Source organism: Ambystoma mexicanum, chromosome 12, assembly GCF_040938575.1.
Source record: "Ambystoma mexicanum isolate Mex_15411 chromosome 12, UKY_AmexF1_1, whole genome shotgun sequence".
Lineage (NCBI taxonomy): Eukaryota > Metazoa > Chordata > Amphibia > Caudata > Ambystomatidae > Ambystoma > Ambystoma mexicanum.
Window position 1 is genome coordinate 128749576 of NC_090936.1, and position 1075000 is coordinate 129824575.

At 45.4% G+C, this 1075000-nt stretch overlaps 1 protein-coding gene, 1 long non-coding RNA gene and 1 pseudogene across 12 annotated transcripts; 1 reads left to right on the plus strand and 2 right to left on the minus strand.

Moving 5' to 3' along the window:
• The first annotated feature begins 12722 nt into the window (after positions 1-12722).
• PRR5 (proline rich 5) lies at positions 12723-829818 on the plus strand. 11 transcript variants are annotated; one of them, XM_069628156.1, is made up of 12 exons: positions 59602-59737; positions 68183-68261; positions 190629-190732; positions 246121-246164; positions 246784-246897; positions 406754-406834; positions 502386-502434; positions 550826-550883; positions 646606-646697; positions 656195-656335; positions 740535-740673; positions 828463-829818. In XM_069628156.1, the coding sequence occupies exons 5-12, from the start codon at positions 246794-246796 to the stop codon at positions 829023-829025; spliced, it is 1227 nt and encodes a 408-aa protein (XP_069484257.1). In that variant the 5' UTR covers positions 59602-59737; positions 68183-68261; positions 190629-190732; positions 246121-246164; positions 246784-246793; the 3' UTR covers positions 829026-829818. The 11 variants fall into 11 exon arrangements, with proteins under 11 accessions (XP_069484250.1, XP_069484249.1, XP_069484252.1 ...); XM_069628151.1 differs by lacking the exons at positions 68183-68261; positions 246121-246164 and adding an exon at positions 12883-13019 and having other exon boundaries at positions 59564-59737; XM_069628154.1 differs by having other exon boundaries at positions 59603-59737; positions 246121-246897.
• On the minus strand, positions 74950-75068 carry LOC138514883 (5S ribosomal RNA; annotated as a pseudogene).
• Positions 709168-709925, minus strand: LOC138512934 (uncharacterized). The gene is made up of 2 exons (XR_011281623.1): positions 709713-709925; positions 709168-709630 (listed from the first exon to the last, which is right to left on the minus strand). It is a non-coding gene; the product is annotated as an uncharacterized lncRNA (long non-coding RNA).
• Positions 829819-1075000: the final 245182 nt, after the last annotated feature.

Sequence of the window (1075000 nt, forward strand, 5' to 3'; positions counted from 1 at the left end):
GCAGTATCCAGTAGCCAGGCATCAAGCATCTGTGACAATAGTGTCCACTGTCTCTTCCTGATCCTGACCATGGCCTTTCTGTATTGGGGATCCCTCAGCCACTAAGGAGGGTGTTACAAAGGATCTCCTCCCTGCGGCCTGTGCCCGCACTGTGCCCAAAGCTTTCAAAACGTGTCAGTAGTGTACTGCCTACTTGTGCTTAGAATTTCAGGAGTTTTTCACAGATGTTTGGCTGGTTGATGTTCTAACTTCTGCGGCCATTATTTCTCCAGCTGATGTTGAAAGCACTGCAGTAGGAGCATCCTGGTATATATTCTAAGTGCATCACTGTAATATGATATAGATTTCATACAAGACTGGATCACCATATGTAGCGTTGATATCAGTGTGTATCGGCCCATAATACCGAATTACTGTGAATGTGCCTGGTGGTTCTCACAACGAGCTTGAGGGCCTCCTCTCTGGCCAGTAATAACCAAACCAGTGCTTTAGCGGGATGTCCTAGATGTGCCTCAGTTCCATTGGTTGCAAACTAGTACGGACACTTTGAAATCTGAATGTAGGGGCTCTGATCATCTGCCAGCTGACGTGTACAGAGCTTTCTTTCAATGTTTGAAAAACAATCCAGAAATTCCATAGTGGATCTTCAGAGCAGCAAAGCCCATGGACACCTATAGAGGCCAGACATATTGTGAGTCCATGGGCTCCCATCACAGTCTAGCACTAGTGGTTTCTTAGTGCGCTTGATGTCCTAGAGTATAGCGGGACTTGCTGCACCGCCAGAGCCTCGAGGCTCTACTCCAACCTCAAGAGATAAATATGAATAAAAACACAGTGACTCTGGATGGTTGCACTAGCCTAAATGGTCATGTTGCATTGGCAAGAATAGGTTAACAGACTTCAATTCTATTTAATAGCAATTTAATTCAGTCTACGTCAACAGTTTCAGCCCTACGGCCAACACGTGTTTCGACAAACTGCCTTTGTCAAGGCAAGATTAGGTGCCCCTGGCAGACCACAAATAATCCATGGTTGCTATGCCTCCCATCGGGGATATATACAGAAACGCAGAGACTCTGCATTAAAATATTCTAGCTTGCCTGTACAATCAAGCCGGAGGGCACCATATACGGAGTCACCCTAACCGTGAGAACACTACTGTCCCCCGAAAAGATTCCTTAGCCTTACCAATCAAGCCTTTATAGCACCTAACCTTCCCTTGACAAAGGCAGTTTGTCGAAACACGTGTTGGCTGTAGGGCTGATCTGTTCACGTACACCAAATTAAAGTGCTATTAACCAAGCAACTCCACTTATTTGTGTTGTTCTATATGTAAATGTAAAGTCTGTTAACCTATTCTTGCCAATGCAATATGACCATTTAGGCTTGGCCGATCATCCAGAGCCACCGTGTGTTTTTACTAGTAGTTTAGATGTTGGTTCTAATCAATGGGTTCTTAGAGATGCTTAAATAGATGCTAAATATGGGGCCTCCTTACGAGTCCGGCGGTATCCGCGGCGGTAAAACCACCTGGTTACCGCCGGACTCGTATTACCATTCCGCCTCCATGACTCCCGGAATTACTGGGGCATTACAACCCCGGTGTCCCGGAGTCACGGAGGCGGAATGGTGTTAATCCCCATTCCCCTTGAGTCCCACAGGACTCAAGGGGAATGGGGAAGTGGAAACACTGACACAATCTCGTGATGGTGCCGGTGTTTCCACGTCCGCCTGCAGGCGTGCGGTGTTCAACCCGCCAGGTCAGACCTGATGGGAACGCCACCTCCCGCCTGCAGGACTCGGGATCGGGCGGTCCGGAATTAACAGTGGCTGCGGGTTTACCGCCACTGTTAATTCCGGACCGCCCGACCCGTAATGAGGCCCATGGTTCTGACCAATGGTCAGAGCCAAAGAAAACATTAAAGCATTAACGCTGTCTAGGGTGTGCCAGAGGTCCTACAATAGGAAAATACTGTGTTCGTCTCGCAGATGCCAGTCTGCTAGATCAGTGAGTGAAGGCCCACTGCTGAGATCTGTGCATAAAGATAAGCGGTCTCTGCAATCTTTCGAAAGAACGCTGGGACAGCTCATCTTTATGCAGAGGCCATCCAGGCCCCACAGGCGTTACTCAACATGAGCTACTAACGCAGAGCTCTTAATCTACACAGATGGTTACACTCACCCTACACACACCTTGAAAAAGACTGAGGTGGGTCGAAACACGTGTCGGCTAAACTGTACTAAAAGGCAAGACTCCTGAAATTTCTTTAAAAAAACATACAACAATATCCAGCTCACTATTTTACTAATCCAGTGCATGTGTGGCCCAGGTTCTTACCCACTCCTGTCCAAACCACATTCGAGACAAAAAGACACTGGCCCTCATTACGACCCTGGCGGAAATCGCGGTGCAAAATGCACCTTGGAGCACGGCGGAAAGCTGCCGATACCGCCATGGGGGTTGGCGGATTTTCCGCCCCATTCCGACCTTGGCGGGGCGGTAAATCCCCAATCCCCATTTTACCCTTCCCCATTCCCATTTTTGCCCCATAGGGTATAATGGGAGTGGGGAAGGCGTTAATTACGCCACCGTAAAGTACGGTGGCGTAATTAACAACAAGGTCCCGTAGCGCCATGGATTTCTCCGCCCGGAAAAACCAGGCGGAGAAAGGCTCCATGGCGCTACGGGAACTCGTAGTAGGGCGGACGGGTCCGCCACGAATACCGCTGGCGTAAACCCACTCCGCCAGGGTCGTAATGAGGGCCACTGTCTCCAAAGAACCTGCACACTGGCATCAGGATCCCCCTAACTCACCCTTGATCAGCGCAGTGATGTACTCATTCTAGTGCTCTACCTCTTACCATTGACTATTGTGCCTAGGGTTGATTGGAGATGTAGTTCAAAACATCAGGAGAGCCAATGGTTGCAGCCCCTGGTCTAGCGGAATGTTGTGCAGGGTTACAGCACATATGAGGTGGGGTGGAGGGTTTCACAGCGAGTTAAAAAAGGCTAGGCATATAGATCCGTAGGATTCAATGAAGTGCCTTGCGTATAAATTGGGGGACTGATGCGTGCCCACAGGTTCAATGACTATGCCTAGTGCCACTGTAGTCTAATTAGTCTGCGAGTGGAGAACTGTGCATAGTTCGCGCAAAGTCCTAGTTAGCTCATTACATTTGCAATCTCCAATTAAGGCAATTATTACAAACAAATGACTTTGGTGGATACAAAACGATGTATTCTTTGGTTGTTATTGCTGACACATGTTTCGACCCTAGATGGTCTTTATCAAGGCTGATTTTACATTGGGAATCCTACGCCAAAATGGTGATTTTTAAAAGTGAATTTGCAGTCAGTTGCCAGATGGCGAGGTGTGGACATTCTTATAGTGTCGCCCCATGTGTATTACTAGCTCTATGTAGCAAGCCAGTGCCGATGTCATTGGCCAAAAGCAATCTAATGTTGCATGTTGCTGCCGCATTCGGCTGATGACCGTGTCCGGCTCAAAGAAAACCCTGCTAAGTGTTTCACAGTGAGGTAGTCAAGATACCTTTGAATGCATTATGCAGTGGTGAGGAAGGGTTGTCAGGGTTTCGTAAGGCACAGCAGAGGTTACTATAAAGTGGCTGTGGTGGGTGATGTCTGAACTTCTGTCTGTGGTTACTGAAAATGGGGTCAGCGCGACACAGCAAACAGAACTAAGAGTTGCATGATGGCTGACAACTCCTTTCTCTGTCGGTGTGGTGGTGAATACAATTAGCAGCTGACTTAGGGTCTCAAGGCGTTAAACTCTGGCAGCATCCAAGGAGAGGTGGGTGTGGGAATGTGAGTGAGAAGGGAGAGAGTAAGCAAGCTGGGCATTCAAGAAGAAGATATGGCATGAAAGAGCTTGAGAGGAGAACAAGAAGTTCAGTAGGAGAGAATGAAAGAGTCAAGAGGGAGAAGGATCAGATGGGAGAAGGGGATATGAGGTGGGATGTGTGGAAGATGGCGTCGAGCAGACATGATGGGCAAGATAACCGACAGGGCACCTGCAATGTGGGTGTGTTAAGAAGAGGGGAGATAATGGAGGAAAGGCGACCTGGCACCCAAAGAAAAGACACGGGGAAAGGCTGGGAGCAAGAAAGTTCTGTGGAGATGTGCAATCGTGCAAGGGAGAGACGTGTGTGAGGGAGAGGCTGGGAGAATAGACATGTGGGGTACTGAGATAGGGAAATAAGGGAGGGGAGACTGGTGAAAGTGTGGGATAGCAGGAACCATAAGAGGGTCAACAAGTGTGAGAAAGTAACAAACAGACACAGTGAAAGCCGGAAACGAAGAAGGGTGCATAGCAACTGGCAAAGAGTAAGATGGCTAGGGAAATGCAAGTGCCCCGCTCCTCGGTGCTGTGCCCACCTAATGTGTGCTGCACCGCTTCTTTTGCACGGCCGCTGGCAAATGAAGCTGCGCCTCTGAGCTGCTTGCAATCACATTTTGCGTGGACATTTGCTCGCTTTAGCCTTTCTGTTCTTGTGCCCTGACCCCTGGAGCAGATACCGCCAGGGGATAGAGGAGCAATTTGGATTAGGGTTGCTGGAGACAATTAATTTCAAAAGTAGAATTCTCACAAACTGTGACACACTGTTGTTTGCTAAACGGTGACTGCTTGCAATTTCATGTACAACCACAGACTCATTTGCAAAGTGAAACACTTGCCTTAAACTGAAAAGCCACTAGTTAATGTCCATAACGTGTGTTCAACTGTTTCAGTTTTTGCTACTAAGTGGTGCAATAGCACCACTTATAAGCTAACATTATTTCACTGGAGTACAGATAGGAGGGATATAGGATGTGAGGGAGGACACACAGCATGCGTGTGCCGATTCGATTTTTACCCGACCCATTCGCCACCCATTGTCAAGTTATTCCATGTAGATACTACTACCCACTAACTAACCCCACACAACCAAACACACATCCTCCTGAGATCTTGCTGAGCTAGCTCTATTATGCAATAACATCAAACTGTGTGCTGTGTAGGGCCTGCCAGTCTTATTTCTAGGCAGTCTTCTGAGAGCTAATGGCGTATTTCTAGCTGTAAATTAGCTGCTCTGCAATGTAAATCTTTTTATTAAGTGTGCCTTCCTACACTTGATTTGTAAGCAAGCTATACAAATGACAAGCACAATACAATACAATATGTATCTTTGAATGTTTTTGTTGCACTGCCGTCCTACTAAAAACAAGCACTAGCATAGCCAATAGTTTTGGCTTATGTGTAAGTATTAAATTGGTATTTACCATGCACCGACATCATATGCCCAGGTACTCAACCCATGTTCCAGCTGTTGCCATTGTATGACCAGTTGGTACCGTTATGGCAGTGCCTGCAAAATGCTTACCCTGAAGCCAAAACGATTGGCTTTGTCAATGTCTGTTGTGGGATTGGCTCCAAAAATACCTAGCTATTTCGTGCCTCATCGTTTGAGTATTTTATCCTTTTACAAATAAGTTCTGGGCTTGTCAAACTGTTCAATTGAAATGTAATTGTTCCATTGCGCTGACCGTAGCTCTTAAGAAACTGAGCTGTGGGTGACGTCTCTTCTGGTAAATGGACTGTCCCTCACTACATATTATTTGAAGCTGAGCTTTGAGTGATGTTTTTTTCTCCATTGAGGGGCATGCTGTCTTTTGCTGATGGTATGAGACAAGGTGGTTAACCTGTGAATGATGCCCCTAGTCTTTCAAGGCATGCTGCCTCTTGCTTGTATACATATCATGCAAAACAACACACGTATGGCTACATCAACAAAGAACTAAATAGCACATGCATACCCAGGGTAGAGATTAAAAAGATCTCAAGTGGGCCCGTGCAGGTGTGGGATGCAAGACCAGACCTGACCATCACTGTGCATGCTGGTACTTGCTACCAGACCTGACCATCACTGTGCATGCTGTTACTTGCAACCAGACCTGACCATCACTGTGCATGCTGTTACTTGCTACCAGACCTGACGTTACTTGCTACCAGACCTGACCATCACTGTGCATGCTGGTACTTGCAAACAGACCTGACCATCACTGTGCATGCTGGTACTTGCTACCAGACCTGCCCATCACTGTGCATGCTGGTACTTGCTACCAGACCTGCCCATCACTGTGCATTTTGGTACTTGCTACCAGACCTGACCATCACTGTGCATGCTGGTACTTGCTACCAGACCTGACCATCACTGTGCATTTTGGTACTTGCTACCAGACCTGACCATCACTGTGCATGCTGGTACTTGCTACCAGAACTGACCATCACTGTGCATGCTGGTACTTGCTACCAGACCTGACCATCACTGTGCATGCTGGCACTTGCTACCAGACCTGACCATCACTGTGCATGCTGGCACTTGCTACCAGACCCGACCATCACTGTGCATGCTGGTACTTTCACTGTGCATTCTGGTACTTGCTACCAGACCTGACCATCACTGTGCATGCTGGTACTTGCTACCAGACCTGACCATCACTGAGCATGCTGGTTCTTGCTACCAGACCTGACCATCACTGTGCATGCTGGTACTTGCAACCAGACCTGACCATCACTGTGCATGCTGGTACTTGCTTCCAGACCTGACCATCACTGTGCATGCTGGTACTTGCTACCAGACATGACCGTCACTGTGCATGCTGGTACTTACTACCAGACCTGACCGTCACTGTGCATGCTGGTACTTGCTACCAGATCTGACCATCACTATGCATGCTGGTACTTGCTACCAGACCTGACCATCACTGTGCATTCTGGTACTTTCACTGTGCATTCTGGTACTTGCTACCAGACCTGACCATCACTGTGCATGCTGGTACTTGCCCATCACTGTGCATGCTGGTACTTGCTACCAGACCTGACCATACCAGACCTGACCATCACTGTGCATGCTGGTACTTTCTACCAGACCTGACCATCACTGTGCATGCTGGTACTTACTACCAGACCTGACCATCACAGTGCATGCTGGTACTTGCTACCAGACCTGACCATCACTGTGCTTGCTGGTACTTGCTTCCAGACCTGACCATCACTGTGCATGCTGGTACTTGCTTCTAGACCTGACCATCACTGTGCATGCTGGTACTTGCTACCAGACCTGACCATCACTGTGCATGCTGGTACTTGCTACCAGACCTGACCATCACTGTGCATTCTGGTACTTGCTACCAGACCTGACCATCACTGTGCATGCTGTTACTTGCTACCAGACCTGACCATCACTGTGCATGCTGGTACTTGCCCATCACTGTGCATGCTGGTACTTGCTACCAGACCTGACCGTCACTGTGCATGCTGGTACTTGCTACCAGACCTGACCATCACTGTGCATGCTGGTACTTTCACTGTGCATTCTGGTACTTGCTACCAGACCTGACCATCACTGTACATGCTGGAACTTGCTACCAGACCTGACCATCACTGTGCATGCTGGTACTTGCCACCAGACCTGACCATCACTGTGCATTCTGGTACTTGCCACCAGACCTGACCATCAATGTGCATGCTGGTACTTGCCACCAGACCTGACCATCACTGTGCATGCTGGTACTTGCTACCAGACCTGACCATCACTGTGCATGCTGGTACTTTCACTGTGCATTCTGGTACTTGCTACCAGACCTGACCATCACTGTACATGCTGGAACTTGCTACCAGACCTGACCATCACTGTGCATGCTGGTACTTGCCACCAGACCTGACCATCACTGTGCATTCTGGTACTTGCCACCAGACCTGACCATCACTGTGCATGCTGGTACTTGCCACCAGACCTGACCATCACTGTGCATGCTGGTACTTGCCACCAGACCTGACCATCACTGTGCATGCTGGTACTTGCTACCAGACCTGACCATCACTGTGCATGCTGGTACTTTCACTGTGCATTCTGGTACTTGCTACCAGACCTGACCATCACTGTACATGCTGGTACTTGCCACCAGACCTGACCATCACTGTGCATGCTGGTACTTGCCACCAGACCTGACCATCACTGTGCATGCTGGTACTTGCTACCAGACCTGACCATCACTGTGCATGCTGTTACTTGCTACCAGACCTGACCATCACTGTGTATGCTGTTACTTGCTACCAGACCTGACCATCACTGTGCATGCTGGTACTTGCGAACAGACCTGACCATCACTGTGCATGCTGGTACTTGCTACCAGACCTGACCATCACTGTGCATTTTGGTACTTGCTACCAGACCTGACCATCACTGTGCATGCTGTTACTTGCTACCAGACCTGACCATCACTGTGCATGCTGGTACTTGCTACCAGACCTGACCATCACTGTGCATTCTGGTACTTGCTACCAGACCTGACCATCACTGTGCATGCTAGTACTTGCTGCCAGAACTGACCATCACTGTGCATGCTGGTACTTGCTACCAGACCTGACCATCACTGTGCATGCTGGTACTTGCTACCAGACCTGACCATCACTGTGCATGCTGCACTTGCTACCAGACCCGACCATCACTGTGCATGCTGGTACTTTCACTGTGCATTCTGGTACTTGCTACCAGACCTGACCATCACTGTACATGCTGGTACTTGCTACCAGACCTGACCATCACTGTGCATGCTGGTTCTTGCTACCAGACCTGACCATCACTGTGCATGCTGGTACTTGCAACCAGACCTGACCGCCACTGTGCATGCTGGTACTTGCTACCAGACCTGACCGTCACTGTGCATGCTGGTACTTGCTTCCAGACCTGACCATCACTGTGCATGCTGGTACTTGCTACCAGACCTGACCATCACTGTGCATGCTGGTACTTACTACCAGACCTGACCGTCACTTTGCATGCTGGTACTTGCTACCAGATCTGACCATCACTATGCATGCTGGTACTTGCTACCAGACCTGACCATCACTGTGCATTCTGGTACTTTCACTGTGCATTCTGGTACTTGCTACCAGACCTGACCATCACTGTGCATGCTGGTACTTGCCCATCACTGTGCATGCTGGTACTTGCTACCAGCCCTGACCATACCAGACCTGACCATCACTGTGCATGCTGGTACTTTCTACCAGACCTGACCATCACTGTGCATGCTGGTACTTACTACCAGACCTGACCATCACAGTGCATGCTGGTACTTGCTACCAGACCTGACCATCACTGTGCTTGCTGGTACTTGCTTCCAGACCTGACCATCACTGTGCATGCTGGTACTTGCTTCCAGACCTGACCATCACTGTGCATGCTGGTACTTGCTACCAGACCTGACCATCACTGTGCATTCTGGTACTTGCTACCAGACCTGACCATCACTGTGCATGCTGTTACTTGCTACCAGACCTGACCATCACTGTGCATGCTGGTACTTGCCCATCACTGTGCATGCTGGTACTTGCTACCAGACCTGACCGTCACTGTGCATGCTGGTACTTGCTACCAGACCTGACCATCACTGTGCATGCTTGTACTTGCCACCAGACCTGACCATCACTGTGCATTCTGGTACTTGCCACCAGACCTGACCATCACTGTGCATGCTGGTACTTGCCACCAGACCTGACCATCACTGTGCATGCTGGTACTTGCCACCAGATCTGACCATCACTGTGCATGCTGGTACTTGCTACCAGACCTGACCATCACTGTGCATGCTGGTACTTGCCCATCACTGTGCATGCTGGTACTTGCTACCAGACCTGACCGTCACTGTGCATGCTGGTACTTGCCACCAGACCTGACCATCACTGTGCATTCTGGTACTTGCCACCAGACCTGACCATCACTGTGCATGCTGGTACTTGCCACCAGACCTGACCATCACTGTGCATGCTGGTACTTTCCACCAGATCTGACCATCACTGTGCATGCTGGTACTTGCTACCAGACCTGACCATCACTGTGCATGCTGGTACTTTCACTGTGCATTCTGGTACTTGCTACCAGACCTGACCATCACTGTACATGCTGGTACTTGCTATCGGACCGGACCATCACTGTGCATGCTGGTACTTGCCACCAGACCTGACCATCACTGTGCATTCTGGTACTTGCCACCAGACCTGACCATCACTGTGCATGCTGGTACTTGCCACCAGACCTGACCATCACTGTGCATGCTGGTACTTGCCACCAGACCTGACCATCACTGTGCATGCTGGTACTTGCCACCAGACCTGACCATCACTGTGCATGCTGGTACTTTCACTGTGCATTCTGGTACTTGCTACCAGACCTGACCATCACTGTACATGCTGGTACTTGCAACCAGACCTGACCATCACTGTGCATTCTGGTACTTGCTACCAGACCTGACCATCACTGTGCATTCTGGTACTTGCGGTCACACATGTTATGGTAAAAAAATATAACTACACATATTGTTAAAAAAAAAAAATATATATATATATATAGTTGATGAAAACAGGATTTAGCATCTCAGCCCCTACAGTAGACAACTCAAGAGTTTTGTATCTGCTTTAAAATAAGAAATTCTGTAAATAAGCATCAGTGGGTTAGCCATTTGTATCCATACCCATTCCCCCAGATTCTTCAGATGGTGGGTACCAAGTGGGCTAAACAGAATGATTTTAAAGTCACTTCCTAACCCAACCCTAACATGTTTGGGGTGGGTAGGCCCTTGGCTGTGACATCACCTCCGCTGCGGTGGAGGTTGCATCTTGCCGCCCTCCATGCAGAAAATCTGGAGGATGGCACCCATGCACTGACTAACAGTTTAGCTCTTGACAGAAGGATAAGCAAAACATATTGCCCTTGATTCACAGAGCGTTTTCCAACGGGGCTTTACCATTATAAAACGCTTCTATGAATTAGGCCAATGGTATGTTTTTGTAAAACTGAGGATGCAGTGGGAGGATGTGCAGCTTGAAGGCAAACATCTGCAAACAGTGCAAGAAGAACAACTGGGCTCAATCCATCCCATACAAGCAACCGATCGATTCAAATGCTGGCTTGACCTGCTCAAAGCCATCGACTCGCCCATCTCAAACCAGCCAGAGCATCAGTTTGCCACTGATTACGACCACCACTAGAATCATTGGAAGCCATTGGTTCCATCATCTCAAACTCCCACTCGACCCTATGGGTGCCCACACATCGAATTAACCCAGTGGCGACTCGCCAGCGAGACTGCGCTACTTGAACCTCATCTTGATTGCTATAAAAATGCCTAGAAGCCCAGCTCGAAACTGTTGAACACCCGGGACAAAAACAAAAGGTTTTTTGAAGCGGCCCTGCCCCACTGGTCTCCTTTAAAAGACCTTAGTGACTTTGAAGTCCCCTTCTTTGCCCTTTTCAACATACCCGTGAACATTGGCATTGCTGCTGAGGACATCTATCGCTGCACATCACCCCTTTCTTATCATAAGTCTGAATACTCTGTGTTTCTCTTGGCAAGGGAGGATCTTAAATGTTTTTAATTAGTTTATTGCATGGATTGTTTCTATTGAATTCCATATTTGTATACAACCTTTGTTTGATATTCTTTTATTTTGTTACCACAGTACTATTGTTTGTGCTGCAGCTGAATCAGCCCACGTCCCTCCTGAAGCTACAGCCTGCCCTCGGCCCGCGTTACCAAAAGAGGTGAAGGAGGCATACCTGTCGAGCTGTCCCTGTTTCGCCTTCATGTGTGGCATCACTGCTGGTTTAATAATAGCGTGGGGCTGAGCAAGCGGTTTAGCCGCTATCACCTCCGAAAAGCCTAGTCGTTTTGTCACAGTAACTGCGCTTGAAGTGCAATTCGGGGTGCTGTGGCACGGAGGAGAGGGGGCAGTTTGACGGAATCTGATTTAGGGGAAGTGTGGGCGCTGACTGCAGTGAATTTCTTTGCTTGAGGTATGGATGTAATACCATGGCACAACAATGTTAGCCGGTCTGATAGCACAGCGAATAGAGCGCTCGCTTTGACATCAGTGCAGAGCTTGCTAACGCAGGTTCGAATCCTAGAAGGCCAGACTCAGCCTTTCATCCTTCCGAGGTCAATAAATGAGCACCACACACCATAGGTAATAATAAGCAGCGCTCAGATACCTGAGAGTTCATAGCGCTATATAAATGCTAAGTTATTATTCTTATAATGGATGTGGCGCTGCCCTGTGAAGGGACGCGCACGCGGCGGCGTGACGTTGCACGCCGCCGCGTGCAGCATACCTAAACGGGGCGTTCCCGGCCGCGTGAGTGCGACCGGGAAGCCCGAGCCATACGGACGTGTGTCGTGTGAGTCCTTATGAGCTGGCGGTTTACGGGCATCGCATGGGGGTCAGGACAAACCCCCAACAGTGGCGACGAGTGGGGGATGATGCATGGGCCCGGCGGTGACAAAACAAACCCCCAACAATGGATGGTAAAGTATATGTCCAAGACATCCTTTCCTAAACCAATTTGGCCTGTTTGCCTTCACCGGTGAGTGCTAGCCACGAACCATTTGTGCCCCCATTCATACTGCTTATGGGGTGACCCTGACCCTGGAGGTGGGGGGATAGACTCGTCATGAAGTGAGCGAGGGGGCTAGAGAATTAAAGGGGTGTGGGGAAGGAACTATAAAGAGAGAACAAGTGGGATAAGACAGGGGTGGGCTGAGAAGTGGGGAAGATGAGTGAGATGGGCGCGTATAGAGACCCGGAAAGAGAAAATAATTCGGGGGCGCAGATAGGTCGAGCAGGAGCACATGAGAAGAAGGCAAACGTTGCTGAGGAGCAGACAGGAGCATGAGAGAAGCGCGCAGGACTGAGGAGAAAACACAAGCAGAAGGGGAGGGCAGAGAGGAGGGGCAGAGCAGCCTGGGAGGAGGAGGAGGAGGACGGGGGGGGGGCGTGCAGCCAACCCGAGGGAAGCGAAAATGGCAGCAAAATTACAAAAACTGTGCAAGCGGTAGAGCAGCGGCGTCAGGTCTGGAGGAACCGGCGACACAGTGGCGTGACTGCAGGCAGCGGCTCGGCGAGGCTTGCGGATCCCGGCTCCTCTCCTCTCCTCTGGCTTCAGAGGCTGCACGCACGGTGGGTCTGGCTGACAGGTCACGCACTACATTCCGCACACGCAAGCGGACGCCGTGCAGCTCGTCCGTCCCCGTCCGAGAAATGACCCATGCCGGTAGTCCTCACGGCAAAGCGCCCATTTTCACTTTCCGAGGCTGGCCGGAGTGCAGTCTGCGCCCGCGAGGGACCCCCTGCTCCGGGGAGTTCAGCGGAGGGGCAGGTAAGACTGCACGCTGAAATAACGCGCTGCAGATGCACAGGCTACGTTATCTGAGGCGTGTGGAGGGGGGCTTCCCCCACGCGCACGCTGGGCTCAACCATGTGCGAAATAAGGCACTGCGTGGCCGGTCGGCCCGTCTGCACTAGCTGTCAGGCATGGTTTAAGGGACCACCCTCTCCCTAAGCATTCTGCGTGCGGGGCTGCTCCCTCGTAGAGCCGCCACCGGTGTGTATGGGTGGCTTCCGGACCGTGTACCATGCTCGTTTCTGATACGGCGTTTGGCGTGTGTACGTGCATGGTCCGCAGGGTGCACGAGCTGGTATTTACCTTCTGGGGATAGTCTAAAAGGCGGCAACCCCCCACGCACACACACATGCCTGGTGCTTTGCTTTGTGACTACCTGCGCGGATGGTCACCCTATTTTTACCCAACCCCCCTACCACACACACGCACAGTTTGCCCAGCGCAGTATTTTGCTGTTCTTTTTTTTTCTTTTTCTCACTGTGCTCCCGGACACGCCTTTCATGGTTTCTCCTCTGTCTACAAACCAGCCAGGCGTGATCTCTGTGCCACCTTACACACACACCCTCCACGCACGGTGCACATGCATGCTGGCGATAGCCACCTGGGAATGGCTGGGGTTTTTATATACCCCTAACACACCTTCCATGCACAAGCTGATGCTGTTCACTATTAGGTGTGGAAGCTGTTTCCATCCCACCAAGCAGACACACACACACACACACACACACACACACACACACACACACCCTCCACGCACAGTGCACATACATGCTGGTGTTAGCCACCTGGGAATGGCTGGGGTTTTTATATACCCCTAACACACCTGCCATGCACAAGCTGATGCAGGTCATTACTAGTTGTGGAAGCTGTTTCCATCCCACCAAGCAGACACACACACACACACCCTTCACGCACGGTGCACATGCATGCTGGAGTTAGCCACCTGGGAATGACTGGGTTTTTTATATACCCCTAACACACCTTCCATGCACAAGCTGATGCAGGTCATTACTAGTTGTGGAAGCTGTTTCCATACCACCAAGCAGACACACACACACACCCTTCACGCACGGTGCACATGCATGCTGGAGTTAGCCACCTGGGAATGGCTGGGTTTTTTATATACCCCTAACACACCTTCCATGCACAAGCTGATGCAGGTCATTACTAGTTGTGGAAGCTGTTTCCATCCCACCAAGCAGACACACACACACACCCTTCACGCACGGTGCGCATGCATGCTGGCGTTAGCCACCTGGGAATGGCTGGGGTTTTTATATACCCCTAACACACCTTCCATGCACAAGCTGATGCTGTTCATTACTAGGTGTGGAAGCTGTTTCCATCCCACCAAGCAGACACACACACACACCCTCCACGCAAGGTGCACATACATGCTGGCGTTAGCCACCTGGGAATGGCTGGGGTTTTTATATACCCCTAACACACCTTCCATGCACAAGCTGATGCAGGTCATTACTAGTTGTAGAAGCTGTTTCCATCCTACCAAGCAGACACACACACACCCTTTTCCTCTCCATGCATGGATGGTGCACCGGGTTGTTCCTCCAAACACCATGCATGTATGATGAATGCTGGCCCTTTCCGTGCCCCACACACAATCTCTGCATGCTTCTGTAGGGTTATTGTGTTGGTGGTGGTCACTCGGCAGTGATCTCAAGTTGGCCTGTCTAGGTGCCCTAACAGATACTCCCTGTTTCTCTTCTATGCCTACCCTCACTACCCCTATTGACCCGGAGCACACCCCCTATGTTTATTGTTGTTTTAGCTTGTCTGTGTGCCCATGCACTTCAACCCCCCTGGCGCGGTGCTCACTGGGCCTCGTGTGGTTCTCATCTGCGGGGAGTTTTCTGTTTATTCTTCCCCATTGAGATATATTTCTTTGACGTCCTGCGTGTTGCTTGCAATCTCCTTCTGCATGCCATTTTTCCCAGTGTGGTTTATATGCACTCTTCTCCCACGCTCCAGCAGCGCTCTTCTGCTGCGCTCATGCGTGTTGCGCTCGAGTATCTGCTTGCTCCTGCGTGGGAATGACTTTCTCTTTGGCATCAAGGGCGCTGGCCCAACTCTTCACCTTATGCTTGGGCAGTCTTCCAGGGCTCACATGTGTGGCAGCTGCATTGCCATGGGCTACAATTTGCTTTCCGTGTATGGGACTTGCACGGCCTGTCGTGGCCATTTGCTCTGAAAGCATGGAGCTTGAACTTCTTGGAGGCGCCACTGAACCACTGGCAGGCCAAGCATTGTGTTCGCATGGCTTTGGAGGGGTGTGGGGCGGGGGGGGGGGTTTGTTTGCTCTTCATGTATGGCACATGCACTGTGTGTGGGAAGGCAGTCACGCTCAGGGCTGGACTAGCCTATAGGGAACTCTGGAGACTTCCTGGTAGGCTTCTGCACCCTGGGTGGTACTTCCAAATGTTCCCATAGGAAAAGGGTTGGGCTTGCTGAACATGATTTCCAGGGCCTCTTTTGGTTCCCACTCCACCCCTGGTCACACTCCACTCATGGTGCTCCCACAGTTTGGGCTGCCGTGTGGTCTTCACGCGTTTTCCTTACGCTGCTTGAGGCTGCCTTTGGATCTCCATATACTTTGCTTGTACTCCATGTGGTTGCAGCTTCCTCACCATGCATCCTTGGCTGATATAGTTTTTATTTTATTTTTTGCTGGCTATGTATGTGCCTCTTATTTATAGGTCTTTGACACTTATTCCTCGTGTGGTGCCCCCCATACACTGTGCTCTTCAAGTGCCTTCCTCCTGCAGGGGAGCGGCGGCGCGCACCACACCTGTGTACCCATGCACAGGCTTTTGCACAATGGGTATTAAGATGGCCTTTCATTTTGTGGAGATGTGCAGTCATTGTAGGGAATGTTATATTTGATGGTGCTTGAGGGTAAATAAATTGCGGGCATAATTGCACCTGTTTTATAAATAGTAGCGTGATTCGCAGCAGCATGCGGATCCCCTGTTGCGGTACCCCCTGCATTTCCCTTACATTTACTGTCACAGACTTGTCTCAAGCTCTCAGGTGTTTTCTTATAAGCCTGGGGCGGGGGAAGGAAGTCTGATTAGTAAAATAGATTTACACACATAGCTAGGGACCAAAAACAGGCAAGGGTTCTCTTGGCTGCATTGCCCTAGAGCGTGTCTACATAACGTCTCAGCTCGTTCCTGGAGCCTGTGCTTGGGGCTTAATTAAGGAAGTCGCCCATTTAGCATGTGCTTCTGTGGCACGGTTCTAACCTGGGCGCTGGGATCTACAGCCACTGTGGGCAGGGCCCTCTTAAGCACTTTTGGGGCCCTGGGAACGGAAATCTTTCAGGCCCCCCTCCACCAAACCAAAGCAATTGAGTGATCAAGAATATCTAGCGTGCCCCCCTGCCACAATCACAACCCATAGGTTAATATGCTGCCTCACAGCATTAAAAATAAGGATGTGTACTCCCTTCTAGTCCCCTTACCATTTGAAGGCCAACATTATCAGTCTATGAAGAGGTTACTTCTGTTCTAGCATAGATACAGGAGGCTTTTTATCAATATCGTCCAGGAAGGTGTGCAGCCTGTAGTATTGATCCAGGACTGTATATGAAAGGTACATGTAACCCAGAATAGACAGAGAACTCACATTTCCTGCCTCACAGAATGCAAACCTGCTCAAGCATGGATAGAGGAGAGCAATTGGTAGGAAGGAGAAAGCTACACACATGATAGCATGGATAGTGGATGCAGTTTAGAAGCTACCAGGAAGGTGTCTGTATCCAGACAGAATGAGATTAAAAGTGGGACATGGTTTTCAAATAGTGTTGCCATTAGAGATCAAAAGACTAAAGTGCCTGTGGTTTGCAATATATCAATGTTCACTATTATAGTGGAAGCAACACTATAGCCAGTGAAACCATGAAAGAGCCTGCTTTGAAGATCATACCCTGAGAAGGAAATCACTCTGAAGGGCTGCCAATTTTGAAAGGTTCAGGGACTGGCAATTTCGAGAGGCTTGGCAATACAAGATTACATTAGATGCCCATCATTACACACAATGGTTAAGGGATGAATCTGGGATTGGTACCAACTCAGCAATTTCTGCATCTGAACACTGTTATAACCAGTTCTTAACATGAACTAAAATCATCTCATTTTATAAAACTGACTTGGAAAGTACACCAATCACGTTACCAAACATGAGAATTTTTAAAAACAAAATATTATACAATGGTTTAACACAGAATGATTCTAGCTTCATTCTCTCCATCATCAAAAGAAGTATATCAGTACCAGCATACCAATCAGTGTGATTTAACAGATTTAATCTGGGTTGGTCTTCTTGTGAAATTGACATTTATAAAAGTGCAGAAAAAGCTTTGACTTTTAAAAAAATGCAAAGCGTTGGAGCATACTTTAAAATATGCTTGCCCAAGTCCTGCATCATCTGGTCCGCTCCCTTCTGTCTACTATCCGCTTGCACTCAAATGGCCTACATAAGAAGAAAGATCAAGTAATGGGCTAAATGATGCCACCAGCATGCAAGGAGGTTAACCTCACAGAAGACAGTTCAGTAATGTACAACATATTAGAGGATTTGACCAGGAACACTGTATTGTCTGCTGGCAAAGCCAAGATACAAGCGTGAATGCTTTGGTTCCAAATTGGATACTTATTCATCTCTGGGACTAACAGTTTATGCTCATCGTTGGAGGCGATTGCCTAAGTTTTTACAATACCCCATCTGAACAAACCAATTTCTAGACCTTCACTATAAGGAGGCCATGTTTGTTTTTATAGCAACCCCTATCCGGTGCAGATACATTGCTGATAATAGCACCTGTTGTGCTGCAAGACCAAGTAGATATGCAGGCAGGTTTATAAACCTCAGGCACAGGAAAGGCTCAGCCTGCCTTACAGGAATGTGCTTTTCCGATCTTGCATAGGAACACACATCTCTGCAATGAGTGCTTAACACACTGAGCTAACATCTGAACCATTGTGGCACTCAGTTTACCAATATGCATTTCAAAATTGGCCATTGCACATGATCAACATAATACCCAATATACCACAATGAACACAGAAAGAATTACATGATGAATTGATTGAGGCAGAATGTACTTGCCAAAATAGACAGGCAATAGGTTTAGAACCTCGGCAACATCCCATAAAATATACTGATGTGTGCTATTTAAGTCTGGTGAACAAAGAAATCTTACTTCTTTAGATCGGGCAGCCTTTTGGGGCCCCCTCCAAGGTGGGGTCCCAGGGCAAGCGCCCCTTTTGGCCTCCCATAAAAACGTCCCTGACCGTGGGGCTTTGATCTGACTGATCCCCGGGAGGTGTAGACAGCGTGCACGCTGTGTGGGCATTTACAGATGTTAATGTCACTGTGGTGGCCCCAACTGCATTGGCTTTAGGCCCCAATTATTAAACAATCGTGCCTAGGCCTCTGCTGTGCCCAGGGCAGAACCCTTCAGCATGGTCTGTGCACATTCAGCAACGTCATGCACATGGTGGCACCACTTCAGCACTGCCACCACCGGGACTGACGTGACCCTTGATGGACATTTCCGGAAACAGTTCACATTTAGAAAACGCACTCCAGACACCATCGAAGGGAATACGTTCTCCATCTCTAAAGTGGGCATGCATGGGCAACGTCTATGTGAAAAGAGTAGCATCCATGAATAAAACATCTGTCGTAAAACAAAGTCACATTTCTTCTAGATGAATTTAATTTAAAGTCCAGAAATAAGTAGATTTGGCAAAATCTTAATGACTGCCAGATCATCCTAACAGCGTGCAAATAATTCTTATGGCAAGATACAGTTCCTTCTGGACTGGACAAAAATGCTCTCCGCTGTTGTGTTATGTTGAGGTATGTTTGTATAGCACCTAGCTGCCATTGTCATGACCGCAAAGCGCTTCAGGTTGTCTGGGCGCTCGGCAGACATTGGTCCAAACATACCTGATAAACGGTACATTAAGGATCTTCCATGATTCTACACATTGACGGCTGCATGCAAAGAGCCATTTTTGGCAGAGATGGCCAATCCTGTAACTTTATATACAAGGTGTGTGTGTGTGTGTTGGCTGTGGGGTGATGTGTGATTTGCTATGTCAGTGAATATGTGGCGGCTGGCATGGACCAAATTCAGCGTGGACTCAGGCAACCAATATGGGGGCGCTGCACTGAGCGATGGAGCAAGCAACATGTGTAAGGGCGACTGGATGACCCAATATGCAGTCATGGCTGCAGTGCACATGTATGTACTGGTCCTTGCTTGGGGATTCATGTAGGATGTTAAGGGACAATCTGTGCTTTAATCCCACCCTCGCTTGGTTGTGACTAACGTATTCCTACCCAAAAGTATTTGAATTACATGAGTATATAAAAATCTTTTCGTTGTCTTTCTCGATTCCTACGTGAATCCAGGGACGTCATTCAGGGGTCGCCAGAGGTCGCAACTGCGACCTCTGAGGTCTCCCTTGCGACCTCTGTGGTCTCCCTTGCAACCTCCTAAAACAAAAAAAAAAAGAATAATAATCATTTTTTGTAATTTGTTTTTTTATTTTTTGTAATGCAAGCTCCTGGCCTGTGGCTCTTTACTTCTGGGGAGGCTGGCTTTCTTGTTCAGGCCCCTTAAAAAGAGAAGAAAAATAAGAACAGGAGTGCCACAAGTCTAACACTTTCAGCACTAACCCTTAATAAGAAAGAATAGGAATACCAAATAATGTGTCTTTCTGGAATTCTATACAATAATTGCTAGACTCATTAAATGTTTATTTCAGGCACACTTCAGGGGGTGAGTCACTGATTTAGTCTGTTCTTAAACGCCTCACTCAGCCTTTCATCCTTCTGAGGTCGATAAATGAGTACCAACACAGGTTGGGTGATATTGGGTGTATATTTATAAAGCGCTTAAGCATAAGCGCTATATAATAACACATCATTATCATTTGGTCATGGACGTCTGTTTGCATTCATAGTAATTTGGTAATATGGGCCTACACACTGGTTTTAACGATACATATGGTGATCCATTCCTGTATGAAATGTACATCACATTATGGTGATATCGTAACTATATTTTTCGTAGTGTACAATGCTATGTGATGCCACTTCCTATTTTGTCAACGGGTGAAATGTCGTGTTCCTTCGCTACCCGCGATATCCCTTCGGGGTGGGGTCAAATGACATCACTTCCTGTGATGTCATCAGGGGGGTCAAGGGCCGTGTGATGTCACTTCCGCTACCCATGGCATTTTGGTGAAATGACGTCCCTGCGCGAATCTGCTCATTTCAATATACATATTTTAATACTTTTGGCAAAGGAACGGGTATCGAGATCACGCATCTGATGTAAATGGCAAACTGCATAGTAAGAAGCCATAATAATTCTCTGTAAACCTATATTCCTTCAATAGGAATGTTGTGATTAGACGGCAAAACCGAACATTAAGCACACCTTGTTCGCAATCGTGTACTACACAAACACTCTATAGGAAAATGATTTGCAATTCACAAATTATGTCCTGGAAAGCAAGCTTCCAATGGACGTTTTTATAAGTATTTTACTGGAACTATTTATTTAAAATGAGTTGGTATCCCGGGCCTTTTTCCGCCAAAAATCATTGTGGTAACAGAAGTGACATCATATGATTTTTGGTATCCCTGTTGGCACCGGAGAGGGTGGCATTGCATGAGATGTGCCCTCAATTACTTCATACAGTGATTGTCCCCGAGGTAAATAACGGGGAGTCAAATAAAATATGTACCATCATTCCACAACTACTAACTTATTACGGTCTTGAAAAAGTAGACCCAGCAATGTCAACCCCTAAACAAAGTACCTGAATTAATGAAGGCATAGACTTCATTTCGACATGTGCCTCATTAAAGTCACAAGCATAACATTCGAAATACATCTGTGCAAAATACAATTTCATAACATTACAAGTAAGAGTTAAAATCATAAATCCTCTATAAAAAAGAAAATGCCAAAGACCTAATCAATATAATCATCAACTTTAAAAAGATACAAACATAGATTGTACATTGGCACTCTGCAACACTGTATATATTGAGTCTAATTCTAATAGCGTTCTTTAAAAAATGTTGCAAATCCTGCACAACTGCCATGTCCTGAATGTTTACATAAAACAAGGCAGGGCTGCACTGCTTGAACTTGCATGTTTTGGGATTAACTTGTGGGTTTTGTACAGGAAGACGAGTATTTGACCTTGGCCAACACAAAGTGGATCTCAGTCTCCTGCTGACCTGGACAGAATAGACAGCTCATTGATGGATCAGTCACTTTTTCCCAATTGAGTGACTTTGACCGCATAGTCCGCTTTCATTAGCATACAAAGTACTGATTCACCGTCAGGTCTTTGCAGGGGCATTGTGGGATGTGGTTGGGGTACAAAAGAACATCTATTTCCCCCCACCACCTTGGGTGACTGAGATGCAGAAGCCAGCATATCTGCAAGCTTGCAGTCTCAAGGGTGGCAGCAGGTGCCACTACTAGAGACCTCTGTATGACACCCATGGCTGTAGTCCGTGCCTATCCTTTGCAACAGTTTGAGAGGCCACCCTCAACACAGGGCGTGCCTTCCCTCCCCAAGCTAAGTGTCGCACAGTTAACGGTTAATGTCAGTGAGATCCCTTAGATGCATCCCTCTGAGCTACCAATTAGCCTAGAACCAAGCCGCTGTGCAGGAAATATATTTATATTTATTTGATATTAAGAAAATCGCACTAAAACATCAAACGCCACTTTATACATGGAACAACACAATACACTTCTCTCAACATAAATCACACAAGTAGGTTGAAACTGACCAATAAACAATAACAATTACAAATTTAGTGCTGTGAAATTTCAATCTTTCCTGCATGCTTAAAAGTCTAGCAGTGAATAAACAAAGGGTGATTTAGCAGTTTGTTTTTCAGACCCCCCCTACTTTGATCTGTGTTGGGGAAGTCGGACAGAAAAATTGGAATTATTTGGGATCAAGGACCCCCCTCCACTTAAAGGCCTGTGTTGGGGAACCTGAACAGAAAAAAATGGGATGATTGAATAACTTTGGAGCCACCTCCAATTAAAGGCCTGTGTTGGGGAAACTGGATTGCAAAAATTGGGATGATTTTTTTAGTTTTGGTTTAGGAACAAAGGAACCCCTTTTCCCAAAACAGGTTGGGGTTAACGGGCAACATAGGATTACACATTACATTGGTCTATAGTTTTCAGCACACAATGGGAATGAGCTTTGCCAATTTCAAAGTTTAACAAGAATCGCTCTGCGGTGTTCTGCCAAGGGAATTAATTAAATTATTTTAAATAGGCTAAGGATTACACCAGGATCTGGCATTTTCACAAAAAGCATAACAGTTAGGAACATGTGATTTATCATCCATATTCCTAATTTTACCCTCCATCCGTTCACCAACTCTCAAATTTGGAACATTTCCAGATCAGCTAGGAACCCATTTTATATGGGCCTTACAGTTCCCTGAGTTGTAGATGGATGCATTTTTATATCGCCAAAATCGACCTGGAAATTACCTCAAAATGAAACCTACATGTAATTAGTATGACTTATGGTTGATGAGAAAAATGCCTAAATTATAAAAGTCCTTTTAAATTTATAGTAAATCATCATGTTGGACAAATGGTTGCTCTCCTGCCTCCAGGCCATTTGTTCTCACTGGCCAGCGTTTATTAGTCTCTTTGAAGTTGCCTGTTTGCAGTTGATTTCAGCTCGTAAATACCTAGGATGCACCCGCTAGAGCATTTGGCTTGCTCAGAACTGCCCTTTCAGATACACCAACTCTAGGGACAGTCTGTTTTTGGCATCTCTTAGCATCCAGACTTTATTGCAGTTGTAAACAGCTGGGGACATGTAAAAGCCAGACCTCTAGCTGAGGAGTTCTTTGTGACGTTTGCCCAGAGACCAACCATTTGTCCCTGGCTGAAATGGAAGTCACAGATTGCAATTTCTAACCTCAGCCTTTACTCTTTGACATATGGTGTGTTTTACTGATCGGGATGCACTTTGCTTTTGTGCTGAAAATGCAGGCCTGTTTCTTTTAATCATTAATAAAATACTGTTTTTAATATCGGCGGTTTGTTTTTCTGCAGAAAAGCGAGTCTTAATTGTCAGTGTACCCCCTTTCAATGAGTGACAGTTTTATAGAATAATTATGCATTTATTTCTCAGCCCGGAATGAGAGGTGCTTTTCCAATCTGCACTCGAATTACATTTTTGTTTTTGCTTTCTCTGGATTTCCGTTGGAGACAGATATCCACATAGCCTGCCCACATAGGCCCACTGTAACTTTTCATGACAACCAAGCAGGCTTTTCTTTTCAAATGTTTTGCTGGTATTTTGCATGTGAAGCATAATCTACCTTACATTTTGTCAACACACACACACCATGTCTTTTCCCTGACATCTTTATGTTGGATGGGGAAAATTTTCTCATGTCTTGCTTCACCTTGCAAACACACATGCAAAGAGCCTTTTTTGTCAGTGTTTAAAAGGTCTGTTTTTCATGTGAAAGTGACCTTTGAATTTCTTCTGTCACTGTGAATTAAAATTCTGCTTTTACTTTTGTAATGAGTTAGGCCTTGTTCTACTTGCAGTAACCCTACAGTCTGCCTTAGTGGGCCCGTTTTTCAGTGTTGAAGGCTGTTTTTTCTTTTTTTTAATGAAAGCAGGCAGGTCATATTTCCAGTGGGTCTTTTAGTTCTGTTGGCTTGGGGCCTTTGATTACACCTCACATCTTTCAGACTTCCCTGCTCGGGGCCGGAAGCTCGATGAAATCTAGAGTATTTCCTCTGGTAGTGTGAGTGACAGATTCATTCAAGAGGGGAAGGGTTAAGTAGCCACTGTTTGTATGAAATCCTTTATATCGGCTCAATGAGTGATCCGTAATTCGCCCCGAGTGCCATGATCTTTAGTAATATGTTGACAAACATGCCATCTCAAAAACCTTGAGATTTCGGCTGTTCTTGGCACGCACCTATCACCACCCAGGAATGTTGAAAACTCTGCCTTTGCCTCACCAAGGGGGTAACACTTTAGGTGTGCTTGTGTACATATATAATTCCTTGCAGATGAGGCACAGAAGGATGAACTGATTTGCCCAGGGTCACATATTTTTGTAAATTGGCAATTTCGACCAGTATCCAACTTGGGGACTAGACTGCATATTTTCCCATGTCTAATTCGTAGAAATGTGTTCAATACATATTATTTCAAGAATACTCTGTTTTACAGATGTAACTTGAAAAGCATACAAATCATAATGAGTCAACCTGAAAAACATATAAAACCCCTACAGAAATATGTTAAACAAAAAGTGAATAATTGTAGCCCCCATCTTGATTAGACTACTACAACTACCAGAATTCAATGTAACATGCGTCCGGTAACCTACAAGTGACATAGGATATGAAGTCGGAGTGATTACACACCCTACCATTTAATCATGCCCTACAGTGCATCCTATGCCTAGAACGTCTCTACTTCTCTGAATTTGTATGATCGTGAGGGGTAGGGCATCGGATCAAGAGACACAAAACCAATTTTAGTCTGCACCTGTGATATATATAGCTCAGTGAATTGAATGTTCAGCACAGTGCAGGGCCAAGGTTCAAATCCTATTAGGGCATTCAAGCTTGATTTTGGATATTTGTCCCCCAGCCCCCTTCCTTTGTACACTGCAGCACACTAGAAATTCTGGAGATCTTACCCTCTTTTCCGGAAACCTGGAGAAAAGCTTGAAAACCCAGAATCTTGGGGCCAATCCCAGAGATTCAATAGTTCTGTCTGTTGATTTGGGTGGGAGAAATTGGTAATACAGTTAAAAGGAGATACATTCTGATGCTTTAATATATGGAGTCACCTTTCCGTTCAAAGTAGTCAACACTCTTTGGAATAGAAGCGCTACTCAGTGATAGCTCCTTTCAAGTACAAAATAAATTCTCTTTGTCTTATATGATATCCGTTTTCTGGGGACAGGTCAGACAAACTAACTGGTACTAGTACATTTAGGTCATGCATGCTTTACAGACGGAGGTGCATGGTTTACAGTCTGAGGTGCAGAGATGGGGGGGTTAGAGGGGAACAACAAGTCCTGTCTAGCAGGGCCCTGGGTTAAGTGCAGAGGTTTCCCCGCTCAAGGAGCGTAAGCTGAAAGTGCAGTAATGTTGAAGTGCAGCGGCTGGGAGACAAGTGCAACAGAATGGCATGAGAACCTGGGACCTGTAGGCTCTGGAGGTGAACCAGGCAACCAGTCATCCAAAACTGAACAGTGCTAGGGAGGAGAAAGAGGGTGGAGAGAAAAGAAAGGCGGTTAGCAAGGGAGTGGGAGAGAGAAGGCAGAAGAGAAAGAGAAGGTCTTGCAGAGTTTCCTGAACTTAAGGTGCTGTGGCTCAAAACAGACAGAGGCAGGGAGGCTGTTCCAGAGGAAGGCACCTGCAGAGGATAAAAATCTTGTCTTCAGCACATGGTTATTTGGAGGAGTTAAAATGTTGCACATGCAGTGGCACCCCACCACTATGAGAATCTTGTGCTGCTCCCTCACCTGAGTGGCAATCAGCCTAATCCACCTGTGTGCTTTATTTTCAAGCGGGAATGGGCTGCCTGCCTCTGTGCATCCCCTGCTACACCATTTATTTCTTCATTTGTATGTAGCACATTTAATGTAGGCAAGTCTAGCCACATAATAACAAGTATTCTGTTTGCTTTACCCATGATGCCAAGAAACAAATGCTTTTTCACATTAAGTAAATATATGCAGACTGGCACTACTGGTGGCAGTCTGCATATACTTCATGTGGCACGGCATTTTCTACTTGGCATCAAGGGTAAAGCAAACATAAGTGTTATTACGTGGCTAGATTGGCCTATGGTGTCATTCTGCATTTACTTTCTTACTGTGGCATGGCATTGTTTTACTTTTTACTTGGCATCAAGGGTAAAGCAAACAGGAGTGTTATTACGTGGCTAGACTGGCCTCCATTGGTGGTTCCTGTCAAGTCATATGCTCTTTGTATGTCATTGAATTTTGTACTTTGCATCAAAGGTAAAAGCAAACATAAGTGTGATTACATGGTACTCTGGCCTATCTTGGTCTAGCCAGTTTGGATATACTTTCTTTCTGTGGTACTGCATGTTTTACTGGCTGCAGTCCTTGTACGGTAATACTGGCAAACATTATTGCTGCATGTATGGGCACAGCCAGCATGAAAATATCTTATATATTGGCCTATGCTGTGGGCAAAGACATTTTTTCATGTGCTACTATACTAAGCTAATTGCAAACTGTGTGGCTTTTATTGTCCAGAAAGTGCTGCAAAATGCAGTCTAACCCCTCATTTTAAACAATTTCTCGTGGGAGAACACCCCTAGCCCCCTGCCCGCCCCCCACCCCCGATCTCCCCTTGTTTGGTAAAAATTCATCAGCCGCCCCTGGTCACATGATGCTCAGAGCTATCCTGATTTCATGAAGGTGATCAGCCATGTGCAGCTGTGTGCGATTCAGTTGTGCATGGTTATACACACATCCAGGGGGAGCACCGTGCACTCTTGCATTTGTTCCTTAGGTACGTTTGTGCACACTCAGGCCTCAGAATGTTGAGTTCTTTTCTCGATTTTGAATGAGCTAGACTTTTTTTTTTTTTGCTGGCAAGAAACAATGTCCACATTGCGAGCCAGATTTGACGTTTCCAACACCTCTAAAATGCCTATTGCATAAGTGGCCAGACCTGTTCTCCAGTCCCTTCTTCTTGATCGCTGATTGACTGGGTGCAGAGTCACTTGTCCACCAAGTCCATTTTGCATTTGTTTAATTAAGCAATAAAAGCTTTGCCATGCCACTTGCGCCTGGTTTCAGACTTGCATATTCTATGGCTGAACTGCTGCTTTTCAAATGCCAAACAACTGGAGAGTTTGATGGCTAACAATAAAGATGGTTCTCTCATGTGGTGCTCTGTGACCTGTAATCCAACCATTATTTGGGTTACGAATCACAACGTGATATTCTTTTTTTTCTGATGCAAGTATCGCTTTTCAAATTAAGTCCACCTGACGCCGTTTACATTGAAGATCGAGCCTAAAAATCTTGTGGCACGCTAATGGAGGCCGGCTGTGGTTCACATGCTGGTTCTAACTACTTTGAAACGTCGTAAGGAAAAATGTCTGCAGTCAGGCTTGAAGACTAAAAAAAAAAAAGACTTTGGGGACTCATTAACATACGCAATGGGATGTGACGACACCAGAAATTAGCATATCAAAGTAAAATATGCAAAGTTAGTACAATTGGCTTTGCATAACCATACAAATTGCACTGGACGATTGGGTATTTGCCTTTCATAAAATCAACCCACACAAACAAGAGACGATATTGTCTTCTAATAGTGTTCACATGGTTTAAAATTGAAGGGAGTTGGGAGATATGTAGCGCCTACTTGTAGCGTAGAAGACCATGATTGTACGTTTGGCTGCCCAAGCCAACTGTTGCAGAATATATTTAACTCTGTGCATTTGAGACAATCTATTAATAAATTTCAAGCATAAGGGGTCATAAATAATAATTAAGATGATAGGTTTGCATCTTATGTGGAAGTTAGGTTTGCAGATCGCTGTGTACTAGCTCCTTGTTGCCCGGTGGTAGCTCCTGGTCACTGGTTCTTGCTTAATACCCAGTAGCTGCCTGTAGCTCCTGCCTATTGTGAAGAATCCTACGGTTCCCCACTGAAACCTGCCTAAAATCTCCGACTAGGAAGGCAGACGCCTCTTGATCCCAACCCTGGGGGCGGTGTATTGCGGGGGGGATCACCTGGGAGGACACAGGGCCCCGGGCAGGTGAGGAGATTCCGTGGGACGAGACAGGGTATTTTTCCTCTGACAGGAAGACTCTTCCCAATGTACCTGAAGAGGTAATGGCTTGTTGTCATTTTAATGTCTCTAAGCCTTACATTAAGTCTATGTTGTGAACCCTAAGGTTATAAAATCTGAGCAAACTTTAATAAAGGACATATATTTTTGGGTTTCTCAAACTAAACACCTTCCTCAATCCAAAGGGTATAATGTAAAGGAGTATAGAACTGTCTTCAATAAACCATCTTTCTCTGTAACAATCCTCATAGCCCCTCTCTTAAGAACTTTAAAGGAATTAAATCTACCCTTGCAAGTAATTCAAAGGTTGAATAAACTACAAGTGTCAGAATCCTAGAAGGACTGAGGCGAGGAAGAGGGCTGAGGAGGCATGCAGTTGTCAAAGTCAGGCCATTAAGCCCAGTGGCCATATCAGTAGTCGGGCAATTGAGGCTAATAGCCCACACCTGCACATTATCACTGAACCTGGGAGGCATAAGGCCCCCTCAGGGAGAGCAAAGAGGAAGGAGTGGAAGGAGTGAAGGCTGTAGCAATAGAAGCAGAAAGAAAGCACAAGGCTGCCAAACCATGCAGATGTGGGAGAACCAGAGGGATGCTGGAGTGTGGAAACGGCAGATTTCACCTGCAAGTTCTGAGAGCGTCCTTTTCCCCCCAAGTCTGAAGTGCAGAGGCTGCACAGCGGAAGACGTGCAGGCAAAACTTTTTCCCCATGTGAGCCTGATTGCCTTGAGTGCCAAACTTTGGATGTGTAGGAGATTAAAGCAAGAAGCCAGTGGCAAGCGGAGGGTCTCGGGAGAAAAAGAAAATCCCAAAATGTGTGACTGGACCAGAGACACTTGTTCAGGAGATGGGTGTGGGTCCCCAGCGAGCCAGAAGCATTAGAAGTTGTAGTGGAAGTCGGAAAGCAGTGCAACCCGCAAAGCAAGTGTCTAAGAAGCAGGTGAGTGGAGAACCGCATTCTAACACGTTGCGCAAGCCTTGCATGTAACAGGAGCCAGCTCCTTATTGACTCGCATTATGGCTTTATGCAAGTAGAAGTTGTTAGTTGCATTCAAAGTACTCTTTACTATGGAAATGAAGCACTCACATATACCGTGAAAGACCTATTACTCGCTCGAAAAGCTAACGTTTATGAAATCCATTGTTCCAATATAAAAAGACTTGCTAATGGAGTGGTGGCGTGTCCCTAATTACGGAGAGGGAACGCTGTTAAAACCATTACCAAGTACCTAATCTTGACAATACACAAGTTGCAGTCTGTACAGACTGAAAACGCTTCAGAGAGGTCGGTCTGCCTAATTGTGATTCCCAAAGGAACCCTGAACTCTATCCTTTGTCTTTATACAGGAATACAATTTTATATTAGCCTTTTAAACCTTGAAATCTACATTAAAGCGAGTTTGTGTGTGCCTAATTGTGTTTTCAACTGAAAGACTGGACCTTATACTGCATCTAGAAGTGACATATCTTTCAATCCTACAAAGTAAAGAGTATAAACTATTGAAGAACAAGATCTGTCCTTGGTGGATGTTTGGTGAGCTATCAATGGTGATAGACACAGCTATAGCCAGCAAGATAGCTATAGCCGGTAAGATAGCTGAGCGGGTTGAACGCTTGTTGCTGCTATCTGAGCATGATCTGCAGGTCCGAATCCTGGCAAGGCCAACTCATCCTTTCATCCTTCCAAGGTCGATAAATGAGTACCAATTTTGGTTGGGTGATATTGTATGTAAATATGTGCTCTGTAAAGCAGTTTGGATTAAGGCGTTATACAAATAACACATCATTATCATTATTCCTATTGTTCTTCCCCGCAAAAAGTCCACACTAGAATTGACTACATTTTCCCCGGGGGAGAACACCTGTCTGAATTTGAGTGCGGAATACACTGGTGGACTATCTCTGATCACTCATCGTTGTTGGTTCTTTGGACCCCTAAGGCCCTGGTAGCCCCATCCCGACCTGGCAGATGCCGACACATGCCCTCATGTAAAATGTCTTCCTGGAGCACCTGGCTGACGTCATACAAACTTACCTGGAGGTCAATGTGAGCAGTGTTAGCAGGTGGAGCACGGTTTGGGATGCCCTTAGGGGGGTGGTGTGGGGTGAAGTAATAGCTAAGGTGGGTGGCATTAGGAAAGCCTTAGCCTCTGACTTGGGGAAATTCGAGGTACACATTCAGAGGGTGGAAGGGGATGATGGGGAGAGGGAATCTCTTGAGGAGGTCCTGATGCCTATGCATACTAGATGTATAAAAAACGTGGGAACGCCTCAGGAAATTTGACTATGAGGTATATACCTCCAGACTGCATTGGGAGGGGGATAAGACGGCAAGATGCTGGCATGGCTATGTAAAAGTGAACAGCCCAGGCATGTGATTACCGAGATCAGAGATGACTGTGGAGAAACCTGGAGATACAAATCAGCTATCAATGATGTGTTCAGTGAATTCTACCGAGCTCTCTATAATACCAAAGCTGCGGTAGACACTGTGGATATCCAATATACTTTAGCGCATTTTACCATGCCTAAGGTTACAATGGAGCAAGCATAAGTTTTGGTTGCACCCATATCTGAGATGGAACTGTGAAGTGTTATACTATCCCTGCAGTCTGGTAAAATGGCGGTGGGGATGGCTCACCAGCCACATTTTATAATTCCTACGTGGACGCCTTGGTGCTGGTACTGCTTCACGTATTCGAGGAGGCATACGAGTTGGGTTCCCTGCCTTCTAGTACGACTGAATCTGTGATGGTGACCAGGGGTTTATTCGCTTAGTTCACAATATGTTGGTAGTTTTGATAACTCTTGTATGCCTCTGAATCACATGTCAATCCAATTGTTTGAAATAAAGGATTTTATTAAACAAAATTTAAAGTGAAATTGGTAGCACATTCAAGGATTGGCCTATGCATTTTGGACACTAGGTCCTTCGCTGGGGCCTTTTGCCCTCACCTGATATAAATTGTCCATATATTGAAAAGCATTCAAATAACCCATGAGTCCCATACAACATCCCATACAGAAGGTACTGCCATTACAAAAGCATATGTGGATTACAGAAGTATGCAAAATGTTCACATCACATTTGTGCCACTCATCATCAATTGGATAGGGCGCCCACAAGACAAACGTTAACATATAAAACCTGTATGAAAAGAGAGAATATACATAACACATGTTGGTTATTTCTTTTACAATTAGGCAATTGTCATATTAATCAGTAGTCGAACAACCCCATTGTGCTCACATGCTTTGTGCATGCTTGTCATTTGTAATTCCGCCCGTGTTCCCAAGTGTCACATAATTATCTTACTGATGAGATGGTGTCATCTAATGTGCACGTAGCTGCATAAATATTAATTTGTGTGTTTGGCCGTGCGCCTTAGTGTTTCAATTGCGTTCGCCATAGTGAGTCTGTTACTGTCGCTGTGTGAGGTAACCATGTACTGTTCACGTTATTTCTTGCTGTGCTTCTCATGTGGGATTTGTATTAGTGTGGCAACTACTCTCTGTGCTTACATGTGAGGCATGCAATATCACAGTGAAATAATACGTAATGGGATCATGATCCGAAACTTAAATGGCTGTAAATAAGTGGTGATGCTTGTTGTACACTGCTGCAGTTTGTACCGGTCTGGAAAATAATATGCATATCTCTATAGTGTATTGTTTCAAAGCGTCCAATTAACATTAATAAGCAGCAATAAGCAGCGTTGTGGGTGATACTTACCTGTCTGGTCGATCGGATTCAGAAAGCAGCAGTCAACTGAGCCTGTCACGACTGCTCGGTTTGTCTTGTATAGTGTCTATAGTAATCCCAAAGTGGGCTGCCTGACAAGATGGCCGTCCAAAAGAGACATTGGAGGCCATCTTAGGTTGGGAATCTGTATGAATACCGTCGCTTAATGTAAACTAGATTCATATCTTGCTGACTAAAGTCATAAGTAGATATATTCAAAATAAAATAAGCCTTCTTTGCAGGTAGTTCAAATTAACAATATGGTAGAACTGCGCAATGTGAAATGTGATTCTCGCACATGCTCACAAATTATATTAGTGGTGTGGTTCTGTGATCTGTGGTTAGTATTGTGTGCCTAATGCTCCACTATAAATTTGGCGTAAATTGTGTCAATAGTAGAGCTGTGAAGTATGGTTGGCTGCATGTGCCTTATGTTCTACCGTGAAATATGCTGCGGTTCTAACAGTGATATGATCATGTAATGACGTGGCTCGAATGCATGGCCGCTATTGAAGGTGTCATCCCATTAATCGAATGAGTGTTGTTGTTATCTGTGTAGCAGCTAATATTAGTCTTCAAATCACATTATTACATCATCAAAATGTACTTATGTCTATGTCACTGACAGGTAAACCCCTGAGATAGCGTTATGGTCATTGTTGATGGGAAGTTCATGCCTACAGGTGATGTATATCTACAGAAAACAGTTGAGTTCCCACTCCTCATTCATGCCGTTTGGTACCATTGTGTCCAGGCAGTGTAGCTAGTATGGCTCTCGTTGCCTCTCCTCTTCTTCTTCTTCGTGTCTTGGTTGTGAGCACATTTCTCGATTACTTCTAACACCTGGAATTTCAGTTGGGCCACTTTATGGTTATTTTCAGTAAAGTGTCTTGCCACTGATGATGCCATGTTTATTTATAATTATTATTATTTGTTTTTTAAAGTTCATGCATAAAACTTTTATTCCACTTACATCAACTTATTACACATGTTCTTAACAATTATGCTTGGATTATTCATGAAAATTTCATAAGACATTAAACAAAGCTAGCCATCATCTCAAGTTATTTTCCTGTTAACTATTTCACAGCCACATGCATATGACTCATGTTCATTCATCCGGATCCTGATCTTTCTTCCTGTTTCAACAACAGAGTATATTCCGCTCAGGCATTTGATGCAGTACACAATATTGTCAGTGTTGCATGTGGAGAAATGTCTGAGTTTGATTTTCTCACTTGTGCACAGGTGTGAGACCGAGCTCCCTTGATTATGTTGTTGCAATTTCCACAATTAAAACATGGAAAGGTTCCCTGTTTGTTGGTCTTTGTAGTGGTGCTTTTTTCATCTCTTGTGTTCACTAATAAATCCCTCAAATTGCGGCTTCTTTGATATGCAAAGACCGGTTGTGGTACAAAGGTTTCTTTTGTTCTGTTGCTAGTCAATATTCTCCAATGTTTGGTAATACATTTTTTAATTTGGGTACTTGAGTGGAGAATTTAGAGACGTAAACCACTGTTGGTGCTTGCGGTTTAGTTGTAGTTTGTAGGAGGCTTTCTCCTGATCGTGTAGTCACCTTATCAGCCGTTCTCTGCAAATCTTCATCTGGATATCCTCTATCCTGAAGTTTCTTGTGTAGTTTCTCCAGTTCTGCAGCACACTTATCTGGATCGCTGATAATTCTCTTAAATCTCAACATTTGTCCATAGGGAAAATTTTGCAAAGTGTTCTGTGGACGGAAACTCCTTCTGTGTAAGAAATTGTTTCTATCCGTTGGCTCGGTAAATAGGGATGTTGTGATCTGTAGGTTGATGACTTTAACATCCCCAGTGAGATGGTGGATTCCTGGATCTCCTATCTCTGCTGTTAACTGGATCCTTCGATCTATGGTATTGATCTGTGTCAGAAATTGCCTCTGTGTTTCTTTTCTTTCATGCCAAATGCCAAAAATATCATCGATATATCTGACCCATTTTCTAATGTTGTCTTCCCATATGGGGTTTTCAAGGATATGTGTTTTCTCGAATGGGTACACAAAACAGTTGGCATATGATGGAGCCATGATGGTTCCCATGGCTGTTCCTGATGTTTGCAAGTAGAATTTGTTGTTATATTGAAAATTGCAGTTAACTGAAATAAATGTCAGTAATGTTAGAATGAACTCCTTTGCTGCTCTGATGCCTCCTTCTTCAAGTGATAGCCACACTATGGCTTCCTGTCCTAAATCATGTGGTATGCTGCACAGTAAACCAATATATGCTCTAGGGTTTACAATGCATTTCCTCCACATAGTCGACACAAGCAGCCAGATCTTTCAATACCAATTTTCCCACCTCTACAATCCAGTACTTCACTAATGTTAAATGTAAGCAATAGGTATTGTCTATAATGACAGCATTGTTAGATATGCTGATATGTAGTTCGATCTCGAGGTCAGTAGCATGCTACATTGAATATGAGGGCCACAATTAGCATTTGTGGATAGTTGAATCAAATTGTTCTCAGTACTATAAATATGAAGTTTGTTTGATCCAACATTTGCATGGCCTCCATAGTAACCCACTATTTGTCTGAAAATAATCTTCAAACCATTTGTCATGCATACTCAGTATCTTTCCTAGGGAACCTATATTTTCACATCAGTCTAATTTTGTGAAAGCTTGAAGGTAACTAACCATAGTGGTTTCTTTCTCCAGATAAAGCTATCTTTCTTAACACATGGCTACTCTAAGGTAGGAAGGTTGTAAAGCTACACTTTGGATCGAATTCCAATAATATGAACTCAACTGATAAGGAGTTTGGCATTCTAAACAACTGCTGCAGAATTTTTGCCTCAAATTTCCTTATTTCACCACACAAGTTATGGCCCCATACATCAGGACTGACACAATCTCAGTGTTATATAGTAGTCTAGTATTGGTTCGGTGCTTTCAAGTCATGCTATGCCTCGATGGTTTTTGATATACAAATTAGTTTGATCAATCACAATATAGTCTTATAGGCACGCACCTCGGCAAGTACCGGAAAGTACTGCTTGGCCGCGTTTCCTGCTCCTTAAGGATTGTTTTCTTCCAAGCTTTGCATCAGCATTTACAATCCCGGATTTACTTTGGACTTCATATCCCATAAGGCTCTCGCTCACTGTTTGGAGGCGGCACTATAAAATCCAGCTTGTGTGCGCACCGCGCGCGCACCTCGGCAAGTACCGGAAAGTACTGCTTGGCTGCGTTTCCTGCTCCTTAAGGATTGTTTTCTTCCAAGCTTTACATCAGCATTCATAATCCCGGATTTACTTTGGACTTCATATCCCATAAGGTGAAAATCCTGTGGACACTTATAACATTGCAAATAACTTTCTGCTAATATTGCATTAGTAATTAGTTGCATTAACCCACTATATTCTTTACTTTAGGCTTTCTCTCACTGTTTGGAGGTGGGACTATAAAATCCAGCTTGCGCGCGCACGGGCGCGCACCTCGGCAAGTACCAGAAAGTACCGCTTGGCCGCTTTGCCGAGTTTGTTGCGGTCTGAAAGTGGTGCTCCCCGGTACTGGCCCCATACAATTTTAGCCTGCCTCTGACTTTGTTAGTCTCCAATTACAATGAAGAGAACTTTGATGACTCTGAAGACGGGCTTGCCTTTTGTGCCTGGAGTCCCGAGTACAGATTGTGTTAAATCTGTGCTCAATTTATCACCATGTCCAGTTAAAAAACTTTGTTTAAGTTCCACCCCCCCCCGCCGTTCAGGATTGACAAAATCAAAATCAAATTCGAAGTTAGAAAACACTTTGAGCAGAGATATTCACCCCTTTTGTAAGGAACAATCTGTTGGACGCACTCACCTAAACAAACAAGGCGAAACTCCCATGACAACTTTGCCATCAACATCGAAAATGGACTCATTCGACAACTGGAACGTTACACGAAGCGAATAAGAACGGAAACCCTGTTATTGCAAAACAACATGGGAATCAGGTAAAAGAAGACGTTGTCTCTGATTCATCTGTCATTTTTGCCAAAGAAAATGTTTCTGTGTCGGATAGCATATTACTATGCAGTGTACTTACAGGCACGGCTGTTCAGGGTTGTAAAACATCTAGCCTGAACATTGCTAACAATTTAGCTGTCATAGACCTAGACATAAATAATTCAGGGTTTTCTACGCAGACATTATCAGAAAATCTATTGAAATCTCCTGTCTTGTTTATTAATGCCAGTGACACAAATTTGGACTCTATTGAGAAACTTTCTTTCATAGTGCCTACTCCACGCAAATCCATGGCATTTCAGCCATCAGCTGATACAAATGCACAAGAAAGTAATACAAGTGTCTGACTGAGATAGCTCTAAAATCGATGAATGCTGCAATTCACTCGTTAGCTAGACTCTTTGAAACGCTGAGTGTAAAATCTGACAAACACTCGCAGCAGTTAGATCAAAATATAACATGGCAACACACAATGTCTAAAAAAGTTTATTCTGACAGTGCCTCTTTCAACCCTTCTATTTTGAAATGTTCTGCAAGCTCAGAAACTGATGCATATTTAAATGAGGAATATGACTTAAAAATGTCTGACCATCCGATTCCATTTATTTTGAAACCTATCACAGACTTAGTTTGCGATGGCATCAAAGAACCTAATCTTCGCAATGAAGGTGAATCTGAGAAAAAATGTAATTATGCTCTTTTCGGAGGAAATGGTACAAATGCACCCGAATTTCCCTCAAGAAGCACGCAGAATAAAGCTAACTTAGTTAAAAAACCCAAGAACAGAACAAATGTTAAATCAACATCTTCGTCAAAAACCAAAACCTTTGTTAAGAATTTGACTCATCCTCAGACAGCAGCTGTTGCAGTTTCTAAGGCCATAGCAAAAAAGTACATGCTACAATCTCAAAATAAAAAAAACAGACTATTTTGAATAAGAGCAATCAGATTGATTCATATGGCCCTCTTAATGAACTTTGTTGAGGCTGTTACAAATAACATGACGACACAAACTGTTAACTACAATGAGTTATCCACACTCCAGATTATTAAATCTGTGCCAGAAAATCAAAGTCTAATTGCTCGTCGTAAAGGAATTAGACATGCCATAGATGATTATATGTCTACTATACCAGCGCAGGAAAATCTAAACACATTCGCAATTGAGGGAATGGGGCAAAGGGTAGAAGGTATGCAGCCTACTGCTAACACTCAATTGAATGTTGTTAACTTTGTAGACACACAATCTGGAAAGAATCGTGATAAAGTTCAGCAAGAAACAAAATATATTGACTCATCTTGTCAATTATCCACTGAAAATGACATAAAATTTTGATACAGTCAACAATACTACAGTTTTTAAATGAAAAAAAGATCGTAACTGGAACAGATACTAGAACTACACCTGCTAGTAACTTGATGCAAGTTCCACCTTATCAATCAAAACAATTAAAACCTGTGACTCGCTCAGTAAAACGTCCTGCTGTCCATTCGCTAACATTGGTTTGTCGCCCTCCTCCAGCAATTCAATACAATTTGAATCGAGCATCAGTTCTATCAATCTTTAGCGAGATTCCTGCTTTAGATGATATAGGTACAATCGACATAGAGCTTGTAGAATTCACGGATGCCTCAAACAGATCTGCAGTAACTTTATGGCTGAATTCCAAAGTAGTTGTTAATACGATCTGGGCTGTTAAAACACAACTTATTGACCTGGGTTTTGTACTCTTATCAGGGCCTAGTCCCCCAGATACCACCTATAAAAACATGATGAGCAAACCTTTGATAAAAAATGTCATTATCAAAACAAACACTGTGCACTCATGTTTGCAAGTGTAGTCAACAAACCGATCAATGCTAGCTATCTTCATGGGATTTTCAAAGGGTGTCATTAATTAGCTGGAACTCAAGAGGATTTAAACATCTCGTGAATAGCAAAAGTTCTAACTTGCAGTTGTATGATATTGTCATGCTGCAAGAGACTTGGCTAATGACTGCTCCCTTTTGGGACAAATATAACATCTTTCTGAACCCAGCAAATAAGGGTAGTACGGGGAGATCTGTCTCTGGGCTACTAATAGCAATTAAGTAAAGTTCTTTCACAAATTCTCATCTATGGTATTCACCAAATCCTTTTGTTCAGATGTTTAAACTCTCCAGAGACAACATATTGTATGTGCTAATAAATGTGTACTGGAATCCTCTAGGAATATCTGACGACGAGTTTCTAGAAAGCATGCATAGGCTCTGATTTAATTTCCCTTGAAAACAAAAATATCAATTTAATAATAGCTGGTGATTTAAATTTGCATTGCCTAGAACAAGCAAGACAAACAAATCAGAACCGATTATTGAAATGGAAACATTTTGTTAAAGCCAGAAATCTATTCATGCTAAACGGATCTTGTTCGACAGATGTTCCGCCAAGGTCAACTTGGCATAGAGGTCTCAGCTCAGGGACCATAGATTATATTTATGTGAATGAAGAATTACTGAATTTGACTGAATCCTTTCAAGTGATTCGTTATGACGCGAGCGATCATAATCAACTGAATGTTACTTGGTTACCTAAACACAAAATTATAAGAAATAATGAATAGTTCCATGGCCTTGCTATTGTAAACACTGCTCGCAATAGATTAATTTGGACAGAAAGATCTCTGAGAGCATTCAGTGATTGTTATAGCTCGCAGATGAACCACGAAGGAAAAATCAACCAGAACGCTTCAACTCTGTATCCCGAATTAATGCAAATGTTCCAACCAAATTCCATTAGGCATAAAATCAACCAAACACCACATTTACATGCCTACAATCATGACATCGGAACCAAGAAAACACAAATCCGTTTTGAAAAAAGGGAGGCTCTAAAACTGCCTAAAGATGAACGAATTACAGCTCTCATCCAAATTAGAACTGAATATACGAACTGGTTAAAAGAAATGAAATCTAAACTTTTCCAAAATGATGGGAGTCATATGTTAAAAATATTGTCCTCTAAAAATTCTGCTGAATCCTGGAGAATAATCAATCCGGCAACTGCCGGGCATCAAATGACAATTAAAACAAATGCTGTAAAAGAGGAGGTTTGGATTGAATACTATTCAACCATATACTCTAAATCTACCTCTACTTTGACTTGCCCTTTCTCCAAGAGTGATGACCAGATTCATCTAATTTTTGACAGCGATGACATTTTATATTTCATTCACAAAGCTAGCAGATCAAGAGCCCCTGGGCCTGACGGTTTATCAAACATGACTATGAAACAATTTCCCGAACTATGGGCTGACATATTAAACATCATGTTTAGAAATGTACTTTTTACAAAAAAAATACCAACCTCCTGGAAACATTCGATCACCATTCCAGTGTATAAAAAGGGTGACCGAGCTAATCCCACGAGTTACAGACCAATCTCATTGCTTGATGCTCATGGCAAAGTATTCTGTGGCATCATTTTAAGAGAATTGAATGAGTGGTCTAATATAAATCATAAGAGAGACCCCTTTCAATCTGGATTCGTACAGGGGCTTGGCACATTACCCAATATGACTGCCATAAACTTGCTAAAATCACAATGCGCCTTTCAGAAACAACCTTTGTATTTTGCTTTCATTGATTTCCGTATGGCTTTCGACTCCATAGACCGAACTTTATTATTTCATAAATGAAGATCTTTCGGCTGTCTGTCATCCATATCGGCCTTGATAATACAACTCCATTCTGATACCACTATGCAAGTACGTTTGTCAGTAGAGGGACCTCTATCAGCTAAGTTTAATACTTATTCAGGTCTTAAACAAGGTTGTATTATGGCGTCCATCCTGTTTAACCTTTTCATTTTGGACATGGGAGCATCTTTTCTTGACACTGTTTCTGATGCTCCGAAGCTTGGAAATCAGCGTATCGCTTGGTTGCTCTACGCTGATGATCTGGTGCTGATATCCCAGACCCCACAGGGGTTACAAAATCTAATATCAGCGCTAGCAAACTATGTTAACAAGAATAATCTGGCCGTGAATCTTGAGAAATCACAGATAATGATCTATAAGAACTCAAGGAAAACTGTAAAATCTGGGTTGCAAAATTGGACCCTCAATGAAGAGCCTTTGAAAATTGTAACAGAGTATAAATATCTGGGACTAACATTGCAGAATACGGTCATAAATCCTATATTTTTCATTAATATACAGTCCAATACTAATAACATGCTGTGGTAGCCCGTCAATTAATCACATCCAAACAAAATGTTCCCTTTAAATGGCGTAATATTGTTCTGAATGCTTTAATTGAAGCAGATATTGCATTAACGCTTCTGCTTGAAAATCAAACACGTGCCAAAAATAAATTCTATTATTCGGACTGGATAAAAAATCGTGAAACCTGTTGACTTTGACACCGACAGCTTTGGACACAAAAGGTTACGCCATATGTCTCCTTATTTACTAAAATGTCCCTCACCAATATTAAGGAGAAAATATCTACGTTTTCGATTAAACCTGTGGCCCACCAGAGACATTCTTGTAAGGAGAAAAGCTATACCTTCCAACATGAATTACTGTCGATTTAGCAAAATTAGTACAGAAAAGGAAACATGACAGCATGTAATAGTATCATGCCCTCAACTATATGTACAACGAAAGAAGCATTTATCTAACATGTTGATTCTGTCAAATATAGCAGGAGAAAAATAAATATGGGATCAACTTTTTTCAAGCACAAAATGTACTGTAATGAAATCATTAGTGCTATTTCTTGATGTAATATTTCCTGATGGAAAAATGGACTAACTATGTAAACCTAATTTTATTTCTATACCAGTCATAATGTAAAGTTATGTATTTTAATAATGAAATCGATAGGAAATATACTTTTGTAATATACAGGTCGAAAAATTGTTTTATTGTAAATTGAATGTCAAAATTCCTATAAGTCTGTATTTGAAAAGTTGATTTATCAACTATATCAAAAAAGAAATATATATATAGTCTTGATAAATTTCTTCTGTTAGAAGTTTATTTTCTAGTATCAGCTGACATGTGTTTCGACCTAAGTCATCTTGAAGGCTGATATATTACCCGTAGCAACATATTTCAGTGGCACAATTATTTAGTACATGTGCATGTATAAATTAAATTGGTTAGTTACACGTAAAAGAAAAAGAAAAGCAGAAAAGCGTATATATATATATATATATATATATATATATATATATATATATATATATATATATATATATGACACAATAATTTTGAAAAAATATATGGTTACATACCCAAAATCAAAACCAATTGGAATGGGGGTACAGCAAGAGGAAAAACAGACAAAAACAACATGCCACTGTTAGTTTCGTATATTACTCTGTTTTCATTTCAATTTAAGCCTGTAGAATGATTGTGTGATGCATCACAGTCTTATCATTGTGAGTAACAACACAAAAGATGGAACACCTGCTAATGGTAGGCAATATCACCTAACCCTAGTAGTGACATTGTAATTATTCTTGGAATATATCATCAAAAGATAGAACACCTGTCTATGGTAGGCACTTATGTTTGCAGCACACACACATACATGGCCATACAACTTATGGGCTGAATAATTGTACTTGTTATCATGACCAGTAACAATACTTGTATTATCTTACCAAGATGTAAGACATTACGAATTGTATAACTATTACTATCTAGCCAGGCAAAAACGAAACACTGGAACAGAAATGTACCTTATTCTGAGGGACACAGGTTTTTATTATAGCTTCAGCTAACTCCACATGGTCGTACAATCGGCCATGTGAACTACCGTCCCCTCTCATTATATCTGTCTACTCTCCCCTATTCACAAGGAGAGCATTTATGCATTTTACAGTTAGTGTAATCTTGCAAACGTCTGTGATCCTGGGCTAAATCTGCCCCCCGGCAAGGGCATCAACGTATTCCCTTGCAGCTGTTCCTCAGATATATAACATGCTAAACTTGTTCTGTAAGCACAAGTGGGCAGCTGAATCCATACATAGACATTCACTGTAATTGCAAGCTCAGGATTTCTAAAGCAAGACCTATTCGCAGTTTTCTGTATTAGGGAACCTACGTCAAAACAGCACCCAAAGCCTACAATATTTAACACACAGCTCAGAGAGAGAGAGAGAGAGAGAGAGAGAGAGAGAGAGAGAGAGAGAGTGTGTGTGTGTGCGCTTCTTTCTTTGCCAAAACACAGACAATACAGTGCAAAAGGTTAACCTCTTTTTCCCCTCAAATTACAGACGATCTGTACAGTGTGGCAGAGGATGCACCAACTGCAGATATGGGTGTGCTGAGTTCTATAAGTGTGAAGAGTGTGGCTCGGGGTGTGCAGAGTATAGTTTGGAGCAGTGCAGAGCGTGGTTTAGTGTGTGCATAATAAGCCCAGTGAGTATGCACTGTAGCACATGGCTAAAGGTGTTCATGCACTGGCTCTGGAGTGATGAGAGTGTGGCTGTGTGTGTGGGGGGGGTATTTTGGGACAACAAGAGGTCTGCAGTGTGCTGAGCCTCATAGGATACGGATACGTGGCTGATGGATTGCAGATTGCTGCCGAGGGTGTGTAGCATTTAATTAAGTGTGCTGCCAAGGTTGTGCAGGCAATGGTTGAAATGGCTGATGGTTCGCAAAGTGACGTCGTTTCAGAGGATTTGAGCGAGCGTGGTTCAAAAATAAGTAACTGTCTTTGAGCTCATATTTTAGTGCAGCGACAAAAACACAGGTGCAAAAATATTTACATTTCGAAAACTATTTCATGAACATGTGTTTTATTTTTTATTTTTTTTCGATCTACGCAGCCATTTCCCTCTGCAAGGCGACCAGTGCAGGGAATCCAAACAAGATGTTAATATGAGAAACCTAGAGACAAGAGCACTTGACTCTTTCAAAGGGAGCAGTAGATAGTGTTTAATTATTGATAGGATCCCCATAGCTGGCTTAGTCCGACATGATAAAGTGCTGGGCCCAGCCGCCTGAGAATGCTGCAAGCTGCAAAGGAAATGGGAAAGGTTCCTGGTAAATTGTCCAGCTAGAGGCATGGCCTGGAATGCTCACATGTGAAAGCTGCACAGTAAATTGCCAAAATGTTCCCATTTATCTTCATGTGAAGAATACTGCCTCAATTATAATGCGCTCAGGGCGTTGTGTGCGGTTCATCCACGTTACTGCATGTCTGGCAAAGCCTAGTGCCGCAGTGAACACACAAACTAAATGACCCAGAATCTTTTTGGCTTACTGCACAAAAACCCAGACTCATTTAAAAGTGGAAAAGGTTGCTTTAATGTGACAGGCCAAAGCTTACAATCAAAACGCTTAACTGGCTCCATGGCCTAACAAACTAAAGAAATATTTGAACAACCAATTAAATAACTTAAACATTTTCATTTTTATTTTCCCCCAACAATTAAATAATTAAATAACCAATTTCCTCCCTAATGATCCCTTGGATCCTACCGTCTACTTGCCCCTTTTCCAGGCGTCCCGCTTTCTCCCAGGGGCCATGCCCCTCCAGGCTCAATACCTGTTCCCCCGGGGTGACCTGCTTGTGCAAACAGCGCCACCCCCTCCTTTCCCGTGTCATTCCCCCATTGTGCTTCCTTCCTCCCACATCAAAAGGGGCCATGCCCCCGGCACCAGAAAAACCCTCCCCCGAGGAGTTCTTTCTGCCCCAACCCCAATCCCCCAAATTTTTCTACCTCAAACTTTTTACCCAGTCTCCCAGCCAAGAACCCAAGTCCGCCAGGTAGTGATTATTCCCATACACAGACAAGTGTACCCCATCCTCTCTAAAGATCAGGAAACCCTCATATGTTATTTCCTTATGGTCCATGACCTGCACCGCCACCGAGGCACAAAATTTTACCATTTCCCTGTTTATCCCCTTCCTGGCCCGCTCTATTGCTCCGTCACTTCTCGCTCCCCTCTAAACTCTTCGCGGCAACAACTTAGTCCACACCACCACCGCCTGAGGCCACATATCCCGCACCCACACTAAGTCCCTCTTCATTTTCTTTAGCAGAGCCACCCCCGTATCTCTCACCAGGTCATTCTGCCCTGCATGCAGCATCACCACCTCTGGAACCCCATAGCGTACCCTCATCCCTGCCAATATGGGCAGCAGCTGATCCCACCACAGGCCCCCCAAACCGTGCCATCTCACCACCACTTCCTTGTAACTGCACCCCAACTGCCTTCCAAACACCCTTTTCTCCGCCTCTTTCCCAGCCCACTTCACAATTGAATGGCCAACAATCCAAACTTGCGCCAACTCCCCCTTCTTTTGCGCAGCATCTGAAACAGAAATTACAAAAATCACTGACAAGTCAAAAATATTACAACAACATTTTGCCCACAAAGTTCTCCTCCACCTTTCTTCAACATTCCCCTTTTTCTAAATCCCTGACGTACCCCTTGTATTTCCCCGACCTCCAACGCCCCAATCTTTTCACCTTGTCTTCCGAAAAACCCAGTCTGGTACCCTCAGATGCTGCGCCCATCCTAAAAGAATGAGTCCCAAAATCCTCAGCCTTTTCTCCCACCGCCACCAGCGCCTTCCGCAATACCCCTAGCACCTGTGCCGCTGAAACCGGCGATCCATCCGCATGCTGAAAAACCAAGCCTGACCTACCCCCACAGTGCTCCTTCCACACCTTGCCTGTCTGAACTGGGCATAAAACCTCGCTCCCTCGACCCAGCAGAACCCAAGAGCCCCTTCCCTTCTGATCCGTCTTGGACCTTTTAATCTTGATGTCTAAACCTTCTTCTGTAATTTGAACATCTTCCCATTGCAGTCCCTCTACCCCCCCTTTTCCCCCGACCAACTCAGAAACCCTGAAAGCCCCAAAGAATAACCATGTAAAACAAGTCGCAAACAGTTCCCCTTCCCATACCGACCAGCAAACTCCCCCCACCACCTCAATCAACCTCTGGAGCAATTCCGCTGATATCGGCCTCCTCTTATCCCTGTCCCTCTTACTCTCCCTTGCCCATCCTTCCAACATCCTACTCGCCATCTCCCCCCCACTTGGTTGAAAACCCCAAAACCATTTCCCGTAAAAGGCAATCCCTGCTAGCTTTCCTGCTATCGTTGCCCTTGACCAGCCCCTGTCCATGCACCTCAGGAGGAAATTCGTGACATCATCCCTCCTCCACTCTTCCGCATCCCATCTACCCTTCCAACTACAAGCTCCTCCTCTAATAAAATCCTCCCAGGCCCTCCTGTATGACTTCTTAGATGCCGCGGCCAATGAACCCTCCACCAGATCAAGCGCTCTCAGCTTCCTATCTTCCACAGCTCCTCCGGAATCTGCTGCCCCTCCTGATCTGCATCTGGAGCCAATCCACGGAATCTCAGCCATTGAAAACGAGATAATGCATCAGCGATGCCATTATCCTTCCCCGGCACATGTGTTGCCTTAAACACCACATTCCATTCCATGCAACGCAGAACAAATTCTCTCATCAGTCTTGCCACCCTCTGATCCCTAGCTGACTGTCTGTTCACCACATGGACCACGCATTCGTTGTCGACATTGAAATTCACCTTCTTGTTTTGCAACTCCTTCCCCCACAACTCCAATGCCACTAGTAATGGAAAAAATTCAAGAAATGCTGTACTCCTCCCTTCCTTCAACCACCTCGCTGGCCACTTTTCCGCACACCATTTTCCCCCCCAAAACACTCCAAAACCACCGGCCCCCGCTGCATCCGAGAGTATCTGAACTTCCCATGTCACCGGGTCTCCCTGCAACCACATTGACACTCCATTGAAACTCTCCAAGAAGCGCAGCCAAATTCTGCAATCCTCCCTCACTGCCCCCGATACTCTTATCCGATGATGTGGGCACTTTGCTCCCGCCATGGCCCTTGCCATGTTCCTGCAAAACGTCCGCCATGGGGCCACCACCTTACATCCAAAATTCAGATGCCCAACCAATCTCTGCATCTCCACAAGCATCATTTTCTTGGCCCCCACCGCTTTTTCCAACAGTACCACCAATTTGCTCACCTTGTCGTGCGGCAAGCGTGAGGTCATGGCCACTGAATCCAGTTCAATTCCTAGAAATGTTAACACCACTGCCACCCCTTCCGTTTTGTCTTCGGCTAAGGGTACGCCCAGCTCCTCCATCAGTTCCTGGAACAACCTTAGCATTTCTTTGCAGTCCTCCTCTCTTTCTGCCCCGCTAATGAACAGAAAATCATCCAGATAGTGCAGCACACTCTCCCAACCCGAGCTAAATGAGAAAACCCACTGTAAAAAGGAGCTGAACCGTTCAAACAAAGCACAGGAAATTGCGCACCCCATTGGCAAGGCTTTGTCTATAAAAATGTGGTCCTCAAACTGCAAACCCAACAACCAAAAATCCTCCGGGTGCACTGGCAATAACCTGAAAGCCGCCTTGATATCGCACTTGGCCATGAAGGCCCCTCGCCCTTCCTTCCTTATCAGCTCAACCGCCTGTTCAACACTTGCATACACAACCCCACATTCTCCCGGGGCAATGAAACATTAACTGACATACCCTCCGGCCAGGACAAGTGATGAATCAGTCTGAACTCCCCCGGAGCTTTCTTGGGCACCACCCCCAATGGGGATATCACTAAATCACCTGGCATGTAATCAAATGGGCCCACTATCCACCCTGCCGCTATTTCCTTGTTCAATTTTTGTCTTACCACCTCAACATTCTCTCTCGCCGACTTCAAATTTTCAGCCCACTGCCGCACCCTTGGGCCCTGGTAACCTAGTCTGAACCCCTGACAAAACCCCTCACTCAAGATCTTAGCCCCTTCCCTATCCGGATAAAATTGCAACAATTTTTCCAACACACCCACTTTAATTGGAGTAAAAGCTTTTCCCCACAACCCCTTTTCCTGAACCTCTCCCCCTCCCCCTGTCTCCCTGTTGGAAACACTGAGTGAGAGGGTGTTTTCCACCACACTTGCTACACTCGTGCCTGAACCTACACAGGGTCCTTGTGCATCCGTCCTTATTATACCCCCAGCACGCTGCTGAGGACTGACCCCTGCCTCCTCCCCCCGCCCCCTCATGGGTGGGGTGACCAAGAAAGGGCCGGAAAGGCACAGGCAGCCCACTTGCTGTGTGCAATGTCGGGGCAGGCCTCGTTGGGGCCATCCATTGCAGCCAGAGATCCATGTCTATCTCCCCCCAGACCGCCTGACTGTCCTCTGCCATTCTCGCTCTGAATTCCTCATCGTACCTTACCCAGACAAAGCCCCCAAAACTCGTGAAAGCCTTCCTTATTACATCCATGTATTTAAGCAGGGCCACGCAACGCTCCGGGAATTTTTCACAATACACACTGGCATAAATGATAAACGCCGACGTCCAATTCTCAATAGTCACCGGGACCCTTGGGCGTGAAGCCAGTTCCCTCTCTTCCTCCTTAGACCCCTCTTTTGCTCTCACTTCTCTATGTAGCAATTTAAAGACATCGACAAATTCCCCCGCCTGAATCTTCTCCCTGGTCGCTGCCATCAAGTGCGCCCCCAATGGTTTTGTTATCCCCATGTATGGCAATTTTTTCTCCTTTCCCTTCACTTCAACCTCCTTATCTTTTCCAGCTTGCACTCCGAGCACCAATGGCTCCACCACCTTGTCCGTTTGGACCTCCACCGAGCAAATGCTCTTCTCAACCCCTGTGGCTCCAATGGCCTGCACACCAACTTCTTTCCTTACATCTCGCAGTCCAGACCCTTCCTCCTCTGTCCCCCTTCCTGGGACCCCTCTCTGCCATGCAGATGACCATTCCCTTTCCCGCTCACCTCTTTCCACACCTGCCGCCTGTGGTCTGGCATCCACACCGATGCTCCTCCTCTCCTTTCTTAGAGGGCTCCTACTGCGGGGACAAAACATGTCAGCACACTCACCCAGCCAATAGTTCCCTTGACCCCTTCCCCCCGTTCACCCTGCTCTTCCCTTTCCATGTCCCACGTTGACCTTCTTCTCTCCTCCCCCCTTTCCCTTTCCGCCCTGTAATCTTCCAATTCCCATTGCCCCACATATTCCTCCCATCCAACTTCATCACCCCTTAAATACCATTGCGGATGCGAGCTCATGCCCGAGTTGAGTTGATGATCTTCTTGCGAGCCCGGGGCGTCCGCCCCGCCACTCCTGTGACGTCTTCTCGGGGGGGTTGTGGAATCCCCTGCCTGGTCCTCTTCTCTCGGGCGAGGCGTTCCGACCTCCACCCTGGAATCCTCATTGCTAGGGGCTGTGCTGCGCCCTCTAGGCTCTCCTTGCGTTGACCGAGGAGGGGCCGTACTGAAACCCTCAACCTCCACCTGACAAGCGGGGGCTGCGCAGCGCCCTCTGCCCTCACTCCTCCTACCCAGGGGGGCCGTTCCGCACCCCACTCCGACTTCCTCAAGTGACGGTGACCTCTCCCTCCTTCTCCCACCTGCACTCTTCCGCAGGTATTTACCCCCTCTTCCCCTTTGCCCTGTCACCCCCCTCTGCACCCCTTCACCGGCTCTACTCTGATTTCTTTGAGCCCCCTCCATCTGAAAATTCCTATCTTCCCTAGCACTATGACACGCTCCCTCCCTCCATGGCTGCCCACCCGAGATCATTTCTCCCCCTGACGCCCTCCTATCTATCTCCTTCCTCAACTTCCTACCCCTAGTTTCCCAAACCTCCCCCTTTCCCGCCGATGGGGTGCAAGCCACCACTGCCGCGAGAGCCCCATCTGCCGCTGCTCTACGCTGCAGCCTACCATCACTTATCTCCCCTTCCCCCGTGCCCCCTCCACCAGTGACCTCCCCCACTGCCCCCTCTAACTGGGCCCTAGATGCCATACTAATAATTTCCAAAGCCTCCCTAAGAGCCTTAGCATCAACCATCCCCTTCCTGCTGGCTCCCTGGCCCACCATCGTGCACTACTAAATTGGTTGTGCACCACAATATATATGCCCCCTGAAAATGAACCTAGCACACCTAAGCCCCCGAGCCGAAAACTACCCGTGGACCTATCCCAAAATTGGCAACTAATAACTTTGAAACTAGGATTTTTTTTTTAATTTTTTTTTTATTTATTTGCCCCCTCTAATTACCTCCTAGATACTGCCCTAGCCCTTGTAACCCCCTGCCCTGGCAAAGAGGTGCCACCAGAAAAAGAAAATCCCAAACAACAATAAGCCTAACTAATATAAGGGCCGAGTTTCTTCCCTGTCACACTGCCCTCTGGTGGCGAGTAAGCACCACCGCACCTCAAACCAACAAATGGACGAGGCCCCTTTAAATGGGAGCGCACTGCCCCTCTGTCACACGACGGACACCGCACACACAATTCCCCTCTCCCCGCCGAAAAACACGGGAACGCCAATGCCGTATGCAAAGTAAAATGTGCTGTCCCCCACCCGCTCCAGTGCGGATGCGCTTCGTGGCAGCACGATGTTTCTCCCACAACCCAAGCACCCCGCCGGCAAGCGAACGGAGCAAGGATGCGCCTGATAAAAAACTCCCCTACTCGCCCACGGCACCCCCGCGCCCTCGAGCCAACAACTTCCTTCACTTCCCTAACAACGAAGACCAGGAGATACGGTAAGTAGCGAGGGGTGTCTTATCTACGGCACCCCTAAATACCACTTCACTCAAAATATATATATATCTATTTTTTTTTTTTATACTAACCAACTAACAAACTACCTAACCGCCCACTATACTAACACTATACTAACAATCCCCTACCTCACCTGATCTACCTCGCACACTCCTAGGCCCAGCTACTACAGGGAAGGCTCGGGAGCAGGCAACAGGACTGACATTCACCAAGTCCTAACCGTCCGCCTGCCTCCCGAACCTTCCCTGAGCCCTTAAATACCCCCCGGGAGGCGCTCTGCACGGCCACTTGCTGGCCGTGTGCAGTGCCAAAAACTCCCCGGGGGGAAACGCTTCGCGTTCCCCCCAGGGCCCCCCTTTTCCAGGAACGGGCAAGCAGCGCTGTTTTTGTATTCATGTTTGATTCAGGGAGGGCAATTTCTCCGGGCAGGCCAAGAGTTATGCTAAGTTATGTTATGTTAGAAGCACTTATAGAGCGCAACGTTTGCCCAGAGACGACATGGCACTAGAGTGCGACTGCTCAGGGAGGTGGAAGTGTAGGACGACAGGATCTGCTGTTTCCTGAGCTTGAGTGGAGACTGACTTCTCTGCTTAGACTGGAAAAGCTTAGCTCCGATTTGTTTTTATTTTACATGTCAAGTACAAAGAGAAACTGAGCGGCAAAGTCTCCCACCTGGGCGTGTCCATTTTTTTAACCAATACTGTAATCAGCAAAGCAGTAAAATGGGAAGCAAGGAATGATGGGACTGCCGCAGACACAACAGTGAGGAGGGGCTACTGTTTGGATGTGCTCCATGACAAGTGTGCATGATGAGTGATTTGAAATGGGAGCTATGCATAATTGAATGCTGTGTGAAACATTGTCTACAAGCAGGTCAATTATCCAGCATGATTTCAGTGTGTGTTGTCTTGATAGCACACTTGTAAATCCTAGAGAAGGTAAAACTCACTGTAATTGTTATGTTGGCATTTTAGTCTTCCATTCAGCAGGGGGAAATTAAATACAATTGCGTTCTAATTTTCTCACTATGTTAATATATCTGTCATAAATTGCCAGCTTGGTTTGCTATGTGATGCGTTCTTTTCAGGGGATCCTTATAACATGAGGTTTTATTTTTGCTCTTGGAACCCAACCATTAGTAAATATTTGTACCAACAAGAGTTGGCAAGATGTGCGGTCAACTGGCTTAATTGCAGACAAAGTGGAAATGCAGCGATATCGCTTAGTGTGGGATACTGGCCAAACTATTTAAACTGTGCCTTATCTGCCAGTGTGTATGATATTTAAAAAAAGCCACACAGGTGGTGAACAGACTAAGGTGTCGCTTTGACAATGTCAACAGTTATGGCTCGTGGATGTATTGTGCAGTGGTCGAAGTGAGCCGGAACGGTCGGGATCAGAGTTCACTACTTTTTATCTTTTACCGTTAACAGCTCCCCTACTTTTTTTGCATCCATTTCAGCATTCTGTAGCTGTTTTTGTGAAGTTAAAGCACACTTCTCCGCCTTGCCACTGGATATCAGTTACAGCTAAAGTGAAACCAGTTTGCACTCAATTGGCTGTCAACCAGCATGACTGCAACCCTTGAAAAATGTGTTGCCTGTTGTTCTCGTCCTTCCTACTCTGTCATAGATTTACTACTTTTTTGGTACACTTCTACCACTGGTATTGTCCTGGTTGCCATGTATCCTCCATATACTAAGGCTCATAGTGATTACAGTTGCTGATTGCAGCACATTGAAACTGCTAAAACCTTTGTATTGGGCGCTACATCTATCGGGGTGTGCTTTGGTTAGGTTAACCTATTCGTGAACTGATTTTTTGTTGTCGTTGTTGTTGTAGTATTGCCGTCTACTGTGCTACATTTATTTTTGGTCTGCATGGTTTAATTACGAGTTAATAAAACCAGTTTGGTTTATAGTGCAATGATTGGATCAGGGTTGCAGTGTGTTAAGCATGGAGGTGGGTGTGCACATTCTAGCGCTTCACCCTGGGTAATATATCACCTAGGCACTACCCTGGATTCAGGCTCAATTGATCTTCATCATGATTAGTTTCCCCAGGCTAGGTGTGTTGGCTGCATGGTCCAGTTCTAATCATAGATAAGAAAGTGGTTGAATAAGTGCATTTTAATAAGGAAGATGCTATGAATGACTGGGGAGGCTGTACTACCAGTGAGATACAGGAATGCATAAGGCGATTAGGCATGAAACAAAACGACTGTGCATTGCATCAGTGCCTGATCTGAGCCCCCACTTTATGATCAAGGTTGGCGGGACACCTGAATCGAGTGGGTAACTAGGGCCATGGGGGTGCTTCAGAGGAGAATGCAGCAGGCAATACTTGAAGGACAAGGCATGGTCTCCCATGAAGCATCGCAGTGATGTGGACCGAGGCTGAATAGCCGGCGGGGAGGGTAGCACAGCCTCGGTCTAGCTATCTAGCCACATCCAAAATGTAGTCTGAACAAGACCAAGCTGTATTGGAGTTAAAATTACCACTGTAAGCGGCCTATGCCAGAATGCTGCTATGTCAATGCATTTCGGACATCATGTCCATCCTCTGGGCAAATAGCTGTGCATCATGTGTCAAGAGATAATCCATCAGTAATAAGGGCCCAAAACAAAACAGTTGTGTGTGCGTGTGCACTGGAACCCCAGCCGGCCCATAGAACGGGGGGTGTCCCAACATCACTTTAAGATGAGCAGCAGCACCTGTGAGATGGATGGGGATGCAGATTCATACTCTCGCATCAAATCAATAATGACAACTCCATAGTTTGGCAAAAGGAGTCCGTTTAATGTCGAGCACAAAAAACAGGGAGTTCATGAATATCAGCAATCGCTCGATCTTCCTTCTCGCTTCAACTCCAATTAATTTCAGAAAAAACACATCATTTATACTAAAAACTCATCATCACTGACGTGTAACGCTTAAAATATGCCATGCAATTCTATTGGTTCTAGCAAGGTAACTTTAATATAGGTGCTATATCTGTATATGGTAACGGGGACTGGGGATTGGATAAACACTCTCAGGTGGGGCATCTAAGCCCTTTCTTCAACATGGCTACTGTAAACGTCACTAAAAGTATGATGTCTCATTGGTTCTACTAACTATAGAACCCTAGATTACTTGGGCCATTATGATTGGGTTGGCAACAACCCCACTCATACTTTTCCACTTGCCTAGCAGCGTGCAGAATAGCCAGCCAGGTGCAGGGAGTTTCGTCTGCACACCAGCTTCCCTCTAATTATTGCTACAATCAATCATCGCCTTATTTCTTTGTGGTTGGACTCGAGACTGCTTCTTGGTCTGGAAAAGTTAAGACATCTGTGCATGGCACGAGGCCATGCGTAGGTGTGAAAGTTTCATCCCTTCTCGCTTGGCTGGTCATGTGATTCCGACACTGTGAAATCGTCTTATTCTTCATGGAATTTGCGTATTTGATTTAATTTTGCCAGCCACCTGCCTTCTGTGGCTTATCTTGGCTTTTCTGAACAGGATACTCTGTTCTTCTTTTCATAAATTGTATCCTCTGTTGGTCTAATTCAGCCGATACGACCTTGGCTTCTTGGCATGATTTGCCTTCGTCTGAGTTTCTGTATGTCTTTAATTCTCGATTTGTTCGCTGCGGAGCTCTCCTCTTGAGACCTTTAGTAACCTTCGGTTGATTCTGCTCTTGTGCATAGTGGAAGTATACTTGGATAAATTGCTCCTTTTGAGGTAGATATGTATAGGTGGCTCTTGCCGCAATCTCATAAGCAAGCCTCATGAATTCTTGCTTCTTGCGGTTCGTTGCATAGGTACACGTTTAAACTAACTGAATGCCTTCATCTGACATTTTGACATCAATTATTTCACTTTAGATTCAGGATGTCACTTGTCCATGGTGTTTCATCTCTTTTAATCATTCACAGGTCATCATATCTTCTATATGAGAGTCAGTCCAGGTTCTTGTGATGTCACCATTCGTCTTCCTTTAGTATCTTTTTAGCTTCTTCAGGGACTGCATTCTGACAATGTTCATTCTGTTTCATTAGTGGATTTGGTTTTCTCAATGGGTACCTTACAATCCAGGTTTTCTTAAGTGTCGGCACTTCAACAGGTGCTGTTCTTCTGATAGGTACTGGACAGAGCCCAACTGCGGCTCTCTGCTGGTTTATTTGCTCATCATATGTCACATATTTCGGTGTGAATGTTCCTGGTACTTCAAAATGGGCAGTTGGAGGGTGAATCGTGCTTGGGACCTCCTCTCCACGTACATTCAGCAACCAAAAACCAATCAACACCATGGTTGTTATTAAGTAATTCCAAAGGTGACATATGTGAAAACAGTGCACATAGACACCCCGTCACCAACATATATTGGAGTCAGATTAAGACATTGCACATGTATGATTGCAACACGTGCAATTGTAAAACAGTAGGTTCAGTTAGTGCATAGACCTCTGCAATCAATCAATATCACTAGGTCAATTGGATGTACATGTGAAAAAGAGAAAGACAACATAGGGAGAGAACCAGAGTTAGATGGGTAGAGAGAGAGAGCTAGAGTTAGATGGGTAGAGAGAGAGAGAGAGAGAGAGCTAGAGTTAGATGGGTAGAGAGAGAGCTAGAGTTAGATGGGTAGAGAGAGAGCTAGAGTTAGATGGGTAGAGAGAGAGAGAGAGAGAGAGAGAGAGCTAGAGTTAGATGGGTAGAGAGAGAGCTAGAGTTAGATGGGTAGAGAGAGAGCTAGAGTTAGATGGGTAGAGGGAGAGAGTTAGAGTTAGATGGGTAGAGAGAGCTAGAGTTAGATGGGTAGAGAGAGAAAGAGCTAGAGTTAGATGGGTAGAGGGGGAGAGCTAGAGTTAGATGGGTAGAGGGAAAGAGCTAGAGTTAGATGGGTAGAGAGAGAGAGCTAGAGTTAGATGGGCAGAGAGAGAAAGAGCTAGAGTTAGATGGGTAGAGGGAGAGAGCTAGAGTTAGATGGGTAGAGAGAGAAAGAGCTAGAGTTAGATGGGTAGAGAGAGAAAGAGCTAGAGTTAGATGGGTAGAGGGGGAGAGCTAGAGGTAGATGGGTAGAGGAAAAGAGCTAGAGTTAGATGGGTAGAGAGAGAGAGCTAGAGTTAGATGGGTAGAGAGAGAAAGAGCTAGAGTTAGATGGGTAGAGGGAGAGAGCTAGAGTTAGATGGGTAGAGGGAGAGAGCTAGAGTTAGATGGGTAGAGGGAGAGAGCTAGAGTTAGATGGGTAGAGAGAGAAAGAGCTAGAGTTAGATGAGTAGAGGGAGAGAGCTTGAGTTAGATGGGTAGAGGGAGAGAGCTAGAGTTAGATGGGTAGAGGTAGAGAGCTAGAGTTAGATGGGTAGAGCGAGAGAGAGCCAGAGTTAGATGGGTAGAGAGAGAGAGCTAGAGTTAGATGGGTAGAGAGAGCTAGAGTTAGATGGGTAGAGAGAAAGAGAGCTAGAGTCACATGAGTAGAGAGATTGCTATAGATGGGTAGAGAGAGAGCTAGAGTTAGATGGGTAAGTGTATCTGTCAATATTCTATGTTCCAAGACAGAAATGAATGCTCTTCAGCTATTCAAGTAATCCTTTCATACTGGTGATCAACCAGACTCCTCCAAACATGCCAAATACTAAAACTGTCTAACCTGGCAGGGCTGGTTCTTTCGCCCTCCTCCTAACCCACACCATTGGCTTGTCAATCATCTACTTTGTTTTCTCAAATGGAGCCATGTGACATTCCCGGCCGGGATACATTGAGTCCAGGTTCCCTCCTGGCGCCACCCTTGGCCTCCCACCACTCTGTTCCACGCCCTCGGTCAGCACTGTTGCGCGTCCCTGGCTAACTGCAAATGTTAACTATTCACTGCTACCCTAAATGGGAGACTGATAATACATGTGGTGCTGTAAGGCCAGTTTGCTCCCCATAACCATCTACTGCATGTCTTTAACCAGTGCCAAAGTAAACCACTCATTGCTTCCCGCAGCTTGGTTCACTTGCTATAAATACCACCAATACAATTTTAAAATGTAATTGTAAAAGTGGTTTTACCCCCTGTTTATTACATATTTGGACGTCAAACTGTATAACCTACTTTTTTTACAGTCCTTTCCACCAGACTTTGCAGCATCATCGTGCTTTGAAGTGCAATGATGGGAGCCGCCCTCTAGGGGGAGCATGTGTGATTGGACAGTGTTCTAGTGTCAGAGGAGACATTGGATCCTTGCTCTTCTTTCTATATTGGAAGTTTTGGGTCGATAACTATACATACATACATGAACTATTTCCTGGGGCTGAGGACAGTTTGGATGAATTTTCCCACCCGTCAGAGTAATAGTAATTAACCTGTTGTTTGTTCATTTATAATGCACGCCAGACCCGGGGGCATCATTGCATGTATTCATTGCAGCTCATGCATATTCATAGCACTGTCAATAACCGATGTTATCACTGCCCACTTTAGCAGCACCCGCTGTACCGCCTAGATGGCTGACTCAGCCCTGTTGGTACTGGATCCTGTGACCAGCAGATTGACACCGAGCTCCCAACCAACTGAGCTATTTGTGCTGTAATTGGGCGTGCTAGTAAAATCGTAGGCTCTGTATATTTCACCAAGTTCCTCCAGTAGAGCATTTGTGATGCTTAGTGTCCTTCATGTCCTTGTGTGGGGCCTCCTGTAGATGTGTGGATGCCCCAGTCTTCTCCCTACACTGTTCCGAGAAAAGAAGTAACTTTTCTTCTGTTCTGAGTAGCCATTATTGCACGAAGCGGTCCAATAGCACTAATTATTTTTTTTGCCATCATGGGTGAAAGGTTTGAGCACAACATTGCGTCGATCTGCAACCTCCTGAAGTGTGTGTGTGTGTGTGTGAGAGAGGGAAAGGGAGGGAGAATGAGAGTACAAACAGTAGCCAGTCATTTTATTATAAACAAAACAGAGTGTTCAGGAAGCCCACGCATCAGACACACAGTATAAGGTTCAATTTTTTTTTGACCTTGAGAGAAAGGGACCATTTCGAAAGGAATTGACTGAAGGAGGGTTGTTATAATGTAAGATATAAGGTTATGCATTCAAAAAGTGGACTAGGGAACATGCAAATTCAGTTTATGAAAAATCGTTGCTGCGAGCGGAGTGAGCCTTACAGTCTGAGTTACGCCAAGAGAATGGAAATGGTGAATGTAATGTAAGTTTAATTTTGGATGGTTTTATACTCTAACGAGCATCAACTTATCATTATCTAAGCATTATTTGTAGGTTACATTGTACTTGTTTGTTCTGTGTGGCATATTAAAATGAAACACAAGTATAACCTTTGTGTGTAATGTTCTTTTTACCATCCAGATGGGCAGGCCAGCATTGATATGTATGTAGACCACTACTCAGTTCTCCCAGGTTCAACGCTAATATTTCATTAAAATGCCATCTATGAGCACCTAGAATTGTAGTGTCAGCTTTCGTATCCCGTTTAGAGTTGATCATACTACATAGCAATGTTCTCGAAAGCAGATTGTCATAAAGATCGGCTAGTGAGACACATTTCTATTATGTTTCCGAAACAGGTACATTTTGCCATTTTGCGATTGTGATAGATTCCAGATGCCTACTGACAGATTTTTGAATTGGCAGCTCCAGCTACTTGTGAACAAATGGATGTGTTTGACAGTTTTTTGGGATGATCGGCAATGGCAGATATGCCCTTAAGCTGTACTAGCGATTAGGAGAAACATAACATCCTTTATGGTGGTCTAGCCTCAAGTTGATGTACAAGCCCTGGAATTCACTGTGCGACCCAAGCGCTTTTATCCAAAATGAACACCTTGTGTACGCAAAAAGAACAACGTGTGACTCAGGATAAACATTTTGGATCGCGAGCGAAGAAAGACATTTCTAATTTGATTGAATATGGCAATAGTCGGATGTTGCTGGAGCGTTTATTGTGAAATAAAAGTACTTTACAAATTGTACAGTCTTGTTGTTTCTTTTTAAAGTACGGTTTTAGTATTCCGAATTGTGCCGTGCTGTGTGTGAGAAGTTGTGTCTTGATTTTCGGGTTCTGCGTCATGCAGGTGATGACTGGGCGCGTTTGGGTTCGCTGCTCGGGAATGTCACTGAGAAAGACAGACAATATCACTAGGTTTGGTGATGTGAGGCTCAGGGGCGGGGCATATGATTTAGTGCCTTCAGGGCAGTTCACCTTAGGCCAGTGGTCTTCAAACATTTTTGGCCGGGGCCCCCCTGAGCAAAATTTGGGCAGGTCGGGTCCTTCCAGAAATGCCAAATGGACAGTATATATTGCGCTACTTCACCTGCTCCCATCACAGTCGCTGGGCTTCCTCTTCCCACTCCTACTCAGTCCCTGGTCTCTCCGCACCCCATCACACACCCTGGGCTATCCCCACTCTGCTCCCACCACTATCCCATGGTTCCCGGCCATTCTGCTCCCACCACCATAGTACCTGAGTTCTCCCCCATCCCGTTTCCAACACAGTCTGAGGGCTAGTGGCGGCTGGTGATTTTTTTTGAAGTGGAGGGGCATAACTATTTCCCCCAAAAATGCCATAGCGACCGAGCATAGTGAGGGAGCCGGAACCAATAAAAGGGAGTTCGGGGGGGGTTCCCCTTGTGAATGTTTTTTGTAAATAATGGGTTCAAATGTTGCATTGTAGAGCATACTTTTAACAAAAAAATTGGTAAATAGCCAAACAGTTTGCAATTGGTGCTGGTGGCCCAGGGGGCAGGCATGACCTTTTTTACTGGACATCGATAATAGATGTCCAGTAAAAAGATACCATCCCTGTCCCCTGGGCCCCACTGGGCCTAACACAAACAACATGATTACGTGTGTATGCAAGGCGCTGCACATTTATAGAGCAATCACTCTATCATTCACATGAGCATCCATCACCATACATTCACTCATAACATAAGCATACACACATCCATACACATGTTTAAATAAAAACAATGAACATAAACATACCTTCTACATTGGCCTGCATGTGGGTGCTGAAACGCCCTGCTCCAGGCTGCTCTGTCCGTATGTGCGAGGAGGCGCAGGAGCTCCTCCTCGGACATACAGATATGCAGTGCCCCAGCCAGCATTTTCAATGAGCTATGCAATGCTGGCGAAGCAAAACACCCCAGCACTTGTATGGCTCAGTGAACATGTGCGGCTGGGGAACTAAGCTGAACTGTCAAAGGGAAACAGTTTTCCATTTGACAGTTCAGCCAGCCCGGAAGCACTCCATCAGCTGGAAAAAGCAGCTGATGGAGTGCTCACTGTTTCACTGGGCTGGCTCCTTAGCTCCTCCATAATGGATGAGCCGCCAGGCTCGGACTGGCCTATAGGGCAATGCCTGTACCAAAAATGTAAAATGCTAGTGTGGGCCAGTCAAAATGGGCCACCATTTTGGCCAATGTGGACAAGTTTGATGAGTTACTTAACTATGCAGTTAGTAATTTTGACTATTGTTGCTGAATTTATCACAATTTACTTACATTTTCACACAAAGCACCCCCTTGGGTACTATTGAAACAGTGGGCCTCATTACAACTCTGGTGGTAGCTGTGCCGGTAAAAGATGCATCCGTGTCCGGCACCCACGAATGGGCAATTACCGAGTCATACCGAGTTAGGCGGACCTGATAATTGCCCTTTTGCGGTTGCCGGTACTAGTACATCCCCATCCCCACTCCCATTTGAGCCCCATAGGACTCAATGGGAATGGGGAGCTTGGATGCACCTGCACCGTTAACAACGGTGCCGGTGCATCTGACGAGCTGTGCACGTGGTTGTTGCACGGCCAGCCAGGTCAGACCAGGCAGGCTGTCAGGCACCCGCGAGCACAACTTTTACTATGGCGGTACGGTAGCAACGGTGCCGGTAGCTTTCCGGCACTGTTGTTACCGTACCGCCATAGTTGTAATGAGGCCGGTGACTAAAGGAATGAATATCAATTTACAACTGCGGGCCACTTTTTCATTGTTGCCTGAGACAGTTTCATGCTTCAGCCCGACCATGTGAGCCACTCTGCCTATTTCTTCCAATCTGAATTTTTTTTTTTAAATATATATCTTTTTAGATTTCATGCTGAGCTCTCAGGGCCCCCCAGTGAGGCAACCCTGGGCCCCTGGGGGGTCGCGCTCCACAGTTTGAATACCGCTGCTTTAGGCCGATGCAGCAACGGGTAAGATTAGCACAAGATGACCGCGCCCTGTTGCCAGATTTCGCATGTGTACAAAAGAGGAAAACTAAGGTAAGGTGCATTGGAAATGTTTGTGCGATCGATCAACGTATGTATAAAAATACATGCCTGAACCCTCGGAACAATAATAATTTCTGAGCATTGCTCTTGTCAAACTTATCAAATAATCTCTAGGGAGGTGAGGGGTGATGAGGATGGGATGGTATATTTGTAACTTGATTGCAAATGAGTTAACACAGTTTGGTGGGATTCTGTCATGAGGGGGGGAAATTAGAGGGGGGGTTCCCAAAATAATGTTATGGCTTATAAATGAGGTGACATTTGATGAATCTACACTTATTTTGGCAAACTGATAATCGATCGAGATATAAATGTTTTTGCGAAGTTTGGTGGGATTTTATCAAGATGGGGAAAAATGAGAGGGGGGTGCCAAAATAATGTAAAGGCTTATAAATGTGGTGCCATTTGACAAATCTACACAAAGGTTTGGAAAAAGATTATAGATCTAGATAAAAATGTTTTTGTAAAGTCTGTATGGATTTTGTCAAGCGGGGGCTAGGTTATATGACGATTGTATGTGCATACATTTGACACTTTTAAAAAAATAAAACATGGGTGGATTTCCAGCAAACTTGTGTAAGGAGCATTGGCAAGGACCTACAAGCATGGTTTTGCAAATGTGCCAGTGTTTTATTATTTGACAAGTGTCATAATGTAGCTACAAAAAATAGTGCTATGCCTTTAGTGAATGAGGGGTAGCCTGTGTCAATGGCCAGTGGCCAGATTGTCTGGTTCATGAAATAAGGTCATGATCCGGACAATCTGGCGACTGGCCATGACCACAAGGGACAAAACATAGGATTAAAGTGACCATGTCCACCTGGGACTGGCTTTGTGGTAAAGTTATTCGAAATTAGGATAGATTTGAAAGGGAAGAAAAATGTGCTCATGGTAATATGGTCATAGGGTTCTCTTTTTTTGTGAAGCGGGGCCCTGCATGGAACCCTCGCCTTCCCTTTCCATGGTGGCCATCTTGGAAAAGGATTTTCCTTCCTACACCAGGACGCTGCAGGCCTCCCGGTGTAGGAAGAAATATCCTCTTTTTTTAGCATCTTGGGTTCCCGCTTTGGGAACCTAGGGTGCTAATGGCCTTCATCCCCCATTTCAGGGGCTGGAATGGGGGAGGATAATGGTTCAGAGACCTTGTTATCCACCCTCGCTTCGCTTGGGCTGATAACTTGGGCTGCTGGGCCGGTATCCACCGTTCCAGTCCCTGGAACGAAAGATGAACGCCACAATATTTCCATTAGCATATCACAAAATGCAAATGGAAATGTTAGAAAATCTTATTGAGTCTATGTACTTTACTGAGAAATATAAAGTAGATGGAGTCTATACATGTTTTTTCAGTTCTATTTTTTAACTGTGAAAGGTGGTTCCTAAAGGAATATGTCTTTTGTTGTTTTTGGATTTTTTTTTTGGCAGGAGATCTGAGAACGAAAGCTGGGGAGGGAAATGAGGGGAGAGGAACCAAACACTAATGTGGAGGGGTAGGTGGACAAGGAGAAAATGTTGCGCATGTGTTATTTCTAAGGTAGGGGGCAGTGTTTCTCATGCTCCTAGATTACAACAGTGGTGGTGGCTCTTGGGGAGGAGGGATGGCATTAGCTGATGCCATTTTAAGATAAGTAGTAGTTTTGCTAAAAGTATGTACTGTGTACTAGATTGTTAATGGACAATGAGTAGGAATAGGTGTTGGAAGTGTGCAAAGGAAATTCTGAAGTTGAAAGTTCCTAGATCAGTAGAAAATGCAGTTCTGAACTGTCCGCGATGCAGAGATCTTATCGTGAAGTGCGGACGGGCTCTCGGAAATGTCATCATGCCGCGCGCCAGCGTATGGTCATGTGGCACTGTCCGGAAGGTCTGCTCTAAAGTCAGATGTTCGTAGACGTCCACGGATGCAAAACTAGCTGAGATAGTTGCAAAAAGTGTATAGAAGTGTTAAAAATGATTCTAGAAGGTGGGAAATGTTTAAAAGTGACACTTAGTAAATTGGACACATATATTGCTATATTGTGTAAATATGATATTAGTAAGTTGTAGGAAAATAGCATGCACTTGTAAAAACCCATGAAATTCACTGAAAAAAAACTTTGTTAAAGGGACGTTATGGTTAAGTTGCGCTACTAAAAACCTATGAAATTCAGTAAAAACATTGTTAAAAGGACATTATGTTTACAAGTAAAATCAAAATACCCCTGAAATTCGCCAGTTATGGTAAGCTAAGCAACCATAACTCACGCCACCACCGTGCACTGCTAAGACTAACACCCAGGACAACAAAGATGACATCACAAATATCATTGATAACATCACTGATGACATCACATGTGCATTTACTTTTCATACAAGAGTTTGTGAATGTAATGTTGGCAAAAAAGTATCGGGGATTATCGGGAGATGTGTAATAAACTACATACTTCATTACGCAATGTAGTGTTCTAAAGAACATTCCATTGCAGTGTTCTTTCTAGTACAGGAACCTACTCATACAGAAATGTAGGTATTGGCTGCAGCATACACCATAGAGGTGCAATGGCTGTAATTTTCCAAAGCTATATAATAAAACGGTGAATATTTCTGTATCAGTCTTTTTCGTACTTTGAAACATGTACTAAGTAGCTAATAATGCATCACTTACTATATATTTCTACTAATACACACAAAACAAATAGACAACAATGCATACAAATATGGGGCTTATATATGGAGAGTAAAGTAAGCAAACAAGAGGCAGTATCATTAGCAACTGTGTATAATCTACATGATTGTATTCACGCACAGAAATGATTGCTGTGTTTCAGGCCTGCTTCTTCCCCTATATATGTACATCATAAGATGCGATTAAATTCTAAGGAAAGTATTGTAAGAACATGTGAGAATAGCAAAATCTATAAATGTAATACCTTTTGAATGTTAAGTTTCTGACTGTCAGTAAATAAAACCACCTGGCCTAGATATGGCAGTGAACAAAAAAGAAGGGGCTAGACATGTGATGTCATCAATGATATTTGTGATGTCATCTTTGATGACCTGGGTAATAGTCTTAGCAGTGCACGGTGATGGCACGAGTTATGGTTGCTTAGCTTAGCATAACTGGTGAATTTCAGGGTTTTTTCTATTTTACTTGTAACCATAATGTCCTTTTAACATTTATTTACTGAATTTCATAGGTTTTTAGTACTGTAACTTAACATTAACCTCCCTTTAACAAAGTTTTTTTCATTCAATATATATATATATATATATATATATATATATACACACACACACACACACACACAGGACAGGCCGTATAGCCTCTCCCCCAGATAAACCTAGCGAACATAATCTTTACTGGGCGCTGTCGTGTATCATATGTTTGCTGCTGAAGAAATCACCTGTGGCACCTCGGAGAACTGCAACCAACTTGATAAAATATTTTACACTGCTATACAAAAGATCCCTTCACTAGTCTCTGGGGCCTGCCATCTTCGTATCTCTCTTGGAAGAGGGCACACCTTCAGTTACAGTGGCCATAACAGACATCAATCAGCATTTCCGGAGGCCTTCAACTCTGAGAGGTAACAAACAGCTGCTGTTTACAAGGTATTAATAATGTACACAGCTGCAGGGAATATTTTCTAACTCTAAAGTAGTATTATGCTATCCTTTCACAGGTAGTAAATGTATAATACTAGTTTGCAATGATATTTTGACCTTTTTATGCACCTTCCATCCATCTACCTTCGTTTCATTTTTAGATATCTGTCTTTCCTTTACATGTTGTGTTCTTCCCTTTATTTTTTGTTTAATTTTCTTCTAGTTTTAACTATCTGTGCAAATAGCCACTGTACGGTGTCTTAGAAGGCCAAGGAAAACAAAGGAGGCGATGGCGAGAATGTTTTAGAATCTATCTTAATCTATTGCATAATTCTGGTAATCCTTCAGACAATCCTTATTCAGCGAGCCAGGCCATTACAGAAAGGGGAAAGGTCATTGGCAAATCAGTCTGAGTCCCATCCTGAAAGGGGCAGTCCAGCCCTTGCTGCATGGCCACAGCCCTTCTCCACGAGCCCATAAGTAACCCAGATGGCCTCATTGAGTGTCATCGGTGAGGTGTTGCTTGGGTCTCTAGGCACAGCCGGCTCGGGGCCCAGACCTGGGCATACCAGTGCCACCGGTAGGGTTGTAGCATTAGAAGATCTGACAAATCGAAATTAAATGGTTGCCATTCTTTTTCTAAACATGAAGTGCAACCGTAAAACCTGTGCTTCCTTCTTTCGTAGGCAAGAAGGAACAATATATGGAAAGAAAGAAAGAACGCAAAGTAAAATGTGTAGCAAATTTAATGGAACACACATAAGAAAGAGAAGTAAAGCATGAAATGAATGAAAGATACAATGATAGAGCCTAGAATTTGAATCTTATGAGATTAAAACAAGGAATGAGAAAAGGATACACAAGTAGCTAGAAAAAAAGAAATTAAAAGAATCATTGTGTAAAATAAGAAAAAGATTAAAGGAAGGGCAAAAAGAATAAAAGAAAAAGTAATGTATGATGTAAAAAAGAGAATTAAAAGATAGGAAGGAAAGACAGAATGAAAGAGTAGAAATATAATTCCAAAATAACATATACATTGATATTGATATTATATTTCTATCGCGCTCGTACACAAGTGTTTCAGAGCGTGACAAGGCAAGGGAGGGGGACAGGGGAGAACAAAACAGCGATCTTACTAGGCCCGGTGACATTGAGAACGCGCAAGTGCATGGGAGAGGGGGAGGGGAAAAGTGCATGGGAGGGGGAGAATTGGAAAGTGAGAAGCAGAGGAGAAACAGATAAATAACAATAAATAATAAAGGCAACAAACTGTGGTAGTGCAGCCAGCAATTTGCAAGTGCTAGGTTTAAGGCAGCAGACAGGCTAGGTCTGATAAGTGCAGGAAGAAAAAATGGGGGGGTTCTTTGGGTACAGATACAGACCCCAGTGCAAGGGGTGGCCGGGAGGCACTGCGGGAGGGTAGTGGGGTGAGCAGGTACCTGGGCCCGGAGGACAGAGGGTGGCCAGGTGCACGGTGCCAAGAGAGAACATATCAGCAGGGGAGAGGGGGAGCTAAGGCAGAAGAAAAGAGGAAGGTCTTGAGGAGCTTCCGGAACCGGAGATGGTTTTCCTCAAGTTTTAGAGTGGTAGGGAGGCTATTCTGGAGGGAGGCCCCAGCCGAAGACGGAGATCTACCCCCAGCTCATTTCTTTGAAAAATTACTGACCCTGAGGGAGTTAGAGGTAGAGGAGCGAAGAGCTCGAGAGGGGAGGTATTTGCGGAGGGATAGATGAAGGTATTTTGGACCCAGACCCAAGAAAGCCTTGTGGACAATGCAGAGGGTTTGAATTTAATCCTTGCATCCACTGGGAGCCAATGGAGAGATTTCAGAGCTGGAGAGATATGATCCCAGGGCTTGAGGTCAAGGACAAGTCTCTCAGTCCTGCTCTGGATTAGTTGCAGAGGGCACAGAGTAGAGAAAGGTACATTTAGATAGAGGCTGTTAGAATAGTCCAACAAAGAGAGAACCAGAGCTTGGGTTACCATGAGCTTCTGGGGGAAGGAGAGGAAAGGCAGAGTACCTCTGAGGAGGTGCAGTAGGAAATTTGACCTTTGTAGGGACCTCAGAGATGTGGGCGGAGAAGGAAAGGTGACCCCAAGGTTTTTAGCCTTGCAGGTGGGGGGTGGAGGAGGGCCAAGGAAGGCTGGCCAGAGAGTGAGGGGAAAGGATGGTGAAGGTGTGCCGATGAGGAGGATCTCCGTCTTGCTGGCATTCAGACAAAGATCATTGGTAGCACACCAATCTTGAATGACAGTTAGGCAATCGGAGATGAGGGAGAGGAGGTGGCAGAGGGCAGCCTGAATATGAGTTGAGTGTCATCAGTGTAGCACTGGAAATTTTAGCAGAAAGTGGCAATGCAGTGGGTGAGAGTTGCCAGGTATTGGTTGAAAAGCCAGGGCGAGAGGTTAGACCCCTGGGGAACACCACAAGTAGAGAGGAAGATAGATGAAAGGAAGGACCCAAGTTGGACCTGGCAGGGTCGATCTGAGAGGAAAGAGGTCAGCCAGGCCAGAGCCTGATCAGTGATACCCAGGTTTTCACGGAGAAAGTTGAGCAGGATGATATGGTTGACCGTGTCGAAGGCAGAAGTGAAATCAAGGAGGATGAGGACAGAGGGAATGTTAGAGTCAAGGTTGGAGAGCAGATCTTCATGGATGTTCAGGAGAGCAATTTCCGTGCTTCTGGCAGCTCTGAATCCAGACTGGTGGTCATGCAGATAGCCAACAGAATTTTTAATGAAGGTTAAGATGAGAGATGGCCAACTTTTCCAGGAGTTTGCCCAGAAAGGGGGCATTGATCCATTTCAAGTCAGTATTCGCCTTTACTACTAAAAATTGTCTCCTGCAGTTAAGATTGTTAATGGTACCTTTATGATAGCAGTCATTTCATCTGAGTTTAAAAACATGCCTTGCAGCCTGGGATGAAATCCTAAATAAAGTGTGGGACTCGTTAACATACGCAGCGGGTGGTGACATGCCCATGAATTAGCATATCAAGGTCAAATATGCAAATTTCATTCAGTCGACTTTGCATAACCATACAAATTGCACAGGACCAATGGCATAATGGCATTTGCCTTTCATAAAATCAACACAAATAAAAAAACCAAGAGACGATATTTTATTCTAATTCAGTTTTGAAAACGTTAAAAGGTGTTCATGTTTTAAACTCCATGAATCAATTGCAATGTTTTCCCTGGAGCATGCAGTCCTGAAATGTGACATTTCACATTTAGTTGTTAGGTCGTTTTCGTCAGCTTCTCTGGTTTAGTGGTGAAGGGCCTGGCCTGCAAACTGGCGACTGCGGTTCGAGTCCCAATGACGGCATAAGTTTAAAAAAGAAATGTAATGATTCTCATTTTATAGACGACCTCTATAAAGCTAGGGGGACGGCGTCCACCCTCTGAAAAAAGTGGGTTGGATGCAGTCCGCCCGAGTGTAACCTCGACTTGATCCCTGCCTGAAGCGGTCAGTCAATTCTACCATTCCAACTTTGGGATGGGAGCCATAGCTTCATTGGAAGGGCTGACACCAGAAGCCAGTTGGAGGCCTCATTTATGGGGCCACTTGGCATATTCTTAAGTCGGTTTGCGTTCTCCAAGGTGTCACTGGTCATCACTTCAATGTTTATGACGAGCACGTTTCGGGGCGGTGCTCCATTAGTGTTCCACAGACTACTTTCTGCTCTGCATCCACTTCCCTCCCAATCTCGTAGGATGAGGCAGAATGAGTGTTATCCTCTGTACGGGGTGCCGGTAGTAGTGAGAATTGCATCGTTAAGTGGTGAGAGGACAGTTTTCTAAGAGCAATCCTGCTACAAGCACTTCCTCAATGTGGTCAGTTGATGCCTTCTGTGGTTGTATAGAAGGCAGCTGGGAACAGCAAGCAATGTCCTGGCACCGCAGCCCACACGTTCCAGACGCGTAGTACCGGGACCACTTTATTTCTAGACTTTTGCTCTCTGTGGGAATGAACCGCTTGTATTTCGTTGTTGGGATACGTCTTCAGCAGGCTGGCTTCTACAATCATTTTTTTTAATTGGCTTTCCATAATATTTTCCTCCGCTTTAGGATTCTTATTTTTACAGAATATACCGTGTCTAGTAAATCTTGTCCATCCGCAACATGGCCCCTTACCCCATGCGCGGTTCCAAAGCGTGTAATGGCGAATGCTTTTACTTGCACCACTCTGTGAGGTGGTATATTGCAACCCCATCAGGACTGAAGATGCTTTATGGTGCCCCGTGCTCTTTAACTGGCGGGCGGTTCTTATGGTGACGACGCGGCACGATTAACTGTTTCCTTTTCTCAAATTTAAATGGGGTATTTTTGATACATTTGTATGAAAGTGGCTGCATGACTTTTTTTTTGTCTTTCTTTTTGGACAAAACTCATCTGTGTTCTGCTTTGTTGCATTTTTTTTCAAAATCAAATCTTCCAACAAACCTATTTTATGTGGTGAGATTAGTGGTTTCTAGGCTTCCTTCGTATGCATTCCTCTGCCTCCTTTTTTTCCCCTCACGATTACTTATCTATGCACCTTTCCCTTCCATGTGCTATCTTGTTAATTATTTTCAGTCTATGGCAGGGGAAATCCTCTTTCCTGCCCACCTTTCCTAACGGCCTCACGTTCATTCCACCTATAATTAGCCGATGTGTGTCCCTTGACCCCCCCCTTGTCTCCTAGCCTTGCCACCCCTACCTTTCCTCCTTCTTTTCCTAAATTGAGAGCGTTTGTCATTATTGTATTTTGCATTGACTTTTTGTCGAACTCCTCATTATAAATTCACCAACAAACCTGCAACCGCTCTCCTCTCCTCTCCAGTTCATTCATTACTGATTTTGTGCCACCCAGATTGAGCTGTGTTTCTGAGGTCCAATGAGCGGAGCTGGAAGGAGAATAGGAGGGGAACGGAAGGAGTGCGAGGGAGAAGGTAAACATTGACCTGCTCACAACACTGGAGACTTTATTTCCCGGGCCAAAGTCTATGTAAACAATTAGAAACCAACAGTAATCCGAAAAGGTCTGTGAGATCATAGCGCATCCAGGCAAGAGAAAATTCAGGTTGTAGCCCCAGACGGAGTGCGTGACCCACGGCTGATCAGCATGAGGGTGTCTCATCAGGCTGGGGTAAGACCAGCTGAACCTCAGTGTTTTATGTAATAATGGGGAATTGACAAAGAAATGCATTACTGATGTTATTTCATCTTGGACCTGTAACGGTCCTCAATTCCACTGATCACCTGGTCCCCTTCTACCAAAGGCGTAGCCAGGGTTGTCTAACAAGTGGGGCCTGAGGCGCCATGCAGTTGGGCACAGCGCAGTGACATTAACATCTGTAAATGCCCACACTGCGGTGCCAAGTGGGTATTTACCGATTTGTTTGGGCCTTGCCTGCTCAGGCCCAACCCTGTCTACGCCTCTGCCTTTTACACCACTTTAGTAGTCGCCTCTGTCTATGTGCACTTAGTAAAGCTCTTCCTGATGTACCCTTAAGGTATCCTTCCTTTCATTTTGTATTTATTATCTTGTCGGGTCACTGTCTTAATATCTGATACAACCAGGGTTGGATTGGCCGGGCCGAAATCGTCCCTGGGGAGTGGGGCCGTTTTTGTTTCTTCATGAAAGCCTTTAATCCTTCTTAGGTCGATAAATGAGCAGCAACATATGTTGGGTGATATTGTATGCATACTTGTTCTATATAAAAAAATAGCTTAACCGCTACACAATAACATATTATCATTTGGCCTTGGACGTCTGCTTGGATCCACAGTAATTTGACAATATGGATCTATACACACTGATATTAACGATACATATGGTGATGCATTCTTGTATGAAATGGTATAGCACATTAGCGAAATCTTAACCCTATTTTTCGTGGTGTACTTTAGAATGATGCCATTTGATGCCACTTCCTGGTTTGTTAATGGGTGAAAGGTCGTTTTTCAACGCTTCCTGGGATGTCACTTTAGGGTGGGGTCAAATGACATCACTTCCGGTGATGTCATTAGAGGTAAAGGGTCGTGAGCCGGGCCTATTTCTTGTCCCAATCCGACCCGTGTTACAACCACACTAGTGGGCTGTAGTCGCAACAATAATGTGTTTATCACTTCAACTAATACTCCAGCAATTTACAGACTCTCATGCAAGCAAACTATTCACACCAGTTAGCTTTCCAGTGGCTAACCATTCATCCTGCCCCATACCGTTTCGAAGCGAGCTTAGTTGTTATGGTTATCAGTTGTTTATAAGTGGTTATTTATAACCCGCTTAATACCCGGCGGTTTCAAAGCGCAGACTCAGGGATCGAATGGAAATGGGCGATACCCAGCTCATCGTGCAGTTCTGGGTGAAGTAGAGAGAAGGCCGCTCTGACGCCACACCCAAGGATGCATGAGCCCCTGCAGCCCAGCTGCGGCCTGCATTTCTCATATCACGTGTGCACGACCCTTAACTCTGCTGAATTGTGGTAAGGAACGTGTTTGAATGTAACGCTGGGGGCTGAGCATCTGGGCCTTGCGTGAGACCTCCCACGTCGCACAGCAACTGCTTGTGATGGTCGAGACCGAAACCAGGCAACTGCATGTGGGTGCACTATAGAAATCAGAACGCATATATATATACTGGACACGTTACTGTGCTGCCCCTGTGCTTAGGCTACATTTTAAATAATTATAAATGGGTACTCGACTTTCTTTTGTTTACCTTCTGTCAACTCAAATTTGCTCTTAGATTCTTTTTAGAAAATTCACTTGAAGTGGGTTTGTTTCCAAAAACACACTTTTAAAACTGAGCAATAAACCTAAAACTATGTGTCGTGCTCCGTATTTGTGCTGTTCACTAGCCATTGGCGAATGATAAATGACTTTTGATGATTAAGAAATGGTAAACTGGGATCAGTTCAATAATTGAGAGGGGCGTGACTTTTTGTCTTGCTACTTACTAGTTTCACGGCGCCACGAAATGTGCACCCTTTACGTGCAACCTGTCGATTTGCAATTTGGAATGCTGCTACTTAGTCTTTAATACTTCTACTATCCGCAGGTTGAGTATCCTTTGTGATGGGCGATATTGATGACCGTTATTACAGCAGCTGGACTCCACAGCAGGTTACGTTCTTGCAGTGGAGCAACCTTCCTGAAAATGTTAGGGTGGACATGACATCCGAAGAAAAGGTGCCCCAGCCAAATGAATGGGGACAAAATGGTGTGCCATGAAAGTTGGGGGCGGACAAACACCCCCGTCCCCCTCCTCCCTAAACATACGCCCATGCGTTATTGCACTGCAACCTCTTGTTCAGAGCTTCTGCAATGGCACAACATGGAATTGTGCTATTCGGAAGATTATGTTCCTCTGACCCCATGCACCGTTTTCAGGTGATGCTCCTACAACCCCATATACGGTATGTTATTGCTTATTTGTAAAGCGCCTATACACAAGGCAAGTGTTTCAAAGCGCTCAAGGAGAGAGGGAACGAGGAGAGAAAAACAGTCATTCAGAGCCCTTGAGTTTCTGAACGATAACAGTCTGCCAAAGCATAGTAAGTGCGTACGTATAGTACAATTAACAGGTTCCCAGTCAATTGGTCGAAAACATTTGGTCGACAGGACAACTGGTCGACACCATTTGGTCGAATGCCAAATGGTCGAATTTTTTTTGGGGGGGTCCCCCCCAACCCCCTTTTTTTTCTTTTTTATTTTTTTTCCCCACACGAAAACCCACAAAACACATATATATAAAAAAAAAAAAAAATCGACCATTTGGCATTCGACCAAATGGTGTCGACCAAATTGCAGTCGACCAATTGACTGGACACCCAATTAACAGTGTAGATAACAACAAATCGGTCTGACAACGATTCTGCAGTTTTTCCAAGTGCATTGAGATGCCACCATGCAAGGAGGGGAGACGGGGAGGAAAAGATGGACGATCTTCAAGGCATGGTAGGTTCAGATCGTGCAAGTGCACAGACAGTACAGGAGAGGGGAGCGGGAGGGGGAATCCAGATGTGCCCTGTTAGTCAGACTATAAATCATTTTCAGGTTATGCTCCTATGACCCCGAAGACCATTTTCAGTTTATAATTTGTTTTTTTATATAGCACTGTAATCTAAAGCGCTTTGCATAGGACATATTTGCATACATTACTATTATTACCCAATCGAAATTGGTACTCATTTATCGACCTCGAAAGGATGAAAGGCTGAGCTAGCCTTGCCGGGATTTGAACCTGCGACCTGCAGATCAAACACAAATCACAGCAAGGAGCGTTTAACCGCATGGCCATTTTACCAGCCAGATTACGTTCCTCTGACCCCAGAGACCATTCTCCGATAATACGTTTTCTTCTATAACGCTATCAATCAATTTCATGCAATTTGATTAATTGTTTCAGTGTGTAATTCTTCACTGTGGCCCAACAGCTCAAATCGCCACAAGCTCCCTCCTCATGATACCATTTCACTATACCATTTAGGCAACATCTGCACCAAAAAGTGCACAATTCATTTTGTTTGTTCTGTGTTTGTGTGAAATTGAGGCACACAAAGGATATGTCTTCAGTATTGTGGGGAGGTGGGTGTTTTTCCCAATGTTACTCGTAGCCAATCTTATTGCAGTAACCGTAGCTCATTGATGATTTATGGCAAAGATATGGGACTACGTGTGCCACAGTGACCAGATGTTTAGGTAAATCTTGTGTTTTTTTGTTCTTCAATGGATGGAGTTGAAGCGTATAGTGAGTTTCTGGGAGGACATTTTAAAACCTCATTACGAAGTGTATGAGCAGGACAGTAGTGTGAACAGGTCTAATGTTCCACTCGAGGATGGATATCACCTGTCCCTTCAGATGTTTCTAATGACTTTGCCATGTGGGGTAGGGGAGGGAAGGGAGGCCTTGTACGTTATTCAAGATCTAGTGTCGGCCAGGTTGTGGGTATGAAGCCCGATGATCCAAAGGAACAGTTAACCGAAGACTGGGCTACGAGGCTGACTGTCAACGTGCCACGATGCAGCAACATCCACAATCCCTCTGAAGGTTTGCATCATCAAGGATCTTGACTCCTTGGATTTCTGCTAGTTCAGGTATAGAATTGGCCCATTGGTCGCTTGCCTTCGCACGTCATTGCTGGCAGGGTTACGTGACGACAGAAGAAGCACCTGCCCAGACACTGACGGGCATGCCCAGTCAGAGGGACACAATGTTGTCCTTCTGCTTTTGATTTTAATTGTTTTCCCTTTTATCTTGAGCTTACCTTGTTGCCTGCCTGCCTTCCTATTTTATCATTTATGAACTCCAGGAGCACCTAGACTCCCTTTTGCTTACTCTCCCACTTTTATAAAATTGTATTTTGCCTTTGTTTCCTTCCTGGTAGCACGACCATGTCAAAGCATGGAGGTGCTTCAATTAACCGTGTATTGCAGAGGGTCCTGTTCCTCTGCTCATGTCAAGGGGAGACACGAGGCAAAGGAAAGTGGCAACGGACATGTGCCCAAGAGCACACAGCGACTCGGCACTCTCAAGATCAATGATCCAGAAATCAGTATAGTGTGAAGACAAACGCTCACATTGAAAAAGCTAAAAAGGCAATTACAATCTATTGTGCAGGGATGTTGGCTAGGTACCAGAAGCTCCTTGCGGGTCACGCGGAACTCAACAAACTCCTCAACCACATTGTCTATTAAAGATAAGCTATGCACTATGCCCACTTGCTGGGCAAGCAGTGACAGTCAGTGGTATTTATGTAGGGTAACTTCAAGGCAATGCTAACAAAGAACAAGAAACACCTCTTGGGATGGGAGCACTGCTTAAAGATCTTGCCAATCTACTAGGAACACTAAAAGCTGCAACGGCAAAGGGTGGAGAACGTAAGGTATTGGGAGGCCGGCATGTAGGAATAGTGTGCGTCAAGACAGAAAGCAAGAACCTACATCATCACAATACTTTATGTAAGCAAACGAAACCACACACTGTTTTTAATAACTGAAAATCTAGAACACAAAGGCACAGAAAAACAAAAGACAACCCCCAGCACATGTCCTTTCCCCATGCTTCACCCAGGGTGGAGAAGGCCAGGAGAAGGAACCTAGAACCGGCAAGAGGAATACTCCCCAAGCAGAGGAGCCTTATGGAACAGGTGGTTTAATACAAACTGGGACCAGGTAAAAATACACAGCCAAACTGTGTTTCAGGATCTAGAGCGCGCCCCGTACAGTGCTCTCTAAGTAGGCAAGATTGTGTTCAATAGGGTGGACACAATTAGCAACAAAACAATGAGTGGTGTAGCCTGATACGGAGTATGGATGGATTCAATTCGCCCTGTGTTTCAAAAGGTGCCATTCATCAGGACATGTCCAGGGAGACACGGGGCGGAAGGAAGTGAAAAAGAGAATGCACCCAAGATCACACAGGGCGCCTGTATGTAAAGAACATACATTCAGAAATCGGTACAACATGAAGAAAAACACCCCTGCTGACAAAAATGAATACTGACAGCGGTGTTGGGTGAGCACGCAGCAGCTCCTTTGTGGCCAGACAGGAACTCAACAAGCTCCCCACCCACATTTTCCCTAAAAAATAATGCCTTTGCAGAGTCAAACTGTTGAGCAAGCAATGGCAAGTTTGTCTGCGTCCGCTGTGATGTAGTTGGCCACAACCTACTCACGTGTTAGGAGAAATGAGGGAAGTGACGACCAGCAAGAGTGCGGGCGGAAGGGGCGGGGGTTGAGTGGAGTTAAGTCATTTGGAGTAACAGTGGAATATAATAGTCACTGTTAACAAGATCCTGTTTTCCGCTCCTCTTTCATGCCCACGGTGTGTCGGAGGTCCGCGCTTGCATAGCGCGTGCTGTTGTCCCTGGTGGGCACACTTAATCTGCCTCTTTGGGCTGGCTATTGAGGAGCGGAAGCGCTAACTGTTTCTATGTCTTGGGGTGGGTTTCCTTTCTACTCTTCTAAATTTGGTTCTTTGCAATAGAATTTCTTTTCCTACTGCTCATATACTTTCATTTTTATTTTAATTTAATTGTAATACAATTTTTACAAAAAAAGAAAGAAGGAAAGAAGTCCAACGTGCTTCGTGCTTCTCTCAAAAGTTACAAGTCCGTAAATCCTATTTTGTTAGTGCCCTTTATGCTGGTCCAGGTCAATCTCTTTAAAGAATGAGGCCACACCAATCACCAGTCGTGTGTTTATACCACTGTTTAAGGCATTCTACCACCGCACTTCCTCAAAAGTTTCAAAACTTGCTAATATTTTACTCAGATATCTTGATCTAGCAAGTTGAGTTCCTGTACAAGGCAGTAAGAGATGGCGACTAGATTCTATCCTATCATTTTCCTCACAATATCGACATTTGTTTGAAGTAGATTGCTTTCTTGCCGCCAATACTTTGTCTTGATCTGGTTCAGTCTAAACCTTAGGAATAATCTCGCTAAGAGTTTGTCCGGGAATTTCTCCAAGTAGCTCCTTACAGTATTCACTTTCATTGACGTTGTTGGAAAGCCCTTTGTTAGTTTGTAGTGATTGGCTATTTCAAGTGTCCTGGTCCAGTCTCTGTCTATTAATCGTTTAGCCACTTTGTGTTTTGTAAAAGTCGGGCCTCCTATATTTGTGTTTTTTAGCCTACAGCACCTGGTATTCCCAGGCAGTCTCCCATCCAGGTACTAACTAGACCGGACACTGCTTAGATTCTGAGATCAGACGACATCAGGCGCATTCAGTGTGGTGTGGCCGTAGGCTCATATTCTTCCTAATCCGTCAACTCTACAGTGTTAAGAAACGCTTGTGTGCACTACTGTGCTCATTAAAAGGCACGGGCGATGACGTTTATGCGTTTGATAGCAAGCTGCCCATGCACTTCTAACTTGGCAGCGCATCCGGTTTTCTGTTTGTACTGGATGTGTCATTGCAACCTTTATGCTGTGTTGATGACTAGAGTTCTTCCTGCGTGCAAGTGGTGTGTGATGTGCATGTTTGTGTGTGACTGGGCCATAGGTGAAACCTGGCATCCTTAAATGCCAAAACAGGGATTTGTATTGGAACTGAATTTCCCTGAAAACTGTTGTGTAGAATTCACTGATCACTGACCCCACATTGCCATCATTTTCTATCAGTGTGGCTCTTACTCAGCACTTCTACCAACTGAGAGGCAAAACAATGCTGTAAGGCGGCTCACATTGTCAATCAAAGGTGGGCGTCCATCTACAAATCAAAGAGCCTCCCGACACATCTGTGTGTGTGTCAAAACTTTATAGGGGTCAGTGATATTGGGCTCCATGGTTCTTGCTCGCCTCCTTCCATGTTTACATTTCTGGCTCAGCTGCCAAAGGCTCTGAGGTCAAGGCAGGCAGGTGATCGTGAGGATAGCTCAGCATCAACGTGCTGGCCTTAGAAGCAAGACGACACGGAGCAACACAGGTTCGATCCCTGGGTATTAAGCGCGTTATAAATAACCCCATCATATCCCCGAGGATTGTATAGTATCTGCCTTCCCTCTTGTAGACCGCTCTTCCACAGAGATGGCCGGGGGAGAAGAGCATAGCATCCCGACTCCTACTTCTTTATTACCCCAAGTGGCTCTTCTCCACTGAACCACAAGAGTACAGCGGGTGATAACAGCAGCAGGGATGCCATGCTCCTCTACGGCTAGCTCTACTTAAGAATATCTGCCAATTGTGAAAGACCTGTGCTTTGGCGACAATAACTGGCAATGGGGGAACTGCTGAACTTTGATAATACCTGGCAAATAGGCGGCTGCCACTGCAAGTACCTCGCGTTTCTCTCATTGACAATGGTGTGATGACACGTACTTAAATGGACATTTCTGGAAATGGTGTGAGAACCTCGTATTTTGATGGCAATACCTCTCAATGATATTTGTATCATTGTTGTCCGGGCAATTCCCACGTGCAGCGTGGGTTTCAGGCCACTTTGGGATGTGGGCCATTTCTCGGGTGACACACACTGACTGACGGCAGAAGCTGAAATAGTAAACTGCATCCTTGCCGCCAGAGGGGCATAAACGTTGAGATATGATTGCATCATCACGCTCCATGTATGACACCCAGAGAGTGAAGGGACTGTGATGGATGTGCCAACTAAATAAGGGTATCGGGTAATAATGTCCCATACATAATGTTGCCGGGAAAAGCCATTGGCAACATTTTATATGGTGACATTATGTATGGGGACGGGTTGCGGGGATGTCCACTGTTCCCCTTGTACATTTTTTTAAATAAAAATCAGGGGTGGTCCGGGTGTCCCCCGCATGTTCAATGTAATCATGTCTCTGGAAAAAACAGTGACTTTTTTGTCAGGAGACATTTTTGCGGGGACATTATTACATGTAACCCTCTGAAGGGTTTAAAAGGATAACAATACCTGTTCCCCTAAAATGGCCAACGCCACCCAAGGCGAGGCAGGGTAACTGATGTTACCATCAGCAGGCCTAGAGAGGGGCAGCCCACCCCCATTGGCTGCCCCTCTTTCCTCACAGTCTCTGCCACACAAAGCTGAGGAAGGGTGAGGTGTAAACAGTCACCTCACCCTTCCTGCAAGCAGCAAGGTACTAAGCACCTAAGGAAACCAACAGTCAGGCAGGGCCCAGTTCAAAAACCTGCCCCCCAGGGGGCCAGACAGACGGCTACCTGGCCGGGGACTGAAACACAGCCCCCACTACTATACACATCAAAGACCCAGGGCTCCCCTGGGTCTTATAAATAAGAGCAGCATGCTCTGAGAAAACACAATCTGTTTGTGGACCCTGAACGGGGACCCAAACAAACAGGAGGTGCACTGTTTACTCAGTGTCTTCCAACCTTTGCTTCTTCACCACAGAACCCTCCCACCCTACAAAATAAGGGAGAAGTACAAAGGAAAAGAGGTAGAAGGCACTGTATGGTGCCCACAACAAGTCGTGGGACATGAGAAGGTGGCACGGGCCAGAGGGGGTAACCTCAGGACCCGGTGCCCAAAAGTATGTTACTATTATCTTATGTGATTATTGTTATCTCCATAACCATATCTGTACAATAAAATCCTACGGCCTTTCATTGCCAACACTTGACAATATTGTGTGAGACAAATTATTCTGGGTGAGGGTAAGGGGTCGGCCAATACCAATGCATGCATATGGGTTCAGCAGTTAGCAGGATGGGCAAAAGTTCAACCCCCAACCATTACACTTTTTGAGCACAAACATATTTTGCCTATTTTTCTTATTTCTTTAGAATAATGATCTGCATTCACTGGATATATTTCCAATTGTTATAACTTAGAAATACAAATAAGCTGCTTACGTTAATTGAGAATGGGAGGGCTTTGTTTATTGTCATGTCTTCTAATGTTTATATACAGGTTGTCTAAATGCACTATCGTAAGCCCTCGGGTGGGGTGTGGGAGGGGGGTCCAAATTGGAGTTTTTTGACACCACAAAAAAGTGTGGAGCATTGTGTAGACAGTCTGACAATGCATGCAGTTGATATCAAGATCTGCAGCAGCACTGGTTTCTCAGATTGTGCAGCAGTGAAAAGGTAGAGGAGTTACTTAGACCAATGCAAAGGGCAAGCAGAGAGGCAGCAACTGAGGATCAATGCAGTCCATCTTCATGCTGTTGTATTCCAAGAATTTGAGGTTTCAAGCTGTGCCACTAGAGAGCCAGAGAAGGTTTGAAAGCCCAAAGGGGAGAGGTTTAGACAGCAAGAAGGCTGGCCTCAGTTAGGCGAATGGGGTCTGGTTTTGGAGGCCACACCTTTAATTGGTAAAGACCGATAGAAGTTGTCCACAACCATGATAATATTACAGCAGAAGTCTTTCAAAGAGCCAAACAAATGCTTTAAAAAGCATTTTCTGAAACAGAGTAGCGACATGACCGATTTGATAGAAGTATAGAGTCAGGATAATAGGATATTGAGGGGTTGTTTTGAAACCCAGGGCCATGAAATTAAATGTGTCGGGTAAAGCTGGATGCATGGTGTATGGAAATTCCTCACAATGATGGAAATTGAGGACACTTAAATGCCTGCCGGCACGAGCTGTGGAATTTACATCAAAAATAGAAGCAAATAACCATTCACAACTCCATTGTGGAGCTCGGAAGTACTCCAAACGCTTGCAAGGTACTGGCATTGTAATCCAAGGTACTAAAACCCCTTGCCAGATACTGTCCTTAAATCCTTTTGTTCCAGTTATTACCATTATATGCAGTGGTACTCGCACCATATTTCCGGTATTATTCTCTTACACCATGTATTGCTACCAAAGCACAAGCACGCCGCCCATACACTGCACATTGTTAATGTATGCTCAGATGGACACAGCTCGGGCCAATTGTTACTTGCATACACCAGTTGATGCCAGTATACACCCCATATGCCAAATATGGCACTCACATAGTTTTCCAGGCATTTCTATTACATGCCCAGATGCAACATTTGACATGAATGGGGCTCATTATATGTTTACTGGTATCCCGCTGGTAAATCAGGCACCAGCGGGATACCACCAAACGGAATTAATATTACAGCCACTTGGTCTGCTGGAATTACCGGCTGATTCCAAGTGCGAGTAAGGGTACATTAATCCCCCTTCCATTTGAGTCCCATGGGATTCCATGAGGGGATTGCCGGTATAATCGACACCAGTAATACCAGGGCGGTAATACCGGTTGTTTTTTTTTGCCTGTGGGGTGCCTTACTTACATCCAGCTCTTGGCTGGAGGTAAATCATGCCCCGCTCACTGGCAAACTCAGAGTATGCTGGTGCGGTAACATGCCGGTAAATGGAATTACTGGCACATTAACACTGCAGTGGCATACTCCATATGCTGAGTGCTAACACCGTTTTCTAAGTATTGCCATCATTTGCCCAGATTTTCTCATGTGTTGAAAAACATTGCCTAGGTACTTGCATCAAGATTTGGTAGGTATTCCCTTCTTTTCATCAGACCAAATCACGACTTTCTCTTTACATCCATGTGGCTACAAGGATGCAGTTTACTATTTCAGCTGCCAGTGCTTGTGGGATGTTTTAACCCACTAGTCCATGCCTGCAACATCACTGTGCACTGCTTGCATCAGGAACCTCAGATTGGCTGCCGGAAAGCATTATGCATGCTAAAATCACCCGGAAAACCCAAAAAATAGGCTGCCAATCCACTTTTGCCTATGTCCGTGGTAACACAGGAGACCACTGCCAAAACCCATCATTTGGCTGCCCACAGAGGAAAATGAAACTATTTGAAAAAGCAGTCCTGCATTGCAAGAGAAACACAGAGCTGTTTAAAAATCTGTTTTTCCTTGACTGTGCAAAGTGCAAAAATCTTGGTTCTCAAACATCACAAAAGATCCAACATCCCTGTTGGGTGTTAAACATCACTGTATATAAAGAATTCACCAAAGCACAATGTCAGCAGAAACATATTTGATCAGAAGAAAATCCACATTTAAAGATGCTTGCTTGGAAGGATGTCAAAAATGGGTGCAGTACCGCTACTCGCCTGTGTCAGAAGCTGGCAATTACTTAACCTATCAATTTAAACTGATACATTGAAATCATAGTATGAAAAGGAAAGACTTGCTATCAGAAGCAATAGAGGTGGATACAATTCAAAAATATATCTTAAAAAGGCTGGAATTAAGAGATTGGTGGATATATTTGTTCAAAATGTCATTTTTATTTTAGGATAAGACTATTTTAAACATTGTGTTAAAAGTTAAATCCAGCTACACTGGGCTTCAAAGACATTCCACACCTTCTCCCAAACAAAGGAATCTTTTCCCCTGCTCTCTGCTAAGGAACTGGCAGGGAGGTTCGAAAGGAAAAGGGAGCATCACTTTGGCCTGTTGCTCTGCTAGGAGACAAAAGACTCCCTTTGACTCAAAGGAAATGCTTATTCTGGTGTAGGCTGAAACCAGATGCCAAAGTCAGAGCGGCCTGGGTCTGCTCTCTAGCCCAGCCAAGACCTTGGAGGCAGAGACCAACAATGTGTGTAATATGTTTGAGAAAAAGACTTAAAGAAAATTGTGCCGAACTGGTAAAAATATGGAATTTAGAGGTTATTAAAATGAAAATGTTGCTCACAAGTAGAAACTACTCTGGAACTTGTGCGATCAGAGACAGAATGATCAAAATGTGGACTTTGTAGCAGTTGTGATAATGTTAAAAATATGAAACTTTACAGGAATATGCCCAGATGGTATGTGCATGTATGTGAAAAAAAAGTAACCGACCAAAAGCGCAAAAAACTGTCATTTGTGAACCGAAGCTCTCCAGAAGATGGGACTTTGACGGATGTGTGCCTTATTTAATTTGGGATGTAAATATGTAGTATTAGTAAATTATTGATATTATAAATATGCTTTTTGTGAAAAATAAGATATACTGTACAGAAACAAAGGGAGGGTTTTCTCCCTGGACCATAAACATGACACATCATGACAAACTGTTGCTTCTCAAATCAGGGGAGAGGAAGTTCTCTGACCAATCGGCTTCTTAGAGGGTTGGGCATAGTATAATCAGCCTACCCACCCCCTTGAGAAATACATAAATGGGGACTGTTGAGGGCACAGACACACACACAGTCACCCATCACTTATCTACTGGCGAAGCGCTCTGAAGGAGAATCCAGATCCAGAACTATCCAGACTCCAGAACCCTGAAGCAAAAGGCCCAATCCAAAAAGCTGAACCCTTCTCAGCTGGCCTTTAAAATCTTGCAACCTGATTTTAACCCCAAACTTCCAAAGGGAATCACAAATCCAACAGCCTGGATGTGCTGTTTTGGCTGCTTCTTGTCAAGAACCCTGGCTAGAACCCAGAGATCCAAACCAGTAGAGCAGAGCTGTACCCAGAACCAACCCGTCAGATCGAGTCCAGGAGGCCGTGCAGACCAGAGTGCCTTGCTGAGAGCAGAACCAAGCGCCTGAATTCTGTCCGGTGGCTAGCAGATTCGAGTCCAAAACCCTTGACCAGATCCTGACGGGTCTATTCCATTCAAAAGCCATAGTTGTGAGTATTTAGCATAGAACCGTCCATAGCCATCTCTTAGTTTTAAGTAATCCTATCCCACCCAGTCCAACATATCCAGATTGTATTGTAGAATCTCTTTTGTCTATCCTGAATCCTTCTCTCATCCATATAATCCTGTGATAATTGTAGTGATAATCATCTTTGAGCTAATATATATTTGCTGGAGAAAGGCAAGCATCTCGGCAGATGGAAACCATCCGGGGGCGCCCCTGGATCGGTGGCTGTGCTGTTGTATAGCTTGTGGCTCCATAGACTCCCTAGTGTTAAGAAATCTGTGTTCCTAATCTTCAAAAGCGCATCTTCCATTTGAAATCGTGGCTCTTTTCTGAGAACAAAATTTACCTTTACTAAAACCTCTAACTTTTGAACCATACGGGCTAGGAACGGAATTTAAATGCCAAATTGAAGCTAACATCCTCAGCTTTCAATGGAACTAAGGATTGCACGCCAACTCCTTATAGTTTTTCTGTAATCACATTTCTCGCGCGCTGAAAAGTTTGCAGCAAGTCTGCATTTGGCTCAATTTCATTCCATATAAAATTGCTATTTCTTGCATGCAATCTCTGACTTCAGCTTCCTATCTGTGTCATTCCAACATCATTGCTAGTGTCTAACTAAACCTATCCAAAGCGGCTCCCACTAGTTTTTAATCCCTTCTAGCGAATTGAAGTAATTTTTAGCATTTTTTCCATTCATTACAAGCCACATTCAAAAGCATTTGGCCTATTTAAATCATTCCTGTTCTCTCTCAGCTTGCTGGGGAATTGGGATTGAACTGCATTGTTGATTGCTTATTCCTGAAACCTGTGTTCCCTCATTCCATCTCTTCATCTTGCATAATAGGGGGGGATTGAGTAGTAACAGGGGGAAAGAGTGATTACATTGTCTTTGATTGAATTCATATCCAGTTTTATTTCTGTGCTGAATTAATTTCATATCATTGCATTTCATTGAACCCACACAAAGTTATTCTCTGCCACATTATTCTTATCACCCATACTCATATTGATTAAAGAGATTGTTGATTGCTGTGATATCACCCATTGCTGCTCAGTGTATAAATATTATTAAGTGTGATATCTATATATTATTCATATTCATAAAAGTGTGATATATATATATATATTCAATTAATCAAATAAATCTTTTAACTTTGCAAAACAACCTACTTGTTTTGCAAAAACAACCTACTTCTTGGTTCAGTGAGACCAGGCGGGATTCAAAGAGAAGGGCGTTATATAAGAGTACATCGTTCAGAGATAAAAGAACTTTAACATAAAAATATATAAATTAAGGGTTCCAGCGGGGCATCTCATGCTAGGCATTGACTTAGTTGGAGTGCTGGGTTGAAATTACTTACATGTTAGTGTGTCACCTGAGAACACTAGAGCTGCACGAGCCTCAGGATAGTTGAGCGCAGTATAATTGTGATTTTGTTGGTAAATAACTAGCAGTTTTTTAGATTGTTTATGTATGTCTATTTGGTCTAGGGTTAAGTCCTTTACAATTATTAGAGTTTCTTTGGGGAAACCTTATGCAGTACAGTTTACCTCACACTGATGATTACTTATATTAGATTTTACAGTTTTTTGTTTCTCATACTAGATCCATCTTATGTCAACACTTATTTAACAACCTTTCAAGGTTTGCATTTTTCCTTCTGATACTTGCATTACTCGGATCTGTGATGGACTAATGTAGCAATTGGTTCCATTTAGTGTGTTGCTAAAGGGAGTGAGTAGCAGCTTTTCTTAAATGGTTTGGTGAGTTCTGTTGGCTATTAGGCTATTTGAGGACAATAACTTCAGGTTACTAGTTCTTACAATTTCTCTTATCTGGAAATGTTCTATGCGATTGTATATAATAGTCCGTTGTGAGTTTGTCTTATAATTTTTATAAGTAATAGTAGAAAGTAAGTCCTGTTTTCCTGATGAAGCGTTCCCCCCGAAACTTGTTGAGTAATATCGGAGGAACCCGAACGTGGATGGACTTCATTTTTTATGCAGAATGGCAATCACAATTGATAAATTGTTGTCTTATATATAGTTTACAAAATATAGTTTTTTATCTGTGAATTCAATTCTGTACTTTGAGACCATTGAGTCTTTCTTAACCATGTATGAAATCTTTGACTTCTTGAGACGAGTGCAAAATCTAATCTTTGTTTTTTGATTCTCATCTTTGTTTATTTTATTACATAAATTTCTTTACGTACATTTGGGATTGTCCCTTGCTATGTGCCACACCGCTCCGGCAGAGTGTACTGGAGGACACTACTTACGATTATCCTTCTGCTTTCATCCCTCCTTCCCTGTCTTGACCATTAGCACATCAGGTGCAATAATGCTTGCAACTCTGACTTATGGAGTTTATGTAATCATAATTTGAGTGTGCCCCTGTCATTTCTACAACCATTTCTAAACAATGTTTTGATTCAGTCTTCAAAGGAATCCATCTATACATGATATTATTATATCAATTCCCCCGCTTTCAGTACTATGTTTTTTCCAGGCATTTCTGTCTGGCTGCAAGGTGGGACCCATTTTGAATTGCAAGTATGAGCAATGTATTTATCAAATAATGCCAGATCTCCCCATGAACTTGTCTGTGGTTACCCAAACAGTTCTACCCTGCTAAAAACATTAAACACGTAAGCTGTGGGTGAAGAGTCATTGTTGTTGGCTGTGGATCATACACCAGTGTGTTGATGTGCTGAGGCATGATGGGATAGCCAGTGCTATCAGGAAGTAGCATGTGTACTCTATTTTAAAGTTTTTACCTCTTTAGAGTCTGAATTCTAGACTTTGAATGACAAGGGGGTAGTGGGATTGTTGAGTTTCAGCGGAGATTGGAAGAATTGCGCTTGACAACATGCTTCTGTAACAAGCTCTTTTTGGCTTCCATTATTTCCCAATGTTTACCTGCCTCAGGTGCTGTTTAGTTGTGCTACAGGCGTATTCCACATTTGTGATCATGTGTTTTCCTAGACAAGCCTTTTTTTACACGGATGATAAATGTATTCATTGGGATATAAAATGTGTCTTTCTTGAAGGTGCTTAAAAGTATTGTAGCTCGTGGCAGATTAGTTTGGTATCCAGTCATTGCATTGAATACAAAGCATTGAATGCCAAAAGCATAGAGAAAAAAAAAGTATTGAATGGATTTTCTTCAAAGGAAAAGGTTTAATTTTCTTTATAATGGGTTTTAAGGGGTAAAAAAGAGGGGTATGGGGGGACCCCCATTAAGAAAAAAAGACGAAAAAAATGCATTCAATGCTTTTTTTTCGTTGCTTGTTTTTTTAGATGCTAAGGCATTCGATGCAATCACTATAAACCATATTTTTGATTTTCGCTTCAGTATGCATAATGATCTGCTTGATTGTGGAGAAATTGAGGCCCAGATTTCTAGGCGCACTCACCCAAACGGGCTATGTATTCGTGCAAACTTGCTAAATGTTAACTGAAAAGGCACCACTGCCACGTTCTTCTTGGTGAGCCATGGCCTCCTTTCAGATTCCCAGCAGGAAGAGACAGGAGGCTTTTTCCAGGCATCATTTAGTTTCCTTCCTCCACGTGCATCCCATATTTACATCTTGAACTTATTGCAGTTCCAGTGCCAAGCCCAAGTCTAGAAGGCTCACCGGGTCTGTCATGAATGCTGGCGATGATCAACAGTTTCCAGTGCAGCACTCTGGGGGGTCCATCCTTATAATGTGTTTGCATCCGTATAAAACAAACAAAAGGATTTTCATTTCATCTTTCAAATACAATGTATAGATGTAGCTGTTTAGCATCGCATACAAACTCTGGCACATGCCTCTGCTAATGGACTCAGTGGTTGGAAACATCAAGGCTGCTTTCCATCGGCAAAGTGCGCAGCAAGCGTCCTTATTCCCTGATTATAGCAGGATTATTTTTTTAGCAGAGTCTAGGAATGAATGTATTGCCTGGGGCGCCTCTGTGAAGCAGATTCTGTGGCATCAATCCATACTTTAACCACACCTGTTTTCATTTTAGGTATACACCCACTCAACCCACCAGATACCTTTCTCATATAAAGTACAGTACTGATATGCATGTACGTGCAACACACTCTCAGTGCCTGTGGTTTTCACAAACCGTGTAATACCCAGTGGTTTATACAGAGTGCGGCATCCGGTCCGAGGCGCACCATCATTGCCCCAGGGCCTTGTAAAGACCGGTGGGGGGGTCTGTACTTCCGCTCTCTATATGGTAGAGGAGAGGCACAGAGGACCCCAGCCAAGATTCTCTATTACGGTAGCGATGGACGAGCAATCAAGGCCTAGCTTCTCAGGAGGTGATGCAGGCTGGTTCTTAAGTACAGTGTATCCCCAAGCCCCCACAAAGGAATGTCCACACACTGTATTACTGAAAACACAGTCTTTATATAATTAATATTCAAGGGTTATGTACACTTATCACAACAACGCACTTTGTGCTCAGGAAAATCAATAATGGTAAATATCTACAATTCTAAAGTGGTACCACTAATATTAGACCTCATTAAAGTGCATTCACAATACTGTAAAAATGGCACGCAGATCAATAAGAAGGAAACCAGCAATAGAGAGAGGAGAGATAACAGATGGTTGAAACAATAGGCAGAAGACTGGCCCTTGCTACTGGACACAGTTCTGTGTGGAGATCCCCCCGCCTGGGCAACCTGTAAAATAAAGAGATATAACACAAGCCCAGTCCATATATTGTTCAATAGTCTTATTCTCTCCTACAATGTTTTACCCCCCCAATGTACCTGGTGGAGTCGAGTTCTTCGAGGAGGCGTCGACAGATCCTTCTTGAATGACCCCCTTTAAAGCAGGAGTCACGGATCGTCGAGAGGCGTCGAGGAACTCGGTGTTCGGTGTCGGGGAATCGACGGCCCTTCTTGTATGCCTTCCCTTTCAAGCGGGAGACACGGGGCGTCGAACGTCCGACAACAAACAGGGTAGAACGGCGTCGATGAGGCGGCAGGCTTCGATCCAAGCGGTGCTCGTCGGCGTCGAGACGTCGGCGTCCTGCGAGGAAGAGGCGTGCGGGGCACCTCGGCGACACTAGTTCTGGACCGCAAAGATTGTGAATGACGGTGGCCCAGCAAGGGCGTCGAGTCGCTCGAGTCTTTGGAGTCGTGAGGTGGCGGGAAACCCACCGGCGGATTCTCCTCGGCGCGTTGGTCGTCCTCGACTTTCTCCGGCAGGACAAAAGCGGTCGACGATGCGGACGAGGGAGTCCTTCGAGTCAAATGTTCTTAGGCAAGGAGCGGACGGCTCCGGTCGTCGGCGGCACGGCGTCAAGTGGTTCCCACGGCTGGGCAACACAACTTCGACGGGCCTCCAGCGGTTACACAGACCTGCGAACCCTGGTCGACGGCAATGGACTTCGACAGCGTCGATGTCCGGGTGCTTCACTTCGATCTCCTCGGCGGTCCCGTCTCGGGTCGGCAGCCTTTCGAGGGTCTGACTTCCAGGGCGCTTCGGTGAAGATTCAGCGGTGCTCGATGGTCCCTCGGAGCACGGGAAGAGGGCGCCTAGCCAGGTCCTCTCTCGGGTCAGTCCTCGACGAACACGGCAGCCTTCGGATCGGTCAAAGCAAATGCAGCAGCAAGTCTTCTTCTTCCAGCTGGGCGTCGAGGGTCAGCAGTTCCAGTTACTCTTGAGTGGAGACTCAGCTTCTGAACGCTTCTGAACAATTTCCAGTGGTGAGAGGTCCCCAGATATACTATTCTGTCTCTCATCCACACTGCTGGCACACACACAGCAGCCAATCACACAGAAGGGCATTCATGCAGTCAGTCAGCCAATCAGGCACTCAGTGCATTCAGGCCACACTCCTCCCTTTCAGACACTCACAACAAGGAATGTGGATTGGGACAAGTACCCAGCCATTCAACACTACACACTGCATTCAGGCCAGTTTCGGGCAGGGCTGTCTCAGTCTTTGTCTCACATGCTAGAAACCAGACAACCACAACAAGGAGTGTATATTGGTCACCCACTCCATTCACCCAGGTCCCACCCACAGGAGGTACCCACAACATACAGTCAATGGGAAGGCTCCAGTCAGTCTAGCTGGGCCTTCACAACAACACCATATATGGACCTTCCACCCAACAGCCAGTCAGGGGGAAGGGACAGAGTCAGGGCTTCCCAGGACTTTGGGAAAAACAAGATAACAGGCAATAGAAAGCAAGAGGCCACAGGGGCCATCTTGTTTTCTATCAGGAATCAACTGATCCCAATGGCAGGGCCTGGGTATCCCAAAATGGAGGACACCCAGAGCACCTGTCAAATTCAGCATGGAGCTGCCACCAGCCCATACCCTGCTCTGTGGGCCACCCACAGGTGCCCAAAAAAACATACACTAGGGGCACAGGGTTGTACCCCTACCCATGGGTGCCATAAGGGTATCCCATGGGTCTGTTCACCAAACCAAAAGAGAGAGCTGCACTGCCAGGAGTCCCACATGGACTCCTGGGCAGAAAACACGACAGAACACACGATAAAAAGCAGTAAAGGACAAGGATTCAGAGGCCCTGTCCCTCTGATGCATTTCCAGCATCACAGGCCTAACCTGCAATTCTTGCCGAACCTCTGTTGAATTTATATCTGTCCCGCACAGCCCCTGTGGTTGCATATTTTCTTGTTTGATGCAGAAAAATCAAGTTGACCTTTTTTTGTGGAGTTGCACATGTTATGCATGTTATACATAATAGTCTGCTGCATCCATGCGTGAAACAATGACTACAAGCATGTGTTCATCACTCAGACAAAGTCTTAAAACGAATACAGCCCATTGGGGAAATGATCTCGGATTGTCCCATGCCAGGTTTGATCGAATGAACTAGACTTAACATTTGTGCATTCTGTTACTTGACGCTGGCCGTGTATATATTTGTGATGTGTCTAGTGCAAGCCTAGAAAGAAAGCAACAGAGTTAAGTATTAAAAAATGGGGAGAATTCAGAGAGATAATGAAAGGGGGGAACAATTAAGAGTCATGATCACATACATGCAGATCACACAGATCTCTACGGAACTGGAATGCATATGTTTAAATTCTGTCCTTCAACTGTACACAGTAAAATAACCTACTATTAGTTGGGTAGTTCTGCCTGTTATTTACATGGCAATGAAGATAGCCTGTTCATACCTCAGCTTGCTTGTGGGGCCTTGCAAAACAAAACACTCCAAATAAATAAATACATCCATCTTAGTTTACGGAGAACCCCTGTCCTAGGCCGAAGTGAGTTTGGTGCAGGCCCACCCTCTAGAGAAACTCTGGCCACATCACTCGAACGACCTTTGAGAAACCTCTTTTCTATCTGATAAAAACAGTGATCATCTGGGATGGAACCTTGGATATGCCCCAGCCAAGGAATGGAGTACTTAGCTGCAACTGCAGCACTGGAGTGTACAACCAAGATGGCTGTGTTTGCCTTGCAAGTCAATGCGCCGCATACTGCCCCTCGCCCCCAATCTAACCCACTGACATTGAGGTGATTTTGATCATGTATTTTTCCCAGAATCACTCGTCTTTCCCTAATTGATCCACTGTTTATGCACCACATTGTGTGCGTATTTTTGGGTCCTCGGCTATGCTGCCCTTTTTTAGTACTAATGCTAAAAGGAGCAGCTGCTCTTTGCTTTGTTTGTTTGTGGCTATTTTTTACTGAGTTTTCTTGTATGTTTTCAGTTTGGCAAACATGTGCACGCTTCAGACCTATCTGGAGGGCAAACCTTTTTCCTGGACTGAAAATATGGTGCCCGATTTGCTTGCCTGCATGCAAACAGCCTCATTGCTTGTCACAGCTGGCTATTCCAGGTGTTCAGTGCCCCCATCCCTCATACATGTCCCTTGATTCTCTCGACTCGCAGCAGGTGTAGCCTGCAGCTGCACTCTGTAAAGAGTGTCCAGGTAAAGGTGCAAATACAAAAGGTTTGAATGCAATAGGATCGGGTCAATAGGACCGAAAACAAAAGGTTCCACTTTTTTTTTTAATTATATATTTTTTTTGGGTTTACATTTAGGTAAAAAAGTGTTTTTTATCACAAAAACAGGGGTTAAAAAAAAAATGTTTCGAACCTTTTGTTTTCGGTCCTTTTGATTCGAACCTATTGTACTTCAAACCTTTAACCTATAACCCTGTAAAGCTCCAGCCAGTTAGAAGCAGCATAATGCAGGGTTTATTTACTGATCAAATCTTATGTTCGTTCACTACGGCTGGTGCCTTCCCCCTCAGGCATCCATATCTCTGCCTGCCCCGAACCAGTTAGCCTGCTCCCATGGCTGTCCCATCCACGCCATGCACGTGGTCTGCAGTCCAGTCAGGCTTTCTTCCTCACGCTGGGCCTGCCTGCCTGCACCATGGAAATGGAAGAGGAGCTCCACTGAACCCGATTTGCTGCATTTCTAGTTTAAGTCATTACTTGCTATTAGCACCCTGGTTAGGTATCTGCTAATTTTATCTAAAGCATTACCATCGAATGCCATTCCATCGACATAATTGCATCGAAAAAATATGCATCAAATGCATGTTTTTTTCCAAGGTAAAGGGTTTAGTATTAGTTATAATGGCGTTTAAAGGGTAAAAAACGGGGAGCTGGAGAGGGGACCCCCATTTAAAAACAAAAAGGAAAAAACATGCATTCAATGGTAATTTATTTGATGCCTTTTTAGATGGAATGTTCATTTCGATGGTAAAAATTTGATGGAATGATATGATATGGCATTTGTAACGCGCCTATACACAAATGTTTCAAGGCGCGACGAGGCAGGGAAGGGGAAACAAGGGGAAGACAGACAACGATCCTACTAGGCAGGTGTCATTTAGATCGCGCAAGTGCAGGGGTAGGGGAGAGGGAAAAGTGCAAGAGGAAGGGGATGGGGGAAGTGCAGTACAGTGTAAGTAGAATAAAAAATAAATAATAGGGCCAGCTGGTGGCAAGTGCAAGGTAAGTGCAGACAAGTGCTGCGGAGGGGGGGCTGTAGGGATACAGAGACAGTCCTGGAGTGCAGGGGTTGCCAGGGAGGCAGTGCAAGTGGAGAGTGGCTGGGCCAAGGACCAAGGTCGGAGAGAGTGCCCCAGTTGCAGATTCAGTGCAGTTTCAGTGAAGAATTTAGCAGGGGAGAGGGAGAGAGAAAGCAGAAGCAAAGAGGAAGGTTTTGAGGTGCTTCCGGAACCGGAGATGGTTCTCCTCAAGAATGACCATAAACCCCCTGGTTACATTTTCTATAGAGTGCTCATGGAAATATCACCCATCCTTTAAGTCGTATTAAGTGGTAACGACTCGCTGAAGGCTTATACACTTGATGGCAACTTTTAATAAAGGTTGGGTTGTACTTGCACTTTGTAAGGACAACTAAATCTTTATTAGCAGATGGGGGCAACTCTTGAATGAAAGTTCATTAGATTGGATTATTGCAACAATTTAAGAATTGTCTAATTCTTTAGATAGAATATATGAAGAGATGGGACAGATTAAATCAATCCTTTCTAGTTTATTAACACAAGAAGAGCTGAAAACCATGTTAGAAGAAGTAAAAGGGGAAATTAAATGACTACAGAAAGAATTGCAAACTAACAAAATGTGTTTGTTTTGCAGAAATACATTAGATTACAAATTGAACATAGTCTATACATGGCAAGAACATTACCTACAGAATGTGAGTTCTATACCTCCGAATAAACCATTGAAGAGGGGTAAATACACTCGTACAAGTAGTTTGTCCTCTGAGATATCTAGTATAGAGCTAGAAGAAGGAAATGCCAAATCTGTTACTTACCAACCCCACTGGAAGATAAATTAGAAAGCATATTAGGGCTCCATAGAACAGACATTACACAAACTAAACAAGTTTATTTTTATTCAGAAAAAAACCCAAGACAAAGCAAAAAGGACAAAATCCTCAAAGTCAAAGGAAAGGAACTTTAACCCAGCGAAACGTTTAGTTATTAATATTTGTTTTCATACTGTCAAATGGATAAAATAAAACTTTACAGAAAGAGATGAAAAAATGTACCAGCACATACCAGTTTTTATAACAAATTGTGTTTTTTTTTTAAATTGGCACGTAAAATGAAATTAAAGATTTTCTTTGATGCAGTGGATTTACAGGAAGAGAAACTAAAGTTGGGGCTGAGCCCTAAAAAGCTACTGCCATACCTATATTTGAAAACGCTAAGTGGCTTGTATTATAGAAACTTCTGTATATATTCACATACAGGCAGGTAAGCAGAGGCTTGTGTTAGGCACCGACCCCATGCCTTTGAAAATAAATTTAAGTCCAAAACTGACCCCCTGTACCACTATCCAACTTATATAACTGTCTTTATTGTTAAAAAGAGCAGACACTTAGTAGAAGTTTTACAAATGTAATTATTGTTCTAAAAGGCCAAACAGCCGACACATGTTTAGTCCCTCAAAAGAAGCCGTCCCAGGTGGGACTCTCTTTCAAAACTATTTCCTATATCTTGTTTTATTTGCGATCTCATGACTCTTGTAAAGTGTGTATCCTGCTTAAAGTGGGTGAAATATATATCTAAGGCTGTTCCAGTACAGCCAATCCCTGAAAATGGCCCCCCGAATTTTCGGGAATTGGCTGTACTGGAATGGTTTTGAAAGTGAGTCCCGCCTGGGACGGCTCATCTTGATGTACATAAAAAGAATCTCTGGTAATAAGAATGTGGAAGTCCTGAGGAAGACCTTTCTAACAGGGTCAAAACACGTTTTGGCTGTTTGGCAATAATTAAATGTTTATAACTTCTAATAAATGTCTGCTCTTTTGAACAGTAAAGGCAGTTATATAACTTGGATAGTGGCGCAGGGGGCCAGTTAGTATTTTAGACTTTGATTTAAAGGAAGATGAGGGAAATATCTCTGAATGTATTCAATTCAGCAAAAGAGCACATTTCTACCTGCAATACAAAATCCTACATTAGAAATATTTCCAAAAGTGGCACAGGAGGATTTTAATAAGATCAATTTTAAGAAATAGGAAATCACACAATTTTACAAACTATGAGAAGAGGGCCATACAGAAACTTTGTGATAATGGGGGATGTCATATTTAGATAATATACCAGTAGATAAGGGTTGAGCCTTGGTTGTAATGAATTTGAGAGATTATAAAGAAGAAGTGATGAGACAACTACTGGATAATGAAGTATATATGAAAATTCCTTATGACCCAACTCTGAATTTGAGAGACTTAAGCATATTTTGACTGACACAGAAGCCAATTCCTATATTGCACATTATACAAAGTTATTTTTAACTAAGTTGCATCCAATTACACCTGGTTTCTACATTTTGTCAAAAATACACAAATCTACTGAAACTACCAGGTAGACCAATAATAGCCACAACTAACAGTATACTTGAACCTTTATCGCAAAATATATTGATAACGTTGTACAACACATTATACAATCTACTGGGACATATGTCAAAGACACAATGTATTTTTTAAAAGATTGGAACAATCCAATTTCAATCCAAAAAACAAGATATCACATTTACAACAGATATTGTACGTCTGTATACTAACATACCACATGAGAAAGGTCTAACCTGTTACATACAAGAATAACATTTACATATGAATATAGTGGCACAAGAATCACATTTTCAGATATGGAAATATATTGTCAAAATGAGAGATTAGAAACCACGGTTTACTCTAAACCAACTTATAGGAACAGTTAAGTTTTAGCTGCAAGTGTCCATCTGTGTTGCACTTGAAAGTATTCCATTTCCATTATGGTAGAATTATTTCTGAACAGCCTGAAATGGCCCAAAAAAGCATTGAAATAAAAAAGAAATTCAGAGACCGGAAATAAAATGAGAATGACTCAACTGTGGTATTAGAAAAAGCACAAGGACTGTCTAGATCTCGTTCATGTGAAAATTAGGATATTAAAGAAATTAATCAACTGGTATATGTTACGACACATTCATTACAAAGAAGAAAAATCAAGCGTGATTAAGAAAAATTGGTAATTTCTGAAACTAGACCCCAAATTGAATGAGCGTTTTAAAGAATTACTTGTATTTGCAAATAGGGACAGGCACTCCTTGAAGAAAATGCTAGTAAAAGCAGACTATACACATGAAATTAACTGTAAGCAATCAAAGAAGGAACACATCCCTGTCATCATTGCCAACACTCCTGCAATACTATATGTGGCAATCGATTAACCATCCATACACTGGTGAAATCCTTCAACATGTGATTCTATTAGTGTTATGTAGAGCATCAAATATCGCATAAGAAGTTGTGTGTTCTCCCCCATTGAATGTTGGCTTATTCACTTGGGCCATAAACTCTTACCACCCAGTACAGCCCTCAGTACATGGTATTATTGTTAAGTCAATACATGAATTGTGATGTTCCGGTGCGCCAGCCAATGAGTGTTTGGAAGAAGGCCAACAATGTCATGCTTTGGACTGCAGTCCAATTCAATAAGAGCAGCAAAGGACTGCATTCAACAGAGTGTTCCCAGGTTCATCCCTCCAGCTTTCAATGTCTTTTTTTATCCTTCTCACCTCTCCCTCCTTAACAAACCCTCACTTATGCACCCCAACTTTCAATGTTTTTATGTTCCTTATTGGGACTTGGAGACCTACATCTGCTATGCCTGGAGCCACTGAGCGATCTGGTGCTGAGCATGAGCTTCTCAGTTCTCAATATGCCCAATGCTATCCGAAGATGCCAGCCTGTGTTAAAGTTCTACACCCGAGGGTCTGTCTTGGTGCTATTTAAAAATAAAATGGACACTTCATTCGTTATAATTTCCTGAGACCATACTCATGCACACTAATTGCTTGGAAGTTGGTGTCCTAACTCTTTATCCTGTATTGGTTATTCTTTCTGCATAGCTCCCTCACTGGACCCTACTGTCACATATTTGCGTTGTTTTCTTCTCTCAAGATTTCACTCTCACATAAACAAGATGACCTTTTTCAACTTCAAAAGCATTAAACATCTGCTGGCTTCATCTTGTTTACAGACCTCTGTTTCATTCTCTCTGGACTACCTCCCTCATTTCTTTCCAACTAAAGATATTTAACCATTCCGCCACGAATCTCGGGTCTGGTGTGCAGAACTTGGAGCACATCACTTTACCCATGCACTTCCCCAGTTAATTCAAACGTAGCTGCATCTTGTTCAAAACTGGGCAGGCAGTGTGTCTGACTAGGAAACTCTGTTAGTAGAGGAAGGTCTGGGGAAAGGTAGTGATGGGCTTTCGCAGGCGGGGAGGGGTGCTGGGGTAAAGGTAGTGAGGGACTGGGGGGAGGCAGGGATGCCAGGGGAAGAGTACTGTGTGACTGAATTCAAGGAGTGGGGATGCAAGGTTAAGTGTATTGCAGGACCATGATGAGAAGGGGGATGCCGGGGTAAGTGTATTGAGGGACTTTACCGAGTAGGGGGTGCTGGGGTAAAGGTAGTGAGGAAAAATGATGAATAGGGGGGTGCTGGGGCTGAGGGTAGTTGGGGACTGTGAGGAGGAGAAAGGATGCCTGTGTAAGGGTAGTGAGGGATGCCAGGTATGTCTCGGTAAGGGTTGTGAGAGACTGTGACATGGGGGGGGAGGGATGCTGGTATAAGCAATGCATCATAGGAGGCACCGACTTCTGACTAATATCAAAATAAACCACCAGACAGATTTCCAAGGAACCAATGAGGGAATGCATTCCCACACTTTCTGCCCCCACCAAAGTAAGTTTGGTTAAAAATTCATCCATCGGTTTAGACTATGCATCCATTTAAAAAGTGCAAATTTTCCCTATGGGAAAACCAATGCAAAAAGTTTTTTAAAAAAATATTCGCACCAAATATTCCAGTTTTTGGACCTCCAGGCCTAGCACATTTTCTTCAGAAAATGTCATGCTAATCAAACTAAAATGTAATTTCTACAAATGTTGGAAATATCAGCGTTAAGGTTTCTATTAACAGTAAATATCAGGGGAGTTGCTAGGTCTGGAAAAGACCCGGGGCTAAGCTGATGTCGGTACTGTTGGGACCGGGGGCTAGGTAGTCTTTTGGCTGTAGCTCCTGAGATTCTATCCGGGGCTTCAACCAAAAGATCAGGGGCTATAGCTTCCTTAGCCCCCCCCCCCCCCCAGCAACGCCCCTGGTAAATATCACCTATAATCAAAACTACTTTAAAACAAAATTGTTGGAACCTTAACTTCCGCTCTATGTATTGATTGATGTGAATGTGTTCATACGTTAAGTGTTTTGCTTGATTATTGCTGTTGTATGTATGCTTGTGTTTAGACTATGAATGTTAGTTGTAGTTTAGTGTGAAAGGTGTATGAAGATGGTAATAAGACGGTTGTTTTGAGCTGGTGACTTTAGTAATGTGGGTGCATGTGTTGAATGAATGTAAGTTGTGATTGTAGGTGTATGTTTTGTGCTCATTTAATGTAAGGCGTGAATACTGGTGTATGTTTTGAGGTAATTTGATATAAGTGTATATTATTTACATTTAGCTACATGGTAATGCAATATGTTTTTAAAATGTTTGTTATGTATGTTGTGTGGTGTAAAGGTATAGTTGTGATTGTTAAATTTGTGAGAGTGAGTTAAGGTTCCAAAAATGTTAGTTTTAATATAGTGTTTAGATGTTTTGTTTAGTGCAAAAGTTACTTTTATGTTTAACAATCTGTTCAACCTTAATATCGATATTTCCACCAGTTGTAAAATATGCTTTTTAATTAGATAGCAACCTTGCTTTAATAAATTCTCAATTGCATATCTATGCTTATCTTGATTACTTTTGTTTTCATAGTAATTCTTTAATGTTCACAGTAACTTTAATGTTGGTTTCAGCTCAGGTGCATAGTATAATATGTTGGGGAAGGGTAATGCATGGCATTCGAAATGAGGTACACAGCTATGACTATTTGTCAATGAACAGCTTTAAAAGCTACAATTATTGGCTTTGGCAATGCCTGTTAAATAACAATTCCTGGCATATCTTTGTATGTTTGTTAAATCATGTTACACTTTATAGAAGACTCTGAACGGGTTCTGTAGACATGCGTGATAACACTGATCATGTAGGTCTCTGTTCCGATATCAATTGATGGGCCTTGCACCCTGTAATAAACTGCACTGTGAATGGGGCATTGTGACTGGCAGACATATCCCTGAGCAGACGTTGGGGGACGCGTGAATTGGTGTGCTGTTGCATACTGGGACCTTATGTGCTCTCTCCCCACCTGTTGCCTCACCCTGGTGTGGTGCAGTTCATTGTGGTTCATTGCAGTGCACATATTTTAGGAATCATGCATCCTAGGGCCTGGACTTAAAGTTTTGTTCCTCGTGTCTTGACCGGTACTTCTATGACCACATTGATGTTTCACTGATTTCAGGCAACTGTCTCATGTGTGAAGGTGCTGAAATCTGGGGAAAGGGGCGGGGTGTCTAAATGTCATGTAGCCAGTAATGTCCGGAGGGTCCTAACGGGAAGCTATGCTAAATATGGTGCAAATTGGGGAAACAGGGTGAAATTATATAAGGAACACCACTTCACCACAAATCCACCACAAACACATTTTGACGTTTATATATATATATAAGATATGTCACTGCACCATTTGTTTGTTAAAGAAGAACAACGAATAATAAATCATTTTACCGAGAAGTTGGTCGTAAAGTATATTTTTCTGCCAATGCCTGCGATTTCTTACATTTTACATGAGTCATTGTTCAGAGTTATTGAAGCTAATTGAAGCTACCATCATTTGTTTGTCAATGAGCAAGGATACATGGTAAAGGTTTGGACTTTGCCTAAAGTGATGTTTCTTATAGAAAGTAAAGATACAAACATGTGTCAATTAACAACTGCAAATAGAGTAACGATTGGCTTTGGCAATGCTTATTAGTTTGTACATTTCTACGTGTGTGATTGCTCAATTTATGGTACAACCATTTGTTTGCCAACGAACAACTACGAATGTGAAATCTATTCGCTTTGCCAATCCTTGTTATTTCCTACATTTTACAACTAAAGCTATGACCACTTGTGTTTGAATGAACAAGAACTAAAGTCAAAAGGTTTGGCTTAGGTAACACATGTTTGATATATTTGTACACAAGGGATTGGTTGTACTAATTGAAGTACAACAATTTTTCAATGAACAATTACAAAAGGCAGATGTCTTATCTTTGCAAATGCCCGTTTTTTCGTGCATTTTTGCACAGTGATTGTGTGTAGGAATTTAAGATTCAGCCATGGATTTGTCATTTAACAACTACAAACTAGAAAACTATGGGCTATGCCGATATTTCTTACATATGTACATAAGTTATTGGTCTAAGTTATTGAAATTACAACCATTTGTTGGAACCTATGGAACTCCATGCCAGTAGAATTAAGAGCTGAAACCTCATTCTGGGGCTTCAGACAAAAAGTAAACACCTGGCTGTTCACACAAGAAAGCCTTTAAAGTACTTGTGCACTAACGTTTGCTTATCACCTATATCTGGACTAGCAAACACGCCTTGGGTCACTTGACAATACACCTGTGTCACAAATTGTAAACTTGTCTTATATCCTTAATCTTGTGTAACATCAAACGCGATATCATCTGTCAAACTCTCCTGTAAGTAGTTTGCTGCTGCCTGCTTGTTACCGTCACTGTAAAGCATAATGTATAAAATATCTAATTCTGTGTGATCTCCAACTTGATGATTTGGGCCAGCATCCTACAACTACTTTCGCCTGTACGTAGCTTGCTGGTTTCTGCCTGTAACTGTAACTGTAATGTAAGTCAACTGGAATGCGCCCAGATACCTAAGGTTCAGGAGCGCTCTACAAATGAACGAATACATAAATTAAAAAATACATTTGTTTGGCAATGGACAGAAGCAAACTCCTATTGTCTTTGCCAATGCATGTTTTTCATACATATTTAGCGGAGCGATTCTGCATGGTAATTGTATTTGGAATTGTACTTAATAGTAAAGGCTACCTTTATAAAGTGATCGTGTCTACTGCACATATTTCAAGATGTCTTGTATGCATTTGTTTATTTCATATATTTTATTCTGTGTGTTTTCTCTAAAGGTTATACCGCCTATTTCGCACCTTTTAAAACGTTTGCACTAAAAATAAGTGGACGGTAGCCTTCACGTTTGTGTCAAAGAATGTAAGCAGATCATTTTGAGAAAACGTGTAAAAGAAAATCCGCCTTCCCTATGTAGTACCCCATTGCAAGCAACTGTAAGAAGTGCACAGATTAATCAGATTGTGTACGATCGGCTGCTTGCCAAATGTGGTTAAAAATCCATCAATGGATTCAAAAGGTGTATGCAATGGTATTGCAGCCTCTGGGGTAGTGCTGGCTCTGTTGAGAACTCTGACCTACACACAAGGTTGGGACTAGGGATCCTCCATAATCCTGTTACATTTGCCAGACCTTAATTCCGCGTAGCCTACATGATGTGGGGCTTATTTGAGCTAGGGTTTACACACAAGTTGCCCAGCTCATGTGTGCACAAACCTTTAATCCTCAGAGGAGCCTTAATGAGAGCAAGCTTTTTTTCTTTGTATAGGGGCTAGGGACTTCGAACTGCAGGTTTCTCAGTGTTCATTTGATAGACAACAGCAGAGAGAAATATCAAAGCTAGTATAGCAAGGTTTGGGAGGCTTTTTACGAGGAAGCAGCTTTTCAATGTGGTTAATTTAGCAGCGCGCAGTGTACAAGCCCGTCCCAGGCCGCAAGCTGCTTTGGCTCTGGGGATAAAAAGGGCTTGGATGAGCTGGACCTCAAAGGATGGGTGGGGGAGCAGATTTGTAGGCGATTTGTGACGCACGATGGGAATTGGCCTCAATTCCTTTAAACCTCGCCTTCCACAATTGGGTGCCATAATGGCTGGTTCTGTCATGAAAGGAAGCTAAAATGGCATGAGCTTGGGTCTAACCATGGTTAAAATGTGGGCTCTTCCAAAGTGTTGAATCCTGACCCCAGAGGATATTTTACACAATAAACACATGCCGAAGACCTAGTGCTAAGGCTTAGTAAACTGCTTTAATCTTATTCAAACCCCAGGAAGTCACAGCTTACCCGTACATGTACCTTTTAAAAACTGTTTTCATTTCCGTCACTAAATGTCCCAGTTGCGTGGCTTGACCGCACTCGGGACTGTGAAACCATCAAATCAAATGTGGATATTCATGATCGAGGCCCACATCAAGTAGTACGACCTTCAAGATAAGTTGTCTGATTTTAATGAGTTGAAGGATATTCATGATATCAAGGTGCACTCTGGGATTTCAGGAGGTATGTGGTTAAACTGGAAGAACGTGTGCTGTTTACCTAAAACGACAGTGGCGTGTGGTTCTGCTGCTGTACTCGAGCATGTTGGCAGTTGTATGTCAAAATGAGGACTTTGGACCTCATTCCAAAATCTGCCGGTCGAAATTAACGTGCCAGTAGTAACATTTACTGGCATATTGCCAGACCAGCAAGCTACAAGCTTGCTGGTGTGGTGGCAGAATTACCTCCAGCCAAGGGCCAAGGGCTGGAGGTAATTCTGCCATCCCACCAACCAAAAACAGCCAGTATTACTGGCACTGGTAATACTGGCAATCCCCCATGTTGTCCTACCGGACTCCATGGAATGGGAATTATCCTACCCTTACCAGCACTTGTGATCTGCCGCTAATTCTGGCAGACCAAGTGCCAGTAATGGTATTACCGTTGTAGCCCACCGGATTTACCAGCGGCATACCACCAAACCTTTAATGTGGCCCAATATTGACTAACTCTCAGAACGGGATGGTGACCCCGGTATGCTCTCCCATTTATGCTGATTTCACTCATTCCTTCCCTAATTTTTTGTTTTGTTTTACTATTTTTCTCTTTTTTAAACCTTTTCTTTATTAACCTTAGCTGACATTCAATCTGTCCATGCTAAACCCAAAGGTCAAACTTCCTGAACCTGGGTGTCGCCAGCTATCATAGAACTTGGTGATCTTCCAAGTTCTGCACCTGTGTCTATTACGTGCTAAGATATCCCGACTGGGCTGAAGAACGAAAAGTCCGGCAAATAATTGTCAGATGTTGATCTTCAGCAAAAGTGAAACTATTTGTAAACCTCAAACAACCTGGAACAACCATAGAGTGACATTCCTTCTCAGAAGGGTGAGGCTGAAGAACTACCCCTGCAGTCTTCATTCCTCCACCACCCAGTTCACCCACTCCATTTTCGAACAGTCTTGCCAACTTCAAACCTGTTTGTGTCACTTTACAATTCCGATGGTTTTCCCTTTTTAGCAACACTCTATTCTGTGTACATTCACCCAACCGAAGATCACCCTCTGTTGTACGTGACTAAAAAGGGACGCAGCCCCTTTAAGGAAAAGCACACACACCAAGGCGGGAGGAGGGCGGAAGGGGAGGGACGGGGAAAGGGGAACGACAGTTAGAATGTGAAAGGCAATAAAGTAGGTTATCGTTATCCAAGGCTCCGCGTATCTTTGATGTGTGAATGATTGGGAGAGAACCCAACAACCTCCTCCTTGAGAATCTTAATGGGACGCCTAAACAATCTCCAATTGAAGACCTTACGCCTTTCACTGACTGCTGCTCACCGCTACGGCCAACTGATATGCACCCATCACTGTCCCTCATCCTCCCCGGATCTGGGATCTTCTATTCAAGCAGTTAAAACTCTTTATTTAAGCCCCTGTGCAGTCTTCATTTGAGGAGCCACACAAACTAATACATCAAAACAAAAGGGCGCACTCCGAATGTCCATTTTAGTAACCACAACTAATGGTGGCAAATTGGTCCGCCAAAGATGACAAAATGTGTCTGGGGGGAGTTGCCGCTTGCACCATTGAATCTCAGCGTGCCTCTTGTGCTGCTCTCTAACGAGAGACTACGTCACTCGCCCAGCGACGGTGGAAACTGATTTTTGAAGCTCAGTAACACTTCAGACATCCAAGGAAGGAAATGCTGCGCTCTGTGAAGTTATAAAGGTGTCCGACGGGCGTTAAATGGAGTAACACTGCGCAGGGAGGAAGCCGCAAATGAGGCCTGCATCTTCTACATCTCACTGCGCAGCACTAAAGCACAGCTTGTATGTTCGCGACTCTTTATCCCCGGTAGATCTTCACGCATTCCCTCATGGGTGCTCAGGTTTAAATTGTGCTTGCACCTGAGAGCACCCGAGGCATTTGATTTGCACTTTAAAGATATCCTTGAAATTTTAGAAAGCTATGTTCTGGAAGACTACTTGATCCGGATCTGTGTTTTATTTGTATTTATTTTTTTTGTGGGGGAGGAGGGGTTCAGCATTTTCGGCTGTGAAATAATGGGGTGACACCCTTTATCGAGATATGATAGGATTTGGAGATGATATAGCCTTCTAGACTGAGGGAGGGGTCATTGCCCTCAAAGCGATAATGGCCCATCCCAAGGTCTATAAGGCTATTAGCACATGGCGTTAGTAGCAAAACATGTTTTGGTGATGAATTTAAAATGTTTTATTTATTTTATTGTTTATTTGTTAAGCGCCTATACAACAAATGGTGTTTCAAGGCGCCACAAGACAAACAAGGTGGGGTGGGGAAAAGGGAAGAAAACATCACTAATGCTCCTACAAGGCTTTGACATTCGAATTGTGCAAGTGCAGTAACAGGAAGTGCGGGTGTGTAGGTGTCAGTGGGGGCGGGAGGGATAATGCTCGGGTGGGAGGGAGGTGAGGGGCAAGATGAGGTATACAAGTGCAGGGGGGAGGAGGAGGAGGAGGGGAAGAGGCTCTCTGGGGCTAGGCAAGTGCTAAAGGCAGGCCAGGTGGGCAAGTGCCAGGGGATGCAGAGAGTGAAGGGAGGACCACAAGCGAAGTGCAAGGATGGGGGTGGACCAGGCTCTCTAGGGATGCATACCCTGCCTGCTGGTTAGGGGGTGGGTCGGGAGGAATTGTGCATGGGGTAGACTGGGCGAGGAGGTCCTGGTGTCCTGTGGGGAACCGAAGGGACCAGATGAGAGAGAGAGAGAGAGAGAGAGAGAGAGAGACACCCTGGCCCCAGAAAGCATTGTGGATGATGGAGAGGGTCTTGAATTCGATCCTCACAGCAACCAGGAGCCAGTGGAGAGATTTTAGGGCAGGAGAGATGCGGTCCCTGGGCTTGAGGCCGAGGATAAGTCTTGCAGCCCTGTTCTGGATTAGTTGAACTCTGAGATAAAGGTAGATTGAGGAAGAGGCTGTTGCACAAGTGCAGCCTGGAGAGGACCAGCGCTCTGGAGACATTGAGTTTCTGGGGGAAGGTGAGGAAAGGGAGAATACCTCTGAGGAGATGCAGCTGAAGGCGGGCCTTCTTGGGAAGGTCCGTAATGTGAGGAGAGATGAGTCAAAAATTACGCCACAGTTTTTAGCCTCACAACAGGGTGAGGGGAGGGGACCCATGGAGGGCGGCCAGTGAGGGTGGAGGGAAGGGAGTAGAAGAGAGAAAGATCTCATTCTTATTGGCATTAAGGCAGATATCATAGGCAGTGCACCATGCCTGAATAGTAGTCAGACAGTCATGAATGAGAGAGCAGGAAGAGGATGTAGTGGAGGGAATTTTGAAGGAGAGGTGCTTGTCGTCTGCATAACATGGGAAGTGAGGAGGGAAGATGGAGATCAAGTGGTAGAGAGGGGCAAGGTAGATGCTGAAGAGCCAAGGCAAGAGAATAGAGCACTGGGGATGCCACATGTGAAAAGTGTGGTGGTGGAGAGAAAAAGGCCCCATTGAACTTGAGACGGTCGGTCAGACAGGAGGGATGTCAATCAGCCCAGTGCTAGGTCCGTGATGCCAAGGGTATCTCAGAGCCGATTTATAAGGGTCACATGATTGACTGTATCAAAGGCATTGGAAAGATCGAGAAGGATGAGAAGGGAAGGAGAGTTAGATTTGAGATTAGAGAGCAAGTCTTCACAGGTGTTCAGGAGAGCAGTCTCTGTGCCTCTTGCTGCTCTGAAGCCAGACTGGTGGTCGTGGAGACAACCAACAGATTCAGTGTGGCAAATCAGTTGGGAGTTGGCCAGCTTCTCCAAGAAGGGTAATGGAGATAGGGCGGTAGTTAGCCAGTGAAGAAGGGTCAACAGATGGCTTTTTAAGGAGTGGGTGTACAAGGGAGTGCTTGAGGGGTGATCGGCAAGGAGCCAGTGGGAAAGGAGTGATTGCAGAAATCAGCCAAGGCTAGAGCAATGAAGGCAATGCTGTCCTTGATAGTGTTGGAGGAACAGGGGCGCACCTGTTTGGAGGAGACTTTCATAGAGAGGCTTGTTTAGCGACCTCATCGGATGCAATGGGTGAGAAAGAGGAGAGAAGAAGGGAAGGGGAGATGTGGGCCAAGGGAGGACAGAGGGTGGAGGGAAGGGAGTAGAAGAGAGTGAGTACAGGATGTCGTGAGTTTTCGATGTGAAGTGGGAGGCCAGTGCAATGCAGAGGCACTGGGAAGGCAGAGGCGGAGTAGACTGCAGTAGGATTGGCAAGTTCTTTGCAGATTTTGAACAGTCCAGCTGTGTTGTTGGTGGCACCAGAGATGCAGGCTTGGATTTGGGCCCTCTTCTTAGAGAGGATGGATTGTCTGTATTGCCTTTGGAGCAGGCAGCAGGCCAGTCTGTCAGTGGATGTGCTTGAAACCCACCACTTCCATTCAGCAACTCTGTACTTGTGTTTCCGAGAGGCTAGGTCGGTGTCATAACAGGTCTAGCGCTTGAAGGAAGGCTTCATACAGATCCTCATGATGGGGGCAAGGATGTCCAGAGTGTTGGAGATAGAGAGGTGAAGATTATCAAGGACTGTGTCCATGTGAGAGTCAGTGGCTGGAGTGGAAGGGGGGAATGAACGTGACAGCAAAGGCAACTGACACTCGCTTCATCAGTCGAATGACGAAGGAGACTGGCAATGTGGGCAGAGGCTTAGCCGCTGACCCAAGAGATCCAGATGAAAGGACAGGTGAGCATGATCGGACCAGGAGAAAGGAGTAGCGAGAGGGTTGGACATGGGGATGTCTGCTTAGATGAGAGCATCCAAGGTTTGTCCAGCTGAGTGGGTCAGACTGAAGGGAAGAATGGTGAGGAAAAGAGAATCTGAGGAGAAATCAGTCTATGCAACAGGAGAGTCCAGGTGAATATTGGAGTCTCTAAGGAGGAAAAGCCTAGAGGAAGAGGCCAGGGGAGAGGGGGTGAGGTCAGCAAGTGGAGAAGAGAGACACCAAGTCTGTAAATGAAAGATTTGAAGATATAGTAGTACTGAATGGGTATGATAGTTGCAGGGGCCCATTCAGGGAAGATCAGGGCCACTCTGCCTCCAGACCGGTTAGGCTTGGGCTTAGAGAGCATCCTGTAGCCCTCAGGGAGGAGTGTCAAAAGAAGTGATAGAGCTGGCAGTGAACCACGTCTCAGTGAGAACGAGGACGCCCAGGTCAAAGTCTTCAAGGAGGTGATCGATGTAAGAGAAGTGTTAAACAGCAGAGGGAGATTTGAGGGTACCTAAGTGAAGCTGGTTGCCACCTTTCAAGGTCTTCTGAGGAGGGGTACAGGGATGTGGTACACCTGTCGGTGGTGGCGAAGGGGCGGCAGAAGGAGTAGCAGGAGAAGGGAGGAAGTTGATGAGAGACAGAAGATGCCGATCAAGAAGGGGCGAAGTCGGGCTGAGAGCCCTGAGCCATGAAAGTGCCATTATGGTAGACATTAATTTAATGATGCATCTTCAGGATGTGAAGTATGCCACGAGCACCTCCCATCTGGTTCCACCATTATTGGGCGAAAAAGAGAAAGGGGAGAAGACTGAAACCCTATGCAAAGTCCATAGGTCGGGATAGGGAGAGACAAAGAGTCTGTGACAGTCTGCCAGGAAGATGCATTGACGCAGGTGTCACCGATGGGCAGGCCTGGGTTGGGGACCAGGAGATCTTTCTTGAACTTTTTTCCTTCCAGGCTTCGAAAGAGAGTTAGGATAGGTGATAAAGTAGCAGTTGGAGTAAACTGGGCAATGGAGAGCACCATGGAGGGAGAGCTCAGAGATTGGAGAGAGAGGTCAGAGATGGCGATACAGATGGCGAAACTGCACAATGCACGATCAACTCAGCAGAAGCATATTATTCCACAGAGAAGGCAAAAGATGAAGGAAGAACAAAAGCAGTGTAGTCAGGAAGCACTGGTAAATGGGCTCATGCCAGCAAAAGCAGCCGCAGGACCACAGTAACTCCATTGGGATCAGACCAGGCATCTACCCCTGCCCACGGCAGAGCAGTGCGCTGAGTCCTCCTCAAGATGTACATGGGCTCCTCAGCACCTGGCTCCCCCATCCCAGACTTTCTCATCTGTCTAGCGGGGTCTCTCAACCAAGAATCTTCCTCAGCGGCTGGCACTAAGTCTGTGTGCCACTACGGCCTCAACCCCAGCTGGTGCCTGTAAGAAGAACGGAACAAGGGAAAGGTGGCAAATTCTTGATGGCCAAGAAAGGAGCTTTAGGCCACTAGATGCCCTGTCCTCGCAGTACAGGCTTGGATTAGGAGCACAGGGCTGACAGTTCGCTGGTGGCTGGTGGTTGAAGTGTAGTGAGTAGACAGTGCTCCGTGCTTCCCTGTGTATGCAGCCGCGTGGAACATAGATAGATGGATGGATGTAGGGAGTACGAGCATGCAGCACTGCAGGGCACCTGAAAAAGTTCAGAAATCCATGCTCCTCCAGGGCTGCTGCACACACGGGCTGACCTCTCCTTTGCATTTCTTGTTGCCTTCATGGAGTGCCCTCCGCTGCAAAAACTATTTGCAGTTATTGGGCCAGGATTCAAGGAGGGGAAGCAGGTGCTTCTACATGGTCCAGGGAGCCTGAGGTTACCCAACGACCCTTGTTGTGCGGGCGCTGTAGGGCCCAGACTCTGGCAGAGCCAAAGAAGGAGAGAAACAGTTGCTTTAGGGAGTAAAATTGTTGTCACTCCTGTTAACTATTATTTGTTCCGGGGTCAATACATGCTAGCCAGGGGCGTATGACTTGCCCAGATATCACTTGATCCACGTGGGACTTGTCCAACGGCCCCCTGAGCTGTGATGGGGGAAATCCACTGAAGTGTGGACCCACTTGCTGTCTCGCAGGAGCTGCTGGATATACCTGCCACTCGCCACAGCCCAGCTCCATTGCTTGGTACTTACTGGGGATTCCAATGCAGAGGCCAAATTGCGAGGGGCTGCCACTATGTAGTCGCTGTATTCTTCACATGGGCTCCAGTGAGCAAGGTGCCTTATTATATTAGAAACAGAAATATATTACTACTCCTCTTTAAACCTGCTCAGGTAAATGAGGTGGCCACCATCAGCACTCCGCACCCCAGCTCAGGGCTCACCTTCGGGCGCCATGCAGGCTGATCCACCCTCTCGTGGCCTTGATTCCTCAGAGTAACTTTAAGAGTGTGTGAAGTAAACAGACAAACTGGGTTGGTAAATTAAATGGGGTTTTATTTTGTAGTATTTAAATAACATTGTTGTCTTCATAAGTAAAGCCTTTTAATTGCAACTTGTTTGAACTGGAACAGGTTTTACACAAGCATGCATTAGGTGTCAGGTGAAAGTAAAATGTTGCTTTATAAGAAAATGAAAATATTTTCCAATGTTTTAGCTTTCTCTTTTGTGTGTCAAAAAAGGTCCTCCCAAAGATAAAGTATCTTAAAACAAAAAAAATCTTGTCTTGAAATTGCTTGGTTTCCATGTCTGCTTCTGAAGGCAGAATGTTCAGGATGCCGTCAATACCCATAGTTATTGACTGCAATCTAAATATTCTGATTGGCAAAGAGAGGTGAATCGCAAGCTGCAGGTGCTAATAATAATTATGTGTGTTCTTATTAAGCATGTCATGCTGTTTCGTCTCAATTGTAAGAACTGTAATAACAGGTGTTATTTTTATTTCATTTAATGTTGCTCAAATTATCGACCTCGCCCAGCTCAAAGGCAGAGCTGGCACTTTGTGGGATTCGGACTTGGGTGGTGCAGGAAAGGAGCACATAAATTGTGAGCTATCTACTCAGGCACGTAGCACCCTGTGTCCATTCATCAAATATGTTGGGATCATGGCGCTGTCCGATTAAGAGCAAGGATTGATTATACATTGAAAAATAGAAGAAGACTTGGACCTACAAAAGCACGAGTCAATCACAAACCAAGGCTAAGAAGTTTGAAAAAGATCTGTAGATGACCTTGATGAGAAGAGGTAACAGTCGAAGAGTGGGAGGCTCACATTTTGACATACTGGCCCTCTAGAGAAGCACGCAATTCATGGTGAGACCCACACAGAAGAATCTTCCTTGAGAGATCACGGAGGTTGAGAAGAAGCCATGCTGAGGGGCTGACTAAGGGAAATGACTATTGATGAACACAGGGCTTTCACTGTGCCCAAATATCAATCCTAGTGCCTACAAGGATCTGGATGTCAGGGGATCCAGGTGGAATTCTGACAAACCACCATCCGAAAAGTTCAAACAATTGTGGGCAGGTTGGAGGAAAAAACAGGAAACAATGGTGAACTGTAGGTGGCTACATAACACAAGACCCAGGACTGAGTGGGGGCTTGATGGTGAAATGAGGAAGAGATCCAATGTTCACAGCAATTCCATGAAATAACCCCTACCTCACCAGTTACTAGTGGGCAGCCTTGAAACATTATTCCCGGGAGACACTTCTGTAACAACTTGCCAGTTCCGTCTGCTGGTTCCTGAGCCATTTACAAGCCACTCTGTCAGGCTGCTGTCCTCCACCTTGGGACATGTACAGGATTTGTTCTCGGATTCACCCACACTGTCAACAGTGTATAGCAATACACTCCACTGGGCTCTTGTGTGGTCAGTAGTTCTCTAGGTCCTCAGACGCGTCGCAGTGCAGCATTCTGCTTGACAGGCTCCTAACAGGCCTCCCATCACAGCAGTGCTGCACCTCTCTTCACTCACCCTGCTTTTCCAACGCTTTGGCACCACATGCGTCATTCTTCAACCAAATCAGGTTATCAATATAAAATTCACCCACTTCTCCCACACCTTGCCCAAATAGTTTGTAGAGTCTGACTGTGTAAACTCCTGAGAATGCGCTAAAAAAAGCCATATGTTTAGAGCAGGGGTGGCAGGGTTGTAGATAAGACCAAGCACCTTGTATCCTGCAAAATTAAGTTTTGTATTGTCATATCTAGCTGACTGATCCTATTTCTATAGCATACTAGCTGGGGTAGCTGGTGTTTCCCATGTCCTGATCGAGTGGTGTCTCATGTGCCCTGGAGAAAGTTGCTCTTGTCCTCTGGTGATTCACATTCCTTCTTTAAAGACGCCATGGCCACTATAAATGACTGAGGGGCTAGCAATGGAGGGTGAATTTAGCTTCCTGGTCACATTAGACATCACTGCTTTATACACAAATACTCCAGAGGAGGAGGCCTTGGCATGCATTGAGCGTAAATTAAATAGCCGCTCGAGACCACATGACATACCTACGGACTTAGTATTGAGCCTCTTAAAGATTGCTCTATGCAACAATGTTTTACAAATTTTGGATATCTACATTCAGAAACTGGGTACCGCCATGGGGGCAGCTTTTGCCCCAAGTCTTGCCAACATTTACATGGCGGATTTTGGAGAAAAGTTAATTTGCAACAATAATCCATTTGACAGTTATGTTTCCAACTGGAAGCGTTACATAGACGATATTTCTTTCATTTGGAAAAGTATAAAGGGACATCTGGCTTTGTTCATCGGTTGGCTTAATCAATGTAACGGCAACCTTATATTCACTGGCAATTCAGACAATACACAACTACCTTTTTGGATTTGATTATCTCTCACCAGGAAGGTTGCATATATACATCACTATACAGAAAGCCAACGGATTGCAACACTCTATTGGACCATTCAAGCCAGCACCCCCATTCCCAAAAAGATAATTTGCCTTACAGGCAATTTCTTCGTCTTTGACAAAATTGTACCAATCCTTGCGACTTTGAACAACATGCCAATATACTAGGCGATAGACTATTGAAAAGAAGATACCCCCAGAGACTTGTAAAAAAGATCAGCCAAAGAAGCACGCTGGACACCGAGAGAACATCCTCTATGCCTGAGGGAGAATAATACTGACTCTGATCGGATTGTATGTGTCACAACTTTTTCTCAATAAACAGTGACATTCAGAGCAGGGATGTCAAGTACATAGATAAGTCATCCAAGCCAATATTTAACAATATAAAGTGTGTTTTAATAAGCAATAATTGAAATGCAGAAGAGAAACAGAATGAGAGGCCAGTGCATTTCAGATCCTCCTGATCCTTCTTCAGGGCCAATCTGTTTCTAGTTAGAAATACACTATTCGGTAAAACTACCAACACAAAGTTTGGCAAACCACACAAAAGCATACTTGGAGGAATGCGCGCACAGCGCTCAAGATGAGTATATGCTGTGCTGTGGACACTCGCAGGCTTAAGCGCCCCGAGATACCAGTTGTCAGGTTAATCCTGACAACTGATATCTCCGTATTTCTGCTAATCTTCTTTTGTGTTTGCAGAACTTTGTGTCAGTAGTTTTACTGAATAGAGTATCCAAAATGCCTTGGCCTCTCATTCTGTTTCTCTTCTGCACTAGAATTATTGCTTATTAAGGCACACTTTATTATGTTAAATATTGGCTTGGATGACTTGCCTATGTACTTGACATACCTGTTCTGAATGTAGATTGTTCTGTTCTGGCAGACTTGCAGTGAGCACGCCATATTGTAGTCTCCCCAATACAATTCGCTGTGCCTGTTTTTTGCCACCCAGAACGCCACTCGGTACATGCTAGTGCTCCTGTTACTAGGTTGAACCACTATCGAAGAGATTGAGCCTGTTTCTCCGGTGGTGCCCACTCCAGACAGGCCATCCTGAAGTAAATCTGACCAGCTACTGGCAGCCAGCCTGCAGGGCAGTCTAGTTGCTTTGCTTAGCACCCTCTGAAGTTCATTTTTAAAGAGGCCTGGGAGTCCGAAATAGAGGGCATTAGAATAATGCAATCTGATATAGATAGTGGCCCTAACTATCGGAGCCCAGTTTTTAGTCGAGAGTAGGGCATCGGAGGTTTGGGGTTCCTACAGAGGCAGTAAAAAGCAGTTGTTAACCACTGTCTTAATTTGCATGTAAAGTGTCCTGCCACTGTCAAAGTAGCTGCTAAGACTTTTGTCTTGGAAGGAAATGACCAAAAATGGGAGGGGAGTGAAACTAAGGGAATGACTGTTTTTTAAGGGCAAAGAAAATGATCTTGGGGTTGGTACTGTTGAGCTATACATAGTTAGTTATCCATGGTTGGATGGGCAGTGGCCATTGTGAGAGATGAACACAACCTTTATGCCCTCCTGTAACTTGTATGCATCTCTTCAAGTAATCCGTGTACTTCTGGAGGGTTAACGGGGGGTTTTGAGAAGCTCAAATAGACGGGGCTCAAGTCGAGGGTATACGCAGGTGGACGGAGTCTACCCACTTTTTTCAGAGGGCGGACTCACCATCTCCCCAGCCCCCCGCAATTATAAAAAATGACAGACAACTAAAGGTTGGATGTCGCATTTCGGTACTGCAAGTTTCAGGGGACATTGGTATTGGTTCTTGGAGTTTAACACGTGCACACCTTTACACGTTTTAAAAAACACTATTAGAAGAAAATATCCTCTCTTGGTTTTGTGCATGTGGTGATTTTATTAAAGGCAAATGCCATTTGTCCTGTGCAATTTGGGTGGTCCTGCAAAGCCAATTCAATGAATTGTGCATATGTCACCTTGATATGCTAATTGCGTTTGTTAATGAGTTTCCCCACTTCTTTGTTTAGGACTTGACCCCTGCAAACAGAGGTACTGACTTGATGCTGAAAGACACAGGAGAGGGTGGGTGCCTGGGGTGGGGTGGCATTGCTCGGATTTATGCTTTGGGAAAGTCCGAGTTGCACAATTTGTAGCAGAGCGGGTGGGACAGTGCTCGAGTTCTCATTTATTGAGAGGTTTGCTGGCAGCGCTTTGTTGGCTGCTATTGCCTGGCAGCGCTTTGTTGGCTGCTAGTGACTTGTCAAAAACAAAGAGGTGATGGCTGGAAGGTTTAGAATTAATCTTAACCACTGGCAATGCTCTGGGCAACCCTCCAGACCACCGTTCTTCGCCTGCCAAGCCATTACAGAAGGGAAAGACCATATGCAAATCAGGCTTGGCCCCACCCCAAAAGGGGCGGTCCAGCCCGAACTGCTAGGCCACATCCCTTCTGCACGAGACCACAAGCATCCCCAAACATGTTTCGCCCTTGTTGGGGCTCATCAGTGAGGAGTAGCTTGGGTCTCTAGGCCCAGCAGGCACGGGACCCACGTCTGGGCATACCCGTCCCACTCGGGGTGACATAGCAAAAACAAAGAGGTGATGGCTGGAAGGTTTAGAATTAATCTTAACCACTGGCAATGCTCTGGGCAACCCTCCAGACCACCGTTCTTCGCCTGCCAAGCCATTACAGAAGGGAAAGACCATATGCAAATCAGGCTTGGCCCCACCCCAAAAGGGGCGGTCCAGCCCGAACTGCTAGGCCACATCCCTTCTGCACGAGACCACAAGCATCCCCAAACATGTTTCGCCCTTGTTGGGGCTCATCAGTGAGGAGTAGCTTGGGTCTCTAGGCCCAGCAGGCACGGGACCCACGTCTGGGCATACCCGTCCCACTCGGGGTGACATAGCAAAAACAAAGAGGTGATGGCTGGAAGGTTTAGAATTAATCTTAACCACTGGCAATGCTCTGGGCAACCCTCCAGACCACCGTTCTTCGCCTGCCAAGCCATTACAGAAGGGAAAGACCATATGCAAATCAGGCTTGGCCCCACCCCAAAAGGGGCGGTCCAGCCCGAACTGCTAGGCCACATCCCTTCTGCACGAGACCACAAGCATCCCCAAACATGTTTCGCCCTTGTTGGGGCTCATCAGTGAGGAGTAGCTTGGGTCTCTAGGCCCAGCAGGCACGGGACCCACGTCTGGGCATACCCGTCCCACTCGGGGTGACATAGCAAAAACAAAGAGGTGATGGCTGGAAGGTTTAGAATTAATCTTAACCACTGGCAATGCTCTGGGCAACCCTCCAGACCACCGTTCTTCGCCTGCCAAGCCATTACAGAAGGGAAAGACCATATGCAAATCAGGCTTGGCCCCACCCCAAAAGGGGCGGTCCAGCCCGAACTGCTAGGCCACATCCCTTCTGCACGAGACCACAAGCATCCCCAAACATGTTTCGCCCTTGTTGGGGCTCATCAGTGAGGAGTAGCTTGGGTCTCTAGGCCCAGCAGGCACGGGACCCACGTCTGGGCATACCCGTCCCACTCGGGGTGACATAGCAAAAACAAAGAGGTGATGGCTGGAAGGTTTAGAATTAATCTTAACCACTGGCAATGCTCTGGGCAACCCTCCAGACCACCGTTCTTCGCCTGCCAAGCCATTACAGAAGGGAAAGACCATATGCAAATCAGGCTTGGCCCCACCCCAAAAGGGGCGGTCCAGCCCGAACTGCTAGGCCACATCCCTTCTGCACGAGACCACAAGCATCCCCAAACATGTTTCGCCCTTGTTGGGGCTCATCAGTGAGGAGTAGCTTGGGTCTCTAGGCCCAGCAGGCACGGGACCCACGTCTGGGCATACCCGTCCCACTCGGGGTGACATAGCAAAAACAAAGAGGTGATGGCTGGAAGGTTTAGAATTAATCTTAACCACTGGCAACGCTCTGGGCAACCCTCCAGACCACCATTCTTCGCCTGCCAAGCCATTACAGAAGGGAAAGACCATATGCAAATCAGGCTTGGCCCCACCCCAGAAGGGGCAGTCCAGCCCGAACTGCTAGGCCACATCCCCTCTGCACGAGACCACAAGCATCCCCAAACATGTTTCGCCCTTGTTGGGGCTCATCAGTGAGGAGTAGCTTGGGTCTCTAGGCCCAGCAGGCACGGGACCCACGTCTGGGCATACCCGTCCCACTCGGGGTGACATAGCAAAAACAAAGAGGTGATGGCTGGAAGGTTTAGAATTAATCTTAACCACTGGCAACGCTCTGGGCAACCCTCCAGACCACCATTCTTCGCCTGCCAAGCCATTACAGAAGGGAAAGACCATATGCAAATCAGGCTTGACCCCACCCCAAAAGGGGCAGTCCAGCCCGAACTGCTAGGCCACATCCCCTCTGCACGAGACCACAAGCATCCCCAAACATGTTTCGCCCTTGTTGGGGCTCATCAGTGAGGAGTAGCTTGGGTCTCTAGGCCCAGCAGGCACGGGACCCACGTCTGGGCATACCCGTCCCACTCGGGGTGACATAGCAAAAACAAAGAGGTGATGGCTGGAAGGTTTAGAATTAATCTTAACCACTGGCAACGCTCTGGGCAACCCTCCAGACCACCATTCTTCGCCTGCCAAGCCATTACAGAAGGGAAAGACCATATGCAAATCAGGCTTGGCCCCACCCCAAAAGGGGCAGTCCAGCCCGAACTGCTAGGCCACATCCCCTCTGCACGAGACCACAAGCATCCCCAAACATGTTTCGCCCTTGTTGGGGCTCATCAGTGAGGAGTAGCTTGGGTCTCTAGGCCCAGCAGGCACGGGACCCACGTCTGGGCATACCCGTCCCACTCGGGGTGACATAGCAAAAACAAAGAGGTGATGGCTGGAAGGTTTAGAATTAATCTTAACCACTGGCAACGCTCTGGGCAACCCTCCAGACCACCATTCTTCGCCTGCCAAGCCATTACAGAAGGGAAAGACCATATGCAAATCAGGCTTGGCCCCACCCCAAAAGGGGCAGTCCAGCCCGAACTGCTAGGCCACATCCCCTCTGCACGAGACCACAAGCATCCCCAAACATGTTTCGCCCTTGTTGGGGCTCATCAGTGAGGAGTAGCTTGGGTCTCTAGGCCCAGCAGGCACGGGACCCACGTCTGGGCATACCCGTCCCACTCGGGGTGACATAGCAAAAACAAAGAGGTGATGGCTGGAAGGTTTAGAATTAATCTTAACCACTGGCAACGCTCTGGGCAACCCTCCAGACCACCATTCTTCGCCTGCCAAGCCATTACAGAAGGGAAAGACCATATGCAAATCAGGCTTGGCCCCACCCCAAAAGGGGCAGTCCAGCCCGAACTGCTAGGCCACATCCCCTCTGCACGAGACCACAAGCATCCCCAAACATGTTTCGCCCTTGTTGGGGCTCATCAGTGAGGAGTAGCTTGGGTCTCTAGGCCCAGCAGGCACGGGACCCACGTCTGGGCATACCCGTCCCACTCGGGGTGACATAGCAAAAACAAAGAGGTGATGGCTGGAAGGTTTAGAATTAATCTTAACCACTGGCAACGCTCTGGGCAACCCTCCAGACCACCATTCTTCGCCTGCCAAGCCATTACAGAAGGGAAAGACCATATGCAAATCAGGCTTGGCCCCACCCCAAAAGGGGCAGTCCAGCCCGAACTGCTAGGCCACATCCCCTCTGCACGAGACCACAAGCATCCCCAAACATGTTTCGCCCTTGTTGGGGCTCATCAGTGAGGAGTAGCTTGGGTCTCTAGGCCCAGCAGGCACGGGACCCACGTCTGGGCATACCCGTCCCACTCGGGGTGACATAGCAAAAACAAAGAGGTGATGGCTGGAAGGTTTAGAATTAATCTTAACCACTGGCAACGCTCTGGGCAACCCTCCAGACCACCATTCTTCGCCTGCCAAGCCATTACAGAAGGGAAAGACCATATGCAAATCAGGCTTGGCCCCACCCCAAAAGGGGCAGTCCAGCCCGAACTGCTAGGCCACATCCCCTCTGCACGAGACCACAAGCATCCCCAAACATGTTTCGCCCTTGTTGGGGCTCATCAGTGAGGAGTAGCTTGGGTCTCTAGGCCCAGCAGGCACGGGACCCACGTCTGGGCATACCCGTCCCACTCGGGGTGACATAGCAAAAACAAAGAGGTGATGGCTGGAAGGTTTAGAATTAATCTTAACCACTGGCAACGCTCTGGGCAACCCTCCAGACCACCATTCTTCGCCTGCCAAGCCATTACAGAAGGGAAAGACCATATGCAAATCAGGCTTGGCCCCACCCCAAAAGGGGCGGTCCAGCCCGAACTGCTAGGCCACATCCCTTCTGCACGAGACCACAAGCATCCCCAAACATGTTTCGCCCTTGTTGGGGATCATCAGTGAGGAGTAGCTTGGGTCTCTAGGCCCAGCAGGCACGGGACCCACGTCTGGGCATACCCGTCCCACCCGGCAGTTCGGGCTGGACCGCCCCTTTTGGGGTGGGGCCAAGCCTGATTTGCATATGGTCTTTCCCTTCTGTAATGGCTTGGCAGGCGAAGAACGGTGGTCTGGAGGGTTGCCCAGAGCATTGCCAGTGGTTAAGATTAATTCTAAACCTTCCAGCCATCACCTCTTTGTTTTTGCTATGTCACCCCGAGTGGGACGGGTATGCCCAGACGTGGGTCCCGTGCCTGCTGGGCCTAGAGACCCAAGCTACTCCTCACTGATGAGCCCCAACAAGGGCGAAACATGTTTGGGGATGCTTGTGGTCTCGTGCAGAAGGGATGTGGCCTAGCAGTTCGGGCTGGACCGCCCCTTTTGGGGTGGGGCCAAGCCTGATTTGCATATGGTCTTTCCCTTCTGTAATGGCTTGGCAGGCGAAGAACGGTGGTCTGGAGGGTTGCCCAGAGCATTGCCAGTGGTTAAGATTAATTCTAAACCTTCCAGCCATCACCTCTTTGTTTTTGCTATGTCACCCCGAGTGGGACGGGTATGCCCAGACGTGGGTCCCGTGCCTGCTGGGCCTAGAGACCCAAGCTACTCCTCACTGATGAGCCCCAACAAGGGCGAAACATGTTTGGGGATGCTTGTGGTCTCGTGCAGAAGGGATGTGGCCTAGCAGTTCGGGCTGGACCGCCCCTTTTGGGGTGGGGCCAAGCCTGATTTGCATATGGTCTTTCCCTTCTGTAATGGCTTGGCAGGCGAAGAACGGTGGTCTGGAGGGTTGCCCAGAGCATTGCCAGTGGTTAAGATTAATTCTAAACCTTCCAGCCATCACCTCTTTGTTTTTGCTATGTCACCCCGAGTGGGACGGGTATGCCCAGACGTGGGTCCCGTGCCTGCTGGGCCTAGAGACCCAAGCTACTCCTCACTGATGAGCCCCAACAAGGGCGAAACATGTTTGGGGATGCTTGTGGTCTCGTGCAGAAGGGATGTGGCCTAGCAGTTCGGGCTGGACCGCCCCTTTTGGGGTGGGGCCAAGCCTGATTTGCATATGGTCTTTCCCTTCTGTAATGGCTTGGCAGGCGAAGAACGGTGGTCTGGAGGGTTGCCCAGAGTGTGTGAAGTAAACAGACAAACTGGGTTGGTAAATTAAATGGGGTTTTATTTTGTAGTATTTAAATAACATTGTTGTCTTCATAAGTAAAGCCTTTTAATTGCAACTTGTTTGAACTGGAACAGGTTTTACACAAGCATGCATTAGGTGTCAGGTGAAAGTAAAATGTTGCTTTATAAGAAAATGAAAATATTTTCCAATGTTTTAGCTTTCTCTTTTGTGTGTCAAAAAAGGTCCTCCCAAAGATAAAGTATCTTAAAACAAAAAAAATCTTGTCTTGAAATTGCTTGGTTTCCATGTCTGCTTCTGAAGGCAGAATGTTCAGGATGCCGTCAATACCCATAGTTATTGACTGCAATCTAAATATTCTGATTGGCAAAGAGAGGTGAATCGCAAGCTGCAGGTGCTAATAATAATTATGTGTGTTCTTATTAAGCATGTCATGCTGTTTCGTCTCAATTGTAAGAACTGTAATAACAGGTGTTATTTTTATTTCATTTAATGTTGCTCAAATTATCGACCTCGCCCAGCTCAAAGGCAGAGCTGGCACTTTGTGGGATTCGGACTTGGGTGGTGCAGGAAAGGAGCACATAAATTGTGAGCTATCTACTCAGGCACGTAGCACCCTGTGTCCATTCATCAAATATGTTGGGATCATGGCGCTGTCCGATTAAGAGCAAGGATTGATTATACATTGAAAAATAGAAGAAGACTTGGACCTACAAAAGCACGAGTCAATCACAAACCAAGGCTAAGAAGTTTGAAAAAGATCTGTAGATGACCTTGATGAGAAGAGGTAACAGTCGAAGAGTGGGAGGCTCACATTTTGACATACTGGCCCTCTAGAGAAGCACGCAATTCATGGTGAGACCCACACAGAAGAATCTTCCTTGAGAGATCACGGAGGTTGAGAAGAAGCCATGCTGAGGGGCTGACTAAGGGAAATGACTATTGATGAACACAGGGCTTTCACTGTGCCCAAATATCAATCCTAGTGCCTACAAGGATCTGGATGTCAGGGGATCCAGGTGGAATTCTGACAAACCACCATCCGAAAAGTTCAAACAATTGTGGGCAGGTTGGAGGAAAAAAACAGGAAACAATGGTGAACTGTAGGTGGCTACATAACACAAGACCCAGGACTGAGTGGGGGCTTGATGGTGAAATGAGGAAGAGATCCAATGTTCACAGCAATTCCATGAAATAACCCCTACCTCACCAGTTACTAGTGGGCAGCCTTGAAACATTATTCCCGGGAGACACTTCTGTAACAACTTGCCAGTTCCGTCTGCTGGTTCCTGAGCCATTTACAAGCCACTCTGTCAGGCTGCTGTCCTCCACCTTGGGACATGTACAGGATTTGTTCTCGGATTCACCCACACTGTCAACAGTGTATAGCAATACACTCCACTGGGCTCTTGTGTGGTCAGTAGTTCTCTAGGTCCTCAGACGCGTCGCAGTGCAGCATTCTGCTTGACAGGCTCCTAACAGGCCTCCCATCACAGCAGTGCTGCACCTCTCTTCACTCACCCTGCTTTTCCAACGCTTTGGCACCACATGCGTCATTCTTCAACCAAATCAGGTTATCAATATAAAATTCACCCACTTCTCCCACACCTTGCCCAAATAGTTTGTAGAGTCTGACTGTGTAAACTCCTGAGAATGCGCTAAAAAAAGCCATATGTTTAGAGCAGGGGTGGCAGGGTTGTAGATAAGACCAAGCACCTTGTATCCTGCAAAATTAAGTTTTGTATTGTCATATCTAGCTGACTGATCCTATTTCTATAGCATACTAGCTGGGGTAGCTGGTGTTTCCCATGTCCTGATCGAGTGGTGTCTCATGTGCCCTGGAGAAAGTTGCTCTTGTCCTCTGGTGATTCACATTCCTTCTTTAAAGACGCCATGGCCACTATAAATGACTGAGGGGCTAGCAATGGAGGGTGAATTTAGCTTCCTGGTCACATTAGACATCACTGCTTTATACACAAATACTCCAGAGGAGGAGGCCTTGGCATGCATTGAGCGTAAATTAAATAGCCGCTCGAGACCACATGACATACCTACGGACTTAGTATTGAGCCTCTTAAAGATTGCTCTATGCAACAATGTTTTACAAATTTTGGATATCTACATTCAGAAACTGGGTACCGCCATGGGGGCAGCTTTTGCCCCAAGTCTTGCCAACATTTACATGGCGGATTTTGGAGAAAAGTTAATTTGCAACAATAATCCATTTGACAGTTATGTTTCCAACTGGAAGCGTTACATAGACGATATTTCTTTCATTTGGAAAAGTATAAAGGGACATCTGGCTTTGTTCATCGGTTGGCTTAATCAATGTAACGGCAACCTTATATTCACTGGCAATTCAGACAATACACAACTACCTTTTTGGATTTGATTATCTCTCACCAGGAAGGTTGCATATATACATCACTATACAGAAAGCCAACGGATTGCAACACTCTATTGGACCATTCAAGCCAGCACCCCCATTCCCAAAAAGATAATTTGCCTTACAGGCAATTTCTTCGTCTTTGACAAAATTGTACCAATCCTTGCGACTTTGAACAACATGCCAATATACTAGGCGATAGACTATTGAAAAGAAGATACCCCCAGAGACTTGTAAAAAAGATCAGCCAAAGAAGCACGCTGGACACCGAGAGAACATCCTCTATGCCTGAGGGAGAATAATACTGACTCTGATCGGATTGTATGTGTCACAACTTTTTCTCAATAAACAGTGACATTCAGAGCAGGGATGTCAAGTACATAGATAAGTCATCCAAGCCAATATTTAACAATATAAAGTGTGTTTTAATAAGCAATAATTGAAATGCAGAAGAGAAACAGAATGAGAGGCCAGTGCATTTCAGATCCTCCTGATCCTTCTTCAGGGCCAATCTGTTTCTAGTTAGAAATACACTATTCGGTAAAACTACCAACACAAAGTTTGGCAAACCACACAAAAGCATACTTGGAGGAATGCGCGCACAGCGCTCAAGATGAGTATATGCTGTGCTGTGGACACTCGCAGGCTTAAGCGCCCCGAGATACCAGTTGTCAGGTTAATCCTGACAACTGATATCTCCGTATTTCTGCTAATCTTCTTTTGTGTTTGCAGAACTTTGTGTCAGTAGTTTTACTGAATAGAGTATCCAAAATGCCTTGGCCTCTCATTCTGTTTCTCTTCTGCACTAGAATTATTGCTTATTAAGGCACACTTTATTATGTTAAATATTGGCTTGGATGACTTGCCTATGTACTTGACATACCTGTTCTGAATGTAGATTGTTCTGTTCTGGCAGACTTGCAGTGAGCACGCCATATTGTAGTCTCCCCAATACAATTCGCTGTGCCTGTTTTTTGCCACCCAGAACGCCACTCGGTACATGCTAGTGCTCCTGTTACTAGGTTGAACCACTATCGAAGAGATTGAGCCTGTTTCTCCGGTGGTGCCCACTCCAGACAGGCCATCCTGAAGTAAATCTGACCAGCTACTGGCAGCCAGCCTGCAGGGCAGTCTAGTTGCTTTGCTTAGCACCCTCTGAAGTTCATTTTTAAAGAGGCCTGGGAGTCCGAAATAGAGGGCATTAGAATAATGCAATCTGATATAGATAGTGGCCCTAACTATCGGAGCCCAGTTTTTAGTCGAGAGTAGGGCATCGGAGGTTTGGGGTTCCTACAGAGGCAGTAAAAAGCAGTTGTTAACCACTGTCTTAATTTGCATGTAAAGTGTCCTGCCACTGTCAAAGTAGCTGCTAAGACTTTTGTCTTGGAAGGAAATGACCAAAAATGGGAGGGGAGTGAAACTAAGGGAATGACTGTTTTTTAAGGGCAAAGAAAATGATCTTGGGGTTGGTACTGTTGAGCTATACATAGTTAGTTATCCATGGTTGGATGGGCAGTGGCCATTGTGAGAGATGAACACAACCTTTATGCCCTCCTGTAACTTGTATGCATCTCTTCAAGTAATCCGTGTACTTCTGGAGGGTTAACGGGGGGTTTTGAGAAGCTCAAATAGACGGGGCTCAAGTCGAGGGTATACGCAGGTGGACGGAGTCTACCCACTTTTTTCAGAGGGCGGACTCACCATCTCCCCAGCCCCCCGCAATTATAAAAAATGACAGACAACTAAAGGTTGGATGTCGCATTTCGGTACTGCAAGTTTCAGGGGACATTGGTATTGGTTCTTGGAGTTTAACACGTGCACACCTTTACACGTTTTAAAAAACACTATTAGAAGAAAATATCCTCTCTTGGTTTTGTGCATGTGGTGATTTTATTAGAGGCAAATGCCATTTGTCCTGTGCAATTTGGGTGGTCCTGCAAAGCCAATTCAATGAATTGTGCATATGTCACCTTGATATGCTAATTGCGTTTGTTAATGAGTTTCCCCACTTCTTTGTTTAGGACTTGACCCCTGCAAACAGAGGTACTGACTTGATGCTGAAAGACACAGGAGAGGGTGGGTGCCTGGGGTGGGGTGGCATTGCTCGGATTTATGCTTTGGGAAAGTCCGAGTTGCACAATTTGTAGCAGAGCGGGTGGGACAGTGCTCGAGTTCTCATTTATTGAGAGGTTTGCTGGCAGCGCTTTGTTGGCTGCTATTGCCTGGCAGCGCTTTGTTGGCTGCTAGTGACTTGTCAAAAACAAAGAGGTGATGGCTGGAAGGTTTAGAATTAATCTTAACCACTGGCAATGCTCTGGGCAACCCTCCAGACCACCGTTCTTCGCCTGCCAAGCCATTACAGAAGGGAAAGACCATATGCAAATCAGGCTTGGCCCCACCCCAAAAGGGGCGGTCCAGCCCGAACTGCTAGGCCACATCCCTTCTGCACGAGACCACAAGCATCCCCAAACATGTTTCGCCCTTGTTGGGGCTCATCAGTGAGGAGTAGCTTGGGTCTCTAGGCCCAGCAGGCACGGGACCCACGTCTGGGCATACCCGTCCCACTCGGGGTGACATAGCAAAAACAAAGAGGTGATGGCTGGAAGGTTTAGAATTAATCTTAACCACTGGCAATGCTCTGGGCAACCCTCCAGACCACCGTTCTTCGCCTGCCAAGCCATTACAGAAGGGAAAGACCATATGCAAATCAGGCTTGGCCCCACCCCAAAAGGGGCGGTCCAGCCCGAACTGCTAGGCCACATCCCTTCTGCACGAGACCACAAGCATCCCCAAACATGTTTCGCCCTTGTTGGGGCTCATCAGTGAGGAGTAGCTTGGGTCTCTAGGCCCAGCAGGCACGGGACCCACGTCTGGGCATACCCGTCCCACTCGGGGTGACATAGCAAAAACAAAGAGGTGATGGCTGGAAGGTTTAGAATTAATCTTAACCACTGGCAATTCTCTGGGCAACCCTCCAGACCACCGTTCTTCGCCTGCCAAGCCATTACAGAAGGGAAAGACCATATGCAAATCAGGCTTGGCCCCACCCCAAAAGGGGCGGTCCAGCCCGAACTGCTAGGCCACATCCCTTCTGCACGAGACCACAAGCATCCCCAAACATGTTTCGCCCTTGTTGGGGCTCATCAGTGAGGAGTAGCTTGGGTCTCTAGGCCCAGCAGGCACGGGACCCACGTCTGGGCATACCCGTCCCACTCGGGGTGACATAGCAAAAACAAAGAGGTGATGGCTGGAAGGTTTAGAATTAATCTTAACCACTGGCAATGCTCTGGGCAACCCTCCAGACCACCGTTCTTCGCCTGCCAAGCCATTACAGAAGGGAAAGACCATATGCAAATCAGGCTTGGCCCCACCCCAAAAGGGGCGGTCCAGCCCGAACTGCTAGGCCACATCCCTTCTGCACGAGACCACAAGCATCCCCAAACATGTTTCGCCCTTGTTGGGGCTCATCAGTGAGGAGTAGCTTGGGTCTCTAGGCCCAGCAGGCACGGGACCCACGTCTGGGCATACCCGTCCCACTCGGGGTGACATAGCAAAAACAAAGAGGTGATGGCTGGAAGGTTTAGAATTAATCTTAACCACTGGCAATGCTCTGGGCAACCCTCCAGACCACCGTTCTTCGCCTGCCAAGCCATTACAGAAGGGAAAGACCATATGCAAATCAGGCTTGGCCCCACCCCAAAAGGGGCGGTCCAGCCCGAACTGCTAGGCCACATCCCTTCTGCACGAGACCACAAGCATCCCCAAACATGTTTCGCCCTTGTTGGGGCTCATCAGTGAGGAGTAGCTTGGGTCTCTAGGCCCAGCAGGCACGGGACCCACGTCTGGGCATACCCGTCCCACTCGGGGTGACATAGCAAAAACAAAGAGGTGATGGCTGGAAGGTTTAGAATTAATCTTAACCACTGGCAATGCTCTGGGCAACCCTCCAGACCACCGTTCTTCGCCTGCCAAGCCATTACAGAAGGGAAAGACCATATGCAAATCAGGCTTGGCCCCACCCCAAAAGGGGCGGTCCAGCCCGAACTGCTAGGCCACATCCCTTCTGCACGAGACCACAAGCATCCCCAAACATGTTTCGCCCTTGTTGGGGCTCATCAGTGAGGAGTAGCTTGGGTCTCTAGGCCCAGCAGGCACGGGACCCACGTCTGGGCATACCCGTCCCACTCGGGGTGACATAGCAAAAACAAAGAGGTGATGGCTGGAAGGTTTAGAATTAATCTTAACCACTGGCAACGCTCTGGGCAACCCTCCAGACCACCGTTCTTCGCCTGCCAAGCCATTACAGAAGGGAAAGACCATATGCAAATCAGGCTTGGCCCCACCCCAAAAGGGGCGGTCCAGCCCGAACTGCTAGGCCACATCCCTTCTGCACGAGACCACAAGCATCCCCAAACATGTTTCGCCCTTGTTGGGGCTCATCAGTGAGGAGTAGCTTGGGTCTCTAGGCCCAGCAGGCACGGGACCCACGTCTGGGCATACCCGTCCCACTCGGGGTGACATAGCAAAAACAAAGAGGTGATGGCTGGAAGGTTTAGAATTAATCTTAACCACTGGCAATGCTCTGGGCAACCCTCCAGACCACCGTTCTTCGCCTGCCAAGCCATTACAGAAGGGAAAGACCATATGCAAATCAGGCTTGGCCCCACCCCAAAAGGGGCGGTCCAGCCCGAACTGCTAGGCCACATCCCTTCTGCACGAGACCACAAGCATCCCCAAACATGTTTCGCCCTTGTTGGGGCTCATCAGTGAGGAGTAGCTTGGGTCTCTAGGCCCAGCAGGCACGGGACCCACGTCTGGGCATACCCGTCCCACTCGGGGTGACATAGCAAAAACAAAGAGGTGATGGCTGGAAGGTTTAGAATTAATCTTAACCACTGGCAATGCTCTGGGCAACCCTCCAGACCACCGTTCTTCGCCTGCCAAGCCATTACAGAAGGGAAAGACCATATGCAAATCAGGCTTGGCCCCACCCCAAAAGGGGCGGTCCAGCCCGAACTGCTAGGCCACATCCCTTCTGCACGAGACCACAAGCATCCCCAAACATGTTTCGCCCTTGTTGGGGCTCATCAGTGAGGAGTAGCTTGGGTCTCTAGGCCCAGCAGGCACGGGACCCACGTCTGGGCATACCCGTCCCACTCGGGGTGACATAGCAAAAACAAAGAGGTGATGGCTGGAAGGTTTAGAATTAATCTTAACCACTGGCAATGCTCTGGGCAACCCTCCAGACCACCGTTCTTCGCCTGCCAAGCCATTACAGAAGGGAAAGACCATATGCAAATCAGGCTTGGCCCCACCCCAAAAGGGGCGGTCCAGCCCGAACTGCTAGGCCACATCCCTTCTGCACGAGACCACAAGCATCCCCAAACATGTTTCGCCCTTGTTGGGGCTCATCAGTGAGGAGTAGCTTGGGTCTCTAGGCCCAGCAGGCACGGGACCCACGTCTGGGCATACCCGTCCCACTCGGGGTGACATAGCAAAAACAAAGAGGTGATGGCTGGAAGGTTTAGAATTAATCTTAACCACTGGCAATGCTCTGGGCAACCCTCCAGACCACCGTTCTTCGCCTGCCAAGCCATTACAGAAGGGAAAGACCATATGCAAATCAGGCTTGGCCCCACCCCAAAAGGGGCGGTCCAGCCCGAACTGCTAGGCCACATCCCTTCTGCACGAGACCACAAGCATCCCCAAACATGTTTCGCCCTTGTTGGGGCTCATCAGTGAGGAGTAGCTTGGGTCTCTAGGCCCAGCAGGCACGGGACCCACGTCTGGGCATACCCGTCCCACTCGGGGTGACATAGCAAAAACAAAGAGGTGATGGCTGGAAGGTTTAGAATTAATCTTAACCACTGGCAATGCTCTGGGCAACCCTCCAGACCACCGTTCTTCGCCTGCCAAGCCATTACAGAAGGGAAAGACCATATGCAAATCAGGCTTGGCCCCACCCCAAAAGGGGCGGTCCAGCCCGAACTGCTAGGCCACATCCCTTCTGCACGAGACCACAAGCATCCCCAAACATGTTTCGCCCTTGTTGGGGCTCATCAGTGAGGAGTAGCTTGGGTCTCTAGGCCCAGCAGGCACGGGACCCACGTCTGGGCATACCCGTCCCACTCGGGGTGACATAGCAAAAACAAAGAGGTGATGGCTGGAAGGTTTAGAATTAATCTTAACCACTGGCAATGCTCTGGGCAACCCTCCAGACCACCGTTCTTCGCCTGCCAAGCCATTACAGAAGGGAAAGACCATATGCAAATCAGGCTTGGCCCCACCCCAAAAGGGGCGGTCCAGCCCGAACTGCTAGGCCACATCCCTTCTGCACGAGACCACAAGCATCCCCAAACATGTTTCGCCCTTGTTGGGGCTCATCAGTGAGGAGTAGCTTGGGTCTCTAGGCCCAGCAGGCACGGGACCCACGTCTGGGCATACCCGTCCCACTCGGGGTGACATAGCAAAAACAAAGAGGTGATGGCTGGAAGGCGAAGAATGGTGGTCTGGAGGGTTGCCCAGAGCGTTGCCAGTGGTTAAGATTAATTCTAAACCTTCCAGCCATCACCTCTTTGTTTTTGCTATGTCACCCCGAGTGGGACGGGTATGCCCAGACGTGGGTCCCGTGCCTGCTGGGCCTAGAGACCCAAGCTACTCCTCACTGATGAGCCCCAACAAGGGCGAAACATGTTTGGGGATGCTTGTGGTCTCGTGCAGAGGGGATGTGGCCTAGCAGTTCGGGCTGGACTGCCCCTTTTGGGGTGGGGCCAAGCCTGATTTGCATATGGTCTTTCCCTTCTGTAATGGCTTGGCAGGCGAAGAATGGTGGTCTGGAGGGTTGCCCAGAGCGTTGCCAGTGGTTAAGATTAATTCTAAACCTTCCAGCCATCACCTCTTTGTTTTTGCTATGTCACCCCGAGTGGGACGGGTATGCCCAGACGTGGGTCCCGTGCCTGCTGGGCCTAGAGACCCAAGCTACTCCTCACTGATGAGCCCCAACAAGGGCGAAACATGTTTGGGGATGCTTGTGGTCTTGTGCAGAGGGGATGTGGCCTAGCAGTTCGGGCTGGACTGCCCCTTCTGGGGTGGGGCCAAGCCTGATTTGCATATGGTCTTTCCCTTCTGTAATGGCTTGGCAGGCGAAGAATGGTGGTCTGGAGGGTTGCCCAGAGCGTTGCCAGTGGTTAAGATTAATTCTAAACCTTCCAGCCATCACCTCTTTGTTTTTGCTATGTCACCCCGAGTGGGACGGGTATGCCCAGACGTGGGTCCCGTGCCTGCTGGGCCTAGAGACCCAAGCTACTCCTCACTGATGAGCCCCAACAAGGGCGAAACATGTTTGGGGATGCTTGTGGTCTCGTGCAGAGGGGATGTGGCCTAGCAGTTCGGGCTGGACTGCCCCTTTTGGGGTGGGGCCAAGCCTGATTTGCATATGGTCTTTCCCTTCTGTAATGGCTTGGCAGGCGAAGAATGGTGGTCTGGAGGGTTGCCCAGAGCGTTGCCAGTGGTTAAGATTAATTCTAAACCTTCCAGCCATCACCTCTTTGTTTTTGCTATGTCACCCCGAGTGGGACGGGTATGCCCAGACGTGGGTCCCGTGCCTGCTGGGCCTAGAGACCCAAGCTACTCCTCACTGATGAGCCCCAACAAGGGCGAAACATGTTTGGGGATGCTTGTGGTCTCGTGCAGAGGGGATGTGGCCTAGCAGTTCGGGCTGGACTGCCCCTTTTGGGGTGGGGCCAAGCCTGATTTGCATATGGTCTTTCCCTTCTGTAATGGCTTGGCAGGCGAAGAATGGTGGTCTGGAGGGTTGCCCAGAGCGTTGCCAGTGGTTAAGATTAATTCTAAACCTTCCAGCCATCACCTCTTTGTTTTTGCTATGTCACCCCGAGTGGGACGGGTATGCCCAGACGTGGGTCCCGTGCCTGCTGGGCCTAGAGACCCAAGCTACTCCTCACTGATGAGCCCCAACAAGGGCGAAACATGTTTGGGGATGCTTGTGGTCTCGTGCAGAGGGGATGTGGCCTAGCAGTTCGGGCTGGACTGCCCCTTTTGGGGTGGGGCCAAGCCTGATTTGCATATGGTCTTTCCCTTCTGTAATGGCTTGGCAGGCGAAGAATGGTGGTCTGGAGGGTTGCCCAGAGCGTTGCCAGTGGTTAAGATTAATTCTAAACCTTCCAGCCATCACCTCTTTGTTTTTGCTATGCTAGTGACTTGTTTCATGAACGCTCGAGTAGAGATGATCGCTGGTGATGTTTCCTGAGGAAATGATGCCTATACATTCATGTCCTCTGGTGGTGAGCATGAATAGGGTCTACAATGAGTTGCTATCTGCAGCTGAAACGCGGTATTGTCATTCGGCTAGAGGGCTGCGTCGTGCGCATGCTCTGTCATTCGGCTAGAGGGCCGCGTCGTGCGCATGCTCTGTCATTCGGCTAGAGGGCTGCGTCGTGCGCATGCTCTGTCATTCGGCTAGAGGGCTGCGTCGTGCGCATGCTCTGTCATTCGGCTAAAGAGCTGCGTCGTGCGGACGCTCTTGTCTCAGGAATGTTTACAACAGATGCTTGGCTGTGCTATAACCGCTGTCTCCCCGGCTTATATTTTAGTTTTGCAGCATGTGTTTTGTATCCTGTTCAGTTAATCGTTTCCAGACTTCCAGAATTTATAGCGAAAATAGCCACTTTTCAGTTTGTTGGTGCACCAGTGAAACTAGGGTCCATTGTCCAGTTCTTGGAACTGTACGGTTTCTGTTGACAATTTGCGTTCTGACTCGTCACTGTACTTCAAAGCAAAGGCTAGGTGGTCTACTTAAATCGTGTGCACTTGTGTCTGGTGAAATGGTAATGTTTCATTTGTAATTATGGGGACAATTGACAGACTATTACAGCCATTTAGGCATAAGCGTTCTGTTGGCAAATAAAAATATAAACACCAAAGCTAATGGCGTTGATAATTATTTTTAGCCACAATAGATGTTTAGAGCCCTCTTTATTTATTTATTTGTTTACATATAGTGCGCTGGAGCCCACGAGCATCAGGACGCAAAGAGGCAGAGGAATCGGCTCAATTACCGGGGGTCCAGTCGGGGAGTCATTCGAAGAGCACTGGTTTCAGTCGTTATCTAAATGTCGCACAGATCCATCAGGAGGCTATTCCATAGCCGTGTTGCCTGCACTTGAAACCACCTTCCCAGGCCCTTCACCCGTTAGCGTCACTTGATCTTGTTACTCTCTTAGGTCAGGAGATACTAATAGAGTCCTTCTGATATGTTGGCGCATTGCCATAAAGGCATGTCTACACCTCAGTGTAAACTTTAAACAAATCCTGGCTTCCACCGAAGGCCAGTGTAGGTTTTTGTGGTGCATTGAAATTTGTTCTCTCCTAGGAATGTTTTTTTAATGATGTGAACTGCATCATTTTGCAAGATTTGAAGTTTTTGAATGAAGCCCTTACCTGCACCAGCCCATGATGCTGTACAATAGTCTGTGCGTGGCTTAATCAAAGCAAAAACGATGGTAATGCAGTTTGCCTCTGAGACAAAAGGTTTCACTAGCCTAAGTAGCCTCGGTGATATTGTGACTTGCTTGTGATATTATGGATTTGTGCATCTGCATTTAGAGAAGCTTCAAGCATGACTCCCAAGGTCTTGACCTTCATGACAGTACAAACTTGATGAGTTTGAATCAAAAAGCTTGAATATTTGTCATCAAGTTTTAAGCGTGCCTGAGCAGAGACAAAAATTAATAGCTTCGTTTTGGCTGCATTAAGGAACATGCCATTCTTGGTCATCCAGCTTTGAATGGTACCATAGATCATTGAGATTTTATGGGAGTCTTTTTCATGGTCACCACTAATGTTTATAATCAGCCAGGTGTCGTCAGCATAATTAGAAAAGCTAACTCCTAACGTGGCTAGGAGATCGCATAGTGGATGACCGTGTACGTTAAAAAGGGCTGGTGAGAGACATGCGCCTTGTGGCACACCATACTCTAGCCTCTCTGGTTTAGAGTGGGCTTCACCCCCAGACCATTTTTGACATTCTGTTTTGTAGGGAGGATTCAATCCAAAGAGCTGCCTCATCAGAGCAGCCAGCAATGTTCTTCAAGCGGTCTGAGTCTTCCATCGTCAACGAGGTCAAAGGCTGCTGAGAGATCTAATAACATCCGCTGCCTGACCTCGCTGTTGTCCATAACTTTGAGCATTTCCCTATGTAAGTCTAGCAGGACATTTTCCGTCCAGTGATGTGACCTGGATCCAGACTGTCTGAGCTGGAAGACTTGTCATTTCTCCAGGTGCTCTTGTAGCTGAAAGGTGGTGACTTTATCGACCACTTTCATTAAGAACAACACATTAGTAATCGGTCTATAATTAGTGTGGACCTTGTGGTCCTGCCTTGGCTTTTTTAGTAAAGGAGTCACCACCACTTTTTTTTAGAGAGTCAGAGATGCAACTATCCCTAAATGTTGCATTAGTGAAATGAACTAAAAAAGGGAGAACAATTCTAAGATTATTTTAGAAGGGAGAATCTCACCCTCACAGGTCGTGGGCTTCATTTTGCTTAAGGCCTTTTCTTTCTGCTTTCCTCTTTTCTTTTCTACGGACTGACAGAGCTGGAGATTACCATTTCTTATTATTGGTCTTCTCTCTGATGAGCTTACTTTTGAAAGTTGCTACATCATCTAAGCATCTTGCTAGAGCCCTTTCATATTCAGCTACCAAAAAGAGGTGAATCGTCATCTGTAGTGGAATTCATGATTTCTGTGCGACATTGCTCCAGGTCAACACTATTCATTCTGTTAAAATTCCTACTCCAGGTCAACACCATTCTGTTAAAATTCCTACACCCCACCCTTTTTATGGAATTATTTTTCTGAACTGTGGGGGATGGGAGAGTCATAGTAAAGGTCACCAGAAAGTGATCAGACCTGATGCATGGATCCGCACAAACCGGGCTGAGCATCAGATTTCTTGCTACAACCCAATCAAGTACATTGCCTAGTTTAGGGGTTGGTTCCTCACTATGGATGAAATCATTAGCTCCAAAAAGCTGTTCTAAGAGGAGAGCGTCAGCATCTTGAGGGTTGCCAAGCCACCTATTAAAGTCCCCCAGCACAAGTGTGGAGTAGTTCAGTTTGCATAGGGAGGAATACCTGCAATCTCTTTGTAAAAGAGAGGTGTGTTCGAAGGCGGACGGTAGAGGAGTACGATATTCACACAATAATTAGGAGTGGGTTTAATCCCCTTCCCACTATCCCTATTTTTGGCAAAGAATGCACAGCCGGCAGGTGTCGCAAGGTGGATGTTGGGACCACAGGAGTTCTGTAGCCACATTTCGGTAAGACATATTATGTCGATTTCATGTTCTAGTATTAAATCGATGACATCTGTTGCATGTCTATCCACAGATCTAATGTTCAACAGGGCTGTTTTGACATTTTGTGATTAGCTTCTACAGCACTATATGATTCTGACTCTAAAATTTGTTTGAGAGGCTCCGTATCCTTACAAGCTGATCTGCTTCAGCATGAGACACACCCACCATTAATAACAAGCCATACCTGGCGACCAACGCTAGAAGAAGTAGAACAAGCAGTCTGTGCCGGCGAATCATGCGCAGACTTGCTAATCCCTGAAGCGCCGGCTCTAATGTGCCTGAAAATATGCTAAATAGGTGCGCAAACTACAAGTCTGCTGGGTGTTGTAGTTTAGAGCACGTGAGTTTGCAAACAAGGACCAGCTGTGTCTCCCGAGGGAAGGAAGCCTCTTTACATGCAGGGGGTCACAGAGAAACAAGAAGCAGGATTTAATAAGGTTAAAAACGAATTATATCAATACAGTTAAAATCAGTAAAATTCACCAATATATACAAACTCGATTATAGGTGAAGCAGACTTTCTGTTCTGGCTAAAACAAGGCAAATCTAAGAGTAAAACCGAGAAGTCAATGAATGGCCAGGGCACAAAGATTCAGTTACAGAAGTACGAGGCGCGGGCGAACAGGGATATTTGGCCAATTAATACAGTGTATCCTTGAACCTTTTACAGATTATAAATCTGCTATATATTTGAATTTAAGAAAATAAGAGTCAGTGGCCCTCATCACAAGTGAGCTGGTCCAGAAATAAGGTGCTGGTAACAACGTTACTAGCATCTTTTCCGTACTGACTCACTCTGAATCTGCCGGGTGGGGCAGTCAACAACCGGCACTCCTGATCTGCCCAGTAGTTCAGGCCCCTACCGACAGATAAATCACTGAAGCACCGGCATCATTAACAGTGCCAGTGCTTCACTGTTACCATCGAAACGTACTGTTCCGCCGCCCATAATATCCCGGTATTACTGGGATATCGGACGGTGGAAATGGCAACCTCATAATGAGGGCCAATCTTCATCAATTTGCTAAAGTGCTTTAACTACTCAATGCTTTTGTCTCCCTGCCACAAAAAGCAATCTACGGATTAATCTGTACAGATGTCCTTATGTCCGTACAGAGCAATATATGTTGTCAAATTACCCATTTTTGCAAGGCCATGGGATATTCTAGTTAAAAGGGAAAAATGCTGGCGAATCCCGTTCATTGACCAGATTATGTCCATTAACGTTATGCATCTGGGGCGTAGAGTTTCTTTAGACTTTGCACAATTGGTTGCCTTTTTAGAGATTTGTTAGTATTTTCGCTATGCCCCATTTGTTCTGCTGCACCTGATTCTGGAGGTTGTATCAGTCTGGAGATATTCAATGCATTCACAACTAATGTATTCATTGGCTTGAGCGCACGCACAGTACCTATCCCACTTTTACACTCCTTGCCTATTAGGCCTTACTTACATTTGCCAAAATACCTCCCAATTTCCTAAAAGCTCAAAGGTATGCAGGTGGTTTACCGCTTGAAGTACCCAATATCTGTGATGCATAAACATATTGTAGGAATAGTTACCAGCCATTTCTATAATGGAAACACATAGAAACGTATCTTAAAAGGTAGATCTGTTTGTCAAACTTCAGAAGCATCACATGTAACTCACCTGCTAACAGTTCACGGTACTTCAACAAAACTTGCAGAGTTGGAGTTACATTAATTATTTAGTGTGGTATTTTTGTTTTGCCAACTCAGACTTTTCATGGGCCTTACTGTTGAGTCCAACGTTTTTTCTTTGCCTTTCAGTCCAAGGACAAGTGCAGGAACTGAGCACTTATCACACTGATTTAAGCTTCATTTGCTATTTTTATCAGTATCAAGCATTTTGGGAGTAAGGGGTTCAGACACTATCAGAATTGTCTCCCCTCGGCCTTCCAAAAGTTACAAATCAGCTCTTTAATGTTCCTTCATTTTTATGTTAATATCTGTGCAATCACCATGGACGATAACGAAACTTACACTATCAACCGAGCATGTATTAGTAGCTAAAATAAGTTGGCTGTCGGTCGCTCTAATTGTCCTCAACATATATGATCCTCCTAATATGGCCAATACGGCAAAGAACATTATGACGGTTGATACTGTGTTGAAACTATACAACCATCGCTACCCTTTATGGCTTCTGGCTGATTTGAATGCTAAAATTGGAGATTACTGCCAATCGGACGAGCTGTTGAGCGTCTCGTCTAAATCAAAAATTCACCCGGTGTCCAATAGACAAGGCAAAAAATGGTTAAATTTAATGCAGACTCATAATCTTGTGAAACTTAATGGCCTAACTCCCAGTGAAGTGCCTATGAACTACACTACGGCGGAGGGTAGATCTGCAGCCACACTTGATTATATTTTTACCAATCAGTATGGTTTTCACTTCGTTATTGATATGGGTGTTGTTGAGAGAGATGAGAGCGACCACCTATTCCTGTGTTTATTATTTGCTACTCCAGGAAAAGAAGTAGAGAGCCATGACTATGATGAAAATGGGATGCTTAGCATCAATAAAGGTAATAATAGAATTGTCTGGCACAGTCGTAATATTGAGCATGTATCCCAACTTGTATCCACTTTACTACCGGAGTTTATTAAGGAGGGGGTGGCTGGCATGAATGCTGGTAATTTAATCTTGCAAAACTTTACTGAGCTTATGCATAATATACAGAAACAAGTGGGTGACCGTAGAAAATACAAATCATCTGGGGAACGCTCTAATATGGTTATTCCGCGTAGGCCTGGGAATGACAAAAAGATTAATGAAGCAAAAAAGAACCTACGTAAGGAAATTTGCGATGCAGTAAGAAACAATGATTCTCTGTTGACAGAGTTCGCGGTTGCATGCCATATTAAAACATTTAAAAAGAACTATAAAGATTGGCTTAAAATGCACAAACGCGAATGTGAAACCAACTTGTGGAAAAAAATTGCATTGGTTGCCCTGTCTAACAACAAACAAGGTATCTGGCACCTGCTCAGGAAACACAAAAAACGTGATTTGACAATCAATTGCATAACTGAAGAAGTATGGGCCCATTATATAAATGGTACACTGGGTAAAGTCGAATTAGATGCTAATATTTCTCTACCACCTGAAGTTACATGGGATTGTCAATCTTCCGAACTCGACATAGTCAAGATTATTGAAAATCTTAAGAATTCCCGGGCAGCTGGACCTGATGGGGTCTGTAATTTAGTTCTGAAAAAGCAGCATGAGTTGTGGGGTGCTGCACTTATGCTATTATTCAAACAATTAGGGAAGCTTGGTGCAATACCTCCATCATGGACGACAAGCCACATTCTAACAGTGCACAAAAAAGGGTCATGGGACAACCCGGCACACTTTAGAATGTTGGCTATGCTAGATGTTTCTTCTAAGATCTTTACTAAGGTATTGCTCCAGGAACTTAATGTATGGATTAGTGAACACAATATTCTTCCCTCCAACCAAATTGGCTTCCGTGACAAATCAAGCACCACACACAATCTGTTACTACTAACATCATCGATTGAGCATGCCTGGAGTGCACGCAATCTTAATGTCTATTGCGCATACATCGACTTCTCTGCAGCATTTGATACTATTCTTAGAAATAGACTTTGGAAAAAACTCAGCTCATGGGGGATTCCACAAGGTCTCCTAAAGATGCTTATGTTACTACATTCAGAGACCTCTGTACGCATAAGACTTAACGCGGCTGGTAAACTTTCTAAACTCATGGCCACTAGTTGTGGTGTGAAGCAAGGCTGTATGATCGCTGCCATCCTGTTCAACCTTTATCTGTCAGATATGATGAAAGCATTTCTTATCCCAGAGGCTAATCCTGTGAGAGTTAATGGTGTGACTATTGGTTGGCTTGTCTATGCTGACGACCTGCTGTTACTGGATTATACTCCGGCGGGTCTTCAGCATATGCTCGACTCCCTGGTCACTTATTCCTCTGAAAATGGATTGACCATTAATATTGACAAGAGTAAGATAATGGTCTTTTCAAATAAACATAGAGCTAAGAAACACTCGTGGAACCTAGCCCTCAAAAAAGTTGAGCAGGTAGGTAAAATCCTACAAATATTTGGGTGTTATCATTGATGAAAGGTTGAATTGGGATGAGCAGTGGTCTACAATCAAAAGCCGTTGCACTGTGGCCGCAAATGCTCTGAGTGTATTCATTGGTAGAAATTGTTGTTTTTCTTCCATTGAAGTTCTTAATATCTACTTGTCAAAAATCAGATCAATGCTCCTCTATGCTGTTGAAATATGGGGTCACAAGTTTGTCAAACGTGGCGTGGTTTTTGAATCCAAACTTTTAAGAAAACTCTTGCGTCTACCCCGAAATGTGAGTGTTGAATACCTATACTTGGAATTTAACATCAGAAGTTATTTGTATGCATATATTTGTCAATGCGTTTTGTCGTATGAGAAAGCTGTGACACTTTCCACTGATACAATTTTTGTCCCATATGTTAAAGCCTACCTTAGTCTTGAAGGTAATGTGCTGATTGGTACAATTGGTACTATCCAAAGGCTCCATCGCACATGGTCTAATGGGTCTGTCCCAGGAACTATGTCTCTACTAGCCTTCAAAATGAGACTTAAGAAAAAAGTCCATGATTACTGCCATGAACTTAATACGGTAAATTTAGCATCTAAAAGGTTCAGTGGCTGGTTTTTAGATGAGTATTCGAGTAGAGTTTCGTCTCCTCAATACATTATAGCCTATCCCAACACAGGTAATTTTTTTCGCACTTACCTTATGATGAAATTCAACTCGACTGTTGCACTAGAGACTAATTGTGTCAAAATGGGGTCTCCACTCATGTCAAAGTATTGTCGTCTATGTGGAGTAAATGTTGTTGAGTCCCTTCACCATCTTATTATGTGTTGTGAATGCTTAAATGAACTACGAACCACGTGTTTTAAATCCTATAATAATGGCATTGTGTTGACTGATATATCTGACCAATGGATGCTTTTTATGAGAGGAAATGATATTAATCTGATATATTTTATTGTTGTTTTTTATCGGAAGATTGTGGCAATTTTAAAATGTATTGTATAGGATATATTGGAAATGTAATATGTTTTTAGATTTTGTGTATATATGTTGTCTGTTTATGTGTTATACAAAGCCTATTGGCTAGATGTATATCTAGTTAATAAATAAATAAATACATTTTTGTTTAGTACTCTATCATGAGCAGAGGTGCAGGAGGTATTTGGTGTCAGATAGGGTGGAGAACCCAGCAGGGTACCTCCATTATAAATGTTTGAAAGCCAGTGTTGGCTGGTCATTTTAATTATGTGTTAATATTTACCCACAATTAGTGTGGCAAGGAACCCAAACCAATACTGGAATGGGGGAAAAGGGCAATCGGGGGTATCCCCCTCCCAGAACATTTATAAAATAGGGGTTTGTGAAGATACATGGAACCCAGAACTGTTTCCTAGAAGCAAACTGATGCCAAATTTCTAAGCTGCTTCTTTCAAGTGTGAAACAGGTGGTTTACTGTAGGAGAATATCAAAGACAAATGAATGCTGTCGGAATTCAAAGTAAGAGGTGCCGGGAAAGTTCATTTGCCTGCTTCACTGATGTCATAACTTTCCATTGCAATGAACAGTGCATACCTGTGCACCAAAGAGACCGCACCCGACGCATGGTGCAGAGTTGATTAGGAGCTAAACCGTCCCTGGAACCATATTGGCAGTTGAGTACATTTCACCCAAAGACTGGGTTTTAATCAATGTAAAGTGAAAACCGGAGATTCAGAAAGCACAAGTTGAAAATGGAATTCCATCTCTAAAAGTGTGAAGAGGCACGAGTGGGCCGCAAATATGATCAAGAGTAAGAAGACGAATCCGATGCTACAGGTCCATTCATTTTTAAAATGACAAGTCAATGATGAAAATAACATGGACGTATGTTTTCACCTGTAATCACCTTTTCATTTTATTGGCAGTGTTTAAATTGCAAAATGATTCTCATTTAAATTTGGTGACCTTGAAAGAAAAGACACTGAAACATTGTTGGTTGGGAATGGCATACATTTTGTCAATGCAATAGATGTAGATAAGCCTTTCATGCACACAACCTGGACAGAGGCAATGAGATGGCTTTCAGATGCCTGTTTTGTGTATTTGTCCTGAACTAACCCAAAAGTGAAAAATGCAATTCTGACCTGCATTCAGGTTTCCCCTGTGGGGGTGGTTAAGACTCCCATGGGCCTAACCTAGACATTTGGGAGTGGCCAGGTTCATGGTTGGTGGTCAAGAGAACCAATTAGGGACACACAAAACCAAGAGCCATCTGGACTGGGCCCCTCTCACAGGAGCCTAGTTTAGTAATAAGTATTTAAAAATGCACCATTAACATTCCCTAAAATTGAAAATTGTGGTGTGCACACTGATGGGCATCAAGCCTGCTTTACTGGGATCAGTCCTCAAGCGGACATCATTGCCATTAATGTGTCACTTTGACATAATTGAAGACATTGTTGCTGACCATATACAGCCTATTGGGCATTCAAACCATGGAGCCCCTCTGTCAGCAAATTCTGGCTGAATTATTTGCTGAGAGTAAGCCTAAAACATTTAAACCTTACGTTAGTGTCAAAGCGCAGAATTCTTTGCAAATGCATGCTCAAGCATAGCAAAGGAATTCCCCTAGAAAATTAAAACCATGCCAGTTACAAATGAGCCAAGAAGGTTATTTTTAATCTTCAAGCCTCCTATTTAATGTGATTTTATATTCCATATGCTGATCAAAATAATTAATACAATTACACATTCATAGCTTCATGAATAAATATGCAACATAGTTGAGCCACATATCAAGTCATGCATCTAAGCAAAGGAATTGCAACAATCAGTTTTATTAATGTGGCTTGTTTCTACATGAATTATAGAATACACACGGTTTTGTATTTAAAAATATTAAGGGCAGATTAAGGGCACCCTTTTCTTTTCACATGTACCAAAAATTATAACCAATGAAGATTGGGGCTGTGCATTGTGAAGGCATCTTGGAGTAAGACACAGTCAACAGATTCAAAGTTTAAAGTAAACACTTTCCTTAACTTAAATATAAGGATGGAAAAACGCCTATCTTGCCCCATACTATGCTGGGATATCCCTACCAAACCAAAACTAAGGGAAGTCAAAGTCCACAAGTTCAATTTCGGAATCAATCTGTGCCCAAAACCTATACTGGCCCTCACAACTAATCGTATACAATGTGTAGGGATGTCAGCAACCAACAAAATAGTGTTCAGTACAAAGTTTGGAGGTCAGTTCTCCTCACAGATTTCTTTCAGCTCCATTCCCCAAGTATAAAGTAGCTCTAACAAAAGTTTCAGGATTACCTTAAATTCCAAAATAATATGGAATTCACCAATCCTCAGGGTTCCCTTCCCCAAGATGTATTTTTAACATGCTGTTGATATGATGGTGTTTCCCAATTTCCTTTATGTTCTGTGACACACTTGCACCCTCTTTAGATGGCTAGTCTTTGCATAACAACATTTCTAAGTTGAAAATGGCAGTTCGCTTTAGTTCACTTTTTAAAGTTCATCTCCAAAGTTCCCCTCACTCTGGAGTATAATTGACATTGGGTTAACTGGCTTCATTAAAGTTGTATTCACTGTTGTAGAGCTCCATATGTTTTGGTTTCTTATTTGTAACACGTGATTGATTTGTATATTCAATGTATATAAACTTGCTTGCAATTTAAAAGTTTGTTCCCTTTTGAACTTGGTACACAATGTATTTGTTTAAATTGTAAAGCTTCTTTTCTTTAGGATCTTCAGAAGTAATCTTTTTTTTTTAGTGCAGTATTCAAAATATGATATATTTGTTAGACTTTGTTTTTGGTTTAGGATTAAAAAGGAATTTGGTTGTAAATTTCAATTCACTTGGGTATAATACGCCTTTGTAGTTTGCCTTTTAATTGCCCCTAACATTCAGAGACTTTTGACAACGTGCTTTAATTTTCCACCTGACCACTCCATAATGAAGTATTCTCACTTGTTTAAAGATAAGCAAGTTCTATTGTTCTCTGATTTGCAAGGATTCTGATTGGAGACCTTAGATAATTCATCTCATCAATCACGCGACTACTTGATACAAAATAACCTTGTGCGTAACATCAAACACTCACATACCAGGTTTATGCTTGTCTAGAAGCTCACTGGTTGCTTCAACGTGAGTGAGTCCCTATAGCGCAGATCTCTAGGCCTTCCGGTCGTTGCCTCTGGCCACCATCTCCTGCCCCCCGCAGCTGCAAAAGGGGCAGTCTTCCAGCACAGCTACCCTTTCAATGCTTCTTTGATTTCCCCAGAGCCCCAGCTCCCGGGCCGCTCTTCCCTGAACCATTTACGTGCTCCACATGGATAGCTCCCTGCTGTTTCCTTTGGCCTCTGCTGCTGCTGCAATTTCACCGCCACTGCTCCTGTCCCTGTTTCCTCTACCACTCTCATTTGATGGAGCTTTTTATACACCTGCAGTCTTCTAACAGGCTGAAGGTGTGAGATTAGAATTAGCCCTGCCTGACCCTCACTAAGGATACATGCCTGACATCTACTACTCTCAGCAGGCCTCTTCCTCCTCCCAGCACCAGAGTGGTGAAAGTATCTAGCTTTTATTGCCTCTTCCTCGTCTCTGTACTTTCAGGAGATATATATGAGGAAGTCAGGGGAGTTGATTTATAATACGCCATGAAGATGTCAGAAGGGTTGGGTTGGTCATTAGTAGGAACAGGAACAGCAGGATACCATGTCCCTCCCAAGGGCATCCCACTCCCCACAGACCCTCCACCCAGGTGATCTTCCCCAGTTTGGGTTGCAAGCGCAATGGCCTTTCCCCGGCCACCTGCACAGAGGATCCAAGGGAAATCGGAGTGAGAACACCTTCAGGTTTCTCATTTTTATTTTGGAGGGTCTGACTGTTTGACAAGCCAATGGAAGGAATTGACCAATTTAAATGTGCAGCATCATTGATGACAAAGTATGAGAATATTTTTGATAATAGAAATGGGAGCACACTGAAGATTAGTATTTAGTATGGATGGGCTAATATGTGTGACCAGTTTTAGGGCTGAAGAAAGGAGGTTTCCTGTTGCAAGGAGATGAGTCCTGACCACAAGGGAATCTGCAGAGAAGGGAACCTGGGGCAGTTTTAACTTCACGGCAACAGATCTGAAAGGGCCATGCTGATAGGGATTGACAATCTGAGAGGGTCCATGTTGAACCCAAAATACTAATCCTTTCAAAGTGAGTTTGAGAATTCCCCAAAAAGAAATAATATTTATGTTCTCTAGAACTTTTTATATTTTGTTTTAAGTCCTAGTAGGAGTAGTCTGTGAAAGTGTTACGAAAATACATATGTTTTGAATGGAAAATGAACAGTGTAATCTCACTGCATGCAATAATCAAGGTAGTCATTTCAGTCCAGCCCAATTTGTGAGCTATGTGCGCACTGATACAAATAGCAATTTATTGAGACTGCACAGAATTCTTTGTAATGTATAAGCTCATTTAATTATACCCAAAGTGTTTCTAATAGAAATAGTTAACATTAAGCTTTATTTTGGAGATGTCCGTAACGTACCCTAATGAAGATTTGCTTCAATGTGTGTTCTGTGAAGGCCATAGCTATACACTGAGAGCAAGTTTGATTCTGCCATTTCTACTTTCATTGAAAAATTATGATGATGTAGCTTCCAAGTACATATCCGTCTTGAAACTGAGAGTGGGGCTCTCTGTGAAATAAAAGGGGAGAGGCATTTATATCTGTTTAATAAAATCCTTAAACCATTCTCTGATGTTCGGTGGGCGAGTCAAAATTTAGTTCATTCTGAATCATTAATACTGCATCCCTAATAAACACCTGGAGAGTTCTGATCCATGTCATGATAAGCTTACTATAAACTACATGCATATAGTAACAACCCATACCATCATATTTACATGAGAAAAGTGAGACATTGAACAGTTCTTTGATTCGCTCATGTATTGGTGGTTTTCGGGAAAGCAAAGTTCTTTGGTTCATGTGTAAATGTAATTGTATGTGTAATTTAGAGATGCTTTGAAATTTGCAAAGATTTGGTTTGTTGACGACAACTGAAAGAATTATGACTAGAATGCCTACTGCTATTCAAACTAAACATATAGAAATGTGATTATGTAAATGAGTGCACGTGTAAATGCATGAATAGTGAGATTTAGGCAAGCAGGTTATTTTGCAGACTTTCAGTCTGACTGTGTAACATCATGGTGATTTCCCCCTCCATAATGCCTGGGGAGCGCCATTGAATACATTTTATTTTAATAAAACAAAACATTGATTGCTAAATTAGCTTGTTCTGTGTCCAGAATTGTGGGGTGGGGTTGTATGTCAGGAAATTGTACACAGTACAGCACCAGTTTTGAGAAAACTGGGTAAAACACTTGCAATTTACAATAAGTTCTAGAAGGCAGCTCATGATCAAAATATAATAGGTGAGTGACCGGTCACCAACGGTAAACTGAAGCATGGTTGAACATTTCCATGTTGCCTGTGCCCACAATATATGCAAGCATTGCAACTGTAAAATATTACAATACTTATCAATATGGACCTGAAACACACTTGTTCATGCTGACAGTGCCCAAATATATGCTAGTATTGCTAATTTAAGAAGTTCAATAGTTTACCCACTATACATGCCAGCACTGTCACTGTAAAGCCCATGTTCATGATGCATGGGCCTAAATATATGCCCGCTTCCCTTTATATTGCAATTTCATGACGGTGCGTAAAAGAATACACCATCACGCCACTGTGAAACAGAAGTTTATGATGACTTGGTCAAAAATGTATGCAAGGACACAACTAAAAATACATTAATGCTACAGTTGAAGCACATCTCCTGCATCAAACAAATATATAGTTCCACACACTGCATGCCTCCCACTCACACACAACCACTTTCTCTCTCACACACACAAGCTCACATTTATTTGTTCATTTGTATAGCGCTCCTCACCCCGAGGTAAAATATTGAAACTCTCGCTCCCAGCTGCGCACACCTATCCAGATTCTCTTGCGCGCACACGCATTGCATAATATTAAAAGCACACATACAAACCCTTTTTAAAACCTTTACCTTTCCATGCAGCAATTTTATATTTGATTGTTGTCCTTTCTCCAGACCAGGGCTCACAGCTGGATTCAGGAAGCCATTGTCAGGCAGTGCAGGGAACTTGGGTGGGAAGATAGGCATCGGGGTGCAGTATTCCACACTTTTGTCAAAATACACTTTTGCCGAACTTTCTTTGCTGCATTTTTACCCCGCTTTTCAGCAAAAATGCAGATGGTAAGTTGGGATAAGGTATTTTTGGAAGGGTGAATGCGGGGTGGTCTTTCCTCCCCACCCTCCCAGACAAAAAAGGCATGAACACCTCATAGATCTACTTGCTCATTTAGTCCTACACATCCAGCAATTAATTTAATTAGTGTCCATTTGAGAGGTGGAGGTGCCACAGAATGTGGAAGAGACCCAAGGGTGGCAGCCATCTACCCAAACCCTCTGGCTTTGTCAATGCTCACAAGAATTTATTTTCCCACGCTCAGAAAATGGCAGCTATATGCAGTCTTGTTGTACTCTGCCTAGCTATATCCTACAAAATGAATATGCTGCATGTATCTCCTATGAGACCATATCTGATAAGTCTCCATTACGAAGTTTGTTAGAAAATTGAGATACCATTAGCGTTTTTTGATTAATTATGATATCATTGAGATGAATAGTATATTCAATATTTTATTTAAAAATGTATTGAAATCAAACATACAAATATATAACCAGCTGAGGAGTAATTAGACTCCAAATGTTTCTCATTTATGCTTGGTCCTTTTTGCTCATAATTGTAATGTTTTTTTTTTGTCCTTAAGTTTGCTAGGTTGGTTTCGATCTTGTCTGATTAACATAGAAATAGGGGTTAACCAGCCAGAGAGCATGGACGGTCGCCTGTAATTGCTTCAAAGGAGAAGTGGAGTTGGATCAAGGGTGTGCCAGAAGCTGGATCTGCCAATGTTAACAATGGGCATGTGTAGGCAAATCGGTTTACGGGACCTTGGGATCATCACGTTGATAAAAAAAGCAGGCTATTTTAGAATTGGGCATTCCTTTAGTGTGTAGAATTGGTGAGCTACAACATTTCTGGTGGTGAGTTTAACACATTTTCCCACCATACAAAGGCACTTTGAAGCCTCATTTCCCAGGAGGGCTTTAAACATTCATGCATCTCCCAACGACATGTAACCAAAGACATGATAATGTTGTCTTTTATTTAGGTCTAGCTGTTGACAGCCTTAGCTCTCTGCCAGAGCTCTTGGTGATGCACATAAAAATGGGCCCTGGTGTCGCTCGGTTATAGTTGCAGCCATTTTGTTCTGTAGAAGTGAGCATTATCATTTGCGTAGGGAAAAGAGTTGTTGAAAGTTGTTTTTTAAGAACGTTTTTCTTTCATCCTGCTTAACTCATTGATGTGTTCAGCATTTATGTGTTGAATTACATAGTGTTTAGTTTTGTTGTGATCATTATTTCATGTTATTGCTAATGTCTGTGGCTGCACTTGTTCGTTTGGCTAAGAATCCAGCTATAGTGGTTTGGGAACCTTGTAAGTAAGCCTTTATTATGTTCCAAATCCATGTTCGCACAAAAGTTAAATCTTTGTTATTTCCTTTCTCTCTAGCTCGCTCTCTCTCTCGCTCTCTTGTTCTCTCTCTCTCTATGCTCACTCACTCTGATAATCACTAACGAAGCAACAAAACCACTTACTCCAGGCAGTATGATGTGAGGGACATGTAAGGCATAGGTGCAATACTAGGAGAGGTGTGAAGGTCAACAAATGAGCAGCAAGAGGGAAAGGTGAGGAGAGACTGCCCTGCCGCAGACATAGCAGTTGCAATGCTTTAAGTGTGCTCTTGTAGAGTAGGAGCTAAGTGCCTCTACCGGAAGTCCCGCCCCCATTTGTCCTGTATGTTGGAAACCAGACCTATACTGTGAAGAGTCCTTGAAACAAGGTATCCATTGAGGAAACCCTCTATGATGTACCCGCAGAGAAATGACCGTATTCTGAATGAAGTTCCGGAGGAAGTGTGAAGATGAATGAAAGAGAAGACTGGTGATTTCACATGAAGCAGAAATGACACACCCAGAAGAGATGCCTATGAAGAGAGTACATAGACCTTATGGAATCTGATGGCGAAGTAAAGAATTGAGCAACATTTCATGAGCAAGCGGAAGATTGCAATTGCGGAATGCACTGAAGAAAATGCAAAGCCATTTTATAATTGTACAGATGCAGTAACGCACGTAGACTAAGTAATCCTAAGGCTAGTGTATATTTATATATAATATATATTATGGAATCTGGATGTTCCATGACGTATTTTAGCAAACTTGGACCCTGTGAATGGAAGAGGCATGGTCCATTCCAACCTTCCAGCACTTGGGGTACCGGCTTGCGTGCTGCTAGCAAGTGGAATATTCCAGAAGGGTACAAGAATTCCACCCAATTGTAGAGGGCCACATAGTAAAGAGCCCTATAGTTTGAAAGTCAATGAAAGATTGTGTTTTCTTATGACACGGAAGCAGTCCACCTTACTGTAGAGACCTAATCACAGTCCTGTTCCGCATAGAAAGTATACCCAGATGTTCCCCACAGACCAACCACAATCCAATGTAGTTGTCCTTATTTTGCCATGTAGTATGATGTCACGTATGATGTGTTTTTGCTATATAATTGTTTTTTTCATGTGAATCATTGAGAGAATGCTTGTGCGGCGTCCGTGGATGCCCATTGTACTTCCTGTTTTAGATACTTGTTAATAAAATGGCTAACGATTTGTCAACTTCCTGAGTCCGTCTGATTATTGGTGCAAGAGTAAGATCTGCATCCCCATCCATCCCATAGAACGCCACCTCTCTAAGGGCCTACGGGTTCACTCTCACAGTATACCATGAAAATAGTGCACTGTCCCCTTCTAATCATTGCATGAGTGGACGTCCGAGCAGTACTTCCAAGGTCAGTATACAGCACTGGACCAACTCCGAGTCGCGATGCAACCAGAAACCATGGGAAACGTCAGGGGCATCTAGCCCGAGTATGCATACTTTGGCCAGGGCAGGGGGCACAGACAAGATTCCTCCCTGACCACCAGAGACCCCATATTATCAATTCACAACTTTCTGGGGACCCCATTTCAAAGCTGCCATTGTTACAAGCATTGGCAACTCCAGTAGATCTGGCTTTGTAATTGTAGAGGGAAAAGCTTGTTTTCTAAAGCCCCCACAGGGCGAAATAAAAGTTTTTAACCTTCCACATTTGCAAAGATTGGCCCATTTGCTTTGCCGTTTCACATGTTGCTTATATTTGTCCGGAGCGTTGTTATGCAGTTTGCCACCATTATGGTACAATGTTTTGCAGTTTGCAGTACTTGCTTTATAGTTTGATTTGCAAACCATCCTATCCAGAAAGCCTACAATGGCTCATCCATCTGGGGGCGAGGCTTCTAGGATGCCATTTCATAAGCATTGGCCAGTTGTGATGTCAGTTGTGGTGTTTAGAGCTGCATCTTATTGCCTTGGGTCTAAATTCTTGGATAAAACGCAGTGTATTTTGGTTATTTTGCAGATTTATTTTTCCCTTCCATGTGGGATGTTGTCCTGTTTCTGTAATGTATTGCCTGGTATTCTATCCTATCCAATGAGCATGTATGGGTGGAGAGAACATCTGAGCAGAGAAATTCACTTTTGTTTCTTTGAGATCGGATGTTCTGCATGCTCACCACAAGCTACCCGAACTCGAGACTCTTTGGGCCTCATTACGAGGTGGGAGGTAAGGGATTACCGTCACCGGTGCCGGTAATCCCTTACCTTCCTACTACGAGTTCCCTTTGCGGGTCCTTCCTTAACGCCTGGTTTTTGCAGGAGTTAAGGACGGGACCCGCAAAAGGATCTAGAGCTAATAACGGTACCGCAATTTGCAGTACCGTTATTAGCGCCTTCCCCATTCCCATTGAGCCCTATAGGTGCTCAAATGGGAATGGGGAATGGCCCTGGTGAATGGGGAATTACCGGTCCCCCCACCTCGGAATTGACCGGTAATTGCTCCATTCACCAGGGCGGAGTCGGAAGGGTTTTGGAGGCAGCCATGGAGCTAATAGCTCCATGGCTGCCTCCAACCTCGTAATGAGGCCCATTGTCTTTCGTAACAAACCTGTGATAGAGGTGTGGTGCTATCCTATTCTGATGCAGGCTCATCTTCAGATGAGGGGTTAGCATGCACCCATGAATACTTTACTTAGTATAGGAAAGAGTTCTCATGTCTGCCACACGAGGGCAGTATATAATATGCATGGAGCTCAGTGGTGAGTACATCGCATAGGAAGAATGATTGTTACTTTGTTAGTAACTCATTATTTCTTTTTTCGGTGTCCTCTACTTTTGTAGTTGCTTGTGTTTCTGTGCTACTTTTGGTTGCATGATGCCCATGCATGCTGCGGCCAGATTGGATGCATTCCCTATCCATGAACCATTGTAGATTTGTTGTTGTTTGTGATTTGTGCAGTTGTATTGTGTCTTGGTTAGAATCTATTTGTATGTATGCATGCGCATGCATGGCGAGTATGATTTTATATGTATGCATGCATGTGAGGGTGGGTGGGTGTGTGTGTGTGTGTGTGTGTGTGTGTGTGTGTGTGTGTGTGTGTGTGTGTGTGTGTGTGTGTGTGTGTGTGTGTGTGTGTGTGTGTGTGTGTGTGTGTGAATGAGAAGTTGTATGGGTGCATGGCGGATTGGTGAATGGGTACGAGTGTGTGAGAGGTTATGGGCATTGGTTCAATGAGCATGGATGGGTTCTTATAGTGGCATGGCATATTTGACTACAATTTTTAGGCAAAGGCAACTTGATGAGTATCATTGCGCAGGGGGGGAGGTATTACTTTTTGGCAGGCAGCCTGAACGTTCCCTTACTGTGGCACGTGATTGTTAACTCTCATTAAAGGCAACGTCAAGATGAGTATTCTTACATTGGGGGAGAAGGTCATTTTTGCAGCCAGAAAGGGCATATTTTCTTATTGTGGCATGGCATTTTTTTACTGGCATGCAGGGAAAAGCCATCATGAGTGTTCTTAAACGTGGCAGGATAGAGGATTTGTGCAACTAGCAAAACAATATTTATGTACTGTGGCATGACATTTTTTAACTCTCGTTAGGGGCAACCCCGGCATGACGACTATTCTTATATGAGGATAGGGGCATTTGTGCAACCAGCAAGTCAAGTATTTTACTGACGCATGGCATTTTTGACTATTGGTAAAGGCAAAGCCAACTTGAGTTTTAGTACATGTAGGATGGTTTTATGCAGCCAGTAGGGGCATGATTTCTTACTTTTGCATGGCATTTTTGGCGGCATTAATAATGATAATTTGCCTTTATATAGTGCTACGATCCATCGGGCATCTGAGCACTGCTTATTATTACCCACGGTGTGTGGTGCTCGTTTATCGTCCTCAGAAGGATGAAAGGCTGAGTTTGACCCTGCCGGCATTTTAATCTGTGTAGGCAGGCTCTGCACAGATGTCAAAGCAAGCTCTCTACTTGCTGTGCTATCTGACCTGCATTAAGGGCAAAGTCAACATACTTGGTATTCTTACATTGGGCATACATATGTGCAGCCAGCAAGGATGTGTATTGTACGGTGGCGTGGCATGTTTTACTGGCATTCAGTGCAAAGCCAATAGGAGTATATTTTCAAGATGGGATACTGGCCTATCTTGGCAAAGCCAGCATTGACCTATTTTCTTATAGGATCATCACTGGCATTATGGCAACGTAAACATGAGTACATTCTTATGTGAGAATTCTGGCATATATTGTATGGGAACAGTCAGCATGACAATGATTTTGCACTGACAGAATACTGGCATACTGAGGGAAAAGGCATTATGAAATGTGTTGAAAAATGCTCCTGTGCACTGTTGGTGACTTGATAAACAATAGATTTTCTTTTGTTTTACCCTACACAGCGGTTTGTAAACTGTTCTTCCAGGAAAGTGTGCTATAAAATGCATAATTTTAACACATTATTTAAAAATGTTCTCAGTGGAGAACCCTTCAACCCTTCTTGGTTGGTGCGTACTCACTCAATACGCTCCTCATATTTATGGGAAATGTTTTGGCCCCTCCAATTGAAAAACCTCCACCTGCCACCACTGATGGGAATAAAACCTGCCATGATGGAGAGTAATCTTCCATGGGGACAGTTTCTAGTTTTGTGATCTTTATCTTCCAGCCACCTTATTCCAAGTAGCCATTCCTGTGCTTTAGTTATGCCCTTTTTTGGACGTTTGCAAGACAGAAAAAGCCAAACCACACCAAAAGAAGGGCCTGGAAGTAAACAAATATCCACCAGGCACACCATGTTTTAAGATATCACTTCGAGTTGTGAAACTATAAAAAATAATGTTAAACATGCTGATGGTATTCTAATTTTCCTTGAACGTGCCCCGAACTGCCTCCGCTCCTTCCACGTGACCCGGAACCTTTACAAAGAAATTGCTACATTTTCTACAGGGTTGATTTTGGACTTCAAAAGCAAAAGGGGGAGAATGTAACATTTGCCCTTACCCATCCGTTCACTTTGACATGGAATTCTTTGATAGCAACATTTCAAGCATGGGAGTATTGTTGCCACCAGAACATTGGACAGATTTCCACATTTTGATGCATGACATTTACTTACTTCCTCGTCCCAATTCTTTTTTTTTTTTTTTGCAGCACTGAGCATATCTGCAAATGAAATTCTGCTCCTCTCACTCCCCCCCTTCCGACCCCAGGGTTTGTTTCATGAACATAAACTAAAAACATTTCAAAGATAGCATATCAAGATTTGTAAAAAGGCTGTTTTATCTGTCCGTTGAACCCACAGAAAAATGTAAAGGTACACTTCTACTGCTGGTTTTCCTGAAATGATTTATTTTCCATCAGAAAGGAGCCATGGAACTTAGATATGCAAAGAGGTTTCATGGAATAAATATTGATATATATAGCTTTGAAAATACAGATGCACTTTTGGTCAGATTCCCGTTTTTGCTTGTTTGGCAAATATCGATGGTTTTAGACCTGGAGGCTAGCTCCGGGGCAACACTTTTGTCTTGGAAGCAAGACAACGCCTAGCAACACAGGTTTGAATCCTGGTCTTGCGCTTAAATCTTAATTATTATAATAATTGTTCTTTTATAATACCGGAGACCAGTTTTTATGTAAATGAGTACCAGTATGTGTTTGATCTTTTATGTCATGACATTGGCCCTCATTACAAGTCAGGCGGTGGACCATGGTGCTATTAGCACCATGGTCCATGCCGGATTCCGCCATGGTGGATGGCGGAATTACCGCCCCATTCCAAGGTGAGTGGGGCGGTAATTCCCCATTCACCATTTGCCCTTCCCCATTCCCATTTTTGCCCCATGGGGCATAATGGGGATGGGGAAGGCGCTAATTACGGCACCGTAAGTTACGGTGCCGTAATAAGCACCAAGGTCGCTTAGCGCCTTGGACTTTAACGCCTGAAAAAAGCAGGCGTTAAAGTGTGAATCAGGCGTTAAGGGGGGGCGTGTGTGTGTGTGTGTGTGTGTGTGTGTGTGTGCGTGTGTTTTAGTTGTTGGTTGGTCTGATTTAATGTTTTCTGTGGTGGCCTCGTGTAAGAATCCTTTGAATGTTACACATAATGGCTAGTAAATTCACAAGGGCCCTGTTAAAATCATTAGCCTATGTTCTGATTATTTGTAAAAATACATGTTTCACCATTTATACTTTTGGGGGGAGGAACTAAGAAAGTTGCACTTCTACTACTTGCCACAAGAGGGCGCAAGTGACTTGGGCAGCACTTCCGTGAAAAGCCCAGTCTTTGATTGCAGCTTGTTTGTTGTGGTCCCAAGTGAGATGCCGACCAGGAAGTGTCTCTGAACACCTCGCCCGTTCTATCGCCGTGGGAATGTTATGTTTTGAAAGCGACTATCCTTTGCTATCTCTTGGCTTCTGACCTGTTCTTGGTGTGATGACCACAAACATGTGCTTTCACTGAGATGGTGTAATGTCTGGTATTTGTTTTTATTTCCCGATTCCAACTAAGCACTGCCCACGTGTTCTAGTACTGGGAGTATTCGTAGTATTCATGTAAGTCCAGTCCTAGAATATTTAGGGCACGTGCAGGATGCTGGCGATTGTGCAATTAGGATATAAATATGGTTTCAAAACACAATGTATTGCAGCAATAGTATCACTGGAAATCCATGGTATCCTTTCATACCTGGATGTTACGTCATGCATTCTGTGGACCCCCACTCACCCTTAGTGCTATTGAGAGGGCTCATGTATCCTGAGTCCTCCCGGGGGATGTATGGCAAATTATTTCAGAGCATGTCTTTCCAATTTCCTTTGGATGGATTTTTCGCACAGAGTAAAAGTATTTTCTTAAATGTACACTTCCTTGGTGCTTTCAAAATGTATTTGTTTAAAGAGAAGCTGCCCTTACAAGTCTAACTCAAAAAAAAAAATCGCAACATTTTTCAACCTATGAAGGGAAGCCGTGCTCCAGCTTGTTTTAAATGATGGCATCAGGAAGCGTTTAATGTGTTAAAAAAAAAAAATCCTGCAATGCAAATGTCTTTTTGCACAACTGTGTCGGCCTCATTCTGCTGCTGGCGCCAGCCCTGCTACTGCTCACAGTATCACCACGTTCGGGTTCATTTTTAAAGGGGATGTTCTTTCAGGAATTGTGTTGGCCCAATCGATAGGACATGTATTTTTGAGTTTATATTGATCGATCCACATTTTGTATTTCCAATGCCTCTTACCTTCGATTTTCTGACGTTAAGACATGCAAAACTCTCGGGTCGTAAACCGCAATCTTGTGATAATCTTATTCATTGATCAATTGCTCTAAATTCGAGTGCCCTCATAGCAGTAAATCAAAGCACCCACCCCTCAAGCTGACATCGACATGTCAAACCAATATGCTGCTCATGACGTTTGTGCACAGAATAGCCAAACGTATGGTGTCATCAACTACGTCATACTGTTACCCAATGCGTAGCCCAGAAGATGAACCCACACCCATACACAAAGTAAATGTTTACTCTTTTTACAAAAAGAAGCAAACCACTTACACTTTGCAATAAATATCCCTAGTCGGGAATTTACCAAGTCGTTCTATTTCTTAATTCAATGGAAACAGTTGAATACATCGGCCAAGAGATTCAAAGCGGATGCACTAGAGAGACTGTGATGCAAAAGATACCTGAGCAAAAAGAAAATTTAATTCCAGATCAGGTGCATTTAAACATTGTTATCAAAGTGTCCCACTTAATTTTGGCCTGTTTCAGATACCAGGTGAGCTATATCAACAATGATTTGACTGTCTTAAAGAATGATGCTCCGGGCCAAACTAGAACATTAATTAAAAACTGGAATTTGGGCAAAATAAGCATTTTCATTATAGCTATACAATCTAGTAACGTAATCGGGAGGTTACCCATCAATCAATTTTCCAGGCCAGGATGCCCAAGTTTGCTATATGGTTATTTTTCAATTATCTCTACTAACCCATCCTCCCCAGATATCGAACCATCGACTGCTTCCATTTATACTCTTCCAGACCCTTTGGTCTGCAGGTACACTCTGTCAACCCAGAGACATCCCCAAAATGTTCAATCTCTTTTGCGAGGGGTGTAAATTAATCGGCAGATCCTTGACATAAAGAACAATATCGTCTGCATACAATGAGATCAGCTCACATGCTCCCCCAACACAATACCCCTCTGTCGATGTAGTAGACTAAGGTGAGCCACCAGTGGTTCCATTGCAAGTGCAAAAAAGTGGCAAAGGAGGGCACCCCTGCTTCAATCCCATCCGAAATGCTGCTGATCGGCCCAACAAACCAATCCATGCTGTGACATCCGTATACAGTAAGTGTACACACTGTACAAAGTATTGTGGAGTCACACCATTTCCAATATTGCAAACAAATAGTCCCATGATACTGAATCAAAGGCCTTCTCCATATCTAGAAGAGCCCCCACAGCCTGCACCTTGTGGATCTGTTTGTGCCAAGATTGCAAAAAAATTGTTGCAGATTGAACACAGTAGAATGCCTCGGAATAAACTCAGACTGATCCAGATGAACCACAGAAGACAAAAATGTAAGAAGTCTAACCGCAAGAACTTTAGAAAAATCTTGGGATCCAAATTTATCAATGAAATTGGCCTGAGTGACACACATTCTGAAGAGTCCTTGTCTAGTTTTGAATTTACACCTGCCACACTTTTATTAAATAATGTGCCACATTGGGGCCTAATCCTTATAAAAGTCAGTCATAATCCCATCCGAACCAGCAGACTTAGAGGGCAAGTCCTTCACAGCGACCATAATATCATCGAGTGTAATTGGTGCCTCGAGACTCCTACAAGTCTTCTCAGCCAGCACCCTTAATGGGGTCTTGCTGACAAAAGCACAGAGCGTTGCATGGTCCTTCTCACCCCGTTCCCCATATAACAATTCATAAAACTTGCCGAATACCCCCAGCATAAGCTCTGAGTCAGATACTAATTGCCCCTTATCTCTAATAACCGCAATGACCACTGAGTTTTTTTAAACTCTTAATAGAGTCGCCAAATGACGCCCCGGCCAACCCTCTTCCCCATATCGTCGAGCCATTCTGGGAAACGTCAAATACTGAACTTTCCTATCCACCTTTATCTTAAACAAGTGGAAAGCCGTCCTGATAGAGGTCCCAACCTACTCCTGACTCCCTCGATTCATATTCATTTGCAGATCTTTCAGCTCCCTTTCAAGCACATCCAGCCTGCCCCTGATCGCCGTGCGCATGTCATTTTCAAGGGCCATACACCGGCCGTGTAGGTTAACCTTCAAAGTCTTCCAAAAAGTACCTACAGACAAGGCTGATCCTAAATTTATCATAAAGAACTCATTAATCATATCCAAAATGGTACAACGTCCTTTCAACGCGGGACGTTTTTTCGTGGGAATTTTTTTAACAAAAAAACACATCTAATTTTTTTTTTTTGGGGGGTTCGAAAAATATAAATATGGTATGTGGGTGTTTGGGAATAGATTAAAACTGAAAGGGAATGGGGGGTTAGACGGGATCCCCCCAAAAAAATGCAATGGGTTTTTTCGTTACAAAATTAATGGTAAAAAACACCGCGAAAAAACATCCTGCGATGAAATGACATGTAACCATCCAAAACTGCCCCCTTGCACACAGCGTCCTGCATTGCTTGTGCCTTAAAAAGCCAGAATGGCTGCTGAATTGTCACCCCGCAAAGACCACTGCAATACCCCCGGAGAATGATCTGAAAGGATTCTTGGTAACAAATAACTATCCATCGTTGTGTTTACTAGCAAGGAGTTGTCCAAAATGTAGTCTATAAGCAATCTCATATGATGCACAGAGGAGTTGAAAGTGTAATCTAACGTTTCTGGGTGTAATGTACGTCAAACGTCATGCAGGCCCAATTCAGACATGCCATATTTTTCTCGTGCAGCCAGAAAGTGTTGTCTGACACAATGCCCATTTTTATCCACACCGGGTCCAGAACCATGTTTCAAGTTTCCAGCCAGTATCAACTGAGTATGGGAGTACTGGTGACATTTACCCATAACTGTCTGATAGAACTCCGGATCATCCACATATGACCATAAACATTAATGAAGGTCAGAAATCTGTATCCCAGTTCCCCAGAAACAATAACGTCATGCCCTGCCATATTACTCCACTGCCTCAATATCCTGAATCCAAGGAATCTATGAACAAGTATGGACGCCCCTCTAAAGAATCTGAAATAAGATGTATAGGCCCTCACAGTCCCCCATGATCTCGCCAATGCTTAATTGTACATTTGCCCGATTTTGCCCACAATATGTAATCCGCCACAGCAGCAGGGTTATTCACACCCCTTACATTCCAGCTAATACATGTGCAAGCAGCCCTCCGCTTTACTACTTTCTCATACCCGACCATGTGAAGATCAGAAGGATTGTCCCCCAAACATTATCTGTACTACTCAACACACTCTTCGCACATCTCGCCAATGTGAACCGATTTTAATAATTAAAGCCCCCAACCCCTGAGTAAAATCAGGGTAAATCGAAATCCTGGACACCTGTTAGCGCAGGTCGCCCAACTCTCTTGCTTTCCTTAAAATTATATCCCTGTCCGTGTAATTTAGGAGCCAAACAGAGGTTAGGATTCTGACCCAGCTTCGGGACCTGCAAAGACACTCTGCTGTTTCTACCAGGAATTGTTGAGAAAGGAGCGAGTCAGCCAAAACCTCCTTGATAAGGGTTTTGACAAACTCCATGTTTTGCTGTTTAACGGATTCCGGAATTCCCAATATTCTGACATTATTGCAACTGGATCAGGCTCCCAGATCTTAATTTTTGGCCTTCATCCCGGCCACCTCTTGCTGCAAGGACCGAATGGCCAGACACATCCCTGATCTTGTGTCCTCCAGTGTCCCAATTTTATGATCAGCCTCTGAGATCCTCCTACTCTCCTCTTAATTCGTTGCTGCATCCGATCCACCTTGAAGACCAGATTGTCCAGCTTCCCAGTCACCGATTCAAACCCTGACTTCATTTGTTCTTGGAGGCCAGTCATGTCAACATGAACCTGTGGAGCGGCACTGCTTGGCCCCAACTCCACCAAACCTGCCACCTGATCCCTATTGTCATCCTGCAGGGTGAAGGCACTCAATTAAGCCCTGGGTCTGGTTTTATTAAGTGCCTCCATATTTGTAAAAGAGAGATTAACCTGTTTTTTGCCCCCCTACACCATTGGCACTCATACAACCTTTCAATTAATCCAGCCACCCAAAGACCACAACTGTCCACTCAAGCTGCTCTACAGGAGGAATGCACATGGTGATGGCAGCGGGGGAAAGCACGCACCTGCAGGGCTGACACATCTCCACTCACGGTTTCCCCAGGGAGTGCCCCCAGTGGCCCTCACCACTGTGCTCCAGACCACAAGGGATGCGCTCTGAATTGCACGCGTTCCCTCCTGCAGCTCTCCATGTTCGAGGCCCTGAGCCTTTGCCTCGCCCAGACCTGGCCAGTACAGAACACTGAGGCACTCAATGCCACCTTGCTTCAAATCACGCTGCCGGATCCGGCAGCCACAGCAGCAGCCTCCTGCTCTGAGGGCGTCTTGGCTAATTCACAGGCCAATCACTCATAACTGCCAGGGCGCCAATCGTTGCACATAGGGGCCAAACAGTCATCAAACGTCACCCAGTGATGCCATCCACACTCCAGGATCAAATTGTGAGATACACAGGGAGTATACTCCAGTCAGAATAGCAACTGGCTTGCCGGGACATCCACATCACACAAACCTCAAGATGGTGCAAGATGAATATAAATACGCATGTGTACACAGAGATGATTGGAGGGAGAAGTATGGATACATGGAGATGCAGAGCCAGAGATGGATATAGGTAGAGATACATATGGAAAGATTACTATAGATGTATACAGAGAGAATGATGGAGCTTAATTGAACTGTTCCTATAGAGACGTACAAAGACAAGTCGGCAAGGACAGACAGATGCATAGATGGAGCTGGAGAGAAAGAGGTAGATGGGTGGCGAGAGATGGACACACCTAGATGGAGATATTTATATATAGACAAGATGAAGCATTTGTTCTCATAGAGGCATTGAAGAGTGGAGGAAGAGCCAGTCTATACTGCTTCAATGCCTCAATACATTTGCAATGCTACTGAGAAGATGCAGTGATAGACTGTTCTCAGTTTTTAGCAATGTTTCTGGTGTACCTGGTTGGCCGCCACACATGGGCCTACACATTGATTAATAAGGATGGCAAAGAGGATATGCCCCAGCTGTATGGCTATTGCACTCTGTGTCAAACCTTGTTGGTAATATTGGCACCACTTTATCACATATACTATTGGTCTCTTTCACTCCTCATAATATTCTAAATACACGGACGATCAACAAAGTCACAGACCAGACCTCTTTTGGTTGGTTCTGTTTTTTATTCTTTAAGATGTCTTAGTCAATGTTTTTTTTTTATTTCTTGTTCAATGGTGACTTAATTACACAAATAATGTAATATAATCTTTTATATGACCCCATTAATTCTACTTCATTATTCTTATAAAAAACAGTTTTTAATCTATTCATGTTGTATTTCAGAAAAACAAATTGCATGAGATTTCGATTTGCATTCCTCCTCCTGTTAGATGTAGAGAAAAATAAGCAGATTCAGAGCAGAAGTGTATCCTTTAATACAGCTCCAAGGATGTCTATGTATAGTCACTGCGATAACAGACGGAAAAAACAAAACTTTTTGTTAGGTTAGATTTTCATATTGTATGCCAAATCACCTTCACCTGTTAGACCGCCAGTACTTTTTGTTGCACTTGGGATTCTTTTTCTGTGTTCCTGAGTGTGTGAGAACCTTTTTCCCACCTCACCCTTTCTTTTACTCTATCTCTTTCTGTGTCTCTCCATACTTTATTTTTGAAGTCCTACTTTCCTGTACATTTTTGGGCACCTACATTTCACTTTTGCCGCACACAGCACTTTCTGTGCAGTTTTATTGGTGAGCCCCTTTGGCTTCCCTTCTAATGTCCTCTTATTTTCCTTGTGTGAACTAATTTTCCCAAGGGTAGAGGGATAATGTTCATCCTTTCTACACTTTCCATTGTGAGATCTGCATACCCCACCTTATTAACTTACCTTGTCAGAACACATGAGAGTTTGTATCTTCTCTACATTTTATATTGTGATATCGGAACACCCCACCTTATGTGGACTGCTGAGGGTTTACACTGTATCCTCATTCTCATTCCACCTGTAACATTTCTGTTATGGTGACAAGCATAACTGAATGGCTGGTGGCAGTAGACGTGTTTTACCAATGTTTCTGTTTTGTAGTCGCAGGCTGTGTTCACAGCCGCGGTAATACACAGAAGGGTTACCATTGACCCAAAATGGTGACTGTATTTATTTTTGTTGCTGTTTCTTGTGTGCTTGTCCTTTCTTGGTCCTTCTTCTGCTGTGCTAGGTGGGCGATGTCCTTGTTCACCCTTTGTCTTTGACAGGAATTATTTGTGAAGCCTCCCAGGCTCTGAGTGTCTGTGAAGACAGAAAATGAGAGAGGAGTCAAACTTCTCAGTCTTTTGTTTTCTGGCATTCCTGCCTAAACAAGTTCCAACTGGGAGGCTGGCTGCCCTGAAAGGAGAGCCATCCTCCAAAGTTTGAATGTAGCATGAGTGCTGATTGGCTGGGTTCCTGGATAAATTACTTGGATCCTGAGGCTGAAGACAAGTTGACCGCTGGAGCTGAATCCAATGAAGAAGAAAAGACGTCTGTAGCTACTTCCAGTGACTGGATTTGCCTGCTGAGTAACCACTTCCGGTGCTGATCGTTTTAAGATTCAAAGCAATGAAGCGGCCAGCACCCTCAGGCCATGATGCCTGATAAATTATCACAAGTTATAAGACCACTTAGAGCAACATGACCTGAGGGGACCAGCCCCTTCCTTGGTTTGAAGCTAAGCAGGGTCGGTCCTGGTTACTGCATCGATGGGAGAAAGTCCATAGTCCCTGATTTTCTATGTGCCAGTGCTGTCTGAGAGCTCTGAGAAAACATTTTGTTGCCTTTGCTGGATTGCATTATGATATTTGTCTCCTACTGTAGATGGGGGGAGGGTTTGAGGAGGGGGGATAATGCCACAATTGTACTCTTTGTTGCCGAACATAGTTATGTAAGGATGTATATAATTGAGGGACACTATGGTATGTATAGTTTTCAAGTTATCTTTATAAAGCAGTATTGTTGAAAGCCAGACATGGGGGTGAGTAGGAGAAATGATGAGCAGGCAAGTGAGTCATGAATATTTGCCCAGGATGTGGCAAGAGCGGTTGCAATCCCGACACTGGTGCAGTTATTTTACCCTGATGGTGGCTGTTTTTCAGGCCACAAGTAAAAGACACATGTGGGTAGACAGCGTACATTTATTCAGAGGGTGGACGTAACACCTTGTTTTTTTTTAGGTTTGCATTTCTCTACAGATTGTATTTTTCTGGTGTTAATTACTTTAAAAAAGAAGTCCAGTGCTATTTTGTCTTGCACGCGTTCTTCTTTGGCAAAATCAGTCTGTGATATATGAATGTCTTTCAGCGATGGGTTGCAAGTGTTTTAAATTATAGAGCGGGCACAGCCACAGGTCATGGATAGTGGTCTGGTAGGCTTTGAGAACTGTCAATTTTAAAACACAGACCTCTTTTATACATAACAATACCACTGTCAAAACAGGCCAAAATCAGTCTGAGATTGTTATACACCTTTGATCGATGGGTTGCAAGTGTTTTAAAATGTGGAGTGAGCGTGAACGAAGGCTGTGCCCACTGGCCATGGCTAGTGGACCGGTAGTGTTAAAAAATATATAGTGGTCACGGCCGAAGACCAGTGGCGTGGAAAAAAACAATGGTATAACAAAACCTTGGAACTTTGAGGGAAAAATCGTTAGTTGCAGGGATATTAAAGGTGAGAACATAATATAACAAAACCCCCGAAGTTCATCTAAAGCCACCTTAACTTCATGTCCCCTGTTGCACATCATATGACCACAAGGATGACCTCACTGGTGACATCATCTCTCCACTCACCAGCGGCCAGAGTAGAACACATGGACACAGTTTTCTCCTGGTTTATGGATTGTCCTTCAATGGCAGACCCTGACCTTGGACAGTCGGTGGTCTCTATGCTGGACTCTATGCTTCTTGCCATGACGCTGCTGTGCCCTGCTTCTGCCCCTGCTGTGGGACTCAAGTTTGTCCTCTATTGCCATTTAACTCTCCTACTCTTTTTTAATCTCACCCTGTGTGGTGGAATACGACTCCTGGGGGCAGTGGGTCTCCTCTACATCTCACTCCTTCATATTTATAATTGTGAGATAATTGTTTTACCAAACTACTTAAAATGAAAGCTTCACAAGTAGTGATAATTTATTTATTGGTGATTTGTATAGCGCCTATGCACAAGGAACAGTGTTTCAAAGAGCTTCAAGGAAGGGAAGGGCACAAGGGTAAAATGCAATCCGACAACATTCTTACTAGGCCTCGAGTCATTCAGAATGGGCAAGTGCTAAAGTGTTATAGAGGTACAGACACAGAACAGACAGTGATACATAACAGACAGACGAAAATAAAACAGAACTACCGTACTAGGCCTGAAAACATTTCAGATAGTGCAAGTGCTGTGACGGAGGTAGGAGGGGGGGAACAGACGAGAAAATGAGAGGGAAGTACAAGTACTGTGTCCTAAAAAAAGGAGAGAGGGAGGAGGGGTAGGAGAGGACAGAATAGAGTTAGATGGGGTACTAGAGGTGAATGAGGAGAGATGGGGTTAAAGGGAAGGTATGGACAAAGTGAAGATCAGGAGAGGAGGAACAGGCAAAGAAGGCTAGGGTACAGATGAGCAGTCTACAGATCAGAGTCACCAGGACATGAAATGCAGAAAGGTGCAATGCTGTCAGACACACCTAGCCAAGGATTACACACAACTAGTACAATTGGAGGAATGCAGGATGGAGAAAGCTACCTAGATTCGAATTTGCCAGGATTACACAAAATCGGTTCAATTGGAGAAATGCAAGATGGAGAAAGCAACATAGATTTGAATTTGCCAGGATTACCCAAAATCAGTTCAATTGGAGGCATGCAAGATGATAGGGTGCGTCTGGGTGAAAATAGAAAATCCATGTAGGATAGTCAAAGTTCCAAGTAGGAGAGATGGAGCAGCCTGAGGCAGGAGGGCCGGGCGGCAGATAGTCAAAGCCCACGGCCGATTAGGTGCATACCAAGGCATGCTGGAGGTATGTTCAAGTTCCTGAGTCAGAGGGAGGGTCAGATGAGGGAAGGCAAATTGACGCAACAGCATGGGGGGCACCTCCTATCGCTGGACTGGGCCTTTGTGTGGGCCTTTGTGTGGGCCTTTGTGTAGTGGCCGGCACTCCATGCCTGTTGGGACCTGATACGGCTAGAAATCAGAGAACCAGCCAATCGGGAGCAATGTGACTCTGCTCCCATGGTAACCCTCAGAGGCACTCCTGTGTCGAGGAAGAAGGCCCCCATGATGGTAGAGAGGGATACCAGTGAAGGAATAGCTGCAGGCACTACGAAAAACCAAGAAAGCAGCACAGGAAAGCAGCAAAAAAGATCGAGGGAAGCTACTGATGCTTTCTAGGAATTCCAGTAAGGTAGCGCCCACCTTCTGAAATGCTGCCATAAAAAGCCATACCAGCACTGCTGGCGCTATGTGCCATCCCCGGGGCTCACGATGACTGAAAGTGGAGCTGGGGAAGCCAAGTGACCACCGTGCTCCCAGCCGAGAAGAAAGTAGAGAATGTATATGTAGCTGCTGGTTATTTCTCACTATGTGCTCAATGTTATCAACTACTCTAAAATGCTAAAATCACAAATTTATAAAAATGTAGCAGTGGTCTAAATATGGGCATGTACCTTGAGTGATCTTATGTCTGATGCGATCAGTTAAATAATCATTGATGTCATATATGATGTTATTGGTGATGCCGCCAGTGATGCCATCAGTGAAATACATGATGGTATTAGTGATGCAACCACAATCTGACCCAATGTTGACATTACAGTCGACATTCCTGATGACATCACTGAATACATTGCAACATTAACCAGCCATGAGCAATTGCAATGACTTTTGTCTGTGCCCACTGTATATTTTAACACAATAAGGGACCACTGTAAACTGTGATGGCACCATTGTGGTCACTGGCTGCGCAACAGGGGGCGCGAAGTTAGCTGAGTTTCAAGGGTTTTTGTTGCATTAAGTTCTCACCTTAACTTCCCTGCAACTACGTATATATATATATATATATATATATATATATATATATATATATATATATATATATATAATGAGGCTTGTTGACTCTGCTTAGATCACATGCTATGCATAGGCCGACATCTAGTGGAAGCTGCAGAGTATTACATCCATAAAAAGAGTTAGTGAACAAGCATTGTCAGTGCAGGACCCCTTCTTTGTCATACACAAGGATAAATTGGTTTTACGAACACACCCTAGGTTTTCACCTAAGTTCTTTTCCAAATTTCACGTGAACCAATCCATTGAGCTGCAGGCCTTCTTCCAGAACGGAACAAGCTCAGCAAAAACTCCATACACTAGACGTAAGGAGGCCAGTTCTTTACTATGTAAACAATACCAGACTGCTCAGGAAAACAAAACTGTTTGTCTCTGTAGCACCAGGCAGAGAAGGAGACCGCATTTCCAGAAATGCCATCTCCAGATGGATAGTCAGATGCATACAGCTCTGTTATTCATTATCAAGTAAGACACTGCCTTTCACAGCAAGAGCTCACTCCACAAGGGGTACAGGAGCTACTTTGGCTTTTCACAAATGACCCGCTGGACACCATTTGCAAAGCAGCTGCATGACGCTCAGTACACACTTTCATGCAGTGCTACTGCATTGACACTCATTCCAAAGCAGATACACAGGTGGGACAAGCGGTTCTAAAACATCTATTTGCCGCTGGACCTTCTCGCAACCACCTTCTCCTAACACTGCTCGCTAATCTCTGCATAGCATGTGATCTAAGCAGATTCCACAAGCTTCAGAAGGGATACATTATTCACTGTAATTTGTATTTCTGATGCTTGTATATGCTTAGATTAACATGCGCCCACCCTTTCTCCCCTTGGAAAGAAGGTGCATAGATGTTTATAAGCACTTTATCTGATCTTATCTGCTTTAATACAACTGTACTCACGCAACACTTCATGCTACCTCATGTCAGAAACCAAACAATCTGAGGGACCTCGACGCATGAAGGACCATGGGTACGTGCATCACACTAGGGATAGTATTACCAGCATGCCCTGTCAACGTCCCTTTTTAAGTTTCAAAAACAACAACTGTAATACTCCACAGCTTCCACTAGATGTCGACCTTTGCATAGCATGTGAATCTAAGCAGATGCAAGCATCAGAAATATGATTAGGGTGAGTAATGTATTATATATATATATATTAAAATCTACCATGTTTTATGCATGGCTACCTCAAATTCGTTTGAAGAGTACTAGTTTAATTATTCAATTGTTATTAAAAGGCAACTACTTGGCAGCATTGTACATTATTATAATGTACAATGGGGCATAAGAGACATAGCTCGCTGCTAAACTGTGGACTGTTCAACCAGAATATCTCGGTTCATAACCTACCTTTCTGACTTGACGAAATGATATGATCATTTCTAAATCAGCCTCAGTGAACCTTATTTTCATTAGATGCTAAAATTGTATGTTTCTGCTCCTGTAAGCGTGGCCTAAACAAAAAAACTCACTCATACATGGTTGAACAGTCTACAGGGTTGCACTCCTTAATAATTATGACCATTTATACAGTGCACACAATAGGATAAATGGTCCTGTAGCTCAGTCATGCTGCCAGTCACTCTTGCGCCATTGATCCTTTCTTTGCTTTCACAGGAAAATAGAATCAATGATAGACTATGATGTTTGGTGGGTAGGGAAGATACCCTAGGGCTAGTCCCTCTGAAGACAAGATCGGTCTCTGAAATATGTGATCGGCCTTGTCTTCTGGTAAAATGAGGAAGGTCATGTCCATCATTTGTTCACAAGGCACAGCAAATACATTGGCTGATATTGCATTTGCTTGCACTATATTTTTGTGTTGGAGATTTAGAACATGGAACAAGGAGATGTAGGTTTGAATCCTTGCTTTCTCACACTCGGCACTAATTGCGTAATCCTGGGCAAGTTACGCTATGTCTGTGCCTTAGCATGCATATATGACAAATGTGGGAGTACATAAAACAGAGTGCTATAACCTGCCGGGTAATGGTATCTTTAGTAGTGTCCAGTGGGTCGAAAAATGTAGGACTAAGTGGAGTGGAATATTGCAGTCAGTGAACAACCACGTCTCGAACCTCACTACAAACGCTGGATCTTGAGCGAAGCAGAGGCAAAGCGCCATGGCGGCAGCAGACTGGGCAGTCTCCTCCTGGGGGAGAAATTTAGGAACCAGCGAAGTAGAGCATAGCATTCAGCAAACCACCCCACCCACACTAGCTATAGACACTGGATCTCAGATGATTTCAGGTTGAAGCAGTAGTAGGGATCTCAGATGATTTCAGGTTGAAGCAGTAGTAGGGAGTAGGAAGTCAGGGCTGTCCAAGCTGCTTGTCACCAGCTGATGTCCACTTGTCTCAGTGATCGACCTATTGACTGACTGCTCATGAGCAATTTATGGTATTGGATTATTTGTGGTACATTGGTGGCTGCCTGTAAATTAAGCCCACGCTCAATATTCTGTTTTTGTGGTTGCCCGTAAAAATCGCTAGATCAGAAATTTGATTGGAAAGTTGTGGTTTTCTGTTCCCCATTTTAAATTCTGTTTACACACTTCACTGTCGCGCATGGGTTGCAAGGGGGCTTAAAAGAAGCTTGAAGCCCCTGTGCTACTGGAGATAAGTTGTGTTTAAGCATGTCCTTGAGTGACCAAGCGTTGCTGCCAAATGTTAATTCCCTTTTGTATGCTAGTTTTGTTTTTAATGGGTTTGGCCTGGGAGAGATTGGTTTTGAAGTATGGTGTGCACCAGGGCTATTTACAAGGTGAATTGGGATAACTAAAGATTAAAATGAAAATAAGGCATGCAACAGTATGTAATTCTTCTTGACTCACCCCAAAGAAGTCAGTGGCAACAACTATGTGTCAGTGAAAGGGCTGCTTTGATTGGTGAAATAGAGACTCTGCTTAGCGACCTCCCGGACAATAGTCCTGAACGTATGAAGTCTTCTGTACCACTTGGTGTTAAAGAAAAAAGGGTGGAGGATGATCCTAGAAGCAGCGAATTGGGACCAGGTTGGATCCAGAAGTGAAACAAAAGTTAGCGTTTTTACTTGACATGGGGCGGAATCCAGTAATGATGTAAGTGAAGTTAAAAATGTAATAATAAAGCTGATTTTATTGCAAACCCTCACCAACTTCGGTCCCTTGAGTTTAACTTGATTACATCCACGCTTATTGGATACCTGGACTGGTATTGACAATGTGGTCTCATGTTAATTTTGATTATTGTCTCCAACCTGCTAATGATTAGTGGCTAACACATTATTGTTTTGGTTTTCTTTCTCCCTCCAACCTTATCATCCTCACTAGAAAGCGGACTAATACGAGCACTAGTGGTTTGATAAAATCTTGAGCTCCCTCGCAAATAAATAGTCGAGTATTTGCTCCCTCAACAATCACTTTAGACTTAGTCTAACAAAGGGTAGGATACACTTATTGTTTATGTATCTCATGTTAGTACCACCATGAATCTGGACAAAATTTCAGGATAACACCTAGATGTGGATCCTGTGCCTGCTGGGCCAAGAGACCCAAGCTACCCCTCACTGATGAGGCCGAAACATGAACAGGGATGATTGTGGTCTCGTGCAGAAGGGATGTGGCCAAGCAGTTTGGGCTGGACTGCTCTTTTTGGGGTGGGACCAAGTCTGATTTTAAACAGTCTTTCTACTTTTGTAATGGCTTGAAAGGCGAATAGCAATGGTCTGGAGGGGTGCCCAGAGTAATGCCAGAGTTAAAGATGAATTCTAAACCTTCCAGCCTTCACCTCTTTCCTTTTAGGTTAATACTCCGAATATGAAGGAAATGAGAACCTAATTGGCCAGTCTGAATCGGCATGCCTATCGACTAAGATAGAGGAGTAGACACAAAACAGCTTAATCGGGACACGCAGGACCCTGTGACTGTTTTACTGCAGTATGTACATCAGGAAGAGAGCCTGGTGGTTGTAACAACTGGCTCATTAGCCATCCCATCGAATCGAGGGATAAAGTTTAGGTTTAATCTTGGTAGCAGTTCCGGGCCTTAGTTTCCACTTAACTTTGGGAGTGGGAGGAGCCGACAATGATTCTTAATGGGAATTCAGGACGAACATACACGCTATTAGCACTTAATGGTTAAAAGAGTGGGATTGATCATGGTGCATCTCTAAACAATACCCCTGATTTGATATCTCCTGGTCGCTGGGCAAGTTCTGAGAAGTGCGGGTTCCCGTACTTTTGGCTGCAGTGCCTAGGAAGAAGAGACCCTTAAGACAGTAGTGTCTAATGTGATTTCTGTAGAAGTTTTGATATTACTACCTATTTGGAGTATACCATTATGAGAGCATTCTTGGCCAATTTGGAACATCCAGAAGCCCTGAGTGGGGTGAAATCTAATTTAAAACGGCCAACTTTGGAAGTACTATTGGTGGTAGCGCTGTCAGGTGTACCACTGCTTTTAAAAGTGGCCTTTGAAGACACATCATTGCCGGTTAACCAAAACCTTTTTTTGGCTAAACATGAGGCATAGTAATCACCTATTAAAGGGACATACATGAATGTGGGGAGATGGTCTGGATGGGTGGGAAAATGGCCCGGATGGGTGGGAAAATGGCCGAAGACTATTGCTGGGTATTGTGGTATTATTACCCTTGCTCACCTTCTGCCGTCAATGATTTTCTATCCATTCCAGTCGGGAGGATAGCTAAGGAGCAACATGTTTGTATTGGAAGCAAGACAATGAAGAGCAGCAGGGGTTCCAAACCCGGGACCACGCGTATAGGCTCGTCTCCTGCATGAAGTGCGATCTAAAAACCCAATTTAATTTACATTGTTTTTTCCTATCAAAAGATCCTTGATTCATGCATCCCATGTGCTTTTTTTCATCAGCCAAAAAGTTTGCACTCAACTCCCTCAGGGTCAGTCGCTTCGCCAAGCAACGAGTTGGCGGTAGATCTCTCTTCAGGTGAGGCTGCCCTCTGGAACAGCCTCCCTGCCTCACTGAAACTTGAGGAGAACCATCTCTGGTTCCGGAAGCACCTCCAAAACCTTTCTCTTTGCTTCTGCTTTTTCTCCTCCTCTCCCCTGCTGAAGCCCTGGCTGAAACTGCACTGGTTACCTGGCCACCCGCTGATCTCGGGCCCAGGTCCCCTCCACCGCCATTTGCACTCCTGCACTGCCTTCCTGGCAACCCCCGCACTCTGGACTGTCGAGGTATCCCGTCAGTCCCTCTACCAGCACTTTATACCGATGTCTGCACTTACCCTTGCACTTGCTAACAGCTGGCCATACTTACCATGTTATTAGTCTATTATCCCCTGTACTGCACTCTCCCCACCCCTCTCCCTTGCACTTCCTTCCTCCCCTCCCATGCACTTGCGCGATCTGAATGACACCTGGCCTAGTAGGATTGCTGTTTGTCTTCCGACTGTTCCCCCTCCCTTGCCTCGTCTCGCCTTGAAACACTTGTGTATCGGCGTGTTATAAATGCCATATATCATTTAGCAACCAGACGGGAACAAACAAGCCCACAACCTGTGATGTAAAGAAGACGAATCGGTCAAACAACCAATACCGGTCGAACCAGAGGATGGTTTTAATTCAGTGGTAAATACCAGTTTGAATGTTCTAATGCCATTAGCTGAAACAAACACAATGTTCTGTTCAGACAAAAACTAATTTAAAATAGCTGCAATGTGGGAAAAATTATGGAAGCACATTAGGCATTTGCTCATTGGAGATGTGGAACCACAAACTGTCTTAAGATTTCCTGTGTAAACAATATGCTGACTTTTCTAAGAGATTGGAAAGGTGCATGGAAGGGTGAATACTTTCTGTAAAAGCACCCTATTCTGATGAAGTGCTAAGGTGGCGGTCTGGCATCAAAGCCGCGACTTTAGCATGAGCCTGATTTACTGCTTGACAACAGCCTTAGCAACCATGAGAAATGCAGGGCTGGCACTGCAAGGGGATTCTGCTCTCCAGAGCAGAGTTTTACCACAGCAATAAGGGGAGTTATAATACGACACCAGTGAGGTACCGTTAAAGGCTGCTTCACACTTTTTCCTTTGTTGAAATGGCATTTCCAAGACTGCAGCACCACTTTTCTAGTTTAATGAAAGCTTAAGAAAACTTTCTTAAACTAGAAAAATTGCAGTCTTTTAGAAAATGCTTGCAGTACCACTAGAACACATGTTTCTATGTAAACAATAGATTTCTGCCGCTTTTGCTGCTGGCAAGCAGAATATTTCCCCTCCAGTATGTCCACCCACCTCAGAAAGGTGGTTATGGAAACTGGAGGAGAGAATGTTGGCTTTCAATACGATAATTAGCACATGCTCAGAATCAGGCTCTGATTGTATACCTGCTAATACAATATTGGTTCTTAAATCCACAGTGGTTTGGATAAGAAAGATGGAAGGTTGCTCAATGAAATTGACAAGCAGACTGTGTGCATATATGGGCACTGCCATGAGCAGAATGGGTAGAGGAGCAGATGGACATGTGTTTCCTAGCTCTCGCCCCCTCACTGCCATCATATTGGAACAGCAGAAGAAGAGCTTTAAATGGGACCCCATGTTTTGTCCATATACCGCATTGAGTGTACGAGAGACCATCTGCACTCAGACAACCACACCAAATGTACCCTCGTACTGAAAGAGTGGAAGGATGTCAGCGCACACCATTGGACATCCTGGAGCGCTGTGGAATCTGATGAGGGCAGCGTGATGTCATGAAGCACATAGATGAAGACATACTGAAATGATATGAAAATACTTAAGAGTGACGATGTAGCTGAAGCAACAAGAGAAACATGTAGCTGAACATAAACTAATCATGTGCACCAAAGAAATAAGTGAGCAAAGATGAAGTGAATGTACATACGCAGTAACACAATATAGATGGGACATATGTCAGCTTGCTATAGAGGAACATGTAACGTGGCTATGGACGCCAGCTCGTGTTAGGGCTGCAGTGTCAGGAGATGTTGGAGAAACAGTATTGTGTGCAAAATAAAAAGGAGTCTGTGTTGGCGTGGGATCAAGGATTCTATTTTAAGGAATCCAGATTAGCTGCAAGGCCCAAAGGTAGGCAGATGGATAAGCATGCATGTAAGACCTATTTCTCTTAGATTAAAAATGAAGAAAACCTCTGCAAGAGCCAGGTACTGGACAATTAAACGTGAATAAAGTCTATACACGATGGAGTGAGCAAGTCTCTAGAGGCCAAAAGGAGCAAGGACACTCAGTATAATTAAATCAAATTGCAGTAAAAAAGAGGTTGAAATTGACAAATTTGCAGTGTCTTCACAAGTGATTCAGAAGTTGAAAACAAGGGCTATTCATTAAGGTTTGGTTGAACAGAGTGATGTGCTTACACTGGCTTGAATGTCCCAGAACAGAGAGCAGGCTGCAAGATCAACTACAGATGGAAAACTTTATCTCATGGCCGGACTGATGAGAGATGATGGACTAATTAGGAAAGTGGGAAGTAAACTGATGTGACTCAAACACCTATGTTTCGGTTCGCTCATGTGCTGCTAACCGAGCCGAAAGTCCAAGGTTAGATGAGAATGCCAAAAATCAGAGGGTCTATGGGGTAACCTGCAATACAATGTTGCATAAACCAATCCGCTGCCATTTTCTCTGCTATAATTAGTATTATACGTATTTGGAGGTAGGTCGAGGCGTGCCTTACAAATAAGAGGAAGCCAATGATGTACTAACCATTATGTATATCATAGATACATATGTTCCCCTAACCAGTCCCTTCCTTCAATAGGTTTTAGTTTGCCACTTAGGATGACATCATAGGTGACACATATTGGGGTATAAGACCTCTGTATAATCAAGTTTGTGTGAGTGTGCTAGCATCAGTCTGATGTCTGCCAGTTTGCCCTGCTTTATTGAACTGAGAATAAAGTTGTCTTTTGCAATATTCTTTGAGTCTGTACAGTTATTTGGTCTGAGCGCTTTATCGGTAATCCCATCTAGCACAAGAGACACTTCAAGGTGCTAGAGCACAAATGCATATTGTAAGGAAGGCATGGTATCAAACAGTGTAGACAGACATAAGTGATCACAGTTCAAGGGTGTTTATTGAACTTCGATGGGTTGGTCAAACAACTAGCTAATCTTAAATGTAAGGATGGGAGCAAGCTACAACCATCAAAAAATAACGCAGTCCTAATGGTATCTGTCAAAATAAAAGGGCCTATACTAATAAACCTATTCCCAATCCTTACTTCTAAATACAAAATGGTGTGGGATAACAATGCAAGTAAAAGAAAAGTGTTTAAGAAATGATCTGTCAGGATAGGCAAGCAGTTAGTTTCCCTTCCCCACATTTTCAGCATGGGACAAGGCAGCATGTGCAGGCTTCCACACCCTCCAACTTCTTGGCCACAAGGTAACAGTTCAACACATAGGGATCAGGGCCTTCTGCCAAAGTCTCTCTCGCAATGAAAGTCTCTTAATGTAGAGGGCCCGAGGCAGCAAGCAAAGCACAAAAGTTCCTTTCCTTTGCCAAGGTTTCACTTTCACAAGTTCAAGACTGGTCTCCCTTCTTCGGGATTGGACCACGGGTCCCCCTCGTCTGTGCTCAGACCCCTTTTGTACAATGTTTCCAGTCTGGTCTCCCTCATTCGGACTCGGACCATGGATCCCCATCATCCAGGCTCAGATTCCTTTTCTTCAAGATTCACAATTTGGTCTCCCGCATTCGGGCTCAGGCCATGGATCCCCCTCATTCGGGCTCAGATCCCCTTTTGATGCCAGAATCGAAGACTTTCGAATGTGCTATGGGTTTTGCTGAAAACGTCGCAGGACCACTTTGATTCACTTCACACAATTACACTTCACATTTTTCTTCTGCTTTCGTTTCCATTCATCAAGATGCCGTACAGAGACCTTAGATTGAGCCCTTTCACAGTACCAGACCACTGTATCAACGGTATTGTATCTCTTCTTCTAATGTTCAAATATTCACCAGCAATTCAGCTTCACTCGCATCCTTCATCACACGCTTTTAACAATGTTTCTTCTTGTGCTCAGTTTACAATGTTGTCACTTGCAACCTTGACTTTAACACAGACCGGTCTCCCCAACTCACTGGTTGGTGTGTTCTCTGTCGCTTCTTTGTTCTTGGAGCCAGGGACGACACCACATCGTCTGCTGCTCCTCCCCGCCTTGGTCAGTTCCACAGGAGGACCCTCGATATATCCGACACACAATGCAGGATTCTTTAGCGTTGTTTCCTGGTCTTACGTTTTCTGCTTTGAAGGTTTTTTAAAGTAACCGCTTCCTGTGAACGAGGTCAAGGGTGGTGCCCCTCTCACAACCTCTCGTTCCTGGCGGTCTGTCTCCCCTCATTGAACTGTCGACTCGCAACTGCTGTACCTTCATGTGTTTTGCCTCAATCAGAGTGTGCTCTCATGCTCCACCTTTTATCCGTGTGGGGAAGTGTAATTGAAGTCAGGTGTGACTGATTGTCGATAATCACCTGACTATAGTATTGGGACATGCCATGTACACGGCTTGGGTGTGAGTCTGTTTTCTCTCAGAATGGGCTGTTCGTGAGAAAGTGTTCCTGCAGGAAAAGTGGTTGCGGGAGGTTTGAATTTCTAAATATCCCAACGGGTAGATGGGATAAAGGTGTTGCAGGGAAGAGAGGGATAAAGTGTCGCACGATCCAGTGTCCCACTCCCTGAAGAACCCTCACCCAGGTGATCCTCCTGTACTGGTCCACCCCCAGGAACTGGATCCAAAAGTGATGGCCGTGGCCTGGCCACCTGGATGGCAAGTCCCGGGGACTAGCAGGTGAGACACCTGCTGGTTTCTCACAATATCCAGTATGTTTTTTGATGCAATATAGTAAACTTAGCTTCCATGTAAGTAGGTAGCCAGGCTGTGCCTAGATCAGCTCCCTTGGGTATCAAACCTGGAACTATGGCCCTGGCAAGGTCTTCATCCATCTGGGCTTTGCTCTTGCAGAATGGGCTTCCCAGAAAATAGAACAGACTTTCCTTTTTCTTGCTGCTGGTATAATAGAATAAGGAAGGGTCGGATGTACCCCTCTCAAAGCTGATACATTGTAGGGCCCGTGAAATGCGTACACATTGCTGCGGACCGTGGCCTCCCCAATAGCCCTATTCATGATAGCAACTGATTTGTACCCTTCATAAATAGAGGAAGAAGGATTGAATTGCTCTGATCAGAGAGCATCTCATTTGAAACGGAGGTCTATACCCCGGCTGTATGTTTCGCTATTTTCTGTGGTAGTCGGCACTTTCATATAGAACATGGGCAACTCTCTGTATTGTGCTACCTGCTTTTTCGTCACTGGAATATAGTTTGTCATCAATGTCATCCTCTTTAACATGTACACTATATATGTGTATATGTATGTGTGTGGTTTAAGATCCGATATGCTCTGCTTTGTGCGTGGCTGATTGAACAAAGCATAACGTCCACAAATCAAATCTCTAGAATGACTGACAGTATGCAATGCATACTAATGATTCCTGTGCGCCATGATGGCCAGTCAATCAGAATGGATTTAGAGACTGATCCTGAGTGAGATGTGAAGATCTTAATATATCATTCACTGATAAAAACTACATTGTCTTCTTGGTTAGCAGAAGGTCTTTTCGCATTGCTTTACCGAGAGCACCATGCACTTCGCACAGATTATGGTTGTATTATATAGATTTTTTGCAAATGAGTGTAATCTGTCCTTTTTCTGTTCTGTAATTGAATGGAAATTGCTTCTGAAATAAAGACGATCTACCTGCAAGGGGCAGTTCATCTACACTCTTCAGCAGGTTTGGATCAGGTTACTTCTGATCTCTTAAATAAAAGCAGGATGAGGTTATAGTGGTCGGATACAGGAAAAGGGATTTGAATTCTGGATAGGCTTTGGCGGCAGATGTTCGGATGCTTTGATATAATAGCTAACACATCATTCAGGCCACAAGGACAGAGGCTACACATTGGGCCTCATTACAACCCTGGCGTTGGACCATGGTGCTATTAGCACCATGGTCCATGCCGGATTCTGCCATGGTGGATGGCGGATTTACCACCCCATTCCAAGGTTGGCAGGGCGGTAAATCCCCATTCACCATTGCCCCTTCCCCATTCCCATTTTTGACCCATAGGGCTCAATGGGGATGGGGAAGGCGCTAATTACGGTACCGTAATTGGCACCAAGGACGCTTAGCGCTTTGGACTTTAACGCCTGCAAAAAGCAGGCGTTAAAGTGGGAATCTGGCATTAAGGGTTTAACGCCAGGGTTGTAATGAGGCCCATTGCATTGAGGCAGTGCACTGTATTGTTCATGTATTTTGTTCTGCCAGATATTTTTCTTTTTGGTTTTACTTGCCTCTTGAGGCTCTTATGAGTCTTAATATAGGCCAATGTTACGTGGGACTTTCTTTAAACCCAACGTTGATAGACTGGTTTTAGGGACTCGGAATGTGAGTTTTGTTTGGTTCGGTCTCTCCTCACCTCATCCTGCTTTTTTTTGCTCTGTGTCCCCTCATGGCTCTCTCTCCAGTTTCCCCTCCTCTCTCCCTCGTCTTCGTATCTTTCTCTCGCATTCATACCTTGCTCTCTCTCATCCTACATGCCTCTCTGCCCCTTGTACATCTCTCTCTCTCTCTCTCTCTCTCTCTCTCTCTCTCTCTCTCTCTCTCTCTCTCTCTCTCTCTCTCTCTCTCTCTCTCTCTCTCTCTCTCTCTCTCTCTCTCTCTCTCTCTCTCTCTCTCTCTCTCTCTCTCTCTCTCTCTCTCTCTCTCTCTCTCTCTCTCTCTCTCTCTCTCTCTTCTCTCTCTCTCTCTCTCTCTTTCCCCCCCCTCACCCCCCCAAGGTTAGGCCGGTGCAGTTGCAATGCATAGCCCAGTCTCCAGCTTCAATATTATCCTTTTGAGGCTGCTGTATTATGGGCTTCATGGCCATTACCCACCAGAGGCGCTGAGCTCGCGTTTCCACATTGCGTAACAATATCCAGACCGGATGCACGTCAACTGTCCTATTTACACCACAGCCAGAGGACACCTGCCCGCATAGGCCTTCATCTGAAGTGGTGCTAATGCTTCCACTCACCTGCACAGATCACCCCTCCCCTTCTCTGCTTGCGACTCCTCCCCCCTATTATTGCTTGCTTTCCGGCCAGCTCGCACTCCTCATCTTCCACCGTTTCAACGCTGCCTCACACACAGGCATGCACACGCGAAGTCCCTTCTCTCATTTTACTCACTTTCCTCACCCTGTTACCATTCCGGCCCTGTGATGACACCCCCTCGATTCATCCGCCCCCACTCACAGCACAAACAGTGGTGAGTCGAGTTTTCTTCTGGAACTAGATAGGACATGTTTAAAGTATTAGCTACACTATACTGACCCTTTCCAGCACCCTGAGGCTGTGTTAACACTATTCTCCAATTTCCCTTTTTTTTAAAATTATCTTTGTTTTCCTAACACAGAGTTCCCTGACTCCCTTTGGCCCCAGAAGAAGACTTCCATTTATTTTGCCGAAACGTCAGCAGCACACAGACCCAGAATCCTCGTGGGCTATATTTAATGCTGCACCTATACTTCTAACATCCTACCCAGACGTAGACCATATATGAGGTCAGACTTTAGCCGGGCATAGGAGACCTACAATCAATGTCTCCCTCAATTACACTCTCATCCTGTGTATTTTGTAACTAACCATATGGCACATTCCATCTATGAACAATTTGTTTGTTAAATATACAAGTGGATGATTTTCACCTCAGGTTATCTGTAAACATGTTACGTTGATCTTTTAACACAGCCATATGTTTGTTTGTTACACTTGTCATCATGTACTGTCATGTATATATAAATACTTAAATATTTTGAAAAAGAAAAAGCATCAGCCAATGAATAATAAAAAGCTGAATACTTTTTATATGAGCAAGAGATTTGTGTTTACCAGCAGCAAGCGTGCTGTCTCTAACAATTGTTGCCCCAACTACATGGGCATTTAAAAGGGTCTAAAAACCAGTTTGCACTTGAATTAGTTTGCATTCCTTTGACTCATAGAGGGAAGGACAACCCCCTTGTTATAGCTTCTACAGCCCTCCAGTCCTCCCTGTTCCCGTGCAGCCTCTTTTCATTCTACTGTGTCAGGATATAGCGCATGCTATAATAGAGGCCTAGAAACCACTTTCGTGTCTGTGAGGTCCCCTCCCTGCACCTCCCCAATTTAGATTGGGTAGTGACATCTCCTAACCCTATAGTTCCAGTCCCACACTCCCTTGTTCACCGTTCATGCTCTCCTTCTTCACTTAGAGTTCCACACCCAGTCCATTATCTTCACCATGGAGCAAACATTTAGCTTCTCGGAAACAGAAATCAATGACATTATACAAGGCCCCTCCATGTTCAACATGGAAGGGGCCCAACAGCATCTAGCATCGACAGCCACAGGAGAAGACCTTCTGTACTTAAAAAAGCGCTGCTTCAGAACTGAAGTACATGGACATTTCCTCAGAGAATACCTATGTGTGAACATGATCCCTCTTCACTTATAATACGGAACAAGCCGGCATTATTTCTAGATGATCAAGAATATCTCCAGGGATTCAGCAAAATAGCAACTAAATGCAGCCAAGATCTCATGGCCCTCACAATTACCACTGCTCAGAGGGTACATGCCCACATCCTCAAAGATCTTAAGACGGAAGAAACAAAATTTCTCACTGATGAAACTCTAACCAATGCCCGTGAGAAACTTAAAGAAATCGATAAAGAACTAGACACCTTCATGCCTTCAACCTTAGAAAAAAAGCACAAAAAACTTGCTAAAGATATTAAGAATTTCAGGATTGAGCATACCTATCCTTATCTTGCTGCAGATTATAGAGATATCAAGGATAAAGAACGTATGGCCAAACAAGGTGGGGCCTCAAGAAGCAGACGAAGGGGGGTGTCCTTCTCTGATACATCTAGTTCAGACTCCTCAACTGACGATCCATCACAGGCCAGAGGGCGTCAAGCGAATTTCGGCCAAAATCAACAATTTTTGCAACCTCCAAACATGCCTTTATTTAGGCCAGGGGGGTCCCAGAGGAGGGTACTGGGGCCCACCCCATCCTCCACAATTTCTCTTCTACAACTTCCCCCAATGGGGCTACCCGAACAGACGTCACAGGAACAACCGGAGGTGCTAAAAACGACTCCCATCTTCAACCTCTCCGGCTCTCTGATGACCCCAGATGAAATATCATTATTAGCAAAAGGATTATCATTCGTTCCCACCAATCACACTGATTGGTTTAAATTGGACCTTGAACTCACAAACTTTTTTCGGACCATCAGGACAAAGGCTTTTTTTCTTGACAAAGATATCCCGACTGGACCTGAGGACACCGGTCTGAGACCAAAATCTGACTTTTTCCCCACGGACGCTGAAACACCTGCTTCGATCCTTGCTTTTGAGAAATGCATTCGATAAGAAGTTGGGAAACTACAATCCACGCCGGACCGACACAGGCAGAACCTGACCTCAGGGGAAAGAAAAGCCCTATCCACCCTAGGTGCCAACAAAACATTGGTTATCAAACCAGCTGACAAGGGAGGAGGCATTGTAGTACAAAATAATACCCAGTACAATGCCATGGTGATGTCCCTCCTCAACGAGGAAGGTAACTACAGAAAATTGAAAAAGGACCCTACAACAGACATAAAAAACAAGATCCAAGGAGTAACCAGATATGCAATGGAACGCAACTGAATTACTGATAAGGAAGAGGCCTTTCTCAACACATCTGAAGGAAGAACTCCTGTACTCTATGCCCTTCCTAAAATCCACAAGGATAGCCAGACCCCCCCTGGTAGACCCATCATATCGGGATGCGGTTCCATCCTTGAACCCATTGATCATTTTCTCAAACCCATGAGCCAGCGTACTCCCACTTACCTGAGAGATACCATGGATTCTATTACTAGATTTGAAAACCAGCCATTTAATGCATCAGAAGATCTCCTGGTATCTCTAGACATCAAGAGCCTGTACACTTCAATCCCGCAAAAACAAGCATTGGAATGTATCAGACACCATTTGTCACAACACATGACACAAGACGGGTGCCTATCAACTTTATCATTGAACTACTTGTGATAGCTCTCACCAACAACTTCTTTGAGTACAACAATACCTTCTATCTTCAAACTTCCGGTACAGCGATGGGTGCAGTGTTTGCCCCTGGCTTGGCCATCATCTTTATGTCCGAATTCGAACTGACACACGTCCTAAACATCACTAATCCGTACCTTGACTCTGTGACATTATGGTTCCGGTACATTGACGATCCGGTACATTGATGATATTATCTTCCTCTGGAAAGGGGAAGATAACACCCTGATGCAATTCTTTCATTGGCTGAATCTTTGCACCACAGAAATTCAATTCACCATTAACAAAAGCAACCAGAAGATGAATTTCCTGGAACTTACCATAACACCCAAGAACAATAAACTAGAATGCTCCTTTTTCAAAAAACTACAGACCGGAACACGGTCCTGCACTACACCAGTCATCCCCCGAAGAGCCTACGAGACAACCTCCCATAAGGGCAGTTTTTGAGGATCCGCCGCAACTGCACCCAAATGGATGACTTCCAAAAACACTCTAACGACTTACAGCAAAAATTGACTTCAAGAAGATACCCAAAAACACTCATAAAAAACACTCAGAAAAGAGCAAGATTTACACCTAGAGAGGCCCTCTTGACACCCAAAGTCGACAGCACCACCCCTGACAACATTATGACTTGTGTCACCACCTTTTGTCCGACTACCTCCAAACTCAAATCTCTCATTAAAAATTTTTGGCAACTTGTTCAACTCAACCTTCCAATGGAACCCAAACCACGCATGGCACTCAGGAGGTCTAAAAACCTTAAAGAACTACTTACTAGTGCCAAAACCCACAAAACCTCGGCTCGCTCCACACTGTGGGATATGAGAGAGATCATTGGACACCACCCATGCGGTCAATGCACGGCATGTAGACAAACTAAGAAACTCAATTCCTTCACCATTGAAGGCAAAGAATGGAAAATGAGGCATTTCTCCAACTGCAAATCCACCAACGTCATTTATGTGATTCAATTCCCTTGCGGACTACGTTAATGTCGGGCAAACCTCAAGACCCGTCCACAAACGCATCCGTGAGCATAGATCAAGCATTCGTTGCAAGACCCTCACTGCTCCTCTGGTCCACCATTTTTACAAACACCATCATGATCCATATTCCTTCTCCTGGTGGGTGGTGGACAAAGTTCAAAATAAAACCAACATCAGTAATGCTCTGAATTACAAAGAAGCCTGGTGGATGCACAAACTTAAATCCACCACAACTGGCCTTAATGAGGCCCAACCAGGACTCTTTAACACTCAACCCCCATAGTCCTTCACTCCTGCGTCCCCTCTGGTCTGCACCCCACCTACCGGCTCTGTCAATCAACAGATTACCTCTCTCAGTAATTACCTCGCCCAGGTGTTCCCAGGGGTGACAGAATTAATCTATGTAAAATGCAATTGGCCATTTAGTGATTTGGGGCTAGGTAATTGTCATGGTCAGTTTCTATTTGATCCAAATCTCCACCCATAAATAAGGTACATTGAGATTAAATGATTTGCATCATGGTAATGCAGAGAAACTGAATAGAACCTTCAGGTTCAGAAGCATTAGCCCACAAAATGAATTGTTCCCATGTAATAATACCCATTTCAGTGGTACTCCTCTCCTTCAGAAGGAGGAGGCACAGGTGATATCCTGCTGACTCTTCACCGTCAATATAATCCATTCAGAAGTACTTCCTATTAAAAAGACTGCATTGTCTATTCTCAACTCTCTTCCTTCATCTCTAACCACTCGCTCCTTCCTGCTACCCAATCTGGCTTCTGCCCACTGCACTCCACTGAAACTGCTCTCACCTCTGTTCTTAACTCTCTCCTCCCTGCACGTTACTCAAAACACTCTTCCATTCTCATTCTCCTTGATCTTTCTGCCGCTTTTGATACTGTTGATTATCCTCTTCTTCTCAACTCCCTCTCCTCATTTGGCTTCAAGGACTCTGTTCTTAACTGGCTCTTCTCTTACCTCTCGAACTGCTCTTTTTCAGTCTCCTGGGGTGGCTCTTCCTCCCCCTCCTATCCTCTTAACGACAGAGTTCCCCAAGTTTCTGTCCTGGGCCCCTTTCTCTTCTCTCTGTACACTTCCTTCTTAGCTCCTATCATCTCCTCCTTTGGCAACTCGCACCATTTCTATGCGGATGATACCCAGCTTTTCCTCTCCTTCTCCTCTTTCTCTCCCGACATTCATGATAAACCATCGTCTTGCCTTTCTGCTATCAAATCTTGGATGTCCTCTCACTTCCTTACTCTTAATGCTGAAAAAACTGAACTCCTCTTCTTCCCTGCCAATTCTCTTCCTCCACCCTCCCCTCCCCCTTCCATTCTCTTTCCCCCCTCCCACCTCTCCTTCTCTCCCCATGCCCGTAACCTTGGTCTCCATATTGACTCTCACCTCTCTCTATCTCATCACATTTCTCTTACTGCCAAATCTTGTCGCTTTCACCTCTGCAACACACGTAAAATTCGACCCCTCCTTAACTTTCATGCTACTAAACTTTTAATTACCTCCCTCATCTTCTCCAGACTCTTCTACTGTTCCTCCCTTCTCTTTGGACTCCCCTCCTCTCATCTCTCCCCACTCAAATCCATCTACCACTCTGCCATCCGCTCCCTCTGCCTTCTCTCACCTCTTGATTCCATCTCCTCTTCTCTCACCTCTTTAGGTTGGCTCCCGTTTCACTCCCATCTCAAATTCAAGTTCCTCTGTCTTGTCTTCAAATCCCTCTATGGTCTTGCCCCCCTCTCTCCTCCCTTCTAACTTTCTATACTCATTCTCGTTCTCTCCGTTCTGCTAATCTTTTCCTACTCTCTCCTCCTCCTCCACCTCCCTGTGCCCCCTCCCGCTTCCGATCTTTCCAACTCCTTGCTCCCTTCCACTGGTACCGCCTCCCCCTTCACATCCGCTCTTCCCCCTCCTTTCCTTCCTTTTGCTCTTCTCTGAAATCCTACCTTTTTCACTCACCTCCCTAGCACCCTTCGTTTCCTCTCGCTCTTCCCCCTCACCTTCATTCCTCACCTCCTACCACTGCTCTTCCCTTCCCTCTCTACCTTCTCCTCCACACCCCCTGCTCTCATATAGTCCCACTCTATCCTCTACTCTTCCTCCTTCATTCTCACATTCCCTCTTCTCCCGCTCTTACCCCCCCTAACTCCTACCTCTCCCTCGCTCACCCTGGCCCTCCCTACTCCCTCCTCACCGCTGCAATGTTGTACATTGTTATTTAAACTGTTTTCGTGTTATGATTCAATTACCATCTTATGCTTGTTGTATTTTGCCTGTTCTTATGTAAAGCACTTTGGATTAAAGGGCTATATAACTTCAATAAAATACAAATACAAATATTTACCCATGTCAATTGTCCTTTTTTTTTTATCCTGAGAAAGTTAAAGGGATAAGTCGGGCACATTTCACATGACCCAGCCTTCCAGAAGATCCAGCATTTCATGAATGAATTCTTCCCATTTAATAATACCCATTTCAGTGGTACACTTTTCATCATCATGCTCGGGTAAGGAACACCCAAATTGTGATTATATCTGGCCCAAACTTATTGGAGCTTCTTAGCGCTCTCAGAATGATAATTGACTGAGCCTTGGTAGCTTGACCTGCCAATGCCTCTACACCAGCTCAGACTTTCAACCATGCTAGCATCTAACACAGAAACACACGTCCCACAAAACTATATTTTCCAAAAATGCCCTTCACAAAGAGTCAGCCCGATTCCTTTCCCTTTTTGCTCACCCTACGCTGCTATGCCATGTTCCTTCTCCAGCACCGTCCAGCACCGTCTACCACCTCGCTGCCTGCCCTCACTGCCATGTATCCCTCCTCTGTGTGTGTATGTGTACTGAAAACATGGTCAATATTGAAAAGCTGCCTAGCTATTGGCTTTGCCACTGCTTGTTATCTATTAACGCAATGAACCTGCTTCTATTTCCTTTGCATTCTCAGACACAAGCTCATGGCAGTTTTGCAAACTGTGAAAACATGTGATCTCTGCTTTCTCGTGAAATGGAAATTAACTAGTTTCATTCCCTTAAAATAGTGCAGGGAGTTGGGTTAAATTTTGTATTCAGGGATCCAGTGTAAGTCTAAAATTAAAAAATAGAAGAGAAAAAAAAAAAACTATGTATATGAAAATAAAGGCAGCCTGTTCCTTTTGGGATACCTTTGGGAAAAGGCACTACATGTGCAATATAACAGAGTATATCCAGAAAACAGTCAATAGCCAAGTGGAGTCTTTAAAGCGTCTTCCCTGCTTGGTAAATAATTATGATGCAATAGATGCTCACCTTGCTCAGTGGGTCCAGCACTTGCTGCGGAGATCTGTGCAGCATTCAAGTCAAGTGTTTGGTTCCTGACAGGTCCAACTTAGCCTACCAACTTTCTGAGGTTGATGAAATGAGTGCTGCTGAATAATGCAATATTACACGGGTAGGTGGGGCATTACCTGGCTAGGTAATGCCCCTGGGTCACAGCTACAGGCCCTTATATAAGCCCAGTGGTATTAACAGGCCTGTTAATGCCCCCAACCCACGCCTGTGTAATATTGCTATTAATACCCTGGCACAATGTACCGGGGTATTAATAGTTTGTCAAATGCGGAACTGAAGAGGGATGGGGAAGCCTGCCACCCCTCCCTCTCCTAATACATTCATGAAGAGGAGGAAGGCCAGAAAACACTGCAATCACCTATTCTATTTCAGACGAATTCCCAACAGACCCATGATTGACAAATATGTCAAGAGGCTTGTGAAAAGCTTATTTTTGTAGGCTAAGCCACAATAATACAAAGAAAAGCCAGTGTTCCCACCTATGAAAATGCTCATGCTTGCTTTGTACAAAATACAAGTAATTCCACTATAACAAAACATGTCTATGCTGGCTCTGCCAATGTATGCCAGTATCACCATGTAAGAACATACCCCTGTTGGCTTTGCCTTAACACCTAGTAAAAAGAAAACACATGCTACAGTAAAAAAAACAAAATATGCTTGCTGGCTACACAAATTCCACTCTCCCCATATAAGAACTCTGATCATGTTGTATTTGCTCCCCAATGATAGTAACAAATTCATGCCAAAGTATAAAAAAACATTGCCTTGCAAGCTGTACCAATGCCCCCACCCCAATGTAAGAATACTTATGTTTTCTTTTGGCCTTAACACCAGTAATAAAAATGTAATGCCACAGTAAGAAAACATGTCCTTGCTGGCTAGCCGGTAAGATAGCTCAGCGTGTTGAGCGCTTGCTGGTGCGATCTGAGTGTAATATGCTGGTTCAAACCCCTACAAGGCCAACTCATCCTTTCATCCTTCCAAGGTCGATAAATGAGTACCAATTTTGGTTGCCTGATAACTGTATCTAAGTATGTTCTTGGTACAGTGCCTTTACGAAGGGGCTATATAAATAACACATTACACAAATCCCCCATATACGAACACTCATGTTGTACTCCTGTTTTATTTGCCCTGTACCTCCAGTACAAAATGTCATGCCACGGTAAGAAAACATTGCCTTGCAGTCGGCACAAATGCCCCCGCCCCCCATGTAAGAATACTTATGTTGTCTTTGACCTTAACACAAGTTAAAAAAAAAAAACAACCACAGTAAGGAAGCATGCCACAGCCCATGTAAGAACACTCATCATGGTGGCTTTGCCCTTAATGCGAGTACAAAATTCCATGCCACAGTAGGACCTTGTCCCAGCCCCACTGCAGTACCCTCCCCCACTCCAACCCCACCTTCACATAATAACACTGAAGTTGGCTTTCCTTTGCCCAAAATCGGCATTAAAACATGCCATGCTCATGTCAAAAAATGTTCATGCTCCAGTGCCCCTCCCAGGGTCCCAGGCTTGCATACATGCAGAACGATATACACACATTCACCCACCAGGCACCAGCTAATCTATCATTCACACGAACACAGAACATTTAAAATGCACTCTCATTCACACGTGCAGTCGCACCCATGTACACCATTCACGCTACATTCATTCATATGCTTGACTTAGACACTCCCTCGCATACAAACATGCACCCACTTACACATTCCCTTGCATGCATGCACACAAACATTCATACAAACATGCATACAATCCGTGCATACACACGAACAAAAACACTTTCCTGACATCCCCTGGGCAGGCTTTTCGCCTCTGCATCTACGTTTGCTGTTGCCCACAGTCACGTTAATGACGGTTTTCTCACTTCAGAAAGGGGTGTATTTGCTTACTTTTGAAGTTCATAGGTAGGTAAATACACTGCTTTTGGAGGTGAAAAATGTGACAGTTTCTTCCCACCTGAGCCCAGGCGTCACAGCAGAGTGATGCCTGTTGCCTCAAAGTGAGAGGGCTTTAGCCTGCCACCGGAAATGCCTTTAGCACTAAAGTGAGCCCAGGATCCATGGAGCAAACCGAAGTACGTAGAAAATTAGACTGCAACCAGGTCAAACATGTGTCATGTGTTTTTCTCAGTGAGGACGTTTGTGTGTCTCAGTCGTAGCTTACTATGTGTGTCGGCTGCGCAGGGACGTCATTTACGGGTCACCAGGGGTCGCAACTGCTACCCCCGAAGTCTCCCTTGCTACCCCTGTGGTCTCCCTTGCTGCCCCAAATAAAACCAAATCATTTTCTTGTATTTCTTTTTTTTAAAAATTAACTTGAGGCGCCTGGGCTGTGGCCGGCAGTATGTGTCTCTCTGTTTCTGGAGTGGCTGGTTTTCTGGTAGCTATAGCCGGTAAGATAGCTCGTTGGGTAGAGCGTTTGCTGCTGCTATGTGTGTGTGATCTGCAGGTTCGAATCCTGACAAGGTTAACACAGTCTTTCTTCCTGCTGAGTTTGATAAATGAGTACCAACAAAGGTTGGGTGATATTGTATGTATATTTGTTCTATATGAAGCGCTTAAGCGTAAGTCATATATAATAACACATACTTATCGTTTGGACTTGGACGTCTGCTTGCATTCACAGTAATTTGGCAGTATGGGCCAAAACGCACTGATATTAATGATACATATATTGATCCATTCTTGTATGCTATGTATATCACTTTTCAGTGATACCGTAACCATATTTTTCATAGTGTAATTAGAAACAATGCTATGTGATGCCACTTCCTGTTTTGTCAACGGGTGAAGGTCATGTTCCATCGCTTTCCGTGATGTCACTCTGGGGTGGGGTCAGATGGCATCGCTTCCTGTGATGTCATCAGAGATCAAGGGTCGTGTGCTGTCACTTCCACTACCCCAGGCATTTTGGTGAAATGACATCCCTGCGGCTTCACCCACCCACTTCCGGCTCTCACTAAGTAAACAGTTAATCACAGTGTCTGCGCGCGTGTGTGTGAGAGCTTGGTATACACAGGCAGTCCTTTTGCTATTCGAAGGCCAGCTTGACTGGCTTGGCCAAAGTTCCCTTTTATGGTTCTGAATCTCATTGTCTACTGTTTCCCCGGCATGCTCCCAAACGTTGCACCAATCTAGCCGCCTATTGTGTCCCTCTGCTTCCGATGGTCCCACTCCAGCTGATGCCACCGCTGTGTATCTCGCATGCGCATTAGCCGAGCCCTGACGCGCCCCGTCCTCGGCTTGCAAGTAATCTCTCTTGTGTGTTGTGCTGACTGCCTGGAAACGAAAAGGGGGCGTCGTACCACATCTATTTAGTCACTTTACATATACATCAGCTGTAAAGGTTTAGCTATTTAACATGCTTAGTATAAAGACAGCTGTATTGCTGAGCTAACTTTCATACAGGAAACACTTGAAGATATCACTATAGATTATTTATTTATTTAGCCAGTTTTAGGAGATGCAGATATAATTCTGTATTGAATTCACATTCCAATTTTAGTGTTTCATATTAATGTAAAACAAAAACATTATCTCTTGCTTCCAAGGCCAGCACGTTGCCACTGAGCTGTCCTCCAGGGGGGTTGTTTTTTCAATAGTTAATATTGATAACATTTTGTGCAATAAAAGTCTTAACTAAAATGTACTTCCATTTTCTTCAGGATGAATATCCTCTTTCTTTTACCTGATTTCTTTTCAGGCCCCCAGGCAGGCTTCCATTTAATGTGCCCCCCCACCCCGAAACAACCTGCATGTTTAACTGTTGGTTTATTCCCACTTCCTCAAATACATAAAGCGGCTTAAAAGCTGAAAATGGGCCAGTGACATTTAACAAGTGAGACGCTGCACGCATCAGGCACTTCCAAAGCCCTGAGGACTGGATGACCTTTGAGCGGCTGTTATAAGGAAACTATAAATCATCCTACTCTGATCTTTTTATGCCAAGAAAATGTGCCGATAAGAAAATGAGAAACTCTTTTAGGTGTCTAAAAGGGGGAGGGGGCTGCGTCTTCGGTTGTAGATATAAATATTTAAAAATATGTGGAAAACAAATTCAGAAACTGGACTCGAGCAATTTTAGTTGTAACCATTTAACATGTTTTAAATGTTTATCAAAGCTGTTCCTTTGTGTTTGTCTTCATTAGTAGGTGGAACTATAGGGGGTCTGAAGGAAAAAAGGGCATCTCGTAAACCCTGGCCCGGAGTGAAAGGCTGGGATCAATGACTAGGGCGGGGAAGTAGGGCATTGGCTGCGGCGATGGACGTGGAAGAGTTGTCAATGAATCTGATTTTTAACCCTCAATATAGCCTTGTAGAATGAGGGGGGTCATTATCACGAGATAATGGCCCTCCATCCTGCCCGAGGCCCAGAAGTTAGCAATAATGATTCCTCCTGAGGTCTGTTAAGCTATTGGAACATGTTGGTAATAGAAATACATGTTTTGGAGGTGAAGTTAAAGACTACTTTAAGAGTGAGTAAAGTAAATGGTAAACTACGGGCCTGATTTACAAAGCCTTTGGCAATGGGGTTTTCCCATTCAAAAGTGTTTTTGTAAATCAGGCTGTTTTTTTGTTTTTTGTTTCTTTGTTTTGTAGCATTTAATTAACATCTTAGTCTTGAGAGGGTAAGCGTTTTAATTGCAACATGGTTGAAGTGGAACTGGTTTCACCTGACCATGCACTGGGTAACATGAAAAAGTAAATGGGTTGCCTGTAAGAAAGTGAATGCGTTTTCCAAAGGTTTTAACTTTCTCATTTGTGTGCTAGATAGCAGGCTGCAGCAACAAGAAGCTACTCCCAGAGAGGAGCTGTCTTGTTGAGAAAAATCTTGATTGGAAATTGCATTGTTGTTTCCCTTTTCTGCTTTTGAAGGCAACCCGTCCACGACGATGCAGTCCATACTAGTGGTTATTGACTGCACTCTAAATATTTTGATTGGCTGAGAGGAGGTCAGTAACCATCTCCTTGTGCTAATTTGATTAATTTCATACCCGAGTCAAGGGCACAATGTGATGCGGTGGAATAAAGGGGTGGGAGTTGAAATGGAGAGTCGGCAGGAGTTTGAAAGCTCATAATTCGTCTCTCTGTGATCAACACAATGGTGGAGGAAGTTTAATCAAATGGACTTATTTGTATTATTTGTGTATACTGGACAACACAGTACATTTTAGGATGTTATTGACAGGTAATCCTGACTCCAATACTTGATTACTACGAGTAGTCATGGTGCCATGAAAGACATAGAGGCAAGTTGTATGACTTTCTATCATATTTGCTTAGAATCGAAATACATTTCCAATAAAAACAATACTTGGACATTCTGAACACTAGTTTCGGAGCTCTTGGCAGCTGATGTTTCTTATTGCCTTCATTATTACCCGCTATGTGGTGCTTCTTTTATCGGATGGGGATTGTGGGAGTGAAGGGTTGAGTTGGCCTGAAGGGGTATCGACTCCAGCATTGTCCTGTTCCAAGGGCGAGTATGTTACACGTGTGCTAACCTCCCTCCTTCTTCTCATATCCTCCTATCCTCTTTCTGTGAAGCGATGGGGGAAATCGGACATGATTTTCACCTCTGCCCAGCCACCAAACCTCCAGCTGGTGAGCAAGCCAATCATTCCAGGCTGTGACCTGCAATCACCCACATGTGGCTGGTGGAATGTCATGGACAGGCTCCTATAATCCTACCTAGTTGAGTTGGTCTCTGACCAGAGGGAAGAAGTAACAGACCTTAAATATGGGATGGAGGGCATTAACACCAAATATCAATAAACCAATGGATCCTTATATGCATCTTATCAATAGCAATGACAGGTGGTATAAGCCCCCCAGGCCCCGTTCACCCTCCATAATGTGAGGAATTCCCTGAACAAATGAAGCAGAGGGTAAGTGTGTTCTATGGCAGAATCCTATTTATGATTCTATTGTATCAACTCCACAAATTGACCTGTGGCCACAACTTTCCTGGAACAAGTCAATATGGAATGTAGACAGTGAGACATGTATGCTTAACTTAGTGTGTTTTATTCACTGTCGTGTAAAATGTGCAGTGGCCTTTCTTCCGCTAGGGCCTCTCTAAAATAAGTGGCTGTGCTTGAGCTGGATTCGCTGGTGAAGTCACTTGCACTCCATTGTTTTATACACCCTTGCTTTCCTCCATGGCATGGCTAATAGTTCCTTCAGATTGGGGTCTGATCAGGCCAACACACGGGTGTGTTGGCCTGATCTTTGATATATCCCCGTAGCCGCCTTCCTGTTTCTTCTTCCAGGCCTGATTATTTGAAGGACAGTTGTTGTGCCCAGCTACTTCTCTTATGAAAGTCACAGCATTGGGAGAATCTAGTCACATATGTCAAGGAAGATATCCTAAGCAGTTGATTTTGCTTTCGCTGAAGGTGTTAGGTATCTCAATGGCTTTGGCGACGTGGATGGTACTCCTCTTCAATATTGTTGTGTTGTGAGGAAAACCAATCAATCACCTGCCCAGTATGGAGAATTCATTCTTGTCGGGGTGATCTGGTCTCTGGAGTGGGAAGTTCGATGCATGTGGTGACTAGATTAATTGACTGCAGCTCTTTCTCAGTCCCCACAGATTTTCAGTGCATATGATTGGGTAGTCAATGGTGGCCCTGAATTTGTCTATGTTCTGATGCCCCTCTGGTCGATGATGCTGTCGTATGTAGATGGAAGCATGGTCCAAAGTGCTTTCCAGACATCAAGTGTTTTTAATGCAGTGCACAATTGAGGAAACCCACATTTTTCAAGTAGGAAAGCCTACTGTGAAAGTGATGTGGGTTTTAGCACTTGTGATTGTGGGTGACAAACCTATATAAACCACAAAACCATTCCAAAGTGTGGGTCCAAAAGAGCCAGGAATCAAACACAAGGGGCCAGATTACAAAAACGTTGCCCTAGTGCTAATACCATGCAAACCTGCACTTGCCCCAGTGCAAAGTATCCCCTATTTTTAAAAACACTGCAATGTAATAAAAAACCGTTGCACCATGGCAAGTGCAATTTGGCATGTTATAAGCTACAGGGCAAACATTGCCCTGTGGTTTGCCCTAGTGCTATACGGAATGGTATTGCACCAGAGGAAAGTTGCCCTGGTGCAAACATGCATTGAAAGTATATATTTCTTTTCACTACAGGGTTTTTTGCCCTAATGCTAATACCATGCACAACTGTACTTGCACTGGTGTTTGATCCCTGGCTCTTTTTGGCCCAAAATAATACACATAAATGGACAGAAAAGAGCAAAATCATCTGAGTAGGGTGCCTGTGATTCCAAGTGATGCGAGAGAAGAAAAGTAGGTTAATGAGCACTGGAAACCAGCTCTGTGTGCACCGCTGCTCGGGCGATCAATGGCTGTTTGGGCGCATCCTCTCGCGCAATGAATATTGCTTGGGTTTCAAAAGATCAATACGAATCAGAATAGGTGGAAGGTTAGCAAGAATGAAATAATGTTGTAGAGTGGCGACGGACAGGGAAACTAGATCTTGAGAAATAAAGAAAAGGGAGGGATACCGGTGAATGCCTCGCTCGACGAGATGTGTAGCAGCGAGGAAATAGGGTATAGGGTATAGGGAATAGGGTCTGAGTGAAGTGAAGGCTCCAAATAAGGTATATATAATATCTGGTTGGCAACATTGTGGAGTAATGAAGGCGAGGAAATGGCGGACGCGCGGTTAGTATCAGAAGGGAGGATTCTTTGCAGAATTAATGGGGTACTAGGTGAAGTGGGTGCCAGACCCGAAGAATTGAATCATGAAGCGAGTAGGAACTTATTTGTATTTTGTTTATTTATAGAGCGCTCCATAGCCCACGGGCATCTGGGCGCATTTCTTCACAAGGTTGCAGTTACATGAGTACAATATTTCATTTACATTTACAGTTAATGATGTGCATATAATACAATGGTTAGCAGGACAGAAAAATATATACATAGCCAAATATCGTAAGTACGTGGAAAGAGATACATTATGTACAGGTAGTACATATCTATGTGGGCATACGGCCTAGGGTGAGAATTAAGGATGGATGAGTGAGGCGTCTAGGATTCATGGCTAGAGGTCTTGTGTTGTGAGCCAGATATTTGTTTTATACCTGAAGGAATTGAAGGACGTTTCGGTTCTGATAGAGATGGGTAGAGAGTTTCATAGCTTAGCAGCAAGCACAGGGAAGCTGCAGCCCCCTGCCTTTTGCAGCCTGAACCTTGGTATGTTGAGACAATGTGTTTGAGCCACTCTGTGGGGTCAGTCAGAAGTACTGCGGGTGAATCGATTGGATAGGTAGCTAGGTGCCAGGTTTGATAGGTATTTATGGGCGAGTGACAACAATTTAAGGGCTATTCTTTGATTGACTGAAAGCCAGTGTAGACTACTTCTGGAGTCAGATGTGATGATATCTGGGGATATTCAACGCTCCCCTAATGGCATTGTTTTGGGTTACTTGTAGTTTGTTAGTATTCTGCTGACTGGTTCCTAAATATAGCACATTACAATAGTTGAGTTTCAACAAGACCAGTGTTCTGGCTAGGGTGGTGCAGTTGGGGGTGGTCAAAAAGGATCAGCAGGCGGTAATGAGTTTACAGGTATAGGCCGCTGGGGAGGTTATGGCATTAGTTTGTCTGGTTAATGATAGAGTGGAGTCTAGAGGTATTCCAAGGGTTTTGACATTTTTGGAGACCTTGATGGTATTGCCATCAATGGTAAAGGAGTCCAATTCAGAGTTTAACTTGAGTCTAGGTTGTGATCCAAGGAGGAGGAGCTCTGTCTTATCATCGTTAAGACAGACCCTGTGTTGTGCCGTACAGGCTTGGATTACAAGGTAGATGTCGTTCAAGGCTTTGGAATCTGTTTTGTATTCTCCAGTGATGAGTATGAGTATTTTTGTGTCATCTGCATAATTTGTGTAGGTGACACCCAAATGATCAAGGATATCGAAGAGCGACTTTGTAAACACATTGTAAAGTGTTGGTGATATGCATGAACCCCAGGGAACTCCAAATAGGACAGGCGCAGACTAGGCAGACTCCAAGGGTGAGACGACCCTCTTGGATCTATTCTCCAAGAAGGATCTAATCCAAATTATGAGCCAGGTAGACACATTTAGGGACGTCATTTCAGCAAAATGCCAGGGGTAGCGGAAGTGACATCACACTACCTTGACCTCTGATGACATCTCAGGAAGCGAAGGAACACGACCTTTCACCCCTTGACAAAATAGGAAGTAGCATCGCATAGCATTGTTCCTGAGTACACTATGAAAAATATGGTTACTATATCACTATAATGTGATATACATTTCATACGAGAATGGATTACCATATGTATCGTTAATATCAGTGTGTATAGGGCCATATTACGAAATCACTGTGCATGCAAGCAGATTACCAGGGCCAAATAATAATGTATTATTATGAAGCACTTAAGCATAATCGCTTTTTATGGAACAAATATACCTACAATACAATATCACCCAACCTGTGTTGGTATTCATTTATCAACCTCAGAAGGATGAAATGATGAGTTCAGGTGTTTAAATCAGTGACTCACCCCCTGTAGCGTGCCTGAAACAAACCTTTAATGAGTCTAGCAATTATTGGATAGAATTTCAGAAAGACAAATTATTTGTTATTCCTATTCTTTCTTATTTAGGGTCACTGCCCACAGTTTTACACTTGTGGAACCCCTGTTTTCTTTTTTTTTTTAAGAGGCCTGGACAAGAAATCCAGCCACTCCAAAAATAGAGCGACATGGTGTTGGCCACAGCCCAGGAGCTTACATTTATTAAAACAAAGGGTAGTAAGGCAGACCTCAGGGGTAGCAAGGAGACCTCATGGGTCGCAACTGTGACACCTGGCGACCCCCAAATATTGAGTCACTTTTGAGAGCCCATATGTCAAATCCTCAGCAGGCACAAGGGAAGGAGCAGATGGGAAACCAGAGACATAAAATGGGAATATGTGTTGCGTAAATATTGTAACCAAATTGCAGAATCGAGGGGGGAGTGGTGTTATATTGTCCTAAGTACATGGATCCACTAATGCATGTTTTTGTTTCCGTCATCCAATCTCATTTGAACCGCCATTCCTGCCCGCCCCCCTGCCGCCCCCGCCTCCTCCTAACCGTGCTGTTCCAAGTACAAAACTCCTTTCTGGACTGCCTCAGCTGCAGTACATGTTCTGTGAGGCACTCTGCTGCTGCTTCTGGTGAAGGTTGTGCTGCTTACCGGTGCCTAAAACACATTCCAAAGGCTTCAAGAGCTAGATGACTGAGATCTGGCCGGGATGACAGAAAAGGCAAATGCTAAAAGGGCGAGTTGTCCTTTGGTGCACGTGTTGCTCAAACACGAGGGGCGCTGCCCAGATGTAGGCGACGGAATGTGTTAACCACTGCTGTGGACCTTCACAAAATGGTGCCAATTATCTTCCTCTGTATTCATTCTGCTCTGCCCCCGGTTCCATGTCGACTCAACGTACGCTCTATCAGCGGATTACATTGTGTTTAATAGCTCATGACTGTTGAGTTAATTATGAAATATTTGTTTTGTCTCTTTTCAGAAGTTGCAGACATTTTTTGCCAAATTGCCCTTGGACATCGCTCAGCTTGACGCTCTAGAAGACCTTTATTTTCCCCCACCTTTTTTTGGGATCCGTTCTAGAAGGTAAGCTATCCCCACAGCATTTACAATTCACTGCGAAAGATGTCCATGGTATTCGCGTCAACAATGCCCTGAGCAACGGACAAAGCTGGGACTTTCCCCGCAAAAAGCCAGCGGTTTGGGGATTAATAGTCAAACTGATTAATAGCAACTCTCTGGCTATCTGGCATAATGAAAATCCTGGCTTCACCTCTTAAATGCACCAGCAATATCCTCAATAGAAACGCACATACATGACCACAATTATGGCACGCACAAGCAGGGATCAGGCAACGGGTGGTGAAGGACACGCATAGCATAGCCTAGAGAAGGATCTGCATCAAAATAGAATGACAAAGCACGAGCCAGTGACTACTGAAGCTGGTGTCATGGAATAAACCCTCACCCATTAACATCTTCCCCCGGGAGGCTTTACTCTGAAATAGTCTCCTCAGAAGAATGTATTCTGAAATGGAATCTTCCCTCTGTGAAATAAATTCTCCACCACGACAAGACATTCATTGCCTCTCATTTTGAACCCTTCACCATCTGCCATCTGTCTCAAACTGTGGGCTGGCCCATTCTTGCTCCCAAAATCTTGCTTCAATAAGAGTTAGCCAAATCAAACATGTTAATTTGTCCCCTTGTGAAATAAGTGTAGAGTATCGCACAAATGGCCGGCTTACTAGTTCTGCAGGACCAGTGTCACATCAATGCGACTTATAGTCTACGTTTTGCTGCAGTGGCCTTAACGAGTGGCTCTGATTTACCTACAGAGTCCTTGTGCGACTGGAAGTCATGCCCGCTAGTGTAAACGTAGGGCACGCACATCCCATAATGCTACCTCACCTGTCACTAACCTACTGAAGCACTCTCCAGAACCATACATTACTTAAGCATAGTCTAGACAGTAAATCGTGTTTCATATGCATGCTTTGCAATCTCCTAGAAACCATGGCAGGGATCAACAGAAAATGGCATAGTAGTTTGTAGATGTTGTTTCTACTGTACACATTACATTAATGCATGGGTTATCACTAGCCAACCCAAAATACATCCACTCAGACAAAGTTAATCCTGTTCTGTTGCACGTTTTAGGAGCATTCAATTACCACAACTTTCTTCATGTGCATTCAGTCTTCTCACATCCTCTTCCCCGTCTCTCTACACTCCCTATCGCTTTCTTCAATTCAAATTGATCGCCTCAATTTACCCCTTTAACTTTGAGTCTATGCCCATCTCCCGAATCTTTGGAACGATGGTTTACCAATTTTATTTTTTGCCGAATTGAAAGTTTCCATTATTTTCTTTGCCCATTTTTACAGCTTTTTAACACAAATAAAGGGAGAGACCCTGCACTCCCCCTTACTATATACCCGTACCCCAATTTACCATCTACGTGTTGGGCTATAAAAACAAAAGCAGCAAATGTCCCAAAAATGAATTCGATGAAGTTGCCATTTGATAAAAGTGTGTAATATCGAATCTATCAGACAATGGGCCTCATTACGACCCCGGCGCTAAACCATGGTGCTATTAGCACCATGGTCCATGCCCGGGTCCGCCATGGTGAATGGCGGAATTATCGCCCCATTCCAAGGTTGGCGGGCGGTAATTCCCCATTCACCATGGGCCCTTCCCCATTCCCATTTTTGCCCCATAGGGCTCAATGGGAATGGGGAAGCCGCTAAGTACGGTGCCGCAAATTGCGGCACCGTACTTAGCACCAAGGTCCCTTTGCGGGTTGGATTTTAACGCCTGCAGAAAGCAGGCGTTAAAATCGCCAACCCGCAAAGGGACCTCGTAATCAGGCGTTAAGGGGTTAACGGCGCTGCCACCTTTTGCGGCGCCGTTAATCCCTTAACGCCAGGGTTGTAATGAGGCCCAGAGTGATAACCAATCCTTTCTATGAACTACTGGTCCTTATTTTCTTCATTACTTTAAGAAATATTGGACAATCATGAGGGGGCTGGTCAACCACCCTCTTGTGAAATCGGTGAGTAGAGCCTCAAGCGTCCGGTGCTGTGGTCACAGTGGAGTTGTTACCTTGTGATCACTCATGGGTTGTGTCTTTTTCTAATTCCCCTGACTCTCTAATCCCCAGCCCATGCTGTGGTATCCATGCATTTGGACTGTGATAACCATCTGATAGGAAAACTCTCATTTAGACTGGTGTAGAGGTTTCTATCACTGCAGTACATAGCTGCTCCAATCAACAAGAACCAGGCCCTTCTACCATGTAACCCCCGGTATGAAATTCCAACCCTTTCTTGTTTCACTTCTTGGTCTAGGCCTTCCCAGTTCATGATGCCAACTTCTTTATCACACAAGTTCAAAGTAAAATTAATCATGATGTTGCCTTTAGCCAAGATCCGGGGTGGGACGAGGGGGGGAAGAGTTCTACTGGCCTGCTGCAAAGATCATCTGAAAATTGTTTTTTTCATTAGCCCAGTCGAGAAGTAGGGTTATACTGTGATTATATTTTAGTCATGATGGATACCAAGGTTTTCAAAAAGAAAAGTATTCCCCTTTACAACGCATACATACGTTTAAAAGTTCAAACACAAGGTTCTGATGTTTTATGTAAGTGCTTATGAAAGCTACGTTATGTTAGCATGGAGACTTTCTAGGTATGGAGAAATACCTGAGCTTCCTTTTGAAATATGCCCCCGAAACAACAACAAAAAACCAGACGGTTTTGCCATAAGATGGTGTCTTTTGGAAACATGTTCCTGCCCCCCCCCCAATCACATTAGACATCTCCTAATTCGGCAATTCGTTTCCACGAATAAATATGCGAACAAAATCCACATATCACAAATTCATTTTTGGCCACATTGTCCCAGATTTAAAACAAAGCTTCAAATGCATTTTCCCAAAATTTGCAAAATCCCATTTTTGGGCTAGACTGCCCTCCTTTCCAAAACAGTGTATGCAAATTATCCAACTCTTCAGGCTTCCCATCAGCGCCCCCTCCCGCCCCTTTGATGAAATGGCACAAAACTATAGGAGTCCGGTCTACATTTTGTGGGGAACATTTTTAGCAGAGTCCTTGAACTACACAAAGGTTTTATGCCACCCAAAATTGCCTTCCCCTTGGGAGGGTAATTGGAGTACAACTAAAATGTCACCGCCCACGACCCTGGAATATGTGTGTATATATGATTGTCCCACCTGTTTAGAACATGCTGGATAAACAGTCTATGCAAAAGCATAAAGCTGGTATGCCATGCAACTGGGGTCACTGAGAAGGCGAACATGTGGGAGGCTTGCTCTGTTCTTCACACATTCTGGGCTCTGTTTTCCGCTTCCTGAATTGTTTAAGTAAAATGGAAACAGTGTTTTACTCTACCTGTGTGAACAGGCCAGGGCTGCCTATTAAACCTGCTTTTTTATGGATGCCTTCCTGGGATGATTCTCCATCTCATTTTGGTGTATCTCTCTAGTCGCTTCCCTTGTCTCTTCAAGGCTTGATCACTGCACTTTATTTAGGTCTGTCTCCTAAAAAGAGACATCAGGAGCCTGCAGCTTATTCAGACCGCTGCGGCCATTCTAGTCCTCGGCCTCACCAAGAGAGATCATGTCTCTCCTGCATTGGTCACTTTACACTGGGCCATCATCTATAAGGAAGCCCATGAACCGATGAAGACTACACTTGAGCCGGGGGAGGGGGCAGGGGGAGGGATCTGCCAGTCACAACATGATGTGCTCTGGCTTTAAAAAAGAAATGAAAGATCAGCACCAAATGGGCATTGATTTAACAGGGTTGGCCACCACCACCACCTTAACAGAAGCATAACTCGCCACCATCATGGACCACTCCCATTGCATTGATTGCCATGGATCATTTGGTCTTTCAATCCTCAACACTTTATTTGGGCTTTGGTTTGTGATTTCTCTCTACTTGTAACGAAAGTGGCCATGAGCAGCGTGGGCTTCTGCCATTTGTACTTCTCTGTAACCGTTCTATCTCCTGTAGGATGTGGGCCTCCATTCATGTCATTTTTGTTGGTGTGCGTGGTATCCTGCAAAGTGAATGGCGGTCGCCAAGTTATGATTGATTTTGAAACCATAATTGGCAAATGTCCAGGTTTTTATGTTTGAACCAAAATGCCCCTTCAACTGAAGTTTTTCTATTATCACCAAAGAGGAAGTAGTGAGATTGATTTTAAAGATTGCATTGAGTTGGGTCGCTCATGAGCAGTCTTCAGTTTAGATGGATTCTGTGGGTATTGTTTTTTTCTTGATGTTTTTCTTGATGTTTCAATGTATAAAAAAATATTGGTTGAGGATTATGGACCTAGATTCACCAATTAATACAAATAAACCAGCTTTCTACAGGCATGCAAAGGTATTAAATGGTCGTACACTGAGCTAGTTTCAAATTGAGTATATTGTACGGCCTCGATCAAAACTCCAGAAGACGATTAATCCTGCTGGTGCGAGGAAGCCCAGCAGAACGACTAATCACACCCTTTGTCTTCACCCATTTCTTGAACACTCAAGGGGGCTGTTAAGCAGTTAAACGTTTTGCATGGTTAATTTAGGTAATTCTAAAGCATTTGAGTGCATTTGTAGTGCCATGTAAATAATTTGCATTAGGCCAATATTTATCTTTAAGCCCTCGACGGAATAAAGTTTATTTAATGGTATTAGTTTGAGTATGTCCATCCCTAGTTCTTTCCTCTGGCTTGCCAGCTATGCTAGGCTTTTCCACCTCCCCCCCAACCCTCTACACTGGAGGCCAACATCTAAGGCCTCTTCTTCGATATGAAGGTCACCATCAGTAGACCCATCAGGGCGCATTCTAAATCTTGTCCCTTCCACTTTCTCAAACGCATCCCGCCTTGCCTGAATCTGCAGCACCAAGTTGAAGTTGCGCAAGCTATGGCGTTGGCCAGAATTGACGACTGAAACAGCCGCCTTTACTTTGGCCTCCTTAAACATCAAATCAACGTCCTGCAATTGCTCGTGAACAAAGCAGAGTGACTTCACAAGGCTTAAACCTAGCACTGAAAGCCTAACACTGGCTCCCCCTGAAGAAATGACTTCAAGGATATTGGGTTCACACTGGCATCAGTCCCCCTACCTCAATCTGTGCTTCTTCAATCTCTCCCCTGAGTCCCTGAGCCTATCCATGGTGTCACTTTGTGCGCTGGAGGGATCTCATTACTTAGCTAGTTTGGTCTTCATTATTTTGTTGATACTAATTTCCCTATGGTACATTTTCCATCTGTTTTTTTCCCACTAATCGACTTGCACCCCCTTTCACTATTGTGGATCTACTTCATTTCTTCCGAGTGCCTAGGAACTGTGAATGTCCTCTTAGTCTCCTGCACTGTTTCTTTTGTTACCCTCCCCCATCTTCTGGGGGTGCCACACATTCATCTGTGCATTACATCAGGCACTTCAGAAGTCAACGCTGAGATAACTGTGTAGTGAATGGGTACATGTTGGGCCCCTAGGTCCCAAAATAGCAGTCTTTGGAAGATAAGGAAGCCTAGAGATGAACTAATGAGGACAGCATAGGTAGACCGCCTGTTCACGTCGTCGTATCAAAGTGTTATGAGGATCCAGATTGCTATAGCCGCCCCCGATATTTATGAGCCCTTAGAGTCTTGAGGTTTTTTTTGCAGGTATGCATTAATAACCCTATTTGCTAAGCCTATGCAATATCCCATTTGTAGATTGCAGGGACGCATCTTCCTGAATCTCATATATTCCCTCCAAACCCCACACTCGATACAGCACAGGTGTCCATACCACTGCTCAGCAATGGGGCTGCCGCTCTTCTGGTAATGTGGTGGAGCTCTCTCTCTGCCTTTCTTTGCAAGTAGCCTCCACCCCTCGCTTCCCTAGCTTTTATGCATAGCTCTTGAGCTGGACGTGTTCCTCCTAAGAAGCCAAGCTTGATCAATCTAAGTCTCTCTTTTTTTTTCCTTTACCTCTTTTATAGTGATTTGCTAATGTTCACTGTGTTGCTAAGTGCTCTTCATAAATGATGGAAAGAAATAAGTGCTTTTCAATTGGGTCTCATTTCAAGATGCAATGTTTCCCACCGTTTGGTAGCGCTCGATATTTTAACACTGCATAATATGAGCTCATATTATGAGCTCAAAATGAAGCAATAAGTCTGTGTCCCATACCATTCCTTGAAAAAGCAGCACAAGTGTACAAGACATGCTGTACCACGTGCAGAGGAAAATGCTCTATTTCTCGAAGTGCCCAGGACGAGTATGCGCGTCCTTTTTGCGTAGACTTGCATAATGGCCTGGCAGTTAAGGGGTTAAGTAAAGATTATCAGCCCAATTCAAGAAGCGGAAAACAGAGCCCAGAATGTGTGAAGAACAGAGCAAGCCTCCCACATGTTCGCCTTCTTAGTGACCCCGGTTGCATGGCATACCAGCTTTATGCTTTTGCATAGACTGTTTATCCAGCATGTTCTAAACAGGTGGGACAATCATATATACACACATATTCCAGGGTCGTGGGCGGTGACATTTTAGTTGTACTCCAATTACCCTCCCAAGGGGAAGGCAATTTTGGGTGGCATAAAACATTTGTGTAGTTCAAGGACTCTGCTAAAAATGTTCCCCACAAAATGTAGACCGGACTCCGATAGTTTTGTGCCATTTCATCAAAGGGGCGGGAGGGGGCGCTGATGGGAAGCCTGAAGAGTTGGATAATTTGCATACACTGTTTTGGAAAGGAGGGCAGTCTAGCCCAAAAATAGGATTTTGAAATTTTTGGGAAAATACATTTGAAGCTTTGTTTTAAATCTGGGACAATCTGGCCAAAAATGAATTTGGGATATGTGGATTTTGTTGGCAGATTTTTTCGTGGAAACAAATTGCCGAATTAGGAGATGTCTAATGTGATTGGGGGTGCGGGGGGCAGGAACATGTTTCCAAAAGACACCATTTTATGGCAAAACCGTCTGGTTTTTTGTTGTTGTTTCGGGGGCATATTTCACCCCTCTCCTAGCCTCTCCAAATATTGCGTAGAATTGAGGGAAAAGGGGTGTAATATGCCCACAAAAGGGGCAAAATAAGGCGCATTGTACTACCGCTAGGCTCGGGGACCCAAAGGTGGGGTCTCGGGTGTGGTTCATTGACGCTTAGGGCTTATTGCAGCAACCTTGGTGCCCCCTTCCAACCCTAGGATAGTGAGGGATCACTGGAGGCGTTGCAATATGCCACTCAATGCAAAGAAGAAACCCAGGAAAACAGAGCCCCCTTAGCAGCCCCTGGTGCTCCGAAAGGTGCGAGGGAGCAGGTGCCCCTCAGGGTAAGTAGCCACTGGATCTGGCTGCAGGCCAGGTCCAGTAGCTCAGTCGCTTGGCTAGATGCAGTCTGCAGCAGGGCCGAGTTTGGAGCATGGCATTGGGCCTAGGCAAAGTGCTTACTGGCCATAGTCGCAGCCCACAGACCCACAAGGAGGAGGGTAAGTGGCTATGTTGGTTGGCATGGCCAGCCCGTGGCCCGGGCAAAATGCCCATTGAACATGGATGCAGGCAACTTATTTTTATTTATTGGATATTTATAAGGCACCTATACAACAAGTGTTTCAAAGCGCCACCTGGCGCAAGGGAGCAAATAAATAATTAAACCAACCATGAATAAATAGAAATGGAAAGCGGTCCTACTAGGCCTTGTGACATTAAGAGCGTGCAAGTGCAGTGGCCAGAGCCCACGGATCCACAGTGGGGTATGTCGCAACTGGTCCTGGCTGCAGACCAGAAAGAGCAGCTACTTCACATGGAGTAGCAGGGTCTGGGGAATGGCCAAGTGCCATGCACTGGGCAGCGTGACCCTTGGACATGGCCAGAAGCCGACAGATCTGGCCAGGCCCAGTGGTTACTTTGGGTAACTTGACAGGACTAGGGAATGACCGAAAGCCTTGTCCTGGGCAAAGGGCCATTGGCCCCATGGACCCACAAAGGGGTTAAAGTGACCACTGGAACTACTTGGCATGGCCAAAGTTCATGTTTTGGGCAAAGAGGCTAGTGGCCCATGGACAAACAAAAGCGATGAAGTTACATCAAGGCCAAGGCCGGTAGCATACTAACCGTGGGTAAAGTAGCCGCAGACAGTGGTTGACAGATTAGGTGGGCTTGGCAAATGGCCAGTGGCCACTTAGGCCGGACATGGCCTTGGACCCCAAAGAAGGGTTACAGAGCCATTGGATCTGGGCAGGGGCCAGTCCCAGTGGCTACATTGGGTGGCTTGGCAAGGCCTGGGGCGCGGCTGAAGACCTGACGGCAAAGTCCCATCAAGCATGGCCGCAGGTCATTGTGCACACTGTACTTGGAATTAAAAAAGTGTGAGCAACACGTTGGTTTAAGGGATGATATGGAAGAGAGGCTGTAATAAAACCTACGAAATATCAATGAAAAAACGTTGCAAAAGGGACGTTATGGTTGTAGCGCAAGGAAACCAAATCCAAGAAAATTCTCCACTTATGTTTTCTAAAAGGAACTATACCTCGGCCACCATTGCTGCAGTGCTTCTGACTCCACCTATAAGATAACCGATGATATGACACGTCATCCCTGAGATCACTGATGGCATCACAGGTGGCCTCACTGATGGGTACACACTATAAAAAAAACATTTTAGGGCAGCTTAGTCTGTTTTATGTAATCAGTCAACTAGAGTATGCCAATCCATAAAAGTGCACACACCTTTCACATTTAGAGCCTATGTAGATCTGTGTGGCAAAGTAAAATGAAAAGGGCACCTGTGCTATCTGGAGGATGTGTTGCCAGCACAGTGCACACTTAACATAGACCTATATCTGTTGGGGGTGGGGGTGGCACTGGAATTCTCTTCAATTCTTCTTGGACTCTTCTATCTCCCCGCTCTAATCTCGCAAGCTTTCCCTCCTTTGAATATCATTCCTCTTCCCTTTCTAATCCTTCTCTGGTTTCTTTCCTTGTTACTTATCATCCTTCTGGCCCACCCCTTGAATTTCTCGAACATCTTGATCTTCTTGGATCTCATCTTCTCACGTTTTCTTCCCCTTTTTTCCTTCTTGGGATTTTAATTTCCCTGACACACATTCTTTGCTCTATTTGCCGCTCTCTTGTTGATTCTTATCACTTGCACATCCTTCCTTCTCCTTTTTCCCATCAGTCTGGCTCTTGTCTTGACTTAATCTGTTCTTCTTTCTCCCCTCTCCCCTTCTCCTTTGTATGCCTCTGATCATGAACTTCTCTCTTTTTCCCTTTCTCTTTCTGTCCCCTCTGTCCCCCCTCTGGCTATCTTGCCGTAACCTTTCCTCTCTTGATTCCTCTTCTTTCCTATCATCACTGAGTTCTTCCCTTCCTCCAATGTTGCTCTTCTCTGCTCTTTCTCCTGACTTTGCTGCCAGTACTCTACACTCTTCTGTACAATTTGTTCTTGATTCCACTTTCCCTCTACATCCCTTTTCCCGTACTCGCAAAACGTCACAGCTCTGGCTCTCTCCAAGTCTGACTTCCCTTCGCTGTAGCTTGTGTAAAGCCGAACGGCTTTGGAAATATTCTCACTCTCCTTCCCTGCTTGCTTCACTTTCAACGTTGCATTCTTCTTTTGATTCTCCTTTACTTATTTCTAAGAAATCCTACTTTCCTGAACTTACACTTTCTCTGTCTCACCACCCTCGTCGTCTTTCAGTTTTTACCCAAAAACCCTTGATCCCTATGCCTTTTCACCCCTTTTTTCTTCTGACTTTGCAAACTACTTTACTTCTAAAGTAGCTAATCTTCATTTTGCCTTTACTCCCTCTCGCTCTCATTTTTCTTCTTCTTCTCTTGCTCAATCATCATACTCTTTCATCGTTCTCTTCCCCTTATGAACCGTGATAATTCTGCTCTCAACTCGTGCTCATCCTACGTCTTCTTCTGATCCTCTTCCTTCTTTAATGCCCCAAGTATATCACCATCTTCTTTCCTATCTTTCTTCTCCAAGTAATTCCTCCCTTCTACTTTCTTGCAACTTTTAAGCATGCACTTATTCTACCTTTTAAAAAAAACCTTTTCTTGATCCGTCTTCCCCAGCTAATTTCCGTCCTATTTCCCTTTTACCTTTTCTCTCTAAACTTTTTGAACAGTCTGCCTACACCTAGGTAACCCGTTACCTGAGTCTTCATTCTCTTCTCCCACCACCCCCCTACAGTCTGGTTTCCGCCCCTCTCACTCGACCAAAACTGCACTTCATGTTCCTAACTCTCTACTCACAGCCCGTCACTCTAAGCTTTCTTCTATTCTTATTCTTCTCGATCTTTCTGCAGTGTTTAGTACTGTGTACTACTCTCTTCTTATCTCTTCTCTTTCCACTCTCAGTATATCGGGGTCCACAATCAAATGGTTCTGCTCTCATCTTTACAATGGACGACTTATTCTGTCACTTGGACTCGGCACTCTTCTTCCTCACTCCCTCTTCTTCATGGTGTCCCCCAAGGCTCAGTACTTGGCACTCTCCTTTTTTCTCTATACCGCTCCTCTTTCTGCTCTTATCTCATCCTTCCGTCTTTACTTTCATCTTTACACTGATGACGCCCAGATCTTTCTCTCTTTCTCTTCCTTTGATCCAACTGTCACTTAGCTATTCAGAAATGGATGTCTTCTCATTTTCTACATCTTAACCCCTCTAAAACTGAAGTTCTGTTATTTCCCCTTATACCATCTCTTTCACTCCATCCCCCCTCTTTCCTTCCCTCCATCCACTCTTTCCTTTTCACTTTCAGCACGTAAGCTGGGCATTATTTTTGATCCTTCCCTCTCATTTTCCCTTCATATTTCCTCTATTGCTCGCTGTTGCCGCTATGCTCTTTAATATTCACTATGCTTGCGTCTATCTTTCTTTTCACGCTACTAAACTTATTCTCTTTCCCTTGTCTTTTCACGTATGGACTGTTGTTCATCTTTATTGCTCCGTCTCCTTGCCTGTCATCACGTTCCTCTTTGTTCTATCTATAACTCCTCTGTTCGCCTTCTTTTTTCCTTACCCCCTGGGAGCTCTATTGCATCCTCCCTACTTTCACTTTCACTACTTGTCTTCTGTAGCACTTTCTATTGTCTTCAAATGCACTCCTGGCTTGGCCCCTCCTTATCGCTCCTCTCTGCTCTCGTTTTATGTCTCCTCATGCCCCTTGCAATCTCAGAATCTGTTTCTCTTTTCCCCTTGCAATCTCAGAATCTATTTCTCTTTGCTCCTTGCAATCTCAGAATCTATTTCTCTTTGCCCCTTGTAATCTCAGAATCTATTTCTCTTTGCCCCTTGCAATCTCAGAATCTATTTCTCTTTGCTGCTTGCAATCTCAGAATCTATTTCTCTTTGCTGCTTGCAATCTCAGAATCTATTTCTCTTTGCCCCTTGCAATCTCAGAATCTATTTCTCTTTGCCCCTTGCAATCTCAGAATCTATTTCTCTTTGCTCCTTGCAATCTCAGAATCTATTTCTCTTTGCCCCTTGCAATCTCAGAATCTATTTCTCTTTGCCGCTTGCAATCTCAGAATCTATTTCTCTTTGCCCCTTGCAATCTCAGAATCTATTTCTCTTTGCCCCTTGGAATCTCAGAATCTATTTCTCTTGAGTGTTCCTAAGCCCCCTTGTTCTTCGTGTCGTTTCCGCTATTTTACTCTCTTGGCTCCCAAACACTGGAGCGCACTCCCTCTTTCATTTCGTTCCTCCTCATCTCTTTGCATTTTCCAGACTAATCTTAAACTCCATCTTCTGTCGTCTTTAGCCTCTTACAATTCTGTTTTCTTTCTGCTGATGTAACTTTTTTGGTCATTTGCATCATTTTGACTGTACTGTTTTTTAAATTCTTTTTATTGTTCAGCCCTTTTTGGCAAAAGGCGCTTTATAAATTTAATAAAATACAGATATAAATGAAGGGCCGAGGAGCAGGAATGCAGCTGTGCTCATACTCTTTGGAGAAACCAGAGAAGGTACTGCAGTGCCCCCAGAAGGCGTGGTTTGCATAGTGGAGATGGAACCAACAGCCTTAATGCTGGGTTCTGCCTCGGAACTTTAGAAAAGGGAAAATATATGTCAGGATGCCTAGGGTTATGACAACATATAGGCCTGGGGCAGTATAGTTAACTTGGAGCGCAAACGTACCCCAAGATCCTTTCAAACCTGTGAAGGCTGGACAGTCCCCCTATAACAGCCGACTAAAGGTCCAGGGGTTGGGTGCCTTTAGGTCGACCAATAGGATTTGTTGGATTCATTCTAAGGCTCTTCTCGTGCGAGCTGTGATTCGCACCAGGGATACAGCTCCGAAAAACATCTGGTGGGTTCATGATAGGTGGTTCCACTTAAAAATCAACTGAGTGCTGACTCAGCAGTTCTACATTCTGCTGCCAAATGTTCTGGTAATCCCAATCAGCGGGGTTAGGTAACAATTACAAAAGGGATGGGATTACCTGCAGTCAAGTTGCTGGTAGTAAAGAGAGGTAATGTGGCTGGCTGCTGAGGGTCAAAGGGAAAGCATCTGATCCAGTCTGGTGCCCCGGCAGGTGCCCGGCTCAGACCCCTCTGTCCCAGAAGCTGCTTTTCATTGCTGGAGATGGCTGTGAGATCTAACAGCCTGAGGGCCTCCACAGCTCCTGCAAATACGTGCAAGCTAAGATCATCCAGAATAGACATGAAAACTGACGGAGCCGTAAATTGCTTGAATTTTTATATTGGTAAAACCATGGTAAAGACTCTAGCAAAATCGCGTGCATCAAACATCGAAACTTGTAATGTAATGCCAGCGAGAAGATCAAGGCATCCCTCCCTATTCCATTTGGTGTTCTGTTAATCTTTTAATTTCATTTTTAATCTTTTAATTTCATTTTTCTTGCCCATAGACCTGGTGAGGCAATAAGAGAATTGCTGACTTTAATTGCTGTTCATATTTGATTTCAACACCTTATTCGACTCTCTCTAAAAGGCAACTTCTTCAGAATACCAATGTAAGAACCTGTTGCTGTTTACTTCGCTGATCCCTTTCGTGGGATCTGTGGTTCTTTTGTACTGAGAGTTCTGGGCAGGGCCTTTGGCAATCCGTTTACCCTGGCATGTGCTGCTAATTATTACAAGAAAAAATGGTGCCTTCTCTGAAAAGGGAAAAATGCACAGAAAACCCTCTTTGGCATGAACTAATTCTGTAGATCTGGGTGGGAAGGGGTGAGATGGTTACAAAAGGGGACATTCTAAAAAGTTCATTTACGCTTAATGTTGCTTAATGTGCCAATTGTGAAAAAGAACATAAGTCCTGTATCCCAAAACTCTGCACATAACACGTTTCCTACTTCCTAAACCTAATTTCTAAGTCCCATGGATTTCGGTAGCACAACCTCCAAATTATGCCTGGTAAGCACTTTTTCGTCGAGCACTTAATGTTGCTTAATGTGCCAAATTGAGAGAAAACATAAATCATCTACCCAGAAACTATGTAAATGACATGTTTCCTACCTTCAAAGCATAGCTGGATAGTTCCAGGGTTTTTGGTTGCTCAGCCTCCAAATTAAGCACTTTTGTCAGAGCACTCGTTGTTTCGTAATGTGCCAAATTGAGCCAAAACATTTATCATTTACCCAGGAACTCTCCATATTATATGTGCCCTACTTGTTAAACATAACTCAAAATGTCCATGGCCTTTGGTGGCTCAACCTGTAAATTATGCATGTTAAGCACTTTCTTTTCTTAGTACTTCATGTTATTTAACATGCCAAATTGAACAAAAAACGAAATAATGTACCCATAAACTGCATAGTACACGTTTCCTACGTCCTAAACACACACACCTGGTAAATTCCATTGTTTTTGGCGGCAATCTGCAAACTATTCATGTTATAAACACTTTTCTTAGAGGACTTGTTTCTTTTTGTGCAGACCTTCACCAAAACATGAACTATTTACCCAGAAACTATGCACATTATATTGCCCTATTGCATAATCTTAACTGGAAAGTTCCATGGTTTTTGGTAAACCCAACCTCCAAATTAATCATGTTAAGCACTTTTCTTATTGCTATTAATGTGCCAAAATACACCAAAGTATAAATCATTTACACGGAATCTTTGCACATTACATGCTTTTTAATGCCAAAAATAACTGGAAAGAGCCATGATTTCTGGGGGCACAACCTGCAAATTATTTACATTGCGTATATTTCCTAGAGCACGTAATGTTGCTCAGTCTGCAAAAGTGTGACAAAATATTTAAGAGTTACCAGGAAAATGTTCCCATTACATGTTTCCTACTTCCTAAATGTAACAAACGTGTTATGTTATTTGATGTCCCAACTTGCAAACTATTCATGTTAAGCACTTTTCTTATAGCACTTAATACAGCTTCATGTGCCAAAGTGAGGCAAAACATAAATCATTTGCACAGAAAGTGTTCATATTACTTGACGTAATATGTGACATGCTGTTTTGGTTCCCCAACCTGCACATTATTCACATTAAGCAATGTTAAGTGCTCTCAGAAAAGTGTTTTATGTGATAAAAACATACATCATTAGTGACATACTCTGCATATGTGACATATCCTGCTTTCTAAACATAACTTGCAAGTTCCATGGTTCTTGGTGGACCAACCTGCAAAATATGAATTTTGAGCACTGTTCTTGTGTTATGCAATGCTTCATGTAAAACGTGCTTAATGTGCTAAATTGTGCCAAACATAAATCATTTACCCAGAAACTCAGCACATTAAATATAAAATATTTCCTAATCAAAACTGGAAAGTTGCAAGAACACTTAGGGTCTCATTACGACCCAGGCGGTAACCTTGGCGCTAGTAGCGCCATGGTTGCCGCCGGTATTTTACCAACTGCGCCATGGTTGGCGGGCGGTAATTCCCCATTCACCATTGGCCCTTCCCCATTCCCATTTTTGCCCCCATAGGGCTCAATGGCAATGGGGAAGGCGGTAATTACGGTACCGCAAATTGCGGTACCGTAATTACCTCGAAAGTCCCTTTGCGTGTTGCTTCCTTAATGGCTGGTAAAACCAGCCGTTAAGGTCGGGACCCGCAAAGGGACCTCGTAATTAGGCGGTAAGGGTTTAGCGGCGCCGACACCTTTAACGGCGCCGTTAACCCCTTACCGCCTGGGTCATAATGAGGCCCTTAAAGTTGAATGTGCCAAATCCTAAACCATATGCTGTACAGCTTTGCAAACTATCCTGCCAACCCATAGCATTTGGTGTACCCACCTGGTGATTATTTACATTAAGCACTTTTTTAGGCCATAACGTGCCCAAAAGTGCCAGAACATAAACTGCATACCTAGGAACTTTGTGTACAATGTTTTTAAAATCCAAATCTCTGCTCTAGCCATAAATGGTCTAAATTGCAAAATATTCCCATTCAGCACTTTTTTGGGAAGTGCTTTCTAATTGCTTAACATGCCTAATAGTGCAAACATATAAAATAACTCATCATTTTTAACCCTTCATGTTTCTGAATCCCCAAGTATATGATAAAATGTTCCATATCGTATGGTGGTCCAAATTAAGTTCAACAAAGGAGTTGATTGCTGGAAGGTTTAGAATTAATCTTAACCTCTGGCATTACTGTGGGCAACCACACTGATCATCGTTCTGTTAGATTAAAAAAATAAATACTTGTTTTCCTTTGAGTTTAGCAAATAATTTCAAAACACCATTTAGCACTAAGACAGAATGTTGATTTTAAATGCTCAGAGAGAGACTGGTTTATTAACAGCTGCAGCTTTAGCATGGTGTGAAGACCCCATCTGAGCCCTCTCTCCCCGTTTTTGCTCTCTCCCAGTCATAAAGAGAGTATTTATACATTTTACAACATGTATAACATAACAACAGCCATTGACTTAGGGCTAAAATTGAACTGCAGCCCTGGTTTCACCTTTCTTCACACAGCTGCTCTTGGCTAATTTAACACTCTTCATGCGCGCTCTCGACGCAGGACCAACAGCTGTGACCCAGCAAGGAAATTCTGTGTTTTTGCAGGCTAAGGCTCCTTCAAAACATGTAACTGTTTTTGGAGAATTTATGTTAAACACTTGCAAAGCCTACAATTTTAATACCTATTGCTAACAGTTCTTCAGCTTGGCAAGCCATTATGGAAAGGGGAAAGACCATATGCAAATCAAACTTGGTCTGGAGGATTGCCTGGAGCAGTGCCAGAGGTTAAGATTGATTTGAAACCTTCTAGTCATCACCTCTTTTGTTTTGCCTAAGTCACCCCGAGTGGGACAGCTATGCCCAGACTTTGGACCCATGCTACACCTCACTGATGCCTTCACCCCAATGACGCTTAAACTTGTCTGGGGATGCTTGTGGTCATGTAAAGAAGGGGTGTGACCAAGCAGTTTGGGCTGTACTGCCCCTTATAGAGGTGGGACAAAGCCTTATTTGCATATGGCCTTTCCCTTTCTGTAATGGCTTGGCAGGTTGAAGAATTCTGGTATGGAGGTTTCCCCAGAGTAGTGTCGGAGGTTAAGATTGATTCGAAACCTTCCAGCCATCACCTTTTTTTTTCCAAATTGCAAGTTCCTCATGAGCAATTCTAGTTCAATTAAGCAGCATCAAGCACTTGTGTAGCGGTTCTAAAATATAAACCATATACTTCAATACTCTGACCATAGCTTGTTTTCAACTGAAAAATTGTATCCTTAAATTCCCTGTGATCTGATGAGACAACCTGCAAATTATTCACATTGAACACTTTTTTGACAACTCTTAAAGTTGCTAAAGGCTCCCAAACTGCCAAAACATAACTAAATATCTCGAAACATTGCATGCTTCATGTTTCCATCTCCCCAATCGCATTAAGTACTTTTACGAAGTTACAAAACATACACCATGTGCTATCAAACTTTGCACATATCATGTTTCATACTGACAACATATACTCAATAAAAGAAAAGTTATTTGGTTGCACAGCCTGTAAATTCTTGAAATAATCTTTTTTTGTTTTGTTGCTAGTGCTTAATGTTGTATAATGTGGTTCGGTGGGTAAAAGAGTCAATCTATCAGATATATACCTCCAAAGATTTTCACACTCCATGCTTCTAACTCCCAAACCGTATGCTAAAACCTGATAACTTTGGCCGACGAATCCTGCAAGTTCATTTTCAGCACTTTTGTGTATTTGAGGAATTAATGTTGTTTAATCTAACTAAAAGTGCTTAAACATAACCTACTTTCAAACATTGAAACACTGCACCTGTCATGTTTCCAACTGACAATATATCCTATGAGGCCCCTGCCCTTTGGGGACTGTGATGAATCTAGGGAATTCGTCCCTTCTCCCCAGAGGGGAGCCCTTTACTGTGTGGGTAGGGAGGTGAGCCTGCAAATGCCCTCTGCAGTGGGTCGAGGAAAGTGTAATCTCATCGGGAGGGACTCCCCTTTAGGGGACAAGGACACCTTGAAGCATCTTATGTGCTAGATGGAATTACCAATAACGATCTCAAACCCAAATAACCAGACAGACTCAAAGAATATGGCAATGTACTACTTTATTATCAGAATAAATAAAGTAGGGCAATCTGGCGAACATCAAGCTGTAGTGTGCACACTCAGATCACAACCGAATTTTCTGGCCCTTATCTGGTGGGCACACCTTAAACCACCTCTAAATATGTATAATTCTGATTATAGCAGAATATAACAATGGGTTGGCCTGTGCAACATTGTATAGCATGTTGCCCCATAGACCTTCTGATTGGTTGGCTGTCTCACTCAACTTTGGTTTTTGGCTCGTTAGCAGCACGTAAACATAATGAAACTCTGGTGCCGAGAGCAACATCAGACTACTACCCACTTGCCCAATTAGTCCATTGTCTCTGATCAGTCAGGGCCCAAGCCAAGATTTCTTGTTTGTAGTTGCCCTTGAAGCCCGTTCTCTGTTCTGCGACTTTTAAGGGAGTGTAGGCACACCATTATCTTCATCTGAAGCTTAACGAATCGCACTTGTTTTTGACTTCTAAATCACGTGTGATGAGACCACAAATTTGTCAATTTCAACCTTCTATTTACTGCTGTTTGATTCATTTGTGCTGGCCATTCTTACTCCTCTTGGCTTCTAGGAACTTGCTCACTCCATCTTGTATAGGATTTTCGCATTTTTAATTGTTTGATACTTGGCTCTTGCAGATGTTTTCTTCTTTCCTTAATCTAAGAGAAATATGTCTGCGTACATGTCTTATCCTTTTGACATGTACCTTGCAATTAATCCTTGAAGTAGCATCCTTGATCTCAAGCCGACAGACTCCTCTTTATTCCTCACACAAAGCTGTTTTTCCAACATCTCCTGACTCTGCAGCCCTAGTCTGTCTCTGAGGTCACTTGATTAGTTTTAATACAAGTCCGATGTCCATCTTTCCATCATGTCCGCCCCAGCCACTTTATATTTTCTTCTGCAGCAAGCCCCTACATGTCTCGTTCTACCTTGATTTCTGCATAAATACACTTATTAGTCAGAGGGTTACTTTATCTTCTTTGCATATATGATTTATTTATCTTTAGTTACATGTTTCTCTTGTTGCTTCAGTTACATCTTTATTCTTAGATATTTTCATATGGTTTCAGTACGTCACAGTATCTTTCCATCATGACACCACTTTGCCCTCGTCAGATTTCACTTATAGCTCCATGATGTCCAATGGTGTAGGACGACATACTTCCACCATGTCAGTGCGAGGGTACATTTGGTATGGTTGCCGGAGTGCATATCGTCTCTCATACACTCAATGTGGTATTGGAATGATACCTGGTGTCCCACATAGGGCTCTTCTCTCGTTGTTGCAATATGACGGAGGTGAGTGGGCGGGAGCGAGGGATGATGTGTCTACTTTGTATATCAAGAGAAACCATTATCTTATTGGAAATGAACAGGTCCCTTTAAATCCAAATGTGCAATGCACTGAGACAAGTGCATTAAATAACGTACCCTGGAGAGGGACTGGACAGGAGGAACATATCTGTGGACTAGCGAGGGCCTGCGCAGTGCAAGGTTGAGAGGAGATGGAGTATGCACAATGGGGAAACCTGTGAGTTTGGAGTTCGCCCAATGCGAGAAACTGGGACGCCAAAGTCACGGCACAACCCCAGCATGAGAAAGCAACAGAGCAGGAGCCTGACACAAGGATCTTGGATGCCAGAGCCACAGCGCAACCCCAGTGCGAGAGACCAGCGAGAGAGAAACCGAGAAGAAGGTGGTGGCGAGACAATTGGAAGCAAGTGGTGCTGGAAGCCCGGTCCCAGATCCATCACCAAGACCACTATGCATAGAGAATACGAGAGTGTGCAGCCCTTCATCAGAAGGTCAGAACACTGTATCGAGACGAGACCATAAGTAGATGCATAATGGCGAAGGCTATGCGGCTGCGCTCAGAAGCCAGAGAAGAGGTCACCAAGGAACAAGCCTCCCGAGGAGGTTCCCTTTTATCGCAGAAGATAACGGGAAGAAGTGGAGCAACGTGAGGGCAAAAAGGGATTATTAAATTGTCCAAATCACTCGTCACAGTAGACATTATGAGACAGACCTATCCATAAGACTGATGAATCTGCATTGCTGGGATACAAGAGGGAGAAATAACATTGTGAAAACAGAAAGAAGAGGAAACCTATCATTGAACCAAGAAAATAAGCAAGTAGGACAAAGGCAGCTGAGTTATAATTTACTCGGGGAGGAAGACTGAATAATAATATCCTCCTAGGATACGCTGGAATCGACAACCAAGACTCCATAGCTTGGAAAAGAACCCCAAAAGGGAATCCAAGGAGAAGGGAAAAGTACAGAGAGCAATTCTAAGAGTTACAGAACGTAATCAAAGAAATCCCCAAGAGACTATTCCACAAATAAGTCTAAAGAATGGTACTAAAGTACCCTCAAGGAGAAGGGGAGGAATTCTCAAAATATATGTTAGTTTTCATAGAGGTATGGTCAGTTATGATAGTTTTGGACTACAGACTAGTTCTTTTGGAAATTTGCGACTGACTGGCAAGCACTTTAGTTAGAAATATTGGCAGGGACCACCCATAGAGATAGGAAATGTAGGCCTTATTCTTTACTTAAATAAAGGTTTGTGCATCATGTCCACACAGTTTCCGTGTTCGTCTTCTGACTCGTCACAGGACCCAAACTGCAACGTATTCATATTATGCACATTGTTGGCAATGCTTAATGTTCTCCAAGTGTCAAAACAGAAATCAAGTGGCTAGGAACATTATACATGTTAAGTTTTCATACCCAAAAGGTATTTTAAAAGATATTGCAGCTTTTAGTGGCCAAATCTGCAAAATATTCTTTTTAAGCACTTTGTTAGTAGTGCCTAATGTTGCTTGGTGTGCCTAAAAGTAGTATAACAAACTATATACATACATTCCTTGTACACGTCATGTTTCCAACTCCCATCCATATGTTAATAATTCCATAGCTCCTGGTGGCCAAGTCCGTAGGTTATTCATATTAAGCACTGTATGTGCATAATGTGGTTTAAATTACATAAGAGTCTCTAAAGATAACCCATGTGCCTTAAACAAATGTTATCCTTGGGTGACCAAACCTGCAAATTATTCGTATCAAGCACTTTGTTGATGGGGCTGAATGCACCAAAAGTGCCACGGGATACATCACTTGTGTCTCATACGATTGGCACATATCATGTTTCCGATTTCCCAAATAAATCCTGTAATTCCCATGTCATTCGGTGGTTTGAGCGGTGAGGGATTCACATGAAACCTGTTTTGGACCTGTTCAATTAAGCTATAAACCGCGAAGGGCGAGGGCTGTCCCTAGCCAGGTAATGCCTGGGCCACTTACACTGTGAATGGCCTGTTCCAGTAAAACCCCCTGCCCTGAGAGGTTTATTATTAGCATATCGGCATGCATACCAGGATGCTGATAGTCGTTTTTTTTAAATGGAGAAGATGGCAGCCATGGGTTAGGGAGAAAGGAACTACATGTAGTCCCTTCTCCCTTTCCATGGTGGTCATTGCAGTGACGGATATTCCGGGAACACTGGCACCAGCGAGGAAAAAGGGAGCCCAGGCAAGAGGGGCAGTAGTGGGGGTGGGTGAGGGATATGGAAATTGGGGGCGGGTGTAAGGAGATATGGGGATACACTGGAGCATGCTTACCTGAACCTCGGCAGGGACATGGCAGCTTCTCACTCCAAGGAGGCTCAGAGCGGGGGCTTTACCTTGGGGCAAAGACCCCATTCCAAGCTTCCTAATTTTCTGGAAGGCTGTCACACCCACCTCGCCCTACTCCTGCTGGATGCTAATTTGGCTTAATGGGCCCAAAATTGCCATAACATAAACCAATGCCTAGAAGAGTTGCACACATTATTTCGAACTCCCCAAAGCAATACTAAACATTTTACAGGGTTGGTGGCCCTACACATCATTCACTTCAAACCATTTGGGTGTCATTTTCCATAAACCAGATGCATTGAACAATTTGTGAAAAAGCATGCATGAATGGTTTACGCATGGTTTTATGCACCATTGGATTTTGAAGGCTGTGTGTGGTGGAGCAGAGGCAAGGTTTGTGAACCCGAAAGCCCTTTAAGATGAGATCACACTCTGCAGGGTGGATGGGGATGGAGAAATTACACGAACATCAGTAATGAAACTGACATCTGGAAGTTGGCAAAAGACTTGGTTTGTTTTAATAATCATTATCTAAAACGGGGAGTACAACGGACATCATCGGGTGTCTGACAGTAATATCGCAGAATATTTCATAAAAAACACACTTATATACTAAAGACTCGTCATCATTGACTTCACACTACGTGGCAAACTAAGAAAACTTATGTGGGGTTGTGATTGGGTAATGGGGAAGATCTATATATACTTCCTATGGGGGTTGGTGTTGTGATTGGGTCTTTATGGTCAGGTGGACAATTCTGCCCACCCCTAGTGCAAGTCATTGTGAGCGTCATCAAATACACAATGGGCCTCATTACAGGTTTGGCGGTAGCCTTAGTGGTAAAACCAGCAGGCTGCCTCCAAACTTGGTATTTTTTCCGACACCCAGGAATGGGCAATTACCGGGTCATTACGGCCTTGCCCGACCCGGTAATCGCCCATTCCCGGGCGCCAGAAAATATTCTTCCCCATTCCCATCTGAGCCCCATAGGGCTCAATGGGAATGGGGAATTGAGATGCGCCGGCACCATTAATGAATGGTGCCGGTGCATCTGACATGCTCTGCTCGCAGGTGCCAGTACGCCCTCCATGTCAGACCTGGCGGGCGCAAAGGCACCCGCGAGCACAACTCATAATTTGCTAGTTCGGTAACTATGGTACTGGCAAGCTTACTGGTACCGTAGTTACCAGACCGGAAACTCGTAATGAGGCCCAATGTCTTATTGGATCTCTAAACTATAGAGCTCTTTGGTCTGTGGCCCTTTATAATTGGTTGGCACGCTTGTGCCCTTCTGGAATATTCCATTCATTAGCAGCATACAAGCTGGTACCTCAGGTGCTGGTGGGCTGGACTTAACCATGCCCCCCCCCATTAGCCTATCATCTATCATCACTCAAGCTGTCTGCCATGAGAATAGTCTTTTGAACTTGGTCTTGCAAGTATCCCTGCTCCTGGGAATAAAAGGGAGTGTGAGCATGACTTTATCTTCCGGTCTAGCTTGCCCAAAATCTATTTTCATCTGACCATGTGACTGGAGACCACGTTTTGAGCTTGTTCGTTGTGCTTAAGACCATTTAATGAATAAAACTTGGCACTCATTGTTCTTTCGCTGCACCTTAACAGGAACTCGGCTCTCGCCTTCTCGTTCATTGTATCTTTCCACGATCGATAGCCAGCTTCTTGGCTGCACCAATCCTTGACACTGGGCCAGGCAAACCTTCTGTATTCTCCTTCCATCTCCAGCCAGGCTTATTCTGCTGCGCCACACTTCAAGTCCTTCTATCCACGGGGTTTTCAGTTTGCTGAAGTACGATGTGGAACTTCCAGATTCCTATGCATATATATATATATACATTGGCGGCACCGCCTGCACTATTCACTACATATAGCCAGCCTTATGATTACTTTGTCTACTTGCGTTACTGCATCTGTACAATTATAAAATGGTTTACATTTTCTTCCATGCTCTTCACACGTGCAATCTTCATTCTGCATATGAAAGTTTACTCGATTTTTAACTTTGTCATCAGATTCCATATAGTCTGTCCACCTTCTCTCTTGTCATCTCTTCTGAGGTATCACTTTGCCAAATGTGACGTCACCAGTCTCTTCTATCATCCGTCTTCACGTGCTCTTCAGGGATCTTTCCCAAGAGGCTGTCAGTTATTCGTGGATGCATAAAGAATGGTTTCCTTAATGGATACTTTGCTTCGAAGGCCGCTCGTGTTATATGCAACATTACAGGTGTCGCCTTTGTCGCTATTTCTGGTTCCCAACAGATAGGCACTTTAGGGACAGGGCATCTGGTAGAGGCTTTTGGCTCCTCCTCTACATTCGTGATATCCAATTCTGCCACCTCTATAAGCTCGGTCATAAAAAATGTATCCGCGTCATCCCCTCCGCACGTGATTGTGATGCAGGTTTAGGTGCTGCTGGAGAAGTGCTCCGGGATTATGCATGTTTGAATTGCACCATCTGACAAATCAAATCAAAATGGCACTGAGGGTGGCAGCTACCTAATGCGATCCACTGCGTGTAATCACTGGGAGCTTGGAAATGGACCCCATTTGCATTATTTTTAATAATGCTAAATGACTTAAAATACTACCACAAAAGAAGCTGCTGACCTCCACAACTTGTATTTAGACCATTTCCAACCTCCTAAACTGATCCAGAAAATGTCAGAGCCCTCGCTCTATCTTCAGATCAGTTACATTAGTACTTTATTAGTTCACACAATATGGCTTAGAATTTCAAAATATTCCTGAGTAGAAACCAGCTGCCTTTAAATGTGCACTAGATCGGAAATTCCTGAACTACATCAACCAGCAACATGTTAACAGCGTGTGTAATCGAAAATGAAGCAGGGGTGTTGTGCTTCAATTTATATTAAACACATGCACATTTCATAAAGCCTGCAAAATAAGGAAAAGAGTGAACAGTGTTTGTTGCACATTTAACTAGAGCCATATTACCTTTGATTTAAGATTATAAATGTAGTCAAATTGTTTATAAGAAAGAAAATCAATATTCAAATGTGAATAATAGGGCTGCGTTGAATCCAATTCTTTCATGTTTTATTCGGTTAAAGCAGAAAGCATCGCTGGAGTTGAAAATCTCATTGCTGAATAGACTGGAGAACATTATTTTGCTCTACCCCATTTTACAGGTTGTATACGAATTGATCGTTTTACAACTGCTCGAATGACAATTGATCTTTTCACAATTGACCGAATTGTGAAGGTCAATTGTACCATATATGTGGGGGGAAACTCCCCACAACCCCCCACCAAACATCAAACCCCCCAAAACCCAATATATATATATATAGAGAGAGAGAGAGAGAGAGAGAGAAAAACAAGGAAAGGTGCGCACTCCAATTCTCTGCATGACCTTCCAGGCCACTGGTGTACTCCTCCGACCGGTTTCAACAGGGAGGCTGGTCCTTGTTTTTTCATATATACATATATATATATATCGGTCAATTGTGAAAAGGTCAATTGTGACCCTTTAAATTTGGTCAATTGTTCATTGTTCAAGCCTCTCTAGCCTTGCCTTCTGTCCAGCATCCGCTGGCAGCATGGCTTCTCTAGCCTTGCCTTCTGTCCAGCATCCGCTGGCAGCATGGCCTCTCTAGCACTTGCCTTCTGTCCAGCATCCGCTGGCAGCATGGCCTCTCTAGCCTTGCCTTCTGTCCAGCGTCCGCTGGCAACATGGCCTCTCTAGCACTTGTCTTCTGTCCAGCATCCGCTGGCAACATGGCCTCTCTAGCCTTGCCTTCTGTCCAGCGTCCGCTGGCAACATGGCCTCTCTAGCACTTGCCTTCTGTCCAGCATCCGCTGGCAGCATGGCCTCTCTAGCCTTGCCTTCTGTCCAGCATCCGCTGGCAACTTGGCCTCTCTAGCACTTGTCTTCTGTCCAGCATCCGCTGGCAACATGGCCTCTCTAGCCTTGCCTTCTGTCCAGCATCCGCTGGCAACATGGCCTCTCTAGCCTTGCCTTCTGTCCAGCATCCGCTGGCAGCATGGCCTCTCTAGCCTTGCCTTCTGTCCAGCATCCGTTGGCAACATGGCCTCTCTAGCACTTGTCTTCTGTCCAGCATCCGCTGGCAACATGGCCTCTCTAGCCTTGCCTTCTGTCCAGCATCCGCTGGCAACATGGCCTCTCTAGCACTTGTCTTCTGTCCAGCATCCGCTGGCAACATGGCCTCTCTAGCCTTGCCTTCTGTCCAGCGTCCGCTGGCAACATGGCCTCTCTAGCACTTGCCTTCTGTCCAGCATCCGCTGGCAGCATGTCCTCTCTAGCCTTGCCTTCTATCCAGCATCCGCTAGCAGCATGGCCTCTCTAGCCTTGTCTTCTGTCCAGCATCCTGGCAGCATGGCCTCCCTAGCCTTGCCTTCTGTCCAGCATCCGCTGGCAACATGGCCTCTCTAGCCTTGCCTTCTGTCCAGCATCCGCTGGCAGCATGGCCTCTCTAGCCTTGCCTTCTGTCCAGCATCCGCTGGCAGCATGGCCTCTCTAGCACTTGCCTTCTGTCCAGCATCCGCTGGCAGCATGGCCTCTCTAGCCTTGCCTTCTGTCCAGCGTCCACTGGCAACATGGCCTCTCTAGCACTTGTCTTCTGTCCAGCATCCGCTGGCAACATGGCCTCTCTAGCACTTGTCTTCTGTCCAGCATCCGCTGGCAGCATGGCCTCTCTAGCCTTGCCTTCTGTCCAGCATCCGCTGGCAGCATGGCCTCTCTAGCCTTGCCTTCTGTCCAGCATCCGCTGTCAGCATGGCCTCTCTAGCACTTGCCTTCTGTCCAGCATCCGCTGGCAACATGGCCTCTTTAGCACTTGCCTTCTGTCCAGCATCCGCTGACAGCATGGCCTCTCTAGCCTTGCCTTCTGTCCAGCATCCGCTGGCAGCATGGCCTCTCTAGCACTGCCTCCTGTCCAGCATCCGCTGGCAACATGGCCTCTCTAGCACTGCCTTCTGTCCAGCATCCACAGGCAACATGGCCTCTCTAGCCTTGCTTTCTGTCCAGCATCCGCTGGCAGCATGGCCTCTCTAGCCTTGCCTTCTGTCCAGCATCCGCTGGCAACATGGCCTCTATGCTTTGCCTTCTGTCCAGCATCCGCTGGCAACATGGCCTCTCTAGCCCTTGCCTTCTGTCCAGCATCCACTGGCAACATGGCTCTCTAGCATGGCCTACTGTCCAGCATCCGCTGGCAACATGGCCTCTCTAGCCTGGCCTTCTGTCCAGCATCCGCTGGCAACATGGCCTCTCTAGCCTTGCCTTCTGTCCAGCATCCGCTGGCAGCATGGCTTCTCTAGCCTTGCCTTCTGTCCAGCATCCGCTGGCAGCATGGCCTCTCTAGCCTTGCCTTCTGTCCAGCATCCGCTGGCAACATGGCCTCTATGCTTTGCCTTCTGTCCAGCATCCGCTGACAGCATGACCTTTCTAGCACTTGTCTTCTGTCCAGCATCCGCTGGCAACATGGCCTCTCTAGCACTTGCCTTCTGTCCAGCATCAGCTGGCAACATGGCCTCTCTAGCCTTGTCTTCTGTCCAGCATCCGCTGGCATCATGGCCTCTCTAGCCTTGCCTTCTGTCCAGCGTCCGCTGGCAACATGGCCTCTCTAGCACTTGTCTTCTGTCCAGCATCCGCTGGCAACATGGCCTCTCTAGCCTTGCCTTCTGTCCAGCGTCCGCTGGCAACATGGCCTCTCTAGCACTTGCCTTCTGTCCAGCATCCGCTGGCAGCATGTCCTCTCTAGCCTTGCCTTCTATCCAGAATCCGCTGGCAACATGGCCTCTCTAGCCTTGCCTTCTGTCCAGCATCCGCTGGCAACATGGCCTCTATGCTTTGCCTTCTGTCCAGCATCCTGGCAGCATGGCCTCTCTAGCCTTGTCTTCTGTCCAGCATCCTGGCAGCATGGCCTCTCTAGCCTTGCCTTCTGTCCAGCATCCGCTGGCAACATGGCCTCTCTAGCCTTGCCTTCTGTCCAGCATCCGCTGGCAGCATGGCCTCTCTAGCCTTGCCTTCTGTCCAGCATCCGCTGGCAGCATAGCCTCTCTAGCCTTGCCTTCTGTCCAGCATCCGCTGGCAGCATGGCTTCTCTAGCCTTGCCTTCTGTCCAGCATCCGCTGGCAGCATGGCCTCTCTAGCACTTGCCTTCTGTCCAGCATCCGCTGGCAGCATGGCCTCTCTAGCCTTGCCTTCTGTCCAGCGTCCGCTGGCAACATGGCCTCTCTAGCACTTGTCTTCTGTCCAGCATCCGCTGGCAACATGGCCTCTCTAGCACTTGCCTTCTGTCCAGCGTCCGCTGGCAACATGGCCTCTCTAGCACTTGCCTTCTGTCCAGCATCCGCTGGCAGCATGTCCTCTCTAGCCTTGCTTTCTATCCAGCATCCGCTGGCAGCATGGCCTCTCTAGCCTTGTCTTCTGTCCAGCATCCTGGCAGCATGGCCTCCCTAGCCTTGCCTTCTGTCCAGCATCCGCTGGCAACATGGCCTCTCTAGCCTTGCCTTCTGTCCAGCATCTGCTGGCAGCATGGCCTCTCTAGCCTTGCCTTCTCTCCAGCATCCGCTGACAGCATGGCCTCTCTAGCACTTGCCTTCTGTCCAGCATCCGCTGGCAGCATGGCCTCTCTAGCCTTGCCTTCTGTCCAGCGTCCGCTGGCAACATGGCCTTTCTAGCACTTGCCTTCTGTCCAGTATCTGCTGGCAACATGGCCTCTCTAGCCTTGCCTTCTGTCCAGCGTCCGCTGGCAACATGGCCTCTCTAGCACTTGCCTTCTGTCCAGCATCCGCTGGCAGCATGTCCTCTCTAGCCTTGCCTTCTGTCCAGCATCCGCTGGCAGCATGGCCTCTCTAGCCTTGTCTTCTGTCCAGCATCCTGGCAACATGGCCTCTCTAGCCTTGACTTCTGTCCAGCATCCGCTGGCAACATGGCCTCTCTAGCCTTGCCTTCTGTCCAGCATCCGCTGGCAGCATGGCCTCTCTAGCCTTGCCTTCTGTCCAGCATCCGCTGGCAGCATGGCCTCTCTAGCACTTGTCTTCTGTCCAGCATCCGCTGGCAGCATGGCCTCTCTAGCCTTGCCTACTATCCAGCATCCGCTGGCAGCATGGCCTCTCTAGCCTTGTCTTCTGTCCAGCATCCGCTGGCAACATGGCCTCTCTAGCCTTGCCTTCTGTCCAGCGTCCGCTGGCAACATGGCCTCTCTAGCACGTGCCTTCTGTCCAGCATCCGCTGGCAGCATGTCCTCTCTAGCCTTGCCTTCTTTCCAGCATCCGCTGGCAACATGGCCTCTCTAGCCTTGCCTTCTGTCCAGCATCCGCTGGCAACATGGCCTCTATGCTTTGCCTTCTGTCCAGCATCCTGGCAGCATGGCCTCTCTAGCCTTGTCTTCTGTCCAGCATCCTGGCAGCATGGCCTCTCTAGCCTTGTCTTCTGTCCAGCATCCTGGCAGCATGGCCTCTCTAGCACTTGTCTTCTGTCCAGCATCCGCTGGCAACATGGCCTCTCTAGCACTTGTCTTCTGTCCAGCATCTGCTGGCAACATGGCCTCTCTAGCCTTGCCTTCTGTCCAGCATCCGCTGGCAACATGGCCTCTATGCTTTGCCTTCTGTCCAGCATCCTGGCAGCATGGCCTCTCTAGCCTTGCCTTCTGTCCAGCATCCGCTGGCAACATGGCCTCTCTAGCCTTGCCTTCTGTCCAGCATCCGCTGGCAGCATGGCCTCTCTAGCCTTGCCTTTTGTCCAGCATCCGCTGGCAGCATGGCCTCTCTAGCACTTGTCTTCTGTCCAGCATCCGCTGGCAGCATGGCCTCTCTAGCCTTGCCTTCTATCCAGCATCCGCTGGCAGCATGGCCTCTCTAGCCTTGTCTTCTGTCCAGCATCCGCTGGCAACATGGCCTCTCTAGCACTTGCCTTCTGTCCAGCATCCGCTGGCAACATGGCCTCTCTAGCCTTGTCTTCTGTCCAGCATCCGCTGGCATCATGGCCTCTCTAGCCTTGCCTTCTGTCCAGCATCCGCTGGCAACATGGCCTCTCTAGCACTTGTCTTCTGTCCAGCATCCGCTGGCAACATGGCCTCTCTAGCCTTGCCTTCTGTCCAGCGTCCGCTGGCAACATGGCCTCTCTAGCACTTGCCTTCTGTCCAGCATCCGCTGGCAGCATGTCCTCTCTAGCCTTGCCTTCTATCCAGCATCCGCTGGCAACATGGCCTCTCTAGCCTTGCCTTCTGTCCAGCATCCGCTGGCAACATGGCCTCTATGCTTTGCCTTCTGTCCAGCATCCTGGCAGCATGGCCTCTCTAGCCTTGTCTTCTGTCCAGCATCCTGGCAGCATGGCCTCTCTAGCCTTGTCTTCTGTCCAGCATCCTGGCAGCATGGCCTCTCTAGCACTTGTCTTCCGTCCAGCATCCGCTGGCAACATGGCCTCTCTAGCACTTGTCTTCTGTCCAGCATCCGCTGGCAACATGGCCTCTCTAGCCTTGCCTTCTGTCCAGCATCCGCTGGCAACATGGCCTCTATGCTTTGCCTTCTGTCCAGCATCCTGGCAGCATGGCCTCTCTAGCCTTGTCTTCTGTCCAGCATCCTGGCAGCATGGCCTCTCTAGCCTTGCCTTCTGTCCAGTATCCGCTGGTACAAGAAACTATCCACACTACTAATTTTCTACTGGGTTCGTTTTTAATCAGAAAATGGCTAACATAAAACTGAATCACAAAGTTGATGTTTCCAGGTGAAACCATCCTTCCTGCTTCTGCAAACCAAACGGACACATCTTGTGACATGCAAGTGCACACCAGGCCCTTGCAGACACATGCTTCTGCAAGCCATGCTGAGCCATGGTGAAGGAAGACGGGTGGAAGGTGCAATATTTCATATGCCTTGGCTGTGTGGTTCTTCATCTCGATTTTTTGCTAGGCCCCAGCAGGTAGAGGAAGTGAAACTGGTGGGTGAAGCAGGGAAACATTTACTGGAGAGTTTATATGTAGAAACGACTGCAGTCGCGTTTATTTGAACAGTTTTAGATCTTGTTAACCTTGCTTCTTTTCAGTAAAAGGCCCATTTTCGGGAAAGAATCGCTGCATTGAAACTCAGGGAAGTTGAATCAGTGCTCGGAAGCTTAGGTGAACATGAATAAAATGCGTCTTCGGATCCATCAGGGCTGGCCTACGAAAAGCAAAGGATGCCCAAAAGAGCACGTTAGGCAGATGGCTGGATGTTCAGAAACCTGAAGCCGGCAAAGTCACGGGACGTGCACTTTATTTGTGGGCACTTACACGCAGATTAAGCACCATTTAGCGCACACGACAAAGTGCTTACTGTAAATCATTGGCAGGTGGGCCACCACATGCTGCAACAATCCCAGGACAATGTTGAAGACCTAATGTGTGCAAAGTTCCTTGGCGCAGAGTTTATGTTTTGGGTCTTTTCGGCCCAATAAGCGAAACTTAGCGCTGGCATAAAAGTGCTTGACATGAATAGTGTGTAGGTTGGTCCTGCAAAGGCCGTGCGGTTTCCAGCGCATGGCTGCGGATTCACAAAGGACTGTGTGAACTTTCTAGGTACGTGGTTTATGTCTTGCCACATTGTGCACTTTTTTTGGCAGTGCTGAATGTGCACAATCTCTAATGGTACCTTAGAAGGGCCCAACGTTTACAGGAGAGTGTGTGGTAGTTAATATTCCTTCTGGGCCTTCCGGAAACACCTGAAAGCATGGCTCTTCACACAGGAACCACTAAATTAAGTCATGACCAGCAATCGGCACGGTATCTACAACCGGGTTAACTGCAATTGAAGATGATGTTATAACCGAGCTTCTTGTAAGCATATTTCATGTTTATGCGCAATTATGCAACCATTGTGTTTCATTTTTTTTATTTTTAAGAACAGCGCCCAGATGCCTCCGGGTTGGGTGCGCTATTCAAATTGCTAAATAAATAAATAAATAAGATGTGAAGGTGAGTGTAGGGGTAGTGGTAGGAAGACCTGTTGGAGGAGTTTATAAAGCTTGCGTTGTAATAACAAATATGGCTGCCTTTTCCATGTTTTTCCGTCATTATACTAGGAGGGCTTTGCAGGGTTGATGCACGCCCCTCGGAATCAGGAAATTGGTGTAAACATGTATTTAGTTGGTTGGTTGGTTGCCTCATACATCGCTGTGGCCTCCCTTCTCTTTCTATTGGAAGATGATGTGGGTGGAAATAACTGATATGAAAGATGAGAGCAGCCAGGCTTCCTGCTGCATCTCTGTGGAATTCAGTACTAACCATGATGAACAGACCAGAATGACCGCGTTTGCCAATGTCTCATCAGCAGCCAAGAAACTTGCTGCACTCTGGGGTGGACTGGCCTATTGGGAACTCTGCAGATTTCCCGGTAGGCCTCTGCATCCTGGGCCTGTTTTGTGTGGTATTTCCAAATGATCCCATAGGAAAAGGGTTTGGATTGCTGAAAATGTGTAAAATTGGGCCACTTTGAAAATTATTTCCAGGGCCTCTTTTGGTTCCCAGTCCACCCCTGGCTGCACTCTGCTTAAAAAAAAGCAATTGTCCTACTTATCTTAAAGGTCCAAGGCAGAAATGGTGCTATTCATTTGACCTAAATGGCACACATTGTGTAGCAGATGTGTCTCCGGGTTTCTGCTGCAAAGTCTTGAGTGCCTGCATGGTTTTGCATCACTACCTTGGGTCACTCAGGACACCTGCCTTATGGCTTGAAGCTCCTTTTATTTATGTGTTTCCAAAACGGTCGGATTTTTTGATAAATTAGAAAACTGAGCGTCTGAAAAGCGAGCGCCACTTCTGTTGTAAGATAATGCTCCGATTACTTACCGGTAATCTTCATTACTCCTAGTTCCGTTCTTCTTCATGCAGGAACACTATTCCTGAAGGTGTCCTGCCTTCCCAACTGCAATTCGAATACAGCACTACTGAGTTTCTTGGCTCCGCCTCCCCACAACCACATTTACAGGGAGGGCACTTAATCAAGAGCCTCCTGGTCACCACCCAATTAGACCAGAAGCAATCCGGGAGGAGGGTCCGGTGTAAGTACTGAGAGAGTCCAGAGTAGTTCTAGGAGAAATTAAGATTATCCGTAAGTAATTGTGGTATTACCTCAACATCCCTCTTCCTAGTCCCACACCTTACTCATGAAGTAAACCAAAAAGACTGCTAAGACACTTTGACCCAATGGCCACACTGGGCACAACGGTCTTGCAATCCAACAAACTATAAGTAAACTGTACTAACACTTCAACTTGTTGTAAGACAAAGTGTGCACTACCCGCTAATCTTCTTCTTGTCTAAGGAAAAGACTACAGTGCCACATGAAATGGGAGCCCAAGCGGCTGCCTTGCAGATTTCTAAAATAGATACAAACTTTGCCTCCATCCAAATGGCTGCAATACAGTATTACCCCGAATACCTTTAGGGCACTGTACTCCTCCCAGGCTGTAAGTGAAAGGGATAATTTCTTTCAGCGAGTGTTTAATCATCAAATATGAGAATCTCCAACCCCTCACAGAGACCCCGAAGGTTATAAACCGGCTCCCAGAGGACTGAAAAACCACTGTCCTCCAATTAGCTGAGCAGGACTCATCTTACATCCATATGTGCCATTGCAGCTGATGCAACATCCTACAACCCCGGAGGAAGGGAAGGAAGGAGAAACTCAGGAGAAAGATGAAACCGGGAGATCAAGTTTGGCACTAAGCAGTATCTCGTGCACAGCCTAGAGCATGCCACCAAGTAAGGTGGAGAACAAAGGAGTGTGGCCAGTTCCCAAATCCATCTTGCCAAACTGATGGCAAAATGAAAGGCTGTTGGCAAAGTGAGGAACGTCCCATCAAAGGTCACAAGAGGCTCGAAAGAGGACCGTGAATAACGAGCAACACTGTCGGAAGGTTCCAAGCTGAACCTGTCACTATGGGCTGTGCAAGAGCAAAGTTTTTTCAAGAGGCATGTCATGAAGGGTTCAGGCGCCTTAACACTCCCCATGGGTTTCTAAATGGCCAGATTTCAGCCCACTGGGACCCGGGGAGGATAGTGCAAGCCCCAGATTAAAGCCATCCTGCAGGAAAAGAGGGACATTTGCCACTCAGGACTCAAGGTGCAGGACCTCCTGCTTCCAGCGCAAAGCCACAAAATAAACCTAGTGTAGGAGACCGGGTATCGGCACACACCAAGTACTGTGCTGGCTGCATCAGATTCTTATCTTCCTTAGACTTTATGCAATGTTAGGGCAGGCAGCAGCAAGTGTGAATATGCCCTGTGAGACACACACAATGTATCCTCCTGAGTATTGGTTGATTCAAATATGCAAAATGTCCCTTCTCTTTATCATCTTGAATATTTTTGCTGACAATGTTGGTTTATTCTTGGTATGCAGGCATTTTATTGCTATTGAATCAACCAACATAATTGGGTATGAGCTGACAAGTGTTTCGGCCAGAACTGTCTTTCTCAAGGCTCTAACAATACCAATAGACGTGAAAAGAATTAATGTTCTGTAAAATCATTGAAAATCACACTGCTGACATTGCTATCCAAAATAGGCACATCCAACATCATTAATAAAGTAGGTGTAATATATAATGTGGTCGGACAAATATATAAAAGAAATAATAACATGATGCTGTCCGCACAAGAACGTAGAAGTGGAAATAAGAGATGAGGAGGGGTCAAAAATAGATAGTAAACTTGTTCCTCAAAGAATATGTATACATTCATCTATCTTAGGCAAATGGATGCTTAATATATCTTATCTAAATAGAATGGTCAGTCATATTAGTTTGGACTCTAATGTCTCAGATATATTAATTCATTCAAATGTCAATCTTGTCACTCCCTTTTGGGTAGTCTACTAACAATATTTAGCATTATTGTATTTCATTTAACCCCTTAATTACTCAGGGTTTCCCCTCCCAGTGCTGAGCCCTTTTTTTGGAGATTTTGGTATGTCGCAGTGAATCCCTGGTAACTTTTTTGTTACAAGCGATATCTCGGCCACATTTGGCCCCTTTTCTTCCCACATGTAGTTTGCTGTAGCCGGGATGAGAGAAAATACCAAAAAAGAGCACATTTTGTTCTTTCAGAAAATGCCAATGCAATGACGTACAAAGAAGCATGTGGTTTTGTCCTTGTAAGAGCTAGAAAGAAATGGTTTGCTGAATTCACCATTTTCCAGACTTTTAAGAACAGGATGAGTAGAAACGAAAAAATATATATTTTTGTAAGGTTACCATCAGTTTTGTGAGAGGGAGGTGATTTTTCCTAAATTTTTTTTCCAATGGAACATGCGTGGATGGAATGGAAGAGGAGGGTAGGAAAGCTGAATGGGAAGACAGAACGGCATACATTTCTAAAAAGTAGACAAAATTCCAAGTTAGGAATGGGTCATTTGCACAGGTCAGGCAACAACTATCTAGGTAAAATTCCCATAGTTTGGGAAAAAAGTGGAAAAATGACAGAAAAAAAGGTATGTGCTGTACATGGTTGGACTTGTAAGGTAATGGCTTCTGTGAATATTGAGAAAAGCAATTCCCCGCTAGATTCCCCCGATCCCTCTAGTTAGTAATTTGCAGTTTCACAAAACAAGCAAAACCACATGCCAAAAATGGAGCCATGGGTCACAGGATGTTTATGCCGATGGCCTAAACAGACGTCATTTACACTTGAAAATAAGGAAAACAAATGTGGTGCGGAATGACAAGCATACATTAGCACAGGCAGACCTTTTGAAGGACAGGTGACTTGTGCAGGTTACATTTAGGAAATGAAAGGGTTGTGTAACAAAGCGCAGTAGCAAATGTATGAAAACGTTATCAAAACCAAGAGAAAACACATATCCTACCTTCCCACATTCCCACATGTGTCCCAATGAAAATGGTACTTCACATGTGTGGGTGCACCTACCTGGGCGCAAAAGGAGAAGGCTAAACCACTCGTACATTAATTCCCTGTGGAAGACTGGATTTGTCTTGTGGACAACCTACAGATTTGGGTCTTGGGTGTCGGAGCCACCAAGGAAAACCGGGAACCCCATGCATTTCTGAAAAGAAGGCACCTGTGGGAATCCAAAGGTCTGACTTGCGTGAATTGCCCTAGAATTTTCTACCCACAAGATCCGGAAAAGTCCAAAATGTAAGTGAAAAAACTCAATTTGCAGACGTTGGCCACATGGAAACCACAAACACACCACCAACACATGTCCTACATTCCCACGTTCCCAGAGGTGTCCTGAAGAAAACGGTACCGCACATGTGTTGGTGCACCTACCTGAGTGGAAAAGAAAGTGTCAACCGTCCACAATTCCAACGGCAGTCCCAGGGAGCCCCGGCAGTGTCCTGTAAGGATCTCATGGTGGCAACAGTAAAGACGGACACAAGTGATCACAGTTCAAGGGTGTTTATTGAACAATAAATGCAGGGTGGAAAAACAATACTAAATCTAAATCTAAGATAGGAGCAAGCGTCAACCATCAATTGAAAAGTAAGGCAGTCCTCGTGGTGTTGTGACACAATAAAAGGGCCTATACTAAGATAAACCTATTGCCAATTTCTTACAACTAATCCCAGAAAGCTTGTGGGATAGAGCATCAAGTCAGGATGTGATGTCATTGCAGTCTCCCTTCCCACCATTTTTAGCACAGGACAAGGTGGGACATTGGAGCACAGCACACGCTCGAGCCTTCCCAGTACGAGCTAACAGTTCTGCATCTTGTCATGAGGATCCATTTGAAACCCAAAGCCTAGTGCAATTCCTGGTATGACTCTAACCTAGCTACACTTAAACGTAAGTGTAGGGCAGCTGAGAGTAAGTGGCAGACTTCCTGTTCATCCTCTGACAAACTGGCCTGTCGCCTGCTACAAAGTCAATACCAACTCTCTGTCCTCACCAAGAAGAGAGTCCACATTCAAGCTCGTGTCTCTGCGGCATCTAACAACCCGGCCGAACTCTTTAAAATCTGCAAGGAGCTGACCAACCCTGCTGCAGTCTCTACTCCTCCTGTTGCCTCCCAGGCTCTTTGCAACCCCCTTGCCTCTCACTTCATTTAAAAAACCCAGGACATCCTGTCCACCTCTCCACACACACCCCTCCTCTCCCCTCTCCATCTGTGCTTGCTGATCCTCCTTTAGCCACCCTCCCACCTTCCTTCTCGTCCTTTCCTCTTTTCACCCCTGACGAGGTCGCTAGACCAGTCCGATCTATGAAAGCCTCGTCAAAACAGGTTCATCTCTGTTCCTCTAAAACCATCAAGGACCACATTGACACCCTCGCTCCGGCCCTGGCGGATTTTTTGCAACCACTCCTTTGCCTCGGAATCCTTCCTCTCCCATCTGAAGCACTCCTTTGTGCATCCTCTTCTCAAGGAACCCACAGCGGATCCTTCTTGTCCAGCTAACTATCACCCAATTTCCATTACTCCCTTTCTTGGCAAACTCCTGAAAAAGTTGGCCATCTCTCAGCTTAACCTTCATTCCAATTCTGTTGGCTGTCTCCATGACCACAAGTCTGGCTTCAGAGCTGCCAGAAGCATGGAAACTGCTCTCCTGAACATCCGTGAAGATCTGCTCTCCAACCTTGACTCTAACATTCCCTCTGTCCTTGTTAGGAAAGATTTCTTAATTGTGGATAATTTTGCTTCCATCTGGCAACCCCTAAACTTTTTGCTGTTGTTTTCACCATGATCTAGACTTTGCCAGAGAAGTGCAGCCTTCTGCCGCACTCCTCTGGGCTTTCGCTCCATTCTTACGGGGAAACTGACAAGCCCTTAAGACAATCAGTACCGGGAAACGTTGTTTTCCGTAGTTTCTTTATCATGTTGCAGCTTTAATGCAACATGGCACAAGAGGGCACTGTAAGCTAAGCTACTGCTCTCTTGGGTCTCTAGTTTTCTACAGGCCCTAGATACTCTCTTTGGATTGTAAATGAACGGTGCAAGTGAATCACGGACGGGATTGGTGGCAGCAATCGTTTCTAGTGTTTTTGAGCTCATTTCGGCGTTTTAAGCGCGTTTCTCGCGCTTAGCCCAAAATGGTGGCCTGGCTCCCAAAATGGCCAGACCACGAGGCACTTTGTCCTGTCCGCTGACCGTCTTGCCCCCTTCACCTCCCCCAGGTCGAGCCGACCCGGGGCCTTCCTTTTTTGGGAATGTAGGGAATGTACTTTCCCGCGAAACGCAGATGCTTTCGCGGGCTTCTATAGGCCTGGTGTGTGCCTCCAGGATGGAGGCTGGGATGTCTGGTCCCAATACACATCCTGGGCGCCAGAGAGTCTAGGGTGGTATGAATGCCTGGGACCCCCGTGGTCCGTGATGAGGTCCACAGATGGTGTGAGTGTTTTATGAGCGGATCTCCCATTGGGTCCCCTCCGTTTTGGCGCGAAGGGAACCGTGGATAAGAGGGGGCTGGAAACGTCACTACCAGGTTGATCTTCTGAGTTCTCACGAACAAAGGAATACAGGAGCCAAGTATCCTGCAACCACGAGGCTGAACCGAGGAATCACTGGTGACCCGCTGAAGGACTGCTCCTCTGCACTACTGTCGCTTTGTGAAACCATTTCTACCTCGGATCGAACGAGAAGGCCTGTACTGGTACTTCGACCCTTGGAATAGTGGGAACAACTATTCTCGGCATCTTCACCATCTCCTGCACGTAAGCCTTCGGAAGTGTCTCTGGGCCATCCAGCAGACTTACCAGCCTACCCAGGAGCCTTGCTCTGCAACCGCTGTCAGGTTGTGTTGTATTACGAGTCCTTGTCACTCTCACACGATTTGTACACTTGGCATTCCCAGGTCTGAAGTGAGTAGTGTACATTTGGCTGAAATACACACGGCCGCTCCGTTGCCTTGCTGTGGTAACAAACTGTGCGGGTTCACTGCGTTTGGGACCTCCTCAACTCAACTTCTGCTGCTGTGGAATCTACACGACGACAAGACGTCCCCTGCTCCTATCTGAACCTGCCAGCACTGAAACTGACGCAGAGAAGCCTGGGTCTGCTTGCATCGGGGACCGGTGAGTAGCATTGCTAGGAACTGGTCGCCCTCCTGCAGGAGCCCATAGCTTTCCCCCGCTGTGTTTAACAGCGCGCCTTTCCGTACTCGGGCTCTGCTTCTGCCCACAGTGGAGGCTGCGCTTGAGTCGCGGAGCTCTGTTCATCTTCATTTGTTCACCGAACTAAACTGGCTGATTCCCTCGAAGAGACTGCCCTTTTTGCCCGTTGGCACCAGCGTGTGTAGGTACTTTTTAGCACAAGGCTCCACTCTTCGTAGGGCTTGGACTTCCTTTTAGTTAGGTGCCTCTGAAGGCGGACTGGGTCTAATTATTATTCGCACTGCCTGTTTTCCTCCCCATCTAGGTGGTCTACACATTTTGTGCGTCTAACTCGTTAGACTCGTTTGTATTTGTATATATATTGTATTGGTTTGGTATGTGTTGGTTTACTGGAGTTTTACTGTGATTTCTCGCTACGGTCAATGTTATAAAGGCCTTGTAATAAATGTGTATATATTTTTAATATAACACCTGCTTGGAGTAATTTGTAAGTGTCCTTGCTTTGTGTGCTCATTGCAGGCTTTCAGTCACCCTCACCCCTCTTGAGACCTAGTCTTGACCGCCGTGATCGCTACCCTGATTGGTCTGGCTTGTCCAGAGGTTACCCTGTTCCAAGAAACTAGGCTGGCCTTCTGAACCTCTGCCCCTCCAGGACAGAGTTCAGAAATCCGTCTTAACAGTCCTCATCCTCCTCGATCTCTCTTCTGCCTTCGACATGGTCAACCATACCATCCTGCTCAACCGTCTCCGTGAAAACCTGGGTATCACTGATCAGGCTCTGGCCTGGCTGACCTCTTTCCTCTCAGATTGACCCTCCCAGGTCCAACTTGGGTCCTTCCTTTCATCTATCTTCCTCTCTACCTGTGGTGTACCCCAGGGGTCTAACCTCTCACCCTGGCTTTTCAACCAATACCTGGCAACTCTCGCCCACTGCATTGCCACTTTCTGCTCAAATTTCCAGTGCTATGCTGACGACACTCAACTCATTTTCAGGCTGCCGTCTGCCACCTCCTCTCCCTCTCTCATCTCTGATTGCCTTACTGCCATTCAAGATTGGTGTTCTGCCCATGATCTTTGTCTGAATGCCAGCAAGACGGATATCCTCCTCATCGGCACACCTTCACCATCCTTTCCCCTCACTCTCTGGCCAGCCTCCCTTGGCCCTCCTCCTACCCCCACCTGGGAGGCTAAGAACCTCGGGGTCATCTTTGACTCCACCCTTTCCTTCTCCGCCCACATCTGAGGTCTCTAAAAAGTCACATTTCCAACTGCACCTCCTCATAGGTACTCTGCCTTTCCTCTCCTTCCCCCAGAAGCTCATGGTATCCCAAGCTCTGGTTCTCTCTAGCTTGGACTATTGTAACAGCCTCTTTCTAAATCTACCTGCCTTTACTCTCCGCCCTCTGCAACTAATCCAGAACAGGACTGTGAGATTTGTCCTTGGCCTCGAGCCCTGGGATCGTATCTCTCCAGCTCTGAAATCTCTCCACTGGCTCCCAGTGGATGCAAGTATTAAATTCAAAACCCTCTGCATTGTCCACAAGGCTTTCTGGGGCCTGGGTCCAAAATACCTTCAGCTATTCCTCTGCAAATACCTCCCCTCTCGAGCTCTTCACTCCTCTACCTCCAACTCCCTCAGGGTCAGTCATTTTTCAAAGAAATGAGCTGGGGGTAGATCTGTCTTCGGCTGGGGCCTCCCTCTGGAATAGCCTCCCTGCCGCTCTAAAACTTGAGGAGAACCATCTCCGGTTCCGGAAGCACCTGAAGACCTTGCTCTTTTCGTCTGCCTTCGCTCCACCTGTCCCGTGCTGATCTGTTCCCTCTTGGCACTGCACCTGGCCACCCTCTGTCCTTCGGGCCCAGGTACCTGCTCACCCTGCCACCCTCCCGCACTGCCTCCAGGCCACCCCTTGCACTGGGGTCTGTATCTGTACCCATATAGCCCCCCCTTTTTCTTCCTGCACTTATCAGACCTACCCTGTCTGCTGCCTTAAACCTACCACTTGCAAATTGCTGGCTGCATTACCACTGTTTGTTGCCTTTATTATTTATTTATTGTTATTTCTCTGTTTCTCCTTTGCTTCGCACTTTCCACTTCTCCCTCCCTCCATGCACTTTTCCCCTCCCCCTCTCCCATGCACTTGCGCATTCTCAATCTCACTGGGCCTAGTAAGATCGCTGTTTTGTTCTCCCCTGTTCCCCTCCCTTGCCTTGTCGCGCTCTGAAACACTTGTGTACGAGCGCGATAGAAATAAAATATCAATCAATCAAATGGGGGAATCACCAAAAGCAGACAGTAGCTGGATCTAAGTAATCCAAAGTGCCGAACTCCGACATGCAGCACAAAGTGCCAAACAGCCCTTCGCCGTGCACATGCAGCTATTACCGATAGCCTGTAACAGTCAACCATAGAGACTAACATCAGTCAGGTCCACATTTTTAAACACGAATCTAAGCATTCGCAATAGCGCTGCCTCGCCTTGCAGTTCTTACCTGTACTACAGTGCACCACCATGCACCAGGGAACACACTCTCCTGCACTGAAAAGCCAAACCGGTCCGCCCTGTAAACAGATGTATGAATCTAGAGGAACCGCGCATGCGCACGTTACCTCTCCTCACGTAATCTGCCATACTGGAATGGTAAGAATAATGACACAAATCGTGTACCTCCATCGTGAAAAGGGGGAATTTACATAAACGCTGCCATCGCGGTATGGGGAAAAGGATACCTCCTCGAACGATCGTACTCATGGTGCCATCAAACAAACGTAACATATTAAGGTGTGTGAATTGAAATATCCCATTATACCAATGGACCTAGATAATGGCATGGCACTATATTGGGGTTTGCCTAAATCATAACCAAAAGAAGGCAGATGGATCAGTCTCATCGCTATTAGGTGGAGGGGGAACCTGTTAGCACATACTCAGAACTAGTCACCAGTAACCCTAACACAGCCATATCTGTACTCAAATAGGGACACTTACAGTGACCCACTAATTCCAATAGAGTCTTAAAAGAGTCTTAATCACACAACACTTAACAATAATAATCATCATTCTCAGCATATAAGTACATTCAAGTGACTCTTCATTTACAAAAAAAGAAAGAGCTCTCACTTTACTTTTTACTTTATTAACATATGATATTACCCTATCATAAACACGTTTCACTTGTTAACACCAACATGTCTTAACCTATATTTCCACATAAGGTCCCATAAATCTGACTAAAAGCTTCAAATGAAACACATCAGGTCGAATCAACATTCATGCCTCCTGGACAGCCACCCAAAGCCACGGACATCACTCCCGAACATCCTGAAGCTCTAGCTGGCCTGTGTTACAGCTTCTCCCTCTGGGAAAGGATAGGACCCTGCTCCGGCTCCCTGCAACTACTGCTGGGTTTGGGGCAGGACAACCCACATAGGAGACAGCCGCCCAAGGCCAACCACATCACCCCTGACCATCCTGGAACCCTGGCTGGCCTGTGTTACAGCTTTTCCCCACCGTGGATCCCTGCCAGTGTGCCAATACTTCCCCGGAGGGAAAAGCTGTAATGCAACCCAGCCAGAACTCCAGGACGGTTGGAGGTGATGTCCCCGGCCTTAGGCATCCATCTCCCATGTGGGTGTACCATCCCCAAGCACTGCAGAAGTCCCAGGGAGCCCCGGAGGGGTCCCTGCCCTTTACCAGAGGGAGAAGCTGTAATGCAGGCCATCCAGAGCGCCAGGATAGTCTGGGTGATGTCCCTGGTCTTGGGCAGCTGTCTCTCATGTGGGTCGACCATTCTCAAGCCCAGCATGGAGCTCCGGCTGGGCTGCATTACAGATTTTCCCTCTGGGGAAGAATGGGGACACTGCCAGGACTCCCAAGAACTGCTGCTGGACTCAGTGTTTGAATGGTAGCAAACACAAATTTACAGGATCACCTGCCCTTGTGGTATCTATTATATGTGGTTAACTTAAAGGAAAGCGAAAATATGATGGACGGAGAGCAGGTCCAATGTATGTTTGAACAATGAGAAACCAGTGGCAGTACATTTCACTAACAATAGACACACAGTGGTGCAATTACAATTCATTATTTTAGAACAAGTAAAGGTAACCAGGAAAAGGGGAATTTACAATCAATACTGGAGAAGTTTTTTGGATCAAGAAATTCGAAACAGAACCAAAAGGATTGAACTTTGAATGGAATGTATCTTGTTATATCTGAGGAATGGTTGGCATTGTACACATCAGGAAGATAACCTATGAGAAATTGAAATAGAACCCTGTTGTCAGTCGATGGGTTTGAGCTTTGACACGTATCATAGAAGAATGGTTTACAGAGAATGGGTGGGTATGAACACCAGATCATTTCATGATTTTGAGTGGGGAAGTTGGGTATTAGGAGGGAGCATATTCAAGGATGATAGCAGGAACAACAACAGATGAACGATAAGAAAATAGATGTGGTGAACATATTGATAATGACTCCATAAGAGAAGCATCAGAATTACTTCGAGTTGATGACATCACGCACATGAGGAACGTCGGCACGCACATTGGACATTCGTTGAGAAAGATTAAAATGGCGAGGAGAATGCAGAGACTCTTGATATATTCATTTGGAATTCAAGAGAGGGAGTAGATCAAACCAGGGTGAATGTAAGCTTGTGATGAGAGAAGTGGATGTTATGGGATATAGATGGCAGAGTGAGATGAAGTACTGATGTTTGGTTTTGTATTTAGTGTAGGATAAGAATGGTTTGTGAAGGTATTTGGAGAAGGAGAGAACATTTGACATCTTGGATGTACCAGAAGTTTAGTAGGTGAGATATGTTTGTTTATCATAGGGAGACTATGAGATGAATATAACATACGTAGAGGACAAGGTGGGAATAACGTGACACTGTTATCTCCAGAATTAATTGAAATATGAGTGTAAGGCGAGAGACAACAAGGGAGACTACAAAAAGGTCAGTTAACGTGTTAATTTGATACTGTCAGTCAATTGCAAATAAGTTTAATTTATAATTACAAAATGAAATCGCTTTGATTCATTATTGTAGGAAGATTGATCAGATGTTATCCTGATGAAAGACATTTGATCTGAAACCTGTTGATAAATGGAATTGTATAGAAACGCGATATATTGCACATATTTTTTGATCTGTTGATATCAACTAAAGAAATTGAAGAATCATGGAACTACAGAGACTTAATGAAATTTATGTTTGTGAAAAAGAGGATGATAATTAATTTAGAAACCTTTTATTTTAAAAAGTCATTGAGAAACTAGAATATTTGTTTTAACTAGTTAATGTACAAATGATTGATTTTTTTGCGCTATTGAGAATTAATTTAGGTATTGTATGTACATTTCAAGGAATTTGTTTTCTCTGAGTAGAGTGCAACAGGAATCCCATAGAGATCATGGGATATATAATGACTGCAATTTTTGGATAAGGATCTATATTAGCCAATAGATCAACCCTGACACATCAGAAGTATTATTAACGAAAAGAAATGAAGTAGTTGAAAGAAATGTGAGTGTGACCTAGAAGAAGAATTCACATAGTAATACAAAGGGGCATGTCGAACAGCCATCTGAGTTAATGAGCGGCTCTGCTCTTCTGAGCTGCTGCCAAGGCAATATTCTTATAAAAATACATCTTTAAAATTCCACCAAGACTAAATTCTATGGTGGGCTGGCTGATAAGAATCAAAATTGCTCCCATCACAACCCAGCTTGTGGGCTTCAAAGGAACTTTGTTGCACGTAATGCGTCACCTTTGACATCAGTCAAGGCAATAAACCTGGCCAAAGGGTCAGCCTAATTGAAAATGATGTCACACATTTGTGTCACATATCCTGATATCTTTCTCAGAAATCCATATTTCATCAAGGTGGCATATTGCTACAATGAAATATGTAATACAAATAATGTTTGCATTCAATGGTGTGAGAGCAAGAAGCCCCCTCCCCTGAATCCTCTTTCTTTGTACATGTATAGAAATTATAATTGACCCTTAAGAAGTGATGTGTGTATTCTCTGGAACTGTCTGACTATTGAGCAAGCCAATGGAAAGATTAGACTATTCAAAAGTGTGTTGACATCAATGGCAAAGCATGGAAGTACTTCTAATTATAAAAAGGGGAACATGCAGAGAATCCGGAATCAAAAACTACCCCAAAGAAATACCACCTGTTCCAAATGAATGAGTACTGACTCTGGCCATTACATGGAGAATGGGGCCATACCTGTGAGGAATATATACCCTGTGGCAGACTTGTTTTCCAAGAGGGGGGAGAGGCTAACTGGGTGTTCTGTGAAAAGTTGTGCGTGTCCATTCTGACACTGCACTTTAAAGAATATTTCAAAGTGAGTATAAAGATTCTCCCAAATGCAATTACAAATGTACCCTCAAATCAATGCCTTGCTAAGTCCCAGAATGGGAAGGGATTGGTGAGGTCATTTCCACTAGGGGGCACTCTTTCCAAATAAATTATGTTGACATGTCTGTGTGAAGTATAACAGTGCTTTCTGACTTTAAAGCCAAGTGATTTGCGACTGCTTGTAGAAAACATAGCATTTTGTGTACACAGTAGCGCATGGACCAATACATTATTAGCAACAGAATGAGAATAAGGTACTGTTTGCTGTTGTGAGTTATATCTTACTTTCTTTGTAACAGAGCTAACGCAGATTACATTTAAATAAGGAAAATGTGTTGTCTCTGCTGTGTGCTGTGTACAATGGGGAACACTCCCCAGTGCCCACAGTGTAGCAAGCTAAAAGCACCTGAATCCTCTGAATTTACAAGTATAGGGAACTACATTGGGCTGTAATCGGTGGCCCTGCCTCATAGCCTAAAAACAGAACTGCTTGATAATGTGTGAAAGTTAAAAGCCACAGATATGTAAAAAGTGAATGGAGAAATGGAAGTGATTTTAGCCGGCCTAATTCCAATGCCAGAAAAAATGATACCAATATAATTACCTGTTTTCCTCTTTCTTGACATTGCACAGTAGGGGAAAGGGCTTTGTACTGGTGGGATCTGAACCACAAACCGAAGTGGGATAATACTACTCCTTGTTTTGGGGAAATCATGAAATATTTTTTTTTTATATTGACTGGATGAACCAAAGTCCTGTGTGTTCTAAATTGAAAAAATTGCTTCCCTAACCCAAACCTGCCGAATTGGATCCAACCCAATATAGTGTGCATTCATATTGCATCCACACACAAGAAAACCACAACCTCACATTCATACAGGGATATGAATATATTTTTCTATGCAACCTTTCTCTTGTAACAATACCTTTTTTTTTATACTGTAGAAAACATGTTCTAAACCTGCTGATTGATTAGGTGATGAGGTATTTGAATATACTGGCTAATAACTGGCAGTGCTGTCATAGAATTGTGAATTTAGAATTTTGAATACTCTCCTTCATGAGCCCCCCGCTCGTCCTCTTCCAACTCTCTGCGGGTGGGCCGATTTTCAAAACAGAGATTCAGGGGTAGATCTTTGTCCTCTGTAGGTGCTTCGCGCTGGAACAACCTCCCTGTCTCTCTTCTTCATCTTGAGCCTGATCTCCTTAAGTTCTGGAAACTCCTCAAGGCCATCCTCTTCTCTACTTGTTTCTCTCTCCCTCTCCCTTGTTAACCCCCTCTCTATTCCTACCTACTTCCCTCCTCCCTCTCTCCCTAACTCTGCTCTGTTTACTGACTGGTCGCCTGGTGCACCTCCAGAGCCACACCGGTCTCCGGCTCCACAGCCAGTCCTCGCACTTGCCCCCAGGCCTCTGCACTCTTCTCACCACTACTGCACTTCTAGAATTCATTCCATGAGAAGGTTAACCTCTCTGCACTTAACACGGGGCCCTGCTGGACTGGTCGCACTTGTTCCCTTCCCCCTCCCTTTCACTTCCTGTCTGCGCACTTACATAACCTAGAATGCACTTGGCCTAGTTCGCCAGGCCTAGTATGGTAGGTTTTGTTTCTGTATGTTCTTCTCGCTCTCCTACCCCTTCATCGCCTCGTTTCTTGTCATACACTTGCACTAGTAGTGATGCTGACAGGCCTAGTTTGCTAGTCATTTTTTGCTAGATCATTCGGAAACTTCAAGGCCTAAGAATGACTCTGTATTCCCTTGTTCGCTTCCTGCCTTGAAGCGCTTTGAAGCACTTCACTTGTGTATAAGCGCTTTACAAATAAACAATTACAAATGCAGAGGAGGCCATATATTATGTAAGGTTAGAAATATGTTTGACATTGTGGATATTGAATGTGTTTGTGTGTGAACTACTCGCAAGATTGTCACAGCAAGGCCAATTCTAATTGTGTAATTAAATCATCATAGTTTGTCTCTGGTTGTGGTGACTTCCCATGCATAATTCAAGGAGACCACCTTACGTTTCTTTTATTTCAAAAGATGCGGATTTCAATGGTACACACAGCTTGTCTTTTCTCTAAGAATTGTGGCATGTGAGTGTATAGCAGGGAATGCTAGATTAGCGAATTGCCACTTTGTCAAAAGAGAGACATATCAACAAATATCTCAACAAGTCTAGTAAACCAATTGCAATCCTACTCCCATTATCCCCCACATTTGCAACTGATCATGGTTAGCATGGGCCAGAGGGAGGGGCCGATGCTCCTTAAAAACGACCAACTCTGCAGATTCACGATGGATGACAGAGGCACAGGTATTGTGGGAGAAAGGAGGATGTTGTGCAGAGCAAGAGAAAGGTGCTGGAACTAGTATGGAAGAATACATCTGTTTGGAGAGAGAGGGGGGAGGAGGAGCAGAGCATACCATGAGGACGGTTAGAGAGACAACACAGAGGAAAGGAGTTCTATGGAGGAGGTTGGCAGAAGCTGGTGGGAAGAAGTGGCAAATAGTGTGAGGAGTTGTCGGAGAAGGTTGTGAGTAGGTTGGTGTAAAGAACATTGAAGAGGAGTGGGGCAGGAGCTGTGAGGCAGAAATTGGAATGTGTAATGATTAGGAAGGGGGATAAACCTTCGAGGGGAGGGGTTTGTGGAATATCAAGAGAAGGGCAGAAAGGAGCACAAAACAGAGGAGAGTCTAAGAAACCATAAGACCACAGTTAGACAGAATTGTGAGAAGGAAGTTAGGAAGATTGTTGCACAGGGGGTTTAAGAGGGAGTCCAGGAAGTAGATGAGGTCAAACAGGAAGGAGGCGAAAGGAGAGGAAGGAGAGCCCCCCCCCTTAGTTATTTTTAGTTATCCGAGTCGGTCAAGAATATGGAAGCTTCTGAATTGGCATCGCCCTTGGGAAATCTGGAGACATTGATGTTGTATTCAAAAGGTAGAGCCAAGATGATGGCTAGGCCTTAACAAGAAATAAAAATGAATGACAAGGTGCATCCTGCTGTTGGATTGAATATGGATGTAGAGAATATGGTGTATTTTAGAAATGTATGGGCAAGATCCATTTCGCAGGAGGGTTCCATAACCACTATTTCTAGACCTGTTCCAGGAGGGAGACCTTTGGGGCATGATTTGAAATGGACACACGAGGATTTTTTTTATACAGCAGGTGAACCTAGGATTTCCGAGGGGTTTGTGTTGCAATTGGGTTAGCAGACTATAGGAAAACAGGGGGAACACAAACTGACTCCTACTCCTGCTGTGTGTGTGCAAACAAAACACCAGTGATTCAGTTTTGGTGAACCATGTCAAGGGGAACCGCACATCATTTTTGCGGAGCCACCATCTATCTACCGGTGTCCAGTAAATTTAAGTTAAAAAACATAGCCTTTTTAACATACAAGATAAGAAACAAACATTATGAATGGTGAAAACCTCCAGGTTACATATATTTTTATTTGCCTGTTCTGGTTTATTCCCATTAATCAAAAAGAGGTAAAAAAAGTGGCTCTTTGTTCGAGACACCATTACAAAAAATGCAACATTTATCACATATAACATCTAAATAAGAGCATATATTAATATGCATACACAAAAATACCAAATAAAAAATGTATCGCAACATTGAATATATTATTTCTCAATCGTTCAAAGTTCTGACCGGTTTCAGAATGGGTGTTTGTGATTTTTGCTCTTAAACTCTCTCCTCTCGGGGATACTAATGTGCCGTGGATGAGGCTGCGAAGTAAACGTATCAACGTGGTGCGTTTCAGCCCTATTGGCGTAAGATAGACCGCATCCATCCGTGGTCTTCTCCTTTAATGATGCCGGGCCTTCATCAGGACGGGGAGTAAATTATCTGGGGGGCTTCTGCCGGTGGATAGCCCTTGTGATACTTTTCTTCTTTCTGAAGTTAAAAAATAAGGCTCATTTTAAAAAAACTAGGCACAGTGGTCTTAATTATCACGACATGCTCATTTCTATAGGGCATGGCTGACATTTAGGTTGCACGGAAAAAGCACACTCAACTCACTGTTACTGGGGAGTGACGCAGGGACAGAGTATGCAGTCAATCGTTGATTCTGGTTGACTGTACAAATCTATGAGAAACAATAAACACAGGGCATATATTTAGCCGCCAATAATTGTTGGAATTCACTTGAGAAAAACCTCTTATTGTTGTAGCTTCCATGAGCACCAAATACAGAATCTGCGTATTGGACATACCTCTTTTGGAGGACTGCGTAAGGTGTTCTATTTTTTATATGGCAAGGAGTGGCATAGTAGTTCAGCCTCAGCCGCTAGTCATCTCTCCATCACTGAGGAGACTCTTCAGCCAACCTGTATAAAAACACAGGATGGGGGACACGTCAGCCCTCTGCATGCTCATTGCTTTGGGGTCAGTTTGCTAGTCATTTAGGTGTACTTTAACTGAAATATACCAGATTTTGTATTAGCATACCTCTTTTGAAAAAGGTTGTCTGCAGTACGGAACTGTCGTGATCAATAGGTCACAAAGATGTCTTGTGGTTTCTTTATTGAATAGGGTTCTTTGTCACACAAAACAGGATGGAAAAGGGGCGGGGGGGCTGGGGAGGGGGGTTGTATTACCAGAATTTCCTATTACACAAACATGCAGGTAAAACTTGCAGACATGTTTTACTGTTAGTAGTTTGTAGTGACCCGCTCAAACCTAGTCTGGCGTTTCTTGGTAGAGCTTTTTGTACTTACTCAAAAGTCGTGCAGCAATAGAGAATGCTCCATGAGCCGTGGCCGCTCGGGAGACTGCTTACTTCCTGCGTGCGTCTTCACTGACTTAACGCGCAACCCGGTATCAAACGGGGCGCTCGAAGGGATTATTTTTTCATTACATGTTCTGTACACGTGATTATCCCACGTTTCTTTGCAGGAACGTGGTCTAAAAGGATCATGGGAATTGAAGTTTATACTGCACTTACAAAGACCGTGATTGGAAAATAGATTACTGCCCAAGAGGATAATTTGTGCATTACGTGTTGTATACCCGTGATTCTCACACGTTCCTTTGCATGAACGTGAAGGGAATTGGAGTTTTTACTACACTTACAAAAAACTGTGATTAAGGAGAGGTGTTACTGCCCAAAATGTTGGTCGTTTTGTTTCCTTTTTAATCCTCGCCATGACGTCTTTGTATTACAGGATTGTTCTCCCAAAACCACACAAAAGTAAGGCGAGCCTTACATATTCATTAGTTTATCTGTGCCACAAGGATTTGGTCAGGTGCTTAGGGCCAATTTTTGATGATTTAGGATACCCATTAAACAGTCATAATGTTTTACAAATGTTTTGAGATTCCTGCAATGAGATGGTAACCTCACAAGATATTGAGGAAGTTGAGTTTTTAGATCTAAGAAATACTTCTTCAATGGGCTCACATATGAATTCAGAGGCCGTTACTAAGTTGAAATTATCTGAGTCGGATACAATTGATATTATGGGACTTGAGGTATGCTTATGTTTGAAAATAAATAGTGAAGAGAGACAACCCTTAGCTCTATAAAGGATGATAAATATTTTAAATGGGATATGGATAGAAATAAGACACAAGGGTCAAACATCCAGAAAGTAATGACTGAATTTTGAACCTGTGCCTAACGGAGACCCGGATGAAAGGATTAAAGGCTTACCACATTTTGAAGGTGGAACTCGCAAGGATAAATGTTTTCTTTTGAATGAAAAAAGAACAGTTTTTATGAATATGCATGATATAGTTTTGCTTAAAGAATGCTGGCTTCAAAAACAACCTTTTTTAGGTGGGTGTTTTGTATAATAAAGAAGTCCATGAAATGAGAAAGTGGTTGACTTAATGGAGGCCTTACAATGGCTTTTAAGAATTTGTAACTATTGATTCCAGCTTTTGAGGTATTACTTGCAGGTAATAAGTGTGCCTTAAAAGCATTATATAACTTAATTTTAAAAGTGCAGTTAGTTAAATGCTTATACCAAAACTATATACGCATATAAAGTGCATACAGTGCACAGTATTAAACACAAGATACAAAATACCAAAATATCAATTCATTTGAGATAAGTTGAATTATTAATTTTCACAGAAACTCTGGAATTAGTGGAATATATACTCATTCTTTTGTTAGTTTCCTTCTGCAAGCAATCACTTTCACTAAAAATGTTGTCACAGCATTAAACATAGATAAGGTATCATTAGTCTTCAATAACCCCATAGGGTCTGTCCTAGTCCTAATGCCATATACATTCAATACAAGTTTAAGCTATCTGCACCAAAAGCTATCATATAGTGGACATGATAACACATTGTGGCATTAATCTAATCCTAAATATTGCAATAAGGACATTTTGATGTAAAGCCAGTGCCCCAATGTTTCATGAATTTCGCCGTAGGTAGAATGACTAGCAGCAATTTTACAGTTTTCTTGTTCTTGGTACATGGAAAATCGAGGTCATTCTCGAAGCCTAAGTAGTGTTTTGATATTATATAATTTAAGGATAGGAGCAGTGAGTGCCATCAATCCAACTGTTCCTTCAAAACGCAATCATCGAAATACGAAATTAGGGTTGATATCGATGATGCACGAAACTTGGAGGGGTCATCCCAAAAGATCAGTAGCCCCAGATTGTATAACATTTTCTTAGTATGTCTAAGGCATTACAATGTCTTTCCTGCTTGCATCGGTACAACACTACATACACCCTCTCTATGCATAGTGGTTAATTATTAATGTATGGTTCCTTTAAAAAATGTACCAGCTACGCAGTTTAGGATATATGTGTCTGCAACCATTGGCTATGACAAGTTAAGCCTAATCAAATAATCTTAATGGGTGATCATAATGGAGAATGCCCATCTTCTTTGGAATTGTGATGGTATGATCTTATTAAGGAGTCCATGTGTAAACTGGAATCTGTTGTGATGCAATAAAAGGAAATGTGCAGAGGACATTTTGGCATGGGCCAAAATGCTGAGTTTGTGGCTACTGCTGATATTAAATGGATGATTCAAGGAAGATGAATCTGCTGCTTCTACCTCGTCCAATAAGAGCTCTAGATAAACCTTGCATTATATTGTGTTTTGTTCTAGGTTATTTCGATGATTTTGTAATTTGGAAGTAGTGGATTCTTTTTGGTGTTATGCATTTTTACAGGCTTCCTGTGCCTTACAGGTGTCTGAAAAGTAAACAATGAGTAATTTAGGAGATGTTTTAGTTAATAGTGGAGATAAGGTAGGTCCCCCTGCTTCAAACTCTTGGCTGTTGCCCTGTAATTTTTCAGAGACTATGGCTGTGTGCATTTTCCTTTATGGCTCTGTACTACATGGTTAGGGTTGTTGGGGCAACTAGTAATAAGCACCAGTATGGTCCAATGATATGTGATCAGAAGACAGTTTTAGCTAAATAACTATGCAATTCATGGAAGAGAGTGACTTTGACTTGGGATCAGTGCAAGGGGTAGTGGAACATCTTGACAAAACAATGTGTTCATGTTTTTATTTTCAAAAAAACATTTCAACATATGGGAAGAGATGTTACAGACTTTGACTACAACTTATGTAATTTATGTCTGGATATTTTAGCTGACAAAAATGCAATACAAGGTTACCATTGGCTAAATCCCATTTTGGAAAGATTAAGTTGCTATATAAAGGAGCAGAGCAAGAAGAGGGGACTGTGGATAGCAATGAAGATCTTCCATCTTGTTTAAATGATTGGCAAGGAGCCAAGAGCTAGTTTTGAAGGAGATAATGTTTAAAAAAAACAGCCCTGACCCAGAGGGATTTGCTGATGTGGTATTGAAAGCCAAACCTCACTTGGTAGTATTATATGGTAGCCTAGTAAAAATGGGTCAGATGAAAACCACCTGGACCTTGTCACGTTGTATTCCTATTTTTAGGAAGGGTAATGGAGAAGATCCAGATAATGAACACCCCATTGAACTGCTGTATACAACTTGTAAAATGTTTGCAATGTTATTATGGAAAGGACTTTAATAATTGGATTCGAGACAAAAAGATGATACTGCCTTATCAAACTTGGGGACTTCTATAAATCGTGTTATGTTAAATGTTCTTAAACAAGAATATTTACAATAAGTATTCAATTGATATGGTGTTTTTAGATTTTAGTCCTGCTTTTGATAAGATGAATAGAAATAGATTATGTCTCAAATCACAACATGGGATTCTGGGGATTATTAAAATGACTGCTTATTTTGTATACTAATACAGCTGTAAAAATTAGATCAGGGAGCTTTCTCCAAGCAAATGTATAGTAACCAAGGTTTAGAGCAGTGCGGTATATTATCACCTGTTTTTTTAACTTAGCAGATAGTGATATTTTAAAGGAGGTAAATAGCAATCCATCTAAGATGGGTGTACATCTGGTACAATGCTTATCTTATGCGAATGGTATATTAATGTTAGACCGTACACCAATGGAGTTACGTGTTCTTGAAGCTGTGGCAAAGTTTTCTCCTAAAAATGCTCGAGAAATTAATACAAGTAAAACCAATGTTCTGAGATTTTCAAAGCAATTGATTAAGAAAGTTACATTCAAATGGTATTTGAATCACATTTGCTTGGAACCAAGAGATGAACTGATCCACTTAGGTTTTTAGTAATTAATAGAAAAAAGAAAAATACGTTTTACATGCTTAGAAGGCGCTTAAGTTGATGTCTTTAGTAGCTAACATCAAGATATTTTATAAGTAGTATGGCAGATTTTCTTACAAATCCTCGATTTTGTTATATTAAGTTGAGAATATCCTTAAACGGCTAAAAAGAAAGGCTATGGAAGGATTTTAAATCTTCCCAGAGGTTTTCCAGTACAGGTGGTGAGATGTGAATTGGGCTGGACCTCTTTCTATACAACAGCAATATTAAGAAGTTTAAGGTTTTCTTTCAAAATAAGGATAGCAAATATCGAACGCATGTTTGAGATATTGAAGGAATCGAGCTACTGGAGGTCTAGATGTAATTCTAGAAAGGAATGTGGAAGGTATTTGATGTACATTGGGGTAGACTCAAACAGATATAAGGGAGGCGGCCCATCAATGAGATTTGGGAAATAGGTTTGATTGCCTGTCAATAAAAAGACCATGGGTGAATACATAAAGCATTTCTCTAGTTATAAAAGTGAACAACCTTACATTATTCCTAATCTAAGCTATGCACGAATATTAATGAACTAGTAAGAGCCAGACTGGAGATAGGCTGTATTTGTGCCACCTGCAAGTTCTGCTGAGAAGTTAATAAGGTTCAGAGACTTCAACATCTGTTTGACATGCTGAGCGTTAAAAGGATCAAGAGCAAGAATATTTAAAAAAATGTTTACAAAATGAATGTATGTTACAATCTGAGCAATTTTGGATTTGTATTACAGTTGGTAAACACATTTGATTGATGTTAGCGTAGGACACTTTTGTAATGCTACTTTTAAATTGAATATTTATTATAATCTGATTCATGTGTGTATGGTATGAATGTTAAGCATTTATGAACTACATGCTTGAGTAATTAATGTATTACATGCTTTATATGTGGAAGATTGATTTTAGACAAAAGCACATTAAAAACAGTAATGAATACATTAATTAATTTAATTAATTTAATTATTTGAGTCATCATGGACTATGGAGCTCAGCAGCAGGACTGGTTGCTTTCTGTAGTGCACCACTCAAGCAATATTGGAGCTGGCCCACAGTGGCAGCCAGCAGGGCCTGCTTTTGAAGCAAACTAGGATCTCTACGGTGGTTCTGCTGCATAGATATCCATCTTTGTAAGGGATATTTGTGTTTTACTTAATGCATTGTAAGGTGTCCATTCAATCCATGGGGATTTGGGTGGGAGATGGAAAACTCAATCTCAGACTGCCTTACAGGCTCATGTCTGAAGGGTCAGCTCATCTGGCGCTCGTGGGCCGGTTATCTTTCACAAAGTGGGCCAGTATAATCAGTTAACGCATTTTTCTGCAGGTAGTCTTAGCAAACTTTATTGACCCAATGTTCATTGGATAGAACTATATCCTACATGTTCCCAAAAACTACCCCTCCGACACCTCTTGAACAGTTTTAATTATGAAGAACAATTTGCTGTTGTGGGCCACCTTCTTTTATTGGTGTCTGGCCATACTCCATTCTACTATGTGTTAAGTGAGAGGGCCAATCTGGGCGTATAGTCATCGGAGGATAGCTCAGTGGAGAAGCGGACCAACACAAGTTCTATCCCCCAGGTCCGCGCTTAGAAACCTCTGGGTATTAAGCGCTTTATAAATATCATATCATCGCAACTTGATCACATGTTCCCAATGAACACAGCCACCGATATAAGAACTTTTGCCAAACAGCCTGAGGAAATCGCCCTTTCACTAGCCTCGCTCCCTACATCTTCTCTGGGCTGATTTAAGACTGTTTTCCAAAGTTGGCAGCTTGGCAACATTCCCAAACAACACACCAGCAAGAAGGAAACCCTGCAGGGCAAGCACTCGTAAGTTCCCTTTTTAACAATGGGCGAATGTGAAACGGTGCTACTTTGACGTTTGTGGTACCCGTGGAAAACGCGTGTGGCATTAGAAATGGCTTTAATCTTTCAGAAATGTGTGTTTTTCATTGTAGCTGGTGCGTCAGGTTGAAATGGTTTACCTCAAATTTTAAAGCTTGATTAGAAAATGTATTTTACTCTAGTTTTGCTAGTGTACAGGGGGGATGCGGGCAGGAGAAAGTGGGGGCTTGTTTGATATGTTCCTTGGGGTGTCTTCTGTGTGTCTCTTCTATCCTGACTTGTTTTCTTTCTCTTTCTCTCTCTCTCTCCTCTCCTTTGCACGCTCCTCTGGTGACCTCAGACTAGGCCCGCCTCTGTAAGAAGTTCAGAAGAGCCGCGCGCGTTGTAAGTGTCGCAACGTGTGGGTTCGGCCGCTTGTGAAACGTTCCACTAAAGTCGCGCCGTAGCATCACAGCTGTTACTTGTATATGTGTGCTTAAATCTCGTTCTACTTGTGACTGTGACCTGGTAGTTGCATTTCCAAACGGGAGTATGCTAAAATAAAATAAAAAAAAGACGCACAGAACCAGCATATAAAGCACGCAGGAACAATGTGGTCGAGGACTGGAGTGGATGAACATGACAGGTGACTCGGGCGGCAGCTGTGTGGACTGTGTCTCTGCGTGTTGGTGCTCAGAGGAGAGAAACTTCACGGCACTGTGGGCAGCTTCTGGTTAAAAAGAGGCCCAGGCAGTGGGCAGAGCAGCGGCGCATAGTTCAGCGTCCAAAGCTGTGCAGGAAATATTAACTACGCTTTATGGCGGCAGCGTTGTGAGGCGATCTGACTAAAGGTTTGCTTTCGTCTTGGCTGAGGGGTGTGCATCGCTGGGGCTGCTGCAAGCGCTTGTTTCTTTTTTCCGTAAAGAGCGGAGAAGGCTCCCGCACACACGGATACCATTGTGCTTTGTGTGTAAACGGATGGTGAGCCTTCCACGCAGACACTGACCATGAGGACTCTTCGCAGGTTGAAATTCATGAGTTCTCCCAGCCTCAGTGAACTGGGCAAACGAGAGCAGGCTGCCTTGGACGAGCGGGGGACCCAGCAGCGGCGAGCCGGCTCGAATGCCACCTGGAACAGGTAGGAGCTTTTCTAATGTACACGCACCCCCTAACAGGCGTCTCTCAGCTTGGATATAGAATGCATCATTCGGGGCGCTGTCTGCACTGGTTCAGTTTGAGGTTGTCCTGATGCAGGCGCCCTCACACCCCTTTCCAGTATATGGGCTTCCATTAAATACAAAAAAGAATAGCCTTCCGGGAGTTGTAGTCTTGGTTAACTTCAAATGAACTATTTGTGCCATCTGTCAGCATGAATTTGCAAAAAGGGATGCCCAGTTCCGGGCAAGTGGTAAGCCTGTCACTGGCTTGCAGGGCTGGGGCAGAGCCGGTCACCTGACTGTGCCCTGTCCCCACCTGCTTGACAGGAAATCTTGCAGCATCGCTGAACGCAGGTCACTTGGCGCCGAAAGCTGTTTAGAGTGTCATGAACACATGATTTTCCTTTCACAACATTAATGTTTTGGAGAGCACAACACAAAGCAGCGGCAATGAATGCAGTTCATCTGGATTTCAATGACTTTTTGGTTTTAAAGGAAGATTAAGGTTTAAATGGAATGGGCGTACTTATTTCATGATGGCGCGAACTGCAGTGTTTTTTTCGATGTGCGGACTTGACGAGGTTCTAAAGTGGCAGCTGGTGACTTTTGTAAGTGGAGGGGCGTAAATCATGAATAAGCGACCGAGCGTACCCGAACCAACCAAGGGAGCTGGGGCGAGCGCTCCCCCGGAGAACATTTTTAAAAGAAAGGGTTAAAAATATGCATTTCGCAGCATACTTTCTGTGAAAAAATTGGGTCAAAAGATAGTTTAAACTTGTTTTTGGAGTGTAATATGAAAAAAATCCAGTAGATGCAAGTCCCTAACAGCTCAAAGAGCAGTTTCCAATTCATTTTCATGACTGTGCCCACAATATATGCCAGTATTAATACGTTTTCATGCTGGCTGTGCCCATACATATCCATAAAGGGTGTACCAATACATGCCAGAATTATCATATAAAAACATGCCCCTGATGGCTTTACCAATAAACAATACACACCTCAGTTAGAAAATATATCCAGAGTGGCTGCACCAATGTAGGCCAGACTATCTACATAATAATACTCCTATTTAGTTTACTGTTGATGTCCAGTAAAAGATGCCATGCCACTGGGTGAAAACATAACAAGCCTGGCTGCTGCAATGCAGTGTTACATAGCTAGACTGCATTGCTGCAGCCAGGTTGGTTTACTTTTTCTGAATCTGGCATGGCATTTTTTTTACTGGACATCAAGGTTAAAGCAAACCTAATAGGCAAACATTGTTTGCTTTACATTTGATGTCAAGTAAAAATTGCCATGCTAGAGTCAGAAAACACAACCAGACTGGCTGCAGCAACGTAGGTCAGCCTAACTACATCACAACTCCTCTTATCATGTTTGCTTTAACTAAGATGCCCAGCAAAAAATGTCATTATGGTTAAAGCCAACTTGATATCCTGCTTAAACATTGAAACCAGTAAAAAAAAATGTACCCCCCCCTCCGCACTTAGAAATCGGAGAGGCCCACCCACTGTGCTTTTGAGTGGGCCTCATTTGGGAGTGCGATGAGAGGAGGGTGCATTTTTCAAGCAACTAACCACACGCAATAATTCAGTACTCATACACAGGTGCAGGAGACCTCCCTGGCACATTCAGAACTGCACTGCCCCAGCCTATATCCCTAATGAGTCCTGCAAAGCTTGGAAAGCAAAACTCCCCCAACTTTGCATGGCCCATTGGACATGAAACCGCATATCCCTTCGAACAGTTCAAGCCAGCAAAAGAGCGCTTCTTCCGCTGCTTTTTACAGCAGAAGTGCTTAGTGTTTTCACTGAGCTGGCTTTGAGACTCATCCAAAATGGGTCAGTTGAAATCCTGTCGCCCATAATGGAACGAGCCACCCCTGCTCTCCTGTGTGCTATTGGATGGGACCTGTCAACCTCTAACATGCCTCAAATAATCGCAGTTAAACCAACGTAGAAAGGTACATATAAACAGTTATACATGAGTAGGTGTTTTATTTATTGTGCATTTGTAAGGCACCTTGTACATCAATAAATTGTTTCAAAGTGCCCACAGGGCACAGGGAGGGAACATGGGAGCGACAAGCAATAGCAATGATGTGAAAAAACAGAGGTGGTCCTACTAGGCCTTGTGAACATTCAGAGCGTGCAAGTGCAGAGAGAGAGAGCGGACAAGGGAGGGGGGTAAGTGCTAGGAGCTCCACAGAGGGGAAGTGCTAGGGGGTCAGGTGCAAGCAACAGATAGATTCCTGGCAGAGATCACTTGGTAAAGAGTGGTCATCTGCCAAAAAGTGCAGCCCTGTGAGACCACACAGGACAGAGGGTGCCCAAAGTGAAGTGCTGGGAGTGGGCAGAGGTTGAAGGCGAATGGTGGGGTGGGGGGCTGGGACCCAGAAGGGCACATAAGTTCCTCGATCACCAATAACAGCAACGGTGGGGTTTAGCACGGGAGGGAGACTGGGAAGGAAGAGGTGAAGAGGAAAGTCTTGAGAAGCTTCTGGAATTTGAGGAGATCCGGCTCAAGACAGAGAGGCAGGGGGGAGGCTGTTCCAGAGGAGGGAGCCAGCTGAGGAAAGGGATCGGCCGCCAGCTCGCTGTTTAGAGAAGCTCTTGACCTGCAGAGAGTTAGAGCTGGAGGAGCATAAAGATCTGGAGGGAGAGTATTTGGTGAGAGCCAAATACTCTAGATAGCGGGGTCCCGGGCCCCAGACAGCCTTATGGATGATGCAGAGGGATTTGAATTTGATCCTGGGCAATGACGCAGGGCCGCCCAAGTCGAGGCAAAGTAAATGATGTTACCATTCGGCAGGCTAGGAGAGGGGCAGCTCCCGCTCCCACGCCTGCTCCTCTCCCCCACAAGCGCAGAGACACGCAGTCTCTGTCACACAATGCCGAGGAAGGGTGAGGTGTGAACATGCGCCTCGCCCTTCCTCCAAACAACAAGGTGCTAAGCAGCTACGGAAAACCAACAGGCACGCAGGGCCCAGGTTCAAAGACCTGCCCCCTCCTCAGGGGGCCAGACATGGCAGCTCTCCGACCGGGGGCTGGCGCACAGCTCCCACTACTATAAACATCAAAGACCCAGTGCTTCCCTGGGTTTTATAAACAAGAGCAGCATGCTCTAAGAAAAACACAATCTGTTTATGGACCCTGAACGGGGACCCAAACAAATAGGAGGTTCGCTGTTCACTCAGCGTCTTCCACACTTTGCTTCTTTACCACAAAACCCTCCCACCCTACAAATAAGGGAGAAGAACAAATGAAAAGAAGTACAGGGTACTGTACGGTGTCCACAACGAGTCGTGGGACATGAGAAGGCGGCACGGGTCAGAGGGGATAACCTCGGGACCCGGTGCCAAAAAGTATGATATTATCATGATATGTGATTATTTGTGTATCTGCAAAACCAGATCTGTACAATAAAATCCTACGGCCTTTTATTGCCAACACTTGACAAAATGTTGTGAGACAAATCATTTCGGGTGAGGGTCGGGGTTCGGCCTACACTATGCATGGATATGGCTTCATCAGGTATTGCAGCAACCGGTAGCCGGTGGAGGGATTGTAGGTCTGGAGAGATGCGGTCCCCGGGCTTGAGGCCAAGGATAAGTCTCGCTAAGTTTCAACTAAGGGCTATCACCAAGGGGTTCCGAGTGACATCTGAATCTTTTATGTCACTCGAAACTCCGAGTGGGAATACACACTGAAGTAGAAAGCGATCCATTTGTGACTTTATGTTGTGGGCACCCACTGTGCATCCATTTTTCCGCACACCCTGTGCTGTGCACAGGGACAAGCATCGCAGGAGGTGGAGAGGGAAGGGATCCAGCTACTATATAAAGAAAAATCAAGGTTCCCCCTCACCTGAACTCTCAGCAAGCAAAACATGAAAAAATACAAGGCAGAGAAAATGCAATATGCCCCTGCTCTGATGTCAAAGCAGTTGATTGTGAATTTCATAATCGCTGCAGTATATGCAGCAGTCACGTATGAAAAACATGTTTTTAGACTTTAAAAAAAAAGTTTCTGTAAATGCAGCCTGGTCGGCCGTAGATGGGCCTGTGGTCAGTCCTTGCTTAAGCAGGCAACTAACCGCAATGGGGGCCCTCCCAGAACCCCTGTTGTGAGCCAGGCTGGCCAGAGCTTCGCCAGGCATTTGCCAGCTTCAGGTTTGGTGTGTGTTTTTAGTGCACTGTTGCCATGAAAGAATGCGCATCGTGTAACTTTATCTCTGTACAAAAATGTCTTGTCGATGATCTTGTTATTAATAAATGAGACAGCATGTAACGCAACCCTTACAACAGCGGAGGTCCTGCTGCCTCCATTATAAGCACATACCATACCACCGCATCCATGTCATGCTTAAACGCTCTCCAGATAACCAATGGGTCACTTCCTTCCTTGGGACTGTCTCCCAGCGTCACATTGCCTTAGGACAGGCCGAAAAGGATGACGCAAAGCACCCGAGACATTGGAAAATACACGCTGGAGTGCCATTGGCAACACACAGCCCTGCCAACCTCCAACATGCCTCATGTTAGCAGTTAAACCCACGTAGAAAGGTACATATACAGCGTGATACAGGAGTAGGTACTTTATTTATTGTGCATTTACAAGGTGCTTATACGTCAAGAAATTGTGTTTTTAAAGCGCCCACAGGGCAAAGGGAAGGGGAACATGGGAGCGACGGACAATAGCAATGATGAGAAAAAACAGAGGCGGTCCTACTAGGCCTTGTGAACATTCAGAACGTGCAAGTGCAGAGAGAGAGAACGGACAAGGGAGGGGGGTAAGTGCTAGGAGCTCCACACAGGGGAAGTGCTAGGGGGTCATGTGCAAGCAACAGATAGATGCCTGGCAGAGATCACTTGGTAAAGAGTGGTCATCTGCCAAAAAGTGCAGCCCTGTGAGACCACACAGGACAGAGGGTGCCCAAAGTGAAGTGCTGGAAGTGGGCAGAGGGTTGAAGGCGAATGGTGGGGTGGGGGGCTGAGACCCAGAAGGGCACATAAGTTCCCCGATCACCAATAACAGCAACGGTGGGGTTTAGCACGGGAGGGAGACTGGGAAGGAAGAGGTGAAGAGGAAAGTCTTGAGAAGCTTCTGGAATTTGAGGAGATCCGGCTCAAGACAGAGAGGCAGGGGGGAGGCTGTTCCAGAGGAGGGAGCCAGCTGAGGAAAGGGATCGGCCGCCAGCTCGCTGTTTAGAGAAGCTCTTGACATGCAGAGAGTTAGAGCTGGAGGAGCATAAAGATCTGGAGGGAGAGTATTTGGTGAGAGCCAAATACTCTAGATAGCGGGGTCCCTGGCCCCAGACAACCTTATGGATGATGCAGAGGGATTTGAATTTGATCCTGGGCAATGACGCAGGGCCGCCCAAGTCGAGGCAGAGTAAATGATGTTACCATTCGGCAGGCTAGGAGAGGGGCAGCTCCCGCTCCCACGCCTGCTCCTCTCCCCCACAAGCGCAGAGACACGCAGTCTCTGTCACACAATGGCGAGGAAGGGTGAGGTGTGAACATGCGCCTCGCCCTTCCTCCAAACAACAAGGTGCTAAGCAGCTACGGAAAACCAACAGGCACGCAGGGCCCAGGTTCAAAGACCTGCCCCCTCCTCAGGGGGCCAGACATGGCAGCTCTCCGACCGGGGGCTGGCGCACAGCCCCCACTACTATAAACATCAAAGACCTAGTGCTTCCCTGGGTTTTATAAACAAGAGCAGAATGCTCTAAGAAAAACACAATCTGTTTATGGACCCTGAACGGGGACCCAAACAAATAGGAGGTTCGCTGTTCACTCAGCGTCTTCCACACTTTGCTTCTTTACCACAAAACCCTCCCACCCTACAAATAAGGGAGAAGAACAAAGGAGAAGAAGTACTGGGTACTGTACGGTGTCCACAACGAGTCGTGGGACATGAGAAGGCGGCACGGGTCAGAGGGGATAACCTCGGGACCCGGTGCCCAAAAGTATGATATTATCATGATATGTGATTATTTGTGTATCTGCATAACCAGATCTGTACAATAAAATCCTACGGCCTTTTATTGCCAACACTTGACAAAATGTTGTGAGACAAATCATTTCGGGTAAGGGTCGGGGTTCGGCCTACACTATGCATGGATATGGGTTCATCAGGTATTGCAGCAACCGGTAGCCAGTGGAGGGATTGTAGGACTGGAGAGATGCGGTCCCCGGGCTTGAGGCCAAGGATAAGTCTCGCTAAGTTTCAACTAAGGGCTATCACCAAGGGGTTCCGAGTGACATCTGAATCTTTTATGTCACTCGAAACTCCGAGTGGGAATGCACACTGAAGTAGAAAGCGATCCATTTGTGACTTTATGTTGTGTGCACCCACTGTGCATCCATTTTTCCACACACCCTGTGCTGTGCACAGGGACAAGCATCGCAGGAGGTGGAGAGGGAAGGGATCCAGCTACTATATAAAGAAAAATCAAGGTTCCCCCTCACCTGAACTCTCAGCAAGCAAAACATGAAAAAATACAAGGCAGAGAAAATGCAATATGCCCCTGCTCTGATGTCAAAGCAGTTGATTGTGAATTTCATAATCGCTGCAGTATATGCAGCAGTCACGTATGAAAAACATTTTTTTAGACTTTAAAAAAAAATTCTGTAAATGCAGCCTGGTCGGCCGTAGATCGGCCTGTGGTCAGTCCTTGCTTAAGCAGGCAACTAACCGCAATGGGGGCCCTCCCAGAACCCCTGTTGTGAGCCAGGCTGGCCAGAGCTTCGCCAGGCATTTGCCAGCTTCAGGTTTGGTGTGTGTTTTTAGTGCACTGTTGCCATGAATGAATGCGCATCGTGTAACTTTATCTCTGTACAAAAATGTCTTGTCGATGATCTTGTTATTAATAAATGAGACAGCATGTAACGCAACCCTTACAACAGCGGAGGTCCTGCTGCCTCCATTATAAGCACATACCATACCACCGCATCCATGTCATGCTTCGTTCTCCAGATAATCAATGGGTCACTTCCTTCCTTGGGACTGTCTCCCAGTGTCACATTGCCTTAGGACAGGCAGAAAAGGATGACGCAAAGCACCCGAGATTGGAAAATACACGCTGGAGTGCCATTGGCAACACACAGCCCTGCCAACCTCTAACATGCCTCATGTTAGCAGTTAAACCCACGTAGAAAGGTACATATAAAGAGTTATACAGGAGTAGGTACTTGATTTATTGTGCATTTATAAGGTGCTTATACGTCAAGAAATTGTGTTTTTAAAGCGCCCACAGGGCAAAGGGAAGGGGAACATGGGAGCGACGGACAATAGCAATGATGAGAAAAAACAGAGGCGGTCCTACTAGGCCTTGTGAACATTCAGAGCGTGCAAGTGCAGAGAGAGAGGAAGGACAAGGGAGGGGGGTAAGTGCAAACACATGCCAAACCCAAACCTGCACACTCAAAAAGCTACATTTGACCTTGAAGACCAGTGGCAAATAAATACCACACTCACACTGCGGCAAGCGAGCGAGCATGGCAAACGAGACGGGCCTTCCTGGGCAGAGTAGAGATTTCGCCGACTAAGGAAATAAAACAAGCATGGACAAAACACTGTCCTTTTTTTTTTCTTTTGCATTGCCATTTCACATGTGGATATTCACCATATGCCCACTATTGCCATCGTATGCCCAGCTAGTCCCGTCAATCAGTCTGCCACTCACCTCTTATGACAATTATTGCTACCATTCACCGCTATTACCTTTAGAAGCCCAGGTACTCACACCATTGCCAGGGAGCACCATCAAATGCCAAGCTACTCACCCCATTGCCCATGGTTGCCCTCACATGCCATGGTACGTACATCATTGAGAAGATGTTGTGACGCTGTGTGGGAATTGAAATTATGCTTTCAAAACTCAGCTCAATTACACCCATTGCAATACAAGGGCACGCTGCTGCTCTACCCCCGCCCTGGGCAATAAGCCATTGCGCTACTTTGCATGCAGTGGGCGCACATAGCAACGGATGTTTAGAATGCAGTGTGTAGTCCAGTTTATCTGTTATGCAACACTGTGCCTTTTGGGACCCAGGGGATCACCAGGAGGGAGGAAAGGGAGGAAGCAGGGTTTTGGAGAAGGAACGTCAGTTACTACATTGTATGTAAGGAGGCGAGTGTCAATAAAGCAGGTTCATGCTCCAGTCGCGTCTTTGACTTCCAATTCAAACTGAGACAAACTGGCGACAAGGTTTACATTCCCGCACACGGGCATCCTCTCGTCCTAGGGCGATGATCCCACCGGTCCCGCTTTTCTTCACACGGCGATCCCGCTGTCCCTCCATTCCAGTGGCAAGTCCAGGCCGCTCCGGCACTCGGGGATCCGGCCTGTGCCTCCAAAGGGTGATACCAGAGCGTAGATGGAGCCTGGTGTGGGTGGTAACTCCCGCGTGACAGCCGCAGGGCGATACCGCCCACCACAGCTCTTCAGAGCGATGCTAACACTCTCGCCAGCCGTCTACGATGTACTTGCCAACAGAGGAATCAGCCACGACTCAATAAATAGGGCTTGTCGGCCCTTTCACAAGACCGTGCTCTGCTACTTGCCACGACTGCAGGATGTTACTGGTGGCCTTCAAGCTTCACTCATGAAATATTACAATGCTTTAGGATCTACCAAGCGATTTAATCATGTGCATCTGCAAATAATGCTCAAGACCCAATACCTAATGGCAAGTTTGCACAATGCCCAAACAAACACACAATCAAGCAAATAAGCACAGCCAAATAATCATGGCTCTGATGCCCAGTCTACATGGGAACAACTCACCCTCCTAATATGACCTTATAGGAGCACTGCTCACACAGGGCCATCATGCTGCATCGACACAGCAGAAGGTTGGCGCATAACTGCTAGCAAAGCACACCTGCTTGTGTGTGATTTCTGAATGGAGTGCTGCGCTGCCCTGGGTTCGATTCTCTTCCAGGTTCTAAATGAGCAGGTAAGCTCTCAATATGGTTGGCCTCTTCTTACATATTCCTTCCTCAAATCAACTATTATCTTACACTAAAAACCTCTCAGGGGGCCATGTTATACCTTTCGCATTGGGGAAACAGGCCATTATATCGCAACAGAGCATGCCCAAATGAAAATGGCGGCTCGTATCAGTCGCAACATGCAGCTCGGTATTCTATCGCCACAGAATGCCCCCCAAAACAGGGATGCGCGTCATATGACCGCCATTGCGTTCACGCGTGCCAGATTAAGAATGTTATATCCTTTGACCATTCTATTTTACAAATAATGTCCCGTCTTCTGTCCTGTTGTGACTCTCCAAACCTATTGATGCAGCCTGGCATTAAGTTAAGGCTCAATCACTATTTATTATCTCATTGCAACATTGACCACTTCAGAACTACGCACTGTAGGGTACTGTTAGGAAAGATTTCGTTATTGTAGGGAACTTTCCTTCCATGTGGCAACCCCTAAACTTTTTGCTATTGTTTTCAACCTGTTTTCTTGACTTTGCCAGAGAAGTGCAGCCTTCTGCTGTACTCCTCTGGGCTTTCGCTCCTTTCTTACGGGGAAACTGACATGCCCTTAAGACAGTCAGTACCGGGGAACGCTGTTTCCCGTAGTTTCTTTTATCGTGTCGCCATTTTAGTGCAACACGACACAAGAGGGCACTGTAAGCTAAGTTACAGCTCTCTTGGGTCTCTAGCCTTCTACAGACCCTAGACACTCTTATAGGATGGTTTTTGGATCGGTGCAAGTCATTCAGGGACTGGGCTGGTGGCAGCGATCATTTGGTTTATTTTGAGCTCCTTTTGCCGTTCTGAGCACCTTTTTGCCGCGAACACAAAAGGGTGGCCCGGCTACCCAAAATGGCCGGACCACGAGGCTCCTTTGTCTCGTCCACTGTCCGTCTTGCTCCCTTTACCTTCCCCCGGGTCAGGCGACCCGGGGCCTTCCTTATTTGGGCATGTAGTTTCCCGCGAAACACGGTTGCTTTCGCGGGCTTCTACATGTCGTTTGAGTGCCCCCAGGATGTGGGCTGGGCTGTCTGGTCCCAATACACATCCTGGGTGCCAGAGAGTCTAGGGTGGTGTGAATGCCTGGGACCACTGTGGTCCGTGATTGGTCCACGTATGGTATGTGTGTTGATGAGCGGATCTCCCATTGGCTCCCCTCCGTTTTGGCGCGAAGGGAACCGTGGATAAGAGGGAGCTGGAAACACCACTACCATGTCGATCTCCTGAGTTCTTACGAACCCAGGGATACAGGAGCCAAGTATCCTGCGAACACGAGGCTGGACCGAGGAATCGCTGGTGACCCCCTGAAGAACTTCTGCTCCTCATTGCTGTCGTCCGGTGAAGCCCTTTCCACCTAAGATCGAACAAGAAGGCCTGTACTGGCGCTTCGACCTATTGGAATAGCAGGACCAGCTATTCCCGGCACCTTCATCAACTCCTGCTGTAAGCCTTCGGAAGTGTCTCTGGGCCATCCAGTTGACTGACCAGCTTACTAAGGAGGCCTGCTCTGTAATCGCCGACAGGTTGGGTGGTATTCTGAGTCCGGGGCATGCTCACACGCTTCGTTTGCTTAGCAGTCCTAAGCTAGAGGTGAGCGGTGCTCGTTTGGCTTGAATACACCCGGCCGTTCCGTTGCCCTGCGGTGGCGACAAAACTGTGCTTGTTTCTTCGATCGGGACGTCTTTTTACTCTGCACGACGACGAGACGTTCCCTGCTCTTCAGAACCTGCCAGAAGCTGTATCTATCGAGGAGAAGCTCGGGCCTGCTTGCTTCGGGGACCGGTGAGTAGATTAGCTAGGATCTGGTCGCCCTCCTGCAGTGCCTCTTGCTTTTCCCCGCTGTAAATACAGCACCCCTTGTCCGTACTCGCGCCCTGCTTCTGCCTCACAGTGGAGGCTGCGCTAGAGTCGCGGACCGTGTTCTCCTTCATTAGAGCTCCCTACAGAGCTGTTCAACGTCCTCCGAAGAGCTTCACCTTCTGCCCATTGGCACCGGCGTGTGCAGGTACTTTTGAGCGCTAGGCTCCACTCTTCGTAGGGATTGGACTACCATCTAGTTAGGGGCCTCAGAAGGCGGACATATCACACGCATTGGTTCGCACTGCCTGTTTTCCTTCCCCTGCAGGTGGATAACATATTTCGTGCTGCTAATGCTGTGAAACTGTGTATTCTGTATATATATTGGGTGGATAGTGTATGTGTTGGTTTAATATCGTTGTATATTGCTGCTTTTACTGTAGTTATTAGTTTCAAGGCCTTATAATAAATGTGTATCTATTTTTGATATAAACAACTGTTTGGAGTAGTTTGTAAGCGCTCTTGCTTTGTGTGCTCATTGCGGGCTTTCAGTCACCCTCACCCCTCTTGAGACCTAGTCTTGACCGCCGCGATCGCTACCTTGATTGGTCTGGCTTGTCCAGAGGTTACCCTGTTCCAAGTAATTAGGTTGGCCTTCTGAACTTCTGCGCCACCAGGACAGAGTTCAGAAATCCGTCTTAACAAATTGGTGTACAGCGGTGGGATACGACTGAAGGTATCCAGTGTTGCGCACGAGCTAAGGCGTTTTCAGGTTATTCCAACCAGGACACGCAGTAAAGTATTGAATATAACGTTAAAAAGGCCATAGTCCTATCGACAGTATGGAAACGAATACTTTATTAACCTTAAATGCTTCGAAATCTGAAACATTGAAGAAGATGTGTGCGGAGAGAGGGGTTTCCTCTCAAGGCACTAAATTGGAAATGATCCAGAGAATCGTGGCGTGGCAAGAAGCGCAGCTTGACGCTATAACTTCCGAGGACAGTGCAGAAGGTGGTGGGGCTGCTCTCACTGGCAGAACCGACGGTTCTGCCGCTGCACTGATCCATCACGACCACGAGGACAGGGAGGATGTAATGTCTAACGTTTCCTCTGCCAGTGTTGATGGGGAGGCTATGCTTGAATTCAAGAAGCAAGAGCTGCGGTTTAGGCAGCAGGAGCTTGAATTCAGCATAGCCAAACTGAAAATCGACCAGGCAGAAAAACAAAAAGACAGGGATCACCAGTTGGAACTGGCCAAGCTTCAGTTCGCAAATGGGTCCAAGGGTCCTGGACATGGTTCTGGGGCTTCCTCTCATCCACGGTTTCCAAAAGATCTGCTCAGTGTGTATGAGGAACGAAATGACATTATGGACTGGTTAAATGCGTTTGAGTATGCATGCGAGGTTCAAGAGGTTGATAATGCTGATAAGATTGCATGGTTACTCAGCAGACTGCCCCATTCTGGTTGCAGTGCCATTATGGAAATGTCGAAGGCTGAGCGCGCTGATTTTGCAATGTTGAAGCAGACTCTCATTTTAAAGTTTGGGAAGACTCCGACCCAATATTTGAAAAGGTTTAGAGAGTATAAGAAAAAGGAAGGTGGTACTTGGGTGTCGTATGTAGCTGAGTCCCTGAAAAACTTGACTGGCTGGGTTGAAGGTTATAAGGTTTCTACCTTCGAAGGCATGATCAATCTGGTCATGCTGGAACACATTTTTGCTTCTTCTTCCCCGGAGCTTAAGCAGCATTTGGCCGATTCGAAGGAGATAGATCCTAAGAAGCTGGCCATTGCAGCAGATTTATGGGTGTCACATCGAGTGTCCCATAAGGACAAAACTCATCCTGGTAAGCAGGAGGAAGGGAAAAAGTCCAAAGATGTGGAGGGTGGGGAATCTGCTAAATCTTCTTCCCATAAGGGCCACAAAAAGAAAAATAAGGGTAAGCCATCCGAGAACTCACAGGGTAGTGGAGGTTCGCCTCCGAAACAGAACTCTGGTTATAATAAGCCTCCCTACGTAAACAGACCCAATGGGGCTTGTTTTTCTTGTGGAGCAACTGACCATGTGAAGGGGGATCCCCGTTGTAAGGTTAGACCTTTGGGGGTCCACTCCGCTAATCTGGCCTTCTCCTCCTACGAGGAAGAAGAGATTACAGGAGCATCCTTCTCCTCAGACTCATTTCCCAGCGGAATAGAGGCTGAGGTAGTTTTAGTGTCCCTGGGTTCCTGGGAGCCTAAAGTCGCAGAGGCGTATGCTAGGATTCCGGATAATACCAAGCACTACTTTAAAGACAGTGTGCTGATCAATGGAGTGGATACTCCAGCTCTTAGGGATAGTGGGTGCAGTCGAACTGTAGTGGATTCTACCTTGGTAGACTCAGAGGAAGTTGCCAGAGCTACTCTGATGCCCACTAAGTTGGCTGACGGCCCCCTCCGTATGTTTCCCGTGATCCCTGTTAATCTAACTTTAAATGGTACAGCAGTTAGGATTCCAGTGAGCATTCAGAGAAACGTCCCGGGAAAGGTCTTGTTGGGCAATGATCTCAGAGCTCTAGGGCTCGTAGGAGACACTGCCGAAAGACCCTACACACGGTCTCAAGCACGGGCAGCATTGGCCAAGTCCAATACGCCGCCCCAGCCGAAGGGGAAACCCAAGGCGAAAGGAGTCAACAAGTCCCGACGGGGGAAAGAGAATATTCCCCCGAACTCGCCTACCACTGCGGTGGAGGGAGTTGGTCAATCGCCCGAGCCTGACGAGGAGGTGGCGATGCCTGAAGTGTTCGACCCCAACGACCATCCTGAACTAAAAGACTTGTTAGTTGAAGGAGGTCCTGATAGGGACGACTTCAGTAAGGGCCAACGTGAGTGCCCATCTCTGGAAGGCCTAAGGAGACAGGCCTGCTCCCAGCTTGAGGGTGAACCTCCTGGGAAGCATCGGATTTATTGGGAAGGTGGACTCCTGTACAGTGAGCCCACAGAGTCTACAGAAGGAGACCATAGGAGGTTGGTGGTTCCCCTTTCTGTTAGACCCTTCCTCCTGCAGTTGGCGCATGAAGTTCCCCTTGCTGGTCACCTTGGAATGAAGAGGACCAAGCAAAGGTTATCTATGCACTTCTACTGGCCCAAGATGGGGGTGCAAGTAGAAAGTCACTGCAGGAGTTGTGCCTCCTGCCAGTTGTCTGGTAAGGTTGGCGCGACAATCCAAGCTCCGTTGGTACCGCTCCCAGTTGTGGGGGTACCATTTGAAAGGGTAGGGATCGACATCGTGGGTCCCCTTGACCCGCAAACATCCTCAGGCAATAGGTTTATCCTGGTGCTGGTCGACCATGCAACCAGGTATCCTGAGGCCATCCCATTAAAGACTGTAACTGCCAAGTCAGTTGCAAAAGCGTTACTCGGCATATTTACTAGGGTTGGCTTCCCTAAAGAAGTTGTGTCAGATCGTGGCAGCAACTTTATGTCGAAGTATATGCAGGCTATGTGGAAAGAATGTGGGGTCACCTACAAGTTCTCTTCTGCATACCACCCCCAGACCAATGGTCTGGTGGAGCGTTTCAACAGAACGCTAAAGAGCATGATTGGGGCTCTGGAGGAGCCCCAGAGGAGGAAATGGGACCTTCTTTTACCATGCTTGTTGTTTGCCTACAGAGAGGTACCACAGGAGGGTGTTGGCTTCAGCCCCTTCGAACTTCTGTTCGGTCATCCCGTACGGGGACCCTTAGCCATCGTCAAAGAGGGATGGGAGATGCCCACTCCCCCTGTTACTACCAATGTAGTTGACTATGTGCTAGGGCTCAGAAAACGGATGGTACTCCTGATGGGCTTGGCTAGTGAAAAGTTGAAGGCCGGACAAGCGCTGGTGAAACATTGGTACGACCAGAAAGCTTCCTTAATTCACTTTACCCCTGGTCAGCAAGTCCTGATCATGAACCCTATAAGGCCTCGCGCTTTACAGGACAAATGGTCAGGCCCTTACACAGTGGTGGAGCCCCTGGGTGAGGTGAACTATTTAGTGGACCTTGGAAGGCCTGGACAGGCTCCAAAAGTGTTCCACGTAAATAGGCTGAAGGCTTTCGTCCCAAGAGTCGAAATCGCAGCACTGCTACTGGCGTCAGACGTTGAGGAAGAGGAGTCAGAACCTCTTCCCGACCTGTTCCAAAGCGGTCCTTCAGATAGCTCCGTTGAGGGTGTCCGAGTGGCCCCTCACCTGACTTCTGATCAGCAGGCTGAGGTGAAAAGTTTGCTTAGGCAGTTTTCCCCCCTGTTTTCACAGTCGCCTGGTTTGACACCTTGGTGCAAACATAACATTGACACAGGAGACAGTGTACCTACCAAAAGTAGGGGATACAGGATGTCGGATAAAGTACGGTCTTATATTAAGACCGCGGTCAACAAGATGTTAGACCTTGGGGTGATTGAACCCTCTAGTAGTCCTTGGTCCAGTCCTGTGGTTCTGGTTCCAAAAGCAGGCACTTCTGAATTGAGGTTCTGCGTGGATTACAGGGCTCTGAATGCTGTCACCAAGACAGACGCTCACCCCTTGCCTCGAACTGACGAGCTGGTGGATACCTTGGGTGCCTCCAAGTACCTCAGCACGTTTGACCTGACTGCGGGCTATTGGCAAATAGCTTTAGCAGAACATGCCAAGGAGAAGACAGCATTTTCAACTCCCGACGGGCTTTACCAATTCCGGGTAATGCCGTTCGGATTGAAGAATGCACCTGCCACTTTCCAGAGGCTTGTGAATCATGTGTTGAATGGGTTGGACGAATTCTGTCTTGCATATCTGGACGATATAGCAGTTTTCAGTGCCACCTGGGAAGACCATGTGAAACACCTCGGGATTGTGCTCCAGGCTCTTCAGAAAGCCCACTTGACCATAAAGGCGAGTAAATGCCAGATTGGACAAGGCTCAGTGGTTTACCTTGGGCATGAAGTAGGTGGAGGAAGGATACAGCCTCTCCCCAGTAAAGTACAAGCAGTACAAGACTGGCCTACCCCCACTACACAAACCCAAGTGAGAGCCTTCTTAGGACTCACGGGTTATTACCGCAATTTTATGGCAGACTATGGCACCATAGCTGCTCCTCTGACTGCCCTCACAACTCCGAAGAAACCCAAGAAGGTAACTTGGACTGACGAGTGTGAGAAGGCCTTCAATGGCTTGAAAGACTCCTTGTGCCAGGCCCCTGTGCTCAGGGCCCCTGATTATCAAAGACCTTTTATCGTGCAGACGGATGCCTCTGACACTGGGATAGGAGCTGTACTATCACAAGTAGATGAGAAGGGTAAGGAACACCCTATCGGTTTTATTAGTCGCCAGCTTAAGGACAGAGAGCTCAGATGGTCCACGGTAGAGAAAGAATGTTTCTCTGTTGTGTGGGCCCTAAGGAAGCTGCGGCCCTACCTCTATGGGACCCACTTCACTGTGCAGACTGACCATAAGCCGTTAAAGTGGCTAATGAACATGAAGGGGGAGAATCCAAAGTTGCTTAGGTGGTCCATAAGTCTACAAGGCTTCGACTTCACTATTGAGCATAGGCCAGGTGTCCAACATAGCAATGCTGATGGGTTGTCCAGAATGTTTTACCGACCTGAACAAGAGACTCATCCAGGGGTGGATTAGTTCCCCCTGTCCATAGTCTGGGAGGGGCGAGTGTTAGGAAAGATTTCGTTATTGTAGGGAACTTTCCTTCCATGTGGCAACCCCTAAACTTTTTGCTATTGTTTTCAACCTGTTTTCTTGACTTTGCCAGAGAAGTGCAGCCTTCTGCTGTACTCCTCTGGGCTTTCGCTCCTTTCTTACGGGGAAACTGACATGCCCTTAAGACAGTCAGTACCGGGGAACGCTGTTTCCCGTAGTTTCTTTTATCGTGTCGCCATTTTAGTGCAACACGACACAAGAGGGCACTGTAAGCTAAGTTACAGCTCTCTTGGGTCTCTAGCCTTCTACAGACCCTAGACACTCTTATAGGATGGTTTTTGGATCGGTGCAAGTCATTCAGGGACTGGGCTGGTGGCAGCGATCATTTGGTTTATTTTGAGCTCCTTTTGCCGTTCTGAGCACCTTTTTGCCGCGAACACAAAAGGGTGGCCCGGCTACCCAAAATGGCCGGACCACGAGGCTCCTTTGTCTCGTCCACTGTCCGTCTTGCTCCCTTTACCTTCCCCCGGGTCAGGCGACCCGGGGCCTTCCTTATTTGGGCATGTAGTTTCCCGCGAAACACGGTTGCTTTCGCGGGCTTCTACATGTCGTTTGAGTGCCCCCAGGATGTGGGCTGGGCTGTCTGGTCCCAATACACATCCTGGGTGCCAGAGAGTCTAGGGTGGTGTGAATGCCTGGGACCACTGTGGTCCGTGATTGGTCCACGTATGGTATGTGTGTTGATGAGCGGATCTCCCATTGGCTCCCCTCCGTTTTGGCGCGAAGGGAACCGTGGATAAGAGGGAGCTGGAAACACCACTACCATGTCGATCTCCTGAGTTCTTACGAACCCAGGGATACAGGAGCCAAGTATCCTGCGAACACGAGGCTGGACCGAGGAATCGCTGGTGACCCCCTGAAGAACTTCTGCTCCTCATTGCTGTCGTCCGGTGAAGCCCTTTCCACCTAAGATCGAACAAGAAGGCCTGTACTGGCGCTTCGACCTATTGGAATAGCAGGACCAGCTATTCCCGGCACCTTCATCAACTCCTGCTGTAAGCCTTCGGAAGTGTCTCTGGGCCATCCAGTTGACTGACCAGCTTACTAAGGAGGCCTGCTCTGTAATCGCCGACAGGTTGGGTGGTATTCTGAGTCCGGGGCATGCTCACACGCTTCGTTTGCTTAGCAGTCCTAAGCTAGAGGTGAGCGGTGCTCGTTTGGCTTGAATACACCCGGCCGTTCCGTTGCCCTGCGGTGGCGACAAAACTGTGCTTGTTTCTTCGATCGGGACGTCTTTTTACTCTGCACGACGACGAGACGTTCCCTGCTCTTCAGAACCTGCCAGAAGCTGTATCTATCGAGGAGAAGCTCGGGCCTGCTTGCTTCGGGGACCGGTGAGTAGATTAGCTAGGATCTGGTCGCCCTCCTGCAGTGCCTCTTGCTTTTCCCCGCTGTAAATACAGCACCCCTTGTCCGTACTCGCGCCCTGCTTCTGCCTCACAGTGGAGGCTGCGCTAGAGTCGCGGACCGTGTTCTCCTTCATTAGAGCTCCCTACAGAGCTGTTCAACGTCCTCCGAAGAGCTTCACCTTCTGCCCATTGGCACCGGCGTGTGCAGGTACTTTTGAGCGCTAGGCTCCACTCTTCGTAGGGATTGGACTACCATCTAGTTAGGGGCCTCAGAAGGCGGACATATCACACGCATTGGTTCGCACTGCCTGTTTTCCTTCCCCTGCAGGTGGATAACATATTTCGTGCTGCTAATGCTGTGAAACTGTGTATTCTGTATATATATTGGGTGGATAGTGTATGTGTTGGTTTAATATCGTTGTATATTGCTGCTTTTACTGTAGTTATTAGTTTCAAGGCCTTATAATAAATGTGTATCTATTTTTGATATAAACAACTGTTTGGAGTAGTTTGTAAGCGCTCTTGCTTTGTGTGCTCATTGCGGGCTTTCAGTCACCCTCACCCCTCTTGAGACCTAGTCTTGACCGCCGCGATCGCTACCTTGATTGGTCTGGCTTGTCCAGAGGTTACCCTGTTCCAAGTAATTAGGTTGGCCTTCTGAACTTCTGCGCCACCAGGACAGAGTTCAGAAATCCGTCTTAACAGGTACTCTCAAACGCAGTTGTTCATCTTATCACTACAGAGTGTTCCCCAATCAAGGCTGCCTACCAACCACCGAGGGATGTTTCCAAAACACATCTGTGAATCACAGTATTGCAGATTTCCTGTCACACTGGGATCCATTGAGTGCCGAGTTCTGCAATGCATCAGTTAACTCCTTGCCAGATTCCATTTATGCCAGGCAATGCCAGACGCCATCATGCCAGCAATATCATTTTCCAGTTTCCATAATGACCAGCAATGTACAAAGCCAGGTTCTGTCTCACTCCGAGCGATCACCGATATTGTACACTCATGCCACAGGCCAGGACTGTGAAACCTGTGGCTCTCCAGATACATTTGGAGTACACCTCCCATGATCGCTCTCCATTGACTGCTAGCGATGGCTGATGGGAATTGTAGTCCAAAAACATCTGGAGAGTCTAAGGCAGATCCTTGCATTGGACAGCAGAGTAATCACTCATGTTAAAGTGGTGGCACAGAGCTGGCACTTGGGTAACACATACAGGATGAACCTGCAGAGACATCCATAGGTAACACCGATTTTCCAAGCGCAGGTCTCTTACAGACTCATAATTGGATTTTAAGGCTAGAAACTGCCCGTCTAAATGGTGATGCGCCTCCAGTGAGAATCACAACCTAACGGCCAATAAAGAACGTGGCAACTTCCACAGAATAACCGCTGGACCCATATGCAGGCAACCTTACATTTCTTGTGTTGGGTGTGGGTGTGTCTGGTCGACGCCCCTCCCGCACCATAAGTTATTACAGCACAACATTTGGTCAAGTGTTGGCAATAAAAGGCCATAGGTCTTTATTTTTACAGATATGGTTATGGAGCATAGACAATATTTGCATATCAGTAATCATGTGTTACTTTTGGGCACCGGGTCCTGAGGTTACCCTCTCAGGCCCGTGCTACCTTTGTCCCACGATTTGTTGTGGTCACCATTCGGTGTCCTGGTTTTCCTTCTGTTGTTGTTCTCCCTTTTTCTAGGGTGGGAGGGTTTGTGGAAAAGAGATGCTGAGTAGACAGCAAACTCTCTGGATGTTTGGGTCCCCGTGCAGGGTCCACAAACAGCTTGTGTCTTTCTGCTGCTGAAGCAGCTCCTTATATAGGACCCAGGGCTGCCCCTGGGTCTTTGTAGTGTATCGGTGGGGGCTGTGAGGCCAGGCCCCAGGCCGGCTTGCAGCCGACTGTCTGAGCCCCTGGGGGATGGGGGGGCTCATCTTTGTTGTTCCCTTGACTGGCTGACCTTGCTTCCCCAAGGTGCTTAGCACCTGTTTGTTATTGTGGAAGGATGAGGTGTTCTTTCACACCTCACCCTTCCTGCACTTAGCAGAGAGGAGACTGCTTTTCTCCTTGCTGTTTGGGGAGAGAGGGGAGCAGTGCCAAGCGGAGGTGGTGCTGCCCCTCTCTGGGACCTAGTTACCCGGCCTCGCTTGGGACAAACCCGGCAGCGTTGCCCAGAACTGTTGCCATAACATCAACAACATATCTCCAAATCTGTGCCGGCCCTCTATCAAATGTCTTGAACTATTTCGGGAATGCAATAATCTATTCACAGAATCTCATTCAGTGAATTACAATAAACACATGTGTCTAGATCCAAAATATAATTGAATCCATAAACTGCTTTTATCCCCGCACAGCTGCTTTTATTTTCTGCGAAGAGCACTAATGTTATCCCCAAACATGCTTCCATGTGTTTGATCAGTACTTTACCCTGTCATTTGTACTTGTCATTTTTTATTGAATACATGTTTTAAGCCTCCCATTTCTTTTATCGGCTCAGATCTTGCCCGTGGATGCAGCTGAAAAGCAAGATGGGGGGCGGGGAGAGAGGGGCATTGTTGTGGGGGCAGTGATGAAAATGGCGTTATGGGGAAGCACCCTCTATGCCCGCTTACCCCTCCACGTGGACTGACACTGCCTCTTATGCCTCTTGTGCCTCTGAATTGACTTGTACGCTGAAGTATGGGCTTGAATAACCAGGCACAGCCGTCCCATGCCAGAGGCAACTGCATATTCTCATGCCCCGCCTCATATGCCCAGCTTCCACCACAACATGCCTAGCTGGCGCATTATGGGCAGCTGTGCCAGGGGAGACAAGGTCATCACTTGCCATTGCCCCATAGGCTCGGGTAGAACTTCAAATGCCCATCCATGACCTCACATATGGTGAAACCATCATAGGTGCACAGACATCTGTACATGACCAGGTGCACGTTCATATATTCCATGCACATCTTCCCCGTCATACGTCCACAAGCAACTTGCATGCCCGAGCTTAGCCCTCCAGTTCGACCTCTTACCCCACCAACCGCATCAAATGCCCATGCAGAGCTTCACGTGGCTACGTGCTCTCGTGTGCCCAGTGTGTACTTTGTGAGTACGTGTCGGCGCACCCATGCATTCACATCTGCGAGCACACATTCATGTGAAAACATGCCGCAAACGATGTGAATGTGTGCCCATCCAGAGACACCCACTCCTAGCCAGCCCATGCCACTCGTCTGTTCCTCTGGTGTGAGCAGGAAGTGGGCGGCACAGCATCATTGCCCTTGTCTCATCCTTCCGAGTGGTCGGCAGAGCCCCATTCATCGCTATGGACCAGTCACTAATGACAAAGACGCTTCTGGCTTGAAAGGGACTGTCCAGTGCTTATCATTTTTGACTGGCACGTCGAGAGGCAACAGTTCTGTTTTACTCTTCGTTCATTTTGAATTTGGTTTCCTTCTGTTATTATTTTTGTTTTTGTAATCGCCATTGGCTATTGTTTATATGTGACTCAAAAGTCCTCTGGCCGTAAAGTGGGGCTAGTTCATTAGAAATGACACCACGCCCCCTTTTCAGACAGCTAGTCAGTGACATCGGTATTACCCAAAAAGATCGAGGGCAAAAAGACCGAATCCCAAAAGACCGAATATGGGATGTCCACTTTAACCACACATAATATATATGTGGGGGAGGAGGGGGGTGAAGTTAATAAAAAATGTGGAGGAGTAAGGCATGAGGGACTCGGGCGGTCTCCCCCTGCATATATATGTGGTCAAAGGGGGAGAACATTTTTTTGGTCTTTTGTCATTCGATTTTTAATCAAGTACAAAAAGAATATATTTGAAATAGCTCACCTATAGTCATGTGTGTATGTATATTTGTATGGTATTCACAAAGCTCAAACGTAGGTAGAAAGCAGCCACGTTCTCTAGTGTACTAAGGTAAACACGAGGTTTACAAGAGAAAAATGTCCTTCGAGGATGAGAAGCGTGTGCAGTTTAGCCGCTTTAAGGTCCGTAGTGCTCAGAAAGCGGCTCCCTGAAAAGCAGTGTCTTTAGTTCTTTCCTAAACATCAATAGTATTGGAGTTATATGCATAGTGGGGTATTACTAGAGAAGTGTTGTGATGTTGCAGCTTCTTGAATTGGGCTGGCATGACAAAATGGCTGCTTGATCAGCTGCGTATGGGGGCGCTTCCTTGATGATGACACGGGGTATTGTACAGGTGATCTAGTCTCGGATCAGCAGTCACCCATCTTTCTGAGTGTGGGAAAGATGTGGTTCAATTTCCTGAGGCCAGTAATTGGTATGATGTCAAGATGTTGTGGTGTTGCGAGCAGGGTGAGAGAGGAAGTGGTGACGCCTGAAAGGAGTGTCGTGTGCATCCTGGATGATAGGCGGAAGAGTTTTTATTTTCCATAGGCGCTTTGGCCAAAATCGGGCTGACTTACCACGAGGCAGCCTTCAGTCATGAAATGTCTTGGGTGGAATTGACCTTTAGGTATATTTGTGTGTCATTCGCAATTTGATGCATTGAAAATTCAGGTAATTGAGCAGAGCGCCTAGAGGATCAATGTGTAGATTACCGGTGTTTGGTCCCATTATGGAACCTAGATCACTTAATGAGACTAACCATTTGGGCCAGGAGCTTGACAATCCAATAAGAGAGGCTAAAGGCTTCTGGTGTGAGGAGTTGTATAGCCTGGCTGTTCCAAGTCTGCAGAAAGGTCGAGTAGCAGCAGAAGAGAGGGCTCTCCGTATGGGAAGGGAAGTTTGGGGGCAGAGCAGTAATTTTCATGGTCCTCAGGGTTCGGGTTGGCTTCTTTGAGAAGTGGGCATATTAATCCCGTTTTGAGTGATGTCAGGAAAGATGTCTTGTGAAAGAGGCTCATTGATCATTTGAAGTAGGGAAAAGTATGCTTGGGCCTTAATTAAATTGAATGTGTCAGAAGGATGTCATCCTCATATGCGGTGGGTTTTAGAGAGATACTGATTTAAATGAGTTCTTCAGTACCGATGGGCCTGGCGTGGGAGCATTCATAAATTGCCCAGAGTGGGTAGGCAGGGGGCCTGTTTAGTGCAGGTGGATTGCCAATGTCCCTTCTGATTTCGGAGCTCTTATCAACGAAGAAGCTTTGATGGCATTGCATTGCTCCACTGATTGCAGACTTGGGGATCTAAGAGAGGTTAGCAACACTCCTTCACATCTTGCAGGGAGACGCTGCTTTTCTTTTCAGCCTCCACTGTTGTTGCTGTGACCTTAAGTCGTTTGCTCTTTTAATGAGCGCAGTATGAGTGCTGCTCAATTCTCAAAACATATTGTGATCCAATAATTTCTTTTTACACAAGATCTTCCCTGCTCGGTGGTCTGACCTTCACTTAATGCCAATTTTCCAAAAGCAAATCTGAATGTGTCTAAAATTCCGACCCTAACACATTCTTTTCATAAAACAATAGAAAAAAGATGGCTTGAAAGCCCACAATGTCAGTAAAAAGAGAAAACCTTTCCAGTGTATTTTAATTTTTGAAAGCATTTGATCTTTCATTAAAAAATGGCACTATATGGGATGATGAGGGTGAGTACCTCTTGTATACAAGCTGCCTTCCTTTGCTTGCCATATTCCAAAGAATAATCTTTTCAGATACAGGTGGTTCCTCTATCTGGAGAAGATCAATATGGCAGCACAAGAACAGTTTAGGATGACCAGATGGCTCTAAGTTAATAGGTCAATTTGCATCAACATTTCTGCTTTTAGCAGATAAGGGTAGAGCCTTTCTAAAGGCTGGTCTCCCAGCACTAAATCCTCTTCTACATCACCATGAACTGTCCGAGTTCAGTGAGGTCACTGCAGTGCAACGTCTCAAGTCCAACAGGCACTTGTCAGAGGATGACAAGGTTTGGCACATCCGTGTCCCAGAGTAAAAGTCCTTTCTTCTGCTCCAAGAGAAGATGTCTCTGATATTCAACGACAGGCGTTGGTATTCCTGATCAGGCTTTGTGGAGGGTAGGAGAGGAAGGTACAGGGTCCCATCTGGTTGGCCACAAAAGGTTAGCAGTATTCCCTTCACCAGAGACCTCGTATTTGTACATTCTACTACAGCCGATGAGAAACAAGGTGTGCATGTTACATGGTCTGGAATGAACATCCGTCTCTTGAAATATGACGTTAAACGTATCTTGTGTTGGCATACCATTTTCGCCAGGATGAATACCTTGACCCAGCAACATGTATTTATTTTGGGCATGGGATAGGCCTACCTGTGGGTATGACTGTCTTGTAGGCTATACAGAAACCTTTTGGTGGGCCACTCTATCTTACAGAATGCGCCACACATTCTTTTACAAGGCCATTCTCAGCTTAGAAAGTGCATTTGCTATGATGTTCCCATGAGTCTGGTCATATTGGACTGCGGACATCTCAATTATACAGTATCATTAGACTTATCAGTTCAAGTGGGCACTGTCCATCCCTCCCTTTCATTTTGATTCTGTAGGCCTTCCTGCTTTTTGCTCTTTCAGGAACCTCGACGGGTTTCCTTCCACCATTGATGTTTAATAGACCGCTAGGGACACCATTTCTAAATACAACAAGTGGCTCATGTTTGAATAATGGAGCCTCCAGATGAACACGAGCATCCTTCATGTCCTGTGCTCTGCCCTTTTATAATGACTGGGCCGTCCTAATATTGATCTCCCAATCGTGTCTTCTATCTTGTGAAGAGCCAGGAATGAGATGCTGACACAGTAGATTTGTGGTTTTGTAGAAAGCTATTTAAGTCAAATAAAAAGGGGGTTGGGGAAATACCTCTGTCCCTACTCTAAGAGGTGTTTCCCTACCGAAGACCGAAACTAGGGGTCCGTCCAATGTCAGAATGTGTAAAGCAAATTGTCCAGTCCCAAAGTACTATACTGGCCCTCAGATCTAGGAAAAATAACTCGAAGGTGAAAAAGGATACCGGCTTTGGCCTTCAGTACTGAATACATGTTCAAAAAGGGAATGCGTAACTCCCCCAGAATGGGTCCAGAAGGACAGAGTTCCTCATTCCAGGGGGTGGTACCGTTCCCAGGAATTTCTCTTCAGTCTGTATCAGCATCAACAGAACGTCACGTAAAATGTCAAAGGTTGGCAGCCGAATTTTGGCATAATTCACAAGTGTTGCAAATGTAGTGTCCTAAACAAATAGCTTACTAAATTAAATTCGAGTATGTATCTATTTACCGATTAAGCAAGTCCCGGTGACGTGACGCATGGCCCTGTATCAATTAACAAATAAATAGTAAAGCAAACTGCAGCAGTCGGCCAATCATGTAATGAGCTAGAGATGGCAGATCCAAAGAGCTGAGGAATATGCATGTTGGCCCCAGACCTGAGATGGCAGATCCAAAGAGCTGAGGAATATGCGTGTTGGCCCTTGACCCGAGATGGCAGAACCAAAGAGCTGAGGAATATGCGTGTTGGCCCTTGACCCGAGATGGCAGAACCAAAGAGCTGAGGAATATGCGTGTTGGCCCTTGACCCGAGATGGCAGAACCAAAGAGCTGAGGAATATGCGTGTTGGCCCTTGACCCGAGATGGCAGAACCAAAGAGCTGAGGAATATGCGTGTTGGCCCCAGACCTGAGATGGCAGATCCAAAGAGCTGAGGAATATGCGTGTTGGCCCCAGACCTGAGATGGCAGATCCAAAGAGCTGAGGAATATGCGTGTTGGCCCCAGACCTGAGATGGCAGATCCAAAGAGCTGAGGAATATGCATGTTGGCCCCCGACCTGAGATGGCAGAACCAAAGAGCTGAGGAATATCCATGTCGGCCCCAGACCTGAGATGGCAGATCCAAAGAGCTGAGGAATATGCGTGTTGGCCCCAGACCTGAGATGGCAGATCCAAAGAGCTGAGGAATATGCGTGTTGGCCCCAGACCTGAGATGGCAGAACCAAAGAGCTGAGGAATATGCACGTTGGCCCCTGACCCGAGATGGCAGAACCAAAGAGCTGAGGAATATGCATGTTGGCCCCTGACCTGGGATGGCAGAACCAAAGAGCTGAGGAATATGCATGTTGGCCCCCGACCTGAGATGGCAGAACCAAAGAGCTGAGGAATATGCATGTTGGCCCCCGACCTGAGATGGCAGAACCAAAGAGCTGAGGAATATCCATGTCGGCCCCAGACCTGGGATGGCAGAACCAAAGAGCTGAGGAATATGCATGTTGGCCCCCGACCTGAGATGCCAGAACCAAAGAGCTGAGGAATATGCACGTTGGCCCCGGACCCGAATGGCAGAACCAAAGAGCTGAGGAATATGCATGTTGGCCCCAGACCTGAGATGGCAGAACCAAAGAGCTGAGGACTATGCGTGTTGGCCCCTGACCTGAGATGGCAGAACCAAAAAGCTGAGGAATATGCATGTTGGCCCCAGACCTGAGATGGCAGAACCAACGAGCTGAGGAATATGCATGTTGGCCCCAGACCTAGTTGCATCATGAGTATTAACCCTTTTGCAGCCCACAGAACGTATATTCACACACGCACTATTTACCGTAGGATGTCATTGAAGTCCCTGCAGTGAAAGCGCTCACAAAGTGCTTAAAACAGAACCCAACTGGCATTGCATGCTGCAGTGTAAGTGTAAGAAAATCATTACAAGGATGCCGGTCCGGTAACAACGGTGCCGGTAAACTACCGGCATCGATGTTACTGAGCCGGCAAACTACGAGGTCTTTGAGCAGGTGCCTTCCAGGCCGCCCAGTCTGACTTGGCGGGCGGAACGGCACCCCCTTGCAGACCATGTCGTATGTACCGGCACCTATTCACGAATGGTGCCGGTGCATCCGACCTCCCCATTCCCATTGAGTCCAATGGGACTCCAGTGGGAATGGGGGAATAATATTTTCCGGCGCCTGGGAATGGGCTGTAATGACCTGGTAATTGTCCATTCCCAGGCGCTGGGAAAAAAAATGACTCAGGCGGCAGCCAAGTTGTTTTTACCGGCACGGCTACCGCCGGACTCGTAATGAGGCCCTTTGTGTCGGTTTGTGCCTTTGTGCACAGCATCGTCATGATGATATGCATATTGTGCTCCTAGAATATAACAATTCATGATCTTAGAGTATATATCACTGACACATAATTACAACTATATTGCGGCGGACATTTTGCAGCTGTAAAAATTCACTTGAACGGATCAACATTTGAGTCCTTGATCTATGCAGCCCGGATCCTAGATAGTTCTAGCATGGCACAATCGCACATGGTGCGTCAGTACTGTCTCCTTTGGGCTGTACATGCATGTCGCAGAATCTCTGCAGGCGCGACTTGCCGCATGGTGCACCTCTCTGCATTGCAGAGTTCATGAACTGAATTATTCTGCTTTCGATTTTAGTAGAAAAAGTTTCACTTGGATCTTTGCCCTGTTAAGGTGTTAACACATACTGGGCCTAGCGAGCGTGCGTCTTTTGCTGAATATCCACAGAGCAAATTGCCTTTAGCAGTACAGTGACCATGGATTCACTGAAAGCCAATGAGAATAGCAGGAAGAAATATGTATTCCTGTGAGGTAGTTTGGTAAGTGTGATCACCCTTAGAAGTATATATAGAGCCTTTCATGCGAGCAGGCATGTGCCAAGTACCTCTTGGAAAATGTGTGTTCTGCGGCAGAGCTATGAGTCATGATTCTTTGACCCTTTAGAGAGATGTGCCAGCCATCCTAATGTTTTTTAGTTACTGTCGCTAGGCAGCACGCATTCTGTAAATTTCCAGGAATGCTTCAAATTAAATTCTACTGCCTTTTTCTTTTTAATCCACATGTACAGGAGTATCGAAATGACACAATCCTTTTTCTAATTTAAGATTTTGATGTTTGCGTAAAAATATAAAACCGAACTTATTCCGAACCTATGCATATAAATGATACAAATGCATTGGAACAGGATATGATGTCATCTTTTAAGCAACATCAAAAACTAAGATGGCTCTAAACGAGAAACAAGTAATTATTTAAGTATGAAACTTGAAACTATACTCGGTAGCAGACTATAGCCACTATATCATCAGTCTTCTGCTTTTAATCAGCCTGATTTCGCTGAATATGCTGTCACCTGCAAGTTCCTCTCCAGAACAGGTTATCATGCCATGTTCTTTCTGGAGAGGAGCGCCTGCTACCTTTTTTGAAATACCTGCTGGAGCGCCAATTCACAAAGCTTTTTCTAGGAGTTAGTGACCTAATCCTGGAAAAAGTAGTACTTTGCTAACAAGTATGTTGCTACTAATTCGCAAATGTACGAACTCCCCAATAACAAACAATTGCTGTAAAGTTGCACACATAACTACATAATTATAAAGTAGTAGCAGAAGCACACCGGAGAATATGCTAAGAGGCATGCGATTGGGTAAATGGCTGTAGCTTAGCATGTGTTTGCATAACTTAAAAAAGATATCTGTTAGAAGCATTTGTATATTCAAGTTACGCCTGGACTTTCTAGAAGTAACTGTGAAGTGTGAAAGTTCATTAAAATGGATGCAAGTATGTGGGACGTGTGCACAGAGACATGATATATGGTGTAAGAATGTTTAAATTACAGGTGAAAAAGTTGGCATCAGTTTTGGTAAAGAAAGGTTGCCCTGTTTGACATGACTCCAGAGAAAGGTCCCAGACGCCAAACGTAGAGATAAATGGGCCATTGTTGTGGTTCATGGGTACCGTAACTCTGAAAATAGTGTTTTGATAGTGACCGGGTTCAATAACCCAAAGTCCAGTACCCAAAAGGTGAAGAACAAAGGTATCCAAGGTGGAGGGGAGCTCTGTCCTCTAACCATCCCCTGGGAACATTTGGGGAGACTGATAGACCAAGGCCGCACTGTGGCTGCATTGGAACCAGGATCCTGTCACTGGAGATGAAGGAACCCCTATCGGTGCCAGCCAAGCTGCCGGATAGGGTGAACATCAGAGACTCACCTTGTCCTGGAGCCCCTGAATTGGGACTCACAGCAACCACTAAAGAAAGGAAGTGATACCTGGCTCTTCCTGCATCTCCGAACTACCTTCCAACTGGTCTGGACACCTAGGATGCTATCTAAGCTGCTGCAAGGAAACACGGTCATCCTTGATATTGACGCGCAACAGCCTCTGCATCGGAGTTCGCTCGATACTGAAACTCTACCATCACCACATATAGACCCGCTGAGTCTTTTTGAGCCCCCATCTGAACACTGCCGCCTTCTCACCAGGTTCTTCAAGCTCCCAGCTGCAGTGTTCAACACTGTATTGAGTCAGCTGATTATGCTTGCTGCTGAAGGCAAGTCTCTGCTTCTCCATCCTCGAGGTCGCAGAGTTTTCCAGTGCTGCCAACCGGACACCGCCTGCCATTCCGAGCATCTTTGACTCGCAAGCCACTGCCACAGCACTGCATAGTTGGGACCTGCCACTGCTGATCCACGACTCAAATTGACCATACTCTGAACGCACCCAGAATCCTAGTTGAATGCTGAATAGCTTAGCTGCATCCCAAAGACAAGATGAAGATACTACAAAGGGGCCCTGTCGACTAGGCCGACTTTTGGGACCATAGTGACTTTTAAGACCCCCTTCTCTAACCTTTTTCTTATTAGATAGTATCTTGAATACTGACATTGGGCCGGTTGACTTCCTGAATACCCCTGCTCATCTACCCAGAGTGCTATTCTATGTTAGCTTGCATTTCCTCTGTTTCTTTACAGGGATAGGTTTTGCTTGCGTTTTTAGTTAGTTATTTGCCTTGATATTGTTTAATTACAAGTCTAGATTTGTATAGAACCTGGATCGGGCAACCCTTTTGCAGTCTCTTTACTATTTCAGTTTGGGTTGCTACTGTTTAATTGCTCATACCCCTCCTGAAGATACAGCCTGCCTCAGCCCATATTACCAAAAGAAGCGAAAAGTGTACACCCTTCAGGCTGTGTCTGTTTCGTGTTTATGATTAGGATCGCTGCTGGTTTTGTGGTAGTTTGGGGCTGAGTGGCCGGTTTAGCTACTACTCCTCCCTCTACTCCGGCAGAGCCTTAATCATTTCGTCACACTCCCTATGGAAAGTCCACCCAAATATGACCGGTGCTTCTGTTATCTGTGAGGACTTGCAAAGTTAATTGAACCTAAACTCCCACGATGTTGGTTTTCTCGAAGCAGGATCACTGAGTGAGAAGAGTAGGAAAAACATGTTACCTCTGCGGTGTTTGCAAGCTCCTTAGAAGATCCCAAAGCATCTCTGATGTCTGACTTGGGCTTTGCTTACAGTACGGAAGAAGATCTATTCGTACGATGAATGCTTGGAGACTGAAAACACTACTCTCTTAAATGCCCAGTGTTAACTGTGTCAGCTGCCTGAAAGAATGAATGGGGTGCTTGCACACAGAAAAACATTCTGCTCCTACTTTCATTCAAATTCACATTCCCCAATACCAGAGCTGGGTCTCTTAAAGAGACAGTGTCCTCATGATCCCTCGAGTGACCATCCCCTAGGTACTAAGTGGGTGTCACCATGGGGTGCTCTCCAATTGCTCACCCCACTCGGTGTTCCCAGGTTCAGGCAGGCGACTTTGCCACAACAGTTATGCCCGATTTCCTCATAAATTACGTTTGTGGTGGATGTTCTGACCAGTCACTGGCGTAGGTTCTGGCAGTTGTAACTTGAGCAATGAATAGAACTGTTCGTGAATACTCCACCAGTCTTTGGTTGCCTGCAGTTAGCGAGGAACCCTATCTCGCACTCTTATTCTCGCAGGTTGTTGACAACAAGGTTGTGGAAAAGTGGACATCTATTAATAAGTCCAGCTCAATCTTTCTGTCCGGCCACTACTTTTTTTAAATACCATTTTAAATATGCAGCTCTAGGGCGAATAAGCGAAGCATGGCAGTGCACTGAGGCTAGCACAGTGAAAGGCTGCCATCTCCAAGCCCACATCCATGATTGCCAAATAATGAACCCAGAAGTCCAAGTAGGCTGTTGATGAGCATGACCAGCTGATGTCCTTCTTCTAACCTAACATGATTTATCTCATAACAAAATGCATGTTGACTTAATCAGCTGCCTCGGTTACAATTTTCATTTCAACATGCTTAGGACCCATTTTCTTGCTCGCTGCGCCATAGGGAACCAGGCTGCACCTCACTGAGGAGGTCCAACAAGGTCGAAACATGTCTGGGCTTGCTTGGTTTTCTGTGCAGAGGGGACCTGGCCTAGCAGTTCGGGCTGGGCTGCTACCATTGGTGGCAGTACCAGACTGATTTGCACATGGCTGGACCCCTTTTGCAATGGCGCAGACGGGCTAAAAAACAGTGGTGTGGAAGGTTGCCCAGAGCAATTGCCAGTGGTTCAGATTCATTCAAAACCTTCCACCCATCACTTTTGTGGTCATAGGACCTATTTTCTTGTCACCAAATTTGTGAAATTGTTGTTTTTTAAATTGAAATAAATTGTGGCACTGTACAAAAAAAGACTACCCATGTATCCAAACAAAGTAGGTGTCTGTAATCCTAAAGCAAGGGGATTTTGCTCTCGTGTATATCTTTTATCCTAGTTAGTAAAACAATGCAGGAACCGCTTTCCTATCAGTAACTCTTGCCTCACCCCTGACGCCTTAAGTGCAAGTCATGAGGAACTTCCTTGTGAATCACAGAGCCCTCTCCAGGTGGATCAGGGATGTCATTTCACTAAAATGCCAAGGGTAGTGGAAGTGACATCACATGGCCCTTGACCTCTGATGAAATCACAGGAAGTGATGTCATTTGAACCCACCCCGAAGTGACGTCGCTGGAAGTGATGGAACACAACCTTTCACCCCTTGACAAAACAGGACGTTGCATCACATAGCATTGTTTCTAAGTACAATATAATAAAATAGGGTTACAATATCACTGTAAAGTGATATATATTTCATACAAGAATGGCTCACCTTATGTATCGGTAATATCAGTGCGTATAGGCCCATATTACCAAATGACTGTGAATGCAAGCAGACATCGAAGGCCAAATGATAATGATGTGGTATTATATAGCACTCACGCTTAAGCGCTTCATATATAACAACTATATCTACAATATCACCCAACCTCTGTTGGTACCCATTTATCAACCTCAGCAGGATGAACCGCTGAATTGACCTTGCCGGCAGTCGAACCTTCCAGATCACACCCACAATGCAGCAGAGAGCGCTCAATCTAATGAGCTATCTTCTCCCACTATAACTATCAGAAAACCAGCTACTGCTGAAACAGAGCCACATGCTACTGGCCACAGCCCAGGAGCCTCAATAAAAATTATTATTTTATTTTAGGGGTAGTAAGGGAGACCACCGGGGTAGCAAGGGAGATCTCAGGGGTCGCAGGTGCCTCCCCTGGCAACCCCATATGACGTTCCTGAGGTGGGTTCTATGATGTTTGCTCGAGACCCCTTTGGTTGCATTTTCTTAACACATTTTCTCCCAAACAATGTGGGGGGAGACCCCGCAATCCCTGCACCATAATGAAATACCTAAACCCACCTCCCATCTATATTTGTATGAAAATGTGTTTAAAAAAGGAGAAGAAATGGGCCTCGAGCAAATGAGCTAGAACGTCTGGGTGTTACTCAGAATTACTCTTAGCAACCTCTTTGTTGCTCAGCTTTAAGGATTTGATTCTTGTCTGTAGTGAATTTGCCCGTGGAAATCTATAGGTGTCGTACACATAGAATGTATATCCTTATAGGGTCTTCTCTTCTTTCTCTGCTCTTGCCCCACTTGCAACTTCTGTTTAATTCCCTGCATTGTGTTTCTACTTCTCGTTACTGAACGGCGTGAATCCATCAGACCAAAGAGTGACCAGAGGACGAGTGGTCATGACCAGCTGTATTTCATTTTGAAGAATGACTCTTTTGGAATTTATTTTAACATTAAAGTTAAATGGTGGGTTTTTTTTCCATTTATTTTGTATGTCCCTGCATTGTCCATGTCCCTGTTATTCAGTGTTTCTCTCTTGCTTTTTCTTTACTAGGGTTTCCTCCCTTTTCCTTTTTTTGTTTTCGTTTCCATTCTGCTCTAATACTTGCCTTAGTGTGTCTATCTGTCTGTCTATATATTGTTTGTATAGCGCCACTCGCCCGAAGGCCTCTGCAACCTAATCCTAAACCTTCCACCCCTGCTTAAATGTTCCCCTTACCTAACCCCACCCTAAACTCACATTTTGTCATTGTTTTAATATTCATTTCCTTTTCTCATTGCCTCCTCATATCATTTTTCAAGCAATTCACCGTAGTGCGTCACTCAAAGGGACATTTTTTTTTCTCAAAAACAATTCGTCCACGTGACTGATCATGGTGGTACGCCATCTTGTTGAACTGTTGGCTATACAGTTTGCATGTTTCTTTACCTCGATCAATTCAAATATAGTTTGCATTAACGGACTGGTCTGTAAGTAAATGACTTGGCAGGAGTTTGGCTCTCCTCCACTGCCGCTGAATTAAAAATGGATTAGCATAGCTCACACGCCATGGAATTCTCAATCCTGTCAGGCTTTTCCTTGGGTAAATTCCGAAGAACTTTGCCGCCTTCTGTTCTGCAGTCGCTGCTTCACACGTGAACCCTTGACATGCTGTTAGAGCCATGTTGAAGAATGCCCGGATGCTGAGACTGTCCAGTGTAAGGATGCGCCCACTGAGTGTTGGCAGAAAACACGCACACATTATGCATGTTAGACGTGTATGGTTTCGAGGTATTGTGGCATAGACACATGTACGTTCTCTAATGTGGGCTGTTGAGTAACATTTTTTTTCCAGCAATTTATTAAAACAACTCGTGATGTGTGAGTGCCCAGGGCCAGAGCTGCAAAGCTGGACTAATGAGAAAGAAAAGTGAATGGCAACGCCTGCCATCAAATCTTGGTTGATCAGCGTCCCCGGTATGTGATCTGTGTACCTGAGCAATTTAGAGGGAATATCTGAGGAATGAAATGCTAAAGGAGAAAACAAAAATGTGAGAGGATAGGTTGCAATCTGCGACCTTTGACTCTCCAGATATGATATGGCATTTATGACGCGCCTATACACCAGATGGACTACAACCTCTATCAGCTCTAACCAGCACAGTGAAAGGTGAGAGATCATGGGAGACCGAGTCCACAACATAAGCTGGAAAGCCCATGGGATAGGTGAAGCAGGGGCTAGATATTGCTACCAAGGCGAGTGCATTGCCGTTAAGCTATCCTCCCGAGACATCATTTGATAGAAACCAGCAACTAAGCAGTTGGAAAGAACGTGATGTGACTACCTTGCCAAATGAGTATGTGGCAATAGATGCCAATAAGTAGCATATGTTGGCACTACCAGGGCAAACAGTAGGAACTTCTGGCATATCCGGAGAGTACCTGGGCATTGATGCAGATGCTTGTATGTGATACGAGTACCTTTGTATTTGATGGCAATACATGGTGTGTGGTTTGGGTACCTGCGTCGCTGATGGGATCACCTGGCATGTTATGTGAGTACCTGTCCAAATGATGACAATACTTAGAAAATTGTGGAAGTCATTTAATGGTAAACTGTCGTCAGATGGCATAATTCGCAGAAGATGTGAGAGGCTTCCATGTGTCACGGAATGATTTCTTTGTCCAGGGAATCGCTGTAACTCAGAGTAGGGCTTTGGAAGAATCACTGGAATGCCGCATTATCAATAGGAAGAGAGGACCTTGTAGCAGGACAATTTCTGGTCAATTAAAGGAGCTTCATAATCCGACATAGTAGCCTAGTGTGCTTGTGCGGTATTACCCAAATTGACCTTTTACAATTGACCTAATTATAGTGGTCCTAATTGACCTTCTGCACAATTGACCTTTATATTATTTTAGTTATTTTATATATGTATTGGGTTGGTTTTGGACTATAAATAATATAAGGGGATTGGGTGGAGGGTTGCGGGGGTTTTTGGAATAGGTGGGAGGTAGTGAGGGGGTTCCCCCCACATATATGTCCTAATTGACCTTCTAAATTAGGTCCATTTTCCTGAGGTCAATTCTCCCAAAGACAATTGTGAAAAGGTCAATTAGTATACAACTGCTTGTGCAGCTCGTCCTCTTCATACCTTCCAAAACTCTTTGGGGTGATGGGCAAGCTCCACAGTTTGTGTCCATTTTTCAGCACAATTTTGCAGTGAATTGTAATGCAGGGCAAGTCGCAGGAGTGTTTGCTCCGTGTAGAAGGTGATCAAAGACTTGCTTCAAAGGCACGACAACGGATATTCGTTGATCGCATCTCAACTGCTGCTAGAGGAGAAAGGTTCGGTCATCTGGCAGAGCCGGAAGTTGTGGCGATATTTCTGATTTTGAGGCTTGGCAAAAAAGTGACCCTTAAGCACAGGCATAAGTCATTTTGATGGAAAACGTGCAATGGCGAATACAAGAATGTTGTTTCGCGTGTTCGCACCAGAAGGGTTTGAAGTAATTGAATGCCACCTGCGAATGTTCATTACTGGCCATGTAAAAGGGAATGTCCCTTGGCAGACTTGCCTGCAACTTTTTCCTCATCCCTGTGAGATGTGACCGGCTTATCTAATGTACCTTCTTGGGCAAATGATGAGTAGTCGTGTTCCTAACAATCAACATCCTCAGGCCACAAAAAAAATAAAAACATTTACCAAGAAAGTCCAGAAAAATCTGACTGTAAAGCTAATTAGATATCAACAATTTGCAATATAAAGTATTAGCCTTGGATAAATGTCAAGTTTGCAGATACCATTGTATATGTAAGCTAAAATGGCCGACGGGGGCTTTTGTGGAGGACTTGAAATCAATTTCCGAAGAACGATGCCACTACTTACCATTTTAGGAACTTTTGGACACAATCGTACAGCTCCCATTCAGGGGAAGTTGTCTTTGTTATATTGAAACCTAATGATAGAAACTGGTTTTATGTTCGTATTTCCTGCCCATTCAGACACAAGGGAAGCTATTTTTTAATCCCATCTTTAGCATTATTTGGGAAATCTCAGTGTTTGATTATAAATGGGACAGACAGCTTATATTGTAGCACAGCAGCAAAGCAGATATTGTGTGGCAAACAAGTGAAAATAAGAAATTGATTGATGCCAGCAATGTGACCTTCAGAAACCCAGGGCTTTGGAGAACAAAATGGAGTAAGCAGGCTAACCAGCCAAACAATGTAAAGATTAAAATATTTATAAACACTATGATGTTCATTGTGTGTATGGTTTACATAAATGGGCATAAACATTTATTTAAAATATATTTTCTCCTGTTAAAATGTTCTCCATAGTAAATCTCAATAAATTACGAATTGTTCTTTATTCAATTTAATTCTGGCTTCATTCAGAGATAATACGTTTTTCATAATAATCTAGAGATTATGGTATTTTGCTATGCTTTGTTTAACAATCACAAGCTCGATGATTGATATCCGCAAAGGCTAATGGTCAGTGATTAATTTGTTTAAAAAATGAGTGCCAGGGCCAAATATTTTCTAGCACTCCTGTGACTCCCGGGGGGGGGGGTTGGGGGGGTAGTTCCCCACCACTACTGTCACCACCCATAGCTGCTCCCCACAGCATCGGCATTTTTGGGGTTACACTATATCTCACACCTGCTGATTGTGGTTGATGGATGCACTGACTATCACCACTTAATAATTAAACATCACTGTGCATTGCTGGCAGCAGAAACATCAGAATGGCCACTGGAAAGCATGCTGCTCGCTCAGAACCACCAGAAAATGTGCAATGAAAACCTGAAAAACAGGCCGACATCCACTTTTGCCTATCTTAGTGAGCACAGGAGACCACTGCCAAAAACCACCATTGGGCTACCCACAAAGTAGCCTGAAACCACTTGGAAATAGCAATGCTGATTGCCAAAAGAAACACAGAGCTGTTTGGGAATCCGTTTTCTTGATTGTCAAAAATGTGCTAAAATCATGGCTCACAAAGCACCTAAAAGATCCAACCTCTTTGTTGGGTGTTCCACATTACTCTACTGCAAGAATCCACATCAATACAATGGGCCTCATTCCGAGTACGGCGCTAACCAATGGCGCTATTAACGCCTTGGTTGACGCCGTACCCGGACCGGCAGCGCCTTGGTGGATGGCGGAATTACCGCCCCATTCCAAGGTTGGCGGGGCGGTAATTCCCCATTCACCAAGGCTCTTCCCCATTCCCAAATGAGCCCCCATAGGGCTCAATGGGAATGGGGAAGATGCAAATAACGGTGACCGTTCATTACGGTCACCGTTATTGGCTTGGAGGCCCCTTTGCGCCCTCGACTTTAACACCTGCTCAAAGCAGGCGTTAAGGGCGAGGGCGCAAAGGGAACTCGGAGTATGACAGTAAGGGATCACGGCCACCGGTCTCGTTACCGGTGGCCGCTATCCCTTACCCCCATACTCGGAATGAGGCCCAATATCAGCAAGAATCATATGCTATCAAGCAAAATCCCCTTTTAAAGATACTGATGGAAAGCCAGCTGTCAAAAATGGGTGCAATACCGTTACTCACCTATACCAGAAAGCCAGCGTTTTAAAATCATTTTTGTAAAGTTAAACATGGAACCCCAAACTATGCCAAAGAAATACTCGCTATCAGAAGCCTAAGGGGTGGAGACAATTTAAAACTATATTCTGAAATGATTTGAAGGAAGCATTTGTTTAATGTATGTATTAAAAATGTGGGTTATATTGTAAGAAAAGACAATTTGTAGACATTGGTTGCAGAGTTAAAAAGTTTCCCACACTGGGATCAAACAGATTCCACACCTTTTCCCTGGACAAAAGAAGCTTCCTTCTGCCCTTGGCCAAGAGACTGACAGACTGGTGTGAACAAGAACTAGCCAAGGCACCCTGGCATGTTGCTCTCAGTCAAGACAATGGATTCTTTGGGATGAATAGGAATATGCTGGTTTGGGTGTGACTGGTCAACAACTCCTGGCAGGAAACAAGACATGTGACCCTCTGAGTCAGCCAGCTCTGGGGGCGGAGACAAACCACTGTGTGAATTGAATTGAAAGCAAATATATGTTTTATAAAATTGCCTATAACCAAGTGTACCAAGCTGGCAAAAATGTAAAACGTTGAGACGGTTAAAATGAAAAATTCACTCACAATTTAAGACTAAGCTGGACGCCGTGTGATGTTCTAAGACTAAACCCCGGAATTATTAATATTGCAGCTGCAGTGTTTTTGCTATGAACATAAGGAATTATAGTAATATGCTCAGAGAGGATATGCAAGCATGTATTAAATTTGGAGCAGAATGAATATTGGGAAACCCACCAAAAGCGCAAAATGTTGTCATTTCTGAACCCAAGCTCGTAGGAACATTGGACTTGAACAGAGACTTGCCTTAATTAATCTGTGATGTGTATATGTATTATGAACAACTTGTGTATCTGGGAAATATGTTTTTTGGGGAAAATTGATTTTCTCTGTAAAAGCAAAGGGGAGGGATTTCAGTTAAGCCATAAACACAGCATCACTCTGACTCATTCTGACATGCTGATCCTTTCTCCAGTCAGGGGACAGGGAATTCTCTAACCTATCAAATCCTTCAAGGGTTGGGCATTGTAGAATCAGCCTACCCACCCCCTTTGGAAACACATAAATAGGGACTGCTGAGACCCAGAGAGAACACACTCTTTCCATTTTTCAACCGATTTCTTGCGAAGCACCCTGATGGAAGACTCCAGACTACAGATAGAACCAAACTCTAGAACCAAACTCTAGAACCCAAACTCTAGAACCTTGAAGCAGAGAGGCCTAACCCAAAAGCTGAATCCTTTTCAGAAGGCTTCAGAATCTAGCAACCTGATTCTCAACTTCAACAGCTGGGCTGTGCTGTTTGCTTCTAGCTAAGAACCCTGTGCTAGAACCCAGATCCAGACCCAGAAAGCAGCGCTGTATCCAGAACCCGTCAGACCCAGACCAGAGGCCGTGCTGTGAGCAGAAACCAGTGCCTGAGACCGCCCGGTGGAGAGAGTGAAGTCCAAACCCTTGACCAGATCTGTGACGAGGCCCATTCCATTCCAAAGCCTAGGTGGGAGTATCTAGTCTAGAACTGTCCATAACCAATCTCTTAGTTTAAAATAATCCTCTTCCATCCATTTCAACCTGTCCAGAACTGCATTGTAGAACCTTGTGTCCATCCTGTCGATTTCAAATCTGTAAGGCACGATCTGTCATTTGGAAATGTTGACTTTATTTCTGAAAATCTACCTTCACAAAATATGTAACTCTTGAACCGCACGTCCTAGAAGCAAAATGTAACTGTCATTTCAAAGCTAACATCCTAGGCTTTCCAGCAAACCCAAAATTCATTATAGTTTTTCCGTAATCACGATTTACGCACATGGAAAAATTCCAGCGAATTGCAATTTGGCTCAATTTCATTTTCTGTTAAAATAGCTGTTTCTTGTTTTCAACTGCTGAGATGAGTTTTCAATCTGATAATCATTCATGAATCATTGCTAGTGTTGACCTGAGCCAATCCAAAGTAATTACCACTTATCCTGAATATCTTTTAGTGAATTAAAATCATTTTAGCATATTTTCCTATCCATTGCAATCACATTCAAAAGCATTTTGACCTGTGTTTTAAAATCATACCTGTTCTCTCTAAGCTTGCTGGGGGAAGTGGGATTGAATTGCATTGTTGATTAATATTCCTGAACCCTGTGTGCCCTCATTTCCATCCCTTCATATTGCATCGGGGGGGGGGGGGGTGAGTAGTCACAGGGAAAAAGTTACCCTATCATCTTTTGATTGAAATCATATTGAGTATATTTCTGTGTTGTATTCTTTCCCATTATTGCATTTCCTGGAATCACATAAAGTATTCTCTGCTACCGTATCCTCCATATTCATACTCCTAAGTGATTAAAGGGATTGTTGATTTTGTAATATTACCCCTTGTTAATTACCGTCCATATTCATAAGTGTGCTATTCAGATATTATTTTGTTCGTAAAAGTGTGATATATATATTGTTTAATTCTTCAAATAAACCTTTTAATTTGCAAAACAAACCTACTTTGCTCAGTGAGGTCAGGGGGATTCAAAGAGAGGGGCGTTATATAATGGTTCATCATCCAGATTTAAATAACTTTGACATAAAAATATATAAATAAGGGCTTCCATTGGGCATCCCATCCTAAGCATTGACTTAATTGGATTGCTGCATTGAAGTCACTTACACATGCAAGGTGTCCCAAGTTCTTGGTTAAGTGTTCAAGAAGGCATCGTTTTTCTCATTCTAGACTGTAAATGAGGAAGGAATGGTAATGAGAAGATCTTGAATAGACAAAATAAATCTGGAAAACCTATGAATTTAGGTTGTCCCAATTCACATAAGTGTCAAGGAGTTCCCCCCTTCTCACCTGGGGATGTTTGCCGGTGAATTTGTTTGCTGCCTTCTTGCGAACGCTCCTGGTCTTGATCAGCGCTGCTCGAGATTCGTCTGGTTCCAGGTTGCGTTTAGTTCCGGGATCAAGGAGTCCAGAAATCTGGGAGACTGGAAAAGGCTAGAAAAGCTCAGAACCAGGAAGGGGGAAAGGAAAAGGAATGGGCAATAGCACTGGGACAAGGGAAACAATACTGCGAGCTACGAACACACGTCTGGGCTACTCTGCAATAGCATTGCGACCACGCCGCGTTCAGCGCATGGAGCGAGCAAGGGCTTCAGCTCTGGACGGCCATGTTGGAAGTAGTACGGAATGCAAGTCCCATTGAGACAAGGACCAGGAGGTCCAAAAGGGGCGTGATCTGAAGTTCATGACAGCATGCCTCCTCCGAAGGCCTTTCCCTCCAGGTTTTCCCGGGTGTATTAGGTGAAATCTTCTGAGCAACTGAGGAGCCTTGATATTTGAAATAGGTAACCTCCTGAGACCACTGACTCTACCAGTGTCCTCGCAGACTCAACCCAATGGGACTCGAATCAGCTCGAAGCCAACTCAAACATGTGGAACAATGAATGTAATCATCTTGATGCGGACTAAACCCTTTGGGAAGAAAGACTTGACCCATCTGGATGCTGACTCAACCTCCTGAGACCACTGACTCTACCAGTGTCCTCGCAGACTCAACCCAATGGGACTCGAATCAGCTCGAAGCCAACTCAAACATGTGGAACAATGAATGTAATCCTCTTGATGTGGACTAAACCATTGGGAAGAAAGACTTGACCCATCTGGATGCTGTCTCAACCTCCTGAGACCACTGACTCTACCAGTGTCCTCGCAGACTCAACCCAATGCGACTCAAATCAGCTCGAAGCCAACTCAAACATGTGGAACAATGAATGTAATCATCTTGATGTGGACTAAACCATTGGGAAGAAAGACTTGACCCATCTGGATGATGTCTCAACCTCCTGAGACCACTGACTCTACCAGTGTCCTCGCAGACTCAACCCAATGGGACTCGAATCAGCTCGAAGCCAACTCAAACATGTGGAACAATGAATGTAATCATCTTGATGCGGACTAAACCATTGGGAAGAAAGACTTGACCCATCTGGATGCTGTCTCGAACTGCTGGAAAATGCCTAGCAGCCCTGACCGAAACTGTGAAGCCCCAAAAAGATAATAAATGCACTCATGGAGGTTCAGTCCCACTGGACTGGTTTTAAGGGCCCATGGAGACATTTAAAACCCCACACTTTACCGTCTTAAGAACTTTTCATGAACTTGAACATTGCCGCAGCGACGCAGAGTGCACATTTCATGCAAAAGTCTGCATATTCTGTGTCATCCTTCACAGTATTTTTATTAGTGTGTTTAATTAAAGGCTACTATTTTTATAGAACATACTTTTTTTGGTACCACAGTTGCTTCGGATGCTTCTGTGCTTGCTCACATCCCTCCTGAAGCGTATCTCCGGCCATCGTCTCACGTACCACATGAGGGGAAGGAGCCGCACCTGTTGGGCTGTGCCTGTATTAGCTTTATGATTGGCTCACTGCTGATTTATTAGTAGTATGGGGCTGAGTAGGACTTTAGAAACCACTCGTCATCCCTGTACTCCTGCAGAGCAGTATTCATTTCATAGTAGCTATAGACTCAACTTGGAGAGATGGTTAGAAAATAGAAAACGCAGAGGTAATCGCTGCTTCGGCGGCATCGCAACGTAGAGCGCACCCTTCATTGAGACAACTAACATGTACATGAGTTAATTAATGCACATTTCTGTTTTTAATATTGATATCTACTTATAAATATCTATTAGTAACACGTTCCACAGGCTATACCAGAGCTAAGCGGCCCGGCAGCCCCAGTTAACAAGGGCGCCAGTATGTTTACTCCCAGTATAGCCAGTCATTGAACGGGATGCAGCGCATGTCCCTTTCAATGAATGAAAATACACTCTATGATGGCCGCCATGATTGTAGAAGGGAGGGCTCCGTGCAGAACCCCTCTTCTGTCTTTGTGGCTGCCAGAAAAGCACAGCTGCTTCTTCCGCTGCGGCCAACTGGTAAGTCGGGTGGGGGCGGTTGGTAATTAAAAGAAATGCAAAAAAAGTGAACAGAGGGTGGGGGAAGATTGTGCGGGCTGGGTGAGCCGGCCATAAGGTGGCTTGGAGGGTAGGCTAGATCGGGAGGATCAGCCCACTTTTCCAGCCTTCTGATTGGACAGCTCCTGCACGCTGGGTGCTAAATGAAATTATTTAATGATGTTGGAAAGGAGTTGCAATGCAGGGATTGCGATTGGCAGCTAGGGAACACATGTGAGTGTTCGCCACAGGCACCATATTGTCTAGAAACGAGTATCAAATGCCACCACCCAGAAACTACCCTTGCTACGGAAACTCTGGGAACTGGGCTGGCCGGAAGGGGACTGATAGATTGTCAGCCAGTACTCCCCACACCAGGGATGCTGGGTACTGCCTCTGATCTGCTAAATGTAGCAGAGAGGGGGGTGGAAATGTGTGAAGAATAAGACTCGCTGCCTCACATTCCCTCCTCTCCTAGGCTGGGTTCTAGAGGTAACGCAGCAGAGAGCAGCTGGTGATACGTCTTTCACATAATTACCTAAACGTGACATTCTGCTTAACTTTTTATTTATTTGAGGGTGGGAATATTGGACTTTTTATGAAAATGCACATATTGCAGCAGTTGTTGACTGTTTTTTTAAATTAAATGTGGATTCCAAGCTGCAACTCGGAGCGGAAGAAATCTTCAAATGTGTGAAGAAATCATCTCTAATAAAATCTCGCCTCACAGAAAAATAATACACGAAAAGCCACAAAATATTGACCAGTACAGATAATGATGTGTTATTTATATAGCGCTCTAATCCAAAGCGCTTTACAAAGCACTTATTTACATAAAATATCACCCAACCGAAATTGGTATTAATTTATCGACCTCGGAAGGATGAAAGGCTGGGTTGCCCTTGCCGGGATTCGAACCTGCGACCTGCAGCTCAAGCTCAGATCGCAGCAGCAAGTGCTCAACCCAATGAGCTATTTTACCGGCTTAAATGCGTCACTTACAGAACCAAGGGAGTTGCTAGGTCTGGAAAAGACCTGGGGCTAAGCTGATGTCGGTACTGTTGGGACTGGGGGCTAGCTAGCCTTTTGGTTGTAGCTCCTGAGATGCTATCCGGGGCTACAACCAAAAGATCAGGGGCTATAGACCCTTTAGCCCCCCCTAGCAAGGCCCTGTACAGAACACAGGCTGTTCAGCGGGTTTACTGATTCTGAGAGTTCTGCTCATGATGGAGCCAACGGGCCAGCCCAAGGACGGTAACTGAAATATTTAAAGTGCGTTTTGGTTCACCTCTTTTCCCTGAAGAAGAGGCCAGATTTATATTGTGCACGAAAAGTTCAGTTTAGACAAACATGTTGTGCTGTGTGCAAGTAAAAAAATGATATAGCAAATGTTGCTGCTATTGAATCATACATTTACATCCGTTCCAGGTCTTTATGTAACACTCTCATTTCAGGTCCATTTGCATCCGACTCTGATAGGCTAAATGATGCTACTCTGATCTGGACCGGGGTTCCCTGGCACACGGGCTTGATATATGGATTGGATGACCGGTGACTAACTCTGAAAAGCCTGGGCAGAGGGCAGTCCAGGCGGCCCCGGTTCCCTTGCTCTGCTGGTTCGGAATCGATGTTGGAGACAGTGACTGCCATGCAGTACTGCACAGCAGCAGTGACTCGGCAACTTCTAAATGCAGCTCTCTCCGAGGAGCTCGTCTGTACGAGTAACGTCTCGAGTAACTCCAGTGCACGCGCAATATCCGACAGCATACGGTGCAATACTCGAACTTGAGCTCAGAGGGCGATTGGGGATGGGCAATTCTATACACGACCTCATGCAATGGAGCATGTGTTCGGCTGTTTGACTGTTGCAGTTGTGAAACAGCTGCGTCCGTTTCCTCCCTGTGTGGGCTTTCTTCACCTAAACGACGTATAGGTGTTGCCAGGGGTGGACTGGGAATTAAAGGAGGCCTTGGAAATAATTACTGGGGACCAAAAGAGGCCCTGGAAATAAAGTTCAAAGTGGCCCCATATGACACATTTTCAGCAAGGCCAATGCTTCCCCTATGAGAAAAATTGGGAATGCTACACAAGAGGCCCATGGTGCAGAGGCCCACCGGGAAATCTCCAGAGTTCCCTAAAATCTCCAGAGTTCCCTATGGGCCAGTCCACCCCTGGCTGTTGCGCCCCTCTTTCTGTTTGGTAGAGCCTTTACAGTAAGCCACAAAGAGATAGAAATACATGTATATAGGAATACATAAACAGAAACAAGGACACTATTTATCATTTGTATGTGAAGCACATGAGATGCGACACACTTAAAGCAAACCAGGGAGACCTTAGTGAGAAGACACTCTTAGATTCCCTCTGTTCTCGTGAACTATAAACATCGGATAATCATGGTTATAAACTTCGCGAACTATAAACATCGGATAATCATGGTTATAAACTTTTCGAACTATATACATTGGATAATCATGGTTATAAACTTTGCGAACTATAAACATCGGATAATCATGGTTATAAACTTCGCGAACTATAAACATCGGATAATCATGGTTATAAACTTTTCGAACTATATACATTGGATAATCATGGTTATAAACTTTGCGAACTATAAACATCGGATAATCATGGTTATAAACTTCGCGAACTATATACATTGGATAATCATGGTTATAAACTTTGCGAACTATAAACATCAGATAATCATGGTTATAAACTTCGCAAACTATATACATCGGATAATCATGGTTATAAACTTTGCAAACTATAAACATCGGATAATCATGGTGATAAACTTTGCGAACTATACACATCGGATAATCATGGTTATAAACTTTGTGAACTATATATATTGGATAATCATGGTTATAAACGTCTGAGTGTTCTTGAAATACGTGGACTTAAAATAATGTTCTGATTGTTGGAGGGGCTTGGTGTAGACTAAATGTGGCCCGCACTTCATGCTTTGTGGATAGTCCAAGTGCACTATGGGAGACACCTGAATTGGTTGCGACTGGCGCGTGCAAATCGGGGCGAATGACAGATTAAGGACAGCAAGGAGTGGTCTCGACAGCCAAGAGATGGAATGTAATGGCGTGTTTTTGCGTTTGCCCATGCCATTTACACAGGTGAAACACAGCGGCATCTGCAGGAATCGCATGTGGGTGGGGGAGGCACAGAAGGGACGTCAGGCAAAAGTAGGGAGGCCACCTAAAATTGGACGATGTGAATGTTTTTCCCAAATTGGCACGCGTGAAGTAGCCCAAAGAGAACCTGGGAATTTACAAATGGTGCATTTCTACATCACAATGTTTGGGGAAAGTTGGATAAAGAGACATGTATACACAATGTTGAAGGAAAAATTGAATATTTTCATACTTCTAGCTTTAATGTTGTGCCAGGATGTCGTGCAGTTCACAGGATTGCGTTTGGAAGTACCAGAACATAAGCAAATGAGTTGCTAGGTCTTGCCACCAAAATGCAAGGTTTCCTTGGTGTTGCTCAAATGCTGCAGGGTGCTGTCCATCCAGAGTGACCCGTGTGGCTCAATATCAGGGAGTTGGTGATAAAAGTGGCAACCTGCCTTGGGTAATGTTTAAATACACCATGGTTCTCTTACAAACTGCATTGTTCAGCACAATGTGCCAGGCTACTAGTTAAGCATAGCCTTGCCAGCTTTACGCACTGTCAATGTAATACCGGTTGCCAACATGCCGTGGCATCCTTGCCCAGCCTTGCCCCAGTAGGACATGTTCTGATCTAAGTGCAGCTTCAAATCTGCCAATAATTACCATATACCTAGTCAGCCACCATGGGTACGTATAGCCTTGTAGTGGCTGCTATAATATGCAAAAGTGCCACTTCAAATGCCCCAATAAAGTTATTAATGGTTGTTAGAGTTTAAACTCAAATGACCCAAGGCCACCACCACCAGAGCACAATCCCCATACCTGATATCCTGCCCCTTTTGGGGTGGGGCCAAGCCTGTTTTGCATATGGTTTTTCCCCTTTCTGCGTTCCCCTTGGCAGGTGAAGAATAATGTTCTGGAGGGTTGCCCAGAGCAATCCCAGAGGTGAAGATGAATTCTAAACCTTCCAGTCATCACTACCTTTGTTTTGCCATCCTGCCCCACTACCCAGAGCACAAGCTCCATACCTGGCATCCTGCCCCCAACAGCCATAGCAGGAGCCCAAACCTGACACCCTGCCCCCTACCACCAAGACTGCAAGCCCCATACTTGGCATCCTGCCCCCCCACCCCCACAGCCAGACCAGGAGTGTCATACCTGGCTCATGTTTGTCCTTGGGCGCCAGCCGGAAGAGCATTCCTCTTCTGTTCTATGCTGACTTTCTCCATAGAGAGGGAGCAAGCACAGCAACCCGAGCCCACACATGCCTCCTAGGGAGGTGGGTGCACAATAGAGGGCACATTTTGTTGGGGTGGCAGGTGTCCCTACTCACCCCAACCTAGAGACGCCACAGGTTACACACACTCTGCCTCTGTTGTGCTATAGAATTATGTACAGACTGCGTTTCAGTAAACTAACATACGAGACCAAATGTTATCTCATAAACCTTGGAAAATGTTTCATTGCCAGATCTGCAGGTATAACCAAACAATGGGGCATACATGTAGGTACACATTTGTTTTACTAAGTGTACCTTTACCCCTACACACACTCGATGAGTGATCAAGTTCTCTAAACCTCGGTGTTCAATTCTCTTGCAAATATGCATCCTAAATGGTAGCCCAATATCATTAAAATACACTTTAGCCATACATAGGTGGAAAAGGGGATGCCACCAGAGAGTGAGCGCAAAAAGCCTGGGATCCCCCCAAGCTCTACATACATCTGGAGCATGTGCTGGAGCTTAGATGGTCATCAACTGTGTCAATTCTGCCTTCTCTCTAAGGATGCCGTGCACATCCACACAGATCCATCTCCATGCTGCAATGTGAGGCTCAGGATCTCCGTGCTGAAATGTCTCTGGATCTCCATTCTGAAATGTGTCTCTGGATCTCCATTCTGAAATGTGTCTCTGGATCTCCATTCTAAATGTGTCTCTGGACAATGTGTCTCTGGATCTCCATTCTGAATGTGTCTCTGGACAATGTGTCTCTGGATCTCCATTCTGAAATGTCTCTGGATCTCCATGCTGAAATGTGTCTCTGGATCTCCATGCTGAAATGTCTCTGGATCTCCATTCTGAAATGTGTCTCTGGGTCTCCATTCTAAATGTGTCTCTGGACAATGTGTCTCTGGATCTCCATTCTGAAATGTCTCTGGGTCTCCATGCTGAAATGTGTCTCTGGATCTCCATGCTTAAATGTCTCTACGGACCTCCATGCTAAGAACGAGACCTCCAATCTTTGAGAATTCTCCTAGTCAGGTGACAGCTTTCACCTATCAGCAGACTCCTAGAGTCTAGGTCATTATTACTTAATATATTGTCCTACTACTCACGATGATCCTGCTCTGTAGTTCCGCACTCACAATATATACAAATGTTAGTTAGTTCAGCACCATACTGTATGAAAATGCGTTGCATCATCCTAATGTTTCAGGAACCGAACCACCTCCAGGACATGCATCACCACCATTGAGTGGGTCTTTAACATGGGTGTTAATGCTTTGCAGCTTTTACTTAACTAGGTCTACATATTACCCTCTCACACTTCATATGTAGCAACTCATAGTTCTGATTCTTGTGACTTTTGAGCTGGCGTTTGTTCATCAGTTTAATCAACATGGGTGGCAAGACAGCAGGCTTGATCATTGTTGTATGTTGTAGGTCATTAGTCATTGGGTTTTGGAATATCCTGGTCCATTCAGACATTCATGTATTCTTTTGCTAATGTCCCCTAGTTTTGAAGGGTGCTAATGCAGGGACATGGTATGGCATTAAGCCTCATGAATATGACTTTTAATGTTTCGCACCTCGATAACCGCCGGACCTCTTGACGTACAATGGCCTACAATGATAGTTGCAATCTTAGTATTCTTTTCTTTCAGGAACGTAAACCAAACAGGCCATGGAAAACCGTGTCTTCAGAAACTGTAGTGCTCAGATATTTTTCGTCATACCCATTTAACGCTACGGAGTCACACTCCTGATTCATCCAACTATGGTACCTCTAAAACCCTACACTAGTTCTTGGTCTATAGTATTGTTAGGGTGGGAACGTCAGTGTACTTATCAATCCTGTGCTTAAACTATGTGCACACATGAGGGATCTCCCTCACAGAGCTGCCTGTATGCCACAGAACTCGATTGAGTAAATGCCGCTGGCGGCCATTTTGAGACGTTCAGGAAGAGACCGTTGGGAGTGCACAATCTGGTCCACTGTCTACAGTGCCTCCTCTAGGACAAAATATATTTTGTATTGATTCCCCCACAGCTAGTCATGAACCTTTCAGTTTAATCATTCCTATTACCCTCTTCAATCACACTCCAGTTAGTGGAATGCTTCCCATAAGAGATACCAAATGCTGCCATGAATTTAATGTGGTTGAAAAGGAACTTATTGGCCGTCTTGATCTTTCCCTCTACCTCCCTGCGTCATGACACGAATGAATTTTAGGTTGTGTGGATAGTCTAAGTATATTATAGGAGATACTTATCATTTTTGTTTTATGCTTGTGAGTCTGTGGGGTGACTGGTATGCTGAAGACAATTAGGGTCGATCATAAGGTATGCTGCGCTCCATATATATTGGCAGGTTTGGGAAAATATTTCCTTCTTATAAAAATCATTATTCACAAGCAGATCAGCAAAGATGATGAAACAGAGATAGTTGGCTCATAAAAGATAAATAAAGGCTGTCCTGCACTGCCTAATATCACTCGGTCTTAATAGAGGAGGATAGCTCAGGGGCAACATGCTCGCCTTGGAAGCAAGACGACACGGAGCAACACAGGTTCGGTCCCTAGGTCCGCGCATAGAAACCTCTGGATATTAAGCGCGCTATAAATAACCAATTATAATAATATAAAAGATATGTTTTCCGAGGTGCCATGTATTTAACAAATATAAAAATAGCGTGTAAAACCGACTGAGGTTGTTTTCCTAAAACAGACCCAAAAAAGTCAGAGCCCATGGCACTTTCCTAATGAGAGCTACTCCGCGTAAAGCGAACTGAATCTAAGCTTAGTTGTTAGGCTTGTAGCTCTCAGTCAACGCCTACACATCAGATAGGGCTGTTGGCTGGAGGCACTAGATATCATTCCAATAGCCTAGTACAGAGGCTTATCCATTTCCTGGGCTTGTCCAGTTTTTTGCATTTTAGTCTAAGAATCTGTTAGCTCAAATGTCAAATTCCTTCTACCAGCCATCAAGCTTGATAGCCGCTTTTGTAACCCTTCCTTTTGAGGGGAGGCTAGCACATACTGTAGCCAAGGAATATTTCATATTTGTTTCCCACTTCTTAACTTACTCACCAGCCAGTTCAATAACCATGCCTTTTCATTTCAGATGACACTCAAGTAAAGAGAAATCGGAGCACGGGAAATGTCGTTATCAAAATGCCCTAGGCCAATCTCTGAATGCGTAGCAAAAATTGGGGATGAGTTGGGAAGTCCTACTAGCCATCTACAGAATGTATTATGCACAGCTTGAAGCTTTGCTGTACTATTAAGTGTCCATAGACGCATGCCTTAAAGACCAAATGCTTTAGACCTGACCTAGTATACCCGAATCATATAGGTGAGAGGTTGAGCTCTACAATTATCAGCAAAGGTAAAGTTCCCATCAAGTGCATGTTGCTTGTTTATCGATATGGCCAAAGAGAATGAACCCAAATAAACTTTAGGGTACCTGGGAGAGACACCTGATCTCCCAGGCGCCAAATCATACACAATGTAAGCAACTGATCAGGGCCCACAGTTCCGATACACCTGGCTACTATAGTTCAATAAAATTAGACCCATACGACTGAGTACCCAAAAATAAACGTTCATTTAATTAAATTAACATAATTAAAAACGCATCTAATCGCAAATATATTACACATAGTCACACAAACATATCAAATTGGACACTCAATAGAGATACATGCAACAGTAAACATACAACACAATCACCAGTCCATCTACTGCACCATATATATACATAGGGAAATCTGAACCACATGTGCGTTAGTTTGCATAAAGCAATACGCCTGATTGCATCGTAGGTTGAAGACCCTTTCTTGTTCATGGGTTTCCAGATGTTTTTCTTATTCTCACGCGTGTACCTATTTTACAATGTAAGTATTTCTTTGAAACCAAAAATACAGTCGACACCCTGTGTTTTGACCTATGAAGAGCAGTTTATATTCGCAAAGTATGGACGACCTTCATCAGGGCAGTAACTATATTTTGCTAGGCCTTCAGGTACACCCTGGTTGTAATTTCTAAGGAAGGGTTAAGATATGGCTCTGATGGTATCCTCGGTTACGCCTGCAGCAGTTTCTCTAGCTAGCATGCGGCCCGAGCACATCAACAATGGACTGATGGAAGTCCGTCGTACTTTTCTACTTCTGACCAGTCAAATCCGAAAGTACCTTAAAAAGATGGCCAAACCCTTTCCAAACTTGAATGCGAATAATGAAGTAACCTGCCATGGCGCGGCGGACATCGTGAGATTTAATTGGTGAGGAGTCATTTTTTTTTTCTCCATGGTAAGCACACGCTGGCGCCGAAGTGGGTATGAATGTAATCAGTATGCTCAGCTGAGAGATCACTTTGATGTCTCACACCTTGGATTTTAGTGCAGCAGATAAATCCGTCCTGAACATCTTGCAGTCCTGAACAAAACGTGAGAAGATTCTGTGGTCAGGCAACCTTCCAAAGATCCTATATTAGTCTCTGTTATATGGTCCCAGAAATCAGGGTCCTTGTAACTAGTCCATCTCAGAGCTATTCCATTTGTGGAACTATGTCCATTCTGTGTTAAATGATCAGAAGGGATACCATTACAATTACGTTGGGGTAATGTAATTGCATGCTCAGTGAGGTTACATGTACTTGGGGCCCTTGTTGGACCCAATGCTTTTGTGTAAGTCGTGCATCTGGTATAAGTCATGAAAGAACACCATGGCCATGCGGGAAGCGGAAGGTAATGCCAGGAAGTATGTGAAATCTATAGGTTTTGAGAAGCAATCCGCAACTACTATGATACAGACCTTTACGTTGTAGCGAGAAAGATCTACAAAGATATACGTATGGATGGTATGGTAAGGACACGGAGGGCACTCCAGAGGAGACAACAAACCAACTGTTATAAAAGATAGATCCAGGATATTGCAAGCAAGTCCCATATTAAGTTCCTTCATTATACTGCAACATAAGTAAATTAAGATTCAGGACAGAAACCCACTGGATCCCACCACACAGGCGACATTCTTCCAACTACGTGAGGTGGAATGCCAGTGATCCAACATTGTCACACTCATACATATGCATTCTGACATTCCATCATTCGCTATGACCTAATACTACATCCATGCATCCATCCATATAGCAAAGCACTTCACAACACCCACCTTCCTTACCAAACGCCTACATCATCATCATCCATCTGCACACATTCACACTGCATATTCCAAGCTTCTCATTACATAGGGCAGTAGAATTACTGAATAAGTGTTGGCCAACACCACTGTGGCATCCAAAGTCGAGGCGAGGCTGTTATGTGATGTGACCAACCATCATCACTTGTCATTTAGGTTGTATATAGTTCTAGAGTTCTAGGGGTGAAGAGTTCTAAGGGTCCCCTAGCCCAGTGGTTGAGAATGTTATATTTGAAAATTTAGAATAAGAGGCTGAAGAGACTGGTGGTGGCCTGGGACTGCAGTAATGTTTATTCTGATAGAGAAAAAAATAAAGAATGTGACTTGTACCTACTGATGTGTGTCTCCTACTTAATATTGGCGATGAGGATCTTTAACAGCATTCCCAGCCATGCCTGTGCCTCTGCACAGCTGCCGTGCTGGTCGTGAGCTTTCGGTCAAATGGTAAGTTGAGCCTGACTCGACATGGCGTGCGGACGCAGGTAAACACGCTGGGTGCTATTGGATGTGAAGGCCCAAGTGAGGTGAGGGCCTTTCTGCCTCAAGTAAGAGGGCTGTGCGACAACTGCTGTTGCAGCAGGACCTCTAATCTTTGGTGTGCATTGCTCTACACATGTTTCCCTGCATTTTGGGATGGTGGCAGTGACGTCGGGTCACCGTTGGAGGGGTCACATGCCAACTTTGTGTCAGGGGACACTACAGACACTGCAGCAGAAGCGGACAGTGAGGCAACCATCTTTGGGGCAGGCTGCTCACTGTACTCAGCGGTGGCCATCTTGGAGTCAGGCGCTCCATAGACAACGTTGTGTGGCAACAATTAACTGATCAGGCAGGCCTGGAACAATGTTTGAAGTACGAATTGAGAGCATTAAGATCACTTAGGAGCTAAATATTCCCCTGTAAAGGAATCTGCAAATAGCGAGGAGGAGCAGCTTTATAGTGAGAAACAATGAACATCCCTGGACCAGCACTTTTTCTACCTAGAGCAGGTAAGCCTTTGATAAACTGGTGTGATTGGAAGGAAGCATTGCTAAAGTATTTACATGGCGTATATGGGAGCAACTTTGCTTCAGACAGAAAGGACACCTTGTTGTATCATTGTTTAGGCCAGGAGTGCCCAGCTATATATATAAAGTTGCCTGATTTGCCGGATGGGTATGCAGATTGATTGAACCCTTTTGAAATAAGCCTAGCAAAGTTGGACAAACATTTAACAGTAAAGGAAAACACATTTCTGGCCAGGTATCCCTTCGCTAGTAGGGATCAGAAACCAAATTAATCAGTTGAGGAGTTGATCACTGCACTTCGTGTTTTGGCCATAAAATGTGATTTTGACCACTTTAGGGAAGAACACGTGAGAGATCAATTAATGATAAGATGTAGTAATCACAAGGTGAGAGAAGTGTTATGGCATGATGATGCTAGTGGCGCAGCCATTTCCTTGGACAGAGCAATAGAAGTTGCGAAAATGGTGGAACACACCGAGATCTGTATAAAGGAACTAGGTGCTGAGACCGCAAAGTCGACGAGGTCCAGTAAAACCACATTGAGCGATTTAAAATGCGCAAGCAACAAGGACTAAAGGAGGAGGGCAAGATGATTTTCAAGAAAAGATTAGAGGCAAAGCAGAGGTTCGATGGAAAACTGGCTCCAAAAGAGTGTTCACTGTGGAAATGTAGACTATTTGGCCAACGATAAACAATGTTTTGCTCAACACATACTTTGTAGGGAATGTGGAAAGAAAGGGCATTTGGTCCATTGCTGTAAACACTGGACCACGTTTGGAAGTGTGAAATTCATACAAGAAGATGTGGGCTATTGGCACGAATGTAATGAAGATGATGTGTGTGTGTGGTGAATGCGCTAGACACAAGACCGAAAATAGTAAAGCCACATGCTGAAATAGATGTGAAAAATGCACATGTGAAGCTTTTGATTGACAGTGGGGCAGTTTATATGCTCATAAATATAGACACATGGAAAAGAATGTAACTGTTATTTTCAAGAAGCCACTTTGATGGCGCATGCAAAGGAGAGGTGCCTGTTGATATCGTGGGACAGTTTTGAATGCAATTGTGGTACAAAGGTTGCAGTACGATGGGTATGGTGAGAGTCTCGACCAAAGCTGGGAATCTGTTCTCTTGGGATATGCAGGCCGATTTGGGGCCAAGATTGGATCCCCATGATTGATCGGAGGTGGCGGTAGTTCAGAAAGATAGTGAAAAGGTGAATGAGCTGCAGTGTGGTGAACTGGATGTGATCCAGTGTTATCCAGGTGTATTCTCGTGATGACTGTCCCTCGTTGTCAGAAGCGGCCATGCTAGGCGGTGCGGCTTGATGTTGCTCCTCCTGTTAGGGTGTTCTTCTCTAACCTCCTGCTATGATGGAGCGGTGAGCAGCGAGCACAACGCTGGTCGGCAAGGGAGAGAGGTCCGCAATGATCCTTCCAGCCTTATTAGGAGCCACCTAAATTGCCCCGTCTGGCTTAGGACACCTTTTTAATTTACTTCCCTGCGGCGTACTACTTTCACCTCTAACACTCCGCTACTTTAAGCCGAGACCAGCAGTTAAAGGCAACGGAATGAGAACCAGATAGTTCCTGCCTCCCTCCCTGCAGCGGTCAGCGGTGGCCATACTATCAGGGCTGTAACGGCTTAGAGGCGTGTTTCTGAGGTAAGCATTTTTACCTTACCTACTGCCTAGCCAGCTCTCTTTGATTCACTCTAGGGGTTGTCTAACGGTGCTCGGCACCATTTAAATAGGCAAATTCATTACATCTTGGGTCGCCAATGGATGCTGATATTACTTACACCCTGGGTGGGGTACGACGTAATGCCCCCCCTTCACACCACAACAAGGGACGAGCCTTCTATGCGCTTCTCACCACCCAGACTACCCGTAGGAGAAATAACGCCTATCAGAGGTTATAGCTCAAAGCGCAAAAAGGAGGCTGAAACTCCAGTCTGAGCAATATTCCATTTTTTAAAAAACGCTAGTCAATAAAAACCTTATGAGCGAACTTAAAAAAGGGGAGAAAGGCACGTGTGTGTCCCCATGCACGTCTACACCGCTCCAGTTGAAAGCAGTTAATAGTACTGAGCAGGTAGCTCTTAATGGGAGTAGTCCCAGGCACAAGGATCAAGAGGGGGTTTTAGAAAAAGTGGCGCACTCGGATACACCACAAAACCCTTTAATTGAAGCTCATATAGAGGGGGCCATAGTCCTGTGTACGCTTATGGGGTTGGTGACCCCACGAGTTCTTTGACCTGATGTCTGTTTAAAGAACAGATTCAGTTGGATATTGTTGCCTGCACGAACTTGGAAGATTTCCATAGGTTTGGGATGATCTCGGGCTTCAAGGAGCGCACTCCTGTAGTGCAATACAAGCTGAAGACTACTCAAGCAGCAAAAGACCAACTCCATAAATCGACTCAAACCTCCGTGGTACTACACGGGGTCCAGCAATGCTGCCAAAAAGACGGTGAACTGCTTTCTATACCTGGTTCCTCCCGGCAGGCGGAGGCTGGTTTACCCTTTTCTTTATTAGCAGTGGTACACCAACGAGCCACTAACGATCTCTTCTCCTCCACACCCGACGTAAATCTCCCCAAAAAAGATCATTGGTGCTGACAGCGAAACAGAGACCCTCTCGTTGTTTGCACATTAAGAAGAAAACCATGCCTAACATTGAGAACAATTGAAACAGAAACCAGAGACTCACTATGTAACAAGGTTCTTGCCTGGTTATGTCAATATACCGGGCCCGGGGTGGTTAGATCACTGGACCGGAAATTTGTGCGCAGGATCGACTTGAGCAATTGGTGCTCTTCGCAATCCAAAGATTGTGTAATAGTGGGATGTGGTTTTAGCACTCTTCCTTCCTACCTTAGGCTTTGTAAATATATTCCTAGGGGCAGTTCACACTGTGAACGGATACTCTAGCCCCCCCATTGTTTGAGTACTTTTTTTCACACTATGAGCAATCTGGATGCCCTCAATTATCTCTGGTCTGACAAGTCCTTCATGTTCATCACAGTTTGGAACCTATGCTAATCAGATCCCATGTCCTACCTATTTATTTTTATGTTCTCTGTGTTGTCAATGTACTTGTTGTATGTCTTGTACGCTCCATCATGCCTGCGGGTCAATTGTGCGCATAATAAAAAAATTCAAAGAAAATAAAAATGTTCAAAAAAATACAAAATTTAAAAATTGAGGAAGTGACTGGTTCTTTGAAGTGATTTGTGCCTCTCATAAAATTGAAGCCTGGAGCGATGCCGGTTATGACTAAGACAAGGCCAATATCGTTGGCCTTACGGGTAGACATAGAATGGGTGCTCAAGCAAATGTTAGGGGAGGGCATTATAGTGGAAGCAGAGGCTGCAGAGTGGAGAAGTCCCATTGTGGTGGGGCGAAAACCAAATGGGAATGCGAAGTTGTGCATAGATCTCAGGGCATTGAATAAGAGTGTGGTACCGGGCAGATTTTCCCTGCCAAAGATTGATTTGCTGATGGGAATTACAGGTGCAGAGGTGTTTTCAAAAATAGAGCTAGAGGGTGCATTCCATCCAGTGCGGCTGCACCCTGCGTCCGGGGAATTGACATCATTAATTACACTGGTTGGCTTATATCGGTGTAGGAGGATGCCGTTTGGCTTAATATCTGCTTCTAGTGTGTTTCATAGGGGGATGCGCAAATTATTCATGTGTTTTGATGGAGTTTGCTGCTATCAGGATGATATTCTAGTATGGGGAAAGGAATTGGAAGAGCATGATGCCCGGTTAAGGAAGCTTCTGAAAAGTTTTATGCAATGCTGGTTTGAGAATATCAGTGGAGAAGTGTAAGTTCAGATTGGACTGGGTTAAATTTTTGGAGCATGAGTTGTCAGCTCAAGGCATCAAACCCAAGATGACTGCTGTGCAGGCAATAAAACAAATGAAACCGCCAAAGGACAAGCAGAGTTTGCCTCACATTTGGGGTTTGTGGAATTTTATGGAAAGTTCATAGACAATTGGCATAGAGAACCATGGCAATGAGAACTGGTGAAAAAAGGTGAGAGGTTTATGTGGAGTGAAAAGTGTCAAGAAGAATTTGAGGACATAAGGATGAGTCTGTCGAGTGCCCCTATGTTAAAGGCGTTCAAGGAGGATTGGGAGGTGCATACATACACAGATGAAAGTGAAAATGGTTTGGAATGTCTGCTCATGCAGCAGAGAGGGAAAGAAACACAAACAGTAGCATTTGCCTTGCGAGTGTTCACGGAATCAGTACAATGATATTCTGTAGTGGAATGAGAGGTTTTGCACATGTCTGTGGAGTAGAAAAATTCAAAAAGTTATATGGGGAAGGATGTTTTTCAATGTGACCGACCACAAGCTTTTGGTGGCCATTTTCAATAGGAAAGGTTTAGATGGAGTATCAAGGAAGAACATTAGGTGGATTACAGCCATGCAAGGACTGGATTTTGAGGAACTGCACATTAAGGGTGACTTGAAGATGATTTCAGGCACATTATCACATAATGCCATTGAGGATGAAGAAGGAGATGTGGGTGTGTTGGAAGGAGAAGACTTTGTGAATTGCAGGGTCGACGAGGAAGAGAACTGGCAAGCACGATGGGCCGAAGAGGAGGTATATCAGACTGTGGCCGGTGGAGGAGCTTGAAGATGTCTTCAAAGGGTACAAGAGAATACCCAAAAATGGTGGATAGAGGAGTATTGGTGAGTGGAGATCGGATGAAAGGCATTTGGGAGTTTGCAAGATGAAGGGGGTGACTTGACAGAAATGGATGGACCATGATGTTGAGAGTTTGTAGAAAGAGTGTGAAGGGTGTAGTAATTGTGATAACATTCTGATTGCCAAAGTGCTGCCAATGTGGATGTCACAATAATTATGTAATTGTGGTGGTGGACATGTTGTCAAAATGGCCCGAAGTATGTGCGGTAAAAGACATCAGTGTGCACAGGGTTGTACAATTTTGGGAATCAGTATTCTGGAGGGAAGGTTTATGGCCAACGAAATGGAGGAGTTTGTAGAGGATAATGGTGACAGCATGCGATGATGGCCCTGTACAATCCCAAGGGGAATGTTGTGGTGGAAAGGTTCCATAGGACTGTAATGGAAGTGACAAGGATTGCAATTGCAAAAGGAGGGGATTGGGTGCGTACAGTGATGGAGTGGGTGGTTCAGTACAGGTTGGAACCCCATCAGGTTATGGGAGTGGCTCCTCTTGAGGTTTTGAGAAGGAGGGCCCTGAACTCAGTTACACTCTGGATGGGTTAATAAATATAAAAATGAAAGGCAGATTGTTTCAGAAGATTTAGTAAAGAGAAGAGTTATGTATGGTCAAATAAAAGCCAAGGAGAGGTATGATCATACAAATTGTGTCAGAGAAAGGGCTATGCCTAAAGGAACTATGGTAAAAGTGAGACTTGGAAGGAGAGAGGAGAAAGGTCTTATGAAATATTTTAGACCTTTGAGGCTATAGGAGGATTTAGGAAATACTGTACGGCTGGTCAATGGTGAGAAATGGTGCAAGGACAGAGTGGCAGGTTTGCGTGGAGGTGGAGAGCAAGGAGAGAGGAGAATTTTGTGTCTACGTGAGGTAGGGATGGAAGTGTTGTGACGAGGGTCCCAGGATATTGCAAGGACCAGGAAGCACAGCTTGAGCACAGCTGGGATTCGTGCATGAGGGAGGAGGAGGTGTACCTGTGCAGCGTGGTAAAAGGGGCGTGAAGACAGGTGGGGAGCCAGGTGGATATTGTTCAGGATAATGACGGTTTCTTTTTCTTTTTTCGCCCGTTTTCCTTTTTGACACAAAACACATGGGCAAAACCTCCTTGTTTGTGTTTTATGCCCCTCCGTCCAAACCGAAGGAGTCGGAGCCCAATGCCATTGAAGAGGCATTTGTTAGGGCTTATTAGGAGGCAGAGGGTACCAGCAATAGAGCGCACTGAGGGGAGAGCCGACAGGCTGTAGCACCACGGAGCTCCAATGAAACGTCAGATACCAGGAGGTTTTTTTTGTTTTTACTTTTTACTTTTTCATCCGCTGAAATGACAAAATATTGAAGGGAGAGAGGGACGCACCACAAGGGGCTACACGACGTGACCCAGTACCTGTCTGAATAGCGCAATGCCGCCAACACTGGAGCATCACCCCCAAGCAAGGATCCTTACAGAGTTCAGCAGGCTCTGAAGAAGCCCCAAAGTGAGTGGACTGACAGAGGGAGAGGTGCGGGGGGCTGTTGTCCAGTAACAACGACCCCTACAGGGACCACATCTGGTTTGGTTACAGCGAAATGGGTGTGCATCATAATAAAAGATCTTCCACCTAAAACTCCAAATGGCGTCAGCGTAATCCTTCTCAATCCCAAGCAGTTGACAGGTGTGTTATGTGTTGTCACCAACCATCATCCTCGCCACTTGTCATTTGGGGACATTTACATTATACAGATTGTAACTTGCTTTCATTGAAGTAGTATGTAGGTTGGTTGGTTGATATGCGCATACTATTGAGATATGAAAAGTCTTGTGCTTACCGGCTTCATCGGGAGGATGAATAATGTGAAAGTTGGGAATCGTTCAATGATTTATTTGGGTAAAGGTAAGTTTATTGAGCTGGCTAATATCAGAGTTAGGGCGGGAGTTGGTGTTGTGTTGTTGTGTTGTTGTATTTGTGTGTGTGTGTATATATGTTATGTGTATCCTTATTATATGTTTTGATTTAGGGTGGGACCTCTGGATGAGGTTTCTTTGCTATGTGATCGATGTTTTGTATTTTATGAATTGTTGGAATATTATTTTTGTGATTCTCACTACTATAGTTATTGTTATATATGAGTTATAAATAAATAAAGATGTAAAAAAAAAAGATGTATGTATTTCTAGAGTTATAGGGTTCCAGAGTTCTATGGGTTTTGAAGCCCAGTGGCCGTGGTCACTGTACCCCAGCATCTGGCTCCAGCTACTCCTCCACCTCCACAGGATCCTCCTAATCCACAGGATACACATGAGGAGGAGGATCTGGACACGCCATCCCCAGCCAGGGCTTTCCACAAACATCTTGCAAGGCTGGCAGAGTACCTGGGCCTACCCCAGCCCGAGGCTGAACAGCCGGCAGAGGGGGGTCTGGCTGAAGTCCTCACGCGATGCCCCTCTGCCAAAACAGGGATTCCACTGCAAACGGACGAAGAGCTGGACAAGAAGAAAAGCAGCTCACAAACGGCCAAGTTTTATCCATCTTGACAAAGACCACGGCCAAGCCGCACACCCAGCCACAGTAGCGCTCTGACAAATAGCAGATGTATGGAGGCTTCCGTGGCTTCCAGGAACGGAGATCCAGGCAGCCAGACTGCTCGCCATTTCAGAACCGGCGCAAGCAACAAAAAGTGGGGGGAGTAAGGGCTTTTTCCAGTCCCCCTCCTCTGTGACAGCCTCCGAGGTAAAGAAGGCACGTGCACATTTCTGGTGCCAGAATTACCCAGACCCCTGGATCCTCTCTGTAGTATCCAGGGGGCACCGCCTACCCGTCCCAGCCTCTCCTCCCTCCTCCCCTCCACTCCCTCAAGTTGGGACAGCAACTCTTCTGGCGGAGATCCGGTTGCTCATAGAGAGCCAGGCAGTGGAGGAAGTCCCAGCCTCCCATCAAGGCTTGGGCTTTTACTCCAGGATTTTCGCCATTCAGAAGAACATCCAGGCGGGCCTGAGAGTTGTGCTGGACCTTTCCACCCTCAACCTCTCCTTACCCCTACAAAAATTCAAGATGTTTACGCCAGCTCTTATAGCGAGACATTGTGCAAGGGAGACTGGATGTGCTCCCTGAAACTGAAGGACGCGTACCTAAACGTCCTGATTTGGCAGCCCCATCGTTCTTTCCTACGGTTCAGGATCATAGGCTACCATTTTCAATACAAGGGCCCTAATTACAAGTCAGGCGGTGGACCATGGTGCTATCAGCACCATGGTCCATGCCGGATTCCGCCATTGTGGATGGCGGAATTACCGCCCCATTCCAAGGTGAGTGGGGCGGTAATTCCCCATTCACCATTTGCCCTTCCCCATTCCCATTTTTGCCCCATAGTGCATAATGGGGATGGGGCAGGCGCTAATTACGGCACCGTAAATTACGGTGCCGTAATTAGCACCAAGGTCTCTCGGCGCCTTGGACTTTAACGCCTGCAAAAAGCAGGCGTTAAAGTGTGAATCAGGCGTTATGGGTTAACGGCGCTGACGGCGCCGTTAAACCCTTAACGCCTGACTTGTAATGAGGGCCAAGGTCCTTCCTTTTGGCCTCAACTCGGCCCCCAGGGTCTTTAACAGGCTAATGAATACGGGCGCCAGAGGGCGGAGTCAGGGCAGGGCATGCTCCAAGGGCTGCACCCCCGCACACCTCTAAATTTTATGGGGAAGGTTTTTTTCTGGTGAAAAAGGTTCTGTCTCCCGTCCCTTGGAAGGGACGCCCATGCAGTATGGCGGAAAGGGGACAAAGGACTAAGAGTACGTTAGTCACTACGGTGAGTAACTTATAATTTTTTCGCCTTTAAGAAAAATCCCCACTGGCTTTGTCTGTTTTCAATACTTTGTTTGTTTAATGTTCATTTGGATGCGGCATGGCTGCCCATATTCCCTGGTGTCCCTGTTACCCTCTTGGAACTCACCGGCTCTTGCTGGTGTGTTTCTTCCATTTCTGCTGTGAACCGGAGACAGGCGATCAGTGGCTCTTATTATCTCACCGCTTTCACTCTTCAGTTTGTTTGCCTGCTGCGGTCTGCACTGGGCTCCTCTGCTCTGCGTAAGGCTTCCCTTTGGTCTGCGGTGTCGGTCAACAGCTGGGAACGCCCCCAGGACCCTTAGCATGGCTTCTGGCGATCATGCAGACAGGCTTCCTTTCCTATGACTGTCCTCTTCTGCTTCTCCTGGTTCCAACCGAGACAGCCTTCTCCTTCCAGCAATGGCACAATAGGTAGCCTCTCTTCAGTACGTGCCACTCCAGACAGCCTCTCCCCTAGTGAGAGAGCTTCCTGCTTCCTTCTGTGGCACGGCACCCTCTTTTGAGTCCATATCAGCTCCCTGGGTTCCCCCAACACTTCCCAGCTCTCCAGCAACAGTTGGGGTGCAAGGGTTCCCCTTTCATTCCTCTGGAACAGCATTGCAAGACTCCTTCTCTTGCAGCAAACAATTCCTGCAGCCGGGGCCTCCAGGGGGGCCCTCTAACACTTTGAGTCTCTTTGCTTTCATACTGGCTCTGGCAAATAGTATTCAGGGAAAGACTAGACTGCTGTATGTGACTCTGTGTAATCCTCATTCCTCCATTCTTCTCCCTCGTCACAGTACTGATCTTCTAACTCTCTTGTGAGTCATTGGGGATCTTCTTCATCCCAGTACTGGAAACGTTATCTTCATTCGGGATACTCCTATTCTTCCTCGTCCCAGTACTTCATAGTGGAATCGTAGGATTGCCAAAGGGTGCGGACGCCGGCAACACCTATTCACCATGATGTTACCAAATATGTATCCTCTATATATGCTATGTACCTGCATCCCCATTTATATCTCTATCCCATATCCATCCTGTCGCTTTACATATGTACGTCACTATGTCCCCACCGTCCTGCTCAAGTGCCTGGTCTCAGGCATTTTTAATGATAACCACCATATCACACCACTACGCTCACTCTCCTCTATACCCCATCATTCAGCTAGAACACAACTATACCCCTGATAATTCGGCCTAGCTGTTCACATACAAACACAACCCCACAATCACCTCATCACCCTAATAAAACACAACTAGCTGAAGCACATTCCAGCTTGCATAGGCGTTCCTCAGGCCTAACGCAGCCAGAACCCAGTCTGGGTGTCCACCCACCAGACTGAACACATCCAACTGATTTCCTCAGCACACCTATCGCTAAGAAGCAGCTATCCTCTAACAACTACACCAGCTGCACACAAATCCGGTGCACCCACGCACCATATGAAACTCTCTCTCTCTACTGACTTGAAGTGCGGTTCCCGAGGGCATTCAACCTACCAGCGCTTTGAGGTCATGCCAGTAATATATAAGGCGCTATATAAATGCCAAGTAACATAACATAGCAACACAGACTACACGGACGCTCAGTAGAAATGGATCTATGCCCCGCCGTACACTGCTGGGGGTGGAGGGAGAAGTGAGGGACTAACATCATAGGTAAGAAATCTACACCTTAACTGTTATCATCACACCTGACACACAGCAGGACAGAATGTCTGCGATGTAGAATTGTAGAGGACATCACCAAGAGCGGGATGGTGTAGAAGTCGGATGTAAAGTAAGGAGATACATTTCCAATTCTGTTGATGTCACTCATGATTTGTTCATGTTGGCTTAATTCACTTGGAACACAGGTGTCTGTGCCGGTGTATTAGGAACACACAGGCAGAAGTGGTTGCATCATTATGATGTTTCTGCACTTGTGCATACGTTTGTATGGAACATTGTAGATTGCTAGCAGGTGATTGCATTTCAGGACTCTCTTGGAATCATGCAGAGCAGAATAGCGAGCATACATGATTGGTTAAAATGCCTGCTAATAATGACCGAGATTTCATTTTAGTAGAATATTTTTCTTTTCATTTTTCAAAAATGTTTTTTGCATAGCAACCTGGGGATGATCCGTCAGATCAAAGAATGTACATGTAGTGGCAAGTTATTATCGTTTGGTCACCTTTTAAATGGTGTATGAAATGATTGAAATGCATTAAAGTTATTCATGAGACCAAATGATTATGAATAGTAAAGTGGTTGTCACGTATGTCACGAACCGTCCTCTCTTCTGAAAGGTTGTTGCAATTTCAGATATTATTGACATGCAAATGGACCACAACACAGCATGAAAATAAGGCCTGTATGTACTGTCAAACAAATATTCCAAGTGCGTGCTATGAATGCGTGTTCTTGCATACATGACACCAAGTAAAGACAGAGAAACATAATCTAGAGGCAATTCCATATCCGCAGGATGACACCTAGATCCTAGGTGCACGCACGCACGCACGCACGCACGCACACATTTTATACAGCCTTAAATGCGGAGCTGACACTTGTTTTGGGCCTCAGGACTTCTTTTCCAGACTGGAGTCATAATTTAAATGTCTGTTTGAGTTACTGTGGCGTTTGTGTGAAGTCCATTGTTTGACGGGTACATCACCTCTGAACTTAACGTTGTGTAAAACATGTGCCTTTGTATCCTATGCTGTATATAATGTTCAAACATGGACAAATGAAAAAGAAAAATAAAGTAATAACCCTAGAGCTAAAGTAGCAATTGAACATAGTTGTTGGCATATGCCGCATAAAGTATGCTTTGTTCCTATGAATGTTCATTTCCAAGGTGTCAAAGTAGCACAGGTGTATACTAGTGAAACTGTCAGACCGTGAACCAATACCCTATCTAACTTTTACTATGGTTGACAGGTGGCAGTTCTAAACTGCACGCCGATTACCCTTAGTAGTGCCGGGATAATTTTTCTCTGTAATACAATATACAACTGTCGAATTGGCAGAGTCTTGGCCCTGCTGGTCCTGTGATCCTTGCTCTGCTGCGGTTTCGAGTCTGCCTTCTGTCACTATTGCTCGAAGGAGGAGCTACCCCTTTATACTTGCCTCTCCCGACGAGGATCGTCACAGATTGTTGGCTGACTGTTGGCCCTGTTGGTCCTGTGATCCTTGCTCTGCTGTGGTTTCGAGTCTGCCTTCTGTCACTACTGCTCGAAGGAGGAGCTACCCCTTTATACTTGCCTCTCCCGACGCGGATCGTCACAGATTGTTGGCTGAGTGTTGGCCCTGCTGGTCCTGTGATCCTTGCTCTGCTGCGGTTTCGAGTCTGCCTTCTGTCAATACTGCTCGAAGGAGGAGTTACCCCTTTATACTTGCCTCTCCCGACGCAGATCGTCACAGATTGTTGGCTGAGTGTTGGCCCTGCTGGTCCTGTGATCCTTGCTCTGCTGCTGTTTCGAGTCTGCCTTCTGTCACTACTGCTCGAAGGAGGAGCTACCCCTTTATACTTGCCTCTCCCGACGCGGATCGTCACAGATTGTTGGCTGAGTGTTGGCCCTGCTGGTCCTGTGATCCTTGCTCTGCTGCGGTTTCGAGTCTGCCTTCTGTCACTACTGCTCGAAGGAGGAGCTACCCCTTTATACTTGCCTCTCCCGACGCGGATCGTCACAGATTGTTGGCTGAGTGTTGGCCCTGCTGGTCCTGTAATCCTGTGCTCTGCTGCTGTTTCGAGTCTGCCTTCTGTCACTACTGCTCGAAGGAGGAGCTACCCCTTTATACTTGCCTCTCCCGACGCGGATCGTCACAGATTGTTGGCTGACTGTTGGCCCTGCTGGTCCTGTGATCCTGTGCTCTGCTGCTGTTTCGAGTCTGCCTTCTGTCACTACTGCTCAAAGGAGGAGCTACCCCTTTATACTTGCCTCTCCCGACGCAGATCGTCACAGATTGTTGGCTGAGTGTTGGCTCTGCTGGTCCTGTGATCCTTGCTCTGCTGCGGTTTCGAGTCTGCCTTCTGTCACTATTGTTTGAAGGAGGAGCTACACCCCTTTACATCTCCTGACGCAGAGAGTAGCAGAGTGTTGGCTAAGTGTTCTCTGTAGGTGTAGCTAATGGAGCAGCCACCTTTAGCCCCTGGTATCCTGGCGACGAGGAGTGAAGCCTGTCTTCCTCTACAACATGAGCAGCGGAATCCTTGCACGCCCGTGCCCGGCATTTCCATTGGCTGAACCAGCGATGCTATGTTGGCAAGAACTGGATTTTCTTTTCAAGGTATTTGACGCGAGTCCACTCTTGAAACTGTTGCGACCTATGAAGTGCACCTGCTCCCCTCAGACTTAACTTCTAGATCCCCACCTTTGTCTCACACGACAATAACACAAAATCTTCCACCAGATCCCGAAGAGTATGAGCCCAGCACTTCTTGCATAGAAAGCTCGCAAAACATCATGCCGTATGGTTAGTCTCTTTGACCCGATGATGCCGAGAACTTAAGTGATCACGCGTGTCCTTTAACCGCTGACAATACTATTCAAGACACAGTTTTACTTCCAGGGGCTTCCATGATAACTGAAAAGGCGAATCATTTTGTAGGTTAAGCCCTAAGGAAGAGTACAACACACAATCTTCAAAACACTCAACAGCTAAAAAATAGAAGTAAATTCTTTGCAGACCTGACGGCCTTAAGATGGCACTTCAAAGAAATGAGCGCATTGCCGTCACTCACAACGAAATGGGACCGACCAGATGAGCTTCAGCCCTATGAGAGCCCCGAATCCACAGATGCTGAGCTGGAGTTCCCTCTCAGATGCAGAACTTTTGAAAAGCAGTGAACTGCTTCTCCGTGAAGCCAAAAAAGCTCAGCTGGTTGACGTGCGTACAGCAACTTCTATTGATAACGAGAGCAGCCTAAATCCCAGCAAAAGTGAAATTACAACTTGCCGTAGACTGGCAAGTGTGGTTTCAAATGCAGCCGGTGCTGAATCAGTGACGGACAGCTATACTTCTCCCAGAGATGGCAAACCCCTACCTCAACTACACTGGAAGCTACGCAAATTTCTACAAACGTACCCATGGCTCAACCCAGGTACCCGCCGATATTCAATCCGCTCAACTTGAATTTACGATTTGGGCTCCCCAAACAAAATCTACATTGGAGGCACGCCTACCAAAAGGCATAGCCAACCTAACCATGCGTCTAGAAGCGGGTTGTCGGAAGGAAAATCGCACTTGTTGTGATCTTGAGAACAGGGTCGTCGCCAATTCTCTCCCACTTAAAAACCTCAAATTACAGCTACACAGATCTCTTTAACATTGCCTAAAAAATACCTGAGATCCCTTAACACCTCGCTAACCACTGGATGCCACCCCGTAATTAATTATGATGGCTGGCAACCCAGGAAACTAAGTGCAAACCTACAACAATAAACCAGAACTAGTGATGAATCAGATGATGAATTAACTAGAGATGACACAGCTGACATGACACCAAGCAAAACTTCCTTGCTGAAATATTCTTTGAGGAGACCTATGGGCCCCATTGAAACCCCGATATGCGTCATCACTGAACATCGTGTTCCACCAACGTCAAGCTAAGATCATTTCTGCTGTTGCAATCACGCTGGCTGCCTATTTAAAGCGCTATGAACGTTTGAGTGACAATTATAAAGATCAGACAGGGCTAATTGTCCTAATGTACTCAAAATTGATACAAATGGAGTCCTTTATTGAATAATCCCAGGAAAGAAGATTACAAGGCAAAGAACTAGAAGATGCAGTCTTGAAATCATTGTTTGACCTAGTTAAAGACGCAATAGCAGACCAAAGAGTTTTCTTAGAAGGCGTGCGTGAAATAGCGCCTCACAAGAAAAAAGAGCAATCTCCACCAACCATAGAGGTTCCGATTGAGCCTCTTGTAAACACTACACCTCCATCAGTAGAGCATAGCCGAGCTTGTGAAGGAGCATATAGCATGACTGCACCGCCTACCCAGTCCAACAAGGATAATGTGAACACCTTACTGCCTTTACCCGATATTAGTGCGCAAGTAATTGTCTCTGCACAAATCCATCAGTTAACCTCTAAAGTTGTTCAACAAGTACCACTGGATAATCTGAGTGGAACCACGGAGACTGGTGCCACTATTATAATTGAGAACGAAGAGTCTCTACCAATGAGTAACAGCTCCAACTACTCAATATTTAGTTCAAAGCCCAGGCAGAAGATCACAAATGCCCCGAAGGTGGCGAAATCCAACCAGGCAAAGAAAACAACAAATATGCCCGCACCACGAAACTCCATGAAAACATCAAGTACTCAGAGCTTTGTAAGGAACTTAATGCCACCACCAGTCGGAGCTGTGAATACATCAGTCACCACCTCCAGATATAAAGGAAACCGAAAACCATCCAATGATAACCCTGATGACCTCGTAAGAGCACCTCCACAACAAACTGTTGCTGTATCTGAATCAGAACCATTGGATGGGCTGTTGTTATGATGGGCTTCTTATGAGGATGACTCTGATGATAATTCACCTCATGAAGATCTATATGAGTTTCAAGTGACTCGGTGCCCGCAGAGTGCAAATGGCACCCTTTCTATGACTTGTCATTATCTCACCTTAGAAGACAGACGAGCAAAAGCATCTGCGTTAGTGACTGACTCCTCACAACCAGTAACTTTGTTGGAGCAGATGATCAGCCGTTCAAAGCACAAACTCCAATCTTTCAGTCCTAGCAAAAAAGGCTATAATAGACGTTTTGCCAGACAGAACCGAAGGCAAGCCGGTAACCACCTACATACTGCTGATGGTTCACAAATAAGGAAACCTAGATTCTATCCTTTCATACTAAAGAGAGTGCTAAGCAGAAACGATGGCCTGAACTTAAATAAATCCAACATCACCTGTCTACTTCATGATGTACCAAAGCTAGAGTGGTGCACTCGAACGATATCAAAATTGTAGACTTTTTGAACGAGGATTAAAATGACTGAGTCCGATAACATATGGCTTCAGCTTCACTATCTGCTTTGCTCATAGACACGCGGGATGAACTTCAACTTTTGGGCTTTGCTATAAAAGCATCCGAGTCTTGGAGATGCTCTGCCTCTAGCAGATCTTCCCCAAATATCAGAAATTCTGCTATTAGTCGTCCCACATTTACAGGAAAAGAGCTAGTGAATGTCCGCTGGTCTCAGTTTCGTCTGGTCATCTTGGCAGTGAGAAAAAGCTCAAGTCCCTCGACCTAGAATCTTTTAAGATTACTATTAAAAGGTAATAACTTCTTGCCAGAGCCGAAGAAATTAACATAGAAGGTTCCTGCAGATCATACCTTAACGGATAAAGGACAATTGTAGGACTGGCTTGCGAGAGCCTTGAACTCTAGCAAACATGATTAAAGCCAGAATACGAAAGACCTTTGGATGCTCGAGATTGGATCCTGGAACACACGAGGTGTTGGACATCTTTTTCAGGGTTTGCCTCCTGTGTTGTCTTCCCTCGAGATCATTTGTTTGCAGGAAACCTGGCTCCTCGTGGCCCCCTCTTAGATGGTTTATATCACAATAAAGCCCTAAAATGTCTATCGGGGAGACCCTCTGCTGGCCTGTTAACTCTCATAAAAAACTGCTTAAAAATGAAGGTAATTTGTGAAATCCAGCCTAACCCAATCATTTTTATACTGATAATCCAGCTGAGTGAGAATCTACCAAAGAATGACTCAAACCACCTGGTAGTTCTAAATCTGTATTTGAATCCTGCCTGGGCAGAATCTTCTTGTTGCGTTGATACTGTCATATCTTGGATCGATGAAACCTACGCAACTCAATGATCCACTGCTGATCATTTGTGAGGATCTGAATATTGACTGCCTAAAATTGCGACAGAAGAATGCCACGACAGACCCTCCGGAGACCAAAAGTAAAAAATTCCGACAGCAGCAATGGGTTGGAGAAACAGACATTCGACACATCCACATGCTTGTTCTGCTTAATTTATGCTTAGTTCAAAATGGCGCAGGCACAATGCATTCTGGGAGTGCTCGCAGCCATGTTGTATATTTACTTCACTCTGCAGTGAAAGGCTGCACACATTTTGCTGAAGTGTTAGATTCACAGTGCTGAGACAAACATGCTTTTTCAAACTTGGTATGCAGTCAAGGCCATTTCTGCTGGGAAAAGCTAACGTTGTTATGACTTGCTACTGTTCTCCGTGGAGCATGTTTTTAGAGCAGGGAGGCCCTGCATTCCTTGGGGGGAGCTCTCGATTGACCCAGCTGGCAACCGACGGCTGTTCCTCAACTGCGCAGGTGCAATTCCAGAAGGTTCGAGAATTAACTCCTTTTTTTGGAGTGCCTATATAGGCGGAAACCTGGAGGGGTCAGGTGAGACTTCAGCCACAGAAGGATGCTCCGTCTGGCCTTCCTGTGAGCTGTAGCACTCTCTTCCTGGCTGTCCCCCCGGAGTCTTCCCGCCAATTCTGGACGAGATGAGGAATGATAATACGTTCACGGTGATTTATTCTTTCTTTGACTTCTTTACTTCTTCTGCGATTTATGTCCATGTTAGTTTTATGAGTTATTTCTATGTACCTGTAATCTTTGGATAAATAGGCGTAAAGAGCGGATTATCTTCTAAAGGGTGCGTGGCTGTGAGTTATTGTGTCTGTCTGTTTTTGGGTTGAAGTATTTGCTCTATAATTGCATTGGTGATTTATGGTAGTTCCTGCATTTTTCTGAGGAGAGCAATACAATGCTGAATGAGAATGTCCAGGGTGATCTACTGGGTGCGAAGACCTGGCACAACGGAGATTTAAGCACTATGCTGGACTAATTTTACAGAACAATTCTCTCGAGGACCAGAGAGAGATAAACATATGCGCATACATGCAATTCTAGATTACAGCACTATTTCAAATGATTCAATACAAATGTTTAACATCAATTTAGCAGTCTCATTCCTTTGTTTCCAACAAATTGCAATATACAGTATAGATTCCTGCTCTGTTTTCCTCGTTTCCCGTACCTCCCTCCCTCCCCTTCAGGGCTGGGTTCATGTTGCTTTAGAAACGGAGTGGTCATGTGCATTTTTCGCTTCCTTGTGTGTCCGTGGTTTCTTTTCTCAATATGATCGGGGTCCCCTTTATTGGAGGGTACCTTCTTGCGTTCCTATGATGTTGTTTGGAGTGTATGGGGGACATTGTCTCATGATAATGGGGGTGTTTGCATGAGGGGGGCGTAGGTGGTCGTTCTCTTTTACGCATCACATTCGCTCAGTGTGTAATCCCTGGCGTGTATTTGTTTATGAATTCCATCCACAGGATGTCAGCTTGTGTTGCTTTCCCATGTAGGGAGGATGTTATTTTTACCATGGTGCATATGCTCATTTCCACATTAACCCATTCTTTCTCAGTCGGAGTTGTGGCTGACTTCCATTTCATGGTTAGGAGAGCCCGAGCGGCTAGCAGAAGATGCAGAGTTAGCCCCTGGACTTTTGTCCATTCATCCTCACATTTCTCGAAGCCAAACAGGATAAGGTGGGGTTCTGCGGTTCTCTGAATTCCATCTAGGTCCCTGATCCACACCAAGACCTCGTCCCAATAGATCTTAATTCAAGGGCATGCCCACCACATGTGCCAATAGTCTGCAGTTTGTCCACATTCACGCCAACACAGGGGGCTAGCTGTCTGAAACATTTTGGAAAGTTTATATGGGTCATATTGCCAGCGGTGTAAGAGCTTAATGGCGTGCATCTTATATTGACATGATAAGGAAGTTCAGGATGTCGCCCTGCATATTTTGTCCCATGTTTCTTGATTGACCTCTGTACCCAGATCGTGCTCCCATTTAATTCTGAGATTTTCCGTAGTCCCCCTACCTGCTTCTATCAGTGTTTGGTACATGGCAGATATCAGGCCTTTCATATCAGTTCTAGAGTCGAGCAGCTTTTCAAAAGGAGTGAGTTCTCTACTTAGTTTGCTTTTCCATTCTGGTTTTGTTAGGACTCCCTTAATCTGTATAAAGTGGAATACGGACAGTGCCCCTATTCCCAGGTGCTCTGTAAATTCTGGGAGTGTGATAAATGATTCACTTCGGAGGAGTTGACCTACTCTTTCCAGTCCCTCTTCGTACCAAGCCTGGAATCTCTCCATATTGGGGATATGATCATTAATCCTCAGGGACCATAAATGGCTCAATGGTAACGGCCATGTGGTAACTTTCTTCATTTCCGTCCCCTCCCTCCATATTTCCCATATTGTCTCAAAGATAGGATGTGCCCTCGTTTTGTTTAGTACTCTCCTTCGTGGTGACCATAGCCACTCTGAGACTGTGGCTGGGTATAGATAATGATTATCCATTGTGCACCACTGCGGTTCTTTATGATTGCGTAGGTGGGGAATGAGGACCCGCAGTTGGGCTGCAGTTGGGCTGCCTCATAGTGCCTTTTAAGGTCCCACCCCCCCTCTGTCTTTAGGCAATATCAGGATGTCGTAGTGGCATGAATACCAACCATAGGACCCACTGCTTAATCTGTATTGCTTAATCTGTATTGACCAATCAAATAAGCTGTAATGATACCTATGTCTGTGTTTGTATGCAATGTGCCATTTACTGCTACCACGTCTGTACCTCTGTAACTAAGCTCATGCAAGTAACAGCACCTCAATGCCCTTGGGCTGCTTGCGTGCTATATAAATATAAATAAATAAATAAATGTCACAGGCAATTCTGGCCTTCTTCCCCTGCCAGAAGAAATTTTAAAATCGCTTTCTTAACCTCTAGGAAATAGTGTCGTGGTATCTTGACGGGGAGCATTTGGAAGGGGTACAAAAACCTTGGGAGGCAAACCATTTTTATCGCGTTAAGGCGTCCTAACCAGGATATTGTCAGTTTGTTCCATCTAGCCAGATGCGTGAAATTTTTCGAGGAGTTTCAGGAAATTGGCTTCATATAGAGTTCCTATTTGTTTTGTAATTTGTATTCCCAAATATTGTAATTTATCATGTTCAATTGTTAAGTTAAGGGATGAATATTTGGTCTCATTCGCTGTTGTGGATCCTTGAAGAGGGAACAGGATTGATTTAGATCTATTAACTTTGAATCCGGATAACTGACAGTATTCTTCAAGGAGGGAAATGGCTCTGTGGATGGAGGTTTTAGGGTTGATCACGTGTAAGAGTATGTCATCGGCATAAAGTGCCACTTTGTACTCAATCTGGCCTAAGTGCATACCCTGCACGTGTGCATCTTCTCTCATCCTCTGTGCCAGTGGTTCTAGCGACAGGGCAAAGAGAATTGCTGATAGGGGACAACCCTGTCTGGTGCCTCGTTTCAATTCAAACCACTTCGAGTATTCCCCGTTTACGAACACCGAAGCTTTGGGTGCCGTATAACCTGCATTTTTGCATCTACGTTAAGCAACGATATAGGGCGGTATGATCCACATCTTTTGGGGTCCCTTCCTTCTTTTGGGATTACCGTTATGAGGGCTTTAATGAGTCCGGAGGTTTTCCTGTTTCCAGGATCTCATTGAACAGATCGACCAGAAAGGGGGTGAGCTGGGTACTAAAGGATTTGTAGAATCCAGCCGTGTAGCCGTCTTCTCCTGGGGACTTACCTAGGGTTAGCATTTTTATCGCATTCTGTATCTCTTCCCTAGTTATTGGAGTTTCTAATTGAGTCGATTCAGTATGCGATACCTTGGGCATGTTGACGTTCGCTAGGTAGGCCTCGATACTAGGCGTATCTGGTTCTGTTTCTGGGGTGTACAAGGTCTCGTAATAGTTTGCGAAGGCTTCAGGGATGGAAAGTTCACATGCCTCAGTACCAGGCCCTCCGTCTATTTTCTCTTGCACCCTGCGGTCCGCTCGCTGTTCCCTTAGCCTAGCAGCTAGAAGTGCGTCCGCTTTGTCCCCCTTCTCATAGAATTTTTGCTTAAGTAATTGGCGTTTACGTACAATTTGATCATGCTCTAGGAAGCGAAGTTCCTCCCTCTTGTCCTTTGCCTCACGAATCTTGGTGATGTCTAGTGTGTCCCCTTCTATGTCCTCCCCATCTAATTGACAGATTTCCTTCCGAAGTCTGCTTTCAATTGGGGCTCTCTCCCTTTTTTTTCCAGGCCCCCTCTCTCATGAGAATCCCCCTCCAGGTTGCCTTTCCCACCTCCCAGACAACTTGTTTGGAGACCTCTCCAGTATCATTGATTTTTAAATATTCAGTAAGTTCCGTTTCCAACTCGGTCCTAAAGACGGGGTCCTTCCATAGAGATTCATTACATCTCCATTTCCCGCCCCTGGTCGGTAAGTGTTCCCATTGTATGTCCGCGATCACCATATCGTGGTCGGACCATGCGATTGGGGAGATCTCCGTGTGTGTTGTGGTGTCATATAGGTCTTTTGAGAGGTAGATGTAATCAATGCGAGTAAAGGTGTTGTGTGGGGTTGTGAAAAAGGTGTAGCCTCTCTCATCGGGGTACATTCGTCTCCATACATCATTCATTCCATACACATCAATCATATCCATGAAATTTGTGTGCTCTTCTCCAGCTCTGTTTCGTATGTCAGGGTTGGTGGATTTACGATCAAGAGTGGGATCTGCCCATATGTTAAAATCACCCCCTAAAATGACATGCCCAGTGGATTCTAACATAAGTTTGGGGATTGTTCTGGATAGAAATCTGGCTTGACTGACATTGGGGGAGTAAATCGTGGCGATTGTAGTATCCACATTTCCAATTGATCCTGTCACTAGTAAGGCTCTACCTTCAGTATCTGACCACGTCTTAGCGATCTAGAAATCTAGTCCCTTTTTGATAAGGATTCCCACTCCTCCTTTTCTCAGCGGGCCAGAGCCCCAGAGTTCTATCCCGCTCCGTTTCCCCAATACCGCCCTCTCATCCCCCTTCATATATTTAGTCTCTTGTAGGAGCAGAATGTCAATATTCGATCTGCGGAATTCTCTGGACACAAGCCATCTCTTGGTCGGCGAGTTAAGTCCCTTGACATTGAGCGTACCCACCCTTATGGAGGCCCCGGTATGGGGTTTAGCGGTCGTCATAATTATAGGGACTCAGGTTATATATAGCATCTGACCGCGTCCATCAAGACAACATTTTCTCAATTAGCCACATTTTTTTTTTATTTTTATTTATTGTTCGGCTGTATAAAACAACCTTTCAATAATTACAATAAAAAAAAAATGAATAAAAACATATCATAAACATATTACAAATCAATTCATCAGTCCATAACAACATCTCACAATTGATAAAACCAATGTATGTACAACTTAATAGCAGCATTTTTTTTTTTTTTTTCTATTTTTTTTATCACCTTCCCCTCATAAGATCATTCACAATTACTTTGGGTATAATTCATTTAAAAAACCTGTTGTTGCTAATCTAATTGACATTCTCTTTGCACCAAAGATCAGTAGCCATAATTCTTCCATATCGGTTATCATTTGCGCTTTGAGACAATGAAAATAATATTTACGACGTATAGCATATAATGCAGGACAGTAAGCGATGACATGTTTCAAGGTTTCTATGGTATCAGGCTCCTTACAAAATCGACAGATATTCTCACTGACGTCTATTAGTTTTCGCCTAAATAGTATATCTTTTGTATGCCACAAATTTAAACGAAAACGAATATAATCATCTCTAAATTTTGGAGACGGATATTTTAGGATATAAGATTCTGTAACTCTGAATTTTTTGTGACCAAACTGGGCGATGTTCCAGTCTTTAGAGTAGGAGCATTTTTCCAAAGTATATATCCAATCTTGCCGATACAGTTTAATTTTGGCTTGAGTTGGATTGTGGATTAAAGTATCTAAGGAGATGTCCGCATCAGAAAGAATATTTATAGCTGTGTTTAAACAGCGTTTGGGGTATTGATCATCTGAATATAGTAGATATTTGCCTAAGATACAAGATATGTCTACACATTGTAGTGACAGAATACATTTCCTCAATAGAGCTATCAATTTCCATGCAATAGTACTGTATAGCGATAGCAGCCCTAATTCAAAACGAATCATTGCAATGGGGACACAGGTAGGCAAGTTAAAAATTGAGCGCCAGTATTTACCCTCCAATCGATCCCATACTAAGCAGGGCAACATCGACGCAGCTTCAGACCCATATGAAATAATGGGTTTGACTTTCATGGAATAAAATGATATTATATGATTGCATGTAAACTTTCCAAACTTATATAATATAACCTTAGATTGGGAGATTAGGGTTTGCAGTTTCAGTTCAAGTTCTTTTTGGAACACTTTATCATTGTTACCCTGGCTAATCATAATACCTAAGTATCTATATATTGAGGTTGAGAGAATTTGCTCCTTTTTTATATACCACTTGAATTGAGAGTATTTTGTCATTTTACGATTTTGGCACATCATAATTTGTGTTTTCGTTAAGTTTATGGTCATAGCATTTTCTACGGTATACTCCGATAACCCGTTAATCAAACGTTGCAAACCTGCTGGAGTTTTTGACAATAAAACAAGATCGTCTGCATAAAGGATCCATGGTATCTGTTCTTGGTCTAGTTTGGGGGCGTCAGAGTTAACATTCTGGAATTTTTCACCCATATCAAGAATAAATAGGTTAAATATGGTAGCCGCCAGGATGCATCCTTGCTTCACTCCTCGATATGTTAAGATGGGAGGAGTTAACATCCCATCGCGAGTAAGGCGGATATGAACTGATGTGTTTTCATGAAAGATAGAAATCAGCTTAACCAGTGAATAAGGGCAACCCAATAACAGCAGTTTATGCAGCATTAGATTGCGGTCTATAGAATCAAATGCTTCCTTGAAGTCTACAAAGGCAACGAATAACGGTTGCCTTTGCTGACAGCAGAGAGCCTTGATTGCAGTCAAAGAGACGATATTTATAGCCGTTCCCTTACCAGCCACAAATCCTGTCTGAAACCTATCTCTCATGTTCGATGAGTTAATCCATTGTTGGAGATCTCTTAAAATTAATGAAGCAAAGATTTTCCCTGGAACGTCTAATAAGGCGATTGGCCTATAATTTGCAGGATTTTGTCTATCGCCTTTTTTATAAATGGGTACAATCAATGAGGTACACCACGATTTAGGGATCTTTTGAGTAATTACAACTTGAGAGAAGATTTCAAACAGGATAGGAGCCCATAAATCCGGAAATTCTTTCAGCATGGCATTAGAAAGCCCATCAGGGCCTGGAGCACGGGATCTACTAGCTTTGTGAATAAAATAAAGAATATCGTCTATTGTGAAGGCTATTGAAAAAGGTCCTTCAAGTTTTACAGAAGGTATGCAGTTGGTAGGAGGGTGAAGAGCATAAAGACCAGAAAAATGAGAGAGCCATGCGGAGGAAGCAACATCATTAATCTGCATTTGACATTGGGTGGTGTTATATGTGTCTGTTATTAATGACCAACATCCTGCAGAGTTTTTTGCTAAGACTTTAACCAACATTGCCTCACCATCTTTTTGATATAATAGCGAACGATAAGATCTTCTCCAATTCCTATGTTTAGTCTTAATTGCTTTAAGAGCAGCCCAGCGCTGATCAACTGGTAGAGATTGGACCGATTTCTTATTTTTTCGAAATAGAGCTTTCGCTTTCTGCATATTTTGATTGTAAGAATGTGAGACAGCTGAGGATCTTGTTATCTTATTAAGACCAGCAAATTGATACATTAGTTTTGTGTAATCAAAATCGGAATTCCAATTATTTAGCGAGCTTTTACATGATATTCTAAGGCGATCCGTAAAATGCAATAGTTTGGTACTAGACCATCGTAAACGGTTTCGACCAGGATTTACAGCAAAAGTACCCTCCATTGTTATAGAAGACACAAGCGGAGTAATTCCTTGGTTACCAGAGTTCAGTGACCATTGGAGATGCAGCATATTATGATCACTAGCTGAAGATGGCAAAACCTGAAACCCCTTCAAAAGATGGAACAATGAACGGCTAACATAAATGAAGTCAATGGTAGCCACAGATCTACCCCTTTTCCATGTCGGGTGAGGAGGAGAATCCTCAGGAAATGAACCATTCACCATAAACATATCTTTCGACTGTATAAACGCATTCCAACTTCGCAGTCGATCGTCAGATAATGCTTTACTATTATTTAAACAATGGAGATTTAAATCTCCCGCTAAGATTATATGCGATTGTTTCTTATATTGATATATATTTTCCCATAAACGCTCAAAAGAGCGCAAATAGGAATCAGTAGAGAGAGCAACTGGGTTCCAATATGTATTAATAAGGAAATACTGACAATCGTCAATAGATAATTGGACTAACTGATTATACGGGGTCAGGGTTTCATGTGAAATAACACTCATGGTTGGAGTTGTTTTCAACATCATCAGTAGACCAGACATTGGGCGACCCTTAATAGCAGAAATAGCAGGATTTAAAATAGGGTAATAACCATCCCAAGACGGGCAATTTGATAGCCATGTTTCCTGTAGCAGTAAAAAATCATACTCTCTTAGTTTAATAGCAGCATCAGAGAAAAGATGTTTGAAGCCTCTAGTATTCCAGCTTAATAATGAGAGTTGCTTACCAAGGAGAGCGTTAAGCTTAGGAGGCAGAGCACCGACATTTACATTGTTGTTTGCATTGTTGACCGCTAGGATCCGCTTTAATAGAGTCGCCCAATGTTACTTGCTCATCTTTACATGAGACTGAAGTAGCAGAGCTTCTTTGATGGTCAATTGTCAGATCGAAACCCAAATCCCACAAGGCTGAGCGGGCGGCCCAAAGAGTATTTAAAACCACTCTTGAGCGGAGCCAAAGCCGCACTGAAGACAGGTCATTATTATTTAGAAATTCAACTTGTTCAATGTCACCCGAATTAATATCCTCCAAAGCATATATGTCACCAAAAATAGCTAAAAGGCTAGCTCGGTTCAAATCATAAGAATGAAACGGCAAGGGCCTACATTTAATAATTAGTGAATGGAGATTTTTTTTTACATCAGGTTTTTTCTGTCTGTTTTGAGTACTCTCCAAATTCATAATGGGTATAGCATGAGAGCTCACCTGTTCAGTGAGTCCAGACGGGGGAGCAAATATAGTTTGTTTTAGGTTAGAAGTAGCAATAGATGAAGGTAGTTTCTGCCAACCTTCATTGCACGTAACAGCACTATTACCATAAGTCTGAAGATATTTTAACATGTATTGTTCAATAGCTGACGCTATGACACAATCTACAGTTGGAGGCACGGAGGATAAGTTACGTTGATCCATTTTATTCGCAACCGCCAAAGAAGGGAGGGATGGCAGCTGCGGTATAGGATTTAGGCTAGAAGGTAATCTAGGTTGAGATAAATTATTTGCTTCAATTTGAGAAAAAGAGCTATCTTTAAGTTTAGATCCAACAGTGACGTTAGTTTCAGCCAGAGGAAGTTTCATACTTTTAACGCCTAGATAAAGGTCTATTTCTTTGCGCAATTCTGCACGTTTCAAACACAATTCAGCATCCGATAGGTCTTTCACTCTTGGAACCGTGATTGATTTCGGGTGATTATCCAATAAAACAGATTCATTGTCAATCAAAGCCACAATATTATTTAAGGGCGAGTGTTCGACTGAAAGTTGTTCATTTACAAGCCCTTTTAGGCTTTTCTCAGCAGCGATTTTTGCATATTTATCCCGTACTACTTTAGCAGCCATGGTTATTTTATTTTTGGCAGGTAGCTTTAGTCCTTTCAAAAATGATTTAGCAATAGAGGAGGGAATATGCTGCTTTGGCCGATTTTTGGTTTTCTTTTTTAAGGGGCTTGTATGAATCTGTTTAGAAGGGGCAGCACCCGAAAAAATTGCAAATGGTTCTTTAGAAGATTGTAATTCATTCACTGATGCTGAAGGCAACATAGTATTAGCTAATGGGCCTACAGGAGCGCAATTCTGAACAGGGGAATGAAGATCTCGAATAATTTGTGGAAATAAAGGCAGAGCAAACAAGGCAGGTGCAGTCACATTTTCTATGATCAATTTAGGTTTCTCCAATTGATTAAAAGGAGAGTCCTTGGTTGTTTTCTGCTGTAGTAATGTAACAGGAGATAACTTTGTTTTTTTAGGAGAAATGAAAGTAATTCCATTTAATGGTTTCAACTGTTGTAAGCGTAACTGTGATTGCCATCTAAGTAATTTAGCAAGTTGTTTATCCTGGATTTTAAGTTTTTCATCCAAGGTCTCGAATAATTTAAACAGCGATGATATAGCCAAATTCATAGCATGCAGAGTGGTTTCGACTAGTATTGTGGAAGACAGACATGCAGCAGGTGGAAGTGGCAAAGGAAGAAGGGGCATGGAAGGAAGAGGGATGGGTTTCGGTGTAATATAAGACCGTCTGGGAGTAGGCGCTATATACGAGGATACTGACATAGGTTTCTCATCATCAGAATAGATGTGAGAAATTTCAGGTAGCTCATAGTTTGTCTCAGGTGCCACATCATTATCAATAAAAGATGAGTTAGAACAGTGATCAAGTTCACCTTGATCCTTTATAGACTCATCAACCAAAGCTATAGCCGTAGGATTAAAAGATGTACCAAACACAGATGCAACACACGAAGCAGCAGGAGTTACTAAGCAATTTGACCCAGATATGACAGAAGGCTTGCTAGTAGACATAAGATTATCTGTCCGCGGCAGCGGTGTAACCACTTCTTTTATAGCCTGTATATCTTTATCACATGGTAATTTTCTCAGATCAATATTGGAATCCGGCAAAAGAACCGGTTGTATTGGAATTTCGCTATCCTTCAGCATTGTTATATCTGAGATGGAACACATGGATTTGGGCGGAATTATGACAGATGGAATATCAGTAGCAGCAGAATTACAGGGCAGGTCATTATTACATGCCCTTTTGTCTTTACCCATAGTGGAGATCATCTCTTGTATATCGCGCGATGCTACCGTTGCTTTAAATCTTGCAATTTTAGGGACTCGGGAAGCTGAAGCCGTATGCGGACGCGGCGTGCTACCCATTACTTTCCTTTTCTGAGGGGCAAGAGGTGGGGAGGATGGAACTGTCGCCAGCTTGCTTGATCTCAGATAATAAAAGCGTCGGCGCATTTAATGCGCCAACCAGAAGACACTTAAATTTGATTTCACTTAAAAAGGGTAAATTTGATAATGGTTTTTAAAAAAGATAGAAAACAAACAAAGAGGGGGACTTTTGCGCCGCACGCAGGTTGCTGCACAGACTATTAACAAATATATTAAAAACTTGAATTAATAGTATTCTTGATCAATACACAATTAAATAAATCATTTTTTTTAGAAGTGATCACATTCATCAGAAGGCAACTGTTCTGTTTTCAGGGAAGGGAACGCCCGACAGCTTGTGGAGCTGCCAGAGTCCGACTCTCCACCCCAAACCCTGAGAACTAGTAAGATATCTGCGGGTACAGTTAGCAGCTGCAGGCCTCGAATAAGGTTACTCACAGGTCACAGCCAAACAGCATAACAGCGGCTCCAGCCCTTCTGCCTACAGGGCTTACGCCGCGAGGGTGTTCGTGGCCGGAAGAAATACTTCCTTTCAAGTCACGTGCTCCGTCCCGTGACAGTGTGTAGCTCCTCCCCGCTCACGACGCTCTGTAAGGGGCTGTGGCTATGGCAGCAAGAGCAGATGCTCGCAGTGCAGCCTTTCCCAAAAACGATTTGCCGTGTAGAAAGATCCTCGAGGCTATATGCTTCCAAGCAAAGTTAAACGCCACTCGAGCGTTCGTGGCCGGAAGAAATACTTCCTTTCAAGTCACGTGCTCCGTCCCGTGACAGTGTGTAGCTCCTCCCCGCTCACGACGCTCTGTAAGGGGCTGTGGCTATGGCAGCAAGAGCAGATGCTCGCAGTGCAGCCTTTCCCAAAAACGATTTGCCGTGTAGAAAGATCCTCGAGGCTATATGCTTCCAAGCAAAGTTAAACGCCACTCGAGCGTTCGTGGCCGGAAGAAATACTTCCTTTCAAGTCACGTGCTCCGTCCCGTGACAGTGTGTAGCTCCTCCCCGCTCACGACGCTCTGTAAGGGGCTGTGGCTATGGCAGCAAGAGCAGATGCTCGCAGTGCAGCCTTTCCCAAAAACGATTTGCCGTGTAGAAAGATCCTCGAGGCTATATGCTTCCAAGCAAAGTTAAACGCCACTCGAGCGTTCGTGGCCGGAAGAAATACTTCCTTTCAAGTCACGTGCTCCGTCCCGTGACAGTGTGTAGCTCCTCCCCGCTCACGACGCTCTGTAAGGGGCTGTGGCTATGGCAGCAAGAGCAGATGCTCGCAGTGCAGCCTTTCCCAAAAACGATTTGCCGTGTAGAAAGATCCTCGAGGCTATATGCTTCCAAGCAAAGTTAAACGCCACTCGAGCGTTCGTGGCCGGAAGAAATACTTCCTTTCAAGTCACGTGCTCCGTCCCGTGACAGTGTGTAGCTCCTCCCCGCTCACGACGCTCTGTAAGGGGCTGTGGCTATGGCAGCAAGAGCAGATGCTCGCAGTGCAGCCTTTCCCAAAAACGATTTGCCGTGTAGAAAGATCCTCGAGGCTATATGCTTCCAAGCAAAGTTAAACAATTAGCCACATTACATTTCTGATTACTTCATATTCTGCACTGGCCCTTTTCTTATCGTTTTCCCATGCCTGTTTCCCTCCCCACTCCCAGCTCCCTCCCCCCAATTTGGTGGCGTCCGATCGAGCCCAGTTAAAAGCACTGGCCCAGTATCGAACCACCGGTGGAGACCGTTGCCTTTTCGGTCTTTTTGTCAGAATAAAATCGTTATAACGATTGAGCCCCCACTAACATCCCGATGGAATTACCATCTCTTTTGAAGTCAGACGCTTATCTCTGAGGTATTCCAACTGTTGGTGTTCTGTCCCTTTAAGATCAAGAGACAGTCTAGTCTAGTGTACCTTGTTCTTTGGATGTTATTGGCCCCTGTCAGGAGAGATGTTGCCTCTACAATATTTCCTTGCGCCTTTCACCTTTCTTCTCCTTGGGCCTTGAATCTGCCATCCTCTTTCATTCTTCATTGATTCATCCCGATCCTCCTCTTGTCCTTGTACGCCCAATAGATCTGATATGCATGCTTTGATTTCTTTCTCCGAACTCAGCCTGATCTTCGTGCCCTCATGCTCAAAAGAGAGAGAGAAGGGGTATCCCCACCTATAATGCGTATCCCTTGCCTTGAGCCATTTCGTGAGGGGTGCGCACATTCTTCTGAGGGCTAGAGTCAGCGCAGAAAGGTCCTGGTATATCGTAATTTGTGCTCCTCCTAGGGTAATGGCACCCCCATTCCTCGCTTTTCCCAGCTTTGTCCTGATATCGGTGGAACTGGGCAAAGACTGACCTTGGGCCTAAAGGAGGGCCCCCGGCTCTATGGATACGTTCCGTTTTGGGTTCATCGATATCTTCATCTGCTATTAGCAGTTTGATGATGTCATGGAGTTTGCTTTTAAGATCCTCCTCCGTTTCTCTTTCTTGTTCCGGAATTCCGAAGAAGCGCAGATTATTTCTTCTCTCCCGGTTATCCAAATCATCCATTTTAAGTCTGAATTCTTCTTCCCTCTGCTCAAAGTCCGTTATTCTGTGGGCTAGTTGTGTTTCTAATGTGTCTATAGAGGCTTGATTGTTTTCAACTCCTTCCAGTCTGTCCTCCATGTTATCTAGGTGTTGTGTGAGTTTGTCAATTTTCCCTCCTATGTTCGCCCCCATGCTTTTGATTTCTGTGAGTAGGGCAGCAATGTCACCTTTCGTGGCTGCAGTTTCCACATTCGAGCCTGACATGGAAGCCATTGTGTGAACAGGGGTGCAGTGATTTTTAGGGGCGAATACGTAAATAGCGAGCTTCTGTTGCGGGTTCATGCACCTTATCCGCTCCTCTTGATGCCGTCTTCCAGGCTCTGAGTGATGAGGGTGCAGTGTTTGGTGGGTTGATGTCGTACAATAGGAGGGGATTGAGTTTCCAACGTGCGCTGGGCCCGATGATCTTTACTGCTGCCTTTTACCACTCAACCTGTGATGTGGCTCCAGGTATCGTGGTTCGGTATGGCTTGGCTGTTGGGCTCCGGGGAGGGTGTTGTGCTTCAGGAGCTAGTGTTCAGGTTGCTCACGTTTCTCACTTTTCTTATGGAGGGAGGTGTTGTCGGGGGTGGAAGGGGCAGGCCCGAGCGAAGGGTCTATGATCACCTACTTCAGGATAGTTCAGTATCAGTTTGGTACTAGACTGTGGTGTGGGTGCCAGTCGTTCGTTGAGGTCGGCCTCCTCTTCTTGGAGACTACATTTAGTTGCTTGGGAGCGCTGTCTTAATGGGGTTGGGGTTGGAGGCCTCTTAGTTCATATGGGATGAGCTGGATTGGGAGACATCGAGGGTCGTTTGTCTTGAGAACTCCTGTAGCGCTATCCAGTGTTAGATTGTAGGTCGGGGTTGATCAGCAGATGAGGCTGTATATTCTGGGGGTGGATATCATCAAAAGAGGGTCTGGACTGTTTTATTGTGGCGCAAGCCCAAAAAAAAAGAAAAAACTCACATATTGAACCACAGCCCAGTTTCATTCAAACTTGTCTGTTTCACCAATGTACGTCTGTGCCATGTATGAGTCCTGACTCTAGAGCTGGATCTCCGCAGTGTTACCTTTATTTCAAGTTTTGTAGTATCTTTTAATGGGAAGGCACACTTGTCACCTGGGCACCGTAGTTTGAGGATCTCTGTTTGCTCCCTGCGTTGTCAATGCATCTCCGGCTGGTGTTGCAGCGTATTTCCTCGCATGGGAGGCCTGTTGTGTGGAGGGCGCTAGTAGTGGATTGTAGCCGGCTCGGCTCTGGGCCCAGGGTGGGCGCCTTCCGGGTACACTGCCTGGCCTCAGGACAGGGCCGCTGGTGTCTCAGTGGCGCTTCCGAGTCTAGTGGGGGCTCTCCGTTCCACCGGCAAGAGGCGCGGACGCACCGGGCTGGACCTCCGCCGCGGCCTTGTCACTACTGCTGGGTTCGCTGGCGGGGGGGGTTCATGCAGCGTCGGACTGTTTTTCCTCGTACTTTAGGGGTCTAAAAGCTGGGGCTCATTCCGTTTTTCAGACCGCTTGCCAAGAGCTCACACGGAAGAGGTCTGCATCTGTGCGCCACCTGGTGGCCAACCCGGACTAATTTTTTATATCCACTAACATGATGACAAGAGTATTAACCCTAAGAGTTCTCCCTATATCAGCAAGCAATCCCAACCCAGTCTTATTGTCGTGCTCCCTAAAAAGTAAAACAAAAGTTGACCAATGGCTACAAAAGGTTGAATCAGAACCTGAGAGAAATTGATTACGCATCAAACCACACAATGCACCTCGATTAACAGAAAAGCTGTTAACTTGGCAAGCAGGCGATGACTTGTGTGTGGATTATCAACACGTGTTAACTGCATTCAGCGAACAACTCCATGGGAATAGTACACTGCACTTCAACCAACACACTACTTTGATGATATGATCTGTACCCCAAAACGCTGCTTGCGTAAGACCTCCGACTCCTTCAAGATGTGCCTTTGATCACAAGGGGCTCTTTGATCAAAAAGCAGGAAAAGACATACCGCAATTGTACCACCTCATACAGATCAATGTTGTATCAAAAGGATTCTGCAATGTTTTTACAAGCTATGGGTTAATGCAACACGAGGAATTTGTGGCAGCTCTTGAATGGGGAGAAACTAATCAGCTGTCCCTTCCAATGAAACCCAATACCTGAAAATCAATCGGTAACATATTTTGGGGACTTATTTAGAAATACCAGCCAACAGAGAGCAATCATTAATCACCCAAAGTACATCATGGAATATCAGCTTCGACAAAGAGAAAATCCTGGCCATAATTATGAAACCTAGCGGGTCGTTTGCCTCTGGGCCTGTTGGTTTAACTAACAAAATCCTAAAGTCTGCTCCAGAAGCATGGGTCCACTTCTGTCAGATTCTGTTTAAAAACGATTGCACTTAGAGGTCAGGTCCCAGCATCTTGGAAATGGTGCATGGTGGTCACAATCTTTAAGAAGGTCAATCGAAGAAACCCTTAAAATGATCACCCAATGAAGTCATGGATCTTCCACCTTCCTGTTTGCCAAATCTCAATGGTCATATGATAGGGTGGCTCCTATATGCAGATTACCTGGTTATCCTAGATGGAACTCAGCGAGGCTTACAAAAGAAATTGGATATCCTTCAACCTTATGTCGAACAAAACGGCTTACAAATGAATGCCAGTAAGTCTGAAATATTAATCCTGAAGGCGTTGAGCTGGACAGTAAATAGACATCGAATCAGGCCAGTACCATCTATAAAATATCCAGGTGCTATGATTGTTAATGTTAAAGGATATTTGTACTGCGCACTATGACCACCGGAGTGGTCCCCTGGTGCTCTGGCGGCTCTGAAAAGGGAAGGCGGGGGGGTGAGTTAGTGGGAATAAGCAGATAAAATGCACGAGAGCAGTGATGTGCCGTTGGCAGCCTCAACCCGGTTAACACCGTTCGTTGGGCTTGGGGTGATTTCTGGTCGGTAGCCGTCGTGTGCTGTTGTGCGAGTCTGTCTGGCTTGTTTTGTTGGTGCAGTTTAGTGAAGTATGTGCGGATTGTGGTGTTATAGGGTTGTGGTTGTGTTTGGTTAGAGTTTGAGAGGTGTATGCAAAGGGGTGAAATTGTTAGTGGATTGGTTAATTGGCATTGCTGTCTGGAAGCGAAGCGCTAAACTTCCATATTCCCTCCAGGTGGGGCCCGCAAACATCTCTGCACCGCCATCCAGATCTGGCACCGGCCGACACCCTCAGTCCCTTCCACACATGATGCCCACCCACATTAATAACCGTGTCCGAGTTCTGCCCCCGCCCACCTCCGTCAAACCTGTCTGTATGCGGGGCAAGCAAACGTTCATGAATCCATCCAAGTCTGGCCCTGATAGCATTCCCAATCCAGTCCATACGCGGCATCGGTCAACCAACGCTACTCTATCCAGATGTGGTAGTGGTCTGCATTCAGTCTTATCCAGCTGCTGGTTGGTGTAAGTGCATGTGAAACTCTGTGGAAAGAACACCTAGAGATCAAAGTTAAACAACTAACGGCTCAGGGTATTGTAATTTGACGGAAATACAGCAAATGTTCACTTCTTCCGATTGTACATTTTTACAATCGGAAGGTAAAACCAGACATCATCTATGCTGCCAAAGCCTCTTTGGATTGTCATGGGAAATATGGGAGCGTCTCGAAGGAAAATTTGGAGAAAGATTCTACACCTCTTAAAAGCCATTCCTATGGCCGTGATTGGGCAAGAGCTAGGTCTGCTATCCCTACAAGTAAGAGTGATATGGAAATCTCTGCTCCTCCTCATCAAATTGCAAACATCTGACTTTCTGCCCCAATTCAGAGTCCTACTGTTAAATCCAACTGTAACGCCAGACTGGACATTGAACATGTGTCAAGAAAGATGCAGTGCGATCTTGTTAAACTTGGGTTTATTGGCTGACCTCTTATCCCGAAAACCCAAAACAAGTAAAAGAATTTTGTGGGCAGAGGATTGGAGACTCACTGAACAAAAAAGAGCAAACTCCAAGGTTCAAACACTTTCACACAATCTATCAGCCTATCCCAATGTGGTACCGCTATACCTTTTTAAAAGTTCCCAAGTGCAAGACACAGATTTGTTCCTCAGATTCTGACTAAACATAGTACATACAAAAATCACCTTGTGTAGATGTGGACTAGGTGAAGGAAATACCAAATGTAGACTGTGTAATGCTCAAACAGAATCCTTGCACCACTTAACCCTGTTTTGTTCGAAGTTGAGATCGTACAGAACTCTGTACTTTTATAACCGTTTGGCTAAGAATTTTTAAATTGGTGACTAAGCATGGTGGGAAGCCTTGTATGGTGGAGAAAACACTGGGCTGGCCCATACTCTGGTAAAAGTTCTTAGAGGTGATCTTTTAAAAAGTATGTAATTAACTTGATGCCTAAATAAATTTGAAAAAAGAATTGGCAGTAAGATCATCCACATCTATAATAGTTCACATAATTTGTGAGGTTCGGTGGAGAAGCATCCAAGTATGGCATCAGAAAGCCAAGGAAAGCAGAATGGTCGGCAGCGCCGAATGCCACATGATGTGGAGCAACCTACGGGAGACATTGCTGGTGCTGTATAATGGTTAGACAACACAACATATCGGAGGCTGGAAGAAAATGAGATTATATAGAAATAGGAAATTGACAGTCCTCCATTTTAGAACCAGGCAGTCAGGGAACAATGAATTACAGTATGGTCTACTATTCAAAGATCAAGAACATATCACTGAACACTCTCAGCATCTGCCATCTACTAAAAAAGATTTATTAAACATTTGGTGGTCAGGTTAGAGCAGTCCTAATAACAGGAACTCATTTGATTAATGAAGGTACTAAAATAAATCCATATATCCATTATTTGTGATGTTTAGAATATGCTGAGTAAATAGTATTTTATTTATGAATTGGTGCACCAAGTCATTAGCAGTAATAATAATTAATAATAATGGTGCTTGTTGATTGGCACCTACTTCGCAATATCTGGAAACAACCCCCTTGCAATAATGTAATTTATCTCTTCTCCTTGGAATATTTTAGGCTTTCATAGTTACACTCACAATACAATACATCTGAGCAGATGAGCGACCAACATTAATGGGTGACCTATCACTAGCAAATCAAAGCTCAACTGCTTGCCAGGACCATTTCGGAAGTTGCCCAAAAATCAACTAATCACAAGTAAAGATTGTGAAGTTCAAGTCTCTGACTATTTATTATGTTGCATGTTTATCTGTAGTTCTGCTTTGAGCAACTCTGTGTTCCCAGTGTGATAGCTACCGGTCCTCTTTAGATTTGCAATATTGTCATCTATGTAATGTAGCCAGTCTTGGTCCTGCTCAATATGACACTTCCAGAGATCACTCATTTCTTGAAAGAGATGGCAAAGGGTGACTCATCTGAGCATGATTTCATGAAGCCTGATTGTACTTTGGAATGCCTTCCAAAGCGCAGGGCACGGCCTCCAAAAGGGCTCACGAAGACAAAAAGGATCCTCAAGGAAGCTCCAGAAATCACAGGTTCTGGCCAAGGTTGCTCAACTTGGGTCACAAATGCACAGTTTTGAGATAAAAAAACACTATTCTGAGCCTTTACTAAAGGAAATATATAGGAAGGGGAAAGGGGCACAATAGTTGGGTTTCAGTGGCTTTTCAATCTCTCCAAACTCCTGCAGCATGCATATCACATAAGGTATGTAATACGGCCATGAGGCCTCATTACGAATATGGAAGTAATTCAATAGGAATTATCGTCAAACTCAAATACTGTTACTGCCACTTGTAATCATGTGACGTCTATCCTGTTACAAGTTTCAGATTGCCAATGTTGAGCCCCATTTTTGGAGTCAGTAGGACTTCATGGACGTTTAGGGGGAATTGCTACTGAGGATAATTCTGCCCGCCGTAATTCATCAAATTTTTGGTGTCAAAGTACAGGAGATAACTCAAGATGAATGCTGAAGTAACTCCTCCCTGTGACTTCAAATCTCAGAATTTGATGGTGCTGTAAAAGTGTCAATATGTCTGTAACCACTAAACAAAGTACATTATTGGATTTGCCCATAGCATTCTCCCTTTACTGTAAGAACAAGGCAGAGTGACTAGTCTGATTTCTTAGAAGATAGGTGCCTGTGCAGGGGCTGCGACAGTACTTTAAAAGTTTAACTCGTTTGGTAAGTGCTGGGTTGGTATATGGTTTAACAGCTGGCTATGTTAATCATTCCTATTTGCAATTACCTAGAATTCGACAAATAAAGGACCTAGGAGGGCAATGAGTGATGGTTGGTTAGGTGTCCATAATGAGCTATCGTTGGTTGTGTAATATATATTGGAGCAAATACATTTTCCCCTACATGCAATCAAAACACCAAACCTATCTACCCTTTGAAATAGTTTAAGATGAAACTGATCAAATCTAGTGGAAGGGTAGAAGATCAAGAAAGAGCCGATTGTGAGGTGAAAATCATTTGGAAAGTGTGCTCAAAACGAATCCATGAAGTATCGAGCAGGTCATACCCATGTCTTAATAGAGGAAGAAATCCTTAAAGGAGAGTTCCGGGACTTTTTTTTTATTGTCCCTACGGTTCGGCCATGTGTTTTTAAGCATAACTCGGTAGATCGTAGAAAACTTTCCTATGGACCTTACCCGACTTTTCGTCCATTAACGCACTCGAAATCAGCCGCCATTTTCTGATAATCCTATCACTTGCCGCATCGCCCTGGTTCACCTGCTTTTGCGGCACTAAATCAAATCCCCCGCCCCTGAGCCTGACATCAGCAGACGCGTACCGCCCATTTCCCAACGCCAAAGCACGTTTCGTGTCAACAATCGCTGCGCCTCAGCTAATGAAGTGTCGCCATGGAAATGGCAGGACGCCTCTTTCCTCAATAAGTATAAACACACCGTTTCACAACACACAGCAGCAGATTTTCGATTCCATTACTCTCTGTGTGTTACTTTGAGTATTCTGTGACTCGTTTCTGTGCTCTGGTCAGCTACCTTCGTTGATTGTAGCCCGTGTGAACAGATACCAGTACCACCGCTATAAATTATTTTACTTTCTTTACCACACAATGGCTACAATAATGCCGTATATGTACGAGCCCGAGTACACCGAGGAAGAACTACTGAAAAGGCAAGCACGTGAAAACGATGGGGATTCGGACGGCAGTTGGGAGGACCAGTCAACGGATGAAGAGCCTGGACCATGTCGCATGGACGGCGTCTCCACCTGGTGCACGTGCAATCGGTGCGAGCTAATGCCAACTGAGGAGGAGAACTGCTGCTGCCGTGAAAATTCCGGGTGCTTGGCCTACATTTCGGAAGGCGAGCCAAGTCCGCAATGCATCACCGAGCTGCCAGAGTTCAGGGAAGCCTGCCTCTCACGGACCGTGTTGAGGATGATGATGGTGCTTATGCATGAACTTTGCGGCACTGTTCGTCCGCGTAATCCGAGTAACGAGTAAGTATACTCTGGTTGTGATGTCAGTGATGCCACTACTATTTCATGGTCGTCTCCCACATATAAAACTACATCTACATATCATTTGAATGCATGTAGATTGGTTCCATGTTGTGCATTTTCTAGATAGAATTTTTTTCAAAGCAGAATGACATTTTTTACCTGAATCGACAGTGATAAGAAAGTTGTCATTTTAATACAGTTTGCATCTTTCATTTTCACAGGTGGTACAGGCTGGTGGCCTATCGTTGCTTCACTTGGTGGCTTCACGGGAGGCTCGGACACCGCGTTCGGAGAGTAATACCTGCCTGTGCGGTACTTGCCAATTAGACAACATTTCCCCAGCGACAGTGGACAATACCGCGGATTTTCCCTGGATGTGCTGCAACCGCAACTTTACAATGTGTAATGTTTATTATTTATGTTCAATTGAAATTAAGATCTAAAATAAAACCCAACATATATTTTAACAATGGTTGTTTTGATTTTTTAAATGAATCTAGTGTGTCTCCATTGAATAGTCTTCCTGTGCCTTGTCTTGTCACACCACATGTCTCCGGCCAGCATCCTCCCTCACGCTGGCCGCCCACCTTCAATCCACATAACCGTTGAACCCATATGCAGCAGACATACATATGTTATTTTGCGGGTTGGCATCAAGCCTCCCGGCCTTGCCTCCTCCCCCAAAAATACTTACCACACCACTTTGTTCAAGCGTTGGCAATAAAAGGAAGGCCGTTGGATTTTATTGATACAAAACATGGTTATAGGTAAATAATCAATATGGTTGATCATAATAAATCATCCTTTTGGGCACCGGGTACAGAGATGACCCCCTCTGGCCCGTGCCGCCTTGCCACCACAGGCCAGCCTGCTGCTGACTAACTGCCTAGGGATCCAGGGTCTCCAGGGTGAACTGCACCCATATATTCTCCTGGGAGGGTGAGGTATTTATAAACTCACCCCCCTGCCTTCCATGTACTAGATCCTGCAGCCTGCCTCTTACATGCAGTTAGATGGCCTCTCCTTGGTGAGGCCCTGCGGCAAACGAGTCTTGTCTGCACGACCACCGCCCCAATCCACCCCCCGCCCTATCAAAGGCAGTTCGCACCGGGGTACTTGCGCTGGCAAGTGGAGCTGTCAGGGAGCGATAAAGGCCAAGAGGTGCCAAAGACCATGTACACTTCAAAGTGGTCTATAGAGCATGGGTTGTTGTTCCCATGTCTACCGCCAGACCCCGTGTCTCCTGCCAAGCATCCCCCCTCACGCTGGACGGCCCCCTGCAATCCACATAAGTGTGTCTCCATTCACGAGTCTTCCTGTGTCTTGTCTGCACGACCACCGCCCCAATCCACCCCCCGCCCTATCAAAGGCAGTTCGCACCGGGGTACTTGCGCTGGCAAGTGGAGCTGTCAGGGAGCGATAAAGGCCAAGAGGTGCCAAAGACCATGTACACTTCAAAGTGGTCTATAGAGCATGGGTTGTTGTTCCCATGTCTACCGCCAGACCCCGTGTCTCCTGCCAAGCATCCCCCCTCACGCTGGACGGCCCCCTGCAATCCACATAAGTGTGTCTCCATTCACGAGTCTTCCTGTGTCTTGTCTGCACGACCACCGCCCCAATCCACCCCCCGCCCTATCAAAGGCAGTTCGCACCGGGGTACTTGCACTGGCAAGTGGAGCTGTCAGGGAGCGATAAAGGCCAAGAGGTGCCAAAGACCATGTACACTTCAAAGTGGTCTATAGAGCATGGGTTGTTGTTCCCATGTCTACCGCCAGACCCCGTGTCTCCTGCCAAGCATCCCCCCTCACGCTGGACGGCCCCCTGCAATCCACATAAGTGTGTCTCCATTCACGAGTCTTCCTGTGTCTTGTCTGCACGACCACCGCCCCAATCCACCCCCCGCCCTATCAAAGGCAGTTCGCACCGGGGTACTTGCACTGGCAAGTGGAGCTGTCAGGGAGCGATAAAGGCCAAGAGGTGCCAAAGACCATGTACACTTCAAAGTGGTCTATAGAGCATGGGTTGTTGTTCCCATGTCTACCGCCAGACCCCGTGTCTCCTGCCAAGCATCCCCCCTCACGCTGGACGGCCCCCTGCAATCCACATAAGTGTGTCTCCATTCACGAGTCTTCCTGTGTCTTGTCTGCACGACCACCGCCCCAATCCACCCCCCGCCCTATCAAAGGCAGTTCGCACCGGGGTACTTGCGCTGGCAAGTGGAGCTGTCAGGGAGCGATAAAGGCCAAGAGGTGCCAAAGACCATGTACACTTCAAAGTGGTCTATAGAGCATGGGTTGTTGTTCCCATGTCTACCGCCAGACCCCGTGTCTCCTGCCAAGCATCCCCCCTCACGCTGGACGGCCCCCTGCAAACCGCATAATGCCACGACATATACACGTCATTCATTCACAAACACACCCCTGTTTCGAATTCTTTATAACCCACTTCATATTTATAATGAGAACTTCTTTGCACTTTGCTAGTCAACCCATGAAGGTGCTGGTTATCTGCTCTTCGTCTCTGTGAACTTCCGTGACCACTTCGAGGAAACTCGTCAGTTTGCAACCTGTGAACTGCTCCCTGTTCTACGACAAGAAACTACTCTGATCCCTGCATCTAACTGTTTGCTCGTCAAGGTAAGGCCATGTACCATACTCATTTTGCGTCCAATTTCTTTTCGTTCAAGACAGTACATGCAAGGAACTAGTCACATGTTCTGAGTTTAGTCAAATTATTTTCCTATTTTTTTAAAGTTATTCAAATACTTATCCGCATGTGAATAACGTGTATAGTTCCAAGAACCAAAACATACCTTGCATTGAACCTTTTATGTGTCATTTAATTTTTTAACACATTGGTATTCATAGAGAATTGTTGATCTTTACTTTTCAGAACTTTCCACAATGCCTGCCTGTTCCATTGGCGGTTGCCCTTCGAAGACCCATAATAAATCTGAAGGTACTATAATGCATGTTTTCCCAAAGACAATAGATCAGATAAGAGAATGGGTCCGATATTGCGGATATCCACCCTCTGAGCTTGAAAGTAGAGTCCTAGAAGTCTTTGCGGACAAGAGGAGTGATCGATACCGCATCTGCAGCAGGCACTTTACCTCTGACATGTACTCCACATCATTGCTAATAAAGAAGAACACACCGCGAGCGAGGCGAAAATTGCTCTCAACCGCTATTCCCACTCTATTCGTCCACATCCCTCCACTGGTGAGTCAAGTTTACGTATTTATCTCTCGGCCTTGCGGTAGTGTGTAGCATTAGCTAACAATAATTTCCCCATTTATGTATCCACTCAATATGAAGGCGGAAGATTCTCCATCCGTGTCGTTATTGCAGTCATCAGCCACTTCAAACGCCTATCGGGTAATCTTACTTGGCTATTCTGCCACTGACTTGTCTTAGGCATGTAAATCAATAGTTTTAATTTATCGTGTAATTATTTTACCTAATGGTACACCCTTGTACTCGTCCTCTAGTCTTTGTTTTCAGTTATAATTATTGTTATCCAAAATAATTCAAGTACTGTCTTTCAGGGAGATGCTGAGGAGTCCAACGTATTGACGACTACCGTTGATGTCACTCAGATGCTCGAGGTACGTTTCAGGACAGTTCCATCGATGGAGATCATCAGATCTTGCATTCTTGTAGCGTGATTGTTACACACAATTTTCTTTCGTTTTTAGCCATTGATATGTCCTTCTGTCGTCGCCCTCGTATGTGTCTTCTTTTTTCAATATTGTGTTCATTACTAATGAAAGTCCTATGTTTCAGGGAGTCGATGGAGCATTAGTCCAAGAAGAAGGGGGAGCGTGCAGTTACGGGTCGGCGCAACAGCTTGCAGAAGTGTGCACCGCAGTTACATCGTCCCTTGATGTTCTTATGCATTTCGAGGTATGGATACTGACAGCTCGATCAAGCGAGATCATATGACGTGATTACATCCGCTATACTTCCTTCTTTATTAACGCAAGTACTATGTTTCAGGGAGATGATGGAGCTTCTTCTACAAGAACATCACCCCTAGTAGTTGATGCAGATTTCTGGGTGGTGACACTTCCAACGATCGAGCAAATCGAATCATATTTAGATATCCATTATTTATTTTAGACAACTGATCATTTGTGCAGGTCTATTTAGATGAGCCGTTGACGCCTGCACAAACTTTATGTTCTTTTTATCAAAATAGAAAACCATACTAATGCAATTACTGTGTTTCAGGGAGTCACTGAAGCATCATCTTCAATAATATCATCAATGGAAGTCTATGAGGAGCCCGAGGTATTGATCTTGACAGTTCCATCTAACTAGATCAACAATGCGTGAATAATTGTCGTTTGAATGTTCTACACAAAGCGTTCATTCGTGTTTTGCTATTGAGATGTACGTGGGTATTGGTCCCCAAGTACATTTTGTGTTTTCGATATTATTATACATACTAATGAAAGTTCTATGTTTCAGGGAGTCGATGGAGCGTCAGTGCGTGATGGATGTGCTTATCAGGAAAACATAGTCGTTGCAGCGCAAGAGGAAGTGGAGACATATACACACGAGTCGGAGCAACAGCGTCCTGATGTTGAAGTTCGAGGCAAGAAAGTTTCAAAGAAAAGAAAGCAAAAGAAGGTTAGTGTCCTGGTCACTATATTATGTTGTTTTTCACTGTTAATAGTTCAATACTGTAAGTTGTGTTTAAACTGAACACCCCTTTTCCAATCTGTCCTCTAGTTGCGAGTGGGTGTACGAACTAGATCTACACAGACAGTGAAGCGAACGAGAGATGTTGCTTGTCAAACCTTTTGGCAGGGACTTGAGACTGGAGAAGCATCGTGCCAATGGGAAGAATATGAAGTGATTGACAACGGAGCTATACCACCACCAGCCATTGATAGTGAATGTCCTCCTGGTAGTTCGGATGCAGTCGGAGATCAATTCACAGAATCCACACCCGCAAAAACTAAGACCGCGAGAAAGTTGAAGAAATTGTTTTATTCACCCATCGCCGGAGAAGGAACAGATGTTGCAATGGAAGAGAATGAAGTAGGCGACAATGAAACACCATCAATATCACTGAACATAGCGGAAGACGATATCAGAGATTCTACCTTTCATGTGAGTGACATGTCCTCAACGTTACAGGCCGAACCAGCTGGGATGCAGAGTGACAGTATAAGGAAAGAGGCCAAATTCATTGTATTCGATAGTTGTTTGATTGATATTATTATTCGGATGAAATGTGGGCATTTGGTTGGTGGGGAAGTATGTGGGGAGCCATTGATTAATGTGACTCGTGCAATTCGAGGCACTAACCTTAAAATACATGCCACCTGTACAAAATATCATCCTTTCACATGGTCTGCACAACCTATGCTGGGACAACTGCCAGCAGGCAATCTACTTTGTGCAGCGGCTGCACTTTTTAGTGGTTCAAGTTTTAAAAAATTAGAGTCTTTCTTTCAGTTTGTGGGAACCCATTTCATTGCGAAAACTCAGTTCTACAAATACCAAACCGATTATCTATTTCCAGCCATTAGCGAAGCTTGGAGAATGGAAAAAATGTCTATTGATAGTACATTCGCGGGCAAACGGTTCAGGCTAGCCGGTGATGGACAGTGCGACAGCCCAGGATTTTCAGCCAAGTACTGCACCTACCACTTTCAGGACATGGAAAGTAAGAAAATTGTGAGTTCGGTGGTCGTGCAGGTGTCACAAAGTACATCCTCAGTGGCCATGGAGAAAGTTGGCTTTGTAGCATCATTGCAAGAACTACAATCGCGGGGAATGGTGATCGACCTGATAGCCACGGACAGACACGTTTCAATTGCCAAGACAATGAGAGAACAGTACAAAAATATAAATCACCAATTTGACGTTTGGCATCTTGCAAAATCAATCAATAAAAAATTGTCGGCTGCAGGTAAAAAAAAAGAATTGCAAGGTATTTCACAGTGGTCCAAGTCAATCAGCAACCATCTTTGGTGGAGCTCAAAAACATGTGGAGGGTCGTTGGAAATTCTACTGGAAAAATGGCGGTCAGTAATGCCACACTGTACAAACGTTCACCGATGGAACACGAACCAACATTTCCACAATTGTGAACATGGCCATTTGTCCACAGAGGAGGCACGGAAGAAGAAGTGGTTGATTCCTTCATCACCCACTCACAAAGCCATTGAAAAGATTGTATTTGATAAAACTATAACAAAAGCTTTGAGGGGACTCACGGAATTCTGCCACACAGGAGATTTGGAGGTGTTCCACAATATGTGCCTCAAGTACAGGCCAAAACGATTGCATTTTGGCATGGAGGGCATGATAAATCGGACTCTTTTAGCGGTCTTGGCACATAACCATAATGTTGGCCGTCAACAAAGTAGGACGACCGGAACTTTAGGGACGCTTCGCTACAATAAGGCCTTCACTAAAAGAAGTAAACAATGGGTGATCAAACCAGTGTTTGAGGATATGCAATATGAGTTTATTGAGAAACTTATTGTTGACGTCCTAGATAGGCACATAAATGGAGTTGTGAACGAACCTGTGCAGGGGACAACTGCATTGCCACCCAACATTGCATCTGTTCCATGTCCACCTAAAGAAGAACTCATTGAGAAATACACATCACGGTTTAAATGATTGTAATTTGATTGTCTGTTCTCTCGAGTCTCCTCATGTCGCAGGCCCATTGAATATGTGTATCTATCCAACCTTGTTCATTTGCGCATTAAATTAAACCAAACAGTAATATAAATCATTTTTCAAAAAATATAGAATCTCTCCGTATTTATGGTTCTGTGTGGCTGCAAAGCACGCAGACAAAATGCAAAGATGGAGTGTAAATTTCAAGTCCTGTGAGAATGCCTTACACTGAATGTAGCTAACTAGGAATGTGTGCTCGTTCAAAGTGAAGGTCAGCTGCTTTGATTTTTTCTCGGGTGCCAGAATGGCCCACGACTCAGTATAAGGTTCTATTGTATTTTGACCTTGACAGGCCGGGACCACGTAAGAAACGATAATGAATATAATTTCAGAAACGAAAGCCATTTCATGTTCGTTCATTAGAAGAAATAACGTCGGCATAGAAGGAGTGGTATTTCGGGGCTGCCCTCCGCACAGACGCAATGGAAAATGCAAATATAATGTAAGTAACTCTTTAGATGAGTTTATACCGCAATTTAATTACTATACAGTAGCTTTAAAGACGGGTTAAGTTGTACTTGTTCGTTCTATGTGGCATGTTGTTTTGTACCGCGCACTATCTTGGGGAGAACCGTCTACTTTTACGGAAGCACCTCAAAACCTTTGCTTCTGCTTTCTCTCTCCCTCTCCCCTGCAACAACTGGTCCACTGTCTGCGATCTCGGTCCTGGGCCCTTCCACTCTCCACCTGCACTCCCTGTCAACCCCTGCACTGAGGGACTGTCTCAGTATCCTACAGCCCCCCCTTGATGTTTAAAACCCAGTTGCACTGTCCTAGCTATGAAATAATTTCCCGACCGAATATATAAAATGAATAATTTTAATAAAGATCTGATGGTGAGACTAATTTCATTGTTTATGTTTTTCAAACGGGTACATCATGCATTACTGCATGTGTCACGAGTACCAGACACCGGCGGACGGCTTCTTTAACCGCCAGTTGCTTCTCCGCGTGAACAACGTTAGCACCCTGACCATTTTGTGGGACGATCGCCAAGTACAAGTATGCCCTTACGCGGTACTAACGGCTAGATGCAACATACAGACCGTTGTGGTGGCCTAGTGCCTCGTTGTTGGAACAGCCATGCGATTATCAGTGCGACCGAAGAGCTTATTTTATCGTAAACCAACACCCTGTTTACTGCACACGAACATCGCTTGCCTCAAGACGAACTATTTTGGATCGAGAGCAAATAAAAATGAAAATCGCTGAATATTCTATAAACATTTGATGTCCAATAAATGTACTTTGCCAAATGTACAATCTTGCAGTTTGCTTTTAAACCACAGTTTGATATTCCGAATTGTGGCGCTGTATTGTGAGATGATCTAAGACCCTGTGTACAGCAAAGGAACATCGCGTGCCTCAAAACGAACTATTTTGGATCGAGAGCAAATAAAAAAGAAAATCGCTGAATATTCTCTAAACATTTGATGTCAAATAAATGTACTTTACCAAATTTACAATCTTGCGGTTTGATTTAAAAGTACAGTTTCATATTGCGAATTGTGGCGCGCTGTGTTGTGTGAGCTGATCTGTGTTGATTTCCGGGTTCTGTGTGGAGTCGCGTAGAAGACGCCTGGGCGCGTTTGCCTACGCAGCACAGTCACATCACGGATAGAGGCGGGGAATATGAATGTTTTGATAAAGTCTGTTTCAGGGGCGGGGGATTTGATTTAGTGCCGCAAAAGCAGGTGAGCCAGGGCGATGCGGCAAGTGATAGGATTATCAGAAAATGGCGGCTGATTTCGAGTGCGTTAATGGACGAAAAGTCGGGTAAGGTCCATAGGAAAGTTTTCTACGATCTACCGAGTTATGCTTAAAAACACATGGCCGAACCGTAGGGACAATAAAAAAAAAGTCCCGGAACTCTCCTTTAACAGTAACACAAAACCGTAAATGGTTTTCCCCTTGCTTTTGATTGACTGCATCAATGAGGGTGGTTGACACAATAAATCGGCATTTCTTTAGACTTCTGCTGGTCTCATAAGTGAGGGAAATTCATCCTTTTTCTTTGTCAAATAAATTTAAAAATAAGATTTCGCAGAATTTTAAATGAATAATTACATTTTTAATTGCATTAAGAACTAAACAATTGGCGAAAAGGAAAGCTAAGAACAGACAAAGCATTATGAAGAAAACATTTTCCATTGCAAGTGCGCATCACAGGTCTAAATCAATAATCCTTTATTGATTAAAAATAGACTGAATCTCTGCCATCCTGTATTTATCAACAAATGATAAATGCATTATACGGCTTCCCTTTTTTGAAGTTTGCACACAAAGTGGCTTTTTAGTGCCACTTTATGGCCAGAATATTTCTGAAGAGAGAAGGGTTTTGACAAGCCGATTATTTGGTTGCCATAGCAACTTGCCCTACTATTGGCATGTATCGGCTGCATCACAGATAGTTTTTTGTTCCTCTTTACACCAGTCTTTCTTCTAGTCCTTTTCCTAGATGTACATCACAAATGCTCGTCACAATCTTTCTCCTTCGTCATAGTCCTTCTCCTTCATCCTTCCTCTTGTTCATATGCCCTCCTCCCTTATCATTGCCCTTTGTCATAGTCCATCATAATCTTTCTTCTTAATGATAGTCCTTTATCAGTCTTTTGTTATAGACTTCTCCTTTGCCCGCGCTTTTCTTTTCGTCATTGTCCTTAGTCACAGTCCTTCTCCTTTGTGATATTCATTCATCCTATCCCTACTCCTTACTCAGATTCCATAGTAGTTTTAATTATTGACCTTCGTCATAGTCCTTTGTCATGCTTCTTTGTCATAGAACTTCTCATTTTAGATAGCTCTTCATTATAGTCCTCCTTTGCCCTGATCTTTCTGCTTTATCATTGTCCTTTTCCTTCATCATAGCCCTTGACCGTCATAGTATGTTTCCTTCATCATAGTTCATCATTATAGTGCTTTTCCTTCATCAAAGTGCTTTATCATAGCTTGTCTGCATCATCATAGTCCTTTGCCTTCTACATGTTCCTTCACCTGATTTGATCACCTTCATCATAATCCTTCATACGTGTCCTTCTACTTCATCATAGCTGTTCATCATGGTCCTTCTTTATACTCATTCTCCTTCATTATCACCCTTCTGCTTCATCATAGTCCTACTGCTTCATAGCCATTTGCCTTTATTATGATCCTTCATTCTATTCTTTCTCCTTTAGCACAGTCCTTCATCCTAATCCTTCCCCCTCATAATATTCCTTCAATGTAGTCTTTCTCCTTCATCATACTCCTTCTCCTTCAACATAGTCCTTATCATCAAGTTTCTTTATTTTGGCAAAGAAAATGCCATAAAAGAACACAAATCATTAAACAAAATACATATTCATCTATAGATACATCTATAAAATGAACATAAAATTCTCAGCAAGAATACGCTGTAGTACCTCAGCCACATAAAATTACAATCCATTACAGTAACACATTTCAGATGTCCACAGAATCAATCTGTTGTCAACCCGGCCACCCCCCCCCCCCCCACACACCAAAAGAGAACCCAGCCATACTCAGCCCTCTCATACACTGAGCTGTTCTCTGAGTAGCCATGCCCCATTTAGGTCTCCACCCAGGTGATCCTCCCGCAGTATATACCATCCCCAGGATTGGGATCCGGAAGCGTCTCCCCTCTTCTGCCACTTGGGAGGAGGCTTTAGGCAGGGTTTTATTGGGGGGATCTGTAGGTTTCTCCACATAGTTCTTCTGCTTTGTCAAAGTGATTCATCATAGTCCTTCTGCTTCATCATGGTCCTTTTCCTTAACTCTTCATCTTATTCCTACATCATCACCATAATGGTTCATCCAAGGCCTTCTCCTTCATCATAAACTCTACTTATAATTCTTCTCTTTCTTTTATAGTCCTTCAACATAATACTTCTCCCACATTATAGTTCTTCCCCTCTGTCATAATATACATCCTAATCTTTCTCTCCCGCTTAACAGTCCTTTTTCATATCCTTTGTAATAGTCTATTGTACTAGTCTTCCTTTGTCATAGTGCTGCTTCCTTGTTGTAGTCCTTCTCCTTAGTCCTAATCCCTCATAGCCCTTCTTCGTAATAGTTAATCACTCGAGCCCTTCTCCTATACCATTGTCCTTCATTTCAGTTATTCTCTTTCATCAAAGACCTTCTCATTCATTATAGTACTTCCTCATAATCCTTCTCCTTTGTCCTAGTCCTTCTCCTTTGTTCTAGTCCTCATTTGTCTTAGTCCTCCTCCTTTGCCCTATACCTTCTCCTTTGTCTTATACATCCCCATGTGTTTTTTCATTTGTCCTTCTACTTTTCCTAAGTCCTAGTCCTACCCCTTCATCTTTGTCCTTCCCCTTTACCTCGTCCATCCCCTAGTACTTAGTCCTGCTACTGCCTCTGAGCTCTTCGTCCTTGTCCTCAGTCCTTCATCCTAGTCCTCCATCCTTCATCCTAGTCCCCGTCCTTCATCCTACACCCCATTCTTCTCCTTTCAACCTAATCCTATTCTAGTTCCAGTCCTTCAACTTCATCCTTTTCCTTCTCTGCTAAGTCCTTCATAGTCCTACGCCTTCCTCCTAGTCTTTCTTCATGCAAGTCCTTATTCCTTGTCCTTCTAATTCGTACAAGTCCATCCCCTTCATCCTAATCATTCTCCTTGACATTTGTCGTAGTCCTTCATCCTCGGGCTGCTCCTTTGTCCTAATCCTTCTCCTGTGCCCTAGTACTTCTCTTTATTTGTAGTCCAAGTCCTTCATCCATCAGTCACAGTCTCCCTATCCCCACTGTATGATTATACATCTTGTCTACTTTCTCCCTCCATTTTGCCCTCTGTCTCTTTCCGTCTAGCTTGCTCTCTTGTTCTCTCGTACTCCTTCTCTTACTGGAGATTGAAATGCAGGTCAGAGAGTACGAGAAGGAATACGAGAGAACAAGAGAGCAAGAATAGGTGAAAGAAGCAAAGGCTGCCGGGTGAGTTTGTAAGAGGGCTAGGCACTAAAAGCATGCATTGTTATGTGACAGAGAATTTTGCTCTGTTATGCTGAAAAAAAGCGTACCTTCTGGGCCTGCATATAGATGTGTGTGTGTGGTATTTCTACATTTTGCAACTTGGACCTTACTTGGTTGGGCGGTTCAATGTATGTGCGGAGCTTATGCTCTGCTATTAAGGATGAAACCTTCAGGAAATGACAAGAGTACAGCAGCTGCTTCATTTGTTCCAGAGGTGAGGGGTAAGACATGACTAATGCTGGCCTGACTATTTTCCATAAATGGGCAGCTACCAGGGGCCTGCACCATGCATCTCTCCTGATGTTCTGCACTACAACACATGGGCCTCATTAGAAGGTGGGCGTTGCGCGAAAACAATTGGTGGTAATTCCGTTACTGCCGTTTTTCCGGCATTGCCAAATTACATTTTTCTTGGATTTACTGCCAGCAGTATTATCGTGCGGTAAATCCACTGATTTTGGAGGAAAAGTGGAGGAATCGCCTCAAGGCTTGTTGCTGGAGGTAAAACCTCCACACATCGGCAAATTGGCCGGGCACTATTTCCACCAGGGTTAAGTCCAACAAGGACCAAGTGACGGTAACTGTAATTGAGTTTAGAGTTAATTTGGCATATTTACCGCTGAATTACTGCTAAACTCGTAATGAGGCCCTATATAGTCTCATATATACTGCATGTCTGTATGCTATTACAGTCGAACAGTACTACTTTTTGGTCCTGTAGTAAACTGGTTGTAGGTGTTACACCATCCTCTTGGACATCGTTTATGGGTCTGGCTAATTTGGATTTAGAGGTGTGTATTGAGAATACGTGTTACGCCATGCAAGATGGCACAGAGATTAAAAAGCATTGTATGTGCCTCCAATACTTGCTACGCCATGCAAGATGGCACAAAGATTAAAAAGCATTGTATGTGCCTCCAATACTTGCTACGCCATGCAAGATGGCACAGAGATTAAAAAGCATTGTATGTGCCTCCAATACTTGCTACGCCATGCAAGATGGAACAGATTAAAAAGCATTGTATGTGCCTCCAATACTTGTTACGCCATGCAAGATGGCACAGAGATTAAAATGCATTTTGTGTGCCTCCGGAGCAGGCTGTGTAAGTTACAGGCTTTGTGATTCAGCCTCCAAATTACAATGGTAAAAGTATTTAGGCAGACAGCAGAGGCTATTTTAGTAAAAGCCATGTGATGACCAGCCTTTCATCTTACATGTTCTTTGATTTGGGCCCATTATTTACGGGGCCATCACAAATTCATGGCTGTAAACTAAAAAAGCAATGAACCTCTACAAAAGCTTGGCTTTGTTAATGCTTGTTTTTCTTGATGTGAGGCAAGTCATTTTAATGTTTCATTCGATGAAATATTTGTATGTTGATCTGTGTGAATGAAAACTCAGTTAAAAATCGAATAACGTGAACATTTTGTTATGTAAAACCAATAAATTGAGTCACAACTTTACATGTTCAACTTGGTCAGAAAGGTAGAGCTTGTGTGCGCTACAGAAGGAATGTCCTAATTAGATGCTGGACTGAGTGGAATGTAAAAGCGGATATGGAGAATAAAGTGTCACCAGATGTCTGATGCTGAAAGCTGTCTCTCCTGCGGTGTCTCTAGCACAGGGTTGTCCGATTCCAGGCCACGTAGGCTGGAATCCTGACTGGCTTTCAGTATATACCTCATTAATATTCATGAGCAAAAATTTGCTTTTTTCTGACAGTCAAAGATGTACTCTCTGAAAACAGACACAGGACTATCTTTACTGCAGGTCTACGCACAACCCTCTCTCTCTATCTTTACTGCAGGTCTACGCACAACCCTCTTTTTCAACCACATACATTATTTAACGGGTTGACGCAAACGGGCAAATCGCGTGAGCAAGCAAAAAGTCATTGCGAAACGCGTCATTAATTGCTGCTGCCTCCCATGTCGATTTTTGAGGAGCTGCAATGATATTTTAAATACTCATTTTGAACAAAGAAGACATTTTAAACTTCATTTTGTGGACCCTGGCGATTCTTTGATGACTGCCGGCTGTTACCATGGAATACGCTGACTGGGAGTGTGACTCATACCTGCCTGTTTGAATACACTGGCTCATGCTGGACATTTCTAATCAATGTATGCAAATGTATCCCATGAACATTAATGAGCGGTATCCTGAACATCCAACATGTTGGTAGCCCTCGAGGCCTGGAGTTGGAGAGACCTGTTATAGCACATACATACGGTACAGGCGGAGTTAGGGAAGGGATAGGCAGCCAGTCAGTCTATTTGTGCTAATTCAGATTTGAGATCAAACAAACCGGAATGCAAAATACAAAAATTTGAGAAAGTCTCTTAGAAGAATATTGCTGCATGTCGGCTTCACTTACAAGGTAAACACCAGCTAAATGTGTAACAGTAAATTCACCAGTCACTTAAGTAACCATATTTCAATACCAACCAATAAGGATATCACAAAAGATAAAGAACCGGACCATCGGTAGTGGTCCACACTACCTGGACAATCCCAACCAATGCTAGCCTCCATCAGATACATCCGTGACCAGCAAGTGGGTGAGGCTGAATACAGAAACAGCCTACAGCCCTCCCATCCCATAGCTCTAGATATCAAGTCGAATTATGGCACCGACTGGGCAACAACTTCTCAGAATGAGAGGTGCCTTTTTAATGGCTCTTTTCTCTGCCTTTTATGCTTCGGGCACCTGTGGGTCTACCCAAGACTTGCATTGTGTTGATGTGTTTGTCACATGTATTAATCAAGGTGAACGCTAACCCGCGCATAGGGAGTGGTAGCTGCAGGATGAGTGGTGATCACTTGTTCCCTATTCCTTCCTCTGGCAGACCGTGGGCCATGTGCCACCAGCGCAAGCCTCGGAATGCATAGTGGCAAGAACCACACCATGATTCTATAAGGGTACTGGAGCCTTTTCAGTACTTTCTGCTAGGCCATGACACGTGTGTGAATGCAAGACAGTAGAAAGGCAGGAGGAACCAGCTGGTATGATTGGTGTGCAGCAAACCAAAAGGGAAGACCTTAATAGAGACACATAAATAGGACTTTGTGGTATTTAGCAAGGAAACTACATGAACTAATTATGAAGTGCAACAAAAGGGTGTTCTCTGGACAGGATCAGGATCCTGAAACCGTGGTGAAGCACGGTTACTAAGACTCACAGTCCTATTCATAATTGAAGCTGGAATGCAAATGCCATCACGACGGTGATGCTGACCTCTGGTGGTAGATGCACGTGCATCTCCTCAAAAACTGATGACAGCATCTTGTGCTGGTGTTCTTACACCACTGTGCCGTATATTCCCGCGGCTCCTTCTTATGTCTATGTTCTCTTATCCTTTCAAACAGAGGTGGCAAAACGCTTGAGAACTTTAAATAAAATGTTGGCAAATGTTACGTTTTAAGCATAATTTTTGTGGAAAAATACAATTTCCAATCGGTTTTGTAGGGTAGCGCATGAAAAAATTCAATAGCGCCAGGTCACCAACAGTACATAGGAGCATTTTTCAACACATTTGGATGATGCTTTGGACCACAATATATGCCAGTATTTTGCCAGTGTAAAAGACATTTTCTTGATGCCGGTGGCAGTGGCTCATCATGCCAACAACGCCTTTGCTGACAGTCCATAATGGTTGCATCATTTAATGCCAGTGTGCCCACACAACATGGTCATATTCGCTTTACCCGTAATGCCAGTAATGCCATTCCAGGACAATGTCCAGGATGGCTGTAACAATGTATCGCTGTATAACACTCTTGTTCACTTTGCCTTTATTGACAGCAATGCCTCTATAAGAAAACATTTCCAAGGTGTCTGTCCCACCCATTAACCTCACGTTAAAAAGACCCTGCAATCAACATTATTGTGATTGCTTTTGCTATATACCTCTGTCATTGTAAGAAAATAGGTCTATACTGGCTGCACCAATATGTGTCAGTGAGCCCTTGTGAAGAACACCCTTATTGTTTGTGTTTACTAGTTTACTATGTACCATTATTGCTATTTAAAGAGAGTATGTCTGTGGTGGCTGGACCAATATGTGCCCCAAGTAAAAAACACACTATTTGCTTAGCCTATGTACCAGTAAAGCCATTGAAAGAAAACGTGTCCATGTGGGCTGCACCAACATGTGTGGGTATTGCTCCTAACTGATGGTACTACTAAACAGCCTTACCCCAATTTACTCACACATTCACCAACAATCACTCATTCTCTTACTCACCTACAAGTAGTCACTCGCACATTCACCAGCCTTCCTACTCCCTAGCATGCATGCACACAGACACACACAGACGCAGTTTTGTATTAGACATATTTGCTAATCTGTTCATTGCCTCAGCTCGGGCTTCATCCTGCACACACTGATGCTGCTACGCGAGGCCCATACTTCAGGGAGGAAACAGGAAGCAGAGGGAGGTGTCAATCAAAGACCTCTGCCAAATTACTGGTTCCTGGCAGGTATGCAAATCTTCCTGGGCAGCAAAATGCCCCAGGCATTGCATGGTACACTGGGCATGCATAGTTTGGGTATTCCATGGGTCCTCCAGTCGGATAGTACAGCGAGTTGAGGGCCCGCTTTGACATCCGTGTGTAGCCTGCTGATGCAGGTGCAAATCCCGGCAGGGCCAACTCAGTCTTTCATCCTTTGCAGGTCGATAAATTGAGTACCACGCTGTGGGTAATAACTGTTATAGCAGCGCTCAGATACCTGTGGGTTTGTAGTGCTATATATAAAAACTAGTTATAAGGGATCCTTGTTTTGCTAACAGCATAGATGGCCCAAGAGTGCTGAGGAAGTACTTGGGTTTTTACTGTTTCGGCACCAACCTGCCACCCATTATGGGCAAGCTGTCCATGCCTACATACCTTACATACTTCCATCAGCTGTGCCAGTTCCATGTACATCTGTGATTGCTCCTGAAAACCAGAGCCAATGATCCCACTGCTGCCTGGAGCAAGGTACCTTCTGTTAGGACCTGAGAGATTCTAGTGGACTTTCTTTCTGATCAGTTAAGGCATTTGAAGAACTCCCGGCCAAAATGGCTGGCTGGGTGGGTGGAAAAATGGCCAGCCTTCTTGATTTAACTGGAATTGCGTTATCTGCTCCAACTCAGCCAGGACATTATTGGAGAGTGCCATTTCCTGCATGTAATATTTGATCATTCTTTTTTTTTACAGAGGTACACAGCTCATTTGATAGCATTGTCATGTGTATGCGTGCCACCAAAATGTATGTGCAGGAACCAATACGAAAATATAGCTATAGGCTCCATTTGTTCATTCTGTTTCAGAGGTCAAGATCTTATATACCAATACTTGTGCATTCGGTTCTCAGAGTGTCCAATGGCTGAACCAACACTGTAGGGCTGCTCGGACATTGGATAAATACTGTGGGGGTTTGCGGAAATTCTTTAGTACCCATGGTAGAGGGGCAATATCGCCTGTCCTAGAACTCTACAGAGCACAGGTTTTGCCGACAGCCCTATATGGAGCAGAGTTGTGGGGTCACCCAAAGGCTCCACCCCTCCATCTCTGAGAGAATGATTTTCTTAGGGCAAACCTGATGCAACCAAGGGGGGGCCCCCCTAGCTAGTCTTCGGATGGAGTGCAATTGGCCTGCTATTGTAGGGATCCTAGCCATAAAACCAGTGTTGTACTGGGTCAGGATCTGGTCACTGGAATATCTAGTACCCTACTGTCAGGCTCTAACTAGCTTTCTAACCCTGGTGGGTTTGTTCCGTTCCCTGGTTTAGGTTTGTCAATCTAGAGCTCTGCAAACTGGGTTTGATTGTGCTATGGTAGAGACCCCAGAGCGTAACAGCAGGATCCAAGATGGTGGTGAAGCGAGCCTATCAGGAAACGGTGCTAAACCAGATGAAGCAGGATTGCATGGTTCTGAGTACAGGACGAATGCATTTGACACATAAATGGTCACATGGTTTTGAGGAGTATCTCAATAATGTCAGTCCAGGGTATGCATGTTCACTGTACATACAGCTGCGCATTACCATCTTGAAGGTAGCCTCCTTCACTGCTGGATGGAATGAGAGGAACAGCAGACACTTGCGTAGCTTGTGGGGCGGCTAATGAATCGATTATGCACTTTGAGCTGTTTTGGAGTAGATTTATTGATCGGAGATGCCGGTATTTAGTGACTTTGTTTAAACTCGGGAATGTGCAGTGGCCTCAAGAAGCCATGGAACTTTGCTTAAATGCCAAGGACCTGGTTGCAGTGTTTGCAGTATCTAAAGGTATACACCAAGCCTGGCTACTAAGATCAAAGCAGTCGGAACCCTGTAGCTTGAATGGGCTGGGAGACCTGATTAACGCCTAGTACCTGGGTTATGGGCTGACCTATAATGCATTGTGAATAGGTACTTTTATCCTTTTGTAAATATATACATCATGTTGTAAAATGCATTGCATTTGTAACTGTGGGATTTAAAAACTGATGAACTATTATGGATTGTGATTAATTTTTCGGGAACTAGAATTGTGATTGGCAAAGCTGTATTAGAAAATGTATTGTTTCATGCTTTTATGGCTCCATTGTGTTTGATCACAATATACCACTGCCACCATCATCCTAGACCATGCATAGTACCGTCCGCTCCATTGTTATGGGCATGAACTTTCCTCAGCCTTAATCACTCTTCATAGACATATATGCTATTTATAGAATGGGTGTAGCAAAACTGAAAGGTGCAATATTATTTTCTCAATTTAAATTTTATTTTATTCATGTTTTATAAAAAAACAAATTACTATTTTTAAACCATATCGGGGAAGAGGGTATTTGAACATAGCCTGGAGATAGGTAAAGGAAGGGAGGGGAAAGCAGGAAGTACAGTGTAAACGTTAGTACAAAGTGCAATCCATGTCTGGTTAACCAAATCTGGGAATTGTGAGGTGAGGAAGGACAATGAAAACAATCCTCAGGGACCTGAAATGGAAAAACACAAAGTGCAAAAGACATAAGAGCAGCAGCAGATTAAGTCAGACCCGAGCAATGCCCTTGTTGTAATATCATTTCTGGGTCACTTGTATATGCTCAATCTTATTTCATTGTTTGTTTTATAACACGCCTAATACCATACCTGGGTTTTGGTTTCTAAGCGCGGATACAAACCTTTGTTGCTCTGCGTGGTCTTGCTTCCCAGACCAGTGCGTTGCCCCTGTGCTGTCCTTGTCTTCAACTAAATGGGATGACCGTTTCTGTGCTTGTGAATAATCTGGAACCTGAATGGTTGTCGTGGCCACGACTGGTCCGGCAGTCTGATTTATTGTAGTTGTGCCTTATGGTACATTTCTCTAGGATGTTAGCAGTTAAAGAAATATTCAAGACCGGTTGATATTTTTCCAGAGTAAGTGGGTCTACTGATGGTTTCTTAATGATCTGGGGATTATTCCCATGGCTACAGAGGAAATTAACATTTTGGACCAATGTGGGGTTAGGACGGTTATACATTCCTTAAGTGTTTCTAGGTCGAGTTCACTTTGTGCATCCAATGCTTTGAGCAGTTTAGAAGGTCCTCTGTCAGCTTTCATTCAATCTATATAAGGTAGCAGGAGGCGTGGGCCTCTGGGTAGAGGTTGGTGGTAGGTTCACTTTAATGCAAGATTCCATTTTCTGAATATTCTCTGCAAAAAATCAATTCTTCCAATAATTCCATTGGATGGTACTGGCATTAATAAAAACACGAAGTATTGAACCTCCAGAACAAGAACAGAGAAAAAGAGCTCGAGAAAATACTAGTTTGTTTATTTATTTATTTACTTATTTGCATTTGTAGAGCGCACGTACAGCCTGGGGGCATCGTGGCGCTTATTACAAGAGATTACAAGGAATTTTCAGTAGGCAGGTTACATCTGACCAACAGGTCTCTTAGTTGCACATACAACATTAATAGAATAATAATAGTACAGTACCACTTTAAATCATCTGACATTTTCATGCTATAGAGTTGAGTGTCTTATTCCTAGTCCAGCTAAACAGGCATTGAAAAAGCTATTCTGTTCATCGTTTTATGTGGAAATACTTTCTCGATTCCTACACACAGACTCAATTAGGTACATGAGGATATGTTTAGGGTTAATCAAGCATAGAGAGTGTCGAGAGGGTGCAGGAGGGGCCCATGAATGAATCGCTTCACTTTTGCTTTATTTCGGATGTTTGTCATACAAGCACATAAAATCACACATCAATGATTCATCGTAAGAACCATGTACACCAATAATGATTAGCACCTTCACATAAAAGTAATCATTAAAGAAGACACAGCAGAATTAAATGTACTAAACAATTATTACAGGATTTTAAACAAATCTAGTTCTTCTAGGCCAAGCAAATGTAACAATATCTTGAGACAACATACACACAGTGTATCTTAGACAATGACCTGCAGTGAAATATAGCAACAGACCTGCATATGCCCCTTGATCAGCCCAGATTTTAGATACCTTTGCTGAATGTCAGGATAGGCTCGGCATAGGAATAGGAAGTGTTGAATAGTTCCTACATGCATCTATAGGCTTGCAGTAGGTAGAATGCCTAATCGCATGCGAGGTTCAGGCATGCCTTATAGTAAGAGGATAAGTAAGTCCCAGGAGGATAGCTCCGGGGCAACACGCTTGTCTTGAAAGCAAGACAACGCAGAGCAACACATGTATGATTCCTGGTCTTCGGCATTGAGCACATTATGAAAGATTCATTCATTTAGGAGGAATTTCTGATGGATAAGTACATTTAAAAAAAAATACTATTCAAATAGGTATAAAGTGTCATTTCCTGGCACAATGCAAAGCATTTCTCCTTGACTTATCTGCTTGAGCTCTTGCTTCCATTACCTGGGTTATCCCACAATGATGGTTCACCAATTCCTTATGGACGGGCTTTAATGTGTCTAAACCATGGGATTTGAGAGTTCCCACTTTGGTTAAGAAGGTTGCACAACGCACCTCTAGAAGTTAATAAATCTGGTTCCATGTGAAGTTTTAGATAGCCTGAGACCGGCATTATAGCTACAAGTGCTTCAGTTGGTAGACAGCCCAGATCATAATGAATGGCAATGTTTGAGGCGAATGGGGATGTCTTACTAATTGCTTTAGGAATTTGATTTCCTTCTGAGCCAGCAATTTACTGCCAGAATGAACACAAATCACAGAGCCATAGATGCAGGCTTACCTGGCTTTAGCTTTGTAGATGCACAGTGCTGGCTTAATCAACCTGTCCCTTTTTCTAAGCAAATCTTAGTACTGCTCAAGCATTTTATTTATTGAAATTAGATTCAATTTAATATGCTGCTTCTTCCATGACCCAGATCTACTGAATCTGAGGCCCGAGTAGAAGGGACACCATTTTAAACTTAACTTTTATCCTGCCACCACAGCAAACCATAGATTTTGTTTTACTGTTTGAGAAGTCCCTAGGAAGCACATCATTCTGAAAGCAGCAATATTTGCTTCACGAGCCTCCAGGAACCTCATCTGCAAAAAGCAGGATACCCATGGATTGACCATTCAGTGAAGGAGCACCGACCACCAGATTTGATATCTCAAAGGCAATACTGTTTATGAACAGGTTTAATAAGGCAGGGGGCAAAACACAACCCACCTCCCCCCTTCTTCAAAAGGAAAAGAATGTGTCTTTTTCCTCCTTATCCATAGTGATCTTTTTGCCTTGTTATCAGTGTAAAGCTTATCACCTTTTCCAATGTCTACTCATTTCCATTCAATACCATGCCTGCTACTTACAAATGTAACAACAAGCAAAAACCGTCAACGGTCTGATCGATTGTGCCCACCCGCTTCTGAAAACCAGCCTATAAAGTAGAAATGGTATTGTTGGCCCCCTTGCAGTCCTCCAAATGTGTGAATGATGAACCCATGTGATTGTGAGGTCTGATGATTGAATGAGAGTGAAGGAGAATGTGTGGTAAATCAGCGACATTCAACCTCTTGTCATCTCCTCGGTCAGTCATCAGGGCCCTATTAAGCACTTTTGGGGACCTGGGCACGGACCTCTTTGGGGCCACCCTCCACCAATCCAAAGGAATTAAGTGATCAATAATATCAACCCGCACCCCCCCTCCCCCCAACCTGCCACAATCACAACCCATAGGTTAATATGCTGCCTCACAGCATTAAAAATAAGGATGTGTACTCCCTTCAAGTCCCCTTACCATTTGAAGGCCAACATTATCAGTCTATGAAGAGGTTACTTCTGTTCTAGCATAGATACAGGAGGCCTTTTATCAATATCATCCAGGAAGGTGTGCAGCCTGTAGTATTGATCCAGGACTGTATGTAAAAGGTACATGTAACCCAGAATAGACAGAACTCACATTTCCTGCCTCACAGAATGCAAACATGCTCAAGCATGGATAGAGGAGAGCAATTGTAGGAGAAAGCTACACATATGTTAGCAAGGATAGTGGATGCAGTTTAGAAGCTATCAGGTAGGTGTCTGTATCCAGACAGAATGAGATTATAAGTGGGACATGGTTTTCAAATAGTGTTGCCATTAGAGATCAAAAGACTAAAGTGCCTGTGGTGTGCAATATATCAATGCTCACTATTATAGTCGAAGCAACACTATGTAGCCAGTGAAACCATGAAAGAGCCTGCTTTGAAGATCATACCCTGAGAAGGAAATCACTCTGAAGGGCTGCCAATTTTCAAAGGTCTAGGGACTGGCAATTTCGAGAGGCTAGGCAATACAAGATTAAATTAGATGCCCATCATTACACACAATAGTTAAGGGATGAATCAGGGATGTGTACCAACTCAGCTATTTCTGCATTTGAACACTTTCATAACCAGTTCTTACCATGATCTAAAATAATCTAATTTTATAAAACTGACTTGGAAAGTACACCAATCACATTACCAAAAATTACAATTTTTAAAAACAAAATATTATACAATGGTTTAAAACAGAATAATTCTAGCTTCATTCTCTCAATTATCAAAAGAAGTATATAAGTAGCAGCATACCAATCAGTGTGATTTAACAGATTTAATCTGGGTTGGTCTTCTTGTGAAATTGACATTTATAAACGTGCAGAAAAAGCATTGACTTTAAAAAAAAATGCAAACCGTTTTTTTGTGTCAAAAGAGCAGACTTTAAAATATGCTTGCCCAGGTTATGCACCGTCTAGTCCGCTCCCTTCTGTCTACCACCCCTTCCACTCAAATGGCCTACATAAGAAGAAAGATCAAGTAATGGGCTAAATGATCCCATCAGCATGCAAGGAGGTTAACCTCACAGAAGACAGTACAGTACAGTAATGTATGATATGGCATTTATAACGCGCCTATACACAAGTGTTTCAAGGCGCAACGAGGCAAGGGAGGGGGAACAAGGGAAGACAGACAGCGATCCTATTTGGCCAGGTGTCATTCAGATCGCACAAGTGCATGGGAATGGGAAAGGGAAAAGTGTGTGGGGGAAGGGAGAGGGGAAAGTGCAGTAGATGGGATAGAAGAATAAATAAGATAAAAAAATTGGCCAGCTGGTGGCAAGTACAAGGTAAGTGCAGACATAAGTGCTGGAAGGGGGACTGTAGGGATACAGAAGACAGTCCACCAGGTGCAGGGGTTGCCAGGGAGGCAGTGCAGGCGGGTAACTGGCGGGGCCTGGGTCCGAGATCAGAAAGGGTGGCCAGGTAACCAGTGCCGTTTTTGCCAGGAATTTAGCATGGGAGAGGGGGAGAGAAAGCAGAAGCAAAGAGGAAGGTTTTGAGGTGCTTCCGTAACCGGAGATGGTCCTCCTCAAGTTTCAGGGAGGCAGGAAGGCTGTTCCAGAAGGAGGCCCCTGCCAAAGAGAGATATCTACCACCAACTCGCTGCTTGGAGAAGCGACTGACCCTGAGGAAGTTGGAGGCGGATGAGCGAAGAGCTGCAGAAGGAAGATATTTAGGAAGAGAGAGTTGAAGGTATTGCGGCCCCGGGCCCCAGAAGGCCTTGTGGACAAGGCAGATGGATTTGAACTTAATCCTTGCAGCCACTGGGAGCCAATGCAGAGATTTCAGTCCTGGAGAGATACGATCTATGTACAACATATTAGATGATTTGACCAGAATCACTGCATTGTCTGCTGGCAAAGCCAGGATACAAGCATGAATGCTTTGGTTCCAAATGTTGATACTTATTCCTCTCTAGAACTAACAGTTTATGCTCACTGTTGGAGGTGATTACCTAGGTTTTACAACACCCCATCGGAACAAACCAATTTCTTGACCTTTCCCATAAGGATGACATGTTTGTTTTATAGCAACTCCTATCTGGTGCAGGCACATTGCTGAGAATAGCACCTGTTGTGCTGCAAGACCAAGTACATACACCAGCAGTTTTATAAACTTCAGACACAGGAAAGGCTCAGCCAGCTTTACAGGAATGTGTTATTCTAATCTTGCATAGGAACACACATCTCTGCAATGAGTGCTTAACACACTGAGCTAACATCTGAACCATTGTGGCACTCAATTTACCAATATGCATTTCAAAATTGGCCATTGCACATGATCAACATAATACCCAATATACCACAATATACACAGAAGGAATTACATGATAAATTGATTGAGGCAGAATGTACTTGCCAAAATAGACAGGCAATAGGTTTAGAGCCTCAGCAGCATGCCATAAAATATCCTGATGTGTGCTATTTAAGTCTGGTGAACAAAGGAATCTTACTTCTTTAGATCAGGCAGCCTTTGGGGCCAGGGCAACTGCCCCTATTGCCCTGCCATAAAAACGTCCCTGTCAAGCATGTGAACAGTCCAGCTATCATTCAGTTCAATGTCAGTTGAGGCTTTCACTGCTATTTTCTCTCCTCCTTCTGCAGCTTTGGCTGACTCACATTCTGACACAGGCCTTTCGAACCTCCATCTTTCTATCTCTGAGAATCTTGACGTGCTTGCCCCTATCATGAGGATCCGCTTGAAGCCCAAATCCAAGTGCAGCTCTTGGTACAACTCCGACCTAGTCACCCTCAAATGCAAGTGCAGGGTGGCTGAGAGGAAGTGGCAGGCTACAGGAGTGCCCTCTGACAAACTGGGCGCCTGCTCCAAAGTCAAACAGACTCTCTGTCCTTGCCAAGAAGAGTGCACACATCCAAACCCAGATCTCTGCAGCATCAAACAACTCATCAGAACTCTTCAAAATCTGGAAGGAGCTGGGCAGCCCTTCTGCAGTCTATCTCTCCTGCCCCCCCCCACCAGGCAATCTGGACAGCCTTGGCTTCTCATTTCATCACTAAAACTCAGGACATTCTGTCCACCCTTCCTCTTTCTCCTCCTTCTCCTCCTATACTCCTGGCCTGCCTGTGGCCTCCTCTCCTCCTCCTCCTCCCTTCTCTCCTTTTCCCTCGTTCGACCAGAGGTTTCTAGGCAAGTCTGATCTGTGAAGGTCTCATCAAAACAGGTTCTTCCAGAACCACCAAGGACCACATCAACACCCTTGCTGAATCCTTGGCTCTTTTCTGCAATCACTCTTTTGCCACTGGAACCTTCCGTTCCCCCACTTAAGCACTCCCTTGTGCACCACTCCTTAAGAATCCCCCTGCCAATCCTGACTCTCCAGCTAACTATCGGCCAATTGTCATCACCCCTTTCCTGGGAAAACTCTTGGAAAAGCTGGCCATCTCCCAGCTTAATCTTCACACTGAATCTGTTGGTTGCCACCACAAACACCAGTCTGGCTTCAGAGCAGCTAGAAGCACGGAAACTGCTCTCCTGAACAACCATGAAGACCTGCTCTCCAAGCTTGATTCAAACTTTGCTTCTGTCCTCATTCTCCTCGATCTTTCTTCTGCTTTTGACACGGTCAACCATGCCATCCTGCTCAATCGCCTCTGTGTAACCTGGGTACCACTGATCAGGCACTGGCCTGGCTGACCTCCCATCTCACTGATCGACCCTTCCAGGTCCAGCTGGGGTCCTTCCTCTCTTCTTTCTCTCTCTCTACCTGTGGTGTACCCCATGGGTCTAACCTTTATCCCTGGTTGTTCAACCAATACCTTGCACCTCTTTCCCACCGCTTCGCTGCTCTCTGCTCCAACTTTCGGTGTTATGCGATGACACCCAGGTCTCTTACAGGCTCCCCTTGGCTGCCTCTACTCCTTGTCTCATTCTAGACAGTCTGTTCGCAATCCAGGAGTGGCGTGCCGCCAATGATCTCTACCTTAATGACAGTAAAACTGAGATGGTCCTCATCAGAACATCAGCTCCCTCCTTTCCTCCCTCTTTGGCTGTCCACTCTGTGCCCTCTTCCTACTCCTACCTGTTAGGCTAAGAACCTTGGGGTCATCTTTGATTCCACCCTCTCCTTCACTCCTTACATCTCTCACGTCTCTAAGAAGTCAAAATATCAGCTCCACCTCCTCAGAGGTGTTCTTCCTTTCCTCACTTTCCTACAGAAACTCACTCTCTCTAGACCTCTGGTCCTCTGTAGGCTGGACTATTACAACTTCCTGTTTCTAAATCTTCCTGCTTCTACTCTCTGTCCTCTACAACATATCCAGAACAGGACTGCAAGACTTGTCCTTGGCCTCAAGCCCAGGTATCATATCTCCACAGCACTGAAATCTCTTCACTTGCGCCCAGTGGCGACAAGGATAAAGTTCAAGACCCTCTGCATCGTCCACAAGGATTTCTGGGGCGGGGACTGCACTACCTTCAACGCTCTCTTCCTAAACCTCTCCCTTCTCGAGCTCTCTGCTCATCCACCTCCAACTCTCTGAAGGTTAATCGCTTTTCCAGGCAGAGAGTTTGGGGCAGATCTATCTCCTCGGCTGGGGCCTCCCTCTGGGACAGCATCCCTGCCTCAATCAAACTTAAGCAGAACCACCTCCAGTTCCAGAAGCAACTCAAGACCTTCCTCTTTGCTTCCGCTTTCTCTCTTCATCTCCCATGCTGATGATCCGTCTGGTCCATGCACTGGTCACCTGGCCACCCTCTGTACTTGGGCTCAGGTGACCGTGTGTCCTTTTGCACCTTGCACTGCTTCTTGTCTCACCCAGCACTTGCGGTCTGTATCTGTAACCCTAGAGTCCCCTCTCTCTGCGCTTAATACCCACCCATTGGCTGAACTTTCCTTTTCCTGCACTGAGCCAATAGCTGGCTGCAGTTTGATTACCTACTCTTCTCGATTCCCCCACCTATTTCTGCACTTCTCCACTTCCCTGCACTTGCGCAATCTGAATGACACAAGGTCTAGTAAGATCGTTGTTTTGTCCTCTCTCTGTTCTCCCCCTGTCTTGTCATGCCTAGAAACACTTGTGTACAGGTGTGTTATAAATGCCATATCATATATCGTATCATATCGAGCACTAGAAGGCTTTCACCTGCTGGCAAAAGTCTACATGGGCACATACATTGTCTGACACCCTGAGTTATAATCAGAAATCTAAATCCCATTATCGTCCACCCTCCAATGACATGTACACATCTGTTGCTGCGTAAAGCCCTGGAAGATCACAGCAATCACAGCAGCATTGCTCCTCAAAAATTCTGCACCATGTTGCCGGTGCACTTCTGCATCCAGTTTTCACTCTGCTGGTCTTCCCGTTTCAAATCTATACTGCTTTCTGGGTTGCTGTTGCATTCTGACTTCTGACCTCTGCCTTCCACCATTACTGAACTGAACCATTTGCTCCATTGTTTGGTCTCTTGGTCAGCACCTGCCTCAACTGACCTGGACCACCCCTGGATTGCTTTGTCTTCCCCTACTCTGCCGTGAATTGTATTTGCTCCCCCAAACCTCACAGAATCCTTGTAGGCATAGACCGGTCTTCTCTGGAAGCAAGAACTTCCCTCCGAACAGTCGTACCTCCCTGTTCTCCTTCTGGACCCTTCTTCCATGTAGCACCGGATCTTGGCCTTGAGATAGTGTTCCATCACGCTTTACCCATGGAACTCTTCTTCCTCATGCCGTCAGGTGCCCCCATTGGCCTTGGACCCTTTCTGGTTTTCCTGCAGCCTTCACTGGACTCTTTCTAGAATTCTGTCTCTTCTGCTTCTCCTATGTTTCCCAGTCGACATCAACTACGACAGGTATTTTTTAATTCCACACATTGATTACATTGACTCCTAGTTTCCTCATTTTCAGCAGGTGTTTTTCTTTTGGAGCTGAAGGTAGGAAAACCGGTCATTCCTCCGTAACCCTCCTTCTGTCCTCTGTTGGTTAGTCTCCCTCCTAAATCCGCTGGGGTCTTGGTGAGTGGGGAACATGGAGGCCAGCCTTGCAACCTCTGGGCAACCATGACAGGATGAACAGGTATAGTGCTGCAGGGATTAATGAAATATTTTGAAGATGAGTGAAAGTTTATGGGCATTTGTAATTGGATGGATGGATGGATGGATGGATGGATGGATGGATGGATGGATGGATGGATGGATGGAGAAATGTAAAAGTGAGCATATGGATGGATGATTGAATAGGCATGTAGACATGGGGGGGGATTCATACAAAAGTGTGATGGGTGGGTGAATTTATGAGAATGAATGAGTGTGAGGATTGGTGGATAAATGAATGACTTTGAGAATTAATAAATACTGGGAAGAGAGCAAAGGGTGGGGAGATAGTGCTAAACAAAGGAAAAGAGATCAAAGAAAAAGGAAGGGGGAGAAGAGAACACCCACAGTCCTCCCCACTCTATCCACACCAACATTGCCTGTCCCCAAGCAACAATCTATATTTTGGTGGTAAAATTGGAGGGGGAAGAAATCAGCAGAATAAATTGAAGCTGTTTTGTGCCAAGCAACAGACCCAATACAGAGAATACACATGGGGATGAGGGTGCATAGAAAGATGAGAGCATCCTCAGGGAAGGGAAAGTAAGACCACTCAGGCTGGGGAGAGAAGAAGACGGAAGCTTGGTAGCTCAGGGTGACATTGATCCCTAAGTGCTGTAAGGATACAGCAGCACATCGGTCATGGAAGCGAGAACGCACACATTAAGTAGAGCCGGAAGGCACATTGTGAGGAAGGGAGAGATGAGGACAGAGGTGCGTGCTAGCTGGGGAGTGGTAGCACACTGAAGGGGGGTGAACACAGATATAGAGGGATGGAGTTTGAGCACACATTGGGAGGTAGAGAGCACACATCTGAAGAAAGCATGCACAAGGGGAAGAGGGCCAGCAACCTCTTGGGAGTAGAATGGGCAAGAGTGCACATGGATAGTGTGTTAGGGTGGTCAGGAAAAGAGGTGTTTATGTTGCGCACGGCATATTGATGACTGGGGGTGCGGCAAACTGAGCGCGATATTGCAGCTTCATATGTATCCAGTGTAGATAATTATGGATGTTTTAGTTCGAACTGATTCATATTAGCTTACACGTGCGTAGAAAGATAAACCAAATGAAACATATGAACAATTCACACATGTGGTGCTCAGGAGTACAGGAGAACTGAGAGACGGGGACAAATACCCAGGGACTTTGTGTCTCTAAATGTAGTGGGCTTTTTACAAATGGATTAAAACATGGCAGTCATGGCTGTTTTGCAAAGTGAACTTTGACTTTTGACTAACTGATCCTGAATGGTGTTAGAGGCCAGATGATGGGTAAATCATTTACTTCAACCTTCACATTCAGCTCAGCTGAAGGAGACGGCCATGGGTTTTTTGGTCTGATGAGTATCGCAAATGGCAGATGTCATCTCCTGAATGCAGGGGTGTTTGACAGAGGGGTTCTCTATTTGTTTTTGTTCAGCAGTAAAACATGGGGTGCGTTAATGCCCAAGCCTAACGTAATAGAAACCCAGGGGTTTCAATTGTATTTTCAAATGTGTCGTGTGCGATGAAGTTGCTTTTTTTTAGATTAGAATGTTCCAATGGAACCAGTGACCCAAGGAATGAGATAGTTATCGCTAATTCAAAAAGAACGTGTTTACCCAGCCTTCTTTATATCGCTTGAAAAATGTATGCTAACCATGTGCAATTATGAGGTGAAGGTAAAAAGAACGTAGGCCAGTTATTACTAGTAATTAATTAGGTTTGCCTACACATTTTTAAGTGAATGATGATGTCATGACTTTCCCACGGCACATCATAGAAAGAGGTGTGTTCTACACATGAGCTGAAGATGGTAGCTAATATAATGGCTACCAATCAGAGTGTAGGAATTGGAGAAAGATGGGATTTCTTTGAAGAGGTTTTTTTCCAATCACGTGGGGGTGGAGTGTGATAAAGTATCTGGGAGTGTTTTAAGTGTTGCAAAAATGTATATAAGGCGTCAACTGATATGGTTTTGAGGTTGGTTCTACAGCACCATCTAACTGCTGCTCGGATAATTGTACTATAAACTTGCTTCACATACACGTTCTCTCCTACTTCCTTCTCCACCTGTGGTGTCCCCCAGAGTCCTATCCTCTCCCCTTGGCTTTTTAACATCTACCTTGCACAGCTGGCACTCCTCATCAACTCCTTCTCCTCTAACTTCCAGTGTTATGCAGATGACGCTCAACTCTTGTTCAAACTTCCTTCTGACCCTCTTGCACCTTCCATCATCCCTGACACCCTATCTGCCATTCAGTCCTGGTGCACTTCCAACAAACTCTGCATCAATGACAGCAAAACTGAGATCCAACCCTTTGGGACTCCTGCTCCCACCTTCTTCCCTTCACTCCGGCCTGCCTTCATGGGCTCTTCGCTGTTCCTTCTTCTGAAGCCAGAAAACATGGAGTCATCTTAGACTCCTCTTTTGCCTTCCTCCCTCACACCCGGGACATTGACAAGTAATCCCACTTTCAACTTTTCCTTCTCAAAGGAATTTTCCCTTTTCTCACTTTCCCCCAGAAGCTCAATGTTACTGAGCCCTGGTTCTCTTTAGGCTTGACTATTGCAATAGCCTGGGACCATACTATCTGCAACTCTCTCTAACTAAATACTCTCCCTCTAGAGCTCTCAGTTTCACTGGAACCAGCCCTCTGTGTGTAAAGCATTTCGCTAAAGAGGGCCGGACGTCGATCTCATCAGCTGGCTCCCTCCTATGTAACAGTCTCCCCCTCCCTCTGAGTCTTCAACAGAATTTTCTTAAGTTTCTAAAAGCTCCTCAAGACCTTCCTCTTTACCTCCTCCTTCACTTATTCTCTCCTCTGCTAATCTCACAGTTGCTGTGATTGGTGTACAGGGCCGTTATGCTTCTTCAGGGCCCTTCACCTCTGACTCCCAATCGCCTAGCTTCTGTCTGCCTCCAGCACTTACTCCTGCACACATCTGCCCTGAAGGCTCACACTTTGCCACCCAATGCAGCTCCATGCCGTGTAGCACTTTTCATGCCTGGCACTTCTTCTGCGTCTCACCCACGAGCATGGACACCCCAGCACTTACCCCCCACTGCCCTCATCCTTGCTGCACTTGCACGCTCTGAATACTCACAGGCATAGTAGGTTTGTCCGTTGTTCCTCCCTCACTGTGCTTTATATTTCTTTATATTGTATTGTGTTTTTTTCCCATGCTCCCCCCATGTTGCCCTGTCAGCGCTTTGAAACAGTATTCACTTCCTGTATGAGCACCTAGCAAGCAAACCATAAATAAATAAATAAAACGTGTTCCTCAGGTGGTGGGCCTGCTTGTTTAAGGTGATTAAGGGGACAGCACCCACAAGTGTTAGAAGAAGCAGCTACGAGAGGGAGAAAATGCACAGCTGAAAAAAGCACACAGAGGGAGAGGGAGATAGAGAAATCACAGGGGTGTGTGGGGGTGGGTAAGTGAGCACACTGCCAGACAGCAGGGAGAGAAGGAACAGGACTGATGATCTTAACATTGAAACAGATGCATATAGGTTTTAGAAATCCCTCCTGAGACTGGTACCTTCACATCTCTTTTGAAGGATGAAACCGTTTCTTATTAAATAAAAGCACATTTGATTTTTTCCTTGCTTGTCTGTACATTAGACGTGCCTCATATATTTCCTATAAAAAATATATAGAACTGTCAGAAGGTGGCCCAGTGGAAAGAGCAATGTTAGCGCAGTTAGTGTGGCTACTCTTAATGAATTTCAACAACATTTCACAGGCTGAAAGATGACTTTCTTTAAAGCCTGCACCAAATCCTCTTGGCATTGGTTTTACAATCTTGTGCTGACAGAAAACGAACTGCTTGGATAGCCTTGTTCTGCAATTTGCTGCCGTCTCGAATCTTCTGCTGTGTTATAGTTGGGGTGGGAGTACCAGGGAAGCTGAACTAACACTGTGAGCCTTTCAATAGCAGCATAGAATAAACATGGTTTATAGTCATTGCATCGAATGCAATACCATTGAATGCCATACCATAGAAAAAAATGCATCGGGGGGAAAAAGCATTGAATGCATTTTTTTTCATTCATTTTTTTTAATCGGGGGGGGGTCCCAACCCAACCCCCCTTTTTTAACCTTTAAAACCCATTATAATTAAACTAAACCCTTTACCTTTAAAAAAATTCATTCAATCCTTTTTTTCCATGCATTTTTCTATGGTATGGCATTCCATGGTATTGCATTCGATGCAATGACCAGATACCATTAAATATCTTTGTGAATCACATCTCTACGGCAAGTGAGCGGGATCTGTTGGTATGACCCAACTTAGAATTTCTAGGGGCTCATTGCAGTACATTGTTTACTTTATTACCTACCAAACTAGACATACTCCCCGGCGTTGCCCGGGTTGTATCTGACAGGTGGGTTTCTGCTATAGCCTTGTGTATGTTATATTGTGTCCTAACTTCCTATTTTGGGAAAATCGCACAATCGTCCATCTCCCGGAATTTCTCATACTGATGGCACATGGCCAGACCCCGTTCCACCCCTGTGTAGGGCAAATGGGTGGAGTTGATAAAATTTCACTATCGCCAGTACACCCCAGACTAGTATGCCGACCTTGCGTCCTAAAATCGTCGATCTCCCGAAATCGCCTATACTGATAGCACAGAGCCGGACCCTGCCCTGTGCAGGGCAAATTAGTTGCTTTGGTCAGATTTTAGTATCACCAGTAAACCCCAGACTGGTAAGCTGACCTTAGGCCAAAGGTTCAGCCCACCAACTGTTATGGGGCTGAAGCCAACCCTGAACATATGAACACACTTTCACATATATATTCGAAATTCACCCATATGGAACAAAGGTGGAAAAGAGTCGCACTCACAGGCAGTAGAAAATAATGGATTAGACAGTTTCTGGTCGCATAGAGAACATCAAGGTCCGACCACTTTTATCGCGTTAAAATCACCTTTTTATTCTGTATTCAAATTTAAAAATGGTTTCTTCCACATTGCCCCCAGCAAGGTTACAAGGGAGGCAGAAGCAAACTGATGGCGCGTTTCGCTGCTCCTATATACACACTGATGGGTCGAGGGAGTGTATTTGGAGTGGAATGTCAGAGGTACCCCCCCCCCCAGCCAGGTTTCTGCCTGACGCAGCCATGTCTGGGTTAGGAAAAAACCTATTTAGATTAATGGTGTTCAGGAAGCACTGGGAAGGCCAACACTCTGTATCCTTTATAAGAATGCACAACCCTCAGCTACATTAATCTTTTGCTCACCTATCATCTGAACTAAAAATACACACTGCTTGTGAAGATTACAAGCTGCTGCCTTCTAGTAAGTGGGAGCGTGGAGTAAGCGCTATAAAACTGTGCTTGTATTTATACAAATGAATTATTGCAAGCAATGCAAAGGTCACAGTACTTTGGGCAATCTGATGTCCCCATATATTAGTTGTGTTCTCTTGCGTGTGGTGCCTGCATTGCCATTCAAAACAATGTGTAGTGAGGTCTCCATTGACTTCTCAATGTTGTTGTGGTCAGGAGAGGCAAGGCCATTGTGGTTGCATGGGCTACCGAAAGAATGGACCATACTTCGTTTCCTAACACACAGTTGGGGAGTCTTGTACTCAACTCTGACCAGTGCCTAATTTGTAAAAGAAAAATTTTTTAAAAGTAAGTGCCGGGGCTCAAATATTTTCTAACACGCCCATAGCATGTCAGGATGGGCAGCTCCCCACCCCCTGTTGCCACCAGCCATGCCTGCTCCCCATGCTGTCAGCATATATGGGGTCAAATCTGCAACTCCCACCGGCTTATTGTGGCTGACGAATGTACTTACTACGGCATATGTGTGATTTACACGTGCCAATCAACATGCACATACAATAGCATAACACATGTTTAAGTGTGTCTTTAAACACAATCATCATTTTATTTTGCTCTGATTCCATAGGTGTTTATTATGTGACTGCAGGTAAAATAATAAAGTTGCCAAAACACCAAATCGTAATCAAACTGTGTCTGAGGCAATAAGTGCCGGGGATCAGAAATAAGTGCAAGTCCCGCGCGCTGGCAAACACCCCCACAAATTAAGCGCTGGCTTGACTTTCCGGGACACCTTATAAGTAAACAAAACAAATTGTCGAAGGCTGGAAAATGAATACTGTTCATTTTGATATTGAGTTGTATTCATTCTCCCATAAATTATTAGAAATAGAATTAGTTAACAATGTATTGAATTGACCAAAAGGGGTGCATCATAATAAAGTATTGATCACTGTTTAGAAAACATTGAAGAATGAAATACGTGGGAACGAGTCACAATTCAAATCAAAAACAGCCCAAATCAAAGTTAGCCTCGCTGATAACAATGCCACACGTCTTGTGGTACAGATTCTCGACAATTATAATCGCCCCTTGTGAGGTTAGTGGGAACAACTATTCTCTTTACAAAGCGCTGGCACGCAGTGTTGCGGCTTTGTGTGAGTGAACTGCTTCATTGCTCCAGTTCAAGCACAGCCTTCATCAGGACAATGTTCGTTTGGAGCCCATGAAGGTGAGCCCATGTAAACATAATCAATCTGTTATTAATTAGGCATTTCATTATTATTATTATGGTATTAAATGAGCGCTGACCTAGATCCGAGAAGCAACGGAGTGCTTTACAGAGGTGTAGAATACAGATACATAACGGAACGCTTTACAGAGGTAACAACAGAACAGATATACAGCAGGGGTAGGACAAAGAGGGGCATAAAGGATGGGTACAGCTGTACCGGGTGAAGGGGACGAGAGGGGCGGTCAGCGTCTAGCAAGTCAGGTGGCGCGAAGGGCGATACAATGCCCTAGGTGTTAAGGAAGAGAGATTCCTTGAAGAGGTTGGTCTTGAGTTGCAAGACTTCATTTTTTCTTATTTTGGTGCCTATTGCATCAAATACGTGGCGTGTAATGCCGAACGGTCCAATTGGTGTGGATACACCGGACCTTTTTTTTACTTTGCCCAAACACGGCAAAGGGGACGCTATGGTACAAATAATCATAAAATCACCTGCATAATAAATAATTCAGTTTTCTGTGACATCTTTCATAAACAGAAAGGGCTGAAAGTCTAGAGAAAAAAAGTATATTTCTGTAAAATATAATGTTGGCAAAAATTAATCCAGTGATAAGAGGTGGGCAAGTCAAAATGTAATGCTGAAATCGGCAAGGCAGTTATAGATTTAACATTAAAAACATAGGGTAGACTTTAGTCCTACTGCAAGAACTGTTTTGAATAAACGCAGCCTAAAAGTGTCCACCGTAATAAGCATTGTTTTTTTTTATAGTAGCAAAGCAAAATATTCCTTATGCCAACAATGTAATAGTTTAACTCTATCAGTGTGCCCAAAGCAGGTAAGAACTACCTGAGATCTCGGGTGATTAGAGCCCATCATCAAGGTGGGCATTTAAATTATGAACACAGTTCTAGCAGGCTGTCTAAAGATGGTGATCCCACATATGAAATTATCAAAAATGATTTATGCTCATCAAGGCACAAAACAAGGCACAGAAGCAAGAAAAAGATGCAGAGTAACCACGCATCACTCTTTAACTTGAGGCGGAGAAGCATTAGCAGGGTAGAATCCTTTTCTCGTTTGAGCCCTTCAATCCGATAGCAAAATTTGAGGGCTAACTATGTTTTCAGAACTTCTCTGCCAATGTGAATTGTGTGTGTGATTCTATTAGGAATGACTGTTATATACATGCTAACCAGGTATGAGTGCTCACTTGCACCAATGCTTCATCAGGGCCCTAGACTTGACGGCAATCACACACATAAAGGGCATCAAGAAAAGCCACAGGGAGAACTGCACAACATGGTCTGTGTGGATGGCAGAACTGCAATTCTAAACCAATCAGACCATGTTTTCTAATGGAAAGAAGGAATGCTGAAAACCTATACTCAGCCAAGAAATAGAAAGGTGGAGAATTCATGGAGGTGTAGTCCCAATCGAGTAGTCAATTTTGATGGGAAAAGATCTTTTCGAACTCGGTACATGGGGAGAACGACCAAGATGTGAAGGGTGACTAGGCCAAACATTCAGACTTACTAGGGACAGAATATATCCTGTCATAATGCAGACCTATGATATGTTCATGTGCACGGAGGATAGCACAGGGGCAATGCTCTGGTCTTGAAAGCAGAGCAACAAGGTGCGAATCCCAGATCCGCGCTTAGAAACCAAACTCAAGTACGGTATTAGGCGCATTATAAAAAAAACAATAAAATAAATAAACTGGAAAGCATCTACCGAAATAGAACCCATTGGCAATGTTTACAGTGTGCCATGTAGTGATGTAAGATGCTGCTAGCTACATGCCAGAACAGCTATGTGATATCATGCATGTGTTTAACCTTAGTATTGTAAATAGATTTTAAAAAATGTTGGATTAATTAGCCAGCCATGCTATTGTTTTAGAATCAAGAGTCGGACAGTAAATGTCATAGATTACATGACGTATTCGCACATATGGGAGTATAGCCGTTTCCACAGATATGGAAATGGAAGTCCCCACTTCGACTATGTCTTGAAATGTGGCTAGGCGAAATAACTACAATGGAATCCAACTCAGGCACTCGCAAACCATTTATAAAGGTAACAAAGAAGAGGCGGTATTTGGGAAATGTAGCAGCCCTTCCAAAGAATTCAACGGGGAGGTGAGGAAGAGAGAGAAGATGAAGTTTTAAAAGTAGGAACAAGGGGATTAAATGAAAAGATATGAAAAGGGGGCGTGCTCAAATAAAGTTCCAAGTCTAGGCATGAAAGCATCAGAATAAGTGTGATTATCTTGGCATCCCTTGGTTTTAAAATTACAGAAATTGCTTTTTATTAGATCTGTAACTTTATTTTTTGAAAACTGATACAAGTAATGTCGTTTATTCCTCTTTCTATTTGCTCTTTGAACATTGGAAATAGGTTCTACGACCACAAGGTTTCTCAGCCCTCACCCGAACAGAGATAAAAGAAAAGATGACAGGCAGAAGAATAATCAATGAAATTCAAAGAGCCAGATTTGTAGTTTTTCTAAATTCAGAGTCAATATCTCCCTCATATCCAAAGGTAGGTTGGTCGATCATTTGGCACCCATTATTGTTCTGGAACACCCATTTGCCCTGAGTTTATTAAACCTATGGCTTTCCAGCTTCGGACTGAGAGGTGATCTTAACAATCTGTTGGTGTGGCACAAGGTAAAAACACCATTTTATATATTTGGGGGGCATACCATAAATGGTTTTATGGGTAAGGGCCAATAGTTTAATTGCAATCCTGGCTTCTATGGGGAACTAATGAAGTATTTTCAATACTGGAGTAATGTGTGCGTCTTTAATGCTATTTGATACCATGCAAAGCTGACACATTCTGAAGCATTAGTAAAAGTTGTGAACTGGGGGTCCTTGTCCCATCCCATCAAGCATCTGGTATTTAGGAACACTCCTCAGAGACATGAGAAAATCAGGCACCCCAGAGTTTTCTCAGCAGTCTTTATTGGCTTTGGTTACAGGACACGCTCTAGAAAACACTCAAAACATTTTGCCTTCAAATTGCTTATATAGGCTATTTGGATGATGCAAAATCCTTATGCAAATGACTCCCTTGGTCGGAGTATGCTTCTGATAAGTCCTCTTAATCAGAGAAAAAACATCACTTTAATATTATTGGATGGCTTATCTGGTGTACACTAAGCCCACATTAGCGTAGCAAGCATCTACAATGTTCTCTGACGCACAGAACTGATAAGCTTAATTTAGACTTGGCTGGACATGTTTATGACAGTTCTCAACTCCTGCAGAAAACCCCTTCATCACATCAATGCCTACTCTTTATCTGATTTTCAAGGTCCTGCCAAGTTACTTAGTGTTGTATACTGTGGAGAAATAGATACTCTTTTATATCATGCCAAATAATAGAGCTGGTCCCTCAAATGGTCTGCATGAAGCACACTATGCCCTTCTTAATAACAACAAAGACACATGTATCCAAGTTTCCGTTGCCTTTATCTGGCTTCTTCATTAGTCTTGTCTGCTTTTCCTGCCAAGTTCAATTGTTTACTTGACAAATGCATCACCCTCTGTTGTCTGAAACCTCTTGGTATGAGTCATAGCCTTTTCACACCTGCCTTAGAACTGGACACTCTTCTGTACTCGAGTTATCCATTTTGAAATATATCTTTGTATGACACTGTATTAATTCTACAGGGAGCTATTATTTATTTATTTAAGCATCTCACTGTGTATCCCGTATTCCTGATATATCTTTATACACGTATATATTATATTATAGTGTTATGTGTGCCACTTAAAGCACCCTTCACTATCTGGGTCATTCTAAACCAAATACGCGCAGTGTCATGTGCCCTTTTTATCTTAAATAAAGACACTATAACCCTGATTTCTGCAATAATAGAACCATTTGATCTGCCTATCATGTTATCTATACTCAGTTGAGGGGGAGGGGTTGGCACTCCCTGTACAGTTGAATAGAGTTTTTGGATAGCCCTGCATAGAGGCAACTGCAGAAGTCTATTTTGGCCCCTATAATAGCCTGTGGAAAAATGACACAGTCCTCTTCTGATGTGAGAGGTCTTATTTGTTTTAAACTCATTAACTCATAATGGATAGAACTTGTTATGATACTGATTTGGGTTACTAATGATCTAACAGAATTGACGAACATACCCAAAGATCTTAATTTATCCGATATTTAAATTATGGAACCAGAGCCTGAACGATTGACAGACCTACAAAGTTATTTTAAAATTCCAGAAACATATCTAAATTCTGCTTTTCTGTACCTCTTTCCCTCCCCTGTTAATCACCCCACTTGCACTGAGACTGGCAGCCTGGACCTCATGAATCTCACAGGTTACCAGGCTCCTGCCGAGTTGACATTAGCACCCCCCCAGCACTGCCCTTGTGGGCCACCTACCTGATGGCTGTGCATGCCACCATTGGGACTCCTCTGCCCCTGAACTTAGACAAGCCCTCCTCCCCTGGTACACTTGGGCATTTCCCTCGCAGTCTCTCACGAGAACTTGCCGGTACCAACCTCCCATTTCCCCATCCCATTTCTCCTGCACTTCTCTTCACTGCACGTGCACGTCTGAATTTCACAAGGCCTACTAGGACCACAATTGTATATCTGCTGTCTTTTTTGCCATTATTATTTACTCCCCTTGTTCCCTCCCCCCTTTGTGTTGTGGCGCCTGGAAACACTATTTTGTTGTATAAGCACCTAACAAATGCTCAATAAATAAATAAATCTCCCATGATAATTGATGCCCCAGCATACTGTGCATTGTTTCGCTAAAGTGAAGTTTTAGAGCATGTTTCTATGCAGTACAGTGTAACATTACACACAATGGGCCTCATTACGGGTCGGGCGGTCCGGAATTAACAGTGGCGGTAAACCCGCCGCCACTGTTAATTCCGGACCGCCCGATCCCGAGGCCTGCAGGCGGGAGGTGATCTTCCCGCCAGGTCTGACCTGGCGGGTTGAACACCTCCCGCCTGCAGGCAGACTTGATGGTGCCGGTGTTTCCACTTCCCCATTCCCATTGAGTCCTATGGGACTCAATGGGAATGGGGATAAACACCATTCCGCCTCCGTGACTCCCGGGACACCGGGGCTGTAATGCCCTGGTAATTCCGGGAGTCACGGAGGTGGAATGGTAATACGAGTCCGGCGGTAACCAGGCGGTTTTACCGCCGGACTCGTAATGAGGCCCATTATCTTGCAACCTTTGTGCTGCCAATGCAAGTGACATATATCATGGCCTGTGGTAGCGGCCGACGAATCCTCATCAAACTTTGCAAAAAAAAGTATTTGGCCCACTCTGAATTTTTGCAAAGTTTGGTGAGGTTTGGTCAAGGGGGGGGCAAAGATATATGGGGGGTCCCAACATTTCTTTTTTTCCCATAGACAGAATGGGAACAAATTTCTGTCGCGCCTACAGCCCAAACTGCTGGACAGATTTTCACCAAATTTGTGGAAGGAGCGGCGGCTTGATCCTGAAAGCGTGCTTTTAATTTGGTGTAAATCCGTCCAGTAGTTTTGTTTATTTAAATGACCAAAACGTAAGGCAAAAAAATTAGTGATATCTTTGTTCACTCCGCGGACTCACTTCCCTGTACGGTCCGCGGACTGGCCTCTGACTGGCTAGAAAAATTCACTGATTTTGCGTGGTCCGTGGACATCAGGCTGCCACTGATTGGGTGCTGAGAAAACGTGAAATGCGTTGGTTTTTCTGAAACGCCCGCCATCTTGGATTGGCAGACTTTTTTGGGGTCCGCAGACACCGCAGTGAAAACATTTTTAAAAAAGCAGTATTGCACTTGTCAAACTCAACAAACAATCTCTGGGGATGTGGGGGGGTGAGGATTGGATATGGCCATAACAGGCCAACAAATGGGTTGTTTCACCCCCCAAAAGTCCGCGAACACTCGATGTCCTGGGGCAGTCCTGTGGTGTTCGCAGACACTTAGGACATCTGTACCTATTTCTGCATTACAGGGTTGGGGAAAAGCAGTTTTTGGATGGCTTATAACTTTTGCGCCACTCAATAAAACTGCATGTAATTTTGTGGGATTCTGTCAAGTGGGGGCAAAATTAGAGGGGGGGGTCCCAAAATATTGTAAAGGCATATAAATGTGGTGGCATTTGACAAATCTGCACAACATTTGGCAAAACTATTTTAGATCTAGATATAAATGGTTTTCTAAAGTTTGGTGGGATTTTCTCAAGAGGGGGTGAAATTAGAGGGGGGTCTCAACATTTTTTGATGGCTTATAACTTTGTTGCTATTTGACGAATGTGGACAAAAGTTTTGAGAAAGATTATAGACCCAACCTTCAATGTTTGGATAAAAACGGAATGGATTTTGTCAAGTGGGGGCTAAGTTATATGACTATTGTATGTACATACATTTTGATACTTTTTAAAAAATAAAACCTGGGCGGATTTCAAGCAAACTCGTGAGGAGCATTGGCAAGGACATTAAAGCATGGTTTTGCACATGTGCCCGTGTTTTATTTTTTGACAAGTGTCATAATGTAGGTACAAAAAATAGTCATATACCTTTGGTGACTGAGGTATAGCCTGTGGCCGTGGGCAGTAGCCAGATTGTCTGGGTCATGGCATAAGGTCATGACGCAGACAATCTGGCTACTGGCCATGACTGCTAGGGAAGGAAAATGGTGTTAAAGTGGCTGTCTACCTGGGACCGGCTATGTGGTGAAGTTATTCGAAAGTAGGTGTCATGATCCCTGTCCCTAACCCGTTTAGGCGAAACACTGGAGCCAGGCCACGATCCCCCACATGGTCCTTAAAGGCATCCCCATCTCATCTGAGACCCACTTGGAGTCAGACCCTTGGTGCCAGGCTCATACAAGACTCAGAGGATAGGCTTGGCACTGGACTTGGTAATGCATTTTGGGCAATATGGATGCCCCCACATAACTCCGTTCCATGAACTAAGCTATGCGGTCTAGCTTTTTGGGTGTGGTTCGACCTTGGGATACCTGGAGGCTATATAAACCACGCCCGGGCAGAGAAACACGCTTTTGCGTTACTCTGCACCTGCAGCGTGACACTCACCGTGTTCGGATCGGTCTCCTGAAGGCCTTCGCCTTTCCTCCACATCCCATATACCTGTAAGAACAAGAACAGCATTAACATCACACTTACCTTGAGGAGAATCCTGCTTCCATCCATCACTCCTCCGGTCCTGTGGACAGCATTTCGGCGGTGTCTTTTCCATCTCGGAACGCCGCACCCTGGGAAGAAAAGAACGAAGAGAGAAGACATTAGTACATCCCCGATTCTTCTAAAATCGCAAGAAGAGTCAAAAGCTTACATGAAGTCGAGCCGTTCATGGTAACTTCAGCTCCAGAGCACCCCATCGACCTACAAAGGGAAAAGACAACACAGGTTAGCAAATAATGGACAAGAAGGCGCCGCACATTGCGCTTTACTCACCATACCATATCTCTCAGCTGGCGGCCATACTGGGACATTGCAGAGCCTGCAAGGGACAAAGAGAGACATAAGTCAGCACAAGGAAAAGCAAACAGCGCTGCGCATCGCGCTTTCACTCACCGCTAGTGCTTGGCTTCCCTAAGCCGCAGGACACCATCACCGACCCCCTCCAACACCTAAGGGAGAAAGGAAGACATTATTAAGGGGCAAGAGACCAGAAAAGGACAGTTCACCAAGAATCAACAAACCTACCTTGTCGGGCTGGATTTACAAGCCCAGACGCATTGGGCCCGCACCAGTAAAGCAACTAGGTCGCGCAACGCCCACATCTACCGACGCACCCCTGCACCGAAGAGCAGGACGGAGAGCACACAACACAAGAAAACAAGGTGAGGAGAGGACATAGGGGAAGGTTGGGTCTCAAGGGAAGTAGGGGGTCAAGCAACCAGAGACAATAAAGTTAACATCTGGAAATCCTGTACTTCAGGCCCAGTCCCCAGTCAAACAGATTCCAGGGAAGGGTTCGAGATCCTGAGTGGTCCAGACAGGCTGAGTGGGGTCCCTGTGGATATCAGGTGAGCGTTATAGTATGATTGGTTTGAAAGGGAAAAGCTTGTGGTAATATGTTCATAGGGTTTTGCAGGCTGCCATGGCAAGGGAAGAGGGGCTGTGTACGGAGCCCCGCCTTCTCTTTCCATGTTGGCTACCTTGAAAAAGGATTTTCCTTCCTTGTAGGAAGAAAAATCGATGTTTTAGCACCCTGGGTTCCTGCTTTGGGGTACTAATGGCCTTTATCCCCCATTTCAGGGGCTGCAATGGATGATAATGGTCCGTAGCCATCCTTATTTATTTTATTTATTTATTTATAACGCGCCATAGCTCGCAGACATCAGGCTGTGTGGTTACAGTATTTGTTGAGGAAGATGAGGTGGAGGAAGACAGCTTACTACTTGCTGAGAAAGGCACAACCTTTCTGAGAGCATTGCGGTCAATGGATTTGGTGTGGCGGTGCATGGTGGTGGTCCCATAGGAGTACTGTGCAGGTAGTCTGCGACTGAGTATAAAATTGCATTCAGTGGATTTCACTTTGGTAGCTTTAGCCTTTGGTACACTCCCAACAGTAGCAAAGAACTGGCACACACATGATTCGATCTTGGTGCTAGAAGTAGGCACTTCCTCTTCCTCATCTTCTTGGTCCTCTTCATTGTCTTTGAAAGTACTGCACTTTTTTTGTTGTGAAGATCCTCCAGCTGGTGGTGGTGGCTCTTGGGGAGGAGGGATGGCAATAACTGATGCCATTTTAAGTAGCAGTTTTGATAAAATTCTTCCAAGTATGTACTATGTACTAGATTGGTAATGGATAATAAGTACGAATTGGTGTAGGAGGTGTGCAAGGGAAATTTTGAAGTTGAAAGTTCCTAGATCAGTAGAAAATGCAGTTCCGAACTGTCTTCAAAGCACGGATCTGATCACGAAGTGCAGACGCCTTCGAGAACATGTCACCATGCCACGCGCAAGCGTATGGTCATGTGGCACTGTCCAGAAGGTCTGCAATTAAGTCAGACATTCCCGGACATCTACGGATGCAAAATTATTTCAAAAAAGTTGCAAAAAGTGTATATACATGTTAAAAATTATGCTAAAAGGTGGGAAATGGCAGAGTTTTAAGGTGAAACTTTGTAAATTGGACAAAAATATTGCTTATTGTGTCAGAAAATAGCATGCACTGGTAAAAACCCATGAAATTCACTGAAAAAACTTTGTTAAAGGGACGTTATGGTTAAGTTGCACTACTAAAAACCTATGAAATTCAATGGAAAAACATTGCTACAGGGACGTAACAGGAACGTTATGGTTATAGGTAAAACCAAAAAACCTCAGAAATGTGCCAGTTATGTTAAGCTAAGCAACCATAACTTGCGCCACCACCGTGCACAGCTAAGACTAACACCCAGGAAATCAAAGATGACATCACAAATGTCATTGATGACATCACATATCTGGCTCACTGTGGTTTTATTCACTGACAATCAGAATATTAAAATTCAAAAGGTGCTGTATATCAAAATGTTAACCTTGTATGTTCTTAAAGTACTTTCCTTAGGGTTTGGTCTCCGCTCATGGTGCACATTGTGGGATATTTTTACCCATGATGTGCCCCACTGCAGCCCTTTACCAATGGGGAAAGAAACAGCCAAAAATGGATGCACTAACCCCTGTGCGCCCAGAAATCTACAAAACTGCGTGTGGGTCACAATCATAAGGCTGCACACCCCTGCCATACACAGTCAAAGTGGGGGTGAAAACAGAACTCACTGCAGGAGCATGCCAGTGGGTGCTGCTACATGTAACATGAAGCAAGGCCACAGAAGTGGGCTAAAAAACGAAAATGCCTTTTAAAATGCAGCTTTGCAATCTTCAAAGTGCTGTTTTGGTGCTAGATCCATTTATTTTCCAGTGAACCATTGAAATTAAAAGGGGTACAGGTCATCCAGTGTGGCCAGAGAAGCCGGGCCTCATTGACGGACAGCAGTTAAGAAATGTATCTCATGAAAAAGGGAGCCCAGCAACATTTTTTTCAGTTCCACAGGAAAAATGCGGCTAAAAATGGCAACATATAACAATTTCAGCTGTGCAGATAAAACGCCAAGCAAAGGCTGGATACTTACTTCCAGACTGCAGACAAATCCCAGCACTTAAATGAAGAACTTGTGCAGAATAAAATGTGTGTGCTGCATAGGAAATTCGGATGTAAAGGATTCAGTTTAAATGTGCTTTTTCCATGTCAAAATCCCCTATAAACAGTGCTCATTTTTATGTTTTAAATGAAAGATTTAGGTGAATCTCAAAGTCAAAATGCAGTCTGGAGTTAATTAAATAATTAATTCTGACTTGACAGTGCCCAGCCTGGGAAAGATTGACACTTCAGGTTGACACTCCACTGCTAGCAGGAAGGCTTAATTGCTGCTGGAGGTTCTCACATATTTAGAACAAAGAACTCATTAGACATTTGTCTGGGGCCCAGCCAAGGACAATGGCAGGCTGAGCACTGATCCCTTCAGGGCAGGGGCAGGAAACTTCCCTCTGGACCCCCACCCTGATCAAAGGAATTTGACAGCTATTGCCAGTTGAAAGGAAAGAAAAAAAAACTGCTAAAAGACATTTGTTGTTTAAAATGCCTATTTGTGATTAAGTTTTGAAAACCTTTAACTTGGCCACATGACGGAGCACAAATCTAAAAATTGGTAGTTGTAAATCTAATTTTATGCTCTTTCTGTGAAGACGCAAGTGAACCCTGTACTAAATAAGAAACCAAAATTACACAAAAAGAATAATTGTGGCAAAACTATTGATGCTGCAAATATAATATTGTATACCCGTGTTCTAGCGGTAATTACACAGATATGTACTGAATTAGGAATTGTTAGGCCAAACCGTTATGATTAAAATTGACAAAATTCCACATAACGTCAAAGACAGCTCTCACTGAGATGGGAGTTAGCTGTAAGGATAATCCACAAAATATGTAATGTATGTGTCCGATTTTATAAGAGGGCATAATTATAGAAATGTGTATTTGTGGTAAAGTTAAATTGTGGTCCAAATCATCGTGGGAGTTCCCAAATCACATCATAAAATATGACGGCTCTTTCTGGCTTCCAACCAGAAAAAGGCAAGTGCCTTTGACCTATCACAGCCGTGCGGGTGTGGTTTGAAATTCTGCCCCTACCATAAACTAAGTGATGTCACTTGGCATGATAAATATAGGAACTTCACCACACACAGAAAGACTGATTCCTGACTGCATACTGATTTCCGCATGATGCCCTGCTCCTGACTTCTTCATCCTGTTCCAGAACTTTTCATCTTGTTCTTGTTCTAGAGTTCTTTACCAAGCCAAGGGCCCAGCATTTGCTGAACTCTTTTCAGCTAGGCCCAAATCCTGAACCATCCCAAACTTCAGGGAAATAATGCTGATCCAGTCTGGCTTGCTACCATTCATGCTTGCCTGCTGAAACTCACCATACTGCTGATCTACAGTGTCCAGTGACCAGATGGGCCAATCCAATCTAATCCAGCCTGAGGTACCAGTCCAATTGACCAGAACCACCCAGCTGATCCAATTCCGCCAGAGGTGCCCTGCTGCCTGTAGACCTGATCCGTGATGACCAGAACCTAACGGTCCAATCTTAAATTACAGTGGACTGTAAGTATCAATAGGAATCCTAGTGACCCATAGTATATTTGCCTTGTCCTATCCCAATCTCAACCCATCCTCTCTTTAACTTAAGAACCTCTAATATTGTCAGAACCATTTTTGCAACCCTGTTGTAATTCCTAGTGTTAGCGCTGATTTTCTCTCATTTTGTTTTACTAGACCATAAACCATTAGTGATTTGGATTAAATAAAGTAATTCCCATCCCGAAAAACAGAGTATCCGCCACGTGAAGGGTTACAATCGGCCGTGTGTAACTGTGGAGATTCACGGGTGGCATTCTCTTTTTGTTAGTCATTAATATAGTTTAAATAAAACCAATCTGTCATTATTAAAACCAAATGTTTGCTTTTCTCTGTTCTATTTTTTTCAGAAACCACTCTCATTAAAACCTACATAACTTCTTCAATTGTATAGCTAGAGACTTAATTTCAACTCTGTTAAACCTAAGACCTGTAGCTACATCCACAACCAAAAACTGCATTGCAAAACATTGTATTTGACCATTTTAATTAAAATGTGCATAGTGAAAATTAGGCACAAATTCACATTTTTGCAAAAGTTTTACAAATGTCTTTTCCCATTCAAAGTGTTTCTTAACTTCCATTCTGATTTAAAGTGTGTTCTGTTGCTCATCTTGTAGCTTATGTTGGTTAGAATCTGTTAAGTGTTGCTCTCATAGGAATTTACATAAATTTAAGGATTTGTGCACACTTTTCATTGTTTCACAAAGCCATGTTCAACTGTCATTTTAAAAAATGTAAATTTCCCCAAAAACATTGTTCTCTCTTGTTTGGGGAGGGAAGATTATATTCAAACACTGTATTCTGTTTTTCATTCCTGAATACCTGCTGTTTATTGACATCTGTGTAGAACTGCTCATTTGTGAATTAAGAACTTTGCAGTGGGAAATCTTAACCTATGCACTTCACAAGACAAAACTGTTCTTTTTCCTGTGTTTTCTATTTTGTATTGCTATAAGCAAATTCAATTGCTTTACTTACTTCCTGAATTGTTTTGTCACCATATTGGTGATTGCTGCCCCATATATATTAATTTGTGTTTGATTTAAATAAATAAATAAATATTTACCTTTTTCAACCAGCTTGATTCCTGGTCCACTGTGATCTGGGGGGTATTTTGAGAAGGGTGTGATATGAGTGACATATCACTCAGAATATTGAACCTATAGACACAATAAAGAATTATTTCATCTGTGCATTGCATGCTAGGCTGAGACCCGGGTGTATTGCCTGATTGAAATCCTTAACAACATGCATGGGGCAATAGCAGGCCTCCAATACACAATACACAGGAAGATAAACTTTAATGCTATTAACATTTTCTGATGATGCTGTTTCTTTCTTCCTTACTTTAGTTTCCCTGTATGTGCCTATGATTTATATGCATTGTGGGTCTTCATATGTATTGTTTGTGCTAGCACAAGTGCGTAGTAAGTCTTGAATTGTTAGCTAGTTATTACATGTTTAACATTACACAATCACCCCTGACATCTTGTTACCAACATAATAAAAACAACCGCTTGTAGGTAGGGACTTTTCATCAACATTAATTTCACATGTGATGTCATCAATGGCATTTGTGATGTCATCTTTGATGTCCTGGGTGTTAGTCTTAGCAGTGCACGGTGTTGGTGCGAGTTATAGTTGCTTAGCTTACCATAACTGGCGAATTTCTGAGGTTTTTCGGTTTTACCTATAACCATGACGTCCCTGTAACAATGTTTTTCCATTGAATTTCATAGGTTTTTATTAGTGCAACTTAACCATAACATCCCCTTAACTAAATTTTTTTTCATTGAATATATATATATGTGTCTATATAGGAATATTTAGAGGGAGATCTCCTAGCCAGTAAGGGGTTATCAGAGACACTTCAAGGACAATGTTCTTTGTGATAGAATGAATTGTCTTTTTGAAACCATTGATTGATTGATGGGTGTGTCAAAGTAATGAGTTATTGATATTAATCATTGAGTTTGCTTGAGGTATGATCGCCTGGTGCATCATGTGCCAAGGAGATGTGGGCATTTTGATGTTCTAATTAGTGGTCTTATGAAGTGCTGTGTCATGGCATTAAAATACTAAAGATTTCAGTTGATGGTGAACAAAATATTGAGTAAGCCTGAGTGAACTCAACAAAAGTGACCTCTCTAAAACATAGGGGACTCTGCATCCCACCAAATAGTTTGAGTGAATAAAAAGCTGCCCGACCACATCACCAAACCTAACTAAAGTGGAACATGTTTCTTACCCTTTTCAGCCCACGCTATCATATGAAAATGCTATTTCTAATGTGGTGTAATGGGTGGGGTGTTTAAAAGAAACTCTGCCTTCCAGGGTCCTGCCTAGGCCTTTGTGCAGCAGTGGGGCATGTTATGGTTCTCTTTCTGGTTCTCTCCCCCAGCCTCTTCCTCCCACTGACCATCTTGAGACTATCTCTGTCACTGACCCTCCCTTTCTCAATGACCTTCTCTCACTGTGACCTTATCTTGTGATCTGACCATTTCTCACCCTGTACCTCTGTCTCGCTCTTTCACACATTGAACCTCTCTCTCTCACTCACTTTGAGCCCCTATATATCGCTCTCTGTCCCCCCTCTTGCACTTTTTCTTTCTTTCTATCCCCAATGCCTTTCTCACTGACCCTCCCATTCTCTCGCTGTCCACTCTCTGGCTGTCTCTCTCTAAACCCCTCTCTCTCTGACTCTCTTTCTCTTTGACTCTTCCTCTTACTCGGCTTACTCTCAATGAAGCCTTTGTCCCTTTTTATATCATTCTCTCCTCCTCTTGAACCCACTCTGACACTCTTTTTCACCCACACTCCTACTATTGCTCTCTCACATCCCCCTTTAGTTCTCGTTTGCTCCTTTTGCTCTCTTGTACACACTCATACTCTCTTCCTTACTCTTCTTTCACACATACTCTGGATAACTATCATGTACACTGAATCTCTTCTAACCACACACACACACATTCTTTCTCTTGCAACTTCTCTCACACACCCAGGCACTTTCTCTTGCACCTTAGTGCTCCATCTCACACTATTCCACTCCCCAATGTAAATAAGAATGTGGTGCAAAAATGCTGCACATTTTAAATGTTTATGCTATAATAATTTTGATTCCATACCGCAATATCGGATGGTCTGTGAAACAGATACATTCTTCATGATGCTTTATTGCTCCGCAGAGATTGAAGCTCGGGGCTTTTTGAGGTTTCTGCTATTCAAAATGCACTTATGGATCTTACCATATCCTGACATTGTTGACTACCTGATCAACTTAAAAACACAAGTCCATGGATTTGAGCTGTATCTCCAATATAAAGCTTGCATAGTGTATTTAGTGTAGTGTTCAAGTAAACAGATGTGCCATTAGACATGTTAATGCCTTGATCAAAGTTAATGTGATAGGGTCAGAAAATCCTGCTTTCAAAAAAGTGGTCACTTGCACAAACATAAAGGTTAAAGTGAACCAAAGTTCACAACATACTTTCACAGAATGCAAAATCTACATGAGATATGCATGTTGTGCAATTCAACAGAAATGTGCAGTGTACACTATTTTGACATTTGATTACAATCTGAACATGTTTGTTCTGTTCATAAACATACTAGATCTCTCATATGATTTGTAATAGCATTCTGTGTGTCATTTGCTTATAGAATGTAGTTAAGAGGTGATGGCAGGCATTTCTCCATAAAAATGGCACAACAAAATGTAGTGATATGGCTGGCGTTCATGGTGAGTTGTCCCTAATTTATACATTAGATTGTGAAGAACGTCTCTGGATACTGATCTTTGCTGAATGTTCACAGCTAAGTTATTTTGATGAAGGTCCTAAGTTTCAGTGCTTCAGTGAAATTTTAGCTGTGGTCCGGAAGCTGCTGTTAACATTGTGTTAGCTGTGGAAGTAAAGATTGATACATTGTAGCACAACTGTGGCATGGTTAATGGTTCTTTTGAGGTCTGTCAGCCACTGTATGGCATTCAAAAGGTCATAACTCCTTGTTCTGATCTCACAGCATGGAATTGTGAAAGTCATATTCTCTACAGTGAAGTTACACACTCACCTGCACATCTACCATTGTAACTCTGTTCTTACAATCTTTCCAAATGAACGCTGTAATGGCTCCACTCTATCCTGAAAAGAGTCTGGTGCATAGAGCAGCCTCTGCTTCGTATCACTCCTCCCACCATTCACACCGGCACTTCGTACAAGTGGCTCCGCAAAGTAAACAAAAGCCAAAGCCTGCCTACATTACCAAAGCCTGCTGTGCTCCATTCCAAGAAGACAAGGTTCCATTTAAGAAAAAAGGACCTTCCTTTCCAGGCGGTTCAATGTCCGCATGCCCACTGCCCCTCAGGCTTCAACACTTCATAAACTAAAACCATATACAACATAAAATTGTACATGGATGAATGTCAACTGATAGTAAATTTTACTCCACTTTGTGCTTCTGGGCCACACCATAGTCAACTCTAACTTTGCTCGTTTTGTGTATCAGATGTGATATATAACCCTTCTGTAGAGTATGTCACATATTTATATAATCTCCCCATAAAGCCTTACAATTAATTTTCGTTTAATTCATGCAAGACTATAATCATTCCTTAACTACCTGGAGTTTATTTTGATCACAAGAGAATTGTCATTACTGTGCCTCTTGCTTGGAAGAAAAACTACAAATCATGAGCTAGCAGTAATATGATTTTGATGTCACAATTTCTTTCCTCTGCCAGCTCTAGCATCAAACACTCAAATCACTAATTGTTTGATTTCAATCAATGGTGGGTGAACCTAAGTGTGATTTTGTTTGTAGGAATTTGTGTATGAAGAAGGGTAGGGATAAAGAAGTTTGTTTGCTGTGACTACTGGTTCTAGTAGGATTCGTCTAAACTTGTTGGACACAGAAGTTACTGCTATTACACATAATTTCCAATACGGCTCAAAAGCACTTGAATATCGAGACCTTTTGTGCGACTACGAAGAACGAAAACATAACACAAATCATAAGGGGTTTCGAGCAAAACACAAATTTGATATGGCTGTCATGCAACGAAAAAGAGCCATGCGACAAGAATTAAGGGCCCTAAAAAATATAAGCAGCATAACCAGGAAGGAGTGCAAACGAATGATTAAACAAAGATACCGGAACTGGCATAAATCACATGCCGCAATTCTGATGCAAAACGACTCCGAACTTATGTTACAGAAAATGTCTGGTAAAAAATCGGCTGAGTACTGGGATTGATAAATAACAGCTTGGCTCCTCAACATGCATTACAAGCTAACGCAGTCTCGGAAGAAAAGTTGGCCGAATTTTACTCGAATCTATATGCTAAAGATCCATCTTCCACAGTCTTGGTATATACGGCGCTAAAGAAATGGGACTTGGTGTTTGAGCGTCTTGATATACTCAATGTAATTGAAAACGTGCACGACTCTAGAGCGACCAGGCCAGATGGCTCAACCAACTTCACGCTCAAGAAAAATCCAGAATTATGGACAGACTTTTGTGTAACGTTGTTTGAAAGAGTCATTAAGAACTGCTCGACCCCAAAGTCTTGGAGAAGCGCGGTGGTAGTACCTATTTTTAAAAAAGGGGACCGAACTAATCCTCGAAATTATAGACCTATAGCGCTACTTGACGTCTTGGGGAAGATCTATGTCAGCCTCCTACGACAAAAACTCCTAAAATGGGCTACAGCTGCTAACCACGTAGATCCCAGACAAGCGGGTTTTGTAAAAGGGTAGGATGTGGGTTGAACCTGTTACTGCTACATCTGCTAAAAATGGATGCACTGAAGTCAAACACAAAGATCTACACGGCACTGATAGACTTGTCACAGGCGTTTGACAGCATAAATAGGGAGCTGTTGTGGGAAAAACTCACGAGGTGGAACTGTCCCTCGAGTCTAGTGGATGCAATCCGCGAGTTACACATGGACACTTCTATTAAGATTCGTTTGGATGAGAAAGGTACGTTGTCTGCTGATATTGTAACATATAAGGGCGTGAAACAAGGCTGCCCGTTGGCAGCATTTGTTTTCAATGTCTTTATCTCAGACATAAAGCAAGCGTTTAATGGTGTAGCTACCTTTCCTCCAAAACTTTATGGAGCCTCAATAGAATACCTGGTCTATGCTGATGACCTCATTTTGGTGGACTTGACGCCTATTGGGCTCCAACGAAAACTCAATTGTCTTGAGCATTACACAAGAGAAAACGGCCTCAAAATCAACAAAGAAAAAAGTGAAATTTTGATTTTTGAAAAGTTACAGGGAAATAAAGGCAAAAAAGGAAAGTTGTGCTGGCAAATTGCAAATGAGTGCCTACAAATCGTAAAGAGCTCGACCTACTTGGGCATGAAAATCAGCGCCAGTAGAAGAGATGAGCCGTGGTCTACTGTTGCAAAAAGCAAGTGCCGGCAGCTGGCGTGTCAAGCGCAACTAATCAATAAGAAATTTGGCAAATTTTCGCTAAAACCTGTCATTTTATTTTTTGAGCAAAAAGCGGTACCTGCACTAATATATGGCGGAGAAAATGCATTTGGTTGTGCAGAGGTCTTGTGGAATTCCCTAGAAAACATTTTTTGGTCCTGTGTCTTGCAGCTTCCAAAGGGTACATCAACAACATGTCTACGGTATGAGCTAGGGCTCATATCAATTAAAGCAAGAGTCACGTGGAACTTACTACGTATATATAGAAAAACGATGGTTAAAACTCCAGTGCCGCAATTTGAATTATTACATAAGTCTGATAATGACAGAGTCGATACTACATTGTTCGACTGGAATGTACTCTGTCAGGCTCTATTAGAGGAGTATGACATCAGTCTCTCACTGCTAATAGAGAACCCAGACATGGCTAAAATGAAAATCTGGAGATCTGATTGGATATCGACCTGTGACTCAAGAGCAAATTCAATTCTAATGTGTGAGGTACCGGGAGAAGCAAAAGCTTATGGTCAGAGATATACATATCTAACCTGCTTACCAGATCAATACTCAAGAGCTCTGTACATGCGTTTCAGAATGAATTTGTTTCTAACAAAAGAACGTTTGGCTACATGGACGAAGTATGCTAACATCGATCCAGTGTGCAGATTTTGTAAAATGAGTAATGAATCCATCAAACATTTAGTCATGGTTTGTTTGGCTTTTGAGCAACAAAGAGAAAGACATTTTGGTAAATTGATCAATGAGCATCAATTCATGAAATCAGATGATTGGTGGAAGGCACTGTTTGAGGGGAACAACAGAGTAGTTCTATTTGCGCTAGTAAATTTCCTTCGATTGCTGAAAAGTAATTTAGATATTGAGAATGGGAAACTGGGTTTACGTAATTAAGAAAACTGTTATGGAGTAGGTACATGGGTTGTATGTGTGAAATTAAAATGACGATGTTTCAGATTGATGAAGGAAACTAAGAGTTGGAAGGAGAGACTGGGAGATTGTATTGTTATTTTAAAGGTTTGAATAAACCAAATTTTTTTTTAAAAAAGACGTTTGTTTTAAAAGAAAAGGAACAACAAGACTGAAATAATACAATTAAGTTAAACATGAAATGAAAGGGAATGTTGTATTTTATGCTCTGCCTGCCATCACGCTTTGCTTGTGTGATGGAACCCTGACCACTGGCAGCAGGCAGAGTTTATAGTTTGTTAGCAGAGGGTCCAGTTAAGGGGTTTTGTACTTACTCTCTTCTCATGAAAGGATGTCCTTACCACCCCTAGCCATCTTCATTTCTGCACTGCTAGTGGCTTGCTGCTGGACACCTGCAGTGGTAGGCAAGCAGCGGGAAAACCCCACACATTTTTAGGACCGTTCTTGCAGTCCGCTGTGGTCCGCCGCCTCTTCGGACTTCGCCGTATTCCGACTGTAAGCGAGGCCCTGTGGAGCATGAGTGAATTTAAGCTTCATGCCTCTTAGCCACAGTGGCTTTAGTAAGGGGCTACATCCCCCAGACACTCTAACAGTGTATGTTAAGCAACTGCAGCTCTGTGTGCTGGCCCAACAAGGCCTTAGCATAATCTGCATGTGGTGTCCTTGTTACAGGCAGCGCATTTCCACTAACTGCATGCCACTGGAGTGGCACTTGCCGCATCCCCCTGGTGTTTAATTCAGATCCAGCCCTGTAGTGGCATCCACTCACTCTTGATGTGTATGTTCCAAGGCCCTCCATTAACCAAGCAGTGATCATACATGTTGTTGGTATACCATTTGGGGGTGCCAACAAAGTAGCACTGCCATATCGTTTCAACTACCCCTAAAGTAATCTAATCAATTAATCAATCGTTTATAACACGCTTAACACTGGAAACCCGTTCTACATGCAGGACCTGGATTTGAACCTCAGTTGCTCTGCATGGTCTTACTTCCAAGACCAATGTGCCCTTGAGCTATCCGCCAGGCCCATAAATTGACCATCTTGTGCAGCGTGGTTCCAAAGCCAGCCTTTCAGCACCTTGTTTTCCCGTGCACTGCTGCACACCCTGCACGGTGGTTGCACCTGATTTATTAACCTCAAGACCAACTCTGCTCTAGTCCTATCTCCAGCTTTTGTCCCTCTATCTTCTCCATTATTGATATTTTATTTCTATTGCGCTCATACACAAGTGTTTTGAGAACGTGCAAGTGCAGGGTAGAGGGGGAAGGGGGAGAAGTGCATGGAAGGGGGAACAAAAGGAGAGTGCGGCACGAGAAGGAAAAAACAAAAATAATAATAAAATAATAAATAAAAAGGCAACAAACAATGGGAGTGCAGCCAGCAAGTGGCAAGTGCTGGGTTTATGGAACCCGGCCGTGTAGGTCTGAAAGTGCAGGAAGACAAGGGGAGGGCTGTATGGGTACAGATACAGACCCCAGTGCAGGGTGTAGCCCGCAGGCAGTGCGTGAGGGTGGCAAGATGAGCAGGTACCTGGGCCCAGAGGACAGGGTGGCCAGGTGTATGGTGCCGAGGGAGAGTAGAATCAATAGGGTAGAGGAGAGGAGAAGGCAGAAGCAAACAGGAAGGTTTTGTGGTGTTTTAGAGTGGCAGGGAGGCTGTTCCAGAGGGAGGCCCCAGCCGAAGACAGAGATCTACCACCAGCTTATTTCTTTGAGAAACAACTGAACCTGAGGGAGTTAGAGTTAGAGGTAGAGGAGCGGCGTGCTCGAGATGGGAGGTATTTGCAGAGGGATAGCTGAAGGTATGTTGGACCCAGGCCCCAGAAAGCCTTGTGGACAATGCAGAGGGTTTTCAATTTAATCCTTGCATCCACTGGGAGACAATGGAGAGATTTCTGGGTTGTTTCTAATTGTTTCTGGGTATTGTTGTAGAGGCAGGGGCTCTATAGCAGTTACCCCAATTACCAGCAGAGAGAATCTCTGGCCCATCAAAAACTCCCCACCGCAAGAACGGAAGACTCAGCCATGGGGCAAAGTTTAACGTCTTTATTATCTAATAAATGACAGGGATCACACTTGAAAAACATACATTTTCCAGGGTTCTCGTCTTCTAAGCATGTCTCATCCGATTTTTATCCAGGTGTGACCTCACAAAACCAAGCTCTGTCCCCGAAACCTATTGGGCATTCACATTGGTCAGTTTAGGCAAACTAGGTATATGTCCTATCGGGGTTAATTCTACTATTGGATGGTCATATCTGGTAGCTCCTCCTGGGACCACCTGTGCATGTTTAAATCTACAATGTAGCAGGGAGACCATTGGCGCTTGCATCATTTTATATCTTCACGTGAAAGGTGACTCTGGATTGGGTGGAGTGGGTCCTTCCAATCCTGGAACCCTGGATGATTACCAGGCTGGGTGTACCTTTTCAAGGCAATGAGAATGAACATGGAGGGGCTGTGTGTTCCCTAATGTTGCCATCTCTGATCACCTAAGCCTGGGAGAGTGCATCCAGTTGGCAGTTCATGAGCAACACCCATCTCATCTTTCCACCTCTGATTTGGTGGGAACAGCTTCTCTCCGTCCAGCTTGATTGAATGGGCATTGTCTTCTTCTGCTGGGTCATGTGGTGTGCTGATTCCACGAAATGGACCTCTCTTGTCTGTATTTATGAGGACTTTGGTCTGAATTTCTCACAGGCGGCTTATCTTGGTAACCAGGAACTTTCCGTCTCTACTCGTCCTTGGCTGGGTGCATCATTTCTGCTGGCCTCCAGCTGCAGCAATCATGCAAGCCCTTCCATATACTTAAAGTGTGTCTCCCCTTCATCATTCAGTTCAGTGGGCCCATAGCTTCCATATTTGTCGTTATGGCTTTTCAATGTTAGTGGCAGTCAAGCATATGCAAGCTTGGTATAAGCATATTTTGGCGTCTTGCGGTTCAGCTTTGGTGAAGAATGTGACTATATATATGTGTGTCTGTCATCTAACTGCGTAAGTCATAAGCATGTGTTTCATGTCTATATGCAATAAACTAGTGCATGCTCGTGTAACTTTGTGAATGGATGGCTAGGCACTTCATGCCTAAGTGTGGCTATGCCGTGATGTCAGTGAGGTCAGTGATGTCTTGATTTGCGGTCAGTCGACTTGTTTGATGGCATCTGTCTCTTCCACATCATCGACTGGGTATGGCCTGAATGACTGTCTGAGAGAATATCTGCGATACATCGACAACGGCAGTGAATTGCCTAAGAGTGATGTGAATCTGTTGTGTCTCAGTCTTCATGCTGAGAGTCATGTGGGGGTAATGAGGGCCATACTTGGATGTCAGTCTTAAGTACCATGCTCCATGCTTCTAGTGTGGCCTCCCTTTTGGGGACTCTTGAGATGTCAAGCCCACTTGTGCGAGTGAGCTTGAGCAGAACACTCCCAGATCCCATTTTGCATGCCTGGTGGGCAGCAAATTTGTACTCAATAGGGTCAATGCATGCTTTAATACTCCAACACCAGACCTTCTCATCTATTTGGAAGTCTCAACCAGGGATCACTTCAGTCCAGCAAAAAGAAAGCGATACTGATGAATTGCCTGAGTTCGGAAGTACAGGCCGAAACCTTCCTCCAATCTCTGTTGCTCCTGTTTCAGCTCCCCTGGATATTTTTTTAAGAAACTATTGCACACCTGCACAAATATTGCCGACATGGGGAGACATTATTTCTACACCAGGAAAAACTGCTGAGGCAGGAAAGAAGAAAAAAAAAGCATTGATTTGTGCAAAACCCTAAGGCAATACAAAATAGGTTATTCTTGTGGCGAAATGCAAAACACGTCTGTCTTCATGTAATGGGGTTATAAATGACTTATGTAATGTATGTGATAGGATTATTCCTGGTAGCAAGGTTATTGGTTGCTACAGAAGTGTTAGGTGTAGCAAAACATGTTTTTTTTAATAGAGCCAGCAGGGATTAAGGGCTCAGGTGTTGCGGCCCGATTCTGAGCCTTTCTACATGCCCATGAGGGCCACCATAGCTGCTGAGGGGAGGCCATGCCCCCTCCTCGTTTATTCCCCAGCTTCTACGCGCAGGGCCTGAAGCCCGCAGGGATTAAGGGTGTAGGTGTTGCGGCCCATTCCGAGCCTTTCTACATGCCCAGGAGGGCCACCGTAGCTGCTGAGGGGAGGCCGCCCCCATAATATTCATTCCCCAGCTTCCACCCGCAGGGATTAAGGGGGCGGGTGTTGCACACCCACAGGGTGTTTGACGCCTGGAGGGAGAAAAGCAAAGACAGTGCAGCCCGAATGGAGGGAGGACCCTGTGTATCCTGTGGACTGTGGGGTCCAGGTAAGTGACTGAGCCTGAACCTGGTCTGCGAGGTGAGCCTGAGCCTGAACCAGTTATTGTCAGACAGTGTTGGGAGAGGGGAATTTGGAACTTTCCACAACAGGCGCATACAGTCGCTTAAGGCGCACAAGGCCCAGCACTGCAGCCCAAACAGCACGATCACTGTGTGGTGTGGGGAAGTGAAACTCCCTCCTGTTCCAGGAACTGACTTCCTAGGTCTCTTTCTACTAAGGCCGTATGACGGCCGCCCCCCACCCAAGATGTTGCCTACGGAGCTATGGTAGGAGGAGATATCTCCTCCCCTTTTCCCCCCCTTCTGCCTCTCCACATCCTAACTTCTACCAAATTTACAGGGCCCTCCGGCCCCACTGGCACAACGGAAGCCAATTATGGGCAGAAGACTGAGGGGGCATGTCAATCAAAGCTCTGGGGGTCACGCAGGGAGCCACCCAGGGAATGGGAGCTTTTACTGGGAGCTTCTGCATGAATGAAGCTCCTGCCCAACTGTATTAGGCTTCTATGTGTGACAGAGGGAGACTTCGTGGACCCTACATTCCAGTTACCTTGCTCTTCCAGCCTGCAGGTGGGGCCCCCAATTCAGCCCAGTGGGTTCACCTGTGGTATTGTTTCGACTCTTCTCCCTACATCCGGCCCAGCAAGCCCCTTTCTGGATGAACCTGTGCCCTCTGTTTATCTGTTAAACCCTGGAGGGGGCCTTGACTGTGCGGCCACTGCCATTCTCCTGGACACCCTGGCCAACGGCTGTGAGAGGATTTCAATGGGCATTTTGAAGTTGACTGGAGCCAATGTGCCGCTGGCACCACCTTTGCCCGCCCCCCCTTGGCTCCTTCCCTGGGACTGGCCCCTCTTTGTCCATCTTCTGGCCCAAACCCTGGCACCACAGTCCTCCAGTTGCCATTGGCTCCCCCTGAAGCTGAAGCACACCCCCAAGCACACTCCCCTGTGCGTCTGTGTTTCTTCTGTGCCCATGTCTCTGGATTCCGGGGCGAGGGTCCAGCTGATCTGAGCGGGGGAGAGAAGTCCAGCGCTCCGTCCTGCATCGGGATTGAGTCCATGCTTGATGTCCCCTCGGGGGTCAGTTCCTTCCTCCGTCTGAGCTCTCTGGGCTTCCAAACCCCCCTCAAAAGGAGAACACTGTCCTTCAGCCCCACCTTCCTCTGAGCCTGCAAAATTGTCAAGTTGTCCCTCTAACCTCCTGCTCACTGAGATGGCTGAGATCAAAAACCTCCTACTAGTCTTGATTAAGGGGGATTTAGGGGCCAGGGGGGAAGGTCGTGCGGGGAGAGGTGGTGAGGGCTCAGCATGGGCTGTCCCAGGGGGATCAGAGGGACCTAATTTAGAGTCTACCAAAGGGATTAATTCTTCGCACCCCTGCCCATCCCCTGCTTCCGTGGTTAAGACTCTCCCATCCATGAGGAGCTGATCAGTGGTGGTTCTCCCCCCCCAGTCCAACCCCCACAGAGGGAGCCCAACGGGACCCTAGTTTCAGGGTTCGAGCACCCATCTTTGCGGAACCCCATCGGGAGAGCCCAGGGCAATATGCTTCCAGTGGGGAGGGGGGGATAGTGCTTTAATCCCCAGTCAGGGGAGGCCTCTGTCGGAGCACAATTCACCTGAAGGCTGCAGTAGTTCCATGGTGCTTCTCTATGGTGTCCCAAACTATCGCCTGACACGAGAGAACCAAGTGATGCCCTTTGGAACAAATGTCTTCACTGGTTGCGGGCTGTTGGGGATTGTGGGTTTGTGTCTAGGGGTTATTTGCTGGAGTGCACTAGACTGTCCAAATTTCCAGCCAAAACGGACACTGTCAAATTGTTTTTCGGAGACGCCCTCATGGCAAGGGATGTTTTGGAAAAATGCAAAGGCCTCTGGCGGACAAGGAAAAGCGGCATCACAGTCAGCGTACCCCTCATCCCCGCCCCTGTGGGCACCATAGGAACCCCCTCTAGTAACAGTCCCCTCTCAGGGGCTAATTTGACTGTCTTGGGACCGAGGCCTTTGGTAGTCACCAGAGGCAAGGGGACGGTAGCGCCTTATCATTGGCGAAAACAACTGTTCGGGGGCACTATTGGAGGGTGCAGCCTTTTGCATGGTTTTGCTGTTTCTCTTTTGTTGTGCTAATTGTAATTATGCATAAGAATAGTTTTTAGGATGCACCTTGAAGGCCTTTCTGGACGAATAAAGTTGTTTGACTGACTGAAATAATGTTTTTTAAAGAATATTTGTATGAATAAGTGATTTTATTTTTTTAAAGGCATTAAATATTAGAACAAATTTAGAGAAAACAGTTTAAAAGATGTTCATGGCTGTGGTTCCAGAGACATAGCAACGTATCCTTTTTTCTTCAGTTGTTGCTGTTATAAGATGAAACTATTGTTGTACATCTAGAGGAAGATGGCATCTGAGGAAGGACACAAAGTTTAAAGGTGTTCATTTTTTACCCACCCATTGATTGCCCATGGCCATGCTAATCCATATGATCCTTCCCATCCACTTCTGGCCCCTCTCCGCCCAAAACACATCCTACTAGGATAGCTTTGTGCTAGCTTATCAAGTCAGAACATCAACCTTTGCACTCAAAGTACCTGACCGTTATTTCAAGTCTTTTGAGCATGAATGGCTTAATTTGAACTGTACATGTGCTATGGGTGTAATACAAATGTCTTAAGCAGGTCTGCCTTCAGCCACTTCAATTATAAGCAGTGTGTATGTCCTTCACTAAAGTCCTGTAAAAAACCAGCATTGGCAAAGCCAACAGTTTTGGTTTGTGAAAAGGCATTAGATGGGCATTTGTCAGACACTGCTATTAGATGCCAAGGAACTCGCACCATTTTTCAACTGCTATCATAAATAGTCTGTTAGTACCATTACAGCAGTGATTGGCAAATGCCTTTCCTAGGCCTAGACAAAACTGTTGCCATTTCCAATGCTTATTATTAAGATGATTCAGGTGTGGCACCAATAACCGCAACTCAATTTACCGAAAGTGTATAGGTCACAAGTTCTCAACTTGTGGCCCGCTCAATCACTTTTCCCAGCTACGCCAGCAAGGAAGACACCAGAAAAACAAAAGGGGTGAAGGCTGGAAGGTTTAGAATTATTCTTAACCTCTGGAATTGCTCTGGGAAACCTTCAAGCCATTACACACGGGGAAAGACCATATGCAAAAAGGGGCCGTCCAGCCGGAACTGCTTGGTCACATCCCTTCTGCACGAGACCACAAGCATTCCCAGACATGTTTCGACCTCGATGGGTCTCATCAGTGAGGAGTAGCTTGGCTCTCTAGACCCAGCAGGCACGCAAATTACGTCTGGGCAAAGAAGACCCCAGCAGCGAGAGAGAAACCCCAACATCATAAATCTCAACATCCATGAAGATTTGTGCAGTGATGAAGCTTGCCAGATCCGATAGGTGCCATGATACGGTACTTGGGGCACCCACAGGTAGAGAATAAACCAGTTATTATAATAATAGGCCTCAGTGGACAAATGTGCAGATCAAGGTTGCTGGCAAGACACCTCCTTATTGGAGGATTTGGGGTCCCTCTGTGATACCCTGCCAGTTGCTTTTAGACAGGCTGAGGACAAAGATTGACATCCGGCCCCTGCAGTGATTGCCCCTACTATTTTCTCTGGCCATCCAATATAAATTCTTAGTGGCTTTTCAAAAGCTTATGGAGTACAACAACTGGTCTGCCTCAGGAATGTCTGTCACTGCAAAGGGGCCTCCCGTGTTAAGCTAGAGAAAGCAGGCCGGCTTCCACATCCCACTCAGGCAAGTTGGCGAGGAACAGGAGATATCCGCCCGACACAAAAAGGGATAACCTCAGGTAGCAAGGAACGGAGGACATCCACCACACACAAAAGGGACACACTGAAGTGGGGAGGATCAAGGGATGTCTGGCCTGGTTCGACGTCCTTTCATCGTGGGATATTTTTTCGCTGGGTTTTTTACTGCGAATTCTTTAACGAAATAACCCATCGAATTTTTGAGGGGGGGTTATAAAATTATATATATGGGGTGTAGGTGCTTAGGAATACATACAAAATTAAAGTGAAGGGGGGTTGGGGAGGGATCCCGAGGGAACCCCCCCCCCCACCACCCTGAAAAATAATGTAAAACAATTGCGGTAAAAAAAATGCAAAAACACCCTGCAATGAAATGACATGGAACTGTCTGGCCCAATCAAGGACGTGGGGCAATTTCAGTGTGTGAAGACCTGCTGGAGGGTCCACTCCACTCTGAATTATGACAGAAGACCACCTATCTACCTTGTCTACTAGGTAAATGTATTGAAAATCAGCTGGACCAGGCTGTCATTGTCATGCAACTTTATGAGCACAACAACTTCTGATGTGTGAAGACTAGCTTCCTATTATTGCTGCAAAGTGTGTCCCTTTGGACTTAGACATTGGGCCCATTGCCTCTGCGATCAAGGGAAGTGAAAAGTGCTGGTGGGAGTAAGCGGTGTGTCAACTTTGCCCCCGCTCCTTTGTACCCTTCCTCCTGTGATTGTAGCACTTCCTGGTGCTTTTCTCAGCTTAGTACTGAAGCACAGAAGTCACCCAGGCACTCGGCATGAGTGGGCTATCTGCATCTTGTAAAGGGATCGCTGGTCAATTTCAAGATGTGCCCTGTGGGCAACTTACAAAGTGCATAACTCTGGGCACTCGAGCAGCTGGCCTCCATGGTTTGAATAATGGCGCGCACCCCTCCCTCAGCCCGTGCCCATTGAAGGAGAGTGAAGAGGGGTTCTGCTTCAATGCCACTCTGTAGAGCTCCCTTTCCTGGGTGTTCTGTGCTCTGCTTCCCCTGCAATGTCATGGACAATGATTCAGTCATGGACAACGTGGATGGTCTTCCCTTAATAAGTTCTGTTGCGGTGCATGCTCATAGCTTGACGCGTAGCACCCTGTCTATTATGTGCTGGCTTCATGGCTGATGAGGGTCCTATCATGTCATGTGATATTTACATGGGCATGTCGGCGCGTTACGTGTTGGCATCCAGGATAACTTTGTTTGCCTCCAGGGAAACTTTGTTAAGCTCTGGAAATGTCTCCTGCTACAGAATCAGGTTTGGCATGTGTTGCCTGTGGGAACCAGCAAATGTGAGTGCTGCCTTCAAGCAAGAGAACATTCATATATACAGGCCATCATACGTTATTGGGGACAAACTGTGTCAGTTTAACAATGCTGAGGTGGGAGTGCTCCAAGGATAAATAACAGAATGCACCACTTCACTGGTAACTTTGGGGCGCACCTTTGTTCCCTGCTCCAAGTACACACACCTCTTTTGCAAGTCCTTACTGCTGCCTGCACTAGTAGAGCAACTCAAAAGGCTTTCCAGATTGTCAGTCAGGCTCCAAGAATATAGCTATGGACTAGAGTTCAAGCCGAGAAGATGCAATGTTATGCCGACGACCTCTCACCACTGCCTCTTAAGCTTTCTGGAGATGAAACCATGGATGCAGGCATCAATGGCATTGGAGGTCTTGAATGACAACATGCAGTGGTAGCAGCTGGCTGAGGATAAGGATCTGATGAAACATGTGGTATACTTTGCGAAAGCAGGGTGACATCTGGCAAGAAACGTCGACCAAAACCCGTGCCCTTATTTCTTAGTGGCACATGGGTTCACTATGCACAAGGATGTGCTGTTGAGACCAGATAAGACTGCGACTCCTGAAGGGGTCCGTTTTTAATTCCAGCAGGTGGTGCACCTAGGTCATTTAGGCATTTCTATCCTAAAACAAGTCATACTGCGATTTTTGGGAACCTGCAGTGGACCTGGAAACAGAATGAGACGTGTCAAGCAATGGCCCAGTGTGTGTCTCCTGACTAAACTCTCTTGACCCCATTAGTGTGACTGAGGGTCCTTGGTGCCAGCGAGCTATTGATTTAGTGGGTTCATACTTGAAGCACCCTCCTGCTCAAAGCTTTGTTAACCATTTCCCTACATGGCTTGAGGTGAAATCTGTCCACAGCATTTACACTTCTACTGCTACAGAGTTCCCAGGTGATCTTTTCTAGAGGGGGGGGGTGTTAGGACAGTTTTTCTGAAGTCCAACTAAGGGCTTAGTATAACCATTCAACTGAGACTGTACAAGGCTCCACTCTTAGTATAAGGCTGTACCACCTGAGTATATGGTAGCGTAGACCGAGCAGCCAGGCTTATCGTAGGAGGGAGAGAGAGCTGTAGCTTGGTACAAAGAAACTGTAGCATACATATGGTCCAAAGAAACACTGAAACACCATGTATTGTAAAAATAAAGGGTTTATTTAAATACAAGTAGGCCAAGATGAATCTTGGGTAAATACATACTATGACATTATATATAGCCACAATTATAACAACACAACACTATGCTCAAAAAGTACACAGACCAAAGCATAGGTTTTGTTCAGAAAACCTAACGGTAATTCTAGGGGAGTCAGACCTTATCATATACATTTAGTATAGGCCACACCTATACCTGGGGAGTAAAACCACATGCTACTTTCTGATTACTTTCATTAATACAAGGGTAGTAGACCCTGTCAGTTATGCAAACACATTCAGCAAAGAAATCACACAATCAACCAACCCATTTTCCAGGATAGTTTTTGGAAGAGTGGAACACAGATTCAAGGAACACTATATACCTAAAACTACATTTATAACAATACCTAGAACTAAATTTATAACATAGTTATACTAGGTGAGTAAGACATTTTGGTATAATATACAATTACAGTTGCTTTTCAGCTCAGTGGAACACAGACTAAGATGAGCAAGAACTCTTTACACTAATTTAGGATTGCACCAGGCAGACCAAGGTCAGCTACACCCAAAGAACACTTTTTAAGAATGGCACACAGCTATTCTAGGCAGGTAAAACCTAATGTTGCAATATACTATTACGGTTGCATTTCAGATCAGTGGAACACAGACTGAGGTAAGTAATAACTCTTTAACTTGTTTTAGGATGGCACACAACTAACTCAAGGTAAGTAAAACCCATATACTTTTTAAAGGAGCTGTCAGCAACTTAACGGTAGGTACAAACTTAAGACTGTTTTACCATCTGTATAAAACAGACCAAGGACAGCAGGACTGTTAGGGGCGGCCCCCCTGGTCCGGCCGAGCTGCTCTGGGAGCCCGCAGGTGTTCGCCCGTGAAAGGCCTAACTCCTTCCCTTTGCCCAATCAAGAATGCCAGGTCCACACAAGAGGCAAGTAATTACTGCGATTTATTTTAGCCAAAGCACCACAGGGGTCACATACATGGAGGAACGTCCACGCATCTCTCAATGGACACTGGCTCGCAGGCCAGTTTTGATGGCATCTGACGACATGATTATCATCATTCTCGGGAACCATTTCAAAAACCTATCTTCACTCGGGATAGGCTGTTGAGTCGTAGGTCCCATAGAAACCTATAGAGGTTTGTTATTGGACAATGTAGTGTCAGGTGGTACGCTTAGTCATTCCCAAAAAGTTGTTACTTGAAACTTGTTACAGTGAGTAAGTCCCATGATTGGTCGGTGACCCCCCAATGTCCACCCTTAGGGTCCTTGGCTATGATTGGATGAGCCACGAGCCCCTTCAACCTCGGACTAACTCTGTTCCCAGCCACAGAACACCTGTGAATGGTGCCTTGTGCAATTATGTATCTGCAAGGTGCAACTATGTTTCAGCATCATGACGGTGTGTAGCCCATAGCTGCAATGAGCATACTCCAGTTCCCAACGCAGATCTGTAGTGACTTTGTTGCAGCTATTGATTGGACAGTGGAACAGGTTGCTCTTTTCAGGCCTCAATCTTGGCAGCCCCTCAGCCCAGCCAGGTCACAAGCTTGGAGACCACGTCTGTGAGCCCAGGAGCTCTGAATTATTCTGCATTTTGTCGGAGAGCACACCTCTCCTGCGGCCGGTGTTACTTAGGTTCAGAGTGAGAAATGTTATTTGCAACATTGCAACCTTGGTGGCGGCTTCGCTGCTGCCACAGTAGTTCTGCTTGTACATAATTCTGTGAGGCTTGGGGGTCCCCTTTCTAAGCCGATCGCGGCCTGCTAGATTTCTTAAGCCATCATCTGGCTTCTACTGTACACGTCTTCTGATAGTCTGTAGGTTAGTGCATTATGGCTGTCAGGTCCCTTGAGTGCTCCTGCCACACCATGGGGTTATTTGCATATGAGCATCTGCAAGCATTTACACCAACTCTTCTTGCTTCTTGCGTTACCACGGTGCTGTAGCAGGCCTAATGGCAAAATAATAAACATGCAGACAGTATATACATATATCACTGTCCTCTAATTATAGAGCTGTATACCTGTGTTCTTCATGTAGTTGAGTATGTGTGCCCATCCAGGGTGTGAGGATAGCACGCGTGCTTCATGTCTAATGTTGCAAAGTCGTCATGGTGTCTCGACCGACAAGTGGCTTGCTTTCTTGGTGCTTAGTCGAGTCTGTCCATGTAACCGTCTCCAGCTCCGTCTTGCGTCTCCTCGTTCACTCAGGGTAAGATTTGCACTAATGCTGGATGGCAGAGTCTGCTGGGAGGGTATCTCTCGTGATAATTATCCATCGTGGAAACAGTAGGAATGGGTGCAGGTTCGTATGAACGACGGCCATATTGTCGCAGATTCTTCTTCCTGTTGAAGGGTCTTCAGGGACGGAGGGCACGTTCTGATTCTCCCTCTTCAGGACGCAACGTTATACTTCATGAATGACTCAATGTTATTCTAGGTAGGTAAAACCTAAGGCATACGTGTTCTAAACAGGGTATACAGCAAGTTAGAGGAGAAAAGACCCAGTTGGGGAACTTGTACACCTATTCTCTGAAAGAAAGTTAGCGAAGCCAACAGCATTCCTTTTGGGAAAGGGGCACAACCAATTCACAGGTGAGTAAATTAACCTTAAATATACCTTTCAGAATGGCACAGCACGCATTCAAGGTAAGTAAGACCCTTTGTAACTGTTAACCCTGAGTTACTTGCACTTTTCAAACACTTGTTATTCTTTTCAAGACAGAATCCTTTACTTATCCAGTCCTTCCCTACTCTATTGTATGAGTTCACTCCGAGGCTGAAGAGGGACCCTAGTGGTCTAGGTGCCAGCTGTAGGCAGAGTGAGATAGGGTGCTGTGGCAGGCACAAGTCAGAGTTCCTGTGGAAGACTGTTCAACAAGTAAGTTGTTGACTTTAAAGTTAGTTACGGTCCAGGGACTTCAGATAAAACACCCTAGGAGGATTCCAGCAGTGGGCCTGGGCGAACTGGGTGAGAGGACTCTCAAACACAGAAAACACCCCAAAAGCATTACAGAAATCAGACAGGCTTAAGGTAAGTAAATACCCCAGCCAACACTGTACCTCCGCACAGGAGAAGAGTTGCAGCAGAAAGACTTCAGGATCTGCAGCCAAAAAACTGGACGATGGATTCCTTTGTCATGAAGACGGAAGACAGGACTTTGGAAGGGATTTTGCAGCAGGGATCAACAGAGAAGGAACCAGGCAAGAGTTTTCTTCATGGCTAGATGCAGCTCTGTGGTTTTGGGGCCCTTTTCAGGAGCCAGGAGAAGACTGAATATCACTGGTCGGATTACCGTCATTTGTAAGGTCCAGCATTCTTTTGAGGTGTCTTTAAGGGCTCAAATCGTGTCTCTGGAGTTTTAGCAGGATGGCACCAAAGTTTCAGCTCTATTGGGAATTCGGAGGACTGTGCACTGCAAAATGATTGCAGATCCCAGGGTATTGGGATATTGCAGCCCTGCAAGGTCACATCATGACGTTTAGTCCATCTCACCAGGGTAAGGGTCGGGGTCATCCATTTCAAAATCCCCAGGTCGATTGGAAGGAAGGTTCACAGCAGGCTCTGGTTACAGAGCAGGCTCTTCTGTTGCTGTCAATCGCTACGGCCAGTGTTTCTTCATCTTCCTCTTCAAGTTCAGCTCCAGTGGTCAACTTGTCAGCAACTTCCAGGTTCGGAGTTTTTATCAGGAACTACAGCACAGCCTCTGCATTCTCTGCCTGCATTTTGCAGCAAGGGGCAGTCTGGCTTTCCAATTGGGACAGCAAGCCCCCCACTGGGAGTTGTTTCCTTTCAGGCAAAGTAGAAGACAAAGGGCTGCAGAGTCTTGGACTCCTCCCTCGCTTCCTGCCTTTCCAGACACTCTGGAGCCTGAGTGGGGAATCTAAAAGATTCCTGCTGAAGACAAAACTTCCAGTGAGGTCGTTCCTGCCTATAATGGTAGGTAAAGGCTGCAGAAACAGCAGACATACAACAAATGGTGAAAAAAGTAGGAGCCCACCATTTTAGAAAAATGGTGACCCTTCTGTGCATTACCGAGGCTAAATTAACAGCATGCGAGTAAGAAAGACTAAAAGTGATAAAGGTAAAACCGCTGACACCAGCCATTCATGTAAAACTCACAATTGTAACAAAATATGACCAGGTAAGTAAGAGCACTCTACATAAGGTGGGGCATGCTGGCTCACTTATACAAAATGTAAAGGGGATGAAAATCCCTCTTCACTACTTGGGAACCGTAGTTCACCCAAGTATAGGAAAGATACATTAACAAGGGAGCCCAAAGGGGCAACCCAGCCAACTCCTTTGTGATGTAATTGCCACATGTCCCCTTCAGGTTGTGCCCTGAAGCCATCCATAGCTACAGCATCGTGGAAATGGTCACTAATGGTGCGATCTTCGTTAAGTGGATTTTGGGTTGATCATTTGTTGGCCTTGATGGTTTCTTTAAAAGGCTCCATGGAATGGTTTGTGGACGTCTAATGGAAGATTCTGGGGAATGAACCAGACCATAGAAGCTCAGATTTCAAAATTACCTCCTAGGCATGCAGTGACTTATTGTCTTGAACAATCGCAATCTACCAGGGAATTAACTCTAAATTTCACCCACATCAACTTTTCCTCGTGAGTTAGTTTCCCCCGTACAATGTTGTAAAACTGTGGGCAGGGATTTGATAGGATGGTTGTGCTTACCATGCAACAATGTCTTATTGATCTTCGTATCGGAATCAAATAAGATATTTCATAAATCCTAGTTCAAACTTCTAATACTTTAAAATAATTCAATTAGTATTTAGGTGTCATACAAGTTCTTACTGTTGTTGCTAAAATCCCACAAGTTTCCAACAAGTTCTTGTAAGCTACTTATTAGAATCATATAGGCCATTTTTGTAAGGGTTAACTTAGTTTCTAATACCTTTTTTATAATGTTGGATACTTCTTAATGAATACATCTTTGTGCACAAAATAAAATAGTAAAAAAGCCATTGACAATCGAAAGAGGTGGTAGCAGGATTCTGCTGTTGTGAGGCTGTGCGATATATTGTCTTGGTCGTCAGTAACACTATCGCTCTATCTTATTACAGTATCCACAATGGTGTAATTGCCGTGTTTCAGCGCAAGGAGCTGCCCGAGCATGAGCTCTACCACCTTAACGAAGGAGTCCGGTGAGTTCCCAGGATGTCTGAAACTGTGATAAGTTGCATGTGAAACAAGTTTCTAGGATTTGCTGATTAAGAAAACATGTCGTTATTATGGCTTTCTTTTGGGTCCACATGCAGCTTAAGAGGCTAAAGGCCTTTTGTTATTTGCCTGCAATTAAATGACGCAATAAACTCTGATGGGCAGGGGGCATTGCCCGGTCAATAATGTCACAGGCCGAGTAATCAGACTTGTTCTCCATTTACTAGACCCTCTACTGTTTACACAGAATATATCACGTGTGACTGGCACAATTCAGGAATCTGCCTGAAGCTGTGTAATTACACCCCCCATTTGTTGTCTGTGTACTAGGGTAGAGCACATGGACAAAATGTTGTGTAACAATAAGGTGTCCTTTTTTTATTTTATAGAACACTTGCTATCATCTCTATTGATTTTTTCATGGAGCCATAACATGTTTTACTGACCTCCTAAAAGCAATTGGGATGCTCGGTTTGCGGTCAATAATCTCTGGTACAGACCGCATGCAGAGCATTATGGGTGTGCAGTATAGCATGACCACTGGTTAGTAAGCACCTCTGTTTTTAAGTCTAAGCCAATGTCTGTAAACATCAGCTATAACTGGTCTGAAGTTCCTGGGAAGGGCTCTGAGCATGTCATTCACTGTCGATGATGTTCGAAAAAATTTATAAAATCACAGTTTATACATCTCGTGGAAGTGGCTGCATCTCTGTCTGGGGTCCAAGATGGTGGAACACAATCCCAGAGCACATCAGATTAGAGCTCCATATGTTCAGGCCGCTTCTTAACACTTGTCTTTGTCAGAGCAACAGCATGTAGAGAATGACAGCCTTCTCTTCTCTGTAGTGATTGTCAGTGTCCAGATGCAATTAAGTTATGCAGTGTGTGCCTTACGGATGGTCCCACTCGCTCACTCGTGGGGGCGAATCTTACGCATGTAATGGGAATTGCCTGCATGCAAAATAACAATGAAGATAGACTGACTGAACCCTTGGATGCCACAAACAGCTATTGGGTTGCTGAGGTACGAATACTGCAATTGACTGAGCCCGCTTCTTTCTCTGTAGACAGCGTTACGGCCAGAGCCATAGACTGCTTTCCTGCATGAGGCTGCGTTCTGCCACTAAATGGACGCATCAGAAAATAAAACAGACAGTACCGAAGTCCCCTGTCTGGGTTCACAGACTGCCGGGGCAATGCAGTGGTTGCAGAGGCCGGGGGTCTCCACGACCCAGAGAATAATGAGTCATGGGGTAGAATGGGTGGGGATCCCTGGCCGCAGACCTGTGGCCCAATCCCCACTGAACTCAAGGCACACTACATATGTGCAGACACTAAGGGAAAGACAACCCAAAGAGGAGGGGTTACTGCCCGAAATATTGTAATTATATAATGGGAGACCACGCTAAACATAGGGAACCCCCCACCTAAGAGACCCCACAACACACCACTGATTGGGATTCATCACACGCTATCTATGACTCCTATAGAGCCACGTAGATTCCCCCACCCGTGCCAACTGTTAGCCAAGAACAAGGCCGCGGTAAAAGGAAGAATATATATGTATTTAATGTATAAGCTCAATGAATAATGACTTTACTTTATGCACCCTCTACCTTCTCTGTGGCAGACAACAAAACCTCAATTACTGAACAGGTAAATCATACTTGATGATGTTTATAGTGAAAACAAAGCACAGTTTTAACCTGAGAACACTTTACACTAGTTTCCCTTTGGAAAGCACCTCTGCCTCCCCAGCACCAAAAACCCATGCATGAGTGATATGCAGCACCCCTCTGTAGGCCAGGTCTAAGAAGTGGGGACAGTTTAGGAACTTTGTTCGGGGCCAAGGGCACCCCTCTGTTTAAATCTAATATTTAGGGACTGGTGACAATGGGGAATTCCATTTTAGGGCCAAAGACCTTTTTAGTTTTAAAGGCACGGTTTGGGAATGGAACAGACACCTTTTTTTGTTTAAAGGCAAGTTTTGGGGATGGTGATAGTTACACATCTCATTTTTTGTGGCCAGGACACCCCAATTACTTTGTGTGACTATCACATTATTCCTGCTAGGAGAGAAGGTGGACGTTTCAAACACTACCAAGCTCCCCCCTTCATCAATCTATCAAATATGCTAAAGCTCTACACAATTTGCCCCCCACCCACTATGAAGGGAAGATATTAAGGCAGGCAGATTCCCCACACATTTGGTTTTAAATGGGTCAGTTCTACTTACATGGGACCTCTGTTTTGGGATGCTTTGGGTAGACAGCCCGGCTCCTCTTTGGACAGCTGGGTGTCTGGACACTTCCGTCAGAGTTCTTCACCAGCATTTCTCCCTAATTGGGCTTCTCCTTAAGGATAAGTGCCTAGTCAGCTGTTTGTTTCTCGCAGTTCCTCTCTCTCAGGCAAAGTTTAAGGCCTCTCAAAGTTGTCAGGCAGCTGTCTCAGGATACCCCCAGGGGGATTAAGGACACATCCTGGAAGATGTTTGCCGCTCTCCCTCAGGGATGTTTTTTAAGGAAGCCTTTTCTCTTTGTTTCAGCCCCTCTTGCATAGAGCAAGTGCTTTGTAATATATAAGCCACACCTCCAATTATTACAGTTAGGAGGTGCCAATTCTTTTGTGCTAAATTTCCCATTGGAGTATCATTTTCCCTTCCTCCTCCCAAGAGCCAACCCCTCCCTGCAGATATGCTAGGGGCGTTCTGTGATTAAAGAGAAGTGAATATACCAACCTCCAATGAATAGTATTCTTTTAACAAGTCAGTTTTTTCCTCAAAAAGTCGCTACATGGCAAATTTTAGTAACTTACTTATAAATGCCATGATATATAGATATTAATATTCTCCTCCTCATGATGGATCGGGAGAGGTCACTTTCATTTCAGCATGCCATAGCACGGGCGCACTTTGGCTTTCTGACGTTTCTTCAAAAAGTATAATAGTTAAGAATATGAAATTTAATATCCAGATACCTAATTTAACAAGCCATCTGTGCGCCAATTTTTAGGTTCAAGACATTTTTGGGAAAGCTGAAAACTTTTCGATTATAACTTTCCCAAGAATCGCATGTGAATGAAATGTGTGGCAACACAATCGCCTTGAAATTGGCTTTAAAATGACATTGGAATGTACTTGCTGCGACTTATCATTGCTGAGAAAGTCACAAGTTATGATGGTCCTTTTAAACTAATGGGAAATCTTTCACATGTATGCAAATCTTAACTCCCATTTTGGTTTAATTTCTCTTGAAATACTACCCCAAGCTCTGCTGCCTCATTGTTGGTCCTGCCTGCAATCAGCCTTTCTTCTCTGGAGGGTTGATGCACTGAGGAGATTCTTATCATGTACGAGATGGCCTCTGACATCAGGAGGCCTGCTGGCATCTCCCTTTTTGTCCCTGTAATCATAAATTGACCACAATTTTGATCTAAGACTTTGTATTTTCAAGCATTTTCACCAACCCTAGTCGGGTCTTTGTTAAGCTGGTCTGTCGTAAATACTTGGTGGGCCTCAGCTTCACAGAGATGTCCTTTACAGATAGGTTGCCAGGCAGGCACTTGAGAATCTGCCCAACAACAAGCAGCATTTGTCTGTCTTTAAGGAGATTCACATGTAGTATCTGAAACAAAATAGCCTTTTCAATTGTGGCCTTCATTACTCAGTGCCGCATCTTACTTTTTTTAACAGTTTGCATATTTCTGTTATGGTACAATGCCTTTTTTGCTAATCTGTTCATTGCTTCTTTCCTGCAGCCCTTTTAATCAATGTGGTAAACTGAAAGTAAAAAGGCTGCTGTTCATTGTCCTCACTCACAAATGAATGTACATGATGTCAGTTATTGTTCTGAAAAGTGGGTCTTAGTCATCTGAAATGCAGGATTCTAACATAGTTTTGTATTTCGCAAGCGAGGCCCACTTTGTGCTCGGAGTTGTCATAGCGCACCGCATTTTGATGTGCGGCAGTTTCAATGAAAATGCTGTGTTTATCTCCCAGCCAGCAATGTGCATTTCCAATCTGCAATCCGATTATACTTCCCAGCATACTCCATGTTTCAACTGCCGAAAGGCACACACTTTCCTTAATACACTGTTCCTTGGGTCATCATCAGCAAGGCGCACATGTTCACTCACCAGGCCCTTTTGCTGTGTAAAGGTTTGGGCTGACATTTATAGGTCAGCATGTCTTTTGCCATTAGAACAATGTATTTCACATCATAGGCCTAACCCAGCCTTTCAGTTATGTCCTTCTGGCGGTCATTCAACCCCACAATATATAACCATGACTATCATTTGGAAGCTGTGGGTTGTTGGCGCAGGTTGTGGCTGGCATTTGGAGGAATCTGGAATGCGATACAAAGACAATGAGGATTAGAGGCTGTTGGAGTGGGGGTGAGAACATGTGAAATAATTAGGAGGAATTAGTACTGAATTTGTGGAAGTGATGTGGTGGAGGTAAAACACGATCACAGGGCCACAGGACCATTGAGTTCATATGAAAAGGTGAGCGAGTGATGTCCAAGAAGTAAATGTTAGGAAAACATTAGATAGGATGGCTCTAGAAACAGTGTTGGGCTGGCCTACAGGAAAGTCTGGAGAATTCCTGGTGGGCCTCTGCACCATGACCGCCTTTTCTGAGAGCACTCAGAATTGTGTATATTGCTGCATGCAGCACACACAATTAAAATGCTATTTTCGCAGTACTGTTAGGTATTCTTCACTGCCTCAATTCCTTGGGTCTTCAGCAATTAGCAAGTCTTATTCATTTTCCCTCTGGCGGCCTTGCTAGACACACAAGGTTCTGTATTATAGCTCAGTTAGCTTTAGGTTTATCACTTCAGAGAATGTAGGACCCACTGCCCTACTAGTCTCTTAAAAAAAGTGAGCAGGCTTCTCCAGCAATTCAACTTTGTACCCTGGCTTTCTTCCAGGTTAGAATCTACAGGTGCAGTTTACCCCCCACGTTCTTCATTCTTTCTGCCTGGCTCACTTGGCTTGGTTAATCTCCTCGGTTCTCTCCTCCTTCACCTAACACCACTTATTTGTATTGATTTATTTATTGAATTTGTAGATCCCGCCCAGACCCGGAGGTATCACGGCACTAGGATAGTGGTACAGTATATACAGGTAAAACGTTGCCGTTTAAGAAACATTGAGGCCTTTCAGTCTAGGCAGTTACAGATATTTGTTGAAGAAAGATGTTTTTACTTTTTTTCAGAAGAGTAAGCAGGAAAGTTCTTGTTGGATACATTGGAGCACGGCATTCCACAGGGTGTGGGCGATGGTGGTGAAACTGGAGCTTCCCGCTCTTTTTTTGAGAATCTGGGGTTGTAGAGGGCGGACATAGAGGACGTGCGTAGCATGCAAGTGGTGTGTTTTTTAGTGATGCGGTTGGTAAGATAGGGGGCAGAGTTCTGTAGGCAGCGATGGGTGATAGCGAGGAGTTTGAATTCAATACATGCTTTCATAGGGAGCCAGTGCGCCTTGCGTCTGATTTGTGAAATATAGTCAGAGCGTTTTAGGACACATGCTGCTCTGACTGGGTTGTTTTGAATCAGTTGGAGTTTGTTTAGGTGTTTTGCTGATCTTCCTGCTAGGATGGCATTCCAATAGTCCAGTTTGCTGCCAAAGATGGCCCCAGCTAGGGTAAGGCAGTCACTGGTGGTGAGGAATACTCTGGAGAATGTGATGAGTTTGGTAGAGTATGCGGCTGATGAGGCGATGGCTTTGACATGTTTTAGCATATTTAGTTCTGCATCAAGTTAGACTCCAAGCGTTTTGACATGGGGGGATATCGGGATGATGTTCCTGTCAATACAGAAGGAGGTGTAAGCAGGGTTTAGGTGTTTAAGGTGGTGAGGAGAGCCAACAATGAGGAGCTCTGTCTTATCATTCGGGCAGAGATGGTGGGTTGCCATCCATGCCTGTTTGATGCTGTAGATGTGGTTGATGTTAGAGTCTAGTTTGTGGTTACTGGTGACTTTGAGGAGGACTTGTGTGTTGTCAGCAAAATTAGTATATGGTATATTGAGGCTGTCCAGGTGGTCGAAAAGAGGTTTGGTGTACATATTGTATAGTGTGGGGGACAGGCATGATCCTTGAGGAACACCATAATGAACGGGGATGGTATCCACTGCGTCCGCGCCCACAAAGACCATGGAGGAGCATCCAAAGAGGAAGGACTTAATCCAACTGGCTGCTTCTGGGGAGAGGTTGAAGGTAGCTGTGAGATGGTGGTATGGGATTGGGTGATCCACTAGATCAAAGGCCGCCGAGAGATCTAATATGAGGAGGATGGCAATCTCACCATTATCTCTGATGTGCTCTAGTTGGATCTTGAGGTCGAGGAGGGCAGATTTAGTACTATGTCTCGGTCTGAAGCCCCATTGTTGGGTGCCCAGACAATTGTGGGTTTCGAGATGGGTTTGGAGTTGAGAGTAGGCTGTGCGGTCACTGATTTTTAGGAGTTAGGGTACTGTTGTAATAGGGTTGTAGTTGGTGGGAAGGGTGGGGTCGAGGGTGGGTTTCTTGCTTAGCTGCGCACACTCTGAAATTCTGTCCAACTTCCCACGCTCTCAGATGTTTCCTGCCTACTTTTATATCTCATCTGATTAGGCGACTGAAAATATGTGGCCTGTGATTCATGGATCTGCTTTCCAATTGACTTTGTGCCCTGAGATTGGCCCTTGGGCACTCATTTCACCTTCTCCTTATCATTATGGCAGATTATTCTATTTCCCTGCCGGTGTGGTGCATTTTGAGTTGACACAGCCCTTTCCCATGTCATATGTCCTGAAGTGAAAGATGTAATGGCGTCTTTTCTGGTCTGGTCTGGCTTTCCTGAGAGTATGCGGTCCCTCGATGACAAGAGAGATGTGCAATGGCACTGCACCAACCCCGGACAGGGCCATCATTAGGAATATTGGTATACCTCCTGAATCCTTTGATGATTCAGATACCCGAGGGTATGTATAGGTTGTGCCACCACTTGGAGAAGAAATGGCTTTTGAGCAAGAAAGTGACCATGTCTGACACAAATTCTCCCACACAAAATGGTGGCATTACAACCTTCCCTTATTTCCACTTGTATCCACAGCATGAACATTAAGCAAAGTGAAGTATAACTATGAACAAGTACATACAAGTGTACAGTAATATGATTGTGTATACGGATGACTCGCACAACTCCCCTTTTAACACACAAACTCCCCTTCTCCATCGCTAACACCATGTTGATTTCTGAGTCGGGTATCCTGTTAGGGTTTTGAAAGATGGTACTCTTGGGCCAAGGGGATAACAGCCTTACTCCGACCAGTAGCAGAAATACATTTTTGACGTGGAAAGCGAAGGACGAACTGAGTTCTATGCCCAAAAATAAAACCGGCTTGCAGCTGCAACCTGTGTAGGGTACAGTTGGCCAGAACAATGGTGGTGCCCACTGATGACCAATTCTGCATTGGTTTGTGCAAGACCAGTTCCCCTTCCTTGAATTTGTAGCCAGTGCTGCTTAACCCTGGGCTCTCTATGGCCTGCGCATCTCTTCAGCTTTGCGTGCCTCGAAGTGACTGCGCCTCCATCACCTCAGGCGCTCACCAAATCTGGTGTCTCCAGTCTTGACATTGCTGTGCACTACACAGCAGCGCACACCTGCCACTCCGGTGTCTTCTCAACCCCACTTCTAGTTGATGAATGCCCTCTTTCACTACACAGGTGCTTTTCCAGCCATGCCGCAGGGGGATTACATCGAGGAGGCTTTCTGGTGGACAACTGGGACCTCAGGATGGAGGCCAAAGAGAGCAATCTAGGCCTGAGATGGTGTCCCAAGGCCACACACTTCCTGACAGTCAGCTCTGTTTCAGTCCCCAAGTGCCAGCTCACTTTCTCCTGAGTGAAGAGCTTTCCTGTCGAGCAGTGTGGAATGTTTTGTTAGCAATAAGCGAGAAAGAGGAGGGTGGGCACCACCAAAATCCAAAAGTCGGTAAATTGAGGTTAGTTCAGTAATATAGATTCCAAGGAGCAGACTGTGAGAAGTCCAGAGACACCTGTACTCAATAAATGGCCTAGAGTGGAACACCCAGTGAGAGCGACTGTTTAGCTGAGTGTTCCACTCTTTTTTTTTGTTCCTTACGTCATTAGCAATAAGCAACATTGCTGAAGGGGGACACCGTGGCGTGAGCCCTTTCCTACTCACCTTAGAACCAATCCTGTTCAAACTGTCCAGCATTTTACATTTGTTTCATGTAAATACAGTCACCAGCTTTCCTGATAATTGCAGCTCGGATTCCACAGTGCGTTTAATCAGTCGCTGTAAACAGCTCCTCTACATGGATTGCTTAGAGGCCATTTCAGGTCACTGTTTTTTTTTTCATTCTTAAAGTCATAGCTTACATCCATGATCCGAACGCCTATTTCCATGGCATATTTTAGTACCTACATGACATTATTCATGCCGGCACAGGGACGGCTGTTCTGCTGCAGGGGTCACAAGAAGGCTCACTAAAGGTTTTAGGTGACCACATGTTTACATAGGGGTTACATAAATACCCTCCCTGCCTGCCATTTTGGAATCAAGCAGTATGGTAATTGCTGCTTGTGGGTCCAAAGTTCAACACTTTTCTAGACTGTGTGCGCGCGTGCTTGTTCCTCAACGGTGGCCCTGCGTGATTTTACCTGATTTACAGGAAATGTCTGGGGAGCCCCAGTCTAGAATCCTTTCTGGAGCTTGCTCATTCGGCGTGTGCTTGGTCCAACCTCCCAGTCCCTGCATTGACCTGCACATGGAGTTTGCATACCGTGGACAATTATCTGTTATTCGTGGAAACGGCGCCTCCTGATGCATAGCTCTCAACCATTTGTCTTGCAAAGGCAGGTGAAATCACCCGATTTTCTTTTTGGCGGGTGAGAGGCCCATTGGAATGAATGGGCGTGCAGGAGGCTTGGCGGGTGAGTCAGCCCTTTACAAGGCGGGTGACACCTGCCAAAAGCGTGTGAGTTGAGAGCTATGCTGATGCCGGAGCCTATCCTCTGTCACGAGTGAGTGCCCTTTAAGACACCTCACTCGTGAGGTGGACGTCACAGGCGGATGTGACGTGGTGAGGGGCGGGGGAGTGCGGGCACGGCACTTGCCAGTGAGAAGGGAAATAAAGAAGTTCTCCTTCACTCTGCTGGCTCCTGTCCGTTATTTGGGGCCCTCCGCCCCTAACATTTGGCGACGAGGATTCTCCCTGGTGCCAGCAGTCCTCCTTCCCGCCACGTTGGGGATCCCCCCCCGTGTGCTTACTTCGGTGATCCCACCAACGAGCGGATCCCCGCTGAAACGGCCTCCTTTTCCCACCTCCTCCTCCTTCACACGCGATCCGAATCCTTGGAAGCCACGCACGCAGCTGCCGTGCAGTAGAAGACTTCTCTACACACTGCGCCTGGTGCTTTCCGCCAGCCTGAGCACCACCACAAAGCAACCACAGACTACCACGGGCCCACAGAGCTTAAAAAGGAAAAAAAAAAAAATGTTTTTCTTCTACATCACCACTCCTCATTTGCTGGGGCCTTCTTCCTCGTCCCAGTACCTCTGTGACTTTGTGCCGACCTGCCAGCAGAACGACTCTCAGCTCCAATCCACCGCTGAGGCCACATCCTACACGCCACCATGAGCACCACTGCTGCCCAGGCATCTTCCAGCTCCCAACCCCCACCTGCGCCAGCTGTCACCAGATCCACCGCCACAGCATGGCGCATGCCGCCCCCGTTTTCCATGACACCTCAGGCAGATAAAGGACCACGATGGGTGGACTGGTTGGAGGACTTCAATAATTTCATTGAGGCCGCTGGAGAAGAAAACTCCCCTCGACTGCGCAGCATGTTCATAAACACGGCAGGGGGAGAGATAAAATCACTTATCAAAACCATTCCGCCAGGGGAAATGGCTGATTTTGATGCCCTCATCGCAGCCCTGAACAAACGTCTTGTCATCGCTCCCAACAGAGACTATGAACGATATGTCTTTAACCAATGCCGTCAGCGCACTGACGAGACTGTGGATGAATTCCTCACGAGGCTCCGCGTCAAAGGTGCGCATTGCCAATTTGACGCGTTTTCACTTGATGAAGCGCTTCGACTCAGAGTGATTGAAGGGTGTGTATCGGCGACGCTACAGAAGCAACTCCTGAAAAAACCTGTCACCATCGAGGAAGTAAGCGCAATGGCACGTATACTCGAAAGAGTTGAAAAACAAGCCACTCACATAGCCAGCAATGCCGCTGGACAGCTTGACAAAAGTGACGTGATAGCTGCGATCCACGCTGGGAACAAGAGCGTTCTCCAAGCAACATGTCGACCCCGCGTTTGCAGAGACAATGCTATAGGTGTGGGATGGCGTTTCCGCATGCAGGTTCCTGCCCAGCTCTCTCTCAAAAGTGCGGCAACTGCGGTAGGGAGGGCCACTTCCAATCTGTATGCAGGGAAGGTAAGCCGTTCCCCACCGCACGTGACACGATGAGAGCGCAAGTCAGACCCATTGAAAGATTCTACACTAGCCCGCCTCAACAGCCCCGGTTCTACCAACAGAGCCCGAGGAGATATGTGCGGGTAGTTGAAGAAGTGTACCCGGAAGATGACGGCCAAGGCTATGAGTCACAAGGACAAATTGCGCGTATTACTGATGAATATGATGGACCGCCAGCAACGCGCCGCGAGTTCATAGCTGAAGTGAAAAGTGAACATGATTATGACGCTACGTATGACCCGCATACAAGCGACGAATTTGTCAATCTCATAATGGACGAACAGGAAGCCCGAGAAGCACCCAGGATAGCCATTGACATCTGCGGCAAACAATTCTGCTTTCTGATTGACTCTGGAGATACGGTGAACGTCATGGGTGAAAAGGAATTCCTAACGCTCTGCCAGAAACCGACGCTAAACCTGTCCATGTCCAAAATCTACCAATGGGGGGGCAGACATCCCGCTGCAAAGCGTCGGGTCCTTCAAACGAAGATTGACGTTCGCTGACAAATCCACCGATACTGTGATCCACGTCATCAGGAGCCCCACCAAAGGTCGCTGCCTGCTAAGTTACAAGACGGCGTCCTGTCTCGGATTAATCAACATTCTCGTGCGGGAGGAGGACGTAGTCAAATCATCGGAGGGTCCAGCTATACCGCAAGGCCAGATCCGCGCCCTGATATCCCGCGACAACACTGCCATAACCAAGGATGACATTGTCCGGGAATTTCCGCAACTGTGTCAAGGCCTAGGTAAATTGAAGGGCCCACCGATAAAGTTACACATAGACGCGGCAGTCAAACCAGTCCCACAACACCCACAAAGGGTAGGATTCCATCTGCAGGAGACGGTGTCCAAAGAACTGAACCAACTACTTAGAGATGATATCATTGAGCCTGCCACGGGGCCGACTCCGTGGGTGTCCCCCCTTGTGATTGTCCCAAAGGAAGGCGGTCGTCTGAGGATATGTGTAGACATGCGTGTAGCCAACACCGCCATACAGCGGGAGAGACACCCTGGACCCAAGATTGAGGACATGATAGTCCAACTGAACAAATCTGTCCTTTTCTCCAAACTAGACTTAAATCAGGGGTACCATCAGCTAGTACTTCACCCTGAGTCACGGCCAATCACCACGTTCGCATCGCATGACGGACTATTCCGCTACAAGAGACTAAATTTCGGCATCTCCTCGGCGGCCGAAATTTTTCATGAAACCATTCGGCAAGTCATACGTCCCATTAAAGGAGCTCTCAACTATAGCGATGACATTTTGGTCTTTGGCAAGTCTCGCAGTGAACACGATGAAGCACTCCGTGCAGCATGCCAGGCAGTACAGGACGCGGGTTTGACCCTCAATATAGAAAAGTGTCGGTTCAGCAATGCGAAGCTGAAGTTTTTTGGCCACATCTTCTCTGCAGATGGCATGACTCCGGACCCGGACAAAGTGGCGACCATCTTCCACCTCGATAAGCCTTCCCAGATTGCCGACGTCAGGTCCTTTCTGGGGATGGCGGGATATTGTGCCCGGTATATCCAACATTTTGCTTCCGTCACTGAACCCCTCAGGCGTCTGCTCCAAAAAGACACTCCCTTTGTATGGTCTGAGGAATGTCAGGTAGCATTTGATACCATCAAACACTCTCTGACAGAGGCAAGGAGGCTAGCATATTTTGATCCCGAATGGCATACTGAGATAGTGGTGGACGCGAGTCCGGTGGGGCTAGGGGCAATCTTAGCACAAACCAGTGGACAAGACACTTACCCGAGACACATTGTGGCATACGCCAGCAAAGCTCTAGCTCCGCCTGAGTCTGCGTATTCCCAGGCAGAAAAGGAAAGCCTGGCAGCCGTCTGGGCGTGCGAACATTTCCATAATTTCATCATCGGAAAAAAATTCACACTAATTACTGACCATCAGGCCTTGTTATCGCTGTTTGGCAATCCTCGCACGAAAATGCCCCCCAGGATTGAAAGATGGGGCATCCGCCTACAAGAATATGATTTTGACATTGTTCATCGGCCTGGGGGCGATCACAACCCTGCTGATTACCTCTCCAGACACCCAGTGGGCAACCACACTCCTAGACAGGGCGACGCGGAATACATAAGCTATGTCACTGCCAATGCACTACCGCCCGCCGTATCCATTGACACCATTACGACCGCGTCTGCTGCTGACCCGACGATGGCACTAGCGATCAGCTTGACGGAGAACAACAGATGGAAGGACTTTCGCAGAGCAGTCCAGAGCCACCCAGGAGCATCTCGAGATGAGATGGAGCGTCTGGCGAGAATACACGTAGAACTGGCAGTCCAAGACAACTCCATTTTGCTGCGAGGATGTAAGATAGTTGTTCCTACCTCACTGCGAGCAGCAGTCATCAAAACGGCGCATGAGGGACATCGAGGTGCGGAGAACACCAAACGCCAGCTGAGGTGCAGCGTGTGGTTCCCCTTCATGGACGATATGGTTGACCGGTGGGTAAAGAACTGCATAGCATGCAGTTGCACAGCAAAACCTGAACCGCCAGTCCCACTCAAAGTCATGCCAATCCCTGAACATCCCTGGGAGAGAGTGGCGGTCGACTTCTACGGGCCACGGGAGGAAGGAGACTACCTACTACTATTCATCGATGAACATTCAAGATTCCCTATAGTAAAACGTGTCAAGTCGACAGCATTTGCTCATGTCGCAGCAACATTTGATGAAGTCTTCAGTGAGTGGGGAATACCAGAGACTCTCAAGTCAGACAATGGGGCCCCGTTCAGTGGTCATGAATTTGGGGTGTTTGCAAAGCACATGGGATTCCGTCACCAAAGAGTAACCCCGAGATGGCCGCAAGCCAATGGAATGGCGGAAAGGTTCATGGCGTCCATTAAGAAGACCATGCAAAGAGCACGCCTGGAAGGAACTGACCCTCATCAAGCGCTGTGCAGAATGTTGCGTGATTACCGCAACACGCCTCATGAAGCCACTAATAGGACTCCAGCAGAGCTCATGATGAAATATCAAGTGAGAACTAGGGTCGTCACCAACCCAGCGAGGAAGCCCAGAGTAGATCAGGAAATCATCAGAAGGGATGAAGCCGTGAAGGAGAAAGCTCGCGAACAGACTGATAGGAGAAGGAGAGCACGTCCCAAGGAATTCCAAATTGGTGATGAAGTGTGGGTTCAAAGGGCCATGATGAAAAAAACTGACTCGCAGTTTGCACCAGAACCGCTCCAAGTAGTGGCTGTCAAAGGAACAATGATCACTGCCACTAATGGAGAGCAGGAAGTGACCCGCAACAGCTCAAGGTTTAAGCATGTTATGCAAGAGACAGAAGAAAGATCACCACAGGAAGAAGACGACCCAGCTGAAAGAGACAGTCAAGATGAAACTTGGGTCCCCCTCGGACCACAGGTCCAGGGCCAGGTGTATCCTGATGAAGACACTGGCGGCGGCTCTGACCCTGAGCCGCGAGGCAGACCCCAGAGAAATGTGAGGAGGCCTCCCAGGTTAGTGGAGGAGTGTTGATAGCGTTGCCACTTGGCCAAGTTATGTTATGAGAAGCGAGTTTTGCAAAGGTGACTTGAAAGGACATTTTGTCCGGGGGTGTTGTCACGAGTGAGTGCCCTTTAAGACACCTCACTCGTGAGGTGGACGTCACAGGCGGATGTGACGTGGTGAGGGGCGGGGGAGTGCGGGCACGGCACTTGCCAGTGAGAAGGGAAATAAAGAAGTTCTCCTTCACTCTGCTGGCTCCTGTCCGTTATTTGGGGCCCTCCGCCCCTAACATCCTCTTCAGGTTTTCTCCAGAAGGAATTGCTATTTGACCCGGAAGCTATTTGACCCGGAAGTTATAGCAACTCCTTCGCTCTGCCCCTCCATGAAGCAGATTCCCCATCTGTCCAGAAAGTGACCTTTCCCTATTCTAAATGTTTCAAACAAGAAGGGCTGAGGGTGTTCTGAGACATCTTCTATTTACCACTGATGCTTGGTAATACCCCCCCAAATAAAATCTGAATACGACGAGGCCAAAAAGAATGTGTTTATTTAGTCTCATTTTTGCTGGATTCTTTTCACTTTTTAAGAAATAAATGGGGGTGGGGGGTCAGGTAAGGGTATACATTAAGTTAAGGCGAAGTAGTGGGTGGTTCGGGTGGTCTCCCCCTGCATTATTGGAAAACAAAAGTGCAAAAAAAACAAAAAACATTTTCGGAATTCGAACAAAAGAAACTCGGTCTTTTGGGCCTCGCTTTTTTTTTTAAAGTAGACCCTGATGGTTGCATCACAGAGCGGCTGGAACCCTCCACCCACCCGAGTTTCCCCAGCCTTCCTTTGAGGGCAATGGATGAGTGACCTGGTCACACCCCTTAAAACTAGGCAGGCATTGCCACGGTCATCAGCAGCGAGATGGAAAAACAGACCTGCTTAGCGGGTACTGCAGCTGGTAGCGCTACTTCTCATGGTACTAAACATACATAATAGGCAGTGGAGACCAGGAACACAATCACAGTCCGCTGTCTTATTTAATTAGGTCTGAGAGATATATCCTGGGGCTAGTCAGAAATGACATATAACATGTCTTGGCTCAGGCGGCCTGGCTCGGCCTGGCTGAAGTATGAACACCAAAATCTGCCCTTGTTCATGACCATAGACCCTAACTTCTTTTTATGTAGGAAGCAGAGTTTCACTCCCTACAGTTTCACACAAAGTGACACGAGAAAAAGAAAGCCCATGAGCCAAAATAGCTCAAGTTTCCACTAGTGCTAAACATTGAGAACATGCACCAGTTAATGTATTTATTTGTATTTAATCACGTGCCACGTGCCCGTGCGCCCCAGGGCGCACATGCAACAACACAAAGGCACAAGCAGTCAAGGGGAGGTAGAGAAGTCGGCTACACTACGATTTAACCCCGAGTTTGGATGGCTTTTTTGAAAGCAAGCAGAGAGGGAGACACTCGTATTGTTTTGCTGCTTGTGTCCAAGGAAATGGAGCAGACCGCTTTAGCTCTAATCAATATTAAACATAGAGGTTTGAAATCGGGTGTGACGTTTTTGTACATTTTCTCTGGCACTGCGTTGCGGAACAGAGCAAATTAGGATTGCTCCAAATGTACGCAGGGCTGAGTACTCGGGCTGACGTTTCATATTTCATATTTATGCCGTGAGGAACAAAAATTAAAATATGAGTCCACTTTTCTTTTTTATGTTGCCCAGCAAATGTAGGACACACACCAGACTGCTTCATTTGTGGCCAAAAAGCAAAAATGTTGTGGTGATATGGATTGGGGCAAAGTATGTTTGCTCCATTCCATATCGCAAAACTGGCACAAAGTGCATTTCTGCAACTGTTAAGCACCGCTGCAAAGGTTAGATAACATGGCCCATGGTCCTTTGAAGCTGCCATTTTGTTCTACCTATTACAGCACCTTAACCCTGTTTTACTTTAAGCTTTACTGCCCTTGGTGAATAACTGGCTTATTGAAATTCTCTCTCATTGCTGCCCACCATTTTGACACATCCATTTCCGGTATTTAATAATGGAACCAGAGCTTGTTGCCCAGCACCCCCAGCATTGGCTCCATGGTGCCCAGCGACCCCAGCATGGGCTCCAATATGTTGCCAACGAGGCCTGTTTCAAGCAGAGCCTGGTGCCCAGCACCCCCAGCATGGGCTCCAATATGTTGCCAACAAGGCCTGTTTCAAGCAGAGCCTGGTGCCCAGCACCCCCAGCATGGGCTCCGGAGTGTTGCCAGCGAGGCCCGGCGGTGCCCATCATCACTACTATGGGCTCCTGAATGCTACCAGCTAGACCTGCTTTAAGTAGGGTTTGGTGCCCCGCTTCCTTGGCATGGCCTGCTCAATGCTGTCATCAAGTCCAGCTGTAAGCAGAGTTTGGGGCCCATCGTCCTCTGCATGGGCTCCAAAATGTTGCTATTAAGGCCCACTTCAAGCAGAGTTTGGTGCCCAGCGTCCTCTGCATGGGCTCTAGAATGCTGCTATTAAGCCCCACTTCAAGATGAATTGGGTGCCCAGCGTCCTCGGCATGGGCTCCAGAATGCTGCTATTAAGGCCCACTTCAAGCTGAGTTTGGTGCCCAGCGTCCTCGGCATGGGCTCTAGAATGCTGCTATTAAGGCCCACTTCGAGCTGAGTTTGGTGCCCAGCGTCCTCTACATGGACCCCCGAATGCTGCTATTAAGACCCAGTTCAAGCTGAGTTTGGTGCCCAGCATCCTCTGCGTGGGCTCCAGAATGTTGCTATTAAGGCCCACTTTAAGCTAAGTTTGGTGCCCAGTGTCCTCGGCATGGGCTCTAGAATGCTGCTAATAAGGCCCACTTCAAGCGAAGTTTGGTGCCCAGCACCCCCAGCATGGGCTCCATTGGCTGCCAGCGAGGCTTGTTACAAGCAGAGCCTGTTGCCCAGTGACCCCAGCATGGGCTCCAATATGTTGCCAGCGAGGCCCGTTTCAAGCAAAGCCTGTTGTCCAGCACCCCATCATGGGCTCCAAAGTGTTGCCAGCAAGGCCCGGCTGTGCCCAGCATCACTACTATGGGCTCCTGAATGCTACCAGCTAGACCTGCTTTACGTAGGGTTTGGTGCCCCGCTTCCTTGGCATGGCCTGCCCAATGCTGTCATCAAGTCCAGCTTTAAGCAGAGTTTGGGGCCCAGCGTCCTCTGTATGGACTCCAGAATGTTGCTATTAAGGCCCACTTCAAGCAGAGTTTGGTGCCCAGCGTCCTCTGCATGGGCTCCAGAATGTTTCTATTTAGGCCCACTTCAAGCTGAGTTTGGTGCCCAGTGTCCTCGGCATGGGCTCCAGAATATTGCTATTAAGGCCCACTTCAAGCTGAGTTTGGAGCCCAGCGTCCTCGGCACCGGCTCTAGAATGCTGCTATTAAGGCCCACTTCAAGCAGAGTTTGGTGCCCAGCGTCCTCGGAATGGGCTCTAGAATGCTGCTATGAAGCCCCACTCCCACTTCAAGCGAAGTTTGGTGCCCAGCGTCCTCAGCATGGGCTCTAGAATGTTGCAATTAAGGCCAACTTCAAGCTGAATTGCGTGCCCAGCGTCCTCGGCATGGGCTCCAGAATGTTGCTATTAAGGCCCACTTCAAGCTGAATTGGGTGCCCAGCGTCCTTGGCATGGGCTCCAGAATGTTGCTATTAAGGCCCACTTCAAGCTGAGTTTGGTGCCCAGCGTCCTCTACATGGGCCTCCGAAGGCTGCTATTAAGACCCAGTTCAAGCTGAGTTTGGTGCCCAGCATCCTCTGCATGGGCTCCAGAATGTTGCTATTAAGGCCCACTTTAAGCTAAGTTTGGTGCCCAGTGTCCTCCGCATGGGCTCTAGAATGCTGCTAATAAGGCCCACTTCAAGAGAAGTTTGGTGCCCAGCACCCCCAGCATGGGCTCCATTGGTTGCCAGCGAGGCCCCTTTTCAAGCAAAGCCTGTTGTCCAGCACCCCCAGCATGGGCTCCAGAGTGTTGCCAGCAAGGCCCGGTTTCGCGGGAAAGTACATGCCCAAATAAGGAAGGCCCCGGGTCGACTCGACCTGGGGGAGGAGAAGGGGGCAAGACGGTCAGCGGCCAGGACAAAGAGCCTCGTGGTCTGGCCATTTTGGGAGCCAGGCCACCATTGTGGGCTAAGCGCGAGAAACACGCTTAAAACGCCAAAAGGAGCTCAAAAACACAAGAAACAATCGATGCCACCAATCCCGTCCGTGATTCACTCGCACCGTTCATTTACAATCCAAAGAGAGTATCTAGGGCCTGTAGAAGACTAGAGACCCAAGAGAGTAGTAACTTAGCTTACAGTGCCCTCTTGTGCCATTTTGCACGAAAGCTGCAACATGATAAAGAAACTACGGAAAACAACGTTTCCCGGTACTGACTGTCTTAAGGGCATGTCAGTTTCCCCGTAAGAATGGAGCGAAAGCCCAGAGGAGTGCGGCTGAGGGCTGCACTTCTCTGGCAAAGTCTAGATCCTGGTGAAAACAACAGAACAAGGTTTAGGGGTTGCCACATGGAAGGAAAATTACCCACAATTAAGAAATCTTTCCTAACACCCGCTTTAAGTAGAGTTTGGTGTCCCGCTTCCTTGGCATGGCCTGCCAAATGCTCTCATCAAGTCCAGCTTTGAGCAGAGTTTGGTTCCCAGTGTCCCCTACATGGGCTCCAGAATACTGCTATTAAAGCCCACTTCAAGCGCCCTCTGCATGGGCCCCCGAATGCTGCTATTAAGACCCAGTTCAAGCTGAGTTTGGTGCCCAGCGTCCTCTGCATGGGCCCCCAAATTCTGCTGAATGTGGACAAACACCTGCTGAGCAAGTCCTCTATGGATTCATGTCCTGTGGGTCAGCTGGGAGAGAGCCTGCAAATGGATGCCAAGAATATTGTCTGTATTTCTAGTGAATGGATATGCCAATTAAACGCTCATTCTTTTCTGTAAAAGATAATGGCTTTAATCTGTGCTTCTGAAAGTCATGGGCCTGCTTTATGAGTTTTGCAAGGATTTTTCAGGATTTACTACGTGTAGTAATTACCATTGCCACATTCTTGAAATCCACCTGATTTTCCTAAATCTTCAGGTTATTGGCCACAGACGCAGATTCCCAGGAATACTGCTTCCTTTTGAAAGTCCCCATGCATTACTTAAATCTTTGTTTTAGTCCCTTTACACTCTAATCCTGAGGATTGTGATGCGTTATGTGCAGTAAGTAGAGGATCCTACAGCTACCGGACTGTATTTTTAGGGTGCCTGAGAAAGGCCAGTGCTCACGTACTTAACAGTGTCTTGACGAGAGGTGTGGTAAATTTAATTTAAGCAGGAGAAGTGTGGCATATATAAAAGCTGTGGGACAGACACAGCGGTAGTAATATTTATGTAAGAAAAAAGACCAAGCTGGAGAAGTAAAGGGAGAGAGGTAGTGGTCACTGTCTGTTGTGACTAGCTCTGTATCTCTATTTGTGCTATGTTCTATGCTTAAGGACAAGTTTGACGTTGTCAATGTAGGAGTAATATTGTATTTCATGTTGTTGTGATTTTATCTGTATCTCTATTTTTGCTATGCTATGTCAATGAGCAAGTTCGACGATGGCAATGTAGGAGTGGCATTGTATGATACTGTTTGTTTTGACTTCCTCTGTATCTCTAGTTTTGATATGTTGGAGGCCCAAAAAAAAGTTCGATGTTGGCAATGTAGGACTGATATTGTATGTCACCTTTTATGTTGTGATTTTATCTGTATCTCTATTTTTGCTATGTTCAGTGTTGGCAATGAAGGAGTGATATTGTATGTTATTGTCTGTTGTGACTTCCTCTGTATCTCTAGTTTTGATATGTTGGATGTCCAAAGGAAAGTTTGGTGTTGGCAATGTAGGAGTGATATTGTATGTTATTGTCTGTTGTGCTTCCTCTGTATCTCTAGTTTTGATATGTTGAATGCCCAAAGGAAAGTTCAGTGTTGGCAATGTAGGAGTGATATTGTATGTCACCTTATGTTGTGATTTTATCTGCATCTCTAGTTTTGCTATGTGGTATGCCCAAGAGTAAGTACAACATTGGCAATGTAGGAGTGATATTGTAATGTATATGGCTGGCTAGATATGGTTAATCGTGGGCTTCATGTGTACAGTGATTTAAAAGGAATAAGTAGTGAACCTTTGTTAAGAGTATCCAGCTTGCATTTGGCCCAAAAGTCCCCAAAGTGAATGTTCTTATGGAATTAAAATCAATAGTAAAGTTAGGCTGGAATCAAGGGTGGAATGGCCTAGAGGGAGCTCTGCAGATGTCCTGGTAGGCCTCTGCACCCTGGGCCACTTTTGTGTGATAACCTATTTTATTTCCACATTTCTCATAGGAAAAGGGTTGTGTTTACTGAAAGTCTGTAATATGGGGCCACTTAGAACATTATTTCCAGGCCCCCTTGTGGTTCCCAGTCCACCCCTGGCTGGAATTCCAGGCATGTATAATGTTACCTGGAGAAAAAATAAATCTCTGATAGCCTTTAAAAGGTACTGCAGAACAATCTAGCCACACCCCTGCCCAATGGTATCTCCCATCCTGCCCCTTTCACCACATTTTGCATTCTACTTTTTACCCCTACAGATGTGGGAGAGAGAGAGACGGGGGTGTTAAGAGGGTGGAGGCTAAGCGGCTATTGGGGTCAAAAGCATAAGAAGCCTGCGGCTGGGCCCCATAGAAGGGCGGCGTAAAATGCCCCATGCAGGGAGATGTAGGTCCCTCCACAGCTGCAATCAGTGCGACCTCCATTTTGGGACAGAAATCCGACACGCCGGAATCTAGGAAATGGGCCTCATTCAGAGTACGGCGCTAACCAATGGCGCTATTAACGCCTTGGTTGACGCCGTACCCGGACCGGCAGCGCCTTGGTGGATGGCGGAATTCCAAGGTTGGTGGGGCGGTAATTCCCCATTCACCAAGGCTCTTCCCCATTCCCAAATGAGCCCCCATAGGGCTCAATGGGAATGGGGAAGATGCAAATAACGGTGACCGTTCATTACGGTCACCGTTATTGGCTTGGAGGCCCCTTTGCGCCCTCGACTTTAACACCTGCTCAAAGCAGGCGTTAAGGGTGAGGGCGCAAAGGGAACTCGGAGTATGGCGGTAAGGGATCACCGCCACCGGTCTCGTTACCGGTGGCCGCTATTACTTACCGCCATACTCGGAATGAGGCCCAATGAGTCTAAAGTGGGTGTTCTTGGAGGGCCTGTGCAACTGGTTGTCCATATTTTGCCATTGTCAGAACAACTGTCAACATGATTTGCTATGTCGGGTAATTTAGGACCATAAATTGGAAGGCACTGATAATCCAGTCAAAACCCAGAAGAATATCCTTCAAATGAGCCAGACAGAACTGTGAATGCTTGCATGTTAAATGTCACATAACCCACTAACCAATATAAACTCAAACTCCCTGCATACTCATCTAAAAAAAAACTCACACAACCATCTCTCGCACAACAAGCTGCACGCACGTCACCACACTGCAACAACACATATGCCGCACCAACAACACATGCGGACTGACACTGATAAAATACTCGCACCAAGGCTCAGCACCCGGTGTATACCGAGTTGAAGCTGCCAACAGTACACCACTCCTCTCACTATCCTACTCCCTCTTCACCTTACTAACCCATCCCACCTTCTCGTTTACAGATCCACCAGAGCGCCTGGGGACCAATTCCGTTGGTGACGGTGCGCTATATAAGTACCGTTAAACATAACATTAAAAAGAACCACAACAATGTAGACATGGCTTCCCATTTTGATGTTCGCGCTGTGGTGGTTTCATTCATTAGGAATATCGGGGAGGATGTTGCTGCTGAACTGCCTTGGCTGGGAGCAGAAGTGGGGGTTGTGGGTGGGGGGAGGACACGCTAGAAGCACAAGCAGAAAAGGCAAAGTAAGCATGCAGTGGATTCACAAAAATGCATAAAAGAAAAGGTGGCATGAGGGAATGCAGAGATTCTTCTGTGAAGAATACGCAATTGCAAGGCAGAACTCACTACTGTCTGTACACTCTGTATATATCTGCTGCCCTACTGTTATTGTTGTTACCATGTATTATGCCTTGTAACCTGTATTAAGCGCCCTTTTACTCCCGGGTCCGGAGCGCTATAGAAATAAATAAACAAACAAACAAACAGAACCCCTCTCCAAAGAAAAGTGCATTTAAAAAGAAAAGAAAAGGTTCTCGTCTTTCAACCTCGTGGCTCACATCAATCCGCCAGTATTCAAAGAGTGGAAATCCATCAAGCTCTCATTTGGTTAAGGGCGGGGTGAAAGAGTAGCTAGTTTTATAGAGTTATTTCTTAGGAGGCAGGTGTGGGGGGGGGTGCAAATCACAAAAGGCAAGTTCCCAATTCTTGCAGTTGCATTGGACACTTGCACCCACATGACTGGAATGAGCATTCTCCCTCCGGTGCACAGGTGGGGGTGCGGTGTGATACATGTGCATGAACAGGCGTTACAGGACCAGTCACTGGTAATGCCACGGTTATATGATCTCTGCTGTATTAGAGGTGGAAATGTAAACAAACTATAGAAATGCACATGCTTTGCATGAGTATTTCCATCAGGGGCAGCAATATGAAGATGGTGGGTCCGGGGGGAAGGGGGGGGGTGAAGATCTAAGTCTGCATTGCACATGGCCTGCAATCAGTAGACCATACCGGGGGGGGGGGAGCAAACACATGCACTACAACATCCCTTCATGAATCAGGAATGTGCCTTGGGATGCGGCATGGTCCCAGGAGACCTTTTCTGCGGGTGAGAAGGATCTGCCAGTGCAAAGACATTTGAGCGCCACATTTGTTTGGCCCCCGCCTGGGAATGTGTGAGTTCATCATTTGCTAATGCACTTCGTGCATGCAGGTGGAGAAAACGTGTTGTGAATTGGGCGCACTGCATCTTCACAATAATAGTTATTTAACTTGTGTAGCCCTTCATTGCAGAATGTTTCCGTTCTTAAGCTCTGCAATGATCAGTCGACCAATCACTACCCACTTGTGGCACTCAATATATCAAGCATCGCGGAGATGAAGTGCTAAGTCCGCTTGACCGGGGTATCGAAAACCATGTAGCAAGCATTGGGCCTCATTACGAGTTTGGTGGTATCTCAGGGGTAAATCCAATGAGATGCCACCAAACGGAATTACAATTACCAGCACTTGGTCCCGTGGGTTTACCACGGGATTAAAAGTGGTGGTAGGTGGTCTAAATCCCCATTTTCGGGAGTCCACGGGACTCCCTTGAGGATTTTTGTTGGTATTACCACTGGGGGAATTACCTTGTGCTAATTCCAACTTTGATCCCAAAATCGGTGAAGAATTTACCTCCAGCATCAAGCTGGAGGTAGATCCTCCACTTTTCTTCCCCAAATTGGTGGAATTACCAGTGGTTATTCCTCTGCCAGTGCGGAACACATTGAGGTAACTAAATGACCTCCACGTTTTTCCCACACCACCAAGCTCGTAAAGAGGCCCGTTGTCTTGTTCCCATGGTGAGCGTGTTGCGCTTGAGCTACCCGACCCCACGCCCCCCCCCACCCCAGCTAATGGTTGGAATACACGTGCATGCTCCCAGCTTCTTCTGCCCATGTGTGCATGAAATGTAATGACTTTGGCGGGTTGCATAAAGCAGCACTCTGAATCCTTATTGCGCTTATGAGAGAGAGAGAGGGAGCAATTGCATTTCCATGATAGCATCTTCAAGGGAGGGATGCAGGGTGTCAAGCAGGTCAGGTCCTATGTTTTCAATTGCTCTGCAGGATCCCTGTTTTACACAAAGGAGGCACAGCACAGCCACTGCCATTGCCTGCTTCATCCTGACAGGTTGTCCAATCTAACGGGATCAAGGTTTCACTCTACTCTCCATGCTTCACATGGACTTGTAAGTTCATAACTGATCAGCAGAACAAACCAGAGAGCAGAGTCACCCATCCTTGCATTTTTTAATACATCGGAATATGCAGAGACAATAGGTATGACAATGGCCACCTTGCTAAAGAGCTGTATCATTTGGGTGTGAAATCGCAAAATAATTCTCTACGTAATGATTGTACATGTGTACAAGGATACAGTCATTTGTATTGTTTCCATTCCAATGAGCATTCAGCCAATCAAGTTTGACTCCGCCTGAGAGGGCAAAACGTGATTGGACGAATGTTCAAAAGGAGGAAGATCGCATGAACAAAGCAGAACCCCTGTCATGCCCCTTCCTGTCGGCACCCATGGTCTCTCCTCCCCCGCCACCCCCCACTGGTTTCATGGCAAAGAACCTGCAGACCTTTCCTTCCCACCCCACCCCAAGATACAGCAGAACAGGTTGTGACTTTAACCGAGGTCCGAATTATTGATGCCGCCTTCATCCACCCGAGGCCCTCTCCATACCAGAAATCAGCGGGCACAGTTTCATGGCCCGTGCCCCAGCATTGAGAGCAGGGCAGTAGTCAGCCCTCGTGTCAAAGCAAGCCTTTCTCTCCCTCCTCCTCCTCCTGTGAAATCTCCATTGGGTTTTACAGGAGTGGGCTGACGCTGGGCGGAGCTTCACAGGAGGCGAGAGAGTAGCTAAGGGAGCCCGCCCAACGTGTCAGTCTTGCGTTCCCTCTTCTTTCAAACCCATGCAAAGTTTGAAAAAGGGGCACGTGGGTGCTCGCCATGCCTGCGTGGTGAATGACTGGGTGCATGGAAGTGTTGGCTGCGCGTGGAGTGCATGAGTCTCGCTGTCACCGGAAATGAGGCAAGGGGCGGGAGAGTTCAGGGAGGGCTGCTCCTCCTTCCAACTCTGCTGGCCGTTTGCTCCTACTGTGCTAAGTGGGCGGATTGTGCGAACTGACTATACACAAATCTGACCTTTCTGGGCTAACCAGATATTTTGGATCTAGTTTTACTCTGCTGACTGGGCTTTCTGGAATCTGCTTTTACTGTGCGAACTGACCTGCTGAAAATCCCGCCAACTATAGCTCGAACACCTTAGAAAAGTAGCTGCTGTACATTTGTGTTGACGTGGTCACATAATGCCCATGACAGGGTGATGCAACTCTGTGGTGGTGAATAAATGGGATATTCCCACGCATGCGCTGCAGAGAGCAGGTGGAGCCTGGATCGAAAGCATGTGTGATTGTGACTCTGTGGGGGCTACCATCCTCCAAGGCCATGAGGCCTCACAACAGTGGCGACGAGGAGGTCGCTTTCCTAAATCCATGTGTGCAATCACATAGCTCTCAACTCACACGCTTTTGGCGGGTGTCACCCGCCTTGTAAAGAGTGGACTCAGCCGCCAAGCCTCCTGCAGGCCCATTCATTTCAATGGGCCTCTCACCCGCCAAAAACAAAATCGGGTGTTTTCACCCGCTTTTGCGACTCAAATGGTTGAGAGCTGTGCAATTAGCTGTGCTGACGGAGGGGTTGGAACGCTTGCTTTGATCACAGCTGTGCAGGCATACAAGGGGAATGTGAGAAAGGCTGTGTTATGCCCTGTGGAAGGAGGTTGCAGCTTCCCTGCTAAGGAAGTGCATGTGCACCTCAAGCACAATTCTTGGAGCACTGGAGTGTGCATTTTGATTTTAAGAAAAAAAAGGACATGATATTTTCTTTTCTCCTACTGTGAGCGCATTTTATAATGTTTTTCTTGATCCATTCATCCTCAATGCGATTGACACTGTTCCTGTGCATATTTGGTCTCACGGTCGCGCTGCGTTGCAGCCCTTGATCAAAAGAGGGTGCCTGTGCGCACATCGTGAAATTGCAATGCGCAGTACTGCACCAGCATGGCAGATGACCCTGCAGCAGCTGCACCTGCCCCGCATTGGCACTGGTGCATCGCCAACAAGGGGCATTGGCTCCTATGACAGAATTTGATGTTTAGGGGGCGCCAGCAGCCCTCGGCCCCAGATGGAACCTCTGTCTGAAACGCCTGAGAGATATACTTTTCAGCGGCTGGGGAGGTGGACGACCAGGTGAATAAGTCAACACTACTGTACGTGGCGGGGCCGGCTGTGCTGCAGCTATTTGAGACCTTGAAGCCGGCAGATGGCTCCTATAATGCCGTGAAGAACTCTCTGAGGGACCATTTCATCCCGTTGGTGAATTTGGATTACGAGAGTTCATGATGTGTGCAGCCTAGCAGTGAGACGATGAGTTGCTGGACTCCTTCCATGGCAGGCTGAGACACCTAGCAACCACGTGCGCATGGATTAGTGAGGAAGAGATGGTGCGCAACCAGCTGATTTAAGAAAGTGCCTCGGGGAAACTTATGAGACAAATCCTGAGGGAGCCGGGACTCACCCTGGTGAGGATTCTGGAAATAGGATGATCCTATGATCTGGCAGACACAAGAGCATCCAAAATGTATGCGGCCATGAAGATGGTGCAGCTGGAGGATGTGTGTGCCATTGGACGCCAGCAAGGCGCCAGAGGTGGTCGGTGTGGAATGGGCCCCAGGAGAGACAGGGGGCTGGAAACAGCAGCTCAATGCACGCTGTGCGCGTACGACCTCCTACATGCAACTCGATGCCTGACAAAAGGGCGCATGTGTGGGAGATGTGGGTCAGTGGATCACTTTGCGTGCATGTGTAAAGCCCCGGGACTGGTTGTCAAGCCACGAGGCCCTACCAAAATGAGCACATTTGCTCAGAGACGTTTCCCAAGACTTGCCCAAATGGACCAGGAGGAGGATCAGCAGGCGTGTGACCCAGACCCTGAGGATGAGGAGGAAGATGTTTTTTCATCTCCACCCGCCAGGGCATCAGAGATTGTAGTCAATGCGAGCCTGTTTGGACTGGGACCGGTACTGACCCATCAGAACTGAAAAGTAGATATCTTGCCAATAGCATTTGCAAGCAGGGCGCTGACAGACACTGAGCAACGTTACTCCCAAATAGAGCGGGAGGCCCTGGCGGTGCTCTGGGGGTGCACGCATTTCCGGCTCTACATACTGGGAAGGCCATTGACGGTGGTGACCGATTATAAACAGCTATTACCCATACTGGCTGGATCATCATCTAAGCCCCCAGCACGCATCGAGCAATGGATATGGATGCTAGCACTCCTCGAGTATGTTTCTTTGGTATATCAACCATGGTCAAACAATGCTGCGGGTTATCTGTACAGGCACCCTGGGAAGTCTAAAGCAGAGGAGGCGGACATGGATGTCGAGGAGTATGTTAAAATGTGGAGTCTAATGTACCAAACTCCATGTCTGTGCAGGAGATGGCAGACCACTCTGCCAACAACAAATGTTTCTGCTTGTTCTGGGAGGCTCTCAGCAGAGGAGCCTAGAAGTGGGCCCTAGTGGGGTTGAACAAGCGCACTCAAGAGGGAAAGGTTGCACTAGAGCAGCTCTGGAAGGTGAGAAATAAGTTGTCCTTCACTGAGTCGGGGCTACTGTTGAGGGGCCAGAGATTGGTGGTACCGTCTGCACTGGTGGACAAAGTCATAGCTCTAGCCCATCATGGGCATCAGGGGTAAGCCAAAACCAAGTCATGGCTAAGGTTGAAGGTGTGGTTCCCCAATCTGGAACCGCTCGTTGACGAATTTGTGAGCAACTGCGTGTGGTGCCAGGCTGCAGCCCCCATGCAGACAGAACCCCAGATCAAGTCAATGCAAAGAGGGACAAAGCCGTGGGAAGTGGTGCATGTTGACTTTGGCTCGGTAGGAAGTGAGACGCGCTTCCTTGTGATGATGGACGAATGGAGCAGATACCTGGAAGTGGAGTTTGAGTCAATATCATTTGAGAACATCGTACCAGCGGTGGAGAAAATGTTTGCATCTCATGGGTTTCCATAGGAAGGGTGCACAGACAATGGCCCATCCTTCCAAGGGCAGAGTTTTTCAGCCTTCCTGAGTAAGTGTGGAGTCAGCCACCAGAAGATCTCTCCTCTATGGCCGGAGCTAATGGGGAAGCTGAGTGCTTCATGCGGATGCTGAACAAAGTGTTCCAGATAGCTCATGGTCAGGGGCAATCTTTGCAAAAAAGAGAGCAGCCGCCCCTCACTTGAAAGAACACGGCATTATAACCTGTTCAGTGGTTTGTAACCACTTTGAGAGTTTGCAGACATCTGCTTTTTGCTCACTGTACCTTTCACAGATGGGAAATATCCATTTGCATATCAGTCTTTGTTCCGCCGCAGTCCAGCACTGAAATGCTATGGCAATTCCCCTCTGAACAAGCATACCAGCAGTAACCCCATACACGTGTTTCAGCCTTGTTGGGCCTCATCGGTGAGGTGGAGCTGTGCCTCTCTGAGCACAGTGAGCAGGGAGTCCACGTCTGTTTGCCCCCAGGTAACTTCGGGTGACCAACCCCAAGTTCCTTCCAAAAATACAAAAAAGGTAGCAGGCGCCCCTCTCTTGAAAGAGCAATCAGAAGGGAATTGCCATAGCATTTCGGTGCTGGACTGCCCATGTGGGCGGGACAAAGACTGATATGCAAATGGATATATCCCATCTGTGAAAGGTACAGTGAGAAAAAAGCAGATGGCTGCCAACTCTCAAAGTGGTTAATTACCACTGAACAGGTTATCATGCCGTGTTCTTTCGAGTGAGGGGCGCCTGCTACCTTTTTTGTATTGCAGGGGCGATGTCTGCATCAAGCCCTATATCAGTTTCTGACGGAGTACAGGGCGACTCCACACTGGTCCACTGGTGTTGCCCCCGTGGAGGTCATGTTCCCGAAATGCCTGTGTGGTCTCCTACCAGATTACATGGACTGAGAGCTGGGGGTGATCGATGAGGAGCAGCTAGCCAATGACTACCGGAGGCAGAATGAAAGGAAGAACATCCGGAGCAAATTGCAACCACCTGACATATCACTGGGGGACGAGGTGCTAGTCAGGAACCGGTACCTAGAAGGAAAGATCTTGCTGCCCTATGACCTTCAGCCACTGGATGTGGTAGAAGTGAAAGGGTCCATGGTGACTGCATCTGACGGGAATAAGACAGTGACCCACAACTCCACCTTCAAGAGGCTCGGTGGCAATCACCCTGTCGACCAAAGCCCAGTACGGGGTGAGACTGAACTGCAACCTGAATGCGTCTGCAGCTCTGACGGAGTGCCAGATTTGGGCCCAGGTGGGAAGGACGAGTTCCGAGGATGTGCAGGTAGGAGATATCCACAGAGGGAAGCACGATACCATCCGTCACACCTGAAGGACTACGTGCTTGATGATTAATGTGTTGTTAACATTGAACTGGAATAAGTCACGGAGTGTTACACGTGTGATGTTTTGAAGTTTAGTTGTATTCATGTTAAGCTTTGCTGCACTATCCTGCTTAGTTGTGTGATAATATTTGCATTGTTATGAAAAAGGAGGGATGTGGTGACGTGGGTCACGTGATGCCCGCGACGGAGTGCAGGCAGAGCCCGGATGGAACGCTCGTCTGATTGTGACTCTTTGGGGCCTGGGGGTTACCATCCTGAAAGGGTGTGAGGCCTCACAACAATTTAGCCATTTTATCTTTCATTTTAGTTCCAGATTGTGGTAAATCTTATGCAATTTCTGCACATTTTGTCTTTTTAAACTTTTTCAATTATTACGTCAATTATGTGTTTTTAATATTCATTGTATAAACTGTGTTGTCGCTTTTTATGGATATTCATATCCAGGACTGCTAACTGGGCATGCTGGAATCTGCCCTTACAATGCTAAATTACTTTTCAAGTCCATGACGATCTACTTGTACATTTGTCTTTCTCAACTTAAGTTGAAATTCAGTGATCAGCATCTATAACTGGGGACTTCACTTGTGCAAATGTAACTCCTATGCTATTATTGTTGGGTCTACGAGAGTATTACAGCGCCAAAAATATCGAATCCAAAAAAAATTCGAAATGTGCCGTGCCCAATAATCACGTAGATCACCCCTACCCGCAATCCCCCTCCCACCTCTTTACCCCTATATCTTACCTGCAGCGTATTTACCTGATATGCCACCCCGCGGCTCTCTCCCTGCGGTGTGAGTTCTGGCTCCCCACCGTGGGGTGGACCTTCTGCAGCATGGGCCGTTTACTTTTGGGGGGTTTTGGTTCTACTTTCCTTTTCCCCCTTTTACCCTTCTTAGGGAAATGGGGGACACCTCTGCAACCCCCGAATTCCCATAATGTCGATCAAAGGGAGCGCGGGACACCCCCACAACCCCACCCTCCTTGTTTGACCTTTTGGGAATTCGTAATTTTTTCTCATGCCGAATGCGCATAAAAAGAACATTCGGCTTTGTTCCACCAAAACCGTCGACATAAACAATTATTGTTACAGCAACTATGTTGGAGCTCCATAGAGTTGAACGTCAACATGCAATTAGTCAAAGTCCAGTAAACAATTTACTCGATTTGACAAGCTGTCTAAAACGCTACCAACATCCATTTATATGCTGAGCATAGAAGCTGTGTGTGTGTGTGTGTGTGTGTGTGAGAATGTATTCTTGCCACCGTACTTTTAAGCATAGAAAATCCTTTGCTCGAGTTGACGTGTCTCTCGAAAGCAATAGCTGCCATCAAATATGGGATAGAATGAAAATGGACCCCTCCCACCCTCTCCACCCCCAAAGTCTGAAGAATGTAATGTCATTATTCTAAGCTGTCCTGTTCCTTTGAAATATTATTTGAACTTTTGAAGCATAGTGAGCCTGCTGTTCTTTTGCACTTTGGAGAAGCTGTCAGACATCTCCCTTCGTTTGGAGAAGCTGTCAGACATCTCCCTTCGTTTCGTGGAAAATGGTGCAAATCATCAGTCCTCCAGGTGGTATAAAGTTCACCCACTGCTCCAAGAAGCCAATCGCCATTTGTTGGAGAAGCCAGGGGCGTTGCTGGGGGGGGGGCTAAGGTGGCTATAACCCCTGATCTTTTGGTTGTAGCCCCTGATAGAATCTCAGGAGCTACAGCCAAAAGACTAGCAAGCCCCCAGTCCTAACAGTTCCAACACCAGCTTAGCCCTGGGTCTTTTCCAGACCTAGCAACTCCCCTGGGAGAAGCCATGGCTTCTAGCTGCCACAGCACGGTTCACATATGGGAAACAGCTGTTGAGCGATCAGGATGCCCCTCTGTCATCTGATTTTGGGTGGCATGAGATCACATTGGCATAAGTAATACAGGAAATAAAACCATGAATCTGGGTTCTTTACATTTCAGTTTAAATTAGAAATATTTTTTTATCCTACCGTTCAAATATGAATACAAATGATCGAAGTACTCCAAATGGAGGCCACAGGGTCTAGACGGAGTGGCAGAAGTCCGCGATGAGCCCGTGGCTCCAATACTATCCCCAGGTGATGGTCCACCAAAAAATAATCATCCTTGAGTGTTTAGCAATTTGGTCGTTCAAAAACATGCATTCATTAACAGGGGAACCATGAAGTTGAGATCTAGGTCACAAGACCAGAGGAGGGAGCTGCATCTGCAGGCCTTGAGCTTGGGCAGCTCCATGTGACTGTATCTGAAGCTAGCGCAGTGCGTAAGAACTTGGTGTGGACCAGTTCATAGAACCGTGCAAAGTGTATTTTTGCCGGGCAAAGTAATTTTTTACAGCAAAAATGACTATGCGCTGACTTTGCCTGGACCTTGCATTCAAAAATAGACTTTGCACGGTTCCATGAATCAGGGTTTGTGTCGGCAGTGCAAAGTCCCTTTTCAGCAGTGCAAATTCACTTTGAACTGGGCAAATATTCCATGAATCGGGCCGTTAGTCTTCTACTAAGAGAACTGCCACAGAAGACGCACTCTTGAATGAATAGTTAAAGCAGGCAACATATTCTTTTTTGTGGAAGCTACATTCTTTTTGATGCCAAATGTTGACTTTTGTGCACGAAATGAGTGATAGTAATTGTCTGGTCTCTTGTGAATTGCAGGTAAATGTGATCATGCCACACTTTCGTGAATATAAAATTCCGTTCAACTTTTTGATTTCATAGCCACTTATACACCTCGAAAAAATGAAACACATTTTACATTACGTCATGATATAATATTAATGTTTTGATGAGATAATATTGGAGGTCTATTTTAACAAGCATTGGCAATACCAACACTTTGGGCTTTTGTGTAGGCATACGAAAGGCACCTGCTAGATACCGCCATAGTGGTATTAACTGGCCATTGATGATAGCAGGTGTATTTCGGGGGTGCGTGGGAAGTTTCACACGCGATAGTCCTGGCAAGAGCGGGGTACTTGTATTTCGGGGGTGCGCAGGAAGTTTCACACGCGATAGGCCTTGGGCGAGCGGGGTACGTGTATTTCAGGGGTGCGCAGGAAGTTTCACATGCGATAGTCCTGGCGAGAGCGGGGTACGTGTATTTCGGGGGTGCGCGGGAAGTTTCACACGCGATAGGCCTTGGGCGATCGGGGTACGTGTATTTCAGGGGTGCGCTGGGAGTTTTACACGCGAGTTGGCATTGTGGCCCCTCCCGGGTGTGCCCTTTCCCCCCTCCCCATGCCCTGCAGGCAGCCCACACCCCAGGGGACTACCCTACACCCTTGACAATGCCCTGCAGGCAGCCCACACCACAGGGGACTACCCTGCACCCCTGACCATGCCCTGCAGGCAGCCCACACCACAGGGGACTACCCTACACCCCTGACCATGCCCTGCAGGCAGCCCACATGGCACCATGCACTTGTGAGCCCCGACTCATGTCCCCCACCCACCCACCATTGACGGGCACCTGCCAGCAGGCCCCGGCTCATGTCCCCCACCCGGCCACCCACCCACCATTGACGGGCACCTGCCAGCAAGCCCCGACTCATGTCCCCCACCCACCCACCATTGACGTGCAAGCTCTGTCTCAAACACATAAAACATTGACAGTAACCAATTGATCTTCTGGTTGAACTCCAAGACCGCGTTGGTAAGTGTTACCGGTGGAACTCTGTCTCCAGCATTGTCACGCACTTGCATGTTGTCACTTCATACATGTATCTGCGGGATCATCCTTTCCACCGGTTATAAATGTGATAAATGTACGTGCAGCGGTGTTCACATCTGTAAAGTGTTTAGGAGTCCAATTTTGGTAAGAAGCCGGATTTGACATTGGAACCAATGGACCTCCCGCTGCCGATGCGTACAGTGCGGGACAGCTCGCTGCAATCGTTTTAACTGCTACTGGTTTCACAAAGGACATATCTGGATTAAGAAAAAGGTACACCAGAAACGGCCATGATGTGCAATTCTTAAATTCAAAATCACCCACATTGTAATAGACAGACGTTTTCTCGGATCCGTGTGACGACAGAGAATGCATAACAGAGATGGGCGTTTTCAGCGGAAACAATAACAATGAAAAAAATCACTAAATCTTTTTTGGGAGAGTCCCCCTTAACCCCATTTCGCTATGTGCATAAACCAACCCCACCCATGTACCCCCCTAGATCACCCCATATCTATTTTTTAAAATGTTCGATGTTTTTTGCTCCGTTTTTGTTTTTCTGTTACAGCATTCTCTGTAATTGTATTCTCTTTTATCATTGGATACCGTTTTCTCGTACTTGTAAGGAATCTTTAAGGAAAGCCATCATCTTAAATTGATTATAATGTGCAAGCATAAACCTAATCCCATTTAAGGTTACATGAGGACATGGCTAGTGTATTGCCACTTTAGAAAATGCTTCACCATACTCGGAAAAGTTACAGAAAAACTGCATTTTTAAACGATGGAAAGCTCTGGATTGTTTTTTCTCAGGAATGTTCCAGTAGATGAATTGGTGGCAGCAGCCTTGGTAGGTCAAGACCTCCGTTGCATGTTATGTAGTGCAGGATGTGCTCGTGGCTGTGGGCGTTCCTTCAAATGTAACAATGTGCTCTCACCTTACCCGCCATGAGGGCTCTTCAGCCATGCATGGAAATGGCAGAAAAAGTGAAAATCCACTGCATGCTGAATTAGTTTGCACGTGCCGTCTGTCAAGAGAGTGCACGCCCCAGGCAGGACATCTCTAGATATTTAGTGGCACTCATTAAATGCCGTTATCAACTGGCCAATCACTATCACATGCATCGTCTTAGGCACTGCTTCATTTGTGGGGGTGCCTGCCACGGCTTATTTCCCAGCCCCGACCTTATTTTCTCAGACTCCGCCTGATTATGATGTAGTGTTTTGTCAACTTTATTATTTTAAATCTCATTCTGTAGTTGTCACAAAACAAGCAACAACCGTGTGAAGTGAGCACAGTCTGTTCTTCCTGAGCCGGCTCATTGTGCTTCAGGAATCTGATGACCCAGGTGGGCAGGACAGCGCTAGTTATCTATTTCCACGAATAGCAATGAGTGGGAAAGTGACTATGCTGGATGCAGGTGCTGGCCACGCCCACACACTGCTCCGGTCATCCTGCAAAACATTGGTGTAGCTCAGCTACTGTACTAACCAGTAACACTACCACAGCAGTGTGGGTTGACAACTAGAGGAACGTCACTAGCCAGCAGCACCCATTAATGGGCAAAGCCAGGGAAAGGGCCGCTGCCTAAGAGGAGTGTCTGTCATTATTGCCAATCTATACAAAACGATTTTGCTGCAGTGTTTGGCAGGCAAGTTCAACAGTCCAGGACATTTCTTCTGCCTTTGTCAATCAATTTACCACAGGAGGAAAGCACGTTTGCTCTTTTTATCTGTCGAAAGATGGTCAATATGTTCCACTCTTCACCTATCGAATCTGAGCTAAATCATTTATTTATTAATTTTTTTACATTTATAAAGCGTGCAAAGCAGCCCTTAGGCATTGCGGCGTTGTTACAATAGGGCCTACTTAGTTGCAAGAGGAAAACACCATATGGATGGTGCTGACGAACACTGTTACAATTACAGGGGAAATTGCATGGTGTTGGCCGACTGGTTCCAAGGTTACAGGGGAACCAAATCGTGGCGCTTATACAATTACAGTAGTGATTACTTCGTTGCAGAGGGAACGCACCATCTGGGTGGCGAGGACAAGCAAGACATTTGAATCACAGATCCAATCGCACAGTGGTTGGCCTAGTGGTTCCCTGGTTACAGGGGAACCAAGTCAGCCGTGCAAAGGCAGTTTACATGAGACTGGATTAAGATTGACTGTACTCGGGCTGAAAGGGGAGCGCTGGTGATGATGGCGTCTGAGTGCGCTTGTCTTAGTTGAAGAGCTTGGTCTTGAGTGCTTTGCGGAAGACAGCGTATGAGGTTTCATTTCTGAGTGACGTGGGCAGAGCATTCCAAGTCTTAAATCGTAACAATGATAATGTGTCTAAAGAAGCACATTTGCTTTAAATTAGCATGCATTATTTGATGTCGATTGGTATCTGAAAATTTCACAGCTGCTATCGGTAGGGCTTCCATCAGCCACAATAGGCAGTGGGAGTTGCATCTTTAACTCTAAATATGCTGACACTCTGAAGCGCAGCTGTAGGGGGTGGCAATAGTGGGCAGGGAGTTGCCCACCCAATGTGTCCCAGGTGTGGTAGAAAATATCTGGGCCCTGGCACTTATTTCTGTGCATACTAAGCACTGGTCTTAGCGTTCACTCTAGCAGAGCAAAGTCTCTCTCCCACTCCCTTTCGTTTGTAAAGCTGCAACATGGAGATCAGTTCATCTCTTTTTGCAATTGCTGCTTTTTATTCTGGGGGGAAAATGTTTCCTCTTTGAAATACTATATTGCCAGAATACCAGTTGCTGCAAATAAAAGTAATCAGACATGGTCAAGAGATGGTGGTTTATTAAAGCCTCTTCATGCCTTTATGATTAAGTATGGGTCAATTTTCCCTATTAAGGTTAAGCATTTAAAAAAAAGTGAAAATTCTCTGCAATTTGTGCACGGCTACCCTAATGACAAGACGAGAACTGGTCAGGGATTGAGTCAAAAGAGTCTAACTTCGCTGGAGAACATTTGTTACGTTACTGATCCTGCCTCTATTGATGGCTGACACTAATTTTTCTAAATTCAACCTTTCCACAAAGATCAGTCATTTTCTGAACAGCAAGTCTTCTGGCTAAAAGTGTCCTAGTGTGCACCTGCGAGTTTAGACCGGAGGTAAGGAAAGCGTATAGTATTCTTAAGCTTCCCCATAACATTCCTCTGGATAGAAGTGTCTGTGCGCCATCTGATGTCTGCGACAGAGGCAATGCTCATGACCTTGCAAGTGTGAAGCAAGTCTCAAATCAGTAGTAAGGTTTTAACCAAGACATCCAACCAGATTTCTTCAGAAGAAGTATGTCTGGCTCAAAGTGTCCAAATGTATGCAACTAATTCCTTTAAGAGGACTAATCATCAGCAAACTTGCCTTGCGGGCAATGTTAAAGGAAACACACTGATGATCATGCCCCTTGCTGGGTGGGTGATCATGGCCCTTGCTGGGTGGGTGATCATGGCCCCTTGCTCCTTGCTGGGTGGGTGATCATGCCCCTTGCTGGGTGGGTGATCATGGCCCATGCTGGGTGGGTGATCATGGCCCTTGCTGGGTGGGTGATCATGCCCCTTGCTGGGTGGGTGATCATGCCCCTTGCTGGGTGGGTGATCATGGCCCTTGCTGGGTGGGTGATCATGGCCCCTTGCTGGGTGAGTGATCATGCCCCTTGCTGGGTGGGTGATCATGGCCCCTTGCTGGGTGGGTGATCATGGCCCTTGCTGGGTGGGTGATCATGGCCCCTTGCTGGGTGAGTGATCATGCCCCTTGCTGGGTGGGTGATCATGGCCCTTGCTGGGTGGGTGATCATGGCCCCTTGCTGGGTGGGTGATCATGCCCCTTGCTGGGTGGGTGATCATGGCCCCTTGCTGGGTGGGTGATCATGGCCCTTGCTGGGTGGGTGATCATGGCCCCTTGCTGGGTGAGTGATCATGCCCCTTGCTGGGTGGGTGATCATGGCCCCTTGCTGGGTGGGTGATCATGGCCCTTGCTGGGTGGGTGATCATGGCCCTTGCTGGGTGGGTGATCATGGCCCTTGCTGGGTGGGTGATCATGCCCCTTGCTGGGTGGGTGATCATGGCCCTTGCTGGGTGGGTGATCATGGCCCATGCTGGGTGGGTGATCATGGCCCTTGCTGGGTGGGTGATCATGGCCCATGCTGGGTGGGTGATCATGCCCCTTGCTGGGTGGGTGATCATGGCCCTTGCTGGGTGGGTGATCATGCCCCTTGCTGGGTGGTTGATCATGTCCCTTGCTGGGTGGGTGATCATGGCCCTTTCTGTAGTGGCTTGGCAGGTGAAGAGTGGTGGTCTGGAAGATTGCCCAGAGCAATTTCCAGAGGTTAAGATCCATTCTAACCCTTCCAGCCATGACCTATTGTCTTTTATCTTTTAACAGTAGCCCAGTACTGTGAGTTGTGGTGGTCTGTGTGTCACTCTGTGCATCCGCTGGGGTTAGTCCTTGGTCTGGGGTTGTTGAAAAAGCACCTCCTCTGGAAACTCTGTTGTGTTTTAGGAATTAAAGATGGGTGTTGAAGAGGCTTGTCATTCTGCAACTGTGACCACTGCCAGAGACATCCAGGGATAGTAACTGCTGCTCCTTCTCAACTCAAATTGATGCCCGGGGGGGAGGGCGACAGAATGATAATTTAGCGTTACTTTTACTACTGCTAAAATAAAGCAGTAGTAGTTTCCTTTTGCAGAGTGTTAGAACATTGAAAGAGCTCAACATGCGCCCCCTACATGCATTCGTTCTGCGCCACCAATGCCATCATCCTCCCTAATGGAAAGAGCGGTGTGTGGAACGATCAATAGTTTTATTGCGACCATTGGTGATCACAATTTTAGAGGGACTGTGAAAAGGGCATTGTTAAAGAGTCAAGCAAAGGGTCGAAGAGTGTTGCAAGAATGTGTGAATGGGGTTTAGGAAGATATTGGAATATCACAAATATCCTTTTGAAAAGGAATCAAAGTAGTAATTGGAAGAGATCCTTTGCCCGCCATACTTCGATGACATTGGGAGCCAATGGATGTCGACGATGCCTTGCTCCATCTTGTGCACTTAAAGCGCAAATGCAGACTGGCAAAGTACATCTACGCTGCTGAAAAATGTAGCGTCCCGGCATTTTGAAAAAATGACTTCCAAATGCGATTCAAGCCTGTACAGGGCAGAGCCCATGGTTGCTTAACATGTGCACTTGAAATAAACATCCAAGGAACAAGGTCCATCGTGATGGGAATCACCAGGGAAGATGGTATGTGGAGCTGTATGGAAAACATTTGGATTCTGCACAATGCTCGTGGTCTATTTTCCTCCATCGTTGTGCAGGGTGATGTGTTATAAACTTTGTACAACTCTGGCAAGTAGGGGCCGAGTCACAGGGAAGTTACTGTGAGTAGCACCAACTTACCCCTACTGAGCACCTTCGTAGAGTAATTGAGGGGTAAGTCCGAGTTAAAGGCAGGTAAGTTTGCCAGCTGGCTAAAGAAAAGTAACGTGTGGCAACAGTGCTCAGAAAAAAAACTCTTTGACAGCAGGATTAACGAAATAAAGAAAATCGGCTGATCTACAAAAACATGTAAAGCAAATGGGAAAGAGTTAAGGGGTTGCAAAAGTAAAATAAATGGAGAACGGCCTTGAATAGGAGGGGGAGATGATGGCCGTCCCACCCAATTACTCGATAATGGACACAGGGAAATAAAAGGACCTTGCAAAACCGGTCTCATTCAGAAGATGCTATTGAAAAAAACGTTTTTTTTGTTGTTGTTGTTAAATCTTCTACTCATGGAACCGAATGGAAGTGCTAAAAGATATGTTGAAAGTGCATGGCAAAAGCCTTTTGGGTCACCTAAACCAGAGGCTGGAAGAACCACAGGGCCTTTACTGAGCTGGCAGAACCAGCACACGTTACAAGTATAAACCTGTAATGTTCTAGGTGCTTGGCAGAGGAAGGCAGGAGGTTAGCAAGATCAGTTCTTGGCACAACGTTAGCAATAATCCACAATTTATTCCCAACGGGGATCTCGTGGAAAAGTCTGCTTGGGTTGTAAATACTGGATTGCAACCTGTATTCTGCCCCAAGCCCTCATCCAGGGAGGTACTCTCTCACAAAAGGGAAAGCCCTGCGCCAGGGAACTGGGATTTAGACTGACAGTAGATAGTTTATAGATAACACAAAAAGACAATCGCTGCAAAAAGAAATGGTACTCTTTACCTTAGACATTTGTTAAATTAGTAAAGTACCTTTTTTGGCCAGATAGTGTATATGCACCCTCCAGACAGGCATTTAGAGCACCGAGGACCTTACAATGTTTAGGAGTGTACTCGCCACACTCACCTGGATACAAGTCTAGTACTTGAAACTAGTTATTGTGGCTTGAACGTAAGGGAAATACTGCAAAACGAATGGAATACAAATTTAATGCTCACAAACTCAAGTATACTTCACAATAGAGATTTTTTATTTTTTTTAGTAAACAGTAATTTAGTAGCAGTAACTCTCACTATCTAGGAAAGGTGCATAGAAACCATTCAATACATCATTGTGGGTTTTACGTACCATCTTATCTCGCGAGCCTCTCTCAATAAAGATGCCAGGGTTTCGACAATCGAACCATAGCTCCCATTCCCGCCCTCGGCTCTACGCAATCATTCCCCGTCCTACCCAGTCTATGCTTTCATCGACCCTCGGGCTGGGCAGCCCCAGAATGAACATTCCTGACTTGGACCTCCGGTATGATTTAAATAGGATTGTCCAGGCACATATCGAGCACATCATGCATACAAGTTTTCCCTACTGGACTAATGTAACTATTTTCTGGCTTATAACCCTGTCCAACTGAGCCCATACATGTTAAACATCTTTTCTACTTCATAAATTCTATGTCAAGCTAACAGGCCTGACATATACCCATGCTATTACCAAACATCCCCCCCCCTCTCCAACTCTCCTTCAGTTTGTCTGTGGCACTTAGCCCCTATTTTATGTTTATTTTATTTGCACATTTGTGTAGCGCCCAGACCCGGAGATATCACAGCGCTTGTACATGGTAGGTAGGTTAGCAAAGACAATGGCCCTCATTACAACACTGGCGGTCACCCATGGCGCTATTAGCACCATGGTTGCTGCCGGTGTTGTAAAGAGTCCGCCAATGTTCAATGGGGAATTACCACCCCATTCCAAGGTTGGCGGGGCAGTAATTCCCCATTGAACATTGGCCCTTCCCCATTCCCATTTTTGCCCCATAGGGCTCAATGGGACTGGGGAAGGCGGTAATTACGGTAATGCAAATTGCGGTACCGTAATTACCTCGATGGTCCCTTTGCGGGTCCCTACTTTAACGGCTGGTCCAGACCAGCCGTTCAGGTAGGGTCCCGCGAAGGGACCTCGTAATTAGGCGCTAAGGGGTTAACGGTGCCGCAGCCTCCCAATGTATTGTGAGATACAGATAACAAAAGAGGACCAGTCATATTTATCTAACAACCAGGTTTCAATGAGTTTTCTGAAGGCGAGGCGAGAAGGCGCATTTCGTATGTGAGCAGGGAGTGAATTCCACAGTGATGGCGCAGTGCGGCAGAAGCTCGAACCCCCTGCTTGTGTAAGTTTGAATCTAGGAGTTTGGATGGCAAGGCTGGAGGAGGAGTAGACGGAGCAAGCCGAGGTTTTAGATGAGATGCAGGGATAAAGGTAGGATGGGATGAACACAGCGGTGTATAATCGCTAGGGTTTTGAATTTGATACATGCTTTGATGGGTAGCCGGTGGGCATTGGGTCTTGTGGCAGAGATCTGGTCGGAATGTTTTAGGCCCTCTGCTGCCTCTAGGGCCTTGTTTTGTAGAAGCTGTAGTTTTGCACGCTCTTGGTGGAAGTGCCAGTCAATAGCACAGTGCATTAGCCCTGTTTCCTACAAATGATCGCTTGGGCAAGCGTCATCCCGTATCTCTACCGCGCTCCTTTTCCTTCCGCAGACTCCTGGCATAGGTCCAGTACGCCAACCCTGCCAAGCCTAGGCACTCTTAGAATACAACGGTCGTTAACATAGCATAAGGCTTGATCATTCTCTGATTGGAAGCCAGGGTGTGGTCTTCAATGCTGAAGCAAGCCGTGCTGCACTCTGCAGACTGCGGATGACGCGTGCTTCAGATTTGGTTGCCCTTGCGCGTTGGCAGGTGCGACTTTCGGGGAGTGCTTTGTACAGGGCATTGCAGTAGTCTGGTCGCAGTGTGGCAACGTCAGGGACCAAGGTGACCTTGGGATGCATTGCCAATGGTTGGAGGATTACTATAGATGGTGGAAAGTCGATGCTTTCCCTGATTCTGGAGCGTGTGTCTGGACACATGGCAGCTGGCCCATCAAAAGAGAGGGATATTGGGTCTGATTGCACAAACCGGTGTAATCGTCCTATAGCGGTGTTGCTCATTAATCCACATATGGCAAATAAAGAATAACCCACGGATTAGCACAAGCCGAAATGTCAAGTGTGTTATTTGTGGGATTTGCCCTCCAACTAGCCACTTAAAATCACTATTCTGCAAAATGATAATCTGTGTTCTGCAATTCATATGAATAATAATTTCAGTGAGAAATGTGTTGTGGGTAATGCCTGTTGCCCTTTGTTTCTGTTAATTAAAAAAGCAGAATACATTTTACAGGAGGCCAATGTATGTCAAGGAGTCCTTACACTGCATTAGAAATTAGGTAGCAATCAGACAAAAGATCTTTCCAAAGTCCTACAGAACTCTCAAAAACGGAAGTTTGTGTGATAAACGACAGTCAAGTCCCATAGAAGGAAAACACACACTTAACAGCCACAGCCAGAAACTATCACTGAGAGGGTCACGCAAACCATCCCAGGACCTGGAAGAAAGTCAGATGAGGAGAGTGGGGGAAGGCGGGGGTTTCCTTGAAGAGATTAGTGGAGAGAATCGAGAGGTACCAGTACATTAACCAGGGGGACCATAGTATTATTCTAGAGTTAAAAACATCCCCTCCAATAAGATTTGAATGAGAGATGCCATTTTAAAATGTTGTCTACCATTGCTCCACTTGTTTGAAGTGTGGCAGATCCAGGGAATTCCTCCCCTCTCCCCATGGAGGAGCCACCGCCTTTGGGGCTAGGGAGGTGCGCCGACTAAGCTCAACACTCCCTAAGGGATAGGGCAAGCAGTGTCCCACTGAGGGTGCAGCTGCCGCCCCCTAGAGAATAGGAGATCGCTCGAAAGGAGAAGTTATCCTCCCTATATCCAATGTCTTTGTTGGCTGCATGGGAGTTGGCATTTATGAAGGATTGGAAACATTCTGTAAGAGTGGATGGTGTTTCTGACCTTCGGTATATGCAGTAGTTGCCGGGAACAGGAGAGCGGTGAGATGTGTCATCCTCTAAGAGAGGGAAGGATAAAGAGCCATTCAGGATTGAAACCAGAAGGGGACAGTCGCAGACCTGGAGAGGCATGTAACCCGCCTCGTGGGAAGGGTGGCAGGAAATGGAGACCATCTGCAAGGCGTCACAGACACAAACAAGCCCGTGTAACGCCAATGGACCTGCTGAAGCAGAAACTGGGATCTCCCGGATCAGTGGAGTGCACAGACCAGACTCCACCTCACTACCGGCATGCTGAGACACAGGCACCAGCGTCCGAAAGGGAGTATGCGGGAGAGGGAGTCAAATCTGGCTGACTCAGAGTGCTGCATTGCCTGACCTCTCCTGAGGAACACTGCTACTACATTAGAGATAAATGATTGCTCTGGGGAACCAGCAGAGGGTAGGAGAGGCCCAACCAGGCCCCAAGGTGCAGTGAGGCAAACCCAACCGCAAGGCGTGCTTCCATTAGAGAAACTCTGAACTGGGTGAAAGTGAGACGACCCTGCGGTGGGGTGAAAGAAGTGAAACCCTAAGACAGCACACCACCAGAAGCCAGGGCATGGCCTGACTTGAAATCTGCCGCTGGAAAAAGGAAAGGACCAGACACCGAGCCTTCGCTGCATACACCCCAAGACTATGGCCCCCACGCTCCTACAATTCAGAAAAGAACTAGAGACCCACCTCTTCAAGGAGTCCCTCTTCCTCAACACCTAGGCCATCACATCGCCCCCACACCACGTGGTGTGCTAGACACTGTCCGCCTCTCTCCTTCCCACCACCCTATACAACTGTACCCCTCCTCTGTGTCCCCTTGTATTCCACCCCCGCTGTAGATCTGTTCAGTTACCTCTGAAAAGCGCTCTGTTGTTCATCTGTATTGTTGTGTACCTCTGTAAAGTGCTCCATTGCTTCTCAAAGCTGGGTCCGCACTCAATAAATACAGTACTAATAGTAATAATAATAAGGCAGGATGAGAGGGGGAAACAGCCCCAAGGTGGGGTGAACAGAGAGCGGACTCCAAGGTGGGGTGGAAGACGTGAAACCCCAAGGTGGGGTAAGAAAGAGATGATCCTGAGGTGGGGTGAGAGAGAGAGAGGCGACCCCAAGACGGGGTGAACGGAGGGAAACCGCAAGCTTAGTTAAGAGAGAGAGACCAAGACGTGAAACCCCCAAGGCAGGGTTTAAGAGAGACGTCCTCAGGGTGTTGGTGTAGGACATGAAAACGCAAGTCCGGGTGAGAACGAGAAAGCCACAAGGTGGGGTGAAACTCCAAGGTGGGGTGAGGGAGAAAAAAAAGCAAGGTGGGGTTGCAGAAGTGAAATCCCAATGCGAGGTGAGAGAGAAAGTCAGCGGCGAGGCGGGGTGAGAACGAGAAAACCCCAAGGTGGGGTGGGGTGAAAGGGGTGAAACTCCAAGGTGTGGTGAGGGAGAAAAAAACAAGGTGTGGTGGAAGAAGTGAAATCCCAATGTTAGGTGAGAGGGAAAGTCGACGTTGAGGTGGGGTGAGAACAGTGAGGCACCACAAAGTCAAGTAGGATCAACAACGGGCAGTCACAATATGTTATAACTCCTCAAGGGTTTATTAGGGATATTTGCAAAGTTAGATCAAACCAAGAAAAAGTGAATGGAAAACTTCACAATCAACAGAGTGGCTTCTCCGTGCTTGTATTAGTTCAAGTCTCGGAGCTTGCAAATTTCAGTCTTGTTTCTCTCCCCGGGATAGTCTATACATTCAGTTTCTCACAGTCCTGAGGTGGTTACGTTGCCTCCTTGGTTTATTATCTCTAATCTTCTGCCTATTGATTTGCTCATCTGTCTCCTCTTTCAGCTGTCTCTGGGCCATGAGTGCACCCACACATTAGGCCTGAGCTAGAGCGGAAGTTGGGATGTGGCAGTAGTGCACAAAACCCCAAAGGGATCAGTAAATTGAATGGGGCTAGAGGGTTTACTCCTGGATCCTCACGAACTCCCGATCCCAGTGTCCCGCACTGTTCCCCAATGTGCCATCCTCACACTCCTCTTTGAAGGGTCAGTGCATTCTCCAGTCAAGAGTAAGATTTCTTGCACCTCATATCCTCTCCTCTTCAGGTCTGTCCCTGCTCTTCCTCCTTCTCGACATTCCATCACATATGTTTCTTCACCCCTCTCAGGCTCACCCTTTGTAGGGATCAGGTGGGTTTGCTTATATTTTTCCATCACCTCTCATTCAGAGGTTCTCCTGACCTCCTTCTGACATCTCAGGTCCCTCTCCATCCGCTCTCCAATACCTCCTTTACTCCCCTCTTGATGTTTCCTTCCCACTGCCTTCCTTTTATTTAGATCTCCTCCACCCTCCTCTTGGTCTTTCCTCTCAACCTCTGCTCTGAACACTCTCTCACCCCCAACCTCCTTGAAGGTTCCTGTCACCCCCTCTTACTCCAACCTCTTTTCTAATCTCTGCTAATGTCTCTTTCCTTCTACATTTTTCTTCATCCAACCATCCCTTCTCCACTGAAACCATATCTGTCCTTCTCATTTTAACCACCTCTTTATGCTTTTCCATAAGCTCTTTTGCTCTTCGCCTACCAACCACATTCTCCTTCTCCACTGCACCTGCTTCCTGCTGATGCTCCTACCAGCCTTCGGGCTTCTTTCACCCTCCTGGTTTGTAGTGATTTTTCCTCTACCCTCTTGTCCTTCTACATTCTCTCATCCAAACCTGTTTCACTGCTTATTCTTTCTTTTTCACCTTTCTGACGTTCCTTAGTTTCTATGCCTACTCCTTTTTGTCTCCACCTCCATTTCTTAGCATTTCTCTGTTCCTCCACCTCAATCTCATATGGCCTTCCTTCTAATTTTTGCCTCCTCCTCGTTTCACCACCAGTCAACTTTGCTTTTCAGTTTCAAACATTATCCACCCACAATATTCCATGCCCACGGCTTTTATCAAGCCATAGCTCTTTGCCAAGGTGTGCCCTCCAAGTTAGTGTTTACATTTGTGTAACAATGATAATTGGTCCGATCTGTGGATTGGTGTAGTTGCATTGCAAACAATTTCATCCGTGTTTATCTGTGGGACAATGAGCTGCATGTCTCTGTGAAAGTAATTTCCTTTCGGGTACTCCACTACCTTGGGTCCCATAACCATGACTCTGTTGCTGGCATGTGGATCCCATTTGAATAACAATTCATTACTGGGCTCATGCAGCAGCTGCAGTAAGTCAAACACCTCTGGCCCGGCCCTGCTCACAATATGAGAGTCAGTTAAGCTTACAACTACTTGTTCTGTCTTAGGAAAGCATCCTTTGAAACGGATTGTGTTGGCTAATGACACAGCTTTGTTACTTTGCATAGACAGGGTGGCACCTAAATGAGGCAGACAATGATTATGTACGTCTTTGGTGACAACTCTGTACCACAGCCCTGGTAAATGGTGGGGTGATATCGGGACTGTACCGGTAACTGGAGGTGAACATCATGGATTTGCTACACATTTAGTACAGACAAATTAATATCAAGCAGTCCTAATTGATTACTATTCCAAGTGACCAAGAAAATAGGTACGTACACATGGTAAGTAGTAGGGTAAAAGAGTATATCAAGGGGAAGGTATTTGCACTTCTGCTTGTCTCCAACAATGAGTTATGGCTGATATTGCAATAAATGATTGTCTATTCAGAACTGTTTTGAATAACGCATCATTGGACATCGATGTACTATCCTCAATCAAATGGTCAAGTAGAGAGAATAAATGCTTTGAAGGAAGCATTACAAAATACGTATTGATTCTATTGAGCAACTTTGTGCACCACATTAAAGTATCCAGTTGATGCTTTACGAGATAGGAATATGGTTTCTTTTCTATGACTTGACTCCTGGAAATGGGGTGCACATTAGAGGAAGTCCGAGGGTAATTTCACAGCATCTTTTCAGGAAAGTCATTTGCAGGGATTGGCTTAAAGGAATGGTTCGGTAAAAAAATGTTATTGCCCCTACGGGTCGGCCATGTGTTTTTAAGCCTAAGTCGCTCGATTTTAGAAAAATGTCCTATGGACCTTACCCGAGTTTTTGTCCATTAAAAGCACGCGAAAACAGGCACCAGGGCGCTGCCATTTTGTGATAATCCTATCACTTGCCGCATCGCCCTGTGTGACCTGCTTTTGCGGCACTAAATCATATCCCCCGCCCCCGAGCCTGACATTATCAAAACATTCATATTCCCCGCCTCTCTCCATGACGTGACTGTGCTGCATAGGCAAATGCGCCCAGTCGTCTTCTACGCAACTTCACACAGAACCCTGAAACCAACACAGATCAACTCACAACACAGCGCGCCACAATTCGGAATATGGAACTGTACTTTAAAATCAAACAGCAACACGGTACATTTGGTAAAGTACATTTATTTGACATTAAATGTTTATAGAATATTCAGCAATTGCCATATTAACTCGGAATGCCATTTATTTCCTTTTATCTCTATCCACAAAAACTGTTCCGTTTCATTGTGAGTCACGCGCCGTTCCTTTATGGTACACAGGGTGTTGGTTTAAAAGAAGCACTTTGGTCGCACAGTGAACCGCAAGGCTGTTCCATCAACTAGGCATTAGGCCAGCATAAAGGTTGATATGTTGCTTCTAGCCGCTAGTACCGCGTAAGGGCATATGGGCCCTTTGCGATCGTCCCATAAGATCGTCAAAGTGGTGCAGTTGTTGACAAAAAGCTGCAGCTGGCGGTTGAAGAAGCCGTCTGCCGGGGTCTGAAACTGGTGGCAGTAGCAGTAGGTAGGATATACCTGTTTTGAAAACATAAAAATTATAATTAGTCTTGCCAGCCGATCTTTATTAATATTATTCATTTTATTTATTACGGCCGATCTGAAACTATTTGCTTGCAAGGATAGTGCAATGGAGTATGTTCGGCTCTAAAATCAATGCGAAAAGTAACGAAATAAATCGAGGTTAGCACACAATGAGAAACAATTGTTTGTCTACATGCGTGTGGAATGTGGACCTGCATGCCCATGTGCCCGCTACAAGGAGGATCCCACAAACGTTTTCCTAGCTCTTCATTAATTCATTTATTCATGCATCCATTCATTAATTCTTCATTCCGGTATAAAAGCGTCAAAAGATTTACTTACATTATATTTGCAATTTCCATTGTGTCTCTGCGTAATGCAGTCCGTAAATCCCACTGTGCTCTTGACAACGATTTTTCGTATACTGAACTAACATGAAACTCGGTCTAGTTTCAGAATTTTCTGCCTTATCGTCTCTTATGTTATTGCACCCCCCCTTCAAATGAAGTTCTTTCGGCATGGTCCCTGTCTCTCAAGGTCAAAAAACAATAGAGCCTTATACTGCCAGTGCGAGTTGTGGGCCTCTTCAGGCCGCGAGCTGAAAATCAAAGCCGCTGACCTTCACTAGAAATGAGCATTCATTCTTTCTTTGCAACATCCCGTAGTAAAGCCATCTGTGAGAACTTGAAGTTTTGAATCCATCTATGTACTGCGCCTCAATGTTCAAATGCGAACTGGCTTCTCTCCCATCTGCAACGGCTCACTTGGCACGTTCTAAGGCCCCAATTCTGTCCTCGTTGTCTGAGAGCTTTGCAGCCCCAAAGAACCATAACTATGGAGACATTTAATTTTTGGGGGAAGGTCAGGGAAAGTATAAAGTACCCGAGGAGTTGAGTTGAAAGTGAGATTTATTGTTTGTTTGTTTTATTATTTGCAATACGCAAGCCTCCCCTCGGTTAACAGTGCGCAGCATTTACATGAGATTGCGAAAATTAGTTACATCAACAAAAATATATACATACACATATAGACAAGGTCAGCAATATGAGGTGAATAGAGAGAGAATTCAAAGATGACACCCAGGTTGTTCAGCACCCAGGATGGTGAAGGTAGGGGTTAGGGTTAGCATACTTTGTATGTACACTGTACAATAACATTTATTTACAAAAAGACAATCGTATTACAACTATTTAAACCGGGATTTGTACTTCACAACCAGCTCTCCTTTGGGTGGACATGGCACAGTGGCAATGTTTGGTGGCAATGGATCAGTGCTCTGCACAGAAACGTTCAAAATTCCATATCTGTGCTTCTCTAATACAGCAACAATAAGGCTTTTGACAAAGTCGAACTCCATTTCCTCATAGACTGGTTTGATCACCCATTGCTTACTTCTTTTTGAAAAGGCCTTAGTGTAGCGAGGCATCCTTACATTACCCATAGTCCTAGATTGTTCCCGGCCGAGATTCTCGTTATGGGCCAAGACGGCAAGTAGAGTCCTATGTCTCATGCCCTGTATGCTGAAATGCAAGCGCTTTGGCCTGTACTTTAGGCACATATTGTGTGACAGCTCCAAACCTCCTGTGTGACAGAAATCTGTCAGTCCACTCAAATCTCTTGATAGAGTTTTATCGAAAACAATCTTCTCAATGGCTTTGTGTGTCCGTGAAGATGGAATCAACCACTTCTTCCGTGCCTCCACTGGAGACAAAGGGCCATGTTCACATTGGTGGAAATGTAGGTTTTCTGACCAGCGGTGCATGTTGGTACAGTGGTGCATCAGTGACTGCCATTTCTCAAGTAGTATTTCCACTGACCCTTCACAAGTTTTGGAGCTCCACCAAAGATGGTTGCTGATAGACTGGGACCACTCTGAAATACTTTCCAAACCTTTTTTTTCCCTGCAACCGAGATTTTCTTATTGATTGACTTAGCAAGATGCCATACGTCAAATTGATGTTTAATATGTGGGAACTGCTCTCTCATTGTCTTGGCAATTGAAACGTGTCTGTCCATGGCTATGAGGTCGATGTGCATTCCCCTCGATTGTAGATATTCCACTGATTTTATAAATCCTAGTTTCTCCATGGCCACTGAGGATGTACATTGTGTTACCTGCACGACCACCGAACTCACAATTTTACTTACTATCCTTGTCCTGAAAGTGGTAGGTGCAGTACTTGGCAGAAAATCCAGGGCTGTCGTACTGCCCATCGCCGGCTAGCCTGAATCATTCGCCTTCGAATGTACTTGCTCCAGACAATTGTTCAATTTTCCAAGCATCACTAATGGCCGGAAACAGATAATCATGTTGGTATTTGTAGTACTGCGTTTTTTAAATGAAATGAAGTCCCACAAACTGAAAGAAAGACTCTAACTTTCCAAACCTGGACCCACTAAAAAGTGATGCACAGGCCATGAGAACGTATGATTTAATCTACAGGCAGCATTTATTTTGACGTTACTGCCTTTTTTTTGACGAGTGAAGGGAATCAATGGCTTCCCACATACTTTCCCTCTAACGGAATGCCCACATTTCAGCATACTTATAATATTCATCAAACAACTGTCGAATACTATGTATTTGCCCTCTTTCATTAGACTGTCATCCGGCGTCAAAGTTGTTTCGGCCTGTGACGTTGAGGACATATCACCACATTTGAAAGAAATATCGCTGCTATCAAGTTCTGATGTGTCGGTGAATGCTGCTGCTGGTTCATTCTCTGTCATTTCAACATCTGCTACTTCAACATTGATGGGAGAACACAACAATGTCGACATCTTATTTGGTGGCAATTTTTTGGCGGGTGTAGATTGTGTGAATTCATCTGCGACTACTTCAGAGCTATCTTCAATACATCCAGTATCATGTTGTTGTGGTGGTGCGGTCGCACTGTAGCAATGGTCCAATACAACTTTGCTGGATTCTCCGGACACATTCATTTCATGTTGTGGCCATTGGACATGAGCATCTCGAGTCTCAACACGCGGCGTCTGAATTAATAGTTCCTCCATAGTGTAAATGGTCTGGTAAGCAACATCTCTCATTCGCTTCTTTGTCTGTGTATGTATAGTTCGGACACCCACGGGTAACTAGAGGATAGATTGGAAAAGGGATGTTCAGTTTAAACACAAGATAAAGTATAGTACAATTGACTGGAAAAAAACATAAAATAGTCCACAGCACAGAAACATTTCTAAAGTTATGAACTGTTTGTAACTAACCTTATTTTTGTTTCTTTTCTTTGCAACTTTTTTGACTCGACCTTCAACATCTGCACGCTGTAGCTCCGATTCGTTTCCGCATCTATTCCCTTCCTGTTGCGCTGCAACAACTATATTTTCTGTATCCGCATAGACGGCACGGAAGGAGGCTCCATCGACTCCCTGAAACATAGTACTTTCATTACTGTGTATCATAATATTGTTAGCATAAAACACACGTGAAGACGAACACACAGGTACATCTCAATAGCCAAACACGATTTAAACATTGTGTAAAACAATCAAACGAAAAGTATTTGAGCTCTGATGACCTAGTTCGATGGAGCTGTCAGTATCCATACCTCTGGCTCTGCATGGACTGCCACGAATGATTGTATTGAAGAGGAGGCATCAGCAACTCCCTGAAACACAGTACTTGCGTTAGTATGGTTTTCAATATTGTAAACATAACACACACTTGGGGTCGACGGCTTAGGTACAAATGAGATGACCACAAATGTTGCATTGTCTAAAAGAATCAAGGAATATTTAAATATGATCAGATTTAATCAACTTATTTCTCCGATTTCTTTACATCTGCATCATCTAAATGGGATCTTGTGATTGTAGTGGAAGCTCCATCGTCTCCCTGAAACACAGTACTTGCGTTAATATGGAAGAAAGTATAGCAAATGGAATCACGTTATATGATCACGCTCGATGGAGCTGTCAGTATCCATACCTCGTGCTGCTGAAGAATATCTATGGATGTTGTAAATGTGGTGCGCACTTCCAAAAGCTGTTGGCCGATTCGTATCCGCATGGTCCCGCTTCCCCTGGAATTACTTGAATGTCAGGCTCTGCATCAAGTGCGTGGGTTGACGCTTCAACAACTGCCTGAAACATAGTATTTGCATTAGTAAGGATTACAATATTGAAAACACAACACACACTTGGTCGACCGCACAGGTACATATCAATGGCTAACCACATATGAAACATGGTGTAGAACAATCAAACAACAAGTGTTCCAGTCCTGATGATCACGGTCGATGGAGCTGTCAGTATCCATACCTTGTGCTGCTGAAGAACATCTAGGGCTGTTGTCAATGTGGTGGACGCTTCAGCATCTCCCTGAAAGACAGTACTTGCATTAGTATGGATAACACTAATTATAACTGAAAACAAACACCAGGGGACAACAACTAAGGTGTATATCAATTGGAAAGCACTAACCAAACAATTGGTAAAATAATCACACGATACATAAAAACTATTACCTGACATGCATAAAACAAGTCTGTAGCGGAATAGCCAAGTATGATTACCTGATACGCGCTAGAAGAGGTTGTTAACTGCGGGCACGTCATGGATGTAAAATGTTCTTGCTTCAGATTCAGTGGATAGTCAAGTCATTGTAAAGGTAAATTATTGTTTGATAATGAAATGCAAATATTAAAAAATTGCCATGTAAACCGACAGAATACTTGAGAATAATGCTATTGAAAATGCGCAATATAATACAGTTCCCTGTGCCCATAAATAGATTTCCTTTGGGGGTTATAAAATCGAAAATAATTTATTGATAAATGTCATTATTCAAAAAGCTATACACTCATATCAATATCGAAAGTATTACAAGGGAGTATTACAAGGAACTCAACACCTAAAATATCAATTAATCCATTCGGCTACCTACACACTACCGCAAGGCCTAAAGCTAAATCCGGACACTTGACTCACCAGTAGCAGAATGTGGACGAATAGAGTTGGAATAGTGTTTGCGAGCAATTTTCGTGTCGTTCGCCGTTTATTCTTCTTTGTTAGCCAAGATGTGGCGTACATGTTCGAGGAAAAGTTCCAGCTGCAGATGCGGTATCGATCACCCCTCTTGTCCTCTAAGACTTGTTGGACTCTACTTTCCAGCTCATCCAGTGAATATCCGCAGTGTCTGACCCATTCTCTTATTCGATCAACAGTTTTCGGGAATACTTGCATTGTAGTGCCTTCAGATTTAGCATGGGTCTTCGAAGGGCAACCGCTAATCGAACAGGCAGGCATTGTTGAAAATTCTGAAAAGTAAATATCAAGATTATTATAAAACCTTGATGAATAAAAATGTCATAAAAAAGTAAATGAACCATACCATGTTCAATGCAAGGTTTGTTTTGGTTGCCGGAACTATACCAGTTCATCATGTGCGGCTTAGTATTTGCATAAGTTACAGAAATTTTTTTAATGATGTGACCAAACTCTGAACATGGGACTCGTCCTTTGGATGTTCTGTCTTGCACGAAAAGGAAACGTACTTACATTATAGACTGGACCGCCGAACGATGCAATTCGATGACAATTGACACAGATGAAAATAAATAGATCTATTGATAGCATAACAATTGAAACCCAAGTCAATAGCAATGAGACCAATGAGCATAGCACTATTGGGTACTGTAAACGCAAATAGATAGAAATGTAAAAATTACCGAAATATGACTAGGATACATGGCCTTACCTTGACCAACAAACAGTTGGATTCCGCAGGCCGAGCTGTATGTTGCAGGAGAACAGGTAGATGGCCACAGGTAGCACACTGACGAGTTTGCTCAAAGCGGTCACATATAGCACGACAGCGAGCAGATTAGAACAGATCTCAGTGCTTCTCAGGTAGAAGGTTCAGGAGTTGACTTGCAAAGCACAAAGATGTTCTCATGAGACATATCAAGTGGTTTATAAAGTATTAGAAACAGGGGTGTGTTTGTGAATGAATGACGTGTGTATGTTGTGGTATTATGGGGTTTGCAGGGGAGCGGCCTGCCTTAGGGGAGGCCTGCCTGGAGACACAGGGTCTGAGGAGGCCATGTGAGCGATGGCCCCTGGGAGTGGGATACCTTTTGAAGTGTACATGCTGTTTGGCACCTTGGCCATTTGCTCCCGTGACAGCCCCCCATGCCTGTGCTCATCCCCGGGTGCGAACCGCCTTTGATAGAGGAGGGTGGGATGGATGGGCCTGGGGCGTGCAGATAAGGCACAGGAAGACTGCTGAATGGAGACACACTTATGTGGATTGCAGGGGGGCGGCCGGCCTCATGGGAGGCCTGCCTGGAGACACGGGGTCTGACGAGGCCATGTGAGCGATGGCCCCTGGGCGTGGGATACCTTTTGAAGTGTACATGCTGTTTGGCACCTTGGCCGTTTGCGCCTGTGACAGCCCCCCATGCCAGCACTCATCCCCGGGTGCAAACCGCCTTTGATAGAGGGTGGTGGGATGGATGGGCCTGGGGCGTGCAGATAAGGCACAGGAAGACTGCTGAATGGAGACACACTTATGTGGATTGCAGGGGGGCGGCCGGCCTCAGGGGAGGCCTGCCTGGAGACACGGGGTCTGAGGAGGCCATGTGAGAGATGGCCCTTGGGCGTGGGATACCTTTTGAAGTGTAAATGCTGTTTGGCATCTTGGCCGTTTGCGCCCGTGACAGCCCCCCATGCCAGCGCTCATCCCCGGGTGCGAACCGCCTTTGATAGAGGGGGGTGGGATGGATGGGCCGGTGGGCATGCAGGCAAGTGTGTGGGAGCGAGGGGCCATCAGGCCCCTCTCATCCTTTACTTCTCAGTAGAAACTCGGACCAAGTGTCTCCAGTAGTGGGTTCGCCCCTTGCCCTTATGTGATGTTAACTTTGGTTGGCATTCGCGTAGATGGGACCACTGAGCAGGACACGGGGCATCCATTTTTGTACCCCCTTTCCACTCCATCTTGGTGACCAGGCCTCACTGCGCAGAGCACATGGCCCCCACCCTCGTTCCCACTCTGACTGGAAAACTCTAGAGGTATTTGCAACAGCTAATACATGTAACACATCACTCTTCCTCTGAGATCACTGTCCTGCATGTGAACCAGCCTGAAATAAGCACATAGCTCGTTCATCTCCACAAATGTGTCCTTGCCCACGCACCTTCGCCAGTGGAAACTTACTGCCATTCTGACCCTATGTCCCTGCAAGGTATTCTCTTCATGTGCCAGACCACTGACCACGCCATGATGCCCACCTAGCAGATCCCCAACTAACATTAGACCCCTACTGCAGTATATCGTTGCCTATCAATAACAAATGCCACATACCGGAGATTCTTGTGAGCAAAGACCCACACTTAAAACACTGTATTATAGTGGTCAAGACCCTTAACCTGAGGCCTGTATAATCCAATGTTGATTGATAGTATAGATATATGTGTGACTTTTATAGAGACATAACCGACTGAAAGACTTTGAACAAGTGTTATTTAGTGCATGCATTATTGAGAATATATTATGTTAGCTTAGATAGTGAACACCCTGCTTCACAGCAACCTGACCTTCACCCACTCGGAGCACAGATGTCTGACGTCCATCCTTGAATGGAGACACACTTGATTCATTTAAAAAATCGAAACAACCGTTGTTAAAATATATGTGGTGTTTTATTTTGTATCTTATTTTGATGGCACAAAAATTCAAGACTTTACACATTGTACAGGTTAGGTTAGGTTGCAGCACAGCAAGAGAAAATCCCTTGTACTGACCGCTGTCACTCGGAAACGTTTCTCTTATGGCACGAACGGCACAGGCGGGTATTACTCTTCGAACGCGGTGTCCAAGCCTCCCGTGAAGCCGCCATGTAAAGGAACGATGGGCCACCAGCCGGTACCACCTGTGAAAAAGAATGATACAAACTGTTTTTAAATGAACAAGATAAGTTTAATAAACGTTTGTTGTCAATGACAATTCTTGTAACTAATGGCATTCTGCTCGGACAAATGCTATCTAGACACTGCACACTATTGAACGACTTTCATGCGTTACAATGATATGTAAATGTAATTTTGGATATAGTAGAAGGCCATGAAATAGGAGTGGCATGACAAGCAGAGTATACTTACTCGTTACTCGGATTACGAGGACAAACAGTTGGGCGAAGTCCGTGCATAAGCACCATCATTAACCTCAACACGGACCGTGTGAGGCAGGTTGCCCTGAAGTCTGGCAGCTCGGTGATGCATTGCGGTCGTGGCTCGCCTTCCGAAATGTAGGCCACGCATCCCGAGTTTTCACAGCAGCAGCAGTTCTCGTCCTCGGTTGGCATTAGCTCGCACCGATTGCATGTGCACCAGGTGGAAACACCATCCATGCGACTAGGTCCAGGCTCTTCAGCTGTTGAATCGTCCTCCCAACTGCCGTCCGAAGCCCCATCGTTTTCGCATGTTTCCCTTTCCAGTAGTTCCTCCTCGGTATACTCGGGCTCGTACATGCAGGGCATTATTGTAGCCATTGTGTGTTGCACAAACTAAAATAATTGATAGCGGTGGTACTGGTATCTGTTCACACGGGCTACAAGCAACGAAGGTAGCTGACCAGAGCACAGAAACGAGTCACAGAATACTCAAAGTAACACAGAGAGAGGAATGGAATCGAAAATCTGCTGCTGTGCGTTGTGAAACGGTCTGTTTATACTTATTGAGGAAAGAGGCGTCCTGCCATTTCCATGGCGACACGTCATTAGCTGAAGCGCAGCGAATGTTGACATGAGGCGTGCTTTGGCATTGTGAAATGGGCGGTACGCGTCTGCTGATGACAGGCTCAGGGGCGGGGGATATGATTTAGTGCCGCAAAAGCAGGTCAGCCAGGGCGATGGGGGAAATGATAGGATTATCACAAAATGGCAGCTCCCTGATGCCTGTTTTCGCGTGCGTTTAATGGACGAAAACTCGGGTAAGGTCCATAGGACATTTTTCTAAAATCGGGCGACTTAGGCTTAAAAACACATGGCCGACCCGTAGGGGCAATAAAAAATGTTTACCGAACCATTCCTTTAACATGTTGCCAGAAAAGTCAGGAGAGAAAACGGAAGATAATATGCATGTAAGAAAGACTAGTCTGAGATGTGTGAATACAAGCATTTTCTGAGTTATTTGGTTCCAAGTGAATTGTATTGACCTGTGACATGGAAGAGTCAGAAATGAAGACATGATGAGGAAGAGAGCAAATGAGGTTACACTTGGTCAAAACTCCATAACCCGCTAGAATCAGTTAAAAGGGAAAGACTGATCAAGAGGAATGGGGTATGAAGATGAAAACTAAAATATGGAACTATGGTTAAGCCAAAGGTTTGCCTGGAAGTTTCCAAAATATGCTAATCACACTCTTGAATATATGTTGGTATTGATTTAATTACTTAGTGGCAAGACAATTGTTCTATTCCAGCAGCAAACAACTGTACATTTTACAGCATTTAGCTTTCAGTAAATACTATTGTTGAATACTTTAATCATGTCATATCCATTGGGCTAAAAACCAAACTGGTTAAAGTCTACATTTCACCTGTACAGCCCCTTCCATTAACTATAAGATTCCTTTAGCAAAGATGACCCCTGAGGTAAATTAACCTACTTCTTGCTGTTAGTAGAATCTGTTTCCAATATGTTCAATTCGTCTGTTTTTTAAAAATTAATCTTCAAGTCCTATGGTTTAGTAGGGGTGTCATTTGCAACGCTTTAAGCCATTGTTATGTGTGGCTGGTTGATGGTGCAACTCACCAGCAGCCAACTGTTTTGTGGGCACATGATTGGGTATGGTGTGGACATCCCTGACTGAGGAATGCATTTTAAGAATGTGCTTCTTTCTGGGTATGCTGGCACAGGAGAGTTGTATGTGCCTACTCATGGGAGGAAAAGGGAAAGTGAAAGGGGTATTTCGGGGCATTGGGTAATGAAGACATATTGCCCCTGGGCTCAGCATTGCATCTGCTGCGCGCTCCGCGTGATTCCTGTTTGGAGCGAGCATGCCAGCCATGTGTCTTGCCCCATCAATGCTCCTCAGGTCTAGTTTGAGGGAGATGATTGCAAAATCGTTGCTCATTCTCACCCATAGCCGCAGTCTCTCCCCCCCACAAGGAAGCATTACCTTCAGAGAGGCAGTAGGGATCCTACTCCACTCGTCTTATGCGCCATGGATAAAGCAAAGCACCTGTGCATATCACGGCATTAACCAGTAAACCAAAGGCGCAGCCGTGCATGTGGAAATGCCTGGCAATGGCATGAATGCCTGGGCTTCTGACCAGAATGGCAATGGTGCGAGTGCATTGGCATACTGTTCCTTCAGCTGGCAAACGAGGGGAGTACATGGGCATATGATGGCTATATAAAGCTAGGGTGTGAGTGCTTGGGGTTTTGGTGACACTGCCTGGCCATAAGGATGAGGGCCTGGAAATATCATGGCACAGTCTGGCAAATGATGGGAGTGCCCTGAAGTTCCCTGCACGTTGTGGAAATACTGTTCCAATGTGTTCTGCAAAGCGCTTTGGATTAAGGCGCTATATAAATAACACATAATTATCATTACACTTGATAGTAATGTCACCGCAGCATGGTGGTCGTGCATATGTGCTTACAGTGCTTTCAGATACGCATGTTGGCATATTACGCATAAGACAGGTTTGCCTTTTTTATTACTGGAAAGGAAATTCCTAGGCTGTTGTGAGAAGAGATTTTCATTTTTTTTGTGTGTGTGTGTTTAATTTTATTAGAAATACTTTAAAAAGCAAAGCAAACCAAATGTTACAGTAAAGATGTTGTTCTCGTACTTTTTGTGCATTGGTGTTTTTATTCTTAATTGTTATGTTTGTTTGTGTGAAGCTACGATATTGCAGACTTTGGGAAGGGTAGGGTAAGCGACATTAGCAATTGTTGAGGGTTACCTTGTATGTTACACATGGGGGGGGGGCGGTAAACCATTTCGCTTACAGATTGAGGCATAAAAAAGACTATTTGAGAGCCAGTTGCTGTGGCTATGGGCACGGCCGGTCTTACACCACATTGCACCCTAGGCAGGAAGCATCGCTGGCGCCCCCCCGCCCTTGACCCCTAAAAATGACAACCAAAACATGTGTTACAAATGTTGTAAATAGGGCACTTTATCAAGAACCAGATAGAAATACAAATGCAATAGACCATGCATACACTAGTCACTAGGGACTCACTGTGGGCACGTCCAACCAAAAACAGAAACATCTTTTGGGAATTATATCTACAGACAGTGCAGGATAACGCACAAGAGAGACCCCATAAACAATGCACAGAAAGGCTACACAGAAAGGATTGTAACTCTTACAAACTTTAGCCTGACCAGTAATAAGATGAAGAAGCATTCTACACAAAACTGGTTTCTAAAAGGGTCCACACAGTTCCTCAGCCACTACCTCCTCCCTACTATGCAGTCCTCAGGGGTTATTTCGACAAAAAAAAAGAGCAGGCCTATGATCTAACAGAGCTGGCATTAGCATCTCTTGTTAGTGCTGACATGCAGCAAGTGAAAATCATTGCGTGGCAGTGCAGAAAGGGTGTTTGGCCTAGTGGATGTACAATTTGAGGCAACTTCTTTGATTGCTTTGTGTTTAAGTGTGGGCACAGTATGGCATGCTCGTCAGAGTCACATACACAAAACATTCCAGTGTACTATAGTATGGACATTGGGCACATCAGATAACATGTCTACATGCCCAATACTGCTCCCTGCTGCCCTGGACTTCCCTGGCAGTGGGAAGGGATCCTCGCCCCACCAGTGATTTAACTGCCCTTTGAACTTCCATCACTTTGTGTGAGGAGAATGGTCGCCGGCTGGAGGGTGCCTCTTCTGGATATGTTGCGCCCCTCTCTTCTTCCTCTGCGGCCTGTGCTTAGTCCAGGACAGACAGTGAGTACTTGTGTACATTTCGTGTGTTTTGCCCCCTTAAAATTCATTTTTTCACAGAAATGACATTTTATTTTGTGTTTCAGACCCACACAAATCCCCCAAAATGTCAGGTGAAAACCGAATGTCTTCAAAAACAAAAGCATCACCAAATAATGTGGGTCAAAAGTTGGAAAATTGCACACCCGGTGGAAAAGAATTGTTGGCGAATTTCACCAGTTCCATTTCACCAGCAGTGATTTTGCCCACCCCTAGGTATGGCTTTGGTAGGAGGAGGGATCTGCGGGGAGGGTGAGTTGGAAGAGGCGGGTTAGAGGAGAACACAGTTCCATTTCTTTTGTGTACACTTTGACCCCAGCTGGCCTTGCACTTTAAAGGGTGGACATACTAGTCAATTGCAGAATGAAGAGGCTGCCTGCCTGCTGCCTCATGCCTGTAGCTTAATAAGGATGGCTTCATGTGTCAGGAGGCTGCAGCATGGAGAGTTCATTGTCGTGTGCCTTCAGCCTAATGGGGTACTGCTTCTCTTATTAGGAGGGGGATCCAGTCGTTAATAGGTGCTCCTCACGTTTAAGCTTCATAGCGTGGCTCTTCATTTACTAGTGGGCCGCAGAAGGGGTAAGGACTGTGTTAACTGTTGATCTCAAACGTAATGTGTCTTGGGAGTTGGTTAGTTTTGTGCGGCAATGGGAATTGAACAGGGCCGGTTTTACACCATACTCCTACCCCCTCGCCCAATCCCTTCCACTTTCTATATCGATACAATCTGTGAACTTCAGGGTGCTGCTGCCGGTATATATGCTACTTGTACAGGGATAACCAGCGCTACTCCATTATAGCGTGATTTTATTTAGCATAAATGAAGCATCAGGTGTGTGCTCTCAACAGAAAGCTACCCACTTCCCCTTCCCCTGGCCGCCTCGCAATCCTCAGTCGGACCTATTCACACTGCTTTAAAAACTACCATAAAACCTGTCGCAGTCCAGACGTTTTAATTTGAGACCTTCTTTCCAGCTCACAAGAGAACTGTATTCTGGGAGCCTGGCAGCTGAAACTCACGTTTATGATTCATGTCATCATGTGCTTTCCGATCATTCTATCATCTATCAACATGCAAATAGAATTGTGACGTGCGCACGTTGCAAAAAAACAAAAAAAACCTGCCTTCTTATGGAAATGCTCACCTTGAAACTGCTTGCATCTATAGTGGACAGACATACACAAAGCCCTCCGTGCTTTGTCAGAGAACGCGCAACAACAACACAACTCGCAACTCCTGCACTTACAGATCAGGTTACACCACTCAATGCATTAACGCCCCCAAATCCCACATCTATGTGGGCTATATCGACCTCACAGCTCCTAAAATATCCCGTAAAATGTACAAACGTGACATGCAGACCCAGAGCAGTTTCTGCTATAGACAGGGGAGCCAGTGAATTCATAGATAGAGCCAAGCCATAGGGTCTGCTCTGGCTCAAGGAGCCAAATATGATACAGTAAAAGACGCATGGCACCTACGTGAGGCCCTGCCTCCCCACAACACAAAATCCAAACCTGTTGTCTTGCCCTCCCCCAGCCCGACAACACAGAGCTCATACCCGAAGCCCTGCACCCGTCAACAACACACAGTCCCAGATTCTTGTTCTGCCTCCCCACGCCTCACAACAAAGCCATGCCTGCTGTCCTACGCCCCCCACAACCCATACATGGAAACCCAATTATAGCACAGTGAACACTTGATTTGCCGAGGATCACACTGGGATTTTAATAACATTTTCAAATTAGACATTTTTGACTATATATTTTCGCAGACCTACCAGATAAAAATATTTTGAAATGTATCGATTTGGAGGAACTCTTAAATCCTTATATTAAGAAAAAAAGTATAATTACAGCTTTACGTTCTAGTGCTTATTCTCTCATCCACAATAGAGAAAACAAATTAATTCAAGTCTAGAAAATACCCTTCTGTTATTTCCAGATAGACACAAAACGTTTACATGGTAACCTACTGTTTGACACACGCATGACATTTAATTAATATGATCGAAACAAATGTTAAGTTACACAATGTTTTCTTCTTTATTTGTGCTGGTCAGAGCGGCACAACAAATTTATATAAACTACACACTTCAAAAGGGTGTGGGTCTATGTGAATGTTTAATTGTCATGGAAAGCACAGATTCATTAGAAACCTGCAAGATCTGAGGTTGGGAGGGGTGGTTTCCGTTACAAATACACCTATCGATTTTATTCATTTAACATTCACACTTCGGAAAGAGTAGGAAATCTGAAGAGAACCAGCTTCCTGGGAAGATGACGCAGAGTGACAAAGGACATTACTCCTGCTGCATTTAAAGGCACAGCTGACAACAATGGGATGAATGCTTGCAGGACCCTTCACCCTTGCTCTGCATGTCTCCTCGATGCGGGTGAACTATCCCCTGCAACAAGCCTCTAAACATGCTATGCGTTGAGATGAGATTGGGCAGTTGCATTTCGGAGGCAAATGCTTTGGTTTTGACCCGAGCCCTCCCTGGCTCCCCAAGCATAAACACTGGTATACTTCTCATGTGATAGAATGCCATTTGTGAGTGTGCCATCATAACAAATGTTTTAAAAATGTTGCTACGCAAATGAGAGTGGTTTACTCTCTCAGAAAATGGGCTCTGCCTCAGACACTAACTAGCAAGAGCAGTGGGGAACACCACAATGCCCCCCCCAAACACTTACCTGCTGTGCACCCACTCGCTCCTCTTCTCTGTAGTGGCCAACGCCAGCCAGCCCCAATCAATCCTCACATCAGTGCGCATAGCCTCGAGGAGGGCATACTGCACGTGTGCCCATGGGCCTGGCTGGCGTCAGGCGCCACCCGGGGCTGGGGGAAGTGACTAAAGCAACAAATGTTGCTACTTTATTTGCCAATTGACCTGCTGCCCTGCCTGAGGGCCGAGGCTGCAGCCTGCAGCAATGGTGCTACTAGAATACACGTTCCGAACGTGTATTTGTTTCATAACATTATTAAAATGAATGTGCCTGGCTTGCAGGAGCACGGCAGCAGATTGCTGGAGCGGCGCCCCCTAGAGGCTGACTGACGTCAGGCAGCCGCCTGATCTGCCTGACACAAAGACCGGCCCTGGCTATGGGCATAGAAATTAGAATCTTCGAGACAGGGTACCTTAATGGGCTCATAAAATCGAGCTAAGCTACTGTGGAGCTTGGTGTGACCAAAAACAGCATTTAAAATATGCCCATTGCAGTGCTTTGAGTGGCCCAGGACATCGAGAAGGGATCTGATGCGTCTTGATGCAATATTTGGGGACGGGGTATGAAAAGGCTCCTGCACAGCTTCCCATCCCAAGTAGCTACTAAAGCTTTAAGAGAGGAGTGTCCTGTGTAATTGAAGGAGCAGCGAACCGAGCCCATCGAGTTTACATATGTGCAATGCAAGGGCAAAAAGTCTGGTTTCAATGATGTGTTTAAATATTGTTAATGTGTGTAAACCTTTTGACCCAAGTAAATATATTTAAATATGAAACAGAACATTAAAACAAAAGGGGTCAGTAGACCATGCAATCCCATAGTTCTTCTGAAAGAAATCCTTTATTCGTACATATAAATTAAAGACATTCTATAGATAATAATGTAATACAATGTGTGGCAAATATCAAACCATGAATTCTCTTATGATTTCCCTTCCCTGTTTGAAAACGACCTAATTTCACATTTCTTTAACTGATAACACAATAGTCAAAAAAGCCTCGAACCGAATCCTCAGATCTGATAAAAACCCACTCCTAGAAATCCCGCACCACAAAAGCTCTATAGCAAGGGGCAGCAGCTTCTCAGTTCTGCCCAATAAACACTGGAACTATAAATATAAAAACTGAAGAAGCCTTCCAACGCTTTAAAAAAGCACAAAAACCTGGTTATTTAACCAATATTAACAGACTATACCCAGCCCAGATAATCCTAGACCTCTGCCCCACTGTACAATATGACCTAAGCAGGGCTAACGAATGTGTCTATATCTTGCAATAACTTGTATCTCTTTTCTCTGATGTAATAATGACTATGTACTCTTTGTAACTGTGTTATTAATTGTGTATTATAATTGTGTATTATTGTATAAACCATTAAGCTGTCTGCAACTACGCTGTGATACCTCAGGATCTGGGCGTATAACAAATGTAATAAATAAATTAAATACATAAATGATCTTCTGATCCTAAACATTATTGAAGGTGACATCTACTGGCAAACAGGAATATTGCCACTCATATTTTTCAAGAAATTTGGTGAGGGAAGTCAGTCCGAAGAGCCCTGGCAGAGCCCTGGCTCAATGGCTATATTTGGAGACTTCCAGGACTGAGCCCTGAGTAGTCCTGGCCCACTTAAAGCCCTGCCCCAATTGTATGACTGATTACTGTGACAAATTGAGGGTGGCAAAGGGCATCATTGAAAGTTTTGGTTTTAAAATCAGCCTGGGTTTAATGACTTTTCAGGACAGCCGAAAAACAGCAACAGTGAGTAAACGCAGTTGAAGAGATCTTGCATGAAAACCCTGCAGTCGCAAAATTGACAAAACCGAAAATTGAATGCTGATTACAGCATGGCGTGCACATCCAAAGGTGGGCATGAAGAAATCTCTTTTCCGTTGATCTGGATAACGTGTAAAGATAACCACGTGTCATTGAATGCTGAATGCAGCAAGGGATGCCCATCCAAAGGTGGATATTCCTGTTGAGCAGCGGAAGGGTCCTGCTTGTCCTGAGGGAGGCAATGGTTGGTCTGAAGCCGCTGAAACCGGTTGACAATTTGGGATGTGGTGATATTTACTGCCACACCCTGGCAAGTTTCAGATAGATTTATAGGACACAACCCTCATTGCATTTATTTAATCGAATTTTGATTTTATTTTTGGGGAGCGCAGATTTGAATAAAGAGATAGAAGTGGTCCACAGTTTTTTAACTTTACGTACACATTTGTGTCAGTAATGCATTTTGAGGTCACACTAGTGAACCTTTCTAAATTGTTATGCAACTACTTGTTATGCTTTTGGGAGCATGTCATGATCATGTATGTGCCTGATAAGATATAGTTTCTCCTCTTCTCTCTCCCTTCCTTAGATAGGAGGCCCACCACCGCGCATGAAGCGCGTAGGAGGGACAATGGAGTGATTTCTGGACCGGGTGAGAGGAGGGTATATAGTCCGAGTGAAACGTGAAATAGATTCACTCTCGTGTCATGTCAGTCAATGAATTCACCCAGCAGATAAAAGCAAGAGCAACATGTTGGGTGAACCCCTGGGGGTGATGTAAAGGAGTCCTCTCCAGAGGGAGGGCATGAATCTCACCCGCATCAGATGAATGTGGGCAAGCCTGTGCCCTCAACACAATCTTTGTGGACCGGTGTGATCCCTGTGCCATTTCCTAGGTTCTGTAACAGAGGGCACCATTCCGCATGCCAAGACTGTCTTCAGGAAGCCATGTTTCTGTAACACAAATTCTTTCTTTATGTTGGAGGTGGTGGCTATGTGTTTTGGTAATGAGCATAATAAATGATGGGTGTGGCTTTTGAAAAATATGCCATAGAACTTGATGCTAGCAATGTCTGCTGTTGGAGCGTACTTCCGTCTGAGACTGTGAGTTGTGGGCAGCATTGTGTTCCATCTTCCCGGATGTGGCATTGGCAAATACAGAAGGGCTTGCCCCTGGCACACCGCTGGCGTGGCATTAGCGGGTTTGCTTGAAGGCTACCTTGAATTAAACTTTAAGCTGATACGGAATAACCCCCCTCCACACCCACCGCCCCACCATCTGACAGCCCCAATCATTTTGCACAAGCATGTTGTGTGCTGGTGGCCATGTTGCATTGTGCAAAGTTGCAAGGATAGAAGCTTCAGAGTGGAGAGGCAAACTCCTGATCCGGAAACAGATGATACAAGGAAAGGAAAGTTGAGGTCATTTGAAAAGGTAAAATTGGATATTCGATTCCCACTTGTATGGGCGCATTAAATGGAAAAGATAGAAAAACAAAGATTTCAGATAAAAGGCCAGAATACTATTTTATTCCACTGCCGCCAAATAATGCAGCCAGGTGTTGGTCTTGAACGTAGAAACGGTGCAGTGGAACTCCTGGAATCTAAAGGGCTTTCATGATTTTGTGTTGACTCGAAAGCGTCATGTGAGCATTAGTTCCAATCACGTGTGCTGGTGGCTACATTGTGATATGAAACAACATAGCTGTGTGCTTCTGGGCCAAGAGATGCAATCTCGCGGTGCAGAAATGTATCCTACACTCAGTGCTTTAAGTGGGGTAAGAAACTGAGGGGGGGCCTTCATTTGGGGGCGTGGCCTAAGACGTGATGGGCATGGCCTAATTGGTGGGCGGGGCCTAAATGCGACATGGTAAAACTGGTCGGGCCTACATTACTAAGTACATATTGTGTAGCAGACTGCTTGCTACATGGCTTAAAGTATACCAAATCAAAGCTCAAGGTGATTATTTATTTATGTGGTTTACTGCACTGAACATAGCTTATCTTATTTGTGAACCAGATTTTATGCTACCCATGCCTGCCACTTATGCTGTGCCCATGCATTTTTTATAGAACAAAAATTGGCAATAAGGGCACATTGCTAGTGAGTCACATTGCAAAAGAAAACATTGCAAAAGAAAAAGAAAAAAAAGTTTATTTGCCAGGTGGCATTTTAAAATGCTCATTTGCAACAGTTAAATACACCGCAAACCACTTGTGACAATTAGAATTTTCAGGAATATTGAAAAGTTAGGCAGTGACAAAGGCAGTATTCTAATGCCATAGTGGGATGTTATAGCCCAGGGCCAAGGCCTTATCTGGTGTATTGGCCCACACTCAAGTAACAAGGGTAGGATTTGTCAACACCCGATTGAAGCCCCTCTCCCATTTTGTTATGAAATTAGAATACAGCAAAGTCCCAACCATGAGTCAAAAACGAAAGGTGCTTTGTACATTGGAATGGATTGTACATTGGAATGGATATTTTGAAAGTGCAATGTCGGCTCATGGACATACAGTAATTAGCACCAGGAATAAAGATCAGGGTGTTAAGGGCCAGCATTGTGTGAAACAAATCCGGTATCAAATCCGGTATGGCATGCCAAATGCAGTAATTAGCACCAGGAATAAAAATCAGGGGAACATAAATGAAAGAAAATGATCATCAAGGGTCAGGAGAATGCTTCATATTTGTGCTAGGCAAAGGATAACTACCCAACATAATGCCCATGTTGCTTCACACAACCAAGATAGTCCAGAGGACCAAAGACAACTGAATATCAGGGCGCACCAGGCTGGTTCACAGAGCCACCATGAGGATACTGCTGACTTCGGTGCAACAAATGGTGCAATGGGAAAATAAATGGAAGAAAATGCATGCGATCGGATCCTCCTCGCATGCGAGGGAACAAACAGCAGAATGTTTGGAACAAGGAAAATAAATTAACGAAAATGCGTGCGAGGCTCGCACGCATTTTCTTTCATTTATTTTCCTTCCCGGGACTCTAACTTCCTCTGCTAACCCTCCCGAGGGGTTGCCAGAGGAAGTTAGTTTCCAAGGTGCTCTTCCGGCAGCACTGCAGCAGGCAGCTGTGACTGGCAGAAGTGTCAGCCAGTCACAGCGTCGCTCAAGCTGTGACTGGCTGGCAAGTCTGTCAGTCACAGGCTTGCCTGACTCTGCCATGCCTGACCTCTTGATGGGTGGCCGGCGGGCTCATCTCCCGTCGCGTCTGTGGCGGGAGATGCACCCGCCGTGGCTTGGTGGGATCGGGGGGCCCCGGCAGGGCCCCGGCTCAGTCTCACTTTTTGGAGACTGCCACTGCGTACACTCCAAGCAGATCGGCGAAGTAAACAATGAGGTTGGGGATTTTCTGGTGCAGGGAGGCTGGGTTTATTGATTCGTTATTATGAGGGGCAAGGGAGTGACGTGTCCAGACTCTTTTATCTGGGGTGGCCGAAGTGTGGCACTGACCTATGCAGGGATGATGCACACATAATAATCATATTTTAGGGTAATGGGGCGGCCAACCAGATTCCAGGGGTAGCAAACCCGAGGCCACTCCCTGGACACGCCACTGGGGTGGGGCAGTGAAAGCAATGCGTGGAGAGGGAATGGGGAAGAAGGAGATAACAGGAGAGCAGATGGGCAAGAGACGCCATCTAGGACCACAATGCAATGGGGCGGGGGGGTGGCAGGAGGAGAATGTGGAAGAAATGTGTGGGATTCAGGTGGTTATGTTACAGGGGCAGGTGTTACAGGCAATGGGGAAGGAGGAGATAACCGGAGAGCAGATGGCAAGAGACACCATCTAGGGCCACAATGCAATGGGGCGGGGGGGTTGCAGGGGGAGAATGTGGAAGGAATGTGGGATTCACGTGGTTATGTTACAGGGGCAGATGTTACAGGCGATGGGGAAGGAGGAGATAACAGGAGAGCAGATGGCAAGAGACGCCATCTAGGACCACAATGCAATGGGGTGGGGGGTGGCAGGAGGAGAATGTGGAAGGAATGTGTGGGATTCAGGTGGTTATGTTACAGGGGCAGATGTTACAGGCGATGGGGAAGCATGAGATAATAAGCGAGTTATTTGATTATCTTGCGTGTGGGCACATGGTGTGAGGGAGGAAGGTAGGTAGCGGAGTAAGGGGGATGTCTGCCGTGCAGTATGTGGTGGGAAGAGAGAGCTTGTCTTGTGCATGATGTGAGGGTGGTCTGGTGGAGCCATAGGTAGAGAGGAAGGGAGTCGTTTGGCATGCTGGTGGCACTGCTGAATGGCTGTTCTCCTGCTGCACTAATTGCCCCATACTCGAATCGGTTAGGCATGTGGGCTTTTTTCTATTTGTTATGGTCCGATTTGGTGATGGATAATTGTGGGGCGACCCCAGCATCGCCTCTTCTTCAGCGCGCCCGCCTCGTAAGCTTGTAATTCCAGGATTCCCACCCCAGCCCTCATTGCTGCTAGGCGAATTCCCCCTGCCTGGGACCTTCACAGCACCCACCGACACCGGCCTAAAGATGGGCAGTTAAGTGCCAGCTTTGAAGAGAAGTGGATGAAAGCAGCAGGGAGGGTCCAAGAGCCTGTAGCTGGGAAGGGTTCCTTAGTAACTGCTCAATAACTCCTCTGTTCTATCGGAAATGGGTGCACACATGCAAACATAGCCATTATAATTAGGAAAACTGTCCTTTAAGATGCATGTAGCGCAACTACTAGTTTGGGGGGGGGGGGGGAAATGAATGCAGATTAAAAGTCACGTTTCTTCAGACAATGGGCGCTTTTTTATTGCGGCACTGCAGCTCAAGCTGGAAGTCGAAATTAAAAACGCCCTATTCTAAATGTCATTTTTTTAACCATAAAGTGTGAGGTGCATCATGTCCTGTTTTGTATTGGCTGCTACAATGGGCTCACTGTCAGACTAGGTCAGTACCCTTGTTAAAGGAAAAAACTGACATAACATTTCTCCTCCAGACATTTAAACACAATGGGTCTCATTCCAAGTTTGTGGGAGCAGGAAAAAAACTGGGTTTAGTTGCTTAGCCGGTACTTCTATTGGACTTAACAGAATTATTGCTGTTTTTCTGGCACCGCCCCAAAACAAATGTGGGCGGATTTACTAACGAATTACGACGAAACTCGGAATGAGGCCCAATGACTGCTGTGGTTCTAACGTAGCTAATAAGTAACATGGTGATCTTTCAACAAGGTGCTTGAAGGTGATTTATTTTTTTGGGCCGAATTTTAGGGATCTGCTTTGCACTGCTTTTGTGGTGTGCGGAACAGAGGACGCTCGGTTGGTTGGTAATGACAATGGATCCAAATTCAAGGTATTCGTTCAAGAAGGACAATGTGATCCGTGAAATAATAAAAATAACTCAAAACCAGAAGTCTGTGACAACCAGACTTTTCACAACACTATTGGAAACCTGCTCTGGAGTGGCAGTATGGCTTAAGAACAAAGACACATCTGTACTTGCGCGATCGGAATCTACCATACCTTGAAGATCGTCTACCTGTTTTTCCCTCTTCTCCCCTCCTTGCTTGGTTGCGCCTCAATGCACTTGGAAAAACTGCAGAATCGTCATCCGACCTATTTGCTGTTATCTACACTGTTAATTGTACTTATGCACTTGCTCCTTGCACTTACTCTGCTTGGTGTAGACTTGTATCATTCAGAAATTCAAGGGCTCTGAGTGACTGTTATTTTTCCCCCATGTTCCCTCCCTCCTTTAGCGCTTTGAAACACTTGCTTTGTGTATAGGCGCTGTACAAATAAACAATACCGATACAGAAGGCTGCATTGTGTGGAAAAGAATCCCCTAGATCTGACCGCGAGGGATTTTGTATGCAGTCTGTCTTCCAGCTTTGTGAACAGCTGACCATTGCAGCCAGCTCCAAAAGACCAGGAAACTGGGAGCGAGGATCCATCGTATTGAATGACGTGCAGTTGTCGGTAGGCATGAAGCTTTGCAAGGTATTGCATCTGCAAGAAGAGGGACGGCAGAGAGAGGCGGGATCTGCCCATGTGGAGCTGAAGAGCGCTAAAGACTCTGAGAGAGGCTCGGGTGCAAACGTCCAGCAGATTTCAGACAGGCACTGGTTAGGTATAAGTGAGGACGAGAAGAGATCCCCAGCTAGAAAAAGTAGAGCAGTGTGACGCTGACAGCAGGTGAGAGCAGGAAGCAAAGGACCGGCGCAAGCTGCTGGGGAGCTGATCTGGGACTAGGGGAGAGGATATGTCAGATGCCCAAACTGTAGGGGGGAGGCAGAGAGGATGTAGGTGGGAGGCAGGGAGGAGGCCTGGAGACTGAGCGGACAACACTGGAGCTAAATCCCACAGGTGTAAGCGGCTCAGAATGCATGCAGCATCCTGGAAGTTATAGTGCAAGTTCTCAGTTTACATTGAGAAAAAGGCCTGCTGAATGCAAGAGTCCTAACTCTAAGACCACCCTGAGAAGTAGCCTTGAAGGATTACAATGTATGCTGGATGTGGGACTCAGAACTCCAAAAGCAGCTTGAAGGAGACGTAGAAGGACGATTGGATCGTAGACTGGATATGAGACTCAAAACATCTAAAACATGTTGAGAAGACATTGATGGATTGCAATGCTTTCCCAAAAAGGAAGTAGGCGATCTTGCGCAAGACTCTAAACAAGGACCATGTATACTGGGCTTGGAAGTCATCCCTCCTAAAGTGTTCTAAAAAGATGAATTCAATTAACATCTAATAAACCAAATTGTGTGAAAGTCCTGGTTTATGTCAGCTCTCTCCCTATATGATAGAATGCAAAAAAGATTTACAATTTAAATCACTGGTTCACATGTCAATACAGATTGTTTTAAATGATGTTTTCAAAACAGCCGACACATGTTTCGACCAACACTTTCGTCCTCAAGGCGCAGAAGCAAATTGCGAATATTGTGTACCTCAAATGTAGAAAATAGCGCAAATCAGCTCTCGAAATGCAAAAGTCTTTGAATTTGCCACAAGCATCAAGCGAAAAGTTAAATAAACAACCCAATTGGATTAACTGGTGTCCTACGAGAACGAATAGCCCAGTGGTAAAGTACCAGAATAATGGAAATACTGGGCTCAATCACTTCTCCTGAAATTCAGATAGCAGAAAATAACACTAGCCAAATTTGGCAACCCACCAAATACTTCTATATCCCTGGTGACCTCTTTAGTTTGACATATCTGTCACAGTAAGTGTGCCAGACAGATTTTAACAAATCACTTGCAGTTGTAGAGAATGATGGATTGCATTGTGTACCTGGTTGAAGAATAGGGCTATGCAATGGAGTATTTTTCTGAAAGCCAGTAGATGACCTTGGGCTTAAAACCATCACATTTGGAGAACCTTTGTAAAGAAATGGAACACCCAGTCCTTCAGCCAAGACCTATAGTTATGGTGTTTTTGAATTCTGAAGAAAGAGGATTATTCTGAATGAACTAGAGTTTTAGGGTTTTTAGATATGTCCTTGAACAAACTATTGAGAGAAGTCACAGATGTAAACACTTCCTGAGCAAAGTGCGTTTGGGGGCATTCTCCCCTCCTGAGATTTTATTTTAAATAATGACTTAAAATGGTGCATTTTACAGCACCTTTTCTGTAAAAAAGTTGGTAAAAAAAATCTTGTTTGCTTTTCCCATAACGCCAGTAAGGATGCTAACAGAAAACCTATCCATGCTGGCAGCACCAGTGTAGGCTTGTATCTCAACGTGAGAACACCCATCATATTGTCTTTATCCATAATTTCAGTAAAAAGAGCATTGCTGTCACGACCGCTGAGCGCTGGCGGCTGTGGAATAGGTGGAAGCTGGGCCGCCATTAAATTGTGCCGTCACGTTATTTCCCTTACAGCGCTAACGTTCTAGTCTTTTTTCAACATGGCCGCCGGCCTACGCGTATTTACTTCCACACGCTAGGCAGCTCGGCGCGTTGCAACTTCGGATTTCCCTCTGTTGCGCTCGCTCAGTTCCATAGTTCTCCCAGGCGGTGCTCCGCCCGTGCTGTCCTATTTCCTTCCAATCTCTTGCTCTCTTTCCCTTTGCTCTTTCTTCTCCGAGTCTTTCCAGTTTCCCCCCCCTGGGTGTTTTACACCGGTCCGTTCCTTTTCCCTGCGGTCTCTCGCGCTGCTCCTTTCTCTACGGAGCCTTCCTATCGTGTTACGCTCTCTTACTCACCTTACCTTGGATCGCCTGATTTCGTCACCGAGTATCATACTCACCTTACCTTGGATCGCCTGATTTCTTCACCGAGCATTCCTGATTTGGTTCCTGGTTTCCGGAGGGGTTTTTATGCCGTTTGGCTTTTCCCCTCACTCCGTCTTTTAGTCCGTCGCGGAGGGGGGTCACCGTGCCTCCTGTGTGGAGCCGCGGTGGCTTCCTTTCGAGGCCGACCTTACCTTCTCCAGAAGAAAAGGCATCCCGCTCTACACACCAGAAGAAAGAAGATAATATACTCTTCAAGCTCAGGTGAGGAGGAAAGGGAACGGGGGAACGAGTCGAGTTTTACTGATGAGGAAGACATTACTGATCAACCTAAAGAGGTGGTGAGCCTGCCAGCCCTTTCTGATAGCTTGCAACGCCCCAATATTGAGATGGCAACCCCACAACAACTCCAGGAACTCGTCGCAGCAGTACAGAGTTTGAGTCAGGAGGTTCAGACTTTGAAAACAGACAATGCCGCCCTTCAACAAAGGGTTGCTGCTCGAGAACAGCTCACAGCGGATCTCCCCCCCTACCCCTGGTATCAGGTAAATTTGATGGCACCGAGAGGAAAGTAAAGGAATTCCTTGATGCTTGTAATATACACTTTGCTTTCAGAAGAGGCACTTTTTCCACAGACCATACCAAGGTAGGGTTCATGATAACCCATATGACGGGGAATGCCTTAGCATGGGCCACCCCTTTGGTATCCCGATCAGACCCGGTGTTACAGGATTATACAGCCTTCAAGGACCTTCTCAAACAGACTTTCCTTCATACGGAAACAGCCTTTGTAGCCAGTGAAGACCTCCTTGACGTGTGTCAAGGGAATTCCGACCTACTTTCCTATCTGTCCTCTTTCAAAAAGATAGCAGCTGAGACTGGTTGGCAGGAAGAAGCACAGTATACCATATTCCGGAGGGGTTTGCGGGAGGACTTAAAAGACGAACTAGCCAGAATTCCCCGCCCGGAATCTTTCTCCGATCTCATTAAGGCGGTAATAAGGATCGATTATCGCATGACCGAAAGAAAGAACGAGAAGAAGAAGACTCGTCCTCCCAGATCCTTTCCCGAAACCCACACTTCGACCTCCTCACCTGTTACTCGCCCACCTTCCAGAGACGAACCAATGCAGATTGGTACTACCCGAGCTCCTTTGACAGCGGAAGAAAAGAAGAGAAGGCGAGAAGGCAATCTGTGTCTCTACTGTGGTTCGGCCAATTATCTTCTGAGAGACTGTCCTGACGTACCCCCGAGAAGGCCGGGAAACGAGCGCCCTCGGTAGTCAGTGGGACATACTATCGAGGGGCGTCAGTTGGTTCCTATGCTACGCTCTCAGTGACCCCTGCCAAGACTTCCGAAGACCATCGATTGATGGTAATTGCCGTCCAGCTCCGGTTTGGAGGACAGAACATAGAGACACAAGTCCTACTTGACTGTGGAGCTGCCGGGAATTTCCTAGACACCTTGTGGGCAGACAAGGTGGGTCTTCTCAGAGTTCCAAAGAAGGAAGATCAGAAGGTAGAAGGGGTAGATGGCACTCCTTTATGCTCCGGCCTCATTACCCACACCACCGAGGAAGTACAAGTATCTATCCAACAACATTCTGAGTCTTTGAAGTTCGATATCATTAGGGCCGCCCATTTCCCTGTTATATTGGGGATTGGTTGGCTCCGCAAACACAACCCAACAATAAATTGGACAGACAACCTGCTGAGTTTCCACTCTTCCTTTTGTCAAGAAAGGTGTTTGCCGGGACCTATGTTTGAGGAAGTCAAGACGATATGTGCTACTGAGAGTAGCTCCATCCACAATATACCCAGGATATTTGAGGAATTTGCAGATATTTTTAAGGAACAACAACCTTCGGTACTCCCCCCTCATTGGCCGGAAGATTGTAATATTGACCTCATACCACAGGCCTTGGTTCCTTTCGGAAGAATGTATCCCCTTTCTATGTCTGAAAAGGCAGTTCTCCGGAGCTATTTGGATGACAATCTTGCTAACGGATTGATCCGACCCTCGAGATCCCCAGCAGGGGCTTCCTTATTTTTCATACCCAAGAGAGACTCCAAGGAGTTGAGACCTTGTATCAATTACAGGGGTCTAAATCAAGTAACGATCAAGGACAGATACCCAATGCCCATAATCTCGGAGATACTTGAAGCCATTCAGGGATCGGTATTGTTTACTAAGCTCGATCTTCGGAATGCATACCATTTGCTTCGGGTGAAATCCGGTGATGAATGGAAGACTGCTTTCCGCACTCCCTACGGGCTTTTTGAGTACCGAGTGATGCCATTTGGACTAGTAAATGCTCCTTCTATATTCCAGAGGTTTATGGATCGCATATTTTCCGATCTGTTGGGGATCAACACAGTTGTTTACCTTGATGATATCCTGATATTTTCCCGGAAGAAGGAAGAACATTCTGGTATTGGAAGTGTTACACCGACTCCGATTACATCACCTCTTGGTCAAACCAGAGAAATGTGCTTTCGCTCAATCATCCATGCCTTACTTGGGTTTTATACTCTCTGAAGAAGGGATAACCATGGATCCCGAGAAGGTAGAAGCCATTCTCTCATGGCCATCTCCTTCATCTGTCAAGGAAGTCCAGAGGTTTTTAGGTCTGGCAAACTTTTACCGGAAATTCATCCCGGGGTTTTCAAGGCTCACCTTGCCCATCACTTCTCTCCTTAAGAAATCCTCTAAACCCTTTCTCTGGAATAAAGAGGCTGAAGACAGTTTTGCTAGTCTCAAAGGAAGATTCTGCACGGCTCCTATTCTTCGGCAACCAGACCAACTGAAACCTTTCATAATGGAGACCGACGCTTCTGCTGCTGCAGTAGGGGCCGTTCTTCTCCAAGTCAACCGCGACATGGAACACCCAATAGCCTTTTTTTCAAAGACCTTGACAAACAGTCAACAAAACTATTCTGTCATCGAAAAAGAGCTACTGGCTATGAAATTGGCTTGTCTGGAATGGAGACAATTACTTCAAGGAAGTGTGCACCCATTTCAGATACGTACCGATCACAAAAATCTGCAGATTTTGAGGCAATAGGAATGCTATAACACTCGACAAGCCAGGTGGGCACACTTTTTTGCTCAGTTTCATTTCACCATCACGTATATTCCGGGATCTCAGAACCAAGTCGCTGACGCGTTGTCCTGAAGAAATGAAGTCAACAAGCCATATCAGAAAGAACTCATGTTTCCTCGAACTAAGATCGTCCTGGTTGTGTCGTCTTTTCTAGAAGAAGTTAGGGGGGCTTATACTTCTTTAGAAGGACCCGCTCCCACTCTAGGAAAGTTACCTGTCGAGGAAAAAGATGGACTGTATTTCAACCAAGGAAGACTAATTCTACCTACACACGATCTCCAGGTACAAGCTCTTAGGTGGTGCCACGACTCGAAGGTTGCGGGTCATCGAGGTCTTCGTGGTACGCTAGAACTACTCCAAAGAACCTTCTCTTGGCCAAATATGAGGGCAGACACTCAGGCTTATATTCAAACATGCTTGACTTGTTTACGTAACAAAAATTCCACCCAGAAATCGTTGGGGTTACTTCAACCCAGCCCGATCCCTCCAGGTCCTTGGATTAACATTTCTACGGACTTCATCGTCGACTTACCTAAATCCCAAGGTTGTACATGCATCATGGTAACTGTCGATACCTATTCCAAATTGGCGCATTTCTCCCCATTGTCCGGCATACCTTCTGCTTCGCACACTGCTGAAGTCTTTCTTAAGGACATATTCAGATTGCATGGTCTCCCTCAAAAAATTGTAACCGACCGTGGCAGCCAGTACACCTCTAAGTTTTGGTCAGCTTTGTGCAAATTGTTGGGGATTGAGAGGGCTCTTTCTTCTGGATTCCATCCTCAGACCAATGGCCAAACTGAGAGGCTGAACGGAACCCTAGAACAATATCTGAGGTGTTTCGTAAATCAGTCACAAGACAATTGGGTTTCTCTTCTCCCAACTGCCGAATTCACGTACAACAATGCGATTCATGCGTCTTTAGGTATGAGTCCTTTTTATTGTACTTATGGATATCACCCCAGATCTATAATACCCACCTTCTGGAAAGATACCTCTATCCCATCAATTGATTCCGGTTTGGCGCAGCTGCGAGGAGCTCACATATCCGCCGAACAGAGTCTAAAGAAGGCAAGCATTCAATACAAGGACCAAGCAGATCGCCACCGGAGACAGGTGCCGATGTGGGACAAGGACTCAAAGGTTATGCTGTCTACCAAGTTTCTACCCCGTTGGGTCAGACCTTCCAAGTTGTCCCCCCGGTATATTGGACCTTTCGACATCCTGACCAAGATCAACCCAGTGGCTTACCGCCTCAAGTTACCTAAGTCGCTCAGTCGTGTTCACCTGACTTTTCACTCCTCACAACTTCGCTCCTATGTGGCTGATGAGAGAAGGCAGAGAGCTCCCAGACTTCACGTTCCACCCGACCCTAACTCTGAGGAATACGAAGTCTCCCACATCAGTGATTCCCATTACCATAAGGGTCGCCTGGAATACCTTATCCATTGGAAAGGCTTCCCTTCATCCGAGGATTCCTGGGAACCCAGATCTTATGTTAACGCACCCCGTTTGTTACGCCGGTTCCACAACCTGCATCCCGGCAAGCCCGGGGGGTGTCGCCCTAGAGGGGGGCATACTGTCACGACCGCTGAGCGCTGGCGGCTGTGGAATAGGTGGAAGCTGGGCCGCCATTAAATTGTGCCGTCACGTTATTTCCCTTACAGCGCTAACGTTCTACTCTTTTTTCAACATGGCCGCCGCCTACGCGTATTTACTTCCACACGCTAGGCAGCTCGGCGCGTTGCAACTTCGGATTTCCCTCTGTTGCGCTCGCTCAGTTCCATAGTTCTCCTAGGCGGTGCTCCGCCCGTGCTGTCCTATTTCCTTCCAATCTCTTGCTCTCTTTCCCTTTGCTCTTTCTTCTCCCAGTCTTTCCAGTTTCCCCCCCCCGGGTGTTTTACACCGGTCCGTTCCTTTTCCCTGCGGTCTCTCGCGCTGCTCCTTTCTCTACGGAGCCTTCCTATCGTGTTACGCTCTCTTACTCACCTTACCTTGGATCGCCTGATTTCTTCACCGAGTATCATACTCACCTTACCTTGGATCGCCTGATTTCTTCACCGAGCATTCCTGATTTGGTTCCTGGTTTCCGGAGGGGTTTTTATGGCGTTTGGCTTTTCCCCTCACTCCGTCTTTTAGTCCGTCGCGGAGGGGGGTCACCGTGCCTCCTGTGTGGAGCCGCGGTGGCTTCCTTTCGAGGCCGACATTACCTTCTCCAGAAGAAAAGGCATCCCGCTCTACACACCAGAAGAAAGAAGATAAATTACTCTTCAAGCTCAGGTGAGGAGGAAAGGGAACGGGGGAACGAGTCGAGTTTTACTGATGAGGAAGACATTACTGATCAACCTAAAGAGGTGGTGAGCCTGCCAGCCCTTTCTGATAATTGCACTGTTAAAAAGGATGCCGCTACTGGCTGCGTCAACGTAGGGTAGTATCTCTACTTCAGAGCACTCGTCATGTTAGCTTTAACTATATTGTCAGTAAAAATGACAACTAACTGCTAGCAAACGTGCCCATACAAATAGACCCTACCCCCAGCAGTCCCCAGTCTTAGGCTCTCCTCCCAACCGTGTATGTACATTCATACACATTTACAATGCACTTATCCCCCCATTCAGGCACACATCATATGTTACAACGTTCGGTATCGTGAGGATAGCTCATGGGCAACGTGCTTGCCTTGGAAGCAAGACGACATGGAGCACCACAGGTTCAACCCCCGGGTCCGCGCTTAGAAACCTCTGGGTATTAAGCGTTATAAATAACCTATCATATCATATCATATCACACTCCGTTCATTCTCCCATACACATGCAAATCCATATGCTACAAAATTAATTGTGCGGTTCTGCTCCTTTTTGCTAGCGCTCTCATGCACACTTGCACTTATGCAGACACAGCCCCTGGCATGGCGAAAGCCTCCGGCCGCTGCTAGGATCTCCACACATGCTCCCTGCACTCTGCAGGCAAGAGCCAAGCAGCAGGGGAAGGAGTAGATGAATCGCCCCTCTTCCTGGTTCATGGCATGAGGGGTGGAGCATAAGTGCCTCGAACCCTCCCTGTAGGCACTCCCGATGGACTGGGAGGTGCAGCAGCATCTTTACACGTAATCCTTAGGCCTGCAGTTCCCCAGCCTGCATGCCCAATGGGCAAAAGCCCCACAAGCCTTGCATGGCCCATTGGGTATGCACTTTATGCGGCACAGTAGCCCAAACGGAAACGCGTCCCCTACAGCAACATCCGCCCAGGAGCGTGCCATCCGGATGACACTGTGTGTGCAGACCATTTTGCAACCAATAATAATTTCTGGCTCCTCCCTATCGGGTGATAGGTGCCTCCCTCATCAGAACATTAACTGCACTGTTAAATGAACTGATTACGTATCCAGATTGTGCATTTATTTACCTGCTGAGTTGCTGGAATCCATCCTTATGCAGTTCTCTTTTGCAGACAACCTTCTGCAATTGTAAAAAAAAAAGTGTCCATTATTTACAGAAGTGGCTTTTGTATGTTTGATCCCATTTGGCGATAACTTAGCAACAATAAACTTTCCAAGCCATAACCAAACACAGCAGGGTGATTTACTGACATGGTGCATATAGATGGGCACAAATGACTAATCTGTGTATTCATATATTCATCACCCTTGTGTTGGAGGCATACATGACCGGTAACGACCCGCAAGCCTGAGCCTAGGAAGGCCCGAGCGAAGCAAGGGCCTCGGCAAGGGCTATGAGCCGCTATTGGCAACGCACGCCCCTCGAAGAAGGGGTGATAGCTATACACACATCAGGGTTTGCCCAGGGTGCAGTTTGATTTTGTTTTCGGTAGGCGGTTTGTGCGCAATTTGCAGCAGCAATCTCCCGAGGGGAAAAAAAAGGTGCCCGCCTGGATAGGAAAAGGGACTAAGTTCCTTTTCTATTTCTATGGCAGTGGCTGCGAGTGGGAGAGCACAAAGCTCCGGTCCAGCCGGTAAGTGGGGAGGGAGGAGGTGGGGGAAAGGCTATGTTTTGTTTTGAGGGTGTGGATGGGGAGAGTGGGGAGGTGGGGAGGCAACGCGGAGAGTCTCACTGTTGCCTCCCCACAATCAAGATGTCACCACACGGGGAAGGGCCTCGGCTGGCTGGAAAGAGTGGTCAGTATACAGTGTATTCTCGTCCGCTCTTCTAGCCACCTGATTGGCTGAGTGAAAAGAGAATAGAAAGTCTTTCCATCCATGTATTCTCTCTGATTGTGTTGTATCCCAGCAACATCAACACATCAACCAGGAAGAGAAGATTTCACTGCCTTTCTGAGAGATGGCTGATTTCACTCCTTTCTCCTGCTATCAGAACTCTGTTATGTCGAGTTGCATTAGATGTGAATGGGTGTATATTCAAGTCAAAAGATGAAGAACTCTCACATACCAGAAAAAATGCCATTGGGGTGTAGACCCATATTATATAGATATTGCACCAGTACAGTGTTAATGTTGCCTGGTACGTCCATCATGGTAAAAACTTCCCAGGGGGCAAAGTGTATTGAACAATACATATATGCATTAGGGTCATTTTTAACTTGATGCAAATGGCTCCGCAGGGCACGCAGCCCGATCGACGTTCTTCTCTACACTCTATGCCACGCTCATAGCTCTCAACCATTTGTGTTGCAAAGGCGGGTGAAATCACCAGATTTTGTTTTTGGTGGGTGAGACGTCCATTGGAATAAATGGGCGTGCAGGAGGCTTGGCGGGTGAGTCAGCCCTTTACAAGGCGGACACGATAAAACCTACGCACCCGACCCTCTGCAGCAAAGTCTGGCAGGCCAAGGACGCAGTGTTGTGCTCTGCAGGTGTTAGGCGACACAGGTGTTCGGCACTGCACAATGGCGCTTCAAATCTCGCCCGCTGCTTTACCCCACCGGATCCCGTTCACCTTGGTTTTGTAACTTCTGCACTCGGGTGCAAGGCCATAGCTGGCCCCGATAAGAGGGAAGCCGTCTTCCCTGCACTGAAGCTTCACGTTACAATGGAAACCTCCATGCAGCCCGGTTCATTGGGCATCCTACGCCATAGCTGCAGCGACTTACCCCCAGGAAGAAGGTAACCCACCCGTTGCCCCACAAACCACCTACCGTCTGGCATCTTCCCTCGTTCAGCCAGCAGCCCCCTACTCCCAGTGAGTACCTGCGCCACACTGTATAATCCCTCCTCCCCTTTTCAAAGGTCCCCCAGCATGCTACAGCATTGCACATTAAAGTTACACCTGGAAAGCGCAACCGTAAGCCCTACGCTCAGACGACTCCAGCCTTGTGCTGTGTATAACCTATGCCTGCAACTCACCTGAATTGACTACTCCAGTCTTGTGCTGTGCATAACTTAGCTCTTCAACTCACCTGAATTGACTACTCCAGCCTTGTGCTGTGCATAACTTAGGCCCTCAACTCACCTGAATTGACTACTCCAGCCTTGTGCTGTGCATAACTTAGGCCTTCAACTCACCTGAATTGACTACTCCAGCCTTGTGCTGTGCATAACTTAGGCCTTCAACTCACCTGAATTGACTACTCCAGCCTTGTGCTGCGCATAACTTAGGCCTTCAACTCACCTGAATTGACTACTCCAGCCTTGTGCTGCGCATAACTTAGGCCTTCAACTCACCTGAATTGACTACTCCAGCCTTGTGCTGTGCATAACTTAGGCCTTCAACTCACCTGAATTGACTACTCCAGCCTTGTGCTGTGCATAACTTAGGCCTTCAACTCACCGGAATTGACCTCCAGCCTTGTGCTGTGGATGTTTCCTGTCTACCGACTGCGAGTAACATGTTTGTAACAGCGCCTTGATGCCCGAACGTTTTGCGCGCTTTATAAATATAAAAATAAATAAATGGCAATCAAAATTTTACTCGCACCAGTTCAAAGTCTGTCATTGAGCCCCAGAGGCTTTTTCAGAGTACCCTCTCCAGCCTGAACGGTCATCACAAATTGTAAAAAGTAATGGTTGAATAGTTTTACAACTGTAATTTGATCAGTCCGAACAAACGAGGAAAGTTGACCATTCTGGGGTTTAAAAGGATTCATTAGAGTTAAAACTATGTAAGCATCTCTGAAGCCCTATTAGACCAACTTCGAAGCATTGCAGTTGCAGCTTTGAATGGCATTTGCACTGGGGCAAAATTAGCCTTGTGCAATTTTTGTAGTGTTTCAATGCATATATGCACCGATGTGGACTTTCTTTAATAATGGTCCATCTCGCAATTGTTTTTTTTTAGGTAGCTCATAAGAATTGCCCTTTTGGCTGGATTCCTTAGAGCCATTTACGTCTAGTGCAGCACTACATCACTGAGCCCTGATATTGCATGAGAGGAACGAAAAGAAGCTTTGTAAAAGGGTGAGGGGGAGGTCCAGTCTTTCTACTGACTGATCCTTGGTCTTCACTCCCTGCTCAGCTTTGTCCTGCCCTTATATCAGCTGCGCTGCTATACCGTTGAGTCCGTTATGAGTTTGATACAAATACTCAAAATCAAAATCGAACCACTCATCTCTTGCTCCAATGAGGTTTCAACTCCGTGCACTGGGGCAAATGTATTCCCCAGCGTAAATACGGTGACCATTACGATTGCACCAATGCAAAGTTTCTACAATGCAAACCCAGTTCTTCCAAGGTGTGTGTGTATATATATATATATTTCTGAGGCTTGTGTAATCTGCTTAGATCACATGTTGTGCATAGGCTGACAACTAGTGGAAGCTGCAGAGTATTACAGTTGTTTTCAAAATTCTACGTTGACAGGGCGTGCCAGTAATACTATCCCCTAGTGTGACGTCCACTGTACCCATGGTCCTTCACGCGTCGAGGGTTTCTGATTGGTTTTTTTTCCGCCATCGTAGACAGGCGCTATTTTGCAGAGTTCTCCTTTCGGCAGAACGCCATTGATTTATACAAATTAGAGAGAGTTTCTCTTCCTATCCTTTATATCGATAATATCCGACAGCGGTGAAGAAAATGACAGTTGAAGACTCCCATCGGCGGATCTGTCCGGCCTTGGAGGGCCGCTTCGGGCTTTGGCCCACACAGTAGGGAGAGAGGGGGGAGGACATTTGAGAATGTATTTACCCCTTTTCATACATTATTCTCGCTTAGCTGCCGTTTCATTTTTATTATGGATAGAACCTCTTTCAAGTTCTGCCCTAAGTGCAACAAAAAGTTCCTGTAAGTCGACAAGCACCTGGTGTGCAACCTCCCTCGGGATCACGTCGAAGGAACCTGTCGAGCCTGTAAGCACTTTAAACCCAAGACTTTAAAGGACCATTTAACCAAGCACTGGGCCCACCACGCCATGCAGGCCGACGCCACCATGGACGTGGAGGGGAGTTACAGCGACATCAGCAATGCCACGTTTTCCAACGGTGAAGGCAATGGGGATACTTTGGTTTCCCAAGCGCAAGCCCTGACCCCAACAGACAGGCCGGCTGCACAACGACACCCAGCCGCATTGGCGCTCACACACCCCCGTATAAGCACACACCCATGGGCCGAGACTTGACACGTTCGTCGAACAAAGGCCCATGCACGACGTCTAGGGAGAGGTCCACGGAATCCCTGTCCTCTGGGCACTTGAGGTCCTGATCGCCACATGACAGGCCCTGACTGTCGAAAGACAGCACAGCCGCCATGACTAAACCCATTCCTGAACGTCACACTTCAGTATACGAGACTTCAGATTATTCCACAGCCGAAGTTCGACGTTCTTGGTCGAAAATGGCAAAAAACCCTAGACAGGTGGGATTAGCCCATTTGGTTAAAAACCACATCCCGAGAGCTTAATAAAGGGGAATGAGTCCAAGAAAAAGTCTTCTAAGACCCCTCATAGGGAAAGGTACCATAGGGAAAGGTCCCCACACAAAGAAAAGGATTCACAAGAACATGATTCCTGTCTGCAGCTCTAAAGAAAAAGGGCCAGCCTTCGCCCCAAGTCCCAGTCACACCTCAGGATCAGGGGCTTCCATTGGACCCTATATCCATTCCTAGCTCTGCCCAATGGACATGTGAGGATATTGATGGGGTCATGAGAAGGATGACCTTTATGGCAAACCTTTTTGAAAAGAACACTGATTCTTTCCAGAGTTTTCAGACCAACCCACCCACAACAGCTGCCTCTAGTTCTCTGGCACCTGTATCTGCCACTGCTTCCCAGCCCCCCTCAAAGAGGTCTCGTCCTGATACCCTGACTATTCCATCTCAGCATGACCCTCCAGTCAGTGACCTGTATGACCCAGATACTGACCCTGAGGACCTCTGTTACTCAAGAGGCCGCAGATCCTTACTATGGGGATGATGATGAGGAGCCAGACATGTATAACATGGACTCTCCCGTCAACCTGGATCCTCCCGTGGCAGATTCGCCTTTAGATAACCAGCCACTACAAAACAACTTGCTCATCAAGGCAGCTGAGCACTTCCAAATTAAAATGCAGGAGACTCAACAAGCCCTCCCTTCTAGTCCTAGTCCCTGTGATGTCGCCATATACCCCACTGTGCCTGTGTATCACTGTGTACCCCGACCACCTGCTCCCGTGATGTTGTAATGTATCCCTCCGTATTGCCCTCCCCCTAGTCCCGGTGATGTCGCTGTATGCCGCACTTTGCCTGTGTATCACTGTATACCCTGCCTCCATGTTCCCCATGGTGTCGCTATGTATCCCTCTACCCCCGTCCTGTCGCTGTAAGCCCCGCCCTCGTCTCCCTGTGCCCCTTATGCCCATGTACCGCTGTGTACCCCTGCCCCTCTACTCCTGTGATGCAGCTATATATCCTCATGTTGCAGCTATATAAACCCATGATGCTGCTATATATCCCCCACTGTGTACCCCAATGTGCCCGTGTGTCAGTGTGTAACCCTCCCCTCCAATCCCCGTGATATCACTGTACGCCACACTGCACCTGTGTATCGCTGTGTTCCTTACCCCCCTGTTCCCCATGATGTTGCTACGTATCCCTCTACCCCGTCCCTCATCCTGTCTCTGTAACCTCAGCCCTCTGTCTCTCTGTCCACTTTCGTGCCCATCCACAAAACATATGCACTCTGATGTCGCTATGTATCCCTCTATCCCCGCACTGTCCACCCACCAGACTGCACACATTCAACTGATATCTCCACCATCACACTGCTGTAATGCTCCTGTGTGTCGCTGTGTACCCTGCCCTCCTGTTCCCGTGATGTGGCTTTATAACCCTGTGATTCTGCTATACATCCCTCAATATTACCCACCCCTCTAGTCCAGGTGATGTCACTGTGTACCCCACTATACCTGTGTGTCGCTGTGTACCCTTCCCCTCCAGTTCCTGTGATGTCGCTATATGCCCAACTGTACCTGTGTATCGCTGTGTACCCTACCTCCGTTTTACCCATGATGTCGCTATGTATCCCTCTATCCCACCGTCCAGTCACTGTGAGCTCAACCCTCTGTCCCCATGTTCCCCTTTTGAGCCCATCCACAAAGCATATGCGCTCTGTGGATGAACTATCTTATCACACCATATCATATCACTATGCTTACTCTCTACTCTACACCCTCACACAATTAAAGTACAGCTATACCCCTCGACAAATTCGGCCTAGCTGCTCACATACGAACACTACCCCATAAACACCTCATCACTCTAATAAAACACAGCTATATCCCATGACAAACCGGCTAAGCTGCTCAAATAAGCGTTCTACAGGCCTAACGCAGCCAGAACCCGGTCTAGGTGTCCACCCACCAAACTGCACACATTCAACTGATATCTCCACCACCACACCTAATGCTAGCATGCAGCTCCCACCAGGCTGTTACATCAGCTGCACACATGCACCGTACAGCAATAGCCGTCTCTACTGACCTGGACTACGGTCCCCGAGGGCGTTCAACTCACCAGCTCTTTGAGGTCATACCAGTGATATATAGAGCGATATATAAATGCCAAATAGCATAACATAACAAGGACTTTGTTGATGACATTTTAGGGGATAAGAAGGCTGTTAGTACGTTCCCATCCTGCAGTCTACTCAGCAGAAACTACAACCCTCACTGGAAACTCTTAACCAGATGCTGGCAGTTAATCCCCCGCATCGAGAAGCTCTTCCGCCCCGCTCCTTCAGACCCGCTCTATCAGGGGACAGCTCAACCCTGACTCTCTTGTAGTTACAACAACAAGGAAGAGAGCAAGAACACCCCTAGCCTCTTCTGAAGCACCTCCGGATAAGGAGAGCAAGAAGATCAAGAAGCTGTACACGATGGGAAGGAAAGTGGCCTCTTCGGCTGCCTTTCAAGCGTGAATAGCTAATAATACCACTCTTCTGGTGAGTTATAACTGCCATAAATGGGATAAGGTATCGGTTTTATTATCATAAGCCCCTGAACCCCTTAAGCCTTGTGGCTGCTGAAGGCAGGGCAGTTTCAAGCTGCATTTTAAAGAGTAACCTGGACACCGTGGACAACGTGGGCAGGATTATTGCAGAGGGAACAATTATTAAGCGTTATGCTTGGCTACGCCAGTCTGGCTTTAAGCAAGAAACGCATGCCATGCTTCTTAATATGCCCATTGAGCCCAACGTACTCTTTGGAAAGGCTGTTGAAGACGCCTTGAAAACTGCTAAAGAGAAATACATACACTAAAGTCGTTGGGCCAGCTGACAAACCCACTGGCCAGAGACACAAGTAATTTTCGTCGCTCACGTAGACAAAATTCACAGAGGGGTTCAGGCTACAATGAGAATACGGGAGCGTCCTGGGGCAACAATCAAGGCCAAGCCTCACTAGGTTACCAAAGGGGGCAGCGCAGATCCCGCGGCCGGGGGAGGCCATCCTCGTCTAGATGTAGAGCCACACCTCCAAAACAGTGACTATCCACTTCAGGTGCCCTCCCATGCCTCTCCAGTAGGAGGGCATATTTCAAACTTCAGCCAAGCATGGGAGGGGATCACCTCAGACAAATGGGTGCTATCCACCATAGCGGGCAGTTATTGTGTGGCGCTAATCGAGTGACCCCGGAACCATCCCCCGTGCCAAAAGCTTCACTAGAAGGAAGAACAATGCATCCTCCTCAAAGAAATCACAAGGCTGCTCCAAAAGGGCGACATAGAAATTGTCCCAGCGAGCCAGGTAAACAAGGGTATTTATTCAACCTACTTCCTTGTGCCAAAACAAATCGAACAATGTGCCCAGTATTAGACCTACGCCCTGCAAATACCTATGTCAAGCCACAAAAATCCCACATTAATACGCTGCAAGAAGTAATCCCTCTGTTAAAACGGGGGATTACATGGCAACATTGGATATGAAAGATGCTCATTTTCATATTTTCAGGGTTCTCAGCGCACAGAAGTTTCTTGTGGTTCAAGATAGCGAACCAGCACTACCAATTCAAGGTGCTACCCTTCGGAATAGCATCCGCACCAAGGGTATTCACCAAGGTACTAGTGGTGGTGGCAGCCCACCTGCACAAGGAGGCAATACCAGTGTATCCTTACCTGGACGACTGGCTGATTACAGGGGAAAATCCCCGGATTTGCAGGCAAAACATTCAAAGAACTATCAACCTTCTCTTTCAATTGGGCTTCTCCATAAACGAGAAAAAGTCAAGTCTAGTGCCAAGCACAACCAAACAGTTCCTAAGAGCTGTAATAGACTGGGAGGATGGGTTATTCTTTCCATCAGAGGAAAGAGTCCAAAATATGTTACTGCAAATACCTCATTATCAGGCTGGCCGCCAGATAAGTGTACGCAAAGCTATGCGTTTGCTAGGCATGATGGCATCTTGCATTTACCTGGTACCACACTCGCGCATGTGACCCATGCAGGAGTGGTTGGCAAAAACAGTGGTCCCAGGCAAGCGGTCAGTGGGACGATCTAGTGGTTGTTTCGCCAACACTAGTACAAAACCTTTGCTGGTGGACAAGAGAGAATCTGTTAAAGGGAAAACCCCTCCAAGATCCAGAAGTGCAGGCGATTGTCACGACAGATGTCTGACTCACCGGGTGGGGGCTCACCACCTTCATCACACAGCGCAAGGTCTGTGGGAGCATGCTACGGCGCAGAACCACATCAATCTGTTGGAACTACTGGCGGTGTTCAAGACCCTTCAGGCATTCGAGACACACCTAGCAAGCCAGTCCGTGCAAGTCCTCACCGACCGCACTACGGCGATGTTTTACATCAACAAATAGGGGGGGGGCACATGTTCTCCAAATCTGTCCAATCTAGCATAACAAATTTGGAAATGGGCACTCAAACTGAAAATGTTCTGTCATCACAGCATATTCCAGGGGAACTAAACTCTCTAGCAGACTCATTGAGCAGAGATCCTCTACCAGAGGAATGCGAGTGGCAACTAGACACAAAGATCGTAGTCCACCTCTTCTCTCAATGGGGTTTCCCCACAATAGACTTGTTCATTACAAGCGAAAACGGACAATGCCCAGACTTCACGTCCAGGTTCCCCCAGCCAGGCTCCAAGGGCAATGCCCTGTGGATGAACTGGTCAGGGAGATTTGCTTACACTTTTCCCCGACTCCTCTCATGTACAAAGTGGTAAACAAGATGCACAGGGAGCAAATGACGCTCATCCTAGTTGCACCTATGTGGGCAATACAACCATGGTATCCACATCTGCACAAACTGGCGATGTGTGAACGCACCAAACTCCCGTGCCAGGCCAACTTACTCACTGAACACAGGGGCTTAACAGTGCACCCACAACCTCACTCGATGAATTTAGCAGTGTGGCTTCCGAAGTCATAGAGTTCGGACATCTTAATTTAACGCAAAGGTGCATGGATATCCTCAAGGAGGCACGAAATCCAAACACTAGACGCTGTTATTTTGACAAGTGGAGGAGATTTGTAATTTGGTGAAAGGCTAAACAAACCCCATAGAATGAACCCCATCCCACATTCCTGCCTATATGCTCCTCTTGCTAGAAGCAGGGTTAGTATTCAACTCCCTAAAGGTCCACCTGGCAGCTTTGTTAGCTTACACAACCTCCCACAATAAGGTTTTGTGGTGGAAGGTGCCGGTCATCCAGGCATTCATGGAGGGAGTAAAGAGAATCCACCCTCCAATCTCAAATTCACCACAACTATGGTATCTCAATGTAGTACTCGCTAAGCTCATGGTACCCCCTTTCGAACCAATGCACAAGTCAAGTCTTAAACACCTGACTTCTTACTGGCTATTACTTCCATAAGAAGAGTTGTTGGTGAATAGCAAGCATTGTCAGTGCAGGATCCTTTCTTTGTTATACGCAAGGACAAGCTAGTTTTACGTACTCATTGTAAGTTCTCTCCTAAATTCATCTCTAACTTTCATGTGAAGCAGTCTATCGAGCTTCTGGCTTTCTTCCAGAACCCCAAAAGTTCAGCTGAGGTAAAACTCCACACACTAGATGTAAGGAGGGTGGTCCTTTAGTATGTAAATATAACCAGACCGCTAAGGAAAACAAAGCAATTGTTTGTCTCCGTAGCTACAGGCAACGAAGAAGACCACATTTCCAAGAATGCCATCTCCAGATGGATAGTCAAATGTCTACAACTGTGCTATTCCCTTTCGGACAAAACACTGCCTTTCATGCCAAGAGCTCACTCCACAAGGAGCACAGGAGCTACTCTGGCTTTTATTGCAAACGTTCCCTTAGTCAGCATTTGCAAAGCAGGTACATGGAGCTCAGTACATACTTTCACTCAGCACTACTGCATTGACACATTCCGAGACAGATACACAGGTGGAACAAATGGTTCTAAGACAAATGTTCACCCATGAACCTTCTCACAACCCACCACCTTCTCCTAACACTGATTGCTACTCTACGCACAGCATGTGATCTAAGCAGATTCCACAAACCTCAGAAGGGATACAATACACACCGTAATCGTATTTATGATGCTTGTATCTGCTTAGATTCACATGAGGCCACCCTTCCTCCATGGACAGAAGGCGCATGGATGTCTATTAGCTTGTCTGATAGATATCAGCTTGGATACACCTGTTCTCATGCTACACTTCATGCTACCTCATGTCAGAAACAAAACAATCTGAGGGAAATCGACGCATGAAGGAGACACGAGGGATAGTATTACTGGCACACTCTGTCGATTTCCCTTTTTTGAATTTCAAAAAAACAACTGTAGTACTCCGCAGCTTCCATAGATGTCTGCCTATGCACAGCATGTGAATCTACGCAGATACAAGCATCAAAAATACGATTACGGTGAGTAATGTGCCCCATATATATCTTAGAATGTTTGCTCGTCATGTAAGAATGGGTCTTGCCTGTTATAATACATCAAGCCTATGACCATTGAGTTATGTGACCATACAAGACGCAGGGATACGAATGTAATGTTCATGTTGTATTTTACAATTTGCTTTAATCTGGGGAGGTTCCTTAAATGCAACTAGTTTTGTATTGGCCATTTCTATATGTATATATCTATTAAATGAGAATAATATTTTAAGATAATGCGAGGATGAGATTTCTAATAAACTATTTCTTTACCACACGTTCCACTGACAATGTGTTGCTTTATGGTACTTCTATAAAAAGGCTTTTTAGAGATGTATGTTTGGCATGATTTGACTTGGTTCCACAAGGGTATTTCTTCACTGATTTACTTGGGTTTCACCTATATTTCTTTCAGCGGGTACTCCAGGTTTTCTCGCAATTTTTCACGTTTTGAAATAGAGCAAATGTTCATATGTTTGACTAGGAATTGAGGACACAGAGCAAACGTGCATCCTCATGTTAGCATCTCCTTATGCCAGCTTGAATCAATGTCATCACTGCTATAGAAAACTCTGCACGTGTTCTTCATCAAACATCTGCAGAATGCAGCTCGAGTGGGCTTAGTAATAAAAAATCTGTGCAACCAAATATTAAAGCTGAAATATATTTAATCTCCAAAGGTCACCTAAATCAACTGAGACAGAAGACACCATAGCACACCAATCAATCGTCTCATGCTTCCTTGTATGGGCAGCCTGTCCTGACACATTAAAGACATGTATGTGTGTCTCTGCTGCTATACAGTTTTGCTGTTGGCCTCGTAGCTAGTGGAGCTGGGATATCATTTAAACCTGTACACGGGTAATTTCCTCCATGTGATATCCCCAAAGAAATATGCAAGAGCCTCCAGCATGTGTGGTGATCATCCTTGTTATATTGTGAGCCAAGTGAAGACACGGATTCAAAAAGTCCTCATTGCTTATTGTGAAAGAATGCCACCTGGCGGAAAAGCCTTATGTTTTTTGATTTTTAGAGATAAAATCATGCAGTAAATTCTGTTTCTGAAATGGAGATCTACTAATCAGACCCCCCTTTCATAATCCATGGAAAAATCATAGTGCCTCTGCTGTGACCATCCCCTGACATCTCCAGCAACTACCCTGGTGTGGCAACAGGGCAGGTTCAAGGGATGCATGCGCATTCCTGACAGTTGCTGGAACATAACATTCCAACTTGCAGAGGTGTATTTTCAATCATCTGCACCTCTAATTCAAAACATATAAATGGTCTACCCTAGTCAGCCTGATGGCACAATAAACTGTGAGTATAAGCCATTCCAGGTTATGACATGGTGGCTACTGGGGTCACATAATGATGCAGACACAGCATTTGGATGTCATATTAGTGTCAGCTTGATGAGCAGTGCTGTAGTCATGACGGGCTGGGTGTGTATTAGCTGTCTAGTCTGGGTGTCTCCACAATATCCATGTGAGACCCTACGCCAGGAAGCTTTTCAATCCTTTTCAGGAAAGTGACTCTTTCCTTCAAGGCACAGGCACTCTCCTCGGGTGATCCCCTGAGAAATGTGCTTCCAAAGACAGTTCTGACATAGCAAAGCTACTCTCACAACAGGGTACTGATCAATTGAGTCCTTTTTGAAGTTTGCAGACATGGGAAGAGGGTTGATTTAGAGTACCCAGGGGACTAGTTTAGGCCAAGAGGAGTTCCACCATCTTGGATTCGGTCAGGGACCCCTATGCCTCCTGCCCCCTCCCCACCCTGGGCATGACATCAGGAGGCAATTTACACTTGTTGCAGAAGTCTGGATTGGACCCTAACATGATTGCTTTGAACCTATCCACCATAGTAATTTCCCTTTATAAGCAAAGGAAATCCATTCCATAGTTGATTCATATTTGAACTGTCAAAAAAGTAGAGGAGGTGTTCAGTGGAATGTTGTTGGAAATATAGTCTATACAAAGTCCTTTGCCATAGAAGTGTGTAAAGAAGGCTCTGAGGCAGAGACAAACTCTGCTCACTACCAATCCCAAAGGCACATTTTGGGTGCCCTGCTGGCTGGACCAGGCCTATTGCAATTTAGACACTCATACCCAGGACCCTGTTTATTGGCTACCTGGCAACCCTTCTAGCTGGGAGGTCCAGAAAGAAAGGACTCATCCAGCACGTCGGTATCCTAGATTGGGTCTTCCCAGCACCAAGAAGTCAGGCAGCAGCTCTAGATCCTGATTCCCCACTTCTATCTGTTTTGGAGCCAGCTCGGATGCTTCAAGATGTCTTTTGAGTGGCAGCGAGCAACAGGAGCTGCCTTTCTGATTTCCTGTCTATACACTAACTCAAAGCATTGCCTTCCTGCGTTCCATCACCTATAAGCCAATTTCCACCTAAGCATTGCAACTCACCGTTGGAACTTTTTTTATATCCGACTCAACTGATTAAAGATACCAAGACCCATTGCATGCCTGTGCTTCTATCTATTGAGCCTACCATTGCTGTAATGCACCGTTGGACTGCTTTGCGCCAGCTCAACATGTCTCGATGCCCTCAAGATACTGAGAACCACAGATTCGAAACACCTGGATGATGGCTCGGGCCAGTAAAATCACCAAGAAGCCTGGCTTGATGGTGTTATGCCCCACAAACATTAGAGAAAGGAATTTGTAATGGCCATGTCCTCCTGGCCTGCCTTAAAGTGTCCTAGTAACTGACAAAACCCCACCCTTTGTCTTTTTAAGGCATTTCTAAGTACTTTTGGCATTTGCTGCTTGAATCAGTTGCCAGTGTCCCAATCTTCATCCAGAGTACCCCTTGTTCTCTCAACATCGGCATTCTCAATCAATTCTTTACACAAGTTGGTCTTTTTTTGATTTTGTTTTATTAAGCGTTCGTTTTCATTAACATTTCTATTTGTGTAGAATCTTGGTGGGACAATCTCTTATGTTGGAACAACCTTACCATTGTTGTTTGTGTTGCAACTGTGTCAGTTCACAGCCCTCCTAAAGAATATCACTTGCCTATGCCACACTTTACTAGAAGTGGCAAAGGTGGTCCTACCTCTTGGATTGTGCCTGTTTTACCTTTTATGACTGGAATCACTGCTGGGTACGTAGTAGTGTGTGGGGCTGTGTTGATGTCTTTGCCACTTCTCAACCCTGTACCCCTGCAGAGCGGTAGTCCACTTTATTTAAATGGTCAAACAAAATCAATCAAATTACATTATCCAGAATGATAGATGGGTGGCTTTCATGGATATATTCCACTCATGGGTGCTGACTGACATCTGAGATCGCCCTGAACCCCAAGGTGAAATGCACCCAAGGGTTGAAAGCTACGCACCTATATTTTATGCTTTTTTGTCCCCTCTGCCCCTCTTTCCTCCCCCTGCACTGCCCCTTATGGACAAGCATTGCATGGGATATAGAGTGGAGGCATGAAGACCTACATATACACAACATAAACATGTTGAAGGAAAAATGGAAATGTTGTTACTGCCACTATCCCATTAATTTCCTGCACTTGCAAATTCCGAGTTTGGGGGCAAAATGGAAGTGATAGATTCCTTTCATTTCACCCCCACAAAATGGTGGATTTTCTGAGGGCAGAATTACAGCTGGTGGGAAATCCTCCAAATACCCAATGGACACCTTTGCATTCCAAGAATGGGGATCAACACTGCCATTCTGCCACTCAAAATCAGATGGATTTACTCCGATTTGCTAGTGGCGGAAATGATACGAGTCTGGCGGCCTTCGACCAGACTTCCAATGGGGCCCCAAGTTCCCTCTCCCTCCACCCGCAGTACCATAAAAAGGAACTAAATACCAGCCGAAACAATGCTGTATTCCCCTGCTGTGACATCATAGCAGCTGATTATGACTTTCATTATCCTCTGCTGTCACGTCACAGCAGGAAGATACCACATATGGAAATGGTTTCTAGTCGCTTCCTAGCAAAGCCATGAAAACAATGTGAGAATAAACTGCCCACACAAACAACGTATGAGAAAATTGACTGGTAAGCTCTCTTCACCACTCCTGCTAATGAAAGAAGAGAACGCAAAAAGATATGACTCACTGTAATGAAAACGCACATGGTGAAAATATGATGAGAACACTCTTGGATTAATTGGAGTGCATGCTGCTCGTGAAGGCCGCCTAGAATACTAACAAGGCACAGAAGTTGTTTTTATTTCCCATAAGGCCAAAACACTGAATATTGACTTTCGTAGCTTTCACCCCTCCAGTGGAGGGCTGTCATGGCCGGTAACAGCCAACCTGCCCTCACCTAGGTAGGCCCAGGCGGAGCAAGGGCCTCGCAAGGGCTGTGGGCCGCTACCGGCCATGTCAGAGCTACACCAATGGGGTGAAAGCCATTCGCACCCCTGGATTTATTTGGGTGCGGATGGTTTTGAGTCAAAAAAAATTGTTTCTTCTGTCAGAGATGGGTTCAGCGCGTAGTGTGTGAGCCCATCTCCTGAAGAAAGGGGAATGAAAGGAAATAAAGGCAATAACAATGGAAAAGGGACTAGGCCATAAGAAACATGGGGAAGAAATGGCTGCTATCATCTGGAAAGGGATCTAGTCCCTTATGCCTGGGTGTGGTCGGTGATTGCATAATGGCCCAGGGAAAGACAGATTGGGATTGGTCAATCCGTCTTTCCCAGGTGCAAATGTCATTTTAAAGCTGAGGGCCTGCAAATGTACTACAAAAGATATGTTCTGTTTGAGGCTTACATAAGGTGGATATTTTTGTTTAGATTAAAGTTTTGCTAGAATGCTTTTAGTATTAGTAGATGTAGGAAGCCTTTTGTGATATCAGACTATTTGCTGATTAAAAGTTTGATTGCACAGATTTTTTAATGTAGATTGAACCTAGTATAAAGAGATAATTGGAATATGGTATTCTGTGTGCTAAATTGTTAGTGAAATGTATGAAAACTTACTTTATCAGAACATGCGGAAATTGTGTCCGAACTTGGAGTACCTGTCTGATATAATATAGCTGGTCCATGACTGAATCAGTGAACAGATGCCCTAGCATAAACAATTAAATTAATCGCAAGAATATGCCACTTTAATTGTATCCATCCCGAAAAATCCACTTATTGATAGCAATGTTGAGTGCCTGTACGTTGTGACAATGCAGAGGTAACCTCTATTTGTAATACACGCTTTTACAGCTCTGACAATGCTAGGTGTTACTTTAGCGTTAAAGACCCTGAAGGGGGTGAGCTTGGCCAGCCTTGGTAAGGGGACAACAAACAAAATGGCCGGCATTACTAATAGTAAACGGATGGTAGTCCTTTCATTATTTCCACATCCTTCACGCATGTCTAGGACACAGATATAGGAGACAGCGGTAGATAGGTGAGTGTAAGTCTGTGGACAGTGGGAGTGGATGTAAGGGCATTACAATTTTTAAAAAGCTTTTAAATCTGAAGTATGATGAGTAAATGAAAAACACTGGAAAAGGTAGTCCTTTTCTCTGGAATATTCTAGTCCTAGAAAATTTGAGGAACGTTTATGATTTTGGAAACAAGTTAGTGGAGCTACATGAAGTATCCCGAGGACATGTCGGAGAGAATGCTTAGGTCGACTTTGTGGCAGTGACTTAAGAATGCTGGCCACGGTCAACGTAGAAAAAACCACAGGGTCAAGGGAATGGTCCAGGAGGCATGAATAGAATGCAGGCTTGTAATGACCGATACAGCCCGTGTTCCTTGACTCCAGATTGGCTGGCACCCTTCTCTGGTTGCTAATGTGGTTTAACTCAATGATACACATTCAACTGAAGCCACAAGTATGAAAGGTAGAGTTGCTCCAGTCAGAATTCCAACCTGTGGCTTGCTGGTGGCATGGGAATCTCTACAGTGAGGGCTTAACTTACTGAGTGCACTTACATACTCATAGGGCATAGATGGAAACTGTTCCTATTTCCAGTTTTTTAGAGATAATTGGTTTAATGATCTGATGTACTGAGTAAGGGTAGAAAGACACATGGTGCTGTTTGTACCAGTGCTCCTTTAGTGGAATTGTCAATCTTTCATGACTGGACACAATAGAATGGCCTCCTACTGTGCCTTGAAGGATGTCCATTCTTCTATTGATGGCCATTGACTGTTAGTGATTCTGGTGGTGTTGTTTTAAATCTATGCAGATGGACAATCATGAATGTGATGTTTATGGTGCCTCTGTTGGTAAAATGTTCCATGTCCGATCAAAAATGCAAATTGACCTCCCTTGAATACTTCTGCAACACTCTTCTGTTTTTATCCCATGCCATTACAGGCACGCAGGTGTGTATGGAATACATTTCCCTTGCGACACACATGCTGGCATGTCTAGCACTGACACATTAAGGAGCAGGCTGTATGTACACAATGTCCCATCTGCAGCAGAAACACATGAAGCATTTGAAGTTTGCCATGTTCTTTTAGTGCTTTGGCATAATTACTTAAAATGGTCTCCTTCTCTGTCCTTAGGCAGTTATTGAAGACTGAACTGGGATCATTCTTTACTGAATACTTACAGGTATGTTTAACATGTTTGCTTATCACTATCAGATGACGAGTGAGTGTATTGCTTTGTCATGTTATTGAGTTGCTTTGATGGCCTTACTGCATGTGAAGTCAGATCGGACTACCTGCACTACAAGTCTGAATGGTCCAATGTCCATGTGCTGCAAGTAGATAGCTCATGATAGGACTGCAGAAAAGGTAGGTTTTCAGTAGCTAATTAAAGCGTCTGTGATTCGCTCGTTCCATAGCTCGAATGAGAATACCTAATGGTGGTGCTTCTAAACATTGGTATTGTCAACAGTTTCATATTTCGTGGCCTGAGTTCCTTTGGAGGGGTGGGGTTCCTTTTGGAATACCTCTAGAAATGTATTCACTCTTTCTTGCAGCATATCGTGTAATGTAAGAAGTCTTATATGGGGTCCTGTAAAGGACTGGTAGGGGGTCTGTACTTCCGCTCTCTATATGGTAGAGGAGAGGCACAGAGGACCCCAGCCAAGATTCTCTATTATTGGTAACGTAGTCGAGCAATTAAGGCCTAGCTTCTCAGGAGGTGATGCGGGCTGGTTCTTAAGTACAGCGTAGTCCTCGAACCCCCACAAAGGAATGTCCAGACATTGCATTACTGAAAACACAGTCTTTATATAATTAATATTGAAAGGTATGTACACGATCACAATAACACACTTTGTACTCGGAAGTCAATAATGATAAATATATACAGTTCTAAAGTGGTACCACCAATGTTATCGAATCTCATTAAAGTGCATCAACTGTACGGTTAAAATGTCACACAGATCAATAACGAGGAAACCAGCAATAGAGATAGGCAGGAACAGTTGAGACAATAGGCAGAATGCTGACCCCTACCGCTAGGCACAGTTCTGTGTGGAGATCCCCCCACCTGGGCAACCTGTAAAATAAAGATATATAGCACAAGCCCAGTCCATATATTGTTAAATAGTCTTATTTCCTCCTATTAAGGTTTTACCCCCCAATGTACTTGGTGGAGTAGAGTTCTCCGAAGATGCGTCGACCGATCCTTCTTGAGTGACTCCCTTTAAAGCAGGAGCCACGGATCATCGAGAGGCGTCGAGGAACTCGGCGTTCAGTGTCGGGGATCGACTGCCCTTCTTGAGTGCCCTCCCTTTAAGGCAGGAGTCACGGGTCGTTGAACGTCCGACGGAGAACAGGTTGAACTACGGCAGCGAAGTGGCAACTTCGTTCCTAGCGGTGCTCGTCGACGACAGAGCGTTGGCGTCCTGCAAGGAAGAGGCTTGCGGGGCACCTCGGTGACGATAGTTCTGGACCGCAAAGAGATGATGAAGAACTGTGGCCCAGCAACGGCGTCGAGTCGTCGGCGTCTCTGTGGTCTTTAGGTGGCAGGAAACCCACCGATGGATGCTCCTCGGCGCGTCAACGGTCGGGCCTTCTCCAGCAGGATGAAGCGGACGACGATGCAGACGAGAGCGTCCGATGAACAACTGAAGTTCTTAGGCAAACGGGAGCACAGCGGCTCCGGTCGGCGACGGTGGCAGACAACAGTCCGGGTGCTTCTCTTTGGGATTCCGCGGCAGTCCCCGTCTCGGGTCGGCAGCCTGTCGAAGATCTGTCTCCCAGGGAGCTTTGGCAGAGATCAGCTGGTGCACGATGGTCCCTCGTAGATCGGGAAGAGGGCGCCTTACCAGGTCCTCTCTGGGTCAGTCCTTGGAGACACAGCAGCTTTCAGATTGTGAAGGAGAGCAACAGCAATTCTTCTCGTCCAGCAGGGCTTCAAGGTCAAGCTTCAGTTACTCCATTTACTCGTCGTAGTGGACTTCAGCTTCTGAACACGATTCCTCGCAGTGAGAGGTCCCCAGATATACTGTTGATCTCCCATTCATTCCGCTGGGTCACACTCAAGCATCCAATCACGACTAAGGGCATTCATGCAGGCAGGCAGCCAATCAGGCACATTAGGTATTCAGGCCATTCACTTCTCTCCAGACACTCACAACAAGTTATGTGTATTGGGACAAGTACCGAGCCATTCAACACTCCCAACTGCATTCATACCGGTTTCGGGCAGGGCTGTCTCAGTCATTGTGTCAACCACCAGATACTAGACATCCACAACACAGAATGCATATTCGTCACACACTCTATTCACCCGGGTCCCACCCACAGGAGGTACCGACAACATACATCACCGGGAAGGCTCCAGCTAGTCTGGCCTTCACAACAACACCATATATGGCACTTCCATCCAACAGCCAGTCAGGGGGAAGGGACAGAGTCAGGGCTTCCCAGGGCTTTGGGAAAACAAGGTAATAGGTAATAGAAAGCAAGAGGCCACAGGGACCATTTTGTTTTCCATCAGGAATCAACTGATCCCAATGGCAGGGCCGGGGTATCCCAAAATGGAGGATACTCTGCGCAACTGTCAAATTCAGCATGGAGCTGCCACCAGCCCATACCCTGCTCTGTGGGCCACCCACAGGTGCCCAAAAACATACACCAGGGGCACAGGGTTGTACCCCCCACCCATGGGTGCCATAAGGGTATCCCACGGGTCCGTTCACCAAACCAAAAGAGAGAGAGCTGCACCGCCAGGAGTCCCAAATGAACTCCTGCGCGGAAAACACGACAGAACACACGATAAAAAGCAGTAAAGGACAAGGATACGGAGGCCCTGTTCCTCCGATGCATTTCCAGCATCTCAGGTCCTTCTTAGGGTGACCAGATTTAAAAAAAAAGGGACAGCCAATAGACATAAGTAGAACTACAGTAAACACAAAAGGGACTCAGATAAAACTGTAGTCCTACTTCTATGTCGCTGACCTGTTGCGGGGGGTGTGCTCACAGGCACACTCCTCTCATTGGAGGAGAGTGGCCATGGAAGTGAAGGGAGAGGAAATGGGGGCTTGAAAAGCATTGACACCCCCATTCACATGCATGAATAGTCGCGCCATGCTCAATTTTGGGATTTTGTAATTGGCTCCCGGCAAAAACCAGGACCATAGCACCCACCCATCCATCCAATCCTGGCATGGGGTTTATAAAATTAACAAACTACCGGCACCCCGGGACAGAGGGCGATTTCCCAGTGCTGTCCTGGGAAACCAGGACATCTGGTTACCCTAGTCCTTCTGCCACTTTTGGTGGCCGCACCCTGCGTGTGGCTATAGAAAAAAGGGGTGCTATTTGTGGAACAGTGGAATGGGCAGATAAAAAACCTGCAGTGTTGATGGGTGCAGATCTATAAATGTGTCTGAGACACTTTGAAGTATTTATTTATTCTTTTGTATTTATTTGTAGCATTTGTGTAATGCCCAAACCCAGAGGTATCACAGTGTTTGCACAGAGAAAACAGTAAAGACATCAGTTAACTCAGAATAGGTTGAAGTTAGTCATATTTGTTGAACAGCCAGGTTTTCACAAGTCTCTTGAAGATGGGATAGGAGCAATCATTTTCAATGTTTGGCGGTAAGGAGTACCAGAGGGAAAGAGCAGTGACCCAGAAACGTACGCCTCCTGCTCTGGAACCTTTGGAACTTGAGGTGACCAGAGAGATGGTGTTCGATGATCGTAGTGAGCGCAAATGCTGTTTCTGGTGAATGCTGTTATTCAAGTAAAGAGGGGCTTCTTTATAGATGCATCAGTGACGAAATAGTCAGTGTTTTGAATCCAATGAAATCTTTGATGGGAAGCCAATGGATTTCTCACCTAGTTGCTGAGATGTGGTCAGAACGACGTAGGCCCAATGCTGCATTCAAGACTTTATTTTAGAGAAGTTTAAGTTTGGCCAGAGTTTGCTGAGGATAAGGGCTCTCGCAAGCATGATGCAGTTATTTGGTGAAAGGAATGGTCTACTCAAGGAGTTTAGTTTGGCAGAACAAGAGGTGGGGGAAGCTAGGGCGTTAATATATTTAGTCATAGCAAGCTCTGCATCCAAATAGACCCCCAGAGTTTTGACCTGCTTTAGGACCAGTATTGCAGTGAAGATGAGAAATGAGGAGAAATCCGTGTTGAGATTTCTGAGGCAGTGGCGGAAGCCAACAATTAGTACTTTTTTTTAGTCGTCATTAAGACAGAGATTCTGGGTGGCCACCCAGTTTTGGATGGTACCCTAAACCCTGTTACTGGTGACAGTATGTTTGATGTGGTTGCACATAGTAGGGATGAGTATTTGGGTGTCATCTGCGAAGTTCGTGTAGATGATCCAAGTAAGTCGATGACGTCAAATAGAGGTTTAGTGTACGTGCCGCAGAGGGTGGGTGACAATCGGGAGCTTTGGAGGCCACCTAGGGGGACTGGGATGGGGTCAGCTGCTGTGTTACCAATGAATACTCTTGAGGTGCACTCGCTAACAAAAGATGTGACCCAGGTGACTGCTTCAGTGAAGAAATGGAAGTTCACACTCAGGTGCTGGCAAAGTGTGTCATGGTCCACCAGGTCAAATGCTGCTGAGAGGTCAAGGAAGAAAATAATGGCTAGATTACGTGATTCACAGGTGCTGTGGAGTTGTATTTTGAGATCTAACCGGGCTGCTTCGGTACTATTTTTGGGGAGGAAGCCTGACTGTCTTGCTCCTAGGAGGTGGTGGGATTCTAGAAATTGTTGGACTTGGGAAAAGGCAATGCAGTCCAGAATTTTGAGCAAGAAGGAGACAGTGGTAATGGGTCGGTAGTTAGTGGGCAGGGCAGGGTCAAGTGATGTTTTTTTGAGGAGCAGGGTGACCCAGGCTGTTTTAATGCTGGTAGGCACAACATTGGCCTTGAAGGAGGCGTTGACAAAATGTGTGATGATCGGAGTCAAGGTTTTAGCACAGAGCTCAACAATCTGCCCCGGGTATCTTCCAGTTGGAGGGTTTCAATGCCTGGATGGTATGTAGGACATGTGCTTGGGTACTTGTGACAAGAACAGAGGAGGCACAACAGCATTAGGGGTTGTTGAGGGTATCGGGGTAACTGGTGGTGGGGATTTAGTGTTTTTGTCACACTGATTGTATTGCGTAGTAGGCCCATTTTATTAGCAAGGGCATCCTTGATGCTGGTGCACCAATGCTTTGTCCGCCCAAGTTAGCGTATTTGCAGGGGGAGGGTTTTCTAGTTCTCTAAGAACTTGTGTTGGAAATTCTGGAATCATAGAAGTTAGCTTTGTGAAGGATTACCACCTTCTTGTAGGATTTAGTGGCATTGGAGAGGTTTATGCAATTTACAGGGGTAGGGTGCTTCCCGCAAAGATGTCCTAGTGCTTTTTTGCCTCTGCGAAGTGTGACAGGCTCATCTGTGAACAAATGTTGTGGGGCTTAAGTGGTTTAGGTGTTTTAGATTTAAGGGGGGCATGCTGGTCCATGGTATGGATAAGGTTCTAGTGGTAGTGTTTTGATAAGTCTTCGGGGCTATTGTTAACTGGTTGTGTGGTGGTGAGTAGGGTCTGGAGAGTGGGCTTGAGGATCTTGTGCATGTGTTTGTGGGTGTTATGGACCAGAATGGAGGTGGGCTGTGATTAGGGGGTTGGCATTTGTTTGACATGACAGAGGTCAAATTGATCCAACCAGGTTACTGGACTGATGGAAGAGATGTTGATAGTGGTATTGGTTGTAGGAATCCAATCTAGTATGCAACCTTTAGCATGCGTAGGGGATGAGACTAATTGAGTAAAGTTCATATTGTGTGGCGTATAGATAATTGAGACTGCTTTGGCGTGAGCAGGATAATTGAATCCCAAGTTGTTCACCTAGAACAATGAACTTCGTAGCTGGCTTGATTAGAGGAGTGATAAGGAGGGGTATGATTGATTGATTGATATTTTATTTCTATCGTGCTCGTACACAAGTGTTTCAGAGCGTGACAAGGGAAGGGAGAGGAACAGGAAAGAACAAAACGGTGATCTTACTAAGCCCAGTGACATTGAGAACATGCATGGGAGAGGGGGAGGGGAAAAGTGCATGGAAAGAGGGAGAAGTGGAAAGTGCGAAGCAGAGGAGGAACAGATAAATAACAATAATAAATAATAAAGGCTACAAACAGTGGTAATGCAGCCAGCAATTTGAAAGTACTACGATTAAGGCAGCAGGCAGGGTAGGTCTGATAAGTGCAGGAAGAAAAGGGGGGGCTGTATGGGTACAGATACAGACCCCAGTGCAAGGGGTGGCCCGGAGGCAGTGCGGGAGGGTGGCAGGGTGAGCAGGTACCTGGGCCCGAAGGACAGAGGGTGACCAGGTGCAGAGTGCCAAGAGAGAACAGATCAGCAGGGGAGAGAGGGAGCGAAGGCAGAAGAAAAGAGGAAGGTCTTGAGGTGCTTCCGGAACCGAAAATGGTTCTCCTCAAGTTTTAGAGTGGCAAGGAGGCTATTCCAGAGGGAGGCCCCAGCCGAAGAAAGAGATCTACTCCCAGCTCGTTTCTTTGAAAAACGACTGACCCTGAGGGAATTGGAGGTAGAGGAGCGAAGATCTTGAGAGGGGAGGTATTTGAGGAGGGATAGCTGAAGGTATTTTGGACCCAGGCCCCAGAAAGCCTTGTGGACAATGCAGAGGGTTTTGAATGTAATCCTTGCATCCACTGGGAGCCAGTATGTCAGACTTGGGAGTGCTGAAGGTGTTGGGTTGCCGGTAGAGGGGGAGGAGGAGGAGGAAATTGTACATGTACTGCAGGTTGATCGTAATTTTTATGAACAGAGTTTCATAGCCTGGCAAGGAATGAGACATGGTAGTTTTAATGAGGTAGGAGGATTTAGCAATAAGGGTGACTCCACTTCCTGGGGTATCGGTACAGTCTGCCCAAAGATGGCGAAGTTAGGCGGAATGGCTAGCAATAGCAACGGGCCAGAGGTGCTATGGAGCCAGGATTCGGTGGTAGGAAGTAAACCAAAGTGGTATTCAGGGATGATGTCGTGAATCTCAATGGCGTGTGCTTCTAGAGAGCTACATTAATCAGTGCACATTTAAGGGAAACAGCCTAATTAAGTACCAATGAGTACCAATTTCTGTTGGGTGATATTGTATGTAAATATGTGCTCTGTAAAGCGGTTTGGATTAAGGTGCTATATAAATAACACATCATTATCATTAATTAACTGGTGGAAGGGGGCAGGGCTGGTGAGGGGCCAGTCGAGCATGGTGGGCGTGGCAGGGATGGCTGGGCTGTTGGTATGTGAAGAGAGCCCAGTGACTCTGATCGTACCCACAATGGGGCATGAACAACCTGCCATTGATGGTATTACTGTAAAGATTCTGGCACGTTGTTATCCAAAGTGAGAGCCTGAGATCTGATAGACCACAGTGCTTTGGGTCTGGTTAGCCACTGATATGGAAGAGGGTAATAGGGCTAAACATGAGAGCTTAGTGATGTTTCGATTAGTGTTGATGTGCTAATGGATAGGTCTTTCACAGTCGTCAGTGGGGGATTTGTATGCATAGTGTGAGGTGGTAGGTGATTTTAGTGGGGAGTTTGTTAGTAGGGGGAAGAGGGGAGTAAGGTTTACAAAGCAAAACATCTAAAAATCCTGCATTCCTACCACTGGTCCAAACAGGTCCCATTTCACTAGCTCACATTGCCACTGTCAATCCCAGTCTGTCTCGCTCCCTCGCTCACTCGCTTGCTCGCTCTCTCTCTCTCTCGCGCTCTCTCTCGCTCTCTCTCTCTCTCTTAAATAGATACATTGTAACCCATGTGCAACAAAACAAGCATCTGCGAGTTGACAGATGAGTAAGAGGGGCATTCTGGAAACTCATTACCATAAGCTACATTAATTAATTATATTATAATTGGTTATTTATAACATGCTTAATAGTGAAGAGGTTTGGAAGCGCAGACCTGGGATTTCGAACCTGTGTTGCTCTGCATTGTCTTGCTTCCAAGACGAGCGCTTTGCCACTGAGCTATCCTACGTGAATTGACAAGGGTTATGTGAAGGGTTGGACCACATTCACCGATTTCACCTTCCCAAGTATGTTTGGAAGGCTGAACGACACCCCTACCTCAGCAGGACATGCCCGGGTGCAGTGCTCCGTGGCCTGCTGGGACCATCCCTGCAGCCGCAGGGACCGTCAGAGACATGGCATTTGTCATGTGGTCAGGGCAGGGGCCAGATTTTCTCTAATTTCTCCCAAAGATCTACCGTGCCATCTCTGACTACCACAAAAATATTCTCGCAAATGCACACAGCCATTGGCCAAAAGGAATTTCCCTCCACCCGCCACAGCCACAACTGACCACATCTTGAGGCCTCACCAGAACATTGGTTTAAGGGTGATGCTGAAGCCCTTCAGGGCTTCTTGATAATGAAATGAGGAGCAGAAAAACGAGCCTGTGGTGATATGGATGCTGGTCCATATGGACCTGTTCAGTACCCTCTAAATATGACATAAAGAGCATTTTCATGAAGCCTGGACAAAATAGATGGCCATGTCAACGTATTTTTTAAGTGCCATGGGTCCCCCCCCCCCGTGCCAAGCCCTTTTTCGTGATTTTGGTATTTCGCCATTCAATGCCTTCTAATGTTTTCTGTTTCATTAACCCCCTAAGTGCCAAGGACGAGTTATCTCGTCCTTGGCAACAGGGAGGTAATCCCAAGGACGAGATACCCCGCCCTTGGCACTTAAGGGGGTGGCAGAAATGGGGTGACAGTTTGCCATCCTGTGGCACTGGTTCCACCTATGTTATCTGATTACCAAACATGAACCTGTTTTAAAAATGCCTTCATTTGGTGATTGGCTGCAGCAGAGTGGGCGATAATAATATTATAAGCTAGTGAAAGGACACCCGCTGAACACATCGCAAACCTACAACCGAGCTATCCGATATATTCCATTTCAAGTCAACTGGTTCTTTTGCATCCAGGCGTGCGTAGTTTGTTTCTTTCCATCCGGCCATGCACGCCTTCCTCTCCTAACTGACTTCCCGACCGCCAGCTGGGTATGGCCAACACCGAAGCAACGTTGAAGAAGATGAATTGGAAAGAGGAGAACAACTCGTCTAAGGGTTGATGGGCAATGAGTGGAGCGGTGATATGAGGCTTTCATGAACATTGAGAGCAGATGTCAAAAGTTGAAGAGGTTAACTGAATGAGGAGTAACATCCAGTAGTCAACCTGACTGAAAATAATTCTATGAAAAAGAAGTGTCACAGAATAGTAGGTTGGCGACTGAGGATGGAGTATGCATGAATCTTGACAAGGTGTTAGAGGAAGGGGCGGATAATGGCAGGGAGGAAGGAAAAACGGAAGGAAGAGAGGGAATGTCTGATTTAGAGCAGTGAGCATGGAGGAATGGCAAACACTCCAGCATAGAGACATGTATATAACCATGTAGGGAGCGTTGAGATGCAATGAAAGGCTGAGTAGAATAAATGGAGGTGAGAAGGGGCCCCACGGCTCGGTCTTGCAGATCCACAATACCGAAGAGAAGGAGAGGACGCCCGCCTGGGAAGTCCCGGAAACCAAGGGTCAAATGCAGGGCCCCGCAGACCATTTTGAAGTGGGAGCATGTTGCTCCCTTTTTAAGCTGGCAGTGAAATGTTTTTGCAGGGAACGTGAAAGACAATACCATGCCCATTTAGGGTGTTTTTCTAAGAGAGTCAAGGTATTTATTTTAACTCTAAACATATCTTTTTGTAATCCATCCCTTTTTTTACACCTGGGAATTCCTGCAAATTTAAAAATGCACGTCATTATTCTTCAGATCAGGCAGCGATGATTGGAGAGCCCCTTCATGTGAATCTGCTCTGATTGGAGCAGAAAAGAAGCCTATTCATGAAAAGAACGAGTATTGCAAGAACAATGATTCCGAATGATAACACAACAAGGGGTCACCTCCTGCTGGTGTGCACACTGGAGCCATGGAGTGACCGACGATGTGCATTCAGAAGGCCATGCCGTCCTCCGGCCGCCTGTACAGCGGCTTCCTTGCGAGACAGCACCCACTCCACTCCTGACAGCAACTGTATCTTCCGCTCCAGTGGATCCGCTGCACAGGGAGACTGGTCCACAGCCTTGAGATGTTCAGGGCGCAGCTTCATTATCCATCTGACTCCGCTCCAGTGGATCCGCTGCATAGGGAGACTGGTCCACAGCCTTGAGATGTTCAGGGCGCAGCTTCATTATCCATCTGACTCCGCTCCAGTGGATCCGCTGCATAGGGAGACTGGTCCACAGCCTTGAGATGTTCAGGGCGCGGCTTCATTATCCATCTGACTCCGCTCCAGTGGGTACGCTGCATAGGGAGACTGGTCCACAGCCTTGAGATGTTCAGGGCGCAGCTTCATTATCCATCTGACTCCGCTCTAATGGATCTGCTGCATAGGGAGACTGGTCCACAGCACTGAGATGTTCAGGCCGCAGCTTCATTATCCATCTGACTCCGCTCCAGTGGATCCGCTGCACAGGGAGACTGGTCCACAGCCTCGAGATGTTCAGGGCGCAGCTTCATTATCCATCTGACTCCGCTCCAGTGGATCCGCTGCATAGAGAGACTGGTCCACAGCCTTGAGATGTTCAGGGCGCAGCTTCATTATCTATCTGACTCCGCTCCAGCGGATCCGCTGCACAGGGAGACTGGTCCACAGCCTTGAGATGTTCAGGGCGCAGCTTCATTATCCATCTGACTCCGCTCCAGTGGATCCGCTGCATAGGGAGACTGGTCCACAGCCTTGAGATGTTCAGGGCGCAGCTTCATTATCCATCTGACTCCGCTCCAGTGGATCCGCTGCATAGGGAGACTGGTCCACAGCCTTGAGATGTTCAGGGCGCAGCTTCACTATCCATCTGACTCCGCTCCAGTGGATCCGCTGCACAGGGAGACTGGTCCACAGCCTTGAGATGTTCAGGCCGCAGCTTCATTATCCATCTTACTCCGCTCCAGTGGATCCGCTGCATAGGGAGATTGGTCCACAGCCTTGAGATGTTCAGGGCGCAGATTCATTATCCATCTGACTCCGCTCCAGTGGATCCGCTGCATATGGAGATTGGTCCACAGCCTTGAGATGTTCAGGGCGCAGCTTCATTATCCATCTGACTCCGCTCCAGTGGATCCGCTGCACAGGGAGACTGGTCCACAGCCTTGAGATGTTCAGGGCGCAGCTTCATTATCCATCTGACTCCGCTCCAGTGGATCCGCTGCATAGGGAGACTGGTCCACAGCCTTGAGATGTTCAGGGCGCACCTTCATTATCCATCTGACTCCGCTCCAGTGGATCCGCTGCATAGGGAGACTGGTCCACAGCCTTGAGATGTTCAGGGCGCAGCTTCATTATCCATCTGACTCCGCTTCAGTGGATCCGCTGCATAGAGAGACTGGTCCACAGCCTTCAGATGTTCAGGGCGCAGCTTCATTATCCATCTGACTCCGCTCCAGTGGATCCGCTGCATAGGGAGACTGGTCCATATCCTTGAGATGTTCAGGGCGCAGCTTCATTATCCATCTGACTCCGCTCCAGTGGATCCGCTGCATAGAGAGACTGGTCCACAGCCTTCAGATGTTCAGGGCGCAGCTTCATTATCCCTCTGACTTCGCTCCAGTGGATCCGCTGCATAGGGAGACTGGTCCACAGCCTTGAGATGTTCAGGGCGCAGCTTCATTATCCATTTGCCTCCTCTCCAGTGGATCCGCTGCATAGGGAGACTGGTCCACAGCCTTGAGATGTTCAGGGCGCAGCTTCATTATCCATCTGACTCCGCTCCAGTGGATCCGCTGCATAAGGAGACTGGTCCACAGCCTTGAGATGTTCAGGGCGCAGCTTCATTATCCATCTGACTCCGCTCCAGTGGATCCGCTGCACAGGGAGACTGGTCCACAGCCTTGAGATGTTCAGGGCGCAGCTTCATTATCCATCTGACTCCGCTCTAGTGGATCTGCTGCATAGGGAGACTGGTCCACAGCATTGAGATGTTCAGACCGCAGCTTCATTATCCATCTGACTCCGCTCCAGTGGATCCGCTGCATAGGGAGACTGGTCCACAGCCTTGAAATGTTCAGGGCGCAGCTTCATTATCCATCTGACTCCGCTCCAGTGGATCCGCTGCACAGGGAGACTGGTCCACAGCCTTGAGATGTTCAGGGCGCACCTTCATTATCCATCTGACTCCGCTCCAGTGGATCCGCTGCACAGGGAGACTGGTCCACAGCCTTGAGATGTTCAGGGCGCAGCTTCATTATCCATCTGACTCCGCTCCAGTGGATCCGCTGCATAGGGAGACTGGTCCACAGCCTTCAGATGTTCAGGGCGCAGCTTCATTATCCATCTGACTCCGCTCCAGTGGATCCGCTGCATAGAGAGACTGGTCCACAGCCTTCAGATGTTCAGGGCGCAGCTTCATTATCCATCTGACTCCGCTCCAGTGGATCCGCTGCATAAGGAGACTGGTCCACAGCCTTGAGATGTTCAGGGCGCAGCTTCATTATCCATCTGACTCCGCTCTAGTGGATCTGCTGCATAGGGAGACCGGTCCACAGCCTTGAGATGTTCAGGCCGCAGCTTCATTATCCATCTGACTCCGCTCCAGTGGGTCCGCTGCATAGGGAGACTGGTCCCCAGCCTTCAGATGTTCAGGGCGCAGCTTCATTATCCAGCTGACTCTGCTCCAGTGGATCCGCTGCATAAGGAGACTGGTCCACAGCCTTGAGATGTTCAGGGCGCAGCTTCATTATCCATCTGACTCCGCCCTAGTGGATCTGCTGCATAGGGAGACTGGTCCACAGCATTGAGATGTTCAGGCCGCAGCTTCATTATCCATCATTATCCATCTGACTCCGCTCCAGTGGATCCGCTGCACAGGGAGACTGATCCACAGCCTTGAGATGTTCAGGGCGCACCTTCATTATCCATCTGACTCCGCTCCAGTGGATCCGCTGCATAGGGAGACTGGTCCACAGCCTTGAGATGTTCAGGGCGCAGCTTCATTATCCATCTGACTCCGCTCCAGTGGATCCGCTGCATAGGGAGACTGGTCCACAGCCTTGAGATGTTCAGGGCGCAGCTTCATTATCCATCTGACTCCGCTCCAGTGAATCCGCTGCATTAGGAGACTGGTCCACAGCCTTGAGATGTTCAGGGCGCAGCTTCATTATCCATCTGACTCCGCTCCAGTGGATCCGCTGCATAGGGAGTCTGGTCCACAGCCTTCAGATGTTCAGGGCGCAGCTTCATTATCCATCTGACTCCGCTCCAGTGGATCTGCTGCATAGGGAGACCGGTCCACAGCCATGAGATGTTCAGGCCGCAGCTTCATTATCCATCTGACTCCGCTCCAGTGGGTCCGCTGCATAGGGAGACTGGTCCCCAGCCTTCAGATGTTCAGGGCGCAGCTTCATTATCCATCTGACTCCGCTCCAGTGGATCCGCTGCATAAGGAGACTGGTCCACAGCCTTGAGATGTTCAGGGCGCAGCTTCATTATCCATCTGACTCCGCTCCAGTGGATCCGCTGCATAGGGAGACTGGTCCACAGCCTTGAGATGTTCAGGGCGCAGCTTCATTATCCATCTGACTCCGCTCCAGTGAATCCGCTGCATTAGGAGACTGGTCCACAGCCTTGAGATGTTCAGGGCGCAGCTTCATTATCCATCTGACTCCGCTCTAGTGTATCTGCTGCATAGGGAGACTGGTCCACAGCCTTGAGATGTTCAGGCCGCAGCTTCATTATCCATCTGACTCCGCTCCAGTGGGTCCGCTGCATAGGGAGACTGGTCTCCAGCCTTGAGATGTTCAGGGCGCAGCTTCATTATCCATCTGACTCCGCTCCAGTGGATCCGCTGCATAGGGAGACTGGTCCACAGCCTTGAGATGTTCAGGGCGCAGCTTCATTATCCATCTGACTCCGCTCCAGTGGATCCGCTGCACAGGGAGACTGGTCCACAGCCTTGAGATGTTCAGGGCGCAGCTTCATTATCCATCTGGCTCCGCTCTAGTGGATCTGCTGCATAGGGAGACTGGTCCACAGCATTGAGATGTTCAGGCCGCAGCTTCATTATCCATCTGACTCCGCTCCAGTGGATCCGCTGCATAGGGAGACTTGTCCACAGCCTTGAGATGTTCAGGGCGCGGCTTCATTATCCATCTGACTCTGCTCCAGTGTATCCGCTGCATAGGGAGACTGGTCCACAGCCTTGAGATGTTCAGGGCGCGGCTTCATTATCCATCTGACTCCGCTCCAGTGGATCCGCTGCATAAGGAGACCGGTCCACATCCTTGAGATGTTCAGGGCGCAGCTTCATTATCCATCTGACTCCGCTCTAGTGGATCTGCTGCATAGGGAGACTGATCCACAGCCTTGAGATGTTCAGGCCGCAGCTTCATTATCCATCTGACTCCGCTCCAGTGGGTACGCTGCATAGGGAGACTGGTCCCCAGCCTTGAGATGTTCAGGGCGCAGCTTCATTATCCATCTGACTCCGCTCCAGTGGATCCGCTGCATAGGGAGACTGGTCCACAGCCTTGAGATGTTCAGGGCGCAGCTTCATTATCCATCTGACTCCGCTCCAGTGGATCCGCTGCACAGGGAGACTGGTCCACAGCCTTGAGATGTTCAGGGCGCAGCGTCATTATCCATCTGACTCCGCTCCAGTGGATCCGCTGCATAGGGAGACTGGTCCACAGCCTTGAGATGTTCAGGGCGCAGCTTCATTATCCATCTGACTCCGCTCCAGTGGATCCGCTGCACAGGGAGACTGGTCCACAGCCTTGAGATGTTCAGGGCACAGCCTTATTATCCATATGACTCCTCTCCAGTGGATCCGCTGCTCAGGGAGACTGGTCCACAGCCTTGAGATGTTCAGGGCGCAGCTTCATTATCTGTCTGACTCCGCTCCAGTGGATCTGCTGCATAGGGAGACTGGTCCACAGCCTTGAGATGTTCAGGGCGCAGCTTCATTATCCATCTGACTCCGCTCCAGTGGATCTGCTGCATAGGGAGACTGGTCCACAGCCTTCAGATGTTCAGGGCGCAGCTTCATTATCCATCTGACTCCACTCCAGTGGATCCGCTGCCTAGGGAGACTGGTCCACAGCCTTGAGATGTTCAGGGCGCAGCTTCATTATCCATCTGAGTCCGCTCCAGTGGATCTGCTGCATAGGGAGACTGATCCACAGCCTTGAGATGTTCAGGGCGCAGCTTCATTATCCATCTGACTCCGCTACAGTGGATCCGCTGCACCGGGAGACTGGTCCCCAGCCTTGAGATGTTCAGGGCGCAGCTTCATTATCCATCTGACTCCGCACGAGTGGATCCGCTGCACAGGGAGACTGGTCCACAGCCTTGAGATGTTCAGGGCGCAGCTTCATTATCCATCTGACTCCGCTCCAGTGGATCCGCCGCACAGGGAGACTGCTCCACACCCTTGAGATGTTCAGGGCGCAGCTTCATTATCCATCTGACTCCGCTCCAGCGGGTCCGCTGCACAGGGAGACTGGTCCACAGCCTTGAGATGTTCAAGGCGCAGCTTCATTATCCATCTGACTCCGCTCCAGCGGGTCCGCTGCATAGGGAGACTGGTCCACAGCCTTGAGATGTTCAGGGCGCAGCTTCATTATCTATCTGACTCCGCTCCATCGGATCCGCTGCACAGGGAGACTGTTCCACAGCCTTGAGATGTTCAGGGCGCAGCTTCATTATCCATCTGACTCCGCTCCAGTGGATCCGCTGCATAGGGAGACTGGTCCACAGCCTTCAGATGTTCAGGGCGCAGCTTCATTATCCATCTGACTCCGCTCCAATGGATCCGCTGCATAGAGAGACTGGTCCACAGCCTTCAGATGTTCAGGGCGCAGCTTCATTATCCATCTGACTCCGCTCCAGTGGATCCGCTGCACAGGGAGACTGGTCCACAGCCTTGAGATGTTCAGGGTGCACCTTCATTATCCATCTGACTCCGCTCCAGTGGATCCGCTGAATAGGGAGACTGGTCCACAGCCTTCAGGGCGCAGCTTCATTATCCATCTGACTCCGCTCCAGAGGATCCACTGCATAGGGAGACTGGTCCACAGCCTTGAGATGGTCAGGGCGCAGCTTCAGTATCCATCTGACTCCCTGCGGCACTATGGCTTCAGAAAATGCTGGCCTCCTGCTGCATGTGCAAGGTTGACCAGTAGGTTATATGTGATCTTACCGCAAACCATTGCAGAGTGGTAAATTTCATCGCGGACAAAACACTGAAAAACACCAAATTGTGTTTGTTTTTTTTAATTTAGGGGGGTTTGTTTTTTTTTATTTGAGGGGGTCCTCCTCCAAAGCCCCCTGTTTTTTTAACCTTCTAACGCCACACTATCCCGACCCATTTTAACCCCTTACTCCACAACCCTTTATTTAGTTGATGTGTGCACTGTTTTTCGGTGTTATTGTCTGCTCTGAAATGTACCACTCTGTTTTGTTTGCAATAAACCTACTGGTTACCGACCAGTACTACCGACCAGTACTACCGACCAGTACTACCGACCAGTACTGTTGGGGGTTTCTCCAACTACTTGACAACAAAACAAAGGAGGGCTGGTTGAAATAATTGTGTCCAAATAATGCAAGCATTGGCCGGGCTCCGTTCTACAGAAATACCTTATGTTTGATGGTCTCCCCCCAATAATATGTGGGCGAATAATACTGCCCGTGGCCCCATTCCCCCACTGGGAAGATTGTCCTCCGCACCAGGGACACTGGTATGCAGTGAGGTTTGGTGAGGACATTTTAACGCCTTGATGATGGGAACGGTTGACAGAGAAGGGATTGTTGAGTCATAAAACTTTAGCTTAGACTGAATTCTTTGCCTTATGTTGAATGGCCCAGGGGAGGAGCCTAGTGACATAAGTATCCACCTGCCGGATGCCGCTCGCGTTTTGTCCACATTCATAACTAGTTCCAAGGTTTCAAGGCCTTTTTGCAAGCCTTTTAAGCTGCGAGCGGCTCCCTCTTAATATGCACACTCAATAAATGCATTTTAGTTGTACAATTCCATGTTTGGAATCTTGTGTGCTCGTGAGAATATCACTCTCATTTTGATGTGCTCCTGGAATATCTTCACACTCTTCTCACCCCATCCCCCTTCTCCGCAGGTTACACGTCACTCAATCAACAAAGCTCATATGTAAAGGTACATTAATCCAGGACTGGCTATCTCGGTTATGTCCCACTCTGCAAGTCAGTTCTGTTCACAATGATGGCCTGTTCTTCATTACAGAGAAATAAATCAGATGAAAGGAATGCCCTTTTCTGGGGCATAGGTACTGCAAAATGTCAGCGATGGCCTGTGCTTGTACGTGATATCACTATTCCGGACACGTCATTTCTCTTGAATATCTGTGAAAAACAAAATGTCACCAAAATCGCCACGCTTCATTGGATTGCATGGAATGGTGCTAACCAGTGCTCTAACAAGACTGCCGGTTCCTTTTCGCTGCATAGTCCCACCATGCCGCTGAGAGTTATCGGGCTTACACCCTCTGATCTCTAGAACATCCATTTTCTGACCACAAGTACTCATCCAGTTGTGACACTGGTGGGTATTGTTGGCATATAACTGGCTTGGGACTTTTAATCAAAGGAGCTCACCCAACCTCTACTGTAGGTAATCTTTCATGGTCTACAAAGAGAATATGGAATTTGTCTGGCGCTACAATGAGGTTACGTCTTTCATCGCAATCTTCGTTGGAGGTGTTCAGTAGCTATTTGATATGCTCCTCTCAAAGCCTTTCCTGTTAGCTGTCGGAGTGCCCCGCGAGCTTACTTGCCCAAGCTGCTGGTACCACTGTGTCCAGTGTTTCCACCATCTTTGCCCAAAGGGCAGCACGCACTCTGGGCTTTCCAGTGCCGTCACTGAAGCCAGTGATATCCCCACTCCTCTTCAGGATGCCAGTGTTGATGGCATATGTCGGGCAATCAAATAATGTCTTTGACAGTGACATGTGGTCAGTTTCTTTCATCTCTTATAACTGATAGAATGTGTCGTGTTGTGTGGGGCTACCAGTAAAGCATGAGAGCTAAGGTTTTGGAGATAACGTAACTGAAACATTTGAGGGTTTTTGAGGAATTGCATCATTAACAAAATGCATTTCAAGTTTCACGTGGAATTCATGGTGTTATAAAAGATGGGATATACCACCTTAACCAGCTTAAAATAGCTATATTGGCTGATCCAACTTTCCTGTACTAGTTTGTTATACTTCATTTTAACAAAGTGAAAAAATGTACTGTAATGTTTTGAAAATGTATACAACTTGGACCTCATTGCTCCATCTTACTGAGAAGAAGGGAACTTGCTTTTCAGATGGATTCTAAAGAGATATGAGTACTTGTGTGGTGTCTCTCATCCAATCAGGTTATTCGGGACACCGGCTGTAAATGCTGGCTTTGCACTGCCATTCCAAGTGACCTATTTTCATCTTGTCGTATTGTCGCTCCCTCCCTCCTTCTGTAAACAGCTTCCGTGCCTCTTCTGCTTTCTGACCTTTCTTGGGCTGTGGTTTCTTTTGGTTCCTTTATTTTTAATCACTCAATTCTTTTTTTTTCTTTTTTTTTATTTGGCTGAGTAAATCAACCTTTCAAAAATTAAAATACAAGATCTACAAACATTTAACACAAAAAATAAATAAAAAAACATTCAAAATTCATTTTACACAAACATTACAACGAGAGGATGGCTCGAGCAACGGGACGATGAGGACTTGAGTTCCTGTCGCTCCGGCGGCCGCAGCAAATAGCCTGAATAAATAGCCTGCTACGAGTGGCAAATCTTCCCAAAACACATACCCTCCTGAAGGCAAGCGCCCCCGGCGCACATGGAGAAAATTGCAGGCCCAAACGCATCGTTTTGAGCGAGTTCGGAGCGGTGGGAAGGAGGCGACGTGCTAACGGCATCGCACGATCAAAATGGCCACGCTCACCGGAGTGAAGCAGGACAGCGGGAAGACGCGTTGAGGGAGAATCGAGACTATCCCCCCACGGACCGCAAAGCAAACAATCTGTCCGCTACACCTGCATAAATCAACGGAGCTGCTGGGCGGCAGCCCCCTTGTGGTCTGTGGAGAGGCTTTGGCTTGTGAGGCGAGACAGGCGGGAAACCCACCACACGCCGCGCTCGGCAGGGCTGGGGTCGGTGGAGAGCAGCCGGTGAATTGGCTTGGGAGACGAGGCGAGCTGGTCGCCCACCACACAGCGCGGCAAACGAGAAGAAACGGCGCCGCTGGGTGGAGCACAGAGGACTGCCCCGTTGCCGAGACCGGTGAGGGGTGCCTGTGACGTTAAAAGAATCGCCGCCACCCCGCTACAGCAGCCCGGACTGCGAGACCCACACATTGGCATTCAACATGGGCATAGACAAATCCAAAAGATTGATATCCCAGAGCAGGATAGATCAATTTACTACGCCGACAACTAACGACCAAACAGAACAAGAACAAGACCAAGCAGACTCCATGGCGGGAACGGAGGGCACAATATCACTAAAGGACATCATGGTGGCCATTGCCGACTCGCGCGCCTCCATGGAGCAGAAAATGGATGGCATCAGCATGGACGTTTCCCTCCTGCGACATGACCTCCAGAAGCTGACATCACGCACCGGCGAGGCAGAACAACGCATCTCCAGTGCGTAAGATGGAATAAGGAACATAGAACAGCAGCTGGCCAGAGTCACAACACGTTTAAAAACCATGAAGGAGCGAGTGGATGAGAGCGAGGGAAGGTCCAAGCGTAATAACGTTAGGATCCTGGGACTGGCAGAGAAAGCGGAGGGCCCACATATGGAGCTATTTCTGGAACAGTGGCTTACAGACATGTTTGAAGAAAACACGTTCTCCAATTTCTTCTCCATTGAATGAGCCCACCGTGTGCCGACGGGCCGTCCAATTCCGGGTGCCCCGCCTCGTACAGTGATCGCCAAACTTTTAAACTATCGTGATCGTGATGCACTGATTCAGTCCGCAAGGGCGAAAGGCACCCTCACCTGTAATGGATCCAAAATAGCATTATTCCCAGACTACACCAGGGAAGTGCAGAAGGCTAGACAATCGTTTGACCCACTGAAAAAACAACTACAATCCCTCAAGGTGAAATACGGCCTGATGTTCCCTGCCCAACTTAAAATTTACCATGGAGGCACAACAGTCCACTTCACCGACCCCGGAGAGGTGTGGAGATGGGCGGAACAACACATCGAGGGAGACTGGACGCCAACGAGGGGCAACAGAAACAGAACACCCCATGCCTGGCCGGGTCCTGAACCGCCAGACCAACAACCGCCTGCACCCGGAATTGCACCACAGCTGCAGGAATAAGAGCACCGACTCCTGAAATATATGCGAACAGAAACACTCGAGACCCTGCCGTGCAGGGCTTAAGGTACTGTATAACAACCTAATGCTGAACATGTATACAGATTGGCCACGAAGAGACACACAGCCAAGTGGCCAGCCCAGACGGAAGCCCCCCCTTCCCCTGGTGTGACACCGCACCGGGGTACGTCCAGAGCCTTCACACAGGGACACAACCCCGAATATTTATTTGTTTATTTGTTAGCGGGCTCACTCAGCTACGGTTAGCTGAGGTTTATTGTTGAATGTTCGGGCGACAGATGCTTCGAGTTAGAAGGAGTATAGGGTGGGGTATGGGAAGTTTGTTTAACAACGGTTTTATTAAGAAAAGGGTCCAAAAGTTCAAATCTAGAATGCTTTGCCACAACACTATCAGCAGACGACATGTGCACATGGTGCTATGTGCCAGTGATTAACCCGCACTCTTCACCAAATGGTCTCCACTAACACAGATATCAGGACCCTACAACTCCTAACCTGGAATGTTAATGGGATGGGAGGTGGAATCAAGAGACAACTTATCACACAACTCCTAAATCGACACACACCAGACATAGCCTTCCTAACTGAGACCCACTTAGCAGGCACTACATGTACCTTATTGAAACGCACCAACTACAGAATTGAAATACATGCTGGGTTCACCACAGGCTCTCGTGGGGTGCTTATATTAATACACAAACGGCTGCCCCTGACCATGAAACAGGTGACCCAAGACACTGGTGGCAGGTACACACTTATTACAGGAACACTATGGAACCAGATGAAAGCCCTACTCGGGGTCTACTCACCACCGACACTGCTCACCACCCTGCTACAGGACATTACACCTCTGATCTCGGGAGATAACTTAAACCTACTGATAATCGGGGGTGACTTCAACGAAGTCATGGAGGTGGGGATGGACCGCTCACACTTAAGAGGAAGAAACCCCACTGTCCGAACCAAACTAGCAGTGTTCACCACAGCAATGGGACTGCGGGATGTGTGGCGTGACCTACACCCAGACACGAGGGAATATTCCTTCCACTCAGGGGTACACGCCTCTTTATCGTGATTAGATTACTTCTTTCTGCCTGGGCCAGAGACTCACAGGGCCACAAAGCCAACTCTACTGCCGCGCGGCATATCAGATCACTCCCCCCCTCTAATCGAGCTTAACATGGCTAGACCACGTCCGCCCCCCTCTTGGCGCTTAAATAACTACTATCTAGGCCTCCCAGATTTTCTGGAGCAAATACAACAAATGACAAAAACTTACTTTGAGTTAAACACGGGATCGGTGGACGATCCGGGGTTCCTGTGGGAGGCACTCAAGCCGGTGCTGAGGGGTGAGATTTTGTCATGGTCTGCTGCACACCGAAGGAAACACCAACAGAAATTGATGGAAGCCGAAGAGCAAGTGACCCAGGCTGAACTAAATCACCTGGCACTAGACCAACCGGAAACAAATCGAGCACTACCACTTGCCCAAAAACGCTTACAGAACGTTGCGCTAGACAACGCTAGGCAGGCATATATGATGATCAGAGCTAGAATATATGAGACCGGTGATAAAGCCGGCAAAATGCTGGCATGATTAGAAAAACGCGAAATAGGCAGCGGCCAGGTCAGAGCGATAAGATCAGAAGGAGGTGAACCCTTACTGACCGACCGTGACATAGCCGAGGGCTTCGCAGCTTACTATACGGAGCTCTACAGGCCACCCACATCGCCTATCAATAGATCGGTATCAAATGACATAACCCTCCCCACTCTAAGTGCTGAACAGCAGGCTCTACTTGAAAAAGATATCACAGAGGAGGAACTGATAGCGGCCATGTCGGAACTCCAGACGGGAAAGACACCAGGGCCAAACGGCTTCCCGATTGAGATGTGGCGTAAACTTGGTACAAACGAAATTGCCCCCCACTTACTGCGAATGTTCCTACAGTCCAAGGAGGGAGGACGCCTACCGGCAGACCTCCGTACAGCCACGTTGAGAGTGATTCCCAAAGCAGACAAACCGCCAGACCTCTGTAGTTCATATTGACCAATTTCACTTATCAATAGTGAGACCAAAATACTAGCAAAAGTACTGGCCAACCGCTTACAAAAGGTCATCACAACATGAATTCACCCTGACCAGTGCGGATTTATGCCGAAACGGTCGACCCGCATGAACATTCGTAGGCTACATACTGTAATAGAGAATGCACTCACCACCCGAGGCCCCCTGGCTGTACTGGCGATTGATTTTGAAAAAGCTTTCGACTCGGTGTACTGGGAGGCAATTTGGGAAATAATGGGCCGGATGGGGTTTGGTCCCCAGTTTCTGAGCTGGGTGCAACTCTTATATGAATCCCCGAGGCAAAAATGAGAGTGAATGGGTGGCCATCGCAAACCTTTAAGCTTGGGAAGGGAACCAGACAGGGATGCCCATTATCCGCCTTATTTGTCCTCGCTGTGGAACCATTAGCAGAGGCATTGAGAACGTCACCGGCCTGGTGTAGTATTCAGTGGGAAGACGGGCGAGAGGATAGGGTCTCCCTGTACGCGGATGACTTGCTTCTTTACTTAAAAGACCCACACCACGCCTGCTCCACGATTGTAGACATACTGGACAGCTACAGTACTTTCAGCGAGCTAAGAGTAAACTGGCCCAAATCGATACTGTTCCCAATAGGCACCACAACTTTTATACCGCCAGCCAACTGTCCCTTTCGCTTTGAAACCAAGCAGTTTAAATATCTTTGCATACAAATTACTAACGACTTGAGCAGATATGTGACCAATAACCTCCACCCAATAACAACCAGATTCAGAGAAGATGCCAGGCACTGGGTCTCTCTCCCATTGACCCTACTAGGAAGGGCAGCATTATTCAAAATGATGGCTCTTCCAAGCTTCTTATACATACTGCAAAACGCCCCACTACACATCCCAGCGAAAGAATTCAATAAGATAGACAACGCACTAAGGAAACTCCTCTGGAACAACGGACATCCACGTATTGCGCTGGGCACTTTGCAGTGCTCCATCTGGGAGGGAGGAATAGGGCTCCCCCGCCTACAGTCCTACTACTGGGCTAGCCAAATGGCAGTGGTCAACGTCTTACTGCATGGGGACACCGCGCTGCCACACAATAGACTGGGGAGTGCCAGTGAACGCGCTAGACCTCAAACTGAACTCCTTTACAAAGCGATCGTAACTCAGCCCCACAGTCTATGCTATCACACATTACCCGAGTATGGAAAGACACACACAAGTTCCTGGGATGGGAAGGGAAGATCACCCCATTGCAACCTCTGTGGAACAACAGGAATCTACCTGAGGTAAACAAGCTTCCGAGATGGCGTACATGGTCACACCATGATATCAGTACAGTGGGCGATATCGTAGAAGGGGGCAGACTGGTGTCCTTTGAAACCCTAGAGTCCAGATTTCACCTCCCAGGCACTAAACGGTTCCAATATGCGCAGATGCAGCATGCCCTACAAGCCCACCTCCCAGCACTTGAAGACATGGCCGAAAGCACTCCCCTCGAAAGAAGCATAGTTGAGGCAAGCATAGAGACGTAGTAACGTCCACCATGTATAATGTAATCACTTCCTTTGCCACCACTGAACTAACCAGCCTAAAAGGCAAATGGGAAAGAGACATAGGACTTATACAACCGGAGGACTGGGTGGGGGCCCTCATGTACCCTCGGGAGGTGGCCATTTCGGCCAGACTTAGACTTATCCAGCTTACAATACTGTATAGGATTTACTACCCAAGGGTGGCATTATATCGCTGGGGGAAAACATCTGACCCACACTGTCTTCGATGCAAGAGGGAGGAGGGAACCTTCTTCCACATACTGTGGGACTGCAACCATATACAACAGTACTGGCAAAAATGTTGCGATGAACTCTCACGGATACTGGGGAGAACGATACACAGAGACCCGAAGCTACTCCTGCTCGGGATAGAGGAGGAGGGAGAAGCATCTAAATACGAGAAGTTGCTTCTATCGACGACCTCGGCAATAATTAAAAGGAACATTGCACAGTTATGGGGCTCGGAAACAACACCGCAGTACGAACAATGTGTGACGGACGTCAACATATGCATTGCAATGGAACAGAGAGTATATACAGCCAGGGGATGTCCGAGGAAAGCAGACAAAATATGGAACAAATGGGAGGAAGCCCAATAACTGCACCAACCTGAACAATGGATGATAAGGCACAATGTGCAAAAGTAATCCAATCTGGCATATAGCGTGAGAAATAACGGACACTACACAACCCTTTCCCTTTCCTTTTCTTTTCTTTCTTCTTTTCTTTCTTGTTTTCTTTTCACCTAACCAGGGACTGTTCCACTGGTCATTTAGGTTGAATGTTTATATGAAGAATGTATGTTTTGTGATGTTAAGATGGAAAAAACAATAAAATGTGTTATTAAAAAAAAACATTACAATAGTTGCATTTTTCAAATTCACAACATGACTTGCCTTCTTATTTCACTTGAGACAGAATCACATTTTTAACAAATTGAACCAACGTAATTTGAACAGAAGATTTGGTGTTAGTTATTAAATAGATCCATATTTCTTCTTTAGAGCATGGTAATCGAAAATAGCATTGTGTGTAAACACTCAATTCATTGATTGCCAGTAAATTAAGCTGTGGCCAATAACGCTGGTTCTATGTGCCTGCTCCTGCTACTTATTACCGTGTGCCTTACAGGACCCTCTCGGTTGCGTATTTCCAGGCTATGCCAGTGCTCGAAAGGACCTCAGCCATCTATAATCGCACTCTCACGGGCCTATGTGCCTTATAGCCCGCATCCGTGGGCCATAATACTTTTTAACATATCGAAGGTATAACCCTTTCAAGGCTGTTTTCTGCTTATTTTCTTAATTTGAAAAACACACTCTGGGCCATTATATCTATATTTATAAAAGTGAAAATGTGTTGGTGGCTGGAGTTGTGGCAAAACATTGTTCCTTATTCAATTCCACATTGTTTCACCAGTCTGCACCACATTTTGCATAGTTAGCTGTTCAGACCCTCCGGACTTGACTGGCTACATAACATTTGGGCACCCCAACCCTTTCCCCGGATTTCAGGACCTTCACACATGAGACGGTTGCCTGAAATCGGCAAAACATCAATGTGGTCATAGAAGGACCAGTACTCCACCCTAAAATGCGCTGGTTTCTGGGACATTTGCTCCGCAACGAACTGCACCAAGCCAGGGTGAGGCAACAGGTGGGGGGAGAGCACAAAAAGTCCCAGTATGCAGCAGCACACCAACGTTTTCCTCCCCCAACGTCAGCTCAGGCGTATCTCAGCCAGCTCCTGAAGCTTCTGGTGCCCCTGCAGCCCCCTGGTCTGGGGGTACCGTGCTGAAGAGTCTTCACCTATCGGGGTGAAGGCTGGGTTAGAGGCTTGGAGCGTGATAATGAAGCACTGAGCAGGGGTTTTAGCTGACCGTGACATGTGGCACGTGTCACATGCCACATTCAGCTCCAACCACTTCTAGTCCAGCTCCTCACTGCTCATGTACAGGAACCAGGAAACTTCCTGGTGCCTGTTTGTGAGCAGCATGGACAAGCCAAGGGTGTTCTGCAGTGACAGAGCAAAGCTGGAATAACAGGTAGGGAGGCTTTTCTTTTTTATGTAATGTGTATTTTGCATGTGTGAAGTGTGTGTCAGATGTGTGTATGTGCTATGGGTTAGTGAGTGGTCGGTGAATTATATGAAATGTGAGAGTTTGTGTGTTTGAATGTTCTGGGTGGGTGGGTGTGTGCCTGTGTATGTAATGCAGTGAGAGTGGATGTAAGAGTAGCTGTATGAGTGATTGACTGGCAGGTGAATGAGTAGGAATGTGATGGTGTGTTTCAATGTTCTGGATGGGGACATGTCTGTCTGGAAAATGCTGTGCGAGTGGACGTGAGAGAAGGTGTATGGGTCAGTGAGTAGTGGGTGAATGAGTAGGAATGTGATAGTGTGTGTTTGAATGTTCTGGGTGGGTGCGTTCCTGTGTGGAGAATGCAGTGCAAGTGGACATGAGAGGTTTTTGTTTAATGGTGGGTGAGTAAGAATGTGAGTTTGTTTGTGTAAATGCTCTGGGTAGGTGGGTGCCAGCATAAGTGTATGTGAGGGAAGGTATATGGGTGAGTGACTGGTGGGTGAATGGGTATCAATGTGATTGTGTGTGAATGTTCTAGGTGTGCGCATGCCTGTGTGGTCAATCAAGTGTGAATGAGTGTGAATGTGTGAGAGAGCTCCTGCCCCTGGGATATTTGGGATCACTAGAGCATTTTTGACACATCCTTTATTGACTTTGCATGTTATATGGCATTTTCAGGCAAAGCCAAGTTCATGGGTGTCATTACCTGGCTAGAATGGCATTATGGTACAGCCAGTCTAGCCATTGCTTACTGTGGCATGACAGTTATTACTCAGCATCTTTGATAAAGCAAGCATGATACGTAGTATTACCTTGCTCGACTGACGTTTTGGTGTAGCAGCCTGTATTTTTCTTATTGTGGCATGACTTGTTATTAACTGAGCAGCAATGCTGCAGCAAGGATGATACGTTTTCTTATGGGTCTAGAGTGGCTTACATTGGAACCAGTTTGGACATGTTTTCTTATTGGGACATGTCACTTTTAATGACCAATCCAACTGGAGTATTTTCTTATATAGGAGTACTGGCATATATTGGCAGAGCCAGCTTTGTGCCTAGTGCCAGTAATGATACTATAAAAAAAATCTCAAAGCGAACATGTGTATGTTCTTATATGAGAATACTAGCATATGTTGGTTGAGCCAGCATGGAAATATATGGGCACAGCCAGCATGAAAATGTTTTTTGTACAGCATATATTGAAGGGACCAGCATGACAATGCATTGGGAAACACACTTGTGCATTTTTTCTGGTGACTTGCATCTATTGATCTTTTTTTCCATGAGTTACCCTACACCCTATAAAACCGATTGCAAGCTGTCTGGCCCTGTACCCACTTTTTCACAGAAAGTGTGCTGTGTAATGCACCATTTTAACCCATTATTCAAAACATGTTCTCACTGGAGGGGGAAGAATCCCCCTGAACCCCCAAACCATCTTTTGTTAGTTCGGGCCACCTCGCTTTGCTCTGTCGCAATCACATATTTGTGGAAAATATTTACATCCTCCACTAAAACAACTCACCAGCCACCACTGCAGTGGAATAATCATCATTGACGTTGCGCGCACATTTTGGTCCGGGCCGGCCTGGGGTGTGGCATGTCCTATGCTTTGTTAGGGAGCTGGGGGGGGGCACATTTTGTGCTACCCCACTTATTGGGCTTTGCTCACCTTGAACGCATTTAAGTTTGATTTGAATGGTTGGGAGGGGCCGTAAACTGGACCAGGACCCTGCTCTGGTGCAACACTGTTTAAGAAAATAAGCGTTGGACTCAGAGTTTCAGAAGTGAGAGAGCCATGGAGTGATCCACCTCTCCCCACTCAAAATCCTTCTGGGCAAGGGTTTTGTGGAAACTTCATTCACGGGGCAGTCCTGGGGGCGGGGCCATTGAATATCGCACCTCAAACATAGAGCTCTGCAAATCATAGATGCATTGAGCTCCACTCTTTAGGGAAGTACATCCCCCCTCCCAACATACATCAAAGCCTAGGACATTAAGATGTTATGTTTGGCTCTGTGTTCTGGGGGACACCATATGGTTGCTTGTCCCATAAATGAAAGATAAATGCCCACAGAGACAGATGGCCTCAGCCTACACCCGCACAATAGGTTTCTTCTATCGTAGTGGTAGCTGACTCATAGCTACATTTATAACCAAGGAATTTCTTTGATACTAAATCCAGGTCAATTATTTAATTTTCAGGCCTTGCTTGTGCAGTATTTTGCTCCTGGGTAACCAGACAGTGCACACCTCCTCAGGACAGTTATTTTGGTCAGTTTTATACATCAATGCCACGGATAGATGTCCATTTATCTGTAGATGTGTCATACACTAGCTGTAGCTTGCGTTAGAGATTTCGGTTACCTGTATGTTTTACATATAGGTTCCATGTCGAATCTGGAAAATTACATTGCCCAAATGTGTTATCGTGGACAAATCTCACCTCCTTCTGTGCCTCGGTTCTTATATCTGGCTAAAATGAGAGCGCCTGGAAACACGGGTTTTGGATTCATCTGAAAGTTGTATGACATCACTTCCTGTGATGTCATTAGAGGTCAAGGGATGTGTGATGTCACTTACGCTACCCCAGGCATTTTGGTGAAATGACGTATCTGACCTCAACCACTAATTCTTCTCATCTTGTGATGGGTAAAACTGTTCCGGTCAGCCATGATACTTGTGACTCAATGGTGGTGCGGTATGGTTGTATGGAGATCAATAGAAGAGTTCAGTGTCTTTAAGGTTTTACATTGATGATGTGCCTTCAACAAAGATTGTTTTCAATGAATTTCAAAGCTGTTTTCAAATAGAAGCTAACTAGAACTTGTGAGTTTTCTAATCATTTTTTGTGTGAATAGTACATCCTATTCATATGTGGAGTCACTGTGCCCTGCATCTGACTTCATGCACGATGAGCCTCGCCGGGTAGGGCCTACAGCACTGACCAGGGTGTGCACTGTGACTCCTTGCCCAGTGTCCCTGCATGCAGTAATCAAGTTGGATGTCAATATGCCCGCCAGTATTTGCTCTCTTTTGGCAAAATGTCCCAATGAGAAGTTGAGTGCCAAGTATTTAATTCTGACCACTGCCCCATAACGTTTCCCCATCCCAGACAGAACTTCAAAAAATGTCCTCGTTTGTGTTTTTAGCAATATTTCATGTCAACAGGGGAAACTTGAATGTGAACATTTTTCTATGTGCAAACATATTTAAAGTTGGGCTTATATGATTCAACTGGAAAGTTTCATGCAGTTCCACTTATGGGGCAACATTACACATCTCCCACATTTTTCTAATTCTATGGCCCAGAGTTAAGGTCAGGAGCGTGGACTATATTCTAGAACTTAGTACTCTTTGACATGAGGGGTGTGGGGAGCACCACTCAGAAATTAAAATCACCTAATATTAAAAAGTGATAAACCCCAAAAACCCATGAGGAGAAAGGTTGGCCATAACTAGCTAAACAAAAGCTTGAAAAGATGTATGTGGTCCTGGCGGACTATAGCAAAGCAGTATCTTAGTAACTAAATGATCATTGATAGTCGAATTTTAAGCCAATAGACATTAAGAGCTGGGCAGGGCTGAAGTAAATGTGAGCAGTTTCTTGAAAATCCCTGCAAGTCCCTCCCCCCTTAGCTTCGCTACTATACCAGAGTAATGCGAAATCCTCTAGCACTATCATAGCAGTGCAGTCATTAACCACTTTTAAGTTAGAAATAACACGTCAAGGTGGTTATCCTTAATTTGGTCTGTTTAAAAGGAGCATTAGACACTGCAGACCTAGTATTAAGCAGAGCACAGAGAACATATTGGGCAGGTTCAGGAATAGGTGAGCCTAAAAGAGTGCATTTACAGAATTAAGGCCACTAATATCAGTAACGTGTGTGTGTGTGTGCGTGCGTGCGTGCGTGCGTGCGTGCGTGCGTGCGTGTGTGCGTGCGTGTGCGCAAGCAGGAATGGAGAATGAGGAATCCAGGAAACTGAGGCGGAGAAGAAGCAAAGAGGCTAGAAAAGAGAGGAGCCTGTACTATATCAGCAGGAGCAAAGAAGTGGCTGGATTCTCAGTCCACAAGACCATCATGATCTGCTTTGAGAATCTGGGGAGCCCAGCATCCCCACAATAGAGAAACCTCTGACAACTTAAGTTTACTGTCATGGCACTGTGGATTATAATCAAACGCAGAAAGAGTCTTTTTATGAAGTTGTAGATAAACACATAGGACCTACAGGAATGTATCCAAACCCTATTCTGTGTAAGACAATAAAGATGTCAAATCCGCTTCTTGAGTAACATGGTTCTTGTGGTACACTCTACAGATGGGTCCCTATTTCTCCCACTTCTAGAGTCCAAGAAGATATCCAAAGAATCAGGAGCTGCCTGCCTGCCCAGCTCACACAGATGCACTGACCAAACTGTGGCGGAATTAATCTACAGCTGCCTCTCATCGGTTCCTAAACATTAAACTAGTCCACGATCAGGACCGCCTGAAAAAGCCTCACTTGACACAAATGTACCAGATAACTACTGCCTCCTAGCCTGAATATACAATCCTAGATACTTGTAAAAGAACATTGTCCTCTCTCTCGCTCCAATCAATGTCGTTGTCGCCTCTTCCTATGTCACAAAATGGGACTGCCCTGTTCTCAGTAAGAACAACCTACTGGAAATCACCAACAAAGGCAGTATGTCCTTGCTCATATTACTCTAAATGTATGCAGACTTTCACACATTATGTTGTGTCTCACATGCTACTTCAATGGATAGGTATTTTTAGGACGATATTGAAGTCCTGGATATTGGTCAATATCTTTTTGCATTTCTGCCCGGGAGGGTGCATACAAGTGGTGTAGATTAGAGAGGAATAAGGATCAGCAGTCCAAGGCCACCCCATTAGGGTGAAGTAAAGAGAAGTTGAAGATGGCTTGAGATTGTAGTGTCCTAGTGAGGGTATATATGGATATAGAGTTGAAAAGGGAATGGGGACCAACCTGTGGTAGAATTGAATACCCCAAGGAGGAATTTAAAGATGCTGGTTTGACATAGGGATCCACCCAGGGCTTAGTCTATGGCCAAAGGTGGGTGAGCGTGAGGGAGGTTGAAAGGCATGAGGGTGGCAAAGTTAAGTACTTTTTTTAGGGGGGAGAGAATAGAGGGGAAGACCCACAAGGATACCGGATAATTCAGTCTCCAGAAAAACAAAGTGGGGACGAGGGTTCTAGTGCAGTGGAAAGTGAGGTAGGAGCACCGAGGATGGTCAGCCTGATTGATGGAGCCGTGATATTGATACATTGCTGGAATTTACGGTTGCTATTGAAGGGAACCTCTAAGTTTGCGGGAAATGGGGGATGGTTAAGGAGGGCAGATGTAAATGGGATAGGATAGGGAGGGAGGGGCGGAACCTTGGGAGAAGTAAGGAGGACAGCTTCAGTTTTCGAAGAGTTGAGCATGGTTAGCTGAATGACATTCAATGATGCATGGCGGAGAGACAGTTGGGTATTTCACAGGATCTTCAGTGGTAAAGGAGAGGGAGAAGAATATTTTGGTATTGCGATGAAAAACTGTGGTAAGAGTTGCCAAATTCTGAGATTAGCTTGATTAGTTTGATTTCGGGACTCCCATGGGTGGAGGGGTGCATGATGAATCCTACAGACTCCTCACTGAACCCCTGCCTAAAGTCCTCTCCCAGGTGGCCAGGGAAAGGCAGATGCTTTCTGATCATGACCTTGGGGTGGTGTTCTGCGGGAGGATCACCTGGGAGGAGAAAGGACCCAGGGGAATGAGAGGACCCTGTGAGGTGAGATGCAGTATGTGTCTTCCTTTAAGGAGGACATCTAATCTCAATGCCAAAGTATGCAATGGCATGTTCTCATAACAATCTTCTTGTTCAACATCTTAATATGGGTAAAAACAATCAGACGCTCTTTGGCATGGAGAAAAATAAAAAGCCTTCTAAAACACTAGAGACTTATAAAGCTAGAAGCTCCCCTAATTCCCAAAGGTACAGTGAAATGAAGTATCTGAATAACAACAATGTAGATTCTAAAGAGCTTTATTTCTCTATACAATCCAGTATTGTGATTGATCCTTATGATATGAATATTATGGGGAACAAGAATGAATTTCAGACCAGAACTCAACTGAGAAATATGAACTTTCTCATTAGGGACCTCAAGTCCCAGAATTCCCAAAGTACTGGGACGAAGAAGAGGGCTAAAGAGGATAAAAACTGCAGGAGTGGTCCGCTTGTTAATTGTAATGGCCCACACCTGAGGGAGACTGGGGGGCTTAAAAGCCCCCCTAAGGTGAAGGCCTTTAGAGGGCAGAATGAGCAGTGTAAGTACAGAGAGCAGTGTGAGCAGCAGGAGCAGGACCTGGAGCAGGGAGCAGATGCCTGCACCACTGTTGAACAGAGAACAGTAGCCGGTCCTGAGAAGGTCTTTACCTTCAGAGCTCTTAATTGCAGAGGCTGTGCATCGTGAAGCAAAAGCGTGGAAAGCTTTATTCCCCATGAGGCTGTCTCTGGTGGGCAGTGTAAGGAACTCATGATGGCAACAGTAAAGACAGACACAAGTGATCACAGTTCACAGGTGTTTATTAAACTGTATGCAAGTTGGAAAAATGCCTATTCTAAACCTAAATATAAGATGGGAGCAATCGTCGACCATCAAATGAAAATAAGGCAGTCCTAGTGGTGGTGTGTCAAATAAAAAGGGCCTATACTAAGAAATCTATTGCCAAACCTTACACCTAATACAAAAAGGGTGTGGGATAGTTTTCAAGAAAAGAAAGAAGCATTCTCAAATAATATGCCACAAGGCGGTAGCTTGGGTCTCCCTTCCCCATGTTTTGAGCCCAAGGTAAAGTGGGATCTTGGAGAACAGTACACTCTCGAGCTTCCCCAGCACGAGATGAAAGTTCAGCTTGCAGCTATCATGGCCGTCGATGGGCAAGTCTTGTTTCACTGGAAAGTTTCATGTCTTCGAGGACCAGAGGTATTCAAATAACAAAAACCAAAGTACCTTCAATAAAATAAAAGTTAGTTTACTGGTTCCGCTTAGGGTGAGGATTCTTCACCCCTGAGTCCCCCTCTTCTGGGAAGTGACCCTTCACAAATCGAATGCCATAAAACAAAAGTTCTTTCTTTTAATGGACTTTGGGTGATGGCTTCACCCATGGATCTCCCGCATTCGGGGTCCGATCCCTCTTGACTGTTGGCCTCCCTCCACCGGGTTCAGTATGGCTTTCAACAAATCTTCCGCTATCGTTCTCAAAAAGTATTTTCAACAGTTTGCTGTGAACCTCCCTTTCTCAGCTTCACTTGATCAGGGTGATACTGGCTCACCCCTGGGTCCCCCTCTTCCGGGTGCAGACCCCTCTCACCTTTCAGCCTCCCTCCATTTGGTTCACTATGGCTTTTCTCGTCACAAATCTTAATGTCTTTTTAAACAGTTCCAGTGGAGATCCCTCTGCCGAATTCACATTTGTCAACACACTGTTTCTTGGGACTTTAGATTTTGTCCCTTCTTCATTAGTATCCCTCCTCCGGGTTCACTCTTGCCAGTTTCACATTCACTTTACTTTCAATGACTTGCGGTATTCACTTCCCTTTTTATTTTCTCACAAGGCGGAATTCACTTCCCTTACTTTCTCTACAGCTCTTAGGTCAAAGGCTTTCAACTGTACGGGGGTTTTGCTTGACCACCTGTATGACCACTTTGACCTAACTTGGCAGCTCTCCTATGGCCTTCTGGTATCTGTAGTCTCACTCAGACGGGGATCGACCAGAGTCTCTCGAGTTAGCACCCACATGGTGCCTGCTCCCTCTCCAGCTGGTCTCCCCTTTAACACTTTTACAGTCCTTTGAACTTGGTTCAGGTTGCCACTTTGCAAAATTCACCACAGCCCGGCTCTTATCGGTTCTCCCCTCGACTCACCGTCTGTGAGGAACCGCTTGGCCTTCCTCGTAACTGGAGTCAAGGTTGGTACCACGGTAGCAGGAGTTCCCCTCGCTTCCACTTATCAGCGTCGACATGCTCCATGTACGGTGGACATCTGTTGCAGCACACTTGGGCTATTGTCCTCGGTCTTTGGATTCCCTCTGTGGAGATTTCACGGGTCTGCGTCGAAATGGGCAAGGTTGTGTCTCTCCTTGTCAGCCTCTCAATATTCGCTGCCTTTCTCCTCTTGAACTGCCGGTCCTGGATAGCTGTCTCACTGTGCGGTCTGCCTTGCTCGTACTGTGCTCTCTTGCTCCATCTTTTATCCCTGTGGAGAAAGTAAAGGGCCGTCAGGTGTGTGTGATTCTGATTAATTGCCTCACTCTGCCTGACCCTTGTGTTGGGACATGTCAGGTAAAAAGCTCTATGGGTCTGTTGTCTTTCGTGGGACAAAAAGGTGTTTGGGTCGGAAAGGGGGGTTTAGAGTGTCAGATTGCTCTACAGGGTAGGATGGGGAAACAGTGCTATATGGAATTACAACCTTCATATTAGACGGGTTTCGAGATGAGAAGGATGGTTTGTGAGGAAAACGGGAATAGCTAGGATTGTGAAATGAAATGAGGGGTTTGTGGGAACAGTAGTGTTTTACTTGAGCAGGTTAGGAGTGCGGGAAATAATAACAGAGGGATGGGACAGAAAATGACTGGTAGTATTCGGGTAGGGCGTAGGAAAACTGAGTCTAAGATGGATAATCTTCAGATGCAAGCGGGTTGCAGATCTCAGGAGATTGGCGGAGGGGTCTTTTGATCTGGGTAGGAGAGATTGAATGTGAGGTGGCGAGGTATTGGTGTTGTATTCTACAAAAGCCTCCGAGATTTCGTCCTCTTATTTTCCCTCTGTACAATATTGCATCTCCCTTGGGTTATTAACCAGAGCACAACTTTGGATTCCCCCATCATGGTGAGCCTTTCTCGCTCTTTTACCCCTAGAGTTCGGATCAGACCTTCATTGGCCACCTGAATAAGGGTTTCTCGAGGTTCATTATGCAAGATACCCTCGGGTATTTCACACAACGGCGAGTACCAGAGTGCCTCCGGAGCAAAGGAAGCTCCATCTACAAGTGGCACGGCATCAGCAAACCTAAAGTAGCAGATTGCTGGGTTGCAAGGAGCCACTGAAGCAGAGTACCTGTGAGCAGTGAGGGAAGCAGATGCACACGCCATACCCGGTGAGTTCACAAGCTGTTAGTGCTCGATACAGGCATTTCCAAAATAGAAAATACTCACGTGTGAGTGAAAGTGAAAACAAAGGCAAGTTTGAATACTGAACTATTATGAACCAGAGAAAACAGTATTTTCCAAAGCCAAATGACTGTGCCTTTAAGCATGAGAGTTTATTGAGCAAACCAGCAACAAGATGGGGTAATCCTTTTAAAACCTAATACAGACAACCATTGCCCAAGCCAAAATAAATCAAGAACGCAGAAATTTAAAACCAACAGATATTCCCAAAGGCAGGAGGGGACTAATGGAAGTTCCAATGGTTGTAAAGTGTATTGCACACATTTGAGGAAGCATATAACAAGAGCTGGTGTAAATCCACTTTGAAACAGCAGAGGAAGCAGCAGAATTAAACCATATCCTTGTGTCTGTTTGTTAACGCAGTGGGGAAACAAGAGTGGCAAGAAGATTGCCCTTCTGGAAAAGGTTACTCAGAAGGAGAGGAGTATAACTTAGAGGTATTGGAAAGTGTGAAGAGTACTAAAGAACACCAATATGATTCTGGCTTTCCCTGAAGCATTGCTTAAAGTCTGATGTTGTAAAGTAATGAACACCGCAACGCTGATGTAAGTTGATCTTAAGCACAGAGGCACTTGTGTTGGTGAATGACTGTTCGGGCAGGGGAGTATACCTGATCAGCAAACATTTGAAGTAGTAGGCCTGGCATGGGATTAAACCAGGTTTGATTGAAGTAGTAGGCCGGGCATGGGAGTAAACCAGGTATAAGTTTATGAAGTGCTGTGAAGTGGTGTTGGCAAGTTATTCTAACAGACTTTCATACTGAAGAAAGAACTCTATAAAACTGCTGCAGAAGTGTTCTATACCTTCAGAAATAATGCATTGTGGCAACGCATCCTGACAAAGACAATTTCTTTTGCTACTAACGAAAAACGAAAATATTCTTTGTTTATGTAAAAAAGACCAGTTTGAATCTAACCACATCAAGAGGAAAAGAAAGGACCTTTTTGTTAAACCACTAAGTGTTGGGACGTTCTGTTTTCAAGATGCAGTAACAAAGAACTGTGTTGGAACTTTGTTGCAAACCAGGATTTTCTTGTTTCTTTTTGGAACTGTGGAGCAAGTCCTGCTTGAATATGGTGAAGGGGAATTCAGCCAGATTATAAGGAGAGACTGCTGTCCTCTTGTGAATTTTACTGTTATAATTTTGCATTCTATGTTTTATTTCTTACAGCAATTCTGCTGAAGAACTTTACTTTGCCTGAATTTTGCTGCCAAAAGCTCATCAATTGTTGTTTTTATTTTTGTATTATTTATTTTATTTTTTACATGGGGGTTCCCCATCCCTAAACTAATCCCAGTACCCCAGACCCCGCCCTACCTGTTTTAACCCCTTACCCCTCCCTCCCAAAGAGTCTTTTTCAGCCGAATTTGGTCGAAGTAAAGTACTTTGCAGAATTCCTGTCAAAACAATATCTGGATAGAATCATTTTGTTGCCTTTGAACTGCCATGCATTACCTTCTTGAGGTACTGTATGTATAAGTGTGAAGGTCAGATATCCTTTGTTAGTGTTTCCTATAGTTTATTTTAGGCAGGGAAATCCTATTGAGGGTAGGGATAGTGAGGTATGTATCCAACCTTTTTAATTTAATAAAATGGCATCTTTCTAAAAACCTTCACAAAGTTGTCTGCCTCACTTTTCTGACACCTCACAGGTGTCCGATTTCCCGTGGCTGGAAAAGGATAGGTTAGAGATTAAAGATGCAATCCATTTGAAGTCAGTGGGCCTCATTACGACCCTGGCGGAATGGGTTAAACAGCGCCGTAAAAGGCTGCTGCGCCGTACAACCCGTTCCGCCACATTACGAGGTCCCCTCGCGGGACACATTAAGCACGCCTGGGAAAACCAAGCGTGCATACCGGGTCCCGCAAGGGGAAGAGGGAGCAAACAACGGGCCATCTCGTAATGGCCCGTTGTTTACTCCCTCTCCCATTCCCATTCAACCCTATTGGGGCTGAAATGGGAATGGGGATGAACCGTGTCCGTGTCCTCGAGTGAGGAATTACCGGGCCATCCTAACTCGGAATGGTCCGGTAAGTCCTCATTCCGAGGACACGGACACGGATGCGGTTTTGCCGGCAGCCATGCCGCAAATTGCGGCATGGCTACCGGCATAACTTGTAATGAGGGCCAGTGTTCTGAAAGTTAAGCATAGGGACTGGTCAAAGAGAGTGATGGTTGGAGTATTAAATCAAGCAAAGAGCTCAAGAAGGATAAGATGGAGTGAAGTTTGGTCTGGAGAGCAGTGTTGATGAAAGTTACAAGTACAAGTGAGTTGTTTCTGAGAATTGTTTACTGCAGAATCTTCACAGGAGGGAATCACCTAAGTTGTTGGGACTCCATGTAGTATGTTGACAGGTTTAACATCACACGTTGAAAACATTAGAGTAGTGGTGCGCACGGGAGAAAATGTGATAGTTGGCTGGGATGTTGGAGTTGGGCATTTTCTTTTAAGGATAGGTGGGACAGTCGATACCATGAAGGAGGCACTGAGTGCCCCTTAGGTCAAAACATGCTTAAATTCTTGTTGCTGGATAGAACAGGTGGGTGAATCTAGTGCCTTAGTTACCTGAGGAACCGTTCCTCAGAGAATTAGAAGGGAAAAGGAAGGGAAGAGAGGGTGGGATTTTTGAAGGTGCTGAGCAGTGAGTGTAGGAGAGCATTGAGTGTTTCTCTGATTGTAGTGATTATGGAAGATGCGTAAAGGGACAAATTATAAGCAGGAAAGTAGGGTGAGATGGAACTGTGCTTAGCATTGCTTGAAAGGTAGATGGTAGATGGTTGGTCAGGTGCTGGGAGGTGTAATGAGATTGCTGCTTTACATGAATATAGCAGAATCCAGAGCAAAGAGTGAGGATAGATTGATTGTAGGTGACAAGGAGAGTGGATTTGCGGGACGTCCGCCATTGGTGAAATTGAAGGAGAATTGCAGTTCTCAGCTGTCCAATCTGATGGCTGATTCAGGATTCTGGTGAAAGAGATGTTGGAATGAAGAAGAGCAGGGTAGTGGGGTCCAAAAGTGATCCTACATTTTACATATGATGATGGGGACAGCAATAGATAATGCCAGAGCAAGCGCTCAAAAGAGATTCTTTAGTGGAATGGGATGAGTGGCCAAAGGAAGATGAGCAAAAAATTAGATCCATTTAATTTTTTAAGGAGTGTCAAGGGAGGTTGTGCTTAAAGATCAAGGAGTGGTCTGATAGGGTGGAGTTGAGTTGATTCGATGGCCACTAGACAATTTGAGTAGGTTGAAGTCCCCTAATGCGTTACAGGTGAGTTTGGGGGGAGACAGTCTTGTAGTAGGTCAAGATCAGAGAGGAAAGAGTTGAGTAGCAGTGGTGTGTGATGATTTGCCAGGTATCGGCACTTGTCCCCATGGGAGGTGCAGCCACCACCCAGTAGTCCCCCTAGAGGTGGTTTAATGTGGGAGGACCTCATGGGGAGAGACTGTGGACAAGGATGATCATCTACGTTGCAGCCCATTGAGTAAGGTCACACCCAAACCTTCATTTGGCCCCCACTCCATTCCAAGCCTCTTCCCTTGAGAGTAGACCAATCTTTATTGTAATATATGTGATACAGCCAAAGCAGAAAGTACTAGGATGAAGAAGAGCACAGAACACATGAGGATGACTGAATGTGCTAGTACTGGTAGGACATGGCCCCAGGGAGTTGTAAAGATGAAGCTGTGAAAAGAAATAAAAGACTATGACAATCTGCCTGGTTGGGACTGGCAACAATGTATAAGAACCGATGATGGACTAAAGAAATTGTCAATCCCAGCTGGAGCAGGCAACACATGTGGAAACCAACCGCGGGAGTTTGAAATCCTGTTGGCAGACCGGAGAAGAGCAGAAAATGCTGGCAAGGCACCGGGGGAGGTATCCGTGGGTCCCACTTGAGGGGACTTGAGCTCTAAGCAAGAAAGGGTAGCTGAGCAGTGCAGCAGCGCTACCGCAGTGCTACAGAAGCAGAGGGGAGAAGCCTGAAAATCCGAAGACGGACCTCAGTCACATGAATCGCAGTGATGTACCGAAGTCCCAAAGAAGGTAACCGGGGGTACTAGAGACCCAACGGGGACACAGGGGTGGTAGAGAGGCAGGCTCAAGGGGTTCTGTCCTGGCCCAGTAGTAAGATGTAAAATATTGGAAACGGTGAACCAAGCATCTGAGGAGAACTTCCACATCTCAGTGGCAGCGATAAGACCACTGGCCACCAGAGACGGGTTGGGACCATATCAACAGTGAACCAATCATCCGAGGAGATCCTCCACGTCTCAGTGGCAGCGATAAAACCACTGACCTCCAGAGACAGGAAGGGGACCCTATCAACAGTGAACTGAGCATCCGAGGAGAACTTCCTCATCACAGTGGCAGCGATAAGACCATTGACCACCAGAGAAAGGTCTGGGACCCCAACAAAACTGCATCAAGCCTCTGAGAACTTCCTTGTCGCAATGGCAGCAATAGGTCCTCTGACCACCAGAGAAGGGTCTAGGACCTCAACATAAGTAAGATGAGCATTCAGGAAGGCATCTTTGTCACAGTGGCAGGGAGAAGTCCACTGAACCCCTGAGAAGGAATTGGGACTTTAGAAATAGTGAGAGAGAGTGGCAAAATAAACATCAAGTTGAAAGATGTGGAAAAGAACTCTAAACACCCGAAGAGAGTCATTCTCCTTCTGAAGAAACTGAAACCCTTTTGAATATATTCAAGAGACTCCAGAGGAAGGTAGTCATTCCCCCTGGCTTTGTTGTGAACTATATTGGAGTGTGCGGACCAATACTAGGAGATGGGGGGAGTCCTGGTCCCAAAGTTGGAGTTGTATAAATGTTTTATTGGAACTGTTAGGAAAGATTTCATTTATGTGTAATGTCCCCTCCATTTGTGGACCCCCCATACGTTTTGTTTTTGTTTGACTTTCCTATCCTGATTTTTTCCAGTGAAGCCCACCCTTCAGCTGAACTCCAATGGGCTTTTGCTCACTTATGGGGAAACTGGCACGTCCTTCAGACTGTCAGTGCTGGGAAATTTTGTTTCCCTTAGTCTTTGGCTATGTTTCCATTTCTTGGTAGATTTTTAACAGTGCACCATATATCTTCCATTACCGTGCACTGGGTTCCTTTTTGTTTTATGGTCCTAGACACCCTCAAAGGATTTTTTGGTGATTGTACGAGTGTGCCTGAAACCAACTGGTGGCAGCAGTTACTTTTTATAATGTTTTGCTTCTTTTTACTGAATCACACTGCATTTACCGCTTTTGGTTCAAGACTGTGGCCAGGTCAGAAAATGGCTGAGCCACAAAGTATTTTCTTTCCCATAGCCATTTCGTCCCTTGCCTTCACCTAGGTCGAGTAACCCGTGTTTTCCTTATTTGGGCATGCAGCCTCCTGCAGAAACCGATCTCTTTTGCAGGCTTCTGCCTGTCACGTGTGCGCGCCCAGGAAGCGGGTTGGGACTGTCTGGTCCCAACCCACACTACTGGTGGCAGGATGTCTGGAGTGCCTGAATGACTGAGACCACAGTGGACTGTGATTGGGCCACGACTGGGATGCCTGCATGAGAGCAGATCTTCAATTGGAAGTCCTCGATTCTGGCGCAAAGCTAATCTTGGCTTAGAGAAGGGGTTCTGCATCCATTCCAGGATGATCACCTGAGTTTGCACCGAACTACAGAAGGAGCCAAGCCTCCTGCACAAAGAAACTGACTTGTAAAACCACCCAAGATGCTTTGGAGGGTTTTGGCACCTTTTACACCCCTCTGCTGTCCCGTTGGACCCCTGCATTCTTCTTCGATCAAGAAAGCCTGCCAAGGCGCTTTGCCCCTTTGGAGTAGTGAGAACAACTTATCTCGGCACCCCCTGCTTACCCACCGAACAAGTCCCTTAGGAAGTGTTTCTGGGACATCCAGTGTGCTGTCAAGCTCTACCTCAGGATATCCAGCAAAACCGCCGTCGTCTTGAGTGCAAACCCGAGACTTGGGATATCGCTTGCTTGTGGTCCCGTGCATTTTGCAGGCCTAGCTCCTCTGGGTCCCGATTTTAGGAGAGTGTGTAACACTGCCTGCATCTGTGATTCTCGCGTCACAACCTGTTGGTGACGGTCGCTGTGGATCCCTTGCTCTTCTGCTCTACTGTGCCCTGAAGCCTGCTGCACCAGAATGTTCTTCATACCCCCTTCAGAAGCTGAGAAAAGGTAACTGTCATGGACGATCATTCTCCCCCACAGCTGCTGAGAGCCGCAGCGCCGCAGAACTGCAGGACTCAAGCATGCTAGTGACCTCAACTAAACTAGCAAAGTTTGATCCAGACTGTGCCGAGGGTCGGTGACTACTTACATAAATTACTGGTGGCCCCCTGGCACAGTCGATCACTTTTATGCACGAGTGTCCCTTAAAAGGTACTCAAACTTGGCTGAGTTAGCCTTTGCTCCCTAGCTATTCTCGCCTTTTGAACACTCATTTGCTGCCAAAGTCAGGGCCTACTCGAATAGTGGGAACCAATTCTTCATCATCTCATGCCGCTTCCTGACTTGCTACAGCCCTCCCAAGAAGACCCGCTTTTTGCTTCACCTGTGCGATTGTGCGTGTTTACATACAACTGTACTGTTGAGCACAAGGTTCCGCTCTTCTTAGGGCTGAACTCGAAAGTTAAGGAACGACTCAGAAGAATTGCCTAATGCTATTAACATGAAAACCCAACCCTCTCTTTACAGGTTGTGGGTGTATTGTATAACTGAATTGCCTTAGGAAACGTAATGTGCATATATATATTGTATAGTATAAGGATTTTATGTGATAACTGTTTTTGCATAACTAAAGTTACTTATGTCTATCAATCTGGCCGACAATACATGCATAGATATTTTTCATGTACACTTGTCTAACTGTGTGCTCATTGTGGGCTTCTGATCACTCTCACCCCTCCTGAGACTTAGTCTTGACCACCTGCCAAGCTACCTAGATTGGTCTGGCTTGTCCAGAAGGTTCCCCTGTTTCACTAAACCGAGGGTGGCCTCCTAAACTTCTGCCCACCAGGTCAGAGTTTAGAAATCCATCTTAACAGGAACCACAAGCCAGGAGAAGTGAGTCATTCTCCTGGAGAAGGAACATTAGGTTGGATTATTCTTTAGTTGTAGTGTAAGGGATAGAAATAGGTTGTGGCGGAGTACGGTGGAGTTTGATTTTGACTAAAAATTTGACAGATGCTTTAATGTTAGTTTGAGGCAGGGAAACCCTCTTAAAAGATTGGGATAGTGAGGGTTTCTTTTGACTATAATTAAACGTTTATAGCGACCACCATGCCACCTTTGTGTCAGCTTCCTTCTTTGACACCCTTAAAGGTGATAGATAGATCAGAAGAATTGGGAGAGCGATGGGTGGGAGAAAGGAATTGGAAAGAGGCTTCAAGGATGTAGTAAAAGTTAAAATGAGAGATGGGGACAGGTGAGATAACATTGATGATGAGGAATCCAACCCCTCAACCTACTAGACAGATAAAGAGATTGTGAGAAATGTGCGGATCTGGTGTGGAGGGCAGCTTAAGTTGGCTGTGGCATGCAGGTGAATCAGACTTTTGTTAACACAATTATGGATAGCTATGGGGAGTGTGAGTCAAAGTGTTCAGTGAGGTGGTGTTTCCAAGGGGGAGAGGTGAGGGGCAAATGAGATTAGAGTCAGTGTGGTGTTGTAGCCTGACTGCATTTTGTGATTGATATAAATTATAAATATGGGATTGAAGAGGATTGGGAGGAAAATCTGAAAGATGCGAAAGGACGATTTATGGACTCAAAAGGTGAAGAGTAGGAAGAGAGAGATGGGTAGTAGAGCACGGAGGAGGCTGTGTTATGTTAAGGCAGTTGAGATGACTTAAACGGGTAAGAATACTCAAGATTAGTTAATTCAGTACAGTTTAGGTCAGTAGTGATGACAACGCAATTTAGGCCAATGACAACTAAATATTATAGTTTAGGCTGGTAGTGACCAAACTACTACAGTTTTGGCTGTAGCAACCAATACATGCGAATATAGGCTGGTAGCAACAAAGAATTACAGTTTAGGCAGGTAGCAATACATATATTCCAATTTAGGCTAATAGCAACCCAAATATTCCAATTTATGCTGGTTGGGAAAATGTATATTGACTTGGGGGACAGTGTGTAGGATGAATGGTAAGGGGGTTCGATGTTGGTAGTCGGGCAGCAGGGTTATGGAATCACTCCAGGGAGTACCTGGTAGATGATAGAGGCAGCCATTTGTGATGAGGTGGGTGAGCCAGGCAAACAGGCAAGCCGATGTCACTCTTTGTTACCCTGCCCTTCTCCTGGACGATTTACGGGATGGATGCTCTTCAGGAACAAAGTGAAAGGGCATCACACCAGCGCTAAAACAATTTCTTCTAAGGATTTCTTTTGGTTGGCGATGGCTGGGCAGAAAACAATGAGGTCCAGGACAGTTGATTATACCATCCTAATACACAGCCAACAAGAAAAAATAGGAATTGATTTACGATATTAAGCCAAAATGGAGCAAAGCTTTAAACAAAGATCTTCTCTACCAACCACAAAAAGCAAAGGTTTGTGTTTCCCAGGGTCCTCTACTTTCCCACCAATATTCAACATCCATAGAAAACCCGCAGCACCCACTTGATTCCACTCTTATGCCAAAGACCAATATATACCTATGGACATTTTCGTAAAGAGAACCTTGTCTCCAAAAGACAATAGGCAAATGTGTCCTGGGTGAGTTCGAACAGCATGAAACTTAATCCTTTGGGGGAAAAAAAGGAAATTTCCTCATTGACCCCCACACCTCTTTTCCCTGTAAAATTGTTCCCATTGCGAAAGGTTTTTGAAACCCTGGATCATCTGTGTCGATGACATAAGCCTTGACATGAAATTTTGCAAGATGGCAAAGATATCTTTCATCCTACTCAGACTCCTTAGACATATTATTATCTTTTATAGTGTTGGAGAACAAGTAATTCCTTAGTCAGGGCCTTCATTGACTCATGCCTTAACAGCAACATTCTCTACAAGACATACGCTGAGAATTCAGTATTCTGAGGCTCCTGTGGGTCTATTATTGGCCTAAACGATGAAAGCCCATATCATTACACTGGAGTCTTTCAATCGTTGGCCGTGAAATCGATTATTTCATCTAAAGTCGTCGGGCTCTTTTTCAAATACACCAGTGACGTAGAACCTCTTCCTACTCACAAATACAATTCAGTTATCTCTCTTACTAAACACTAGGGGATACAAACCTCTGTACCATTCCAAAATCTAAAACATACATGAGAGGCATAAGTCTTTCAGGTCAGTTTCCAACTCTGAAACAGCATTCCCCAGGAGCTGGGCGCAGCAGATTCATTGTGCAATCCAGGGATGTCATTTGGGGGTCAGCAGGGGTCGCAGCTCTGACCTCTGAGGTCTCACTTGCTACCCCTGTGGTCTCCCTTGTTACGCCGAAAAAAAAGAAAATAAATAAGTGTTTCTTTTTTTTTTTTTTTTAAAGGAAGCTCCTGGTTCGTGGCCGGCAACCTCTGGCTTCTGGAGTGGCTGGCTTTCTTATTCAGGACTCTTAATAAAAAAGGTTTTCTGCAAGCGTAACACTTTTAGCAGTGACCCTAAATAAGAAAGAATAGGAATAACAAATAAATAGCCTTTCTGGTATTCTATAGAATAATTGCTAGACTCCTTAAAGGTTTATTTCAGGCACACTTCATGGTGTGAGTCACTAATGTAGTCTGTTTTTAAACACCTCAAATTCACAATGCAGACATAAACTTCCAAAAAGCAGTTCTTTTCACAAGTTGCAGTTATAGCATGTTTTTTTTCTGCCGTTGTCTCTGTTGCGATTATCACAACACATTCCATCTTGATGTCCTGGGTCTCTTAACAAAATCCTTGTGCCTAAAATCTTGTGTACAGTGTAGAAATGTTTGCCATAGCACATAAAGTGACCCTTGATTTCAGTGTGCCACAATTAATGCAGTGTTGTAATGTGTCCATCTTTCCTATCTCCCTGGCATGCTGTTCAGGATGTTTGTTTGCATGTATGAGGTAACGAGTGCCTAGAGTACGGGAATTCGTGTGAGTGCACTGCTTTCTCTGTGCTACTCTAAATTGTTTAATAAACGGTTATGAACCCTCCCAATGGTATGTATTTTGCTACCCCCTGAAGCCTGAACAGTATATCCACGCAGGCTTGACATGTGGCTAGTTTTGCACCAGACCTGCCGATGAACTGGCCTGCTGTTCAATCTCAGTTAACAGTTTAATGGTATCAACTACAGAGCGTAATTTGCTTTCTGACTTTGAGAACATTCAGACATGTAATTGCTCATTTTACACTATAGCCAGTGAGATAGCTATAGCTGGTATGACAGCTCGACACCTCAGTGGGTTGAGCGCTCGCTGCTGTGATGTGTGTGTGATCTGCAGATTGCAGATTCGAATCCCAGTGAGCCCAGTTCAGCCTTTCATCCTTCTGAGGTGGATAAATGAATACCAACATAGGTGGGGTGATATTGTATGTATATTTATTCTATATAAAACGCTAAAGCGTAAGTGCTATATAATAACACATCATTAGAATTTGGACTTGGACGTCTGCTTGCATTCACAATAATTGGGGAACATGGGCCTATACACCCAACCCCTTGTCCCTGCTCCTTCACCACATTTCACACTCATACTACACGGCCGAACTACACCCAACCCCTTGTCCCTGCTCCTTCACTGCATTTCACACTCCTACTACACGACAGAAGTATACCCAACCCCTTGTCCTGCTCCTTCACCCCATTTCACACTCCTACTACATGGCTGAAGTACACCGAACCCCTTGTCCCTGCTCCTTCACTGCATTTCACACCCTTACTACATGACAGAAGTACACCCAATCCCTTGTCACTGCTCCTTCACCCCATTTCACACTCCTACTACACGGCCACAGTACACCCAACCTCTTGTCCCAGCTTCTTCACCACATTTCACACTCCTACTTCATGGCCGGAGTACACCCAACCCCCCTACTTCATGGCCGCAGTACACCCAACTGCTTGTCCCTGCTCCTTCACTGCGTTTCACACTCCTACTTCACGGCCACAGTAGACCCAACCCCTTGTCCCTGCTCCTTCACCACATTCACACTCTTACTTCACAGCCGCAGTACACCCAACCCCTTGTCCCTGCTCCTTCACCACATTCACACTCTTACTTCACAGCCGCAGTACACCCAACCCCTTGTCCCTGCTCCTTCACCACATTCACACTCTTACTTCACAGCCGCAGTACACCCAACCCCTTGTCCCAGCTTCACCACATTTCACACTCCTACTTCATGGCCGAAGTACACCCAACCCCTTGTCCCTGCTCCTTCACCACATTTCACACTCCTACTTCATTGCCGAAGTACACCCAACCCCTTGTACCTGCTCCTTCACCCCATTTCACACTCCTACTTCATGGCCGAAGTACACCCAACCCCTTGTCCCAGCTCCTTCACCACATTTCACACTCTTACTAAACAGCAAAGTACACCCAACCCCTTGTTCCTGCTCCTTCACCAGATTTCACACTCCTACTACACGGCCGAAGTACACCCAACCCTGCTCCTTCACCCCATTTCACACTCCTAAGGCCGCTGTGTAAGCTTAGAGTGTTGGGTTTGATCAGTAACACTCCTCTCTATTTTGATGATCGTATGAGAGGTTTGTAGCACTCCTCTGTCTATACCATCCGTGTCAAGTTAAAGAGATTCAGGGATCTACTCATCATTCATGTGACCTGAATGGGGACCTTCAGTGCATTTCAGTCACCTAACAATATAAAGGACATATGTTACACTCCTCATCCACATGTTTGATAATGATGAAGGCCTGTAACACGCCTCATGACATCAATCCATGTAAAGGAGAATTGTAACTCCTCATCCATGGCCATGATATCAGGCGAGGTCCATACTTGCCAACCCTATCGATTTAGGCGGTAGGATACCGCTTTTTAAGCCGTCCTACCGCCTACCTATTTAGTGGCAACAAATACCCATTTTTTTTGTATTTTTTTTTTTTGGCCTGGCTGCCTGAGGCCCGGCACAGCATGATCAGCATCCTCTGGTGTGGGGGGGGGGTGCGAGTCGGGCGACCGTCCGGGGCACCATGCCCCCCAGGGTGCCATTAGCCCCTACCACGCCAGCTCGGGGGAGCCTTTCAAGGGCTCCCCCGAGCTGGCATAGCAGGAGAAGGCGCGGCATGCAGGCTTTTGATGTAAAAGGCGCCCATGGCGGCGGTCCAAATGCGTCCCTTTGCAGCGGGTGCCTTTGACAAAAGGCGCCATTAGCCCCCCACCACGCCAGCTCGGGGGAGTCTTTCAAGGGCTCCCCCGAGCTGGCGTGGTGGCAGGCGCCTCATTGTCATTGAATGCACCCGCGGCGGCGGGCTCATTCAATGACAATGGGCCGCTGACGCGCCCTATTCCTATCATTACCTCCTCGCCGGACTATTTTTGAAACTTTAAGGTTCCTACAGATTTTTGGTCACAGAATGTTGGCATGTATGGAGGTCAAATACTCCTCATGAGACCATCCATGTAGAGTGAAGGAGATTTTAATACACCTCATTCATGCGGGCTATTAGAGGTGGGGGAGGGGGGTCTGCAACACTCTGACATGACCCATGTAACGGAAAGAAGAAATGCCGCATTACTCTACCTTGGCAGATCAGCCACCGTGAGGAGAAGCAATTACATTTGCTTTGTGTGTCATAGACATAAATATACCTCCTTTCAGTTCGGGGGTTACCCTGCCTCATCTACTGCAGTTTTTATTGCATGACCAATATGACATAAAACGATGGCTCTCGGAGACCAGCTTCTTTACTGTGTTGACTGCACATTCAATTACTTGCACAACACTGTAATTTCGAATTTAATGTGTTATCATTATAAACCTGTTTTTTCGTGAAAAAAATGTTACATTATTTTGTAAACAATCCTTCGGCATACACCCACACAATGCTGGTCTGTGTGCTTGAGGGCCATTTACATAAACAAATGAGTTGTATACACAGTGGCTGCTGACCGCATTCCCGCCCTCTTGGGGTGACAGGCGGGGCAGAGAAATCACGCAGCGTGACTCAGCACAGCTCGCGCGCTCGCGAGCAATATGGCGTCAGAGCTAGGCCTTGCCAGGAAAGCCAACTAACGGCAGCAATGCGTTTTGCCTCTTTCAGAATCAGCTGCTTACCAAGGGCATGGTGATCCTGAGGGACAAGATTCGCTTCTACGAAGGTAAGCCGACGCCGGATGCATCCACCCACACAGTACACTCCCCCGGCCTCGCACTGTGGCCACATGTTTACAGTCTCTGTGCATTTCAACACACGCCCTGGTTCTAGTGAGACATGACGTGAACATGAACATTCTGAACGTGGGCTTCATTGTTGAGGTCCCTCTCCCTAACCCCCAGCAGAATATGAAAGACTGCACAAATATCAACCCCACCCACGACAGACAGCTCCAAGAAGAGAGTACACATGCTTTAGCGACGTTCAAAGTGCATTCACGATAATGTGGACACAGTTCGGCCTTTACCTTTTATTGGACGTATTCAAAATATTCACTGAAATTATTGCTTGACAATTTAACTGAAACATAACACGACTATAAACACATCTGAGAGGGTGTAAATGTGAAACGCATCCTAATTATACATCTTTCATTTCAGTATATTTGCAAAATACCATGATTATGTTTTTTGAAATGATTGTGTCTGCCTTTAAGATTCATTGTGCCAAGTGGGAACATATTCAGTGGACCCGTGTTGTGTGAATAACATGTGGCTTCTTAGTATGTAATTACCAGCACTGCTAGATTGTTATCTTTCCAGCTTAAAAAACAGAATGGAAAATATGAAGATGTATGGAAGGCATTTAATAAATTAAATGGCTAACCCACTCCCACCCATCCCCCTTCTTTTTTAAATTGTGTGTGTTTTTTTATTTTTTTATTTCCTTCTTTTTCATATTTAGACTGTGGAGTTGATGGCTGATGTTTGAATTGTGCTTTTTTTATGTGGCTACCTACTGTGTATAGTTTTCTGTTGTTTATGTTATAATACATTCGATCACAAATATGTTTTTCACCAAGAACTTACCAAGTTCAACAAGTACCGTGATGTGTTTTTCGGGGTTGCAGATTTGTGCCTCTGTGAATAAGGAGGCCTTCCCAGACCTGCATCCCACGAATACTTTCTTCACCCAATGAAGTTTCAACTGGAGTGTCCCCCTTTTTGTTACTCATTTCATTCTATGACCATCATCTGATAAAGAAATTGATGGGGCTTCAAAAGCTAATCCATCTCAGCCAAATATTTTATTTAATCCAATTAAAGGTATCATAACTTGAACTTTGTTTCATCTTTATGTGAAATGTATGTGATTTTTAAAAATGGACTTGCATGGCCTTGGACCTATCCTTGCACATGAGCAAGGGAATGTAGCTGAAGACTGCAGGCACAGAACACATACTTAGAATGTCATATAAAGCATAAACAAGGGGGGTCCTGGGAGTCCCTCTGCCGGACATTAGTCCTGGTTACGAGAGACTTCCCCAGAGTCTTTAGCTCACTATCTTTCACAGAGAAGAAATATCCCAAACATATCAGTCTTTGTCCTGCCCTGCGGCTGTCCAGCACCGAAATTCTAGGCAATTCTCCTCTGAACAAGAGTACCAACAGCATCCCCAGACACGTGTTTCGGTCTGGTTGGACCTCATCGGTAGGGTGGATATGTGCCTCTCTAAGAATAGTGAGCAAGGGGTCCACGTCTGGATTCCCCTAGTAACTTAGGGTGAGACCCAAAGTTACTTAAATATGCAAATTAACAAGGGGGGTCCTGGGAGTCCCTCTGCCAGACATTAATGTCTAATGTTAATTTGCATATAAAGCATAAAGGCACATGAGATACATTCTTTGGGCGTCCATTTAGGCCAGCCCACTTCCTGCTGGTAGTTCTCCAGCTACCATCTCTCATGCTCCTTGCATTCCTACCTAGTGTGGATGGCATTCCATGAATGGTAGTGGCAGAGCCATGATACTTATTGGGAAGGAGGTGACAGGATGGCCAAGAGCGGATGCCAGTCCCAGATGACGTCATACACATATGCAGACACAATAACTGGAATGCATGTACACCTGTCGTCAATAAGACAGCACAGATGCATTCTGGATGAAATATGGCTAGATCCCGGTTTCATTGACTGACTAAAATGGATGATTGTAGGGCAAGCAAAAGACCTTAGCGATCACCTGCCTGACCCTGTGGCTGAGTAGGCAGCTCTCTACAAGGCCTACCTGGAGATGGTAATCCTTTGGAGCCCAAGCACCATGTCCCTATTCCCCTCCCCCACGCCCCCTCCGTGCCAATTGACGTCTTTGGGCCTTCCACTGCAGAAGCAATAGCCGCTAGTAAGACATTATAGCACTGTACTTTGGTGCAACCTCCTGATCACCAACTTCTCAGGCTGGTGGAAGGGAAAGATGCCCAATATTTTCTACTTCCAGCTTCCACATAGAGCATGTTCCTCTCCAGTACAATCTGGCCAGGGTGACTATCATGTGTGAAAGCCATTGTCTCTACATCTCACCATCAAAAAGGCCCTGAAACATTCCCAGAAGTCCATAGTTAACAACCATTTACCCCCAAACTGCACCCGATCAATCAGGATTCAGTTTTAAGCTGCAGGCACCCGTGTCACATTGATTGAAATGGGCCACAGGCGAACTAGGATTTCCAATGCCCCACCTTCTGCATCAGACTTATTTTTCAGCAATGCCCCCAAGAGCCTTAAAAGTGATACTGCTATAAAGTGAATGTGTGTCATACTGTCTCCTGGGCACACCCAGGCTTTCGGGCATCCTATTAAGCCTACATTTGATTTGCAACAGTGGTACTGTCTTCGTGTCCATGCTGACCTCCTCCCTGGCCTTGCCTGATGTCCAGAAAACGGACTGTCTCTCTCGCCAGGATACTACTGCCACATTAGTTTTTCGTGGACATTAGGATTTTAAACCCTGCCATATCTCCCTCAACTCCACATTCTGCCATTTTGCGCATTATTGTATTACTGGGTACTAGAGTCAGGGCTGCAGGCTTGCTCACTTTCTCACCCAAGTTGCCTCAATAAACGGCAACAAAGACAGAAATGCAGAATTTATCATTAGAGCTGCAAATCCGACACCAGCCCTTCCAAAATGAGATGTTTCTCTCCCGACAGTCACATCCAACTACCCTGCTCATCCCACAACCGTCTTTCTGATTGGGCACAATTTAGAGCTGCGGTTTTTAAATAAGATCCTCAAAGATCCCAACCACAGCAGGTTTTCAGGATAGTCCCTGACTATGTAAACAGCTCCATTTTAGATTGACTGCATTCAGTCTGTTTTTTGTGGATATCCCAAAATCATGGAGTGTACTTTGCTCCTGAGGACCTTTTGGAAATCGCTGCTTTAGTGGCATGCTTCGAGTACTTTGTTCTTGAGGACCTTTTGGATACCTCTGCTTTAATGGCATGCTTAGTGTACTTTGCTCCTGAGGACCTTTTGGAGATGTCTGCTTTAGTGGCATGCTTAGTGTTATTTGCTCCTGATGACCTTTTGGAGATCTCTGCTTTAGTGGCATGCTTAGTGTACTTTGCTCCTGAGGACCTTTTGGAGATCTCCACTTTAGTGGCATGCTTAGTGTACTTTGCTCCTGAGGACCTTTTGGAGATCTCCACTTTAGTGGCATGCTTAGTGTACTGTGATCCTGAGTGGAGATCTCCGCTTTAGTGGCATGCTTAGTGTACTTTGCTCCTGAGGACCTTTTGGAGATCTCCACTTTAGTGGCATGCTTAGTGTACTGTGATCCTGAGGACCTTTTGGAGATCTCTGCTTTAGTGGAATGCTTAGTGTACTTTGCTCCTGAGAACCTTTTGGAGATCTCCGCTTTAGTGGCATGCTTAGTGTACTGTGATCCTGAGTGGAGATCTCCGCTTTAGTGGCATGCTCAGTGTACTGTGATCCTGAGTGGAGATCTCCGCTTTAGTGGCATGCTTAGTGTACCTTGCTCCTGAGGACCTTTTGGAGATCTCCACTTTAGTGGCATGCTTAGTGTACTGTCATCCTGAGTGGAGATCTCCACTTTAGTGACATGCTCAGTGTACTGTGATCCTGAGTGGAGATCTCCGCTTTAGTGGCATGCTTAGTGTACTGTGATCCTGAGTGGAGATCTCTGCTTCAGTGGCATGCTTAGTGTACTTTGCTCCTGAGGACCTTTTGGAGATCTCTGCTTTAGTGGCATGCTTAGTGTACTTTGCTCCTGAGGACCTTTTGGAGATCTTCACTTTAGTGGCATGCTTAGTGTACTTTTCTCCTGAGGACCTTTTGGAGATCTCTGCTTTAGTGGCATGCTTGTCCATCAACGCCTTGGCAAGAAAGTAAATGGATACGACACTCAAAGTGGCACATGATTGGGTCATACCGGTCACACACTATAGGCAGATTCTCGAGACACTTTACCCTTGCACTCCATCGCCCACATAGTTCTTCTCACAACTCCCCGACTTCCATAGGGGTCCCACGAGATGCAGGAGGGACTGTAAGTGAGTCAAAGGACTGGCTGCCTGCCCCTCCATATTCAGGTGTCTGCCCATTCCAACACTTGAATCCGCACTGGCTGACTGAAGCTGCCCAAGTGCGGCTTGGGGCCAGCCCAGCCCTCCACTCATGTGGGTTCCGTACACAATGTTGAAGCGACAGGCCCTAATAAGCCCATCATTGCAAATTAACTTTTTACATTGCCACCTTTAACTGAAATTAGAGATGGTGATGTCAAGCATGAGTGTTCTTTTTTTGGGTATATGGATGCTGGCAGCGCGCTTTGAAGACCCTAAACTGGGAAAGAGCCACGGTTCTGCTGCAAATCAGAATGCACTGTGTTGTGTATCGGGGGATTTTTATTCTGTGGCAGTACCTCCCACAGCCCATCATTTCCTGGGTTCTCTGAAATACTGCGCTGGCATTGTGTGAATCCATTGTTTTGTGCAAAATAAGAAGCATGCCGCTCAGTTTCCCTGTACCCCAACCTCAGGTCTTCCTGCCCACTTGTGCCAACACCTCTTTTGCCACACAAAGCGTACTACTAATGCAATGCCGCTACTGTTGCACCTTCACACCTGGCTTGTCCAGGAGCTCATCAACACACAATGTAAATTGCACACCGCCTTTTCAATTCCGCCTCCTTCACCTTTCAAAGCCCCTCTTCTTTTTACGTTGCCGCCAGGCTTTGCCTCGGGCCCATGGCTCCAGCATGGTCTTCCTCTTTTCCTTTATCCCTTTGTTTCTGCTTCCTTTGCCTTTCTCTTCCTTCATCAGTGCCCTTGTCAATGGATCTGAATCCTCTGAAATACTCTGCGTCAAGCTCTGGTCCTGATCTGCATCTTAGTGGCTGCCTTCCCGTCCCCACTACGACTTCTTTCATCAAATTCCTCCCCTTCCACTATCCCCGTCTGCAACCTGCCCTTTGATATGGTCTTCGTACTGCCGCGCAATCGCTGGTTGCATGTTCTACAGCCCATCATTGTCTCCTCTATCCTACCCAACTCCCACATAGCTGCCTCCACCCTCTAGTCCTGCAGCACCACCCTCATTTCTCCTCTGTCCTACCCAACTCCCACATAGATGCCTCAACCCTCTAGTCCCGCAGCACCACCCTCAAGTCTCCTCTATCCTACCAAGCATAGCTGCCTCCACCCCCTAGTCCTGCAGCAGCACCCTCATGTCTCCTCTGTCCTACCCATCTCCCACATAGCTGCCTCAACCCACTAGTCCCGCAGCACCACCCTCATGTCTCCTCTATCCTACCCAACTCCCACATAGATGCCTCCACCCTCTAGTTTCGCAGCACCACCCTCATGTCTCCTCTATCCTACCCAACTCCTACATAGCTGCCTCCACCCTCTAGTCCCGCAGCACCACCCTCATGTCTCCTCTATCCTACCCAACTCCCACATAGCTGCCCCCACCCTGTAGTCCCGCAGCAGCACCCTCAAGTTTCCTCCCACATAGCTGCCTCCACCCTGTTGTCCGCAGCAGCACCCTCATGTCTCCTCTGGCCTACCCAACTCCCACATAGCTGCCCCCACCCTGTAGTCCCGCAGCAGCACCCTCATGTCTCCTCTATCCTACCCAACTCCCACATAGCTGCCCCCACCCTGTAGTCCGGCAGCAGCACCCTCAAATTTCCTCTGTCCTACCCAACTCCCACATAGCTGCCTCCACCCTGTAGTCCCGCAGCAGCACCCTCATGTCTCCTCTATCCTACCCAACTCCCACATAGCTGCCCCCACCCTGTAGTCCGGCAGCAGCACCCTCAAATTTCCTCTGTCCTACCCAACTCCCACAAAGCTGCATCCTCTAGTCCCGCAGCACTACCTTCATGTCTCCTCTGTCCTACCCAACTCCCACATAGCTGCCCCCACCCTGTAGTCCCGCAGCAGCACCCTCATGTCTCCTCTGTCCTACCCAACTCCCACAGAGCTGCATCCATCCTCTAGTCCCGCAGCACTACCCTCATGTCTCCTCTGTCCTACCCAACTCCCACATAGCTGCCTCTACCCTCTAGTCCCGCAGCAGCACCCTCATGTCTCCTCTATCCTACCCAACTCCTGCATAGCTGCCTCCACCTCTAGTCCAGCAGCACCACCCTCAGGACTCCTCTATCCTACCCAACTCCCGCATAGCTGCCTCCACCTCTAGTCCAGCAGCACCACCCTCAGGTCTCCTCTGTCCGACCCAACTCCCACATAGCTGCCTCTACCCTCTAGTCCCGCAGCACCACCCTCAGGTCTCCTCTATCCTACCCAACTCCCACATAGCTGCCTCCACCCTCTAGTCCCGCAGCAGTACCCTCATGTCTGACCAGTACTTTTCCCTATGTCTAATCCCAGCTCGACCTTGCCCCCCAGGAATCACAGCAGGCGGTATCCTATGGAATGCTTTAGGAACAGAAAAGCTACAACTACATCCTCAGACCTTTCATAAGTTGTCACACAACAGTTGGGTGTCAGCATTGACTGTATGCAAGTATCCCTATTCGCTTCCGTGCCAACCACTTCTAAACCCTTCTGTAGGGGGGCAATTGTTGACTAGAGAGCATGTGCCCCCCTGCCTTCCTCAGAAAAAACAGAATTACAAAATCAGAGAGGACACATTTGAAACTGCACTTTAAATCCGCCTGGAAATAGTAAGCACACATCTCCCAAGCCCTCCCTATTTAGGGTCTGAGGCCAATATCAGACAGTCATTTTTCTATGTCTTATGCCTTTAGTCTCTATTTATTACAGTAGTAACAGCCTGAATGTTTGCTTGAAAGGGGAAAGTCTAGCCAGCGCTTTTTGAGTGAGAATTCTAATGCAGTTCAAAGATCCCCTTTTCTCTTTTTCTGACACTTTTTCATTTATGAATATCATTATGTTCCTTCTTTGCGGCCAATGGCTTCCTGAGTTGGGCCGCACACAGAAATGTCTGTGACAGCGTTTCATCCAAGTGCATTCATTTCAGATGCAGTTTCCACAGTGCTGCTCACCAGTGGAGCTGACTTAATTTTCAGGGATTTTAGGGAAGTTCCATTGAAAGTATAGGGACATTTAGTGCAGATGGCTGTTCCTGGAGGGCGCGCGGGCCTGTAGCGCCCGCGTACTGCACGCCCCTGCTAGCCGGTGCATTAGTCCGATTGTGAGTGTATTTCCAAAGGCGTTGATTGGCAAGTGCGCATAAAAATGTTACTCAGAACCGAGGCAATTTATTGGATTTATGAGCGTGTTTAAAGGTTTTGCATACAGCATTGTAGTGTGGTGTGTCTAAACAGCAGCACTGATTAAAGTAGTGAAAGGTTGTCAGAGGGCATCCTGAGGAATACTTGCCTAATGAAAGGCCAGGGAATGATTTATGGGTCAGAATTGCAGTCCCCATGGTTCCCATAGAAACCTCTGTGCCTCCCATAATGGCCCGGACTCTGGGGTAATTCCCCCAGGCATGATTTGGGCCACTTAAAGGATCGCTTTGGCTTGCCTTCCCATCTCCGACTGCTTGCTTTCAAGGACACGCTCCAATCCCTGTTCAAACGCTAGGACTATAGGACTATTAATGAATGTTACTGGTGATAGGTTCTCTTGCTGTTGCTATCAGATCCGGCATCAAGACAGGAGTTACCCCCCGGACCCCCCAAATTGGAATAATTTGTGCTTTAATATGAAAAAGGAATGGCTCTCGCTTTTACAATGTACTAACAATTCTACTTCGCTGTCCGGTCATTTGGTCGACAGAAAATTGGTCGAATTTATTTTTTTATTTTTATATATATTTTTCAGGTTTTCGTTTAGGAAAAAAAAGGGTTTTTAAGCAAAAAAAGGGGGTTGGGGGGGACCCCCCCCCAAAAAAAAGAAAGTGAAAATACAAAAAAATAAATTCGACCATTTGTCTTTCGACCAAATTGCGTCGACCATTTGTCTTGTCGACCTTTTTTTTAGACCAAATGACCAGTAACCTTCTACTTCAATAAATGGTGTTTACATTTAGTAATTTCCATATAGGCAAATACATAAAAAAGTCTTAGTTGGTATTAGTGACACCTGGATATATGACATTTTTATAGGAGGCCAAACGGTCCGTAAACCTTAACCTGTATAGGGAAGCTTGCACCCTTCTTGGAGTTGGAGGTGGGCCACAAACGGCCAAGAAAAAGGGCCACATGCTTCAGAGGAATGCCTAGCTAAGAGGCGTGCGAGCTCACTAAACTTGCAGCAGATGCGGGCAAAAGATGCCCACATCACGCGTAAAGCATGTAAAACAGGCACGTGAGCCATGCAAGAGGGTCGTGTACACCAAAAGTGGGCACAAACACACAAAAGGATCCTATTCACAAAAGTAGAGCAAATCATTTGATCCAGGAAATGCCATTCACAATTTGCCCCAATCACACAATGGTTCAAGCACACCAATCACAACACTGCACAGAGTGTACCAGGCATGCGCATTCCAGCAGGGCTGCATCGACTATTGGGGAGGAGGGGGAAGAATATACAAGAGGAGATGGTCCATCTTTGCACTGGCAAAAGGGTCCCTTTTGAGGTGCCACCCCTCCCACCCTGGTAATGCCGGATGAACCGACCATGCCATGACATTCCATACCCCTGCTAGCGAAGTTGCCAAAACCTTGCCTTTCTTTGCAACCGGCTCCTTCCAGAGAACCCCTAACTGCACCTGGGATATTAAACCCTATGCCAGCTCCTCAACATGATTCTTGGATCTGTGAGGCAACACGTGGACATGTCCCAAGATGCACGTAGGAGGCCAGGAACGGTGGGGGTGTTCTATGGCATAGCAGGGTTCCCCGGGACCCTGTGTCGTGCGGTGCCATTGATGACACCCATGTGACTCCTAGATGCACTCATGCCAAGGCACACCAGTAAAAGAACAGGCAATACTGGTATTGCAAGAATGTACAGATGGCGTGTGATGCCAGTGACGGCAACATGAATGGAAATCCCACCTACGGAGGATTCACACATGACAACAGTATCTGTTATTATGCAATTCCACCCAGAGTGGATAAAGACGATATGGGGGTACATGGCTACTTGGTAAGTCATCTTTCGCCCACGTCCAGGTGTACATAAGACGGTACAAATTAGAGGATGCCTCTCTCTTCCACAAGTGACAGTGATTACCCCTTAAGGAGATACCTACTCACCCCGTTCAAGTACCCAGTGTTGCAACACTGCACGCATGCACACCAGGAATCCCGTGTGCATCTGGACTACTGAAGCCCTGCTTCAGATGCCGGGACAGCTCCTGGGGAAGTGCTGCTGTATGACCTTCACTTTAATGTGATTACTGACTTAGCCGTAGGTCCATGATCTGCATGGATGTTGGGCACCATCTCGCAACTGTGACATCAACACAAGACTTCCCCGCCCCTTTGCCAAAACAGGCACGTTTGAAATGAGACACAGCACACAATCCAATTGGGAAGACTCTTTTAGTTAGTCTTCACAATAGACAAAACATGTCTTAATGAAGAATAAAGGCACCCTAACCCCAACGGTAAATGCTTTCCCATATTGTTGACATTGTTTCCTAAAAAAAAAAGTTCACAATGTCACTTGTGGGCAGGCCGCTTGCTATGGTGGAGTATGTTCCCCTCCCTGGGGTCTTCTCCTACATCAAGGGCTCCTGCTGGCTTTCCCGCCTGGATTGGCTCAGCCTGAGCCCTCTGTGAGAGTGAAGCCATTCTGGGTGTCGAGCCGTGGACAATTTGACCATAGCTGTCAAACAACCACCCACGGACACCACAATGCTGTTCGCATCCACTATAGTGTCAGAATGCTTCTGCATCAAAAATCTGACCTCCCTATGGAAGGTAAGATACTGTGTAATCACCTTGAACTCAAGATATTCCACAAGGGCACACCTTGTCCCATTGGCCTCTGTTACTAGGTCCAGTCTGATTGCAGCACCTCACCGGGGACTCCCTGCAAACCCTCATCCAATTTCTAGAGGGGAGTCTGGTCTGGATGGAGAGCAGACTTTGCTCCATCTCCACCTCCTAGTTTCTTTAGATGTGTTGTTGGGCACTTCCTGTCTGCCTGTCTAGGAACACGTTATGGTGTCTCAGGGTCAGATGTTAGTTTCCCATTGGTAGAAGGTGGTGCTTCTCTGACCTACCTCAGGGGTCTTCAATGCCCCTTCAATGGTGTCCACGATATGTGAGGTACTTTAGGGCACCCTCCCATCTAATCCTCCTGGATCCTCTGCTCAGGTCGCCAGGGAAAGGCCATCGCTTTTGAATCCTGACCCTGGGGATGGATATGCGAGGGAAGATCACCTGGGTGGGGTGACCTTGAGGATTGGGGGGAAGATGTCTTAAGGGGAAGCATGGTATCCCCTTTCCCTTGTCAGAATACACCCTACCTAGCCCCTGCTTTTGTAGGTTATTGTCCGCTTTACCCTCTTTTGCACACACAGATGGTCCCACATTCATATGTCTTTAAGACTGGGACGAGGAGGGGGTGACTAAGAGTGATGCACACTTCTATTTGTGCACACCACTTCTTTGGTACTGGGATGAGGAAGAGGCCTATTGAACACCACTACAGTGGGCAAGCATGTCCCAATACTGAAGTTAACTATGGTCAGGCAAAGGACTTGCACCTGCAGCCAATTGAGAGGCTAGAGGTGCATAAAAGGAAAGGCAGGTAAAGAGAAGTGGAGAACCCGCCTGGGGAGAAGGATGCAGCAACCTGGCCTAAAGCAGGCTGGGAAGGGGCATACGAAAAGGATGCTGTACGCTGCAGAGGAAAGAGGAAGGTGCCTGGGCCAGAACGGGCCGTGAGAGGGTCTGAAGCCTTGCAGTCGCCCACGCCGCATGCCCACAGCCAGAGCTGTTGGACACTGAAGACTCCAGTGTGCCACCAACAGGAACAGGATTCGAAAGAGAAAAGCCTGAGAAGAAGGCAAAGAAGCCCGTAGGAGCCGCCAGACACCAGTGAGTGAAGGAAAGGGAACACTCAGACCAGGGGCGCTCGAGTGGCTGTAAATGTGCAAATGAAAATGCTGATCCAATAGAGATTGATACTGAATGGGTTTGGAGACCGGAAAGAAGCATTTTGAATACCGAACAAGGCATGCAGTACTTTTTACATTATTGAATAACGCACTAAGGAAAAGATATGCAAAGTACATGAAAATACTGAATGAGTGAAACGAAAGTGATGTGCATTGACGATCACAGTGAAAACTGGTAATGAGTATTTATGGACAATGTGAAAGCATGAATAAGATGAAAGCCAGTAATGAACTTAAATGGAAAGCAAATAATGAGTTGTGAAAGTCACATTGTGGCATGGTCAAAAGACTGCCAAGAAGGAACAGAAGTGAATGTGGACTTTTGAGTTGAACTTGTTGAAACAGAGTATCCTTAGTTTCTTTAGTTAAAGAAATCCCACCTTCGCATGGGGCAAATTAGGCCTTACTCCATCCTGACATTTAAGAGAAATAAGTCATTTTGTAGAAAAGTGAATCTGTTGTCTGTGTCTTACTTCAGTTAGCAATGTCGGCAAATTTGCTTTGATATGTTCAAGCTCCAAAGAAATGTCTGCCTGTTCATGATCCTCTGCTCACTCATCCCCCTTTAGATGTGGCAATCCCTCGTATATTTCTTTCATAGAGGTTTCTTGGGGTGCAGCATCTTTGTGTGAGAGTATAGCATAATGGACTGTATATGTTGTGACAAGGTCAGTAATCTGATGGGATGGGAACCCCTCTCAGCCTGGGGTGGGAGGCCTATCAGTTTGGAAGCCAGAGACAGTCCTACAACACAGGGGCAAGGTGTCAGTTGAGAGGGCCCCAGTTCCCGTCCTCTCGCCACTTGCCTGCATGTATCCGAGCAGTACCACTGTGGATCATTCCATACCTCTTAACCAAAATGTTGGCCGCTTGTCGTCTTTTCCTTTCAGACAACAACATTCAGCAAAGGTCTGAGCAGATCACCCGCAAGATAACAGCCCACCACAGCTGCCAGGCAGACTCGCACGTCATCAGATCGCTCCGTCCAGAGGGAAGAGAGAACCGCCAAGCAGAGCAGCAGAGAGCCCAAGCGCTGCAAGGGATGCTGCCCCTCGCCAGCAGACTCCATTGAATGCTGCGCTCTAGCAGCTGCTATGAAGCTCCTCTATATGAGACTACTTCAAACTTGCCACAGAGCACCTTTCTGACAAAGCTTTGGTGAATTGGCCACAATCTGGCCCCCTGACGTGATCTGGAACACGTTCCAGTCCAAGCTGTCATTATCTAGGCACGGCAGACACGTGCAGCAAAAGGGCGTGGGGCTTAGCCCCCTTTTTATTGATGTATTGTGGCAATTGTAGCACCTGACGGGTGGGGAAGACATTGTGAGACTCGCCAGTGGAAGAATACCAATGGCAGAAAGAGGGGGGGTAAGAAGGGTGACAGGAAACGGGAAGTTGTGGGTTGTTTGTGTGAAATCCGGGGAGGAGGAGGTGCGGAGACTAAGAGGCCAGAAGGAGAAAGGACGTTGGACTGGAGTGTGGAGGCGATTTGCAGAGAAGGTGGGGTATTGGTTGGTGAGAGCAAGTGATTAGCGGGGAAGGTGAGGTATTGGTAGTGAGAGCAAGTGGTTATGTGTTGAGTGTGCGTGTAAGGTGGGTGAGTGCGAGTGTTAGTGAAAGAGTAGTGGGTGAGCGGAAGGTGACTGAGTGAAAGGATGTAGACTGAGTAGAAGACTGGGTGGAATGATAGTGGAGAGGAGTATTGAAGTGGAGAATGGAGATTAGTAGTGGAGTGTAGTAGGTAGGGAGAGTAGTAGTAGTAACATTGGAGGGTGGAGGTAGAGTGTAGTAAGAGGGACAGAGGAGGAAGAACCAGGAAACATGTGCGTAGAATTGGAAGGAGGAGAGTAGCGGGAGGAGGGTAGAACAGCCATGAGAAAGAGGGAGAGAAATATTAGGGCGTGAAAGGAAGGAGACAAAGTGGGGTTTGAGTTTCTGGAAAAAACCAACCCACACAACTGCTTAGAACTAACCAGTGGATATGTATTTTCCAACCTAGAAAGTCCAAGAAGGGGGTAGATAGATGAGGCCTTTGCTGACAGTGAGACAGAAATAGGATAGTAGGAGTTAACCAGCACTAGTTACTAATCTGGTGAATAGGGGGACCTAGCTTATGAAGGGTATTGCCTCTTCTAGACGAAAGAGTGATGGACGTCCCTTAGAGCCCTTACAAACATTTTTAAGATAAACCCTTTGACTTTCTTAAGGCATCTGTGACAATGTCCATGTCTGTCTATCTCATGATCTGCTACAAATTCACACGTGTGTAAACACATTATTGTTCCTGTGTAAGTGAGCTGCTTTACTTCCCTTCACCTGATGTATAGTCACATTGCCCTAGCTCCATCCCCAATGGCATATTTGACCCTCAGACCCAACCTCCATCTGTCATCATGGCCCTAAACGTATGAATACGTTTTTGCTGTTGGATACATGGAAACAGCATTCTCGTATGCACACAGACATCCACTCTGGCTACAGAGCACTGTAATGCTCTTTACATGGACTCTGGGGAATCAATGCACAACCAGCAGCCATGTCCAGACACGATGTTCACATCATGAAAGTAAAGAAAGGAAACCAATGTATGCGCCTTGATCGAAAAAGTATTTTTTTAATATCAAGATCAATTTGTAATTCAATTGTTCCTTTTCTTCATTGGTATATAGCAATGTGATTCATTAGTCTCTCAAATTATAAATCCCTCGACACGTGTTTCTCCACCTTGTGTTTAAGGCTAATTCATCAGGAGGGTTTTGATAAAAAACAACATTTTTTAAGTTGTTTTTTAAGTTGTTTTTTTAAGTTGTTTTCCTCGCGGCATATTAACCTATGTTAATGTGCCGCAAGGAAAATAACTTTGGAACGGGAACCACGTGCTACTTATAATTTGATATGAATTAGAATTGGACAGATTTAGGAATTAAGCGAATCAATGTTTTACTTTAAAAATAATCGGGCCACAGTGGAACTCGATTTTGACACACAGGAGAGCGCAATACAGAAGTGCTGCATACCAAACTGACAGGTCACAATGGAATATAAAAGTGCATTTAGTATATACTAGCACAGGTTAAAAAATGTAGTTTTTTTTAATCAAAACCCTCCTGATGAACCAGCCTTAAACACAAGGTGGAGAAACACGTGTCGAGGGATTTATAATTTCAGAGACTAATGAATCACATTGCTATATACCAATGAAGAAAAGGAACAATTGATTTGCAAATTGATCTTGATATTAAAAAATCTTTTTCGATCAAGACACACGCATCGGATTCTTTTCCTTACTTTCAAGTTAGTTTTCATATACTGGACAGCCTCAGGATCGTTAGAATCCGAACTTGCAGCCGATCCATTTATGTTCTAACTAACTCATCAAAGTCTAGTTTGGGATTTGCCAACAGTTGCTTAAAGGCTGTGTTTCAAGGTATCTCAACATGATGTTCACATCATCATCATAACATTACTGTCCACCATTTGATCAAAGTGTACTCTGTAAGGGGCCAGGATGCTACTCATTACTCTACACATTATTTCACGGGGGGATCTGTACCTACACAATCTGAGTGTACCTCACCCTACACATCACGCAGCACATGTCAATGTACACAGATTGTTCAAAGGACTTTTTGGGATGTTCATCTGGTTCTGGCTCAGCTGTGCCATTTCAACCGATGCCAATGACAATTGTAATATGGAGCATTCTTGCCACATCATCTTCTGTGGGTGTCATTATGCTTTGTGCGACTGGTTCACTCCCTGTGCAGCTTGTATGTAATCTTTCGTCTGCTTATTTCTTCTTTGTGTGCCTTTTTATGGCCACTTAATTTATTAAGGATTGTCTTTGGCCAAATGTAAAGCATTCATATTTTAGCATATTTCATGGAAAAAACAGACTTAAAATGAAAGGAAGAGAAATAAAAAATACCAACTTTGCCGCTTATTTCAGGATTTTATCCTCTTGCTTGAGTTAATGTTAGAAAAGGACATCCGTCAAATTGCAAAGCACTCCAAAATGTTGTGAATTGATTGCTGAAGTAATTTAGTACAAAGCCAGACTTCATAGAACAAATGTATAGTGACATATTTTCTTTCAGGGATTATGCAACTCACAGAAACTGTATCAAGTGTATTTCCAACAATGCCATCTTGAATGTGTTGTGCAGTACACTGGCCTTCTTTGCAAAGCTTATCTCTGCCATGTGCGAATTCCTGAGCTCAAAATATCAAGCACAGGTGCAGCTTTGAGCAGAGAAGACTGCATGGTTTAAAGTGTTCCAAGAATGAACTATGCAACATGTAAAAGGCAAGCCCAGAATTAAACTCATTATTTTCCAGAGAATACTGCATGCAATGTAATTTAAAGTTTATCATTGGATTTCTTCAAATGTCTCTTCAATGTAAATTGATGATGACATTACAGCAAACGTTGTATTCCAGTTAATGTGAGAATATATAATGTTCCTTTATTATGCCATCTTAGTAATTAATTCAAAATATATTGTTTAAAACTCAAGGATAGTAATGGAAAAGCTATTGAATTTTGTTTGACTATGTGATGTACCAAAATAGGCCTGCATTTATAAATGAAGAAATGAAACCCAAAGAGCTGAAATAAAAGAACGGAATCAAATTGCATTTAAGTTTCTATTCTCAAGTGTAGGCATACATGAAGACATCAGGGCTGCCAGTACAGTTGGAACTAGATAGGAAATAATTACACGTTACAGTTAGGCCAGGTGGCTTTTGAGATTATCGGAGTTGCTCCCCCATTCTATTCAGCACAGACTTTCAGAGTATGAAAACATCATTAATTGTCTTCAAGCCTGCTCTCATGGCACCAGGCCTTGCTTCAAAGAGATGTCAAATGATTTTCTTCACATAAACTCATGGCCTGAATCCATTAATAAGGAGAGGTCAACAGAGGAGGTCACATACACTTTGATGCACAGCATTAGAAAGCTGCCTCTGATTAGTCAAGGTCAAACTGATTGAAGGTATGCACAACAAGCCATTTTACTATGACTAAGTGGGGACATAGAAAGGGAACACTTAAGCAGTTTGTCATCTCTGCCCTCCTGTAGGCAACTGCTGCAAATGCACACCAAAGAAATCCCAATGTGTTTAAATGAACAAAAATACCACTTGAATCATGTAAAAATGAAAATAAGCCTTCCACTAACATGCAAGCTTTGATTGATTTGAGCTTTTGATATATTGTAGATAAAAGTAAGCTTTGTCAGAATATTGTAACAAAATGTCACCATGTTAAGAATTACCTTAATGTGCTAAAACACATAAAACCGTCACAAATTATCAGAATTCCATGTTTTAACATATAATGTTTGCCTCAATATGCAGAAACTAAAAATATAAGTGTCATGACGTTAGCACAGAAGAGTCTGAAATTGGAGCATAAAATCGAAATTAGCTTCTCTTCAGGAAGAGTAAAATCCCTCCCACCTTTTTGCTCATATGGAAGACAAACAAATCCTCTGTGACAAACAATGGGTGGAGTTAGAGGAATATAATGACATCCACATAGGACAGTGATTGAATAGTGAGTGAGGAAGAGGCAATAGGGGAGCCAACTGAGGATTGGAAAGAAAAGGGATTGATTTACCCAGAAGATAAAGACTGTTCCATTGAGATGCAAGACAGAGCAGCCCATAGAAGGATGTCAAGTCTGTGCAAGGAACTGAATTCCAGACTAGCCATGTGAATTGAGGGTTTTGCTGATGGAATGCCTGCCTGCCTGACTGTTTCCCTGGCTGGTTATCACAAATCCAGAAGACGCATGCGAGTTGTAAAAATGTAGGATGTGTTGAGCATTGAAGTGAGTTTGACTGACAGAGAAAGAGACAGTGTGACAGCTGACGACAGATGTGCAACACTGCAGGGTTCTGTTTTCGAACCTGCTCTGCAACCGATGGCTGAAAGTCTGTGGGAGAGCGGGGAGCAGAACTGTCATAGCTCTGTGGCTCTGATCCATTTGGTTTAACCTTCTAAAGCATAGCGCCCTGGCACTGCAGTGCCCTGGAGGGAACTTGCTTGATACTGTCCCTGTCACCAGAACAAACCTAAGTGAAAAGGACTGCTGCATTTATTTCCCTTAGCTATGCAGTAGTGTGCTGCTGAAGCCTTCAGTTAGGGTGCCGCTAACCTTAAGGAAAAGGAGAAGTGCAGTTATGGCCAACAGCAGACAGCAAGAGGCAGCACAGTTGCAGGTGATAGTGTTACCTAAAGGTCTCTGGGCAAGACTTCTCGTTTCATTATACTTTTGTGTAAGTGACCTGCCCTTGAGTCTGAAGAGATTAAGTGTCTGGAGATGGAAGAAAAAGAAGATGCTATAACCTACGGAGTAAGGGGCTGAATGCTCTTTACATTTTGGAAGAGGACCTGTCCAGCATAATTGAAAATATGCCATCCAGACAAGGGTAGGTGTAGTACCTTTGCTTATTTATTGACAATAAGATCAGTCATCGCGACCCCCAGCTCTAGGTAGCTTCTCTCCAACTCACAACTGACTGGGTTCCAGAGTAAACATTCCTCCATAGCATTCTACAACCAAAGGTTCCATGGCGGCCTAAGAATGCTCAATGCAACACATCTCCTTTCCTTAACCTATGTACAATTTTGTTTGCATTTGTGTGTATAGTTTTGTTCCTTTCGCTTGCGTTATTCATGTTTGGCTTCATACCTTTCACTTGCATTTGATCAACGCCACCCGAGCCAGATTCCAAACCTCACCTCCTTGCACTCTCATCGCTCCTCGCAACACCTCCATCACCTGCACAGGATCCAAATACAATTCCCCTTTCTTCCTCAACACCCCTTTTTTAATTCGAACCCAATCTCACATACACACGTTGACTCCCTTCTGACCACATTTCTAGTTCTCCTCTTTTACCCACACATCTTTCTTTTTCTCCAGGGACCTCCTCATCACCTCCACCACACAGTCTGACTCCCTTGCCCTCCCAAGCCAGAGAGGTGACACCTTGGTATTGGCCTTCCTCCCCCTCATCAACTCAAATGGGCTCACCCCTGTGGTAGCATGGGGAGACATGTGCAACACGTATAACCTCTCTCTCGCAGCAAACGTTTGATATTTTCCACAAGCCTCTGTCAGCTTCACAGCCTCCATCACACACCTGTTTACTCTCTCCATGGCACTGTCCCCTATGGATGATAAGCCACTGTCCTCTTATGCTTCACGCCACAGCGCACCAAATACTCTTCAAAATATCCTCCTACAAACTGTCTGCCGTTGTCCGTCGGCACAGAATTGGGTAAACCCTCTCTCTCGAACACGCTCTTTAGAAACACAACAACTGCACTTCCTGTAGTCTCTGAAACAATCTTAAATGCAGTCCACCATGATAGCAAATCCACTAAAACCAAAACAAACTTTCCACGACCTCCGCCAAGGTCGACCAGACCCAAAATATCCAAGGCCAAGTCACTCTATACTTTCTCTGGGATCTCCACCTTCACCATTGGCTGTAAATGAGCCACCACTCCCTTGCCCAACTTCTCACACTCTACACATTCCCCTGGTTATATTTCTTTATTGCGGTCAAACCCAGGCCGCCACTATTCACTCCTCAACACAGCTTTATTTTTGGTAATTCCCATGGGCCTCATTACGACCCTGGCGGTAAGGGGTTAACGGCAGCGTTAGCAGCGCCGACCCCTTACCGCCAATTACGAGGTCCCTTAGCGCCATGGTGCTTTTAACACCTGCTTTTAGCAGGTGTTAAAATCCATGGCGCTAAGGGACCATGGAGTTAATTACGCCACCGTAATTTACGGTGGCGTAATTAACGCCTTCCCCACTCCCATTATGCCCTATGGGGCAAAAATGGGAATGGGGAAGGGTAAATGGGGATTGGGGACTTACCGCCCCGCCAAGGTCGGAATGGGGCGGTAAGTCCGCCAACCACCATGGCGTAAACGTAGTTTACGCCATGGTGGTAAAGTCACGGCCCAGGCGGTAACTTACCGCCAGGGTCGTAATGAGGCCCCATGTGTCCTTCGTGGGCAATCTCCACCAACCTCCTTCGTAAGCTCTTTGGAACAACTGCACAGTCCCACCGATACTGAATTCCATCTGTGGTACTTAATTCTGAACGTACCTCCCAAAAGGCCCTCTCTTCAACAATCTTCAACACTCAACAATCTCTTCGGCGGACAAAATTATTGACTCTCCCCAAGAGGGTTTCCTCCCTCAGAGCTCTATACCAGTCCTATCAAGACTCTACCCCATTGTGTGTCATGAATAGGGTATCCATTATTGCACTTCACCTTCATCAACACTACCGAACCTCGACAAATGGTCTACCAACACATTTTCATTCCCTGGAATCACCACCATGACAAACCTGTGTCTCTGCATTCTGGCTACCCACCTGGCAACTCATCTCGACACCTTGTCCAACCCCTTTTCTTCAAATATCACTTTCAGAGGTTTATGATCAGTCTTTATGGTAAACTCATCCCCCCACACACAATTCTAGAATGTATCTACAGCCCAGTGACAAGCAAGGGCTTCCTTCTCTAGAACAGAGTAGTTTCTCTTTGCCCCCCTCAACACCCTTGAGGCATGCTTAATGACACATTCTAAACCATCCTCCCCTACTTGTGACAGAACAGTGCCAATACCGCTATCACTGGCATCCACAGTGATGGCACACCTTTTCCGAGTATCAAATTGTGCAAGATCAATCTTGCTCTCAATTTCTACAAACCTTCTTTCACATTCAGCATCCCATAAGAACTCCACTCCCTTTTTAAATAAGCGCCTCATTTTAACTACATTGTCTGCAAAGTTCTGCACACGTTTCTGATAGAATTCGATCATTCCAAAAAACAACAACAGCTCTCCTTTATCCTTTGGGGATGGCACTTTCTTTATCGTATTAATCATGTCAGTTTTGGGCCTCAAACCGTCAGCAGAAAAGTTGTGCCCCAAATACTCTACTACTCCCTTTCTAAACAAGCACTTCTCCTCTCTTAGGGTTCTACCACTTTCTCTCAAAATATTGAATACCTTCATCAAAGTTTCCTCATGCTTATCAAGGGTCTCTTCACATACCAAAACATCGCCCTGGAAACAATCCTCTCAAAAGGATGTCCATCATCTTTTGAAAAACAGATGAAGCTGAGACCGGCCCAAACGGCATCCCGCGGAACTGGAATACTCCTTCATGAGTGATAAAGGCAGTCAACTTCCTTGACTCTTCATCCAATTCAATTTGGTGGGACGCTGACACCATATTCTGCTTAGAAAAATACTTTGCGTTGCCCACCACCACCAACATCTTCGTCATATTGGGCAGGGGATGTCTCTACACAACATATTCATTAAGCTCTCGCAAGTCTAGACAAAGCCTCAACTCTCCACTAGGCTTCTTCACCACAACTAACAGTGATCCCCATTCTACACTTACCGCTTTCTCTACTACTCCAGACAACTGCAGTTTTTCAAGTTCTGTCCCCATCCCTTCTCTCATCACCACCAAAGGCACTGAACACAACTTTGCTGAAAATGGAACACTTCCCTCCTTAGGCACTGTCTTGTGCCTCATCCCTTTCACATGTCCAATATTTTTCGAGAATACACTGGGATAGCAATCAAATACATTTCCACACTCCCTCACATGCAGCACTTGCTCAACCATGCTGAACCGTGTTGGGATCCAGTCTCATGACCAATCCTTTCTGCATCCCAGTAGTGTTTCACCACTCTTAGTGACATACATTTTACCATGTGTTTCTCTCCCCTTGAAATGTAATTTTACAACAAATTAAACCAGTACATACATTTTTCCCAAATTATACCCCCCGGCTTGATATGGGGAGGCAATAAGTCTTTCAACTGTCCACCCACCTCCCTCTGAAACACTTTCTGTGAAATCAACAAAATCTTTACACCGGAATCTGCCATCATGTTCACACATTTACAGTCAACTCCAGCTTCTGCATATGGACTCTCGCATTCCTCATCTCCTGCACACTTCACCATCTTGACGGAAATCACTTCTACTTGCTCCTCATCCTCATCGCCTGATGATTGCTACATCTCCTCTGTAACATACAACAATCTTTGCCCTCCTCCAGGTACAAAGTTTTTGGAGCAGTTAGCTTAATGACCCCATCTTTTACATTTGGAGCACGTGACCTTCCTTCCCGGACATGCTGGGGTCCCAGCAAATGAGTAGCACTAGCACATCTACAGCACAAGCGTTCTTCTGTTTTCTATCCTTTAGACTTCTTACCTTTAGTGTCAACACCCTCTCGGAAGTGCTGATCACTCAGCTTCTGCTTGTTGGCCCCTTACCCTCGTTGTTTGTCAACTTAGCCACACATGCCATTGAATGCTCAACACTTTTTGCAACACATATGACATCATGCAAACTTGGCTCGTCCTTGAGCCACAATTCCTCCCTTATTTTCTCATTGCTACGATGAATCATGAATTGATCCCTTATATACTCATCCAATTTTTCACCAAGTTTGCACGACAAAGATAAATGGCGGAGAGCAGCAAGATACTCTTCTACAGAGTCCCTATCTTCCTGCACTCTAACGCTAGCATTATATCTCTCTAGTATCGTACTGCTTTTTGGATTAAAATGCATATCCAACTTTTGCAAAGCAGCATCAAATTAATTTCATACTGATGCCTCATCCGACTGATCCAGTTCCAACCGTGTTTCATATACGCACTGTCCTTCATATTGCAGGAAATGCAGTAAAAGAGAAACCTTACGGTCTGTGGAAATGGTATTGCCACAAGCAGCTCTCATATACTGAAGAAATCCCTTTTTCCATTGGGCCCATTTCATTTTAACTGGCCAGGATTAGGCTTGAATGTGGGAAGACTAGGCACTCCTGCATGGCCATTCTTTAGTGAAATTCAGGACATTTATCACAGATGTGTTCTCCCAGCCACAACACTTCTGTTTAATTGATCTACTCTGACATACAGGGAATGTTTAATTTTATTTGTTTTAAAAAAACAGTAGTACTGTTGTGAAATACTTTCTTTAATATTACTTGAAAGCAGCCGCACTCTTGTGAATTGCTTCTAAACCAGCAATAGCTGCAAACGCTCCTGTTCAGCACTGATGACGTTGAGCTCTGCAATGTATTGTAATGCAGATGGTTTCCTTGGTGACCAGTGTAAACTAAGATGGCCGCCGCATGTTGGTCACACAGGAAGGTTCTCTTTTCTAATGCATAGGTGCGGCCTCCTGGCAACACAGCAAACAGTGCAGACGCAGGAGTACAGTTTGCTCGTCACATGGCTGACATGGCCTGCTCGCAGCTCAAGTTGGTGCATGCGCACCCAGACTTGATCCCCCTTCTTACTTGTGGGGCAGTCCATCACTCCTTACTTTGTTATATAAACTACGCTGCACATGCAGCAGTGTAGGCAATGCGGTGAGGCTGGCGCTCATGACCTGTTACTCACACAGCAAGCTGTGCCCACTTCAAATGCTGATATGGGACCACGCTCTTCACAATTGGTGCCTAGGCACAGAATAATTCACGCTGCACAATTGCCCACATCATAACATCAGGCAGCACGAGCAGCGATTGAGATCCAGCGGATCTTGCGGCAGCAGCCTCTGCTGGGGGTCACTGAGGGGCAAAACCCTCATCGCCAGTGAAAGATGCGCGTCCAGACTGGGGTAGGTAGAACCTTTGCTTGTGTATTGACAATAAGATCAGTCATAGCGACACCCCGCTCTAGTCAGCTTCTCTCCAACTCCCAGCTGACTGGATTCCAGAGTAAAGATTCCTCCATAGACTTCTACAACACAAAGGTTCCGTGGCCTAAGAATGCTCAATACAACAGTAATTGACTGCCTCGATCCACATGAAGAGCAAAAAATGCTATTTTGCAACGAACAACGGAAAGACAACTCATTGTGAAACAGAAGCCCCCTGCATCAGGCCCCATACATCAGCAGGACATGTCCATTATCCATTTTACAAATGAGGGGTCATTACTGCAGAACACATGCCTAGTACGGTGAAGGATTTGGGCAAAAACAACAAAAATGGGTGGAAAATGACGGACTACTTTGTAACAAAAATAGTGTGTTGGCTACCAAGGTGGGCGCTGTGTTTACTGGAATAGATGATATGGCGCCTTGACTAGCAGACTTTATTCATAACATTACACAGCACTCTAATGGTCTAGCTAATTAAGATCCATTGTCTGCCTCCGATCCCCCAAGTGCTTCACCAGATCTATTTGACACTTCCAAAAGGTCAAGTGGAAAGGCACGACAGATGGGAGATAGTAAGCTCGATGATTGGATATTAGCAAGATCCTTTTAACCCCCAAAGAACCTGAGCTTTCCCCTTTGTCCGCTATAGATGTAGTCTTGCAATATTTTGTTAAACTGTATGATAACTTAAGATAAGTGAGGATGTAATAGAATGTAGCCACAAACCAACCGGAGCAAAATAAGGATATTGTGGAAATATTTAGAGCACTTGGAAATAAAAAGGGTCTTAAGGAAGCTAAAAATGATAAATTTCCACTGAACCAAACCCTCCCCCATCCCCGGTTCATACTGTGCCATACATAAGAGATGGAATGAAGATCTACCCCCAACGTGGAATAGACCAAATGAGAAGCCATTTAAATATTTAGGTCTAAAGAAGAACAGAGAAACACAATTAATACAGTAAGGACCATTGCCCAGTTACCTAGACAATGTGATCTGACATTTGGTGGGAGGAATGACAAAATGCGTCTTAGGTTTGGAGGTGGTTTTTCGGGACTCTCAGGGTTGTGCCCTAAACTGACAGTTTTGTAACTTTTTTGTAAGATCCCTAACCTAAGAACTATTTTATCCTCAGCCATGGGTACTACTGAGTTTCCTAATGACTAATATAATCTAAGCTGTGTATGGCTACATTTAAACTCGACATTGTAAAATTTTACTAAAAGAGACAGAAACCTTCATGAAATTCCAAGTGGGTTTTAGGACCCTTTGCATACAGCCATCTTAGATTTAACAGCTGCCTTTGACTGTGTTAATAGACAAAGGCCCTGGTCCAAACTGGCACTTTGGGGTATATCAGAGGGCCTGCTAAAAAAAATAATGCTGATCCACCATGAAATCCACCTGCAAGTTGGGATGAATAATGAAGGAAAGGTCTCGGAGAGAATTCCGACCTATGCAGCCCTTAGGCACGGGTGTATTTTAACTCGTACCCTTTTTAATTTATATCTATTTGAACTTGAAGACTTTTTTTATAGGAACTCTTTGTTTCCCCTTAGGTTGGGGAACTTAAAGATCTTCTGGCTCACCTATGCAGATGATAAAATTTGATTGGATAAGACGCCTATTTGTCTGCAAAGATCGGTGTGCTTTGAAACACTTGTGAATAATTTGCATAATAAATAATCAATCGTTAGGTCAACATACAAAAATCAAAGGAAATTAATAGTATGGCCACTTCCAAAAATATGAAATGTGCCTTGAAAAGGGGCAAGTCTAGGCTCCTGGTGGTGCTGGAATTTTGTTACCTAGGATTTCACATATGTAATCCCAATAGAGAGATTCAAATTGCTAAAAAAGTGAAAAAGAAATTAGCACCATTTACTACTCTAATGAGTAGACTTTTGCTCAAATTTTTAAAATTCGCTTTAGTCTCTTTGGTTAACTACTATAAAGCTGAGATTATTCCCTGAGTCATCTATGGCTTGGAATTGGAATTTACAGACAAAATGGTTTGATAGCCTAGAGGGAGGCTGTGAAAATGGGCCCTGAGACTTCCCAAGACATTGGGCCCAATTACAACCCTGGCGGTAGCCGTGCCTGTAAAACAGCCACGGCTGCCACCGGAGTTGCATTTTTTCCGGTGCCCAGAAATGGGCAATTACCGGGTCAAAATGGCATTGCCGGACCCGGTATTTGCACATTCCTGGGCGCCGGAAAAGAATTCTTCCCCATTCCCATTTGAGCCCCATAGGGCTCAATGGGAATGGAGAAGCCGGATACACAGGCACCGTTATCAACGGTGCCTGTGCATCCGAAATGCTCTGCTTGCGGGTGCCTTTTATTCCACCAGGTCAGACCTGGCAGAATGAAAGGCACCCGCGAGCACAACAGCAAGCTTACCGGTACCGTTGTATCCGCACTGGCAAACTCGTAATGAGGCCCAATTGTCTAAATCAGTTATTCAACATGAGCTTTGGCTCTTATCCTGGGAATCCCTTATTTTGTGGAAAAAACAACAACTCTATGTTGAGTTCATACTGGCGGCCCCTGATGCACTATCTAGCAATGGCTTATAAAGAAGGTAGAGTTGCCTCCATGAATAGCTTCATGCATTCTTGTGAATCAATCATCAGGGATCTTAACTGTGACCCAGGGGAAGACAAACATGTTGAAGAAGTTATTTAAACATATGTGGAGGATCGTAAACGAACAGAGGATAAATAAATATGTTTTGCGGAAGAATTATCCCTATATAGAGAGAATTATGGGATTCTTACCCAAATATTTTACCCAATATCCCTTCCCTATCAGAGTCTGTTTTTGAGAGTCCAATTCAATCTTTGGCCCACTTGAGTCGGCTACTGTGTGGGTCCTCTATGGACCCAGTAACCCTAAAGCACTTAATGCACACACGCATTCTTAAGTGCGCCGATGAATTTTCCCATACTCAGACTTCGGTCCCCCGAGAGCGTTCAACCTACAGCACGTGAGGACCATACCAATGGAGAAAGGTGCTATACAAATGACAATTACGATGCAAAACAATATACTGTTACTGAAAAAGCAGATTGACACATTTCTGCGGTATGTCTATAATCTTGAGGTGATTAACACAGAAGCCTTTTGGGGTCAGCTCTTATATGGACAATAGATCTCTCTGACAATCCAATTGACTTCTTTAAACACATTTTCAAACTTTTAGAAGAAATTATGTAAAGACAAATCACTGGTTAGTTATGTCATGGATGAACTATGTTTTTGTTAAGTTTGTTGTTAACTGTGACTGCATCTATTTTGTATATTGTAGGTTAATAAGAATTTCTTTTTTCACCTTTTTTACTGGTTACATGGAGTGTCTTGTAAAAATTGGTATGGTGTGTTTTAAACCACACTCAATAAAAAAAAAAGCTGCGTCTGAAAAAGTTAAATAAAAAAAAAAGAGCACTGAAGTGCCAGCACTAAAAAACAGACTTCTTTGCTCTAGATGATCCCATTCCTTGGAAAAAGACATTGGGCCTCATTACAGCAAAGGCGGTAGAGGGTTAATGGCGCTGGTAGAGCTGCCGGCGCCGTTATCCCTCTACCGACTCATTACGAGGTCTGCTCGCGGGTCCCGCTAAGGACGTCTGGTAAAACCAGGCGTCCTTAGCGGGACCCGCTAGCAGACCAGGATGCTAACAACGGGCCCGTCATTAACGGGCCCGTTGTTAGCATCCTCCCCATTCCCATTGAGCCCTTTGAGGGCTCAATGGGAATGGGGATGTACCGGGTCCGGGCCTGCCAAAGCCGGCATGGCCCGGTAATTCCCCATTTCAGGAACCCGGACCCGGTATGGGGGTAGCCATGCCTCTAAAAGCAGCATGGCTACCTCCATACTCGTAATGAGGCCCATTGTAATAAAAAAAAAACAAGACTGTCAATTTACAGTTTGACCAAAACGATTCCTGTAGTGGAGTCATGATGACATCACAGGCAGTGGAATTACTTGACAATCTTTAACCCTTATGATGGAGCACTGCACATTGTTTTAAAACTCTATTCCAATCTTTAGGCTGATTGATGATAATAAATATGCTGGTAAGATAGCTCAGTGGGTTGAGTGCTGCCTGCTGTGATCTATGTGTGATCTGCAGGTCGCAGGTTTGAAATCCCGGCAAGGTCAACTCGGTCATTCATCCTTCCGAGGTCCATAAATGAGTACCAACCTGGGTTGGGATGATGTATGTAAATATGTTCTATGTACAGCGCTTGGGCGTAAGCGCTATTTAAATAAACACGTCATTATCATACCCAACTTACTGAATGCAGCAACTCTTGGTCAGAGAAACTTCTCCCTGCATAAATCCTCAAAAAGCTCTTTGTTTTTAGTAGAAAACCAGATGCACAGGAGAATTTAATTTTAGCCGTACAGACTTCATAGTTGGTTGGCATTTTAGACATAACAAGGCACGGAGGCTACAAATGTGGAAAACCGAAAAATGGGAACAATTGAAGCAAAAGCTATTGCGCCAGCCTGTGATTATTTTCTCTCTAGGTGCCAGCTGGTCGTGCTGTACAGCAGAGCAATGGCATACCTCTCAACCTTTTTTGATACCAAGGCGGGTGAAAACCCAGAAAGGCCATAAACATAAAAGTAGGACTGCCGTAAAAACATGAACCGGCAGTCCTACTTCTATGTCGCTGACCTTTTACGGGAGGGGGGTGGGGAGGAATGCTCCCAGGCACAATCCTCTCATTGGAGGAGAGCGCCAGGGAGGGGAAGGGGGAGGAAATGGGGGCGTGAAAAGCATGACACTTGCTTTTCACTCCTCCATTCGCGCAGGAAGAGTCGCGCCGGGACCCGATTTCGGGATCTCGAAATCGGGTCCCTGCAAAAATATGAATCGTAGCTCCCACCTTTGCCAAGGCGGGTGAAACAGATGAGCTGGCGGGTGGGCGGGTGTGTAAAAGCGGGTGAGTTGAGAGCTATGGCAATGGCAGCCGCACTGTGGTCAGGGATGTGGGAGCCAAACACCGCCACACAGTATGACTAAGCAGCAGTCGTTTGTATTTCTACATCTCTGGAATGACTAAATGTCGAGTTACATTTCTAAGCTATGACCGTAGAATCAACACATTCCTCGGTGAACGACGTCCTAAACCAGACGCTGGTCTTTGCATTTTGTGTCTCACTGCTGTGCATTTTGTTTACGGAGGGACGCCATCTTGCGATGGCGCTGCTGTGGACCAATGGCTGAGGAGCGGAAAATCTGTTCCGGTGGCGGCTTCCGCCATTGGCCGGTGTCCTGAAAGATTCATCCTCACTTTCAAAGCTTCTTCTCTGTTCTCTTGTGCCACGTGTAAAATAAAAAAAAGAATGGCCGGTTGGTATACCTTCCACGAATGAACAGGTTTGTAGCTAAACTTATTTTTTTTAACTCTGATACATGGAAGGGTGTTGAGATACAGATGAAGAAAAGGTTCTAAGAGGAATGCAGCAACGTTTCTCTGATTTTGAAATTTGTTGATGAGAAGCGGCTGAAGTTAGGGTGGGCAACTGTCCCGGATTTCGTGGGATTGTCCTGCAATTAGGGACTCTGTCCCGCAGTTTGCAGAGTGGCTGTGCCTGCCTCCAGCACAGCCACTCTGCAAACTGAAGTGGCGATTTACACAGCATGGCGCTGCCGCTACCGCCTGCTGCTTTCCTTCTGAGAGCAGCTCTGCAGCCCTGGCTCCTTTTTGAGCCTCCAGGTCGAGCTGTAACGCTCTGACACCTGGCTTAATTCAAATGCGAATGCTTTGTTCCTGGGGTCCTGATGGTCATGTTTGCAGTTAAAAAACGTGACCATCTCCTCCCAAGGACAAGCCATTTGCATTTCAATTAAGCCAGGAATTAAGAGCCATTCAAAAAAAATTAAATTAAAAAAGGGGCGGGCCAAATGTGAATGATGTGATGTCATCACCGCCTTGTGGGCAAGTGTCCCGCGAAACACTATCAAAGAGTTGGCCACCCTAGCGGAAGTAATGTTGCTGGGCCAGTGTGTTTTTTTTTTTCTCCAGAAATATTCCTGGCTTAAGCCTTATTTTTTTGGTTGGAAGGTGAAAATCCACATCGTTCCTGTAAGCAGTAATGGACTGATGGTTGACTCATCGAAACCCAGTGGGAATGTCTCTTGGCATCTTACGTCATTGCTTCTTAGCCCAAGGGTGCCATTAAGGCTGCTGCTGATCCTATGTACACCATCCTTGTTCCTGCCACCTCTCCCGACCGCTTAGTCTGGTTTTCTCCATTTGGGCGGGAACGTTGGCCATTTGGCATCTGTGTTTTTCTGTCATGTGACACTTGAAATAGGAGGCTGTTCAGTGGACTTCCCAGAGGTCACAGTTAAATCAAAGCTTTGCCTGCGTTGCCTTTGCTTGCCCCTATAGCTTCCTGGTAGGGTGACCAGACGTCCCGGTTTTGCCAGGACTGTCCCGGTTTTTGGTTCTCTGTCCCCCTTTCTCAAGATAATGTTCCCATTGGAAACTGCAGCGGTCCTGATTTTTTGTAGTAGGTCTTCATGGCCGGCAGGCAGGAATGCACAACCTCGAACAGAAGAAATGCTGAATTTTACAACTCAAGATAGTGTTAGTTTGTGACAAATTAATTATATGTGTTTCTTTCAAACGTAACACTTAAACCCCATTTTCCTCCAAACGCTACTGAAGTGTAGTACCTTGGCAGCCACTTTCAAGAGTTAGTCCTACTTTTATGTTAGTTGCCCTGTCCCGGTTTTTTACTTTATAAATCTGGTCACTCTACTTCCCGGGCTTATCTGCATGACTTGGCATGAGTGACCGTTAAATGTCAAGGAAGTGACAACTGGAACGCAGCACTTTTTTCCTGGTTGTAAGGAGTATAGGGCGTGGGGGTATTTCTGTTGTTGGTGTGTGAACCTGCTAGGTTTTCCTGCGTGAATTAGTTTTTTCTACGCTGGCATTTGTGGCCCAACGAGCATGTGTTGCCTCCTACACAAGGGAGCTGTTCCCACAGGCTCAATGGGATTCTGCTGTGCTGCAGAAAGACAGGAGGAACCAAGGGGATGCACATTGTTGGTGTCTGGTGATGGCTCCATGTTTTATTCCAAACAACCTAACTTGCCGTACACAAAACTATATGCCGGTTCTTGCTCTCATTTCTTTCTTTTATCCCTTGAAGCTTGCTTATAATGCATTTGACCTAGGTATGTTTTAGAACTGTTTCAATCACTCGGATAAACGTTCTCATATTACCACAAAACACTGATCTAACTGTTACTGTGGGAGCTGGCCATGGACATCGCACCAGTTCCCCAGTAGGATGCTATGGGACACCAGCATCCGGAAGCCCGGTGCCTCGGAAGGTGAAAGGGTGGGGGCTGGCCATGGACATCGCACCAGCCCCACCCTGCAGTGCTATGGGACGCCAGCACTGTGGAGGTTTCTGTACCTCTATAGGTGGCAGGTCTGGCCCTGCTGGATCATGCAGACCCTAACTGGATTCTGGGCAGAAGGCCCCATGGCAGCGTGGCCTGCAGGCCCTGCTCACTCAGGGTGGGCCTGCAGGCCACAATAAGAGACACACACGCAGATCAGTCCATCATGGAGTCTGCAGCCCGTACTCTTACGCACATGCCTGCAGGGCTCCCTTTTATTAGCTTGGGAAGTCATGGCCCATCTTAAAAGGGCAACACAGTTAAAAGGGACACCCCCCCCCTTAAAGGGGCAACACATATAGGAGGTCCACTCCGTAACATCCCTCCTTTTGCATAAGGAACAAAACATGTGTGATTCCAACAGAACGATTAACCAGTGTGACCACAACATAGCTGACTTCATAACTGATACTGCAGGTCTTGAGTATGGGGGTGAGTTGGCAGTCAGACCGCAAGTTACAGAACCGTTTATTAACCTGGGGTACGGAATTGCCACCCTTGCAGGACACTCACAAATGGTTACTGGTACCATATAGAGAACCCCTGCCAACTGCAGGAGCACAGCTTCACATTGCTATCCTTTACTGTGACCACTTTAAGCATGCACATATTATGCAGGTTCACAGCATCAAAACGTATGTTTGCGGAGTCCTCTTGAAGCTATGGCAGGACTGCAGGCGACCAGTTCATCCTCTATCAGCGTCTGTTCCGGAGTCCCTTCCCGGTCCAGGTCCATTGACGGTACAGTTCACAGCCGGCAAAGCTGCACCTGGCAGGTACCAGGGGCCACATCGGCATGGTCCCCCGATGGTACAAAGCAGAACGGCGAGACGCAGGTCGCAGGGTGTCCAGGCTGCTCCATATGCTGTTGTACATCAGGCAATGGGTGACAGGACATCACTCACCCCCCCTCCCCTCTTCACGATGCTCCGCCAGTCCAGAGTGACTCTTTTCCTCCTGGGGCACAGGTGGGTGCACAAGCACTCAGGATGAGCTGCAACCCATACCCTGACCGTTGCACAGCTTCGAGGTGTTGGTTTGGTCACACACCAGCTGTTGGTTGGTTTTGGAGGCGGGTGGCAGGTATCACCCCCCAGGGCCATGTTTCCCTGGTCATATGATGGCATGGCATGCAGGGCTGTGGCATGCTCGGTGTCAAGGCCACCTGTGGTCAGGCAGGGTGACTGTGGTAGTATCGTGCTGGGGGTCGCTTGCTGCCTAGGCCCCTCCACAGCGATAGGAGGCAGCCCGCCCTGGGCGCTCCTGGTCCAGTGCTTGAGGGTCTTCAGATGTGGCTAGTCCTGTGCATGCCAATGCCCACTTCACTGCCGGTGGGGCGTGGCAGGGGTCTGCCTTCTTGGCTCCGAAGATCGGGGTCCATTACTGTCCGTGTACTAACATGGAACCTTTTACAGTTGGAATGGCAGTGCTTCTTCTGCTCTGCCACCCATGCTTGGGAAGTATAGGGGGAGCTACACACCTCTGTGTAGATGTGGGGCACCAGGCAAATGGCCATGGACATCGCACCAGCCCCACCCTGCAGTGCTATGGGACGCCAGCACTGGGGAGGCTTCTTTACCTCTATAGGTGGCAGGTCTGGCCGTGCTGGATCATGCAGACCCTAACTGGATTCTGGGCAGAAGGCCCCATGGCAGCGTGGCCTACAGGCCCTGCTCACTCAGGGTGAGCCTGCACACAGATCAGTCTGTCATGGAGTCTGTAGCCCGTACCCTTCCGCACGTGCCTGCAGGGCTCCCTTTTATTAGCTTGGGCCATGACTAAGTCAACACAGTTAAAATTGACACACCCCCTTTAAGGGGCAACACATATAGGAGGTCCACTCCGTAACACTAACCCATAGACTCTCATTAACTCAATGTAACATTTTGAGTGCTGACCCATTAAGGAAGCAGGGCTGGTTAAGAGGGGGGTGAGGCTGGAGTGAGTAGCTGCCTGAGCAGAGAGGGGTAGGGAGGAGTGCTGCAGATTCAAGCAATCCTGTAGTGTCTAGAGGCAGGCATGAAGATGCCGGCACCAATTCCAGATAATAGAATATTTTGGATTCCAGGGTTATTCTTTAGAAGGACAGTTTGATTGGTAGAGTGTTGGCAGGATCCCTGACTCCAGGGTGGTGAGGAGGAAGATGGATGCCTCTGTCTACTACTTAGGAATGATTGTTGGGGCCAGACGCCTTAGGTCCTGGCATAAGCAGGGATTTTGCATGCCGCACTCCTCGGATGCTTTCTGCTTCCTTTGTGAAACTAGAAAAGGGTGCCGAGAAGAGACTGTTGCTGAACCTTCTGTCCTCCACATGGCCTTATGGCTCGGTCTTCTCCATGGTCCAGTTGAACAAGTCATACACCCAGGTCTTGAACCTGCACTGCTGTCCGTCGAAGTCAGCCAGGTTGCATCGTCCTAGGATTTAGTAGAGAGTCATGTCAGTCTCAAAAGATGAAGCTACCAGCCTTCTGTGCTTGGTGCTGCTGGTGTGTCACCACTCGGTTTATTTAGTGGTGCGTTGCATGGTGCCGCACACACACACCACTAGTAGCCACTTTTCAGAACCATGGAACACAAATCTGGGGACTACAGGGAGAGACACCAAAGAAGGGAAAACTGGATCGGCAAGAGGTCCATTCACAGCTAGTTGCGAGATTGCATTCCACAGCCTTTCCAGGGGAGGAACCGTGTAACCAGCAGAAGGCTGTGACTTCTTCAGTGGGCAAGTGGTCACTTCATTTTATCTTTGGCCACTCTGTAGGGGGCATCCTTCTGTTGGTTTATGTTCCAGTCTATGACCTTTCGATGTTCATGGGAAGGTTTGCTTGGTGAGGGTAGTCTTTACTTTGGATCAGAATTTTGAAGTGGTCTTCTTGTCAGCTCAAGTCATAGATGAAGTTGTTCCAGAACTTAGACCCGGTTTTTAGCCTCTGCGCTTTTTAATTTGAAGAAACCACTGTAAAGTAGACTGTTCCTTCAAGTTCTACATTTATGTCTTGTGATGTCGTTTGAAAAAGATAACTGAAATGTTTGATTCTTAGTTTGAAAGGGAGTACTCAAATACTCGATTCTATTCAAGCAAGTGGTTTGATGTTTAAGGATAGAGTCATGAATTCAACCCTTTGTGTCACCGGAAGACAATGTCAAGGTAAGGGCGATGTCATCCTGTCTTTTTAGGGTAAGTAGCACTCCAGCACTTCATTTTGGACCAGTTGCCACTGCTTTAAGGTTTTTCGGGTAACCCTATGTATATACTGTGTTGCACATGTTTGTGCAATGTGGCACTAGGGCTTATAGATGGGGCTGAGTGTGGCGAGCTGGTGCCCCTAGATGTAACATAGAGGCACATGACCCGCAAGCACCCAACCATCCTGAAAGTGAGGCAATCGGGCACTAGAAGGGGGAATAGGGGTGAGAAATGACCGAAAATGTGTGAGGCTAATCAATAACAAGACAATACATCTTGCCTGTACATCACAAATCTACTTTTATTACCATTGATCCTGAGAGTCTCACAACAATTTAGAAATGGGGATTGTTGTTTGGGGGGCCGAAGGGGGGGGGGTGGCATTTTGTAAGTGTGGCACGTCAGAAAAGGTGTTGGTGGACTTTTGTTAATGTGGCAGGCGAGATTGGGGAGAGGAACGCCCATATACTTTTCCTGCTCCGCCGACCAAATCCTCCTCCATTGCAGCCAGCTTGTGAATTGCAGGCCAGTTATAGTGCAATGGGTTGATGTGCCTGCTAAAAGCAGGCAGACTCCATAGTAACCCATTGGGAATGAGCGGCCCCCTCTCTGCGATTTCCTATTGCACTTAAAATGCCCCCTCACAAATGCGAGAATAACTTGAAAACAAAGACAAAAAACCCTCAGAATCCTCAGACTTGATAAACCCCGAGATTATTATTCTATACAGCGTTTTTATAAGCACCCCATCAGGAGTGCAATGCGGGTCAATGTCGTAGCACCCAACTGCGCCCTTGCAACCAGTGTATTGAACTTGAGGCAAGCAGATATGTTCTCGGCCCTAAATCTAGCTGTCGTCATTGGCCACCTGCCTATCACACACACAGCTGACCTGACCAGCCTGACGAGCAGGTCCATTATTACGAGACAAGGGCACATTATTGAGTTTACCGTGGATTAATGATCAAGTACTTGACACACTTGACAGTTTCTTCTTGGGAATTAAACAGAATGATGAGCTTAAAGCACACCCCGGGGGTTTCTGTTTCTCTTTCATGCTAAGCTAGAAGGGCCTTGAAACAAGGACATGTGCTCCAACGAAGTGCCCTTTTAAACTGAGTCTTAAAGACGGAGCAAACCAATAGTCAGCGCGCAATACCTCGCTACCTCTCTGGGAGCCTATAGCATGAACGCCTCTTGCCGGCTACCTAAGAACCCCTGCCCCCTCCCACGTCCCCACGCCTCTTTGCTCCTCCTCCGCTTCCACTCTTCAAAAGACTGCGCGCGTCTTTTAGGAGTGTGTTCCAGCCCACCTATTACTGTTCAGGCATACACGTGACTATGAATGCTTTGGAGGAAGGCTAGGAAAAAGGTGACAAAAAAATACTCTGTGCAGCCACCTCCAAGTGGGCTTGTCAGTTGTCAGTTGACTCGGAGACGTTAGGCAAGCTCAACCACAACTACAAGCTATTAGCTAGCTAGAGGGAGCGATTTCCCAATCACGCACGCGTGTGACGGTGCAGAGCCCAACAGCTATGGTCCTACTCGCCAGTAACCATGTACTCCTGGAACGTCCTACTCCCGAGCAGCCATGTACTGCTCCAATCTACCACTCCCCAACAGTCATGTACTGCTCCATCGTCCTACTCCGACAACAGCTATGTACTGCTGGAACGTCCTACACCCCAGCAGCCACATACTGCTTTAACATTCCACTCCCTGGCAGCCACTTACTGCTCTAACCTACCACTCCCCGGCAGCCACTTACTGCTCCAACCTACCACTCCCCAGCAGCCTTGTACTGCTCCAACATTCCACTCGCCAGCAGCCTTGTGCTCCAACCTACCACTCCCCAACAGCTATGTATTGCTTCATAGTCCTTCTTCCCTGTAGCCATGTACTTCTTGAACGTTCTATTCCCCAGCGGCCATGTACTGCTGGAACGTCCTATTCCACAGCGGCCACATATACTGCTCCAGCGTTCCACTCCCCAGCAGCCACGTACTGCTACAGAGTTCCACTCCCCAGCAAGCACGTACTGCTCCAACATCCCACTCCACAGCAGCCATGTTGTAGAGGAGGAGACGAGTACCTCTACCGGAAGTTCTGCCCCTATTGTGCCTATATGTTGGCAACCGGAAATTGCGACATGCGTAAAGCCAATAATGGTGCCTATATCGCGAAAAGTCCTTGAAACAAGGTATCCATTGAGAGAAACCTATATGTATTTGCAGAGAAATGATGGTCTCCTGAAGGAAATTCCTGAAGGAGTGTGAAAATGAATGAAGAGAAAAATTGTGATGTCACATAAAGCAGAAGCGACGCACCCAGAAGAGATGCGAATGAAGAAAGAATATAGACCTTATAGACTCTGATGGCGTAGTAACGAAGTGAGCAACATTTCGGGAGTGAGATGAAGATTGCACGTGCAGAGAAGCACTGAAGAAAATGCAAAACCATTCAGATGCAGTGACACAAGTAGACAAAGTAATCTTAAGGCTGGCTACGTAGTGAATAGATTGAAGGCGATGCACCAATGATATATATATATATATAATCTGGATGTTCCACAATGCATTTTAGCAAACTTGGACCCTCTGAATGAAAGGGCTGAAATTGTGGCGCAGCAGAATAAGAATATCTGACGGCAAAGAAGATTAAAAAAAGCTTGCCTGACGCAGTGTAAAGAGTCAGGGCCGCCGAGAGCCTCGTTATCTACTCGAGCAGATACATGAACATGAGACACAGGCTCGGCTCCTGTTTGAGGTGTAATGGAAAACCACTGGAAGTGCCAAGATTTCTTCATTTATTAGTATTAAATGAAGAAATCTTGGCACTTAGCGAGTGAAATATTCCAGAAGGGTACAAACGTGTCAACCAATTGCAGAGGACCACGTAGTAAGGAGCCCTATAGTTTGAGAAGCCAATAGTATGTTGTGTATTAGTCTGACACAGAAGTACTGCTCCAACATTCCACTCCCCAGCTGCCACGCAATGCTCTAACATTCCACTCCCCAGGAGCCTTGTACTTCAACCTACCATTCGCCAACAGCCATGTACTGCTCCAGCATCCCACTCCCCAGCAGCAACATACTGCTTGAACGTCCTACTCCCCAACAGCCATGTACTGCTCCAGTGTCCCACCCACCAGCATTGATGTACTGCTCCAAAATCCCACTGCCCAGCAGCCATGTAGTGCTCCAATATCCCACTACCCAGCAGCCACGTACTGCTCCAACATCCCACTACTCAGCAGCGTGTACTGCTCCAACATCCTATTCCCCAGCAGCCGTGTACTGCTCCAACCTACCACTCCCTGATAGCCATGCACTGCTCAATCACCCCACATCTCGACAGCCATGTACTGCTCAATCGCCCCACATTTCAAAAGCCATGTACTGCTCAAACGTCCTACTTTCCAGCAGCCATCTACTGCTCAACCGTCCCACTCCTTGACAGCCATGCACTGCTCAAACCCCCTACTCCCCAAAAGCCATGTACTTCTCAAGCATCCCACTTCGCGACAGCCAGACACTGCTAACCCTCACCACCCCCCACGCCCTGACCACTCTGTGCTGCTGACACCCCCATCCCCCAACAACCATGTACTGCTCAAACATCCCAACCCCTAGAACCCACGTTCTGCTAAAACGTCCCATCTGTTGAGACTACTTATTGTGGGTGTGGCCGAGCAGCAGTGACGCAAGCAGATAGTGGAAGAAACACAGCATATACTCTCCACCTGACCTACCCTACATTCACCGAACCATGGACCAATACCGACTTGGGGGGGGGGGGAGAGGCGTGCACCCACACTGGCCCATAGCCTTAGCACCGGGCCCATTGTCAGCTGACACGAACCCCATTTTTGAGATCCAAGGCACTAGCTTGGGTGCGTTCCCCTCTTGCACTTCATTTCATAAACCAGTCACGTTGTGGGGCCCGGGGTTTTCTTGAGTGGTGTTCCGTGCAAAGATGCTTGCGCCATGGTCTATACCTACCCAAAACCTTGGCGGGTGGTAGGCACCTTGCTTCTGTCACTGGAGGGGGAGGGTATGTCGACTTAAGAGTTGGGGCTTTTCGATAGGCATGCAAAAGGCTCTTGCCAGGCACTGCCGTACTGGCATTAACTGGACATTAATGGTAGCAGTGCAAAATGGTGCTAGTACCTGGGCATCTAATAGCAGTGCCTGGAAATGCCCAGCACTTAAACACATGTTATGTTAAAGGATACACATACTGCACACAATGGTCGAGTGGCTGAAGGCAGACCTAGTTTGAGTATTTTTATTACACCAGTAGCTGTATACAGCTCCAATCAAGTCATTAAATCTCAGGAGACTGCTTTGAAAAACACCTGAGTAAGGGGTTCACCCAGCCTCTCCATGCTTTTTGGTTCATGTGGCCAATTTATATCCAGATCGCTGGTATGTGCCCATTGCTAAATTTTCCTGGGGGCTATCTGTGGGTCCCTTGTCCCTCTCTTCCCGGACAAGTTTCTTTTTATGAACAAAGTCCGCACATAATAATTTTTGCAGTCAAAATGACTTTGCCCGGACTTTGCACGGCACAAATACACTTTGGGCCTCATTACACGGATGGCGGTAAGGATTTACCGGTACCGGTAAAATACCGGTACCGGTAAATCCTTACCGCCTTACTACGAGGTCCCTTTGCGGGTTGGGGGATTTAACGCCTGCTTTTTGCAGGCGTTAGAAACCAACTAGCAAAGGGTCCCAGGGAGCTAATTACGGTACTGCAAATTGCGGTACCGTAATTAGCGCCTTCCCCATTCCCATTAAGCCCTATGGGGCAAGAATGGGAATGGGGAAGGGCAATGGTGGAAGGGGGAATTACCGCCCCCCCCAACCTTGGAATGGGGCGGTAATTCCCCTTTCCGCCAAGGCGATGCCGGTATTTTACCGGCATGAACCATGGCGCTAATAGCGCCATGGTTCTCCGCCATCCGTGTAATGAGTCCCTTTGCACGGTTCTATGAATCAGGGTTTGTTTCAGAAGTGCAACGTCACTTTTAAGCAGTGCAAATTCACTTGGAACCGTGCAAATATTCCACGAATTGGGCCCGAAGTACTCTTTACATGAAGGGGCAGCGCTGTGGGGATAGGCCGCACTCCGCAACTCTGCTCAATGACCCAGATTTGAGGATATCAACACTTAGATGGATAAGGCCTACCTTTAAGATCATCGCACATATGAGCAAGCATTCAGAGTAGAAATAGGGCACAGCACAGGCCGTGTCATTTCTTTTGCTGCTAATAATGGTTGGAAATTGTGGTTGTGTTTCTTCACTGTTTTACTTTGCTTGGAATATGTTTAGTATTATTCTGCATATGTATCAATGGTTACCTCTCATTAAGATAAATGACAGATCACTCATATTTCTTTTCTTTCTTTTGTATTCTGTTCCCCTTTTACTTCAGAAACATCTGTTCTCATCTTGCTTGATCAGTTTGCATGGTATCTAACTAGAAGCATGGATTTTTTTCCTAGCACTGGAGAGAAGTGACATGTTATAATTGATCATTATTTTGCATTAACGCCTATATATTGAGAAACTCCTGTTGGCACCTGGCGCGTGTATATGTACCTGGGTACCTTCCCGTGCATTTCTTTTGGTAGTATGCAGACGGGAGATACATCACATTGTGGTACTTTGTGTACAGTCATTGGCCTCTGCGGCATGATGTCTGAATGCATCTAGATTCAGCAAGCAGCTCTGTGGTTCCATGATCTGGACACAGGCTATCCTAGTGGTGTAGATGATTTGCAGTGACACGCTCGCCTCTCTATAGCTGCCCCAGCAGCAGGCAGTTCTCAATTGCAGATACCGGAGCAGTCTGCAGTGACACTGCTGCCAAATATGTTTTTATATTTAATCGTTCATTGCAGTTTGCATGGATAGTGTGAAGGCATCACGAAGCAGACACCCAAAACAGATTCAAGTTTCATCTACAAACTTTTATCAGGATGGAAAAAGGCCTAACTGGCCCTAAGCTAAGGTGGGATTTCCCTATAAACAAAGGATATTCTGTGTCAGGAAGTCCAAAGCAAATGTCTGTCTGTGTCCAAAACCTATACTTGCCCCCACATCTAAATGTAAACAGTGTGTGGAGATGTTAGCATCAAAATAAGTAGAGTTCCAATGAGAGCCAAATCTTCTTCCAGCTCCTGGCGTGTAATCAGCTTTCCCTTCCCCAAATTGAAAATAATAGTTCACAAGGCACAGGGGTTCCTTCCCCAAGATTTCAAATGTTTGAAAACAACACAATTCCCTGGGACACTTCCCAGCTCTTCTGATATGGTTACCTTTCACCAGTTCATGTATATATAGTTCAGTTCTTTGATTTCACTTGCATAAAAGTTCCTTGCAATTCAAACACAAGCTTCTTTGCAGGTGTTTTCAGTGGCCTATTCATGTAGGGGTGCGCTCGGTCTAGGCGCAATCGTCGGACCATGCGGTCCACCCATTACAGGTCATGCAACCAATACACCCTGTTTGCTTCTCTTCCATCAACACTTGGCCACTGCTTCAGCTTGACAGTGGTGCTCGACTCATTCACGTATATCACACCTGCTTGATACTGTTTCCTGACTTGGTTTGCCACCATGCAATTTCATATATTCTCCTGGCTCTTTGCCAATGCTTGTTCACCAATGTTTCTTGTGGCTCTTGCCAATGCTTGTTTTCTCATACCATACAGTTCCTTGAATTCTCTTGGCTCTTGCCAAAGCTTGCTTTCTCATATCATACAGTTCCTTGAATTCTCTTGGCTCTTGCCAAAGCTTGCTTTCTCATATCATACAGTTCCTTAAATTCTCTTGGCTCTTGCCAAAGATTGTTTTCTCATATCATATAGTTCCTTGCACCAGGAAGTTTCACAAACTTGCTTTCACTCAGATCGGTGTTCAAAGAAATAATTGCTTTCATTCAAATCAATGTTCATTGCTAGCGTTGCATGCTCACCTGCCATCCCGGTATTCCCCCTGCTTGGTAAACTCACCGGTTGGAGCTTACCGTTTTCCCACGAGCTTTCCTGTCACCACAAGCTCTTTCCCTCTCATGCAGCCCCTCGCTCAGTCTCCTAGCGGCTCTCCGTAGGGCCGCTTGCCCGGCCATGCTTCTCCTGCAGCTTGGGACTCATACGACTGCTTCACATAGTCACGCCGGTTTCCCTCTCGTGGTCTGCCACCATTCTCCAACGTCTTTCAGCGTTGCTTCCCACTGCATACACTCTGCATTCTCGAAGGGGTTTCCGGTGCTTTGTTTGTCATGACGCTTTTCCAGAGAGGTCCGATTTGCCCAACAGTCCGTAGCCCTGCTTCCACAGCTGACTCTATTTCCACAGTACTTCCTGCTTTTAAAGTTCCCGCCACCATGATTGGTCCAAAAAGGACTAGACCGCTCACTGTTGAAACAAGAGTCCTGTATTACTCTGGCTGGCCACCTCGTCGTCCCAGTACACAATTGATATCTATATTTGTGTGTTAATGAAGTGAGGATGTGTTTCTCGGGTGGGTCTCTTCCTCGTACTAGTACCAAACTGGTTTTTCTTGCAGAATGTTTTAGGGGAAAAATAGGGAAAAGGTTGACAATAGCCTATAAAGGCTTGAGGGACAGAAGACTCAAGGTCGAAGGGAAATGGCAGATATCATGTCTCACCTAAGGATGTTCTATCCCCCCCTCCCTCGCATATCCACCCCCAGGGTCAGGATCCAAGAGTGGTGGCTTCTCCCTGGCCACCCGAGAAGAGGATACAGGGGGAAAAGAAGTGAGGATGCCCTCATATTCCTTACAATAGGCATCAGGTTGCAAGTAAACAAGTGAAAAGGTGCCGGGGAAGATGCAGGCAAACTAAAGGATGAGAAAAGAGTGTGAGAAAGAGTGTTAATTAGCAAAGGGAGGATGCCACTAAGAGGGTGCCAGTGATAATGAGCAAGAATAGGGGTGAACGAGAGAGCAAAGGGAATAGTTGGAAAAAGAGTGATGGTCTGAGAGAGGCAATATGAGAGAGTAAGGGTTTGAGCGAAGATGAGTGAGAGATGATGTGATGGGTGCAAGAGAAAATGCATGCAAGGGTGTGAACGAGGGAGCATGAGGGAGAGTGAGACTGAGGGAATAAATGAGAGAAAGGGTTAATGTGCATAGAGAGAGAATGAGTATGTGAAGAGGGAGGTGAGAGTGTGAAAGAACTCTAAAAAGTTAAGTCATCAACAGTAAACGGGAGCATTTTGAAAAAATAATGTTATGCTCTCTACGTCCAAAGAAAAACTGGCCATGTTTCAACTATATACCCCAGCATTGCCCTGAAATAAACACATGTCTATGCTGCCTCTGCCCAATACATAGGCCAATATTCCCACTGGAAAACAATTTCATGCTGACTGTGCCCAATAAATGCCAGCAAGATGCTGTAAGAACGTTTTCAAGCTGACTGTGCCCCATGTTGCCACTGTGCTGAACACACCTTCATGCTGGCTGTGCACAATATATGGCAGTATTGGTACTGTAAATCATTTTCATGCTGGCTGTGCTGAATCCATATCTGCATGGTCACAGTAAGAAAACATGTTCATGCTGGATTCTGTGCACTATATATGCCAGTATTACTTCTGTAAGAATACACCAATATGTGCCTTCATGCCAGTGCACAACAATGTTCATGCTCGTTGTCTGTGCACCATATATCCCAGCAGGCCTCCTATAAAATCACGCTCATGCTGCCTGTGATTAATGTATATATTCCTGCATTGACTGTAGCAATATTTCCATGCTGCTACAGACAACTATTACAGCATTTTGATGCGGCATATGTCCACTGTGTGTCATAATGCTACTGTTAAACACATGTATGCCTCATTTGCAGCCCTACCCCCCTGCCAAACGCACACATTCATCATGCACTCACTAAGTCACTTACACACATACGCACAATACCACACATTCAAACTGCCTCACACAAACATTTGATTCACAACATTCACCCAGAAGACCAATTTATTTCTCTTTTTTTACCATATTTGTCAAGGCAGTGATGGGATCCTCCCTCCCTCCCTCATGTCCAGATTCTGAGGATCCAGTCCTTTCGGGGGCACGGCACACCGGCAGAAAGTTGAGGCATCATATGTGGGGTATCTGGGAGTTGTAGAATGCAGAGTACTCTGTTTAGTTTAGTTTATTATTTGATAATGCGCACCAAAACCCAGGGGTATTCGGGCGCAGCAGTAAAAGAATGCTTAAGCTTAGGGGGCAGAGGATACAGAGAGGAAGGGAAGAGACAGATAAAGGTTGAGGGTGATAGAGTATGCAAGAGAGAGGCAGCAAAAGGGAAAGTACAAGAGAGGTTGCAAGAGAGAGATGGCATCTGTGAGATGATGCATGAAGGAGATGTTTGAAGGAGAACGGTTGACTACAAGACGGGGTGTTTTCAAAGTAGAAAGGGTGAGAGATAGAGAGAGAAAAAGAGAGCAAGTGGGTGCATATGGGAGAGGGTGCAAGCAAGAGAAGAATGAAAGAAAAGGTGAGGGGGCGCGGGGTGGGGTTAGATTGAGGTTTCCAGAGTGCAAGGTTGGGAGAGTGTTGAGCGGCATACCAGGAGTGCCACATTGGGATGCACATCTGGAGGGTGCAAAGAGAGGAACCGCGTGGATAAGGAGCAGCAGATGGGGAAACATCTGGGAGGAATAGAGGTGCATTGAAGGAAGGAGAAAGAGTGGTGTTACATTTTTATTAACATGTTAAAGTGAACTGTATAATAAACATATGAAAATATAGCAGCAATTGAAATGGAGAAAGAAAGGAAAGGTTTGAATTCTAGTGTCTGTGTTAGGAATGTTATGTTATGTTAAAGGTTCTTATACCATGCCCTGTTGCCACCTGCGTAGTCTCTTGGTGGTGTGGCGGAACAGTAAAGCTAGGAGGGGGGTGGGTAAGTTAGTGGGACTCAGCAGGAAAAAGAGCAAGAGTCTGTGATGTGCAATTGGCAGCCTCAGTTTGGTTGACATGTTCACTGAGCGTGGGTGTGTTATTTCTGTTCGTAGCCACAATGTGGTGTTGGGCGAGACTATGTGTGGTTTGTTTCATTGTTTTGGATGTAGAATGTTATTATTTGAGGGAGGAGGGTTGGGAGGTGGAAAGTGAGGAAGAGAGGAGGGGCTGACATTGAGAGCCGCTGCTAATGCTTTATCTTGAATAAAGTAAATATAAAAAGACTACCGTAAAAAAAATAGAAGCCAGGCCTTTTCTGTCACCACCCCAAGACGCTGGAACCTCTTCCCCGTCAACATCAGACTCACCCCCTCACTTCTACAGTTCAGGAAGGAGCTTAAGATAATCCGCAAATCGCTCCTCCCTAACACCTAGGTCATACATCGTCCACTACCCTCCTAACCTGAGACTGGTTATCGGAACCTCACAGTTTCCTCCCCTGGTTACTTGTAGATCCATTGCTGACTATTCCCTCCCTCCCCTGTTAGATACCCACTCCCTTGTTTCTCTGCTCCCCTCTCTAAACGTATTCTTCCTCTTATGATTGTAAAGTGCTCTGTTGCTTCCCAAAGCTAGGCCCGCACTCAATAAGTAGCCTAATAATAATAATAATACAGTGTGAATATTGAGCAGCGCAGAGTAGAAGACACACATGAGGGCACAAAGAAGGTACATTGGGGATTGATATTACAGGTAGATTGGTCAGGAGAGAAGAAGCATTGGGAAAGAGAGTGTGTGTGTGTGTGTCTGTCTGTCTGTCTGTCTCGGAGGCGTGTAGGCCTTGGTAGATGACTAATAAATTAGTTGTAGCATCGCCAGTCCAGGTAATTCCTGCATTCGGAGCAGTTAGATGGTGCTGTATTAAAGTTGTTTCCTCCGAAGAGGCAGTGGGAGGTTGGGTCGGCGGGAGGGTGGGAGTCGCGGGAGCAGACAGAGGCCCAGGTGTCTTTTTTCCTGGGTTGATTGCCTCTGTGAACGGGGGACTTGGAAATAAGCAATGGTGAAGGGGCACATTTGAGAATTGCAGGTATCTACCAAATTGTTTCTGCACTGGGAGGCAAGCTGGGGACTGCCAAGGCCACAGGTGTGGATGCTGAGGATCGTGATGGGGAAAAGTTCCCATTCAAGGACATTATGTTTGAAAGAAGACTAGTGCTTCCCGTCCCTGGTGTACATGATCTGTTTCTAACCACAGTGCTATTCTTGGTTCGCCAAAATCATTTCCAATAACCGAATTACAATGCATTGACCTCTCCAAGTGCTTGCTCATAGGAGTGGGTTGGATGTGCTTGCTCTAATGTAGCAGGGGACAGCGACAATCCTACACCCTGACTCCTCAATGGCAGGCATTCAATAAGACAAACCCCCTTTGGTTGATATGGCGGAGAACACACAAAATAACAATTGGTGCTGCAGCTAGTGCATGCCACAACTATTGCCAGTTTTCATAATAACCAGGTATTCTGCTTCTCAACGCCCCTGGGCCTCTTCTGTCTAAGTAGCATTGTGTCTGCAACAGCCTGAAGCTGAACTGTCACTATGTAAGCAAGAACCAAACAGTAAGCAAGAACCAAACAGTAAGCAAGAACCAAACAGTAAGCAAGAACCAAACAGTAAGCAAGAACCAAACAGTAAGCAAGAACCAAACAGTAAGCAAGAACCAAACATTTGGTGGGAAATACTGATCAACATGAAAGTATAGAAAGCAGGAAAAAAAAAACAGTAGTGAAGACAAGATGTGAGGAAAAAGTGAAAGAAACAATTGCTTCGCTATAACTATATTGATGGAATTATCAGAGCTGTTTCAGGAGCTCCTGGTGAAGATCTCCATTTAATTTTCATCATGCAGTTCCATGCAGAGTATCTTTTGAATGTGGCTTTGTTTACTATACAATCAGGGATGCTTGGAGAAGAGTAATAATCTAATGGCTGCTTGTTTTAGTTGGCTGTTATTCCCATCACTGGAAACTGAGGATGGGGCATTTGAGTTTGTGGACATTAGTCTACCTTGTTTTCTGTGCTAACTGAGAAGGTTCAGAACCTGTTTTGTTTGTACGTAATCATTCATTTTATTTATTTGAATTTATTAAGTGCACAAAGCGGCCCCCCTGGGCATTGTGACGCTGTTACAGCAGTGCTTCCTTAGTTACACAAAAAAATGACGGAGATCTTGTCTGTGGTTCTTGGTGATATTAAACCACAGCCAGACAGGTGAGAAATGCAGTGGCATAAGAAGGAACGAAAGAAAATGCAAGGGCAGGTGAGCGGTGAAGGGATGCAATCGACTAAACTAAGGCACACAAAACAGCATTTGCAGAGTTAGGTTTCAACCTGTGAGAGCAGAGTGTCTTGGGGGCGTGAGGACTGAGAATCTTAGGGAGACCTAATTGAAGAGTTCTGTTTTAAGTGATTTGCGGAAGCCTGAGTCTGATGTCTCCTTTCAAAGGGTTGTGGGGAGAGCGTTCCAATACTTGGGCGCAAGGATCGAGAAACAGGCCCCTCCTGCTTTGGCCCTTTTGAAGGTGGGGACTTTCAGCTGGTTGGGCCCTGGGCACTGCTCTCTCAACCTCACCCATTTCCTCTTTTGTTCTTTGGATTTTTTACTTAGTGCCATTCACTGCAATGCCATTCAGAATGTGCCCAGTTGGGAAAACCCATTCAAATTTTGTGGACACTTCCAATGTGCTGACGTGTTCTGCTCTCTTTCGTGGCTTCAAGATTCTGTATATGAACTCATATTTCAAAGCGTTTCATTGTAATCTCTCATGAGAAAAGACTAGTGCGGCCTCTTCAGCCTTCAGCAAAGGTGCCAGACTCTTTACCTCACTCTACTGTACAGTGGGCAACTGAAGACCTCTTCAGTCCTTTCGCCAATCTCTGCAGGTAGAATAGTGGATCTTGCTTGTCTCTGTGCGGCCTTCATGTGGTTTATTCTCTTGCTAGTTGCACTTGCTTGGCTGGTTGCACTTGCCTGGCTGGTTGCACTTGCTTATTTGCATTAGTGGGAATGTGCTCCTGCCCCTGAGTCAAGTCACATGTTCCACCTCTCCGGATCCTGACATCGAACAGCAGCCATGGAGTCAGATTTTCCTGCCTTCTTTTTCAGGGTAGGGAGGTTTTGCAGCAGGAGATTACATTGAATTCGAATTGTTTTCAGCACATTTTGCCCCAAATATATGTGGGGGGTGGGTATAGGTGAATAATGTGAGATGGTAATGGGGGAAGGACTGCACAGAGGGAGTTCTCCCCCGAACATGTTTGCAGCAAAATCTACCACATAAAAAGTGATGTCATCTTTTTCGACCAAATCGCATAGAACCTTCTTTTTCTATATGATTTAATACCCAGAGGTTTCTAAGCGCGAACCCGGGATCGAACCTGTGTTGCTTCGTGTCGTCTTGCTTCCAAGGCGAGCACGTTGTCCCTGAGCTATCCTCCCGAGACTATATGAGAATCTCGATCTCAGTGGAGCATCGAGTAGTGCGCTATCTGTGCTCAGTAATGCTGGACAGCCTTCTCCATGGAGGCCCAGTATCTTGTGCTAGGTTAAGTTGATTAAACCCACATTCATTTAAGTGTTTAGATGAAATACTTACAATCTGCCTTTCATGTTCGTTATGTAACCCATCCTGCTTATTAATTGATATTTAAACAACATATTGGGTTCATCACGAGTTGGGTGGTGTTACTGCCGGGATACCCCCTGGGCTTATAGCGTTACCGTCAAACCCTCTGGCGTTATTAGCTCCGGATCACGGGTTTGGCGGTAACAATAATTCCCCATTGGGTCCATTGGACCCAATGGTGAATTTTCGGTGTAATTAGCGCACACAAATAGCGCAGCGCTAATTGCACCCGAAAATGGGAATTATCCCCGCTCATTTACCCCCAGCTCAGAGCTGGGGGTAAATGCAGCCAACCCCGTGATTTGGCAGACCCTTAAAAGCAGTGCTAATACCGTTAGCGCCAAACTCGTGATGTGGCTGATTGTATTCATCGCCCAAAAGAAAGTGTCTATATATTGGTTTAATGAGGATCATATAGTGTGTGAAAATGAAAGAATAAGCAGCTTGTCTCAGTGTTAAGAAGCAGCCACTCGTGGCTTCAGGTGTTGTACACTTGGCCCATGTTCTTTTACTAATCTGTTAAATAAGACCGCTGACTAGGTGGAACCGGAAAAGGTTCATCTGGTAGGGATCAATTGAGCTTTCTAATGACAGAAATAATTACAGCACACATGCAAACTCGTGTGGATGGTTTGTTTGGTGCAGATGAAAATTGTTCTTGGAATGTAGAGCAGTATAGTGAGGTCAACAGTCCCTTTCAGAATCTGGATGATGAGAGCATAGCATACATTCTGAGGGCACAGCTTAAAGGTAAGGATTATTAAGTGTGATTCCTGATAAGTCCATCATAGGTAGTGAGTAAAAGGGAGAGAGAGAGAGAGACAGAGACATTCGTAAGATGCAATATATATCCTTGATTATAAAATGTAAACTACTAGGTAACCTTTGCGGCAGCCTGGTAATGCTGGTCATCAGGTGCCGCAGATGAGTGCCAAATGCATCGCCACACATCAATATATAAAGTGCCATTGTTCTCGTAAGGTACAGTAATTCCATATAAGCTCTAGAAATTCTACTGAGTTCCCTGGTACTGGAGTAATTTGTAATTATTAGTAATTATTAAGGGCTCAATGTACGTGTCCATGTACATAAAAACATTTTTGGAAATTCCATTGTGCCTATTGTGACAGAATGACATCTGTTGAAGGAAGGAATAGCCTGAGCTGTTTTGATTTGTATTACTTACAATGATGCAGGTAATTTTGTTTCTGAAAGGGTGGTCTGCTAATAGGAGCCTCCATCATACATTCTTCATGCCAAGATTATAGTGCACACATGTGCCTTTGCTGAGACAGCCTCCTGTCATTCTCAGCACCCACCCTGCAGTGGCACAGGACAGGTTAAAAGGTCACTTGTGCATTCATGACAGCTGCTGGAACACAGAGTTCCTGCACACAGAGATGTCTTTTTACCTGTCTGCACCTCTGATCTAAATTATAACAATTGTGCAACCTAGTCAATCTGGTGGCACGTAAAACTGTAAATATAAGTCATGCATAGCATGGTGGCTGCTAAGGTCACATAATTATACAGCCACTGCAATGTGATATCATACAAGTGTCAGCTCTGTAAGCAGGGCTTCAACTATGACAGGGCTGTTGTGTATTACGTGTTTGGCCTGACTGTCTTCACAATTGCATGTGGACAATGGCCAGGATTCAACTTCTTTGATGCCCAATGAGAAGGGCCAACACATTTCTCCCAAGGCACAGAAGCACTCCGATGGAGAGTACAGTCTACTCCAAAGTCCTCTGGCATAGAAATGAAGACAGAAGGCATCCAAGGCAGAAGCAAGCTCTGCTACCTAACCACCCCGAGGAAACAATGGGGGTGATGCTGCTGTTGGACCAAGACCTGTATGCTGATTCAGCACTGGAACAAGATTCCTGTTACTGGAGGTGGAGGGCTCCATGTAGGCGCCGGACAACTTACTGGAGTGGAAGTGCAGAACTAAAGGACTTGCCTTGTCCTTGAGAACCTGGATTGGGCCTCACAGCAGCCGAGAAGTCAAATAACATCTTGGGCCCAGTTTCTTCACCTCAAGAAGTCTGTGAGCTAACTTACTGGATGCACATAAAGCCACTACAGGACCCACTGCAACACATCTTCAAACCACTTACCTGCCCTTCAAGCCACCCAGACATCAACTCGACCTATTGCAATGGACTGCATCGATCAACCCGATTGCTGTGGAAGAAACTAATTAACAGGCTCACTAAATCCAGCAAAAGTATTGTTTCATTGGCTATTCAACCGCCACTCTGGAATGTTGGACGCCATTGGCCCGCCCGTCCCACATGTTGACTCATCCCAACGGCAAACTGTAAATCGAACCAATTCGGTGCTGACTCGTCATTAGGATTGCACAACTTTAACACCTCCAAATTGGCTTGATTGCAGTAAAAGCACAAGGAAACCCTGTTCAATGCTGCCGAGCACCCAAGGTAGAAACTACAGGTGTTTCTGAGGAGGCCCAGCCCCACAGTCCACATTAAGGGATGATAGTGACTTTTAAGCCCCCTTTTTGCCATTTTGAACATATTCATGAATATTGACTTTGTTGCTGAAGTCTTCTTGCCTTATCGACCCAGAGTGCCCTTTCTTATCAACAGTCTGTGTTCTCTGTTTCTCTTCAAGGGGTGGTTCTTCAGTATTGTTCATTCATTGTTTGCATTTGATTATTTTAGTAAATTCTTTATATTTACAGAACCTTGATTGGGCATTCTTTTTTTCACACCACTGCACTAAAGCGGTTTGGATTGCTACTTCTATCGGATCACCCCCCTTCTGAATATAAAGCTGGCCCGTGGCTCATGTTATCAAGAGGTGGAGGACGTCCACCTTTAGGGCTGTGCCCGTTTCCCTTTTATGTGTTGGGTCACTGCTGGTTTAATAGTAGTGTGGAACTGAGTAAACCGATTAGCCACTACTTATTCCTGTACTCCGACGGAGCACTAGGCATTTCGTCACAAGCAAAACGTACGCAAAAGAATCAAATCTTGTTCCATGCACCCACTCAATTGCATCTCTTAAAGGACACCCTGCCCATGACTACAGCCACATACACCCCCCCCCACTGTGTCTATAGCATATCAAAGGCAGATCTTTGCCAAGCTGATCTTATTGGCACCTTGGGCGTTACTCATGCCCAAAGCAGTCTATACTGACAAGCAGAAGGAGCCCAGACAGCACTGAGATGTGACAGGTGGCCTCAGGTACGAATCCCCAGCACGGGAAAACATTTTCTTTTTTTCTTTTTTTTTAAAGCAGATGTTCTGTGCCTTGTCGTCCTGGAAAGGGTAATGACGAATAGTAAAGGAACCTTGTACCCTTTAGTTCCCGCCCACTCTGACCTGTGTTATAATAGAGCATAACAATTCTATCTAAGACGACTTCATCAAGCTTCCAATTTGGAGGCGCCACCTTGGCCCTACATGAGCGGCCCATTAGGGGCTGCGCCATTAGGGGCTGCCTCGTTGGCCATGGCAGGGCGAACTTCCGGGGGGGCAGTGGGCCGGTGCACTGCAACGGAAGATGAGTGTAGGACCTTACATCCATCCGGTGTGTTGTCGCTTCATAAAAGGCTACTGAGCAGCACCGTCTTCCTCTTTTCTCGCCGTCCACGCCCGGAAGAGGTTTGGAGAAGAAGATTGCATCATGTCTGTCGTACTGCTGACCCCTGGCCCATGGTAGTGGCGGGTCTGTTTTATAGTCCATTGTTTTATGTGTATCAGATTAAAGGTCCTGCATCTAAGGCAGTTGGGTGGTGTTGGTACATCGTTTTTCCGGGTCGCTGAACACAAGGAGTATCGTGACAGACACAGGGTCCGACTGGGGCAAGAAATAGGCCCGGACACCAAAAAAAAGTGGCCCACCCGTCGCCTCAAAAAAGTGGCCCACCCCTCGGCTCAAAAAAAGTGGCCCTCAAACCATCATCTGTGAATTGCGTGAAATTCATACTTTACAGAAAATGCTACTTATGGAGTGTTCATGTGTCTGTTACATTACAACACAACTCATAAAATAACTTTGCATACAGGTCTGTGACAGGGTCCACAGCTCCGAGGCGCAGGAGTGGCATGAACCAACCACCCCCACTGTGGTTTGGTGACCCCCGTGCAAGTCGATGCTTATACAGGGCTCTGCAACCCCAGCAGGGAAGGAGGGTTAGGGTGACAATGGTTGGATAGGAAAGGGGGGGGGGAACTGGAAGGAAGTTTAGGGAGAGGTTATGGATAATATGGGGATGTTAGGGTAAGGTTTTGATCACTTTTATCACTGCACATGCTTCCAGCGAGCTGTTCCACTCCTAGAAACACACGTCCCTGCTTCTGACTCTACACACTCACAAGACAATTTTATACCCTAGTCCGACCCTACCCACTCCAGCGAAATCCACAGCTGTGATTCCGGGTCACTTAATCTGGCAGTGCAGGGATTGGTACCTCCCACCTGTCTGCATTCAACCAACTGCACCGCCGGATTGGTACCTCCCACCTGTCTGCATTCAGCCAACTGCACCGCCTGTCCCTCATCTGTCACCCCCTTGTCCCCTCTCAGCCTACCCTACAGGGTATAGTCTATGCTGCTTCATTTCTGACCCCCTCCGGTTGGGGCTCTGCTGTGAGTGACTGTCTCGGCTTAGTTCTGTTGCTTGCTGCCCTCCTCATGTCAGTTTGAGGCTAATCTTATGAGGTGCAGTCTCTCACCTGTCAGCCTCGAACATCCCAGTCTTTCCCGTGCCAGTCTCAGACCGTGCCACTCTGTTGCAGAGTCTCGTATGGCTGCCTTAGACTTGTTCTGCGTGCTGTAGTCTCTTCTGTTGTAGTCTCTTATCTGCTTGTCTCAGCCCCCCTCCCCCGTTCTGTAGCAGCACCCCGTGCCTGTCCCTGCTTCGCTCTAGTAGTTTGAACTGCGGTCTGCAGCTCATACCAACTCTCTTGACTACCTGCAGCCCATCCTCCCATTGGCCTCTCTCATACTGACAGTCTCTTCCGCGACAACCCTTACTTGTTAGCAGCAGTCCCGTGACCCGAATCCCTCCTGTGTTCTCTTTCTCACATTGGGTTCAGCGTGGCCATTGTCTGTGTTACTCTCTTCATCTCGCCACTGGACCCCACACTGAGCCCCCGTGTGAACGTGTACTACTCTGGTCTCTCGCTCTGTGGTACTTCCAGTGCTCCCCTCTCCACTGTAGCTGTCCTCCCACAGTGCCACTTTCTTCCCTCGGGACTCACTTGTACTAATCCTATTCCCAGCTACAACACTTGAGCGAAACAACTGTGTGTTTCTGGGCAAATCATTTCATCTCCATGTGCCTCAAGTTATAGATATATATAATGCACATTACAAGAAAACACAGCATAACGGTACAGTGTTACCAGCTCTAGTACTGCCACAATTACATGTTTCCCTCTGTTTCCTACCCCGCCCTCCTTCCACCTGCCCTCCTCCCAAACTTCTTTCCGATTCTTTTCTTTTAACGCTACAAACATAATTGTTATGTGGCCCCAGCCCAGCAGTCAGCTCGCCCCCGGCCGACCCGGCCGGCCTGGCCGGCCCAGGTGTTACATAATTTAGCATTAAAAGCAAGCTGCAAGCATAGCAGGTAGCACCTTTTGTGACTCGAGACAATCAACAAAAGTGCTACCTATAGTCTGAGTCTCTCTCTCTGACTGCTCATACTCGCTCTCACCGCACGGCCACATGGCTGACTGGCGCCAGCCAGCCACACCGGCCCGGGCCCCAGATGCCCATTTCCTGGCAATTCCCAAGCCACACGGCTGTGGGCCTATGGTAGGCGAGCACGGATCACCGCACGGTGGCCCAGACAGTGGCGGCCCGGCCCCTATGTTTTGCAAAATAATTCAAAGCAAGGTAACACCGTGTAAACACAAACACACACTCTTACTTTGCTTTTACGCTGCAGTGCACGCACGGAATTGAAACATTTATTTCAACACACCTGGAAAAAACCGGCCCAGGGGTGGCTTGAATGAAAACCGCCACCCACGTCCTCAAGGTCGTTCAGCCAGCGGCCGAACGACCGATAGCGCCAGTTCGACCCTGGACAGACAGGTACTTTGCTTAGTTGCAGCTGAGATTATCGTAAGCAGCTACGAGGGTGAGCGGGTGCATGAGTGCAGTTTGCTCGGCTTAAAGCGTTGGGGGAGGAAGTATCCTCTTGCCCTAGTGTGCAACGCAGCTTGTTTCACACAACTTGTAGTTGAGGGTGGGGCGCGAGGGGAAGTTAATTGTGTGACAGTCCCCGGGTTAGGGACCATCGGTGGCTTTAATTTTGATGCACCCACTTTGAGGTGGCTTGCGCTGCTAGTCTACCTGTTGGTGAATTGTTACACGGTCCCCGGGATTCCTGTCTGATCTTCAGAGCGAGATAGCTAGTTGTATCGCAGACCAATGGTCTCCAGCATGCAGCGGTTTGGTGTGGTGGAGTAGTTCCTGGACTGTGGATCCGGCGGCTACGTGTCGGATCCCGGTGGTGGGATTTTTTTTCGGTGTGTATTGCTCTCCATATATTTTTTTTTTTTTAATGTTTTATTGGTTAAATACATTTTCAACCTTTAACAAAGACCCAGAAAATAATCAATGTCCTTTTCCAGACCCCACCATCCTTACGAAGATTCAACCTCCTCTTCCACTTCATCATTACCCTCGAGACCTTTTAATATCGATTCTATGAATCGTAGTACTTCCAGGGCCGGACCAAGTTTTTGGACCGTCAGAACTCGTTCCCAATAATCCTCATCTGTCAATATATTTATGTTATCCACCCACTCTCCTAGGTATAGGTTCCTTCGGGTGATTAAGGCCGGACAGGAAAGCGTCCAATGTTTTACTGATTCCAAGATGTCCGGAGCATTGCAGAAGCGGCAACTAGCAGCTTCCTTTAGAATTTGTTTCCTTAAATATTGCACTTCTCTTGTTTGCAGGATGTTAAGTCTGACTCTCATCAAGAGATCCCTATATTTTGAAGAGGGAAATCTTCGGAGATAAGGTGGAGGATCATTCAGTGCCTTGCGCTCCCAGATGATATAATAACACTTTGTGTTCTCCCTCTTTAGATTGTCAGTGGCTATCCAGTCGTTTTCTCGTATTTTTTTCTTTGCTTTCTCGGGATTATCTTTTAGCGTATCCATTTTGATATGATGATGTTCCAGAATTTCAAGAATTGAAATGCGGATCTGCATTGATTACCTCTTTATTCGCTAGTAATTCGAATGAAATGGGAGGTTTATCAAGGATACATTTTCGAAATAGGGAGAGGGTCTTCCACAGCACTATTGACTCCATTGATTGTAATCTCAACTCATGTCTTATTATCGATGCCGGGAGACAGTTCGGAAGCCTAAGTACCCTTCTCCAGAAAAAAGCCTCTAGAACCGCCCATGTTTTCCAGTGAAGATTTAACAATGATTCAGCTCCGTATGGCCCCAGATGCCCATTTCCTGGCAATTCCCAAGCCACACGGCTGTGGGCCTATGGTAGGCGAGCACGGATCACCGCACGGTGGCCCAGACAGTGGCGGCCCAGCCCCTATGTTTTGCAAAATAATTCAAAGCAAGGTAACACCGTGTAAACACAAACACACACTCTTACTTTGCTTTTACGCTGCAGTGCACGCACGGAATTGAAACATTTATTTCAACACACCTGGAAAAAACCGGCCCAGGGGTGGCTTGAATGAAAACCGCCACCCACGTCCTCAAGGTCGTTCAGCCAGCGGCCGAACGACCGATAGCGCCAGTTCGACCCTGGACAGACAGGTACTTTGCTTAGTTGCAGCTGAGATTATCGTAAGCAGCTACGAGGGTGAGCGGGTGCATGAGTGCAGTTTGCTCGGCTTAAAGCGTCGGGGGAGGAAGTATCCTCTTGCCCTAGTGTGCAACGCAGCTTGTTTCACACAACTTGTAGTTGAGGGTGGGGCGCGAGGGGAAGTTAATTGTGTGACAGTCCCCGGGTTAGGGACCATCGGTGGCTTTAATTTTGATGCACCCACTTTGAGGTGGCTTGCGCTGCTAGTCTACCTGTTGGTGAATTGTTACACGGTCCCCGGGATTCCTGTCTGATCTTCAGAGCGAGATAGCTAGTTGTATCGCAGACCAATGGTCTCCAGCATGCAGCGGTTTGGTGTGGTGGAGTAGTTCCTGGACTGTGGATCCGGCGGCTACGTGTCGGATCCCGGTGGTGGGATTTTTTTTCGGTGTGTATTGCTCTCCATATTGTGTGGGCCGTGGTGCCAAGGGGATTAAAGAACACCGGCAAATAATCAAGTTGAGGTTGTAGGTGATTTGTTCGAAATACAAATGATCAAATGCCTTTTTTTCGACACCAAAATTGCCGGAAAAAAAAGTTTCGAATGCTTTTTTTTTAGGTTTTTTTTTATTATGGTGGGTACCCCCAACCCTCGTTTTCATTTTTTAAAAACTTTTTTATACATACTAAACTAAAAAATATATAAATAAATAAATAAAAAAGCATTCAAATTTTTTTTTCTCGGTCCTTTTGGTTTCCAAAAAAGGCATTTGATCCTTTTTTGACGAAACTAACTGGACACCTCAAGTGGAATGCCTGTCGTCACAAGCTGTATAATATTTAAATATTTATGCAGCATAGGGCATGCCCTTTAAAGGTTGCTTTACAAGTTCAGTGTGATTTTATCTCTTGTTAGCGTATGTGGGAATAACAAAGATTGCTCTTGTAAAATCTTTAAAGGTACAAGATGAGCGGGAAAATAAGTAAGTCATTAAGGAGGTCACAGTAAGGCCTATTAGAGGAAAGTGGGATTGCCGCCTACCTGAAAGATGATGAGGTCAAATTGCTTACTGTTGTACAGTATTGTTTTGCAATGAAGGAATTTAGAATTCAAAAGGCGCCTGGATAACAGTATTGGGTTATTTATAACGTGCTTAATACCCAGAGGTTTCTAAGCACAGACCCGGGATCGAACCTGTGTTGCTCAGCATCGTCTTGCTTCAAATTCCACGACGAGCGTGCTGCCCCTAACCTATCCTCGCGAGTGTGCTGGCACTGCTGTGGTAGTTCTGCTGCAGGTTCGGTGTTTGTGGATAGCTCTGGCAGAGGAGCTCTCCAGAAAGCCTTTCAGGCCTGAAACCGCATTAGGGCTGGGGGACCTTTATTTCGGGAGCAGTCTACCCCCATGAGTTATTAAAATCGATAGCCCCTCAGGGGTATGATCTAATATACTCTGAATTAATGTATGTCGGGCGTGTGAGTTGATGTTGTACTTTCAATCAGTAATGATAGCAATTACTAGACTATGGGCCCTATTCTCAACTTGGCGGAGTGAAGGTGCTAAACAGCACGATTCACTCCGCCAAAAGAGGTCGCCCAGGCTCCACTAGTATTCTCAAGTGGGCCTGGGCGTCCTCGTAGAGCATGACAGTGCTCTGTGAGGATTGCGCCTGTTTTTAGTTCTAACGGCCGCAATCCAATCTCGGCAGCATTTTTGTAAAATAACGACATATTAGTTATTTTACAAAAATGCTGCCGAGAACACAGATGAACACATTCCTATACACCAAGATGAGCAGCTTCAACATTGCAGGATGTTGAAGCTGCTTACTTTCCTGTATAGGGAAGGGTTCATATACACCTATATGGTGTATATGACCACTTTCATTTAAAGCGAGCAGCTTCAACGTTGTAGGATGCAACGTTGAAGCTGCCCACTTGGGTGTAAATGATAGTGTTCATATACACCCGTGCGGTGTATATGACCACTTTCATGTACACCAAAGCAAGCAGCTTCAACGTTGCATCCTACAACGTTGAAGCTGCTTGCTTTGGTGTACATGAAAGTGTCCATATACAACACACGCGTGTATATGAACACTTTCATTTACACCAAACAAAGCTTCTTGTGGCACTCCTCCAGTTTAATGGCACCAAAAGGGTACCGTATATGTGCGCTAGTTTAGCACACATATTAAACTGGTGGAGTGCCACAAGAATAGGCTTCCAAAAAGCCAGTTTACAAATGTGGCGGTTGCTAGGTTGGTTTACAACCCATCCCAGCAACCACCACATGTATTCCGAAAGTGGCGCATTCCTTCCGACTTCGGAGTAATGCGCCACCTTCAGAATAGGTCTTACGTCCTTTTCGGTACTTAACACCTGGATGAGAATAGGGCCCTTAGTGAGGAAGTACGTATGATTGTGCCACATAGTAACCGTGTCAGAGGAGCTGGAAGATCCTTCCCTGTGCAGGCCTCCATGGCATGGAATAAATACCGAAGGATATACGTACAGAAACAAATATGTTACATTTTCTCTGCGCCCTGATTCCTGTGGGCACTGGTGTGATACAAACCGACAAATATATTTGTGCATAATTTCACTGTTTAGAAGCAGGAGAAAGACCCGTCATGGATGGGTGCTGTGGTTGTCTTTTCGTTTTACTGAGTTTCTTTTGATTATTGCCCTGTTTGTCTGGTGCTCAAATGGTGTAGTATGTTTATTTTTTCACATATGGCAGGTGATTGGTTGTTAAGCATTATGACGGGGCGATCAACTACCCTTCCTGCTGGCAATATGGCATTACACGCAGCAATAAATGGGACACAGTATTATGCAGTTGGGGTAGGATTGCTGCGTGAGCGCACATTGGGCAGAATATGGGCACTTGACCCGGCGTCTGAAATGTTCTAATGTAACCTCGTTGTGGGGCAGAATGTTCCCATTTTCACACTGGCTCTGGAAAATGGATGCACTTTCTGGATCTGACATCGGGCGATCAGCTCAGATGAGATTGGGGGCATTTAGATTACAGGATAACTAGAATTGCTCCAATAAGGAAGGTACCATTTAGCTCTGCACAAATTGCCTTGTGAGTTGCCTTTGCTCTCCTGATGGAAGTAATGGGAGGGTTACTGTCTAGAGGCCCGATTCATGTAAAATTTGCCCGGCTCAAAGTGAATTTGCACTGCTGAAAAGTGATTTTGCACTGCCGAAACAAACCCTGATTCATGGAACTGTGCAAAGTGTATTTTTGCCTTGAAAAGGCTGGGCAAGGTCATTTTGTACTGCAAAAATGACTATGCTCTGACTTTTCACAGACTTTGGACTGTAAAAATACACTTTGCACGGTTCCATGAATCTGGGTTTGTGTCAGATGCAAAGTCACTTTTCAGCAGTGCAAATTCACTTTGAACTGGGCAAATATTCCATGAATCGGGCCCTAGATCTGCAATGTTCAATACATTTGCATCGGTTTCTTCCTTTACTCAACTTGCCTGATATTTTGTCCTAATAATACTTGATACACAGGTAAGAGTAAAACACGTCAACTGTCATTCTTTATCAGCATTTACGTTTTAGCCCAATTGTTGCATCAGATGGAGGCTTAGATGGTGTGTAGGTGCTTTTACTAGCTCGGCCCAATGGGCATTTGGTGATGGGACTACTCCTGTAATCTGCGGTTAGTGTGTTTTGGATGAAGGCTAGTTATATCTAATCCAGCCAAAGGAGGATGATAGTTGCGATGCGCATAACCGGTGTATGTGCAGGAGGTGACTGTGGGTTTTCCTGGCACCGGGATTGAATGGAGTGCATCCGGCCCGTGGCACTGGTTAATTCATTGGTCCACTCATATCCGAATTGCAAATTTCCTTGTACGGTCGCATTTGGTGCCTATTAGTGCACCGAGCTGGTATGCCTGGTTACAAGTGGGGGTTTACTGCCATTATGGAGTTCACCCTTTATTCAATAGCCGTTATCGAGCTGGCAGAAGTGGTCTTAACCCTGAACCGCCAGACCTGGGGAAGAATTGTCCCTGTTTCTGGATAATTGTCTCAAGCTAACAGCGTCAGATCGGCGTGATGGTGGAACGTGTAAGTTCAAGGAGCATTTTTTGTCAATAGGCCTGCTGCGGGGTTCTTACCCTTGCGCATCCTTCCCGATTTGGGGAGTGGCACAATAAGTTCAGGGTAATATTGGCAGCAGTTGAAGAGCCAATATTCTTAGGCCGGAAGTTAGCAGTGACATGTATTTTAAGCAGTGACTTCTCTACCTAGCGGGGTTAGCGAGGTAATAACCTGCAGCATATAGAGTTCAAATAGGGGTACGGAACGGCAGTGCCTTCCTTCCTGCTGCACCCAGGCTGCTTTTGAGTAGTTGCCAGCAAGTGGATATTTTGAAGCTTTCTTGGTGCACCATGTGATTGATTACTGGCATGTGGTGGCTTAGGATAGATGTAAAGGGCTAGCCACGGCAAACCGTTATGGTGGTATTTTGTCTATTGAGCGGACGCCCATCAAAGCAGGAAGATGTGGGCGCAGGTGATTGTTTTCCGACACTGCATCTGCGGGTCGTGCAGGCTTGCAGTTTCGTGGTGCCATTGGTCGACCATCCAGGTGGCCAATAGTTAACCCTGTGGGCGCATACCAAAGCTAGAGGACGTGGCTGGAGATAATCGGAGGAAGGTGATGCATGCTGTGTTCTGAACTCCTGGTGTTTGTTGGCAAGGAGCCTAGTTCTATCCTACATTCTCAAAGCACTTTACGAATGAGGCAAGACTTCTCTAAGCACTAGAGCACCGAGAAAGCTTTTTGATGCAAAATGAATCACACACAAGCGCGGCAGTCACTAAATAAAGAGTGTTAGGATTGAAATCTAAGTGCAAACAACTATGTAGCTGGATTTATATGTAAAACTGTTGTACATTGTAAATTAGCTTTGTTTAAAACACACAGTAAAGAGCAGGCTCTCTGCCAAAGAGGAATGTGCTTGCACTAAGAATAGATCAGAGCTTGTGTGCGGTGTTGCGTCACTGAGTCCAAGGCTGGAAGAGAGAACGAAGTGGCTGACCAACTGGTCCTGTAAAACACAGGCCAATGCAGACTGAAAAACAGGATTCAGCACAATATAGTGTCAGAAAAGTGTTTTTCTGTAGAAGTTATTGGACCACATCAAATATAATATTTATGGAGTTAATGTTGCGAGAATGGCGGGAAGATGTGTTTATGTATGAATGTTTATAACATAGTAAATTATGCTAAACAACAGCGACAAAGTATTCCTGCTAATACAGCATTAATGTTAAGTAGGGTCATGACCATGCAACACTGGAGCCTCTGCAGCATCCCTTGTATGGCAAGAAAAACAAGTCTGGAGGAGCTCTGTGGGTATCCAGTGACCAACTGAAGAGTATTTAAGCTGCAGGCCCAGGAGCAGTCTTCAGGACCTTGAAGGGAGCCAGCGACGACGACAGAATGCTGGCCACAAATGGCAGAGTCCTCTGCCATTTCCCCAATCCTCATGATCTGTAAAGATTAAAGTCTTATCATCTGTAAGATAGACTCATGGCTTCTTTATTCCCTAGAGGGGTGCATTTACTCTGGTTTATGGGGATTATGGGTCCCCTGTATTTAAGCGGTGCCCCTGTAAATTGGGCTTCGCTTTCATATTTTTCGGGAGTTTCCCAGGCAAAGGGCTTCTTATATATTTTGTCCCGCTGGCCCGGATCGGCAATTTATTGTGACATTACATGTGCGGGTCATGCATGCATACAATTTTGTGGCAGCATTGGTGGACCATCCTGGTGGCCAATAGTTCACTGTGCAGTAATCACTAGGATGAACTGACCTACTGTAAGCATGGGATCCTTGGAATGAATGGTCCTACAAAGGTTTTGAGACAGTTGTCTCCTCACGCGGTAGCAGTGTTGATGGGGAGCCTAACAGTTTGATTACATCACAGTGCCTCAATGGGTTGGATTTTGTAGAGGGATGTTTTTCCCCGGTTGTGGGCAAGGGTGTGTTAGGGTGTGGTCACCTTTCCCGGACCTGGTAAATCCATCCGGTTGAAGGCAAATACTTCAGGGTCAATGTACAATATTTGATGATGACCCCTGGGGTGGTCCCCGTCAATACAAACATTTTTTGATTGCGACAAAAGATGACATGTATAATTAAAACCCAGAGGTGGTGGCAGCATCATGAGCACACCCTTCATAAGGGCTCCAAGGGCCAGAGTGCGTCCTCTCTTCCTGCTGCCTTGCTGTGAGGTGCAGTGCAATATTTGGCATTCTCCTCACCAGGATGTTTTAGTACTACACGTGGGTGACAAGGTCATGGCACCTTGGGGTAGGGGCCGTGTTATAGAATTTCTGTTGGATGGATTCATCTTTTTGAGGTGTTACTTGAAGGACACCACTGTAGTGTGTGATCGAAGATGATCCCAGGTTAGTATCGGGGGAAGGGGAGATACCCCTTGGCGATTAACTCTGCAGTGAAGAGCATTGAATATTTCAAGCACACTTGCTCTCAGAGAAGGCGCAAGGTTACGCGTGGGCTATGAAGCGCAGTTTTTTCCAGATGATTGTGTTGGATCTTTCCAAGGAAGGGCTGGATGTGTTCATTCATGTTTGGTGGGAGGTATACACAGCGGAATGTACCCTAGCGTTGGGGCGGGGCGAGGGCTGTTCGACAGTAGCTCACCAGCCCTGTGGCGCTGCTGATGGGGACCAACACAATTGTTTATTGAAATGTTCGACCATGACCAAAATGTTGAACTTGATGAACTATGATTTTACTACCCGGGTTGTGGATTGAGACGTCCACTCGCGTCCGATAGGCCATGCCTGCGGTGACGTTGGAGGTGGCCCCTCTGGTTGCCCATTGGGTGGAACTATAGCCCCAGGGTTGGGCGTTGGACTGTCCGGCTTGACATTTGGATTCTGCAATTAACCCTGGAGCAGCTCAGACAGCTAGTAGGCCACCCTGGCAGCTGGCGGGTCGGCATGGGTGCCAAGGTCATGGTAAACGATCATGGTTGTTTGAAAACATGTGGGGTCCCCGTCATGATCGCTGAGCATTTTCTGGAATAAAGTGCAGACTGTTTACCTGCAAAAATGGGTGCGTGTACATTTTGTATAATACAATGTGTGTTTCATGAAGACATGGTCATTACGAGTGCACACCTATTTAGAAAACTGTAGTAGGAGCAAACGCTTAGAATTTCTTAAACCGTTCACATTTTGTGCGTTTCTGCGAGCTCCTCCTTTCCAGATTAAGGATGGGAAATGTGTATGTTTCTGCATTCAAGGGGCGTGAGCATGTCAAGCAAATGAAAGGGAGACGTTGTTTTGGAAGCATGCTTGCGCAGCAACGAGTGCCACGCTCCCCTGCACTTAAGACATCTGCTCATCCCCGGAGTCTTAGGAGTCCTAGAGCAGGAGGGAATCCTTATAATTATCTCATCGGTTCAGGAACTAAAACAGTCTGTGCAGCCCAATAAATCATTCCTCACGCTGAGGGATAATAATCTGCCCACCGTTTAATTTGACAAAAGAAAGGTTTAAGCACCAATGCGCTGTAGTTGAAGGAAGGCAGGTGTAATTGACCAGAGAGGAACAGAAACCCACAAATGTAACTCACATTTGGGAAATGGCACCAGGTTTTATTTTGGTTGGGCGGGGAGGTTCTTGTTCAATCAGCAGAGCCAATATAAAAAGAAGGTATTTAGCAATTCGGTATAGCGCTGACCTAGTTCTGATGAGCAGGAAAGCACTGTATAGAGCACATTTACTGGAGCAGGAGCTTCGGGGGCGTGGGGTACTGCACCAAGAGCAGATGGTGAAAAGGAATGATGCAGAACATTCATGCCCTAAATGTCCCATGTGTTTCAAGGAAAGCTAGTCCGATAGCACAGCGAGTAGAGCGCTTGCTTTGATATCTGTGCATGGAGCCTGCCGACGCAGGTTCGAATCCCGGCAGGGCCAAACTCCGCCTTTCATTCTTCCGAGGTCGATTAATTCGCACCACACACCGTGGGAAATAAGCAGCGCTCAGATACCCAGTAGCGCTCTATATAAAAAAGCACAAACAAACCAGCAGGACATTTCCGTTGAGTGATGAGTTAATACTAACAGGACTGCAGGAGTTTCGGTTGAAAATGCTGATTAATAGCAGGGCTTTGGCATGGTGACTTATTTAAATTGTTGGGGTTTTTTGTTTAATTTGGCTGCAAATCATGAACACAGCCATTTGCTAATGTCCTAAAAAGACTGCATGCCACTAGTGAGCCGTAGAGGAAGGGGGCTTTACGTCAAACCCACTTCTCTAAATGAAGCCAAAACGCCCAAGAAATGTCAGCACTGGTACTCTCAGCACCCCTACGCAATGAATTACTGCAGGGTGTTTTACTCGGCATTAATGCTAGGGACCAAATTGTATCCGCTTTCTCTGATCCCCTAAAGGACCTGAAGTCGTAGTGGGCGGGAAGAAACTCCAACTAGCCCTACCGAAAGAAGTGGTAGTGCTGTTCGCCACGCTGCACCTTGCGCCCTGCTCCCTGCTCCCCTGCAGAACAGGGTGAACAAATATTACCCAAGTGAACTGTGGCTCATTACAACATGTATGGTATGGTGTGCCGAGCAGTGTATCGCCCTTGCGCTCAGCTGGAGGTATTGTGCTCTCAATGAGTCAGTGGGGGCCGGAGCTTGCTTGCCAAAGTAGTAACCACCGGGATTGACTGAAATAACTTGCTGTGCTGTGGAGAATGCCGGGATCAAAGTCTCATGATACCGGCTGATGGGTGGGAAAAGATGATGGCAATTGGAAGCCATTTTTGTTGTGGTCAATGGTGTAGATTGGATGCCCCTTGCTGAAGTTGGGCTGATCGTGGGCATCTTGCTTGTGGGCAAGAATGGTCAACTCTTTAGCTGCAGACCCACAAAAGCCTGAACGCTCAGAGCAGAAAACCTCTGAGTTAGACCACGAATGCGCCCAGTTTATTCCAACTGCAAAGAAGATGGGAAAGGAAATGAAAGCGGCATTCAAGGGGGAACAGGGCCATGGAAAATAGTCTGGAATACCTACAAATTGGGGTGAAGGTGAAACAAATCAGAATTATTTGTCTTCTCTCTGGTGCGGAAGGGGGGACAATCCAATTTCCTTTGCTTCCAATTAGCTCCCATAGTAGAAGATGAGACTATATATGCAGTGCTTTAAGTGGGCCGGGGCCTGCCGGCCCACAGGCTAGCTGACAGAAGTGGCAGCCAACTGCAGGGATGCTGTGCCTGGCTGCCACTTCTGTCAGTCATAGTAACTGCCTCTGGTGACCCCTCAGAAGAGGGGTCACCAGAGGCAGTTACTGTCCCTTTGTTTCCCCAGGTCGCCGAGGCGACTTTAACCCTCGGCGAACCTGGGGATTCCTCAAGGTTTATAAAAGATGGCTTGAAAAGAACACAATTGAAGCCATCTTTTATAAAGCTTTGCCAACGGACAATTTTGTCCGTAGTCAAAGCTTTATAAAAGATGGCTTCAATTGTGTACTTTCAAAGCCATCTTTTATAAACCCGAAAACATGGCCTGAAAACTAGGCAAACCGTAAGGTACGCACACAAATATATATACATGTTATATATATCTGTGTGCGTACCTTGCTATGGTTTGTGTACTTTGCAGGCCATCTTTTCTAAACATAGAAATATGTAACATATTTCTATGTTTAGATAAGATGGCCTGCAAAGTACACAAACCATAGTAAGGTACGCACACAGATATAAAACATGTATATATATTTGTGTGCAGACCTTACGATTTGCTTGCTTTTTAGGCCACACCCCTCCCAGAAGCCACGCCCCCAAATGAGCCCCCCCCCTCTCGATTTCTTACCCCACTTAAAGCCCTGTATATATGTGAACAGGTGCTGTAGGGTCAAAGCGCGCACTGCTGGATTTCTGCAAGTGTTGGAAATTGAATCAAGACTCATCGTCAAGGCATTTGATCCTCTGGATAGAGAAACCATTTTGAGAGCAGGAAACGGACATTAGAATGCAAACACCATAGTGTTCTCTTCCCAGACCTGTGCCTGTGACCAATAAGAGAAGGAAACGGAATGCTATTAACAAATCCTTTAAGTGCTGATACATGTTCCAGCACTCCTAATGAACATGCTTCCGGAAGCGAAAAATCGCTTACCGTGTTTTCATTGCAGCCATTTTAAACACTGTCATTTTCACTGTGATGTTTTCACCGTGGCCGTTTTCACCGCTTTTAAAAAACATATCTGTATGCATGTGTTCTGTGTTTGGGAGAGGGCATTTTGGTGAGGCGATGGGCGTGGGTTAGAGAGTGGTTTGGGCGAACCCCTCACTATTTAAAATAAGAAAAAAATGCATCGAAAACAGCCTTCGTGAAAACGCTTGAATGAAAACGCGAACTTTCAAAATAGGCGGCATGAAAACACAGGAAACCCGAAAAAGAACATTGAAAGTGGACACTCTAAAGTGTTTTTAATTTGAGACATTCTAACTCGCTATACTTTTGAGTTAAGTTCAACAATTTAATCTGCATACGCTTATCAACTTTTTCTAATGAGTCTATATGTTTTATATTCCGAATATTTTAAAAACATATTTATTACCCTTAAGGAGCTAGCTCTTAATCTTATACCACCATATGTATTCGATACAAGGTTTTATAGATGTTTAATCATTCAAAATAAACTTGAATTGAGACCACAAGTCATAAAACGAATTTGAGGACAAATTGATTAAAATGTATGCCTACTATTAAGCCTGAGGAAGCCTGTATAGATTGAAACACGTGCAGGTTATGGCAAATTCAGGTGAATCAACAACACTCATTAAGTTTGATGTTTTCATGTATATATTAGTTGAATTTATGAATATATTTTGATTGTTTAATGCAGCGATATTTTGCGAAGTAAAAATGCAATTATCTTGAGCACATTGTTTTGTAGCAGGCTAATTGGTCACGGCTATTATCACTTAATGACTACCAGAGATAGCCCAAGACAGGGCCAAAGTACTGATATATCTATATATATATGTGAGGGCCAGGCCTCTTAAATGACAGGCTTTCCTCTTGTTTTTTTTGTATTTTAAACTGTTTTTAAAACTGCAATAGAAAGATATTAAATACAATATTGCAAAGCTGTTGCATTGAGCAGAGGCCTGCCTGTGGGAGCGTCCCAGTGATGCACGTGCCATGGGATAATATAGGAGGGCGTCCTCTCTACTTTGTGACTCATGGGTCATTCTTCACATTGATTTCTTTTCCACATAGTGGCCTAGCTTCCACATGGCACATATCCGAGGAATTGGACGGATCCCCTTATGATCATTCACTTTGGAATGGGGTGGCATCATCACTGGGAAGAATTCCAAAGATTCCCACAGGGATTCTTCAGCAAAGGCTACATTGGGTGTATGGATTTGCAGCGAAATTAGGGGTTACCAGATTGTTTTTCTATACAATTTAGGACTCAGCGGATGAAAGGGGCCTGACGTGGGAGGCCTTTAAGGTGACGATATGGGAAGTGGCCATGGCACCCGCATTCAGTGCATGAAGACATTGGGAAGGAAGGACAGAATTGAGATGACTGGAAGGGAGGTTGTGTTACACCACTCCAAGTTGTGTACACTGTATTCCTACAAAGCCAAAGCGGCTAAAAGGAGTCATTAGCTAAATTAGGTAACTTGATAATACTGTTTACAACGCGTATCTAAATGACAGCGATAGCGCAGCGTGGCTAAGAGGCTGCCGAAGATGGCTGCTCCGATGCCAACGGGGGAAGGCGCGCAAATTACATGCACTTCCCAGCTTCATTTCAACTAGGGAGACGTGGCAGCCTGTAGCGGGTTGCCCCCGGCAGCTGCGGAGCGAGTCCAATGAGGTTATCCCACTCTACAGCGTGCCGAGCCACTCTGCAGCCCCAGGCTGGGAGATACCGTGGGCATCCCATGATCTGCAAAGCTGCCGAGTGCTAACAGCTGCCCAGCTTCCTTCAGGTGGGCAGCGGTCCTTGCATAGCTACCCGGGGCAGCCCGCTTCGGGAACGCCATGACCTGTGGAGGTGTGCTGAGGGAGGTAGGACAAGCGACATGGCTCCCCGTTTGTATCTGTTGCATGTAGCATGCTAGCATCCAATGCCATCTTGGATCACAGAGCTGTCCCCTCCCCCACAAGGCCTGCTCCCTTTGAAAGCACAGGAGCTGCACGGACTGCTGCGAGGGGGTGGCCCACAGAGGATCTGAAGCAGGAGCCGCCACCCTGAGTGGAGCACAGAGGGGGCCCTTGCAATTCCAGGAGTGCTCCCATGTGCTGGGGCTTTGGCGGGGACCACCTCAGATGATCATCTGGGGGATTCCATCACCTTGAGAGTAACAGAACGAGGCCTCACAATCACCGGCACCCAGGCACCAACCATATTCTTTTTTTTTTTGTTTTGTTTTTTACATTTATAAAGCGCTCACACAGCCCGCAGGCATAGAGGCGCTGTTACAGGAATTGTTTGTTTTTCTTAGTTGCGTAATTGTGTGTTTTTTTTTGTCTTAGTTACCTATTTATTACGCGCTTAAACACCCAGAGGTTTCTAAGTGTGTCCCCAGTGGAGTGCTACAGTCAGCAGAGCGGCTCCCCATGGTGAGAAAAAGCACAGGAACCACTGGATAATTCAGGGACAGCTCAGCTTGTGGCTCCTCCATACTCACTACTCCAGGGTAAACATTGCCAGCTGCAGTGGTGAGGGAACCTCTTTAGTGTGCACCACCAATGTAAACATCCCCTGCTGGAAGTGAAATTAAATGAGCGCAAAGGACCTCAGGCGCCCCGTCACCACTCATCTGAAGTGTCCTTGACCGGCTGGGTATCTGAAGGGCTCTCTAGGCCTCACGCGCACCAGAGATGTGCAAAGAGTGAACTTACATTGGCACCCTGAGACCAGAGCAATCGTGAGAGAATAGGCCCCAGTACGCACTGCTGATTGACCAGCAGCATACGCCGACCAGCGGAGGAGTGGGCTTGCTGCGCAGTGGGCACAGCTAGCTACTGGGTACAGACACCCTGAAGTGACAGCCTCCAAAAGCTGGAGCTTGCAAACTGTGTGATGCTTGTGACTTCTCTAACAGCAATGAGGGGCCTCCCCAGGGACGTCTGACAATTACGCAAGAAGGTGACCCACTGGAGGACCTTAGACCGCGGCTGACGCAACGCAGATCGAAATGTTGAGGTACACAAGACCAGATGCTGAGCACTCTCTGGGTTTGCCCAGAACAGGCAGCGGCTGTGAAACAACCCTCAAGAATGGTTGCGGGGACGGCAACAACGGAAGAAGCGATAGAGGGACCAGCACTGACCCCTTCCGGGGGGCTCTCCAAAGCAGACCTCAATGACTGCCTTCAGAGCCTGAAAGCTGAATTAAAGGAGAAGCTTATGCAATCCATACGGGCAGAGATGAAGTCTAATATCGAGGAAATAAAGAAATTGATTGTGGAACTGGTGCAAGACACGAAACAGTTCAATGCCCGAGTGGGAGACACAGAAACATCACTACATTCACTGCAGGAAGACGTTCTCCATCTCCAGGGAGAGCTTGCAATCACCAAACAAGGCATGTTGCTTCTCGTGACGACCATAAAGGACCTTGAGAATAAACATTGTTGGGAGAATCTCTGCATCTGGGGTGCACCTGAAGGTGTGGAAGGGACCGACCTCTGAGGATGGGTGCAACAGGTCTTCCAAGCCATTGTCCCGGAGCCCGTCATAGAAGAAATGACTTTGGATTGAGTACATTGAGTGGGCCCTCTAAGGGGGACCCCGAAGGCCCAGCCAAGGGACATTATCATGAAATTCCACTCGTATGGGACGAAGGAGAAGATCTTACACGCGTCAAGAAAGATGGGCATCATAACATTTCAAGGTCTGTCTGCTTATATTCCAGGACATAGAGGCTCGCACCCTGCAGAAGAGGCAGGCCTTTCGACAGATCACTGGCAAACTGCAGAAAGAGGGAATCAGGTACAGGTGGACATTCCCATTCAGGCTGGTATTCACCTGGAAGGATCAAGAAACGAGATATACAACTCTGGATGAGGCTGCTCAAATACTTGGACTGCAACTAGGTGGAGAGTAGAATGAGGCGGGCGACAAGCAATGGTCCAGGATCCCCCCGCCTGAGTCTAGAGGAGAGCAGTGTGCCATGCCATGACAACAGCATCTGTCGAAAGGCAGATAAAGGACATACCACACAAGGTCTCTGACAAATGAGGCCGCGTCTCTCCCCTGAAGGCATAGGATTGGGGGCTGTAGTTCTACCCAATGACAAAGAGTTTCTGAATATCGAGGAGGGTGGAGCTCCTCAATTATTCACCTTTGTTTTGAGGTGGTAAAGTTGGGAGGGTTTTTGGGGATAGGGAGGGGGGGCTACCCCAGCCACCTCACAAGCACATGCATAGGGGTTAAGAGACAATGCAGCTCCAGAAAGCTTAAAAGCAATCCTTGTATGCATATGTCTTTTTGAAGTCCTGAGATATAATGTAAGGGGCCTAAGCTCCCCACAGAAGAGAGGCATACATTTCCTAGAGCTTTCCCGATGGTGGATCAATGTAGCATGCCTGCAGAAGACACACCTAATCGGCACAGACACACTTAGGCCCAGCAAAAAAGATTTCCCACATCAGTTCTTCTCCTGCGCGAGTAACAAGAGCAAGGGCGTGGGTATTTTACTGAGAAACCGAGTTCAATTCCAACTAGTCAAGATCAAATACGATACGGGAGGGAGGTATCTCTTTGTTGAAGGGTGGATCAATAGCTCGCTCCTCATGATTGCATCAGTTTACGTGCCGAACTCTGGCCAGAATTAATTCTGCAGCACAGTGGTAAGGTAGCTCATTGGGTTCGCGTGTGTGGAGATAGTGCTAGCAGGAGATCTCAATCTGACCTTTGACCCTAACTGCTACATCTCTAGAGGCACGTACATGGGTACAACATGACGATCTAAGACACTCTCTAGAGGATTCGAGGAGGCAGGGCTGGTAGCTGGAGACACTTGAACCCCACTGGGTGCAACTTCTCATTTTATTTGCACGTACACAAGGTGTACTCCAGGTTAGATTATATCATGATAGGGCGGAGCAATGCAAACAGGATGCAAACAGCAGAGATAGGCAATATCACTTTCTCAGACAACGCCCCAGTTATTGTCTCGTGGAACTTACAGCCGAGGGAACACAGATCCTCATATTGGAAGCTTAATCCCACCCTATTTCATGATCCGGGTTGCAGAAAGGTCGTTGGAGAAGAAATCGTTCACTTATTTCAAGAGAATGCAAAGGGAGGTACCAAGGAGGAGGGCCAGTGGGAAGCTTGCGAGGTGTGATAATCTCAAAAGTGGTTGGGCTCTGTAGAATGCGGGCGCTAGAGCTGGAAAAGCTGTTAGCAGAGCTGAAAGAATTGGAAAGCCAGTATAGGGAATCTGGATCACGAAAAACCTACAGGAAGCTGCAGGCTGTCAGGAGTCAAGTTAATTTGATAGAGGGAAACAAGGCAGGATTTGCTCTCTTGAAGACAAAAACAACTAGATTATGAGCATGGAAGCAAGGAGAGCAAACTGTCAGCATGGAAGCTGAAAACTCTGGCAAACAGGAGAATTGTGGGAGATATGTAATCCGCTGACTGATGTTATGCTACTGCCAAATGTGAGAAAAGCACCGTCTTCGGTGATTTCTATACAAGGCTATACACATCCGACTCACCTAGACCCGAGCGGATCAAGGCCTTCCTGAGTAGATGCAAGTTACCAAAACTGACTTCATAGCAGAGGTGGGGGGGGGGGTAGATGGGGACATCAAAAAAAGAGGAAATCTTGAAAGCTATAGGTGGTTCTCTCAAACTACGTAAAGCTCCAGGGCCAGATGGGTTCACCCCATAATCTTATAAGGCCTACTACAGCGTTCTTTTGGGGCCGCTCAACGTGTTAGTTAACCTGATCTGAAGAAATGGCCTTGTCCTGAGATCGATGGAAGAGGCAAAGGTCTCTGTGAATTTGAAGGAGGGCAAAGACCTGAGTCAATGCTAATCAGCCCCCCATAGCGTTCCTAAACACTGATTGGAAACTATATGCCAAGATACTCGCAGCCAGGCGTGACCCAATTCTCTCCTCCTTGGTGATATCGGACCAATCAGGGTTTGTGGTAGGGAGGCAGGTGTCAGATAACACTAGAATGGTCATCAATCTTATTGATATTGCACACAAGAAAAAGACTGCAGCCATGTTGATAGCATTAGAGGCCGCAAAGGCATTTGATCGGGTGGAGTGGGGCTACTTACGTGCGGTGTTGCATAAGTTTGGTCTTGGCAAGCAATTAATCTCTGGAGAGTTTGCACTGTACAACACTCCATCGGCAAAGGAAGTGGTCAACGATCAGCTGTCTCTGGGCTTTAGGGTAGGCAGTGGTTCACGGTGGGTGTGCCTGCTTTCATCCTTAGTGATCGTTCTCTCGGTGGAGCCACTAGTGAAACTGATTAGAAGTGAGAAAGTTGTTCATGGGCTCAGTTACAAAGGTTCTGAGCACAATGCCACAATGCCTCTGGGCTGCTGTGCGCTCAACAAATGCGAATAAATAAAATAAAAATAGTGCTGTATGCAGATGACATCCTGCTGGCTCTGTCCAAGCCAGAAGAGTCACTCCCACCGACGATTGAGCTCTTAGAGAATTACAGGGCTGTCTCTGCGTTTCAAATTAACCTTGACAAATGCGAGGCACTGAATCTGTCCCTGGGGCACAAGTGTTTGCAGAATCTGATGGGCGTCTCTCCGTTCAAGTGAGTGAAAAAGGCCATTCGATACATCCCTGACGGCGCATGTAAGGGAGATGTGTGTGGCGAACTACCCTCAAATCCCAGTCGAAATCAGGGGTAAACTGCTCAAGTGGCGCTCAAAGGGGCTGCCACTAGTGGGCAGAATTTCTGTTATGAAGATTAGTATCCTGCCTAGACTCCTGTACCTATTTCAGGCACTTCCGGTATTGGTGCCCAGGCAGATACTAGAGAAGCTCCCAAGACATATAGTGGTATTTGTATGGAGCAACCAACCTGCTAGACTTGCAGCTTGCACACTGTTCAGATCCAGAAGGGAAGGGGGACTTGCTCTGCGGAATCTTCAAAGATACTATCAGGCTGCTCAGCTGTGAGTCTTGCAAGACTCGGTGGATCATCCTGATTAAAACCGTGGAAGCATTTAGAGGAACAGGTGGCGGTTAGGCCCTTAAAATATATGTTGTGGATCCCTCATCAGGACCGCCCCATTTGTCTATATGAGCTCCCATCCACGACCACAGCATTTTAAGTCTGGGATACGGTTGCATGCGGCTGGAGCTCCCTTCGTTCCCGGACCCCGCCAGCCCAATTCACTGCAACAGCAGCTTTATGCCAGCATATGGAAATAATGCCCTCCGGCTTGGTAGGAGGGAGGATGCGGACGTATAGCACATATGTTTGATAGGGGCAACATCAGATCCTTTCCAGAAGGCAAAGACACGTTGGGACTCACTGAAGGGTAGCGATTCACATACAACTGCGACATTGGGTCCTACAAGCAAGCAATAAAAAGCGAGCCACGAGACGACTCAATGCATTTGAGCAGCTAATCTTCACCCCCAACGGCTCTAAAGGCCTGATATCACAATTATATAACTGTCTCAACCAACACACATTCACCAAACTGCCCTTGTACACGAAAGGCTGGCACAAAGACTTGGACATGGATTTAGAGCCAAGCCAATGGGCTGAGATATGGTTGGGAAAAATGGAGACGACAGTCGGTGCACAATATATGGAGCAGAACTATAACATGATAGCGAGATGATATATCTGCCCAGTGAGAGGGTCCCACAGTGTGCTGGTGAGGGTGTGGGGCGGCAGGTATGTACATACACGTGGGGGGGGAACTGTCCCAAGCTGAGACCATACTGGGAAGAGGTAGTAGGTACTTTAAAGCTGATAACATGTCTCCCACTGTGCCGATCTCCAGAACTGTGCTTGCTGGCCGCCTCAACAAGACAAGTTGGCGAGCAACCATCGACAGTCACTACGACGACTCAGGTTGATGCTACCGGTGGCTAGGAATGCTATAGCTGCTAAGTGCAGATCCACACCACTGCCCACGCTAAATGACTGGCATGTGGCGTCTTCTTATTTTTGAAGAAATGACGTATACTTTACATACTACGATAGCTTCCTTCTTCACTAAGTGGGCAACCTTTCTGCAATATATAAGCACACGAATAAAGAGTGCTCCTGTCCTCCCAGGCTTAGAGCTGTGGGACTCTTGAACCAGGCATAAGAGAATCTTGCACTTGATACAAGCTGTTAAACCCCTACACAACACTAGTGGACTTGTATATGCAGTGAAGTGGTCCCGGGGCGGGTGGGGGAGGGGCACCCGGGGAGGAGCGCAGAGGGGGTGGGACAGGGAGGGATTGGGAATAGCTTGTTGCAAGTTCTAGGTTTACCTGTTGAGCTGTAAAGTAAGACCTGGTAAGGCATCATTACCGTGTGTACATTGTAACTTTGAAAAATATGATGACTTTTTGTTTTGTGCTGTTTGTTTGAATTTCTTAATAATTGATAATAAAAGGATTTAAACCCAAATGGCGGCGATGTCCTTGGCAAACACTTGCCTGGCATGTCAGTGGGCACAGGGCATCTCAAGCTATAACCAAGTCCAAGGTGCGGCGAGTGCTTCTGCGTGCCCAGGGACTGATCAATGGGGTCCCATCTACATTGAGTATATTCCTGCAAGAGGAGTCCTTGGCCTCAATCTTTTTGGGAGGTTTAGTTGTGTTGCAGCCTAATGTCTTGAAGAATCCCATATCTTGTGGGCTTTACAGACTCTCCTCATTGATTGGAGTCGACGTTAAGGTGCTTATCAAGAATGTGGCTGCGAAGCAGGTGAGAAAGATAGTTAAGCTAGCACATGGAGATTGGTTGAGTTTATATCCCAAAAGGTGCACTAATTGGTGCTAAGGGAACTCTTGTTTCTGAATGGGGTCGGAGCGGGACAGCACCAACCCTGATCCATGGCATGGCTATTGTTAGCATTGATGGCCACAAGGCATTACATTTGCATGGGCTATCATTTCCATACAGGACATGCAATCAGCTCCAGCATTAATCATGTGTCATGCCACAAACTAAACGAGCTGCTGCAAACAGGACAAGTGAGTTGAGGTGTAAATGAGATGTTTGACAGAAAACTAGTCATGTTAGTCTACAGCCAGGTTGTTATTGAATGATAATGGAGGCAGAAGCAGGACTTCTCAGGAAGGATTATGTAGATGGGGCATTACATGTCATGGAGCTTCCCAGGTGATATCACTCTGATTGAATGACAATCTTTGGAAAATGTTGTCTAAATCTGCAAAAGTAGTTCTGCAATCATTGCAGTGTACAGGTTTCCATCTGGTCTTAGGATCAATTGGGAGCAATTGATTTTTGTATGCATTGTCATTGGGGGTCCAGGAAGAGTCTGGGGACCTAGTCTATTGGTATCTGAGCATTGAGGCCAGTTACAATTTGGAGGAAGTGCTTTCTCTGAATGCGGAGGGGAATTTTGATAACCCGTAAAGATTGGCTGACTAGTGGTTCTATTCTTCCATGTCGTTGAGAGGGAAAATAATCCCTCAGAAATAGTCATGCTGCTTGGCTGTTGTATATTTTTAAGTGCATGGCTAAAATAATCCTTTAGGAATTCTTTAAGGAGCTGGATGGCCTTTCTTTAAGACTAATGTGTGGGAACTGTCCTGCGATGATCCTGAGTTAAACTTTTACTGCAAATTTGATAGTGAAGGGTCCACAAGGATTTGAAGCATTTAATCGGAGTTGCAAATGCAAAACGTTGTCCCTCCATTTTGACCAGGCAATAATGGCATTATGACTGTTATTCGGATCACCACTAAACTAACTGCTCCTATTAGCACATTTTTGCCATGTTGATTATAATAAGAGTCTGGGTTTCTTCCAGGTCCTTTCACCACCATTAGGGTCTTGTTGTTTTTTGTCTGTTGGGTTTATGGATGGTGTGCTGGTGACGTAATTGTCTGGAGAGGACACGTTGGTCAAATACAATGGTTAAGATGAAGCCTTAATCTTTGGTCAGTGTGCCAAACTTCAGAACTGGGATGTCTAGAGCTGGGTGGTTATATGAACCAGACGCCGCCGCAGCCGAATGTCACTGAGACAGCGGGTATGGGCATGGAGACCGCTTTTACGCAGGTGGCAGAGAGAGGGGCACAAGACTACTCTTGCAGTGCCTCTAATGAGCGTCGAGGCCTGTGCAGACAGCGGCCTGCGGGAGACTGAGTCGATTCCTGACAGGATTGCGTTAGGGTGGCTTAATTATCTGTAACTATACTTGCACTTTATTGTATTGAGAGTGTATTGCCCAGCTGGATAAAATGTTATGCACTTTATTTCTTGCGTAGCCGATGGTGTCAGGCGATGATTCTATTGCTTGATTTGAATTTTCTACCCTGTTTTCAGATGAAATATTCTGCATATGGCTTTAAGGTTAAGTCATTTTTATGTTATAGATATAAACAAAAACACATTGATAAAGAAGCACTGCCATGAGCAGAAGGATGTGAGTGAGGTATGAAAACTGGTGCCATGTAATCATGACTTGGCCAGTCTCTGCACTGCCTATTTGTACACCGCCTATACTGAACGTATTGAAATTTGAGTGACTGGTTGGGAGATAAAGTAATTTCCCCAATATTACAAAGCAAGGATTCGAACAAAGGACCCACGTTTTCAATGGTTTATCCACCACAGCATATCTCATGATAACACAATTTGTTGTCAGACGCCTGATTTACCAGTATCTGCCACCTCACCAAATGTATTTCCTGGAAAGATAGCACATCTCCCTGAGATAGAACACAGTAAAGAGCAAACTGCACTCATCCGGGTTTTTACCTGGCCAAAATTGCAAAATATATTGCATTTGAAAGAAAATGTTCTATTAAAAATTAAAAGTAACAAACATTCTGATTGGCCCTTGCTGGGGCTTTACCCAACTGGGAAGCCCTCAGCCGGGATTCCTTTCCTTTGTTCCCGGCGGGGCGCGTGGCAGCCCCTCAGCCAATGAGGAGACTCGAAATGGGGCCATCCCCGCTCCGAGCCTCCACACAGCTGGAGGCTGCCATCCTCCCCCGCCGGGGACTCGGGTACGTTTTTTTTTCCTACCCCCCCAACCCCTCTTACCTTCTTATTTCTCCTTTTTCGGGAGCAAACGCGCTGGGAACACTTCTGTTCACAGCGCGTCTGCTCCCGATGGCTGCCATGGGAAGGCAATAGACACACACCTCAAGATTGACTACCCCTCTCTTTGTCCCCAAAGTCCCCATGTCTACAATGGGAAGGGAAAAAGGACTCAATTTTTCCTTCCCCGACAGCCATTTTCTTTGATTTTTTTTTTTGTCTGTTTTGAAACGCTGCAGTGTTTCGGAACAGAAAAAATGCTATTAGTACCCCGGTCTTGCGGGCCGGGGTACTAATAGCAATAAGACCCTTGCCGTGGGGGCATTACCGAGTCAGGTAATGCCCGGGGGCCTTCGTATAACTGTGGGCCCTGGGGCATTAGCTGACTCGCTAATGCCCCCGCGGCTCGGGGCTTATTGCTTAGTTAAAATTAGAAACGAAAAATAAAAATAAAATACAGTACTGAGGAAAAGAACATAAAGTGAAAACAAAAATGAAATACATAATAAAGTGATATGAAAAAGGGGGTGTAAATGGTACACAGATGTTAAACCTATAAAGAGGTGTTCCCAATTTAAACCTCAATGAATAGAGAAATTGAACGAAAACACATTAGAATGCATTTTAAAGAAAAGGTAAGTTCCATTGAGATTTAAGTGTACATAACGCACATTACATTGGGGGGGGGTGAAGAAGATGCATAGAGCTGCATTTTAGAGAGCTGTATCGAGGTGAAATGACATGGACCTGAAGATGCATAGAGCTGCATTTTAGAGAGCTGTATCCAGGTGAAATTACATGGACCTGAAGATGCATAAAGCTGCATTTTAGAGGGCTGTATCCAGGTGAAATGACATGAACCTGAAGATGCATAGAGCTGCATTTTAGAGAGCTGTATCCAGGTGAAATGACATGAACCTGAAGATGCATAGAGCTGCATTTTAGAGAGCTGTACCCAGGTGAAATGACATGGACCTGAAGATGCATAGAGCTGCATTTTAGTCAGCTGTATCCAGGTGAAATGACATGGACCTGAAGATGCATAGAGCTGCATTTTAGAGAGCTGTATCCAGGTGAAATGACATGGACCTGAAGATGCATAGAGCTGCATTTTAGAGAGCTGTATCCAGGTGAAATTACATGGACCTGAAGATGCATAAAGCTGCATTTTAGAGGGCTGTATCCAGGTGAAATGATAAGATGCATAGAGCTGCATTTTAGAGAGCTGTACCCAGGTGAAATGACATGGACCTGAAGATGCATAGAGCTGCATTTTAGTCAGCTGTATCCAGGTGAAATGACATGGACCTGAAGATGCATAGAGCTGCATTTTTGTCAGCTGTATCCGGGTGAAATGACCTAGACCTGAAGATGCATAGAGCTGCATTTTAGTGAGCTGTATCCAGGTAAAATGACATGGACCTGAAGATGAATAGAGCTGCATTTTAGAGAGCTGTATCCAGGTGAAATGACATGGACCGAGAGCTTTATCCAGGTGAAATGACATGGACCTGAAGATGCATAGAGCTGCATTTTAGAGAGCTGTATCCAGGTAAAATGGCATGGACCTGAAGATGCATAGAGCTGCATTTTAGAGAGCTGTATCCGGGTGAAATGACCTGGACCTGAAGATGCATAGAGCCGCATCGCAGTGAATTGCATGCAGGGGAGAGGGCTTTGGCATAGCTTACCAATATTTAGTTTCCCCATCACCATAGCTTAGCCCTCTCAAACGTGTATGTTGATGTTGAAACACATTCCTAGTTGTGGAATTAAGTTTTCCCTTTTTTCCTCCGAAGAATTCCCACATCAGGATGTTATTTAAAACAGACTGTGCTTTCCTTGTAACCGGGCGGATAGGACATAAGGCCCCGGGCTTCCCAAAGTCCTCAGGACGCTGCTTTCAGGAGACCTTAAAGTGAGTTTGCTATGTTTGCGGTATGTGAGCACTGGCGGAGTGGCTGAATTCCTCTCTTCCCACAGAGCCTGGCGCCCAGCGGGGACACTGCGTGTTATTGAAGAAAGATGTGGAGCTCTGCTGAACGATGGCTATTTTTGTGCCAAAAGCTATTGTGCATTATCTCGCAAACCGCTCACTGCTCTCCGGGCGGCCCACTGACACATGTGCTGGAAACACAGCGCCAGCAAAATGCATAGTAATTCCTGTCAAGAAACCTCCTCCTTTAACACTCTGTGGCCTGTATCTCCCTCTTCAGCCTTTTCTGAAGGTTATCCCTTGCAACAAATGGAAGAGGACAGGAAATATAATTGTTTAGTTCCATATTGCATAATGGCTTCTTTTTGAATCACGATGCGTATTTGATGTGATGGTTGCAGGCCTAGTTCCATGCAGCATCAGATCGTTCACAGAATGGTTTAGTGTGTCGGGCGCCCCTGTAAGTGCTAAGGACGAGTATGTTTGTCCTAAATTCTCATAAGTAGACACTGTGGCCCACCGTCGACCTTTGCAGTTAAGTGGTGTTAAAGAGAAGCAAGCGTTGAGAAAACCAGTGAAGTGACCCTAATACTTTGCCTCCAAAATGTGGGTGTGTGGATCAGGGGGGCTCTGTAAGAGGGAATGGGCCTTGGCCAGCTAAGCATCAGCCCCTGCTTCTTGGGACACACAAGTGATGGACGGAGCCCCCCAAATCCTTCCACCCTCCTATCCAAATGTACCTAAGCGTTGCTAAGTAATTTTGTATTGCAGTCTGGCACTATATAAATCTGCAATAAGTAAATAACCCGCGATCATCTTCTCCTGCATTGTGCCCTCATGTCCACTCTGTCATTTTTAGTTTGGGCTGTTATGTGTCACAAGCGACACCTATAAGACGAAACTATTGTGATTGAAATGAGAGCTTTAGAGTGGACATGACAATGAGGGCTTGTAAGGCCACCCATTTCCGCCCAGTTGTAGGTGGGCTCAATTTGGTAGCTTTTACTTCCAAAATGGCGGCCGCTATATGTTAATGTTTGTAAAAGGTTATTTTACTTGTTTTATACTGGTCCTTGTAAGTTATGTAGAATATATGTATGTATTTTTTAAACAAAATAAACAACCAGTATAGATATTTTCTGATTAAAAAATGGCCATGTATTTACTTGTGGGTATTGGCAGTGGCCAAAGTGTATGAAAAGAAGTAGTGGAATTATGCTGGCCTGCCCCACTCCCTTCAAATACCCATCACCAGACCCCCTCCCACACACAATACCAACCCCAAAACAAATGTGCCTCCAGTTTAAGGGAACTTTCCGTGCAGTGTGCTTAAGAGCAAGTTTCAAGTGCTTCCTACTCTTTACGGAATGGTTTCTTTTTAAAATAGAAGTATAGGAACGGTAAAATATAATTAAAAAAAGCAGAGAAGCACTGCTTCCAACTGCTCCTGCCCACTTTCACCACTTGGTGTTGGTCTAGTGTTCCATCGTAGTAGAAATAGATCCTACAGGCATACAGCCACTACTGGTGGAGATGGGAAGGAAATGGTGGGCTTTGAGGATTTGCTCGTGTTTTGTATAGGATCGTTGCAGCCTTCTGAAAGTGAAGTAAGTTAACATCTACTGATAAAAGCTTCCTTCTAGAGATAAACTCTTCAGCACAGGGCGTGTCAGGAAGTAGAGGCAGAGCCCCTCCCAGCTAGCCTTCATTCCGGGGAACGGAAGGGACCGGAGGTTTAACGTCTCCCAGGTCGTCCATCATGGCGGCAGCAGGTCAGTCGCCCCATCTTGAGGCGGAACTTACTTGTTCGATCTGCTTGGACTATTTCAAGGACCCGATGATCCTTGCTTACGGGCATAGCTTCTGCTAGGCCTGCATCGCTCAGTATCGGGATGCACGCTACTGTTACATGGCCACCTGTCCGCAGTGCAGGGCCCTGGATTTTGACAGCTGCTTTGGACATATCGTATAGTTGGGAAACATTGTGGACGTGCTGGAGGGGCACCTGCCCACCCTTAACCCAACTAAACACGTGCAAGAAGTGCCTCGAGCGGATGCAGCTTTTCTTCGAGGACGACATGCTGCTCATCTGTGTGGTGTGTGACTGCTCCAAGGGGTACAAGTCTCACAGGGAGGAGGCCCTGTTGAGGAGGCTGCAAAAAAGTAGAAGGTATGCAGGTGTTGTAGAGGGCCGGGGTAGATACTCAGTCTGTAACCCACAGCCACTAGTTCCTAGGCATGTGGGTGACGGGGGAAAAATCAGTACCCTATGCCCCTCCTTCATTATCCCACTACTTATAAGGACAGCCCGTCTTCTGGACACAAGTGAAGGAGATGAGGCTTTCTTGTATGTGATCACGGGATGTGAGACCAGGAATGCTGACCTTACCCCACGGAGATCCCGCCACTCATTTTCACAGGAGAAGAGTCTGATTTTGCTCAGCACATGACCACCACAGGTGTTGCTAGGTCTGGAAAAGATCCGAGGCTACGCTAATTTTGGGACTGTCGGGGACTGGGGGCTAGCTAGCCTTTTTGGTTGTAACCCCTGAGCTTCTATCCGGGGCTACAACCAAAAGACCCGGGGCTATAGCCCCCTCAGCCCTGCCCCCTAGCAACGCCTCCAGTGACCAAGCCTCCCTCTCCTGCCGTGGTGTAAGCTGGTTGCAGGGTAGCAGCAGCGGATGTTTGACACAGAACGAAAGCTGCAGCGGGTGCTTGTTTACTGACAATTGTCACGTAATTGTCTGCATGTAGCCCCCTGCCGCCCCCTATGTCCACCCTTACAATGGAAATGCTATCTCAGCGACATGGTACCATTATGCAACTTGACTGTGAATCTACTTCAAGCATGACGTCAACAAATCTGAAAACGGCAGTAGCAGCTCGAAAGCAAACCATGCAACACGTGACTTGAATTTCTTTTTCTTCTAGTAAATGCGTTACTCATTCATTCCCCACCATCACTATATTAGCTACACGGATATGCAATTGCTAGGGATATTTTCAAAATAAAAGTTATCAATCTTTAATTCCTAGCATACCATCCTGTGCAAACATTCTTTAATCTCTGATGCACAATAAGGGAATACGCTACATTAGAGCTGAATGAGTGTTTGATGGCTTATGGCAGTACATTAATGTCTCATTTTCTTTAGTTTATGGACCAAATCGCTGCTTTCACTTTGAAATTTGGCCTTTATCTGGGCAACCCAAGTGATGGAAGGTCACATTTTGCAATGCCTGCCTACCATCTCGCTGTGTCACCTACCATCTGAAATAGGTCTTTTGCTACTAGTGCCACACAACCTTTCTTCCCCAGCATTGGATCTTTCATAGATTCACATTCTGTGAATATTCCTTTCGTCAAGCTGGGAATCCTCGGTTAACTGGTCTAAATAAACATGTTAGTCCATTTTGTATGCTTTCTCCATCCATACGGGTGCTTTAGGTCCCATCCAATGGGACAACAAGTAATTGGCCCCTCCTCTACAGCACCTCCTCTGATACTAACCACGTGTCACAAAGGAAGGAGTCCTCAAGCTTTTCTCCAGTGAGAGCAGCCCTTACTTCAAAACTCCTCAATAACATCTAGGAGAAGGAAACTCCTCTCTATAGCATCACAGAGGAGGTGGAGTTTGTGTTGCTGTGGAAAATGGCAAACACCAGATGGCGGCCAAGACAAGAAGGCGTTTAAGTCTGTGACACCTGTGGCCTTAAAAACGTTTTTGAAGGAGACAATCGCGGCGAGAGGATGTATAGCCTCTACTCAAACCCACTCAGTAGAAGAATGTGACATTTTTGAAGGGTTTAGTGCCAAGACCCTTAAAGATAGACAACAGGGACTCATATGTTGGCTTCAACAGGGAAATGACTCCCCCCCCCCTCCACTCAGTTGGAATCCAGGAAGAGCTCGGCCATGCCTAGGGAAACAAGAGAACTCTCCCATGAAAAGAGCAGGATATGCAAGATGTGAGGAAATGATAACTAAGGAAACTAGGCACCATCACGGCCCTGGGCCGTCATTGTTGGCAGCTAATGACATGAAGGGGTAGAAGGTGTTGTTGTCATCAACTTTGCAGGTGAACAAGCTTAAGAAAAGAACGGAAAAAACAAAGTCTGGGGACTCCACCGCCAAGGGGAATACCGTTGTTGATGGATGGCCACTCATCGAAGACAGGCCCGCAGTCCAGCAAGACAGCAAAAACCTCATCCATGGCACGCTCTCCAACATCTCCGTCGAGGGCAAGCCCTACAGTATCTCTGTCCATCAGTAAAAGTCAAGCAAAGTCCTCGTCGATGCCAAACCCGTCAACGAGTAAGGGCCTGCCGACGACAACTCGTTGAGTAAGAGCATGTCAACGGCAACTCTGTCAACCACTAAATCACCAGGTAAGCCTTCGCCTACAGCAACAACGTAAATGAAAAAACAACCAGCCAATAAGCCCTCATCCATAGAAACCCTGTCGGCAAATAAGCAGCTGTCAGCAGAAACATCCCTGCAGCAGCCAACAGAGAAGTCGTCACACTTGTCCATGGGCATGCCTGAAGCTAGGCCAGGGGCAAAAGTAACAGCTGAAGCTGCAAAAGTTCCCCCTGAACGCAGGGAATGGCAGGAGAACATATAGCTGCAGGAGGCAAGGCAAATGTAAGCAATTACTTCACCAGTGTTAACCATTACGTACTCTGAGCTTATGGCAGAAGATAAGTTAAAAGCAAAAAATGTATATGGATTTTGAGGGACAGCAGGATTAATCGCTGCAGTTTTCAGATTCAGAGGACCGCTTAATTATGCAGCCACACTCTTCTTAACTATGACTCCATGTTGGGATGCCTTGGGGACAGACCAGCCATTACCAGGACCTAGTTGTTCAGTTCCAGGGCAACCACTAGTAAACACGCAAGCTTTACTCTCAAACCACCAGGCATTGCTATCTCTACAGGTTCTATCCTCATTGGAAACAGTGCTAGCGCAATCAATTGAAGGCTAGATTACGGTCTCCACAACCAACACAACCAAGGCAACTCATTCAACCCTTACAGCCTGCAGTACCACCTTCACGGGGAATGCCGGCAGATGCACAGCTTCATTTGTGAGATCTTGCACCAGGTTCAGTTCTAAATCCACGACAAGCTCACCGGCGCAATGTCCATCACCTACCAGATCAAGGTCTTCACGAAGATCCATGCACCTCCCCCAACCACAAAAACAACAATCTAAATCCAAGCGCAGGGTCCCAAGATCTCATAGTTCTCAGCTGTTTCCGATAGTGCCGCCACCAAAACTGTCAGCCAGGATGGAAAAATACAAAGAAGGGGAACCTCCGGATGCAGATGGCGATGACCCTCAAGACACAACTTATACAACAACAGCATCTACGAGAGATGATGATTAGGATACAGACACTCCAGTAGACAAACCTCTAGAGGAAGTACCTAAGTCCCCACCACCAGATGACATAAGGACGTTCCATGCCATGATCTCCAAAGCCTGCCAAGAATTTGGTCTCATCTCGTCGGAAATCGGGAGTTTTTTCTCTTCGATCACATGGGCAAGAGGAGAATGTCTGTGGTATCCATCCCAATCCCAGATCATGTATAGGATGAGGGATTATGTATGATACAACACCCTTTTACAGAACCTGCCATTGATAGTGGGTTAGAAAAGTAATTCAAACCTTGCGACGCAACACCCAACTGTCTGACGTCGCAACCCACACAATCAGTTGTTTCAGCAGCGGCAGGCAGGCAGGCAGGCAGCAGCAGGCAGAAAACCCCATTCCCATACGCATAAATGTGCTGTGCCCCTGAAAATGAAGGACGCAAGTTGTATGCCTTCGCTAAAAAGGTGATTACAATTGGGGCAACAACGGTCAAAGTGGCCAACTCCCTGGCCACTTGAGCAAGGTACGATCGGGAAAAGTGGCATAGGATTGCCCCCGTACTCAAACAACTACCAGTGGTGATGTCTATCCTGAAAGTGTTGGAAGAAGCATCAAATCAGAGCATTAATATAGAGGTGAACATGGTGGAGAGGTTTTTTGGGAACGGCATGTTAATGAGACGTGAAGGTTGGCTTCGCTGCACAGATTTCAGACTTGATATGCAGTATAAGGTAATTGACATGCCCTTCGAAGGGGGTGATCTTTTTGGCCTGAAGATAGACAATGCCCTCAAGGCAATAAAAATAGATTCAGACACTGCTCTGTCACTAACGTCTTTGCAGGGAAGAAAGACTTTTCGTCCCTTTAGGGGTGTCTCAGGAAGAGCTGGATTATTCACCTCCACAAGAGGAATTTGAACATATACAAAGGGAGCATTCTACTCTTAGGGTTTCGGGAGGTCAAAGGGAGCGTTCTACTCCCAGGATTACAGGAGGTCCTATCAAGGTTATCAAAGATCCAAGGACTTCAAACAGTCACAGAGGCACAAGAAAGCCTCAAGCTCCCAAAGAGGGGAACAGGGGAAGCAAATATCATGACTACAAACAAAGGCCAATGAAGGGATGGGGGGGGTGTATGAAGCTACATACACCGCAGGATTTACTCGGGTCTCTCGACCTCCAGGAAGCATACCTTCATGTACCTATACACCTGAAACACAGGAAGTACCTAAGGTTTGTAGTGCAAAACACCCACTACTAGTTTCAGGTGCTGCCTTTCTGCCTCAAGTCGGCCCCTCCAAAGCTTTACATAATTCCTAGCACCCATAGCCACAAGCCTACAAAGGAAGGGTCACCACATCTACCCTTATTTGGACGACTGCCTCATAAGGGCATCGACAAACACCAGGGCACAGGAATCAATTTTGGAGATGTTGCACACACTCCAGACCTTCCGTTTCTCGATAAACTACAAGAAATACTTTCTTCAGGCATCCAAGACTTTTCTTGGGGCATAATTCTCAAGCTGGGAGCTGCGAGTGAGACCAACAGTAGACTGAGTGAACACGCTAACTTCACTGGTTTCCGTCTTCACACCAGGCAAATGGATGTCATTATACTGGTGCATAGTCCTTCTAGGCATTATTTCATTGGGCATTCCACTGATCCCAACTGTGGGCTCCACTTGAGGCCCCTGCAGGAGTTCCTAGCCACCAATTGGTCCTGAGTGGCAGTAACATGGGAAGACGGGATACAAATGCTCCCCAAGCTAGTACACAAGCTTCGGTGGTGGGCCAACAAGAACAACCTTACAAAAGGGAATCCGTTTCCGGAACTGCGTCACCACAAGACTCTCATCACAGACACATCCATGTCAGACTGCAGAGCCCATGTCAACCACTTGCATTTCATTTCAGGGGGCTCTGGACAGCCAAAGAGGTGACACTTCACATCAATGTGCTAGAGCTAAGAGTAGTGCGTTGGGCCCTCAAATCCCTCCTTCCGGTGCTAAAAGCATGCACGTCAGGATTCTCACAGACAATTCCACCATAATGTTTTACATCAGGAATCGGGTAGGAACGAGGTCTATGACTCTGCCCCCAGAGGCTCAGTGGGTTTGGCACTGGGCCATCTCCAACCTCTTGATTTTGCAAGCGTTCCATCTCCCAGGAGTCCAGAACAAGGTGGCGGACAGCCTCAGCAGGGCATCCACTAATTCTCGTGAATGGCAGCTCAACGACAGTCGACTTCAAAGAGTGTTCTGGCGATGGGGCACCCATCCATAGACCTCTTTGCCACCAACCGCAACAGAAAATATGAACTGTTTTCTGCCAGAAGCCCAAGCAGGGATCAAGGGGAGATGCCTTCTCCTTACTGTGGACAAACCTGTTTGCATACACATTCCCGCCAATTCCGGTCAAACATCGGACCATAGAAATTATAAGGGCACATTGTGCCGACTCATCTTGATCACTCCCAACTGGCCACACCAGACATGGAACTCTGATCTTCAACTGTCAGACCAGCTAATAAAGCTACAGAACCAACCAGCCATCATATCCCAAGAACACAGCAAATTTCTGCATCACGACTCGCATCCCTAAAGTTGACAACGTGTCTCATGATTTCGTAGAGTTTGGACAACTAGCCATTCCTCAAGATTGGAAAGACATCCTTGCAGTGACCAGAGCACCCACCACAAACCGTTCATATAGCTTTAAGTGGAAATGATTCTAAGCATGGTGTGTGAAACAGCATGCAATTGAACCTCTCACTGTTCAGATGGATCAGCTTCTCCCGGATCTACTGACTCTGGCAAAAGAGGGACTCAGTCACTCATCCATCTAGGTGCCTCTCGCGGCCATGTCCAGATACACTAGAAAAAGGGGATGCACACCCTTGTTCAGTGACAGACTGGTTAAGCATTTTCTAAACCTTTTTTAATCTTTTCCGCCAACAAGGAATACTCTGCCAGATTGGAGCCTCAATACAGTCCTAGCAGGGCTGATGAAAAAACCGTTCAAGCCACCAGCCACAGCGAACCTAAAATGTTTCATGGAAGGTCACATTCATAGTTGCTATGTCGTCTGTCAGTAGGGTGTCGGGGCGGGCCGTCAACAAGCCCTACTTAGGTTTTCGTAAAGTTCTGCTAATGACCAACCCATGGTTCATTCCCAAGGTTCCCAGTGATTTTCATAATAACGCAACCATTGTATTGCCGGTTTTCTTTCAGGATTCCACTTCCCCAATGGAGGTCGCATTACATTCTTTGGACGTTAAGATCCATTAAGTGCTACATGGAAGTGTTTCAGAGCTTCAACACAGCCCTTAATAGCGTTTGGAGCTGCCAACAAAGGCAAGACGATATCCTGACAGGGTATCTCTAGGTGAATGACATTGCCCATTTCTTTCTGCCATGCGAAGGCAGGCAGGCCATTTGTTAGGCCGCCCCATGCTCATTCTACAAGTGCTACGGCAGCATCGGCGGCCCTTTTGGTGGGAGTTCTGCTCACAGACATCTGCCATGCAGCAACCTGGGCAGTGCCTCACACATTTACAAGGCATTACTGTCTGGAAGGACAGCACGCAGCAGACGTTCAGACTGGGAAAGCCATGCTACAGCATCTATTCCAATAAGGTAGGTGTTTTACCTGCTTACAACCACCAGTAATTTTACTGCTTTATATTTTATTCACGGCATGTGAATTTATGAATTTATGAAATGCTGGAGAAGTTAGTTGCTTAACTGTAACTCCTGTTCTCCAGCATTGGTATCTTTCATAGGTTCACATGCACCCTCCTTCCAACCCAAAAAGGTAAAAGCCTCATAACTCAGTATATAGCTAGCCGGCATAACTGGTCAGAATATGAAGCAGGGCTGTAGTGGAGGGGCTAACTACTCAATGTCCCATTGGATGGGACCAAAAGCATCCATAAGGAGACAGATGGCTTACAAAATGGACCAACATTTTAATTTTTTTAAGTTAACCGAGGATTCCCAGCTTCACAGCAGGGAAAATTACACATATACATGTGTGTGGTTGTATTAATAATTCCGCATTGTTGCATATAGGTTCCATTGAACCCGTTCAGCAACTATACAACAATCAACAAAAGTCATAACTCCATGCTATGTCGCCACCACTGTGAAATATGAAAATCCTATTTCACTGTGGTAACATCAGACATACGCACACCTTTTTACTGCTGCTGTCGCTGGTAAAAAGATGGGGTAGGACCCTCTTCATGGAGCTCCATGCAATGCATTATACCAGCCCGCCTCTTGCCTGCTGCACTGAAACACAAAGTGATGGTTTCTTAAAGGAAAGGACCCTACCATTCTTCTAAGATGCCAGAATAGGTGGATAGATGTGCACCTGCAACATATAATTGTGCATGGATTACTATCAAACAAGGAGAAATATTGCACCTCAGAGTCACATAATCGCTCACATCATCGCTCTCGTTGTTTATAAGATGTGATTCTGAAACCCTCCGTGGAGTATTTCCCGATATTTGATAGTCACCCATGTGCAATTCCATACGTCATAACCAGATTGTGCATAAATAGGGCTGCGGGGGAGTATTCGTCACCTGCCTTTTCCCTTGATTCTGGCCCATTCTGACTCTGATTATTCACAATGTTGATTCTTCTTGTTTTGTGGTGTTTGAGGCCTGCGGGCATGTGGCGCGCTGTGTAAGAATTCTAATAAATAAATAAAGGTTTCCCACTCTAAATTTTAATAATAGTGGCCTGGTGTCTTCCTTTTTTTTTACGCCAAAGCCAAATGCTAGCTTCTTTATTAAATGATAGACCATGTATTTCTATGGCTTGGGTTTCTGCTGCGCATATGATTATGTGGGTCCTGGGCTGTGGGGTAGCCACATCCTGGAGGGCAGAGGGTTGCATTCCCAGCTCCCTACTCAATGCCGAGTCCACATTAGGTTATGACAGTGTGCAAGCCACTTCCTTCTTGCCAGTCGTTAACCACAAGATAAACGATCCACTGTTCTTTATGCCTTGGACGTTGGACTGTGTCCATTTTTACTGTTTCTAATGTGGCCTTTTGGAGGACTCTTGATGGATTGTGGTTACAACGCATGCACTGTTGAATTGGAAGCCGGCGCGCCAATTCTCAAGGCTGCCTCTGAACATTAGTCGACTGCAAGAGGATCCATTTACACAAAAGGAAAACAACAAATGTCGAGAGAGGAAGGCAATTGAGAGCAATTGAAACCTGGTGCTGCATCTTTTGCCGAGTCCCTACAGTTAAATGGCCGGGAAACGGGGCTCAAGTCGAGGGTACACGCGGGGAGACGGAGTCCACCCATTTTTTTCCGAGGGTGGACTCAGTCCCCCCCAGTTAAAATGAGAAACATTGAATGTCCTCTTTTAATTTATGAATTAAAGCCGACCTCACGGATCGAGCCACAGTCGTGAGGTTTGCTGGCCTGACACTTGACCACTGCACTATATAACCTGATGGAAAATAACAAACAACTAAAGGTGAAATGTCTCATTTCAGTACTGCAAGTTCCAGGGAAAACATTTGTTTTGGTTCTCGGAGTTTAAAACATGCACAACTTTTAATGTTTTTAAAAACACTATTCGAAGAAAATATCCTCTCTTGGTTTTGTGTGGGTGTTGTTTTTATGAAGGGCGAATGCTGTTCGTCTTGAGCAATTTGGGTGGTTATGCAAAGCCAATTTAATGAAATGTGCATATGTCACCTTGATATGCTAATTTCTGACAACGTCACATCGCATTGCGTTTCTTGATGAGTCCCCCCACTTATATTTTTAGGGCTTGACCCCTGGAGGGAAATATGCTTCTGTGCTTCCCGTGGTAGAAACGTTGGCCTCCTTTCCCATCAGCAGGTAGACGTGCTGGGGCAGCACAACATATCATGGGGAAAGTCATAAAGGGTTCCAAGTACAGCCCATATGGAGCACAGACCCCGTCCGACTGACATAAGTGTCAGAGAGGGACAAACATTACAACATTTTGGAATCTCATTCATGGGACCTATGGAGTAACAACCAGGGGTGCCAATGTGTTGCTGAAAGGAAGGTCGCCGTAACTGAGGGGTCTTCCACCTACGCCTCTCCAGATGTTTTGGACCATGACTCCCACTTTTCCTGTATGCAACTACTTTGCAAAACGTAATTTGGACGATATTCCATTTTTTTTTTTAACTACAAAACTAAAGATGGTAAGTTTGGGTTTCGTGTATAAAAGGCAGTTGGTGGATAGAGGTGGAGAGTTCTCCCTCCACTTTCTTTGTGGTAAAAAAGTGGTAAAATCTGCCAAAAATAATTCAGAAAAGTGGTACTCGGTGGGAAAACAGCGAGGCCAGCTCATTGATCCTCGCCATTGACTATACTGGCTGGGATGTACGTGATTATTTCTAATAGGAACATTACGAAGACGAAAATCTTGAATTCTAAATGTTTGTATTCGAAATAAGCACCCCACTAATGCATGGCCTTTCTACACCCCGATTCCGCCACCCCCTTACTTTCCTTTTTGGCGGCACACTTTGTGGGGTGCCGCTGAGTCCCTGCAGCGGCAGTTTCCTTCACTTCCGTGGATGAGAACCGGCGCTGCAGGGCCTTTTTTTTTTTTTTTTAAAATGTTGTTTTGGATGCGGGGGACAACCCCGCCACCCCAATTCCATTATAGCAAACAAGGGTGAGGGGGACAAGCCCGCAAACCCTGCTTCCCTTGCTTGCTGTAATGAAAACCTAATGGTTAAAATGTTGGGCATTTTTAGCTGTATGTAATTTTGGTACAGCCAAAATCCGATCATTTCAACCATTCAGTGTTCTATATACAGTATTTTCGCCTGATACCACTGGCTGGGGCTGATGGCAGTTTTATTCCAAAAGATCTGAACAGCCGAAGGTTGCACACCCCTGCCACAAGTCAACCCACTTTAACTTTTGATTTTGCCATTCTAAGTACAGTCTTAAAGCCCCTAGCCTGTAGATTGCCGTTGGCTGAAAAACCAGGACGGCTTCCAGTGGAACATTATATGAAGAGATGACATTTGTCTTGGTTAAGGCTTGTGCATCTAATTTGTGATAGCTCAAAACACATGGAGAGGGCCTTGTTAGGCGGATGTTCACATCTAAAAAGTTCCTGCAGGGAACGACTATGGCAAGAGGGTCAAAATAACTGGGAGCTCTTTGGTTCGTACTTGAAGCTTAGAAGAGCCTGCTTAGCTTAAACCAGAGAACTACCTGGAGCTAATTCTGACTCCAAAACATCTGATCCTATGCAAATGTAGACCTGTGTCGGCCACTCATGAGGTCCATAAATATTCACCTTAATTGAATATATAATAGTGATTTATTTTTATGAACGATGCTAAATTATTCAATGTGACAAAACAATTCACCTTTTGTGCTTTGTGGAATTTACAATACCTCGTCAGGTCCTGACCATATGCCGAACCATACAGATCAGATACCTTCTCATTGGGCCTCATTAAAACCATGGCGGCCACGGGATGAACGGTGCCGGTAAGGCACCGGCACCGTTTATACCGGGCCGCCACAGTGCGAGTCTGCTCGCGGCGGTCGCTCTGGGTGCCTGGTGAGACCAGGCGTGCAAAGCGGCACCCGTGAGCAGTCCAGGATGGTAGCAGCGGTACTGTTATCAACGGTACGGCTGCTACCATCCTCCCCATCCCCATTGAGCTCTAGGGGGGCTCAAATGGGAACGGAGACGTCCCGCGAAAGGGAATTACCGGGCCCTCCAAGGTCGGAATGGCCCGGTAAGTCCCCTTTTGCGGGATCCGGACCCGAGTTTGGGGCATGGCTACCTCCAACCTCGTAATGAGGCCCATTACCTTTTTCATTTTACTGTGAATCCATCACTAGTACATTTGGACTACCACAGATAGTGCTGAAATACACTGAGTCCATAACGCGTCATTGCATGACTCTTACTCTGTAGGTAGCTTTGTTCTACACTGTATATACTACAAGCTCATCGTTCTACAGGAGTGCATCCAGATCAGTGGGTGAGGACCTATATCCAAGTTCTTCTGTAAACTCTCGCTTGTTAACTCCTTATTTCAGTCCCTCTGATCCCATAAGGTTCTTTCTCTTTATCCTCATTATCAGAATTGTGTTCCCCCAGATTGGAAAGGGTCATGAAACAGGGCAGAGGTCGTACCACTTACACCTACTGTACCGATACCCAATCAACTTTGCATCACAACGCGGGAGACAACTGCACCTTGATTAGGTAGTGTTAATGCAAAGTTGACCCTCACTACCACCGTCCCTAGGTATTTCTCTCCCACTGTTCAACACGTGTTTGTCAGGAAAGCTCGGCCTGTGCACTATTTCTGGGAGAACCGGCGCTAGTGCATTAGGATGCAGCTGTGGCAGGCCACTGGAAAGAGACGGCTGCTGCTTCTAAGTGCCATCTTTCAGGTGGTAGCTCAATTCCTGCTCACAGCATTGCTATTCGTGCTGGGTGTGGGGCCTAGATAGGAGTTCTAACTGAAATATTTTGCATGGTATTCCTCCAAAGACTCAGGGAAAGCCTACCATGCACCTCAAAGTACCGGGGTTTCCCCTCTTCCCAGCATAGCAGCACCGGACCTGGTCGGAACAGCGGCATTGCAAGATTGTTATGGTTCCCAAGGCACATAGTAAAAAGCTGCCATCTTCCCAGATATTCCATGGTATGCACAGATGGCCAAATGTATCATAAAAAAGAGCAATTTGGTGAAGTGTAAGAGTCTTGGTTTCTGATACACATGTATGAATGAAGAGTGCTTTAACCAGCAGTTTAATTTTTGCAGAGCACTCTTTCAGCACTCTTGTGATTACCAGCATTGTTGAGGACAAGTGTTCCTGCTGCCCATCTGAAGTGGTACTATTTTATCAGCTTCAAAATTATCAAAGGCTGATACCTGATTCAAGCATTTAACAGTCGGAAACAACTTTGAGTCATGTATCGGGGGCATTGCCCACCAAGCGAGCTAACTAGCTAGATCCAGTGCTCATGTGCAGCCATTGGAATGATAGACCCACTACGCACAAGAGATTGTATAACCAGTAAGACACAGGTTTAAATACTGCTAAGAGTGTTACTGTTTCTGTTCTAGAGCACTGTGTATAACCTGTAGGTTACATGTTTTTATCCTAGTAAAATAGCTCCTTTTTTATGCATCTCGAGGCTCGAAATTGAGATTTGAGGAGCAGGAGCGAAAAGAAGCTCCTGGTATCGACCATCACCCGTTAGGCAGCAGCTACTGTGAGAGGTCAGAAGGGAGAGACTGACACAAAGTTCTAATGTTTTCAACATTAGACATTTTATTAAAATAAAAGGTTTTGGAAAAACAGCCTTTCTATCCCTATTCAAATGAGTTTCCCTGCCTATGAAATCAAAACTAGGGAACAGTCTGTGTCTCGTCGTCCAACTTAAGCAAACTGCCCTTGTGTCCAAAACGCATCTGACCTTCACACTGAAAATAAACAACAAAATGTGCAAAGTAATTGTTTTAAACTCGGAAAAATAAGTGTAAAGTAAACTAAGTACATAAATCCAACAGAACAATCCGTGTATCCAGGGAACAGTTCCCTTCCCCTGAACTGTTTCAGGTAGAATATAGTGGTAGAGATGTCTTTCACTTCCTCGAGATGGTGAAAAACATATTTTCCAAACGATGATAGGATTTTTTAAGGATGGCAAAAGACTCTTAAATTCAGCAAAAGAAGGTATTGTGTATTTTCTGTTTACAAACTTCAAATGGATTACCTGGTGTACTCCCCTGCCAGGAATTCCCCCTTCTGGGCTTTGGAGATCACCTAGTGTACTCACCTGCCAGGTATCTCCCCTTCCCTAAAGGCTCACTGACTGATGCAACACCTTTACCAGGTTTTTCTTACAACCTTTCAATTCTCTTAGTTTGAGTTCTTACTCCTTTGCTGTTTTGTACTCCCTTGGCTTCAGTTTCTAGTTGTTCCAACTTCCCCCATACTGGCATCCCTTATATGGAGGCTTGTCCAAGTTTTGTTTTCTAATTACGTTAGTAATGTTCATTGGTTGGTGACCATGCTTGTTCCAATCTTATCCATATTGACCTTTCACATTTGTAAAGTTGTGCAGATCTTGCCCTTGAATTACTACAGTAATAAAGTTCATTTGCTTTTGACAACATTTACTCCAACTTTCCCCATATTGGTATCCCTTATATGGAGACATTTGTAATGTTACTTGCCAGGTATTCAAAACAGCTTGGTAATTGCTGGTATGCCGGTCAGTGGGCCTGCCAGCACTCCAGGACAGACTAATCCGTGTTTCCAGGCATTCCTGACCCTTGGCGTACTGCTGCCGCGATGTTCGTGTGGTGGGAAAGCTTTCCCCACTCTGCAGACACTTCTCCAGTTTTCCCGACAGCTTCTCTCTCACTCGCTGGTAGGATGGTTGCTCTGCAGCGTGATGCGCTGCTGTCAGCCTTCTCCTCGCTGCCGGTTCCACGACGGTCCCCTTTCTGCTTCTGCCATGCTGTTTCCTCTCTCTCTCCACTGCTGTAGGAAATGGCTGCCTCTTACAGTGTAGTTTGCTCGTGTGTGTGTCTGTCTCCGGTTCTGCTTCCTGCTGCGCCCGCTCTGCTTCTCTCTTCTCCTTCTGCTCCATCCTGCAATTTCAAAGGCAGACCATTTATAAATGTCGCGCAAAGGTGACTGGTATCCCAACAACTGGTCTGCAACTTCAGCTTGGTGTGCTTTCTTCCCACATTAACGCCTTTCTCCTCTCCTTCGTCACAGTACTATAGTTTTTAAGGAATCCAAAGGAGGGGAATCAGCGATGACTCCGTAGGATTCATCACACTACCTCTGGTGGAACCAAGAGCTACTACATAGCGCACTGCAAATATCCCTTGCGCATAAAATGCTGATGCTAACTGTCCATGATATATGTGCCATTATGCTTTAAATGTCTCTTATGTGTGCCCTATATTCTCCTTTGCACACAATACCCAACACACAGAGTATTGCATAGCTAGGTTTGTATGGCCCCAGTTGGCCTGGGGAGTCAAACGTAGCTCCTGGTAGCTTTTGGTTTAAGCCACCCAGGCTCTCCTAGGCAACGCGGAGGAGCTACATAATGGTGCATCTGCTGCATAGAAGCCTTTAGGGGACCGGTGTCAAGCTTAGCATGGCCAAGTCAGCATTTCGTCCTTCAGGGGTTGAGGGAATCGACGTCATTGAGTTGGCCACTGATTTACACCTGTTATTCATGTACACAAGATGGTTCATTTTGTATTGTATGCTATATGTGTGGTTATTAATATACAAAAATAAACCAGCTGTATTCTACGAGAGGCGCATTTATCAACCTCTGGGCCAGAAACATTTTTTTACATCACACAAATCCATAAGGCAATGAAGATCATGGACCTTGCTAGAAGCAATGTACATCCTGTTTACATTACATGCCATTAATGGTCATTGGTCTACCTTCCCCCAAAAGACTCCCTCCACTACCTACTACTATTCTGGGTATTATTCCACCTTGCACCACGCCAGGCCCTCCCTCACCAGTCACTCTCCGAGTCATTCACCCATCTTCTTCTATTCCGTACCATGTCTTGTCCTATCTATTCCTACCCTAGTGACTGCTCCACCTACCACTACTCTAGTAATCACGCCACCTCCCTGCACCAGTCCCTCTCCCAGTCAGTCCGCCTCCTTCCCACATGCCACTCCTTCTCCGACCTACCTGCAAATATGTCCACACTGTCCATTGATCTTTTTGCTGATGAATCTTTCAGTACTCCACCTACCTTGTGTTGTCCCCCACTCAAGCTTCCACGGTGAACACAATACTAAGAGCATTCATAGAATGGTCCTTCTTAACACGCCTGCAGTCTTTCTTCCATGTCTAGCAAAGTGCTTAATTCTGTACCATGGGTACACGCCTTTAGTTTCCTTTCATTGTTTGGATTTACAGGACAGAAATTGCTGGACACTTTGGCAGAAACTTGGGACTTCTTCTTCACCTATGTCCTGCCCATGCTTCAGGCCATTTTCTATCCTGTTCAGGTAAGGGTTTCTACTTTACACTACAGGAACACATTCCCGCATGTATCGAAGGTGGTGTAAGTGGCACTGTGAGTGGCTTGGAAGAATAAGAAGTAGGAATGGCTGGTTGCATTTCTTGCATTTCTTGAATTACTTGAAAGCTTAATCCATAACATGATATCAGCAATCATTTAAAGGTTTGCATGATAAATATAATAGGCTAAACAGCCTGGACATGCCATGCCCTCTAATGTATGAATATATTGTATCTTTCATTGACAATTGTATTTCCAAACTGTTCATAGATAAATGAAAATGACCAATTATTTCAAATAGTAATTCTGTAAACTAAAGTCTTTAAAGTCATTTTTTTCTTTATCTGAAAACTAGAAGAGCAGTTTGCCCCCCACCCCCCTCAATACCCTCAATACAGCAGAGGTCTGCAAGACGTGGCTATCCAGATTTCTTGAACTAAAACTCCCATTACTGTGCAAGCTAGGGCTGATGGGAGATTTAATCCAACACATTTGGCAAGTCAAAGATCGCAGAACTTTGCAATACATACAATTGTGCATTGAGAATTGGGAGATCTGTGTAGTATGGTTATTATGTGGCATAATTAATTTACAAGCCCTTATGACGAATGTGCATTAACCATGAAATAATCATTTGAGAAAGACATTGTAGCTGTTCTCCAGAAAAGCCCCTTTGCAGGTCACATTATTGCCCAAACTGGATTTAGGGGGCTTTGGGTGGCAATGCAAATGTGGTGCAGCCCAGCTCCAGTGAACACTTGAATGTTACACACGAGTGCCCATCTGTGATAGCATTGGCACAGGCCGCTCCCGCCACATGTATTCCAAATACACAAGTATCTCAGATGCCCTTCTGTGCATTTGGAGGGGAATGCCTGGGAATTTCCACACCTCTGCATCCTGTTCATGAATACAGTCTTCGCTCAGATATGCACCGGCATGGCCACCGCCACCACATTTGCGCATTGAGGTAAAAGTTGGCAACTGAATGCCAATATTCTTGATGTGCATATTAAGAGACCTCGGTGTGAAAGTCCACCTCCCTTTTTTTACATTTTTTGTTTATTTTTATTAGTGTAACCCTGGATTGCGTGTTTGCATTTTGAGATGCAGCCTCCAGTTCTTGTGCCAATATAAATAGTGACTTGGTCCCATGGTGCCCTGACATCCTGATCACTTGTGGAGACTGATCCACTGAAGGAGAAACTCAACACCCACTTCAGATGCGTCATTTTCAACGGAGCAAAATGCAGCGTATTCGACAAATGCACTCCACAAGCGCAAATAGAAGCGGACCTCCGTGAACCGGCATCCTAGGGGCCGTTCCCAAAGGTTTGGTGCAATCTGAGCAATTAGCACTTCGATTATCCTCTGTGACTCTGGCGCATTTTACTCCAGTGTAACGTATACCTCTAAAGTAGGTGCAAGTTCTGCTTTCCTTTACTGAATCAGCCCACTGAAGTCTCGCGCAATCAGGCAGACCTTTTGAACCTATTCTTCCAGATCCCTTCTGTTTCCGTGTCCGTGGTAGATATCGTCCATTTGTTGCTCTCCTGGGCTCTTCTCTTCAGCTGCCCGTAGAAAGACTGAAGATGTAACACTTAGATTCCACCGTTGTATCCCCTCTTCCACTCACTCTGGCGCGGAGCAAGAGTAGTGATTTGGTTCTTCCAAAGTTGCATTGATTCCTTTAAAGGATGTTAGTGTTGAAGGATATTTGTACCACGCACTATCACCACCGCAGTGGTCCTCTAGCGATCTGGCGGATCTGAAACACAAGGGGGGTAGGCTAGGGCGAGTTAGTAGGACAACGTTTTGAGAAGACCAAGGGAGCTGTAAAGTACTGCTGGCAGCTTCGGTTAACACACCGTTCCCCAAGCTTATTGGTGTGGTATTCGTTTCTGAGTACGTCGTGTGTTTGTTGTTGCGGATGCAATTACTGCGAGCATGTAATCCTTATGGCAGTGTTTTCGACAAACTAGCTAGCTCTAATGTTCTATTCCACATAGGAATGAATGACATGTGACTTAGTATAATCTGCAATACAAATGAACTGCCTACATCCCCACAAGCAACATGAGAAGAGGCAAAAGTCCCCCTACTTTCTGCTTATTTCTACAGATCTGTCCCTTCTCCTGTATGTGAAAACATTGGGTATTAGCTTTGATTCCCTCTTGTACTTGGCATCACAGTTATTATGTACTGCTCCGCGTGCAAAAGAATCCCTGTTATGTTATGTTAACTACATTTGTAAAGGGCTCTATCACCCAGAGGCATCATGGCGCTGAAGAGGAGACTAACAGTAAAGTAAAATGACCACGAAAAAGATGATTATCAATGGTGCGAAGTGAGCAGGGAAGCGTATTCCAAAGCAGTGCGGCAGCCACAGAAAAGGCACGGCCACCCAACCTAGTCTGATGGAACCTAGGGACTTGGATCAAAAAGTCAGAGGCAGAACGAAGCACTCTGGTGGGTATAAAGTGACAGAACTTCTCCTGCAGAAACTCACCACCATGACTGTGAAAGGCCTGATGTGCAATGCAGAGGGACTTCAACACAATGTCCAACCGAAAGCCAATAAAGGCGGCGCAAGACGGGCGATGCATGGTCCCGCACAGAAAGGCCTGTAGCCACTCTTGTAGCGCTGTTCTGTAGTACTTTGAGACAATGGAGAATATAAGCAGGCTGAGACAAGAAAAGAGCATTGCAGTAGTCTAAGGTTTCAACCACGGGGCACGCAGTTGTAAAGCAGCAATGGAAGAATCTTTGGCAAGATTTTAAGCTTGAAATGGCCTCCATGATTAACCAAGCTCACTTGCGCATCCATAGATAAGGTGGCCAAAATCTTAACTCCCAAGTCCTTAACTACGCAGCAGATTTAAGAAAAGAACCTAGAGAGGGAAGCCAAAACACTCTAGACTGAGGGCCGTCGAAGAAGTACCAACTACTAGAACCTCTGTCTTGTCACCATTCAATTTAAGCCAATTCTGACTAATCCAGTCGCCAACAGCCATCAAACAGTTTCTAAGATTGACAGAGGCTTCAGAAAGAGCAAGATTGAAAGGAACCACAATCTGGGTATCATTCGCATAGATATTGCAACACAGCCCAGCAGACTGAATGAGTTTAGCCAATGGCTGCATTTAGACATTAAGAAGAACAGGCGACAGAGCAGAACCCTGGGGAACCCCACAGTTGACAGTCCCTATTGCAATGAATCCCATAGAGCCAAACTCTATTACTGCGACGCCTTCAAGATGGGAGCTCCAAAGATGCTCACTAAGAGGCCTCGGAATACGCAAAAAACTATGTTGCCAGTATTGTCACTCGTTGCATCAGTTCAAACCCGCTTGCATACTGCACCAATTACACTGTCTTCCAGTTCAGTCTAACATGTATTCATAAATCATAACCTGCGCATCACCGCCTCCAGATTTTAATATGGCTTCTGCTAGTGTTAAAAGCTTTTCAGTTCAGGGTCCTCCCATCTGGGATCAATTTCCTTTTTCCCTAAGATCTGAGGCACTATCAACTGCTTTAATGACCACTGAAAATCTTGTTTTCTTTAAATATTTATTTTGTAAATTTCTTCATGTTCGAACAGAGCTCTAATAACCTTGGGTTTGTGGCACTACAAAAAATGTTATATCACAAAATGATCTTCTTATAATGACATTAATGGCAGGTCAAAATAAATCATACATATCCATTTCTGAATTTATAAGAGGGGTAGTCATTGGAAGCAGATCCATGTTATGCGATCTGTATCAATGCGTAGACGCATTGAAATGTTTGATTTTCGATGAGATTTATGGAATGCCTAATTCAACGTCAGGATGTTCATCTTATTTAGTAAAACTGCAGCGCGACAGAAATGGCTTCGGAAACATTGCTGGAAACTAATATTATCAAAAAGATGCAGCCCCTTATTAACTAACAACCCAAATAAGCCTGTATTGACCTGAAAGTCCACTGGCCAGTAATAATAATAATAAGAATAATTAGAATAATAAAACGGATACAATAAATTTAAAGATCAAACACCACAAAGCAAGATGTTTCCAAGGGCCTTTAAAGTGTTGGTTACTGCCACCAAACCTATATATCAGCCTCAATAACACGAAATGTGCCTAATTCAAGAATGTGCATAGGAGGCCACACACATGCCGTTGGTGGGCAATCCACTGAGCTGCCTCGCCATCGGTATTGTGGCAGTGTTCCTCCCCTGCCAATATTGCACCCACAGCATGCCTCTAATACTCCAGTAATATGTGGAGTAGTTACTCCTTTCATGCCACTGCCAGACACCTACCACCCACCACACCGTACAACTGCAGCCAATCCCTACTCCTTTACCCCCACATGCCACATGCCCTCGAATTTGCAGAAACACCAAGCCACAGGTTTCCTATCCTTGGCATCATATGACTGTGTCATCAATGCTCTTGCAGTTCAGAGGTAGGGCCACAGACAGGATCTCTCTAACCTACAATATTGTATGTGACGTAGCATGTATCTGGCCCACATCTACCACTCACACAAGCTTGGACGAGAGCTGTGCAGGCCAGAGCCGGAGTGCGTGAGCGAATGAGAGAGTGTCCGATTGAGGCGCATCCCTTGTGGATTATGTTGGGTGTCATGCAAGCCAGAAGAGTTCACCGACCATGGTGCTGCCTTCTTGTTGCTGCGTTTTGTACCAGAGTAGAAATAAAATATGTTGGACTTGCAAAGAGAGGGCATAGTGTGATTCTGGGCGTGTGTTGCAAACTGTGCAGTTTAGTATTCGAGATGTTGCGGAATCCACCGCTTAGGGGCACAGGGGCCTGGGGAGGGCATTGGTCTGCGATTATGGGGGCAGTGGTGGTGTCTGCGGTTGGGATTATAGTTACATGTTCCTCTCCCGGGTCTACAGAGAAGCAGAACTTTGCCAAGAGCTGCTCACAACTTATCATGACCAGTAGTTGTATCGGACCCTCTTTGCCACAGAATGGTTTGGTTGTGGGGCTAAACCGGAAGAGACTGGTTGAAACTCAGGTACAAGAAGGGCAAGTTATATGGCGGAGGGATTTGGCCAGCATTGGCCGAGCAGGCCTCATCACCCTCACTAGATTCTGTCCCGGGTAGTGGACATCCTCGCTGGACGCCCTGGAGTCTTGACAGTTAGCCGTAGAAAGGTCATGTGATGACACCAGCACATGAGGAGTAATAACGTCCCCTCCAAAGGGATCCCTGCTGATAGTTGCCTAAAGTGGTGGATGGTTAATTGTAGGAAAAATGAACTCATTTGCTCAAGCTTATCTTTTGGACAAGTTAAATCATAGAAAAGAGACATTCGCATGTTGAATGCAAAGGACATTGCTGAAAATGGCACTGTTTCTGAAAATGTCCATATTAATTCAGGGCAGAGGAACATCCACCAATGTGATGCAAATGAAAGAAAAACGGGCCAGATTAGGAAACGTCAGATATTGAAACAGGATAGAAAAACCATGAACAATCTGTACTGGATCAAAGCCAGATTGCACATGCAAACAGTTAAAACAAAGATGTGGCTGGTTATTTACAAGATGTGAACACAATTGGCTCCAGTTTAGCAAATTAAATCAGTGGAGTGAGACATTTGCCATTTGAATTCCAATAAAACTAAAGCAATCCCGCCTATTAGGTACGGACAGATAAGAAAGAACATGGGTTGCGGACGGCAAGCGCAATGCTCCCATTGGCCGTAGTAATAGGTGAAGCCACGGAAAGGCCATGTGATGATTACACTGGCCATAGGCAAGAAGCACATTTTCCTCAACGTTGCGCTTTGGACACCAAAGGCGTCATTTCAACAGTTAACCAAATGGGTTCCAGTTTAGAGCACGCAAAAGCAGGACACGTATTGCCGATGTGGACAGTTTTAGTATTTTGTCTAGACCTGAGGTAGGCCTTTTCCAGGCACCACCATAATGGTACGACATGGCCACCTGCTGGCATTGACTGGCAAATAGTAGTTGGTAACTAGGCATACCTGGGCAGTTCCTGGCAAATGCCTGTCTAATGCCTATACAAGAACCAAAATAAATCTTTGCCAATGCTTGTTTTCAACAGGAATTACCTGCAAGGAGCATGTACAAGGATCCACACATTGCTTATAAATTGATTGGCTGAAGGCACTCTAGGTTAAGACATTTTTATAACACCAGGAGCATGTTCACAGCTACGATCACTCCCTTTCAGAAGACTGCTTAAACATAGCACTGTCCTTCCTTTAAAAGAAATGAGCTTGCTCCAAAAGATCTAGGTGCATGTGTGTTGGGCAAGGAGGGGCAGATTCTAGCTCTCCCTATTTCTAAAGGGTTATCTCTACCTAAACACATATCAACTCGGGTGCTCGTCATCCGGATGTCTGTCCAAATAAACAATATCCGTCTTCTGTCCAAAAAAAACTTTTCTAACCGGACCACTAACATACAAAAGGGTTCCACATCCAAAGGCAAATAGTACCAGGAGAATGACTGCCTTCTCCCGGTGAACTGGCTCAGTCTTTATCTCTTTTCCAACAATGTTTTGCACTAGCTTCTGATTCAACAAAGAGAGTATGGTCAGGAGAATGGCTCCCTTCTCCCGGTGAACTGGCTCAGTCTTTATCTCTTTTCCAACAATGTTTTGCACTAGCTTCTGATTCAACAAAGAGAGTATGGTCAGGAGAATGGCTCCCTTCTCCTGATCCACCACACACAGTCTTCAAGGTAGTCTTGGAATATTCTTTTATAATAGTCCCCAAAAGTCTCTTCACTTCCTACTCCTACCAAGGGATTCTGAAAGCTTGCTTTACAGTTCCAGAAAGTCTTCCCTGTCTTATGACATTCTGAAGATTATTATCTCCAGATAGTTTTGTTGCCTAGTGTCCTCTAATCTTATTTGGGTTATCACTGTGACAAGGGAGATTCCTCCCGATGCACTCTTGACCCTTAATTCTCTAGGTATCAGTACTGTGAAGAGGGAGATTCCTCCCGATGCACTCTTGACCCTTGGTTCTCTAGGTATCAGTAGTGTGAAGAGGGAGATTCCTCCCGATGCACTCTTGACCCTTGGTTCTCTAGGTATCAGTAATCTCCCTCTTCACCCTTGGTTCTCTAGGTATCAGTACTGTGAAGAGGGAGATTCCTCCCGATGCACTCTTGACCCTTGGTTGTCTAGGTATCAGTACTGTGAAGAGGGAGATTCCTCCCGATGCACTCTTGACCCTTGGTTCTCTAGGTATCAGTACTGTGAAGAGGGAGATTCCTCCCGATGCACTCTTGACCCTTGGGTCTCTGGGTATCAGTACTGTGAAGAGGGAGATTCCTCCCGGAGCACTCTTGACCCTTGGTTCTCTGGGTATCAGTACTGTGAAGAGGGAGATTCCTCCCGATGCACTCTTGATCCTTGGTTCTCTAAGTATCAGTACTGTGAAGATGGAGATTACTCCCAAGGCTTTCTTGACTCTTAGTTCTCTGTTTATCACTGCTGTGACAAGGGAAATTACTCCCAAGGCTTTCATGACTCTTGGTTTTCTGGGTGGCCTGGGGAAAAGGGGTTTGGGTGTTCCTTCACAGAAGAGGAGTCCTTATCCCATGAAGGGAGTCTCCCTGTGAGGTCCCTTTTTCACCACCCCTTGGGGGACCATTTGGGAGCGGCCTCCTAGGGAAGGGCTCTCCCCTGTGGAGAAGTGATGAGATCCTGTGAATCAATAGTGGGTAAAAAGTCAAAGCACACCCCAATTCTGTGTGGCCCTAATCGCACCCCATCTTTCCTATCGTCACTTCCCATGCCAAACGCTACGTCTTGTAGGCGGCACTTAGAGTAGTTACTAACAACTGAAAATAAAAATGGACCTAAGTTGTGCAACCTTCCAAATTAAACGTGGGTAGAAAAACTTTCACCTGTTTGATAGAAATAGCCCAAGTTAGACAACTTTCCAAATAAAAACAGTGCAGAGCAACACCAACCAATACTGCCCACTGGACACATTTCTTTGGATCCTGCAGACCGAGAGGGCTTGCCCAGATTTTTATCTATACTCCGTGCTTAGCGCAAGAGCAATCAAGAGCTTTCCAGTTTCACAGAATTGTCATAAAGCGCAGGTGTGGCGTATCAAACTAGATCTGTGAGTGGATAGAAATTTGGATAAAGAGTAATCATTGGCCCAGGCATGCACGTTTAGTTTACTTTCACTTTTGATTGCCAAGTGTGCACAAGTGAGACTAGTGGTTTGGAGAAAATGCATTTGAGCATACCGTCCCTAGATCTTTGGAGCATTGCCCATGAGGCCTTGACACATCCCAGGTCACGTCATTGGTACTCAACCTGATCTGCTCTGGTATGCACCCGTCTGGGAATCAGTTGTCCCGGGTTCCTGATTTCCCAGGTCCCACGCCGGGCTCCTGATGAAACACGGCTTATGGAATTCTGAAGTCCCTGCCTGCATTGTTCTGCCTCTGACTGGAACGCTCTTTGAAACACTTGTGGAAATGTAAGAAATGCATGGTCAGTCAACCCAGCCCCGTCTACCAATGGACATTGAGCACCCATATGGGTGCTCGGAGCAGGGGTGGACTGGCCTATAGGGAACTCTGGAGATTTCCCGGTAGGCCTCTGCACTCTGGGCCTCTTTTGGGAGGTGTTTCTATAGGAAAAGCATTGGACCTGCTGAAAATGCGTAATACAGCGCCACTTTGAATATTATTTCCAGGGCCTCTTTTGGCTTCCAGTCCACACCTAGCTCAGACCCCAGCTTTCTGCCCCCATATGCACGTCTGAGTGAGCATGTGCCTGACACTAACACATGCCTGCAGAGGTCTGGCTTCCATTGCCTTGCACACCAGTAGAAACCACTCTACACGTTCATATATTTCCTTCATGCATCAGGGGATTCGTGTGTAAGGGATGCAGGATCACAATGTGAGGAACAATTCCTGCCTCACATACTGCACCACCTCATTTTTGTGAAACTGTCCCTTTGTGTCTAGGATGTCCTGTTTTTCTACTGAATGCAAATGTGCATAAAAGTGTGGCTACAAGATCAACTCTGCACAATCTTCCACATGCTGTTCAGTTTACATTTTCATTGCCACAGGATACATCTACATGTATGAATATCGCAGATTTTTCTACAAATCCGACAAGAATAAAATGAGACCCCCACATGTGGATGGATGTCGTCCTATGCAACATTAAAATTCACGTGGGTTTTCAGATTGCGCAAAAGTCACCTAAATAATCACCAAAATTGATTGTATGCAAACTTTTGTCATATTTATTCATTGTAGATAGCCTGATATCCTGAATGTATTTTATTATTTGGATAGGTAGATGGGCCCTACTCTCATAATCAACCTTGATTACTTTTAATGGACAGCCCTTGAAGGAACAGTAACTCAAGGACCATCTTCTAGGGGTCGCATCATGAAACCTGATAATATTGCATGACTCTCATTCCTAAATGTCTTCCTCCAGGGCAAAGAGCCGTCTGTCCGCCAACTGGCTCTGCTGCACTTCCGGAACATCATTGCACTCAATATCAAGCTGGAAGACAACCTTTCGCGCCCTCGGGCCAGGGTGCCCCCTTCCATTGTCCAGATGTTGTTAATACTCCAGGTGAGCAATTCATTCCTGTTCAAATGTTATATTGGGGGTGCTGTCAATTCAGGCAACTCCATTTTGACTGACTCAAACTCTCACAGTAAGAGAGCAGAGACATGGTCAAGGTCCAGGTTTAAGATGGGCAGGGACTATACCGAATGTTCTTCATTTTTTGACATATTACATTATGTGTATATCATTTCCAGTGATGACTCTGTTTGAAAACTGAATAAAGAGTCTAATTAGAAATCCTATACTTGAATGTCATATTTGCCCCTTGGGAAAAGAAGCAACGTGTCAGTCTGTCACCTTCCGAGCATGACTTTTGTTTTCGCACATTCTGTAAATGAACAGCAAAACTTCACCATTTAAAAAAAGTTAGTAACCAATAGTGCCTGATTTAATTTTGTGTTTTTATTTTAAGACGGTAACCCCACTCTTCATCTCATTACTTCTTGGATAGAATTTATTTTTGGATCACAGTATTGTAGATGGGGTTGTACCGAAATTCGGCCTTGCGTAAGTATTCAGCCGTATTCCGCCTGAAAATGAGATATTCGGCTTCGGACGAATGCTTAGTTAATTTCACTCCAAGCCGAATAGTTTCCCCAACAAAATACATGAAGTACTTCTTTGGCTGCGCCTGGAACCAGTCGGGCATGTCATGTTAATCCTTTGAAAGGATCATTGAACTAATGCTGCTGTCCCTTTTTTCGATGGAGTACAGACAGAGCAGAGGTGTGAAACTGCAAATTCCCTGACCTTCATGTGCTGGTCGGACAGACTTTCATCTGGTGGTTTGCTGGGGAGGGGTGAGCTGAAACAAAACTCTCAATATTTTGAGTGTGCAATGAGATGTCTCTGGTCTCCTCTGTATTTTGCAGTATTAAACAATTTAGCTAGAACAATAGTTTACAAAATGGCTATTGGAACATTTCCTTTAGGGGCTCATTGATTTGGATATGGCCTGTGTGAGTGATCTGAAAGTTACAGGTTCCAATGCCACCAATTTCAATCCAAGTAATATAATTAAGTCGATTAATATAACTGCTGCAGAGAACCGAGATGTGCTTGTAATATCGAAACATAGGTTCCAATTTCTGCCCTCCAACTTTCTCATGTTGTCAAAATGAGTCCCTTTTGAATTGTGTTAAAGTGCCAGATGTTGGTTTATAGTTATTCCATCGACAGCCAAAGCATCTAATACCATACCATCTAAAAGAAAAGCATTGAATAAAAAGCATCAAATGCATTTTGTTTTTCATTTTTTTTATGGGGGCCCCCAACCCACCTTTTTTTTTTAACCTTTAAAACCTATTTTTATTAAACTAAACTATTTACCATCTAAAGAAAATGCATTAGATGCTTTTTCTCGATGCATTTTTTAGATGGTATGGCTGTCGATGGTTTGGTTGTCGATGCAATGACCGGATACCCCAGATGTTACTAAAGAATGTGGCTATCCAATAGATTGCGAGTTTTACAACAAATATTTGTAGCCAAAAGGACCCAGTCTGTGGCAGCAAAATTATTCCTGCCAACATTAGAAAGTTAAAAAAAGACTGTTGTTTGGGTAATCGAGATCAGCAGGTACTGTTTACAATTTAGAAACATTGGGACAAATGGATGTACAAGTAAAGCAAATAAGTAAAATAAACATGCACATGCCAATTAAAGATGAAAATCAGCAATGTCCCGTTGCTATTGGATCAACCGAGAACCATTGCGGGCGCAGCATTCCGTATATATTGGTGTCTTTTACCATGCCCCAAAGCAGATTGGTGAAAATACAATATTTATTAATTTTTAAAATTCAAAGGAAATCATACAATTTTTAATATGTGGCAGCATTATCATTGGGGTGATAATTTCAATAGAAATTTAAGCAATGCACTTAATTAACCTTCTCTCCGAACACATACACTGCACAATTGAATAGGAGCACTTTTTGATTTTAGGAAAGATAGCACCCAAGTTAAGGTTTCCCCCTGCAATGTTCCCTCAACCCACAAATAATCGAATTCTGAGTGGATAGAAAGAAGCAGCAGATAGTCGGGAATAAGAGGAAGAAGAAGAATAGAAATCAGACCTTCCCTCAAAGAATAAGTGGCAAACACTTTAAACCCTTCGCAAAGGCCTAAAATAACACTCGGAAATGGCAAATAAATAATTAATATGCGGTTAAAACCTTGAAGTTAATATGATTTCTCCCTGAGGCAACAATGCATAGACACTTAACAATCACAATGCAATGCATCAACAAGGAGCATACAATTCGAAAATGAGTGGAAAGTTAACACAGCTGCAGCCAAATGACATGTTGAAAAATTTGCAATTTCCTCAATTCCCATTTTTAAATAACCCACACGGTTGTTAATAAAAACAGGTAAAATACTCTGATTAGGAGTGTGGTATTTGGGCTGGGGGATAGAGGTATATCACAGGGACAATAGAGAGGTGGAAATAGGTCTCTAGCTGGTAAATTGAGAGAGATTTGTAAGGTAGAGTGATGTTCGTTTTTAGGTAAATGGAGCAGTCAAAAGTGAGGACATCGGTTTTGAAAGAAAGAAAAATGTTACTTACACTAAATTATCTAGGCTATATTGTTAAGGAGGAACACAGTAAACTCCAAGGTGGATTCATGAGGTCAACCGTGTCACCCCAGTGCTCAACCCCAACAATAAAATATATATATAATATAACTAAGGGCTTATAATTTACACCAGACGAAATTGAAAAGAGATGGCGCTAGCACTTAAAATTAAGGACAGGATACGAGGATAATTCTAACAGTTTCAACAAGTTACCAGGGTGTAAATATGACTACTCAGAGAGTGGGATAAGGACAAAGGCAAGACAAGATAGGCTATGTGTCTCTATGGGGTGGGGATTATACTCAGTCTACTTTTTTGTTTTGGGATTTTTGGACAGTCAACAGGGTCTGGTCACCACATGGTGGCACGCCTTGCAAAAGTCAGCTGGGCAAGGTCTGGTCAGCGGGTAGCGAACAGCTGGGCAATCCGGGTCACTAGATGGCACAGATACCGCTGGATGCAGTTAGTGGGCAGCAAGGCGGTCTGATTTCAGGATGCAAAAGGTACAACAGCTCTTCCCCTTTTTAATGGAAGTGTAATGGATTTTTCTGCATCAGTGTCCTTGCTGGAGTAGGAATCGGCTATACTTGGGTTTTGTAGTTGGGATCAGCAAGATGGATGGAGCAGATCAGGAACACAGGAGCAGGAAATTCAGGAACAGTCTGTAGTTCTGTCAGCTCCTCTTTATATAGAGCATGGTGACATCACAGAATTATTGGTGGGCAGAACTGAGCTAGGCCTACCTCCAAGAAGCGGATACGACAATCAATGTTGGTTGCCTCCTCGGGGAGGAGTCCCAGTTTATCAGGTTGCATTTTATGAGGTAAAAAGCCATCCCACAGTCCCTTTTACCCAAAATCAGTCATAACCTAATTTACACATTTATACATTTGTGGCATTTTACCAAATCACATGGGCAGATTACATATTGTATGTAGAACATAGCAGTCCAATCCTCACGATTGTGGGACCTTTTTTTGCCCTTGTACCAGTTTTTTGCGCTTTTCAGGGAGAATTATATTACTTAAAATTCTATAACTTTACACATGTGTATAGATTATTATTAGGCATAACAGTGTTAAAATACGCAATGGCATCATGGATACTTTCCTTATAATACCCAATTCTCTGCCATTTATATTCCCAAGGGGCAAGTGAATGCTACAATGTCTTAAATTATAAACCACAAAATCAAATTTAAACAGTGACATTTTCACATTTTTGCAAAGTCTTGCTGCAGAGATAAATGTCTTTAACATTTTTATTAATGAAAAGTCTTTGGCAACACAAGTCAGTATTGTTCTCCATGTATGGGTATGCCTTTCCAAGGCTACCTCCTCACCCCAGGTTGTCACAGAGATTTCCTTTGAAGCTTCTGGTGGAAATCACAAGGAGGTGTGAATTTTCACTTTGCACTTTAGTGTCCTACAATTCTATTGTACGAGGCTGGAGCACAGACAACAGTCTGTCCTACCTAGTAATTATCACTTGTGTGTTCAAGGAGTTTCCTGTGGGGTCCTTATGTTGCTAGCATCCACCCAGCAGACCTGTTTGGCTGGTTCTCCCCCCATGTAGCCACTGCAGAAACCTATTTTTGGGCTGACTTCCCCCCCAGGCAGCCATTGCAGTTTGATTCAATTGTATTTATTTTTGCTCTGAATTGGAAGAAAACCTGCTGAATAGAACCATCTCAGACATGTATTTTCACATCACAATCCCCTTCACATTGCTAGATAAGGGCAGGGTTTTATCCAACATGCCCTTTTAAAACAGATCTTTTCCTTTATTTTGCAAAAGTACATTTAACATGAGGTGACTGAAAGTTACATTTTTCTTGCAAATCTGTTTTTTCTATCTAGATTCCCGCATTGTTTTGCAGCCATAGTTAATTTCTTGTTCACAACAGTCTGTACAAGGCAAAGGTCTCCTGGAATTGACAAATGCACAGAAAGATCTGATTTTCTTTTCAAGCAGTGATTTTTGACATTTTGTAGCACAATTTAAGCGTTTCCCATGTAGCTGAAGGAAAGCTGTTGTTGATTTTCTCAGGTTTGGCTGGCAGCCTGTCATTCAGGAATAATGTTCTTTTCTAATGGAGCCCAATGCGAATATGGCTGGGTGTGACAGGGTCTTTTTGATAAAAGCAGTTTGGTGAAAACAGGGAAAAATATCATCAGAGTGGCATCATTTTAGAGGTGACATATTCCCTTTTTCAATGGGAATTTTGTGCTTGCAGCAAAGCAGCGCTGCCTTTCCACTCCATTTCTTTCAGACAAACAAGAACACACCCTATTAGCCTTTCTTGGGGTGCTTCCTGTACCATCTTGCCAATGGCGTTTGGCAAACAGTTCAGCCATCTTTTTGTTGATGCAAAATGCAGTTTTGGTGCCATGGTGTCCACAGGAGCCAGCGCAGCCATTTTGCTGGTGACTGTAGATGTGCAGCTTGGTGATGTGGGGAAGTACTGCTGAGTTGGGTCAATATATCCCACACCTACCCCATCCGAAGTATTAAAGAACAATACTATTATATTAATGAGAAGCCATTTTCAAATATATCATCTGTTCGCAGTACCATGGCTAGAAAGCATGGCTTTAGCATCCCAAAGGATTGTATTCAGTAGCACTCGAGCGGTCAGCATGGTGCTAACTAAAGTAATCACTCCTTTTGTGTTTCATTGTATTGCCAGAACCATAACGCTAGAGATGGGCAGGCCCAAAAGGAACATTTGAAAGTATGAGTAGACCCATCCCTGTCGCCCCTGCCAGTGATTGCATACATGCATATTATACTTTTGTGCTAGTCTTAGTTACTTGGGCCTTGCCAAACAAGCAACACCTTTTGAATGAGCAAAAATACAAACTATGCTATTAGTTATCCGTTTATCTTCTGAAAATGTATTTGTTTCATGGTTTTCACTAACCTCTTCTGTAGACAACAAATACAAGAAATGCAATAAAGAATGGCTGTACATAATCTAAAATGTGTTTTTAATTTACAAAGTGTTTTTCTTGTTTACATAACTTATTAAAAAAAGGCGACTATTCGGCTCTGTATTTGGCTCCGGACGAATACTTGTCCAACTATTAGGTATTCGGCCGAATACTTAAATCTACTGTTCGGTACACCCCTAATTGTACTCCCTATCAAAATGTTATGCTTGCTCATTCTATAGTTTCAGCAGGATGGCTATGAGAAAATCATAATTGTTTTAAAATGTGAAGTATTAGCTAATCCCAACATAGCTTTAAAAAAGATTTTATGTTGCCCCTTCAAAATGACTGTATTCTAATTGAAAGACATACATTTGGAGTGGCATGCAGTTTCAGCAATATCATCCTGGGAGGATAGCTCGGGGGCAACACACCTTGAGAACGAGAGGTTGCTGTGCAAACACGGGTTTGATCCCCCGTTGAGAAGGCCAGCAATAAGCCACAGTGCACAATTTACACACGTCACTAGCCATTGGCTAGTGACATTTGACATTTGGCTGGAATTAAATGGTGTGCTGTGTTTATGCATATAACTGAGGAGGTGAGTGACTTTTTACGGCTGGCTTGTAGCTTGCAACTTGAACTTCTGCTCCTGATTAAGCGCAAAACTAATCCCCAATAACAATAATGTATGCCATGAACAACTATAGGAATTGTATGTTATGTTTTTTGCCTAGTTTTAATCGAGGATTACGTCATAATATAGAAGGTTTCTGGTGACACAGCGATAAGTCTGGAAATAGCTTTGGGGGACAATAATACACATTCCTTTTTGGTATTTTAAGGCCCCACGTATGTTGAAAATCTGTAATTCAAAGGAACATGAAGGACGCCTCGCCCATGATTTATGGCCAGTAGTTCACAGGTATATCGTTCCCATACTTTGCAGGTTTTGAAGCCACTGCACTAACAAACATATAATCTGACAATCTATATCGACATACGTTTAGTAATCTTTTCACCACGTCTTCCAGTGTGAGGGCAAAATGTTAACTGGGGGAGGCAAAAAGAATGACAAACTGCCAGGATTCCTCCTCTGTTGGTAGGGCCATATTAACAGTTTTAGGGGCCCGGCGCACAGACAAACCTGCCCCTGCCCATAAAACCCATGTCCTCCTGTCCATTTCATCCCCCGTGAAACCCATGGCCCCCCGAAATCCATGCCCACCTCCCAATCTGCAAAATGAAGGGATTAGATACCTCAAGTCAAATTCAACAGATACTTGTGTAGGCTTTGAATGGATTATCTATTTGTTAATAAAAAAATAAACATTACACATCTCTGCGACTTACTTCCCCCAGAGGATGCTCTATATTCAGCCCTAGAGATAAGGGGTGTATCGGCCACTTTTACTCCCTAAAACTAGGCAAGTACTCCCAAAAAAATAAAACTGGGGAGTACAAATACTCGCAACTAAATTAGGAAACAGCAACGTAGAACCTTGCGCCCCTGCTTTCACCCACACAGCTCCATGGATATGTTTGGCCCAGTAGTGCATGTAGTACCACAGGAAGAAACGACTATTATAGCCACCTGATCAGAAGAAGTAAACATGTATATTTTAATGGGCATGAATAACTAGATGCAAAGAAATTATTATTACAAAAACTTTTCCGTTTATCCAGTAAAAACATATTTTTACTTATAAAACAATCTGATTGGAAATTGGATTTACATTTTTACTCCCTAAAAATCATTTTACTCCCAACTTTAAAAAATAGGGAGTAAAATACTCCCACTGCCTAATCTTATCTGGAGCAATGTCTATATTAAAGACCTTTTCACCTTGTTTTTTTTTAAATATTTTAGTTTTGACAGAAAATAAATGAAGTTGTTTTTAAACAAATGACTGTGTTGACGTATTAAAAGGAAATAAAAGAAAAGAAGAAAGGCACAAACAGTTTATTGAATTATTTTTTGCTTTGCTTCTTCGTAAATTTTCTATCCGTTTAGATTTGTTGGGCTTTCAGGATACAACTGCTTTAGTGAGATGAAGCTGAGAAAGGGACCCTATGCATCACGGCGCGGAAATAGCGATTCTGACAATAGAACTGCCACTCGGTGTCCTTACTGCAGGACCAGCCCTGCCGCTGGCGGGGTGCCATCTCCCTTTGTTACTCTAAGGCCAGGGAATGGTCATGCACAGCGTGGGACGGGAAAGGGGAGGAAAGGGGATTTTTTACTTCAATGCAGCAGCAGAACTAGAAAACACAGAATAAGTGAGCTGCTCTGCGAAAATGCTGTACTTATTACACTGCAAACAATATAATAACATGGTGGGTGTGGGGGGAGGAAATAATGGCACCAGACGGTAACCCTCAAAAAAGAACAGCATGTACAATGATATGATATGATATGGCATTTGTAACGCGCCTATACACAAGTGTTTCAAGGCGCGACGAGGCAGGGAGGGGGGAACAGGGGGAGGACAGACAACGATCCTACTAGGCCAGGTGTCATTCAGACCGCGCAAGTGCAGGGGTAGGGGGAAGGGAAAAGTGCAGTACAAGGTAAGTAGAATAGAAATAAATAGATAAATAAATAAATAGGGCCAGCTGGTGGCAAGTGCAAGGTAAGTGCAGACAAGTGCTGGGAAGGGGGGGCTGTAAGGATACAGAGAACAGTCCCGCAGTGCAGGGGTTGCCAGGGAGGCAGTGCAAGTGGAGAGTGGCTGGGCCCAGGACCGAGGTCGGTGAGAGTGGCCAAGTTTCAGATTCAGTGCAGAATTTTGTGAAGAATTAGCAGGGGAGAGGGAGAGAGAAAGCAGAAGCAAAGAGGAAGGTTTTGAGGTGCTTCCGGAACCGGAGATGGTTCTCCTCAAATTTCAGGGAGGCAGGAAGGCTGTTCCAGAGGGAGGCTCCTGCCGCGGAGAGAGATCTACCCCCAGCTCGTTGCTTCGAGAAGCGGCTGACCCTGAGGGAGTTGGAGACGGATGAGCGAAGGGCTCGGGAAGGAAGATATTTAGGAAGAGAGAGTTGCAGGTATTTAGGCCCCAGGCCCCAGAAGGCCTTGTGGACAATGCAGAGGGTTTTGAACTTAATCCTCGCAGCCACTGGGAGCCAGTGTAGAGATTTCAGTCCTGGAGAGATACGGTCTCCCTGACCGTAGAGTTCCCTGACCTTGGTGAGTTCACAATAAATACAGTAAAAGCCACCTCAAGTGGTCGAGCACCTGCTCATAGACGTGCAGTGGCACCTGACAGGTCATTCAAGTTCAGAACAGGCTTGAAATTGGGGCGCTTAAGTACACGCAACGTGAACAACTAGTTGAAGGGAATGGATCTCACGATGACCCAGATTTAATGGGAAGCCACATCTGGATGGGGGAGGAGCTGGCGAGGGTCCTGAAGGAGGGTACCAAAAACAGACACTATGTGCTGATGGCGGCGGACATGAATGGGCAGTATTTTCATAATGGGAGGTTCTAGGAGTCGGGACTGCTTCATTGTGGGGAAAGTGTATCCATAGGGTACTGGGGGACTTTGTTGCATTGAGACCTATCCACGCATTTGTTTGTTTGTTTGTTTGATTTGTAATGCGCGCCAGACCCAAGGGTAACCGGGCGGAGTGAGGAGAATATGCGAAGCTTACAATGTTATATAAAATTACAGTGTTACATAAAATTACCATGTTACAAATATACAGTGGTAGAGGGATAAATATGTACAGTCTTAACAGGAGGTAGATCAGATCAAGAGATTGAGGAATTGCTATACAGTGAGGCAGTCAGTTATATACAGTGTTAGTATGAATATTTACACATGTGGTATATCTTAGTAATGCATATATACCTTCAGATGAAGTAACGTGATACAAGTATCTAGCAGTACATTACATATTTTTGTCATTGAGGTGTTTAATAAGATTCGATCTGAAGTGTGAAAAAGATGGTTGGTCTTTGGGCAAGTCGAGCAGTTCCTTTTGCCTTTGAGACTTTTTGGGTGCCTCATCCTTTGGATGGATGTGTAGCCTACGGGTGTGACAGAGTCCGCACACACACTCTTGGTTTAAATTCAGCACTCCATCGAGAATGACTGATACGTTTGCACTGCTGATGGTTGAAAATGGAATGTAGTACGAGTATGGTATTTTATTCAAGGAAGGATCATGGATCATCAGATCAAAAGAGCTTTCACCTACAATGGAACTGGCTGCATCAGATGAATAGCCTGGGGACATGATCATCTCTTCTGGTGTGGAGGAATCGCATGAGGAAAGATCAATGACTGTTGGCAATGACTAAGACTGGAATTGTACTGCGGTTGAGGGGACTCCTTAAGGAATGCTACTGGAAAATGAAGCCCCTTCAAACTCTAGAGAGTCTTGTTTAGAAGCAGGAAGACCATCCCATCCAGCACAGGGAAGCATGAGAGGTTAAAGGACATTATAATGGACTAAAGAAGTCCCCCTTGTGTCAAAGGGAAAAAGGTATGTGGCACTGTAGGTCTCTAGTCAAGAAGAACCAGTGTTGCCAGAGTCCCACAAGACCAACAGCAAGGAGTGCACATGTGAGGGGGTATTGGTGCACATACTGAGAGAAGACTCGAGTGAGTGTGTGCGCGTGTTTTCCCTGTGCGAGACCCCACTGAACCATTTTATAAATAAATCATTCGAGAAATCATGTTACAGTTTCTGCGTAAAACGGCTTGCATACAAAGATTACTGACTGTGGAGCACAGCACTACTCAGGCCGCTATACCCCTTCCTGCCTCTACCTTTTTATTCCACCTTCCTTCTCTTCTTAACACGGTTCCACTCATTTTGGGGTGTACAAAACACACATTTTCTGCGGTGGTTGTTTATGGTGTGTAAGAGAAAGAGTAAGACAGACAAACGTTTTACTAGATCCAGTTGCAGAAAGCGCTTTTTTATGTAAACTAATTATGACCAGTGGTAATGTAAGGCAGATTCTACTGGTTAACTCAAGAAGTGTGGGTCCCTCCTACCCTACCTCCGCAAATTCGTAAAATTGAAAGAGCCCTTCCCTACCGAGTGCACTGCAGCCAAGCCTTAATGTTCGGCTCTGCAGGAGCCAGATTTGAGTAATGATGAGCAGGTTGCACTGCAGGGAAGGCTGGCTTGGAAGGCCAGCTCCTGCACTGTCAGATGGTGAAATGTATGGGTGCCCCAATCTGTACAAAGTGCGGACAGCCAAGCCAGGGAAAGGCGTCAGACTCTCGAAACGAAGAAACCAGCTGATGAGCTGAATCATTAACCAGACGTGTAATGCGCGATTTAAGGCGGAGAAGGGCATCGGCTTCTGAGATCGTGATATTGGCATTCGAACCAGGCAGTCGCGCTGTCACACTCACTCATACATAAGTTGTGTCTACTCTCATATCAATATTCTCTCTCACTGACCCTTTCACCAACGACCACACCTCCTTAACACCTGCACTCATCGGTTAACCATACTCGGTTTCCAACAGCCAGAACTGGCTTGGTCTGTCCGCTTGGTATAATAAATGATTGATCACAGAGAAGAGCCCATTCCCCGCCCGCTCCGCTAACTGCATAATGGATTTATGGATACGATGAACAATATTTATATCTACCTGAGCGCTGAGCAGATTTACGACCCCTTGATACTACTATAGATGAATTATTGCAAGCTGGAATCGAGGAATGAATGATGTTGGGGAAAGTGCAATTAATATGATAACAGTGGGCCTCTGTGGAGCGCAACTTGTATTCAAAGGTAAGCATGGAAACACTGTCATGAACTTGCCCCAATTTCCAAATACCTGCCAATTGCCATGAGGACCAGGAGAGGGTATGATTATCAATCAGTATCGCCCGATTTTTCCATAGGCAAGAATTCAAGAGCAAAAGACTTTTTATGTCACAACTCCTCTTCCATACCTTCAAGACCTGTTTAATAAATGGCAGGGTCTGATCAACAGCCAATTTCATTTCCATGCTAAGAAGGCAATCCAGGGGGACAGGGTGGACACAGACATTCTCAATAGTAACTCAGTTGGGGCAATCAGCAACGTCATCTCTTAACCAGAAATTGAAGTTACGCAATGATAAAGCAATATGGTATAGACTAATACCAGGGAAACCAAAACCGCCCAAGCGCACAGGTCTCATAAGAACATCCTTTGGAATTCTGGGCTTCCCACCATCTCCCCATAATAAATTGCAGAAAACCCTATCTACATCACAGAGCCGTTTGCACGAGAGGGAAAGAGGGAGCAAACTGTCTTGTCTGTTAATGTGTCTTTTAACATGTACACCCAAGTATTTGAACCCACCTTCTGCCCAAACTTTACGTTCCACACCAAGGAGTCTTCTCTGGCACGAGATTAGAAAGAGTAATATTTTGGAAACATTAACTTTATAGTCTGGTACCTGACCAAACTGACCAAACTATTGCACAGTCAAAAACAATTCCCTAAAGGAGGGTCAGGGTCTGACAGCAAAGCTAGAAGGTCATCTGCGTACAAGAGTACCTTAGAAAATCAGTCCCCAATTGAAATACCCTTAATACCTGCATTCTCTCTAATGGTTATGGCCAAGGGCTCTATGAAAATATCAAATGAAAAAGGCAACAGAGGACAACACTGGACAACTGGCGTGTACCCCTGCAGATAAAAAAGCGCTTGGACATGCAACCATTAACCGCAACCATGGCCTCAGCATGCCTATACAGGGCACTGAAAAGTTGTAAAAACAAGATCAAGACCTGCCAGAGGTATGTCCAACTAACCCTATTGAATGCCTTCTCTGCGTCAATACTAATCGTGGCATAGCTGGTCCTGTGAACCAGTTTAGGCAACAGGAGGTTAAGCCTCACAATGTAGATCTTATCCAGGACCTTCACAGTCAGATTTGAGAGCAAACTAGGTCTGTCATTTCCGCAAATGGAATGATCATTCCCTGGTTTGGGGATCACGGTGATCACAGCATTCCTCATGAAGTCTGCCACTACTTTGGAAGAAACCATCTCCGTAAATAGTCTCACAAGGAAGGGGACGAGGGAGTGTCTAAACGTGGTATAGAATTCAAAAGGGAATCCGTCTGGTCCAGGACATTTTCCAGATGACATCAAACCCATCGAGTCAACAATCTCCTGAACTGTAATATTTCTATCCAGACAATGATTATCACAATCATCTAACCGAGGGGTATTAATCTGGTCTAAGAAAACCGACACCCCTTCATCCGTAATATGACAATGACTCATAAAACCTGCAAAAAGTGCCACAAATGTCTTAATTCCTTGTCAGGATCAGCCCATTATCGTCCGCAATAAAAAGTACTTTCCTCCCTTTTTCAATTTTTTTTAACTTTATTTAGTTCATTACAAACTTTAACATTTATTAAAACAACGATTTCCATTTCTTCATGGGTTCATATTCATAACTAAATTGCATTATTTCACCATCAAACGTCCATCATTTCGTTGTTAAGCATTATCAGGTTTTAGTATCATCGACTCCACCACCTTTGTCCATAAGTCTCTTTTCAAGATCTTCCAAGAAAAATAGCAAAGCAAATGTAAATTTTTTGTCGGTTCCTTCTGTCATCACACTCCAACAGTTAAACAAGATCTTTCTTTCATCTCTTTCTTTCATCTCAAATCTAGCACCTCTTTTGTCTTAAAAAGGTTCATGCAGAATTTCATAAAGGTTTTCATTTTATTATTGCAAGGGAAAGTTTCCAGATATTTAGGTAAAGTGTTCCATGCTCTCCCTTCCGAAGCAGTTTGACTCATACATCTATGAGATGATCTTAGTTCTGCTGTTTCGCACCAGTCCTGCTCCCACAGTTTCTTCTTAATTTTGTTTGGATTCTGGATCAGGATCTCTTTATTCATATGTAATTGTATAAGCAGACTTTCGCACATTCGTTTCCATTCAGCAAGGATTGAATCCGATGTTGCACTCAGAGATGTATTTGAGATCTTAAAGTGTGGCAGTTCATCAGCACCAATTACTTTTCTGTATAGAACTAGGGTGTTTTGCATAACCCTCGCATTAATCGATATTAACACCAATTCGTACCGTATACAGATGTTCGGAGTCCCTCTTGGTAATTGGAAGATTTTGCTCCAATAGGTATTTTTACACCAAGACCATGTTGTATGTGCACACCCCAGAATTGCTTCACCTCCAAATATCAAGGATGGTATAACTTTAGCTTTATAGAAATCCATGGTTGCCTTTAAGGAGAATTTTCCATATTTTGTATTTATTGTTGCTCCTTGAGCAGCTAAAAGTTTGCATATCAGATCATCAGTTGTGTGAGTTAATTAAGACCGCTAGATATTGAATCTGACTTGTACAATTTATAGATTCTCCACCAATTGACCATTTGAATTTTTTCTTTGTTCGATTTGGATCCTATTACATTTTGTATGACTAGGATCTCTGTTTTTGCCGTGTTTATCCCCAATCCATTTCTTTCTGTGTAAGCTTTCAGGGCAGTCAGTTTTCGTTGTAATCCAACCGGCATAACATCAAGCAAGACCATATCGTCTGAATATAGTATGTAACTGGTTCCCGTTGATCTTCGGTGGAAATGCTCTAAATTCGTCCATCTCTCTACCTACGTCTGAAATTAACAGGTTGAGCAAGGTTGCTCCCAGAGGGCAGCCTTGCTTTACCCCCTGGATGTGTTTATTGCAGAAGAAAGGGAGCCCTTTTGATCGAGCCTGATTTTAATTTCAGCATCGGAATACAACTCCTGGATGGCCCTCATTAGACTTGTTGGGCATTTTCTTGCAGCCATCGTTGTCCACAGTATTTCACGATCAACACTGTCGAAGGCGTGAGCCAGATCGACAAAGGCTAAATATATTCTTGTTTTTTTTCTTAATCGCCTCCATTTTTACAAGGATGATCAGGAGCATGCTGAGGGCACAGCCTACTCCTTTTACAAACCCTGTTTGATGAATGTCTATTACTTCTGTTTCTTTAATCCATGTTGTTAAATGGTTTAGCATTTGAGTTGTGAAGATCTTCCCCACTACCTCCAATAGTGCTTTGCGTCTAAAGTTTTTTGGCTCAGATCTTTGGCCTTTTTTAAATATTGGAACAATCAGGTATTTTTCCAGGACCTGGGCACCCTCTTTTCTTTAGAATGTTTTGAAATAAATTATAAAATAAATCAGCCCATTCTTCAGGATTCTGCTTAAATATCAAGTTTGTCAGCCCGCCACGGCCAGGAGCCATTATGTATTTTATTTTTTGATGTTATCAACTGTGTCTTCCTTGCTAATTTCCAGATCCCAGGAAGTGAGGGCTTCTTTGTCCTGATATTTTGTTTGTCCTTGTTTCTTGAATAGCTCTGAGTAATGGGCAATCCATTGGCTCTTAGTAACCATAGAAGATTGCAGAGCACCTTGAGGTGCATCTACATTATTTATGATTGCCCGAAACTTCCTTGTGTTCTTATATGATCTTCAACATCTCCTAAGCGTCTTTTTGCAGTGTTATATTTTTATGAGAACGTATCCAGGATTTATAGGACAACTTAGTTCTCTTAATTTCTTTTGATCGATCACATTCGTGGCTGCTCATAATCTCTCTAATAGATCGTCTTAACTCTATTTTCTTATCAACAATTAGGGGGTTGTAAACATCTTGATGTCTGAATCCTGGCTTGCTCCTCCCAACTTGTTGTTCAGTATATTGTTCTAAGAGTATGGGGTACTCAATTGAGTCCATTTGTTCGTTGTTTCCCCTATCTAGAAGCAATTTGGTTATCCTTGACATTTTCTGACCATCTATTTGTATCCTGTTTCTTCCTGACGTTGCAATAATCTGGAAGTTCCATGACTTTCTCTGCATGATACAGTCCATCTATTTTAATTGTAACCCAATTATGATCACTTTGAGCCATTAATGGGACCTTGAGATTGAATATCTTCTCTGCCATGGAGTTAGAGACGTAGAAGTAGTCTAATATTGATTTGCTTTGTCCCTGTTCCCATGTGGAATTTGGTTGGATGTCGCCTCTAGTGTTTGCATTCAGTAAGGTAAATTCTCTCGCATCCATTTCTTCTGCCCATGCTGTTTTTATTTTATATGGATCTTTCTTATATCTTTTATTTTTTTTAGTAATACTATTATCTAGTTCAAGGCATTCCATGCTTAGGTCTCCACACAGTATTATTTCTGCTTCTTTTTCTATTGCTTTAATTGAATCGATATTCTCACAGAACAAATTAAAGAATTCAGATTTGTCCGTGGCAAAGTGTTGCCAGTATATGTTAATAATATGTAGCAGTTTCATAATTCCATGTATTCCTTCTCCGAGTTTGATAGTTGAGACTTGTATGTGGGGTGATGGGTTTGTTTTGTTTTAACCATTGTTTCGTTGTAACCATTTTAACCATTTTTATAAGGCCTGCCATCGGCCAACCCTTCGCCTGTTTGATTGCCGGATTCAAGGCGATTTCAAAGACTACCGAACTTGGTAATGATTGAAGCCAAGTTTCTTGCAGGCAAATGATATCCAAATTATTCAGCTCTACTTGGGTCTTGCCAAACAGGTGGATGAACCCTTGCGTGTTGCACAAGCCCATCTGTATTATTTTTTCCTTTCTGGCATTTTGGCATTAGCTCTCGAGCATGAATTAGTTAAAGTACCTGCCAGCCAGCTCCGTTTTCCCAATTCATTCATTTATCCCATGGTCTCACATTCTTTCTTGTTAACGTTTGCAGGATTTACATTGCAGTCAACCGTAATTTTGATTTGTTTCTTTGGGCTCTCTGTTGCATCAGATAGTTGGTCAGTATCTGCAACTTGTTCAGTATTTCTCTCAATCAGCGTTGATCACCTTATCATTAAATCAGCATTCCGTTGCTGATCCCGATTTAAATAATTTTTTCTTATTATAGGAGTGTCCACCTTAAGATGGATATCATCATATATCTCTTTGGGAAGGGGGTCTTCAATGGAAAGTTCCTTCATGTCGAAGCCCAGTGAATTCAAATCCATGGTACAGTTTATAATGAGGTCTCTGATGATTCTTGAGTAGATATGTAACACTCCATCTCTGTTCTAATGATCGCAACTGCGGTATGTGCCCAAATACTGTAGCACATTATATCTATTCAAAATGAACGTGTTTTGGGACCGAAAGATTCTTTCCAACAGGCAATAATTTGAGTCAATCTTTTGCCTTTGAATTACGTTCTTACGGGCTGCTGTTGACTGTCTGTTGTCCTCTCTCCAATCTGCTTCCAATGTACGCTGATTTTCAGCTTTCCTCTTTAAGATCTTGTTATTCAGCGTTGTGTTTAAGGACTTCACTTTTTGTAAATTGACCTCGACAAAGGCAGCTTTTTCCGGTATTTCACTCCTCTGATTGTTTTTTCTGGCTGTTTTATTGGTAACTAGATCTCTGCGCTCATCTAATGTCAGAAATCTAATTCGTTCAGCCTCTATTTGGATCGGTTGTAACACAGCTTGTTTCTCTTTGATCGGTGAACTCAAGATGGTACATGTTCTTTTAGGGCATATGTCAATCCACTCATTGGGTTACGCCGTCGATTTTGCTTTGGGTTCACTTTCAGAATCAGAGTCATAACTGATGCAGTCTTCTTCCTCGCTCCCCGGTTCTGCCACATAATTTACAATATCAGACTTGTGTGTTGACAAGTTAGCTAATAGTTCTATTATTTTAGCATCCTCTGCTTTCTGCTCACTCAATGTCTTAGGTTTTTCTACTTTCTTAGTGGCCGTTTTGTTTAGTGATTCTTGAGGGAGCATCTTTCCACCAGGACCCATTTCTGGGAGAGCTTTAGTTAATTCAGTCTGTATCGTCACGTTTAAGGCTTTGATATTTCATAAAAATGTGCACGAAATTTTAGCATGTATATTCTTTTGAATCATTACATTTTCCGGTTTTTGTCTGTTTCCCCGTTTATTTTTTTTTTTGCTTTCTTCATTTTTTGTTGATCCATGCTTTGTTTTCTCGAAGATCGCAAAATTTACATTTCCTGAGGCGCTACTTTTCTCGCTTATATTCTCCAAAGCTGTATGCATTGTCATAAAACCTTCTGCATTTGTAGAGGTCGATGGAACTGCATCTTGATTATAATCTATTTGAACTATCTCAGTTCCACTTAAATTCTTAGCAACCAGGTTCTCTTGATGCAAGTCAGAGATTGAGATTTCTTTCGGTGAGATCGCCATCACTTCAACAGCCTGACTTGCCAACACGGCTTGCGTTCTTTGGCGTACAGACACATTTGGTCTGGCTTTGTTGATAATATTCGCAGGTGCTTCTTCCACGGTTTCTACCGGTACGTCCTTGCGATGGTGGGGCTCTTTCTTCTTTTGGAGTGTACTCTCGATCTTCACTTATAGATGGTGTTTTTTTTAGGATCATTAGAGCTTCTCTTGCCACCTCGGCTAATAGGTGCTTATCCTTTGCGTTATTTTTTCAGTTGATCTCTCAACAAAGTATTGAGCATTTCATTTTTCTTAACATTGTTAGTTGCTTGTTGCTTCATTTCCTGCATCACAACTTCCATATTTATCATTTTTGATTTTGCTAACGCCATCAGCGTGTTTTGATCTTTACAGGTTTCATTTAATTGTTTGTATAATTTTATGAGAGGTGCTACAGTAATGGTCAAAGCTGAGATTATAATAGATTGTAGTACATTTATCACTTGTCCCACCATCTCAAAGCAGTCCGCTCTGTCTTTCAGGGACGCCGATTTGTTATACTTGCTCATCTTGGGGGCTGATCTTCTTATTTTGGGAAGTCACGCTCAACAAATGAGGAGTCCGTGGTTGTTTCATCAGCTGACTCTGCACCGACTGCATTTTTACAGTGTAGCTCAGAGCAGGATGAACATCTTTTTGCTGTGATGATGAGTCCGGACTGTTTCTTTTTTGAGAACATGAGACGGTCGGTCTAGAACTGTAATGAAGACTTCTACGCTTCTGCGGGTTACTTGGCTGATTAAATCCAACTGTCACACGTTGTCCATGTTGCATTCCACCCCCTGTTTCTTTGCAACCATAGTTGCATTTTTCAGGGGTATTTGCCTCAGCATATCGATGTCCTGTTCCCTTTGATTTTTCATTGATTGTATGATTTACTGCCAATGTAGCATTCATTTCAATCAAGTTCTTAAGTAGTTGTGTCAGCGTCCACTATAGAATCGTGTCTTTTTGGTCCATTCTCAAATTCCAGAACCCTCATGTAATTCCGACATCGGCACTTCGAGGTCAAGTAGAATACCAGCAGCAAACAATTCGTCTTGAGTAATTTGAGGGAGCTGGTCTGTACTCAATATTCCATCTTCATGGTATTCACGTTCAGTCCTGGGCGACTCGCCAACTTCAGTTTGTGTGAGAAATGTCTTCTTCTCATTCCCCTGCTATAACTCTCAGCAATGGGACTCCAGTGAGTAAATTCTCTTTCTCTTTCATTTGATTATTTACTTCATATGACTGTGCAGATCCATTTTGCTGGTTAGGTCTGTATCCACACAGCCTCATTTATTACCCACACTTTATCAATCTCCTCACTTCGCTTCTGATTTGGCATGTTCCCGTTTTCCCATTTTTTAAAAAGTTTGGTGAATCTTCACGACTGTGAAGTCGGAAGACAAATGAGCATCACCACTCATTTTTGTTGAGGCCCCAAGCCCTGAGGTGACATTCGATTGTGTGTCTGGATGTGGCATCTCAGTACTGATACCGGCAATGCGACCGAAGCCTGAACCTGAGCCTGAGCCGAAGTCAAACTGACCCCGGTACACTCCCTCCATGGGGCCACACTCGCCATAGAGAGCACTCAGAGTAGATCCGGTTGTCAGATCCCACATCACATCATGAATTACAGGTATCTTTTCATTCAAAGTTTGAAACGCAGCACTTACTTGAGTATGACCACATGCTACTGTTGCTGCAGATTCCGACTGACAACATCGCTGCGCCCGCGCTTGTAGGGGTTGTGTTCTCTTTCTTTCTCGACACTCTGAGGCATGTTGGAGATAAACAATATCCATTGCCTCCGACAGTTGTGAGTATCCTTCGGTTCACTTTCCCTAGTTTACACAGTGAACACAAGGAACACTCCCACACACTCTGCGACGCTCCGAGTCCGGAGGTGGATTTTTAAGTAGTCCGTCCTTGCAAGGCAATGGAAAGTGAAAAGATCCTCAGGCAAAATCACTGTTGAGAACGTTGAGAACGCAGTAATCCAGACACAAGGAACACTCCCACATGCTCCCTTTCTCTCTCCCCCTCAGTCTGCTAGCCAATAACACACCAGATCTCTCACCCGGCTCCCAGAACGCTTTTCGGGTAAAAAACAAGTCCTTCTCTGCCTTGGAATGTAATACGTTATCAAGCGAACATTTGGCATCCTGCATTGCAGACATATTAAAGAGAGATGGGGAGCAGTAATACCGTTCCACAGAAAGCTTATAATCGGCCTGCTTCTTCCTGAGACACAAAGCTAATAAACTTGCCTCACAAAAAGGCTTTCAGGGAGTCCCAGACAGTAGACAGCCTGTTGACACAGTCTGCATTCTCACTGAGAAACAATGAGACCTCACTCTCAATTTGTTTCAGAAAATCCGGATCCAACATCAAACTGGTAATAAATCTCCACTGCCTACCATTTTTCTCATTTCTCATTGATCTGTCTATGGCCAAATTCACAGAAGCATGATCCGAAATCACAACATTAACAATTCCTACTGCATTTACATCACCAAAAAGGCCTCTACTTACCAACAAAAGATCAACACGAGAGGAGGTTTCATGTGGCACCAAATAAAAACTATATTGCCACTTTTGCAGGTTCAGATCATGCCAGACATCGTTGGGTTCAAATCACGCCAGACATCTTGTAAGTCCCACATCTGCATGAGTCGCAAGAGACTTTTCCTGGCCCTGACCTCCATATAAGATCGGGACATTTCCGATGTATCCATGACTTCATGACTTTCGTGCTCTGAAGCACTTGTGTACGAGCGTGATACAAATAAAATATCATATCATATCCAAGATAGTATTAAAATCGCCACCAATTTAGAACTCGCCATCTCCCATATTCTTTATAACCTCCTCCAATGTTCCAAAGAATTCAGTTTGCGCTATTGCTAGGTGCATAAATATTTGAGTATCAGACGCCTATTTTCAACTTGCAATTTGACTGCCACATACCTGCCTTCATAGTCCAGCTTCACTCTATCCACAGTGAATCGTAAGTCCTTCCTAAACAGAATGGCTACCCCCCATGCTACCCCTTGACTTCCTGGCATATGTACTGGAGAATTCTTTCACGTATGTGTTATTCAAAATATAATCTGCCTTTTCCAGTTGCAGATGTGTCTCCTGGAGCAAGACAATGTCAGGTTTCTTTTTGCCTAGGCATTTTAGCACATTCCGCCTCTCTGTTGGGCTACTCATCCCCTTCACATTCCAACTTACCAAAACGTTAGCAGTTAGACATCCAGACTGGCACAAATCTACATTTACAGGTCTGAACACATCTAGACCAATTGGCCTTGGAACACTCAGTGATATACAAACCCCTATAATAGAACCAACCCGCATCATGATCAAGCTGTGTACACAAGTCAATTGGGACAAGCACACTGAAGTCAAACCCCGACTGAACACAAAAACGAAAGAAGAAGAAAAAAGAACTGTGTATGGACAGGCAAGAACAGAAAAAAGGGTGATGTAGATAAAGAAAGGGAAACAAAAAACCGAATTCAACCCAAAACCAGAACATGGCCGAAGATCGGTTAACGAGCAGCTCATAGGTGCCCTACAACTAAATTGGATCGGTTGAAGAAAAAAAAGATAGTCACTGCAAGGGACGAGAGGAAAAAGGCCACTCAGCACTGAGCATAAAGTACCCTCGCATCATACACCCACAATGTATAATAAACCTGACATTTTTCATCATTCTATTGATTCCATATGCTCTCAATGGGCACGGACACAGGTTGTTTTTTTTTAAGGCACGGACACAGGTGTTTTCTTTAGGGCACGGACTCGGGTGTTTTTTTCGAGCCCCCTAACTCGGCAGCTTCCCCCTTCCATGCTTGTCTCCAGCCCCCGCCCCGCAACTTGGGCTGTAGGTGTGGGCCCCCCAGGTACCCCAGGCTGGGGGGGCCCGGGGCACATGCCATGTTTGCCCACACATAAAGACATCTGTGTGTTGGTAATTAACTGGAAAGCAAACAGCATAGATCAAAAATTGGCCTCGAGGTTCCGGGGTAACCTCCTGTGTCTTGCGACCTGTCACTCAATATCTGAGCTCTCTGATACAAGGTCCATTTAGATGAGTCCTGAAGGCTCCTGGGGGTCTACTTTGTTGGGACTATGTTATAATGCCTAGTAGACAGTCACAATACTCTACCTAAACACTAATGGCCACTGGCACCCAACTAGGCATAGGGAAGTGCTGTACATCTAGACATCTAAGAATTCAGAAATCCTACTGAAAAAGGCACACATATTCAGGGCAGATGTTGACAGACTTAAGGGTAGGTTGTAGTGACCATGCTCCTAGCTAGAATATCAAGTGCATGTTTTTTGACATTAGAGGGGATGAAGTGAGTAGTTCTGTTGATGTCAAAATTAAAATCAGTGGATCCGCTCACTCTGTTTTAGCTGTGCGAGGTTGGAGGCCTTGTGCGATGTCGGACTGGCTGACTGCCCATTTTCCCCCTGCTACTTTAGGTTTCACTCCTTCCTTCTGTAGAGTTGGATGGGATTTCCAAACCTGCACAAGGAAGCCGAGCATACAGGCACTGCCGGTTCTGTGAGGCCGCTGTCCCTCACTTCCCTTAAAGGGACAGCAGCTACAGAGTCCAATGTTTCAGTGGAATCTAAAAGGCTTTGCTTTTGGGAGAGCTTGATTTTCCTTCTGACATGTGTTTTACGTTTCCCATGAGCATCCCTTGTAGTCTGTACAAGTCCACTGAAGAGGTTCTGCTGGAATAGGGGCACCCCTATCTTACCTGATCTCGGGTTTCATTAAGTTCCCCTTTAAGAAAGCATCCCTTCCCAAAGCCCCCCTTGGTCACCCCATTAGGCACCCCCAGAAACAGGCAGCAGACTGTCTCTAATGGTAAAGTAGCAAACAAAGAAACGGCAGTGTTGGTCCACTTCAAGTTGGCTCTACTTGAAGTGGACCAACACTGCCAACACGTGGCCCACTGGTCGCAACAGAAATGAGAAATGAAAACTGCATTTCCACTTGGAGTCCTCTCTGCACTGCCATCTTCTCATCTTCCCGGCATCACGCCAGATCCTGTCCCACCAAATAGTCTACATGTTATGGGGAGAGTTCATGCTCTTGTGCACTCAGTCTAGACCTCTGTGGATTAATTTACCTGAGGAATTTCAGAAGGGCAGTGTGCAATTGCTTTTAATAGGAAGGGGAGGACACTCAAAGGCAGAAAGATCTTGGGGTCCAGAAAACGTTCCACTCATCCCCACCATCTTAAAAACAAGCATTGGTAGACCCAATAGTTTTGACGTTTGCCTTTCTTTTTTGCATTTTACAATTCTACTGTCAATGCCTGGATACAGCTTTATAAAATCCCATAGTAAGTAAAAGCACCTTTCTATGAGAAACATATTTTTGGGCAAGTGAATAGGAAGATCACCACAGCGTTTGTTTGTTTGTTTGTTTGTCTGTTTGTTTGTTTATTGATTTGATAATGCGCACCAAACCCTTAGGTAGCTGGGCGCAGCAGTACAAGACGTCTCGAAGCTTAATTACAGTGCCTGTCGCAGGCGGGTACATGTGTGTGCATGCATGCATACATACATACAATACAATGCAGAAAAATGTACATGCCAGGGAACCTGGAGGAAATAGATATACATATGTACAAAACAATACAATATTTAACATTATGTATGCTTAGAGGGCACGCCTACAAGGGATGCCAGGTCAAATGCCTTGGTTGCAGTGGTTGCCTTAGGTGTGTCAGGTAGGTCAAAGGCAGTGGGTAGGGTCGAGGCGGTTATGAGTCGTTGATACGAAGCAATTTGCATGCATTATGTCTAAATTTGTCATACGGTTGTGGTCGTCTGAGATCAAGTGGGAGTGTGTTCCAGGATTTTGCAGCTTTAACTGGGAAACTAGTTCCTCCAGCCGTGGACCGTTTAAATCTTGGAATCTCAAGCATATAAGTATTAGCAGATCTCGTAGGTCGGGAGGTTGTTCTCCTATCGATTTTGTCCGACAGGTAGGGGGGTGCTAGATTGTTTAGACATTTGGAGGTGAGGGAGACTGTTTTCAAGTAGATTCTGTCCTTTATTTTTAGCCAATGAGTCTCTTTTCTGAATTTAGTGATGTGCTCTCTATAGGGGATGTTCAATGCTGCTCTCAAGGCATTGTTTTGCAAGCTTTGAAGTTTGTCAGTGACATATCTGTTGGCTCCAGAGTATAGGGCGTTGCAGTAGTCTAATCTGGACATAAGAGCATTAGCCAGGGTAATACAGCTGGTACTAGAGAGGAATGGTCTGGAGGCTCTGATAAGTTTGCAGGTATAGGCTGTTGTAGAGGCGAGGGAGTTAACCTGCTTCTTGAGGGTGAGAGAGGAATCCAGGTAGAATCCAAGGGTGTTTACCACAGGCATCACCTTGATGATATTATTATCAATGTTGAAGGATGCGTAGTTTGGGGTTAATTTTTTTAGATTGGTGTCGGATCCAAGGATCAGTATCTCGGTTTTATCGTCATTCAGGCAGAGGCCGTGGGACGCCATGCATGCCTGAATGAGGATGTATAGCTTGTTCACCAAGGCCGAGTCCGCATCGAAGTTGCCCCAAAAGGGGTATGAGGATCTGTGTGTCATCTGCATAGTTAGTGTAGGTGACGCCCAGTCTGTCCAATTTGTCGAACAATGGCTTGGTGAAAATGGTATACATAGTGGGTGAGACACAGGACCCTTATGGGACTCCACATGTTATTTGGATGGGCTTGGCGGAGGCTGAAGTGGAGAAAACTCTCATGGTCTGGTTAGCTAGAAAGGACTGGACCTAGGCTATAGCTTCCCCTGTGAAGTTGGCAGCAGTCCTGAGATGGCTGCATAAGACTGCATGATCCACCAAGTCGAAGGCTGCCGATAAGTCCAGTAGGAGTAGCAAGGCTGTTTTTCCACTATCCTTTAATTCCTCAATTTGTGTCTTGAGGTCTAGCAAGCCTGTTTCGGTGCCATGGAGGGGCGGAAGCCCGATTGCCGAGTGCCTAACAGGTGATTGGTTTCCAGGTAATCATGAAATTGTAATTAGGCAACTCTATCGATAATTTTAAGTAGGAAGGGCACGGTGGTGATAGGTTTGTAATTGGATGGGATGGATGGATCAAGGGTTTGCTTTTTTAGTAGGGGAAGGACCCAGGATGCTTTCAGATTAGTAGGTACAGTATTTGATTTAAAGGAGGAGTTTATGAGCTTCGAGATGAAGGGTGCTAGGTCCCTAGCTGCATCCTTTATTATTTGCGCTGGGCAACTGTCACCCTCACAGTTGGAGGGTTTGAGGGAGAGTATGACTTTTTCTGTATCGATAGTTGAGATTGTCTTAAAGCTGAAGGGCGGAATGGTGCTAGTCTCAGTGGGCAATGGTAGTTGTTGCTCAGAGAAGGGGAGTGTGGCCTTTTTGTTAGCTATTTTGAGTTGGAGAGTGGAGATTTTATTCGATAGGGCATTTTGTATGTTAGTGCACCATATGTTGTCTTTGGGGACAGTGACTACCGGTTGGATGGGGGATTCCATTTCTCTGAGGATGGCAAAGAGTTCCTTAGTATTTGATTTGGCTTTAGTGATTCTATCATTGAATATATTTTTTTTGGTGTTGATGATTTCTTTTTTATAGATTTTGGATAGGTGGGTTAGTTTGGCTTTATTGTGGGGGAGCTCCACCAGATAGCCTGACGTTTTCTTTTTTGTTTTCTTATATCCTTGAGTTGGGGCGTGAACCAGGCATTCAGATGTGCTTCCTGTTTACCTTTGCGCAGTTTGACTGGTGCAATGGTGTCTAGTGCTTTGGTCATAGCGTTGTTGAAAGTGTTTACTAGAGTGTCAGGATCGGCGTTACTTTCCAGTCCATTGATGGCGGGAAGGAGGAGGGGGATACGTTTTTCCGCTGTAATGTCCTTGTTAATTCTGGTGGGGGGGTGCCATATTGATAGTTTTAGGGCTGGGGAGATCAAGTGTAGCGGTGAAGGTAATTAATTAGTGGTCCGTCCAGAGTTGTGGGACAGTGTCAGTGATGGCTATATTGCAGTTAAGATCGGATACCTAGTCAAGGGTCCTTCCCTTGATGTGGGTTGGAGAGAGGACTTTTTGAGTAAGCCTGTGGTCATTAAGTAGGGCTTCTATTGATTGGGCATGTTTGTTGTCTATATCGTAAAAGCCAATATTAAAGTCACCCATCAGTAGGGTTTGTGAGTGGTCTTTAGTATTTTTAGCTATGAGACTAGTTAGATCATCTTCGAAGGTTCCTAGTGGCCCTAGGGGCCTGTAAATCAAGTGGCTAGTTAGCGTGCGGTTGTTGGGTAGCAGCAGTTTAGCTGTGAGTACGGCACAGGATGAACAAGGAGGTGAGATGGCGAGTCCGATGGGAAGGGTGGTTTTAGAGATGATGGCCAGGCCACCGCCTCTGGCATTAGGCCTGTCTGCTCTGAGAATCTGGTGGCTGTCAGGTACAGCTATCATAAGGGTAGGTCCTGCTGCCTCGTGAAGCCAGGTCTCTGTTATGGCAAGTAGGTCCAGGTTGTTATTGCTTAGGATATCTGCAATTTCAGTAGCGTGGGCTACCATGGATCTAGCATTAATAAGCGACCCAGTTAGCGTCAGGGTGCTCTTGGGTATGGGTATGTGTGGAGGTTTAGTTATGTGGATATTTTGACTTATGTGATTCTTTGTGTAGGTGTGGGCAGGCACCGAATTTAGATTCTTAGGTCTGGTTGCCTGTGCTCGCTAAGACGAAATTTCATTGTGTTGGCTAGTGAGGAGTCCCGTGGTGCTGCTTGTTATGTTTCTTTTTGGTTCATAAAGGCTCGGTAGTCTTGACCTGAATCTCGAGTTTCTGTCTTTGGGTGGGTTAGTTCTAGTAGTCATAAGAGCCATGGTTGTGAGGAGGCCAGGCGTGAGTAGGATGGTCTGGTTCATCAGATTTTTAGTCATATTAGGCAGGTTGGTAGACAACAGCAAGTGTTTTAGGCTAGCGGTCGATAGCGATTTAGCAGTAGGGTATCGCTAGAGGGCTATGTCTAGATTCAGTTTTCACAGTCAGGGCTTGGAGGTTCTGTGCTAATAGTTAGATGCAGTTTTTAATTGGAGCAATGAGAGCGAGGAGTTCTGACGCAACCACAGTCATATAGATAAGCATGGTAAGGAGTGACTAGAGGCTGCAAAGGAAGAAGAGATTAAGGCAAGGTAGGATGGGTGTGAAGCTTAAGTTGGAAGTGCAGTGGCTGAAAATAGCTAAGTATGAGATGCCAGATACCGTGGTTACCGTAGGTTAGTTACAATTACAAGGCTGGTGTGCTTGTTACAAAGGCACACTAATACACATTGTGCTAGGATCAGAGGTCAGGCGTTGCGCCACATTGTGCAAATTGCAGAGGCTACGCCATCTTTGTGAAATGTGTAGTTGCTTATATTTTCATTTTTATCAACTTTTCCAATTACCGAGCAGTCACCATAGAATGTCCTCCTGATATACATGGCATTTGAGATTCATGAAGCTACAGCCAGTAATGGTCACTGAAAATCACTTCAATGAGTGGCATATATTGATTGTGGCGTAGCTTCATGCAAGTGATTTACAGTCATGGATAGATTGACACAATCTATCAGATATGGCCACTGTATATGCCAGTAAATTGTCACTGTAAATCACTTTCATGTGTAGCATAGATTGTTGTAGTTTCATGCAGGTGATTTACAGTCATGGATAGAGTGACACAGCTTCATGAAAGTGATGTACAGTGACACTGTTGGTATGTGTTGTGGGCATAAGATAACATTGTTTTACAGTATGGATACTGCCATAAAGTGTCGGCACAATATGATGCAGGTGATTTACAGTGACCATTACTGTCATAGATGGTGGCCGTAGCTTCACGATCCCATAAAATAGGCCTTTTAGAGAAACTTCATGTTCTGAAATCTCTCATTTTACCCTGTGGGCTAGTCTGCCAGATGGAGCATAGAGGATTGGTGTGATGACTGTTTGTTTGGGACTTAGCCAAAGAGCTTCTAGGCAAATAGGGCTGGAGACGAGTCAGTTAGATGTCTGGAAGCAAGATGGAGTCAATAGTTCCCTACCCATACTGGTCTGCTGGAAGAAATTGCTTTTTGGCAAATCTCTCAAGCCACATTCTAGAACAACATGCAGACCACAGGATATTGTGGCGTGAAATTGAGCATGTTGCAGCATAAAAAAGGAAATGTTGCAGCACAAAACTATTTTTGCAACATTTTTGCAGCACAATTTTTCTTGGCTAGAGGCTATGAGAGCGAGGGTGTGAGAATGAGGCAGTGTGTTTGTGAGGTGCATGGGAGCCACATTGTCATTATTTGCACAATTTGCCTCTGCTAAAAATAACGGAAAAAGTTCCAGATGTCCCAGACTTCAGAAAACAGTATTTGATTGGCTTTACATTTTGTGTGCGTCTGTTTTATATCGTTAACGTTCTTGATTGTTATCATGTGTAATTGTGCTAATATTGCCCTTCTACATTCTCCAGTTCCTCAGTACCTACACCCCTCGCACTCTAATTCCCAATGACAACTTGCACACCCAAACATCTGTCTACCAGTCATGCCCATACTCACTAGCACTCAGTGCCTGTTGCCGCTCACATTGCCCAGTCCCTACCACACTCCCAACTCGCACCTTACATCTCCACCCGACACACCTTACACTCTCCAGTTCCTCTTGCAGTCTCCAGTCCTGCATTCTTTTTCAGTATGTGTTTCCCCCTAATCGCTCGCACCTTCTGCACCGTGTGTCCTTTCCCTCTGGCGATCGTGCTCTTGCTCCCAAACTGCTCCTCGCTCCCTCTCTGGCTGGCCAACCAGTGCACCATTGCGCTCTCCTCCCCTGCTCCCCCTTCACGCTCTGCCCCACTGCCCCCCTATGCTCCCTGCCTCTTCGTCTCCTCTTTCCCCTTCTTTCTTGTCTCTTCCTCTTCGCTTGTCTTTATTTCTTTTAAATACTGATTTACCGCTTTTCTTTGAACCACTGCCATTTTGACTGGTGATTTTTCATAAATGACTGATTTTGCATTGTGTTCGGATTAAAGCCTGATTTGGCAGCTAATGTAGCAACTGCAAAATCAATATAAGCTGGAGGAGTCTGGGCCCCAGCGGAAATGATATATTATTTATAAGGCGCTTAATACCCAGAGATTTATAAGCGCGGACCTGTTGCGCCGTGTCGTCTTGCTTCCAAGGCGAGCACGCTGCCCTTAAGCTATTGTTCGAGGTGAGAGCGTTATTCCATGAGGACATCTGTTGGTGTTGTGGATTCGGGAGTTGAAGAGTGAGACATAAAAAAGCCATAGAGCTTTACATTCCCGAACACGGGGGGGTGGAATGTGGAGCAAGTGGATGTGGGTCGAGATTTGGCAGAGTGAGTGACTGCTGAACAGTTGAGCGTCTTCTTAGAGCGTGTTGGCTTTTGGAAGGTCCAGCATGTGAGGCTTTGCTGCAATTCAGTACCCTTGCTTCAACCCTAGCTGCCCCTCTGGGCTAGTTGCCGTCCATGTTTGGGCTCTGGCAGAGGCATTGCTGGGGGGGGGGGGGCTGAGGAGGCTATAGCCCCGGGTCTGTTGGTTGTAGGACCGGATAGAAGCTCAGGGGTTACAACCAAAAAGGCAAGCTAGCCCCCAGTCCCGACAGTCCCAAAATTAGCATAGCCCCGGATCTTTTCCAGACCTAGATAGAGCCCCGACAGCTCACTTTTACGCTCGACCTATTTCTCGGATGATTGGGCAGAAACCAATTGTGCATTTCTGTTTGAGCTGCCAGATAAGTTAGAAACCTACTTTGCTTCCACCAAATCTGCCTTGCAACTCGCAGGAGACTAATGTGCAGGATCCGCAGTGGCAATTGCAAGAAGCAGCATCCATTGCTTCCATGGCAACCCACCCCTTTGCATCCGCGAAGCTGGCCGCTCTCAGGAGCACCGCACTAGCCTTCCATGTGTTTGCTCTCTACTATTTGGTAATGTGTTATTTTTCGGCTTATATGATTTAACTAACAAATCGTGCTTCAAACTTGAAAAACAATTATTTTTTTTAATGAAAGCTCCATTTTAAAAGCTTTTCCAAGTGAAATCAATGACACTTCGAAAAGCTTTTAAAATAAAACTTTCATTTTTTTTTTTAAAGTTGTTTTTTCAACTTTGAAGCACAATTACATAAAATACCTACTTGTTTTCATTTTGGGGCTTTGGCTGAATACTGGACAAACCATTCGTTATCTGTACGAATATTGAAGGTGCTATTTGGTACACTCCTAAAAGGATTTCACATGCATTTAAAGTTGCCCATTTTATCAATCACATTTACACAGCACAAATGCGATATTCTTTTAAAATGTATATCCTAAAACTACCTCGACATTACACTGGTCCTAGCTGTACACCTGTATTTCAAATGCACACAGTCACTGAGTTGCTAGGTAAACATGCTAATGTCATTTCAGTTGCCCTTTGGATATATAACCAGTTAACCTTCTGCATGGCGGTAAATAAAGAGGGAGGAAATAATGTGGTGCTTCTTTTTGAAAATATGTAAAATCGGCAGGCTGCCGGCGGACTCGTGCATTTTTTTCCGGTGCCTGGCTCAACGGAAAGAGCGGGGGATTACGACCCCGGCGTTCCTGGAAGTCAGGCGTTCGAAAAAATGTAAATCCCCATGGGACTCAATGGGGATGACCGAAGCACCTGCACCTTTATAACTGTTCTGGTCCTTCCAGGAAAGTCTGCGGGCGGGTGCCGTCCTGCCCCCCAGGTCAGACCTACGGTGCCTGTAGGCTTACCGGCACCGTTGTTACCGGACCAGCACACTCGTAATGAGGCCAAGTGTAACTTACTGTTTGAAAATCAGTGTTTTGTGTGCACAGAGGGAGGCCCAGGCAGAACAGCAGAGACTCAGTGAGAAGCTTTTAATAAATGTATAAAACTGAATGCAATCTTGTCAGAGCTGTTGCCCTTCTAGAAAGGTCTAAGTGTCTCTGCTGAGGAGCCGAGCCCAGAGGAACCAGAGGTGAGTAAAGTCTTGCTTGTCATGCCAGCCTTCAGGGCTGACCTGAGCAAAGGATAACGAAATGCAACGGGCTCTGCCCTCTGTTAAATATGCCATGCGGCGCAGAAGGCTGCAAGTGTTAGAGGGGAGTGTGGCAGGGGCAAAACAGGTCACAGGAGCCGGCAGGCGCTCCCAGCAACCCTCATTGTGGACAGCTCCTGAGCCTTCCCCTCCCCACGCAAGATGAGAGGCAACCTGGAGCAAGATAGTTGAAGTACATGACGCCATGTACTGCAAAGAGCAGGGGGTACGGAGGTGGGGGGGGCATTGGGAGGGGGTGTAAGCAGAGCAAATGGGGATAAAGGGGAGAAGTAGCATAGGTGGTGTGAAACAAAACTAACATAATGGTGGAAAAGGCGGTGGCCCAAACCGGCTCCCTTTGATTGGGCCGCCTTGCCAAAAATAAAAGTGACATGGCCCCAGGGCAAGTTGCCCTATAAGTATGGTGGGCTGTGGCATTAGAATTAGCCACAACGGTCGCGCTCTGATCGGAGCACGGCCCAAAACAAAAAAGTGTATTCGCCACCCAGCCCACCCTATATAACAAATATGGGAAAGTACTGGCCACCGCACGGGGGTGACTGGGAAAGACGACAACGGGACGTTGTTGGGAAGTCGTGGGCTTATGAACGGCGGCACAGGTCAGGGGGAGGAGGCTGCCCTCAACACACAAAGAGAAGGCGCCAGCCATAATGGCCACAGGTCCCATCTGCACAGACCTGGGCCTTTGGACTGAAACCAGTAAGGCTGGTGCAAAAGGCCATATCGTCTCCTGACCTCGTAGTGCCCAAAAGCACGCATCCGACGTTTTTGTTTCATAATATTTGTTGCATATAATAAAGGCTTACGGCCAAAAATTGTTTCCATAATGTGGTCTCGTGGTGATGATTTCAGGGTTTTCCAGTTGCCTTATGCCGCTACTCAGCCTATGCATTGGTGTCCGATAAAACGGCATTTCATTCCTTTACAGATGTGTGTGCTTGCTTGGGAAAGGGGTTGGGTGGCAGCAAAGCAATGATCCGGATTAGCTTGTTTTACCTCATGAACCGAGTCACCAGAGTGTTATGTCCTGGCCTGACATGTAGCTACCAGCCCACGTGGTGGGGGTGGGCACCCACGACCATGCCCCCCCTTCACCCCGCCGAGCAGGGACAACGTCGGCGGGCTCTGTCCTCGCTGCAGAGCTTCACTCTCTGTTTGCGGCCGACGCTGCTTCTCTTCTCGGGCACCTTCCCTCTTTTCAGGGAGGAGGGACAGAAAAACAAAAACAAAAACACCACCCAGACCCCTCGCAGGGCCCAGCAGAATATGCCGGATCGCTACAGAGGTCGGGCAGGCTCCTCCTACCTCAAGCAGTGGATGCCGCGTCCTCCACAGGGCACGGGGGCTCGACCTCCTTGTCGCCAATGTTATGTCCTGGTCTGCGGTCAAGCAGGCCAGCATACCAAGGCTGGGGTCACCCAGCAGACATCTCAGGACCGGGGGCAGCCAGTCAGCCCGTGAGCACACAGGCTCTTCCAGGGCATGGGGGCACCCTGGCCAACACCAAAAGGCGGTGCCAGAATTGCCCAACAGAGGCACTGGCACCAACATGCAGAGTTGCCCAGCAGGGGCTCTGCGACGTTCGCATCTAGAGTTGCCAGGCCAAGGCTCTGATGCTGTGGGGGACCAACATATTCAGCGTTGCACAACAGGGGCACTGGTATGTAGGTGGGCAATGCAGCAGCAGGCCCTCTGCCTACTGCGCAGCCAGCATCGTGCTGCAGCAAAGAACACAGGCAGGAGTTAGGATCACATCGACTGACCAGCAGGAACTGGCTTGTCCCTTTTATTATGTAGGTCACATGGTCACCACCATGTGACCATAGCACCAGCCCTGGGAGATACCAGGAAGGGGTGACACACCATACTCCTCCTTTTCCATAACGAACAAGCAAATGGAAAACACCATTGGACATTGACAATAATCAAACAACATAAACAGTAATGCTTGACATCCAGGCGCAAATAATGTTCACATACATAAGAACTCAGGTTGGAGACGTACTACTTCTGAAAACATAACACATCTGCTAAGCCTTGGTACACATGTGGGGTGACAGACGGGGCTCGTGAATTGCTGGTGACACATTGGAAATTCCACATTTAAACAAACTCGTTATTAACCTGGGTGAGTGAAACTTAAACTACTGAATGCCACCATTGTTAGCACCTGGCACCAATTATAAGCATGTCCACAATGCGCATGATCACAGCTTCACAAAGCCCCTTGACTGGGCCATTTTAAGCATGTCCAGGGTGTGCAGGCTCCCAGCCTTCGGGAATGGCTACTGTGTCCATATTACGCCATTTACGGGTCTGCAGGAGACCAGTCCGACTTCCGTTGCCATATATTCAGGTCAGTTCGGTTAACAGTTCAGGGGCCGCCAAAGCTGCACCTGGGCGCACCAGGGGCCACATCAGCCTAGACCATAGTTGATGGAGGAACAGCGACACACCACTGGTGGCAAGGGTGTCTGGGCCACTTTCTCCACTCCCTCAAACCGGTGTCCTTTCCTCTTCCTGGGGCAGGGGTTGTTGCTAGGACACTGCCAGCATAAGAGGGCGCACAAGCACTCAATGTTGCGCTGCAACTCTCCCGTGCTAGACCAGTTCTTTTTGTCACAAAATAGTGGTGGCAGAGTGGCTGGGCCACATCACTTAATAAGATCCCCCAGGCAGAAGTTGCATGCATCTACTCATTGCTGTTGCTCAGGGTGCAGGATGACCACCCTTGCTCTGTGCAATCCTATAAGCACTCCATCACCTGAGGCCCGCCCGGGTATGCTGCAAGAGGCCATTTGCTGTTACATGGCACTTCATTTCCAACACAGACCTTCCTCATTTATCACAGAGCCCCGATGACAGGAGAGCAGTCACTGTTATAGGGCTCTGACATGAAGCATGCAGTTCGACCACCGCCCACTGGGGCAGGTTCTCGCAGGGGCCTCTCTTTGAGTGTGCTTCGCTCCGACTCGGAGCGCATCCAACTTTGGTTCTTTTTCTTTTTCTTTTAGCCACTCCAATCCAGAGCATGCATAGCTCACTGCCAGTGGCCCAGGGATTACCTTTGTACAGCGGGCCTCTCTGCTCACTGTGCGCAACTTTCCTTTTCCTTGCTGGAATGGGCAGCCTGAGCACACGTAACTGCTCCTCTTTGTTGCCCGCACAAATAACTACGAGCCTACGTGATGGGAGTGGCCACTCATGACCATGCCCCTCCTTCACCCCGCCGAGCACGGTCAACGACGGTGGACCCCGTCCTCGCCAGCTTCTCTTCTCGGCCACCGTCTCTCCTTTTCCTCCTCAAGGAGGAGGGACAGAAACACGCACACAAATAACACCACTCAGACCCTTTGCAGGCCCCAGCAGACTACGTCAGACAGCCAAGGCGGTCGGGCGAGCTCCTCCTATCTCGAGCGGCGGATGCCGCGTCCACCACAGGGAACGGGGGCTCGAACTCCTCGTCGCCAATGTTATGTCCTGGCCTGTGGTCACGCAGGCCAGGCAGACCAAGGCTTGGGGTACCCAGCTGACATGCTGGGGGCAACCAGCTGACATCTCAGAACAGGGGGCACCCTGTCAGGCCGTGAGCACACAAGCTCTTGCAGGGCCTGGTGGCACCCAGGCCAACACCAAAGGGCAGTGCCGGAGTTGCCCAGCGGGGTCACCGGCGCCAACATGCAGAGCTGCCCGGCAGGGGCTCTGCAACGTTTGCATCTAGAGTTGCCCAGCCGAGGCTCTGATGCCATGGTGGACCATCATATTCAGTGTTGCCCAACAATGGCACTGGTATGTAGTAGGGCCATGTAGCAGCAGGCCATCTGCCTACTGCGCAGCTAGCATCACGCTGCAGCAAAGAACACAGGCAGGAGTCAGGATCACATCAACTGACCAGCCAGAACTGGCTAGTCCCTTCTGTGATGTAGGTCACATGGTCACAACCATGTGACCATAGTACAAGCCCTGGGAGATCCCATGCTCCCAGGAAGGGGTGACACACCATACAGAGGTACAGCGGTGGTCGTGTGCAATGACACCATGGGAGTGGGGGGAGTGGCGTGTCGAGGAACTGCTTTTTTCCACATACACCCTGGCAGACACTCCCCTCCTGGCTTTGTGACTAGACAGCCATCACGTGAAAATCGTTTGTGCACGGAATTAAGATCGAACGTCAGGCAACGCAGCAATCAAAGGGCATGGTAGTGCTGGCCATTAATCGCAGGCGGCGCATCTGTAAGCACAAAGGCGAGGGACACCACTTCTCTCTCTCACTCGGCTTCCGTTCTAACACACACTCATAAAGTCACAGGCAAACGAACACGCACACATTTTATTTCCTTTGCACTTAACTTTTTCCATGCAGCGTCCATTTCCCAGCTCGATTCCCTCCCCCCCCCGGCTCTGCCTCCTACAGCAGACCCACTTGTACCATACTTGCCAACCCTACTGATTTAGGCAGTAGGCTACTGCTTTTTAAGCAGTCCCACTGCCTACAGAGTTGCGCGACAGATCCTACTGCTTTTTACAGTGGCAAGTCATTTATGTGACTCTAAGGCAATTCATCTGTCTGTGTGGGGGGCAGTTAGTGATACATGTGAGTGATGGGCTCAGATCAATCCACTGGCCTGACAGCTACATGGCTCCGCCCTGCACTCTTGCAGGGACCGACATTAGGTGAACCACCAGTGAAGGCAAGTGGCATCGCGTACCACCATCACACAGCATCTGCCTATCAGACTGCGGTGGGTATCAGTCTCCATGTTGTTCAGTGTTCATCCTGCACTGCAGGATTAATTATCTACTGCCCGGGCAGCTGCTACAGAGCAGTGGCAAACGTTGCCTACCAGCTCTGTGTGACTATTTTCTGTGTAGTTAGGTAATTGAATTTGGTGTTAACTTACCATTCACATTTATACATTTTAAACATTTGAGCATCTTTCCATGTTGTGCTGTTGGATGGGTTTTGCATTTTAGAATGCTCCAGTGGTGGCAACAATGTATGTTTTGTAATTTCCTGTGATGTCATTGTTATGCTAAGTATTATTTTTGAAACTTGAAAAATCTTAAATCTTTTTGGTCACAGAATGTTGGCAAGTATGCTGTACACGGAAAGGCCCGATTCCCGCACCCCCATAGCCATCAGCCCAGCACCATTGTTCACTTTCTGCTCAACAGGTGGTGCCACGCTGCCGCCATGAAAAAGTACATTTCAATATTTCAGAGTAATCTGAATAATGATCTCGCACAAGCTTATTCTTTTTACTTTGTGGGACCGGTGGTGCCAGCCCAAACGGCGGCAAGGCTGTGCAGACAAAAGAGGGTTCAATGGAGGGTGGTTGCCCCTCCTTCCTGCATTCAAGCTTCGCCACTGCTGTGTGCAGCAGCCTCTAGGAAGGGTAACACAAGGTTAATTCCTGGTCCCCCACTCCTCGATGGTCATTCAGAAAACACTTGCAGGTCCCCTAGCTATCCTTGCAGGCATCCGCTCCACTATTCCTTGTACAGGGCTGGCACCATTTTAGGCTCTTGATGGGTCCTGCAAGCTGCACATTTCTCATGCGCTTAGAAGTGGCATAGTGCAGGGAACTGTTGGTGAGCAGGTAGGTGTATGCTGAAAACAACCCCCCCAACATATATTTAGCATGCACATGTAATGAGCGACGTAAAAACAAGGTAAGGTGGGGAAAACATAGGCTGTAAGCTTTATTACACCAAACAAAATACTCATAATAAAAAGCACTGATCATAAACAACGAGAGATCTGCTTTTGGGGAACATGGGATCAGGTGAGTGGGGGCCCTGCTCCATCATAGGGCCAACTCGAGGCTGATCAATGCCACTTTTTCATAAAGCTTACCATTTGTTCGACAGCGTTGAGCTGTGAAAACCATTTTAATTTGATGGCATTCCTGTGGCCTTTGACCAGGCATTAGTCTTTACTTGTCCCTTTTTGGGGGTGGGAGGGCATAGCAGGTTATTACCCATCCTTTGGGCCTCATTACGACCCTGGCGGAAGACCATGGTGCTATTAGCACCATGGTCCATGCCGATAAGTTACCGATTCCGCCATGGAGAAAGGGGGAATTACACCCCATTACAAGGTTGGCGGGGCGGTAATTCCCCCTTCCTGCATGGCCCTTCCCCATTCCCATTTTTGCCCCATAGGGCTCAATGGGACTGGGGAAGGCGCTAAGTACGGTGCCACAAATTGCGGCACCGTAATTAGCACCAAGGTCCCTTTGCGGGTCCCTACTTTAACGGCTGGTCTACACCAGCCGTTAAGGTCGGGTCCTGCAAAGGGACCTCGTAATTAGGTGCTAATAGGTTAACGGCGCCGCAGCCTTTGCGCCGTTAACCCATTAGCGCCTGGGCCGTAATGAGGCCCTTTGTGTGCTTTTCCTTCTGCTGCTTTGCTCGTGCTAGGGGGAGTTATGGAGAAAGGTGCCTTTGCCTTCTCTTATGGACAAAAATTAGCCTGAGAGCAGAGAGACACCTCAGTGTGCCCATTTAGAGACCAGCGGCCCCAACCAGTCCAGTTGGTGGCTGTCCTTCAGTCTCCTTTGTTGTTGAGGCATGTGTGCCCCTTATCAGGTACGTGTTACCTGCAGCAGCCCCTTCCTCTGGGTCCAGGCGCCCAGTAGTCTGGTGTTCTCCTTTGTTTAGCCTGGCCACCTCCCTGCACACACATTGGTGCAAAGGAAGCGGGCTGTGTGTCTGTCCCCCTTTCCCTTTGTAATGAAGGAGGCACTTCCTCCCTTCAGTTCCACAGCCCAGTTTGTGTCTGATCCTTCCACCTCCGGGACCCAGTGTAACTTGGGGGCACTGCTTCCTCAAATGCATCCTTTTATTTTACACAGTTAGGGCCTCATTACGAGTTTCTCATAAATTGTTGGAAATGAATGATCTTGTAGGTCGCTGTTCCACCTTACCCTGGCCTGGTGCCATGGGCGTAATTTTAGGGGGGGGCAGGGGTGTTTGTCCCCCCAAACTTTCATGGCACACCATTTTGTCCCCATTCATTTGGCTGGGGCACCTTTTCTTTGTCATGTCCCCCTCAACATTTTCAGCAAAGTTACTTACTCCACTGCCTGGTGCAGCTCGCTGCAGTGCATTGCGGTGCAAATATCTCAGATATCGTGCATCCTAGGGCCTTGAAAGATGATTTTCTTTTCAGTTTTGTTCCCCGTGTCACGACCGGTTGTGAAATAATATTTTTTCTTTCCCTTCCCGGTGAACATAGTTTACAGCATTGTAAAGATTGCTTAGAAATAACTTTCTTTTCCCTTCCTGGTGAACATGGTTTACAGCTTTGTCGGCAGGCACCATCTTACAAAAATCCTCTAGAAAAGTAATTTCACCTGATGCGGCAAAAATGTGCAAACTTCTGGAATGCTACCTGCCTTCACCTTCACCTCTCAGGTGCATTCGCCTTGCATGCATTTTTTGTTTCCATTCCCAATGAACATGGTTTACAGCCACAGATTAGCGCAGAGGACAGGGAGGAGATGGAGGCACCATCACTTTGGAGGAGTTAGAAGAGGTAGTGAGACACTTGCCAACTAGTAAGACCCCGGGAGCTGATGGACTCCCAAGCGAGTTTTACAAAATATTTAAAGACGAAGTGCTCCCCCCTTTGTTAGATATGTTGAACGAAGCGTATGAGCTAGGCAGACTACCAGAGTCGCTCAGAGAAGCGATTATAATACCACTTCCCAAACCGAACAAGCCAGAACATAGCTGTAGCTCTTATAGACCCCTGTCGATGTTGAATCAAGACAGCAAAATTTTGACTACCCTCTTGGCAACTAGATTGAGGAGAGTCATAAGTAAACTGATACACCCGGACCAGACATGCTATGTCCCTAATAGGAACATCACCAATAACCTTAGAAGGCTCCATAGAGTCGTCGAATATGGTAACGGAAGTGAGGATGAACTGGCAGTTGTGTCGCTGAATGCAATAAAGGCCTTCGACTCAGTAAAATGGCCATGGTTGTTGGCGACCTTGGCTGGTTATGGGATAGGTCTGGGGTACCTAAAGTGGGCCAAGATGTTGTACAGTGAGCCGCTGGCTAGGGTAAAAAACGGGGTCAGTGGTATCAGAAAGATGGAAGCTGCATAGGGGAACCAGGCAAGGCTGTCCATGGTCCCCTATGCTCTATATATTGGCCCTGGAATCCCTGGCGATCTACTTAAGACAGCAATACGACATGATAGGCATCCCGGTTGGGGGAATATGACGCCTGATATCATCATACGCAGATGATATACTACTGTATTTGTGATATCCAGAAGAAAACCTTCAATATGTATTGGAGGTGAAGGGTAGATATGCGGAGATGTCCGGAATAGCGGTGAACCCTCATAAATCCAGCATGTTCCCATTGGGTAGATACAAAGGAATCCCCCTGAGACAATTACGGATGTTACAAGTGCCATGGGCAACCAGCAAATTTCCCTACCTGGGAATAGATGTATACCACATGGTGGAGGAAGAGCATAAACGCAACACAGAAGTAGCCATTACCAAGATAGAGAATTGTATGCGGTTCTGGGTAAAACTGCCCTTAGCAATGATGGGTCGTGGTGCAATGTTAAAAATGATGGTCTTGCCTCGGCTCCTACACTACTTCGGGAATATCCCATTTATGATGCCAAAGAAATTCTTTAGTAAACTGGCTGGCATATGCAGAGACTTTCTGTGGCACGGAATAGAGTAGCCCTCTGGAAGCTACAGAACACTTACAAGAAAGGGGGTATAAAATTGCCTAATTATGAAGTTTATTATGTTGCCAGTCAGCTACAGGATGTGGCCAAATGGCTCAGTGACTTCGGAAACCAAGCTGTTCAGACAGGACTGTGTTCCGTTCTACCTGAAGGAGATAATATGGCTACCCCAGACTGTACTAGATGTTGCTACTAGGATGGAGGATGTGGCGAAGGGCATGTCAACTGATGGGGAACCCATGCCCGTGCTCCCCTCGGGTACCACTAGTAGCACTGGCGGGTGGAGAAGAGCATCTGAGAGTGATAATCAGGAACCACTGGGAACCGGCTGGCGTAGTGACAATGGGAGATATCTGGCGGGAGGGCAGTATAACAGATTTTAGGGAGTTAGGGGCGGAAACCGGGCTACACACCGGCCAGTATATCACGTACCGTAGACTGGTGCGGAGGATCAAGAGAACGTGGTCAGAAGAAGAACCAGACGCTACCTTAGATGTAATATATGACATAGCAGAGGGGGGGCATGAGATATGTAGGATATATGAGATGATGATGTCCAAAGTAGGAAAGGAGGTGGTACAATTGAGACTAGACTGAGAGGAAGAAGGGGGTATCCCGATGGAGGATGGGATGTGGGAACGAGTCCAAGGGTATCACAAAAAGGTGTCAGGAATGCAAGACTTAAGCAGATGCAGTTGTATATTACGCATAGGGCATACCTGACACCCCAGAGGATAGCCAAGTTTAAAAACTGCAGGCATGCCCCAGATGTGATGAAGAGAATGCGGGCATGTTGCATGGTCCTGCCTGGTCATCGGGCGCTTCTGGGGGGAGGTCGCACATAAATTAGCAGGAAAGGGTATTAAGATTGTGGTGGATACTGTGTGGGCCTGTCTGCTGTGGGGGTTCCATAGGCCGAGGAAACTCAAGCATGTGAGCAAACTGAAGGATCTGGCATATGCGCTTGTGAAGAGAAGAATTGCTGTGGGGTGGAAAACATGCCACAAACCTTGATTAGTGATATGGTGGAATGATCTGCAGAAATGGGCGGAGGCAGAAACTATGGTATGGCAAGAAGCCAGCAATGCTGGGGGGTGGAGGAAACTGAGACTCTCATGGCCTGGAAACTGCTGATAGCAGAACTATTTGGGTGAGTGCGACTGAACAATGTATAATGGATATGTCATTCTATACACTGCAAGTTTGGTTGTATTGTTTGTTTAAATATTAATAAAGAAATTAAAATTAAAAAAAAACATGGTTTACAGCTTTGTCGGCAGCCCACAAACAAATTTTAACTTTTTCAGAAATCCAGGGAAAATGGTGGGGTATTCAAATGTCATGTAGCCAGTAATGCCTGGAGGGTCTTAATGGGTAACTAAACAAAATTTGGTGCAGATTGGTTAAACAGTGTGGAATTGTATAAGGAACAACACCTCGCTAAGCCACAAACCCACAAACACATTTTGACTTTTGCTGAAATCCGGGGAACGGGGTGGGGTGTTGAAATGTCATGTAGTCAGTAATGTTCGGAGGGTCTATGCAGGTAACTATGCAGAATCTGGTGCAGATTGGTGAAACAGTGTGGAATTAAATAAAGAACAACCCTTCGCGCCACAAACCCACGCACAACTTTTGACTTTTGCATATATTGATTAGCCCCTAAGATGCTATGACTGATGGATGCTAGTGGTTCAACTTGGCTTTTTTCTCTTCCCATCACACTCTCTATCTGCGGTGTCCCTTAGCTCTATCCTCTTGCCGTGGTTTTTCATTTTCAGCATCTACTCTGCCACTTTGGCCCACTTGATTTCTTCCTTCTCTCCTCACTTCCAGTGTTATGCAGACAACAAGCTGCTCTCCTTCAAGCTTCGCTTCTCTTCCTCCTCTTTCACCTCTGACTGTCTGGCTGCTATTTAGTCATGGTGTGCTGCCAATGATCTTTGCCTTAGTGCCAGTAATGCTGAGATTTTTCCATTGGGACCCCAGCTCCCACTGAACCCTCCCTTCCTCTGGCCGCCCTCTATGGGTTCCCTCCCCTCACTCTCTTGGTGTCATCTTTGATTCCTCCCTCTCCTTCTCTCCTCACATTGCAGACCTTGCCAAGAAGGCCCACTATCAGCTGCACCTCCTCAGAGGTATCCTCCCTTTCCTCACCTTCCCCCAGAAACACAATGTCTCCAGAGCTCTGGTCCTCTCTAGGCTGAACTACTGTAACAGCCTCTTGCTCAATCTTCCTTCTTCTGTTTATCTCCTTCAACTAATCCAGAATAGGACTGCAAGATTTATTCTTGGCCTTAAACCCAGGGGCTGCATCTCTCCAGCCCCAATTTCTCTCCACTGGCTCCCAGTTGCTACTAGGATGAAATTCAAGGCCCTCTGCATCATCCACAAGACTTTCTGAGGTCTCGGACCCTGCTACATCCAACTCCCTTTCCCTAAAAACCTGCCCACTAGAACCCTTCGTTCTGCTAGCTCCAACTCACTTATAATCAGACGCTTCTCTAAGCAAAGAGTGGGGGGTAGATGCCTCTCCTCCGCAGGAGCCTCCCTCTGGAATGATCTTCCTGCCCCTCTCAGGCTTGAGCCAGATCTCTTTAAGTTCCGGAAGCTCCTCAAGACCCTCCTTTTCCCCTCCTCCTTTACTCTCCCCCCTCCCCTGCTAACAGATTCTTCTTCCTCATTGACTGGCTGCTTGGGTCCCTCTGAGTATTACAGGACCCCAGTCGCCTCACCCTGTCCCCCCTTCTCTCCATTATCTGGCACTTGCCCTCTGGCTTCCTCTTAGCACTTGCACCGCCTGCCTCACATTTTTCCCTTCCCACCTTAGCACTTGTTTTTGCTCCCTGGTTCTCCATTGATGGCCTCTTCCCCCTGTTTCCAGCAGGGGATACTGGTGTGCGCAGCCTCAGCCCCGCCATGCCGGACACCCCAGCGCCCCATCTCTAAAGATACTAAGGGCCTCATTATGACCCTGGCGGTAGGGGGTTAACGGGGCCGGTAGAGATGCCGGCCCAATTAACCCCCTACCGCCTCATTACGAGGTCTCCTCGCGGGACTCGGTAAGGACGCCTGGTTTTACCAGACGTCCTTAGCAGGTCCCGCGAGCAGCGCAGCATGCTAACAACGGGCCCGTCATTAACGGGCCCGTTGATAGCATGGTCCTCATTCCCATTGAGCCCTATGGGGGCTCAAATGGGAATGGGGATGTACCGGGTCCGGGTTCCTTGAATGGGGAAATACTGGGCCCTCCTAGGTCGGAATGGCCCACAATTAATGACAGACGGTGTTATGTCTGTCTACAGAACCCTTCCGGAGAACGGGTACTGTTGCTAGTATTAAATAAAATGCAAATTGCATGCAGGAGACTACCAATGTTAGCACTTACATGCCGTTGGGTCCCTTGCATGCAACTTTCAACATTGTAAAGGCGGAATGGAAACCTGAAGAGTCGAACGAGGCGAAACCCTCTGCACTCTTCAGTTTAACGCTCGGTTTTAGATAAGCATCAAAGTTGTCTGCATATTGTGCTATGAGCGTGAAAATAGGCTGGAGTAAGAAAAGAAAGGGGGAAAAGGAATACGCCTTGCTTTTACGCCTACATTTCCACAACCCACAAACGAAAATTACCCCCTCAATGTTTTCCTGGGTCATTAAGAAATCACTTTGCCTTCTGTCACTTTGCATTCTACCTCAGAGTTGACCATATCACACAGGACATTCAATGGCATTGTAGGACCATAATATTACAGAAACCTGATGTACATTCTCAATACCGTGAAGGTTTGGCTGAGGTATTGCCGGGCAGCTTGTCTGCTTGACAGTGCCTTTGTCTCTGGAGGATAGCTCAGGGGCAACGTGCTCGCCTTGGGAGTAAGACGACATGGAGCAAAACAGGTTCGATCCCTGGGTCCTCTGGGTATTAAGCGTGTTATAAATAACCTATCATACCATATCGTACCTCAGTTTATAGAAATGGAAGCCTGCGTTTAAAATGTCCAACTGCTTTGTTAAAGATCCATTTAGCATTCTGCCATGCTTGAAATGGGACACTTCCTCCCATACCAGTGCACTTACCAAAGAACATCCGGGTCAGCTAGAATTTCCCGTTTGGAAGAGGATTATGGTGACCCCTGTGAGCGCAGAAGGCAGGCTGAGAAGGCAAGACAAATGTAATGGGCCCGTATTGCAGCGTGATTGTGTAGCTACTGTTGTATGCAGTGTGTCTTATCCAGGCCAACCGATGTTTGATGGTTACAAAACATAATGGGAGTGGGAATGTTTGTTTTTGTAAAAAAATAAAATAATATATAAATAGAAAAATGATTGGTTATCGTATCTGACCTATTAGTACGTGGGACACATATTATTGCGTTTCTTCTCCTGTTTCTTCAGATATGTTTTCTAAAACCCCTCCCCCCTTTTGACAGTAACATGTTTTGCAAGATGTCCATGCTAACATTAAGTAGTGTTCTTTTGTGGTTCTGTGTGTTTCTAGAAGGTTGTGCTCTGTCTGTAGTTGTCACCTCATAAGCAAAGCCCTTGGCTGACATCTGACTGATCACGTTCAGGCGTGCCCTCTGCTTGAATACAATACATTTTCTTTTGTCTGATTTTGTGAAAAAATGGTTCTGCTAAACTCAGGGGCTTGCAGCAGAAACACAATTTGTATTCCAGTGTTAGCATTCTCCAGGAATGTGTCTGCTGCCCTAGGAAGCTACGAGGTGGCATTTATGTAACTCTATCTCAGTTTTAGGTTGTGGGCACGCATTCTGTCATAGGGCCCTAAACACTTTGTGTCATTCTTGTCAATTGTCTCATTAAGTTCCCTGAACACTGCGCTTGGAAAATCCTTCTGCAGTAAAAGACTTTTGCTTCATATTTTGTACGGACAAGATGGATGGTGGCACAACTAGATTCAGGATTAGTAAGTGCATTGATCCTATACGGCCCATAAAGGCTGAACTAAACATAGACGCTGTATGTGTGGTTGGTGAAACCACAAAGAACCGTGTTGGCCGACCAGAGATTAACTTATCATGGCTGTGAATGAAAAGTGTACACAATAGGAAGTGGGGCTACTTGAGCTATAAAGCAATGCCTAATTGCTGCTTGGATTCTCCCACAAGAGTGGTAACAATCTCCTACAGGGTTCACTGAAGAGCATTTCAGGTCTCAATGATAATTCAACTCTGGTTGATGGAAGTAGGCAGAGGACTCCATTCTGCAAAGCTTAGCAGATTAATGCCTAAAAAGAATAGCCGGTAGACTTTTCCCTCTGCATTGTCTTTTCTGGTTTTGTACACTAGAAAGATACCAAATCCAACTTCTCCTCCGTGGGATCGTTGTTTTGCATTTCTATTTTCCACGGTGATGTCACACCCTCTTCTGGTCTTGGCACTCAGGAAGAAGGAAAGGGACTCTAAAGCACATCAAGACACTCAAACTGGACTTCAAAAGACATCAGGTTTATTCATTTTCAGAAAGGCAGGACAGAGCTTACAGCACACCAAGGACATCTCTGCAACTCCCAAAACCTCTGGTCTCTCTGTCCCTTATATACAATCTAGAAAGGTGAGGCAATGGCATGATCAATGTACAACCCCTTTCCCTGCCTGTGATTAGTTGGCCTATCTGCCACTCATAACTAGTCTAAACAGGTTTTACTTAGCTCATTCTTCATCAGTGGGCTCTGTATGAACTTTTATTTAAAAAAATGACCCATTGATGTCATCATGATTTAGCAAATATCCACCATCTTAGAAATTGCCTGACCATGCCTAGCTCATCGTAAAATGGTGGATCAACCTATTTTTACCTATAATGTAGTCCCTGCTCCGATCTGAATCTAGTTTTTCAGTAATGTATAATATAAGCATATACTACTTAACATACTTTCTATCGCACAAGACATTCTGACCCCAGAAAGTAGATCACCATTCAAAGCACTTTTTCTGAAAGGCGCTACATTTGTGATTTTCACAACATGTAGATTTGTTGATCAACCCGATAAGTTATCTGCATTCTGATTGAGGGGGGTGGGGCCTACCTCCTATACAATAGGTTTGAGTGGCAAGGGGGGGGGCGACCTCCTATACAGTGCAGTAGGCAGTTTTGGTGCCTGAGGGGTAAGATATTGACGCTTCAATTCATGGGAGAGAGTGGAAGATGGGGGGCAGGGGATTTACCCAATTAATCATATTAGGGACAAAAATAAATCCTTTGAGCCGCCCATGAATTAAATAGGCTAACATAGATAATAAAATGCCTTAAGGATATAGTACTTCATTTGGGGAATTTTGTAGATTGAAGTCTATACTGTATCGTACTGATCCTAATTATAGTATATCGAGATCGAAACAAACAGCAACAAATGTATACAATTAAAGAAGGTAGCATACAACTCTTTAAAAATTCTCTTTCAATAACAAGCTTTCTGAAATAAAGTAAATTGAGACAGTGGTTATAAATTGAACCTTCTCTCATCCTTTCCACAGTGCTGCTGTATTCCGGGGAAGAATGGAAAAAGGGGTCCACTAGCAGCTAGACGTTGATGGTGATGGTTGAAAAGGGAGTACCTTGCAATAGGTGAGGAGAATAAGTAGATGGCTACGGTTACCAGACATTTGGTTGAAAAAAATTGGTTGACTGGACAAATGGTCGAACCAATTTGGTCGAAAACCAAATGGTCGAATTTTTTTTTAATTATTATTTTCACCCCTTTTTTTGGGTTTTTTTTGGGGTGCCCCCCCAACCCCTTTTTTTTCTAAAAAACCCTTTTTTTTAAAACGAAAACCCGAAAAATATATATATAAATTTAAAAAAATGCGACCATTTGGTTTTCGACCAAATTGCGTCGACCAAATGTCTTTTGACCAGTTTTCAGTCGACCAAATGTCTGGACACCAATGGCTACTCTACTCGGTGTCCCATCTGACATAGTCATTTCCGTCTGAAATCATTCTTCAGAGCGTCATTCCCCACAGCAGCAGTTATATTGGGTGCAATTCTTGGAACAAACCAAGCTTGGCTTGAAGGCAGCAGATATTGGGGCTGCTTGGAAGGAAATTATGAATCCTCCAAGGAGGCAATGTGAAGATGAAAGATACTCTCTCAAGTAGCACCCTCTTGTCAAAAAGAATTGGGTTTGTGGTTGGTAGTGAATAAAGGAAGGGGGATATCGGGCTCAATTTTTATTTTTATTGGGGTACAATGGGATCAAAATAAAAAATGAAATTTCAATATTTGCAGATCAATAAATGGTTTGGCAGATGATCGCCCAAAAAAGACTTTGGATGAGTGGCCCTTTATGGATTTGACTCACCTGTGCAGATATCCTGCCTTAAAATAGATCATCACCTGATGATTGTTTTATTCATCAAACAGACATCCTCTGCTGTTGGATGCAATGCTGGATGAACCTGCATTAAATATAGCTGGCAGGCTGGTAGCATAAGATGCACCAAATTGTTAGCTAAGCCAGAAGTGAAAATATGTTAGCTTCCTCTAGCAGTATGGTGGGAAAAGGTACAGCATCACAAGTGGTTAGGAGAAGACTGACCATTGATGATTATGAATGCAGCGAACTTGCTATTGCGGCTAAACCTGCAATACGTGACTGCTACGTTGAAGAATGTATGCTTGAAGGGGTTTTCCCCCACTCGTTCATCACTTGTATGTTCATGGAGGGGACACCCTTCAGAAATAGATTCTGAGGGTGATCGATGATATGTTCAGAATAGGATGACTGACACGGCTGAAAGCAGACTAATCTGATTTCAAAGAAACCTGGTCTGGTGCATTGAGTAAATCTCTCTTTTGGTTAATCCTACTCGAGATTTGGATCCATGCGGATCTCCCTTCATAGAATCTACTCGGATTTAACTGGTCTAACCTTTCCCAGCAGCGGCTCTGATCCTGCTGAAGACGGAACATCTGCATCTTGAGCAGGACTTGCTTAGATTCTGGAAGCTCCTCCAAACTTTCCTTTTTACCTCCTTCTTCCCACATCTCTCCTCTGCTAACCTCAGGTGAATTACATCCCGTGCTTGAAAACTGCACATCCATGAGTGTATTTTATGTGCTGCCACCCTGTGTCCCTTTTCCACCCCTTGCACTGTCCCCATGGACACAGGAGGGAAGTGGAGAGGGGAGAAATGGGAGAAATATGTAGAACATAAAAAATAGCAGGTTCTCTTTTCCTTTGCCCTGCAGTATTCCAGAAAAGTAGAGAACTATACCAAGCATCCTGCCATCCTCTCGCACCTTCCTCATGTGGCCTCTACAACCTCCCAACCCCATAAAGGAATACGTAAAACTGCCACCCTGCTCCTCCCCTCTGCTTCTACCTCCCTCACCTCCTCCACCCCCTCCCAGCACGGGCGTCTGGCAGTCTGCTAGCTTTGTGGCTGACATTTTGAGAGCTGTGACGCCAGCGCTTTAAAAGATAGAGCCTTGCGCCGGCCCTTGACCGTGCATGAACCACAGCTCAAAGAAACGGCCCGTCTTCCGGCGTCTGCCCTATCGGTACCTGGGGATGAATGCGAGTGGATTACTGGGCTTTCTCATCTTCCGTCAGGTGCAAGGATACCAGACCTATGAAGGTTTACGACTTCTTTTTGCCGAACGATATTTCGCCACATTTTCTTTCTTTACCACACAAAGTGGGCGGATACCTTGCCCAAACGTGGCATCTATAATTTTGCAGCAAATGAAGCTGTAAGGAATGCATCAAAACTAAATTAGGCAAAAACAGCCATTTGGCAAAAGTGGGTAATATCAGGATCCCGGGAAGCAGATAAAATGCTGTATTCCCCGCAGTAACGGAAAATGAATTCCATAACCCTCTTCTATGATGTCACAGTAGGAGGAGACATCATTTCAAACTGATGTGTCCATCTGCAGACAAGCTTAACTGTATAGTGGAAGAGTAGGGTTTGGCTTCAGGCACCTTCATATCTCTCTTCGAGAGTCCACAAAGTTCCTATTAGGAGCACTCTTCAATCTAACAATGATCTGCTCCTCTTCCAACCACGTGACCTTAAATAGGTTTGGCGGTACAGGCTTCAATGCCTGGAGACCCACTATATGAAACTCAGCGCCCATGGAATTACGAGCATGTGACTCAATAACAAGGTTCAAGAAACAGCATAAGACACTTCTTTTTGATAGGGGATAGAGCTAGCTCCTAGATACTCCGCCCCCCTTTCTTTGTTATGTACCCTATTCTGCTTCTCCCATTCATGTTTAATGTCTGTCCTGTGAGCGCCCTGAGGCTTTCGGGCATGTGGCGCAATGTAAGAAAACTATAGCTAGATAGAAAATCAACTTAGATTAATCAATTTAGTCTGCACAGGACTATAAGTGACTTAGTTTCAGTCCATTTCAGTAGTCCCTTTAGGGCGATGGTTTTGTCCCTTGCCCTCTTCATCCCTCTGGACCTCAGGTGGCTTCTGTATGAAGCCCTCTGTGCTAGCTAGTGGACGATGGGTATGTCCCTGGGCCACTTGATCGCTGTGTAGCTCAGTTAGCTTTTGCATGAAGCCCCCTCTGCAAGCTACTGGATGACGGGTTTGTCCCTTGGCCACTTCATCGCTGTGTGGCGCAGATGGCTACTGTATGAAGCCCTCTGTGCTAGCTAGTGGACGATGGGTATGTCTCTGGGCCACTTGATCGCTGTGTAGCTCAGTTAACTTTTGCATGAAGCCCCCTCTGCAAGCTACTGGATGATGGGTTTGTCCCTTGGCCACTTCATCGCTGTGTGGCGCAGATGGCTACTGTATGAAGCCCTCTGTGCTAGCTAGTGGGCGATGGGTATGTCCCTGGGCCACTTGATCGCTGTGTAGCTCAGGTAGCTTTTGCATGAAGCCCCCTCTGCAAGCTACTGGATGACGGGTTTGTCCCTAAGCCACTTCATCGCTGTGTGGCGCAGATGGCTACTGTATGAAGCCCTCTGTGCTAGCTAGTGGACGATGGGTATGTCCCTGGGCCACTTGATCGCTGTGTAGCTCAGTTAGCTTTTGCATGAAGCCCCCTCTGCAAGCTACTGGATGACGGGTTTGTCCCTTGGCCACTTCATCGCTGTGTGGCGCAGATGGCTACTGTATGAAGCCCTCTGTGCTAGCTAGTGGACGATGGGTATGTCCCTGGGCCACTTGATCGCTTTGTAGCTCAGTTAACTTTTGCATGAAGCCCCCTCTGCAAGCTACTGGATGATGGGGTTGTCCCTTGGCCACTTCATCGCTGTGTGGCGCAGATGGCTACTGTATGAAGCCCTCTGTGCTAGCTAGTGGATGATGGATTTGCCGCTGGGCCACTTCATCGCTGTGAAGCATATATGGCTTCTGTATGAAGCTCTCTGTGCTAACTAGTGGACGATGAGCTAGCTAGTGGATGATGGGTTTGTCCCTGGGCCATGGCATCGCTCAGATGACTTCTGCACAAAGCGCTCTATGCTAGCTAGTGGATGATGGATTTGCCGCTGGGCCACTTCAACGCTGTGAAGCATATATGGCTTCTGTATGAAGCTCTCTGTGCTAACTAGTGGACGATGAGCTAGCTAGTGGATGATGGGTTTGTCCCTGGGCCATGGCATCGCTCAGATGACTTCTGCACAAAGCGCTCTATGCTAGCTAGTGGATGATGAGCTAGCTAGTGGGTGATGGGTTTGCCCCTGGGCCACTTCATCGCTGTCTAGCTCAGGTGGCTTCTGCATGAATCTCTTTGTGCTAACTAGTGGATGATGAGCTAGCTAGTGGATGATGGGTTTGTCCCTGGGCCACTGCATCGCTCAGATGACTTCTGCACAAAGCGCTCTGTGCTAGCTAGTGGAAGATGAGCTAGCTGGTGGATGATGGGTTTGTCCCTGGGCCACTTCATTGCTGTCTAGCTCAGGTGGCTTCTCTATGAAGCCATATGTGCTTACTAGTGGACGATGTGCTAGCTAGTGGATGATGGGTTTGTCCCTGGATCACTTCATTCCTGTCTAGCTCAGGTGGCTTCTGCATGAAGCTCTTTGTGCTAACTAGCAGCTCATATATTAACCAAGGTCAATAGAGAGGGAATAAGGAGTGTCCTTCTGCTCAGCCAAAGGTGGGCTAAAGAAATGATTAGTGTCAACCATGTTGAAACAATTACCAAATTCCACACATCGATATTGTCACACCACACCTTGAAATATAAAAATCCTAACGTAATTATAATTAAGTTTCCCTGTTTTCTGTTTTTCCTAGACATAACTACACAAAGATATCACTCGGTTTCCTTTCAGTATTGGGAATGGATGGTGACCCTGCTGTGGCTCCCTGGGACTTCCCCTGTACGTGGGGATGGTCGACCCACATGGGAGACGGGTGCCCAAGGCCAGGGACATCACCCCTGACCATCCTGGAGTGATGGCTGGGCTGCGATGCAGAAGTTCCCTCTGCGAAGGGAAGGGGACCCTGCCAGGGCTCCCTGGGACAGCCGCTGCACTTGGGGATGGTGGCCCCATATGGGAGACAGCCGACCAAGGCCAGGGACATTACCCCCAACTATCCTGGAGCTCTGACTGGCTTGTTTTACAGCTTCTCCCACCGGGAAAGGTCAAGACCCTGCCGGGGCTCCCTGGGACTACCGCTGCACTTGGAGATGGTCGGCCCTCATGGGAGACAGCCGCCCAAGACCAGGGACATAACCACCCCGACTATCCTGGAGATCTGGCTGGCCTGTGTTACAGTTTCTCCCACCGGGAAAGGTCGGGAGCCTGCCGGGACTTGCTGGAACTATGCTCGGAGATGGTTGACCCACATGGGAGATGGATGCCCAAGGCCGGGGACATCACCTCCAACCATGCTGGAGTTCTTGCTGGCCTGTGTTAGATCTTTTCACCACCAGGGAGCCCAGGCAGTGCGCCAATACCTCCCCGAAGGGAACAGCTCGAGCGCAGCACAGCCAGAAATTCATGTCCCTTGGATGGGTCTTTAAGTCATCAGTCATACATTGCAGGTATGTCGTTGTGCAAAGTAACATTGCAGAGCAGTGGCGCCACTAGGGTTGGTGACACCCGGTGCAGTAACGCATGGTGACAGCCCCTCCTGGGGGGGTGGGGGGAGTGGTGACACCATGAGTTACCACATCGGGTGTCACCCTTCCCCTAGTGACGCCACTGATTAAATGTAAAACCCATTTTTTAGGCAATTTAGCCAGGCAGGCTGCCTGGAGCTCAGCTGAACACAGTTTCAAGGATAAACGGTTAGGTCTTCCTCCAAACCTATAACAAGTCTTGCTCCTTTGCTAGTTACCCAAATCTAAGCATTCCCATTAAATAGGTGGAATTAACAACTCTCCAACTATCACAGTCCAGCTTGCCATATCTTTATATTAAGCACTGGGACGAGGAAGAGCAGGACTCGGCATAATGAAGATTACCAGTGAGTAATCAGTACATTTCCTCCATCCTCCGCATAGCCCGTTAAAAAGAGTCCGTTTTCAGTGCCACGCATGGCAGGACGTTATTCATTCATAAATTAACACTAACACTGAGAAGACTTAATTAATCACGTTTGCAGTCCTGGACATTCATTCAACAAAAAAGGATTATGGGATTCGCTGTCCTTGTAACTTCATTTGACGACATTAGATCTGAGTGCTGGAGACCAGTGATTTGTAAAAGGAAAACTCAGACATGGAAACGTGATGTTCTGATGACCATGGAGTCATCGGTTTGGCATAGCCATGAGTCACCGCTGGGCTGGGCAACTCCCAGTGTGCAGAACTCTCAAGTTTCCTCATGCCAGGCGTGAGCAGGGCATCTAATCCGGAATGGATTCTGTACTTCAGCAAAGCGTCGCCTGTGTGATTAGATGTGCCCTGCTGTACATGTTCCTTATTAATGCATGCATCCGTTTATCCATGAAGGGAGCAGTGTTAATCAAAGCAAGCAGAAAAAGATGGAAACGCTCTTACCCAAAACACATCTTTGAACTCCAGCCGGGCCATACTGGCTTCTGGAAGCAGCAACTCGTGCTACTCCCGTACCCAGGGCTTTAAGTGGGTTAAGAAATCGAGGAGGTCGGGGGCCCTCATTTGGGGGCGTGGTGTATGGGGTGGGCGTGGCCTAAAAAGTACACAAACCATAGTAGGGTACGCACACAAATATATAAAATGTATATATTTGTGTGCGTACCTTTATGGTTTGCATACTTTTCAAGAAACAGAAAAGATATGTCCAGAGCAAAATATGTTTAGAAAAAATGTATCCAAATTTATTAAAGGTGATACAAAAATTGAAAACTAGTGAATAAATCACTCAAAATTATTATACACTGATCATTTTAACATAACAGAACAGCAGCAACAATATGCCGAAAATCGGCTAAAACTTCATCACTCATACTCAACATACATAGTACATACATACACACACAACTCATCATACCGTGGCATACATCCAAAGTACTAAAAACACAGAAAACATGCTAAGAACCAATGGGGAAGAGGAATTCATAACTAGTCCCCATAATAACACTCATTATTGCGGTGTTTACAAACAATAGAAATAATTCACAAACAATCTATTGTCAGGGTGGATAGGAAGAACAAATGCAAAGATCACATCCCTGTAGAATTTTTTCTCTCGACCGGTTTCGACGTGTAGTGGTGGTTAACTGAACGTCTTCCTCAGGAGGTGGGTGTTACCATTCTGATGAAAACCTAGCTGCTGCAAAAATCTATGCAGTGTAGTGTGGCCAGTCACGCGAGACAATTCAGGACTAAAACATAACCTGGAGGGCGCCCCATGCAGTTTAAGATGATCCAGCGCTGCATGTATTTGAAAAGTGAAGAGGCAGCGCAACTTAGCCTGAGCCTTCAACGCCGTCTGTAAATGACTGCAAAACGGTTGCTGTATAATGGAATTGTCCAGCAACGAGGGAGAACAGATGGTAATCTCTTTGTTTGAAACTAGTTGTAAATTCGAAACGCTACGCATGCGTGTAGGGACCTGCAAGGAGTGGCTTGCATACTTTTCAAACCACCTTTTTAAACATTTCTATGTTTATAAACGATGACTTGAAAAGTGCACAATTCAAGGCATCTTTTATAAAGCTTTGATGACGGACAAAGCCCGAGGCGTCTTTGTCCGTCGGCAAAGCTTTATAAAAGATGGCTTGAATTGAGTACTTTTCAAGTCATCGTTTATAAACCTCTAAATATTTAATGGATTCCCCAGGTACGCAGAGGGTTAAAGGCGCCTTGGCGACCTGGGGGAAATAAAGGGACAGTAACTTCCTCTGGTGACCCCTCGCGCGAGGCGTCACCAGAGGAAGTTACAGTGACTGACAGAAGTGCCAGACAGCTACAGCAACGCTGTGGCTGGCTGGCATGTCAGTCAGCTCGCCTCACTTAATGGCGGGCGCATCTCTTGTTGCGGCTGCGGCCGCGGTGGGCTATTGTGTCCCGCCAAAATTGTGGTGGGAACGGGAGATCCCGGCAGGGAACCGCTCAGCCCCACTTTTTGGAGACTGCCGGGGCCCAGTCCCGGCCCACTTAAAGCACTGCCTGTACCCACAACAGATGGAACTCAAAGTCTTTCTGTTTTTTTTAGTCGTCCTGTCAGCATCCGCGTCGCCCGTTCCCCAGAGCCCAGGAGAGGAGATGCTTCCAGCTGTTGCAGTTTGAACTCCCAGGAACCGAGAAGCAATAACACTGGGCTGCGCAAGTGCCCTCGCTGCCAGAGCTGGGGTTGGAAATGGGGAAGTGTCACTGATCTGTCAGATGAGCTCACGAGCCGCACGTGCACGTGAGACCTCGAAGAGCACTCTTTCCTTCACAGAAACCGACTCGTGAAGCAGAGGGTCCCACAACCGCATAGTAATATAAAATATGACGAGCTTTAAGCTTCAGGTCTATGTGCGAAGTGCACCCTAACTTCACTCGTCTCTCAAGGAGTCTGCAGGAGCTAGGGTTGCACAAGCAGGCAGCGTTGTAAATGCCCTCCCACCCCTCGCCACCACAAGGATGGCACACCAGCACTGCTGTTTTGCACTTAAAATATGCTACATTTATTTCCTCTGGGCCAGCAGGAAATAAATCTAGCAGATTTTAACTGCAAAACAGTTGCCTGCTGGGCGCCTTCGAAGTCTTCATAAACGCACCGATATTTGAACAGCACTGCTTGTCCTTTTTAACTTTTTTAACAATTCCAGTGAGCCCGGATTGTTTGAATCTCTCATGCATAGACCTGTGCAGAGGCGTAGACAGAGTAGGGCCTGAGCGGGCAAAGCCCACCCACATTCTCTAAATGCCCACTCAGCAGCTCTGTGTGGGCCTTCACAGATGTTAATGTCGCTGTGGTGGGCCCAACTACATTAGAATCATGCCCCATTTCTTAGACAATCCTGGCTATATAATTGTGTTTTATGGCATCTCTTCAGCTACTTTGCAGGACATTCTAGATGACTCCAGATGCTTCTTGGAGGTAATTCCTAATATCATTAATTATTTTTGTTGTTATTATATGGTGTTTTTTGTTTCTAGGCAAATTGCCATTTCTTTTTGTGATTAACATATATGGCTTGATTGTCAAAAAGCGTGCATGAATTAATAAAGCCTTTTAGACCAAGGAAGGGGTCATTATCGTGGGTTAAGGACCCCTCCCAAGTTATCACCCGAGGCGAAGCCGAGGGCTATACTTTGAGAGAGGATCATTTTCCCAAGAAATAATGACTCCTTCCTCCCCTCCTCCCTCCAAGGCCTAGGATGTTTTCAGAATAAGGAAATGTAGAACGAAATAGGAAGTGTTTTTATTGTTGGGAAGGAAATGTGCACGCACAAGTAATTTATCATGTTAAATTCATTAACATGGAATTGGTAATAAACTTTACAGGTTTCGTGTTTCATGCTGTTTGTGTATGGGGAAACTGAGCTGTCTTCCCTGGCTTTGCACATCTGCAGACAAGTGTTTCTGGGCTGCTTGTCAGGCTGCTGATCCAGTCAGAATGTTGTGGCGGTCATCCTAGGTTGCAGTGCAGGCATCCGGATTGGCTCGGAGGTGCCCTATAATGGAATCTGTGTGCTCATTTGATTTTGTTGGAAGGCGCTATTTGCAACTGGCCAGCTGGTATATCTAATAGGGTCTCCAGATTGCCGCCCACCTTTGTTTTACATTATGAACCTACAGCAAAATTGTTCTTGCAGTTCCCAGTGTATAGTCCCGGGAGGATAGCTCAGCGGCAACGTGGTCACCTTGGAAGCAAGACGACAGGAAGCAACACAGGTTCGATCCCGGGTTCGCAAAGCTTAGAAACCTCTGGGTATTTAAGCGCATTATAAATACGCAACTAAGACAAAAACAATTATGCAACTAAAAAACAAACAATTCGTGTAATAGTGCCTCGATGCCTGTGGGCTGTGTGAGCGCTTTAAAAATGCAAAAAATAAATACATAAATAAGCTTTACAGATGGAGCAACAATGATCACAGGATATTGATCCGCCCCCCTGTATTGCTAAAGGCAAAGCCTCAGGCTATAAGTTGAATGAGGGCCATTATCCCAAGCAACGCCGCCTGAGGTCTATAAGGCTATTAGGGCGTGCATCTGTGGAAAAAGGAAAGCGATCGATTTGGGTTGCCGCTGAAGTCTGAATGCTTGAAACAAGCTCTGTACAAGACATTATAGTTGGTATGTTTTCCAAGCATTCTGATTGGCTGAGAATGATGGAATCTATTTGTTTGTCATTACTAGTACACACTGTCCTACCCAATTCCCTGCAGTGCTCCATTTTAAACTAGCTGATGATAAATACATGCTTCACTTTTGTAATTCAGTCGAGTACATTATTACACATATAGGCCTTAATACCTGCATGCATATGATGCATAAGTGGAGCTAGTTTTGGTAGATTTGGAAATGAGGCACCGAGTTAGGAATTTATTTCTACAATGCCACAAATTATGGGGGTCTGGAGAAGCCAGGATTGGAAGCCAGCTATCCTGGATCCAAAGCAGATAGCTCTGCCCCTAAATGGCAACTTCTCCCAAATGGTTTCTAGCGATGTAGCAATATCCTGCACAGATGAAGGAAGACACATGACAAATGGCCCTACTAATTACAAGGTAGGCGGTACGTGGTAAAACCGGCGGCATTTGGTAATACCGCTTATTTTACCGCTCCTCGTAATCATGGAGTTTAGGACCCAAAACCAAACAACCTCCATGAATTAAGTAGGAGGTAATACCACCTCAATAGTTGGTGGTAATACCTCCTACATAATTCAGGGAGGTTGTAATGGACGATGCGTAATAACTGCATGATGCGGTGCTCTCACTAGTACTCAGTGAACACCTATGGGACTTTCAGAATGAGGAGGAACGATAACCCGCGATTGACCCTACATTGTCCAGTAAATTACGGTTTCTGAATGCGGTAATGTTAGCACAGTCTAGCAGTATTACCCAAGATTTTACCGCTAAACCCGTAATGAGGCCACCAGGGACGTCATTTAGGGGTCGCCAGAGGTCGCAAATGCGACCTCTGAGGTCTCCCTTGTGACCTCTGTAAAAAAAGAAAAGAAAAAGAAAGTAGGCCAGCAAGCTCCTGGGAAGTGGCCAGCACCGTGTGGCTCTTTACTTCTGGGGTGGCTGGCTTTCTTGTACAGGCCCCTTAAAATAAAATAAAAATAAGAACAGGAGTGCCAGAAGTCTAACACTTTCAGTACTGACCCTAACTAAGAAAGTATAGGAATGCCAAAAAATGTGTCTTTCTGGAATTCTATAAAATAATTGCTAGACTCATTAAAGGTTTATTTCAGGCACACTTCAGGGGGTGAGTCACTGATTTAGTCTGTTCTTAAACGCCTCAACTCAGCCTTTCATCCTTCTGAGGTTGATAAATGAGTACCAACACAGGTTGGGTGATATTGGGTGTATATTATTTCTATATAAAGCGCTTAAGCGGAAGTACTATATAAATAACACATAATTATCATTTGGTCATGGACGTCTGCTTGCATTCACAGTAATTTGGTAATATGGGCCTATACACACTGATCTTAACGATACATATGGCGATCCATTCTTGTATGAAATGTACATCACATTATAGTGATATCGTAACCATATTTTTTGTAGTGTACAATGCTATGTGATGCTACTTCCTGTTTTGTCAACGGGTGAAAGGTCGTGTTCCATCGCTTCCCACAATATCACTTGGGGTTGGTCAAATGACATCACTTCCTAAGATGTTATCGGGGGTCAAGGGTCATGTGATGTCACTTCCGCTCCCCCTGGCATTTTGGTGAAATGACGTCCCTGGAGGCCACTCATTTTGCCACACCTAACGATCCGCAGCTGTGCTAGACTAGAGGTGCTGCCTCTGCTGGGCCTATTGATTTGATCATTTTGTACCTCTCATGTCAGTTTCTACAAACAAAAACATGTGCCCTTTCTTGAATAAAATGCCTGTTGTACCTGTGCAGCAAATCGCCTACCAGTCGACCTAAATTGTTCATTTTCTGAACTCATCTATTGAAAAGTGATGATCCCTGGTGATTTTTTTCTATAAATACTCAAGATTTTTTGTATAAAAGAGTATTTTGCTACCGTCTTCAAAATAGACGTTTGAAAAAAATGTAATTGACATCTTTGTTCCACACCGGCTCATGACGCTCTTGGGTGAGAAGAAATTGAGCGCCTTCTGGAAAGGTCAGGCTTATCTTTCAGCGGGCTGTGCGCAGTGCGGCTGCAGAGTAAATGCTGCCTTCCGGCGGAAGTGAAAGCGGCCGCTCTCCAGACGTGAGCCTCGCCTCGATCTGCTTTGATAAACTGATGTTTAGGACAGGTGTACTGCACGGAAACTGCAAAAGAGCAAACACGAAATCAATTCGCATGGTGTGTTTTGAAGGCAAAAGACTGCCCTACATACTAGCACCAAAATGAATGGATTTTTTTTTTAGAAAAAACGGTTACTTCAAGTTCTGCTGGAGATGTGGACATGGCACTCTTTTGTCGCCCAAAACGGCTTTTTCCTCGGTATTTCATAAAAAAACGGATCACAAATAACGAATTTAAAACGCATCCATCTACGTTGAAATACCGAATTTAAAATAACGAGGCCGAAAACGTTTTTTTTAAATCGAATTTTTTGACTTTTTAATGCTGTTTTTTACACAAAGAGATAGGGGGTTGGGTAAGTGAAAAAATTAAGGTAGGGGGAATGTGGGGTCAGGGGGTTGTGGAGGTCTCCCCCTTAATTTAATTTAAAAAAGTGTAAGAAAATGAAAAGGCATTTTGAAAATTAGATTTAAAAAAAACGCCTTTTCCACCTCATTATTTTAAATTCGGCATTTCAACGTAGAAACTGTTCATCAACACACATTACCTCCATTTTGGCTGTGTGGGATGCTGTTAGCCGTTTCGCCACTAGATATCTCATTGTTCTTTATGTGGAGGGAGGGAGAATCATCAGGCCGGCACACAGTGCACAGTTCTTAAGCACTCAGGTTGACGTCATAGGCAGAACGCTGATGGGCTAAAGGTTAGAACAGTCTCCTGGAGAAGCTAGCTGTCATAAGTGCAGGGTCGCAGGGTCTGAGCCTCATACCGCTCTCCATGACCTTTTATTTCAGCCAATTAACAGGGCATAAACAGGCAGTGTTTAATTTAAAAAAAAAAATAAGTGCCAGGGCCCAGATATTTTCTACAACACCTGGGACACATTGAGCAGGCAACACCAAGCCCACTATTGCCACCAGCCAAAGGTGCGCTACAGTGTCAGCATATTTAGGGTTAAAGCTGCAACTGCTGCTGCCTATTGTGGGTGATGAATGCACTACTACCCATAGCAGATGTGACATTTTCAGATGCCAATCGACATAAAATGACAATGCATTCTAACTTAAAGCAAATGTGCGTGTTTAAATTCTTTATCATTGCCAAAACTTGCAGCAAAATCGTTTTGTATAGGTTGGCGCTAATGACAGACACTCCTCTTAGTCAGTGGCCTTTTTCCTGGCTTTGCCCCTTTGTGGGCGCTACTGACTAGTGACTATCCTCTTGTTGTCAACCCACACTACTGTGGTAGTGTTACTGTGGTGTTAACATCCGATAAGGTAGGGCCAGATCGGGTGTTATTGGCCCGGGACCCAAGTTAAAAGCAGAAACGAAGAGAGGCCATCTAAAGAGGGCCCTGGGCCGATAGCACCCGATCCGGCGGGCCAAATCAGGTGTTAAGGCCATTAGCAGCCTGGATTATCAAAGCAGCAACCCAGGGTGCTAATCACTTGCACTAATCACTTTATAGGTATTGCATAGGTCTGTTTGTAGGATATCTTTTTTTTATTTGCTGTATGTTATGACCATCTTAATGAGACTTTGTATTTTTGTAATGTTTGACTTTGTTCTGTTTGTATATATCTGCTTGATTGTGAAAGGTTTGATTTTCAAGCCGTGCAACAAATACAAAATAGATTTTTTAAAAATGGTCCAAAATAATGTGGGGACATCCCACTATAAATACCTCTGTTGTGTCAGAGTTTAACTTGAGCCACTTGGCTCCCATCCACCTACTGACTGCAGACAGGCAGTGGCAGAATTTGGTGGCTGAATCCTTGATGTTCTCATAGAGATGCAGAAGGATCTTAGTTTCATTTGCATAGCAGTAAAGATCGCACTACTGAGATTGGATGAGGTTTGTCAGTGGTTGAATGTAGGATGGAAAAGGGTGAGAGGGATGCAGAGATTAAAATGATGGGGGTCAGTAAGGATCTCTGAAGGACCCCACAGAATGAATTAATCGGACTTGGAACAAAGGGAGAGATCATGACTTCCCCCCAACCAATGGAGTTAAATGCTCCTTCCCATTGTATGTATGTGTGTGAATACAAATATATGATATATATATACACACCGTAGTTAAAGAGACGTTATGGGGAAAATGTAACATGGCAAAACTCTTGAAATTCGGCAGACAATTCAGGCAAAGCCACCTTAACTGCTCGCCACCTGTTGCACAGCATATGACCACAATTATTACATTGGCGATTTCATCATTGATGGCATTACTGGTGACATCACTGAATACATCACTGATTACATCAGGCATAACATATATGACTTAACTGATAAAAGCACTGATTACATTAATTCCATTTTCCACTTTTAGGACCATTTTCCTTTACATGCAATATATATACATATTTACGAAGTACATTTTATTCTGTTGTAATTTCTGAAGGATTTGTGCAGAAAGAAGATGAGAAAACCTAAGACAACTGCATGCAAAGGGGATTATGTTTGTGTCTGTCTAAAACTGATTTACGTTATATTTGTTTGGAGATTTAGATAAAGAAATAAATCACTTTAGAACCATGTACCCAGCTTTGGCTGGGCTGTCAAGTCAGGTCTGTGTATAACAGCACATCCTGGGGTGACAATTGCTGTTGTGCATGGAGGGTGTTGATGTGGCTAGCACTTGTCTGAGTGTGGCTTGGGGGTGGAAGTAGTTTTAGTTTCTGCTGGACATGTAATAGTGGGTTTACTGTTGGTAGCTATAGTGGCTGTGGGGTCATTATTCATTGCAGTGGATATTGTTGGTAGGATGTGTAAGGAAGGCATGGTATCAACAGTAAGACAGCACAAGTGACCACAGTTCAAGGATGTTTATTGAAGTTCAATTGGGTTTGAAAAATGCCTTTCTAAACCTAAATCTAAAGATGGGAGTAAGCTACGACCATGAAATAATAACGCAGTGCTAGTGGTGTCTTGTCAAAATAAAAGGGCCTATAGTAATAAACCTATTGCCAATCCTTACCTCTAAATACAAATAGTGTTGGAAACAATGTTATGCAAAAATGAAAGTGTTCAAGAAATGATAAGTCAGGATATTCAAGCCGTTGGCTTCCCTTCCCCACGTTTTTAGCACGGGACAAGGCGGCACACTCCAGCTTAGCACAGTCTCTGGCTTCTCTAGCACGAGGGTGCAGTTCAAGATTCCAACATCATGGCCTTCTGTAACAAAGTCTCTTTGTCGTTCAAAGTCTCTTCTCTGAGGGCCTGATGCAACAAACAAATAATACATTTCCTTTCAGGTTTCTCCTATGCACACTTTTCTCAGGTGATTTACTGTTCACCTCGGATCCCCCTGCGCCGGGTTCAAATCCACTTTAACACAAAGTTCGTATTTCACCTGTACACAACTTTCCTAGGATTTCCAATTTCTCTGTGATTCACGGTTCACTCCGGATCTCCCTCTGCCGGGTTCAGATCTGTTCTAGCACAAAATCTTCAGTCAGTCTCCCTCTGCCGGGCTCACACCAATTTGTCTATTGTAACACAAACTTGGTTTAACACAAAGCTTTCAATTGATCTCCCTCTGCCGGGTTTGGACCAACTTTCTGTACTTTCCCATCAACTTCCTTTACTGTATCAACATCGAAGACTTTCAATTGTGCACAGGATTTTGCTTGGCCTGTTGCAGGACCACTTTGATTTTCACAATCCTTTGCCACTCTTTCACTTTTGTCAACTCTCAGTTGGACGCCTTACAGAGTCCTTGGATTGAGCACGCACGCAGTGCCGGACCACTCTGTCAAAGGTATTGTATATCTTGGTTTCAAAGTTCAATCACTCATCTGCAGTTCAACTTTACTCGCGTTGATTATCAAACGCATTTCATACAATGTTCGTTCCAGTGCTCACCATACAATGTTGCTTCTTGAAACCTTGGCTTCAACACAGACAAGCCTTGTATCGGTCTCCCCAACTCACTGGCTGTGTTGATTTCACTGATGCTGCTTTGTTGTTGGAGCCAAGGACAGACTCACTGCATCTGGCAATTCTCCCTGCCTTGATTATCGATGCGAGAGGGCGCCAGCGTACCTCCGACAGACAATGCAGGATTCCTCAGCCTGGTTTCCTTGTCTTACGCTTTCCATTCTCGAGGCTTCATGAAAGTAATGTTTCATTGTCAAAAAGGTCAAGGCAACTTCCTTCCTTGTGATCCCCTTCGGTTTAGCCATCTTTCTCTCTTTCTCCTCGTGTTAAACTGCCATGTTGGAACTGGTGTTTCCTCATGTGCTTTGCCTCGCTCAGAGTGTGCTCGCGTGCTCCGCCTTTTATCCGTGTGGGGAAGTGTAATGGAAGTCAGGTGTGTGTGATAGTCAGTAATTGCCTGACCATTTTATTGGGACACGTCAGGCATACAGCTCGGGTCTTAGTCTGTTTTCTCTCAGAACGGGCTGTCCGTGAGAAAGGGTTTGTGTTGTAAAAGGGGGGGTGGTTGAGTTCCTTAGTATCCTACCTGGTAGGATGGGGTAAAGGTGTTATTCGAAAAGGGATACCGCGCCTAATCATCCAGTGTCCCACTCCCCGAAGACCCCTCACCCAGGTGATCCTCTCACCCTGGTGCAGCCCCAGGAACTGGATCCAAAAGCGATAGCTGTGCCCTGGCCACCTAGATGACAGAGCCCCGGGGACTAGTGGGTGAGACACCTTCTGGTTTCTCACATATGGTATGTTTGTGTGCAGCATGTAGTTTTTGGTTGTCATGGGCGCAGGCCAGTTGTGGCTATGTTGACAAGGGTTCTCTTCACAATGGTCACTTGGGGGTAGTGGTATACCTTAAAAACACAAGGTGTGTGTTGTAATTTAGATGGTAGTCGTGGTTTTTAGGTGTGTTTGTGTGTGTGTTTTAATAAATTGGGCTCAACAGATTCACAATGCACCAAGTATGAGACCGCCACAATGGTATGCTGAGTCAAAGCAACCTTTATGGGACTAGGGTTTGTCAGTGCTACAAACACTCTCTGGTGAATATAAATGTGGATCTGTAAGAACATATTTACATTTTGCTATTGATCTAGTAAATGTGTTTAGGTTAGAAAATCTCAAATACCTAGGTCTTACTTATCAGAGACAACTTAACTTTGGTTTACTAACACAGTTATAGTTTCCTAGTAACCGATTTTCCTACTACTAGTTATAGATTCCTAGTAACAGTTCAGATTCCCTGCTAACACTGTAGCATTGCATGTTTTACTGTTTTTTCCTTTCTTGCATTTACTATGGCTGACATTTTGCAATCCATTCTATAACCAAAGTCAAAGGTGTTCATAGTTGACCACATTAGAGCGGTGTATTTTGCCAGATTCTCAAGTAGGTCACACCGTCTCAATGGCTTCACACATTGCAACATGCATGTCTGTGGCAGTTTTCGTGATGATACTGGTGGTTTGGGTCTCTTAATTTTGGTGTTTGCAAGTGGTCCTAGTTTCTCTTTTTTTCTTATTTCTAAGTTATTGTCTTGAGCTGGTGTTTTGTCCTTGTTTGTGACTGCATCTGTTCTCTTACTGTAGCCTCTGTCTATGGAAACTGACTTAAAGCTGTTAAAATATGAATTATGATGTTATCTTTGGGAATATTGTATTTTTTATGCATCTCCTAATTCCATTTTTTGTTTGTTTTACTAATCATGTGAAGTTGTTGTGCTACTAACTTTAGTTACTAACGGTCTAACAGTATATCATTTAATTTCTAGTTATTTAGATTTTGGTTACACTGAAGCTTAAGCATGCGTGTCCTCCAAATATATGCATGTAAATGAATGTGTGCTCTAATGTTCTTCCTTTTTGCTGTGTTCTTTAGTATTCGTTAGCTCGGGAAATTAGAATGGCTGTAACAGTGTGGGTAGTTTTGGGGAGGCTAGAATCTCTGCATATGTGTAGGTGCTCTGGGGACTGCTCAGAGGATTTATACTCAGCAACTCTGCAAATGACACATTCAATCCATCATATTTTATGTTGACACATGTCATAAAACTCACGAAACACAGATACATCATAAATGTATTATAGATACATTTAACGCATTTGATAACCCTCTAAAGAGAGTATTAAAAATACATAAAATAAATCTAAAAACATAAGAGGAATATCTAGATTTGCATAAAGAAATACATAATTTTGTTAGTGCAGCAAATCTAAAATGACATAGGGCCTCATTACAAATCAGGCAGTCCGGAAATAACGGTGGCGGTAAACCCGCCACCACCGTTGTTTCCGGACCGCCTGATCCCGACTCCTGCAGGCGGGAGGTGATGATCCCGCCAGGTTTGACCTGGCGGGTTTAACACCGCCCACCTGCAGACGGATGAGGAAACACTGGCAGCATTACGAGATGCTGCCGGTGTTTCCATGATCCCCATTCCCATTGAGTCCTACAGGACTCAATGGGAATGGGGATTAACACCATTCCACCTCCGTGATTCCCAGGAAACCGGGGTTGTAATGCCCCGGTAATTCCGGGAATCACGGAGGTGGAATGGTAATACGAGTCCGGCGGTAACCAGGTGGTTTTACCGCCTCGTGTACCGCCGGACTCTTAATGAGGCCCATAGTATTTCAAAAGTGCTCAGTGATTAGTAACCTCAAATTCAGGTGTCAGTATTTTGTTTAGCAATAAGGTCCCTATACATAATGTGTAAGGACTAAAGTGCCAACACAGCTCTAACATAAATGCACATAACCTCCAAATCATAAAGCATTGAACTTTGACCTAACAAGCTAAGCCTAATACAAAAATGTAGCAACCACAAAAATTACTTTCCCTTTGTTAGTCATTTTGCAAAAAAGCAGTGCATCTTGAACCCAACTCTCATTGTGCCCCCTCAGTATAGGCTTCAAGGAAGCAGATGACACTGAGCATAGTTTGGGCAAAAGAAGAGAAAATGCTCAACTGATTCTCTTTCTGGGAAGCTTACGGGACACATATCCCAAAAGGGAACATCTCTCACAGGCGAGAAGAGATGCTCATTGGCTCCCAGTTAAAGAGTGCATTCTATTTAAAACCCTGGCCATCACACACAAGTGCCTCTCTCTCACAGCCCCCATTACTTATCTGTAAAATAATACCAGTCCCCTCTTCCAGACCCGTACAAGCTCATCATGCCAACCAGATCTATGTCCCCAGCTGCAAGAGAGCTAAAGCGGGAGGCCCCAGCTTCCAATATCTAGCACCAAAAAATTGGAATACCCTCCCACTTCACTCAGAAATGAAGCCTCATACACTGACTAAAGCTCTTAAGACCAAACTCTTCAACTAATACAAGTGCGCTAGTTCATCATCACTAGACCCTCTGATACCCCACCTCAACTGTAGTATCGTATATTTCTTATAATTTCCTTTGCCTGCTGACTTAGTTCCCCTATAACCATGGAACCTATATGCCACTTACTACTGTCCCTGTAATTCAAATGCCATTGTTTCTCTGTTCTCCCCCTGCAATTAAGTTATCCCACTGCATGAGCCGCCATGATCTGGTTCCACTGTAACCAAGGAACCAGTTGGCCAACACCACCATGTAATTGTAACTGTCTTTGGGCCTCATTAGGACCCTGGCGGTAAGGGGTTTGCGCCAGCGTTAGCTGCGCCGACCCCTTACCGCCAACTACGAGTTTCCAGAGCGCCATGGACACTTTTCCGCCCGCTTTTTGCGGGCGGAAAAATCCATGGCGCTCTGGGACCTTGGTGTTAATTACGCCACCGTATTTTACGGTGGCGTAATTAACTCCTTCCCCACTCCCATTGAGCCCTATGGGGCCGAAATGGGAATGGGGAAGGGTAAATGGGACAATGGGGACTTACCGCCCCGCCGACCTCGGAATGGGGCGGTAAGTCCGCCATCCGCCATGGCGTAAAGGGACTTTGCGCCATGGCCGGAAAGTCCGTGGATGGCGGTAAAAATCCGCCAGGGTCCTAATGAGGGCCTTTGTAATCTTAACTATGATTGTTTGTCATCAATATCCTTATTTTATTCTCCTATCCCAACTAAATAAGCCCTAATGTAACAGCGCCACAATGCGTAATGTCAAGAACAGTGTGCACATTATCGCAGGGGCCATCTCATCAAGATAGACTTTGCATCCAAACTGTGGTTTGCAATATATATAAAGACTAGCGAGGGTATGAATACTGCAATATGCAGTAGCCTTGTCATGCAAAGAAGGGCAGTGCGTTAAATTAAGCATAGCCTCTGAGTCTGCTACAATACTATGGGATTGTGCCACAGATGCAGAAACCCTAGATCACTAAGATATTGTTCAACATTTGTTTGTTTTGTTTTTTGTTTATTTTTTTATTTATTTGTATGGCGCACCAAACTCGGAAGTAACTGGGCACAAGAGGTACACGAAGACTTTAGGCTTAGGCTACATGTAGATATTCAGCGTAGTAGCACTGAAGATGATACATACATTATGAAAAGAACAGACACATATAAACAGTAAAGTTATCATAGATAGTGAGTCTGTTACATGTTACTAGGTAGATCCAAGAGGTGAGGTTAATATATGGTGCATGTTACAATATGCAGAAGTGGAAAGCAGTGACATGCATGCACCAGGGTAAATCGCGACCGCCACCCTGTCCTAGGCGCTCACATAAGGCGTCACTACATTTTCCCAAAATAGGAGAAGATCTCAATCTCACCCACTACAGGAAAGGCCTAAAGTTATTAGTGTCCCTTATTAGCCGTTGGACTACCTCAAGCCGAATGGTGGTATTAGCCATCTTAGACGGAAGGTGTAGCATTTTATTTTTTATTTTAGAGGTTTATTTTCTGTTGCATCAAGTTTTATACGGTATTACCCAAATTGTTTGTTTACAATTGTTCGAATTAACAATTGACCGAATTTAAAGGGTCACGATTGACCTTTTCACAATTGACCGAATATATATATTTCTGAGGCTTGTGGAATCTGCTTAGATCACATGCTGTGCATAGGCCGACATCTAGTGGAAGCTGCGGAGTATTACAGTTTGTTTTTCGAAAATCGAAAAAGGGCGTCGACACAGGGCGTGCCAGTAATACTATCCCTAGTGTGACGTCCACTGTACCCATGATCCCTCACGCGTCTAGGATCCCCAGATTGTTTTTTTCCGCCATTCTGGTCGGAAGCACTTCATCGGAGTTCCCTGGCTTTGCCATATTTACACTTAAAAATAATTCTAATTTGCCCCATTTTCTCACCCCTACGTCGACCAGCATCTCGACGCCGAACCGGGGAGGAGATCAACGTCGAAACCCGATGGATTGGGCCTTGAGGCTTCTGCCTCGGCTCGGGCCTGGGCCGCTGGCCTCGGCCCTACAGTAGGGAGAGTGGGGGGTGGTACACTTCCACACTCGGTTAGAAACACCTTCTTACCTACACACACTTGCCCGCTGCCCACAGGCGCGTATGGAGGGTACGCCCTTTCAGTTTTGCCCCAAGTGTAATAAAAAATACCCTTGGGTAGATAAGCACGCTACGTGCAACCTTTGCCTGCCCAGAGACCACCCCGAGGCGGGTTGCAGGGCCTGTAGCAGGTTTAAGACAAAAACTCTTAAGGACCGCTCCACCAAGCGTTGGGCCCACCACGCCAAGCTAGCAGCTATGGAGGCGGAGGGTACCTTCAGCGACGGCAGCGACGCCGGACTTTCGGACGGCGAGGGCACCAAGGCGTCGAAAGACAGCCTAACGCACGTCCCCGGCCTCGGAAGGTCGTCCGTCCCGGCGACTATGGGGAAGTCCCCCGGCGACAAGAGCGTTACACATACACACGCTAAACACAAAAAACCCACCCGAGATTCGACGTCGTCGAAACCTCGGAAAGAGGCACAAAAGGAGCGGTCCGAAAGGACGTCCTCTGGGCGGTCCCGGTCGAGGTCGCCGCACGACGTCAGGCAAGCCTCCACACTTGCACATAGTGCCTCGCCCATTAACATCACGGAAGATCACTCGTCCGGAGACGAACACGGCTTCCATCCCCAGCCTGCACCCCAGGGAAAGGGTACATCACTTGGGAGTGAGGAGGGCCCAGTTTCGAAGCCTAGTTCGAAACACAGGGTTTCCACCTCCGATCCTCGACGCCAGGCGTCGAAAGATAAGGGAAAGGGTAAACACACTTCCACCCACGGGGAAGGGGGTAAGCAACAAAGGAAACAACCCTTGCAATTCCCCACAACAATAGAACTGACTTCCCCGTCCAAGTCTTCTCAGGGACAGTCCATAGAGAGTTCCAGCAGGGTCACCCCAAGCTCAAAACTCTGGTCATGCGAGGACATTGACAGAGTAATGTCAAGGATGTCCTCCTTAGCAAATTTCTTCGAAAGACACCCTGACCAACTACTAGTTTTAAACCCTCAGGAATCTTCTCCCTCAGGTTCAAGGGACCCTATCCCTTCAAATAAAAGGCCCCGGGTCGAGACACCAGTAAAGGCTTCAGAACCCTTCGAGGTCCAACCCTATTCTTGCCTTTTCCCTACAGGCCAAGGAGACTCTTCCCTTATAGAGGGCCAGGATTTTGAGACACCAGAAGATCTCGCAGTGTCAGATTATTACGGGGAGGACGAAGACGAGGATGAGCCAGAAAATAGCCCAGATATTTTCAGAATGGACTCACCAGTCGAAAGGGAAGCCCCAGTGTCTGATTCCCCAATAGATAATCAGCCCCTACTGAATGAACTGCTCTCTCGGGCAGCTAACCACTTCCACATAGACACACAAGGTGTCCAAGAAGAGAGGGACTTCGCGGAGGAACTAATAGGGGAAAGGAAGACAGTAGCCCAGACCATTCCCATCCTGAAATCTATTCAACGCAGAATAGCACCATCCCTTGTCAACCCAAACTTGACAAGACCTGTAAACCCGAGAGTAGAGAAGCTGTTTAAAGCAGCCCAGTCGGACCCTCTATATATTAGAGGCCAACTTAAGCCAGACTCTCTAGTCGTAACTAACACCCGCAAGAGAGCTGGAACCCCATTATCTTCCTCGGAGGCTCCCCCCGACAAAGAAAGTAAGAAACTCTATGGTTTTGGTAGAAAAGTAGCTTCCACGGCAGCCTACCAAACCAAAATCGCGAATTCCACCACACTGTTGGCCAGCTACAACTGCCATCAGTGGGAAGAAGTGGCAGCACTAATAGATTCCGCTCCCGAACCCCTTAAGAGCCAGCTATCTCGCATTTGTGCAGAGGGAAGAAACGTCTCAGGCTGCATTTTAAAAGCAACTTTAGACGCCGCAGACAATGCGGGTAGAATTATAGCAGAGGGGACTGTCATCAAAAGACATGCTTGGTTGAGACAGTCGGGATTCAGAGCAGAAACACAAGCTGCACTCTTAGACAAACCAGTGGAAAGTGATCTCCTGTTTGGAAAGGCAGTCGAGGACGCACTAAAAAACGCTAAGGAGGAATTCGACACCCTCAAATCCCTTGGCCAGTTAACTACAAAACCACCTAACCAAAGAGGGAACGGCAATTTTCGTCGCCCCCGCGGCCAAAATTCCAATAGAGGAAATAGCTATTCCCACACCCAGGGTACACAGTGGAACACCAACTCACAACAGTCTACCCAGGGGTATGGTAGGGCTAGTAGAAGAGGACGTGGTAGAGGCAGAGGCAGCCCCAGTAAAGGAGGCGGCACGCCTCCACCAAAGCAGTGACGCTCATTTCAGGGTCCCTTCCCATGCAACCCCAGTAGGGGGACGAATATCCAGCTTCACCCAGGCATGGGAAGGGATAACATCCGACAGATGGGTGCTGTCGACAGTATCCAAGGGGTACTGTATAGAACTACTGCAACGTCCCCGAAACCACCCTCCAAGACAAAAAGTCCACTCTTTAGAACATCAAAAGATCCTCCTCGAGGAAGTCTACAATCTGCTCCTAAAGGACGCGATAGAACTCGTCCCAGGACACCAGGTAAACAAGGGTATCTATTCAACTTACTTCCTTGTGCCAAAGAAAGATTTAACAATGCGCCCAGTATTGGACTTACGGCCTGCCAACAAGTATGTCAAACCCCAAAAATTCCGTATGACCACGCTACAAGAGGTAATCCCACTCCTAAAAAAGGGGGATTACATGGCTACCTTGGATATGAAAGATGCCTATTTTCATATTTCTATGCTCCCGGCGCACAGAAAATACTTGCGCTTCAGGGTGGACAGTCGCCACTACCAATTCAAGGTACTGCCCTTCGGGATAGCTTCAGCACCAAGGGTATTCACCAAGGTACTGGCGGTGGCAGCTGCACACCTACGCAGGGAGGCAATCCCAGTGTACCCTTATCTAGACGACTGGCTCATAACGGGGGAAACCCCAGGAATCTGCAGATCAAACATTCAGAGGACTATCGACCTCCTCCACGAATTAGGCTTCTCTATCAACGAGAAGAAGTCAAGTCTGGTGCCAAGCACCTCAAAACAGTTTCTAGGAGCTATCCTAGATACTCAGAGACAATTGACCTTCCCTTCGGAAGAAAGAATTCGGAATATACTTCTGCAAATTCCGCATTATCAGTCAGGTCAACAGATAACAGTACGCAAAGCTATGCGGTTACTGGGCATGATGGCGTCATGCATTTACCTGGTCCCCCACGCGCGTCTGCGCATGCGTCCCATGCAGGAATGGTTGGCGAAACAGTGGTCTCAGGCAAGTGGTCAGTGGGACGATCTAGTGGTCGTTTCGCCAACACTCGTACAGAGCCTACACTGGTGGACAAGAGAGAATATCGCAAAGGGGAAATCCTTTTACGATCCCGAAGTACAGGCAGTGGTTACTACAGATGCATGCCTGACTGGGTGGGGAGCTCACCATCTCCACCACACAGCTCAGGGTCTCTGGTCTCACTCAGTAGCCAAGAACCACATCAATCTGCTAGAGCTTCTGGCAGTATTCCGTGCGCTGCAGGCGTTCGAGCCCCATCTACTGAACTTGTCGGTGCAGATCAGGACGGACAGCACGACAGCCATGTTCTATCTGAACAAGCAAGGAGGGACTCGTTCGCCAAATCTGTCCAAGCTTGCCCAGAAAATATGGATATGGGCACTCAGACGGAACATCTTCCTGTCATCGCAACATGTTCCAGGGGAGCTCAATTCCCTAGCGGATGCTCTAAGCAGAGACCCCCTCCCAGAAGAACACGAATGGGTCCTTCACAGAGACGTAGTAGAAGATCTCTTCTCTCAGTGGGGTTTCCCCACTATAGACCTATTCGCCACAAGCGAAAACAAACAATGCCCAGGATTTGCATCCAGGTTCCCCCAAACGGACTCCCAGGGGAATGCCCTGTGGATGAACTGGTCAGGGATGTTTGCGTACGCTTTTCCACCAACTCCTCTCATCAGGAAGGTGGTGTACAAGATGAACAAGGAATCAATGACGCTCATCCTAGTTGCTCCCATGTGGGCGAGAAAACCATGGTTTCCACACCTACGCAGGATGGCGGTGTGCGAGCCCATCAGACTCCCAGCCTGGTACAACCTTCTGTCCCAGCAACAAGGTCAAACACTGCATCAGGAACCCAACTCTATGAACCTAGCAGCATGGCTCCTGAAGTCATAGAGTTTGGACATCTCAAATTACCACAAAGGTGTATGTACATTCTAAAAGAGTCCAGGAAACCAAATACAGACACTGTTACTTTGACAAGTGGAAAAGATGCGTTATCTGGTGCCAGAATAAACAAATCAACCCGGTTGATTGCACTCCTTCCAACGTTGTAACATACATGCTCCACCTGCTGGATGCAGGGTTGGTTTTTAACTCTCTGAAAGTACACCTGGCAGCCCTCTCGGCTTACACCACATCCCATAACAGGGTCTCGTGGTGGAAAGTACCAGTGGTTAAAGCCTTCATGGAAGGAGTAAAGAGACTTCACCCTCCTATTTCGAACCCACCGCCAGGATGGGACCTCAACGTGGTGCTAGCTAAGCTCATGGGGCCCCCCTTCGAACCCATGCATAAAAGTAGTCTCAAACACCTGACTTATAAAACGGCCTTCTTAGTAGCCATTACCTCCATAAGAAGGGTCAGTGAAATTCAGGCTCTGTCAGTGCAAGATCCTTTCTTTACTATCCACAAGGACAAACTGGTTTTACGCACACACCCTAGGTTCTCACCAAAATTCATATCCAAGTTCCATGTAAACCAGTCCATCGAGCTTCCGGCTTTCTTCCAAAACCCACAAAGCTCGGCTGAGGTGAAACTACACACCCTAGATGTGCGTAGGGCGGTCTTATACTATGTAAATAAAACCAGACCGCTAAGGAAAACAGATCAACTGTTTGTCTCCGTAGCTACAGGCAGAGAGGGGGATCGCGTCTCTAAGGGCGCTATCTCTAAGTGGATTATCAACTGTATACAGCTGTGTTACTCTCTTTCTAAAAAGACTCTGCCGTTTACACCAAGGGCCCACTCTACTAGAGGCATTGGGGCCACTCTGGCTTTCATTGCAAATGTTCCCCTCGACACCATTTGCAAAGCAGCTATTTGGAGCTCTATTCACACTTTTACTCAGCATTACTGCATTGACACTCATTCCAAGACAGATACACAAGTGGGACAAGCGGTTCTAAGACACCTGTTTGCTCATGACCCTTCTCACATCCCACCTCCTGCTTCTGGTACTGCTCGCTAATCTATGCACAGCATGTGATCTAAGCAGATTCCACAAGCCTCAGAAGGGATACATTACTCACCGTAATCGTATTTCTGATGCTTGTATCTGCTTAGATTCACATGCGACCCACCCTTCCTCCCCTCCGAGAGAAGGCGCATGGTTGCTTGTAGTTCTTACCTTTCTGTCTATCTGCTTGGACTATCTGTACTCACGCTACTCCTCATGCTACCTCATGTCAGGAAAAACACAATCTGGGGATCCTAGACGCGTGAGGGATCATGGGTACAGTGGACGTCACACTAGGGATAGTATTACTGGCACGCCCTGTGTCGACGCCCTTTTTCGATTTTCGAAAAACAAACTGTAATACTCCGCAGCTTCCACTAGATGTCGGCCTATGCACAGCATGTGAATCTAAGCAGATACAAGCATCAGAAATACGATTACGGTGAGTAATGTATCCCATATATGTATATATATATATATATATATATATGGGTTTTGGGCGGTTGTGGGGGGTTTCCCCCCACATATATGGTACAATTGACCTTCACAATTCGGTCAATTGTGAAAAGGTCAATTGTCATTCGAGCAGTTGTAAAACAAACAATTCGTATACAACCTTTTATACACCAGACGAAACCCCAGAGTTCTGAACTATATATTGATGCTGCTTTTGCCTTCATGTTAAAAATAGTCTGTGCAGGTGGGATGCCCCTTTACCGTGTGAGTTGTAAAATGTAAGAATCGCATTGCAAATCCTTTCAAGAGTAAGCGCAGAAGCCGAGAACAGTGTTTGCAAGGTCCTGACCAACAAGGAGGATCCAGGGAATGAGCCCTTCGATTTAGCATTCTTTCAACCTATTACTGTCAGACGCAACAAGAACCCTGTTTTGAAAAGGGCCCAAGTGGGGCAGAAACACGCGTCACAATAAAAACGGCTACATTCAACATTTGTCGTCAGTGAATTTATACTTTTTTGGACACTCCATCAATGAATTCTCCAACAATAGGAGCAAGCTACACACATGGCGCTACGTTTAGGGTGTCAACGTTATTCTCAATTATTTGGAGCTTAAGGTTTGGGTATGCCGTATAGACGCCCATCAGTAGCAAAAGGTTGGATCTCTCATTGAATTTGGAATAGTTTGACCACAGTGGTGCAGAGTCCTCAAGTGAAGCACCTGACTTCAGTTATAACCAGCCTTTCAAGAGTAAGGTGTGCTCTCTCCACCTACTCAGACCATGGGCCTCATTACGACCCAGGCGCTAATGGGTTAACGGCGCCGTAAAAGGCTGCAGCGCCGTTAACCTATTAGCGCCTAATTACGAGTTCCCTTTGCAGGAACCGACTTTAACGGCTGGTGTAGACCAGCCGTTAAAGTAGGGACCCGCAAAGGGACCTTGGTGCTAATTACGGTGCCGCAATTTGCGGGACCGTACTTAGCGCCTTCCCCACTCCCATTGAGCCCTATGGGGCAAAAATGGGAATGGGGAAGGGCCATGGAGGAAGGGGGAATTACCGTCCCGCCAACCTTGTAATGGGATGGTAATTCCTCCTTTCTCCATGGCGGAGTCGGTAACTTACCGGCATGGACCATGGTGCTAACAGCACCATGGTCTTCCGCCAGGGTCGTAATGAGGCCCCATGTGTTGTTTCCGGTAAAACAAACGCCTAAATACTCCTAATTATAAATCTGTTCTATACTGCGGCCATCTAGGGTCAGATCCAGGTGAGGAGTTTTTTTTTATGAGGTGGATGGAATGCCATAGATGTACTCTTCCCCATATTAATAGTTAGACCACTGCATTTACCTACTTTGTCAAAGGCAATAAGTTGTTTCCTGATGCCAACTGGAGTTAGGGATATTAAAACGGCATCATCCACGAATAGTAGAAGCAGAATCCTGTCTCCCCTCAGTTTTGGGGCATCAGTTTCCAAGGACGTCAATTGATTAATATAATTGCAGAGCCAAGGTGGCGCTAGTATGCAACCCTGCCTGACACCTGTTTAAACCATCCATGTCGTGCTCTTTTATTGGGTGGCTTTGCTTGTGTCCTGCATCAGCGACGTTGCGGATCAACGTTTCTTCCATGTGCTGTGAGCGGCGTAGTGTTCGGTATCATATACTGGTGCAGTAGTGACGTTAAGGGTGACGTATATTCAGTTGTGGTGTTATGCACTGTGTGTTGCTATGCATCACGGATTACATAGTGATACATTTTTGTGGGGGCATGCACCCTATGGAAGGGGATGTTACAAGTGAACCTTTGCTCTATGTACTGTGCATGGATGAAATGCTTCAAGACAAGCTTTTAACCCCTTAAGTGCCAAGGACGAGTATGCTCGTCCTTTTTGCATAGACTTGCATAATAGCCTGGCAATGTTGGGCCATGGGTACTCTCATAGATCAGTGGCATTGGCAAGTGAAATGCTCTTTGGCATGCTGTTTTTTTGGGAGGTGCCAGGGAGGTGTTAAGCATCAAGGGTGCAGTATTTCAGATAATCTCCTCATCTAGTATGCCCTGTGTCGAATATGTAGATGAGGCACCGGTGCATTATGTGTAGGGGTTTCCAAAGGGCACATATAGAAAATCTAATATCAGTGTGTGACCTTGAGTTTGGATGGCTTGTCAGTGCGGCTGGGGTGGTGCCTGTGTGTTTTATTTTGCTTGGAGTTAGTTGACAATGTGGTGCAATCGTAATGTTTTGGCAATGGACTTGTAGGCCTGGACATGCCCATGCATTCAACCAACGAGCCTCATTGACGATATCTGAATAAGTGTTGAGGCATCGTGTGATAGACAGCCCGATGAATAAACTGAGAGGGTGTCCAGTTTTAATGGTCAGTTTGTGAGTTTTGCATGCTTGACGAAGTGTGTTTTTGTGCTGAAGTGTTGTGCGGGAATGAACAGCAAACCTATGTATTGGTTCTGGGTCCAGATCCAGTGGCTGTGAGTGGCTGCATGCCTACTCAGGTGTGTGAGCTTGATCACCTGAAAGTAGTGCAAATGTGGGCATGAGTGTGTCTTTAGGTATAGTGTGGTTACGCAGGGAGCCTGGCTATGTGATTGGTCATCATGTTGCTCATGTCGTTTGAAAGATGTTTTGTTTTATGATTTGCTTGTTCATTGTCATGTGAAGCCAACTTTGTGTGTGTGCATTTGTTGTTTCGTGAGTAGTTTATTCTGCTATGACTTTTTGGGTGCATAGTCCCTTCTGTTATAACATTCTTCTCCTACTTTGTGTGTCTAGGGTGTCTCTGGGAATTTTTATTTTGAGTGTGCCGCTAAATCATGCATTCCAATACAGTGGGCCTCATTCTGAGTTTGCTGGTAGCCATCAGGCTATCAGCAAATGTAGTTACCATTTCTGACACCCAGTGCCGCTGATTTACGGGTGCTGGAGGGATGGTGTAAATCCCCATTCATGGAATCCCATAGATCTCCTTTGTGAGGGGATTTGCCGGCAATGCCGGTGCCGGTAATGACAGCTTTTTTTGCCAGTAGGGCGGGGCTTACCTCCAGTTCTGGAGATAACCCAAGTGCCCCATCGGCAAACCCGTAGTCGACCGGTCTGGTGAAGTGGCAGTATTCGTGAGTACTGGCACTTTTTTACCCGATCAGCCGACTCGGAATGAGGCCCAGTATGCAGCATGGAACATTTTGTCAATATATCTGTTTTAATAGCATTATCTCATGCCCTTTTTAAACCTGAGTCCAGTGGGTGGGGTGAAGGTTTGTGGGGGGTTGTTGTTCGGTGCTGCAGATGATTGCATGAACAGCACAGTATATCCCTGAATTCCTTTAATCTCTCTGGACTTACTGTGCACGCGTTGCGTTTGCTAGTTGTAGTTGTTTGCCTGTATTTCATGGTATGGACTTAAGTTTGCTTGTCCTTTTGGCCTTTCTCCATTTTCCCTGCAACCTTACTATGCTTGTCTTCTATGTTTTGTTTGCTGATTACAGACATGTGTGGATGTGTTGGGTGATATGAACATCGTTTGGTGTTCTCCTCTGCACCTACTGGCATGTATGGGAATAGCTATACTTGTTTGGCCTTATACATTGCATATCTAGATGTTGTCTTATCTGATGTTTCATAATGTTTGCCACATATACTAACTACTTCATCCTAAGGCCATAGGTGTGTGCTGAAAATCTTATCTTGAAAGTCGAATATGAGATATCATGGGCTATATGGTGCATTTTGCAACTTCTACGGCTATTCCCAGGCAAAAAAAGCTTTTATTCAGCAGTCATTTTAGCCATGAGCATATGCATGATAATGATGTGTTATTTATGTAGCGCTTTCAGCAAAGCGCTTTACAGACAACATAATTACATACAATATCACCCAAGTGAAGTCGGTAGTCAATTATCGACCTGTGAAGGATGAAAGGCTGAGTTGACCGTACCGGGATTCAAACCTGTGACCTGCTTCACACATATCGCAGCAGATAGTGCTTAACCTGCTGAGCTTTCTTTGATTGTTGTAACTTCACCAAATTTGGCAGCCACACAGACACAAACACACACACACTGTCTCTCGCTGCTTGGAATGTAAGAACACTACATGCTTAAAATAAACTTAGGAGAAAAAGACCATTCATATTATGTGCTTGAATCACTAGTAAGCACAATATGTAAATATTTTTTTTTTTTATTATTATAGTTGTTTTGGTCGCGAAAAATCGAGACCTTTCAACTGAAAATCTTGTTTACAAAAAGCATTTAAAACAATCTACAAACAATCATACAAAATAATAGATAATTAATAGAAGGTTACAAAAAAGAAGATAAAAGACTTTAAAATAACTGTTACAGTTTTGCTATGTTGAGACAGCATACTTTGGTATTTGTATTTGTTGCAAGTAATTAACAATGGCATATCTCACTGACTTCCTTTTGGTATAAAACAATAATGCCCAGAGTTCTTCAGCAGTCATAATTTCTTGATCCACAAATAAGTGTTTGAAATAAATGCAACGAATTTCTAATAAATTCACACATTCGGTGCACAAATGCTTCAATGTTTCTGCTTGGCATTTACAGAACCGGCAAAGCAGGGGTGTGCCATTTTTATTGCGGTTATTAGTAACATCTTTTGTAAGCCAGAGGTTTAATCTGAATCTCAGGAACCCACTACGATGATTAGAGTTTGGGGATTTTAGCAAATAATTAGCCACAACATTGTAGCGCTTTAGTTCAAAGGGATTAGACTTAAAGTTTTTATAATATGTGCATGCCACACGTGTGTGGATCCAGTCTGTTTCCCATATTTTTGTTTTTGCTTTGTCTGGATTTTCTAGCAAAAGCGTACTATTTATTTGCGCTTTATCCAAAAACTTTTGAACTTTCATGCGCCACATTTTCGGAAATATATCCACAGAATTCAACAAGTAAGTTGCTATAACGCTCGTTATTCCTATTACATGCTGATTCATCAAACACTTGCGATATAGGGCACACAGTTTCCATTTGTACATCGCATAAACTGAAATCAAGCCAAGTTCGTATCTTATAAGTGGTAATGGTTGCGAGTTTGGTAAGTTCAGGAGTTGCCTCCAGAAACGACCTTCTCTCACCGACCAATAGGCATATGACATGATTTTTTTAGTTTCTGCACCATACAAAATTACAGGCACCACTTTTAGTTTGAAGTATGAGAGTACCGGTGACATGGAGAATTTACAATAGCGTGCTCTGATGATACGTGCTTGTGAGATGGTCATCTGCAGTTTATGTAGACCCTGCATGTTGTATTGGTCCACAGCACATAGATTACAGATCAACATACCCAGATATACATATACATTGGAGACAGTGATTTTACAGTCTTGAAGTGGCCAGTGCAACTGTGTCTTACATTGTCTTCTAGTCCCAAACTGGACAATATTGGTTTTTGCCACATTAATGGTGATACCATTAACCTTAGTATATGCATCCAGAGCACCCAAAAGCTTGCGCAATCCTCGTGGGGTATGGGAAAATAACACCATATCATCTGCATACAGTAAACATTTTATTTCAACCCCCACGAGCCTCGAAGAATCAGATATCACATTGTCAAAGGTTCGATTAATATCGGAGATAAAAAAAATTGAACCGGGCCGATGCTAACAGGCAGCCCTGTTTCAATCCCCGGGCAGTTACAATCGGTGGTGTTAATAAACCTTCATTATTTAGCCTGACCTGAATCGTAGTGTTGGAATGTAATTGGATTACCCATTTGAGTATGCTCCATGGACAATTTGCATCCATCAACTTTTTATACAATAGTTCTCTAGGAACAGCATCGAATGCCATTTGAAAGTCGATGAATGCAAGATATAAGGGTTGTTTCCTCTGGTAAGTTCGCTGGATAAGGCTGGACAAGGTGATAATATTTATGCCAGTGCCTATACCTTGCAAAAACCCAGTCTGAAATGGGTCCCTTAGATTGTACTCCTGGAGCCAGTTATTAAATTTCTTCAACAGTAACCTAGCAAATAACTTGCCTGGGCAGTCTAATAAAGCTATAGGCCTGTATGACTTTGGATTCTCTCGATCGCCCTTCTTAATATGTACATATAGTAGGCATGGAATATAAGTGACCCCAATGGGCACATACATTCGATATTCTCAATGTATGGGTAAGCACAATGCACATGGCATTTGAATGACCCCTAATATGCACATATTATTATATGTGCTCAGACCAGGAGCAAGCACAATATACTCGGGCTATACGCACAGAAGAAAAACCGAGAACAAAATCACAAGTCCCATAATCCTCTTATTGACATTAGTTACTTCACTACTACTGGGACGAGGGAGATGTCTCCACTAGTAGTCTTGATTTCCTTTCCTGGTGTTCCAACTACTGATAAGGGGGAGATTACTTCTGAGGTCCTCTTGACTTGCTTTAATGTTTTCCCAATTACTGTGATGAGGGAGATGACTCCCGTAGTATTCTTTACTTGTGTCAATGTTTTTACCGGATTACTGATTCGAGGGAGATGATGCCCGAAATCTGCTTCAATGTTTTCCCAATTACTGAGATAAGGGAAATGACTCCCATAGTTTTCTTGACTTGATTTAACATTTCCCAATTACTGAGATGAGGAAGATAACTCCCCAAGTCATCTTGACTTTTAGCTATTGTCTTCTTTATGCCCTTGTCCCTTACCGGGTCTCCCTCCACTACCCGCTACTTTTGTCATGACAGGTTGCGGTACTGGTTCTTCCTAGGGTTGCGGGTTTGCTCCGTGCTGGTAGATGCTTCCAGCACTTCTCTCTAAGGCTTTCGGTGCATTTTGGCGGTTCTGCAGTGCCCTCTACTCATCGGTTTCAGCATTGTTTGCGGATCACAGTCCACCTCTGCAAGGTCATGCCACCACCTGGATCTCCAAGTCCCTCTTGTGAGCCGGCTCACTGCCGGCTCCTGGACTGCTTCTGGTTCTGCATTGCCACGTCCGCTCGACAGAGGCCCAGCCTGCATCCACTAGTTTCTCGCTCCCGGGTTTGAGCTTCCCGGGTCACACCTGCTTGGCATCTGCTTCTCTCTTCTGTAAGTCCTTCTTCAATGTGTATACTATCTGGCTGGGTCCTCCCCAGTGGAGGATTGTTGTCCTTCCTCATTATCCAGAAAGTAGTTTTCATGACTCCATGGTTCCAACTCTTCCCAATGATGTATGTTTCCAAAGGAAGCGTGATTCTTATTGATCCTTCATTCTTCTTCCTAGTATGAGTGGATTCCAACCTGTTGGCACTCTTCATGTTTCCTTCAATCTTCCTCTTCGCATGTGGTTGTGGTTTTTAATGGGGTAAGAGAAGAGGTGTTACAATAGCAAACAGTGGGCTGATCAGGTTGGAGTTCTTGAGGTAGTGATGACCGGAACAGGAGTCCCTATCCCCAAGAGGGGAGTCTCTCCCAGTGAGGTCCCACTTACCGCCACCACTAGGGGAAATGTTGCGTAGAGGGCTCACCTCCCTAGCCTCACACGGAAGGGATCCCCTCTGGGGAGAAGTGACGATATCCTATGAATCCTCATAGATTTCAATATGAAGGTTACTAGCAACACTCCAAAACAATCAAAAAGCACATCCTACAAAGGTTAGGAATGCCAAAAGGAAGGTTACTAGCAACACACCAGACAACCAGAAAGCAGAGTCTACAAGCCTTATTGATGTCAATAAGGTTACTAGCAACACTCCCAAACAACCAAAAACGCAGAGTCTGCAAAGGTTAGAGATGCCAAAATGAAGGTTACTAGCAACACTCCAAAAACAACTAAAAAGCAGAGTCTACAAGTCTTATTGATGGCAATAAGAAGGTTATTAGCAACACTCCCAAACAACCAAAAAGCAGAGCCTGCAAAGGTTAGGGATGCCAAAATGAAGGTTACAAGTCGAGTCTACAAACATATGGGATGGCAAAATGAAGGTTACTAGCAACACTCCCAAACAACCAAAAAAGCAGAGCCTGCAAAGGTTAGGGATAACAAGATGAAGGCTACTGAAAACACTCACTTGAAATGAAATATTTAATAATACATAAGTGTACTCCCTCACAATGCAAATTAAACCATAACTTCACAAGTCTGCCTCCTGATATTCCCGAAATTGCCTTGTGAGTTAGCTTTAGCTCATTGTTGCAATGTGAGCTTCATGCTGCTACACTGAGTTTATCGTGTGAATGCTTCATCTTTTCTCTGCTTTGGTCCTCTTGTTTTCTGATCTTATATTGTTACTCTAAAATTCGTAATTTTCCCAGTCCTGGGTATAGTACCTGTGTTATGCTTTTATTCCAGCATTTGGATGCACTGCATGGTTAAAAAAAAATAATATATATATATATATATATATATATATATATATATATATATATATATATAGTAGAAAGGAAAAAGTAATTGCACTTCTCCACACGAGGACAGCACTCTTCGCGGTTTAGGACGCCAGCATAAATCTCCAAAAAGTAAATCAATTCACCATTCACCAAAGGTTTTCATGCCAAATCCAGTTTTATTCAAGGCATTTAAACTCATGACGTGTTTCGCAACGCTCCCGTTGCTTGATCACATATACAACAAAATGAGGTTGCATACTGCTTTTAAGTACAAAAGGGCTCGGTCTCTATGATTCCGCCCTACATATTATTTGTCCTTCTTCTATTTCCACTCTTGAAATACCCCTTAAGCATTCTATGGCAAATGCTGGTGGCCATTTTGGAATGTGTGAGTTTCCATGCATAATGCATTATAACTAATACTTTACTAAGAACATCACAACTACTTCACAAGGCCGTTTGTTTTGCATACGCAGGTTTCCTTTTCTTTTTTCACAATTCTTGGAATATATTGAAATGATTTAAAAATAAAACCTGCTTACTGCATAATTGCATATTATTCCCAATATCAGCCTGGTTTCACAATCAAGTGCTGGCATTATAGAATTAATTGATTAATTAATTATTGATAGCACTCAGACCAAAATTGAATTTCTGTTTGTTGACTGCAAAAAGTGTGAAGAGCTATGTTTTTCCAATCGCTACGTATTTTGTAGGTTCAAGATTATAAAGTGCATAGTGCTGTAGACATAACTCTCAGTCCATTTAAAAACCTAAAGTGCATAGTGCAAAAGTGCTTTGTAAATATCTTGAACATTAGCCCTCACACAGTCAGTTAGCATGAAAGATTTCTAAAAAATACAAATTCTTATTTGTTACAGTTCGCTACAGAAAATTGTGCTACAGGTTCTCAATGCTACACACATGCAGTAATTTTCGTGGCCAGCATTAAACATGTAATGTATATATATATAGCAAAAAACGAACTGCAAAACAGCAGCTCACAGCGGCACTCCTCCATCTTTCATTCCAATAAGTACACCACACTGCTGTGCTTTCTCCATTGTAAAACGTCCTTTATTCTTTGGTGTGGACAGCCAAGAGCACACCCGTGAAAAAATCACAATAACGTGTTTCACCCCAAACTGGGCTTTGTCGGATTGTAACTGACATCATGTTTGCAATTGTTTATATTTCATTTCCTGTTTGAATTCAGTCTCTTTCCTGTATTGGAACCACTAGACCTGTACTTCGTCCTTTGTTGTTTGCCTTTAAATGGCGGCCATATTGGATAGCTCTTTTCTTTTCTCAATACGGCGGCAATGGAGAGGGTTTTTTTGTGCAAAGCTTGCTTTTGGATAAAGTGCTTGAAATTCTAGATGACATATGCAGATTTGATGCATTTGCTCGAAATTTCATTTTGATGTGTTACACAAATAGATAAAATAGATACAGTGGCTAGTGCTTGGAAATCTACATTATATCGATTGATACATTAATAAAGATCAAGTGATCTTAAGCTTTAAAGACAGTGTTATTCCTATGCCTTTAGTATGCAAGGCTTATTTCAATTGAAATGTTTGATATTTCTACTATCATATATAGATACTTTCATTTTGTGCCTTACGATTTACTACTAACTGGATATTTTATATTACCATGTGAAAATATGTTGTATTTACCTGAGGTTGGAGTTCAATATATCAGATAGTAAAGTGCCTAGTGCACTAAACAGTGTTGACTCCTGTGCTTTGAATATGCAAGGCTTATTTTGAATGAAATATTTGATATTTCTACTATCATGTGTGTATACGTTGTATTTGTGCCTTGCAATTTATTACCAGCTGGATGGTTATAATACCATGTGCAAATATGCTATATTTACCTGGGGTTAAAGTCCAGTTCATCGTCCAGGTTCCTCCTCTATATAAATTAAATAAATAAATAAGTAGAAGTGATTCCACGCTTTATAACACTGATGGGCCAGCTTGGAATTGCTTAATTTTTCCGTTCTTTGTATGTTTGTTTGTTTTAATGCTTATAATGCGGACCCGACCCGAAGGTATCAGGGTGCAATAGGCATCAAGCAGGATTTTCAGCTTTAGTTACATTGCTGTGCAGTCACAAGAAAATGCAGTATATACAGGATATGTACAGACAATAGGTCATATCTAGCTCCTATACTTCACATTAAAATATTTATACCAAACAACGTTTAACGTTTTTAATTGAGTTTGTCTCGAATTATTTAGCAGTGTAGATTCGTGCTCCTGCATTATGCTTCCACAATGTAGACCCCATTGTTTATAATGTGCTATTTGCTTTGTATTCTATTCCCAGGGGGTGCACGAATCCAAAGGAGTCTCCGAAGAGTACATGAAGCTGGAGCTGCTAATCCAGAGGGTGGTGTCCCCCTACCTCGGCACATATGGCTTGTACTCCAGTGAAGGGCCCTTCTCACACTCCACCTGCATTATGGGTAAGCTTTTGCATTGACCTCGTATGTGTGTGATGGGATGGGTGCTCTTGCGGCAACCACAATACGTAGTAGTAGTAGTTGTTTTCCTTGGTCTGATTAGGTTTTTCTGCCTCCAGGTTGTATGCTGGAAGAATCGGTTATTCCATTACTCCATTGAGTTCTCGCTGCACTCTGTTCTGCAGTTAGGGCACGGCTACTTGGCCAAGGTGTGGTTATTTTGGCACAATAGAATGCCGAAGGTAGGGATGAAGCGAGGTGGGCAATTGTTGCGGGCAGTATATGTGGAGAGCATGCCGGTACAGGTTTAGTAATCCATTATCACATGCTTTACTCAAAATGAGATGCTACCTCACCCGATGCAGAATCTATGGGGGGGGGGCTTGATTGAACTACTGAGATAATAACTTTAAAACTAAGTCCTGCATTCTTAATCCCTCACCAAACTGAGAAATTAGCCAGGAATACGGCTGGAGGAAATGAGAACATCTGCCGCCAGTATTCCTAAATCTGCTGAATTCAGAGTATACTTTCCCCCAGTGGTAAAAGTAACGCTATTATGGCAATACCAGTGGTGGTATTCCATTCATATCATGATAGAACTTGATAATGCACAATAGAGGTACATAGCAAAACAAAAGAGGTGATACCTGGAAGGTTTAGAATTAATCTTTACCTCTGGCACTGCTCTGGGCAACCCTCCAGACCATCGTTCAACTGCCAAGCCATTACAAAAGGGGAAAGACCGATGGTCTGGAGTGTTGCCCAGAGCAATGCCAGATGTTAAGATCAAATCTAAGCCTTCCAGCCATCATCTCTTTTGTTTTGTTGTAGTCACACCGAGTGGGACGGGTATGCCCAGACGTGGGTTCCGTGTCGGCTGGGCCTAGAGACCCAAGCTACTCCTCACTGATGAGGCCCAACAAGACCAAAACATGTTTGGGGATGTGTGTGGTCTCGTGCAGAAGGGATGTGACCAAGCAGTTTGGGATGGACTGCCCCTTTGGAGGTGGGACCAAGCCTGATTTGCATATGGTCTTTGCCCTTTTGTAATGGTTTTACAGGTGAAGAACGATGGTCTGGAGGGTTGCCCAGACCAATTGGTTCAGATATATTCTAAACCTTTCAGCTATCACCTCTTTTGTTTTGCAATAGAAGAACGTACCATTACTGTACATTTTTAAATGCACAAAAAAGGTATTTTCTGACACTGCTATAAATTACATGGGTAAGGTGATGTGGAGTCTCTAGAGATGCCCATACTTTCACCCCCCTTACAATGGGCCAATTAAAATACTGTTTCCTGGACTGAAAGAAAACACTTCCCTTCTGAACAATGAAAACGGTTCAAAAACCTTTTGAGACACTTCCAAAATGGGTATCCCCACCTCTGGGGAAGCTATAAAAACGGTCAGATTACCATTAAAAAAAATCCACCTCAACATACCACTGGTGGTATTTCAGTTCCTACTTCTGAATTGTGCAGGTGGTAAATACACAAGTATTCAGCAAATGCTGCCATTATTACCAATACCACCGAACATTTAATGATGCAATAGCCTTTCTGTTCAGCTGATTAGGGCGTCTTCACCCTTTGGTCATCATTTCAAATCTGATGGAAAGTTTTACAATATCAATTGAATTGGACTATGCGAAATGGTTTGGTGTGTTGTGATAGTTCGGTTTTCACTAAACAAGTGGTCTCTACATGCACAAATCTCCATCCATGTCAGGGAGTTTGCCATTCTTCTTTGATTCTTGAGTCATGAAGGGAACATTTTGAAACATCTTAAAATTTTAACCACCCTTCCATATTTTTAGGCATAATTGATGCTTGCTGAATGACTGGCTAGATGGGATGTTTTCATTGCTACCCGTCTCCAGCAGTAGAGCCACACCTCAAATGTTTCAGAAGCACCAGAAAAGAGTGTTAGTTTACTACAGTTTGAATTGATTAAATTCCAGTGAATTCACCAAATCCCAAATGTATTAGAGTGCTGTTGGATGTTGATGGCAATCCAAGACCAGTGGCTTTAATGCAAACATGCTATGGCAAAGTCAACGGTTTGGGCTTTTGTTAGGGTGTTATGAAGGCATCATGAAGGACACAGACAACAGATTCCAAATTTAAAACAACTAATTTTATTAACTTAAATGTCAGGGTGGAAAAAGGCCTAACTTTCCCTATGCTAAGGTGGGATTTCCCTACCTAAATAAAATGAACAGAAGTCTGAGTCAAAGAGTTCTTAGCAATCTGTGTCCAAACCCTTACTTGCCCTCACAACTATATCTGTAGAATGTGTAGGGATGTTTGCAACCAAAAGAAAACCGCGTTCAATACAAAGTTCTGAGCTTCTTCCAGCTCGCAGCTTCAGCTCGCAGCTTCAGTATAAAACCAGCTCGCAGCTTCCTTTCAGCTCCCTTCCCCAAGTATAAAACCAGCTCCCAGCTTCCTTTCAGCTCCCTTCCCCAAGTATAAAACCAGCTCCCAGCTTCCTTTCAGCTCCCTACCCCAAGTATAAAACCAGCTCACAGCTTCCTTTCAGCTCCCTTCCCCAAGTATAAAACCAGCTCGCAGCTTCCTTTCAGCTCCCTTCCCCAATTATAAAACCAGCTCGCAGCTTCCTTTCAGCTCCCTAGCCCAAGTATAAAACCAGCTCGCAGCTTCCTTTCAGCTCCCTTCCCCAAGTATAAAACCATCTCGCAGCTTCCTTTCAGCTCCCTACCCCAAGTATAAAACCATCTCGCAGCTTCCTTTCAGCTCCCTTCCCCAAGTATAAAACCAGCTCGCAGCTTCCTTTCAGCTCCCTAGCCCAAGTATAAAACCAGCTCCCAGCTTCCTTTCAGCTCCCTACCCCAAGTATAAAACCAGCTCACAGCTTCCTTTCAGCTCCCTTCCCCAAGTATAAAACCAGCTCGCAGCTTCCTTTCAGCTCCCTTCCCCAATTATAAAACCATCTCGCAGCTTCCTTTCAGCTCCCTACCCCAAGTATAAAACCATCTCGCAGCTTCCTTTCAGCTCCCTACCCCAAGTATAAAACCAGCTCGCAGAAAACCAAACAGTTCCACAAAGAAAAGTCTAAAAATACCCTTTCTTGGATTTAGGATGCAATAGTCTTATCCAGGTCTCAGGACTTCCTTCCCCAAGTCAGGACTCGGGGTTCCCTTCCCCAAGTTTCAAGTTACACAGTTAAAAAACAAAACACAACATATCCCTATCTTCTCAATGTTAAGTTCCACAGTTCAGTTAATGTTGTTTTCAAATTGTATTCTATTGTATTGTTTATTCATTTATATGGCACTCCAAACCCTTAGGTATCTGAGCGCAGTACAGGTTACATAAGGTGCATAGTTTACAGGCATATAGAAAAAAGTGGGACATTTTACAGCATTAATACAATATGTACAGTATTTTATACATTATATACAGTTTCCTAGTATGCGGATACAGCCTAAGATATGACAAGATACTTTTTAGCAAAGCAGTGTGCAGATGTAGTGGACAATATCTTGTGGGGGTGTATCCATTCAGTAGTCAAGGGAGGGCAGCCATAGTTTGGTGCCAGATTTAAAGGTGTAGAAGGAAGGTATGGCTCTTGAGGAGTCCAGGATGGAGTTCCATAATTGGGCAGCCATGACTGGAAAACTGGTCCCTCCTGCTTTTTTTATTTGTATTTCGGGATTCTGAGACTGTTGGTTTTTATTGCCTTTCTGATAGGGCGTTCTGAGGTGTGTCTGGTGAATCTATCCACGAGGTATTGAGGAGCCTTGTTGGTAAGGCATTTAAAGGTTCGGTTTAGAGATTTGAGTTTTATTCTGTCTTTTATGGCGAGCCAATTGGTGGCACGTCTGGTGTGGGAGATATGATGCGTTTTTGGGATGCCTAAGGCAGTTCTCAAAGCGTTATTTTGCAGTATTTGCAGTTTACTGATGTTGGGTTTGCTGGTGCTCATATAGAGGGCATTGCAATAATCCAGCTTTGACAGGATGAGGGCCCATGCAATCGTAATGCAGCTTTCCGTGGAAAGGAATGTTTGCATGCGTAGATCAATTTACACGTGTAGCTAGTTGCAGTTAAGTTGTTTATTGAGGTTTAGTGCCGAATCCAGATAAAAACCTAAAGTATTTACCTCCTTGGAGACTTTAATGGTTATTCCATCAATGTTGACAGAGTTGTATTGGGGAGAAAGTTTGTTCAGTCTGTTGGATGACCCAATGAGTAAGAGCTCAGTCTTATCATCATTGAGGCACAAGAAATGGATATCCATCCAGGTTTGTATTATTAGGTAGATTTTGTTGATCAGGGCTACATCTGCGTCGTAATCTCCTTAGATAGGGATGAGAATCTGGGTGTCGTCAGAACAGTTGGTATATGAGTCACCCAGACTGTCAAGTATATCAAAGAGAGGCTTAGAGAATATATTATATGTAGTTGGAGAGACACAGGATCCCTGTGGTACTCCACATGTAATTGGTACTGGATCCGCTGCTGAAGTAGGTGAGAACACTCTCATGGATCTTTTGTTGAGGAATGAATTTATCCACACAGTAGCTTCCTTAGAGAAATGAGCGGCCGATTTAAGATGGTTGCACAGGACTTTATGGTCAACTAAATCGAACACGGCAGAGAGGTCTAGGAGGAGGCGAATGGCAGCTTCTTCTTTGTCCTTTCGTTCCTCTGTTTGCTTCTTTAGGTCGATGAGAGCTGTCTCAGTTCCGTGTCTTGGTCTGAAACCCGATCGCCGGGTATCTAGAAGGTTATTAGACTCCAGATAAGATTGAATCTGGAGGTAGGCAGCCTTAGCCCCAATTATTAGAAGAAATGGTACCGTTGTAATTGGCCTATAGTTGGTAGGAATGCTTGGGTCTAGATTTGGCTTTTTTAAGAGGGGTAGTACCCAGGCGACTTTTAAGTTAGTGGAGACTGAGCAAGTTTTAAAGGAGGAGTTAATGAATGTGGTAATGGAAGCCGCTAGGTCCCTAGCTGCCTCTTTAATAATAGATTCTGGGCATGTGCCCCCAAGGCATCTGGAAGGTTTAAGTGAGGTGATGATATTTCCCACCTCAGGTATTGAAAAGTAAACTGATTACTTGGTTTGTTTTGATTAGTGGCAACTTCTTGTAATATGTTTTCTTGAGTCTCTAAGACATTCCAGTGTAACGTAGCTTTTTTGGAATCGATTTTCTTTTGGAGCGTAGACATTTTGTTGCATAGGGCGTTTTGGATATCCGTGCACCAGGTTTTGTTTCTAATGCACGTTTCATTGGGAATGGTAGGGGTTATAGTTATCTTAGGATGGAGAAGAGTTCCCTTGTGCTTGAATTGGCTTTTTTAATTCTTTCGTTAAATGTCTTTTTTTTTGTTTGAATGATTTCCTTTGTATACCTGTATGCAAGAGAGGAAAGATTTTTTTAACTCTGTTCAGACAGTTTATTTTTTCATCTGGCTTCTGCATGTCTTTTCTCATTGCGTAAAGCTTTTAGGCTAGGAGTGAACCAGGAGTTCAAATGAGCTGTAGGTTTCTCTTTGCTCATTTTTAGCGGAGCAATCGAGTCGATGGCTAAGTTGATAGTATTGTTCTACAGGTTAACACGTGCTGATGGGTTTCAGATGAGGTTGGTAGGGTTGGTCATAGGTTGGATGAGGGCCAGGAGGTTATTAGAAATTATATTCTGTTTCTTTCTTGTTAATGCTGGTGGAGCCATCGTCTTGGCTATATTGTTTTGAGGGATGTCTTGTATGTTGAGCATGATCAGGTAATCTGTCCAAATGCATGGTTCAGTAGTGGTTATAGAGGTTTTGCAGTTGATATCGCAATCCAATCCAGAGTGCAGCCTTTTGTATGCATAGGTATACTACTCCTGAGGGTATTGCCTGCTTCCTTAATTGTATTTGCTAATATAGTAGCATTCACATCGTTGGGATTGTTCAGGCCTAAATTGAAGTCCCAAGTAATATAGTTTGAGACTCTGGTTTAGTATTTGTATTAAGGAGAGCCGTTATGTCTTCTTCAAATGTCCCGATAGGGCCAGGGCGTCTGTAGACAAGGTGCATGGTAATAGTACGTGAGGCTGATGGGGGTAATTTAACTGAGAGGAGTTCAGCAGAAGGTATAGGCGTGTGTTCAATAGCTCTCAAGCCCAGGTTGGATTTGGAGATGAATACGACACCTCCCACTTTAAAGTTTCTCTATCTAACCTATTAATGGTGAAGTTGTCTGGGACAGCTAGTGAGATGGTTGGGACAGCTGCTTTGTGGAGCCACATCTCAGTGACAGCTAAGAAGTCTAACTGGTTGGCCACAATGATGTCAGCAATGTCGGTGGCATGGGCTACTAGGAATCTGGCATTAATAAGTGCCCCTTTAATTTCATGTGTGTTCTTGATGGTATTCTTGTCTAGGCAATTGGAGGGTTTTGGGGGGGGGGGACCAGACTCACCAGGGGGTTTAGGTTGAGGGTTTGTTGTGTGCTGCTTGAAGGGAATCCGAGTGTTCCATGTGGAGGGGGTGGATGAGAGATTGGTAAGTCTAGAGCCTAGTCTATGATTTCTCCAGTTTCTGGTACACGGTTGGTTATTTTTAGGTCTGCCTGCGAAGCGCTGAATCCATTGGGCTGGCATTATTAGGTCAGGTGAAGGTTTGCTAACTTTAGAGATCAATGGGAATTGAGCCTCTGTGGGAAAGAGAGGTGGCAAGAGATAGGTAGGCCTGATTTGGTTAGAGTGTGGCAAGAGTTAGTGAAAATAAGATGGGGTAGAGTACTTATGATGCAGAGTATCAATAGAGGGACGGGAGCCTTTGCATAGGTGTGATTCGTGGCGGTATGAGGGACAGTTCTAGTGGGTGAAGCAATAGTACAGCACAGGCTAAGCTAACAAACAAGGCGCTGAGTAAAAACACAAGCTGATCTAGAGGCAATACAGTGAGTCAGGTGCAGGCCATTCTCATAGACAATTCACTAAATGATGTGCAGGCTATTTGGGTCTGCAATGCAATGAGTCGGACACGAGATATTCAGTGTGAGAACAAAGAGTGAGACCCCGGCTGTTCTGATGGTCAATACCTAAAGTACGATACAATGGCTAAGCAAAGTTAGGCAGGCTGATGGTCAGAGTATTTACTAATACACATAGGCAGTGCGCACTAGGATGTCTGATGCGACATAGACTGTTCACTTTAAACATCAATTCTAGTAACGTAGAAAGGCACATGACATACTAGGCACTGTAAATAGGTCAGAGAATGGGATTACATATAATAGGTAGCAACAAAGATGTACAGTGCGGGCATAGCTAACATCAGAGGCATGTAAAGGATGATGGAACAGTTATAATGATACAGTGAGTGCATCAGACTTGATATGCAATGCAGATAAAGTAAGTATACAGTAGATTTCAATTTGGGGGCACGGCAGGTACAGCGGAGGCCAGAGGGTCCCGCCTCGTGGCTCCGACGTGGCGTAGACAGGCACAGACAGGCAAGTGCCTTTAGGGGAGTGCGTTGAATAGGTGGGCTGGCTTACGCCTTCCGGCGGGCCGGTCCACAAAAGAAGTGAAGGGGTGCCAATGAGCGGCGATGCTGTTGCTAGGCAGTAGGTAAACAGGAACTTGCGGTGGCCATTTTGGGATGCTCTCCAAAGTTTGCACGTGGGAAATAATAGCGAAATATTGTCAAAATGGGGCATTCGCTTCCTCCAGGACATAGTTAGCAGTATGGAAAGCCTCCCTGGCTGAGGGGGGCTATGTGCAGCTGCAGTGCAGCTATGATGCGCACACTAGCTGCTTACCAAGGTCTGCAGCTGGATGTTGTCTTATCGATCAGCAGCAGCTGATGGTGGCAAAGGTTGGGTTAGGCTCCTGCCCACCCGATGATCAGGAGAGAGGACACAGGCACAGACAGGCTGTGAAAACAAAATCAAAATATCGAGGCTGAGTACCCCAAAAGGAAATACACTGAACACGGGTTACAAAGGAACATACAAAGTACTTTATTTTATACTGATTCCAGTTACTAAGAACAGAGCAAAATCAGATAGCTATCGGCCCTCTGTGCAACACAACGAACTCCAGCGTGTTTCAGTGTGTTCAGTGAGAGACGCTGTACATTAGAATGCATTGGTTTTTACCCTCTTTGTGAGCACGATGTCCAGCCCCACTTCGGGTTAATATTCCACTAATACATCACTGATCTAGGGTTCATGCCAAGTCTCGCACATCCGCATATAACTGGTTTGCTTTTAATACATATATCAACAAGCCTATACGGCAACTGTGTATTCTGTGATTTCCCATGTAAGTCTTCTCAAACATTAATGCAATGTAGTTTAAACAAGTGTTCTACGTTCAGTATTTGAATACATTGTTCTTAACGTATGCTCGTGGATTAGTTTCATTGCATGAGTAATCCTTTACACACAGGTCAACGAAGGACAAGGTCTCAATTCACGACCTCAACAAGTGGCCTGGAGGCAAGTTACATATTAGCTACATACATAGGTCAAGACGGCCATGTTGTATTTTTGGAATGACATCGTACACCATTTTAACTCACAGGGTGACTTTACAAAGCGAACCTAAAATGGCGGATAGACCTAAAATGGCGGCTTACACTGATTTTAAGGTCAGGACCTTTCAACCCAGATTTCTTCGCAAGCGACTTATAAGCAGCTTGGCGTAGGCCAATAGACATATATTTATTGCGATAGGAGGCACGATATAATTTCTCATTTGACAAACCCTCCTTTTGGCCTATGCCAAGTGCTAAAACTACTTTGGATCTCCTTGCAAATAACTCCATGCATCATCGTCCATGCACCCTGAATCACTGTCGGAAATATCTATTGCCATTAGGTCATTCGCTAAAATTTCTTTCAACACATATTCTTTGGAAGTTTTATCTGGGGCATACACTTTATGACCTATTGTACCTATCGCTTGTGCGCAACATCCCCCTAGCATCGAACATATACTAGGTAGACACTGAATACAGCAACAAAGAAACAGAATTCCCAAAATAATCAGCAAGACTGAAAGAACTTTCCAAACCCAAGATCGCAAGAAGTCCCAGAACCAAGCGCTAAGATCACAGTTTCCCTCAGGAACATGCACTTCTGAACTAAGGACGTGCAGATTCTGTATTGCCTTGAAGATGGTTGGGGAGGAATCTGGTACGAAAACACAGCAAGCGGACCCCACTAATTTACACACTCCACCACGTTCAGCCAGAATGACATCTAATGTCATCCGGTTTTGAACTGCTACTAGTCTTATCGCCTTTTGTTCGGTGTCCAGTCATAATTTCGAATGAAAAATTTCGAAAGACAAAAAAGTCGAATCAAAAATGTCGAAAAAAGAAATGTCGGATTATTTTTTTTTTCTATATTTTTTTTTTGGCTCTAGTTTATATAAAAAAATAGGTAAAAACAAAAAAAGGGGGGGCTGGGTGGGGGAACCACCCCATTTCGAAAAAAAACCATCATTAAAAAAAACATTCGACATTTTTTTTTTCGACTTTTTTTTCGACTTTTTTTTTTACTTTTTGACTTTCGAGATTTTTGTATTCGAAATTATGTCTATAAACCCTTTTGTTCTAATGTCATATTATAGAGTATGTCCGTGGTCCGGTTGATGGTTCTCTCCAGTACTCTCGCTAGTCTTCTGATATCTTCGGAATTCACTATCTGCCCCCAAAATGGCACAATTGATTTTGCTATATCTCCCAAGATTTGTGCTGGGGTGTCACCATTCTCATCCCGCCGTGGACGAGCCTTTGAAACTTCTTTTGTACTAGCTATAAACACCCCAGGTAACAGTATCCCTAAATAACAGGTTCCCTGCCAATCCCTGGGCAACCATGGGAATGCTACATTACCGCAGACGAAGTAGACAGGTTCGCCTACATACAAAGGTCTGTTTTCCCCAGTCAAATTTGCAACGTTGGCACAACCTAGAAAATCTCCCATTGACTGAGTTCCATTCCTCTGTATGCAAAAAGAAACTGAATCAGGGTTATGATTAACAGTGTAAGAAGGAGGCATGGCATCCTTAATGCCTATCGGAGCCATCTTAGAGGAAATCAAAGATTGGTAAGGACGAGACAGTCTATCGGAAGGCCTAATAGAAGCAACTTTAGGTTTACTCCTGTTTGCGAAAAGCGAACATCCCAGGGGAGTCAAAACACGTTTCTCAAAACTATTCAAATTGGTGCCATCAAAGTTCCCTGAGGTGCTATCATTCCAACGGCCAAAGAACAGTGCTCTAAGAGAAGCATAACAAGCAGTTGTCAAAGGTAAAGGATGAATATACCAACCTAGCCCCTTATCCCCGTGTTGCGGTAAATGTGAGCAGACCCAACAGTTAAACTTATTAAAAATGGCATGTGTAGCATTCATGATAAGTAGTCGAGTGTTATTGTGGTACCTTTGTCTATGCTGAGAGTCCCTAGGGGACAGAGTATGCAAATGTACAAAGGGATTAGGAACAGTAGATATACTTTCAGTGGGCAACAATGATTCTAAAGGATATATTTCCTCAAGGTACCACAATCCTAAAACAGTGACTATTAAAAACCCAAATATCATTATAAAAACACAGCAATACATTTTCGGGGCCCAGGCATATTGTCCATTGTCCCGGTTGGTCACCCCCTCATTTACAAGTCCCATACGAGCGGTAGCGGTAGCAGGCATTCTAGTCTTCAAACGGATACCCCCAATGTTCGTTGCTGGCGACCTCCCGGCCGCGTGACTTCTTAGTCCTTCCACAACCCTAGCCAACAGAATCCCCTTTCTCAAATTTGGGCAAAAACAAGCCCTCGATGATCCTTTTCTTCTTCGAATGCACAGCCAAACCGTGCCGAAAGTCTATCAGATGCACAGCAAAACCGTGCCGTAAGTCTATCAGATGCACAGCAAAACCGTGCCGTAATTCTATTTTCTTGGACGCAGATTGTACCTTGCTTTTCCCGGTACTGATTGATCCGGAAACAATGTGTCATCACTTCCCGATGGAAGCAACGTATTGGAGACAAGTGAAGATGCCGAATTTGGGACAGCAGTTTCCGGATGCAAAACTTTTGGAGAGTGTGGAGACGAAATGGCTGTTTCCCCAAGCCTCACTGGCTCAGAAAGATTCTCCGACACACTCTCGGCGCTAATTACTGCTTTGGGATCGTTGGTTGCAGCATTAGCGAGGGGTTCTGTTTCTTCTGTAACTTGTGGCACTGGGTGAGGAAGTTTCTTAACATGGGACGCATGGATCCAGTTCTTTCTTCCAGAGACCCGCACCGCTGTTTGGGTGATCAACAGGACCTGGAACGGGCCACGCCAGCGAGGCGCAAGGCAGGAAGAGCACTCAAATGCCTTGATGAGCACCCAACTTCCAGGCCGTATACTGTTGCCCGGACCCTCGTATTGCACAGGTAAAGCTTCTCGCACCTGGTGATAAATCAAATACAGGTTTTTAGTCAACTGGCTGCAATAATCTGAAAGTAATACATTTTCAACATTTCTCAATGAATTACATTTAGGAAGGTTCCAGATATTGGCAGGTCTCCCCATTACCACCTCAAATGGAGAGAGCCCAGTCTTAGTTTGAGGGGTTGTACGCATGGATAATAACATGATCGGTAAGGCGTCCAGCCATTTTAGTTTGGTGCCGGCACACGTCTTAGCGAGCTTGTTCTTGATGATACTGTTGCGTCTTTCTACTAGTCCGGCGCTCTGAGCATGTCTGGCCGAATGGAACCGTTTGTCGATTTATAATGCCGCACATATCTGAAGAATTACAGCAGCGACAAAATGTGGACCATTGTCCGACCAGATAACTCTTGGTAGCCCGAACCGCGGGAAGTATTCCCTTAACATGGCTTTTGCAGTAGTCATGGCTGTAGCATCTTTAACAGGGAAAGCCTCAACCCATTTACTAAAAGCACAGATGACCACCAACACATATTTTTTATTGTCACATCGTTCCATTTCAATAAAGTCAAAGTGGATAACTTCAAAGGGGACAGAGGGTGGCCCATAACTCCCCCTTGGAGTTACTGTCCCCTTTCCCACATTGTGTTGTAGGTAAATCATGCAATCCTGGACGTAGCGCTGGGCAATTTTTGAAATGTTGTCATTTGCCCAAACTTTTTCTAACATCTTTGTCATTTTCTGGGCACATACATGCGTAGGACCATGGGCCATGATGACCATCATTATATATGCGTCAGGGAGTAGCCATTTCCCTTCAGCTACGTCCATCCAACACCCATCTTCATCAAGTTTCCCCAAGCCTTCAGCCCACCTCTTGGATTCTTCTAACGTGGCATTGGCTTGGATATCTCGTACAGACCCAACACCCTTATCCTTTGCATAAGCATTTACAGTCTCCCTTGAAACATACATCTCCGTAAGGGGATCGGTAGCAGTTTGTCTAGCTATCTGATCAGCGAAAGCATTCCCTTTCCCAAAGTCATCTGTAACCTTTCGATGTGCTGCACATTTCATAACTGCTAACTGAGTAGGGAGCACAAGCGCTGAGAGTAGTTGTACTATTAGGGAGCCATGTTGGATTTTAGTGCCGTGTGAAGTTAGGAACCCTCTCTCCGATCAAAGTCTCCCAAAGTTGTGAACCACCCCAAAGGCATACTGACTGTCAGTATATATATTTACTGCAAGCCCTTCGGAAAGTTCACAAGCTCGGGTCAATGCTATAATCTCTGCGGCCTGCGCAGAGTTATGCGTGATTCTCTTGGTTTCCACAACCGTGCTTAATGTGGTGATTGCATAAGCAGCTGTGGATGTACCATCCGGAAGTTTGAAGCAGGAGCCATCGCAGAACAGCTCTCCTTGCGGATTATCCAAAGGAGTGTCTTTCAAATCAATTCTACCCTTTGTTTCTTGTTCAGTAGTATACAGACGGTCATGTAGCTCTTCATCACTGCAAGTAGTATCTTGCGAGAAAGGTAGGAGTTCAGCCGGATTAAGAACACAACACCTCTTAATTTGAATGTGAGGAGCAAACAAGATCAATTCATATCTTGTCAACCGTGCAGAAGTGAGGTGTTGCGTTTGGGTTCAGTTGAATAGAACATCTACAGAGTGAGGCACCATCAGGGTTAGATCATGGCCTAGGACCATTCCCTCACTCTGTTTTACAGACGCAGAAGCAGCAGCGACAGCTCGCAATCATCTTGCCAAAGCGCATGCTACAGGATCAAGGCCAGAAGAAAAGTAACCGCACGGCCTATTCTTCCCTCCATGTTCCTGCGTTAATACATCCAAAGCATATCCATCACATTCATGCACAAACAACACAAAGGCCTTTTCATAGTTTGGTGTGCCCAAAACTGGTGCAGAGCATAATGCAGTCTTAATCAAGTCAAACGATTGCTGGTGTTCCGCGTTCCACTGTAATGGCGAAGAAATGCCCTTCTTTGTCAAAGAAGGCAACTCTCATAGGCAACTGAGAAGTAGGTGGCTCCAAACGCTTACTACAACAGAGCTAAATCGAGCGCTAAAGCAGTCGAAGAAGTATCAAGTGAAAAAGCTCTCTTATAAATACTCATTAACTCTGTGGGACAACTAATCTTTCTTTTTACACAATCATCCTGTAGGTACTCTATCATCACCTGTATCACATTCCTCTGCATTTCTGGCATATACTGACTATATGTGTCATATACTTCAACTGGAGTTATCGACATATCCGAAATCCATCTAAGTGCATCCTTCGTACAAATTTGTGCTTCCTCAGATATCGGTTTACAAGGAAGGAACTGTTTCTGCACATACATACTTTCCCCCTCGTCATCCTCATTCTGCAACTTTTCTAACTCCTTTCTATACCCAAATAACCTCTCAACATGCTCATTTACCTTCTCCAGTGTCTCTAGAAAACGCTAAAGTGTTTAGATCCCGTCACCCCTGCGGGAGATCTGCATTATTTAATTTACCCCACATCACACATAAATGAATCCCTAAACCTTCAATAAAAACATTTTTCTCAGGAAAATTATCCATATTATAGAGTGTGGCAAAAACATTAGTTTGATCATCCCTTTCCATACAATGCTTAGCCCATGCAATCAAATCACGTTTCTTCTCTGGTGGTACGGTATTGCGAGTGACAACCTTCGACCCTGCACCTCGATCGACTACAAGCGGCTCAGGACCACTTGGAAGAGAGGGAGCAGGCAAATTCAATGGAGGTAATGTAACTGGTGCGATAAGAAGAGGTGGAGGAGCCGGAGGAAGAGGAACATTAGGAGGAGCAGGAACAACGGGAACAACATCAGGTAGAGCAGGAATAGCAGGACGAAGAGGCAAAGCAGCAGGAAGAGGAACATACGGAGGTGGCACAGAGGCACCAGGCCTTCCTTCATTTAACAATTTGTCTATAAATTCATCGGAAACATGGAGGTCTTTGGAAGGATAGATTTTTTGAATTCCAAGTGAGAAAGCCCTATTCATATTCCTAGTCAATTCAGAATGTTTATCTTGGTCATACAATAATGCCTTTTCGGCGTTTGTCTTATGACAGCGCGCAAGTTTTTCTCTACTTTTAAGTTGCTGCAACACTTCTTTTTTCCAATTTTGTAAAACATCAAATGCTGCAGGTCTAGCCTTTTTCTTGAATAAAATTTACTCTAAATACGCAATATGAGGGATTTCAAAACTGCCATTGATTGGCCACTGAAGTTCGGAGGCATGTCTGGTTTGTCTGTGCCAAATGTCATTAAATACTATACTTCCAATGCCATGCTTACAGTACATAGTACATGCCGGTGACCCCTCCTGTGGTGCGGGGCAGCTAAATTCCAAAGATTGTCTATCGCTGCGGAACAACACCCTGAAGCAGGTAGACAATTTCCCAGGCATATCAAATTATTGGTGTTACCTGATCAATAATTGTGTCTGCAGATACAATGCGCCAAATTCAAATTATCAGGGTTGAATTAAGAGTTGGGTCACGACTCACCTGAACAAACCTAAGGAGGTCCGATCGGATTTCAAAGAATCTTACCTAACTAATCTTACCTCATGTATGGTGATTTCAGCAAATCTGTCCGCCTCGATAAGTGGACCCTCATCAAGATGCCGTCTCAGGCCACAAGCTAATCGTCCAGGGATCGGGTCGTGCAGCGCTACTGAGGGGTCGCGTCTCATTCAGTGGGGCCCCTTTTTGTCACACCGTCCGATCCCGGTCCGATAGCCTGCGTCAACCTTCAACAATCCGGCAACAATCTTGAGGGTCCCTATTCGGGCGCCAACTGTGAAAACAAAATCAAAATATCGAGGCTGAGTATCCCAAAAGGAAATACACCGAACACGGGTTACAAAGGAACAGACAAAGTACTTTATTTTATACTGAATCCAGTTACTAAGAACAGAGCAAAATCAGATAGCTATCGGCCCTCAGTGCAACACAACGAACTCCAGCGTGGTTCAGTGTGTTCAGTGAGAGACGCTGTACATTAGAATGCATTGGTTTTTATACTCTTTGTGAGCACGATGTCCAGCCCCACTTCGGGTTAATATTCCACTAATACATCACCGATCTAGGGTTCATGCCAAGTCTCGCACATCCGGATATAACCGGTTTGCTTTTAATACATATATCAACAAGCCTATACGGCAACTGTGTATTCTGGGATTTTCCATGTAGGTCTTCTCAAACATTAATACAATGTAGTTTAAACAAGTGTTCTATGTTCAGTATTTGAATACATTGTTCTTAACGTATGCTCATGGATTAGTTTCATTGCACGAGTAATCCTTTACACACAGGTCAACGAAGGACAAGGTCTCAGTTCACGACCTCAACAAGTGGCCTGAAGGCAAGTTACATATTAGCTACATACAGAGGTCAAGACGCCCATGTTGTATTTTTGGAATGACATCGTCCACCATTTTAACTCACAGGGTGACTTTACAAAGCGAACCTAAAATGGCGGATTGACCTAAAATGGCGCTTACATTGATTTTAAGGTCAGGACCTTGCAACACGGATTTCTTCGCAAGCGATTTATTGTAAGAGGATTCAATTCAGCACTACAGCCAAGTTAACGCCTAGTCTAGAATACTGAATGAAAACCCTTATTGATATATCTTTAGGTCCAGTTCATGCGTCCTGGATGACTACCCTTGTATAACACCCCTCTCTTGGAATCCCCCTGACCCCACTGAGCCAAGAAGTAGTTCTGTTTTGCAAGTTTAAAAGGTTTATTTGATAATTTAACAATAGATATATAGATCACACTTATAATAAATTAATAATTGAATAGCACACTTAATCTGATATGATAAAGATCAACAACAGAGAATCTGGCACTAGCACACTTCTTATAATCACTAATGAGTTGATATGAAATGGATAAGGTAGCACACTGGTAAATAGGAACAAAAGTATAATGTGGTAGAGGATGCTTTATGTAGCTCAGGTGGATGCAATATTCAATGAATGCAGTACAGAAAATACGCAATATGATTCAACCAGACAATGTAATCACTTTTCTCGGGCTATTCCCTCCCCCCCTCTTTATGCAATGCAAGGAAATGGAAGGAAAGCACACAGTTCTCAGAAATGCAATCAATGTAATCAGTTCAATCCAGCAAGCTTAGACAACAGAAAACAGATAGGAGTTTTGAAAACACAGGCCCAAATGCTTTGATATGTGCTAGCAATGGATGAGAAATATGCTAAACGCTTTTAATTCCCTTACAGAGGTTCAGGGTGAGTGGTATCTAGTTAATATTAGTCCAGGCTCACCCTAGCAATGATGCAGGGATAGTTAGCAGGTCAAACGAATTTCTGGCAAATGGAAGGCAAGCAGCAGCAGTTTTTACATGTGAAGAAATTGCAAATCGCGGTAAAATTCGCGGATGCGTGTTCCGCGATTGCGGTAAAACTATAAGGGGTAGGAAGGCGGTTCTTGGTGCGATTCAAAGCTACGATTCTAAGCTTTCAAATAAAAGTTATTGCAAGTCTCTAGCACAAACGGTTGCGGAGATATGAGCGATTTTGTGAAGGTCGTTTTTCAGATTTGAAATTTTAAAGTTCAAAAAGACACGTGCAGCTTTTGCAGCTAAAATGACAGGTGACAGTTAGGAGGCAGTTCTACTTAGGTTAAATAGATTGAATTATATGATTTTAACTAGGAGATTGGTTCTGCACAGTTTTCTAGGTACTCACACTATATTCTTGGGTGAAATGGGCCTCGCCATGGATCTGGTCAGGGTTTTAGACTGGGCTCTGGTCACTCTCTGGGCACAGCACTGCTTTCTCCCTCTGGTCTGGTCTCTTAGTTCTGGATAGATTGAAGTCTCTAGTTTGGCTTTCTGGAGGTTGATGGAGGTAAGTATGGATTTTTCCGGCAGAGCGTCCCGCTGCAAATGGATTTGGAAAGTCCTATCTGTCCTGTCTGTCTGCTTTTATGTGTTTAGAATGTGGGTGTGTTCTAGCATCACTGACCCTACCTCTCTCTCAGCTTCTAATTGGTCAAACTTCCATTTCTTACTTGATTGGGGGAATGAAATGAAGTGTCATCAGGATGAGGTCTGTTTATGATACAGAGAACCCACCCCTGTCAACTTTACACACAATCTATATCTGACCTAAAAACATATTTGCACAGGTACACATTTGTTTAAAATTACATATACATGGTGTGGCTGAATTTAGCCATGTCTATGTCCAAATCTGCTCATTCTCGGAGCTTGCATTCAAAGAGTGTACATAATTGACTTTTTAACTGCTTTTTCAATTTCCGACATGGACCCAACTTTACATACATGTGTGCAGGGGGTAGGGACATTAACTGATGAAGTTTCAGATTTTTAACATGCACACATTTAGAGTAATATCCACTTTTCCGCTAAAACCCCCCTGAACATACCACCGGTTCCTACCACGTCTTAAACTGTGGGCAGAAAAATCACAAGAATTATGGTATCATTTATAAAATTTTCACATGTCCGCTCTATGAGTTATTCATCTTTTTAAAGTTATGTTCTGGCTCCAAAGGGGTGTGGTTTACCCTCAGCACAAGGTTGAATTTCTGGTTCTTTCCAGTTCTGCCAAGCCAGCTTGCTCTCACAGGCAGTGCTCCTCCCAGCTCCTGCCAAGAGGAAGCTACAATTTACGACTGCGGTAATAAAAACCTTTGCCTGAGTGAAGAGGGCTTTGTTCACTCTCTTGCAGAGCACAGATAATTCAATTATCAGATAGATGGCATATCCTTAGCCTGGGCAGCAAAAGGAAGGTTGGCCTGGGAACACAGTGGTGACTCAAGTTTCACTGCTGATGGGTAGTTGCTAGGCAAAATCAAGTTCCTTAAGCCAGACCTTCAGCTAACTTTTTGTTGCTTTTAAAATAACTTGTAATTTTACACATGCAGCTAGAATGCTGATTCTAAGCGCAAAACTATGACATTTCAACAGTTACAAAGGCATGTGACACCAAACATAGGTCACTCATTTAATTTAACATTTTCGATTTTGGTGGTTTTAAATCCAGTTGTAGTTAGGCTTAAGCTGCTGACTCCATAGCATTTTTGTTATAAGCATTGTTTTTGGGCTCTTCATTTCCCAGATTTTGTAGGCACACAAAACTCCATTCTGCCAAATGTCTGCTGGTGTTCAGTGAATATTTTGCACATGTTGCAAGGTTTGAAATAGGCATTTTGCTTGCCTTCAGAAAAACACACAGAGTGGTTTTAAAACGCCGGCTTTTGGATAGTGGTGAGTACTGGTACTGCACTCATTTTTGGGATTTAAGAAATGAATTCCCCACACTTCTAGGTTGCATTCGGCAATCAGCATTGCCATTCCCAATGGTTTCAGACTACTGTGCGGGTAGTCCAATGGTGGTTTTAAAGCGCTTTGAAGCTAACCGGCGCTACTGTTTTTCCTTTGGCAACCCATTTCCCTCATGGCAACCCGGCCTTTCATTCTCGCACTGGTGGGTGGCAAGTGAGGCAACCATTTTGGTGGGCGCACAAACTGCGCAGCTTTCCTGGATTTCGGCGCACATGTGGGTTTTCCGCCATCTTGAATTTCCTAAGCCCACAGCACCAAATGTTGTAGCAGGATAGCTTAAACGTGGGTCAGGACACCCAACAAGTCCCCCCCACGCGACTGCACTTTGAATTTGAGTCGATGGGGAGTCGCGTGCACAAGGGTTTTGACCCATGCACCGGTCTGTCCGCATAATCTTCTTCCTCTTCTGTAGATGGCACAGTTCAGCATCTTCTTCTCCATCCGGTACTGATCGATCGGTTCTCCTCGCCGGTCCTGATGGGAGTATTGGGCGGTCCACTGGGCCCATTGGATCTCCGTTCCCGGTCTCCGAATCGTCCTTCTTGGTCATCCTTCATGGTTTCATCTCTCCTAGGATGATAAAGCAAAAGCGGCAATATCTACTCATAGGCGATTTTTTCCACCACTGTTGAGATAGTGGGGCAGCATATGCATTTTATCATAACAAAACATTACATTCTTATTTTAATAAAAACAGTATGACTAAGAGACAGTTTCATACAATCACAATATTTTAGAGACTAGATGTGGTATGTTTTTATGATTGGAACTGAATTAGTCTGAGACAGTACCCGCTAGGATTCCAGAGGATTCCTCCAGTTGTTGCAGAGTGTGCCTGGGATGGCAACATTTCAACTGGTTTATGTGGACCCACTTGTCTTCCCCCTCTGCCGAACCGCCTTTGGGGATGCGGATCTTGTAGGCCACAGGGGAGATCTTATCGACGATCTCAAAGGGTCCCTTCCATGTAGGCAAAAATTTGCGCTGCTTGGCCTGGTTCCTTTGGAAGTTGTATAGATAGACCCGGTCTCCCACCTGATATTCCTTCCTGGAAGTTTTCAGGTCATAATGGGTCTTCATGCTATCAGCCGATCTTTCTAGATTCCGCTGAGCATAAGCAAAAGCATGTTGAAGGTGTTTCCTTAAATTCTCCACATACTCATGAGTAGTGGAGGCATTTATCAGTGTCTGCTCTTGGGTCCTATAGAGCAAATGCTGAGGAAGCACCATCTTGCGCCCCGTCATCAACTCAAATGGTGACATTTTGGTTGCAGATGAAGGGGTAGATCTGATGGCCATTAGGACCAGAGGTAATCGGATATCCCAACTTGGCCCAGAATCTGCCACAAACTTCTTTAATATGCTCACAATTGTCCGGTTATATCTCTCTACTGCCCCAGAAGAAGCTGGCCGGTAAGCAATATGCAGCTTTCTCTTGACCCCCAGTATCTCCCACATCTTTGTCATTACCTCACTGGTGAAGTGGCTACCTCTGTCTGACTCAATCCTTTGAGGTAGACCAAAACGGGAAAAGATGTGGTTAATCATCAAGGCAGCTGCAGTTTCTGCCTTGCAATTTGGGGCTGGGAGACATTCCACCCACTTGGTAAACAAGCATGTGACGGTCAACATGTACTTATTCCCCCTAGCCGAGCGAATCACGGGGCCTACGAAGTCGATTTGTAAATCTGACCATGGCAGTGTCATTCCCCTCTTTTGTAAAGGCGCCCGGTGCGTGAGGGATGATGGCTGAAATTGTGCACACACAAGACACCCCTTCAAGTATTGGTCGAGGTCCTGCCCCATGTGTGGCCAGTATGCAACCTCTCTTAAGATTTCCAATGTTGTGTGAAACCCCCTATGACCGGCGGTGGCCGCATCATGGGCGTGACTTAACATCAGGCTTCGGAATGAGGTAGGAACCACCCACTGATCGTGGCCAGCTTTGGATTTCCTTACCAACAAACCGTCTTGGATCCGGAACATTTTGGGACATTTCATCAACACTCTTAGGTCCTCTTTCCCAATGTAATCGGTATCCGTCAGGGGAAAGTTCTCAGGGTCCTCAAGGTGCTGGTAAAATTTACCAATTATTGGATCCCCCTTCTGAGCAGTAATCAAATCAGCATCAGGGGTCTCCTTACTCCATTGTGCAATTGAGAGGTCGTTGTGAGCATTTGTCTGGGACCTAGTGATGGCAGTGACCTGGATTTCCCCCAACAGGGACTCAATCTCAATTAGATCCCCTTGGATGGCCCCGGTTTTGGCCAGCTGATCAGCTAAGTCATTTCCAGTTTTGTCTGGTCCCTCTACTTTGGAATGACCCTTGATCTTCTTCCAATAGATGGTCATCTCATTCGAGGTGACCAGATCATCAATGTTTTGGATCAACTTCCCATGTTTCAAGGGTTTGTTGTTAGCACATACCATGCCTCTGGTCTTCCAATTAACCAGGTGCTCCACGACCCCGTTCCGTACATAATCCGAATCTGTGATTATGACCAGTTCGTGGAGTTGATGCTGGACAGCAGTGAGGATGGCCTGATGCACAGCCATCAATTCTGCCACCTGACTACTTCGGGGACCAATTTTGTATCCAGCGGAGGGTTCTGGGGACTCATTCACCCATGCATTCCCTACGCCGGCCACCAGTTCTTTCTCCCCGTTGTTGTCGACATGGTAAGAACATCCATCCACATACACAGTGGGCATTCCCTCACACTTGTCTTCTTCAAAGACTTTGTGGGGGGAATTAAGGTATGCCTCCATGTTGTCCTTTATTTTTAGACTTTCGTCCTCGAGACAGTTTTCTCTGGCACAATCATGCAAGTCAGCCAGACCTTGCGCGAGGGGACTCTTCTTGTTTTGGCCATATCTGACCTCCACAGGAAAACCTTGCATTGACAGAATCCAGGAAGTAATTCGGGAATTACTCACATTTCCGGCCCGGATTCTGTCACTTTGGAGATATTGCAGAGGCTGGTGTGGAGTCTCCACTATGATGTGTTCCCCCTGGATAAACGGGCGGTAATTCTTCAATGCCCACACCGTTGCCAGGAGTGCCTTCTCACAATCGTTGAATTTTTCCTCCACAGTGGATAAAGTTTTGCTCGCATAGGAGATTACTTTATTGACCTTGTCATGCTTTTGATATAATACTGCCGTCAAGCACGTATTAGAGAACCCTGTCTCCAGGAAGAACTCCTTGTTTCTGACCGGGTAAGCTAGGCAAGGCGCTTGTGAGAGGCTTCTTTTGAGTTGTTTTACGGCCTCGGCTTGTTCTGGACCCCATTCCCACTTGACCCCCCCCTTCAGGAGATGAATCAGGGGTCTGGTGATCTCTGCGTAGCCCTCAATGAACTTTCTGCTGTAATTAGTCAGTCCAAGGAGGCTCCTTAGTTCCCGCAGAGTTGTGGGGTCTTTCAGTTTCTGAAGTGCTTCCACTTTCTTTTCCTGGGGACAGAGACCCTGAGGAGTAATCTCATGCCCCAAGAAATTAACACGGGTTCTACACCACTGTGCTTTCTGAAAGGAAAGTTTTGCTCCGGCGGCCCTCAACTGTGTCAGAACATAACGGATCTCCGCTATGTGTTCCTCAACAGTTGAGCTTTTGATGAGGACATCATCTACATAAGCCAGGTTACCCCTTGCACCCAAGTCGGGCATGGCCTTGTGTAGAAAAATGTTGAATTCATTGCCGGAGTTGAGGTATCCGAAAGGAGTCCGGGTCCATGTGTACTGCTGGCCCCCAAAGGTAAAAGCCAGTTTGTATTGGTCCTCCCTGCTGACAGGCACGGTCCAGTATCCATTGGTCAGGTCTATTGCAGTGAATACCTGTGACCCCTGGATCTGGGCCAGCCCTTGGTCAATGTAGGGCAGAGGCCATCGGGAAGTATGGACCCGTTTGTTGAGCTCCCTAAGGTCGGCGCAGAGTCTCCACTGGCCGTTTGGCTTCAATATTCCCAGCACCGGATTATTGAAGGTGCTGTGGACTGGACGGATTATTCCCCGGGACTCAAGGTTCTTAATTATTTCAGTAAGGGACTCCATTGATGCGAGAGGCAAGCGATATTGCTTCACAAACACAGGAGTCATGCCAGGGTCCGTGGGGATTGTGGTTGTGTGGATGTCAGTGCGACCACAGTCATATGAGTCTACCGCAAAGAGATCTTGGAAATCCAAGAAAACTTGTTTCAACTTTTGCTTTTGTTCCAGAGTCACACAGGCGTCAGCTAGGTTGACTCTCTCTTCCACCATCTGCCTGAAGCCTGGAAAGACTTCTGGTTTGGCTATCTCCGCGGCCTCCTCCAGCTGGGTGGAGAAGTCCCTGGTCAGAGTGCTGATTTGGACTGGAGGCTTCAGGTGGGAAAGGCAGCCCTCATGGACCTGGAAAATCACCTCATCCCTCCTGAAGTCACAAGTCACATCTTCCTTACCATACGGGCAGGAAGTGTACACCAGGAAGTTCCCCCCATGCCGGGTAAAAATCCTGTCTGGTGTTGCGTTGTCCTCACTGTCACTGTCAACACAGTCCTTGGGGATTGGTCCTAATAGTTCATTTACAAGATCAATGGAGAAATGTCGGTCATCAACCGCCATTCCAATAATGGTGCCTGCGGCTAGAGTAATACTCTTTAAGTCGCTGTTATCCACCTCTATTAGAATGGTGTCATGTTCTATGTTGACTAATGGAGTTGGGTTTACCCCCAACCCTTGCTGTTGGAAAGAAGCATTTAGATGTATGTAAGCATCAGGGTTTTTCAACTCTTGTCCTCTTTTAACTTTCACTTCCAGGGAGAATTGTCGGGTCCTTTCTGGAATGGTGACTTCCTCTTTAACCTGAATTTCAACTGCATAAGGTAGCAATTGAGCTGACCTAAATGCTTTTTCCGGATCATCAAAGCCCATGGGATTATCCGCTAATCGGGACCAAGCTTTGAAGTTTATTAAGTCCAAACTAATGGCAAAGCGATTGAGAATGTCACTGCCTAAGTAAAAGGCGGCAGTGACGTCTCGCACGACCCAACAATTATGGACTATGCTCTTGTTGCCAATGGAGATTTTGAGCATACACCTGCTTGGCAGGAGATGTTTGGAGTCAGGTGCTTCCAGGTCCATTTCCCATTTGTCTATCAGTTTGAAGGTGGGAATGGCTGGATCTTTTGGGAGTTGGCGGAACATGGCTTCGCTGATGAAGCTCTTACCGTTGTTCACACACACTCGAGCGAGAACAGAGTCCTTCCCATCATTTAACTGAACAGGGATGAACAACTGCTCTCCAATTTGCTGAATATCAGCCAGGCTCTGAGCTGATTTCACATCTTTCTGGACTATAGGAGTGGGAGTTTCAGATTGTGGATTAGTATAGAATTTCAGAGTGTTTCCTTCCAGCGTGGAATACCACTTTAGACTGGAAGGAAGGTTGATTTTCAGAAATAGAGAGGACCCCCCATCACCAGTCTGTTGTCCTACTGCTATTACTGTCACGTCTGGAATTTGGTTGTTCTGGAAGTGAAATTCTACTTGGTCAGATTTTTGTTCAACCATGTGGCATGTGCCGTTTAAACTAACATGGTTGACACTCTGTTTTAATTTTATTGGTCGGCTAGTCTGGGTCCAGAGGACCTTATTTACGCAATCTATTAGGGGTGACAACCTTCTCAGGAGGTCATTCCCTAGTAAACAAGGGGTGCCCTCTGGGGTCACAACTATGACCGGGTGTTTCAACTTGTGTCGCCCGATCTTAATGTCCAAGTCTGCAGTCCCCTCAATGGGAATTTCCTTCCCGTCAAAGTTCTGCAGTTGTCCAGGAAGAGAGGTGAGAGGAATTTGGTAATTCTCTCCCCTTCCTGCATTCAGTTCGTCAAAGGCCCTTCTGGACAGAAGGGTAGCTTGAGATCCAGTGTCCACCAGTGCCGAGATTGTACCCTGCCCCTGTACTTGTACCGGGGCATAATATCTTCCCTCCTTCTCCTCAAGGGGGCACAGATAATGTACATTTTTGGACAACTGGTGGGCTAATTTTCTGGTTTTGGACATCGCTAGCGAGGAGATTTGGGCAGAATTCTGTGGAGAGTCTTGGGAATCTGAAAGAAAAAATTTGCAACTGGAGATCAGAGCCATTGTGGGTTCCCCTGGCTCCGTTTCTGGGCCGCCCCCCCTTTTTTGGAGGCAGTCGCCAGGATGGGTTTGAACCAGGGGATTTTCTTGCTGTTGGTTCTGGGATGAGATGGTGGGCGGCGGTAGCTCAGTCTCCACATCTCCCCAGTCTGGATTTGCATCCCTAGGGACCCATTTTTCTTTGGGAGGAGTTCCCCCCTCTCTGAAGGAGAAGATCCTTTTCCCAGGATCCTCTGAGGATCCCTCTCCCTCAAATTGGAAGATCTGTACCTCCTCCTCAAACTGAGTCTGTTTGGGTCTTTTGTTTCTCCTACCCCCCCTCTGCTCCTTAGGAGGCAGACTTCCAGGGGCAAGAGATTTTGTTTCCGGTTCCTGGGTTTCCAGGGGCTGTTTACAAGTGAGGAAGGAAGCTTCCTCCAAGGCTTTACACCCCCCTTCCCTTTGTGCCTCCTCCCTGGGAACCGGTGATTTATCGGGGTGCTGCCCCCGTCATTGTTCTGGAGCACCAGGTCCAGAGTTGGGTGCGTTCTGCGCCGGCATGCTGATCTGAGGGTTCTGCTGTGCCCTCAGTATATGACCCATATCCCGCGCCATGTTTTGAACCTGGCGCTCTAACTGGGAAACCCGCTCAGGCTGATACGGGGCCCTGTTTTCTCCCCTGGGCTGATCCCGGGAAGGGTAGCTGTCCCTCCTCTGGTAGTACCCCTGGTTGGGAAGATTTTGGTACCCCTCCACCCTTGGCCTCCCCTCTCCCGGATTCAGTGGTCTGGGCTCAGGGAATTGAGGAAAGAAGGATGGATGATTTTGGGGTTGGAAGTCGGGTGGATATCTGGGGAAAAAGTTCTGCCCAGGGTTTGGTAAATTTCTGCCCTCCTGTGGGAAGTTTGGAGGGAAGTTCCCTGGGTTAGGTGCTTGTCTGGATCCCCCCCCTTGGGCTGGAGGAGTCCACACATAACCCAGGATGGGTCGATTTCCCTTGTAGCGAGGACTTACATAGTCAGGAGAGCGAGGGACCCCATTTGTGGGGCTGCCTCCCTGGCTCCCTGTCTGTGACTGGCCCGAGGACCTTCTGGGCCTAGCATTATTAGGTGCAGGTAGGTTTTTAGGCCCCCCCATCTCCAAATCCAAAACGGGGGTGACCTTTACCTCTGCCACCTTGGCAGCAGCAGGGGTGCTGTTGGCTTTGGGGTTTTTCTGGGCATTGCTTTTATTTTCTATGGGCTTCTGCACCTCATAGATCCGGGTAGCCTGTTCAATGACCCAGTCTAAAGATCTTTTCTCATGAAAGTCTCTCACGAGCTGGGTCATTATATATTTGGGCAAGGCATGGAAAAATGTATTGACAAACTCTCTACTATCTGTGCGCACCCTTCTGGTGGTTTGCGCAAAAGCACGCTTTAACTCCTGCACAAATTCTCGTGGGGCCTGATCCTCCCCACATTGCAAATTGTAGGCCGCCTTGCGAGCCTCTTGAGGATTTCTGTGAACAGAAAAATGTTTCAGGATGGCCGCCTTATATGTGGACCATCTTAAATGATTTTGGTCCTCCAGCCCCGCAAAGAAACTGGAGTATTCCGGGGAGAATGTCCACTTTACATATTGAATACAGCTTTGGCTGTCCTTCAAATGGAAAGTCTCCATCATTTGTTCAAACAACTCTAAGTGCTCCCAAACAGAATACTTAGCGTTCTTATGGTAAGGCGTGATGACGCTCCTGATCGCCTTAATCTGCTTTAAGGGGTCCTTAAGCAAGGCCCTTTTTGCCTTATTGGCCTTTTTGGTTCGGGTAACCCTTGTCCATTCTTCCTCGGACTCAGAGGCACTGCTCCCAGAGGTTCCCGTCTGTTCTTCCAGGTTTTCCCGGATTCTGCGAGCCTGGGAATGGCTGGCAGAATGTGGGGACCTGGTCTCCTGTGTCCTGCGCAGTTCAGAGGAGTCTTCAGATTCCTCCTTGCTGCCAGGATTTGATGGGTACCCCCTCCACTGACCTAACTGGGCAGAGGTTTTCAGGATGCCCTTAATGGGCCTACTCTCCTGGGGTTCCCCATTGAACTGTACTGTACTTGGGTGCCCATACCCGGATGCCCACCCCTCCATTCCTGAGTGGTACTGGCCTATGAGCCCCATACTCTTAGCTGGATAGTGATCTGCCATCCCTGCGGCCCTGTGCTCATGTGCGCCAGGGGACATGGGGGTGGTAGAGTCCAGGGACTGGGGAAGATGAAGGCCCCTGGTGTTAGGGCTCCTGCGGTTATGGTCAGGAGTCTCTCTTTCCCAGCGGACCTCATCTCTATCCGCCCCTGCTCCCTGTTGCAATGCAAGAGCCTGCATTTGTGCTTTCAGTTCCTCTGTTAAGGCCTTACTCGACTCTATCAGTTTCTCCTGCATCGCTACCTGTTGCTGGAGCCTCTCATTGTGCTGGCAGAGAGCCTCATTCTCCCTCTGTGCTTCCTGGTTGGTCCTGGAGAACTGGGCCAGTCTTTGCTGCAGGAGGTTTATCTCCTGGGCAATGTCCCTATTGGCCTGCTCCTTTCTTGCTAGAGCATCTTCCACCCTTCTGGTGTGCTCTACCAAGTTCTGGTTTTCTTTTTGGAGATCACCCAGCCCCTGGTGGGCCAGGTGATTTTCTTCCATTTTTCTTTTTAAATGGCAGACTTCCTGGCCTAAGGCGTCTCTTTCCTGACTAAGAGCCTGCATTTGTGCCGCCAGGTCGTCCCTTTGCCTTTGGAAGGCACCAGCTTTCTGGCGCTCCTGATCAAACTCTGCCTGGGTATCCAGGTCTTTCAGAATCAGTTTATTGCTCTCCTCCTTCACTCTATCTAGGTGGCCTTGCAGGGTGACTACCTGCTCAGCACATGCCCTATTGAAGTCTAGCTGTTGCTCCAGCTTTTTCTGGCTTTGCAGTAGGGAGTCCAAACCTTCTTGGTGTTCCTTCTGCAAGGCCAGAAATCTGGTATCCTGTTCTGACTTTTCCTTTTGCAGCACATCCATATCCTCCTTTATTTTAGTGATGTACTGTCTGGTCTCATTTTCTGACTCCTGGCTTCTGTGCAGCCTTTGCTCAGAAGAGTCCAGATCAGATTGGGCCTTCTCTAACGCCATCTGTTGCCTTTTTGCCAGATCATGGCCTTCAGCACATTTATTCTGTATGGCTCCCATGTATAAATATAAATATGCCGCTATCCTAACAATCTTGTCGTGCTCATCTTTGGCCTTAGGAGCCATATATAGTTCACTCAGGGCCACGTGTAATGGACCCTGATCTCTATATATATCTGACCCTGTTTCAGTGACCTGTTGCGTGATGGCCTGCAACCAGACCGTTTGGTCCTGGTGAGTCCATTCACCTCTCACAAATAGTTTGTGTAAGAAGTGCTCTCTGGCTATTTTCATATCTACCAAGGTCGTCATTCTAGAGATTGGTCTCTGTCCTGACTTACAGAAGTTAGTATTTTAGTTTTGCGGAACAGAACTTTTCTTGGAGTGTCCCTTTTGAGGAATGCTTCACAGCGTAATGCAGCGTGGTGATCCGACTGGATGTATGTATCCCGTCAGTTAGCACACTGTATTAAGCTGCACAAATGGTAAATCTAACCCAACGTCTCGGCTCGAGCCCCCACTTTGTAAGAGGATTCAATTCAGCACTACAGCCAAGTTAACGCCTAGTCTAGAATACTGAATGAAAACCCTTATTGATATATCTTTAGGTCCAGTTCATGCGTCCTGGATGACTACCCTTGTATAACACCCCTCTCTTGGAATCCCCCTGACCCCACTGAGCCAAGAAGTAGTTCTGTTTTGCAAGTTTAAAAGGTTTATTTGATAATTTAACAATAGATATATAGATCACACTTATAATAAATTAATAATTGAATAGCACACTTAATCTGATATGATAAAGATCAACAACAGAGAATCTGGCACTAGCACACTTCTTATAATCACTAATGAGTTGATATGAAATGGATAAGGTAGCACACTGGTAAATAGGAACAAAAGTATAATGTGGTAGAGGATGCTTTATGTAGCTCAGGTGGATGCAATATTCAATGAATGCAGTACAGAAAATACGCAATATGATTCAACCAGACAATGTAATCACTTTTCTCGGGCTATTCCCTCCCCCCCTCTTTATGCAATGCAAGGAAATGGAAGGAAAGCACACAGTTCTCAGAAATGCAATCAATGTAATCAGTTCAATCCAGCAAGCTTAGACAACAGAAAACAGATAGGAGTTTTGAAAACACAGGCCCAAATGCTTTGATATGTGCTAGCAATGGATGAGAAATATGCTAAACGCTTTTAATTCCCTTACAGAGGTTCAGGGTGAGTGGTATCTAGTTAATATTAGTCCAGGCTCACCCTAGCAATGATGCAGGGATAGTTAGCAGGTCAAACGAATTTCTGGCAAATGGAAGGCAAGCAGCAGCAGTTTTTACATGTGAAGAAATTGCAAATCGCGGTAAAATTCGTGGATGCGTGTTCCGCGATTGCGGTAAAACTATAAGGGGTAGGAAGGCGGTTCTTGGTGCGATTCAAAGCTACGATTCTAAGCTTTCAAATAAAAGTTATTGCAAGTCTCTAGCACAAACGGTTGCGGAGATATGAGCGATTTTGTGAAGGTCGTTTTTCAGATTTGAAATTTTAAAGTTCAAAAAGACACGTGCAGCTTTTGCAGCTAAAATGACAGGTGACAGTTAGGAGGCAGTTCTACTTAGGTTAAATAGATTGAATTATATGATTTTAACTAGGAGATTGGTTCTGCACAGTTTTCTAGGTACTCACACTATATTCTTGGGTGAAATGGGCCTCGCCATGGATCTGGTCAGGGTTTTAGACTGGGCTCTGGTCACTCTCTGGGCACAGCACTGCTTTCTCCCTCTGGTCTGGTCTCTTAGTTCTGGATAGATTGAAGTCTCTAGTTTGGCTTTCTGGAGGTTGATGGAGGTAAGTATGGATTTTTCCGGCAGAGCGTCCCGCTGCAAATGGATTTGGAAAGTCCTATCTGTCCTGTCTGTCTGCTTTTATGTGTTTAGAATGTGGGTGTGTTCTAGCATCACTGACCCTACCTCTCTCTCAGCTTCTAATTGGTCAAACTTCCATTTCTTACTTGATTGGGGGAATGAAATGAAGTGTCATCAGGATGAGGTCTGTTTATGATACAGAGAACCCACCCCTGTCAACTTTACACACAATCTATATCTGACCTAAAAACATATTTGCACAGGTACACATTTGTTTAAAATTACATATACATGGTGTGGCTGAATTTAGCCATGTCTATGTCCAAATCTGCTCATTCTCGGAGCTTGCATTCAAAGAGTGTACATAATTGACTTTTTAACTGCTTTTTCAATTTCCGACATGGACCCAACTTTACATACATGTGTGCAGGGGGTAGGGACATTAACTGATGAAGTTTCAGATTTTTAACATGCACACATTTAGAGTAATATCCACTTTTCCGCTAAAACCCCCCTGAACATACCACCGGTTCCTACCACGTCTTAAACTGTGGGCAGAAAAATCACAAGAATTATGGTATCATTTATAAAATTTTCACATGTCCGCTCTATGAGTTATTCATCTTTTTAAAGTTATGTTCTGGCTCCAAAGGGGTGTGGTTTACCCTCAGCACAAGGTTGAATTTCTGGTTCTTTCCAGTTCTGCCAAGCCAGCTTGCTCTCACAGGCAGTGCTCCTCCCAGCTCCTGCCAAGAGGAAGCTACAATTTACGACTGCGGTAATAAAAACCTTTGCCTGAGTGAAGAGGGCTTTGTTCACTCTCTTGCAGAGCACAGATAATTCAATTATCAGATAGATGGCATATCCTTAGCCTGGGCAGCAAAAGGAAGGTTGGCCTGGGAACACAGTGGTGACTCAAGTTTCACTGCTGATGGGTAGTTGCTAGGCAAAATCAAGTTCCTTAAGCCAGACCTTCAGCTAACTTTTTGTTGCTTTTAAAATAACTTGTAATTTTACACATGCAGCTAGAATGCTGATTCTAAGCGCAAAACTATGACATTTCAACAGTTACAAAGGCATGTGACACCAAACATAGGTCACTCATTTAATTTAACATTTTCGATTTTGGTGGTTTTAAATCCAGTTGTAGTTAGGCTTAAGCTGCTGACTCCATAGCATTTTTGTTATAAGCATTGTTTTTGGGCTCTTCATTTCCCAGATTTTGTAGGCACACAAAACTCCATTCTGCCAAATGTCTGCTGGTGTTCAGTGAATATTTTGCACATGTTGCAAGGTTTGAAATAGGCATTTTGCTTGCCTTCAGAAAAACACACAGAGTGGTTTTAAAACGCCGGCTTTTGGATAGTGGTGAGTACTGGTACTGCACTCATTTTTGGGATTTAAGAAATGAATTCCCCACACTTCTAGGTTGCATTCGGCAATCAGCATTGCCATTCCCAATGGTTTCAGACTACTGTGCGGGTAGTCCAATGGTGGTTTTAAAGCGCTTTGAAGCTAACCGGCGCTACTGTTTTTCCTTTGGCAACCCATTTCCCTCATGGCAACCCGGCCTTTCATTCTCGCACTGGTGGGTGGCAAGTGAGGCAACCATTTTGGTGGGCGCACAAACTGCGCAGCTTTCCTGGATTTCGGCGCACATGTGGGTTTTCCGCCATCTTGAATTTCCTAAGCCCACAGCACCAAATGTTGTAGCAGGATAGCTTAAACGTGGGTCAGGACACCCAACATTATACACAGCTTGGCGTAGGCCTATATACATATATTTATTGCGATAGGAGGCACGATATAATTTCTCATTTGACAAGGCAAGTTCCTTTAGCGGCGTGCCGGCTTACGCCTTCCGGTGGGATCAGTCCACAAAAGAAGAGGAGCGCCAATGAGCGGCAAATATTTGTTCAGATAATTTGCAGCTTTCACACAGGTTGACAATGTCACTGTAAATCAGGCTTCAGTATCCTTTGTTTGTTTTTAAAGTCACATTACATTGCAGCATACTGTGGTTTGTTTAGAATTGTATTCATTTTTCGCACTTCAACATATAATGATTTGCTGAAATTTAAAGTTCCTTTCCCCTTTTGGGTTTCAAATATTTTAATTATGTTTGGTAGCAAGATTTTAATTCAGTTTGATATTCAATAATTAGACATCTTGCTTATTCTTCATTTTCGCTTCATCTGTAGTTCAATATTTATTCATTTCGGTTTAATTGAATGGCTCATTGTTCGGAGACCTTCGAAAATGTGTTTCTTGACACACGCAACCACTCTGATACAAAGTATTCCCATATGTTTAATAATTGACAATGAAAGCATCAGAGACTTTCAAAAATGTGCTAATCCAAAGCATGCGACCACTCCGATGCAAAGTATTCAGCAAATAATAAAGTTCACACCCACACGCAACAGGTTTCTCATTCACCAGAAACTCGCTGGTCGCATTAAGAGTTTGTGCTGCAGCACGGGTCAGACAGTGTTCTGCTCTTGGTGTCAGAGCTCCAGTTTCTGCCCCTCAGACACTCTTGTGGTGGTCCTCCAACACAGGGGAACGAGCACTTCGAGTAGAAAGGAAAGGGGCAGCCCTCCCGCATGGCTCCCTTTACCTTTTCCAGTCTGCTCCAGGGAGTCACAACTCCCGTGCCACACTGTAGGGTTCTCTGATGCCTGCACCAGCCTCCTGGACCTGCTCCTGTCGTTCCCCTCTGCTACTGGGCTGGGCTCCATTTATACACCTGCAGCCCCTTGACAGGCTGCAGGTGTGGATAACCTGTCATCCTTGCCTGATCACAATTAAAGGGACATGCCTGACCTTCACTGCTCTTAGCACCCATCTTCCTTGTCCCAGTACTAGAGTGGTAAAGGAGCATTGTCTTCATTGTTCTTAGTTGCCTCTTCTTCGTCCCAGTACTGTCAAGTGTCAATTGTGGAGAAATGAGGGGATCTGGCTTATAACGGCCCATAAAGGTTGGAGAAGAGTTGGATTGGTCGTTAGTAGGGAATGGGGATAACTTGTCTCACCCATTTTATATTTGACCCTTTTTGCCCTTTTCATGGCAAGTCTGGACTGAGGATAACTCGTATCCTTTTCTTGGCCACTGGGACATGGATAACAATATCCCATAACTGCTCTTGGAATAGAGAATTCTTCCAGAAAGGGAACTGTGGAGTGCTGTGTCTCGTCTGAGTATGTCTCACTTCCAATCAGCAAGGACCCTCTACTCAGGTGATCCTCTCTGACTTCTCCACCCCCAGGGTCAGGATCCAAGAGTGATGGCCTTTTCCTGGCCACCTGAGAAGAGGACCCAAGGGAAGTAGAAGTGAGAATACCTTCGGGTTTCCCACTGTATCTGATCGGAATTTGCTAGGCTCTGATACAACTTTATTACTTGGCAATAACAGTGCAACAGCTGGAAAATAGTGTGATTCCCTGGACATATAACGGCAGTGCTTGTCAACTGCCTATCTAATGTATATACATACGCCCCAACTTGTGACTTTGTCAATGCTAAGTTTTAGTAGGACTTCAGTGCAAGGAACAGATAATAATCAAATGGCTGAGGACCCACTTGGTTAAGACCTGTTCATTAAACTAGTAGTCATTTACGTCCGCAATAAAGCCATGAACTCTCAGCAGACTCCTTTGAAAAAACACGGGTAGGCTAAAGATTGATCTTACTGCTTCATAGAGTGAGTTCAAGGAGAACCTCAATAGGTTGTCTTTAGGGTGGGTGTGGCTGGCAATGGTTGGAATGGCTACAGGGATTTGCATGGCCATTGGCCGTCAATAGCTGGGTAAATAGGCAACACACGTGTGCCCTCCTCCTATGCCATACCCTTCCTACCTCTACTCCAATTCAATAGTTTTGGCGTATAGGTGGCGCTGAAGTCACATCCCTTCTGCACGAGACCACAAGCATTCCCAGACATGTTTCGCTCTCGTTGGTCCTCATCAATGAGGAGTAGCTTGGGTCTCTAGGCCCAGTAGGCATGGGACCTACATCTGGGCATACCCGTTCCACTCGGGCTGACTACACATAACAAACGAGGTGATGGCTGGAAGGCTTATAATTGATCTTAACCTCTGGCATTGTTCTGGGCAACCCTCCAGACCATTGTTCTTCAACTGCTAAGCCATTACAAAAGGGGAAAGACTGATGGTCTGGAACGTTGCCCAGAGCAATGCCAGAGGTTAAGATCATTTATAAGCCTTCCAGCCATCCCCTCTTTTGTTATATGTAGGAGTGGGATATGTATCGAGTGGGATGGGTATCCGCAGCACCAAATGAAGACCGTATAATGGAAGACTGAGCAAAGTAAGTGAGGATATATGGAAGGAAAGTGCATAAGGATGCCCCGGTGTTGTGAGGATAAGCAAAACTATAGGTTTAGGATTGAAATAGGCCTGATTATTGATAATTGCAGCTGGTAGTGATTTATCCCTTAACTCCTCAGTGAGTCATCATTCCCTGCAGGGGATCCAGAAGAGAATGCGGGATCGAAACGTGTTGCAAATGGGTAGGGGCTACAGGAAATGTTACTATTCTGTGTTTGAATGCTTTGTAGAAATGTGTGATTTTTTACTTTGGATTTTTTGGCGGAAATTATTTTGTATACTTATTCTTTTGGAATCTATTTCTGGTGTCACCGGAAACTATTATACATAATTACATTGTTATATATGAAATAATATGTTTTGTTTGTAATACATGTCTAAAGAATTAAGGGGGCTGGATTACTGCAACAGCCTCTTCCCCACTTTACCTAAATCTTCCCTTCACCCCCTTCAACTAAAACTGAAGAGGACTGCAAGACTGATCCTTGGCCTCAGGCCCAGGGACAACATCTCTCCAGCCCTAAAATCTCTCCACGGGCTCCCGGTTGCTGCAAGGATCAAGTTCAAGACCCTCTGCGTCCTTCACAAAGCTTTATGGGGCCTGGAACCCTGCTACATCCAACTCTCTCACTTAGTACCTCCTTGCTAGAGCCCTTCAGTTTTCTAGCTCCAACTCTCTGCAGATCAGACACTTTTCCAAGCAGCGAGTGGGGGTAGATGTCATGATCTCTGCTTCCAAAAGATCAGGACTTGCCCAACTCCCTTGGAAGCAGACCCATAACCCCGGTTCCGAGTGCCAGCCAATTGGGACCTTTTGGACCCTGTCCTTGCGCCAGTGGCACCAGGCTCATAAAGATGCCCAGTCCCAGCGCTGGAAGCGCCGGGCTCATAATGCTTGGGTGGACTTACCTGCAGCAGACCATGCTGCTTACTTACCTGCCAGTTGAGCCCCTGATCCTCTTCTGTTTGGGACTACTTTTCCTGTTGGGTGGGGCAGGAGCCACGCCCTAGGTTCAGAACACTGGAACTCTTCTGGAAAGCAGGAACTCTTTTCTTAGGCGAGGCTGTGGAAGGAGACACCTAAGCACTACAGGAGGCTATTTAAACCACACCCGATGGATGAATCTTGCTTTGTGTTATTCTGCAATCTCTGCAGCAGAACGCTCATCGTGTCTTCTGCTTCTGATCCTGGGCCTAAGGGAACAAAGGCTTACCATCCTGGAATTCAGTCTTCAGCAGCACCTGTAAAGACAAAGAAAGAACAGGTTAGCACTATGGTCTTCAGTGGCAGCGCATCTCTTACCTGGTCCATCGGCTGTCACCAACGCCTCGCGCTGCATTCCGGCATCTGAAAGACAAAGGCTTACCTACTCTTCGCATGCTCCGGACGTCTTTGCACTGCATTCCGGCATCTGAAAGACAAAAGCTTACCAGCTCTTTGCACGCTCCGGAGGCCTTCGGCGCTGCATCCCGCATCTGAAAGACAAAAGAAGGTGCGTTTAAAGACATTGGGCAACTTTATTACTCACGTGCCATTACTCCTTCCCACGCCGAATCCAGTGGGTATTCCAGCACCCTTCAGCTTCTCTAAAGCTCCGAACTTGTACCTGCAAGATAAAAGGGACAGTTAGTGCGCATCGTGAAGCAGGCTACAAGCGCTTACTTACGTGCTTCCAGGCGCTTCTATTCCTCACGCGGGTTCGATCCTCAACTCTCATCAGCCCGCCATCCGCCATCGCCGGAACCCTGCAAAACAAGAGATATCATTACAAAAGACTTTTAAGACATTTGAAGTGCCCAGAACTTACCGTTCGTGCAGTTAACGACGGACAGCAGTCCTCTGAGGTCAAGAGGCCTGCACCCTTATCCAGTGAAGAAACTGGTTACGGCACCCTGCCCCGAGGCAGATGGAGAGCTCGGCGTTCACTTACCTAAGGTGAGGGCGTTAACCTTTGGGGTTCTACAGGAGAAGAGAAAGGGAAGAGGAGAGAGGCACCCAATAACCCCAGTTCATTAATCCCATATTTTCTATCTTCAGACATCTTACTCTTCGAGTCAGACATACAGTGCACAGAGGTCCAGCCCAAAGAGCCAACCGTGTGTTACACATCACCTTTGAAGATACAGCATTCACCCAGTCAAGACCGGCGCCTCTGCGGGAATCAGGTGAGCGTTACAGAACACAAAGCCTACCGCAAAACTCCCACCCAGGCGCTATGGAAACCTCGGATACCGACCAGCTAGCCCAGTTACTTGGGGAACTAAGAGCAGAAGTGCATGCAGCCCGTCAGGAAACGAATGCTGTAAGAAGGGAACTGATTATTTCCAAGGAGCGAACAGACGATCTCGCTAGACAATTGCTACAGTCACAAGCCGGACAAACTCTGTTACCCGCATCAGGGGCAAATCTTCCTTCAACATCCTCTACGAACCCAGTACAGATCAACCTACCTGGGAATGTACCTCTAGCTCCGCCCGAACGATTTTCTGGTGACCCAAAGAGGTTTGCGGTATTTATTAATCAGTGCCGGTTGCACTTCTTATGCCGGCCAGCAGCCTTTCCAACTGATCAAGCTAAGGTAGCTTTTGTGCTTTCGTACCTTAGTGGCAATGCGGCAGACTGGTCGATCCCTCTAGTTAATCAAGATGATCCGGTTCTCCATGATTTTCAAGCTTTTCAGTTCAGTATGGAAAAACTGTTTGCAAGACATTCACAGGGGCAGGCCTTGGACAATGAGCTCCTTTCATTGCGACAGGGTAATCAAGACCTTTTGGCTTATATTGCGTCTTTCAACAGACTGATAGTGGAAACTCGATGGCCTGAGGACAAAAGGATTACGCTGTTTTATAGAGGTCTACGTGGAGAGATCAAAGATGTGTTAGCCCAAGTAGTGAATCCCCCGCAAGACTGTTCTGACTATATTGACTTAGTCGTTCAAATAGACCACAGACTGCAGAACAGGAAGGCCGATCGTTCCAAGTTTGATGCTCGAGTATTTTCCAAACCACCAACTCCTACCAAAGGAGTAGTCTCCGGGGAACCCATGCAAATAGGGGGCCTGAAAGGACCACTAACACAAAGGGAGCGGGAAAGGAGAAAACAGCTGCAATTATGTCTCTATTGCGGAAACTCGGGGCACTTTCTTCGAGACTGTCCGGTGAAACCAGCCAAGAAGGCAGTAGGAGCTGCAGTTACCAGGGTCACAAACTCTGAGCAGGGAAACGACCTCGCCCGACAAGAATAGAGGTCCTCTTGCCGAGCGTTAAAACCAGTTCTGTGACCTCGCATTTCGTGATACCTATGGTCCTCATTAGCCCTGAACATCCGGATCGATTACATGCGATTGAAGCTTACGTCGACAGCGGTGCCATCGGCAATTATGTGGATCATGAAATGGTTTTGAGGATGAATCTGACTCTTTGTCCAAAGGCTGTAAAGGACGTCATTACTACGGTGGATGGTACGGAGATAGCCTCCGGACCAGTAACGCATACCACCCAAGAAGTGACGCTAGTAAGTCAAGATGGACACCATGAGAAGATCGTGTTCGATGTGATCAAGGCTCCTCAGTTCAAGATTATTCTAGGAATTCCTTGGTTAGAGAAGCACAATCCTCAGATCGATTGGCGAGCAAGAACGGTTCAGTTTCCAGAATGTGTCTCTACTTGTCACCCTCGACCTGGTGTTGCACTGGCAGCAATTTCTTCGGAGGCTCCCCAGTTACCTCCCGAATACCTAGAATTCCAAGATGTTTTCCGGAAGGATCAGGCTAACTCTCTACCTCCTCATAGGTCTTATGACTGCCAGATAGACCTGATACCTGGATCTACTCCTCCTTGTAGTAGAATTTATGCCCTCACCGAGCCTGAGAATCTTCACCTCCGACAATACCTGGATCAATACCTAGCGAATGGGTTTATTCGTCCTTCCAAGTCCCCTGCTTCCTCAGCTTTGTTCTTCGTTCCAAAAAAAGAAGGGGACCTTAGAACTTGTATAGATTACCGCGCCCTGAACCAGATCACCGTTAAGAATAGATATCCGTTACCTTTGATCCCTGAACTCCTGGACCAAGTCAGAAAAGCATGCATATATACAAAGCTGGATCTTAGAGGAGCCTACCACTTGGTACGAGTAAAAGAGGGCGATGAATGGAAGACGGCCTTCTGCACCAAGTATGGGCTATTTGAAGATCAGGTCATGCCCTTCGGACTTTGCAATGCCCCGGCCGCCTTTCAATATTTTATGAACGATGTCCTCAGAGAGCTCATAGATGTGTGTGTTGTTGTTTACATTGACGACATCCTCGTTTATTCTTCATCGGAAAGTGAACATCGGAAACACGTGAAAATGGTCCTCGAGAGATTGCGTCAACACAAACTTTTCGCTAAGTTGGAAAAATCTGTTTTCAACGTGACTGAAGTTGAATTCTTGGGATTCATATTATCACCTAGCGGAGTGCGTATGGATTCAAAGAAGGTCGATGCAATTCTCAAATGGCCATCGCCATCCTCCGTAAAAGGTGTTCAAAGCATGTCAGGCTTCGCTAACTTTTACCGCAGGTTTATCCCCGAATTCTCTCGAATAGTCCAGCCCATCACCGCCTTGTTAAAGAAAAACAAACGTTTTGAATGGTCTACCGAGGCGGAACAAGCTTTCCAGAATTTGAAGACTAGATTTATCCCTGCACCGATCTTAAAACATCCTCGCCCAGAACTCCCCTACATCGTTGAAACTGATGCTTCGAGCCTTGCCATGGGGGCAGTTCTATCACAAAAGGACCCAGTAACTAATCAGTTGCATCCCGTGGCATTTTGGTCCCGCAAATTCTCGCCTCCTGAAATCAATTACACTATTACTGATAAGGAACTTCTAGCTATCAAGTCCGCCTTTAAGGCTTGGCGGCATTATCTTCTGGGGGCCCGACACACCGTTACTGTGATTACAGATCACCGAAACCTATAATATTTGAAAACCGCAAAAGCTCAATCCTCTAGGCAACTCCGTTGGGCACTATTCTTTGCCGAGTTTGACTTCATAATTACCTATCGACCTGGTACAAAAAACGGTAAAGCTGATGCCCTTTCTCGGATGGGAGTGGAAGAACATTTGATCAATCCTAAACCTGTACCTATCATTCCCGAACAAAGAATTCTGGGTGTAATCGCCACACAATCCATAGAGGAAGTTAAGGATAAAGCCAGGCTACTGGTAACACCAGCAGACATACAGAATTGGCATCTGCAGGGAAAGGACTTTACGGTGAAGGACAACCTATTATATTTCCAAGAACGGTTATACCTGCCCAGCACAGATTTACAGAAGAAGGTAATCTCTTGTTATCACGATTCTTTAATGGAAGGACATCCCGTTATGGCCAAAACCTCGGAAAAGATCAAGCGCTACTTCTGGTGGCCGTCTTGGAAAAAAGACATCAGAGACTTTATAATGTCCTGTGGAGTATGCGCCCAAAACAGGAGTCAAAAGGAAAAACCAGCCGGCCTCTTACGCCCTATTGACATCCCACCTCGCCCTTGGCATACGCTTTCTATGGACTTCATCACCGATCTACCTCCATGCTCCGGATACAATACGATCCTAGTAATCGTGGACCTATTCTCCAAGATGGCGCATTTCATTCCACTCAAAGGCTTACCAACAGCAGCAACTCTGGCCCGAGAATTTCTCGAAAACATCGTCCGACTGCACGGTTTTCCTTCAGTTCTAATTTCGGATCGAGGTAGTCAATTTATTTCTCATTTTTGGCGAAGTTGCTGTCGGTCGGCTCAAATTGATGTGAGACTTTCGACCAGCCACCACCCTCAAACCGACGGACAAACCGAGAGGGCCAATCAAACTCTGGAACAGTATTTGCGCTGCATGCTGCAACAAACTGGAAAAACTTGGAAAGATATCCTTTGGATAGCCGAATATGCCTACAATAACTCTGTCCACTCGGGAACTGGGAAGACCCCGTTTTTTCTTTTATACGGTAGTCACCCTCGAACCTCGGAGTTGGATCCACTCCAAGATCTTGGAACACCAGCAGTAGACCACCTGCATTCTACAATCACCCAAGCCTTTAAGGAAGCCGTTTCTCACCTTCAAAGGGCTAAAGAACAATACAAGAAAGGAGCAGACCAACATCGGAAGGAAGCCCCCCAATATCAAGTAGGAGATCAAGTCTGGTTATCCACCAAATATCTACCTCTAAAAGGACCACGCACATTCAACCCAAGATACCTTGGTCCCTATTCCATCACTACCATAGTAAATCCAGTAGCGGTCAAGTTGGACTTGCCCCCTCACATGAAGATACATCCGGTCTTCCACGTCTCTCTATTAAAACCCGTGCAACCTCAAACCTGACTAACTAAATCTCCAAAACCTATTCTAGTTGATGGAGAACTCGAGTTTGAAGTCAAAAGCATCCTGGATTCCAAGATCTCCAAATCTAAACTATTTTACCTGATTGACTGGAAAGGCTACGGTCCCCAAGAAAGATCCTGGGCACCTGCAGAATATGTCCACGCGCCTCGTCTAATCAAAAGATTTCATCGAATATTTCCTAACAAGCCAAAACCCCCGGAGAAGCCCGGTTTGGGAGGGGCCTTGAGGGGGGGTGCTGTCATGATCTCTGCTTCCAAAAGATCAGGACTTGCCCAACTCCCTTGGAAGCAGACCCATAACCCCGGTTCCGAGTGCCAGCCAGTCCCAATTGGGACCTTTTGGACCCTGTCCTGGCGCCAGTGGCACCAGGCTCATAAAGATGCCCAGTCCCAGCGCTGGAAGTGCCGGGCTCATAATGCTTGGGTGGACTTACCTGCAGCAGACCATGCTGCTTACTTACCTGCCAGTTGAGCCCCTGATCCTCTTCTGTTTGGGACTACTTTTCCTGTTGGGTGGGGCAGGAGCCACGCCCTAGGTTCAGAACACTGGAACTCTTCTGGAAAGCAGGAACTCTTTTCTTAGGCGAGGCTGTGGAAGGAGACACCTAAGCACTACAGGAGGCTATTTAAACCACACCCGATGGATGAATCTTGCTTTGTGTTATTCTGCAATCTCTGCAGCAGAACGCTCATCGTGTCTTCTGCTTCTGATCCTGGGCCTAAGGGAACAAAGGCTTACCATCCTGGAATCCAGTCTTCAGCAGCACCTGTAAAGACAAAGAAAGAACAGGTTAGCACTGTGGTCTTCAGTGGCAGCGCATCTCTTACCTGGTCCATCGGCTGTCACCAACGCCTCGCGCTGCATTCCGGCATCTGAAAGACAAAGGCTTACCTACTCTTCGCATGCTCCGGAGGTCTTTGCACTGCATTCCGGCATCTGAAAGACAAAAGCTTACCAGCTCTTCGCACGCTCCGGAGGCCTTCGGCGCTGCATCCCACAACTGAAAGACAAAAGAAGGTGCGTTTAAAGACATTGGGCAACTTTATTACTCACGTGCCATTACTCCTTCCCACGCTGAATCCAGTGGGTATTCCAGCACCCTTCAGCTTCTCTAAAGCTCCGAACTTGTACCTGCAAGATAAAAGGGACAGTTAGTGCGCATCGTGAAGCAGGCTACAAGCGCTTACTTACGTGCTTCCAGGCGCTTCTATTCCTCACGCGGGTTCGATCCTCAACTCTCATCAGCCCGCCATCCGCCATCGCCGGAACCCTGCAAAACAAGAGATATCATTACAAAAGACTTTTAAGACATTTGAAGTGCCCAGAACTTACCGTTCGTGCAGTTAACGACGGACAGCAGTCCTCTGAGGTCAAGAGGCCTGCACCCTTATCCAGTGAAGAAACTGGTTACGGCACCCTGCCCAGAGGCAGATGGAGAGCTCGGCGTTCACTTACCTAAGGTGAGGGCGTTAACCTTTGGGGTTCTACAGGAGAAGAGAAAGGGAAGAGGAGAGAGGCACCCAATAACCCCAGTTCATTAATCCCATATTTTCTATCTGCAGACATGTTACTCTTCGAGTCAGACATACAGTGCACAGAGGTCCAGCCCAAAGAGCCAACCGTGTGTTACACATCACCTTTGAAGATACGGCATTCACCCAGTCAAGACCGGCGCCTCTGCTGGAATCAGGTGAGCGTTACAGTAGATCTCCGCATGTGCCTCCCTCTGGAATGGCCTCCCTGCCCCTCTCAGACTTGAGCCGAATCTCCTTAAGTTCCAGAAGCATCTCAAGACCCTCCTTTTCTCTTCCTCCGTCCCTCTCCCCCTTCTCTGCTAATGTCCTCCTCTGCCTCATTTTGACTGACTGCCTGGTTCCTTAGTGATTCTTACAGGGCACCAAGCCCTCCTGGAACAGTCTACTCCAGCACTTAGTCTCACCTGACCCCCTGCCTAACCTGCACCTTCCCTTCTGGACTCCCTCCCCCAGTACTAGCCTGGCTGGGCCTGCACCTCATTTGAACCCATCCAGCCCTGTCCCTCGCACTTAGCACGTTGACCTTCTTTACTCTGCAATCTCTGCATTCCCCTGGCACTTGTCCACCTGGCTGCCCCTTAGCACTCCCCTAACCCATGGCCCCTTTCCCTCCCTTCCTCCCAGCTATGGGTGCTCGCCAGTCTGACCTGCACGTCCTTCCCTCCTTAGCATTAGCGCATTCCGCTCTGACCGGCACTTCGCCTCTCGCCTCTTCTTGTTACTTCACTTGCACAATCCGAATGACACAAGGCCTAGTAGGCCTGTCTTTGTTTTTCTTTATCCCTGCCCCCCTTTGTCTTGATGCACCATGAAGCACCTTTTGCTGTATACAGGGATGGACTGGCCTATAGGGAACTCTGGAGATTTCCCGGTGGGCCTCTGCACCCTGGGCCTCTTTTGTGTGGTATTTCCTTATTTTCTCATAGGAAAAGTATTGGGCTTGCTGAAAATGTGTCATATGGGGCCACTTTGAACATTATTTCCAGGGCCTCTTTTGGTCCCCAGTAATTATTTCCAGGGCCTCTTTTAGTTCCCAGTCCACCCCTGGCTGTATAGGTGCATTATAAAAACCTAATAAAATAAAAAAATAAAGAACTCTATAGTCTAGTTCCTCTCCTCTCATTTATCAGTCATGAACACAGAGGCACTGACATTTTGGATGTGTGGCACTAACATATGAAAGGGGTTTGATGATATGGTTGATTGTTGTCTATTTTAACCAAAGTATGCCTGGTCTTAAAACCGATTACCTTTTATATATGTTTGCCTGAAAATGGGCCATGTTGGAATAGGCTAATCATATTTAAGCACGTGTTGTCAGCCATCTTGGTGCAGGAGCAGTGTGCACAACTGTAACAGTCAGCCTGAACATATCTGTTGGGGAATCAAGGTGTCCACTACCACAGGAATGATGGCGTGAACTGAGAAGCCATATCACGCACCACCTTGGAAGACGCTCTGCAGTGATGTCAGTATTTCTCTGATACATAGAGGATGTTTGGGAGCTGCCAATACTCTTGTCTTCTTCAAAGGATGACACTGGTAGTTATGGGTGGCGATTGAGAGAGAGAATTGATACCTTGAAGGTATTTCCTGTTAAATTTAGTCACATTATATCTACAAAAAAAAAAAAAAAAAAGATAGAATTAATGAAAGGGATAGTCTGGAATACATATGAGTTTGAATGTTTGCTTTACTGGATCAGTTAAAGAGAGGCGTGTTTCGTTCCGATTAGCAAGATGGACCAGTTTCAAAGACCAAACAAAATACCTGTCATCATCATCATATGTGTTAATTCACATCGAAAAATAATTAATTAAATAAATAACAATAAAAACAATTGCCTAATAAATAAACGTTAAAATATACATGTATCTGATGCAACATGTATTTAATAAATGACACCATTCAATTTAGAATCACATCTTTCTGCACTTTCCACTCCCCCCCCCACCTTCCATGCACTTTTCCCCTTTCCCTCTCCCGGGCACTTACGCCTTCTCAATGTCACTGGGCCTAGTAAGATCGCTGTTTTGTTCTCCCCTGTTCCCCTCCCTTGCCTCGTTGCGCTCTGAAACACATGTGTATGAGCGCGATACAAATAAAATATCAATATCAATATGAAGAAAGGAAGCAAATTAAAACAACCTTAAAATATGTCTTTTTGCACTGCATATGCTCACAGGTGAAAAGTTCTCCAGAATGGTAGATGACAGGGTGGAACTAGAGTGACCGTGTTTTCCCTTATTTTCCAAGCCCAGATTTATATACTTACCAAACAGTGGGTTAGTTTACAATATAAGCTTCTTTAAATGTGTGCTATCTGGAATTCCTTAATAATGGCTTCTGCCAGTATTTCATTTATATACAATTCAGGGGGCAAAATGGTGAAATGGCCAAGGTAGACAATGACCACCTGAACCCTCATGGCCATTGCAGAATGACCTAAAACACATTAACGGCAAGGTGCCTTATCTATATCCTAGAGAGACCTATCAAAATGAGAGGTTAGCATATCCTGATATCCCCCCCTAGTTAATTGACTCTTCTATTACCAAATAACGTAGACCCAATTCACTGGCTGTCCTAGCGAACAGCCACGTCCCCAAGTGCCATGACTCCTAGGCTTCCTTTACGAGGCTAGCACATACATGCAAACATTTTCCATTCCGATCCGGAGACAGTATTCCAGTCCTGGTTTTGACTTTCGATTCTGTGACTTGCAGGCCTGGATTTCCACAATATAAACTCAGGACTGCAAGTCCCAGAATGCAGAGTTAAAACCACGACTGGTCTAGTGTCTACTGAATTTAATGGATAATGTTGGCATGTATTTTCTCACCCTAGTTAGCGACATATTGGTTCTCCCAAAAATCTTTGCAATCCAAGACATATAGAGTCTTCTTTATGTAACCCAACATTGGGAGTGGTCTTACGCCTGGCGCCGATAACACATCTTTTAGAGCACCCTGATAATTGACCATGTACTCAAAATCCTAACCCACTACATGAAGGGCTTACGTTTGCCGCCTCTCGTGTACCCATGCAACCCTATTCTAATTGAAGAGAAACCATGGGTGTGCTCTACTGGATCCATAAGGGCTTATTCCCGAGTTCCCTGTTATTTGACAGCGGGGACCTGTTAGGTTTAGACGGTTGGGTGTCCCATCTCTATATATTCTATGACCAGGCAACTCATACCATTTGTACCACCTGCTGTTCGCTTGTCAAACTATCAAACGGCTTGCACATGTTATGATAATACTTATGTATAGCAATGTAAAGATCCTAATGCCATAACTTTATACCAAGCATATGTTTATAACTGTCTAGGAAACACAAATCCCTAGCACGTTAACCACCAATTGATGCCAATGTCACTGTGTATGAAAATGACGTTAACGAAATGACATGTATAGCTAACGATATATTGCACTGCCTTTCATGGTGCTTAAACCTAGGCAGTACTGTCACAGTTTAGTCATTGTGTCTTATATTACATACTATATCGATACACTATGTACCTATTGACTAACCTAACTTACCTATGCACCACATATATGGTAATGACACTCTACACAGTGGCTACACTACCTAGGACGGAAAAGTTACCAGACAACCAGACCTTGGCACCTAATTCACCAGCATTCAGGCCGGATGGGCCCCTTTTCTCGAACCCATGCAACACTACAATTAGAAATGTCAGACTCTGAGCACGCCTACCTAGAATATACGACCCACTCATCAGACACAAGAGTAAGATGCCGCATAAAAACTCACCTAAGTCCAGTCACACTACTAATAGTAGCAAAAACAAACTCTATACTAAAACTATGAGAACTCCGAACCTTACTAACCTAGACAGATCCACTTGCCCTCCCCTAGAAAAAGCTATCCCTAAGCTTAAAGGAGCCTTAATAAATACTAGATCTTTAGTCGCGCACGCCACTGAAATAGCAGAGACCATCCTTTCAGAAGATTACGACTTTATTGCAGTCACAGAATCAGGGCTTCACGAGGCTGCAGACCCTGCACTGTCACTAGCGGTCCCAAATGATTACACAGTCCTCAGAGTGGACAGAAGTGAAGCCAGAGGTGGTGGACTAGCCATCATTGCCAAAACTGATCTCTCTATGAGAATCGCTCCTCCACCTACCATTAACTCTTGCGAAGTGATGTCAATTAAAATACCGACAGCAAACTCGCAAACCCTGAACATCCACTTAGTATATAGACCTCCAGGCCCCATTAATACGATCATTGAAGACCTGTCCTCAATCCTATCAGAGAACTTAAAAGATACCTCCCAAACGCTGCTGTTAGGAGAATTTAATATAGGCTTTAATGATGTTAATGACCACCATTCCACTGCAGCAACCAACACTCTGTCAGAACTCGGCTTCTCCTAGAGAGTAAACGATCCAACTCACAACAAAGGGAGAACTCTGTACTGGGTTGCAGATCATAACTGTAATGTCTCCATTACCTCCGTCTCACCTCAAATTTCGACAGACCACTATCTTATATCTTTTACAATAACATCTAGTAGATCTACCCAACAGACACCTCCTGCCCTCCCGGCACTCACAAGAAACAAGAAAAATATCACTCTAGAAAAACTACTCCCTGGCATTCTACCCACCCTCAACTCCCTAACGGACAATTTGGATCCTAGCACCCTTGTCGAAGAGTATAAAAAAGCTTTGATCACTACTCTCGACATCATCGCCCCACTAAAACTTAGAAATAGTAAGCCCAAAAACCATCTCAACAACTGGTTCACCCTCCACCTAAAAACGTTAAGACTAGACAAAAGAAAATGCAAAACCACTTGGAAATTCAATCCTACCCAAGAGAACAAATCTAAGCTCATACAAATCTCTTCCCAATACAAGAAGGATATACTTATATATACTTATACACACTTACAACGCTAGAATATCGCAAACTCGAGCATGAAGGAACTCTTCACGATACTGAAAGAATTAGAAAACCCATCACAGCCCAAGACAACTGCGTCAAAGATAAAACCTGGTGCTCCAATATCCAGCACGCACTAGCGAACCAAGTGGCTAACCTTCAAAATAAAATAGCACATAAAAAAGCCTCCCTTACCATCACCACTCCATCACCAAATAAAACAAGTCCACCCACAAATAACCATGTCGCCCAATTTCACTTCTCTAAAGTCTCCACTACAGAGGTTGAGAAAGTTATATTGGGTCTTAAACCATCCAACTGCAAAAATGACCAATGCCCAGCACAATTTATCAAGGACGCTGCTAGGGACCTATCACCTTTCATCACCAAACTAATTAATGGCTCTTTCACATCCGGCACGATACCCAGCAATTTGAAAGAATCCCGGTTACTCCCTCTCCTGAAAAAATAAACTCTTGACCCGGCCATACCGACTAATTACAGGCCCATCACTACGGTGCCCTTCCTGCTGAAAATTTTCGATAACGTAGCATATATCCAAATACAGCACTTCCTAGAACTCAACCAACCACTAGGCTCTCACCAATCTGGCTTCCGGCCATTACATGGCACAGAAATGGCTCTCATCGATCTTAAAGCCCAAATAGACAAACTAAGAGACAATGGAAAGCTTGCATTACTCCTCCTCCTTGACTTGTTGGCGGCTTTCGACTTGGTGGACCACAATGTCCTTTGTAGCCACCTGGACTCAGCTGCCCATTTCTCCAGCGAGGCCATAACGTGGATGCAATCCTTTCTAAGTGACCGAGCCATGAGGGTCTTCTCACTTTCAGCGGCTGTGGACCCTAACCTCATCACGTGTGGGGTTCCCCTGGGCTCCTGTGTCTCCCCAACCCTGTATAATATATTCACCAAGCCCCTGTTTGATGAGTTGGACCGTCTGGGTATCACCAACACTAACTATGCAGATGATACCCAGATCCTCCTACCACTTACTGGGGACTACTGCAAGGATTCAGCATTGGTGAATAGAATTTACAGCATCGTTCAGACCTGGATGGCCACTCGCGGCCTCTGTCTGAATGATGATAAAATAGAGCTCCTCATCCTGGGATCCGCACCTCTACTCACTAGACTTGGTACTAACTACTCATCATTCATCGTGGACGGGAACCTTATTAAGGTTGCCAAGGAAGTAAAAACACTAGGTTTTTACTTAGACTCTACACTAACATTCACAAAACAGGTAAACTCCCTAGTTTCTTCAACAGCTTATACATGTAAACTAATTAGAGCTAGCAAACACTTCCTCTCAACCAACAGTTGCATGACCCTAGCAAAAGCTCTTATCTTATCCAGATTAGACTACTGTAATGCCCTATAGAAAGCTCTTATCTTATCCAGATTAGACTACTGTAATGCCCTATACATTGGAGCAAACAAATATATCGCCAACAAAATACAGACTCTTCAAAACAATATCCTTAGAGCGGCACTCATTAGCTCCAGGAAAGAACACATTTCTGAAACCAGAAGAAAACACAAGATGCTCTCCACACTGGAGAAAATAAAACTTAAAACAGCATCCCTCATCCACAAAAGCCTTAACAACAAAGCTCCTCGATACCTAATAGAAAGATTCTCTAGAAAAACCTCTACTAGACCCATGAGACGAGCTAACTCCAACTGTCTTCAGGTGCCTCGCTTTAAACTTTCCACCATTAGAGGCTCCAGCTTCCCAGTTAAAGCAGCTCAACTATGGAACTCACTGCCCAACACACTCAGAACGAACCAAACCTTTACTAAATTCAGACAAAATGTAATTAAATGGCTCTTAGCGATTTCTGAAAATTGAATTTACTGAATTTGATCTCATATGTAAACATTTGTACATTATATCCAATATTGACTGTCTGTTGTTTTGTCACACCACTGATCACTATATGTATTTACACTATTTTTACTAAACTAGTTGTTTCTATGTACAAAGCTGTATGACTTCTTTTTGCCTGCGCCCTGATACCTTCATGGTCCGGCGGGCATAATAAATACTAAACAAACAAACTTCAGTGTAAACAGGTCCCCGCTGCCAAATATTCCTCATTTGCACGGCAGAGGGCAAAAGGGAAATGTAAAAAGGCAGCGTGCATGCTTGTATGCCGCCCTTTTGCACTCTGCCGTACAAAAGGAAGTAAACGCTGCCTGCCATGTGCGCATGGCAGGCAGCGTTTGCAACTGATTCCTTTGGAGTCTGCCTGCTTTTTGCTGGTGCAAAAAGAGAGCAGACTCTATAGCATGGGTGCACAACATACGGCCCGCGGGCCAGTTGCGGCCTGCCATGCCCTTTTGACCGGCCCGCGAGGCACAAAGACTTTCCTAATGGAGGGCGGCCCGCGGCCGCCCTCCATTAGGAAAGTCTTTGTTGTCTTCCGGGCCGGTGAAAACACTGGCCCTCATTGGCTCAGCACACACACGCATCACGTTGCTCCTACGAGCCACGTAATGCGTGTGTGCTGCACCAATGGAGGGCCAGCACTACGGCTGGCGTGGTCCATAAGGCTTGATGCCGGAAGGCATTTCTGCCTTGGACCACGCCAGTCGTAGTGCGATTCCAGCGTTCCAGCTTACCTGCCACTTACCTGCCTGCCTTCCAGCACGTCTCCGGTAAGTGGTCTGTTTGTGTTTGTGTGTCGGGTTTGTTTTGCTTTATGTTTGTGTGTGTATGTTGCGGGGGGTGTGTGTGTGTCGGATGTGTATGAATGTTTGTATTTGAATGTATTTTGTGTGTATGATGAGATGTGGGGGGGTGTGTGAATGTTTGTATTTGAATTAATTTTGTGTGTATGTTGAGATGTGGGGGGGTGTGAATGTTTGTATTTGAATTTATTTTTTGTGTATGTTGAGATGCAGGGGTGGGGGGGTGTCGGATGTGTGTTGGATGTGTATGAATTTTTTGATTTGAATCTTTTTTTGTGTGCTGAGTTGGGGGGTGGGGGTTCGGGTCTGTATGGGTGCTTGTTTGAGAGTTTGCTGATTTGGGGGGGTGGGGGGTTCGGGTCTGTATGGGTGCATGTTTGTGTGTGTGCTGAGTTGGGGGGTGGGGGGTTCGGGTCTGTATGGGTGCATGCTTGAGTGTGTGCGTGCTGAGTTGGGGGTGGGGGTTTGGAGTTGGGGGGGTGGGGGTTCGGGTCTGTATGGGTGCATGTTTGTGTGTGTGCTGAGTTGGGGGGTGGGGGGTTCGGGTCTGTATGGGTGCATGTTTGTGTGCTGGGGTGGGGGGTTCGGGTCTGTATGGGTACATGTTTGTGTGTGTGCTGAGTTGGGGGGTGGGGGTTTGGGTCTGTATTGGTGCATGTTTGTGTGTGTGCTGAGTTGGGGGGTTTGGTTGGGGGTGAGGGGGCCATGGGGCATAGTGTTTGGTTGGGGGTGAGGGGGCCATGGGGCATAGTATTTGGTTGGGGGTGAGGGACATGGGGCATAGTGTTTGGTTGGGGGTGAGGGACATGGGGCATAGTGTTTGGTTGGGGGTGAGGGGGCCATGGGGCATAGTGTTTGGTTGGGGGTGAGGGGGCCATGGGGCATAGTGTTTGGTTGGGGGTGAGGGACATGGGGCATAGTGTTTGGTTGGGGTGAGGGGGCCATGGGGCATAGTGTATCTAGGGTCAATAAAATATATATAAGTTAATTAAACAGGTGAGATACAATAACTAAATAGAAATAAATTATAACAATGGAAAATGTGTAGTACAAAATGTAAGTTTGAAATGCAAATAAAAATCGTTACCCCTCAAAAACATTCTTTTTCCATGTGTTTAGTACAAATTGGGGGTTTAAAAAGCCTCCTGCCACGCCCCGCCTACCGCCCCGCCCACATTTACTTTTCGGCCCACTATAGCCCTCATGTAAGGTACTTTCGGCCCTCTGTCAAAATCAGTTGTGCACCCCTGCTCTATAGGAATCCCCGGCATTTGCACAAGCATGAAAATCCATGCTGCAAATGCTGGAGTATTTGTACGTGGCGACAGGAAGGAAGCATTGGAAAACGTAAGTTACGTTCTGCCACAACGTCATACAAATCAATGAAAGTGGGCTGCGACGTAAACAAAACGGTGACGTGAACAGCATTCGGTTTACGTAACACAGAGCCCAAAATGAATTCCCTAATGTTATCTTTAAAAACGTATTTCCTAATCTTGCCAAGGGCTCAAGATTATTAAAGGTTCTCAGTTCTGTAGCGTACAAAGTGCCCGATAGCGCATGACCTTTGTGCATTTTCAATGGTGTGTTCAGTGCTCGTCCATCGCATCCTAATGGAAAGCCACCCACTGCTACTCCTGCTCTAGGTGAGAAGGCATTACTCTGCAAATTCTTCTTATCAGGCTTGTGCAAAATCCCACTCTTTCTTATTAGATGATCCTTGTTGAATCCTAGGGCAGTGGCACAGCTCTGTCCTCAAATACTCCCAGAAACCTTTGAAAGCTTAACTATCAGAATGCGATTTTTTTTGGCCATTAAATATGCTTTCGCAAAACCACCAAAAAAAAAACTCCACTGTCTCACTGTTTTGGAATCTTTATAGCTAATTTGATTCATGCATTAATTACATTTTTAGAATCCACCTACAATAATATCTATTTAATATAATTGCTCAAATATAAAAGAGTCATTTGAATGGAAAAGCGGTGACTTTTGCAGAAATGTATTCGACTAAGCAGATTTACAAAAGATTGCACTGCCATCTAGGGGTAGTTTATAGTAAGCGCAGTTTTAAAACAATCGATTTCAAATGACTATTGTACAGCGGATTTGTTTTCATTGATAATCAGTCAGTCCCAGAGTATTGCGGCCTTCGCGTGAAAGTTAGCAGAGTAAAGCAGTAGAATCGCAATTATGCACTGCAGTACCAGTAACACAGGTCTGAGTACCTGAACTCTACCGATCGAAGTTAGTGAGTACATTTGTTTAGAAATGCAAATAAGATATGCACACGACTTTTTTCTGTTTATTTCATTTTAGATGCACGTTTTATCCTTCTGAATGAATTAGGGGTGGAGACCAACACAAATTGATGTCCTCGCCTCCGCTTAAAACTTGCCTGCACTCAGCCGAAGATCCTCATTGATGCAGCGGCGGTGTGAGCGCCATGCTCATTCTGTTCGAGAACTCTCGCTGTATGATACGCCGTTCTTAACCCGTTCCATGGACCATACCGGCGGTAATAGCCCAGCGGGCCGAGTTAACAGCCAACCCAAGAGAGGGCGGTTAACGAGGTCGCTGGGACGTTGCCCCGGTATGACCCGTGGAACAGATTAAAAACGCCATTAGCACCCCGGGTTACCAAAGCGGTAACCCAGGGTGTGAAAAAAAAATCATTTACATTCATTGAATGGGACGATGAATGAAAATGCTTTGCAAAGATGGCTGCCATGGTAGTAGAAGGCGGGGCTCCAAATGGAGCCCCTCATCTATTTCCTCAGCTGCCGGAAAAGGAAAAGGCATGGGAGCTGCTGCAGCGCCGCACCGCTCCGCCACCACAATCAGGTAAGTGGGGGTTGAGGAGGTTGGCGGGGAGCAGAAGAAGAAAAAACAAGGGAACAAAGGAGAACCTGGCAGGCTGTGGAGCCGCCCATCAGGCAGTTTTGGAGCGATTTTGTTCTTGAGCACACACTCCTAAACATGTATCGGCTTCTTCTATTCCAGAACAGGTCCCCCAAAATATAGCTACTATGTTTGGGGACTCTGTGCTGAAACATAATGTGGAGCTGCATAGGTGCCGCTGTTTCAGAAACAGCAATCTGTGGGCCAGCATGGGTGGCCCTTATTTAGGGTGACCAGACCAGTTTTCCTGGGACAGTGCGGGTGAATCGCTGTGCGTCCCGAGGTCCCGGTAGTTTTTTAATTTTAAAAAAACCGTCTGGGGGTTTGTAAGGGTGGGAGCTACGGTCCCGGTTTTTGCCGGGACCCGATTTCCAAATCCCAAAACTGCCCCGGCATGACTCTTTCTGCGCAAATGGGGCCGTGAAATGCTTTTCACACCCTCATTTCCTCCTTCTTCCCCTCCCCGGCAATCTCCTCCAATGAGATGATTGTGCCTGGGAGCACACCCCCTCTTAACCCTTCCTCAAAAGACCAGCGACATAAAAGTAGGACCGCCTTTTATTTGTATTTACGTTAGTCCTACATTTATGTCTATGGCCTGTCCCAGGTTTAAAACAAAAAATATCTGGTCACCCTAATACCCTTATTGGGAGATATGCATGAATGCTCCTATTTCTCCGTAAGCAGCACTTTGCTGTTAATATAGTTAATGTAGATGGGCGGTTATTCCATATATTCCCACTTCGAATCCGACTTGTGGCGGCTTCTTCAGCACCCACCCTCTTACTGTCCACTTTTATTTTGTTTGGAATATTTATTTTTCAAACTGCCATTTTTTTTCAGCTGCCCAGGGCCAGTAAAATAAAGTGCAGGGTTAACATACTGTATTGTAATCTTGCACTTTATTTTACTTTGTCTGGGCACCCGTGTTCGTTCCCATATTTTGTTGGTTCAACGGGGCTGGTGAGGGAGAGCTGATGCATCATAAATGTACTTCAGTATCAAGCCGAGGGGCCTGCCTAGAGCAGAGTAGTTACAAAAGAGGCGAGTTTGAAGGCAATACCACAACCAGAGGGGCTGCACAGAGTCTGAGGGAGTAGATACATGGGACAGATACAGAGCCCAGCTCGAGGGGCTGCACAGACCCTGGGGACTAGATGGAGCTCAGCCTGTGGGAAAGAGAAGAGCCTGGGAGACGGAGATCAACCCGGAGGACTGAATAGAGCAGAGCCCCCAGAAAAGAGCAGAACTGAGGGGGCGCTCAGATTCTGGGGAAAAGAGCAGAGCCTTGGGGCCCGACCAGAGCACAGCGAGAGGGGCAGCCTAGGGCACACCCGGGAGGATTAGAACTAAAGAGCACAAGCAGAAAGGCTGTGCAGAATATTGCAACAGCAGAATCCAAGGGAAAAGAGTAAAGCCTGATGGAACAGAGCCACAGGGGCTGTCCAGAACCTGTTTTGGGGTGCAGAGTCTGAGGGATGGTATACAGAAGATTCCCCAAATTCCACCAAACACATTGTAGAGGAGGTCCCAAGCATGACCTGCACTCAAATCGTTCATTTTGAAGTACAGGAACTTTCATGCCGAAATATGTGACGTATGATGAGCAAATAAACCAGCAGAGAGCCGCAGTGGGGCTCTGCCCAGTGCCTATCAGACCGACAGCACCTATTGAAGTACCTGCACATAAGAAACCTTTGACAGTAAGGTACCCACTGATGAAACCATATCGACAAGTGAGACAACTGAGGATTGCCAAAACACAATGCCTGAAGAAGCAAGAAAGTCCTAAATGAAGACGAATGGTGACATCACAAGAACCCGGACTGACTCATATATAGAAGATATGACAACCTGCGAATGACAAAGAGAAGAAACGCCATGGATAAGGGACATCATGAACCTAAAGTGAAATAACGATGTCAAAGGTATAAAGCGTCATGAGCACGATGAAGATATTCAGCAAGTTTACATGTGTACATATGCTTGGAACTGCAAGAAAGCTAAGAAAATCGTGCAGCTTGCTTATGCTTAGTAGTAAGTAAGATTGTGGCATGCGCCACCGATACATATCTACCTCAAAAAGAAGCATTTTATATAAGTATACTTCCACTATGCACAAGAGCAGAATCAATCAAAGGTTACTAAAGGTCTCAGGAGAAGAGCCCCTCAGCACGTAAATCGAAAACTAAAGACAGAGAAACTCAGACGCATGCAAATCGTGCCAAGAAGCCAAGGTCGTATCGGCTGAAATAGACCAACAGTAGATACAATTAATGTAGCAAAGAACAGAATATCCTGTTCAGAGAGGTCAAGATAAGCCGCAGAAGGCAGGTAGTGGGCAAAAGTAAATCAAATACACTAATTGCATGGAGAATTACATGATTTCACGGTGCCTGAATCACGTGACCAGCCAAGCGAGAAGAGATGAAGCTTTCACACCTACGCGTGGCCTTGTGCCATGCACAGATATCTGAACTTTTCCAGACAGGGATGCAGTCTCGAGGCCAACCACAAAGAAATAATTGAAACATGACCACCGAGGTGATGATTTATTGTAGCAATAATTGGAGGAAGGCTGGGGGAGCAGATAGAGCACCGTGCACCTGGCCGGCTATTCTGCACGCTGCTAAGCTAGTGGAAAAGTATGAGTGGGGTTGGTGCCAACCCAATCGTAGTGGACCAAGTAATCTAGGGTCCTATAGTTAGTAGAACCAATGAGACGACATACTTTAAGTGACATCCACAGTAGCCATTTTGAAGGAAGGGCTTAGATGCCCCACCTGACACTGTTTATCCAATCCCCTCACTCCGTTACCATATACAGATATAGTGCCTATATTAAAGTTACCTTCCTATAACCAATAGAATTGCATGCAACATTTTAAGCGTTGCACTTCAGTGATGATGAGTTTTTAGTATAAATGATGTGTTTTTATGAAGTTCGTTGGATTTGTTTAAGCGAGAAGGAAGATCAAGCAATATCTGTTGTTCATGAACTCCCCGTTTTTGTACTTGTCATTAAACTGACTCCCTTTGCCAAACCATTGAGTTGTCATTATTGATTTGATGCTAGAGTATTAATCTGCATCCTCATCCATCTCACGGATGCTACTACTCATCTTACAGTGCTATTGGGCAACCCCCAGCTTTATGGGCCGGTTGGAGTCCTAGTGCACACTTGGCAGCAGAGGATGGTTTATCGATTATCGATTAGACAAGACACCCATTGACCGTCGACATAACGTAACTCTAGGTCTTCGACAATATCACAAGTCCTTTGCCATCCAGCTAAGTAGACCGAGAAGCTCCCCGTAGATAGTGGCTAGATTAAATTGCAAATCCTGCAGGTTGAGGTCTGAAGGAACCTGTGTTTCACCCACTAACCCCTTCTCACTTCTACGAGCAGCCGATCGAGCGAAAGCAGGTGGTAATCCCAAGGATCCGGAGAGGAAAACATGCGAATGGTGAGTGAAAAAGACTGAACGCTTTGGCAAAAAGTTGCATGCCTTAGAACTAGTAAGGGAAGGTAATGGTGGGAGGCTGGACAAAAATAAAGTTAGAGATAGAGTAGAATGTGTATTCACGTGACCAAGCGCTCAGTTGAGTGTGAAACACGTTGTAAGCAGGTCGTGCTCACGGGCATCCTGCCTCTGTTTCTGCTGCTTTCCCAGCCGTATTTTTACACTATTTTGTGTTAATCTCATTAAATACTTTTCTATGACCTTTCTCGTGTGAGTTGCGCTCATGTATTTTTTGTGTGGATTTTTGCCTCCAGATCCGCGGAGAGTGCGGTCTCCCCTTTCTCCTCTTGGTTCTACTATATATATATATATAAATATATATATATATATATATATATATATATATATATATATATATGGAAATAGTGACTCGAGGGTGACCGAGCAATACATAGATGATACTGGGAGGATACCCGAGCATAGATGAGGAACCTGAGCAGAGAGGATATGCTTAAAGCAGCCACGGGATATAGTAACCCGGCATATGAGTCACCTACGCAAAGTAGTGATGAAAACCCAGACAAAGACAGAGATATCCCCTCCAAAGTACTGAGGGACAAGGAGAGGCGCGGAAAAGAAAAAGGAGATCAAGCACAAGTAAGTACATCTCCAGATATGAATAGGGAGGGTAAAAGATGGAAAGGAGATGAGGATAGAACTGATGAAATAGCATTCATACAGAACAAATGGATGGGAGGTCAGATTCTACTGAAAATCGATGGTAAAGGCATTGAGGACGTGAGACAAAAGGGAGAGCCAGACGATTTACAAAGAAAAGAGAAGGAAAAGGAAAAAGGATTGAGAGACGAAAGGATCAGGAAAAAAGATAGGCAGAGACGAGAGCAGTTGTATCGCGAGGAGGAAGAAAGGAAACACGATCATAAGCAGAGAGCAGCTAATGATCAGGACAGGCAAGAACAGCGGAGAATAGAAGAAGAAGAACAAAAGATAAGGGAGAAGAGAAGAGAATAAAAAGATGAAGAGATGAGGCAATACGAAGGGCAAATGAACGTAGAGATGCAAAGAAACGGGAAGAAGATAGGGTCAGGGAGGAAGCGAGAAAGCGCAGAGAATTCGATGGCGACAGAACGTAAGTGAAGACAGAGAGCGTGCGACCTTGAATATCTGGAAAGAGAGGTTAAAAAACCCGATCCAGTAGTAGATTGGGAAGACATCGAAGAATTCTTTCCTGAGTGCAATTCAGTACCAGGCACGTCTAGGGCAAATATCAAGGATGACTTTGACACCACAAGCATCGGAGAGAAGACCAATAGAATATATGATGAAATGGGGCTAGAACAAGTACCCCAAGGGAGAGGAGAGGACGAGCGTCTTGAGAGCACTCAGCTGTACGATACTGAGGATGCCTCTCAAAGTAGTAGCAATAGAGAGCTGTCCCTAGATAGGTTGACCCTAAATAGGAACGAGGAAGATGAGGAGTGTCGCGAGTTGGGCACAGACAATGTCAGATGCAGAAAGAGAGGAATATGAGGAAAAGGAAGAAGAGAGGAGACGCGAAAAACACTTCTCTGGAAGAAAAGGGATAAGATGGTCAGATTATAGCGAGTCTGCACCTAAGGAAGCAGAGTCAGCCACACTGTCAGACTGACACAAAGGAGTATCTTACGGTCAGAGGGGGGTGTGTCCACCACCCTATGTGAGCCGACTAAGGACATTGCCAGGTAGACGGCGATGTGAGACTATCATCCCTGCAGTGGATAGAAAAATGATGAGAGAGGAAAAGGAGTGCCTCGTATTGCAATTCCCGTTGCTCGAGAAAGGAGGAATGAGGCGACAGTATATTCCATGGCCACACATCGATCGAAAAAACCTGAAAAATAAGCTTCCAATGTTAACCTCAGGAGCCTGGAAAATGGATACATGAGGTAGAAAAAATGACAGGAGGGAACAGGTTGGCTATTGGAGATATTAAGGGTCTTTTAATCACCATACTTGGTGATCGAGCTGAAGATGTGTGGGCACATGCAGGGTACCCTAGAGTGACTACAGTTAATACTGCATATGATGGAGCTCCATTTAACAATTGCAGAGCCACGGTATGGAAAGCATTACCATTGCTATACCCGGATACATCTGACATGGGAGCTATAATGACACGAAAAATGAAGGAGTCAGAGGATCCTTTGCTTTACATTCAGAATTTCCAAGACGCTTGGGTATTGGAAACGCGTGAATCTTGGGGGAAATCCATACCCGTGTTTTACCATATATTATGCCAAGGGCTGCTAGATCAGGTACAGAAGCAGGTCAAGAATTTTGTAGGAATTGAGGCCAAAAAGTGGTCTGAAATACAGTTGACCATAGCTCACTATTGCAGATTGCTGCAGGAGAAGAATCGCAAAAAAGAGGCTGCACGAAAAGCCGAAGAGGCACAATTAGTGCAGAAAAAACTGTCAAAGTATGCCATTGACACGACAATGATAGCTAGCAGAGACTGATCGAACATACAGCAAGTCAATAATCAACAGCAGGTTAATCAGGGCAGTAATGGGTTTTACCCCAGAGGAAGAGGCTTTTGTGGAAGGGGATGGCAGAGTAATCAGGGAGGTTTTCAAAACAATCAGGGAGATTTTGAAAACATGCAAAATGGCAATCAGGATATGTCAAATGGGCAAATAATCAGACCACCGCCAATATGTTGGACGTGCAGGATGACAGGGCATCTAGCACGCACATACAGACGTCCAGGCATGGTGCAAAACAACCAAGGAACAAGAGTAGGGATGGTGAATCCAGCTGTTTTTTTACAGCAAGGAGGAAATGGAGTTGCACAGAATCACACGGTGCAACAGCAAGCGCCACGAGTACAGCAAAGCTTGCAAACTCAGAACTTGATACGTTTTCCACAAGGACAGTCTCAACAGACGCCGATGCAACTGTCACAGACAACAAGTGCAGGACAGGCATTGAACTCTGGAATGAGAGCTAACACTAGTGATGGAGGAAGTCCATTCATGCAGCATGGGACAAAGTTATATATGGACTAGGACAGCATACTGGGAACCCTGATGTGTTCTGTCCGATCAGTAACACCTAACCCTCATGAGGAACCAAGGGTAGATGTCATGGGGGATAAAGAATATTCCTTCCTAGTAGACGCAGGTGCAACACGCTCGTGTATACGTGAAGGCAAGTTTTCCTTGTCCGGCGATGCCATAAATACTCAGGGCTTCACAGGAGCAACAAGTTGTGTTCCTTTTACAAATTAACTTCCAGTCTCTATAGGAGAATGTGATATGAATGTGCCACTGCTATATTCTAGACAAACCCCAGTAAATATCTTGGGACAAAACCCAATGACGAAGTTAAACATGACAATCTCGTTCACAGAGAAGGGCATAATATATTCAACTCCGGGAATGCTTTATTTGAACGTATGCGAGATGATTAGAGCATACGCGGGACAACCAGTTGTGAGAGCTATCCCATTGGAGCCAGAAAGATTTGCAGGTAAAACCATGAGGACCCCAGATGAATTTCTATTTAGGCCAAGAATACCTATGCACGAGAAAAAGGGACAACTATTTCCCTTTGCAATACACACAGCCATAGTGCGAGGGAAAATGGCACTGATCGATGGTTGCAATGATGAAGGTAATGGTGCACAGTAATCACCATTGAGGAAGGGTACAGATTGACTGACATCACTTATGACGATCTGTTTGACGGACAAACAAACAGATGTTGAGGAAACAGTTGAGGTAAATCTCATTTTTTGGTTGAGGATGATCAAAAGAGAAGTGCCCTAGAGAATGATGCTGGCACAGAACTGTCCTGAATATTTTGATAACAACATGGCCCAGGTGCCTGTCTCAGTGTGGACCACAGGCCCCTATGATGTAGGCTTATTGAAAGGAGTCAGAGAAGTGAGGATTAAATTGAAACCAGGAGCAATTTTGCCGAAGGCACAACAGTATCCCATGTCTAGGGAAGCAAATGAAGGAATTTTCAAGACAATTTCTGCTATGATGGAACAGGGCATCTTAGTGACGTCAGAGTCGTCATGCAACATCACGGTTTATCCGATTAAAAAAATCAAAGGGAGATCGTGGAGACGAATTCAAGATTTACGCACGATAAATGATATTGTAGATGCCGAGTTCCCTCTAGTCCCTAACCTGGCCACAATCCTATGTAATATACCTATTGAGAAACAATATTTCACAGTGATTGACTTGAAAAATGCATTTTTCTCAATCCCATTGCGCAAGATTAGACCTCATTTACATTCAGAGAGATGCGTCTGAAAAACACGAGATTACCCCAAGGGCACTGTGAGTCTCCCTCAATTTTGAACAAAGTGTTGTCTTGCAATATGTGGATGACATCTTAATTTGCAGCATGACGGAGGAAAGATGCAGACACAATTCTATTCAACTTTTGACCATATTGGCTGAGAAAGGATATAAGGTTGACAGAGAAAAGTTACAATATTGTCAGCAAGAAGTGCTGTACATAGGCCAGCTGATCTCGCATGAGGGGAAAAGGGTTACCCCTGAAAGGGCTGAAGCCATACTGAACACAGCCAAGCCACACACGATAAAACAGATGCATAGTTTTCTAGGTCTTTGCAATTATGTCAGGGCATGGGTTTTTGACTACAGCTCATACACCAAGCCCTTGTTACAGGCCCTAAAGAAAGCACAGGTGACAAAAGAAAAAATGAAATGGTCTGAGACAATAGAAGAAGGGTTTACTGAACTCAAGAAAGCCATTTGCACAGCACCAGTTTTAGGGATTCCCAATTATGGAGGGGAATTCTACTTGTTTTCACACACAAATGGCAGCGTTATGATGGCAGTATTCACACAGAGAACCACATTGGGGTACAAGCCCCTGGCATACTACAGTGGGAATTTGGACTAAGTGATGAGAGGCCACTTCCCTTGCAAACAGAGTTTAGCTGCTGCAGCGTCCACCATAGAGAAAGCTACAACCATTACGATGGGATGCTCCATGACGTTGTTTGTCGAGCACACACTATTTGTCATTCTAGAGAAACCAAAGGGCACATTGACATCTCAGAGAGCTTCTGCTTATGAAGTGATCATATCGAATCCATCAATTAGGATAATTCGATGTAAGATAGTGAACCCAGCTATGTTCATAGCAGAGCTAGTCACTGAAGAAGAGCCGATCCATGACTGTGCAAATTATGAGGAATTCTATGATGACATTCCCAGAGTGAAAGAAAATGCATTGGCAGAAGGAGAAATTGTCTTCATTGACGGTTCTTTGAGAATCAATCAAAGTGATGGGCAGAGATATATAGGCACAGCTGTGGTAAAGCACACGGCAAATGGAGAATTTTGAGAACTCATTAGTGCACGATTACCATCTCGTTATTCAGCAGAGGCTGCAGAATTATTGGCGTTGATACTCGCCATCGAGAATCACACAGATCAGGAAGTGACGGTGTACAGTGACTCCGCCTATGTGACATCTACAGTGCACGCAGGCCTAGTGCGCTGTTAAAGGGGGGCTACCTCCGAGCGGATGGCACGCCAGTGCAGCACGCAGCCATATTGGATAGGCTCATTAAGGCACTACAGCTCCCAGTAGGCATAGCAGTCGTGAAATGCACCTCCCACATGATGGGGACAGATTTTATCTCACAAGGAAATCAAGCAGCAGACACAGAGGCCACTCTTATGGCATCCAAGGGCAAAACCATATTGGATGTGGAAATAACTGATGCAAATGAAAAAATTATTGTTGCACGAAGTGAATCTGAGGATTATAGTAACATGGGGCAAAAACAGTTAATGGAACTCCAAGGAGGAAGCACCACAGGAGGAAACTAACCTCTGGAAGCAGCCACGTGTTCTTTAAACCCCTCCGAAAGCTTGTGGCGACAAGACAGCACTGGTAAACCAGTATTGCCTATAGCCTTGTTAAAATTAGCATTGGAACAATTGTATTATCCAGCGCACATGTCAAAAGAGAATCTAGCAGCAATGATCGCTGAAGACTGGTTTATACCGAACTTAGCAGAACACGTTGCATTTTTTATGGTGAACTGTATAATCTGCCAACAGTTCACAGCTGGGCATACACTAAGAGTAATTAGAGTCATCATCTCAAGGCCCAATGGACCTTTTCAACACTTGCATGTTGATTATGTTGATATGATTCAAGTATGTAATGGGTACAGGTTTTTTGTGGTGAGTCCATTCTCTAGATGGATAGAAGCAGGTCCATGTACACACCCAGACTCTACCTGTGCGGCCAAATTTCTGATGAGAGAGGTATTGCCCAGGTGGGGAGTATGTGAGGTTATGAGCTCAGATAATGGTCCTCACTTTGTTAATGCAGTATTTGAACAGATCAGCTTGCTGCTTGGTATAAAGCACAAGTTCTCATTGGCGTATCACCCGCAAGGTAATGGGGTATGTGAGAAGCTCAACGGCTTAATAAAGGAAAGGATAGCCAAGTTGAAGCTTACTCTAAAGCAGGGATGGCTACGCTGCCTTCCATTGGCACTGTACACACTCAGAAACCAGCCTGGTTCTGAGCATCATCTTACGCCGCACGAAATAGCAACAGGCAGAGGATGCACACTCCACTGACACCCCGAGATAGAGCTAGATGTGATGCCCAGCCAAAAGGAGAAATCTTGGGGTCTGAAATTCAAAATTACTTGAATTGCATGACATCTTGTCTTACTGTAATTTCAGGACAGCTGCAGCGACAACAAAAAGGGTGCAGGGCAGCACAGAACACAGAAGGAGATACTACTGCAAACTCAATTCAGAGTTTGTGTACCATCAATCTTCCCTGGAGACATGATCCTGGTGAAAAATCACACAAGAAAGAAGTGGGATGAGCCAAGGTTCAACAGACCCTTCACAGTGGAAGACGTCACTCCCTCTGCAGTCAAGCTACAAGGAAGAAGAGCTTGGATCTTCCTGGGTGACATCAAGCTATAGATCGGAGAAGGCCCCCTGTCCGCACCCCAACGTGTAGACTAAACATGACAGGGAAGAACCACAGCACGTGCAGACGAGATCCATGACGAGGAAGGACGCATGACCAGCAAAGCAAAGGCAAAGAACGTTTGTGCAAGATAGTGGCTTAATTTTGCAAATCTCCTGTATGCAAAAAAGGGGATAAGGACATAAAAAGCAGACACTCTGTGCATCCTAGTTGCAGGGTGAAGAAGAGAATTGCATGCATAAGTTACAACATAGGTTATTAACTTTGAACTTTAGACTGAGGCACACTGAAGCCTTGATAAGAAAAGGATATGCCAAATTTTGATAGCGGACACACGAATTGGAAGAAAATACAGTATCCAGGCTTGTTCCAAACAGGAGCATTGTTTGGACTCACGTATGGTGTCCCACAGCAGCGACATCACTAAAGATGTTCTGAACTATTTTGACCTAGTCTTTAGGTTGTACCTGTCACTAGTGGGAATGCTCACTAGCATCACTGAATTTCTTCAAGACCCTGAAAACAAAAAGACAATAAGGAGGCTGTTCCTTCTGCTTCCTGAGTACAACGAGGAAAAAACAAATGTCCCAAGCAGAAGAAAAAGCAAGTAGGTTTGTCAGCGTGCTATTCTATTCTTTTGTTTAATTGAAGACTGTCCAGATCTTGTTGGGAGACGCACTGACGTCTTGACATTTCTTCGAGATCCAGCAAACACAGAACGCTTGAGTATAATCCTGAACGGAATCATAATTCAGGTTGCTCTTCACACCCATCGAGATCACAGAAGCTGCTCACAGTGAGTACCGAGCAGTTCCAGAATTTAGCAAGGACTAGACAAATGTCCCTGACACCAGAAGATAGCAGATTGGCGAGCAATGTTTTCTTTCACTTAATTGAGGACTTTCCAGAAATTGTCGGGAGGCACGCCGGTGTTGACGCGTCCTCGCCTTCATCAGAGACCCAGCTAATTCTACACAGACGAGCATGCTCTTGCATGGTATTGTGATGCAGGTTGAACTTTCTAATCACCATCAGAATTTCCGGAGGAGACTGTAAGACTTTCCGCCGAGGGACAGATCGAAAAAGTATTGCCAGAGACTTCACTCTTGTTTATACTGTCAAGGACACAACATGTCTTCCAGAGTGAAACAGATAAGAGGAACAGACTGGGAGCTTGTGTATTTTGAACACGTACAGTGAAAAAGGACTTGCTGAACTTATTGCTTAAATTGACATTTTTCAAATATAGAAAAGGAAACTGTATCCAGAGACAATAGATGATCCATTGTCCAGGCAAAGGAGGGCAATTGTTTCAGTACCTGCAACCGACAAGCAGAGACATCAGAATCCAGAGATATTGTTGCCTAGAATATACTAATGTTGTTCTTTTTTCCTTAGATGATAGAGATGGGAAATCAAAACAGCAGCATTGTCTTCCCTCAGGAGGAGAGACTTACTTATTGTTCCAGAACTAAGTGCTGCCGCCTAACCTACAGGGGCATAATGTATTTATGCATTGTATTCATTGTTGTTTTATTGTCACTGACTATTCGAACTGCATTTTTCATAGGTGTACAAAGTGTTCCGATTCCAGTGCACCCACCTAATAATGTACGCATGACACCCACAAAAGCACCAAGACCCATTCTAGTGATCCCAGTTCCTAGAAGGTCTAACAAAGAAGTAAGTGAACTTGAAATTGATGTGATTAGCAAAGACACAAATGCAGTGACAAGCAAGTTGAAAAGCTGGAGACAGGGTCGGCAGAGTAAGAATGAAAGCATGTTTACTGACAACCACATGCATGCAAATGATGAGTGCACACAAACCAGGTCTAGTGTCAATAGTTGCAGAACCACAGGCCAAAGAAGGGGAGAAGGTTGGACAACCGACGTCGAAACGCTATCCTACAAGCGAAATGAAAAGACAAATGGAGAAAGCTGACCTGTTAAAGAGACAAAAGGAGTGGAGAAGAAGCCAACTGAGACAACCCCTGATCCATCACTGAAAAGGGCAAGTGCAAGCCCAGCCAAAAATCTCACGAGCACAGATGATAGCAGAATCAATATGGCCATCCATAGCCAGAGCCAGGAAGAGGCAAGAGGAAAAAGAAAGAATTGCCAGACTTTTGCCTACTCAATTGGCACAGATGAAGAGGCCGGCACCATGGATTGAGGACTCTGAGAATCCTCCAGCAAGAAGAAGCCATACAGAGGTGTTCAAGGACGTAGTTATAGCAAACTACATGAAAACCTTGAGGATCAAGAGAAGCATACAAGGAGATGACAGTGAATTAAACGACTGTTTGGACAGCACAGCACACTTGGGAATTAACATATGGTACCAGCATATGAAAGAAGTTGGAAGACGGAATTCAGAAGAGGAATGCTTTGTTTGTGCACTCCTACCTTACAGCATGGGGAAGTCAAAGATCTTTGTAGCTGTAGAAATTGATGTCCATTTTGACAAGGGGGGTCCTGGGAGTCTCTCTGCCAGACATTAGTCCTGGTTACCAGAGACTTACCCAGAGTCTTTAGCTCACTATCTTTCATAGAGAAGAAATATCCCAAACATATCAGTCTTTGTCCTGTCCAGCACCGAAATGCTAGACAATTCTCCTCTGAACAAGAGTACCAACAGCATCCCCAGACATGTGTTTCGGTCTGGTTGGACCTCATCAGTAGGGAGGAGCTGTGCCTCTCTAAGAATAGTGAGCAAGGGGTCCACGTCTCGATTCCCCTAGTAATTTAGGGTGAGACCCAAAGTTACTTGAATATGCAAATTGACAAGGGGGGTCCTGTGAAAGATAGTGAGCTAAAGACTCTGGGTAAGTCTCTCGCAACCAGGACTAATGTCTGGCAGAGGGAATCCCAGGACCCCCCTTGTTAATTTGCGAAATTGATGTCCAGACAGCACACTATCTATCACAAGGAGCAATGTGCAAGACCAGAGGCCAGTTCATGGGAAGTGATGCCTCACTGAAATGGGCAACCGAAGCAGCTGATCAAAATGAAGACGATTATGTCCAGGACATAAAGACAAGGAACAATGGAAAGACAGCGCATTGTGATCAGATACGAGAAGCCTGAGGTTAAAGAAACAGAGATCAGAAGAGAGGCAAATCAAAAGCTAAATGTCCAAGGAAAACTCAAGAAGAAGCCAGGAAATGGAAGAACAGAGGTCAAATGCAAATATGGGGAACAGTGCTTTCACCGGACGGATGGGAGAAAGGAGTAGTGATCGGCAGAGCATGGATGGTCTTCAGTCACTACGAACCCACCATCAACATAGTGCAAAATGGATGCAAGCCATTATGGCCAAAACCTGCTAATTTACTGACTGGGGTCGAAGACAGGGGAGGACCCTTGCAGATAGTGCCATTGTAAAGCCCAATATTCAGCTTCAGGGATAATGGCACAAGAAAAATGGGGGAGAATCAAAACTGTGGACGAGTTTTTGACGCTCAAGGAATGGTACATGGTACCGCAGTAATCATGGATCATTATTGGGCATGTGGACCCAAAGCATATATCAGACTGCCGAGAAACTGGGGAGGCATATGCACAATAGTGAATGTCCATGTTCCAGCATTGGTGATTCCAAAGAGTGATCTGAATATTGACAGTTTCCCGAAAGCAGATGCTCACCTGAGGAACAGGAGATCTGTGGAACTGATGGATTGAATAAAGAGAGAGAATTACATTTCGGCTAAATCAGAAGAAGCTTTTCATGCAATCCCGTATGAACACAGACTGTTCAGCCTGACCTGATCAGTGTTCATGACAATTTTTATGCCACGAGTTCAAGTTGCAGCAAAGAATAAATGGTTGCAGATAACTGGGAGTTACTGCAAAACATAAACACAACCATAATAGGATTCAATGCAATCAAAGAAGAGTTAAGGGCAATCGACTAATGACTCTCCAGAACAGATATGTCCTTGACATGATCAGAGCTATGGATGGAGGTGTTTGTGCAAAAATTGGAGAATCATGTTGCACATTTATACCTTCTCACGACGAAGAAAATGGAACGTTGACAGAGGCCATAGTTATGCTGACAAAACTACAGAATCAAATGATTGATGAAACTGACGAAGTGGACGATGACAGTTGATTTTGAGCACTATTCTCATGGGTTCCACAATGGATGGCAGATGCATTAAAATTCCTAAGAGCCCTGCTAGTGATGATACTGCTCGGATTCTGTGTTATCAAAATAATAATCTCTCAGTGCCAGAAAATTGCGAAAAAGGCCATAGGGATGAAGATAATGATTGATGTGGAACCAGGATGGAAGCCTAAACACCTGACCGATGAAGAAATAAGAGACTTTGTGAAAACTAGCATTCATGCGCCAGAAGGAACTAAGTTTCGGTATCCAAGGAAACACAGAAACTATGTGGGAAGATGGATCTATTGCAGCCCAAATGGACAATGTCAACTAATGACATGGAACATGGAACAAAGACGAACACGTGAGAACAGCAGGAAGCTTGAAGTGAGTCATAAAAATATGGAACCCAAAGAGACATTTCTTCAGACCTTCATTTGTGGACCCAGAATATGAAGTAAAAGTGGACCCAGAAGATGAAGTGAAAGTGAATACAGAGGATGCAGGAAAGATGGATACAAAAGAAGTGAAAGTGGTAAATGAATCACCCAGAGGGAGGAGTGTAGAGGAGGTCCCAAGCATGACCCACACTCAAATCGTTCATTTTGAAGTACCAGGAACTTTCACGCCGAAATATGTGACGTATGATGAGTAAATAAACCAGCAGAGAGCCGCAGTGGGGCTCTGCCCAGTACCTATCAGACTGACAGTACCTATTGAAGTACCTGCACGCAAGAAACCTTGGACAGTAAGGTACCCATTGAGGAAACCATATTGATAAGTGAGACAAACAGACGATTGCCAAAACACAATGCCTGAAGAAGCCAAGAAAGTCCTAAAGGAAGATGAATGGTGACGTCACAAGAACCCGGACTGACTCACATATAGAAGATATGACAACCTGCGAATGACAAAAAAAGACGAAACACCATGGATAAGGGACATCATGAATCGAAAGTGAAATAACGATTGCAAAGGTATAACACTTATTCCATGAGCATGATGGAGATATTTAGCCTGTTTACACGTGTACATATGCTTGGAACCACAAGAAAGCTAGGAAAATTGTGCAGCTTGATTATGGTTAGTAGCAAGATAGATTGCGGCAAGCGCCACTTATACATATCTACCTCAAAAAGAACCATTTTATATAAGTATACTTCCACTATGCACAGGAGCAGAATCAACCAAAGGTTACTAAAGGTCTCAGTAGAGGAGCCCCTCAGCACATAAATCGAAAACTAAAGACAGAGAGAAACACAGACGCATGCAAATCGTGCCAAGAAGCCAAGGTCGTATCGGCTGAAATAGACCAACAGTAGATAGAATTAATGAAGCAAAGAACAGAATATCCTGTTCAGAGAGGTCAAGATAAGCCGCAGAAGGTAGGTGGTGGGCACAACTAAATCAAATACATGAATTGCATGGAGACTGAGACGATTTCACAGTGTCTGAATCACGTGACCAGCCAAGCGAGAAGAGATGAAGCTTTCACACCTACGCGTGGCCTTGTGCCATGCATAGATATCTGGGCTTTTCCAGACAAAGATGCAGTCTCGAGGCCAACCACAAAGAAATAATTGACACATGACCACTGATGTGATGATTGATTGTAGCAATAATTGGAGGAAGGCTGGGGGAGCAGACGAGCACCCTGCACCTGGCCGGCTATTCTGCACGCTGCAAAGCTAGTGGAAAAGTAAGAGTGGGGTTGGTGCCAACCCAATCAAAGTGGACCAAGTAATCTAGGGTCCTATAGTTAGTAGAACCAATGAGACGTCGTACTTTTAGTTAACGTCCACAGTAGCCATTTTGAAGGAAGGGCTTAGATGCCCCACCTGACACTGTTTATCCAATCCCCTCACTCCGTTACCTATATTAAAATTACCTTCATAACCAATAGAATAGCATGCAAAATGTTAAGCGTTACACGTCAGTGATGATGATTTTTTAGTATAAATTATGTTTTTATGAAGTTCGTTGGAGTTATTGAAGCGAGAGTTTCCCTCTTGCCACACACCGAAACACACAGCCAACACCACATGTCCTACCTTTCCGTGTTCCCATAGGTGTCCCGACGTAAACGGTACCTGAAAAGAAGACACTCGTGGGAATCCACATAGGTCTGACTTGCGCGAATCGCCCGAGAAGCTATTACCCACAATCCCAGACAAAGTGAAAAACAATTCCACAAAATTTCAGATTTTGTCAGGGATTGTGGGTCGTAAATTATGGGGCGATTCGCACAAGTCAGACCTCTGTTGATTCCCACGAGTGTCTTCTTTACGGAAACGCATGGGGTTCCCTGTTTCCTTCGTGGCTTCGACACCCTAGGCCCAAATCTGTAGGTTGTCCACATGAGCTGAAAATCTGCTGTGCGAAAAGACTTGGGGTTACCAGTGTTTTAGGCTTTTCCCTTTGCAGCCAGGTAGGTGCACCCACACAATGAAGTACCGATTTCGTCGGAAAACCTGAAGGTAGGCCATGTGGTGTTGGCTGTGTTTCGGTGGGTGACCAGAGTTAAATCTGTGAAATTGTTTTTTTCTTTTCTGTCATTTCCCTGATTTCCCCCCAAACTATGGAATCTTTCCCTACATAGTTGTTGCCTGACCTGCGCAAATCACCCCTTCCTAAACTTGGAATATTGTCTACTTTTCAGAAATGTATGCCTTTCTGGCTTCCCATTCAGCTTTCCTACCCTTTTCTTCCATTCCGTCCACGCATGTCCTATTGGGCAAAAAACGCCAAAAACGCCTACCTCTCACAAAACAGCTGATTAGCATATCAAAATGTTATTTTTGTTTCCACTCAATCTGTTCTTGAAAGCCTGGAAAATGGCGAATCCAGCAAAGCAAACCATTTGTTTCTAGCTCTTACAAGGAAAGCACCACAGGTTTCTTTGTACAACATTTTATTGCCGTTTTCAGAAAAAAAAAAAAAATGTTCTCCTTTTTGGTTATTTTCTCTCACCCCCCTATACCAATCTAGGATTCCTGGGTGGCGTTAAGACTGCCTACATGTGGGAAAAAAGGGGCCAACTTTGGCCAAGATATCTCATGTAACAGAAAGTTACAAGGGATTGAATGCGACATACCGAAATCACCAAAAAAGGCCTTGGCAGTGGGGGGAAATACCCATGGCAGTTAAGGGGTTAAGACGGTAAAGCCCCAGAGGAGATATAATTTGTAAGGTAACTCAGTTAGTTAATTCTCCAAATGCAGATTGTGCACAGGAATATGTAACACCTGTGTTCAGCACCTGGCTTAATCTTCCGGTGGGATAATAGGCAGAGTGAATGCATTCAGCTTTCGATGCAACATAGCATTTTCCAGGTCAATTGGTTCAGAAAAAGTGGTGGAAAACACTACTACTGCCACTTTTTCTAATTGGCCAGATTTTCGTGCATTTTGAGGGTGGAGTTTGGGAGCCGAGTGGACACACCAGGACCCCCTGTATTTCCCACTCCACCAGACAAATGCGGCCTTACTGCCAGCATGGATTGTCATGCTGGAAATAAGGAAAGGGATTCCTCTGGGATCTGCTTGGAAATGAAACCTGGTAAAAGTGGGCAGAGTCCAGAGGAAGCCATTGTCAATTCCGCAAGCAATCGCTAATTGCGCGAGGTATTTACACTCTTCCAAAGTGGAAAAGCAATGTGATTTCACCTGCCTTTTACGCTAACATCTTCCATTTTGTGGCTGAAAAGTAAAAACATGCGCCAATGGAAGTGGTGCACTCCATGCAGTTTACTTTGCGCCTTGATGCTTGGGGGTTTTGGTGATGCTACACATGTAATAAATAAATACACTTAACATGACCCCTGATAAATGCCAATTCATGATCAGAATAAGTGAGCATGGCATGTCGCTGGTAAGAGGGTGTCCTGTGCTGCTTGAGTGTGTTGGCAAATGCCCTTAATTGCCATCTCGCGTTAAGCAGGTGCTTAAACCCATCAGTGTGGATTGCGCAATAATAAGACAACAGAGGTATTTCAAATGGCCAATTTCACTCTTGGGTGACATTGTCAAAGTGGGAGAATGTTGCTCAGCATGTGCAACTTTCTCTCCGGAGTGAATTGTGCCCACCCTGAGGAAGAAGTGTGAAAAACCCACAAGGGCACTGTGCCCTACTCTTTCTGTGTGTCTTGCCCACAGGGCAACAGATGCCGACTCAGACATGGGTAAGTCTCAGGTGGCAAGCCTGTACCCTAGTTGATGTGGCAAAGGATTCCAGACTTCTGAGGCTGATGACATTAGTAGCATTGAGTTGCCACCTGACAGGTATGTGTGATAAAGTTGCAAAGCAGAGCTGTTAGTGGGCTAAAGCAGGCGGCACTGTCTGCCCACCCTCAGAGGGTACGTACAACCAAAAGTAATAGGCCCCTCCTCCCATCATGGCTGTAGGGGCCAGGCTCCAAACCAGGGCAAGAATGCCCTCCAATCATCCATACCCACGAGTAGGGTACCCTTCCTGCTCCAGGAACCCTGTTGTGCAACCTCTGTGTTTTCCAGGTGATGCTAACGTTATTTAAAGCCAGAAGTCCAAAAGGTAATCGCTTAATTGCAGCTGGAAATTACCTCCTGGCGTGCTCAAGTGTGACATCATCCCCTTCATTTATAAGCAATATGTGTGTTCTCGCATTTCTTCAACCACTGAATTACTGTTAGAAACAAAGACACGAGTTGTGTCTCTTGTGTAGGCATTAGGAAGGCAGTTGCCAGCCTCTGGCATAATATGCCATGTTCTTCCAATATTGGCTAGCTGTTGCCCGCTTAATGCCAGGCAGAACCATCATGTCAGTGACTGGCAAATGCCTTTCCCCTCCAGACAGAAAAGCGGAAATAAGAGGTCAATTCAAAACATGGAACACATAGAAGTTAAGACAGTCTGAAGCTGCCATTGCTGTGTTAGGGAGAATATGTTGAGTGTTCAGGCAAGGAGATATGTATTAAGCAAGCAAGCAGTGATACAAGGGAGAGGCAAAGAAAGGCCAGAGTGGCTCTTTGAATAAAGTAACAGGGCAGAGGACCCATTCTCTGCCATCCTAGTAACATATGAGAGAATGAAATAGATCAGTCTTTATAGCAAATGTTAAACGAGAAAGGAACAGAGTGCAACTCTGCATTCAGAATACCAAAGGCAAAGAAAGACGAGGCTCTGAAGCCAGCATGAGATGGAATAAGAGGGACCAGACTCATCGTGAGAGGATGGCCCGGCCCTCACAGGGGTGCTAGAGGGTCAGCCCACATAGCGGGATGCCCCTCTGGCCACCCCCCTGGGTCCACATACACCCCACCTACTAGGCATCCCCTGGGTCCGACACATCTGTCCTCGGACCTTGGGAGTGCTTATAAGGGGGTGGGCTTGCGATCGCTCATACTCCTTGTTTGCTGTACCCCCCCCAGAGGACCGTCAAAGCAGCAACACCACACACCTGGTCCCTCTACTCCCATAACAGGGCTTACTCAGAGGTACAAACAAGATTTCCTCTTTCTTTGAAACCCCCATCTTTCCATTCCAAGAGACACACACGTCTCCTTGCCCCACACAAAAAAAGTAGCAACTTGAAGTTGGTAGAAAAGGCTTCAACTCCTTTATTTGGCAGGAGTCCACTTACAGGTGATCTGCCTCTTAACAAGCTGGCGTCCTAGCTGTGGCCTACTGGAAGTAATTATTATTTCCTCTTTCTTACCATGAGCTGATAGTCAGATGGAAAACCCAGAAATGCAACATACAAAGACATGTTCTTTGCTGCTGCATCCTTTAATTTTCTTCTGTTTTCTTGTCTCTTGTTTTATACAGTGGTATTTGTAATTTAATACGTACTGCTATTTTAATTCTAATTTTGTGAAAAGTCGAGTTCTTTGACTAAAGCACAATAAATACATAAATAAAGCAAAGTCCACAAGATGTGTCCCCCCCAGATTTTATGTGAATCCTACTCCCCTTATTGGGGTCCATGGTTCAGAATTGGTGTGCGCCCTATCAACTGGGTAAATGCCTCCACTAGGACACAGGGGTCGATGCCCCTACCGTTAATACATTAAATGCATTGTTACACCTGTGACATTTATTTCGTATATGTTTATTATTTTGATTTTGATTTATCGTCTGATTTTGAGCGGCAAGAAATAAGCACTAGCCAATGTGTGCAGTGTTTGGTGTGACTTGCTTGTTTATTATTTTCATGTAGCCACCCCTGTTTTCCAGTGCACATTAAATGCAAGGTGCATATTTGTATGTTCTTCTCTCTCTCTCTCTCTCTCTCTCTCTCTCTCTCTCTCTCTCAATCAATCTCTCTCTCTCTCTCTCTCTCTCTCTCCCTCTCTCCCTCTCCCTCTCCCTCTCCCTCTCCCTCTCCCTCTCCCTCTCTCTCTCCCTCTCCCTCTCCCTCTCTCTCTATATAGCTCTCAGTGGAAGCCCACTACACCTCCTCCAAAGAGGTGTTCAGCTCAAGCTGCTCCCCCCCGAGCTCACCTCCAGGCCCAGCCATTCAGACGTGGCAGATTACCGAAGACTACCGCTTCGGGCTCATCACGCCGAGTGAGTGCTTGGTGTCCTGACAGAGCAACTGGGTCTCATGAAAAAAGGCTCTCAGTGCAAACATCTTGCAGGAGGCCAGAGGAGACATCAAGCACTCTGCAGGAAGAAGGAAGTTACCATCTCCATGAGAGTGGTGCACCCTCACCCCGCAGGCACCAAAACCCTAAATTCAAAGGCATAGTAAGAAATGTAAAACTGAAAAAAGGGGTCACAAACCTTAGCACGCACTTAAATGGGGAGACGCCAATAATAATTATACAAAAGTGTAATGTGCTAATCAGGTTGTGGAGGAGTAGCTGGAGCCCAAAACCCCACCTAAAATTCAAATGAAATAAACTAAGGGCCTCATTACACGGATGGCGGTAAGGATTTACCGGTACCGGTAAAATACTGGTACCGATAAATCCGTACCGCCTTACTACGAGGTCCCTTTGCGGGTTGGAGAATTTAACGCCTGCTTTTTGCAGGCGTTAAAATCCAACCCGCTAAGGGACCTCGGAGCTAATTACGGCACCGCAAAATTGCGGTGCCGTAATTAGCGCCTTCCCCATTCCCATAGAGCCCTATGGGGCAGAAATGGGAATGGGGAAGGGCAATGGTGGAAGGGGGATTTACCGCCCCTCCAACCTTGGAATGGGGCGGTAAATCCCCTTTCCGCCAAGGCGGTGCCGGTATTTTACCGGCATGAGCCATGGCGCTAATAGCGCCATGGCTCACCGCTCACCGCCTACCATGTAATGAGGCCCTAAATGAGAAGCTGTTGAATCTTGGATATACTGCCTGAATCTGTCCTGGGCATTTCAGTACATGGAGAGATTATCGCCAGCAATGAAGGGAGTGCACAAAGCCCTTCAGGTCACCAAAACGATAGCTGCTGCTCCAAGCATAAGCACGCTGCAAACACACAATGTACTGTCCTTCTCTGCCCTCATTATTACTATTTAGCTATTTACTAGTTTTAATGTTTTTTTTTAATGTTAATTGTTTGAAGACGTTAAGACAGAAGAACCAAAATAAATGTGAAATAGGCTAAATGTTGGATAGGCAAACGCACTGACTGCTTCTGAGGGAGCGCCCTGAAGATGAAGCTTAGAGAAGTGCAGCTGTCCACAAACACATACCCATACACAGCACAATTCTCTCAACTACAAAGTAACAATCCCATTCCAGCAAAGCTCATTGCAGCTACAAGCATGTCTATTTGTTTCCATTAATACTGTTACAAAAGCAAAAACACTCTGCTTGGGCAAAACTTTGCACATGGGCAATACAGATATGTTTATTTTTTTTATAGAATTTATAGAGCGCAAGCAAAAGGCCCAAAGACATCTAGGCACTACAGGAGGCAGAGTGGCAGTCAGAGGTTTTTACCACAAAAAAGGGCAGCAGAAAAATCAAAATAAATGGTGTTTTTAAAGGCCTATGAGAACTCATGAAGTCTGTGATGTCCCGAAGCTGGAGTGGGAGTGAGTTCCAGCGGTATGGCACCAGAACAGAGAAGGACCGCCCCCTTGCCAGCCGTATGGAACCTGGGAACCTTCAACAAATTCAAAGGGGGAGACCTCCGCTGACATGCAGGGATGTGTCAGGTCAGCTTAAAATGCAAGTATTTGGCCCTTGTGTTATAAAAAGCCTGGTGTACTATACAAAGAACCTTGAAATGAATACAACTCTTAACTGGCAGCCAATGAAGCTGGCATCGAAGACTGGAAGAGTGAGCCATTCTTGCAGCTCGGAGCACCAGATAAGCAGCTGCATTTTGAAGCAATTGCAGACTATCAATCAGGAAGTCGGGTTGTCGGCGATACATTCCATTACAATAATCCAGGGAGCCTGTAATTGATGCAGTCGCTAACTTTGGCTGGAGCGACAGTGGAAGAAAGGGCAAGATCTTCCTCAGGATCTTCAACCTAAAAAACCCAGAGCTACACACTGCCGACACTTGGGCATCCCTGGATCCAGAGCGAAGCATTTTAATACCAAGACTTTTCACTGAGTCGCTAGGTTTAGGGCAGGGGATAAGACAATTAGGCCAAAAGGTCGAAGACAACGACAAATTGCCAGAGTCAGAGCCCGCAACCAGGATCTCTGTTGTTTTCTCCATTCAGCCACAACCAGTTTGTTGGCATCCATTTACCAATTGCTGATAGACAGTTTTACAGTTTTAAAGGACGGTGAGACCCCGGATAGTTTAGGCGAACAAGTAATAAGCTGTCCTCTGCATAGGTATAAAAACGGACCCCATGTTGAACAAAAAGCCCTGCCAAAGGCTGGAGATAAAGATTGAACAGAAGCGGTGCCAAGGCAGAACCCTGGGACACCCCACAAGAGAGGGCCACAGGGTCTGAACGGAATGGAAAAAGACACTGATTGAGAGAGACCTGAGAGAAAAGATGAGAACTATTTAGGGTTGTCCCCGAAAAAACCTGCATTTTACAGCCGTTGAAGAAAAATACCATGATCAATGGTATCAAACGCTACAGAGAGGTCAAAGAGAATCAGGACTCCGACCTTCCTGTGGTCTTGTAGCATGGCCAGATCATCTAGCACCGAAATCATAACAGATTCGGCGCCCATGCCAGATCTAAAACCAGATTGAAAAGGGTGTAAGAGCTGGTCAGTTTCCAGAAAGCAGGATAGTTGTGGTGCTACAATTGCTTCAATGAGTTTCATCAGAAATGGATGAAGCATATTTGGCCGATAGTTTGTGACCAAAGTAGAATCTAGGTCAGGCTTCTTCAAAGGTGGGGTAACCAGTGCATGCTTAAGATTATCAGGAATAATGCTGGTGGGAAAAGAGTATTGGAGAGCATCAGTAAATAAAGATTGGACTTGCATGCAATGGCACTGGACACAAGCCTGAGGTCAGTCACTGAGAGAAAAGGACTCTTATCATAAAAAAAGGTGCACTGTGTTTGGCTGATGTTGCAAAGATCGATGGCAAGTACAGTGTACCTACAGCAGTAACTGTAATGCAGAGAATAGCCCCATTTCTCCAGGGTTCCCTGTTATGGTACACTCCCCACACCTCACTGGCAACACTTTCAGCTTCGTTCTTGTGCGTCATTACTTTATTACAGCATGGCTCAGGAGACAGCCCACATTGTGTCTCCCGGTTCTTGTTGTTGCTACAAAGGCTGCTGCTACCTCAGGTACATTACATGTGAATTCTCCCTCCTCTCCACTTCTGGCTGCTCTTACAGCAAATCAGCACATTCACACACATGTTCTCTAACCCCCGACTTTAACTTTAGTGATTCTCTTTTAATGTGCCCTTTCTTGTGAGCCAGACACAATAGACTTTGGTCCTTTCCTGTGGTACAGGCTGCTATCAGACCAGTGCCTTCACTTTGGTGTCCATGGAAAGTGATTGCTACTGCTACTCTGCCCCTGCCCCCAATGGCCTTGCAGCTGCTCCCTATAGAGGTTTGGTGGCTGCTCTCAGCCAGCATCTATTTATTTTATTTTGATTTCGTATTGCATTTGTAAGGCACTTTATACAGCAGAATTGTGTTAGATGGTGGGGGTTTAGAGTTGGGCTGGGTGAAGCAACAAGCAGCTCCTGTCAGAAAATGAGAGAGTAGGAACAGCTAAGGGATTATAGACTATAGTGTTATTGCGGATGCCTCAAGAATTCTTTATTTACATGTACGCACAGTACAACACTAAAAGTTCATAACTACTGAGTCAGTAATTATCCCAAGCTCTGCCCTCTGGCAGATGGCCAACGTTGCATGAAAGACAAGATGAGCACATTGACTCTTTTTTGGCATATTAGTGGGTGCTTTAGAACTGAAACCATACCACAATAGCCTAGCATTAGGAGCTTTTGTGTCCCTTTATATGCGAGCTAGCACTAGCACACATTGTTACAATTATGGATGCGTAACCTTTGGCTTGCCAGATGATTTGGACTACAATTTCCATGAGCTCTACCCAACATGGTTAATGGTTGGGAATCATGGGAGCTGTCGGTCAGAACATTAGGAGAGTTGCGGTTTGAAGGACTGTGCAATGTCTCTTAAGACTACAGTGTGTGCTGACTCTACATGCATCCGGTGCAGGGCTTGCATTCATGGTCACGATCTTCTGGCATCCTTTCTTAGATTCCTTAATTGAGCCCACCAGAATAGAAAGTTGTGTACTTAACATTGCTATACTGAACATGGGAAAAGGGCTGTGGCAGAACCTCCTGTCCCATAAAGGTGTACACCTACTATAAATGTAGCTACATTAATGTTCTATGGCCTACCTGCTTGTGGGAACAGTGAATACCAGGGGAAAGACTCCAAAGACAGTGATTGCCTATTCTCTCTGCAAGTCAGATATAGTATGAAGAATCTGAAGAACACAATACTTGTGTCTATAGTAAAGATTGCTGAAAGTTGTGGGGTAGACGCCAATTCACTTATGGGCCATGCCATCTGCAAGTATGTATCATCAAAGATACAATAGGTGTCTGGGCAGGATGGCTGTCCTTCCTCAGGCAAGATGGCCACAGTGTAATTCCTCTTATCCCTTGCAAGAGACAGACAGTTTTTGTACTTGCTACTGTACACAGAAACCTTGGACTCCCCAAATAAAAGAAAATGAAGGGGTCCAAGAATCTCTGTTCACTCCCACTTCACCCCAGTCACAACCCAGGCTGTCATATGCAGAACAGGACCTATGATGCCATCAAAGTGAAGTTACATACAGTGGACTAGAGCTTACTGTTTGAGTTGCAGTATGAGGAAAATACATGTATACCTAGTAGATTCAGGGCATAGATTAACAGACTACAATTACTGCACAGGCATTCCTCACTTTGTCCGTACCCGTCTACCCCATCTTCTCGTACACCTCGGTTGTGTCAGAAATTCCATAATTAACCTACACATGTTTCTGCATCCAGGATATTGGCCCATTGGCAACATGCTGGGCTGCAAGGTTTTACCCCTATAACCTGTGTCGCCATCTTGGAAATTCCTCGCTCTTTTTCAGCAGCTCCATGGTGTTCTGCAGTCTCCACCTCTGTGGACGTTGTTCATCTGCCCACATGAAAAAAAGAAAAAAGGAGAAATGTTTACTCTAAAATGCCAATATTCACACCACTGCAGGAATGGGGGTGATTATTCTCTACATCTGCCATTCTGTCCATGGTATGACAATTGTCAGTTGCACACGCGGTCTAGCTGGAGGTGGCCATTCTTTCTCTGCAGGAAGAGGCCAGTATTAAGGGTCATACTGATGTTTTGAGGTTGAGCAGGGTTTGATGTGGAGTGGGAGTACAGTGAAGTATTTATCACCTCTCTCCTTCTGAGTTCTTGGTTATGGTGGCACTTAAATGCATTAGAAGGATGAAGTGGGGCTGGGAAGATAGCTCAGGGGCAACGTGCTCACTTTGGAAGCAAGACGACGCAGAGCCACACAGGTTCCATTCCGGGGGCCACGCTTAGAAACCTCTGGGCATTAAGCGTGTTATAAATAACCAATTATAAAATGGAATTGCCTGTTAGGTATTCGGATCATGAAGGTGCGGTTGAGGTGGTAGATGGTATATGCCCAGGAAGCAACTGTAGCTCAAACAAAGGATTTGTAATTGTATTCAGTCTCTCATTAGGAGCAAATGTAGAGTGGAAATGCCTGTTTTACTAATGAATGGCTGACACTCTGTGTCTACACATGCATTCGCCTATAGCTTTATATGCATAATGTTTGGGCCTGGTAGTACGAAATATTCCTGCATGCAATAGATATATTGATTGGTCATTGTTATGTATTGTGTATATTGCTATAATTGTCTGTATCGCGTTATGATCCATGTACAGTCTGGCGTGTTCAGGTCACCCCTGCCCCATGTGCAAGTCTGGAGTCAGTCCATGGTTGGCCTCTGTGCACTTGACCAGCCTCCCATCCCCAATTAATCCCAAGCCTCTGTGCACCCATCTTGTCATGCGTCAGCCATGTTTGTCCCCTTCCTCAACTTCAGTAGGGATCTCAGAGCACCCTCTCTGAGAACTGGTGGGTTTGGAATGTCCACCACACCTGCTTCCTGCTCAAACAACTGCACAAGTCCTGGCCAGAGATCCCTGGGCATTCTGTGGCCACAGCACCCCTCGTAAAAATGATGTAGCTAACCAAGGGGTAATTTTTACTGTAGCAAGAAAAATTACCATTCCCAAGGCAACAGCCCATATGGAAACGTACTACCAGTAGTGGGTCAGAGCGGAAAGGGAGATAAATAGTGCCCCTCAGCTCATGGTCATGGAGAGACTGCTGGGTCATGCTGCTGAGGTGAAGCTCTACTGGAACTTTGTCCCATTTCATCTTTCTCTCTCTCTCTCCAACCTCACTCACTCTCTATCCCCCTCTCTCTCTCTTCACCCTCTCTCTCTCTACCCTCTCTTTCTTCACCGAACACCTCTGCCTCAACGCTCCAATGAAACCCTGAGACCCAGTGCCCGACCCTGAGATCCCAAGCTCCCGAACTAGCTTAACACCCTGAGTAACCCGTTCGGACCTCGTACACCCTGTAAACCCAACAACCCCTGAGAAGCCCAGCAACCTGGACTAAGCCAGCATACCCTAGCCAGCACACTCTACGTACATCCTGAAGCCTCACGCACCCAGAGACCCTGTCCGTTCTGAGACTCGGTATACCCTGAGAAGCCAGTCACTCTGAAATCTCCTGTTTGTAACCTGTGAGCACCTGTAACCCTGAGGTCATCTGAATGAATCTGAAAATGTAATTGAACCATATACCAGGACTCAGTGCTTTCTTCTTGCGCTTTCGCTGGTTCAGTCGTTGCTAGAGGGCAGGAGGCACTGGAGCACAGCGCAAGAGAATACTATATGTGGCTAGGCTACTGTGGCACAGTCCGTGTCTCCCATCACGGCCACTGTGATGAATCCTGTGGAGTCATCACTGATTCCCTGGTGATGATCTCCTCCCACATGGCCAGCGGACGGCAGCAGCTTCCTGACCCTGCGGGTGGTATGAGAGAGGCTCATGTGAGAGGAGATGACTGTCGGGAAGAGGTGACTCCTCTAGAATAGACACATTTTATCTTCCCTCTTCTGAAACTCTAACCTCTAAAGTACTGATGGCAAATTGTCACTCTGAGCAAAATACCATTCCACATAATGCTTGCTTAACATCTCCGGTTTCTGATGGTTTTGATTTAAACAAAGATCCAAAGCAATACAACTTTAAAAAGCACAATAATTCTATGGACTCCAACTCCCACAAAGCCTCAAGTAGTGAGACAAGGAAGAGGAAGAAGGAGTTAATGTGGATTAAAAGAAACACCAAGCTAAACGTGCAGACTAGTTATTGTGACGGAAATCAGCTGTGCGGGACATTTAAAAATGGCGTGCCTCTTCAAGTTTAAAGTGAAGCTGGGGACGAGAGATGCAGAGCAGACAAAGCGGGAAGCAGAATCAAAGGCAGACACACAAGAGCGGACTGTGTTGAACGAGGCAGACTCTTCCTACTGAAAAGGCGAGAGACCGGGAGAAGTACAGCGGGTGCTTCAGGAGGACTGCTGAGGATACGGCAGCTGCGAAGAAGCTGCCGGGGATATGGTCCCATCAAAGAGCAGCAGTTCAACAGGTGTGTGAATGAGAAGCCGGCGGGAGAACTGCAAAAGGGTCTGCAGAGCAGGAAACCCTTTCCCAAAGCAAGGACTTCACCGCAGCCATTTGCCATGGGTCAGAAATGGCAGCAAACACCAGTGAGTCTGCCCATAAGTAATGGGAGCCCTGGGGCATACCGATGGGCATACAAACAATTGGAAACTTGGTCTGAATATCAACCAATTAAAATGAAAAGACAGAATTTACACAAGTCTCATTAGTTAACAAACAAATCTTAAAGTCTCCATATTTTCAATGTCAATATGGGGGAAGTTGGAACAAGTAATACCTGGCGCTAATAAAGTATAAACGGTAAAGGTTATAAGAAGACCTGGTGAAAGAAGTACATCAGACAGTGAACCTTTGGGGGAAATATACCTGGCAGGAGAGTGTACCAGGGAGATCTGCAAAACCCAGAGGGGGATTCCTGGCAGGGTAGTACACCAGGTAATCAATCTACAGTATGTGAAAGGAAAAACATTGCAAAAAAGGTACCTGGCTGGAGAGAATACCAGGAGACCATCTTTCAGAAGTTACTCTGTAGAAGAGACACTTTTGCCATCCTTTAAAACATAATTACTTGGAAAAGACATTTTTCATCATCCTTAAAGTGTTATGTGAAAGAGACATGTCTTCAAATCTAAAACATATTCCACCTGAGACAGTTCCAGGGAAGTAAATAATCCCGTGGCTGCAAGGATTGTTTTGGTGGATATACATACTTAGGTTTTGCTGAAATCTAAAGCAGAGACATTTGCCTTGCACCTTTTGTTGTTCCTTTTTAGTGTTAGGGTCAGATTCGTTTTGGACACAAAGACACAGACTGATCTTTAGTTTTGATTTCCTAGGCAGGGAAACTCCTAGGATAGGGATAGAAATGCCTTTATCCAAACCCTTCTATGTTAATAAAATGTCTAATGTTGCAAACATTACAACTTTGTGCCCGCCTCTCATTTCTGGTTTCTCACACCGCCCTCTCCTGGTGTATTTCCCAGTCCACGGTAATTTTTGAAGGCTGTGGCAATGTAGTCAGGTGGCCATCAAGAATGATGCACTCAGCTCTGGAACTTTATGGGGGAGATTATCCCGAGTTACCAAATCTGACAGAAGGCTTCCTTCGTCCCATCCCTTATTTGCATGGCCATGTTTAGGTCACTCTCAAGACAAATGCCCAGATTTTTAATACATAGGACGTGGTGATTGGGTGTGTGGTAGATCAGAATCATGAGACGGCCAGGGTGGCATGTTGTCTGAATGTGTTTCTTTATAATAAATCATAAACGCTAAGCCATCCCTAGGTCTTAAAATCACTGACCTATTCTATAAAGGAAAACAATAAAGGGTGCTTGTCAGCAGGTCGTACAAAACCAGAAAAGGTCCTCTGCCCAGAATCCTATTCTAACCTGAGTTCTGTCTCTACCACTACAACATAAAATGATGCATTTAATAAGGTACATTTAGGGCCCTTGCCCAAGCAAAGGAAAGGGAGCTGGTTTCTGACCACCACCTAATTTACCTGTATCAATAGCTCCTGCCTCAAAGCACAGTCCAAGCAAGTCCACTTATTGTCTCTGTAATCTTTTCTCTCCTTGGCATAGTTCAAACATATACACTAAATGTCCCTCATCCTCTTTCCCACTTGGGGACTCCTGACTCATGTCAATACATGGTCTCTTTTGGTTTCTTACCAAGCACATTCCTGGTGCTCTCTCCACCTGGATAGTTCCTAGTTCCTTGTCTTTATCCTGTCTTGGGGTCTCGGTCTTCTCACCCCCCCCCCGGTCTCCCTTGGGGCCTTGTTTCTCTCACCCTGCCTTGGGATCTTGTCTCTCTCGCCCCAGGTGGGTCCTGGTTTCGCTCACCCTCTCAGCCCACCTTGGGCCCTGGATATTCTCACCCTGCCGTGGGCTCTGGTTTCTTTCACCTCGCCTTGCAGTCTCTGGTTTCTTTCACCTCGCCTTGCAGTCTCATTTCTCCTGCCACCGGTTTGGGGTCATGTTTCTTTCATCCTGCATTAGGGTCTGGTTTCCTTTACCCCACCTTTGGGGTCCGGTTTCTTTCACCCAGCCTTGAGGTCTACTTGAGTACCTCTGAACCCTAGGCAGCGTTCCTCTGGAGTGTTGGCAGGTGACTGGATGACTGGGCACTGCTTCCTTGGCTTCTTCTTGATGTTCAATGTTGGGCAGAACCTGCCCTCTCTTCATGCTGGCTTCCGGTGGGACTCTGGTGCCAGCTCTTCAGCTCTCTGGTTGTCCGCTCCTTCAGCAGTGTTCTCTCTGCAATGTCCTATGAGGCTGGGCGCTCCCGGCTCCTAGCCCAGCAGGGACTCTGGGCATTCCACAGGCTCGGCCACAGCCAGGTCTGCCACGCTGCGTGTATGGTTGCATACTCACGCCACACCTCCCAGAAGGCGGTCTATGCCTCTCAGCAGCTCTGTGGGTTATGCTTCTCCCTGCCGAGCTGTGATTGTCTCTTTATCTTCCCTTGGTTAGGGGGTGGGACTATCCACAGTTCCCTTGTTTCAGGCGAGGGCAAACTACACAGAGGGCCAGACATCATACCAGCCATTTGTACAGGAAGTTTCAAGTGATCACACATTTTTACTCCCATATAGTCAACAAAGATATTGGGATCTTAATACAAGGGGGGTGGGGGGTTGGGTGGGTAACTGACATCGAACTCTAGGGATTTCTTGTCCTCTAAGGGGGGTGAAGGGGTGACCCCCAGTGGGATCCTGCTTGCCCTGTCCCCTAAGGAGTAGGTTTAGCATGTTCACGGCCCTCTTCTCAAAGGGTGTGGCTCCCCCTGGCTGAGAGGGGGTGAATTCCCTGTATGTGTCACAGGTGGTAGAAAAGGAAGGTAGTGTGACAGTGGGTGCTGGTGCCAAGCCATTCATTGGTTACATCTAGGCATTGGCAGATGTCAAAGAAGGACTTGAGTGAAAGCAAATGTTTTGGTAGAGCTGAGCATGTGCATAGAAAAGGAGTCCGTAATGACTTCGATAACGGGTACTGGCTCATACAAACAGAGTTCAGTGTCACTTTTCTGTGTGTCTGAGAAGCGATCTTTCAAGGTTTGGGCCCCGTTTGGGACCAGTGGATTTGCCTATCCTCCCAATGCGTGTGAGGCATGGCATGGTGTTGCAAGGCCAAGAGCGTTCTAAAAGAATGAGTATGGTCAGATAGTGTGAACCAGGCTATTGATCCCAGAAAATGCCCATGGTCATCTCTCTGCCATGCCTATGGCAGAGGCCAGGTTGGTTTGCATGCATGATTAGGGTGGCTTCTGAAACCAGAAAAAGTGGTTATCTTTTCTAGTACTTTAAAGTTCCCGGGACAACCACATTGGGGGGGGGAAGTTCCCCCAAAATTAGCAGGTGTTCTTTATGAAAGGGTAACAGTGACTGTGAGTGAGACTAGCTCTGAGGGGCCAGTGGAGGAGGTCTCTTTCTTGCGGCTAATCCTGCACTTGTGCTGCAGGTGGAAGAAGCGGAAATACACTTCCTTCTACTTTTGGGGGCTCCTTCTGAAGCGAAGAGGTGGCCATTATATAGTCAAAGCCGAGTGGCTCATTAGGGTGTGTCTCACTGTGTTGTAATTCTTTGACATGTATGGATGTGTGCATGCATGTATTTATGGATCTATGAGATATAAGTAGTGCAAAGCTAGTTGGAAGCAACGGAGTAATTTAGAGAAAGTTGTAGAGTACGTACAGAGGAGGACAGGACGAGCCGGGAGACGGAAGGGAAAGAGCGGAGAAACGGTGAACATGAACTCAAGTATAGAATTATTTGGATGTCATCTTGTGCTATGACCAACAATAAAACACAATTTCCAAGAATTCCAATTAATGTAAGAAACGAGCACAAACCAACAGTCAATTCCTCAAAGATGATTAAAATTACATAAAATATCCAGTGTATATGCCAAATTTCCCCACTCTCCAGTATTAAAGAAAAATGTAATTAATAATATTTTTTAAAGGGTAATCTGGAGCAAAGCGTGCTCCAGTTAAGTATCCTAGGATATGCCCATCAGCTCCTAATTGCCCATGCTTGCCATAAGAACTGGCCAAAAGCAAACGCCATTTCTTGACTAGCCGTGCTACCAGCCCACCCAAGGGCTTCTTGGAGGAGTCTTTTACCTGCCTCCGCAAGCAGTGGTTTCTATCCCATCGATCTTAGAACATTATAATTAGGACAAAGAACCAGAAAGTGAGGGATAGTTTCCAGAGTAGTCCCATGTGAACACAATAAATAAGACAGATTAATGGCCTGCTATTCCCCCCACCTGAACACCAAGAGGTAGGGTACAGATACAGAACTTCCTAGAGGTGGACCGCATTTCTGAATTGTCCATCCTGCATTGGATTCCTGCCCAACAAGCTTTTTAAATCCGAATACTCATGGTGTCTGGGTTTCACGGAAGTCCTTGCAACCATTGTTTGTTCCTTCATCTCCCACTCTCTCTCCATCAGCCACCGATGGTCGGACTCTGTTTCTTTTACGTGCAAACGCCCAGAAATGGGCAAAATCATGTGCTTTGAAAAGGTCAATGGCTGACAAATGTGTCTCATTACAAGGTTGGCATGAGGGAAAATCTGCAGACTGCTGAATGATAGCTGTTTACTGACGGCGACCGAACTGGATGAGTGCAAGCGCCAGTGTATCGCATGATAGAACGCTGAGTTGACGGCAAGCGGTGAGCACCATTTTCCCATTAAATTTCGATGTAGGAATAATACAGCCCTGTAGACGATATATTTTTCGCTACTAGATTAAAGAACGCTAACGTGGCTGGAGCGCTGTGTACATCTAGAATCCAGTTGAAAGACAACAAAGTGATTAGTCTCTGGGGCATGACTTGCTTCAGCCCTAGACGCCGGACTGGTGATTCTTTGTGAGCAGCTAACGCAAGGTTCACAGTTGAGGACCATAACTCCACTGTACGGTCTCCATAGAGATCTTGTTTACCGGTGGGAACACGCCTTTCCATATTTGACTCAACAAAAAGGGTAATCGCAGTAGGAAGCAGTGGCCTGTTGCTGTGTATGAACAGCGAATTGACTCACTTAGAAGAGTCCCCAATCAAATACCCTCTGGGTTTTTTGGTGTGTTATTTGAAGCATTATTAACTATTTACAGGCAAAACAGCACCCCTGAAGAATGTCCCTTTATTTTATGGTATGAGAAGTGTGTGAGGAATGAAACATGTTGGGTTGAATGGGAATGGTGTGGTATGATAAATGAATGGATAGTTGAGATTTTTTTACACTTCGTTTAACAATTGAGATCCTTGGTTAACCGAGTAGCTTGATTGTAGGTTTTAAGTACGAAAACCCTCTTGATTTGGGTTTCCTTTCCCTGTTGTATTCTTTTTTGCTTGTGAATATGTGTTAAATCAACAGAAATTGCATTACATATTAAGTTATTTTCTGTTCTTCATCATTGAGATACATATGATGTTTATGAATAAAATTGTATATTTTTCTATCGTCTGTGTGGAATAACAATTGGTTGAATTTCTCTTTGTTAGTAACTTGTTCAACACACAGCACTTAGTTGGACCGTGGGCTATATCTGTTGTCCTCAGCTAATTGGAAAGTAGGTGTTTTCCCCCTGCAGCTCAATAACTGCACACCAGTACTTGTTGTTTAATTTTTATAGTTTATATCTATTTTTTGGGGGGTACTCTATTGGTGTAGCAGTATAATATTATCCCTCATCCTCCCTTTGTGTTATAGATGAGGGAAAATCTGCCAGAAATCACCATCGAGTCCTATTGACTTCAAAAATGGGGAACTAAACTGCCCCACCACCATTTATAATCCTGTGGTATCTCCACAGAACCAAGTGGCAGGAACAGTAATCCAGTTTGGTGGTAAACCAGAGGATTTACTGCCAAATTACCACCAGACTTGCAATGAGGTCGACAGCATTTATTTTGACAAGCAGAGTATTCCTTTGTTCCTTAAGTGGATTGGAGACTGGATGAATCACGTGTGGGTTGTGTGTTAGTTTCTCTGCATTCTATCTTTGAAAATGATCAATGTCAAGCATTGTATTCTCAAACAAGACACTAACAAGTGATGAATGGAAGCTTTACAAATAAATCAATACCACTAACATGGCGCTGGGAAGGCATTGTTTTTCAGACTACATTCAGCCAGGCTTGGCCCAACTCCAAAAAGGGCCGTCCTATAGACCTGGGTCTCTGCCGTCTGCCTTGGACCAAAAGCAACCTCTGACATGTTTCGGCCCCATGGTTCTCAGAATTTCTATGTAGAAAACAAACTTTATCAGATTAAGACTAAACGCTTGTTGTTTTTATATTGCAGAAAAACGATTTTTTAGACGCTGTCCGAAGTCTGGGGAAATTGTCACCAAGAACCCGGTTGTGCGATCCAAAAGCTACAATAACCCCCTGCTGACACCTGTGGCCGAATATGAAGCGGAGAGTGTGTCGTCGAACGGCACTGGGATCAGGAGGCACTCTGTGTCTGAAATGACGTCCTTCATCGACACGCACAAGTACTCCAACTTGACGACCATCATGGACTCCGGCTCCAAGGTCTCTGTGACTGCTCCCAAAGGCCCGCCCCCAGCCGAGCAGGACAAGCCCCCAACAGGTTCAGCACAATGTTACAGCATATTAAAAGCAGCCGAGCCACCGCAAGGACTGTACCACACACAAGGCACCCGGGAGGAAAGCAAAAGTGCATTCACGCTCTCCACAGACTCCACACAGATTCCTGCCCCTTCCTCCAGCCCTGAAACCATAGTGGACCAGATCCTGGAGTCCATTGACTCTGATTCAGAAGGAATCTTTATTGATTTTGGGAGAAACTGCTCAAGCTCCACAGAGTACAACCGGGATGTGAACAGACAGAGCATTGTTTAAAGAAGAATTATGATCATGATGGGGTATCTTTGTTGATAGTCAGTTTTTAAGGTTCGGGTCTTTGAGCATATACCAATAAACTGCTCTTAATGGCTGATCTGATCTCCAGCAGAGGGTCTTTGAGCATATACCTAAAAACTGCTCTTAATGGCTGGTCTCCAGCAGAGGGTCTTTGAGCATATACCTACAAACTGCTCTTAATGGCTGGTCCCCAGCAGAGGGTCTTTGAGCATATACCTACAAACTGCTCTTAATGGCTGGTCTCCAGCAGAGGGTCTTTGAGCATATACCTACAAACTGCTCTTAATGGCTGGTCTCCAGCAGAGGGTCTTTGAGCATATACCTACAAACTGCTCTTAATGGCTGGTCTCCAGCAGAGGGTCTTTGAGCATATACCTACAAACTGCTCTTAATGGCTGGTCTCCAGCAGAGGGTCTTTGAGCATATACATACAAACTGCTCTTAATGGCTGATCTCCAGCAGAGGGGGATGGGAACTGTTAGCAGTATCGCTTCAATTACAGTTCTGTTCAAACAGCCACACTGAATGGCTGCTTTCATCCCTGTGTTTTATTAAAATGTGTTTTTATTTTGTGGCAGGTTAATGTAACAACGACGACTATCTTTTGAAGAAAACTCCTTCCTGGAGTAATACATCGACTTGTATTCCTTCCTTGAATTCCTTGGCATCAGTGTAGGAGAACACAATGTTTGTATAGCCACTCCTTGTTCTCTTTCCTGAAATGCCTCTTATGCAATGCCTCATCACATTAAAGAGCGCAAATAAACTGTGACCTGCTTCAGAGAGTTGTGATGTGAAGCTTCGCCACTGCTGTGTGCAGTCGTTCATCGCCATCCGTCTTTGGTTCTACGTTGCAGGTTTTATCGGTGTAGCTTGAATTCTGCTGGTTAAAATCCTGGTTTCATGACTGCAGAGAGCCAGTTTTCTGCCCACTGAGCTCACGAAGCAGGCCTCCTTTGAACGTTTGTCGGAAGGAAGCTGTATTACCCCTCAAAAAGCATTTCTACCAAAGATGATGGCTGCATCTGGATAGTCTTAGAGATATTTCTAAATAGGGTTTTGGAAAGTAGCCCTCGTTACTGAAAATTGATGAAAGTGATAGTTGTAGTTTATTTTCAAGTATTTGGATCGAGAGATGTTTGTTTTATTGACTCCTCTAAAGGGGTGTACGTGGTCTGTTCATCAAAGATCTATACTTTCTGAGGTCATTATATGTTAAAAACACTGATAGCAATCATCGTAATCTCTGAATTAGCACGTGACCCTCCCCCCCCCCCCAATGTATTTTGGTCCAATCCAGTCTACAGAGAGATGTAGACCAGCCCCACAATTAAGAGATGGAGCTCATGGAAGAGGAGTAACAAATAAGTTATTGTGGGTAGGTTTTAACTTACTCCTGAAAGGTGAAGAGTAGGTGAGAATGTCTCATTGTAATTCCTTTGTAAATGAAACAGCCGGGGTAGACGATGGCCTCACACTTTCAGGAGTGGGAGGGCTAAAGGATTGTTTTAAAACAGGGTCACAAGTGGTGTCATCAGTGATCAGTCAATGTACTGTGCCCCTCCAAGTGCCCACATGCCTACCAACATTTGTGCCTAGCTTAAAAACCTATGGGTTTGCATCAGTTTGGCAGCTCTGGCTTGGTAACCCTTGATGTAGATCTGCTGTCTCCCTGCTCCCACCCAACCTGGGAAAAATTGAGGGACAAAAGTGAAGCATAGAAGGTTAGTATTTCCACCTCATTTGCAGTGGGAATCAAACAAGGCAGCTGCTTGAGGCAAAGGCAGGTAATTACAGCATAGCAAGTAAAATCAGATGGTACCTCACCAGAAAATAGACATATGGCCTACAGGGTCCACATGGATCTCTGCAGCCAGTTCTTTCTCAGGTTTCGAAGCCAGGAGGCAAAAGATGTTCCACTTTTCTTTTAATTAGCACCAACGATTACCCTTGCTCAAGAGATTGGCTGAGAACGTAAAGTGGCGAAACACTGCCAACCGTGGCTGTGTAGAATCACTGTAAGTGCAATGATTGATGGTCAACTTTGAGGCAGGCCGGGCTTAACGCAATCCCTTTCTTGCACTCCATCTTAATCCCGCTCTCCAAGTCCTCTCTCCGGAAAAGAGTTTGGAACAGTAGGGTCCACATGGTGCATTTTACCACCCAATGAGTAAAGTAAGTGGATCAAAGGCACAGGTTCCATAGGCAGTTCTTGCGGAAATCTGAGGTACTTACTAGGTTAGGCCAGGGGTGGACTGGAAACCAAAAGAGGTCATGAAAGTAATGCTCAAAGTGGCCCCATATTACACATTTTCTGCAAGCCAAAGCCTTTTCCTAGGAAAGAAAATTGGAAATAAAATAGGCTACCACACAATCGAGCCCCAGGGTGCAGGGGGCTAGCGGGAAATCTGCAGAGTTCCTTATAGGCCAGTCCACCCCTGGGCTAGGCATATAGCCCATGTGCATAGCTAGGTTTCTCCTTGGAAACATAAAGATGCAGTACAACATTGGTGTGACACCCCATTCTAGCCGACTGAGACCTTCACCCTCCTGGGATCAATACATTGAGTACCACGAATGAGTGATAGTAGTGACACTGTGTATAACAGTGATTAGAAGTGATAGGGACCTGGCATAAGAACTACATAAAGAGCCACGTTATCATCACTCTAAATGGCAGCATGTTTAACTGTGCAGGAGAATGTCCACTTTTACAATTACAAGAATTTGTGAGGTGCCAGGTGAGTCCTAGAGCGCACACTGTGGCCAAGATAATGTAATGGGAAACCACATTGCAGGATTAATCTTTCCGGCAGACCCTTAACAGAGTCGGCAGACCCTTAACAGAGTCGCTGATAATGGCTCAAGCAAGCCCAATCACCCAACAATCATTAAAGTAATACCACTTACTTCGCTCTTTGGATGGGAGAGAACCATTGCGCCTGCCTGAATGTAGTCCGTGACAGGGCAATGGGCAAGTTAAGGGTCAATTCAGCCTGTGGAGGGCACTAAATGAGTGTCGTGTTTTCTAACTAGGGTGCACACAGTCTAGTCCAGTGGTGGAGCTTGGCTTTGTGTGCATGATTTCTGGTTGCACAGTTTGCAGGTTTCAGACTAGACATTCCCCCAATGCCGCTTTAGTTGTGCATCAATATATACTCTGTGGCAATATTTAACCCATGCCTGGGTGTAGCTTCTAGAGTTTCTGTTTGAAGGTGCAACATTTGACTGAGCAGGAAGTGACATCACAGGAAAGACGATGCTCCACAGAAATGGAGAGTAGGGGTAAGTGGGTGTTGGAGGGCATAATTCAATTCAACCATTTTAGGGTCCCCCCCAAAATGTTCTCTGCTTTTCAGCCCGCCGGCGCCAAATTCCTACTAGTCTCATATAAGGAAAGTTAAACCAAGGAATAACCCACTGAAAGTTCTGCATTCCTTTTATCAAAGAAATGTGTAGGAATAAAATGTTCAATGTCTGATTATTATGGGATGTTTTTGTTCAGCTGAAGGATCTTTGCCATTTGTGTATGTTGCTGGTAGTTTTACCAGAATGCAATGCTATGGTGGCCCCATTTCCAGGACTGGATGAGCCCCTTGCACTCGATATGGGCAAACTGAAGATGTATTGTATGTCTCTTCTGGGCTATAGGGGTGTTACAGCATCACCTCTTAGTCCTGGTTCGATACAGTTAGCTTTTCATGATGTAAATAAAGGCTCCATTTGCACATAAAGTAAGTACAGAAATCAGCTGCTGGTTTGCAGTTGAAAAACATGGTTTACGTTATAAATGAGGTTGGAATGCAAAGTTAGCAAAAGGAACACGGGATCCTTTAATGATTATTAGCTGTATTCACTTGTTAAGCAGCCCACTTGAGTAAACAGTATGATCAACACGTTGACATTTTACAGGGAGGTGTAAATATCCAGGGACGTCATTTAGGGGTCGCCAGAGGTCTCCCTTGCGACCTCTTAAAAAGAGGAGGGAAAGTTTTTTTGTTGTTTTTTTGTAATGCAAGCTCCTGGGATGTGGCCGGCACCATGTGGTTCTTTACTTCTGGAGTGGCTGGCTTTCTTGTTGAGGCCCCTTAAAAAAAATACAAAAAATAAAAACTCATGAAAGGTTTATTTAAGGCACACTTCAGGGGGTAAATCAATGATTTAGTCTGTTCTTAAACGCCTCAACTCATCCTTTCATCCTTCTGAGGTCTATAAATGAGTACCAACACAGGATGGGTGATAAGGGGTGTATATTTTTTCTAGATAAAGCGCTTAAGCGTAATTGCTATATAACAACACATCGTTCTCATTTGGTCATGGACGTCTGCTTGCATTCACAGTAATTTTGTAATATGGGCCTATACACACTGATCTTAACGATACATATGGCGATCCATTCTTGTATGAAATGTACATCACATTATAGTGATGTCGTAACCATATTTTTCGTAGTGTACAATGCTATGTGATGCCACTTCCTGTTTTGTCAACAGGTAAAAGGTTGTGTTCCATCGCTTCCCGTGATATCTCTTCGGGGTGGGGTCAAATGACATCACTTCCTTTGATGTCATCAGGGGGTCTGGGGTCGTGTGATGTCACTTCCGCGACCCCTGGCATTTTGGTGAAATGACGTCCCTGTAAATATCATTCCCCCTTCTGATAACAATAGCTTTGTCTGCAAAGGAAAGGTACAGCATTTTTAATTTGAGCAGTTGTCATTGCAAAGGGCTGCTTCCTGCCTGCCACTGTTTCGGAGTTTTGGCAGGGCTCATACCCACTATCTCGCAAGCCTTTGGCTGTTGCTGTCTCTGACTCTCTCCTTTGGTAACTCAAAGTTACTTATTCCTGAACTTACCTTGTATTCGCCCCTCTTCACCCAATATTTTGAAAAGGGGGGCATTGTACAACCTCTTTCATAAAGTTGGGAGCACAATTATTTTTAGGAGAGTATTGAAGTAATTTTCATTGCTGATTGGGGTGTTTTGTAGTTGAACCAACATATATTTGAACTCTAACACAAATCATTAAAAATTGTACAAATCATTTCACTCTGCAACATCTGAAGAAGACGTTTGTGGGACTTTGTAAGTTAATGTTTTGTTCTATCTCTGCATAGATTTATAAGTTAGTCCAATAGAAGGTATCAACTTGTGTAACTCTAACACAGAAATCCTATTGTAATCCATATTTCTTTGCACCCAGTAATTCATGCTGGTAGCACTGATCCAAACACATCTGTGAAGCTCTGTGGGTGGAAGCAGGGAGCATGCTACAAAATATCTGTATTTCCCCATTGTTGTTGGGACTTCACTCTAGATTTTATTGTAATACTTTCCTATTTTTAGGGAGCAAAAGTGGATGTTATGCCTCTTATCTGTAGGGCTGGTTGTAGCCATAATTATGTTGCCTCATGCCTTAGCACAGGATCTTCTGCAGTTCAGTTTCCCTCAGCTGAGGTTCGCTCTTCAGCTCCGGGCCTTCATGATAATGGTATTTTCTATAATATTTATTTAATAGTCCGGTTGTAATTTGAATGAAAGGACCATTCTGATTGGCCCTCGCCGGGGCATTACCTGGCCAGGAATCCCTGGATTCCGTGCCTTTGTCACTGGCGGGGGGGCGTTGCAGCCCCTCAGCCAATGAGGAGGCTCGAAGCGGGGCCATCCCCGCTCCGAGCCTCCACATGGCTGAAGGCCGCCTTGGTCCCCGCCGGGGATTCAGATATATATACATATATATATTTTTTGTGTGTGTGTTTCGGGACAAAGAAATGCGTTTAGTGCCCCAGTCACGCAGATCTCGCGGGCCGGGGTACTAATAGCTATATGCCCCTCGCGGCAGGGGCATTAAAGGAGTCGGTAATGCCCCCACCACTCGGGGCATATTGCTTAAATATGACTTTCAGAGGGTACATTACATATTGCAGAGATAGTCCTTGGGTACATTACATATTGCAGAGATAGTCCTGGAGGAGAGAACATTTATAGTTTACAATGGCTGTCAAGATGAGAGTAGAGAACGTAGTGGAGGGAAACATAAAGGAGCATGAACTGAGGACAAATGGAAATGGGTCAAAAAATAAATAGAATAGACAACAAAGGCCTGGGCCAATATTTAAATAGGTACGATATGCGTGTTTACATACATGTGTGAAATTAGGGAGAAAGGCAGGCTGTGTGGTCAGCTGCGGAGGGACACCTAAGGGTCCGAGATGGCCCTTCATCCGCTTGCAAGTAGACTTTAAACAATTCCACAGATAGGTCAGCCCTTATTTCCATGAGAGAACTGTCCAGTGGGGGTCAAGGTGACGAGCAAAGAGAAGGATCCGAGGAGGCACAAGCATTGGGAGACAGATAGTTTGTTGGAAGATGAAGATCGGAGAGGCTGAGATGAAAAGTAGAATAAGGTGCAGTCAGCAAGGTACGGTGGGACTAGACCATGAACAGATTGAAAGACGAGGAGTAGGAACTTAAAGGAGGAGAAATTTTGTATTACAGAACCATCCAGCGTGTGGGTCGCAGGAAGAGATGGGGGAGGGTCTAGGTAAGTACTAAAAGGTGCTAGTAGCAACATTTCGAACTTTCATAAGGGAGTTTAGGTGGAGAGGGGAAGACCCACATGGTAGGCTCCAGCAGTAGCCCACTTTGCTGACTAACGGGGTGGAGCACAGACCTTTTTTCAGAGTAGTGCTTGTGGTAGGGGAAAAGTGTATTATGTTAGGAAGGTAGATCCTGGCTGCAGTGCCAGTGGACGAGATGAGCTGAAAGTTTAAGGTTGTATTCAATGGGGATCCTAGGGTTGGGAGCAATGAGTGATGGATTGAGAATATCAGATAGAGGAGCTGGGTGAAGAAAGGGTGTGGTAAGCATTGGAGGCAAAGAAGTGGTTGTGAAAGCAGAAATTTGAGATGCGCTTACACAGGGAGAAGGTGTAGAAGAAGCGTTGGCCAAACCTGATCCTTGAAGGATACCAACTGGATTACACATGGAGTAGATGAAAAGGGGGCAGTCATGGAGAAAGGATTCTACCCAATTGTGGTTTGTCCATGAAGACCAGGGAGGAAATAGTTTGAAGTACAGGCACGTGATTCACACCACCAGAAGCTGCGCAGAGATCAAGTAGAATGAGGCTGTAGGAGAAATGGTGGTGATGGACATAGGTTAGAAAGTTGGAGATGTGAGTGAGCCGGTTCGGTCTAGTGCTTGATTTGAAATCCATATTGGAGGGTTTCAGCCGAGTGCATGTACATTGATGTAATTGATGATGAGGATAAAGACAATGCTGTCATTGAATTTGGAGTGGTGGGGCAAGAGAGTAGAAAGGTCTGTAGAGGGATTTTTGGGGTAGCCATCGGTTTCATTAATGTGGGTTTGCTGTGGCTATTTTGTAACAGGCCAGCAATGTACCTATTGCGAGAGAGAGAATATAAAGAGAGGAGAGTTCAGAGGTGCACGCTCTTTCATCATATGGGATGCAAACAGGTCAATGGGCTCACAAGATGGGTTGGCTCAGGAGTGGATGGACATGGTAGTGGGAGAGAAGTGGAATACTGAAGAAATGGTGTGGGTTTTGGGGGATAGAAAGATTAAGGCAGTGAAAGGTGGGTAGACAGTGTGGCACATACGTTAGTGATTTTAGAGAAGTAAGAGGCAAAGTCATCAGCAGAAAGAGCAGGAGTAGAACTAAGGGGGGATGCATGGCCTGTAATATTGTTACTTATTATGTAACCCTGTAGATGTTTGGGCTACAACTGCCATACTCTTACACCACTGACTATGCTGGCTCGAGATCATGGAAGTTGAAGTTCAAAAGACCTTGGGGCACATAATGAGTAACCATGACCTGGAAGGTCATCACTTGTTCGGGTGGGTATGAATGGAGAGAGAATCCAGCGTAGTTGATGGATTTCACAATAGTAGTAACAAAGGCAACTAAAGTACCTTTGTAGGCAGAAAAACGAGAAGGGTCCAGTGGCATAAGTACATTCACATAGTTATCTTTAGCTGTCAGATGGCTGGACACTTTCCTTGACTGAGGGCATGGGAGAGAGGAGTTGAAAGAGCAAAATGGATAATAACAGTCGAAGGAGGTAGCCAATGCAGTAGTGAACTCAATGAAGGCAGGTTCTATGGAGTGCGCAAGTGGAAGACATAGAACCTGGAGGGAGGCATTGCCTTGGCCAAAATAGGAGGAGACATTGAGTCTGGCTTACATTTCCTTTTTGGTGATAGATGATGGAGAGGGAACAAGATGCTACAGTGCATACGTGATATATTTTAGGGAGAGCGGTCAATAGAGAGCAGAGTTGAAAGTGGAGAAAAGAAATATGAGATCAAAGATGTTACCATGGGTATGGGTAGGCAGGTGTCACAGATGGCCTTAAGAAACTCAAAATCCGAGATGTGTTTCAAGGTTTTTGGTCTGCTATGTTGAGGTGTTCTAGGTTGTGGGGAAATGTGTCTAAAGTGATATTGTAGTCGGTTCCTTAGCCTCGCTGGGGCTCCATCCACTACAGCCCAGACTTTCTTGATAGCCAAGGTTAATTTGAACCCTAGAGATTGGTAAATCCTAGTATAACCATTAGAGCCCCCAAATGCTGAGGCCTTCCCTACCTAACTTCCTCGGAGACTTCCTAAGGGGTACCCTACTCACATATAGTTCTCCAAGTATGGTCCTCACAACGGGATGGTGCTGTTATTTCCTCAGTTGCTCCCATTCAATCATCTACCTGATCTTCCATCACCATGTTCTATTTTCTTTGCCTTCTCCTGCTTACTCTCTGGTCTTCGTCCCTGTCAAGATGTGCCACCCGGGTATTCGGCTTTCATCAATCCAGGTTCCTCCCGGGGCTGGTGTCCAATCCAGTCCGGAGATGTTATGGGAAGGATGATAGTGCCCAGCCACTAGTCTGAGAAACTGTAACTCAGCCAGAGACCTGGGAGCCCTCTCCCAACACCACAGAAAGGACCCCCCATGTATTAACGTGGTGTCAGGAAATTGTAAACACTGACATGGGCGCCCAAGCAGAGGAAGGAAAAAAAGGTAGCCAGAACAAGAAAGAAGGAAAGGCAGGGAGACCGGACCCAGAACAGAGTAGTAGGTCCAAGGAAAGGAAGAGCGAGAGAGAGAGAGAGAGAGAGTGCCCTCAAGGAATAGAGACTTGGGAATAATGGTGGCAAATTAGCAAAGGGCTAACCAGGGGGAAGCAAAGACTGGCACAAGGATTCCAAAAGGTCAGCATCATTCCTCAAGGCAAGAAAAGTTGTGATGCACAGATGGCAGCGTCAGTTCCTCTTATGTACCTTCATGCGAGATTGAGGCACCATGGCCTTGTTGGGTAACCCGTAGCAACCACAACAAGCCGTGTGAACTGCACATATGAAGAAACCGGCCACTGGTCCACCATGCATGCACACGCTCTGCAAGATGGCAGACCCCATGAGTATGGACCGGTGAGGAGGACCGTGGCATGATGGCACCCGTAGGATGCAATCCCCCAAAAACCAGCGGGCCCTCCAGGAAAGGTAAGCGTGGTGCCGCAAGAACAGCTGCACCATGAAATGCTGCCCCCAAGGACCAGAAGGAGCACCAGGAAGCAGGAAGAAATTACGCTTCAAGCGGGGGGCATGAACACCAGAAGCAGGTTCCCAAGAGTTTTCACATGCAGCATGGCCCTTCTAGGAGACCAAGAAGTAGAAACGACCACAGCAGATGCGGGAATCACAATTATTAGCTACTTCGTACTCGAGACAGCAAAACTGGCCCATTTCCTTCTATCCTGTCAGTCTGGAATCATGCATTTGAGTCAGCACTAATTGCTGCAAAACAGGGGTTGGGACATATAGCCATTCTTTATGGAACAGCAATCCATCCTGCATGCAGGTCGCCTTGGTGCAAAGGTCTGTAATCTGAAGATCTTGCGCAGTAGCGTGTCCAGCTTGATCTAACAAAGGCTGTACAGCAGCAAGGACGTGTTTCACAGGGGACAGCACAAACCCCAGGGACTCTCTCCCCTTAGCATCCTGTAAGGAACAGGACAAGGCATCAGCCCTTTTGTTCTGCAATCCCGAGATTTAGGTAACAAAGAAATTATATTGAAGGAAAAAGAATACCCACTGTGCCTGCCTGCTGTTCCTAAATTGCTGGGTGCAGAGAAACTGCAGGTTCAAGTGGGCAGTCCTGACTTGCACCTTGAAAGGACCCCCTAGCAGATGTTCATGCTATTCCTTGAAGGCAGCATTGATGGCTAGCAGTTCCTTTTCAATTATATAGTAGTTCTGTTCACTGGCTGACACCTTCTACCGAAAGTAGACCACTGGCAATTCAGTATGAGGCTGAGGATTTGCCGGGAGTAGGACTGTAGCCAAAGCTTGATCTGATGCATCGGGTTCCACAGCAATCAATAGGGTGTCATCAGGATGCTGTAATACCGGGGCTGTAGTGAATGCCACCTGTAGGGCATGGAAAGCACAGCTTTCCTTCTCTGTCCATTGGAAGGGTCGTTCGGTACTCAACAAACAAGGGAGATCCTGAATAATTTGGGCAAAGTCTGAGATGAAGTACCTGTAGTCATTTGCAAAACCTACAAAGCGCTGCAGGGATTTCAGATCATGTGGTGGTTTCCAATGCAATATTGGATGTACCTTCTTTTGATCCATATGTGCCCCCTCTGGACTGGTCACATAACCCAGGAACTCCATTCGGCTTACATGGAATTGGCATTCTTCCAATTTTGCAAATAAATTGTTCTGCTGTAGCTGGTGTAGAACCTCCCAGACATGGGCAACATGTGCTTCTTGGCTGGGTGAAAAAATAAGGATGTCGTCCAGATACACCAACATAGAACATCCAATGAGATCAAAGAACATGGAGTCCTTTAGCCACTGCAATACCACTGGGAAATTGCACAGTCCAAAAGGCATGACTTTATATTCCTAATTCCTGAACAGTGTTTTAAATGCGGTCCTCAACTCAGGGCCCAGGCGAATTCAGACGAAATGGTATTGCGCACGTAGATCGAGCTTGGTAAATATCTTGGCTTCTCACAACAACTCCAGTATGTCCGTAATCAAAGGCAGAAGGTAGCGATCTTTTAACGTAATTTAATTCAGAAGGTGATCATCAATACACGGTCGTAGGGTCGCTTCCTTTTTAAGGACAAAGAACAAAGGAGACCCTAATGGGATTTGAATTGTGTGATATATCCATGTTCCAAGCAGTCTGCTAGATCTATTTTCAATTCTGCATTCTCGGCCACTCTGAGGGAATAAATGCAGCTGTTGGGTAATGATGAGTCGGGAACCAGAATGATTTTGCAATCGAAACTCTGATTAGATGGTATGTCCTTGCGGGTTCCTGAAATATTTCCTGGTACTGGTAGTATTCTGTAGCCAATGATAAACAGGATATTTGTTGAACCAAAGATGTGTTATCCCCCTGTATTCTAGGAGTTTGCACTGACATCTGACAAAGCATGGGGAAACAATTTATAGTGCAGTAGTCGGAGGAGAACATCATAACTCTTGTAGTCCAATTGATTGCTGGGTTGTGTGTTATGAGCCACGGTATTCCCAATACCACTGGATATACTGGTGAGGCAATGATGTCAAATGAAAGCTGTTCAGTATGTTGCCTGATGGTGACACCTGTGGGACTGGTGTGGTTCTTCATGGGTCCAGAAGACAAAGGCCTACCATTGATAACCTGGATATTGGCTCTGTGCACCTTGGATTTCTTGGCTATGTTATTCTGTCATACAGAGGATCTGTCGATATAGTTCCCCGATGCCCCACAATCCAACAAAGCCAGAACGACTAGAGTTTTTCTGTGTCCGGTACCCCATGTCAGACCGACCTCCAGAACAACAGAGCAGGAGGCAACAAACATTCAGAGTCTTCAGGAAGATAATGCTGTGGTAAGATGGGGCCCACCCTCTGCTTCCCTCCAAAGGGTAGGTCCGTCAGTTTTCCTTCGGCTTAACTGGGTGTATAGGGCAAGTATCGAGGAAATGACCAGAGGCCTCACAATACAGGCACAGACGGTTGGTTCTATGCCGATGACGCTCAGCCTTGGACAACGAACCTCGCAAGGTACCGATCTGTATCGGCTCAGTTGAGTGTTTCCCAGGTACGGTTGGAGTTCCCATAGATGAAGGCGGTAATGTCATGCAAGAGCTGTTCTGTTCCGTTCTTCGGTGTTCTGTTCTCTGTTCGGTGCGGAGGTGATCAATCCAGATGACCTGATCAAGAAAGCTCTGTAAAGTCATCTCTTCAGGAACATGCACCAGCTCGTCGTTGTATTCATCCTGAAACCCTTTACGGAACAGGGTAAGCTGTGTTACCGCAGGCCATAGTGAGTCAGTGGCCACCTGCTTAAAATGGCCAATATATGCGACCAAGTCCTGGGTCCCTTGCCGTAATTCTAGCAACTGGTTTAGAGCTGAAGCAGTTTTGTTAGGTGTTTTGAATACATCCAAAAATGCCTTCTCGAAACCCGCAAAATCATCCAATAGTGGACTATGGGAGATACGTAATGAACTGCCCATCATGGGCATAATTTTAGGGGGGGACGGGGGTGTTTGTCCCCCCCCATCTTTCATGGCACACCATTATTTCCCTATTCGTTTGGCTGGGGCACCTTTTCTTCAGTTTTCATGTCCCCCCAAACATTTTCAGCAAAGTAACTCCACTGCTGCCCATGCTAGGGCATTGCCGGCCAGACAACTTATGATGTATCCAGTCTTGGCTTTGTCAGTAGAGAAATGGGTTGGGCAAGCATGAACTGAATTGTGCAATGGTAACAAAACTCTGTAAGCTTTCTGGGATCTACATCGTACTTCACTTTACTGGTCTGTCCAACTAGCAACTTGATGAGGGCTGCTCAAGTGGTGTTATTGAGGGCGTCCTTCAGTTGGGCATTCTCAGCACTCGGGGTGGTGACTTCAACATGTACAGCCTGCAGTTCATTACTGAGTTCTTGCAGGGCTTCCATGTATGGCTCCAATGGTTTGGTAAGGTGTTGCAATCTGTCAAGATGTGCCCCCAGGGTCTCCCGTGTACCTGTGGCTTACGGCTTTCATCGATCCAGGTTCCTCCTGGAGCTGGTGTTCAATCTGGCCCTGAGATAGTATGGGAAGGAAGATTGCGCCCCCCCCCAAGGCCTAGTCCGAGAAACTGTAACTAAGCCAGAGACTGGTAGCCCTCTCCCCACACCACAGAAAGGACCACCCGCATATTAACGTGGTGTCAGGACAGTGCACACACTGACGTGGGCACCAAGAAGAGGAAGGAAAAAAGGTATCCAGAACAAGAAAGAAGGAAAGGCAGGGAGACAGGACCCAGAACAGAGCAGCAGGTCCAAGGAAAGGGAGAAAGAGATAAAGACAGTGCCCTCAAGGAAGAGAGACAAGAGAAGAATGCAGGCAAATTAGCAAAGGGCTAACCAAGGGGAAGCAGAGTCTGGCACAAGGATTTGAAAAGGGCAGCATCAATCCTCAAGTCAATGAAAGTTGTGACGCACAAATGGCAGCGTCAGTTTCCCTTTTGTACCTTTGTGCAAGATCGAGGCACCATGGCCTCGTTGGGTAACATGTAGTAACCACAACAAACTCTGTGAACCATGCATGTGTAGAAACCAGCCTCTGCAAGACGGCAGCCGCCATTAGAAGGGGCCGGCGAAGAAGGACCGTGCCATGATGACCCCCTTGGGTTGAGATCCCAGGATGCCAGTGGGTCCTCCTGGAAAGGTAAGTGTGGCACCGCAAGAAAGGCAGCGCCATGGCACTCCCATCCTGTTCTCCCCACCTTCTCTCACATTCTACTACCTCTGATATTCCTCTCCTATTTTCCCTCCTCTGTCACACTCAGCTCCTGTTCCCTCTCTTCCTTTTCTCCACTCTCCTCACTCTGCCCTCCCACCTCCCGCAACTCCTATCCCTCTGGTCTTCACACTCTCCTCTTCCAATTTTGTCTAGCACCTACTTTCTCTTTCCTCCTCCTACTCTCAACCCTTACATTCTTTATTCCTTAACTTTCACTACTCTACTCACATCTCCATTCTCTCTCCATTCCCTGTCACATTTACTCTTTCACTCTCTCACCTTTCCATGACCTCTTTACACCACGCGTATACTCGCCCCTCCTTTCACTACCATTCACTTCCCAATACACTTTCCCAATCACAGAAGCACTTTTACACAGGATATCATTCTCTCTCTCTCTCCCTCTCACACAACACCTCACCAGCACACCTATCCCATTGTTCCACTGATTTCTCAATACTCTAATTCACCTTCCATTCTCCTTCTGATCTCTTGGTCCACCTGCATGCGACCTGACCTCATCCAAACATGCCATACACTCTGTGGTCTGGACATACTTTGTATGCCTGTGTCTTCCGTGTCTTTCATGTTTCTCCCCGTCCCATTGGCTATTCGCTCCAGCTGACTCTGTGCCCAATCACGATCTGGCTTTTTCCCCCAGAGGTGGGTCTTTCCAGTGCAAAGACACATACTCTTTTTAGTGTTGCCACCTTTTGCTCTGCTGCAAATGCAGCCATCTTTGTGATGGACCTTGCTGGAAATTGATGCAGCATCTCACTGCTTCCTCGCTGCAGTAGTTGCTCCTTCCTTCTCTTGACAGGCACCAGGTTGCTGGTGCTCACCGGGATGTTGTTGATTTAATTCTGTGGCCTGCTGTGCCTGTTCACCCTGGCAAGGTATTGGGGTCTGGGTAGTTCTGAAAGGAAGCCTACGACGTGTTCCAGAATGGAGGGTGCATGGATCTGGGTGATTGAAAGTGGTATCACTCCTCGCATTCATGGGTCCGATGGGGTTTAAAGACTGGACCTCCCAACTCCCTCTCCTCTGGGGTAGGACTGGCTCTAGCATTCTCCCTGGAAGGTTCCCTACCCCAGGTTAGGAGGAGTCTCTCCCCCCCCCTTTCATGGGTCCATGGGTTTGGCTATTTTATGGAAGTTGAGGTTGCCCAGGATAAATGCAGGACATCAACTGGGAGAGATTCTAGTAATAGGCTGAGATCACAGAGAAAAGTATTGAGGGTGCTGTCAATGAGCAGGAGAATGAGCGGGATGCATGCAAGAAGTTGGACAAACATATGTGGGAAGGAAGAGGTAGAATCGGCGCAGCTGGGGAGAGAGGCCAAAGGGGGTGTCAATGAAGATCATTATGATGTCAACACTACTACCTTTTCAGTTATCCAAGAGGAGTGGGAGAAGGTATCCAAGTCAGTGTGAAGGACAGCCATAACAATAGTGCTATGAGGTGTATCCAGGTTTCTGTAACAGCCATCATAGAGATTTTGAGGTGGTGAGAACCAAAATGTTCAGTAATAAAGTATTTTTAGAGGGATTTGGCATTTCGGAGGCCCAGTAGGGTTCACTATGGACGCCAGAGGAGGAAGAGGTATTGGAGAAGTAGGAGTGGCAAGAATATGGGGATGCAAGGGAGCAAGAGGATAGTTGGTAGAAGGGTAGAGGGTGAGTCTGACGAAGCAGAGGGAGGTGAAGCTAATTTTGTCAGGTAAGTGGGCAACACAGTGGGAGTTGTGGTAGTCGTTCCACTTCATGCAGTAAGGCTTGCAGCAATCAACAGAAAAAAACAATTACATGCAACAAGGCTGGTAGCGAGCAACAGAAAAATTTTACGTAATGACGCCATTAGCGACCAACAGAGCAAACTGCATGCAACAAGTGCAGAAGCACTTTTATGCAATAAGGCTATTAGTGACCAACAAAACATGTTATGCAATGAGGCTTATAGCAACCATTAGAAATATGTTATGCAATAAAGCTTGTAGCGACCAATATAAACATTGTATACAATAAAACCAGTAGTGCCCATCATCCTGGATGTAATGTAATAAGTCTGGTGTAATAAGTCAGGTGGCTCACAGTGGGATGACTGCTAATATTGGTGTGCGGCCAACCCTATGTTGTGGAGGAAGAGCAAAGGATGGCGTGCAGGAAAGCCAGTGGGACTGGTGGTGGGGCTTAGGCCTTTGCAAGCCTGAACAGGTCAAAATGGTTGATGCCCTCTGCATAGACATCCTTTGCTGATGACAGCAGGCAGCATGACACATGGAGGATGGGAATATGTAAATTGGCCAATTGTGACCTAGCGTTGCCTGCCACAAATATGGGCTTCTGTGTGAACCAAGTCTCTTGAGGTTGAATCTACTGCTCAGCTTAGAAGCATCATCAGGGCAATGTTGTGGCCTTTAGGAAGACGGCTGGATTGAGGGCTGATCAACACTGGCCAAGGAAGCCTATATTCAAGTCATTTGGCAGAGAAATAATTACTGCTAGTGGCTAATGGGAGCACTGTCTGCCTCAAACATAGCTGCCAAAGTGGACCTGGTCAGGCGATGTTGAATCTTCTCTTTTCGGGAGTGTTGTCAGGGTGATGGTGAAATTCTTCAAGGGATGGCAGGAAATCATACCCATGATATGATATGAGTCATTTAAAACGTGCCTGTACAAAAGTGTTTCTAAGGGCGACAAGACATGTTAGGAAAGACAGAGGGGGACACAACAAACAATGTTACTAGGCCTTGTGTCATTCAGGTCGTGCAAGTGCAGTGGAGTGAGGAAGGAGAGAAGTGCCAAGAGAGGGAGGGGAAGTGCAATCAGGGCAGGAGTGCTGTAAGTAAGTGCAGACAGGGCAGGCAGCTATGGGTAAGTGCAAGGAGGCAGGGGACTGTAGGGTTACAGATACGGCCCCTCAGTGCAAGGTAGGCCAGGAGGCAGTGCAGGGGCTGCTGGTCGTGGAGGAGCCTGGCGCCCGATAGGTTCAGAGGGTAGCCAGGCAACCAGTCAGCATAGCAGACGGGGAGAGAGAGAGAGAGAGAGAGAGAAAGCAGAAGCGAAGAGAAAGTTCTTGAGCTGCTTCTGGAACCTCGTGTGGTCCTGCTCAAGTTTGAGAGGGGCAGGGAAGCCATTCCAGAGGGAGGCTCCTGCAGAGAAGAGAGATCTATGTAGAGTAGGAATGGGATTCATGCTGTGAAACGCCTTGTTCTACATAATTGCTTGCTCTACTTATAGAAGCATTACTTATTAAGGCTATTAAGAGACGACCTTCCAAAAATCTCCCACCATTTGACTACAGTCATTTCCTTTGCCTATACTATGAATGGTTTGTATGTATCTACCCTTGTACAGGAGGCAGAGCGACCTCTGACGGGCCCATGGGATAAGAGCTCACGCTCAAGTACCTTAAAACTAGATAGCTGCACCTTGAGGAGGATGGGGTGCAGGATTCGCTTACTCCAACACCAATCAATAAGGACAAGTCAATGGATTGGCAAAGGGAAGTCCGTTTAATGACAAGTACAAAAAACGGGGAAACAAATGGAAATCAACAGTGATGCGATCGCCCGTCTCGTTTCAACTTCCAAATTCTTCAATCAGACAGCAATAGTTATAGCAGATTTGCGTCATCGTTGATGTGTTACACTCAGAGTTTGTCATGCAATTCTATTGGTCGGAAAAGTTAACTTAAGTATAGGTGCTATATCTGTATATGGTAACAGAGTGTGAGGATTGGATAACTCTTATCGGGTGGGCGTGTATGCCCATCCCGCTACATCACACGTGATAGACGTCACTAAAAGTACGACGTCTCATTGGTTCTACTAGCTATAGGACTCTAGATTATTTGGTCCATTGTGATTGGGTTGGTTACACCCCTAGGCATAAATCTCCACTTTAATTAGCAGCTTGCAGAATGGACACCCAGATGCGGTGTGCCCCAAGATTCACCCTGCCTCCCTTCCATCGATCAGCACTTTAGGGCTACGTGTCAATTAGCTGGCAGAGGATGACCTCGAAACTGTAGCTTCTTATCAGGAGAAGTTATGGCATCCTCTGGGTTTGGATGACATCAGACGTGGGTACCTCTTTGTGCTTGGCTGGTCACGTGTCAGTTCAACGTGAATCTGGTTCATTCTGCCTCTATTTGTGTATTTGATTCTTTCTTTAGCCTTGCCACCTGGCTGGGCCTCCTTATCTCGACCTTCACTGGCTGGCTGCTATGCTCTTAAGTTTCGTTTCTTCGGAGTTGCCGCTCTCCTCCCTTCCTGGAGTTGACCTCGATTTTCCAGGCATGAGCTGCTTCTTACTGAGTTTCGATTCCGCTCTTTTGTCTGTCTTTGTGTCTGTATATGAATCCTGGCCTGTTTGTCTTCTACCATCCTGGGCTTAGTTCCTCTTTTGTAAAATGGAGTCACACTTGTATAATGTGCTTCTTGAGGTAGATATATAGTTGGCGCTTGCTGCTCCTGTTAAGCATTGCAAGCAGTACCGTTTCCTTAGCTTCTTGCATTTCAATCCTATTTACAGGCATTTAGCCAGTTGTATGTTTCCATCCTGTTTTATGGTTATGTTTCTTTATATTTCAATATCGTCTCTTCTTCTATGTCCATTCCATCCTTATTCATATAATTTCATCGTTATGTGTCATCTTTTGATTGTCATTTTGTTCATCTGAACGTCTGTCCGGGCCATTGTGTCGTCACCATTCGCCTTCAATTAGGGCCCTCTCGGTCTCTTCAGGGACAGTTTGTAAGTAATCTTCATTTCGCGTTAGCTGCTGGTACGGTTGTCTCAATGGGTGCCGTGCAGCCCATGGTTTTATGGTTCTTGGCGCTTCAATAGGTATTGCTCTTCTGAAGGGTACTGGACAGAGCCCCACTGTGGCTCTCTGTTGGTTTATTTCCTCCTTATACGTCACATATCTTGGCGAGTATGCTCCTGGTATCTCAAAATGGGTGGCTGGAGTGCAGGCCATATCTGGGACCTCCTCTACATTCCCCCCTTTGGTCGGTTCATCGACCACTCCTGCTTCCTCCTTTGGATTAGTCTTACTTGGTTCTTCAGTATCCACTTCTTCGTCTTCTGGGTTTGTACATGATGGTGTGAACGTGTGTTTCTTTGTCGTCCATATTTGGATCACTCCTTTCAGACTTCCTGCTGTTTTTACATGTTGTCTTTGTTCCAGGTCATAAGCTGACACTGTCCATTTGGTCTGCAATAGATCCATTTTCCTACATACTTTCTTCGGTTTCTGGGGTACACAAACTTTGTTCCTTCTGGCGCAAACTCGCTGGCCTTCACACAGTCTCTTATTTCTTCATCTGTCAGGTCTCTAGGCTTCCATCCTGGTTTGACATCGATCATGATCTTCATCCCAATGGCTTTCTTCGCAGTTTTCTGGCACTGTGTGATGATTATCTTGATAACACAGAATCCTAGTAGTATCATCAATAGCAGGGCTCCCAGAAACTTGAATATGTCTGCCATCCATTGTGGGACCCATGAGAATAGTGTTCCAAACCAGCGGTCATCCACTTCATCAGTTTCATCGATCATCTGGTTCTGTAGGTTTGTCAGCATACTTATGGCTTCTGTTAAAGTTCAATTTTCTTCATCATGCGACGGTATAAATGTGCAACATGATTCCTGATTTTCACGCAAACACCTCCATCCATCGCTGTGATCATGTCAAGTACATATCTGTTCTGGAGAGTCATCAATTGGATTTCTCTTAGTTCTTCTTTAATCGCGTTGAATCCTTTTATGGTGGTGTTGATGGTTTGTAATAATTCCCATCTGGTTATTTGCTCCAACCTGGAATCTTGGCATGATGATTGTTGTCAACACCGATGAGGTGAGGCTAAACAGCCTGTGTTCATATGGGATTGCATGGAATGATTCTTCCGATTTGGCAGAAAAGTAATTTTCTCTCTTCATTTGGGATACCAGTTCCACAGATCTCCTTTTCCTCAGGTGAGCATCTGCTTTTGGAAATCTGTCAATATTCAGGTCACTTTTTGGGCTCACTAGTGCAGGAACATGGACGTTCACTATTGTGCATATGCCTCCCCAGTTTTTCGGCAGTCTTATATATGCTTTGGATCCACACGCCCAGTAATGATTCATAATTACTGCAGTTCCGTGAGTTATTCCTGGAGCTTTAAAGATTTGTCCGCAGTTTTGATTCTCTCCCATCTTCCTCGTGCCATTGCTCCTGAAGCATAATTTTGGGCTTTCTAGTGGCACTATCTGCAAGGGTCCTCCTCTGTCTTCGACCCATGTTAGTAACTTTACCAACTTGGCCATAGAGGTTTGCACAGCCTCTGAGTTTTCTATTGCTTCTTGGCAGGCTCCAAGGACCATCCATGCTCGGCAGATCACTACTCCTTCTTCCCAACCGTCTGGTGAAAGCACTGTTCCCCAGATCTGCATTTGGCCTCTGTTCTTCCAAAATCGAGCTTCTTCTGGAGTTTTTCCTTGGACGTTCAGTCTCGGGTTAATTTCCCATTTTGTTCCTGCTCCTTTAACTTCTGGCTTTTCATACCTGATCACATGATTGCTAGTATGAGCTCTGTTTCTTGTCGTAATGTCTTTGACATAATCATCTTCATCGTGATACACCGTTTCAGTTGCCCATATCAGTGAGGCATCCCTCCCCATAAACTGTCCTCTGGTGTTGCACATTGCTACGTGTGACAAACAGTGTGCTGTCGGGACATCAATTTCTACAGCCACGAAGATTTTGGATTTTCCCATGCTATACGGTAGAAGTGCACAAACAAAGCAATCTCCTTCGGACTTCCTTCTCCCTACTTCTTTCATGTGTTGGTACCAAATGTTGTTTCCTAGATGTGCTGTGCGTTCCAGGTAATCGTTTAGTTCATTGTTATCTTCATGTGGGCTTCTCTTGATTCTTAGTGTCTTTCTGTAGTTAGCTATAACCACATCTCTAAACGCATCTGTGTGACTCTTTCTTGCTGGGGGACTCTCTGGCATGCTGGTCGGTAGAGCAGGTTTCCTTATTTGCATTGATGTGACAGGTGGAGGTTTTGCAAATCTCTTCCTCTCCTCTTGCATTCTTTTCCTGCCCTCTATAAGTGCCTTTACCACCATCTGTCTGTCATTAGCCCAAGGTAAGGCTGCATCATGGGCTTGGTACTTATTCCCTGTGTTGGAACTGGTGTGCCTGTCAATACAGTCTCTGCGGGTTTATTTTTCAGTTCCTCATGTAGCTTCTTTGCTCTAGCTATGAACCGGAATAAATGATCTATCAACATTTGTGTCCTTGTAGTGAATTTTCTCGTAGCCCCTTCTGTCTTCTCGAGGGCTTTTGCTATGTCTGCATTAGTCGGCCTTTTACTTGATTCCTTTGGGTCTCTCTCATTGTTTTCTGGGACTGATTGTTCAGTAGGCAGTCTCATGCTCTCTGTTTTCTTCGCTTGAGGTTCCGTGGCCATTGACACATGCCCTAGTTCGTGTGCATTCAGTGTCTGTAGTGGTCAGTGCTAAGTTTTCATTCATTCCGTGCTGACCCTGCCTCCAGCTTTTCTCTTCATTCGTTAACTCAAGTGTGTATGTGTCACTGCTAATTACATTCATTTTCAGTTCATTTACCTTACCATCAGATTTTCTCGGAACTGGAATAACTATGTAGGGTCTGGGTGCTTTTGTGGGACCTATGTGTACATTATCCGGTGGGTGCACTGAGATTGGAACGCTTTGTGCACCAATAAAGAATGCAGTTCTGATTGTTAATGACCGAAAGACAATGATAATTACTACGCATATATACATAATCATGCGATACGAAAGGTGGCAGCATTTCCTTCCAGAGAAGCAGGGGTGCCCCTCTCCTTGTGGGAGGACCAGGTTACTGTTCTGGGCCCCCATTTCAGTCATAACAAATGTCAATGTTTTATTCTTTTCACTTACTCCATTATCGTTTCTCAGAAGGTTTGTATCATAAAGTGTCTGGTGCTTCGCAAGTGTCCCCCCTCTTGTGGGTGACGATTGTCTCTGGATATGGGATGCAGTTCCCTTGCTAGACTATGGAAAATAGAGTAGACTAACACCTTTGGTGAGTCACATTCATTGTGCATATTCGAAATAAGTGAGTTCCCAGTCCACCACATGGACTGTCCCTCGGTGGCAAGTTTCATTGGAATCGCCTCATATAATCTCTCTGAAAGTTGGACAGCTCCACTTGCAGCATTATTCCATGGAGGAGCGTTCCCATATGAGCAACATTAGCTGGATCTCTGATGAAGGTGATGACGTCAACCTCGATAGGTCTCCCCACCATTTCTGGAAAGTCAGTGACTAGGCGAAACAGGACGTTATGCGCCAGTCGGCTGTCCTCGGGCGACAGGGACATTTGTCCTGCTTTACTGGGTTCTGGATCACAGGCCCTTCCCTTGACGTGAACAGTCCTTGCACTTTCCTGCTGCGTGGATTGCTCTCTAGTACTTGCTGGAAATAGGATAGCACATCCCTTGTGATATTCCTGCTGGGAGATACCATAAATGCTGCAAAGAGACATCTTGATCTTTGATGATTCAGGATGCTGCGTTTAGCTCCTTCGGGCAAAAGTCCTTGATCACAGTCTATTTGAGTCTTGTTTCTCAGCAACGCTTTAGTGTGATTTGATCTACAAGTTCATGTTGACAAACGTGTTGCGGCGTAGATGCGCAATTGTCTTCTTCACCCTGCAACTGAGATGCACAGAGTGTCCGTTATGTCCTTATCCCCTTTTTTGCTTAGAGGAACTGTCCAGTTTAAGCCACAACTTGCAAACAGGTTTTTTGTCTTGGCTTCGCTGCTCATGCGTCCTTCTTCCTCGTCATAGATCTCGTCTGCACGTGCTAAGGTTCTTCCCCGTTATCTGTAATTTCGTCACAGTGGGGTGCAGTTTGAGGGCCTTTTCCGATAAAGGGCTTAATGTCATTGAGAAAGATCCATGCTCTTCTGCCTTGCAGTTTGACAGCCGAAGGGGTGCAATCCTCCATGATGAAGGGACCATTGAAACTTGGCTCGTCCCACCTTTTTCGTGTGTGGTTTTTCACCAGCACTGCGTCTCCAGGGAAGATGAGTGGATTACTTAGACTTTGAACTGCATCTGTTTCAGCGTCTCCTGTTGTGTTTTGTGCTGCGCTGCCCCCTTTTCATCATCGCTGTAGTTGGTCTGAAATTACAGTAAGGCTGGATGTCATGCAGTTCAGGTACTCTTGTAACTCGGTTCCCAGGACCTCTCGGGTTGACTGGGCATCACATCTAGCTCTGTCTCAGGGGTAAGGGGGGTATTCATTCTCCTTCCTGTGACTATATTGTGCGACGTAAAATGATGGTCGGAGCCTGGTTGGTTCCGAAGAGCATACAATGCCAGTGGAAGGCAGTGCAACCTCCCCTCTTTAGAGTAAGCTTCAAATTGGCTATCCTTCCTTTAACAAGCCATTGAGCCTCTCACAAATACCATTACCTTCCGGATGATACGCCGACGAGAACTTGTGCTTTATACCAAGCAACAAGCTGATCTGCTCAAAGACTGAGTTAACAAAATGAGCCCCGTTGTCTGATCTCATCACTTCACACCCCCCCCCCCAATCTAGGGAACACTTCCCTCACCAGGAATTTGGCCGCACAGGTAGAATCTGGGTGTGTACATGGACCTGCTTCTATCCATCTACAGAATGGACACACCACTACAATTAAGTACCTGCACCCGTTACACACTTGAACCATGTCGATATAGTCGATATGTAAGTTCTGAAAAGGCCCATTTGACCGGGGGAGCACTCCGCTCACTACTTTTAATGTGTGCCCAGCGGTGAACTGCTGGCAGATTATGCAGTTCACCATAAAGAATGCAACATGCTCAGCTAAATTCGGTATAAACCAGTCTTCTGCGAGCATTGCTGCTAGATTCTCTTTCGACATGTGAAATGGGTAATGCAATTGCTCCAATGTTATTTTTAGTAGAGCTACAGGCATTACTGGTTTACCAGTGCTGTCTTGCCGCCACAGGCCGTCAGAGGGGTTTAAGGAACACCCTCGACGTTTCCACAGGTTCTTTTCGTCCTGAGGTGCCTCCCCATGAAGCTCCATTAGTTGTGTCTGCCCCATATTGCTATAGGCTTCTGGTGTGGCTCGTGCTATCATCATACATTCATGGGTGCACGCCACTGCTACTTCCATGATCATCTCACTTTTGGATGCCATACGCTTGGCTTCCGTGTCTGCTGCATGGTTTCTGCATGACACGAAATCTGTCCCTTTGGTGTGGGCGGCGCATTTCATGACCGCTATGCCCATTGGAAGCTGTAATGCCTTGATCAGCCTGTCCAATAAGGCTGCATGTTGCATTGGCGTGCGGTCCGCTCGGAGGTAGCCCATCCTTTTCCAGCATGCTAGGCCTGCGTGCACTATTGACGTCACATAGGCGGAGTCACTTTACACCGTAACTTCCTGGTCTGCGTGATTCTCAATGGCGAGTATCAATGCCAATAATTCTGCAGCCTGTGCTGAATAATGAGATGGTATTCGTGCACTGACGAGTATTTGAAATTCTCCGTTTGCTATGTGTTTCATTACGGCAACGCCTGTATGCCTTTGTCCGTCTTCTTGGTCGATTCTCGAAGAACCGTCAATAAAAACGATCTCACCTCCCGCCAGGGCATTTTCTTTCACCCTGGGGATTTCATCATAGAATTCTTCATAGTTTGTACAGTCATGTATAAGCTCTCCTTCAGTGACTGGCTCAGCTATGAACCTAGCTGGGTTTACTGTTTTACATCGAACTATTTTGATCGATGGATACGATATGATCACCTCATAGGCAGAAGCTCTTTGAGATGTCAGCATACCCTTTGGTTTCTCTAAGATGGCAAATAATGAGTGCTCAACGTATAACGTCAAGGAACATCCCATTACAATGGTTGTCGCTTTCTCTATGGCGAATGCTGTGGCAGCTAAGCTTTGTTCGCATGGGAAGTGGCCCCTCATGACTGGGTCCAGGCCCCCACTGTAATACGCCAGGGGCTTGTACCCCAACGAGGTTCTTTGAGCGAGTACTGCCGTCATAACGCTGCCATCTGTGTGTGAGAATAGGTAGAATTCCTCTGCATAATTAGGAATTCCAAGAACTGGAGCCGTGCAAATCGCTCTCTTGAGTTCTGTAAACCCCCTTTTCCATTGACTCGGTCCATTCACTCTTTTCCTTTGTCACCTGGGCCTTCTTCAGAGCCTGGAGCAAGGGCTTGGTATACGAGCTGTAATCAAAGACCCCTGCTCTAACATAATTGCACAGGCCTAAAAAGCTCTGCATTTGCTTTATCGTGAGTGGCTTTGCCGTGTTCATGATAGCTTCAGCCCTTTTTGGGGTCACCTTTTTCCCCTCATGCGAGAGGAGTTGGCCTATGTACAGTACTTCCTGTTGACAATACTGTAGCTTTTCCTTGTCAACCTTATATCCTTTCTCAGCCAATATAGTCAGTAATTTAACAGAATCACGCCTGCATTGCTCTTCAGTGGTGCTGCAGATTAGGATGTAATCCACATACTGCAAGACAACACTATCTAATGCAATATTGCTTAGGTCCATCTGTAGGACTCTGTTAAATATGGATGGGGCCTCACAGTACCCCTATGGCAACCTCGTGCTTTTCAGACGCATTTGTCTGAATGTAAATTACGTCATATCTTGAGAGTCACGGTACACTGGGATTGAGAAAAAGGCGTTTTTCAAGTCAATCACTGTGACATATTTTGCCTCAATGGGTATGTTACATAGTGGGTCATTACGACCCAGGCGGTAAGTACGCCCACTTTACCACCATGGTGTAAACTACATTTACACCATGGTGGATGGTGGATTTACCGCCCCATTCCAAGGTGAGTGGGGCGGTAAATCCCCATTTCCCATTTTACCCTTCCCCATTCTCATTTTTGCCCCATAGGGCATAATGGGAGTGGGGAAGGCGCTAATTACGCCACCGTCAATTACGGTGGCGTAATTAGCACCAAGGCGGTTTAGCGCCATGGATTTTAACGGCGGCTAAAAGCAGCCGTTAAAATCGGAATCAGGCGTTAAGGGTTAACGACGGTGTTAACCCTTAACGCCTGAGTTGTAATGAGGCCCATAGGATTGTAGATGGATTAGGGACCAGAGGGAACTCGACTTCAACAATATTGTTTAATTATCTTAAATCTTGGATTAAACGCCAAGACCCTCCTTTTGATTTCTTGTCAGGATAGATCATCGTGTTACAGGGTGACTCTGACGTCACTAGGATGCCCTGATCCATCATGGCGGAAATTGTCTTCGCGATCCCTTCATCCGCCTCTCTGGACATGGGATATTGTCGCGCTCTTGGTAAAATTGCTCCTGGTTTTAGTTTAATTTTCACTTTTCCCACCCCCTTCAGGAGGCCTACGTCATATGGTCCTGTAGTCCACACTGAGACAGGCACTTGGGCCATGTCGTCATCAAAGTATTCCGGACGTACCAGTGCCAACATCATTCTCTGAGGTACTTCTCTTTTAATCATCTTTACCCAAAATATGAAACTCACGTCCACTCTCGTCTCTTCTGAGTATGGTTGTTCTTCAAACAGATCGTCATCGGTGACGTCAGTCACTCGATACCCTTCAATGGCGATAATTGCGCACCATTGTCTGCCTTCATCATCGTAGCCTTCGACCAATGCTACTTTCCATTGCACTGCTGCAGCATGTATCATACTTGTCCCTCCTCTTCATGCATAGGTATTCTTGATCTGAATAGAAACTCATCAGGGGTTCTCATAGTTCTATCTGTGAGGCCTGGCAATCCTGCCATAAGCACACGCATGCCATATGCGAAGACCTCTGGTTCTAGAGGCACAGCCCTCATGGCTATGCGTCCTGAGTATGCCCTGATTATTTTGCACACGTTTGAATAATGCATTCCTGGAGTGGAGCATACTATGCTCTCCTCCGTGAACAAGATCGTCAGGTTCAATTTTGTCATTAAATCACGACCCAAAATGTTTACTGGGGACTGACGTGAATACAACAAAGGTACATTAATTTCGCACTCTCCTACAGAAACTGGGAGTGCATCTGTAAAGGGAACTCGACTGTGAGCTCCTGTAAAACTCTGAGTATCTATGGCCTCGCCGGACAAGGAAAACTTGCCTTCTCGTATGCATGAGCGCATTGCACCCGTGTCAACTAAGAAGGAATAATCTTTACCCCCTATGACGACATTCACCCTTGGTTCCCTGTTAGGGTCTGGTGTCACTGATAGGATAGAGCACATTAGGGTTCCCAGTGAGCCGTCCTAGTTCATATAAAAGTTCGGTCCACTGTACACTTGTGGATTCTCTCCATTTCCAGGGTTGCCTCCCCTTCCAGAGTTTGTGCCCTGAGAAGTTTGTGGTGGTGCCTGTTGGAATTGCCCTTATGGCAGGTTTGCCATGTTTGAGGGTTGAACCCCTTGTTGCGCACCTTGCTGCATGCCTGGTGCTTGCTGCTGCACTGTGTGATTCTGTGCACTGCCCTGTTTTGAGATTGCAGGCGGACTCACTGTGCCTGCTCCCATTCCTTGGTCATTTTGCCACGTGCCTTGGCTTCTGCACGAGTGTGCCAAATGCCCTGTCAATCCACACAGCCAACACACTGGCGGTGGTTGAAATATTTGTCCATTTGACATATCTGGACTGCCCATTTGCACGGTTTGAAAGCCTCCTTGATTACTTTGGAAACCTCCCTGATTACTCTGCCACCCTCTTCCTCTAAATCCCCTTCCCCTCGGGTACAATCCTACATTACCCTGGTTGTTCTGCTGTGGGTTAGCCACCTGTTGTACGTTATATTCAGCTGGGCTAGTCAGCATGGCGCCTTCAAGAGCATACTTTGATAATTTCTTTTGCACCAGCTTCGCTTCCTCACCCTTTCGAGTTGCCTCCTTTTTTCGATTCTTTTCTTGTAACAATCTACAGTAATGTGCAATAGTCAACTGTATTTCAGCCCAAGGTTTAGCCTCAACTCCTACCAATTTCTTAAGTTGTTTTTGTACTGGCTCTGGTAACCCCTGGCACAATATGTGATAAAATACAGGTATAGATTCCGTCCAAGATTCATGCGTTTCGAGCACCCACGTGTCTTGGAAATTCTGAATATAAATCAACGGATCTCCTGACTCCTTCATTTTCGAGTCTTTATAGTTCCCATATCAGAAGTGTCTGGGTAAAGCACTCATAGCGCTTTCCATACTGCTGCCCTGCAATTATTAAATGGTGCTCCGTCGTGTGTAGTGCTAATTGTGGTTACACCAGGGTACCCTGCCCGTTTCCACACATCGTCTGCTCTCTCACCAAGTATGCGATCAGGACACCTTTAATGTCCCCTATAGCTAACGTGACTCCCCCTGTCATTTTTTCTAACTCGTGTATCCACTTCCCGGCTCCCGATGTCAGCATTGGAAGCTTGTTTTTCAGGTTTTCCCGATCCATGTGTGGCCATGGAATATATTGTGGTCTCGCTCCCCCTTTTTCGAACAACGGAAATTGGAATGCACAGCCTTCTTTTTCCTTTCCCATTGCTTTTCTGTCTATCGCTGGGGTAACATTCCCGCATCGCCGTCTGCCTGGCAATGTCCTCAACCAGTCTACATAGGCGGGTGCTGACACCCCCCTCTGACCATGGGGTGTTCCTTCATACCGGTCAGACTGCGTGGCAGACTCTGATGCCCTCGGTGCAGACTCGCCAGCATCTGACCATCGTACCCCTTTGCCCCTTGGGAGCTGCTTTTCGAGCCGTCTCCCTTCTTCATTTGTCTTGCACTCTGTCTCCTCTCCGGAGTCGGACATCGATTGTTCCCAATTCACACAACTCCTTGCGTCATCGTCGTTCTTACGAATTTCTAGCCTATCCAGGGACAGCCTCCTGCTCCCACTACTTCGGGTGACGTCCTCAGTGTCATACAGCTGAGTGCTTTCCAAGCGCTCGCCTTCCCCTTGGGATATTGTTTCTAGCCCCATTTCATCGTGTATTTTATCGATCGTTTCCCCGATGCTTCTGGTGTCGAAGTCATCTTCAATATTTGCCCCACTAGTGCCGGGTACTGAATCGTACACAGGGAAAAAGTCTTCAATGTCTTCCCATTCTACAACAGGATTGTTTTTTGTTATTTCCCGCTCCAGATATTCGAGATTGCGTGCCGTCTGTCTACGCTTACGTTCAATATCATCATCGAATTCTTTGCGCTTCCTTGCTTCTTCTCTGACCTTATCTTCTTCCCTTCTCCTTTCATTTGCCCTTCGAACTTCCTCATCTTCTTGTCTCGTTCTCCTTTTTTCACGTACTCTTTGCTCTTCTTCCAACCTTTTCTGATTCTGTCTGTACTGGTCATAGGCTGCTTTCTGTTTGCGATGGAGCTGCTTTTCTTGCTCCTCGCGATATAGCTGTTCTCGCCTGAGCCTATCTTTCCTTCTTATTCTCTCGTCTCTTAACTCCCTTTCCTTCTTCTTCTCTGTGCCTCATCAGACTTCTCTCTCGGTCTCACATCATCACTTCCTTTTCCATCGAGTTTCAACAATATCTGTCCTCCCATCCATTCGTCTTTTGCGAATGCTATCTCATCAGTTCTGTCTTCACTTCCTTTCCATTTCATTCCCTCCCTCTCTTTATCAAGAGGTGCACTTGTCTGTGCCTGATCCTTCCTCTCATCATCGTGTCTCTCCTTGTCCCTCGGGATTGCAAAGGTAAGATTTTTATCCTAATCCTTCCCTTTATTTTCATCACTACTGTACGTAAGTGACACATATGCGGGTTTGCTATACCGTGTGGCTGTCTTAAGCTCCCTTAATGGGTAGAGTCCCTCTGACTTACGTCCCTCGGTTTCTGTTTCAGGCGGGGCAGGTGGCGCGGTAGGCATCTCACCCCCCTCCGTGCATACGTTTAATATCCAGTCAACAGGTGGCTCTTCATCCTTCGACTGTTCTAACATTTTCCAAAGTTCTAGAACAGCGAGGCGTTTCTCTAGTTTTTTGCCTGTATATGTGGCATGCAAGTAAGTCGTCATGTGTTGTAAGACGGCTTTAGATAAGGACCCGTTCTGTGGTCACGGCATTAATATCTTGTGGGCAGTACCCTTAACCCACTCGGTACTATATTTCTTAAGCTTGGGTGCATGTTTAGGCAGTTGTTTACATAAGTGTGCTAGTGGAGTAATATCTTCCATGCTTAAACCTGTTTCTAACAATACTCCTATGTAACTTCACCACTCCTTATAATATGAACGAGCACCAATACCACAAGATCCAATCCAATCTTTTCCCGCCAAAATTTTATATCACCAATTTATTCAAGAACATCAATTCATGTGCGATTCCCTCTCAACTATAGAATCGCGTAAAATCCCTTGATCAATTTCAACCAACAAGGAGACAAATCTCCTTACGTGTGACACATCAATATAACATGTATGACAAACATTAAACAGACTAGACAGACACCAGCTGGACACAGATATCTCTGCCTTCTAATCAATACCCCGACATGGAGTTTAAACAAACTCCTTTTACGACGTCTTTAATCGTTGTAGTAGCCTAGTCTTTCCCAATTATGTGGGACTATGAGTTCACGTTTCTTCTGACTGCTATATTAAAGCGCAGCAACAAGGCGTATACTCTCTCTTCTCGGTTGTCTACCCCGGTATCCTCTCTTTTATCTCAGGTGTCCACCCCGGAATGCACTATTTATTCAGTTATTCTCGAGTCATTATCCCCTTATATGTATACAATCTTCTCTACTTCTGACTATTTTGTTTTTCTCCACCTCCCTCCGTTACCTTTTCCCTTACTTGTTCTATTGCCTAAAGACATTTGTGAAAGCATCAATTTTTGTTTCACTCACCGCTCGCATCGTTCCTCTCTGGACCCTTGGGATCATAGCCTCCGTTACCACCTTTTTTAGTCTTTCGTCTGATCCACTGCCCGTAGGTATGCAAGGGTTTATGTTTGTAAAACGGGTGCCTTCAACCCACTGCAGTTTTTTGGACAAGCTTAAGCTATCATTGTCCACGGGAAGCTTCACAGTCTACTCAGCCAAAATTGCGAAGGACTTGTGATATTGCCGAAGACCTAGAGTTACTTTGTGTCGCCGGTCAATAGGTGTCTTATCAATAATCAATATTCAATAGTTGATGGTCAAAACCATCCTCTGCTACCAAGTGTACAGGAGGGCGGAGCGACCTCTGACGGGCCCATGGGATGAGAGCTCACCCTCAAGTACCTTAAAAAGAGATAGCTGCACCTTGAGGAGGATGGGGTGCAGGATTCTCTTACTCCAACACCAATCAATAAGGACAAGTCAATGGTTTGGCAAAGGGAAGTCCGTTTAATGACAAATACAAAAAACGGGGAAACAAATGGAAATCAACAGTGATGCGATCGCCCGTCTCGCTTCAACTTCCAAATTCTTCAATCAGACAGCAATAGTTATAGCAGATTTGCGTCATCGTTGATGTGTTACACTCAGAGTTTGTCATGCAATTCTATTGGTCGGAAAAGGTAACTTAAGTATATGTGCTACATCTGTATATGGTAACAGAGTTTGAGGATTGGATAACTCTTATCGGGTGGGCGTCTATGCCCATCCCTCTACATTACACGTGATAGACGTCACTAAAAGTAAAACGTCTCATTGGTTCTAGTAGCTATCGGACCCTAGATTATTTGGTCCATTGTGATTCTGTGGGTTAAACCCCTAGGCATAAATCTCCACTTTAATTAGCAGCATGCAGAATGGACACCCAGATGCGGTGTGCCCCAAGATTCACCCTGCCTCCCTTCCATCAATCAGCACTTTAGGGCTACGTGTCAATTAGTTGGCAGAGGATGGCCTCGAAACTGTAGCTTCTTATCAGGAGAAGTTATGGCATCCTCTGGGTTTGGATGACATCAGACCAGACGTGGGTACCTCTTTGTGCTTGGCTGGTCATGTGCCAGTTCACTGTGAATCTCCTTCATTCTCCCTCTATTTGTGTATTTGATTCTTTCTTTAGCCTTGCCACTTGGCTCGGCCTCCTTATCTCGACCTTCACTGGCTGGCTGCTATGCTCTTACGTTTTGTTTCTTCGGAGTTGCCGCTCTCCTCCCTTCCTGGAGTTGACCTCGAATTCCCAGGCATGAGCTGCTTCTTACTGAGTTTCGATTCCCCTCTTTTGTCTGGCTTTGTGCTGGTATATGAATCCTGGCCTGTTTGTCTTCTACCATCCTGGGCTTAATTCTGCTTTTGTAAAATGGAGTCGCACTTGTATAATGTGCTTCTTGAGGTAGATATATAGTTGGCGCTTGCCTCTCTATCCTCCTATTAAGCATTGCAAGCAGTACCGTTTCCTTAGCTTCTTGAATTTCAAGCCTATTTACAGGCATTTAGCCAGTTGTATGTTTCCATCCTGCTTTATGGTTATGTTTCTTTATATTTCAATATCGTCTCTTCTATGTCCATTCCATCCTTATTCATATCATTTCATTGTTATGGGTCATCTTTTGATTGTCATTTTGTTCATCTGAACGTCTGTCCGGGCCATTTTGTCATCACCATTCGCCTTCAATTAGGGCCCTTTGGGTCTCTTCAGGGACAGTTTGTAAGTAATCTTCATTTCGCGTCAGCTGCTGGTATGGTTGTCTCAATGGGTGCTGTGCAGCCCATGGTTGTATGGTTCTTGGCGCTTCAATAGGTATTGCTCTTCTGAAGGGTACTGGACAGAGCCCCACTGTGGCTCTCTGTTGGTTTATTTGCTCCTTATACGTCACATATTTTGGCGAGTAAGCTCCTGGTATCTCAAAATGGGTGGCTGGAGTGCAGGCCATATCTGGGACCTCCTCTACACCCTCCTCTTCTTTATTTGAAAATAATGTTCTAGTGTGTACCATCTTCAATCATGTTCCCTCACTCAATTGGCCCCTTTACATATTCATGTACAGTAATGTTATTTTACTCAAAGTTGTAATTTGTAATACCTTATTTATGTAGGCCTTTTAAATTTTTCTTTAGGTTCTAATTTCTCCAGCTAATCAGCTACCATGTCACCATTCTCTGTTTCCATGGGTGTTCCATGATTTTATTTAAATGTCTGGCACGTTCATTGCATTTTTACAATGTGTAGACAGCAATAGTTAATTGATATAACTATAGACACAGAAATGCAATAATGAAATAGAACCACTGGGGCACTTATAAATTGCATAGCTAAGTGGTGCCCTTGCTAAATCTAGACTTTGTCCAAAGGCTTCATCGGATTCTCCCAGGAATCTCTCCTTTTTTAAATAATTGAAAGGGGCTGTCAGATACATGAAGGGGACCAGTTGACTAGCTAGGCCAACGCACAGTTTTATCAAGCGTTTTTTCTTCTTGTAAAACAGTGTACAAGGGTTTCAAAATTGAACAAAAAATGTACCCTCAATCTAAGTGTTACCTGCCTGTTCAATCTCACAAGCAAGGATAGAGCTGACTGCTCCTTGTGTCTCTTTCCCCAGTCCAGTCAATATTTTCTCCTCCAACTTTAGTTGCTTTTGGGTTTCCCAAACACACATTTCTCTTGCCATTCAGGGGCTAATGGTATCCTGAATCCTTCCTCTTTTTCTCCATGGGTCTGACTAGGTGAGGCCCTTTGGCTATAGCCTCTTATCCAGAAAATCAAGGCCTTCACCCTTGCCAAGTGCTTTGTAATTCAGTGCCTATTCTTAAGACAAGGGAATAGGGCCTTGGTGCTTGGGCCCTGGCAAAACCCCAGAGCCCCTGGGTAGTGGCTCAGATCCAGGCAGGCAATGATCTTTCGTCTCCACCTCCTATCTTTCCACCACCTTGGTTTTCACTCCTTTACTCAGCACCCATTACCACCTCTACTGTGCCTATTTGCATCTCGAGGTTGAAGCGATCCACCTCTCCAATCTGTTACTCCAAATGCATCCCATCTCTCTCCACTAGCTCTCCCTCCTACCCCCCACTTATGAGACCCAATGATGCCGAAACATGTTTGAGGATGCGTGTCATCTTGTACAGAAGGGATGTGACCAAGCAGTTTGGGATGGGACCAACCCTGATTTGCATATGGTCGTTCCCTTTTGTAATGGCTTGGCAGGCGAAGAGCAATGTCCTGGAGGGTTGCCCAGAGCAATGCCAGAGGTTAAAATTAATTCTTAACCTCTTTTGTTTTGCTCCCTCTTTCCTTAGCTATTTGTCATAATTTCACCCTTTTTTGCCCCTTTTGACAGCTTCCACTTTCTACCTACTGACCTTTTACACTCCTTTGCCTTTCCTGTCTTCTTCACCCCTTTCCCAACTACTAGTCTCCCAAACGACTTTATCCTTTCCACTCTCTTCACCTCTTGTGGTACTTCTCGTACTCCTTAGGACACATTCTGCTCCCCAATCACTGGTCGCCAATTCTCTTGTGTATTTTCTCCCCTCTTCACCCCTTTGAGCTTCTATTTCAATGCTTTTCAGCATCTTCCAATCCCCATTTGCCCCCTTTCACCACTTTGACCCTTTTCTCGTGGTTAGTGGCATTCCACCACCCCTTCTTCCTCCAGGTATTCCTCTCTATCCACTTCTGGATATTTATCTTTCTCTGCACCTTGATACTCATTCCTCTCTATCTCCTGATACTCACGTTCTGTGTCCACCTCATTTCTGGCATTCTGTTTCTGCTCCCCTTTACATTGTTGGACATGAGCTTCAGTTCCACTCTACTGCTACTGAACTCCCCTCACTGGATACTGGAATCCTCTATTCTCCAGCTACTGAGGTCTTCCTCACTCCTCAACATCTCTAGCTTCTTCCAGGAGGTTCCTCCAAAATGGCTTCTTCTCCAAACATTCACCTTCTCTAAATTAGAGGTTTATATAGCCCTGTTGGTCATCCTGGGCAAGCCTCTCTCTGAGGGTCTGCACCTCTGTTGATGAATTGATGGGGGATTGCAATTTGCTGGACTTATTTGACTCTTCCATAGCCATTCTCAACGTGGGGCTGCTGGTAAGGAAGTCAAATGCAACACTGTTCCTCTTATGCTTTGTTACTGTAACTTGCAGTGTGATTTTGTGAGGGGATTCTGTGAGGTCTAATCAGGGATTTCATTGGCCCATGCAATACGATTTCCATTAAGCAAGGTACATGTAGACGGAAACGTGACAAGGCCTTTGCTTGTCTTCCCTAAGTGTGTGCTTGCCACTGTGAAGCAAATGGAGTCTATTGACTCCTGAGTGAGTCATGTAGGTTTCAGAGAGGTTTCCATGAGGTTTAATCAGACACTCATCTGCTTCTGCGTTTCTATCTATCCCTGGTGCATGTTTTAAAGGCAATTTTTAAAGGCAATGCACTGGCTACTTTGGGAGGTTAATACAGTTAGTTGTTGAACTGGGATTTAGGTATGGGGAGGTGTTATTACATAGGCTCCTAGGAGAAACACATAGCTTGTATATAGTCCTCCTTAAAGGTCCAGTGACTTCAATATGATCCCTCACACTGCTTGCTTCCCTATAAAAGGATTAAGCGGGATGACCAGGTAATACAGCTCCTACCACCTCCAATCAGCCCACTAAAATTCCCAGTGTCAGGCAGAGGACCTCGACACATCATCCGCTATTCCTCTTTGATCCCTAGCAGGATGAAATTGGATTAAGGTATAGGGGTTTTGACTACCAGGCAGGTCCTATCTCTGCCCATCATTAAGCTAGGATCTACTTACCAGTCGGACTCAAGATGGATTGCCTGGGAGTCTTTACTCAATGGCTCTGGCCTTTCATGCTGTTAGGGACATCATAGTTTTCACCTGCCCTTAAGGTCCCAGGTCTTCCTCAGGTTTGTAGGTAAACAGGTCTTCTTGTAACCTCTCTTTCTTTTTCCAATGTGCCTGCTGATAGGACAAACAACCTGAGGATGTCCTCTTCAGTCTACTACATTGCAACTGGCAGATTTAATGGAGCTATGGAAGCAGATCTGTTCTCAGGGAGGTATTCTCACATCCTCTGTGGATCCTTCTGAAAGAACAGCTAACATCTTCTCCATTTCCCTAGGTCACTAAGAAGAATAAAGCCCCCTTCTCCGAGCTTAGGACTCCATTTGTTCATTTCTGAGCAAGCTCGGGCCCCATTGGTCGGTTCATGGAGGGAACTCAAGATTGAATCAATGTGCTGAGCTCCGTCATTTGGACCTTTCTTCCTTTTCAGATGGGTACAATGCCTGGCTTGCAAGCTGCTCCTGCAGTCTCTGCGTCTGAGTTAATCACTTTGGTGACCATCATATGTGACCTAAGATAAGCACTCTTCTCAATCTACTAGATTGTCAATACAGCAAGGGTCGGCAAGCAGGGTCTCCCAACTTAACTCCAAGTTTCAGCATTACTGCAGGCTCTGTCTCTGAATCTTCTGGGGTAGCATATGCCCCCAACTGGTCTTCCTTTAACAGTAGAAATATCCTGAGCCTCCTGCCTATCAACAGTAGTGTTGAGTCTCAACCTGCAAAAGGGCTACCATTTTGTCTTAGTGGATCATGAATGCACCATCTGCCAGATTGGTCATCAATATGACTGTTTCTTTGAGCTGGTTCTTTCATACGGTGTGGGATGTTGTGCTTCAAGTATCCCATACCAGCCAGGTGGGTTCCCTACTCTTAGTCTGGTCTTCCAGAAGGTTCTTTCAAAGCCTGGAACCTCTAGCACTATAAGCAAAAACTGTCTGCAAGATAGTGTTATGTAATGGTTGCCCAGATCTCTGGGCAGTAAACCTCGAGCAGGCAAATAGCAGACCTGATGCTTTCCGTACCTTCTTAGTTGGGGCTTCTGGTCCAGCTGTCATCTCAAAATTATGGTTGGTTCTGCAGTATCGCTCTTTCAGAAGTGAACTAGCTGAGCCTGGTACTAGGATGAAGAACAATGGCTAGAAGAAAAGGAAAAAAGAAGGGGGGATATGTGTGTTCTCCCTTATGGGGTTGCTGGCATTACAGGATGGCTGGCATTGGACTCCACTCCCAAGACTTTAAGTAAATTCCCACATATTTCTCCAGGGTAAATATCAGCAAAGACATTTGTGACCTTTTTGTTGTGATCCTTTAGCTGGTGGGTTGGGCGGCCTCTGGGTTGGCTTACCAGCCTAAGCCTGTTCAACCCACTACTGACACCATATGCCACATATGTAGAGGTGACCAACAGACCAGCAAAACCAAGGCACAGTTTTAACGAGCTTTTTAATGTAGGAAAAATGTGCACATATGTGTCCATACATAAAACATTCTCTGCCCATTCAACCTCACACACAAGGAAATGGCTAACTCCTCCCCTAATGTCTTACCACAGTTTTGGTTAAATATCCCCTCTTGTTTGTCCCTCCCTCACTATGAGTTACAGTTCACAGTAAAGGAGAATATCCCAATGGGGAAATACGACTACAGTTCATACTGAGGGAGAGTAGGTGACAGACAAAGAGCCTGAAAGGGAGCGATTAATGGTCTGAGGGTGAGAGGGTGGGAGTGAATGATGTCATGGTGGCACTTAAAGCATTAGTGACTGCTGAAGAGGTAGTCACGAGGAGAGTCAGAGTTTGGGGAAAAAGAATATGTGTGAAAGAATGAGTGGAGAAAAGGGGAGGAAAGACAAGAGAGGAGGAGAGGAGTGGGACACCAGAGAAGTGAAGATGAAGCCAGAGGTCTGAACAAAGAGCAACCATCCTGAAACATAATAATTCAGGGAGAAGTTTTTGGACATGCATTTGTGACAGTTATGAAGGGCAGGCTGTGGAGGGTAACTAGTATTCAGTGGCAAAATAAATGTGTTAAGGCCAGTTAACTCACTTATATGTTGACGCACCACAGTAACTATAATCTGCACATTGCTATTTAGATATGTGTATGCTTTGGATATTTTTGTAAAGCATTTTATTATGGCACATATATGTTTATGCACATATTATCATGGCCTAAGAACACTAATGTGCATCATCGTTCCCACTGTAATTGTGATGACCACTACATCTCCTGCAACAGGATCCATGATGTATGACATTTCTCCTGGTCAATATTTTTATACTGGCTTAATTTTTGTGATGACATGCTCTCATATACAAAATATGCTGCTCTATCTGCAAGTGAATAATGGGGAATGTGTCTAATGAATTCATAGATGTATTTTCTCATGCTGAGAATAAATGCTCTTGACCCCTAAAGCAGGGCTTGAAATAAAAGATGATTCCATAATCTTTGCTTCAGAACTGTGTATGAACTGTATGATTTTTAGCCAATCAAATAGAAAATATGGTTTCCTTTTAAAGCGTATTTTTTAAAAAAAACAATATTCTTGAGGGAGAACCCCTACTAACTTACTTTAGACCTTCCTCTCTCAGGCAGTGTCTGAAATTACTACTCACTTGCGCAAATAGGCTCAAAGTGTGCACAACAACATCCCATTGCTGCAAACAGAGACAAATAATGTGTGGGATGATAGTCCGAGAACCATAGGATGTGGTGAAAGGAAAGTTGGAGGAGGTTACATGTCTAGAGGACCACGGCGAGAAGAGGTGATAAGGCACCAATAGAGAGAAGGAGGTGGTAGAGACATCAGTGGTGCATGAGTAGAGCAGACATTGCCTAGGCTGACTACGACAGACCGAGAAGGAACCACAGGTAAAAGACGCCTCTTGGATCAGTGTGGTAGATGGGTGGAGGTAAGAGTATGAGGCAATGTGACAAGATCAAAAGAGACATATGCTATTGGAGTAAAACAGGCAACAGAAGAGGGTCCCTTAAGAACGAGACTGACAGACATGCACGTGGAGTAGCCAGAAGGTAGAGCTGAGCATCACCTACACTGTCCACAGACCAAGCTATAAGGGCCTTCTTCCAACTGGCCAGAGGTCAATCGAAGGACTTACTCTTACATTTGTTGAACCCTAGTATTCCTACAGTGGTCACCCAGATTTGAACGTCAGGGGCGGGCGACCCCAGGAACAAGATCACTCCATGAAGGTGAAGAAGACAATAGCTGTTGGACATTTAGAGAAAAATTCCAGTGGACAAAGTGACTTATCGGTCCCTCCCCAAACCCCTCAAGAATTTGCAGAAGAGGTCCATCATTCGGTTTATTAGAAGTTTTGTCTGGTTTATGCTTGATCCATGTCTTCATGACAATACAACTCAATAACACAATGTAACCTGGACTTTTATATATATTTAGAAGGGTCTTGTGTACCATCAATACTTCATGGATTAAGAAATAAGTTGCCATATTTATAAAATTCCTGTCGGAAACAAAAACTGCAGGATTCCATTGAAATACTGTGCACAGACATTACCAGTGAAATTAGGGATACAGGCCTTCACAAACCTTTTTATCCATTAAAGTGCTGACTCTGATTAATAGGAGAGCCTTGTCAAGGCCATAAATAGTGATGGAAAATTACTAGACTGCTAAGCAGAGCTTTATTTCCCATTGCATAAGGATACACCTGTGGAAAACATTTGCATAAAATGTCAAGGCAAGTGCTTAACGTTGATGGAGCTTTAACAATGATATGCCTGTTATATGCATCCATAGCATTCCATTTGTTACATGGGCAAATAAAAGTTGTAGTAAAGGCCACAATCAAATGTGGCAATATTTTAAAGATGCTATCCCTCAAAATCATCAATTCAGAAGTCTAATCATTACATGTGAACAACAAAGAAGGTAGATAAGGAATCTCATGTCATGAACCTATATTCTGTCCCATTCAATAAGATCTGGTTTCTAGATTCTGTCTGATTGAAAACATTTTTCAAGCATCCTCCTCACTGTAGATTCACACACATTCCAATGGATTTCTCACTGCCAGTGTTCAATTGGCAAAGCTGGGATTTAAATGGGCCATTTCTCTGCATTTCAAAGTTCATCCCAAATTCACCAAAGGGGATACACTTGTAAAGTGAAATGTCAAAGAAAGGAAAAAGCATTTCTATCCTTGTTTGACACTAAAGGATGGAAGAGGTCTGGACAATGCATCATTTTGGATTACGCACAAACTCTTGAAAATGTGCAGTTGACCTTTGAGTTATGTAACCTGCACATTTCCCAAAATCTATCTGGCAGCTAAAATAAAATAATGTTTACCAACCTGGGTAGAACAGGGCCGTAACCAGGAGCCCTATTGATTATAATAGCTAAAATAATCCTACACCCTCTCCACTATTTTTAGATGCCTGCTTATTTTGTTTATCGGGTCCACTGTATTTTATTATTCATACTCTGCTTAGCAGACTGATGGAATAGGGACAGCAGAAAGACACAGATCTTAGAATTGTTATTGAGGAGCATAAGTGACACTTAATTTGCCAACTACAAAAGGAAGATAAATAGACATGCAATTTAAAATTGTCTTTTTAGAAAGTGATTTATAGGTTCGCTATGCACCAGAATAACCATATAGGTTCTATATTATTCGATCAAAACTCACTAACCAATATTTACGAGACACAGGCCCACTAGAGCATAACAATAGCAAAACAAAAGAGTTGATGGCTGGAAGGTTTAGAATAAATCTTGACCTGGCATTGCTCTGGGCAACCCTCCAGACCATCGTTCTTCGCCTGCCAAGCCATTACAAAAGGGGAAAAACCATATGCAAATCAGGCTTGGTCCCACCGATTAGATATGATCACCTCATAGGCAGAAGCTCTTTGAGATGTCAGCGTACCCTTTGGTTTCTCTAAGATGGCAAATAATGAGTGCTCAACGTATAACGTCAGGGAGCATCCCATTACAATGGTTGTCGCTTTCTCTATGGCGAATGCTGTGGCAGCTAAGCTTTGTTCGCATGAGAAGTGGCCCCTCATGACTGGGTCCAGGCTCCCACTGTAATACGCCAGGGGCTTGTACCCCAACGAGGTTCTTTGAGCGAGTACTGCCGTCATAACGCTGCCATCTGTGTGTGAGAATAGGTAGAATTCCTCTGCATAATTAGGAATTCCAAGAACTGGAGCCGTGCAAATCGCTCTCTTGAGTTCTGTAAACCCCCTTTTCCATTTACTCGGTCCATTCACTCTTTTCCTTTGTCACCTGGGCCTTCTTCAAAACCTGGAGCAAGGGCTTGGTATACGAGCTGTAATCAAAGACCCCTGCTCTAACATAATTGCACAGGCCTAAAAAGCTCTGCATTTGCTTTATCGTGAGTGGCTTTGCCGTGTTCATGATAGCTTCAGCCCTTTCTGGGGTCACCTTTTTCCCCTCATGCGAGAGGAGTTGGCCTATGTACAGTACTTCCTGTTGACAATACTGTAGCTTTTCCTTGTCAACCTTATATACTTTCTCAGCCAATATAGTCAGTAATTTAACAGAATCGCGCCTGCATTGCTCTTCAGTGGTGCTGCAGATTAAGATGTAATCCACATACTGCAAGACAACACTATCTAATGCAATATTGCTTAGGTCCATCTGTAGGACTCTGTTAAATATGGATGGGGACTCACAGTACCCCTGTGGCAACCTCGTGCTTTTCAGACGCATTTGTCTGAATGTAAATTACGTCATATCTTGAGAATCACGGTACAATGGGATTGAGAAAAAGGCGTTTTTCAAGTCAATCACTGTGAAATATGTTGCCTCAATGGGTATGTTACATAGTGGGTCATTACGACCCAGGCGGTAAGTACGCCAACTTTACCCCCATGGTGTAAACTACATTTACACCATGGTGGATGGCGGATTTACCGCCCCATTCCATGGTGAGTGGGGCGGTAAATCCCCATTTCCCATTTTACCCTTCCCCATTCCCATTTTTGCCCCATAGGGCATAAAGGGAGTGGGGAAGGCGCTAATTACGCCACCCTAAATTACGGTGGCGTAATTAGCACCAAGGCGGTTTAGCGCCATGGATTTTAACGGCTGCTAAAAGCAGCCGTTAAAATCGGAATCAGGCGTTAAGGGTTAACGACGGCGTTAACCCTTAACGCCTGAGTTGTAATGAGGCCCATAGGATTGTAGATAGATTAGGGACCAGAGGGAACTCGACTTCAACAATATTTTTTAATTATCTTAAATCTTGGATTAAACGCCAAGACCCTCCTTTTGATTTCTTGACAGGATAGATCACCGTGTTACAGGGTGACTCTGACGTCACTAGGATGCCCTGATCCATCATGGCGGAAATTGTCTTCGCGATCCCTTCATCCGCCTCTCTGGACATGGGATATTGTCACGCTCTTGGTAAAATTGCTCCTGGTTTTAGTTTAATTTTCACTTTTCCCACCCCCTTCAGGAGGCCTACGTCATATGGTCCTGTAGTCCATACTGAGACAGGCACTTGGGCCATGTCGTCATCAAAGTATTCCGGACGTACCAGTGCCAACATCATTCTCTGAGGTACTTCTCTTTTCATCATCTTTACCCAAAATATGAGACTCACGTCCACTCTCGTCTCTTCTGAGTATGGTTGTTCTTCAAACAGATCGTCATCGGTGACGTCAGTCACTCGATACCCTTCAATGGCGATAATTGCGCACCATTGTCTGCCTTCATCATTGTAGCCTTCGACCAATGCTACTTTCCATCGCACTGCTGCAGCATGTATCATACGTGTCCCTCCTCCTCATGCATAGATAATCTTGATCTGAATAGAAACTCATCAGGGGTTCTCATAGTTCTATCTGTGAGGCCTGGCAATCCTGCCATAAGCACACGCATGCCATATGCGAAGACCTCTGGTTCTAGAGGCACAGCCCTCATGGCTATGCGTCCTGAGTATGCCCTGATTATTTTGCACACATTTGAATAATGCATTCATGGAGTGGAGCATACTATGCTCTCCTCCGTGAACAAGATCGTCATGTTCAATTTTGTCATTAAATCACGACCCAAAATGTTTACTGGGGACTGACGTGAATAAAACAAAGGTACATTCATTTCGCACTCTCCTACAGAAACTGGGAGTGCATCTGTAAAGGGAACACGACTGTGAGCTCCTGTAAAACTCTGAGTATCTATGGCCTCGCCGGACAAGGAAAACTTGCCTTCTCGTATGCATGAGCGCATTGCACCCGTGTCAACTAAGAAGGAATAATCTTTACCCCCTATGACGACATTCACCCTTGGTTCCCTGTTAGGGTCTGGTGTCACTGATAGGATAGAGCACATCAGGGTTCCCAGTGAGCTGTCCTAGTTCAAATATAAGTTCGGTCCACTGTACACTTGTGGATTCTCTCCATTTCCAGGGTTGCCTCCCCCTCCGGAGTTTGTGCCCTGAGAAGTTTGTGGTGGTGCCTGTTGGAATTGCCCTTATGGCAGGTTCGCCATGTTTGGGGGTTGAACCCCTTGTTGCGCACCTTGCTGCATGCCTGGTGCTTGCTGCTGCACTGTGTGATTCTGTGCACTGCCCTGTTGTGAGATTGCAGGCAGACTCACTGTGCCTGCTCCGATTCCTTGGCCATTTTGCCATGCGCCTTGGCTTCTGCACGAGTGTGCCAAATGCCCTGTCAATCCACACAGCCAACACACTGGCGGTGGTTGAATTATTTGTCCATTTGACATATCTGGACTGCCCATTTGCACGGTTTGAAAGCCTCCTTGATTACTTTGGAAACCTCCCTGATTACTCTGCCATCCTCTTCCTCTAAATCCCCTTCCCCCCGGGTACAATCCTACATTACCCTGGTTGTTCTGCTGTGGGTTAGCCACCTGTTGTACGTTATGTTCAGCTGGGCTAGTTAGCATAGCTCCTTCAAGAGCATACTTTGATCATTTCTTTTGCACCAGCTTCGCTTCCTCACCCTTTCGAGTTGCCTCCTTTTTTCGATTCTTTTCTTGTAACAATCTACAGTAATGTGCAATAGTCAACTGTATTTCAGCCCAAGGTTTAGCCTCAACTCCTACCAATTTCTTAAGTTGTTTTTGTACCGGCTCTGGTAACCACTGGCACAATATGTGATAAAATACAGGTATAGATTTCGTCCAAGATTCATGCGTTTCGAGCACCCACGCGTCTTGGAAATTCTGAATATAAATCAACGGATCTTCTGACTCCTTCATTTTTGAGTCTTTATAGTTCCCATATCAGAAGTGTCTGGGTAAAGCACTCATAGCGCTTTCCATACTGCTGCCCTGCAATTATTAAATGGTGCTCTGTCGTGTGTAGTGCTAATTGTGGTTACACCAGGGTACCCTGCCCGTTTCCACACATCGTCTGCTCTCTCACCAAGTATGGCGATCAGGACACCTTTAATGTCCCCTATAGCTAACGTGACTCCCCCTGTCATTTTTTCTAACTCGTGTATCCACTTCCCGGCTCCCGATGTCAGCATTGGAAGCTTGTTTTTAAGGTTTTCCCGATCCATGTGTGGCCATGGAATATATTGTGGTCTCGCTCCCCCTTTTTCGAACAACGGAAACTGGAATGCACAGCCTTCTTTTTCCTTTCCCATTGCTCTTCTGTCTATCGCTGGGGTAACATTCCCGCATCGCCGTCTGCCTGGCAATGTCCTCAACAAGTCTACATAGGCGGGTGCTGACACCCCCCTCTGACCATGGGGTGTTCCTTCATACCGGTCAGACTGCGTGGCAGACTCTGATGCCCTCGGTGCAGACTCGCCAGCATCTGACCATCGTACCCCTTTGTCCCTTGGGAGCTGCTTTTCGAGCCGTCTCCCTTCTTCATTTGTCTTGCACTCTGTCTCCTCTCCGGAGTCGGACATTGATTGTTCCCAATTCACACAACTCCTTGCGTCATCGTCGTTCTTACGAATTTCTAGCCTATCCAGGGACAGCCTCCTGCTCCCACTACTTCGGGTGACGTCCTCAGTGTCATACAGCTGAGTGCTTTCCAAGCGCTCGCCTTCCCCTTGGGATATTGTTTCTAGCCCCATTTCATCGTGTATTTTATCGATCGTTTCCCCGATGCTTCTGGTGTCGAAGTCATCTTCAATATTTGCCCCACTAGTGCCTGGCACTGAATCGTACACAGGGAAAAATTCTTCAATGTCTTCCCATTCTACAACAGGATTGTTTTTTGTTATTTCCCGCTCCAGATATTCGAGATCGCGTGCCGTCTGTCTATGCTTACGTTCAATATCATCATCGAATTCTTTGCGCTTCCTTGCTTCTTCTCTGACCTTATCTTCTTCCCTTCTCCTTTCATTTCTACGTTCATTTGCCCTTCGAACTTCCTCATCTTCTCGTCTCGTTCTCCTTTTTTCACGTACTCTTTGCTCTTCTTCCAACCTTTTCTGATTCTGTCTGTACTGGTCATAGGCTGCTTTCTGTTTGCGATGGAGCTGCTTTTCTTGCTCCTCGCGATATAGCTGTTCTCGCCTCAGCCTATCTTTCCTTCTTATTCTCTCGTCTCTTAACTCCCTTTCCTTCTCCCTTCTCTGTGCCTCATCAGACTTCTCTCTCGGTCTCACATCATCACTTCCTTTTCCATCGAGTTTCAACAATATCTGTCCTCCCATCCATTCGTCTTTTGCGAATGCTATCTCATCAGTTCTGTCTTCACTTCCTTTCCATTTCATTCCCTCCCTCTCTTTATCAAGAGGTGCACTTGTCTGTGCCTGATCCTTCCTCTCATCATCGTGTCTCTCCTTGTCCCTCGGGACTGCAAAGGTAAAATTTTTATCCTAATCCTTCCCTTTATTTTCATCACTACTGTACGTAAGTGACTCATATGCGGGTTTGCTATACCGTGTGGCTGTCTTAAGCTCCCTTAATGGGTAGAGTCCCTCTGACTTACGTCCCTCGGTTTCTGTTTCAGGCGGGGCAGGTGGCGCGGTAGGCATCTCACCCCCCTCCGTGCATACGTTTAATATCCAGTCAACAGGTGGCTCTTCATCCTTCGACTGTTCTAACATTTTCCAAAGTTCTAGAACAGCGAGGCGTTTCTCTAGTTTTTTGCCTGTATATGTGGCATGCAAGTAAGTCGTCATGTGTTGTAAGACGGCTTTAGATAAGGACCCGTTCTGTGGTCACGGCATTAATATCTTGTGGGCAGTACCCTTAACCCACTCGGTACTATATTTCTTAAGCTCGGGTGCATGTTTAGGCAGTTGTTTACATAAGTGTGCTAGTGTAGTAATATCTTCCATGCTTAAACCTGTTTCTAACAATACTCCTATGTAACTTCACCACTCCTTATAATATGAACGAGCACCAATACCACAAGATCCAATCCAATCTTTTCCCGCCAAAATTTTATATCACCAATTTATTCAAGAACATCAATTCATGTGCGATTCCCTCTCAACTATAGAATCGCGTAAAATCCCTTGATCAATTTCAACCAACAAGGAGACAAATTTCCTTACGTGTGACACATCAATATAACATGTATGACAAACATTAAACAGACTAGACAGACACCAGCTGGACACAGATATCTCTGCCTTCTAATCATTACCCTGACATGGAGTTTAAACAAACTCCTTTTACGACGTCTTTAATCGTCGTAGTAGCCTAGTCTTTCCCTATGATGTGGGACTATGAGTTCACGTTTCTTCTGACCGCTATATTAAAGCGCAGCAACAAGGCGTATACTCTCTCTTCTCGGTTGTCTACCCCGGTATCCTCTCTTTTATCTCAGGTGTCCACCCCGGAATGCACTATTTAATCAGTTATTCTCGAGTCATTATCCCCTTATATGTATACAGTCTTCTCTACTTCTGACTATTTTGTTTTTCTCCACCTCCCTCCGTTACCTTTTCCCTTACTTGTTCTATTGCCTAAAGACATTTGTGAAAGCATCAATTTTTGTTTCACTCACCGCTCGCATCGTTCCTCTCTGGACCCTCGGGATCATAGCCTCCGTTACCACCTTTTTTAGTCTTTCGTCTGATCCACTGCCCGTAGGAATGCAAGGGTTTATGTTTGTAAAACGGGTGCCTTCAACCCACTGCAGTTTTTTGGACAAGCTTAAGCTATCATTGTCCACGGGAAGCTTTACAGTCTACTCAGCCAAAATGGCGAAGGACTCGTGATATTGCCGAAGACCTAGAGTTACTTTGTGTCGCCTGTCAATAGGTGTCTTATCAATAATCAATATTCAATAGTTGATGGTCAAAACCATCCTCTGCTACCAAGTGTACAGGAGGGCGGCGCGACCTCTGACGGTCCCATGGGATGAGAGCTCACCCTCAAGTACCTTAAAAAGAGATAGCTGCACCTTGAAGAGGATGGGGTGCAGGATTCTCTTACTCCAACACCAATCAATAAGGACAAGTCAATGGTTTGGCAAAGGGAAGTCCGTTTAATGACAAATACAAAAAACGGGGAAACAAATGGAAATCAACAGTGATGCGATCCCCGTCTCGGTTCAACTTCCAAATTCTTCAATCAGACAGCAATAGTTATAGCAGATTTGCGTCATCGTTGATGTGTTACACTCAGAGTTTGTCATGCAATTCTATTGGTCGGAAAAGGTAACTTAAGTATAGGTGCTATATCTGTATATGGTAACAGAGTTTGAGGATTGGATAACTCTTATCGGGTGGGCGTCTATGCCCATCCCTCTACATTACACGTGATAGACGTCACTAAAAGTAAAACGTCTCATTGGTTCTACTAGCTATAGGACCCTAGATTATTTGGTCCATTGTGATTCTGTGGGTTAAACCCCTAGGCATACATCTCCACTTTAATTAGCAGCATGCAGAATGGACACCCAGATGCAGTGTGCCCCAAGATTCACCCTGCCTCCCTTCCATCAATCAGCACTTTAGGGCTACGTGTCAATTAGTTGGCAGAGGATGGCCTCGAAACTGTAGCTTCTTATCAGGAGAAGTTATGGCATCCTCTGGGTTTGGATGACATCAGACCAGACGTGGGTACCTCTTTGTGCTTGGCTGGTCATGTGTCAGTTCACTGTGAATCTGCTTCATTCTCCCTCTATTTGTGTATTTGATTCTTTCTTTAGCCTTGCCACTTGGCTCGGCCTCCTTATCTCGACCTTCACTGGCTGGCTGCTATGCTCTTACGTTTTGTTTCTTCGGAGTTGCCGCTCTCCTCCCTTCCTCGAGTTGACCTCGAATTCCCAGGCATGAGCTGCTTCTTACTGAGTTTTGATTCCACTCTTTCGTCTGGCTTTGTGCTGGTATATGAATCCTGGCCTGTTTGTCTTCTACCATCCTGGGCTTAATTCTGCTTTTGTAAAATGGAGTCGCACTTGTATAATGTGCTTCTTGAGGTAGATATATAGTTGGCGCTTGCCTCTCTATCCTCCTATTAAGCATTGCAAGCAGTACCGTTTCCTTAGCTTCTTGAATTTCAAGCCTATTTACAGGCATTTAGCCAGTTGTATGTTTCCATCCTGCTTTATGGTTATGTTTCTTTATATTTCAATATCGTCTCTTCTATGTCCATTCCATCCTTATTCATATCATTTCATTGTTATGGGTCATCTTTTGATTGTCATTTTGTTCATCTGAACGTCTGTCCGGGCCATTTTGTCATCACCATTCGCCTTCAATTAGGGCCCTTTGGGTCTCTTCAGGGACAGTTTGTAAGTAATCTTCATTTCGCGTCAGCTTCTGGTATGGTTGTCTCAATGGGTACTGTGCAGCCCATGGTTGTATGGTTATTGGCCTTCTCGTATGCATGAGCGCATTGCACCCGTGTCAACTAAGAAGGAATAATCTTTACCCCCTATGACGACATTCACCCTTGGTTCCCTGTTAGGGTCTGGTGTCACTGATAGGATAGAGCACATCAGGGTTCCCAGTGAGCTGTCCTAGTTCAAATATAAGTTCGGTCCACTGTACACTTGTGGATTCTCTCCATTTCCAGGGTTGCCTCCCCTTCCGGAGTTTGTGCCCTGAGAAGTTTGTGGTGGTGCCTGTTGGAATTGCCCTTATGGCAGGTTCGCCATGTTTGGGGGTTGAACCCCTTGTTGCGCACCTTGCTGCATGCCTGGTGCTTGCTGCTGCACTGTGTGATTCTGTGCACTGCCCTGTTGTGAGATTGCAGGCAGACTCACTGTGCCTGCTCCGATTCCTTGGCCATTTTACCACGCGCCTTGGCTTCTGCACGAGTGTGCCAAATGCCCTGTCAATCCACACAGCCAACACACTGGCGGTGGTTGAATTATTTGTCCATTTGACATATCTGGACTGCCCATTTGCACGGTTTGAAAGCCTCCTTGATTACTTTGGAAACCTCCCTGATTACTCTGCCATCCTCTTCCTCTAAATCCCCTTCGCCCCGGGTACAATCCTACATTACCCTGGTTGTTCTGCTGTGGGTCAGCCACCTGTTGTACGTTATGTTCAGCTGGGCTAGTTAGCATAGCTCCTTCAAGAGCATACTTTGATCATTTCTTTTGCACCAGCTTCGCTTCCTCACCCTTTCGAGTTGCCTCCTTTTTTCGATTCTTTTCTTGTAACAATCTACAGTAATGTGCAATAGTCAACTGTATTTCAGCCCAAGGTTTAGCCTCAACTCCTACCAATTTCTTAAGTTGTTTTTGTACCGGCTCTGGTAACCACTGGCACAATATGTGATAAAATACAGGTATAGATTTCGTCCAAGATTCATGCGTTTCGAGCACCCACGCGTCTTGGAAATTCTGAATATAAATCAACGGATCTTCTGACTCCTTCATTTTCGAGTCTTTATAGTTCCCATATCAGAAGTGTCTGGGTAAAGCACTCATAGCGCTTTCCATACTGCTGCCCTGCAATTATTAAATGGTGCTCCTTCGTGTGTAGTGCTAATTGTGGTTACACCAGGGTACCCTGCCCGTTTCCACACATCGTCTGCTCTCTCACCAAGTATGGCGATCAGGACACCTTTAATGTCCCCTATAGCTAACGTGACTCCCCCTGTCATTTTTTCTAACTCGTGTATCCACTTCCCGGCTCCCGATGTCAGCATTGGAAGCTTGTTTTTAAGGTTTTCCCGATCCATGTGTGGCCATGGAATATATTGTGGTCTCGCTCCCCCTTTTTCGAACAACGGAAACTGGAATGCACAGCCTTCTTTTTCCTTTCCCATTGCTCTTCTGTCTATCGCTGGGGTAACATTCCCGCATCGCCGTCTGCCTGGCAATGTCCTCAACCAGTCTACATAGGCGGGTGCTGACACCCCCCTCTGACCATGGGGTGTTCCTTCATACCGGTCAGACTGCGTGGCAGACTCTGATGCCCTCGGTGCAGACTCGCCAGCATCTGACCATCGTACCCCTTTGTCCCTTGGGAGCTGCTTTTCGAGCCGTCTCCCTTCTTCATTTGTCTTGCACTCTGTCTCCTCTCCGGAGTCGGACATTGATTGTTCCCAATTCACACAACTCCTTACGTCATCGTCGTTCTTACGAATTTCTAGCCTATCCAGGGACAGCCTCCTGCTCCCACTACTTCGGGTGACGTCCTCAGTGTCATACAGCTGAGTGCTTTCCAAGCGCTCGCCTTCCCCTTGGGATATTGTTTCTAGCCCCATTTCATCGTGTATTTTATCGATCGTTTCCCCGATGCTTCTGGTGTCGAAGTCATCTTCAATATTTGCCCCACTAGTGCCTGGTACTGAATCGTACACAGGGAAAAATTCTTCAATGTCTTCCCATTCTACAACAGGATTGTTTTTTGTTATTTCCCGCTCCAGATATTCGAGATCGCGTGCCGTCTGTCTATGCTTACGTTCAATATCATCATCGAATTCTTTGCGCTTCCTTGCTTCTTCTCTGACCTTATCTTCTTCCCTTCTCCTTTCATTTCTACGTTCATTTGCCCTTCGAACTTCCTCATCTTCTCGTCTCGTTCTCCTTTTTTCACGTACTCTTTGTTCTTCTTCCAACCTTTTCTGATTCTGTCTGTACTGGTCATAGGCTGCTTTCTGTTTGCGATGGAGCTGCTTTTCTTGCTCCTCGCGATATAGCTGTTCTCGCCTCAGCCTATCTTTCCTTCTTATTCTCTCGTCTCTTAACTCCCTTTCCTTCTCCCTTCTCTGTGCCTCATCAGACTTCTCTCTCGGTCTCACATCATCACTTCCTTTTCCATCGAGTTTCAACAATATCTGTCCTCCCATCCATTCGTCTTTTGCGAATGCTATCTCATCAGTTCTGTCTTCACTTCCTTTCCATTTCATTCCCTCCCTCTCTTTATCAAGAGGTGCACTTGTCTGTGCCTGATCCTTCCTCTCATCATCGTGTCTCTCCTTGTCCCTCGGGACTGCAAAGGTAAAATTTTTATCCTAATCCTTCCCTTTATTTTCATCACTACTGTACGTAAGTGACTCATATGCGGGTTTGCTATACCGTGTGGCTGTCTTAAGCTCCCTTAATGGGTAGAGTCCCTCTGACTTACGTCCCTCGGTTTCTGTTTCAGGCGGGGCAGGTGGCGCGGTAGGCATCTCACCCCCCTCCGTGCATACGTTTAATATCCAGTCAACAGGTGGCTCTTCATCCTTCGACTGTTCTAACATTTTCCAAAGTTCTAGAACAGCGAGGCGTTTCTCTAGTTTTTTGCCTGTATATGTGGCATGCAAGTAAGTCGTCATGTGTTGTAAGACGGCTTTAGATAAGGACCCGTTCTGTGGTCACGGCATTAATATCTTGTGGGCAGTACCCTTAACCCACTCGGTACTATATTTCTTAAGCTCGGGTGCATGTTTAGGCAGTTGTTTACATAAGTGTGCTAGTGTAGTAATATCTTCCATGCTTAAACCTGTTTCTAACAATACTCCTATGTAACTTCACCACTCCTTATAATATGAACGAGCACCAATACCACAAGATCCAATCCAATCTTTTCCCGCCAAAATTTTATATCACCAATTTATTCAAGAACATCAATTCATGTGCGATTCCCTCTCAACTATAGAATCGCGTAAAATCCCTTGATCAATTTCAACCAACAAGGAGACAAATTTCCTTACGTGTGACACATCAATATAACATGTATGACAAACATTAAACAGACTAGACAGACACCAGCTGGACACAGATATCTCTGCCTTCTAATCAATACCCTGACATGGAGTTTAAACAAACTCCTTTTACGACGTCTTTAATCGTCGTAGTAGCCTAGTCTTTCCCTATGATGTGGGACTATGAGTTCATGTTTCTTCTGACCGCTATATTAAAGCGCAGCAACAAGGCGTATACTCTCTCTTCTCGGTTGTCTACCCCGGTATCCTCTCTTTTATCTCAGGTGTCCACCCCGGAATGCACTATTCATTCAGTTATTCTCGAGTCATTATCCCCTTATATGTATACAGTCTTCTCTACTTCTGACTATTTTGTTTTTCTCCACCTCCCTCCGTTACCTTTTCCCTTACTTGTTCTATTGCCTAAAGACATTTGTGAAAGCATCAATTTTTGTTTCACTCACCGCTCGCATCGTTCCTCTCTGGACCCTCGGGATCATAGCCTCCGTTACCACCTTTTTTAGTCTTTCGTCTGATCCACTGCCCGTAGGAATGCAAGGGTTTATGTTTGTAAAACGGGTGCCTTCAACCCACTGCAGTTTTTTGGACAAGCTTAAGTTATCATTGTCCACGGGAAGCTTCACAGTCTACTCAGCCAAAATGGCGAAGGACTCGTGATATTGCCGAAGACCTAGAGTTACTTTGTGTCTCCGGTCAATAGGTGTCTTATCAATAATCAATATTCAATAGTTGATGGTCAAAACCATCCTCTGCTACCAAGTGTACAGGAGGGCGGCGCGACCTCTGACGGTCCCATGGGACGAGAGCTCACCCTCAAGTACCTTAAAAAGAGATAGCTGCACCTTGAGGAGGATGGGGTGCAGGATTCTCTTACTCCAACACCAATCAATAAGGACAAGTCAATGGTTTGGCAAAGGGAAGTCCGTTTAATGACAAATACAAAAAACGGGGAAACAAATGGAAATCAACAGTGATGCGATCCCCGTCTCGCTTCAACTTCCAAATTCTTCAATCAGACAGCAATAGTTATAGCAGATTTGCGTCATCGTTGATGTGTTACACTCAGAGTTTGTCATGCAATTCTATTGGTCGGAAAAGGTAACTTAAGTATAGGTGCTATATCTGTATATGGTAACAGAGTTTGAGGTTTGGATAACTCTTATCGGGTGGGCTTCTATGCCCTTCCCTCTACATTACACGTGATCGACGTCACTAAAAGTAAAACGTCTCATTGGTTCTACTAGCTATAGGACCCTAGATTATTTGGTCCATTGTGATTCTGTGGGTTAAACCCCTAGGCATACATCTCCACTTTAATTAGCAGCATGCAGAATGGACACCCAGATGCGGTGTGCCCCAAGATTCACCCTGCCTCCCTTCCATCAATCAGCACTTTAGGGCTACGTGTCAATTAGTTGGCAGAGGATGGCCTCGAAACTGTAGCTTTTTATCAGGAGAAGTTATGGCATCCTCTGGGTTTGGATGACATCAGACCAGACGTGGGTACCTCTTTGTGCTTGGCTGGTCATGTGTCAGTTCACTGTGAATCTGCTTCATTCTCCCTCTATTTGTGTATTTGATTCTTTCTTTAGCCTTGCCACTTGGCTTGGCCTCCTTATCTCGACCTTCACTGGCTGGCTGCTATGCTCTTACATTTTGTTTCTTCGGAGTTGCCGCTCTCCTCCCTTCCTGGAGTTGACCTCGAATTCCCAGGCATGAGCTGCTTCTTACTGAGTTTCGATTCCGCTCTTTCGTCTGGCTTTGTGCTGGTATATGAATCCTGGCCTGTTTGTCTTCTACCATCCTGGGCTTAATTCTGCTTTTGTAAAATGGAGTCACACTTGTATAATGTGCTTCTTGAGGTAGATATATAGTTGGCGCTTGCCTCTCTATCCTCCTATTAAGCATTGCAAGCAGTACCGTTTCCTTAGCTTCTTGAATTTCAAGCCTATTTACAGGCATTTAGCCAGTTGTATGTTTCCATCCTGCTTTATGGTTATGTTTCTTTATATTTCAATATCGTCTCTTCTATGTCCATTCCATCCTTATTCATATCATTTCATTGTTATGGGTCATCTTTTGATTGTCATTTTGTTCATCTGAACGTCTGTCCGGGCCATTTTGTCATCACCATTAGCCTTCAATTAGGGCCCTTTGGGTCTCTTCAGGGACAGTTTGTAAGTAATCTTCATTTCGCGTCAGCTTCTGGTATGGTTGTCTCAATGGGTACCGTGCAGCCCATGGTTGTATGGTTATTGGCGCTTCAATAGGTATTGCTCTTCTGAAGGGTACTGGACAGAGCCCCGCTGTGGCTCTCTGTTGGTTTATTTGCTCATTATACGTCACATATTTTGGCGAGTAAGCTCTGGGTATCTCAAAATGGGTGGCTGGAGTGCAGGCCATATCTGGGACTCCTCTACACCCGCCTCTTCTTTTTTTGGAAATAATGTTCTAGTGTGTACCATCTTCAATCATGTTCCCTCACTCAATTGACCCCTTTACATATTCATGTACAGTAATGTTATTTTACTCAAAGTTGTACTTTTTGTAATACCTTATTTATTTGGGCCTTTTAAATTTTTCTTTAGGTTCTAATGTCTCCAGCTAATCAACTACCATGTCACCATTCTCTGTTTCCATAGGTGTTCCATGATTTTATTTAAATGTCTGGTACGTTCATTGCATTTTTACAATGTGTAGACAGCAATAGTTAATTGATATAACTATAGAAACAGAAATGCAATAATGAAATAGAACCACTGGGGCACTTATAAATTGCATAGCTAAGTGGTGACCTTGCTAAATCCAGACTTTGTCCAAAGGCTTCATCGGATTCTCCCAGGAATCTCTCCTTTTTTAAATAATTGAAAGGGGCTGTCAGATACATGAAGGGGACCAGTTGACTAGCTAGGCCAACGCACAGTTTTATCAAGCGTTTTTTCTTCTTGTAAAACAGTGTACAAGGGTTTCAAAATTGAACATAAAATGTACCCTCAATCTAAGTGTTACCTGCCTGTTCAATCTCACAAGCAAGGAAAGAGCTGACTGCTCCTTGTGTGTCTTTGCCCAGTCCAGTCAATATTTTCTCCTCCAACTTTAGTTGCTTTTGGGTTTCCCAAACACACATTTCTCCTACCATTCAGGGGCTAATGGTATCCTGAATCCTTCCTTCTTTTTCTCCATGGGTCTGACTAGGTGAGGCCCCTTGGCTGTAGCCTCTTATCCAGAAAATCAAGGCCTTCACCCTTGCCAAGTGCTTTGTAATTCAGTGCCTATTCTTAAGACAAGGGAATAGGGCCTTGGTGCTTGGGCCCTGGCAAAACCCCAGAGCCCCCTGGGTAGTGGCACAGATCCAGGCAGGCACTGACCTTTCGTCTCCACCTTCTATCTTTCTTCTATCAACTCCTTCTTTACTCAGCACCCATTACCACCTCTACTGCGCCTATTTTCATCTCGAGGTTGAAGGGATCCACCTCTCCAATCTGTTACTCCAAATACATCCCATCTCTCTCCACTAGCTCTCCCTCCTACTCCCCACTGATGAGACCCAATGAGGCTGAAACATGTTTGAGGATGCGTGTGATCTTGTGCAGAAGGGATTTGACCAAGCAGTTTGGGATGGGACCAACCCTGATTTGCATATGGTCGTTCCCTTTTGTAATGGCTTGGCAAGCGAAGAGCAATGTTCTGGAGGGTTGCCCAGAGCAATGCCAGAGGTTAAAATTAATTCTTAACCAATTTTGTTTTGCTCCCTCTTTCCTTAGTCATATGTCATAATTTCACCCTTTTTTGCCCCTTTTGACAGCTTCCACTTTCTACCCACTGACCTTTTACACTCCTTTGCCTTTCCTAACTTCTTCACCCCTTGCCCAACTACTAGTCTCCCAAACGACTTTATCCTTTCCACTCTCTTCACCTCTTGTGGTACTTCTCGTACTCCTTAGGACACATTCTGCTCCCCAATCACTGGTCGCCAATTCTCTTGTGTATTTTCTCCCCTCTTCACCCCTTTGAGCTTCTATTTCAATGCTTTTCAGCATCTTCCAATCCCCATTCGGCCCCTTTCACCACTTTGACCCTTTTCTCATGGTTAGTGGCATTCCACCACCCCTTCTACCTCCAGGTATTCCTATCTATCCACTTCTGGATATTTGTCTTTCTCTGCACCTTGATACTTAATCCTCTCTATCTCCTGATACTCACGTTCTGTGTCCACCTCATTTCTGGCATTCTGTTTCTGCTCCCCTTTACATTGTTGGGCATGAGCTTCAGTTCCACTCTACTGCTACTGAACTCCCCTCACTGGCTACTGGAATCCTCTATTCTCCAGCTACTGAGGTCTTCCTCACTCCTCAACATCTCTAGCTTCTTCCAGGAGGCTCCTCCAAAATGGCTTCTTCTCCAAACATTCACCTTCTCTAAATTAGAGGTTTATATAGCCCTGTTAGCCATCCTGGGCTAGCCTCTCTCTGAGGGTCTGCACCTCTGTTGATGAATTGATGGGGGATTGCAATTAGCTGGACTTATTTGACTCTTCCATAGCCATTCTCAACGTGGGGCTGCTGGTAAGGAAGTCAAATGCAACACTGTTCCTCTTATGCTTTGTTACTGTAACTTGCAGTGTGATTTTGTGAGGGGATTCTGTGAGGTCTAATCAGGGATTTCATTGGCCCATGCAATACGATTTCCATTAAGCAAGGTACATGTAGACGGAAACGTGACAAGGCCTTTGCTTGTCTTCCCTAAGTGTGTGCTTGCCACTGTGAAGCAAATGGAGTCTATTGACTCCTGAGTGAGTCATGTAGGTTTCAGAGAGGTTTCCATGAGGTTTAATCAGACACTCATCTGCTTCTGCGTTTCTATCTATCCCTGGTGCATGTTTTAAAGGCAATTTTTAAAGGCAATGCACTGGCTACTTTGGGAGGTTAATACAGTTAGTTGTTGAACTGGGATTTAGGTATGGGGAGGTGTTATTACATAGGCTCCCAGAAGAAACACATAGCTTGTATATAGTCCTACTTAAAGGTCCAGTGACTTCAATATGATCCCTCACACTGCTTGCTTCCCTATAAAAGGATTAAGCGGGATGATCAGGTAATACAGCTCCTACCACCTCCAATCAGCCCACTACAATTCCCAGTGTCAGGCAGAGGACCTTGACACATCCGCTATTCCTCTTTGATCCCTAGCAGGATGAAATTGGATTAAGGTGTAGGGGTTTTGACTACCAGGCAGGTCCTATCTCTGCCCATCATTAAGCTAGGATCTACTTACCAATCTGACTCAAGATGGATTGCCTGGGAGTATTTGCTCAATGGCTCTGGCCTTTCATGCTGTTAGGGACATCATGGTTTTCACCTGCCCTTAAGGTCCCAGGTCTTCCTCAGGTTTGTAGGTAAACACGTCGCCTTGTAACCTCTCTTCTTTTTCCAATGTGCCTACTGATAGGACAAACAACCTGAGGATGTCCTCTTCAGTCCACTACATTGCAGCTGGCAGATTTAAGGGAGCTATTGAAGCAGATCTGTTCTCAGGGAGGTATTCGCACATCCTCTGTGGATCCTTCTGAAAGAACAGCTAACATCTTCTCCATTTCCCTAGGTCACCTAGAAGAATAAAGCCCCCTTCTCCGAGCTTAGGACTCCATTTGTTCATTTCTGAGCAAGCTCAGGCCCCACAGGTCGGGTCATGGAGGGAACTCAAGATCAGATTGAATCAATGTGCTGAGCTCTGTCATTTGGACCTTCCTTTTCAGATGGGTACAATGCCTGGCTTGCAAGCTGCTCCTGCAGTCTCTGCGTCTGAGTTAATCACTTTGGTGACCATCATATGTGACCTAGGATAAGCACTCATCTCAATCTACTAGATTGTCAATACAGCAAGGGTCTGCAAGCAGGGTCTCCCAGCTTAACTCCACGTTTCAGCATTACTGCAGGCTCTGTCTCTGAATCTTCTGGGGTAGCATATGCCCCCAACTGGTCTTCCTTTAACAGTAGAAATATCCTGAGCCTCCTGCCTATCAACAGTAGTGTTGGGTCTCAACCTGCAAAAGGGCTACCATTTTGTCTTAGTGGATCATGAATGCACCATCTGCCAGATTGGTCATCAATATGACTGTTTCTTTGAGCTGGTCCTTTCATACCATGTGGGATGTTGTGCTTCAAGTATCCCATACCAGCCAGGTGTGTTCCCTACTCTTAGCGTGGTCTTCAAGAAGGTTCTTTCAAAGCCTGGAACCTCTAGTACTATAAGCAAAAACTGTCTACAAGATAGTGTTATGTTGCATGGTTTCCCAGATCTCTGGGCAGTAAACCTCGAGCAGGCAAATAGCAGACCTGATGCTTTCCGTACCTTCTTAGTTGGGGCTTCTGGTCCAGCTGTCATCTCAAAATTATGGTTGGTTCTGCAGTATCGCTCTTTCAGAAGTGAACTAGCTGAGCCTGGTACTAGGATGAAGAACAAAGGCTAGAAGAAAAGGAAAAAAGAAGGGGGATATGTGTGTTCTCCCTTATGGGGTTGCTGGCATTACAGGATGGCTGGCATTGGACTCCACTCCCAAGACTTTAAGTAAATTCCCACATATTTCTCCAGGGTAAATATCAGCAAAGACATTTGTGACCTTTTTGTTGTGATCCTCTAGCTGGTGGGTTGGGCGGCCTCTGGGTTGGCTTACCAGCCTAAGCCTGTTCAACCCACTACTGACACCATATGCCACATATGTAGAGGTGACCAACAGACCAGTAAAACCAAGGCACAGTTTTAACAAGCTTTTTAATGTAGGAAAAATGTGCACATATTTGTCCATACATAACACATTCCCTGCCAATTCAACCTCACACACAAGGAAATGGCTAACTCCTCCCCTAATGTGTTACCACAGTTTTGGTTAAATGTCTCCTCTGTTTGTCCCTCCCTCACTATGAGTTACAGTTCACAGTAAAGGAGAATATCCCAATGGGGAAATACAGCTACAGTTCATAGTGAGGGAGAGTAGGTGATAGACAAAGAGCCTGAAAGGAAGCGATTAATGGTGTGAGGGTGAGAGGGTGGAAGTGAATGATATCATGGTGGCACTTAAAGCATTAGTGACTGCTGAGGATGTATTCACGAGGAGAGTTAGAGTTTGGGGAAAAAGAATATGTGTAAAAGAATAAGGGGAGGAAAGACAAGAGGGGAGGAGAGGAATGGGACACCAGAGAAGTGAAGAGGGAGCCAGAGGATTGAACAAAGAGCAGCCGTCCTGCAAAATAATAATTCAGGGAGAAGTTTTTGGACATGCATTCGTGACAGTTTTGAAGGGCAGACTGTGGAGGGTAACTAGTAGTCAGTGGCAAAATAAATGTGTTAAGGCCAGTTAACTCACTTGTATGTTGATGCACCCCAGTAACTATAATCTGCACATTGCTATTCAGATATGTGTATGCTTTGGATATTTTTGTAAAGCATTTTTCCCACCAGAGGTTCTCATGTGCTGTCCTTTGGTCATTGTAACTCTGATGGCCGTGGAAGTAGCCTGTTCTAGAAATTGAGATACCTCATTCTGTGCCTTAGTATCCAGTGAATACACCCTCTTGCTACATTTAGTCTGACTGACATGTTATTATGGCACATATATGTTTAAGCACATATTATCATGGCCTAAGAACTCTAATGTGCATCATCGTTCCCACTGTAATTGTGATGACCACTAGATCTTCTGCAACAGGATCCATGATGTATGACATTTCTCCTGGTCAATATTTTTATACTGGCTTACATTTTTGTGATGACATGCTCTCATATACAAAATATGCTGCTCTATCTACAAGTGAATAATGGGGAATGTGTCTGATGAATTCATAGATGTATTTTCTCATGCTGAGAATAAATGCTCTTGACCCCTAAAGCAGGGCTTGAAATAAAAGATGATTCCATAATCTTTGCTTCAGAACTGTGTATGAACTGTATGATTTTTAGCCAATCAAATAGAAAATATGGTTTCCTTTTAAAGCGTATTTTAAAAAAAAAACAATATTCTTGAGGGAGAACCCCTTCTAACTTACTTTAGACCTTCCTCTCTCAGGCAGTGTCTGAAATTACTACTCACTTGCGCAAACAGGCTCAAAGTGTGCACAACAACATCCCATTGCTGCAAACAGAGACAAATAATGTGTGGGATGATAGTCCGAGAACCATAGGATGTGGTGAAAGGAAAGTTGGAGGAGGTTACATGTCTAGAGGACCACGGCGAGAAGAGGTGATAAGGCACCAATAGAGAGAAGGAGGTGGTAGAGACATCAGTGGTGCATGAGTAGAGCAGACATTGCCTAGGCTGACTACGACAGACCGAGAAGGAACCACAGGTAAAAGACGCCTCTTGGATCAGGTAGATGGGTGGAGGTAAGAGTATGAGGCAATGCAACAAGATCAAAAGAGACATATGCTATTGGAGTAAAACAGGCAACAGAAGAGGGTCCCTTAAGAACGAGACTGACAGAAATGCATGTGGAGTAGCCAGAAGGTAGAGCTGAGCATCACCTAGACTGTCCACAGACCAAGCTATAAGGGCCTTCTTCCAACTGGCCAGAGGTCAATCGAAGGACTTACTCTTACATTTGTTGAACCCTAGTATTCCTACAGTGGTCACCCAGATTTGAACGTCAGGGGCGGGCGACCCCAGGAACAAGATCACTCCATGAAGGTGAAGAAGACAATAGCTGTTGGACATTTAGAGAAAAAGTCCAGTGGACAAACCTACACACCCCAAACAATGAGTGACTTATCGGTCCCTCCCCAAACCCCTCAAGAATTTGCAGAAGAGGTCCATCATTCGGTTTATTAGAAGTTTTGTCTGGTTTATGCTTGATCCATGTCTTCATGACAATACAACTCAATAACACAATGTAACCTGGACTTTTACATATATTTAGAAGGGTCTTGTGTACCATCAATACTTCATGGATTAAGAAATAAGTTGCCATATTTATAAAATTCCTGTCGGAAACAAAAACTGCAGGAATCCATTGAAATACTGTGCACAGACATTACCAGTGAAATTAGGGATACAGGCCTTCACAAACCTTTTTATCCATTAAAGTGCTGACTCTGATGAATAGGAGAGCCTTGTCAAGGCCATAAATAGTGATGGAAAATGACTAGACTGCTAAGCAGAGCTTTATTTCCCATTGCATAAGGATACACCTGTGGAAAACATTTGCATAAAATGTCAAGGCAAGTGCTTAACGTTGATGGAGCTTTAACAATGATATGCCTGTTATATGCATCCATAGCATTCCATTTGTTACATGGGCAAATAAAAGTTGTAGTAAAGGCCACAATCAAATGTGGCAATATTTTAAAGATGCTATCCCTCAAAATCATCAATTCAGAAGTCTAATCATTACATGTGCACCACAAAGAAGGTAGATAAGGAATCTCATGTCATGAACCTATATTCTGTCCCATTCAATAAGATCTGGTTTCTAGATTCTGTCTGATTGAAAACATTTTTCAAGCATCCTCCTCACTTGTGTAAAAAAGTGTTGTTCAATTCACAGAGGGCATCACAATGTGGGTACTGTAGATTCACACACATTCCAATGGATTTCTCACTGCCAGTGTTCAATTGGCAAAGCTGGGATTTAAATGGGCCATTTCTCTGCATTTCAAAGTTCATCCCAAATTCACCAAAGGGGATACACTTGTAAAGTGAAATGTCAAAGAAAGGAAAAAGCATTTCTATCCTTGTTTGACACTAAAGGATGGAAGAGGTCTGGACAATGCATCATTTTGGATTACGCACAAACTCTTGAAAATGTGCAGTTGACCTTTGAGTTATGTAACCTGCACATTTCCCAAAATCTATCTGGCAGCTAAAATAAAATAATGTTTACCAACCTGGGTAGAACAGGGCCGTAACCAGGAGCCCTATTGATTATAATAGCTAAACTAATCCTACACCCTCTCCACTATTTTTCGATGCCTGCTTATTTTGTTTATCGGGTCCACTGTATTTTTATTATTCATACTCTGCTTAGCAGACTGATGGAATAGGGACAGCAGAAAGACACAGATCTTAGAATTGGTATTGAGGAGCATAAGTGACACTTAATTTGCCAACTACAAAAGGAAAATAAATAGACATGCAATTTAAAATTGTCTTTTTAGAAAGTGATTTATAGGTTTGCTATGCACCAGAATAACCATATAGGTTCTACATTATCCGATCAAAACTCACTAACCAATATTTACGAGACACAGGCCCACTAGAGCATAACAGCCAGAAAGATGGCTCTTTAAATTAAGCACTTGCTCCCTTCATGGGGTGCACCTGCAGCTCATAAATTTGCATCCTAGCAGGGCTGAGTCAGCACTTGCTACTCACCATGGCTGTGTACCAGGGGACCTCCATCAAAAGTAATCCAAGGGAAGAAAAAGAAATCCAAAAAGGGAGCATACACCAAGAAAGAAGTAACGCAAATATATTGGACACATAAAAAGTGGGAAGCACAGTTCAGACAGCCCCATGGAACAAAACTGAATGAAGTGAGCTGTCAACGCCGCCCACTGTAGCTGAACTTTTTATACGAAATTTGTTTAATGATCATATAACATTTCGGCTACATTTTTAAGGTAGGCCACAAAAATTGATTGGTGGGACTATGTCAGTCCGGTATATCCTAAAATATGTTAAATGTTCTTAATTGGTTGCTACAACCTTTCGCCACAGTTACATTAATACCCCTTGTGACATTGCAAACCTTCCCACACCTCCCCTCAATTACCTGATTGTGCTGTACAGCCCAAAAACATTTTTTTTCCATTGGTTGGCAATGTCCAATATACAAAATAGCTTGAGATGCCAAGGGGCAAGCCGTTCACACCAAGCTAGACCAATGGTGTGCCCCGTGGACTTCAGCAAGGACACTACGATGTTGCACCCATGGCACACCAAAACCTCCCTCCGCTGATTGGCTCCCTGTCCCGCTGCCCATAGCCCCATCTCCAATGCTCTGCCCCCCCAGCTACCTTCTCACACCTTGCTGCCAAGTGTGGTCTGAAAAAGCGATATCACACCGTGGCTGGAGTTTAATGTTATTTAAATTCTATTTCTCTGCCAATTCTCCTCGTGCACCCAGTTGCCTAGCTTGTTAACCTCAAAAGTATCTTTCAGAACATCTTTGCTGTGGCTGCGTTCTCCTAGGAACTGTAAGTTGTGCAACATTAACGCACACTGTTTCTGCTGAATGTTCAAGAAATACATTCTGCTTGTCACACAAGGGCATGCAGGTCTTTTCTTATGAGCTGTCTGAGAAATGCTTCCTTAACGTGGGCCAACAAGAATGGCTTCTCTACTGTTCACATATTGCTCAAAGAAACCCCCATACCCTAAGCCCCCTCGAATATCTTGCACCCTCACCCTGTGCTCGCTCTATAAAACTACCCCGTGCTGCCGCCAAAGCAACCACCCCTCCTTGAGTTCCACAGGTTGTGCCTGCTTCTGTGTCACCTTATGCAAGCAGCGCCCTGGTCAATGATACACTCCTCCCAGTGTCACCCACCACGTCATCCTTGACGTCACCATGTTACTTGCGCAACTGGTATGTGTGCCCCCACTTGGCAACATTGAATCTGTACATTTACAAGAGCTGTGTACCATTAAACCAGATAATATCACCTTTTGTTAATATTCCATATTAATAAAATATATCGTGTGAAGAGGTGTGATCAACTTTGCACTGGTACGATTATGTGCTAGTGTGTTATTTCTCTCCTTTTTGTTTCCATCACTATTTTAACAGTGATACTTTTTATTATATGATTAATTGTTTGAATGTTTGGAACATACAACTGTTTGTAAGAGAGGTTGGGCCTCATTACACGGAAGGCGGTAATGGTTAACGGCCACCGTTAATGGTAACGGTGACCGTTAACCATTACCGCCTTACTACGAGGTCCCTTAGCGGGTTGGTGCTTTAACGCCTGCTTTTTGCCATGGCTCACCGCCTTCCGTGTAATGAGGCCCGTTGTCTTTTTATACTGTAAAACTTCTGAAATAGTCTAAGCCAACCTTACATGTTCAGGCCTCAAACCGTACATTTTATGTACAGCAATACCAAAAGTCCACAAAAGTTATCAATGCAGAATATTACATACCTCCGATAATCAAAAGGTCACCAGCATAGCAGAGATCAAATGGCTCTATTAGCAAGGAACTTGTCGCAACAACAAGTGCCCTCCAATCAATTTTCACTTTTCCTCCCCTATCAATCTAAGAGCTAATTCTCTATCCAGTACTACTTGTTACTTTTCTTAGGGTACTGTAGATGAGGAAGCAAGAGCTATTCCCTGCTCAGGAGAAGCTCAGTAGTCAGACTTGCATTCCATTGCTCAGCAACCAATGTAAGGAACCCATTATTTTCTCAGAACTGGTGTCTTGGGTTTATCTGTCATAGCAGCCAAAAGCTTCCTATCTAGAGGTGCTGCGGAGCGGGAGGACATGGGCGGTTGGGAAGGGAGAAACACTGTCAGAAACCAAAGGAAGGGTACAACTAAATCAGAACCAGCCAATAGAGTAGAGAATAAAAGTATATATTATAGCATAGCAGAGGGGACTTGAATGTTTCTAAAAAGATAGCAAAAAGATGATTGGTATGGCAAACATGTAGTCAAGTCATCTTCATATAAAAACGTTGGCCAAAGGCCTTTGGGTAAAGACATGACTCCTTTCTTATAAACCTGTAATTACATTAAAGACCTATAATAAGTAAAAACAAACAATTTACATTTCCTTTTTAAAAAAAATAAATCTACAACATGGACTGGGAACTTTTAATTGTGTAAACACACTTCAAGGTTCGAAATTGAAGGGGATGGGAGCTATTTAGCTCCTGCTTCTAGCATAGTAGAGCCTGGGTAGCTTGACACTGTAGCGGAGCGGCCACATACCTCTGCAGGATGTCCCGCCCCCCTGCCACCTGTTTGCTGGAAGCCTGACATTGTGCCATGTTTGATACCAGCAGTTGTGACCATTCCGCTGTGAATATTCGAGAAAAGGTATCCACTGAGAAAACCCTATCAAATGTATTCCCGAAGAGATGACAATCTAATGGGGGAGCACCCTGAAGGAATATGAAAGAGTGAAAGAGAAGCTGGTGACATCGCGAAAGACGGGCGTGATGCACAGAGAATACTGGCTAAAGAAGAAAATGTATGGACCTTCTAGAAACCGATGACAAAGAAAAGAATCAAGTAAACTTTCATATCCAAAAAGAAGATTGCACGTGTGAGAAGCACTGCAGAAAATGCAAGCCGTTCAATAGCCGTACAGATGCTGTAATGCAAGTAGATCAAGTAATCTTAGATGCTAGCTATAAGTAGTGAACAGACTGAAGGAGGAGGTACCATTGTATATAAGCTTGACCTATGTGTCACAAATTTAGTAAGCTCAGACCCAGGGAGAGAAGAGCCAAAAACTGTGTCGCAGTACAAATTAGCTGAGATCGTGGAAGAGTCTGGAAGGGCTGTCTGGCCTGGTGTCCAGGCTGAAGCAGCCAAGTCTGGTTATCTATTCTTGAAGGCGGTGAATGCGAGATGCTGAATCATCCCTTGTTAAGGTTCAAAGAAAGAACACCATGAGTGCCAAATTTTATTAATTTAAGACAATTAAATGCTGCAAAATTGGCCAAATCATGGTCTCCTGTCACGTGACCCAAGAATGGAAATAGAGTTGGGAGAGGAGTTCTAGAACGACGAGAGTGCATGCTTGCACTCCCTTGTATTCCCAGAGACAAGGTTACTTTGCAAGGCCAAGTTCAAGGACAATCGTCATGGCAGAAGGCATGGGTGATGAGAGATGTTGGGTTAATTGGGTGGGGAGGTATATTCAAGTCCACCTCCTGGCACCTGGGGTTTGAGCTTATGTGCTGCTAAGTGAGCTGAATGTTCCAGACTGGTACCAGCATGCCAACCAATTGTAGAGGGCCATAAAACGAAGGGCCTTATAGTTTGAGAACCAATGATATACTGTGTACTTAATAGTGATGAAGATGACTTTCACTTGGTTGGCATAAGTGGTCCACCTGACAGTATAGATCCAATCACAAACCAACCCCTTATAGAAAGTATACTTAGATGTTCCCCTTGATCCTATCACAATCCCTAGTAGGTTTCTCTTATTTGCCACGTAGTATGACGTCATATATAACAAATGTTTACTATATAAATGTAATTTTTTTAAAGATGCACTGCGAGCTCGAGCGAACCTCAGTTGATGTCTGTTGTGACTCCCTGTTTTAGATAATTGTTAATAAAACAGAAACCTTTGCCGTCTTCCTGAGTTGGTTTGATAATTTGGTTTAAGAGTTTTTCTGCTTCCTTTTTCCACTGCATACACACTACCCAAAGGGCCTTACATTCAAAACCAACAGCTACCAGCAGCTACATTTGGATCCTAGGGCCAACTTCCTTCCAAGCATGTAAATGTGATAATAACTCGGTGTATTTGAGAATGTTAATGAAGAATAATAAGAACACATCTAATAGACCTTTAAACGCAATGGTCCATATAAAATGGAAAAAAAGTTAAAGAAGGATCCCTGGTAGCTCCTGGTTCCCCTGTGGTAGCTCTGTCTACTAATTAATGCCTGACACCCAGGAGCTAGTTTCAGCTCCAGCTCATTGAATCTCAATTTCAAACCCTACACTTTCCTAACAGGAATGGATCGTTTGCTGCTACTTAAAAAGCCTGGGCGATGTGGGCTGGGGAGGCTCCTTAGTCCTGGAAAGTGATCATTGTAGTTCTAGTGGTTTACTGTTTCTTAGGGCATTCTTGTATGCATTGCAAGTGTGACTTTTTGTTTTGCTTGTTAAGGAACCTCCCTTCTAGTGCAGCTGTTAAGCTTAATGCAAAGGTTTTCTCTCATGTGGCAAGCTCTTTTTGGTGTTCTTACTGGGTTCTGGTCGGGTGGGAGGTGGGCCATAATATATGTCACTGTTCTGATACACGTTGCTTGCATTAGTAAGTTGAGACTTCCCTCACTGGTACAATAGGACATTCAATAGATTAGGGCAGAGTGTCAATGATTCTGTGGATCACATTTTGCAGTTTGTCTGCACCTGCCAGTGACTGGCCACATTTCCCAGTTTTTTCCGATAGTGACAGGATGTTCTCCTGAAGAACCTGATTTCATTTATTGACGTGATTCTTATCCTCTCTTACTCACACAGCCTTTCCTCCACCCCTAGGGGAGTGTCACTGACTCCACAGTAGGGGCTGTGGTAAGACTAGAGGTAGAGAAAAGCATATACATTTCACTGTGCATCAGAACCGAGAGTAGGCAATGACCACCTGTAGTGGGGGGCTACTCTTACTCATCTCCACAGCACTGATTGGAGTGCATCCCAAAAGTATTGTTATTGTAATATACCTGTGTGTTACAAAATAATAGATAAGAGTGCTGCACATCCCAGACATTCAAACTGAATGAGAAACTTTTTTCATAATTCTTGCTACATGTTCACTGGCTGAATATATTTCAATGCATTTCACCATGTACTCCTACACGGCTTGAGATATTGCTCAGACATCAGGCCCTAAGCCTGGCTTAAACTAAAATGACATAATAGTCTATCCTTCACTCCCATAGAGCGAGTACTTTATCTTCTACTTCCACTGTGTTGGTAGTATGTATTTAACTGCTATATGTTATTAGTATTGTGAGGAACTCACATTGCATAGCCACCCTTTGGGAAAAACCCACAAACTAACCAACTACTTGAAGAGCTACAGTGTGGTAGTGTACAGTGGAATACCCAGAGCTTCTCCGCTTTCCCCAAAGATTCAAGCATCCTAACTCCTCATTGTGGGAAAGGGTTAGAGCCAGGCACCCCTCTAAGATACTTTAGGACTCCCCATTGCCCAACTTCCCTCTTAGTTGGAGCTCTTCAGATGTCTATGCTACAGCTAGTTTCCAGTAGTATGTGAAACCTCCACTCCAACTACTAGAGCCAGCACTACTAGCCTGCACTCGGATTTCCCACCAGACATCCAGAGAAGTGGGCGTGAGTAGAGAGTGTATGCATACGTGATCAAAGTTCTCCCACCAAGCCTTGTACAAGCTGGAAGTGCCGTCTGAAGATGAGGAAAGAAACCCCTCACCCGTTGAGACTGTTCTTGTATCATGAACCATGACAATCTCTGTCAGCCTACACTAAGCAGCAGAGCCACATGGCTAACCAGGCACTCTAGCCCGACCCCAAAATTGCAGTGGGCCTCTTTGAGCCCTTGGCCACTACACATAGTAGGATATTTGAATTCCTTTAATGAAAGGGGAGAATGACCACAAGCCCATGGGAAACCATATGGGGGGGCGATTAAACATCTGAGCAGGTTGGAAAGGAATCGAAGGAGAATATATCACAGTGCGGTAGGAGGAGAAGAGTAAAAAAACATCAATAAGAGGCCTTACTGGTCAAGCCACTCAGGAACATCCCCCAGTAGCTGCAGAAAGTGTAGCAAAGTGGGTTATCTCCCTAAAAGCAGTAGGTCATCAAAGAGTGGCAGGAAGGGTGACCATGCCCAAAGAAGGAGGTGATGGTGAAAAAGCTGGAAGAATGCGAAGGGTTATGTCTTGGACAATGGCAAATAATACATTAACATGAATTGGTAAGGCTGCAGGCCTTTTGAGGACCATGTTTCAGATACTGGCTATGACCAGGCCCAGAGGGTACATCTGAGAAATTGGCAGAAACCAGAGAGCAGGAAAGAGCACCAAGATCCTGTTAAGGGCTGCTATCTTTGGCCGAAGAGAGTGATCCTTGGCTGGCGTATGAAATATTTTAGACTGAAAAATCCTTAGCAAAAGACAATGAATGCATGCCTGTAGAGGTGTGTCAAATGGTATTAGTTGCGAAGGAGGGGACAGGTGGCTAGAGGTTAAAATATCTATGACAAGGTAATACTCTAAGCAAGGTGGGAGGCAGATCATTGTTGGTAGGTTCACAAGGAGCATGTTCGTTGCTATTCCCTGGGACTGAGAAGTCTGTAAGCATAGAAGGCACTATACGCCCTAGATTGATTTCTGAGCGAAGAAGCTAGCTGGGCGTTATATCCCTGTGACTGTGTGTTAGAGTATGGCATTCTGGAAGGACCAGTAGTCCATTAGACAGGCCAGTGAACCATTTCAGAAGAACCCACCTTGACCACTTTCAATCAAGTTATCCCTTTGAGTTTTTGTTAAAATTCTTAAGCCTTGTAGGAACTCATCCCAGCCTCACCTAGTGTTTATAAATAAAGGCTTGGACTTCATTTCTGTCTTGTGTGTCGTGCGGCTCCTTTGTCACAGTAAATAAAGACCTTCTTTGGTTGTCTGCTGCACTACGTTGCTGAAGTGCATTGCCATTCTGGTGACATTTGAGTCAGCATGAAGTGTGTTTGGTTGCAGTGGTTGCACTACCGTCTGCTCCATATAATTAAAACCTGGAGACATTTCTTTTGTAGTTTGTTTTCATGCTGAGCCTGCCAGAGCAGCAATAGAAAGCAGTGCATGTAATATTTGAGGATGTCTGTTATATATTTTTTCATTTCCTCTGACATTTCTTTCAAAAAGCACTGGTGTATTGTATTATAAGGGTTTGCAACACAAACTGTATCAAGACACGGAGCTAAACCATGGATTGCTGGTAACAGGAGAGAAAGAGTTGACAGAAAAGGCCAGTTATTATAAGGCTTTAAGAAATTGAGAGAACTTGTCTATGGATCTAATGGCAAATGAAAGGTCATTCCAAGATGGAGGGCAGCGACTGCAAATCTGCGATCAACAGTGTTTACAATTAGATTCAGGCACTGATAGTGGAAGTTTGTTTTTAGAACCTAAAGAATGGGACAGTAAATACTGATAGTTTTGTTTGGAGATACAGTGGTGCTAACCCTGGAAGGCATTTGGAGACCAGACATAGAACCTTAAACCTGACACTGCAACTTACATGGAACCAACGTAATGACTGGAGAAAAGTTGTGAATGAGTCAAAATGTGGCAACTGACAAATGAGGCACAAAAACATAGAATTTTGGACTTTCTGGTTTCGCTCCAGCATAATCTGGCATGCCCAGGTAGGACAAGGAGAGCCAACTCCTGCTGGAAGATGTTCATTTCCAATGCGGGGTAAAATTCTGCACACAATTCTGCCTTTAAGATTAGGGGCTCTTAATAGTGGATTGATCTGAGTTCTAATCCAGGTCATTTTCCAGTAGAAGCCTAAATTCTTTACTTTCTGTGAGAAGGCCATGGGAACAGTAAACAGGGGAAAGTGTAGGTTAGGTGCTATGTAGAGTTGATGTATACTGCGCACTTGTACCATTTCCAAGGTCTCCAGGTGCCCCATGTTAGTGGCTGTCTCCAGTTAATGTTTTGTTCTGAGAAGAATAACCTCTGTTATATTTGGATTGAATTGAATGGTGTTGTCCAGCATCCAATGCTTAACTCGTTTAGGTGATTAGTAACCTTGTTAGTAGTGGTGTCCAGGGGTATTGGCTTAATATATCTGACTGTCATCTGCATACAAGTGATATTTCAATACATATTTTCAACAAATGCATAAAGCAGATGTCTAATACAGGTGCTACCCCACAAGTCACCTTGTTTTCGGTTTTGTAAAAAGGTACAAAACCAATCCATAGCTTGAGTAGAGATATAAGCTTGATCTTTTAGACTTGATAAAAGAAGTCTGTGATTGACCATGTCAAATGGTGATGACAAATCAAGCATTACAGCAGAGGAGTAACTACAATAATATTTTGTGTCCGCTTTAGTAACTATTTGTCATGTTATTAATCTTCTGTTTATTGATATTTACCTCCTCAATATCACTTGGTGAGCTGTCATCAGGGTCAAAGTTCATGCGACAGTTCTTCCTTTGATATCATCAGTTGTGTGTTACCTCTTTGACAGCTCCTGGGATTTTGGTGTATTGATCTACCTAAACAAAAATGCACTTGAACGAGCTCCGTTGAGCCTGACAAATAATTGCACGTGGAAGTCAAAACATTGGTAATATCCTTGCCCTCGGCTGAATCCCATTCCCCCTCCCTCACAGTGCCCGGAGCCCTCCTCCTCCTCCCTCCCTGCCCACTCCTTGCACAGACCTCATGCACCTCAACGCATGCGTAGTGTGAATACGTCAGAGCAGGCAGGAGAGAGCATGTGCGCAGCAGCCGCTGCAAGCGCCTCAGTGTCAGGCATTGTATTACCAGGTATACTTAGTCACATAAATCTGAATCCTCGACCTCTGGCTCACAGTACATGTGACATAGTGCTGTATTTATGCTGGATTAGCTCCTTTTTGCAGCAGAGGCTCCGCCTCTCAGGGACGTCATTTCACCAAAATGTCAGGGGTAGCGGAAGTGACATCACAGGACCCTTGACCTCTGATGACATCACAAAAAGGGATGTCATTTGACCCCACTCCAAAGTGACATCTCAGGAAGCAATGGAACACGACCCTTTACCCCTTGACAAAATAGTTAGTGGCATCACATAGCATTGTTTCTAAGTACACTATGAAAAATGTGGGTACAATATCACTGTAACGTGATATACATTACATACAAGAATGGATCACCATATGTATCGGCAGAAAAAAACATGCTATATCTGCAACTTGCGAAAAGCAAAATAAATAGTCCGAAATTGATACTTATTCTACTCTAAATGCTTTTTGGAATATTTTGTCTGCATTGTGAATTTGAGGCATTTAAGAACTTACCCTGTGAACTGTGCCTTAAATAAACCTTTAATGAGTCTAGTAATTATTATATAGAATTCCAGAAAGACAAATGATTTGTTATTCCTATTCATTCTTATTTAGGGTCACTGCTCAAAGTCTTAAACTTGTGGAACCCTCTGTTTTTTTAAAGATGCCTGAACAAGAAAGCCAGCCACTCTAGAAACGAAGAGCCACATGGCATTGGCCACAGCCCAGACGTTTCAATTTTTAAAAAATAAATAAAAATGTTTAGGGGTAGCAAGGGAGACCTCAGGGTTTCAAGGGAGACCCCTGGCGACCCCTAAATGACGTCCTTGCCCCCTCTCCCTTTGGTTGCTCTTCTAAAAGAAAGTGGCCAAGTGGGGTAAGTAGCTGAGCGCCATATGAGTTTCTCTGCTTCTACCTAATTGCCTCCTTCCTCATTCCACCAAGACACATTGCATAGTCATGATAATACAAGGAGTCCAGCGAAGACATTATATTTCATTGATAATACAATTGCTATCTAATCTCTGCTTGTTCTTCATTTTATTCCTTCTAAGGTGTAAAAGGGAATTTTAACGTTGTTTTTTGTGCGCAATGCTACATTGTGAGATGGCATTTTACAATAAGCCATGCAAAACGCCAACGGAAGGGTCCTAGAAGGTCGCTAAGCCACCACAACAGCATGTTCAAAGAACTTAAGGCACCACTGATGGGCTGAAAATCATGGCACCTGCTAGATGAGGTAGGGAGAGACTTTCATTATGCAAAACAAAATTAAAAGTTCCCACTTAAGACTAATAACTGTTATCCGAACAAACACTGAATGATAGCCCTCTTTTTAGTGTTGGTTATTATTTTGTGTTCTAGTGCCACCAATAAGCCAAACCTATCGGCATAATCAGAAAAAGAAGCTGTGGGCAACATGAGATGGAAGAAGAGACACACAGCAGGACCGTGTTATTTGGCTATGCGTCCACCCTACGTTTCACGTGGCCATGTCAAGACCTATGTTAATTCCCTCCCTGTCCCCCCCCAACCCTTTCAGGGCCTTGCACACTGATGTCCATTTTAACCGTATTATTTATTTATTTTTGTTTCAAATTTCACTGTACATGTTCCTCCAAATCCAACACTGTGGCTGTGTTCCTTGACATTCCTTTTAAATTCCTCTTGGCTCTCTGCCTGTACACTCACTGCCTATGTCGCTTCTCCTGCCTTTCAAATCCAGCAAAATGGCTTTCTCCCACACCCCAATTTGCCCTTCCCAATGGCCCAAAATGGCTGCCCAATGCGTGTGTGCCAAGTCTGAGCAACCTCCAGCAATCACACAAGTGTCTTTTCAGCGGCATCACTGGACAATGCGAGGCTCCTACTATTTGCCCTCTGTGGAACTTTGCATTCACAAAGCTGTGATATGAAACCACATTCCCATGCAGAAGCAAAAGCAGAAATGCAGCAAGAGCACACTTGTCTCTAGGTATGCCGCTGTCACCAGTCATGCCACGGTGGTGCTGCACAAGGTGCAGGCTGCTGCAGGGAACAGTGATACATTAGGGGCCACAGGGTCTAGCTCTTCTCAGCTGTGAATGGGCCACCACTGATGTAGCCCCAATATTTGGGGTCCAGGTGACACTGGTAGGCTTTCAGCAGAAGCCCTGCTAATTATATTTACGATTGAATGGGGGCGATTGTTGTGTGCCTCTCTCCTCTGCACACCATTCCAGGCATACCGAGGCTCCAGTCTGGCCAGAACATGCTTCAACCCCCATGGGGGCACAGCATGGAGCAGAGCACTGGAGACCAAGAGGGGAAATATGGACTTTGGGTGAGAGCAACTATCATAAGCGGAGTGCAGTCTGCAGAAGCCAGAGGTATCACAAGGATAGTAGACAAATACGTGGTTATGTAAGCGGAGACTGCCCCCTTTTTAACCAAAATGTGGATATGTTTTAACTTTTTCTATCTCCATCCTAAAACAATGAATCACTCCAGTTAAAACCAGAGGGGAAATATAGTCCACAACAGTTCTGCTGTAAAAGCCACAACTCGGTAACCCCAAGATGCCGGACAACATCTCTGATCTTAAAATACTGTTGTCCACTTTTTACTTTATCCCTCAGATATTCTTCCCTCCAAAGAATGTGAGTGGACAAATAAAACCTCATCTCTCTTCTGCAACACCCTATTTTGTAAGTATCTCTCAATGAAGGAATGTCATAAACATGTGATGCTCTGTGCTACAGTAAGCTGCGCCTATTTGCTTTGTACAATAATGTATTCCGGTTCTACGTGTTAACATAGACTGCTATTTAAAAGTTTGCATTTTTTTCATGTACTTTTGGTTGTCATGCATTAGACTGTTGGATGTATTTAGGGTGTTTTTTTAGGTTGGTGTTATTTTTAGTTGGTTCTAGTTTTGGTATTTTGTGGTATGGTGGTGACCCTAACTTTAGAGTACTGCCTGGTAATTGTTCTTATACCGGGGTTACTAACAGTAAATAAATACTGGACTTAGTACACTCTAAACAATAAACTTATCCCCTTGCAGTATTTTATTTACAACTAGCTGGGGTACCCAGCATTGCCCGTTTCCTGATTGAGTGGTTTCTCATGTGCCTGGAGGATGTTGCTCTTGTCCTAATGTCAGCAAGTCTTGTTTCAGTTTGATCTGGTGTCTCATGTGCCTGGAGGATGTTGCTCTTGTCCTCATGTCAGCAAGGCTTGCTTCAGTTTGCTCTGGTGTCTCATGTGCCTGGAGGATGTTGCTCTTGCCCTCATGTCAGCAAGTCTTGCTTCAGTTTGCTCTGGCATCTCATTTGCTCTGAAAAAAGTTGTTCTTGTCCTCTGGACGGCAAGTCATATTGCTGTTTGTTGTTGTGTTTCAGAAGCTCTTGATATTGATTTTCCCTTTGCATCAGATGGAGCTTTTCCAAGTGATGTTAGTTTTTGTGCGGCATGTTTCAATCATTAAGTGGCTTCAGCATATTTGAGAAAATGTCCAAGAAAGATTGATCGATTGTGCTCTCTTCTCGTGATTGAACTTAAGTAAACTGTAACCTTGCCATTTCCCATTTTTGGAGTGGCATGATAAAACTGTTTTAATGTTTTTGTTAATTGCCTTTTAAAATGCTGTAATAAACACTTTCGAACCATACACAGTAATAATACATTTTAAAGGAATAACCAACATATCAAACATTTTGCTTCAGACACTTTTCCAACTTTTGCCTCCTAGTACCTTTTTTAGTGAAACATGGTGAGCATCAGTAAATGAGTGTCAACGAAGTGCATTTTATGCATCCAAACATAGACTGCAATCTTGCCCCAGACAAATGAGGCATCCATGCAAAATTTGGTAGCAGTGGGTTCAACAGTGTGGATTTGTATAGCCGGACAAACATACATACATTCAGCTTTATATATAAAGATACCACAATATGCCCTTTTGGCTTGCAGCTCAGAATACATTTACCATGTAAATGAAATATGAACATTCACACTCACACATAGCCCTTCTGAAACCCAGTGTACAATAACAAGCTTTGTTTTTGTCATACCACACGTGCAGGCGGTAATACAAACTCACTATTGGTTATTCCCAGTGCCCCGAGTTTCCATGCCTGATCAAACATGTACTAAATATTCTGCGATGATTCAACTTTTTAATTGTTACTCTTTATCAGAAGTGAAATAAATATGCTAGATACACAGAATGACATGTACAGTGCACAACATCTGCTTACAATTCAAACTGAAACAACTCATTTGCAGATATTTTCCCTGCGATTAATGGTAGGCTTCAAAAATGCTCTGTTGCATGGTTTTCAAAACATTCTATTTTCAATAATGCCCAGAGTTCTGCCAACATTGGCCTTCAACTTCGCAACAAAACTTGGCAGAGCACAGGCTTCTGTCACATGTGAACTTTATCGCATTAATGGAGAAGCATGAACACCGTTATGCACGTTTAAAATGTCACTGTACAGCACCTAAAAATGAATCATCCACATTTGATAAGTTTATAAAGATATTTGCTACTCTACACTATCTAACATTAAGCATTCACTCAATGGCATGCTCTTCAGATTAACTGAATTTACAAAGAATAATCCTTAATCGTGTGTGTGTGTCCTGAACTGCTTGTGCCCCCCCTTGGCAGTCGGACAGAAGAACTCTCTATCTGGTCCACACCCTTTGCACCTGCAAAGAGCCCACAGATTCTTCTGCCAGCGCCTGCCTGCACACTTCTCCCAATAGTGTCATTCAAAACCACCTCCCTTTTTGTCAATCAGCCAGCCCTCCAGATAGTTCTGATGCATATGGCCAATCTGCTGGCTTAGAGCAGAACCAAATCAGATGAAAATGTTACATTTGCTCCGTTTCCTCCTGTAAAAGTCTTTTAAACAATAAGCAAAACAGACTTGATATTCCACCCTTCTGACTCGTCACATCTTCATTCAACCACAGTGCAGCCTTAATTCTGCTTAATTCATTACATTTCCAAACTATCCTTGCACAGCCCAAATGCCTTGCACGGTGGACTTATTAATCTGCACCAAGCTTATAAAAGGCATGAACTGATTTGCACTGATTGTTAGTATGGAATATGTTATAAATCAGATTAATAAGGTAAATTAGTATATGCTAGTCTCGTGTTTTTATTTTAGTGCAGCTCAGCCCACAACCGTGGTTCAAAATTATAGCACCCTGTTATGCAATGCCTAATTCAAAACCTTCATTTTTCTAGGATGTGTTCTGTGTATTCCCAATATTGACATCTATTAGGTACAGCCTGAGTCTCACACATGAGTCTCATACTCTTGCTCTCCAGTGGGAGCAATCTTTTACCCTGTTGAAATGCAGAGTCCTAGTGGAAATTCATACCTTTGCTAAAATGTGGATGTTGAAATATGGAGCTACCCTTGTTGAAATTTAGAATACATTTCCCTACACACCCTCCTTTTTTTCTGCTGGAACATAACCAAAAACACTGCAGGAAAACAAGCCTGCAATAATCCTGTCTTCAATACATGATCAATGTGAATTCTTGGGCACACAGAAATCGATTGTACCTTGATTTTAACAGTTAATTCAATCAAATAGACTATATAAGAATTAAACATCATGAAATTGATAAAGTTCAGTCATATTAGGAAAAAAAACAATGTATATATATATTTTTTTTTAAAATATATTTATATGTATTGTTTAAAATGTTGGCAATTATTTTAGATTTAAAAAAAATCTTATATTTTAAACTTTTGATCACCTTTATCTTTTATCTTTTTTAAAAATGAGTGATCGCCTATTTGATTTTTGAATTTTTTTTTTATTTCACTTATTTTTTAGATTTTTTTGTACCTTTTTTTATAAAACATTAAACGAGAATAATATTAATTTCAAAACAACCACAAGTCCATATAAATGTGCCAGTGGCACCATTTTGATCCAAAAAATTCAAGGGGCCTCATGCCAAGTTCGCCGGTCTGGAAATAAGGGTGCCGGTAAGCTCACCGGGAGCCTTGTTTCCGAACCGGCAAACTACAGATTTGCCTGCCAGAGCCACTGTGCCAGACAGGTCTGAACCTGCCAGGTGCAGAGGTCCCAGAAAGCAAAGCACCGGCAAAGTTAACAATGGTGTAGGTGCTTCTGTGTCCCCATTCCCATAGAGTCCTACTGGACTCCGTGGGAATGGGGTTTATAAATTTACCGGCACCTGACTTCCCGGCCGCTGGACTTGTAATGAGCTAGTGGCACCGGGAAGTCAGGCGCCGGTAAATTTTTATAGGTCCGGCGGCAACCCACCGGTAGCACAGGGAGGGTTACCGCCCGACCCATAATGAGGCCCAATGTTTGTAGAAATATGATTTTTAAATTCTTCAAACCAAAGCGAGAGAGACTTCAGTCAGAATACCCATTCACACTCTTATTTAGGAAATGGTCTTTGGTGAAGTAAACCTCCATCCTCTGCAAGTGGGACTCTCTTCTGGGGTTATCATCTTCACCCCCTTTTTCAGTCCTGGGGTTTTCCCGGGGGGCTCCATGGATCCAGGGGTCTGGCACACTCCAGCTCTCAGAGCACTAGCGGTATAATCAGTTAATTTCTAAGGCAAAGAAAAAAAGACAAATTAATAATCAAGTACATCAACCCATTCAGTTTTCCCTTTTCATTTGGCTATCTAAAATCCAAAATGAATTATGGACATAAATGCACATTATATACTAACTCAAATACAATGTAGCAAGGACATTTCTTCAGGACCATATGAAAATAGCATATTTTAAGCACACTAATATAACACGGCACTCTTCCAGGCATATATTGCAAACCCAACCAATTTCAGCACAGCATCTAAGGTAAAACTGAACTAAGCCTTTAACTATTTACAATACCCCTTTCTCTTAGTTATCTGTTTATATATTATTTTAGTTCCTGAATACTTTGGGCTCATATTCCTTCCTTTTCTCACATATCATTATAAAGATATATCTCTCCCCTTGTATCTCTTTAAACCTCAATTTGATATTTTAAAAAATATATTTTTTAGCATGTCAACTATTGATCTGTTAGAGCGATACACTCCCCCTGAAGAGGAGGGCCAATAAGAAATATGTAGCTTCCTCGTCAAGCCCACTATTTGCACATTTTTGTCCCTACAGCACTAGTGAAATGACTTCCATTGTCTGATTATATTCTTTGAGGTAAACCGAATCTTGAAAAGATATGCTTGACTAATAAAGTGGCCGCCGTTTGCGCACTGCAGTCTGGGGCTGGAATGCACTCCATCCATTTAGACATTAAACAAATGACTGTTAACATGTACCTGTTTCCCCTTGCTGATCATCGCACATGACCTATAAAATCCACTTGTAGATTGGACCATGGGAGTGTCAAACCTCTTTTTATTGAACGTGCTCTGAGCTGGTGATGCAGGCTGAAACTGCACATCACTAAACATACTCTTGTATAGAGTTCCACATCATGTGACATTTGTGGCCAATAGGCATAATCTTTTAAAATTTCCAAAGTTTTCTGGGAACCTCTGTGGCCCGCACTTATGGCAACATGAGCATGATGTAACATCAGTCCCTGAAGTAACAAAGGCGCAACCCATTAGATTTGGTCTGTCATAGATTCCCTAATCATCAGTCCATCCTGTAAACTAATTCTCTTTTTGTTTTATAATAACATCCTCAATTCCTCTTTCCCTTTACAGTGCTCTTCAGTCAGAGGATTTTGTTCTGCATCTAGCAAATGGTTGTAAAATGGGCCTAAAATAAGAACCTCCTTATGTGCCTTAATCAAGCCTTTATCAGGAGTATCAAAACTCCATTGTGCCACGAGCTGTTCAACTTTTTTCAAAGTTTTGGAGTGTGTTATCACATCCACTTGTATTTCATCAAGCAGGTGTTCAATAGAAAATAACTCCCATATTACAGCTCCAATTTTGGCTAATTGATCTGCCTTGTAATTTCCTTCATTATCCTCACTTGGTGTTTTCAAATGACCACATACTTTCCTCCAATGGGTGATCATGTCTATAGCTTCAATCATCTTGCCATGTTTAAGTGGCTTCTGTTATATGTGAGCATACCTCTCACCTTCCAGTCAGGTAAATACTCCACAAAACTATTTCGTGCATAATCAGAATCAGTGACTAAAACTATTCCCTTAAGTCTGTGTTCTACTGCTGTAGCTATTACCTTATAAATGGTGGCTAATTCTGGAACTTGACTGCCTTTGGGGCCTATCCTCACCCTTAGTCTTGGAATGCCATTGCATTTAAACCACACATTTCCTATTCCTGTCACCAGTTCTTTTTCAACATCATTTTCTACATGGTATGCACATCCATCTACATGCACAGTTGGTAAATCTTTACATGTTTCTTCTTTGAAAGCATTGTGTGGGGATTGCTCAAATTCATTCAAACTTTCCTCTAGCTCTGTGTCATCAGGTGCACAGACAGCTGCCCAATCATGCAATTCTACTAGCCCTTTAGCAACTGGGCTCATTTTATTCTGTCCATATCTCACTTCTACTGGAAACCCCTGAAGTGCTAATGCCCACAAAGTGATTCTTGACTGGGCCAAATTCCCTGATCTGATCCTTACTTTGCAAAAATTGAAGAGGCTGCGGATTTGTTTCAACAATGACCCGCTGCCTTGAATTATGGGACGGAAATGCTGTAATGCCAAGACAGTGGTCAGAAGTACTTTTTCACATTCACAAAATGTGGTCTCTACTGTGACAATGCCTTGCTAGCATATGCAATGGTTTTGTTATTCGCATCGTGTCTTTGATATAACACTGCTGACATACATTGATCTGTGGATCCTATTCCTCCAAAGAAATCTTGTTTTTTATTGGATATGCCAAACATAGAGCTTTCATTAAACTGCCTTTTAACTTGGCCACTGCCTCACTTTGCTCCTTTTCCCATTTCCAGGGTACACCCTGCTTCAGTAATCTCATCAACGGTTTCGTAATCTCTGCATAATTTTCAATAAACTTTCTGTTGTAATTTGTCATTCCCAATAGACTTTTTAAACTCTTCAACTTAGTGGGAGATTTTAGTTTTTGAATAGCTTCCACCTTTTCCTTTTGTGGGTTTAATCCGTGTTTTGTCACTTCATGGGATGTTTACTCTTTTTCTGCACCATTGCACCTGCTGTAAAGATACCTTTGCCCAAGCTATCTGTAGCTGACTGAGTACATGTCTAATCTCATTGAAAAGCTTTTCAAATCTTTATTTTTGATTAGCACATATCCACATGGACTATTGTTCCCATTTCAGCTGCGGGAATATCCCAAACTCACTCCCACTATTGACATACCCAAAAGGGGACCGGGACCATGCATATTGTGTTTTGTCAAATGAAAATGCAAATCAATTTTGAATATCTTCAGCTAGTGGCACACACCAATATCCATCTGTAAGATCAAAGGTGGTAAATACTGTTGACCCATGAACCTGTGCAAGGCCCTGATTTATAAATGAAAGTTGCCATCTTGAAACAGGCACCTTTTTGTTTAAGCCTCGTAAATATGCACACAAACGCCATTGGCCATTGGGTTTTAGCAAACCTAATATGGGAGCATTTGAAGTACTATGAATAGGCCTAATGATTCCTCTAGATTCTACATTTTTCAATTATTTCAGCCAGTGAGTCCAGGCATGCCAGGGGCAACCTATATTGATGCACACATACCAGCACCCTACCATGTCCTTCTGGTAGTGTGGCAACATGCAAATCGGCCAACCCACAGTCATTGGCATCTTTGGCAAAAACCTGTTTGCACTCCATAAATATTTTCCTCAATTGGTCTTTTTCTTCATTTGTGCAAGCATCTGCAGCTTAAATCTGCTCCTCTACCATTTTAGAAAACTCTGGTAAATCCTCCAAAGCAGGAACCTCTATACGTTCCTCTAACCATGTGAAAGTCTCTCTTTGGAGAGCTGCTACCCTCAAGTAGTTTGGAATATCGACCTCCACTTAAGTATACTGTTTTTCTCTTTTAGATTCACCTTATTCAAATAGTACACAATCATCCTGAAGAGAGCATACCATTTCACTTGGCTCATAAGGGTACACAGACTGAACTTTAAACAGTCCCTTTGGCTTAGACTCCAATGATTCTGGTAATTCACCCTTTGCAGTCGCATAGCCTTGAGGGATATTGCTGATCACTGGGGTAATGAAATCAGCACTGTAGTAAGATTTCTGTACTGCCATTCTTATGCTGTGTTTTCGTCAAAATCAATGTCTCTATACCCTTTATTGTCCTCCAGCATTGGAATGGGTCCATCCCTGATCTCTACCAATGGTGTATATTTGCATTCTAATCCTTGCTGTTTCATGGATTCATTTAGGCACACAAATGCATCAGAATCTTTCACCTGTCATCCCTTCCTGTATTTGAATGCTACTGTAAATTGTCTGGTATATGCAGGAATGGTAACATCCTTTTTCACTTGAAGTTCAATTGCATATGGCATCATTTGGGCACAATGATACACGTGTCTCTTGTCTTCAAATTAGGGTGCAGCTAAACCCAATCTGGACCAGACCTTTTGATTTAGAAAGTCTAACACCATACATATTCTGTGCATGATGTAATTTCCCAAATAGAATGTTTTTTTTGTTCCGCTCACTATCCACACCTTTTGATGAATGCTTTTAGAGCCAATTATAATCTTTAGCATGCACCTTCCCACAATTCATTGTCCCAATTCAGGGTCTTCTAGGCCAAAGATGTGTTGATTTTTTATTTTAAACTTTGGGAGCTTTTCTCTATCAAGTTTTTGCTTGAGTACCTTTTCATTAATGAAACTCCTTTCATGCTCAAGTGGCTTCAATCTTTTCAGAATGCCCTTTCACTTGGATAGGGATCCATGGCTGCCTTTCTCCCAGGTGTATTTCTGCAATTGTTGAAATGTGTTTTTTCCTGATCTGACTCAGGAGTAATATTTGCTTTGTATTTTTCTTCATTTAGATAAAAATGCAATTTGTTTTCATCTATTTCTGTTTGCCTGTTTTTCTTAGGGTCCAAATAAATCTCAAAAGATTGCCTCATTTTTTTCTCCTCACATTTCATCCTGACACATGAGAATGATAGTGAAGCTCGGTACACAGCCATTCTAAAGATATGCTTCCACTGCACTTTCTGATTTAGCAACAGTGTGGCATTGTTTTACACAGTTGCTTTGGGTGATAATTCTTTCAGGTTTCAATGGATTTTTGGCTAAGGACCACAATACCCCATTTACACCATCAATGAGGGGTGACAGTCTTCCCAGGCAATTTGTCGCTTAGAAGAAGGATATTTCATTAATGGGTGTGACCAACACTTCCTGCCTCATCATATGCTTTCTATCTTGATGTCAACCTCAGTGACACCTTCGATAGGTATTTCTTCCCCATTGAAATTGTGCACTAGGACTTCACTTTGCCTCACCTTTACATGGTTTTGTGGGATCTCCCTTTATCGATACTTTGAACTAGTTCCTTTGACATTATTCTTGCTTGGGCACCTGTGTTAATCATTGCAAATGCATTCCATTTTTCTTCAATAGTGATAGGAGCATAATACATATCCTCAACCTCTTCTAGTACGCATATACAATGTGCATTTTTACTAATTTCAGGACTTACTTTTCTTAGATCATTTTTACTTCTTACTAGGCAAATAGGCATATGAAATGACATTTTACTCTTCTTTTTGCCCACTTGTTTTTGAATTTCTCTGTCTAGTTTCCTGGTCTCAGAAACCCATTTGAAGTGTAGCCACTGACTGCCCCTCTGATTTGGGACCAACAGTGTTCACACCCCAATTTCTCATGGTGCCTTTCCTATTGTCTAGGTCCTCTCTGCTTACCTCCACTCTGGAACCTATTGGCTGTGTATTTTCACAAGTGTCACGTGACAGCATGTCAGTTTCTGGTGTGTGACATTTATATGCATTTTGTATGGTGCCTGTCATTTCTGTCCATTGGAATATCTGTGGCTTAAAATACTCCTCATGTGACTGACCTGCACCTGCCTTTTGGGCAATTTTTTTATTTTTTTTATGGGGGTATCAACATTATTTTGATTATCAAGTTAGCATAAACTATATATAGATACTGACTCTTCATTTTGTGTTTCATTTTCACATTGCATATTCTTTTTAAATCTACTTCTCTGTTCTTTGGGTTCTTCTTCATTTCCCCCTTTTTGATCTTCATCTTCACACACCTGAATTGTCTGGTTTAACTCAAAGTTAAACCACACTCCCTTTTTGCGTGTTATAATTTCCTGTCTCACTTTGATTCATGTGTTTTCTTGTTTTTAAATCTGCAAGTAATTCAGTATTTTTATTCAAAGGTGATGCATGGGCATCTGTGTTTTCATAATATGATATGATATGATAGGTTATTTATAAAGCGCTTAATACCCAGAGGTTACTAAGCACGGACACGGGGATCCAATCTGTGTTGCTCCATTTCATCTTGCTTCCAAGGCGATCACATTGTGCTGAGCTATCCTCCCGAGCTCATCATGACAGAGGTGATTAGCTAGTCACCTGTTGTTGCTACGTACAAGAGCACTGCTGTGATTTTCTGCACCTTCACTTCACAACACACACTTTTCCTATTTGCTCAGACAGCATTTTAACTTGGGGCCTCTAAGCATTGAAATCTGTACATGTCTCTGAATTCCTCTCTTTGTGTTCTGGATGGTAATGATTAAACTCGCCCTGATTGGGCCTATTCTGGTATCTTTCAGGAGATTGGTTTCTGTATGTGTTACCCCTCAATTCACCTGACACAGGAGATAGGGAATGTGGAGTGGCCATCCTTTGACTATGGTGAACCTGTGGTGGGGACTGATTATATTGGCGAGGTACATCATTCATATTTTGTCTTTCATTTGGTGGGAACTGTTCCCTGTGCTGATTTCCATTTTCAATTAATCTATCCACATATTTTGGTCTTTCTTGGTGGCCATAAACCATTGTGTTTGGGTCAAATCTACTCTGAGCCCTAAGGTCTGGTATGGGCGGTTGTACATTTGATTTTGATTGTTATTTAGGCCTGGCTTATCACGGTGAAACCCCACACTGGGCGAATTACCAAGGTACCTAGGACTAATTCTGTTGCTGGGATCAATGGATTGGAACATGGGAGTTTGTGGTGGAAACCCTAAACCCTAAGGAAACTCTGTGGGAAACCCCATCTTTGATTAGATATTGTCCTTCTTTGCCTGAGTTTGGGCTGATTCTAGCTGCATATTTACAGACTTTACCTCCAAAATCGCTGGTGTGGATTCCTTATACTTTAGTTTTACCTCTTTATTCCAAGGCTCCTCCTCTTTCTGACCAATTATAACCTCATACAGTTTTGTCCCTTCTTCAATTATCCATTCTAGTGGTTTTTCCCTGTCAAAAACATGGAGACAATTTATTTTTGGAGCCCATAAAAATGTTTGTTTTTTTTTTTTTTTGAAACACCAGTCCGCCTTGTCTCAATGCGAACATTGTGACATCAGACTTTTATTACAATATATCCATATGGAGCAAAAAAAGAAAAGTTCCCAAAACTGAATTCCATGGTGCTGTAACCGTCGCTTGGAGCCATCTTAGAACATCCTGGCTAAAACGTGTATGTCAATTAAAATTTGTATCGAGACGTAAAGAGTCCAAGTAATCAACTACGGCACAGCTTAATTTTATACAGTGTCCAGCTGCCGCATATGACCACCAGTCTCAACTGTTACCGTCCACTGGAATAAAGCCTCCCAAGTGCATCATCCGTTTGACAGTGGTTTCTTTACAACTAGTAAGGAGATGTTCCGAAGTTTCAATTCTGCAATGACAGAAGCGGCATATGTTATTTTTCACTTCTTTAAAGTGACGGGTCCACATCATTTCTTTTGTTTTTACGGCATTTAAGCGAAACCTTAAAAACTGCTCACGGTGATGTCTAGACGGGCAGTTTTTTAAATAGTTACTTGTCACATTTAACTTGTGGTCCCCTATTCCAGCATTTAAGGTGGTCGACTTCGAAAGACGTAAATTGTTATTCGAAATCCAACACCACTGTTCGAACTTTTTTTTGACTTGTTGTGGTCTCAACAACAGGTCGTTCAGGTTGAGATCAACAGTGGTGAGAATCGACAGCATGATTTGTTTCCACTCAGCAAGAAGTTTCGAATTCCCTGTTTCGCTTGTAGCAGAGAAAATTTGGAAAGCAGGCGCTATTGGAGACAAATTCATCTTTCGAAGTACTGTTAAAGATTTCCACATTACATGGGAATGTAAAGAGTTTAGTGAAAGTTTGCATCTGATTTGAGACATTGAAATATAGGTAGGAAGCTTCAAAACACGCCGCCAGAAGATTCCTTCCAACTTATGCCAGAACGAGACATCTATATTCCAGCCTGATTCTGATCCAAAGGTGATTGCAGGAACCACCTTTTGGGTACAGAAAATCAAGACTGGTTCTAGGCCAAACTTGCCATAACTTCTATTCAACAGCTGACCCTGGATGCCGAAATGAATAATTCGATTGACCATATAAACCTTCCAGTGATGTTCATGAACTGAGTTGTTGAAGATAATTCCCAAGTATCTTATTGAGTTGACTGTGTCAAGAGAGTTATCCTCAATTTTCCACTTGAAGGTTTTTTGTCTGTTTGAATGACCTTGGCCGATGATGACAATCTATGTTTTTTCAGTGTTTAACTCCAGGTTTTTTTATGCAGGTATTCATGAAGGTTTGATAGTTGGCGTTGGAGTCCTATCTGGGTCCTATCCAGTAGAACCACGTCGTCAGCGTATATTATGCAACCTACTTCGATGTTATTCACTTGAGGTGGAAAGCATTGCAGATCTGTGCGATGAGCTGGGATGTCAGAGATGAACAATTTAAAGAGTTCAGTTGCTAATGGACAACCCTGTTTCACACCTATACTTGTTGGTATCCTATTGGATAGGGTGCCTTGATTGTTTAATCTTATGCTGACGGTGGTTTGAGTATACAGAGCTCTAATTGGCTCGATGAGATTTCTTGGGCAATTCCAGTTTTCCAGTTTTTGCCACTGTTTGTTAGGATTAACGCTGTCAAAAGCTCCTCTCAGATCTATGAAAGCGAGGAATAGTCTCGTGTTTGCCCTTTGACTTTCTAATTTGAGGATGTTTAGGAGCACCAGGTTCACCTCCACCCCCACGCCTTTTGTGAAACCCGTTTGTCGGATGCCAAAGATTTGCTCTGACATTGACCACGCAGCTAAGCTTTGGCGTAAAAAAGAGGCAAAGATTTTTCCTATTGTGTCTAGCAGGGCAATCGGGCGGTAGTTGGACGGATCCGCCCGATTGCCCTTTTTGTAAATTGGCACAATAATCGCATCACGGCAGGAGTCAGGTATGGTTGCAGATGTAAGCACACGGGTGAACAATAGTTTGATGAAAATAGCCCATTGCTCCTCATTCTTTTTTAACATCATGTTAGATATTAAATCAGGGCCTGCTGCGTGAGAGTTTTTCAAAGATCGTATGGCGACGCTTATGTCTTCCCCTGTTTAGTTTAGTTTAGTTTAGTTTATTATTTGTATGGCGCACCATGCCCTGGAGCATCAGGGCGCAAACAGACAAGGATATGCTCAACTTGGTTACAGTTACAGAAGAATAATACGAGGGTGCAGAAATATGCTGAGCTTGGTTACAGATATGCTCAGCTAGTTGCACGTACATGAAATAAGCAGATAGTATAGGCATCGACAGTGTTACAGTAAGCAATTATGTACAAGGAGCGATCAAGGAACAGGGGAGCGGGGAGCAATCTCCTGCGTAGTCAAGGTCGCGAAATATGAATTATATACAGTTATGTACAGTGTGGCATATAGGGTCACGCGAGTTAACTTAGTTGGCTGTCCTTGGCTCTTAACCACCTAGTAAGGTTCAGTCTAAAGTTTGCGAAGGGCTGGGGTTCTCTGATGTCGTGAGGGAGGGAGTTCCATAACTGCGCAGCCTTAACCGGGAAGCTATTTCCTCCTATGGTGTAAAGTTTGAAGCGCGGAACTTGGAGGCAATTGGCGTTGGCTGATCTAGTAGGTCTGGAAGAGGTTCTTTTGCCTAATCTGTCCATGAGGTAGGGTGGAGCTTTGTTGTTAAGGCATTTGTGGGTGAGGGAGGCGATTTTGAGATGAATTTTGTCTGCGGTGGAGAGCCATTTGTATTCTCTTCTTATAGAGGATATATGCTTGTTTCTATTCATTTTGAGTGCTGCTCTCAAGGCATTATTCTGAAGGACTTGAATTTTGTGGATGGTCTGTTTATTTGCCCCAATGTAGAGTCCATTACAATAGTCTAATTTGGAAAGTATCAAGGCTCTGGCAAGTGTAATGCAACTATCTGTGGAGAGGAATTGTTTGCTCGCTCTGATAAGTTTGCATGTGTATGCAGTGGCAGAAGCTAAGGAGTTAACTTGTTTGGTAAAGTTCATGGTGGCGTCTAGGTAGAATCCAAGGGTTTTCACTTCGTTAGCTACTTTTATGTTGTTCCCGTCGATAATGAAGTTGTCATAATCGGGGCTAAGTTTGGATATGTAGGAGGTGGTGCCTAGGATGATAAGCTCAGTTTTATCATCGTTCAGGCATAAGCCGTGTGTGGCCATCCATGCCTGAACGATGCTATATATTCTGTTCACTAGGGCCAGGTCCTTGGCGTAGTCTCCCGAGAGTGGGAGGAGGATCTGGGTATCGTCTGCGTAGTTGGTGTAGGCGATACCCAGATGATCCATTTCATCGAAGAGGGGCTTCGTGAAGACATTGTAGAGGGTGGGTGACACACAAGACCCTTGTGGTACACCGCAAGTTATGGGAATAGGATCTGCTGAGGCTGATGGAGCGAAGACTCTCATGGTCCGGTTACTTAGGAATGACTTAATCCAGATTATGGCTTCTTTAGAGAAGTGGGCTGCAGAGTCCAGGTGACTACAGAGGACTGTGTGGTCCACTAAGTCGAATGCTGCTGATAGGTCCAGAAGGAGAAGTAGGGCAGCTTGGCCATTATCTCTGCATTCGTCTATTTGGGCCTTAAGGTCTATTAGCGCTGTCTCGGTCCCATGTTGTGGGCGGAATCCTGATTGACAGGTACCAAGTAAGTGGTTAGACTCTAGGAAGTTTTGTATTTGCATGTAAGCCACTTTATCTAGAATTTTTAGAAGAAAGGGCACAGTCGTGATGGGCCTGAAATTGGTCGGAATGGCAGGGTCAAGGGTTTGTTTCTTTAGTAATGGCAGTACCCAAGATTCTTTTAAGTTGTTTGGGACTGAGCCTGAGGTAAAGGATGAGTTGATTAGTTTAGTTATAAATGGTGCTAATTCTCTTGCAGCATCCTTGATGAGTTTTGCTGGGCATTGGTCGCCTTTGCAGTTGGACGGTTTAAGTCCCAAGATGACCTTTTCTACCTCTATGGTCGATACCTTAGAAAAGCAGAATCGGGCTTCAATATTAGGCTGTGGAGGTGGCGCTGCGCTCTGAGGGATTTGGGTCGTTAGCGATGCCTTCCTGATGGCAATTTTGGTTTGTAGATTTGCTACTTTATTTGTTAGAGCATGTTGTATGCTCGAGCACCATTTTTTATCCTTAGTGCAGTTTTCTTGGGGTACAACGGGCGTTTCCAGTTCTTTCAGAATGCTGAACAGTTCTTTGACACTGGATTTTGAATTAGATATTCTAGTATTGTAGGTTTCTTGTTTGGCTAATAGTATTTCTTTCTTGTAATGAGAGGATGCTTTGGAGAGGTTGAGCTTGTTATTCACTGATGGGGAGAGTCTCCATATAGTTTCAAGTTTTCTTTTAGCCAGCCTGAGATTTTTTAAATGGGGAGTGAACCATGAATTGAGGTGTTTTTTAAGTTTGCCATTTCTAAGCTTGAGCGGGGCTCTGTGATCAAGGGCTGAGGTCATGGCTACATTGTAATGTTCAACTAACAGATTTGGGTCCATACTGTCTGGTAGTGAATTCAATATAGGTGTTATAACAGGCATCAGATTTTCCGCTGTCATTAGTTTTTTGTTTCTCGTGGGCAGGGGTGGGGCAGGTGAGGACAGGGCAGTAGCCCGGCTAGTTGTCACTGTGAATAATATCAGGTGGTGGTCAGTCCAGATCTGTGGTATAGAGTCCGTAATATTTACTTCGCAATTATGTTCTGCTATCCAATCAAGGATACAAACTTTGTTAAGGGTAGGTAATTCCACTTTTTGGGAGAATCCTAGCTCTTTCAAAGTCAGAGCAATCGCTGTAAATTGGGTATCCTTGTTGTCATTGTAACCTAGATTAAAGTCGCCTAGCACTATTGTTTGGGATGTATTTTTTAGGTTATTGGACAGGGCTGTTGAGATGTCCTCGGCAAATGTTCCGATGGGACCTGGGGGTCTATAGATGAGGATGATGTTTAGGGTTTGGGAATTGGCGATGGCTATTTTGACCGTGAGGCATTCACAGGATGGTATAGTGGTAGTGGTGATGATCCTCATGTCCAGGCTAGTTTTAGATATGATTGCTAGACCTCCACCTCGGGAGGTGAGTCTGTCCGCTCGCAGAATTCTATAGTTATCTGGGACTGCTAGTGATAGGGCAGGGCCTGCCGCATCATGTAGCCAGGATTCTGAGATGGCCAGGAAGTCTAGGTTGTCTGTAAGAATGATATCTGATATCTCTGTAGCGTGTGCGACTAGCGACCTGGTGTTTATAAGCGCACCTTTGAGATAAGGATTATGGTCGGTGTTGTGGCTACCTTTGGTTGTCCGTTTGGTGTCGTTTATTCTAGGTCTGTTGGGCTTGGACTGTTTCTTGGTGGGTTCTGCAATACCCTTCAAGGGTAACTGTGTTTTGTTTAGAAGTTTAAGTAGTTCGACTTTCTTGGCTGGTGGCTCATGTAGTTTGGACAGGCGAGCGCGTAGTCTCAGGTTTCTGTCTGCAATATTACATGACCTATGTAAGATGGTGTTCTCTGGATAAAGGGTCATTTTAGGTCCAGTATTGGGTTGTTGTATGTTGAGCATGAAAGAGTGGGTAAGAGGGGTGCCAAGATGTTTTTTACGTCCTCATTAGGTACTTTGCAAAAAATGTTGCCGTAGTGCTTTTCCCATGAGTCGGCCTCAATCTCATTTGATGGTAATGACTGGTGCTTCGAATTTCCTGCATTCAAAATTGTCCAAATTTCTCGGGAATTTTTTTGGACTAAATGCCTCAACAACTGCTCGGCCTTATCTTGCTCTATTATCAATTTTTGTGATTTCAACCAGTTGCGGTGTTGTTGGCGACATGTTTGGATTGCGTTTTTGGTTGCATTTGCGTCGCTAGCAGTTTTACTAGCTTTCCTTAGGGTTCTTATGTCCCGTCTCATCACCTGTTTTGCATGTGTTAAGATTGACGATGAGCGATGTTTATGTTTAGAGCCCATTATGCGATCACCAGCTTTTACTGTGATGAAATCAGAGAGCAAGGGTACATAATTTACAGACAGTGCTGTGGCCCACCGTAATTTCCGGTTTATTCCCTCTATAGTTGGTCTGTCAATCTTCAACCGGTTTCCGTCGCTGTTTATTGAAATTCGGGGATCGTATTTTCTTTGCTCAATTGCCCATTCCACCTCGCAGGCCAACCAAAGCAGATTGTGGTCGCTACTTGACATAGGGCTAATTGATAATCTCATGTCGTTTTCAAAGAGATTTTGTGAAACCCAAAAATAGTCAATTATTGATTGAGCATTTGAGGATGACCATGTTTTTTGAGGTGGTTGGTCGCCCGGGACTTGTCCATTTACCATATTGCAATTTCGATTTCGTAGCGCCTGGCTCCATGCCGACTCCTGACTTTTTGCTTCGTCGTGTGTTAATTGCTTAAACTGCTTGGTTACGTGATCGTGATTGAACCAAGAGCAGTTTAAGTCACCTGCGCAGATTATTGATAGGTTCTTATTATTTAACAATGTCTGATCACTGCAAGTTGTTATAGAATCTATGCATTTTTTAGTGCTTATCTTGGCCGGGTTCCAGTAGCTGTTTAAAATAAGCAAATGTGCCCTTGTTTCTTTCTTTGTTGGTGGTTTCGAGCAGTGCACTTTGCACAAATGGATTGGGGCTGGAGGAATCCACGAGGCGCCACCTGGTATTTATTTTGATCATAATTACCAAGCCAGATGAAGGTCGCCCCTGGTGTTTTTTATTGCAGGATTCAATAGGGTCAGAAAACTGTCCCTTGATGGTGGCTCGCACAACCATGTCTCTTGTAGACACATGACAAAGACCTTTCCCAGATCAGCCTCAAAATCGTTAAATAAGTGGGTGAATCCTCCAGTGTTCCATGAGATGAATTCACGCATACACTTATTACGGTTGTCTAATGGCTAACGTCGACCAGAGATGTCAATGTGACTGCCATTTTTTGCTGGGTGATTGAGGTTTGTGCGTGAGGTTTCTGTAAATGCCATTTCTCTGCGAAGCTCGACCCGTCGTTGTTCTTGCGTCCCTTGAAAGGTGTCTTTTGAAAAGGACTCCTGCATGTCGGACCTAAAGCTCGATGGTTCCACCGATATGTCAAATCCAAACATTAACAATTCCTCTGATGCATTCAGAATTGTGTTTCGGACTGAAGCTGAATAGATGTGTAGCAAAACCTGGTCGCAGCTTTGTTCAGTAGCATACTCTACTATGCGTATGTCTTCAGACAAAATCGTTCTGAGTGATGGAATGCAAGAAAATAATTTCAATATATTTTTGCGGTTCAGATTCAGGTCATGATCTTCCTGATTTAGATTTTGTAATTTCAATTTGCAGTTTAAAGAGCTGGCTTCAGATCTCAAAGATGAGGAGACATTTGAAGGGTATCGGACCTGCTTTTTTCCACGAAGTTGGGGATTTTTTGGGTTTAGCCGTATAGGCAGATTTGGACAGTCCCCTGACTTTATCGGCCTGTTCTTGTAGTTTCTCTCCTGCCTCGCTCTTGGATTTAACCTGTGTGGAGGTTCTCGCTGGATGTCCTCGGGGACCATAATAGAGGGGATAATAGAATGATCGGGAGTAACTTCGTCGGAGTAAGTAGAAAAATTGCATATGTCAATTACTGATCCTGATGACTTGCTCAAGAGACTTTCGCTGTCTGAGTCAACTCTTTGTCTCTTGCTTGCTCGAGCAACAGGGTGGTCTGTTCCACTCAGAATTTTTTTCTCTTGGACAGTTTTTTTGCCGTCAGATTTTGACTGTTCTGTTCTTCCGAATAGGCCAGCTCTAATATCAGGAGTCAAGTTTCTGATAAATTTCTGTGACTTCGAATGTTGAACACGTTTCTTGGGATCTGACAGTTTTTTCTCAGACGGTAACTGTCTTCCTTTCAATTGCTGGATTGTTAGAACTTGCCTCATGGGGAACTATTGATTTTGCCGATCCTTCAAAGATTCCAAATGAGGCCGCAGATATTTCGGGAGTCGTTTCGGGTTAAAGCAGTTTGCTTGTTCGTTCGGTAATGACACAGGGACGGACTCAAAAGTTTTCATACTCTGGTCTCTGACATCTGGTTGGGCTGTCATAGCTGGAGCTTCTCTAGCTGCGTCAGTGCTATTCAGGATTGAAGCAGTGGGTTTTGTGTTCTGTGTTAGAGCTTGAAAGTCTTTCGTCGATTGTGAAGTGGCTTGAAGGTTTATATGATCAAAGCTTGGGTTCATCATAGCTGAAGAGTGTCTCATCCATTTGACGGCTTCAAGCAAACCGTCGGATAAGGAGTCGTTCTGTCAGTGATGACGTGCTGCGAGATCACTTAGACGCTCTTGCCATCTTATTGTTTGTTCCGCTTCTTGTGTTAACTGTTGTTGCAAGAAGAGTGTCACAGAGTCGAATTTGTCCAGTTTTTCTTTTAAAGTTATTATAAGAGACGTCTGATCTTTGTAAGCCTCGTGGAGTGACTCGTATATCTTCAGAAATGGAAGAAGAGCTGCAGATGATGCTGCCAAGACATTGTTGTAGATCTGCATTGCAGCTGCTGAAGACAAACTTGGTTTTGACTTAGTACTAGTTTTATCTGACAAGCCTGAGTGCGAAATATTAGAGTTCTCCAGATGTGGATCGCTTACCATCGACGAAATTACAGCCGTGGTAGCAGGAATTTCCTGTAAGAGTTGTGATGTTATAGGTTTTACGTTCACATTTCTCGATTTATTGGAGAGATCCATTTTAAGTGTTTGTCCTCTGGTCTTGGCATGAAGTGTACTCGAGGTACTGTCACCTATTCTGCAGTTTCGATTGTCACATGATGACGCACAGTTTTTGTTGGTTTTTCCCGTCTAAACGTATCCCGTGTGATCTCCTGATCTGTGGGGATATTCAGCATGAACGCCATAATTGCGACTGTGTTGGTTAAGCGTATGTCGCTGGCTGACGTTTGGGTTCATGTGGCTGTAAGTGGTCTCGATGGTGTTTGGCGCTGTTAGTTCCTTAGTTTGTTGGTGCCGAGGAACTCTCAGCGGCATGTCGACAGTTGCGGGGATGTTTTTTGCAGTCACATGAACTGAATCTGAAGAAGACGTAATTGATGTGGTTTCTTCGGGTTCAAGTAAACATTTGTTTCCCTCCGCGTCCTGTGAAGCTTCCATAATTTCCACATCCGTTAGTTCAAAAGGTGGAAAAAATGTGTCAGCTGTTTCTGAAGTAATTTTTATTCGGTGTGATTTGAGATGTGTTATTAAATGAAAATATTCGTGACGAATTTAGGCCAAATGGGAGTAAATTGTCAAGAGTTAGTAGGGGCCTTTGTGAAAGAGCGTTAGAATGTAGGGCTGCCTTGTGTGATGAGGCACCTACTTCGGGTAAAGCATTTGGATCAGCCTCACCAGATCCGAGCTCCGGCTCAGACCCCATTTCCACTGCTGCCCCGTCAAGGGTGGGATCAGACGTGATATGTCCACCTCTGTCAGCTGTCTGGTTTCTTGCAATGGGTAACGGAAATGCAGGCTGCACGGGAGTTAGAACAGAAGCAATGGGATTGGTAAGGCCAGAGGTTGGTGAAGTAGGAGAAGTCCTAATGGTTTCTGTTGACAAGAAACAGTTATTTGTTTCTAACTCCGCCACCTCTGTACTTCCTAGTGAACACGATGTATTAGTGGCTGGTGCATCAGAGGATTTGTCATGTTGAAGAGAAGTCACAGAGAGTTCGGAAAGGGACACAGGAGCTAACACTGATTGGTTCTTCCCTATTAGTTCGACAATTTCTGCTGGCACTTTAGACGCACGTTTACGTGTAACAGTGCTTACCTTTGAAGTGTCCAAGGCCGCATCTGCCTTCAAAGCTGTCCACGGATTCTGCATCCGTCGTTGTTGAATCGTTTTTCTCCTAGTTTGTGGGCCCCCCTGGCCTGATTGAGCAGTCATTGCAAGGGGTACAGCGAAGCTGGCCGTAGAGGAACTGAGGCTGTTGCGGTACACGAGATATGTGGGCACTCAGAAGGGATCAAAGAGATAATTTCTCAACAGTCTCCCCCAGTAAGATTCACCCACCACGCGCGCCAAACAGCCGCACAACAGCCAGCGCCCTTTACCCCGACGGGCTTAACACCGCAAGGGTGGGTTGTGCTCCTCTATAAGCCCGCAGTGAGTCACGTGACCTGACACGTGAGCGGGACCGCCTCCTCCTGGAAGCGAGCGCGAGGTCTTGCTCGCAAAGGATGGCTTTCCGCCGGCAGCAAGCAGCAAGTGTCAGGTGAGTAAAAGCAGATGTCCCAGTGAAGGAGTATGCGCCGCTCAGGCGGGTTGTGTTCCTCTATAAGCCTGCAGTGAGTCACGTGACCTGACACGTGAGCGGGACCGCCTCCTCCAGGAAGCGAGCACGAGGTCTTGCTCGCAAAGGATGGCTTTCCACGGGCAGCAAGCAGCAAGTATCAGGTGAGTAAAAGCAGATGTCCCAGTGAAGGAGTACGCGCCGCTCAGGCGGGTTGTGCTCCTCTATAAGCCCGCAGTGAGTCACGTGACCTGACACGTGAGCGGGACCGCCTCCTCCTGGAAGCGAGCGCGAGGTCTTGCTCGCAAAGGATGGCTTTCCGCCGGCAGCAAGCAGAAAGTGTCAGGTGAGTAAAAGCAGATGTCCCAGTGAAGGAGTATGCGCCGCTCAGGCGGGTTGTGTTCCTCTATAAGCCTGCAGTGAGTCACGTGACCTGACACGTGAGCGGGACCGCCTCCTCCAGGAAGCGAGCACGAGGTCTTGCTCGCAAAGGATGGCTTTCCACGGGCAGCAAGCAGCAAGTATCAGGTGAGTAAAAGCAGATGTCCCAGTGAAGGAGTACGCGCCGCTCAGGCGGGTTGTGCTCCTCTATAAGCCCGCAGTGAGTCACGTGACCTGACACTTGAGCGGGACCGCCTCCTCCAGGAAGCGAGCGCGAGGTCTTGCTCGCAAAGGATGGCTTTCCGCCGGCAGCAAGCAGCAGGTGTCAGGTGAGTAAAAGCAGATGTCCCAGTGAAGGAGTACGCGCCACTCAGGCGGGTTGTGCTCCTCTATGAGCCCGCAGTGAGTCACGTGACCTGACACGTGAGCGGGACCGCCTCCTCCAGGAAGCGAGTGCGAGGTCTTGCTTGCAAAGGATGGCTTTCCGCCAGCAGCAAGCAGCAAGTGTCAGGTGAGTAAAAGCAGATGTCCCAGTGAAGGAGTATTTTTAAATTCTGCCGAGTTAAGGTTAAAAGCCACATCAAAACATGAGAATGCCCTTTTTAAGTTTTGAAAGAATTGATGAAGGGATTCATTTTGCTGTGCAGCCAAGCTGTAAGCAGCTTTTTTGGCTTGTATAGACTGATAAGGTAAGAGTTGGTGTCTAATCTCTTTCTCAAAGTCTGCCCATGACAAATTTTCCTGTTCATGGAGACCATGGATGATATTAGCAGAAGCCGCATCTACAGTGAGGTGTAAATACTGTCCATATTGTTCCCTAGGAATCTGAAAGGTCTTGAATATATCATGGACCACTTCCAAATGATCTTCTTTGCAACAATCTCCTCTTTTTTGAATGATCTAATCAAGGTCTTGATAGATTGCATATTTTTTAAAGGACTACATGGTGCCATGTTGTCGCTCATTCCTGTTCTCTTGTGGGTAAGACTGTGTGCAAGCATTTGCAGGTGATTCAGAGCCTAACATCGGGTCATATCCAGGCCTGGCCATTTGCACAGCTGCTGGCAAATCTCCCTCACTAGGACTGTCACCAAATTCAGCTCCATTGGATGTGGTTTTCCTGAGACTTGAAATTAAATATTTGCTGTTCCAGGTTTTTGCACTATCCATGAAGTTGCTCTGCTTCATGACAGAGGACAGAATTCTCATCCCTGACCTTATTTATTATTGCTTGCAATTCTTTAATCATGTCTGACAATGATCAATTGCTTTAGCTTTTACTTCATTTTCATCCAATAATTCAAATATCTCCTGTTCTATGGCACAGAATTCCTTATCTTTCTCACTATTATCTTTTCTAAGGGTCTGGATTTTGGAAACTGTAACCTCTTTATCTTGCCTTACATCATCTAACACTGTTTTTAAATTGATCAATCCCTCTTCACTCCCCTCAAATAGTTTCTCTCTCTGAGCCAATTGAGCAGCAATGTTGTTACATTTTGCTTGCAGTTAAATGTCTCTTTGTCTGGCTCTCTGTGTTTTAATTCTGCTTTCAATTGCTGCACCTGATCACATTCATTGTACAAACTGGACTGTAATTTGCTAATGACCTCACTGTCTTTCCCCTGCATCTTTATGCATCTGTGTAGCAGAAACCAAAATTGTGCGCACCGCTGATGATGCAATTTGGAAAGTGCTTGATTTTCTTGGCAGTGCAAATGTGGGGAAATCTTGCTCCATGGCAATCTTTTGCCAGGCACCTTTATCACTGGATACCGTACATATGAGCATGGAACTAGTCCATAAAACAAAGGGGGCATAGATAGAAATACTTCAACTGCTACTGAGGTACCCTCTCCTGGGTATCATCTCTACTTTCTAGATATGGCTATAATTGAAGGATTGTGCTGTAGGCTGTATGTCTTGAGTTTACCATCACATGTTGCATTTGAAAGTATCGTATTTGTGCATGGTTACTAATGTGGAATTGTGGCCTAAAACGTAATTGCAAGCTGCTACTGCAGACATTGCACTTGCAGAGAACAGCGATGCTTGGCCGAAAGGTGAGAAATCTGTGAGGTGCTATTTAATTAGTGTTGGTGGGCTACCCATGCTTATTGAGGATGAGAGAGGAGGCAGCAGGGCATGGGCCAGGCTGCTGTTGTGCAACATCCCACCCACATCATTGTGCTAGAGTTTGCATGCAGTCGACCTGTAAAACAGGAAAAAGGGAAAAACAAATTGGAGGACGTTTTAGAGAGATACCACGCAGAAACTATACAAATCGGGCATCAATTCACTGGTGACCCCAGTTTACAGACAAGACTTTATTCCACCCTTAAATCAAGGTTACATCATGGACGCCAAGGCTGTCTCTGCCTAAGAAGATGCGGGTGCCTTTATGTTGAGTCCCCAATGTTCTTTCATTTTTTATTGTGTTCTTACTACTCATGTCCCAGTGCACTGATACGCGCACACTCATTCAATGGCAGTACCTTGCAATGGTGTGTGTGCAACTGGACATTTGATGGTAATCTCTGGCAATGATGCAGTTATTTGGACATATGATACCATAACCGGCTAAAAGTTGGCAGTACTTGGTAGAAATGCTCATATGGTGGTTTTACAAAAGGCAAAATGATGGCCTTTGCCAATGCTTGTTGTTTTTATTTTGGAAGAACCATTGCTAAATTAGTATAGCTGAATATTTTTTCAGTGTGTAAGGTTGCCATAATGTGGGTCTGTGGCATTTGTATGCATGAAAAAGGGACATTGAATAGTTGTAACAATCCAAAAAGGATGTAATATTATGCAAAACGGACACTCACAATGAGCAACTCTTTAACTAGTACACACTTTGAAAAAATCTATAAAAGTCTGTTGGCACGTTCTGTACAATATGAACACTTGTGGCACCCAAGAGCACATGGGCCAACTGCCACCCTAAAATACACACCAAAGCACATACTTTGTTTTTTCATTTGCTCCGCTGTTACACTGTTAACTTGCTGATGGGAAACTCCTGTCTCAAATGTCCTACTGTAACTGCTTTAAAGGGAGTGTTTTCTTACTCTGCTGCCCAGCCTTGCCTCTATTTTGCCCTCTTGTATTCTCTCAACCAGCTTTCTTTTTCACTGTCTTCGGTACCATCTTCTCTTTTCCCCTGGGTGCTTCTTATTGCTTCATTTCCGTGCAATCTCTGAAACTTTTATTCTCTTTTTTGGGCCTCACTGCTGCTGCTTCTTTCCCATTCTGTTCTCTAAAGATCCTGTTCTCTGATCCATCTGATCCATCTCTCCTGTTCGGTTCCATTCCCCACCGCCCAGCATGGTTCCTCGATTAATTTTTCTTTGTCTTTTTCTTTCTCCTTGTTTTCCTCTTTTCCCAATATTCTTTTTAGCATGTCTGCTACAGGATCTACAATTCTTCCATTGTCCCCTAAATTCTTCGAGGACTCTTCCCTTTTTCTCTTTTCTTATATGCCGGCTACTTCTCTCTCCTTCTGCTACCCCCATGCACCTCCTTTGTTCAGGTCTCCCCACTGTATGCAAAGAGAATCGGCCAGATGGAGGGAGCAAAGTAGAGCGGACGGGCACTCCAGGAAGTGCATTCATTGAGCAGCAGGGAGCACAGTGAGAAATTGGGTTGCAGACAGGCAGTGGGGAGGGGAAACATGAGGTGTTGGGGGAATGGAATAGTTGGGCATAGCAATAAGTGCCCAGAACAACAGTAATATGGGTCTATCTGATTATAGAGAATACATATCAGAGAATGCTTTTCGGCTAAAACACGAACAGTGAAAAAATATAGATTTTCTTTTTTGGCGGGAAATACATTTTCGATAAGACATATATTACTCATATTTCTGCTTCTTTTATATGAGAGTCATCAGCCTTGAATGCAGTATTACATATGTGAGTGTCACAGGAGATGATAGTGAATTTATGGAACTGTTTTTGAATATATATGTCTGCCCATTTCTTCACTGTGGCCCCATTTTCTGAAATAAGCATCTAGCATGTAGCATCCAGTCATGCCATTCTCTGGGGATGTTGGGAGTGGAGGTGTGGGGGGGGGGTGAAAATTGTTTTTAAAAAACCTCTACAAATATTTAGTTTACTTGCCCTTTCTTTCAAATGCTAAAGAGTGTAGCAGGATGTTTAATATATGGCTTTTCACTTCCGGTTAATAAATAGCAATCCTCGCGCTGATGTTTCACCATTTTATATACTATGTAGACTTGGACATTCTTTCCAGCATCATTCATGACCGCACTAGACCTATCATGGCACTGGCTGTTTGTGAGAGAGCTCAAGATACATAAAAGTCTGGAAAAAGCTGGACTTAACAATAGAGGTCTCTAGAGGACACACTCACAGATGTTGGCCAGAAAGCACTCCACCAAGGTCTTCTTCTTCAATTAATAAGCAAGACCGCTGCCTAAATGATCTGTCCACTAAGCTGTGTTCCAGAGGTGTGGACTGTAAATGGTAATTAAACTATCTGTTTATAGAGGATTGTGGTTCAAACTTCTGTTGATCGTGCCATTATCATTTCCGTGCATGCAAGAAGTTACCTGAGTTAGAAGAAGGCATACAGACAGATGTGCTGAGTGTCCTCAGCATAGTTGTGCAGATCAAAGCCTAAAAACACATTGTAATGAAAAGGTCTATATACACCCTTAAAACAAAACATACTCAGAATACAAATGTACATAAACTGTCTCCACTAAAAAGCTGGACTACTCAGTTTGCTCAGTTCAAAGGAATATGTTATACAGCAAAGTCAGAACGTTAGTTATCCACACTCAGTCTTAGCTCTGAAAAACCAGGTCCTGAACAAAAAAGGAATAACATGCGTAAACACTGTACTGGAGTGACCCATACGTGACATTGGGCCTCATTCCGACCCTGGCGTTAGCCAAGGCGCTATTAGCGCCTTGGTTGACGCCGTTATTTTTCCGACTCCGCCATGGTGAATGGCGGAATTACCGCCCCATTCCAAGGTTGGCGGGGTCGGTAATTCCCCATTCACCAAGGGCCCTTCCCCATTCCCATTTTTGCCCCATAGGGCTCAATGGGAATGGGGACGGCGCTAATTACGGCACCGTAAATTACGGTGCCGTAATTAGCTCCTAGGTCCCTTTGCGGGTTGGTTTTTTAACGCCTGCAAAAAGCAGGCGTTAAGTACCAACCCGCAAAGGGAACTCGGAATAGGGCGGTAAGGGTTTAACGGCACCAGTCTCGTTAACGGTGACCGTTAACCCTTACCGCCCTACTCGGAATGACCCCCATAGAGATTGTGTTATATTGAAACGGGTTAAGGTAAATTCTCCTGTATAGTTGTATCTATCTTGGAAAGAATTTTAGAAAATGGGTGAGGTTTTCTACAATAGCTGGGGAGAATTTACAGCGACTTCCACTATTTTCTGTTTTTTTTCCATTTATTAGTGTGTTTTGCCAGAGGCAGAATTCTCAATCTCATTTACTGATATAAATTATAGGCAGAGACATTCTCTACTTCATCAAAGTATTTTTCAAGACCTATAAAACCTTTTTGTTTTAAAGTACAGTGTTGTTAATTCATTGGTAATAGATCCCTTTAAAATAGGAAGAATGAGGTTTTTGTTATATGGCTGCTTGATCGCTGCTCTTCTTGTTTTACTAATATTTGTATGATCTCTCTACAGATGGTCCATACCCAAAGCTAAGCTCATCTCACAGATGTGTGAACACCAAAGGGGTCTTGCCGATCCTTGGGCCCTGAGTACATCTTCTATGGCTGGCTTACATGTACTTATCATGGCGAACTCGATAATTTAAATCAAAGGTCTCCAACCAGTAGATCGCGAGCGACTGGTAGCTCACCTGAGACTTCCCAGTAGCTCTTCCTGCTTCTCCAGCATGGGGTCTGGCATGGATTCACATGCTCATGAATATTCCCCGTCGTCAGGCTGGGAATCCTCGGTAAAGAAAAAACCAGTATCAGTTTCGTTTCTGATCTGTCTTTCGTAGTAATAACCAATCACTGGTCTCTGCGTCATACTGACCACAGCCAATGACTGCCCTCTACCTAAGCACCGCCTCTGGCAGCCATCTTCAGATTTTTACCGCACGTTCATGTGTTGGGATCCTCGTGCTATTGCTCTCGAGCGTTAGTGCTATTTTTCGCGCTTTTTTCACAAAAAACTTCGATTCTTTCGGTCAAAAGAGCCTCAAGCTCCACCGATCCTACATCCGATCAACGGGGACCCGTGTCGGATTCATCTGTGCCCCTCAAGGGTGAAGATTTCGTCGAGCTACACTTCGGAGGAATCCAGAAGCTTCTCAGGCCCGGTCTCGGAGATGGCCCAGGAGAAGGGAAGCTCGACGCCCGGAAAGCTGTTCAGGGTCTGCCCTGGATGCCAGCTGCAGAACGTCTTCAAGGAGGACGAACACTCTTTCTGCCTTTACTGCCTTCATGAGGACAAGACGCACGTGGAGAAGGACTGTGCGTTTTGCGGCAACATGTCGGAACGGACCATGAAGGACCGCCATCAACGTCTCGCCAACTGGCTGGAGGGTAAGAGCCCGTCTGGCGAGAAGAAGAAGAAATCCGAGCGGTCTTCTAAGACCTTTGAGGGCGCCCCGGCGACGGGGGCCCAACATAAGGCCAAGCACCGCGAGTCCGCTGGCACCGGGAGCGCCGAACGGTCGGGCTCTACGGGCGCCAGGCAGGGCGCACCCTCCCCGGCACCATCAACCACGAGCCAACGCTCTGGGTCGGGTAAGAGGAAGGCCGAGCACCCGGCGAAGCTCCTGGAGAGGCCCCGGTCGAGCTCTAAGGCAGAGGAGGAGCGTGGCAGTGCCCCCTCCCTCAAGGATAAGGCGGTGAGCGCACCTAAGGTGGTGAAGGCCTTGATCCATCCGACCAAGCCCTCTATCGAAACGGTCGCGGCGGCCCTGGCTCAGCCTGTGGTGGCTGCACCAGTGGTGGCGACCTCACGGCCCAGAATCTCCCTGCCTCCTCGGAGGGAGTCTTCCTTTGTGCCCATCGATAGGACCCCCGTGAAACCCTCCGTGGGGAAGAAGAAGGGGGGGCAGGGCGTCGTCGGAGATTCGGCCTCAACCTCAGAAGAGGAGCTGATCGAGGTCTTAAGCCACGGCCTAGGCGTGGAAGAAGGCCAGCCTGTCGGAATGGACCCCGACGCAGGTGACGACGACGACATCGTCGAGGATACCGACGGGGCCCCTGCTCGCCCGTCGGATTCCCCTCTGCCAGCGCCGCAAGACAACTCGGCGGCCATTTTGTTGGCCATACAGTCCTTATGCTCCGAGATAAGGACGAGGCTACCGTTACCGACGGAGGAACCTCTCCCGTCGGGGGATCCAGAACCGGGACCTTCTGGTGTTCCCCCTACCAAGAAAAGAAGGATCCATCCACCACCTCCTTTTCAACCGTCGCGCCCCTTCCAGCCCTCCTCCCCGTCCACCCGAGGGGATGATACGGGGACTGACACGGCAGCGACGGGTACGGACGACGAGGCATACGACGAGGATTTTCCGTCGTCGCCTCCCACCAGGGCTTCTCCGCCCGACGAGATCGGATCTGTCCACTCCATGATCTCCAGGGCTTCCGAGCTTTTCCAACTCTGCCCTGAGGAGAAGAAAAAGGAAGGCTTCCTTTATCAGCGGCGCGAGGCCAAGAGGAAGACGGTCCTCGCAGTGCCTCTGTTGGACGACATTTGGGATGAGGGCCTTTCCCTCCTCAAGAACCCTTCCACGACGCCAGCTAGAAGAGACCGGTACGAGAAAAAGTACCGGGTCCCGGACACGGCCCCCCTATGCCTCCGGGCGCAGCCTACCCCGGACTCCGTCGTCTCCGCGGCAGCCAGGAAGAAAGCGGGGGGGGGTGCGGCCTCCACATCGACTTCCCCGCCGGACGCCGAGGGAAAGAAATTGGATGCTATGGGACGTAGAGTCATCTCGTCGGCAGCGACGACGATTAAAGCGCCAACGCCTTGGCTATCGTGGCCCGCTACGACAGGGAGCTCTGGTACAAGATAGCTCCCCTGCTGGATTTTCTGCCAGACGACAAGAGGGCGGAGGCCCTTGAGATCCTGCAGGAAGGTGAGGTGGCCTCGGACCACGCCATCACCGTGGCGACGGACATCGCCGACACCGGGTTCCGCCAGCTGGGCAACGGCGTTTGCCTTCGACGTCGTGGATGGCTCAAAGCTACGGACTTCCGGCAGGACGTCCAGACCAGAGTCCTGGACATGCCCTTCGACGGGAACAACCTGTTTGGGAAGACAGTGGACGATTCCCTTCAGGCCATCAAGGCGGATACTGAGACGGCCCGGGCCCTTGGAGTCCTGCAACGACGGACGCCCTTTCGGAGCGGCGGAGGCAAGGGCGCCTCCAAAGGTTCCGGCGGCGGTTTCGCTTCCTACCGTCAAGCGGCCCGCTCGTCGTCGCAAGAGGCCTACAGAGGACGAGGCAAGTCTAGCGGACCCCGCCGTCGTCGCCAAGGAGGTCAAGGCGGCAAGGCCGCGTCCAAGCAGGATTGAACCGCCCGTGGGTTCGGGCCCCCACCGAAGCACCCCGGTGGGAGGCCGGCTGGCGGGCTTCGTCAGCGTGTGGGAGTCCATCTCCACCGACCGTTGGGTGCTGGACGCCCTGGCCCGGGGCCACGCGATCGAGTTTCAAAGAAGGTGCCCGCGCGTCCCCCCCGTGGCCAGGAAAGAACTTCACGTCCCTCAACTTCTCCTGGAGGTAAAGGCGATGCTCAGAAAGGGCGCCATCGAACTCGTCCCAAAGAGGCTTCGGGGCTCCGGAGTCTACTCGAGATACTTCCTCGTGAAGAAGAAGACGGGAGGATGGCGCCCCATCCTAGACCTGCGACGTCTGAACAAGTTCATCAAGGCGCAGAAGTTCCGGATGGTCACCCTCCAGCACGTCCTGGGTCAGCTGGAGGAAGGAGACTTCCTATCGTCGTTGGATTTGGAGGATGCCTACTTCCACATTCCCATCCTAAAGGGGCACCGCAAATTCCTCAGATTCGTGGTCCAAGGGCGTCATTACCAGTTCAAAGCCCTTCCCTTCGGACTACGGTCGGCACCCAGGGTATTCACCAAGTGCCTCGCACCGGTGGCGGCGCAGCTGCGCCGCGAGGGGATTCACGTCTACCCCTACCTGGACGACTGGCTCATCCGCGCCAAGACGAGGGAGCTCGCCGTGGTCCACACGGCAAGGACTGTCCAACTCCTCACGGACCTGGGATTCTCCGTGAACTACGCCAAATCCCACCTGGTGCCCGCGCAAGTCGCACTGTTTCTGGGAGCCAGGCTCGACACAGTGTCCCTTCTGGCCTCCCCGTCGGAGGAGAGGACCAGGACCATCTTGGGCAAGGTGCAACGGATGTTGGTGGCCGACGCGGCCAAAGTGAGGTCCATCAAGTCCCTCCTCGGGATGATGTCTTCCTGCATCTACCTCATTCCCATGTGCAGGCTCCGGATGCGCCCGTTGCAAGAATTCCTGGATGCGCGCTGGATCCAGACGACGGGCAGCTTCGAGGAAAGGATCAAGCTCGACAAGAGTTTCCGACGAGCGATACGGTGGTGGGGCACCCGCGCGCATCTGACGGCGGGCATGGACTTCCAGACCCCAGCCCACCAGGAGACTGTGACCACGGATGCCTCCCTGGAAGGGTGGGGAGCGCACACCGAAAATCTGCACGCAAGGGGACTCTGGCTCCCGACGGAGAAGTCCCTGCATATCAACGTCCTGGAGCTCCGTGCAGTGTTTTGGGCCCTCAGGTCCTTCCTTCCGTCCCTCAAGGGCAAGGTGGTGAGGATCTTCACCGACAACACCACCACCATGTTTTACATCAGGAAACAGGGCGGAACCAGGTCCCCAGCGCTGTCCAAGGAGGCGCAGGACCTGTGGCATTGGGCCGTTGCCCAAGGGATTTTTCTGGTGCCGTTTCATCTGGCAGGGATAGAAAACACCATCGCCGACTCACTCAGCAGGGAGCTGCGCTCGTGCCACGAGTGGGAACTACGGCAGGATCTGGTGGATCGCCTCTTCCGACGGTGGGGCACACCCCAGATCGACCTGTTCGCGACGGCGACGAACACCAAGTGCCGGAGGTTCGCTAGCAGGTTTCCCCAGACGAGGAGCATGGGCGATGCTTTCTCGTTCCCCTGGGAGGGCCTGTTCCTCTACGCGTTCCCTCCCTTGCCTCTGCTAATCCGGCTCGTCAACCAGCTCAAGAGGTCACGGTGCAGGATGATCCTCGTCGCACCTGCGTGGCCGAGGCAGATATGGTTCCCGGACCTTCTGGACTTGTCAGCGTCCCCGCCGATCAAGCTGCCGGCGGACGCGGATCTACTCTCCAGGGAAGGAGGCGCCATCCTCCACCACGACCCGAAGTCGCTGAACTTGCAGGCCTGGCTCCTGCAGCGCTAGAGTTTGGAGGATACGACATACCGGCCGATTGCAGAGAGGTTCTTGCAAAGGCCAGGGCGTCCTCGACTCTTAAATGCTACGGACACAAATGGAAGAGGTTCTCTGTCTGGTGCCACGCACAGAAGATTAACCCTCTACGGATAACGGCCCCCCAAGTACTGCCGTACCTGCTGACGCTGGCCAAAGCTGGTCTGGCACACGCGTCCATCAAGATTCATCTTGCTGCGATCTCCCGATACACCAGAACCACGGGGCGGACGTCCTTGTGGTCTCATCGTCTGGTGAAAGAGTTCATGAAGGGACTGTTCAGATCGTTCCCGCCGGTGAAGGCTCCGGCCCCGGCGTGGGAGCTCAACGTGGTGCTGACCAAGCTCATGGGACCTCCGTTCGAGCCTCTGCACTCGGCCCCGTTGAAGTTTCTATCGTGGAAAACAGCTTTTCTTGTGGCCATCACCTCCGCACGACGAGTGGGAGAGATCCAGGCCCTTTCCTGCAAGGCCCCGTACTTGACTTTCCACGACACGAGGGTAGTGCTCAGGACGCACCCCTCCTTCATGCCCAAGGTACCGTCGGACTTCCATCTCAACGAACCCTTGGTGTTACCTGTGTTCTTCCCGTCGCCTTCGTCGCCGGCTGAGAGGACTTTGCACTCGCTGGATGTAGCTAGAGCGCTGAAGTTCTACGTGGACCGCACGAAGGGTTTTCGGAAGACGTCACAACTCTTTGTGAACTTTGGACCTGTCAATCAGGGGAAGGCTCTCTCGAAGGCTTCCATCTCCAGATGGCTCTCCGGCTGTATCATGTGCTGTCACCGGTTGGCAAACCGACCGCTGCCTGGCCGTCCGAGAGCCCATTCCACCAGAGCGATCGCAGCTACCACGGCGTTCCTATCTGGTGTGCCCCTGCTGGACATATGCAGGGCTGCTACGTGGAGGTCGACGCACACCTTCACGAAATTCTACTGCGTCGACCGGGATTCCAGGGAGGAGTCCAGGGTCGGCCAAGCAGTGCTGCGCAACCTGTTCGCCTGAGGTGAGCCTGGTGAGGAGGTAAGATGCTTAATGTTGAGTTGATGTGATGCTTAATGTTGAGCCTTTGCCACCTCCCGTGGTTGTGCATGTGTGTACTGCTATGTATTCTTTATTCATGAGCATGTGAATCCATGCCAGACCCCATGCTGGAGAAGGAACAAGTTACTTACCTGTAACTGTTGTTCTCCAGCATGGGTCTGGCATGGATTCACATGCGAACCCTCCCGCCTACCCCTCTGCGGCTCTTCACTTGGTCATACTGCCACTTCACGTGCTTCCAAATCTGAAGATGGCTGCCAGAGGCGGTGCTTAGGTAGAGGGCAGTCATTGGCTGTGGTCAGTATGACGCAGAGACCAGTGATTGGTTATTACTACGAAAGACAGATCAGAAACGAAACTGATACTGGTTTTTTCTTTACCGAGGATTCCCAGCCTGACGACGGGGAATATTCATGAGCATGTGAATCCATGCCAGACCCATGCTGGAGAACAACAGTTACAGGTAAGTAACTTGTTCCTTCCTCCCTCTCCCCTTCCTGCAAAGCAGAGTCAAAAGCTGTCTGCATGGTGAGAGGATGGGCTGCATCTGGGCTTGTAGGTCTCGGGGTAGTTTCACATTAAGGGGTTAACTATGTGAAAAACCAGAGGTTGTTTCACGGTCTAGTCCCCGGGCATCCCGTACTCAGGTGGCCAGGGGATTGACTTGGACTCGTTTGCTGTTTATTTAATGGTCGCGGCTACTCCCATTTTAGAGTTCGTGCCAGTTAGGAATTCCACTAACCCCAGTAAACTACAAAATAAAGGTTTTCCAAACTTGCATCTATTGTGTCTGTGTCTACTGTTGATACCAGGCCTTCCTTACAACTATCAATAACAAAAGTAAATGGGAACAATGTGTTGTGACCATTGTCACCAAGAGACACAAATGATGGCTGATTAGAAAGGGAAGGGGTGCATACATCTGTATGCCATGTGAAACAAAGCTGGGGCTATAATCATTTCACTCCCACTGTGTTCCTTTAGCTTTCTTTGGTTACCATTATTTTCCATGCTTGTTACTGTAGACTTTAAATCAGAATGTGGAAAATAAAGCTGCAGCTGTTAAGGTTTTTTGGGGGTGAGGGTGTGTGTATGTAGAAAAAAGACAATGGGCCTCATTACGAGCATGGAGGTAGCCATGTCCGTAATAAGGGCGTGGCTGCCTCGATACCGGGTTCTAGCTCCGGGTTCTGTGAATGAGGAATTACCGGGTCATTCCAACCTTGGAGGACCCGGTAATTCCTCATTCACAAAACCAATCCCAATCCCCATTCCCGTTTGAGCCCCCATAGGGCTCAATGGGAATGGGGATGGAGCTAATAACGGGCCCGTTAATAACGGGCCCGTTATTAGCTCCTTGGTCCCCTTGGGGACCCAGAAAGGACGTCTGGTTTTACCAGACGTCTGTTCCAGGTCCTGCTAGGGGACTTCGTAATGAGGCATCCGGTAATGAACGGTGATGGTCCCGTACCGGCTGTAAAGACTGGAGGGGGTGTCTGTACTTCTGCTCTCTATATGGTAGAGGAGAGGCACAGAGGACCCCAGCCAAGATTCTCTATTATTGGTACATGGTCGAGCAATCAAGGTCTAGCTTCTCAGGAGGTGATGCAGGCTGGTTCTTAAGTACAGTGTAGTCCCCAAGCACCCACAAAGGAATGTCCGCAGACTGTATCGGTTAAAACAGTCTTTATATAATTAACATTCAAGGTTATGTACAATATCACGATAACGCACTTTGTGCTCAGAAAATCAACAATGGTAAATATATACAGTTCTACAGTGGTACCACAAATATTATCAGATCTCATTAAAGTGCATCAACTATACTGTCAAAATGTCACACAGATCAATAAAGAGGAAACCAGCAGTAGAGAGAGGAAGGAAAGCAAGATGGATGAACAATTGGCAGAATACTAGTCACTACCGTTAAACACAGCTCTGTGTGGAGATCCCCCCCACCTGGGCAACCTGTAGAATAAAGATACAAGCCCAGTCCATGTATTGTTCACACTAGACTTCCCAATAGTTCTGCAACCCCAAAGTACCAGGCATTGTAGCGCTCCTCGGTGGGGAATCGACGGCCCTTCTTGAGTGCCCTCCCTTTAAGGCAGGAGTCACGGGTCGTCGAACGTCCGACGGAGAACAGGGTGAACTACGACGGTGAAGTGGCAGCTTCGTTCCTAGTGGTGCTCGTTGATGGGGAAGCGTAAACGTCCTGCAAGGAAGAGGCGTGCGGGGCACCTCGGTGTAGATAGTTCTGGACCGCAAAGAGTTTGAAGAACTGTGGCCCAGCAAGTGCGTTGAGTGTTTGAAGAACTGTGGCCCAGCAAGTGCGTTGAGTGGTCGGCGTCTCTGTGGTCCTTGCGTGGCGGGAAACCCACTGGCGGAGGCTCCTCGGCGCGTCGACTGTCAGGCCTTCTTCAGCAGGATACAGCGGCGACGATGCGGACGAGAGCGTCCTTGGATCAAATTAAGTTCTTAGGCAAATGGGAGCACGGCGGCTCCGGTTGGCTACGGCGGTCGTCGACAGAGGCGGACAATAGTCCGGGCGCTTCTCTTTGTGATTCCACGGCGGTCCCCATCTCCGGTCGGCAGCCTGTCGAAGGTCTGTCTACCAGGGAGCTTTGGCAAAGATCAGCTGGTGCACGATGGTCCCTCGTAGCTCGGGAAGAGGGCGCCTTACCAGGTCCTCTCTGGGTCAGTACTTGGAGGCACAGCAGCTTTCAGATTGTCAAGGAGAGCAACAGCAATTCTTCTCGTCCAGCAGGGCTTCAAGGTCAAGCTTCAGTTACTCGTCGTAGTGGACTTCAGCTTCTGAACATGATTCCTAGCAGTGAGAGGTCCCCAGATATACTGTTGATCTCCCATTCATTCCGCTGGGTCTTACTCAAGCATCCAATCACGGCGAAGGGCATTCATGCAGGCAGGCAGCCAATCAGGCACACAGTGCATTCAGGCAATTCACTTCTCTCCAGACACTCACAACAAGTTATGTGTATTGGGGCAAGTACCGAGCCATTCAACACTCCACACTGCATTCATACCGGTTTCGGGCAGGGCTGTCTCAGTCATTGTGTCAAACACCAGATACTAGACACCCACAACATAGAATGCGTATTCGTCACACACTCCATTGACCCAGGTCCCACCCACAGGCGTACCCACAACATACGGTCGTTGAGAAGGCTCCAGCCAGTCTGGTCAGCACTTCCCCACACGACCATATATCGAACTTCCAACCAACAGCCAGTCAGGGGGAAGGGACAGAGTCAGGGCTTCCCGGGACTTCGGGAAGATCAAGGTAACAGGCGATGGAAGGAAAGAGGCCACGGGGGACATCTTTTCTCCATCAGGAATCTACCAATTCCAATGACAGGGCCTGGGCATCCCAAAATGGGGGACGTTCAGGGCACCAGTCAATTCAGCACAGAGCTGCCACCAGCCCGTACCCTGCTCTGTGGGTCACACACAGGTGCCCAAAAACATACACTAGGGGCACAGGGTTGTACCCCTACCCATGGGTGCCATAAGGGTATCCCATGGGTCTGTTCACCAAAACCAAAGGAGAGAGCTTCACCGCCAGGAGTCCCACATGAACTCCTGCGTGGAAAACACGACAGAACACACGATAAAAAGCAATAAAGGACAAGGATACGGAGGCCCTGTCCCTCCGATGCATTTCCAGCATCACACCGGCACCCTTCATTATGGGAGCGCCAGCCTCGTAATGAGGCCCAATCTGTCTGAGCCCCAGCATGCAAGAAAAAGGGTACATTATGTACATTAGGTGCGTTTTGTGCTGATGTTTATGGTAAAACTGTGATTTTTTTATTTTTTTATTTTTATTTGAACCCCAATTGTATTAAAGGTTAAAATGGAATTTGCTGTGATATGTAGGAGCCCATCTCTATTTGTTTCCAAATACCGGAATTGAAGGGCTAATGCCAATTTTACATTTAACTAAATGTGGAAAACTACTAGCTGGACTGCATTTTGGAGCTTGTCTGCTTACACTTATAAAACTAAACAAGAATGTAATATGGCATTTGCTATGCCAGGCCTTAAACAACATGATTTGAGAGTTATGTTTCAGCCTATGTTTTACTGAGTGGCATAACACAAAATGTGGGGTCCACCCAGCGAGCCATGCTGAGGGCCCCCCCCAACTCGGCAACAAATCACTGGTCGCGCCTCCCTCTGGGCCGGCATAGATTGTCATGCTTGCGCAATACGCGCAAACGTGCTGCTGAAGGGATATGCTGCACACTGCACTAGGAGAAAGATATAAATATGCGTTTTATTGCGATATACAGCACACTTTCTGAGAAAAATTGGCTAAACATTGTTTGCAATTGTTTTGTAGGGTAACAGCAATCCAATAGATGCAAGTCACCAACAGTGCACAGGAACATTAATGCTTTTCTATTAAAAATGCCATGCCACAATGAAAACATGTCCAACTGGCTGCACAATGTAGGCCAGTGTAGACATGTAATAAAGTTACAGTAAAGCATGCCAGGCCACATTTAGACATACCTAGACTGGTTGCACCAAAATGCCAATCGAAGCAATTACACTCATCAAGAAGAGAACACACATTCAAGCCTATGGCCTCTAACAACACAGCCAAACTCTTTAAAATCTGCAAGGAACTGGTCAATCCTGTTGCAGTCTTTGCCTCTCCTGTTCCCTCCCAGGCCCTCTGTATGGCTCTGTCATCTTGCTTCTCCGCTTAAACTCAGGACATCCTGTCCTCCATCTCCTCCTCCTCTCCCTCTCTCGGACCCCCTTAGGCCATCTCTGCCTCTCTTCCTCCTTTCTCCTCTTTCTGACAACACCTGACGAGGTTTCTAGACAAGTCTGATCTATGAAAATGTCATCCAAGCAGGTGCTCCCCTGCTCCTCCAGAACCATCAAGGACCATATTGACACCCTCGCTCCAGCCTTGGCCAATTTCTGTAATCACTCTTTCGCCACTGAAACGTCACCCTCTCCCCTTAAGCACTCCCTTATGCACCCACTCCTCAAGAAGCCATCTGCTGATCCTGCCTGCCCGGCAAACTATCGCCCAATCTCCATCACCCCTTTCCTGGGCAAACTGTTGGAAAAGCTGGCCATCTCCCAGCTTACTCTCCACACGGAATCTGTTGGTTGTCTCCATGACCTTCAGTCTGGCTTCAGAGCTAACAGAGTCACGGAAACTGCTCTTCCTGAACACCTGTGAAGATCTGCTCTCTAACCTTGATTCCAGCATTCCTTCTGTCCTCATCCTCATTGATCTTTCCTCTGCTTTTGACACGGTCAACCACGCCATCCTGATCAATCGACTCCATGAGAACCTGGGCATCACGGATCAGTCCCTTGAGTGGCTGACCTCCTTCCCCTTGGACAGCCCCTCCCAGGTCCAATTTGGTCCCTTTCTCTCCACTCCATCCTCTAACCCTGGTTTTTCAACCTCTACTTGGCCCCTTTGACCCACCTGATCTCTACCTTCTCCTCTAACTTTCTGTGTTATGCGGATGACACTCCTCTTTCCTTCAGGCTCCCCTCACACTCCTCTCCTCTCTCGCTCATTCCTGACTGTCTATCCGCGATTCAGGATTGTTGTGCCTCCAACAATCTCTGCCTTAATGTCAGTAAGATGGTGATCCTTATCATTTGAACTCATGCACCTGCTTTCCCTCTCTCACTCTGGCCGCCCGCCTTGGGCCCTCTTCCTTCGCCTTCCTGTGAGGCAAACAACCTTGGTGTCATCTTTGACGCCACTCTCTCTTTCTCCCCTCACATCTCGGACGTCGCCAAGAAGTCCCACTACCAGCTGCACCACCTAAAAGGGACTCTTAACTTTCTCACTTTCCCTCAGAAGCTCACTGTCGCCAGAGCCCTGGTTCTCTCTAGGCTGGACTACAGCAACAGCCACTTTATCAATCTGCCTTCCTCTACTGTCCACCCTCTGCAACTAATCCAGAACAGGACTGCGAGACTAATCCTTGGCCTCAAGCCCAGGGATCGTATCTCTCCAGCCCTGAAATCTCACCACTGGCTCCCACTTGCTGCAAGGATCAAGTTCAAGACCCTTTGCATTGCCCACAAGGCTTCCTGGGGCCCGCACTACATCCAACACTCTTTTCCAAACCATCTTCTTTCTCGAGCCCTTCGCTCAGCTACCTACAACTCTCTAAGGTTTATATGCTTCTCTAGGCAGAGGGTGGGCGGTAGATCTCTCTCCTCTGCAGGTGCCTCCCTCTGGAATAGCCTCCCTGCCCCTCTCAAACTTGAGCCGGACCACCTGATGGTCTGGAAGCAGCTCAAAACTTTCCTCTTCTCTGCTTTCTCTCTCTCCCTCCCCTGCTGGCCTACCTGACCTACCTGTCTGCTGTACCCGACTGGTTGCTTGGCTACCCTCAGAGTCTCACTGAGTCCAGACTCTTTCTTGATCAGTCACCCTTGCACTGCCACTGGGCCTATCACGCACTTAGGGGCTGTAACTGTAACCCTACAGTCCCTTGTTCTCCTTGAACTACCCAGAGCCCCGCTGCCCTTGCTGCACTTACTCAGAGCATTGCTGTCCTGTTTTTCCCTCCCCTCTCCCTTGCACTTCCCCCCTCCCTTTCCCCTTGCACTTCTCATTCTCACACTTGCACGATCTGAATGACACAAGGCCTAGTAAGATTGTTTGTCTTGTCCTCCCTCTATCTTCCCTCACTTGTCTTGTCGCGCCTAGAAACACCTGTGTACAGGTGCATTATAAATGACTTATATAATTTGATCACAGATGCCCAGCAAAATATACAATGCTGCAGTAAGAAATGGCTAGACTGGCAGCACACAAATGGCAGTCTAGCCAGGTAATTCACTTAGCAGGACTGCTTTATCAGAAATGCCCAGTTAAAAAAAAGTCATACCAAACTGAGGAATGACTAGACTGGCTGCACCAAAATGCCTCTCTAGCCACTAATACCACATATCATGCCTGCTTAGTCTGGACATGGACAGCCATTATGATTTGTTGCACAATCCTGCCCCCACACATCCCCTCTCCTTCCCAACCCTACCCCAACCTCCAAAATCAGCTCCTGGGCCCAGAATTACCTTCACGTCCCTCTTCCTTGTCCCAGAGCTTACGTATGAGGCTCTTTGCCTCATAGGTAAGTACTGGGATGAGGAAGAGTGGGACTAGGACTAATGAAGATTACAGGTAGCTAAGTCAGGCATTACCTCCATGTACCTCTACCTCACCCAAGTACTTGTGTATGAGGCAGCGTGCCTTATACACAAGTACTGTCTCATACACACTGGGACGAGGAAGAATAGGGCTAGGAGTAATGAGTAATCAAGGCATTAAACACAAGTATTGGTGCAACACCATTGAGTTGACTGGGATTCAGCACTCCCCCCACCCCCCTCCTGAAATTCTGGGCTATGTTGACTCGACCTGACTGACCTTCAGAGCAGTTGCCAGACAGAACAGGACACAGATGTTAAATGGCACCTGGGTTTCGCTGTTAACAAGAGCCCAGCAATTACTAACATAAAGCATTTCACTATTAGTAGCTGCATTCAAATGCCACATTTTTTAGGCAATTGAAATCGTGATGTGGGTTTAATACTTGCATGCCAGGGGAGTGATTGGAAGGGTAGAGGGGGAACAGGAGACCACTCGTTCTCACAGCAGTCCATAAGTGGGTGCTTTCAACCTTAAAGGAGAGAGTTAACTGCTTGTAACATTGAAGCTGCACAAGAGTAGTCTCATTAAAATGCATAAAGAAATTAGATGCCCCCTAACAAATAAGTTTGCCCCTACCCCACCGCAAATGACCTTACCGCCTCGCCCAACATTTGAAGATTTAGCCCCCGAAATGTAGGTTTTGTTGCGCCCCTGAACGCAAGCACACACACCATTCACCATATACACACACGCACACCTAGCCATCCATACATTTAAGTGTGCATTCTTTCACCATACAGGCACACCCAGGCAGCTGCCCATGCATTTAAGTGTGCACCCTTTCACCATACACGCACACCCAGGTAGCCATCCATACATTTAAGTGTGCACCCTTTCACCATACACTCACACAGTCAGCCACCTATACATTTAAGTGTGCACCCTTTCCCCATACAGGCTCGCTCAGGCAGCCACCCGTACATTAAAGTGTGCACCCTTTCACCATATACTCACACATGCACATGTCATGGGGTTGAGGGGAGCCCCAATACTTAAAAATAAATTGGGCCTCATTACAACTGTGCCGGTCTTGAAACAACGGTGCCGGTAAATTTACTGGTACCGTTGTTTCCGGACCGGCATAATTCAGCTCTGCGGGCGGTTGCCGTCCCGCCCAGCAGGTCAGACCTGCAGGGCAGAACAGCACCCACCCGCAGAGTTTTCACAGAAGCACCAGCACCGTTATTAATGTGCCGGTGCTTCTGTGGTCCCCATTCCCATAGAGTCCGTTGGAAATGGGGACTTACCATTTGCCGGCGCCTGACTTCCCGGAGCGCTGGGGTTGTAATCACCCGGTGTTACCGGGAAGTCGGGCACCAGTAAATTATTATGGGTCCGGCGGCAACATGCCGGTAGCACCGGCACGGTTACCGCCAAACCCGTAATGAGGCCCATTGTTTCTTTTTGAAGTCACTCTGACTTCATAAAGAAATTATTTCCGTTAAGGAGCAAACCATAATGGAAATAATTTCTTTGTGAAGGCAGAGTGACTTCAAAAATAAACTATTTATTTTTGAAGTCATAGGGCTCCCCTCACCCCATGACATGGAGACCTCCAGCCTAGGGACTTCCATGCCATGGGGAGGGCTGTGCCCTCAGACTTCAAAAAGAATGTTTCCTTTTGTATTCTTTCTGCCTTCATAAAGAAGTGATTTCTGTTACAGAAATCATTTCTTTATGAATGCAGAGTAAATTCAAAAAGAAAATAACTATATTTTTTTTCCTCCAGTGGGGCCCCCTCCCAGGACACGTGCTGACGGGGCCCCACGCACCGCAGGGGCTGCGGGGGCCCCTGTTACGCTAGTGGTTTTACAAAAAAAAAGAGTACAAATTAAGTAATTAGGTTAGAAAAGTGAGCAGTGGTTTGTATGTATATATTTTGAAATGTATAGGTTTAAAATAGCTTAAACCTAGTTACTAAGTAACAGAACACTGTACAAAACAGGGTGGTGAATACAGGGTGAATACAGGGTGAGAACAATGAGGAGAGCCATGGGATGGGAGAACAATTAATAGGGTTGATCCCCTATTTCTATGTACGTGATCTACAGAGATCTGTGGGGGACCTGTAGTCATATGTCCAATTGTGGCAGGGCATTTTCAGCCTTTAAGTACTGGGTTGAAATGGTGCAAATTATGACCACTCTTTTTGCTAACAATTGGGCAAACCCCCATTCAATTGCCATGTAATTCTCAAAAACATGGAAAATTACAACAGATGCCTGGTCACCAACAGTACATGATATATGCAGGCACTGCCACTGTAAAACACCTGTTGATGCCATTGCAAACAATCGATCATAATTCCCATTTTAAAGCATTTTTGTGGTGCTATATGTGTGACATGGCTGTATGTCCAAGCCAGCCCGGCGTCCTGCACCAGAATGACCTGCATAATTCCTGCAGGAAGAGGGAGCGATCCTGTGAGCTGTTCTCTGTGATACTGGCTCCTTCATGAAGGGCAAATGGGTGGCAGGTCCTCACCCATTATAAATCGGTCACCCCTCGCTACAACCGTACTCTTTGCTCAAAATGTTGATATAACGATTCATGGGTTATCTGGTTGAGCCGCTATATGATTTGTGCACAGTTTAAGACATCACTATAAACAGAATCTTATTTTAGCCCTGTGGTTTAGACATTTTTTTTGCATATAACTTGATCACATGGTTTGCACATGTTCATTTTTCCCAATCTTGCCAATTATTTTGACACAACAACTTATAAAGGTAGTTAACAAAGCAGGCATTGACTTACTTTTCCTTGGCTGAATTCTGTGACCTCACATGTGAGCAGTTTGCATCAACTGGGGATATACTAAACTGGCTGGGGATTTCACTTTTTGACAAAGCAGAAGGTGGTATATGTAACAGATTGATTGAAATACTCCTTGGACTGTTTTTGCTCATGCAGCTCCAAAAGAAACACAAAAACTACCCTGGTTGAAAGCGTGAGTGCAGATGCACAAAAGGAAAAAGATTTTCCATCTCGCGGAAAAATAAAACGTGCATCTTTAATCTATGGTGCCTGAGTTCCAGTGGGAAAGAGTAACGTTGAGAGGCATTTTGCAACAATACACATACATTATGAAAATAATGTCCCAAGGGAAAACTGTCTGTGATCCTATAAAGTAGGTAAACTAAATGCTGCAATGCAAACGTTGTTACAGGGGCATCCTTCAAAGGTGCTAATTATTTGCTGAAAAACAAATGTATTTTTACAGATGGTGCCATTGTGAAGGGCACGGTGACTCCTGTGGCTGATTCTGTTGTAAGAGATTCAAAAACTGTCCTCCATTTGTCTGCCATGCCAGGTGTGCAGATAGGTCCAAACACTACGGCAAGGAGAGTATCAGTACTATCAGCCAAGGTGATTGCCGGTCTCTATGAATATGCCTTTTTTTTTATAGACATGAGCTTCCTGAAATTAAAACTTTGATCCCGTCTGACAGTATCTGAGTGCTATTGCTGTTTCAAGTTACAGAGCAGATTACTGAGCACTGGTGGATAGCATGCAGTGTCAGCCTTCACATTGAATGTCCTGATTGGTTTCCTACATTGTGATATGCTTGAAAATGATTAGGAAACAGCTACTGATGAAAGTTATGAAATAAAGTTATTAATATCATGGAAAATGCATACGTTGTTACTTTTTTACATAAAGAGCAACTCGCCCAAATGAATCTTGGTACGAATTCTCATACCCATCACCAACCCACTTGCTCCTGCCTATTGGTCATTAACTCCAAGTAGCTCTTGCCAACGTAAAGGTTAAAACCCCCTATTTAGATCAATAATGTTTAACCTAGCCTTAATCCCTATGCCTTGAATGGCCAGTTCTGATCTCATCGTGACAGTGAGTGCAGTAGGGGGAAGCAATAATAGTGTTTTTAATAATGTGTTCTGCATTCTCTCAAGCGCGTTCAACAAGCAAATACACCATATCGCAACCCCGCAGAGGCCTGCAGACACCACTCGTCAGTGATAGACTTGTAGGGTGTTAGGAATGGCATGGCCACAAACTCTTTCCAAAAACTCAAGAAGTAAAGTGCTTTTGTCTACCTGGGTATGCCTGCCCCTGTTTTGGGAAACCCGGACTCCATTTTATCTGCAGTCTCTTCACTTTTCATTGCAGGTTGAATATTGTAATTGGTTATTTATATCGTGATTAATACCCATAGGTTTCTAAGTGGGACCGGGGATTGAACCTCTGTTGCTCTGCATCGTTTTTGCTTCCAAAAGAGCTTGTTGCCCCTGAGCTATCCGCCTGGCCAGCTGATTCTGTAACCCACCTATGTTTTCAAGATTAAAATTGGGTAATCTGCAAACAATAATATGCCCAAATGTTTCCCTCCCATAGATGATGTCGGCTTCCAAGTTATTTACATCAAGTGTTAAGGAATTTATATATAAAGAAAACAGGAAAGAGGCTTATATGCAGCTCTGTGGTCTACTGGGACGTTTGTTGTGGTCTCGCCCTTGTGCCGAAATCTAACTCTTGCAATGTTGGCCTTTAATAACCTACACACAGCTGTTGTTAGAGAGGTCGCTCCTGCCAGCTCTACTATTCTTTTCCATGAATAGGCTCTTGGAACTGTATCAAAAGTTATCTGTCAATCCATAAAAACAAAGAAACATGTGCTCTTAAAAACACAAATTGTTGAATCACTGAAAACGATTAAAAAAGGTGGCAGCAGGATCCTTGTGAGCTGTTTGCGGTTTCTGGAGGAAGATTGGTACCTTAGCACCTTACCTTACCACGTTAAAAACCCTGCAGAGAGTTCAGCAGTGTGCTGCCGAGTTTTCCAGTTGGCAGCAGGATCCTTGTGAGCAATGCACAGGGTTTTAAAATGTGCATTTGTACATCTTTACGACAATATAAGGGATGAAGTGAGGTCGCACTCATTGGTTCTAAGTGAAATAAAATTTATGCTCCAAACTTTGAATTTTGAATCTGGAGAACAAAGCAATTAACATTGCCAGCTGACCCCAACAGAGGTGCCTCAGAAGTTTTAAATAGTGGTGTAATCGTTGGTGATGCGTTGGGAACCAAAGAGCCTCATAAGAACTTTCACACTCAAAAGCTAGCGAGAACAATGAGGTCTACTGGGGAATAGAACAAACTATGAGTGTCCCAAAAAGTGTCCTAAAAACTAAGCAAAGTGAAAAAAAGAGGAAAAGCAAAGAAAATTAATAGTGCCAAAGAAGACCCCATAAAGAAATCAAAAAATCGCTAAAGCTAAGGGGCTAATAAGGAAAACTCTACAAAATTCCTCTGCAGGCTGCACTTAACCGACACAGCAGCTGCTGACACAATGGGAACTCAATATAACCTCTCCCATTTTGAAAAAAGAATTTTAACAGACACAAATTACATATACTACTGTAAATCAAGAGGTGCCAAAAAGATGAATGGTGACAATGAAAAGGTACCCCAAGGTAGTGGAGCAGCGGAAAGGATGGAGGAAAAGTATCTAACATTGGCCCAAACAAAATACCCGTTATCAGGCTATGCAAGCTATTAAAAGGGCCCTGTTGAAAATGGGGATTATGGGAAAAAAGAGAACACCGTTGTAGAGATCCATCAGATGCATACAGAACTAAGAGACCCAATTCCTCAACTGGCAGCACCTTGTATTCCCACTATGAGGCCGATTTTACAAAGAAATTAACCAAATCAATCCCCAAATGTTACTCATCAATCTGGAAGTGATGTAAAAATATTAGAGTATAGCTGTACTACTTTTTAATTCTGTAATCTGTATTAAGAACAAAGTGACCTGTTACTCTGAATTGCCTCAGCATTTTGGCTCTTTTTAATGAAGTACCCCGATTGAGGCTAATCTCAACGAAAGATCTTGATTTAGTGGATTTCTTTGATCCACTTAGAACTGACATCTTGGCTTTTAAAATACCTTCAAGAGCTCTCTTCAGCTAAATACTAGAAGACACTGAAGCACTGAGAACATTGGGATACCATCTGAGACTGGGTAATGAAGGTGGACTTAAACATTTTATTCACTCAGACCCTACAAGAGGAATAAAACAAGTCGGACTTAAAATATGATGCATAAATGGCTCAGTTATCGAATCGTATTAATAGATCAGGAGAAAACCCAGGGCTCTGCAAAAGAAGATTGGACGTGGTTACCAGCAGTGCTCTCTAAAGAAAATGAATTAAAAATGGGACGCAGACATTTTTTTTAACATACAAGAATCTGCAACTTGTTTATCTTGGAATGTGTGGGGTTACAGTAAACTGCTGTATAACACAATCCTATTCTTTCAGGGCACATGCATGCTGAATGCAATAGTGTGGGATGGCTATTTATTACACCAACAAAAAGCCTCCAGATTGCGAGGCGGAGGCCATCTGTAGGATTTATAATTGCAATCAATCAGAAATAGCAGTTTAGTGAATTGTAAATTAGTGAAGGATGAATTTAAGGAACTCTTGGCAATAAGGGTATCTTTGGCATTTGGGACACAAGTACGCGATATCTTATTGATACATGTTTGCTGGAACCCCTCCAATAGTGTGATTGATATTATACTATCTGACTTCAGGGACTTAATAGAAAACTTTAAATATGAGACATCGGAGGGAGACATTGGGCTTCATTACAAGTTTGCCGGTCCGGCAACTATGGTAACAGTAAGCTTGCCGGTACCGTAGTTCCCGGACCGGCAAACTACAAGTTGTGCTCGCGGGTGCCCGGGCAGAGCGGCACCCGCAAGCACAGCATGTCGGATGCACCGGCACCGTTCATACTGGTGTCAGTTCATCCGGCTTACCCATTCCCATTGAGCCCTAATGCCGTAATGACCCGGTAATTGCCCATTTCTGGGTGCCGAAAAAAATAAAATACTGGCGGCAGCCGTGCCTGTATTACACGCCAGCCTCGTAATGAGGCCCATTATCATTGCGAGGGACCTCAGTTCAACATGTCTAGTTTTGCCAGATGCAATATTTTTAAAACAGATAATTCCTACTAAAAGCCCAAACAACAATATGGGAATATGTGGCATAACGTTTTTAATGAATGGGGATAATACATGGTGAATGGGCAGGTCCAGGGAGATATTCAGAGTAAACGCACTTGGAAAAGTCGTGATTGCCACTCACATATAGATATAGCTTCACGACAAAACAAATCTTCCATGATTGTAAATATTTCATCATTAAAGAAACCAATTGAAGTGATCTCCGTTTGTTGATCCTCAAGCTATACTTGATAAATGCAACAAATCAATCTAGTGACATTAAAGTACTTGAGTTGAGGTAAATGATAGGAAAACATCAAGTAACATGGAGACCAAAATTGATCACTGCCTTTAAAGACAGAATTAGAACTTTTTACAATAATTTGACATTAAAATCTAAAGGTGGAGGTGACCATTGTTGCTCACTTCTCCACCTCCATACAAAATAAAATATGTAGACTCCCCGTGAGTGGCCATAATCGGAGTTCTAGAGTGCATGCCTTTGAAGAGACCATACAAACTGGAAAGAAAACTCCATGTAGTGAGATCCAAACAGTAAAGCAATTAAATATCAAATTATCAGAAAAGGTTGAGAAAGTCAGGCTTTTGAAGCAAAAGTATAAAAATGGGTTGATAGTAAATAGGCATCTCTTGCACAGAAGGATGGAGAACTCATGTTGGAAACTATTTAAAAAATAAAACGAAAGCATAAACCTTTGGTCATACATGCAAGATAAAGACCAATTTCAAAAAGAAAGTCAGACTAATCCCATATCCGAGGACGGTTGGGTTAATCAATGAACCGCCTTGTATAATAATATTGGTGAAGTGAAAGTAGATCATAATAATGGTGAGCAATGGAATTTCAATCTTGACGATGACAAGATAATTTGCTGATAAAAATCTTTCAATTTGAGGACCCGAGCCCCAACAGATTGAGCAAGGGTCTTTAGACCAGTCCCGGGAATATGGGCTGCCCTCTTGCTTACATAATTTGCAGACATAATAGGTAAAACCATCCCTACTTCTTGGAAAACATTGTATACTATCCCGATATTTGAAAAGGGAGATCCCTGTAATCCAACCAATTATCAGTCAATCACACTACTGATTATAGATAGCAAAGTGTTCTCGTCATTAGTCTTGAAATAAACTGAAGAATGGGAAAAGGCAATTGATAGATTATAACAGTATCAAATAGGCTTTAGGAAGGGAGTGAGCACATTCCTCAATTGCTTCATTTGGAATACTTTGATTGATAAGGCCTATGAGAAGGATAATCCATCCTTGTATATTGCCTGCATAGACCTCACACAGGCCTTCGACATGCTTAGACGGACTCATTTATGGAAGAAATTGAAAAAATGGCAGCTCCCCGAAAATTGACTTAACATTCTCATCCATCTCCACGATATCACCAATCTTAGGTCTAGATTGGATTTGAGAGGAGCTCTGTCTAGAGAGATTGCAGCGGACAAGGGGCTGAGAAAGGGATGTGTGCTGGTTGGCCCATTGTCCGTTCAATCTAAATGTCTTTGATATAGGGGACTACCTAGACAAGGCAGCATTCATATCACCCCTGATAAATGGAAACAAAATATGTTGCCTCACTTATGCAAATGATATAATCCGCATTGATCATACACAGGTGGGTCTGCTATGACTTATTAATGTGTAACAAATCTGCACAGATGAGAATGAATTAAAAATCAATTAAAAAAAACTAAGAGAAGATCCTTTCCGTGGCATAAAAGGGGGCCTAGTTTTTGTTGGAAATTAGGGGAGGAGAGACTGAGTATTGTGAATGAAATAAAATATCTGGGATTGTTAATAGTAAATAAAGCTCATTAGTCTGCTACACTATTGAGACTTAATACAAAACGTTGTGGATTCTCCCTGATGCCATTAATCAAATTTTGTCATGCAAAGGTTATTCTATCAGTTATGCACCGTTTGAAGCTTTGTACTATGTCACAGAATATTGACTTTGCATGTTTGGAAGGGAAAATATGGCATAAGGCTCTATCGGTGCCAAACTGTGTGCCAATCTTAAAATATGAATTGGGGCTTCTTTCGCTACATGTCATCTACTTATGGAGTGTGCTATCTTTCTTTAGAATAATTAGAATTTGTTCTAGAAACACACTTTACAATGATCTATGGCACCAGATATCGAATTCCAACGCAGGTATGTAAACATTTTTTTAAAGAGAAGTCTCTTAACATTTGGATTTGTTGTAGTTAAGTCAAGGGGATATTATTGTAAACCCAGCTGCCGTCAAGATGAGATTATATGAGTGAGATTGGTGTAACACTTGTTATATAAGGGGTTAATACACCTTATAGAAGGATATATCACAAGAAAACAAAAAATGTGGCATTCTACCTAATTAATTGGAGAAATACCCAAATGGGCCGCATATGACTATCTTCTTAAGATTTAGATTAAATCTCATCTCGACTAGGGAAATCGAATATATTAGGAAGATTGTATGTGATTTTGCTTGTAGATTTTTTACTAATAGACAAGAAGTTGAGACCCTCTGTCATTTTATGATAAAATGTCCTGCATTACAAACCATGAGACAGGAAATATACACAAGATTTGTCTATGAGGATAATTGCCAGATCACTGATGACTTCTGGGAACTATTATTTAGTGGGAGAAATACCTTTCTTATGATGACTGTAGTGATGTTTTTAAAAATGATTAAGATGGATGATAGTTGATGGAATTAGAAAATAATGAAACACAACAATCAAAAGTATGAATTATTATTGATTTTACATATTTTGTATAGCATTGTAATATTATGGATTTAAGTTTTATAATTGTAACCTTATGACATTTTTTATATTTTCCCTTTTCCTATTTATGTTCAGTAATTGTTTATATTGTTTTAATTGGAAGTAATGATCCATCTGAAAGTAACAAAAGCAGAGGAGAGGTGATGGACTACAAAGAAAGAAGCGGAATTCCTACAAGCAGAAAAACCGAGGATACCGCAATTTTACATCCAAATGGCTGAATGAACAAAACCAACATCTCAAGTTCACCGAAAATTACAGCAGAGAAGAAGTGAACTTTCTGGACATACCAACAAAAGACAACTTTACGTCAAACCATATAAGAAGCCAACTGACCGTAATGCACTATTGCACTATACCAGCTTCCACCCAAACCATTCGCGGGACAATTTGCCCTTCGGAAAGTTTTTGCGGCTGAAGAAGAACAGCACTAACAGAGAAGGCTACATAGAAGGGGCCAATAGACTAAGAACAAATTTACATGAAAGAGGCTACCCTAAAAAATTTACAAAACGGGCGATGAAGAGAGCAGACAACAACCATCAGGAAGCGATACTTGAACAACAATCGGTACCCAAAGAAAAAAAGAATGACAAATTGGTTTTTGTAAACACATACAGTAACTTGTCAAATCGGATCAGAAAAATCATACACCGAAACTGGACGATTATGGAGAAAGGAATAAGCCCATTTGAAAAACCACTAATTTCTTTTTAATTTTTTTTTTATTATTTGTATGAATCAAAATAAAAAGATTGATTTTTACAAAGAGCTTGTCACTGTCCATGTCTGTTAAATGTCTTTTTGTTGATTTTGTTTACATGAGAAGCAAAGTTGCTAGGGTTTTCAGCCTTCTACGGCCTCTTCAAACTGGTATTAGTGAGTGGAAGATATGATTAATCATGATCTCTATTCACTCGCAGCTGCTACCTCTAGGTTTCGCGAAGTTGAGAGGGCAAACGTCGCGACCTGACTTTCTGCTGTCATTTCTGGAGAGGTCAAAGTGTCCAGTTTTGCCATGATTTGGTGAACTATTTGCATGGTAGCCGTTAGCCAGGTCGGTCTATCTCCACTAGTCATTCTTGACCACCAACAAAGTTCACTGTCTAAAGAAGGGTCCAATGAGAAGTGTCGCATGTAGGCAGTCCTAATTGGTTTGGTTTCTGGGCAACCCAGTAGGAGATGTCAAACTGTCTCTTTTTCTTTTGTATTGTGACATAATCTGCAGTGTGATAGAGTTGACATGCCCCTAATGGCTCTAATTTCATTTGTAGGCAACAAATTCAATCTCACTCTTAGAATACAGTTTCTTGCTTTTCTGTTGGGAAATTGTTTGATGTATCCCTGTAATTCATTCAGTTTCTTTGTATTCGGTGGCAAATGTTGAGTTAGCTTGTTTTCTGAAGCTTTTGCCAACGTCTTAATCCAGTCTAGCTCTTTAGTTTTTTTCAGAATTTTTCCCGGATTTGTGATCAAGTCATTCTCGTCACATTCAATTTCTTTTAGCAGTCTTGAGATGTAGGTCTTCCAGGATTGTAGAATTTTGGTTAGACTCGCTGCTAGTTCGATTTTGATCAGTCTGTATAGCAGTGGACTTTCAGGAAGTAAGATTTTTCTGTATCTGTAAAGCCTTAGTGAATTACAGTTCAAAGTCCCTTGCAGGGACAGAAGACTCAGTTCCCTTCGAATTGATGCTACCGGCGTAGACGTAGGAAGGCTGAGAACAGTTTGCCAGTAATAGGCTTCAAGTTTTGGCCAAATTTCACGCGGGAGCAATATCATTGCTTCAGTACCGTAGGTTAGAGCAGGAACCACCTTCATTTTGTAAAAATCAATTGCCGGGATCGTAGAAAAGTGACCCAGTTTATGATCGATAGCTTTTCCTTGTGAGGCAAGTTTCCTGGTTTTTGTTCTCAGATGATCTTGCATGGCTGTTTCTTTTTTGGTGTTGTCCAGCACAATACCCAGGTACTTGAAGTTTTGAACTTTTTCGATCTCCTCTGATTGAAAAAACCACTTTAGTTTTTCAGTTTTCTTCGTTGATTTTCCCAAGGTAAGTATTTTTGTTTTGGTTTTGTTTACTTCCAGGTTATTTGCTGTAGTATACTCGTACAGGTTGTCCAGTTGACGCTGTAGACCTATGGGTGTTTGATCGATCAGTATAAGGTCATCGGCGTAGAAAATTCTGCTAATGGTGTGTTGACCCACCCGGGGTGGGAAGGCTCTCACAGAGGCTTCTGAAATTTGAAAATCACCGAGGTAGGCCAAAAAGAGGGAGGAGCCAAGGGGCATCCCTGTTTGACACCTCTTTAGGTTGCTATTGGTTTTGATAGCAGGCCTTGGTAGTTCAGTTTAACACGGACTGTCGTGTTCATATATAGTGCTTTAATGGGGTTCAGTATGGACTCAGGGCAAGACCAGGTTTTCAGTTTCCTCCAAAGCGCAGACCTGTCGACTCTGTCAAATGCTTGGGAAAAGTCTATGAAGGCCAGATGTAACCTAGGCCCTCCTTCGAGCATTTTGATTTTCAGTATACTTATCAGAAGAATATTGGCTGTAGTTCCCAAGTTCTTTTTAAATCCAGATTAAAATGGATCATTACATGCGGCGTTCAAGGCCCATTGTTGGAATCTTTTCAGTAGCAAAGCGCCGAATAGCTTTCCTATTGGATCAAGGAGCGCTATGGGGCGATAGTTCACTGGATCGTTGATGTCTCCCTTCTTGTATATGGGTACAATTGTGGCTGTGGTCCAAGAAGCAGGAATTGATTTTGATTCCGCACATCTTGAGAAGGCTTGACAGATAAAAGAGGACCAAGCTTCTGGGTTGGATTTCAGGTCTATATTTGTAATACCTTCGGGGCCAGGAGCCCTTGAATTTTTCAGGTTGATGATTAGGTCAAAAATTTCTTCTTGATCGCTGATTTTTACCCAGGGTAGTTCTTGACTCTCTAGTGTAGCGGGTTTCTGGCCCCAAGGTAGACCAGAAGTTTTTTTTATGTATTTGTCCCAAGTTGCTTCTCCAATAGCGTTTTTAATGCTTGCACTCCTGGTAGATGATTTGGAGTTTATTAATGTCCAGAAATCTTTCGAATTTTTTGTGCAGATGGCTCTCAAAATAGCTTCGGAGTCTTGTTGATATAGAGTTCTGCGATGAGATTTTAGCCAGGAGCGGTAAGTGGACTTCACTTTCCTTTTCTCCCTCTTTGCTTGGTTAACTTCAAGTTTTCCGGCAATTCTAATTGCTTTGCGGTATTCTCTTCATTTTTCCACTAGCCGTATGTCATACGAATGCTTTGATTCTAGGGGGAGAGATCTCGTAGTACCAGGCTTCCTATATGTTGTTAGGAAGGGGCCGTAATCGGTCTCAAACTCCAGGCTACTTGTTTTGGCCTTACTGTACTTATTGGATAGTTCTATAATATCTTTCGCTGTAAGGCGTAACCTGTTTCCCTGAGGATTTAGTTCCAACTGGTAGTTCAACGATTCAACTGCTTTGTTGGAGCTTTGCCACGTTGTAATTAGAGGGTTGTGATCACTTGCCGTTGTTTGTTTCACCTTGAAGTCTAAGATCAAGTTCAAGAAAGGGCGTGATATGAATATGTGGTCAATTGATGACTCGGAAACCCCATTTGACCAGGTCGGTGGACGTGACTTGTCTGGAAAGACCGTGTATAATTCTGGAACTGTCTAGACTTCATAAGGTCGAGCCACTGACTTCCTCTTAAGACGGCAGGGGTTATGGCTTTTTTTGGTTTTTGTTGGGGACATGCTGCATTTAGATCACCGCAAATTAGTATATGCGTCACTTTGTGGACTGTCAGAATCTCGTCTATTTCTAGTTCCATTTCTCTAAGGAAAGTAGTCACTTCTGTTTTTGCTGGATTCCAGTATATATTTAAAATAGCTAAAGATGTGTTTTGGTCTTTCTTGTCGTGATTGCTTTGTTGGGCCCACTTTAGAAGAACTACTAGAAGGTGTTGGTTGGCTCTTAAGACTTTTTCCAGTTGTAAGCCGTGCCCCATACGGATGGCTGTCAAAAGGCCAGAAGATGGCCGGCCTTTCGTGCTTTTTAAAGCTGGCGCCAAGACAAGTTTGTAGCCATCTAAAGTCGGTAGTTTTGTTAGCCACATTTCTTGTAGACATAGTATATCATAATCCCCTAGATGGATTTCGCCTGGGTTGGTCAAATGGTAGAAACCCCTTGTGTTCCAAGAACATAGACGGATTTCATGTCTACCCACGTCTGTTGTCTGGTGGTCTATATGGCTGTTTTCCGAGTACTTGAGTTGCTATTGAAAACCACTAATAGCTTTCCGGAGGAGTAGGACCGTGAAGGACCAAATAATGCGTAATGGCATCACAAAGCAGTATAAAATCCAACCAACACTTACAGAGAGCTGGGGAATGAGAGCACCAGAGGTCCATATTCCATGTGGCAGCTGTACTTGCTGTCCACAAACAAAGAAATCGACCCAAATAGCTCTAGGACTTAGAAATGAGTGGAAACAGAAAACATTAACCAATTGTAACTCTAAATTTGTGGTATATGTGGTATGGTGCCCCTGTAGAAAAATCTATATAGGGAAGACTGAAAAAAAAAAGAAAAACCAGGATAACGGAACATAATAGTTGCATAAGGAACAGAATTTACTCTGCACCTATGGTAGGGCATTTTATTGAAATGATCCATAAGGCAGTTGAACTAAAGTGGTCTGTGGTATATCAGGTGAAAGTGAGCAATGACATCAATATTGACAGGAAGAAATTACTGTCAAAAGAAAAATAACTGATCTTTCTGACAAATTGTTGTGAGACGGGTCTCAATGAAAGAGTTGAGTGATGTAGTATGGATCTATGGCAATGGATGCTACAATTTGTACCACACTGAGACTTGTATCACATCGATTAGGTAATTGAGAAAGGATAGATCTGAAGTCCCTTTATTTTAAACAAAAACATGAAATGGTGACTTGATGGTCACACTCGGGGTTAATGCATAATGACAATGGAGAAAGGATAGAGTTAAAGCTCTTAGACAAAATACGTGAGAAGAACAATTTGAATTTGGCGTAACCATGAAGCATTATACAACGACGAAAAGCCATCAAAATAAAGCATAGTAAAATAATAAGAACAACGTGATCCTAGTGTGGCCAAAGAACAATAAGTACTAAGAGATGTAGGGTCTGTGGTGAAACATGCTATAATCATATTCCATATGCCCAATAATAATAAACTAAAGTCAAGCCCTGTGAGTGACTTACGACAAAATGTCACTGGAATCGATTTTTTACAGCCCCACTTTCGGATGCAGCGTGTGAAAACTGGGAAAATGTATAGGCAAACGCATACCGAGTATGGCATTGCGGGACCAGGAAACAGGAGCCTCGCCATCTGTGCATAGTCGGTAGTAACAAGCTAAGTAAACACGGGATGTTGTGAAGATAAGAAAAAAGGACCTGCAATTCAGGAATGATGACGTGACGGTGCGCTATTGACTAAACGTAACCGCGCCTAGCATCAAAAACGTTGAAAAGGACACGGAAAGAGCAACATGCCGGAAAGAGGAACCAGCTGAGATGCGGGCAAGTACTTCCGGATGGAAAAGGAATCAACGGATGTCTACAGAGGCAATAGAATGCCGGCAGCGACCCGTGAGACGGAGCGATCCGGCCTTCCAGATGGAAAGTAAGTAAAACAATGGGAGAAATTAGTGATAGACTATAGGAGAGCCATAAAATAGAGCGAGACAGTTAAAACTAAAAATGCGTTCTGTTTGCCCCAGTAGGTGTCTGCTTGGTATAAAAACCCAGAAGCTGACTAAAGATACTGTGGGAACCCGGAGCAGTCGATTTTGCGACCTCAAAGTAAGTGACAAGCATCAAGTAACAAAAGAAATGAGAGTTTCTTTCAAAATGTATAGTCAAGGACGCAAAATTTAACACACGTTATTGTGTTTACTCTCACCCTGACTTTGTTAGAACAAAAGGAGGAACCTACCTCGAGCAAGGACCCTTGGGGAGCCAGGACTAGCTGGACACTGCCAACGCAGTTGACCGTAAAATAGGAGCACACAACTAAGGTATAATTCCTTAGGTTAAGGAAACAGTTGTGCTGCGCATACCACACAAAGGATAAGAATTATCAATTCGGTTGATAGTGGTTGTAAGATATACCCTTTTATTTTATTTTTGAAATAGGTGAATACAGAAATAACACACAAGTACCATGAACAAAGGAGCGTCCAGAGACATACATCTGGGTTGATGACAATAAACAACTTGCATACCAGAGCTAGGAGGTAAATAGCGTACCTCCATAGTAGTATGGGTATAGAGAAATCAAATGTGTTTATAATGCCCTTTGAAGAACAGGGGAACTACTGCCAGATGCAAATAGGGTAGGTTACCAGACAAATGTTGTACCACCTTAAGAAATGTTGTTGGGCTGTGATAGTGTCCTCCACCAAGTCATGCATGTTAGTGATACATGATTGAAAGAAGATATTCTCTTTCATGGTAAATTATATACCCTTGATGTAGTAATAAAACTACAGTTAAGTTGGCTAAGCAATCAAACCAATTTTTCATATACTTGCTTCCCGCAGATATCCTTTTGGAATTCTGGCCAAGATATGAAATTGATGGGAGTCGAACATAAGAGCCTTGACCAAGAAGTCCAAACAATACAAGAAGACCAAATGGTCAATGCATAACAAACAGTTATAGTACCAAAATAAACCCCTGAAGAATTTCCTGGAATTGTGAAAATCTATAAAGGAAAGAAACATGTTGGGTAGTGTTGATTGTAGAATGATAGGATGTATGGATGACAGAAGTATGAATGAATAGAACGTTGTATTGGGGAATTTACAGTACCCTGTTAGGATAGGTAAGGATATAAAAACAAACTGCTAACTGAAAAGCTTGTCCTTTTTGAGGAACTAATTAACAGTGAATCTAGGTATTAGGTAACAGAGTGTTGTGTATGTTTTTCTTGGGTTAATAGTGCCAAAATTAGTGGTAAATGTGCAATGACTGGTCTTAGAAAAAAGTGCAATATTTTGTCTTAGAAAAAATGATGAATGTATTTTTATTGGTGTTTTTATTGAAAGTAAATAAATTGATATTTTTTATTAAAAAAACGTGTTGGAAAGAGTATGTTGTAATTTAATGAGTAAAACAGCATACATGACTGAGTCAGAATAAGGTACTGGAGAAGCAAGAGACCTTTAAGCATTAGTGTGGTATGTTTAGTCTTTTGACTTTTTGAGGGTTGTCTTAAAGAGGTCCAGATAAATATTCCCTCTAGTCTCTCAAAGTTTTGTATTTAATAAACTAACACAATAAAAACAAATCTGATTGATTGTGGCAACATCTCTTCCATAACCAGCCTGTAAATTTGTCAAAATGCTGTTGTCAATAAACCATTCCTTCGAGTGGCCCTTGTCATATAGTTTTGCTACTGAGTCAATTAGGAAAATAAGGCAGTAATTCTCTTGGTTAAAACAATCGCCTCTTTTTAAATCAGAATTAAGTTGGCTCTACGCCAGCTGTCTGGAAAACCAATTAATGTTATTTTAAAAACTTGCTTAAAAAGGGAACCCATATAAAGGGTTTACTTTTAAATAAGTCTCCCAGGATTTGGACAGGGCCAGAAGCTCTGTTGGCTTGCTGGGTCCCTTTTGGTAAATTCACTTAATCTCCGGAGAATACCATATGATCCATGTCATTAGACTCACCCAGAAATTCAATGGTGTGCATTGCTGTTCTCATCCATACTTGCTTGCTTTTTATAGAGGCCCTCAAAATGGGCATACCAAGAAGATTCTTGGTTGGGGCATGGTTGAGCGTGGGGGGGAGGGGACTGCTAACTCCCCTGAAATCACCAATTGCCAAAGTCTCTGTACATCATTTGCCTTCTGAATGGATGTAAGGTCTTCCCATTTCTTTTCTATATCTAGTGTGTTTTATGGACAGTCATCAGTCTCTAAAATGTCCTGTATGATACTACCTCACCATTTGACTTTGATTGGCCCATTTTTAGCGCCTATAACAGTATGCTTTTTGCCTCAAGGTAGTGTTATTGGCAAGGTATGCTTCCCTTCTCAGATCATGCAAAAAGGAAACAACTACTACTTATGTGCCTCTACCCAATCTGAAACCTGCCTGGGAAGAACTTAAGCTGTCGGCTACAATGGAAGTCTGGTGTTCGTTCACCGTCGTAGGACATGGGGAGGGCAGGGGGGGGACAAATACCCCCCACAATTTTAAGTGAGGGGATGTAATGTCATTTATCCCCCCAGAATATGTGTTTGGTGTGTCGTGCAATGGAAGTCTGGTGTTCGTTCACCATTGTAGGACATGGGGAGGACAGGGGGGGACAAATCCCCCCCACAATTTTAAGTGGGAGGATGTAATGTCATTGATCCCCCCCAGAATATGTGTTTGGTGTGTCGTGCAGGGATCTGTTTTCGAAGTGGGGGGAAGGCTGCTTACTATGTAAGTTGCCCTCTCCCCCGTTGCCCCCCAAAGCATCATCTGCCTCCAGGGAAGGGGGGGCAAACAAACAAAAAAGATAATTATTTTTAAAAACGCAGTTTTGGGTATGGATCTGCCCGAAAGCCGAACGATACTGGAGAGAGGTAATCAAACATATCAAAGACATCTCTGGCCTATCCATCCCTTGGGACCCCGGAATCATCCTACTGGGCGACACCGGCGAGGGCGCTCTCCCACTCTCAGGCCATATCCCCCGGCTATGCTCTCACCTACTTCTAGCGGCGAAAATCGCAATGGCCAGGGTTTGGAAAGACAAAGAAGGGCCCTCGGTGGCACTCTGGTGGGCGAAATGCTGGGACACAGTGGTCGCCGAAAAAATCACAGCAATCCGATCTGGCTCTCTGAATAGGGCCTTGAACATATGGGACCCATTCATGGACTACGCCGCCAGATATCCGGCTCTCACCAGAAGACCCCCATTAACCAGATGACTCCAAATCAACCTACTTCACTGACCCCCAGTCGCAGGCCGCAGCAATCCAGCTCGCCAAGGAACCCCGCAGCAGCCAAGGGCAGTCCGGCCCACGGATGCGATCACTCACTGCTCCTACTAAGAGACACTGACACTCGACCATGATTTACCATCGTTGATCTGTTGTTCTTGCACTTAATGTAATGCTCACTGATGTAAACCCAATAAAATGTTGTTATGAAAAAAAAACGTAGTTTTGGGTGGGGTGGGTGCGGGTGGGACCACTAACCAGGGATTTTTGCAAATGGGGTGGCCCTCTCCCCCCCACCCTAAGTGGATGGGGGCACCTTATGTAGCCCTCCCTGGGGGCAGATTTCTGACCCATGGAAGGGGTGCGTGAGATGCCCCCATCCATTTCGGGTGAGGGTAGAGGCCACTGCAAATATTGGCAGAGCCACCCTGCCCCCCAAGCCTGGGGCAGTACGTTTTGCCACCCCCCTGGGGCAGATGTCACACACATGTACCCATCTGCCCCTAGGAATGGCAAAACAAAAATATATATATTATAACTTGTTTTGGGTGGGGGTGGTGGGCCCACTAGACCACCAGGATTTTTTGTGTTTGAAAGGGGGGGGTGGCCCTGTCCCCCCACCCTAAGTGGATGGGGCAGATTCCTGCCGCTCGGAAGGGGTACATGAGATGCCCCCATCCATTTGGGGTGGGGGGAGGCCAATGCAAATATTGGCAGAGCCCCCCCCATCCACTTTTCAGAAATGCATGGGAAGGTAGGGCATCTGTTGTTGGCGGTGTGTTTCAGTGGGTGGGTAGAGGGAAATGTCTCTGAAGTTTGGTGGAAAAAAACAATTTTCAGACATTTCACTCTGGCCACCCACTGAAACACGCTGCCAACAACACATATCCTACCATCCTGTTTTCCCACAGGTGTCCCGACGAAAACGGTACCTCACATGTGTGAGGCACCTACCTGGGCGCAAAGGGAAAAGGCGAACCCACTGGTAACCTCAAGCCTTTCGGCAGAGCAGATTTTGCTCATGTGGTCAACATACAGATTTGGGCCTTGGGTGTCGAAGCCACCAAGGAAAACAGGGAACTTCATGCATTTCCAAAAAGAGGACACCCGTGGGAATGCACAGCGGTCTGACTTGTGCGAATCGCCCTAGCATGTATTAACCACAATCCCTGGCAAAGTCTGAAATTTGGTGAAAAAACGACAATTTTCAGACATTTCCCTCTTGCCGCCCAGCGAAGCACGCCGCCAACACCACATGTCCTATCTTCCCGCGTTCCCACAAGTTTCCCGACATAAACGGTACCTCACATGTGTGAGTGTACCTACCTGGGCGCAAAGGGAAAGGGCTAAACCACTGGTAACCCCCAAAGGGTTTGGGGAGACAACCTACATATTTGGGCCTAGGGTGTCGAAGCCACGAAGGAAAACAGGGTACCCCATGCATTTCCAAAAATAAGACACCCGTGGGAATCCACAGAGGTCTGACTTGCGGGAATTGCCACAAAATGTATTACCACAATCCCAGACAAAGTGAAAATTGTGTTTTTTCCACCAAATTTCAGACTTTGTCAGGGATTGTGGGTCATAAATTATGAGGCGATTCGCGCAAGTCAGATCTCTGTGGATTCCCATGGATGTCTTCTTTTCGGTTCCCTGTTTTCCTTTGTGGCTTCGACACCCTAGGCCCAAATCTGTAGGTTGTCCACATGAGCAAAATTCCTGAAAATCTGCTGTGCGTAAAGACTTGGGTTTACCAGTGTTTTAGGCTTTTCCCTTTGCACCCAGGTAGGTGCACCCACACACCAACCTTAGCAAACACACCTATATGACCGCCTCAGCCGCTGCCTACACCGGCAAGCTCATTAGGGCCAGCAGACCTTTCACCCAACAGCTGCCTCACCCTTGCCAGGGCCCTAATACAATCCAAACTGGATTACTGCAACAGCCTGTACCTGGGTGCTAATCAATCCGTACTCAACAAGCTGCAGGTAATACAAAATAACGCCTTGCACGCAGCCCTCAACATTCCCAGACAAGAGCATATCTCTGCTACTAGGAAAGCCTGCAAATGGCTATCCTTACGCCAAAAAATAGATCTTAAAACCATCTGCCTCACATACAAAGCCCTCAATCACCTAGCACCACCATATCTGGCCAATAAACTCACCCTGAAACCTGCCACCAGATCCACCAGATCCTCCAACACTCTTTGCTTATTAGTGCCCAGGTTCCACCTAAAAAGAGCTGGAGGGGTAAGCTTCACAGTGCTTGCCCCCCAAATCTGGAACTCCCTACCGCTTAAAATCAAAACTGTTGAATCCTTCCAGATCTTTAGGAAGCAGGTCATCAGCTGGCTGCTAAACAAAGAATAACCCCATTAACACCAGACCCGCGCGGTAACTGGCTTAGACACTGTATTTATTCTGAAAATTGTATATTGTACGTACTGCATATGCTCTGTTTACTGATCACTGTATATATATGTATATATTATAAACTTGTACGAAGTATGAAACACTAAGATACTTCTCAATGCTGTAACCAAATTCTTAAGCGCCCTTCTACCTCCGGGTTTGGAGCGCCATACAAATAAAATAAACAAACAAACAAACAAACAAACATGTGAGGTACTGTTTTTGTCGGGAAACCTGTGGGAACGCGGGAAGGTAGGCCATGTGTTTTTGGCTGCGTGTTTCGGTGGGTGACCGGAATGAAATTGCGGAAATTGTGTTTTTTTCTGTAATTTTCCCGATTTCCCCCCAAACTATGGAATCTTTCCGAACATAGTTGTTGCCTGAGCTGTGCAAATCACCCCTTTACAAACTTGGAATATTGTCTACTTTTCAGAAATGTATGCCTTTCTGGCTTCCCATTCAGCTTTCCTACCCTTTTCTTCCATTCCGTCCACACATGTCCTATTGGACAAAAAACGCCAAAATCACCTACCTCTCACAAAACGGCTGATTAGCATATCAAAATATGTTATTTTGGTTTCCACTCAATCTGTTCTTGAAAGCCTGGGAAATGGCGAATCCAGCAGAGCAAACCATTTGTTCCTAGCTCTTACAAGGAAAATACCACAGGCTTCTTTGTACAACATTTTATTGCCATATTCTGAAAAAAAACAAATGTTCTCCTTTTTGGTAATTTTCTCTCACCCTCCTACAGCAAACTAGGATTCTGGGTGGCATTACGATCGCCTACATTTGAGGAAAAAGGGGGCCAACGTTGGCCGAGATATCTCATGTAACAAAGAAGTTACAAGAGAATGAATGGCGACATACCGAAATCACCAAAAAAGGCCTTGGCACTGGGGGGAAATACCCATGGCAGTTAAGGGGTTAAGACGGTAAAGCCCCAGAGGAGATATCATTTGTAAGGTAGCTCAGTTAGTTAATGCTCCAAATGCAGATTGTGCACAGGAATATTTAACACCTGTGTTCAGCACCTGGCTTAAAGGCATGGTCTAGTAAAAAATGTTATTGTCCCAACGGGTCGGCCATGTTTTTTTAAGCCTAAGTGGCTCGATTTTAGAAAGCTTTCCTATGGACCTTACCCGAGTTTTCGTCCATTAAACGCACACGAAAACAAGCACCAGGGAGCCGCCATTTTCTGATAATCCTAACTTTTCCCCGATCGCCCTGGCTGACCTGCTTTTACGGCACTAAATCAATTCCCCCGCCCCTGAGCCTGACATTATCAAAACATTTATATTCCCCGCCTCTCCCCGTGATGTTACTGTGCTGCGTAGGCAAACGCGCCCAGTCGTCTTCTGCGCGACTCCACACAGAACCCGGAAACCAACACAGATCAACTCACAACACAGCGCGCCACAATTCGGAATATGAAACTGTACTTTAAAATGAAACAGCAAAACGGTACATTTGGTAAAGTACATTTATTTGACATTAAATGTTTAGAGAATATTCAGCAATTGACATATGAACTCCGGAAGCCATTTATTTTCTTTTATCTGTATCCCCAATAACTGTTCCGTTTCACCTTGAGTCACGCGCTGTTCCTTAATGGTACACAGGGTGTTCATTTTCGTAAAAAGAATCACTTTGGAAGCACGGTGAAACGCAAGGCTGTTCCATCAACTAGGTACTAGTCCATCCTAAAGGTTGATATGTTGCTTCTAGCCACTAGTACAGCGTAAGGGCATGTGGGCCCTTGGCGATCGTCCCATAATATGGTGATTGTGCTCCAGTTGTTGACACGAAGCTGCAGGTGTCTGCTGAAGAATCCATCCGCCGGTGTCTGAAACAGATGGCAGTGGCAGTAAGGGATCAAATACCTGTTATGAAAACAAAAAAATGATAATTAGTCTCGCTAGCCGAACTTCATTAATATTACTCATTTTATTTATTACGGCCGATCAGAAACTATTTGCTTGCAAGGGTAGTTCAATGGAGTATGTTCGTCTCTAAAATCAATGCGAAAAGTAACGAGATAAATCGAGGCCAACACACAATGATAAACGACACTCTACATGCGTGAGGAATGATATGATATATGATATGGCATTTGTAACGCGCCTATACTCAAGTGTTACTAGGCATGACGAGGCAGGTGGGGAACAAGGGCAGACAGACAATGATCCTACTAGGCCAGGTGTCTTTCTGATCGCGCATGGGGATGGGCAGTACAAGGTTAGTTGAATACAAATTAAATAATAGGGCCAGCTGGTGGCAAGGTAAATGCCGGGAGAAGGGGCTGAAGGATACAGAGACAGTCCCGTAGTGCAGGTAGGCAGTGCAGGGAAAAGTGGCTGGGCCAAGGACCGAGATCGGTGAGACCAGTGGACCTGCATGCCCATGTGCCCACTACGAACAGTTTTACTTGCTTTTCCTAGCTCTTCATTAATTCATTTATTCATGCATCCATTCATTAAATATTAATTCCGGTATAAAAGCGTGTAAAGATTTACTTACATTATATTTGAAATTTCCATTGTGTCTCTTCGTAATGCAGTCTGTAAAACGGACCGTGCTCTTGACAATGATTTTTCGTATACTGACCTAAAACTGAAACTCGGTCTAGTTTCTGAATTTTCTGCCTTATCGTCTCTTACGTTATTGCGCACTCCCTTCAAATGTAGTTCTTTCGGCATGGTCCCTGTCTCAAGGTCAAAAAACAATAGACCCTTATACTTCCAGTGCGACTTGTGGGCCTCATCTGGGCGCTGTCCTTCGCATTCTTTATTTGCAACATCACGTAGTATAGGCATCTATGAGAACTTGAAGTTTAGAATACGTCTATGTAGTGCGCCTCAATGTGCAAATGCGAACTGGCTTCTCTCCCAAATGCCACGGCCCGCTTGGCTGGCGCGTTCTAAGTGCCCCAATTTTGTCCCCATTGTCTGCGAGCTTTGCAGCCCAAATTGAGACATTTAATTTTTGGCGGAAGGTCAGGGAAAGTATAAAGTACCACAGGAGTTGAGTTAAAAGTGAGATTTATTGTTTGTTTGTTTGTTTTATTATTTGCAATACGCAAGCCTCCCCTCCGTTAACAGTGCGCAGCATTTACATTTACATGAGATGAGACATGAGAAAAATATATACATACACATATGTGAGGTGAATAGAGAGAATTCAAAGATGACACCCAGCTTGTTCGCCACCCATGATGGTGAAGGTAGGGGTTAGGTTTACAGGTACACTGTACAATAACATTTATTTACAAAAAGACAATCGTAATGCAATTATTTAAACCGGGATTTGTACTTCACAATCAGCTGTGCATCGGGTGGGCATGGCACAGTCGCAATGTTCGGTGGCAATGGATCACTGCTCTGCACAGAAACGTCCAAAATTCCATATCTGTGCTTCTCTAACACAGCAACAATAAGGCCTTTCACAAAGTCGAACTGCATTTCATCATAGACTGGTTTGATCACCCATTGCTTACTTCGTTTTGAAAACACCTTAGTGTAGCGAGGCATCCTTACTTTAACCGTAGTCCTAGATTGTTCACATCCGACATTGCTGTTATGGGCCAAGACCGCTAGTAGAGTGCGATGTTTCATGCCCCGAAAGCTAAAATGCAAGCGCTTTGGCCTGTACTTTAGGCACATATTGTGGAACACCTCCAAATCTCCTGTGTGACAGAATTCTGTCAGTCCTCTCAAATCTCTTGATAGAGTTTTGTCGAAAACAATCTTCTCAATGGCTTTGTGTGTCGGTGAAGATGGAATCAACCACTTCTTCTTCCGTGCCTCCTCTGGGGACAAAGGGCCATGTTCACATTGGTGGAAATGTTGATTTGTTGTCCAGCGGTGAACGTTGGTACAGTGGTGCGTCAGTGACCGCCATTTTTCAAGTAGTATTTCCACTGACCCCTCACAAGTTTTTGAGCTCCACCAAAGATGGTTGGTGATAGAATGTGACCACTACAAAATACTTTCAAAACCTTTTTTTTTCCCTGCAGCCGAGATTTTCTTATTGATTGATTTAGCAAGATGCCATACGTCAAATTGATGTTTAATATCTGGGAACTGCTCTCTCATTGTCTTGGCAATTGAAACGTGTCTATCCGTGGCTATCAGGTCGATGTGCATTCCCCTCGATTGTAGATATTCCACTGATTTTATAAAACCTAGTTTCTCCATGGCCACTGACGATGTACATTGTGTTACCTGCACGACCACCAAACTCACAATTTTCTTACTATCCATGTCCTGAAAGTGGTAGGTGCAGTACTTGGCAGAAAATCCAGGGCTGTCGCACTGTCCATCGCCGGCTAGCCTGAATCGTTTGCCTTCGCATGTACTTGCTAGAGACAATTGTTCAATTTTCCAAGCATCACTAATGGCCGGAAACAGATAATCACGTTGGTATGTGTAGTACAGCGCTTTAGAAATGAAATGGAGTCCCACAAACTGAAAGAAAGCCTCTAACTTTCTAAAACTGGAGCCACTAAAAAGTAATGCAGCTGCACACAGTAGATTGCCTGCTGGCATTTTCCCCAGCATTGGTTGTGCAGACCATGAGAACCTATGATTTAATCTACAGGCGGCATTTATTTTGACGTACTGCCTTTTATTTGACGAGTCACATTAATCAATGGCTTCCCACATACTTTCCCTCTAATGGAATGCACACATTTCAGCATACTTATAATTTCCATCAAACAACTGTCGAATACAATGTATTTGCTCTCTTTCATTAGACTGTCATCCTGCGTCAACGTTGTTTCGGCCTTTGACGTTGTGGAGATTTCAACACATTGGAAAGTAATATTGCTGATATCAAGTTCTGATGCGTCTATGGATGCTGCGGCTGGTTCATTCTCTGTCATTTCAACATCTATTACTTCAACATTGATGGGAGAACACAACAATGTTGGCAGTTTTTTGGTGGCAAATTTTTGGCGGGTATAGATTGTGTAAATTGATCTGCAACTACTTCAGAGCTATCTTCAATACATTCAATAACATCTTCTTGTGGTGGTGCGGTCGCACTGTAGCTATGGTCCAATGCAACTTTGCTGTAGTCTCCAAACACAATTAATTCATGTTCTGGCCATTGGACATGAGCATCTCGAGCCTGAACACGCCTCGCCTCAATTAATAGTTCCTCCATAGTGTACACGGTCTGGCAAGCCACATCTCTCATTCGCTTCACTGTCTGTGTGTGTATAGTTCTGACACCCACGGATAACTGGAGGAGAGATTGGAAAAGGGATGTTCAGTTTAAACACAAGATGGAGTGTAGTAGAATTGACTGGAGAAAAAACATAAAATAGTCCCCAGCACAAACATTTTTTAAAGTTATGAACTGTTTGTAACTAACCTTTTTTTGGTTTTTTTTTCTTTGCAACTTTTTTGACTCGCCCTTCAACATCTGCACGCTGTAGCTCCGATTCGTTTCCGCATGTCCTCCCTTCCTCTTGCGCTGCAAGGACTATATTTTCTGTATCCGCAAAGACAGCACGGAATGAGGCTCCATCGTCTCCCTGAAACATAGTACTTTCATTACTATGTATCAAAATATTGTTAGCATAAAACACACGTGAGGACGAACACACAGGTACATCTCAATAGCCAAATACGATTTAAACATTGTGTGCAACAATCAAAGGACGAGTATTCGACCAGTGATGATCTATTTCGATGGAACTGTCAGTATCCATACCTCTGGCTCTGCATGGACCGCCATGAATGGTTGTATTGGAGAGGAGGCATCCGCATCTCCCTGAAACACAGTACTTGCATTAGTATGCTTTTCAATATTGGAAACACAACACACACTTGGGGTCGACGGCACAGGTACATATAAAGAGATAACCGCAAATGATGCATTGTCCAAAAGAATCAAGGAAAATCCAAATATGATCACATTTCATCGACTTATTTCAACGATTCCTTTACATCTGCATCATCTATATGAGATATTGTGATTTTGGTGGACGCTTCCTCATCTCCCTGAAACACAGCACTTTCGTTAATAGGGAAGAAAGTATAGCAAATGGAATCACGTTATATGATCACGCATGATGGAGCTGTCATTATCCATACCTCGTGCTGCTGAAGAATATCTATGGATGTTGTAAATGTAGTGCGCACTTACGAAAGCTGTTGCGCCGATTCGTATACTTGAATGTCAGGCTCTGCATCAAGTGCAGGAGTTGACGCTCCATCAACTGCCTGAAACATAGTACTTGCATTAGTGAGGATTACAATTGTGAAAACATAACACACACCTGGGGTCGACAGCACAGGTACATATCAATGGCTAACCACGAATGAAACATTGTGTAGAACAATCAAACGACAAGAATTCCAGCTCTGGTGATGACGCTCGGTGGAGCTGTCAGTATCCATACCTCCTGCTGTTGAAGAACATCTAGAAATGTTGTAGATGTAGCGGACGCTTCAGCATCTCCCTGAAAGACAGTACTTGCATTAGTATGGATAACACTAATTATAACTGAAAACAAACACCAGTGGACGATAACTAAGGTGTATATTAATTGGAAAGCAGTAACCAAACATTCGGTAAAATAATTACACGATAGAATAAAACTATTACTTGACATGCATAAAACAAGTATGTAGCGGATTAGCCTGGTAAGATTACCTGATACGCGCTAGAAGTGGTTGATAACTGCGACCACGTCAAGGATGTAGAATGTTCTTGCTTCAGATTCAAGGGATAGTCAAGAAGTTGTAAAGGTCAATTAATGATTGATAATGAAATGCCAATATTAAAAATAGCCATGTAAGCCGAAAGAATACTTGAAAAATGCTCAATACAGCACAGTTCCCTGTCCCCATATATATATACATTGCGTTTGTGGGTTATGAAATCGAAAAAGAATATATTGATAAATGTCATTATTCAAAAAACTATACACTCATATCAATATCGAAATTATTACAAGGGATAGAACACCTACAATATCTATGAATCCATTCGGCTACACACTACCGCAAGGCCTAAAGCTAAATCCGGACACTTGACTCACCCGTGGCGGAATGTGGACGAATAGAGTGGGAATAGCGTTTTCGCGGAATTTCCGTGTCGTTCGCCGTTTATTTTTCTTTGTTACCCAAGAAGTTGTGTACATGTCAAAGGAAAAGTGCCGGCTGCAGATGCGGTATCGATCACCCCTCTTGTCCTCTAAGACTTGTTTGACTCTACTTTCCAGCTCATCCAGTGGATATCCGCAATGTCTCACCCATTCTCTTATTCGATCAACAGTTTTCGGGAATACATGCATTGTAGTTCCTTCAGATTTCGCATGGGTCTTCGAAGGGCAACCGCTAATCGAACAGGCAGGCATTGTTGATAAATCTGAAAAGTAAATATCGACATTATTATACAATCTTCAAGAGTAAAGATTTGATACAAAAGTAAATGAATCATACAATGATCAATGCAAGGTTTGTTTTGGTCGCAGGAACTATACCAGTTCATTATGTGCTGCTTAGTATTTGCATAAGTTGCAGAAATGTATAATTGATGTGACTGAAATCTGAACATGTGACTCGTCCCTTGGATGTTCTGTCTTGCACGAGAAGGAAACATGCTAACATTATTGACTGGACCCCCGAAGGATGCAATTCAATCACAATAGTCACAGATGAAAATAAATAGATCTATTGATAGCATAGCAATGGAAACTCAAGTCAATACCAATGAGACCAATGAACATAGCACTATTGTGTACTCTACTCGAAAATAGATAGAAATTTAAAAATCTGTGAAATATGACCAGGATACATGGCCTTACCTTGACCAACAAACAGTTGGATTCAGCAAGCAGAGCAGTATGTTGCGGGAGAATAGGTAGATGGCCACAGGTAGCGCACTGATGGGTATGCTCGAAGCGGTCACAGAAGTTCACGGATAGCATGACGACGAGCAGATTAGCATAGATCTCAGTGGTTCCCAGGTAGCACGTTCAAGAGTTGACTTGCAAAGCACAAAGATGTTCTCATGAGACATATCGAGTGGTTTTTAAAGTATTAGAAACTGGGGTGTGTTTGTGAATGAATGACGTATGTATGTCGTGGTATTAGGGGGGCGGCCTGCCTCAGGGGAGGCCTGCCTGGAGACACGGGGTCTGAGGAGGCCATGTGACCGATGGCCCCTTGGCATGGGACACCTTTGGAAGTGTACATGTAGTTTGGCACCTTGGCCGTTTGCGCCCGTCACAGCCCCCCATGCCAGCCCTCATCCACGGGTGTGAACCGCCTTTGATAGAGGGGGGTGGGATGGATGGGCCTGGGGCGTGCAGATAAGGCGCAGGAAGACTGCTGAATGGAGACACACTTATGTGGATTGCAGGGGGGCGGCCTGCCTCAGGGGAGGCCTGCCTGGAGACACGAGGTCTGAGGAGACCATGTGAACAATGGCCCCTTGGCGTGGGACACCTTTTGAAGTGTACATGTAGTTTGGCACCTTGGCCGTTTGCGCCCGTCACAGCCCCCCATGCCAGCGCGCATCCACCGGTGCGAACCGCCTTTGATAGAGGGTGGTGGGATGGATGGGCATGGGGCATGCAGTTAAGGCACAGGAAGACTGCTGAATGGAGACACACTTATGTGGATTGCAGGGGGGCGGCCTACCTCAGGGGAGGCCTGCCTGGAGACACGAGGTCTGAGGAGGCCATGTGACCGATGGCCCTTTGGCGTGGGACACCTTTTGAAGTGTACATGTAGTTTGGCACCTTGGCCGTTGCCGCCCGTCACAGCCCCCCATGCCAGCGCGCATCCACCGGTGCGAACCGCCTTTATATCAATATACAGTATATCGCCTTTATATCAATGATAGTATATCGTTGCTTATCAATAATAAATGCCACATACCGGAGATTCTTGTGAGCACAGACCCACACTTCAACCGGTGTATTATAGTGGTCAAGACCCTAAGGCCTTTATAATCCAATGGTAATTGTTAGTATAGATATATGTGTGACTTTTATAGAGACATAACCTACTGAAAGACTTTGAACAAGTGTTATTTAGTGCATGCATTATCAAGAATATGTTATGTTAGCTTAGATAGATAGTGACCACCCTGCTTCACAGCAACCAGACCTTCACCCATTCGGAGCACAGATGTCTGACGTCCATCCTTGAATGGAGACACACTTGATACATTTAAAAAATCGAGACAAACGTTGTTAAAATATATGTGGTGTTTTATTTTGTACCTTATTTTCATGACACAAAAATACAAGACTTTAAAGATTATACAGGTCAGGTTGCAGCACAGCGAGAGAAAATCCCCTGTACTGACCGCTGTCACTCGGGAACGTTTCTCTAATGGCACGAACGGCACAGGCGGGTACCACTCTTCGAACGCGGTGTCCAAGCCTCCCGTGAAGCCACCATGTAAAGGAACGATAGGCCACCAGCCTGTACCACCTGTGAAAAGGAATGAAACAAACTGTTTTTAAATGACCAAGATAAGTTTAATAAACGTTTGTTGTCAATGACAATTCTTGTAACTAATGGCATTTTACACGGACAAATGCTATCTAGACAATGCACACTATTGAATGCCTTACATGCGTTACAATGATATGTAGATGTAATTTTGGATATAGTAGAAGAACATGAAATAGGAGTGGCATGACAAGCAGAGTATACTTACTCGTTACTCGGATTACGAGGACGAACAGTTGCTCGAAGTTCGTGCATAAGCACCATCATTATTCTCAACACGGCCCGTGTGAGGCAGGCTGCCCTGAAGTCTGGCAGCTCGGTGATGCATTGCGGTCGAGGCTCGCCTTCCGAAATGTAGGCCAGGCATCCCGAGTTTTCTCGGCAGCAGCAGTTCTCGTCCTCAGTTGGCATTAGCTCGCACCGATTGCATGTGCAAACGCCGTCCATTCGACTAGGCCCAGGCTCTTCATCTGTTGATTCGTCCTGCCAACTGCCGTCCGAATCCCCATCGTTTTCGCGTGCTTCCCTTTCCAGTAGTTCATCCTCGGTATACTCGGGCTCGTACATGTAGGGCATTATTGTAGCCATTGTGTGTTAAACAAACTAAAATAATTGATAGCGGTGGTACTGGTATCTGTTCACACGGGCTACAAGCGGCGAAGGTAGCTGACCAGAGCACTGAAACGAGTCACAGAATACTCAAAGTAACACAGAGAGAGGAATGGAATCGAAAATCGGCTGCTGTGTGTTGCGAAACGGTCTGTTTATACTTATTGAGGAGAGAGGCGTCCTGCCATTTCCATGGCGACACGTCATTAGCTGAAGCGCAGCGAATGTTGACACGAGACGTGCTTTGGCGTTGGGAAATGGGTGGTACGAGTCTGCTGATGACAGGCTCAGGGGCGGGGGTATTGATTTAGTGCCGCAAAAGCAGGTCAGCCAGGGCGATCGGGGAAAAGATAGGATTATCAGAAAATGGCGGCTCACTGGTGCTTGTTTTCGCGTGCGTCTAATGGACAAAAACTCGGGTAAGGTCCATAGGAAAGTTTTCTAAAATCGAGCCACTTAGGCTTAAAAAAACATGGCCGACCCGTTGGGACAATAAAAAATTTTACTAGAACATGCCTTTAATATTCGGTGGGATAAGAGGCAGAGTGAATGCATTCAGCTTCCGATGCAACATAGCATTTTCCAGGTCAATTGGTTCAGAAAAAGTGGTGGAAAACACTATTACTGTTGCTTTTTCTAATTGGCCATATTTTCATGCATTTTCTGGGTGGAGTTCGGGAGCCGAGTGGACACACCAGGACTCCCTGTGTTTCCCGCTCCAACAGACAAATGTGGCCTTACTGCCAGCATGGATTCTCATGCTGGAAATAAGGAAAGGGATTCCTCTGGGATCTGCTTGGAAATTAAACCTGGTAAAAGCGGGCAGAGTCCAGAGGATGCCATTGTCAATTCCGCCAGCAATCGCTAATTGCGCAAGGTATTTACACTCTTCCAAAGTGGAAAAGCAATGTGATTTCACCTGCCTTTTACGCTAAAATCTTCCATTTTGTGGCGGAAAAGTAAAACATGTGCCAATGGAAGTAGTCCAATCCATGCAGTTTACTTTGCGCCTTGATGCTTGGGGGTTTTGCATGATGCTACACATGTAATAAATAAATAAATGAATACATTTAACATGACCCCAGATAAATGGCAATTGGTGATCAGAATGAGTGAGCATGGCATGTCGCTGGTAAGAGGGTGTCCTGTGCTTCTTGAGTGCGTCGGCAATTGCTATCTCGCGTTAGGCAGGTGCTTAAACCCATCAGTGTGGATTGCACAATAATAAGTCGACAGGTATTTCAAATGGCCAATTTCACTCTTTGGGTGACATTGTCAAAGTGGGAAAATGTTGCCCAGCATGTGCCGCTTTCTCTGCGGAGTGAATTGTGCCCACCCTGAGGAAGAAGTGTGAAAAGCCCACAAGGGTACAGTGCCCTGCTCTTTCTGTGTGTGTCTTCCCCACACGGCGACAGATGCCGACTCAGACATGGGTAAGTCTTAGGTGGCAAGCCTGTACCCTAGTTGATGTGGCAAAGGATTCCAGACCTCTGAGGCTGCTATCATTAGTAGCATTGAGTTACATGCCACCTGCCATGTATATGTGATAAAGTTGCAAAGCAGAGCTGTTACTGGGCTAAAGCAGGAGGCAATGTCTGCCCACCCTCAAAGGGTACCTGCAACCAAAAGTAATAGGCCCCTCCCCCCATCTTGGCTGTAGGGGCCAGGCTCCAAACCAGGGCAAGAATGCCCTCCAATCATCTATGCCAGGAATAGGGTATGCCTCGTGCTCCAGAACCCAGTTGAGCAACCTCTGTGCTTTCCAGGTGATACTACTGTTATTTAAAACCAGAAGTCTAAAAGGTAATCGCTTAATTGCAGCTCGAAATTAGCTCCTGGCGTGATCAAAATGTCTTAACCAAGTGTGACATCATCCCCTTCATTTATAAGCAATATGTGTGTTCCCGCGTTTCTTCATCCACTGAATTACTGTTAGGAACAAAGGTAAGTGTTGTGTCTCTTGTGTAGGCAGTAGGAAGGCAGTTTCCAGCCTCTGGCATAATATGCCCATGTTCTTCCAATATTGGCTAGCTGTTGCCCTCTTATGGCCAGGCAGAACCATCATGGCAGTGACTGGCAAATGTCCTTCCCCTGCAGACAGAAAAGTGGAACTAAGAGGTCAATTCAAGACATGGAACAAATAGAAGTTAAGACAGACTGCAGCTGCCATTGCTGTGTTAGGGAGAATATGTTGAGTGTTCAAGCAAGGAGGTATGTATGCTATGCAAGCAAGCAGTGAGACAAGGGAGAGGCAAAGAAAGGCCAGAGGGGCTCTTTGAATAATGTCACAGGTCAGAGGACCCATGCTCTGCCGTCCTAGTAACATATGAGAGAATCAAATAGATCAGGCTTTGCAGCAAATGTTAAACGAGAAAGGAACAGAGTGCAGCTCTGCATTCAGAATACCAGAGGCAAAGAAAGGCGAGGCTCTGAAGCCAGCATGTGATGGAATAAGAGGGACCAGACTCATTGTGAGAGGCTGGCCCAGCCCTCGCAGGTGCGCTAGAAGGGCAGCCGACATAGCGGGCTGCCCCTCTGGCCATCCCTTGGGTCCACATACACCCCACCTACTAGGCATCTCCTGGGTCTGACACATTCGACCGCAGACTTGGCAATTGCTTATAAGGGTGTGAGCTTGTGATCGCTCATCCTCCTTGTTTGCTGCAGCCCCCCCGGAGGACAATCAAAGCAGCAACATCACACACCTGGTCCCTCTACTCCCATAATAGGGCTTACTCAGTGGTACAAACAAGATTCCCTCTTTCTTTGAAACCCCCATCCTTCCATTCCAAGAGACACGCACGTCTCCTTGCCCCACACAAAAAAACTAGCAACTTGCAGTTGGTAGAAAAGGCTTCAACTCCTTTATTTGGCAGGAGTCCACTTACAGGTGATCTGCCTCTTAACGAGCTGGCGTCCTAGCAGTGGCCTACTGGAAGTAATTGTTATTTCCTCTCTCTTACCATGAGCTCATCTTCAGATGAAAAATCCAGAAATGCAACATACAAAGACTTGTTCTTTGCTGCTGCATCCTTTAATTTTCTTCTGTTTTCTTTTCTACTTTTCTCTTGTTTTATACAGTGATATTTGTAATTTAATACATACTGCTATTTTAATTCTACTTTTGTGAAAAGTCTAGTTCTTTGACTAAAACACAATAAATAAATAAATAAATAAAGCAAAGTCCCCAAGATGTCCCCTGTCCCCCCCAGATTTTTATGTGTCTCCGACGCCCCTGTCCACCGTCACTCTTCGTAGGTGGGAAATAGCTCTCAAAGTAGAAAGCCCAATAGCATCCAAAATAGTTTGTTTAATAGCAGTAGCATCAGTTCTGTAAATTGTGAGGGACTATGGAAAAGGGGGCAACTGAGATGATGTAACAGAAGCCCACCCGCGGATTGTTCAACTAAATATTAAAGGGTGGAAGATTGGTATAGATCTAGGGCTTATCCAGACCACACAAATGCTGGAAGGGCCTTTACAGTATTTGGATAGATACACTCCTGGAAGAATTGAACTGATTCCTTCTGGGAACAAGTAGCCCACAGAGGATGTTTGGTGAATAGTTCAATGAAAGTTGGAAGTCTAGGTTAGATTTTGGCTTCTAGTATCAAGATAGCAATTAAAATGACATTATTCCTCATCTAAATCTCTTTATGCCGGCATTAGAATGTTGGTGGTTGGAATACTGCCTGTGCCATTCCCATGTGTTCCCACATAAGGTGGAGTCATGTGCAGGGGCATAGAAGGTGAGAGGACAGAGGGCTAAGGGGGAAGCCCATGGGGGAACAAAAAGCGGAAATGAGTGTGCACCGAGAAAATAGGGTGTATTGGCAGCACCTGAGCATATGAACCTGCCGCTAGAGGTATGAAGCAGTTCTGTAGGGATTTCATAGAAGTTCCACTGAGCTTTGAAGGATGTGCTGAGCTTTCCCCTTGCATATTATAGCTGCATTCCAAGCATCGCATGCACCCCCTAATTAAAATATAGTTTGCAACTGAAATAAGGGCTTGTCTGCGTTAGCAACCTTTTTTTCCTTACATTGTTGGCAACTGAAATAAGGGCTTGTCTGCGTTAGTAACCTTTTTTTCCTTACATTGTTGGCAACTGAAATAAGGGCGTGTCTGCTTTAGTAACCTTTTTTTTCCTTGCATTGTTGGTAACCGAAATAAGGGCTTGTCTGCTTTAACAACCTTTTTTCCTTGCATTGTTGGTAACTGAAATAAGGGCTTGTCTGCTTTAGCAACCTTTTTTCCTTGCATTGTTGGTAACTGAAATAAGGGCTTGTCTGCTTTAGCAACCTTTTTTCCTTGCATTGTTGGTAACTGAAATAAGGCCTTGTCTGCTTTAGCAACCTTTTTTTCCTTGCATTATTGGTAACTGAAATAAGGACTTGTCTACGTTAGTAACTTTTTGTTTCCTTACATTGTTGGTAACTGAAATAGGGGCTTGTCTGCGTTAGTAACCTTGTTGTTACTTGCAATATTGGTAACTGAAAAGAGGATGTGTCTGCTTTAGATACATTGTTGTGGTCCTCCCAGACCACTCAGGACCACACAAGACGCCACATCTGGACTCCTTACCGGCAACAAGAAATTCGACCACATTGCTCCCAGCCTAAGGGTGATGTAGTGGCATCCAGGAAGAACCGGAAACGAGCCGTCTCTTGCCATGCCTCTGGACACAGGAACACCACCCCAGTGGCACTACGGACCGTGCCAACACCCCCTTGCAGCTCAGAGGTAATCAAGACCTTACCCATAAGTGAGTATTGATGCTCTTGCATTCCCACGTCACATCCCACGGCCATGGCCGGAAAAACCCAGGCTACATATTGTAATCCCTCATTCTTGCCTCATATGTTACCCCCAATGACATGCATGGAGCCGCGTTACTTCTTAGCTATTTTGATGCTATATAGACACCCAAATGCACACACACAAAAACAATTTGACACTTAGCACACTTTCTTTTTACTTCAGTGATGTCACTTCCTATTAGGTCCTTACATCGAGATATTATATGACGTCATATCACGGCACCTCAGGTAAATTACCATTATTGTTATCATGGTATTTATTACTATTATGTTATTTATTGAGCAAGGAGATAGCTTCGAGAAGCAACAGAGTGCTTTACAGAGGTATACAACAATACAGATATATAATGCAGCGCATTACAGAGGTATGATATAATAGTTTATTTATATAGCGCCTATACACAATGTGTTTCAAAGCGCTTCAAGGCAAGGGAGGGGGCAAGGTAAAATACAATGACATTCTTACAGGCCATGAACAGTAAGGATGTGAAATTAACTATCGTACTCGGCTTGACGACATTTTAGAGAGTGCAAGAGCTAAAACATAGATAAGGAAGGGAGGGGGAGAGTGGGAAGGTAATGGAAACAGACAGGCGACTACAATACTAGGCCTGACGACATTTCTGGTAGAGCCGGAGAAAAACAAAAGGTGAGAGAGAGGGGTGCAGAAAGGGAGGGGGGGAACAAAATAAGTGACTATCGTACTAGGCCTGACGACATTTCAGATAGTGCTGGCGGCGGGAACAAGTAAGGGAAGGAGGGAAGAGATAGACGAGGTTGCTATCATACTAGGTCCAGGGACAATTCTGATAGAGTAAGTGCATAAAAGAAAGTAAGGGGAGGAGATAGGAAAAGGGAGAAAGGGAGAGGAGGAGAGAACAGAGAGTAAGCAGTCAAAAAGAGTGGAGAAGCAAGAGTGGAGAGCAAATACAATTGCAGAAGTCAGTAGTAACACAGCATGTTGCAAGCCAGTATAGAAGATGAAGATGGGAACAGCATGATTCAGGGCCACCATGAGTACAAGATGCAAAGGAAGTCCATCATGAGAGTTGAGAAAGGGTGACGCACCGTGAATCAATGAAGTCCATAAAAGTCAAATCCAGTATTGGCCACACGACGGTGATGGTGAAACCAGAATGTATCAGGACAGATTCCTGCAGAAGTAGGCTGGAGAGGGGTGAGGGGGAGCTGGGTAGAAGAATCGAGAAAAACAGGCAACACCTGTGTGCGAGAAGAGTGGGGGGGGCATATGCAGCCATCAGATGTATAACAGAGGAAGATGGGCCAAGGGCGGTTATACATCGCTGATACTGCACAATATAAAATCCAAAACATAACAAAATAAAATAAGTAGAACGTAGGCCTACAGATATTGGCGGTAGAAAGGCAGGCAATGCCAGGAATCTCTACTAAATTGAATATTACCCCATGTTTGAGTTTTATGAACTAGTAATATTACAAAGAGAAAGGACATCTTTCCCACAGTCAGGGAAACGGCGGGATATCAAAGTCTTTTCCACGGGGCATTGGGGGTGCAGTTTGTGGTGAGGGGTTAGGGGGGAGGAGGCGGTGCAAGCTGCTCTACTATTTCTTTTCGCATTCTGCGAGGAACCAAACATCCCCGGAAGTCACACTGAGCTCATGTGTGTAATAGACCTCTTCCTCTTGGCTGAATCTCTACCTGGAAAATACATTGTTTTGCCTACTGATGTCCTGAACACTAATTGGAGGGATTTAAAACCCCCAAATGGCTTGCAAATAAAAATCTCAGATGTATACATTACATCTTGAAGCAACCCATTGAAATCGCCTTATTCTTTTAGAGTCCCGTTGTAGATTGTGTCGTCGAACGTGGACCCTGCTCGCTGCAGAGGAAAGGGGATTGCTTTACAGAACAGTGGTATTTAAATGTCTTTAATGACTGTCTGCCTTGCAGGGTTTGCATTTCTGCTGAGACATCACCCGCCAGCTCCCAGCTGAGGCACACATGGAAAATGGAACATTCTGCCACTGAAATCTCCTGGGGTTTGCCTTCTTTCCTCTGTGCCTAGACACTAACAAAGGATGGGGAGCTGTGCAGCAGTGACTGCCCCTATTGGGCTGCCTGCTAAAGTTCTATTTCCCTGTTGCTACAGTATGTGAGTTAGCTGTTTCAGTGAGTTAGCTGTTTTAAAGGACTTAGTCCCAGGCATAGAAAAGGTGAGTACATGCCAGGCTAACATTCTATTTCCCTGTTGCTACAATGTGTGAGTTAGCTGTTTCAGTGAGTTAGCTGTTTTAAATGACAGTCCCAGACATAGAAAAGGTAAGTACATGCCACACTAACATTCTACTTCCCTGTTGCTACAATGTGTGAGTTAGCTCTTTCAGTGTGTTAGCTGTTTCAAAGGACTTCGTCCCAGGCATAGAAAAGGTAAGTATATGCCAGTGTAAATTTCTATTTCACTGTTGCTACAATGTGCGAGTTATCTGTTTCAGTGAGTTAGCTGTTTCAAAGGACTTAGTCACAGGCATAGAAAAGGTAAGTAGATGCCAGGCTAATATTCTATTTCCCTGTTGCTACAATGTGTGAGTTAGCTGTTTCAGTGAGTTATCTGTTTTAAAGGACTTAGTCCCAGGCATAGAAAAGGTAAGTACACGCCAGGCTAACATTCTATTTCCATGTTGCTAAGATGTGTGAGTTAGCTGTTTCAGTGAGTTAGCTGTTTCAAAGGACTTTGTCCGAGGCATAGAAAAGGTAAGTATATACCAGTCTAAAGTTTGATTTCCCTGTTGCTACAATGTGTGAGTTAGCTGTTTCAGTGAGTTAGCTGTTTCACAGGACTTGGTTCCAGGCATAGAAAAGGTAAGTACACGCCAGGCTAACATTCTATTTCCATGTTGCTAAGATGTGTGAGTTAGCTGTTTCAGTGAGTTAGCTGTTTTAAAGGACTTAGCCCCAGGCATAGAAAAGGTAAGTACACGCCAGGCTAACATTCTATTTCCATGTTGCTACAATGTGTGAGTTAGCTGTTTCAGTGAGTTAGCTGTTTTAAAGGACTTAGTCCCAGGCATAGAAAAGGTAAGTACACGCCAGGCTAACATTCTATTTCCATGTTGCTAAGATGTGTGAGTTAGCTGTTTCAGTGAGTTAGCTGTTTCAAAGGACTTTGTCCGAGGCATAGAAAAGGTAAGTATATACCAGTCTAAAGTTCGATTTCCCTGTTGCTACAATGTGTGAGTTAGCTGTTTCAGTGAGTTAGCTGTTTCACAGGACTTGGTTCCAGGCATAGAAAAGGTAAGTACACGCCAGGCTAACATTCTATTTCCATGTTGCTAAGATGTGTGAGTTAGCTGTTTCAGTGAGTTAGCTGTTTCAAAGGACTTTGTCCGAGGCATAGAAAAGGTAAGTATATACCAGTCTAAAGTTCGATTTCCCTGTTGTTACAATGTGTGAGTTAGCTGTTTCAGTGAGTTAGCTGTTTCACAGGACTTGGTTCCAGGCATAGACAAGGTAAGTACAGGCCAGGCTTAAGTTCTATTTCCCTGCTGCTACAATGTGTGAGTTAGCTGTTTCAGTGAGTTAGCTGTTTCACAGGACTTGGTTCCAGGCATAGACAAGGTAAGTACAGGCCAGGCTTAAGTTCTATTTCCCTGCTGCTACAGTGTGTGAGTTAGCTGTTTCAGTGAGTTAGCTGTTTCACAGGACTTGGTTCCAGGCATAGACAAGGTAAGTACAGGCCAGGCTTAAGTTCTATTTCCCTGCTGCTACAGTGTGTGAGTTATTGTTTTGAAGGACTCGATCTGACAGATTGAAATAGGAAAGCACATGCCCATGTGTCTGGAACCCATATGTTTCCTGTGCTGTATGGATCGCATACTTAGAACAAATAACCTGAGGGCAATCTGTGGCGCCAGAGCTACATGGCCACTCGTGCTGCAATCTGCAATTGTGGATCCACTGTGCGTTTGGTGGGGGGCGGAGGGGATGCAACAGCTTCCCAGTCACTGCAGCCTGATCTTTCTCTGTCAGGCTCACGCTAGACCCCTCTCCGGACTCGGTCTTGGGAGCAATCGTTTGCCTGCCTTTGAGGGCACGGGATGCAAACCGTTATAGCAACACAACAGAGCAAAAACACATAAGCCCATATTCTAAAAACATGTTTTGCAAAAGTGATGCCCAAAACATTATTCTGAAAGGTGACCTGCACAGTTTACGAGGGCAGGACGGACCGCAGCGCAAAAGATGTGCTGGCCAGTCCCCTTCCATACATTAGTGTCAGGAGTGCGCTCCTCAGACTGCTGCATTAGAACATTAAGAGTCTGTCACAGTGAAATGCTAAAAAAAACACCTTTCTATCTCTATTTGAGAGATAGAAATGCAAGCTGGGCAGCAGCAGTACATACCGCTGCTGCCCCACTAAATATTTATTACTTTTAAAATGACATGGTCAGGAATGCCCCTGTTTTGTAACGCTCATCTCCCTCTGTCCCAAACAATGACAAAGGGACAAGGTACTGAACAAATCTTCCGAAGCAAATACGATGTTTAAAAAAAAAACGCTGTGACGCAATGTTGCACGGGTGTGTGGGTGAGAGAGAGCGTGGCGCGCGTGTGTCTGCATTAGTGAGTCTGGCTGGCTGCGTGTGTGAGAAGTGTCCATGGTGCAAGCATGGTCTTCTCACCTGCCATATGTTTTCGCAAAGAGGGTGGGGGTGTGGGGGGGGTTGCCTGGCACCAGGGAAATGTGTATTGCCGGGCAATGCGGCAGGCAGTACTGGGCAGCACAAGAATATATACACAGACAAATCCTTTCATTGACAGCTACATATTTATTGTGAAAACAATATTGCGAATAAAAATCTTACTGGCAAGATCTCACCCTCACTGAAATAGTAGCACTTTAAAACGGAATCTATCTATTTATATATCCATCTATCCATATATCCATCTATCCATCCATCCATCCATCCAACAGAAAGAAACACACAGTGGACTGCAACAGGAGGGTGTCTCAAAACAGTGGGGGTTTCTATAGAATCACTCCTATAGGAAAGGAGTCATAATAAAGCAAACATTGATTAAAATGTAAATGAGCCAATATACAGTGCTCGTCTTAAATAGTGTTTTACCATCAGAAGTACCATCAGCCCTAGACCCAAGGGACCCCCAGGGTGAAACTGCTGAAGAGAGGGTTCAGTCAAATGGAAACACATTGAGCGCACTTAGCTACGTGTTGAACTCGCTAGTCTCCGTTTTTGAACTCCTGAAAGCCGAAGTGCAACTTCAATCTGGCTCCTTACTGGAACTGACGAATGAGGTGGCCGTGCTAGATGGGTCAATAGTGGGCTGCTGCAACGTCATCAACACAAATGTGCTGCTAAAACTGCAGGAGATGCAGCTTGAGTCAGTTAAACAAGGTTTGGACATTTCAGCGCTTCAAAGGTCCTTGGCAGCCAAAAATAAATCGGAAGAGACAGATAGGACTTTAAATCAAGCCTTACTGACTCAACTCCAATTGTTAAATCAAAACCAACTGGAGTCGGTTCTGAATGATCCAAAAGAGGTGGATAATCAACAGATGGATGACAGCCCTCTTTCAGAGTCGGTTTTGGAGGAGTTCCGGAGACCGGCAAATGTGGGAGAGGGGTTCCAAGATGAGGACATAGTTGGAAAACTCCCTCAGCCAATCCCACAGATCAGATGGATACTCAAAGAGTGGAGGACAAAGAAGTATGTCCCCAAAGTGCAAGTCTAGGTGGAAAAAAAGTTCGGAAAAGGGAAGCCAGAAGCTGAAAAGACTCAAAGGAAAAGAAGTTAAAAAAAATGGGAAACAAAATCAAAGAGACAATTGAAAGTAAATCACAAGAATTCAGAAACCAATTCCTTTTGAAGAAAGTTGGAATCTCCCAACCATCGGTGGCAGAGGAGGATCAAGAAATAGTCGAACCTGACTCATTGAACAGCCCACAGGTAAAAAGGGGGGGTGTAAAGAAGAAAAATAATCAGGGAAGAGCCTCCCAGTGTGCTACAGAAGATGTAAGGGAAACTGGCCCTAACAAAATTGAGGCCAAACTCAGTGTGACATCAAGAGGCTCTCAAACAGAGAAAACTCTGAACAAGCAGGAAATGGCCTTAGCCTCATCAAATCTGAAGAAAGGCCTCAAATGAGCTCCCATTTTTCTCAAAGCCAGACCGAAATTGGGGCCTAGTTAAGGATGGGAGTACTGTAGAACCAAAAACTAATGTAAAGATTGCCCCCATTTTTCTGATTAAAACCACATCACAGACGGTGGAAATAAAACTGGGTGAAGGCAAATTCAGGAGCTTGGGAGATCCAGTCTCCGTCTCAGAAAAGCCAAGACTGTTGGAAGAAAATGTGATCTTGACCCATGCAACCTCTGTGTCATTGGAACAAATGGCTCTGCAGGGTGGTGAAAATATCATTTCGAGATCACATTTCGCGATGCCGATCATTTGGCTATCTCTAACTGCAAAAAATCATGCAAAATTTGAAAACGCGGGACCATACTTTCACTCCTCAAAAAAGTACAGAGTCTGTTTCTCATCAACAGCAAAGACATAGAATCAGTAAGATTCCCAGATCCCGACAATCCACTGCTGGCAGAAGTGGGCTGTGCCTCCAGGGAAGTGTTCATGGCAATTGATGAAGCAAAATCGGACTTAAAGAACGTGGACCTATTAGTCTTAAGAACCCAACCGAAACTCCTGCGGCTGTTGAGCCCGGCAGTAGGAAAGAATATTCAACGTCAAGATGGGGCCGCTAAACTTCAATCCCCAACCCCGAAGATTGTGGGTACTTGTGAACCATTGAGTGTCTCCAGCAAGGATAATACCCTAGCCCTACTTCCGAGCATTTTAACGGAGGTCTTTCAGAAGCTGGGATTAGGTTTTCAACATCTTTGAAAATGAAGGGCTAAGAGTTATCTGTTGGAACACACGGGGGCCAAATAACTGCACATCAAGGGCAATAAAGAATTATCATTTTCAGGCGGGGGATGTCATAATGTTGCAGGAGACTTTGCTAGTTAACCCAATAGCAGTAGAAGGGTACTTTATTGAAGTTCAAGTGGCTGCACAGAAAGCAAGAGGGAGGCCTAGTGGGGGGTTGCTTATCGCCTTTAAAAACTCTAATTTTAGGGACGTTGTCTCTGCTGAAGTGAATATACAAGGGTTACAACTATGCAAAGCTACACTCAGAAATGGGGGATGTGACAGGGTGGTGATTTTTTGTAATATGTACTGGAATCTCTCAAGCATGGCGCTCTGAGTATTCCTGGATGTGTTAGCCAAGGCTTTAGGAGACATGAAGTTAGCATTTCCAGGGGCTGACATAATCCTGGGGGTGTGATTTAAACACACAATGTATCGATCTCCTAAGAAACCAGAGAATACCAATGGGAAGAAGAACCGCTAAAAATGGTCACCTGTGGGATGAGTGGTTAAATGATTGAAGTCTGAAAATGTCAAATGGGAGTCTGCCAGGTGACATCCCGGCTAATCCGACCAGAATTCAGGGCACACCTGCCTCAATATTGGACTATCTCTTCTTGTCTGGTGGTCTTTCTGAACACAAAGTAAATCTAAACGTAAATGAAGGGGGTGGTAGTGACCATCTCAGGTTGGAACTCTTTTTCCCAGAAATTACATCAGACATTTTACCACGTAATCCCCAGAGGCTAGTAGCCTGGAAAGGTAAAGTTTGCCTACTTAAATATAAAGCAGGAGGAGCCTACCTGAATGAAAGACTGTCAGCCTTATCAGAAGACATGCAAAAGGAGAACTGCTCTGCCTCAGGTATTATTAAATTTATTTGTCAAACTTGTCCCCCGAAGCATAATGGGGGTGGGCCCAAACAAGCCCACAGGCATGTTTACGATGAGGAAACTATGGCAAAGAAAAAAGATCTTAATAGAAGGTTGAGGCTCATAAAAAAAGATTCATCTCTTGCCAAAATTGAAAAAAGGGCGCAAATAAGATTGCTAAAAAACATGCACAAACAGTGGTCAGTGGCACTGAAAGTAAAAAGGTTCCAACAGGATGGGGAGCATATCCTAGAGGTTCTGGGCAAGAGGGACGCAATGGGGTTTTGGGATACCATGCATGAGATGGAGGGGGAGAAAACAACTCAATTTTGTAATCTGGTACCCGAGAGTGATTGGATTAAATACCTAAATTCAGTCTTTGGTCAACCGGCAAGAACAGTGTGATACTGCAACACTAAGGCTGAATGGCGGCTTGATTTCAATGCCTCGGATATCGAAGATCTTATTATGAAGGCCTCATCCTCGAAAGCGGCAGGGCCTAATGGCTTGACTTATCAAGTCCTGAAGGGTTGTCCAGCTCTATGGGCAGAAATTGCTTAATTGGCACTTTAGGGAAATCCTGACGAAAAAAACAACTGCCTTCAACTTGGCATACCGCTACAGTTATCCCACTATTCAAGGGGGGGCGATAGGAAGGCGGCGAAAAACTATAGCCCCATCGCCCTGTTGGATATTGACAGCAAGATTTTTATGGAAATCCTGCTGGGGGAACTGGAAGCATGGGGAAAAAAAGTTGGAATGCTATCCAAGTGTCAAACAGGGTTCAGGAGGGGACTCTCAACGGCAGTGAATGGCTTGGTACTAAATCTCTTGAGTGAAAAAACACAGGCAAAGGGGGGAGAACAACTGTACAGTGTTTGGGTTGATTTCTCAAGGGCCTTCGACCAAGTGGACAGGGGAAGCCTCTGGTTGAAATTAAGAGCAAAAGGCATCCCAGAGGGGCTCCTGGCGATGCTCATTGAATTCCATAAGGAAAGCGACATCAGAGTGAGACTAGATGCTGAGGGTCATCTGTCAGAACCTGTGAGAGTAAACTGGGGGGTGATACAGGGTTGTCTCGGGCCCCCTATTTTTCAATTTGTATACATCTGACATGGGGGACTTTCTAGCACCCTCGGCGCTGGCCAGTCCTTCCTTAATTGGAAAGAAAATACACTGGCTGGCCTACGCCGATGATGTGGTGGTTCTGGACAAAACGGCCATCGGCCTGCAACGTCTACTTAATGGCATTCACAATTATGCAGTGGAAAATGGGCTTTCTTTAAATCCCAAACAAATCAAAGGTGTTGGTTTTCAGGCAAAAAAACAAAAAAAATGTTTTCCGCAGGTGGTCAATGGGGGGGAGGTGATTACAAGGGTGGAGAACTTGGTATATCTGGGCTACAAATTTGTAAGGTGGAGTTAGATCTTGAGGCAAAAATAAAACCACTAGCAGCCCAGATGAAAAGAATTCTCTGGAAATATGGTAAATTTTCATTCAAACCAGTCCTCAAGTTTTACCAGGCCAAAGTCATCCCCGTTCTATTATATGGTCTGGAAGCCAAACCCCAGCTATGGAACACGTCTTGGCAAAAATGGGAAGGTCTCTTATGGAAGCATGCCCTGGGTAAACCAATGAGTCTATCCATGGACAACCTCAGATTCGAACTGGGTCTTAGATCACTAAAATCTCAAGCAGGGTGTAAACTGATGGTATTGCATCATCGTATCACGACAACCCAAGACCACTCATTATATGCAAACATGAGAAAACATCTGGAGGCAGGTAACTCTCAACATTTGGGTAGGCTAGACATGGCGAAGGAGTGGCGGGGGAGTGCGGACATAGACTCAAAATTGCTGGAGGAAAACCCAACAAAGGCCAAAAAAAAATGGGAGGAAATGGACTGGATCAAGACTCTTGAGAAAATAAGATCAGGGCCTACTCCGAATCCTCTCCAAATGTCGGAAAGAAAACTGGGCTTCCTCAGTAAATATCTAATAAAATTCTCAGATTGGAGACTGAGGAACAAATTTCTGGGCCTAAGACTAAACATACTACACACTAGGGAAATCCTAGCGAGAAGAGGGATGGGGGCCTTAGCCTTGAATCTGTGTCAGTCCTGTGCTGAGCCAGAAAATCAATCAATCAAACATCTGATGATGGATTGTGAGGGCACAAGAAACTCCAGACAACAGTTCTTCAGCAGGTTCATTTTTTAATCAACGCATTGGGTACACAACCATTTTTGGGAAAGCCTGATTGATGGTCAATCCCAACAAAAGACGATCGCTGTAGTTAAGATGCTGGAGGACTGTAAGTTAGAACTGTAAAATCTATGCAAATGTCTGTTTGGGGAACTGGAGAGAAAAAAGAAAAAACGGTGCCCCCCTAGGAGTATCAAAGCGTGGTTAATTTGATTTCCTCTGGAAGTTTCATCTATTTCCCCTCAGTTTTTCCTCTTTTCCTCCTCTCCTCTTTTTCCTCTTTTTTGTCCCTTCAAATACTGTTCAAATACTCTTTAATTTGTTTTGGATTTGCTTCTAAAAAAATGTTTTTAAGTAGTTGATTTTAATTTCAGCTTAAATATTGTGTATGCCTTTTGTACGTTTGTGAAAGGTTATAATTTGTATCCATATACTATAAAAAAAATGTTTATCCATTCACTAAAAACAGAAGCATTAAAAATAATTCTTCAAGTTAATGAATTCCTCCCCCACTTTCTACGTAATTGTAAATGAAGAATGAGGATATTAATATGTCACCAGACCCCACATTTTAGATGTCAATCATAGTTGTCTTGCAGGGAGTCGGAATTGTGGAGGTGATACAATAATTCAACATGTTTTGGGCAGAAACTTTTGCTTCACGGGTATATTATCTATTGCTCTAAGTACAAGGCCGGACTGGGACAAGAAATAGACCCGGGCACACCCAGAAAAGAGGCCCTCATCCTTGAATTGCAGCAATTCACGACTGTACAGAATGGTGTTGAGGGTTAGTGTTTGTTATGTGTAATATTTTGTATAAGCACTTGGGAAAACCAGAGGTAACATTCCCTGTGTTCTTTCTATGGGAGTCCTAGTAGAGTGCCCCTGCAGTCTGCCTTGGAGGGAGTCTGTCTATCGTGCCTGTGACTGAGGAGGCAGAGCATTTGCACCAACACCCAAGCTCAGAACGGAGCGTGGCAGAGTCTTGGTAGAGTCCCCTGCAATCTGCCTTGGAGGGAGTCTGTCTACTGTGCGTGTGACTGAGCAGGCGGAGCATTTGCACCAACACCCACGCTCAGAGCGGAGCGTGGCGGAGTCCTGGTAGAGTCCCCTGTAGTCTGCCTTGGAGGGAGTCTGTCTACCGTGCCTGTGACTGAGGAGGCAGAGCATTTGCACCAACACCCACGCTTAGAGTGGAGCGTGGCGGAGCCCTGGTAGAGTCCCCTGCAGTCTGCCTTGGAGGGACTCTGTCTACCGTGCCTGTGCCCGAGGAGGCGGAGCATTTGCACCAACACCCACACTCCGAGCGGAGCGTGGCGGAGTCCTGTATGCTTTGTAGGGAGTCTGTCTACCGTGCCTGTGACTGAAGAGGCAGAGCATTTGCACCAACACCCACGCTCAGAGCGGAGCGTGGCGGAGTCCTGGTAGAGTCCCCTGTAGTCTGCCTTGGAGGGAGTCTGTCTACCGTGCGTGTGACTGAGGAGGCGGAGCATTTGCACCAACACCCACGCTCAGAGCGGAGCGTGGCGGAGTCCGGGTAGAGTCCCCTGTAGTCTGCCTTGGAGGGAGTCTGTCTACCGTTCCTGTGACTGAGGAGGCGGAGCATTTGCACCAACACCCACGCTCAGAGCAGAGCGTGGCGGAGTCCTGGTAGAGTCCCCTGCAGTCTGCCTTGGAGGGAGTCTGTCTACCGTGCCTGTGACTGAAGAGGCAGAGCATTTGCACCAACACCCACGCTCAGAGCGGAGCGTGGCGGAGTCCTGGTAGAGTCCCCTGTAGTCTGCCTTGGAGGGAGTCTGTCTACCGTGCCTGTGACTGAGGAGGCGGAGCATTTGCACCAACACCCACGCTCAGAGCGGAGCGTGGCGGAGTCCTGGTAGAGTCCCCTGTAGTCTGCCTTGGAGGGAGTCTGTCTACCGTGCCTGTGACTGAGGAGGCAGAGCATTTGCACCAACACCCACGCTTAGAGTGGAGCGTGGCGGAGCCCTGGTAGAGTCCCCTGCAGTCTGCCTTGGAGGGAGTCTGTCTACCGTGCCTGTGCCCGAGGAGGCGGAGCATTTGCACCAACACCCACACTCCGAGCGGAGCGTGGCGGAGTCCTGTATGCTTGGAGTCTGTCTACCGTGCCTGTGACTGAAGAGGCAGAGCATTTGCACCAACACCCACGCTCAGAGCAGAGCGTGGCGGAGTCCTGGTAGAGTCCCCTGTAGTCTGCCTTGGAGGGAGTCTGGCTACCGTGCCTGTGACTGAGGAGGCGGAGCATTTGCACCAACACCCACGCTCAGAGCGGAGCGTGGCGGAGTCCGGGTAGAGTCCCCTGTAGTCTGCCTTGGAGGGAGTCTGGCTACCGTGCCTGTGACTGAGGAGGCGGAGCATTTGCACCAACACCCACGCTCAGAGCAGAGCGTGGCGGAGTCCTGGTAGAGTCCCCTGCAGTCTGCCTTGGAGGGAGTCTGTCTACCGTGCCTGTGCCCGAGGAGGCGGAGCATTTGCACCAACACCCACACTCCGAGTGGAGCGTGGCAGAGTCCTGGTAGAGTCCCCTGCAGTCTACCTTGGAGGGAGTCTGTCTACTGTGCCTAATAATAAAAAAGACAATAAAATCATTGCAGAACCCTGGACTCATTTTGCAGAGCTAGACTGAAGGCGTCTACTAGTTGCCACAGGGATTCATGATCTACATTTAATAAGCAATACAGCTAAATGATGACACTGGAAAAGTAACTTGCCTGTTGTAATTATGTTCAAACTTTACAACCAATTTATAAAATAAAATAACTATGCATACTTATAGTTCTGTGGAAAGCTTTTTCTCTGTGAAATATCATGGAGTTGGACTCAAAATTTGCTACACAAAGATGGCGAGCTGAGCGGTTCATATATTGTCCCCGGCGATGACACGCAGACATGTCAACACCGCAGAGGTTATTTACCCACCTCAGGGGGCTTATCTAGCTGTTGAAAGCTGTGCTAAAACCTATCTGGAGTGGATTCTTGAACTCAGTCCTGTTTGAGAAAACCAACAATGAAGATTGGCAAACATGATTAAACACAGTATATATTATATACATATACATACATACAGTGCAGAGCGATTGTAACAAAGTTATGATGAACAGGAGCTAAAAGCAGCTCCAGGATATCAGGCATCATCGCCCAATAGCAGGAGCCATGCCTGCCGATTGAAGAGCTAGTGCACAGCATGTCGCAAATTGAGCTGCGACATTAGATATAAAGATAACGTTTTCTCTATTATATAGGGTTCAGGAAGCTGTAGCATTCCTGCAGGGTTAGGAGAAAACCAACACAGCAAGCAGAATGCATACATCTGACTGGTATCGTGTCCTTTTTCCGACAAGTGTTTTGGCGCGGGAGTTTTGATGAAAATTCCCATCGAAGTTGTTGGGGTGGGGAGAAGGGTAAATAAAGGGTTGGGGTGAACGTAAATAAAAAATAATTCAATAATTAAATTCGATTAAGTTTTTCGGCAAAACTCCTGCAGCAAAACACTGGTCGGAAAAAAGGGGGTCGGTGAAATTACATGGAACCCATCTGACCACAACGGACATGCCGCAGCCAGGGTCCCACTTCGAGTTCGCACATACTAAAGGTATAATTTGCTTTCTTATATAGTGTTCTATTATGCCAGTTTCCTCCTACTTTTAAATGCTCTAATAACACGTTATAATTACAATTAAAGATGGTCAATCTATTGATTTCCGAAAGATGAAAAGCAGAGTTGGCCCAGCTACAGGACACGAATTTGCAGAGTGCAGGCTGGACCCATTGTGAAAGGCGATCACTTAACTTGTGAGCCACCTAACCGAGCACTCCGGGCAGTAGCAGTAGCCATGGGCGTGACCCCTGGCATTTGAAAAACAAGTGATAAAGGTGCTAATAGGAGGAAAAATGGATTTCCTCATTAATGGCAGAAGGGTGTGGAATATGGAAAAGTAGCGTTCAATGAAAGGACAGTGTTGTGTCTTGTCTTTCCCTGCACCCTGCCTGTATGCATGGAATGCTAGGAGTGACTGCCATGGAATGCTCTGTGTGAGAATGTTATGTTGTGAATGGTTCTGTGAATGTGCAGTTGAGAGGAGGGGTTGACTGAGAGAGGATGCCAGTGGATGTTCTTTCCTAGTAACTTACCTGATGTGGCCTAAATGTCTTTCTGTACCAGGAGCTGGAACTTAGTAAAGATGTTTCCATTTCCTACACTGATGTCAGTGTCATGCTTGGACATGAACCCAATTTAGAAATGGCAATGAGGATGCTGGCTGTTCTAGAGAAGATCCTCTCTCGAGATAGGAGCGCTGCAGGCTTCAATGGGTCCAGTGAGGGCCAGCCATTGTTGTGAGGCGGCAGCACCAGGTCCTGTGGGCCTATTGGGTCTGCAAGGGGCAGACAAGATATTGCAGTGGGCTACCGGGTCTGCAAGGGGCAGACAGGGGCACTGCAGGGGCAGGGGCCTACCAGGTCTGCAAGCGGCAGACAGAGACTTTGTGGGGCCAATGGTCTACTGGGTCTGCAAGTGGCAGGCAAACCAGCGCTGCAAGGGGCAGACAGTAACTTTGCTGCATGAGGCATTCAAGCCTAAGTTTAGAGTCTGCGATGGGCAGTCAACCCAGGCCAAGGAAGGGCAGTAGTGACTGCAGTAATCAATTGCGTCCGTGAGGAGCAGCGAAGGAGCGAGTATCCAGGCGGCAGCATAAGAATTAAAGCACTGCAGGCCAGAGAAGAGCTAACGGGGACTTTGCTGGAGGAAACTGATGAACATATTACTGCCAGGGGCAGACCTACTTACATAAGTGAGGCACACCTGTGATAATGATGGCTCTTGTGGGATCCCAGTGAAACGGGTCAATCTTGCTAAAATGAAGAAGAAAGTAGGTCTCTGTGTGAGCAAAAGAGCCGGAGAGGGGGGCGGACCTGTCTCCCTAAGGTACTGTGGCGCAACGTGTGTACACTGTTTTGGACAGCACAGGAGGAAGTGATGGAGAAGAGTGGAGATCTTCCTTCAAGTTTTTGGCCTTTATGTTGTGCTGTAGTGGAAAGTCTGGAAAATAGGAATTTGTTGGTACTCCAGGAATTAGATCCTGATGTCTTGAATTTCTTCAGGGAGATCTCAATTGAACAGAGAGAGACTTAAGAGTTTAATTCACATTAGTGTTTTGGAATAGAGTGATGTGAGGCCTGTTGAATATTCAACATCTGTTGGTGTGTTTTTGTTTTGGAAGTCGTGGCCTCTGTTTACAGAGATTTCTTGTGCATTTATTTATTGTGCATTTAATTTTGTTTTGCTGAGGGCTAGTGTGCACTAATTTTAGCCGTGTTTTAACCCCTTCTGTTATAGGTTGGACTTTGTGTTATAGAGTTATTTAGGACATGGACTTCCTAAGCTAGTAGGGTAGTGTGCACGTTATGATGCATGTTTCAATGCTTTAAGTAAAACAGTAAATGAGATTTATCTTACTATGTTTAGTGAACTGTGATGACTGTCTAGAATATTTAGTCTGCATTGTCTGCTGTGTGCGTCATGAGGTGTAGTCGTGCTTGGCTTTCTGTCTTGGAGTTGCTAAAGTTGTGGAATGTGGTCTTTCAGCCCAGGCGTCTTGTGGGGTGTCAACACCCGGAGTACTTTGAGTGCTCTTTCTGTGGGGTGCCAGCTAATCGGGGTACTTGGAGTACCCTGCTTTGTTGGAAATGGTGCACATATTATGGTGGGCAGCCAGTGAGTTGCAGTTCGAATGGTTAACGTTGTATTTGGGGGCTGAGCTTTGTTTATGGTATGAGAGTGTGGTGTATTGTGTGTTGGGAGTTCTGCTCTCCGCATGTGTTTTGGAAGATCTGCGCTCTGTGCCCTCTGGGATACCCTGGTACGTTGTAGTGGAGAGGTGTTTGGGTGATCAGTCTCTGCACGCTCCGGGGCACACTTGGCATGTTTGTGCGGCATGGTTGTGGGGGGGGTCAGTTCTCTGTGCCTTCCAGGGGACACCTTGCATGCTAGTACAGCATGGTTTTAGCCTCAGTCATGTGTTTGGGCGACTGGAAGCCTGAAGTTGCTTGAAAGTTTGGATTTGGTATCCTTTTGTTCAGTGATTGGTGATTAGTGGTAGAGGAAAGGGAGTGGCATATTATGGTGCAGATTGACCACTAGGTGAGGACGGCTACAAGGTTTGTGTGGGTGCATTGTTGTGAGGTTCTTTTTTTGGAAGTTGAGGGATGCACATGTGTTGTTGCGTGTGTATGTATGTCTCTTGCTTCTTGGGTGTGTCTTGTGTTGTTTAAGGGGGTAGATATGTTGTGCCTTGTCTTTCCCTGCACCCTTCCCTGTATGCATCAAATGCTAGGAGTGACTGACACGGAATGCTGTGTGTGGGAATGCTATGTTCTGAATGGTTCTGTGAATGTGTAGTTGAGAAGATGGGTTCACTGAGAGAGGATGCCAGTGGATGTTCTGTCCTAGCAACTTACTTGATGTGGCCTAAATGTATTCCTGTACCCGGAGCAGGAACTTAGTAAAGATGTTTCCTGTTCCTACACTGGTGTCCGTGTCATGCTTGGCCAGGAACCCAACTTAACAGACAGCTAATAACGAGGCAAAGGGGGGTCAAGGAAGGTTGGCAGAGAGAAGTAGGAGGATGACAAGCCTGGTGAACTGAGCACCAACATGACTTTCCTGAGTGACCTGTAGAGTGATCCAAGAATCCCGAAGTGTGGAAACCCTTTTGGAGCACTTGGGTGGTCCAAGCTGTTCAGCAGTCTGTTGCATTTGGGGAGCGAGAAGGAGTATCAAAGTCTCAGAGAAGAAACTATATGTTTGGGACAACAAGAACTCTTTTGTTTTGCAAAAGGGGGGTACATGTTTACTACTCTGCTTTACTACTCCACAGAGGAGATAATGTGGAGTGCAAGGAAGCACGTACCTGAGAGAGAGCACAAGGTGCAAGGGCCATAATGAACAGACACCCCCTACCCATTTTCCTCTACACTTGTGTAGCTGCCAAGTGGCCCCATATCAAGGGAGGCAACCTGACCCAATCCTGCCTTTGCTATTTGCGTGTCAGGAATTGTTTTGTTTGCTCCATAGGTCTGGACCTACAAGTTCCAGCATGCAAAGTGAAAAGTCCATATTGGAGCAGCGTGTCGGGCATCACATGGGGCCACTGTGTGGCTTTAAGCTTGGCTCTTACATTTTATTATGCTTATAGTTGCTTAAGTGCCTGTCATAAAGTAGTGTTCACAGACTCCTGGTGTCTCCGAACGTTTGTGCAGCGTTTTGTGCCACACTACAGCCAGTTGTGTGAGCCCTTGTTTGCCATTTCGGTAACTAAATGCACCACATAGAAGATAGGTTTGATTTCAATAGCCCAATTTGAATGGTCCAATTTGATCTGAAAAGGTGATATTTAGCACACATTTTCGCCAAAAATACATTGTTGAGTCCTACTGAAAGAGTTCTATCAACAACTGAAGAGAGATTTATCGTGGGCCCCTTTTTACTTTTGTACCAGATGCCATGCAATAACCGCGCTCTGATCTTTCCTTCATGAGGTGGGAGAATGGGAGCGTCATAATCGCCTCGCTCATATAGTTTGATAAGGGCAGGGGGTGGAAGGGCAACTGGTTCCCCTCATACACTCTCAGTTTTCTGGCATTGGCGCGAGCAGGACGAGCGTGCCTCTCCCATCCATCTTTTCGGAGGCACTGCACATGAAATCATGTCCTTCTAATAAAACACCATTGCGCCCAATACAATTCAGGGGGGTGTGGTGGCCCAATCAACACAGGACGCTAGAATGATTGTAAGGTGTTTATTATACCCACCTTGTAACATGCGGAGCACTTGACATACTCACAGTTGAGTCTTTGGTAAGTCAGTGCAGTTGGCTTCACTGCACTGACCTGACACTTTCTGTCTAAGTGTGTTAACCTATTTACAAGAGCTCCCACAAGGCCTCATCATATAGCTGTGGAATTGCGCTCTGGGGATGACGCAATGCAGCACCAGGGTGTATGGCTGCTAAGTGGGGGTGCAGGACCCCACCTCGGGAGGAGCGCTGGGGCACAACCGTTGCCCTGGCAATCCGCTCCTCATCTGCCCGCTTTCCAGCTTCGAGTGTGCTTCCCTCACGTAATCCTGTGTAGATCTTGTGTCTTCAAGATCTCATGGGATGAGTCCCCACACACCTCCTTTTGTTAGAACAGCTTTGTTCTACTCCATTACGAAATCTGTGTATTTGGTTGGTCTTCTCTTTTCTCGTTGGGGTCGATTCTGGCCAATCGCTGCCTTGGGAGTCAGAGTGATCATGCCTGATGTTTCTCCTGAGCCTTGGGTGATTGGGGTTGCTTCTTGGTGTTGCTCTCTCACTGAGGGTCTTCATGACACACTCACTTTGGTTCTCTTCCTCCCTCGGTTGATTCCCACGATTCGTTAGCATCTCCTACTCCCATAGAGGTGCAGGTTGTCAGTGTTTTGTTCCTGTATATTGCCACCCTTTCTAGATTCCACCTCTTCCCATTGCTGGTATGCACATGATTTGTGCCTTTCCGGGTAATTTCGATGGCCTGGCTATACTTGGAGCCAGTTGTGGTGTCCTTGTGGGGCAGTTTATTTTTTAACTAGATCCCCTTCATTGACTTCTGTGCGATGTACAGCTTTGCGCGTGTCACTCAGTGCTTTCATGACGTCCTTGCTCTTCTGTATTCTCCAAACTATTTCACTCATATCAATGTCGTCGTCCTGCCTAACTTTGTGTAGCCACGGGGGTACCAAAGTGGATGCAGCACTTCTCCCTCTTAACATTTGGAACGGCGAGGCGCCTGTGATGGCATTGGGGGTCAGTTGGTGTGCCACCACCGCCTCTTTGACTGTCCTACAGGGATTCATCCCTGCAGCACCCTCTAGTTGAAGGGCTCCTTTGATGAGCCGGTACGCTCTTTCTACCAGCCTGATTTGCTCGGGGGTGGTCAAGACTCACTCTCAATTGCTGAATGTTGTGCTTCTTGAGAAAACTTTCCATGTCACTCGAGACTAACTGGTCACTGTTGTCTGTCACAATTTCTTTGGGCAACCCCTCTCTTTGAAAGACTGCATTGAGTATGTCGATGACTGTGGCTGTGGTGATGTCCGGTACGAATTCTACCTCCACCCACTTGGATAGATAGTCCATCATGACCACTCCATACTTGTTGTCACTCGACATGCCCTCCAGCAGGCCTATGAAGTGCAGCCCTATTTCGTGCCACACCCGAGGGAATTTCTGTGGGGATCATGGGTGCTTGCTTCACCTCTCAATCATTGTCCTTACTTCTTGATCCATGCCTGGCCACCAATATGCATCACGCGCTCTTCATTGTGTTATGTTGCTGCCCAGGTGACCGGCATGGGCTCTACATAATTTGACCTTCCACCTTACCTCTGGGGGGAATAACCTGATCCCCTCTCATCATTAGGCCGTCGATTTCTACAATTTCCTCATTGACCTTCCAATACGGCCGTAGGCCTTCCGGGACTGCTTTCTCGCTGGGTCAACCAGTGTGGGTCTATTCTGCTGCTCTGCACAGGGAATAGTCTTGCCTCATTTCTTCCTGCCAATGAGACTCACTCATTTCCATGAATTCCCTGTCTCTTAGGTCCCCAAATTGATGCCACGATGCACTCATCTTAAAGGAATGTTGTGCCTGGCATTTTTTGATTGAGTAGTCTGGACATGCAGTCCGCTTGGGCATTCTTCCAGGCAGTGATGGGTGTGATTTCATGAGTGTATTCTTGTAGTTTTGCTGTGATTCTTGACAGTCGTGGCATTGCAGTCTTCGTCCCTCTGGGACACAGCATGTGCACTAGGGGCTTGTGGTCGGTGACCAGCCGGAACTTGGTGCCCCAGATATATGACCTGAATTTCTCCACGGCCCAGGCACATGCAAGCATCTCTTTCTCGGCCATGGAGCAATCTTTTTCCGAATCGGACAGTGCTTTGGCGCAAAAGCGACTATTTTTTCCTGTGTCTCCTCTTTGGGTGAGAGTGGTACCCAGCCCGTAGGCACTGGCATCCATCATCACATAGGTCTCCCATTCAGGGTTGAATGGTTTCAAACATGGGGCATGCAGAATTCTCTACTTGACCTTGTTGAATGCAGCCACTTGTTGTACGTCCCACGTGTTTTCCGCCCCTTTCCTTAGAAGCTCCTCCAGCGAGGACGTTGTCTCTGAGAATCTGGGTAAAAATGTTGCGTAGTACTCTACAAGTCCCAGGAACGAGCAAAGCTCATCCTTCGGGACCGTGGCATCAACACTAGCTTGTAGGGGGTCTTCTTTAGGGCTAACCCCTTCCTTCGAAATCTGGTAGCCCAGGTACTCCACTTCACTCGCTCCAAACACCATTATTTCATAGCGCAGGTGAACTCCTGCGTATTGGAGCTTGTTGAGGACTTGTCTCAGCACTCCATCATGGGTCTTCACGTCTTTGGCATACACCAGGATATCATCCTGGAAATAGGACACATTGTCAATGCCGTGGAGCAGAGAGTTTATCATTCTCTGGAACGCGGATGGGGCTGACGACAACCCAAAGGGCATGCATCTATAATGGTATGTACCGAACGGTGTGATGAAGGCTGTAAGGGGACGTGAAGTTTTCTGTAGGTCTATCTGATGGTAAGCATCGTGCATGTCCAGCTTGAAAAAGATTTGTGCTTCTTTCATCATCAGAATTATTTAATGAATGCTTGCCAAGGGAAAACTGTCTGTGACTACTTCCAAACTGAGGCTGCGCAGGTCTATGCACACTCTTAAGTCATTTGACGATCTCCTTTTGATGAGGACAACAGGATTTAGCCATTCTGAAGATTCAACTGGTTCAATCGTGCCCTCTTCGGCCAAGTTGGGACTAATCCCGACCTTGCCATTGCTGGGAAGGGCCTGACTTTTGCTTTACTGTGATGGCATGCAGCTTTAGCCGAATCTTGTGGACATAGTTCTTTATCTTCCCAGGTGCTTCAGAGAACAACATGGGAAAGTCATTTTGTAGGTTCAATGCTCCTCCTGAGGAGACCAACAGCACTTGGTCATTGGTGCTGGGCTTCAACCAAATACTCAATTTATGCTGATCTTCCCATTCCAGCACTGAGAGATCTTTGATCAAGAAATACACATTTGTCGTGGTGTGTCTGAAGTTTCGCTTTGATGTACCGCAAGCGGTCCACTGTGGCCCCGCCCAAGACAGTGGGCTTGTGCCTGGTGCTTCTGATCTCTAGTAATTCACGTCAGACCATGTTTTTGTAGGTCTGTATGGGGAGAATGGTCAGATTTGACCATGAGTCGGCCATTACCCGAGTTTCTTTACGGTCTATTTTCACAATGCAGTGGGGTTTCTCTGTTCTGGTGCGAGTCGAGTTCACCACGATCACTGTGGGTCAGTCTTCTGTGTCAACCTCATCGCTTGTACCTCTGTTGCCCCCTGTGTGCGTGACTTTCTTTTCCCTCCACATGCAGGCAACGGCAACGTGACCGAATCCCTTACATTTGGAGCACTCCCTGTTCCTTGTGGGGCAGCCCTTATCATTGGATAAGTGCTTTGTGCTGGCACACCTGTAGCATTTCTGAGGCTCTCTCCACTTGGGTCCTCTGTCTTTGTTGGAGTCTCGAGACTGTCTGTCCCTGTGTCCCTTACATTGGACAGCTGCCATTTCAGGGGCTGGCGCGAATCTGCCCATTTCCTTGTATCTGCTTGACATCTCTTCCTCGGCTCTTGCTATCTGAATTGCCTTGTCCAGGTCTAGCGCCTTTTCCTGGATACATTTGTCCTGAACTTTGCGGGAATTGGTATGTACTACATGTCACATATGACTTGCTCCACATTGTCTCCAAATCCACAAAGGGCAACCAGCTCTCTCATGCAGGTAACATAGTCATCAACTAGCTCACTGCTTTCTTGCTTTCTAGTATAGAATTTGAACCTGTGTAGGACCACATTTTTTTTGTTTGTTGGAGAAACGCTTTATGATGCGATGAACTGCCTCTTTATACACGTCGTCCCCATTGCCCGCAGCCGGCTCTACCTTCAGGCATGCGAAGATGCGTTGTCCTTCAACACCGATTGCGTAGAGTAGCATGGCTTTCTTCCTGGCAGCTGAGAATATTCAGTACCTCCCAAAGTCCCCACCTAAGTGGTGAATAACGGCTCCCACTGTTGCCAGGGAATGGTAGGTCTGCCCGGGAACTGGAGGAAAGCCGGAGGCGCCTTGTCAACTTGCACGATTGCTGCGCGAGTTCTCCCACTATTGTCTAGGCCCCTTGCATTGATTTGCAACTACCATTCCATTACATAACAGAATAGGTCAGGCTTCAAACCATGTTGCCCTCAGGTTACCCACAGCCTGGTGTCCGCAGCAGCTGAATTAGCCCACTGAGCTATCCTGAACTGTTGGATACATAGGTTCGTAAGAGCCAACATGAATAATGCAGAACGGGTACAACTCGGAATCAATGAGTATAGACTTCAGTGGCACACAGTGTTTGGCGCCCTAGAAACACTTTTTGATGTACAGTGCGCCTTATAAATGCCCAATAAATGAAAATAAAATAGTGTAATGGACTCTGTGCACAAGTGTACTGGCCAAATACCCTCACCGTGACAAAATAAAATCCAGGACTGTGAGCCCGACGGAAAACTGGGAGCTGTGAGGGCTGGCGGTCGAGACACAAGATCAGGCTGAAAGAGAGTGCTTGGCGGAAGGCAGAGTAATGAAACAGGAAATGGCGATTGGATCAACCGGATCGCTCCTCAAAAAACAAAAAAAGAGGTGCTGCAGAGAGGACCATGGAGAAAGGGAAATGGGAGGGGAATAACACAAGCAAACAAAAGATAGCTCAGCGTTGAGTTTGAATTTTCATTCAATCACTGAATGCACGACAATGTTCAGATTTCAAAGCAAAGATTTCAGTGATGGGAAACACAGAATGGTGCAGGGTTAATTGAGCATCTTTGAGAGAAACCTCTCATTGCCGAAATGAAACCATGAGCCCAAGGAGAGCAGGGGAGCAGGGGAGCAGGGGAGTGGGCCTCATCAAGGCAGTGTGTGAGCAGCTGATATGTATTGTGCAGGCCGGGCTCCCGACAAATCTGTTGTGCACATGCTCAAATGTGCGTGCGGCCCACCTGGCCACAGCCACGCATGACGGATCATGAACATTGAGACCCGATAAAGCAACAATGGCTGCCTCAAAGTGCTGCCTCTGTGCCCACAGAAAGCACTGCACTAAGAGCAGCCCGCAGTATCCACCAACCACAGCTGGGGCAGGGCCCAGCCCCAGTCTCCAGCAGTCGGGCCAGTGACACCATTACATCAGAGCTCACCTGTGACGCCATCGCCGAAGCCTACACTGTAGTCTCTGACACAAAAAAGAAAGACAAATTAACGATCATCATCACTTAGTATTGAAATTATTATTTTATATCATAATAAATAAAGCATGACAACAAAGGTTCAATTACAGATGAATTTCACAAACTCTTTGGCCAAAAAGGAACCTGCTACAATGTACTTAATAATAAATTAAATAAAGAAGAGAAGGAATAGATGAAAAATGAGATGACGAGAAAATAAGAACTTCATAAAGAAGAAATAAGTCATAATAACTGTACAATTCATGGATAATCATAAAACAATCCTCAGCAAGTCAATTGTTTTGGCCAGAATAACAATGGCCTATAAAGTTACAAAGAATAGATCAACATACCTTGCAAATAACATAGAATTATGAAAGAACAGATTATTAAATGCAGTGATCCAGACACATTACCCATAGGCATCCAGAAAGCTCCCCCATAGGTCCAGAAATGCATTGGTATCCCCTGCTTGTTTGTAGCTAGCCCTTTCATAGCTGGAGACGGTGAGCAAGCCTCCCACCCAATCGCCGATGCAGAAAGAAGCAGACGATTTCCAGGACCTTAAAATCATCATTTTTGCCATCATACAAGCTTGGAAGAGCCATATTTGTTTTATAGAATTGAAGATCCTCCAACAGAGACACGTCTCCAAGCACCAAAAGAGTTGCAGCCAGTGGAACTGTACAACATAAGACTAAACCCAGTCTTTCACAAACCCCATCCCAGAATGTTTGCGTTTTTTGACAGAACCAGATCATATGACTGAGAGTGCCCTTTGTTTGTTTGCACTTCCAACATAACTCGCTTTCCAAAAGATGTCTCTTAAACATGTGTACCGGTGTCCAGGAAGTCCTAAAAAGGAGCTTGGTTTGCGATGCTCTCAGGCCCCAGTCCATGCTCATCAGCCGCACATTACCACAGCACTGTGGCCAGCAACCCTGATCTATCACTTGACCCAGCTCTTCAGCCCAAACATCACTAACTCCGGATCTCCCTTATGACAAGCTTTCAGGAATCCATACATAGTAGCTGCACGTGAGATGCACGTTTACAGGTTTCCAAAGCTGACCAGGCTATACTCTGAGTCGCCAACTGTGACGGATCTGTACTCGCTGTGATAATGCTCTTCAACTTTCTGTAGTCCGCATAATTGCAATCAGTCATATTCAACGTGACGGCGCAATCGTGCAAATGGGATCCACTCGTCAACGTCAACCAGATCCTTAATGTACTTGATTCTCGCCAGAAACCCCGCTGGCCAGAAAAGCACTTGTGATTTCAATGCAGGGTTGAACCAGATCGAAGCATCTGGGAATAAATAAGGATTGGTCCCTATGTGATTGGATACATCGCACCAGCATTCCTTCATGAAAGCGGGTTTTGCCCTGTGGAAGATTTGAAGTTTTGTTGATAGTTTGCTTGTCTGTCTTCAAAAGGGCAACTGCAGTGCCCAGACATAGCAGGGTCCAATCTCCTCACACCAGTCCATCACTGCATCAGAGGAGCGGCTCAGCTTACGCTCACTCATTGCTAGGGTGACCAGATTTCCCGGTTTTGCCGGGACTCTCCGGGTATTTGGTGCTCTGTCCCCCTTTCTCAAGATGATGTTCCCATTGGAAAATGCAGTGGTCCCGTTTATTTGTAGTAGGTCTTCATAGTGGGCCGGCAGGAATGCACAATCTCGCACAGAATAAATGCTGCATTTTACAACTTAAGACAGTGTTACTTTGTGTATGTAATTCTTTGAACAGTAACATTTGAACCCCCTTCTCCTCCAAACGCTACTGAAGTGTAGTGCCTTAACAGCCAATTTCAAGAGTTAGTCCTACATTTGTTTTAGCTGCCCAGTCCCGGTTTTGGTTTTTTACTTTTTTAAATCTGGTCACCCTACTCATAGCTCATCCATCCGAGGCTCCGTACACCCTTCCCCTGGCGCTCATCCTTTTACCTACTTTTGTTCTGAATCTTGTGTTGTTGAATTCTAATAGTCAAGAGGACAGGAGTCAATCTGAGACTCAGGAGCAGAGCTGCCTAGCTCCTGAGGGGGAGGAATCACAACGAGGCTCTCTCATCCTGAGCCCAGCTGTGCAGAGCTTAATGCCTCAATAAGTCGGTCCTCACTCACCTCCACTCTAGCTAGATCCAACTCGCATCACTTGTGGTGGTGTGACATTGAAATAAACACAAAGGTTCCATCCACCTGAGCCAGCCTAGGGTGGGCTGGTGGTGCCATGGAGGTGAGTGGCGTGAGAAAGATCACAACATGCCTGAACCTGTTTGAAGTGAAGTTAGGTGAAGAGGTTTCTAAGCGCGGACCTGGAATTCGAACCTATGTTGCTGAGCTCGTTGCCACTGAGCTCTACTATCTGTGTCAAAACAAACTAAAACACGACAGCTTAGATCACTGCAGCCAGCCAGCCAAAGGCAATTAGAAAGTTTAACAAACACGACACCACACAGTAAACAACTTTAGTGTGTGTGTCTGTGTGTGTTTAATACATTTTTCAAATTCGGCCCACACTTTTATGCTTGTAAAACCGGCCCCCACCAGTTGAATTTATTTTGGCGGGTAGCCAATTGCCTGTCTAAGTAACACAATGGCCCTCATTACAACACAGGCGCTAAACCATGACGCTGTTAGCACCATGATTGCTGCCGGTATTGTAAAGAGTCCGCCATGGTGAAATGGGGAAGTACCACCCCATTCCAAGGTTGGCGGGGCGGTACTTCCCCATTTCACCATGGCCCTTCCCCATTCCCATTTTTGCCCCATAGGGCATAATGGGAATGGCAAAGAGGGTAATTACGGTACCATAATTAGCACCAAGGTCGCTTTGCGGGTCCATTCCTTAACGGCTGGTAAAACCGGCCGTTAAGGTGGGAACCCGCAAAGGGACCTCGTAATCAGGCGCTAAGGGATTACCGGTACCGATACCCTTGCCAGGGTCGTAATGAGGCCCAATATTTTGGTAAAGCATAAGGCATCACAGTCGAATCGACCGCAGTCTCCCCGTGACATAATCCAAAGCAACACCCGGAAAATACCTGTCTTCCATTTTTTGAGTACCTATGAAAGATTCAGGTTTACCACAATTGCACTGCACAGTTTTTGCCGCAACGGAACTCTGGGGCTGGCAGTGAAGCCTGTTACTAGAACTGCAGGTATTGTGTTCTTTTGCGGACAGCAATTACTTTGTGGTATTTTACCACAAAGTAATTACTTCGAATTGTCATCAAATTATTTCGGGAATAGCAGGGTAAGAGGCAGAAAGGGGGTGGGTAAGGACTTGGAGGGGCATTAACAAAGGGCAAAGGAGAATGGGGGAACAGCCCCTCCCCCCCAAATTGAAAAAAATATGTTGACGAACAAATTCTAAGTAATTACTTCGTGGTAAAGTACCACAAAGTAATTACTGTCGGCAAAAGAACATGGAACCGAACTGCAGGTCCTCAGAATGGTACGTTAATGTATCGTAAAGAAACATTACGGCATTTCCCGCCCTGGTTTCGGCATCGGTGACGTAATAGATCAATTGATACGTGTCGAAATATGACACTGTTTGCTGAGTTCAGTCTTCAACATGAATGCTGTCGTAATTGGCCCAGAAGTAGTGCAACTCCAATGTTGCTGCGGTCTGCTTTGCTCTCCCAATAAGAACTTCCTTAGAATATAAGCTCTATTCTTGTGCCCAGGTGGCATCGATTTGAGCTGGCACAAATATTAGCAAAGTGAGAAGATGTCACGCTGCAGAGTGTGGTCCTAACTGAACTATCCCAGGCGCCTAGTCATTTACCAAAGGCACAGAAAATAGAGCCCTACATAATGTGGGCATTTACCTTTGCGCACTCATTTGTTGTGTAAGCTATCCAATCATACCCGGGAGCACCGGAGACCCAAAGTGAAAGCCACAGCAGGCAGAAACACACGAGGTTATGTTTACATGCCGAGTAGTGTTTCTACCTGCAGCTGATTTCCCATTTGGGGCTCTCGGGCTCCCCGTGGGGAGCCCGAGAGCCCCAAATGGGAAATGCTAAATGCTGCGTTGTCTGCCTAAATCTGCTTTCCCATTTGGGGCTCTCGGGCTCCCCGTGGGGAGCCCGAGAGCCCCAAATGGGAAAGCAGATTCAGGCAGACACAACGCGGTTGTTTTCCGCAATGCCGCGTTGTGTCTGCCTGAATCTGCTTTTCCATTTGGGGCTCTCGGGCTCCCCGTGGGGAGCCCGAGAGCCCCAAATGGTAAAGCAGATTCAGGCAGACACAACGCGGTTGTGTTGGAAAATGCTGCGGTTTTAAAACCGCAGCGTTTTCCAACACAATAACGTTGTATTTATGTTTGCGGTTGCTTCAAAAGCGACCGCAAACATAAATACAACGTTTTTAAAGCTGCGGTTTTATTTCTAAGTTTTCCGGGCTCCTCCAGCCCGGAAAACGTAGAAAAAAAAACGCAGCTAGTCCTTTTTTTTTGTAAAAAAAATAAATAGCACTTACCGAGATTCAGCTGCAGCTTTCCTGCTCTGGTCTCCGGTCCGCGTCCTCCGAGTCTCGGCACTAATGAAGGGAAAGCCACCCAGCGGTAGACTTTGTTTACTACAGCTGGCTGGCTTTTCCTTCATTAGTGCCGCAAAAGCAAAAGCCAGCACAGGAGGGCCTCCATTTCACAAAATGGCTGCGCCCCTGTGCTTGCTTTTTCGAATTTTGAGCTTGAATAGCTCAAAATTTTACATAGGAAGTTTTAAAACAGAGGATGCTAGTATTTTTTTTTTATGTGGCCTATCTATTTTTTAAATAAAAATTTTTACTAGACCATCCCTTTAAGACGATTGTGTTCTTACAGTTACAGTACTCACATTAGGGCAGGCCAAGACACGTGTTCTAGTATTATTGGCCACACCCATCCTGGAAGCAGTAGTCTTCCTGAGAAAAGCATCCTGGTTGTGTTCTTGTGTTCTTGCAACATTGGCAAAGCCAATGCAAATGTGCTTTTGGAGTGGCAATAATGGAATATATTGTGGGCACCGGCATCCTGAAAATGTGTTGGAAAACACTTGTGTTGTGTTGGTGACCGGGCACCTGTTGTATTGTTTCATGTGCTATGCTACAGAACCAATTTTAGAGTGTAAAGCATTTTACCCTATTTTTTCATGGAAGGTGTATTGAAAATGCACCGTTTTATCATTATTTTAAAAGAAAATCTCAGGTATTGACAAATATTTATGCCCCCCCATTGAAAAAATAAACCATCTGCCATAGAAGAAAGGGTTTTGTGCTTGTAAGCAAAATTAAGGAGGGGTGAATGTAGACATTGGAAAACTCTAAACAGGCATCAGAAGCGATTTCAAGTTTGGTTTGGTACTGTTTTCGGCTGAGCTTGGTACGTTGAAGGCGGGTGCATCAGGGGTCGAGGGAATCATCTTGCACCTGCCACCAGCTGGCCGCACTTCTTATTTATTGTTCTTATTTATTGTTTTTATTTATTTACTGTTTATCCTATGTACTGCACTTCCCCTCCCCTTCCCCCTCACACTTTTCCCCTTCCCCCTTTCCCTGCACTTGCGTGATCTCAATGTCACCTGGCCTAGTAAGATCGTTGTCTCTGTCTTCCCTTTGATCCCCTCCCTTGCCTCGTTGCTTCTGAAACACGTGTGTATAGGCGCGTTATAAATGCTATATCATATATCTCCAGATATGCGGAAGTAACCGGAGAAAGTAGCTAGGATACAATCTCTCATGGCAAAGGTGAAGGACTAATACAACAGAAATCGGGGAAATAACCTTAGAGTTAAGTTCTTTTGCATTGGAAGGAATGGGATATTGAAAAAAAGATTTAAATGGCCGACTGAGTCATGAAAAAAATAGAGCTTAATTAGATTTTGACGTTTCAGAACATATCCGGTTAACTTTCAGCTAAAGAAGAAATTGATCTGAGCATCTCTTTTTAACTATGTGATGGCTAGTTTCAACCATAGGGCTCATTATGAGTGTAAAAGTCTGGTAAAAATGCTGGGAAAAATGCTGGTAATACCAGTTCTGGCATACTTACCAGACCAGCACACTCCAAGTTTGCCGGCAAGGGTTCTGATCCACCGGTAGGCATTACCTGCTGGTAGTTCAGGCCCCTACCAGCAAATAATTGGCGCAATCACCGGCACCGGTAGCACCGGAGCCGGTGATAACTGCAAACCCATTCCTTGGAGCCCTTTGGGATTCCATGGAATGGGAACGTACTGCCGTTGCTGGCACCCATAATATCCCGGTAATGCCGGGATATCAAGCAGCGATAACGGTTAAGGGTTTGCCGGTAACCAGCCGAAATCACCAGCGGTGTACCGGCAAACCTGTAATGAGACCCTATGTCTTCAATTGGGCAGATTTGCATAAGGAGTGAGGTGAACCTATATGGCTGTTTTATAAATGGGGTGTTCTGCTTCGGAACTCGGGTGACCTAGCTTTCGTACAGCATCCTCCTGCCAGTGACGGGACAGATGGACTATGAGTATAACATTCTGTGGAATGATATGATATGGCATTTGTAACGCGCCTATACACAAGTGTTTCAAGGCGCGACGGGGCGGGGGGGGGACAAAGGGGAGACAGACAACGATCCTACTAGGCCAGATGTCATTCAGATCGTGCAAGTGCAAGGGTAGAAGGGAAGGGAAAAGTGCAAGGGGGAAAGGGAGAGGGGAAAAGTGCAGTACAGGGTTAGAAAACAGGATAAATAATAAGGGCCAGCTGGTGGCAAGTGCAGACAAGTGCTGGGAAGGGGGGCTGTAGGGATACAGAGACAGGGGTTGCCGGGGAGGCAGTGCAGGGGAGAGAGTGGCTGGCCCAAGGACCGAGATCAGTGATATGAAAGAAAGGGTCTTGCAGGTCCTCCTGGACATGTGGGAAAGGCAATGGCTCTATGAAGCCAATCAAAAAAGATTGCATTATGGGCGGGCAGCCCTGGCGCTTGATTCTGATGTTTGTGTCTCTTGGCCAATTGTAACTGTCCCCTGCTCATTATCCCCCACCCACTCCATCCCTTGATCCTAGCAGATCATCCGGAGAAAGATTCTCCTCCAATAGAACATCACAAAGTAAAGAAATCCTATGCCCATGATGGGTGGATACAAAATAACTGCAATGGCCATGGCACACCCAAGCGCCCTCCCAAGGCATGGCCCCTAAAGCATAAACCTCATCGTCACTAGGGGGCCACACAGTACATTTATAAGAAATAATATCATATTAATTCCAAAAGACTCCCAAATCTTTTCTTTATTTTAACATACTTTTTTAAGAATAGTTTTGGCAGGGTCGAAGACACCTTTGGTAATCCAGTGAAGGCTGCCCACTGCCTGCTTTCGTAAAGTATAAAGCACAGTGAAGATCATGTTCGTTGTGGCAGAGCGCATTCATACAAATTGATCGCATGCATTTGACTTCACACCGTAGTTTCATTCATTTGCATGATGAGGCAGATTTTTGGTTCTGCTACGCCAATACTCGCTGCCATACGGCAAAGGAGGTGTACCTTTCGGGCTGTGCCTGTTTCACCTTTATGATTGGGATAACTGCTGGTTTAGTAGCAGTGCAGGGCCGTGTACTCAACCCTGCACTGCTTCAGAAGTATGTTGTGTGTGTGCTGGTGTAAATGCTATGGATTCCTATGGAATCTCCCTGCTTTTTACAACAGCAAAAAGCAGTGGGATTCAATAGGAATTCATTGTAAACACCTCCTGCCATGCGCAAGTGTCAGGCAGTGTTTGCTCAAATTACACTGCAAAGTGTAAAAGGAAGGTGTAAAGGCAATTCCGCCTGCTAATTACACCCCCCTTTTACATTTTGTAGCGCTAATGATGAAAACTGCCTTGAGGGGAACTGTTTGCACTGAAGTGTAAGCGTAACTGATAACCTCTCTGCTATTTACGCGGACCTGGAACATGAGGTCCCTTAAGTGCAAACATTGGTTACCGCCTACAAGCAATTGCATGCTGTTGGTTCTTCTGCATGGAATTTTAAACATTTACCAGGCAGAAAGCAAAGGTAAAGTGTAAAACCAGAAAAAAATCACATTTACTCACTGCCTTGTATACAAAAAGTAAACGTCACCTGCAAAGTATGCTTTGTAAACTGCATGTAGGATGGAATCCTATAGGTGGCTGCTTTTAGTGGGTGGAATCGCAGAGGCAGATTTGTATAAGTAACCTTCAGTTTAACGCTAGCAGGAAAATCGCAAGCTTGCGTAAAATGGAGAGGATTTGCAGGCAGAACCGGAAGTAAACCTTTGGGAAATCTGCAGGGAAATTACCCCATGCCTGCTGTTTACCTCTTATTTGCATGCCTTGCTATTCCGCCCTGCCAGCTATAAAAGGACCCCAATACGGCTGACCAGGGAAACCTGGCCAAGATGGCAAGTCTCTTCAGTGTCCCCAGTCTGGAGCTCATTTTTAATATATCATATCAGGACAAGTAGTAGATATTAGATTACCATGGAAATCCATTACTTTTGCTTTGGAACTGGTGTCTCACATTATTTATTAGAGTCAGAATATAATTCAAGAATGTTTATCTTGAAGACTGACTTCCAGAGATCTAATGGTCATTTTTCATAAGGGTAACTGTGGTGTGGCCCCTTCAACAGGAGTGTGTTGCCCGTTTAAGAAAATTTGTCATGTCCTCGTCATGACTTGAGTTAATGAAAAGGGGCTCTGGGCGCACGTGCAGGCAATGCAGACAGAGACCTGGAGAGTGCACATCTTGTGTCAGTGTCTCATTGTGTGCTGGGTGAACCGTGTGATCACAGCTGCTGACTGAGCCTTGGCCGGTGTGCCCACAGTGCCTAAAGTTCAGTACTCGTGTGGGCCGTACTCGGGTTTATGGGCTCCCCAAGGGATATCTTGAAGGTATTGGAGGAAGTACATAGAGAAAATGAGGCCATTGTGTGCTGTGGTCTGGGGGGACACTGCACGGGATGCTTTAAAGTCAGGTGTGCTGTCAGGCAGGGATGTGTTTTGGCACCTATATGCTTTTGTTTGTATACCAATGGGCTCCCAAAGGCTTTGGTTAACACGAAGGCCGATTATCCGGTTTTGGGGGGTAAGGTTTTTCCTGTGCTGGCATACACGGATGATACTGTGGTGTTGCTAGCAACGACTCCAAGAGCACTGCAGATTCGCCTTACCATGTATGTGACTTTCATGGGAAATTTGGGGCTCAAGATTAATACTAAGAAATCGGCTGTAATGGCCTGTGTAGGCAGAAAGTGGACGGCGAAAATGTGTCCTATGTTGTGCAATGGGGAAATCGTCCTGAGGGTAAAGGAGTTTAATTACCCGGGCATCAGACTCTCAGAATCTCTCAGGGGGTTGGCATATTTGTGAAAACAGTCAGTCAAATTAACCCAACAAGTAGAGTGAATTTCTCGCTTTCTCTTTTGTTGTCAGGGCCAACCACTAGATTTTTTCCTTAAAATATATTCTTTCCAGTCAAAAGCTGTCACCCTGTATGGAGCTCCATTATTGGGCTTTCAAAAAACCCACGAAGTTCAAGTGAAGGAGAATTTGTTATTCAGAAGGCTACTCAGACTCCCAAGTTCCTCTCCCTGTATTTCCCTTCATAGGGAATTGGGTATGGAATTTTGGGAGGACCAGTGGGCGTTGGCTCCAATATCATTTTGGATTCGATTTTGGGTAAATTAAGGTGCCTCACTCTGCCATTTTATAATTAGGTCTCTAATGTCCAGGGAAGGCTGGAGAAGAACCCTCTTGCTTGAATATTTTAATAAAGCTCTGTCGGAGGGCAATATAAGGGTGCTTCCCCCCAGATGAACTTCTGACCAAATCCCAGATGAGGAGGTATAAATGCATTCTGGTGGGATGTATTTGTAATGAAAAGGACCTTTTTGGAGCATGTAACCACCTCAGACAAAGAGCACACAGTGATTAGCCGGAAAAGAAGATACAGCTTTATTTAATTTGGGGCACCACTAGGAAAGATTGCTGGCTGATCACCCACGTGAGATTTGGCTGTTTCCTCTTGAGCGGAACCAAAGCCAAATGGAGAGGATACCCCGATTTGGCTGGGTGCCCAGTGTGTGGTCACACAAAAGAGGAATTTGCACACCTGTTATTGTTCTGCCCCAGATACAGCTGGATAAGATGGTCCACTTTATGGCCGGTCCGAAGGGAGGCTAGCATCCGCACCTACAGGCCTGCCATTTTGTTTTTTTAGTGCTGATTCTGTTCTGACAGCGTGGGCATTGTTATCTTTCTTGAAAAGAGCCATGTACTACAGGAGGATGCTGCTAAATGAATGAATCTAAATGTCTAGTTTGTTTTACCTGTCTAGATACTGTATAACCCTCCAACAATTAAGAGATTTGAGTATGTGTCCGCTCTCTTCTGTATGGCCGGTTGATGCTACTATGAAAGCCCATTTCTCGAAAAATTGTTCATTCTGTTCTCTGTTTTATATTTTTAGTATTAGATTTTGTAGAGTGATATGTAATGTGATTTGACTGTATTTTATGTGGAATTTTATCAGGGAAGTGATTTTATTGATTCTGTGTTTTGTATATTGTATGTGTTTGATGGACTTTGCATCCAAATAAAAATATTGACTGACTGACTTCCAGAGAGCTAACTGTAATTTTTCATAAGGTAACTGTGGTATGGTCCCTTTAACAGGAGTGCGTTGCCATTGAAATGAAATGAAATTTTATTTATATCGCGCTCATACACAATTTAACAGAATTAGTCATGTCCTCGTCATTACTCGAGTTCATGAAAAGTGGCTCTGGGCGCAAGTGCAGGCAGTGCAGCCAGAGACCTGGAGAGTTTGATCACGGCTGTTGACTGAGCCTTGGCCGGTGTGCCCATAGTGCCATGAGTTCAGTGCGCCGGATGCCCCCAATGTTTGGACCGGGTTGGGTGAACTTGACCTGGTGCCCCCAGCAGTTGCGTGTCCGCCCCTTGCCTTGAGCAAGACACAACATTAACGATGAGGAAATCTGAGCCCCCATGCCCGCAAAGTGAAGTATTGTGGCCTGTCTGCTGACCTTCGCCCGCCGGGATGGCGGAAAGGAGGCGGCATCCAACACCAGAAGAGAGGGGTCTGACTGCCGTACTGGGAGGAAATGCGCCAGCAGTGCCTGGAAGATCCGACACCAAAAGGGTGCTCCATGTCGAGGCCTGCAGCAGCCAGTATTCCCCAGCGCAGCGGGGTGGCAGAAGCTGCGTGGCTTGCCGCACCCTTCTCCTCGATGCCCAGGCCGCCCACAGTGAATCTGAATGTGCTCCGTGTAGGAACTCTGCAGAACCCGTAGCCAGTGTCCTCTACAGGAAGGGTGTGGTCACACGTGAGGAGCACAAGAGTCCAAAAGGCTGCTGGGAGAGATAGACAACACTTTGGATCTGGCAGGTGACAAGGTGGACACCAGAGGGTTGCGGTTCCCAGTGAATGCTTGTGTGCCCTCTTGACGATATACAATGCGATTTACGGGATGCCCAGGATGATTCCAGAAAGGACATCCTTCAAAATAATACGTTAAGAGTGGCACATTTTGTTGAATTTAATATATATTATTTTTCTTAACATACATAGCCCATGAGCCCATGAGGGTGCAGCATCTTATATGATATAATGTAATTGGCCATGGTTCTCTAATGTTTAGTGGTGCATAATAACAAATTATGTATATCCTGCACCACTAGGCGATTAAGATGGGTATCCCCTACACCGTGGACCAGGGGAACTATGCAAGAAAAGGGGGTTTAGGGATCACACGGATGAATACAAAAATTCAAAACATTACATGACTCAGGAGGGTAGGTGGGCAATAGGAGGCATAGACAGGTCAGAAATCAAATTCACATATTTTATTCAATTTGTACAGAAGTCACAATAAAAACCATTTTATTAGTCCACAAAATAACATTTTCTAAAATGCATATAAATACATATATCAAAAAAGACTCTAGAAAAAATCTAAAAAACTATCTAATCAAGCACTGCTAAATATAATACATATACCCACTGTATTTCTAAAACAGTTGGACAAAGAAAGTCAGTGCAAAAAGGTTGTCAAAAAGTGCTAAGTGCCTACTACAAGTATCGCATTTATAAGATATCATCCTCAACGTAGTTTCGACGGTCAGAAAACCAAACTAATCAAGTAGAAAAAGAAGAAAAAAATATAGAGAAAGCTGATAGCCGTCTTCATCAGGACACACTAGTATCATAACATTTAGTATTTAAACAGCCCACAACATATATATCCTGCACCACTAGCCACTATAATGGTTTATGAAATCATGAGTATTATTTATATAACGGTATACAGAATGCCGTTCAATTAAGATATAATCCTTTGGGGCATTGTAAAGATCAGGTTAGTTTAAGTAAAACATATATTTACATGCTATGTTATGGTCCTTGCAATTATTAATCCAGAACTGAACGACTATATATGGAATATAAAACTAGCATTAAGACACCTCAAGGGGAAGGTTAAACTAAGATGATATCAGAATTTAATAAATTATAATTTCATAATTTGAAGCAAGTTAGCCTATGACAGTGCAATTTCATTATACTCTATGCAGCTCTCAAGAAGACACCTGCAAAAATGATCCCACTTGCCTGTACGTCATATTAAGAACTTGTACTCTCATACCTAATGGGTATGTTTATGCCCCTATGTCTTCAAATCATGGACGATTCGGAGGAGATAGCACAAATAAGTTAATAGAAATTCAATCATTCGAATTGCAGAATATTTCAAGCGATAGTATTGGGTGATCTCACTTTCATCCACAGGATGGGATAGTAATGGAAACAAACACACAGCAATAATGTATTAGACCAATAGATAGTGAGATGTAGGGACCAAATACTAATACATTCATAGACAGGTTGGCACTTTTCATGGGTGTAGCAAAGGAATGTTACTCTTGCTTATCCAATTGAACACCTTGATTGTATATTTTTTTCTAATTCATGCTATTATTTATATCAATTTTGTTTTTTGGGATTTTGGGTGCTTCAACGATACTACAGTTTCTAATATGTATTAATGGTTACATTTAGGTATGGTTCATAGAGTATGAAAGATGCTCTTTTACAATAGAGATATGATAATTAATATCATGTATTCTAATTTTCCATGTGTTTTTTGTTTGTACCCTCTTTTTCTGTCTCCCAACCTTGGCATGTTTACACTAATCATGGAATTATCATAGTTGTAACTATACAAGATTCAGCCTAGAAGAAGACCATGGCTCGAAACACGTGTCGGCTGTAGCAATGAAAATTAAATCTAACTTTTGAGTATTATCATTTGTGGTTGATTACTGTTATATTATTATATCTTAGAAGAAAGAGGACTATTTTACATCACTGTACTTTCTCAATGAATACTAGATACATTTTGACAGGAAGTTACCTTGAAAATATCTAAAGTTATGATGAGCGGAGAATATTGGTTTATCTTATCCTTTCCCTATAGGGTCTGCCTGCTTTATGCTGGTTCATAAAGCAGGCAGACTTAATAGGGCTTTCCAGCATTTGCGGGGTATGAAAATTCATGCCGGCGAAGATGTTTGAGCATTTGCATAGTGGACAGGAAGGTAGTGGCAGAGACTCACGTCGCGTTGCATTCACATTATGGCTCAATGGAAAATTAGCCCCTCTGCCAGCCTCACAACCAATTGAAAATACAAAGGATTGCTGAAGAAGGTATAGACGTAACACAAATATGCAGCCATGAACACCTTCTTTATCAATCTGTGGGACTTGCAAAATCACCACTGCCCTGGAGACGGACAGCAAATGTAACTCTAAAAAAGATAGTGCTTTACTATATACGCTTCCCAAGGCCAAGGTTAGCACAAATGGACAACTCTCTAATTCTGTCGACATCTGTAGGGTCACCCAGGAGGGATGCCAGCTCTCGCCTTTGATATTCGCGGTAGTGATGGAGTCTTTGGCTGACTGGATTAGACACAAGCACGCCCATAGAGGGATCAGGCTTTTAGGTACCCTCGAAATGATATCACTATATGCGGATGACACACTATTGTTTGTGCGGGATACAGATTGACATATTTCCCCGATCACACAGGATGTCCTTATCTTTGGGACCCTGTGTGGGCTCTGGGTCAACTGCACTAAGTCAGAACTATTCCTGTTGACGGACGTGACAGTGGCGCTGCAAGACCTTATGGGGTTCGCTTGGTCCCCCTTAGAGATTAAATACCTGAGAGTCACGTTGACACGACACTCGACCTCGCTATATGAACGCAACTATGGGGCATACTTACCCCAACTCTTGTATAATCTCCGTGGCTGGGCGAAACTTCCCATTACTATCGCTGGGTGTCGATCCTTAAAATATTCATCCTGCCAAAACTGATATACTACTTTTTAAATGTACCACTATGGCTGGGAGCTGAGTTTTTTAAGACAATGAAAGTCGCGATTAACAACTTTATGTGGCATGCAGGTGGGTTAAGGCTAAAATGGAGCTGTTGGGGAGGACCCCCAGGTATGCCAGAGGGACACTGGAAGTCCGCAGACTTGGAGGGCCCAACTCTCTCCCCTAGGATACATGGAGGACTCCATCAACGGCAAGTTCAAACTGTGGTTTATTTCATGCAAAACCAAAGTGATCAGCAAAGGAACAGACAATATCCATGCACATCTCGCTCTTCTTCAGCTCGCAGGCCGGTTTTACTACCCAATGTCATCAGCATTGCATCACCACTTGGGCCCCTTTCCAGAAAACCTATCGGACCAAGTGATTGGGTATTGAGTATTCTACCACCTATAGTGGACATTATAGATGCTATTCTACTGGCCGTCGCATGTCAGGTGGCTGGCCTGACCCGTCCCCATGACGTTTATCTTCTACATTGTTGCAAAGTAATGGTCTCATCATTGGCCGTGTCCCCCTTCATCCACCCCTGAATACTAAACTGTGATTGGTTAGTGCGGTCATCCCCAGGCCTGGGACTTGAATTCATTCACAGCAGCACCCTGTGCACCTCTTCAAGGTGATGGTAATGGCTATGGGCCTCATTACAAGGTAGGCGGTAAGGGTTTACAGGTACCGGTATTTTACCGGTACCGGTAAATCCTTACCGCCTTACTACGAGGTCCCTTTGCGGGTTGGGGAATTTAACACCTGCTTTTTGCAGGCGTTAAAAACCAACCCGCAAAGGGACCAGTGGAGCTAATTATGGTACCGCTATTTGCGGTACCGTAATTAGCGCCTTCCCCATTCCCATAGAGCCCTATGGGGCAAAAATGGGAATGGGGAAGGGCAATGGTGGAAGGGGGAATTACCGCCCCGCCAACCTTGGAATGGGCCGGTAATTCCCGTTTCCACCAAGGCGGTGCCGGTATTTTACCGGCATGAGCCATGGCGCTAATAGCGCCATGGTTCACCGCCATCCGTGTAATGAGGCCCGTGTCTGCACTGTAACTTGTGTGTACCACCTTTTCCTCATGAGAATGTGCCTCTGATGTTGCAACAAATGCCGCCGTCTCTGCTTGTTTTCCAGTGTTTTCCGGTGGGAGCGGCTCTCTTTCCAACCGCACATAGCTGTCCATTGTCTGCTTCGACCGCGTCACATGTTCAAAGACCACAAATTTGAGGATTTATTTGAATTTTCCGCAGCTGGTCCCTTTGTTGTTTGGGGACTGGAATGCCATTCGTACTGAGGGCTCAACCGCCTGCTCTTGATTTCCTCCTCCATTGGCCGAATTTTGAACCGTTGTCCGCGCTGCTCTGTTAAGGGGCCATTGCTGCAATGATATGTATAACTGTTGATGTAAAAACGCTGTACTTATTGGCACTGCCATTTTTGTTACCTCTTGTTGTTGTAATGTCAAGCACTCAATAAAGAAAGTTTTTTGTTTTTTTTTAAAGATAGTGCTGAAATGTTAACTTGTCCATTATAAATCTGGCACGTTTGTATGTGTCGTGGCGACCCCCTGAGTTGAAACAATCCAACCTATACACCTTCCTGAATGCAGCTTATTGTCGCGCCCAGCAGGGGGTGGCCTATTGGGAACTCTGGAGATTTCCCACTAGGCCTCTACACCCTGGGCCTCTTTTTGGTGTGGTAGCCTATTTTATTTCCAGATGTTCTCATAGGAAACCGGTTGCGATGCCTGAAAACGTGTAATAAGGGGCCCCTTTGAAAAGCATTTCCAGGGCCTCTTTTGGATCCCAGCCCACCGCTGGTCACGCCAAAGTGCCTTGAAGTTACAGCACTTTGAAAGTGAAGCATAGTCAACGCCAAGAATGGAAGGAGCCATTTACCGAAACCCCAATTAGAACGTTTTTGTGCACGCCCTGCTGCTGTGTTTGCAGGCTCGCTTTGTTTATCTGAAGCGCGCGCTCAACCAGCAAAGGATTTCAAAGGGCGCGTTTCCAGGCCCGCTTCAGCTGTTACTCTTGCGAAAACATTTAACGATAGCTTTTAAAGTGACTGCGTCACTTAGCTAAGTAAATACATAGGCAAGGGAGTCTTTACCTCACTGCGGGTCAAGATTAGTGTGGAATTGGCACTTTGGCACGCAGGTGCGATTGCAGTCAGATTCCTCCTGTCAGTGAGCTCACAGGAGGACCAGGGATGTGTTTGGTTCACTGATAATACACATAAACAAATGTGTCTGTCTCTAATAACATTTTTTAAGCTCCACCTATAACCCACAACTTTTGCATTGGAGTGCAAGTAAGAGGAAGATGACACGTGAGAAGGGGCACACAGTGGTATGCATGTTGTTTGGTTATTTACCAACCCATCGAGTGCCCATGGCCATGTTAGTCCATAGTGCCATTCCGACCCAATACTTGCCTCTACCCGCCCAAAACACATCCTCCTGGGATCTCTTTGAGCTTGCTCTATCAAGCAGTAACTTCAAACCTTTGCCCAACAGCAGCCTGCAGAAGTGGCTTAAATGCAGTTGTAAACGGCTACTGGTGTAATACAAATGTCTTAAACAACTGTGCCATTTAGTCACTAGATTTATATATGTTCCATGCACTGAAATCCTGTTAAAAACAAGCAGTGACAAAGCCAACAGTTTTGGCTTGAGATTTTAGGTGGGATTTCCCATGTACTAACATTATATGCTCAGATGAAATCCCTTTTCTGCTGTTGTGACATGATGTCCAGGTAGTACCTATATATCAGTACGTAGCAAATACCTATCCCATACCTACACAAAATCCCAGCTGTTGACTTTGCCAATGCGTGTTTAATGTTGGGTATTCGGTGGCGCTGAAGAACCACCTATAAGCCAAAATTATTACTTTGGAGCACAGATAGGAGGGAGATGGGATATGAGGTGGGACGCAAACCTTGTAGGTATTTGCTTATTTACACACCCATTGACTGCCCATAACCATGCTAATCCCTATGGCCATGCCCACCCTCTTCCTGCCCCTCCCTCCCAAAACACAGCCTCCTTGGGCCCCTTGGAGCTACCTTTATCAAGCAGTAACATCAAACTCTGTACTGAAAGTGCTCGTCAGAGTTATTTCAAATCAGTCTTCTGATAGTTATTGGCTAGATTTGAGCTGCATACGTTCTCCTGGTGTAAAAAGATGCGTTAATCAAGTGTGTTTTCAGCCGCTTGATTTATAATTGTGTGCCTGTCCGTCACTGAAGTCCCATTCAAAACAAGCATTGGCAAAGCCAACAGTTTTTGCTTGAGTATAGTTAGTAAATACGAATTCACTAGGCAGTGCTGTTATACTCTCAGGTACTGGCATCATTTTGCAGTTGCCACCAATAATGGTTGGTTAGTACCATTACGGCAGTGCATGGCAAATGCCTATGCTCGACCTACACAAAGCCCAAAACTGCTGGCATTGTCAATGCTTGTTAATAGTTTATTAAATTTTGGCCAACCATGCAAAGTAAACATATGTGGTATCTAGTAGTTATTAATCAGGTACTTTTTGTTTGTTGTTAATGTGTCCTTTAGTTTAAATCAAACCTTTCACACTGTACAACATTGAAAATAACAATACAAATCTCACCCAAAGTGGCATCAAAATGAATAATACACAATTACAATTACAATTCAACAACAAATCATGCACAAATAAAAGGAGAGTGTGGTTAGGGTTCGAGTGGGTGTGACAATGGAGGGCTTTTGTGGCTGTTATAAGGGGAAGTGTGTGATCCCCAACAGGTATACAATGGGGTAAGGGCTATGGAGGGAGGTAGAGGGGGTATTGAAAGATGGGGAAACAATGGAGAAAGGACACGGGGAGGGCTGTGTGATTAAGAAGAGTGGGGTTGGGGTTTCATGGATTTCATCCTTAGGTCGCCATTTTGCCTAGTTGGTCCATATTAAGCCTCGCTACATGTTAGTACTCTCTTCATGGTTTTACCCTTAATATTTTTCCAGGACGTTTTTCATAGTATGGAGCGCCCGTGGATGGTTCATTAGGTGTTGTTGGGGAAAGGGCACACCTGCAGGGTGTCAATGATTAAAATGCTCAGTTTGCCATTCAGTTGTGTTTGGGGTGGCGTCCAGTTAAAAATATTAGTTAAGTCTCAGCGTCAAAAAAATCATCTGATCGAAAGCGATAGGAAATGTGTCATCTGTTAAAACAGATCCGCCATTCCTGCGGGGAGTGGCGCGATACAAGAGGCACAGATTTGTGCGAGAGAAATTGCCAGAAGCTTGACCCGCCCAAGGTCGTACCTGTGGAAAATAAATCTGCAAAGCCCGGTGCGATAAACGAATGCCTCTTGATGCCTTCACGCCGCCTGACGCAGAGTGGGAAGAGAGGAATGATGGGAAGGTTTTGCAGCCAGAGTAAATTGCAAACACACTGCGACTGCTGATCCCTCCGTTAGAATGTGTCCACCTTTGCGCGTGCGCCATTAAATAGACATTGGAGATGTATTGCTCTGCCTAAGCCATGTATTTCGACAGTATTTCAGACTGTAGTCATGTGTTGACATGCATGGACAGAGAGCACAAGAAAAGGCTGGAGCCGTCATCTGGAAAGGTTAGCGCGACATGGGTCAGCCAATTGAAGCTAACATGTGAATTGCTGCTGTTGGTGTCCGGTCATTTGGTCGAAAATAAATGGTCCAATGATCATTTGATCGAATCAAAATGGTCGAAAAAAAGGTCGAATTTATTTATTTATTTATTGATATATATTTTTTTAGTTTTGGTTGCTTAAAAAATATTTTTTAATACAGAAAAAGGGCGGTTGGGGGGGAACCCCCCCATAAAATAAAATAAAAAAAAAATCGACCTTTTTTTTCGACCATTTTACTTCGATCAAATGGTCATTCGACCATTTGGTTTTCGACCAAATGACTGGTAACCGCTGCTGTTGTGGTTGGCTGACTGCTTTTGTCATTCATGTGAGTCCAACAGTTGTGTTTGCCTCCAGTTGAACGATGGGAGTGAGAGAAGGCTGGGCAACTGATCGCTCTTAACGGCGTGCGCAGTTAGTGCGATGGGCTGAAATATATTCGGTTCATACTGTCAAACGCACAGACACCTTTGCAAATTCAGCACGAAGCATGCAGTTCATACCAGCCAATAATCACAAATGTCCACACCCTCCATACCTAACCTGAAACAAGTGTGCTGTGCGGCCGGAGGGAAACTAAAGGGGTTCTGGAATTTGCTGCAAAGTGCCCTCACCAAGGGCACGATTCATGGAATTTTTTGCACGGTTCAAAGTGACTTTATACTGCTGAAAAGTGACTTTGCACTTCCAACACAAACCCTGATTCATGGAACTGGGCAAAGTGTATTTTTGAAGTGCAAAATCTGTGCAGTCATTTTGTATTGGAGAAATGACTATGCACTAACTTTGCACTGCAAAAATACACTTTGCCCAGTTCCATGGATCAGGGTTTGTGTCGGCAGCACAAAGTCACTTTTCAGCAGTGCAAAGTCACTCTGAACCGTGCAAAAAAATCGGTGAATCGGGCCATTAGGACTCTGCTCAGTGCTGTTTGGCGTGGTTGAAGCAGCTGACCTGGGTGATTCTGTTTCTGCGTGCTGTGGAATAGCGGATAAGTCAGCTGCTTTGTGCACCGTTTTTCATACAAACTAGTCAGAATCCAACAGCCCCATTTTTTAGATCCCAGACCTTTCAGTTTTCAAGTTTGCCGTTGATGTTATTGAAGGCATGTTATGAAGATCCTTCCTGGGTTTTACGCCATAAAGGCCTGATATCCCTCTCGGTGATGAGAGGTAGAGATGGTATATTGACCTGTCGAACTGCATACAATTTGCTTTTATTTAAAGAAGTGCTGAAATTCTTGTCTGAACTTCACCCAGAGCCAATGGTACAGCATTGCTGGCTTTAAGATATAAGGCAAAAAGACTGTTTTCAAGATTTTCAGATTGTGAACTTTGGCCCCCCCGTATGTGGGTATATCATCACCTGTGTGGTATAGCTTAAGCTCTGTGGGGTGTATTGTTTCATGTGATCATTGTTTTTCTTGTACTGCTCTGCTGTTGCTGAGATGGAAAAATACAAAGCTGCAAATAAACCTTCTCCTCAACCCCTTCCTAAGAAATCAAACCTTTTCAGTGTTTCTATTATGGAACCTATATCAGAAATTGAGGTCTTGATTCAGGACTGTAAATCCATGAAATCCTGCAAGGCTGGTGCAAGTAAAATTGACCAAGGGTTATCAAGAGGCGTTTATGTATCTTGAGCAAAGATTCTTGCTCCAGTAGGAGGAGTGGCAATGTGTTTGGAAGATCTGACGCGGAGCTGGATGAATATGAAATTCCTCGCCTCACCCCTTCCCTCAACTATGAGGGTAGTTTGTTTTTTGTCCAACCTGCTGACATTTACTGTGGCAGGGCCACTCACCCTGCGAGCCCCTCTTATAACAGTGAATTTACAATTGCGCAATACGTAATTACCTCAACCGTTTTGAAGTACTGCGATCGCCTTCAGATAAGGTATTAGTAATCGCCCAGCCCAGTCCCCATACACTACCCACAAATACGCAACCCATTCCTTTTGACTTGTGCCCTCCTTGAGACGTCTAGGCACTATAATTCAAACAAAATAGAACATCTGAGACAGGGTTTCAAGATTGCAGGTCAAATTTAATATACAATATACATAAAGATAAAAAACACTCATGCAGACCTCAGTTCAAACCACTACCAATTTATGGCCAGTGCAGAAGTGAATTACCTGAACGGTTCACCAGGTTGCTTTTTACACAAAACTGAGCCTGTATCAACATAGGTCATTTGTTATCCATTTGCAAAAGATAATAATGCAAATATGTTTAAACTACATACACAATAATTCACCTAATGCCTAGAGAGCAGGACAAATTGCATATTCAACAGAGGTTCTTACTATGTCAAGGCTGTTTACTTTGCTTTATGGCTTAATCGCATACTTTATCCCCCAGTTCACGGTCAGCAACTTATGTTTGAAGTCCTGAAACACAAAACCTGCTTGCCCTTCGTTCCAACAATGGACACCCTATTTGCACAACTTTTAAACAATGCCTTTCATGCTTTTAACAAGAATGTAAGGGCTGAACATTATGATTTAGTGTGTAACTAACCTTTGCTTAGTGCGGTCAGTCTTTACATAGCATTTTACTAAGAGAATGAAACCATATTGAAGCAGGTTTCCTCACTTTGCTGAATGAGAGGTCCTGCTTTTATTCTTATTCCACCTAAGTTTATTAGTGAAGGCCAGGTGGCTAAAACATGCCCTCTACATGTACCCAGTCTTCTTCTGTCATAACACGTCCTTATAATGATTGACAGAAAACGCCACAAACACATTTCCATTTTGATTTACTGAGTGAAACTGACAAATGCAACCCCTTTTGAACATTGCTAAAAGAACGGGGCTTTCATCGCAAAAAGGGATTTGCTTAGGGCTAAGAAAAATGCATATGATTATATTCTAACAAACCCTTGTTTTACCCTAAGCTAATTCCTTTTCGCCTAAATCAGTTAGACTTTTAATATTTATGTCCATTAAATCCTGAATTTATATTTCTTCCATCATCATGATATTAATTGTATGACTATCCATGGGGAAGGGCTTCATTCTTTTTACTATCCTAACACAGCATTGAGATAAAAGGGAACAACATACAGGACTGCACTGGAGACAACAACAGCAACCTAACACCAAGCCAAATACCACTAATAATATAGACAGCAATTTCCATCCCCAATCCTTAAACAAGTTCCAAACCTATTGGGACTAGCTGCTCTCCTGTCCAATCTCATAATGTACTGCTTCTCCTAGCGCATGTAACCGATTAGTAGCATCTCATATATCTCTGGAGCTATCTGGTATATATATGTACAGCAAGAGGAACATACTATTTTACAGACCCATCTCCATGCAGGTGTGAGAATGTCCAACACCATCCTATTTTGAAGTGCCACCAATCTAATAGCATTCTCTTCGGTTGTTAGATTCACAAATACGTTTGTAGTCTCATTCAACATACTTTCTACCACTCTACTCAGCCTACAAATGCTTCTGATATGATATGATATGGCATTTATAACACGCCTATACACAAGTGTTTCAAGGCGCGACGAGGCAAAGGGGGGGGACTAAGGGAAACAGACAACGATCCTACTAGGCCAGGTGTCATTCAGATCGCGCAAGGGCATGGGAACTGGAGTTAAGAGCAACCCCCAACAATGGTATTATCCCTTTCCCAAAATGTGCTGCCACCTGGGCATCAGTATCAGTCTGGTCCACTTTTCTTTTCCCTCTCTCTAATGTCACACACTGGTATATATTTTCTTTTGAGGCCACATAAATTCCAGGGCCACATAAATGCCATTAGCAAGATAACATATACCTGAGCAAGTTTGCAAAGGTAGCGGGCGCCCCTCTCTCGACAGAACAAGGCCTGATAACCTGTTCAGTGGTTATTAACCACTTGAGAGTTCACAGCCACTGCTTTTACTCACTGTGCCTTTCACAGATGGGAAATATCCATTTGCATATCAGTCTTTGTCCTGCCCAGGGGCAGTCCAGCACCGAAATGCAATGGCAATTCCAACCTGAACGAGAGTACCACCAGCATCCCCATACACGTGTTTCACCCTTGTTGGGGATCATCAGTGAGGTGAAGCTGATGCCTCTCTAAGCACAGTGAGAGGGAGTTTTTTTTACGTCTGGTTGCCCCCAGGAAACCTAGGGTTACCAATCCCAGGTTCCTTGAAATTTAGTTTGCAAAGGTAGCGGGCGCCCCTCTCTCGACAGAACAAGGCCTGATAACCTGTTCAGTGGTTATTAACCACTTGAGAGTTCGCAGCCACTGCTTTTACTCACTGTGCCTTTCACAGATGGGAAATATCCATTTGCATATCAGTCTTTGTCCTGCCCAGGGGCAGTCCAGCACCGAAATGAATCAGTCTTTGTCCTGCCCACTGTGCTTAGAGAGGCATCAGCTTCACCTCACTGATGATCCCCAACAAGGGTGAAACAGTGAGTAAAAGCAGTGGCTGCGAACTCTCAAGTGGTTAATAACCACTGAACAGGTTATCAGGCCTTGTTCTGTCGAGAGAGGGGCGCCCGCTACCTTTGCAAACTAAATTTCAAGGAACCTGGGATTGGTAACCCTAGGTCTCCTGGGGGCAACCAGACGTGGTCTCCCTCTCACTGTGCTTAGAGAGGCATCAGCTTCACCTCACTGATGATCCCCAACAAGGGTGAAACACGTGTATGGGGTTGCTGGTGGTACTATCGTTCAGGTTGGAATTGCCATTGCATTTCGGTGCTGGATTGCCCCTGGGCAGGACAAAGACTGATATGCAAATGGATATTTCCCATCTGTGAAAGGCACAGTGAGTAAAAGCAGTGGCTGCGAACTCTCAAGTGGTTAATAACCACTGAACAGGTTATCAGGCCTTGTTCTGTCGAGAGAGGGGCGCCCGCTACCTTTGCAAACTAAATTTCAAGGAACCTGGGATTGGTAACCCTAGGTCTCCTGGGGGCAACCAGACGTGGTCTCCCTCTCACTGTGCTTAGAGAGGCATCAGCTTCACCTCACTGATGATCCCCAACAAGGGTGAAACACGTGTATGGGGTTGCTGGTGGTACTATCGTTCAGGTTGGAATTGCCATTGCATTTCGGTGCTGGACTGCCCCTGGGCAGGATAAAGACTGATATGCAAATGGATATTTCCCATCTGTGAAAGGCACAGTGAGTAAAAGCAGTGGCTGCGAACTCTCAAGTGGTTAATAACCACTGAACAGGTTATCAGGCCTTGTTCTGTCGAGAGAGGGGTGCCCGCTACCTTTGCAAACTATATACCTGAGCAACCCTTCTTAAACCATTTATATTTTTTCCCGTCCTCACAAACATAATACCAATTTTCATAAGGAAGAATGTCATTAGTATAATTGGTGTAGTCAACGATTGTATTAAAGAACTGTATATTATGATATTTTCTTCCAATAAAAAATGGGAGCTCTCCTATCCTGTGGGTTACTTGAAATAAAGGTATGGTAACATTTATATAAGAGGTGTAGGATCGCCATGGGAGTTTAGACAACCTACTCAAACTTGAAAGGTTGCTCTTAAGGGTAATATTACATATTACGGGGGTTCTAATGATAGTGTCAATCACTATCCTTCCAGGCGGGGCACATAATTTTTATTATTCTAACTGCTATGAGACAGAAAAAGTACAGCCCATGATATTGATTGATTAACTGGAACTGCATAATCAGGTATTCCTATGACATCTCCACTCTGCAGGACATGAGAACAAAGATAACAGTTTGTTTCATTAATTGCTTTTTAAACTTTGTCCAAAACCTGTACATATGAATTTTTCCGGTAACCATATTGCTGAAATACATCGAAGGGGTGACCGGTATGGGTTAAAACATGGGGGGTAAAAGTGAGCTTGGTAGTAGCTTCTTCATTATCAGGAAGAAGTGTCTTTAAAAGATGCACAGAATCATGCTCAAGATACCAAAAGATCACAGAAAGGCCCATCACCAGGATCTTACTTAATGTCAGTATTACGATTCGGTCCCCTTTTGTACATAGTTTTCGTGAGCGAGAAGGTAAGGTCACTTTATTGTCTTTCATTCTATTTTGATTACTGAATGGGTGCAACTCAATAATGCAAGTTTATTCAGTCCTTGGATCCCCCATTACCTCCTGGTGTGCACAGCGATCAGGGCACAATGATTACTTGCAGGTGCAGGGCTGACCTCAATATCAGACCCACACGTGTAGGTTTCCACTGGGCACAGACTGCCATCAGTGCCTGATCTGCACTTGTAGAATTTTGAGGAGCACAGAACTGACATCAGTACCAGATCTGCATTTTGTAGATTTTAGAAGCCCAATCTTAGTGTTTCCTGAGTCTCAAATTGTATCTGGTCGCTCCCGGAATAGTATGATCTTCATACAAGGTCGGTGTCTGTATTGAAGACTTTGTATCAGAATTTGACAGTCTCACAGGGGTGAAAACATCCTTCATTTCAGACAAAGGGGAATTATCTCCATCGGAGGATAAGGGCAAAGGAACCAATTTGATATGAGCAGCATGGATCCAGTCCCTTTTCCCTTCTGCTTGAACTGCAGTTTGGGTGGCCAGCAACACTTGGTATGGTCCTAGCCAACCTGATTCCAGTGCAGTACTTCTCTGAAGGTTTTTGACCATCACCAGGTCTCCAGGTTTCACCCGATGTCCCTCTCGCAAATTTTTGTCTGGCAAGCTATCCTTCACCTGCTGGTGGATAGAGCGCAATTGTTCAGTTAATTGTTTACAATAATCATCGAGTAGTGGGTGCTCACTGTCCCTCAATGCTCGTGGTCTAAGAGCACCCCAAACATTAGCTGGTCTGCCTGTGATGATTTCATAAGGGAATAACCCCGATTTGGACGCAACTGTAGCCCTCACAGAGAGCAATGCCAAAGGTAGAGCATCTGGCCATTTAAGTCCTGTGTGTGCACAAACTTTAGCTATTTTTTTATTCCATTGTGGCATTCGATTAACCCTGCACTTTGAGGATGATAAGCCTTCTTTTTAATCTGCAATCCATTACACATGTTTTGTATTACTTCTGCAATAAAGTGGAGCCATTGTCAGACCAGATTACCTTGGGTAATCCAAACCTTGAGAAATATTCTTTCAACATGGCTTTCACAGTGGAGATGGCTGTGTTGTCTCTCAAGGGAAAAGCCTCTATCCATTTTCTAACAGCACAGATCGCTACTAGCACATATTTCAAATTATTACATCTTTCTAATTCAACAAAGTCAAAATAAAAACTTCAAATGGGAAGGTAGAAGGGACAAAATGCCCTGCAGAGACCGTAGTCCATTGAGCTACATTATAGTCTAGGTATATCATGCAATTTCTAACCACATTCTCAGCTGTTCTAGCAATCAATGAATTACACCAAACATTCTCCAGTTGTTTGCAAATATCTTTAGCATGTATGTGGGCGGGTCCATGGATCATACGCACAATCAAAGGAACATAGGCATTGGGTAACATCCATTGTTTTTTTGACCCTGTGACCCAACACCCCTCTTCATTCTGTATAGCAAAGCTGTCTTCTCACACCCTTATTTCCTCATCAGTGGCCATTGCTTGTATCTCTTTGATGCTGACAGAGGTTTCCTCCATACAACCTGAATACTGGGCTCTTCTAATATTCTCAACATTATACACCCCAAGGTACAATCGATGGCTCTTTGTTTAGCTATGGAATCAGCAAAATCATTTATTTTATGAATTTTAGGCACTATTTTCTGATGGGCAGCACATTTAACTATGGCTAGTTGTTTTGGTAGCGTTAGAGAACAGTCGCAATATTAAGGAACCATGCTGTATCTTGACAATTCACAAGCTCGGGTTAAGCCTATAATTACTGCTGCCTGATGGGGGTCCTCAGGGAGTGGAAGTGGGACACTGATGGGTGAGACCTGGTATCCCCCTTCTTCCAACACCTTTTCCCCATCCTACCATGTAGGACATTCAGAAACACTGCCCTCTCCTTTTCCAACACAAACACTTTCACACACCATGAAAGACAACAGACTAACACCAAAGCCATTTAGCTAACATGTCCCAATACCAGGGTCAGGCAAAGTCAGGCAATTGAACAGAATCACACACACACACCTGAAGGCCCTTTCCCTTCCCATTAGGGATAAAAGGTGCAGCATGAGAGCACACTACAAGCAAGGCAGACCACACAAGACAGCTATCCTGGTATGTCAATTCAAGAGGAGGAGAAAGGCAGTGAGAACTGATGGGGTTACAAGGAGAGAAGCAACCTTGCCCTTTCCGACCCAGACCCGCAAAGCCTCCCTGAAAGGAATTGTAAGACTGCAAACAATAGCTAACGTATGTTGCAGCAGATGCCAACAGTACACAGAGCATGCCTACGCTGATATGCAGGACACAGAGAGATGCCTGCTACCTTGGTACCATCCTTGACTCCAGATACAAGAGAAGCCAAGCGGTTCATCACAGCCGGTGAGTCCAGGGGACAGCCGATAACACACCGAACTGTGTTGAATGAAATTTGCCAAGTGGCCAAAGAAGGGAAGTTCAAAGAACTGATAACCAAGAGGGAAAACCAGCTGCAGAGGGGTCCAGTACCAGGAAGGTACTCACTCAAGAGACTATGGTTGATCCCGTGTTTGTTGAAACTACTGATACCAGAAGGCTTTGGGAGTCGAGGGAAATTGTATGGTTGGCAAGAGTGAACCCGACAGAGGGATACCTCCCGAAAAGGGGGAAGCATTATTGTAAAGACTGGAGGGGGGGTATATGTACTCCTGCTCCCTATATGGCGGAGTCGAGGCACAGAGCAACCCAGCCAAGATTCTCTATTGTTTGTAGCAATGGATGAGCAATCAAGGCTTAGCTCTCAGGAGGTGATGCGGGCTGGTTCTTAAGTACAGTATAGTCCCCAGCACCCACAAAGAATGTGCACACAATATATTAGTGAAAACACAGTCTTTATATAAATAAGGTTCACGTTATGTACACAATCACAATAACACACTTTGTGCTCTGACAATTCTACAATGGCAAATATATACAGAACTACGTGGTACCACTCTTACTATTGATTCCTTTAAAATGCGTCCACGGCTAGCAGCCCCAAATAGCATAAGAATCAGATTATAAGATGAATCAACGATAGACACAGAAAGAAAGCAAGTTAAATCAAGCAATGGCAGAACAGTCCCCCGTCTACCTACAGAAAGTTCTGTGCGAGGATCCCCCCCCCACCTGGGAAACCTGTAAATAAAGCATATTAACAAGGCCAGTCCAATTATGCTCTATATAGTCTTGATTCCTTCTAAAGGTTCTATGACCCCAAAGTACCTGGTTTCATAGAGTTCTTCGGTGAGTTGTTGACGGGGCCCTTCTTGAGTGCACTCCCTTAAAGGCAAGAGCCACGGGTCATCGAGAGTCGGTGAAGAAAAGGGTGAACATTGTTGTTGCGGCAGCAGTTTCGTTTCTTGCGGTGCTCATTGATGATCGGTCGGAAATGTCCTGCAATCTGAGTCGTGCGGTGCACCTTGTCGATGAGTGTCCGTTGCCGCAGAGAGGTAATGAAGAACTATGGCCCAGCAAGAGCGTTGGGTCGTTAGCGTCTCTGTGGTCTTCGGGTGGCGGGAAACCCACCGGCGGATTTTCTTTGGTCGTCGGCAGCCTTGACTTTCTCCGGCAGGACGAAAGCAGTCGACGGTGATGAGCAAGGGGGTCCTTGGATGAAATGTCTGAGGCAAAGGAGCACTGCGGCTCCGGTCGGCGACGGCGGTCGTCAACAGTGATAGACTTCAATGTCCGGGCGCTTCACTTCATGATTCCGTGGCGGTCCCCTTCTCCGGTCGGCAGCCTTTCGAGGGTCTGACATCCAGGGAGCTTTGGCAAAGATCAGCTAGTGCACGATGGTCCCTCGTAGCTCAGGGAGACGTCTCCTAGCCAGGTCCTCTCTTGGATCAGTTCCTTGACAGTCACGGAGCTTTCAGATTAGCAAAGGACAGCAGCAGCAATTCTTCTTCTTGCAGTGGGCTTCAAGGTTAAGCATCAAGTATCAACTTCAGCTTCTGAACGATTTCCATCAGTGAGAGGCCCCCAGATATACTGTTGATCTCCCATTCACTCTGCTGGGTCACACTCAGGCAACCAATCATTCAGAAGGGCATTTATGCAGTCAGGCAGCCAATCAGGCTCACAGTGCATTCAGGCCATTCTTCTCCATCCAGACACTCACAACACAGAATGTGGATTCGGACAAGCACTCTGCCATTCAGCACTCCACACTGCATTCATCCCAGTTTCGGGCACGGCTGTCTCAGTCATTGTGTCAAACACCAGATACTAGACACCCATAAATGGGTATTCGTCACACACTCCATTCACCCAGGTCCCACCCCACGGGCGTACCCACATCATGCAGTTATTGGGACAGCTCCAGCTGGTCTGGCATGGATATCCCCACAATACCATATATGGAAATTCCACCCAACAGCCAGTCAGAGGGAAGGGACAGAGTCAGGGCTTCCCGGGTCTTCGGGAATGCAAGGTAACAGGCAATAGAAAGCAAGAGGCCACAGGGGCCCTCTTGTTTCCTATCCGGAATCAACCGATTCCAATGGCAGGGCCAGGGTATCCCAAAATGGAGGATACTCAGAGCATCTGTCAAATTCAGCATGGAGCTGCCACCCGCCCATACCCTGCTCTGTGGGTCACACACAGGCGCCCAAAAACATACACTAGGAGTACAGGGTCGTACTCCCACCCATGGGTGCCATAAGGGTATCCCAAGGGTCTGTTCACCAAATCTAAAAGAGGAAGAATCGCACAGCTGGGAGTCCCATGTGAACTCCTGCGCAGAAAGCAAGACAGAACACACATGATAAAGCAATAAAGGACAAGGATACGTAGGCCCTGTACCTCCAATGCATTTCCAGCATCACAATGATGCCCTAAAGACCGTTGTGGGGACAACAGTGAACCCGGCGGAGGGATGTCCACAGTCTGTTGTGTAAAAGGACATTAAGGCTTGTGAATGCCACAAGAGAAAGTGTACTTTGAAAGGCTGCAGTGAACCCGACAGAGGGAGGCTGACAGTCAAGAAAACTTGAAGGCCTTAGGAGGGCCGCAAGGGAACTATGAAAGTGGTCATTCAGGGGTCTAGCAAAATCCTCTGTACAGTTGAAAGTCTTTGGCCGACAAACCATTGAAAGCTTTGGGAGACGAATCCCGTTTTACGAGAGGAAAATAAGGAACTGTGAGTTTGGCAAGTGTGAACTCGACAGAGGGATGTCAAAGGTTTGTTGTTTAAAAAGACATTCAAATGTGTAAGTGCAACATGTACAAGCGCTTTGAGCAGAGGCTAATAGTGGAGAGGGGTCTGAGCCCGACAAAGGGGGATCAAAGGGTGAAAAGCTATCACCCAACAACACACGTGAATAAGCCATAGTGAAACCGACGGGGGGAGGCTCACTTTGAGAGGGAGCTGCGCCTGGAAGAGGGGGACCCAAGGGTGAAGAATCATCACCCTAAACACGACTGGAAAGGAACTTTTTATTTATTATTTTGAATCACCAGATCCTCAAAGGCAAGAGTATTTTATGAGAAAAGAGACTTGGCCATACAGGCACCTGATAGATGAGAACGGAATTGTCGTCTCGTGCTGGGAAAGCTCGAGAGTGTGCTGTGCTCAAAGGTCCCACCTTGTCCCATGTTCAAACCGTGATGAAGGGAGACCCCGGCTACTGCATCCTGACATATTATTTGTTAACACTTCTTACTTTCTTATGAATCTTATCTCATACTCTTTTTGTATTTAGTTGTAAGTTTTGGCAATAGGTTTTTTAGTACAGGCCTTTTTGATTTGACAAGACCCCGCCAGGACTGCCTTATTTTTCATTTGATGCTCAAAGCTTGCTCCCATTTTATATTTAGGTTTAGATTAGGCTTTTTTTTCAACCTGCATATTCAGTTTAATAAACACCTTTGAATTGTGATCACTTGTGTCTGTCTTTACTGTTGCCACCATGAGTTCCTTACAGTTGATAGCAACTTATATTGGGGCAAATGCTCAGGTGACATTTTCTCAGGTGAAGGGATGGGGGGCAGCCACATCACTCTGCAATGTAAACAAATACCTCAATAGGTGTGGCAAAATGCCATCTTGTGAGTGTTCAATAGCCTGAGCTTTTGAGATTTATATTAATAAAATGATGCAGGTAATTATGTTTCTAAAAGAGAAGTCCTCTAATCAGACCCGGCCATCATAATGCTCCATGCTAAAAATATAAAGCATTGGCGTTCCTGTGCTGGGACAGTGTCCTGACATCCCCTCACAAGCTATGCAGTGGCAGCAGGGTAGGTTCAAAGGGTCAAGTGAGATGTCAGCTGCTGAAAAAACAATTTCCAACAAGCAGATGGCTTTTTAATCTTCTGCACCTTGGATTAAAACATAATTGTGTGTGTGTGCACCTTAGTCAGCCTGGTGGTGTGTTAAAATGTAAGTATGAGCCATGTTTTGTTATGACATGGTAGCTACAGAGACCACACAATTTTACAGCAGTGGTTGAAGTCCTTGAAAAGAAGTGGAACTGTGTACCCTGATGTCCTGCCCCATGCCCCAGAAACCCCATTGCCACACCCCTGACCGCATACAACACAAACCCCCCAAAAAATATGCTTGCTGTTTAAGGGAATGTTTTGTCTCTGGAGGGTAGCTCAGGAGAAACTGGCTCACTTGGGAGCAAGACAACACTGAGCAACACAGGTCCGATCCCCGGGTCCACACTTAGAAACCTCTGGGTATTAAGTGTGTTATAAATAACCTATCGTATCATATCAGTGCAGTACACTGAAGTGCAGGTTTCAATTGCTTCCTACACTTTTATTTTGAAACAAAACCATTCCGGAACAGTTCCTTTTAAAAATAAAACTAAAGACACAGTAAAACTTAATTTTCAAAAGTAGAGGAGCACCATCATATTGTATCAGGATGCTGAGCAGTGCTCAATTATGACAGGGGTTATGTGTATTCGCCATCTGGTATGGATGTCTCCACAATAGCCATGTGGGACAATGCCAGGATGCTGCTTCTTTGATCCCCCGAGGAAAGCCAACACCTTCCACCCAGGGCACAGGAATGATCCCCACGAGTGCATGTGGTAAACATTGCTTCAAAGGCAGTCCAAACATTACAAAGCCACTCTCACACCAGGGTGCTGATCCCCATAGTCATTTTAAAGACACCAGGCATGGGAAGGAGGTGGGGTTAGAGTAGCCAATAGGAAAGGGTACGCTTGGAGAGGGGTTCCACCATCTTAGTTTCTGCTAAGGTTCTCTACACGTCCTGCCCCCTGCAATTCCTGCAGACAAAGCACTCTGGGCATGTTGTCAGAAGGCAAAGGACACTTTTTACAGCAGCCTGGATTGGATCCCTACAACAAGCTTGCTTTGCCAATCAATCGTGGCATTTTGCCTTTATAAGAATAGGAAACCATGTCCTTCCTTGATTCATCTTAAGACTTCAAGACAAGAAGAATTCACTGGAGTCCCACATCTCCAAGGCAGAGGAAAGCTCTGCCCCTAACTGTCCCCAGGGAATGATGGAGTGACAATGATGTGAAACAGGGCCCTCTGTTGTCTGTGCACAAGAACCAGGATCCTGCTCACTGTAGTTGAACGACCCCTTGTACGTGCTGGCCAATCTTCCTGGAGTGGAAGTAGGGAAGTAAGGACTCACCTTGTCCCTGGAGGCCATGGACTGGGCCCTCCAGCAACCCAAAGGCAGCTTGGAAGCATTACCATCTTCAGAACATTGCCATGGAGGCTCGACCGAACTTAACACACTTCAAGCCACTACAGGACCTGTGGTGCTCGTATTGGAACTCTAAGGATTTCAACCTAGAACCTCAATTCAACTTTGCTCAGGTCAACCAAGCCGAAGTCCAGGAGGTTATCGCCGAGCTCAAACCTTCAAATTGCAAAGGAGACTGCTTTCCAGCTAAACTAATCAAACAATGCGCCTCATCACTCTCCCCATCATTACAAACTTCGTCAATGCCTCCTTCAGAACACATTCTGTCCCCAACAGCATCAAGGAAGCATGGGTAACGCCACTCCTAAAAAAAACCCTCTCTAGATCCCTCAGTGCCTACCAACTACTGCCCCATCACCCTTTCTGTTGAAAATAATAGGCAAAATTGCCTACGCCCAAATCCAAGCACACTTGGATGTTAATAATCTATTAGAAACCACACAATCTGGCTTCCGGCCCAACCATAGCACGGAAACAGCTCTACTGGATCTTAAAATCCAGATGTATGCCATCAGAGACTCTGGCAACCTCTGCATCCTACTTCTATTAGACTTATCAGCTGCCTTTGACCTGGTAGACCATGATAAGCTATGCACTACACTGGCAGAAATCTTCCATCTCTCGCAAGATGCCACAGCTTGGGTGAATTCCTTTCTAGCAGACCGAACATCCAGAGTCACAATAGGTAAAGTCTCTGCAGACCCGATCCCAGTTCCCATTGGTGTTCAGGTTGCCTGTCACCCACACTATACAACGCCTATACTAAGTTACTCTTCGCTGCCCTGGACGCCATGGGTGTCATCTATACAAACTTTACTGAATCCACAAAGATCCTGATACCTATCTCAGGGAACCATGAGCAAGATACAACTCTAGTAAACAGAATCTACGCCATAATACAGAACTGGATGGCACTCAACAGTCTTTGCCTGAATGATGAAAAGACTGAGATCCTCATTATTGGCTCTCCCTCCAAAATTAACGCACTCCCCTCTGAATACTTCACCATTACCATTGATGGCACTCCCATCCCTATCCTCAACCAGACCAAAACCCTGGGGGTGTACCTTGACTCAAACCTTACTATGTCAAAGCATATTAATGCACTTTCCTCATCCACTGCCTACACAACCAAGTTAAGCTCTCTTAGTAGACCATTCCTGACCCCTCAAAACTGCATTCAACTCGCCCATGCACTAATACTGTCCAAACTGGGTTGTTGTAACGTGCTATTCCTGGACGTTTCCAAAGCCAATTTGGATAAACTACAACGTCTACTAAATAAAGCCCTAAGAGCAGCCCTCGGCATTAAAAAGCATGACCACATCTCCAAGTCCCGAAAGGAAGCCCATTGGCTACCGATGAGGTTGAGAATCCTCTTCAAAACACTGTGCATTACGCATAAATGCCTAATGCAGACTGCATCTATCTACCTAACACAGTGACATTCAAGAAACCAACAAGAACACTAAGATCTAATTATAACTCCCAACTTCAGGTCCCACGCTACAAACTCTCTAAAGTTGGAGGATCAAGCCTCCTGGTCTTAGCGCCTAAAACCTGGAACTCCCTCCCCCCCCAGTGCCACTGAGAGAGGAAACCACGCACTCAAGCTTAAAAAAATTACGGAAGACCTGGATCTAAAACAGAGATTAGGGTAAAACCGCTCCCTACCAGACACCGCAGCTGCATAGATTACCCACTACTACCAACATCTTGGGTAGAGCTTTAAATAACAGTCTTCCTAGAACTTGGATCATGATTAGTGCATATGTACCCCTGCTTAGTGTTGTAAACTGATGTTGATTAGCCATATCTAGAGTTTGTTCCTTATGTGATTATCTTTTGCCTCCAATGTAACTTGTGTACCTTTGTTTCCAATGTAACCAGAAATGTAAATCTCACTGTAACCTACGCCGTGATACCCAAGGGTTTGGGCATATAACAAATGCTATAAATACATTTTTTAAAAAATGTCTTAACTGCTTCTTTGTCTGGACAACGCCTCAACCTAGAGAAGTGCGTTACCGCTGTGACTCGACTGCCTGCTCACGGCTGTGCAAGCACTCGACTCACTGCATCCTAAGCCCAATAGAAGCATCATCTCGATCTGACTCCAAAGCCAACTCGACCCGCTGGGAAACCCTTGACTCCCTCTTCTCGAATGCTGACTCAACTCAGGGGATGCATCGTTTCTACTCTACTCAATCTCTGACTCAGGCTGTGGGGACCCATTGTCTCAAACCATTTCAAGTGCCAACACGACCCACAAGGAGCACTGGCCCGAAGCTGACTGGCCAACGGTGTTGCCAGATCTGGAAGAGATCCGGGGCTACGCTAATGTCGGGGCTGTTGGGACTCTCTGGCTAGGTAGCCTTTTGGCTGTAGCCCCTGAGCTTCTATCCGGGACTACAACCAAAAGACCAGGGGCTATAGCCCACTCAGTCGCCCCCAGCAACGCCTCTGTGACTGGCCACTGGAATACCATGACTCCACTGTCAACACCAGCTCAACTTTAGTAAATCACCCAAAATCCCAGCTCGATGCTGTTGAGCACCCAAGGCAACGACACAAGCATATTTGAAGAGGCCCTGTCCCTCTAGTTTGCCTTCAACAACGAAAGTAACTTTTAAACCCCCCTTCTTTACCTTTTAAAGACAGATATTTGAACATTGACATTGTTGCTGAAACCGTTTGCCTGGCCACCCATGTTTATCCACACAGTGTGCACTTCCTGACCAAGTCTGCATTATCTATGTTTCTCTTACAGGTGTAGGTCTTTAGTGATTTTAATTAATTGTGTGCATTGATTTTTTTTTATTTCCTATTTTACAGAACTTTGCTTGGACATTCTTTTATTGTGGGTTCCACTGCCTGTGTTGAAACAGTATCAGCTCACATTGAGTAGGCGTTTTAGCCACTCCTCATCCCTGTACTCATGCAGAGCAGTAGGCATTTCTCCACAGTAGGGCAAATACGTAACGCTAAATTCCCAGCTATTCAAAGTGGCTTCACTTTGACACACTCCTTGCATATGTACACCCTCTACTGAGAAGATACCAGCATTTTTATGCCTCTTCCTACCCATCCTCCATCATTTTTCGTCATGTTGAGAAGCAGATGCCTTCAAATGGAAGCGTAGCAATGTTTCCATTGGACGAGCTCTCGAATATTCTTGCAACGGCCCAACTCCTATTTTAATTTCTTTAACTGTCGTTTACGCGCAGTTTTATTTCGCGTGGAAAAACTGGGCATTTTGTTTGTGGTATTAAAAATAGCGCTGCCACTTTTCTGCTGGCTTGAAAGAGAAATCAGAAAATTGCGTTGCTGAGAGCAGCGGTTTATTTGTGTGCTCATAAAAAACAAAGCGCTGTGATGACAACTCGCATTACCCGCCTGCGCCGCGTCGCGGGCGCGCTGAAATTGCAATTGCGGTTGTGTCCTTTTAAAGTGCTCATGTGCGCTTTATTTAACTTCACATTTCGTCTTCCATTTGTTCAGCTGTGATAGCCGTGGAATTACACGGGGGAGAAGGCAGGGCAGATGAAAGCGAAGCTGCCGGAGACCCATCAAGGATACTCCGCCGCCATCTTACTGCATGCAAAGGCGAATGTGTGTACCGGGTCATGGACGGTATCGAGAGCGCTAATTACACCCTGTGAATTTGTGTGCCTTGTGTGGAGTGGTTTTTAGAGTCTTTGTAAAAATGCACTGTATTTCCCCAAGGAAACCAGGGTCACTGAAATATGAGAACTGATGAACACAAGGAAATGTACATGTAATATTTATAACGGGCTTAATACCCAGAGGTTTCTAAGCGCGGACCCGGGGATCGAACCTGTGTTGCGTCGTCTTGCTTCTAGGGCGAGCGCGTTGCTGCTGAGCTATCCTCCCGAGAAATCAGCGTTAAACAGTCCGCATACCTAACCACTTTATGGCAACTGCATTATTGCACTATTTGTGCACGCCTTTATTAGTTCAATATAGGGAGGGCCCCTTGCTTTGGTCCAGGATAAGACTATCATTTCATAATGTCAGCATTTCAGCCGTAATGCCTGGCAATGCAAAGTTTAACGCTTGCCTCAAGGAACTGTTTTCACCAGGGCCAGTTGCTCACAGCCAGACAACTCTAGGCAAGTGCTGGCGCACAAGCAGTAGGAGGCGCCACAATGGCACTGAAAACCTTACATCCGACAACACTGGCCTGTTGGGTGGTAAAAAGTGTTATTCTTTTTTTGTAGAAATAATTGTTTTGGTTTCTTGCCAGGGGGAATCATTTGAATTACCCATTACTGAATTACATATAAAGAAAAACATCCCATATTTAGAGCTATCTATCTTATAATGTGTATCATCAAGTGAATAATTAATAATGTAAAGTCTAATTGGACAAATAAAGAGGTATTATTGAGGTATAATGATATGGTGGGAGTGTGTTTATTCAAGAAATCACAGGGGTCAAACATGTATTGGAGCATAGGTGCATTTTTATGAGGGAGGGGAATGCATTTAGACTATAGGAATGTTGTTTATATGAAGTCGATCTTGTGGCAGAGAAAGATCATTTTGTATCATTAAGCCAATCCGACAGACTACCACTCACAGCTGGCAGTGTATTTAAATAATGAATTTCCTTTTTGTTTTTTCTGAACATTTGCCACATGGTGGGTGTAAATGAAAGTAGTTTCATACTAAGCATTGGTGACGTTGTACCGCAAGAGTAGGAAACCCAAGGCTGGACCAAAAAAGCCCAATCTCGGATACTACCAAAACATATAGTCCGACTGCCCTCTGGCTTTCTTGAGTCTGCACCGCCATACAACATGGTAAGATTATGAACAGTGATATCTGTACACACAGAAATATCAGATCCTCCTCAAATTGACATGTGGGGAGATGAAATAGCTTTTCTAGTGTATCATTCTTTCCCAGTGTCTAAAGTCGCTCTGATAACCAGTTTCCTTAGCCCAAAGTTGTGTAATATTACCATTAGAAAGCATATCAAGCTCTCTAAACATAAAATATAACCATGAAATATAACTTGTTGTCCCTTGAATCTTAAAGTATTCAGTACAGTTTCTACTCAGACCCCATCTAGTAAATCTGTCAAAGATTAAATTCCCTGGAGCTTGAAATCTATAAATAAAAAAACTAAACTGTACCCGCTAATCGAAACCACTCTGTGCTTCTCGAATGGATGTTACTTCAACTTTCTGCAAAAAAACACCTGCATTGGTTATTCCTGCTGCCTCCTATTCGCAGATTCCCGACACAGAGTCATCTGGTAGTCAGGAATTCTGCCAGAGAGGAGCCTCAGGATAGAATTCAGGAATCTGAGGGTTCTGTGATGTCTTGTGCCAAAATGAACACATTTCCAGTATCATTTTTATATATTTATTTGTATGAATCGTGAGTATTGGAACCATGCAACAAACGGTTGCTACGTTGAACCTTTCAATCCCATGACAAGGAATCAAAGGGATCGTCGCTCAATAAATCAATTGCTCTCCTCAATTAGCTTATCGTAGCGGAAAAATATTTTAAAAACCTGGCACTACCATTTTCTCAAAGACTCCATCAGCTTCCTGACCCGCCTTCCCTTGCCAGTCCATATGAATGAAATTCAAATGGTGTTTAGCTTAGTAAGGAATTGATTCTTTAAGTCCACATGAATGGTATTAAAAGGAACGAGCAGTGGGTCGGTACTGTGATATTACGAGGTTGATGTGGCCAATCAGAATTCAAAGCATCGTCTCCCAGACAAAGAACTGACAATCAATTTTATTTCAAAAGAGGTTTAAAGTTTGATCTCTAGACATTCTAGTTCTCTCCACTGACTTGAATTCCTGAGCCAGAGCAATAATGCAGATTACATTAATTTGAAACACAAGTGTTTATTCAATATATTGTACGTTTTTTCAGTGTTGACCTGACACCCAGCAACTCCAGAAAAATCCTAATGTGTAGACCGTGTTTTCAGTTATCGTTCTACAATATAGACAAGATACACGGCAACATCATCCACATAGAGCCTGATGCATTTAGCCTAATCGGTTATAAAGGGGATGATCTTTTCAGCTTGCAAACAGCTGCCAGTAGGGTTTCCATTATAATGGCAAAGAGCACCAGCAAGAGGAGACAACAGGTATGCAGTGATTTTGTCGAGTCAAAACAACAAATGGAATTTATAACAAACCCAAAACACCTTAAAAGAAAATGAACAGATTTTTAAAAACTACATATATGTCGTTTGGAATGGGGATAGTAGTTTTGGGGGTAGGGGGAAGTATTAATAAAAAAGGGGGGGTTAGGGGGGGGTTGGGCCCCCAACCCTCCCAAAAACAACATAACATATTAGTTTATCTTTTAAACATTTTTGATTAGTTAAAAAATCTTTGTTGTTTCGTGATTCGTTAAAATCACATGTAACCAGGACAACCCTGACAGGTACCTTTCTCCAAGTCAACCGCTCCAACAATCCTTCCCTTGAAGTTCGATTTTGAGCAAAGTCCCTATAGAGAGCCCCCTGGACATGCATAGGCTCGTGAAAAGCCATAAACATGTTCCTCATTGCCTAACCTGGTTGGGCTATGGGTTTGTGAAACCTGCCTCTAAATGGAAATGATGTAGCGATGATGCTGTTCATAGTGTGCACGTTAAATGCTCAAACACGTAAAAAAAAACACGAACAGCCAATCCTGCACCACACAAAGAATCGATTAGCAATGCCCTTCGGCAAGTTCAAGGCACATTTCACTGCAAACAAGAAAGCTCACATTTTAGACGTAATTGGCCGAGTTGCAATATCTCTGCTTCGCCTTGGCAAGAGGCAACTAGAGGGAGTGCAATTTTCAAACTTTGTTCACCATTCACAAATCCTCCAACCTCCATAATCCTCGACCAATCTTGCCACAGAAGCAGCCAATATTACACCATTGTAACAGCAGAATGAACCTCGATGTTCTTTGTCAAATAATAATAATAATATTTAGTTTTTTATATAGTGCTTTAATCTAAAGCACTTTACATTGGACATATTGAAGAGGGAAAGCCTGAATATACCTTCCCTCCCGATGGCCCCCCCCCAACCAGAAGAAGCCTCCATGATAAAATGACCACCGATCGTATGAGCTTGCACCGATGCCCACTGCTCCCACCATAGGCACGCACCACGAAAGATACCCGGCCAGCTGACCATACAACCCTGTGGTGGTACGAACCATGCCCAAAGTGAATGAGGAGAGACAAGACCGAGCTGGAGACGACTACATGTACCGAATCGATTAACAACACCACAAAGACATGCTGCAAGCCATTAGAGACATCACAACGACATAGCTACGTGCACTCCGCACATTCGGGATATTCACACACCAACCTATACAAAGAATACATGCGTACAATTCTATGAGATAGAGGACAGTGATATATACATATTGTATGCACGTTTATTATTTTGCCACTTAGGCCCACGCTGAAACGCAAGATGCTGTATATGCAGAATAGCCATGGCAAGAGCAACGGCAGTGAAGGCCACAATGTTGCAAACAACATTCCACACGCAGAGCCAAGGTGGCACCGCCTGCAGCAAAGAATATTTCCTGCAAAATACAAGCTAATTTGAAGCAATTGAGCCTGTGAGAGTGGTCTCGAGCCACGTTACTCAGCCGAGCTGACATTGGGCCAATGTCACGATGCCCGCTCCCGGGGAGCCGGCTCAGGCCCTGCGTCCCCGAAAGCGGACATCAAGTCCCCGGGGAAGGTCCCAGCAATCCCTTATAGGGGCCCTTTGGACAGCGTCCTGGTGCCTATGGCGCCAGGCTCATAGAAAACGTCAGTCCTGGCGCCATAGGCGCCAGGCTCATTATGAAAGTGTTTGGGTGCACTTACCTGATGCAGACCATGCTGCAGAACCCCGGCCTCCTTGAGGCCTGAAAGGAACTACTTTACCTGTGGGACTCATTTACCACCCGGGCGTGGTCGGGGAAGGATACATACCTGATTGGAGGAAGGACACATTCTAGGAACTTCTTCCAAGGCTATTTAAACCACACCCGATCAGCCACACGTGCTTCGCGTTGTTCTGCATCTAGCAGCTGGACGCTCACCGTGTCTGCTCCTGCATCTTGACTTCTGCCACACCTGCCAGCATCCTGAATCACCTGCAAAGGAAGGGAACAAGAGAACAGAAGAAGGAAAAGGGCTCACCTGCTAAATCTGCATCCCAGAGACATTTCGCCGACAATCCTGAAAAGGAAGACATTTATTTTTAAAAGCACATCGCATCGATCGCTGCAGCGCCGCATTCTACTCACCTTTACAGGGCGCCTCCATGTTCAGCAGCGACCATCCGGATTCGCAGTCGCGCCCCCGCGCCTAGGGAGAAAAAGACACGAACAAAGGTGAGAGAAAGAAGGGAAAAGGGAAGCTAAAACTCCATGTCAAGACTTACCTGTTGGGTCATTCCCTTTTCATTTCGGGTCCGCGCCGCATCCAGGCATTTTCGGACCCCGGCCCCTAAGGGGAAAAAGACATCAGCGTTAATGAGTGAATGAAAAGACATTACCAAAACACTCATTAAAGACTTACCTGATTTCCCCAAGGATTTCACCGCTCACCTCGGGTCGGTGCCTGTTCCCCGGCATTCCGTACCCCGGCCCCTATGGGGAAAAAGACACTAGCATTAGAACATTAATGCATGGACACAAGGGGAACCACTTATAGAAAAACTTACCTGGAAGCCAAGCAAGTTTGGTTCTCACCCATGCGAAAATCCAGTGACGTAACTGGATACCATCGCGCCCCTGCATCAGAAGCAGGATGGAGAGCTCGTCCCTCCAGACCCTAAGGTGAGACGCTACGGGGAAGCACAGAAGGGTTTTGAGGAGGGTGAGAGGGGTAAGTGGGAGGCCGATTGCATTACCCCGCAGACAGTTAACCCCCTATTCTCACCTACAGAAGGATACTTCTGCGAGTCAGACAAGCCAGATCTGGTGCCCGGTCCAGTCCGTCTTCCGAACCCTGCGCATCACCTTAGACGAGGTCACAGCAGCGCGAACCAGGCCAGCGCCCCCGTGGGAGTCAGGTGAGCCGTTACAGAACGCAAAGCCTTCCTACAAATTCCCACCCAGGCGCTATGGAAACTTCTGAGACTGATCAGTTGGCCCAATTACTGGGGGAATTACGGGCCGAAGTACATGCCGCTCGTCAAGAGACTAATGCCCTCAAGAGGGAATTAATAATATCAAAGGAAAGAACTGATGACCTGGCCAGACAGCTTTTGCAAGGTCAAGCTGGACAAACTCCTCTACCCTGTTCGGAGGGAACCCCGCTCCTGTGGTTCCCAGTAACCCTGTGCAGATTAATCTACCTGGAAACATGCCGCTGGCCCCACCTGAACGCTTTGCTGGGGACCCCAAACGATTCGCCGTATTCATGAATCAGTGTCGTTTGCACTTCCTATGCAGACCTGGGGCCTTCCCTAATGATCAGACCAAAGTAGCCTTTGTATTGTCATATCTCAGCGGCTGCGCTGCCGATTGGTCAGTTCCACTGGTTACTCAAGATGACCCGATTCTCCGTGATTTTCAAGGATTTCAAGCAAGCATGGAAAGGTTATTTGCTCGACACTCTCAGGGGCAGGCTCTGGATGACGAACTTCTATCCCCGCGACAGGGCAATCAGGACCTCCTATCCTATATTGCAACCTTTAATAGACTAATTGTGGAAACGGGATGGCCAGAGGATAAAAGAGTCACGTTATTTTATCGAGGTCTACGCGGAGAACTTAAAGATATCTTGGCCCAAGTTGTAAATCCGCCCGAAGAATGCACAGAATATATAGACTTAGTGGTCCAATTGGATCACAGACTTCAAAACAGAAAAACAGATTGGTCCAGGTTTGAGACCGGGGTGTTGGTCAAGACCCACGCTAACCCCAAGGGAGTTGATGTCTCTGAGCCTATGCAAATTGGAGGGGTTAAAGAACCCTTAACTCAAAAGGAACGTGAAAGGAGGCGGCAGTTAAAATGATGTCTCTATTGTGGGAACTCTTGACACTTTCTACGAGATTGCCCGGCAAAACCGCCCCGAAAAGCGGTAGGAGCCGCTGATAAAAACCATGAAGACTCTGTTTCGGGAAACGACTCCGCCCGACAAGCGTAGGGGTCCGCTTGCCGAGCTTGAAAACTAACTCTCAGACCTCGCATTTCATTGTGCCAATGGTTCTCGTAGATCCAGAAAAGCCTAAGCGGTTGCATGCAATAAAGGCATACATCGATAGTGGGGCTATTGGAAACTATGTGGATCGTGAATTGGTCTCTAGGATTAACCTCCTTCTCCGTCCTAAAACCAGCAAAGATGTCATCACCACAGTCGATGGAACTGAAATTGCCTCTGGACCTTTAACACATTCCACTACTGAGGTGACTCTTATTGGTCCTGGCGGCCATCGGGAGGCAGTTGTGTTTGATGTAATCAAGGCTCCACAGTTTCAGGTTATTCTTGGAATTCCTTGGTTAGAGACACATAATCCTCGAATTGATTGGCGAGCTAAGAGAATAACGTCCCGGATTGTGCACAAACCTGCTACCCAGAAAACCTGAAGATTAATCTAGCATCTGTAACCTCTGCCTCCATGCAATTACCTCCGGAATACCAGGACTTTCAAAACGTCTTCCAAAAGGAACAGGCCAACACGTTACCTCCTCACCGATCGTACGATTGCCAAATCGATCTGGTGCCCGGTGCACAACCCCCTTGTAGCAGGATTTATGCCCTTACCGAACCTGAGAACCTGCATTTGAGACAATATTTGGATCAATACCTTGCCAATGGTTTTATTTTCCCGTCAAAGTCCCCGGCATCCTCGGCTTTGTTCTTCGTGCCTAAAAAAGAAGGCGACCTTAGACCTTGTATCGATTACCGCGCATTGAACCAGATAACGGTTAAAAACCGTTATCCTCTGCCTCTGATTCCTGAACTCCTTGACCAGGTGAAGGACGCTTCCATATACACCAAGTAAGATCTCCGGGGGGCATATCATCTGGTGCGAGTAAAAGAAGGCGACGAATGGAAAACAGCCTTCCGTACAAAATATGGATTATTCGAATACCAGGTAATGCCTTTCGGGTTGTGCAATGCGCCTGCTGCCTTCCAATTCTTCATGAATGATGTCCTTCGGGAACTCATCAATGTTTGTGTTGTCGTCTATATCGATGACATTCTAGTGTACTCCTCTTCGGAATCTGATCACAGAAAACACGTTAGGGCAGTTCTGGAAAAACTGCGCCAACACAAACTATTTGCTAAACTGGAGAAATGTGTTTTCCATACCACAGAAGTTGAGTTTCTCGGTTTCATCCTGACACCCAAAGGAGTCCGAATGGACTCAAGAAAAGTGGATGCCATCCTCAAATGGCCATCACCTAGCTCTGTAAAAGGGGTTCAAAGCATGCTCGGCTCTGCCAATTTCTATCGCAGGTTTATCCCGGAATTTTCACGCATAGTACAACCCATTGCTGCACTCTTGAGAAAAAATAAACGTTTTGAATGGTCTGAAGAAGCCGAACAGGCCTTCCAGGATTTAAAAGCTAAGTTTACCTCCGCACCTATATTGAAACACCCACGTCCAGATCTCCCGTATGTCGTCGAAACTGACGCATCCAGCCTAGCCATGGGAGCAGTTCTGTCTCAAAGAGATCCTGAAACCAACCAACTGCATCCCGTAGCATTTTGGTCCAGAAAATTCTCAGCACCAGAGATTAATTACGCAATCACTGACAAAGAACTGTTAGCCATAAAGTCCGCTTTTAAAGCCTGGCGGCATTACCTGCTTGGCGCTCGACATACCATCACGGTGATCACTGATCACCGGAATTTACAGTATTTGAAAACCGCCAAGGCTCAGTCATCACGGCAGCTCCGATGGGCTTTGTTTTTCGCTGAATTTGATTTCGTGATTACCTATCGACCTGGCTGCAAGAACGGCAAAGCAGACGCCTTATCCCGAATTGGAATGGGAGAATCTGATACAAACTCAGAACCAGTACCAATAATTCCCGAACAGAGAATTCTAGGCATGACTTCGTTACAGACGCTTGAAGACATTCAAGTCAGAGTGAAACAACTCCTGGACCCTACAGTCCTACAGGATTGGATACAAAAGGGATCAGACTTTACCATAGATAATGGTTTACCTTATTACCAAAGACGCTTATTCCTGCCGCACAAGGATTTACACAAACTAGTTATTTCAGGTTATCATGATACATTAATAGAGGGACACCCCGGTATTGCCAAGACAATGGAAAAGGTGAAACGACAATTCTGGTGGCCCTCTTGGCGAAAAGATGTTAAATCTTTTGTGATGTCCTGTGGTGTTTGCGCCCAAAATAAAGGTCAAAAGAAAAGACCAGCCGGTCTCCTTCAACCTCTAGACATACCGCCAGCACCCTGGCACACCCTATCAATGGATTTTATTACGGACTTGCCTCCTTGTTCGGGATACAATACCATTCTGGTAATTGTGGATTTGTTTTCCAAAATGGCCCACTTCATTCCTTTGAAAGGTTTACCTTCAGCTTCTGTCCTAGCCAAAGAATTCCTCGAAAATATTGTTCGGCTACATGGATTCCCATCTATACTAATCTCTGACCGGGGAAGCCAATTCATTTCCCACTTCTGGCGCAAATGTTGTCAAATGGCACAAATCGACGTAAGATTATCGACCAGTCACCACCCTCAGACCGAGAGGACAAATCAGACCCTTGAGCAGTACTTACGGTGTATGTTGCAGCAATCTGAAGGCAACTGGAAAGACATTCTTTGGATAGCCGAATACGCATATAATAATTCGGTACACTCTGGAACTGGCCATAGTCCTTTTTATACCTTGTTTGGACATCACCCTCGAACCTCAAACCTCGACTCACCTCAGAACCTCGGAGTGCCCGCAGTAGACCATCTGCATTCTACCATTACCCGAGCCTTCAAAGAGGCAACCATGCATTTACAACAAGCCAAGAGAAAATACAAGGAGAATGCTGACCTACATCGGAGTGAAGCACCTCCGTATCAGATTGGGGATCAAGTGTGGTTAGCTACCAGACATTTACCGCTCAAAGGGCCTCGAACTTTTAACCCAAAATATCTGGGACCTTATTCTATTACGGCAATAATTAACCCAGTAGCGGTTAAACTTGATTTACCAGCTAATATGCGAATTCACCCTGTTTTTCATGTGTCACTTCTGAAACCAGTGGTACCCGGAACCCGACTACTCAAACCTCCAGAACCTATTCAAATAGATGGGGAACCCGAATTCAAAGTGAAGAACATTTTAGATTCAAAAATGTTTAGGTCAAAGCTTTTCTACCTAATTGATTGGAAGGGGTACGGACCTCAGGAGAGGTCGTGGGAACCCAGTGACCATGTGCATGCACCTCGATTAGTCAGGAAATTCCACCGACTCTTCCCAAGCAAACCAAAACCTCCGGAGGGAGGGGCCTTGGGGGGGAGTGCTGTCACGATGCCCGCTCCCGGGGAGCCGGCTCAGGCCCTGCGTCCCCGATAGCGGACATCAAGTCCCCGGGGAAGGTCCCAGCAAACCCCTATAGGGGCCCTTTGGAGAAGCGTCCTGGCGCCTATGGCGCCAGGCTCATAGAAAACGTCAGTCCTGGCGCCATAGGCGCCAGGCTCATTATGAAAGTGTTTGGGTGCACTTACCTGATGCAGACCATGCTGCAGAACCCCGGCCTCCTTGAAGCCTGAAAGGAACTACTTTACCTGTGCGACTCATTTACCACCCGGGCGTGGTCGGGGAAGGATACATACCTGATTGGAGGAAGGACACATTCTAGGAACTTCTTCCAAGGCTATTTAAACCACACCCTATCAGCCACACGTGCTTCGCGTTGTTCTGCATCTAGCAGCTGGACGCTCACCGTGTCTGCTCCTGCATCTTGACTTCTGCCACACCTGCCAGCATCCTGAATCACCTGCAAAGGAAGGGAACAAGAGAACAGAAGAAGGAAAAGGCCTCACCTGCTAAATCTGCATCCCAGAGACATTTCGACGACAATCCTGAAAAGGAAGACATTTATTTTTAAAAGCACATCGCATCGATCGCTGCAGCGCCGCATTCTACTCACCTTTACAGGGCGCCTCCATGTTCAGCAGCGACCATCCGGATTCGCAGTCGCGCCCCCGCGCCTAGGGAGAAAAAGACAAGAACAAAGGTGAGAGAAAGAAGGGAAAAGGGAAGCTAAAACTCCATGTCAAGACTTACCTGTTGGGTCATTCCCTTTTCATTTCGGGTCCGCGCCGCATCCAGGCATTTTCGGACCCCGGCCCCTAAGGGGAAAAAGACATCAGCGTTAATGAGTGAATGAAAAGACATTACCAAAACACTCATTAAAGACTTACCTGATTTCCACAAGGATTTCACCGCTCACCTCGGGTCGGTGCCTGTTCCCCGGCATTCCGTACCCCGGCCCCTATGGGGAAAAAGACACTAGCATTAGAACATTAATGCATGGACACAAGGGGAACCACTTATAGAAAAACTTACCTGGATGCCAAGCAAGTTTGGTTCTCACCCATCCGAAAATCCAGTGACGTAACTGGATACCATCGCGCCCCTGCATCAGAAGCAGGATGGAGAGCTCGTCCTTCCAGACCCTAAGGTGAGACGCTACGGGGAAGCACAGAAGGGTTTTGAGGAGGGTGAGAGGGGTAAGTGGGAGGCCGATTGCATTACCCCGCAGACAGTTAACCCCCTATTCTCACCTACAGGAGGATACTTCTGCGAGTCAGACAAGCCAGATCTGGGGCCCGGTCCAGTCCGTCTTCCGAACCCTGCGCATCACCTTAGACGAGGTCACAGCAGCCCGAACCAGGCCAGCGCCCCCATGGGAGTCAGGTGAGCGTTACAGCCAAGGCTCGGAGGCTGGGAACGAGCAGCCATCCCACAACCAGACAGCGGTTGGCAACATACTCACTACTCTCTAGCTACCTTGTACGATGGGAATGGAACGCTCTCATGGCATTAGTCTTCAACACACTATTGTATAACGCATACACATAGTTGCACCTCACTGACACATAGTATACATGTAGCGCAAACAGGTGGCTCGCGGGCTGGGAACGGAATTTGTCCCAGGCTTGGGGGCCCACAGCCTGACCAATCAGAACCCTGGAGTCTAGGGGCAGATGGCGGGGGCTACCGACCAATCACAGGGCTGACCCAATATAACATTTTCAGAGTAGCAATTTTTAGGGATGATCTAAGTACACCACCTGACAAAGCAGCATCCACTAACAGTGCGCTCTATATGTTCCTATACTAGACCTACCAGTCAGCGGGCCAATCCAGGCCTCGATAAGTTTAGGTGGGAGTCCGGCAAGTGACGAAGGTTGTTGCGTCATGAGGACACAAAACTGGCCTGCGAGCCAGACTGTGGTGCGATCTGCCTGGATTGCTCCGCGCAGATGACCCCTGTGTGTTTGTTCTAATAAACCGCAGTAATTCTTGCTACTTGTGTGGATCTCGACTTCTTTGGGACAAGGAAGGAGTTAGGGCCTCCCGTGAGCTGGGAGTCCTAACAAGTTGGAGGCACCGCTGACATCATTTGTGACTTCAGCTCGGAGGGGATGTCTCCTCAGCCGTCGGACCTCGGAGGACTGCAGGACCCTCGCAGGAATTGCGAAAGAACAGGACTGCCAACCGGAGATTGGTCGTCAGTGGCTGACTTCAAAAATCATCTCGCCCGCAGTCGGCGAGTTGTCCAACGCAGTAAAGAGGAGGCGAGACAAGCCGAAAGAGGGGAGTCAGCGGCCAAGCGATGCCGGCAGACGTGGAACAAAAGTAAGTGTGGTCTACACAACCAGCAACCAAATATTGTGTGGGTGGGAGGATGTGTAAATAAGAATGAGGGTAATGTAAAATTGTCTTAACCTTTCGGTAACAAGGTATTGTTCAGCACGTGTGCGGTTGTAGGGATTGGAGCGGAGGTAGTCCCTTTTCTGTGTTTAGTGAGTGTTCCAGTTGCGGGACAACAGGCTCCTGAATAAAACAAGGGTTGTTAGGCCGACAGATCTGGACAGTGAACGTACATGTAGGTGTGCGGTTTTTATATGAGTTGAACGTTTTAGTTCTGTGAATAGATGTTGTATTCCCTTAAAGGTTAGCTGGAGCTATCTTAGATTGCAGAAGGTGCATTAGCTGGTTAAGTTTCCCTGGTGAGAAACGTATCAAACATTAGGCGACGCAACGGGTGAAGTTTAATCACAAAACAAATTGTGGGTTATAAATGTGGGATTGAATACAAGAGTGCGTCGCGCAAGGTGTGGGGCCGCGGAGGCTCGTAGATAACCACCAGCCAAACTGAACTGTATAATCCACAACGTTTTTTATCCCTGTTCTGACAGCAGAGAGTCGAAATCCTAAATTAGAGCTCAGGTAACATACAAACCAACCATGTTGTGCCACAGAGGGGTGGGAGGGACATCATATAACGGGTCCGGAACACTAGTGACACCCATCCAGCACCTTTGCAAAACGCTGCCCATTCATAAGGATATAATAGTGAAGTATAGCGTACAATGGACAAAAAGTAATGACTGGAAAGTAGCCGTACCATGGCCGCCTAACGGCAGTTTCTCCAAGGACGTCTTGCAATCCCTGCTGACCCATCTACAGACCACATACAAATGGAGGAAATTAGCTAACCGCATGCAGATATTTGAGCTGTGGCGTATGTTCCAGGAGGACAGGCCATGGATGATGAGCTCGCAGGGGGCAACGGTGGGGGGGAGGACTCCTGCGCTCCACCTCCCGCACCTCCCAGTGTGGCCTCTGATGATGCAGAGGAGGAGGAGGAGGAGCAGGGCTTATACGCGGTGCGATAATTAAGGGAAGTCAATGAGCCTCGAGAATTGACAGCAGCAGAAGGTTACTCAAAGCCCACATACAAACCACCTCCATATGCCCCAAAGGTGCACGCTCCTAATGCCCTGCAAGAAGGGACAAGGGCAGAGGCCGACAGTTCAGGCCTCGACGAGGAAGAGTTGTGGGCAAGCAAAGAATGAATTTGCCGAAATAAGTCCAGACGAATGGGTAACGGCACAAGTGCTCTTGAAGTTACAAGGGGTCACTACTGGGGAGGCCGAAGGGGCAGCTAAGGCCATAGGGGAGTTGGATCTTGGACAGGAATGTAGAGGAAGGTCAACGCACGTAGTTAGGGATGGGCAATTGCTGGAAGACGAGGAAGCAAAATCAGAAGCAAAAATAGCGGAACTGAAGGAGCAAAGGAATGTGTTAGTGAGACAGCTAGAGCTAAAGGGACAGGAGAGAAAGGAGCATTTGGCATTGTTGGAAAAGGAGCGGAAAGAGGTACTAGAGAGGAATACGGCAGGTGAAATGAGCAATATGCAGGTGGAGACGAGAACGGAATAGAAGAGACTGAAGACGGAAGATATTCTTAGACCAAACACGTAAGTATGAAGAGGGAAGATTGAAGGAGTTAACACTGGCGAGGGTAGGGAGAGCACAGAATAAGAGAGACGAAGACGAGAGGGCACTCCAGCAGTTGAGTGAAGCGGTAAGCGAGGAGCTGGACAGGAACAGACGGGGCGAGGCGCACACAGGGAGGACAACAGAACAGACAGGTCCCTAACGGATGCACGGTGGATAGCGCAAGTACTTCTAAGGTGCATGCGAAGGGGACCAATGTCCCAGGCTTGGGGGGAAGGGGAGAGGAGAACATGTGTGGCTTCATGAACATTGATCTTGAGACAGTAACGGTATGCTATCCACTTGCACGCAAATTGACATTTTCAGATGGATTCTGTAGCGACGAGGAAGAGGCAAATGGAGACGGCGAAAATAGTGATGTACAAAGAGAGGGGCCAAATAAGTTGTATGTAACACAAAAAGGCGCAGGAATGTTATGGGAGTGAAGACCAAAAGTTGAAAGGGGTGGGGGGCAACACATTGACAACATAACTCAGGACGCAACAGCAGGGGTGGCCCTGCAAATGCCCTACACTAACAGGCTCTGAGACCTTCAGGGCGTAGGAGAGATGGGGCAGCAATAATACACAACAGAGGGCACTCATGTCCGCAGGGTGGGCACACTGGGACACGGCACACCCAAGATTGGTCACATACTATAGACTTAACAGACATAGGGGCAGACATGGAGGATGAGAAGGGGCCTATCCAGATACGACAATATAGGCACAAACCAAACAGAGGGCCGCGTATTCGCAGATGCCCCTATTGGAAAGGGGAGGGACAAGACCACAGTATGTACCTTGGAAACACACAGATAAGGAAAACATAAAGTATAGGTTACCATCCTTAAGTGGGGGAGCAGGGAAATGGATATATAAAATGGAGAAATTGATAGCGGGACACAGGTTGGCGGTGGGTGACGTTAAGGGCTTACTGGTCTCCATATTGGGTGACGCAGCAGATGACATTCAGAAAAGGGCAGGGTTCGCGGGTGTAGCCACCCAAAACACAACACATGACGGATCTGCATTTGCAAATTGTAGACACGCGGTGTGGCAGGCACTCGGACACAATACCCTGATACATCAGATATAGGAGCCATTACGCCACGCAAGATGCGTGATGATGAAGACCCTGTTAGTTACATCCAAGAAATCCAAGAGCTCTGGTGCCTTGAGACTAGGGAGCATGGGATAAAATGATAGCTATCTCCTATGACATCTTGATACAAGGGTTACTTGAGCCGTTGCAGAGACAACTGAAGAAAATGGTAGGGATGGAAGCAAAGGCATGGTCACAAATACAACTCACAATAGTACACCATTGAAGGCTGTGGCAAGAAAAGATGAAGCAAAAGGCAGAGGATAGAAAAGCAGATGAAGCAAAATTGGTCCAAAAGAAACTATCCGAATACGCTCTATATGGAGCACTCATAACAAGTCTAGCCCAGCAGGCACAGACAGCAGTATCACAACCCCAACCTCAACTCCAACCGCAACAGCAGTACAATGCAGTTCAGCAATTTGCACCACCAATGGGAGGGGGGTAGATGGAAATGGGCGGGTATCAAAACAATTATAAAGGAAGAGGAGGGTTCCAGAGAGGGCGGGGCTTTGGACTACAATCACATCACCCTGGAGGAGGTTTCAGGGGATACACACAGCAAGGAAAACAAGGACAGGGTGAGGGACGAGGAGGATTCCCATGTGCTGGACATGCGGACAACCAGGTCACATTTCCCACACATGTAGGAGAAGAGGCATGCAACAAGGGTGGGGTGAACAAGGGCAACAGAGTTACCAGGGCGGACAGAATGGATACTATACGCAAGACCTTTCACTCGTATAGAGGTGTTTGAACAGCCATGGAGCCCAGCTAAGGCAGCAGCCCAGCTAAGGCTGTAGTTGTGTGTTTTCCTTCAGCATTATAAGCTGCTTGGCAGCCACTGTGCATGCCGACCCATTATTATTATTATTATTTTTAGGGTCAGAAAAGCCTAATATGAGAGTGGGGTCGTTATAGACCTCCAGCATGATCAAACACAGGTTCATTAAGGGAATTTTAATCTGTTTCCTCCACAAAACTCTATGTGGGGAGGGGCAGGGGAGTGAGACAGCAGCATTAACAAAATCTTGACAATGTTCTGAGCTAGTTACATATATGAGCATGACGTTTCGTTCCATGTATCCCTTCAGGAACATTGAACTGGAATCACTGCGCAGTGAGAAAAACTGGGGTACCAGAATAGAACATATCTGGACTCGGCCACATGAGGTGAGGCGAATTGATTGGAGGTTTTGATTACCTCCAGTGTCGTTAAGATGAAAATATTTGAGTATTGAGTCTCTGTGTTGCATTTCAGGCGAGAACAGGGATTTTTCCTCTTTGGATTTATTGACTAAAGACGCAAGACACCCCCATACCTGAATCTTTGATCAGGTAAGATAGTGTGTCCATACCATATATACAATGGTGTATTGTTTATAGGGCAGGCTTACTAAAATGCTTTGTCCTCCTCTTATGTTGCAGTATAGGCGCAGAGTTATCTAGCACCACTGCAGGATTTAGTCCATCGTTGACACGCGTCTCCATTATTTCACGTGGAGGTGAGTGCCAATCTGTATACACATAAACTGAGATATACACACAAGATATATCTGTGTCTAAACAAATAAGAGATCGGAATTCTGATGTTATGTTTATTGTTTGTTTGTAGATTGAGGTTTGATGACATCCTCCACCTTTTGACATTTCGGAGTGGTTGCAACAGAACCATCCGTCTCCTGAAGAAGGTCGCTTATATTTACCGGCTTGAATTAGGGGCCTATTGTGACGACCGAAACATATGTTGAGTTACAGCAAATGAGCAATATCCTATTTGTTTTTGTATTAACACTTACTGTAATCACCAAGAGGTGTTGAAATTTATGTTAATATATTGGTTCTAGGTGGTCTTAGTACCACAAGTGTGGAATATCGACATGTATAGTGAGAGTGTGGATGAATGATGGAATGAATGGTGGTGTTTAAATGTGGATGTTAAGAACAATAAATATTTGTGTAAATTGCTTATAAATAAATATATTTTTTTTTGACAAGACCTGGTATTGTTTAAATGTGTACAGATGCTCTGATCTCGTTTCGCCCAGGTTCATTTTTGTTGTTCCATTATATTTAGCCTGCAGAACCTGCGGCAGTAAGGCAATCCCTATTTTGAAACTCTGCACCATTACCCTAACATATACAAACATCACAACAACTGACACAACTACAGGACAACTCGTCACAAACCATGTACACAATGGCAGCAGTACCAATAGCTAGGATGGGAGGGGTAACAATAGTGGGATATAAACCTTACACAGGAAATGGACAGTCACTGTACCCACAATAGGACAGCCCACAGATGAACTTGTTGTGTCCCATTCTCTCACTAACACCAAACCCTGCAGAGGAACCTCGCATAAAGGTGGTGATAGGTGACAAAGCGTTTTCCTTTCTTGTTGACACTGGGGCCACTAGGTTATGCATACGGGAGGGAAGGTACACATTGTTAGGCGATGCCATGAACACTCCAGGATTCTCTGGGGCTCAAGAAGTGGTTCCCTTCACTGATAATATCTCCTTATCAATAGGAGATCACAATTTATCTTTACCTTTACTTTACTCTAAGCAAGCACCCGTAAACAAATTGGGACGCGACATAATGAGCAGACTGAACATGACAATCTCCTTCACAGACAAAGGCATGGTGTGCTCCACACCAGGCATTCACATGCTCACGGCTAGACAAATACTCCAGGCGTATTGTGGGAAGAGTGTACATAGGGGGGAGCCGGTTGACCCCAAAATGTTCCAATATGGAACAGACATGGCACTTGCATGGCTGCCAGGAATAGCAGGGAAGGTTTGGAGAAGGTCAGGTGAGTACCTCTTTAGGCCAGAGACACCAGCAGATGAGAAGGAGGGAGCATTCATATCAATTGATATAGAGGGAATTGTGGCAAGGGAGGAATGGGTTGCAGTACATGCCCTAGATGACAAGGAAAAGGCATGGAGGGAGATAATTGCAGAAGGGTGCCGATTAACCCAAGTGTCTGATGAGGAACTGTTCTCACAAGAGAAAGGAGAGAGCGAGATGATGCTAGGAATGAGGGTATACGTTTGGTTGCACATAACATACAGAGAAGTGGCCCAAAAAGTGGCAATGGCGCAAGAATCGCCCCTCCCTGCACCACCTCCCTTTTGCGAGGAAGATTTAGCGAAGGTACCCAACACACTTTGGACGACAAGTCCCTACGACGTAAGGTGTATAAAAAGCATAGGGGGAGTGCAAATAAAGTTGAAACAAGGAGCTATTTTGCCAAGAGTCAGACAATATCCCCTGACGAAAGAAGCAGATGAAGGTATTTATGAGACAATCAGCGCCCTCATAGACAGAGGCATCCTAGTGCCATCAGAATCCCCATGCTGTGTACCCCGTCCGCAAGGCAAATGGGGGATCGTGGCATTTTATCCAGGATTAACGACCCCTTAACAACATCGTAGAGGCAGAATACCCCGTAGCGGCTAACCCTGCCACGATACTCTGTGGCATCCTGGACGAGGCTACATGTTTCAAGATTATCGATCTCAAAAATGCCTTTTTCTCAATACCATTACACCCAGATTCACAAGATTTAACCAGCTTCATGTACCGCAGTAAAAATTGGGAACACACTAGATTGCCACAAGGGTATTGTGAATCACCATCAATCTTTAACAGAGTGATTCAGATGGATCTAGGCAACATCCAAACACAGAGCACGATTCTACAGTACGTAGATGATATTCTCATTTGCAGCACCACAGAGAAAGAGTGCAGGAAGGACTCATGCTCACTGTATTAGCAGAAAAAGAGTACAAAGTGGACAAGGCAAAATTCCAATATTGTCCGAAAGAGGTACTGTACATAGGTCAGCTGATTTCTCAAAGCGGCAGACATATAGCACCAAAGAGAGCACAGGCAATACTTGAACACCCCAACCAAAAACGGTACGGGAGCTCCTCGGCCTATGTAACTATTGTAGGGCATGGATCTTTGATTACAGTACTTACACGTGTCCCCTACTCACAGCCCTTAAAGACGTGCAAAGTGGAAGGAAATAGCTGGGGTGGACAAGGGAAATGACTGACGCATTCCATGAGCTGAATGTGGCAATATCTGCAGCCCCAGTTCTAGGCATCCCAAATTATAAAAAATAATTTTTGATATTCTCACATTCTGATAGGGTGGTCATGAAGGCAGTACTCACACAAAAAACCAGCATGAGTCACAAACCAATTGCATACTACAGTGGACAGTTAGATCCAGTAATGACAGGACACTTCCCTTGTGAACAACATTTGGCTGCTGCAGCTTTCGCTGTAGAAAAAGCATCATCAATAACTATGGGGTGCTCCACCATACTTTACGTGGAACATGCCCTCTTTGTGATTCTGCACATGCCAAAAAGCATGCTAACAACACAAAGAGCTACAGTGTACGAGATAATATTGTCATGACCCGAATTGAAAATAGTAAGGTGCAAAAATGTAAACCCAGTGCACTTCCTGGCAGAAGAATACAAAAAAGGAGAATATGCCCATGATTGCACAAATGCTATTGAGGTATACACAGAATCACAGAAGGTAGAGGAAGATGCACTTGAGCGGGGAGAGGTGCTGTACATCGACGGCTCCTCCACAGTTGATCAAGGCGATGGGATTAGGAGAACAGATGTGGCAGTGGTAAGCTTAAAAGAAGATTGGACGTGTAAGGTACTAAAAAGTGTTCGACTACCCCCCAATATTCAGCGCAAGCAGCAGAACTATTGGCTCTGATATTAGCGCTCAGGGAATGTGAAGGGAAAAGTGTTACCATCTACTCTGACAGTGCCTACGTAACATCAACAGTACACTCCGGCCTAGCAAGATGGTTAAGAAAGGGGTTCAGGAGGGCAGATGGTACCCCTGTACAACATGCCCTCCTATTGGGAGAATTAATAGAGGTAGTGACATACCCAGCGGAACTCGCATTAGAAAAGTGCCAAGCACATACTAATGGAGACGATCCAATCTCAAAAGGGAACGAAGCAGCAGATTACCACGCAAAAAATGCCTCATATTTTGGGGAAATGTGGGACCTCAAAGAAAAACAAAAAGAAAGGGAAGGGGTGAGACAGATGCTAATGAAAGAAGGCTATACTCACCTACCAGAAACACAAATAATGGAATTACAGGCAGCAGCACCAATGGATGAAAAGGAACTCTGGTTAAAAAAGACGGTGCTCAATGTCCCCTACTGATGCCTTATGGTGGCAAAACAACACAGGAAAGGTAGTAATGCCTCTTGCACTGTTGAAAATAGCCTTAACACAGCTACACCATCCTACACATACAGGGAAAGAGGTCACTGCAACACACATTGGAGAATCATGGTTTTGCCCTGACTTAAACGCTCATGTATCCAATTTTATCAGTAATTGCCTAACATGCCAACAATTCACTGCTGGGCACACCCTAAGAGTGATAAGAGGAACAATACCCCATACCGAAGGCCCATTTCTACACCTCCAACTTGATTATGTGGACATGATCAAAGTGTGTCAAGGCTACCGATACATGATTGTGGTGTCTGCCCCTTTTCAAGGTGGATAGAGGCTGGGTCATGCTCCCATGCCGACACCTTAAGAGCAGCCAAATTCCTGATTTGAGAAGTATTCCAAGGATGGGGCGTCTGTGAGGTCCTACGCTCTGACAACAGCCCTCACTTCACCAACAAATTATTCCAGCACATAACTGCCCTGTTAGGGATAAAACATACATTTTCATGTGCATATCACCCACAATCAAATGGTGTCTGTGAACTCCTAAATGGACTCCTGAAGGAAAGCATAGCAAAAACTCAGCAACGCACAAAAAATAACTGGCTATACTACTTACCCCTGGCCTTGTTCGAATTGCGGTACAAACGCAGCTCTGATCACCATCTCACATCCCACGAGGTGGTGACTGGACACTGCATGCACCTCGCATTAGCTCCACCCACAAGGGCTATAAGGGACTGTGAGGGGGCTGCTGAGGTATTCGGTTCGGAAATACATGAGCATGTGAATTCACTTGTTTCTAGCGCATCTTTTATCTCTCAACAGATTTGACGGAGACATGGGAGGTCAGAAGACAACATACAAGAGAGCGACAATATTCAGAAACTTAGAAAAGAACTGCCTATTCAAATAGGAGACCAGGTGCTCCTTAGGAACTTCATGAGGCGTTGGGATATGCCTCGATTTACCGGCCCTCACATAGTCGAGGCGGTAGTAGACAGAACTGTCAAAATTAAAGGTTGAACAGTTTGGCACCATCTGCAGGACATCAAGCCCTACAAAGCAACGGCCTCATCCCAACGCGCCACCACAGAAATCGACAGGGCCAACTCTACAGCAAAGAGCGACACTCCAGACATTAGTAGTACACAGATCCCAAACGCTTCAGTATTTGATGATTCCCTGAATACAAGTGAGCAAGAGCATGCCGACCATCCAATGATTCGATGCTCACAAGCATCTGATATCCCCATGACAATGCTGGTACACATAGATTAATAAGACAACCATTGCTTTCGTACTAAAGACACTCTCAGTAGTAAAGATATATTTGTGCTAGAACTCCTCACTGTGCCAATCGAAATAATTGACAAATTCGATAATATAGACATGATCATACCGCACAAATAATCTCACTAGTGAATACACGGTGTTAACACTGTCTTAACATTCTTTTTATTCGCACATGCAAGGTTCTGCGTCTGATAATGGTACATGAATAAATGTTAGAAATAAGTTGTGGTATTTGATTTAGATGTTGCCCCCTACTGATCACCCTGAAGCATTGTCTCATCAATATATCCACACTATACGAAGGCCCATACATTCCCGACCAAGGCCACCACGTATTTACTATTATGCATTCCTCGAATACGTAGCTCAAACGTACCCACAACTTCAGCATGTCCTGCTCACACTTAGACATCGATCCATACAGAAAATTTGGGACGAGATGTTTGCTTGGGCATAAAATGACTATTTAATTCACAGGGCGTAAAAGTACTTACAAAAACTAACACAATAACGCTTTTTGCCACGATTTTCAAGCGGGCAACTTTATCATCTCATCACCGCTCAATAACGGGGTATGTGAGGTAAACGAAAAATGGCTGTGGTTATTAAAGTTATTATAACAACGGTGTGGTTAATTTTGTCCACCGGCTTGCTAGCAACTGTGCTTTGGCAACTGTATATGGCTTTGCATGTCTCCGCTACACCCAATACTAATATTTCCCCCACCCACGCTGCAAGGAGCACTATGTCAGGTGGTACAGAAGACACTGCCGCTAAGGTAAGGAGAAGTAAGCGTAGTGTTGGCACAGATGGTAATGGAGTTGGCACATATCCCACTGGCACTGCACACGTAAACAACATGTGGTATAAACACCAAAGATTGGTAAGGATACAACAAGGGACAGCTGCTATGTCTGCTCACCGATCCCATATGCCATGAGCGCCTCCAGGACATTCGTAGCAACGGAGGTACCAGTAGCAACAGCAAAATGCCTCATGTACCTTGTAATGTTCCAAACAAGAGGGAGATTTCAAGGGAAGACAGCGACACTAAGATGGCGATCAAAGGCAACATATCCCTATGAAAATAATTTCATCAAAACACGACCCATGATGGAAAAATTACTGACAGCATACTGAAGCACTCCGGTATATAACTGATGGTCCAGAAAAAGGCAAACAAAAACAGTGACACTGGAATACCTAACGTTCAAATGGGAAGCAAGGGAGATAGGTGGAGAGCCAGGATGCTAGGAGTGCCCACAGATGCTGGTATATGGAATGGTATACACAAAGGATGGATGGAAGGATGGAGTGGTGGGAAGCAAGGCACTGACACTGACCAAAGCAGCAGTAAACAAAGTTCAGGGAGAAAATGACAAGTGTCTCAAGGAATTGGCCAAGAGTGCAAGTTTACTGACATGGGTGGATAAAGAAGATGGACCACTGATGATAATCCCCTTAACAACACCTGCCTTATTTTAACAGCATGACAGAGATAATGAAGTGGGAACAAATGAAGGGTGTAAAAGAATAGAAAAGCTTGCCAAAATGGGGACAGCAATGGCAGTGCTGATGGATCACTATTGGGCCTAAGGGTCAAAGGCATATGACAAGCTGCCACCAAACTGGGGAGGGATATGCTCCCTAGCACACATCAGCATACCATTGTTGGTGGTGCCTAAGAAACATGTCAAACTAGACGACTTCCCCAAAATGGATGAAGGTAACAGTAGGAAGAGGAGGTCACTATCACTGACAAAAGACCCCCAGGATGCCACAACCAACAAGGATGAAGCACTAAAGAGGGTGAAAAGAGAAAGGAACTACTTCTGGGGACGGTTGGAGGCAGCGCTTGATGATGTACCCCGATCACACAGACTATTTAGCAGAACTGCTATGTTTTTCTCAGCAATAATACATCCTGGTTTCCAAACTTATGTGAACGCTAAGTGGCTACAGATAAAACAATGGGAGCTGATTATGACAATAAACTCAACAGTGAATGGGTTCAATGCAATAAAAGAAGAGCTCCGAGCAATACGGATAGTGGCACTACAAAATAGATATGTCCTGGACCTCCTCACAGCAATGGAAGGAGGAGTCTGTGCCAAAATAGGGAGTTCCTGCTGCAAATTCATACCAGCAAACGACAAGGACAACGGGACGCTCTCAGAAGCAGTAGCACAATTGGCAAAGATGCACGACTAAAATGGAAGAAGAATCTAAAGGTAGCCTGAAGGATGGAAGCTGGTTCTCGTACATCTGGTCCTGGATGCCATCCGGTTCTCGGATGGCCTGAAGGTACTCGCAGGCAGACTGATCCTGGGTGCCGCCTTCTTGTTTGGGGTGAAAGCATGCTTGACAAAATACAAGACAACAGCAGAGGAGGTGGTCGGAATGAAGCTACTCATGCCCACGGATGATAAACAGAAGAACAACGTAATATTAAGAGAAAGATAGAGACTACGTCAACAGCTGACAGAATCAGACATGTATCCACCTTCAATGAATTTAGAGAACCCGAGGAATCCGAAGAAGTATGTTGGAAAGTGGGTTTACTGCAATGCCGGAAGGGGATGTGTATACATGTATTGGTCATTTGAAGATCATGTCAACCACTATGGGCACTTATCTGGGATCACTAAGGTGTGGCGCCTGAGAGACGGCAGAAGAAGTAACAATTTTGTGGTCAACAAGTTGACCAGAGGGAGGACTGAATAGGGAAGACCTGAATATACCTTCCCTCCTGATGGACCCCCCCCCAACCGGGAGAAGCCTCCGCGACAAAACGACCACCGATCGTATGAGATCGCAACAATTCCCACTGCTCCCACCATAGACACGCACCAAGAAAGATACCCAACCAGCTGCCCATACAATCCTGCGGTGGTACAAACCCTACCCAAAGTAGCCAAGGAGAGACAAGACCGAGCTGGAGACGACTACATGGACCTAATCGATTAACAACAGCACAAAGCCATGCTGCAAGAAGTTAGAGACATCACGACGACATAGCTACGTTAGACAGGAAGCACACGTACACTCCGCACATTCGGGGCATTCACACACCAACCTACACGAAGAATACATGCGTACAGTTCTATGAGATAGAGGACAGTGATATATACATACTGTCTGCACGTTTATTATTTTGCGACTTAGGCCCACTACAGCAACGCAGAAACGCAAGATGCCAGAAGAGCTTGTGTACATGCTTGCAGATGCTACTTCCTATTAACCCTATGGAATGACAGGAGCACTCGAGGGACCTGTCCGACCATGACACATCTTCACCTATGGACATTAGGCAGATGACATATTACGAGCCAGAAAATCCAGCAAGCCAGGATCGTCTCACAGAAATGTCAAACCGTAAGATGCTGTGCAAGCACAATAGCCATGGCAGGAGCAACAGCAGCCAAGGCCACAATGTTGCGAACGACATTCCACACACAGAGCCAAGGTGACATCCGCTGCAGCAAAGAATATTTCCTGCAAAATACAAGCTAATTCAAAGCAACTGAGCCAGCGAGAGTGGTCTCCAGCCATGTGACTCGGCCGAGCTGACATTGGGCTAAGGCTCGGAGGCTAGGAACGAGCAGCCATCCCAAAACCAGACAGCAGTTGGCAACATACTCACTACTCTCTAGCTACCTTGTACAACGGGAATGGAACGCTCTAATGGCATTAGTCTTCAACGCACTATTGTATAATGCAGACACATAGTTGCACCTCGCTGACACATAGTATACATGTAGCGCAAACAGGTGGCTTGCGGGCTGGACACGGAGTTTGCCCGAGGCTTGGGGACCCGTGGCCTAACCAATCAGAACCCTGGAGTCTAGGGGCAGATGGCGGGGGCTACCGACCAATCACAGGGATCGCCCAATGGAACATTTTCAGAGTATCAATTATTAGGGATTATCCAAGTACACCACCTGACATAGCAGCATCCACTAACCGTGGGCACCATATGTTCCTATACTAGACCTACCAGTGAGCGGGCCAATCCCAGGCCTCGATATGTTTAGGAGAGAGTCCACCAAGTGACGAAGCTTGTTGCATCACAAGGACACAAAACTGGCCTGCGAGCCAGACTGTGGCAAGATGTGCTTGGATTGCTCCGCACATATGACCCCTGTGTGTTTGTTCTAATAAACCGCAGTAATTGTTGCTACTTGTGTGGACCTCGACTTCTTTGGGACAAGGAAGGGGTTAGGGCCTTACGTGAGCTGGGAGTCCGCGGAACCCCAGCACGGCCTTGCCTGCCCAGGAATTACCCTGACAATATACATGTACATGCATTAGTATTATTACCCAATCGAAATTGGGACGCAATAACATAACCTCTAAAAGGAGCACCTTTTACACATGTCAGAATTAAGGGGGAGCATGCAGAATTTGTGGAATATTCCTCTAAGGAATATACATGTCTGTAAGCCACTTTGGAGGACATTTACCAGAGGTAACGGAACTGCAAGGGGTGTTTTTTTTTTACCATATGCATACTACATTGCAGCAAAAAGCTGGCATTTCCAACTTCACCAGAAGAGTGATAGTTAAAACGGTATTAGCATAATTGACCTAAAAACATTTGACCTAAAACATATGATCGAATTGTTTTGACCTTTTTTCGGTCACATTTTATTATATGGGGTGGTTAAGGGGATAGATTAGGTTTAGGTGAAGTGGATTGGGGGGTTGTGGGCAGGACTCCCCCCAGAATTTTTGACCGAAAAAAAAGGTCAAATAAATTTGACCAAATGTGATTAGGTCAAATGTTTTAGGTCAAATAGACCCAAACCAGTTAAAACATGTGTTCCCTTCCTGGGACCATGCAAGAGCACTCCTGAAAAAGAGAGAGCATGAAGTCTGCATATGCAGTGACCAATCAGCGAATGTTTGGCTAGCTTGCTATGCATTGGAGACAATAGGTGCATCGCTGTTTGGATGTCTTGAAGGACGCTGCTTTGGCAAGCAAATGAGACATACACCAAGTAGGCTGTTCAAGCGGGATCAGAAATGCCAGGTCGTCTGTTGAGTGTGCAGATGGAGCAAATGGTTTTGTGGTAGACACAGTGTAGAGTAAGCGCCTGCTTGTGGAGGAGGGGGGATTTTATACCAGCAGCCAGATTACTGCCGGGGGTACGCAGAGCAATTCGAAGAAAATGTGAAGCCCTGCGAACCCGAAAAACAACAGTATGGAGTTATTGTCGACATTAAATGGACAAGTAAAAGCGCTTATATCTGATCGTTACACCGTCCTTTCATCCTTGGGATGAAACAACAATGGGTTTTTCTCCGTTGATATTTAAACGCGAAAACTCATTGTTGTTTGTAGGGGGGTTAAAAAAAATATTTAAATGGGGTGTGGGTGTTCGGGGATAGCGAAATAATTAAAGGGGATGGGGTTTGGGGGAAACCCCCCCAACAAAAAAAAAATGTAAACGATGAGTTTTCGCGTTGAAATATCAACAGAGAAAAACCCATTGTTGTTTCATCCTGCGATGAAATGACATGGAACCATCTGATCTTACCAACCACAATTACAGAATGGTATATTTCATTGCAGACAAAATACAGAAAAACACTGATTTTTTAAAATATTTTATTTGAGACCTGTCCCTCCACAAACCCTCCCAGGCACCCTGTTTTTTTACCCTTATAACACCACCTCAACCCCATCCTGACCCATTTTAACCCCTTTATTTATTTAATTAATGTTGGCGGCGTTTTCCAGTATTATGGTCCACTCTGAAATTGACCACTCTGTTATGTTTTGGTTGTATTGACTGGATACCGTTAAAAGCAAAGCGTAATGCTTTTATGCCTCCATTTAACGCTATGTCCCATTTTCTAAGTCACTGAGGAGGGCAGCAAAGCAGACTTTGCATCTCTGCTTTGCTTTCCTCCTCCGTCTTGGAGGAGCGAAAACCCGGCTTTTACGCCTGCATGAGATTTTCATGCAGGCGTCAAACGAAAGGATTCCAAATAGTAGCAATGCATGTAGTTAAGGGGCAGGGTTTGCATTTACCCTTGGAGGATAAAGCTACAATGCCACCTTTTTTCCCTCAACCTGTTACTACGATTGTATTTTATCAGTCAATTATTTTTCACATGGCTAACAACTAGGTATGACTTGCTGCCCAACCCCACCCCTAACCGCGGTCCATGGATGCGGTTTCACCCAAAGAGGTTGTCTAATTTATACCTTTTCCGCAACTTGAGAGCAACCAGAGGGCAAAGTGTAAGGAGAAAGAGGCGGCGTAGACAGCACAAAAATAAAATGGGCCCCGGGGTACACCGCTCACTGGAAAATGGATAACGGTGCGACAGCAGTGCGCCACCTGTAGGATGGCACAAGCCGGTGTGCGAAATTCCCCCAAAATGCAGCGGGTGATCTTTCATATTCCACCGCGAGACTTCATTTTGTGTTTTGGACCAGAAAGTGACGGATTCCCTAGCGCGGTTCCCATGTAACGGGGGAGGTCAGCGCAACTGGTACTTGTGCCGCGTGAATGGCACTTTGTGGTAAGGAGCACCATTTACGCTCTAACTTAAAGAGCTTGTGGCATGCGCTTTCTCATGCTCTGGCAGATTCAGCATGACCTTTCTCCGCTGTTGTGTCATCAAAATCAGGGCCCACGTCTTTAGTGGTTCACTCCCCTCCACCCATCCATTTCCCATCTCCCTGCCTGCCCTTTGCTGTATTTTTCCCCGTTTTTGCATAGCACTCTGCTGCTTCTCACCAGGTCTTCACTATATAACTACCATAAATACACACATGCATGTACTTGGCTTATCCCCATGTCTCCCATCCACAAGAGAGCCCAGGCATTGATGCATGGGCGATGTTCTTTTTATTACAGCCGATTGAGGCTCCCTTTGGCACTGCTGTATCTTGAAAGCCAGAATTCCTTGCTACGCCTCTGCAGAGAATATTCTCCCCGGATGATAAACACCTCTTTATTGCCACATGCATTGTACACGCTTTTGATGAATAATTGAATTTTTCAAATCCTGCTGTTTGATCCCCGAGTCGCCTGCTTGCTCACTGGTAATTCCACAAGAATGAATATTTGGTTCCCTTGCACATCAAGGTGAACACATTTTCCCAATGAAGCAATGGACTCTCAGGAGAGTCTGTGTTTTCCATTTGGAAGGCGCCGTTTTTCCACTGCCAGGAAAACGAATTGGGAGCGTCGAATCGCCCGGACGCTTTTGAAGACAAAACACACAGCATTGGTGAACCAAGGCTTCTTGAGGACAGCCTGTTCAGAACTCAGTTCATCTAGGCGTGGGGACATGAGACCCAAATCAGTATGTTACCAATCAGAGCAAATGGCAAGGTGCATAGGGACAGTATTGAAATCCTGCCCGTAATGAAGCAAAGGCTTCATTTCAAACTGTTGCCATTTCAGGAAAGTGCCAGACTGTTGCGATGAATCCATTCTGTGCAATATGATGAACAACAAGCAAGAAATTGAAATTCAGACATTAGAGCACGACAATTACGAAGTTGGAGGTAAGGGATTACCGGCACCGGTAAGGACACCGGTGCCGGTAATCCCTTACCATCCTATTCCAAGGTCCCTTAGCGGGTCCCTTCCTTAACGCCTGGTTTTACCAGGCGTTATGGAAGGGACCCGTTAAGGGACTTCAGAGCTAATAACGGTACCGCAAATTGCGGTACCGTTATTAGCTCCATCCCCATTCCCATTGAGCCCTATGGGGGCTCGAATGGGAATGGGGAATGGTTCCCAGAATGGGGACTTACAGGTCCTCCAAGGTTGGAATGACCCTGTAAGTCCCTATTTCGGGAACCCGGACCCGGAATGCGGTAAGGGGGTAGCCATGGTGCTAATAGCACCATGGCTACCTCCAACCTCGTAATGACCCCCAATGTCTTTGCTTGGCAAGGATCATGGGGAAAAGCGCGCCAATATATTTCCACTGAAACGTAGTCACGTAGATGACACCCAGGGCTGGCTTTAGCGGGAGCAGCTCCCTGGTCCAATTGGCACCCCGTTCCCCGTGCGTCCCTTGTCAACAGAGTGAGGTGTGGAGGGGGGGGGGGGGGCAGTTGCAACCATTTTTTTTTCTAACTCCCCACTCCAGAGTTAATCATGGACTAGGACGCTCATGATAATGCATGAGCGCCCTATTCGAATGCAAACCGTCTCGCTCCCACTTCGGAGCAGGAAGGTAATCATCTGAATAGCATCAGCACCCTATTGTTATTAAAGGCGCCCCTCCCCCACGCCGCGGGCGCATTTAATAACAAAAGGGCGCATGCTGCTCATTCTATCACTACGCCAGCTCGGGGGAGCCATTGAAAGACTCCCTGGAGCTGGCTTGTCAGGGGTCTAATTGCGCTCTGGGGGCATGGCTCCCCAGGCGGTTGCCCTGGCCCGCCCTGCCCTAAGGCCGGCCCTGATGGAACCGACCCAATTGGATTGCAGTGCACCCCCTAAAGCCATGTGTAGTACATGGTTTTCTTTGCGAGGAAATGCTGTAATAGATGATCCTTTCGCTACTCATGCAATTAGCGATGTATTAATGTTAATTTGGTTTTGCATCATCGAGCAAGCTAGAGGGTGACGCCTGACTCTCTCAGAGTTCCCGCTGAAAGTGTCCGCAAGCCACCAGTTGCGCCCCTGTTTTTGTTGGACTCACAATACTCTGGGAAGCTCTGCACTTCATCTCGCGAGACTAACAATGCCACACCAGGCTTCATTATTGCTGGTAACGTACCCAACACTATGCAAATGCTAGGAACTATTATTTACCTACTTGCTAAGAGTTATGAGGGTGGAAGAAGGCCTCAAATTGGAGCCATTTCGGATAATGGCATGTGCAGCTGCAATAAAATGTATTAACCCTCAAGCAAAAGAACCATGTTTTTATAGCACTCCAATTAGAGTGTTTCCTCATTGTTTGAAAATGGAGGGATTGAAAACCACTAAGAATCTCATTACAAGTTTGGTGATGCGTTAAGGAAGTGCCATTAATTCCGTTGCCATCACTTTCTTTTTTGTATTACCGGGATTACTGCCCCTTTTACTGCACTTCACCGGATTCCAAGTTTGGTGGTAAATGCTGAAGATAATTCCTCCAAAAATGGGTGGAGTTACCACGGGGTATTACCGCTCACAGTATAGCTGAAAAGGGAAAGAAAGCCCTGAGAACTATTTAACTCATTGCCGAAACCACCAGACCATAAAGGTGGAATGAAATTCCCTGATTTACAAGCGCATTACAATGCGAAACAGCTGCACATTTATTTTCGAGTGGTCTCAGACATCATGGGTAAAAATATGGGTCTGCATTGATCATGCCATGGTGGATATCGCTCTAAAGAAAGTTCTCTGAATGTGCAGCATAGATTTGTTGGCTATGCATGCGCTAGTGAAATGAACGCAGCATGCTGGTTACCGGGGATCTGTTACCCCTATCCCTCACCGGTGATACCCTTTCATTTCAACGCACACTTTAGAAATGCTTTAGGAGACCTGCATTCCATCGATGATGGCAAGGAGGCTGTGACACACCCCAAGATATTTTTTAGGGGGGCTCTTGTATATCCTTCCAACATTGTGTGATGAAGTCTCCTGCCTCAGTCCGGCGGTCTATAGTAGGTTGACCAAGGTGGCTATTATCGGCCTGGGAGTAGTATGGAGAGGGTTCCTTAGTCCCCCTCACTAAATGCTCGTCTCAGGCTGAAGGACAGTCGCATGGTGCCAACTAAAGACAGGACCCCTTTTAGGGGAACAGCCCCTACACCTGAGAAGCAGAAACCATATGGGATCAGAGAAATCTGGCTAACCACAAACTCAAAGTACAGGGCTTTCATTTCCACTAAAGCTAGCAACTCATTAGGTACCATAGTTGCTACCTCCCCTTTAAGAAAATCAGGAGTGGGAGTCCTGCAAACTCAGCAGTGCATGCACCCCACCTTCCGTCGTGTGCAGCAGCCAACGCTTCTAAATCTAACAGGAGAAAGAGGTTGACCAGGGAGAGAACCACCCAAAGGAAGGGACTAGCCAGACACAAGTTTCACTGCAGAACTGGAAGCCATCCTCCAGGGTTGGACCCGCCAGCCTGTGCCTATAACAGTAATCTAAAGAAGACAAGGGAGTTACTAACTCCAAATGGTGGGCGGTTTCGTGAAGCTGCGGTCAGGTAGACACTAGAGACACACTCAGTCGTGGAGAACTACAACTCTTAAGTTCCTTTACCAAACCTACATGCCTGAGTTCCCTTAACCCAGACAGAGACTGGAAGAGGCAGGACCAGGGAGTGTCAGGCAGAAAGAGGACTGCCTTAATAAGAGAGGTATGAGACATTCCCAAGGCCTAAACTAAGGCTGCAAGCCATCCTTAGGGGAGGAGCCCCAACAGTCAATCACAATCCCATCTACCACACCTCAGTCTCCTTTCACCAGAGAGAAGCTGCAAAGTGGGGCAAAAACCCTCTGAAAAGCAAGAGCTTAGTCTAATATAGAAATAGAAAGCAGCTGGAGTAGGATCTGGAGACCAGAGGCAAAAGACAGGAGATATTTTGGAGAAATTTGAATTAGAGACCAGAAGGACCTGGAGGGGGCGCATAGCCCAAGAGTCTGGAAGAGGGGCCCAGAAGGCTGGGCCGCAGTGGAACCTGGGATCTGGAGAACAGACCGAAGAGACCAAACGGAGGAGCCAAGAAAACTGGGGCTGCTGGTAAGGAGTGAGAGAGTGATGTTCAAAGAGAGTCATGGTGGTGCCCAGAGGGTTAAAGGTGTCAAAGATAGTTGTGATTTGGAGAAGAACATTGGGGAGAGTTGTGGTGTTGAGTGGGAAAGAAGATAGGCAGTAGTAAGTTGGGGAAGATTATTTAGGAGAGTGGTGGTGTCCAGGGGGGTGATGGTGAGATGGCCACTCCTAGCCAGTGAAGATTAATGAGAAGAGGTGGGAGGAGGTTCAAGAGATAGCTATCAGTTGGAGGGGGCATTGAACTGAGAGAACCAGTGGGGTGGAGGGAAGGAAAGACCTGTAGTATCTTGATTGAAAAGTAGAAGGTGCACATAAGGGTGAATATGCTGGGAGAGATATTGGATATTTACAGATTTAGGACTGGGGAAGGGCGTGCCCAAAGAGGTGATTAAAGCAAGGAACAGAGAAGAATACACTGATGTGAGGTAGTCAAAAGAAAAAACGAACTAAAGAAAAGTGATGAGGAGGTGTTACAGAAGTTGATAAAGTGGAGAAATGGTTGAGTGATCCTAAGGATCAGAGTAGTGGGGTAGGAGCTGTCGTGGCGGGGGCAAAACATAAAGAAATGACAGGATGTAGAGGTGAGTGTTTGCCCAACCTCCTGTCCTACCACTCTGTCTGGCTCCACAACCAGGACTTTGGAACCCATCACGTCCACTCCCAAACACCTCATTCCCTGCACCCAAGTTGCAGTGGCTCCCATGGAGGAAAAGCAACTCTAGGTGTGGAAGCCAGAGATTCCAGAGGAGAACTAGAAACCAGAGACCAGTAACAATAGGGCAGGAAAGAAGGAGGAAAAGGAAAGGGCAGATGTCCATGTGAATACTAATATCGCTGAAGACCACCAATATCAGTCAAGACGGTGTCCGGTCAAATGTTCGAATCAAAAGGATCGAATGACCTTTTGATCGACTGTAAAAGGACCCAAAAAAAGGGTCGAATTTGTTTTTAATTAATTGATTTATATATTTTTTAGTTTAGCATGTATAAAAAACTTTTTTATAAAAGGCAAAAGGGACCGAGACCACCCGTCCATAAAAAAAAAAATCGATCCTTTTTTTCGGTCCTTTTACTGTCGAAAAAAAGGCATTCGAGCCTTTTGTTTTCGAACATTTGACCTATGACCACTCAAGACTATCCACAAACTCCAGTAGGAGAAAAGTCCTAGATACAGGGACATCAGCGACTCTTCTTAAGACTCATTTGATTATAAGAAAAAGATGAGTAGGGTAGGAAATTCCCAGGCCATTCTATGGCTGCAGGAAAGCTATTGCTGGACCTATCCTGACATGTTTCATTGGACTTTATCCCATCCCTGTTTATTATTTTTCTCCTCACTGTTATAGTTCCCTAGTAGAGCACCTTTTCTGTGTTTGTCTGGTCATTCATCTCAATCACCTATGAGGAGATAAGTGTGGATGGAAAAGCTGATAGATTCTCCTACACACAAATCAGACACTGTATATTATAGCCCGGCAACTCAACAGCTGATTGTAAGCCACTCACACCCTTTCAGAAACTCCTCCCTCACTTTAGCACCAAACACCTAATCACAATTCTACACAAAACTATTAGAGAAGCTAAGTGGCACTCCAGGTGGTGTTACATACAAAAATGAGAAGGAGCCCTGGGTACCTCCTTCTCGAAGGAGAAGTGGCGAGACTGATGGCCCATGCTGGGCGGGACTGATGATTAGCTCACACTAACAGACCAATACAATTTGAGGATCAAGTTACAGTGTGGTATGTCTGGTTCCTATCTGCCTGAAGATGTGAAGAGGAAGTCCCGAGACCACCCCTCCATGCCACCATGTTCTTCTCAGGACGAAGAGCTAGAAATGCTTGCCACCATTCATCTTATGTTGGACGAATCCTGAACGCACCAACGATCGACAAGTACACTGAAAGATGTCCTCTCAGCAAGCCATACAGACCGAATACAATGCAAGTATTCCCATGTGTGGGAGAAAAGCTAGTGACCGTAGAAAGAGAGATCTATATGGACAGCCTTGACTAAGCACCAAGAAGCCATGGTACTGACGTCATTAGTAACACCACGACATAGCAGTGTTAGACATGAAACACATGTGCAGTCCGCACTGCACCACATAAACACACACTTGTATACATGAAGAACACAAGGGTACAGTTCTTTAGATAGAAGACAGATGCACATACATACTGTCAATGCCTTTATTATTTTGCCAAATGCAGTAACGCAGAACCGCAAGGCACAAGAGATCCTGAGCAAGCTTGCTGATGCTTGAAGATAATGGTGGCGTGGGCATACAGGAGTATATATGGAACCTGATCGAACCACGTATAGCTAATCCATGGGAAACATAGTATAACATGGACAATGTAGAAACCACATTATAAGGTTTAGGAAAATTACAGCAGGCCACAATCTACTGAGCAAGAGACAAGCAGAGTTGACTAAGGGCTGCACAGAAAGCCATACACGTGAAACAGGCCCACAGCCAAGGTCAGAGATATGAAGACACATTCCAATACCCATATGACAAGGGACCAGCTGCATACATCCTCATAATTGTGAGCTTAAGGGATCAAATGTGTGGTCTCTAAACAGGTCGCCAAGCAAGACAATGGACAGTCATCCACGGTGAGAAAGAGAAGCCGGTCTCAGCAAACCATACGCAGATTGCAACAAGTGTTGCTACCGTAAGGAGAATATTCTCATAAGGCAAGGTGGTGTGCACAAGTTACAATACAGACATATAATCGTTCACATCACCTTGAAGAGGTGCACAGGGAGCAGAGAACTCGATCAAGTCCCAGGCCTGGGAGCGGCAACTCTAATCAATCACAGTTTAGTATTCCAGGGGTGGATTGCAAAGGGCATGGTAATCCCACTACTCTACAACAATGTAATAGTTATTTTGTGTGGATGGGACAGGCCAGTCACCTGACATACGAGGACCAGTAGAATAACACCTATAGGGTCCACTATAGGTGGTAGACACTCTTAGTGGCCGATTCCCCATGGTGATAGGTTTTTAGGGGAAGGCCCCAAGTGTAGACGTAACTACGCAAGAAAACCAACCTGCATGCCGTGGAACCTCGAGCTGTACCTAACTCTTGCTGTGTTCGTGTACTGATCCCTGTTGGTTTTATTTGCAGTAAACAGCAGTTTGTACTTGCCGTTGACTGAGTCCTCCGTTTGCCCTGGGGAGGGTGTTGGGCCCTCCAAGTCCACAGACTCCCAGCATCTCTCTGCATTCCTGGGAGTTCCACCCAACAAGTTCGTAGCAGAGCTGATGGTTGGCTGCATCAGCCTGGCACAAAGTTGTCTCCTCCGTCTCAGAAACTGAAAGGCTGCAGCACCCTCACATATTTCAAGAAAGAGGGGGAACACATACCCATGGAAAGGCCATCAGGAGCCAGCTTGGAAAGTATCCTGCCTGTAGTCAGCGAGGAGTACAAGCAGACCAGGACGGGGAAGTGGCATTTTCTGGAGGGCACAGTAGCTGAGCAGCGCCAGCAGACCTCGGAGTGTAAGTAATGGCCCAGTCATACAGCAACTGTGTGTGAGGTAGGGTATTGAATATTGAAGAGTTTTGTTTAGTATCGTCGAATATTGTCAAAGTATTGTCTAGCATTGTAAAAGTTAGTAGGGAGAGGAGCGGAGGTAGACGTCATTATTTGTGGGCAGGGCATATTCGAGTTTAGAGGTAAACAGTTCTGGTGAATAACCTACACTATTGACTCGAGGACACGGATGACGGGAGTTATGTAAATCGTGGATTTCCTGTGGGTTGGGTGTTTTAGCTTGGGTCATAGCTGACAGTATCCCCATAAGTGTTAGCAAGGGAGGTGGCCTAGATTGCGGAAGGTGAGCCGACTGGTTAAGTCTCCT

Bases quoted from the DNA above. Each gene is read 5' to 3' on its own strand.
- PRR5 (XM_069628149.1), top strand. From the start codon at position 12,732: ATGAGAGAAGCGCGCAGGACTGAGGAGAAAACACAAGCAGAAGGGGAG. The intron at 406,835-502,385 runs GTGAGTTCCCAG...CTCTGTCCTTAG, and splicing joins CACCTTAACGAAGGAGTCCG to GCAGTTATTGAAGACTGAAC. The intron at 740,674-828,462 runs GTAAGCTTTTGC...TTTATATTGCAG, and splicing joins ACACTCCACCTGCATTATGG to AAAAACGATTTTTTAGACGC.